Below are 937785 nucleotides of genomic sequence, written 5' to 3'. Positions count from 1 at the left end.
TTGTGTGGATTTCATTACTGGCACTTTGTAGGTCAAATTTTACTCCATTTCCCCTCCTACTTCTGTCTAGGTCCACTGGTTTGCCTCAATAACCTGTTCCGAGCTGTGACTTGTCTCAGACAGGAAGGTCTTTGGAGCAGGGATTGTTTTTTATTATATATTTGTACAGAACCTCACACAATGGAGCCCTTGGATATTCTTGGTCTCTAGGTGCTACTGTAATTTAAATGCTAAATGGCAATATGTTCACCTTGCATGGAATTATATAAAGTTTTAGGATTTTTAAATGCCAATAAACTCTGGATTATTTTCTGCTTTTCTGTGGATAGTTGTATAGAGTTTAAGGTCAGAAGTAACCATTAAATTATATAACTATGATCATTGGCCATTAAATTTCACCCAGTAAGCCCTGAACTGAGCCCTGATAACTTATGTTTGACTAAAGCATATTTCCCAGAAAAGCATGCAGAAGAGAGGGAGAATCCACCACTTCCTTTTGTGGTTTATTCAAATGGCTGATCATGCTCATTGGTAGCTTCAAATGAGAAATTTTGCACAAATTTTCATCCAGCTTCAGCTTCTTGCCATAGGTTCTTATTCTGCTTTTCTCCTCTAGATTAAAGAGCTTTTTAGTACCTGGTATTTTCTCTATTATACATCTTAGAGAGGGAAAATAATGACTAGACAGTATGAATAGTCATTGGGCCAGAAAAAGAGCAAGGATGCCTCCATATCCTGGTGATTATCTTAATCACTTAGGTTGGAGAAGACAAAGGTCAACTACTGCCTTAAGTGACTATTTGATTATTTATACAAAATGGAACTGCCTCAAGAGGAGAGAATGACGAAGACCCCCATCAGGCTATCCCACAGCCCAGCAGTTTAGGTACACTCTCACAAAGCAGGAGACCTGTTCATATCCTTTTTCCAGCTCTGGCAGAGTGGGGAACTGGACCTGGGTCTCCTATCTCCCAGGTGAGTACCCTAATCACTAAACATTAGAGGGAACCAACTAGCTTTCTTCCCCTAGCTGTTTTGTGAATCTAGCCCTTTAAAAGGAACAAAAAAAAAATCCATTTGGGGTTGAATTAAACATGTTTTGGTTTTGGATTCTGTTCAATGTGAAAACATTTTTCTATTTCCTTGAAGCTGCCTGTGAACTAAAAAAATCAGTTTTTCACCAAGCTCTCCGCCACACACAGATCTGCCTTCATTGGAGTCTGATTTTCTGTTGCTGTGATACACACCTCCCATGCTGCAACCGTTCTATAACACTTCCTTTTGTCACAGTATGTCTGTAATTAAATATATTTCCATGCTAGTTCATGAAATCTTACACATCTGTGTTTTTAATGCATTTTCTATATGCACAACAAGCATATTGTACAATTAGAACAAACAAAGCATGCAATGCAGTTTTTCCACTGCTCTAATCAGAGTTCATATTAGTTACAGACTCATATCACTTGGATCTTATTTGATCTGATCTAAGGGCTTTCATATATGCTTATACCCATTTCAGCAGTCTAGTGTTTTAAATATTGATTTCTCAAACACTGTCACATCTGTCAGTGCTTTTAATCATACTTCTACAGGTAGGTTATCATTTTTCTAATGCCTTTAATTTCAAGGTGTCCATTCCTTTAATTAAAAAAAATACAAAACAAAAAACCCCACACCGTAGTGGATATTTACACTCTAGCTAAAAGCATCTCAGAGTACTGCTTATCAAGGAAAATTGACAGCACTGGAAAATGAAGTACAGGTATATTACAGTTAATGGCAGTCAAAGTACTGTTTTCTACTGTATAACAAAACTGTCTGCCATATCCCTCATTGTTCTCAAAAACCTTTTATGCAAACACCTGTAACAGCAATTTCTATGGATCCACAGGCTAGAGTAGTTACTAATCCTACATTCAGGGAACAATGGTGTGATATATTGAAAGAGAGGAATATGTGGAAACCACAACTAGAATGAAGCCTTGACCCTGAGTAGGGTATTTGCATGCTATCATAATATAAATTATTAATATTCAGTATAGAGTGTTGGATTGTCTCAGGGAGAAATGGCTATTAGCCATGCAAAATGGGATTATAATGAATGATCTGTTTGTATTTAGGGAGTACCCTATAAGTGCCCCTTATTTCCTCCTACACTTAAAAGAGATTCACCTTTATGAACTCTTTCTTTTGAGGCAGAAATGGGTCCTAGGGCTTGTATCTTATCGCTTTAATGGTTGTGACAGTAGTTAAATCATCAGCTAGGTGCTTAAATTAGAAATCAAAGCAAATAAAATAAATAATAAAAAAAATCCCCAAAGAAGTGCCAGAAAGACACAGATTCAGTTGTGAGAAAAGACTGCCTGCTGTAGACAGGAACAACAGAGAGGCTTTAGAAACCACCAGGGAAATAACGGGTTAGATTCTTTCCAGCAGCACCAAGATCCACATGGGAAGAGGAGTCACCAGGAAACTGTTTACAGCTCCCTGTTTCTCAGGTTGCTCTGGCCACACCCAAAATTTAATCAGTTTATTATTTAGCGGCTGTGCTAACTGACAGCAGCTAAGTGTGGTTGCCAGCAGCCATATGGAGTAGAAGGGTGGGCAGGATTTCCCCACCGAGATAAAAGTACTTATATGTAACCAGAGAAATATACAGGGCAGCACTGTAACTCTGCCTTGGGTGCAGTGTGTAGTTCTAGAGTGCATGGTCTAAAATACTGTGCAATATTTATGTATTTTAAATCACTTCCTTCTTGTCCCCCCTTCTGTAATAGTTTTACTCTTTTATTTGCTAATGGAGTCCGAGAGATCCAGAGCAGTAGCTTTAATGCTCTATAAAACATATCTCCCCCAAACTGCTGACTCTGTGAAACAGCATAGGAGAGCATCTGAAGCACAGATCATTTTCCCTGTAAGGCCATTTAGTGAACTTGACATACACCCTAGTAACATTAGTGCTGACAGGCAATATGTATTCCTTTTCCTTATCGTCTTACATTAAAGTACTGAACATTTTTATTCTTTCCAATACCAATGAGACTTATTTTTGACAGTTTGGAAAGCTCTTTCTTTCTTTCTTTTCTTTCTTTTCCTGCACAAGGACTCTACCTCTCTCTGGTGCTTAGTGGAATTGATTTTCAATTCAAATGACTCCATCCCTAGGATATCCTGTCAGCTTGAGAGGTGCGGTCATTACGTTTCTCCCTGCTGAAGTTAGTAACACATTTTTCAGTCTTCACCAATAGAAATTAGCTCTCTATTGTGCCTGACAGGACCATGTTTACAGGATATATATATATATATATACACACACGTTTTGAACAGTAGAAAACCAAAATGTTGCACTGAATCAAGGGGTGGCAGAAAGCCTGTGGAATACACTATCAGTTATGGAGTCTGTTCTTGGCTTAGGACAAGTTCAATAGAGTTGCAGGGAATCAGGGAGAATTTTCAAAGGCACAAATGACAATTAGGCACCAACCACCTTTTGTAAGTCCATGTCATCCTAACTGCTATTGTGCCTTTGGAAACCTCTCCCTCTTGCAATGTGTTTGTTCAATGCCTTGTACATTAGATTTTTGGGCACTACCACAGTGCAAATAATAACTAAAAATGTCCATGTAGTGCATCATTGTGGGTTTGTTGTTGGGTTTTTTTTAAAGGAAGGTGCCTATGGACATAACATTTTTAGTATCTTTTGTTGGTGAGAAAGTCCCAAATGGAAAATCTGCTGACTTTGAACAGACGCACAAGGTTCTCACTGATTTTAGTGGAAGCTGCAAATACACATCTGAGAGCTGATCGTGGCCAAATATACAATCTGTAGAGGTGTTGCAGGGCCTATCAGTGTTGATGTTAATGATCATGCACATGTTCAGAATCAATGTCTGGTACTCATGTCAAATTTTCCATCTCATTCCAAAGAGGCTTAATCCATTTAGATCATGGCCAATAAACATTGCTATGTATGTTGTTCAAATCATTCCATTTGTTCACTGTTCTCTACGAGTTAACTGGATTTTCAGGGAAGGGGCTAAAATTTAGACATTTTTATTTAAACCAAAATAGATGTATTTATATTCTACATATAGACAAAACCAAAGCACTTCCACCCTACTTTAAAAGAACAGTAGGGCCCTGAACTTGCAAAGATGTACGCATGTGTTTAATTTTAACATGTGAGTAGTTCCATTGAGTTCAGTGGGACTATTGTAAAAACACTGTACAGCTTAAGGTGTTCTCTTAGGGACCATCTAAACGGCTCTGGTGTAGCTATGTCAAGAGAGTAGCACAATGAAAATGCCCACAGTACACAAGCCCTTAGTCCATCTTTATTAGTGCCCAGCTTCAGCCTGGAACACAACTGCATTAATGCACTACGGCATAATACTTTTTCAATCTAAGACCGTATTTACATGCTGAGCACTGGAGGGTGTGCGGGAGAAGCAGACACAATACCCCAGAGGATTATAGCAGGACAACAGTGGTGGTCAGGGAAGGCAGTAGAAGCACAGACCAAGTAAGGAGGCCTGTGGTCTGTATCATGGACAGGAATTCCCACGTCAAGCCAGAGGCTATACAAAGCAGAAGGCATTTTGTGGAGAGAAGTTAGAAAGCAGAGTTGAGCCCACACTCAGAGTTGAGCCCATTGGTTCTACGTTGCAGCTTTATAATGTGAACAGATGAGCGGCAGTACTTGGCAGCAGAAAACATTGGCACAGAGGAGTTGACCCGTCAATTTAAGAAGCTTCAGCATTCAGCAAAGATGACAAGGGTCCATATGGCACCGTTCCACCACATTGGGTTCTCATTTAGATGTGTGTACGAGCTTTGCCTAAAGTACTGTTTCCAACAGTTTGTATGGGAATGCCAAAGCAGAGACATATCTTGGTACAAACTGCAGATCCAGCAGATTTCTGTGCTTCTGAAGTTTGTATAGAACATGACATTGCGGGGCAGGGGGACTGAAAATGTCACAGAACTTTTTAGCAGGGCCAATTAAGGTCTTAATAGTTTTATCACTACCGGGAACCACATACTTTAAGATTTCAGCAATGAGACGAACAGCCGAGTGGTCTTTCCTTAAGGCTTTTTCTAAGTTGAACCATTATCTCATGATGCAGTTCTCACAGTAAATGTCTGGGAAGTAATCTATTCAGAAGCTTAACTATTCCATTTTTCTGAAATGTTGATGGCAGTGTGCTCTTTTCTAAACGGGGAAAACCAGCTAAGAACTGAAATGTAATTTATTTTTTATTGCTACGTTGGACTTTTAAAATGATTTTGCAGACATGCTCTTTTAAATAGATTCTAGTGCGTATTTTACTTGTTGAACAGTTTTCCACTCACTGGCCTAACTTCAATTATTTAAGGGAAAGTGCTTGTTGGATTGTTTTCAGATATTTACACTGCTCTCCAAATAAGTTTTACTGGTAACTTCAGTGAAGTTGTCCATTTGCTTTGGATGGATTTTGATAAAAGACTGATCTAACTCTTCATAATATGTGCCAGCAATTCAGTAAAAAAATGTTTGAGGATGTGCTTAACGATAACGAAAGTGAAGAGGAACTAATAGCACTGCCATGAGCCCCGCAAAGTGCAAAATGGCACTGGGAAAGGTTCTCCACTTGGACGTTAAGGCAACAAGGACCTCAGACAGACAGAGACGGGTCATGGGCCTCCCTTGAGCAGAGACCACTCTTTGTGACTAATTATATTGCAGGTTTGGACAGCTAGAAATAACCATAACTTGTGATCCAAAACAGCCTAACTTGTAATGAAAAGGTAGAAAGCCCCAAAAAGTCATAATGTGCTTTTTACACAGCAAAAAAAAAAAAAAAAAAAAAAAAAAAAAGCTGTTCTGATCATCTAACGATACCTGGATATCTAACAAGACCCTTATGTGTGAACACAAATGACAAACTGTGGCTATGCACCCTGAATCAGAAGGGCCCATATAATCTCTGCCATTTCCTCTGGTTGCTTCCTCCAAACTACCATCATCTCTTCAGTGTTTTCTCTGACTGAATCTCAACCAGCTGGGTATCATCCATGCTCAATTAGCTTGCATAGCCTGAGAAAAAACACTCAACGCCACTCGCTGGGTTAGATGAAAGGGTAAGATAGAGCGGGAAGCCATCAGCATATTGAAAACAATTCAGCCCATACTTCCTAGTTAACCTTCCCAACAGTTGCTTATACACACCGAACAGGAGAGGTAAGAGAAACCTTGAGGCAGACTCAATTACCCAGAATGCCCTCTGATCTCCCTACCACCCCAAGATGGCCCTGGGTATTTACTGCTTGAATCCAACATTAATCTCTATTTAAATCTTCTCCCTGCCCCTTTCCATTAACCCTTTTACATTAGCCTACATCTTCCTGTTAAGTCTGTCACTCTGGTTATCTTATTTTACTCTCCTACATCTCTACAGTCAAAGTACAATTCCACTATTTTCTCTGAGAAACATCATTTTCCTGCACATTTTTGTACCACCCAGCCAGGTTCTATCTCTGCTAGTCCCTTTTTGTTCACATTATCTTCCTACCTCAGGTGTATGATCATCTCACCAGTTACATTGCACTTTGTACTTACTTCAGACAGTTCAACATTTTTTTAAATTTATTTTGCGGGTAAGGTTTTAGTGTCAAAAGTACCATGTGACTCTTGCTGTCTGCAATCTTCCATCGGGTTAATTTGTCTATTGCCTGTTGTTTCCAAGGGGGAAAAAAATGTTAGAGTTTAAGATCCAAGCCATGTTGCCCAAGTTTCTATCAGAGGTCCTCAAAGCAAAATGTTTGGTTTGGAGGGGGTTTTTTTTAAGTTGAAAGAGTCTAAAGCTGACTGGTTTTATTTGTTTGTTTGGTTGGTTTTTTTACTTTCATTAAACTCCTGTTAACTTTTAAATGTTCATTGGAAATTTACTTAAGATACAAAAGAGATCTAATGATAACTTTTCCCCCTTTTCTGTGATTTTTTTTTTTTTTTTTTAAAGTCTAGCACCAAAGCTTCAGTGTCTACAGCTGTCACAACAGAGAGGAAGAGCTTGTAGAGACTAATGACCAAAAGGCAGAAAATCTGCCGGTAACTACTTAATAACATAGTGCTTTAAAATGCTTCTTTGACACTTCAATTTTTTATGTTTATAGAATGTGAAATGCATGCAAATGTGGTGTCTCTGAAACAACATTCCGAGCCACTGAATGTTCATAAATGAGCTATCCATTTAGAATAAAAACACATATTGTCTGTGAACATTGTTGCTACTGTAATAAGCCTGAGCCGTTTCCCTTTTGCTTCTTTCTTGATTCAAGGTACTTCAGATTTCTATTACTTAGTCAGTTAGGGTCATGTTTATATGCAGAGCTGTTGCAGTCATGTTAGTCCCAGGATACTGGAGACACAAGGCGGGTGAGGTAATATCCTTTATTGGACCAACTTCTGTTGGTGAGAAAGATGCTTTTGAGCTTACACAGAGCTCTTCTTCAGAACTGGGAGTGCCAGAAGTTGGTCCAATAAAAGATATCATCTCACCCACCTTCTCTCTCTATTAGGCACAGATTTTTTAAAGGTATTTAGAAGTCTAAAGAGGCAGATTTGTGCCTATCTCCATCTTTAGTCTCCCAAATACTTTTAAAAATTTGGCCCTTTGTCCTTCTTTAGTAGGCTTTTACTCATTCATTAGAAAACAAAACTAAACAGCATACTTAATATTAAATTGTGATAGTTTTTTCTTTATGTTGCATACTGTCCTAGAGATCTTTGGTTGTTCTGATTCTGTGAGCTAGACAGACCAAGTTAAGACATAGACAGTATAATACATGACTAGAGCCCTAACTCCTTGATGTCCCTTGATTATTTGAGAATTGGAGCTTTCATTTAAAAAAATATCATGTTTGTAACCCTGGTGGCTGAGAAGAAAATCTTAGAAACACGACAGACACGTTGCAACCAATGTGGTGATATTTTCTTGAGTCTGCAAACAGCCTGAAACAGTAGCTTTGAAAGGGATGAACTGCCCTACTCGTTTAAAGAGAGAGTGAACTCTGAAACCCAGTCCTCTAAAGCAGTGTTTCCCAACAGGTGGGTTGCAACCCATCAGGTGGATAACAGGAAGGTTCTAGATTGATCATGGACCTGTTGTAGAGGGAAGGACTCAGGGGGTTGGAGAGCGAGCTTGACCCCCCACTTAGCCCACAGCGGCCTCTCCCATACCATGGGGCTGAGACCAACTCCACTTTCCTACCTGGGGCATGGGATTGGAGTGCCACTCAGGTTTGGCTCCCTTCATCCTGACAGAGGAGCAGTCAGGCCAAATTTGAAGGAGTGGCATTGCCACATGGGGTCACAGGTCGCAGTGTGGTGCTGGGGTGGTGCTAACCCAGGGAAAAAGGAGAGGGGGAAATAGAGGCGGGGTGCTGTGGCCAGGAGGGGGTACAAGGAAGTAGCTGCCCTGTTACAGTTAATTAAACATATGCACATTTTCCTACTTTAGTTTGCATGATTACAGTAATTCCATTCAATTGCTAGGCAGGCCATTTTTCATTTTGAAGATGTTGTTATAATATAATCAGAGAGCAGTAGGTAAAGGAACTGTAAGATTCTGAGCTCTTCAAGAAGAGACAACATACACGCTCAATGCTTTAGGATGGAGATGTGGCCAGGCCAGACCTGAATGGAGCCAGATCATAATGCCCAGAATAGGGAGCCGGGTCCACCCCCACAAAACAGAAGCCCGAACTGTAGAGTGAGTGCGAAGCAGGCTCAATTGCAAACTTCCTTCCCTGCTTCCCTCTTTCCCCCCCCCCCGTGCCAGGGCCTTCCCTCCACACTGGGCCGGAGTGAGGGTTGCAGTTCTGGGGTGGGGGGTGCTGCTGCAGGAGGTCTCTGCCCCTCTCGCTGCAGTGAGGAGAAGGAGGCTGGCCTAGATTTTTGCCCCCCACATACATACAAATTTGGACCTGGGTGGGTCACAAAAAGACACTTGGCCTTAGTAAAAAGTTTAGGAACCAATGCCTCTGTTGGGATAGCATACGCAGGGGCCCACCCTCCCTCTGCTGCCCCTCCCCCCACCACCACACACACACAATCCTTATTCCTCTAGGACAGATCCCAGCCTCTCTGAAAATAGGGAGTGGTGCTCCAGGAAAAGGGAGGCCCAGTCTACCAAAAGGAGGGGTGGCCAGATTGCTGGCTCTAGCCACCCTAAGGAGGGTACAGAGCCCCCAGAGACCCAGGTGGTCCCAGAAAATGGGGTTCATAGCTGAGATTCATTTACAGCCAAAACAAAATGCCTTTTACGCAGAAGTAGTTTACAAAGGGTAGCTCAGCCATTTAAAGAACAGAAACAATGCCCGGTCAGTTAGATGGTCAATCATGCAATTCAAATATCAAACCACGAACAACAATGGCTGCTCAGAGGAGAATTAGCAAACAGTTCATGAGACACATACAAGGTGAAACTTTTGTGCACAAAACAACTTTGTCAAAAAGTTTGTGAGTGAACAAATTAATAAAAATCACAGTTTGTACATGAAGAAAAATGGCTAAAGTAACTGAATGAACTGTTCATTGCAATCGTTCACCCAGCGGTAGTAATGAGCATAAGGCTCATGAGGCTGCCTTTCAATAAGCTACAACAATATTTTATCTTGCTTGCAACACAAAGAACAATACTTTATCCTGTTGGCAACAGACACCACCATCCATAAAGGGAGAGACCATGATTTACATGGCTATAGTCATTTATTTTGTGAATTTGGCAATTACATACATAGAACTTCTGGCAACATTTGTTTTGTTCACATTAAGTCTCTTTTGGATCTGTTCTTGTGTGTACCTGCATGGACTTAGACATGTGTTTTGGTCCTTAAAGAGATCTCAGACCTACATAACTAGTTTGAAAACAAACCAGATAACAAATTAAGGTCACCCACTATGTAAATCCTGAATTGTTTAAGTATAAAATCTACATTTAAAAGCCATCAGACAGTCATTGTCATTGTAACCAAAAGGGCCTACTTCTACTTCTAAAACAATATCTTAATAAAACTCTCTGAGGTGCAAAGAGCCTTCCTTCCTATCTTTAAATTTGTACAAGGTTCAGGGAATCCTAACAAATAAATCACTTAAGAGACGTTAACGGTTTCTTCCAACAGATTTCGTACCTAATGTTGAACAAGAGATCAACATTACTAAGGTACGTGCAAAAACAATTCTCCCCTGTAACTCAAACACAGGGTGATGGATCCTGGGTTCCATTATTGCTATTTCTGCTTTATTTTTTTCCATTGGGTGTGTATTTTGGGGTGGAGCTGTGAATTCCTTATGTTGATATTTATTATATTTTTACTTTAATTTTCAAAGGGAAAAAAAATTAAATAGAATCAAGCCAGGATTTCCGCTGTACCAAGTCATCAATCTATGGTTTTCATATAATCCTATCAATGTGGTATGTAAGTTCTTTTTATTAACTATGAATATACTGCACTGTATGAAACAAAAAAAGGCAACAGAGACAGAGCGAGGATGGAATTAGGAAGAGTTGAAACTTTCTAGTATATTCTGGGCTGAAACACCAAAAACAGCTGGAACTGGAACTTTAAACACAAGATACAGCTCCCACCAAGAGGCTCCAGTCGAGGTTGTGAACCCATTGTGCTAGGCATTTTATGGCAGATAGAAAGTCACTGCCCTGAAGAGAGAGAAAGGGTGTGAAAAAGCAAGTTGTAACAATACCATTTCTATAGGTGAGGAACTGAGAGGTTAAGGGATTTGCCAAAGATCATGCAAAAAGTCTGTGGCAGAGATGGAAAATGTATCCAGGTCTCCTGAGTTCTAGTTCAAAGATTTAACTGCAAGTCTTGTATTATATGGGAGTTTTCTTAAAGCCTCAGATCCTGGAGTTCTGTTTTCTTATTAGAATCTCAATCATTTAAAAAAACAGTTTCTAGCCCTCAAGGTTATAGAATCAGACTTATAGAAATGTAGGACTGGCAGGACCTTGAGAGGTCATCAAGTCCAGCCCCTTGCACAGAGACAGGACCAAATGAACCTAGACCATCTCTAACAGGTGTTTGTCCAACCTGTTTTTAAAAACCTCCAATGATGGAGATTCCACAACCTCTCTTAGAAGCTTGTTCTAGATTCTAGCTACCCTTATAGTTAGAAAAATGTTCCTACAATCTAATATAGATCTCTTAGGCTGCAGATTAAGCCCATTACTACTTGTCCTTCCTTCAGTGGACATGGAGACAATTGATTCCCATCCTCTTTATAGCAGCTCTTAACGTATTTGAAGACTTATCACGTCCCTCCTTACTCTTCTTTTCTCAAGACTAAACATGCCCAGTTTTTGTAACCTTTCCTCATAGGTTAGATTTTCTAATCCTTTTATCATTTCTTTTCCTTTCTTCTGGATACTTTCAAGTTTGTCTATGTATTTCCTAAAGTGTGCTGCCTCAAACTGGACACAGTTCTCCAGCTCAGGCCTCTCCAGTGCCACGTAGAGAGAGACAATAACCTTTCATGTCTTACATACAACATTCCTGTCAATACACCCCAGAATATTAGCCTTTTTCACAACTTCACCACATCGACGACTCATTCAGTTGGTAACATGCAGATCCTTTTCAGCAGTAGCTCCACTAACCAGTGATTCCCTATTTTTGTAGTCATGCATTTGACTTTTTCCTTCCTTAATGTAGAAATTGCACTTGTCTTTATTGAATTTCCTCTCGTTGATTTCAGACCACTTCTCTGATTTGTTGAGGTCATTTCAAATCATGGAGAAAAGCTTGAAAACATGACCCAAATACACTCTAAAGATTCAAAACCAGAAGACAAATAAAATGGATCTTTCACTGGAGGAGGGGCAGGTATGAGCTTTTTCCTGTGCTAGCCAAAGGGAGGAGGAGGGGGAACCAAAACTCAGATTAATACACAAATACATGGTTTCTACTTTCAGCACCCCACCCCCCACTATAAAAATTGCTCCAGCACCACTGCCACAGAAACAGGCTCTCCCCATCCCTGGATACCCGAGAAAAATGATGAGGCCAGCAAGCAGTCCTGAAAGCCAGGGCTTGGGCATGTTTTATCTGCATCACCACTGCCAGTTGCCTAGACTGATTTCCTAGAAATGGGCTGATATGCCCTTAAGGGCTGTGAGATTTGTCCAAGATTTCTAGCACCACCCTACAGAATTTGCCTTGTGAGCTGGTGGCTGGAAGGCTAGTTTGCTGTCTTTGCACGCATGCTTTGGGAGCTGAGAGTGCATAAGAAGCAAACCTCCAGCTGCCAGAGCTAGTCTTAGCAGAGAGGAATGGGGTAGGGAGGGAGGGTTGCCCACTGTCCGTAAAATTACAATTTTAACACTGTCCATAAACCTGTAAATAAATGTAAATATCCAAGAAATTGGGTAGAAATAAAACATATTGTACTTGTGCTCCTTGCTTACACACAGCCCCCCAACCAGAAGCAAATACTCATACACCCTACAAGAAGGCCAATCCAGGAACCTATCCCTGCAACAAACCCCGTTGCCAGCTCTGCCCACACATTGATTCTCGTGACAGCATCACAGGTCCTAACCACATCAGTCACACCATAAGGGGGCTCATTCACCTGCACATCTACTAATGTTATATATGCCATCATGTGCCAGCAATGCCCCTCTGCCATGGACATTGGCCAAACCGGACTATCACTACGCAAAAGAATGAATGGACACAAATCAGACATAAAAAACAATAACATCCATAAACCAGTCGGAGAACACTTCAGTCTCCCAGGACACTCTGTCACTGACTTGAAAGTTGCTGTAGTCTTACAAAAAACTTCAAAAACAGACTTTAAAGAGAACCTGCTGAGCTTGAAATCATCTGCAAACTTGACACCATCAAACTGGGTCTGAATAGGGACTTGGAATGGTTATCTCATTACAAGAAGTAATTGTCACTGTTTACACATTCTCACCATCTAATCAATGGTTGTGAATAGGCCTCAACTACTCTAACTGAATGGACCTTGCTTTCATCCACCTCCCCCATTGTTGTTACTTCCCTTGGATATGTATATATGTGCCTTGTGATTTCTATTCCTTACATCTGACGAAGTGGGTTACAGCCCACGAAAGCTTATGCCTGCAGAAATTAAATTTGTTAGTCTTTAAAGTGCTACAGAACTCTCGTTGTTTTTGCTGTATTCAGACTAACACAGCTACTCCTCTGAAATATTGTACTTTGACATTGATTGTCATTAGTTCAGAATCACTTCCTGTATCATAAAACTACACTGACCATGACTTTATCAATTTCCTGTTTTCTATTCTTGCACATGCCCAAAGAACCCAAGTGATCAATTAACTGTAGCTAAAACAATTGTATAATTCCGAATTCCTGTGTACAGAATATCACGAGTGAGTACACATTTTTGTGACGTTATTGTGATTTTTTAGTCAGTAAAAAGTTTACTGTGTCAGTAAGAATAATCATCTTCAGATCTTCATGTCAGTAAAAACTAAAATGCAATGTTGGCAACCCTGGGACACAACAAGCACCCTCTGCTGATCACTGTTGCATACCCAATGCCAGTCATCCAGTAAGACTCCCAGCTTCAGCCAGCCCATTCTAAGATCCTCCTCTACACTCCCAACAGACCAGCTGCCAGAGATGAGCATGGGGAGGTGAAAACACACACCAGCGGGCAATGTAGAGCTGTTTTGAAAAATGGGATTCTTCATGGGAAAAAATCCCTATTAAAATTTGGATTTCCTGCAGAAAGTTTCAAAATGTCATTCAAGTGTCATTTCACTGGATATTTTTTAAACCAGAATAATTTGGTTTCTTTAATTTTCAGGCTTTCTTGTCCTTTTTACTTTTTCCCTGTGGAAAAAAGCAAAAATATTGGGAGGATGATTTTTTTAAAAGTGTGATAAAGTTGCAGGGATAGGGAGGGGTGGAAATACTTTTCTCACCTTTTTATTGTTGGCAATTGGCAAAAGTTGTAAACCAGTCAAAGTGGGAGAAAGTGGGGGAAAACACCACTTCTCACAGAAGACAAAGGGTGAAAAGAGGGAGCTTCCACACATGCCAAAACTTTAACTATTTTCCAACCAGCAAAGTTCCCACCCCACCATCACTGTCTGTTTTCCAACTCTCGTAATTTGGAAAAAATTACGAAGTGTTGAAAAGTGGGGAACAAACCCCATCATTTCAAAATAAAAAAATGGGGTGTATTAATTATTCCTTTTGAAAAAGTTTGGATTTTGCCCCACCAAAAAATTGTCAAAAACAAGATTTTCCCACACAATTTTTGTTTTCAATTGAACCCTATTTTTCACCAGCTCCAAGGCAGCATCAAGCCTTTTTCCTCATCTACACAATCAAACCTTCATCTGTCAAAGAGATACCAAATGAGGACTGAGGTATATCAAGGTCTAAGCCAGCTACAGTCTTCTTGCTTTGCCTTCTGTCTTGCCAGGACTCTGATTTTTTTTTTTTTTTTTTTGGGTGGCTTTCTTAAAGATTCATTTACTGGAATCATGCAATTACATGAGAATCTCAGCTTTCATTCAAAATTAAAGTGTTTCTAGTGCTTATAGTTGCAAAGAAAACTTTAAAAAATGGCACCCTAGAAGTTATTCCTATTTATTACCATAGCACCTAGAAACCCCAATCACAGACCTGGACTTTGTTGTGCTAGGTGCTGTACAAACAGAGAACAGGGCTACAACACCAAGAAGTGTGAGAACCACAGACTTATGTTTTTTTATTCTGGAATTCGTACTTGGGAGTAGAGTTGTAATAACCAGTTCTGTGCTCTTTATTTGCAGATGATTTTTTTACTTATGGTCACTATTGATCCCAAGATGGATAGGAAACCCTGCAGCCTATGTTCCACCTCCAGGGCTGTTAAACTTTAAGATTTGTGTAATTCCCCAGGACCCATGGAGGCACTGCAGCCTATTTATCAAAAGTCTTTTCATTTTACTCACATCATCAAGATTTGTATTTAAGCAATTCTTTTTTATTTTATTTTTTTACACTCCCAGTTTCTGCATGTAAAATTAAGTCAATTCCTACACAAGTACATGAGCAGCCCATCCTCCATTCCATAACCTTATCCTAATCCTATAATCCAGCATTTGTGTTAATTTTCTCCAGCAGGACAGATTCAGTATTTTCCTTTGGGGGAAATTAATGATTCTGCAGACATTTCTGTTGTTTCTTGCTGGAAAAAACCATAAGCCTTTCCAAATGGACAGAGAAGAACAGGGAACAGCTACCTGGATGAAAGATGCAAATAAAGAAATTATATATTTTCAGAGTTCCTTTACAGGAACACTTTGTGAAGTTATAGGGCTAAAGCTGCTACACTTGAAAACCATCAAGAATGATCTCACACAGAACATTGTCTCTTTAGACCAGCATTTCTCAACCTCTTCAGGTTTGCAGCCCCTTATCTGAAGTAAAAAATGTTCATGATCCCCTTACATTTACTATAAAAGTAATAGTAAAAAATAACAGTAGATAAATCTTTAGTCGGGCACTGAAGGGATCTTTTTAGGTCCAGACTTGTTTAATATCTTAACTAATGATCTAACAGAGTAAACAGCCCATAATAAAATTCACAGATGTTAAATCAGGAGTTGAGGACACCAGTGAGGACAGAGAAGTAACATGGGCAGAAGTAATAAAAGGAGGTTCAACTTTGAAAAAATGCAGGCTAATATGTCTCAGAAACATAATCTAAAACATAGATATTCAATAGGAGGGCAAAACTTGGAAAGCACTAATAGAAAAAAAACCCAGGAGCGAGCATGGATAGCAAATTAGACACTAGTAAAAAGTGAGATATGACACTAAAAACTTTTTTGGGCTTAAATATTCAGAAGAAACATTTAATGGGATGAGAACAAAAGACATATACACTCTGCAGCTCTGATATGAGTGAAGTTCTAGAACAGACTTCCAAGCAGAGCAGTGGGCGCAAAAAACCTAACTGGATTCAAGACTGAGCTTGATAAGTTTATGGAGGGAATGGCACAATGAGACTGCCTATAATGGCATGTAGCTGATCTGCAACTGCTAGCAACATACATCTCCAACGGCCGGTGACGGGAGACCATATGGGGAGGGCTCCAAGTTACTACAGAGAATTCTTTCCCAGGTGTCTGGCTGCTGGGCCTTGCTCACATGCTCAGGGTCTGACTGCCATATTTGGGGTTAGGAAGGAATTTTCCCCCCTGGTCAAATGGGCAGAGACCCTAAGAGTTTTGTTGCCTTCTTTGTAGCATGGAGCTCAGGTTACTTGCAGGTTTTAACTAGTGTAAATGGTAGATTCTCTGTAACTTGAAGTCTTTAAACTAAGATTTGAGGACTTCAGTAACTCAGCCAGAGGTTAGGGGTTTATTACAGGAGTAGGTAGTTGAGGTTCTGTAGCCTGTAACATGCAGGAGGTCAGATTAAATGATGGTCCCTTTTGGCCTTAAAGTCTATGAGAACACTGCATTCCTAACTGGGCACCTCATTACCTGCAAGATGCTGATATACTAAAAGGACTTCAAAGGAGAACTACAACAATGATTAGAGCCTGGTGAGTCTGTTTTAGCTTGGCTAAGAAGGCTGTGTCATCTATACATATCTGAAGACGTTCAACACCAAGGAAGGAAAGGAATATTTAGCAGAGTAAAAGTAAAGAGGAAACAGTTATCAAAATTGAATCGTGTGGATGAAATCAGCTCAGTCTGAATATCATGAAAAACTTCTTGACAGTGAGACAATTAGCTTGTGGAATAGTTTTGGGAAACATTAATACCCCCAATATTAGAGAGAGAGAGGTAAATACCCCTGAAGTGGCAAAAGGGACTAGATGACTTTTCCATCCGTAAACTATTAAATTACGTGATCCAGCAAGCTTTTCTTCACATTTTTTGTAAAGGATCTTGGAGGGGAAATCCTGGCCCTGATTAAGTCAATGGGAGTTTTGGAACTGACTTCAGTGGACTGAGTACCTTAGGTACTGCGACCTATCTGTGATAGTGTTCTGGGGTTGACACTGTCATCCTTTTTTTTTTCTTCTAATTTTTGTATTACATTTCAAAATGAAAAATTTGGATAATTTTTTTTTAAATTTTCATTTTCAAATTGTGGGATTTCTTCTACTCCCTCTCACTTTTTAACTCTCCTCTCCACCTGTCAGTTGGAAAAGTGTGGGGTTAAAAATTGAGATTTTTCCCAGTGAAATTAAATGAAAAATTTAGTTTTGAATATTTCTGTTGAAAATCAAAAGCATTTAGGACATTTTCAAATAATTTTCCATTAAAACTTTCTTTGACCAGCTCTAGCTACAATAACAAAAATGGAGTGTTTTTAATGTTATTTGGTTCTTGATAGAGATTTAATTTTTTGCAGCATTGACGCTAAAATATGAAGAAAAACAGATCTGAACTATGTTTGACAATGCAGATCATCAAGACTCCATGTGATTTGCTCTCAGGAGACATTTCACAGAAAACATGCATAGGTTACATGCAGCACTTTGTCCAAACAAACATCCATCAATAAGCCATTATTTCACTAGATAACCAAAACAAGTTTTGATTGTTTCAGATTAAAGTTTCTTCTTCTAAGGCCATGGCTACGCTACCACTTTTGTCGGTATAGTTTATGTCGCTCAAGGTGTGAATAAGCCACTCCCTGGAGCAACATAAATTACACCAAACTAAGGGCTGGTTTGGACAGCACTATGTCAGTGGCAGAGCTCAGGGAAATTGTGTTCCTACACTGACAGAAAAACCCCTTCTGTTGGCGTAGTCTGCATCTACGCTCAGGGCTACGCCAACATAGCTATGCTGATATAATCTCTGTAGTGTAAAGAGATGCTCAGTTTCTCTGTGCCTCCATTTAACCACTATCAAAATAGGGATAAGAAACTTTCCTATCACACCGAGGTGTTGTGTGAGGAAAATTAATTAGTGAGTGTAAAGTGCTTTGATCTCCTCAGATAAAAATCACTATTAGATGTGCAAAATATTATTGGTATTAAAACCTCCACTAAAAACTCCAGTGGGCAATCCTGCGTTAAATGACTACATTAAAAGGTAAATTCTCAGGCATAATTTTGTTTGACCTTTAAATAACCCTTCTGTTATGCTGTTAATTTTGCTGATCCCTTATGTGGTCACTTAAGAGAGTTTTCACTTTTAAAACTGGTAAGTACTTCATAGTTAAAACTGCACAGGATCATCTTATTCCTACACTGTAGCAGATAACCAGCACCAGGCAACATTTCTGCCATTGCCATTTTCATATATCTTTTTAATCAAATCCTTAGCTGCTGCAAGCAGTTTGATTAGTTGACTTGATCAGAACCCCTCCTTGTTTAACGATTATGTTCTTTTCGTTTCCCATTTCACACCCACATCACACCATTCCCATTTTATTACAGGAATTGCAGTATATGCCCTCCTGTCCGATTACAGGGTAATGTTATACTTTTTTAAAGGAATATATTAATTCCAGTAGGAGTTAAATCTGAGCCAGATGCTTATTTTACTTTTAAGTGGGATATCTAAAATAATTACAAATAGGGGCATATTGATAGAACAACATTTAAAAGAGCTGTTGTACATGGCCTGTGTATCTTCTAGACTACTAAATCTGCTTCGTCAAAGTACACCATCTTCTTGTGATATAGCCTGTGCATCTTCAAGATTACTAAATCCCATTTGTCAGGGTACAGCAACTTCTCTTGCCCTTGCAGTTACTGAAAAGAACCAGGTTCTGTACAAATGAATATCTCAACATCTTCAAAGATTGCCCTGTCCGACAGAAATTTGCCTGGAGTGACTACATGGATTATTATAATAACTTTCCATTCAAATTCCACTTGCACCAGATCAGGACTTTAAATGTCACTTGTTATCCAAATCAGGACTTCATTTTGCTAGGGGATGTGCAAATATATAGTAAATAATAGTTCCTGCCCCAAACAGTTTATAATAGTTACGTTGGTGTAAACCTCTAAGCAGAGCTCATCCAGCACAACATTTGAAGAATAGCATGCTCCCTAGATATATCGCAGCTCTATCATAAATATGACAAGATGTTTAAGTACATTTATTTGGGGCCAGAGTAAATTATACATGTAGAGACTTGTGACATCATTCAAGTAGTAGCATTATGCCAGCAATAATCCACTGCAAGGTATACATTTACATCAGATACCTCAAGATCCAGGCACAACCGTGTGGTATAAAATTTTCCATTGCCTTGTTTCAGGTCACTTGATGCGCTTATATCAGTTCCCAGAATATAATATATGTAGTTATAGAGTTGTGTATAGATGGATCCTTTTTGGATTAAAGCTGTGAGAACTGTGGGCAAAATTATGTTATGTTGTTTATACACTTGTGAGTCTTGAATTAAGGTTTTTAAAGGTATATTTCAAAAGTTTGAGTGCAAGGGGAAATAAAACTCCCCACCAGTTAACACAAGCATTAACTCCAGCTGCTGCACTACAGTTCCAATTCATCAAAGCACTTAAAGTGTACTTGAAGCTGAATGTGTGCAAAGGGCTTTGCTCAATCAAGGGCTAATCACACAAGTAGTAGCAAAGGCGCTCCCCCACCTCTATTTAGTTTAAGGCAAGCTCAGTTGGACTCTGGTGGAATCACTTACAACTGGCCTAATTGTCCTACCATGAATAGCATTTGCTTCCTAGCTAAGGGTTTTACTTTTCAGAGTGGACATATATACACTCTGTAAGAACTTTGCTTCAGGAACTCATAGTGTGTCTGTCTTTGCTCAAGTTTTTTCTGTGTTGTTATTCCAGGTAGTTTACAACATTATCACTTTAATTTTAATAACAGTTCTGGGAAGCTTTCTATAGCATTCATCTAGTCGTATGTTACGGTTTTCCTGCTCTTTCTGTAAAATTGCCAGCAACTCCCTGGCCAAATTCATTCCTGGTTTAACCCCCCTAAAGCCACTGGAGTTAGACCAGGGATGAATTTTGCTCATTCACACTGAAATGTATATCTGTCTCTTCATCTAAGGCATTTGCTCCTTTGCACGCTCAGAGGAAAACTAAACTCTAAACTCAGGTGAGGCAATGAAGGATGAAGGAACGTCATCCATTGATCATAGCACTGGAGCCAGCTGTGGTCTTCCTGAAACTAGTGCCACAGAATGGCTGCTTGTGGGTACACAGAGACAAATGACCAGCATGAGGCAACAGACACAAGCTTGTTTTAGGATCCTGATCTAACCTATAATCTAGAAGATAAAAGTCCGTGAACCTGTAAGGTAGGGACATAGCTCCCTGGGAGATATATCAACTGACATTTTACAGAAATAGACACCAACACTTTTTATCCTTTGTATCCATAAAGTATTTGGTTATTTGCACAACAGTCCTATGGCAGAACTTGGTTATCTGTTAATTGATATACTTCCTGGCTTAGTGACTTTACTACGTAACTCTATATTTCTGTATCCAAAGGCGTCCCTCAGATTGGACAGACCCTGACAACTCTGCAATGTTTTGGTTTATTGGTCGAACTTACTGTGTCTTTCATGCAGGCATGTGAGAGGTAAGGATGAAGCAACGAGTTTCTAAAATATCTTCTTTTATAACTAGCACAGAGAGAAATACAGCCAAGAACATTATAATGTGAGAAAATAATGTCATGACACAGAAGTGCTAATGCAGATGACATGTTCTACTGGGACATATTCACCAGTCTGAGTCTAGTGCAATACTTAAAGGCCATTGTGACACAGCGTAAAAAGTGTTGCAGAGGATGGACTGTGTTTCAACTCCAGATCAATGTCACCAAAAGACACCTACGGAAAACATGTTTTGATGCAGGAAAACTGACTTTGCTGGAGCTAATGAATGGGTAGCACCCATGTATAATCTTTCCAACAAACCACTGTAAAAAAAGGATGAAAAAATAGTAAAACCGTGAAATAAAATAATAAAAACAATTAAAAAATAATGTTTTTGAAGAATCTTGCTTAGTACAATAATTAGGTTTAATATTTGCAACTCTAAATTATTGTTACTATAACAAATCAGTAATACTAATAGCATCTGGAGTTTTATTATTTTGTTAATAGTAAGACATTCCTATATAGCTTTTTATCCTAATGGATCGCAATCTTATAGGCTAAACACTTATAAGCTACCCTGATTCTTCATGGGTTTGTACGTGCTTAGTCATTTAAACTGAGTGAAGTAGGGGTAAAATAGTATCATATGGATCTAATAACAATTTACATCCCTCATGTCCAGATCTAAATGACTATATAGGATGAAAGGCAGTGGAACAATCAGGCCCATAGTAACTATCAATTCACCCATCACTGAAATGCAACCATTCTGGGATGGAACACAACACTATGCAACAATTTAGGACAGGAAATGAAAAATAATGAAGTATCCATCTGAAACTGCAGGAGACATCCAGAAAGGCAAATTATAATTCCTCAATTTACAGTCCTGCATCAATGTTAACATTTCCATTCTTATGAAAAGCACCAAGGCATCTGTAAATATCATCAGTGGTCAAAGCCTCTGTTTCATGCCTCATTCAAAAAACGTTAATGGATTCTACATAATAGTACTGATTTTAATTGTCATTTTAATGCCATATAGCACCTAGCACACCAATGGTGGGTAGGCACGATATAAATAAACAGCAAAGTCTGAAGAAGTATGCTCATCATGTAAAGTCTGGCTTTTTAATGGTTGTTACTATTGCATGTTTAGTATTTTAATTTAAAAGGACAGGTATAATATGGTTATCAGAAAGAATCATTGTTATCTGAAGCCAAGTACACACCGTGTGGTTTTCATGGTCTGTGATCCAGTCATGAACAAACCAAATATCCTTTCACTTCACTATTGCCTTTATATAATTTAGTTTTCATATAAATGTAAAAACATTTAAAAGTCTGTTTTGTTTACCTAGTTAACAAGTGCATTTTATATGCTCACTTAAGTCAGCATGCTATTTCACAGGGAATTCAAGGTTATTAAGATGAATACAAGTGCTATATAAAAAACTTAATTTAGTTTTTATATCTTCCTACTCATCTCTTTATACTCTCTCTCCTTTTTATTCACTGAATGAAGTGTCGAGGACCATTCTACTGATAAAATTTCACTTATAATCTTATTGCCTCAGAATGGGAAGAAAAACTCAATGCATGCTATGGGGTTAGGTACTGAAGAGGTGAAAGGAGATCAAGAGACTCTTTAAAGACCAAGGAATGCCATACAAGCAGGTTCTTGGTTAGGGTGAGTAAGACTGAATGGCCTATACAGGTGTACTCACATTCAGTTCTCCTCAGCACCCCTAAGGTATTTGTCCCAGACCCATGAGAAGAAAGACAAGATGCAGATCCAGGCATGAGGGGGAACTCAGGCTGGAGAGACAAGTTTATATACTCTCCCATAAGTATTCAGGGCCTATAGCTTACCTGAACCCCACTAGCCAGCCCACCTGTTCGGATGATGCCTTTTCTCCCTCCTGGCTACCTGCCTATTCCAACCCCCTGAGGTGGTGGGATCCTTAAGAGCAGCCACTACCCATTTATCCCCTACAGCCCAGACAAACACATGTCAGCTTTGGGGCTGGGAGGATTGCATTGAAGGACTTTTTGAACAAGAATCCCAAGTGGGATAGGTTGCAGACCCCTTTATTCACTACCTCCTCTTAAAAGACTAAAATTGGTTTTATTCCTCTAGGATGATTTGTGTAAAATCATCAAAGAACAGATTAAACCACTTTATAGTTCAACAAAAGAGAGAAAAACAAAACAAAGTAGTTATAATGTGGGCACCGTTCATCTCCTGACAGGGTGTCACACTGTCTGTAGTGGTTTACAACCATCAGTATCTACCTCAGGGCAGACACCCCAAAACTGGTGGTGTGTTCTACTTAGATTTCACCAAGTCAGTGACAAATGTGAATTCCTTGATCACTGTACCAGTCTTACCATGGAGTCACAGACTGTCCCCTTAGACTCCCCAGTCTATCTTGCCACTCAGACAAACTGGACTTTGTGATAATGGTCACTTAATCCCAAAATCACACCACATCAGATTTCTTTCTGTCCCAAGAGATCCGTCACTTATCCCAGATCAATTGCTACTCTAGATCTTACACCAAAAACAATGCTGGCAGCCATTTCTTTAGTAAACTAACTATAAGTTTCTTAGCTAAGAAAAAATAATTAGAATTATTGAGAGGTTAAAGCAGCTAAAATATATGTATAGGTGAATCACAGCTTGTAACTGTGGCAGTGATGTTATAAACTTCCAGTTTCCCAAAAGTCCTTTTGTCTCTGGGGATCTCTGCTTTGCATCTGGTACACTTCTCTGTAAGAGTCCAAACTGTTCAGAGAAAAAGGATCTTTCTTTGAACCCATATTTATAGTTTCTTCACACTGAAAATAAGCTAACAGTGTCTCTACCCACGTGGGCTTTTCCTTTGATGATGATGTGTGAAGAATGCGCTTATTTTTTTAACCTCCAACCATTATACATAATTGCCATGCAGTGTGGACTTTGCAGGTTTGAATTTCAACATGCACCGAAGTGCTGCACTATAACTGCCCCATCTAGATGCTGCTGAAACAAACTAAGAGGAACTAGGTGCCTTTTAGATCCCACCATCAGTGTCAAGGAGGGGCAGTTGGTGTGCACTGCAATGCATACCTCCACAGCATTTGTCTACGCAACCTAGCAGTGTCAGGGTAGAGCATGGAACTGAAGCCGCTTTAGTGGCCCTGAGGGATGATCTCCTCCTGTCAATGGACAGAGGACAGACATCCATTCTCATTCTGCTGGACCTCTCTGCAACGTCCAACATTGTTGACATGAGATTCTGCTGTATTGCCCGAGGGAGAATGGCAGGGGTCACTGGTAATGCACTAAAATGGTTTGAGTCCTTCCTGGATGTTTCCAACAAGTAGTGATGGAAAACCACCCCTCCACCCTAGGCCCCACACATGTCGAGTCTCACAAGGATCAATCCTTTTTCTGCTCCTTTTCGATATCTACATGCAGCCACTAGGTGAACTGGTCAAACAATATGGACTCAGGCACCAGCAATTTGATGGTGATACACAGCTCTACCAAGCCTTCACCATGCACAACCACAGCACTATCACCAAGAGGGCTCAGTGGTGGGATGAGGTCAGCTCATGGATGAAGAATGCCTGGATCAAGCTGAATCTAGGCAAGACAAAGGTGATGCTGGTGGCAGAGGAAAGTATTCTGAGGAGGTTGCAGCCATGGAGCAGTGTGCGCACGCTTTTTTCACCTCTCTTTTCTCTGAGTCCTTCTCCACTGTCTGTGCCTGCCCATTGCCAGCCCTGCTGTGCCATTCAGCTCACAGAAACTGCCTCAGGGAACTTCCCAGTGGCAGAAACTTGGTGCTTGAGACAAAGCTTGTGAAAGAATAGCTGGTGTGGGACAATTTGTTAAGAGGCAGGAGAGGGGGAATTAATGAGATCTGTGTTGCTTTGGCCCCTTCGAACCGACTGGAAGCCCCTGCTGGGGGTTGGACTCCTAATCCAAAGCCAGGACTGGTGCCTGGGACTTGCAAGGGCAGACTCGAACCCCCTTCTCTGCAGTTTGTTTCCTCCTCTTCACTTTCCCTTAGCCAAGATTTCCTGCTGCTGTGTGAAGGGAGAGGGACTGCCCGTGTGCAGCAGGCACCACGCTAACCCCAGCCCACATTACTGCCAAGGGTGGAGCCATCGCAGCTCTTGGGTCAGCAATCCAGGAGCTAAGAAAGATTTGCACAATAGACCAGAATGGCACTTAGGAACCAACACGGTCAATCTGGTCAGACATCCACATTGGAAACTCCAGGCTGCTGGCGGGTGCTCAGACAGTGCTGAGAGACAGCTAGAGAGGAGAGCTTTGCCTTTGCTTCCCCCCTGATTTATCCATTCTCTCCCGCTCTATCATTTGTGTCTGGTACCATTTTCTGCTGAATCCCGATTTTGCCCTCTGCTGGGCTCTCGAGGAGCTGAACCTCTGCTAGCGCGGCAGGGACTGACTTCAGAGAGAGCTAAACAGGTGTATGTGATGGCAGCATCTGCACCCCTGCACGTCAGCTCTTCTAGGTATGGCACCACAAACCCTTCGCTTTTCTTGTATGACTCATAGAAAACCACAAGGAACCACCAGAGAGGCCAAAACATGAAAAAGCTTTAGCCTGTGCTATCCTCAAGATTAGAACCTGGCTTCCTGAGCTGTTTTCTATCAGAATCCTAGCTCCCCCACTCGGAGACAGCCCTATGCAAAGGTTAGGGTGGTAATGACCCCTGCGGTAATTACTTAGATTGACAGAAATGCTATCATAAAAGAGAAGCTGCCTGCCCTCGAATTCCTTTATTTTCTACAGAATCAGGGAGGGTTTTACAAGCCCCCTGTGACCATGCTGCTGTTATTATTTTTCATGTCCATGTAGATAGGTTTTGGCTTGGATTTAATGCTTCTTCTGCAGCATTTGCTACCCACACGTTGCAGCCAACGCATGAGCCCCTGAAAGTGAAATTGACTTGAAACTATTCCCAGCCGAGGAAAAATCAAGCAACACATAAACAAAGCGCATGGCGGGTGGAAAGGAACTCCCCAGAAAGCTCCTACTCTAGCTCCTAATTATTTTCAGCACCGACAAAACTAAGGCTTGGTTTGCTTGTCAGTGTGCTGTTCTCTTTTCATAGGCATATGATGACCCTATCTCAGACAGGTTTATGTGATAGACTACCTTATTTGAAAAGGGGTTTGCGAACTTTTTAAGCTAGGGGCACCTTTCAGACCTCACTGACATGGAGTTCTCATGTTCACAAGTAATGCTTTCTACCGTCTCCACTTGGGTAGGAAACTCGGTCCCATCCTGGCAGCTGAAGACCTGGCCTCAGTCATGCCTTCGTCAGCTCTCAGCCGCATTACAGCAATTCAATATAGTTGGGAATGAAACCTTCATTACTTCGGAAACTCCAACTAGTTCAACAAAACAGGATGCCACGAACATATCAAACTTGTCAGCTGCGTTCCAGGCTGGCTTCCCATAGAATCTCGAATCAAGTTCAAGGTCTCAAACCTTGTCTTCAAAGTACTCCATGTCCTGAGTCCAGAATACCTAAAAGATTGTTCAAGGCTCTGGGATGAACCTGGGTCGATAACTACGCTCCTCTGGCATAATGGAAATCGCAACACTAGGAGTAAAGTTTGTCTATATGGGAGACAGAACTTTCTCCATGGACTGGTCCAAGACTGTGAAATGAACATCCCTGAGAACTAAGGCCCACCACAAGCCTCACTACCTTCTGGTCCAAACGCGAGGCACATTTCTTTGACCTGCCTTCTCTCAAATAAACACACAGTAACAGGTACACATATTTTTTTTAAAAAGCAGAAGACGATGAGAATGAGATGCCCTACCAAAACAAGATACTCCACTGCACACACTTCTCCCTCAGGTGAAAGGATGAGAAAACAAACAATACGTAACAGATGTGTAGTCATATTGCTTAATGCACTACTGTAAGGCCCTCAGAGACTATGGTGATGAGCACGGTACAAAAACCTACACAGAACAGAACAGAAGGAGAGGAACAAGAAACACCTGCTCTCTCAGCAATGAAGCAAGAGTGGAATTGGAATTATAATAAAAGACCCTGCTTTGTACATTTTCCTGTAAATAAGTTGACATACTGTGCATGACATCTTCCTACATTGTCATACACTCCTAAAGTGCCCATCACCATGGTATTATTCTCTATGGTATCCTCTGCGTTAAAAATCTTGTAACCGAGTGATTTGATCTGACCATAAGTTCTCTTCAGTAATGTCAGCACTAGGCTTCCTAAGAGAGATTTGTTTTCTGTTGGTGGCTCTGTCTATTAGCTTTTTCCTTTCAAATGAGTTGTGGCAGGGAAAGGATGCTGCTGCAGATGGTGGAAACCATTTTGCTGGCAGTCACTAAGCTGAAACCTACATTCTGGTACAAAAGCACCATCTTGTGACTAACTGGGAAATTGCTCATGTCCCAGATCTGAAAACAACAGAGTGAAATGCAGCCACTCCTTCAGGATTATATGAAATTCCTGAAATGCTCAGGAATGCTATATGAATATCTACACTGACTAGGGCAGCTGCCAATCTTTTTCTAGCTTCTTTCGACTGTCCTGGTTTAGTATTTCAATTGTGAATGCATTTGAATTGCCATAAACCGGTTTATTCGGTTTCATTATATTTTGACGTTCATCATCATTTTACATTTAGCTTATAATATTTCTAACCTTTTATTATATTGCCCACATTATAGCTATTGCCATTCTCCATTGTCAATATGGATAGGCCCAAAATACCCAGACAAAAAACAAAAACAAACAGACAAAACTACCTCTCAACTTTCCGTCAATGTTCAATTCTAGTCACATGTCTCTTTAGATTCAGCTGCATCACAAGCAACTGGAGTCTGAAACATGAGATGTGGCTGTCACATGATCTTACTTAGGACTAGTGCCTTTGCTAGTGCCTTTGACAGGAAAACATTTGTTAGAGACACTGAAAAATCACTTCTGAGCATGCTTAGTGGTCATCTGCTAAGATTTTAGGAACCCGACCCCAGTTTATGAAATCCGTGGTAGGTCTAAGCATAGGCCTTGGGCACAGACAGAGGCTTCTGCTCTCAAGATGCTGTTGGGACATTTTGGACTCAGGAGATTGTAATCAGCCTCTCAGAACAGATGTTCTGAAGACCAACCGATCTGAACTCTGTTGGAATGAAGTGGTTACCAATTTGAGGTCTGAATGTCCACCACTGGGCATGTAATGATCCAACATCGTCTTGATTAAACAAATAGATCACAAGCTGGAGCACCTCAGAAGCAGCAACAACTCCTGTTGTGTCACATGGAAGAAGAGGCAGTCTCTAAAACAGCTAGAACCTAAGCCACACAAGGCTTTGTAGATCAAAACCAACACCACCGTGAAATAAAAGAGAAGGCAGTGCAGATTACAGAGTGTGTGTGTGTGTAATGCTCAGAGTGTGTGTGTGTGTGTGTAATGCTCTCTCTGTGAGAAGTACCATTTAATAAGAGGACAGTTGCATGCTCTACTGGATGAGAAGTGGACTAACTGAGCAGTATTACTGTATGGTCTTGGGTTAATTACAAACAGAGAATGGATGTTCTGTCCACAGTTCTGGGATAATGGGGCTGTTTTATTAGGACTATTAGGAGCAGTGTTTAAGAGACACTTAAGAGCCATCCTCAACTGAGGATGCTAATGATTTATCAGTCCATGGAGTGTCCTATTATGTAATGAACCATGCTCTTTAAGAAGGAATTGTTAAATGTTTTTAATTGCTGGTGTTTTGCAAAACAGAAGCCCATGTTCAATTTCAGTATTTTGTTAACTGTTGTTAAGTATAGCACAGAAGATGTCAGAAATTGCCTGTTCTGAGGGAGGCCTTGATTAAAATGGAGATGTGATGCACTCATTAGTTTAACATGATTGTTGCTTTCAATGTTTATATAACTCACAGATTTTAAGGCCAGAAGGGACCATCATGATCGTCTAGTCTGACCTGCTGCACATTACAGGCCAGAGAACCTCACTCACCCACTCCTGTAATAGATGCATAACCTCCGGCTGAGTTACTGCAGTCCTCAGATCATGATTTAAAGACTTCAAGTGACATAGAATCCACCATTTACACTATGCTGGAGGAAAGTGAAAAACATTCCCAGGGTCTCTGCCAATCTGACCAAGGGGAAAATTCATTCCCCACCCCATATATGGCGATCAGTTAGACCCTGAACATGTGGGCAAGACCCACCAGCCAGACACAGGAAAATATTGCTCCGTAGTAACCCAGAGCACTCCCCATCTAGTGTCCCATCACTGGTCATTGAAATTATTTGCTGCAAGCAGTTGCAGATCAGTTTCATGCCCTTATAGGCAGTTTCATCATACCATCTCCTCCATTAACTTATCAAGCACAGTCTTGAAGCCAGTTAGGTGTTCTGCCCCTCCTGCTCGCCTTGGAAGGCTGTTCCAGAATTTCATTCCTCTGATGGTTAGAAACTTAAGACTAATTTCAAGCCTAAACTTTTTGATGGCCAGTTCATATCTATTTATTCTTGTGTCCACATTGGCATTATCTCCTCTCCCTCCCTGATATTTATCTCTCTGATGTATTTATAGAGAGCAATCAGATCTCCTCTCAGCCTTCTTTTGGTTAGGCTAAACAAGCCAAGCTCTTTGAGTTTCCTCACATAAGGTGCGTTTTCAATTCCTCTGATCATCCTAGTAGCCTTTCTCTGCACCTGTTCCAGTTTGAATTCATCTTTCTTAAACATGGGAGACCAGAACTGCACACAGTATTCCAAATGAGGTCCCACCAGTGCAATGATATTGTACAATGGGACTAACACTTCCCTGTCTCTGCTGGAAATAGCTCGCCTGATGCATCCTAGGACCGCATTAGCCTTTTTCACAACTGCCTCACATATGTGGCTCATAGTCATCCTGTGACCAACCAATAAACCCAAGTCTGTTTCCTCCTGTGTCTTTTCCTACTGATAACTCCTCAGCTTATAGCAAAACTTCTTATTGTTAGTCCTTAAATGGATGACCTTGCACTTTGCACTATGTTATTTCATCCCATTTCTATTACTCCAGTTTTTACATCAGTCTTATATCTCTACCATTTAACTAATGTGTGTTTTGACTTTTTTTTTTTTTTTTTTTTTTTTTGACACATTGGCCAAAATATACAGAAATGGTTAGTGATTTTGCATGCTCCAGTTTTTGGCTTTCCAACTTGAACCATTTCAAAAGGGCTTGATTTTCAAAGGGCAGGATTTAAGGGAAGCAGCCTCTGTGACCCGTCTGTGCATAGGGTAGCCATCTGAAAATGCCAACATCAGGGCATGCTGCAAAAGGAGAGCAGATTCTCCCAGCACTAGTGGGTGACACTGAAGTCAGACTTCCCAACAAGCCACAAACAATGCTTCTGATTCCCCACTCTGGTTATCAAGAAGCTACTACAAACTATACACAGCCCTCTTTACTGCATTTCAGTCTCTGGCTCCCAATCAGTCACTAGGTCCAGTAGAGAGACCAGTTATTTAAAACTCTCTGCTCTTTACCAAAAAGGTTCTCCTGACCCCAAAGGGTCAGCCACATTACCAGATCAATATAAGTTTGGATCATACCCAAAATACCATGCTGCCAGCCAATCCTTTAGTAACTAAAACTAAAGGTTTATTATAAAAGGAAAGAAACAAACTATGAGAGAAATGTTAAAAGATTAAAGCAATCAGATACATACAAATGATTTGAAAGTCCATATACATCAGGTTTCCAGTAGAACTGTGGAGTTTGCTGGCTTGTATAGTACCTCTGGTGTACATCTAATACTTGGATGGGGCTCAGTCTTTGTGTCACAGCTTCAGGTGTAGTTGGGTTGATCCAGAGGTAGGTGAAGACTGAGGACTGAAGACAAAATGGATGTGATGCAGCTGCCTTTTATGTCCCTTGACCGTTGCCATGCTGCTTGTGGAAATTTACTGAAATAAGATGGAGTCCAGGGTCACATGAGTAAGTCCTGGTGACTCATAAGGTGTACCTCCTGGGTTCTTTCCCTGGGTTTATTGTACCTTTGAATTTTCAAAACCAGGGAGATCAAAACTCACTGTTTTTAATTTAGGTCATCAATATTTCAATAGGAAGTTCAAACTTTTTCTTCCTGGTTTTTCCTTTTTATTGACTCTAGTGCACTGAAATTGACTGGGTATAAATAGAAACCTCATTAAGGAAAGTCTGGCAGTGCATTACAGATATTCTGTAAATAAATAAAACCGTTACTATTGTCCATTTATATAACTGTGTTTATGTTAACTTATTCTCCCTTGAACACCTATTGTATTCCTGTAAACACTGATAAGTCATTCAGTAATAGAATCATAGAAGCGTAGGACTGGAAGGGACCTCGAGAGATCTTCTAGTCCAGTCCCTTGCACTCAAGGCAGGACCATGCACTATCTAGACCATCCCTGACAAGCGTCTGTCCAACCTGCTCTTAAAAATCTCCAACAACAGAGATTCCACAACCTCCCTAGGCAATTTATTCCAGTGCTTAACTACCCTGACAGTTTGGACATTTTTCCTAATGTCCAACTTAAATACATTTCATTTTCCAGAAAGAAAATATTTTAAGGTCATACTATCATCATCTTGAACTGCTACATTTTTTTAAGAGCCTTACATTAAATCCTTTCAACTCCTTTACCAGTCTTTGGGAAAAATTCCATGGAAATTGGATCAGTTTGGAGCAACTAGTAAGGAACTTCTTAAACTGATAATAAATTTGTAGCGTAGGTTATTACTATTAAAGGATAGTAACTGCCTGTATCTGGCACATCACGAAAGGTAAAATGTACTAAACCAACAGCAAAATGCTGGCCTCAGACAATTCACAATCCAAAAACACAAAGGGGCCGGTGGGTTTTAACTCTGCCAGGATCTGCAGAACTGGTGGGTTTTCAGCTGCGATTGAAGGAGGAAAGTGAGGAAGCCGAGTACACGGTATCTGGGAGCCTGTCCCAAGTCTAAGGACTGGCATTAAAGGCAGGCTGGAATCAAGAGTGGAAAGGAAGGAACAAGGGAAGCTTAGGTAGACTTTAGGGAGCAGGCAGGTGTGTCGGATGAGAACAGGACAAAGAGGGAGGCAGGAGAGAAGTAAGGGAGCGTTTTGCAGTTGAGGAAGAAAAGCCAAGGCCAGAGATTCAAGAAGAAGGAGGGAGAGGACCATCAGAGTAGCGAAAGAGGAAGTTTATAGAATAGCTCCATTCCTCTGGAGAGTTTGAAACACGAAGCAAATTAATGAGCACAGCAGTGCACCGAAGTAATTGCTGGATTCTTATCACATAGCTACAGTTTAGTTACATATTTATTTCCCTCACATAACATAGGTGTCTCAGATGAAAACATGATTTCATATTTGAACAGCTGCAAACAAATATGGCCTCTTATCGCCCAGATGTACAAGTGCTGTAGTACTAGGAGTTACCCTTGTGGACCACAGGGAGTCAGAGTCCTTTAAACTTCATAAGGCTGGAATATTTCCCCTGCTCATCAGTACAGCAAACTCCTGTAGGGAACAGCATTCCTTATTTTTTATGAAGGAAGTTTTGACACTATCCTATGTCCATTAATTACTTTTATTCCAATTTCCTGGTAATCACACTGAACATAGGCCTTACTGGGCACTTATTGCATATGATGATAAACACAAATACATCTATCAATTGACATTGAGAAGGCTCTGGCATAATGTAGGAATAAAACATTTAAAGTGTATAGGTGCCCTGACTGGAGGCTGCTTTATTAGACAGAGGTGGTGAACGACTTCAGATTTAGAAGGTATGCATAGCAGCTAGGGAAAACCAATGCCTGGAAGTTCTTTCTCAGCTCCTGCAACGGCACGTGGAGGAAATGTGTATGTAAGGCTCTCCAAAAAGTGTACAATTTCAAACTTTTTGCCTCCTATGTTTTTACAGAAAAATCCATAGTTTCGCTTAACATATTTTCTGTTGAGGTCGTAAGAATAAAGGAATAGCCATACCAACTCAGGCTAACAGTCTACCTTGTTCAATATCCCATTTCCAATAATGGCCAATACCAGATGAGTCAGGGAAAGAGCAAGAAATCCTGTTATAGACAATTATAGAATAATCTGTTCATAAGGGAAATTTCTTCCTAACCCCAGGCAGTTAGCTAATGTTAATTTATGCTCCAAAGCATGAGAGTTCTCTTGTCACAATTAGGTTAATCAAGTCAAGAGAAGATGGTGAAGAACAGGGCTAAGTGGCTGGACTACACAATGGCAGATGAAATTCAATGCTGATAGATGAAAAGTAAAGCACATTGGAGAGAAATTATACCTTACGGGATTCTAAATTCATTGTATCAACTCAGAAAGGAACCTGGGCATCACTGTGGAGGGCTCAATGAAGACTTCTGTTCAACACCTTCTCTAATAAAAACATATAGCAATGTGCAAACGTTAAATAAAATTTAAATTAAATTAAAATAACCCTACCAAAACAGTGTATTGTACACACAATTCTCCCCATGGAGAAAGAATGAGGGAAAGAGCAAACCACATGACCGAGGTGCACTAATGCACTAGAGGAAGGAGTTCAGACACTATATTGATGATGGTAGTATAAGAACCAATAGAATAGAACATAGAATAGAACATGCCACTGCCGTTAGGTAATCAACCAAATTGTTACGATACATAACAAATGGAATGAAAAACAATACAGAAAATACTATTAATGCCAATATATAAGTTAATGGTGTTGCCTTATCTGATACACTGTGTTCAGTACTGGTCCAATCATCTTAAAATATTGCAGAATTCAAGGGAGATCATGGTGTTGGGTAATGAGAATGATTAGAGACATAGAAAAGCTGTTTTATCTGAAAAAGGACTGAAAAGACAGGGACACCAGGAGATGAGAAAGAGGCGACATGATTAAAGTATATAAAACAACCTCAAAGAGAGATGAAGGCTCAGGAGCATCTGTTCTTTATGTCTCCATGTTGTCCAAGTGAGTGAGTCAGAAGATGAAACTATTTGAAATGCTGAAAGTGAATAACCAACATTAATAGTGAAAAGGGTTGTTGATTTTTAATGTTAATTCAGTTTTAATGACTTAAAGTGTTAATGATACAAAGTAAGACAAATTTTAAAAGTCATGTTGATAAGATAAGGGTTTCTTTAAATGGCTAGAGGTTTGAGTTGGAATGACCGAGCATAATTATTTAAGCAGTGAAGAATCACAGCCTGTGAATTTCTGGCAATTAATGTATGCCTGGGGAAAGAGATTATCCCTCATCTGCCCATTGCAGGATTCTAGATCAGATGGATTGGGCCTTATCCAGTAAGGCAATTCCTTCATTTATATTCCTGATATATTTTTATCCTGTCTAATGTCCATCTGTGGATGTTCTTATTATCCATATAAATATATAATCCTGTCTTCACTCCTGCTAAACTCTTGGACTCGATTATGTCATCTGATAGTGAGTATAATTATATACTATATTATAATCATTGTATAATTATGTGTCAGTTGCAAATTCTGTCCCTTCACTGTCATCCCCTTTCCCAGATCACTAATGAATTTACTAAGTACCACCCCCCCAAATATGGAACATTGTTCCATACAGTTTATTAACCTTTGCCATGATGAAACTTGAACATGTATTCCATCTCTTGGTTTTCAGTCACTTAGTTTCTGATCTAGGACAGTCATTTTGCCTTTTGCCCCATGACTGCTTAACAACCTCTTGTGGGGACTTTCCCAAAGGTTTTTTGAAAGTCTGAATAAATTGTATCTATTGGGCCTCCTTTTTACACGGTCTTGCTGACACACACAGATAATTCCAGTAGATTGGGAAGGTCATTGCATAGCATCGCTATGTATAGTTAATCAGTTGCAGCAAAAATTAAAAGAACGGTTCCGGTAAAATCCTAGCACAGGATTATTTCTACTCTAGATTTCCTTTTAACACATAGAAAGGAACTTCCTTGGAGTCATTCACCTCCCTCTGACTGGGTTTTAGGAGACATTGGTATCTTCCTGTCACTCATCATTGGGGTCTGAGATTAATATAATCTGCTGACAGAAGTCTGCATCCTGAGATGTTATTTTAGTTTACACCATGCACTTACTTTCTTGAGTTGACAGTTTCTTTTAAATGGTTTTTCCAGTTCTCTGAATAAAAATACCTAGCTCTTATTCCTTTACAGCTTCCAAATATTTGAAAAAGATTAATTCTAAAACTTTTTCATGATCTGTGTTGAAACCACAAACTGTTAGCTTCTGATTCCTTGATCAATAACATCACTGCTTGTCACATACACAGAACAGGACAGTTATAGAACAGACAGCTGCTCTGAAGATTCACTTCTGAGTTGACACCATTTCACCTGAAGAAGACCTCCATGTAAACTCAAAAGTTTGTCTCTTTCACCAACAGAAATTCATTCAATAAAATATATTTTCTCACCCACCCAGTATCTCTAACACCATTTCAAGAAGGATGTATCATTTGTGTTTTCCTAGATACTTCTATTAATTGGTGGGACCGAAAAACTTACATGACCTAACACTTCAATTTCTGAAGAATACTATTGTTACTTATTTTACATACACGCATTGGTGATCTCTCTTATATGGCCCTCATCACTGTAATATCTGACCATCACCTAGCTGTTAAGGGATTGTAGCCTCACAGCAGCTGAGGTAGGGAAGAATTATTGAAATTGTTTTACAGATTGGAGATTTAGGCACAAGGCAGATTAAGTCATTTTTTCAAGGTCATACAGGAAGTCTGTGGGAGAGTAGGATCTGAACCCAAGTCTCAATCTGAGGTATTATCTGCAAGACCAAACTCTGTCCACTTGTGCTCAGCTCGATAAAAGATTCAAATGACAATATGTTTTTTAAAAGTCAGCTAATATCACCAGAAGATAACTGTTCCCCAGAAGATAACTGTTCATGTGTATGATATGGGAGAGAGAAATGGGAGTGGTGATGGCATCACTCAAGAAATTGGTTTCCAGTAGGGATTTAAATGAAAAGGAAGGGACCTTGCACATTGGTTCGCAGACGCTGGAATAGCTTTTCTACCCATATAGGGTATGTCTGTGGTATATCACCCCTGTTACTAATTCTCTCAATCTCACCAGGGTATCTGTGCGATCATGAGAATTCGTATTGAAGCAGTGTCCCATTGTCTATACTGTCTTGCTTTTGACACAGAAGAGGAATCTTTATAGCAGTCAGCAGGCAATTTGTTCCTTTCTGTTGCTTATGAACTGAGCCATCAAGATTTTAAGAGAGCCTGTTTTATTTTTCATGAATATTGCAGGCATCTGCCAGGGATGCTAGAGCTTAATGTTCTCAGTTGTACCCTCCTCAGTTTCATGATGGTGCAAATTGAGGAGAATGTTTACGATATTAGAATGAAGCATGGTTGTTGCTAAGTAGTGGCCAGCTCTTCTTTCATTGTTGCTGTAAAGTGCAATCTAAATTTTGCTGTAAAATTAAATCTAAACCTTGGAGTCTCTATTCTATTTTTTTGTTGGTCAGGAATCAAAATCAGTAAACAGGTTTTATTTATTTATTGGTGCTAATATAGAGTGAGGGATATTTTCATACCAAGTAATGAAATGGTTTTAGAACTGTGAGCTTAACAGGAACTTTCCGATGAACTGGCATTAGTATCATACTCAGCTCAATAAACCCAGCAAATGCCTGAAGTCTGCCTGGTTTCCTTTCGTTGTTCATATAAAACAAGAATTTGAAAACAAGACACTCCAGGCAGTGGAATCACCAAAGGATTATTACACTTCTGGGGTGGTTAAAGTCAATCAGCCTTTGTGCACCTGTGCTTTTAATCAGATGACCCCAGGCGTATATTAATTCCCTAGCAATTCATAGGCTATGGTTCTTTACTGCTTAAAATAATTATGCTCACTCATTCTAACTCAAACTGTTAGCCATTTAAAGGAACACTATCGTATTATAACAATTTTTACTCTTTCCCTTCATTGTATCACTAACACTTTAAATTAATAAAACTCAATTAACATTAAAATCAACAGCATTTTTCTCCATTAATGTTGATTATTTACTTTCATCCTTTCAAGTAATTTCATTTTCTGACTCATTTAGACAACGCTTCAGTGCTGGGTTGCAGTTGCTGTAAGGGAATGTTTCCGTTTAAACAAAAGCTAATGTCACTTGATCTTTGTTTTTTTTTCTCTAAAAAAAAAAAACCCTTTATTTCACACAATCTAAACTGGGGCCTACATTGATTTAGGAGTGATCTTTCAGCAAGATTACATCAATTACTGTAACTTCAACTGTAATCAAGTTATTTTAAGTGCCACATTTATTTTAACCTTTCAATGTCAAATAAACCTGGAGTCTCTGATCCATTTTACATTCACAAACCCACGGGAATTAGAGCTAGAAAAAGCCTATCAGCCTCCTGCCCTTCTCATGGAGCGAGGGGCCTAAATCCAGGCTGCAGGGAGGCATCTGTCTCTGCTTCGCAATCCACAAAGGGGAACCTGTGTCCTGGAGTCAGAGGGCATCGGCACCTAAGTAGTTTCTTGCAGGAATGAGTTAGATGCCTATCTTGCTTCTCAAAAAACACCTGGTAACTTGTCACCAGCATTTAGGTTTTCCTGTGATGTGCGAGGCCCCGGTTCAGTTCTCCTCTACGCTTGATGGGGAGATGAGATTTGAACAGGTGTCCTACCTCAGGACAGTGTTCTAACCACAGAGCTATTTTGATGTGGGGGTTTCTCACACTCTCCTCTTGAAGCTGTTCCACTGTGGATAAATAACAAACGCGTGTTTGGAGCAGGGGGTCACTGGCTGTTCTCTCACCTCCCAGGCAGGTGCCCTACCTACAGGGCTATACAGTCATTTCCACATTTACTCTATTTTCTCTGACCCAGCAACTATGAGTATTTAACCACAGTGGAGCAGCTTCAATAGGAGATACTGAGGGAGCCCTACAGCAAAATATCCCATAACTTAGTGGTCAATGCATGCTCCTGAGAGGTTCAAAACTCTCAATTCAGCAGAGAATGGAACTGAATCTGTCTCCCACGTCCCAGGTGAGAGCTCTAACTGGGATAAAAATGTAAGGGGCTCCACCACCAGCAGCAGCTATTCTGTGCGTAGAGAGGCAGGCACTTATTTCCCACAAGAAATGCCCTAGGCACTAAACTACCTGACTCCTGAAGCTGGATTCCTGTTCATGGATTGTAAAGCGGAGCTTGGCCCCTCCCTGCAGCCTGACCTTACGCACCTCTCTCGGTGAGAGGGGTGGGGCTTAGCACACACTCCTCTTGACAGCATCTCCCATTGGTGGCTCCCTGGGTTACAAGTTATCAGGTGAGCACCACCATCACGGCCGCCTCCTCCTCCATTCAGATTTTGAATGGGCCTGTTCTGGGAGGTGGCCACTGAACATGCCTACTAGATTGGGCTCCACATGTGACGGGGAGGGAGGCAGAAAGAAACTTACCTTCCACTGGTTCATTCTGGGGCTTAGGCAGGAGACAGGCATCAGGCTGCCTAAAAAGCACATCTCAGGACCTACAGGGTTCGGCGGGAGTTTTGTAGATCACAGTGGCCTAAAACTGGACTTAGATGCCCGTCCAAGAACCTTTGTGAATTGGAGCCAAGGTGGCTATTCCAGTACTATGTCCACTAAGGAGAAGGAGCCAGATCCTGTCCCTTTTGTGCTGCTAGGTACAGTGGAGAGAAGAGGACCAAGAATCTCACCCATTCTTGGAGTTCTGACTAGCAAGATTTTTTAGACGGAGGAAGAAAAAAATTAAGTTTTACACACAGATCTTAACTATAAAAGGGTTCTCCATACAGTGTTTGCTTGCAGTAAATCTCAGAAGCTCAGAAATATAATTTGGTTCTAACTTTTTTTTTTTTAATTTGACTTTGCAATTAACCTTACAGGTGCTTTAATCAATCTTTTCAACCACCCAGAGAGCAATGAAAGGCATGTCAGAGTTTATGTACGAACAGAAGTTTTACACTACTGTAATTGCTTTTTTACTGCAGTTTTACAGTAATTATTTTGTTTTACACAGTCCTATGGATTACTTATTTGCAAGCTACAGAGCTCTGGGGTTATATTGTTAGAGGTGGCAGGCCAGATTCTGACTGAGTTTACAGTGGTGTTATGCCATTGTAACTCCCATTGCCTTCAATGGAGTAATTCCCAGTTTACATCTGTATAAACAGAGCATTAGGCCTAGTAAGTTTAAATATTGATCGTTTGAGTTTTAGCCAAGTAATGAGTAGATGTGCCTCAAAGATAGCATATAGTGCAGCAGAAATCTGTAGTCCTTTGGTTTAATAAGTTAACATTTCCTTCCATTATTATAGCTTCTGAATTAAGTTGTTGGACTTCAAATTTATTTTAAAAGTGACTCTGTTTATGCTGAAGGGTTTCTTACATATGATTTGTGAGACTAAATGAACACATTTTGCAAGGTAAAAGTCATTTCTCATCATTTGAAATATATGGCACAATTATGCATTTTAAAATTTTTAAATTACAATTGACTTATCAGGGTCAGAGCTGGCATTAGTGACATTGGCATTATAGGGACCAATAGTAAGAAAATGTAAAACAATTTCTATCTAATTTTAGGATGGGATTAACATTTTAAAATTTCATTTGCTTTAGACTAAAAACAAACATAAAAAGGTTTTTTTAGTTCCAAAGTCCCACTTTGAACAGTTTCCAAGACATCACTAAAGATTAGAATTCTGGGGCTGCTGGAACCCTTTAAAGAACTCACTCCCAATAGATAAGAATGATCATGAAAGAATCCACTTCCAGAACTAAATACAATTCATTTCTTTGACTCAACTTTTCCCAATAAGTCACATTTAAATCGAAACAAGCAAATCTCCCTTCTCTTTTTCCAAAAGAAATACCATAAACTAATCAAGTTATTTCTCCTACAGCCTAGGAAGTGAAAGATTTATTATTTATATTTTTAATTATGTATGAGGCACTCCGATGACTAAGAAATCTGAGGCCGAGGGGTTTTTTCTGCTTTTTATAGTTATGATAAAATTATGGTTGCATTAAAGTATTTGTAGGGAATGACTTCTGTGATGCTGGAAGGCCAGGTGCCAGCTCATGCCAAGATCCCCATGTCTCAGCGGGGATGCATAGATGGAATCGATCTGGCTCACTTTTGGGTTAATATTGATAAAATAGGGATTAGATTTATAAGAAAGTGTTTAGTCTCTATTGAATGCTTTTGAGCTGTGGCCTGCATTAAACTTACTTGTGATATTTGTGTTCTATATTGTAATGAAATATTTGAGTGGTTGTATTGTGAGTCTCTGTGACCGTAGTATGAATCACCATACAAGAGAGGGACATGAAATTAGCATGAAGAGCTGCTCGTCTACAAACATTGTTATGGACCTTCCAAAAGAGGAGACCTATCGATACCAGACAGGCTCTGATTGGATCACACAACTGGATACTCCCTACATCTGGATTGAAAAAACATCATCAAAAGGACTTAAGACTTTTCTTATTGTTTTGCTCTCCATCCCATGAAGATGATGCACTTGAATGGACTCTTCCACCACATGAGTTTGCAGCTCAGAGCACATGGCAGGAGGGGATGAAAGCCCCAAACAAAAGGAACTAGGTATCTCTATACTGCTGGGACTGGGTGAGAGGAAGGGGGGCGGGGGAGAGAAGGGGGCGTTACTAGGCACAAGCAAGAGATCCCCAGCTGCTTAGTTTGGATTAACCCTAAAGGTCAAGTAGATCTTCCTGAGTATAGAAGCCAATTTTATCTTTTGAAACCAAAGACTAACTCATTTGTGTGTGTTTGCTTGCTTTAGCCATGTAGAACAACACTATAATTTCTTTTCCTATTTAACAAATCTTCATACAACGTAATATAGGATTGGCTACAAGCATTGTCTTTGGTGAGAGACCTAAAGCACAATTGACCTGGTGTAAGTGACTGGTCTTTCGGGATCAAGAGTAATCTGAATACTGCTTTGACTCTTGGCGTAAGGGGCCATCTGTCACAGAGGTATGGTCACTGGGGTGGGAAGATAGTCACAGACAGTCCCCCTTGTGTACTCCAGTCTCTGTGTTGAGGCTGTTAAAGTGCCTTGTGCAGATGGTTGGTGAAATTTAAGTTTAGCAGTCACAACCAGGTAGGGGTTTGTGTCGTGCTTTTTAATAGTCTGACCTAAGGTTGGTACTCATGCTCTTGCATCACAATTGGGAGCATCATAGCTTCCCTTTCTTCCTTCTCGTCCAAAGAAATGGTTAATGTCCAGCATCTTAAGTAGTTACTTGAAAATAAGAAAGAGGTTTCCCAATATGTACACATATTTAAGTACAACTGCAGGCTTTTAATCTCATTGGCCATACAGTTTTTTGTGAACTACATGTCATATTTTGTAACTAATACCATATAGTTAGATCAAATGTAAATTTTTTCACCTGGAGCAGGAATTTGACAGCAACCAGGAAATGAATGGGCTGCTAAACAATGTTCTTAGGGCAGGAACTATTCTTGTAGCCTGATTAACCAAATTCCCTGATTGTCAATGGACCATTTGGGAGCCTGGTTTGGACATGCAGTCTATGCAGAGTGTGCTTTTGTGTAGGAAGAGGCCTAAGAGAAAGTTTTACTTAGTGCTTCAGACATTATTACTTAGTAGGTATGTCTTTAGGCAGAAGTTCTGGGCTTTTCCTCTTCACATTCTGTGTTCTCATTGATTAACAGCTGTAGAGTCATGGAGCTCCTCCCACTGAAATTGCTAGTGGAATGAAAAAAAAATTAAATACATCTATTTTTACCGTAGGCACGACTCTCTCTCAATTCTCCCATACATCTGAAAGCTTCCAACCTTCACAGTAATATATTTTTCCAGCCAAAAAGCAAGAATGGGAGCTGACTCGTTAACTAGCTTAAACTCAGTGATGCTAGGGCTATTGTGACTCGTTACTACTGAGTAGTAAAACTAAATTTAAGCAGTTCTAGCTGCAACAAAAAAAAAAGAAAAGATTGTGTTGTCAAAATGTGAGTCACATGTATAGAACTGCAATAAACATTAACATGAAAGGAAGGAGTCAATTATAAGAGTAGGTAAGGATTTCGCCCCACAAATTTAAAGTGAATGTGCCAACTGGAAGAGGTGCTGCAACAATGCATGCTGTCCTTCAATACATTTCTCTGTGGTCAGAATAGATTAAAAATAATCTTTAGCAAAACAGCCCTTGAAAGGAAGCAGATTAATTGTTGGAAAGTGAAGATTCCTCAACTACTGAGAGGCAAGAGAAAGATGAGCACAGGACAGGGAACTGGTATTTATGCCTCAGGCTTTGTACTGAGGGATAACAACAGAGAAGACATCGCCCAATTATTTTGGAAAAACTTTATTGAGAGGTTAAAAAAAGGATTGCCCAGGAAATATATTAAAACAACCAACTTAAAATATAAAAACTAATCCTTGGATTAAAGGAAGTGAAACGTGTTACTAAAGCAGAGCCTCATGCTCTCAGATTGAGGTAGCTACATAAGGAAATCAAGAGAAAATGTAAGAGGCAGCTAAAGCACAGTGTACAACTATCGAATTAGATGACTGTAGAGTCATTCCAGTTCAAGATCAAACCCTAGCTTTAGAGACATGTTGAAAAATGCCCCAAGTGAATGACAGAATGAGTGGTCATCTCCACCAAATGATACAGCTCCACATACAACCATTACAAATTGGCAGTGTCTGCTCAAGCCTAGTTTAAAATTGGGACAGCACAGGTGTGAAACATTTTGATTGCTGACAGAGTAAGGCAGCTGGGGAAACTTGTGTAGTGCCTTTTACCAAACATACTCAGTTTAAGACAGGAAGTCTGCATCCTGACCAGAATGCAAGGAGCAGTATTGCAAATGAAAGGTCAGTTTGTTAACTGTCATACATTCTAGAAATTGGACATTACCGTTCACACTGTGTACATTTAAGACGTTGTTTAGATCACCCACTGGCAACAAGTTTTAACTACGAGTAATTTGACAAACTCAAGACCTGTTTTTGTGTCACGAATTGCCAACAAATGTGTTTATCTGAAATAATTTTTACAAACATATTGGGAATTATAGATTATTGGGTACTGTTTGTAGTGAAAAGTCAGTTGTTTACTGGCTTTTGGAATTTATTATTGAAGTTCTGTGACAAGTTACCTAGGTGACAACTAACCTTTTTATTGACTACTGCAGTGCAAAACAAGTCTTCTCTTCAGTAAATGAATTTCACCTATCGACCCTAAGGTCGTCATTTATGAACCTCTGAAAATCTTGTGTCATTTGAGCAATTATATGGTCACATGAATAACTGAAGTATAGAGAATTAAGGTGCAACCTGTTTCTAATTCAGAGGACTGCTCAAAGAAGTTTATGACATTTAACCAATATTTGTATCATCTTAAATGGATGCCCAGCATTACTGCATTAAAAAAAGTGCCTGGAAATTCTGACTTTTGGTTGCAGTTAGTTTTCAAACTGTAAATTAGCATCCTTTTGTCATACCACCCTTTTTCTTTTAGCGCAGTTACAGAATTGGACTCTTAATTTAAAAAAGCTAATTTGTGAATTAGTCACAAAACAAAGGGAAGTTAAGCACACTTGCTTTTACAAATACCAACTTATATCTACAAGTCACACTGTCTTTTTTAGAAATCATACTCGTTCCCAAGCAGATCTACTTTTCATAGCTGAAGTATCTCCTACAAACCCAGCTACATTTATGTTAAATACTATTGATTTAATAAATTGTCAAGATATTGACAATGAAAACTGCAGAGAAGAAGCTAATCTTAACTTTAGAGGATGATTTAACTGCCAATGACCCGTTGTCTTGTACAGTGGTTAAGAGGAATAGATATCATCTGGGCCAGCCCAACAAAGGGCTTAACCAAATATTAATGTTCTAGAAGGACACACAGGAATTTTTTCAGACTTACAAATCCATTACTGAGAAATGAATGATTGCTCCTCTTCCGCCCTCAGAACTACTAAGGCAAGGATACAATTAGTTAAAGCTAACAAGCCCTAATCATAGAAAAGTGACAATGCTGAGGATACTGATGCAAAAACCAGGGTTTTCATAAAACAGATGTGTGTTTTGTAAGAAAAACAGTACTGGGAAAAGAAATGTATTTTGCCAAATAAGAAAAAGAGGCAGGATAGGGAAAGAGTTTTATTTAAAATTTTAAGTTAGTATTATAAACAGCTGAGAATAAGCAAAATGAGAAGAACTTGACATCAGTATCTTTAAAACGAAAATGTAACAGTGTCAAAGTGTGAAAGCTTTATAGATAATCAAATTTCAGGCATTCACTTCAGATAAAGATATAAAATAAGTTTCACTTCCATTATTTTCCCAATTCCCTCATGTATGGCAGGTCTATTCATTTCCTGTTTGAAATCTATTATAAACCATTCAGCAAAGACAAGGCTATCTGGTTAGATAGTAATGTAAACTTGGTATAAGGATGTAATGCTTAGATATCCTAATGGTTTAAAGGACTAGATGTACATGAACCATCTGATGAGCAAACCTCACTCACATGAAAAATTAAGGAGGGATTATGTTCTTTATGTTTCCCAGCATTCAAGAAATACTGGGAACACACAGGGATTTTATTTGGATGTAATATGTGCCATCAAGTACTAACCTACATGCTGTCTAAGGTAATAGAAAAGTTTAAAACTGTAAGGGAGATGAGTGCTTTGAGAAGAAAGGAGGAAAAAATCATGGTTATTTGAAATGCTGAACAGAGGAAGTGTTTGTTCTACATATGAAAAGTGTTAAGAGCTCTTGAACTCAAACATCATGGAATTTATTAGACACTTGGTGGAAGGAGTCAGTATTTCTAGACAGGACAAAGCAGAATATTAAATAATAAAACATCGTAAGGCTAGTTCAGCTTTCTCCACCAACCTTACTTGACGTTTAAAGTTACATTTTATAGAAGTTTTACATTTTTAAAGTTTTGATGTATTATTATACATCAAATTATAGGTATATATATATATATATATATATATATATATATATATATATATATATATATATATATATATATATATATATATATATATATATATATATAGGGAATTATAGGTAGTGGAGTTTTACTAAGAGCAGTGACTTGTCAAACTGATCTGAATCACTTACTAGCATACTAAATACTGTAGAGGTGATCCTGATAAACGCTGCCAAACTTCACTATTCAGTTTTAAAACCATAAAAGTTACATTGGGTGGTGTTCTCTTTATATATGTTATTCAAGTTTGCTAATTTAAAATTAATGATTAAAGAACCAATCCAGCACATTCAAATCTCAGACCTAAAAATCACACACTTCCATCACCAGGAAGAGATTCAGCAATCAGAACAGCGAGAATCCTGTGGCACCTTAAAGACTAACATTTATTTGGGCATAAGCTTTCTTGGGCATCCTGTTAGTCTTTAAGGTGCCACAGGACTCTTGCTGTTTTGCTAAAAACAGACTAACACGGCTACCCCTCTGGAAGCAATCATAACATTATTGACAATGTATTGATGGTGAATGAGATGGAATAGAACTTGCTGCTACAGTATTTTTATTGGCTGTGCAGTTCTAACAAAGTAGAAAACCTTTCCTTTTGTGCAGTATTTCCAAAACATGTAAGGCAGCTTGTTTGTTCACCTTACTGTATTCATAAAGTTAGAGTCATGGAGTTCACCACCAGATCATATAGTTTGACTTAGTTTATATCACAAGCCACCAACACCACTCAGCATTTGCACAATAAAGCCAACAATCTAAATTAGACCAAAGTATCACAACCCACAGCAGACTAGACAGTTACATGCCACGGGCAAAGAATAGGAGGGACTGAGTGACCGAGTCCCCCACATTGGCAGAGAAATTATTGAGATATACCCAGATAATCCTGGCAAGTGACCTACACCCATATGCTGCAGAGGAAGCCAATAATCTGACCTGGGAGAAAATTCCTTCCTGACTCCATATATGACAATCAGTTAGACCCTGAGTATGTGAGCTAGAACCAGCCAGACAAGCACTTGAAATACAGAATATTTAGGGACATCTCAGTACCCTGGCCCTCCCCATCCTGTCCCATTTCCAACTGTGGCCAACCTTGACACTTCAGAGGAAGGAGATAAAAAAACCCACCCAACATATATTGGGGATTGGGGGGGGGGGGGGGGGGCCTTCCTTATACCTGTATGCAACTGAAACTCTGAAGCATGAGTTTTAGGAACATAAGATAAAGTTGAAGAGAACCCCAGGGCTTTTTGAGGCTGTTTCAGATCCTCACCCCTCTAATGACCGGAAATCTTCTAATTTTCAGCCTGAATTTGTTCAAGGCCCAGTTTATATCATTTGCTCTTGTGCCAACACTGTCCTTTAGCTTAAATAGTTCTTCACCCTCCCTGATATTTATCCCCTTAATGTATTTATAGAAAACAATCTTATCCATTCTCAGCCTTTTTTGGGGTTTTTTTTTTTTTTTTTTGGGCTAAACTAAACAAGCCAAGCTCTTCCAGTCTCCTCCCATAAGATAGGCCCTCCATTCCCTTGATCATCCTAGTAGCTCTTCTCTGCACCTGTTTCAGTTTAAATTAATCTTTCCGGAACATGGGTGACCAGAATCATACACAGTATTTCAAATGAGATCTTGCCAGTACTTTGTACAATGGCATTAGTATTTCTCCGTCTTCACTGGAAATACCTCAGTGAATCACGTGTAAAATTAGCCCTGCATTCACAGAAATATTTTTGATAGCAGATGTGATTTGAAGATACCCTCGGTGTATCTACTGGGCAGAAAAGTACTGGTCATTTTCTTTTCACTTCCAGGCCATACATCTGCTTTAAGCAGTGACTTGCATATAAAATACTGTAAGATTATGGCGATAACATGTGTCCAGTTCTGCAATTTAGAAAAAAAATTCAACACATTCAATTATTACAAGATAACATGTGCAAGTTTAGGCATGAATTTAAAAACAGCATCATTTGTATTCTTTAATCTTGTTTCAAATCCTTCTACCATAATTGAGAACTCTATTTAAAAACTACATTTTTCAATCTGTATCTACAGAAAGCTAATCTAAGTTTCTGGTTTGCAGAGTATTTATATACTGAAATGGATTCCTGTATTCCTCTTCCCTTCCAAACTGATATATTAGAGAGAAGTGTTCTTACAGTCTGCTTACAAAATAGCCACAGGTAGTCACTTCTCACTCCATATATTTTTCCCCTCAGCATTTCATTCCTTTCCAGACACCTCATCACCCATAGTCTCTTGCAGTCTCTTGTCTCTGGGTCTCCTATGGGAGCCCCTAAACAATCTCACTGTTCCTGACAGGAGTTCAGATCACTCCCAGGATCCTTTTTGAGTCCAATTATCTCTAGTCCTTAGCAGTGCTCCCCAGGTCCCACCACAGTAGCAGCCTTACAGGGCTCTTGCCCATATCAGGCTTGCAATGTCTGCCTGCTCCAACAGAGGGCAGAGGCTAGCCCCTATCTGAACTGGGCTCCCCTCACCACTGAAGCTCACTGCCAGTCCCCAGGAGCTTCTCAACCTGAGCAGACTTTGCCCCTTTTTTGTACGTGTGGGCTTCACCTCGTCAAGCTCCCCTTTTCCAGGAGAAGCATGCTCTGCAGGTGCACCCAATTGACATTGCCTGCATGCTCATTAGCCTTTCTATGGGGATTAGGGGGGCATATTCCATCATACACCTGAACAGCAGTACCATCTTGACTTTCTTCCCACACTTGCATTCTCTTCAGCTCAAGCTCTCTTGTTGGTATTCAAACGCGAGTTTGTTCAGACCAACTGGGAGATGGACCACACCTGGCAGAGGAGAGCTCATGCTAAAGACATGATGGTGCTGAGGCTCCTCCTTCTGCCTCAGAATGCATTTGGAAGCGTCCCTCCCATTGGCCAGCCGGGCAGGGATTCAGAAGCCCTTCCCTCCTTCCCCTATCAATTTAAAGCCAACACAGACCAGGGGCCATCTTGTTCCCTCCTCCTCCATAGGTAGGAATGTTGATTTGTGTCCAGGATCTGTGGACACAATAGCCTGTTCTGAGGACTAGGAAAGAATTTTTTCCGTTTGGGCCGCACTGACTGGAGGCCAGAAGTTTTTTGTTTTCCTCACAGCATTGTTAAGGACAGGAATTTATTGCTAGGAGGAATAGAGGACTGTTCAGTTTGTTGCAGTATGTGGCCGGTATCCACTGCAGAAGTAGGTTAAAAGGGCTAGTTCCCAGCAATAAATGAGACCCCAAATATGGCTTGGGAACCTTTTGACCATGAGGAGAGACCTAATGTCTTCACAACCCAAGGTCCCCATTGCTACCCTCAATCACCTTGCTGAGGGGGCTCGCAAGGGGATTTAGAAGTGAATCCTGAATCCTAGGGATTAGTGTGAGATGGGTCAACCCCAAGTTATTGGTTATATGATGTGAGCTCTTTAAACACCACACTAGACCCAATTAAATGTACGTAAGAGGATATGAGTAGATAGCATCCCTCTCCATTGTTAAGTTAAAAACACTTAAATCACCTGGGTCCATCTTTCATTCACCTTCTGCTTGCCCTGGGGGTATGTCTACATTGCAATAAAAAACCTGTGGCACTGAGTCTCAGAGCATGGGTCAGCTGACTCAAGCTTGCCAGGCTAGAAATAATGTAGACATTCAGGCTTGTGTTGGAAACTGGGCTCTGAGACCCTTCCCCCACAAAGGTTCTCAGAGCCTGGGCTCCAGCCCAAGCATCTACACTGCAGTTTTACAGCCCAAACCCTGTGATCCTGAATCAGCTGACTCAGGATAGCCATAGCTGTGCCAATGGTCTTCTATTGCAGTATAGACCATCCCCTAAATCAACTGTGTAAATGATATAATGGCATGGAGAAGACCATCACAAAATGGGAATTCTCTGATGGGTTTTGCATTACATGTCCTACCTTGAAAAGCAGTTTTAGATTTCACACACACACTGCACTACACTGGGTATTACCAACGTGTAAGGCATTTTATGAACACATTAGACCAGTGGTGCCCAACCTTATTACACAGAAGGGCCACATAAATTTAAGAACAACCTTGTGTGGGCCAAACAGATTCTACATATTTTAATAAGATTTAAAGATTTATATTTTAAGTTCAGCTTGTTTCATATGTATTTCGATAGAAACAACCAGTGTATAGTATTGTCTATCTATCCACTTGTGTAAGCCACAATGATGTAAACATGACGACAAAATGCTAATGAATCAGCTGTTAGTATACTGTGTTGAAGCAGGCCGTGGGCCTTATGATATGCTCTGGTAGGTTGTGCACAGCCATAGGTTGGGCACCCCTACATTAGACCACTGGTTAGCCTCCTCCTTTTCTCAGATGGAGGGATTTCTGATATTTTTCAGTGAAGATGTTTTAAGTAACAGATATTAATTTAAGCAATAGTAGTTGATTTCCTGAACCCAATTCAGGCAGCATATCCGTCTTCATTGTAACCAGCTATTCTGCTATTTGTTGGATGGGTTTCAAGCTAAAGTAGGGAAAAGTATCATTCTTGTTTGCAAAATACAGTAAAATAAAGCCTCAACAGCTACAGGTAAAACTGAACTTCAGTTTTCCGCCACTCAGACAACAGCACAACTATGGCTGTAAAGATAACTTTACCTTCGAAACTAGACTAACTGAAGTGTGCAACTTGTTATTTCCCTGCTGCAGTAGAGAATGAGAATTCTAGGACAGCTGGCACTCATATGGCACTTTATTCCTTCAGAGTGCTGTAGAACATGAATCCTTACAATATACATGAGATGTAAAATCCATAATTGTATAGATTGGCAAACAGAAGTTAAGTGATTTTTCCCAGGACAAACACTGAGTTAAATTAAGAGCTTGGAATAGAACTCAAGCTTCCATCTCCAAATACCATGCTCAAGCCACTAAGTCAACCTTAGAAGACAAATGGAATGTTTCTGCATTGATACAATTAACCAACAACAAAGCACATCGAAATGTTAGCAGTTGTCAGGGGAATAGGAATCATACCTAGAGTTTTATTAAAAAGTCTTTAAGATATAAAATTTCACGATTGTTTATCACTTTCTATTTTGCTTCAAGATTCTGTTTTTTAGCTGCTGCTGCACATGATATGCCTTAGTAAATTTCACTTAGTTGTGAAGATGATTTTCCATATTATTCCTCATTTTCTGGAAAGAATGGTCTCATTTGTCATGCTTTCTCTTCTCTTTCAAGTGACTGAAAGATATGTTAAAAGTTCATCTCTTTTCCCTACACTTGATTTCTAGTCTCCATTTTTCATTTCAGTGAAAAAAAATCAAGTAAAAGATCTCCCTCTTGTGGTCTTCTGTATAAACTGGTTTAACTAAGTTTGTGAGTCCAGCAGAAAATCCTCCTGCTGCACATTCTTTAGAAAGATTTCCCTGAATTTTGTGTTCAAACATTAACAGAAATTGCAAATAATCACATTAAATACACACAACTTCTTTTTAGAAACTATCAGAAAAAGTTCAGCTTCATTTTACTTTCTATAAACAGTCTACCTTTTGCACATAAGCTATGAAAATTTAAAAATGCAATGCTGTCTCCTGCATACCACCACAGGAACTGAAATGAAAAAAAAATGCAGCAATAAGCTATGGAGATGAACAAAACCAAATACTGAGATGTGTAGACTGACCAATGTAGATGAACCCACACAAATTTCAGTTCTAAAAATTCACTTTAGTTTGAGTAATGCACGTAGTGATCTCTATCTTGCAAACCAGTTAAGAACAGCTGTAGGTTTGTATGAAAACACTCTCCAAACTTACCATGCAATGAGATTAACAAAGCCTCACACAAACATAAAAAGAAATGTTGTGCCTTTATTGGAATGGTGTTAGACTTTAAATACACCAATTTTGATAATCGGATTATTTGGTTTTAATTAGAAATGACACTACGGAACTGCAATACTGGTCCAACAGTCTCATCTTTACTTTTGTTTTTTTAAGCAAGAAATAGAATGAAAATGCACCGAGTAATCAGAAAGCACTAGCAGGCATCGGTTAACCCAAGATACTAGCTTCTTTGTTCCAAAAGCACTTGCAAACTTGGAACCAAGGATTTAGATTGGTCATAATTTGCAATAACTAGAGTGTCACGTGAGTAAGCTTCATGTGGCCATTATATATTTTTTTTAATTTACCATTAAGTTGGTCACTGGTATTTTTTCCTCAAATATTACAGTTTCTTTAATTGATATTTTTTCCTCAAAGTATAAAAAAGTATGAAATATAAACAAGCTCTTGCATTGTACACATGTAAGAGTACAATTCAAGCATTAGAGAGCTGACTATCTACACACCATCAAATCCCATCAAATCTTGGATAATTCATTAATATACAAAATATCAGGGCACAGAAAGAACTAAAACCCACTTCTTTGTTTTTTGTTACGCACAGGTTCAAATAGTCAATCTAAAGAAAAACGCCTTTAATTATTTTGGCTTTCCACTATATCCGCATATTGAGACACTTATTAAAATATTCCTGTTAATTGTGTTTGGTCTTTTTCTTATTGTCAAGTCATGTTTGTTATCTTAATACCCGCCATCCAGACAAACAAGTAATCAGAAAGATCCTCCTTTTCCCCACTTCCCTAGCCCTGACCCCTCCTGAGGTCAGCTTTAAGACATGACTCCAAACACTGGGTTGTGACGACAGATGCTAGGACCAATCTCTTCATAATCTTTTTTGGTGTGGCATACTTGGTAGAACTCAGGCTGGAAAAGAGGAAACAAGAAGTCAGACACTGCTTGCTTCTTGCATTTCAACTATATGTAAATCTCAATAATAATTGTGAAAACAGAGAGGTATATTGAACTGGGAAACTGTACTTAGTTTTGAATTACTACTAAATAAATCCATACAACATACATCACATTTTGCCAGAAAGCCAAATACAGTATTCAATAAAATATTCATTTAGAATAATGTGATTATTGTAAACAAATACATTTCATGACACTTGGCTGTCATTTGCTCCTTTAAATCTTTAAAGTCTTCATTAGACTCAAAGGAGTTTATATTTGCCTCTTCAGGGGGTACTACTAATTTCCTAATTATATCAGTAATAGTTATGAATGTGAATCAAGGATAGAATAAGACTCTAAAGAGTATCTAGAATGACTGAACCATGTTAAATTTTATAACCAACTTACTGTGGAAGCCAGCATTGATCCTCCAAACCAAACTGCATATCTTTGCATATGATGTGTAATGACTTGTACATCAATAGGTTTGGGCTACAAAGGAAAACAAAATGAATACATTAAAACGTGCTATTACTAGAAATGCTATATGAAATGTACTTTTTTTTTTTTTTTTTTTTTTTTTTAAACAGATCTAAATTTAGTGTTCATAGTTAAATCATTTCTTAAACACAGCTTATATATGTGCACTGTGCTATATTTACACAACCACTATTCTCCCCAAACAAAAACTATTTTAAAAAGTTATTTTTTTTAAATTTCATATGGATATTCCACCTACATAAACATAACACCCAGAAAATTTCTAGCTAAGACCTGAGCCATCACTTTGTAATCCACAGCCATAACTTTTCCTTTTCTAAATTAGATCACCACCAAATTAGTATCTTCCTCTCCACATCCACACAAAACATACAAATAACAACTCCAAAATTTGGAGTGGTTAGAAATGGATGTTTCCTCACTGTCTGGTGTATTGGTGTTGCAGGAAATAGTGTGTTTGATATAGTTTTATCATTCTAGATATATTTGAGTGTATTTTGCTAGATTATTATGAGTGCATGAAGTTGACTGAAATTTGGGAGTAGTTTTATCATTTTGAAAAGTTATTGTTTGCAACTACTAATAATGTTATTTAAGGTGATGTAATAAGGAAATCTGATTTTTCAATAATTGATTTATCTTGGGGAGAACGAAGGGCCTAGGTAGGTGATCTGGGGTGGACTCCAGTTCCTCTGTATTGAGACATTTGTGATTGAAGGGATGCACTAGTACATTAAAACAACAGTACCATGGGGAAGCCCTGTCTATAGCAATGCTTTGGCACAGGATGTGTGGCTCCACCAGTGCTGAGCTGGTGTGTCAAAGTCAAGGCAGCATCTGGAAAAGCCTAGTGCTGGAAAAGCCTAGTGTCTCTGCCGTGATGCAGTCATTGCTTGAAACACTCCCAGAATCACAGTACCTCCCTTCCCTCCAACAAATCTCTTACTCACACAGACATCCCTTATTTCCTCAGGTTACCACACCTGCTAACTCGCCCGTCTTTTTAAACCCCATATTCATGTCCCCATCTCTCTTACTGCTTATGTCCTTTGTGCCTTATACTTCTCAGTCTACCTCCCTGGCTCCCGAAGGTATATGAAAATTACTGCAGATGTCTCAGGCGTGTAATGTCAGAAAGAGAAAGCAGCTGACTGATCCTAGCACTTCAGTCACCTAGTCTTTGAAAATAACCTAATTGAGTTTTTGCTATCAGGGGACTAAGTATGTGTGCAATTAGAAATTTGAGAAGTAGGTCCTGAAGAAGAGCTCTATATAAGTTCAAAAGCTTGTCTCTTTCACCAACAGAATTTGATCCAATAAAAGATACTATCTCACCCACCTCTAATATCTTGGGCCCAACATAGCTACAACACCAAAACATATTCTAATAAGTGAGAGATGCTTAGTGTTTGTAAGGACAGTAATATAGCTAAAGTAATCCAAAGAAATGTAAAACCCAAGGAAGCATAAGAAGAGGCATTTTAATCATTAAAAGGAAATCACAACACAACCTTAACTATGGAGTCACTGTTGATTCCTCTAGTATATAGGCAGAGTTACACAAACGTTATATGCTTATCTAACAAATGCTGCATTAAAGTTAGATTTAAGGCCCAATTTGGGGGAAAAAAAACAAAACAGAAATTCATTTTAACTCAAATTTTCCCAGATGTTCATTTTGTTTAAAAAAAAGCAACGAGGTCAAGATCAGCATCTGATCAGTAGGGTGGAGTGCCCTTTCCCCATAACAGGAGTAAGCCCCATCCCTTATGGGAGAGGGAGAGTCTGTCCACACTTCAATTAAAAACTTGCTGCTGGCTTGGTGCCAGCTGACTCAGGCTCGTGGGGCTCTGGCTAAGGGACTATAATTGCAGTGTAGACCTATGGGCTCAGGACCCTGCAAGGTGGGAGAGTCCCAAAGCTCAGGCTGTAGCCTGAACCCTAATGTCTATACGTTAATTAAACAGCCTCTTAGCCTGAGCCCCATGAGCCCGGGAGTCAGCTGGCACAGGCCGGCCAGCCATGGGCGTCTAATTGCAGTGTGTACATACTATGAGATTTCTAAAGCTCATGACAGCAGCAAGGGATAGACAGCTCAGCTGTGAAGCAAAGGAAGCAGCACCATAGCTCTCTCTAACACAAGTATTGGGTTGAGACTATTCTCAGGAGTCCATTAATCTTTGTTAAAATAATCTAGAAGACCTTTATATAAAGAAGAATCAACTTTAGTTCAAAAGAACAAACAGAAGAGTGTTACTGCAGTAATTTTTTGTTACTTAAGATCCAGAATTTCCAGTAAACAAAGCACAGTAGAGAGAGATATACATGAGTCATGCACATTAGTTTAATGTATTGGCTAAGGAAACAAACCTTCAGTCTGCCACCACTCAGTTCCTCACTGAGTTTCAGCCGGGCATCAACAGTTCTTTTCAAGTCTCTTTGTAAACGGCGACCGAAGTCCCTAAACATGGTTGAACCTCCAGAGAGGACAATATTCTATAATGAACATGCATATACATTAGAAATAGGTCATTAAGTAATTTAAAGAATATCAAAAGTTAGTTCATAGCCTTGGACACAAGAGTGAAGACATGCTGATTATAATAATCATATTGAAGGTGCTTTCTGTTTTAAGGATTCGGACTTAAATTTCTGACTGATTAGTGATTTCAGGTACATCTATTTTTGGGTGCTTTATTTGAGAGACGTTACTGGGGCTTGATTTTCAGAATTTGGATACTTAGCACTTGTGACTGTCAAACCTCTTTAGGGTGTCAACGTGGACACCTAAAATTGAGGAATCCAGAATTACTAGTCATGTCTGAAAGCTGGCTACTGAATATTTATTGAGCCCCAGACATGGGTATTCAACTTATGGTCACCAATTTGACAGGGAATTCTTAAGTTATTACACAGAATGTTTTAAATTATTCACATTTTAAAATGTTAGATAAAGTACCACACAAAATTGGGCTGTTACACTGAAGGTAAATTGTTTAAGAAAAGGATTTAAATTCCCTTTGATCCCTACCACCATCTTTTTCTTTCCCTCATCCTTTTTTCTTTCCATTTTTATCCCTTTTCCTCCTCCTCTTTTAAACAGTATTACAGTCCTGAAACATTAAAATGGATCAATGTTCAAATTGCAGTTCTGGACTGGTCTTCTGCATATTAGACCCAAAGGCAGTGCAGTTTGCTTTTAATCAAAAATTACTACCAAGTTTATAAAACTAGGTTACTTACCAGTAACTGATATTCTTCGAGATGTGTTGCTCATGTACGTTCCACCATAGGTGAGTGCACGCCACTGTGCATGGTTCCCGGAACTTTTTTCCCCTTAGCAGACCCCGTAGGGCCAGCTCTGGTGCCCCCTGGAGTCCCGCGTGCATGCCACTGTATATGAGGCACTGCCGGCCTTACGCCCACTCAGTCCCTTCTTTCTGCCAACTCCGGCAGTGGGGACGGGAGGGTGAGTTCTGGAATGGACATGAGCAACACATCTCGAAGAACATCAGTTACTGGTAAGTAACCTTGTTTTCTTCTCCAAGTGATTGCTCATGTCCATTCCACTATAGGTGACTAACAAGCAATACCTTGGATGTGGGTAGGAGTTACCAGTGAGCTGCCCTCAGCACGGCTCTGCCGAACCCCGCATCCTCTCTCGCCTGCTGGACGATAGCGTAGTGGGACGTGAAGGTATGCAATGACGACCAGGTGGCAGCTTTGCAGATGTCCTGCAGGGGCACTCTCTCTCCAGGAAGGCTGTAGACGAGGCTTGAGCTCCGGTTGAGTGTGCTGTGATGGTTCCTGGAAGTGGCACCCTCGCCTGCTCGTAGCAGAACTTGATGCACGATGTAATCCACGAGGAGATGCCCTGGGTGAAGACAGGTGAGCCTTTCATCCGGTCCGCCACTGCTACGAAGAGCTGCGTCGATTTCCGGAACAGCTTTGTACGCTCAATGTAGAAGGCCAGGGCTCGTCTCAGGTCCAGCGAATACCATCTCCTCTCCTCCTCCAAACTGTGAGGTTTGGGAAAAAACAAGGGGAGAAAAATATCTTGGTTACAATGAAATTGGGAAACCACCTCAGGCAGGAAGGTTAGGTGTGGCTTCAACTGCGCCTTATCCTTATAGAATACTGTATAAGAGGGCTCCAAGGTCAAGGCCCTAATTTCAGAGATCCTCCTAGCTGAGGTAATGGACACCAGGAAGGCTACCTTCCATGAAAGCATGAGCAGAGGGCATGAAGCCATGGCTTCCAAAGGGGGGCCCCGTGAATCTCGGGAGGACCAGGTTGAGATCCCAGGAAGGCACTGGGTCGCGGACCTGCGGATACAGCCTCTCCACCCCCTTGAGGAACCTGACCAACATGGGGTTGGAGAACAGGCATCATCCCTCTAGTGGCTGATGGAAGGCCGAAATGGCCGCCAAGTGAACCTTCAACGAGGCCAACGCCAGACCCTGGAGCTTTAGCTGGAGCAGGTACTCCAGGACTGCCTGAAGAGGAGAGAGGCTGGGCAGAATGCCCTGGGACTCCACCCAAGAGGTAAACCGTTTCCACTTAACCCGATACAAGACCTGTGTAGAAGGTTTCCTGCTGCCCAGCAGGACTTGTTGGACCTGCACCGAGCAGGCTCTCTCTCCCTCTGTCAGCCGCAGAGCCTCCAGGCCATGAGGTGCAGGGAGTCCAGGTCTGGGTGCAACAAGCAATCATGGTCCTGGGAGAGAAGGCTGTGACGCCTCAGGAGCTCCGTGGGCGGGGCAATCGAGAGGTCCAGCAGCATGCTGAACCAGTGCTGTCTCGGCCAGGCTGGAGCGATGAGTAGGATATCCGCCCTGTCCCTCTTTATTTTCAGTAGGACCTTGGGAAGGAGCGGAATGGGTGAGAACACGTACATGAGGGTCCCCATCCAGTCGATGAGGAATGCATGGGAAATCGACCCAGTCTCATGACCGCGGAGCAAGCAGAACCTCAGGCACTTCGCATTCCAGGCTGATGCGAATAAGTCCAGTTGGGGAACACCCCACTTTTGGGGGATCATAGTCACTACCTCCAGGAGCAGCGACCAGTCGTGGCGGGGTAGAAATGACCTACTGAGGCGATCCGCCTCATCGTTCCTCTCTCCCGGGACGTGAGAGGCAGTCAAGTGGTAGTCGTGCCTCACAGCAAAGTCCCACAGACGGGTAGCTTCTTCGCAGAGAGCTGAAGAGCACGCCCCTCCTATCTGTTTATATAAAACATAGCTGTGGTGTTGTCCGTCAGCACCTGCACTACTCTGCCTGTCAGGAATCGGAGGAACACCCTGCACGCTAGGTGAATAGCCCTCAGCTCCTTCACGTTGATGTGCAAGCGCCTGTCCTCCCCCGACCAGAGCCCAAGTGCTCAGGTTGGCACTGATGTGGGCTCCCCATCCAAGGCGTTGGAGATTAGGGTGACCAGTGGGACCAGTTCTCTGAACAGAACGCCCTTCGACATTGCCCTGGGAGACCTCCATCAGTCTAGGGAGGCTAGGACAGGTGGGGGAACTGTGACAACCCAATTTAGCGGGTGTCTGCTCGGCACATATACCGAGGCCAATCACCCTGAAGTGGCCTGACCCTCAGGCGAGCTAGTCTCACTACATAAGTGCAGGCCGCCATGTGGCCTAACAGCTGTAGGCAGTGCACTGGCTGTTGTCATGGGGCATCGGTGCAGCTAGGAGATGATAGAGATCATCACCTTGAAATGTGGCTGAGGCAGGAAGGCTCTGGCCTGGGAAGCGTCCAGGATGGCCCCAATTAATTCTATGAGTTGCACTGGGGTTAGTGAGGACTTCTGCTTGTTTTTGAGCAGTTCCAGCCTGCTGCACGTGGAGCAAGTGAGGGTCACGCTCTCCTGCACTTGGGACCTGGACCTGCCCCTGATCAGCCGATCATCCAGGTAAGGAAAGATTTGCACACCCTTTCGCCTCAAGTGGGCCGCCACTACCGCCATGCTTTTGGTGAACACCCTTGGAGCCGAAGCTAGGCCAAAGAGCAGGGCTGTAAATTGGTAGTGGGAGCCAGCCACCATGACGCGGAGGAAGTGCCTGTGGAGGATGAACACATGAAAGTATGCATCCTTGAGTCGAGGGCAGCATACCAGTCTCCTGGATCCAGGAAGGGATTATGGAGGCTAGGGAAACCATGTGAAACCTGAGTCGTTTGACATATTTGTTTAGACGACACAGGTCTAATATGGTCTCAGACCCGCCTTTGCCTTAGGGATGAGGAAGTACCTTGAATAGAACCCCTTCCCCCTTCTGTCTTGAGGAACCATAACCACCGCTCCTATGTTGAAGAAGAGTTGCTCATGAGAGGGGTCCCTGAAAAGGGATGCGGGAGGGTGTAGAGGTAAACTGTATGGCATAGCCCACAGAGACTATCCCGAGGACCCAACAGTCTGACATAATCTTTGCCTATTCAGGATAGAAGGGCCTTAACCTGTTCAGGAAGGGGCGAGGCCGATCCAGGAGAGCAGTAGGGGCGCCACCCTCTGGCGCACCATCAAAACTGCCTCCTATGATTGCCCGACCCCCTGGGGGGCCCCTGCTGGGGGGTTGAGGACGACCTGGGAGCTGATTCCATCTTCTAAACTCCCTATTTCTGTAGGGTTGAAAGGGCCTAGGCGGAGGCCTTGGTTGCTGCTGCGCCTGGCGCCGTGACTGCTGCCTGGAAGCCTGGGGTATGTACAGGCCCAGGAAGCGAAGCGTGGCCCTGGAGTCCTTCAGATCATGCAGCTTCGCATCGGTCTGATCAGAGAAGAGGGCCAACCCATCGAAGGGGAGGTTCTGGATTGATTGCTGCACCTCCTGGGACAGGTCTGAAGATTGCAGCCACGAGCACCTCCTCATGGAAATGGTGGAGGCTATGGCCCTACCCGCTGAGTCAGCAGCGTCACTGGACGTTTGGAACGCTGCCCTAGCCACCAGGATTCCTTCATCCAGGATGGTGGTGAAGTCTGCGGCCTAGTCCTGGGGCAGGGCCTCAACAAACCGCCTGATGAAGTCCCACAAATTAAAATTATATCTCCCCAGGAAGGCCTGATGGTTGGCAATCAGGAACTGCAGGGCTGCTGTGGAATAAATTTTTCTCCTAAACAAATCCAACTTTTTGTTGTCTTTATTGTTGGGAGTGGAACCAGACTGACTGTGCCTGTCCTGCTGGTTGGCTGCGTCCACCACCAGTGTTCCCGGGGCCGGGTGAGTGAACAGATACTCGAACCCTTCGGCTGGGACATAATACTTTTTCTCAGCCACCTTCGACGTAGGGGCAACTGAGGAAGGGGTTTGCCACAGGGCCTTAACAATTTGGAGGACCCTATCGTGCACTGGTAGGGCCACTCACGCTGGGGCAGCTGCCGCCAGGACACTGAAAAGGGTGTCATCAGCCTCCACTAACTCCTTGACCTCCAGCCCCAAGTTAGAGGCCACCCTCTTGAGCAGCTCCTGGTGCACCCTGAAATCCTCCAGTGGCGCCTCGTCCGGGGAGGGGGAAGAGGACTGCCGAGGCGCGTCCTGCGGGTGCTCCCTTGCCTGCCGAAGGGATACAACCACAGAGGGTGCCTCCATGGGGTCCAACTCCTCGTCCAACGAGTGGTGTCTATGGGCCTTCTCCTGTGCCAGGGGCACGGACTGCACCCCCGCTGTCAGGGTGGATTGGGGCCCTGGTCCCATCTGGATGCCCCATGGGGCCCAAAAAGGCCATTGTTGCGGCCACTGTCCGTGGGGCCAAACCAGGGCTGACTGTGCCACCTGCTTTAATGCCTTGTGGGGTCGTCGGCTGTCCTGACGACTGTCCCCCCTGTGGGACCCCGACCCACTAGACCAGCAGTGCTGTGGCCGTCCTCGGTCCCAGGTGCCGTGCCAGGGACCATCCTCTCGATGCCTCCGACATGAAGGCCGACGAGAACCGCCTCCGTCGCCACAAGTGGTGCCGACAGATGGAGTCGCGCTCCGAAGAGCTCTCAGTACCGGAGCACCGTCTCGGTACCGAGGACTTGCGGCACTGCTTGCCCCTTGGTGATCAAGACCGGTGCCCCTCTGGCGTCCGGGTTCCATGTCGGGGACTGCGTGGTGCGGGGTCTTTGTATGGCGACCGGTTACACGCCGCCTTGGTGCAGGCGAACTCCTCAGTGCCAGGCATCTGGAGCAGAAGGCGTCTGAGCGCTGCCTGACGAACCTCGACCGGTGCTGCCTCTCGGCCTGCGCTGCCTCCGGTGCCAGGGATCGACATTGGCGCTGAGAGGTAGACTCCGCATCCTGAGTCGAAGCAGGCCAGCTCAACAACACCGACCTGGAGCGACTGCTGGGGGAGCGTTCTCGCTCTACCTCTGGTAGCCGTCTGGCGGGAGATCTTCCTCCCCGTACCGGGGATCTCCACTGCCCTTCGGGGGGACCCAACGTGGGCTTGCCCCAAGACACCAGCCCCTTCTTCCTCGGCGGAGGGGAGAGCGGAGGTGGCGTAGGCAAGGCCAAGAAGGCTCTTGTTGCCTGAAAAGACTCCGGTGTCGACGGCGTTGGCAGGGGCACTCCCCCACTCCCAGCTCGTAGATGCAGGCACCGGAGAAAACTCAACGGGCCATGGCCGGTGCATCTCCGCACTCGACCCCGCCCATACCGATGGCACAGGGGAGTGTCCACACTCCACGAGTGGTCGCTTTTTCTTCGGCACCGGGGATGTTGCTCGGTGCTGAGTCGAACCCGGTGCTGGTGGTGCACTCTGCACCGAGATGACACTCGGTGCCAGGGCGGAGCGCTGCTTCCATAAGCCGGGCTTTTAACTGGATCTCTCAGTCCTTCTGAGTCCGCGGTTTAAAAGCCCTGCACTTGTCTTACACTTGTCTTTCCTGTGCTCTTCCCCCAGGCACAGAAGGCACTGATCATGGGGGTCGCTGAGCAGGAAAGCCTTCCCGCAGGAGGCACACAGCTTAAATCCAGATGACCAGGGCATGGCCGGGCCGCTCTAAGTCCCTCAGGGACTTCTTATCTAACTACACGTAACAACTACTTAAAACTAAAGTACTTCGAATAACAAAGAGTTCAAACAAGGCGACTAGTACTTGCAGAAAGCAAGGCTAGTTCCAGCAACAGTCATGAGCGGAAAGAAGGAACCGAGGGGGCATAGGGCCAGCAGTGCTTCATATACCGCGGCATGCATGCGGGACTCCAGGGGGCACCAAAGCCGGCCCTACGGGGTCTGCTAAGGGGAAAAACGTTCCGGGAACCGTGCCTGGTGGCATGCACTCACCTATAGTGGAACGGACATGAGCAATCACTCAAAGAAGAATAACTCTTTCAATATAAAAAGAAGACATCTAGTAAAAGGACATGTACATTTGGACCTCTCAAACAAAATAATTTTAAAATAGCTTCACTGTTACTGACCTTATACAGAGGACGTCTAACATCAATAGGACAATTCTGAATAACTTCATCTACTACTTCTGAGATGGGTTGTGTGAAGTCAGGATTAGCAAACTAAAATCAGAAGTCAAAAATGGATATAAAAACAGTACTAATTAAGTAGCTAATACCATAATTTTAATCCAAAATACTTTAAAAACCTTGCAGTTTCAATTTGAAGAACAAGAATAATTAAGTGCAATTTGAAACAGCAGTAATTCTTTCCTGGCTTTTAGGTCTTCCTGACCTACTAAATGTATGCAGGTTACCCAGGGGATCCCAGGAAAGTGAGAAAAGTAAGAATTCAATTAAACTTGAGAGAGAAGAAAGCTGATTAGTAGTAGGGAGCTAGAGTACTTGAGATCAACATGCAATAGAAAGAAAGGAATAAGAAAATTCAAGATTAATCCCAAACACATCCTTAATCGAAAAAGCAGTGTTACTATATGCAGGAGTAGTAGGAAGGATGTTCTGAGGGTTTTTCCCTTCTCCCCTTCTCTTGCACATTCTCAAATGGGAAATAGTCAAGTTAAATGCTGCACAGTTTATACCAAACAGAAGACGGGGGGGGGGGGGGAGGAATAAACAAAGCAAGCCATCCTATTTCACTACATGTGCAACCATTGACTATTATTGGAAACAGAAACATAAGGATTATTTATTTAAATGGGCATTTAGTAAAAGGTTAAAAAGAATAGAAAGACGTGATTAGATTTTTTTTTGCTGTTTTGATTATTCTCTTGTACTGCTTTTGTAATTATAACTGTTCTTTTGTAACAGTTCAAAGACCACCCACTCTTCTCAGATGCTTAGTACTAAAGCACAGTTTAAATCAGAATGAGGGAATAGCCATGACAACAGAATAAAGAAAGAGAAGGGACTGAGGCAGAAATAGGTAGAGTTATTCCTACCTGCTTTTTCTAAAATGACCTTGAAAACAGGGCTAATGGCACAGAATTAGAAATGGGAGGGAGAATTTTTAATTAAATGAAAATTGACTTTTTAAATGACTGACTAGAACCAGGAATGATGGGTAAGAAGAAATTAAATTTTAAAAGATAATTGCTTAACAAGAAGAAGAGAGGAACAATAACTCATATTAGCAATCCAATTCTTTAAAAAGTTCTAGGGTTGTACTGTGTTTGACTGGTCAAGCGGCTCAATTTGTATATTTAAAAGTTACCCAATATCAAGAAGTAAAACTCACTCACTTCTTATAATAGCAATTGCTAATCTATTTTAAAACGTAAATTGAGATAGGCATGTTTTCAAAAACTTTCAAATGCATTTAAAATTAAAATTTGTACACTAATATCTAAACTGCTGTTTTACGGATTGAATTAAAAAAATCCAAAAACCATTATAATTCACACCAATTTACCTCAGGATGAAAGAAGATTTCCGGCCCCAGGAATCTCTCATAGCCGACATCAATGGTGAATTCTTTCTTTGAGATTGCATTGATTCCAGTATACTGTTTAATCCATTTTGTACCATCTGTGTCATACTTGTTAAATTCTTTTACTAAATCAGGACAGACATAACTAAAGCGCTCCTGAAAATTAAATATACACATTTGTAGAAATCTTCCCCAACACAGTAGAAAATAATGGTATGAGCTTACAAAAAATATGGAGCCATTTGAACCCAATTAAATATAGTAGAAATAAAGCTCCTTTTTAAAAATAGGTTCAGGCTCCTGGAAAGAGTTTGAAACTGGCAGGTAGCTACATAGTAGAGTACAAAAAATGGTTTAACTGACACTATGTACAATTAGATAATAAGCTTTGCTTCTACAAATCATTTCTACGCATCACTGGGTGCAAATAGCATTCTTTGATTGGCTAAATTGGTTTTGATTCCATTTTTCCCTCTAAAATTTTATGGTAATAAAAAATGAGTACTGAAGTGTACAATGTACTTAATAGATAAACTTCCTTCAGTGGATCAGTAATAATGGATTTGTACTGCAGGAAAAAAGGCAGCTACCTTTGCAAAAGAAATCATAAGAACATAAGAATGGCCATACTGGGTCAGTATCCTGTCTTCCGACAGTGGTCAACGCCGGATGCTTCAGAGGGAATGAACAGAGGAGGGTAATTATCAGATGATCCATTCCCTGAAGTCCAGTCCCACCTTTTGGCAGACAGAGGCTTAGGGGCAGTCAGAGCATGGGGTTGCATCCCTGACCATCTTGGCTAATAGCCACTGAGGAACCTATCTTCCATGAACTTACCTAATTCTTTTTTGAACCCAGTTATAGTTTTGGCCTTCACAATATCCCTTGGCAACAAGTTCCACAGGTTGACTGTGCATTGTATGAATCAAAAAAAGAAGTAATTATGGCTTTTCATTTTACAGATTCCTCCAGGAAAGTTTCCAGTTAAGTATTACAATAGTTATGTCTCAGGGGAAAAAAATGTTATAAAAATTTTCTCTTAGAAGAAAAAAAAACCCCAAACATTCTAGACCGACATTGGTATATTCATATCATTTTATATTTTAGGTATTTAAAGATCAATGTTTATATTCCCATTTAGAAAAAGAACACAATTAAGAAGGGGGTCATTTTTAATATGATTTTTTAAATAAATTTATACTGTTGCATAACTTCACCTTCACTGCTTTAGCTGTTTCCAAGGATTGCTCGGGAGGAATTCCTACTTCTCGCTCTCTCAACAATTGCTGAATGAAGTATGTTATATCTCGTCCTGCAATTGGAATATGTTTGATACAGCTTCCAATCACATAGCCTTCAGCCTGGAAGTAAAATTAATTTGGAGAAGAAGAAAGAAATGCCTTACATCAACTTCAGGGGGAAAAAAGCAGTTATTTATTGAAGTATATAAAGTGAGATTCTGAAAATGCTTATTCACATCCTTACAGCATTGGGCCCTTCATTACCACAATTCAGATTTATCAGAGTTACGTTTACACACACACACAATCATTTTCATAATCTTATACCCTGGATGGAGCTCTGAGGGCATTTCTGTTATTCATAGCTCTTTACTATCCATTTCTGAGGCCCTGTATTGTAGTTACCATTCTTACAAGCACTGTCTTACATGGACCAGATAAGTCCATGTTGTCAGCACTTAAAGTAACAATAGTCACCGCTCCTTACATGAGATAAAGTGAATGCCACTGAATGATGGAAGGCACACTCTCACACATTACTGTTTAGTAGCACTCAAGAATTGTAGGCACTTAAGTACGTAAGAGTTTACGATCTACACAGGCAAAAGAGATGAGAGTCTTGAAGGTTGAGAGGAGACAACAGTCCAGCAAAGTGATCAAAATGGCTTTTAGCACATCACATTGGTACACAATTTTTATCATTTTTCACTCCATCCTCCCTATCCCCACCTGTCACAGAGAAGGAAGGGGGAGGCTGATGTTTAATTCTATCATAAGTGTTAGGATATTTGTTTGTGTTCATGGGGACTGACTTGTAAATAGCATGTGTTTTAACAGGAGATTAGACTTCTCAACCTTTAAAAGGAAGATCAAACCAGAAGACATAATTATTCTATGACTATCTGATATACTCTTTGTACAGCACATGCAGTACTATTTACATTATTTAAAGGATTATTTGAAATGTCTTAATTATTCCAAAGTCATGCTTCATCTCTGAAATTTGAATGATGAGGTAAAACATTTTGCAAGTAGCAATTGGTTTAGTGGATGTATGTTTTGGAATACTACGAAATCCTGATCCACTTAGTTTTAATGGTGTTATCATAAATCAAACTGCACAAAATTTAAGAATCAGCATTTAATAGTTGGAAATATACAGTCGTACTATACAATCATATCCAAGTGAAAGTTATGCAAAACTTTGATAGCTAAAATTTAACATTGAACATGAGTCAAAAATATTTTATGACAGATGTGTTAAGACTTTCTATGTACATGTACACATATATACATACTTAAAATGTGTATTTTAACTAAAAATGATCAAAATGAATATTCATATGTATGTCTGTCCCACTGTGGAGATTACATTTTTATCTACTTACATTTTTAGTACTTCAGGTATTGTATTACATCTCAAGAAGGAATGGGCATTTGACCAGTCCAAAAGTAATTGGTCAACTGACTGGTCAAATAATGTAAAAAACTGTCAAATATTTTAAGGCACTAATTTATTAGAACAGTAACCAAAAAAAGTAAGTCTTTATAGTCTTCAATAAGCTTAGCTTTAGATAGTTACTTATGCCTAATTTTAAAAAAGGTACATTAACTGAGTTATTTCAACTCAGAAAAATGGGAAACAATTAAATTAAATTCTAAAAAAATAAAATTATAATTTCCTTTTGGCAAAGTTAAGCTAGCATTTAAAAGTAAATGCTATTCAAGACTGAACAGTTAGAAAAGAAAGAAATTAAACAGAAATAAAATAAAACTATATAAGAAAGTCATTTTTAAATGCATTTTAAATGCTATAGACCAACTCTTCAAGAAGCTTAATTGCAGTATATCTATTCTGTGTTGGGGAAGAGGTTTAATGATTGCAAACCCTCCACTCTCTACCTCAGTCTCTTCTGAGAAAGTTTCTGTATGTTTGTCTAGTCAGTTTAGATTGTAAGCTTCTTCAGGGCAAGAACTGTGTTTTAGTTTGCTTAATGTGCTTAGTAAAAACTGTAGCGTGCACTGATGATCTGGTATACAAATAAAGATATTCATATATACATGCAATGTTTGTCCTAAAAGATTCCTGTCAATCAAGATGCTCAACTTCCAATTAATTCACCTTTTTCCTAACAGGTGTCATTAGCATTGTGGGGACTGAATTGCATAGTGGCGTCTGCAGCACCACATGCACTGCCCCCCCTTCCCCCGTGGATAAAGAGGCAGCCTAAGGAGGATTGACTCAGCAGCACGAGCCGCATGTACCTGTCTCCTTATAAGGAAATGAAGTGACCCCACCTGCTGGTGCATGGTCAGCAACTGCCCAGGATAATTGTAATCACCTGGTTGGCTGGTTCATACCTGCCCAGGAAATCAGGAGCACCTGGTTGGCTAAACTCGGAGTCCTGACCTTAGAAGGTCATGCAGCAAATAGCAACCAATGGGGCTTAGCCTCTGCTGACCAGGGGGAAACTATAAAAGTTCAAACCCAGGTGGCAGAAGGCAGAGAGGAATTGAATCCACCCGGCATCCTGCATATCCCCCGGTCTTGTCAGCTCGGCGGGCTGACGCATCTTCACTAGCCTGCTTCACTGTGAACTGATCACTCACAGTGGCTCTCTCCCGTCTGCAGTATCTTAAGCAAACGGCAACTGAATTTGGCCAGCATAGTATACCTGTATATAATGTTTGTGAGTATGGATTAACTGTTTTCTGTTGTGTTTGTCTTGTAACCTCTTTGGGGAACTCCAAAACTGGGCACCCTAGTGTCACATGCTGGCAGCCACGTGTTGATCCAGGAAAGATCACAAAACGCTAAAGTCTTGGGTGGCACATTTTGTCTTTTCGTGCACGGAGTTCTCCTGCCCTTTGCTATAACTGTTTGCTGTGCAATTGCTTGCTGTGAAACTGTTTATTGTAGAAATAGAACTGTTTATTATAAGGCTAGAATTGTTTATTATAAAATAAAGGGTTTATTGGTTAAGCAAACCCCTAGAATCATCACTGTCTCGCTTAACCCCCGTATCCCAAACCGAACCTATCAGAGAGTTTTTCTCTCCGTTTCCACAAGCATGTAATAAAAGTGAGTCATTAAAAAATTTAAGTAGGTTAACAGATGGCACAATGATGCAATCAAAAAGGTAGGCCACTATCTACATCAGGACAGTTTTGTTGGAATATTTGAAAACAGTCAAAGAGGTGGTCAGTTGATCAGTTGATTGGCTGGCCATGCCTAAATCATCATGAGTATTTGTTTTAGATTGCTAAATATTGAAAAATGCTGAAAATAGGGGAAGATATATTTACAAAGGAGTTTCTTAACTGAGCAAGTGATACAAAAAAATTATATACAACCTGTTCATCTATTTCAGTTAAAATAATGAGAAAGCTCTGCTGTCTTAATAGCCATTTAAAACCTATTATGCATAATAAAAACAACCTAATTTACCATTACAAGAGTTGAAACCTCAGTGATTTAATAAGCCTTAGCAGAAAAATGCCATCTCTGACGAACAGTCTAATCTGAAATATTTTACATAGTATTTTTCACTAAACTGAAAAGAAAGCTATAAAAGCACAAGTTTAGATCAGAATCAATGTAATCTTCCAATATAATGAATCATCAAGTAAATGAGCTTACTAATTGTTATTTTACAATTAGTAAACTCATTTACATATTCTTTATTTTGTAAGATTAGGGACTAAACAGGGTCTTCAAGTGATTCTACAAAATACCAGATATCCAGTTTCTCCTCAAAGAAACAGCTATGCAAAGAGATGTACTTCCAATCATCTGGGGAAGAACTACATTATATACTCCAGTTATAAAACTTTCAGTGTGCAGTTTTGTAAACTATACTGCATACTTAACAGCCAAAAAAACACCTTGACATTTAATAAAACAGTAAATATTATACACTAACAAAACAAATCATATTCTATTTTTAAGATCTTATATATGGTAAACGCTGTTAACCAACTTTATTATTTGAGTCATGCAAGAATTTTCCCACCTGTATGATCTTTGCTGTATGATAGTACACTAGAATTGTAATTTCTCTCATTTAACAGTTTGGATAACTGAAAGCCCTGACCTTGATATGGAATATTTGGTGTATTATTAATTCTAGTTTACAAATGAGAAAATTAATTCAGATTAATGGCCAAGTTCTGTGAGCTGCTGAGAGCACTGAACTAACACTGACTTTTAGTGAGGAAATGAGAATGCTATGCAGTTCTCAGCACCTTAGCACAAGAGGGACGTAGGCTACTTCCCCAAGGTTACTCAATAACAGATATTACTCAATTATTCATTTACTCAATTACTGATAACTCCTTGTCATGTTTTAAACTACAACAGAGTCGAACATTGATATGGGAAGTAATTTCAGCAAGGTTACAATGCACAATGATATAGCATTACATTATGCGGTTTTGATATTTTGAAATATACTTACCACAGGAATGACATGAGTAACACCATCTCCACTGTCTATAACTGTGCCAGTCAATGTCCGTTCTCCTACCTGTCTCGATGTCCAAGATGCAGCTAAGGCAAGGACAGCCTTGCAAAAGAGAAAGCAGAATTTGAACCTTTAGTTTCACATTGATGTATAAAGCCTACACTGAGGCTTCTCTACAGTTGATTTTTAACCTTAGAATGAAAATACAAAAAAAGCCAAAGTGAGCAAAGTCTATTTAAACACAACTGAATCAAAATAACCAAAACTCTCAATATTTGAATAATTTTCATTTTTCTCTTACAGAACAATGGAAACTTAATATAGAATCAAAGAATGAAACTTACAAAATATTTTTTTCAGAGAAAAGTTAAATTCAGTATAAAAATGAGAAAGAAGTATGACTTTGTAACAAGTACATTTGATTTTGACACTATTTAGCACAAATTACCATGTACTGAAAATGGAACTGAAGATTTATTACATTCTAAGCAAAAGGACTAGAATTCTTAGAGTTTATTGGCATTTTGTTAGTTTCCTTTTACAGGGCAAATACATTTATAAACTAAGAGCTAAATCAGTGGTTTTCAACCTTTTTTCATTTGCAGACCCCTAAAAAAATTCAAAAGGAGGTAAGGACCGGACCCCTTTGGAAATCTTTGGCATAGTCTGTAAACTCCCAAGGATCCGTGGATCATAGGTTGAAAACCACTGGGCTAAATCTTCAGTTGGTGTAAGCTGGCCATTGATTTCAATGAAGCTACCAGTTGTACATGTAAATCCTAAGCAGAAACAAAATACATCATCCTCTGTATTCCTCACACAGTGAAGTTTTTTTGTTTTTTTTTAATGTTCAAGTTGGAGAACAGGACACTATTGGTAGAAAATAACTATATGATGCTAGGAGCGACTTGGAGAAGTCTACACAATTATTCAAGTGAATGGCAAATGCATGTTTGAATATCAAGATTGCTGTCTGACATAGTACTAAGACAAAACATCTCGTCCCAGGAAGTGTGAATGGAAAGTGGAAAGGAAAAATATTTTATATTTTGGAGGAAGGTGATGGGTGGATGAACAACTGTGGATGAACAACGGATAGAAAATTTGAAGGAAATCTGGGGGACACTATATCTAAGCCAGGACCATATTCTCCAATGGCAAATTAGTACCTATTTATTTGTTATTTGAATATTTTATTCTACACCAAGGTAGAAGAAAGAATTTGTCCAATAATAAAAAAATCAATCACAAAATTGAAACTGATTTCTGAAGGGAATCTGGTTAAGTGCTATTTAGGAGAAGGAACACAAACAAGCATAATGTGAAGCATAACGTGCACCTAAAACAAAAATTCCTAAGGAAACAGATAAGCGCTTTCTTAAAATAAAATTTTTCACTGAAGCTTAAATTACCTAGAAGGTTATTCAGAGAGAGATTTGTAATTCACTAATTTGTGCATGTTAATAGACTTAAGGATTTGAAAGTAACTCTACAATGGAGTGATGGAATATCTATATGAAACAGCTTGCAAAAAAAAAAAAAAAAAAAAGGAACACTGATAGTTCCAGCCCCTGATGCTTTCTAGTCACAGAACAGCTACAGCACAGAAATGCAGCAGTGCAAGTTCTACAAAAAAAATGTACTCCATCCAAAGGGCTACTTCTGGAGGTGAAAGAAAACTTCCTATTCATGGTTATTCTGTTCTCAGCCTAGCACCATTTATTATGGGGTGTTTTGTCACATAACACCTGTCCTCCATGAACTGAGTCAAAACCAATTGTTAATTTTACATACTCCAGCTACCAGCCAAAAGACATTAAGTATTTTTGACCACTAGACTGGATTTGAGAGCCAGTCACCCTGTGAAAACCTCTGACCCAAAGACCAATCTCCAAAACATTTTCAAAACATTAGAATTATGTACAATTTTCTCACTGGGTTTAAATATTATTTTAATTAAAGTTTAGCAAAATCATCCTTTGTCGCCCACCCCCTCCATTTAACAGTTGCATTCTCACCTGAACAGCAATGTACAGCCCCGGAACGTTGAAAGATTCAAACATTATCTCAGCAGTATATTCCCTATTTTCTGGAGTATTTAGTGGAGGTTCAGTCTGTGAGACAGAAGTGATTTTTAAAATCAATTCAAATCAAATACTTGCATTTATTCAGATTTTAAAACACACTAAGAAAAGGTTCCAGGTTGTAAGCTTAATAATTTACCAAAAAGTGTACAAATAGCAGGAATTCACACTGTGCTTTAAAAAGCAATCAGCTTTTGTTTAATTGTTAAACAGCTTTTGCTAAACTGTTTAATTTAGTAAACCTGTCAATTCCCATGATGGTAAGTAGACTAATGCAAACTGCACCATAAAGACACCACACTTCATGTGACAATGCAGGAACACAAAGTGATGTGAAATTCTAGCTACAATTGACCAAGATATATTTGGTTCCCTCTTATCTTGGGCAGTTATTTCTCTGTAGCATTGTATCCACTGACAGAATACAGCACTATCATCCAAAAAAAAGGACAGTTGTATATTCCGAGTATTTTAATATCCCCAGTTACCAAAAACAATTTTTTTCCCCTCAGTCATTCATCTAACTAAACTTGAAAGTTATGTTCTATTTTCTTTTCAAAGGCAATATCAGGAAGAGGATCTATATGTTACCCTCTGAATGAATTATACTAAAGAGAGAATGGGACAGAATACATATAATGTGCTACTATAATAAACCTGGACTTAACACAAACTATAGTTCTTTTCGTTCTTTGAAAGTATGCATTCTGAATGTTATATGGGTGAAGAATATTTGAAGAAATAAACATCTAATACTTGTTGCTACTAGTTGCTTTGGTGTAGGGATATGCTACAGTTCTAGCAGAGGAGGAATATGGACCTCAACCAGCAACCCTCGTTAAAGTTCCATTAATTTCAATGAGCCTTCCAATGTAGTTGGTTAGTACGTGCAGATTCAAGTCCTATATTCATGGAACAAACTATGGTTGTGATACTAAAGTCATTTTCTGCCTTTGCTTTTATTTTTTAATTTTTTTTTAATATATAAGTAGGGGAAATTTTCAAGAAAAGTGATAAACTGGTCATGAATAAATTTAGGCTGGAAGTTAGAAGAATGTTTCTAACCATCAGAGGAATGAGATTCTGGAACTGCCTCCCAAAAGGAGTAGTGGGGACAATCATTTAGCTAGTTTTAAAATGAAGCTTGATAAATTCTTGAACGGGATTATATGATAGAGGGGCCTGCGATAGCAGAGGACTGAACTTAATGATCCAGATAGTTCTTTCCAGTCCTATATTTTTAATTTCTATATGTGTACTTTTTTTAAAAAAAATGTAAATAAATACTGAAGTTGTTGGCATCATGACAAGTTAATTGTACTTAAATTGTGTAGCAAATTCAGTTCTGAAAATCCAAGAAAAAGCTTTAAGCAATAATTGTGAGGAATTAAGAAGGCTCAAACCTTGCACCAAATCCAACCATAAAAAGCCTGGAACTTCCCAAAGCTCCAAATCAAATCCTACTCAATAGATTTACACTCCATGTTTCCACAGGCTCTGTAAAAAGTGAGGCAACTGAAATGACACTTTCTAGGAACTGCATCCAAATTATACAGTGTTTTGTTTTAATACAACTGCTATTAACACACAGTGCACAGACTGCTACTGCATCACTGGAGAAATACTTACCTAAAATGTAGTTTCCATGACATTACTTCAACGGAGAGCTGTTGCAGAGAAAGTTTGAGGCAACAGAAATAAAGGAAGAATGGGAGTTTGTAGTTCAGACACTCCTTTGCTTTTAAAACTGATAAGAATATAGAAGCAATTTATAGAGAAGCAGCCCGACCAGCTTGGCTTTAGCCAAAGCACATGATCTTTAACTTCCTACATAGGTAGCTGAGCTTAGAGGTTTATTTGCATAAATGGTTCTTTGTGTAATCAACACAAAATTCTTACATATCCCACTGTCCTTTCATAAACAGGAGGTAATTTGTACTCACCAAAAGAAAGTAATGATCTTCCGGTTCTGCTCTTAGATATTTAAAGATAACTTGCTCCATAAACCTCTCCATCAAGTCCCAGTCTTCAACTATACCATGGCGGATAGGCCACTGTTAAAACAGAGGCATCAGTATATATTTGGAAAGTTAAAATAAAAAGTCTTGATTGTTTGTAACTGCAGGAAAAAAGTCACTAAAAGTGGAGACAAACTACACAGTAAGAACATTGTGTTACAACTTCTTCCTACCCCAGTACGATTACTAATTTGAAATTCTGAAGTCTTTATAAGCTCTCATCTATGCTGGAAAAGAGTAAACAACTGTGCTTCACTCTCCAGCATTACTTCAAAAAGAAAATAAATTAATGTACTTTTCCCCAAAGGAAGACAAAACTTCTTGACAGTTACCAGAACCGGCTGAACATTAAATCACACTTGAATACAATTTGCTTTTAAAAGAACATGTTAAGAATGGGAAAATAAATAGTTCTGTACAGTTAAGCATCAGTCAGACCCTGTCTATACTTACCTCCTGGATTCGGCGGCAGTCGATGGGAGTTATGCAAGCTACGCAAAAAACCTGCGTAACTCCCATCGACTTCTCTGCTCCTCTTCTGCGTGTCGTTTTCACTGCACTGCGCCGACAAGAACCGCGTTCCCATCGACGCAGGGCTATGCCACTTGTAAAGGTGGTTTTAGTACGTCGATTTCTGGATCGACTGAGAGGGTCTTCACTGACTGCTCAGTCAATCCAGAGCAATCGATCTGACAGAGGCGACTTTGCTGCTGTCAGTGTAGCCGTAGCCTCAGAAACCACTTATTGTACAGTAGATTTTAAAAATATATTACATTTATAGAAAAGAACTATTCTTTAATACCTTTGTTGCATAAGTTGGTTTTTCTATTGCTTCGTCCCCAATAAAGAAGTCTAAATCATCCACACCTTTCATAACCCTCCTTTGTGCTTGATCAACAACTTTCGCTGATTCCTTGATTGCAATACCTGAAATAAAAAAAGATATACGACATTGTAAGTCATCTATCCTGAAACTTCTGTCATACTTCAAAGTTTACATTCTGATTTAAGAATTGAAATAATTTACCATTCCTAGCTTCAGTGCAAGTGCAATGAGTCTACACAGAACACTTTCAAATGAGATTTTTAAGTACACCCATAATCAAACACTATTAGGATTGAATAATACAATAGAGTCATGAAAACAAAATTTGAACATGCTGCAATGCTTAGCATACAATGCAGAAGAACACATTACTTATCTTGTGCAGTAACTGCAGTTCTTTGAGATGCCTGTCCCTATGGCTCCTCTACTTCAGGTGCGCATACACCTCTTGAACCCTTGATCAACGATTTTCAGTTAGCGTCCATTCAGCCCATGCATGCACCCTATGCCTCCTCATGCCAGACAGCAAGGCTATAGAGATGTGTGAGCGAGCCGCTCTCAGTTCCTTCTCTACCTGTACACCCTTTAAGGAACAGTCCATAGCAGAGGAGAAGGAGGGTGGATAGTGGAGCACCTATAGGGGGACACATCTTAAAGAACTACAATTACTGTGCAGGATTAGTTAACTACTTCTTTGAGTAGCGTCTCTGTGGATGCTTCACTTGAGGTGACTTTTGAACAGATGGAGGAGGGAGCTTCGGAATAGAGTCCAAAACGGAAGATAGTATTGCTGAACCAAGAGTCGCACTGGACCTGACAGCATGGATCTGGCATAATGTTTCGAAAATATATCCTGAAGCCTGTGTAGTAGTCCTACATATTTCAGACACTGGTACATTCTTCAGTCATGATGTTGCCTGCGATCTAGTTGAATGTGCTATCACCTCTGGGGGAAGGAGTGAATGCCTGCAGCCTCATAACTAATGATAATACATCCAGTAATCCATTAAACAGATCAAAGACCTATCTGCGAAGACAATGAGAAGCCTAAGTGACTTCCTAAATAGCTTAGCCCTATAAAAGTAGGAAGCCAAGATCCTTCTAACGTCCAAGATATGTAAGCAGGATTCGTGTAGAGAACTATGTGGCTTCAGGAAAAACACTGGTAGGTGAATGGATTATTAAAGTGAAACTCCAATAGAACCTTGTGTAAGAATTTAGGGTGTGGATGTAGAGACATCTGTCCTTAAAGAACACTGTAAGGGAGGTCATCTGCCATCAAGGCTCCAATCTCCCCAACCCTATCGGCTGATGCAATGACTACTAAAAAGTCCATCTTCACAGTGCAACAGAGAACAGAGTGCAACAGAGAACAGGTTGCCATTGTTTGAATGAACGTCTCATAAGATAACTGAGTACCAGCAGACCAGGATAGCTCTCAAATCTGCAGCTAGAGATTCCCCCAACCCTTAACATATTTAGACAATACTCGATGAGCAAATATGGAGAATCCTTCTACTGAAGAATCAAAGCTGATACTGTGGCCAAATGGTCCTTACCTGAACTAACTGATAACTCCAATTGCTTTAGATCCAACAGATAATCCAGATTGACTGAAAATGACACCAAATCGGGCAGGAGGGAGCAACAACTACACCAATGGAAGAATCTCTTCTATTTCTGCAGGTAAGTAGTACAGGTTGATTTATTTCTACTATTTAGTAAGATCTGTTGTGCTTCTACAGAGCAGGAATATTCTAATGCCATGAACCATCAATGAGCCACAGCCTGAGGTGGAGGACCATTAGATTGGGATGAAGCACATGAGCCACACCCTGCAACAGGAGAGGAGAGATGGTCATGAGCTTGAACAACGGTTGGACACAAAGGTGAAGCGGGTAAGGGTACCAAGCTTCCCTCTGCCAGATCAGCACTATAAAGATAACTCTGGCTCTGACTTGTCTGATCTTGTTAGTCATCCTTCATATCAGCAATACTGGAGGAAACATATAGAACTGATTCTTCTTCCAAGACAGAGGAAAGATCTCCCAAGCAGTTGTGGCCCAGGCCCCCTTGAGCAGAAAAGAACACACTTCCTGTTCCTGGAGGTGGCAAAGAGATCCATCTTTGGCAGTCCCCCTCTCAGGATTATACTGTGGAGAATCTGGGTGTTTAACAGCCATTCACAATCCTGTGAGAAGTGTCCGCTGCAGACTTTGGCTGTGGTGTTCTGAAATAGATCGCTGAAATTTGGATTGGATGAGCTACGCACGAATTCCACAGTTTCATGGTTTCAGTGCACATGGAGATGGAACTTGTGCTTCTCTCTGCTTGTGGATATAGAACATGCAGGATACATGGTCCGTCATGACCCTGATTGATTTGCCCCTGGTCAGGGGCAGGAAATGAAGGCAAGTGTTTCTGGCAATGCTGAGCTCCAACAGATGAGTTGTGAGGATCTGGGGGTGGGCTCCCCACCCCACCAATGATGCATCTGTTGTTAAAGTCAGTAATGGGGCTGGGGACAGACAGGAATGCCTACACAGACATTGAGTTGATCCTTTCTCCAGTCTAAGAAGCTCCACACCTGCAGAGAAATCATCACCCAATCTGACCAAGGTGTGTCTGAATGGAGAATAGGTCATTCTGAGCCAACCCTGCAAGCAGCGGAGACATAGATTTGTGTGATTGGTGATGCAATCTTCCATGCATCAGAAGAGTTGAAGGCATTTTCTTACTGTGGTTTGAGGGCTTCCCTGTATCGCCTGTACCAGACCAGACAAGGTTACGAATCTGCCTAAGGGAAAGGAGGCTCTGGATGTCAGGGAGTCCAAATATGCCCGTTAACTGTATTCTCTATACAGGGATTAATGTGGATTTATTTATGTTTGTCTGTAGATCCAATCCTGGAACAGAGCAAGGGCTGTCTGGGTGGAAAATCCCTCCTACAAAACAGGTCTGGCATTAGTAGTTGATGTATGGGAAGACTAGGATTGCTTCATTCGAAAGGCAAGCAACCACTACTGCCAGCACCTTGGAGCCAAGGAAAGGCTAAAGGGAAGCACTTGGTATTGGAAATGGTCATAGCCTATAGTGAAGCGTAGGTATGGGGGTATTAATATATGGAAATAGGAGTCTTGTAGGTCGAGGGCTGTAAACCAATCCCTTTCCTCTAGTACAAGAATTATGGCTGACATCCTGAACTTCTGAAGCTTTAGAAGCCGTAGATCTAAGATCAGTCTCCACCCTCCATCCCTCTTTGGCACAAGAAAATACTTTGAGCAAAATACCTTACTCTTGCAAGAAGGAGGAACCAACTCTAATGCTCCTAATCAAAGGAGTTCACGTATTGTCTGAAAAGGAGCTCATGAGAGGGATCCCTGAAGAGGCATGAGGAAGGTGAGGGAAGGGAGGTTGTGACGTAAAATGTGTAGTGTAGTAGCTCACTGTTATGACCTTTATGACCCACTTAATCTGTAGTAATCTGCCTCCAGGCATGTAGCAAGTTGGCAAAGCAGTTTCCAAAGTATGGGGTAGTGGGTGCAGCTGTAAATGCAGGGGTGCAGGAGGATTTGAACCCTTGACCAATCCATCATAACTGTTGCTTTGAAGATGGCTAGGTGGTCACGGAAGGCAGCTGAAAAGCCCTCATTCTGTGAAATTTATTACTCTTTTTGGGGGTTTGATGGATCTATGGGACCCAGAAAACTGAGCAGGACACAATCTCTGGGCAGTCTATGACCTACTAAAACTTTTCTCATTTGTAAGTGTATATGTTCTAGAATTCTTTAAAGTGTGCAAGGACTCATCTATGGTTTACGAGAATAGTTTGTGACTGTTGAAGGGGAGGTCCTCCATGGAGTTCTGTACTTCTCTTGGAAACCCCAAGAGATGGCCAGTATCCCCTGTACATAACCACCACTGTAGAGATGCACCTGGCAGCAGGGTCTGCAACATCTAAGATGTTTGAAGAAGGGTTCTGGCCACCAACTGCCCTTCTGAGACTGGAACTGATTCCTATGTTCTTGTGGGAGATGGTAAACAAAAGCGGTGAACCTGTTATAATTTTACCAATTACATTTGGCTCTGACTGCCTGATAATCATGATCCTGAATTGAAGGGATGCTAAGAATAGGTCTTTCGCCCAAAAATATTCAGCTTTTTCTAGTCAGCACATATAGTAAACTTAGCAAAATGCTACCTACCCTCCTCATTTACCACATCCACTACAAGAAAATTGAGGAGGAAGGGGGGAGTTTATGTTGTGAATCCTTGACCTTTCTGAGAGGAATCTCAAGAGTGTCAGCCACTCTTTAGAAGACCTTGAAATTACTGAAAATCATCAGCCAAGGATGGTGGCAGAAGCATAACCACCTCATCCAGAGACAAAGATGAAATACGAATTTGAGAAGTGGCCTCCTTATCTGCCCTAGCCTCCTGCTTCTCAAAAGTTTCCTCGTCGGGGAGCTGGCTGGGAAGGAGAGGGCTGTATACATCTGACCTCCCTATGAGATGGTACCAGTGGTCTGGTAAGTTGCTGTCGATAGGCAGCCAGAGTGCAGAGTATAAGGAAGTAGCAGCTTGCAGAGTTGATTCCACCCTTGATAACAAACCCAATCCTCCTACGATCTTCAGAGAATGGCTTTCTGAAGGGATATGTTGGAGAAGTCTGGACAGAGGTAAAGAAGACCAAATGAAGTTGCCTTCATCCTCCCTCCACCTCATCCAAATGAGGAGCACGCAGTGGAAAGTCCTGTGGTACTGGAGGATGGTAGTCCAGAGATTAGATCTTGGTATCAAGAGACGCGCAGTACCCATGAGGAGCAGACTCTGGTTCATCTGTTATCAAGAAGTCCTTAGTATAGCTGAACTGCGGTACCGAAGTGGTAGCTGAGGCCATGGCTGCCAATGCTGATGGTGGAAAATATTATACATAAGCTTAATACTATAAAAATATTAGAAATATAGAAAGCTGAGGCATGCCGAAGGCGGACATACCAGGGCTCAGTCTCAGGCTGAGGCAGTTGAGAAGTAACTGAAGTGGTTCACCCCGCATACCCCTATGTAGCCTTGGAGTCTGACATGAGGCGGCATAGGGTGAATGCACAGATCAGACACTAATAACTGAAAATCTCCAGTCAAGGACTCCAGAGGTGCGCACCTGCCATGGAGCACCCATAGAGACACTACTCAAAGAAGTAGTTAATGTTTTAGCAGAATCAATAAGCTGGCTATTCGTCCCACCTTTTGAGGGCTTGCCTCAGCTGGCAATGGACTACTTTACCTCGACATTCAATTAACCACCGCTCAGCAGCCAGAAAAGCAGAATGAAAAAGGAAACATCTGCTCAACATGCACTCACATTCAAAAAAGCAGACAAGATATAAGATGTATAAAGAATGGGAGAGAAGATAATATTCTGAATACTATGCTATCATATAAATGGACTGAACTCTAAGTTTAGCGTTCTGGACACCTCATCATAAAGACATAACAAATATATAAGGGATTCAAAAAAGCAATTCGGAGGGGGGGGAAGGTAGAGAGATTTCCACAAAGAGACAGATAGGAATATTAAGATTCCTTTAGCTTTTAGAGAGACGAATAAGAGGGGACATGAGGGAGATTACAAAATAATGAATACTACTGAAAAGATAAATTAAAGTATTCTTATTTACCCTCTGTCATAACACAAGAATGGAAGTTCGGAAGAAACTTCCCCTCTTCTTTATCTGTTAAGGGTTTTTTGCACTCTCAAGCTTCCTGTTTCCTACCTCTGGATCTACTCATCTACACGTGAAGCTGTGAAACGAAGGACTGAGACTCATCCAGGTACTGGATGTACACCAGAGGGACTGTAAGAGCCTGCAAACTCCACAATTCTACTGAGAATCTGATATATAAGGACTTTACTGTCATTTCTATGTATTTGAATGCTTTGACCATTTAACATTCCTCTTATTGTTTATTACAAAAGGAAATAAACAAACCTTTAGTTTAATTACTAAAGATCCAAACATAATGATCTGGCAATGTGGCTGAACCTTAGGGGTCAGGAGAACATTTTGGTAAAGGGAACAGAGTTTAAACTAACTTACCTTTTTACTGGACCTACTTGCTGACTGGGAACCAGAGACTGAAATGCAGTAAAGAGGGGTGTGTAATTTTTTGTTTGAGCTTTTTGATAACCAGTGTGGAGAATCAGAAGCACTGTTTGTAACTGATTGGGAAATCTAACTGCAGTGTTAGCCACCAGTTTAAGAGAATCTGCTTTCCTTTTGCAGACTGCCCTGACCTTAGAATTTTCAGGTGGGTTACCCTCACACAGATGGGTCGCAACCACCACTTATCATAAACCTCCAGAACCTCTCCAATTAAAGTAATTTATCACTGCTGTAACCTAAAATAGGATGACTCCATATTTATTGTTGAATTTGTAACTAGCCTACCTTTTGGGCTATATCTGAAAATAAAAAGGATGCAACTTAGAAAAGCAGCACATTGTGACAATACAAACTGGAAATTAAATCCGGGTAGTGAAAGACCTAGGTTACCATGGTGTTTGTAGACAGGAATTGCTCCAGCAATATCAGAGAGTGGTTGGTTTTGGTTTGTTCAGCACAACAATGAAAAGCTTTTAGAATAAGAGGTGTTTGTATCAGACTGACTTTCATGCTCAATACTGATAGGCCCATTTGTTTTAGATGTAACAACTGGAAAAAGAGGACAATGAGTCTAACATTTTATTAACACAAATATTTTGATATGGACACAAGAAAACAGGAGTGTTTGCTCTGAAGGGATATTAATTAGTTGAGATTTTGAACATACATCACACAGTAAAAATCAAAGACAAGAAAGAGGAATGGATTGCTGGGCATTAACAAGTAGCTGAGACACAGCAAAGAAAGAAAAAACAGTGAACTCCAAGGGGGGAAAACAGTCTTCCTGGCCAATGTAATTGGCCTAATATTCCTCATTTATTTTATTTTTCTAGCAGACTTCTTTGAGCAGAACAGAGGCATATTCAGAATTAAGCAGGGAGAGCTATAAAAACAGTGGGAAAGAAAAATATTCTTTTAGAGTGGGAAATCAGGAAAGAGAAACCAATAACTGATCAAGAGGGAAATAATGCTGTTCAAACCAGTTATATATAAGGTGGCAACTTTCTAATTTGTGTAAACCGGACACTGAGATCTGGAACCTCCCCCATCCCCATCCCCTGCTCCACCTCTTCCCCCCCTAACCCTTCCCCCACCACTCACTGCTCTCCTCCCCTCCCTTTCCTGCCAGCTGAACAGGGCTCTAGGGGTAGAGGGGTGACTGGGGCAGCACAAGGGGAGAGCTGCACTCTGGGAGTGAGGGGGTTGACTGGAACAGGACGGAGGGCACTACTCAAGCGGCTTGGCACAAAGAGACTGAGATGGGAGTCCAGCGGTGGAGCTCAGCCACTGGCTCCGCTACTCAAACACCCTGCGTTTTAGGATCCTGGGCGCCAGCTGCCGGTAGCTCTCTCTGCTGGAACCAGGCACTTCCTGTGTGCTTCTCCAGCTCTAGCAGCAGATGCTCTTCCTGACCTCCCAGTGGCAGAACGGAAGCTGATTGCAGTAACCACACTTTTGGTTGTCCACTCCCCTTTTTGACCGGACTTTGATTGAAAACCGGACTCCTGGCAACCCTAGATTATAGCAAGCATTTTTTCCCCCAAGAATCAATAGAGTGCAATAACCAGTGTTTAAAGTCTAAAGAAAAAAATTTAAAATAGCAAAGGTGGAGAGAAAGAAACTAAAAATATATAAGTTTTTAAAAGAACCTCACTTATTTCAGTATGATTTTATATATAAGTACTGCTGTTCCACAATTTCAATTTATCTAATGTGAATTACCAATGCTATTTTACCCCATTTTGGGTGGTGGATTAGTTTAAATTCATGCAAATTAGTGTAATTATCATCTAATTTGGCCTAGAGGACAGATGAAGAAAAATTTAATTTAATCAAATGGTAGTGTTGCAGACTATGATCTTTTCATTAGCAGCACCATTTGGACTGTAGCAATTTCCACAGTATATTACAGATGATGGCAGTTTCTTTGGCTGTGTTTTATGCACAAATGAGTGAATTTACACATGGGTATTTAAATTCATTTATTTCCTCAAAGATTAACATATACATGTGCCACTATCCTCTTTTGTTTCTTAAAGGCTTGTCTGCTACATAATTTCCCTGCTTATCTCTCAGGTTATTCCCATTCCAATATTAAATGTCTCATGCAGACCATTATGATCATGTTAGAATTACTAGCAAGGAAAAAGAGATGTGGTAGGAATAAATAGAAAAAAGAAATCTGAACATTCAGGAGTATACAAATACCAGTTTTAAATATTCTAATATACTTTTAGGAAAAAGTTTTTCACTAGGAGGGTGGTGAAACACTGGAATGGGTTACCTAGAAAGGTGGTGGAATCTCCATCTTTAGAGGTTTTTTCAACTGCAGCTTGACAAAACCCTCGCTGGGATTACTTAGCTGAGATTAGTCCTGCTTTGAGCAGGGGGTTGGATTAGATGACCTCCTGAGGTCCCTTCCAACTCTATGATTCTAATCTATGTAAGCAGACTTTTATATCCATATTTGAAATGAAAAAAAATCCAGCTTTAATATTATAATGCAAAAAGAATGACAAGCAGATTGATTATTCAGTTAAAGGCATTTGTTCAATAACAAATTCTGTAAATTCAACATGAGCTCCTGAATACTGTTTTCAATGTCCCGTTGAGAAGTACTGAGTTCCACAACATATTTAAAATTCTACGTGAATTAACTGGTTATCAATTACCAATTTTTGGTGAAATACATAATGCGGACAAGGCAACATAAACAGTGCAGGTTTAAGAGAAAAAGCATAATTGAGGAAAGTACACTGGAGATATATATAAAAAAAGGCAAAAAAGATCCAGAAAAAATAAAAGATGGATAGTTCTGAATTAAAAACCCACATAGAAAAGAAAGTATTCTATAGTACTGGAATAAAAACAGGGGAAACAATAAGAAATATTAAATGCATCAACCTTAGGCTGTGCCTACACTAGCACTTTTGGTAGGTAAAACTTTTGTCCGATGTCAGAAAACACACCTCTGACTGACATAAGTTTTACTGACAGAAGCGCCGAGTGTGGACAGTGCTATGTAGGCCAACACAACTATCACCACTCATTGGGGGTGATTTAATTATGCCAATGGGAGAGCTCTCTCCTATCTGCATAGAGTAGCTACATGGGAGATCTTAGAGCATGGGAGATCTTAGAGGTCTGAAGTGTAGACATAACCTTAGCTTCCCATACAAATATTTTGTTGCCAGAAAAGCAAGATAGCCCAAACTATCCACAAGATTTACTTTGCAACCATAATTTTTAAGCATGACTGCTTCTTATTTTGTTCCCATTTGGTACTCAGTTAGTGAAATTCATTTGTACCGATTGGTTTTTTCTACCAAAAATTGATACTTGATTGGTTTGGCTCAGCTGACCAATGACAGTGCCAAATCATCCAGAAGGTTAAAAGAAGGATTGCCAAAAGGAAATTAATTGAATTCTACTGCATTTTGGCACCAAGGAGCAGGAACCCTTTACAAAGAGCATGGAATAAAGATGCAAGATTTACATGAAACAGTTAAAAAGTCAGTTTCTACAAGTACCATCCAGAAAACTTAATTTGAGAAACTGTCACTAGAAACACTGAAAATGTCTGGGAAAAATACATCAGGTCAAAGAATTGAAGACATGAAAACAAACCCAAAAGTTTTAAATGACAGTGTTTTCTCCAGTTATATATAGTCACAACTTGAAACATTTACATGATCTCTTATTACTGAGAACTAAGCCTACTAGAAAAGGTGAAACATACCTGTGCCACTATAACTTAGAGCCTGCTCCCTTTCAACCTCAAAGGCTAGATTTTTTTTTTTTAAAAGCTTACATTCTGCATAAACTGATAGTACATGATCAGGACAATTACTTACTTACGAAGGACAAATGCTTACATTCCACTTCTTACCCCTGTGCATGGTGATTCTACCATACATTCCTGGCTACCTTTCTAATTTTAAAAATAAATAGACCATTAACTTTAGTGCATGTGTAAACAAATGCTTACATGAAGGAATGATGAACTGTGGTTCTGTATTACCAGCATATCCCAGTTTTGTATACCTGCAAAACAAAAGGCAAACAGGTTATGATACTAATATTCCTACCAATACTGAGTCTAAGATACTATGTGATAATTAATGCTACAGAAATAGTGGTTACATACATTTCTTAAGTGTAATCATAAAGGGACAAACTCAGACTTCCAATGTAGTTGAATCACTTACATTAAGCCTAAACTGACAATGTTTTTCTAAAATATCATTTTATTGTTTAAAGCACAACCCTAATCATATTAGTATATTTGAAAGAAGTGTCCTCATGAAAATAGAAATATCTACAAAGGCATAGAAGTGTGCATGAAAGGAATGTGTAACATTAAACCCTACTGTCCTATGAACATCAAAAGAGAAACTACAATTTCTTAAATTTAATTTCTCCGTTTTTTGGTGCAGATCTGCTAAGTATTACCCACTTCCTATTCTGGTGAGATGTAACCAACAAAACATGCTGGAGTGTCAAATTACATTTATAGATGTTGAGGAGTGGAGTCAGTGTTTCACAGCAAATCACTTTAAGTTTGCTCTTCTCTGCCCAACATTCACCAGTTCCACAAGAATCTTTTTTATGGAATAAGAAAGCAGGCATCGAGGGGTCCTAGCTATAGAAAAAGACTCTGCACCCTCCCTTGGCTACCGGATTCACTCTTGCTGACCTATTTTTGAGGAAGAGTCAATGGTGATTATGTAACAGATGGGGAAAACTATGGGTCCACGCATTCCAGATTCAATCTGTGTAGTGTCATTTGGATATTAAAGTTATTCAGTGTACTTACATCACTTATGTTATTGCAATGTAATGAACTTCAGATATTCATCAAAATGCCTGTAAATACAATCTCATTCTACTGAGTTTGCCAAACTGCAACAAACATCGCAGCTTAAAAGAATGCAAGTGATTTGCTATCCCTGAAGACGTTCATTAAGATATTCTTACTTTTGAGGCATTGAACCAAAAAATAAATCTCATTATAGAATTAAGACATAGGAGTAGCACTGATGAAGGATTTAAACTAGTAAACCAAGTATGCACCTAAACTTTGCAGACTGTGAATCTATTTGTCAATATTTTAAAAATGGGTTTATCCAAGTTTTCTTTTAGCAGATTGATTTTTATGTAGTCAATTCAGATAGTTGAATTGACTACATAAAAAAATCAATCAGCTAATGGTAAAAAAGATATGTAACAGCATACAGGCATCTGTATAGATTTGACATTTCAAATATAGGCACAGAAAACCCTTTAAGAGATAATGACAAACTACAAATTTTAATATATAACAAAGATTCAAGCAGTCTTGCAAAACAGACAGGAACATGTTGATTTTACAAGCCAGAAGCAGGAATGCTGCTCCATTACTTTTTGTTCATGTTAATGACTCAGAGAGGCTGTCGTTCTGTTCACCTAATCATTAATGTCTCCATATCTTCTGATCTTGAACATACATTGGAATGAAGCCAAGCAGAAACTTTATGTTCACAATTTAAAAGAAGATCAATTTCTCTCTTGACGACAGAACTATTAGTACAAAATACCAGTTAACACTGGAAGTTGCTTTGTGAAACTAGTTAGAAATATTACAAAGGGAGGGCAAAACTTCACGAGCTATGGAATGCTGTGACAGATAAGAACCATTCAGAGAACTTAATTTTCCTTGCATTGGTCAAAATTAATTTTTCTACAAAATATAAACAGGCAAAATAACACTGATTTGACTGACATTCAAGAAGAGCATGTTAGAACTTAATACAGTGGAGAATACTGGAAATAAATTAAGTTCTTTTGCTGACAGCGTAGTGCCATGTGCTATTCTGAAGTCTACTTAAACTTGTGGACTCATTCTCAGAAAAATATTTATCTTTACTATGTTTGTTTTAAAATTCTATAATAATGTCCAATTACTAAAATAGTTAAAGACCAGGTGAGTGTTCCATTGTGATCAGAAACTATCAGTTTTGTTTAAACTACTACTCATACAGAATTATAGTTAAGTTTCTTGGCACTTCCACTTTAAACTTATTCAGAAGTTTACCATTTTACAACAGACGTTAACTGGAATACCATGAGAAGATAGTTAAAGTTTATGGATCAATCTTCAGCTGTGCATTAAGGACTATGCAACATTTGGTCCTTAATCACTCAACTAATCAATGGCTACATAGAGAAGAAAAAGAAAAAGAAAAAAGCCCAACTCCGGCTTGCAGGGCTCAGGTTGCGGGACTGTTTCTCTGCTGTGTAGACTTCCGTGCCCAGAGCCCCCAAACGGGTTTTTCTTTGCTGTGTACCCACTGTCAGCTTTGGAAGTAGATGAGCCTCACTTTTCCAAACACCAAAGTTTCTGTTGTAAAATACGTGTAATCCCCAGCATGTAAGGATTAAAGTATGCAAATTAAAGATCTTAAAGTTGTGTGTGTGTTTGGTTTTATTTTCAAACACAAATTTAATTACAGTACAAATCTGAACTAAAGCTGTGCTGTTTATTTCCATATTCTATTGTTCAGAGTTCTCATTTGTTCTCCAACCACACCTTTTCTACTGTATTGAAAAAGTAACTACTTTACATACATTTAATCAAAGGTGTTCAGCCTCATGATCTCTTATCTCCAAATGTATTAAATTATTTTATAGATGTACTCGAACTTAGACTGGCATGGTACTTCTCTTAGCATGGACTTCTCTCATTAGAACAGCCACAGCGTCCTATCTGTAGTTAACTGTATCTCTGTAGTCATACAGGTTCCAAAACTATTTTGAGGTTTTTCCCCATACCTAACTCAGCCTCATTTCTTTCCTCATACTAGAATTTCTTCTCCTCCAAGGAGTCCTTTACATACTTGGGAGCTCAGACTGCTCAGCGATGTACTTTATAACACAGGTTAGAACTTGAATTTCAAGTTCCAGTTAACTATTTAATATTGACGTCTAGTTTGTGCTCTTATTCTGCATTACTACTTTGACTTCACATCAAGGTATTAATATCATAAGTAAAGGCCTGTTACTAAGACTATATCATTTCTCTCCCCTATCATTTTAATGTCTCCTTCCTCCATTCTCTTCACTCTAGCCTTATGTTCTCATCTCTCCCCAACCAAAAGACCAACAGCAGCAGTGAAGCATCCATTATCATGACCGTACCGATAGTTGTACCACTGGTATTTTCTGGAATGAAACTGATGCTGCTATCAGAAAACCTCAGGCATAACAACAGTATCCGAAATTGTTGTAGTGCCCAAATGGATTGAAAAATTCACTGTTTTACAAAAGCTTAAACTCTTTTTTTACTTTGAGTCTTGAACTCAACACTATTTTAATGAAGTTATATTTAATTACATCCAATCTAAGCTTTAAAGAGAAAATACATAAGAGAATATCAATATTGGCCTATAAGAATAATATTGCTGTTCAAAGGAGCAAGTTTCACATGCAGAAGAGAACACTGTATTCTAAGAATTGTTTAATAAAATATGCTTTAAATATATGAATAGTACAATTGTATTGGCCTGTCAGTTCTGGAGGTCCATTCAGCTCATATAAGAGTACTTATCTTTTCCTAGACTCCATTTATTAGCATCAGAGTCCTCACTCCATCTGCTATGAGCGGAAAAAAATTATCCTCAAGACATATCCAAATCCAGGTTAGCATGGGTGTTGCTAAACGAACAGTAAGAAGTAATAGAAAAGTGATGTAAAGGAAGTATGCATATTACCTGTCTGACTATGGCTAGATAAACTTATTGCTGCTGAAAGAATAAGTAAGTTCAGTCAAAACAAGGAATATTAGTTATATGTACGATTAGAAAAGCTGATGAACACTAAGGTGAATTGCTAGTATTTTCGAAGGAATGTGAAAATTGTAGGGTTACGTGCTAATTCCCAAAACCACAAACATAACAGCCGTAGTCAGCACTGAGTTTTCTGCTAAGTTTTTAAATTACTTCTGTGCAGAATGTCTATTTTACCCTTTCTTTTGGGTGCTTCAGCACTTAACCTTACTGTTAAATTCATTTTACTTAAAGAATACTTTGTTGCTCATGTTTAATTTTTCCCATCAAAGATGACAGGTTTCAGAGTTTTATAATGCACTTTGAATTGCTGTTAGAAGCTTTCATAATTACAAGAGATAAAAATAAATTAAAAGAGCAGCTACAGTAAGCACTTTAACTGAGGTTGAATATTAACTTATTTACAATGTAGTCACAGGTTCTCAGCATCATTTCAGGAGAAATTAAGAGCCATAATGGATTTTTTTCCCAGTCATTTACTCCTTTAATATTGTTTTCTATATTTTGTATCTCTGTATAACAACATTTCCAACCTGGCCCTCAGTTAGATATTGCTAATGAAAGGCCTTATTTTGCTCCCATTTTACTTTACTGGCAAAAAACTTCTATTCAAGTCTATGGGAGTAAAATCATACCCTTAGGGACTGACACTGACAGGTGTAGAGAACCTTCAACTCATTAACATAAAAGGGATTGAAGGCACCGGTCTCTAGACTGTTACAGAACATATAAAGGCAAATACCTAATACATTGTATTTGCAAATTTATCAGCAATTTTTTTTTAATTGCAGTTTGAAATCTGTAGAAGCCTGCTTACACACAGGCTCTCCTAGTGAATGTCTCATCAGGAAGTGTGGCGTGTCTGGAAAAAAGCAGACAGAAGAGGCAGTGTTTCTATAGTTAGAGCAGTGGGTCAGACTCAAGGTTCCTGGGATCTAGACCTGCCTCACATTTATACCGATTCCAGTATTGTTTTTTCTCTGGTATTTCAAGCCTAGGTACAAGGAAGAGTCTTTTAACTGCCCCCCCCACCCCCACACACACACCTGAATTTGTAAATCAAGTCTGATTCTAAGTTTGAAAAATTACATGTCTGCAGGGCCAACATCTGCCTTCCATTTTACCTGAGTGAACAGAGGGCAAAGGTTGCTCCTGCAATTACAATTTACTAACAAGTCTCTTGATAACAAGCTCACTTTTACATAGAAGGAAAAATGGAGTTCTGCTTAATGCAACAAACTGGGACTCATTTAGGAGAACTTGTTACTATTTCCAGTTCTGCTGTAGACTCCCTCTATGCCATATGGTCTCAGACAACTCTGTGCCCAGTTCTCCATTTGTAAACAAGGAAAATACTTTCCTCACTAAAGTGAGGTAGATTAATGTTTGTAAAACACTCTGCGATACTTGGAAGTACTAAATAGTTGTACTACTGGGAATAGTATCACTATCTTCTGGAAAATATACTTTATCAAAAACCTGAATCTTTGTCAAGTGCAACATCCAACACAGAAAAAATCCAAGATATATCTTGGCATACAAAAAGTTATATCAAACTGAGCAGATTGTAAGAAAAACAAAAACTAGATTGTTGCAGGTAGCAACATGCTGCTTAATGATTCTGTGATATAGAAAACAGTCCAGCATACACACACACACCCTGAAGACTGAAAGAAAAATATAACCATATGAAAGATGTATTTTCAATAAAAAGACTGTATTCAAAGTGTATAGATCAGCATATCTAAAAATACATGCTACTTATTCAGCAAAAATGCAGCAACCTGACTTCTGAAAATAAAAATAAGTTTTTTAAAAATTGTTAGATAGAAACAATCATTCAACTTTGGTCTCTGAGAGAATGTCTATCTATACTACATCTGCTACAACAGCAAAGCTACTGTAGCATGTGCTGTGCATACTGTAGCATGGTAGTATAGATGATTCCAACGTCAATTTAGTTGATCCATCTCCCCAAGAGGCAATACCTAGGTCTATGGAAAAATTCTTCTGTTGACCTACCTACATCTACTCTGGGAATAGGCTGTCCTGACTATGGAGCTCAAAAGTGTAGACCAGGCCTGAATACTGAGACAGCACGTTATCAGCTGTACTGCTGTTGTACTCCCTCAAAGTGAGGATTCACCTTTAACAAACTAGAGAGTCTACACTTCCACATGCTATTCCATAAGTTAACATGGAGTGGTCAAAAATTAAGACATCAGAGGGGAGAGGATAGAAATGAGGAAGAAAAAATGAAAGAACATGGGAAAAATTCATAATGAATACAAGTCTTCGGCTCTGGAAAAACATGAACTTGTTAAATTTTTAATGATTACTTTTACATTACTAATAGCACCCTCTACCTTTGCGTAACCATTATTCAAATTTACCAGATCTACTCATCCAATGATAATTTTAAAATTGGAAGATTTTACTCACTGAAAAAGTGACACCTTAAGCAAACTGGATTTTACAAGACTAAAGTAACTTCCATGGTGCCCCGTGTGCAAACCAAGATGTCTGACTAATATATGATTCAATAACGTATTAGAAACACCCTGTCTTCAATCCTATTTGCAATAGTAATTAAATCCCATTCTCCATTTCTGAAAAGATCCAAATATAAGAAATATTGCAGAAAGGACTATTGCTATATCATCATTATTTACAGATTACACCCTAAAGTCTTTTCTATAAATTTGAAAAACCTTAGATTTGGAGACCTCTCTCAGTCAGGACTGACTTAGAGAGAGAAAGGAGGGCACTTGGGGGAAGGGAAGTGAACTCAAATTTTCCCAAACAGAACTCTGTACTACTAACAACATATTACTTTGCTCCAATCAAATAAGTTCCTACATAACAGTCTATCTCCTATATAACATTCTTCGAAAATGCCACAGTACCTAAATCCACATAAATGAATGTCAAACAGTAGGGAGGTAGATGACCTTGTGTGATTTAAACTATAGAACACTACTATCAATGGTCTTCATGTTTCTAGAAGGGAGAAATAGACTTATGATCCCCTTTGATCAAGCTGCTATTATGATGATAATTTTCTCCAAATTCAGCTACCTAGGACAACAGGAACATTTAATACTACTTTTTTCCCCTTCATTAGAAGGAAGAAAAAGCTAATGAGATTGTTCCTGTGAAAGACAAGGTGAGCGAAGTAATATCTCTCATTGGACCAACTTCTGATGGTGAGATACATAAACTTTTGAGCTTACACAGAGCTCCTCTGCAGGTCTGGGAAACTAACTTAAAGTGCCACTGCTAAATACAAGATTTGAAACGATTGTTTAGCATAAGTAGTTAACACATTTCAAGGGACTATTCAAGGTGAAGCAGCCCATTCTAGTCACAGGAAGAAAAGGGGCCAGTTTGTTAGTGGGTTACAGATTGTTGTAACAAGCCATAAGTCCAGCATCTCTATTCAGTCTGTGATTTTTAGTGTCCAGTGAAATTATGAATTTAAGCTCCCAGGATAGCCTTTTTGAAAGTATTGTGCAGGTAAATGTTGAGAATGAGGACTGAAAGGTCAGAGAGTGATTGCTTTGTGAAAAGTGTTCACCCCACAGTTGAAGTGTTTTTCATCTTGTATCATTTTGCTGTGTAGTTATTTGAGAGCATAGTGATTGTCTCGTTTCACCCACATGGTTGCTATTGGGACATTTAATGTACTGGATGAAGTATACTATATGTTGTGATAAGCATGTTTAGGACCAATTGAAAGGTATGTTATGGGGGGTGTTGATCATTGTAGCAGTGGAGATACATCTTCAGGTTTTGAATCTGTTGTTCTGACACAATCTGAGGCTGCTTTGAATTGCTGTGTCCTGGTCTCTGAGGAGCTTGCTTCTGATGATGAGCTTGGAGACGATGAGCTTGAAAGCTTGTCTCTTTCACCAACAGAAGTTGGTCCAATAAAAGCTATTACCTCACCCACCTTGTCTCTCTAATATCCAGGGACCAGCACGGCTACAATAATTCTGCATACAACAATTGTTCTTGTGATGTAATCAATCTCAGAATTTACTTTAAACTGTTATCATTACCCAAATTCAGTAGGGAGCTGCTACTAACAAAATAGTAATTCAGCAATAACTACTCCTGGGTATGATTATCTAAATCTGGCCAGGAAAGTAGAGTAAAAATGTTCTGGAATACTATATACAAATATTAAGCAAAGCCACAGGGCGGAGATACTAACATGAGTAGACGAGAAGTCAAATATTTGACTTCTCAAGTATTATCAGAAATAAATTCCTTTGCCACTAATGCAGACTTCATTTCAAAGTATTACCCAATTCCAAACTATAATTGAAAGTAAATGAAATACAGCACCCTCCTTTTAGTCTATGAACTATTATTGAACAATAAACTGAAAATCATTTAAAATAATTATTAAACATGTTACAATGTGGGGGTGCTTAGTAATGAATATTGATCTGTAGCCCCAATGTTTTTTGTATAGGATTTCTGATATAATTGGAATGTTAGGGAGAGCATAGAATTTCAGCACATTCCCCCCTCAGTCACAAGACCTGTCACTTAAAACCATTAAGGCTGAATGGGTCTAACTACCAAACGACGAAGCAAACATCACAGCAGCATTCTCTTGATAACCTGGCTAGGGAAGTGCAAAAAAACAGTGAGGCAAAAGGAAGACTTCACACCTAGGCTCTGTAACAGAAGCCACTGAGCAAACAGTAATTGGGCTTAGGCACACTGCAATGTTTACACAGCAGTAAAATACCCACAGCTGGCCCATGTCAGCTGAGTGGGGCTTGCAAACTATAAAATTGCAGTGCCTATGTTCAGAGTCCAGTTTGAGCCCAAATGTCTAGCTGCAGTTTTACAACTCTTCAAGACGGAGTCAGCTGACACAGGCCAACCACAGGTGTTTTACTGCAGTGGAGACATACCCACAGGAAGTGTTGTCTCCACTGCAGTTAACCCAAGCTAGTCTAGTCTGCGTAGAGTATCCCCACTGCAAAACCCTACTTGTGCCATATCTACATACCTGCATCCAATGGTGCTGTACTAACTAGTCTGGCTGCTGGGATGGATTTCTGATGAGATATCCCATAGTTCTTAATGGTGCAAGAAAATGGGCCACTTTATGAATTCATTTGCAGGGTGCTCTCACACCCAGCATGGAGCTGCTGTCTGTGGCAGTGACATGAGAACAATATTTTATGTGCATAACTTCCAAGTGGAGTTATTAATTATTAATACAGACAATTCTAAAGATGAGAGTAAACAGCATTTGGCAGCAAGAACTTTTAATGCGAATGTTATTAAGGATTTCTGTCTGCAAACCAACTGATTTGTGGCACACCTGACCGACTTATTTTCTTCTCAGTTTCTTTTCTGTCCACTAAATATAAAAATGTCATTTTGGGTATATTTCCTCAAATTATGGGTTTTACTGATATCACACCATCAGAAAACTGGTGTTAGCTTCCAGGCAACTGTCAGCACAAGAAGAGAATTCACTGGATGGCATCTGCGTGTGGAAGCACCGCAGAAATGGAGCAGGCAAATGTGGGGTTAAAATGCTGTGGGAACATAGGTGATTTCTAGTATAGAATAAGGAAGGTAAACAAAGTACAGCCCAGATGGAATTGTAGGATAGGATTGCAGGACTAACAGCACATGAGTTTAAACAACCTACATCTGCATTCTCACTGCAAAATAGATAGGCTATCAGCCTGGGTTGAAGTGAAAACTGAGCTCAAGTCAGGGGCTTGTCTACACCTGCGCTTATGCCGGCAAAACTTCTGTCGCTCAGAAAAAAACACCCCGCTGAGCAACATAAGTTTTGCCAGCATAAGTGCAAGTGTAGACAAGGCCTGACTTGAGCTCAGGATGTGAGACTTTGTTGTCTTGTCCCGTCCCTCCGCCCAGTGACCTATTCCTTCCCTCTCTTATTTCTTCTCTTTCCTATCCCTTTCCTTTTGTCTTCTTTTTAATAGGAGTCTGGCTTAGCCAAACAAGACAGTATATTCTGCAACACTGCTGTAAGCCTGAGACCAAAGAGTCATCTAACAGCAAAGCTCTTAGTAGCCTGATGCTGCCGATGTTTGCCAGGTCTCAGAATGGCTGATATGACCAGGATTTCTCCAACAGTGAGGTTGCAAGTGAAAGTCAACACCAGAGACAGAAGTGCATTTTTTATCTTTGCTGTTCTTCTCTCTCCCCTTGTGTTTGTGTCATCTAGGAAATGGAATCGGACTTTAAAACAGCAGCAATAACCACTCAAGCCCATCTCAACTAACTTTTTCCCACAAAAAAGAGAGTTACCATCTAAGACTGTCAAACAAAGGGACTCTTTCTAAAAAACTGTCTCCAGCCAGAGTGAGAGTGAACAAAGCATGTTGTTAAAATGAAAACCTTACATAACACTTAATATTTCAAATGCTGTAACTATTTTTCCATCTTATCTATATCTTTAAGAAATATTTTCAATAACGTGTTTGCCCTGGGACTAAGCAGGCTGGAGGTCTCTACATAACAAACCCTGAACCTTGTTTATAACTGTTTAATGTTGAGCACTTTCAGGGTCACGTTAACACCTTTAACTCTTGGGCCCATATATTCCATCTAAATTAATACAACATAGCACTAAACCTAACATTTCAGGGATGGACTCAGAGAGACCAGAAAGGAGACACAGGTCCAATCAGTCAGGTAACTGTGACATATGCAAATAGGACATCTTCAAAGGGATAACATTAAATGAAACAGAATAACCTCAGTTTGAACATTTTCTTCACCACTTACTCTTCTTAACAATCACAAAGTTTTACCATGATACTGCCAATTGTTCATAAGTGAGACAGCAAGTGAATAATTAAAATTAAAGCTGCATATTTTGGATTAAGCGGGGGAAGGAAGGGAACAGAGAATAAAATTGAAACAATGCCTCTAATGAAACACTGAACAGTGAATAATACTGTGTAACTTGCTGCCTCCTACACATGGATTGTCTTCATTACTGTGGTCTGCAGATCATTCTCTCTCCTCCCTTCAAGTGATGTCTCTGATACAGAGGTTCTCAATCTCCACCTTCCATTTTTTGCAGTCGCAACATTGTTGTAAAGCTTCCACTCTACTTTGGATACTAGTCCATCTAGCAACGTTTACAATGTAGGTGGGCTCACTTTCTTCCTCTTCCTGGTTTGCCTGCAATCTTGTCTGATAGTATGGGTACTGGAATTGAGTCACTCTGCAGCCAGCAAGCAATGAGTCTACAAAGATGTTATTATTTTAACCTAGAGTCTCTAATAATTAAGCTTTTAAAATTCCTCTCTCTCATCACCTCACTGTTCGTCATTTTGGTGACCCAGCTAATTTTTAATGTTCTTCGGTAAGACCACAACTCAAAACCCCTGAGCTGTGTCCTTTTTAAGAGCCCAGTTTCCATATTTGTACAGGAGAGGTGACCGTATATAGCACTTCAGCAATCTGGTGCAGATATGCAGTTTCAACTTTTGACTACACAGAAGAATTTTGAATCTTATTGAATACATTTTAGGCAAGTTGTATCCTAATCTTGGATTTTTTTCATTGCATCTCTGTCCGATATGGGAAACTCTTCACTTGTTCCACAACAACATGGGAACTGAAGAGAAACAGTCAAATGAAAAAGAGTGCCATTCAATTACATCACATGAAGGCAGACAAGCAAATATTGACAAATTTTATAAGTGCTTGTATACAAATGCTAGAAATTTAAGTACTAAGATGGGTGAACTTGAGTGCATAGTATTAAGTGAGGATATTGATATGATAGGCATCACAGAGACTTGATGGAATGATGATGATAAATGGAACATGGTAATACCAGGGGAATAAAATATATAGGGATGACAGAGTAGCTCGTGTTGGTGGGGAAGTGGTATATATGTGAAAGAAAATATAGAATCAAATATAGTAAAAATCTCAAATGACTCAAACGGTATCATAGGATCTCAATGGATAGAAATTCCATGCTTAAAGAATAAGGGTATAGCAGAAGGAATATACTACCAAACAACTTACTATGATGATTACAGTTGTCAGGTGTTGGCTGCATGTGTGTTTTCTCTGTGTGCTGCGCTGGCTCTGACCAGGTAACCAGTAAAATCGAACTGCCCAATAAATCTATACAGACCCAGATTCAGTAGCGAAGACACCCAGCCAGGTTTATTGCCAACAAAGCACGGTGTTAGCTCCCTGGTTCGATGTCTACAGTAACACTAAGCCATGTATGCCCATGACAATGGACCAGTTCAATGAACGGCGGGACTTTCTGTTTCCCACTTGGCTGGACAAAGACACTCCCTTTGAGACCCTCTTATATACACTGGTACAAACTAGTTGCATATTGACCCTTTTACGTGATTAGATGCCACCCTTTACCTTGTACACGTTGCTTCGATCAAAAAATCTCTATCCATCGCATACTGTCATCCTGACCTTATCTTAAAGAGGGGTCAGCATGTCCTTGTTATTTTTGGGGAGCATACTTGTATCATACTTGATGTTGGGGTGTTCTGGTACCACCTTTCTGGAATGTGCTTGCATGAGTGTTGTGCCTAGTACTTCTTAGGAATGTGTGTATTTTTGAAATATCAGCTCTGTTCTTGCCAGATTCTGTGAACTTGCCATTAGGCTCACAGCCTGACTTCTGCTAACTTTGCTTTATAGCAGAAAGGCCCAACTAGTGCTTTAGCTTAGGCCTCACACCCAGCCTGTTATACTGGGCCTCATGTCTTAGGCTCTCACCTTCTACTACAACAGTGATTGTGAAACACTCAGGGAGATTAGAGAGGCTACAAAATCAAAAAAGCCAATACTAATGAGGGATTTCAACTATCCCCATACTGGCTAGGTACATGTTACTTCAGAACAGGACGCAGAAATAAAATTTCTAGACACCATTAATGATTGCTTCTTGGAGCACCTAGTCCTGGAACCTCAAAGGGGAGAGGCAATTATTGATTTATTCCTAAGTGAAACAGGTGATCTGGTCCAAGAAACGAATATAGCTGAACCATTCAGTAATAGCAACCATAATATAATTTAATTTAACACTCATATAAGGGGGACGGGGGGGACAAAGAAGCCCATCGCAGTAGCATTTAACGTTAAAAAGGGGAACTGTAAAAAAATGAGAAAGCTAGTAAAATGGAAGTTAACAGGAACAGTCACAAGAGTGAAATGCTTGCAAGCTGCATGGAAACTATTTAAAAACACCATAATAGAGGCTCAAACTAAATGTATCCTCCAAAAAGTAAGAGGACCAAAAACATGGCATCACAGCTAAACAGCAGAGTAAAAGAGGCAGTTAGAGGCAAAAAGCATCCTTTAAAAACCAGAAGTCATATCCTACTGAGGAAAATAGAAAGGAGCATAAACTCTGACAAGTCAAATGCAAAAGCATCATTAGGCATGCAAAAATATCTGAAGAGCAACTAGCAAAAGACACTAAATGCAGATTTTTTTAAAAATTTTTTTTAAATATATCTGAAGCAGTAAGCCTACCAAACAATTAGTGGGGTCACTGGATGTTAGACGTGCTAAAAGAGCACTCAAAGAATTCAAAGCCATTGCAGAGATTCTAGATGAATTTTTTGCATTGGTCCTTAGTATACAGGATGTGAGGGAGATTCCCACACTTGAGCTATTCTTTTTAGGTAACGTATCTGAGGAATTGTTCCAGATTGAGATGTCAACAGAGGTGGTTTTGGAACAAACTGATAAATTAAACAGTAATAAGTCACCAGGACCAGATGGTATTCACCCCAGAGTTCTGAAGGAACTCAGATGTGAAATTACAGAAGTACTAACTGTGGTATATAACCAATCACTTAAATCAGTCTCTGTACCAGATGACTGCCAGACAGCTAATGTGACACTGACTTTTGAAAAAGGCCTGAAAGGGAATCCAATTATTAGCCAGAAACCTATCTTCACTACCAGGCAAATTGATTGAAACTATAGTTAAGAACAGAATTACCAGACACGCAGATGAACACAATATATTGGGGAATAGTCAACATGGCTTTTGTAAAAGAAAACCATGCTTCACCAATCTATTAAAATTATTTGAGGATTTCAACAAGCATGCAGACAAAAGCAATACAGTTGATATAGCATACTTGGACTTTCAGAAAGTCTTCGACAAGGCCCCTCACCAAAGGCATTTAAGGAAAGTATGCAGTCATAAGATAAGAGGGAAGGTCCTCTTATGGATCAGTAACTGATTAAAAGATAGGAAACAAATGGTTGGAATAAATTGCCAGTTTTCACCACAGAGAGAGGTAAATACCAGGATTCCCCCAAGGTTTTGTATTGGGACCAGTGATGTTCAACATATTCATAAACAATCTGGAAAAAGGGGTAAACAGTGAGGTGGCAAAGTTTGCATATGACAGAAAATTACTCAAGACAGTTAACTCCAAAAATGACTTTGAAGATCACAAAAGGATCTTACAAAACTGGGTGACTGGGCAACAAAATGACAAATGAAATTCCATGTTAATAAATGCAAAGTAACGCACACTGGAAAACATAATCCTGACTATACATACAAAATGATGGGGTGTAAATTAGCTGTTACCACTCAAAAATGATCTTGCAGTGATCTGAAAACATCTGCTCAATGTGCAGCAACAATTAAAAAAGCTAACAATGTCAGGAACCATTAGTAAAGGGATAGATATGACGACAGAAAATATCATAATGCCATTATATAAAGTCATGGTACACCCAGACCTTGAATACTGTGTGCAGTTCTGGTCGCTCCAACTCCAAAAAGATATATCAGAATTGGAAAAAGGTACATAGAAGGGAAACAAAAGTGACTGGGGTATGGAATAGCTTCCTTACAAGGAGAGATTAAAAAGATTGGGATTGTTCAGTTTAGACAAAAGATGACTAAGGGGGATATGAGAGGTCTATAAAATCATGAATGGTATGGAGAAAGATTAAGGACAGTGTTATTTATCCCTTCATATAATACTAGAATCAGGGGTCACCCAATTAAATGAATAGGCAGCAGGTTTAAAACATGAGGAAGCGCAGAACGCACAGTCAGCCTGTGGAATTTGTTGCCAGGCAATGATGTGAAGGCCAAAACTACAACTGGGTTCAAAAAAAGAATTAGATAAATTCATGGAAAATAAATTAATCAATAGCTAGTGGCCAAGATGGTCAGGGACACAACCTCATGCTCTGAGTATCCCTAAATCTCTGATGACCAGAAGCTGGGACTGGATGACAGGATGGATCACTCAATAGTTGCTCTGTTCTGTTTATTCCCTCTGAAGCTTCTGGCACTGAACACTGTCAGAAGACAAGATACTGTGCTAGAAGGACCATTGGTCTGACCCACTATGGCCATTTTTATGTTCTTAACTTGAGCATTGAGGTATAGATGTTGTCTACCTTGTGCATTACTGTTCACTTAGCATACCTTTTGTCTTTCTAATGTTGATCATCGTTCCTTATTTCTTGCTCGCACTGTTCACAGCAGTAAGCGTGGTCTTAAGCTCTTCCCTTGTCAAAGAGATGGGAAACTAGGTCTTAAGCATATTTTATGCTGTTGATGTATTAGCTGCAGAATCATCACACCCTGGATGAAACAAGAGCCTTCCACATTCATTTGAGAACTGAAACAATTATTCTCAAATAAATTATATCTGGTCCACACAAATTAATGCTGCTTCTTTTTTACTTCCTTTCAAGTTCACTCTCAGTAGCACAACACTAAACAGCACAGTAATATATATGCTAATGTACTCTTGCATTTGTTTCAATATTCACAATGATGTTCAATGACCAGCAGGATTTGATGGATTAAGTCATCCAAAAAATGACCCAGGACTAATCCTCTCCAGCCAGGAGACCTTGGGAAATCTGTAGTCTACTAAATGTCTTATCTACACTAGAAGACTTTGTACTGATTTTTTAATCAATGGTGCCTCGTGGTATTCTATTTAGTTTTTCATGCTGTACTCAAAGGAGTTGCAGAGTTCTTCTCAGAGTTAAGGAGGACATTTGCAACAGTGTAAGAACTATGTGGATGGGGATCAGCTGTTTTTACTGCATCACAAAAACTCCTTCACAGCATCACTGCTAAAAAAAGGGGAATATATTTAGTCTTTACATATGTACGTTGAAGTGACAACAAAGTCTGTGGATAAAGCTGTGGGACTGTTGTGGACTAATTTCAATCTTTTACATTGTTGCTGTATTTGAATCGAAGTGGTGGAACAGGACAGTTGGGGAGCCCAAGAAGAGTTTATTTTTCATTTCACCTGAAGAAGAGAAAAAAAGGAAAAGAAATTGCAAATCCTCTCCCTTAGGACAGATTTTGTGCTACAGCTGGAGCAGATAAAGGTTGGTCAGGAAGCAGTAAAGCCTCTGGAATCTCTGCAATACTGGAATCACTGGGAAATCTCACAGGAAGAAAGGGCCATGTATAGAAGAAATTAATTAGCCTAATATATCTTTTCTCAAATGCCCCTGAGAATCAGACATACGGTGACAAGTCCAGGCAAGAACGGAGACTAGCAAACTAAAATTGACAATTTGCTGACAAGAAAACTTTAAATGAGTTTCTTCAATCCAGTAACTAATAAATGAACTTGTGTACTAGTGAAGTTTTAATTTTTAGCTAGTATGGGGGGGGGGGGGAGGGGGAGATATGATGTCTCATCTTTATCTTAAGAAAGTTGTTTTTTGTTTGCAACTACTTTAATAAAAAATGTTGAGTTTTAAATAACTTTAAATTATTATTATTATTAAACTGAATTATTACTAGCCAAAAATGGAACATAACATGAACTTAACATTTCAATTGGAAGGAGAAGTGCACAATTTGAAAATATCCCAGACAAAATATTCAGACTACAGACTAGAAAAACAGAGATGGTAGTTTACAACTGTTTCCAGACACAGGGGATATTATGGGCACCACAAACAGACCATTGGACCAGGCATCTATTGCAACACTGGATCTTTGAGAGGATGTTTTGAACAAATGCTAGTCAATGGATGTAGAATTTTTTTTTAAATTTTCCCCTAAAGAGAGACTATTTTAAGTTCACTTGAATGAATATTTTCATTGTGACACTATATACCTGCCCTAAGCCATCAATATTAAATAAGATGATGATGATAAAATGTGAAAGGAAAAACATTTTAAAACGCTGATTTACATTTCAAAGTATTATTGTGTTATTGTTTTTGTATTTAATAAACAGAACTGTGATTTATCCAATACTGCTTTTATCTGTGTTTTTCTTTCCTGAATCTGAGTAAACCTGTACAAAATGAAATAGGTTATGAACACAAAACAAATCCAAAATTCAGAAACTTCCTAACTACTCTAAGGCTTTAGCTACATGTGCAAGTTCACCAAAATATTCCCATTCATTCTACCACCAGCTGAACCAGGGGAACCAGCTGAACCATTCTTAAAACCATTAGAAGCTACAGTGCAAACAAACCTCCAGTGGCCAGATCCTTTATCACAGTTTCAATTAACTTGCTTTTTAGTAGTTTTAACTAAAATGGCAATTTTAAAAAAAAAATGACACAGGCCACTAAAGCCTTATCTATAATGCAGCTCCCTATGGCTTTAAACACAGTAGTTCAACAGAACCTATGGGAGTTTTTTGGTCAAATTTTCCCAGTGTAACTTTCCTATTGGGAACAAACAGACAGACTGTTGTCTTTGAGTCAGCACAGACAGGTTTAATGTGTGGTACTACTTATAGCTTGGTGTGGTAGTACTTAGAGCAGAGTGAAATTAACAACATTCTGGTCAGTTTCACTACTATCATCCACCAACTTCTAGGTAGGAATAAAAATGTCAAGAATCATGTCAAATTCATGGTGCAGCACAAAAAAAACTAGAGTAGCAGGAGACAACACAGGAGTGATGACAACACAAAAATGGAGGCTAAAAGAGAAGCAGAGTAGCTGAGACCAGTTCCTCTTGAAGCAACTAGGAGGTTTTGGAGTTGGAAAAGTACTTTCTAGCAGCATGGGGCAAGGGAACAGAGCTTCAAATTAAGATATCCACCTATCCAATTCTTTGGGTGCCTCTGACAATTTTTTTTTTTTTTTAGACACAGTAAAATAAAACCTGTCATTTTTCCCATATCAACTCAAATACAGCAACATAAAAGACTGAAATTAGTTCTCAACAGTCCCACAGTCAGCCCTCACCATTTTCTCATGAGACAGGTAGAAAAAAGTAGGCACTACAATACACCTTCCAAGCTAATAAACTTGGGTCTTTATGAACGTGGGGAGGAAGTGAGTACCAGAGAACCAGGACCCCAATGAAGAATGCTCTCTCTCCTCTTATATTACAGGGGCTTCAATCCAGGTGCCCCACCAACTATAACTTAGCACTATGTAACAGGGAGAGAGGTGGCTTATTTAGGCTTTTTTAGGTCAAAACCAACATCTTAAAAAAATCAATCCAGAAATCAATAGACAGTCCATTGCAAGTAACTGAGTACAGGTTATGCTCTTCAAAGAAACACTGTTTTACAGGTCAACTGTCAAATTCTGCACCCAGTGCAGTTTCTGAACAGATATTGAAGTTCAAAAAATGGACCTCCATTCGCACAGGGACCAAGAAGATAGTGCCATGGTGGAAATCCCAGTACATTCCCATTTACTCTCAACTGGGGATGACATGAACCGGGCTTGGCTTCTGACCAGAAACTCCAACCCATCAACTATCCATCTTTTGTTTACACTTTTGGCTGGTAGAGTTAAGGTCACATTTTGGAGATTTCTCAAGCAAAGATTGAATATTACTGGCATATTAATGAATGGTTTTGTTATTATTGGCAACTATTAATGAATAGTTTAAATACTATAATAGTAGAACTTAGAACAGTACATCTCAAGGTCCCATGGGATCCAGATTAAAATCCATTTGTGTCATAATGAAAACACTGACATTTCTGTGAAATCATAAAATGGTACTAAAGTCACAATTTACCTTGAATACAAATATAGGGAGGGAATGAATAGGTAAGTTTAAAACCCTTGATATCTAGTGTTAGTACTCAGAATTCAGTAATTCAGAATTTATCAGTATATGCTTGTGGGGAGAAATAACTAATTTTACCCAAGCAGGATAAAAATGATTATTTTCTTAACTTTACATTTCAAATATTAAGTCATGCAACAAAAATTGCCAACTTTTATAAAGCAAACTAGATTTTGTGTTTTAATCCTCTGAAGCTGAAATAAGTTCAGCAGGAATATTGAAGAAAGCTCTGTGCTTACAGTTTCTAGTGTTGTTCCATTTAAGAACATTATATTGTTATTGTGATGGTTGCTAATGTAGATTTAAACATCTGCCCCAAAAAAATCCCAAACAATAAAAAGGATCATAATTTCTATATCAGTTAATTTTTACTCAGACAGATTCGGTATAAAGATATACCAAGGAAAGACCAATTAAAATAAAGTTTTCCATGCTATGTAATTTCAGCACCAATCTTAACATCAGGTCAATGGGCAGTCATGTGCACTATGACAGCTGCTAGAACGCATACAGAAAGGTGCCTCCTCTAACTGTTTAAACTGGCTTGGGTACCAAAATATAATTTGCTACTAACTTAAATTCACAGGAATTCAATGTTTGTAAAATAATTGCACTGCTGACTTGACTCTTTATAAATGTTATCTTTATATTTAAAAGTTAGATCTGACAAGATGCCATTTAAAAGTATACTGTTGCTCAAAATGGGAACTTATTCAATCTCCTCAATATATAATTTAGCCATCTGTGAAATACAATATATAAAGAACATAATATCTGTAAATGTTATACCAAAGTCAAATACAAGCATTAATATAAGCACTTGTATATTACCATGCCACCCACATCAAGCTCATAATTCTGAACCCATTTGCTTTCTATTCGTGAAACTCCTTTAAGTCATTATTTTAAAAAAAAGATAATTTTCTTTTTTAAAAAGACATCTTTGATTTGAATGCAGTTCTCAAAAATAAGAAACGGCACATGGCTTTGAATTTTATGTTTGTATTACAAATATAGTTTGTGTTGGCATTGACAGAATGCTCCCTTTCTCCTACCACATCCTTTGGGACCCTCACATTCATTTTTGATGTGTTCTAACAGTATGCCTCTATATTTCAAACACACAAGACAGAGCTGGACATATGCTGTATTGCTAATTGGTCATTACTTCCAAATTCATTCACATAATCTACTTATTTTAAAGAAAAAAAGAAAATACACTTTATACTTTAGGTAATACATGTAAAAATGTGTCCAACTAAAGGGAAAAACAAAATGCCCCAGAATTTTGGAAGAGATTTTAGTGTACAGGTATATATAAAATTTCCTATCAAGAAAAAATACAATATAGCATTACACTGACAAAAATCAACAAATCAGACCCACCCACTAGAATAGACTAACAGTTTTCAGACATCCATCACAAGAAGCCTCAGATAAAAGATTTATCATGTATTAAGTTCTGAAGTCAACTAGCTAATGGTCTGCTGGGCCAATAGAAGCAGCAAATTCCAAAGTCAAGTCTTCCACATGAAGAAAACCGTGCTATTGGCCCCAGACACACAAGACCATCCTCACTGACTTCTACTTTCATGACAGTACACTAAGGAAAATTAAGACACTTTTCCCACATCAATAAAGACTTGCTAAAAATGTTCCCCAATCTTTTGGGGGAAGTATGTAAAATGTACAGTTGTTTAACTGCATTTCTTCAATACAGCTGTGATGCAGATATTCTGCACAGTGAATAAAAATGTCTAGATGGGCAATGTCATATATATTTGTGTTGGTTCAACAGTCTAACATATTAATTTTAAGGAGGTAACCAAGTGGTGTTTGTTTGTCAAGAGTGGACTTGCATTAAAATATCAGTTTACATAGTTCTGTTGCAACATGCTTCTACTTCAGGACAGCATTTAAATAGAAGCAGTTGTCTTCTGAAAAAGTATCCTACAGAACCGCAGATAAAAACATGCCATTAAATATTGTTTTAATAAAAGCTAGTCTCATGTATTTATGATTATTTTAAAAAAAATAAACACATAGGCTCTTAAGTCTGGTAGTAAATATGCAAGGGTAGAGATATTTCTGAAATCTCTTGCGGATGCTGAATAAGAGGAAGATAAATCTAAGGCAAGTCATGACAAAAAAACTGATGCAAATAAGTATGCAATACTCTCTCAAATAAATAATCAGATATATTGCATCACCCAAAGAATTAAAACTTGAATCAGTCCAGTGACAGCATGCATTGTCTCTCACTCCTCGCAGTCTGAGCTAGTTCACACCACACAGCTGTAAAGTTCTAAGCACGATACAATGACACAAGCAGGGGGAAAAGGAGCCTTATAAGAAAGGCATCAGAATAAAATAAGACACTTCCCACACCTGAACAACTCAAGTTTAGAATCAAACAAAATGGAGAAACCGGGTTCAGAGGAGAGAGAAAAAAACAGAATGGTGTTCCAGCATAAAAAAAGGTGTAGAGACTGGTTTATTAACATTATCAATTTCTCAGAAGAAAAAAATCAGTAAATCTAGGCAAGATGTCAGGTGTACCATGTAAAATTCTAGTGATACTTGCTTCATCTGGTAGCTAACAGGCAGGTACATATTCCAAGGCTATTTTCAGGCTTGGAATGTTTTTAAAACGTAGTTTGTCCAAGGATAACTTTTGCATTACCTGTCCTTTTTTTGATTAAATAAGTAGCCTTAGCATGGCATTTATATGTTCTGATGATTTTGCATTTGATCTCCTATTTTTTTCCTTTAACTTTGAAAAGAAAAGAAACTGCTCATACACTAAGTCAGTGGTGTCAAACAGCTGACCCACCGGCCCATCTAACTATTTATGCAGCCAGCATGATAGATCAGATTCTCAAGTTTTCATTTTGTTAAGAAGTTAGTTTCTAGCAATTGTGATTCTGGAAAAAACAAGCAAACCTTCCAACCATAACCTGACTGCAACTGAGGTAGCACTGTCTTTCTGAACTAACAGCATGCCACTGCCCCATCCATCTCAATGCATTGATGAAGTGTTGTCAATAGGCCTATCAGTTAAAAGCCCATCACTGCCAATTGCAGGGTTTCTTGCACCTTCCACTAAACCAGGGGTTCTCAACTGGAGGACGGCTTGGTGGTACGCGAGACTTGACCTGACCGGACTGGTACTTGGTAAAAAAAGGTTGAGAGCCACTGCACTAAACCATCCGGGTACTGCCGACATAATATTGCACGAGAGAGACCACTGGTTCTGTGGTTCCTAAAATATAAATTTTCAACTAATTTCGGTGCCCAACTGTGCATCTCATCTGCACATTCACGTGTGTGCAAGTCAGTTACTAGTATGTGCAAATGGCAAAAAATAGAAGCTGAAAAGTGCCTTGCACAGTTTTTCCCCTCTGAGAAATGTTACTGCAATAATAGTTTCAACTAAATGTTCAGTTATTACTTTCAGGGCCTTATTGTCCCTTGATCTCTGTGCAAGCTTTCCAATGTTATCAGCATCATCTCTGCTACAGATCAAAGGTAGCATTTAGCCTTAAATTTTGTAGGGCTGGCCTATGAACATATAAAAAGTGATTTGACCTTTTTAGAATGAGTTTTATACTCCAATTACTTTTCTTCACCAGGAGATTGAAATGAGAGCAACAGATCTGAAAAAGTAACTGTGATGGCCGCAGCAACACAAAGATAGAAATGTAAATTCCATTATTTTGAATGGATTGTGATGTGTATTTCAATGAGACATTTTTGTAAGTTGTCCCAACAGTTGCTCCAGCTGTACATTTTAATGTCACAACATGGGCTACGATTCATTAGGCTTTTCTAAAAGACCATGCAGCTACTAAATGTGCATGCTCAAAAGTCATTTTCAATCTTATAAATTTTTAGTTTTAAAATTTTAATCTCCACCCCCAAATCTAGCAAAGAGCCTATTCACACATAAAGCATAGAGTACTCCTCTTTTTCCCCAAGCCATCAGAGTTACTAGCAAGCAAAAAGCACTTCAAATCCTAAAATATCATTTTCCCCTTCTCCATTAATGAGTGACTGAAGAGATTTTGCTCATACTTCCCCACATAAAAAATCATTTGTAAACATGGAAAATTTAGCCCCAAAAAGGAGAAGTTTTAAGATCAAAGCATATGAACACTGGGGTTATAACAAAAGTCCCATTGTAACCTTACTATTAAAAAAGCTATAATAATTAAGTTATTCTAAATAATCAAGATGATAGTTTAGTGAATATAAATGAAAACTGGAAGTTTCATAATTAGAATGTCAGTACAAGACCCTCTTCAAAGTACATCATAGTGAGGCCTACAAACCGCAAAGTATCAAATACAGAAAAAAAAAGAATAGAACCAACAAGACCAGTACAAGTCTTTGCTGAGTAACCACATTACTGTAATTCTTACTCTCTATTTGAATTTAGGCCCTAACAATGAAAAGGAATCCTTTACCTCTGTACAAAGGCACTATAAACAATGGAAATCCATTGCAGGTGTAAGTTCTTTACAGGATCTGGACTTGTAAGCTCTTCAGGGAAGGGACCATGTATTCAATTGTTGTAGGTGCTTTACTCAAAAATAACAAATCTGACAAAGAGCTCCCTAGCGTAAATGTAATCTTACAATTAGTGCACCACCATTAAATACAGATACACACATGCACACAGAGTTTATAAAAATAAACATTTATTGATGGTTTCTTAGTCCAAATTGGCACTTTTAAATTTAAAGGGGATGACGGGCTCACATTACCATTCTAAAGCAATTTTCACAACTCTGAAAGATCTGGTCCCCCCAAAAGTTAAATATCCATATTATAGATACCCACATCTACCCTGAGGTTGCAATGTGCTAAACAGATTATGAAAATAAGAGAAGCTTAGATATCACAGTCCCTTAACACATTCACTTTGCCTAGACAAAAGAGAGAGAAGCTAGAACTACAAAAAATAATCTAGATAGTTTCTACAATCAAGCCTTTGGGAATATTTAAAAATAAATAATTCCATCTTTAAAATCATACAGTAATCAGTAGCTGCCAGGGGAGAAAAAGCCTTCCGTTTCCTCAGTACACTGCCATCAAGGATACACTGTAATCCTTCCAGGTTCAAACTCAGTCTTTACTTCCTACAGTTACCTATATGGTCTCACACACTAAAATCTGGGAAGAACAACACACACAGGCAACTGAAAGGGATTCTGAATCTCAGTTCCCTTCCATATACATGCATTTTACATTAGCTATCACTGGTATTTTCTCTCTATCTGTCATCCGGTAGTCGCTAAATACAAAATAGTTTCTAAAAAGGATTTGGTTCAGGTTTGACACTGAAAACTGCCTTATAAGGTATAAAAGCCTGAAAGCAGGAAGAGGCTTTGACAAAACTAAGGAAGTTCCGCTGCGCTTGCTCACTAGAAGAGGGGGAGGGATCCCCCCTCTAGAGAAGTAATACTGAATAAATGACTTTATCCATGCACACACATTTTTTAAAACACCATCGTATTCGGCAATATCTCTGTGAGCAGAGAAAATTTAACAACACGCACAATTACACATGACTGAACAACACAAATAATGTTTGTAGCATCTTGCTATCCTGTCTGGGATCCGTAGTAGAGAAGGGTCCACCCTAACCTCAGCAGCCCCTGAGAAGCCTGCTTCCTGCAAGACACAGGCAGCAAGATTTGTCCTGGAGAGTCCCAGGTTAGGGCGGGGGGGCGCTGCTTCCTGAAAGACCGAGCAGGGAGATTTCAAGGGAAGCAAGAGAAATGAATGAGATAAGGGGGGGGGGAACCCTACAAAAAACCCAGAGGGCGAGGGGAGGGAGAAGGCGAACCGTAGGGTGTGACCCTGCTCCCAGAGGCGGACTGAGCTCTGGAGGGTCAGCGCAGACCCCGCACCTGCACAGTCAGCCAGAAATCAATGGGGGGGTAGAGGGGGGGGGGTTGCCACGGGGGGAAGGGCCCACTCCCAGGAAGGGGGTGCGTGGGCGGGTGGGTGCTGAAGTCAGGGTGGGAGCCCGCGCCCACCCAGATCTGGGGGCGGGGAGCTCGCGCCCACAAAGCCGTATACAGAGGAGGAAAGGAGCTGAGCTGAAAGGGGGGGTGATCCCTTCAATCGCCCCCGCTCCCCATTTCCAGCCTCCTCTCCCCGCGGACACCACCGCCGCATGGGGACGATGGTGGGGAAAGACCCGTCCCCGCAGTGCAGCCTCTCCCCGGGGGCTGGATGCGGGGGGGGGGGGGGGTGAGGAGCTACCCCGCCTCCCCCCGCCTCAGGCGCCCACACAGGCGCCCTCCTCCCCCCGCGCCTGGTACCAAACTGTCAGCAGCAGCAGCCGCCTCCCTGCGCCCATTCATCGCCGGCTCGCCGCCCCCGCGCTCACCCCGTGCCGCAGTCCACCACGCAAGCCGGTAGCCGCCCTGCCATCCTCCTCGGTAGAGATGGTGCTGGCCGGAGAAAGGTGGGACCCCCCTGGACTCTGCCTCTCGCCTCTCTCCACTACGGGGGAGCAAGTGAACGCGGCCACTTCCGCAACCGAGCCAGTCCCTCCCCCGCTCGCTCACACACAGCCCGGCGAACCCAAGATGGCCGACTCCTTCGTCCCTCCCAGCGCAGCACGGCGAAGTGGGCGGGCGCAACAACCGAAGCATTCAATGACGTCCAATTTCTCGTCTTCGCCCGTACGAGCGGGAGTGAAGTAAAGCGGGCGGGCGGGCTCCCTTCCGCCCTCTGTCTCTTTTTTAAGAGCTTTGATTTCACCATCTGATTCCTCAAGGTCTTTTTGAAGGAGGATGGGGATGGGTAATAAAAAAGAGATCTGCCAGTTTTTAGAAAGGCAGAAAGAATTATTCAGCTCCTGTTATTTGGGAAAAGACACAGGGACAATTGATTGTTATATGGCGGGAGGAAGAGTTGTAAAAATTAAAGCACAATCAACAAAGTTCGTGTAACTTGGCCCTGTTGAAATAGTGGGATTGGGGAGGAGGGCTGCAGGCACCACCAAGCTCAAGTCCCTGTAATTAGGATCTTTTGAAATGGCAGGATGAGGGTGTATTCACTTTCCACATAAATATGGATTAAGTATCAAATGCAGAAGTGGATACTGCTTGCTTCTGTTTTTAAGGTGTCCAAGTGCAAGAGCAGACAGATCTAGCTGTCTTCCAGTAGTACGTTTTATGACTCATGTACTGTTTGTGGTATGTGCAATTTTTCCATGGGTAAAAAAGCAAGTAGCTATTCTTGCGACAAAAAAAAAAAAAAAAAAACCAAACCCCAAAACCCTCAAACTAAGTGGAATAATAATAAGACGACCTCTTTTTAAAAATTGGCAGTGTCCTTTTATTAATTATTTTATAGCCCTGAGAAATGTGCCAGATGCTTCACATTAGACACAGAAAGACTGGCTGATGAGTTTTACCCACATGTTCAGGGTTTAACTGATCGCCATATTTGGGACTGGGAAGGAATTTTCACCCAGGGCAGATTGGCAATGATTCTGGGGGTCTTTGGTTTTTCTTTGTAGCATGGGGTATGGCTCACTTGCTGGTGATTGTTTGTACCTTAAAGTCTTTAAACCATGATTTGAGGACTTTAATAACTCAGTCATAGGTTAGAGGTTTATTACAGGAGTGGGTGGATGAGGTTCTGTGGCCTGCATTGTGCAGAAGGTCAGACTAGATGATTATATTGGTGCTTTCTGACCTTAGAGTCTATGAGACACGTTCTCTCCCCCCGAAAAAAGTTTACAGTCTAAGAGATCAGGGTCAGTTATTATGGCAGCTTTGCTACAAACACCGTGTTTCATCATCATCATGCAAATCGAGCACCATCTTGATCGATCTCTGGCAAAGTGCTTAAGGTGGCCTAGTTGTATATTCAATTTATTTCCATCACTGGCAGTTTTGTCAGACTGCTAAAGCTTTTGACACCCACATGATTGTCAGCCATGTAGCTGCATTCCTTGGTACACATATTTTGAAAGTCATTGGTCTGTCATTCTAAGAATATGTCCACACCAAGAAAACTGCTAAAACCAACCTGTGCTGATGGAGGTGGTTGCTGGGTTTGTTCTGAATATCCTAATTTCTAATGCTTTCCCGCCACTTCATATGGAGCAGCTGATGAAGATGACAAGAACCAAAAACATCAATCTGGTGTTCTTCAGCCCTCCTCAGTGCCTACATTTCACTTCTGTACAATAGAATTGGTGTAAAGCTTCATCGTAAGGTTGATATCATGACAAAACCCAAAACATAGCAGTTCCCAAAACAACCCAAAACATGGCAGTTCTGCTGATTTATGTTTGGAATAGCGCATAGCTGTGCTAGCTAGGAAAAAATCAGAACGCTTATGGTGACTCAAAGTCACAGTTTACCCATATTTCCCTGTTCCAGGGCAACATACCCTGGACCAACCTATGCTTGGCACAATGTATGTCTCCTGGCACTTCAGCCAGGCTCTATCCATTCCTGACCACTCCATGTTCATATAGGTGGATAGGATGCAGTGACTTGTAGTGCTCCTCCACACTGCTGCCCATGATATAGATAGCTGGGAGTAAGGGGAGTAACCCTTTAAAAGACACAAAGGATGGGCCTTAATCTGCCACTGTATATTAAACATGACACAAGGAGTAAAGGGGATGAGTGCAAAAGATGAGATTTATAGCAATATGGTAAAATCATTGTTCAGTTTAGGGATATGCACTTTTCTGATAGCTCAGTTAAATATATAATGCACACACACATTTAATATAAAATATTATAAACAAAAAAATTGTTAAAAACATATTACTTGGGTTGCAAAGTCAAGTACTCAAAAATTAAGAAATGCCAGATTTAGGGTTGCATACACAACCTTAATTCTGCCCCATGTGCATCCAGCTGGGCACTAAATGAGACAGGGTTCCTGTGGAAAAAGAGTATGTGATTATGTAATTAAGACTATATCACAATACACATGAACAAGGAGGCAGTAAGGTTGCCTGGGCAACCCTAAGGCTGGCATTTCCTAACTTTCACGTGCATGACTTTGAAACCTAAAAATGTTTTAATATAACCAAAACATATATTTTAAATGAAATTTCAAAGGTTTTTTTAAAGGAAAAAACCAAACTCTGTTACAAGTAACAACACTTCATTCATGCAGCATTAGCAAGGTCCAAATGCTGAACCTTCAGTATCGCAACACAAGCGTTTGCCACTTGACTTACAGGACTAGTTACACAAGCTGCTAGCAAGAAAAAGCTGTTATCTCAGTAGAGGGATGGACTTGAGGGTACTTGAGAGCTCTCCTGCCCTGTGTGGTACTTCTTCAAAGGCAGATGAGCAATTGGGGGTACGCGCTGAGTCCTGGGGGTAGTCCGGGGCAGCCTGGACCAGCGTACTTTCTCTCTCCCCCAGGGAGAAGCTCCAGGCCCATGTGGTGAGGAATGGTTACTGGGTCCAGATACAAGTTCTGGGGAGGTGGGGGAAGAGCCTGGCCTGGTTCCTGTTCATGCAGTACCTCCTGAAGGTATAATTCAATGGAACCATGTGCAGTGGTTTTGACTTGGGGATGGGGAACCTAGTTCAAGCATCTTCTCTACCCACATTGCTACAGCTCTTTTGGTAATTTCCACGTATTCTCAGTACAGTGTCTGCTGCAGCTGCTTCTTTAGCAGCATTGTGAGTGTGGCCTTAGAGCATTTGTGTACTGCCAACATTTTCTTGAAGAAGGCAAGTAAAGGGAAGGAAAAATTGAGGTTTTTAATGGTTAATATCTAAGCAAAAGCAGAATGGAATTTCATAGGACAAAGAAAAGGCATTCTGTAGCCTAAGAGTTATCCCCCTTCCAAATATCAAAGTCCTACTGCAAACAATGGAGGTGTGAAAGTTTCTGAAAGAAAAGGTTGCAAGCGTCCTTTCTAACAGAAAGTATTGAAACCTAAATATAGGGGTCACTAACAGCTCCCCCTCTATATATATAGGGGTCACTAACACCACTATTTAATAATCTAGTCTACTTTATATATCTATAGATATAGATATAAATGGGGTAGATTATGATTCAACCGTCTATCACTGTTGTTGCTCAGCTCCTGCAGCAGCCCAATAAGGAGATTGTGACTCAGGGAGCAAAACAGTATCCTTTCCAGTACTTACTTGATCACATTTGGTCTTGAGGACTTTTGTCCAGGAAAAACAGTGAGAGCATGATAACTGATTAATAGCTCTGTAGCATCCAATATCCTAACATAATGCCTTTGATTAGTCTACATAAGGCACATTAGAACTACAGATGAAATGAAGAAGAAATAATCAAAAAGCTACTATAAGAGAATATTGATTATTTCTTGTCAATAGTAGTTCCATGTACTAGTAAATGTTAAATCAAACCCACAAGCACTTACTTTAATGCAGTCTATGAAAAACATCCAGTAGTTTTCTTCTGTTGGTCCAAGCATTCTCTGTGGGTAGACAGCACAAAGACTAGCAAAAAATAGTGCATCTTATGTGAAAAGTGATACAAATCTAGCAAATAATTCCATTGCAGTCCTTTGCTATAAGTTTATGTGTTGTTTCTCTGGTCAGAGTCTGTATTAAAAATGACATTGCAAAACAGAAAGGATATTGAATTTTCTGTTTTACTAAATTGTAATGGGATTTACATGCAAAAACCCAAAAGCACAGATTTTATCTTTACACTGAGATGTCTTTGTGTTCACAAATAGAGTATATGTAACTTATGACATTTTCCTCAATATCTTGTGTTATATTGTAGGTTCCTCTATTTAGAATACAAGGCAAACTAAAGGTAGGAATCCTACAGCTCTTGCTCAGGCAAAACCTCCATTGAAGCCAATGAGAGTTTTGCTAGGGAAAGGGCTGTACAATTAGGCCCTTCAGCTGTGAGTTCTCATAGTTTATTTCATCACTTCCCTAAGGCTTGATTCATCAAAGCGTTGAGAACTCTCTGGCCTCAATCCAACAAAGAATATAAGAACGTATCCACCTTTTAAGCAATGTTAAGTCCCATATTATTGTATAGTAATAGCATGTTTTGGGTGTTCAGTATAAAAATCCAGATGGACCAAGCTGGATTTAGTTGCTGGATATGTGTTTTTGTGGCACTGTCGTGCACTTTGATACAATGGGATCTACGCTATTTTGGTGGACAGGGAGAAGTTACATATCTACTAACTTTAGACAGTAGAAATGGATGGTATACATACAAAAATTATCCAAATTCAGAATGATATTGTGTCAAATTACAGATTTTGCAGCGTTTGTGTACCAGGATGTGTTCCAGACCAGATTTTTTTTAATGTAACAGTAGAAGTAATACTTATTTCTGTTTTGATGGTACAATTACTGGGATTCAGCGCAGGATTTTGCAGGATCCAGATGCCACATCCAAAATTTTGTAGTGCTGATGCCATTACTAAACTGGATGGGATGCTTTTCAGCATCTCACACATACCCCTTCCTCTTGGGAAAACAAAAGAAGTGGCTATGTGTATCCAAATACAGATTCAGGCCCAAAGAGCAAAACGGAGAGAAAGATGCAATGAAGGGAAAAAAGAAAGGAATTAGAAATGTATCCCTTTAATTTCACCTTGTGCGGCTAGGTGCCACTGCTGGATGGTGAAGGACAGTGCAGATACACATGAATGATTATTTTGGAGGACTTATGTTTACCTCTTATGATCCAACAGTTAGGGTGTTGGCTCAGGATTTAAGAGACCCAAGTGAAACTTACTGCTCTGCCATGGACTTTAAGTCACTTAGTCTCTCTCTATTCAGTTTCCCATCAGGAAAATGGGAATAGTAGTACTTGACTACTGCACAAGGTGTTGTGAGGATAAACACATTTAAGATTATTTGGTACTCAAATACTATGGTGATGAGAGCCATATAAGTACCAGAGATAGATTTTGCAGTCTACTTCATACAGGTCCAGAATTTGTCCCCTTCACAATAAAAATAAAGTAATAACTGCTCTCATTCCTGCTAATTTTCTTTATTATCTGTGTCTTCATATGTGGAATTTTAAGGTGCCTATCATTTTAGTATCTAATCACCACTTAATTATTTGTTTTGATTTTTGAAACCACAGTCGTTTAATTCTATCAAAAGTACATAATTTTGTATGTACAAAATTTTTACAACTCACAAATGAATCTTGGTGCAAGGATATGTTCCCAAAAGAAGACTGAATACATTTCCTTGATAAACTACAGTTTTGCTGTTTGTATTATTCCTCTGCAATCTCAATGATTTGCAATAGGGGAGAACCACCGGGGAATCTGTTTGAGATCTGTATGTGCCTGAGATCTCCAGGCAAAATGTGCAGTTAGTGGTCACTGAAATCAAAGAAACAATGGAAACGAATTAAAATGCAGTGCTAAAGCCTAAAATATTTCACAACACCAGCAAAGCAGAAATATGTTCTTTCTGTTATAGAACCTATCTGTTGCTGGAACATTTGAAAATAAAACACCTTTCTTTTTATTATTAATTTAAAAGAAAACATGTGTATCCTGTTATATATTTACACAGTGCCATATGCATTTTGTCTTTCTAAAACAAATTGTGATGAAACCGAATGATTGTTTCTTCCAAAATATTTAAAATAAAAAATGCTTAGTGTGTGTGCATACATAGGACAGCAGGGAGGGTGTGTGATCAAATTTTACTAAAATTCATACTATTAACAAAAAGTGAATGTCACTTTAATATACTTATTGCCATAGTTGCTTGCGTTTAGTGACTGTGATTGGATTCCTTAGAAATCCCCATTAGCTTTCTGATCATACCACTCTGAGCTAAAATTCCAAAGACCCACATCATCAAAAGTATATAGGCATCTGATTCTAATCAAAATCAATGGGAGTTAAGTACCTAAATACCTTTGAGAATCTGGGCCAGACTTCCTACATGATGCTAGTAAACTCACTTAAATCAAACTTTTCACAGGTGGTCACTAATTGAATATTCCTGATTTTCTGGGTGCCTGACTTGATACACTGAAGTCTGATTTGCAGGAATGCTGAGTGCTCACAGCTGTAAGTGAAGTAAACAGAAGCTGTTTGCTTGTTAACAAGTTACTTGTTAACTTGCTAATGTTAAGACCTATGAAAAATCAGGTCCTATACATCTCAGATTGGGTACCCACAATACTTTTGACTTTAATCTTTCTGTGCCTGAGTTCCCCTGATCTTGCAGGGGTATTGTGGAAATGAATGCATTAATATTTATGAAGCACTCAGATATTATAGCAATGAGCATCACAGAAAAGCCCACAGAGGAAACTAATAATTCTGTCTTCAGAGCAGGGTTTGAACAGTGTGCAGTAAAGTAGGCACTAGGCCACACATTGACCAATGAGGAGCAAACAAAATATTGAATCACTTTTCATTAAGTGAGTACTGTCCACTCTGCACACTGAATGAGGCAGGGGTCTATGGAAAAAAACATGTGAGCATGTAATTAAAGACTGTATCATAATGCACCTGTGCAAAGAGGGACAAATTAAGGTTGCACAGGCAACCTTAACTCTGGCATTATCTAACTTTTGAGAGCTTGACTTTGCAGCCTTAGTAATGTTTAATATAACATAATTAATATATAATATAATATGTGTATAATTACATATAATCTGTATATTCTGAATATAGGAACATAACTGCTTCTAGACTACAAGTTGTATTTCACTTCATATATCACTCAAGAGAAAATTTCCCGTAGATATACAATAAAGTTTCACTTCTTGATTTGTCCTGATGACACAATAATTTTCTCTTTTTTATTTTACACCATCTAGTGTGCAAGTAAAAATGCCTAATTACCAGTAACGTTTGTTAATAAAGTAATCTGTAATATCATGAAGAAGCAGAAAAATAGCAGCAACAACAGCTAAAGTCTCAAGCCAGCCAACATAGGAACATTAGCAGCTAGAGGAGGGTGAGAAAGGGCCCAAGACCTTGCCAAAACTACTAGCAGAGAAGAATCCAGAATGTTGAACTTTATCATTGCTATTGAATCTAAAATTGTATACTATAAACAGATGATCACTTATGTGCCGCCTGGAGCTTGAAATATGATTGCTTCCTCATATGGCAAAAGCCTAAGGAATACTATCCAAAATGTATGTTACATTTTGCTACATATGTTAATTCAGGACAGCTAGACATATAATCATGAGTTTTGGGAGAAGGCTATAAAAGTCGCCAATCTCAAATAAGGAAGTGGAGAAAAAGAAGAAGAAGAAGACGAAAAAGAAGAACAGGAAGAAAGCAAAATCTTATGCTACATTTTATCATACAAACTGGGGAAAAAACTATATGTGAAGAGAATTTTTTTTTCACTTTATTCCTCATGCAATCTTCTCTCCAGTAAATTTCACAGAATATTTAAATAGCAAAATTGAATGACATTATGCTCAGGATTCACATATGTTTGTTGAGACTGCATGCCAGTATATCTCTGTCTCTTTAAAGCAGATGAGACAGGGTTGCCAGGTAAAAGAAAAGCCATGCCAATTGGGATGTCCCAAAATGCATGCCAGTTACTGTCCTTCTTCCTATCTCTGCTATTTTGCTGGCTGACCTGTGGCATCCTTCTGGACCCCATGTGGAGCTCTTTGTTTTGAACATGGAGTTCCTTCTGTCTCTGCTGCTCAGAATCATAAGGGAAAAAACAGAAGTTCTGTCTTCCCCCATCACATCCTGAGCTGCACAGACCTAATGCTACGCTCTTATCTCCTTGGCCTGCAATTCCTACTCTGACATCTCTAGTGGGGCAATGGTAAAATATGCCATTTTGAGTCCCAGTATCACCAACACTAAATGTGCAAAAATCATGAGTCAGGCTCACCAAAAATCATGAGGATTGGCTTTAAAATCATGATTTAGTGTTCTTTTTTTTTCACTTCTGCTTTTTTGAGCCTTTAGGGTGCACCAGGATCACATTTTGAAGCTTCCTCCACAACCATGAAGGCTAGAGACTTACTTTTTCTTTAAGAACGAAGGCTGAAATTATCACATAGCCATTTGACTACAGGAGCTAAGGCTTTAAGGAAAACAATAATTATCATGAGATGCATGCCAAAATCATGAGCATTGGCAACACTAATTAGTCCTAAGACATCACAGCAACTAAAGATATATCATTACAGCATGGAGAGTAAGAGACACAATGGAAGACATTGCCCCTTACACAACCTCCCTCAATTACACTTCTCCCCTTAAAATCTGTAAAAGGTTGTAGATGACAAAACTTTGTGTCTTCACCGATCTTGGCATAACACCAGACATAATATTGTCCAATAATTTAGCTCCTTTTTAAAGTAAAGGTTTCTCTTTCCAATGATAGGAAACTAGTTGTGAATGAGCTGATGCTCCACCCCATCCGCAATACAGAATTAGTATCCAGGTATGACCCTTTCCCAAGATTGGCTTTTATTGGTAACTGAAAAAAACCAACAACCCCATAACCCTTGCCTAAGGTTCCTTCCCAAACTTGTTTTATTGTGAGAAAGTAAGGAATATCTCTACTGTTATGGCATGAGTTTGAAAATTGCATAAATCAGAGCTGTGCTAGAGCAGATTTCACTTGCATGGCTGATGTTTACGTGATATTTTCTGATTTTTCCAAGAAGAATGCACATGCAAAATGCTAAATTGCTACTGGCTGATCTGGAAATAGTTATAGCAGTGGTCACAGAGGAGGCCTATGATTTAAAGGCGTTGTGGGTGGTAAAATGGTGGGGGATCCTAAGGACCTCATTTGGTATGGTCATGTTCAAAGTGCTCAGGTTTAGAGCAACAATGCAAATTTATTTTCTGAATATTACTGGATCAACCAAGGTTTTAAAAGGCAATGAATAATGAACACAAAGATAACTAGGATCCTCTCTGGGGTGTCCTTACAAAGGGTAAAATTCACCACCTGTGCAGAAGGCCAGCACAAATATTATGTACCACCTAATTCCCACGTAAGCCCTCAAATTTTCCCTCAAATTCATTAAATGTAGTCTTTTTACCTTTATGCTGCCATGCTATGATTGCTTATAGCAAATATACTATTTGTTCATATATAAAGTTACTACCACTGAATGAACAGAGTTGCTGCTAGAATACTCCCAGCACAACAGAAGGGTGCATGACTCTTTGCTTTTGGCTGTTTCCTATTTATAACAAATAGACCCCACTCTGTCCACATTGGGATCAGATGCATATTAGCAACAACCATGTTTACAGCTTGGCTATGATTAGACAGTCGACATCCTCTTATGCAGCAGAACTGCTTTTTGTGTGTATTCTCAATTATATCTTCTTATTTCACTGGCAAAAAAAACCCAAAACCCTTGCACTACTACTTGCTTTGTTAGTCTTGCAGAGCCTAAACGGCTGTGAAAGACTGAGCTACATAATATTCTCACTCATGCATCAACAGAATTGCAGAATCTTTATTACCGGCTATGATGCATGAACAAACAAGACTACATCTTGACTTTCAAGAGACTTTCAAGATTCCCAGTAGAGCTTCCAGATCTGGCAGTCAAAAACAAAACGACTTGGCTTGTAAAGTGAGCAAAACTGACATGGGCTCATTAGAGGACTATAAATATATAACCTAATGATGGTATTTGTAGAGTCAATTTTCAGAATATAATGCCAGCATTAGGACACGTTCTTGAAGGATTCAAGGTGGTTTCTTTGAACAAAGTTACCAAAGGTTATTTTGGCAATTAACTGTGTTAGAATATCTCATAAAATCATGCTACAGAGTACTTAGAAGGAGATTGTTTATATTATAATTGGGCTAGGACAGTTGTCAGAACAAAATTTCTGGTCCATTTTTTTTCAGGGAAATTCTGCTAATATCCTGCTAGCAATAATTTTATTTAAATATGACTGAGATTAGCATAGTTTTGCTCCCAATGTTAACAGGGTATTAGAAGTTCCTTTTTTACCTTGGTATGATGATGAGAAAAGAAAGGAAGATACATTTCAAGACGGTGTCAACACTAGAATATTTAACCATGTTTGGCAAAGAGTGTCAAGCATGGCTTCTTATTATCCATGCCCTAGTCCTCTTCAATTAATGTTGACAGTAGTTGTAATACTGATTGAAAAAGGTCAACCAAGTTCAATATCCATTGTAAGAAATCATGGTTAACCCGTGATAGAATTAAAAGTTGACCATGTTTTATCAAAAAGGAGATTGAACTCAGTTTATCTTGTCTACACCAACAGGACAACTGTTTTCACCACTGTCTCAGTGGGTAGAAGCAGCCATAATTGACACCAGTTGTGAAACACAGCAGGATTTTCTAATGTAGACTTAGCCATATTGTTGCCATTGTCCTATTGGGCCCTAATAAATCAATGACCAGTGTATTAATTTTAGAATGTTCTTCATTCTAATGTCCTACATCTATATATATATATATCTAATCTATATCTATATCTATCTATATATATATAATAAGTCATTGCTGGAGCTGTGGGAATAAGAACATATAAGAATATAAGAATGGCCATACTGGGACAGACCAACAGTAGATTAACATAGAAGTATTTGTTCCTTTGCTTCTCATGTAGGCCTTTCTTATATTGGATATTTAAGCTATCCTGAAACATCTGTACCTAGACCATCTGAGAAAAGAAAGGAAGATACATTAAGGGCTAGATTCTGATTTATTTTGAGTAATACTTTACTTGCAAGTAATCTCAATTAAATCAATAGGACTACTCAAAGAGTAAGATGCTCTTCAACATGAATAAGGCTATAAAAGTCAGGCCAGCAGATAGACCTCAGAAAATATAAGGTCAGACTGTGCATCCTTACTCCTGCAGTTTAGTATCTTACTCTGTAACTAGCCCCTATCAGTTATATGGGGCTAGTTGCAGAGTAAGGCACTCAGTATGAGTAAGATCAGAACTGGACTCTCATCTAGGGCCAGATTGTCTCAAAAGAGTGAGCAGTTACTCATATGAGTAGTATCATTATCTATAATTAAACTACTCAAGTGAGTAAATTTGCACCAGTGTGGGTAAGGGATTTACATTCTGGCCCACAGAATGCAGGTAGTCCCAATTTATGTTTATTCCCACAAGCAGTGTTTTTTATAACTTGGTAAATTCTGGATTCAAAGCACTGTGAATGTCTGGTTTTTCATTCATTTTTAGTTTTGCATGGTTAAGCTTTTGGTTGTTTTTTAAAGTTCTTTTTATTATCATCATTTATCTACTCAAAATAATTGGATGACAGCAATTTCATTATATTCTCAGTCTTGGAAATCCATTACCAATTACGATACCTGTTTTTCTTATATATTGTAAATCAAGAGAGTAATGAGACTCAGATAAGTGACAACAAAAAAACTGGGTTGTGTTGTCACTTTGTAATTATACTGGCAGCTAATGTTTCTTAACTGTGTTCCTTGGCATACAGCACAGCATAAAAAACTCTGGATCCTAATTTCAGTTTCTATAGTTATGAAGATTGAGTATTAAGAGAGCTAATTTTGTTTACTAATCCTCTTGCTTTATACCTCAAAGAAAGCTACATAGCCAAACTGTTTGTGTTTTCTGCTTCTCCTTTGTAACATTATTCTTTGTTGCATTTCATGCTAATGAGCACTAGTTTTATTTTTTTTAAAACAACACATTTTTGAGCAATGATGTTTCTTACCACTTTGCTGGGTAAGACAAAACAGCTAACTTGTACCCAATTTAACACAAATCAAAACCTGGGAACTCTGGAAGGTTACACCAGATCACCAGAATTTTTTTTTCCCCATTAGGGTTGATAGTTCAGTAGATGTTAAGCACATATTTAAGTGCTTTATTGAATAGGGATGGAATTATTCACCTGCTTAAGTACTTTGCTGTACTGTGGCCTATACCACCTCCAGTACAGAACATGCTGACCACACCTCCTTTCTGCTTCCAGCCAGGGAAGATATTAGTTGATCAAAACTTAATCTTAGACAGTAGAATTGTCAGTATACTCCTTCCCCTGCCTTTTCTCCCTTCTTGTTCTTTAAAGACCTGACCCAAAGCCTATTGAAGACAATGGGGGTACTTCTCTAAATGAATGAAATTCAGAGGGCAAATACGAGGCCTATGTACAGGGTAAATTTCAATCGTAGAATTCGTCTTCACTGCACAGTTAACCTGGGCTCTTACCCAGGTTTTAGACAAAATCCTCATACTATTGACACAGTAAACCCTAACCCAGGGTTGCTTTATGTATGGGCTAGCTTATATGTCTTTGGGTATAGGTCCAAACTCAGTTTGGAACCTGATCACTTCGCAGTCAGGATCATCCCATGTCTTTTGCACAATTTCCTCTGAAGCACAGAAAAATTCTTCCACAATTGACAGGGAAAGAATCCTGGAGTGTACCAAAAAGAACTGTGGGATAGGTACCAGACATACATGCACAAGTGCAGAAACAGTGAGGACACAGTAATGCAGGGAAGTTTTGGTGTGTGGCTTTTCACACCTGGGCTAGGCTAACCTGGGTGCTCACGAGCCCTGGCTGCTGGTTACCTGTGCAGTGAAGATATACCCTAATAGCCTGATCCAACTCCCATTGAAGTCAACTGCAGAATTCATAGAGCCTACAGGAATAAAACCCATCTTTTTTTATTAAGATAACATTTTTGTCATTCCACTTTCTAAAATGCACTATTCATAGAGGTATTTCCATTTATATAAGGACTGTAGTGTTGTGATGTAGAAATACTTTTACCTTGGCTGGATATGCAGTACTATTTTTGTTTTTATATGTTATATCTCTAAAATGTAATCAAATGTTATTCACAGTTAAATACAAAGTACACAAAAATGCAGTACAGAAAATAATTGCAATGTACATGGAAATAGGGCAATTTCACTACCACAAAGAATGATATTCCCTACTCTTTAATTCATACTCAGCTAAAACTGAAATAATTTTATGAAGAAGAAATGAAGCATTCAAATACATTTTAATGCAGATTAGGCATAAGACCATCATGTGAGATTTTATGATGAGAAGCAAATAAATTCTCCAGCTAAAAATGCAAAGTGTGACATGTCTAAGTTTCAAAAAATACAATAACCCTTTAAAAAAAATGTATAGGCTTCATACCAAATTTGACCCGTTTTTTCCCAAATCCCTTAAGAAGACACAGCTTTAGTGTCTTATCCTGTGAAATGGGAAAAGTTTGGCACTGCAACTTGAAAACTGTAGTTTTCTACTCTTTGCATGCCTGTCAGACAGAATTTTTTAAAACAAAACATTCACAGATTTGTTTCACCCCTGCTGCTGTAGTGGGTTACAAATTGCATACTCTTGGAACACCTGACAAGGGCACTCACATCTGGGGAAGGACAGGTATTATCTTCACTGATGTCTCACTTGGGGTTTCTGCCATGAGAAAGGCAGCTTTAATTTATGGTTGAGGTTCTGTAAGGTGCCCACTCAGAGGATGCGGGACTGTAAATCCCAACTCCTAGGCTCTATTCCTGGCTTTGAAACTTACTCACTGAGTGATCTTGGGTGACTCACATATGCTTTCTGAGCCTCAATTTGTTCTTCCACAAAAAAAACATAGTGGGATGTGTGCAAAACTGTTAAAAAATGCTTTATTAAAGTAGATGCATATTTTTGTTAGTTTTCTCAATTTCACCATACACAAGTTCTCTCCAAAGCACCATTTCAGGAGCCCAAATTTTTTCCAGATTGCCTTTGGAAATTCACTTCTAACTCACAGTATGCTTTCAAAATTTTGAGCAGTCAAAATTTTATGTGGAGGTACAATGCCAGTCCTTTTTTGTTAATTTTATCTTGAAGGAAGAAAACAGTGGGAATGGAGCAACACACACAATCATTCAGCCACACATTTTAACAAGCACTAAGATTATAACTACTGCAGGTGTAATTGAGAGCATAATTTGTGGCACTGATCTGTATTATTTAGATTGTAAACCCTTTGGGTCAGGGACTGTCTCTTATTACGTGTGTATACAGCACCTACTACAACAGGGCTGGATTATGTTTGGTACCTGTAGGTGCTACAAATTAATAATAAGTACAGTAATTTTATCTAAATAAGATGTGAAGGATCAGGTGAATAAAATAACAGTTTGATTGATTGAAACTTTCAGAAAATGTCATTTCTTTTTCCTTTCTACCAAGTGGTTTTATTTTGTAGATAGGAAATAATTCAAGGTGCACAATAACATTAATCTAGGAGGTTATTTTGATCAAATGTTACGTTACAGCTTTTAATTTAAAATGTATATAATGTTAAGCATTAAACTGTAGGAAAGACAGAATAGCTTATCTGTTTCAATAGCTTGTAAATGTGGATGATCCTAATATCCACTTTTACCAGCATGCAATACGTATGAAATATAAATTAGCTTTTTGAAAAACTGTCAGTAACTATTCCTCCCACCCATATATAAAATTTGCAATGATTTCCTAGATTTTAAACTTGTCTTGGTCTTCCCACTCAATTTGCTATAGTTGAATTTCTTTATAAATTACATTTATATGTCACTGGGGGTTTTTAAATGAATCATGCACAAGGTGTTAATTTTCATTAGTCACCTTCCAATTCAATTGCGTGAGAAGTTATTATCACAGTGTTCATATTATGAGCCCAGTTTCTTTCTCAAGGACACCAGTATTAATCTGGAATGACTTGGAGTTATCTAAAAGAGAGAAATATCTGGCTTTATAAATATATCTAAGGATGCTTAGGACAGACACTATATATTTTTAATAGTTTCTGAATTTTTCTTTGAAAGCTAAACTTTAAGTATCAGGCACACTAGAATTTTAACTGCTAATCAAACAAATAAGTCCTGTAATATTTTGAAGGGGGAGTTGTTTCTTTGGTTTTTATGTGCCATTACTTTAAATGTGAGTTTGCAGGTGAGTTGTAAAATGCTCCTGTAAAATGTTGCATCATGGGTGGGTAAATAAGACTACCACAAATACACAGAAAATATTCTACTACCTCAGTATATATTTTAACCACATCTTTCATAGGTCTTGATCTCTTTTTGGTTTTTTTGTTTTGTTTTGTTTCTTATCCCTACATTATACACACATACGAATTTCAAGTCCTATCTTCTTGCTTCTCTGGTCCTTCTGTCTGTAAACTGTTCCTCTTTATCTTTCCTATCTTTTTTCAATCCAACACAGTTCTGGAAGGATTATGGAAACAGCCTCGGTACTGATTCTCTTCTCTTTTTCTCTTTTCCATCAAAACCACTTGGTTCATTCGGTGGTCAAAGCAGACTAAAGAGCCAGACCTTTTATTGGGAACCAAAGTAGAGCTGCTCCGTGTGAGTTCATAATACAACAGTGCCACAGTAGCACAGGCAGCTGACCAAATATTTCAGGGTTCAAGTGAAACTAAGACAAAAATCTGGGTTCACTAGAACTGGCAGGAATAATAAAACTTTCCCTCCAAACCAGGACATTCCTGATGGACCCTGGCTATTTGGTGTCACCCTAATCACATTTCACAAACACACAGGACAGATTTTCTGGTCCACGAAAGCCACTTTTTGCCATGTAGGAATTGTAAACTGACATTAAAATGAATGCAGATAGCCAGTGGAGAATGCCCTCAGCACAGGGGAACTCTTAATATTCATAGATTCTTAGGCCAGACGGGACCATTGTGATCTAGTCTGACCTGTTGTATAACATAGGCCATAAAACTTCCCCAAAATAATTCCTAGACCAAATCTTTCAAAAACACATCAAATCTTGATTTAAAAATTGTCAGCGATGAGGAATCCATCTCAACCCTTGGTAAGTTGGTCCAGTGGTTAATTACTCTTTCAGTTAAAAATGTACACCTTATTTCCAGTCTGAATTTGTCTAGTTTCTACTTCTTCCCATTGGATCGTGTTATACCTTTTTCTGCTTGATTGAAGAACCCATTATTTTATTTGTTCCCATGGTTAGAGACTGTAATCAAGTCACACCTTAACCTTCTCTTTGTTAAACTAAGTAGATTGAGCTCCTTGAGTCCATCACTGTAAAGGATGTTTTCTAATTCTTTAATCATTCCAGTAGCTCTTCCCTGAACCCTCTCCAATTTATCAACATTCTTCTTGAACTGTAGACACCAGAACTGGACACAGTATTCGAGCAGCATCTGCAGCAGTGTCAAATACAGAGGTAAAATAACCTCTGTACTCCTGTTTATGTATCCAAGGATTGCATTAGCCTTTTTTGCCACAGCATCACACTAGGAACTCTGTCAGCAGAAGCAACTCTATTGCCTCTTGTGCCTGCCATCCCCCTAACTAAAGATTTTCAGAGGAAGGGTACTGGCTAGATTGGTAGAGGAAGGGGCATGGTGGAGCAGAGCTCCACTACACCTAATCCTACATTAGCATGTCAGGGCTGACTCCAATTCCTAAGTTGTGCCAGGTCAGGCAGCTCTGAATCAGGGAGTCACAGATCTTCCCCTGTGACCTTCCCATTCAATTGTGTCTGCATGGAGGTTGGAGGGGAGAGTTGAGGCTACATCCTTTAGCATCTACCCTCTTGGAACTGTTCTTCAGACCCCGGCTTGCTACTGCCAACTTCCCATTCTTTCAGGATTGTTCAGAATTTAAGATCATTCTCAGTGCTGACATTTTAGTGTAGTACTGAAAGTGTAGAATGGTTAGTTGACATGACACCTTTTAGAGAAAATATTAAGGCATTGTTCCTTTTGCCTATCTTAGCTGGTGTCCAAATGGAAATCACAGATCACATGAAACTTGAGAGCAGGAGATAAGACTAGTGTCCTGGCCAACTTTCCCTCCCACAGTAAGGAAGGTTCTAATGTTCCTGCTTGCATAAGCTATTGCTGAGTACATAAAGATTGCTCCACTTGTCAACATGGCTGCTGCAGTACTAGTATTTAAAACACTAGTTGATAAAGTGCATTGAAATATCTTGCTTACAAAAAATGCTACATCAATTTGTTGGAAAAATGAAATTCAGTTCTTTAAATCTCTACCTTTGTTACATTATGCTATTGTTTTAGCACTCCCTACATCTCTGACTTAATACCCTATTTGATTCCATGTACTTAGAAGTCCTCTGACCAAGCAATTGTCACCGTTCACTAGTATAACTGGGATTTTTTGTTAGTGGATTCTCTTGTTATGTGCTAATGGCCTAGTCTTGCAAACTATAAATACCAATTAGAAGTAGTCCCATTGATTTCAAGTCTTCAGTGCATTGAAATCAGCTGCACTACTCAGGGCTAGTCTACACTTAAAACTTACAGCTGTGCCGCTCTAAGAGTGCTTGTGCGGCTGCGTTATGTTGATGGGAGAGAGCTCTCCTACCAACATAATAAAATCACCTAAATGAGCAGCAATAGCTATGTCGGGACGAAAGCGTCTCCTGCCAACATAGCGCTGTCCACACAAGCGCTTATGCTGGCAAAACGTATGTCGCTCAGGGATGTGGGTTGTTTTTTTTTTTTAACATCTGAGCAACAGAAGTTTTGCGGCCATAAATGCTAGTATAGACAATGCCTCAGTCTTACGCACTATCCCTGATAAGTGTTTTCAGCAAGTCTGTAAAGCAAATTGTTTTATGGTATCAGAAATACTGATTCAGTAAATGTCTTAAAGGCAAAACTTTTATTTATTTAAATGTATAAAGAACCTATCTTATAAATCCAGTAAAGTTATATTGCTGAACCTTAGTTTTCAGCTAAGATTGCAAAGTCTTCCATTCCTTTTATCATAAATCATAGACAGTATGCTCTTCAGAGTAAGGACTGAGGTTTAATATATGTTTGTATAGCATCTAAAATAATGGGGCTACAGCATTGTAAAATTAAATAATAATAATGGAAGGCAGGGATGGAAAAAATTATTAGGTCATCTAATCCATCTCCCACATACTGCAAGGAAGTAAATAACAGCATATGAATTGAAGTTGTACTGTATCTCAATTTTATTTTTATTAGACTTTGGGTTATACTGTTAATTATTTTTACATTTATGTATTGTTAGTTGTCAAGATGCTCCACTATAAAAGCAATGAACCATACCAGCTGGATTCTGAAACTACAAAATACCCAAAGAAATGGGCAAGTTTTAAATACAGTTCTTCCATATATTGGGCTGTAAATGAAATCTCTTGACATCAAATGGTAAATTATCAGTATAGTTATTTGTAGTGGTGACTCTGGTATAGCTACTCCTTGTAAAATACACTATCCTTCACTACAAAGCCCTTCTGTCTACAGTAGACATTTTTTCTTAAAATCTCTCACCATTGTCACCACATGTTCAATTTACCTGGTGTTAGCAACAGTGGGAGAACTAGTTATTACTAGTGGGCAGCATGGATAACAGCTTAGACCTTTTCTGAGCTGACAGATGACATGGTGACTTAAATGCAAGTGGTCAGACATGCCATTGCTAGCACCAGCACAACTGGTGGTAAGGATGGTGGAGAACTTTAAGGAAAAAAGCCAGTACAGACAGCCAAAATCTCTCTCAGTGTAGTCATTTTCACAAGAAAATGATCATGCAGCAAGGTAAATTGTAAACATAGCTACCAAACAAGCAGCTGAATGAAAAAGGTTTGGACTTAGCTTGCAGAAAGCATTTTAAAAAATATTAAAATTAAAAATCAACTATAGAAGTATCTCTCTGCTCTTTTCAGAGATGTTTTCTTACAGGGCTCAAGGGCTGTCCATAAATTACAGAACCTTCTTTTTGGTGACTGTCAAGACCCACGCCCACCTTTGCAGTAGTGAGTAACACTGAAACAAACACGCAGAATTAGACACCACCCCTCACCGAGGGCTTGATGTTATTTACAGCCAGCTAGGAGCAATTCTCCTTTAGGCCCGTTTGGCTGGGCTGGGCTGGGCTGTGCTCCGCCCTGCAGGCACCACGGCTTCCGGGCCCACCAAGTCACTCACACCCCACCCTGCCTCTGCTGGCTGCTTCCCAATCCCGGGAAGCTCGGCCCCCTCATCTGCCGCACGCGCCACTCCACCTGGTCCCGCCCGACCACCCTCCACAGCCCCCTCCCCCCTGCACCCGCCCCGCCCTCTATTTTCCGCTTCTCGCTCTAGCCACACCCCCTTCTCACCTTCCCTCCAGCCCCGCCCCCGCGTTCCGCTCTTGCCCCCACCCCCTCCTCTCCCTGCCGCCGTGGCCGGGACTGACACGGGCCGCAGGACGGCGAGTAGCTCTCCGAGCATATCGAGAGCGGCCCGGCGCGGCTGGCCGGTGGGGGGCGCTGGCTCTCTCTCGCTCTGGGATGGATTCTCCGCGGCCCAGCGACTCTCGAACCAGCAGCCGCCATCTTCTCAGCGGGCGAGAGGAGTGGGACTAGGAGCGGGCTGCGCAGCGGGAGGGACGGGACGGGACGGAGCGCCGAGCCCCCTCCCTCTCTTGGCCCTGCCGCAGACAGGTACCGCCTCGTAGACAAGACTCAGCTCGGGCGGGTAACGGGCGAGTCCGGACCTGAACCCGAACCCGGCAGGGAACCGATGCCCCGGGTCGTGGGGGCGCCCCGGCTAAAGCCTGGCTGGCGTGTTAGTGGGGAAGGGACCAGCCTCGTCCTCCCGCCCCCTGTGAGTGGGTGAGTGGGTGAGTGGGGGTAGAGGCAGGGCAGGGCAGGGGCGGTGTCCAGCATCCCCCCTGGTTGTGTGGAGAGCTCGTCTCCCCGACCGGCCTCTCTTCCGGGTGTGTGAGGGGGAGACTCGCCGCCTTCCCTCGCTGTCACGTGTGTGTGTGTGTGGGGGGGAGCCCCTGCCCCCGGGATCCACTGTGTGTGTGTGTGAGGGGGGGGGCAAGGTCCGCGTCCCCTGCACGTCCACTTTTCTGAGCGTGGGGACGGGGCTGGTGGGGGCCTGTCTCCACTTTCCCTCTATCCCCAGAGGGGTGTGTAGAGAGGGAGGCGCTTGTCTCCTCTCCCCCCTCCCTCAGAGTGGGTGTGTATGAGGGGGAAGAAAAGGGGCTGTCTGCTCTCCCACCCCCGTCACGTAAGGTGTGTGTTTTGTGTGCGTGTGCGTGGAGGGAAGGGGGCCTGTCTTCTCCTCTGCCCCCATCCCCAGAGTGCGTGTGGGGGATCAGAGGAGGTTGTCTCCTTTCCCACCTGATCCCTAGAGTTGGAGTGGGGGGTGTCCCTCTCCCCCCATCCCCTGAGTGGAGGGAGGAGAATTGTCTCCTTTCTCACCATCCGCAGAGAAGGGGGGGGGGACCTGTCCTCTCCCCTCCCCTGTGTGTGTGGAGGGGAACCTGTCCTCTCTTTTTCCCTCCTCCCCAGAGTGAGTGTGTGGTTGGGGCAGGGGCGGAGAAAGGGGATCTGTCTCTTCCTTTGCCTCCCAGCCCTGGAGAGTTTGTGAGTGTGGGGAAGGGTCTCCTGCTTGTCTCCCCCCATCCCTAGAATGGGTGTGTGAAGGGGAAGAGAACAGAACCCAACTCCTACTCTGGAAGCCATTATGCCTGTTCCAGAATGTGTTTGGCTTCCATGGTTATGAGGGTGAAGAGTACTTCTAGAGACTGTGCTGGATTTGATCTCACCATTCTCTGCAGTTGTCTACCCCACTGCAAGCTCTGATCTCTTTTGATCTCTTATTAAGTAGGCTTGGATGGGCCACTTCCAAGAAATGATTAAGTGCTACTGGTGATTCAGTAGTTGATTTTTTTTCCTTATGGGTGTGTTAAATGCATGACACAGCATAGTATTAGGGGACATGGTTGCTCATATGAGAGGTACAAGTGGAGTCCTGAGCAGTTATTAAGGATTCCCTTGTACTTTTCACAAGTGTGGGTGAAAATGCCTGATGTTTGGGCCAAATTCCATTTGGATAATTATGTTCTTCCTAACTAAATTTATTAATTTATATTGTATTAATTTTATATTGTACATGTCCTATCCAGAATTGTTGTGTAGTGGTATCAATTGTCTGTTTTTCCGCAAAGGCATCTGCCCTTGAGTGGTGGGTGAAGTTAAATGTATGTAAGGTTTGCCTGTCAGTTAGACAGTAAAGTTTTAGGATTCTTTCAGATGAAAAATACTAAATACAAGTTGTCTGTGTGATCTCTTCCTAATGCTTGAACTTACAGAGTTCATGGTCAGTTATTCCAGTAATTGTCAATTGATGGTGTGTTTAACTGTGTAATATACCATTTCTGTTCATACTTGCAAATTACATTATGGCTGAAAATTTATGTTTCTGAAATTTGTCTGAGAATTTAGATTTTTTTTCCAAGTATTCTTCTTTCTCTTTAGATACTGGGAACCAGCTCTACCATTATTTATATACAGCACATTTTGATGTCATGGCGGTAGTGTTTTCAAGTGAGTATTGCCTGTTGTTGGACTCCAGGTGTCTCATGACATGAAATAATTGACCTTATTTTAACAAATTAAAAACAAAGTGCTTCCTATATGTATTTTGGTCTTGTTTTTTTTTTTATTATTATTTTTTTTTTTATTAGTGGCTCAGTGGCAATACTCAGCACCAGCATGTGAGATTTGGGTTTGATTACTTGTGCTCTGCTTCATGTATGAGGATTTTTGCAGAGGAGTCTACTCTTTTTATGGAGTTTTCCTTGCGTAAGGAGTACAGGAGTAGGCCTTTAGCGATTGCAATATCACTCAGAGACTGTCCTACCTATCTGATTTAAAGATTGCCATTGTCTTACTTTGAAGGGAGTGTTTCCCTCCTTTCCCCCACCCCAATCCTCTGTAGTGTGGTGATGGTCAACTGTCATTGAAGTAAATTTTTAGGATAATAGTAAGGACCACCAAGAAAAACCAGTATATTTCTAAAATTATTTACACAAAATGTTCTGGTTTGTTTTGCTTTTGACTTTGTGCCATCAAATGAAGAACTGTGAGAACATGAGTGCTAGTCAATACAAAGGCTGTGTAACCTCCCTGTCGTTGGTACCTTCATACTTCTTTATATATCTGTTCTGGCTTTCTGTTAGATATTTCCAGAATTGTAAGAAAATTAATCAATCCACTTCTGTTCATTGTCTAATTGTAGCTAAAACATCATTTGTGACTTTGTTCGGCCATATGATCCACATCTTCAGGTGTGAGTGACCAGTAAGAAACCATTTGGGCCAATATATTTCAAGTATATTTTGGCACTTTTTCTTTTATGTGAACACTCACTAATCAAGTAATACATAGATTTTTAAGTTGTTAATATGTTGGCCCACATTGTGGCATGGGTGCAAAACTGTGAAAGACCAAAAAAATTCCATCTTTGTGATTGAGTTACTGTTCAGGTGCTTTTGTCATGGACTAGCTTTTACATAGAATGCCTGTAGTATATACACTGATTTAGCAATTCATGTTTTCATAAAGAGGTTTCCCTTATGATGAACAAGCTATTTGATTACTTCATGTTCTCACAGATCTCATATCATTCTCTCTTCACTGTTAAATTTTATTATAAATTTGAGACTGGTGATAATCTGTAGAGAAGCATGTGGTGTTAATGAGGCTTAGCTGTCACAGATGGTGGGACTTCTTGCAAATTAAATGACACTTGTGGGATTACTTATACTTACTACCCTTGTAACTTCACTTCTGGCATATGTATCTTAGTAAAAACAGTGTTTTACCTTTTGTGAATTGGCATAAAACCATTCCAACCCATTGATCCAAATGTAGGAAGCCAAATGAACATTCATTTGAGACCATTTTAAATGTCAAGGGCATTTATAGAGACAAGATGAGTGAGGTAATATCTTTTATTGGACCAACTTTTGCTCAAAAGCTTCTCTCTCTCACCAATAGAAGATGGTCCAGTAAAAGAGAATACTTCATCCACCTTATCTCTCTAATATTCTGGGATTGAAACGGCTACAACAACACTGCATACGATAAGGGGCATGGAAGATCATGCGGGAGGGAGGGGGCGCAGTAGGGTCCAAGCCAGCCCCCACATTGAATGGGGAGGGAGCACCACCAAGCACCCAGCGCAGCCCCAGCCTTGGCCCCGAGCTCCTGGCTGCAATCTGGGGCTCTGGACTCACTGTGCTCCAGCCCCTGGCCTGGCTTTTGCTCTTGGCCCTGGCCTCAGCTCTGGCTCTTGGGGTTGGAAGAGGAGTAGGGGGGAGACTATGGAGCAAAAAAGTTTGGAGACCACTGCAATAAGGGCATGTATGTCTGGGAATATCAACAGTTTATGCAGAGTATCTAAAATTAAGTGATCTAGGGTAGTTTAATGTGTTGGGGGGGGAGGGGAGGAGAAGACAACAGTGAGTTGAGATTTTTCACTCTTCGCAAAATGTTGGAAAACGGTATTTTTAAGTTTTCATTCCCTTTTTGGCTTTCTGCAGAAGATCTGCACGTAACTGGCTGAAAAAAAATGGTTCCACAAGATGACAATCTCAGTCCTAATATGGCCTAAATGGTAAGGAAAACTATTTTGTGTCTAGGCTACTGTCACACTCTGTTGAACAGAGTTTATTAACAAAGGTGGTTCAGAAACGTATTTAACCGTTGCTCTTAAGATGGCCCATAAAGGAATTCTGATTTTTGTTGTTCTTTCAGAGAAAGTTATAACAGGCTGAAGACTGAAGCTAGACACATTCAGACTGGAAATAATGTGTAAATTTTTAACAATGAGAATTAACTATTGGAATAACTTACCAAGGGTTGTGGTGGATTCGCCATCATTGGCAATTTTAAAATCAAGTTTGGATGTTTTTCTAAAAGATATGCTCCAGAAATTATTTGGGGAAATTCAGTGGTCTGTGTTACACAGGAGGTCAGACTAGATGCTCATAATGGTCGCTTGGCCTTGGAATCTGTGAATATGACTTAGTTATTTGGGGCAATTCATACTGCTTGTCTAAGACAAGAGGGACATTCAGCACAATTTTGAAGTATATCTTTTGTTTGATTGCTTTCAGGTTTTAAAAAACCCAACCAAACAAAAACCCCAGGATCTGTTGCGTGCTGCCACCTCTGTCTCACAACAGGTATCCCTTCTAGTAACTTAAATACACCACAGGAGCCTACACATACTGAGTAGGTGTAATGCAGATGCTTTCTGTGATGGGGCTGCACTCTATATTTAGTCTTTGTTCTTGGTTCTGATGTACAAAGTTATGATGCTAAATTGTCCTCAGTCCCCAGTGGATTTCTCACTGACAGTAATAGGCATTGAATGGACTTGCAGGTGCTCATCACCTTTCAGGAATCCAGCCCAAAGGCATGTTTGCAGTGACAGAGGGTAGAGTATGGTCCTTATGCAGTAATTACATTGTTAGCTCAAATTCTGCACTCCATTACATGGGGTACAACTCCTATGAACTTGTACTGCTTTTAGCTCTCATTTAACTGTGAACAGAATCTATCCTTAGAAAAGTAACTGTTATATTCGATTTCAGTTGGGTTGTGGATGGAAGTGATGGAGGGCAGTTTTGGGATCTGTATCTTTTTTGCCTTCTATACGGCCACTGGTATATTCAGTTATCATTACTGCTATTGTATGTGTAAATCAGATAAGCATAAACTGATCATAAAACTGCACCCAGCTCTAATACTTTACAGCCAACTAATTTATCATCCTAGTTGTATAAATGAGGCAGTTCACGGACCTCAAATGTATTTCAGGCTACAGTGCAGCTGGGAGATAAATTCCCATCTTGGGTAGACGTACACGCACTAGCCCTGCTTGAGGTAGTGCACTAAAAATAGTAGTGTTGTCACGATGTTGTGGGTGGTGACTCGGGCTAGCTGCTTGAGTTCATCCCTGTCCAAGATCTTAGGTGTGCACATGGTTGGCTAGCCAGAACTGCCAACTCTGCCATTATGGCCTAACTGCTGTTTTTAACGCACTAACTAAAGCAGAGCTGGGAAGTGTACATCTGCCTGAACTGGAATTACACTTCAAGTCACATTCTGCTGAGTCTGACTCTGTTATGCCATCTGCAAGAATACTTCAGATGGTTGGGATGTTTGATACCACTAGAATAGTTCCCATGTGTGTATATGAATATAATTTTTTTAAAGGTGTTGCTTTTTGAAGTTCTAGCACCTGTCTGTGTGACACAGTACAGTATGCATGCTAAGTCACTGTGAGTAGCAGCCTACAGTGGATCTAGGGTCTATGACCTCCAAAATGGATAAACAAATGATAAGCTTTGCATCTACAAAGTATGCTGAAAGTGCCTCTGAGATGGGATTTCTAGAGTCATTCAGCATATGTTGCATGTCTTACTTCTGGGGGAATTCTGTACCAAAAAATTAAAAGTTCTTTGCACAATATTTTAAAATTCTGCAATATTCTGTGCATTTTATTTGTCAAAATAACATAATATAATCATGACAGTTTCAATTATTTTGGTAATTTCTTTCAAAATTCCTGTCACCAAATATGTCTGTAACAGTACGGACAACAAAAAAGATTTAGGGAATGTTTCTGACAAATAGATTCCTTACTAGGCCTATTAATACAGAACTTGGAGTAATAATTCATTTAAACTACAATACAGAAGTGTATTTCCTGCACTCCTCAGAAGCTTTGCAAAGGCTTGGAGGAGTTCAGGGTAACGGAGGAGCTGAGGAAGAGGGAAGTAATTTCTGGGAAGGAGCCTGGGAGTGAACCTGGAGGACAGTTGGATGTAGGTGGGAGAATTGTGGAACAGTTTTTTTTTTTTTTTTTTTTGGGGGGGGGGGGGAAGGGGGAGAGCTTCTTAGGGAGTTGGGGACTCCTCCCCATGCAGACCTTGGCTGACCCCTAGGCTCTCCCGTTCAGTCAGACACATCTGCCTCTGTCCGCATGTGTCCCTGCAACCCCGCTCAGCCACCCCCCTCCATGTGTCCCTGCACCCCTTCCCTCTGCTCCCATGCACCCCACTCCCACTTCCCCATGCACCCCCGTTCCTGTGTGTCCCTGTACCCTCACTCAGCCAGCCCCGTCCCCATGTGGCCCTGCACCCCCACTCACATTCAGCCCCCACCCTAGTCTGTTCTCCCTCAGCCCTTCTGAACCCCCGTCTATGTGACCCTCCCCATGTGACTGCTGTTCAGCCCCTTGTGCCATGCTTTGTCTGTCCCCCTTTTGTCTGTTAAATTCTGTGCCTCCTTTCCTGCCGTTGTAGGCAAGGCGCTTTAAGGAATGCAGCCTCTCCTCTATATTAGCTGCTGGCTGCTACCCTGAGCCAGCTGCTGTTCTGTTCTGGCACCCTTAGTGGACAAAAAGCATAACTGCAGCACCTTTCTGGCAGAATGAATTTTCTGTGGAGAAAAGAATTCTGCAGGGGTTCATGAATTCTGTACATGCACAGTGGCGCAGAATTCCCTCAAGTGCAGTGACTAAGAGCCTGAATTTGCACAGTACTGGTCAGTAACTTCAATGGAGCTTAGTGGGAATTGAGAGTTTTACTCGCTTTGCAGGATTGAGCCCTAAGTTTGTGTTCACTCTTCTTTATTCACTTTTTAAATATAATTTATAGTAGTTGGAAAGCATCAATTAAACCGTGAACAAGAAAGAACAAAAGCTAGGCGGTGTTGCTAGCTAATGGGTACACCCTTGGCAGGTACTTAAAGGTGAAATGTAGAGTTGGAAGAAAGGTTTGCTTTTCAGTGCTCCCTCTTTTTATACACAATTAATCTGTGACACTCATTGACATAAGATATCATTGAAGATATTAATAGGCTTAATAGGATTCAAAAAAGGATTATGCACGTATATGGATAAGGAGAGCATTAAGTAGGATAGAAAAAAATTGAGACTCCTTTGTTTTAAAGCATAAAATGTCTGAAGTTAAAATGAAACTTTCTCTGTGGAATATTTACTCATACTCATCAATTACTGGATTTCTTGCACTTTCTAAAGCATCTGGTACTAGCCACTGTCTGAGATAGGATGCCGGATTAGTTGGACCAGTAATTGATCTAGTGCAGCAATTCCTGTTATCCTCTATGAGGTGAAAAGGCTCCTCAAATAAATAAAATAAACTGTTTTTTGTTGAATATTTGTAGAATCTGAACAGTGATGTGGAGAGAGTGATTGTCTTTCATCAAAAAGGCACTATAAAGAGCAAAAACACTTTGCTTTTGCTACAGTTTAGTCTTAAAATAATAAACTTTTGAAGTGTATACATGCTCTTCCACATTGTGTTTGAATCTGAAACATTTTTAAGTAAGGACATTTCAGTTATACTTAAGAATTAAGGTCTTCTCCTTCATTCATTCAATTACATATCCTTCTCTTACATAGTTTAAATACTACTACTAAGACTAAGCAGTATGCTCAGCCCTGTACCAGACACTGATGTCAGGACAGTCTCTGCACCAAAGAGCTTGCTGTATATAAGACCCATAAGACAAACCCCACTGGGAGAACCAGAGAAAGGAGTCAGTGTAATTAAACTTTCTGAGAAAACTGTTTCCATTTGTGGATCATTAGGAGGGATTTAAATAAGAGAAGGGTTGTGCCTCCACACCTGACATTGTTCTTTCACTTTTATGCTCTATATTACTAATGATTTTCAAATCTTAAAATATGGACTGAATTGTTAAGGTTGTTTATATTTGCATCTGTAATATTTAAGGCTTGGGAATTTTGATTATGCAATATAATTTATTGTTTTCTATTTAGAAAACTTATTACTGAATGAATATATATACTACACAGTATTTCAAACTTTTTTCTATTTTAGGAGACAGCCTTCATCTTGAAAATGGCAGCTTGAAGTCTATAAGCAAGGATTTATTGTTTTTAAAAATTATTGTGCAGGTATGTAAAATATAAATCTCTGCAATTATTTTCTCTATAGTCTTCTTTATTCCAGCGTGTTGCTCTCAGTGTGCATATACTGCATATTTTCACTTTCTTTGGACAAATATTCATGATTAAAATCTACTAGTATATTGTGAAAAAAATTGAAATAGTACAACATTTTAAGATATCCAGATTCCTTACTTTCTTTTCCCACATTTTGCATTCCATATTAATTTTTACAAGCTTTAATAATGCTGCAATGCTTTGTGCTATAAGATGTCTTATATCTAAACTTCAGAGAAAAGTCATGGGTTTGATATTGAGGATCAGATCAGAGACTCAGGACACTGTCAGCTTGCACCTGTCTTGAGTCCAAACTGAGATTTCACAATCATATTTTCCTATTAAGCTTTTTTTTTTTTTTTTTTTCTTGTTACTGCATGAAACACAGAAAACAAGAAACTGGCCATATAGGAGAAGTGGAGTTGCTAAATACAGTCAAATGCACAAGAAAACTGAAAAGATAAATATTCTTTCTCTAATTTCTTAGCGTTATAGTGATCTTGGCTCTTACCCTTAATAAGTGTTGAAAAAAACCCTTCAGACATAAGTGGTTTTTTAGTTGGTGTCACTTAAAATGACTAACCATGAGTAAAAAGCAGTATAATATGTACTAAAATTAATCCATTAAATACAGACCAATAGAGAGCACTTCTGATCTCTGAAATATTAGAAGAGTGACCTGCCTTCTCTATTCTCTCCAGCAGATTCCAGATGCAGGAAAATTGGGGTGGGTCTGATGCAGAAGGATGGGGCCTGATGTCAAGAGACTATGGATGATTTGTACCAGTTGTGTGCTTTGAAGCAGCAGGGGGATCTGGGATGTGACTAGGCAGTGCGGGGTCAGTGGCTCCTCCGTTTGGTGGATTTACTGGCTGTTCCTATCCCCAGCAAAGCAGGCATGCAGAAACCTTAGGCTACAGTAGCCTTCAGGCTGCACTAGAAGCTGGAGAGCTACTCTTTTACCACTCCATGGCATGGGTTAGGAGAGAATTCTTCCCTCTAGCTTCCTGGAACTCTGCCACACACATTCCTGTTTGGCCTATGCATTGTGCAAAGGGCTTGGCCCTTAGAATATTATTCATTTAAGATAATCTTCCTGGCCCAATGTTTTCAACATGTCTTCCCCTCTTAGAATTCCTCAGTTGTTTTCTCCTTCATCACCACATTAAATAAAAATTTCTGGCCCTCAGCATGTTCTTTGTAAGTGGACCTGCACATACTTATCCACTTTTTCTGTCTTTCATGTCAAGCCCTCACTTCTGTCAACCCATTCCAGTCTTTGTGATGGAAGCAGACTAGAAGACAATAAACTGCATGCTTTTTCCAACCATCTTTTTTGAAGAGGACACCTATCCTGAGCTATCTAGGAAATTCGCTGCCTATCTCTTGGATCCTTCCAAAAGGCCCACTGCTTATAGGGGAATTTCCACTTAATAATGGCTACATGGATAGCCAGCAGGGACTTCTGATATTTATCTTAATTAATTGTCTGTCTTAAATCAACAAAAACATAACTGTCTGGTTCTGCACATAACTGGCCTATTTAAAAGCATGTTCTTACTATGCCATCCTTCACTTCCTTATTACTTCTGCTTATTTGTTACCCCCACTTTTTGCATCTTAATTAGATTTTAAGATCTTTGAGGCGGGGAGAGCCTTTTACTCTTTTCAGCTCCTAGTGTGATGAGGCCCCAATCCTGACAAGGGCATCTAGGCATTACTGTAATACAGATGAATTATTTGTGGTAGCACTAACAGTTTGTTTTCTAAACAGATGAAGGAATGATCCATGTCTTGCTCACAGTCTAAAGACAGACATACAAACAGAGGGTAGAGGGAAGGTATACAACATGTGTGGTTAACCGATATAGTACAGGTGGGGTAGTGGCACTGCCTGTTGTTAAGGTTACCCAGCACTTCCCATTATGAGACCTTGGTTTCAGTTGCTTATGACTTTGCCGAACTTTAACCATATGGACTGAAATTTTCCATGCCACATGTCTGCTTTAGGCTGAATTCTTTTTAGAAAACTTCACTCAAAATTGTTCAGATATTTCCAAGAACAAGGCTGGGGGAAATCTTTTTTCTCTCATTAATAAACATATTCTGGCAACCTTTTCCTCGGAAAGCTGTAGCATCCCTATGGACTTACAAACATCAGTCTTCTGCCAAACTTTATCAGGGATGTGCCTTTTGCCATTCCTTTGAAAATCAGCTGAAAATTGGCAAGTTATAAACCTTTGAATAGTTGCACTTTATACGTGCTCAGGGGAGACTTCCTAGAGCTTAACACCTAAAATCTTGGAAGATTCCATCCTTGCTGAGCGTACTCAAGCCTCTCGCAGTTCTTACTGCTCACCAGATTGCTCATGTCAGAGCAACTGAGTGTACACCTCCTGCTCATGTCTACAAGTGTGAAGCTGGACTTTCCTTGTAATGGCTGCCCTGGGCTGGGGCTGGACGTTGGAACTGAGAGCAGAAAGTCTTTGATATCCGTGACTCCTGTGCTAGCGCCAAAGCAGTGTGCAGGAGGAAGCCAGCTGATTCACGGCATTACGGGAGAGAGCTGGGGAAACAAATTGGGGCAAAGAGCCTGGGGCGTGGACACTGGGATAAGGACGGAGGCAGAGACTGGGACTGGTTGGGTAAGGAGATTAAGGAAGAAATTGGGGGAACTGAGATAGGATAAGGATTGAGTTTGGGGAGACGGGCTGGCAGGATGAGTGTGTGATTGGAAACCATTGGGGATGGGGAAGATATGGAAGCAGGATATGGGGTTGAGGGAAGACAGACTTGGCAAGGAGCTGAGGGAGTGGGGTGGGGAGAATTGGAATGGTTAGGCAAAGGGACTTGCACAAGTAGTCGGGAGGTGAGGACACGGAGACTGAATGAGAAACCTGGGGAGAGGGAGCCAGTGGGTAGGGAGAATATGGGCAGGTGATGGAAAGCCAGGGGCAAGGGAGAGAGACAGATATGGGAATGAGGGAGGAAACTGGGATTGGTTCCCCGGGAAGACTGGGGACAAGGAGCCAAGTAGGGTTGGGGGAGGATTGGGAATGGCTTGACAAGTCCTGGAGCTGACAGGGTGAGGAGGGGTGGGGCTAGGATTTACTGGGCGAGGCGATTGGGGTCAGAAACCTGAGGAGAGGAGACTGGGATTGAAAAGGTGGTAGGAACGGGATTGGGACAAGGAGCCAGTGGTGTGGTAAAGACAGAACTGGGACAGGGACATACTGGAGGTGAGAGGGCAGAATGGGGTCAAGCTTGGGAGAGAATTGGCAAAAGAGTTTGTGCTCACTAAAAAGCACTTCCCTCCAGAGCCTGGAATAGTCTTACTGTTCTTCTATGATCAGCAAGTATCTGTGAAACTCATAGGCAAAGCAGCTCATTCTCCTGTATTGCTGGTCCACATAGAAGATAACAGCCTACTGCTTCAAGTGTTCTGTCAATTCAAGTGGCAAAAGTCTGTGTGGTAGATCTAAAGGTTTCAACCCTGCTGATGAACTATCTGGGTATCAATATAATGCCACGTGATTGGATTTTTCTTTTTTTAGTTTGCTTTTTAAAAACCTAGGATATTTATACACACAAACTATTAATAAAGGATATTATCAAGGTTGTAGAGTCAAACATTTATAAGTTAGAAAATGCCAGAATGAACATTGCCTGTGCATCTGTGATTCGTGCCCTTGTACATACGTATTATGGTAGTCTCTGATTACATGATCACCTACTAAAATATGTGATACAACTGTCTGAAAAGTAAACTAATTATACCAGAATAAAGTCACTTTTATTCTGCAATAGTGTCAATGCACAAAGTTATACCAGCATAATTTTTGTGAAGCAATAATAATTATAATAGTTCTGATCAATTTCCCAGTATAGATAAGCCCCTAGAGATGTCAAGGAGGCAGAAGCGGCAAGATCTGGATGTGGTTTGGGGGTATGGAGCAAAGGAGAGAGATGAGTCAAAGATGGAAAATAAGGAATTTAGCTGACTTCCAAATTCTTTGTATAGGTCTAAATGTGTAAGTATTAATCTAAAGAGAATTTGTAGGAATTTAGTGTGTAAGCAATTTTCTCAAGGTATAGCAACATACTGCATCTGAAGAAGAGAGCTAGCCTCTCGAAAGCTTATGTCTCCAAATATTAAATCTGTTAGTCTTTAAAGTGCCACAGAACTCTCGTTGTCTATAGCAACAAAGTCTTCACAAAAAGTTTATCTTTTGCTTGTACACTCTCGTATATTGGCATGTGATATAGAGAATATGAAGTGTGATTTAAATAATCTACTACCGATAAAGAGGCCTTGCATGGGGTGCCTTCCTGCTGCATGATAAGCACTCCTGCCTTAGTTTCTCCTTTCTTCTGGCATTCCCAATAACTCCATGCAAGCTTTCTAAGTATAAATAGCCCTTTGCAAAGTTAATTTATAATAAATAGTCCCACAGCCATAAATAAGAATTCCTCGGCACAGTCCAATCCATACATTTATTCTTGCAAGTCCCAACAGTCCATCAACACCAAATACAACTTTGGCATCTCACACAGTCTCTGGCTGTCCAATGCAACTACACTGTCTCTCACCACACCACACCCCCAGCCTTGCTAGTTGGCACATTTTTACCCTGGTTCATTGTCAGGTTTGATTCTAGCCCTCTCCTGGAGGCATCAACAGTGTCACCCCTCCATCACTTCCCAGCCTTCAGTGCTCTTTGGCTTAGAAAGCCAGCAGACATCTCCCTTGACTAGTGTCAACATTCAGCCTTCTCTGGTTATGGTTCTCTGGCCTGGGGAAGTTTTGTGAGTGACCACCCAATTGCCTTCCTGCCTTCTTCTTTCACCAGCCTTATCTGGCTCACTGCATTGCTTGGGATTTCTCTCTCATCCCTCTGTCAGGGGTATCCCCTCCCTGATTCAGCTTAGCTCTTCTCGGGAGTGCTCTCTCTAGAATTTGTATTCTGAACTCTTGCCTTTGGCTGTGTCTCATTTAAAACTCCCAGGGGCAGCTCTGCTCTCCACATCACACCAAACTAGGGCACAGTTGGTCTGAAACTGGAGAGGGGCCAGCTATCCTATTACACTATCTCTTTCAGCAAAGCAGGTTGTCTTGGTTTATTTCAGAGTCAGGATTTGCTATGAAAAAGTTAATGAGTTAATAGTTCAGTTCATTAAGGAATCCTTGCAAGTATAGCTTTTTATTCTAATAAATAGGAATTTTAGGTATTCCATTACTAAATTTCTTCAATACATTTATTCCTAAGGTATGTCTGTATATAAGTGCTAGTAGAAGCATAAATCTGCCAAATTAAAATCTCTTACCAAGGTCCACTGGCAAGTATTTTAACTTCTTTCTGGCAGTAATAGTCTCAGGTATGAGATGTCTAACTTTCTATTCAGTCTAAAACATTTTGTCATCCTAAATTTATACTTTTTTTTTTAATCATAAAACTTAAGGTGTTGCTGAATTTCAGGTCTACTGATAGGCAGTCTTAGTGCAACATAAAACTATAGATTCAGTTGTGTAATAAACTTGAGCCCCCTTCTGCTCACTTTGGTGAATGTACACGAATGTGTGTGTATTGCTGGCATGGTCAAGATAAGACTTTGTTTGGAATAAGACTAATGGAGCTTGTGATTTCAAAGGCAGCTGTAGCAATGTTTAGAAAAGATGGGTTCATTTCACTTGCCCTGCCTTTTAAAAGGCCTTCATGGTACTCTTCAACTTCAATATTTATTATATACAGAAAAACTGTTAAAAGAATGATTCAAGGACTTGGCTGTGAAAGCTAAAGTTAGGAATTTTCAGTAACAGCCTGTGGGCTGCCTGTATAGTATTTACTGTGCCTCCATGTATGTCCGTCCTGTGCACTAAATGAGACGGGCACTATGGGGAAAAAATAGTACGTGATCATGTAATTAAAGATGTTATCATGATACATACATCCAGGGCAGCAGAAATAAATTTGCATGGGCAGTTGTATATCTAGCATTTCCTGACTTGATTTTGCAGTCTAAATAACATTTTTAATACCCTCATTTGATCAGCATGCTCCTGCCTGTGCATATGAGCAGATATTGCCATAGTTAAACATTTAAACCATTTTATACTCTTCTGGTATTCTAGTAACTTGCTCATCTCTCCCTTACTCTTAAGTCCTGAGGTGGATCTTGCTAGTACCAGCTTGGGCAGGGACTTTTAAAATATTCCGAAGGCCCTCTACGTGTTGAAATCTAAACTTGTTTATCTTGAAATTTCTAGCAGGCATGTCTGCATGTTCTCCTGTTGATTTTGTGTACACAAGTTTTTTAAAGGTATTGAAAGCTAGTCTACAGTGGTTGTTTTGAGAGCTTGGTACTCCGTATTCATGCTATAACTGACATTTTTTGTTCTGGGGGAAAAAAGTTAATCTCAGGTTAACCGAAAACTGGAAGTTTTGCTGAATTGAAAAATTGGAAAAAATATTTTGGGTCAATTGAAACATTTTGTTTTGATTTGGGGCATTTTCAATGTTTTATCTTATTAAAAGCAAAGGAAATTTTAAAGCAAAGGGCCTAGATTCACAGAACCTCTCCCTTATATCTTATAGCCACCTGCGTGTAAGGACACTAATCTGGCATGTGGGAGACCTGTGTTCAACTCCCTGATCAAGGACAGCAACTGTAACCTGGGTCTCCTGATAGCATATTACATAGACTTAATGTCTGTTAAATGCTAGTGATGACTTTTTCTTACTGTCCTTTATATTTAGTCACTGTCTATAATCTGTATTTTGTTCTGTATTGATGTTTAATAGGTTACAAATGGTGTGGGTTTTTATCATGAACCGAATGAGCTCCCAGAGCAGTTCCTCCACTCAGCGTAAGCGAATGGCTCTTGGAATTGTCATTCTTCTCCTTGTTGATGTGATATGGGTTGCCTCCTCCGAACTCACTTCAGTAAGCATTGTTTCATGCTCCTTAAAATTGTTTTCTATTTTTAAAAAAAGGAGGGAGAATAATATTACGTAGACATTTTTGAAGCACTGATCACATTTACACATTAGAGTTTACTTGACACATTTTTATAATCTTAAAAAAGGGTGGAAAAAAGTCAGAATCATCCAGGTAGCTAAAAAGTACCATAAGATATGTGAACTGAGAATTATGAGCCAGCATAATGTAAGTATTATTGTTTAATCTAGACATTATCAGTATATTGAACCAAGACATATTTTTATTTTTTAGTTAGGGAGTCAAACCCTTTCTTTATTGCTATATCAGTTTAAATAAAAAAAGAGCCAAGTATTGCCACAGGGAGCAAGTCATCTAGTTGTATCCTTAAAAATTAGGCTGTAGAATGAACCTGTCATTCTAGCTTTACGTTTCAGGTGATATGAAACTACTGCAACTACTATCCTGTTAGGGAAAATTGTTATGGCCATTTTGGTTCTTAGACTGAAAAATGAGCCGTGTTGCTGTTGATAGCCTAAACACTATTATAAGTAGTTACAGATCACTAACTGTTTCTTAATTGTGGTTTTTAAACAATGCCAGCTTGTTCAGACATAAATTATATCCAATCACATATCTCCCTCTGAACTTCCTTGAAAGTATTATATATTTTTCAGTATCAATCTTGAAAGTGATCCAGGCTCCTCCATATTACCTCCTAATGTACTTCCAGAAATGCATTGCAGTGGTTGTTTTAATGAGCTGCTAGGTACACTTCAGCTTTCTGATTAAATAAAATTTCAGTGTCAGAAATCTTACACTCTTGCTTCCCTTCTCTACCCCCCAAATAAGTGTGCTGGCATTTTTTAACTACTTATATAAAAGTGACCTTTTATTGATCAACTTCATGTTTATCAAATTTAGATTTTGCATCACTAATTGTTTTGTTTGATTCTATTATATATATATATATATATATATATATATATATAGACTTCTTGGAGTGTAATATTTTGCAAATCAGTGCCTTATGGGAGTGTTATGTCTTCCTGTGATGTGTTGGAGATGAGTCATTGGGCTGGATGGGACAGTCTTCTGTTTTGGTCATATATTCCAATACCTATATGTGTTTTGACTTCAAGAAGACCTGCTGGGCTGATTTGGACTTGAAAAGCACTGATTAATTGAGAAGTCACATGACTAATCAGTAATTATGAAGACTGTAACAATCTATTTTTATTCCGCAGTATGTTTTTTCGAAGTACAAAAAACCTTTTTTCAGTACCTTTGCAAAAACATCCATGTTTGTTCTATACCTCTTGGGATTTATTATTTGGAAACCATGGAGACAACAGTGCACACGTGGGTTTCGTGGAAGGCATGCAGCTTTTGTAAGTTTTTTTTTTAATTTAATAATTTAAATATTGTGACTTCTGCAAATATATAAACAACAATTCAAAATTTTAATGGAGGGAAAATGACAGTTAGTGCATACTTACAAGGGTGTTGCTGCTATTGTGTTATTGGAAATGCCCCTTAGTGGAGATGCACTTTATGCTAGGAAAAAGTTCTTTAGCCTTCATGGTTAAGCCACTTCCCTGAACAACATTAGTTCTACTGGCAAAAATAATTTTGGTATTATAAGCTGCATCTACATGGGGTATTTTTTGCTGTCATAGCTGTGTCAGTTAGAAGTGTGATTTCTTCCCCCCGCACACTATACTGGCAAAATTTTACAATAACGTATAACGTTACAATAACGTAAACTAAACTCCAGGATTTAAGTGAATAAAATACTGATTTCATTAAAATACCATTACAAACTGAACAGACAGAAATGGTAAATTGCAGTAGTAACGTAGTGGAATTAACTGCACTTTGTATATTTGTACAATTAAATCTACACCTGGAGTTCGTACTCTTAACATTATGATTTATCACTTTTTATATCCAGTTTCTTCAGAATAATTCTGAATAGCATATATAGAGAGATCACAATCAGACTTTTTTTTTTCATGTTTCATGTTCAAGAAGGTGGAAGAATGTGTTTTTTCCTTTTCTGTCACCTACTGGTGTTTGTGTAGGGTTTTCTGTTTTTAAACATCTTTGAAGACCAAGGATCCTGCTCACATTATGGCGGGCATATTCTACATTCCAATTTGGTGTTTGGTATTACATTCTGTGTCTAAAGACTCTAAACCCTCATGAGAGGCCTCAAACTTACATGATGTTGCAGAGGTGATCAGGAACAGTCAGCATGGATTCACCAAGGACAAGTCATGTCTGACCAACCTGATTGCCTTCTGTGATGAGATGACTGACTCTGTGGATGTGGAGAAAGCAGTGGATGTGATATACCTTGACTTTAGCAAAGGTTTTGATACGATCTCCCACAGTATTCTTGCCAGCAAGTTAAAGAAATATGGGTTGGATAAATGGACTATAAGATGGATAGAAAGCTGGCTAGATCATTAGGCTCAATGGGTAGTGATCAACAGCTCGATGTCTAGTTGGCACCTGGTAACAAGTGGAGTGCCCCAGGGGTTAGTGCTGGGGCCAGTTTTGTTCAACATCTTCATTAATGATCTGGAGGATGGGGTGGATTGTACCCTCAGCAACTTTGCAGATGACACTAAGCTAGGGGGAGAGGTGGATATGCTGGAGGGCAGGGCTAGGTTACAGAGAGACAAAGACAAATTGGAGGATTGGGCTAAAAGAAATCTGATGAGGTTCAACAAGGACAAGTGCAGGAAACTTGGGACAGAAGAATCCCATGCACTGCTACTGGAGACAGACTGGCTAGGCAGCAGTTCTGCAGAAAAGGACTTGCAGGTACAGTGGACAAGAAGCTGGATATGAATCAATAGTGTGCCCTTATTGCCAAGAAGACTAATGGCATCTTGGGTTGCATTAGTAGGAGCATTGCCAGCAGATCGAGGGAAGTGATTATTCCCCTCTCTTCGGCACTGGTGAGGCTTCATGTGGAGTATTGTGTCCAGTTTTGGCCCCCCCCAATATAGAAAAGATGTGCACAAATTGGAAAGAGTCCAGCGGAGGGCAATGAAAATGATTAGGGGGCTGGAATACATGACTTATGAGGAGAGGCCGAGGGAACTAGGCTGGTTTAGTCTGCAGAAGAGAAGAATGAGGGGGGATTTGATAGCAGCCTTTAACTTGGATGTTAGGAAAACTTTTTCACTAGGAGGGTGGTGAAGCACTGAAATGGGTTACCTAGGGAGGTGGTGGAATCTTCATCCTTAGAGGTTTTTAAGGTGCGGCTTGACAGAGCCCTGGCTGGGATGATTTAGTTTGGGTTGGTCCTGCTTTGAGCAGAGGATTGGACTAATAATCTCCTGAGGTCCCTTCCAACCCTAATCTTCTATGATTCTTCTCTGAGAGGTATAGAAGCAATTTCAGGGGAAATTCCAGAAGACTAGAAAAGTGCTAATTTTGTCCCAGTATTCAAAAAAAGCAAGGGAAATCAACTGAGTAACTATATGCCCATTAGCCTGACGTCAGTCCCAGGCAAAACAATGCAAAAGTGATAAAGGATTCAACAGAGAAAGAATTAACAGATAGGAGTATAATTAGTGCTAGTCATTATGGTTTTATGGAAAATAGGTCTTGTCAAACCTGACTTGATTCTTTGAGATTACAAATGTGGTTGAAAAAAGGTAACAGCATAGATGTAATGTACTTAATTTTTTAAATGTGTTTGACTTAATATCGTTCAACATTTTGGTTTTAAAAAAATTGCATTGTAAAAAAATTGCATTATAGCAAGATTAAAACATTAAAAAGATTAAGAACTGACTGACTAATGTCTCAAAAAGTAGTTGTCAGTGGAGAATCATCTTTGAATAGAGGTGTTTTTATTGGGTTGCTGCAAGGTTTGGTTCCAGGCCTGACATTCAACATTATTTTCAATGATCTGGAAATAAATGTAAAATCACTAGTGATAAAATTTGTGGATGAGACAAAGATTGGTGGAATGGTAGAAAATGAGGAAGACAAGGTACTTATACCTACTGATCTGGGTAGCTTGGTTAGCTGGGACCATTCCAAAAAAAATATATTTGAATACAGACAGATGCAAAATTATACACTTAAGAACAAGGAACACAGGCCATAACCTTCACAGTGGGGAACTTGAAAACAGTGACTCTGGAAAGGATTTAGGGGATATAATGGACAAGTAACTGAACATGTGCTCTGTACACAATTAACATTAGATCTTTTTGCCAGATCCATGGCTTTAGGAACAGAGAAGTGACTTTATCTCTGTGTACAGGGTTGGTGAGTCCTAAACAGGAATACTGCATATTATTCTGGTATTAACATTTAACATGTTGAAAAACTAGAGAGAGTTCAAAAACGAGCCACAAAAGTGAAATGAGAGCTGGAGGATGTGCCATCCATGAAAAGACTTAAAATCTCAATCTATTTAGTTTATCAAAAAAAGATTGAGATGTAATTTGACTACAGTGTCTAAGTACTTCTTGGGAGAAAATACTGGGCATGAAGAGGTTCTTCAATCTAGTGGAGAAAGGCTTAACAAGAACTAATGGATGAAGCCAGACAAATTCATTTTTAATGGGGAGGGTGATTGACTATTGGAGCAAACTACCAAGGGATGTGGTGGATTGTCCATCTCTTGATGTTTTCGAATCATGATTGGATGTCTTACTGGAAGATATGCTTTAGTTGAGCACAGGTTAGCAGGCTATGTGCAGCGGTAACTGGGCTTTGCTATGTAGGACATCTGACCAGATGATCTAATGGTCCTTTCTGGCCTTATATTCTGTGAACTAAGTAAAAGTAGTGCATAAGTGTCTCAGATATTGTAAATTTGAAGATTAGGATTTGGTGGAACAGTGTAGATCTAGCTAGAGTTCTTTTGTCTCTCTGGCTGTTTCCTTGTAGATGCATGGCAGGACCAGAGAACCACTTAATTCATTTGTTAAAAACAATAGATTTTTGTTCATTAGATATACAGTACATTCTGTTGTCTTTGGGAAATATAATTTCTTTTGGGGCTTTTTATGGTTTAAGAAAATTGGCGAGCAACATTCAGAAGTTTTGACATCTTTTTGCTTTCTGGTGCTTTTTTGATATGTGCTTTGTATACTGTAACTATTTAATCCATTTTTCATCCTTCATTTTAATAATATGTAGACAGGATCTTGGGAACTAGCTCGCTCTTTAAGATATGGTAGACTTGATACTGGAATGAAGAATGACCTGGGTAGCTTAGAGAGCCATTATTTGCATATTTCCAGAGCACAGTGTAGAGATAGGATTGTTGCCTCATTCCCAATTTAATGCAAGTTTTTCTTAAGATGGGAAGAAGGTTGTTTTGTAACTGAGTAGTTCCATGTAAATATCTTGTTATTAATAGTTGTACTATTAGATATTTGACTGTTTTAAAACAATGCTTTGTGCATCATCCTAAATCAACCAAATATATTTATATTATTAAGCTCAATAGTTCCTTCAGCATTTCTGATAATAAACAGTTACATATAAATTGTGTTAAGCTAGTAGGAAATGCTTTCATAGAGCATGTTGCAGAACAAGACCTAGTTTTGCTGTTGCTGATCTTCTCTGTTAGCTTGTAAAATATGAATCAACTTTATAGTTTATTTTTCCCTTTCAGTATTTTGTCACAAAACTATAGTAGACTACAGTGTAAAATTTTTTTACTTAGCATTTTGTATTAAAATTTTACAATGGCTTGCTAGAATTTTAAATATAAAATCTCTGATTAGTTTGCAGATGCTGAAGGTTATTTTACTGCTTGTACAACAGATAACACTGTAAACAGTTCTTTGGTAAGTCCCTTAATTTTTTTGTATGGTCATGACACCACTATGTTAGTCAGTTATTTCCCTTCTATTTTAAAAATTGTACACTTAAATTTGCCGGCATTCAATAAATAAGATTAGTTAAATTCATCCTTTTAATCAAAATGACTGAAAAGCATTTAGTTAAAATGTTAGTAATGTGTGATGCAAGGAATAGTACTACTCACAGTGGGAGATGTGGGATCTCTGCTGAAATAAAACATTAATTGAATTTAGAGTGGACTATGAAAGAAATATCAGTATGTCATGCAAGTGAAACAGTCTGAGGTTTAGCTCAGTTTTTGCAAAGCAAAATGTGGAGAGTCAGTGATAAATCCAAATATCCTTCAAATTCCACGGCCTTAGAACAGTGATTCAGCTAGAGTTGAACACATTAACATATCATGATCCCATCTTACATTTGAATGGACTGTCATCTTTCCTCCTCTGAAATAAACTCCTGTTTCGGCTGATCAAATATCGGCATTGGGCAGAAGCCAGGTTTACTATACAGGTGATCTTATCAGTCTTTATTTTTAAATCTCGTTGGGACCTGTATGATAGTTGCTATATTTAGACTAGCTTAATACATTAACTTGCTTGGAGATTTTTTTAAAGAAAGGTTTACTTATGCATTTAAAATGTTATAAAATATATAAAAATGTGACAAATCTATGTAGTAGAAAGTGAAATACCTTAGTTGTTGTAGTGAAGAGACTTGATAGAGAGATGGTGATGCTGCTTAAAAATTCTGACTGTCTTGCTATTTCATGGAACTTGTTTTTCCATTAGTATTTCATTTCCAGATATCTTAAGTAAACAGTATTGATTATGGTTTAAATGTTCTGTTTTAAATGTATATACTACTTGTCCTGTTGCATTTCAGAGTGAACCTTTGTATGTTCCTGTAAAGTTTCATGACTTACCAAGTGAAAAGAGTGGCAGTGCTACTAGTGATACTGAAAAAAGTGAGTAAAGACTTCAGAATTTCAAAATGCTTTTTGGTACAGGGGATATTTTTGCGTCCGAATAGCTGCAGAGCTAGATGCACCACTCTCCTGTTCCTGGTGTCTGTGAGCAAATCCCTTCAACTGTCAGGCCTCATACTTTTGCCTTTCCTGAGATGGAATTTTGTGATTTTTTTCCACTTTTAGACTTGGTCTAAACTTAGTAGTTAGGTTGACAGCTATGTTGATCAGGGTTAAAAAAGTATTTTTATGAGTAGCTGTGCATTTGTCAGCTGCTACGGTGATAGGTGCTATCGAAAAACCCGAGACACTGTTATAGTTTATTGTTTATTAAAAATCATGTAAATAAAAACATAAAAATCGAAAACCTGGTTAGTATATAAAAATTACCTGTCTGGTGTAAGTATTAGATTCTTTGGCCAATTCTCATATGTCCAAACCTGAAAAGTCCTCCGGATTCCTGCTGAAACTTTGAGGTTCTGTTTAATGCTCCTACCCTCAGAATGCTATATCACAACCATCCTTTTCTTACAGTTTAGCATCACTGCATGGGATACTTTTTACTGATAGACAAGCTCTGCTTGTCTAAGGAGCAAGAAACCAGGATGAAATCCTGGCCCCAGGATGAAGTCATTTGACTTCAGAGGGGCAAGGCCTTCATCACAGGACTAGAAAAAGGGAAGGTCAAATCATTATCACACTGTCACTGAGATAAGCCTTTTGTTGTTAATTTAAACACTACTTGTGTTGTGGAATCTTACTAGTTTAAAATGGTACAGGCACCATTATAAGATCAAAAATATAACTTTATTTTTCCTATCTCTGCAAATTCATGCAACTTTTAACATATAATGTTAATTTCTTTAAAACAAAATTATTAGAACGTGAATTATTGTGCATTTTTAAAAATACAATGTGCATACAAAGTAGAGGGAAAAATGAAGTAACAGACTTCATCGTCAAGTTTCTAAGGAGTTACTCTGAACAGATGGTAATAATCATTTAAAACAGTTATGAGGTCCTTTTTATTAGTACCTTATGAAATAGTAAAAATACTATTTTGGTAAAAAAAGAATTAAAGCAAATCTTTTGTTGGAGGGGAAGTTTTTTCTCATGATTTGTAAACTGCTGTAATCAATGGGATCAAACATCACTTTTTTTTCCTTTGTGCTAGGGTGAAAAGTTGAATGATCATATGCCACTTTTTTTTTTCTCTTAAGCTCCCAAAAAGCCTCGTGTAAGGTTCAGTAATGTTATGGAGATTCGACAACTGCCATCGAGCCATGCATTGGAAGCAAAGTTGTCTCGCATGTCATATCCAACTGTAAAGGAGCAGGAATCAATATTAAAAACTGTAGGGAAACTCACTGCAACTCAAGTAGCAAAAATCAGCTTTTTCTTTTGCTTTGTGGTATGTCCTTTGTCCTTTAAGAAAATTATTAAGTATAGCTACAAATATAAAACTGTTCTATATAGTATTGAAAATGAACTTGTATTTAAGGTGGGAATGTGGTCTTTTTTTATCAGTGTTTTTCTTATTTTACAAATATGCTAAATACAGTATAACCTCTCTTATCTGCAGTTCCCCAAAATGCAACTCTAAACAGTACAGTGGGTTTTCAGGGCCATTGTAAATCATGTCATACTCTCCACTCATCAGAATGGGTGTGATAAATCACTTATTATCTTGCACTGGCAGAAATCCAGGATTACTTAAACACTAGCTGCTGTTCCTCCTTGTACAGGGTAGTGAGGCCAAGCCCTGGCTGTATTGTGGATGTAGCATGTAGAACTAACTGCCTTTCAATTTGGGGTTGGAGAAGGAGAAAGAGCCTATAAATGCAGCTTTTGCCTTGCTCTCTTTTTTATGGCAGCTCTTGAAAGCTGCCACCACGTTCTCTGTCTCATCGGGTGGCATTGTGCCCAGCCATGCAGTGATGTGAAGGTGTTTGCCTGTGGGGCAGAGGATATCCTCAACTCTACCTAATGAGAATAGGGAGGGCTGCAAGATATCCTTATCTTCATCAGCAGACTAGTCCTCTTCATAAGCAGCAATTCTCAATGTCATGGAAACACAGGTGAGAGTGGCACATTTCCTAAGAGACAACAATGAAGAGGAGGGTAACAGAGCAGTGGTGGCCCTTCTAACAATGGCTCCCACTGTACTGCTAGAGAAGTTTTATGTAAATTATGGTAAAGAGCAAGCCACATATAGCTCTTTGGCCAGCAGAGCTATGTATATAGCAGCTCTGGAGGTGGCTTTAACTGGTGTACTGACCAGAGGAAAGTGATCTGACAAATGGAATTTCTTGAGATGGATGGATAGGAGAGGATGTCCACAGAATTTAAAGAAAAATTAGTTACATATTTTATGTATAGGAAAGAAGTTATAAAGTAGTGAATCTTTTTAGATTAATTTTCAATTTATGCATATGTACTTAAAAAACTGTCTGGAATAAGATTTTTTTTTTCTTTTTGTTTACAAATTTAAATGATACTGCTCTTGGTTTTGCAGTTGCTTCTAAAAGGTACCTGGGCTTTATCTACTGCTGTATTTTTCTTCTTGATCATCCTTCAAAAAGTAAAATCTTTCTAAAATAATTTTTGGAGAATGGTAACTTCACTAACACCACATTTGGGATAACATAATTAATGAGCTCTTGCCCAAGACATCTAATACTTACTATTATACAAAGGATTTTACGAACAATCTTTACAAAATATCTGTGAGATAATTGTTCTTTGTGTTATCTCTATTTTCGAGATGCTTGTTTGTTTATGTACTGAAGATATCATAGGACTCAAATGTATGAATCAGTTTAAATGGGATGATAATTTAACTTTTTGAGACTAATTGAAATAGCTTCTCTTAGGTTTGTAAACCATTTCAAAATGATGACTTCAGACTTAGTGTTGGCTTTTTGGTTGTTGCTGATTTGCAATTGCCATTTTTACTGATTAGAAGAAATACACACTAAAGATAAAGTCTATAATAATTACGTTCTTCTTGCAGACACAGCTGAAACTGTTCATGTTGTCTATTTTCACCTCTGCTACTTAATGCCTATGCCTTTTCTTAATAAAAATTAGAAATTGATATTATTTATAAGGCGAGAGGACTTGCATGGTAAGCCTCGTTCTGATTGATTTTTGTGATAAATATAGAAAATCTAAAAATTGCAGGAGTGAATGCACAGGCAAAATAGATTGTTTTAATACCTTTTGTGATTATCCATTTTTTCATTAAACTATTTTCCTTGTTCTGCAGTGGTTTTTGGCAAACTTCTCTTATCAAGAAGCACTCTTAGATGCACAGGTTGCCATTGTTAATATCCTATCTTCAACCTCTGGTAAGATATAAAATGTGCATTGTAAGAGCTACTGAAATAGTTGTTTATAAATTAAAGGTCATTTTGTTATGCCAGGACTATTTTATTAAATCAACTATTATGTGTATCTTTGAGAAGTGTAAAGCTTAAAAGTCAAACATGATAGCTTAGAAGCATTCCCTATATTGTTGCAAATTATTTTACTATCTTTGTCTCACCACTTTGCTACTTGCGTTCTTTTGTTTTTACATAGCTCTGTATGTACATTGTTTTTATAATAAGGACACTATAGTAGTTAGAAAGAAAGGTGACGTTTTAGGTGGCTGCAACTTCGAATTCTTTACATCAGAAGAAATTTTTGTTTTTAAAAGTGAGCTATTTTTCTAGAACACACCATCACACTGAAATAGATGTACTGAATATGCCTGAGAGGGATAAATTTGACATTTTAAATTACTACTTTTTTTCTTCAGCACCTCTTGCGAAATCTAAATTAGAAATAATGCATTAAGCAGACCTCCAGCATGTGCTGATTCTTACTGAAACCAGCAAAGTTTCCCTGGGCTTTTTGTCTTTAAGCTGATCACTATTGCACAGTTTCTGTATGCGTCTAAATTTTAATTGGTATGAGAACAATTATAAAATTACAATAGCGTAAAATATTTTTTAAAAGGGTAGGGGGAAAGGGGAGAGTAGTGTACTCCTGAAGACTGGATATAGTGAGTATTGTGGATGTGATCTGAACCAAATGGTACATCTGGTATGCTGCAAAGAGCTAGTGATGACATAACAGATCTGGCCTAAAACAACCAGCACGGAACGGTGGGGATGAAAGTAATTTCAGTTGAGGCTGTGCTGAATACCCTTACACTGGTCACTGGAGGCATTAATCACATAATTCTGATTTTAGTTTTGTGCATTTTACACTTACAGATCTCCTTTAAGAAAAATAAATCTGTTTTTAAACTGAAAACAAACAAAAACCTAACGCCCTTTTGAGTTTGCAACATAAAAATGGTTTCTTTTGCAGTGGAAAATTTGCAGGTGTAGTCATAATTAGATCCAGTCAATTCCAATGTTTTGGAGGGGTGGGAATAAGTTCCAAGCTACGGTGTTTTTAGGAAGTGGTTACTCCTCCACTGAAGTGTCTTAATTTAAAAGTATATGAGCTCTTTTTGCATCTCTGATAGTTCTTTTGACCCAAAACCCCAATCACTGTCCCTACAATGGCCATCAACAAGTTCTCTAAATAATTTTTTTTACATGCTCAGTGAAACTGTCTAATATTTTATCATAGCATGACAGACGCTAATTGCGCCACATAGTTCTGTTTTAACCAAACTTAGTCTTTCAAAGTTGATACTTAACATTTATTGCAATCCAAAACATTGTGAACTGCTTTAGTTACTGCTATTTAAAAAGTGTAATTGTGTATATTAGAATTACACTATTTTGACATGGGCTGATTTTTATTTAAAGATTTAACTGAGTTTTACTTGTCTGGGACGTAGAGATTTTGAATTTAGACACTGTAAACATTTTAACAATACAAGAAAATTAAGGACAGACTGACATACTAGTTCTATCACAAAGATTCGGATTAAAAGTATAGAAACCAATCTGAAGTGACGAGACACTGTTTAAAATAAATTAAATTGTAGAACCACTACCTCATTGAACAGGTTAGTAATGAAGTTTGAAAAGATGTTACACCTTTTTATTTTTTCTTATAGGACTTTTTACCTTAATCCTAGCTGCAGTGTTTCCAAGTAACAGTGGAGATCGGTTTACCCTTTCCAAACTGTTAGCTGTCATTTTAAGGTAGGAGTATGAACTCTTAATCTCCAATCCCTCTTCTCCCACCCTATCCCTAATCACACTGGTATTTTTTTAAACTGCTTGAGATAGTTGGGTTTATTGGTGAAGACTGTTACTATTTCAAGTACTATTTCTTTTAAGTTTTTCCTTAAACTTTAAGAAACTTTAAAACTTTCTTAAAAGTTTTTCTTAAAGTTTTTCTTAGTTTCTTAAAAGTTTACCTTAAAACTTGTTACTATTGGCAAGTTTTAAGGAAAATAAAACCTAGAAGAGTTCCTGCTAAAATTTCACTTTTTTTAACAAGTGCTGTGACCAGGAGTCTTCTCCCTCTAAATATAAATCTTCCTTTAATAGAATTCCTTATATGCTAGTTGCTAAAGACTCACCATTATAAATAATTGAGGGTTAGGTTTAAGACATTGCTGCAACCTTGTGGGGCTACTAGTCTACTCTGGAATGACTTGTTTTGCTAAATATTTTCATTTGAACCCATTCTTGAGTCAGATGGCTTTTGGTGTGTCACATTGAGGAGCCAATTTGAAGTTGAGCTAATTTTTACTTTTTAATCTTTGTGTCTGAAAGTTGTGGGCATGATACTTAAGTAACTTCTAAATATTTAGATAAGTTAGGAAAAACAATGCTGTGAAACTAATCAGATTATTCACATATAATCTTGTTCTGCTGTCATTCAAAGCTCTCAGCTATGAGATTTAGATCTGTTCTGGATGGTTTTTTTGGTTTTCTCCACTCTTTGTAAGCGAGGTTTTGGTCAAATATATAGTGTGTATATGACAATGGTAATACACTTCAGATTTCTTTTTTTTATTAATCAGTTAAAGTGAATGTACTACTCAACTATAATAGGCAGGGTGTCTTTAAGCAATTATGTTTTAGTGGTCACTTAACCTAATTTAAGATATAAACATAGGATTTGGTTATAAAATTATTATTAGATAATAAATACTAACACATTTTTCTTCTGCTAATTAATATTAGATTTTGCTTTAATGCAGATGGAAAGCATTAGATGTTTAATGACACTTACTATCTCATGTCGGCCTTGTTCTCTCAAAGGCCTGATCCATAGTTCAGTGGAAAGAGTCACTTTGATTTAAATGAGCTTTGGAGTAGGTCTTAAAACACAGCTTCACCATAAGCTGGGTTCAGTCTAATTACAAATAACTAAAGATGTGTCTATTTGTTGTTGTGCATGTGTGTGAGAGACAGAGAGAGAGATTTTTAAAAAAAATCTTTGTTGTGCCTAATAGTTGATGATGTTTTTTCCTAGCATTGGCGGTGTAGTACTTGTTAATCTTTCTGGGTCTGAGAAATCTGCTGAAAGAGGTACAATAGGTATATTAAATATTTTTAAAATTTTAAACTGTAAATTGAAATACCAAGATAAATGATGTTGTTACTTCTTTAAAACTGCTCAAAACTACAGGGTGGGAGAAGGAAATGCAGTATAAAACTGTCATGTGTTAGACTGTGGAAGATAGTATTAACTGACTGCTGAAAGTGACTTGTTTTGAGGAATGTTGTTTTTTTTTAAATACCTTTTCAATATATGCATGTAGAGGGTCACATCTTCATAAGTTTCATTCATTTCATATAGTAATGGATTCTTCAGTAAACTATTACAATTAGGAAATTGCCCAGTAGAAGGGAATATGTCTGATAGTCTAATTACACTATGCCTAACCATTTTTCTTAAAACAATATTTTGGATCTTTTACAGGTTCACTATGGTCTCTTGTAGGAGCAGTGCTGTATGCTGTCTATATAGTTATGATCAAAAGAAAAGTAGACCGAGAAGATAAGCTTGATATCCCAATGTTCTTTGGTAAGAATACCAATATAGTAATAGCACAATGGATATATTGAAAACAAAACTTTTATTCACAGAATGACTAAATCTCTTGTTCTTCAGGCACTTATCTTGTAAAGTCTTAAATGTGCATGTAAAGTTAAGCATATGTGTGTTTGCAGGGTTAAGGCCTTAATCTTTATTTGAGTATTCTCAATACTATTCCATTCTTAGCACCTGATCCTGAGGAGAGTTGCGCAGCAGCAGCAGCTCTCACTGTAGTCAGTGGGAGTCTCGGGTACTTGACAAATCTCAGTATAAAGCCATCAGTGATAAAGTAAGTTAGCCCTCTGTTGCGAATTTCTGTGATGTATTTTTATGTTGAATAAAACTAGATTGACATATTGAAATCTTTGTTGTAATGCAGGTTTTGTAGTGAGCAGTTCAGTATAGTCACTCCATTTTGCAATAACATAATTTCTGAAGTCCAGATTATAACCAGAAACCATATGTGGTGTCGTAGAGCCTTACTAAACTGCAAAAATGCAGTTTTCTGTTCTTGCCTCTGAGGAAAGACTTAATAGCAAAGTGCTATTGTGTTTTAGCATATTAGTAATATTTCAAATAGTATACAATGAAATATAAATAAAAACTAAACTGCAGTGAAGAAATAAATGGGCATCATACATTATCCTTACTGATTTGTGTGAATTAGCAAATAACTGAACACAAATGTAATTTTCAGTGAGTTTCCCAGTCTTTGTGCCAGTTAGTGAAGATCTAAGAAACTATCTGCAAAATTATAAATTAGTAATCTGCAAAAGTATCTACAAAAAATGGAAACAAGAATGAATTGCTAAGGAGGCGTACAAAAGAATGTTATAAGCATGTAGGGAAAAATTAGAAAGGCTAAGACAGAAAATGAGTTAAACTAGTGCAAGTGCCATAAAAGGCAATAAGAAGAGGCTTTTTAAATACATTAGGAGCAAGAGAGAGATTATTTTTTTAGGTTCTCTACTTAGAGGGGAAGGAGAGCTAATAACTGATGACATCAACAAGGCTGAAGTGTATAATGCCTATTTTGCTCAGTCTTCATTTAGAATGGTTAGTTGTGACTAGATACACAACACAATTAATATTAACAAAAAGGGGGAAGGAATACAAGACAAAATAGGGAAAGAACAGGTTAAAGAATATTTAGATAAGTTGGCAGGGCCTGATGAAATTCATCCTAAGGTATTTAAGGAACGAAGTAAAGCAATCTCAGAATTGTTAATAATTATCTTAGAGAACTCATGAAGGATGGGTGAAATCCCACAGGACTGTAGAAGGGCAAACATAGTACCTATGTTTAAAAAGGGGGAACAGAGAGGTCCAGTCAGTCTAACTTTGATACCTGGAAAGATACTGGAACAAATTATTAAACGATCATTTTGTAAGCACCTAGAGCAGCGGTAGTCAGTAGGCGGACTGTGGGCCAAATCCAGACTGCCAGTTGCTTTTGAGCAGATGCCAAAATCATTTTATTTTATTTTCATTTTATTTACTAATTATCGTTGTTGTATTTTTTTATTATTCTTTTCTCTGGAGTCTGGATCTTGAGTACACTTTGACCAAGAAATTTGGACCTTAATAAAAAAGACTACCCCTGACCTAGAGGATAAAAGGGTTATAAGGAATAGCCAGCATAAATATATCAAGAACAAATCATCCCAAACCAACCTAACTTCTTTCTTTGACAGTGTTACTGGCATAGGGGATAGGGGGAAGCAGTAGATGTGATATATCAGGGTTTTTGGTAAGACTTTTGAAATGGTCCCATGTGACTTTCTCATCAGCAAACAAGGAAAAGCAGTTTAGATGAAATTACTTTAAGGTGGTTGAAAGACTGTACTCAGAGAAATTATCAACGGTTTGCTGTCAAACTGGGAGGGTGTATTTAATTGGGTCCCTCAGGGATTAGTTGTGGGTCTGGTACTATTTAATATGTTCATTAATGACTTGGATAATGGATTGGAAAGTGTGCTTATAAAATTTGTGGATGACACCACGTTGGGAGGGGTTGCAAGCACTTTGGAGGCCAGGATTAAAATTCAAAACTACCTTGACAAATTGGAGAATTGGTATGAAATTCAATAAAAACAAGTGCAAAGTACTTCCCTTTGGAAGGAAAAATCAAATGCACAACTACAAAATGAGGAATAACTGGCTAAGTGGTGGTACTGCTGTAAAGGATGTAGGGTTTATAGTGGATCACAAATTGAATGAGTCAATGTGGTGCAGTTGTGAAAAAGTTTAGTATCATTCTAGGGTGTATTAACAGGAATGTCATATATAAGACAGAGGAGGTAATTATCCTACTCTGCTCGACACTCGTGAGGCCTCAGCTGAAGTATTGTGTCCAATTCTGGGTACCACACTTTAGGAAAGGTGTGGTTAAATTGGAGAGAGTCCAGAGGAGAGCAAAAAAATGTATAAAAGGTTTAGAAAATCTGACCTATGAGAAAAGGTTTAAAAAAATTGGTTATGTTCAGGTTTGAGAAAAGAAGACTGAGATTGGATTTGATAATGGTCTTCAAATATGTTAAGGGCTGCTATAAAGAGGACAGTGATCAATTGTTTTCCATGTCCCCTGAAGGCAAGAAGTAATGGGCTTAATCTGCAGCAAGAGAGATTTAGGTTAAATATTAGGAATACATTTTCTATTTGTAAGGATTGTTAAGCTCTGGAATAGGCTTCCAAGGGAGGTTGTGGAATCTCTATCAGAGATTTTTAGAACAGGTTGGACAAACACCTGTTTGGGATGGCCTGGGTTTACTTAGTCCTGCTGCAGCACAGGGGGCTGGACTTGATGACCTCTTGAGATACCTTCCAGCCCTACATTTCTATGATTCTGTTATTTCACTTGAGAAGCAGAAGTGTTGTCCCAATACATCAGTGGTTCGCAACCTGCTGCCCATGGGCTGCTTGAGGCCCAATCAACACACAGCTGCAGCCCATGTGACATGCTCAGGGCCACACAGGTTGTTTTTAATATATATATATAGGTTGTGTGGATACAGCCCACATATCACACAGAGAGCTGCATATAGAGCCCGCAATGGTAAATAGATTGAGAAACCAGTGCAACAGATAAAGGATTTGCAGACCAATATCGTATCTTGATAGCATCTTTTATACCATCACCTTTTTCATTGGCAATCATATTAGCATCCCTGTGGCAACTCCTGCAGTTGCTTTTATCAAAAAGTTAAGAAATTATTTAATATAATTTGAGCTGTCCTGTTAAAGTAATTTTAATAGTTGGAAACAAGTAAAGCCAGTGCCATGTGGTCAGCTAGTTTTTCCAAACCCATGAGCAAGTTGTACATTGACCATCAGTGGCTCATGCCTCAAACTTTGAAAATCTCAATATTAGCCATTAACCTGGAATTTTCCAATCTGTTTTTCCAAGGTTTGATCTATTGGTTTTCTTTTCACATGTAGGCACTGACAACCTATTTTTTCAGACCCTTGTTTTCTTGTTGTGACTCTTGTGTAACTGTCTCATGCACCCCTGTTTCAAATGGACAGTTACATTCAGGCAGGAGCTTTTACTGACCACTTTCAAAAAGTCCATGATGGAGTATATGTTAGTTTTTAAAAATCATGTTATGCCTTGTTTCTAGACCAGCTGTCATACATACTGTGACCCTGTGGACCCTGCTGGAATAGGAAAAAGCTTCAGGAGTCATTCTTAATAGTTTTGGGACCTTCTCCAATTAACCATTTAAAAAAAAGAAGGTGGTTGTGACAACCTGGACTCCCGATGCTCTAGATCATCCCTATTGCTAGTGTAAATTCTTTCTTGTTGGAGTCTTTAAAATGGGAGATGGCTTTACTTGTGGGAAGCCAAGTATCCCCTCTAAACTTAGGGAACTACTAAAAGTGTGGCATATTATAAATATTTGAATTAAAGTATTGCTTACCATTTTCAGTTAAAGGTTCCTGTATTCCTTTTCCCAGATATAGGAATAACCTATTAAGGTAATTCTTTTGCAGCTCTTGCCACACATTTGCACTGTAAGGGACGCAAAGTAAGAGAAGAAGAAAGTAAATAAAGAATGATGATAAAACTGAAAGGAAACTAATTTGTTTTTTATTTGTTTGTTCAGGTTTTGTAGGCCTCTTTAATCTGCTGCTGCTATGGCCAGGTTTCTTCCTACTTCATTATACTGGATTTGAGGTCTTTCAGTTTCCCAGTAAATTGGTATTGATGTGCATTGTCATTAATGGCCTTATTGGAACAGTTCTGTCAGAGTTCCTCTGGCTGTGGTATGTACTGTTTACTTCATATAAATTGTCCTCTCATACATTTATTTAAAGACCGTGAGCTGCTGAGGTGTCAGAATGATTAGGCGGTTTTTTGTTTTCCAGTGATCTGTAAAGCCAGTCTGAGTTAGAGGAAGTCGTGATACATCATAACATATTGTTTTAGGAGCAATTAGCTTGATAATTTTAAGGAAAAAATGTTTTGAGATTATAGAAAGAAACTAGTGTACATATTGTTTAGGACTAAGAAGAATAAACCCAGTAGTTTAATAATTTTATAATTAGAAAATAATACAAAAATTTTATGAGGAAAGATGAAAAACTTGAGGATCCTGATTATACTGAAATTATAGTGTTCTTGTGCTGATTTCTGCTGGAACAATACACTTTAAAAAACAAGATGAGTATTAATCTTCTTGGATTATCTAAATTTACATTATAACTATTTTTAAATTCCAAGCTATTGCAATATACTGCTAATGCAAAAATCATATCCAATTGTCACTGTGCCTCAGTGGGTCATAGCTGAGGATATCAGGTTCAGGACAAACTGCTGAGAAATGGGGCAGACCTACCTCAGACTGGTACTTATTCTTCAATAAGATATACCAAGCCAGAAACAAAAGTAAACTTCTGTCTCATCACACTGATTTACAAGAAGTCAAAAAAGCAGTCTCCTTAGATATCCTTGTTTCAGCGCTCAGACACTACACTTTATGATGAGTGGTTATTTAAAACCAATTTCATCAAACAGAGTCCTTCTAATCCCAAGAGATCAATCACACAGCCAGGTTAATATATAACTCAGATTTTATCCAGTAATCACACTGCTGCCAATCCTTGAGTATCTAATATATAAAGGTTTATTCTTAGGGGAAAAAGAAGCGAGAGTTAAAATGGTCAAAGAATCATATACATACAATTATTGCAAAGTTCTTGAGTCAGGTTTTAGCAGTGGTGAAATAAATTGTAGATTTGCAAAGTCACTGGAAATTACCCAAACATCTTGGGAGTCATCAGTACCTGTTTAAAGCTTCCTTGTTAGAAATCCAGTCCAGAGAAACGAAGCAGGAGGTGAAGACAAGATGGAGATGGTGGATGGTGCAGTTGCCATATATATCTTCTGCTATGTGGGTGGATGCCTTAAGTCTCAGTTTGTGGAAAAGCCCAAAATGGAGTCCAGGGTCACATGTCCTTGCATGCTTTGTTGAGTCATAGGAGCAGCCATTGTCCATGCTTTGGCTGGAACTTCACAGGGAGACCCATCGGGTGAGGAGAGGCTTCTTCTATGTCTGTTCTGCGAGCTAAATGTCCTTAAATTGGCCATTAACTTGCATATCCTTTTACAATATGCTGTTTGGCTTCAATGTAGCTTTTAACTGGTGGGCGTTACTCAGGAGTGTAGTATATATGCAGTATTCCAATACATAGTCAATATCAGAACTTCAGATACAAAATTTGTATTTCAGATACAAAATGATATATGTATATAAACAGGATAATCATAGTCAACAATTCATAACTTTTCCATTAACACCTTTCATGACATACTTGGCATAAGTTTTGTTGCAATTATATAGCAGTGGTAGCAACAGTGTTATGGTGTTAAATCTGCTGAAAAGTAGCGTGAGATTGGCAATTATTTTTTTTCCCAATTTAACCAAGTGTAGATTAGTAAAATATTCTTGTGTTGTAACACTAGTTTGAGCTGAAAGCATTTAAATGTTGAGACCCTGCCTCCTATATTAAATTACTCATTTAGTGGCAATGAAATGAATGAGAAATCTTATCTTGTCCCCAAACTCTCCCTAAAATATTTCTAAACCCAAAGAATCTTATAATTCTTTGAGTTAACATCAAATGTCCTTTTACTCTTGCAAATAGTCCTGACAAGACCTCGCTTGTTTTTTTAATTACACTTTTGTGTGCAAACAGCATAAATGCATAAACAGAAGAGTTGAGTGCTGTATTTTGAGTCTTAATTATTTGTTTCTTCCTATTTGTAGGTTTGAATTAAACTTAGTACTACATTTGGAATAATTTAAAGTTAGATCATGGAAAGTACCTGCCAATTAAAAGTGTGAACGGGAGCAGAAAATTTGGATTTGTGCATTTAATTCTGGGGGAGTGGAGAGTGCTTTTTCTGCTTTTTGCTGTATATAAAGAAGGCATAAAGCGTGTTTGTTTCCTCTCTCTCCCCATCACTCCCACTCAAGTATTTTTCTGCCTTTTTTTTTTTTTACTTTACAAATATAATGTCCAGTCTGTTAGTCTTTGTTTTGCTGGAAGTTTATCTGAGGAGTACTCAGTAGCTTGGATTGGAGGTTCTCTCAGCCCTTAATAGAAGAGGCATGTGCATTAATTTTTACCCAAAAGACTTTTCCAACTGCTTGTTCAAATTGAGTTTAATAGGTGTTAACAAAAATCAAACAATTGTGATGTGAATAAAAATCACATCCCTTTCCATTAACTAGGTTTCATGTGCATGGCTTCGGCAATGTTACGCCTATTAATTATCCATATACTTACACAGGAAAGACAAGAACTGAATTTTTAAAAATAAAACAAAGATTGATATTCTTAAATTGAAGGTCTTCTTTAAAGTTGGTAATTAGTACTGGTCAGGAAACCAGGGGGAGACTGGGCTGTTTCTGTGGAAATCTTCAACATTTTGGCAAAAAAATTGAAAACTGAATATCTTCAGCTGAAAACAGAAAATTTGGATTTGATAATATCACTACAGTGCATCATAAGAGATGTAGTCTGTCTGGTAATCCACCCCATAGAGGAGAATGGGACTGTGAGGCATCTGGACTTATGTCTCCCTTGAGGCAATGTGGTGGCATTTCTGAATAAGATTTTTGCCTTTTTCACCCAGAAACTTTGTTTGTTTGTTTGTTTGTTTGTTTGTTTGTTTGTTTGTTTGTTTGTTTGTTTGTTTGTTTGTTTGTTTGGAGGGGGCGAGGGGATAGGGGAGGGCAGGAGTTCGTTTTGTTTTATTATTTTACAGAAGGTCAGTCTGTGGAAAATTGTTGGGTTTTTGGGTGGTTTTTTTGGGGGCGGAGGGATTGGGGTGGTTTGTTTTTTAACAAAACATACTGTTTATTTGAAAGGTCAATTTTATGTTGAACAATTTCGATGGAAAATTTTGACCAGCCCTAGTAATTAGGAAGTTAAATTCAAATTGAAAAAATATGTCTGGTGCCATCTTTATTACTTGATGACTGAGAAAAAGAAACAAAAAGGATACAAGTTCTCCTTATTTTCCCAGGTTACCGTAAAAATTTCCTAATTAGTGATTTTGGTAGTCCACATGCATCTGATACCATTGAACTCATGAATAAATAGGTATTTTACTTTAATGAACAGTATTGACTGAAGTGGGAAAACAAGCATTTACAGAGTTATTGAATCAAGTATTCTTTACCTGGAAGAGCAGAATACTGCTTATGAAGGTATCTATTGTCAAGCCTGGTTTTGCATTTGGGGTCACTGACTTGATGGATCATAGTGTCTAACTTACAGCATTTCTTAGTATCTGAGGTGCTGTTAACTTGGTACCAAAATGGTTCAAACTAGGCAAGCTTTACTCTAGATCTTTTGTTGGACCAACGACTTGTGAACTAAAGAATACTTCAAATGCTCAGTAATTCCATGAAATGTCTTATTTAAAAAAATGTGTATTCTATGTCTCAGTCATTTCCAAATTGAGGGTGTCCTGCAAAGGAATTTTGAAAACAAACCATATGCCTTTAAACTTAAAATAAACTTTAACTAACAGTTAATCTTTATTAAATCTCTTCTGCACTTTAAAGTATTTAATTGTCTTAATTTTTAATAAGACTTTTATATTTTTTAGGGGCTGCTTTCTTACCTCATCACTGATAGGCACACTTGCGCTAAGTCTTACAATACCTCTGTCCATAATAGCTGACATGTGTCTGCAGAAGGTAATGTATGCTTGATTACTGATAAGATATGAGCATTAATAACAGGCCTAAGTAGGTGTCTTTTAATGCATGCCTGTGTTAAATCTGAATGTGCACAATATACAGTATTTTCCTGTTACTGTTAATTGTCAAGACTGAATTGTCAGTCACCTTCCTGTTTATATCCTAATTTTGTTTGTTACAGCATACTTAATTTATCTTGCTGAAGTACAACTTGGATGAAAAATAATTTAAATCGTCAAACTCTCTCACTTTAATTCCCTTACCTGACCCAACCATTTAACTAAACCCACAGAACAGCAAGTAACAATATCAATCCTTAAATAGCAATTTAATCGTGTAAAATCCTTTCTGTGGCCTATGTATCTTGAAAACATTCAATTTGTGATGTAGGTTAATGTCAACAGAAGGTAGAGAATCTAGGCTTAATCCCAAATTTTATGAATATGGTAAACATTAAATTAAATTTGTAAGTGAATATTTCCCAATTAAAAAAAAACCAAACCTTATTTTCATGGGTATTGTGTCTTAGGAGTTAATACCTATGAGAGAACGCTTCATGTGATTAAAAATAAGTATCAGAAAATACAGTATGTTTTGGAATAGAAATGAGCCACAATGGTTTGTTTATATTCCCCTTCAAACTAAATTGTCTACATTTTTGTTGAATATTCAATTAAAATTGCATCATTTTTGTCATGTTTTTATATAAATGTTAGCTGTCATTCTGAATGTTTTAACGTGCTATTTTATCAATAGTAAGGAACCCCAAATTCTTAATTTGTTTATATGAATTATAACATGGATCTATTATATTGTTTTTGTTTGTCCTTTGACTTTGAAGATGACCATGAATCACTGATTGGTTTGGTTTCTGTGAACATGGGAATGGCTGATCAGGCCAATTTGAGCTTTGAACAGTCCATGGTACACTGAACAAGAGATGCTGCTGTGGGTTACTTGATTAACAGGGACATGCTGCTGTTATGAGATTTACGCTGCTGGCGTTCTGCTTTGCCTCAGCAGTTCTCCTCTGCTCATAGACTGTGGCTGTAGTATGGATGAGACTTCTCCAGGTAGAACGATCCTGAGTGAGATCTGCCCAAAACTCTGGGTCCATGTTCAAACGTCTCAAGGATAACTTGAGGGATTTTTTGAAAAGTTTTTTCTGGCCTTCCTAAGAGCGCTTTCCCTCCTTCAGATCATAGAATCATAGAAGATTAGAGTTGGAAGGGACCTCAGGAGGTCATCTAGTCCAACTCCCTGCTCAAAGAGGACTAACCTCAGCTAAATCATCCCAGCCAGGGCTGTCAAGCCGCGGCTTAAAAACCTCTAAAGATGGAGATTCCACCACCTCCCTAGGTAACCCATTCCAGTGCTTCACCATCCTCCTAGTGAAAATGTTTTTCCTAATATCCACTAGACCTCCCCCACTGCAACTTGAGACCGTTGCTCCTTGTTCTGTCATCTACTACCATTGAGAACAGCCTAGCTCCTTCCTCTCTGGAACCCACTTTCAGGTAGTTAAAGGCTGCTATCAAATCCCCCCCTCGTTCTTCTCTTCTACAGACTAAACCAGCTTAGTTCCCTCAGCCTCTCCTCATAAATCTTGTGCTCCAGCCCCCTAAATCACCATAAATGATCTTCTTTGACAGACACTCATCTGACATTCCGGTGACATGACCTGCCCATCTCATCTGTGATTTCATCAACATAGTTTGGATGCTTGGAATACCTGCCTGTATGAAAACCTCAATATCTGAAACCTTGTCTTGCCATCTTATCCTCATCAGTTTCCTCTGACAGTCATGTGAAAGTGATTGATTTAGCTTCATAACATGGAGTCTGTATGCCATCCAGGTTTTGCATTCATACATCAAAGTTGGCAACACAGTGGCTTCGTAGACCTTCAGTTTTGTTTGTTGACTAATGCCTCTGCGCTCCCACTCATTTTCACGTAGTCTGCCAAAGGCCACACTTGCTTTGGCAATTCCGGCATTGGTTTCATCATCTATGTGAACTGTGCATGACAATGTACTGCTGAGGTAGGTGAACTTGACCACTGCCTGGAGGATTTCGCCATTCACTGTGATAATAGGCTCTACATAGGACTTCCCTCATGTAGCCTGGTACATCACTTCTGTCTTCTTGCTGTTGGTTGTAAGACCAAAACTGTCACAAGCTGAAGAAAAATAGTCCATACTTCACTGCATATTAGACTCAGATTTGGCATTCAGGAAACAGTCATCAGCAAAGAGAAGTGGGTTTCTGCCCACGAAAGCTTATGCCCAAATAAATTTGTTAGTCTAAGGTGCCACAGAACTCTGACTGTTTTGCTAAAAACAGACTAACACAGCTACCCCTCTAGAACATATCACTAATTGTTAGTTATTGCTGTCATTTGTTTAAATTTGTCAGACCATAAAGGAAGCTCTTATAATTTCCCTTTGAGAATTACAAAATACACTTGATCGATATCCATCTTTTTTTTTTTGGTGGCTACAAAGAAGAATTAACAATACAGTATGATGTCTGCCATGCTTACAGATGCCTTTTGTAATGGATTGGCATTGGAATGATGGCAAACTTTTCAGTCTGAGGGGACTATAGACAGAGATGAAGGTACAAGAAGTGACTGTTCGTGATCTTCTCTTTGCTGAAGACTGTTGCCTGAATGCCAGATCTGAGTCTGACATGCAGTGGAGTATGGACTATTTTTCTTCAGCTTGTGACAATTTGGTCAAAGTAAGTGTGGACTTTGGCAGACTACGTGAAAATGTGTGGGAGCGCAGAGGCATTAGTCAACAAACAAAACTGAAAGTCTACAAAGCCATTGTGTTGCAGACTTTGAAGCTGAGTGCTTCAGGTTGGATGTGTTCCCTGGGAGACATAAGATTTGCCTCTCTCCTAAACACACAGGCTCTGAGGAACTGTCAAATCCCTTTGCTTCCTCCAAACAGTGTGCTTATTTGCATGTTTGAAACGCACTAAAACAAGACATTTGTATGCTTAAGACATTACAAGTCAAATTTTTGCAGCTATTAATAATACTAGTTCTTATAAAGCACTTTTCATCCCTAGATCTCAAAGTGCTTTACAAAGGAAGTCTGTATCATTATCCCCATTTTACAAACAGGGAAACTGGCATTGAGTGTGAATTGACTTGCACAAGGTCAACCTGCAACATAGAGGCAGTGCCAGAAATTGAACCCTGGTCCCCTTAGTCCTAGTCACATGTTGTTTTAATGTACCTTTTGCAGCTCATTTAAATATTTATTTAAATTGTCTGAAGCTAGTTTCAGTTAGAAATTAATGTGGACATTAATTGATTCTAATAACTACAGATTTAGATTTCTAAGAATGAGGTGTCCATACTCTGTCATTAAAACCCCAAGATATGTCTTATCAATGTGTAAGACTTTACTTTTTTCCCACAAGGGGGAGCCTGGTCTATGGTTAATCAGCTTTTTCTAGGTTAAAAAAAAGAAGCTTTCAGGGGAGGAGTTTTGCTTTTTATTTTATTTCTTAAAAAAAACAGACCCTGTAACTTTTGTTTGGAAGTTTTACATATGTAATAGACATCCCAGATGCTCAGGCTAACTATTACTACCCTAAAGGCAGGTAAAATCTTGTTCATCTAAATTATGGCTCACTTTTAAAACAGGCAAGCAAATAACTTAAGAAGTGCTGTGCTTCCTTCCCCCTCCCCCGCCCTCCTCTCTTAGGAAGAAGAAATTCTTCTACCTTCTGAAATTATTAGATTCTCCATATGCTTTATTTGGGCTATTAATTCAAGTGGCAGACAAAAATCAGAACTTCTTTGCCACGACCATTTCCAAGGATTTTCTCTTCTTTTGTTGTTGTTATTTCTTTACTATACACGTCTCTGAATGTCTCTTTAAATAGGCATTTGTAGGCATATATTGACCTGACATATTTGTTTTTTTCAGCTAAACTGTTTGGTAAGAAATTCATATCTAGATGGCGTAGGTATATTTTGTGCCATTTCAATTGGGTTGTCCATACAGTTGTGTTGTGGCTTAAAAAAATTCACTTGCCTGCTCATCTTTGGCAATTAAACTTTGATGGATTAGTGCCATCAACTTGTACAGGTGACTGGTGAAGCAGAGAGAGCTTTCATTTTTCAGCACCCAGATGTAATTTAAGAGAGGGGAGATGCACGCCTATTATCCAGAGGCTGATATGGAGCCCACAAAACAGGGTTTAAGGACAATACCCTAGTACATATTCTAGCACATCTCTTTCCTTGCCTGGGATGAGTGTTGGCGTCTCACCTGAATGTGGACCCACCTCAGCTTTTGGCTAGAAGATGTAGTCCTCTGGATATTCTGTACCTAATAAAGCTTTTAAGGTCCACGAGTGAATGAATAAAAGGCGAGAACATTTGAGAAACTAAAATTTCTTACCAAGAGGAGAAGAAAACTTTTGGGGAGGAGGTGGAGAACCCAATGTAAGGAGATAAGGGAAAAGGGGAATTGAACACAGTAGATAACTGAGGACATGATAAACCAAGAGCTCTTATAGAAAAGTGGCATGAAACTTCTTAAAATGCAAAAATTGTAACATTGTTCCACATTCAGAAGAACTGAGACCCAACAGAATTTACAAATAGATTTTATTTTTTCCCTAAGTGGAAATGTCTTAAATACGTATGCTGACACTATTGTAGCAACAAAGGGGAACTATTTAATTACAAATGCAGTTGTCTTTACAATCTTGATGCAAGTTAGACACTTCTCAATTTATGGCAGTTGTCACAGATGAAAAAAATGTTAAAAGAAACAACTATTGTACTTTGTTACATGATGGATAAATGCTATTCATGCTCTAATTCCAGGTGCAGTTTTCCTGGTTATTTTTTGCAGGGGCAATCCCTGTATTTTTTTCGTTTTTCATTGCAACTCTCTTATGCCATTATAACAACTGGGATCCAGTGATGGTAGGAATCAGAAGAATTTTTGCCTTTATCTGTAGAAAGCATCGAATTCAGAGGTATGATCACCTATTGTAACTTCCCTAATGTTTCATTTTGCCTTCCCTGTGTATCCAGCCTCTTTCATAAGCCTTAGAACCAACACCTTGGCAAGGTTTTTTTTGCGCCCCCCCCTCCCCCTCCTTTAAAAGGACCTCAGTGACTGGCTGACTGATTAGTTACCAGTGTAATTCTTTATCTCCATTCTTTGGCCTATGGAGTGAGTTACTACCCACTGAAGACAGAGACTAAAGTATAAAAATCCCTGTGACAGGGTTGTCTGCTTGTTTGAGGGCCAGAGGTCTGGGTCCTGCCAACCCTATTCATTGATCAGGTGCAGCAGAAGGGTAGGCAGGTGTTCCTTATAAAGAGCTGGGCTGTCAGGAAGGAAAGGTTGGCAGAAGCTGCAAGGAGTCCATTGGAAGGAGAAGCAATGGGAAAAAGCCCATTGGAGGAGGTGCAAGGAGCAAGGAAGAATCCTGCAATAGGCTGTGAAACAGGATGGAATGGGAGAGACAAAGGGGAAAATCCCCTAGTACTTGTAGCCCAATGTGGGTGGAGAAACTGTTTTTGGTTTTTTAACTATGTTGGGAGAATAAAACTGTGCTTGGAAAGAGACTCGGGGTATGGCAGTGGAGTTTTTAATGAACACTACTCAAGATAATATCCAATGCTTATATAGCATTACCATCTTTAGTATTCATGTTTCCATGTCACAGTATAACCCAGTTTGATTGATGATTCTATAATTACAAAATGAATTTGATATCTCTTTAAGAATGCCAGAGGAAAGTGAGCAGTGTGAAAGCCTCATCCCTATGCATAGTGTTTCTCAAGAAGGAGAAAACTGCGGTTCATAGGCAATAGGTATGTTTAACAAGTAAACTTCAAAGGGTACAATGAATATGTTCAAAATCTGTCACAAAACAAGGGCCAATTTTTCCTTCTTGAGGTTGTTTGCACCTTAGAAAGGCATATATTAAGATGGTGAAATTTTTCTGGCAACTGGTAAATTTTTCACTTCATTATTGTATTTCTGTTCTTGTACTTTAACATAGTATGTCACCCTCTTCCTGAATTGGAGGGCCTTTTGGTGAACAGAATTTTCATCATTCAGCATATTTTTATCCTAAACTAATAGTCTTGAACTATACTTTTAACCTTCTATAGTCCTTCTTGTTACATTTTTTTGTTCCTAATGTGCCCCCTAATTTTAAAACATAATATGGACTAGCTAATTATTCCAATACCTTCAGTAGCCTTTATCTGTTTCATTAACTCTTATTTGCATGATCTAAAGAAGGATCTTACATCTCTTACCAGTCTGTCAAACAGTCGTGGAAATTTACTAGTGCAGGCACAAAATCTTCTTGTCCTTGAAGTAAACACATAAATAAAGCTACACTCCCTGACAAGTGAGTGTGTAGAATTTTGCAACGCTAATAAAACTAGAAATGTAAGATTTAGAAAAATGTGTTGATTTTTCCATATTATTATTATACCTGTTCAGCCTCAAAGCAAAAGTATCCTAGCTATACAGTATATTTGCAATCTATTTTTCATCATTTTGCATATGCAATTTCTATTATATTTAATACTATGACTGGAAAATGTATAAAAATGGGAAATATAGGATCAAAATAAATACAATTAATCCATTTTTATAATTTAAAATGTAATTGCAAAGCATTAATAATACTGTTTTCATTTTTTTCAGTTTAAAGGTGGAATCATACTCAGCGAAGAGACAATCTCCTGGAAAGTCCATAAGGAATCATATTTCAGTGCCTATTCTACATTTGGGAAAAAACGTTTCAGTTCTTTTGAAACTCTAAACTTTATTTTCTCATAATTGCCTGTCTACATCCAGTTCCATAAATGAACAACTTCACTACGTGCATATCACTACAATTATAGGAAATCCCAGTCCATCTAAACAACCAACCTGCCTTAAAGAACTCAACTTGAAATTACTTGACATAATCAAGAAAGCAAATGCTGGTCTGGTGATTTTGTTTTTTGTTTTGTTTTCACATTTTTGTTAGATGCTGGACAGTAGTATTTCAACAGTTACTTTAAAAATGAATCACATTACTAAGTCTGCAGGTCGCCCTTTCTTAGAAGTTTTCAGATAAAGAAGCTAAATATGTAGGTTACCTCTAGTAGGTACGGATTATCTTTATGTAGTCTAAGCTGTATTTGAATATTAACACAGGAAATTATAAAAAAATATTTTAATTTATTAAATAAGTGCATTTTTGCAACTGATGGAGCAGAATGTATGTAAGTTTCTGGAACACTACATGTATTGCTCTGTTTTGTTTAAAAAACCTTGTAATAGGAAAGGGTGCTATGTGTTTAAAAATCTGTTATGACCTAACAATCTGAAACTTTTAAAGAAGTGTTAGTATAAAAAGGTTAAGTATTTTTAAAGGTTGTAATTATCATAAATTTGGCTGACAAGCACTTGATGTAAAAGTTCAGAATCAGTCTATTTTTAAAAACTTAATAGTCAAATTATTTAATATGTAAAATTGTAAATAAAATTCCAAAATGCCATGTACACAGCTGCCTATTTGGGAAAAAACATCAAGTAGCCTTCTAAATTCTGTAATTACTATCTTGTCTTAACTCAGATCTACCAAAAACAACAAGAGTCCTGTAGCATCTGACGAAGTGGGTTGCAGCCCATGAAAGCTTATGCCTGCAGAAATTTGTTAGTCTTTAAGGTGCTACAGGACTCGTTGTTTTTGCTGTATACAGACTAACACGGCAACCCGTCTGGAACTTTTCAGATCTACCAAGCAATTTTAAAGCTAGAGGTAATGTTGCTGACTTTGTTTTCCTAATGAAATTGTGTAATGGCTAACTTTCACAATGACCTGAGTTTTCTTCCCTACTGCAATGTTGATGTTCTGTTTGATGCTGAAAGGTAATGAATTAATAAATATATTCATGAGGACCCTGCAGATAGTCATTGCCCTCTTCAAAAAGTAAAATTTGGCAGTTTTTGGCCAGTGGGTATTATTTACTAATTTATTTTGTCTTTTAGTGAATTGTAATGCTTATAAAGAGTACAGTTGGACTTTCAGTCAAGGGGATTAAAATCCTCCAGATAACTATAAAACCTACACAGCCAGTGCAAGCTTTCTCATGCTGCTTTGCCATTGCGTCTCAGTCCTGTTCTGGAGGAACTGATGGTTTCTAGGGATAAATGTCCATTCAGTCTTTGATCCCTATGCTGCTCCTACCAACAAGAATACTAGTAACGGTACTGGTGGTGGTGATTTGGTGATGTAAAGAAAAAACTAGTCTAGTAAGATTGGATTGAGACCACAGACTTGGATAAATGTTTAGAAAGATTAGATTTTAAAGTATTCAACCCAAAAATCAATAGATGCAGGGAGAAGTCCATTATTACTTGAAATTTATAGAGGGTAAGTTAAAACAGGCTATTGCATTTGCAGGCAAATATTTTTTTTTTTCATTTTTATCAAATACGAATATTTTTCTGAATTTTATATCAACAGTTGATCAATTAAACCATGAACTTAAAAATAATTTTAATTTATCTGAGGCCAACTCTTTTTCAAAGTAGGAACCTAAAGGTATGAGCTGTGGTAGGCATTTTCAAAAAACTTGGAAGCATAATCCCATTTGAAATCCCAAGTCCATATTCAGTCACCTGTCCTTTATACTCCTATTTTTGAACACTTTGGTGAGAGTTCTTGATCTCTTGCAGAAATAGAAGTCAATAAAAATTGGAAAGAAATACTGGTGATGTACATCAAACTGAATAAAAAATAACCTGCTTCTGAACTGGATGAGATTTAAACAGTCTAACTAGAAGTGAAAGTCTCTGATTATCGATTACTTCAGCCATTAAGTACTCATGAGTAGACAGGAACTTTAAATGCCTCAGTTGAATTATTTTTATATTTTGGATGTATGGGAAGAGGAGAATTCTCCTGATAAGGTTAAAATGGTTTTTAGGAAGCAAGTCAACTCCAGAGAATTAGGGCTGAATTCTTTCTGCAGGCTAAGAAAAGCCATTAGTTAAGACATATTGGCAATGTTTTGAGAAATCAAATTTCTTTAGTACCATGATACCAAGTGTTAAATACTATAAGTGGCTTCAGCAATCTTTTTTTTAATTTTATTAAAGTGTAGTATTCTGGGGAGTGGGATATAAGATACAAAACAAATTATCTCCCTTAAAGGGCGTAGATTTTTAAACATTTGTGCCCCAATATTACAGGAGAAATGTATTACAGTAATAATTACTGAAATTGTATATTATGACGTGTTACATTGTACCTACATTTAATAAGATGCAATGAGATTTTCTATACCAACTTGTGATTTTTTAGTACAAGAACATCTTTTATAAATAACTGTTTTTTGATAGAAAAGTTAATTAATGGAGCTTTCTAGAATGGTTGTTTGGTAAAGACATGAGATTTAGCTTTTGAATCTCAGGTGCCTGTGTAATAGTGGTGACATGCTGATTTTTTTTTCCTTTTTGAGTTTTTTAATGACATACAACTGGAATCAATTTCTTGTTACAGTAATGTGAAGAAGCTCTCTCTCCTGGTAGAATTATCTTTATCAATATGTGTTACCGTAACTTGTTTTTTACTGTATCACTTTAATTGGAATGTCTTGATTTTGATTTATTTCCTGTAGGAGGTGTATACACTTAAAAATAATCTTCTCTAACTTTTAAATTAATCGTACTTTGAATGTTGTTGCATATTTAAAGAGCAGTGATATCCCATATATGCCTACATTATAGAAAAACAATGCCATATATATATATATATAATATATAGTGCTGTCCAAAAATTAACTAATTTATGGCAGCATCCTTATGAGGCAGTTAAGTAACTATCCTCATTTTTACATATGGAGAAACTGATACAGAGAGAAGTTAAGTGATTTTCTGAATGCCACAAAATAAATCTTAGAACTTGAGAATTGAATGGGAGTAACAAGTAGTCTGCTACACTATATTGTGCAATCCAGTAGAGAGGAAATAAGGGGTTAATCTTGCTGGCTATGTTCAGCTAGATTTGTTAAATACAGAAAACTGCATTAGCCCTTTTTACTGTTAGTGGTTGCTGCAAACTTTAGCCTTAATCCAGAAAAGCATTTAAGCATGTACGTAACCTCAAGCATTGAGTAATCCCATCATGTTTAGTTACTTTGCTGGATTGGGGGCCTTTGCAATACCAAATGCCCTTCAAAGGATAGGTTAAAAACATGGTATTGCATGTGGTACATGACATATTGTATCTGTTATTATGTGCATCACATATCTCATTACCCAGTAGGTGAGAAGATTAAAATAGCAAGATCCTAAACATTGTTTCCTTATGCAATTGCCATTTAATTATCCCCACTGTGCCTAGGTACTGCTGTTTACTATTGTGATTAGTCTTGTTAAGGTTACAATATTACTTCTTTATAACACTGTTTCCATTTTTTATAATCATCTTGAAGAATTCTCCTTTCATACTGAATTTTGCCATTCTTGGCCTCTATCTAGAGTCTTCCGGCTTGGGAAGTTTAATTGAATGAAGTGTTGAACCTATTTTAAGTTACAGAACGAAGGGAAAGTTCTTAATTCTAGGGTGCTTATGCAGACAAATGGCCTCAGTGAATAGTTATTTTTGCTAGGCACCTACAATTTTCTTTAGATGTAACGTTGTTGTGGCTATTTGAAAAATGCCTTTTATAGAATGCACAGTAGGAAAAAAATTGCTGGATCTTATGTAGATATACACCTGAGCAGGTTGTAAGTGCATGGCATGTAAGTGTAGTTTTCTTTAACAAGCATTGCTGATCACAGGCTGACTGTTGTCTCCTAACTAGTGATGTGGAAACTTTTTCTCTTTTTTGAATTTAAAACAAAGAACACATGCAAATTCAATGCAAACCCCTTCTTCATTAATGCAATGCTAGTACTAAGAAATGAGGTACTCAAAAATCAGGAAATAGCAGAAGTCAAAGTTTATTTTGCAAAATTGAGTTTATGACCATATTGTGGTCCTATTACTTTCTATCCAACTTCCAGGGTAAATCCTTACTATTAAAGTACTGCATAATTGAATATATAGTTTGTGCACCTTGGTAAGAATTATTGCTGCAGTGAAAATCTTACCTTTTGATATTTCCTGAGGAGGTTTTGTGCCTGTTTTTGTTGTATTTCGTTGATTTTGGTTGGTTTTCCCAACCTTATGTTGCGTTAACACTAGTTCTTTGCACTTTATATAATCTCTCATAACATGATTTCTCAGGGAAATGTGGATAATTTTAAACAGCATATGAGCTGATTACTTATATCCAGTGGGGGTGACTTGAAAATGAAGCAGCAGCCCTTTGTAGGTTTCATTTGAACATTGAATATAGCTTTCATATTTTATGTCCTTTGACTTAACTCCCTCATCCTGGTTCTTTGGATAAGGGTGACAATAAAAGTATATTTTCCCCATTGCTCTGATTTTTCAGATATATAATTGCTCTGTTACATTTATATCCAGTTTTTCATACATAGTTATACTGTGCATCATCTTTACTGCATGAAATTGCATTGAAATATATTCATAGGATTCTTGCTCATTGATTTCAAAGTTGCCTCTGTATTCCTAGTAGGATGGTGATGCTAGCATACTCTGCTCTGTCACATACGTCATTGAGGTGTGTACTCTTATTTCAGCACACAGTTCTAGTATAAAAGTACAACCATGAATATGTTCCCTAATGTCAATGGGTTTTCAAAGTAAAGTACAATCAGTTTGTCCTTTCAATTTTGCCATTCTTGGTCTCTACCCAGAGTCTACGAAGTTGTTTCCCCAGCTAACACAGGCCCTCTTAGGTCAATGGGGGTCTTTCCATTGTTTTTCAGCGAGTTTTGGGTCAGAATTTTATTGAAATAAGGCTCTCACATCGGCTAAATCTTACTCAGTATTTCCATGGAGTATTTTTACTAATGGGTATGGTAATTGGATTTTGCATAGTATAAGCCAATGCGACTTGATGCAGTAAAAAATGTAATGACCCTAGCACCATAACCATACAGTCAAGCTGTTATTCTCTTGTACCCAAGACAATAGCAACTTTCTTATTTAGACTCTTAGGTGTCTTTGGCTCCCATTATTATAATGTTGGTCTCTAAATCAGTAGGACTTTATCGTTTTATCTTTAGAAGGATTATCAGTATCAACTTCAATATACGTGTGTTCATGAACTTGAGCCTCAAGTCCCTCTTCACAGATTTCTCAGTATGGCTGCTCTGTTGCTTGCAATCTGTTCTGTATGGAGCAGGAAGTTTGCTCACTGGTTTATGCTACTGAGATTGTATTGTGCCTGCACTGTTTTCTTTACATTGGCTGCCAACAGCAATGTGGCTGACTGACTGACACTACTGGGTTTTTTTAAAACTTTTAATAGTGTGACCCTGGTTGCATTCCAACTTTGACCAGATAAATATCTGCACTCACACTATCTACAGTTTAAGGTTCCCACATTTGCATCTGATGGTCCATCATCATGCTTGTCTTGTGATGGAAAAATTTTTATAGAATGGCAAATGTTAATCCTACATTTATGACTTTCCTTACCAATCCCTGTAGTTGTATTCTTTTAGCACCTTGAGCATTTTGATAGGGAGTATGGTATAAAGTTGTTGCTGAATATTCCATAGAATAAATATGACTGTCCCTTATAATAGAATGGTTTCTGATATTGGAGTGTAGGGATGTTTGTACAGTCACCACGCCACAATCCTACAGTTATTTCTCAATTCTAAAAATACCTATTCTCAGTCTGAGGGGAATTAGCCAGTCAGCATAGTGTTAAGTCTACAATATGCAAATCCTTGTGTTCTCATTGACATAGCCCTCACCATTTTACATCTTTGGCCAACAACCCTGGCCACTTCCTTTTCCCATCCCCTCCATTTTTGTATCCTAGACACTGCTATTCTTTTCATATAACCCTGACCACTACCTATTGCTTTGGAGAAAGGCTTGACACCCTGGCACAATGAGTAATTGTGTAAAAATATTAAACGAGGTTTAAAAGCCTCCTTTCTTTCAGCCTGAGAAATAGCAGTGCTATAGTAGACTGGAAAGAATCCAGTACCCCCAGGAAGTTGCAAAATGGAAGAGGAGGAAGGAAGAAGAGCTTTTAAAATAATGTAAAAACAGCAAATTTATTGGAAGGAGCAAAACCTTGTTGAACAGCCTGAGGGTTAGGTCTGGAAATTTCATTTGACTAAACAATATACATGGGACGGCTTTTGTTTTTATCTAATTGAATTTGAAATGACTAGGATATAAAACGGTGATCTAATTGCTAGTAAATGCCATGCATATTAAAGTTAGAAGTTATAGTAATTGCAAGTTGTGATGCAATCTAGACACAGTTGTACTAAAAGTAGCCATGTTTTGGTCAGAATTTGTCTTTGACTTCTAAGTAGAATATATTGAGTTCAGTGAGGAGTTCTGATTTTAAAATTCACACTGTATAGCATAATGAGTCTTGGAAGAGACACTTTGATACCTGAGGCTTTTGGTTTGGAGGTTTATAAGGTGGTCTTTAAACAAAAATATATTTTAGAAATAAACCATTATTTTGTCTCTAGCGGTTGGTTGGCTAAACTTTTGAAACCTTTTAGCATTTAAAGATGAGGAAGACCCATGAAATTATTAACTGTAACCTATAATGTTAATGCTCATTAGGACATTAACATTTTGTACTAAATTTCCGTGCTCTTCATCATGAAATGAATTCAGAAACCAGGATTCTAAGGCAGACAGCCCTGCATAACTAGAGTGAAACCACTAAGTGTAACTGATGAAGATAGTGTATGCTTGTACAAGGTGCTTAAAGCTTCCAGACTGTCTCTAATAATTCAAAGCACAGCAAGTTCCAAGTATACTTCTTGTATGAAATATTTATGTGCTGCATATTTTTTAACCCATTTTCCTTTGCTGAGACCAGAGCCTCAATTGCTGGTCACTGATGCATATTGCATTTGCACATAAATCCTGGTTTCAAAGGGTTTTAGATCTTGATCTATTTTTGATAAATAGAAGTGTAGCATTTTATCTGATTTCCATTCAATAACAAAAATATGCATGCAGAAAAGAAAATGCGATCATGATTTCCTGAGTGACACAATGATTTTAAAAGTAGGAAAACAGCAGCCTGGCTGTAGTAATTCTGAAATGAAGATGCATGTCTCCTTAGGAACTGTAAGGTACAGTCCCCTACTTTAGCACCAACTTGTGCTCTCCATTTTACCAGTATAAATCTGAAGTAACAAAGACCAGAACTTGGTCATTAGTTCATTACAAGTAAATATTAGCTTTAACATGGAATTCCATTGTCTTACACTTTGTTTACTGAGGGCTTTAGGTGAAGTAAAAAGTATAGCATAGTATTTTTGAATCCATGAGAATTAAAAACAGATTAAACCATGAATTATTTTAGAAGTTGTACAGGCCTAAAGAACCGAAATTATAGGCATATATTAGGAATTTCAGACACTGCTTATGTATTTTTTAAAAAAATCAATACATGTATGATTATTTGAAATATCTATTATGGTGAAAATGGGAAAAAATTGTATTGATAGAGATTTAAATTGGGATAGTTTTTAATATGCAGTACCAAAACCTTACAAAAGGGCTAATGAAAAGAAAATATAATGTAGTCTAATAAACTGCTTGTGTAATACAATCAATTGGTGTGAAATTTTTGTCCTGTATATTTCATATTTATTGTCAGTAAAAAAAAAAATAAATGTCTTGTTTTCTTAACAGAAATAAGCATTTGGTTGCAATTTGTCTTTAAGTCCATGGTTCCCAAACTGTCCATAATCATGATCTGGCTAGCTGTATGACCCTAGCTCTGCTTCCCCCCACCCCCCAGATAGCAAATAACATTATTAGAAGATAAAAATACATTAAGTATTTTCATAATACTAATTTTCCATATAAACAATTGCTGTGGGTAGCACAGGTTGTTTGATCATTAACGGGAAAGAGGGTAGTTTACACAGTGATGAATAGGAGGGGGAAAATAAAGCAGTCTGTGAGATGTAACTTTTAAGGTGTGTTCCAAGCCTTAAATAAACATCGAAGCAGGGCTTATTAAAAAGCTTATTTCTACAAACTGAATCTCTGTGGAGGAAATTTACATTACAGAATTAGACCCTTCTGTGGGAATTGTGCCTTAGATCAGAATTTGACCCATCATGGTTCAAGTTTTATAATAAGGAAAATTGGCACCCATCTTAATTATCTATATACCACAATCTGGGTGTAAATGATTTCTCCATCTTTGTAACACCTTTATCCCTAGAACTCAATTTGACCTTTCAAATAGCAATTGACAGTATTTATCAGCAGTAAATAAAGACGATTTCATAGTCCATTATGAGATTAAATAAGTCTTGTTGGGAGGAATAAGGTAGTGGTGAAAAGGTGTTTGGGGGGGGGGCAAACTATATATGTCTACTTAATGACTTTTATTCTTTAAAAACCAAAGTGAATCAGAATGTCTTGATTTTCTTTGAGTCAATCAGGATTCCACATGCATGTAGTTGGGTCTCAAACTGGATTGGACTGGTAAACTGTTACCTTAAAATTTTAGTCTGTTTTCTGTTTGTATCCTGAGATGAAATTGCCCCCTATACTTTCTTCAATATCATGGTTGGTCAGCAGGGGGAGCTACTGTAGCATGCATCCACTATTGTTCCAGTTTACTGAAAGTCACCTACATTAGAAATTAGAGAGAAAAGATGGGTGAGGTAGTATCTTTCAGTGGACCAACTACTACCGTGAATACTACATAAATGACATTAGCAGTACAAAGGCTCATTGGTTTCTGACCCTTCATTTTGGCATTAATCAGTATTGCATACTGAGCTTCCTCCATGGAGTTGAGCTTTCAGGATTAGATTTTAATTATTTCTTAAATCTTTTGTGAATTGTAGGCTTTTATCTAAACACACTAGAGAAACTAATCTTTAAAAATGTTTGTTTTTTCTAAACTCACTGAAATACTCTGGGCTGAATTCAGCCCTCTGATATACCTGAAATTAATTGGGTTGCAGATTCTGGCATCAAAATTAAACTAAAGTTGCTATGCCATAAATAAGTATGCATGCATGCATTGCCAAAATTCAATACTGGTGGCACAGATAGCAATGTTAATAGTAAGGGCCCGCCATCTGCCATTATAAGACCCTATTGTCAGTTGTTTATATCTCTGCCAAAATTAAATGGTTCAGGCTGAAATTTTCCATGCCCGGTGTTTGTTACTGGAGACTTAGAGTGAAAATGTGTGTATTTTCACACTTAGTCTTGAAGGGTAATTTGGCTAAAGACTGAGGCCCTCGTTCTGAAAGTGGCTTTGTGCAGGAGGACCTCTGCACTTGCATGGAGCCAGTTGCAGAATCACAGCCTTAACTAACTGAAATGCCTTTAAGGTGCCCATTACTGCTGTATACCAATATCTGCACCAGAAACATACATTGACCTATTGTGTGGTGAGAAGGCCAATGCAGCCAATCTAAAAAAGTTTCATGACATCCATTATAGTCACTAAACTCTTCTGCCATATGTGGATAGTAGCTAGGGTGACTACTAAAATCACAGTAAAGAGCATTTATTGAGCATCTACCAGCAGAACACAGAGCAATTCCCAGTAATTATTGCAGAAGGCCAGCTGTTTGCCAGAACATCTCTGCAGGCTTTCCTTGATACTGCTGCCTGTTAGATTTTCTACAGTGAGTTATTAGGTCAGGAGGGCCTCCTGACTCCAGCCCTCAGGATTTCCAAAGGAAGTCCAAAATACAATTGAAAACCTCCCTTTTGATGGTATTAAATTGGTCCCTGACAACACGGATGAATCTCTGCACACACTAAAAGATGCCAGGGTTACTTTGCATTCTCTCTGGACCCGTCCACCTCCACAGGAGACAGTTCCACATGGCACAGAGATCTCATCCTGCCCAATTCTTGAGCTCCCAGAGATCATCTGAACCTCAATGCAAGAGACAGAGGTTCCAGAGAAGAAAACCACCCACTGCTTAACCTTTAACCTCGCAGCCTTCCACCTCCAAGCACCGATTTTGACAGAGTGGTTGAAGTCCTGAGTTACCATCTCCATTCTTACCAGCTTGCATCGATTCACCAACCTTCCTTCCTTTGGCGACTACTTTTGCCACTTCTGGCAGGCTTGGGAGTCAATCGCTACAGACAAGTGGGTTTTGGAGATGATCTCCACAGGGTACTCCATTCACTTTACTTCTCTTCCGCCTGCAAACCCTGCTTTGCCATCCTCGCACAAGAACCTGCTATGAAAGGAAATAGTCTATCTCCACTCTTGGGTCCTATAGAACTGGTTCAAATGCAGCATAGAAGAAAGGGGTTTCATTTCTGGTAATTCCCGGTTCCAAAAATGGATGGCAGTTGGGGACACATCCTAGGTTTAAGGCTACTCAGCCCCTTTGTGAAGGCACAAAAATTCAAAATGGTGACACTTGCAGCAATAATTCCATTACTGGAGCAAGTGGATTGATTCTCAGCCCTCGACCTTTGGATGCATATTTCCATATTGCTGTTCACCCATCTCACAAAAGATTCTTATGTTTTACTGTTGGTCAGGACCATTTTCATTACAGGGTGCTCCCTGTAGGCCTATCATCTTCCCCGAGGGTCTTTTCAAAGGTTATGGCAGTAGTAGCAGCACACCTCCTCAGAAAAGGAATTCTTACCTAGATGATTGGTTTCTGAAAAGTTGCTCCCTGGACATAACTGCATGAGCAATCTGCGAATCCATAGACCTCTTCCTCAAATTGGGCCAACAATTGAACATTCAGAAATCCACCTTAACTCCTGTGCAAAAAAGAATTCATAGGAGCTCATCTTGATGAAATAGTGGCAAGTGCTGACCACCCCAATGCACAGATTTGTGGGCCTATCCAACATAGTCAACACAATCCGGATCAACCCTCAAACCGTGATCAAGAACTGTCTTCAGCTGTTGGGGCATATGGCAGCTTGTACTTTCCTTATGGACCATGCAAGACTGCAAATGCGTTGCCTACAAGTGTGTTCACCTAACAGACACAGTCTAACTACACTACTTTTCATGCCCCCGTTTGTAAAGGAATCCTCTCAGGTGGTGGAAATACTCACGTTTGTGCAGGAGTCCCTTTTGCCCACCTTCCCCCAATGGTTGTCATAACAGCTAAATTCCTGGTGGGATGGGGAACGCATCCAGAGACCCACGTGGCCCAAGACAGGTGAATACCTCAAGAAACCATTCTGCAAATCAACCTCCTAGAACTCAGGGCAGTCAGATACACCTGTTTCTAGTTTCCTCCTGATTAGTGGTAGAAAAAGATAAAGGTCACGATGGACAACATGTTATGCATGTTCTATATCGACCAGCAAGGAGGGCAAGATTCCCCTCCCTCCACACCAAAGCTGTCAATTGATGCATACACAGTTGGAATTGGTGCATGTGCAATCAGATTGTCAACGCAGCAGCTTACCTTCCAGGAGTTCAGAATGTACAATGGACACACTCAGCAGGCACTTCTCTCAAGACCATGAGTGGGAGATAGATTCCATCATACTTCACCACATATTCGAGCAATGGGGCACCCCTTGAATGGATCTGTTCACCACTGCAATAAATAAGAAATGCACCCAGTTCTACTCCAAAGGCAGGCAGGGTCATTGATCAGTGGAAGATGCTTTTCACTTTCTATGGTTGTCGGGTCTACTGTGTGCTTTCACCTGAACTCTTCCAATATTCAAAGTTTTATTCAAAATAAAAAAGGACAAAGCCAGAGTCAGTCTAATAGTCCAATGGCTTGGACAAACATGAATTGCTTACCTGATACAGCTAGCTATTTACTCACCAATCACTCTCCAGGCTGCTCCTCATCTCAGTCAGGAACAGCCTTCACCCTTAGTCTCAGAGTTCTTCTCCTCAAAGCATGGCTGGCTGATAGTTCACAGGATTAGAAATGATCTGTTCAGAGGAAATGAAAAGAATGCCATTACACAGCAGAAACCAGTCCACATGTTACACTCCCCAAAATGGATGAGATTTGCCTGTTGATGTGACCTCAAACACATTCCACTAATCATAGAATCATACAGTTGGAAGGAATCTCAGGAGGTCATCTAGTCCAATCCCCTGCTCAGAGCAGGACTAACCCCAGCTAAATAATCCCAGCAAGGGTTTTGTCAAGCCGCAGCTTAAAAACTTCTAAAGATGGAGATTCCACCACCTCCCTAGGTAACCCATTCCAGTGCTTCACCACCCTCCTAGTGAAAAACTTTTTCCTAATGTCCAACCTAGACCTCCCCCCCTGCAACGTGAGACCGTTGCTCCTTGTTCTGTCATCTACCACCACTGAGAACAGCCTAGCCCCATCCTCCTTGGAACCCCCTTTCAGGTAGTTAAAGGCTGCTATCAAATCCCTCCTCGTTCTTCTCTGCTGTAGACTGAACAAGCTCCAGCGCTGTCACATAGGGTATGTTGTTTAGTTTTTATAACTAAAAAAACCTCTCAGCTGTCACTGAGCTCCATTAGGGTCCACCTTGCTGCCACCACAGCTTTCCATTCTCCAATAGAAGGTTATTTCATATTCAACCATCCAATGATAATGAGGTTCCTCATGGGACTCAGAAATCTTTCTACCACTCAACTGTCCTACTCTGGTTTGGGACCTCAACCTGGTTCTTAAACCCCTTACAAGATCTCAGTTTGCACAAATGGCTACCTACTTACTCCATTTATCAATGAAAACCACATTTCTGGTAGTCGTCACGTTGGCTCAATGAGTTGGGGAAATAGGAGCCCTTATGGCCTACCTCCCCTTCACAATGTTTTTCAAAAACAAGGTCATATTATGACAACATGCCAAGTTTTTACCAAAGCTATCTTCAGAGTTCCATATTAACCAAACCTCACCTAGCCAAAGAGGCACTGTTACACACATTTGATGGCAGGAGCGTCCTAGCCTTCTATCTTGACAGGACTAAACCTTTTAGAAAGGCTCCCAAATTTTCTCTCTCAATCACAGACAGATCGAAAGTTCTGCAATTTGCTAACAAAATCTTTCCAAGTGGATATCCGACGGGTAGCAACAACTAATGGGATCTTGTAATCTCCAAGCACCCTTGGACATACAAACTCTCTATGCGAGATTATTTCCACTGCTAAAGCCTTTCTAAAAAATGTTTCCATAACTGAAAGAGGTAGAGCCACAACTTGGCCCTCTGTCTAGAGATACATTTTCTGAGCCTCATGCAATAACTCTCAACTCCTGCTTCCCCGGCTGTGTTCGGCTATGCTTTCCTTGATATTGGACCAGTGCCATAGGGAGGGCCAAGCCTCCATGCGCCCCCCCCCAGACTTCACACCCACCCCCCACACAGGGCAGGACGGGTCCCAGCACGACGCCCAGTTGCTTCAGGGAGGGGTCATGAGGTGGGGGGGGGGTGCAAACGTAGGCTTGACTCCGCCGACGCCCCTTATCCTCCGCCTAGCGCCAGCTCGGATGGGGGCGGCCTCACTCCCCGGTGGGGGGGGGGAGGGATGCACCGGACCGGCACTTCACGATGCGTGGGCGGGAGCAGCTGCCCCTCAGCCTCAAGTCCTGCGCCCTCGCACGTCGCGAAGGACCAGCCCGGCCCTGCGTGTCCCCCTCCCCACCCGCACTTCTCTGCTGCTCCAGGCCGGCGCAGGCTCAGAGGGGGCGGCGTGGCCTCACTCCCCGGCCAGGGCGGGGGGGCGGGCGCTGGGTCGGCCCTTCACGGCGGACGAGGGGTGCAGGCGGCTGAGGGGCGGCTGCTCCCACTTCTGCTCCTGTGCGCCCCTCCCTAGGCCGGGGGGTGAGGCCGCCCCGTCTGAGCCAGCGCCGGGCGGCGGGGCTGGAGAGGCGGGTAAGTGCTCTCTGGCCCGGCCCTTCGAGATGGAGGGCCCCCCGGTCCTTGCTTCCCTCTCAGTATGCCACTGTATTGGACTCAACTCCAAAGAGGACTCCTCCTCTTTAAGGGGAACTGCTCAGTAGTCACCTAGGGCCGCTCCTCGAAGAAGAATAAATGGTTACCTATCTTGTGCAGTAAGTGTGGTTCTTTGAGATGTGTTTCTATCAGTGCTCCACTGCCTCTCCTTTCCTCCCCGTTGCTGCAGAGTTCTCTGCTATGGAGCCTCACAGTAGAGAAGGGATTGAGGACAGTTTACCCCCTCAGTGCTGTATAACCACAGCGTGGAGCATGAGACTTAGTAACACACATGCATGGGCTGAATGGACACTGCTATGAGAAATCTCTGATCAAAGGTGCGGGGGCCACAAGGGCACTAGAGTGGAGCACCATAGGGATATACACATCTCAAAGAACCACAGTAACTGCATGGGATGAGTAACCATTTCATACTGTTTCTGTATTATGATGTGGCCCTGATATTCTTTTTCAACATTTTGGGAAGAGTTTGTGATGTGATAACTTCAAAATATGACAATCTGATCTAACATTGAACCACATTTCAGTGTTTATAAATAATTTGGATGCTACTGCAAAGTCAAATTTGTGATTACAAGTCTCATTATTGCTGGGCAAACAAACAACTGTAAAAGGAATCTTCTCTACTGCATTCATACTTGGATTAAAATAATTCTGCTCAAAAGCCTTATGTGCTTCCAGAGAGAACTCAGCAGTAATTTATCTGGTCATTCTTGTTTTGCTCGGTAAAAGAACCCCTTTTGGTTTATGTGTATCTTCCATTTGTAAGTCTCCCAAATATTTGAAATCCTCTTCCAGTTATTTGGTCGATTCTTTTCCTGTAGCACAAAGGCTCTACTAAATAGTAAACCAAATTGTTATTAACTAACAGTAATTTAACAGTTGGCATTTCTTGGGCTAGGCTATTAGTATGGAAGTGATGCCTTTGCATGTCAGTTCTCAGTAGCCTATGGGAACTAAAATCTCATGAAATCACTTGTAATTGTGAGCACCCTAGTATTTGCCCTAATAAACATGTATGTTTAAAGAGACATGGTGGGTAAATTTTTACTGGGCCAACTTCTGTTGGTGAAAGAGACAAGCTTTCAAAATACATATTTAAATACATATTAAAAGTTTATCTCTGTCCAGCCTGTTGACTCTTACAAGATGTGTATAAAGACTAGCAACTGGTTACTCAAACCCTGTTTCCCTGAAGCATCTTCTATCTTCCTGTTGGAATGATGATTCTCTCATCTTTTCACTCATCTTCACCACCACCTCCGTGAACCACATTTCATCCCTGATGCTACCTCATCTGCAGCAGCCAAATGACCTTGGTTCATAGGTTAAGTTTTCTCAGAAGCTTTCAAACCTTTTAAAAATATATAGTGATTCTAGAAAAGACAAGATGTATAAAAGACATTCTTGTCAATTTTTTGCTATATTTGTAACCCAATGATATCACATTATATGATTAAAAAACTTGGCAACTCTTAACATTTCTAAAATAATTGGTTTATTGCCTAGGAGTAAGGTTATTTTTATTCTTATTAGAAGCTTCTACTTAATGTACAAATTTAGAGCCCTGTTTAAAATTAATTAGAATTTATTTTTTGTAGTTTTATCCAGTACATTACAATTTTGCTGTGACATGAAGATGGTTATACCATAAAGACTGGTTAATTACTTAAATTGGCTATACTTTGTGGGAAATGTGTTGCATCATTTTCTGGGCTTATTTGGCTTAATTACTAGAATTATACTGTTGATGGTAATATGTAAAAGCCATTATTAAATGGTGCAAATGTAGTGTGTGTGTTTACACAATGCAAGGGGAGCATTGGTTTACTTCATAACATGCTAAAGTGTGTTCTTCCTCCCAGTAACATTTAACATTACAACCCAGAAGGCTTGCTGGAACTCAGATACTAGTAGATTTCTTTTGTTTAATGTATCTTTCAAACAAAGACTTTCACTCTGATCTTCTGGAGCTGTGTGTGGAGCTAGCTTTTGTGACTGTAATGGGGATGCAAGTGTATAGGATAGTCACACACTGTAGGGTCTGATTTCTTGAGTAAAGGCTGCACGATCAAGTTCTTGTTATGGAACTGTGGTGTCTGTTGCTGTGGGGTGGGTAGTGATTCAGAAGGGAGGAGAAGAGGAAGAGATTTATCAAGGGAAATTAGCGACTGGATCCTTTTCTGGTACACCCCATCCCCTCTACAGGTTTTTCTTGCTTCATGTACACCTCCTTAATCCCAATTAACACATCCAAAAGGAATGTACAGTAAAGCCTCTTTACCAACCAAGATGATTTCATCACTGCACAAAATAAGTACTTAAAAATATTCTGTAAAGTAATATTAAAATATTTAATTAAAACATATTTTTTTCTAGAATATTCCATTCAGTTATACTAATTTTCTTTGCCCAGTACCTTAGCTGTTGGTGTTGGCAGCTAGTTGCCTGCTTCTCCATTGTTACTCAGAACTGATCTCCACCTGTTGCTTTTTATTTCAGTATTCGTAAGTGTGACAATATATAGCCAGTAGGGAACATGCAAATATATCATTCCAAAAAATGAAAAATTCCTGCCCTCTGCAGGAACCAGCCTGTTAGTGAGACTTAGATTGTTCCTGTTAGTAGAGGACACAAAGGAAATGATGCATGACTGTTAAGATCCATTTGTCAGTGTTGGAAAGTGTGAAATAAAATGGCCTCCAACTACAGAAAGAGTCCGAATGACCAAGCTTAAAGCTATGACAAAGTAATATTTTCCTCCTATTCCTAAACAGATAGGAAACAGACACTGTCAGTTATATGCACCTTTTTCTGTGGGAAAGAGTCTGAGAGGAACAATTACTCCATTTTTAATAGAGTAGCTGGGAAAATATGCTGAAGTGAGGAAGACTGGACACACAAAGATAGAATAAGGTGGATGAATCCATCATGTAGCTTGCCTTTGCTGCTGTCCTCCTGTCTAGAGCGAGGGGGGAATAGCTTTTCAGAAATGTGAAGAAAGATGTAAAACCAATTTTCAGAAGCCAAAGCACAGTCAAGAACCTGAGCTGTTTGGGGACGAGGCAGTCCAGGGTCAAGATGCATCCAGTGTTGCTGCCTGACACGATATTTGATTATTGTCTTAAAGTCCCAGCTCCTGGACTAAGCTGGTTCTGTGGGAATCTTGACTTTTATTTAAAAAATAATAATCTAGCACTCATGATTGCAAAGAAAAGCTTGGAAATTTGAACCTTAAAGGCTCAAAAGTAGGAAGGCAAATAAAAGGAACCTAATTCATTATTTTAAAAAATGATTTTTAAAGCAGTGTCAGCAGTGGCATGTCTCTCTGCTAGGATATCTCCTAGAGACAATAACTTGATGCCATCAGTATTCTTTCCTTGTCTTATACTTTGTGGATGCTTTATAAAAATGTCTCATGTCTCCTTTTATAAACTAATTTTTGTTTTTTTCCACTCAAAGTGTAACTAATATTGCTTCAGTTCTGATGATGTCCCAAGCACGGTACGAGTTCACAGATACAGACAATTTACAGTCTGAAATACAGACACAGATAAGACAGACATCAGTAGGAGACCTAGAGGAAATATTCATTTTGAATACTTATTTAGTTTTCTCTTGTCTCCTCATCCAGTTTTGGGGTAGAGAGGGCAGTTAACTGATTTGAGCTGGTGTTTGGGCTTTCAGAATAAGTGAATCTTTAAGAAGGCTTTTAACAAGGAGATGGATCCCTGTTGTTTTTATGATCTGACTGGAACTGTGCTGCTCTGTGTGAAACTGGAGACCCACTGTACTTGTCTTAATTGCCCAGCTCTAGTTCCAGAGTTGGACAATTAGAACTGATATGTGACTGATTGAAACAGAGAAAAGGACTCGGGCAGAACTACAGTCTTAAGGCAAATATTCTAGTATTGCCACTGAAAAGGACACAGGACTAGAGATTGAAACCTTTTTACACTGATGTTGCTGATGCCCCTTACCTGCACAGTATCAATGGGCAAGTCATTTCACCTTTGTGTGCCTCAGTTTCTCTAGCTGTACAATGAGGATAATGATGCTCCTATTCCTTTGTAAAGTACTTTCAGCTCTGAAGAGGAAAAACACTACAGAAAAACTAATTACTACTTGTTATTAGAAAGGCCACTGTTAATGAAGTATTTGGGACTGTTTTCAGCCTACACTGCCATAACTCATGCTGCTTGCTTCCTAGGTTTCTTTCTTCCATCCTGCTATTCCTCTTCTCCAATCCCACCTGTACTTCATAGGCAATCAGCCCAGTTCCCAAAGTTCTTAATGAGTCCCGATTGGAGATGCCAATAGTAATACATCTCTGCTATAGCTGCTCTTGTGCTTGGCTAGGTCCTTTAATATTGATATCTCTCTGGTGGCAGCAATGAAGATTAACTACCATTTTTTACTTTTAAAAAGTAAGTCTTCTAGCTATGTAGAGGCAGAGTGGCATTATGCCAAATAGCTAAATGACTTTTTTTTTTAATATAACGAATGGCAGTTTATCTTTATTGGTGCCACCCCAGAACCATGTCAATATCAAAGGGCCCAGCCAAGCAGCAGAGATGTGTTAGGGCTGAGTATCAAAGTGGTTGGGGAATTGGGCTGTTTGCCCAAAAAACACAGGTGGAGGAGACCAGAACTAGGAGAAGAAAGAGCAATAGCAAAGGAGGAGAGAAGATAGTGATGAGCAGGAGGTGGTCAAGGATAAAAGTGGACACAGATAAATGGTTAATGCAGGCCTCACCCATCCTCCACCCTGATCTTGCTTCTCAAGGAGAGGCGGTAACTGCACCACAATCCTGGAACTTTAGAAAAGAAGAGCAAATGTATATTTCCTTTAAATGTACGTCCACGGAGCCTGATCTGCAGGATGAGAACCACTTTGCAGCTCATGGGCTGTGTACAAAGATAGTCCTTAAGCTAGGCACTCCTGATTTGGGGCTGGACATGGGGAGGGATTGTCCATGCTCTAGTATCATTATCGGCTATCCCTTGATACGAGGATGATGTTTGCCAGGTGACAAGTCATTGATAAGACTTAAGATGGTTGAAGAGTCCCAATTCATGCTCTACAGATTTTTCCACATATGTGACAGGTGGTTGCTTGGAGAGAGCACAACTGCTGGCCAGGATGCTGTACACTTTCCTTCCTCCTCTGCCTGTTTCTCACCCTCTTGAGAAAAGCGATTCTCTTCAAAACAGGCTGGGGCTTGATGTATGATGTGACGCCATTACAGTCTATTGTGAACCAGCTCTTCCCAATTCGTGGGGTCAATGCCTCCCTTAAGATATACTTTCAAGCATTTCCTCTTTCCCCCACAGGTCCTCTTACCATAACTAAATTGAAAAAAGAGGACTTGCTTCAGAAGACGAGTATCCGCCATCTGCACACAATGACCAGCCCAGCGAAGCTGGTGTTTCATAATCCTTGTCTCAACACTGGTGTCGTTAGCTGCAGAGAGAACGCTGGCATTGGTGCGATGATCTTCCCATCCAATGCGGAGAATCTTCCTAAGGCAGTGCTGTTGGTACCACTCTAGATGCTTAAGATGGCTTCGATATGTCACCCATGTCTCACACCCATAAAGAGTGGGGATGACTACTGCATTGTAGAACAGGATCTTAGTTTCCATCAGAAGGATCTCTGTCAATAAAGACCTGACGGAGAAACTTTCCAAAGGATGCCCTGGCACAATGGATCCTATGTTCGATCTCCAGATCAAAATTGTTTGGGAGAGGTGGCTACCAAGATAAGGGAATTGCTCAGCGTTTTCCAGAGGTTCACCTCCGATGACAATTTATGGGAGAAGGGAGGCAACTTGTGCTGGGGCAGGCTGGTGGAGCACCTTAGTCTTCCCAATGTTGAGGGAGAGTCCAAGGCTGTGATAGGCACCTAAGAAGAGATCTAGGGTGGATTGCAAGTTAGCCTTGGTGTGTGCATCAGCATACTGAAGGTTGGTAATAACAGTCCTGGTGATCTTAGTTTTAAAATGAAGATGCCGCAGATTGAAAAGCTGTCCATCCATGCAATACTCAATCTCAATTCCAGAGGAAAAGCAGTCATGAATAAAAATCAAGATTATGGCAAGATAGATGGAGAAAAGGGTTGGGGCAATAACACATCTTAATCCCAGTATGAATGGTGAGTGGGTCCATCTCTAACCTATTATAGAGGACAATGGTGATCATTCCATTATGAAGTAGCTTGAGAACACGAACTTAAGTGGGTACCCAAACCTAGACAGCACCTTCCATAATGCTTCCCGATTGATGGAATCAAAGGTCTTAGGTCAATAAATGCCATAAACAATGACTGGTGGTCTCTACACTTCTCTTGGATCTAATACACAGCAGTTGCCTATCTCCCTAAGAAGCCTTTCCAGCACCTGGGGTTGATAACCTGCAAAGAAATACTAACCACAGACCTTTTTCTTCAGTCATGCCACTAATGCCAATGGCCTAGAACTTGTAATGGTAGTTCCACAAGAGTGAGCCTGCATGGGGAACCCTTAAATGTCTGAATCTGCCAACTTTAGGCTAGCAGGGCAAAGCTATCGTAGCATACAAGAGAATGGGGTCGAGCACATACACAATATGGTTAAAATATGAAAAGAACCATTTTTTTTAAAAAGTAAATTATTTCTTAACTTCAGTGGCATCCTCATCTGCTGCCTCAGCATACTAATTTTTTGTATTTTTCTGAATTATAAAATACTTCCATCCTAAGTCCTTGGTGCACATACTGTAAAAAGTAGATACATACAGAACCAACCCATAACAATTGTAACGTTTCATCACCCTTCCAATCTATCAAGGCCAGCAATTTCTCCTCCTACTTAGCCACTAACAGCCTCCTAAATCTGTCCATCTGCATCTCAAAAGGCATTGTAGTACTGCCCTAGAAGTAATCAAATTCAGGGATTGGTCCAACAGAGTCTCTATCAGTAAATGAACTGTTGGAATGGCACCCTATTTCGCATTATTTAAACCACATGATGCTATTGCAATCTCTTTCCATGCCCTCCAACCCACCCCAGGCCCTTAAAGAGACATCCTTGGGGCTCTCTCTTTCTGGTCTCCAAGACCTGGGAGTCTGCTGGGATGCATGTCTCCGAAAAAGATATAATTACTTCCTTGTAACTGCTGTTCTCTGAAGATGTACATCACAAAGGATTACCTCTTGCCCATCCCGCTCACCTCCCTATGGAGCCAAGATTTCTATAAATCTTGGGGAGGTGTGCTTTGTTAAGAGTTTTCTCCTTAAAACTGAAGTGATATTGGAAGGACTTTCACCTTCCACTACAAAAGGAATGGAGGCTTGGAGAGTAGAGGATAGATAGCTGAAGCATCTCAGCAGGAGTGGCATTAAACGACTCCTGATATGAACAGTGGCTTACAACTTTGAGTTGAGGGAGATCCCACTGAGACTGTGTGCAGGTGCACAAATCCCTACTCTTTCCAAGAATTGTACAGACCAGATGGTCACCTGATATAAATAGGAATGCTTCTGTTGACTGTAATGGAGCTATGTCAACTTTCATCAGCTGAGAATCTGGCCCTATGGGTAATCTTCAGGTAAACACAATTATGGGTAAGTAATTTTTTCTAATGTTGCTATTTTTATTTCCTATCAACTTTGTCTCTTAACAATTTATTGGATTTTTTGCTCAGCACATAAGGTGTTTGGGCATTCTGGTCAGTCTAAAAGTTAAACAAATCAGCAAGGAGCATATGGACTGTGGTTTCTGGTGAATCAATAGTTTTTACATGTAGTTAGCTTCCTTATCCATGAAAAAAAATTCATGTTGGAAATTATACTGTTTGAATCTTTGTATATTTAAATTAGTGCCTCAATTCTGCTGTGTTTTGTATTTGGAATCTTCTCTTTCATGTAAGACAATAGTTTGTTTTGTCAACAATTCTTTATTTTTAATAATTGAGTAACTAAATTAAACTGCTCCTTTTTCTTAGCAATATCATAGATGACATACTTGTTATAAATTCCAGGATGCAGCTTAGTAAAATGTACTGGGAGAGCAGATGGACAGATTACATTTCACCTCTATTACTATCATTGTCAAGTTTTTTTCTGAAGGGGCTTATTCTTAAAAGCCGTCCTCTTGATCCTTTTGTAAAATAAGTGGACATTTGCTGCTCTTTTTGACTTTCCTATCAGCACAACCTCCTTTCAGGAAGATTTACTCAGAATCAGAAACTTCTATTTGAAACAGTGTTTACTCTTAATTAAATGTGCTATCTTAGTCAGGACTATTACTAATGATCCCTTTCTTGATAGTCTACTCTTTAAATTCAAATCCAAAGCTGGCAGGATTTCTTTGCCTGTGGTTATTTGAGACAAAGATATATAACTAATTGATCCCCTTGTCTCCAGTCAATGACCTATAAATTTTCTATCTTACTCAAACACAGCATTATAGGATTTTCTGTTGCTAATAGCCTTTTCCAATACTTAGATTCTATCTTTATTCAATCAACTCATTTACTGTTCGTCTTAAATGCAGGAAAGATGAAGGCAAAACCTTGCAAGAAATTATGCCACAGGAATAGGGATGGTGATGAATTGGGTATTAAATTATATTTCAGTGCAACTCTTTCACTGTCTGACATTTCAGGTTTAGTGTCTAGGTTTCATCCAGAGATTATGCTATCAGGCATACCCTATTTGGGGCTGATCTGTTTAAACAGTAATTAGTATGTGCAGTATGCACAAATATTAAAATGTTAGATAACCACACAAAAGCAAGAAGTTTGAATCTAAGGCTGATGTAGCACTTGGAATCCAGCTCCATTGTCCTTCTGGATTTTTTACAATAGAGAGTATGATCCTCTCTTAACACAGGGAGAAGTTGCCTACATTATGTTAAGGTAATCTGTCATGCTGAAGTACAGTTGGTACATAAACTGTTTATAGAGATCCAGGTATGTAATGATATATTGGCATAATAAATATTTTTGTAATGACATGTGATATTGACCAGTGCTGTAGGATTAAATGATTTAAGGAATAACATGTAGCACAATTATCACATGCAGAATCACGTTAAAGGTTCTATGGCATGTTCAAAAATATCTTTCCTGTTGTTAATGTATGTATACATCTTCCCCCCATGCACACACGCATATTATACCCCTTTCAACAGCCATGTTGTCCTATGATCCTGCAGTCACATCTGTGTATCCCCAACATGCATGCTCACACGTTTGCCTATCACCTAATATATTTCCCAATGACTTGCCAAGACATCAGTTTCCTTGATCTTAGGAATCATAATCTTATTAATATAAGTGCATAATGGCACTTTCATTTTGATCCATTATGTGGTCCCAACAGATTTGCTTTGACATTATATTGCCCTCATCTGGACGTTGTAATATAGGCCCTTACTGAAATTATTTTACTGTTGAGTGTAGTGCCAGAACATACAACAGGCATCATAAGATCAGTTTTGAAAATCCATAATCCTATGCAAACAAATGGGAACCAGCCAGGTTGGAAAAGCATTATAAAATGATTGGTTCCATTTACTGTGTATCTCTTTTTTATAGGTAAGGAGCTATATTTCAGCCACACACTCTGCAGTGAATGGTTTTGTTACAGTGGGGGAATGTATAGACTGTCCATGCCTTGTCAAGAACCTTGAAGACCTACCTGTCAATGTGTTCTTTAGCACCTATCCCCAGAGTGTCTCTGGCACATCACTTCTTGACCATTAGGCAGTTTGTTTAATTATTTAAATGTTTATTAGACAAGGAGCTGCTGAAGGAGATGTGCCTGGCACTGCACTTCAAGGGTTTTAAGACTGAGCCTGATCAGACAGAGCATGCAGCAGCTGAGAATGCCTCATCCCCAAGCCCCATGAGTCTGAATCTGGGCATGGTGGCCAAAGCATAGCTATTGAATGAAGCTTCTATAGTGGTATATAAAGGAAAAGGCAGTCCCTGAGGCAGGCACTCCTACGATTGGATTGTTCAGATATCCTCTGTTTACCCTGCCTAGCAGGCAGGTGGCTACTTGCTTGAATCATTTTTAGTTGCCAGATGACTGGATTTAAAAAAAAAAAAAGAGAGATTTTTTTTGGGGGGGCATGAGGGAGAGGGCAGGTGGTTTATTTACTTCTTTTGCAATTATCTTTTGGAATATCAAAATCTGAAAACTTGCAACTGTTGGAGGCCCAGTGCAATTTGAGTTGCTTGACCACTCATTTGGGGCCTAGCATAGCTTAAGTTGCTTGCTTGACCATTCTGGCCTCAGCAGCCTGACATCTTCTGGTTGGCAGAGACAAATAGGAATTCTGAGTAACCTTGCAGATGTCTCAGTTCCTACATACCACGGCACATAATAAGATGAAATACATAACGTGTATGCTTGCAGCTGCACATAGATAACGGTGATGGGAATAATAAGTTAACCTTGAATGTCTGGGGGTACATTTTTCCACTGCCAATGGGCATATTTTTTATCACCCCTTCTATTACCAGATGTTGTTTTGACAATCCCAATTATTATGGTGAGAATGGAATGTAGTTAAGGGTGAGAACCCGATGTAGGTGATAGAATATATAATAATTAACACCAAATCGCGAGGTAAGTGTAAACCAGCCCAGAGAGAGAGAGGCTAAGGGTGAAATCCCGGACCCACTGAAGTCAAAGGCAGAACTCCCATTGACTGTAAAGGAGCCGGGATTTCATGCCAAGTTTCCTGACAGGGTAGAGATGAAAGAAGGAATTTCTGAGCATCCATGTGTAGGAATGAGTCCATAAGTCTCTGTGATTGCACATCTCCTTGACAACTGAGAAACCTGCAATTGAATGTGATTACAGTTCCTACTAGTTCCTTGGAGGACTTCCCCTTTCCAGCTTATATTAGGATTCCTGTTACCTGGCTTTGGAATCCAATTAAACATCATACTCTTTAGAAATTTTGTAATATTTTGAAAAGGGACCCATATTTAGCTGACCTTCTAAAACTATATATTATACGGTCAGCCCAGCTTAATGTGTAGGTTTGTCTTTTTTACACTAGTAGTTCTGGCAGTGACTAACAACCCTAACACTTAACAGTTGCTGTGGATTTCATACAAATCAATGAGCGTGCACAGTTCATTATCGTACCCCATGAGCACAGCTTTCCTTATTTATAAGACCTTTACTAAGTGCCATAATTGTTTTTGTAATTATTCAGTCCCCCACTATGTACCATTTAAACAAAAGAACCCCAGAAGGGTGGAATCCGAAGCACATTTGCTAAACACTGAGCATAGAAATGCCCTCCTAAGTTATTTTAATGTCAGTTCCGGTTCCCTTCCTTAGAGCTTAGGTTTTAAGCATCACAACCATGAAAATAAAGAGGGAACACAACTGGAAAATGTACAGGAACCATGGAGATGAAATTGTGAATTGGCATTTAATCATGAAAGGGGGATTCTGTAATTTTTTTAAATTGGTGTGAGTCAATGAGCTTTTATGGTAGCAAAATTGCACAGTAGGCTTTAATTGTGCATAATTATTGCACTGCATGGTGCACAGTGCTACATTCAACTGAATTCCATTAAGTATTTGATTGAACTCCAGAAAGAGGTGTACCCGGCAGTGTTTGGAATACACTTGTTTAAACTGCCAATCCTTATTTGTCTTAGAAAAAAGAAAACAAATTTAATAGATTTTTCCCCCCCATTTCTTCAATCTTCATATGATAAATATTTTCTATGGGCTGCCACCCGCTCCTTCTGAAATTAAATGGAGTTTTGCTTCTGACTTCAACAGGAGCACAACCAGGCACTGCACAAATTATATTATAACTCTTACATCGTTAGGAACTGGCTTAGGTGTGTAACTTAAGTACCCAGGTTTGAAAATTTGGCTCATCCAAGGTCACAGAATGAGTCAGTTGCAGAACTGTGACTAGACCCTCAGTAACCTGACTCCCAGTCACCCAAATATTAGCAAATAGGTGAGGGACCTAAACAATCTATTTAAAATTATTTGAATATATAGGGGAAATATCCTCTACTATAAATTCCAGCTTAAACTGGTGGAGTGCATCTCTGAGGCTCGGTGACATAATGCTTGTTAGTTGGCTTCCAAACTCACTTGATTGATTTATAAACATTTCCAAGTTGTGCATATTCCCTTGCTGCCTGATTCATTCCTGCTGATTTGATCACTTTATCCTGTAGTCAATACAATAGAAACACCCAGCCTCTGATCCAGGACTAGGAGAACTTGACTTCCTCCGCTGTAATTATGTAAAGAATGAACATTATTGTAGCCTTAGCATTTGAAGCACCCCAGTGTTCTGTTGTTTGCTTGGTGTGTTCAGTTCTTTCTTTCTTCCTGTCCTCCTGCAGGCAAAGCCTGCAGCTAAGCTTTCAAGTCTTCAAGAATGGTCCGATTGTTTCCCATCTTTTCACCAGTAATGGAGCCAATGCCAGCTTCCTATTGATACTCCTGTTCAGTATCACAGCTCTCATTTTCATGAAGCCCAATTATGATGTTTGTGGGATGTGACACTTCCATAGAAGAACAGCTTTGCGTTTGGGATATTTTGGGGGAGATGAATTAATTGAGGCTGAAATTATTGTAATTACTCTTCCACAACATCCTGTAGTCCTCTCCCCCTCCCAGAGATGAAAGTACAGTATAACAAACAATAGATCTAGCAAAGCTTTTTTCTGTTTGTTTTTATGACCTTGCCATCATTATAATGTAGACGGCAAATCTTACAACCATCCTCTTTTTCCTCAGCATCTTCCGGCATGTAAGCTTCTGTATGTAGCCTCAAAGCATAGACCAAAGGAAAAACGAGTTTTGATTACTCCAAAGCAAGCTTTTTTTGTGTGTGTTATTGTAACTGTGCAGCAGCAGGAAGAATAAGCAGAGAGAAAGAGAGACATCTATTCTGTATTGTTCCAAGATGCTCAGAAAATGGTTGTTAGTCTAGGCAGGATATTTTTATGTCTTCAATCTCTTCACCCAACGTACAGAACCAGCAACTCTTTTACTCAACAGGAGCAGGTAATAAGTCTGTGATAACTTTACTGTTTTTCCCATGAGCATTTGAATAGGCACAAACCATACTGTCGGAACCTACCCCAGTCTGAACTGTTGTATTCTGCCAGTGAGAAAATCACTCTCTCTAGCTATGATCATTTCTGCTCTGCTACTTATAGCTATGGGAAGTAACTCTAGAGACACAAAGTCCTATCTAAAGCTTCACTTCCTGTAATACTTTCACAGGATAGTGTAGACAGAATAGGAGAATCCTTTGTGGGGGGAAGTAACTACATTGTAAACTTAAAACAAGAATTGTGAAGGAAAAAATTAGACACAATTTAGATGCTCTTCTTGTTGACTGGCATTTGAATGAGCAATTTGGGGCTGATTCTCACTCACACTAAGGCCCCTTCACACCACTCAAACAGTGTAAAGAAGCTTATCTACGTACACTTTCTTGCATTTCTAGAATGGCGTAAAGGGACCATACTGTGAGTAAGACTCAGGTTGCTTCAGTGTACGCTGCAGAATTAGATCAACTTATTTATAGAAATGTGAAGAATAAATTAAATATTTCTTCTTGCTTTAGGTTTTGTAATAGATCACTCACAATCAGCTCACCATCACAATCAGAAGAAAAAACACACATAAAACCCTCTCCATTGAGTGCATCACTTTTTTAGAATCTCGACATGTTCCCAGATTATACATCTGCCCCTAAATTTATGTCTGAAATAATGTAAATATCAAATCAGATAGCTGGGTGCCAAATATTTACAGCTGGATGCATATTTGCTACTTCTGCTGATGCATTTGCACAACCAGCATGAGCTTGCTTCTTTACTTAGCTTGGCCAGGGACACTCATTAGAGAGAATAGGCTCCAAGCATAAATAAGGAAGCATGTGCTTTTCCCTTTCTTGAGAATTTTAACTCCTCTAGTTCCTAGCTTTAATTTTTCTCGTTAACATTGTAGCAGTGATGGTGAAAAGGCCATGTCAGAACCAGTCTTAAATTAGAATTTGGCACTAAGCCGGCTGAATAACGTGAATGTGGGTAGCAGGTATTTAATACTGGCTGATATCCATTCCAGACACCTTTTCTTAGCCATTTGTTTTTCTTCCTTTTAGTGTTTATTTTAAGATAGTGGTGTGGGGCTGAGTTGATTTTAACAGAGGTAATACAGAAATGCTCTCAGGTGTGACATTTCTTTCATAAAACCATGAGTCGCTGGCCAAGTGGGTCCTTAATAGGATGTGGCATCTTTCCCCTTTAGGGGTATGTCTAGAGTGCAGTGTAAGCCCAGGGTTAGTGGGACTCGAGTCAACAGACCCTGGATTACAGAACCCAGGGCTTGAGTTTCTACATTGATTGTAAATCCTAGGCTGAGAATTTCCTAGCTCAGGCTTGAACCCGGGCTCTAGCATCCACGCTACAGAATGTAGACCCGAGTCCAACCAACTATATCTCAGACTTTCTAGTACCCTCCCAAAATACGGCCTTTATAGCCCTTTGACCATGTTGCACTGTGGGAAAACATGACTGTCCACCCCGTACGTTACAGGAAATTTGAACAGCCCACCGACACAGCCTGCCAAGCACTCATTTTGGTCTGTGCTCTCCCAGCTACTAGAGCCAGCAACGTGGAGGAGGTGCTTTCTGAAGAACTTCTCTTGCTTATGCTTTCACTCTTGTGTCAAGAAATGGGCAGAGCTCCTGTGAGACACTGGTGGACATTTTAGTGGTGTTTTCTGACACACCAAAGGCACCTGACAGAACTAATGACAGGACTAGGAGGAGGACACAGACACAGAACTGGATGCTGCTGCTCATGACACTTGGTATGGCTGTTGAACCGAAACACCAGTAAAACAGAACCATTAAAAAAAAAAAGTGCGTGAAGAAGAGCAAACAGTGAAACCGTGTGCAAGAGAGAAAACTCTTACTGTTGCACGTCCCCCTGCCCTCTCCATTCTCCTTCCTTTTTCTTCCACGTTTGCTATGCACTTAGTGCTGGGGGAAGAGGATGGAGGAATCCATGCAGGAGGGGTCAATATGGAGGACTGCATGGGGCAAAGTTGCCTTACCCAGCCGTTCCTAGGCCCGATTACTTGGGCCACCCAGCCATGGAGTCAGGTTGCAGTGTGGGTGCAGTGGGAGCTGGTCCTCTTGCGGCCCTTAGAGATAGCAGCTGCTCAAATAGTTCTTTCTGCTGAGCTCTGTCCTCCTCCCTTAGCTGCCCTTCCTGTTCCAGGAAGTGTGAAGCGTGTGCCTGCTCCCGTACTGAAACCTTGTCCTCAAACTGTGCAGCCAGCTACAGTCTTTCCTTTTGCGTCAGACCAGGCCTTTCTTCTAGCCATAAGTCCGTCTGTCTTTGGTACTGAACCTGCTTGTTGGCTCTGTCCAGAACTTCAACCATCAGTTATTCATGGAAATGCTTCCTCTTAGAATGGTCCATTGGCCCAGGCTTCTGCTACAGTGCGCGTGAGCTTGGAGACACTGAAACCTGTAGAGGACAAGGGGCCTGGAATGGAGGATTAGTGTCTCAAGTAACTCTGTACAGGACAGAAAAAAAATCCTTGTGGAATATCAAGGACATAAAGTGTTACTTTTCCAAACTGAACTTCAATATATTGTGAGAGGGATGCGTCAGACCACAGAAACTCTTCTGGACACAGCAGGATTAATTGCAGCAAAAGAAGTGTAGAGACAATGGTAAGTTTAAAAAAAATCACAGCTGCTTTTCCCCCCCTCACTAAAATTTGCAGAACAGCTTGGGTTTGGAGGGCCAGTAGCTAGCCGTGTTACAAAAAGCTTCTTCTATCATTTCAGGGCTTCTACATTTTGGAAGACATAATAGTTCCTGTGGTGCCTTATTGGCAAAGGGAGGTGTTATTCCAAGCTGCTGGTGGGAAACCTGCGGTGTATGCAACTGAAGTATTCACTGAACAGCACATCTATGCATGGAGGGGCTAGTCAGATACGGTGGGGGCCCTGGAAAATAGCCTATCCCTGAAATGTGACTACCTATCTGGAGTTCCTGCTACGGGGAAAGTTTGAAGCCATCAGCACGCTGGATTGGGTCAGAATTCATGAGGAAAGCAATAGGATGCTGTGTTAGCTTCCACATGGCTTAGCCTGTTATGACTGTCTGCAAACACCCAGAACACCACAGCCATCCTCCTTCCATGGCCCCAGGCACATTTCTGGACAAACTTTCAAACCCCGTTATATTTGGGACAAATGATTTTGTCAGCTATGGACTATGTGTAACTGAAATGGACTGGATTTGTAAATGGAGCACATTTTCACCTGCTCTCTCCACTCCCGGTTCACTGTTTCCAAGTGGCTCATTACACCACTGACTGATTACACAGCAGCGTACTTACAGGCATGGCAATGTAAAGTTATTATTTTTAAAAAACAGGAACGCCCTGTGCTTTTCAGTAAAATTTTGCTTTTCAAGGAGCTTTTTTACTGTCTGCATTTCCCAATTGCCATTTTGAATGCCACATGGTGTGGGGGGAGGGACAGGACATCAAGGTGCTGGCATATAATTCACCATTAGAGGATACACACTGCTAGCCAGGGCTTCTAATAACTTTTGGATTGGTTCATAGAATGGAAATTCCTCTGCTTCCTATAATAATAGACATTAAAATGGATCCAGAAACTTACCAGTCTCTGGGGCGGCTTCTGTGCCTTCCGTTTCAGCTGCCAGTTCTGCAGTGGGCTGTTCCTCGGGGGACAAGGGGCATCAAAAAGCTCCTCCAAGTATGGCCCCATGATGTGCTGCTGCTGCTCTCTCTCCAAAGCTGCCTCTGAAACCAGTGTCAGCCACAGGGCCTGCTGCTGGCTTCTGTCAGAATCTATACTGGACTCTAGTCCCAGCAGGGTGCCATTCGAGCTCACAAGGTCATCGGGCACCACCATTGGCTCCATGCTCAGTGTACTAACCAGCACCTAGGTCAAACACCTCATAAAATGGGCATGATGCTGGTGAGTTGCCTGAGGTGAGGTTCTGGTCCCTGGTTTTCCCATACTTAGCCCTCAGCTGCTTAATCTGCTCCCCATACTGGTCGCCAGTCTGGTAGATTTCCAGTGCTGCAAGCTTCTTCACTATTTGCTGGTATGCATGGCCATTCCTTAAAATTAAAATCTAGTGTTTTGCCTGACTTGCACCAGAGAGTAACCAAAATCTAGCTGTGCTTCTGTAACCATGAAGCTTTGCTCTGGTCAGCACTTCTTCTGCTCGATCTCCACTGAAAATGTAGTAGGTATGTTTGCAGTTCAGCGGTCAGAAAGCAATGGAAGGGTTAAACTCTTAATTGCCAAGTTGCTGGGCTACAAGAGCAGTTGCTTCCATTTCCCTGAAGTTGATTGGTGATTCACAGAATAGAGAGGACAAATGAAGTTGGCCCATACAATTGTGGGATACTTTTGTTGGAATCCCAGGAACCAAATCCGAGTAGGGCTAATTGCAAAGCAAAAGGGCTTGAACCCTGGGTCCCAGCTTGACTTGGGTTCAAGCAGTAGGAAGTAACCACACAAACATAAAGTCCTACCTAAAGCCTTGCTTTCTGTTGTGCAGTTGTCAAAATCCAGTGGCTGTTTAGTGATCTTTAGAAAATTATTTGGTAGTCTGACACCTGGTATTATGGGATGAGTACATATGAGTACATATCACCGCAATTAGCACCCTCTTTACTACTACAGGAGAGGCCAGATAAGCAGACTACTATGGTTATTGAACTACTATGGTTATTGAACTACTATGGCTGGTCTTCACTGCAAAGATAACTCATGTTATAGCTTAGTTGATCCTGCTGGTTTGACCCTTGTCTTCACACAAACCCCTCACTCAAGTACGATTGTAGTAGGAACACAAGTTGGCTGGCATGACCAGGGCTATAGGCTAAAGCCTGAATGAACACAGATTGTCAGCTACTAACATGACCATGCTGTAGTGTGGAGAAAGACTAGTAATGTTTGAGTGCCGGTAGGTTCTCCAATTTCATCCATAATTCCTCTTAGGCTGTCTCATCTTGTCATCTACCTGTTCCCTGCTGCTGGACTGGTAGTCCCCTAGTAATTCATATAGGCCAATTTGGTATTTGAACCTAATGTTCACACTCAGCTTCCAAAACTAGCAACAACATTCTCCAACTCTGCTATAGCGCTCTGTCTGATTTTGTTTGAGAATGGTGACCAGGAAAAGACATCTCAGCATACTGCCACCTGGCCCAAGGCTGACACCACAATTCTGACAGGTCTCTGGTGTGAGGCCATCAGCCACCATGATTTTGGGACCAAGACCTGCAATTCCAACCTCTATGCTGATCACTCCAGAGCAAGCTTGAATCATGTAGATGAGGTATAAAGTAGAGAAGCTTGCACTGCCACTGCCAGTTCTGTTTTCACTTTTCCAGAACTGTCACTCTAGCTCCTCTACTCCTTTTAATAAGCACTGAATTCACTTAAGAAAGGAAGAGAGAAAATATTGTTAGTCCCATTAAAGAGAAGTGAAGCTCCCTAGCAATTAGTGAGAGTTGACAGGATTGAGAGAATGTTTGTTACCGTTTTTAATTATATATGGATTTTATTAACTTTTCTGACTACAAAAAAATTCTAGAGGGGAAGAGCCATTTATATTCAACATATCATTCACCAAACAGTCTCTCCTGAAATGGAGAGAGAACATTGTGGAAGATATTCAATAGGTTCATCCTTTTCAGTTCCTTTTCCAAGAGAGTTTATTTATAGGTTGCCAGATAACCAGAAGTCTTTGACTTTAAATAATTACTTCATCTGGGCACAAAAAAACAGATCTCTCAGGAACTGAAATGGCAGGAACTATCTAAAATGAACAGCAGTCTTGCCCAATGTCCACTGAGTTGACCATCAGTACACTCCCCCACAAGAGTGAAAGAAGTGATTTGATAAAATCTTCATTGGTCTTATGAATCCAATTTCAGATACACACAGGAAGTATTTTGCTGGCAGATTATTAAATTGAATCTGCATATTTTTACTCAAGGTCACCCTGCCGCTCAATAAGTAAATCATACTCTTGAGCTGCTTCAGGGAAAACAAGTGTACAAAGGAAGCTCAGCAAAAGCAACCTGTAAATATGAACTATTGGCAAACTATTATCTGCTGCTGAATCTTCTCTTTCTGGGTTATTAGTTGGCTCTGCTGCATGAACTGTCTTTTTAATATTAAAAGTAGGAAAATGTCACTGGGGCCTGGTGTTTCCCTAGGTGGTGCTCTGTTTTTATAGTGCCTGATTCTCTTTTCATTTACATGAGTGTATCCGCATTGACTTCACTGAAGATACTGCTGATCAGACCGTTTAAGTGAGATCAGCCTTGGACCCAAAGAACTAGATTCACAAGGGAACTCAGGTGCCAACTGCTCCTTTAGGCACTTAACTCCAACATTCAGATGCCACTGGCAGACCATTGAGCTACTTGGCACATTACTCATGCCTAAGCTCTAGTAGGATTCACAAGCTAGACATTTTCCTCCCCTTGTCCCCTGCTTGCCTGCAGGGCCTGATCTGGTAGATGTGCTCAGGCTATGCCTACTCCACATGGAAGACAATTGAGAAGGAACTGGTAATGATGAAGCTGTGCCTTATAAACTCAAGTAGCTCAGTGGTTTGTGCACTCACAAGGATGTAGGCAAATCCCTGCTCTCAATCAGGCAGAGATATTTTTAACAAGTGTTTTCCCAGCCAAACAATGCAGCCCCTAGCACAATGGGTCCATGATAAGGAATCTTAGGGGTTATGATAATGGAAATAATAAATAAAATGTAATGTTATACCAATGTTTTCAGATGATGAGGATAAGAAATAAGGGGATAGATTCCACAAGGAGCCAGATCAGTGCTTGGCACACCTGAGGAGATGGATCAGCACAGATGGTTTATGCCACCTTTCTGACCCCAAGATTCTGGAGGCTGCCAAAGACTGAACCGGCCCATGACACCATTTAGAACAGGCCCAAGGCTGCTTCGACTTGCATTGGTGGATAGAAGCTCCAACACAGCTGCTCCACAAATGAAGCTTACCTCTGAACGCCACCTAGGTTGCTGTGGGGTAGCAAGCTATGCCAGGCTACACCGGCTGAACCCTTCACAAGTACCATTTTCAGTCCACGTTTTGCTGCTGCAGTGGTGCAAGGGGGACTTACCAAGCGCAAAGGATCTGGTTCAAGATTTTCTTTAGTTATTTTACTGCTCCTAAGATGTTTGATCAACAGGTCTGGAGATATTGAGGAAGTGGGAAGTTCTCTAATCACAGGACAGGGACTGCATGGGCAGTGTCAGGGCAAGCTTTGAGATCTATTGGTGTGCCTTTAATCTTAACTCAAAGGGACCAGTCTAAGGGAGAGATAGTTGTTCAGTCTCCCTGTCCATTCAGTACTTTGCCTCTCCTGCTATTTACCACCTACGGTTCCCATTGCAAAGCAGAGCCTTGTCAAGTAGGGACTGGGCGGAGGTCAGTGATTTACTTCATATAACCTCCACAGCAGTCCTCACTGAGAGCAACTTTCAGTCAGTCCTGGACTAGGCTCGTGTTTTTGCTTCCAATCTTTCCTACCACAATCATAGTTTTAAATGTTCTCTTCATTTGAGCAATATTTGCCGCCACGACTTTTCCAAAATCACCATCTGCCTTTTCTAGCCAAAACGCTCAAACACAATCAGCTTTGTTTCCAGAGTTTTGTCACATCGCCTTAGCAGTGTGTAATAATCAATAAAAGTTTAATAAAAAGTTTAGATCAATGTCCAAAGTTCACAGTTATCTGAGAGTTTGCAACAGCGTCTGTAGGAAAAGTCTTATCTACAACTCTGCAATGAAAGATGACTGTAGTACAAAGTATACTGTTTGGAACTCTGCTACACAATATGAAATCCAGTTTTGCTATTGCTTCAGAATTTTCATTAGCATAATTATGGGAGATTCTTTTTGTCATACTTTGAGCATTTCAGTCCCAGTTTAAGTACGTCAAGATCAAAACTGGTATAGAATACACAAAGTCTTGCATACTACCAAGACAATATTAATGCTTATAATAAAAGCTTGATAGAATGGCAAATGGAAGTGATTCTTGGAGGTACCATCTCCCTACTGGGAATTACCTACAAAAACATGGATCAGATGCCCACTTATTGGAGTAATTTGTTGTCCTTAATTAGTGACTTTAGAAGAGTGGTGAAGGGAGGGTAGGAGCAGATGAAAAAGTTCCTAAGGGTAGCTAGCATCATCCATAATCCAAAGGGGGGGAGGTATCAAATTCAAAGCCCCGTGAAGCCTATGGAAAGATTATCATTAATTTCAATGGACTTTGGATGAAACTTGTACCATACACATGATTGCTATAAAGATGGAGAAAAAGGAACATAGAAATGGAACACTGAGCTATTTTATAGCAATTAATTTTCCAGTCAAACCATGGACCAACTCCTGCATAACTTATTCAAGCATTAAGCCCATTACTAGATGGCGATGGTAAAATTCTCAATAATAATATAGAAAAGTCAGAAGTGTTTGATAAATACTTCTGTCTTCTATTTGGAGAGAAGCAGGATGATGTACTCGTATCACATGAAGATGATGAAGTACTTTCCAGTCCCATTAGCAATTGAGGAGGATATTAGACAACATCTACCAAGGAAAAATATTTTTAAATCAGTCGGCCTGGATAACTTGCACCCAAGATTCCTAAAAGAGCTGAGGAGATCTCTGTCCTGTTAATATTAATTTTTTCATAAATCTTGGCATACTGAGGAATTCCAGAAGACTGAAAGAATGCTAATGTTGTGCCAATATTAAAAAAAGGCAAGTGTATTCATCCAGGTAACTACTGGCTTCTTAGCCTGACACTGGTCCCAGGCAAATAATGGAAAAGCCGATACAGGATTCAGCTGATAAAGAATAGGGATATAATTGATGCCAGTCAACACAGTTTTATGGAAAATAAGTCTTGTCAAACAAACCTGATTTCATTCTTCAATATTAGAAGTGTGGCTGATGAAGGTAACTGCATACCGGTAACATACTTAACTTTTGTAAAACATTTGACTTATTGTCACACAATGTTCTAATTAAAAAACCTGGTACTGTACAATATCACGCGAGCCCATGTTAAATGGATTAAGAACTGGCTAACTAACAGATCTAAAAAGGTTGTAGTCAATAGGGAATTGTCAAAAGGGGATGTTTCTAGTGGGATTCTAGAGGGAGCAGTCCTGCTCCAACACTTTGCAATATTGCCATCAGTTACCTGGCTGTAAATATAAAAATCACTGTTGACAAAATTGGTGGATGACACAAAGATTGACAGTGTGGTAAATAATGATGAGGACAAAGCAGTCATACAGACTGATCTGGATAGCTTGGTAACCTGGGCCCATTCAAACAAAATGCATTTGAATATAACCAAATGCAAAGTTTTACACCTAGGAACAAGGAAGGCAGGTCATGCCTATAGATGGGGGATGTGTCCTGGGAAGCGGCGACTCTGAAAAAGGTTTTTGAGTCAAGGTGGACAAGCAACTGAACTTCCAGGGTGATGCTGTGTGATCCCTGAATGTATAAACAAAGGAATAGTGAGTAGGAGTAGGAAGCAGATTTTACCTCTGGCTACAGCATTGGTGAGATGCCAGTACTAGAATACCGCACCCATTTCTGATGTCCATAGTTTAAAAAAGGCTGTTGAAAATTGGGAGGTTTCACAAACAGCCACAAATAGTGATTGGAGGACTGGAGAAAATGCCTTAAAGTGAGAGACTTAAAGAGCTCAATCTGTTTATTTTAATCACAAAGAAGAATGGGAGGTGAGTTGATAAAGTGCAAAGTACCTTCATAGGGAAAAAAATACCAGGTACAAAAGGGCTCCTTACTCTACTGGGGAAAGGTATAACTGGAACCAATTGCTGAAAAATGAAGGCAGACAAATTAAAAGTGTGTGCCTAATTTCTAACTTGAACAGTGAGGGTGATGAAGCATTGGAACAAACTTCCCAAGGGAAGTGGTAGATTCTTCATTTGTTAATGTTTTCAAATCAAGATTGTTTGAGATGTAGCAGTCCCTTCTAGCCTTCAATCCTATGAAACTCTGAATGAAAAAGCAAAAGTCCCTTTGAAGACAGTTTAGGTACTACCTGAGTGAGATCTGTAGCATTTGGCCCTGTGTATATAACAGGATATACATTGTTCTCGTTTTCTGATACAAATCCTGCCCTCAGGTGTTACTGTGTACATGCATCATGTAATACTCAAGCTATTTAATCCTTATTTCAGTATTTCACATTGTTATCAAATCACAGTATAGAAGAAAAAGAGATAATTAGAAAAACCTTTATGGGAAGAATCTTACAGAATTTAATAGGCAATTACATTCATTCTACAGAACGTCAAAACAACCCGTGGAATTCTGTGGCAGTGATACAGGTCTTTGTTAAATTCTATAGGTTTAAAATTCTAGAAAAGGATTTCAATCTCTATTTCATGCAGTAGATTTTTAGAGTAATTTCCATGGAAATGTATGTCATTTCTAATTCTGGTGTATTGGTTTCATCCATTTATGTTCCACAGGAGAGTCTAGTAGGGACAATTTTTGAGAATTGTTGAGCTATTCAGCACTCACTGTATGCTGAGATGAATTTCTTCTCTCCTTACCAGAGTGTCACCTGCAACATTAAGTCTTTATTAGAGTATAAAATAGTAAACACTGAAGACAGAATTGGTCCTACAAAAGCTTTTGATTGAAACAAGAGAAGGGCAAATCTGTGAGGAGCATCCCATTGGTAGAAGTGCTCAGTAATTTCCAAAATTTGCATTTTTTCCATAGGAAATGACCATTGAGGGCTTTTTTAAAGTGAAGTTTCTTAAATGGGACAATGTTTTATAACAAAAAGCATTAGCACTTAGGGTCTTTGTTGCACTGGAATTCCTTTGAGGTACGATCCTGCTCTGATTGAAGTCCTTGGCAAAGCTCCCTTTGTCTTCAATCGGGTCAGGACTCTGGTACCTACAGCGGCCCCAGGGAAGGTGACAGCTTGTCAGCACGAGGTCGCTCTGGTTTTACGGCTTAGAACAAAAGGCTCAATTGTTGTGGTGACAGCAAGCTCACGAGCACTGCAGCAATCAAAGAGAAATGAAACTGCTGCTTTGCACTCTGCAGCAATGGAGAAGGGCAGAGTCACAACACTGTATTTGGAAACATTTCCATGTGAGAGGCATGTTACCTCAGTAACAGCAAAGTGAGCAAATGAAACCTTCATAATTTCACTTTCCAAGACAAACTGGTTGCTCTGACCACATTCAGTCGCTGTTCACAATCTGCCATTGGCTTCTCATTGTGGCGGCATTCTCAGTAAGGCACAAAGAGCTTATGTGTAACACTTACATTTATTTTACGTAACCATTGCGTTACACTGACATAGCAACCACAGCTTGATGTTAACTGCAGCCTGTCATCTTTAACCCCCCTTGCCAGATTGGAGAATGACTGTTGGTCTCTGCGGCCATAGCCAAAGACCAACCCAACCTCATTCCTGCCTCCTCTCACATTCCACTTCCCCTTTACCTCTTCTGCTTCACCTAGACTGCATGAATCACTGCCTCCAAGACAGTGTACTACTTCCGCTTATGCCTGACCCAAGCTTCCATGTTCCTTCTTAAGACACACTTACAGTCCTCGCTGTGTTCTCCCTATTGGATGTTGGAGGTCCAGTGCAACTTGAGTTGCCTGACCACTGTCCTATAGGCCTAGCATAGCTTTAGTTGCTTGCACGGCTATTCTGACCCCTGTAGTATGACATCATCCCGTTTGCAGAGACAAATAAAACTACTAAGTAACCTTGCAAATGTCTCAGTTTCTGCATACCACAGCACATAACAAAACAAAATACACAACATATATGCTTGCAGCTGCACATAAATAACGGTAATAAAAGCAACAAGTTAAACGTCTGGGGGTACACATTTTTACTGCCAAGGAGCATATTTTTACACCGCCCCTCTTATCACTAAATGTTGTTTTGACAACCCCAAATATATGGTAAAAATAAAATGTAGCCAAGGGTAAAAACCCAATGTAGGTAATTAGCATACAGAATAAGTAAAAAGGTAATTAGGGAAAAGTTGTTTATAAAAGGGTATAGAAGTTACCACTTAAACAAAGGGATGCTCCATCAACACCTGACTTCATGGGAGGTGCTGCCGGTTGGACCAGAGAATCCACTAACTCCCTGGTCTGGCCCCTAAAAAAAGCCGTTCATGTATACAGCCTTCTGCGTAACTGCTTAGCTCTCCGGGCTTAGTAAGTATAATATATTGTAGTTAACTTTAGGCTTTGTATTCAACTAGTATATATATTAAACCTTATTAATCTGCAAATTGGGTGTACCGTGTCTCACTGGTATTCATACTAATCACTAATGTCCAGTATCAAGAATTGGTGTCCTTGCTGGGTGGGCTCGATCAGCTGTGGGTGAGATGATCTTTGAGGCGTATGGGGCAAGGGTTTCTCTCACTGTGTGTCACCATGTTGCTTCATTTGGATTGAACTGCCAGATTCCATGTGCTCTTAGGTTTGCTGGGCTTGGGTAGACACCATGCAATCTTTCTGGTTTTGGGCCTGTATGCACACTCTCTCAGTGTAAATTCTTCATCTAGAAGCACTTCCTGAGATACTGGACTCCACGGTCCAACTGCCTAGGCCCCGAACCTAGTGCCAGTTCCCCAAAACTTCCCCAGTAGCTACTACATGCTTCCCAGAATTCCACCAAAGTTGTTTACTGGATTACTGTTTTTCCCTTTGGGACAGTTAAAGCAAGTAACACAGAGACTTTGCAAAGGAATTTCTAAACCAGTCACACATTACTCATCGACAAAACATAAGAGATATATAGTTCTATGGAAAATCACAAGCAGCTGCATGTGAAACTTTCCCTCCATTTTTCTCACCTCTCCAAGAGCCCTTTGGGTTTTGATAAATTCTTGCAGGGTCCCAAGTCACTCATCTATTTCTTCTTCTCCTACCCAGTCTTGCTTTCTTGGTCTGGTCAGTGAGAGAACCTCTGGTAAGAGCAGACCTTTTCCTTCTATAAAGTTTCACTCCTTTCTCTCAGTTGGCCTCTGTGTGGCTTCAAGTCCCGGGTCAGGTGAATCATTGCTTGGTTACAGCCTACCTGACATCCAACCTAGAAATACTGGTTCCCCTTGGCAGCCAGCTCATAGATTTAGGGTGCTTTCATTTGAAAGCAAGTCCATCCAAGTTAATCACTCTTGATTGTTCCTATTGTTAGTCCTTTGCTATGTGCAAGAATTCCTCCTAATACCTCTTGGTGTTACAGCTCAAAATGGATGCTACAATGTCAGAGAGAAGTCACACTGCAATTAACTATAAAAATGGTGTTCACAAATGTAGACTGCTATAGATACATAGGCATACACTGCTCCATCTCAAACACCTCTTCCAAAAATACCTATAATTTCTCCCTAACTTTTTAACTTGTCAGTTGACAAGATATCAGAGACCACTTTCCAAGCAATAAAACATATTACAAACAAAACGTGGTGCTTATAAGACACGCGCTAAGTCTCACTGCTCAAATGCACAGTTTTTCATCTCATCCTCCCTGTATTTTTAGCTCATGCACATTTAGATGATGTTGACTTTCAAAGGAATTAATATTATTATTATTTTATTTATTATTAGTGTTGCCGACTCTCACGATTTTCTTGCAAGTGATAGAATTTTGGCTGGGCTGGAGCCAGTCTTATGATGACGCAAGAAGCTCTCCCCTCATGAGAATCTGAGCCCCATCTGGGGGAGAATTCCCTCTGTTTGGCTGCTTGCCCCACATGCCTACCTCCCGGGGCTGAGCAACTAATCAGAGCTGCTGTATGAAGAGCTCTCTTCCGCTTCCTCTCCCCTCAGCAACCTGAAGCTATTCTTACAGGAGGGGAAAGGAGAGGAGAGGAGGCAGCAGGACAAATCCAGCAGTTCCTATGAACAATGGGGACAAGCTCCTCTCCATCCTTTCCTGCAGCACCTAGCTTGGGAAATGGGAGAGGGGGCTCAGCCCCCCTCCAGGCTTGGGGGGTTTATGAAGACCCCAAGGAGGAGCAGAGGTGAGACTGGAGGGTCTGGGACTGAGCTTGAACTAATGGAGGATGGGTGGCGGCTGAACTAATGGGGGGCCTAATTGATGCGGGGAATGAAGGGACAGGATTGATCTGGAGGTTGGGGCGTGGAATTCGTTGCCTGACAGGGGATGAACAGACATGGAGGTGAGAGCTCCTTCAGCAGGGGCCAAAATCACCTTACCCAATACATTCGGGAGAGTGCGCAAACGGATTCTCTCTCTCTCTCTCTCTCTCTCTCTCTCTCTCTCTCACACACACACACACACACACAGGGGATGGGCATGGGGAGGTCAAACATAAAAAAACCAGGCAACTCCACCCCATATAATCTTTTTAAAATATCTCATTATTTTGGTGAGTTCCAGAGGGGTAGCCATGTTAGTCTGCTTTTAGCAAAAGAGGTCATCTGATGCAGTGGGTTTCTGCCCATGAAAGCTTATGCCCAAACACATTTGTTAGTCTTTAAGGTGCCACAGGACTCTTGCTGTTTCATTATTTTGGGGATCTGATTCATGATTTGTTTCTCTCTTATTATTTATTATTTCTATTATTGTAGCAACTAGGAGTCCCAGTCAAGGACCAGGACCCCACTGTGCTGTTCAAACACAGAACAAAAAGACAGTCCCTGCCTCAAAGAAATTAGGTGCTTAATGTACTTCGGTGCTTGTGGAAACCCCATTTGGCACTTATCTGCATCTTTAGGCATGTCGCCTTTGTAAATCTCGCCATAAGTTCCTTGGAGCAGTGACCTTGTCTTTATAACTGTCTACAGCACACAGTATGTTGCGGTGTCACTATACAAACAATAAATAACAAAGACAGAAACAATTGAGAGAGAGTCAGCAAAAGGAGCAGAGAGCAAAAAGTGAGCAGAGATAACAGAGCATTTCCACATGAACCTTGTGCAATTTATCCTACAGAAATTATACAGTACTACTGGTTTTGCTACAGCTGGCAACAGTTTCTGTATCATTCCTACATAGGGTTAAAAGAGCTCCACTTACATGACACATGACGGCAGTATACCCTGCCAATCACACAGTCTGCCCCAACATAAAGAGAATACTATTTTTATTACACTAACCCTAGAACTAGCAGGACTGAAAATGGTAACAAATATAAGCCTGTATAAAGGTAATGGAGGGTTACGTACCCAGTCACTGTTTGTGTGTGTGAGGGGGGGGGAGGGGAGGGTTCAGCTTATTCAAGGGTCAGTTTAGTAGGCTAGTATGGTAACCAGCTTACTGAACCAACATTTAGGGGGAGATTTTCAAAGCCATAAATTACTGTTAGGCAGCTAATGTCTGAAGGCAGAGAAAGTGTGCTTAGCCACGAGTCAGAAGCAGAGGCTTTTCAGGGATATATGACAAAGCTACACCAAACATCTTAAGTGCCAGCTCCTAGATAATGATGGCACTCAGTGCTCTGAATATAGACTGGCTTACTTACATGTCTGCCTGCTATTGACTTACAAATACCTGTGTAATAATAGACTGCCACTAGCTCTGCTACTTTCTGTTTATAACATTTGCCTCTACAATGACACATACATACCATGTTAATGTTTGCATCATTTACCTGAATAACCTTAAATATGGGCTATGTACTCAACTGCTTTCTTAACTGTGGACCTTCCTGTAAGTATAGTTTTATAACTCAGATAAATAGCAGGGTTTTTTTTAAAACTGCTAGTGATGGGGTCTCTGGCCATTCCCTTTTTTGTACTATGATCCTCACAAGCTAGTCATGCTTAGCTGAGAAATCTCTAGGGAACACCTAAGTTTTGCAAGGAAGTAGATGGCACTCCTCCCTCTAAACCAGAACTGAACCAATGTCCCAGTATAACAGTGGGAGGGCTGGGGGAGATATGTCTTCAATGCTGAGTTAACTCAGGTTCTTACTCAGGTACTACCCCTAACTCCCATCCTATCGACACATACAAAATTGTAACCCAAGTTTAGTGATGCTTTCAAACCAGGCTAGCTGGCTTGTCTGGCACTGTAGATTAAAGCCTGGGTGTGGCTTTCATTCACGCTGGTAGCATAGAGGACACATGCTAAATCACTTAAGTGCTGCTAGTCTTCCAATGCCATTCCACAATTCCCTCGGATTTCCAAAAGGACAGACAAGTTTCCCCACAATTCACTGGGAAAGAACCATAGAGTGGCTTAACTTAATGCGTACAATAAGCCATGGGTTGTGCTTGCAGAAGTCCTAGCATTGTATGTGGATGAGTGTAGCAGTAAGGACACAGTAACTAGGGCATAGCTTTGCAATGTGGCTGCTAATACATGGGCTTGACTAACCTAAGCACTCAGACCTGGGAGCTGGTCACCAGAGTTAAGTGTGCAGTGCAGATATATCCTGGAGGGTTTGTCTTTGGGCTAAAATATCATTACAAATCCCATTGTGCTTTTTACAGGAAGGGTTGAACTCCCTGTGTTCTGACCAAATTTCATCTCCGACATCTACATTCTTCTACCTAGATTTCCCCTGAAGTTTGTTTGGATATGGTATCCTCTACATAGGCAGAATTGCTGAATTAAACAGCTGCTGTACTATTATTTCTGCAGCAGGTGAAGCGGTCCCTATATATCCCTTACCTATTTCATAGGAGAATTTAATACTTGAATTAGTTAATGTTCATTAAACCACTTGAAAGGAAAGGTGCTATAAAACTGTAACTCATTTCATTTAAATGAGTGGCAGAGTGTTGTGAGTGTGGAGATCTGATATTTATCGTAAATGAGAAACAGGTAAGAGAAATGTCTTGTTAAAGTGACACAGCTGACATGGGCTGCTCTCAAGCAGGTTGAAGAGCATCCGTCAGCATAAACCTTATCAGCTGAGGTTTTGAAGTGTGTGCAGAATGGCTGTATAACTACTCAGCTCGGCACATGAGTTCAAGTACTAAAGATGACAAGAGAACAAATATGAGATACGCATTAGCAAGGATTTCATTGCTTTCTCTGGCAGGGATCCAACTTAACACCATAGCAATTCTTTTCCCCCCCAAAAGGCAGAGCTCAAAGTGGACAATTTAAAAAGTTCCACCGTCATTTTACTGAAAAAAAGACCCAATGACAATTGTATGAATTGCGGCATTTTGGAAACATGGATGGGATGCGTGTAGCCATGGCTTTTCCAAGGCATTGGACTATTAAACCTGTTGTTTCATAAATGTAGGCTGTGGAGATGATAGGGTCCTGCAAGGATGCACATTCACAATGGTTCTATTATGTATTGTAAGATGAAGCCATTAAAGGGAAAAAATTCAGCCGTCCTGCATAGAGTTACAGTGCCATATAGAAAAGGATGAAACTCTGTTATGAACTCAGGCCAAAACCAGTATTTTAGATGCAAGACCTGCCCCATACTCAGATAGGGATGTTATAGGCACATTTAACTGATGGGTTAAAAAAAAAAAAGACAAAAAGCCTTGGCTTGAGCAGGTGGTTTGACATCTATTTGAAAGCCATTAAATATTCATCTGGACAAACAGTTCAGAAAACAGACAGTGATAAATGTGTTTTGCACTGGTGTACCTAAGCTTATATTCCAAGGCTAAAGGTGGTAATTTTCTGTGCTCTTATGCCACTGTGTTAAAGACACGTGGGATTTCATACAGATGATTTCAGAACAAACACTCTCTGCATGGCCAGCTCACAGTTCCATGGGATTAGTGGAAGTGGGGGTTAGTATTGTTTTTAAGTTATAAATATTTCCTTTATCTAGAGGAAGGATATAAATAAACTTGGTCCCTTGATTTAGGGTATAAAAAATCCTGTCTAGTCCCATAGAGACCTCACCTCACCTGTCTCAACCACCAAACCAACTCATTGTGTTTCAGGTTTTCTCTTTAATAAGTCATAGCTGAATGCTTTTCCTTCCATACATAGCAGCTACTGCAGTCTCTGCGAGATGAAGCAATTCTCTTTCCTCATTCCAGTGAGGAAACTTAACCCATTCACACACAGATGGGGGAAGACGCCCACACCCTCTCACAATGATCCATAACTCAACCCCTCATGTCAGGGACAAACACATGGGTGAGCCCTGGGCAACGCTGTCTATGAAAGAGAAGGCTGTGTCGAGAACAAGCATATTTAATGTTATCATGTGTGGTCAGAGAGAAGGATTTGCTTTTTTTTTTTTTTTTTTTAAATACAATTCCAGGCAGATATGAGCCAGAGTAAAATTTGAGCCAGAGTAATGTGAATGTGTTTTGCATCCATAATTGTATTTTAACTGTTATTAATTACTAAGAAATATAACAGTCAAAGCAAGTTTTGTGGAGAAGTGAGCTTACACATTTTTTGCTCTTGAGTTTGTAAAGTTACAGGTTCTGTTGCTAAGGTGTGTGTAGGAGGAGAGAGAATAGTCTTGTAGGTAAGGCAGCTGGCTGGGACTCAGGGATCCGTATTCAGTTCTCAGCTCTTCCATAGATTTCCTGTGTGATGTTATGTAAATCTCTTATTGCCCAAGCTATAAAATAGGTTGGGAGAAAAGAAGTATTGTTGTTCTCTTGTCTGTCTTGTCTATTTAGACTAGCTAATTCGTGGCAGAGGTTGAATAGGGTCTCATGATAAAATAATAATATTTAATAAAACATTCACAAGATTGATATTATTGCATGGGATATTCTGACCTGATGCCCTCACCCCAGAAATCACTGAGCAAATTGGTTATATTGTGCATCCTATGTCTAGCTTATTTCCAGAAAGAAAATCATCTAGTAGTCAATGGCAGAGCTGTTGTATTCTATAGAAAACCTAGCCAAAAGGGTATTTAAAAAAGCAAACATGCAGTTTTAAATTTTGGGGGGAAGGGGATCTTAATGATTTATTAAATATCTATTTTATATGATTAACTACAATTTTTTTTAAAAAATGCGACAACATTCAGGAGGACCCTCAGAGGTCGAATACAGAGGAGTTTAGCAGTAAGGAATGAGATTATTAGATCTGAGAAATGTAAGGCCCCTCTAGTTATTTGGATGACATTTTTAATTAGATTTTTAATGAAAAATAATTACAAACGCCAATATAAGCTGTTGAAATCAAATTGATTTTTAAAAATGTTTAAAAGCCTTTTGGCCTTTCCCCCATTTTCTTCTCAGTTATTTCTTTATTCCCCCTGCACTCTCTGTGGTGTTCAGTGATCACTCAGTGTTTTCTGTTCTTGCAAGCGCTCTGCTTTATATTGTGTCTGGTTCCAGCTGGCTACGCATAACAGCAAGAACTTCGGAGTGCTCTCCCCAGAATCTCTATCTGGGAAGCTTTCGCTTCCAAGCCAAGACTTAACAAAAATAACACTTAAAACAAACATCAAACCAACATTAATATATCACACAAAAATGGAATAATACTCAAGGACAGGTGCATAGTTTTTTCCAGCCAGTATAAATGCATCTATGCCTGTTTTGCTTCGGGGTGCAATTTTTCCTATGCCACCAACATGGGCTCCTTCCACGTGACTTGGCTTGTATGGTTGGCATTTGCAACAAGCCATAATAGGTTCCTCAATGTCATTGTTCATTTGAGGTGAGTATAAAACATCACTGGTCCATCTCTTAGATTTTTCAATTCCTAAAAGCCTCCCTGTATCTTTTTTTTTACATATTTTTCTGTAGCACCATAGGAAACACCATCTTGATGCCTTTAATTTAGGACTGAGAACTCCCTCTTATACTGATAATAGAGGGGAATATGCCATCCCAGCGACCATTTGCTAACAGTCTTAATTACTTTCTGCCAGACCTCATCTTGAGCAGTATCTCTAGGAATTACAGTCCAAATTTTCTCTGAGACCAGAGAGGTCTCCATTGTTTTGTTTTAAAATCAGATTGACATGTACAACATCTAACATCTTTTCTCCACTCCAGTTCCGTCAAATGCTTTCGACTGTCTACAATGACCAAATCTCTCCCAGATTTATATTCAGTTTTCAGATAATACCATTAGTAACTGAAAAAAATATCTTCTGTATTCTTTGGTAGGTGAGTGGACAGAGGTCTTCGTCAGGTTCCTTTTGGCAATGGCAATAAGTGGTTTATTGTCAGTTTCAGCTAACATAGGCCTCTCATAAATAAAGACATGACACTTTTGACACCCATGAACTAAGACCAAAGCCACTTTCTGAGTATATTAACATTCAGTTTTTGTTATCATCCATGACGCATACGATGCTGTTCTCCAGTTTTGACCATATTGCTTTAAGAGGACTGCACCAAAACCCTCCTGGGAAGCATTGTGAACAACTTAGTTCTGCACTTATTGCCATAGTGGTTCAGGACTTGGGCCTCTTTAACTACTTCAGCTTCTCAAACTCCTTATTAAGATTTCCATCCCATGTCCATTAGACATCTTTGCATAGTAGCACTCATGTTACTGGTTTGGGAAGCCAAACTGGGTACAAATTTCCTTACGTAATTCACCACTCCAAGGAATCTTTGTACCATTCCTTGTCTGTTGGGGCAGGGATGTTGCCAATGGCCTCAAGCTTACTATGAGCTACCTATACACATTGCAGAGTTAACTTATCTCACAGGTATGTTGTTTCCATTACACAGAATTTACATTTTTGTTTGTTTAGCTCAGAAGCTCTGCTTCTTTCCACAGCTGTGCTGTTTCACCCCAAAACAAAACATCATGTATGAAAACCATAGTGCCCTCTATGCCATTTAAAGTTTGTTGTATCTTGAATATGCGCAGCTGTGTGCTCTGTCTTCCTAAGGACACCTGGCAGACCCCTGATGATGCATCAGCCATTTCCACCAAAATTTCTCCCCTTGTAGGTAGTAGAAAATGTTCCCTTTTTTACATATATGTAGACACAAAAGAATTAAATAAATAAGCAAACAGTTCTATCTTTTTCACCCCTTTGCGATGACCAATATGGGTACCCACTCTGTTGGTTCTTCGAGTTGCCCTATGATTCCCAGAACAGTGGGCCTATCCAGCTCAATCTTTTAACCTCTGTCTTGGGGTATAGAGGAACTTTCCTAGTGGCATGAATAGTGGTGTAGTTTCGTTATTTCATCTGTACTCTGTTGAGAGTTTCCCTATCCTCTGGAAGACATCCTGAAACTCCTCCTTAATTGATTTGATCCCTAGTCCCTCTGATGAGTGCACCGTCTTGATCAAACCAAGCACTTGACACATTTTTAAACTCAATAATGCTTGCTTTTTTCATGGTACTATTACATATTGTATCTTTTCCAATTTATTACTAATACATTCAGTTCACATACTCCTTTAGGGAGGGTAAGCTCACCTCTATAAACCCTGAGTTTTACCTTCTTCTACCCATGGCTTTTCTTTGAGAGTTACTGACAGCATTTCTGGCTTGTGTAGCAGTGTACAATCTAAAAATCAATAAATATCCCATTTGCTTTCAGATTGATAGTCTCATTATCCTCCGCTACCATGTTGTCCATTGGTCCTACGAAGAATTCTTCTGAGGTAAGGGTGCTGTTGTGGTCCTCTTTGTCCACTCTGCTGGAATGTGCCAACTCTTGCAAAGTGATGTCATTTTTTTTCTCATAGACTAGGCATTGTCATGGGTTGTGTGGGTGCCACAATGCGTGCAGCTCCATGTGCTATTTTTGCTGGTCTCCAACTTTGAGCTCTGCAAACCTTTTTGCTTCAGGTCTCTTTTCTTGTAGTATTTTGGATTCTCAATCAAGTCTACTGTGTCAGAGCACTGTACACCCTCCATAAGTTTTATTTTGGACTGGATCATTTTTGTTGGCAAATTATAAATGCTTTCCTAAGGGTTAATTCTGCATCTTCCAATAGTCTCCCTCTAATTTTTTGTTTGTTTTGCTCCGGAATCCAATCATGAGCCAGTCTCTTATCAGGGACTCAGTTAAACCCCCAAAATGTCAAGATTGGTTTTTCAGCCCCAAATCAATCATATGCTCTACTATAGTCTCACCTTTCTGTGGTACCTTGTGATTAAAAATACCTTTCACATATCTCATTTTTCAATACACCTCAGATTTCTGTACTACAGTTCCATCCTCTGCCTGAATTAACTGATAACTACTGAAACACATCAGATGCTTCAGAACCAGTCGCTGCCAAAAATAAGACTCCCTTCTGAATGTCTTCCTTTTTCTGGCACCAAGGGTTGGCAGATACAGAGTGAAGCACTGTTTGAACTTTTTCCAATTGTCTTCCACATGTCTCGAGAGTTTCAGCTCTGTTGGAGCTTTTACCTGCTCAATTTTTCCACTCAGAGTATTTTCTTTACTCCTGGTGCTATATAGGCAGTAATTACTCAGTGCTTAAGGTATTAGCAAGATATTTAAGCCTTTTCTACACTAGTACTTATGCCGGCAAAACTTTTGTCGCTTAGAGGTGTGAAAAAACCACACACTCGAGTGACATAAGTTTTGCCAGCATACATTCTTGTGCATACAGCGCTATGTTGGCAGGAGAATGTCTCCCACCGACATAGCTACTGCCACTCATTGAGGTGGTTTTATGATGTCAGCGGGAGAGCTCTCTCCCATTGACATAACATGGCTACACAAATGCTCTTACACTGGCACAGCTGTACCGATACAGCTGTGCTGCTGTAAGTTTTAAGTGTAGATGAGCCCTTAGTTTATTCTGTGTCTGGCACCAACTGGCTGTGCATAACAACAAGAGGTTTACAGTGCCTTACCCAGTCTCTCTCTGGGAATCTTAGCCCTTAAAGACACAGTCCCCAATACCACAACCTCTTTCCTGCCTAGACAAGTCACTTAGGCCTGGTCTATGCCTTGAAACTTAAGTCAAAATAGCTACAGTGTTCAGGGGTATGAAAAATCCACACACTTGAGTGCTGTGTAGCTGCACCTAGGTCAATGGAAGCATGCTTCTGTCAACTCAGCTATCGTTACTCAGGGAGTTGCTGTTCCTACAGTGACAGAACAACTCCTTCCTTCAGTGTAGGCTGTGTCCATGTGTTGGGATTATACCAGCACGGATACAGAGCTGTAGCTATGCTGCTACAGTTGTCTTAGTGTAGAGATTGGCCTATAACTCTTTTCTTCAGATTAACTGTAGTATCAATTTGTTTACCTTGTGTCTCAGCGGTGAATTGGGGAAGGCTGGGCTTCTTCCTCTGCAAACAAGTAAGGTCAAGACAAATGCATGACAATTATACCGGAGGACAGAGGCCTGCTCTGTTGTGGAGAGGAAAAGTGTGAGGGGAGAAAGAAATGGGTCAAAAATATTTCTAACTTCAATAAACAAAAAGTCTTTCATATCCTCATTTTTCTTTGCTTTTGAGATTTCATTCCTCTTTCATTTAAGTTACCGAGTTTTTCAGCCAGAGGAAGTGAGATGAGGTGATTTCTTTGTTTCTGTGAAGCACCTTGAACATTGGAGCCAATCACACCAGAGTTATTAGAGTAGCCAATTAAGGTAGATTTGCATATTCACAACATGGCTATTGAGAAAAACTCTACAAAGATATTGCAAATCTAATAATGGCTGTCAGCCATTCAGAACACAGTGATAAGTATAGTTTATGGTAATTGAGAAATAACCATAATTATTATGCAAATTGGGCACCCATAACCAATCAGTGTGCATGGAATTACACAGCTGGGAAAAAAAGGTACTTATGAGTCAGTAACTATATGGTTTCCTTGAGCACTGCAAGAGGTTAATCTATAAACAATTTAAATAAAATGTGATGGCATCTGTCAGATGAGTTTGTTATTCCTAGATCAATTCCCATTTACAATTCTTACCAACTATCACACTCAGAGGTCTGCGCTTGTGAACACTTTGCAGGATTTGGCTCTTAACAAGAATGCAGATTGACCAAGAACTGAATGGCATGGAAACTGCTCTATCCTTTCACTTCTTATTGGTGGTTCTTCCAGATCAAGGACGGGATGAGTTGTCAAGGCAGCATGGGGGAAAGATTGCATTGCAACTAGCTGCGCAATGCCTATTCTGTGAGAGAGAAGACTGCTTAAGGGAGCTGTCAATCAAGCAACTTTCACCAGAACTAAGCCTTGCTCTACACTACAGAGTTAGATTGATGTAAGGCATCTTACATCAACTTAACTCTGTAAGTATCTACCCTAAAATCTAGCTCCAACCTATGTAACTTGCTCACTACATCAGCTTATTAACTCCACCCCTGCAAGAGGCATAGAGTTTGGGTTGATGTAGTTAGATTGATTGAAGTGTCAGTGTAGACACTGTGTTGCTTACATCAACGGTTGCTGCCTTTCAGAAGCTGACAGTTAAATTGGTGCAAGCACTCCTGGTGAGGACACCGCCAACACAAGGAGCGTAGTGTGGACATGCAAAAACAATTTAATTACTGTGGTGCCTATATGTTGACGAAACTTAGGTTGACTTAATTTTCTAGTGTAGACTTGCCCTAAAATTACAAAGGGATTAAAGCAGAAAGCTAACCCAAAAAGAACAATTTACATAATCCTTATTCTATGGCTCTCTATCACTGGTAATATCTTATCAAACAAATCCAACATTGCAGGAGTTAATGTTAACTGGCCAATGGAGAGAGCAGACTGCAGCTAGAATGTCAGAGTTGCATCCACCTTCTGTGTACATAATCATTTTTATGAACTTCCTGCATTACCCACATTCACTGGCTGATAAAGTGCTGACCAGCATTGAAAGAAATGCTATTATATATGGGCTTCCCCCCAACCCTGAAGACTGAGAACCAGTATTGCCAATCTCAAGAGATCAAAAGTCACGAGTAAGATCCTAAAAAGTCCTCAGATTAGCTCCAAAATCATGACTTTAAAAAATAATAATAATAATAATAATTTTTAGTCTGTCTTTTGACTTTGTAACTCCCCTCTATTCCTCTGCCAAAGCATGTGTTATAATTTCAGACTGAAAAATCAATCTTATTGAAAACAAGAGAAGGTGGCAACCAACTTCTTTATTAAGGGCAGCATCACTTCAGCATGCAGATAGACTGTAAGGAAATGGTGGAATCAGTCCCACATCTTGCTGGCTTCAGTCCCACTGACAGTAATAAGAGATGGTGGCCATTTTGAGTAAGGGAAGATTCATGAGTTGGCAGCCTTTCATCGTGTTTTCACAAGACACCCCAAAAGCATAAGAGTTGTGATAAAATTGCAAAAGTTGGCAATACTAATGAACTCTTAGTGACCAAACTCAATGAGCAGTAGTTAGATCAACTGGGTGCTCCAAAGAATCATTTCTTCTTATACAAGAACATCTATGGAAATTAATTTGAAAAACATTAAAAGGAAATTTGGAATACAATACAAAATCAACCAGTGGAACTCACAGTCACAAGATGTTCATAAGGCAAAGATTCCCCCAAAAGATTAGACATTCATACGAATAATAAGTATATAATTTGCTGCTACACTATTTGGAATAAAATTATATGAGAGCTATCAACCTTCATACTGCAGCCAACCATTAACTATGTGTAATTAGGAAGAATCTTCCCTTATAAGTATATTATTGCATAATTATCCGTGATGGGGATTTCAGAACTTCCTGAGAGGATGTTGGACTAGATGGACCATTGTTCTGATCTAATATGGCAGTTCCTATGTACCATTTTTTTATGGTCTCAGTTTATGGGCACTGAAATATTCTCTTTCCATTCCTATTCCCTTTGTGGTACCACGTCCCTAATAAAGAGAGTTAATAAACATTGTGCATATTCTAAAGATAATATTGAAAACTGCAAAATTGCATATGCATTTTATAATTGGTGTGGAAAAAGGGGGAGATCTAATCCTATTGGACCCCCTCTCTCTCACTTTTCTCCCTTTGATGGTAAGCAGCAAATTTTAATTAGCTTCATTTCTATGATTCAGTCATGCATATGTAATCTTTGTTCACACTTTTATAAAGTAAAATTAAGTGAAAGAAATTGGGTAATAATAGAAAGCTTGTCTGAGCAGAACAAATTTGAATTATCAAACATAAGGAAAGATGACTGGGGCTACAGGGCTTGAAGTTGTACAAGGTTTGAGTTGGTTTCTCTGAAACAGGACTGCAAAATATCCAGTGAAAGAGGTGCTGATTATCAAGTTATTGGTATCCTTTGTTCATTATGTACTTGGACTGTCTAGGTGTAGAGATAACCACTGAATGTGAGGAGGCTGCTTAATAATATTTTTCTAACGCTCCTCTTTTATCTTGAGATAAAACGTGACCTGAAATTGTCTAGTTAATAAAAATTACTGTTTGAACCCACTTTTCTTGGATTTAATGTTAGAACAGCTCATCACACAGGACCTTGCATGATTACAGCTGCTAAAGTTATCCTGTCATTTTGAGAGAAGCAACTTGCATTGTAATGGGAAGTTCTCCGAACCCATATAGTCCCCTAAACAAATGTGTCCAGGGATTATCACAGGAGCCTTTAGTGTCCTGGTGTGAAACTAAAACTAAAGAGTGAATTAAATTCAGACCCTCTGGGGTGAGGCAGGGGAGAAGGAAATACAGTCTAATCCTTGCCAATCATGATTATTGGAAGGACTGAGCCATGAATAGGATAGCTATCTGTATTATTTTTATTATATAGCAGGAGAAAATGGAAAGGTAAAGAGATACTATTAATCTTTTTATGCCCTGAGTTTGACTTACTTTAAAACCTCCTAGAACACCCTTTACATTCTAAATATGTATTTTAAAAACCTATCAGCTCATCACCAGTAATTTATTTATTTACTTTAGAGAAAACTATTTGTTTATATAGGGCTGCAACCAAAATATTGGATTAGCTCCTCAGTTAATGTAAATCAGCTTGTCTCCATTGAAATCAATCAAGTTATACCTGAACTGAAGGTGTAAGCCCACTTTATTTTGCTGTACTGCATCACAATCATCCATGAGGAACATGCTGATTAAAGGGAATATAAAACAGAGCAACAAAGGAGGATAAAGTCAGCGTAGAGCAAAAGCCTAAATCCCAATGAGAGTGACGCTAGTGAATGAATCTTCTTTCCAGTGTCTGCCTCCCACACCGACCCCACCTTTGTTTGTCACCTAGCTAGCAGGTTCAGGGTAAAGGCCTCTTACAACAGCAGGGATCTGATTTCAGGAAGAGGAGGCTGCTTGTCTTGAAAGGCTGTTGCATTTTTTGCCTAATCACTTTACTGCTGGTCAGTGACCATATCCTGGCTCCGCCTCAGCCACAGGTTAATGTTAAACGAGAGCAGCTGCATAAAACCTTATCTCATCCTCAAAGCTTGCTGTAGTGAAGGGAAGAGGTACAGAGCTGCAGTTCATAGCCTGGCATGTTGGAGGAAACAGAACTGATTTGAGTGGAACAGAGAGAAGGAACACTGAAAAGAAATGCTTTATTTGTCATAAGAAAAGGTGAATGCATGCTGAGAGCTCCCCTATCTCCTTCCTACCACGCCTGTGCTGGATTATTGACACAGCTTCAGTAACTAACGAATCAGCCTTGATTCAGGTGTGGCTTGTAGAGTCCCTTTCCCTGCAGCCTGCTAGTTCCAGTTTGTGAACGTGAAGGGAGGAAAAAGGATCTGTTTACTGCTTTGCTTTAAACATTGGAGGGAGTGGGGAGGCAGAGTCTTTCCCCTGAACTTGCTCATGGCTCAGCAAAGTGGCCAGTCAAACTGCTCTCAGGTGATTGATCACAGTCATGTCTCAGAGTTTGAGGTTGCCTTGTGGATCAAGATCACTCTTGCTTTCATCTACTTCTTTATTTTCGTGGCGGGGATCCTGGGCAACAGCATCACCATCCAGACCACCAGAGTGCTGCAGAGGAAAGGCTATCTGCAGAAAGAGGTCACAGACCATATGGTGAGCTTGGCTTGTTCTGACTTGCTAGTCATCCTGCTGGGGATGCCTGTGGAGTTCTTCAGCATTATCTGGAGCCCCTTCTCCACCCCTAATGGCAATGTGGCCTGCAAGCTGTATTGCTTCCTCTTCGAGGCCTGCAGCTATGCCACCATACTGCATGTGGCCACCCTCAGCTTTGAGAGGTACGTTGCCATCTGCCACCCTTTCAAGTTCAAGGCTGTCTCTGGACCTCATAAGGTGAAGATACTCATTGCGTTTGTTTGGGTCATCTCCATCCTGGTGGCCCTGCCCCTGCTCTTTGCAATGGGCACTGAATACCCCCTAGAAGCTGTCCAGGGTCACCAAGCAGTGACAAAGTGTATCACGCCTACCTCCAGACACCACTGGCCTAACCTGAAGCACAATATCACTATATGCACAAATCTTTCTTCCAAGTGGACTGTCTTCCAGTCCAGCATCTTCAGTGCCTTCATTGTGTACATCGTGGTGCTGATATCTGTGGCCTTCATGTGCCGCAGCATGATGAAAACCCTGATGGTCCTCAAGAAAGGGACCGTGGCGGTGAAGGGGGCACGAGCTCACCAGGAGCAGTATCTAAGGAAAAATGAGAGCATGGAGGGCAAGAGCTCCAGAAAACAGACCACCATCTTCCTAGGTAAGAGCATGTTTTATTTGTAGGGGTTGGGAAGAAACTTAGAGGTAACTCTCTCCCCCTGCCATGACCCAACTGTGCATGGCAGCGTGTGGCACAGGTCTGAAATGAGGGAGGCCCCAAATTTAAGAAAATTATTCCTACAGGTAAATAAATCACTCTCTCTATTTCCTCACTTTTGTAGTTCTTCTTTCTTCAGTTTGAAGTTAGGGGACACCAAGCTGATGTGGAATGTAGGGTTGTAAAATAAATAGTGCATCTCTGCTGAGGGGCACGTCCAAAGAAAGTGTTTCTCATTCTATTTGCATCCCTTTGCTTTCTACACAAAGGTCAAAGCCATGTTTTTGTTTGATTTGTTTCCTTCCAGCTTTCCCCTTTTTATTCTTTTTTTAAAGAGACTTTCTTTAAATTTTAAATGATATATTTTAAAAAGCCTGATTCTGTTGGCTGTGTCTTTATTAACATTCTAGCGCATTAAAACAATGGGGAGGGAGGTCGCAAAGTAAAATCTAATTTACTTTTTGTTGTTTATGCTGCTTAGTTCCACTTTGTGTTTCTCTTCCTGTGAACAAGTGAAGCTGGTCTCACTGTGGTATAAAGTGTCAATAGGCCTGGCCTTAGTCATAGGTGAAGTAGGCAATTGCCTAGTGTGGCACAACATAAAGGGCGGCTGCTGGGCTGTACCTCCTGCCGCCTGCCCGGTCTTGATGCCCGACCGCAGCTGCCAGAGTCCCGGGAAGTGGGCAGCAGCCACCCATGTCCCCTCTGGCAGTGGGCAGCAGCCACCCCGTCCCCTCCCAGTGCCAGCTGACCCTGGCTTGCTTGTCTCTGGAGCGGTGAAATTGACAAGAATGACAGCCCCTGCACTGCTGCAAATCCTCAAATTTTTCCTCTTGCAGAGGGGAGGGGCGCAGGGGACACTTTTTTATTTTGCCTAGGGCAGCAGAATACATAAAGCCAGTGCTGAGTGTCAATGCTGGCCTGCTAGGCGGGGTAGAGGGATACTGACTTGGTTTTAAACTGTTCCTGTTAGCATTTTTTCTTAAAATCCTGAATATGTAGCTGTCGCAAAAATTTGTTGTCTCACAAGAACTAAATCTTAGCCCAATTCTGGTGCATGTCCTTCTATTCAGAATGCAACCTGGCAAGTGTCCTGTGCTGAACTTTGTCAATTGTTGCTGTATTTAAATTGAATGTAGATTGACTGACTGAAACTGGGCTAGAGAGTTGATTTGGTCTCACAGGTGGTTGTTGCCCTTGTTTGTTTGTTTTTTTTTTTTTTTTTTTTTCCTCTGGTCTTATTTGAAAGCCCATAACGTTGGAATTATGTCTGATTCAGATCTCTCTCGCCACATTTGTCAGACTAAAACTAATCAAGTTGTCATTTCACCAACTCGGAACCTTTCCAGGCGGAGATCCATGTAGTCTCTGCCTCCTCTTGAGGGTCTAAGAGGTGCTCTTAATCATGTCCTGTTTGAATTACAGCAAATGCTTGTTTTGCTGGCTTGCTTAATACAATAGTGGCTACAGGAAATGGACAAGCTAGTAGATGCATGCACAGACTAGCTAGGATTTCAGTGCAGTATGTTGTTCTGCTTGATACCCTGGGGAGGGGCAGATACAAATAGGATGCTTCACTTAGAAAACCTTGCAGAGATTAACACTGACTGTCCCATATTTTTCTAGCTAGTCATGTTCTTGCTGTTATCTGCAATCCACCAAGCCTTTTCTAGAGGCCTATGGAATAGAGGGAAAGAAATAGATAACCAGGAATTATAGCTACAGTGAAATGAGACCCGGTTTTTCTCTGGCTCCTTATACATTATGTCTGTATCAGAATTGCTGACCCAGATAAAATCTACCATGTAGACAATATTTAACCTTACTCCTGGTTATGTTTCAGTCACCAGATTAAAAGTGTTGGACAATAGGTGTGACCAAATACATGCATAGTGTTCCACAGGATTCAAATGTGAGACGTGACGCTTCAGCCCCATTCTTTATTGTGTCACTTGTCTGGTCCTTTGTGTCTAAAGTGCATTTTTTTTAAGAAGAAACACTCTGGTTACTGTAGTTCTCCATTGATAATGAAAACCATTTTTGAATCCTTAAAAATGAAAGCAATCCCTATGTAGATGTGATTAAAACAGCTACAGCGCCACTGAAATGTAGCTGCCTTCTGGGATGGAAGGCTATGACTAATGCACTATAGCACATTGCACAGAGAAAGGGAGAGAAGGCATTGCTATTTAAGGTCTCTGCTGCAGTGGGATCTTTCAGATATCTGTGTAACTTGCTTCCCTCACAAATTGTCCACAACTACATTCAAGTCCAGTATAAGGCCCCAATACTGCAATGAGCTCTACGAGGGTGCAGAGGTGAAACTAAATCACTGTGGCTTTGCTTCCCATTTATCCACTGTCACACTGTTTGGAGTGTTTTATGATCTGGAGTGCCAATGTCAGGGCAGACTGTCAAGAAGACCTGTAGATGCCCCAAACTGGTTGTGTGTTCCATAATTAGATTTCACCAACCCAGTAACAAGTGTGAACTCCTAAAGCACTATAACAGCCTTACCATGGAGTCACAGACAGTTCCCTTGGGCACTCCAGTCTATTTTGCCACTGAGGCAAGCGGAACTTTGTTGTATACCAACTAACCATGACTAAGGCTATGCCTACGCTGAGGGCGGCAAATTCGCTGCCGTCAGATGGACTTATCTGGATCAACTGAGTGGTCAGTGAAGACCCGCTCAGTTGATTCAGAAATTGACCTATTAAGACTGCCTCCTCAAGTGGCATAGTGCTGCGTCGACGGGAACACGGTTCCTGTCGGTGCCGTGGCATTGAAGACAGAGCGCAGAACAGAAGCACAGAAGTCAACGGGAGTTATGCACGTTTTTTGCGTAGTTTGCGTAACTCTGGTCGACTGCCGCCGAATCTCCGAGGTAAGTGTAGACAAGCCCCTAAGAGAACAAAATATTCAGGTTGCTCCCAGTCCCAAGAGACCAGTTACTCACCCATGTCAATTTATATCTCTGATCTCACACCAGAGGCGACGCTTGTAGCCAATCCTATAGAAAACTAATTTAAGGATTTTTTTAAGTAAGAAAAGAAATTTAGTTTTATTATAGGTTAAAGCAGACAAACATATACACAAATGAGTTAGTCTATGATGCCAAAAGGTGACAGAGTTGTAGTAATCTGTCAGCACTGAATGTGTATTAGGGCTAAGCCATGTGGACCCTGGGGGTCTCTGCTTCTGTTTCATAGCTCCAGCCCTGTGAGAGTCAACAGCAAAAGAGATGGAAAATCTTTCTTGTCAGCTATTTTTATTTCTTTCTTCCAGAATTCAAACTGGTGGGATGAACCCTTTCAGGGAGTAGCCTCTTCATGGGTGTGAAGGAGCAATTAACAAAGTCTTTTTGTATTGTAATGCTTCACAATGGCCCATTTAGTTTTGATAGCCTTGATGAACCGGAGACATTCTCTCCTGACAGAGTTACAGTTTCAAAAAAGCAAACTTTGCTTTATAACTGTTTATAAAAAACAAACAAACAAAAAAAAACCTCTTTAAAATTGCCTTATCCCAGGTGATAAAGATATTGTAAGCTGCTGCAAGCATTAATCTCATTTATAAATGTTTCATAAAGTCCATGGCTTTTATAAATCCAATACCTATCTTAACCATACTGATACACAGGTGACACAGACTGGTTTCCAGCAATGAATTTGTCAGTGCTTGGTTGATGCCTAAAGCCTTGGTAAGAGCTGGCATCTGGTTTGCCAGCCTTACAACCCCAACCTCCATTTCTGAACTTTTCTCTGCCTGTACAGTTGGAAATGGATCAGGGCTAAAAAGCTAAATGAAAGCAATTGGCTGGCACTAAGTGGCAAATTCCCTTAATATTAATATCTAAGACTTTCTGTGTGCGACCAGCTTTCTGGGGATGTTGGAAAATGCTTTCATGAATTTCCTGAAATGATTTCTACAACGTATTTCAAATGGCTCTTAAAAATACGAGTCTCGCTAATTAACTTGGGCTAGGAAATAAATTAATGAACTGAAGAGGAAAAAATCATGACCTGCATCCAAGAGAATAATAGAATGCAATTTAATTTGTGAATTTCATAAGAATTATGCTTGAGGGCAATTTTAACTCAGAAGAAACAAACGTGTAAATAGTTTACAAATCGCTGAATTTAAATATATTGATTTAGCAGTCCTCTTTGGTGTTTATTGCTGTTAGATGTTCAAAAACATCTTGCTGTATGCTGTCATTTACATTTCACATTTAATGTGACGTATGCTGGAAATGAGCAAGTTTTATTTTAATTTGACCCATCTGTTAAATGAAATACAATCTAGCATTTTCTTTCTCTAGTGGTTAAGTGATAACTTCTTCAAAACAGAAATCCATAAATCTACCATAGATGAAAAGCACCTAAGAAAAACACAGAAGTAGAAATGGATGCTTTTTAAAGTGCCAGGTTATCGTGCCATGCTTGGGAATACTGACAGTGAGAGAAGATTTACTGTATCACTTCAGAATCTAGTAGGTAGTTTGCAGGAAGGAATCAAGAGGCAGATGGGAATGGACATAGCCTAGAGAGGGCGTGTGTGTGTGTGAGGGAGAATACAGAGGTAAATGCTACTGAAATATGTACGGAACCAAATCTGTCTGTTACCCATAACTGACAGCAGAAATTTGGCTCATCTGGTCGAGATGCTTGCCTGATTTCCAGGCTGATAGTCTATAACAGTGGTTCCCAACCTGTGGCCCAGGGGCCTACGGGGTCTTTCAAAGTGGCCCGTGGCTCCCCTCCTGCTGGCTGCAGAAGGGAGCTGCTGCCTAAGGACCCAGGCAGCGCGTGTTGCTGTGGGGCTACAAGACGGGTGCAAGCTCCTTGCTGTACCCAGGGGGACGGGAGATCAGCGCTCCCATACACTGGCTCCAGCAGAGAGCATGGCAAAGCACTCTGCCTGGTTCTCTAGGAGCTGGGGTCCCTGCTGGAAGCAGAGGGAGGGGAGCTCTGATCTCCTGTCCCCCTGGCTGTAGATGAGAGCCACTGCCTAGGTACCCTGGTGGAGCACACGGGGCTACAGGACGCGTGTGGTTTCCCTGCTGCAGCCAGGGGGGACAGGAGATCAACGAGGAGACAGCCTTCTGCCTGGCTGCAGTGGGGAGCACAGGCTGCCGGCGGAGCAGCCAGGACCCACCATGTTTCAGGAGAGGGGCAGGACTCTAGAAATCAGTGCCTTCCAGTTTGGCCTGCACTTAGCAGGCCACCCATCGTGACTTACCTGCCAGGCGCTTCAGTGTGTAGTGACAGTCACTCATCTATACTAGTGCTTTGTCTGCGAGAGTGTGACCTACTGAGAGTAATTTGTAGGTGTAAAATAGTGAATGTAAAAATGAGCACAGTAGCATCAAAATGTTTCCTTTAAATACGTAGTGATTTGCAGTCCTTAATGGTGTTATACATCAATAATTTTTTTTATGAGTTGATAGACTGGTGGCCCTTCAGGGTTTTAAAAATGATATTTGTGGCCCTCGAGCCAAAAAGGTTGGGAACCCCTGGTCTATAACATACTCCTGTAATGGACCAGATTCTGGCCTGTGACTGAGAAACACTTGATGCAGCTCTGGGGGTGGATGGTATAAAGGTGGATTTAAACCACTCTTGCCCTCTCCAGTTCTTGTGGTGCTGGTCTAGTCTCTAGCTGGGCTAGTCTAGATCCCAGGCCTCCGTCTGCTGAGGTCCAAAGGGGCTGCTCTGGCATTTGGAAATTGCTGGGGTGCAGGGATATCTGGCCCCACCCCTCTTCCTCCAGATCCAAACTTATGCTGGGGGCCTGAAGGATTGTGGTGTGGGAGCCAGAACAGCAATTCTGGGCCAGTAGTGCTGGTGGGAATCCTTCGGTGTCTGGGCAAGCTGGATTTACGGTAGCTTTACACCAGTGGAGGAATGCAAAGTTGCCCTAATGTATTGGAGGACATGTAACTGTTATTTGTAATGCCCATCTAAGTAGCACAGTGCTGTTCCTTTCATATGGGACTACTTTTGTGAGTAAAGCAAGTAGAATTTGATTTGATATTGTGTGGGCTTTGCTTAAATGACTCATAATTGATTAGTGCTTCCTTGTTCATTGCAAACATCAATATAAAGCGTATCTCTATTGGACGGTTACCTCAGTCCTGGTGTTAGGTTAAGGCAAATATTTCTAGATTTTTAATATTGCCTGTCCGTAAGTCATTTTGCATGATTCATGCTGGGGCAATGTTTTATGTTTAAACTTCTTGCTTCATCTACAGCAGCAGAAGTTAGGCACAGGTCTGAAAAATGCAACAATTGGCTATGAAAAATGCTGCACTGATGGAACCTGACAACATGGAGGATAACCCTAGGCAACAGCAGTGCAAGATTCCCTATAATGCTCAGTCCTTCAGTGCTTAGCTAGATGGATAAAAGTTGCCACGGGTGGTTTCTTTTCCCTGCTTGGACTTGCCTGGCATTTATTGTACACTTCTCAGTATAGACGCTATCTTTCCCTGTCCTGAAAATGTTGAGCTCTGTGGTCATCCTAACCTCCTCCTAACTATGGAAAGGAGTATCGAAGTGATGGGCCAGCTGCTGAGACATCTGTATCCCCTGCGTGAAGCAGCTATGTAGTCTCTCAGGGTTCGGGCTGTTTTTAATTGCAGTGTAGATGTTCAGGCTCTGGCTGGAGCCCGAGGTCGGAGGGTCCCAGAGCTCAGGCTGCAGCCCAAGCCAGAGCATCTACACTGCAATTAAACAGACTGAAGACTGAGCCACAGTCAGCTCGCATGGGCCAGCAGCAGGTGTCTACCTGCAGCGTTGACACGCCCTTAGCAGCTGCTGCTCCCAGTCTTTGGTTGGAGTAGGGGCTGCAGAGCGCACTCTCTCCTGACTGTAAATGTATTTGAATAAACTCAGATCTACTGACCCTACCCCTCTCCCATCCCAACAGAGCCTCTTCTGCAGTCCACATGGGATACAGTGCCTCTGGCATGCCAACAGCTCAGCTCTCTTCCTGCTGTTGCAGAAGAACTATAGTGGCAAATATCCCCCTGATGCATTAATAAGCAGGAATAGGAACTTTTTGTGTAGCTTCTTCATTAAAAGCCGTTACAACATGGTGGTGGTGTTAGGGTTAATTTGGCATAGTGTTGAATTACTAAGTGCATTAGACAAATATGGAGAGGTATCTCCCCCCAGGAGGTTACAATGTACCTTTTACTTAGGGTCTGCCACCAGGTAGATTTCACTTTGGGTGCTATTGTAATATTAATAAGATCAGAGGCGCAGACCAAGATTGTGCTATATGCTGTAGAGGAAGAGACAGTCCTTTTCCCCAAAAAGCTTATAATACACATAGACAAGACAGGGAAATGAGTGGGAGAGGAAACAGGCCCTGAGAGCTGACGCAATTTACAAAGGTCACCCAAGTCAGTGGTAGAGCCAGGAATTTAATTGAATACGAGTTTCCTGAATCTCACACCAGTGTCCTACCCCCTGGAAAGCATGGCCTCTCTGATCCTTATTTTGTCACCACTTAGTACTGACTGTTCCACTATACCTAGCCCCACTATGCTATTTAGAATAATCAAAAAAATACTGCTGCCCATATTCACTACTCATTAGCCTGGCAATGTTTAATATTTTAATTCTACAAAATGCCAGTTTTTAATAGACAGGCATGCAAGCTGACCCAAGTAGTCAATTTAAAGCTAAATATAATGAGAGTGACCAATGCTTGCACTTTTCTTTACATCAGAAATAATAATAAAAAAACCCCCTAAAAACTGGAAAGGGGCATCTGATTCCCTCCCCCCTGGTCATTTGGCCCCCCTTTCCCCCCAAACAATCCAATGTTGGCAGACTAACGTGTAGCTCAAAATAAAGGTATCGTGTATAGAAATAGCCTTTCAAAAGATCACCAAGGAAATATATTTTGTAAGGCACTCGGCAAATGGATTTTCAGGAGAACAGATTACTTCAAGTACTCTGCTAAAAATATGTGGTTGTCATTTAGAGATGACTTGAGTGCTGCAAAACTTGACAATGGTAGGACTTTGGTACAGCAAAACTAGACATTTCTTCATAGGCTGGAAATTGTCTGCTTCTTTTCCTTACAGGAAAAGGTACAGCTTGGGGACTGAACAAAAATTGAAAGAACAACTTGGCTGATTAGTTTCCAAAAGACTCTAACTCCACTCCATGTACTTAAACCCGGATTCACTGACTCCCTTTGGTTCATATCTTTAATCATTCCACTCAAGTTCTCCATAGACTTTATTGGATGTATGTCTGGAGATGCGTATGTTGTAGTCTGGTTGTTATTTTTATCTATGCATGTTATACAGTTCCCCCAACCATATATTTCTGGATAGGACCATCTTTGGAGAGGGACTCTGATTACACAAGTCAATGAACTATATGCATCAATACCACCTTGTGGTTGGATATTGTCGTGTCTCATAAATTTAGCAGAGGCAGCTGGGTTAGTGTTTGGCTGGAGAATTTAAAGGCACACCTAGCTAATCCAGGAAATTGTGCTAGCGGCATCCACTCTGAGTCAGTATTGAGTCAATGCCCTAGCACTATATTAGGTTGGTGTTGTCTTCTGAATAAGACATAAACGCAAAGGTCTTGCCTGCTTGTTGTCCCTAAAAATGTCTTCCTTCGTTCCACGAGAGTAGGAGGTGTTAATTCGGGGGCCCTTTCCAAATCTAGGTAATTTTGTTCTGATTATTGAAAACTCCCCCCTGTGTCCGATGGATAAGGTTTCCTTCACTTCTGTCCCAAATAGTTCTGTAGCACTGCCATGTACTGTCACGCAGAAGTTGGATTTCACCGCAGAGGTAGCTACATTTCAGTGGAGGGTGACTGACTCCTAAACCGTTCCTGAGAGACACTGTGATACTTTTAGGTGAAAGTCTTTAGATAAAACATTAAAAGAACCATTCATCACCCTCCATTGAAATACAGCTACCTGGGGGTTGGAGTTTGTCATCCGTTCTGTGTCATCAGAGCACCACATTAATAATGGGAAGTGATTTAACGTTTCCAAGCAAACCTACAACGTGAACTCTTGTTGGATAGAATGTAGTTTCCCAGAGTTGAATTTAGCTTGGGGAGAGCATGGAAATAGCAGCACTGAATATGTCAACCCTAAATATATCTAGGTATGTTTACTGGCTATGAGTGGTCAAAACCTTCTTTTTTTTTTTTTTTTTTTTTAAAAAAAGGGGGGGGCAGAGTAGTGCAGGGGGAGGACAGGATTCAACAGAAAACCAAAACTATCTCCAGCAGTGCAGTGCTGGGAGCAGCACTAGCCAAAAGAGAAGATTTATACCTTTTTATTTGAACCTCCTTTTGTTGTGGTGTTAGATGTAATAATTATATTGCCCAGACCTGAACAAATAGGGATTTAGTAATCTTGTATTTAGTGTAGAGCAAGATAGATCTGTGGTAATAACATACAAATGGGGAAAAACTTTGGAATCCTAACCATATACTGGGGAAAAGTTAGCCACCCCACAGTGACACACTGGTAATCTGGAATGCAATTGTCAAATACCTCTTGTGTCTGTCTGACAGTTTTCAGTTGGAGATTAGAGGTGGGGAGGGTGATTGAAAGATCTGGGCAGAAACTGCCTCTTAAAACTCTCTAGAAAAAGTAGAATAAAGTGTGCTAGGACAGCACCAGTAGGGAATTTTATTCCCAACATAGAGCCAAGCAGTTGTGCCTGGGAGATGATTGTTAGGATGTTCAGAAATGTGTGAGATGTCTCCGTCAACATTGTCTGAGATGTCTCCGTGTTCACGAGGTAGCCTTTAAACTGTTTCATGCTACTTCATACAGCTTGGTTTTGGGGTATATTTAATTGTTCATGAATCTGGTCTATATTCTAAGTAATCTTTCCTTTTATAGCTAACAAGTGCACATAAGTGTGTGGGAGTAAGAATGTTATTTTTGTGTGTGTGTGTGTGTGTCTGTGTGTGTGTGTGTGTGTGTGTGTGTAAAAGCCCCCAATAAGTACAGCATAATTAAAATACCCCCCTCCTACACACACACACCTTTAAAAATTCCTATGGACAAAAGGAATAAGAATGGTTTTTAATAATAAAAAAAAGGTGAGGGGGGAGAGTGTCAAACATGGGGCCAGAGAAATCCTTCTAAAACCCAATATTGGGGGGAGGAAATAAGATGGCTCATAGAGAGAGAGAGAGTGCGTGTATGTGTTGGATTTTGGGTTTTGTTTGTATTCAGAAATAGTGCTAAACCTATTGTAAATGGTTAAGTACGAGATTCTCAACAGGTAGGTTTAGTCGAATAGTCAGTTGACCTTGATATGTTACTCTTGCATCTAATATATAAAGGATCAGAAAGATGATCTTTCTCTCTTTGTAACCATACAGATGAAGTCTAGCAGTGTAAATAACTTGGGTTACAGTTGAGGAAAGTCTGAGGGGACATGTTATAACTTTTTTTTGCCTAGAAGGACCTGGCTGTGGCACAGTTACAAATTGAAATCTTAACTGGTGGTCTGCAGTGGAGGATATTGTTTTGAAATTTCTCCTGACTAGTTCTGGAACTGCATTAGCTACCCAGTAAAATTGCAGATCCAGGAATCCACTTGATATAATAGAAGAAGAAGAAAATAACATTTAACCTGCTGGTTGTTGCTGTACAGTTTTTGTTCTGAGTTTCTAATATCTATGCCTTTAGAAAATCAAGGAGTTATGTAGGATCAAATTGAAAGCTCCAAATTACTAATACATTTGCAGATATTGAAGCTCTTTCATTAAAATTCACAGACCAGCAATTATTGTTTAAAGATAATGGTCTTAACATCAGCTAGAAAACAAAAGATTTAATTTTGTGAAATGGGGTATAATCGGAATGTGAAACAATAGAGGAATAGATAATGCATTTAATTTTCACAGGTAAAGACTTTAATGAATCATCTATGAACGTGCCACAAATAAGTCTTATCTGTTGAAACTGGAGGAGATATGGGAGCAATCTGTACGTACCCTCTAAGCTAGTCACCAAGTTAACAGCAAGGAAACATTGCCAGAGTGGAATACTAATGCCTGGGATCATGGTATATTCCAACATTTTAGAGGCTGTGTTATTTAACCTGAGTGCATCAGGTTTTTACTTGGAGGCAGTCGGTTAATAATAAAAATAGAACCTCCTCAGCTTCACCTCTGTATTGCCCCCTAAACTACCAGCTCGTTGGAAGAAGTCTTTGAGACCACCTTTTCCTGCTTGCAGTAGGTTGGAAAGTTTCTGTCTACCCACAATGCCCAAACAAGGGTAAGCTTCAGAGAAGGGTGTTAAATGGGCTCTTTCTCTCCTTCTGTCTATTAAAGAACATACTGAGAGAAAAGGTGCAGGTACCAGCAGTCGCACTGGCCCCTCAGGGAGATGGAGAGGAGGAGGAGGATGGGCCAGCCTTGTTACTCTATTTTCTTGCAGTTATGAGGGGAGGAATAAGAGGCTGAGGTTTTAACAGTGCTAACAGTATTCTTAATGCTGCTGGCATTCCAAGGGGTATTTTGTGGGCAAAGGTATAGAGGATTAGAGTACTAAAGAAATCTCTCTGGTCCAACTGAGAGCTTCCTCTGATGTTAGTGCTAGAACATGGAGGGGAAGACGTGGGCATATACTAGAGCTGTTTGTCTGGGCCAGAGAAAGGGGCAGACTGCTACATTTGTCCTCAGCATATGTAGTGTACTCTTTCACCTGGTGTAACTGCTGTTTCCTTTAGTGTATCAGTTGGAGGGCAATTGTGTCTGGAGTTTCACTAAACAGGAAAGGGGAAATGAAGGATAAAGCATTCTTTAGAAATTGATAAATTCCAAGACCAAAAGGGACCATTGTGATATGAACTCCTGCATAACGCAGGCCAGAGAACTTCTCCAAAAGAATTCCTAGAGCATACCTTTTTAGAACAACATCCAAATTCTTATGAGCCCTATTGGTGCATGCATAAAAAGAAAAAAATAAATAGTTCCACAATCATCAAATTTTGAGCCGATTTGCACCAATTCATTGGGATTGCAGAGGGTGTAAATCCGTGATTAATTTAGCTTTCTGGCTAAATATTTGTGGGCTTCTATTACTTTTAATACTCTTTTTCACTTGAAACAATTTTAAGCCCTCTATTGCAGTGTAATCACATTTTGCATGTTCTAATGAAAAAGTAATAACCTCTTAAACACTTTGGTGGCCTTTTGCCTCCTTTAGACTATAATCTACCATTCTTTTTTTTCTGAGTACCACTTTCCCATCCCCAGTGTAGGAAAAGCAGTCTAATTATGCTGAAAGTAGAGCTTTCCATCACTTGAGAGGCCAATTAAAAGTAACAGTATCTGCAACAGTTGGTAAACTGCTTGCTATACAACAGGGAAAAAATTACACTGGATTCTGCTTATTTCATCTTTAAATTATAGCCTGGGAAGTCTAAAAACCTCCCACAAAAACCTTAAACCATCTAATTTCTAGGGGGGGGGTGTGTGTGTGTGTGTGTGTGTGTGTGTGTGTGTGTGTGTGTGTGTGTAAATATATATATATATATATGCATCGAGAGTCCCACTAATTTTTCTGAGGGTTTTAGTTGATCAGCCATAAAAGGTAAATATTTGTATCATATATTTTGCATCTTTAATACACACCTTTTCACTCTTCTGTGTTAGATAGTGGGATATAATTCTTATGTCATGTTGTTACCAGGCATTGGTGTTGGTCAAACTCTGAACCGTAGCTCAGCCAAAGACATTGGATGGTGTAAAAACGGGGGGGGGGGGGTAGTGAATATTTTCAGAAGTGAAAAGCTGGTTGGAACTTTTCAATTATTATTAATTTGTATTTTGAATACATTTTTCTAAAAAGTCATGTTTTTAATGTCAAAATGGAATGTTCCATGAGTAATGTGTTTTTTTCCTCAATTAATGTTGGGTTTTTGTTTCTCTTCCCCCCCCCCCCCCCCCCGCCACTCTCCCTGCCCCCCCCAAAAAAAACAAAAAACAAAAACAAAAAACCAAAACCAGAAAAATTCGTGTCAAAATAAAAAAAAAATCTTTCCGTTTTCAACATAAAGCCATAAATCTTTTCAAGAAAAGATTAGAGAAAAAAAATTCACTTTCAGCAAATATTTTTGCAGCACCAAAAAACATTTTCCACCCAGCTCTCGATAGACACTACTTCCTTTTATCTTTTTATTTAAATGCTTCAGTTCTTGGATGTCCTATTGAGACACCTTTTGAAGGACCCAACTTTCAGAAAATGTTCCTCTGAAAACTGGACTCTTAATGTCTGAAGTTGGGCATGCAAGAATTGAAGTGCTCAGATACCATGATGATGAGTAGGACATCAGAACCTGTACTGAATACAATGGGAGCATAAAACCACATAATACTAAAATAGCATTAGGATAGTTTTTTCTGTTGAATCAAAGAAGGTTAACTGTAGCTTCTATTCTGCCAAATAAGAACTAAATCAGTGGTCGTTTGTCACGGATAAATAGAAGTCAAGGGCCAAGTGCAGTTGGCCATCATAATTGATTAGATTAGGCTTTAGACTCTGAAATATTATCAAAAGGTCTTCACAACTAAACTTTACTTGCATTGGTGAGCAGTTGAACAAAGGAGTAGTCTCACTGGGCCACATTTTCAAATGTGTTTAGGTACCTAAAAATGCAGATGGGTGTCTAGTAAGATTTTCAAAATCCTCTCTCTGCATCTTTAGGTACCTAAATACCTTTAGAAAATGTGGCCTGTTGACTTTTTTATAGGCAACTCATTTGCGTAACGCTCACCAATGTGAATAATCCAGCCCTATCTATTGAAAATCTAATCTACATGATCTGATGTCTTAAACTAGACAATTTCTATCTGACACTAGTTTAATGTTTTGCAAAGCTACTGAAGCGAAGGGCTTGAAGCCCCTAGTTACCATTATGATGAGTATGGTGTAAAAACTTAAACTCCAAGTCTTCCTAGAGAACATTATCACTCTTTAATTATGGGATTTTGTGTGTTCTCTAGGCTGACCCAGCAATGAGGTGGTTTCCTCTGACTAGGGAGGGACTGTGTAGTGTGGGGGGTGTGGTTGGGGGTTTTTGTGTGTGTGTTATACTAGCAGTTGAACATTAAGGTGATATGGCTTGTATGTGTCATCCAATGAGCACTCTGTGATTGCATCAGGCCATGGGCATGCTGGAGCAAGAGTGAAGGTACAGCAGGCTCTCTCTGATGACACTTCCTGGCTGGCAAATAGCTCATGTTTTCAGAAGTCCAGCTAGGAAACCCATGAGATCTATTTCTAATTGAAATACACAAATGGTTCCTTGCCTGTGAGCCTCTTCCCATACAAGTAGCTTTGTGTCCTGAGAAGAGTAGGAAACGTTACCAAAAGACCAAGGATACACCAAGTTTGACACGCTGTGCGCCGTTTTCTTTTTGATATGCTCGCTACTCGATTTGTCTGCATCCCCTAACTAATGGTAGACTGGTCCAAGATCCACCTTGAAGCATTCCTTTATTTTCTGCTTCCCTAGTGACCCAACCCAATTTGGGTGTACTAATCCATGACCTACTCAGGTGTGAGTCTCCTTTGCCCAGTGTCTGGTACTTAAAAGCTTGTGTTGTGAATTCTTTCTTCAGAGAGAGAATTGGTTTAACCTTATCAAACTGAAGTGAAGTTTAAAATGATTGGATGTTTGTTTGCTGACAGGCAGGTGATGCCCTCTAGACTGTCGCAGTGTGAACAACGTGCTGTAAAACCAAACCATAACCCCTTGTTAGCCTTCAGTCAAACCACATTAAGCTTTGGCAATAAGGTAGTGTGCTTGGGCCTCCTTACACAGAGCATTCTCACTTTGAAATTTTATTCAGTGAAGAGACTTGATATTTGCATAATTCAAACATGTAACCCTCTAACAACCACAGAAGGCCTGATTTAATTAACTCAGGACACAGCCATTCCCAGTCTCATGCAGATGGCAAATACTTTTACTGTAAGTATACTTAGATTCAGTTCTTTCTTTAATCAAGCGACAAAATCTTACCCAAGGGAACCTGAAATTGACTTCTCTTTTCCTCGGACTGAATAGCACAGACATCTTTTGGGTTACATGTAAGGTCAACCCTTCTTTGTGTTACAGATTAGCTGGCAGGGAGGAGAGGAGCTAATGCACTCCACTGCAACCCTTTTGAAAACCTGTGCATGGTTTGCAAACAGGAGACGCTAGCTCCTCTGTGGAACTCTGCCTAGTTACACACACTGAAGTTACTGGTGCTATACCCACTGACATCCACTGAGGATCTGGCCCAAGATCTTTTTTTAAATTCCCCCTTAGAAGGTGTTGAGCACGGTAACTTATGACAAATACACTCCAATATAAAGCTGTCTATCTCCAAGATAAGTAATTATAACTTCTTTTAACTGTTTTCTCAGTGTTGCAGCCTGGGGAAGGAGGGAGTTACTGGGCCTGGTTCTCAAGCCTTGTTACAGCCTCTGTGTACCACTCAAGTAGTGAAAAGGGGCACTAGTCCACTCTCTAGCACAAAAATTCCACAGCATAGGGATATTTGCTGCTTGTGCATCCATTTTGCTGCCCTTCTGCTATGTGTTGGGACATGGCAGAGCTCCACCATGCAGCCGTCCACAGGCATAAGGTCCATTGAGGTCCCTAGGTCAGTGATGCAAGTTAGAGGTGTCTAGTGGCAGCTCTTCAGTGGCAGTGAGGCCAGACCTCAGAATCATGGAACCACAGCCTGCATTGAGTAGAGCTCTGGTCCTATTAAGTTCCGGGATGTGAGCGGGCCCCTCTCCCAGCCCAAAGGGAGGAGTTACTGAGCCTGGGACTAAACTAATTATGGGGGACAACAAATGGGAAAAAACAGGAACAGGCATGGGAGTCAAAATAGAGCTCTGGTGTTGGGGCGAATATTCTCCGCTTTCTCCCCATTGTCAGACAAATCTCGGTGTGGTGTTTTTTGTTGTTCAAATATGCCTTCTCTGCATCGGAGCTTCAGATTTCATTCTCTCCCCTTCAAATATCAGTTTTCATTTCCATTTTCTGGTATCTAGTTAACCAGATAACCTGACCCCTTTATTCCTGCATCTCAGAAACATTTCCCTGAGCTTTATAAAAAACAGAGCACTCTGTTACATCATAATGGAGAGCTGATCTGTTTTTTAATATCTATATTTTTCTAGAGCTGAGTCAAACACTTATTTCACTTTTCTGCCTCCCTTTATGGTAGAACACAAAGCATTCATGGTGAGGGTTTATTTCTTCAGGTCACTAATGAATTTAAGATGTGCAGGTTGCCCTCCAAAAGAATTAACTTTTGTTTTGAAATATAATCTGAAGAGCAGTCTCATTTAAAGCTCAAGGGTACCCAGAATGTTTGGGTTTGACCTCCAGAAATGAAGGGGTGTCTCATATATTTGTGACCTCTTTTAAAAAAATATATATATACACACATTTCTTGGCATTTTCCTTTAAAGTGTCCTAACTATTGAAGTACAAGGACAGCACGTTACACTTGCCTTACCATCCCCGTTTCAATGTCTATTGTTGGCTACTTCTCATTAACCTGCCCAAAGAAAGCATCTAGTTCAGCAATATAGCTCTCAATTGCTGTCAATGGCGCAGCTCTAAGAAACAACTTTTTTACTTTATTTTCCCTTCTCAGTCTTCCCCATCTACCCCCTGTAGGTATGGAAGTAACTACATTCAATTGGTAATTCTCACACCAAGCTCTGAAGGCACTACACAAGAAGAATTTATACCTCTACTTGCTATGGGCTTTTCGGTGGCAGTGAAGGTACAAAGTACCAGGCAGCTGCTGTTTGACCACCTGTCCACAAATGGTCATTATGATCAGTGTTGCATTTTTGCCTCATGAGTACCAATTCATTTATCCAAAAGAGAGTCATAGTTCAGGGCAACTGCACCTCTTTTCCCTCTCTATGAACCAGCAAAGGCACCTGCTCTAGGCTTCTGGTTCCCAGCCATCACCTTTCTTGGGTGGAGACATCTCTCTCTCCCTCCTACCTGATTATTTCCAGGCTGCACAGCTCCTTGCCTATGCTCTGAAGTCCCCAGCAAAATCAGATTTCCTAAATGGGCCTGCACTGCTTTTCAACTCAAAGGCTGTAAACTGCATAATTGCCTACAGTTATAAAGAGCTGTGTGGTAATTTATAAGCAAGCACATTGCTTTTTAAGGGAAAAGCATTACAGAGAAAATGTATTTTGAACAATAAAAGAACCTAAATGCATACTAATAAGCTTATCCGAGATCACCCCTGTAAAGCCCCTGGTTGGTGTCAGTCCTTCCAACCCTTCCCTAAGGATTGGCAGCCCTACCTTTGGACAGAATGTCCTGTGTCTTTGCTGGATCAGAACAAAGATCCTGAGTCAGTTTTAACTCAAGCTATGTAACAAAAGTCTATCTGTCTGATCCTTGGAGAATCTAGCTTGAATCAATACTGCAAGCTTCCCTCCAGGTGGTGGTACTCTCCACAGGTGTTGCAACCTGAATGAATTTGCCTAATTACACCCCCACTGTTTAGTACTTGGAAGGCTATTTTCCCCCTTCTCCCGTGGAATTACATACAATCCCCAGCCCACAATGATACGTAAACTTAATTCAATAAAGTTTGTCCATGATATTGCAGGGAATTCTTCTATCTGTTACAAGGAGATCACCATGTCTTCATATATTTGGAAATTTGTGTTTAAATCCTCAAGCAGGTTCAGCAAAGGTGACTCAGCTCTGACCCTGATGGATCACCTCTAGTAATGGCAGCCTCATTCAATAAAGTTACCAAGAATTAAACAGGTCTGGAGAGTGGAGTAAGGTGCAAAGGTGGCACTTGTAGTGAATGTGTTATTACGATGCCCACTAGGAAGTGGAATTAGTTCTTCAGCATATTTGAGCAGCAATTAAACTGTAATGACTCTCAAGCCATTCCGGGTCAGAAATAATTGAAAATGGTGACTTAGATGTGATAGGCTCCATATCCTTTTATCCATCCCTGAGAAATCCAGTCTCCCTGAGCTGCAAATGTACTTGGCTTGGTTTTCTTATTTTTAATAAAGTACTTGCTGATCACTTTTATCTATTTTTGATGAAAATTAAGACCTGAGGGGTGGGGGGAGAGTCTTTGTTTTCAAGTAAGAGTTGATGGTTTTTGATCTGAAGACTGATATTCTACATTAATAGTTGAAACGATAATCTCATGATAACCTCTATGGTATCTTAAAATAGAAAAGCTCCCTACTTAATGAATATAAATTAATTTATATTCACTCCCATTTTTTTGAGGTTACTGAAGCTGATTAACGTTAGGTACCACAAATTTATTTAAAGAAGCTGAGTAATTGTTCTGATTCCTATCCAGAGAACATGGAATTTATTTATTACTCTGAGATTATTAAATGTCCTTGAAACCATACTGGGTCCATGGTATTGTCCTTGTCAGAGTTCTATAAGAAGTAGTTTTATCACACAAGCATAGAGGCAAAAATTAGTAACACTATAGAAATTATGGGGAATTGTTCGACTTTGAGGTAAGAATTAGAACTGCTCTTGTGTTAAATCGGGTATCTGCAAACCTGCTTTACATAAATGGTATTCTATATTCAGGACGCATTAAATTTAGAAAAATTGATATAGCTTCATCACAACAGAACAATAACTTTTCCATTAGAATATTTTAAATAAGTTAACTTGCTGCATTTTTATTGTGATTCTTTCTGGTTTGGGGCCAGGTTGCCTTCAATGAGACTACTTGTGGATTAAGGTACTTCTTGCTGTAAGAGTACCACTCTTGATTAGTCTTGATCCTCAATATTTAAAAACTATTTTTTTCTGTCAATTTTTTAGTAATTAACTGAGGGTTTTTTTTAAGCTCCATACTTGATGCTCTTTAAATAGCTATTATATGTTTAAAGGAATTTCCTAGATTTGAAATATCTAACTTTTTCTCAATGATGTAACCGTATGTTAGCTGGTGATTGAAAATTCACCTCTCATGGGGGCTGTTTGAAGTTTTCTGTCTCCTAGCTCCATTTTCTTTCTAATTTGTGCTACTGACAGAGTTGTGCTGCCCTTCTTAAATTATGCTTGTCTATCAGGAGATGTTTAGCAGACTTTGGTTTAAATTGCCCTCTAAGACACCATGGATGGTTTTTCTTCCTCTCCCCCCGCCTACAAGTTAAGGTGTTTGGCCAGTTGTTGGGTCTGGGGTACTCTGTATAGAATTTCCCTTTAAATATATCTACAGTTCTCTCCAGAGATCTTCATGATTTAAGATATCCTTATCAGTGGTTAAAGTATTGATGCATTTTTTTACTGGAGTCTGTTTATGTATTTGGAATCTTTAATTCCATTTTCCTGTTATTGCCTCAGCAGGCCATGTCAAACTGTATATGAAGTCAGATTTTTAGTGATACCAAAATTCTTGAATACTTAACATAAAATTGTCTTTTTATATCTAAATTAACTCCCAATTGCATATTAAAATATTTAAGGACAAAATGATAAATGATATGAGTCTCTAGCCAATATAAATGAAACTATTAACATGATTTCAAGCGCACCAAGGAGTTTGAATATTATGGCTGTCCTTCCATTGGAGCACATGTGTAACTTTCATTAATGTTTGAGTTCTGTGTGCACCATAATGGGAGAACATACGCTATTTAAAAATGAGTTAAGGGAAAATCGAAAAGTTGTTGCACTTGAAAGTTCGCCCTTCAAGAAAATTTAACTTATTATGAGCCAGAAAAAAAATTATGCATCTGAACAACTTTATGGCAAAGTTACTTTTTGTAATCGGTGCAGCTGTGAAAAGGACACTTGAAAAAATACTCTACACTCTGAAAGTAGGGTTGCTAGTGAAGTGTCTGGTTTATGACTGGAAAGTCTGGTTGAAAAGGGGACCTGAAGGTGTCCAGTCAGTACCACGTAGGGGCCTTAAGGGAAGAGGTGGCGCAGGGGCAGGGACCTAGGGGAGAAGTGGCATGGGGGAGGTTCTGGTGCTCAGTATCGAGTTTTCACAAATTAGAAAGTTGGCCATTCTATCTGATTCTGTGAGCAATTTAATGGATGGCTGTATTAATGCAGGGGGGAGGGGAATCCAAAACAGATGGATACTGCTCAGATAGTAATCCTAACTTCTGGTGAGGGTCTCTCAACTGAAAAGACCATTTTGAGATTGGACACCCCAGGCACAATATTGTATTCCAGCAGAGCCTTGGATCTGTAACTGAAATCAGGACCTTGTTGTGTTATGCACGGTTTAGACCCACACGGGTTGTCTATACAAACAACTGGTTTGCAGCAAGCTGGAGTATAACTCTACCTCACACTAGTCTCCCATGCTTTATCTATCTATCTGAACCCTGGAGACACACATTAATATTCGTTAGTGCACTTTGATATAGTCCTGTTTCAAAGAGGATAAGAGACGGTCCCTGCCCTAAAGAGCTTACAATCTAAATCAACAAGACAAGCAAAGAATGGGAACAATGAAGTATTATTACCATTTTCAAGATGGAGAAACTGATTTTCTTAGTTTTAATAAAACCATTGCAAATTAAAACCAAAAGTATTAAAATAACTGTGACTATGTAAGAAATGTCTTTGTTTACTGAACAATAAGGGTTAACGTCATCTGAGAACCATATAACATTTTACCCAATAGAGTATAAAATATTGTATATCTCTTTTCAAAATGCCTATTTCAAATGTTTTCTTTTAAATGACTGTTAATTTTCTTTGGGAGTTCAGAGCTATTTTTCCCAGCAAGAGCTCCTGCAGCTGTTTAATTTTTTTTCTCCAGATTTTCAGTACAGATTAGTGGAAGAAAATGAAGTGCATTCAATTGGTGGGGTTCCCCCCTCCCTTTCATCTAAGAAATGTTGCTTGCAGACTCAAATTGTCAGACACACATTATGTTAATATTGGAAACGAACTGGATATGTAAATGTACTAGGAGTTGCTCAGAGGGATATGTACCTCTTCTTACTTGTAAAATAAACTAGGATCAGGCTGTGGAAAGCAGTTTAACTTAAATTTGATGGGAATACGACTTAGACTGCTTATCAGTTTTTATTTTCCCCTGGACAGTGTTTAAATATCATAACTCCCTGGTCTATCTTTTGAAACCTTGTTGAATTTTTTTTATATTTAGTTCTTTCAGTTGCTCTTTGGTTAAGATTCGGTGCTGCTTTCCGTTCTCTTTCCCTCCCAACCTTCTCCCCATGTCCATGCTTCATTTAAACACTGAAAATTTTTCATCTTGGGAGACTGTTGCTACTGGTAGTCTAACTGGTCTGCTTTGATGCAATGTTTTCTTTTGTCATTCATGTGTAGCTGTATCTCCAAATGGGCTGAATAAAAATTCCCTGTGGGAAAGAGGAGTGCATGGAGTTCTTTGCTTGTTTGATTTATTTTATTTTTATTTTAGTGGATTGGAACAAGAGCTTGTAGTGATTTCTTTGTAGCTGTGAGCATTCAGACACTTAGCTGGTGCATCAGTACCAGCACTTCATGCATTCAGTATGGCAGGTTTCCGGTGATGTGTGGTGCAGGTTTATAATTTCTAATAAACCTGCAATATCATGGGCAAAAGAATGATGTGGAGTATGGAAAGAGAGAGAAATGAAGCTGTACAACTTAATTCAGACACAGCTCAATCCACAAGAATAATCCTCCGAGTGACAGAAGTGTCATTTTAATGCCTGCTGAGCACATAGACAAGCAAACATTTTGGACGTTTTCAAAGACCAATAACTAATCCTGATAATAGGATACAATTTTGCAGCCTTTTCTGAGTCACTGATATCAAGATGGATTTTCAGTGCTTGCATCAGGGAGGAAATTGTATGAGTGTGAGGAAGTAAAGCTGTGCTGCTATTTTAAAAAAATAAATAAAATGCTCAACCCTTTCAGTCTATGCAGCTCTGATTTGTGTCTGGCTTGAGAGATCATGCTGTAAAATTCAATCCAGAGCCAAGTTTCAGAGTTGCTCAGATTTGGGGTTCTGCTTTGGCTCCATTTCTGATAAGTAAGGCCTAAATTTCCAAAAGTCTTACTGTGCATGGGTGTTAATTTCAAAGAGCAGGCAGAGGATAAATGCACGTGTAAGATTTTTAAAGTGCATTGTTTCTTTTTTCCCTTGCATGTCCTTAGGACTTTGCTTAGACCATGGACAGTTCAGAGGGATTTGCGAGCATCCCTATTTTTACCCTTTTAAGGCCACTGTGGTTATGATGCTCTTTCATAACTTATTTAAATTGATAAGCCTGAAGTGCTTATTTTGTCTGATGTTCGTACAAGCTGCATCGCTCCCTTGTATCCTAGCCATAATAATAATCTCCATTAGGGAGGACAGCACCAACTTCATTGGCAGAAGGCATTTGAATAGCATGATTAAGGACCAGCTCCAGTGCTTAATTTTTAATGAAAGAGGTGCTGGAGCTTTAAGAAATTAGGCGCCAGGGTTCAAGCAACTTTTTTACATTCATAACTGATGCAGCAACCCCAGGGGTGCCAAGAGCTCAGCACAATAACATGAGCTGGTCAGTGCTTAATCTACTGCTGTACTTAGGAGATGGCCTAGTGAGAGAACTTTAAGCTACCCAGCTCCAGTAGGAACTGGTACCATCAAATCTACATTACATGACTATTGTTGTGGATGAAGAAGAGCTGCAAAATAACTATTGATGCCAGAAAGTCCGGGAGGGGACAGTAAGGTAGACACCTATGTAGGAAGTTGCCCTTTCAGAATTAGTTCATGGTTGGTGGGTTGTGTTGTTTTTTGGTAGCTGTCTTGTACTTACTGGCTATGACTCATCCAAATTATATAATGTGACTTAGACAACAATGTTTACATTGTTGTCTATCTAAGTTTCTTTTGTGGGCAGCTAGTTCTGCTTTCAATCATTTAAAATCTAAATGGGGGGGAGGAGGAAACAAACACACTGCGTGTGTGTGTGTGCGTGCGAGTGTGTGCACACACAAAAGTACTGAGCAACCAGCTGCTCCTGGGCATTCAGTAGTAGGTGCTCAACATTTTTTTGAAAACTGGCCATCCCCTTTTTTTGACAACTTTGGCTTTAGTTTGCCTGCAGTTCAGTGGAATAATTATAGTGACTTTGTTTTAATAAGATTGATTCCTTGCATCTCTTGAAATGTTTGCTAGCACTGGCAAAGCTGCCGCCTACTTTCTTATCAGCTCAAAGGATTTTTTTTTCCTCTTGTCATTTTGTTGATGCAACACAAAATGCACCAATTTTGAGGTTGGAGGGAAAAGGCAATTACCAGAAGCAGCAGTGACACCCCTTAGCCCTGGTCACGCAGTAGGACCCATTGTGTTAACGGGGGCTAACAAAATATAAATTAATAATACTCTCACTTGTAAGTTGTAATTTAAAAAAAACAAAAAAAACAAAACAAGCTCCTCAACTGATGATGTGCAGAAAGCTTAGTCAAAAGCCTTCAGAAGCATTAGTTTTTAAAAGCAGCAACAGTACAGATACCATTAAAACAACACCTACTTTCAGATGTACATTTCAAAATTACTATAAAATGTTTTTGACTTCTATTTATAATAGGTTTTAGGAGATATGACTGCTCACACAAATTTATCTGCTGCAGCACAGATAGATTTATACGGTTGAGTAATAGAGATCTATAGGTAAATGCATTAAAAAGCAATGACACTTCTACTATAAAACAATATTTCTCAAGGAAAATATTCTTAGTTAATGATCGCTATCAAGTCGACTATCTTTAGTATATTAGGTCTGAGTTCATTTTATTGCTCTATTGAAAGGAGGACATGTTATTTAAGAGGTCCTTTCATTTTGGAACAAACTTGGAAAGACAGCACTTAAACCTAAAGCAATTTACTGGGCTAGTCACTTTCTATATTCCCTTTGCTAATAAGGCATGGAAAAGACCTACTGATTCATGCAGGGCATCTCCCTTCCGATGCAAGGTTATTCTCTATGGCATGTTGTCTAGTCTGGTTTTGTGGGCCTCATCCTGAACGAAGTCAATGGGAAATTAGGCTATTTGGCATTCGAAGCACCAAAATGAGAGTTGGGGGTGCTCCACTTTAGAGCTTGTTTGACATTTTTTCACAAAAAGTTACCATTTTTCAATCTTCCCATTTGCTAATTGATTAAAAAGAACAAAATCTTGAATATTTTCCCCTTTCCTCCTCTTTATTTCTCATTTTTGTCATTGAGAAGGGGGGAAAAGGCATGAGGAGGGATGGGAAGGGTGGACAAACAAACTGAAACAGCAACTGAAACAAACTGAAACAGCAAAAAGTGACCCCTGCTTCCCCCACCAAGTCTCCCCAATGGCAGGAGTCGCCAGCCTTAAAAGTCTTGATGATGGAACTTCTGCTCCCATCGATCAATTTCACAGCAAGCAAAATCTCACCCTGGGAGAGATCCTGACACCTTTACTCCCCCTGAATGGTACCCTTGCTTCAGAAGTAATTCCACTGATTTCGGAGAGACTAGTCATGGAGTTAGACTATTCAGTGAAAGTAAGGATATCAGAATCTGGTCCTCAAATACAATCTTTTTCCATCATCCTCTATCTCCTAATGTTTAATCGTGCCGAGTAATCCAAACACCAGTCCTGAGGAAGATCTTTTGACATGGAAACAAGTGCTGTTCTAAATTCAGCTCTGATTTAACTGTAGGATGAAACACCAGGGAAAGCTCAGTTGGAGAAGAGTTGATCCTTGTTTAAAGACTTCTCTAGTGATTTGCAAAAGTAGCATGAAAAGGGTCTGCAATTAAAACTTGAAGTGGCTTGGGTTTAAACATCTCCTTGCCTCACGTGAAAGTTCTCCTAAAAAGTCAGTGTGAATTTGTCTATATAAAACAGATCATTATTGGAGACATAGATAATCCTGAAGGATTCAACTGTTAAAGGAATCTTCCGTTAGCAAAAACCTTTTGTGATGAAGCTGGGAAGAACTGAGGACACAAACTTATTTTTGGTAGTCTAGGCTGTACAGTGCATATTACAATCCTGGCTGAGTGGTTTAATGCACATTAATTTCTCTTGACACTGTACTGTGCAGTAGCAGTTGATTCTGTAATCCTGTGGTCAGGGCAAGTTTCCTCTGTCAACTTTAAAAATAAATTTGGGGTCTTGGTGTGTGCAATCTGTTAGAATACAAAGTAGATGAGAGATGACACGGAGCTAAAAGAATCTGGTACGGTCAGAGACTGGCATTGTGGAACCTACAAATTCTACTTTTTAAATAGTTCAGGGTTTGCTGCTGAAACGTACAAGGCATAGAGGTGGGGAACATGGTCTATTTAAAGGTGGAACAGAAGGGAAGGCATAAGTTTTTGTTCCACCACTTGATTTGAACAATGATGGATAATCATCCCAGAAGTGGCTGCACTTCTGGAAAGGATTAGAAGGAGCAGGTCAGCTGATCCATGGCGCTGGCCTTCCAATGTGGTGATGTCAAGGACCTAGCTTTCAGAACAGTGTGCCAGTCTTGTGACTTTCACAATCAAATTTACAATTATTACATGTGAAAACTGGTTTCTGCACTTGAACATCCACAAGACCATTCATGTGACTGATGGAACATTTGAGCAGGTGTATATACTGGATTTTGTCTATAGCTGCATATGCAAATTGCATTTGAAATTGCAGGTGCAACTTTTCTGAAAATCTGGTCCTAAATATTGCCATGTTGGGTTCAAGTTTCACTGAACTTCAGCAGCCAACCTCCTGCCTAACCCAGGCTTCTTACAGTCTCCTTTCCTCCCTCCCCTTCACCCCCCCAGTCCTACCTGCCTTTGCAAGACTTCTTGCTTTCTATTCTTACTCATATTTTGCAATGACTATATTCGTATAAAGTGGCCATGATAGGATTAACTGATTCACTCACAGTATTACAGGTAGAAGCCATGGCTCCACTGCTCCCTTACTTCCTGTCTAGTCAGTGGGAGTCTTTCCCTCCACCACTCTGTTGTGATGCAATTAAATAAAGCTGCAAGTTCCCAGCTTGCAGTTCTGTGACTAGATTTTTGTTTCATGGAGTGGTCCCTTTATGCAAATTCCTTAAACAGTATGTACCACAATCATAAGTATTTACATATTGGCCACAAACTTAAAGCTGTCATGCATAAAGTTTGCAGCGTGTTTTGGGTTTAGAGTTGAAAGAGGAGGCAAATCTATACACACAGGCATTCTTAATCCATTTTGAATTTCTCTTGTGGTATTTGGCTTTGTTTAGAAAAAGGGTTTTTTTTTTTTTTTTTCTAGAGGGTTATACCACTGTCCATGTAGCCTGTTCTTGACCCTATAAATCTGAGACATACTGTGGCAATAACCTTGCAGATACTCAAGGTAAGAGTGAGACTGAGACCAGAAATTAGATCTGTGATGCATTACACTAGTAGCCTGGCCAGACAAAAGCCCAAGCTGTAGTTAAATTACTGCCAATTTGGATGTGTTTTGACTTTGCCGATAATCACGAATGTAATTCACTCAGATTGCACATGAATAAAAAAATAACCACACTACTAATATTTTATGAGCCTGTTAGTGATATAACAGGAAATTGTTAATACACATCACGTTAGTGCAGGAATGCTATTCCCACTGGCTCAAGGTTGTCCGATTTGGCCGTAGGAGTCCTTTGAGCAGTATTTCTAAACAAGAAATTCTTCTCCCATTGGAGATTGAACAAAATCCTTTCGCAATCCAAAGTGGACGTTTGATCTCTTTGAATGGGAGAGATTTTCCAAATGTGATCACCTTTGCCTCAAGCCAGCCCTTATGGCATAGCTCCAGTGGTTTTGAAAACTGTTCATCCTTGTGAATTGGAAGAGACAGGAGTTGTTTCCTTATACAGTGGTGGTAAAGTGTGTGTGTTTGTTTGCTAAAGGCACTACTCTGCCCTTCTAAAGGCCAGGCCCGCCTCGCTGCTAGCTGTGTTGCTCCTCCCTGCCCGCTCCACCCCTCCCCCCGCTTGGCCTCCCTGCCATCGCTCACTGCTTGTGTCCTTCCTCTTCCCCCCCCCGCTCAGCCCCCCTGGTTGTCACTCGCTGCCTGGAGGAAAGGATGTATGGAAGAGAGGAGGGGAGCTGAGTGTGGGGGAGGAGGACACGGCAGTGAGTGGGGTGGAGTGGGGTTTGGGGCGGAGCAGGAGTGGACTGAGGGCAGGGCAGCTGGCGGAAGAGGCGGGATGGGACTCTTCTGCCTTGGTGGGGAGCTGTCGGTGGGCCTGATACCGGCAACGTCTACACTTTGAGTGTTGTTTAGAGTACATACGCTGCAGGCTGAGTGCATACACTTGGTAAGACACTATGCCTCTGTTTCCACAACTGTAAAGTGGGAATTCCTGTCTCTTTCTTTTGCAAAGCGCTAAAGAAGAACGAAGCATTTATTTGATTCAAGGGAGTGACTTATTACGAACTACAAGAGTGGCAGTGCAGAAGGGCGCACTGGAGCGCACACGTGGGTATTAGCATGGATTTCCTTGCTTCTGTTTGAAGTCATGCCCTTAGGAGTAAATTTTTCAAAGTGGTGTGTGAGCAAAAGCTCCTATTGAAAATCAACCCCTGGACAGTTGATGAAAAATATCCTGTTTAACATAAGATTAGTTTAGGAGGGTTTTGTACTTAGTTTCATGGGACTCCAATGGCAGTCTGAAAGAGAGAGAGACTCTCCTATGAGAATGTGTAGCATTTTGGGTTTTGCATCAGTGTAATCCCATTACCCACACTTAGGACATGCAGAACTATTTTGTCTGAAGTATACATTAATCCAGTACGAATACAATATACTAAACGGAAGGAGAAGCCAGATCTGGCATGTTTCTTAATGGCATTACATAATGCATTTGCCAAAGGAAAGGCATATGCTTCTCTTCTGTATTAGAGTGTTTTTGATCTGAGTAATTTGCGGAGAGAGGGCGACAAAGCCCTGTCGTGGGGGTTCAGTGGTAGCCTCCTGAGGGAACAGTTTTGTAAGACACACGCCATCTGCTGCATTGAAATGCAAAAAAGGTTTGCTCTTCAGAAGTTTGAGATAGGGATAGAAGTCCATCCCTGCCAGGGTTGGTTTAGTGGTATCCAGATGGGGAGGAGGGAGAGTTTCATCACAAGCAGTGAAATTCTCCCCTGCCCTTAGCCTCCAATTCGAACATCAAATAGACTGATCTGACTGTAGTTGATAGTTTTCTTTAATGAAAGGTTTTTTTTGTGTGTGTGTGAAGTCCTCCCTCATTTAGCAGCCTGCTACGAGCTGTTCTTTCTGGTTTACTTCCAGGCATCTCTGCTTTACACAATGGTCAGAACTGGGGTAAACTGTAAGTGGTGGTTACTGTCCTAAGCAAGGCCCACTGGTGAGACCAAAATTCAGATAACAGTTATATGATTATCTATCTTGCATGCTTAGATCAGCAGTTAACTTAAAATGTCAACAGTAGCCATTTATTGCTCTTGTATTTCAGAGCGGACACCCCTCTATGAATTTGGGCAGCTCACAACTGAGCTCTTGTTTCAGAGTCTTTACAGACTCCGATGTTGAGTTCCCATTTTGAAGGTTATCTTTGCAATTGAAAGGGCTAGAGGCAAAGGTCACCCTTTTTACTAAGGGTAAACCTATAATTTGCATATAAAGAACTTTTATAAATGGTTAAGCTTTAGTCTAGCAGTTAGTAGGCTGCTTCTAACCATCCATAACACCAGCTACCGGGGTGCTTATGAGGCACCATATTGGCCAATACCAGGGATCTCCACACCTAACCGCACAAATGTGTAGAGTTTGATCTACAGAGACAGAATTGGTGGCTAGAGAGGTGTAACAGACTTTTATCCTCTGTGGATTGGACATGGGGCAAAACATAACACACACTGGCCAGTAGGTTACACTTACAGCAATTGATAACTGTACTACTCCCATCTGTACCCTGCTCATAGCCTCTAATACCTTATTAACCTTTAACTGCGGGATCACACACTTTGTAGCTTTGTATAGGCCAAGTTTATTGCATGAACCAACTCCTTGTATCCCTCCATTTCTCTCCTCCTCTCATCCAAGCTCCCTGAGTGTCCCCCTCCCATCCCCTGCTTTTGCAGGAAACCCCTGCAGTTCCCTCCAGACTTTCTTCTCTGCCAGGATCTCTGTATGCCCCTCATTCTCCTCCCGTACACCAGGGTCTTCCAATCTCCATCTTCTACCAGCTTCTGTGTGCCTCCATTTCCTCCAGTAGCAGGATTCCCAGTTCTCACCCATGCAGAGACTCTATGAACCCTCATTACCCTTTTTCACTATCTCTCCCTTCCTCCAGTGCCAGGGACTCTGTCTGACCCCTATTTTTCATATCAGAATCCTCTATCTTCCTCCATCAGGAGTTGTGTGCCCAACCCATTTCCTCCTCCACCCATTGTAGCATTCCCCATTCTCCCACACCATGGCAGGTGCTCGGGGTGCCCATCTTCCCTGTACCACCATACCAGGATCCCCCATTCTCCCCTCACATTCCAAGGGCTGTGTGCATTCTCCCCTTTCCCTCCCATCAATATTCTTCTGAAGATGTTAAAGGATGACATTGACCACTTCTCTGCTCAATAGACAATTTCAGAGGTGCTAGAGGGTGTGGCTGTGCTAAAGAGCTGGCAGGTGCCCCATGTGTTCCCCATTTACCCTCTTCCAGTATTCCGATTTTTCTTCTCCCCCAAATCAGTAGGGTTCTGACCATTAATGACTCAAATGTTTGGCGTGGGTTGGATGCAACATTGAAAAGTGATTGCATTGTGTACAAACTGAGAAATGCCATTGTGGTGAGTGTAAAGCCTCCGCGAGCTCAGCCAATAAACTATTCATGAATATATAGCGTGACACATGTAGTACTTTGTTCTTCAAATGGAAACTTGGATGTAGCCATCACACAAATCCCAACTTGCTGAGCTCCTGTGAGCAGGCCCAATTTTGACTTGTTAATCCAAACTCTGTTGCACACTATTAGTTTGAATTGTGGCACCTGAAATCATTATAGATACGGTGATCGGTATGGAGAAGTGAGTGGCAAATTGCTGGTTGGACATGGAACCCCGTTATGAAATGGTCTAGAGGCAGAAGAGTTGGGACAGAATCTTGTCTGTGCCGGGAATTAACCCTAATCATCCCTAAGTCATCAGTGATTGGTGTAGTTATAGTGGTTCAATCCCCTTGGACATGTCTACACTGCTCTGAGGCTCAGACTTCAGGGTTTTGAATAGCAGCACAAACCAAGTGCTGTGCTGTAACTCCCCAGTGTGGACGCTGCATGTGCAAGCTCAGAAGTCCCTAGTCTTCAAATAGGGACTGCATTAGTGCAACTAGGGACCTTTAAGTTTGATGTGTAGCATCCACATGAGGGAGTTACAGCACAGCAGTCTGAGCGCTACGCTTCACACCTCCGTAGTTGGAACTGTGGGACAATGTAGACATGCCCTTAGAATACACCAGGGAAGCAATGACTTGCACCTACTTGAAACCAAAGTCAAGTCAACGGGTGCAGATTGCAGTTTCTTGTAAGGCTGCTGGAATTTGCACCGATCGCTTTTACCCCAGGTTTTGGCCACTGATGACTGAAATCAGTTTTGAAAGAGGAGATCTTGGCTTGATTCACACTGGGGATTAGCCCTATTTCCCTCTAGAAGTTTGTGCTAGCTAGGCATAGCAAGATCATATAGCACCCTCTCCCTCTTCTTACTCTGTGTTACGGAAGTTTCTCTACGTTGGTTGGTTATTACTTTCAGGATTCATGAAGTGAGCCTTCTTTTAATTAGTCATTTTGTCTTTAGTTTTTCAATTTGCACCTCTGCTTGACAGATGACATGTAGACACAGCTGGAGATGACTGAAGACAGTAAAGCTGCCTTTGAAATACAGCTTTTCTGGTGTAAGAAGGAACAGGTTAATTTAACTTACGCAAATTGTACCTTTTGTGAAGACTTTTCTTGTGCTAGAAAAAAACACCGTGGTTAAAATATGGGTGATCTGCTAAGTCTCATCTTGCTGCATGTAATGTGTCTGTAAAAGTGCTTATTACAACAAACTATATATGAAAACTACTTCCATTGTGTTTCCTGTTTACAGATAGATATAGCATGGCACAGAATGAAATGAAGATGCCAGAAAGTCGTAAGAATGCTAGGTGCAGTATGGTGGAGCTGTGACATCCTGTGTCATGGCAAAGCAACCACGATGCTGTGTTCATAACAATGCACATTTACAACATCCAGAATGAAGCTACTAGGCATCTCCAGGGTACTTTTCTGTAACTCGCTAAATGTTTGAATCCTATATCCAGATCACCCCCTCTTGAGATGCCACTTCAGGCCTATGCTCCTTTCCTGGCTCTGTATCAGCCTAACTTCTATTCAGTCTTGTTCTCTTGGGGTGAAATTCTGTCCCTGCTGAAGTCCAGGGAAATTTTGCCATTGACTTCAGTGGGGCCAGGATGTTGTCTTTGGTGAGCGTGCCCCACCTACTTCACAATCCCTCTTGCTCTCAGTCTCCAGTCTTGCCCTGTCACTGTTCCTTCCTTTGATGGTTGCGATTCTAGCCTTTCCCCTCTAACCTGAATTCTTTCTCTTCTTCCCTCCTGCTGGGTCACTTTCTCACCTGAAAAGTCCCCTTGGTCTCTCATTTATGACTGCATCTCTCTAAAGGTTTTGTTTTGTTTTGTTTTTGTTTGTGGTGGTGGTGGTTTGTGTTAAGATGAGTAAATCTAAATCTATATTGCATTTCTTGGTCTCCTTATTGTAACAGTGATAACCAGATATCAGTCCTACTCTGGAGGAAGGATTAAGATTGAATAATCTAGCTGTGAGGAACTGAACTTGTCTTGCTCTGAGTCAAACAATCAGACAGGTATAAATGAAACCATGTGACACTTCCCACAGCTTTCTACCTGCCCAACTCATCCCTACAACAAGAAGGGAAAAATTCCCCAAAGCAAAAATTCCACCCGTATGAAGTTTAACAGGCATGTAAATTAAAACCTTCCAATAAGGGGAAAGAGTAAATAATGAACCCTCTACATCATTTTTATAGATGGCTATTATAAACAATCCACTATAAATTAAATAAAAGGCTTCTGATTTGTTATCCTTGTCTGCCTGTTCCCATGCCACTTAGTGTCTCTCTCCTGTTGGTTCTTCCTTTTGCTTATGGAGAGCTTCAGAGACATACAAAGCATGGAACATATACATCTGTACTTAAGTGAATGTAATTTGTACGTTAGGGTTAAAATTCCTTTTGTGTTCTCCCATTCACCTTCATGTCCACTAGACATGAATCCTGGTGTTGAGACAAAACTCTATAGAGAGAGTGAGAGAGTCAGTGAGTAAATTAACCCAAAGAACTGTAGCTGTTACCTGACTGTAGAGAATGTATTAATTAGGTGGACTGAAACTGTATTGATGGTAAACTATGAACTGGGATTGCTCTTTGTCTACTTAATTTCTTCAAGCTCCTATCTACCCACTACTATAATAAATGCAACTCAAAAGTTTTTTGGCCCAGCAGAAAAGCATTCCAGATGGAGGCCAACACATATTACAACATGAGTTGTAATGAATATATTTGTTTGTGCCACAAAAATGTTTTGTCATTAAGACAAAATGCCAGAGTATCACTTGATGCTGTAAAAATCCTATTTATATAATAAATTTCTATAATTTATAATATCAGGTTGTTTTGAGCAGTTAGTGATTTGTCACATTGATCAAGGAACATGTGTTTTGCTGTCATCATGATTAAGGAAGCTGGAGAGATTCTTGCTTTATACAACCCTGCTGATAAATGGTGAGATGAGGAAGGGGAAAAGTGGCAATAGAAACTGTTGCTAAGATTAACTGTACTGGACTAGCTACGTGAAAAGCCAAGGGTACTAGCACTATACAACTCCTTCTGTGGCTTCATAAATATCTTAATTCTGAGAAACCACCTGTAGTGGTTTCCCAGTCTAACAGAGAACCAGGTTTGCAAATCTATTGGCATAATACATGGCCTGTGATTCACTATGACCATGACACTCAAATCTCCCTTCTGTCATCCCGGAAATAGCACTATCATCAGTCATTGACCTGTTGTTGGCAATGAGTGGGAAACAAGTGCTGCATGGTGCTTTGGCCTATATTCCAGGCTGCGATAATCCTGGGTTTCTTTGTCTCGTTGCTCTCTCCCTCCTTGGAAGCAAATATTTGAGATCGCCTGGACACTTCAAATGTGCTGTAATTGAAGGTATTAAGCTTTTAGTTGGCTCCGATTAAATCTGTGGTTCAGGTGTGCTGCAGTTATATATTGCTCTATGCTCAGTTTTATGGTTCTGCACATGTAAACTCTGCTGGAGGTTATTCAGCCATAAGTAAATCTAACATGTACAGCTCATTAGAGGAAGAATTGAAGCATTTACTTGTAGAATAGGTATAGATTAACTGGGGATGGACCAGTGCACTTTTACTACATGCCATCAGTTGAAAGATGGAAGGATTTCTTGGGTGGGGGGAGGGTGTTGGTAAAATTGCTAAATATAGGGCAACATAAGAAAAGTCCTGGGGAGGTGGGTTTCTGATTCTGTGTGGAAACTCAGGGGATGCAAATCCCTCAGTGGAAATCAATGTTTCTGTTTTGCTCACACCTGGCTCCTAAGGTTGATGGAAAGCTGTGAAGTATAAAATGCAGAGGGAAACGGGGGAGGGGAGGAGGCTTGGCTTGGTGTGCACGTCTGCAGTGTGTAGTGGGAGGAGGGACTGTGTCATAGTTCCCCAAGTAATTGCATCTCACCCTTTTGAGGCCTCCTTGAGAGCACCCCACTCAGCTAGAAGCCTGAGACCTGTCCCCTTTTAGACTGGGGATTTATGTTGCAATTCATTGTGATTAATCCAGCAGGTTGAAGTTTTTAGTTCAGCACCTGAAATCAATGGTGCCTCAGAGGCAATGACAGAGTTATCCAGTGACCAGCCAGTCTTTGTAAAGTAATGTAATGTAATAGTTATTAAGAACAAAACCGAGAAAACATTTCAAGAAAACAATATACAGCTAATATAGAGGCCTTAGCTTATCAGGCAGTCATTCATCTTCTATATGGAGGGCGGGAGTCCTTCATATCCTTTCCACAGGGTCTATCCCTCTTGATCATGATGTCATGGCAGTTCTTGGATCAAGTGAGAGTGACCTCCTATGCTTTGTCAGCCTGTCCACTTCATTCAATTCTGTGTTTTAGTAGCCTTTTTTCACCTGGTCAAACAAATCTGTACAAGGTTCTCTAGACGACTTACTGGCCTAGGGATTTGCATTAATCATCTTCTCCTCTCACAATGTTAGTTCCTACAAGAAGCTCTGGTAACTCTCCCCCACAGAACTAGATACATGTAGCATTTATACAGTTGATTCAATAGTCTGGATATTCCAGGAGTCCATATTATCTGTAAAAGAATTCCCTAGGCATCCATTTAAAACCTCTCTGTCCATTGAGGGCATCAGTTGCTCCATCAGTTGCTTTCTAGCTGTCTGGAAGTACAAGACTTCCAGATTTTGCATGCACACACAACCCCTCTTCTCCCCCCCCTCCCCAAACAAAAAAATTAATTACACATCAGAACAAAAATGAGACTTTTTTAAAAAATATATTTTTGCAGGATTTAGAGCAGGGCCTCAAACCTTGGTTTCCCACTTCCTGCACACATGTCCTAACCACCAAACTACTGGCTATTTTAACTAGAGAATGGGGAGCCGGGAGGTTTTTCTCATTTTGACCGGAGATTCCATCTTGTATCTGAGAGACCTTCCCAGCAAAAATTTAATTGAAACCGCTACAGTTCAGTGAAAAGTTTTGGTTTGGTTGATCAATTCCCATCGCCGCTAGTCATACTTCAGTGGTTAATGCAGCCTAGGTTCGAGCAGTGGGGAGAGCAGTGAGATCTACAGGAGTGCCTCCCATTGGCCCGTCTATGGAGACTGCTTTGAAGGCAGTTTTTTTGTCCTTCCTCCTGTTAAGAAGGATGGAACGGATTCATGGCAATCTGCAGAATCCTTACCCGCTGCTTCCATGAAGAGAAGGAAATATTGTTCCTGCAGCACTACATTTTGGTTAGCTCTGAAACGTCATTTGACCCTGTCCTGGATCCGGGTGCAGTTGAAGTGCTGAACATTCTCCCAGTTCCAATATGCCAGGAGAAAATGCTACAAACCCAAATTAATTACAAGAGTGAGAATGTACCTTTTTTTTTTTTTTTCCCCCCTAATAGACTTTGTCAGTATTTCAGCAATAATGTCTAATTCACACATCAATGTAAATTATCTTGCTGCATCTGTCAACAGGCACCTAAAGCAAAAATAAAGGCAGAATAGCTCCTCATAAATATCCAATTTCCCAATTACCAGAGCTTGACTTAACCAATGGCAGTGTAATAAAATAAGATTTAAAAAAAAAAATCTTTTGGCCTGGGAAATGCATGCTTCATTCTTTTGAAGGCTGACTGCAGTGTCACAACTTTTGTGGCAAATAGTGCATGAAACATATGGTTAGGGAACATGAAGCCACTACATATTTTATCTTGCTGGCAATGTACTTGGAGAAAAATATAAACCTTAAATCTATCATATTTCTCCTCTCATCTCCCAAACTGTTTTAATTTTATAGAAATCTGAGTTCTTGAGAGAAATGCAACACATCCATTTTCCAATCTGCTTAGATACAGTGAATATCATTAATTATGTAATGTTGGCACGGGGGTTTAAAATGTCATAGAAGATTAGGGTTGGAAGGGACCTCAGTAGGTAATCTAGTCCAATCCCCTGCTCAAAACAGGACCAATCCCAACTAAATCATCCCAGCCAGTGCTTTGTCAAGCCAAGCCTTAAAAACCTTTAAGAATGGAGATTCCATCACCTCCCTAGGTGACCCATTCCAGTGCTTCACTACCATCCCACTGAAAAAGTTTTCCTAATATCCAACCTAGACCTCCCCCACTGCAACTTGAGACCATTGCTCCTAGTTCTGTCATCTACTGCCACTGAGAACAGCCTACTTCCAACCTCCCTGGAACCCCCTTTCAGGTAGTTAAAGGCTGCTATCAAATCTCCCCTCATTCTTCTTCTCTTCTGCAGACTAAACAAGCCTAGTTCTTCAGCCTCTCCTCATAAGTCTTGTGCTCCAGCCCCCTAATCATTTTTGTTGCCCTCCTCTGGACTCTCCCCAATTTGTCCACATCCGTCCTTTAGTGGGATATCCAAAACTCGACACGCTACTCCAAATGTGGCCTCATTCTAACCATCATAAATCGGATCCTGGGATCCCAACTCCATTGAATTTCTGGGGTGTTAAAAGCCGAGTCCTCTTCCTCGAACCTTGAACTTACCGTTCTGGTTCCAGGTTGAATTCAAACCTGAGGAGTGAATCTTGGTATACTTCAGTATCATCTAATATGAGCCAAAACATTAAATCTAATGTGGATTTGAACAGCTCCTCATTAATGCAGAAATGAGCCAAACAACAAATATTTTCAGTTCATTATAATATTCCTTTAAAAAGTGAAAATCACTCTCACATTCTGCAAACAAGGCTCAAGTTTTCTTGTTTTTGTTTGTATTATGATAGATATTAGGAGCCTCAGTCAATACTGGGACTTTGCTGAGCTAGGTGCTGTAGAAACACACATTAAGAGTCAATCCGTGCAATTGAATTAGAAAGATAGAAGAATTGAGGCACATGGTAGATTAAAGGGAGCTCCCCAATGTCCCATAAGAAGTTTGGGGCAGCGCTGGGAATTAAACCAACGTTTGCTGCATCCCAATCCATTGCTGAAACCGTAAAGCCATCCTTTCTCTAGCTAATTAGCCTTCTATATTTATATGGTGCAAAAATGTGAATGGCACTTTAAAGAAAAGATGAAGAGTGAATACAGGACTGGGTTCCAAATTAAGATGAGAGCAACAGGAGGGAGGAAATGATAGAGGGATCTCATCACTCATGTTCTCCCTAGATGGTGGGTTAGTACAAATCTTTTTTTTTTTTTTTTTTTTTTTTGGGGGGGGGGGGGTATGGTCCTGTTTAATTGTAGAGTGAAATTTGTGCAAGGAATTCAGAAGAGGGTCCATAAAATGGAATTCTGTGTCACGTCATCGGCAAGTAATTGCACTAATCTTATTTTCTTCACAATTGCTGCTTCAGCCCCTGGGCAAGAAGAATGGTATGGGGAGCAGCAGGTGAGAGCAGGGATGTGGACTCTTACCTGCATGAAGACTGCATAGATTTTTTTTTCCCCCTCTCTGGCACACAGTGTGTCCAGAAGTCCAACCCTATGCATTGGCTTCCCCAGTGTCCTCCCTTGCTTCTAAAGTTAGACATTTTAAAATCAGCAGGTCTGGATAACTTGCATCCAAGAATATTAAAAGAGCTGGCTGAGGAGCTCGCTGGACTGTTAAAATTGATTTTTCAGTAAGTCTCAGGGTACCAAGCACGTTTCTGAAGACTGGAAGAAAGCTAATGTTGTGCCAATAGTTAAAAAGGGTAAATGGGATCACCTGAGAAATTATAGGTCCGTTACTCTGACTTTGATCCTGAGCAAGATAATGGAGTGGCTGATACAGGACTCAATTAATAAAGAATTAACGGAGGGTAACTAATGCCAGTCAATGTGGGTTTATGAAAAACAGATCCTGTCAAACCAACTTGATTGTTTTTATGAGATTACAAGTTTGATTGATAAAGGTAATAGTTTTTGATAAAATATGCTTCGACTTCTGTAAAGCATTTGATTTTTGGTACTTCATTATACTTGGATTTAAAAAATGAATGATATAATATTAACATGGCACACATTAATTGATAGGTCTCAAAATGTAATAGTAAATGGAGGATCATCATTGAACAGGTGTGTTTTCAGTGGGGTCTCCCAAGAATCTGTTCTTGGCCCTATGCTATTTAAAATTTTTATTAATGTCCTGGAAGAAAACCTAAAATCCTCACTGATAAAATTTTCTAATGACATAAATTGGGAGAGTAGTAAATAATGAAGAGGACAAGTCACAGATACAGAGCAATTTGGACTGGATCAATTGGTAAGCTAGGTTCAAGCAAACAATATGCATTTTAATATGGCTAAATCTAGATGTATAAATTTTCAAAGAAAGAATGCAGGCCATACTTTCAGAATACGGAACTCTTTCTGGGAAGCAGTGACTCCAAAAAAGATTTGGGGATCATAATGGATAAGCAGCTGTACAAAAGCTCCCAGTGCAATGCTGTTGACAAAAGGGCTAATGCAATTCTTGGATGCATAAACACTACAATTTTGAATAGGCAAAGAAGTTATTTTACCTTTGTATTTGTAACTGGTGTGACCACTGTGGCAATACTGTGTCCAATTCTGGGGTCTACAATTCAATAAGGATATTGATAAATTGGAGAGGGCTCAGAAGAGCCATGAGAATGATTAAAATATTTGAAAATATACCTTATCATGACTGTGCTTTTTAAGCTCTATATCTAGTTGGATGAACGAAAAAGAAAGGAGGGGGAAAAAATGGTTGAGGTGACTTGATTACAGTCTAGAAGTACCTATATAGGGAACAAATATTTAATAATGCACTCTTCAATCTATCTGAGAAAGATATAACACAAATGACTGGAAATAATTACTCATTTTTAACTGTTTACATTTAACCATTGGGGTTAATAAACCATTGGAGTTAAAAGAGAGTAATTTACCAAGCATAACGGTGGCTCCTCCATCACTGACAATTTTTAAATCAAGATCGTAGGTTTTTCTGATGTGCTCTAGGCAGTTTGGGGCCTGTTCTATGGCCTGTTCTATACAGATCAGACTTGATGATCAGAATGGTCCCTCCTGTCCTTCTAATCTGGGTTGTTGGCTTTGTGCTTGCCTTTGGCACCAGTATCCACAAGATGCTTGCAGGCAGCAATTCTGCTCCATAACCCTCAAGATGCGTATGGTAAGGCTACCACTATTTTTTTATTTTGCACACTACAGTGTGGAAATCTATAGTTCCACTAGAGTAGAAAGGATCACCTCCTAGATAGAGCATGAGACCTGCATTCAGTTTCTTGCTCAGGTACACATCTGCCATGTGACGTTGGGCAGCTACTTAAGCTGTGGTGTGCCTCCATTCCCCATGAATAAAATGGGCATATTAGTACTTCTCTGCTTCACAAGGGTGGCCTTATCCCATGAGAATAAAATCTACTGATGAATGAGGTATTCAGATATATTGCCTTCATCGCTGTAATAAGTACTTGGCTAGATTTTTTGCTCTTTCCCTATAGATGTTGACACGTGACTACACTGACCACAATGAATGCTTCTTATTAGGTGCTGTGTGGGTTGAGGGGGGGATGGGGTGTAGGTAGGAGAGCTTGAAACACTATGGCAGACTGAGAGGACATTTGATTGGCTGTCACCATCTTCATGAAGGTCTCTACAAGGACACTCCCTTCTGTCATTCTGTGAGCAAAGGTATTACAATAAAAAAAGAGAAGCTCTCAAGGGAAGAGGCAATAAGTGGTAAATGTATCCCTCTCCCTTGAGGTCTGCATTTGACCATGTGCTTATTTGAAGTACCGTCCCTTCATTCCAAGTGCAGCTGTAGCAACCAAGACGACTGGGTCGGAATACACTTCCATAGTACTTTCTTGGCATGAAAGAGGAAACAAGTGACTGGTAAAGGCTTCTAGTATAGATAAAAAGGTGATGACTTGTTAACTGATGTATGGAAGGTTGTACAAAACGGTTAGATTTATTATTTTAAAAATAAATAGTAGGAACTGGAACCTAGTGAACAGACTGTAGAGAGAACTTTTGTGCATTGGTGGGGGGTGGAACAACTGAACATGGCTCAAGGAGGTGGTGGAAAGACAGTGTTTAAAAAAAAATGGAATTTCTGTAGGCTGCTGTGGACAACTGGAAGGATAAACTGGGGGTACGTCTATACTGATGGCGGCAAAGTCGCCGCCTCCAGATCGATCTTTCTGGATCGATTGAGCAGTCAGTTTAGACCCGCTCAATCGATCAGGAAGTAGACTGAGTAAAACCACCCCCTCAAGTGGCGTAGCACTGCGTTGATGGTAACACAGTTCCCGTCGGCGCAGTGCAGTGAAGACACCGCACAGAAGTGAATCACAGCCATCGACTGGAGTTACGCAAGCTACTCTGCGTAGTTTGCGTAACTCCCGTCGACTGCCGCCGAATCTCCAGGTAAGTGTAGACCAGGGCTAAGACAACAAATTATTTAAAATGCAATTATTTGCTAATCCTTAAGCTCTGTGGCTTTTGGAAACCATGGGTCATGTCTGTATTTATTTTAAAATGGTTGAGCTGAATAGTATAATCATGATACTTTTACGCTTTTGTGGCAAAGCTCTTGAGGCACTTCACAAATTGCTAAGCCTTACCTCACCCCTGTGAAGGAGGCAAGTACTATTATTCCTGGCCTGTTAGAACAGGAATAAAAGTGAGGCACAAAGTTGACATAATAGAATTGTCCTCTGCAGATCCCTCTTGTACAATGTGGGGAAGGAAGAAAGGTATGTATATGCAAAAGGAAAACATTCAGAGAGCTCATTCATACAGCTAAGTATTTTATATTCTCTTGTCCCAGAGATTGGATTTTCATATCACCAATGCAGGAAAAATGATTTCAAGGAGAGAAATCAATTATAGGAATCTTTAAATCTTTTTCGGTTTCCTTGAAGGTGCCAATTTCAAAGACTTTCTAGTTTATCCATAGCTAAGAAATAAGCATTTATCACTGAGACGTCTAAGCAGACATAATTGGACTGTTGACTTGTTTTCCACAGAGCCTATAATAGAGTAATTTTTGGTCCTGTTCAGGTTACAATTGAGATGGAAATTCTTGAGAACATTTCGTGTGCTAGAGTCTTAGGGTAGGTGGACTTCTCTGAGAGACCTGGAAGTAGAAAGGCCTTTACATGTGTGTGTTGTTGGCAAACTTACCTTCTGATGTGGGATCCTTGAGTGATCTACACTATGGTGATAACATAGAAATATTATCTTCATTAATTTCCATATTGTCTGACATAAACAAGGATTGAATATGTAGTAAAACTTTGACTATGTAGTGCTTTCTGGGGTAATTCATAGCAGGGAGGGACTGCTGTCTTTTTGTTCAGATTACAGATTAATGTTAAAAAATTGGCTTTTTTATGCACAACTCACAAATTTCTGAAACTACCTTTGGTAATGTTACTGAAGCGTTGAATGCACATGAGATTCTCTATTCAAAATTATATAAATGTGCAACACTCTGCATGTAGAGCTGAGTTTACATCCTTTAGAAAGGGTAGTCTGTCATCTTGTCTCCAGCTTTGTACTCCCTGTTGTACAAATCTGCCAACATGACACTGGATACTGATTAGCAGTTTGTATGGTTATAAAAATATTGGCAGAATTCCATTGTTTTGCTATCTAATTCTTAATTTACATTTTTAATGTCCTGTGTCCTCATTTATATTACAGGTTTTACTCCTCTGTGTACATGTATAATAGAATGGAATTTTTTCCTTAAAATTATTAATATTAAGAAGTGTGTGTGATGTTGGGGTTTTTTTGGGGTGTGTTTTTTTTTTTTTTTTGTTTTGTTTTGTTTAAAATCAAGGAATGTCTCTTATGGTTTCTCTCTCAAGATAGGTTTCCAACTTGTATGTATTTACCAGAAGGGTTTTTAAAATTATCTATCCATTTGTTTAAAAAAAAACAAACAGGTGTTTTGGTTACCACAAGAAAATCTGTTCATTTTTCATTATTCTACATTGGTTTTTTTTTTTTTTTTTTTTTTTTTTTTGCCATTGTATGACTAAATGATGGAAACCTGAGAATCAGCCTTCCTGAAACATGTCTCAATTTTTTTTAAACCAGGAAAAATGTGCCTGTCAACTCTAAGAAAATAGAAGCTTAACAATGGTGTGACCAAACCACATTTTAAAATGATTGTGCCCACTTGAACATTTTTTTTAATAACCAGACCTCTGGCTCCATCAGCACTACAGAACTGGTGGGACTTTACTGGGGTAAACTCCAGCTGTGCAGTTTCTCTGCAGCAGCTATCCTACTTTTGAATATATTGCCATTCTGCATCTGCACATGGCATCCTGGTACTCTAGTCGAAGTGTTACAGTTAAACTATGCTCTGTGTGCCTCTCCCACAAACTTTCATCACTACTCCTTGAATAGAGGCCTGTGGGAGATTTGGAAAAGGCTTCTGGGAACCAGAAGCGGGTCAAACTTCTATACCACATTGCGAAGCTCGGCTACTTCTTGAGCATGCTTTCAAAATTGAAACCAGAAGTATTGGTCAGAATTAACGCTTTGCTCAGACACTTTCTACTGGAGTTCCTGAAAACTAATAATCAAGTATCTCAGAGGCACTGGAGGGGTACCAGCAATGTCTGTGCGGAGCTAGAGAAAGAGACCAACAGGTCATGCAAATCCTGTTTCAAGGCTTGGGTCCTCCCCTCTCCCACCTTCTCAGTTCCTGAAGTAACCAGCTATTTCAAGAGGAAATTCATCACATGAAGTGCTGTGGAAAAATGCAAACCAAGTTCTTGGGTCAGCCCTACAGCTGCAGGCTGGGGGGAGAGAGCTTCCAAAGGAAGATGATGTGACCTACAATAGGCAGAACTAAATCTTAACACACGCTCCCATTAAAAATACCATTTTTTGTTTTCTAGGGTGACATTGAGCTCTAGAGTAGTGAAATGGCAATTGTACTGATAGTAAATTAGGTACACGTCATGGATTCATAATAGAAATGTGGTAAATTAACTTTAAGTACACAAAATTGTACGCCAAATGCTACAAATAACCAGTACAAAATATGGAAAGATGTTTTATGGTCTATTGCATGTCTAGGGGATTTCAGTTCCTTTCCCTGAACAGAAGCATTCTGTATTGGTTTTAGCTCTAAGAGGAAGTTTAAAGTTGCCATGCATAGAATAATAGAATATTAGAGTTGGAAGGGACCTCAGGAGGGCATCTGGTCCAACCCCCTGCTCAAAGCAGGATCAACCACAACTAAATCATCCCAGCCAGGGCTTGTCAAGCTGGGCTTTAAAAAACTCTAAGCATCCTGCAGAGTATTATTTAGCATCATGCTTCCTGAGTTGTAGACACTGAGACAATGGAATACAGCCAGGTCAGACTGCAGCAGCAACAGTACTGAGTCTGGCTAGACATTTCCTCAGCCCACTCTGGGAAATATGAGTGTGCACAGGCACACATTTTCAGTAAGTCTTGTTAAACTGTGTTTAAAAAATGGAAAACAACTTGGATTTCTTACTTTGAACAAACAATACTGAATTGATTTTTGGACATGCAATGGTCGTTTCAGAAGACTCTCATCTCCTTTGAGAGTGCTGCTGGTAAACCCTCTCATGGATGACACTGGAGGGGTAGATGAAAATAGAACAGAGTGCGCTCTGGGGAAGTGGGAGGACACCTACCCGAGAAACTGGAGGTTGTCTATGTAAAATGTTGCCAAAGGGGCAGGGGGACAAAATAGGGAAACTAGATGCTCTCTAGAGACCGTTACTTTTTGTTTTTTTACTACACCTACTCCAAGGTTTATGTACATGTCTGAGCTCTTGCAGCATTTCAGGCTCTATTATTTTTACATGTATCCTTCCTTTTTTGTCTTGATTTGATATTTTTCTCTCCTTTTAAAGAAAATATTTTCATTTAAATATCTGAGTGTTTAAACAGGTTTTGAGAATTTTGTGCAGATTGTCTAGAGAAGGAATAAGCTTCAGCCTCTAAGATAAGGTCACAAAGGAAGGGTATCTTGAACCTGCCCTCTAGGGAGTCTGTCACAAAAACATGCACTAAGAAGTCCTCTCCCACAGGGCGTTTGTGCTTGTGTAACCCATGTCTGCTTAGCGCACTGTTCCCGTCTAGTGGTGGCTAGACCAGCTAGAGATTGATGAATCTCTACCGCCTTGGCTAAGAGACATGTATCTCTTAGATCATGCAGTAGGGGTTCATACGTTAAGCTCCAGAGATCCCAGGTTTGATCTGGTTGCCGCCGACTGAGTAGCTATCGGTGTTATACTTGCTGGGCCTTGATCCACTGGATGCATGGAAAACGCCTGATCACAGATGAGAACTGATTTTAAGGGGCTTATGGTGACCGTATTACTTGGGCTACAGAGTATTAGGAGGGACTGCAAGCACTGAAAAGCCATCCTGGGATACGAACCAACCCCGTCCCCTTGCATGATTGAATTTGACTTGCTTATAAAGTCAGAGCAGGAAACCCTGAGTGCAAGACAGATGGGAACGGGGATTGGAAGGTGACTAGAGAGGTGTATGGGTAGATGAGTAAGAGAGAAGGAACATAGGCTTGACTGAAAATTGGCATTACCAATATGTTACTTTCAGGGAAAATCATCCACTTTTATTTGAAGTGCTGTAATGCCTGGTGGTGGTGGTAGTGGTGGTCTAGTGGGAAGGGCACTGGACTGAGACTCAGGAGATTGTAGTTCTATTTCTGACTCTGCCATTGGCCTTCTCGATGGCTTGGGGCAAGTCACTTTCCTGTTCTGTACCTCTGCAATGGGGATAATGATACAGATCTCCTTTGTAAAGTGCTTTGAGATCTACTGAGGAAAATTGCTGTATCAGAGCTATAATGACTAATGTTCAATGGACTTCTAGGCAAACTTAAAGCATGATGTGCAGACCTCTGATAACTTTGGAGGCCCTGGCTTAGAGCAAAGGGGAATTGTAAGGTAGCGTACTCAGCACCTTCTTGTGTCAGGGTGAGATGCTACATAGGAGTCCTCCTCTCCAGCACCTCCTGTTTGGTTCTCTGCTACTCACTGGGTTTTCTGTGCTTTTGGCCCTTCAGCCAAGTCATAAAGTTCAGTCCCCTTTTGGTGTAAGAATGTCGCAACTCAAAGGAACAGAACTTCTGTCCTTCCCAGAATCAATTCTCTGCATACCTTTTCCCCCACTCAGAAGGTCTGCAGAGTTCCTCCTATCACAGACGGCTGCTTCCCAGGGCCTGGCTGTCCTGAGCCAGTGATTCTCAAGGCTTCTTCTCTGGAGTCTCTCTTCTACCAAGCCAGCTTTAGGAGTCTCTTTTTCCCCCATCTGCCCTCTCCCTTCAAGGACCAGTCTTGGTATACAAGCCCCTCTATTGTTTCTTTCCCCTTTTAGTCTGAGTCTTCTTCCATAGCCCCTGTTTCAGGGGTTAATTCCCTTTTCAAAGTCCTTATCCAGTCCTGCTCTTCTCTGAGCCCACTGCCCAGGGGCGTTCTCTTCCTCTTCAGCCCAGTTTTACTTCCCAGCCTCCTTCTAATCTGGTTAGGATCCCAGGATTTACTCTTCCTTTCCCCCTCAGGGCACCCCCCTCCCTCACAGGACTTCCTCCTCACTACCTCTCTGTTCCCAGAGAATGACTGCAGACTGTTTGCTTTCCAGCCCCTTCCTCCTTCTCTGCGTGCTTTATGGTGCAGCAGACTCACCTACAAACCACTATATTCCTCAGATATTCATGCCACTTTATTCTTACCTTGTTCTATATCTGAAATAGTAGAGCTTTTTTAATGTTACCCCGCTTTCCTGATACTCACTAAGGTGACAGAATAACCTATGAAGGGTTTAGAGTGTAAATTCTTCATAAAAATCTCTTTCCTAGGAGCTCTCCCTAGATTCCCATATCAGATGATCAGCTGTCACTCTAATCTCATATGTGTTACACAACCAGAGCCCTGCATGGATACATTTGATCTGTGATCTGCAGATCATTTTTGCAGATATCCACATCTGCAGATGCAGATATCTGTGGATATCTGCAGATTTGCAGGGCTCTATCCATAACCTATCTTTGTCTAGTCAGTAAATCTAAATTTTTATTCAAGCCACAGTGACCAGTTAACAATCTAAATATGATTCACTCCACTGATCCTTTCATAACTTTGGAGTAGTACATTGTCCTCTATTTTGGCAGCCCCATTCTGCTACAGACTTTACACTAACCAGCCAGCGCAGGTGCAATTGGGCTAGCCTGGCTCTTCCTCCAGGTGCAGTCTGATATGTTAATTGGCCTCTCATGCCCATCTCCTTCAGGGCAAGGGGAGGGAGATGTCACCCCTTCACAGGAATGCAAAGCTGCATATTTAAAGCTAGATTAAAAACTCTAGAGGAAACCTTACCATTACATGTGTTAGGAACAGTTTGCGTAGTCAACATAATGCACCTGCACATTATTTTACTACCCTCTGTGCGTTAAATCATCTAGCTAAGTTTTGCTGTGCTCTCAAAGTAGAAAAATGTCAGCAGAGAGCTGTCTGATAGTATGGCGTGAGCTGACAGAAATGCAATTTTCCATGCCAACATTTTAACACACATGCTGTGGTGTATAGATTTCTGTTTTATTAGACTTTCTCAAAACATGCTGAATCTTAGAGAAAATATTGCTGTAAAAGAAAACCGCTTTTTGATTAAGTGATGATGCTATTAAATATTGAATGTGTGTGAATTGTAATGGCAAGCTCTGAAAATGATGTAGATTTGGAAAAAACCTGACTTTTGTCACCCAAAACGAATAAGGAGCAGCTTAAAGACCATTTGTGGCACAGGTTCCTGTGCAAATTACTCCTGGCAAAACAATAATAATGGAAGAATAAAATGGTGTACATATCCAACCTTATACTTGTTTGGGAATGTACTGCATGTATAAAATAGGAGCTAGTGGCTGGAAGCTGAAGCTAGACCAATTTAGATTGTTCAAAAATGAATGCCTTATTTCTAATAAGGTTAATTAACCATTGGAACAAGTTTTTACCAAGGATTGTGGTAGATTCTCCAGCACTGGAAACTTTACAATCATGATTGGCTGTTTTTCTGAAGGATGTGCTCTAGTTCAGGCACAGCTATTGAGCTTGAAGCAAGGATCAATACAGAGAACTCTTTTATGGCCTGTATTTCTGCAGGATGTCAGAGGTAGATGATCATACTGGCCCCTTCTGGCCTTTAAAATCTATTGAATATAGCACATGCATTCTTCGCGGCATACCTCAGGTTCCAGTAATGTGTCTACTACATTCTTGTAGCAATAAGAATCTATAAGAAATCGTATGTAAAGGAACTAAAAAGATGATTCCTAAATGGAGCTGTACAAAACTCAGTGGCTTCACTGGTGTGATTTTTGGTTGGTGAGTTTGTGCCGCTCCATCCCCAAATTCCTCTATCTTTTGGGTCTCCAGTTAGAAGTTCTTCAACTTAATGGAAATCACTTGTCTGGATTCCTACTGGAAACCATTAAGGCCAGATCTTTGCTATCTGGTTTAGCCAGCTCTTCGTAGTACTGCCATTGACTCACAAGTAGCAAGCACTAGATTAGGTTTGGTGCTAGGAATTTTGTAAGATGAAGACCTTATTTGCAAGCAGGGAATCTGTTGCAAACACCTAAGCCATTTGTTAATGTGCTGCCTTTACTTAAGGGGCTTGTAAAAACTTAATGAACCTACTTTTGATTTTTTGAATTGGTGACACAATGTGAAACCAGGAGAACTTCGCTTGTTTCTTGCTCTGTTGCAATTGCACAGTGTGGGTCCTAAACACTTCTTAAAAATATCCATAACCAACCACTTGGTGTTTTACTTTCCTTTGTATTTTTAGTGTTGTCATCACTTGTTTGTTTGTGGTTTTGTTTGCTGTCTGTGTCACTATTTATTTTTATTACTGTGTGTGTGTGTGTGTGTGTGTGTGTGTGTGTGAAGTATTCATCAAATTGAGTTGACATCTCAAAGAAATTGAATAAGCCTGAGTGAATGCCTTTTATTCTTTTTCAGTTTCAGAAAATATCGTATTAATATTTGCAATGAGAGCATGACTGTTTCTAGTAATTGACTCATAGATTTGTTTTGCATGTTAAAGCTGAGATATGTGTGCAGGTAATAGGCAAGAGGGAATAGTTTTGTGAATTGCAAAATTCCATAGCATGCTAGTGGTTTTTGGCAGATGCTTCATTTTTTTTGAGAGCAGCTTCCCCTGAAGATTTAGTGGTCTTATGGTAGGAGTAGTTTATTAAATTGGGCCTCTGGTGCATATTTTTTACACTTTTTCACTTAATGGCCATGACTTTGTTTTATTTAAATAGCTGTTTTCAGTATGCCACATTTTGGTGTTTACTAGTTTGAGTTGTCTAATATGTTAGAAAGGGTGATAAAATACATGTACTCCAAGGGATACTTAGTCAGCGCCTCTCCTAAGATAGCATGGACTAAAACTGAGGCAGGGTGGGATATAATTTAGTGAGAGACACTAAAATTTATTTCTAGAATCTTTGAAGGTTAGCGATCCCTTCAAACAGAAGGGGGCAGCAGTGTACAAAAGTAGCAAACTTCTTGTCATGTGAAACATAAATTTAGAGTGGCAAAGAAATATCTAGGATAGGCTGGGAAGATTTTATAGTCTTTTATTTTTTTATTTTTTTTTACCTGTGACTTCTCAAAGGAAATATATTGGAAATGCCACTCTCTATTCCCTGCATGCATACCTTCTTCAGCATCCTAAATGCTGCCATGGATATAATAAATGATTACTGTTGAGATATGCTGTGTTCTTTAGTTTAATCTCTCTGTTGCTTTGTGTAACTTGTAAATTACACAGTCTTGCAGAAAATTATATGTAAACCAGGATAATGATCCTCATTTTGTTATGAAAATTGGCTCTTGATGGTAGACTATTTTTAATTGTCATGTGGTTAGGTTTTCCTTTCACTTAAGTTTTAATAAAATTAGTGGGCCTTTTTAGTACTTGAAATCTAGCCAGATATTGTAACTTACACATTTTGAATTTCCTTGCAAGTTCATCTGCAAAACAAATACCAAGAAATACATTTATGGACATGACCATTATTAATTAGAGATCATGAAAAATCTACTAGATCTGTTGTTTGTATTGCAGTTGGGGCTTGGCCATCCAGACTCTGTGCTAGACGCTGTATGTATACACACAAGAAGATCCTTGCTCCACAAATTATGATCTATATATAAGGTGACGCATAACAATTGAAGGATAAACAACGGGAATTCCAGGTTATTAAAATAAGGCGATTGTAAGTGTAGTAAACAATAGACTCAGAATACCATCAGCCAAGCCATTGTCATGTGGCTTGAAAGCACTGCGGAGAGATTTTCAGGTAAGATTAGGAAGAGGGTAATGGACTGGCTTTGCAGACTCTTATGGAGAGATTCTCCAATACATAAGGGTCAGGAAAAGATAAAGTGTTGGCATTGTCAAGTTTTCCGTTCAATGGCTCTACACCAGCTAGACTTATCTGAGCCCTTGCTGAAGTTCCTTGTAGCCTATTTTCAGCATTTTGTGCAGCCCAGACTTAAGCCAAACAATGGGGCTTTCTGCGTAACCTCCAGCTTAAAACTCTTTCCAGTTGCTTTCTTTCTGCCTCATCTCCAACTTTTATTGGTTACATTTTCCTCATAGCCATTTCCTGATTGCTAGGAGAGCAGAAGGCTGATGGCTGAGTGTTAGGCAAATAGTTAGGGTAGTAAAGAGTAGGAAGGGAATTAGGGATGAGCAGAGAGAAGAAAGGAGGGAAAGGGAAACAAGATTGGAAGAACATAGGTGAAGCAGAGGGGGAGCATAAAGGAGAAAAAGAAATAAGTGGAACAAGAAAGTTGTTCCCATTTCCTTCTGTATTCCAACTCACTAAATGTTACAGAACATGCCCCATCAGTCTAAGGCACCACTTCAACTCCCTTTTAAGTCAATAGGAACCTTTAAATTGACTTTGAGTCTTAGATAAATTCCTAAAGTAAGACCATGTTAAAGTACAGTATACGGATAATATTCACTGCTAGTGGAGGCTAGGTTAAGGCTGAGTTAAGATTTCCATTTTAATTTTTTCTTAGTTGCTCATGTATTCTCATTCTTTATGGGCTGTGTAGTTTCCTATGCCTGGTTGGTTGGTTGGTCTCTCTCTCTCTCGCTCCATCTAACTTAAACAAAACTGGTTCAGCTGTTTTTGATTTATGCAAGCATGGGGAAAATACACTTCTCCCATATCTTCAGCATGAAAAATTTGCACACACACAATTCAAAGCTGCTGAAGCTAGCTATGTCAAATTAGCTTGTTTATAGTCCTCACTGGGGAGTCCCAAGTTTTGGAAAAAATTGGTTCAGTGTTTTAACTTCTGAATGTTTAGAAAGTCAGCATTTTTATGCATGCACACTGAAATCTTTTTTTCAGTACTTTTAACCTAGATCAGCACAGAGGATTTAAGGATGCATTGGCTGAGGATTCTTTCTTTCAGTTAAGGTTGCCCTGCCAAATTACTTTGATCGTACACAGATGCATCTTAAGTATGAAACAGCATTTTTCCTTTTTTGGTTGTGCTTGTTTAAAAGAAATAGACAGCAGGGAATATTAAATAATGCAAAACTAATATGAAATGCAGTGTTAAGATTGGGAAATCAAATACTCTTAGATTCCTAACACAACATTATGGCAATTCAGCTGCATGTCATGATATATGCTGTCTTCTACTTCTTGTATAATACCAACCTTTTTAACGCATGAAGGTTTCCTTTACCAAGTATAATAAAATACAGAGTAGCTGCAGCATGGCCAAGTTGCTCCAGAATCCTTAATTTCTGGATTTCTCTTGTTTGTTTGTTTCTTTCAAATTTGCATTGTGCAACTTTACCATTCTGTCAGTATAATTTCTTGTGCAATTTACCCAGTGTTTGCCAACTCTCAGTATTTTAACAAGAATCTTGTGATTCTTAAAGACCCAGCTCCTGGACGCATGTGATTAAATGAGAATTTCTGCTTGCTTTCATTTTTTTTAAAAGTAAGCTTCTAGCACTCATGATTCAGGCAGAAAGCTTGAAAACATGACACAAGTGCACCCTAATGGCTCACAAGATAAACAACCCACATACTATTTTTAATCTAATGGATTTTTTTTTTAATTCAGTCATGACAATATGGTCCTAACTCATGATTTTTCAATGCTTGGGCTTAGCAAAACTAATTACTAGAGTGTCTCATTTTTAGAGCTGGAGGATGGAAAATAAGAAGCTGGGGGGGCCGGGGAGCAAATAAAATGCTTCAACACACATGGCATTTCTTGGAGAACCAAGTTTAATTCTTTTGTATGGTGTGTGTGCATGCTTTATTTGAGCTATAATGCGTGTGAAGTCCATACGTTCTTGCTGTAGTTTCAGTTGGATATAGTATTCTTCACTGGTCATTCCTAAGCTTCTGTGCACTGTAAAACAGTTGCACTGTTCTGCGCTGCAGGTTGCTGCATTTGAGTGGTTAGTGACATGATCTCTATTCATTTTGCCATGTACACTACAGTGTGTTACTGATATAATATGTAAGACCAATGGCTCTAGAATGCTTTTCGGTTCTATGGATTTGCTTGTGCAGGGTACGTTAGTCCTTTAACATACCCTGCTTCTATGCAAATATATCCGAAGTCCCACTCGACTGCACATTAATCATCATTAACTAAATTACTTACTTAATTATCTTAATTTTGATGTTCCCCTGGATAACAGATACACGATACACCTGTAAAGGAATAACTAAATATTTGATATAGTTGAAAAGATAGCAGTAGTTTGTTTTGCTCTGATTTACAATTACCATGCCACATCATGAAGCGCTCTCTATATGCTGTGTTGTGTGTCACTTATGTTCCATGATATAAATAATTGCCAAGCCTCTACCCCCTTAGTGTTCATGTTGGAGCATTAGGCATTATTTGAAGTAGCAGTTAATTATAGCTGCTCTTGGGTGGGTGCCCTGAAAGCAATCTGGCAGGTTCTCCTGGTTGTTCTTGATCATTAAGCTTGAAGAGTTCCAAGAATTTTGTTTGCACTAAATGTATGTATACTGTTGAGCAATAAAAAAGGGAGCTATACAGAAACAGCTGCTTGGTTTCTTGTCCCTGTTGCTACTATAAGTGATGCTAATAGAAGAGCAGACTATTCTGTTACAGCCTCTGGGAGCCAGTGCTCATGGGTTCATCTTGTGAAGGTGCTGAGCTGTGATTATTATATAATGCGGTTTGAGTATATGAGTTATGTAGGTGAGAAAGAAAGGAAAATGGTCCGAGGGTTTTTTGAGACAACCTTTCAGGCTCACACACAACTCTGTTTCTCTTGAAAGCTTGTCTCTTTCACCAACAGAAGCTGGTCCAGTGACAGATACTACCTCACCCACCTTGTCTCGCTAATATCCTGGGACTGACATGGCTACAATAATGAGGATTTTTTGGCATGCCTACCTACTCAACCTAGATCCTGAAGAGCCTTATTAAGAATTGTATGTGCTTCCATCTCTTTTAAAAGCTTCAGCAGTCTCTCTCTCATCTGGCCAATAGAACAGCTAGTTTGTACAACAATCTAAAGAATATGTACATGCGGGGATGAAAGCTCTGCTATTTCTACTATTGTGCTGGGTATTCTTAAGGCTAAGCAAGCTTTAGAATGATGATTTTGGCCTGTTTAAAATTAATTTCAAATCTGTCAGCCAAAGACCATCAATCTTGACTTGGACAAATTAAGCTACTTGGCGATAGGCACATGCAGTGCATTCTTGTGCCGCAGAAAAGAGAGGATAGCTGGGAAAGGAGGTGGTGGAGTGTTAATTGAGTTTAATGATAGTTTGACGTGTAAAACTGTACAGATGTTGCCAAGTATAGATGTGACAAATACGTCAGCTCTTTGTCAGAAGTAGGGACCGTCTACCCAGAATGAGGCTTTAGCATGTGTGAAGTCTTACCCAATATGGCCATATGTCATTGTCTTCCATTCCTGAGCCAATTATTGACTACTAAATAGTATGATCCCATCTTTGACCTTTCTCTTAAGATTAGGTACAGTTTTTCCTCACTTTTTTAATAATAATAAAGGGGTTTTCTCATTCCTGATAATTTTGGGAAATATATTTCTTCACCTTCGTGCATTTTTGGACATTTGGAGTAGGAAGTGCATACCTGGCTCCATCTTCCCTTCTCGTCTAGCTTATATTGGTTACACAGTCACTTCTCTCTGGATTAGACCTTGCTTTTTATCTCCCACATTCCACTTTTTACTCTATGGTACTTGATTCTGTGTCTTTGGTGAGAGTTTCACTTAACCTTGTCCACTTCACTACTGTGCACTAGTTGGTTGAATTTCTCCTAGTGTCTTTTATATGGTGTAGAAGATTCTTAGCTTTTTCTTGTAGTGCTTTAATAGCTGTCCTGAAGCTCCCAGATTCAAACATCCTTGGTTTCATAAGATGACAGTGTGCTCAGTTTCCATATTACCATACTACAGTTTTACACCTCTGTGTTGATTTTTGCCTTTCTGAGATATTCTTTTTATTGAGCTCTAGGCTGACCTTTATAGCAGTAGATTTCTAGCCGGTGTCAATTTCTTTGGAGTCCCTTTTGCATAGGTCATACTGTCTTATGCCCAGACCATCAGCATACATGTAGGTATCTTGTCTGAGTTGGTCACTAGAAGTCTGGGGTCCTAACCATCAGTCTGAGGTTACACCTCTCTTGTACTCACTTTTCTTGCTGAAAGGATGCTTTCAAGGTGTTAGATTTTGGGCCTATATTTGAATGATTGGCACAAGTATTTAAAAATGTCCTCTTTTCTATGTTTCTTTATACCAATTTCACCTGTAGCAATTTAAGTTTGATTCTAGGGTGCCAATTGAGTCAAATAATCTAAAATGAACCAGGCAAATATTTCTTATTTACCCTCCTTCCCCATAACAACGCGTTTCTTTCCAAGTGTCTGTAGGGTTAAATGTAGCTGGTGATTCATTCCTCATGGAATGAATCCAGTTGAGCTGCATGGATTACTTTGCAGTTGGTCAGATATTTCAGTACTCTTAGTGAGGACATAACAGCATAATTTGCCGATGTTGCTGCTGGCACCAGTACCTCTGCAGTTGATAGGGGAGATACTTTTGCATATTGAGGTAATTGGTTATTCTGACCATCTCTTAGGAAAGTGCCTGTGTAATTTAGATGTTTTTGGCTGAACCCAATGAAATAAGAAAAGGGGTTACACCTGGATTGGAAGGGTGAGGAAATCTATAAACATTGAAATAACGCTTCTGCACAAGGACTGGCTAGTTGATAGGTGTCTAGTCAAGATGACTTAATAGCTATCATTTAAGAAAATGTTGTGATTGCTACTATTCAGAGTGTTGCTGATTTAATCAGAGTTGGTGTAAGAGAGAAGAAGTGTGAAATGAATTCATACAAGACTAAATAGTATCAGAGTTGGATGTCAGTCAAAATATTTCATCACTTACCAAAGAGAAACTCTTTTCTCTAGAGTAAGGTTCAGCCTAAGAGCGGCCCTGTAGCTGGTCCACTAGATGATTTTGGTTTTGTCTAATCAAGGGACAAAGGTGGGGACTTGGGTGCTGGAATTCCTGTATTGAGGAATGCCAAGGGGGCAATTAGGGGTGGGAAGATCTTTCCATCTAAAACATGCTGCTCCAGTTGTACTACCTTAATGGTGAGACATTGGTAGCTCTCAATTCCATAGGGAATAGATACTCAGATACAAGGGGTGAAATCTGGCTCCATTTAAGTATATGCCATTTACTTCAATGGAGCCAGTATTTAACCCACTTTTTTTTTATTTCCCTAGAGAGCTATGGAAAGGTATTTGGTTGGGCTTTAGGGGGATGGGAAATCCAGTATGGTTTTAGGGGAAGAATGACTTTTTTTCAACTAGGAGTTGTATGGCTATTTTCTAATGATCTGCTCAATAAAGACTTCTGAGGCCCATGTGTTCAAGTAAATAGGTTTCTCAAAGCCTTCATAGGGCATGAGCAGCTCCTTTAAAGTTTGTTCTTTTGGCCTGTGAGTATTGCTTACACCCTGTAGCACATGTATGGGGAAAGAAACAAAAGTCCTATCTACCTATTACTCCTATACGGGTTTGGGTTTATCACACAAATTAACAACAAAATTCAGCTCAAATAGTCTTTTCAGGCTTGGGTGCTTTTAGGGTTCCTCCCTTAAAATGCTAGATTATTTTGTATAAGCCACTCCTACCCCCATCACATGGATGTGGGATAATGAGTCGTCTGCCTCACTGTGTCAGCAGAATGCACTTCACCCTTTCTCAGCAGAAAATCACCTGCTAATAGGGTTGGGTGTGTTAGGTAAGGGACATTTTATGTTATGGAATATTTAAAGGGACCTATTTCAGTGTGAAATTTGTAACAAACACTTAACTCCCACAGGATGAAGGGAACAGCTCCTCCTCTCATTAGTGGTTCAGAAATGAGCAGGAAATATAAACTCAGGATTTACATTGCTAATAGTAATGTGAAATGGAGTTCATTATTATGTTGAACCTTGAAATAAAGAAGGGGTAGAGAAATTGCCACAGTCACTGACCCATACGTTTATTATAATTGAGTCCATTAGCCTTAATTTTATAATTTCTAAATTAACTTTGCACATTTACAAATTGCTTTGATTGCTTGATGGAAGGAGTTAGGACTTAACAATGAAAAACCAAAACCACCCCCCAAAATGACTATTTATATCAATTTCAATGGGTTCATTTGTACAATAGTGCTGACAATTTAGATCCAGCAAGAGTTGCAATTGTTTTTGTTGAGCCATCAAAGGTTTTTTAAGCCAATTAGGGGCATTAGAAACCTTAATGTGCAAGCATTTTTTTTTTTTTTGTCTGTGGCTAATGCTTTTTGATTTGTTTGTTTGGTTTAAGTGAATTTAGTGCTTGAGCCCCAGTAATGTGTGCATGTTGGAGAGGACGCTATGCCTGTTAGTTGAACCTCAGATTCAGGAGGAACAATGAAGTTTCCGTCCTGGATGTGGAACAACGGACCAGCTCTTTGCTATGATGGAAGTGTGAGAGCGATCCCCTCAGTGGATTTCCCCACTCCAAACTGATTTCCAACTGATCATTAGCAATCTGGCAGTTCCATCTTCCACACAGCGATCGCCTCTCACTTCTCCATCACGAGTGCAACTCTCTGCGCCCGAAGGCTGGGACGAGTTCCACACACAGCCTTGCGCCTCCAAAAGCTCTGCAGCTTCTGCTCATCACCTGCATAACGAGGTGATCCCACGGTTCATTACTTGTTTCTCACATCCAGAATTGACAGTCCACCGCGTGCAGCTGCTCCGTGAATGCCAACAGCAATCTTGGATTGTTTCTTTGCATGGCACAAGGCAGGGCAGATAGCAAGGCATCGTCATCAGACTCGCAGCTCATTGTGTTCATAATGCCCAGCACAATACTGAAGAGCAGTGCAGGATTCATGCTTTCTGACAGAGATGGCTGACGCACAGGTTACCAGGGCAGTCGAAAAGCAGAAAATAGTAGGAGGCCCATGGAATGATGGGATTGAGAAAACTGCATCATGTGACATTGAGCTGCCTCCAGGAGGCATTGAAAACCCTTCCCAAACACCCAACAGCCAGTTGCACAGTGGGATAGCTACCCACAGTGCACTGCTCTCTGATGCAAGACTTGCTACTGTGGATGTGGCGCTGACACAAGGAGCATAGTGCCGACATGCAATAGTGGTTTAATTACAGCGGTGACTCTTTGTTGACATAACTTAAGTTCACTTGACTTAGTAGTATAGAGAAGCCCCAAGTAACCAACAGAGGAGAGAGAGTTAAGCATAATAAGGAATTCTTTATGCCGGTAGGTGGCTTTGCTATGTAGGTATAGAGTTGCATAGGTGACCCTTTGCCCAGCACCTCACGGGTCAGCAATACATGCTATGGTCAGTCCAAGTACAGTTTAGCTGATATTTCCCAGTGGGCAAAGTTCACTTCTTGAACCCAGAACCCATTATGCTGTTCAGTCAGTCCCTTTTGTCAAAGTATCTGGCAGTGAGATTGTAGTCGGGTTTTTTGTTAAGTCCACTGCCGGGCTTCTAAACTACCACTGTCTGGAAGAGAATAAGAGTGATTCTAAACTGTGCATTATCCTTTGTCTTGATCAGTCTTCTCTGACCCAGGTCTTGCTCTGCTGTTTCTGAGTGTAAAGGGTTGGATAAGAGGGAAACTGACAGGATGCTAAAAGTTTTGTAGATCAATGCAGTACAGAGGGGCAGTTTTCTTCCTATTTTATCTCTGCTTTGAAGCAATTGGGCAATGAAAGTACAAAGTTGGATTTCTTAAGGTTTTATTATGCTCATCCTTTTGTGTAAGGACATGTGTGACAATTTTTGGACTTTCTGAAGAAGAACTGGGGAAAAAGGAGAGAACCTTTTTATTTTCTTTTAGATTTCACTGAATCTTTTTCTCAGGAAGCCTGCAGTCAGTGATGATCCAGTCTGTTTCATCTGGGATATTTAGATTGATTTTCAATGTGTTCTATTTATCACTGATTAACTTTTTGAATGCCTTTAAGTACTGTGAGGACAGAGAGGCCAATTTTTAAGTCAGATTTCAAATAGCATGTCCGGTCTTAGGCAGACTTCAGTGAGGCCAATTTAGTGCTAGGCACCCTTTCATTTTAACATACTTTTAAAAAAAAATCATAGTGCTAAATGAGTGTGTCTCCAAGAGGACGAGTACTAACACATCACACACTCTACCCCCCACTCCCCTTCCCCCGCCCTTCAAACTTTTGTTTCTAGACACAATTCACTAGACCAAATTTGGGGGTGTTGGAATATTCAAGACAGCTGGAGGATTAAAGATGGCATATTAGATGTAGTGGATGTGCTGGCTAGCATACCCTTTCCCGCAAAGTGACAAGAAGCTAATCATTGCTGTTTCCCACTTCTCACAGTCGTAGACGCTTGAAGCAATAGAGAAAGTAATTTCTTACCTATAAATTGTTTTTCCCTTTTCCTTTGAGCATCTAGACCCATCAGTCTAAGGTCCCTCCCTTCTTATTGATTGATTGATTGACAGTTTCAATGGAAAAAGCAGTTGACTGCTAAAGAAACTCTAGTTTTATACCTGAGAATGTGAGCTTTGTAAAAGGAATTGTGTGAGGCTAATTGAACATGATTGGCATCTGCCACTGATACAGTAGAAAGAGGGAAAAGACCTACATTCTGGACTGGTGGATATCAGATGCTTAGAGAAAAGCAATATCTGAGAAAAGCTATTCTTTCTTCTTCATTCATCATCTTTTAGAGTGCACAACAATAGTCAGATAACAGAAAACAAGGTCTGCTTCTCTCTTGGCCACTTGAAAATATAAAAAGCACAAAAACAATCCATTCTTTCCAAGTGGAGCACGCTCAGGAAACTAAATCAGTTATAAGCCTAATGAAACCTAGACTACTTAGTATGGGTTTCTCTATGCTACAATTATTCATGCGGGATATTCAAGAGGGAGGGGGCTTACCGCACACCCCTTTTGTTGGCATCTCCCATTGATTAGTTTAGGCAGCTCTTTGCTGGCTTTTGTGTGTCACACTCTTAGGCGCCTATCTCTTCCCATTCATATAAGGCGCTTGGGTGCCTAACTTGGCTTCATGGATCACGGTGGTGGTGGGTGTGTGTGTGTGTGTGTGCGTGTGTGTGTGTTTTTGTTTTTTTAAGGTGCCTAAAAATTAGCGCTGTGATACTCAGCATTGCAATGCCCAAGTTCCTTCATGAATCTCACTCTGAGGTCAAGTCTACGCTACAAAATTAAGTCGACCTAAGTTAAGTAGACGTGCAGCCACTATAGTAATTAAATTGCTTTTGCACGTTCACACTACGCTCTTTGTGTTTGGTGGTGGACGTCCTAACCAGGGGTGCTTGCACTGATTTGACTGTCATTGTGAGGCAGCTTCTAAAAGGCAGCAATGGTTGATGTAAACAATGCAGTGTCTACATGGACATTGCATCGACCTAGCTACACTGCCCTAAGCACTACACCCCTCGCAAAGATAGGGTTATTAACTCAGTGTAGTGGGCGAGTTACATGGGTAGGAGCTACATTTTTAGTGTAGATGGTTACAAAGCTAGATCATAGAATTGTAGGACTGTAAGGGACCTCAAGAGGTCCTCTAGTCTAGTCACTCAAGACAGAAGGAGGCATTTTATCTAGCCCAGTGTTTCTCAACTTTTTTGATACTAGAGACCGGCTTGCTGCCTTCCCAAGTTGTGTGTAAGCTGTGTCAGGGAGATCTTAGGGACCAGCACAGTCCATAGACGGATCATTGAGAAACACTGATCTAGATCATCCCTGACAGGTCTAACCCGCTCTTAAAAATTTCCAATAATGGAGATTCCACAGCTTTCCTAGGCAGTTTATTCCAGTGCTTAACTACCCTGACATTTAGGAAGATTTTCCAAATGTCCAACCTTACCAGCGTAAACTGCCTTATATCAACCTAACTCTGTAGTATAGACCAGGGCTGAGTGAATTCTTGGTGTCTTGCTGGTGAGTCTTACCCACATGCTCAGGGTTTAGCTGATTGCTATATTTGGGGTCAGGAAGGAATTTTTTCCCAGGACAGATTGGTGGATGCCCTGAGGGTTTTTGCATTCTTCTGCAGCATGGGGCACAGGTCACTTGCTGGTAGATTCTCTGTACCTTGAAGTCTTTAAACCATGATTTGAGGACTTCAGTGACTCAGTCAGGTTAGAAGTCTATTACAGGAGTGGGTGGGTGAGGTTCTGTGGCCTGCATTGTGCAGGAGGTCAGACTAAGTCCGAAGGGACCATTATGATCATCTAAAGTCCGAGTCTCAGCCTCGCATAAGTTCCTCTTTAAAGCAATAGTCTCCTGGGTACTTCAACTCGAAGCAGATCACCCGTCACAAACTGATAGTCACCTTTTTACAGCTATTTCTTAGAAACAAACAATGCCTAGAAACCCAGATGTCTGCATGCAAATCATTCTGCCAAAAAATCAACAGAAATAAAATACTGATTAAATTTCCCCCCTCTTCCCCTATTCTTTCATCCTATGCTCATTTGGAGTGGCAGCAAGGCGCTGGTCCCTCCAGAGGTCTTCCTTGCCACTGCCACAGTTCCATCCAGTATATGATCCCATATAATCAGACTGAAGTGCAGTACTGACTAAGTACTGCCAAACTAACTCCACACCATTTGGTTTCCCAGGGAGAGACGGGAGAAATAACTGTGAAAAGCAATGACTTCTCTGTTGGAAGATAATGTATCAAGGAACAGGGGAAAACCGGTGTGTGTTAACCTGAGGGCTGCGGTTCTGAAAGCCTGCAGGGTTTTTCTATTAGTGATCTTCTGTAGTGATGCCAGCCATCATATTTATTTATGCTATTTTGATTGTGTGTGAGATACCACTTTTTCAAAACACAAATGAAGCTGTAACTAGCTTTGTTTCAAGGACTCCATATCGGTTCATATTTTGAGATTGTGTTTCAGTTCTATGGAAAAAAACGTCTGCTGCAACCAGAGGAATTTTTCAGATGACTTTCCCTCTTCATCCCCAGTCAGTTTGCTTTTATATATATATATATAAAATATATACACACACACACACACACACTCCCATGCTCCAAAAGAGACAGCATTTGATTTATGAAATTTAGTTTAATTAAATTGCAGAAACAGAACCTTGGCTATGGTACTAACGGAGAGACTACATTATTAAAGTAATAAAAGGGAAAGAAACAATTTATTGAGGACAAACTAAGGAAAGCGAAAGCAGAAAGACAGTTAATGAAATGCAAGCAAGGGTTTGGCAGCACTTTACAGGGCAGAGTGGAGCTGGCAAAAGTCCAGCTGGAATATGTTTCCTAATTAACTCTAATTCTCTGCTTTTGAATTCAGAATAGATTGCTGTGTTGTCATTTCTCTATCCTGGGCATTTCTCTTGCTGAATCCTCCTTCCGAGTAGGAATTCACACTGAGCAGTGAGCAAGTAAATAAATAAATAAAATCAACAGCTATGAACCCTCTTAGTTTTCAGAGGTAGAGGATATGCTTTTAATGCCAGTCTCCAAGCTACACATTCCGCTGCAGGAACTTCATTAACACACTCATTAGTGTTATCTGATTCACTGCTGTAGCCTCTCATTGGGAGTTTGGAACAGCAGCTGGAAGAGCAAATCAGCTTGAGCTAATGCATATGTTAATAACACTAATGTTGTAGCATTTGGTGTTGCTAAAAGAGAGACAGTAAAATATCTATGCTGTTTCGCCCAACACTTAAAAAAAGGAAAGAGAAGAAGAAAAAAGACCAGTACAGCATAAAATAAAGCTCTCTGCTAGGAACATTTATAGTCAGTATTTATAGATTAGTGCAGTATGTTAGAAATTCTGACAGTAAAATACCCACATGAAGACCCCATGCAATGAATTATTCAGCAAGATCTATTGTAAACTGGTCTACCAACAAGGAAAACAAACTGATGTTTCAGTAAATTGAAATGAGTCTGTCACCTCTGACCTCCAGCCCCGCATAGTCAATAGACCTCTGCCAGCATAAACTTAGTACTCCATCTGCTTTATGTTCATCGTTTTCAGTGGCACACAGAATGCTTCACTGTCTTAAGTTACACTTTGGGGTTTCAGTGGAAGTCTCGAGTATAATTAAACAAATTAGCAACTTCACTTAATTGCTTCAAGAGTGGAGATTAGTCAGTTTGCTCTACACAATGAGTAGCTGAATTAGGTAAAATGAGCAACCTGGTCCATATTTCAGCAGCACTGCAGTACTTCTCAAGATACTAATTAGACATTTCAAGATACCTGAAATCAGTTATCTAATTTATGCCTCTTTAGGTCCTGTGCCATGAACTTTGGTGTCTGTAGCATAAGTGATGCAGAAGGGTCAAAGTGAAAGCAAAGGTGACTGTATTTTCTGATTAGCATTCATGTGCCATGCCTTCTGATTTGCATCTCTTTTCTTTGCTCTTGAAATGTCATAGTAAAATCTATACCTCGGTGTCAGGGACTGCTGTTGGTACCATCTTTTTTCCTGTCTCTTAATAAAGCATTAGTTCACTATAGAATCATAGAAGATTATGGTTGGAAAGGACCTCAAGAGGTCTTCTAGCCCAACCCCCTGCTCAAATCAGGACCAACCCCAACTAAATCATCCCAGCCAGAGCTTTATCAAGCCGCACCTTAAAAACCTCTAACAATGGAGATTCCACCACCTTCCTAGGTAACCATTCCCAGTGCTTCACCACCCTCCTAGTGAAAAAGATTTTCCTAATAGCCAACCTAGATCTCCCCCACTGCAACTTGAGACCATTGCTCCTAGTTCTCTCATCTGCTACCACTGAGAACAGCCTAGCTCCATCCTTTCAGATAATTAAAGGCGTCTATCAAATCCCCCCTCATTCTTCTCTTCTGCAGACTAAACAAGTCCCAGTTCCCTCAGCCTTTCCTCATAAGTCATGTGCTCCAGCCCCCTAATCATTTTTGTTGCCTTCCGCTGGACACTCTCTCCAATTTGTCCACATCCTTTCTGTAGTGCAGGGGCCAAAACTGGACACACTACTCCAAATGTGGCCTTGCCAGTGCCGAATAGAGCAGAATAATCATCTCCCTCAATTTGCTGGCAATGCTCCTACTAATGCAGCCCAATATGCCATTAGCTTTCTTGGCAATAAAGGCACATTGTTGATTCATATCCAGCTTCTTTACAACTGTCACTCCCTGGTTCTTTTCTGCTGAACTGCTGCCTAGCCAGTCTGTCCCCAGTCTGTAGCAGTGCATGGGATTCTTTTATCCTGAGTTGAGGACCCTATATTTGTCTTTGACTTTTTTTGGCCCAATCCTTCAATTTGTCTAGGTCACTCTGTGTCCTATTCCTACCCTCCAGGGTGTCTACCACTCCCCCCCTTAGTGTCATCTTAGTGATGACACCCCACCTTAGTGTCATCTGCAAACTTGCTGAGGGTGCAATCCACCCCATCCTCCAGATCATTAATGAAGATGTCAATACTATGTTAGAGTACTATGCAATTGTACAGTGTTAAAAGCCTGTCAATAATGAGGCTGATGTTGCCAGGGACTTTTTGTGAAAGATACTGGATCAACAGAGATGGGGAAAACTAAAGTCCTATCTTTTTGTAATTAATTGATACAGTATAGGCATCTACCACACACTGGCCCACTAATGCGCCTCACTCCTGATGCGGAAGAGGTATCTGTAGGGATAAGAAGGTGGCGTCAGTGCGTGATCTCTTTGCAAAATCCACCACAGCTGGAACCTTATTAACATGAAACTTCTCAAATAGCAGCTGAAACCACAAATTAATTTCTCATTGGCTACTTAAAGCCACAGTAAAGGTTTTTCATTACTCCTAGCCTGCTTCAAATGCCAACCAGTGCCTTACTCTAATCTGCGCCCTCCCCCCGCCGCATGGGTCTCTGCCATTTGGTTCCCCTTCTGATCCTGGGACACCCAGGAACCCAATTCTCTCATCCTTGTTCACATCTTGGAAGGTATTACTCAGTAAGTAGTCTCATTTGAGTCCATTTCCATTTGATGTGAGTAAGGATGGCAAATGTGGCCCTCTGTATCCAATTGGATTTGTGGTATTGTCCCATTTTATATCTGAATTTTTTTCCTGTACATTTAAGTGGTGATGCAATTTCAATTCTTTTTTAATCTGATACAGATTTCAGCTAATTTCACTTGAGCTAATAAGCAATTCTCCTTCCCTCTAAGTTGTATTTCAAATCTTTTATCTGGAGTCCACATCTTTCTTGTGCACTCTATATTCTGCACATCAATAGAAGCTCTGCACATTGCGTTAGTACAGTACGTGTTATAGTAACTCATATTTGCCAGTCTGAAGAAAATTTGGCCCAATACTGAGTGAGTGGTTCTTTTTCTGGCAATATCTTTATACATATTTCATTTCATACATATTGCCTGTGTATCTTAATGAGACTTTTTCTCCACTCAACTCTAAGCATTTGATTTATTCTTACATTTTAGACAGAGTAAACTAATCCAAGACAAGAAAACCTTGCCCTTATCTGAACAAAAAGCAAACTTATATGGCCCCTATATATTCTCCCCATCCCCCTCCAACCAATCAGGATAAAAATGAGAAATAAAGACAAACAGTAAAATTCAGGATGTGAACTGGTGTGATCAAAATCTGGCCAAGATTGCAGTTGTGTATGAAAGGACTGGATCCAGCGAAGAGGAGCGTTTCTTGATTACTTTAAAAATAACGTTGTTTTTGTAGTCTCAGTTTGTAGATTCACTGAAATAGTAGGATCTTTATGCTGTGACAATAGTGCCATGTAAAAAGACTAGACAACTAAGTCCTATTCCAGCTGTCTTTAATGCACTCACTCTGTCTCTTACGTTCATCCCAGCTATTTTGGCAACTTGACTCGTATATATATATTTTTTTTTAAAAAGTTCTCTTGTAAAGTCTATTCTGAAGATACCCTAAACACTCAAATAATAGTCAAATTCAAGCTTTTGATAACTTTTAACATATATTTATTCTGCTTCAACAGGAGAGCGGCAGGTGGCGTGTTAGAGTAAATTTTCTGAAATATAACAGATATTCTTCATTATTGGAAAAAGTAGAGCATATAATTAACAAAAATCCCATTCTGTTGATTGTCAAAATTTTACATACTAAGGTATTTGAAGTTGCTGTTCAAATAACATTAATCTCTTTCAGAAGGATTTAGCATATATCCCAAGAGGAACTGCTGTAAAGGAGATCATTGTTTGCAGACAAAAATATACAAGTAAAAGACATAATGAGAACAACCAAAGGTGCAACACTTGACTGTAACTGGGGGGGGGGGAGGGATAATTGTTTTGGGTGTTCTCCCCACCACTTTCCTGCCATAGGATAACAAATGTTTACTATGAGAAAAGGTACTAAACCCATTCTGTATGCAGTAAATATTGTACATGATGGATATAGTCTGCTTTTAATCTTTATGGAGAAATTAGAGCAGTGTCTTCTCCAATTAAGTCGATGGCAAGACTCCCATTGTTTTGAGTGTAATGGAATCTTGTGATAAATAGGTCACTCCTCAGTGATAAACAAACAATTTCCATTCAGTGGTACGGTAGAGAATGAATAACTCCAACCCAAAGTCGTACAAATCAAGCAATCCTAAATGTCGGTATCAACATGTAAAGCTGCTGGGTATGACTTTCAAAAGTGACTGTGAAGCTCAAGTCCCAAAAGAAGCCACCCATGGGACTGGAAGGGACTTCCTGGGTCATTGAGTCCAGTCCCCTGCTATGTCAAGCAATTCTGTGATATAATCGCAGGGGTGCTTTAGAAAATGCTATCCAATATCTCTAAGTGGCATTCTTCCTCCTCACACTTATTCTGACATCTTCCCACTGTGCCTTAATTGGAAGCTTGGATGTAGTATTTACATGCCAGAATAGATGGGTCAGCCTTTTTATAGGCATTCACATTTGGCTGGATATAAAATCACTGCATCAATTCTTTCTCTTATAAACTGTTGATTTAATTTCCTTTCTTTGGTTTGAAGTTAAGGGTAGATGGTTTGGGCCCATGCACTCTCTGCATGCTAGATTAACCATGTTGGGGATACCAGCATTGTAACCACATCCATGACATTGTGGCTTGTACAGTGTACATTGGCCTTTGCTATTTAGGGATTCTAGGTCTCTGCATCATGTCATAACTACAAGAATTGAGCACAATAGTTCCGGTTCATGTCAGAATCTTAACGTTCTGCAATATCCACTACTAAGCGTTATATATGCCTCAAATGCATTTATTTTTGCTAAATCAGGCTCTTAATACTTGTGGTGTTAGTAAAACCACCAGCAATTGTACTTCATTTTGAATTGCCTACTTTTGGTTTGAATCCAAGCTAGTTTTGACACCCACGAAATTATTTTGTGCAAAATATCAATGCAGAGCCAAATGTTAGTCTTGAGTCAAACCCCTTAGAAGCCAGTTTCTAATGAAAATGATAATGAAACTTTAATTATAACTGTGCTAGTCAGATCCCTGAGCATACACATCCCATTAGATCTTCTCCACTGAGATAATGACCTCTTTCAAGTTCACTTCCAGAAGTAAAAAAAACAAAACACAACCTGGCTTTCACTTGTGACCAAGACACTTGCAATAGCTCATATTTGGTGGGTTCATCAACATTTCATTAGCACTAATTGGATACGTGGCCAGAGAACAATACAGCCATTCAAATTATAAAGGGGAAAGAAGGATTTGTGCAAAAAAGAGCATTTTTGCTTTTATTAGTATAAAAAGAGGACTGTCTTGCTTAATGTGAGTTTTAAGTTTCCATGATGTTGTAGAGCACTTATAAACCACCAGTCAGACAACCCACAGTATATTGAATAAGCTTTATTCACGTGCTGTGCATGGAGTCTCTGATTACCAGGGCAAAAAGTACTGTTATTTCCCTCCCACCCTCTTTGTGTATTAACTTAGGCCCTGATCCTGCAAATACTTACGCATATGTTTATTTGTAAGCAAATGAGTTATTGCATTAGCTTCCATTACAATAGCTGTAGGTGAGGCAGTGCCTTCAGTCAATCCAGAAACTTAAGATGATACTGAATGTGGCGGTCTGCTTATTGATCAGTTCTTTCCTATGATAACCTGCAACATCTGTTCTCTACGATTGATGCTGGCTGCTTATTGGTTTCTGGATTAAATCTAAGGTGTTAAAGCTCAAAGTAGGAAGGTCCCAAGCCACTTGAGAGACCACTCCCTTCTGATGACCACAGTGCGGCACTATAGCACAAAGAGGCACTCAGGTTGGATACCTCTCAATACAAAAGAGGGGCAGCTGGCTTTAAAACAGTGTTTTCTGTATGTGAATGAGAGGGCTCAGCTCTGGAATAAGCTCCCATCAGTGGAATTCTGGAAGACATCTCTATTTGCACAGGGTGCTGCAGAGGGTGGGGGTGAGGAACAGTGTGTGCAAAGCTTTGTAGGGGGCTCAGTGCTGTTGGTGTGGAAGCTGCTGGTTTTAGTTTTATCTTTGTAACTGGTGCTGGGGACATGTGAAAACTTTTGGGCAGGTGTCCCTTTCTATTACCGTAGAAATCCAAATAAATAATTCAGAGGCATGGATGCTACATAAATGAGAGAGCCTTTCAATTCAGAAAAGCACTTGCTTGAATCCTAGGCTTTAGAACTGAAGTCTGTATTCCTCCATATGTAACTTTTTTGTAAAATTTGAAAGGCAACCCAAATTTCCCGATACTTCTGGCTAAAGGGGAGCTGAGAGGCCTCCCCACTATTATAGCGCTAGAAAGTTGGTAGACATTCTTCACTATTGGCTTTAAAAGATACTCTTGTGTCGGAGGCTTAACAAAGGCATGTTCTTTATTTTAAAATAGCCATAAAAAGCAATTACTCTTCTTGTTGGAAGTATAGGATTCTTGGCTATTTCTTAAGCCTGTCCTATGGATACAACATGCCTTTAAAGTTGAACCTGAAACACCTGAGACACCTCCTGGAAGCTTCCACTTCCTCTCCTTGGCTTTGTTGCTGTAACTCCAGTTTCTCTGTGTGCATAACAACAGGCTGCAGTAAAGAAAAGTCAACTTCACAAATTGTACTAAAGCATCATTCCTCTTTGTGACATAAAAGGTTTGTTTGTAAGAGGGAAGGAAAGCACCTTGGGTTCCAGTGGTACCCTAGAGTCAAAAGATGGTCCAGGGACATCCAAGAACTTGGAACTCCAGTGATGTAAACTCAGTCACTTCTGCAATTCTAGTAAAAAGATGGTGAAAGGCATTGGAGTGCTCAGCTCCTTTTGACATGATCAGCATGAATCTGGTTGTCCCACAGTTCAAAGCTTCTTTGATTCCCAGAATACCTTGGAAGAAAATTTGGCTGTTACCATAAATAGTCTGCCCTTTTGTATCAAAAAAACAAAAAAAACCCTTAGTATTCTGGTTATTAAGAGGGGTGTCTGTGTCTGTCTGTCTGGTTTTGGGGTTTTTTGGCGCGGGGAGAACAAGACGGAAACGTGGTTAATGCATTCTGAATATCTTGCTGTGAATAAGCACAGTGTGAGCTAGAAACTTTAGGTAACGCACAGGATTCTTTCTTCTCAACAACCCAACTGGTATGATTTTCATTTAAGCAACATGACAAAGTTGTTGTTGTTCGATGAACTGCAGTGTGAGGTGGATGGTCCAACTGCTCCAATGTTCATTACTGCCCTTTATAAAGTCCTTAAGGAGTTTCACCCAGTGACTAATTCTAACTTTATACATTCTAAAAATATATGCTGTTTGGGAATATCTGAATGTTATAATAGTCAGACAATCTATGTACACTAAGATAAAATTTCATAAATAACATTTATTATGCAAAAAATAAGGCAACCAATGGTTGGGGGGAAAAGCTACTTGTATGTACTCTATATAAAGTTACTGCATACTAATTGAAAATTATCAGCAGCTGTGTTTCCCAGACCTAAAGAAGAACTCTGTGGAAGCTTGAAAGTTTGTCTCTCTCACCACCAGAAGTTGGTTCAGTAAAAGATAATAGCTCACCCACCTTGTCTCTAGTATTCTGGGGCAAACACAGGTACAACAACACTGCGTACTGCCACTGTGGGTGTAATGTTATCTCTTTAACTTGTACTACTCTATTTCTAAGTATTAATGCATTTACCCTGATTCACTGTTTTGGTTCTAGAAAGGATAATCTCCTCCAAAAGGGGTATATTCTGGAAGACGTAGTTAAAGACGGCGGTTTTGGTTCTCCATTGCCCTGTGCCTTTTGTAGTCATTTCAACCAGAGCAAAGTGTGTGCATGTTCATTTTGCCCTCGGGCAAAAGACTACACAAAGTATAAGGCAATGGAGTCTCAAGCCCAAGGAAAGGAAGCTCAGACACAAATGCAGGCAATGGGAGCAGGGAAGAAAGCGTTTTAGTGGCAGTAACAATCGTCACTCAGCATCTCAAACCAGCACTGACATTGAATGAATGAAGGATGACTCAGATTTGAGAACGTTTATATAGCAACTGTTACCCACACCAAGTTCCAAATAAAGAAGGGTGCTGGGCATAACCTGGGCCGGGGAGGACCAGGGGAACTTTTCGTATTGTGCTGGTTTGTAAACTGCGAGAGCCTTGTGAATGGCAAAGTCCTGTTTGTCTAGTTCTTTCCAGATACAGAACTAACTAGCTCCAGGAGAAAATACAAAAAGTTGCTGCTCCTTGACAATTCATGCTTGTCCATGTTCAATATGTATATTTTATTTATACAGCACCATGGATGTACATGGACAAATGAACATTTCCCTGAGAAGCTTCCAATCTAGGGCCTTTGTCCTATGGCTGGATGGTTGTGGGTGTGAGTTCTTCTGTCCATGCAAAGCTCCATGATTTCACTGAGGATCACATTAATGCAGATGTGCACTTTTGTGGACTCAGTTGCAGGTTTGAGGATCTAGGTCACGTATGATGTGAGGACACAGAGAGAGAATGGGTTTGGGGTGGAAACTAGAGGGAGGCTTACATAGCATAAAGATACTTGTTCTTTGCATTGTACATGTAGTCTTAGAAGAGGAACTCTTTCTAAACATACGAGATTGACATGGTTTAGTGGCCAGCACAGAGTCAGAAGAAATATGTTCTGAGTAGAGACTGGATGGATGTTGCATGGCATACATGATCAGGGGAAGCCTTTCAGCCCACAGGTAGGAGGTAAGCAGTGTATGGCACCATTCCAAGTGTATTAATAGTGAAAAATGTGTTAGTAGAATGTAAAAGTTAGATAATGAGAGGAGTGAAGCAAAATGGAAACCTTAAGAGAAGGATTGGCCATTGATATACTGTAGGGAAATGCCTCAAGCGATGTACCCAAGGAAAGGACCTTAAACTTTTTTCACAACTTTGCATGAGAATTTTTTTTTCTATCCATACTCTCCTTTTAATTGAAAATGTTCTAGTGCATTGCAGTGGATTGTGTGAAGGCCAGGTTGGTGCACTGGGAGTATTCCCCCCTCCCCCCCCTAAAAAAAGTTTAAACTGATATTGCTCATAGTTGCATGTATTACAAATGCAAGATGGTCTTAGACTTTTCTGTATTTGTTAGAGGATTTCCCATTTATAATTTGCCATTGGTTTGGAGCTATTCAGTTTGCTTCATTGTCTTCAACCTGATAGTTAAAACTCTTTATGGAGCACCTGTTCACACAGAAGCCCTCTAAGTATTGGCTAGAGACATACTGTGGTATCATCCTCCTTTGGGAATGTCAGGATTCTTTTTGTATCTTTCCAAAGACACCTAACACTGTGCTTGAGTTTAAAAGGAAATCTTGCTATTTATCAGGCCAAGGGTTTTAAAATACAGATGCCTACAGTCAGGCTCCTAAATCCTTATTTAGAACCCTAAAGTTTTTCATGTTTTCAGCTCCCATTAACTTCAATGGCAGCTGACGGGTGCTCATTAATCTTGAAAATCAGGTCACTTTTGCAGCAGGTGTGCTTATGGATTGTAGAGAGAGCACCAGTTCAAGCGTTATTCCCATTTTAAGTATAGGTAACAAGACTGGGGCCTGCGAGGTCTTGAACTCCCGAATGAAGTGTGTCTATTGTATTATGAATCTTTAAATATCTCTTTTAGGAACCCAAGTCGAGGCCAAATTTTTTTTTTAGTCTCCCTGAAGCCTTTGTAAGGGAAGGTACTTACTGGATTTCCAATTTTAAATTTCTATGATAAAATGGATAATAGAAAATGTCGGAGGAGGGTGGGCTTGAGGGAGTTTCAGCTTTTTTAAGACTTTGGAATTCAAGTATTTTTGCACTGTTTTCCAGGAAGAGAATAGGGATGACTGAAAGAATTATAACTTCAGAGAAACCATGCTATTGAAACCCGATTAACTGGCAGGGGAAGTGATCATTATTCAGGTGGTTTAATTTTTTTTCCCTGTAATAAAGATTCAACTCCTTGTTCACGCATTTGAGTTAAATTTTGTTTTGCATGTCTGTCTGTAAAAGATGAAACACCCCTGCCTCTTCAACTCAGCCCTCTTTCCTGGGCCCCAAAAAAAAAAGCCCAGTTTGACACATGACATTGCTGATATTAGTAAAGTTGAAGAAAAAAAAAAAGATAGAAAATAATAATTTTTTGGGAAGGAGAAGTGTTGAACCTTACATGACACCCTTAAAACATGATTAAAGAAGAAAAAATGGGCTATGAATCTAACTTTATTTTCCTTTGCAAATCACTTTTAATGTCTGTAGCTCACCTTTGTAAACACAAGAAATTCTTGTTGTGTCACTATATTTCTGTCTCTAAACTATTTTTCACCAACTGGATTGCAGCATTTATTTAACCCATTTCATAGTGTGGATGTCGTCACTAATAGGAAGATTTGAAGCATTGTGGTCTAGTCCTTTTGTGCCTGTACCAGTGGACATTTGGCTACAACCTACAACAGTCAATCCTTTTGGGGAGAGACTTCACCATGATACTGCAGCATACGAATGCGTGGGTGGAGGTGGCAGGTCAGGATCGACTGCAAAGACTCTAACCAGTGCTGTCAGGAACACACTCCCTTACACAAGAACTGACAATACTAGAGCTTCATACAGTTTCCAAAATTAAACAATAAAAGAACAGATTGAAGAAGGCAGTGTACTGGGGGAAAAGCTGAGGCTCTGGATGTGCATTAGAAAATGCAACAGATTAACGGATCAGAAAAACCCTGAGCTAGAAGGATCTTTAGACATGACAATCTATAGAGGCAAGTTGCAAGATGCATGGTACTCTTCACACCACCTAGTGGCTGGCTGGAAGAGGTTGTTTCGCTTCCTGGTTGTAGGGCAAGTGCACCTTTTTGGGTAGAACAGTAAAGCTGTAATATTGGAATGGACGTAGGAGTAAATGAGAAGGTGTTGGGGGGAGAAAAGGGGAAGGATTAAATGTAATGAAAAGGCATTTATAAAACCTCCTGCTTGAGCTGGTAACTTTTCTTTTCACTGCTGCTTCCTTGAGTGGGTGGGATGAGAGAATCTACAGCAAAGTAACCAGGGAGTCTCACCAGTTGAAAAGAAGTAGAGATTAAATGGTGAAGGAGACACAAAACATGTAAATCCTACTCTCAACTGGCTTGTGTTTTAAAAGAAAGCATTTCAAATGCAGAGAGAGAGATGGTGCTATTAACTGGTGATGCAATTACATGGCTGTGAGCTGTAAAAACTCTTTCAATGTGGCACATATTAAACCTTTCAGAGGTAGCGCTTTGATTTTTAATTTTACGCTGTTGGCAAGCAATCAGGGTCTTTAATAGTATGGGGGCCAGAGGGAAAATGTTTCAAAACAGTGAGGATCTTATCATAGTGTGCAATTAATGAATAATTATTAAAAACCAGAAATAACTGGAAGAGTAGGCAAGAGTTGGCAATGCAATTCTCTGGTTTCAGGCCCATAATGAAATCTCAAGAGCAATATGATATGCAGTTTAATGCAATTGAATCTGGGTTTCCTCCTCCCTCCAGTTGAAAGATAATAGATCTTGGCCGGGGAAAGACTAAGTCACTTGTCACAGTTAAGCATTTAACATATTTAACTAGCAAAGAGAGATTTTTCAATATTTTGAAACAGTTTTAAATTATTGAATTATTTTTAAAAGTATTGGTGTGAATGTCTGAAAGTCCTCGTGATTGTAAGCCATCACCTTCAAGTGGTTGCAGACATGTATTCCATGCAAGTGTCCGGTGACCAAAACCGGAGCGCTTTGGCTAGCAGTACCCATGGGTGTGGTAGTTCTTGAGCCCTCTGGCCCTTAGCCCCTCCCCTGGCTGTCTAAGGGCAGTGGGGTCCCGACTTCCCTCAGTTCTTTCTGACTGCCTCTGGCTAGGGTCTGACCATTCTATGTGGTATTTTACCTGATGGTTCTCTATCTCAGTCTTTTTCTGGGATTTTACTCTATTCTATATAGTTAATAATTATTATAGATTAGTATTACCCAAAGGTTTAGTTAGTTAGTCAGAATACATAGTTATCCTGGGTGAAGCCCTATCCAGGGTTTAAATCTTGTCCATTGTGTGGTGTGGCTATTCCCAGCAGTGACCCCCACACACTGTTTTTATGCCTGGGAGAAGGGCACATTAAAGAAAGGTGCTCTAACTGCAAATCATTGAAGAAAGAACGCAGGTGGCAAGGGAATTGCATCTTAAGCAGCATCTTCTGGAGCAGGCCATGAGGCTCGCTTGTTTGGGAGGAAAATTTATTCTATCTCATCCTTAGAAATGTGCATTGCTAGCCAGCAGGCACTTTTATCAAAGTAGGACTTTCTAAATTGGGAAGCAATGGCAAAATTTACGGATAGGTTGCCAGAATCTCCCGGGAAGATTTTTTAAGTCTTTCGTTGTGGAAAGCCATGTAGCAGAAAGAAGTCATTGCAGTTAACTTTGAACATGGCTGATGCTTCCTCTGTAGTTATGGCTGCTGCTGTAACAATGAGAAGGGCTTCATGGTTGCAGAACTCGGGTATAGCTCCTGAGGCTCAACAGGAAATTGAGGATCTACCTTTTGACAGTCAATTTTTGTTTTCAGAGAAAACTGACAAAGCATTACATTCATGTAAAGACTCTTGAGCTACTTTGCATTTGGAGATTTATACCTTGGTGATAGAGGCTTCACTTTGCGGGGCAGCAGCAGCAGCAATATTGCCCTCAGTGATTCTTTAGGTCGAATTATCCCACTAAACCACAGGACTTCTCCAGAAAGGGGCACAAGTCTTATAAGAGAAGTCTTTCAATTTCAACCAGTCAGCTCCTCTTCCATCAACTTTGGGCAAGATCTAATTTGACTCTGAGTTTGGCATTCCAGTTGTTGAGTTTCAAGCCATCACTCCTCAATTCAGGGACAAGCTATCCCACTTCTACAGGTCTTGGGAGTCAACAACTATGGATGAGTGGGTCCTAAGCACTGTGGGACTAGGTTATGCCATTCAGTTACTGTCCATTGCCTCCTTCCCACCCTCCTACTTTGTCCCTTTCCATGACCCCTCTAACAAGTCTCTGCTCCTTCAGCAAGTGTGGACTCTCTGGGCTTCGGGGGCTCAATCTTCAGGATGCTTACTTTCATGTGGTGATTTTTTCCCAAATCACAGGAGATTTCTGAAATTTGTAGTGGCAGGTCAGCATTATCAATACACTGTGCTTCCCTTTGGCCTATGCTGTGCTCCATGGGTATTTGCCAAACACGTGACTAGTAGCAGCATATCTCAGAACAAGAGGAATTAATGAATTCCCAGACTTGGACAATTTGTTAGTGAGAGGCAAGTCCTCTGTTATGTCCAATTCACTCTGTCTCTTCAGTCATCTGGGCCTGATTTTGAACATCGGAAAGTTGAGCATACCAACTCAAAAAATCGAGTTCAAGTGTTTCTGCTGAACAAATTATTTCAAGCATTTAGTCCTCTCTGTCTGGCACTCCAATCTCAGCCTTCAGCTAAGGTCCTGTAGGCCTGAAGTTACTAGGCCATATGGCCACGTGCACTTACTTAGTCCAGCATTTAAGACTGTGCCTTCATCCTCTTGAAGCATGGTTGAAGTTGGTCTATCACCCAAGTTGTCCATCATTAAACAGGCTTGTCTGAGTGCCTTCAGTGACCTATAGGGTGGGCAGGTCCAGAGTAGCCCCTCTGCTTATCCTTCTCTGATCACGACTATAGTCACCGATGCCGCCTCAATAGGTTGGGGAACATGTATCTAGGGACACTGAAAATTCAGGGCTTGTGGTTGGAGCAGGAGGCTTCTTTTCATATCAATGTTCTGGAGCTTTGAGCTATTGTCAATGCCTGACAAGCCTTTTGGGATCATATGAGTGGCGCAACATTTCATATACTCACTGACAAATATCGCCCCAATATATCATGTGAACAAGCAAGGAGGTGTGCACTCCAACAAACTTTTGTCAAGAGGCAACAAAATTTTGGCAGTTCTGCATGAAGGCGAGCATGGTTCCCAAAGCTGCTCATTTTCCTGGGGTCTAAAATCACATGACTTATCTCAGCAAGAATTTCTCCTAGGACCATGAGTGGTCTTTCAAGACCGAAGTCCTTACATCCATCTTCCAGAATGGGCCATCCTGACTACAGATGTTTTGTAATGAGAGATGGCAAGAAGTGCCATCAGTTTTGCTCTCAAGTGGGTCTCAGTCCAGGCTCCTTAACCAACACCTTCCACCAGAATTGGGGATCAGAGATATACACCTTCCCTCTCATCCCAGTCACGCCATAGGTCCTCTTCAAGTTGAAGTTTGGATCATGCCAAACTGATTCTTATTACTCCAGCTTGGCAAATGCAATGTTTGTTCTCCGACCTATTCAGTCTATCGGTTTGACCTCCCATATCTCTTCTTCTTTATCCTGATCTGCTGACTCAGCATGATGGTCGTTTTTTTTACATTCAATGCTCATCACTCTGTACCTTGTGGCATGGATGCTGCATGGGTAGCTGAGGAGGAGGAAGAAAGCTGTTTGGAAGTTGTTAGGCAAGTGCCACTCAATAACAGAGCAACCTGTTCAGCCAACTGGAAGTGGTTTTCAATTTGGTCACTAGCCCAGGCTAGCCTACATTCATGAAATTTTGGAGTACCTGCTACAGTTTCAATCCTCTCTCAGCTGTGTCTCAGCTCCTTGAGGGTCCACTTAGCGACAATCTCAGAATTGCATCCTCCAATCCAAAGCAGTCAATTTTTCTCACACTCTATTATAGCAAGGTTTCTAAGAGGAGTTGCTCATCTTTCACCCACCTGTGAAAGAGTTGGTTCCCTTGTGAGACCCTGATACTGTTAGCGTCTCGTACAGGCCTGTGTCTGAGCTCTTCGCAACTTGTTCTGTCCCCCTTGTGCCAGAAGATGGCCTTCCTTGTTGCTATAGCATCTGAAAGGAGAGTAAGTGAGCTGTAGACCTTAATAGCAGAGCCCCCATATATGCAGTTTTTCCCGAGACAGTGGCCTTATAACCTCACCCAAAACTTTTGTTGAAAGTGATTTTTCCCAATTTCACCTTAACCGTATAATACACTTACCAGTGCTCTGTTTTAAACTGCAGTCAAATGCAGATGAACACCCACATCACTCATTGGATGGGAGATCATGCTTGCTGTTTTACCTGAAGAGGACTAGGCCTGTCCATTCATCGCCTCATCGCTGTCTCCACTGCAGATTGAATCAAGAGTCAGGTAGTCTCTATGCAGTGACATCCAGAGGGATAACTTCCTGCATTATGACCGTATATGAAGAAGCTCAGCCCATGCCTCTGCAGGGATTACGGGCTCCTTTGACAAGGGTCCAAGCCATGCTGATGTTTTGATATTAGACATTTGCAGGGCTGCTACCTGGTCTTCCTTATATACTTTTACCAAGCACTGTGGTGCTACCACTATGCTGTGTCTAGGGCAGATGCAAACTTTATGAAGGCCATTCTATAGTCCTTGCAATAAGCTTTGAGCCCCACCTCCTTTGAGTACTGCTTGTGGGTCACCTGAGTGGAATACACATCTGCATCCACACTTCAAAGAACAACAATTTCTGTACAGGTAAGTAACCGTTTTTTAACTATAGAGCAGGTACAGCTTGGACAATGATAGTGCACTCTTTTCCCCCTCCCTCCCCCCATCGACCTGCCAATGTGCTTGAACTCTGAGCTGAAGGACATCTTCTAGGTGGAGAAATGGGTAATTGAGGAGACCTGGGTTCAATTGTCTCCTCTTCCACAGACTTTTGGTGTGACCTTGGACAAGTCACTTAATATATCTAGTGCCTCCGTTTCCTGTCTATAAAATGGAGACCATAATGGAGACTTTTTTCTGTCTTGTCTGTTTACACTGTAAGCTCTTCAGGCAGGGCGTGTGGGGGAGGACAAGAGGGGAGAGGAGTGCCTAGCACAATGGGTCCCTAATCTCAGTTGATGTACTTAGGCACTACTATAATACAAATCATGATACTTTGCCCTTGGTGCCTCTGTCAAGGGTTCCAGTTGTGGCAGTGGATTTTGTAATGTGGAACTGGACAGAGGCAACCAAACTCATTTCACATAGGGCATATAAACAGTCATCTATTTGGTGCCACTTCCGAAGACTAACACCAGGGGACTGGGTTTGAACTAGTAACTGAAAACTGGAGAAACTTACCAATGCCTTCCAGTGCTGTGTCTTGAAATATTTTAATTACATTTTAAACAAACTTTGAACAATAAACCACATTAGCCCTGACACAATTCATGTTCCTTTATGGATCAAGGACCAATTCCTGGTTAAAAACAAACTTCCGTATCTCCTCACATAGCGTTCACTGAGAAGACCTTTAGATGTGGTGGGAGTTCAGTCTCTCCAGTTAGTCAAAACTTCCATGCTGATTTTTCTCCGCCCCGCTCCATCCCCTTCCAGGTTTCTTTTCCAATCTAAAAGAAATGTATTTTTGGTTGTGTTCAGTTTTGGCAAAAATGGTCCAGCCATTTGAGTTTTGTTCCCAGTTCAAAAGTGATAAGATATTTTTAATTTTAGACTGCTGCACACACATCAAGCATTTTACGGTGGAACAATGGTACTAGCTATGGAAATTCTGTAAATAGTCTGAAATGTAATGGATAGGCACAAGGGCACGAGTTGAGGATGCATGTGTCATCTTAAATTTGCCATTTCTTGGCTTTTGAGTGCTTAACTGCACTTACCACCCTGTTGTTCATTTATATATGACTGACTAAACACAGAAGAGATGATGATGAATAGGTAACTATCAGAACACTTTCATACAATACAAAGAAAGGCCTTCCAATAATGTTCAAACTGAATAACATTTTAAATCCTTCTTAACAATAGGCTCAGTTTGTTGGCACTTTTAGTTACAAATATTCTACATTTCAGTTAAGGTAATATATCTCCTTGAGCAGTATGTGAATTCAGTACACAACTTTACATCATTCTATTTCAGATCTCATTGAGTTCAGGCTTATGACTTTATTTAAAAAATATTAAGTGTCTACTTCTCTGAACTTTGCTAAATGGAAAAAATAGCCTGGTTTCTTGCAAAGCTTTCTAGTTGGAAAAGACTTTAATATATTTTTTAGACATTTTGATTGCTAGGGAGCACTGCAGCTCTGAAGGACTTCACAAGTTGGGAAACCTTTAAAAAAAACAATTAGATTTTCCCCATCACATTACTTTTGAAAAACAATGCCACACAGTGAAAACACTTGACCAGATTGACTGGGGGGGGCAAAGGGAAGAAGACTAAATTGACATACACTCGATGTGGCATTTTTCTGGAGTCGTTACTAGGAGACAGAGCTCAATCTTTGTTACTTTGACCCGCCCCCCGTGGTGGTTTTCAAATTTTAACCATTTCCACAGCCTCCGGCTCTGATTCCTTTTTGCCCCACAGAGCAGGGGAAAGGGTTTAAAGCAGTCCCATGCTTAAGAAAGAGGGCAGCAGACCCACAATCACCTTTTCCCTTCTTGCATCTGCAAAACTCCTTACTCATGAACACCATGCAGTGTTAGGCTTCATAGGCTTGAGGAGGGTACAGAGCTGGAGAGCAGCTCTTCTGAATAGCCTGTTCCCCTGTGAAACAGGTGGGATCTCTGCTTGGCTTTTGGGCAGAAGCTAATATTGCCAGAAGAAACACCAACTTCAATTCCAAGATAAGGAGAGTAGGCGGGTAAGGGAGCCATTGTGCCAGGGAAGAGGAGGAGACAGTGGCATGGAGTATATTAATCAATTTGGAGATCCTACCTCCTCCATTTGGACACAAGCTCCCTTCTTCCCAACCCTTCAGTCCTAGAGAGCATGCAACAGGAAATCTGCAAAGTTCACCTTAAGGGTCTTCGGTCCTCTCTCTCTCTCTCTCTCTCTCTCTCTCTCTCTCTCTCTCTCCCCCTTCCCACCTCCACCCATGGTTCTTACTCCAGGAGTGTCTGACCTGAGATTTTGGTGACTTCAATGAATTGTATTTGAAGCAGCTTTAGAGGCCTTTTATTGAAAAAGATGCTTTGAACTTTGTTTTAAAAGCTGGAAGGGAGGTGAAGTGTGCAATGCCTAGTCAGAAAATATGCATCAGTACACTGGGAAACGTGTCTTGTGGTGTCTCTGACAAAAGCAAGAGGAAGCAATGAGCTGCAGGGGGAGAATGCAGAGTCCTTTCCTAACACTTCCTTCCTCACCCTACTTCCAGAAGCATGTGGTTCAGGCATGGGACTATCCATGCCCAGTCTACACTTACCTGGTGATTTGGTGGCAGTCAATGGGAGTTACGCAAGCTACATAGAGTATTTTGCGTAACACCCGTTGACTGTTGTACTTCCCTTCTGTGTGGTGTCTTCACTGCATTGCACCGATGGGAACCATGTTCCCGCCAACGCAGCGCTACGCCACTTGAGAGGGTGGTTTTACAGCGTTGATTTCTGGATCAATTGAGTGGCTCTTTACTGACCGCTCAATCAATCCAGAAAGGTCAATCTGATGGGGGTGACTTTGCCGCCATCAGTGTAGACATACCCCATGTCAAAACTCTGCCTCAAGGGCACTAAAAAGAAGAAATGTTGTGTGCAGACCTGTGCTTTGTCACCTGAAGTAAATTCTGTATTCAAAATGGTCTCTTCTGTGCATGTCTCTGGTTACTGAGGATAATCTGTGTTCATTTCTGGGCATCACACTTCAGAAAAGATGTGAACAAATTGGAGAAAGTCCAGTCGAGCAACAAAAATAATTAAAGCTCTAGAAAACTGACCTATGAAGACCGATGGGGGGGCAAAAGTGGGTTTGTTAGTCTGGAAAAAAGAAGACTGGGGGGACATAACCATTTTCAAATATGTAAAACATTGTTATAAAGAGGAGGGTGATAAATTGTTTTCCTTAATCACTGAGGACAGGACAAGACAATCCAGAAAGTTTTTTGGAGAGTGCTGCAGACAACTTCCTGGTGCAAATGCTGGAGGAATCAACTGGGAGCCATGCTCCTCTTGACCTGCTGCTCACAAACAGGGAAAAATTAGTAGGGGAAGTAGAAGTGAGTGGCAACCTAGGCAGCAGTGACCATGAGATGGTAGAGGTCAGGATCCTGACAATAGGAAGAGAGGACAGCAGCAGAATGCAGGCCATGGACTTCAGAAACACAAACTTTGACTCCCTCAGGGAGCTAATAGGCAGGATCCCCTGGGAGGCTAATCTGAGAGTGAAAGGAATCCAAGAGAGCTGGCTGTATTTTAAAGAAACCTTTGAGGGCACAGGAACAAACCATCCTGATGTGCGGAAAGAATAGCAAATATGGCTGGCGACTAGCTTGGCTTAATAGAGAAATCTTCAGTGAGCTTAAACACAAAAAGGAAGCTTACAAGAACTGGAAGTCCGGTCAGATGACTAGGGAGGAGTATAAAAATACTGCTTGAGCGTGCAGGAGTGAAATCAGGAAGGCCAAAGCACAATTGGAGTTGCAGCTAGCAAGGGACATTAAGGGTAACAAGAAGGGTTTCTACAAGTATGTTAGCAACAAGAAGGTGGTCAGGGAAAGTGTGACCCCTTTATAGAATGGGGGAGGCAACCTAGTGACAGATGACGTGGAAAAAGCTGAAGTACTCAACCTTGTCTGTGAAGACAGAGGCAAAAAAAGCATTATCTCCTGGACTACTGCACTGGGCGACACAGAATGGGGAGGAGGTGAGCAGCCCTCAGTGGTGAAAGAGCAAGTTCAGGACTATTTAGAAAAGCTGGACATGCACAAATCCATGGGGCTGGATGCAGTGCATCTGAGGGTGCTGAGGGAGTTGGCTGATGTGATTGAAGAGCCACTGAGTATTATCTTTGAAAACCTGTGGTGATTGGGGGAAGTCCTGGACAACTGGAAAAAGGCAAATATAGTGCCCATCTTCAGAAAAAGGAAGGAGGAGGATCCAGGAAACTGCAGACCAGTCAGCCTCACCTCAGTCCCTGGAAAAATCATGGAGCAGGTCCTCAAGGAATCCATTTTGAAGCACTTGGAAGAAAGGAAGGTGATCAGGAACAGTCAGCATAGATTCATCAGGGGCAAGTCATGCCTGACCAACTTGATTGCCTTCTATGATGAGATGACTGGCTCTGTGGATGTGGGGAAAAAGCAGAGGACATAATATATCTTGACTTTAGCAAAGCTTTTGATACGGACTCCCACAGTATTCTTGCCAGCAAGTTAAAGAAGTATGGGTTGGATGAATAGACTATAAGATGGATAGAAAGCTGGCTAGATCATCAGGCTCAAAGAGCAATGATCAACAGCTCAATGTCTAGTTGGCAGCTGGTAACAAGCAGTGTGCCCCAGAGGTCAGTCCTGGGGCCAATTTTGTTCATCTTCATTAATAAGCTGTAGGATGGGGTGGACTGCACCCTCAGCAAATTTGCAGATGACACTAAAATGGGGGGAGTGGCAGATATCCTGGAGGACAGGGAAAGGATACAGAGTGACCTAGACAAATTGGAGGATTGGGCCAAAAGAAATCTGATGAGGTTCAACAAGGACAAATGCAGAGTCCTGCACTTAGGACAGAAGAATCCAAACACTGCTACAGACAGGGGACCGACTGGCTAGGCAGCAGTTCTGCAGAAAAGGACCTGGGGTTATAGTGGACAAGAAGCTGGTTATGAGTCAACAGTGTGCCCTTATTGCCAAGAAGGCTAATGGCATATTGGCTGCATTAGTAGGAGCATTGCCAGCAGATTGAGGGAAGTGGTGATTTCCCTCTATTCAGCATTGGTGAGACCACATTTGGAGCAGTGTCCAGTTTTGGGCCCCCCACTACAGAAAGGATGTGGACAAATTGGAAAGAGTCCAGTGGAGGGCAACAAAAATTATTAGGGGGCTGGACCACATGACTTATGAGGAAAGGCTGAGAGAACTAGGCTTGTTTAGTCTGGAAAAGAGAAGAGTGAGGGGGGATTTGATAGCAGCCTTTAACTACCTAAAGGGGGGTTCCAAGGAAGATGGAACTAGTCTGTTCTCAGTGGTGGCAGATGACAGAACAAGGAGCAATGGTCTCAAGTTGCAGTGGGGGAGGTCTAGGTTGGACATTAGGAAAACTTTTTCACTAGGAGGGCGCTAAAGCACTGGAATGGGTCACCTAGGGAGGAGGTGGAATCTCCATCCTTAGAGATTTCTAAGGCTTGACAAAGCCCTGGCTGGGATGATTTAGTGGAGTTGGTGCTGCTTTGAGCAGGGGGTTGGTCTAGGTGACCTCCTGAAGTCCCTTCCAGCCCTAATCTTCTATGATTCTAAGTAGTAGTGGGCTTAAATTACAGCAAGGGAGATTTAAATTAGACATTGGGGAAAACTTCCTAACTGTAAGGGTAGTTAAGCACTGGAAGAAATTACCTAGGGAGGTTTTTAAGGCTAGGTTGGCAAACACCTGTCAGAGATGGTCTAGATAATACTTAGTTCTGCCTTGGTGCTGAGGACTGGACTAGATGACCTATCAAGGTCCCTTCCAGGCCTACATTTCTGTTCTCTGGTTCCTCAGCTGTGTGTCTTGCCTTTAGGATGCACTAAAGTACATAATTGTGGATCGAAATCATTAGGGTTTTTTTTTGTTTTTTTTCCCAATTTTTGACGTCTGTCCTTTCCATTGTATATCCTTAGAATTCTAAGTACTACTTCAATCTTCTCACTGGTCGTTAGTGGCATATAAAGGTCAAACATTCTTAGCTGGCTTCAATGGCAATGACAATGTACTATGTTCATTTTGCAGTTTTAGTCAAGCTGTTAAGAGCATCGTGGTTGTCCTGCTGTGAATTCTTTTGTCATTTACCATAACCGTTCGGCTCTTCATTGCTAAAGAAGGTGTCTCTTTAGTCAAGATATGCTCAGTGCCCTGGTAAAACTTAATGTCAGTGTTAAACTGTTACAGTGCCACCAATCAAAGTCATTGTTTTTTTTTCTTCTTCTTTAAAAGTTTATAGACTCTGAGCTAATGCCAACAAAGTTTGGTAAAATGTCTTGCCCAGCTTTCGCCACTGTCATTAATTCATAATCTTGCCAGATTTGCTGTAATCTAGTGCCAGCTCAGCAAGTTGAAATGAATTTTTGTGTAAAGTGCTCTCCATGTTGAGACCATTGGCAATTTATCACTTGATTTTTCTCTTCTTTCTTTGTGTGGAACTAAATGTAAACTGTCATTGTAAATCTCTAATTCAAGCAGCAGGAGAAAAGCGCACAATTTACGTATTTCAATACCACTCAATTAAAAAAAAAAATTCCCATATAAATGTACAATTCAAAATCCTTCTCCTGAATCAGTGATCCTCAGAGGAAAAGAGCCACAGGAGACGCATTAAAGAACCACTTGCAGCTCATGAGCCTCAGTCTGAGTGTCACTGCCCTGAATGCTTCAGACCTTATGGGTAAAATGTCCTTTTTGTTCCATGCATCTTGCTCTGCTATTATTCTTGCTTTTGAATTGATCAATTATTTAGTTTTAGTTTTATTCCCAAGGCCAGAAATCTTGAAGTCCTCTCAAAATCCCAGACTAACTTGTTCCTCATATATGTCTGTTTATACATCTGCCTGTTGCACCCTTCAGAACATACAGTTCCAGGAATGCATCTTTAATCTGACCTTGCACTGCTAATATTTTTATCTCAACCACTCACCATCTCTGCTACTGCAATCTGTTCAATCATAGTAGCTTCAGGAGACAATCAGACTGTGCTTCTACTCCAACTAGTACCGTCAGTTGTCTTCCCCAGAACTTTCTTCACAGTCAAGGATTGCTTTCATGTGCCAAGTCTTTCTACCTCCAGCTCTCTACTTCACCCCCTGCAATCTGATATCCGCCCCCTTCAGTGGATTCTCTGTACCTTGAAGTCTTTAAACCATTTTCGAGCACTTCAGTAACTCAGTCATAGGTGAGGGGTCTATTGGGTGGGTGAGGCTCTCTGGCCTGCATTGTGCCGGAGGTGAGACTAGATGATCATGATCTGACCTTCAAGTCCTATGAGTGAGTTTTCAATACATTGAAACAGTCTGGCCCAATTTCACTAATAACCTTCTCTGAATTCTTTTGTATTTAATTAGAAGGTGTTTTTTCTTGAGGAGTTTGCTACCTTAAACACTGTTGTTCATTCTTACTCTTCCACTTTTGCTCCTGGTTCTATCTAGCTGACGGCACCTTTAGCATTTGCATTTATGACTGCTCCTCTGGCAACCTTCAGAATCCTATTGCCTGTCTCCCTCTCCCTCATGGTGGCCTAACCTTCTCCCATAGTTCCATAATTTTGGACTGAAATCTTTTTACTACATTAGCATATCAGGTAACTAAACTTGCCCCCAAGTAATAGTACAGGCAACAGCCACTTAAATTCTGGCCCTTCAGCATCTTTGGATAACACAGTGCTTCCTACATTGCCACTTCATGAAGAATGGAAATGGAAATGTTCAGTAGAAAATGAATGGTAATGAAATTCTTTTTAAAGGAACATTATCACTTTTTATTTTTTTTTGGGGGGGGGGGGGGGAAATCTGCATTTTTTAATCAATTGCTCTTCCATAGGTTCCAGGGCCAGAAAGGATCATTGTGACCATCTAGTCTGAACTCCTCTATAGCATAGGCTATAAACTTCTCCAAAATAATTCCTAGAGCAAATCTTTTGGAAACGCATCCAATATTGTTTTAAAAATTCAGTTTTTGTTTAAACCCAAACCCAAAATTGGTATATATATTTAGTATAACAAAAATGAAGTAGTCTTCCTTAAAAGAACAAAGAAAAATTAAGACCACCTGTTGTTTTACTGATGGGATTTTTTATTGAATTAGTCTGTAACAAGCTTCTCCATTGTAGCTAAAATATTACATTGTACATAACATTTTCCTGTTTTAGATCAACTTGCTCAATTTTCATTTAGTTTCAAGGTGGATCATTCACTGAAGCCCTGTTTTGTTCAGACTAGCAACTCGAGGCTTCCTGTAGCTAAGAGATTGCTTTTGAATTGAAACATTATTCAGTCATGAATTGCTTCTTTAGTGTAGGAGTGAGTGTGTTTTATCACAAATGAGTTTGAGTGCAGAACAGCTGCTATTTTGACCAAATATTAAAAAAAAAAGTAAAATTAAGTGTGAGCTCTATAAAATGTTATACCTCTGTACGCTATATGTATTTAAAACAGAAAGTCCTTTTGTAAGAACCTCCTATGTGTAGTAATAGGATTTACTGCATTTAGAATAATATAATATATATAGTAGGAATACAGGTGTTGGCGAGGAATGAAACTAGATTTCATACCATCAAAAGATGTCATCAAAAACATGTTTAGTCTTGTTGATCAGCCACTAATTAAATAAATCCTTGTTTAATAGCATACAAAATCTGACCCTAGTGTAATGTTCTAAATTAATTTGATGATGATATATTAACTAAGGTAATGAGATAACAGAAAGCAGCTATTTTAACATTACACTAGTCAGCATTTTTTAAAACCGTTCTTTCAATTTGTTTCTTATTACTGCCCATTGTACAAAATGATTTTCTACTTTAGTTGGATTACTATCTTATATGTTCCACTTACAAGTTTTCTGCCATATAAAGTTAACTTGGATAAATGTAAGACAGTAGGATAAAAAACAGTCTAAGCTTTCCATAGACACTGTCTCAGAACTTCTGAGATGTTCTGAAGGGGAAAAAAAATAAACCCGGGGGACAACTGTGGCAAATCGGAGGAAGATATTTGCCTGGTATGTAACAGCAAAATTATGAACCCGGAGCTTCCTAATGTCAGATTTGTAACACCCTAAGGAGGGATCGCTTTCCTCCTTTGGCTGGAGCAGGACTGCCGTGGTGTAATTGCTAAAGAAGCTTCACTTACTCTCATAGTACACCTTCTTTGGAGGCTAGATTTAAGTATGAATTAGGAGGTTCTCTTGCAGCCCACATACCAAGAGCAGAGCAATTCTGATAAATGGCTGGCTTAATATTACTGTTGTGTTCTCCTTCTTAAAAAACATGTCTGCCATATAACTTCCAGTGTCCAGTGATTGGCTATAGTGCACTTCAAATTCCTCTCATCAAGGAGGAGGAGTTCTTTGTATTGTGACTGCTGGAAAGAAAAAATCTCTGTTTGAAGAGCTTACTTTGGAACCATGAGCCATTTCATCCTGTTGAAAAGATGAGTGTGGGGGGGAATAGGGACTGTAAAACTTCAGCCTTCCCATGCTTGCTTATGCCTTGCTGAAGTGAAAAATTAACATATAGGTCCTTGCTTTTTTATATTCTTATTGGTTAGAGTAGTGGGCTGATGAGGGAAAAGATCTGCCTTTTAAACTTTGAAAATAGAAATGATGGTTCTACTTTCCAATATGTGATCAAAGAACTGTTAAAAAGTTTAAAATGGAGGAACCCAGCAGTCCTTGAACTCCTCCTAGGAGAGTTGAGGTGTCTCAATTCTTGCCTAATTTAGTTGTGGCTCAATTATGGGGTGGGAGGGATATTAAAAAAATAAATCAACAGGCAGAAATCGGAAGGCACTCAGGGAAGACCAGGAGCGAAATTCTAGTGTAAATAGCTACATGTTGATTGGAAGAGAGAAGGCCTTGAGAAAAAGAGCAGGTAATTACATAAATGTTATATAATTGCATTATTTCTGTTGCAGTAGTACCCAGATCAGTACTAAGGCCCCATTGTGTAAGTGCTGTAGAAATGCAAAGGAGGCACAGTCCCTGCCTAAAAAACTTGATTATCAAAGAGAGAAAAATAAATAAGCAAAAATGTGATTTTAAAAAAAAAAAAGAAAGCAGCATTCTTCATACGTCTCTAATTTTTAAAACCTTTTTTTATTAAGGCAAAAGTTAAAATAAAACATAAGCATACTGCTTTGTTACATTACTTATTCAGCATCAGCTTAATGTTCAAAGAACCTGGCTTCTTGATTAGGGAGCCCTCCTCAGAGTATGCTAGAAAGAGTGACCAAATTTCTAAATACCTATCCTTAGTCCAATTAAAATATAGTACCTCACCCATCTTGTTTCTCTGAAACAACTTCTGTTGGTGAAGAGACAAGCTTTTGAGCTTACACAGAGCTCTTCTTCAGGTCTGGGAATGTACTCAGTGCCACCTCTAAACTCAAGGTGGAACAGATTGTTTAGCACAAGGAGCTAAAATGTTGTAAAAGACTATTCAAGATGAAGTGGGCAGTTAAACATCTCTAAAGTCTGAGGAGAAAGGAGGATTAGCAGGTTATAGTTTGTAATCCACAAATCCAGTGTCTTTATTCAGTCCATGATTTTTAGTGTCTTAAAGTTATGAATTTAAGCCCCCAGCCTCATCTTTGGAAGGCATTGGGCAAGTTTTCTTTGAGCACGGGGCCGGAGAGGTCAGATGTGGAGTGATCATTTTGTGACACGTGTTCACCCACAGGAGATATGGTGGTTTTTTTTTTTTTGTCTTATAATTTATCTGCATGAATTCATTTGAGAGCATAGTGATTGTCTGATTGGTGGTGGTAGTTGTTTTTGGAGCATTTAGTCCACTGGATGAAGTTCACAACATGTTGTGATAGACATGTATAGGACCTATGGATCTTGAAACGTGTTGTTGGGAGTATTGATCATTCAAGGAGTGAAGCTATGTCTGCAGGTATTGCATCTGTTATGGCAGGCTGTGGTGCCTCTCTGAGCTGTTGGGTCCTGGTCTGTGGGGAGCTTGCTCTGATGGTGAGGCTTGGGGGTGGTTTGAAGGCCAGAAAGATTTCTTTCAGGATGTGATCCCCATTGAATATGGGTTGTAATTGTTTAATGATATTCGATGTAGGTTCCAGTGTGGGGTGGTGGATGACAACTAGGGATATGTGGTCATACGTGTGGTGTGGTGTGGGTTGTTTTTTTTTTTTCCCCCTCTGTATTGAAGCAGGTTCTCTTGGGGTATTGGGGTGGCCTGCCCACGATGCAATCATCTTCTCTGCTGGAGTGTCCTTGTTTGGTGGAGGTGGCGTTATCAGTGTTGAGGTGTATATACCAGACTTTTTTCTTGGAGTCTATTCTGTGATATCTGAGTGCCTGGGATGTTTGGTGTGAATACTGGATCAGTGAAGGTAAGTGTGGTGATCCATAGGTTATCTGTAGTGTTTGCTTGCTGAAGCTGATCATGGTGTCTAAGAAGCTGATGCTGGTGTAGGAGTTTTCTAATCAGAGATTCATGGATGAGTTGTGGTTGAAGTTGTGTTGCAAATCTATGAGGGAGTTTAGGTCATCTGTCCAGAGGATGAAAATATCAATGATGTATCTCAGGTATAATATTGGTATCATAGAGCATCTTTGTTGTGGAGCTTCTCTTGTGTATATACTTGCTGTGAACGTTTTTCCATTACAGGAACGGTCCATATTTTACTATATCACAATTCCATAGGAGGAGTTGTCCAATCTTTTCCAATAATGTGCAATAGACTCTAGCTGTTAATAAAAAAAAAAAAATTTGTCATTCTGTTTAAAATGCAGCTTTTTACTGAAGCATTAAGTAAGAAGGTCAGGGGTTCTCTAAGAAGCCACTGTTTTGTCATAAGATGAAGACCTTTAATAATTTTCTCCCAAAATCACCATGTGGAAGTATGTTCCTCTTTACATGTAACCCCTCCTATCTAGTAGCAAAAATATGATGGATCTTAACTGGAGTCAAATGCCATCTATACAGTAATTTATATAAACATTTCTTTGAGCTACACAAATTGAAGAAGTGTATACCCTTTCCTATATAGAGACTTCACCTATCCAGGTCAATTTCTTTGGCCAGTTCCCTCTCCCATCTTTTTATCTGCCAAATTTTAAGTTGCTGGTTCTGTATGTTGTAGAACATAGATCCATAACCCAAATATTCAACAAACCATCCTACTAGATTGTGTACAATTCCAGTTTCTTACGCTTGGCTAGCGTTATTATTTCTGAGTGTGAATTGGGGAAGAAGATGAGGTGGGGGTCTTTTCCCCGCCTCTCCTGCAATTTGGGGCCTCTTGTGCACCAAGTGATTGGTGGTTGCACACACAAAAGAGAGAAGACATGTTTAGGAAAATAGCAGCCTGTACAGTAAAGCAGATTTGGAATGAAGAGAATCTGGAGAGGGTAGGTCACCTCACTTAGATGTCAAAAAGTCATGCATGACCTCACTGTGCTCCCCACTCTGCTCCCCAAAAAATACAGCCTGACACTGGATTCTTGATTTTTCCGCTTCAGGATTGTAATAGATGAATGTAATTAGATCAGATGCACTATCATATAATTAGAATCACTCTTGATCTTCTCTTGCTCATGAATATAATTTTGTTCTGTACATCACTGGCTGGTTCCTGTCTTTCTTAGCTTAGAATTAGTTACACTGTGTGTGTGTGAGTGGAGAAAGGTGGCAGATAGCGGGGGCCCTGGTTTAATTACTTTTCTCAAGTCTCCTTTATCATCTCACTGCACTTAGTGTTCATCAGAAAGGTGCTACAAAAGATAGAGAAAACTGCGTGGTCCAGCTCCACCTGGAATACTAGAGTTCGTTTTGGTCTCTACTCAAGGGTATAACTGAGAATCAGAAGGCTAACAAATGTTTGAACCTGGTGAGACTTGCATAGAAAGGAATTAAATTGCTTCAATTGTTTAGTCTGAAAAACAGCAAAAGGGATTTGAATGACTCTTTTTAAAACAAATTATGAAGAAAATTGTCAGACTGATCGGACTCTTTCCTTTATATCCTAATCCCATGGTATGAGGATGATACTTGATGACAAGAGAAAATGCTCATTTATGAGATGTATATTCAATCTGTAGATATTGCTGCACGCAGGCTAGCTGAGATATTTATAAGGAGCCGAATACCTTATCTCATTGCTGAATGTGAATATTATGAAGAAGCAAAAGACTTTAGATCTAATGGTGTTTACTCTCTTCTCTCTTGCATTAGGAGGGAGTGTACATCCATCATAAAATCCTATTTAGGATTCTATTTTTCAAAAGCACTCTGCATTGGCCTAATGGACACACTTCAGTCAATGATCAAACTCGATTGACCTCAGTGGGAGCTGAGTTAGACCAGTGCCTAGTGTTTTTGAAAATTCCACCCTTCGTTGCATGATTCCTTTAAGAAAGGCTTGGAGAAAAGAGACTTATTCATTAGCACCAAGTCCTACTCTGAAACATTGCTTATGAGGGAAACAGGCTGTTAAGAGAGGATGAGTTCTGCTGGAGCTCAGAGATCCCCACTTTCTCAGTGACCTGGCCCAGAAAAGGGAGGCTTGGTTGAGAGAGGGAGAAACGGTTGGCCAGGTGGTTCCTTTTTATTTGTGCATATAGTAGCTTTGAAGAAAACTTGGATCTGAGCTATCATAGGGGCCAATGCATCTTTACTGGACCTCCTCAGCTGTGAAGAGCAGCGGACACGGTTACAGGTGGTGGGCCAGTCAGTCTTCAGTCTTAATGATGTCCATTCCTGATTCTGGGGTAGCTCTATGTATCTCAGCAAGCCCCACTCTGATTTTGTTGCAAATAATTTGTTGTCAGAAAGTAATCAAGACATATCTGCCCCTGTGTAAGCGGAAACTGTTAGCAGCTGTCGACTTTATTCGCAATCACTATGTGCAAGTGAGGAACATTACCACACTATTCCTGGTCAAATAAGTATTATGGGATTGAATTTTCAAAAACACCTAAATCCCACTTTCAGAAGTGATTTAGGCACTTTAGAGCCTAAGTCACTTATGTGATTTTGAAAACTTTACCCACTGAATACTGTGGTAACATTAATTAGGCAAAACTGTGTTTCAAGTTGAATACTCTTATCCCATATGTTTTATTTCCAACATGCTTCAGTACATCACTTCCAGTGGTCACACAGGAAATCGAATTCCATCTGTACATGCATGGCATGCATATATCTCATAAACTAGCGAGGCGTGTTAAAGGATCTCTTCACCTTCCTTTAAAGCACTGGGTATTGGCCATTGCCTGAGGAGGAGAACTGGATCAATGGTCTGTTTTTAATGAACCAGTTTGGGTAGTCTGTATCTCTTCTACCTTCCACTGCAAAAACACACTTTTAATGGAATCCTTTTCAAGCAGGCTTGAGGGTGGATTTGAGTCTGTACTCCTGTAATTTTCTGGGTTCATTACTTTAACAGACTCTGTTAGAGGTCACTGAAGTAAAGATTCTACCCTGATTTGAGGAAGGAGATAACTTTGGTATGAAATATCTCACTCTATCTTGACTGATTTTTTTTATTAATTATGGTATTTCCAAGCAAGCACTCTTTTTTTTTTTTTTCTGAAAACTCTCAGATGGGTTATAAATTTTTGGATCTTTAGAAATTGGCCCTGGATAAAAAAAATCTGAAACATTGGGCTTTGTTTAAAATAAATAAATACATTAAAAAAATGCCACTTTTGGGGGGGGGGGTGGTGGAGGGACACATTGTTTCCCCTTCCTCTCTCTCTGCAACTCACCTAACTAAAAAATATCCACTCTCTTCAGGCCCACAGCCAGCTCAGCATCAGGCTAGTATCTCCAGGGGAGCTTGGGTACATTTTGCAATACAAAATACCCAAACCCTTCACTTCTATGCAGCTCTATAACTCCTTCTGTCAGAGGTGGAGAATTCTTGCTATTGTATATCTTCTAGAAAATTACCCTTTCCACATGAGGCTGCACCTCTGGTGAATTACTGTAGCTCTCCAGCTGCAACAACTTACAGGAACAGTTCCACCCGACCCATATGGGAGCATTTCTAGACAGTACAAAGGAGAAAAATTCAATTAAGAGGAGTAAAATTTACCCATCTGTACTGAATCTTTCCTTGCCTTCCCTTCGGGTTCTCAGTGTGTGAAAAGAAATGTTTGGGCTGCATGGGCCCTCTTTTAAAATTCTTCTGCAGTTGACTGAAAGTTGGGGAGACCCATCCCTTCATTAAGTTACTGGGATGGATGAGTCCCTTCCGCCTAAGCCTAACTGCTGAGGTATTTTGGACTTTGTCTTCGATCAAGACTCAGCCACAGAATGCCCTGCTTCCTTTCTCATTAGAAGGGTTATTAATCTTTCCATCTTGCTTCCAACCTATTATCTGACACAATACAATGGGAACAGGATCAGGCACATGATTTTTGTGTTTGCAGTATTCATTATGAAAACAAGACACTTCATTTCTCCCTTAAATTGCTGCTATAGTGTTGTGTGTGTTCCCATAGCCTTTGCAAATTATTTCTTCCTTGAGCTAAATAGTGCTGAATTTTGCACTTGGTATTTAATTTCATTTTCATTTAAACTCAAAGCACTCTACGCACATTACTGAATTAAACCTCCTTGTTGTTGATATTTTGAATGACTTTACTAACATCACAATGAGTCAGTGAAAGAGCTGGGGCTAGAACTGAGGTCAGACTTCTAGTCCCACGCTTAAGCAACCAAATTACCCTCCTTTTTCCACCGGTATTGTGAATGGTATAATGAATTTCTGTTCTTCCCTCCTCTTAGTTTGGACATCGTTACATCTAGACTGTGCACTTTGATGCAAAATTTAAATGGCTGCACACCACTTTTTTAATGGAACTTGCTCTGGTTTCTTTTCTCACTGAGTCTGTTGTACATTGAAAATCAGCTGGCAGTCATGTTTTTGCTCTTCTTTAATGTACTAATAATTTCATTTTCAACTTGTTAGCTACAGAGCAGTAGGTTTTCATCATCTGATAGTTTTGAATGCAAAAGCCATCTTAGGAGCCCAATAATATCTTTCCAGTTTGGAAGAGCTTTGCTGATTCCCACGATGACAATTAGTTCTGTCTAAAATGTAGCTCAGACCTGTCTTTCTGGCAGCGCTCTTCAGTATCTCTCATATCCGCTGATCTAATATTTTGCCTCCCTGGATTTATATTCAGCTGTTAACTGTTCAATGAATTCTGTCACTGGCTTGTGCAAGATGAGACTCCTGGTACAGGTGTCTAATGCTGCAATGGCTAATTTTGTAATGTTTTTGAAAAAAACTAAATTCTAAATTGTATGTTTGCTGATTGCAACTTTGAATTTATATGAGGTTTATAAGGAAAATGCACTTTTTTTCCAGTGGTTCTCTAACACATGAGGAAAACAAGTCTTCATTCTTTGTAAAAGGAAATCAGAGGCAACCATTCCAAAGAAATTGTTCTGCAGGGGAGAAACATTACTAAAAGATTACTTTTCCTTTTTCTATCCCTCCTCGCAAGATTGTGTCTATTCCAGTATTTCAGCTGCTTTTTAATGAAGACATTTTTATTTTTATGGTGATCTGTACATTATAAAGGCCTTTTTGACAGCTGTGACATTAAAATAATTCTGAAATGAGACCACTGTGGAAATGTAATTAATACCTTTTTAGACCATTGCTCTTTCATATTAGCTGAATATGGAGGTGCATTTTTTTTTTAAAAGTAGTCTTGAATTACAATTTGATTAGTATATGTTATCACCATTTTTGATAGTGATTGGGCGTGGATACATGATGAGAGAGAGAGAGAGAGAGAGAAAACACAACACTTTTCATCTCTAGGCCAAGTAATATGGTGAACCTAAAAAGAACTGCTGATCACTGGCTCAAATGAGACTCATGTCAGTCTTATGCATTATTACTATCTAATAATGACCACACTGCACATTAAGTGGTGTGGGGGCCCTTGTCTGTCTTGTAGCAAAAAGTGTGTGGCTCCTTTAAAGGCTAGAAAGCCCGAGTGACTTGCTGTGGCAGATTCAGATGAAGAGAGTGTGGCGATTGCCATTGGGAAGGGATACAGTGATCAGATAAAATGGATGGGGAAAGCATTTAAAGGAGGTATTCTTCAAAGGGGCGGAGTTGGGGCTCCTATGACTTTTACACCTGGAAGACAATTCCCCCCCCTTTATAGCCCACCTTAGCCCTCATTCGAAGATCGGGGGGATGGTGGATCCCAGCAGCAGGCTGGCTGTGGACCAGGATGGGGACAAACACTCCCCTCCCCTGCCTTAGTATCTGTAAATGTTTATGGAATTACCTGCATTGTACACTTTTATTGGCTTATTACTCCAACAGCTAGGAATAAAGCTTCAGCCTAATTAAACCACATCCAGTGTCTCCTGTCCTCCTTCCAGCATAGCCGGACAATGACTGCTTACTAGCCTATGAAATGAGACAGACGTACATCCAGTGTCAAACTGGACAAGCGTACGCATCAAACGCACCACTAATTCTCACCCTTCTTAGCCACTTTGCTGAGACGGCCAAGGATGGAATGGTCCTGGAGAATGAACTACCTTCTCATCCAGAGATGGGATCCCTTCCAGAGAGGGGTTGAGGCCGGTTGGCATGGCATCGTGAGAAGGCTGAATTGCTGCATGTTGTGTGGAAAACAAGACATCAGTCTTGTGTTACTAACCTGGTACTAGACTGTGAAAGAGAATTATACAGTGAAAATAAAACATCAAAGATTAAGCAGTCATTTCTTTCCCCTCAAAACCCTGCGGTTATGGCCTTGTTCACAAAGTATTGGCACATCCTTGATTGGGGGGGGAATCAATAGATATGTACATGATTAAAATGAATAATAGGAAAAAGTGAAGATGAGTAATTTTTTTTTAAATGGTTAACTTTTAAAAGAAATTATATGGGGGAGATTTTGGGAAAATTTTCAAAGGCACAAATGGGAGGTAAGTGCCAATTTGTGCCTTTGAAAATATTCCTCATAGTTATTTCTAAAAGTTAAGCATTTAAAAGTTTTAAATTATAAGCATTCGTTGCTACAGGTGAGAGAAGACTGGGACTTACACTATATAATGCATGTAGCTTTTCATTTAGAAGCTAACCACCACTGTTCATCCAAAAAAAGGTTGCTCTTGTTGAGTGACCATACTTTTACTGTGAATCTTTCTTGTATAAGCCACAGATAGAATAAATTGCAATTTATAGCAGCCAAGGGATTCTAAATGAAGTTGTATGCAGTGCTTCCGTTGCAAATTGATGTAATTTTGCAGCAGCACTTCTCTGCCAGTAAGGGAGAAACACTGCATGCAATAGAGCAGACGCAGGAGAGCTGCAGAACAATCCGTCTTCTCAATGAGATGAGAAGGAACTGGAGTTACCTGCACTCTCTGCTACTCCATGTCATTGTTTTAACCCAAACTTAGCAAACCCGTTCACCATATTGCTACCAATGATCACTTGTTAACATCCTGGTTGGGGAGAATGGGGGAGGGGTGAAAAAGAGAAGAGATGGTAGCCTCACCCTGTGTGTGAGACCAAGAGTTCAATCTCTTCCAACCCTTTTGTGGTTAGAACTAGAGGTGCATTTGCAGTGATGTCTGGAGAATCTCGTACATGGGCCTGGTGCCATTTCTCTCTCACCAGCACTGCCACCAAAATCATCCACGATCCTTTCTTTAAAGGGATAAACCTAAATCTGTTTGCCAGTAGTTCCACACTAGACATATTGCAGTTTTGAGAGAGGAGCTGCCAGAAGCACTAAAAGTGTAATTTACAACCAGACTGCACTCATTCTCATTAACATCTGTGATTTACTTAAGACAGTAATAGCTTCTCTGACTGGGAAAGAAAGCAAGTTGTTTTAGAACAGTATAATTGGGTATTTAGTTATTAAAATTTTGCAGTTGAGTCTCCCATTTCCTGTGCTCAGCGCCAGAACTGGTAGGCACTGACAGCTTTCTAAAACAAAACACTGCTTGCTTTCTCTGCACTTGACCATGCAAGAAAGCTTCGATTCACCCACCACATTGCATATGTAAACTGCTGAAGCCCTTAAGATTGACACCACACTTGAATTTAATTATAGGAGATTGCCTAAAATGCTTGATAACACGTCAGTTGCACAGCAAGGCACACACACACACACACACACACACACACACACACACACAGTGTGTGTGTGTGTGTGTAATTCATCTCTCTCAGAAGCATGCATGATGTGCACACCCTATTAGCTGTTATAACAGTAAGATCTTTGGAGCAAGGACCCTGCCTAAATTCTTCTTATAGTATCTAGCCCCACTGGGCCTATGGTTCTGATTCAGCTGCTGCTATGGTACTACTATAATTCCTACACTGCTGGACAGGGACTCTGATCCCTTCACTGAAACAGTATTTTTTTGCTTTGAATATCAAACAGTGAAATGTCAAAGCCCCTTGCAAATGGCTACATTATATCACTACATACAAAAGAGAAATCCTAACTCATGATTTGCCCAGGACAGCCCTATGGGACACTAGCCTACCAAGTGCTAAATGTACTTTACTCCCAGTGACAGCTATGGGAGTTCACAGTGCTCAGTACTTCACAGGAGGCTGGCTCGCATGTGCCTGGTCCCACCAACAGTCTTATCCAAGAATTAACCATGTGTGGCATGTGGCCTGAAAAAATGTTAACTAATTAGACTGCATCTGAAAATAATTGATGGGCTTTAGTTCTGTTCTGAATGACTGTTTATTTTATTTAAAAAAAAAAAAAAAAAAAAAAAAGGTTCTTGTTAAGCAGATCTGCCGCCCCCTCTTCCCCCTGGTGTATTCAGACATGTCTGCCAGCATTAGTGGCAAAAATATGCCCTGACAAAAAGGCATGACAAAAATTGGCCCTGTAGAGACAGCACAACTCAGAGAGAAGAAGCTGGATTGTGTTCGCCCTTGCATGTGATCAACAGACTTGTTTGCTCAATTCCAATTACAACATTACACATGTGCAAAGCCACTGATGGCAATGGTGGCAAATAACCAGGCTGCAGAGATGGGAAGAATCTGGCTCGCAGGATCTTTTGTTAACTGGAGATGATGCACAGTTAGCAGACAGCCTAGCCTGATTTTCAGTTCCCACGTTGAATTTGCAGAGCTGGCTGGTGTGAATGGAGCACGTTTGATATGGAAATCATTAGGACCATCACCCCATCCCTACAATGTCACTTTCACAGTCAATGCCCGGTTTTTGGATTACACTAGTTTTCTCCCTCTCTAGAATAGTAGAGTTATTTTGTTGTTGCTACTGTTTTAAGGAAAATAACTACTTCTGAAACTTGAGGCTTGGCAGTGATATACCTAATAACTTGATGACCTCATTCAAACTGGATGTAGCAATGCACGTATTGACTTGTTTCAGTGAACATCAAAATTTATCATCTCCTGAAATATTGACACAGACAAGGCAGAGGTCAATATTTTATCTTTTGGATTAACCAAGCTTTTATAGTCACCTCAACAGACATTGTCTGCTTACTATTATGTATTATGATGTTTGTCCTTCAGCTAACGAAGCTTATATGTGGGAGGCAGTGAGAGAAATGATTTGTATGCTTCCCATGTTTTGATTTCACTAGATACTTTATACTGTACATGGAGCATAATCCTACAGTCCTTATTTAAACAAAACTCTCATTGATGTCTGATACTTTTTGCATTAAGGAGTTCAGGGTTAGGCAATTGATTATCAGGAAATATAAAGTTAATTACCAGGAGGAGAAAGGGCTGTAGTTTCCATCTTTTCCATTGTGCAGACTACAGTTGCCTTATGCCTCGTTCTGTGGTAACTAAGAAAGAAGGTGTGTTTTGACAGTACATTGAAGCTTAGATGCAGAGCTGACTACAGAATGCACACTGAGAGCAATTTGGTGTTCAAGGGAGTCATGTTTGCCAACTTGTCAGAGCCCTGGTTGCTGCCTCGTGAGTAAGCCTTTCTTTTTCTGTCACCTGCCTGCCTCATCCAGTTGCATTTGCGCACGCACGCGCATGCTCTTTCTGACTTGTTCTGATGTCTGTCATTGCATGGAATTACAATGTTCTTTGGTGGCCTAAAGCACTACAGCTCGCTATTGTAATAAGAATAGAGGATCCTTCTTTTTCCTCAGGCAGTATCTGGCAGCTCCTACACCACATGCGTTTGCTCAATGTTCTCCACATTGTCTCACGAAGTGGCAGACGTTCCATGGCCTAAAGAAGAGCAGCAGAAGCATTAATCAGCCATGAACACGGTGCACCGATTTGAGACATTTAGTCTATCTTTAAGGACAAAGACTGCAATTTTTTTCTTAAAGGGTTGGGAAGGAATATGCAAAATTAGCAGAGAACTAGATAATTAGAGTCAATCACTGTCCCATCCTGTGCCTCAAAGAAAGAAATGTTATCACCAGTCACAATATAACTTGCATGGAAACAAAGTTTTGCCTTGGAACATCTCAGCATTGGTTTTTTCTGTGTCAGAAAGCCTATCACCATGCAACTGTTAGTCACCCATCCCTTATTTCCAAAAAACACCATTTTTAGCTACGTTTCTCTTGCAGGAGGGAGGGGAACAATGCCAAATGGTGAACTAGTGAGCAAAGGACCATCCTTTTTTAGGACAGCCAAATACTTCTTTCCTTAAAGCATGATTTTAAAGTAAGATAAGGAAACACTGGTACTTTGCTGCACCTAGATCTCCACAGTGGAGCATGGTGGGCTGGCTTCCATCAGGGTCTAAAGAGATACTGGTTTAGTTGGCGGGCTGGGTTTGCCCCAACTAATAACTGTGTGTGTGGTAGACTCAGACAAGCTTTTAAAGAAAAGCCTGCAACTTCTGATTTTTTTTTTTTTTTTTTTTTTTTTGTGCTTAAATTCAGGTCTTGGAAAATATATTAGATACTTGCTAGGCAGAAGACTAAACCTCTAAATCTACTGGATTTGAAAGATTAGGGGCCAGAGAAGGGGAGTGTCAGGGAGAAGACACTCCCTCTCTGCAGCCATCCATTCTCCCACTGCTGCTAACAAAAAGAGTTGGAATTTTGACTAGAGTGAAGTCTTTAGACTCTTCTTGGGCTGCCATCTTTTTGTATCAGTCTCTGATTAGTTAGCTGTTGTCTGCAATTGAAGTGCCACTCCTTATAGCTACTGGAATAGAGGAACTTTCTGCTGCTTCTCCTGGGTCACACAAGGGAAAAAGGATCTCCCTCAACACTTTCTCCCTTACTTTCCTACCTTCTGCAAGGAGAGCACTGTGCTACTCTAACCTTCCTTCAGCTTCTTTCGGGAGGCGATAGTGTCTTCCTTACAAATAGCTGCATTGTCTGTCTATTCTGATGCTCATATCTTTTTCCAAGCAGTAACATTCATGTTAATTTCACTTCTCCACACACAATTCTGAATAACAGCCATAAAAATGACAATGGTCTAATTTATTTTCACTCGGTTGCTCTCAAAGTAATGGGCAGTAGAAGAGGCACAGGAGTTGCCTGCAGATTCTGGGAGACAGCACTACATGAGCCTTCCAAACGTTGATCATCTTAGCAATCATAAGAGGGAGAGAGCAGTATTTTGTTTTTTCTTAATGAAACCAAAAACTGATGGCTTAGATTTCCATGTGTGCAGTGAAAAACAAGTAGATTTCCAAGCCCATATTAAATCAATTAAAAAAAGAGGTGGCATTGTATTAGTCAGTTAAGTTAATGCTAGGTGTCTGGTTTAAAAAATGTGATAACCTTTGTGAAAAAACATTTAACAGTAAAAGGTTTCACAACTAGTTAGTATTAACTTGGGTAGTGACTGCCATCACCGAAAGAGTAGGAGCAGAGGGCACAAAAGTGGCAAAGATGCCTTCTTTATAATGAAGGCAAATGGCAAACTCCAAGTGCAATCTACAGGAATGTGGGCCCATGGCAGTGAATTTAGAATTTGTAAGATATAAGTTTTGCTGAATATTTTCCTCTTCTAGGATCTGATGTAGCTAGTTTTACAAAAGGTGATTTCAATCGGGTCGGTTGGGGGGAGGGTCTGCATTTCAGTACAGAGTGGGGCACTAATGTCACATTATACCCTGAAGTGGAATATAAATACCAGGCCTCCTATGAAAACATAAAATGTAGAAAGCTAAAAATGTCCTACTGAATCAAGTGCATTTGTCTGTACTTGACTCATAACTCAGCTAACCATATGCTTATATTCCACTGACAGTTGCCATTTAAATGTCAGTTTACAAGCAGATGTTGAGAACCCTCCTTTGTGCCATTAATTTAATCACAGAAAAATAAAGTTTAGGATTTAACCCTGCTGCTGCCAACTGAGAGTCCATCTAGGAGCAGAATCCTATAAAATATTAATAATTAGGGCAAATAGTATAATTAGAACGGACAAGGAGAATGTACTTGATGTGACAGTGGCCACAGAAGTGGTTAATAGAATATGGCAGCAAAATAAAAATATAGATTGTCTGTAATTATATTTTCACTAGATGACTCCAGGTTCTGTGGATTGGGCTGGCCGTGCCTAGATGTAGTGTGGAAATAACATACTTTGACAACAAAGGGGGGAAGAGTCATCAGATGCAGGCACATTCTGATCTGTTCAGCAATGGAACAAGCAAAACCTGTAAAAATCCTGTGTGCTCCTCCAGGCTTCGGATCCTGCTAGCTGGAATGTATTTAAAATCCCCCAGTAAAGAGTCATGAATTTAATTTAGTATCCTATAGCCCAGGGGAAGGTTTTGAGTCATAAAAAGTATAGTTGAGAGAGAAATGACTGCCAAACTCATTCTATTTTGTGCCCATGAGGCATATTTATGTCATTGGCACTTAGGCTTTAGGTTTACTTCACTACAAAGACAATCCTTTATCACTTACGAAGATTTGATATCGTAGCTTCCCGAAAGAAGCTTTATACTAACAATTATTTTAATTTAAACTTGCAGCCATTTGTCAAGATTTGCACAATTTTTAAAAAGAGGGCTACATTTTAAAACTAAATTACTAGCTGGTTGGGGTAAAGTGTTGTGTAGTTTGCTTAATGTTTAAATTTACTTGCCTTTTATCCAAGGATTTCAAAGCACTTGAGTTTCATGCGTTTTATTAAGTTAGCTGAAATCACTGAGTCAATGTTGACTGAATTATAAGTGCAGACACTTACTCTTGCTTCAAAGCTGGCATGCATTTACTAGTATGCGTTCAATCAGCTAGAGCAAGGCCCCCAAGCCTCTGTTTGCATGGCTTAATGCACTTTTGAAGATTAAACCACTCCTAACGCTTGGAAATGGTGGTGGTTCCAATAATTGTTGGGAATTTCAAGCATCAGTGCTGCAGGTTGTTGCACATCTGCATTATTTTTTCTTTAAACAATACTTTGTGGAGGACAAATCTGTGTCCTACTCTAATGTCTTTTGTCATTTTAGTACAGTAATTGGGAGAAAAAAATGAAACTTTTTTGGGGGTGGGATTGCAGATTGGGTGAAACATGTAGGGGTATAATACACAGCAGGTGACTGGTCTGTGTGGGTAGAAATTGTAGGGAAAATATGCATCAATTCTGGTATAAAATACTGTTTCTTTTTACATGTGAGTTCAATTCACTGATTTCCATTAAAGTTTATACGCAAATGTTTAAGTGCATCCTGCACATCACATAACAAATACTATCCCCACCTTCATCCCAAACTTGTATACAAGTTCAAATTGATTGCAGCAGTAACTCAGTCAAAATATTTAATACATCATATTAAGGCCTGAATCAGAATGTAAAGTTTTTCCTTGGAGGTATGCAGTAACTAACTGTATCTGAACCAAATGTAAACAGCTAGAATAAAACATAATTTTTTTGTCGGCATGTTTATTTGCCTGGTGCTTCTCTGCTAAAACAATGGCTGTTTTTTCCCCAAGTGTAAAAATGAATGAATTACTTGTACTTCTAAAAATGACAAAGTTTTTATGGAGAAACTATTCCCCCATCCTCCCTGCTTGAAAGACTAACCTCTATGGTACTGCACAAGGGCACACACAGCTCATTTTTCACTTGCTGTACACATGCCCCAAAAAGTCAATCCCCCCCAGAATGGACATGTCTGACGAATATAAGGAGGAATCTTACACACTTGGTAGAGTAGATTCAAAATAAAGGTCAATGTCAAAGAATCTGAATGAAGGATAAAAATTAGACGTCTCGGAGCATTATGTTAGAGCTTTAAAAATGGAACCAAAACATTGTTTTGTTTGAAAGGATTAGATCTTCACAATACAAGTTCCTTCCTTAGTCTTTATATAATCCAGCAAGATAAAATAACTTGTAATTTAAAATAATAATCAAAAACACAAATTGATTTACTTTATGAAAAACAAGCTTTTGTAGTGTGATAAGAATTTGGTTGCATGCGTAACTCCCATTGACTTCTCTGCCCCTCTTCTGCGCGCCGTCTTCACTGCACTGCGCCACTTGAGAAGATGGTCTTAATATGTTGATTTCTGGATCGACTGAGCAGGTCTTCACTGACCGCTCAGTCGATCCAGAGAAGTCGATCTGACGGTGGTGAATTTGCCGTCATCATTGAAGACAGCCTATGATGATGAGGGCCATAAAAATACCTAGATTGCAGAGTCCAAAAATCAGCCCTTTCCTATCCTATAAAGGGTGCTACTTAAGTAAATGGTCCATCAGAAAAGGTCTTGCCCAGGACGACTTGTTTTGCTCTTCTCTGCCATACCTCTTTGATCAATATTCATAGTGCTAGCATCAAATAAAAACATTAAAGTCTGGAGCTCTGCACAAAGCTCATGTCATGGCACAGAAATGCAACACAGATAGTGAAACAAAGAGAGGTGGGGGCATGCAATAAAAAAAAAAAAGGCACAGGACATCTACCTACAGAATGGTGATAGGTCGGGAGGTGGAGAATATTGAGACAATGGAGAACAGAATGAAAGGTGGTATGCAGAAAAGGAAAAACAGGGCCACACTGTCTCATCTGGTCCCTTACCTGATCAAACAGGTTCCTACTTCTCCTACAATCAGCCTCTATTAGTACAGGATTATTGATGTCTGAGATACCAACCCCCCCAAACCTTCAGGGCAGTAGTGTCATCTAAAATTAAATTTCATTAAAACAGTCGGGGGAAAAATTCTCAGAAAAGAGCTTTTCAGTTGACTGTGTGGTTCAATGAGAGAGGAAATTTGTGGAAGTCCCTTTACAAAGAAGGGAAACTGGTCTCCCACTGAGAAAATGAATTTATTTATTAAAGAATCAGGAGAGAAATCAAATTAAAATGTGAACACTGCAATTCTTAGAATTACACGCACTGCTTGTTTTTGAGTCCTGACACTTTCAAGGTGGCAAAAATATCCCATCTTTTTCTTTACATTAATAATGTTGACTCCAGCGAAATACTGGTTTTCAGGCCAACAAATGTTATCTTATGTACTGTTTTAGAATTTCACATCTCCCCAAAGTGATCTTATCCTTTCCAGTCAATTATTCTCTTTTGCTTTCTATGTTTTAGAGTTAAAGGAGGTGGGGTGTAGCTGAGAACCCAAATGTACTGACAGGAATCAGTGGAAAGCTTGTTTCTGTTGAGAAACAGGTTGGATTCCAGAAAAACTATACAGTTAAAGGTAGAAAAAAATCTGATGAAAATGTGCTGCCATGTACTGTAGAGCTCTACAAGACTATTTTAACTGTAAGGGAGGCAGACTCTGCTGCTACCATTAAGCATTTTATACAAGGCACCTTTGCTGCAAAGGGAAAAATCAAATGGAAACTGTAAACGTTTTAATTTTTAGTACACTTTTCTTGGAGTATTTATTTTGAATTTGTTTCATCGTCATACGCGAAGTTAGGATTTCCAGCATTTTGTTTCCATGCTAGCTAGAGGGTTAGTAATTTCAAAACTCAGACTGCATTCCCTTCCTGCTCTGCCCAAATCCTTGTACTACCACTGCGTGAAAAAAGAACTCTAAAGCACTGATAGATTTTTTTTAAATGCTGCTGTCACAAGAGAGACTGCATTATTGCTGTTTCTCTATTGAAAGCTTCTCTATAAGGGTAGAATTTGTAGACGTCTCTGTAGGTAATGTTTCCCTTTAAAACATGTAGATAAGGTAGAATGATGCAGTGACACACACGTAAATTCAGAATGATTAGATACCATATTTTGTATTTTCTTAAACTGCTTACATTTCCATCTTTCCTGTGCCATTTACATTCATGAATCTAATTCCCAACATATATATCTTCTTAATTACCCTAAAAAGACCCATATGTACCTTACTTAAAAATATCTTCTGTAAGAGGAAAGTTACCAAAAATAATGCCTAATATACTATTATGCATTTTTTTTTTTTTTTTTTTTGTAAAATACAATCTGATCTCTTCTGGGTATTGCCTGTACTAATATGGCTATATTTTTTAAAAAGGAAAAAAAGGGAAAACACAAATGTAGGAACAAAAAATTCTCATTCTTTCCAAAGATACAAATATCAATGAGAGAACACTTGAAAATTAACAAGTGCCAACAGGTAGAAATAAGCATAGTCTTACACAATCTTTATCCAATCATATACTGCAATGACCTTGAAACTGTTGCAATATTTGCTACTGGCAGAAAAAGCTGTCAAGCGAAACACTAAAAAATTGGTACCATTTCCTAGCCAGTAAGTGCAGAACTGAGAGACTAAATATTGTATTTGTTTCACACGTTTTCTCTCTCTCTCTCCCTTTGCTCACAGGACTAATTGTTGCAACTCTGGCAATATGCTGGATGCCAAATCAGATTCGAAGGATCATGGCTGCTGCTAAGCCTAAACAGAACTGGACTGTTCCCTACTTCAGAGCATATATCACTCTTCTTCCCATTGCAGACACCTTCTTTTACGTCAGTTCTGTGGTAAACCCACTCCTATACAACATCTCTTCTCAGCAGTTCCGAAACGTATTTCTACAGGTTCTCCGCTGCCATTTGACGATAGAACATGCCAACAAACAGAAGCTTCGGAGAGCCAATTTGAATTCCCGAACCAGCAGTGGCCGCTTTCTGCGTCCATTGATCTCCATTTCATCTAAGCGCAATTCTTCTAGAAGGAGCACTAATGCTGTTTTCTTAAGTACTTTTCAGAATGAGACCAAACCTGACTGCAGTCCACAGATATTGAATCTTAAATCACTGGAGACCAGCTTGGAAATAATGCCACTAGAGACTAACTTAGAGTCCAGTCCAGCTGCACAGAATGGCCTTCACGAACACGAAATGTGACTCCATGTAAGGCAAAGTTAGATGATTAGCAATGAATGTAACATGGAAATTTAAAATAACTGAGGATCTAAAAACTGAAGAATCAGCTATATCTTCTTTAAGTGCCATTTCTGAGACTTGTTTCCAATTACACAAATGGAGCATGAGTTTTGTGTGCCATTTGTTTTTTAAAGTGCACACTAGAAATTCAATCAGACAACTGAATGTATTAGTTGCTGACCAAAAGAAAAAAACAGGGGAAGGGAGGGGGAAGAAGGCAGTTCTGGGAGCAAACTCTTCAGTAATGTGGCAGCAGAAGAACAGCAGTGTCTTTGAAGAAAAGGAAACATGGAACAAACCATGCCAGGACAAAAAACATCGTTAAAGTTTAGCAATGCATTGACGATAAAAGAGCCAATTTAAAGAGCAAAATAGTAGTTAATATGCCTGCCTTAGGCACTGTGCCAGAATTTCCCCTCTTCTTGGGCCGAGGTCCATTGCAGAGTGGAGTATTGCAGCAGCTGATGCAAACAGAGTTCATTTTCCCTGGGGAACAGAAAGATTGGTATCCAGCAGAGGCTATGAGACAGGCTGCAGAGGATGCGCAGGACTTGCGATAGAGGATTCCTGTGAAACAGAATAAAAGTTACTTAGCATTTACTGTACGTTAGAATCCTGTTTGAAGATTCTGACAGGTAGTTGGGAATACTGGTTGAAACTTTCAAATCTGGGCAGGGGATTTAGTCACATCTCTTCCATAAATGAGACTAACCAGATGTGTGACTAAAATCCCTGCATTGCTGTGAAAATCTCAGTCATTGTTTTAGATTTTTTTTTTTTACTTTGTAAAATATATAATATGCATTTTAAAGTCAGACATTTTGCAACCAAAAATGTAATTCCTTGAAATTCCTGTTAAAGGTTTGAAACTGAATCGAATCAATTTCAAAAAGGCACTCCAGTACCAGCCTGATTCCATTGGCACAATTTTTGTAGTTTTAGAATTGTATTTTTTTTAAAACTGTGTTAAAAATGTTGTTCTTGCTTGTTGTGTTTTTTGGGGAAAATAATACAAAGATGGGCAATTGACTGATCGGGGTAGAGGGAAATAACTGAACACACTGTTCAATGCACAAGGAAAACCAACAAACATAGATTTCTCTAATCTTGTTCAGTTTCCAGTTATTTTAGGAAAAGGTAAAAACACTTGAGAGAAATGATTTTTTTTAAGTTGGTGTCCCTTTAAATGCTAATATCTCGAACTATTTTAACTGAATAAAAGTGAGTACATTCTACATTCTGATGCATACAATGCCGTGTTTTAAAAATTTTATAAGGTTTGTAAAATAAAAATGTATTACCAGTCAATACTTAAAGGGTCTTTCCTTTATGTGAGATGACAGAAATTTGGCTTTGAATAGGGCACATAATTCAGCTGTGAATCCTTGGGTTTTTCTGCCTAATTTACCTGGGGGAGGGTTAGGGAGAGGAAAGCGGTGGAAGGGTAGGAAATACTCGGTAAGTGAATTACATGCAATCAAGGTTAATAAAAACCTCATTCCTCTGTAGATACCTTGAGTGGTATTTTTAAAAGTGCCCATGTCAGCAGGAGCAAAGTGAGGCCACTGATGAATACTTTTTAAAATCCCACCTGTAACCTTTTGATTTTTATGTTTAAGCTGATAGGCCAAGACTGTCTGTCTGAAAGGAAGGAGGATGCCCTAGCCAGAGGGGGGGAAGAAGCCTGGAATACACATTCAGCTGCTTACCTCTACGTTTCTTTACTCTGAAATAACATGGCCACCAGTGTGTTGGCTTCTAAGATATTTCTTAATATTATGCATTAATCAATAGAACGCCTTGCACTTTACAAAGGCAAGTAAGTATCCGTATCCCCACTTTCCAGATGATACACAGAGAGGTGAAGCAACTTGCTAAAGGTCAGAGAGCAGGTCAGTGAGTCAGGGTTAGAATTCTGGTCTCTGAACTCCTGCTTTTGGTCCTCTGTAGTGGACCTTGCTGCTTCCCAGCACAGAAACTGATTTCAAAGCTGTATCTCTGGGCTGTTGCTTAGCCTTGCCCACCAAAAGTCCCCAAGCCCCCTCCGCCCCGCCTTTAGTAATACTATAATGATAGAATGCTCAATCTATTTTTTAATTTTATGCTAACCTTAATGTGCAGTTCTGAAGCATAAACCTTTTATGTATAAACAAATTAGCTGATAGGAAAGCACCTTAAAGTTAAGTACATACTTAACTTCCACTGAATGGAATTTAGTATACAGCAGAACCTCAGAGTTATGAACACCTCAGGAATGGAGGTTGTTCATAACTCTGAAATGTTTATAACTCTGAAAAAAACATGGTGGTTCTTTCAAAAGTTTGAACATTTGAACAAACAAAAGTTTTGAAACTTTACTATGCAGAAGAAAAATGCTGCTTTAAAATATCTTAATTTAAATGAAACAAGCACAGAAACTGTTTCCTTACCTTGTCAAATCTTTTTTTTTTTAATTTCCCTTTTTTAAAAAAAAAGTAGTTTAACGCTGTGCTATACTGTATTTGCTTTTTTTTTTTTTTTGGTCTCTGCCGCCTGATTGCATGCTTCCGGTTCCAAATGAGGTGTGCGGTTGACTGGTCAATTTGCACCTCTGGTGTTTGTAACTCGGAGGTTCTAATGTTGTTTTAAAATTAACTACATACTAAATCCCACCCCCCTTCCCAAGTCTAGGTCACTAATAGATGGTGGGTAAGTTCCTTCTCAGGTGGGCTGAGATAAGGCTATGAGGATTCACTGGAAGAATTATGTGCCCATGTACACCACGAATCACAACCCAACAAGGGCTCCTTGCGGCCTAACACTAGGAGGGCAGGGAGGAGGCCAAAGAGGTGGGAGCCTGGCTTTGGATAACCAGCTATGATATGTAGGGTCACAGCTCACTCCCCCATTCACAGAGGATTTAGCCAATGCACTAGCTCTGGGCGTCTAGTAGAGGCCGTAAGCAGTAATAACTATCACAGAAAGAAACCATCTCCCCCACCAATTGCTGTGAAACCTCCCTTATGCACAGTCGATTTGGTTTATGCACAGGGAAAAATTATTTTTCTGCTCTCAGCAATAATGCTAAGAGAGCAGAAGCATAGACTGGTTTTATTTTAATCAATTCTCTGCATGTTGTCCAAAAACTGGTACTGTGCTAGTCTAGTGGCACTTTCAGGATCAACACCAATATAAAGTTATCTAGAGAAAATTCTTATCCACCCCAGGTAAATTCCTGGTCTCACTGAAGTCAATAACAAACCTCTCATTGACCTGCTTGGAGCCAGGATTTCACCCACTATGCTGGATTGATCTTTGCATGGATGCTGACATGGTATGTCACCTCTAGGGGCAGAAGGGTATCTACTTATTTTGAGTAAACTTTGTTTATAAGGGCTTTTTTCCTTTCACAAATTGATGTTGAAGGTTGCATGTGGTTGACTCTGGAAATAGATTACTCCTGCCCAGGAGCTCTAATAGTTCCAGCCCTGGTAGGTTCATTATGCTGACATCTCAATCTCTCTTGGGAACTGGAGCTATGTCTGGTGCTTTGTCCATGTTTATGCTCCAGTGTTTAAAGGGCAAAAGCCCTGTCCAATTGCACAGCCATTGCTAAAGCTAATTTTCTTTACTTCTTGAGAAATCATTGCTTTTTGTCTGTGTTAAATGAGAATAAGCATGCTGAGTATTTCCCATCTCTTTTTCTAGAAGATCGGCCCTTGGTGAAGAATCCTTTCCCTCATCTATAGGCTTCTGGCTCAGCCAATCACCTATATTAAGAAGGTCTTCCATGTGAAGAACATTGAATCTGGATTTTTCCCTGCCTAAATATTAAGCGTCTAGAATGTTAGCAACAGAGGTGCATGATTTTGTTCTGTATATAGATAGTTTTTCATCTGCTGCTGAGTGTTTTTCTTTGATTCAGATGGTTCTCCCCATTCCACATGATTTGCATCCACAGTTATTTATGGTTTAGGTATCTGAAGTGATGGATCCTCCCAGCCATGTTCCTTTGACTGAAGAACTATGTTCATTGATGTGAACAGTTTTTTCATGCCCTCAAATGTAAGTACCCTGATTATTCACCAGGGAACTCTGAAGACCTCAATCATGAAGATCATATAAGCCTACAGCTTTAACTTCAACTGCCATCAAGGGCTTTCTTATCTCCAGCATGAATTCAACTGAATAATAGAGTTCCTGTAAAAACAAAACACTAAATTCCTGCAGGGCAGGTGGAATTTTAAAACTCTAGCACTGTTTCATGCACAGATGGAACACATTCATGCTTAAGTAGAACAAATGATCTGGCTGGCAATAAAACCTCATTTGTAACATTCAACTCTTGTCGTGTATTCGTGATTGTTTCTTCCAATAGGAGATTCCATTCCCAAATGAGCGTTTATTCCCATTTCCAGCTGCAGTAGCAGTAATCTGAATTGAATCAGATTCTTCTTTAGATAATTAAAACTGCAGCATTCTTATAGTTGGGTTTGTGGTAGTTCTTTGGTTTACTCAGAATTTGCCACATCCAAGGTATCTTTTTAAAAACAAAATACAGATGGATCTGCTCTCAAGGTAGCTGTTACACAGAAATTATCTGAATTTTTGAAGATGACTCTAGGAGCTGTCAGGTAGCAACTCAACTTATATAGAAAAAGGTTTTAGCTGTGCTTGGCATCCAGTAATCCTTTCTTCACAAGGTGGTACAATAAAGATAAGCAAGTAGACTGATGAAAAATAGGAAAAAAATGCTGCCAATCGAGGCGATTTACTTTCTTCTTGCTGAGCTTCTAATCAAATACAACTGTAACTTCTTCATACCTTTTTGGTACAGGTTGGGGCAAAAGCCCAGAATTGCATAAATCTTCGAGATGGTTGTTATAGAAGCCTACCTCAGACCTCTTTTTGGTGTTGGTTTCTTGAGGTTGGAGAATGAATGTAGAACAAATGATTGCCTCCAAACTTTGATTCAAGGAAAAATGCTAACCCTCCTCCAGAAAAGTTAGTTTGCTTTCTATCTCACCTGTTTCTAAAAAGTTGTGGAGTAGAGACTAGATAACTGCCATCCTCTCTGGATTTTCTACCTCTAAAAAAATTATTGCTTGTATACCTCAAAGAAGTTTTTCCTCTCACTTCTTTTTTTGGTGGTGGAGATTGAAGATGGAAGTACTCTTTTTGTCCTCCTTCGCTACTTCTGAAATTACTATTTGAAACATCTTCCTGAACAATTTTCCCCCTGCAAACTGATCTGAAGACAATGCTTCAGATAGTTATCTTCCCTTCTACCATCACAGATTTCACTGCTAAGTAATGGATGCTATTGGTTCAGTTACAACTGAATCATCAATTTCATGCATAGCTTATAAATGGAGTTGCCATAACACTCTGTGGCTTCTCCTTCTAAATTGCTTCAGTGAGTAAGCAGACTACTACCACATTATTTTTTTTCCCCTTGCGAAGGAGATGTCATGTAAGCTGCTTGAGCTAGAGGCTCCTGCCAACTCTGGTGGTCAACTAATATTTTTACAACTTAACCACCGTTTTGATAGAAATTGAGACCCTGTGAGATGGTCTTAAAAAACACCCATCCTCCCACCTACTGAGGAGATATGTACACCTCTATGCCCCCCTCTTTCACACTCCTTTCTCTAAGCCTCTATTCTATATCATATAAAAATGACATTAAAAGAACTTTATGAAGGTTGCAGAGTCAAGCACTCAACTTGGGAAATGACAGATTTAAGGTTGTCTGTGCAATCTTAATTAATTCTGTTTGTGCCTATGTATTATGATACTTATGTGATCACATACAATTTTTTTCCACAGGAAACAGGCCTCATTTGGTGCACAGAATTAATTATCACTTACTGAGCTCAGTTCCAGTACCCATCCCACTGCATCAAAATATAGGTAGGACTGACTTTGTATATATCATATAGATTATCACTCCTAGATGTGTAACAAATGCCCAATAAATTTTGAACACTCATCTTCTTTCTGCAACATTAGATGTGGAAGGAGCACCTGCCACTTTGTGCATTCTTGTATTTTACCCATCCCTTAAGCCCAGAGCCACAAAGGGAATAGCCAGTGCAATGCTTAGCATTGGACAATCACCTGATCCAGAAAGCCTGAGTTAGGTGTCTAGATGCATAGGGCATAGGGGGAGAGAGGCACCTGAAAGTGGGGTCCATAAAAGGCAGCATGCTCGGAGAAGTGCTACCTGTTAGCCAATATGAAATGCAGAGTATGCCCGAAGTGGCCATCCTCTCACAAAGCCAGATGCTTCCCAGACTTACTGCCCTATGTCTAAATCCAGCTCTCAAAAATCAGCTTGGGTGCCTGACTCCATACACAACAGCAGGGAGAGGAGGTGGGCTCTCCTATTACCTTTATTCCTGGGGTTATGGGACTCAGCCAGACTGCAGTGCAATTCCCCTCTGGGCCTGATGAGAAGAAGGGATCTGAACAGGGTTTCCCCACATCTCATGTGACTGCCCTAACCATTGTACTGTAGAGTCATTCTCCTGCTTCCTGGGGGCCAATTAATATTTAATTAAATGGCATTGCTTTAACTAGGAAGATTGAAAGCCATATCAGAATAGCCCATCATCTAGTACCCTAACCACTGGTGATGAAGGAGGTGCCTGCTGCCACTTCCTCCCACCCCACAACCCCTTTTTGTGTGGAGGAAGGCTTCCTTTCAGCCCTGCAGGGATGCTAGGCAGGGAGATCATGCTGGGATATAGACATAACATATGAATCCAGCTGCCTGTCTGAGGCAGCACTGTGCATGTTCTGCTTACAGGGGTAGGTGGCAGTTGAGTGGGGAGAGGGGAGGAATCACAGTGATGCCTAAAAGTGGGAGTGAGATTCTAAGTCCTTTTGTGTATCTGGCCCTCAGTGTCTGACTTGACTTCTAAAACGGTGTCAGGGGGCCTGCATTCAAAACTGTTTATCTGTTGTCTGGCTAGCATTGAATGTCTGGCTTTGTTTTATGATCATAGTCAGGCCCTTAAACTAGAAGTTCTTGGAAACAGGGAATCTTATTTGTTCTATGCTATACGGTACTGCATACATGTGAGAGCTGGTCCAAACTAGGACACTTACATGGGTATAACTATACTGTCAGAGGTGTGGAAAATCCACACGCCTGAGAGAGACAGCTATGCCAACCTAACCCCTGGTACACAGTGCTAAATTGCCAGAAAAACTCCTCTGTTGACCTACCTCTCAGGGAGGCAGATTATCTACACCAACGGGAGAACCCCTCTTATCACCGTAGGTAGCATCTACATTAAAGCGTTACGGCAGCACAGCTACATCAGCTGTAGTGCAGACCTATCCTTAGCCACTAGATAAGTCATGTAGTGTTTTCCAGGTCCAACAGTACAATAAACCATGGAAGGGAAAATCCATTCAGACAAATATTTGTATACCCCAGTGTTGCACATACATTCATGCATGTAGTAGACTATGAGCTAGGTAAGGTTCTTGGCAATCATGGAGTACCCTCTGTGGTAATGCAATCTTCTTTTGGGCTCTAGTGCATGGTGCTCCTGTCCCTCTTTGAAACAGCAATGGGAATTTCCACAGGCTATTTCATGCCATATACACATCTTAGCCTGTACAACTACATTCACTGCATAAATTGGACTGTTCCCCATCAGTGAAATAAACAAGTGCCTGTTATACCACAGTAGCTGCACAATCACATTTTATGACTGTGAGTAAAGATTCTACTAGTCTTGACTCAAAATTAGATAAGCAAAGCTTGTCTACCCTAAGGACTCCTTTACTGCATAAGCTGCAGATGAAGCACACAATAAGCAACATAGAGCAAAAAATACAGTATATTCCAGCTCTCTGCAGGCATCTTTTTTAGTACCTTTATTCTATTAAAAACAAACTAACACAAGCCAACAAAACAAAAGGGACTTAGCATTGGCAGGAGTGCAGAAGGAAGGTTTCTATGTCTTGGTTTCTGCTGTAGGACTAGTTTCTCTGGGCCTTTAATGTGCCTGTCTTTTATTTATTTGTCTGGCACTGTCCAGAATATGCTAGATGCTTTTAATACATAAAAGAAGGCAAGGCCCCTACCTAAAGAGCTAATCGTGGAACAGGCCATCCATCGCATAAAGAAAAGCTTATTCACGATAACAGAAAAGATTAACAGAGCAACAAAAAACTGGGAACTATTCAAGTATAGAAAAAGCCCTGTCAGAACATGGAATTTAAAACAATCCAGCAGTCCACCTATAAACAGTCTTCTGAGAGCACAGTTGGCCCAAACATATGTGCATGTTAGCTTGCTGAATTAGCAACTATTGAGAATGGCTTCAAGAAACAAAGTGTTAGAGCATTAAGCATTACAATTCCTAACTTTCAGGTACTCGTATAATCAGTGGAATTCACAAACCCTAAGTGGAAAGGCTCATGCTCCTTAGACACCACGTGGTGTGAATTAAGCATCTCAAAATGGGATCCACAAAACAGCATTCTGAGATGCGAATTGCCTAAACTATCCAAAGAGGCCAAAGCTAATCGGAGTTGCCAAGAAATGTGTCCTAAACCCACCCCCTCCAAGGGTGTTTGGTGTTTAAATCTGGATTGAAAGCTCATTAGCCCAGTGGTTAGGGCACTCACATGGGATGTAAACCACCCTGATTCAATTGCCCCTTCTGCCCGATGAGAAGAGGCTTCCATCTCTCAGGTGAGTGCCCTAACTACTGGACTATGGAATAATCTGATGTGTGTGTCTCTCTCTCTCTCGCTTGCTGACGCTGTTTCACTGTGTATAAATAATAAAATATGCATAGGGCACACATAATTAACTCCCTTCTCATTAGGCAAAGGGAGAAGGTGAATTGGGGGGGTCTCCCAGATGAATGCTCTAACCAGTGGGCTGATGGTTACACATGATCTGCTCTTCCCCTCCAGCAAGAGACTGTTCTACGCAGACCTAGGCAGGCACTGAGCACCCCTACCTGACTGAGGCCTTCAAGGTAATGCCTAATTTGAGAATCTTGCAGGCTTTTAGGCAAGGGGTTAGATGTAGAGGCACCTGCCTGAGTTACAGCATGCATGCCCAGAGGCAGGAACCTAGGCACATAAGTCACTTTTACAGGACACATTTTAGGTGCTTAGTGCACTTAGATATTGTAAGGCAAAGGCACCTGAGCAAGAGGTTTGTAAATACCAGCAGTGACTAAACACTGGGCTTAAACCCGTGAAATGGGCATTTGTAGTCTTAAAGACTTTTAGGAATCTGGTCTAAAAGCAACATTAAATAAAGAAGAAATGGCCTGAGAGTAAATTAAATATGTCCTAAACGATACGTTTCTGTCATTCCAATTTATGTTTTGCATCATATTTTTTCTGATTGCTGGGCTATCAACTAGTCTAGTACAAGACCTTCCCCAAGTCCTTCGCTACCTATTCCATCAAAAGGCGTTTGTAAAAAAAGAGGAGGCAGCGCAAGGAAGTAACTCATGGACAGTTGCTGCCAGATTCTTGCTTTTGCCATTTACCAGCAAGGCTCTAAATTAGCTAGTTCTTCAGTCAATCTGTTCTGAATCAGCTGCGCATACGCACACACAATGTGAAACTGATAATTCTCTATTCACTGATGCACTTTTATGATTTATGAATTCTGTCTTGGATATTATTGCATTTGTCCATAAAGACAAGATTTAATACAATGCACATAAACTGATAACAAAGCCTTATGCCATTTTTGTTATCATCGTCTCCTAAATAGACTCATTGCTTGTTTTGCTGAATTTTTCAATTTTTGATTCTGTGGAAGTCTGCAGGTTCATGTAGTTTTGAAACACTCAGACCTGATGTCTTGGCTGTCTACCTCCACTCTCCCCCCCAGTTTCAGCTGCATCTATGGCAGGCTTTATTTTTTGCCCTAGAGAGCTGCTAAACAGCTCCTGCATTTCACCCCAGTGTCTGCTGCATTTCTGAGCATAAAATACTTGAGGAATTAGTGCAGTAAATATGGGTCTTCCATAGCCTAGCTGAGTGCCCTAACCACTGGGTCAACATCACTCTCTGACCTAATGAATATTTAAGTAATTTATATAAAGTGTAACAGCTTCCACAGGAGACACCCTGCCCACAATATCCATGGCACTCACGTGGGCTGTAGGTGACCTGTCTTCAAGTCCCTTTTCTGCCCAGGTAGAATGAGGATTTGCACTAGGTATTAGGGGGCCCACCACACTATCCTAAGCAAGTGCTCTACCTACAGGCCTACTGGGAATAAGGGGGCCCCACTGCCCCAGTGTTGCTTGAAAAAGGGATGACCTGGCTTAAGCTCCTAACTCCAGGAGACAGTTCATGACTGTGAATTCGGAGTGAGGGGCGTTAGGCATCCAAGTTCCTTTGAGGGAATGCGTTTAGGCCACACCCCCTCTCCTCAATATTTCCTATTAGCTAGTTTAAGCAGCTCCCTGCTCCGTGTGCTGACTTCTGTGACTCTCTTTTTAAGACCCCTAGCTCTCCCCATGCATTGTATAGGGACCCTGGGCACCTAAGTCAGGGTTGTGAATTCCACTTGGTGGCAGGGACCCTAAAGATAGGCATAGCAACACTCAGCCTAAGCACCCCTTCCTTGTGACTCCCACCCTTATTGTAGGTCCAGAATAATTAAATATTTTTGATGTATATCATTTAATTAAATAGTTAGAGTTCAGATTTTTTTTCGCTCCATCCATAGATGTTCAAAAGCAGACGGCAAAACCACAAAAAAGATTAGGGTAGAGAAGTATCCTGCTCTAGGGGAGTTTAAACTGGCATAGATTAACTAGGACAGCTCTTGTAACAGACTAGGTGGCTTTGACATGCACCTTCTTCCCCATTCAATAATTTGTAAAGTTAAGTATCCCTCTTTAATCTGATATTTGTTCACAGGATTCATTATGCAGTCATTTGATGCAACAAGTCTTTTTTGGGATTTGCTCTCCACTTTATGGAAAAAGTCTTTATGGTCCCAAATATATTAGAATGTAACACCTCCCTTTTATTACTTCAGTAAGGATTCCAGAATTGGGCCCTGTCAATTTATTAAGCAGGTACATCCACTACAATTACAATGTTGTATAGTTACAAAAAACTACATCTATTAGCTTAGTGTGTTTGCTTCCTAAGGGCTTGTCTGACTTTAATTTGGATTAACATAGTGTATGAATTTAAAGTGTAATAGCTATTTCTGAATAAGTCCCAGTGTGGACACTCATTCCAGAGTAAGAATGCCTTTTTCCTGTTTATCTTAATCCACTTTCAGAGTGGATTATGATGAACAGAAACAAGCTACACTTATTCTTGACTGTATCCGCACATGGAAATATTCAGGAATAGTTATTCCAAATTGTGTAGACCACTCAGTAGTTTTTCATATACAATTTCAATTTATGCTTAGACTGATTGCAGCAACTATTTTAAAAAGTTGTTTTATTCAGTGCCTTGGGTTCTAAATTGTATCTGCAAATACAGTATTAATAGGTGGTTTTGAGCAACACATCTTTTTAAAAAAAGATTCTTTATTACCTACTTTCTGATTTCTCTGCCATGATCATGTTGCATGGAACTGAGAACGTCTTACATGAAAACAGGATAATTGCTGGATACAGGGAACAAGGGACTGGATTACTGTGATTTATTTTACAATATTGAAGAACATGGCATCAAATTATGCCTTCCAATTATGGCACTGGAAGTCGAAAGCAAAAACGGCTTGTTAATATTGTTCTAAATAATGACCCAGGAAAATCCATCCTCTTGCTTGCAGCTTCACAAAGCACAAGTGAGGCATTAAACTACCAAAAATATGCACTGATTAGCAAAGTCAAAGTGCAGCACCTGGTTTTTCTGTATTACCAGACAGACTTTTGTAGTAAATGCCAAGTATGGATTATAAACAATTATACCACACTCAAACCTCAGCTTTCGTTTTCCAGCCTTAACCTTTTATTTTCTGCTGTTGTATCTGTTTCTTCTCTACAATTTACTGTACATTGGCAACCAAGTCGTAAATTGTACAACTTTTCAAGTGAAGTTGGCTCGTACAGCAATCTGTCCTTTCTTTCTACATCTTAGGGAATTGTCATGGATATTGAGATCAAAATGTCTTCTAGTTTGCAGTATTAGAGATTAACTCAGATTTCTTACCTTTCAGGCTCAAAGTTTATTGTTTTTCTTGCAATTGTTGATTATAGTACTAATCCCCTGAAACAAATTAGGGAGCCATAGTCCTTATGCTATTTTGCGTGTTAAATGGCCCCAATCCTGTAAACATTAAAACATATATATGTGAATAGTTCACATATTTTAAAGAGCCTTACAGAGTTCAATGGGATGATCTGCATGTGTAAAGCGACTTGCCACTATACATATTTGCAGGAGTGGGGCCAATGTTGTCAAGTCTTGCAAGTTTAATATAGAAGCCTACATTCAGGTGTCGACGGACAAATAAAGGAGGATCTAATTTACAAGTATTTTGTTGTTTAAAGTATTTATTTAAGGTTTAAATCTAAATATATTTTCTGCTATTGATTTTGGATGTTTAACATTTTAGGATTTGATCCTGCTGACCTTGACTTCAATGTGCATAGGATGGGGTTTTTAAAATGATTTTTTAGTTCACCTTGAAAGTGTCACTAATAATACCACCATCAGACCGCTAAGTACTATGGCCCCTGAATTTGTGATTACTCTCAATTTTGCCAGCAGATGCCCATGCTATAAAATGAAAATAACTACATTGGTGTGATTAAATACACTTCAGCAGGAGCTAGCGAAAGATCTGGACAGGTCACTGGAAATTGTTTTTGAAATTCAGATGCTTTTGTATATGAAAAAGTGAGGCACAATGTGGTAGTCTGAAGACATAGAGCTCAGAGATACCAGCCTGTGGGCACCATATCCTATCGTACATATCTTTCATACAAGCCCAGAAATAGAAAAACATAAAAAGCTATTGTCCATGTCCTGTGAGAAATGAAATTCACTGGACCAGATATCACAACTTCCTTAAAATAATACAACACTTCATCACTTTTGCATTTGGATCTTTTTCATGGTTTTCAAGTCATAACCACTTGAAGTCCACCGCTAGCTCCATCATTACTTTACTGTATTTAAAATCACACACACAAAAAAGCAATTTATTATAAACTCTCCATGGTTTCACCTTATCTAATGCACTTAATTCAGTTTATCTCCTGCTTGCTTTGCAGTGTTGTAGGCAACCGAAAGACTGAAAGCAATTTATTAATAAGAGAACATGCCCTACAGCTTTGGCATCTGAAAACAGTTTCTGAATGGTAATACATCCACAGCTCCAAGTTTACAGCACATAGTGAAAGTTAATGACATATATTATAATTCTTTTATTCACATGCAAGCTTTTATTCACACCCACAACAAAAAGGATCTGGGTGCTGTGGATATTAGTTACTATGCCTAGATTCTATTGAGCATCTAACAGTGCAGAACAAGATGCTATCTAACAACAATGTTATGCACTAAGTGACTTTATAAATTAGAAAAATAATAATAAAATATATTGCGGTATGTTTGATATTAGTTTTGAAAATGATCAAAATAGATATTATGTAGAGATCCGCATAATTATTATTCCGTTCCTTATTCCCAACTGCACTGAGTTATTAAAACCAAATACTTGATTCAGTTTTGACATTGTTCTTTAAAAAAATAACGTGAAACCGTTGTAGAAATTGGTGTATATATATATATTCCTTTCTACCTTTAAGTGACAAAGATGAAGTTAAAGATCATAGCTATTACCTATGAAACCTTAATGCCTAGAGGGATTCTAAAGACATTAAACTTTGTTGGCTCTTTTAATCTTTTGTCAATAAATGTACACAGGATACACACTCCCCTTGATGGCAGTGTGTGAGTGCTGCTTGAGTCAATGTGTGCTGAGAAGCGTACATACTTGTGTAGCCCTTTAGAACCACATATGTGGTGCAACTTGAATGTGGCAGCAAAGAAATCAGAGGTGAAGGTGTTAATGTAGGACTACCTGTGGTAGAACTTTAACATCAGCTTCCTTTGGAAATCAGTAGCATGAAGAGCCTTAGAAACAGCAATTAAAATTCACCAGTGAAATGATTATCATGTTCCTGATGTTCCTATGCACTACTTTAAATGTACAATTACAGTAATTGCTTTAATTACATTGCAGTATTCTATACAAGTGCATGCACGGGAAATGACACCGTAAATTAAAAAAAATAAGAGAACCTTTTATTACAGATGTATAGAATTAATGAGGCTGTAGATGACTTCATTTACAAAGAAATTTTATCAATAACCTAAATTTTTCTAGATAGCAAGATGGTTTTTAGAAACTTTTTTTGTAATGCCTATTGCAAAACTCTTTTTGCCTTTTTCCAAATGGCATTTCTATTGCAGATACTGGATGAGTGGGGGAGCAGAAACAGTGAAAAATAGATGTACAAGCTACATAACAGAGAGGTAGCAAAAGCATGAAGCCATATTTTAAAAATTCAATAGCCTCTTATAGCTAATGAACATTGAAATGCTCTAAGAATTTTACATTTTCCAACTCTCTCCTTTGATTTTTCTCCTCTCACACTTGGTTTCTTTCTACTCTCTGTTCATTTTTGTAGGTTTATTCTATTTTTTAAAACATCATTATTTATAGTGATGAGAAATTGCTTTGCATGGTTGTACTGTTTCTCCATTTGGAGATTGATTGGGTTCTGTATTTGCTGCATTTCTGTATCTCTTTGCAGACTATGGGCCTGACCTAAAGCCCATCAAAGTCACTGGAAAGACTAACTCCCATTGGCTTCAGTCAGTTTTTGATCAAGCCCTAAGTAGTCAGGTAACTCGTCAACAGAAGAAAAGTTGTATTTCTTATTATTTATTTTATTTATATATAATAAACATATTAATAGCCAAAACATTTCATTCTGTCTGAACAAAGAAGAGAAAAGTGCATTAGGCATCTTTGTTCTTGTATTCACTTCCACTTTGAAAAGCAACAGCCTTGTAGTTTCAGTGCTCAAATTCAGTATTTAAAAAAAATCAGTTACCAATGTTTTCCTCAAAGAGTTGCAAATACAATTAATATCATGGAGAACGCTACTCATTCGTCATACATTTCATTTATGTAATCTGCTTGTGAGTATCAGCTGCTTCTTCAGCTGGAAGGCTATCCTAAAAAACCTATCCCTTATGTTAGTTTCTATAGCACCAAAGGTGTTTGATATGGTCTCCAGTGCCGCCTGCAATGCTTGCAGTTCTTCCCTATGAAGGAAGAGAAGTACTGATGTTTTTTAAAGAGTAAATTAACTAATTAGTTGGTAAAGTGCATTCTCTGTAGTGAAATATAGCCTTTTTGCATCTCCCACTGGAAGCCAGTAATGTTAACATTATTGCCTAATACTTAAGTCTTGCAAAATGCATAAATAACTCTACTGAAACTAACTGAAACTTGGAGAATTTTTGTCATTTACTTCATGAAGTCTCCAATTCTGTACATTTTGGATGGGGTCTCTAGATTCAATTTATTGCAATACAAACTGATATTATCAGAGAATGTGTGTGTGGAGGGCAGAGGGTAGATTCATTCAGCATAAGCATGTGCCTAGATTAGTGACTAACTGCTTCCCCCACCTACATACTTCCAACTTTTATTATTATTATTATTTAAATTAGGAATTAGAGCTAGTTTGTAACATTAGCGGAAACATCTAGCTGGTACTATTTATACTGATTTGATTTAAATATAAATGATTGCAATATCTGGATTCATCACTATTTTGAAAATCCAAGATATTCATAACTGTGCCTTTTTAACTTGGATTTTTGTAAAATTTCAAACTTTATGTAGGATTGTTAGAATTTCTTGTCTAGGGGTGAAATACATTTCATAATACTGGTTCTGTATCCAAATCTTGAGAATGTTTTGATTGAGTAGAGTAGGTTTTAAACATAGCCTACACCTCATTTTACCTTAATTGAAGAGGAGTGGCTTGTCTTGACTAAAGTAAGCAAGTATTTACGATATAAATGAACAAAGCTTCTTAGAATTCCAGTTCTTCTTTGTATTATCAGTGAGGGAACTTAGGTTAGAAATAAATTGAACCATCGAACTGCCATTGCTAAACTTAATGAGCACTAACAAATATGTAAGAAAATAGCCATTGCCCACATGCTTATGACTATAATGTATACATATCACAGCATGTAAATCAGAGACCCCTTTGACTGCAAAATAGACAACTAGATTAATGTATGTTGCAAAGGATGAGTGACTAGGTCTATTAGGTTACTGATTCAGACCATGAACTTTATCTCAATATAATGCATTTAACTTTTAAGTAAGGTTTAGGAGAACCTGTAACATTTTGCTTACTGACAGAGCTATATTTTACTAAAAGCAGAAATTGGTTAGTCTATAAAAATTAAATTATACTCCTTTTACTGTATGTAGTCAAGAGGAAAAACTCTAATTACAAGATTGCACTGACAAAATGCAAATGCACATTCTTGATATACCGGGTTAAAAATTCAAACTCAAAGATTATTATAAAATGAAAATCAATATTTGAAATACTTTTCAGCTTTCAATGATAAGCACATAAAAACTGAGTTATAAAATGGCCTGAAAAAAGATGTTGAATTATTAAATGAAATTTGTGAGAATGAGGCATTTTATTTTAAATACATTTAAATATCAATTAAAAAATACAATATGAGATGATTAACTGAATTTTATTCCTCCTCTTTGCTTTACTACCAATGCTTTCCAGACCTGACTGAGGAGATAGGAGAGAAGCTTAGCCTGTACCGCAAATCTCATTCAAATTGGAATAGTTACGTTAAAATTTAAATTTACATCCTCACAGGAACTTATAACTCCATAACTTAAAATGAGTAAGAGCTGCATTTACAGAACAAAGCCAAATAAGAATGAAGTGTAGTTTGCTATGCACTGCATGACAGGTATCTCGTTATGGAAAAATTCAAATACCAGTCCAGAGACTTTCATTATAGGCAATGTAAAATTGTCCAGGTTAAAGAATAGAAAGAAAACTTAATTAAAAAAATTCTCTACCTTTATTTAATCTATTGCAAATCAGTTTAGTTATAGTGGTGAAGACAAGTTTATGCAGCCGTACATTTTAAATACCCAATTACAACCATTCATATTTTCAATTTAACATGGTCACACTAGCGTAATCAGTCAATTAGCAAACTCAGTTGTTAATCTGATTATTTTCATCTGAACATCCCTGTTATGTGAGTGGCTGCCACTTAAATCTTTTGAATACCTACACTCTAAAGCAGTGGTTCTTAACCTTTCCAAACTACTGTACCCCTGAAGCCTGAGTCCCACCCCCACGGGGCTGAGGCATGTAACTTAGTTTCATGGCGCCCCTGTGGCTCCAGGCAATTGCCTTTCTTGCCACCCCCAATACCAGCTCTGCACTTGCGACCCCTCTAAACCCCCAGGTTAAGAAACACTGCTCTAAAGTAAACCATTCCTTGAGTAAGGAGGCTTGACTGCAAACACTTTTTTTGTCTAACATTCAGCTAAAGACAAGATTACAAATGTTTCTTTGGAGGCCGTTACAGTTTGAAATTGTAAATTGGAATAAAAGAGAAGGAAATAAGAGGCATGAAAGTGGCAAGACTTAAATAAGGACAGTGAACATGTTATACTGGGTTGGATTTGTATTTTACTATAGAGGATTTTGATAACATTTCAAACTCCTCTATATCATCCCTTCAAACCTATTAAAAAGATTATAGACTACTTGGTGTTTATGTATCAAAGCCTTCAAACTGCATTTCAACATTTGTCTAAAATTATGCAAAGGTTCAAAGCACCTCACAATCCATAACTGTCTCAAACCTCCACTACCGTCTCTCTCAGTAAATGCTTCTTTCTTGAAAGAAAATACTCAAGTTTGAAAAAAGTGATTTTACCCCAGATATGTTCATATTTTAAAACTGAGTCCTCCTACTGAATAGTGACTAATCTTCCCTTAAGTATACATATATATATTTTTTTCCTTTCTGTTCAGAACAAATTCCAAATACTTTACAAAGTAGCTAGAAGTGCAATACCATGTGTATGATGTTACCTGCATTGAGGACAAAGGCCAACAATGCAATTTCTATTTTACTAAAGAGGTAATTGTACCACTTTTCCGTGATTGGCAGGGCATTAATCTATGGCTAGCTGTAAGATCACAGTTGCTGATAAATACGTTGGCAACTATCACTTATGTCTCTACAAGATTTTGATATTATTAATCACTTTTGTTTATGTGAAAACTATTTTACATTTCAAGACCTGTAGCTATGCTTACATTTTCCATTAACAGAGGGAATCTGATGTTGAGACAGACTGCAGCTTTATTCACATAAAGAGGAAAACAATCCTATATACTGTACTAAATCAACAGGCATGTATAAATTGTTGCTCTCAGCTGTGAGCCAATGTATCCATCCAAGACCCTTTCCCTCCAAATCAGTGGTACTAAATACTCCCATCTATATACATCTTCTGTACTTCTGCCTTTTGTAGATGGTTTTCTTGACCTGGACCCCCACCCATCAATGTACAGGTCATACTTAATTTGAGGAATTCCTGAGAGCCAGTTCTATCCTATCCCCTTCTGCCCCTCAAATATCACAACTGCAGGCTATGTAATAGCAACCAGCCAAGCACTTTTCCTCTATCCACAGTGCCCAATCAAAAAGGCTCTGATAAAGCTGGAGTTTTTTACCCAGTTAGATGCATAAGATGGGTCCTGAAGTTTCACACACAAAACACCTGCCCTAAAAAAAAATGTAAAAGTATCTTGCAGTATTTGATGTAAGGGATTGATTTACAGCCAGCCCACAGATGATTTAGAAAGAGAGAGAGAACTACAGCTGGGTTCCTCTTGAAAATATTTGTGATCTTTGAATAAAAAGCAGTGCACTGTATTCTAAAATTAATTAGAACACTGGAAGAGCCTCTAAAGAATTTTCAGAGGTATCATCCATATGCCCAATACATTCTTTCAGCCAGGCCCCCTTGAACTCCAATATGTTCTTATCTATCATTGTCCTGTCTTTCCCTGTTCACTGTCTTCTTTAATGGATGAAAGCCCAAAGCTCCAATTCCTATCCCTTAAGATTAACCTTTATGCTATGTGAATTGCCAGAGTAAATAAAGAAAAGAAGGAATTACTAATTTAATGCACTTTTCCTCAATCTCTCGGAAAAGGCCCATGTAATTAACTATAATGAGATTAAACTAACTTCTTATTAATTTTTTAATGCTGTGAAACTAAATCTGAGACTCAAATTATATTTTAACAGCTTTATTAACATTTGTCTTGTAAATTTCAATATTTTCAATTTTAAAGGAAAAATTATTAACTTTACTGTGTTGTAAAGTAGCTGAGAAATATAATAAATTTGAGACAAACTAAATAACATAAATAATTTAGTAATAACATAAAATGCCTTAAGCTAAAATTCATACTAGAGAAAAAATGAACAGGTGCAGCTTAGAGCAACAAACAGTACCAAATAAAGCAGGCGTGTAATTATTAAATTCTTACCAGAACTTTTTTCCATTATTTCTTTCTGGCACATGTCTTGAACATTCACTGTGCAGTTCACAATGAACTCTGGAGCAGAGCAGTCATTATTTAGCTGGAATTCTTCACACTGGTAACACTGTATTTGCAGACCAAATCCTGGAATAGACAGTTTTGCTCTGAGTAGATCTGCATATTCCAGAAATGCTGCCTATTTTTTCTTCGCTCTGTTCCTAACTATTTAGCAGTAGAGCAAAAATCTGGATTTTGCCAAAAGGTTTGTCTCCAAATCTGGCCCATTTAGCTGAGACTATGCCTCATAATTACCCAGATTCTTATTATCAGCTGTCTGTGTACAAATAGGAAGTCTACACTGGCGAAGCACCCATCCACTCACTTTTTTGAATTATCCAAAACCTATGGGGAGCAACAGCGAACCTTGTAGCCAGCAGGGGGCAGAGTACAAAGATCAGGACTGAAAATAAACCGGTGGTGCCACTTACCCACCGACCCGGCAATCTAACCCGCAGGAGCCCTCTTAAAGCAGTGGGCTAAAAACTATCCGTGCTTGGGGGACAGTAACCGGGCTAACAGATGCGCTTCAGCTCTTATCTGTGCCGTCGGGTTTACTTAACTACTAATTAATTACAAATGATTTAATTACTATTTTGCCATGCACAATTACAGCTGCAAAGCAGCCTTCGCGTCCCTCTTCTATCATGTAAACTAGGTCCCTCTCCAAGACCAGGAGCAGGAAACTGTCACAGGCCCTCCGTGCTGGGCGGGAGGGACTGCTCCGGGTGAGCCGCTGCTCTTCCCTGCATCGTCACCTAGAGAAGCGGTCCCGGTGCATGTCAGGAGGGAACTGGGCGCTGCAGAAGCGCCCTGCTGTTCCCCATGCATCCCGCTGGGTACCCGGCGCAGAGCTGGTCCCTCGTGCATCTCCCAGAGCAGCGGGGCTCAGGTCTGGGGACAACAAAGTGCGAGCGGGGATCCCGAGCCTGGCTGACACCGATTCAGCGCATCGGGAGTTCGGCTCAGGGCGGAGGCCGGGAGACGAGCCCCAGAACTCAGCCGTTCTCAGGCAGCTCAGCGGGGTGCTGGGCTCGGCGCCAGGGGCTGCTGGAAGAGCGCCGCGGCTCTGCTGCGCTCCAGGCAATCGCCCCACCGGAGCCGGCCTCGGCGCTCGGCGTCGCGGGGCCGGGCGGGAAGCCATGGGGCCGGGCGGGGAGCCGAGGGGCCGGGCGGGGAGCCGGCCGGAGTGCTGGACACGGCGATCCGCCAGCGATGACCCGATCCCCGCGCAGCAGCAGCGGGAGAGAGGCGCAGGGCTGGTGCATGGCCCGGGGGAAGGCGGGCTGCCCGTGGGGCTGAGGCTGTCCCCCGGGCCGGCGGGGCGAAGGGGCCGCCCCGCGGCTTGCCCTGCCAGCGGAGTTGCTGCCGGCAGCTGTTGAATGGCAGCGCGAACTTTGCAGAGCGGCTGGGAGCCGGGTGGCAGGAAGCAACCGGTGCTGCCCCGGCGCCCCCCCCGAGTCCCGGGGCGCTGCCCGCTCGGCGCTGGGGTGCGACACCCGCCCCCGGACAGCAGCCTCCTCCTACCTGGAGCCAGGACCAATCCCCAGAAAGTTGCAGCGCCGAAGAGGAGCCACATCCTCGTGGAGCCGGGGCCCCGGGCTGCGCGGCGCCTCAGACGCAGCCAGGCAGCCCAGGAGCCGTGCCGCTGCGGAGAGGGGACCCGGCAGCCCGCATCGCCCGTCCGGCTCCGCGCCGCCGCCAGGAGTTGGGAGCCGAGACTGGCCGGAGCTGGGGGAGAGTCGGCGCGAGAAAAGGCGCCCGCTGCCCCCACCCCCCCGCACCATGTGACGGGGCGGGAACCCTCCCCCCCCCCCCTTCCCGCCACACTTAGAGCAGGGGGAGGGAGCAAGGTTTTGGGGGAGGCGGGCGAACCCCTCCCCCGCAGGATCACGGGGCGGGCGCCCCGTTAAACCAACCCTACGGGAGTGGGGTCCCTGGCCTGCTCCCAATCTGTGGGTGCCGGAGGGGGAGGCGCTAAGTAGCCGAGCCCCTCCCGCAGGCTGTTGGCGGGGGGGCGGCCCAGATACGGAGTTACTGCTACTCACTGGCCCGGAAAGCCGGGCTCTGCCTCTTACCTCCGTCTCCGGCGGGGCCGGGCTCTGCCCCTGTCCTTGCCCCAGCCCGGGCTGCTGGGCTCGGTCCTTGCCCTGCAGCCCAACGCGCTCCAGGGTAGAGAGCCCCGCGCCGAGCTGTGTGTATGTGTTTGGGGGCGTCGTCCCCCGCGCTGCCCTTTCACAGCCCCACGCCCGCCGTGTGGCTGCGGGGCGCAGACCCAGCACACACCGTCCAGGGCCGCTACCCACACAGCCGGGACCCGTGGGGACGGGCTGCCACTGGGCCACTCCTGGCCGGGGGGCGGGGGGGGGTGAGCCTGAACCTACAGCCCCCCCCCGACTCCTTCACCGCATGTGGGGGGCTGATTACCATGTGCACGGGGGCTCGGGTCCCTAAGCTACCTTGGGGGGTGGGGGGGCTCTCTTCTGACCCACCCACCTGTGTGCATGGGGGGGGAAGGCAGGGCTCTGCCCCACCATGTGTGAGCGAACCGAGCCGAGCGGCGCGAGGGCGTGACGGGATCTCTCTGCTCTGGCTTGCAAAGTAACACGCGCCGCCCGGCCCTCCCCTCCCCTCCCCGCGTCCCGCCGGGTGGGACGGGAGCGGGGCCAGCTCGGGGGCCAGGGCAGGCTCAATGCTGGCTAACGGGACCCTGAGGCCGCCCCGCGCGGCTGGCTCCGCGCCCTCCCCCCAGTGCCCGCGTGGCGGAGCAGCTCCTGTCCCCGCGCTCCGGAGCAGGACCGACCCGCCCCTGCCCCGGGGGTGGCTCCTGCATGCGGAGGTGCGGGCGCGACGCAGCTGGCTGAGCGCGCCCCGTGCCCTACAGGTGCCTGTGGAGGAGCCCGGGTCCCGTGCTGCGGGGCGGGGGGGGTGGCGCCCTGGAAAGCGCTGCCTGCGGCCAGACAAGCGGCTGCCACGCTGAGCCGCCTGGGGGGCGGATGGAGCCGCGGTAGCGCCCATGCCCGACAGCAGCCGCCCCCCGCCCCCAAAGGATTACTGGGTGTGTCACCTCCCTGCACGGATGGGGTCTCCTGGGTAGCTTGGAAGCGAGCCGGGCCGAGCGAGTGGAGGCGACTGGGCCCACCTCCCACCGCGGTTCTTTTCATTCCTACAAACCGCTGCGAACTTCATTTGTGAGATGAATAACGAGCTGAAGTAAAATGATGCTATTCCCTGTCCACGCTACTACAACCTGTGCCTTGCATCATGCCTGCTTCCTCAGCCTGTGCACAGCCACCCGCTTCCCCTTTGATCATCCACAATCTTGTCTGCAAGCAGAGGGGTTTGAATTAAGCTCAAATTACTTTTTAGTTGCCATGTCGCGAAGTCATTTGAATGATTGAATCCCATCTGCACATTTATTATTTTTGGAGCACGGAGGGCTAGTTGATTGGAGAAGGGAAATGGCTTGCGCAATGTTTTGCATGCAGAAGGTAGCATACAGTTGGTTCCCTTATTCAAGATAGTTCTACATTATTTGATCTGCTTCCCATCTCTTTGAACGTGCAGGAAGCAAGGAAAGTCTCACGGACAATTAATTTGTAAATCCATCTGATTAAACAAATTAACCCCAACATGGAGTACTTGTCCCTGTGAAAATATATATATCTTTAACCATTCTATAAATGTGATATGACCTTTATTTAGAAATAAGTTTAAAAAAGACAATGCAAGTTTAAATCTGACATCACTTAAAATAACAAAATTAAAATGTAACAAATTGCACAGATTATTAACAAAATAACACTGATCATACAATATCAAAGATTAACAGGTATGTGCTAAAGAAACAGTAGAGTCTAGAAATATCCCAAATATACCTAGTTTACAGATAGATAGATTGCTGTACAAAAGTAGTTATAAATACTTCACAACTAGAAAAAATACACATAACCTTTGAAATAGACTTTTCCCTTACATATAAAGTCTTTATAGGAAAAAAGATATGTTGAATTAAGAGGTGTTAGCACCAAAAACATTTTTTTGTAATTTTAAAAATGTTTAAATTGCAAATATGAATTTTATTTCAATATTCCCAATTCCTAGATGGAGTTAAAACCAAGGTAGGATTTTTTTTTGGGTGGGGGGGGGGGGGGGGGGGCTGAGGGGAGGGAAATCAACATACCACATTCAGAAATTCATATTAAATGGTTACAGAGGAAGGACAAGTAGGTAAGTTATAAAAGTAAATACTGCAGTTAGCAATGAAGGCCAGATCCTGCAGTCCTTTACTCAGGCAAAACTCCTATTGAAGTCAAGTGGCAAATCACTTTGACACTGATCTTCCAAACACTTATGCACATCAGTAACTTCATTTTTTATGAACTCAGTGGGGCTGCTCAGATGCACAAGCAGTAGTAGGATCAGGCTCAGGGCATTTGAAACTGACCAGTCTTATATTGTCTCAAATATCAAAACCCTCTTGACCTATCAACAGACATGTTAAGGAATTACAACAACGAAAATGCACATATCCCTAAGTAATCTTATGTGAAATTGCACTAAAATAAAAAAAAATTACAAAATGTATGTTGTAAAATGTGACCCAAGAAGATTTATTACAGACAATTTGGCAGGCTCAGGTTAAAAGCAGTGTTTCTACATACAGTTTTAAGACTAGAACAATTATAAATCTTTCTTTTAAAAAAATCTACTAATTTTGCTTGTTAATATTAACATCAAGTTTTAAAAGTTAGTAATCTGTCATTTCAGGAGCATGGCACCATTTAATATTTATTGCTTTTTTTCTACAAATATATTTTTTTTTCAAAAAATTTACAACTTCTGTACAAGTATTCATAAAAGTGCAAAATTAAGACATTTTGTATAACAGCTTTTGTGTTCAATTTTCAGTCTTGTGCATCACAATAAATGCAGTCATGTCTTTCCTTATATGATATGCTGTGTCATGAAAATAAGTCAGGATATACCCTGCTGTGAATCCAACAATTTACGCTGAAGTTTTTCAGCAGTTGTTCCTTTCTTTTTTTCCCCTCAGTTCCTTAAGTGCTCCATTCACAGCCCACTGGAAAGTGTCTTTATACATCATTAGAGCCTTGGCTGGCACAGGATGAGAAGCTATCATATAAAGAATCACTCAAGGTTTCTAAATTGTCTACACCATGCCTATCAGAGCTATTTAAAGAAGCTTCTTCATTCTTTCCATTTTCTTCCTTTTGTCCTTCAACCTTGTTCAGACAATTCTTCTCTTTTTCTAATAAAATGACATTATTGCTGTTAAATTTATTGAGAGACTCCAGGGAAATTTTAGATAATCTATGTTCAGAATCTTCCTTTGTTTTTTCAGCTTGTTTCAATTTCTGTAATAAGTAAGGAAAATATTAGAAACACATTTCTTACAACAATAAAGCTATCCTAGGTACACAGTCAGTTATTGTTTGTCCAAAGTTCAGAGTGTTAAAAGAATAGATTGTTAGAGGCTTGCAGGCTTAATCCTCCATTATAATTAAATGGAATAGTAAAGTCCATTTTTGGGATAAATCATAGCTTTAATGATTCTGCTGAGACAAATAGGACTCAATTTGCAAAACAGTTAAGTGCCATTTACATTTTAAGTGGCAGATTCTGGAATTTGTATGTGGAAAGTATCTTCAGCCTCTTCATAGTAATTTACATCTTCCCTCTTCTTCAGGATTTATTTATATATCATAAGGGTAAATGAATATTTATCTATGAGTGGAATATGGAGTCTGCCAAAATACTAACATGCAGTGCACCTATTCAGAGGGGGAATACACATTTTCTATAAAATACAGGCACAAATGAACTTGCTAAAAAATAACCTCACATTTTGCATGTGTAAGCCTATTGATTTTTATGAACCAAAACCTCCCTAATAGAAATGAAAGTAACAAGAGAGGAAATTACACTGAACTGATCCAATCCCCACAGACCAGAATCAATCAGCTATTGGCTAAATCTACTTTGGGAAGTGTTGTAATTCTGTTGAAACTACACCAAATGAAACACCGGACAATGTATTAGCACATTATATTAAAAATGCACAGTAATATTATACAAGTGTAATTTTATTCCTTTGTTGGCTACGGGTATTTTCAGAGATCTTCTCAAAGAATAGTTTATCAGCTGTTTAGGGAGAAGTTCAATAAAAATGACCTGTCTGTCACACATAGTCTTTTAAAAAAATCTTATATTACCAACTCATGTTACAGATAATATTAAAAAAAAATAACATTTCACATTTTATGGGCCTCTTGGAGGCCTAGGGTGCAAAGTTTTTTTAAAATATCCATTGTTAAATGTGTGCTGTGTGTGTAAGGGTCATTCCTCATTTTCAGTATTAGTATTAGGCAGCAATGACTGGATCAATACACTATTGGCAATCCAAGAACAAACAGTGTTACATGGTTTAGATGGATAATTTAGCCTCACCCAAGAGTACAGCTCGACCAGAACCAGGACCTCCTGGGTGATTAAACAGACAATTTAACTAGTCATCAGGGTTTGTGGAAAAGATTAAGTTTAAAACACATCAGGCTTTCTTCCTGCCATGTTTATTTAACCCTGAGAGATCTCGAGCAATGGGAAGACAGATTAGATAGAGCAGGGTGCTTATTTTTTATGGCTAAGTATGTAAAAAGGGGGACATGAAGCCATGCCAGTTTACATTGTGAGCTTGTCAGATTTTACAGGCTAAACCCTGGCTGCCCAGGTTAGAACTTGGATGAGACCTTTCAGAAAACTTTAAATGAAGCTAGAAATAATGCTGGTGACATTATAGGTGGGACTCTTCTCTTTGATCCAATAGTGAATGCACGACCCAACATATTTCAAGGGGGAATTGTATTACTGTGAGTACCATTTTTTCAATGAGACATAAAACTGGTTCTTACTGCAGATCCCACAGTAGTTTCTGAAAGGGGAGGGATGTAATCCCCAGTATTCCAGACAAATTCAGATTTTGGAAGTTACAGTGGACAGTCCACCACTTAAAATTCCCTCTAATTTCAGTTGTCAAAGTTCTTCCCTTCTCTTCCTTTAAACAATGTTTAGAGTTACTGATATCAAACAGATGCCATATTTTACTGAAGGCTGAGTGAAATGATCCCTATGCATACCATCGCTAAAACACTTACATAGTGCCTTTTGTCCTACGGACTATCTAAATCTCAGATACTTTATTACATGAACTATTGATTTCTAAATTTGAGTCACATGGCTTGTCTTTGTTTCTTTTTTCTTCAACTTTCCGCTTTGCTTTGGATAAATTAAATGGGGGATGTTTGGCATAGACATGGAGGGATAAACAGGAGGGTTTGGTGAAATCCTGGATCTATTAAGTAAGTGGCAAAACTTTCATTGATTTGAATGGAGATTTCATCCTTTATTTGGTGGCAAGAGTTAGAATGGATATATGGGCTGACTGCATTGGGCTATTTTTGATAGTGTATTGTAAGTTGTTAAAATAGCAACAAAATTCTGGATGGGCTAAAAGATGATGTAAATCACAGATGTGAATATGCAGTTAGCTCACTAGTATATTCTGTATTCCTGGAACCTCAATAGCTTATATCCTCAGGCAAGTACAATATAAAATAGTACATCAATATAATCACACCCTTGTATTTAATATGGGGGTCACAGCAAATAAATTACACAGAAGAAATTGTGGAGAAGAAAGGTATCCACACCAAAGATTAAATAAAATCACTGAACCAAATGAAACTGAAGTGCCCAGCAGTGAAAATTGAAGGCAGAGAATATACTAAGTAATAAACACTGGAATTAATGCTCATAGTTTTAAATTTGATACACATAAGTCTTATGTGGATACAGTACCTACTATTATACAAAGGGAATTAGAAAGGGTGGAAAAGGTGTTTCATGTGTTCCTGACAGTTGGAACACATGTGATCATACGCTGTTCAAATGAGAAAGAAACCCCAAAAGGGGGACATTGTGTGTTATTCAAAATAAAACAGTACATCAGCATCAGCTGAAAAGGAAAGGTTAAAAAACAAAAACAAAAAACAAAAAACTTTTACATATCACCCCACCCCTATCAGTAAATCACACATCTTTGCTCATACAGTATTGCAGTAATGTGTTAGAGACAAGAAAACCCAGACCATCTTCAGTCTTTTATCAGATTAAACCATTGACCTTGGCATTAATACATATATAAAAAGGCAGTCATGTCATAAAATATCTTTAACTTATTCCTGAAAACAAATGCTTTTGCCTCAGCTTCAGTAAGTGAGAGAGTGATGACTTCCCAGTCAGTATTGCCAACTCCAAACAGTCAAGACTCATTAGTCAGGCTCCCAAAATCATGAGACCGGCTTAAAAATCCTGGGTTCATGTTTACAAGCCTCACCCTGTAACCACAAGGGCAAGAAACCTTTTTAGAAAAGTGAAAGTGGAGATTCTCATGTAATAACATTACTCCAGGAACTGGAGCTTTAAGGAAAAACACCAGATATCCAGATATTGCTTGTCTCCTAATACGATCTGAAAGATAACAGCAGGTAAATAAAGGAAATGTAACTTGGGAGGTTTGGGTGTGGGAGTAGGAACATTTAAGGGAATCATACTAATGCAATTAGACAAATTCATTATGAAGAACTTGCCTCCACAGTTTAATTTCCAAGCCAGTTGTGTTTGCATATCATATTAATATGTTATGCTGACCTTGGAATAAGAAGTCATGTAATATAATCCTCAATACATGTTGACAAAAAGTTACAATATCATATTTCCTTAATTATGATTCTGGAAGTAAATTCAATTATATCCAGACCTCCTCCACACAGAAAAAGTTTAAGCACAATAATTTCTGTGAGGACCTCTACAGACAACAAACTGGTCCTGTCTCATGATATTGAAATAACTTACATATCCACTTTGTAAAGGCTAAAATACATTATTTTGTTAACAAGAAAGAATCTCCTGTGTTCTTTAACAACCTATTCAGTAGTTACTGAAGGTGAATACCAGTAGGATACAAAATACAGACTATTTGAATACAGAATACATTATATTTCTTAGTTTTCATGGCAGCTTACTAAAGCTGTGTATGAAACAAAAGGAAATCACAAAATAATAAATATTACAAAGATATGTTGATAAATTAAAGACCTACTTGGTCAAATTCTGTTCTAACTTACATGCATTTAGATCTATTACTGGGGTGGCACAGGTGTAACAGGGAACAGACTTTGGCCCAAACTTGTTAGCTTTGCTTATGTTTATTAATTTAGTGCAGTTCTAGTGTGAATTGGTATCTTCTCATGCTGATAAGGGTCCATCAGTGGGATATCATCACATTTTATTTATATAAATAAAATCCCCATTATAGTGTGTGTGTGCATATATAGTATCCCCAATACACACACCCAAGGCAGTAGTGACTGAAAGTCATTACTATCAGAAACATGTCTAATTGACTATGTGAAATTAGTCAGTGTTCAACCTAACTGTCAGTGAACAAGCATTGCTATCATCACAGTTGGCAATGTGAGCAGAGGAACTGAAATGGAAACTGAACTACATTTTCACTTAAATCATGGTTCCCTGTTGAGGGCCTAGGCACAAGGCAGGTTCAGTGGGGAGAACTTCTGCTCACCACGCTGTACCTGTCCTGAGGTAGACGGACTGGTCTATCCTCCACAGTGGTCAATGCTTTTCATAAGCATTAAATTCACCCAGATGAAAATATAAGAGAAATAGGTACAGATTTTGTCCTGAGCCAAGATACAGTCAGTACAGAAGGCGTCATCAGGAAGCAAGTTAAGCCTTCTTGATTCTTATGGTACCTTTGCAACATCCCAGCCTATCCTCTTAAATTAGATCAGCTCAAGTCTACTCTAATTAATGCCAACTGGCTATGAGCACAATGAGACCATAATACAAGTGTAAATTGTATTTACAAGCATGCTGTGCCCCACCCCAGGACGCCTCATATTAGCTGTGTGTGTGTGAAGGGGGGGGGCAATTGGCACAGGAGCTGGCTTTTCCACTTTACATCAGCTGAGAGCTCCCCTACTCTACAGGGATCCTCAGCCAGGCACCATCTCAGAGTGGTGTAGAGTTGCCAGAGGAGGAGGAGAGAATCTAGTCTAGATACTATAGACATTAATTAGGAATCAATTTACATTGATTGCAATTTACCTTTCTCCTCTGCACCATGGGGCACAGTTTATGTGCAGGCTTAAATTAGTATAAATGGTGGATTCTCTGTAACCTGAAGTCTTTAAATCATTATTTGAGGACTTCAGTAACTCAGCTAGAGGTTAGGGGTTTATTACAGGAGTGGGTGAGTGAGGTTCTGTGGCCTGCAAATGTGCCTCCAGGAGGTAAGACTAGATGATCATGATGGTCCTTTCTGACCTAAAAGTCTATGAGTCTACACAGAGATATACTGCAGAGTCCTGAATCAGAATACTTTTTCATTTTGGCTACATTCTAATGGGTTTAGTTAAAATCCATGACTAATATAATAAAATAGTGCAACAAATTAAGAAAACAAAGCTAACCTAAATGCATACTTAAGTATTGTATATTTGAATATTTCTATTTTACTACACAAAGAATTTATGATGCACTTTCTAATAAGATGAATCATAGGGCCAGATTGTGGATGGGCAGGGGGTGCAAGAGCCTTTTCTCCTCGTGCCCCATATGCTCAGGGACTAGTTACAATTGCAGTCCTGTGTTAACCTGGACAGCGCCAGGACTAGGGATAGCAAAAAGGGATAGGGAAGGGTGGGGTGAAGGCAGTGCCATGGCTGCTGAGAAGGACTCATGCTGCATCCCCTTAGGATATGTAGCATCATGTCCACTCCTACCACATACTGTGGTAATGTTGTGATGCGCTGCAGACTGGGTCTGTTAGGTACACCTGAGCCCTGAATTAGCAATGAAAATACTGTTGTGTGAATACATTTTGCATCCTTCTAAGTTTAGTTAAACAGTAGTTTAAGGGGCTCGGAGACAGTCACACACTAGAATAAAATAAACCTACTTTTGTTTCACATACACTGAGCAATTTAGTTTTTAGATTAGCACAAAAGCAAAAGGAGCATTGCTCCAAGTGAAGTATATCAGCAAAACACTCCTGTGTAAAAACAACTAAATTGCTATGAGAATTAAATATAGATCAACAAAATCAATACTTAATTGTATAACTCAAGGTCTTTCATTTCAGATCTAATCCCTAATAGGAGATACCAAGTATGCTTGCTTTTGATTTTTTAAAATTATTATTTAAAACTACACCATGAGGCAAAACAATTTTCTAGCTTTTTACATTTTAATTCCATAAGTTACTTTGCCTGTGTGTATCCAAGATCATATTGATCCTACAGTCTCTACTGTTTATCATTATAAATTCATAGAGTTTTATCAATCTAGATGTCCTGTAGTCATTACAATAACTGCTTTGCATTTACTATACAATAGGATTAATCAATAAAAGACACAGATGCACTACTGTACATGTTACAAACTACCATATTGCATGCTCAGTAGAACACCTTTAGTATCTATGCAGTTTCCTCTTATAAAAAAGGTGTTTTGAGGACACAGGGCTGAATTCTGATCAAAGTTACACTGGTGTAAATCAGGACTAACGCCACTGATGTCAATAGAGTTACATTACTGTAGCACCATTGTAAGTGAGATCGGATTCAGGGCCATAGAATTTTGTGTTTTTAGTGCAAGGTGTGGTATGAAAAGGTTCAGTTTAGCTTTGAGCTGAGGTACAGTAGTTTTCCACCGGACAGACAGAAAGGGACAGAATATAGTGGTAGTTTCTTAATAGAAAGTGAACAGTCTCCAGATCTCATTTAGCCAAATGGATGAGAATGTTAGGTGGACAGGTAAAGCTCTACAGTGAAAATAGTGGTACAATCACATCCAGGAAACTACAAAGGTGAAAGCTGTAACTGCATGACCTCTGTTATATTACAGCTGAGCTAAAAATGTAATGTTTGAACTTTTTTCTCTTTAAAGCGTAACCTTAAATAATAAGTTAAGCCTTGTTCTCCCTTATATATTGTCAGAAGCTTTCATCTATTTTCTGGATTGACAGTAAAATAATTTTTGAAATAATGAATCATTTTTCTTTTTCCTGCTTGAACAGAAATCCCATGATTATTTTGCTGTAGCAGACAATGACCTTCTCAAAGGAACCCCATTAGACTTTCAAGATAAATAATAAGAAGCCCTCTATTTCCTGCCTCAAGTAAAAATTGCACTGATATGAAGTGTTTGTGAAATTATTGATCTGTTCATCCTTTTATGAGAAAACAATATACACTTAGGTGAAAGTAATCTACATATGGTATTATGTGTAGCTTGATAATACTGTCAACAGAACCAGAAATTGGCATGCCATGTCTAGACAGCGCCGGATTTCCAATTAGGCACAGTAGGCACATGCTAGGGGTGCCTAAACAGTGGCAGATTACCTCACTGGCCAATGGGGCCTGTGCCCAGGGGCCCCAGCCAATTTGGGGACCCCACATGAGCGCTGGAACTCTGATCCCACACCCTTCTCCTCCTCTTCCTCTCTCCTGGGGCCCCACTGCCCTGCTCCTCCTCTTCCCCCTGAAGCCCCATCTCCTGGCCAGGCCAAAAGCTGGAACACAGGGGTTGACCATATTCCCCCTGCCCAGAGCTGGCCAAACCAGTTGCCCCAGACTTTCTCCCCCTCTCCCCAAGCTGGCCCAACCAGCCCTCTCTTCTCCCCTCCCAAGGAAAACATGAAGGTCAGCTATAGGTGCGGGGAGGGGGAGTGCTGAAGATGCGGTGCGAAAGGTGTAAATCTGGCCCTGTGTCTAGGTATATAGGGGGGAGTAACGTTCTACATAAATATTTAATTTTTTGGTGCCAAGAAGAATATTTTTGGCCCTTCTAAATTGTAAATAAATTACCTAAGGGGAAATAAAGATCATTAGCATGAGCTCTGCATGGCTCACACCTGCAGACCTGGACAAAATGGCTATTGATGAATGAATAGCTTGCTGTGGAGCTGAGAGCTGTATTATTGGTGTTTTGACTCCTTGTATGATGTGGATGGTAAAAGATATTGCCTACTGAATACAGCCTTATGTGTCTAAGAAAACAATTTTCATGAAAGGGCTAGATGTCTATCTGCTTGTAAGGAGGGATTAAGTGGATTCAGTTACTCAAAATGAATACTGTGCCCAGTATGGCGTTGCACCTAGAAATGTAGGCATTACAACAGCAACAATTATATACCAACAATATTACCTTCACAGTTCAGCAAGCAATATTATTCCTTTGGTGATACAGCAGACTGTTTACATATTAACGAGATTAGACATATAAAAACCCTTTATTCCTGCCTCAAAGTTTTGCCTGTTTTTAGAACCCAAGATTTTTAGATTCTGAAATGTTCCTGATCAGGTAGGAAACTGGGTGTGCTGATGTACCACAAAGTTGGCTTTTTTCCCATGGCACTGTATGATAGCTAATGATGCATAAGCTATACATGAGCAAAGTGCGTTTGAGGGTGGGCGAGGAGAGAATAACGTGAGTAGAATTTAGTGGAAAAAGATGGCAGCAACAACATAATAACAAACAGGTGCTCAGACAACTGAGACCAGAGAAGTTAAAGAAGCTAAACCCTGTTGCTTTCTCTAGAGAGAAAGCAAGGGCACAAACTCTCAGCAGACATGGAATCACCAATTCTTCTCATGGAGAAAATCCAGTAGATAAAAGCGATGCTTACTTCAGTCATGGACTCATCACCAGAATAAAAGAACAAATATTTAAGTGGGAAAGGAGGCTAAAACCTTAGATTTTAGCATCTGAAAGAGTGAAAATGAATAGGAGATTCACAGGATAAACATCACATTTCAGAAATCAATTTACTATTACTCATGAAGAGCGTTAAATAATAAAATGATTCTGATTTTCTAGTAATGGGAAAAATTACAGTAAAACGTTTCCGACTGAAAGGCCAAACTAAGTTGCTGACATAGTTATCTTACTCTACCAAACCATTTAAAGTTCAATACTGTCTCTAAACAGAATTAGTTTTAGCATTATGTTGCCAATGATAACCCATTGAACATCATACTAGTGAAAACCATGCACATTTAAGCCAAATGCTTTTACCCATTACATTCTTAATCAGTTTTTTATTCAATGTACAGTATTTAAACATCTAGGGTCTGTTCTACAGAGGTGTATATTCCATGAAAGTCTGTGTTTGTTTGGTAGTTTAAACAGTGGGGATATCCTGGCTATTTAATCTAAAATTAGTATTTGTTAAAATGGATTTCTTTTTAAAACTAGGATATTGGTTAGAATTGAATGAGGAAGGAAACTGTAAAAATTACTTAAAAAACCCAAGTTATTTTGGGAAGATAATTCACAATGCTGCTTTTTGAAGGCCTGATCCTGCCACATAGATGCCAGTGGCAAAACTCCCATGAAATCCAATGAAGGCAGAATCAGGCACATGCATGTATAATCGTTAGTGACTCTCACAGTGAGAAGGGCCATCTTTCCATAAGGCTGAACTGTTCTCAAACTATTTTTCATAAGCATTAGTCACACACTTGCCTGTCTTCATGTTCCACCTTTGGCTTTCTTGAGCAAATCTATTTATTTTGGTAATTACAAAGAAATTTCTCCCTCCACTCTCTAGTAACCTCTGAGTCCTTTACTGTCTCAGAGCTGGTAACCTAGTGTACTGATGGAAAATGGGATTCCATTCCACAATGTCTCCTTAAGATTCGTTAGTGAAGAGTAACTGGTGGTAGGTAATGATTTTCTGCTCTAGTAACTCTCTCTGCTGGTCACTGAACTAGATTCTCTTTGTGTTAGCCTGTGAACATTCAGACCGCACCACCTGACCCAATGGGAAAGAAGCAGAAACAGCAAAGGTAGAGATAGCAGTTTTCAAATGGCAGCATCAGGAGCAGTCCTCTTCTCACTGCTATAAAAAGCAGCCAGTCTTTATATACTTGGGGACATCCCCTCCCCGATGCCCAGCACAAGTGGCTTGACTGTACATTGAGAGATCCATAGAGAGGAGAAAGAGAGCATCCCTCCTCACATGGCTGTAGAGGTGATTCACAAAAGAAACTCCATTTAAACTGCTAGACTAGTCTCTATGGCCCTTGCACGCTCACTTTGTAAGGGGAGTGGGAGAGAGAACTCAGGACCTGCCCAGATCCACCAGATCACCCTACTTCATTTCCAAACAGCCTCTTGCGTACTGCTGCACAGGAAGTCTCTGCAGAATGTCATACAGGCGGTATGCATATATGGCATGTCTTCTCCATCAAATCCTGCCTCCCCAAAGCAGCAAAATTACACAGGTTTCACTGCTAGTAGGCCCTTCGCATCTGCACTGGAAGCAGGATTTGCCACTAAGGACTACAAAGCTGAAATTAAGGGGCTTTTTGTGGGGGCCATTCTTAGGAGGAATAATCTCCTCATTTTCCCTCCACCTCAGGTCTTAAAGTTACAATGCACAGGTAAGGTGTTTATCTGGAGAATCTGCATATTCATCGTTCCATTGGCCAGGCTCCCATATCTCTCCCAACTGGCTAATCTGGCCCGCCAATCCTCCATGGATGTGTAATCCCTGCCATATGCACTTTCTTTATAACTTGTCCTGATCTGTGCAATTAAAATGCAAGAGTTTCACTGCATCCACAGAGGGTCAGAGGGTCAAGACTGAGACCTAAACAGTGATGTTGGTTAAGTGGTTCTTCTAGCCACTTCAGCTGGCATGAAGATCACATAATTTTTGAAAAAATGATTGAAACCAAACAAAAACAGAAATCTCCCTGTCCATATTGAAACCTATGTTTAATCTATCAGCAGTCAAATCCTGTATGAAGGTATATTACACATACACTTTTTAAAATTTGCTGCAACCAATTTACTTGTCTTGTAGCCTGGAAAATTTGTGGGAAGGCAGGGGCAGAAGCTACAGAGGCACACATTCAAAAATCAGAACAGCACACAAACAAAAATCAGAACAGTCAAGGCTGAAAAAAAATAGATTTAAGTAGGGGGAGAAATTACTCTTGCAGTTTTTAAAGTTTATTTTAGTCTATCTGGTTGTGTCAATAAAGAGCTCATAATATAAGCCAGCTAGAAAATAAATGCTATGAGGGATGTTCCATTTTATGTGGTTTGAATTTGATTAGTCTTGGTGGTTTAAGCCACATGGGAACAATAATCAAGGTTTCTCTATTGCAACTCTGTAACAACTGGAAAACACTCTGCTGGCTCATGTCCCATACTATGATGGGATATTAACCTAAAATCTAATTAATCTATGAATGAATTATGGCTCTAGAAATACACTGCATTATAATCAATTTTAAGTGAGTTCCTTACAGAAGATAAGATGAAGAAAAAACTGTAAAATTACCAGAGGTTGATAAATTCTGTTTACTATGTCTGATGATTTTTAGGGGGATAATTTTACAATCCATCAAACTTTTGTCAGTTCAAAAGTCACGCTGCCAAACGTATGCAGTAAATTAATTTTTAAATTTACATATTTATTAAATATCTTATTGAAAACAGCATGAAGTAAGCCCTGTTTGAATAATAAAATAACTTGTTATTCTACTGGAAGCAAACAAAAACCCCACGACCTTCCTATTAAAAAGACTTATACTTAGGCAATAATCATATACATCTCTATCTGAATTAGTTAAGTAAAACAATGTATTATTAAGTCACCCACCAAAATTTACGTTAAGAATTTAGGCAATGAAAAACAATCAAGCCGAGAAAATTAATAATTTAAATGCCAAGAAATTCATGGTTAAGGTTGAAATTTGCCATAAGTGTGTGTTCCTCATCTTGGGCGAAGACTCCCTTGGTGGCACCAGACATGTCTGAGAGGGTATGGGAAACTGCATTCGCTCTTACTCGGCACTGTAAATATGCTGTGAGTAGCTCCTTGGGACCCATCTTCCCTCTCTGCACCTGCAGTAACCCCAAAAGCCATTACCCCAGAAACAGTTTAAGTGTATACTAATACTAGCTCAGGAAATAGCTCACCTACCCAAGTTTGATTTTTGCACTCAACACCACATAGCTCAGCTGCAAAAGCATGTGTTTCAGCCCCATTCCGGATACTTCCCACCAGAAGTAGAATGAGAAGCATGTAACTTTCTGAAGAATGAGGAAAGGAGCATAGGGATCAATCAGGTGAGGTGAACGGAAAACAAGAAAGAGGAGGGGGGAAAAAAAGCCCCTTTGAAATCAGAAGAAAAAAAGAGAGAAATAATCAGGTCAGAGAGGGGAAAAAGAATGTATTGGGGAGAGAGAGAGAGTAGAGAACAACCAGAAACCCTGCCACTGTGGTAGGGCATGGCACAAGAGGTTGCCACGAGAGAGGAGGACAACACCAATCTATCACAAATCGGCAGAGAGAGGATGCTCCAAAAAAGGTGGATGGGGAACCATTCTAATATGTTTTCCTAGGCACACTGGAAACAACAGAGACTAGTCCAGGAGAGTTCCTGGCAGTGCCTAGATGTAAGAGCCACATTTCAGCCTTATCTATAAATTATTGCTGCTTTAACGATTCTCTGTTACAACTTTGACATTTACTGGATTCCCACTACTGTTTCTCCTGTGCTATGTCCCACTGATATGCTGTTGAAATCAATGGAACATCTGTAATGCCTGTCCTGATGCCCGCTTGATTTCATTTTCTCAATCTCATCTTCATGCCTTTTCTCAAGCAACAAAAAACCCTTTCCAAACCTGACCCACCAAATGAGTACTTTCTACTCACTCCAATCTCTCCTAAACAATCACTTCTTCCAGGTCCTCTATAACAAGTGATTTGATCTAAACAAACAAACTAAAGTTTTACTTTAGCGGAGTGCAGGCATGTCACTATAACCCTTGTGGTTACTCACCCAATCCTGGCTCCCATTAGCTGCTCTAACTCACAGTATCATCTCTAATAGTGGAATGTAAAATGCTTGAGTCAGGGGCCATGTCTCTTCATTTAATCTGTAAAGTACCTCGCACATTTCTGGATGCTAAGGAATATTTTATACATGGTACAGAAGAGAAACTACATGTTTCTGGACACCTGGCACATAGCAGTCCAGTAGAAAAATGCAGTTTGTGGTGGTGCTGCTCATGGTAGTAACAGGGTAAAATTAGACTGAGTAATGTAGTCTGTGGCCTAAAATACATCTGGGTGGACACAAATATAGATCATAGACTAATCTAATATTTGCCAGACAACTCAAGGATACAGTCCTGGGACGTGACTCATCTGGCTTACTCCATAAGGAAATGACAGAGACAAGAAGAGAAATGCAGGGAATAGGTGAGTCATATCACACACAAAACCAAATGGCAGATAACACCTTCACCCCAGTTGTTGAGAATTATCATAAAGAAACATTAGTAGGAATAAGCAGAGTATGTAAGAAATGAGAAGTCGACTGCAGGTTACATAGATAGAAAACTACCATAGCTAAAATAGCTATTAAATATCATATGCGATAGACTCCCCTCCTTCTCCAGTTAAACCATTGATATACATTTTGATTAATAAAACACATACTGGTTTAGTAGTTTGTTGCTTCATCTCTTTTAGTATATGCACATTAATCTCAGCCAACAGACATCTAGGCTCGAACAGCCTTTGAGGATTGACACAGAAGTGAAGAATGCTACCTCTTGCAGCATTATCACCCCTTCACTGGACCTACCTCAGAGGACATTGGGAAAGGCTACAGATCCCCATGTGAGGAGAGCAGCCTTAGAATGGGAAGGATGGGGAGAAAAAGATGGCTGCACTAAGGCACACTGTCTTCCTCCTTTGCCTTCCCTGAAAACCACCAGGGAATGCTCCCAACAGTTAATAGAGCTTTAAGCTTGGTCAACGTTTGTGCTGATTCCATCTAAACTGTGGAAATACCCGACTTTGAAAACAGGCATCATTCTGACAAGGGACTGGGGAAAATCTTCAGAGGGGAGGCAATGTGGAAGCACAAGGGGATCCCCAGTTCCTGGGGTCTGAATCCCCCACTGGCATGGGGGTAAATTCCATCTCCCAAGGGAATGATTGTAGAAGAGGAGAAAACTCACTGAGGGGAACCTTGTGAAATTTCTTGTCCCCTCTGTGGGTCTTCCCCAGTGACAGAGTGATGCAGCCCTTAGCGAGTATATTTAGTGATGTGTAACTGGCGGGGTAGTCCGAGACTGGAATGGATGTGTGGGAGAAAGATGTTTAAGATTTTTTTGTCTTGTTGTATGTATTATATAAACGTTACTGCATTATTAATTCTGCAAACTGTTTTGGGATGTGTTATATGCCTCATATTCCTGTATATAAAATAAAGGCTACATAATTGTTATTATAAAAGACCACTAGGAGGACTAAAATACAATACATGCATACGTACTGTAACCTATGTGTTAACGTGCAACAATTTTTTGAGTGATCAAATACTGTCACAGATGATGCACAACAAAAAACTGATTGGGAAATAAAAAATAAATAAATCAGCAACTCAGTTACATTAGGAAATTAATTGTTTGAAAAGTTTTACTGAAAAACAAATCTACGTTTGATATATATTGGAATCTAAGTGAATCTTTAAAATATTAACACATTCCATGTTTTGAACTATGCAGAAGTCAAACGGCTATGGGGATTTAATTAAAATTGCCCCAGAGTGCAGACACTGCAATGAGCCCGGTGCAGCAGGACTCCTGAGCTAGTATGGAGTCCACTAAAGTATGTAGGGCTCTGTAGATGCTACCATGAAATTACCTAATAATAATGATTATTATTATTTACTTAGCATTCTATAGCAACTTTTCTCTGAGCACCTCAAAGCACTCTACAAATATTCCTGAATTAAACCCCAAATGCTCCAGGAAGGTATTATTTTTATCCCTAGTTTTACTGATGGGGAATCTGAGACAAGAGAGTAAGGGATGTGTCCAATGTCATCCAGATAGCCAGTAGCAGAATTGTGAGTAAAATCCTGACTGATTCCACAGTCCTAACTCTCTTGATTCCACAGGCCTAACTACTAGCTCATGTAGAGACTCTATTATACAGATTTTTTTTTCAGCCAGGAAATTGCCCTATAAAGATATTCAGGACTGGATTGTACTCCTGACTAGAAGAGATCCTGAAATGTGATGTCAGAACAGTGGACCTAGATCCTGGTCCAAAATCTACTGAAGCCAGCGTCATTGTTTTCATTGACTTCAGTGAATGTTGGATCAGGCCCTTGGTAGGCAAGAGATATAAATAGGTTAATTTACCCAACTCCCCTAGAAACAACATTTTTTGCAAAGCTTAAAAACACCAAATGGGATGCCATCTGCTGCAATGAACAGAACACAACCAGTGTCTAGTGCTTGAAATTCTTCTAATATAAAATTTGAAATGGTTTTTATTACATTCCTGACTGCTTGACAAAAGTTGACTTAACTCAGGTTAGCAAATGCTGGCGCCACCAGCAACTGTAAGCCAGCCTCTGATATATCATTTGGAGCTGTCCTAATTTTTATTCTTATTGGACTGCCCTGTATAAAGGTTTGGAGATGAAAGGGTTACTTACCAAGTGTAGTAACTGGTGTTCGTCGAGATGTGTGTCCCTGTAGGTGCTCTGCTTTAGGTGTCGTCTCACGGCCTCAATTGGAGATCTTCTCAGCAGTACTCTCTTGGGCCACGTGCGCGCAACTCTTCTCTCTTGCGCCGTTGGTGTGCATGGCCCGACCCCCTCAGTTCCTTCTCCACTACATAGTCCACGGTTAGAACTTTGAAGCAGAGGAGAGGAGGGAGGGTAGTGGAGCACCTACAGGGACACACATCTTGAAGAACACCAGTTACTGACCGGGTGAGTAACCCTTTCTTCTTCTTTGAGTGATGTCCCTGGGGGTGCTCCACTTTAGATGACTGTACAGCAGTGCTCTGTATAGGAGGAGGGACTTCAGAATTATTTTGTACAGATGACAGTACCGTTAGTCCTAGTGAGGCATCCCTGGCTGATGCCTGATGAATAGCATAATGTTTTATAAAGATATGAGCTGATGCCCATGTTGCAGGCTTGCATAGGAACATCATTCAAGAAGGCTACGGAAGTGGATGTTGCTCTTGTGGAATGAGTTCTGGTCCCTGACGGAACCTGTAAGCCTTTTTGTTCTAGCATAAGTGAATGCATGTTGAAATCCACTTAGGTAGTCTGTGGCTGGAGATGGCCTTGCCCTTCGAGCGCTCTGCTAGTGACACGAACAATTTGTCTGACTTTTGAAATGCTTTCGTTCTCTCCAGGTAGAAAACTATGACCCTCCTGACATCCAGAGTGTGTAGTGCCACCTCTTGTGGATTGGAATGTGGTTTCGGATAAAAGGTGTATGGGTTAGTTAATATGGAAATCTGAAACTACCTTTGGTAGGAATTTAGGGTGTGATCTAAGCATGATTTTATCTTTGTGAAATATCATGTAGGAGGGATAAACCATCAGCGTGCTAATCTCTCCTACTCATCGGGCAGATGTCATAACAACCAGAAATGAAACCTTCATGGACATGTAGAAGAATGAACAGGTTGCTAGAGGCTCAAATGGTGGTCTAGTAATGGCTCTGAGTACTAAACTTAAATCCCATGATGGTGTGGGGGCACGAACGACTGGAAATACTCTCTGTACTCATTAAAAATCTTTTTACTGTCGGGTGAGATAATACTGTCATATAGTTTATTTTGTTGTGGAATAGGGCGATCCCTGATAGATGTACTCTTATGGAACTAATTGATTTCTTTAGTTCCATTATATATTCGAGAATCATCAGAATAGAAGATGACGACATGTCAATTCGTCACTCTTCACACCATGATTGGAATCTACGCCATTTCTGCAGTTGTCTTCCTTGTTGTTAGCTTTCTGCTGTTTAATAATATCTTTCTTACCTTTTCAGAGCATTGCAATTCTTCAAGACAGAACCACTTATTAGCCATGCTGTAAGGTGAAGTTTTCATATCTCTGGGTGATAAATTTGGCCCGCATCCTGATAGAGGAAATCCTGTCTCGGGGAAGTGTGAGTCATTAGAGTGACCATTTTGAATTTTTTTCGCCTCACAACTTTATTTGATGCACTGAGATCTAATATGGGTCTCTATCCCCCAATCTTTTTTTTGTACTACGAAATAGTGGGAATAGAATTCTTTCCCTACATGCTGAGGCAGTACATGTTCTATTGCCCCTATTTTTAAAAGATGTTCTATTTCTTGTAGCAATACTTGCATGTAAGATGGGTCCCTGAAAAGGGACAGGGAAGGGAAGTGGGTGGGGGGCATGGATATGAAAGGATGGTGTATCCTGAACTGATTATTTCCAAAACCCATTTGTCTGTTGTTATTGTTGACCAATTGGGATAGAATGATATTAAGCAGAATTCAACATTTTTCTTTAGTGTGGCTGACACTTCATGCTGATTGAAGTTTCTCAGATCTTCAACCAACTTCTCAAAACTATTGCTTAGATGGTGTAGGTTGAGAAGTGGTAGATGACTGGTGTGGCTGTCTGTATCATGATCTTTGTCTTCCCCTTTGAGGTTCATATTGTTTATACTGGAGTTGGAAAGGATATCTGCGAGCATAAGGCTGTGTTGTTTTCTTTTTGTTTCAGCTGTGTATATGCCCAGTGTTCTGAGGGTCACCCTGGAATCTTTCATTAAGTGGAGGACTTCATCCGTCTTGTCAGTAAAAAACTGTGTTTTGTCAAAGGGCAGGTCTTCTATTTTTGTTTGCAGCTCCCTCGGAAGACCTGCGGAATGAAGCCAGGAAGCCTGTGCATGACGTTGGCTGTGGCTGTTGTCATAGCTGTGGTATCTGCCATGTCTAAAGTGGCCTATAGGGATGTCCATGCTACAAGTTGTCCTTCATTAATCAGTTTTTTAAACTGATCTCTTTTAGTGTCTGGGATGTCATTGGTAAATTGTGACAACTTCTCATAAATGTTGTGATCATAATTAGATAGGAGTGCTGCATAATTAGAGACCCTCATTAACAAAGAAGAGGATGAGTAGACTTTCCTGCCTAATAAATCAAGATGTTTCCTGTCCTTGTCATGTGGTGTGGCTTTATAGTTTGTCTGCTTTCCTCTGGGATTAGCAGCATCTACCACAAGTGAGATTGGAGGTAGGTGAGTGAATAAAAATTCCTTCCCTTTGGCTGGAATGTAATATTTCCTTCATTTCTCTTGTTGGTAGGAGGAATGGTTGCCAGTGTCATCCATATATTATTAGCAGGTTCCATTAAAGCTTTGTCCATATGGATTGCGATTTTGGACAGTGTTGCCGTATGCAATATTTTCAGCAACTTGAGGTGAGATTGTGTTATTTCCTCTAGAGGGATCTCCAGCTCTTGAGCTACCCCCTTAAAAAAGATAATTGAACTGTTTGGGATCATCGACAATGGTAGGTGCCCGGGGGGAGGAGGGGGAGGGGAATCACATCTTCATCTGGGAAAGATGATGATTCATTTGTGGGAGGAGCTGTATCCTGATCCACAGTGAAGCTCTCCCTTTGAGGTTCCTTCCCTGCTTCAGCCACTGTATTTGAAGTTGATGGTCTCACAGATTTTGTGGTGAGGACATGGGAGCTAGTAGGTTTCTCATATGCTCTCGAATGGGAGAACCAGGCCCTCCAGCTATGCCACTGCCATTGTCAAATGGCATAGGAGGGGCAAACCATGGTGGACCATAGCAGGGATATGGCTTGTGTCCCCTATGGTAGACATAATCAGGAGGTAGTAGTGAGGGTCTGGTAGGGGAGGAGCACTCAGATGAGAATTGAGCTTCCTCCGCATTACTATCATCGGCACTGAGGGAGTGTACCGGTGAAAAGGCCTGGTCATGTGCAAAATGTATTGGAGACTCCGGGGTGCCTTCTGATCTTGGAGATGAAGATTGCACAGGTTGTATGTGATATTGTTTGCAGCTTCTTTTGCCTGAAGGTGCCGGGATCAGTGCTGTGGTTCCCATAGGTTCCGCAGTTCAAATCCATTTTGTAGCTTTGTGCCTGTGTAATCTCCCCCTCTCCTGCCACCACACCTGCTAACTTTACTGCAGACAGAGTGTCTCAGTGAAGTTTAAATACTCCTGCCATAAAAAGTCATGTACTATTAATGCACGGTTAACATTTTAATTTTAAAATACTCTGCAATATAATTTATTCATATTTAATTTCCTCATTGCCACCACTTGTGTTTTATTCGACATCCACTGAAATCCATTTGAGGCCTTGTTTTACAGTGTGCTTAATAGTGTGTTTAATTTTACAGACAAGATGTGTGCATATTTAACAGGATATCAGAGATCACTTTTAAATGTATAGCACTTCTTCAAATAATTCTTCAAATAACCACCTGGATTTTTTGTTTACTAAGAGTAATACTAGAGTTGTTAAAAAAAATCCTTGAGGCTACAGGCTTTATATAGTATGAGAAGTTTCAGCAATCTCTAGTAATGATCAAGCAAAGAATAGAATAATCCACAGTACTGAAAGCGCAGCTGTCAGGATGCCTCTCAGTGATGAATGGAGGGCAGTTCGGGCTGGGAAGACTCAGATACGTGCCACTAAAGTTTACATCACTCTTCTGAGCTTTTGTGAAAGGTTACTAAAGACATTTAAATTACTCAGCTGTATTTTACAAACTTCCCATATAATCTTTGTCACTCATTGCTATTAAGTCTGCTGAGTCCCCTATAGGTTTATCGTAGTAGATATAAATACTGTTTTTCATAAGTGCTGCATGGGTGACTGAATCCAAATGCCAAAGTCTTACAAAAATTGTTGGAAGACAAATATTTTATTTTGGGGCCTGGGGCAATTAAATACGAACAGGATGGGTTCACAAAATACCTTACTTCCAATTCCCTAATTAAAACCAGTGTATTTATAGTGGCATTTTCTCTTATCCCCCGCCCCCAGGACATAGTCAATCTTTTTGTCAGGTTTCATAAAACCTAGCAGATGACTTTTCATTTAAATAAAAGTTGGAACTTTTGGGAGATGAAACACAGTAGACTTAGAAAATGGCTGGACTGGAGCAGACTATAAGATAAAGCAGTCTTTAAAAAGATTTTTACATGTAATTTTTAAAAGATATTTGGTAAGAACTTTCTCTCCTCTAGGAAAAAAAAAAAAAAAAAAAGGGTGATTAAGCATTTCTTCCTGTCTACACATGAAAAGGAAAAGAAAGAAGCAAGCTACAGGACCCTACTAAAGTAAGAAATAGCTTAGGAGTACATTTTGTATGCAGTGCATAGCTCCTATTAATGTGAGCTACCGGACTTAATCCTCATGCGTTATGCTGAGAACATAACTTCAACATTGAAAGATCAGTCATTTCCTGCCCCTCCCTTCATGATATTCAACTGCTTTTATGTAAATCAGATCACTGTTATAGATGAAGGAGGCAAATTTCAGCTGGAAAAACAATTCACAAAAATGCTGTACCATTATTCATCTCATTTAACTCTGCTAATCAGATGCTCCTCTTGAGTCTAACTATTTTCCAGACTCACAAAACAAAGAGCTCTTTTGAACGTCTCTCTGCCCCTACTCCTCTTATCTTGATTGAGTCAACTCAGTGTTTATTGTATTCAATTTATTTTTTATCTGTTTTTTTATTACTAATAACATTTCTACCATTATAACAATTACACTATCTTACAAACTTCCTAACAATATTTGTCATTTGTTGCTGTTAATGTCTACTGAATTCCATGTTGGATTATTGTATTAGATTATAATATTCTAATTCATGGCAACAATCTGAATGTAAAGGGAAATAAAACCCAAAGCTTCATTTCCAAAATTGCAAGATTGAAGAGTGTAAGATGACAAATGGTTGAAACATTATTGCACTTTGAGCCATGGTGCAAATCGTAATAGCTACATCTGTCAAGTTTTTTGACAAATGGCTTAGAATGTCCTCCAATTAAAGGAATAAGATAGCAAATTACATTTTTATTCAGTGTATGCTCTTGGTTCTAGCTATCTGTTGACTGAAGGATCTATCTAATTATGCCAACTCACCATGGAATCTATTTATTCTTAAATATTCTTCTGTTATATAGGGAAATAAACACTTACTACCACTATCACTAACAGCCATGTGCTGCATCTCTAAGGACTTCAAAACGATATGAGCTCCAAGACATTTTATATCTGGACAAATGCAAGATACCATTATGTAACTTGTATACTCCAAAAGTACTGTATGTATATGATTCAAATAGTTTTAAAAAATGCTCCGTAGGTGGGCAAATAATGTAAATTAAGACCAGATGGGGTCAGGCTGCACTAGACAAAATAGAGAATGCTTCTGCTTCTGTGGGTAAGTTTTCCTTAGTCAAAAAGGGCCAGATTCTTTCACCCTTACAGAGAGGAAAAGCTCTTACTCAGTGAGCAGTCCCATTGAAATGAATGGGGCATTTTAGGGAGCAAGGCATTGCTCAGTGTGAGTAAGAGTGGCAGAATGAGCTTACAGGAAAGAGAGGGCCTTAGTCTCCTCTCCCTTACAGCAGCATGGGGCAAGAGTAACTACTGAAATCAACGAATTACACCAGTGTAAAATGGATGCAAGTGAGAGGAGAATCAGGCCCAGGATATTTTCCAAACATTCAGCCAGGACTGTCAAGTTCTAGCCCCACTTACACACACCTACATCCCACTTGTCTTCAGCCTTCCCATAAAAACTTTGCCACCTGCATTACTTTGTTAGATTCCCCCCCAAACCTGTATGCTCTCATGTCCTTCATACCCATTTCCTGGTCTTTACCCTTCCTTCAACACTGCAACAAAGAAAACTCTTATTTAGAGACACATATATGAAGAAATAACAAAGGGAGTGGGGAAAAAAAAGAGGGTGACATCCTCAGCCCCACTCCAGTCCTTTTATGCTGGAGTGGTATAAAGGACCCTAAAAGCCTCTTATCTGGACTGGGTAAGATTCCCCAAGTACAGAGGGTGTGGAGACAGCCGCAAGGCTGCCTCCCAAGGATCCTCTTGCAAGCCCCAACAGAAGAACTGTGCTCTGGGAAGGGTTGCAGCACATTGTGCTGCAGCTCAGGGCAGCCCCCAAAAGCTGCCATACAGCACAAGCACAGCAAATAAATTCACCCTAATAATTTAAGCATATTCCATTTGTGGTGGTGTGAATCATTTGGGAATTTGCTCTGAGTAGGATTAGGTGGCACAATGGCAAAAAAATGCCTGAGTCCTATCTACACCATGATCTACACCTGTGGAAAACCAGTTTTCCTAATTTAGATAGAGCCTTGCATTACCTCTGTCTCATCCCTAAGATTAACATGGAAATTAAGTTCTCAGTTGTCCAACTTTGCTCAGTTACTTCACTCTCCACAACTAAACAAGGAGGTGCCTCTCTGCCTGCTGGTCACACACCCCTTCACATAATCCAAATCTCTTCCTATCCCTCACCAACTCCCCAAATGTTTTAGAGAACTCGAGCAATCCTTGGATGAAAATCGCAACCTTATATGGGACAGGTACATTGGAGCAAACATAAAACAAAGGGAGCATTGATACAACATGGCGGGTCAGTCGAAGCAGGGTTTGATGACATGTTACTGAAAATGCCAGAGTCCTCTCTACACTACAGCCTCCACCATGGCTGCCCCAGCAGTAGCTGCACCAGTGGAGGATTACAGGCCCCAGTCTCCCCAGTGTAAAGAAGGTCTCTGGACACAGCTCTACACTAGCTGCTACAGAACTAGGCTGTAGCAACAGTTTCATTTTTTTTCTCTTTTGGATCCTATGTTTGTGAAAAATCTTTTCTTTCTTTCTATTATAACCAAGCCTCTCTAAGACCTTAATTAAATCTTGGAGAAAAAAACTTGGTTGGTGATGGATTTTTGTTTCTGTTGCCTCCATTGGTAGATACTTTATTTCATTTATTTATTTTGCTACAACTCTTAGCAGTCTGACCAATCTCAATTATTTCACCTCAGAAGGGACAGAGGGAGGAGCGAGTCTGTATATAAATGTAGTTTTTTTATTGCTTTGAAGTTGGATCCTGAAGTCAAGAGTAGAATCTGCATTTTCCACCCCACAACATTTCTTTTCAATGTCAGGAAACTGCCTGGCATTCTTCAGTTGCTTGTTTTGTTATCTTTTCACTTTATTTTTTAAAGTTGACTTTAAATTACAAGATATTATTTATAGATTCCAAGACCAGAAGGGACCATTGTGATCATCTGGTCTGACCTTCTGTATAACACAGGCCATAAAACTTCCTCAAAATAATTCCTAGAGCATATTTTTTACAAAAACAACCAATCTTGTTTTAAAAATTGCCAGTGATAGAAAATCCACCATGACCCTCGGTAAATTATTCCAATGGTTAATTACCCTCACTGTTAAAAATGTACACCTTCTTTCCAGTCTGATTTTGTCTAATTTCAACTTCCAGCCATTGGATCATAGCATACCTTTCTTTGAAAGGTATCCTTAAACTGAAGAGCCTATTATTAAATAGTTGTTACCCATGTAGATACATGCAAGACTGTAATCAAGTCACCTCTTCACTTTTCTTTGTTAAACTAATTAGATTGAGCTCCTTGAGTCTATCACTATAAGGCATGTTTTCTAATCCTTTAATCATTCTTATCGTTCTTCTCTGAACCCTATCCAATTTATCAATATCCTCCTTGAATTGTGGATACAAGAACTGGACACAGTGTTCCAGCAGCAGTCAGACCAGTGTCAAATACAGAGGTAAAATAACTTCTTCACTCCTACTTAAGATTCCATTTACGCATCTAAGAATCACATTAGCCTCCGTATCTCACTGCGAGCTGATGTTCAGTTGATTATACACCATAGCCCCCAAACCTTTTTCAAAGTCACTGCTTTCAGGATAGAGTCCCCTATCGTGTAATTATGTACTATATTCTTTGTGTCTAGATATATACATTTACATTTAGCTATATTAAAACACATATTGTTTGCTTGCACCCACTTTACCAAAAGGTCCAGATTGCTTTATATCAGTGACCTGTCCTCTTCATTATTTACCACTCTCCCAATTTTTGGGTCATTTGCAATCTTTGTCATTGATGATTTTATGTTTTCTTCCAGGTCATTAATAAAAATGTTAAACAGCACAAGTGAAGAATCCGTCCCTGACAGCCTGCACTAGAAATACACCCATTCAGAGATGATTTCCCATTTACAACTAAATGTTGAGATCTATCAGTTAGCCAGGTTTTAATCCATTTCATATGTGCAATATTAATTTTATATCTTTATAGTTTTTAATCATAATGTCATGTGGTACCAATTCAAACGCCATACAGAAGTCTAAGTATATAACATCAACAGTATTACCTTTATCAACCAAACTTGTAATTTTGTAATAAAAAGATATCAAGTTAGTTTGATAGGATCTATTTTTCATAAACCCATGTTGATTTGCTTTAATTATATTATCCTCCTTTATTTATTTATTAATCAAATCCCATTGATTAAGGTACTCCATTATTTTGTACAGGATTGAGGACAGACTGTCAGGCTTATAATTATCTGGGTAATCCATTTACCCTTTTAAAATATTGGCATAACATTAGCTTTCTTCCACCCTTCTGGAACTGCTCCAGTGCTCCAAGATGTATTGAAAATTAACGTTAATGGTCCAGTGAGTCTCTCACTGAGTAGTCTCAGCCTACTCTTTTAAAATTCTTGGATGCAAGTTCTCCAGGTCTGCTGATTTAAAAATGTTTAACTTTAGTAACTGCTGTTCACCATTCTCCTCAGATACTAGTGGAATGCAAAGAATATGATATGATTACATCATCGGTTTTTCCCAAATACAGAACAAATATTTATTCAAAACTTCTGCCTTTTCTGTATTATTATAGATAATTCTACCCTTTAAATCTAGTAATGGACCAATATCATTGTTTGGATTCTTTTTGTTCATAATACACTTTAAAAAACCACCTGCTTATTGTCCTTAATTCTGCTGGCCATAATTTCTCCTTGTGTCCCTTTGCTTCCTTTATCAGTTTTCTACAATTCCTACCTTCTGACTTCCCTTCTATTTATTTTATTTATTTTTTTTAGAATTTATTTTATTAGAATTTATTTTATTAGAAATATATATTAGAAGACACATATATATTCTGTCTTCACTTTCCCTCTTAACCACGTTGTTTTTTTAACCAATATGTCTTTCTGCCTCAATTGTGGCCTTTTGGGCATCTAGAAAAGTGTTCTTAAACAATTCCCATATTTTAAGTAGTTTCTGGATCTGATTAGGAATAAAAGACTCAGTAGCATAGAAGAGATAGTGAAATGAGAACTCATCCTATGAAAAATGTGAAATGTGGAATTTGTTGATGTCCAGAGACCTCCTAATCTATTTCTAATTTAATGTTTTTCCACACTCAGCCAAATCAGACTTGAGGTTAAGATGATATATTTTTTAATTTTGCAGTAGTCCCATGAGTGGCACAGTGAAGTCCATTATCTTATCAGATCATGATCCTGTGGTTTTGTCATTGAAAATGTCACTCTTATGAGACTCCCAAGACAATAGATTCAACATTAAATTGTGTAATTATCCAGACTCTGTTTTCCTTGATGGAACAAATATTGCATTATTCATCTGAGGTTCTCAACATACTCTTTAAACATAATTATGCCTCATAATCTCCAGTGAAACAATCTCCATATTCAGTGGAATAACTGAAATTATTCCCATTTTATTACGTGGAAGCACATATAGATTAAGTGCTCTGGCTAAGATGACAATATGACCATGGCAAGAACAACGACAAAATCATCAGATAAACTCCAAGACTGAAATTAAGCTACATTTTCATAAGCCCAGTTTTGGCTGTGATGAACCAAACTACTGCACCATTATAAAATATTACAGGCCTGATGTTCTCCTTGAGAAGGAGGAACTCAGGCTGCGAACTGCCAGAAAGATAAAGTCTGCCAGGGCAGGGCTGGCACTAGTCACACAAACGGCTTGAAAATGCAGCTCCAAAGAAGGATCTGGAGGTAGTTGGGGCTGCTAAGAAACTGAATAGGCCTAGATGGAAAGGTGATGATTCAGTGCAGCCTCCACCAATTAGACTCCCATGGATCCCTGGGTAGAACTTCCTGCTTCCATGCTGCTTCCTAACACCAAGTACAGCTGCAACTCAGTGGTGCTGGATTGTCCCATTATTGCTTTTAAATGCTTTGGGATCTTTGAGGATGGCAGGCATTGTACAATTACTAGTCATCATCATAATTTTGTAAGTACTTGTTTGGATACTCCATTGTGTTAATATGATACTTTAGAAGACTCACAAGTACGAGACATGCCATTAATTCTCAATCAACTCACTCACTTGTAAAAATTCCTGAGTTTATCTGGGAATGTTGCCATGCTGATTCCATTCATAAACAGACAAAACTGCACTTGGCTTCTCTGTTAATATATTTGTTTTTCCTCTGCCCATAGTTGCCAGCTAGCTCTAAAACCTACTTGAATTGCAAGACACGGTGATTTGAGCATCAAATTTCCTTCATGAATCAGCTGTACAATACACAGGCACTCTGCTGCACAGGAAAAAAGAGCATAACTTCACTTATCCACAAATAAGCCTCTTTAGTTAATTGGGGCCTATAATTAAATCATTGATGTAGTAAACACTGTATTGTGAGGTGAAAAGTCAGTGTTCACATGTACATCATTGTAATTGAGGAAAAAACAGATTTCCAAGCTTGCAATGGATACAAACATTTCATCCCTGTTCTTCTACAAAGGAGCCTATCTTTTCTGCCCTCACTAAGTCATACCTTGAAATACAAGCAAGAAAAAATCTTGATTCCAACTGAATAACACATAGGGAGGAAAGAAAAGAAGAATGATCATATTAAATAAAAACACATGACTCCACTAGATAGAGCCAGAGATATGTATCAACATATATTTTTCATGATGTTTTGGGGTCATAAGGATGATAAACCAACTGATATGCTTCTCTGTAGCAAGGAAGAAGGCAATAAAAATAGTTAATTATTAGATGTATTGCCATAGCACCTGAGCCCTAGTCATGGACCAGCACCACATTGTACTAAGTTGTTCTGTACAAACAACAGGGGAAAGTGAGGAACAGGTATCTTAATTTCTGAGTTCTTTAAAACATGCTGTGATTTATTAATTTTTATAAAAACCCACAGAGCTAACGCAAATTGTGAAATAATATTTCCATCTCTGCTTTGTCGTGATTCAGATTTCTGTGTAACTGGAGCATGATGTCAGCAGGTGGTTTAGGGTATTGTCAGTTATTGCCACAGGCAATAGAAGCAGTATTCTGTATACTATGGATATGATCTAAAGCTCACCATAATCAATGAGTGTCTTTCCACTGACTTTGACGGTCTTTGGTACAGATTCTATAGGAGTTCATTAAATTGGATCAGTTATTGTTTAATTAAAAATCAAATTTAACTACTGTGTGTAAAAATAATTGTGCTCCCACTTTTGAAACACTGAAATTAGCAAAAATCCTCATGTTAGAAAAATATATTAATCCTATTAATTTAGATGAAGGTTTTATCCACATCCTTCAGTTTGCTTTAATAATCTTCTGTTTGAAATTATGTATCTCAGTATTTCAGAATTTCCTGGCATGCCTACATTTTCCTAGCTGATTTAAAATGATCTATTACTGGTAAGCAGAAATTTGTGGATACTAAATATCGTTTCTAAGAACAGAAAGTTTAGGACTTCTGAGATCAAAGAATGGATTGAGCAAATTAAATATTTATTTTACATCCTTAGAAACAATGTGTAGTTTCTCAAACAGTCTGTTTAGTTCCCCCTCTATAAGAAAGGTTTTTTGTCTATTGATTGCTTTATATTCTAATTCTATATTCTATTCTTGCTATGTAAATACCCTTTTGGTGACTGAATATGTTTGTTTGTGTGTGTGTGTGTGTGTGTATTTTGGGGGCAGCATTGGTGAATGTGTATTGGGGGGAGGGGAGACAAATCAAACTACAATAGTTCCCGGTTAGCAGAGCTTCCTTCCAAAATGTCTCATTACAGCATGGAGTCTGTAACCACCATCTTGCTAGTGGTGCCTCACAGTCCAATTTAATTGAGCTAAGGTACTGCCACGGCACACTGCTCTTTTGACAAGCAGGGTAAACTCATTCTGTCCATCATGACGTTTTTTTTAAAGTCTTCACATATATCATTCACGAATTAAATGCCAGGCACATACCACTTTCTTTTTAGAAGGCCACATTATAGATCACAGTTGCTTTCCAAAATTTGCCTGATTTTTCAGAATCGTTGACATAGGTCCTTGTTGCTGGTATTCCCCATTTTTTTGTGAGTAATGTTCTAAGCCACAGAAGTCTAATTTAAACAGACTATGGATCTTCTTTTGGCGGACAAATTACAGCTGAGAAAAAATTGCTGTGCTGGTTCAAACAAGGAGTTCAGGGGCAACCTGCTTTTCATGGTCACTGCTTCTCATTTGTCATTCTGAAGAGTTTAATACTAATAGGCAAATCCCTTGAGTTTTATTGAGCTTTCACCGTTCACCGAAAGGCAATACTGTTTTTGAACACTGGTTCAAATCTTCAAAAAGTAATCTAAAAGTCCTCCCCCCCAACAACTTAATGCATGATAAATGCTGGTGCTGAGACATACCTGCTGTGTTCTAGTTTAATGATGCATTTTTACAAGGTCCTTAAGGCCATTTCAATGAGTTTTGTTTAACTTTAACCTAATGTTGATTTTGTGCATTAGAGATTTTTCATGTTTAAATAATGTACGAGAAAAAAATTAATTAAAAACAAATGCAACTTTTCATCCATTCGATATAAGACAACTATATCTGATTGCTCTATTAATAGCAAAAGACCTTGGCCCTGCAATGGCAGAGTTGCAATATATTTTTTGAGACAATTCATCATGTCTATATAATTAAGCTGTGAATCTCTAAATGTTCAAGATGAGGAATTAAATGGTTGTTTTTCCTCATTTATCCTTTTTATTATTATTCTAGTGTCATTTTCTTTCCCCCTGTTTTTCTAATGTAAAGTCAGAACATCTTCTAGTCATCAGATAAACATTGGTCGATGGTAAAACAAAGTGGGTGTCAGGATTTTTCTTTCCAAGTTTGAGAGTGAATTTAGTGTTCAGTAAAGTGCAGATTTCATAGCACTGGCTTGAAGGCACAGTGTAGGTAAGAGCTGTGAAAGCTTCCCCCATGTAATTCTGACTGTGCACTTTGGACCTAACCTTTAATGCTCTCTGTTATTTAACAGATACTGCTAGTTCTATGGAATTGTACAGTGATTTTCTGAAGCTATAGGCCAGGCCATAGGCCAGGCTGAGAGCAATAGTTTGATAACTAAAATCTAAACCACTGTCTGAGACCTCCACTATAGAGATGGTCTAATACACTGAAATCTAACAAGAAAGAGCAACAGTGATAGCTTAACATCCTGATGTTTATTCTGCTGTCACTTAGACATCCTAGCATCCTGGGCTTCTAGGGCTGTAATTGTGTTTACAAATGCATGGGAAACATCCTGCTTTAACATTCTGTAACACCTTGGAGCCATGTTCCTCAGACCTTATGTATGTTTGTTTGGGAACATCCTGAGGACCTTTTGCTATAACATGTAAGTGTCCGAGGCCTATCAAGAATGCCGGGAACATCCTGAAGCCCTTTTGCTATAACATGTACATGTCTGATGCCTATCAGGAATGCATTTGTTGTGTAAATGAAGGAACATCCACTGTAAATTGGTCTCTGATAATGAATGTCAGTGGAACCCATATTGATGGTTAATGCTACCTTGGTATCTGTTTTCTTTCCAAGATTGTAGAATGTAGTATTTGGTGGGTATGTGATCCCAATTAGTGAATTTAAGAATGTTCTGTTAGAAGTAAAAAGTTAGTTTGTGTGATTGAGGAGTGAATGCAGTTTGAGTTTGTATAAAATAAGGAAACAGAAAGGCGGCAACCCTAAATCTCCATGGCAGCAGGAGGGAGGGAAGATGCTTTGTTTTAAAAACTTTTACAACCCAGATGGTCGAAGAACGCAAACCAAGATAATCCTGGAACACAGAAGAGTTAACACCCAAGGACAGGAACAAGGCAAAGTGTGAAACAGGAACGGAAGAATAACAGAAAGCTGTCATATTTATAACATAAAGAGAAATTGATAATCATATCAAACACAAAGACCCTGTGACATGGTGAAATCCATAGACCTGAATGGGGGTGGATTACTATAAAGATGGGGTGAAAAGATGAGGACTTTGGGTTCATGCTGCAAACTCCAAGGAGCATCTTGTTGCAACCGACAGAGCCCGGCTCCATCCTTGTGCCTGATCCATCTGGCCAGTGGCTATACTCAAGCAACACAGAGGCTGGTAATTATATCCCTCCTGCAGAACTGTGTGTGGGTGGGTGTGTAGGCAATTGTTTTTTGGAATCTCTGTATTCACAATAAACGTGGCGTATTACCTTACCCCACCTGAATAAGATCCTGCTGTTAATTTCATTTATAAGTGTAACAAAGTGCACAAATGGGATCCAGGATGAAAAATTATTTTTCTCTTGTGATCTAGCCCATTGTGCCACATACAATGGCCCTTGCATTATTTTCTATTATAGTCCTTGTTTATATTTACAATAGCACTCAAAATATGCTAGATGCTGTACAGCTATATAGTAGGATGCAACCACTGCTGAGAAGAGCTTACAATCAAATAGAGAAAGGGTGTGGGAAAGAGATTCAATACACAATCAAAGTGAACAGAGCTATAACATGGTAGATGTTTTGTTAGTTCAGTTTTTAAAAAAATAAGCATTTTTATTTAATTTCTGCTATAATCATTTAGTTTTAGCTGTTTTTTCAATGAGGTAGTCAGGTTGAAGTGAGGGAGAGGGATGATGGAAAGGGATTGTGGGACTGAGAGGAAGAGGAGAGAAGCACAATGGGATGTGAATGAGGGATTTGGCAGATGAAGGCTTGCAAAGACGAGGGCAAGAGGGGAAGAAGATGGACTAACCACCAATGACAATTCAGCTAATGAGAAAATAGTATGTCCAAGTCCAGATCACAGAGCTGAGTGAACACAATGATGTCAAGTGGCTCCGGGCCCAATGGAGGGAGGCAAATGGATGGATAGCGAAGAGCAGGCATGCAAGCTGGAGGCTTATCTCCTGCAGCACCAGCTAAAGCTGAAATTGAATGCTTTCCAAAGTCTGCCCCCTGCAAGTGCTTTCTGGCTTGCTCCCCATTTGAAGGCCACAAGGACCAATGTTCCAGGGAGGGTCTGGTTGAGAATAAGGGACATTGGGACTGAAGGACCCTGATTTACACCCTATGCCCTCAGCTGTAGCTAGTGGTGGCCTCCTAAGAGAAGGAACTCTGAGGGTATAGAAATTTCCGTAAGCATGTCCCCTCCAAACTCCTTGAGGCTGCTACAGTGCAGGAGGAAATTCTGGACCTGGTTGCTGTGGGTCTGGTAGGCAGGGCAGAAGCAGGACTGGAAGTCCCTAACTTGACAGTTGGTGCTGTCTACTTCGGGATCATTAGTTCCAGGTTCTAGCCACTGCTTCTCTGTTCACATCCTACTTTTATTTGTGTTTCATTGCGTTTTTGAAACTGAGGTCAAAAGGCCCAAGCTGGAGAAGAGTTGGGAGAATGAAAGCACATGCTCACCAGTCGTATTTTAAAGGGAAATGGGCAGGGTTGAGCAAAAAATACTTCACCTCTCCACACAAAAAGTCCAAGTAATCCATCTTTCTGCAGAGAACTCTACAGGGTGGGCAGGAAAGATGGTATGAAATTAGGCGCTGGGTAGCACTGTAGGTTCACCACAGCTACTATTTCAGCCTATAGTCAGAAATATCTGCCAATTTACCTGTGCACCCATAGGAAGAGATTTGGAGGAAATGTATCCAAGTAATCATGGATCCAATTGTCCACCCTCTAAGCAGCCACCAATGGCCTCTCTATGCCTACCTTCAGGGCTACTGTGGACCCTCCCCTATACACTCTGTCTGCACTTCTCAGAAATATGGCATCTTCGATATTAAGTGGTGCAGAAGTCCACCTTTTATGGATGATATAAATTAGCAAGCAGGTTTACATCTACTGTGGGGCAAAATACAATTTTCTGTCCATAAAGCACTGAGGTTTAAGAGATGAGATTTGTGCGGGATCTTGATCAGTGTGTTTGAAGCTATCATTTGCTGCATTCCCAGAGCAGAAATGACATACATCAGCAGCCTTGGATACAAGTCACCACTCAGTTTGTTTCTTAAATATAATTCCTGTTTCTTTTAATAAAATTTATACTTGCAGAAATAGATTTTTTATAAAAAGTTTACACATAAGAAAAAGTTATCTGTAAAACAGTCAATAAAAATGTATTGCACCTATGACTGCTTACCATAGAATATATTTTCCCTTTTAATACATGGAATTGTGTATCTCACTGAGAAAGAGAGAAAGTATTGAGGGGAGGAGGAGAGGGGAGGACACAGAAAGCAAGAATGTGGGGCGGGGGAAGAGAAAGAGAATGTGGTAGAGTACATTTTATTTCAGAGGTAGGGTGAGTTCAAGTAGGTAGAGACTGCCATAACAAGGATAATACTTTGCCTCTAATCTATTTGGGGAACTCTTGATTAAGTCAATTGGAGTTTGCACAGAAATTGGTGGTAAGACCTAGTCTTAATAGAGCTGTGTCTGATTGTAGGATGGTATTTAATGGAGCCCACAAAACAGTTGGTAACCATAGTATACTTGCACTTGAATTAAAAAACAAAACACATTTAATATGCCTATGCTGCACTAAATGCAATGCAACCTGTTGTAAGCTGACTCAGTGTGGAGCAGCAGCCACAGATGGTATGTCTACACTGCAGCTAGGAGCATGCCACCCAGCCCAGGTAGACAGACTTGTCTCTGCTCAAGCTAGCATGCTAAAAATAGCAGTGTGGATGTTGCCACCGCAAGGGGAGGCAGCTTGGGCTAGATGCCCAAGTCTAAGCCCACCTGACTCCCTGGATCTGAGCTTGGATGGTCAGCCTGAGCCACTGCTTGTGCCGCAATGTCCACACTGCTATTTTTAGAGCACTAGCTCGAGCAGTGCTAGCATGTATCTGTCTGTCTGGGCTGGGAGGCACACTCCGAGCTGCAGCATAGGAATTGCCAAAGAGAAATTATGTGTTTTCCTGCTATACTTAAGTAGAAGTTTGTCATGAATCTTGGGGCTCCAGATTGTCTCTAATGGTAAATTTTCAAAGTCTGCTGTAAGCTACGGCTGACTATCACCACCACGCTTCTGTGTCCTCCTTTAAAAAGGTGCTTAGTTTGCTTTACTCTCCTATTAATGTATGCCATATTTTCAGGTGTGTCTTTTTGGTTTCAGTAAATAGTAATGATGTATGCAGAAAACGAATATAAACTAGACAAATATATTCCTGGGGTACATAAGAGATAATATGATAAAAAGCAAGATAACTCACGCTAGGGATCTCTTTGGCTTTGCCTTCTTTACTGGAAGCTCCACTCAGCTGCTCAATAAAACTGTAATGTGTTAATTGTTCAGGTCCATCCTCTCCATAATGGCCATAGAGACTGTGCTGATATAAATCCAAGATTGACATAGGGCTCCCCATAAAAGATTTTCTGACAGTATTTTCTTCTTGCTCAGCTATGAAAAGATTTTTAAAAACATGGCACATTAATTAGAGAGAAAGTTCATGTACAGTTAATGGATCACAGTGTAATTTTTAATAGCAATGCAAATACTTTAAAACAACTGGAAAGGTCAGTGGTTGGTAATAAAAGCCTAAAAAAACTATGCAAAAGTTAAAGGTATGATTTAAAACCATTGGAAAAGGACATTCCAAGTTAATACTTAAAATTCAGAATGACTTTCTATCCTTAAAGAAGGTAAAATGGTATAAGATAAGCAGAGGGGAAAATCCCAGATTTTTAATTTTCTTTTTTTTGTGACTGTAGATGAGATTGTTAATTTGACTTCAGTGTAGAAGTTTTTTTATTTAAATATATTTTGTTTAAGTTTTCATCTTAATTTGTTAATAGCCTTCCTGCCCTAAATTCCTTGGGCACATGCCTATTTTTTGGTTGGCCTGCTATTGAACATTTTTTTCTTTTAACTACCTTTTTCATTTGTATTATAAGTCTTAAACTGATTAGTGGACTGACTGGCAATGAAGACAGTGTTGTAAAACCTATGTTTGTGAGATCAGAATCAGGCTCTATTAACTTGTTAAAGACCATGCAGGAAGTGGAAGTGCTAGAAATAGAACACAGGTCACCCTATTCCTATGCCTGAAATCCATGTTAAAAAATAAAAACAAAGAAACCCTCTGCAACATTGTGAGAGAGCACAAGGGAAGGAAGTTCTAGATGGGGCATTTGTTTCTCTACTGACTCTTGTTGTTAGACAAATTTGAACTCTATCTGAAGGAAGTGCTGTATATCCAGTACGTTTTGAAAAAAACATCAACACTGTCTCCGTTGCCTTCAACAGAGTTACACTGATGGAAAACCCAATTGAGATCAAAACTGGGATGGTCTGGTTGTTGAGGCCTGAGGCGAGGGCTCAGAATACCTGGGTTTAATTCCTAGCTGCTCCACAGACTTCCTGTGTAACCAAGCAAGTCAAATTACAGCCTGATCCGAAGCCCATTGAATCAATGAGTCTTTCAATGGGCTGTGCATCAGGCCTTTAGTCTCTTTGTGTTTCAATATCTTGCCTGTAAAATGGGAATTAAAATACTTCTCCTACCTCATGGAAGTGTAGTGAGGTTTGTGAGGCTCTCAGATAATACAGTTATGGAACCATATAAGTACCTAGAGCATCTCCGTGCCTCAGTTTGCCATTTGTAAAACAGGAATAATACCTCACCCACACACGGGTGTTGTGAGGCTAAATCTGTTAATGTCAGTAAAGTGTGTTGAGATCTTTGGATGCAAGTTGCAATAGAAGCACAGTGTTATTACTTACATGATCTGAGAAACTGTATTTCAAGTGACCAAGACAGAAATGTTGGTCCTATGGAGATACCATAGAAGAAAAACAATCACTTGCTATACCAACATTTTAGGGTTTGTTTTTTTTTTTGTCTGCCTCAATCACAGACCAGAATTTTGGTTCTCTCTGTCCCGACTTCAATGGGCCAGCTTTGTAAATTAATGGCCCACTAAGTAAAGTGGTGGTTTTAATTCACTGTAGATGTCACTATATTTGAAGGCTGCTGTCATTTAATGCAGGCATTTACACATGATAAAATCCTTCAAAACATTTGTTATGGATAAAGAAAGCATTGCACATATGGCTACACCTATTTAAGAAAATAACATGATTCTCTTGTGTTACAATATCTTTTTTAGAAAAATATAAAGAGTGTCTATTTGATTTAATCATTTGCAAAATTTCTTATATACCCAAAGATTAAAAAAATAGGAGTGTGCCAAAAATAAATAAAATCAACTTCCCACACTCTCGCTTACGATTGCCAAAACTCCAGAATTGTCTTGGACTCTCCAGGAATTGAAGATTAAACTTTAATTAAAGATTATGTCATGTGATGAAACCTTCAGGAATATGTCCAACCAAAATTGGCAACTCTACTCTCGTTGCTGAAAAACACCCAAGTGGATTATCCTTGCACATGCTAAACACTCAGTCCCGCTCCTAGTAGACACTAAATGGCATCTGGTAATAGTCTATCTGCAGTATCTAGCTGCCTGTGGCATTTTTAATGCACTAATCACTGCAATATCTACTATATATGCTGGGTCAAGTTCATCTGCCAGCACAAAACCTATGCATTATTGAAGTCACACTTAAGTTCTCAGGAAATGCACGGGCCCTCAGGGCTTAAGTGCATTCATTGAGGCACAGATCTTGTGTTGGCCCTATATACTCCCTTGAATTGTTCCCAGAAGGGAAACCAAAGGCAGAATGGGCCCAGACATTCCCACTGCAAAGGGTCTTCTCCATAATATAGCTAACATTCATTGCAGAGTGGCGTCCACTGCTGTTGATACTCATGTATTGCCTATTCTGGTGGTCAAATGAGGACAGCAATCTCCTGGGCTGTCAATCCAGCACTTAGTCACCTCAAAATTTAGAAAAATTATCCCAAGGAATTCTCTTTTGGGCTTTCATGCTGGATTTCAATTCAGAGTGAGTTCTTGAGATTGAATTTGATCCTCAGAAAAGTGGCAATATACACTGGGAAGGCTGACAGAGCCTTAATGATAGCAGTGTGAACAGCATCACTGTCGTATGACAGTTAGAAAGCTATGTCCATGGCTCATTGGGTTATTTTAACCTACTACTAAACTATGTAATTTTTTAAAAGTTACCTTTATAAATATATATATTGATATATTTTTTGCTGCAATAATGTAATTAAAGACTTTTTAGTTCACCATGGTGATTTATGAATAAAAATGTTTTAGATTTACGACCATGGTGGGAAGAATTGTGTACCAGAAAAAATGATGCACGTTATAATAAAAAATACACAATGGAAAGTTACATCTGAAGAAAGATATAGAGTTAAAAAGGGAAAATAAGATAGGCAAGCACAATGAAAGACATAATCAGCCATTGTCAATATGGAAATGAGAACTATACAAATATTCAATTACCTTGTTTGTTCTTTGTTAAGTTTAACTTTTCCCCTGCAGTTCCAAAGTCATTTGTTTCATATTCTGGCTCCGTCTCAGTGTCACTACTGCTGCTAGCAGAATACGTGCACACTCGCAGTGCTCTGTCCTGCACCAGTAACAACAGTACAATGAGAATGACACATACATTATGGCAGAGTGTTTTGTTAGGATGTAAAACATTTTGCATTCAATCACAGGGTGCATACAGGTAGTTCAATTAGGAAAAGAAAAACTGATTTACTAAGTGAACTACCTCAATTATCATTCAGCATGTAATCATAAGTTTGACAGTATGGGAAACTGCCATATTATTGTCCAGATATGCCCCAAGAGTCAATCCTCCTTATACTGGGCCAGATTCTGCAATTTTACTCACACTGAGTAGTACCATACTTCTCACCTAATCCCACTGGTTTAAACAGGACTCCTTGAGTAAGCTGTTACTCAACGTGAGTAACAGTGGAAGAATCCAGCCTACTTTCTTTCCTTCTGTAAAACTTTTTTAAAGTTGCACACTTTCCTTAGGTAATATATCTATTTATATATTTGCAGTTATAAAGTACCCATCACATACAATTTTAAAACCTCTGAAGTATTTTTAAGATAGCAGGTCTATAACATGCAGGGCATTCACACAACAAATGATGTGCGGTGCAGTGTAAAGGTTTTTATCAACATTTGTTTGGAATGACTAGCATAAAACACTCATGGCTTTACCATCTGTGAGCAATTCAGTCATTTTAATGTCACACTCCCCTTCCTATCTTTTGAAAGAGTGGTAGAGGAAGGAATAAACTCCACAATTGATTCCTTCTCCCCTGGACTCTGTGTAGAGGGGCACAGATGACTTCATGGCTTCCTCCGGAAATGAAGATCCCTAGTAAAGAGCAATCCTGGTTCCAATAACCCTACTCCAGGGAAACACTGAAGATTTAGGAGTTCAGTAGCAGCAGAGTTAAGCTCAGAATAGGGTGGTATTTGTATGTGGAGTGATTGATAATCGGAAGATAGCAGGATCCACAAATACAATTATCACCTGAACCCAAATTATCTGTCCATCACTAGGTTAAACCACTTTTACACATATTTTAAAACAAGAGAACTTCTTAACAACAATTTTGAAGCTGTCAGTTTTTCCTATTCATTCCCAATTCATCAGAGATTTAAAATGGCAGCTACTTATTGGATAGGAGGCATATTCTAGCAGCAGGAGTATTGGAATGAGAGGCAGCAGTGCTCTAATTAGAACCTGCCACAGACTGGCCCATGTGATATTAGGCAAACCACTTAACCTATCTGTGTATATGATGGGGATGAAGAGTCTGGGCTGGCTTTATAAAGGAACATAGGCACCAGTCAAATAAAACATATCGAAGGTTAGCATAAATTACAGCCTAACCAACATAAAGATTTTAGCTCACATTAGTGTGAGGCTTACTTGCTACCCATGTTTCATAGTTTCCTTGTTTAACCATCCCCTTTCTTGAGGGGCTTTTTTTTTTTTTAATCATCCAACGTGTCTTATATCTCAAGGGTTTCCACTTGCTAATCTGCAGCACTAGTTCCTCCAACACACCTGGCACTTCTAATCATTCATAGCCCTGCAACCATCAACAACCCAGGTGAATTCATTTCCTTATTTGTCCCTTTCATAGTTTTCAGGGAAGGATTGAAAGAGAGACAGATCATTGTAGGGATTAACAACGTGAGAGAAAACAAACAAAGATTATTTTACCTTTCACACGACATTTACATTACATCCACTCGCACTCATACCACACCAACAGCAAAACCTAGATCTAGGAAAGGAAAGAACAGTATCTCCAAAAGGAAAAAAACCAGAAAGAAACAACAAAAATCCAAAATCTGTTGAAAAGAAATACCACCCTGTAACAGCAGCTCAATTTCCTCATCTATAAAATACCTGGAGATAATAATTTTTAAATAATTAATGTCTATAAAGCATGAGATAAAGTACCTAGCATACCTGCGGGCATTGTATTATTATTAAATAATGATAACATTCTGACAAAAGGTGCATGTAAACACAAATAATTATTTATTAGTCTGTTAATTATTCTTTTCATTATATTTATGATGTTTAGCAATTTTTGACTCTTTACAGTTAAGTGTAGACTTTAGAATATATATGTTAATTACACCACTGGCGCTTTCCTTTCAATTTATACCTTTGTTTTAGTAGCTTTCTGGCTGCTCCAGTCTGGAAGAATCTTCTTGTTTTCCACATTTTTTTCAGTATGCTCTAAGGAAGCAGAAGTCACCAGAATTTGTTCATGTCCCCCTTGCTTTGCAGGGTTAATTATTCCTGAATTCAGAAAGAGACTATGCAATTTCTGGATCTCATCATCATTGCACTAACAGCAGTGTTTGATTGTGTTTAGTAGTAATTCAGTATTCAAATAGGAGTCAGATTCTGATACTTCTATTCATGTCAAATAATATCTCATTCGTCAATGGAACTACTTGTATAGTAAGGTACTGTTCAATATCAGGGTGACAGAATCTTGCCCAGAACACTTCCCAGTTATCAGGAGGAGCGAAGACAAGACACAATTTAAAATTCCTCTTTGACTCTTAAAATATAAACTATTTGCAAACGAGAAATAAAATGTTCTAACAGCTTCCTAAAAGTTATTGTAAGAGCTGTACTGCTATTTTATATTCTGATAGAGAAGACCACAGCAAACTCAGTTTGTTGACACAGACATAAATAGGAAATTATACCTTACTACCAGAAATTTTCTAAATCAGGTAGTTTTTTATTTACTACATGAATATTATATGAAACCATAATCTAAGAAAATAAATAGTGCTTTATGGAATAAAATGATAATTGTGTTTTTGGTGAAGCAGAGTAAAGAAGAAGGGTTAGATGAAAATATTCCAGGAAAGAATGAGTTGACCTCACAATCTGATGTATACTACTTTTTTACATCTCTTCATGACAATTTAATTAAGATACAAACCTTACAAGGTTGGTGCGGTGAATATTAGCATTAAGATCAGTACAATCTTACTGCTACTGACTTCTTATGAAGCAATTCAATGCTTGCAGTTTCTATTCAATTTGTTATAATGACAGTGTTTAATCATGGAGTCTACTCTATAGCACTCTGCTGAATTGAGGTCACACATGTGGCTATTCAAGCATGTAGCATATAATCTATAACTAAGATTTCTCTTCTGAGTCTCTCTTAGCTGTGCCATTAATTAACAATATATTTCTTTCGAAAATAATATGTATTAAAATATCTTTAATTTAGCTTTGATTCAAAACGTGCAGGGGGAGTTTGCAATAAAGTCTACAATATGTGTTTGCACTTTAGTATCATGCACTGAAAATATTGCTTAATCAACTACATTCCAATATGTTTAATTATAATCCTTTTCTTATACATTCTGATGAATGTATAAGAAAAACTATTTAGTCTTAGGTTCAGTTTAAATAACAGCAATTTAGCGACTCACACTTTGGTGGCTTAACACTAAATTTAAATCTGATGTCTTGCCTCACATGGACATTACATGAGACTTCTTGTGTGACGGCAATGTGATACAGATTCATGCAAGTTACATAAATCAGTGTCATTTTTTAGTTGCAATAAATATTCTGCCTTGACAAAGTTTTAACAAAAAGATTGCATCCTTAATCTAATCCCGGTAGATATTTTGCTGGGTTTTTGTAATAGTTCTCTCTTCTTAGAATGTAAACTCTTGGGGGCAGGGACTGTCTCTTAGTATGTTTATACAGGGCTAGATCCACAAAAGGATTTATGCATCTAACTGTCACTTTAGGCACCTAAACTCAAAATTTAGATCCTCAGTGCCGATGCTCAAATGCTACTTTACCCTATAGAAACCCACATTTCCATTGGTAAGTGCCCATGGCATCTAAACTTCTGCTGGTGAGCATGCTAGAAAGCTGCCTAAATCCTGATCTCAGCACCTACCTCATCCCTAAATATCAGTGGAATCTTCAAACTAGATGTTCCCCTTCCCAGCTCACCTGCAGGGCCCAATCAAGTGGGTATTCTCAGAGGATACCTACTAACACAGAAGGAGGTGGTGGCAGCTACAGCCCCCATTGTGCCCTGTAGCCCAGTAGCTAATGCACTTACTTCGGATGTAATCATTAAAGCAGGGGCTTGGACCTGACTCTCCCACATCCCAGGTGAGTGCACTAACTACGGGGCTACATAATCACTCTCTCAGGCCCAATGAATATTTAAGTATTTCATACAAAGTGAAACAGCTTCAACAGGAGAGATTGAAAGCTGCCTCTAGAAAACCCTATAGCCCATAGGTTTGGATGCTCACCTGGGAAGTATGAAATATGGGTTCAAGTCTTTTCTCCAAATTTGGCAGGATGGAGGATTGAACCTGCATCTCCCACCATATTCTAACCATTGGGCTAGAAGATATACATGAGGTGGAACAGCTGCTACCATTTTTTGCAAGAAAGGACTGAGCTGACTTAGGTGCCAGAAGAGGGTTCATGGCTTTGAATCCCAAGTGGAGGGATTTTTGAGAGGCGGAGCTCAGGCCACACCCTTTCTTCTGCGCTATCTTGGGCAGCTCCCTCCTCAGTGTGTTGACTTTTGTGAATCCCATTCTTAGGTTCCTAGCTCTCCTCATGCACTCTATAGGGAGCGTAGGTGTCTAACTCAGGGCTGTGGATTCCACTGGGCAACAAGGAGCCTAAACATTAGACGTCTAACTCCCCTTTGTGAATCTAAGCTTATGTTTTTTTAACGGCAAGGACCACCAATCTTAACAGGGGCCTTTGGGCATTACCGTAATATAAAAAATACATAATACAGAACTAGGAACAATTACAATGTGTTCATTCACCACCCAAAGCAGTTTAATTTACTATGGTATTTACAATATTTCCTATTTTAAGTATAGAAAATACTCAATTAGAAAGATAAATATTGCGGTGTAAACAACATCCTTTTTTTAACCGGGATTTGTACTTTTAGGTCATAAGCCTACAAACATGCATACATGCATGTACTTTTACACATAGGTAGTCCCATTGAGTTCAATGGGACTATATTCAATTCAGTTTGTATATGTAAAGATATACGTGTGTGCTTGCTGGATTGGGGCCTTAGAATGCTTCTTTCATTCCTTCTCTGGGCTATTGTTTTATGTGTTATAATTAATACACATTTTGCTGACACATCAAAATAAGTGTTTTACTACTGTATATATTTGTACAGTGCAGTAACATATCAAAAGACTTATATTTATAATTGAGACCAAATATTCATTGGTATAGAATTTATGCACTGAGTCCAAAATACTTTGTATTCCAAATGCAGTTTGGAAAGCAAGGGTTTATGAGTGTGTTATTTTAACATTTAATATCACAACATGGCCACTGATAACAAGTTGAAAGCCGGATCCTGAAAGTTGCTGAGCACATGCAACTCTTCTTCAAATCAATGGGAATCACCAATGTGCAGCATCTCTCAGGGCTGGCCCTATTTTTCTGTCAAATATTGTTTCTTGATTTAATATTTTGCACAATTTACTTGGAGATACAGATAAGCATTATGAGCAACCAAATTTCCATTTGGCTAAGGTCACCAACTTGATAACCTTATATATTCACATAAGGAATCTTTTCTGCTACACACTTAGCATTTCTGTTATCTAATGCCATTATTACAGGACTTCTCTTAATGGAACCAGACATTAGGGCAGAAAGAATCTAATTTCCAATGTAATTGACATTTTACCTGTGGAGACTGGTTTTGGAAGGCGACTTTGAAAAGGTCGTACAACTTTGGCAGTCATGGTAGGATCAGATGTTGAATGACTAATTATGCTTTCCACAGATTCCTGGCTCTTCACTGTTGAAGGCACTTCTCGTTCAAGAGTTTTGGCTTTTACCGAAGGAGCTGAAGGAAGGGCTTGTTTGGGAGACAAGAAAACTTCAGTTTCTAAAGTAGAGTCTTGTTTAGAAACATATCGTCCAGTTGACCGGTTTCCTGAGTCTGGGAGAGGGAAGGTTCCTATCCCACTGTCCAATGTTCTCATCTGGCAGCAAGACTCTAAGATACAGGAAAATTGTGTGATGGGAGTGGAGCTAAAGGAATCATTGGTATTTAAAGACAGTGAAAGGGACGGTGGGAAAAGAGGGTTTCTTGATGGGAAGGTTTTTAAAGAAAGAAAAACATTTCACATTTAGCAAGTGTTAATAGTAATTGTAACTTCTAGTATTTCACATGAAACATTTTTTTCATTAAACACAACAAAACATCACATTCAAATACAATTAAACCACAACAAAAAGATAAAGGCAAGACATTCTAAGTGGCATGACTTAGACACTTGTTATGACAATGGCTAAAAAGGCCTGTACTAGAAACTAATTACTGCTCTTAATGGTTGGTATGAATTTCTTTGAGCTACATTATATTTTAATGATTTGGAGAGAATTCAGAGAAAAGATTAACATGATTATGATCTGGGGGGTAGACTTACAGGAAAAAGTAAAAGAATTAAGAGTGCAATGCTCGCCTTCCGGTGTGCAACCATGCAAAAATAAGATCTCATTCCTCCAAAAACTTCTGCTCTGAGGTATTGTTCCCTCTAGGAAGGGAAGGGGTGCTAAAGTGCCACTGCCAGGAGGCATACCACCAATTATCTATAGGATTACCTGGAGATATCAGCCCCTCAGGGTTCCCCCACAGGCCTCCCAGAGCAATGGCAAGGCGGCTCACATCGCAGCTTTGGTGCAGCTGATGTAACACATGCCCTACGCACTGTCTATTCAAATTGCAGAAGAGCAGTTACCGCTGATCAGGAAAGCAAGCATTTTAGTTGGTAAATTCCTGAAAGGGGGTCATGACTCAAAGCCTCACACTAAATCCTTCCCCCTAGGTCTTCTCCACTGTGCGGAGTTCAGCTCCACCATAGCAGCCATGGAGAGGAGAGAGGGATGCAACTGTGGATCCCTTACTTGACAGATGGGATGCAACTGCATAATTCTGTTCTCGCCGTCTCTATTCACTCGCATAGACTTCCCCTCTTGGGAAGCTTGCTTGCTTGGCTAGCGTGGCCAAACAACACTGAGAGGTTATTATGGCAATCTACATATATTTTAAGTGTGTAAATACCAAGGAGGACGCTTTAGGACTAATGGCTTGAAACTAAGCAAAATTTAGGTTAAATATCTGGAAACACCTCCTGACAGCAAAATCTATCAGGCTCTGGCAGATACTCCCAAGCGAAGTGGAGGAAGTCCCATTGATTGAGCAATTTAAAACTAGACTGGATAAATGACTTGAGAGTATACTATAGCAAGCAATTGTGCCCTGGCAGGAGATGCACAATATGATCCAATAGATCTTTTCCATCTCTTTTTCCTATGCTCCTATGCATTGCTCTTTTTATGATATTCCTGTGTGCTATTTAATGCCATCATAGTTAGCAGTGCTCTGTAAAGTCATTGTCTGTTATTTTTCCACTGCAGAATTTCGAATACTCTTAGAAGTTTGAAAATATTTCTCCCTTACACATTTTGCCTGTCTGCTTCTGATATAATGGCTGTTTTCACTTAATATTTTCATCTTAACTAGCTTAATTTGATATAGGTACAAAGATTTATCTACCCCACAAAAATTGTTAAGTGGCTATTTATGTTTTCAGTGTCTTCTCTGAGGAGTAGTAGTTTTATCTATCTATTGATCTCTCTCTCTCAGGTACTTCTATGGCCTCTAATTAATGTAGTATATGACTGCATCACAGTCTTTAATGCATTTATCCTCATAACACCCCTCTGAAGTAGGGAAGTATCATTATCACCACTTTACAGATGGGGAACTGAGGCACAGAGAGAGACTTAGGGTTTGTCTACACTTAAAATGCTGCAGCAACGCAGCTGCACCTCTACAGTGCTTTAGTGAAGATGCTACCTATGGTGACGGGAGGGGTTCTCCCATTGGCGTAGGTACTCTGCCTCCCTGAGAGAAGGTAGCTAGGTCAAAGGGAGAAGTATCCTGTATCCTAGCACTGGATACACCAGGGGTTAGGTTGTTTTAACTGCCTCATTAAAGGGTGTGAATCTTTTCAATTCCTCTGCAACATAGTTATGCTGACCTCCTTTTCTAGTGTACCAGTCCTTAGTAATTTGTCCAAGATCACACAGGAAGCCTGTGGCAAGGCAGCAAGTTCCAGGCAAGTGCTTTAACTACCTTAACTTCCTCCTTTTCAGTTTTACTCTCTCTAGTTTTTTTTAAAGTCACAATAACATAGCTACTTAGAATTCCATGGACTTTTCCTATCAGATTGTAACAGTGTTAAGGTAGGTGACATTCAACGGGTCGGTCCTGGTCATGCATGCTCCATGGACTGGAAGGGGTTAGAATGAGCAGACATCATTTACTGACAACCCTTGTACCATCTAAAGAAAAACAGGAGTTAAGAAGAGATTTCCATTCATTTCTATTTAGCTGGAAGGATGGTGACTGTGATGCAGGATCTTAGTTTGGAGAGGTATAGATCAGATAACAATGGAAAGAATTCCAGGGCTTCAACAGAGACATGGAATAAACTGGGAGAGATAAAAAGAAGACCATGTTTTGGAACTAAATATCTTAACAGCATGCCTTTTATGGTTTGCAATGTTAATATAGGGCCTGAGCCTGCATTCCAATTTCAATGGGAATTCTGCAAAAGAAAAGCTTGTAAGATCAAGCACACAGCTTGTAACGTCTTTTCCATTTACAGCAGTTCTTTTCCACCATGTGGTTTAAAAAATATTCTATATTACAAACAACAATCAGTCCTTTCTAATTACAGCACACCAATGACTGGCACTGGACTCAAATCAAATAACAAATGTTGATCATGCAAGAAAGAAGCAGGGGCCTTCAATACAGGCAAATTGGAAGTGAAAGACAATCAAATCTTTTTGGAACAGCTTCAAGAAAGAACACATTTAGTGCCAGAGACTGTCTCTTCCCCATGACTCATCTTTACAAATCCTAGGAAACCTAATATCCATGAAAGATAGAGCTCATAATCAAGAGAAATGACTAGTAAGGACTGTACTGATTGCCAAAAAATGATTCTTGAAAAAGTGGAAGTCCCCAGCTGTTCCTAAAATAATTGATTGGATGAATGAGTGACCTAGGAGCACAAAATAAGTCTCATTTAATAAACATAAATACTTTTAACCAAAAATATAACCTCTTGTAGAGTGCTGTATATGGCTAACCATCTTTGTGAAGGAAAATACACCATGTTGTAAAACAGATTTTCAAAAGAGCTCAGTGCCAGGTTTTTAGTGCTGAGTGCCCACAACTGGGTGTTGGTTTTCAAAAGGGCTCAGTATTAGGCAGCTCCCATTGTGACACTTGTGGCCAGATTTTCCAAAGAGATGTGAACCCAACAAGCTGAGCTCTTTGGAAAAATCTGACCCTAGATCGAAACACAAACTACATCACAACTTTCTATATTGGGTGTTAATTTTTCATCAACATGTATTTCCATTTTATACCCTAAAGCTTATTTTATTAATACAAATAAAAAATCATTCATAGATGTGTGGGTTGTTTAGTCCTGAAGAACAATTTGCATTATTAAGTGAATGACTATTAAGTATTCCTCTGTGTTGGATTTTAACTTCCATGAGGCAACTGAAGAATCAAAGTAAGTGGCACACTCATCAGCAATGGCTCCCAAACCAAACTGCTTAAGCCCAAATGTGACTCCTTTGGGTTCTCTTATCACTGCACTGGGGTTTCAGTTGGAATACTTGCATTACTATGTGCTGATCAGTATGTGCAAGATTGCATAATCAAACTCTGAGATGATGTAAAGTGATTCAGCAGAACATTAGTGTCCCTAGAAGAGTCATATTTAAGCTTAATTGATATGGCCAGGAAGTCTTCCCTGGCAAGCATGTCAAATTTCTTGGGATTTTTTTTTTTTTTTTTTTGGTTTTGTTTGTATTTTTTGGCTCAGGGAAGAGAGGAGCTATTGCACAGGCATTACTTTATTACAGTGGTCACAGACTTACCATCTGCCATGTTACTGACCAAATAGTTCAGAGCCCATGTCTGAAATATTGAAAGAATTTTTCCTCTGCTTGGATTTGATTCTGCCCACAAACCAAAGTCCCTATAAATCCTATGGTGGAGATGCATTCTTCCAAACTGAAAGCAGAAATAGATCAAGGACTTTGGGACATTTCCAGGGGATCCTGAACCTCTTCACTGCATGAGGACCTTCTGACACCTTGTGACAGCCAGCAAACAATGCTATCTCCATATTTTCCTATGGATGGCACAACTTGAGGAACACCTCTGAGTTTAGGGAGGCTTCCTCCCACAAGCTGTTACTTTTAAATAAGGCATTGGCGATTACTCTCTCTGAGCTAAGAGCTGACTGAGATGTTATGAATAAGTAGGAAGTTCAGTCTAACTTCCACATTTTCATAGATAAGATGATCATCCATTCAGACCTGAATTTCACTAGTCTGGTAAGATAGACACAATGGTATTGTAGTCTGACACACTTTGTTCTTTAGTGTCCTGTGGTAACAGCAAACCACTGAGACCTCTCCAGACAAAAAGCAACTGCAAATTTTATAGTCTGAAATGGGCCCCTGAAAACCGAGCCAGATTTAAAGAGGAACTGGATAACTATATGGATAGCAAAAATATCCAGAATTCTAATGTTAATATTAATAGTAGAATTTTGGAATGAATATAAAATGTGCTTCAGGATTTACGTCAGTGTCTAATTATTAAAAGGAGAACTTCATGGGGGCAAATTATCCACAGCTGCCTTCTATGCAGTTATTTCACCTTCCTCTGAAGCATCTGGTGCTGGCCACTGTTAGAGACAGGTTACTGAAGTAGACGGATGTCAGATTGGATCCAGTCTGACAAGTCCTGTGTTCCTATGGTATGCCCCTTACTTAAAAATCAGAAGGTAGAATCCATGCATCTCCCTATATAAGGATTAGTCGGGGTCGGCTGGCAACCATGGACAAATATTTAATCTTGTTAGGACTCCTCATCCTGGTATAGTAATGAAGGATACATTAAAATGGTAAGCTTTTTTTTCTCCTTTAAAATACCAGCAACACATTAACAGAACTCATCACTTGCCAAATTTCTGGGTTGTTTTAAAACAACAGTCATGTTACATAAAAGAAGGTTTCTTACATAACACTTCTCTTTTTTCCTGTTTCATACAATATGCAATTGGGGAAATCATTATTTGAAAAAAAGATGATAAGGTTAACAACACAACAAGAAACCCCGGGGGCCTGATGCTTCTGTCCTTTCTTAGGTTAAAATTCCACATTGATGTAAACGGGGGAGTTTAGCCCAAATGATGATTCCTAAATGAAAAAAAAAATAAATAAATAAAAGTGCGGATTTCAATGAGGCTGCCTGAAATGTAAGGTACTACTCAGTGTGAGTAAAGAGGCAAAATCAGGGCCTACGTCACTGTCAAATTAGGTGCAAAGAGTCACTCTTGGGTTGAGTTTCCAGAAACCAAGGTTTAACCTGGAGAAATTTTCAGAGAGCGTGAATGTCTGAAAATAGAATTTTACAATGGAAGTGATGATACAGCCTTTAAGTACAGCTTCTTGGATGCACTGGTCCAATAATTTATAAAAATATTCTTACTTGGGGGGGAAAAAAGGCATTTGCAATGTATTCTCTTCTCCTGGACACTTGGAGAGCTTTCCAAAACATTTGATCTCCGAAAATGGTGGATCAAAGACTCACATTCCACTCATAAATTCTGTTTATGTTATTCTTGAAAGGAGTTCTTACTAGATGTTTGGTTTTTTCAGGAATTAGCCAATAATCTGAACTGATCTCAGTTATTCCTTTAAATAGGAGTCTAATTCAAACTAATTAATATTTGTAGAGTCTTTAAAATATAAAGTGGAGTAAGTTCTAAATATTACCAAGTTTGGGGATGCATTTACATGCACGCATGTAAAATGGTGATGATCAAGTAATGCTTAAAGTTCCTTAAATTTGAAATAAAATGAATGTCACAGATCACAAAGCAATTAAGTACATAAGTTGTCTCATTCAAAATAATGGGACTATTTATGTTCTTGAGGTTAAGTGGATGTCTGTGTGCTTGCTGGATATAACAAAATACATGTTTCTGAATATGTGTGCAGACAAGGAGTTATAACTCTCTAACCTGAACTAGTTTTAGATTCCAACATGCCCTAATCAAAGCATTGTCCTGTATTGACCCCTGATTGACAGAGGGTGGTCAAAAGTCGGTCCTCCTTGGCCAAAGGGGTCAGGATTTCTGGAAACTTCTCTAATCACAACTCCGAAGCAGATGGCATCACAATGTTAACACAAACATTTTTGCTGGTTATCTTAACGTAATTATTGTAAACAAACAACTTAACTTCTACTTCAAAGCATTGAAATACTTTATCTATAGTTTATTTATAGTAAAGCTAGGAGAAGTGTATACAACATTGTCACAATGGCTATCTACATGGTTTGCCATTAAAATTAGCCTGGATAGCCAATCTATATGTATAAAATAACAAAAAAATGTTTTCAGGGACATAGAACATCTGTGTTCAAACAGTATATACATAGTTCTGCTTAAACATGGCTTCCTAGGTAGTGTAATTACAACTACGATAGCCCACAGGGTCATATTAATGGCCCACTTTATGCAAAGAAGGCATACAGAGGGCATGCATCACTAGAACTGAAAAAAAAGAAAAGAAAAGAAAATAAATAATTGCACAGACATTTTTGAATTTTTGGCCAAAAACTCAAAAGTGTTTGGTGGAAACCCTTTGGTTTTCTTCGGCTGAAATGTTTTGACAAAACCCCTGAAGTTTTTCACAGAAAGCAGAAACTTTCGACAATAAAATTTATTTATTCAAAAACTGAAATTTCTACTGAAAAACCAGTTTTAATGGAAAATTCTTGACCTGCCCCCCTGCTCACCACTTAGCCATCAAAATAGTGTTTATAGTGGCACATAATTCTTGTGTGGGTTGTCTGTGCAGGGGTGAATGACTGCATTGAAAATGAAGGAGATATATTCAAACCAGTAAAATGAACACCCTGGCCCCTCCAACCAAAATATTCTGACAATTGTTCTCTCTTTGAATGAAAAACTTTCATCATGTCTCTAAAAGTTACACTGGCCTATGTAGCAGATGATATGATGTGGTTTTTGAGCTATATTTGGAGCACAGCTAATTTTTTCAGTGTTTTGAAACATGCCAGATTATTAATTATCACTCTTTCTTCTTTCATAATAATATCACCAGAGTAAATAGACCTCTGCAAAACTGCTTTACCAGTTAATAAACATCTTTAAATTACATGTGGCAATTGGCAAGAAGAATTTAAGCTACAGATGGCAGAACAGATCTCTTTATTTGCATATCCTTCTCTTCATCTGCAGTGCTAAAGCAACATACTTCTGCCAAATTGATGTCAGTTTTAAAGTAGATTATTCCTTTTGGGCTTATACCACCATTTGATATAATTAGTCAAAGACGAATGCAAAAGTTGTTTACTGTCTGGTTTAGAAGCATAACCAATATGCATACCTGAAGAAGTTAAGACTACTGTAGGTAAAAATCACTGGAGCATTAGAGGTAAAGATTTGTATGAACCTTATTCTCCTTTCACTTACAATAGTTTTATACTGATGTAAGCCTATTAATTGCATTGGAGTTATTTCTAATTGTTACCAGAGTATGCGTGAGAAGAATCAGGCCCTAAACCTTCAAATTGATTAATCTAAATGTGAGCTTTGCTCAAGTCAGGGTTGCTCAAATCTGGGTTGCAGTTCATTTCTAAATAAAACTTGTCAATAAAACTACATTGTGGACCTTATCTGTCCTTTCCTACTTATCCAACCACGTCTCTTATTGCCTCACCCTTACCCCCCAGTCTTTCTACCTATCATGCCTATTTCAATACACTGACTATAAAATTCTCCCACAAATGTTTGCATGCTCTTTTCCATGACATCCCTATTCATGGAATTTCCAGTGTAAATGGAAATACCAGACCACTGACCTTTCTTCATTCACATACCTCCCCAAAGACATATTTCTGCCTAAAAAAATAAGTCAGACACATTTATTTGTTTTATTGATAGTAATAATAATCTTTTGCTCTCCCAAGTCGTATGCTGATTCTTACCATACAACTGATCTCATTACTGTAAAACCTGTCCATCCTCCTTCTCCCGTTTTGCTATCCCCTTTCTTGCATTATTAAAAGACAGATTCTAAGTTTTTCAGGGCAGCGATCATGGGTGAAATCCCTGTTCCTATTGAAATCAATAGGAGTTTTGCTAGGATTTCATCCCATGTATTCCCATTTGTACTGTGATTTACCTAGGGCATTTTTGGGCAATATCAATTTTTAAAAAATTAACTACACTCTGTAAGAACACCATTATTTATAGACACTTTCACCTGTTCCTTATCTTCCCCAAAGTATTAATTGTTCCTCCAATGTGTAATAAAGATTTACTGGGAAAAGATTTACATTTTATCCAAGAAAATTAGATATTGGGATAACAAGTTTGATATGCTTTGACAAGAATGCTAGGACCATTAATTGATGTAAGGTGAAAATTCTACCTCTATGTGTAAGTCTCACTGTGAATATTTAACAAAATTGAGTGCACTTACCAGGTATGAATGGGACCAGGCTTGAAATGGGTTTTTTTGGGGGGAGGGATCAGACTCCTCCTTTTTGATGACAAATAGTTTTGGTTGTACATTCTCACCTGCCAATCAGCATTAATGATTTGTAAGTGTGCTTAAATATTCCCAATTGATGAATATTAGATGAAGAGAAGGTGAAATCCTTAAATCACATGTACAGGATGAATCCAAGTTAAGTATAAGAAATGATAAATTATTACTGCAGCAATGCAGAAATGTGGCTATTTCTGATGCTTCCATAGTTCGATAGTGATGGGGCCATACAGGTATCTAAACAGATAAACTGAGCACCATAGACATATAGGCTCTGGACTAAATCCTAGCATATGTTTGCTGTTTTTATTCACATACAGTTGTGGGCAATCCAAACCTCAGTCTCATCCCAAGTACCACTGAGGATCATAGAATATTACGGTCGGAAGGAACCTCAGGAAGTCATTTAGTCCAACCCCCTGCTCAAAGGATGGAACTCTCACTGACTGGTACCGCTAAAATCTTGGTCTAGGCTCGTACACTTGACTGAAAAGGGAGCCATTAATTACATGGTCTTACAGGAACCTCTTGTAACTGGCACGTGGCCTCATTCGCATTAGGGGTACCTCCTTTGCTTTTCTGTTCATTAACAAACAAGAGCAGTGACAGTGCTCTGAATCTGTCAGTGTTGTCTCAGGCACTATGAAGTCATTTATAAAAGATGTGCAGAGAAACTCAGCGTATGGCTAATGCAAAAGAGAAAGTATTGGATTTTAGTTTAGTAACATCACTGCTTTTTGTTTATTAGCACAAAACAATGCAAAAATAAAAGTTGTATAAATATTAAATGAGGCTTTAAATAATTTATTGTTATGCCCAGAGGGCAACTTTACTTAACTGTAATGGTAATAACTAGTTACATATACATCCACACTTGCAACTGAATGGTTTTATTTCCCAATTAATGTAGTGAAAACATGTTAACACAGACTTTCCTGAGTGACTTGCAGTTGAACTATAATCTTTTTCATTTCAGCACACAAGTTCAGCTCCTCCAGACCAGATGATATTCTAATCACTGTATCTGAAAGCTAACTGGAAGCAGCAGTTGGTGACAAATGGTCATGGTCTAAAACCAGAACAATGAATACTGATTTCTTTCAGAAAGTGTGTTTTCCCCATAACAGATATCTGTGATATAAATGCTAGTTGGTGTTTCAAAAACATCATTAGCATTAGTTGTTGGGAACAGAATACTGTACTTCTCTGCTTGCTAGTGGCTGGAGATAGGCAAATAATTCACGAAAAATAAATTTGATGATTTTTTCCCATTTCTGAATGGTCCACAGATTGTGAAATTCTCAAATGTATTCAGTATTCAAAGTGATGCATTAATTTCTTCAGTGAATATTTCTTGCTCTTAGAGATTACATTATAAATAGTTGAAATTGTGCTATGTTGATTAATTACATAAAACACATGGTAATATTTCTGTTCTCTGATGGAGGCCTGACCCAAAGCTCATTAAAGTCAATAAAAATACTGCTATTGACTTCAATATGCTTTGGAAGAGATTTTGACTCAGTTATGCAACTAACTGGTAAGAGTGTGAATTTTGAATTGCATTTTAAAATAAAAAATTGAAATTCATTTTTTGTAGTTCAAGCATATTTCAGTATTCAAAGTTAAAATTAGTTTTGCATAAAAATTCATGCTCCTAAAACTCATTCACCATTTGTAGAAAGAGAACAGAAAATGAGTGTGCACAAGTTAAGTGAATCAGAAAAAACAAAAATGAAACAAGCATTCAAGCTGAACAAGCATTCATGGAAAATATTTCATAATATTCACTCAACTTTACTACAGACATGTGAAGTAGAGTTAATGGGACCAAAGTTCCACACAGAGAGATGAAGATGTTCCACAAATGGTTTTAATTCAAAACATGTACTAACCAAAAGCAATAATCTGTAAAGCAGATAAGTCTAAAATATAAGGAAATCATATTTATATGGAGAATAATGGCTTATACTACCCCATCTAACTGGGATAATTAGGTGTATTCTCAATATGCATCACAGAAACTAGGATAAATCGGACTAGATCTTAAGCTGGTGTAAATCAATATAGCTCCAGTGACTTCTGAACTGTGGATCTGGACCAATGTGTTTAAATGGTATTTTAAATCCTGAATAAGAATAGTAGATTTTCAGTTTCCAGAATATTAATCAGAATATTACCTGCATATAACTGTAGGAAGAGTCAAGTTTTCTATCATTCCATTTACATAATTTAGTACTTCCAGGTGGATAAATGTAACGACAAAAAATGAGATGAACAGCAAATCATTGTGGCTAACAAGGAAACAAATCATTAATATTCTCCACAGAAAGAAGGAGAGCTAAACGGTAAACAATAGCATTGCTGCAGGAGACTTGGCAATTAGCAACAGCTATGTGTATTATCTGTCTGAAGTAGAAATAAATTATTTGTCTTTGCCAGACTGTGAAGAAGGTAAGTTGACATAAATTAGGAGATACAAATGCAAGCTAGTTTCTTATTATTCACAATAGCAAGATTCTCCATCATCTTCAAAAACACACATAAAATTGCAGTCCACTATTGCAGATTCATTCCGACCGTCATTTCAGAAACACTTTTCAAAAGACACTAAATAACCAAGCAATAGTTGAGGGCTTAGGCAGCCCACGGTATCTGCACACACAATTTCTAAAGGCTGTGCAAAGTGCCTGTGGAACCCCAAAGAGGGATATGCTCACATGGGCAGGAGCTCACATAAGTGGGGCTAGGCAGGACCACTTTACACCATTGTCAGTCCATGAATGCTAGGTGAGGCTCATCAATGTGCAAACCAAGAGATGCAGGTAAAGAAGGTCTCTAGTCTGCTCTTCTTTGGCCTATGGGGTCACTCACTCCTGTTCACAAGAGGCAGTGAACCCACATACACTGGTCACATGCATAACAGAGGGGGAGATAAAGGAGATTTTGGGGACAGGAAAAAAGGGAGAAATATGCTGGCTTGGTCAGAGTATAAGACACTTTGGGGGGAATGGGGTGAGGGCATGAAGAGTAACGTGCATTGAGTATGAGAGATAATATTAAACCTGTTCCAGGGTGCATATAAGAAGGAGGAAGAAACTACAGAGACACCCATGGAATTCACCAACTGTCTGCATACCCACCCCTTTTGTTTGGCATATTTTGCACTGCTGCTGGGCACATAATTAGCATGTTATCATTTAGCATATGGCAACAAGACAGCTCCCCACCTGTCTGCATGGCCAAATGGTACTGAGCCTGCAGACTGAATGGTGCAGAAATTTTGGAAACTGCCCTCTCATGAGAGCACACAGAGCTACAGTGCAAAGGAATTGGCAGGTACAATAGGTACTTTTGTAGCATAGCAGCAGGTGAAGGTACTAGACTGAATGGCTTCTTCTGTATTAGTTTTGTCCTGCATGTAAATCTGTGCATGAGTCTATAAGGGCTACACCCTCCTATTATGCCAAATGACTGTGAGAGCCCGAGGCATCCCACCACAACATCTAGAATATACGTACGCCTGGTAGGCTTTGATATTGCAAGAGGTAAATAGTTTATTTTTAACATTTAATAATATTCAAGCTGCTGAGGTAGAGAGGCCAAGTAGGCTGTAAATATGGGGCTGATAAACTATAGCTCCCTTTCAAAGTCTCAGTTCAGTGAGCACTAGCATTAAAATCTGTGTACCACACTCACAATGGTTGGGTTCTTGTATGGCTTAATTGTCAAACTGCATGGCCCATGGAGCTTTTGAAAACAGGCTTCACTCTGGGTGTATAAATAAGGACATAACTGTTCACGTATAAGTGACTCATGGAAAATGTGACCCTTTACCGTTCCTGGTACCAAACGAAACATTTTTAGAATTTAGGTTCCAAACACATCAGAAACAGATTGGAATTTGATTCAATGCTGCTGGTTTTGTATGACAGTGTTGTTACAGCCAGTAACCTAGCACTTTCATCTGTAGAGATTCTTAGGTATTCTATAACTTTACTTCAGTGGTGAAGGGGAAGATAAAGCAAACATCATTCCTTTATCTGATCATGTGTATGATGAATCAACCAGTATATCAGTGATAAGATGATCGCTAAATGATTCTTCTCAACTTCCATCAATGGGCTGATGAAAGAAATTAAGACTGACATTGATAAGTTACTTTCTGAGGCAGAGAGATTTCACAACAAGAGAGGATTTCTTTAGAAGCCAACACAGACCTTATCAGCTGAGCATAGCTGCAAAAGAGGGGTCCAAGGATCTTCCCCAAATCTGAGCAACTTCTGAATGACTGCCCCTATTCATAACCACATTTTAATTTCAATCACCTTTCTTTAATAAATGGACAGCTTACAACAGATCTATTTATTCACTCTCATTTGTTCTCTTATGCAATTTCATTTTATCTTGATCATTCATTATAGCCCTCACCTAATCTGTCCACGGTTTTTTGGGACTCACTAAAATAAATGTATTTACTCAACTATGTCAGGCTTAATGGGCATATTACAGGATGACATATGTCAGACGTAATGCATAGACCACATTAATCGAGTTTGTTTTCATTGTGTGTATCTTCATAGACTCAGAATGGAAAAAGCATGACACCAGAGAGTTACAACTTACTTAATATCAATGTAACAAACTAACTAGCTGTAACAATTTATACAAATGGTGAGTGCGGTAATGTTAACCAACCATTTTCTTGGTGAGAAAGGGGGCTAGCAGGGTAATTTCATGAAGTTTTGCAAATTATGTCAGTGAGATTGGATAACATCATCTAGTATGAGGATGGAATAATACTAGAAAGAATAGCATAACTCCCAGTCACCTACCTCCAAAATGATCTATATTTGGTTCTGGGAATTTGCTGAACTGCTCAAGGCACTTAAAGATCTACAAGCTGTGAAAAAGCAGCCTCCAGTGATGTAAAGACCTGAGATGGGAAAATGCACTGATCTTGGGGACTTGCTCAGTATATTTCAGAACAAATGTGAGCAGGAAACCAACTAGTTTCACTGACGCAGGAAGTTGATGAGAAATGATCTGAGGACTCATGCTTCTCTAGCTGGATAAGAAAGATCCATATGAGGAGCAGTTCTGCATAGGGGTGTTGCAGAATTGCAGTAGGAATGTCAAGAGACTGAACCAGGGAGTAAGACCTTTTATTTGTTTGTTTTTAAAGGGGTAGACTCTAGAAGGAAACCCAAGAACTGGAACAAAGGCACATCGATCAGAAGCACAGAAACATTATCAATAGAGCAGCATAAAATGTATGCTCACCCCCATCTTCTGATCAAGAGTGAAGAGCAGGGAAGATGATGGGAGGAATAGAGAAGGGGAAAATGTATCCCTCCCACCTGATTCTCCCTCCCCCAAACATCTGGTTATTACCTAAAGCACTTAGGCACATTTGACTGATAACCTAAGAATTTCAAGATGACTCTGGTCAGGAGTTATGGCACTGTCTCGGCACACCACTTTGCCCTTGAACCTCAGTTAAGCTTATAATGATTGCCATTTTTACTGAATTGGCCTTCTGTTTAGGTGATGTGAATGTGCATTTACCTGGGGAAATCTTGAGACCAGAGTAATTTGCTCAAAGAAATAAGCCAAAGCTTTGTCCTACAGCAGAAAGTAAGTCTGTGAGATACGACAATTAAATACCAAGGTGATTGGTGACTTAAATACCTTAGATAGATACTGTAGATAGAAAAATGAATGCATTAATTTATAGCATTCAACTGCTCCTCTTTTCATATAGCGTGTAAAGCTATTGGGTTTAAATCACTGTAAACACTGAATCAGACGATATTTGGATGTAGTTTTGGATGTGGCTATTATGCATATAATTTTGATACCTCAACAAAAACTAATTTTAATGTTGACACTTCACTTTATAAGTCAACCCTATTCACAGTGAAGAGCATTTTATAGCTAACCAACTTGTCTATAAACCTTGCTATCAATTTATCTGTTAAACTTGCTATCCAGATCATTACTGTTTTCCACTGAAATTTAATTTTGATCACTTGTCTTGTTTCTTTTGTGTAAAACTTAAAAATACAATCCGGGCTGCAAAATACCAATAGCCCGTAATTTCAGAAGCATTAAAATCCACTAATTTCACCCCCATAGATGCATGCGCAGGAATTTAAGCTTGACCATTTTTGAAGGGGCACGTTAAACACACACAAAAGAAAGGTTTGTATAACTCCCTCTCCCCAGATTTCTCGGGATGCCTTTGGCAGGGATGCCCAGAAATGAGGAGGCTGTGGCTCCCCCTGGCAGCAGCACTCTCCATGTCCCTGCAGCCTAGGGAGAGAAGAAGCAGAAGGGCAGCTGACTGCTGGCTGAGCTCCTCCTCCTGCCACCCCTACAGCTGCTCCTTCTCCTTCCTTGCTACTGGAGTCCCAGCACAGCTGCCTGCTTAGCAGACAGCCCACTGAGATGAGTCAGGGTGGAGGCAGAGGCAATGTGTGGGACTCCAGCAGCAGGCTGCAGCTGTAGTGGGGGGGATGGAGGAACTCAGCTAGCAGCCAAGCACCCTGCTGCTTACTCCCTCTCCAAGCTGCAGGGACACATGGAGGGTTTTTTTTTTGAGGGGGGGAGGGGTTTATGCCCCTCCTTGCCGCCCCCCCATGCATGCCCCTGCAACCAAACATTCTTTTAAAATAAAGAAATATACAAAAAAGCTACATGAAAAACAGACCTTTTTTTTATCAGATTGCCTTTAAATTAAAATACAGAACCTTTCTGCAAGGTTGTTCTTGGAAAGCAAAAAAGGATGTCATAGGGAAGTGCCTCCTCTAAAGGTAGAGATGATTATCGAGAACTTTAATGGAATTGAGTAATAGGATAATGCCTCTCTAAGAGCTGTGAATATTGCCCCTATGGGACTTCAAACCCCTGCTCACCTGGGGCAGTTCAGCCCTCAACACAAATATCAAATCCACACAACCCACCTGGCAGTATCTTGTGTTTCCGACAGACCAGCTAAACTTCTAACTCCAACAGTAAATCCTGAAACACTTTGAATCACAATTTCCAATCCCTGCCATATCAATACTTTGCTTAGCACGCCATCCACAATGCAGAAACTAATTACAGGTGAATTAATAATGGAGCAGATTTTTAAATCATTTTAACAGCATCGGCGCCAAACACTTCATATAGTGCTCTCAGTGATTTCAAGTCATTGTATGCTTCCATTCGACAGCAGCCTTTGTCCCTCAATGATTTAGCCCAACCAATGGCATATTGAAAATAAAACACAGAAACAATTACATTATGCAGGCTTCTGAAGTGTTGTGTTTTAGTTAAATTAAGGGAAGGAGCAAGAACTCATAGTGAGAAAAGGGGACTGAGAACTAAGATTTCTGGATTCTATTCTGTGCTCTGTTAATCACTAGCGGACTGCCAGTAGTCATATGATATAATAATAACTCTATATCTCAAGTTACCCTATCAGTAAAATAGGCATAATAATATTCATCCTAAAAGAAGTGTTGAGAGCTTTAATTAATGTATGTAAAAAATTGCATGGTCCTTAGATGCAGGTGCAATAAAAGAGGAAAAAATGTTCTAATTCTTATTAATACGCATTCTATATTCTCCTTTTTGGCTAACCCAAAGAGTCAATAATATCTTTAAATCTTCTTAGATCACCGTATGCCTAATAAAGATTAGCAACTGATAATTTGCATGTTATATGTTTAACAGGCTCAGAAGTATCTAATAGTTAGAAAATGATGAATTACAGTTCTCTTACATAGTGCCAACTTTGAAGGCTGTAAAATATAATCTAATGTGCGTATTAGCTAATTGTGCAGAACTGATACCAATTTAAGCATTTTACATTGACAGCTATAGTAAAGAATGTATTTTTTCTTCAAATAGTCTTTTTCCCCTCCACCCCTCAAACTATACTCATTCAGCTGTTTTGTAAGATTTTAATTTCTTCAGTTGGAGCACAGAAGAAAAATGACAATATGACAAATTCATTACAATGTAGCTACACAACAACTCGCCATAATACACTTTAAAATATGGTTTTGAAATGACTGCTTGTGATAATGAGAAAGTCAGAAACAGCATGTATTTAACACGGATCTGCTGGAGTCTGGTGTCCATGGAGAGCTGGCAGCAAAGACACCAACATGGGAACAGACTAGCATAAGAGAAGCATAAAACACAGCAAAGGCCTTGTTTCAGGTAAACATCTCTATTCAGGGAGGGCATCTGAGCATGTTTTTCAGTTGAGCTTAATTCCTATGGAAGTAAACGAAAGGTAGCATGTTTATGTCTTTCCTGAATTGGGACCAGCTTGCTAACACTTAAAAAAGAATCATTACTTAGGACCCTTATACATACTCCATCTTTAAAGTCACAATAACATCTATAGAGTGCAGTGCCTTGCATTTTCTAAGGCCTCCATGACATTAGCTGATGAATCCTCACACCCTGTAAGACAGGTCTGTACACCATAATAACAGGGAACAGACAGAAGGTGGATTCTGTGCTGAGCCTCTACAAGGTGCAGCACAAAATTCACAGCCTAGGGGAGGAGGTGCGAAGGTGGCTTTAAGCCACCTTTGCACCCCTGGATCCTCAGCTGCCTAACTTACGACAGATTCCTGGGGCTGCTGTATGAAATGCAGGACTGCCTTGGAATCACTGCAGCGCTGCCTGGAATCTCCACAGCTCTGCATATGGAAAAGCCCTCTGGCCCTATGTCACTCTTGGCATACCCCCTATACCAGAGCGTGTGAAGAGGTCCTCAGAAGGCTGCCTTACAGTTGACCGTCACAGTGCCTGTGTTGGGGAAATCCTCCCCTGGGGCAGATATGGATTCTTTAGAGCCCCTTTATTCTGCTCTGGTGCTTTTACCCAGCATACAAGGGCTGGAGGAGGAGTGAGGGTATCACCCAGATAATTTAAGTGGCTTACTCATGGCTATACCATGAAACTGAAACAGAGCCATTCAGGAGTGCCTGAGCTTGAGTCCCATGCCATCTATACACTATCTGAAGCTTATTTACATTTATGTCTACACGGCAGCTGGGAGGCTTGATTTCCCGCATGGGTAGACAGACACATGCTATGTCTGCTCAAGCTTGCTTGTTAAAAATAGCAGTGTAGCCCTAGTAGACCAGTGGCAGCTCGAGCTACCCACCTGCGTACAAAACCTCTCAAATACATACTTAGGCAGCTAGCCTGAGCTGCCATAGCTGCAATGCTAATTTTAGCTCACTTGCTCAAATAGAGCTAGCATGTGTCTGTCTCCCCACGCCGGGAATAACTCCCAGTTGCAGTGCAGACATACCCTTAGTGTCTATGGAAGAAATAGAACAAATTCTCAGACTCATAGAAATGTTGGGCTCGAAGGGACCTCAAGAGGTCATCAAGCGCAACCTTCTGTGCTGAGGCAGGACCAAGTAAATGTAGGCCATCCCTGACAGATGTTTGTTCAATCTTTTCTTATCAATCTCCAGTGACAGGGATTCCACAAAGTCCCTTGGAAGCCTAGTCCAGAGCTTAACTCCCCTTATCAGGAAAAACTTTCTAACTATATCTAACCTAAATCTTTCCTGCTGCCGATTAAGGCCATTTACTTCTTGTTCTTACCTTCTCTGAGCACAGAGAACAATTGAACACCATCCTCTTTATCACAGCTGTTAACATATTGGAAGCCTGTTGCCAGGTCCCCCTTGTCACAGCCAGCTTGTGGGCAGCCAGTTCTAGTAGTCAGAGTCCACAGTCATGAGACAGGGGTCAAGAGCTCAGAGAAAGGAGAAAAACTGGAGATCAACACAAGTCAGATGCCAGGAATCACACTGAGTTTGAATGCCAGGAAACCAAGGCAGGGGAGCAGGCAGCACAAGGTACACACAGTCCAGAGCAGCCTGGAGCCCAGTGGTTCAGACAGCTTCCTGTTCTTGATGCTGGCTTAAGTAGGGCCAGTGGGACAATCAGCCACGCTGGGGCTCTACCAATCAGATCTCATGGGTGGAACCTCACACTGGGGCTGGGCTTCATTAATCCTAGGAAAGCAATTGTCAGTAATCTAGTGGAGGGTTGGAGGGTGACCGCTCAAATGAACCTTGTGGGCCCAGGTTTGAGACCAGTGGGTCATGACATAACTCCCTTTTCTGGGGTACCCTCCAGGTGACAGGAGTCCAGATTTCTCATGATGACGCCTATGGAAGGCCTGAAACAGGATGGGAACATGAATGTTTTCAGCTGGCTCACATGGCTCTGGACATAATCTTCCCAATTAATCAGGTACCGTAATTTGCCCTGCTTGATCTTAGAGTCAAGGACTTCATAAACAATGGAGTTCTCTCTTGACCCAGTGAGGGTGGGTGAGTGGGCTGTATGGGGAAATGTGTTCTTGGTGTATGGTTTTAGAAGTGAGATGTGGAATACGGGGTGGACATTAAGAGATCAAGGGAGCTGGAGCTTGAAAGTGATCAGGTTAATTTGTCGTCAGATCTGGTACAGGCCAAGGATCTGATAGTCTAGTTTCTGGCAGGGTCTGTCTGTATGAAGGTGATCTATTGAAAGTTGAACCTTTTTGTCCTATGGAGTAAGCAGGACCCTCTTGTTGATGCTTTTCTGCATGCCTTCTATAGTCCTCCTTTGACTTCTCAAGGTGTTCCTTCACTGCCTCTTGGATGTTATGGATACATTGTATTAGGTCTGAGGCAGATGTTCTGGGATAGGATATAGGTAGTTATGGGTGAAATTGGGGTTGATACCCATAGTTGATAAAGAAGGGGTTGTGGCCTGTGGATGGTTGGTCTGCACTTCATAGGGTAACAGTGAAGACCAGTCACCATAGTGATGGTTGATGAAGCATCGTAAGTATTTTTGATTGAGGATAATAGGCAGAGGACAGTTGCTTGTGGACACCTAATAAACACAGGGCCTCATGTTAGAAGCAGGCAGTAAACTGTGGCCCGCAGTCAGAGATGACATGATCTGGGAAGCCATGAAGATGAACTAACGTTGTTTATCTGTAACTGGGTGGTTTCCACTGGGGAGGTAAACCTGTGCAGGGAATGAAATGAGCCATCTTAGAAATGTGATCTACACTGTCAGGATGGTTGTGAAACTACTGGATTCTGGTAGTCCCTCCACAGAATCCAAGGAAATTGCCTTTCAGAGCTGAAATAGGGTGTCTAGAGGTTGGAGGAGACTGCAAAGTTTTTGGTGAGGGATGTTGGTGCGTGCAAACACCTGGCAGGAAACTGCAAAGATCTTTATTGTGGAGTGTATTTGGAGCCACCAGAAGAAATGGGACATTAATCACTGGGTTTTGTATTGCCCTAAGTGTCCTGCCAAGGTGGAGTTATGGCAGAGTTGAAGAACTGCCACTCTCATTGGTCCTTTGGGAATGTAGACGTGGTCCCTCACAAACATGATTCCCTCCCAGGTTCTCTTTTGATTATGGCCAGTTTGTTGGGTGGAATTCCAGAGAGAGGGGCAGAGTGGATGAGCTCATGCAGGTCCTGGTGGCTGGCTGCCTTAAGGAAATTTGGGGTCTTGAGAATATGGGCTGATTCCAGCCTGGGGCCTCATGGGTCAGAAACATTTTTTTGGGTCAACACATCAGCCTGGCTGTTTCTGATTCAAGAGCAGTAGGTCAAAATAAAGTTGAACTGGGAGAAAAGAATAGGTCCCACTGGAGTTGTCATTAGTTCAGGGCCTTGGCGGTGCACAGATACACAGGGTTCTTATGATCAGTAAACACTTGGACCGGATGACAAGTTCCTTCCACATAGTGTCACTACTCTTCAAAGGGAGTCTTAATTGCCAGGAGTTCCTTGGCCAGGATCTCATATTTTCGCTCAGCAGGTGTACGCTTCCTTGAGTAGTAGTCAATGGGGTTTAGTATTTGCTCAGATCCATGCCTTTGGGACAGGACTGCCCCAGTTGCCATACTAGTGGCATTAGCTTCCACCATGAAAGCTTGCGTCATGTCAGGATGGGCCAATAGTGGACTAGTGGTGAAGGTAAGCTTCAGCTGTTCAAATGTGTGCTGGGCCTTGGGCAACCAACAGAACTTTGTGTTTTTCTGGAGTAGGGCATTGAAGGGCTTAGCTTGTTTGAAAAATTTGAAATGAACTTCTGGTAGAAGTTCTCAAGGCCTAAAAAACATTGTAGGCGATGCACATTACACGGGCTGTTTAGTCACAGACATCCTGCACCTTGCAGATCCATTTGGATTCCTTCCAGGGACAGGATGAAACTCAAGAACTTGGCTGCGGTCTGATTGAGTGCGCACTTCTCTAGTTTAGCATGGAGACTGTGTTGTCATAGTATCTCCAAGACTATGAAGACATGAGTGATATGTTGGTCCAGATTATCTGAAAAGATCAATATATTATCTAAGTACATCACCAAGAACTGGCCAGTAGATCTCAGAGCACATTGTTAATGAAGTCCTCGAACATCACTGGAGCATTAGTCAGTCCGAATGGCATAACTAAATATTCAAAGTGGTCATAGCGGGTCCGAAAGACAGTCTTCCATTTGTTCCATTATGGGATACGGATAAGACTGTAAGCTCCCCAGAGATCCAGTTTAATGAACATGAGGGCGGCCCCCGCATAGTCCAACAATTCGGGGATTGGGGGATCAGGTAACGGTTCCAGATTATCATCTGATTTAAGGCTTAGTAATGGACACAGAAGTGGAGGCTGCCGTCCTTCTTTCGTACAAAAAGGACCAGGGCACTGGCTGGTGAAATCAACTTTCAGATGAACCCCCGAGCCGGATTCTCTTGGAAATATTCTCTCATAACCACCAGTTCAGACTCCTATGCTGTGTATCTGCCCAAGTCGTATCTTTGCCCCTGGTGAATTTCTATGAAGCAGTCATAGTCCTGATGTGGGGGGAGGTTTTCTGCATTCTTTTCAAAAACATCAGTGTAGTCATGGTACTTGGGAGGAAGTTCCATCATTCCCTCAGTAGGTATTTCAATGCAGACAACTATATCTACTTGAGCCTTCTTGGGTCTATGTGCAACATTCACGGGTCTCTGGCCATGCTGTCAGCAGAATTCTGATGGGAAAGTGACTTTCTCTTCTCACCTGCGTATGAGGGGTCATGAAGGGTAAGTCAGGAGATGCCAAGGATCAGGGGAAAATGTGGGGAATGGATCACACAGAATTGTATTATTTCTCTGTGTCCCAGAATATCAGCCTTCTGGGGGACAGACTCCTCCACAACTGGACCAGAAGACATTTCATAGTTTCAATCATGTCAGGCATGGCCTTGCATAGCAAGCGAATCTGTCTGACCTGAGCTGTAGGATCACCCATGATATTGTCCACTGCTCCTGAATCAGAGGGCCTGTTGGAGGGGAATCTCTCCAGGAGGGGTGGGGGGGGCGTGTGTTACCCAGGATGTGCAGCTGGATAGGCACCTGTAAATGAAAATTCTCTGGATGGGATTCACAATGCATCTCAGTCCTCACTGAGGACTAGGGTACAGGGAAGTTCTCTTCTTCAAGGTCCAGGCCAGTTCCCTGTGCCCGAACTGGCTTGTGTCCCCGAGCTCCTCAGCATTTGTACTGGGCAAGCCAAGATGGTGTGGGCCAGGTTTCACCACAGTAAAAGCACAGGTAGTGCTGATGGCACTTTTCTTTTCTTCAGGTATGGGTGGCTGACAAGCCAGATTGACTTGCATGGGTTTGGCAGGCAATACACAAGCTCATAGTACATAGATAGGGGGACTGCAGGAAACCTCTATTCTTCTCCCTTCATTCTCGCAGCTGATTATCTGTGCAGATGGTATGGTCTACAAAGGTGTCTAGGCCTACAGGTGTCTCTAGGTGAGCCAGTTCGTCCTTGATTACTTCCCGCAAGCCTGAACTGGTACAGCTGTGCTGCTTGTTCCACTCTGTATCTGCTGTGAGGTTGCATAGGAGGACACTGTCCCTTGCCCTTGCCAGAGTCCCCTTGGGACTGCCTCAGCTGTTCAAGAACAGTGCCAGTCATCGAAGATGGTTGACACTGATTGAAGAAAGGCATCCTAGTCTGACAGCACTGGGCTATGGGCTTCCAGCAGGGGGAATGCCCAGTCTAATGCATCTCCTGTCAGCAGGCTGATTATCAAGGCCATCTTGGCCCAGTCGGAGGCTTAGGTTTGGAAACACGTCAGAAACAGAAGGCAGCATTGGTTCATGAAACACAAGAACTGCTGGTGATTCTCACTGAACCACTGAGGCCAGGGTATTGCAGGTCCTTGTTCAGGGCAAGACACTACACAGCATGGTGTCCTCAGCTATGAACTGCCTCACCTGTTCCTGCAGCCATTGATTGTCTGCGGTCAGCTGCATAACTTGGGCTTGCAGGGCTTACCTATCCACGTGGAGGCAGAGAGCCCCTCTGGGTGAGCCTGATGCTTCTGGTGACCACAGTAATACTGCTGGATCCATCCTTCTCCCACCAGGCTTGGTCCTGCAGGTGACTGTGGACCAAACAAGCTCTCATGTGGGCAGCCAGACCTATTAGTCAGAGCCAGGGCCTGCAGTCATGAGATAGGAGTCCAAAGTTGGCTGGGTCCGGATACCAAGAGATCAGAAGCAGGAGACGAAGTGGAGATCAACACCATGAGTCAGATGCGTGGAGCCTTGCCAGGTTGGGATGCCAGGAAATTAAGTGGGGGGGAAGGGGGAGCAAGCAGGAGCAGAGAGCACAAGACACATACTCCAGAACAGGGTGCAGCCCAGTTGTTTGCACAGCTTCCTGTTCCTGCTGCTGGCTTATGTAGGGCCAGCAGGCTCTGGGACTCTGCCAATTGGATCTCAGGGGCAAAGCCTCACACTGGGGCAGGGCTTCCTGGGTCACAGGTAAGCAGTTGTCAGCAGACTGTCAGGTGGAGGGTGGTTTGAAACCCGTGGGTCATGGCACTCCCTCAGTTTTCTTCTCTTAAGACTAAACATGACTAGTTATTTTCATCTTTCCTCAGAGGCCAGGCCTTCTAAACCTTTTATCATTTTTGTTGCTCCCCTCTGGAGTTTCTCAATTTGTCCATATGCTTTCTAAAGTTTGGCGCCCAGAACTGGACACAGTACTCCAGCTAAAGCCTCACCGGTGCCAAGTACAGCAGCACAATTACCACAATTATGTCTTACGTATGATGCTCCTGTTAACACACCCCAGAATGATATTGGTGTTTTTCACAACTGCCTCACACTGTTTACACATAATCAATTTGTGATCCACTATAATCTCCAGATCTTTTTCAGCAGAACTACTCCCTCGCCAGTTATTCCCCATTTTGTAGTTGCGCATTTGATTTTTCCTTCCAAGAGTATAGTGGTTTGCACTTGTCTTTATGAATTTCATCTTACTGATTTCAGACCAATTCTGTAATTTTTCAAGCTCATTTTGATTTCTAATCTTGTTCTCCACAGTGCTTGCAACCCCTCCCAGCTTTGTGTCATTTGGAAATTTTATAAGCACTCTACTTGAGTTTTTATAAGCACTTTTTTACTTTTATAAACACTCTACTTGATTATGCAAGTCATTAATAAAAATATTGAATAACACTGGACCTAAGACAGCCCCCTGCAGGACCCCAGTATATATGTTCTCCCAGTTTGACAGTGAATCATTGGCAAATATTCTTTGAATACAGTCTTTCAACCTGTTGTGCACCTTCCTTGTAATAATATCATCTAGACACAATTCCCAAGTTTGCTTATGAGTAAGGTTAAGATTTTTCACAGTTATTTTTAGTAAAAGTCAAGGACAGGTCACAGGCAAAAAACAAAAATTCACAGACGCTCGCGACCTGTCCCTGACTTTTACTATAACAGAGAGCCTGACCATTGGGGGACTGAAGCCCGAGCCCCACCGGGGGGGCAGGTGCTGACAGCCTGAGTGGGAGGGGGACTCCTGCCCCTGCATACATGTGGAGGAGGCTGAAGCCAAAGTAATCACGGAGGTTCGAAATCCGTGACCTCCATGACTAAATCATATCCTTACTTATGAGCATGTCATGGAGGACTGTGTCAAAAGCCTCACTAAAATCAAGATATATCACATCTACAGCTTCTTCCCCATCCACTAGACCAATAACCCTGTCAAAGAAGGGTCACAAATGAACAGTTAACTGTATAGCGTTTCCTGGGTGAATGTGTGCAGCATTAAGAGAGTCAAAACTTCAAACCAAGGGAGCAGTGGTGGTTTCTTGATAATGAAAGTTGCCATTATAAGCCCTATTTTGGACATCTTCCAAAAAATTGTAGATCTGGGCCCAACAGATGAATCAGAATCTGCTCCTGATTTATGAACCCCTACAAATAAAGATGTTATACAGCGTCTAAAAAAAATTAACTTTTATGGCCACTTTGTACAATAAAACACCCAGAAAGGGATAAAAGCCAACTTTATTGGACTACCTTAGATAAACATCCAAGACTGGGGACTGATCAAGGCGTATGCCCTGGAATCACTTAATGAATGTATGATCTCACCTTTCATTAACGAACAGAAATAGATTTCTAGCCCACAGAGTTGTAAGAAAAAACTTGAAAATGCGACTCTCCTATAACTGATGCAAGGACATCTGCCTAAGTCTGCAGTAGCTCAGAGGTGTGAAATGCCCCATGCATCTCAATGGGGTGTTAACGCAAAGACTCACTTCTCTGGGAGCCCCCACCAACACCACCTTAGCAGAGGATTGTGCGTATGGCAGGAAAGGAGAGCAGCAGGCCCAGCCAACACACATAAGAGATAAGAGAGAATATAACAAGAGCAATCTTTGGCTGGAGTAAACACTGGGGTGCCCGTTGCTGCCACACCTGCCTGTTCCAGGACGTTGGGGGACTCCTGCTGCCACCCTTGGGTGGAATCAGCTTCTCTTGCACTCTCATTCCATGGAGGAGGGGGGGCGAGAACCACGGGGCAGCGGGAGCTGGGCCCTGAGGGGTGAAGTCACAGGGGACAGGTTGTGGTGTGTCTAAGGCCACAGGTTGCCTTGATCTATGGGCAAAATTTAGTTAATTAAAACCTGATCTCAAGGGTTATTAGACTTTTGTTTAATAACCATCAGGAAACATTAGCACTGGTGAACTGTATCCTCAGATCAGCAAAACATGCATCACATCAGAATATGCAATTACAAGCTGACACTGCATGGTGCACCTAAATACTGCAAGAAGTCAAGGGACTATATTATAAGCGGTTTTAGGGGGGTATATTGTACAGGCTCACAGGTTTGCAAACAAGTTGGGAGTCATAATATTCCATCCCCAAAACCTAGGAGCATGAATTATCACTAGAATCCACTTACCGTATTGATGATAAAACAAAACATTTTTTAAAGGAACTACAACCAATGGGTCCTCAGCCATTAATGATTATAATCTATACCTGCAACAGCTAAGGGAGCCTTGGAGTCTCTTCATTATTAGTCACAGGGCCAAACTGTCACTTACAATCAAGGATAAATTATAACTGGCCCTGCAGGCATGCATTAGAGAAGTGAGGGTTAAAGGAGCCCCTTCTGCCCACCCCAGCACAACTGAACAAAAGACAGGCACAGTTTAGCATCAGTGTTTCGGCATGGCATGATCTGGTGCCTTTATCTCCCCCCAGCCTCTAAACCTTGTGGGGAATGGGAGTTGTGACACTGGCAGACCAGATGCCAGCTCATGCCAAGGCTCCTAGCTGTCAACTAAATACTGACAAATACATAACTGGAACAGTCTGGCTCACTTGTGTGCTACTATTCTTACAACAGGTATTGGAGTTATAAAAATGTCTTGAGTGTTCAGACTTCATGAAATGCTTGTAAACTGCTGCATGCATTAATCTCACTTATTTACAATATCCCATGCTATAAAGCAATATTTAAGTGTTTGGTCCATAACTGTAATCACCAGACAGGAGAGAAGCATTAGCAAGTGTGAAAATACTAGTTTGCCACAGGAGATGTTGCCTCCTGCCCAACAAAAGAAGGCCCATCAACATCAGAGGAACCATGACTTTATTGATTGCTTCCCTCCAATCCCATGAAGAGGAGATATGCAACTGAATTCCTCCCAGCAACTGAACTTGCAACTCAAGCAGAACAGGGGAAGGAATAAAAAGCTCTAACAAGGAGAAACTGTGTCTTTTATGTTGCTTGGACTCAGAGGGGCAAGGATTACTAACCATAAACTAAAACTCACCAGTGCTTGGCCTGGGTTAACCCTAAAGGACCTATAATAAGCAAGCTCCGTATAAGTTTCTATTACCTTTTGAAAATTAAGACTGCAGCTCAAGTGTGTGTATATATATTTACCCGTTTTAACTTTGTAAATAATGCTCTTATTTCCTTTTCCTAGCTAATAAGTCTTTACCTAGTTTATTACAGGATTGACTATAGGTGCTGTCTTTGGTGTGAGATCTCAAGTGCAATTGACCTGTGGTAAGTGACTGATTCTTTTGGACTAGGAGTAACTGGAATATTGTTGGGTGTAAGGGACCATCTACACAACGGCAAGCTTGCCTAGGTAGCAAGATAGATCAGAGTACCAAAGAGGACTGTCTGTGACTCCATGTTAGGGCTTTTACAGTGCTTGAGGAATTCACACTTGATACTTTGTTGATGAAATCTAAGTACAGAATTTACAGACAATTTGGGCTTTGTGCCCTGCTTCTTAACAGCCTGCCCTGAGGTTGACACTCATACTCTTGAGCCACTGCAGGACAGCTTGACAGGAATGCTAGTGGAGCAAAAGTGCTTCTTCCTGGCATAATCCCTAACAACACTGGAAACACTGGGTCAGATTCTACCTGATGCTGCGCTCTCTGGCTGCGCTGGGGGTGGAAATGGCCATAGCAGAATCCTCCTGTCCCACATAAAGCTGACATAATGGCTCTATGACATCCCCTTTCACAGAGCCATATTTTGCTCCTTATTGCATCAGCACTGCTGAAAACAATAGTTTAAGAAATGTTGACAGTGTATTTCATATTAAACAATAGTACATACTAATCAAATAGCAAGCAAGATGAATTATGCTAGCCTACTGAAGAACACATAGTGAAGGTAATTCTTTTCTTATATATTTAGTAATACCTTTTAGCTACCTTTCCTTTAAATAGGGGCTGTATCTGGCACTCACTCTGTGCTAGATTGTCACAGCTCTTACTCTGCTGCACAGAGTATTACTCTGCTACTCTGGCTGTGGTGAGAAGAGCAGGGCCTACTCATCTGATAATCCCTGCTGTGAGCAAATGGTTACAGAGGGAGCAGAGAGGATCAGAGTGGGAGGATCCCTGTCTTTGCTACTTCTACTCACTAGCTAGAGTAGATAGCTGGGTTGAGAGTGAGCTGCTCCACAAAAAGAGGTGAAGTAACTTTCTCCACCAGAGTAAGGGAGGAGTAGAGAAGGATCTGTGAGTGGATCACAATTGGATCCTTGCTCTGCTCCTGGAATGATAAAGCTATCCACCCTCCCTTATTCAAGGCAGAGTATAGATACAGATTGTGTATTTGTTGAACTCCTATGAAAAACAAGGGCAGTTTTGCATGAACAACTACTACAGGACCTGGCCATAGTATAAGGAATACTCTAGTTATGAAGACTGTGTCAGCCTTTTTGGCCCAGATTACAACACCCTTACTCACACTGACTAGCACCTTGCTTCACAATTGGTGTCATCATGGTACAGCATGGCGTCAGTATCTGTACTGGCAAACCAATGCAGAAAAAATCCTTTTTTATAAAGGACAGATCAGTAGATAGGGAGATTAAACATTGTTTTGCCTGGAAAAAAAGCATCAATAATACCCATATAAAATATAGTTTTGTACCTATTCCATGACTCTGACATGTAGTGCTTGTGATGGTGTCCTCTTCATCTTCTTGCTGGCTCTCTGTGACCACTTTAGTCTGCACATAGTACAACAGAAATCAACGTAAAGAAAATATCTTTCATGTGTCTGCTTTTGTTCACACAGGTCAAAAATGGTGTGAAATCTTAGCACCTTTGTCTTATTGTTTTAGCTGATTATTTACCTTAATTACCCTAATATCTTTTCAGAAATGTTTAGCTGCTCAAGTATTAAAAGTAGGAATATACATCATTTCTCATTCCATGAAAGATGTCTAAAGATAACAGCTTTGATTTTAAATCCCCTAATAAAACCCATGATATGTGGCTGTCAAGAAAAATTAAGACTAGTGAGATGTAATTCCTCAAGAGAAAATTATTCCTGCCTCAATCCATTTTAATAAGAATACAGAAATACATTCAGGTCTCATGACCCTGTATTTATGTCTCTCCAGGAATATCATGTGTCATTCTTTATGCTAAGGAAAATATGAGGTGAACTTAATATGTAACATGGTATCTTCTCATTTGGTTTGCAGTCATTTAACTCTGGTGTCTTCTTTTCCACCTCTGTTAAAAGGCTAGCTAAAAATCAGTATAAAGATCTTAGTGTATGATGCATCTCTTCTATAGTACAGTAGTTGTAAATGTGTGATACTAGCCCCAGGGATTTTCTAGGTGATTCTTGTGCATAATTCACACTGCTCTCCCATTCCCCGAAATGGATACCCATATAGTCAAGCTTCTTCCTAGCATGCATTTTGTCAACGTGCTTCTTACATGTACAGAGAAAAACATCTACATTGGGCACCACGTGTGGCTATAATTCAGATCCAAGGGCATAACATTATTCTTACACCAGGCCAATATGTAAAAGTCAAACAGAAGGGAAGATACTTGCTCAGGCTGTCCTGAAACAGAACAAGGCCTAAAGAAAAATTCGATCTTTCAAATGATTGGTGCTCTTATTAATACTTGTTAACCACCCTGTGTTACCCTAAGCCACTTCCAGTAACTATTTGACTTTATATATATTCAAAAGAGCATTGAATATGCTTCCCAGTCTAAAATCTTAGGATTTATTATTATTTGGAAAACTATTAATTTAAAAATAATTAACATAGGCCAAATTCTGCTTGTCTTACTCACACAGGTAGATCCATTGACTTCTAACAACTAGCATTAGTAAGTCAAGAAGGATTGGGCTCTTCAAATTTGCAAAGATCACCTATTTTTTAAGCTGAAAGATTTTATAAGACCTGTTTCTTGGGAAACAGAACTCTTCAGAGCATGTTGAAAAAAGAGAATAACATGTGCATGGTTTTACCTAACTGACTGATAAAATAATCTTTCACATTTAGTGATTGTGTCACAGCTAGATTATGGGCAGTCTGATCCAGAGTCCACAGCCATGAGACAGAAGTTAGCTAGGTCAGATAAAAAGCAGGAGACAAACTGGAGATCAGGACCACAAGTCAGAAACCAGAGTCAGGCAGGATAGAATACCTGGAGATCAGAGGCAAGAAACAAACTGGAGGTCCAAACCCAGAACTTGGACACCTGGGGGGGGGGGGGGAGAAAGGGAGCAGAGAAGGGGACTGGAGTGGAACTCAGCTGTTCCATCAGCTTCCTGTTCCTGCTACTGGCTTAAGTAGGGCCAGTGGGCCAATCAGCTGCTCTGGGGCTCTGACAATCAGACCTCAGGAGTGGAGCCTCACACTGTGGCTGGGCTTCATGGGTCCCAGGTAAGCCATCCTCAGCAAGCTGCCAGGTGGAGAGGTAGAGTGTGGCACTTCCATGAGCCCTGTAGACCTGAGTTCAAGACCCAAGAGTCATAACAGATAGTGTTCTGGTAAATGTATTAAATTTCATGACAGGGGCCTATGTTTCTGGGTATTCCCACAATGCACAGAGTGGACTTCAAGGAGTTGTATGCAAAGCTAGCTCAAACCTCTCAGTTGCACTGCCCTGAATCTAGTGCTACTCTGGGCACGTCTTCCACCCTACACTGTGTTATAATAGTCTCATGGCTGATGGAAACCTAGCTCAGGATGAACGTAGCATAGGTTGTCCTGACCATCTTCCCCTTTCCATAGCCATGCCCACTTCCATACTATGCTAGCAGAAGTGAGGGTGTGGCATGATTATCCCTAGGCTGGCTGTATGCCACTTCAGGATCACCCTTGCTGTGGAATGATCCTCCACAGACCATTTATAGAGGTTTTTGCAGCCAAATTATGCTGGCAGTGACATGCAAAGCTGTTGCACCTGACCTAAAGTAATGGCCAATGGCATGAACAAGTTGGGGCCTGTGTCAGAAGAGAACTTTGGGCCAATGGGATTACCTGTGTGAGCGAACAGGATTTGGCTCATCAAGCAAGTTTCTGTTTAACTTAATCATGACACATTTGGGGCCTTGTGTATCCCTCCCAAAGATGCACACCCAAGCTTGCTATTAATAAGACACTAGTTTTATATCAATTAAATCCAAGCAACAGTGCTCTCTAGTATAAATTCCATAAAAATCAGAGATAAGTACTGCATAAGTGATGGCATAATAGGCCCCCATGCCTTTAATTAGCACTCAGAAAGAGAAAAGATTTAATTCTAAGAAGTATAACAAAAAACACATTAAAAACTCTTTCTAGAATGTTAATGTTTAAAAGGACTTCATGTTGCTGTCAGATTTTTAAAAAGCGGTACATACTATAGGAGGTTTTGAAGTACAAGTGTTGGTTTCAGTGTTGATCCTCATTACTGAAAGTACTTTTCATTGTTAGGAGAAGAATAATCCTCTTAGTTAGGGTTTTTTAAAAAGATTTATGCTGTTTTCTCAAAAAGCATTTATTTTTTCTTTTTTATAAAAAAATACACAATGGTCTATGCTACCACATGCTAGTGTTTTCAATCATAGATATCGCTCTAAACAGAATCCTTTGCAATCTATTTCAAAGAAGGCAGGACCAAAGAAAAATGGAAAGAGCTAGAAATAAGATGCATGAACTCTGAATTTAAAGAGTTTCATTTGTTTCTTTTGTATAAGTTTGGAGGACAAGTTGAAATTCCACTTAATTTATAAATCCTATTTAACAGCATATTTCTTTCAAAACTTAGACAAGAGCACAAAGTATGTGCTTTCATTCTCTTTATTCTAAATGTCCTATACATGTTGGCACTCTTATTTCACTTAGGAATTAAATTCAACAAAATTCATAATAAGAAATTCACAACTGAAGCAACTTGAATCTTCAAAAACAATATAGTTATGATACTTTGATTTCCAGCTTAACAAAGGGATGTATGCTATAAGATAGGTAATGCCTTTTCACCATGACTAATTTGTCCTTAGAAGCTAAATAGGATAATTAGCATTTCTCCATTATTAATGTATATTAAGGACAATCTTTGTATTTCACCGATAAAATGAAGTGTGTTTCTTGAAGATATACTTAAAATCCTAAATGACTGTTATTGTTACATTTAGAAAGACTTTACAAAATGAGAGACAAAAAGTATAGCAAATTATTGCAGCATTAGAAAATAATAAGACAGCAAAAAAGAAATTGTAGAAGCAATGGTTCAGAGCTTTTTGTACTTCTGTACAGTGACGATATACCCTAAGCTGTCAGGACCATATTAAATGGAGCAGAGTTAAATTGAGTGGCTCTGATAAGGAGCTCCGCTTTGCTATCAAAGTTCTAGATCAGTTGGATTGAATTTCCTGCATATTGCACATTTCCAGACTTTCATTCTCTCTCTTTCCTTTCAGTGACACTACAAGGGCAGCCTTAGATATGCTTATAATTTGTGGTTTTATAATGCAGGGGACATCTACATTTTCAAAGAAGAGATGATACCATAGAAGCCAGGAGCAAAAAGTTTTCCAAAGCATTCATTCTGCCAGTTCTTTCAGAGAGTTTTAAAATATGATCTTGTATATCCTCTTAGTAAAGACATTATTTACATGAAAATAAAAACACACATTTGATTGGACTTGAAAGTGTGTCTGTGATACTTTAACCTTAATAACCTAACATCAGTACTAAATTCAGAGGTTTTCCACTTCATATGTAGACTTTTGAAACTTGCTTTATCCTTCAAACATGACCCAGAGAAATATTTAATTACTTAATATTTCAAATTTTCTCACATGAAATGGTAGCATGTGTTCTATTTTAATAACCATTGTGTCAGAACAAAAATGATATGCTTAAATTAATGCTGTACAGTGTACATATTTGGTACAAGCGTTCAAATTATTTTGCAAAAAGTAGAAATAATGTGGTTAACACAACTATGAGGAGTGAAGAGTTTTTATGATGCCAAATTAAATGCTGTCAGAGTTCAAACATTTGTATGCCACTGGTATTTAAACTTTATAACATCATGGGAAAAGCTCACTTTAAAGGAGAAATCACTGTTTACTGAATTCTAAGGTCAATTATTAAAAGTTTCACAATTAAGGGTATCTTCAGAGTAAGATCTTAGGTCACAATTCTGCAAAGATTTACACATGTTCTTAGCTTTAATTTGATGCACTGCAAGTACTACACACAATGTGTAAACCTAAGTACATGCATAACCTTTGCATGATCAAAGCCTAAAAACTGACAGTGCTTAAAACAATTTTCCTTAGGAATTGTAACACTTCTGGTCTCTGGATAAATTAAAGTATCATATCCAATCAAAACTGTAGAGAAGCACAAAATTTATTCCAAGATACTAAGGAGGAGATTTTAAAAGGTACAAAGGTACAAAGGGTAGCTAAGGTGCTTAACTCCCATTGAAAGTCAGGTATTTAATTCCCACTTGTGCCTTTGATAGTGACAAACATCCACTGAGTTTTACACTTTTTACTGTTTACTGGTTTTGATCATGATCAGAAGAATTTTCGACACAAATGTAAAATTTTCAGGGGAAAGAAAAAAAAAAGAAAGAAAGAAAGAAAATGGTCCCATTATTTCATTGTGCTCCACTGTGATTATGGCAACATTAATATATTTACAGAAATTGAGTTGCCAGTAAAAGCAGTAGGATCTTCATGAATAGTTGTATAATCTGGCCCATAATGAAATTGCCAGATCTGGTATTAATTCATAGTTCTCTAACTACAAAATTCTTTCTATTATATATAAACAATTATTGTCTGGGTTGTCTGTACTGACAATAAGGAACAAAGCACATCCAAAAATTAATAAGAGGGTAATACTTTTTGTGTGTACTAAAGAACTTACCAATGTCTCATTCTGCATTTCCATATCAGCTTTTGTTTTGCTGTTTTTCTTGTGGTTTCCTTGAGCGCTGATAGAGTTGCTGGGAAGAGAGGAGCCCTGGGAGCTGCCCTTCGACACACTCCTGTAGGAAACATTATTTGATCCACTTTCTGTCTGCTGAGCTGCTTTCTTATCAACTCTGCAGGTAGAAAGTGATTCCTCTGATAAATTACATTGCCCTTCTTCAATCACTCTACTTTTCCCATTCCTTTAATGTTTAAAGTAACCTCTCTGTATCTTTCTGTCTCTAGACCTTTGAGTGATAAATGTTTCTAACTAGCCTTGATCAAATCTGTCACTTGCAATTTCAGGTAGTATATCAATTTAGTCTTTCACATATAATGATTTATTTTATATTTTTGCAATTGCTGTGGGGCAAACTGGGAATCACTGTACAATGATTGTTGAGTGTCTTTGTGGCCTAAGGTTATGGTAGCTGTAAATATAATTAATTCTGGCTAGTTACCAAATACATGTTTGCTGGTTACAATCAGAAATAAAAATATGTACCTAAATAAATAGCTCTTTGTGGACTAAGGTTATGGTAGCTGTAAATAAAATTGTTAGTTACCAAATACATGTTTGCTGGTTACAATCAGAAATAAAAAAATATGTACCTAATTTTCCTCTGTTTCATACCATATGCCTACATTTCTGGTTTCTGGCATAGTGTGAATTCCTATAATCTTTTATCAAATTTACCATTCTTTAATTTCAAAGATCATTGATTTGGTTAACAAGTGAACATGAACCAGATTGTCATTTTATTGCTAACATTCCCCTCCCCCCAGAGATTAAAATCCTGATATGTATAAAACAAATGGTGCTATGAGTTCCTAGTTTAGAAGAAACATGCTTGCGTTCTCTTTAACTTTGACGGTGCACATAAAGCCAAGGAGAAAAAAAATCTGCACATCCCAAATTGTTTCATAAAGTAGTTACCTGTTTAAAAGTTCTTTCATAAAACTGTCTTTTGCTGAATATGTGATGGTGGAGGAACCACTTTTTTGGTAACACTTAATCTGGCCAGGGATGTCTTGTGAAGCCTTTGTATTCTTTTTGCCTTTCAAAACATCATCTAAAATGTCACCACCATTCTCTGTTTTCTTATTAAATTCATTTTCTGATCCACTGTATTGTTCAGTTTTCTTTTTATCTTTTTTTTTCTCTGATTTTGCCTGCTTATTTCCAAAACCTGAACCTTTTGCTTCTTTCTTTTCTACCTTTGTTTTAGGAACATCAGTTTTTCTACCATTCAGGGCTGGGAGTTTACTCTTACGAAAACCAAACCAGCTAGCTATAGAGGGCCCAGTCTTTTGTTTCATCTCAGTGGTGGGAGACTTGTTTTGCCCTTGACCCTTCTGCACATTTTCTTGGATGCACAACATGACTTTTTCTTCTATTGTAGGTTGTATAACAGATGAACTCAAAGCACTGTTAACCTCAGAGATTTCTGGTATCTTTAAAGAGGTTTCTGATCTTTGTGACTTGCTTGGTTCAAGTTTGCGATGATATTGTATTCCATCCAAGTTTTTAAATGATGACATTTTTTCTTTTGCATTAATAGGTAATGACTCCAACTCCAATTCTGCTTGCATGATACTTTTTTTGTTTAATGGATGCTGTTTCAAATTCTCACTGCGTTTTTCATTCTGGACAGATATACTTGGTGTATCTTTCTGAGAAGGTGATTTGTTTCCCTCACATTTTGAAATGCTGTGAAACAAGTCCACTTTTGAAAATGTTCTGAATGGTAGTTTGCTTGGGCTACCGTGCTGACTAATTGAATTACTCAGGCTTCCATCAGAACCTTGTCTAGAATAAAAATTTTCGGGGACCTTTGAAGTGTTTGAAAAGGTTTCTGATGTCATTGCTAACCCAGGAATGGACTTGATTTGAAATCCTTCCATGGTAGAGTTCTGCCTTGTTAAAGAATTTCCTCTTTCAGAAGTGTTAGTAATAATCTGAGTCCGTACTTTTCCTAGACCTTCTGTCACAGGAGTAGCTGGCTTTTCCCCTATATGAATGCTAAAACTTTGACTACGGGCTTTTGCTCCATTCATTCCCAAAGCTGGTTTTAAGTATGTTTTGTTACTAGAAGAAATAGATCTCTTAACTAATTTGTTTTCTAATCCATCAAGTCTGTCTACCATCATGCTGCAGTTTTCAGTTGAATGAGGTGATGCTGTATCCATACCAAGTCCAATGGAAAAATTATCTTTTATTTCAATATCGGCTTTAGTGACTCTTAATTCAGTACCCCTTGTTTCCATCGTGGTTAAACACATGGATTCATCCTGCTTGTACTTACATGAACTCACATTGCTTTTGGAAGCTGCATTTATACTGTCTTTTTCTTGTTTCCCTGGCACAGTAGAACTCTTCCTGAGAAGTTGAGGAGATTTTACAAGTAGTTTCAGTCCTACAGGGAGACGGGTTTTCAGTCCTTTCTCATGAGCATTTTGGACAGTATTTGTAGTGTCACTGCCATGAAATGATGGTGGCAATGAGGAATGGTTAACCTGAGATAGAAAAGGCTCACTAATACTTGCTGTGTGATATTGTGGAGATGTGGGCAGACTGTTTGGCATCTTTTTTGATTGAGGTACTCCACTGTCATTGGATAGTCCTTTTTTGCCTGAATATGTGCTTTGTGAGGAAGCAGTTTCCAGTGACATACAAGCTAGAGAGAAAGGCTTAGCTGTCCGTAATCCTGGGTTAAAAAGTTCCTGATTGTTGCAGAATACTGACTGATTAGAGGTTTTTTGACAAGCTCTCTTTGTGAAAATGTTGGAAGGCCCTTGGGAGGCTCCAGGGGAGCTGTGGGACTGCTGAGGCATGTTTTGTGTACTTATTTCTGCATGCTCTTGAAGGTGAGCTAATTCAATTTTGGCCATGACAGGTATATTTTTTGTTTGAATTTCATGATTAGATTGATTATGAAAAACAAAAGGGTTTGTAGTTCCTTTTAAGGGTGATGATTTAAGAATATTTTTTGCTGTTTCGTTGAGAACAGTTGCTCCTGGCTTTATGGATAAAGGTGGAGAATGTTCATAATTTGGTTTTATCAACAGTGAAGTTGACCGGCCTGGAGGAGTGGGGGGTGACTGAGATTGGGTTTCTACAGTTGCTAAATCACAATGAATATCTCTGGTTGGGGGTTCTCCATAGTCACTGGGTTCTATAAGGTGCTGAGGCAATAATGGTGATCCTGGAACTTGACTCTTTGGATTCTTTGTCCAATCACTTCTGCCTGGGATTTTAGAATTTTGAGGAGCGTGGGCAGGGTGCTTTGGAATCTGTATGTCTATTTTTGAATCCAAATTATGAGTTGGACTTTGTGCCTTTTTGAATCTTGACAGTTTCATAGGTGGCAAAGCTGGTGATTTTTCTAGGGTTGTTGGGCCAGATGATGAGGCTGCAGTGGACGCCTCACTATCAGTCAGCTTAATTTTTTGTGGTGAAAACTTACCTCTGCTGGGTATTTTAGTCAAGTTTTGCTTCTGATTGATACCTGCATGAACAGTGGAGATGGAACTGGCCTTATATGATACATTGTACACTGGCTTCACTAACTTTTGTCGTAGAGTATTTTGCAACATTGCTCTTCCAAAGTGTAAAGATTCATTGCATGTCATGGGGACAACTGTATTTTCATTCCTTACATAATTTCGGAGAGTCTTTTTCTCTATTTCATCTTCAGGTGTATTTAAATCAGTGTAATTTCTAGCATCAGTTCCTGTCTGCAAATTAGTAATTCCCTGAGGTATAAGTTCAGTATATTCTGCGTTGGGCCCACTTTGTGGTCGGTTGATGGAAATTTCATTTCTAGTTACAGTGACTACTCCAGTTTGATGTGAACTGAATTCAATAGGCTCGCCATCCTCAGCATCAAATATTACAGTAGTGCATTCTTCAGAAGAAGTGTTTTTTATAACCTTTTGTTGTTTAATGAAATTACATGTCTTTGGCCCAATATCTGACTGAGCGGATACGTGATTTTCCTCTCTGTCAGTAGATAGAAACTGAGAATCCTCTGTCCCTGCAAGTATGCCAGAGCTCTTTGTATACTGGTCAGTAAAGGGAGTTAATAACAACTCTGATGGACATTTTTCATCACTGCTTTCTATATGTAATTCATCCATGACTTCATTGTCATCGGTATCCGAAAGCTGCAAATGAAGGTCCTTCCAGCCTAGATTAGCAGCACTTTGATCTAGCTGTAACTCTGGGAGCTTCACATTTGTGCCTGATTTTACCTCTGACTGAAAATCATTGACAAAACTAGTTAGTTTTTCAGGTCTTTCCTTTGAATTAAAGTATGAACCTTTTTCTGGTAAATGTTTCCCATTAGGCTCCCAACCAAACAGACTGTCAGAAATACTGTGGGTTAATTTATTACAATAAAGCCTGCAGCCTTTGCTTGGTACTTCATGCAGCAACACTAAAGATGAAGATTCATCATCTGCGTCGTCATGTGAATCTGAATCGTAAATGAAACTTTTGTTGTGCTCAATGCAAATGCTCCCTATTTCCATTGGTTTACAATGAGTTTGTTGTTCTTCATGGCTGCCACATTTAATTCCGGGGGAATATATTCCTTCATTGGAATCCATGCAATCTTTGTAACCCCATTTTGATATTACTGAAGGCGGTTCAAGTAATATTTTTCGTTTCTGTAACTTCTTCAGCCCTTCCAAAATGTGGTTTTCCTTGATACGAGTTGGAGGTAGATCGTCTGCAGGACTAGAGAGGTTGCTTGGGAGTGAAGAACCAATGCTTATTCTTTTATCCCAGTTTATAGATGACTGTAAAAAAATCAGAAATTACTGAAAGATGCTGGTAAGAAAAAGTAACATTTTATTTGATAGGTTATAAAATGCATATTTTATTAAGTCTCATCTAGACAAACTGCTATCTTTGCAAATGATGCCTATGTTCTTTCTGACAGGATTTCATAGTATTATGAAATGCAGAGTGTGATTGGTGTGTGAAAAAGAGAGAATATGGATAAGAGGGGTAAGACAGAAAGAAAGGAGAAGGAATTTGAGTGAGAAAGAGAAAGGAAGTGTCTGAGTGAGAGAGAGATTGGGAAAGCAGAGAGAGAGAGAATGGGGATAGTTGTCTTGAATTTAGGGGAAAGAGGAAATGGGAAACAACGAAGCAAGTAAATAAAGAACAGAGGATGGTGAAGGGGCTGCACTCATGCATGCAAACATGCTCAGGTGGCCTGTCATTTCACACACAGGGAAAAAATAGAGGAAAGACTACACAGCATATATAGTAAATATTGCCTAATTACATGAGCTCCAGCATAACCGTGATATGTTGGACCCTGGGAGGAAACCCCATGAACCCTATTTCTACTTCAAGAATTTATCCTGGACTAGCAGGGTTTTAGTAATTCCCTGCCTCATAAAGGTGTTGTGAAGATGAATACATTAAAGTCTGTGAGGTACTCAGCTGTCATGGTAAGGGGGCCCTACAAGTACCTAAGATAGGGGTTTGTTACTATTGTTAGTAGTAGTGAAGAAGTGGGGTTGTTTGGCAAGTGGGCCTTGTAACCAGCAGTTAAAAACTGTATTAGCTGCTGCTTTTTATGCTGGGATTTGAGATAGGAGAAGCCTGTGGTAGATCTTATGTTTATTGCTTGATTTAATAAGTTAACAGACAAAAATAAATATAGCAACCCAGAAATCAGAAGAGATTTTATTTTTATTAACCAGAGAGTTTGGTGTCTATTACTGAGGGAAACCCCCAGAGCTCCCATACAGTCCCCAATAGTTTTCTACATGGAAATCTCTCTTTGAAGTTATCTTTTTGAAAATGTAGGACACACAATAGAACAGAAAATGCTTGAGTACGAATAGCAAACAAAAGGGCAAATTGAGCAAAATGTGATTTGCAAAGCAGCGCTAGAGCTATGCATAGCTAGGAAAGAGAATTTTCTTACAGTGAGATACATTGCAATGGTGGTACTTTACTAAATTATAACAAATGTAGCTTTACCTTAAATATCAGAGAAATTTCTTACTCCTCTGATTGTTTACCATGCTCCCTACAGGATATGGTCAAAGCCACATCGCTAAAACAACATTGGAGCAACTCTTAAAAAATATACTATAGGGAAATATCTTGCTCCAGCAAGTTGATAGACTAGCTATGACTTCATAAATGTCTACAGATTCTGCCATTCTAAATACAAACCAAATCCACAGTAAAGGCCAAACCTAGATGTAATTTGTAAATCTTGCTTAGAATGGTTTTGTGTTGTTTTAAACGACTGTAATGCTTGTGAAAAGTGCTGGAGTGAATGTCCTGAGAAAACAAAATAATCCATTTATCAATGGTAGAGGTAATGGCAATGTGAGCATCTTTTTGCCTCTAGGCCTTAATTTTGAAGGACCCCCTCTAGGGATGAACAGGCCAGATTCTGGGCCAGCTTCTCTGCTGTGCCCAGCTTCTCTGCCTGCTCCAAACAGTTTAGAGCAATGTTGCTCTAAGATATATCAATGGTCCCCAAAGAAACATTGCCAACAGAGCAAAGCCAAAATGCAGAGTGGTCCAACCATATCTCCTCCCCACCAATACCACATCCTTTCTAACCTCCCTGTGTAGCGGGTTGCAGGGAAGGGAGCCTAGAAGCCAGCTATGCTGTTTTATCTTTGCCAGAGGTTCCTCAATGCCAATAAAATCCCCAGCTAGCGGGAGGCACAAAAATAGCAGAGCAGGGCAGAAAATCTACCTTGCAGTCTTTGAACTCTAGAATCTTACGTGTGGTGGTGGTTTTTATGAGATGATCAACTGTCTATTGGGTACTTTACTTTACTCATACCACAAACACCACTGAACACATATCAGATGTGTATCAGTAACTTTCAATCACTATTTATGGGGTTATATCTGAATCTAAGCTGGAGGTTTCCATTTCCCAAACCCTTCACTCCTTTACCTCCCTATGCTAGCCCCTCTCAAAAAGATTAGCATGCTTAGAATAGAAAACTAAATGAAGCATTCTTTCTGACAAGGAATCTGGGGAAAGTCCAAAGCCACCAAGAAGAAGTTGCTGCTCAAAGAAGGAGCCCACCATTCAATATACTCGGTTAATGCAGAGACAGTGAGACTAGAAAATGACAAAAAACAACCTGAACTCAACTTGCTTAACCCTTTGGCACTGGTGGTTGTGATGCTCTCATTCTTGTGTGCTAATTCATCATACATTAGCACCTTGTTCTGAGGTAACTAAACAATTAGGGTCAAGGGGTTAAGCTCCCCTATATGATTCAACCTTAATCTCCCCAACTCATCTATTCAAGGACATTATATCACATTAGACCTACTTTCTGATCTATTTTTTTATGTACTATGGAAGCAAACACTTTCAGTTGATGTGTTTCCTGCCTCTTAAACCATAATAACAATTTAAAAAAGATCTGCTAAATATACCAAATTCTACCCCTGATTAAATCTATGCAACACAAATGAAGCAGTGGGACACGGTTTGGCCTCACGTGTAAATTAATAGACAGTTTTTACATGTTGCTCTCTGTAGGCCTTTGTGCCAGGTAGCTTAAAGAGTCAAGAAGGCCTGAAGTTTGTTCCTCCAGCTCCTCTTACATCCTCACATTTGCCACCACTAAACTCTATGAAATCTGATGATCTTTTAAAGGGATGTGGGGAGAAGAAGAAAGGTGAATAGTTCAGAAATTTTTGACCACTCAATCTTGTTTCAGATGAATTTGGGTTAATAAGTGAAACAAATCAATTTGCTTTACCCTTTTACTGCACGTCTTGCCATCATTCCAAGTGTAGGAGGAGCCACTGGAATATTCACTGCAAGCACTTGACAGAGAGAGTTCACTGCTACTGCAGCTGCTCCGGGGATATAGGCGGCTGGGCCCTATCATATTTAATTGATTCTGGCATTTCAAGGCAGGTATACTGGATTTCACATTCTGCTGGTATTCCTAAAACACAAGAAGAAATGCAACAATCTTATGGGTAAAAAACAGATCATTTTCTCTTCTACCTGATTGATTTAGTTAGTAGGGCAAAAATGCTAGTGTGCCATTCATACTTGCATCATTCCATTAAGATCTGGTAAAATGAATTAATAGATGTAAAATAAAAAGAAAAGATTTAATATTTAATTTTATTACAACAGAAAAATATCTCGATCCCTCCAATTCTTTTTATTTATTTATTTACTGTAGTTTCAGTGTTCTGCTGGTCTTTTCAGCAAGAGTATTTCGAGTCTGTTTGAATTATACTGTAGATATTAGCAGCATGCTGCAGTAAGATATCACAAACTAAGTTATAAGAGTACAAGTACATCTTGACAACTGCATTATAGCACCACAATGTAACAGATGAGGCTCTACAAACCGGACAAGGTAAATTAATTTAGTGTCCCAAACAGAATGTCCACTGAGAATGGAATCTCTCCATTACAGTCTAATTCTGGTTTCCTATCTAGTTCAAAGCTTTGTCTAAGAAACTCTCTGATGTAGGACAATCCATCTTTGTGTCACTCTCAGACAGCTGAAGCCTCTTGCTTATGCAATTTATTGACACTTTATGGTTGCCTTTAGTGCTTGGGTAGTTATCACCCCTCTCCAAATGCAATTTCAGCTGACTGTGACTAAATGCCAGCTTTGAGGAAGAGAGTAATGAAGAGCAGATAGCACGTTAGGTAAAATATTAAACCTTTGTCGGAGTATCTACGGTGAGTTCAATTTGTTTTAAAACTAATACTCTTGTGCCTAACAATGCTAAACCTTCTTTAACATTAAGTGCCTGCACTGTTATGCTGATATCCTCGAACTGCCATATAGAATCAGAAACTTTTTTAATTACCAGGAATACCAAAGAGCAAAACTACTACATTTTTTTCTGAAAGTTGGCTTAGAATTTCATTAAAACTAGAAAATAATCTCACAACCAAGCCTTAAGCACTATTTATTGATTTCCGTTCTTGTTTATAGCCTGATGTAGTTTTGCTTAGATGGGTGTTTTCACATTTATATCCCAATGGGATACAAACAAATCTAAGGTTATACAATACATGAGCAGCTGGCAAAACTGTCAAATAGATTCAATGGATGTATAAAATGCCACATGGAAATCTTTGGAAAATATTCAATTTAGAGACCATTCTCCATATACTCTGTAACATGCTGGGTTGTTTTCTGTGTGTGTGATTTCCCCCCATTTATTACTACTAGAGCCATTTGGCTGAGAACAGGATTTTTATTGCTGAGGAGTTCATCAGCTACTGCTGCTCATTCCTCAAGTGACATCATAATGCTCTTTCTGTGACAAACCTAACTACAGGGCAAATCATCACTCCTTGTCATGGACAGGATGGGAAAAGCACAGGCTCCTGCATTTCTGCAACAGAGTCCTTTGGCTTTGTTGATACATCCCTGCCTTCACCACTGGCATCATTCATTTCCTCTGCTGTCACTAGCTCCCCCTGCTATGCCTGCATCCTTTCCTGCAAGATAGAAAGCACAGAGGTCAACAGCTGCATTGACGTCTGCTTATTATGGTAGTTCAGCTGTGGTGCTAGAGACATATACAATGTTTGGTGGTTGCACTCTGGGTTCCACCCCATATAACAGGCCAGACATGCCAAAGCTGCATGGTGCCTGCATGGAAAGGCTGCTGGAGATTCTGGGGAAGGGGAGCACATAGCAAGTTGCAGAGCCCCCGTTCCCCTCCCTCCACCTTCTGCTGCTTTGGGAGCCTTCCCATCCCATCCCTTTTTCCTTTTTGTGCCTCAAGGAGGGACATCAAATCCTATGATTTCAGAATAAGAAGCAGATGGACATCTAAGCAAAAAAAAAAAAAAAGATTATTTTCATGTAAATATCCTTAATATTTACAGTAAGTGAGAAAACATGGAAAATATAACGCACATCACTAGAATGATCTCTAAATAGAATGTTCTCCAAACTTTCTAAATTGCATCAGTAGCTCTTTTAAAAGGAGGTTGGGTTTTTCTTCGATGAGTTGTCTAGTTTTTAAAAAAATTCTGTATAAAAAACCTTTAAAAATTACATTTATGATGGCATTAATTACATATAGTTAACATGCACACTGATTTATTAATTTGCATCGCATAATCTGACTTTTTTTTTCTAATCATGACTTCTAAACCCTCACCTTTAATGAAATTAGAGTTCAAAAGCTGTGTGATTATAATTTAAACACATAATTGTTATTAGAAAGGAAAGACAACTGAATGAATCAAAGAATTGCAGAGACAAAACTGTATACTTAGAAAAATCTAACCTGAAGGCTAAATTACAGATTGTATTGAGGGTCATTAACATTTTTGTGAACCTTTGAAACAATGGCATTCCACTAAAGTATGTATTATTATAAAGCAGATTACATTTTTGATGACATTTTTATACTTAAAGATGAAAGGCACAAAAAGGCTCAGTTTTCTGTTCTCATCCTCTTTATTTCTCTCTATCTTTAGGTGACTTTTGTTTTTAAAGCTACTTTTCTCTCTGTCAATGAAACATGAAAGCCCTACTGGTTAAAGTTTTGCCAAATAAGCACAAAGCTAACCCCATCTTTAAAAAAACCCCAAAACTGCAGAGACCATGAATTTTTAAAAGTTCATACATAATATATCATAAAAGTAGGATGAATAATATGGTGCATGGGCTTTAATAAAAAGCTCCTTGACCATTTCTCAGAGATTTTGAGATGTAATCAATACCCAAAAAGGTATCTTGGGGACATTGTCAAGATTTATGTTTTTTTTGCACAGAATGACACTTTCTGTGTACTATATCAACCAGGGACATGATATTGGATTTCAGAGAACAGAAGAAAGGAAAGTATTGTTATCTGTCTCAACAATGGCTCACCCATGACATCGTACTTCACAGACAGAAATGAGCGCTCCAAATGAGGCACTCAAAGACAGCACAAAGACTCACATGAATCTGAACACCAGTAGTTCGTGATTGTATCAAACTTCTGTTCTTTTCTACATCTGAAAGCAAATCCCCAGACGAGAGATCTAAGATGCGCGAATGCAGTTTCTGGCAGAAGAGAATGACCAAAGCATAAACATTTAACAAATATGCAACAGATCAGCATTTTAAAAATTTCAAACAGTGCAGTTAAATTTCAAAGGAGAATAAAACCCTGTGGTAAAAGAACACTTGTCCTAATTTAAAACTTTTCCATTTTTCTGCTTACTGAGTCCTGGACTTGATGCACAAAGATTTTTCATCCAAAGAAAACTGCACATCTTCCCCTGCGATTGTTTCACAACTTATCATGATTTCACCTGCAACAATGATCAACTAATAGGATTTCAACCATATTTATCCACAGAGTTTGGCAAGTTTGAATTAAGAAAGTATAAAAATGAATGATGAAATTAACATTTATGAAGCAATCAACACATTAACCTTGTTTTATTTAGCAGTTGTTACAGTCTGAGAGAATGATTATAAAAGTGACCCTATTTCTAAATGGCTTTGATCTTATGAAGCCCTGCCTTGCACACATTTTAACTCAAAGTCATTAATGTCATCTGTTAGGAAAAATTAATATGAATAAAAAATAATTGCATCAGGGAACAAGGGACTCAGAGGATTTTGTGCATTAATATTCAAATGCTGTTCAATTACACACTCAGTCCTTTATTTCAGTTTTGCTTGGAAGGACTGCTAACCTGGTGCTATTTTCCACATATTAATTTGTACACTAATTATCAAGGCTTTCTGTATACAGTAAGTCTGATCTGTTTTAATTGCAAATACAATAAAATGTATGATATCTGTAAACGTTTCTTGACCAATGACTTCAAAAGACGAAATAGCAATATCTGCTGTCCAGTTGGTCATGTTAGCCAACCTTTTTTAGATTACAGATAATTGGGATCTGAACGACAGTCCACCAAAATAAATGAAAAGGCTCCTGTTGACTTCCATGGGGTTTGGGTCAGGCCCTATGGGAAGATCCTGCGCACCCTCCCTGCAACCACAGAAGAATCAAGGTACTGAAACTGCTAAGTTCACATCATGCACGAGTGTGGATGTTGGAAAGGAGTGAAGGGGAAGAACAGGCTGCAAAAAACCTCTCGAGGTGAATTGGTACCCCGGGTTGCACTGTGCAGGACACAACCTAGAAAAGATGCAGTGGGGCAAGGGCAGTGGATCCAGAGACAGTTTATCCACGGTCCACAAATCTTGGTATGAGGAGGAAGCAATAGCTTGCAACCTCTAATTCTGCCTGCATCCAGCAGCAGTAGTGGCAGAGCAACTCTACACAAGCTTCTGCACGCTGGGGCTGAAGTTTCAGCACCGCACCATCACATGCAGTGCTCAGCCTGCTTATCCGGCACTACGTCTACAATTTCATCCCCTGGAGAACAAATCATCCAGAAATACACATCCCTTCTCAAAGCCTTTGCTGTTTACAGCCAGTATTGCAAACTGACTTCTATTCCAGGCAATTTAGTACTTCTAACCACTAATTATTAATTTGGGAGTAATTTTGCAGGAGTTACATATATGATGATAGTTTTCATTTAGTGTTTTGTTTCAACTGGTGCTATGCTGTTTGAGCAAAATTGTGGGACACTGTTTGAAAGGTGAATGTTCTGTATAATCATATTTCCTCTAACATCATGTTGAGTAAATCTGAGTATACTTTGCGTTCAGTATATTTTTCATTATAAATATTTACTACACCCAGTGTACATGTCTTTTAATACAATGTCAGTTATCTCTCATCTCCAGCTATTGAATGTGCACCATTTAAAATGTTGTTATTGGAATTGCAGGCTGGTGTTTGTCCAAAATTTAAATAATGGCTAATTACACCTTTCCAAACTCACAGGTTTACAATAAACTGAAAGTTAGCCTTGAACTGAAATCTCCCAAGTCTCTGAAGTCTCTGTATAGTTGAGCCACCTGAAAATTCAAATTGGTTGAGACACAGGAGTCACTGATGCTATGCACAGGGGTTGTTAGGGCCCTTTGAAAGGGAATGTCTTTCTTCCAAAGAGACAAACCTCCTGGTCTCTGCTTGCAGAGGCTTTTTAGTGAAAGTTTCTGTATCTTAAGCCATGCATTAGAGAGGAAAATTGGGGATGTATGAGGTAAATGGACACTAACATCTATTTTCCAAGAAAATATTCTGGAAATATTATTTCAGAAGTTTTACAGCTTGAAGACTTGGTTCAGAGTTTGTAAGTCCCTAAAAATGTTTTTAAAATAAATATTTTATTGTACGTATTAGCAATGCAGATGTCAGTAAATAATGAAATGAACAATACAAATTGTTATAACAATAACAGTCAAATGAAACTAAGAACACTGTTATATCATCCTGGTGAAACATAATGTCAGCCCATTCAGCAGACCTAATATATATATATTTTTTTTTAGCGTACTGCATTGGCACAGAAGAAAATAAAATCGGAAAGGAGAAAGAAATAATCTCTCAAATAACAATCTAAAATTAATATAAAAAGTAAATTGTTAAAAGTTAGAAATTACTAGGCTCAATACAGGGGTAAATGGGTGAAATTTCATGGCCTGTGATATGCAGGAAGTCAGACTAGATGATCTAATGAATCCTTCTCACATTAAACTCTAAAAGTCTATATTTCTGTACCAAATTGACCAATTAAAGTAATCATCATACTGGAAATGTTCATACTCATACAAATCACAAAAGGATCTGGGGGATCACAAATTAAATATGAGTCAACAATGTGATTCAGTTGTGAAAAAGGCTAATCTCATTCTGGAGTTTATTAAAAAGAGTGGCATATGTAAGACACAGTGGCTAATTGTCTCACTCTGCTCAGCACTGGTGAGGCCTCAGCTGGAGCGAGTGTGTCCAGTTCTGAGTACTACACTTTAAGACAGATGTAGACAAATTGGAAGAGTCAGAGGAGAGCAACAAAAATGATACAAGTTTTACAAAACCTGACCTGTGAGGAAAGGTTTAAAAAACTGGGTATGTTTAATCTTAGGAAAAGGAGACTGAGGGGGGAACTGATAACAGTCTTCAAATATGTTAAAGGTTGTCATAAAGAGATGGTGGTGATCAATTGTTCTCCATATCTACTGAAGGTGGGACAAGTAGTAATGGGCTTAATCTGCAGCAAGGGAGTTGTAGGGTGGAGACTAGGAAAAATGTTCTAACTATAAGGCTAGTTCAGCACTGGAGTAGGCTTCCAAGGGAGTTGTGGAATCCCCACAACTGGAGGTTTTTAAGAATAAGTTAGCCAAACACCTGTCAGGGATAGTCTAGTATATTTAGTCCTGCCTCAGTGCAGGAGGCTGGACTAGATGACCTCTTGAGATCCCTTCCAGTCCTACTTTTCTATGATTCTATTAAATCAACGGTAACAGATATAGCTAACAGAATGACCTTCATTAACAAAGTTTAAAGTAACGTAACAAAGTTTGGATTAAGATAATTAAAAAAATATAGCCACCCAGGAATGAAGCAGTAATAAAAAGTAAAAATAAAAAAATATATTTCCCCACATTCATATCCTTTTCTTTTCTCTATGTGATGAAGTAAAAAAATAAAGTATAATGTTGCTTATTAAAAATATCAATACATTTAAAAAACAATGAAAAAATATTGTGCAAAATGTGACCCCTCCCCCACTCATGACTTCATCTCAAATGAGCTCCGATGACATGACGTAAACAATGCTGTATTCATCATGGACCTTTTCAGAAGACTTGTTTACATTACAGCACCTGTGTGTTGAAAATAATTTTATTTTTAAAATATTTTTGATGCCGTTGGGGTTCAGAAGAGTAAAATATATTATACAATGCAGAAATATTTGCACAAAAATCATATTGGATTAAATAAATATTTAAATACAGAAGTAAGAGTTACAACATAAAGCTTTTATGTTATATACATGTTACCTGCCCCATTTGTAGCATACTGAATTATAAAAGCCCATAGACTCCATAATAATAAGGGAAGGCTGAAGGAGATTATTCTCCTTGGAATCTGTGTCAAGTGGAGAACTTCCGTGCATGGATTTCCCTTGCCTGAGTAGGAGAGGCCACTAGGTGAACACCCTTATTGTTCTTGAACTGCTATGGATCAAGGGATACATGCATGGGAATGGGGCAGTTTTGAGCTGGGGAAATACATGTTATCCTCTCACCAGCTCCCATGCAGAACACTCAGGAAAGGTAATATAGCATAAGGTATATCAATTTGCCTGCAAATCCCTTTATATTGGGGATTTTTGGAGCAATTGCAAGCTAAGAAGTCTGTAGAGATATGGCTACAATGAACCCATACACTATGTAGGGAAGGGGACAGAAGTGCAGAAGCAAAGAGCTTCTACACTAATGGTCCCTTTGGTATATTTCAAGGCTATCTACAAGGCAGGGGGCTGAATCCCACCTTCTTCTGTGTGAAAAGCAAGCAGCTGCTTCCCTGTCTTCGGAAGGATAGAAAGATCTAAGGAAAAACTCTGGTAGAATTTTTCTCCTCCAGCTGCCAAGGGCTCTTTCCTGTGTTTTTTAAAATCTGTAATGGGGCAATATGGCTCAAAGTATATATTATTTCCTGTAAGCCAGAATCAAAAATAAAAACAAAATAATATTGGGAGCTGTGTAATAGAGAACAAAATAACCTGGCAGGTAGATTACCAATCTCTTAGCTAGAAAGCTACCTTTCCTCTGAACAGTTCATTAAGGATTTCTAGGAAGCCATGGAAGACTAGATACTTCCAGTATGGGGTTATATTACAGGAAGACTTCCCTAACTATTGTGTGTCCTGCTATCTCTGTATAGAACATCTATCTATTCCAGCCTCCTTTTTGAAATATCTAATGGACTGCAGCATTGCCAGCACATTTTTCAATGCCTTACACAAAACTGCACATGACTCTCCAATACTGGATGAGTTAATTGCTGTTAAATCAATTGGCTTTGCTTGTCCTGCATCAGCCAAGAGTCCATAATTCATGACACAGAAATACTCTCTACACAATCTGAGAGAAGACATTTTATCCTTGATGTCCTGTGCTAAAGCTGTAAGAAGCTCATTAGATACACATAGCCAAAAGAGTGGGAGTGAGAAGTCTCCTTCCATTTCTCCTGCTATCGAGCTGTGGAGATTGGAAAAGACAAACAGACAAACTTGGCTTGTCTCTCATGCAAGAAACTGTTAATTTGTTGGGAGTCTTTCCTCCAACTTCTGCACCACATGTTTTTGAATATCTGCCCTGCACATTCAATGCATGGAGGCTTCCACTTAAATTCACAGGTAATGGTATCATTTCTAACTGAAAGCATAAGTCAGAAAGTCTTACTGACCCCACATAAATAATTAATAAAACAACCAGAAAATGAGTGCAACACTGATGAGAAAAAGCCACGATCTCAACTTTTTAAAATGCAACATTGCAGAAGGATGCTAATATCATTATAGGGAGAGATTCTGGGTCAGAAAAGACAAACTTCTATTTCCAGACTGTTTCCATCTGTGATGGTTTAAACTCTTACCCCACATTGCTTCTGAATCTCTTGCCCAACTTTGGGTGCACTATCCATCAGAAGCAGAGTGATATATCTTCATTACTAGTGGATTACTGACTTTGCATGACAGTCATTCTCCAGCCAAGAGAAGAACGTTTTCAGAAGTTTTTCTCTTTCTGGTTCTAAAGGTCCTATAAAATAATACACTGTGAAACAGTTCTATGGCACCAAACTAAATAATGTGATAAAAAACCCAAAACATAATAAACATTATGATTTGGTATGCAGTTTATTTAATAGAGAATGTCTCCATTATGGAACTGGATCCTGTTGTATTTCTGGACACGGCACAGAATGCATAGGAATATTCGCAGGAAGACAGGTAACATCTTACACCTGTTTTTACAAAAGTAGCTTGATTTAGAACGCTCATCAAATACCACTCAACCAAAATATTAAGCCTGTATTCTTCATAAACCCAATACTCTGAAAGAAGGGGCACATTAGGTGTAAGGAAACATGGAAAATAAAAAATTATGTCTTTGTAAAATGGATTTCAGCCTCAAAAAGTATCAATAGATTTCAGTTTTACACAAATTAGAGTTTACAAACACACACTCTTGGCATACAATAAAGTCTACCTTCAAAAGAGATCCGCAAAATTGGTCATGTATTGGAAGTGGGCGTTAGCTAAAGATCGAACAAAAGTGCACTGAAAACCTCATAAAGATGCTTTAAAATATCTTCTTACAAAGTGATGCTATCAGAAATGGTTCTTACTGCAGGTTTCATTGTACTTAATTGTAATATTTTAAAATGTTGGAACGTATTTTAGAACTGTACACTTTTTAATCTACAAAAATATATGAATTTATTATTATAGAATTGTAAGACTGGAAGGGACCTCGAGAGGTCATCTAGTTCAATGGCAAGACTAAGTATTATCTAGACCATCCCTGACTGGAAGCTAGCCTGCTATTAAAAATCTCCAATGATAGAGATTCCACAACTTCCTTAAGCAATTTATTCCAGTGCTTAACTACTCTGACAGTTAGGAAGTTTTTCCTAATGTACAACCTAAACCATCCTTGCTGCAATTTAAGACTATTACTTCTTGTCCTATCCTTAGAGGTCAAGGAGAACAATTTTTATCCTTCCTCCTTGTAACCACCTTTTATGTACTTGAAAACTGTTATCATGTCTTCTCTTCTCCAGACTAAACAAACCCAGTTTTTTCAGTCTTGCATCATAGGTCATCTTTCTAGACCTTTACTCGTTTTTGTTCCTCTTCTCTGGACTTTCTGCAATTTGTCTACATTGTTCCTGAAATGTGGTGCCCAGAACTGGACACAATACTCCTGTTGAGGCCTAATAAATGCAGAGTAGAGCAGAATTAATTCTCATGTCTTGCTTACAAAACTCCTGCTAATACATCCCAGACTGATGATTACTTTTTTTGCAACAGTATTACACTGTTGACTCATATCTAGCTTGTGATCCACTATGATCCCCAGATCTGTTTCTGCAGTACTCTTTCCTATGGAGTCATTTCCCATTTTGTATGTGCGCAACTGATTGTTCCTTCTTAAGTGGAGTGCTTTGCATTTATCCTTACTGAATTTCATCCTATTTACTTCAGATCATTTTCCTAGTTTGTCCAGATCATTTAGAATTTTAGTCCTATCCTCCAAAGCACTTGCAACCCCTCCCAGCTTGGTATCATCCACAAACTTTATAAGTGTATACTTTATGCCATTATCTAAATCACTGATGAAGATATTGAACAGTATCAGACCCAGAATTGATCCTTATGGGACCCCACTTGATATGCCCTTCCAGCTTGACTGTGAACCACTAATAACTATTCTCTGGGAATGGCTTTCCAACCAGTTATGCACCTACCTTATAGTAGCTCCATCAAGGATGTATTTTCCTAGTTTGTTTATGAGAAAGTCATGTGAGACAGTAACAAAAGCTTTACTAAAGTCAAGATATACCACATCTACCACTTCCCCCATCACATGGCTTAAAGAAAGCTATCAGATTGATTTGACACTATTTGTTCTTGACAAATCCATGCTGATTGTTATTTATCACTTTATTATCTTCTAGGTGTTTGCAAATTGATTGCTCAATTCCTTGCTCCATTATCTTTTCGAATACTAAAGTTAAGCTGACTGGTGCATAGTTCCCCAGGTTGTCCTTATTCCCCTTTTTATAGATTGGCACCATATTTGCCCTTTTCCAGTCTTCTGGACTCTTCGTGTCTTCCATGACTTTTCAATGACAATTATACATAATTGTTAGTTATAATACTTATTTCAGATCTTGGAAGTTATAAATCTAATGGAACACTGAGAATTAAGTCCTGCTTTCCTACTAATTAATTACTGTACTATAAACAGAAGTTAATATCAATTGTAATATACTGTTTAACTTTGCAGTACATAGAAAATATATAAACATTCTTGTTTATTTTCACAATTTATAATGGCAACACTTATCTCCATGCAGGGCATTCTCCCCTAGTTTAGCCAGCTGGGTTAAGGACTTGAATTCACCTTCTCTCACTGTTTATGAATTGTCAAGAAATGCAGTGCCTTAGTAGTGCCGTTATGTATGCATGTGTCTTTTCACAATTCTTTTCATACTGACTACTGATATTACCTAGTGTAATTTCAAGGACATTATTTGGTGCAAATTTTTGAAATTATTTTCCTTCCAATTCCCTAACCACATCCTTATAATTATTTACCCTGACAATCTACTTACCTCCAGCTTATGCCATTCCTCTTAATAATTTGGATCTGTTTAGGATCCAACTTTGCAGAAGTTCTTTTCCAGATGCTAGAGCATTTTTATGATGTTACACTGTCCTTTTTACCACTCTTCAGAGATCTCTCTAAAAGAGTTGAAGTTCGCCCAAAGAATATTAATGGCACATGCATGTCTACTTCCTAAGATCCCACATCTGCGTCTGCTCCAAAGTGGAGACTGAAGTAATGTGATTTTCCACACCAATAACACCAGTATCTTGGGAATAAAATTTGGTCCTATCTTGTAGGATGCATATAAAAGGTCCAAAGGCATATCTCTTTAGTTTCTTACGAGTCCATGCAAATAGACCATCATTAGGGGGTTGAGGAAATAATAACATGGCTCTTGGCAGCAGAAAAAGAAGTTCAGTAAAAAATAAGCATATTCAGGAGAATGAACATGAGGAAACTAACTTTTCTCCTCATCTTCTCTGTTAGATACCTGAAGCATTCTGAATAAGTTTCACATTTAGGATAGTTTCCAGTCCATGTTTACTGGAAGTAAACCATGTACCTCTGCATTATGCACACTTGGAGTTAGATCTTTCTTTTAAATGTTGGCTGGGTGGAATGTGTTTCTACAGACACTCCTCAAATGGTACAAAGCACTTTGCAACAAACATTTGGACCCACAAAGCTCCTTAGTCCTGCCCTACCTCACAAGACAGAGCCAGATAGACATAGCTGCCAATCATTCTATACCTGCAGAAATCTCCCTGTCCTTCCCTATCCCTGGCATTTCCCCATCTTGCAATTACCAGGAGGAAAAAGAGGGTGGGGTGCTAGTGGGAGTGGCCAGAGATGTGATGACATAAGCCCTATCCTGGTCCCATTATTTGGGTTCAGAACAACCATAGGGCTGAAAAAGAATGACTGAAGTTACTCACCTGAGGCATTGACAGAACATGATAGGTAGTAGATCTGCCAGCTGTTGAAGTGAGTAACTTCTTCAGCTCACACCTGCATAAGAGGCCCAGGTTTATGCCAGTACAGTAAAAACCAGAACAGGATCCTTATGCTGTCTTAAAACAATTCTAATGTTTGCTTGTGACTGTTTAACATAACCCCTTACAGTATTTGTAAGGCTGACTAAATCTTTAGATCATTAAAAGTAATTAATAAACCAAATGTCCACATTTCTGGACATGCAAACATTTTGTGATCTTGTATGATTCTAATACACCATAAAACTGACCATGAAGGGGAAAGCAAAATGCAACAAAAATGGTCTATTATGGAGCTAATTTTCATCATTCTTCTTCTCCGAGTATTCGTTCTTAACAGGACAAGTAGCTAATGATGATACTTGGTGACACTTGTGAAGGTCTATCACATGGAATCTCTGTTGTGAATATGCAATGAATGTCTGTAATCTTACCTCCCATGATATTTAATACCAACATACACGTTATCAGTGATTCAGGTTTATTACTTTATTGTTCTCTCTAGCTTAACTGGTAGATGAAGTAAAATTAGTTTGCCTTACAATTTGTATCTGCAGAGTTGCATCATTGATTTCCTGTAGCTTCATACTCATAGTTGCTTTTTTGTTTCTTTTGTTTTCTAACCTACAGTAAGTTAACCCCAGGATATGAAATGCCTCATACTGATATAAGCAAGCAGTTGGAGATTGTTATTTATTGGTCTTACAGATAGCTGCTTGAAATATAAGGAACAAAATGACAAGCTTATAATATTGCTCAATATTAACAGTGGGGAAAGTTATACACAGAATAAATATTAAAGGATTAACTGTAAAATACAGTTCAGTAAACCAAATAATTTCTTAGTATAAAAAAGAGCTTCCAGCTATGACAGAATTCCTCAAGTCAAGTGGATTTTATTTTGATTTTCCACTAAATTAGTAAAAGTATTTCCCTGTTCAAGTTTTAATTTGTTTATTTCTGATTTTTTTCACTCTTGTCAGGATGAAGTTGTTAAAAATTAAACATCAGGAGATACAAAAGATGCCAGACTTTAAATTCAAACCCACCCTTAATAGTGGCTTGTCAGTTTTGCTGGCAAATCCTCCAGGCGAGTTTACTGAGACTTAACTGACAATGTTCAAGACAAAGTACAAGGAAGATATTACAAACATTTGTATGGAAGATTAGGGAGTTACAATTACATCAGAAAATCCGGTTAACAAGCAAAATCCACCACAAAATATAAAACAATAGGTTTGTGTCTGCTTCAGATTCTACAGGCTTGTTATATTTTCTTATAATCAAACTTCCCAAGATAGGCAAAAGCAGTGAATTAGATTCCAAAGTACTGAAAAGGTTGAAAGCAGAAATTCATAAATGTCCTAGGGTGTAAATTGTGAGGTATTAAGCACATATTTGATGCATAAACATAAATGGCATAATCTCTCTGTATTCTTCAGTTTCCTGTGTTACTATAAGCCTAAAATTATTTCTCTTCCAAATCCCCCTAGTTTTATTAATTTTTATAAACTGATTTAAATAAAAGTTACACTGAAAGATTTAATGTAATCCTCTCTGATCCTTGCTTTCATTCTATAACTGTATCAGCCTTTTCAAGTCCTGAGAACTCCAAAATATTAGTTCTCATTTTAATAGCAGTAAGTTAGGAGTATGTAAATACCACAGCAACGATAAAATAAACAAATTTGTTTTCTTGGGGAAAATATGTATAAAGTTCTCTATGGTTTATAATTATTGTAGAGTCAACATTTTACAGCAATAACCTGGTAATCAGTTACACAGAAAGTAAATTATTAATTAAATGAATTATTTCATTGAGCTTGCTCTTTGAAGATCCTCAAGTATTTCATGACAGCATCTTCTCTGCAAAATGCATTCTGAGGTGTTCAAACCTCCTATTAAATATCAATCTTCACTTTCTGTGTTCATTAGTTTCACATAAAAAGCAGTAAATACTTTTAAGAAATACTTTTCTATTGATCTAAAATGAATGAAATAAATTTTCCTCCCACTTTACTGTGTGAAGGCCAAAATCTCATAGAAGCAGCAAATTATATGTACATGAAAAACTATAACACAAAATTCTGCAAGTTATGACACCTTATCTTTTTAGATTAGTCACAGTTTCACAGACTTTACCTTTACATTTCAGGGTGGTCAGAATCACTCTAGAATACCATTTTATACTTCTAACTTTTATGACAATGAAGAACTATACCTTTTATCTTTTATGACCTGCCTTACACAAGATATTTGTACTTTAAGACCAAAAGGCAGGCAAATCTTTTATTGTGCCAGGGTGCCAACTACAGTTCTTTAACATATGACCGTGAACTGCTATGCTATTGTTTAAGTGCCATTTATAAAATGTGCATTGTATAATATACAAGTTATTTGATTATACATTATTAATTAATTTCATCATGTGAGTAGGTAGCTTATATCAGGATAGCCAGTGACATATCACTTATAGCACAATGCAGTGTATAATATAATTGTATAATATACAAGTTATTTGATTATACATTATTAATTAATTTAATCATGTGAGTAGGTAGCTTATATCAGGATAGCCAGTGACATATCACTTATAGCACAATGTAGTGTTGGCCTTTGTCTTTGTGATTCTTATAGTTTTAAACTTCTTTTCACATTCACTTCCTGACTCTGTCACTAGAACCAAAAATAATCTAAAGGAATTAGGCAGACCTCAATACGATCTTGTTATTGACATTTATGTTGATCGATGTTGGCTCTTACAGAATTGGAATCTGCAGATCAATTCCCTTATTAGATTCTTTCTCACTGCTGCCATGATCATTTTATCACATAAGCTGCTGCTATCAAATGCTGTTTTATCACTTTATAATGGGATAGCTAAAGCTTTCCTTCAGCATATAATTAGAAATGAAAACAGTCTTGAATCTCAAGACCACTTCCTCAAGTATTCAGAAATATCCTCATCATTATGTATATTTAAAAAGTTAATTTAAACTAAATTCACCTAAAACACACAAAATTCCCTCTCATGCTAAAATTCCAAATTGTAATTTCCAGTGGAATGAGTTAAATATTAAGGGCCAGAGACTGGCACAAATCTCCCCCCCATCCTCTTCGGTATGTTGAGTCATGGCAGTAAGTGAACCAAGGAATGAAGGGATTTTAGTAGAGATAATGTCAGGAACAAAAACTCTGATGTCTGAATGAAAAGAAGCACATATTTCTCTCTCTCTCTTATACACACACACAAACAGCACAGGACAAAATATATATATGGTTTGTTGCAGTTTTACATCTTATGTCTTCAAAATTTGTAAGGATAATTATACAAAATGAACATGTATCTGCAGGAATGGCATTCCAGCTCCTATTAAGAGAGGAGTTCATTACATTAATTTAAATCTCTGATAAAATAAATTAGCTTTTTTATTGTCAGGTTGAACTATGAGACTATGATTGTTATGTATTACTTCAATCCAGGTCTTAATGGTATTTTAGCCCTGTGGTGGGCAAACAGAAACCATTTCAAGCCTTCCAAAGGCTATTAAAACATGTGCAGATGTCTGGAAAATTAATACTATTATCTAACTCTAACCTTTTGCCTGTAGGAGGAAAAGGAGAGACAAGGCTCAGGGAAGATATTTTAGATCAATAAATGGCAATAGAAGAAGGTAAGCACTGCTTTGCTACAAAGTTCCAAGGTAACGAGCTGGTGTCCCAAATGAGTGTTATACTATGTATTCTCAATAGATTCCTTCTTGCATAGTTTTATCTGAAATCATTCATTTATTCTACAAAAAAAGTCAAAAGAGATAAGCATCATTTTCTATAATCTTCCCTCACTGCTGTTTCTCAAGGTCCATCATGCTAGACACTGGAAAGATTCATTCATTTACATGACAAGCACATGAATTTGTCAAGGTTAAAGTTGAACAAGACATATTTTCCTTTCCAAAAATGTTCTGCGTTTTGAAAGATGTTTTTCTGTACTTTATAGAAAGGTCACAAATGGTGGGGTGGGCTGGGGGAAAGGCAGAGTAGTAGTAGGATTTCCACAATACATCCTCATTACTAGTTTCAAAGTTTTCGTAACTTTTTAATAAAAACTTCTCTTTTTCCAACACTGATCAAAATACGTTTTCTGCTCTGGAAAACTAATTTTGAATAAGAAGAGCTCTTTTATAAAGGTTCCGTTGAAAGCCTTAGATATCTGGATGGAAGATGTTTTACTGAACACTTTTTCTTTAAAGAATCTTTTGGAGGATGGACTAATTGGTTTGGAAAGAATCATAGGCAGTCATCCAGTTGGTGTAAATTGTCAGCTCCACTCATCCAAGGGCTCCCTGAATCTTTTTATATGTTTCTAGAAATGAAGATTCTGAAGTGTTCAATTAACACATTTCTCCCCAACTTTTTTTTTTAAGGTCCTCAAAGTCCCAATGTAGAATGATAAAACCTAATTTTGTGGAATTTCCAGCCCAACGCTAACACCTCCTGCAAACACTTATGCACTTTTCAAAATTACAGGACAGTAACTTTTGCACAACTTTGCAAATCCATAGAATCATAGAATCATAGAATATTAGAGTTGGAAGGGACAAGGTCATAACATTTCAACTTTTGGCTCTTTCACTGAGCTAGACCAAACAAACTATCTTTGAGGTTTATGTGCCCTGTTCCAGGGGTTCTAATGGGATTTATTCTATAGACTACAGGGTTACTGGATTAAACATAGAACTGGGAGTCAGGAATTCTTGGTATTAAGCCTACGCTTGTTTCTGACTGCTGTATGGACATGAGTATGTTACTTAGTTCTCTATGCTTCTTCATCTGTAAAACAAATATAGTAATACTTATCACAAAGGAGTGTTGTGAGTAGAACTAGTGTAGAGTAGAAATAGTGGAAAAATCAATTCTCAAACTTGTTTCCTAAATCTCTCTCACAATTTGCTTCAATCAAGCGTCTTTTTAAAATTCCCTTTTTCATAAATGTTTGAATAACTGTTTTTTGTTCAGATTAATGATGGAGCTTCTGTTCATGTATGCATGAATGTATTCAGATGCTGATGTGCACATGCACACCAGAAATCTTTGCTTGAGGACCCCACGTATAAAAACTGGCTTTGAGGTTTTGGGAATAAAAGTATTAGAAGGAATGAAGGGACTGGAGGTATGTCTACACTTAGAACGTTCCAGCAGCACTGCTACGGTGCTGTAGCACTTCAGTGGAGACACTACCTATGCCAACAGCAGGGCTTCTCCAGTCGGTGTAGGTAATCCACCTTCCCGAAAGGTGGTAGTGAGATTGATGGTAAAATTCTTCCATTGACCTAATGCTATCTACACCGAGGGCTAGTTTGGTATAGCTACGTCATTCAGGGGGTGTGGAGTTTTCACACCCCTGAGAGATGTAGCTATACCAATGTAAGTTACTGGTGTAGACCAGGCCTGGGAGAGTGAGAAAGCCAAACCAACCATTTTCAAACAATGATGTGATCACCTAGCAGAAGGAGAAGTAAGCAGAAAAGCAGAAAGGGATATAGTCTAAACAGCAGGTCTCTTTTTCTGTTGTCTGAAGTCTTATTTCCAGCTATGCTGCTCTCTTTAAATTTTCCTGGAGATTCTGAACATGTTTCAGATCTGAAACAGGGGTTTTGCAATGTGACTAGCTACTGAGATGGGGTGAGGGTCAGTGTTTGGAACAATTACTCTATGGAACCACAACTGCACACAGCCCAAGATCTTGTATATTTTACTGGAGTCATATGGGAGCTCTTTGGCATGATCGGGAGAGGCTGCTGACTGAGAAAGGGCCATTCAGCCCCACTGCTGCTGTCGGGATGGAATGGGGGACCAGGAAGCAGAGGTGCCATTAGATGTAGAAGGGAAAGCCAAAGAATAGCCACAGCACTTACGCGGTATGATTGTGACAAGAGAATACTGAATCTAAAATCTGCTGAACGGCCAATACATTTGACTTGTCTTACCCACCCCTCACTCAGGAAAGTTCCTAGATGTTTTTAAATCTGGGTCTATGTCAGCAGACAAAAACAATGATATATCTTTTGTAAAGAAAATAGGAAAATATTTAAATGAGATATTTTTATTTTCTGCTTTGCTGCTCTCTCTACAGTGCTCTCCGCTCTCTCCCTGAGAGACTCAGCACTCCCAAGTTATTTGTCCAGGCTCTTTTTTATGGATGACTAGGTCATTCAATCAGGGAACAGACGGCATACCATGGCTGGCCAATCACACAGTCTGAACATAGACTCCCATATGTCAAATACTCAAGAGAGCACTGACTAGGAAGAAACCCACAGGGCAAAATAGGTTCCGTAAAAACTATTTACAAAACAATTACAAACTAGAAAAGGCACCAAATTAGACAATTAATTGATCAGAATAGTCTGACCAGATCTATTTTTACAGTGATCTAAAGATGACACATGCTAAGCACTATTATTGGGTCCAATTGTGGTCTTGTAGTGGCGCAGCAGTCAGCGGCACAGGAGGACTGCACATGGATCTGCTCATTCCTGACAGTCATGCCTGATGTGTAAGGGAAAGGGGAAAAGAGCCTCTGTGCCAACTTGGTGGTCTGGACCCGTGCTCCCCACTCACAATGAGAAGCCTTGTGCTTCCCGGGCTCCCCTGTTTCTTTGTGCTGGGTTTGCAGAAGTCAGTGCAATTCTAAAGTTGCAGATCTGCCCTGGAATAGGCTTAGAGGTCAGAGAGAAGGACCAGGATTGGTTCCCAAAACTGGTACCTGGGCAGAGAAAGAGGATAGTGTTACAGGAGTCAGGTGTTTTCCTTTCTGCCCTCACATTCTGCTTTTAGATGACTGATCCCATTTTGCATGTCTCTTGGAGCTGTTGTTAGATACCCATCTCCAGCTATGTGGCCTATTCAATCCCACAGCTGTTTGACAGCCAGGGCAGCAGAGAAGCAGTGTCTCTCTATGGTCACCTAAGGATTTAAGGGAGTCATAAACATACCTCTGGGACAGATAGTTGATGGTGGTGGAGCCCCGTGAATCTATGCTTGCACGGGAGGAGAAAGTGCCATGTTTTGCTTAGGATTCTGTGGCTGTGTACCTCTGGCTGGCTAGCTCTTCTCTGTAGAGAAAAGCAAGGCCAAGATTTGGTCCAATAAACAATATTATGTGGACTAGATTTTCAGGAAAGATCATCTCCCATTTTGGGACCAAAAAAGTGGCCAGAATTCCAAAGAAGCTCATCATATTGACTGGGCACTTGAAAGACTGGCCCTTCACTCTTTTGAAAATCGTTCTATGTGCTATTATATGGAAGACCAAAATTAAAGGTTAATTCTATTAGTTATTCTCTCATGGGCTGGGAATGACTTAGTAAAATTGCAGAAGCAAATCTCTGTCCCTTAAGGGAGACCATATGTCAGGTTACTGTCGGTAACTCCCAAGGACTGGTTTACAGAATAGCATTAAAGTCCTCCTTTAAAAAACAAGGTTTTATTCTTCCTTGGATACACGTTTACAATGTCTAGAGTTCATAAACAAATGTGCACTATACACAACTCTCATGTACACTGGAGGTGGACATACAATATGCATCCAAGGAAGAATTTTGGTCAACAGAACATAAAGGGAAACTTGAAAAGTGTATATGTCAGTTTTTAAAACAATGGAATATTAAAGTTTAGAATCCAAATTCTACAAAATGGGTGTAGAATAAAAACAATTCACATCAATGACTTCGTTGCAGAGAAAGACTAAAAAAAGTGGGCATCTGTTTGAGATTTCTGAAGTACTGTTATTAATTCAAGACATCATTATCCTGACACGCTAGTTTCCATACTTCAAATGCAGGAAGCTAGAGTTTAATTCACAACATTCAAGATGCCCTTGTACTTCACACAGGACACAGACAAATCATCACATCTCCCAATATCCTGACAAAGGTCAGTGACTAATGAAACATGGCTTGCTCACGTTTAGAGATAGAAAATAATTTTAATACCATCTAAAAATGCAATAAATACATTGCAAGTTAAATCTAGCAACATGGCTAAAGGTTTAATAACAAATGTAACTTTTCTTTTCAGCCTGCTCTTGTCAAGAAAAAGAAGGTGGCAATTTAAGAGTTAAACCACTAATGGGTTCTTCAGTTTCATTGAGCATCTATGTGCTGATTTTATCTTGCAATACAGTATTTCACATCCTCAGGAAAGTCAATAGAGAGTTAGTCAATAGTGTCACAGTCTTTGGATGAGAACCTGAATTTTACCAGTATCAAACCATCATTACAGAGGATAGGTCATATGGGAAAGAAAGAAGCACATTAGTAAAATTCAATACAAAATGATTGGGTTGTTTGACTAGCTGTTTCATGACTCATTATGGATCACATTTCACTTTAACTTCTACCCCATCTCTTCTTACTACTGTGCAATATATATAATAATATATTAAGTATTCAGAATATATGCCAGAAAAATGATTTGTACCACAAAATAATACAGAATAATCTTGTGTGTTAAAATCACTTAACATAACTTTAGTGGATTCATTTGGTGAGAGTGCATGAGGTTTAATTTAAAATCACTAGCAAATCACCCTGACGTGATAAAGGTTTAAAAGTCTTAAAATGGAATCAAGTATAATCTTTACTGGCATAGACCTTTTTAGATAATGTAGCCAGAGGTTTGATTTTGTTTCACAACCCAAAGTTCTATCACCATATTATATAAAATAGTAATGGGAAAAAAAAAAGATAATAATAAAATAAGTGAAATTTTAATGGAAATTTTCACATATCCATTTTAATTATGCTACATGTAAATTAATCCTCTATTTTATTACTTCAACCATTAATTTCTTATACACACACAATATGTTATATATAATATATATATATATATATATATATATATATATATAAACACACACACAGAGACACATATTGCACACAATATTTGAGCAGTAGGCCTTTGTTTAAATTTCAGTCTTTTAAGATAACCAAAATAAACATAATATATTTAGCAACATTAATAAAAATGGTTATATGTCCAGACCATTTTAGAACTTCATTGGTTTCAAAGTCTTTTACCATAAAGAACAGAAACCCTCTAAATCTTTGAATCATTTAATTTTATGTATTCTTTTGGTATTTCATTTGGGAGTTATGGAGTGTGAAATATGCACCATGATGAGAAAACAATTATCTAGCACACCTGTTGCTTATGCACATTGTGTTTAAGACAGGCCTGCAGTGGCTATTATTTTATTCCACTGCATAATTTCAACTAGGGAGCTTTAAAAGTTGATCTGATGACATGAAATTACACTTTTATATGTATCACATGGCTAGTGCTTCGCACAGTTTGATAACACTAAAATGATGTCTGTTTTCCAAGCCAAACTAATTTTTCCAGTCTCTACTCCAATGAGAAAGATTTCTCAATTTTAATAGGAAATTGAAGAAGCCTTGACCTAAATATACAAGTTATATAACAAAAAATGAAACAGTATAATACACACTGAACACAGAAATGCATCAACTGCAGTTTATTTACAGCATCTATTAAATCTTTGATATTATCCCTCTCTTAAAATTGATGGTGATAAATCTTTGTACCGTCTAGGCTGCATTCATTAAGAAAGTTTCCCCATTGTTCGTTTGCACTTTATGTAAACTTACAAAACAAAAAGAAAAAGAAAATATAGTAAACAAGTAAGGTCCACTGCTTTCTATTTAATTAAAACCTACCCTACCCCAAACAAAGAGCTAATTCAGCACCACATACCCAAGAAGTAAAGAAATTTGCTGTAGCTGGTCATAAAAAATACAAAAATAAACAGAGCTCATAGAATTTTCACACAGTTCAGAGCCTAGAATAAAGGCTGACTACAAACAGCTTTCGCTTATACTTTGACCATTTACCCAGGGATTTACATGACAAGTTGACATCTTGCATTTATGTTCAGTAAACAAAGCAGGTTGAAAAACCAAGGTGCCCCTGAATCAAGTGGTTGCTTCTCTTTAGGTAAGGTGTGATTATGAAGCGCAAAATACAACAATGGAGAACAAAGGAAAGATATCGCTTTTTAATGCTTTAATAAAAAATTTAAAGCATAGGGCTCCTCTGAAAAGGGACTGTAAAAATGGTAGTGTGGGCTTCCTTGTTTATCAATCACCTTTCACTGATTTCTATATTGAATGTGTTCAGTTTACAAGTATAATGATATTTTTCCTAATGATTATCTCTCTGCATACTCATCTTGGTCTCCAAAAACAAAAGTGATTTTTTTCCATTGCGCACATCACCACCTTTAATAAAGGTCCTTACACCTATGCAGCCCCATGGTCTACATCTTATGGACTCAGTGTAATCCGCACAATTTGCCCCTATGAAATGTAGTAAACAATTCTTCTTCTGATGATGATGCATAAGATGGAATGGTATGTACAGCTGGCTCAGTCTCAGCTGTATGTACTGGCTTTGCTACACTAACAGGAGTAAAAAGCGGTACAATTTTATTTTTGTCACTAAGAGCCTGGCATAAGTGCAGTCCCACTCTTCTCTTGATCCACACTTCCCTTGAGTAACATCCATCTTCATTCATCAGGACTATGCCCACATATTTCTTTCAACCATTATAATAGATTGTATTCCTATTTCAAAATCATTTATAAATATTACACTAAAGACCATTTATGTTTTGCCTCAAAACCGTTTACTCAATTTACTGTTGGTAGTCTTTCCTGGCAATTTATTGTCAGTTGGGCAGTGGACAAATCTTTCTTTTAGTGGTTGGATCTGAAAAGTGCCTCCATAAAATATCTCCAAACCTCATGATTGTATAGACATGGAAAAGCTTTTTAATGCTTTTATTTGGCAGACCTAAAGGCTAATAATCTGTGTTACAAGGACTTGAGAAATGCTGGCTCTTGAGGGTTATTTTCACTTAAAAGATTCATCATATTCACCAGGATTTTATATGCTTGGTGAGCTTTGCTCATTTTTTTTTGTATGGGATGTGGAGAGAGAGAGATCAGAAAGAATCCAGATGCTGAAATAGAAGAGGGACAAGTAGGGAGATCACAGAAACACATACATTAGAGATGGAACTGAGCTATTAGATCAGCTAGTCCATCACAGTGCTGATGCAGCAGGGTCTCTTAAAAAAGTGTAGATGGAGATTAAATGGCCTGAGTGGCGCTATTCCTTTTTAACTGAGATCTCTCTCAGGATTGGATTGATCAATTGTTCATCTGACCAATGGCCTGTGCTGCCAAGAAGGATGAAAGTCTGAGGGCAGGAGCGCATCAAGTGGGAGCAGAGGAAAACAAACCTATATTTGGACCCACCTTCCAGATGATGTCATGATATGTTCTTGCTCTGAGGATGAAGGCAAGCAATTAAATATGGACAAAATGCACAAGAGTTTATATACAAATACTAAGAGGGGAAACTAGAGTGCCTGGCATTAAATGAAGACTTTGATATAACAGTCATTGCGGAAACTTGGTGGACATGGTAATACCTGGGTACAAAATATATAAGAATGACAAAGTAAGTCGTGCTGGTGGAGAAGTGGCATTATATGTTAAAAAAATGCATAGTCAAATAAGACTATATACTTGTTAAAGGAGCACTCAAGAAAGACAAAGTCAATGCAGAGAAGCTAAATGAATTCTTTGCATTGGTATTCACTGCAGATGATGTGGGGGAGATACCCACATCAGAATGATTCTTTCTGGGTGACAAATTTGAAGTACTCCCCCAAACTGATGTGTCAATAGAAGAGGTTTTAGAAAAAAATGATAAAATAAACAGTACTAAGTCACCAGCAGCAGATGATCCAGTTGATAAAGTGTACTTGGATTTTCAGAAAGCCTTAACAAGGTCTCTCAGCAAAGACTCCTAAGGAAACCAAATAACTATGAGATAAAAGGCCTTACCAATCTATTAGAATTCTTTGAGGAGGTCAACAGACATGTGGACAAGGGTGATACAGTGTACTTGGACTTTCAGAAAGTCTTTGACAAAGTCCCACACCAAAGACTCTTAAGCAAAGTAAGCAGTCATGGATAACAGAGAAGTTCCTCCCATGGTTACTGGTTGAAAGATAGGAGACAAAGGATAGGAATAAATGGTCAGTTTTCGCAATAAAGAGAAGTGAACAGCGGGGTTATACTGCAGGAATCTCAGAACCTTGAAAAGATTGAAACTTAAAGTTACCGATCTTGTTCCTAACTATGCTTTTAGAATGCAGATATTCATTAGGTAGAGTCTAGATAGCTGGCATGCTATCCAATCTGAATTATTTAGCTTTCAGCACATACTGGTACAGTTATTTAAATGAATGGTTAATTGTTGACATCCTTTTCTAGCAATATAAGATGATCTTTGGGTTTGTTTTCTCCTCCTCAAATGCTATCTTTTTGAAATACCTACAAATTCTGCATATTCAGTTGGTAGAAGCCAAACATAATGTCTCTTTTAACTTCTGTATTCAGAACATCATCATGTCTCATGATGTCTGAATTTAAGGTCAGTTTCTGGGGCCATTCATTTCATCCACTTCCATCAGGTCTTAATCAATGAATTGCCCTACCTTTCTTCACATATATAATAATATTGTTGGGGCAGTTTATCCCTTTCTGCTATGTTGATAACTATTTCCATCTAAATAAGTATATTTCCTTTCAAATACATATTTTAGAGCAAATTCTTCAAATTGTTATAGAAGCTAAAACAAAAACAGTTATTACCTACATTAAGCTGAGAGTTTAGCAACCTGGCTGCAGTATTATGGACAAATGCTAGGTACATAAAAATTAAACAATATGGGAGATCCATAAACAATAAATTGTACTAAACCAGCCAGATATACACAAGGCATAAGTGGATGTTTCAAAAGTCTTCCTGCTTTGTTCTAGAGTTGCTAAAGTGACATTTGTATAATAGAGATAAAATGACAATTAAAAGAGAGTTTGGGATCAGAGATGCCTTTGGTCTTATGATTGGTAATATTATTTTATACTTCCCATACTCCCTACTTATTTAATGAAATAATCACATCAATAAACACAACTACTACTACTTTGCACTTATTTAACACCTTTCACCCAAGGATCTCAAAGTGCTTTAAAAACATCAATGACATTAACTCTGCGTATGGAGAGAGAGAACAACATTCTTGAGAGAATTCAGCTGACAAATTTGTATATATGAACCGTCTAATGTAAAATCATTATTTATTTATGCCTTTACTTGATTTTCATGATAGTATACAAGCTATTATAGTATGGCTTCGGTACATCTGACAGGCCAAATCCTGACCTCAGTTACATTTGTACAACTCCATAGATATCACCTAAATTGTATACATGTAATTGAAGGCAGAATTTGGCAATACATCTTCTATAAAGAATGCTTCAATGGACCTTCTTCTTCTCTTATGTACAATGGGGTAAATCAGGAATAACTCCAACGAAATTAGTAGAGTTACTCTTAGGTAAAAGAAGTGTACAACATGAGCTCAGAATCAGGCTCAGAGTCTGTAATTCCATTTTCATCTCTAAGGGGAAGGGCAATGATTATTAAAGAGAGCACTAAACTCATTTCTTTGTCTGAAGTGAAAAAACACAATCTGAATTGATAAAGTCAATGGTATGTGTTGTGGAGCAGCAGCTGAAGGTTGGAGAAAAGTTCATTTTTAGGCAATTTTAGAAATAAAATGTTTCTTTAGCAACACAATCTATATATTGAGAAAGACAAATCATGAAGCAGAGAGAAATACTGTAACAGCAGGAACTAAAATTTTGTTCATATATTACAAATATCCTATATCACTTTGGGCAATTCAGTAGACCTGGATCTCCTTCTTGGTCTTCGCCCTCTACACTCTATCTTATAGACTGATTTGTCTTCATCTACCATCTTTATACCAAACACACACAGATCTACCGCTTCACTCCTGCATGATTTCTTTTCATCCAAACCCAAATCTCAGCCTGTCTAATGTTCCTGCTGGTGTGTGTCTCACTGCCAGATGATATGTAACATGGCTCATTAAAATTGAGCTCTTGATCTTTCTTTCTATATTCTTCCCAAAGGGACAGGTACATTCTCCCCCTGCAGGTAAAGGAGTGAGGGTTGACTGGACAGGAACTCCATTAGTGCCACAGATCCTGGCCTTGACTGTTGCTGCTTTTCAGGTGGTATGAGATGAAGGCACCCATAAAAGGGGAGATCTCCTCCAGAAAGATGTTCTAGCAGGTCGAGGAGAAGGATAGCAAATATTAGATGCCCTAGGCACTTGCTTATTTAGTCTACATGTAATGCCAACCCTATAAATTACTTCCAGCAACAAGAAAGCACGTCTCCAAGGAATCAAGGCAGCTCTCATAACAAACTCACCTCCAACACAAAGAGGTGATAGAGCAGAGACTGAATTATCTCTGGCTCCTGAAAACTCTGGTCTTTTATGTCAAAGTTTGGGTTATTTAATCTTTTCAAGACAGGAATGAGATTTCCCCCGTGTGACCCACCGAAATGTCTAGTGCCAAAGAATTAATGTAGCAATCTGCATAATCAAATCCTTCAGATAAACACAGTCATTTCTTCTACAATACTATCAGTCCTTAGGATTTAATGAATACTTATTTTTATCCAAAATTCATGAAAATGTAATACTTAATAACTGTTTTACAGTGAAGCGGTCTTAAAGTTGTCATTTAAACCTCCCTTGCATGAAATTTACTAAATCTGAAGTAATCAGTTTTTCTTTTTGATCTGCATGTGAACCATGAGGAAAAACAACACAGTGCATTCAGTATTATATAAGGAACATGTTCTGCACTCAAATTTAAATAATTTGTATCACATCCTTTAATGATCATCATGAGTTATGTTCTCCTCTTGTTTATAAGCAGAAACCAAACAGATTGTGAAGGCTTTGTTTAAAGTCGAATGCACTAAAATAACCTACGATACTGGTGATTCATTATTTTGAAAAGCATTTAAGCTCACTGATGCAAGATTTCAGCACCACTGAAATGAACTGGAAGAAATGCATACTTTAATTCAAATTTGGTATGTCAAGAGATTCATATATATAGTTTTTAAAGTACATTTAAATTTAAGTAAAAGAGCTTACTAAAGTCTGGTTGCAGAATAATCTGTTGGTAACATGCAATCAAGTCACTGGTTATAATGGTATACATGATAACTCCAGAAATAAACAACTAAGATTAACTTTTATTTTTTTTCTTCCTATGCAGTCAAGTAGTTCAAATTTGTCACTGGATATTTAATTGTATATGGAATTTTAGGATGAGATTTTTATGAAAATAACATTTTGTTGCATTGTATAAATCAACCAGAAATAAAGGATATTTCATACATGTTTAAGTAAATGAGCAGCACAAGTCCAATTGACTTGGAATAGGGTTTACAAGCCTAGGCGGGGAGGGGGGGTTCCAAACTCTCAGAATTAGTCTCCTTTGAAAGTGCCTTCCCTAAATTATTTAGGTAGTTTGAAAATCCCACTCAAAAATTTTCAGGACTCATGTTCCTAATTCATTTGAATACTTTTCACAATTTATAAATGTGTACACAGCATGTAAAGTAAAAACAGTTACTGATTATATAATTTCTCTAAACTCATCCATATCTTTAGAGAATAGGAATAATCCAACTGCGGAATAGTATTTAGTAAATGAAGGTGCATCTGGAACTCCATTCTAAAACACCTGGAACACACAACCTGCCTTAGAACAGTGTTTTCCAAAGGGTGGGTCTTGACCCACCAGTGGGTCAAGGGAAGGTTCCAAATGGATCACCATGCACAGGGCCAGATCACTCTCCACCATTTCCCACCCATCCTGCTAGGATCTCCCCTCCAGATGGGGCCGAGATTAGGGTTGCACTGTTAGGGTGGAGGATGCATGTACGTAATGGTGGGTCATAAAAAAAAGACAAAATGCAGTTCGTAGGTCACCTTAGGAAAAAGTTTTGGAATGTTGACCAATATATGCAGGCTAGCATGTACATATATCATATTAGTAATATGTATTATCCTCACCATATATATGTTACTATGTATTAAGCAGAAATAACAGTAAGCACAAATATAGCAGTTATATAGACTAAACTGGTCTATACCTTTACTATAATCCTACACGTTCACTTATGCTGGTATCACATAACACTTTGGATTAGTTGAAGTAAGCTTTGGCTTAAGTAGAGGGGAAAGCTGTCAAAATCAGGACATATATGTGTATTTTATCCTAGCAAGAGATACGGAATTATTCCCATAGGTCAGTACTAGAATGTCCCAAAGGAAAAGGACAAGATATGATTGTTCTATCCTGATACAAACCTAGAAGGTACCTTCACAGACCAGTACCTGGAAAATTAGTATCCAAAACAAAGAGAAGGAAAGGAACAGAACAACAAGTTAATGAACTGGGACGAACTGATGGTTTGAATTTTAGTGACATGTAAAGAAATGTGTAATTTGTGAAATCATCCTATCAATACTACTGGCTGAAATGTGTAACTTTGGGAGCACACCATCTATGTAAGGTGAATGTAACAATGTTGCATGAGACGGCTTTCAGGAGACTGGTATCGTATAAAACCTTTTTCCTGTACTATATTATTATTGGCTTATAGCAATAAACCTGACTGACATTGGTTATTAGGTCTATTGAGTATATTTTATAATGAATCAAAATGTGGTCAAGGAATTGATTATACAATTTATCAATAGCAACTACTGCCTTAGAAGAGCCATATGCAGCTAAATATGCAGCGATCCCACATGGAAGTTAAGTGTCAACTCCACAGGTTTTGAGGAGCTGTGGTCTCCTTGTTGCCTGTGTACGTAGAAGGGACCATCACAACATTTAAACAACAGCCCTTTCAAATAATTATGGTATTTGGACTCAACTCAAGAAAGCTTTGTGATTCAGGAATGTATTTAAGTACACATTTGAGTATATTCCTGAATAGGGGTGAATTTAAGCAAGTGCTTAAGAACTCTTCTAAATTTGTGTCTTAAGAGTATAATCCAAAAACTGTCTATTGATGTGGCATTCCCTCTGGCAGACATATTATTAGTTGCCTAATCTAATAGAATTGAGTAATATAATTTGGAAATATCTTTCTGAACATTTTAAAGTCTCAGATCATGAATTAGATTCCATTGGGCAAATTAACATAAAAGATTAATTAAGTTTTGGTAATTCACAAATAATAATTTCTGCAAAAAATAATATTTGAAGCTGATCATCTTTATCACAATTCCTTCATTGTCTGAAATACATTGACCCTCTTCCTTTGATTTTTCCCCAGGGCTCAACATATGTTGATGGCCTAGTGCAGTTGGGCAATAGCAACATATTTTGCTGTTAGATGGAGGATCTGGAGTTTAGGAATGACCGTGGTGCCCCTTCTCCTTCGGCTAATAAAGACTAAGTAAGTGACGTCAGAAAAATTCTACAGATATGAAAAGCCCACCTACTAAACCATGGAAAGGCAACAATGATAAATGTGACAAATTCATACAAGCTAGAAATAAAAAGATTTATTAGATCATCTACTCCTTTCTGCTACCAATGCAGGTTCATTCAGTATATTCATATAGTAGCAGGTTCATTCAGTATATTCATATATAGCAGGTTCATTCTCGTCAGTATATTCCATAGCACTCGGTGCAGTGCAGTGCAGTTTCAAACAACTTAAGTCTCAGGACTGACAGCAGTTCCTTTGAGAGATATATTACATCCTAAGGGCCAAATTATACCATCATATACATGTGTGGAACACCTGGTGATTTCCATAAGCGTTTCACTCATGATCTCACACAGGCCAAATTCTGCACTCTCATGCATGCACCTTTCTTTGATCTGAGTGGCAATTGTATACCCACAAAGGGCAGATTTTGGACCATCTTTAAGAAGCTTCTCAACCTAAAGTTACCTTCATTTAATTTAACCCCAGCTCATGGTCAGATTTTCTGGCTAAAGCAGAGGTGATGCAAGGCACTTGTAAAGGGAAGGTGAACAAGGAATAATAGGGAAGATAAATGTCATTTCATATTAGGGGAAAATACCAAATCTAAAGAAAATCAATAGCCTTCCTGATTTGTCCAGAATAGCAAGGAAGAGTGGGAGACAGGTCACTCTGCATCTGAGTTCTTGACTGTCTTGTCCCAGAAAAGGTAAATAAAATATTGCTCTGGATCTATGAAATATATTGAGTCACTACAACAAACACGGACAAAGAAAAATAGACTGATTTCCTTCTCATACAAAATGACGCTTTGTTTACCATCACATGGAATATTACGGAATTATGTGATCACAGTTTTTGCCCCTCAAAAGGTATAATGAACCCATGTGTCATCCCATTTATCATCCTGATGAGGAATCTCAAAAAATAAGTTATTCCGTAACTACACTTCTTTCTCCTCATCTGCACATAATGTGCAGCCAGAGTTTAGTGGTGTATACTTTCAATGTCAATGGTATCAGATTATAGATAACTGATTTTCTTCTAATATATTATGTCTATCAGTTGTCACTTCTTGCTTGCTGACATTATGTTAAGAAGATTAATATTATGTAAATGTACTGAATATAAATTTAGCAGATTCCAGTTGCAAAGGTTTCTTCCTACCTGGAGGAGAAGGTCAGAAGCTGGTTTGACCCTTTGTTGGAAAAGCACACTTAGCATTCGATTCTGTTGTTCCAAATCAAAAACTCTTGTTTTCAGCTTTATACATTCTTCCCTCAGATCCTACAGCACAGGAAAAAACAGAAGGATTGGGGGAAAATGCAATGAAACTCTTGAAAATGCTTTATGGAATAGGAAGCTTAAGAAGAGACAAATGTGCAAAAAACTTTCAAAATAGTACAAATAAATCAGAAAAAAAGATGCTACACTATTTTCCCTGATTATTTGATCATCAAAAGATAATATTTAAAAAGCATGAAATCAGAAATATTAGTTACAGAACATATACTTTTGGAGTGCTGTGTCAATTAGACTTTAGCAGCAGTGTGTTTTATTGTGTAAACATGGTCATAAAATCAATCAGAAAACATAGGAATAATTATGTTTTCAGAGAACTGGACTGTGTCTTTAAGCACAGCCCTAATATAGCATGGGTTGCTTTGTAAGCTATACCATTATAAGAATAGATCAAGGAGACATTATGCCTTGGAGATGCTCCTCCAAGATCCACTTCCCTCCTTGCTTCCGCTTGCTTTAGAGTAGTACCAAAAGCAAAGTATATCATAACCTATGCTGGCTCAGCTGTACTGGCTGGTGCATTGGGAGTGGCGGGGAAGTGTCAAGGCTCTTCACTTTCCATTCCTCTTCCTGCCCACCAGCTGTGGACTAGCCACTCTAGGGATGACGTGGCCATGGACAGAGATTGATGATCCTGCTACAGTCTTGGCTGGGGAAGCTCATCCCAAGTTTTAAAGGTTCACCCAGCTCAATTGCCAATAAGGACTTATAACATGATGATCCTGGCTGGGTTATCTGCAGTCGAGACTGTACCTGGGATCTCTCATTCTTGAAGCATGAACCCCTTCTGCCTGAGCTGAAAGGTCCAGGTAAATTAGACAAGAGTAGTAGGTTCATCAACCTTTACCTTTCGCCCAGTCACCTATAAAGGGGGATGGACTGCCACTTTGGGTGGGGTATTCCCACTCTCAAGGTCCTGCACAGGGCTGGAAAAATGATTCTCACTCCCCCCTTTGTTCTATTAGGTGGTCACAAATCACAATTCAGAAGAGTGAACAGAGGTCTGATCAACTATGAAACCAAGTGTGTGGTTTTTTATATACCCAGCATGATTCCATGCTATACAATATTTCAGCTGTCAAATTTGATAATGCAGTTTTGTAACTGAAGAGACCTATTATAAATTTTTAAAGAGAAACTGCTGAGTAACTTAGCCCAATAATTTGATCTATTTTAAAATTGTTATAGTCTAATGGGAATTGTTATAATCTAACATTTTTAGAAGATGCCAATCACCTTTGCATCTAAGACCCAAGCAAAGCACTTCAAGCATTGCTTAAGTTTAAATACACGAGTAGACATACTGAAATTAAGCATGTGCTTAAGTGCTTTGCTGGACTCAGGCCTGAGTGCAGATCCTAAATGTTTGTTCTTTTGTCGTCATTCGGCTAGCAAAAATAAATCAAAATAAAGCACTTTACTAGACCCAATGTTTATGTAAGAACTGTTTTATGCTCCACTGCTGCAGCAAAGCCTACTGCCCAGATAGCTGAAGGAACACAACCTAAATGACAAATGCTTTATTCTCAGAGCTGCAGTGACATCTTTGATGCTGGTGGTACACAATCCATGAAATAAACATTAGCCATGTTGGTGTATATTCCATCACAATCAAGAGGAAGGGGGGAAAATCAACGATTGTCCAATTAAAAATGAAAAAAGTAATATGCAAATACATTTTAATAGCAATTGTCTAAGTGGGTATAACAAACAATAGAAAATAAAAAAAAAAAAAAAGAAATTATATTTTAAGGAACGACTTTTGTCACTGTCTGTAACCATTTCATTGCTCCACTCTTCTGCAACATCTGTGCTGTAGCAGAATGTGTGACTTTTCTTTAAACTTCTGATATTCCAGTGGAACTTGGAACCTTAAAGTATCTTGTACATGGAACAAAACCTGGCACAAGTATGTTATATAATGTATTGAATCCATTTTTCCTACTAATCTCCCTTCAGTAGCAAGATTGAAGTGTTTGTTGATTACGTAGTATTTTGGACAAAGGATTCTCCAAACACAAGACCATAAACTGACCTCATGATACAGCTTGGCTGAAAGTATATTTGAATGCCAATTTCAAATATGGGCATGGAACTTCCTTTTGCTGGCCATTTAAGGGAACACAGGATTCTGCCACAAAATGGACTTCAATAGGGTTCAGGCAGACTTTGATTCAAAATCTCTGCACAAAATTATACGATACAAGTGGCAGTCTCCCTTGAGGGAACTGCAAAAATCAGAAAGGATTGCAACTCTAAGGGCACTTGTATGAACAAATAAACTGCAGACACATTTATTCCCTCAAAAAGTGTAACCATTCTGCTCGGTTTCTTTAAATTTAGAACAGCTGCTGCCCTGTGGCACTGCCTCACTGTCTTTATTTTTCATCACATGGTGGAGCAACAGGCTTCAGGGCTTCCAATATGCTTGTCCGTCAATAGCATTAACAATGCACTGACCTGCAGAGGTGCATGACCCTGATGAGGTAGCAGCTCAGAGTGGGCAATTATAGGCAGAAGTAACCAAAGTGCCTATCTCCAGCAATGCCTGTTCTTATCTAGAGTGTACTGTAGCCAGTGGAAGAACACAAAAGAGGTCACCACACAATGAGGAAGGTTTGCCCTGACACCACTGGAAACATGTGGAGATATCTTTAGTAACAAAGGTATCACTGGATGAATTATGAAGTTATTTTCCTTAGGTACATTACCAGGATAGTGCTTATTTTAAGTGGTTCTAAAGCTATCCAAGTTATATATTTGGGGCCTTCTAAAATAATGAGGCAATGATATCTATCTGAATTATGGTGAAATCCTAAAGCTTTAATTATCTGAGTGAAAACTCTTGCTAAAAACTCTCTCATCTATTACGTTACGTGAGACACTGTTTCTCTTTTGGGGAAGCACAAACACCAAAGCTCCTCATTACATGGCTTTCACCAATAATCAAAGAAATTAAAACTGAGCTTTAGCTGCTATAATGAAGTTTAAATACTAAGTTCACTGAAGAGGGAAAAATGCTTCATAGGAACTGACAATTTAAAACAACATAGCAGAATTAGCAATGTCTCCCCACAAACCTTTCTTTTTTGGAAGCTAAACCTTGGAGGTTTATGTGGACTTTTTGCTGAAAAGCAAGAATAAAATTTTTGCACATTACCAGCAAGATGCAGTAAACTGTTCCAACACTAGTGCTGTCCACAGAAAGGTGAAGAAAAGCAATAATAGGAATTTAACATAAGAATATTTATGTAAAGTAGCAAAGCCTGGTTATATTATTTTAAAATAGAAAAATGAAGCATGTTGTGTCATAAATAACAAATCCTGAAGTATCTCATTATGCACATGCCTGATGGCAGAACTAGTAGGTATTAAAAAGGTCATACTACAAATATCTATCTCAGGTACTTATATGGTGCCTTGTACTGTTGTATCTGAATGTCTCACAATCTTTAAGGTCTTTATCCTTACAACACCCACTGCACTATTCCTCGATATCAGAGCTATTCTTCCCCCAGCTGGAAAATGATGCCTTTCCTTCAAATTCTGGAAAGCCACTGCCTTTCCCTTGAATCCACTTCCTCGGTTGTAATGGTCAGATCCTGTCCACACATTAACCATATGCAGCATCGCAGGTCACCTGCAGCCCCAGAGAACAGGTGGCAAGAATTTAAAGATCCTAAAGGGAAAAATTAAATTATCCAGCGGATCCTACAGCAGAGAATCACAGTTCAACACTTGCCTGAAAGGACTCCAGTGTAGCAGGGTGACAAGCAAAGGGCAAATCTATAGATCAATCAGCAATTCCATTATGTACTATAACTCAAATGTCACAACGCTGATCCAGGTCTTAGGGAAAACTCAGACACAAGCACCCAGCCCTACTTTCTCATCTGGGCACTAGGAGGATGGATGGAAACCTCAAGTAGGCTGTAGAAATATTCCATGTAGTTTATTCCAGCCTACTGTCTGGAACCCTACTTCAAGGGTGTTAGCATGTCCAACTGAAGGGAAGCGCTCTGTAGCAGCAGTTCCCCACTCCTCATCTTTTTCCAGACCCCTTCCCATGGGTTGCCACATACGAAACTTCAGCAGAGGTAGGTCACAAGCTGTACAGGGTGCCTTGTAATTAACTCATTGTCTGTGAAATCTCTATGTGAGAGCTTTGAAATATTGCCTCCCTCTTTGCACAGTGGAATTACCCTGGTTTAATTCTGTCATGTAGAGTGAAGCCATCCATGGATACATGAAGAATGATGGTTGATGATCTGCACAGAAATCAGCATATGGCAATGGGGCAGTGCAACCCACCCACCAGAAAATACAAAAAATGTATTTTCTGGATTTGTCTCAAATCATCTCTTGATTTCCTGACTTCTCAGATTGCCCAGAGATAAAACCTGCTACTTGTAAGAGGGGAGAAAAACACAAACAATTTTGCTGCACAAAAAGGTGAAATTTTGCTCTGGGCTAATTCGGGAAAATTCCCAATTTCACACATTTTCTGCATGTTCCTGGTAAAAAGTGGGCCATATCAGAGGAATTCCATATGTATTATAACAAATGATACACTCCAAAAGTGCACATTTAAGACTGTAATTCCATCTCAAGGTTTCAGTGACATTGATAAATCACTCAGCTTTGCTCTCTCAGTTTATCTCATCAGAATCTCTCGGTGGAATCAGTCTTCTCATATACTGCTGGGTGTACAGTACTTTATCCCTTACATTTTACAGTATGTACTTAATTTAAACAAAAATTAGCCCTTGCGGGGCAATTTCAAATTCACAATAAAACATACCCAATATATGTTAGTCTGCAATATCACTCTTCTCGAATCTTTGAAAGCTCTCAGCTTCTCTTCATGACTCACTATGCCCCAGAGGTGTGTTATCTCACTGTAGCATGACTTGCTGTGTCTTACTGCTTATGCACTATGGTAGATTTATCTGTTTATTAGTTATTACCTAGATTTGTATAGCTACTACTTTTTGTGGTTGATCTGAAGAGTCCAATTTCCTACACTGTTCTTTTCTTGTCCTTTCTTATAAATAATCTCAGTATGAATAGTGTTTGGAGTATTTTAACAGTTAACATTCATTAGCATTTAGAAGACTACCCTCTCCTTTCCATATACATTAAATTAGCTGGTATTACTTAGCAGTAGGTAAGCAGCTGTTAAATCCTATCCATACTCAGCAAATCATTTTATTAAGTGTGTTTAAATCTATTTTTATTACATCTGTACAAACTACCTGGTTCCTATGAGTTTGGGTGGATCCATTACTGGGAAAGTATACTGTCATAAAAAAATCTGACTCTCAGTGCAAAAGAATGCAAAACGTTTCTCTCTGCTTTTGGAAAATAACCATAACATTTCCTAAATTATAGACTAAAACATTGAGACTGAAACCCTAGCTAATATGTCACCGTTATAAAATGTGAATTTACTTTATGTACTCAAGGAGCAGTCTCCATTTCAAGTTAAGCCTCATGAAAACAAAATATGAATAGATTTTGTTACAGTGATAGCTCTGGAAAGTGAAGTCCTCTGATTATACATATAATAGATATAGCAAGGACAGCAACAGTTCAAGCTTCACCACACCACTTTGCCTCATATCTGACCTGCATAAACCACCACTACGCTTAAGTGTGCAGCATCATTTCCAAACCTGTGCAGGGTGGAATTGTGCATTCAGAGACAAAAGTATTGTTCTGGAGATGTGGAGGTGGAGAACGGAATATTCATCCCCAACCAGCGACAGCATCTATGGAAACATTCTGTAGCCACAATTACTGAGTGTCGGGCTTTAGCAAACATTAATTGCTCCCTCCAAATGCCAGTCTAGCTCCATGGATCGTCACAGTTTGTGAACCTGGTGGCTATGCTCTAGATATTCCTGCATGGCCTACATACAAATCCCTCTCTGCACAGCTGCCATATGGCTATAGAGCACAATTCCATGGCATGGGGCTGAAGCATCCCCTGTACATAATCTTCACTACCTAGCCTTAGAATAACCATGTCATCACTGTGCATATGGGAGCCTCCCATTGCCACTCAGGGAAGCACAGGCTTTAACCTATAACCCTTACATTCTGCTGAGAGCCAACAAGAGTGCCAACAGGATGTCCAACAGGAAATGGATTGGGAGATAGAACCAACTCATTTTGGATAGGACACGAAAAAGCCAAGTTATGGGATGGTCTTTCAGGCATTATTGAACTGCACTAAGTATCTAATGGGATGAAGTTATATATTCCATTACCAATCCCAGAAATTATTCATTATTATTATTGGTAGAACACTAGTCATATCTTGACATATTGCAGTTGCATTAGTGAAGCATGTGTACACCATTTGAAAAATTTATCCTGCATAAAAATATACATTTTTCAAATTCAATAGTTTACATTTACAGCCTTTAAAAACATTCCAAAAATCAGAGAAACAACCTACCTTTTGAGTAAGTAGAGCTTGAACAACCTGGTTGGCTACCTGTAAGAAATAAATAATAAAATAATATAGTGGAGCAGTGTAGTATATTGAATTTTTTGTGGAGGAGACCCTCTTCTGAGGGGTCCCTGTGTAAGCTATTTCCATACTACAGTAACTTCTAGAACACACTCCCTGAATTAGATAGTGACATTGTGAGCATATATAAAATCTAGGTTATAACTTTTGCCCGGTTCCCACATTTCATACCAAACACATACATCATAATATTTTTAATGTGACATTACAAATGTTTGTTTGCTCTTCTAGTCTAATACAGTGGAACAGAATACAACCCAAAGGCCACATCTCCAGCTGTAGATCACTATAGTTGCACTGACATCAATACCGCTACACTGATTTGCACCAGCTGAAGACATTGTCTTGAATGTTTTGATGAAGCCTAATTGTTTCTTGATTCAATATTGACAGAATGGTACATCTATCATGACAGGCAGACAACAATAAAGTGCCAGAGAAAATTAAAATACCTACAGTCATCAAAATATTCACACCATAATATGTAATTGACTTGAATCAGATTACACACCATTGATTAGTAGAATTGTACATACAGGAGGGAATTTTTAAATTTATTTTATACAAGTGTCCTCTCATTATTTACATTCTTGACAGGGGGAAAAATAAGTATTTTCTGCTGGTGATGCCTTTGAATGTTTTCAATAAATGTTTAAATTTAAAATGTATTACCATAATCAAACGTCATTTTTGAAACTATATATATGTTGTTCCATTTTCAGTGTGGTTATCTTGATTCCACTCTGTGTAAGTAACACAATCATAAGCTTAACTTTCTGTGCACGGAGTCTAGTTATGTTTTCTAGTCCATTTTAGCTTTGTAAAATTTAAACTAAAATACACGAGGCTGTCATTTGGAAGAACATATCTGCCTTGCCTCTCTTTAGTGTTAGTGAATTTAAAATAAAATAAAAAAAAAATAGACCATTCAAGTGAACTGAGTCATGAGCAAAGAACTGAAGCTAATTCAGTTCTGTAAATAATTCAATTTTCTAAGACTGAAATGTTTGATTTGATTCATATTCTCATAAAATTGCTAGTATCAATTTTTTTCTCCAAACTGGTCCCTAATTTAAGGCAGGCTGTGGAACAATGGTCACAGAAAATAACTCTATACATGATTTAACAGAAGACAGACTAATACTGGAACTGTAATAACCCACAGGAGTAAATATGTTATATTTCTGAAATCCATGTGTTGCCCTACAGGCTTTTAGAATCTACATCTGACAGTGTTCCTTCTGGCATGTACTTTTAATGTCTGTTTGCTCTACCTGAAAATTGAACAAACCACATCTAATACATTATGTCTTTACTTCCTGACATGGGGTTACTTTACCAAGAAGGACTAAAGAGTTCTTTACAATGTGTGCAAGGCACTTGCAACAGCATCGCCTACAAAATTATTCTCACAGTTTTATATACTACATATGGAAGTGTAAATGGAATAATCTCCCAAGTGAGAAAAAAAATGCACACTGGACATATTTTTCTAACTTGGATGCCTGAAGTTAGGTACCTAAGGGTACCATACAGGGACATCCTGGACAGTTAATATGAAATATTTAAAAGTGTGAATTTGAAGTGGATTAGTCAAATCACATTAAACCCTTGTGTGAACATCTTCATTTGGAATTAAAGTAGCTTTAATTCAGTTTAGTTTCATTCACTTCCAAAGTGATTTAAACTATACCAAATTAAGGCCTGTTTAATTCTGAATAACAGCATCCACATAGGGATTTAATGTGGTTTAACTAATCCACTTCAAATTCACAACTTTAGTTAATTTGGATTAATTATCCTGAATGTCCCAGCATAGACTAGCCCTAAATGAAAGCTGCTTGATTTTCACAGATGCTAATGACCACAGTTCCCACTGACTCCAATAGGAGTCTCTGAAAATGTGTCTGAAAAACAGACAATTTAATGCCATTATATAGCTTTAGGTACCCAAGTTTGAAAATTCTGTCTACTGTCCTGAGATTTTCAAATCCAGTCCCCAGTCTGGCATGTGCAGAGGAAGCTGCAAATTCAGACTGGTCGGGAAGCCTGTATGATACTATTCCGAAGTAACTGTGATTCATTTAGTAGTGGCATAGAAGGGAGTCACCAAATGGAGTCATATCCAAACCCCCTCAGTTTAAAGGCGGTCATCGTTATGGGCAATTCATTCCTATGGGTAAAGTTGATGTTCCTGTATGTGGGAAAGTGAAGTAATTGCTAACTGTAAGAATACTTTACACCTATACCCTGCCTCTCACCTAAAGATGTCAAAAGGCTTTCAGACATTAATTAAGCCACACAACACTCCTGTGAGGTATGTATTGTCTCTAGTGCATTGAAAACAGTGTTAAAATTACAAGCTGAACACTTTAAATTATAAGGGGTTTCCTGGTCCCGCTTGCAGGCTATAGGGCAAGAACCACACAGATGTTTTTTGGGGCCCAGGGCAAAATCTGAAGTTGAGGCCCCTCATCACACTTCCAAAAAAAACTATATTGTGCATATATTTTTACAGAACTGTATCTTTAATATATGGCTGTGTGTAACATTAGGAATTTCTAATTAATTAAACAGAAGCTCTGAGATATATTTTTAATTTTAAAAAATATAATGCAAAGTGAAGAAGCCTTTATATTTTAGGGGCACTAATTGGAAATGTATTATACTAATAGAAGATGCAATAATTTTAAGATATCATCTACTGCTGAGCAGTTGTTTGTACATTTTCCTCTATATCCGTACAACAAAGCTTAACAGAAATCTTAGCTGGCACAATAATGTGAATAAACATTATACGACTTCTTGCCAATGAACTGACAGTCAAATTCCAGAATAGGAAACTAGGATTAAGCATGTAAACCTCAAACCTATAAGGTATAAGAAAATAATCCTGTTTCTTGCATTATGTTTTCTAGAGACAGAGAGATAATGCCCTTGGAACAGAGAGATAGGTTTGCAGTATATTTTTTAATTTTAAATAAATGAGCTCTTTTTCTGATTAGTGTAGATTTGGACATTTCAGTGCTATTTACTTCCAAATATTATTCCAAAGATGTTCATCTGTCAACTTCAAATAAAATAATGGAGATAAGAAATTAATTTTAAACATTTGTGAATATATTAAGAGTTCATAAAGGTATTTCCTTCAGTCATGTTCATATCCCTTGTGTTTTCTGTCTATGAATATTTGAGTTTGATTAAATTTTACTGGTGAAAATGATTGCAGAACGTGAAAATTTTAAGTCACGGGTGTAAATATTGTGAGAAAGAGCAGAACAGTAGAACTTCTTGGGCCCGGAACCTACTGGAAAGGCAGACCTGGGGAAATTGGCTGTTGTTGTTCATTTCTATTATATTCAGGGAACTCAGTCATAAAACCTTTAAAAATCTACCTTACCTCATCAAGGCACCTTTCATACTGTTCTCTTTGATTTTCATTTTCCAGAGCTAATGCTGAATTCTCTGCCTGCAATAAGATACCAAAAAACAGAGCAAATAAATAAATGGGTATGTTGTGCTACATGACAATTTATTCAATGAATTGACTGTACATATCTCCTCAGGATCCAAAATAATCTCTTAATAATACACAAAATATGTTTGCTTTAAGTTACTGTTATAAATAAAATTGTAACGTCATTAGTTTTAGGAAGTTATCCACAAAATACATTACAATTTAGAGAAATACAAGTGTTGACATTCTACAGATGTTTGTAATCTAATCTTGTCAGATGCAAAGATAGTCTTTAGAAAAATACTGCAAATGAAAGTTTGCACATCAGTTTTTTTAATGGTAGGCTGAAACTGACGCCCAATCTGCATGGGGAAAGTATCTGGTGGAAACGGATTCTACCGCAAGCTTAAGCAATGTGAAGGGTATGCCAGAGGCCACTGGAACTATTTCACTGCTGATACAGTGGCCACATAATAACTGATGGATAAATTACATTGTCTAATCATAAAATGTATAATTCACCACATTAAAAACCCATGTCAAAGTCTATCGTTTCAAGAGTGAAAGAAATTATATTTTAACATCGAAATAAAATCTTAAAGTCAAACAATAAATTTTACTCTAAGAAATGTCAGTTTAAAAATTAAAAGTTTCCTATATACTAGGGGCTTCAGTATGTCCTTAATTATCCACTGTTCTGAGATATTTGCATAATGCACATGAAAAAGTAGCACAAACTGGTATTAAGATTTAAATTGCGTTAAATCACTGTATTCTATATAATTTTTCCTTCGCCTTGGGAAGTTCCCGTGTCGAGAAAATTCTCCAAAACATACCAGGAACAAATACATCAGTTTCAAATAAGAGCAAGTTTCAACTATATTTCTCTCAAAGACTGAAAAACAAAATACAAAAATGGTGTGCAAATTAAAGTTGGCCTTGGGAATCTATGTGCTCTTCCTGCTCCCCACTCATAGCTTTCACATCACGCAATCATAACATCACGATCAATACATTCAGATAATTACAGCCATTAAACAGTTTACATTACTCGCCTCCCTTTTACTGCTTTGACAATCCATAAAAGCTTAACAAATGAGGTTCCAAAAAAATTGTGGTTAAGATACAATGATCACATGTATGGTTAATGTTTGCAATTCCAGAGACAAAAGTTTATTGATGTAATCAAACACATCCTAAGGGAATATTTTGCATGGAGAGAGCAATAATTATCTCTTTATAGAAAGAAAGAAAGAAAGAAAGGACGAAAGAAAGAAAGAAACCTGAGAAAAATTGCAATTAGTCAATTCACCCACCTTTATTTCAAATTCAAGATTAACCTAAAACTAATGTGCTGGGAGGAGAAAGGAAAATGCCCATAATTAGTCAGTATTTAAAAAGCATAAAGAAAAGCCAAAGGGTGACAAGAGAGAGCAACATATGGAGATTACTTACATTAATAAATAAACAGTTTTATAAAGTCAGCAACACATTCCAGAGACATCTATCAGCAAAAGTTATGAAATTCTCTGCATCAAATCTGCACCATACAGCACACCCATGGATTCGACGTTTGGTTACAAAAGAGTCTCTTTGTGTCCCAGCAGAGTGGTGGGACATGATGCAGCAAAAGGTAGAGGTATGGTATAAATTCGAACAGAAGAAAAGATGGAAGCAGAAGTCAGAACAACAAAAGCAGTTATAAGAGTTTGGGAGCTGGACGCTCAAACATGCTCCTCAGACTCCATCATCTCATGTTCATAACTTCAAAGAATAACAAACTGAGGGAGACACCGATATTACTAAAATAGTACCCATTGGAGAAATACAAGTGAATGTGGAGTATAACAATCAGCAATGTTTACTAGACTTATATATCATTGGGGGGGGGGGGGGCAGCCCTATGGGGCCATGAATAGTTACATATATCATATATATAATTGACATATAATATAATGGATTGGAAATCTATAAAAATCTATAAAGTCACTTTCAGCTGACCCCACCAAAACAACTGAACATCATCTGGCAGGGATATTATGTCAGGCATTGGGAATATTCAGGGAAGATGTAGGGACTCACACACATGAAGGTTAAAATAACCCTAGCTGAGAAGATACAACCCATGTTTCACAAAACTCAATCTGTTTCTCACAGTATTCACTCAAAGGGAGATGCTGAATTGGAACGTCTGGAAAGAGAGGGCTACTTTCAAAAGTGGTCTGGGATGAGTGGGGAACTCTTATCATTCCAACTGTAAAAAAATGTGGTGCAGTAAGAGTATGTGGACATTTTAAGGTTATCATAAGTCCTGTACTGAAAGTCCCTATAGATGGAAGTTGAGGAATACAGGCTTTAGTATTTAGTATTGCTTCTGCTCCTGCTATATGGCAATGGACCAAGTTTTGCAAGGTATTCCAAGAACACAGTGGTATTTGGATGACATTACTGTGACCAGTGGAAGTGATATGTAAGGAACATCTGGAAACCATGAAGAGGGTATTAAAGAGTGTAGAAGAATATAGGTTATGAGCCAATTGCATAAAATGCAAACTTTTCAAGGACTCAGTAGTTTATTGTGTGCACATTATTGATGCACAAAGCCTACATAAATCTCAGGAGAAGATTAAAGCAGTGCTGGAAGGTCTACTACCAAAGGATGTGTCACAACTTAGATCATTTCTAGGATTTAATAACTACTACAGCCAATTTGCACCACACCTTGCAACTGTATAGCATCTGCTGAACTGTTTGCTGCAGACAGGTCAAAAATGGGTATGGTGATAAGAGTATCAAAAAGTTTTCCTGAAAGCAAAACAATTTGTCATATCAGACAATGTGCTGATGCACTTTAACCATCCTTGCCTGTCAAGTTAGCAAGTGATGGTTCTTTACATGGAATTGAGGTGGGCAATTGCACACCCTGGCAGATGGCAGTGAGAGATCCACAGCATTTGCCTCCAGATCTCTCACAGTGCCAGAAAGTAACTATGCACAAATAGACAAGGAGGCTTTAAGTCTGGTATGGTGTAAGAAGAAATTCAACCTTGTGGGAGGAAATTCACTCTTGTCACACCTCACCAAGCTCTGGTATCAATCTTTCATCCGAGGAAGGGAGTTCCTGTGACAACAGCAGCATATATGCAATACTTGGCCCTCTTCTTAGCGGGTTACGTCTATAGCATCAAATTCAAAAGAACAGATGCTCATGCAAACCCAGACGGGCTCCCCCATCTGCCCGTGCTAGTTGATGGGCAACCTGTAATAGAGACAGAATCTATCAAAGTTGTAAACTTGTTACAGCAGTGACTTGTAGTTTGTTCGAGCAAGAAACTAAGAGTGATCCCATACTAACTTGGGTTTATGAAGCCACTCTGAAGGGCTGGAAATATACTAACAGCCCTAATCTGGCACCCTTTTATGCCACCAAAATTGATCTTATGATACATCCAGGAATTCATGTTATTATACCTAGCAAATTGCACATAAGAGTCTTAGAAAAGCTCCATGTAGGTTATCTAGGGATGGTAAAAATGAAGGGACTTGCCAGAAATTTTGTGTTGTAGCCAGGCATTGACCAACAAATAGAGCCCCTTGCTAAGGAATGTTTAGGATGTCTAAACCAGCACCATTACACCCTTAAGAATGGCCCCTCAGCTCCCTATGACTGCATATTGATTTTGCAGGACCATTTTTGGGAATGATGTATCTTATCAGCAAGTTAAAGTATGGGTTGGATGAATGGACTATATAATGGATAGAGAACTGGCTAGAGCATAGGGCTCAATGAGTAGTGTCAATGGCTCCATGTCTAGCTGGCAGCCGGTCACAAGTGGAGTGCTCCAGGGGTTGGTCCTGGGGCCGGTTTTGTTTAACATCTTTATTAGTGATCTGGAAGATGGGGTAGATTGCACCCTCAGCAAGTCTGCAGATGGTACTAAGATGGGGGGAGTGGTAGATACCCTGGAAGGTAGGGATAGGATACAGAAGGACCTAAACAAACTGGAGGATTGGGCCAAAAGAAATCTGATAAGGTTCAACAAGGACAAGTGCAGAGTCCTGCACTTAGGACGGAAGAATCCCATGCACAGCTACAGACTGGGGACTGATGAGCTAGGCAGCAGTTCTGCAGAAAAGGACCTGGGGGTTACAGTGGATAAAAAGCTGGATATGAGCCAGCAGTGTGCCCTGGTTGCCAAGAAGGCTAATGGCATATTGGGCTGCATTAATAGGAGCATTACAAGCAGATCGCGGGAAGTGATTATTCCCCTCTATTCGGCATTGGTGAGGCCACATTTGGAGTATTGTGTCCAGTTTTGGGGCCCCCACTACAAAAAGGATGTGGAGAAGTTGGAGAGAGTCCAGCGGAGGGCAACAAAAATGATTAGGGGGCTGGATCACAAGACGTATGAGGAGAGGCTGAGGGAACTAGGCTTGTTTAGCCTGCAGAAGAGAAGAATGAGGGGGGATTTGATAGCAGCCTTTAACTACCTGAAAGGGGGTTCCAGGGAGGATGGAGCTAGGCTGTTCTCAGTGGTGGCAGACGGAGCAACGGTCTCAAGTTGCAGAGGGGGAGGTCTAGGTTGGACATTAGGAAAAAGTTTTTCATTAGGAGGTGGTGAAGCACTGGAATGGGTTACCTAGGGAGGTGGAGGAATCTCCATCTTTAGAGGTTTTTAAGCTGAGGCTTGACAAAACCCTCACTGGGATTATTTAACTGAGGTTAGTCCTGCTTTGAGCAGGGGGTTGGACTAGATGGCCTCCTGAGGTCCCTTCCAACTCTATGATTCTATAATAGCATTGGTGGATGCCCATTCCAAATGTCCATAAGTTTTTCATTAAAACCACCTCAGCTGCACAGATGGTAGAAAAACTTCGACATTTGTTTGCAAGAACTGGACTGCAAGAACAAGCTGCGAGTGAGAACTCTGAAGAAAAGATTCAAGTTGTTCATGAAGAAAAATGGTATTAGACATGTCACTTCAGCACCATGCCACCGAGCCACACATGGCTTGGTTGAATGGCTTGTACAAACTCTCGTACAAGCTGTGTGATCCATGACAGATGAGAAGGGGTCATTACAGCAGAAGCTGGCATGCTTTTTAGTAGCGTATCAAAATGCATTACATACCATGATGAACTAAACTGAAATGCTGTTTATAGGCTGAAATCTCAGGTCATACTTGAACTTATTAAAGGAAGATCTATGCCTACAAGTCAGGAATAGTCAAATAAGTTGAGCTCTGGAGAGAGTGTACCTTGTTAGCTACAAATGGGTCAAACAGGGTGGGTACATGATTATCAGGGATCAGTACAAGGCTTCCAACAATTGTTAGCACACAAATGAATACTTTGTCCTGTACAGTACAAGTGACACCCAATATGTTTTGGCACTAGCACACTGATGCTCTGCAAGATTTGGGGGTAACTCTATGGTTGAGAAAAGCAGCAAAATTTGGGAAGCCATCAATTGTTCCAACACTGATGACCCAGTTTGAAGCAACAACCAATAACGTTAGATAGGAAATCAGCTTCATTGAAAAATCAGCATCATCTGAGGGAATATCTGATTCAGACATCGCTGTGAATACACCATTTCCTCAGAGAAATGTTCAAAATCTTGGCAGATGCTATCCACAAAGAAAATACAAATCACCTAAAAGTCTTGACTTGTAACTGAACCTTTTGTTGTTCCCCCACAAGTACTTCTGAAGGTCTTGTGCTCATTTAATTTCAGGGGAAGGATGGATGTGAGTATATTTGAGTTAGTTAGTTCTTTAAATAGTTGCTTATGTTGATTCTGTTGTTATATGGTAGTTCCTATATTTCTTTCTTCTTTTTCTTCTTTTGTTTTACAAGAAAGAGTCAGCCGTCATTGCTCAAATCTTGTGTACATGTCTATGTTTCTAATCAGGGATTTGTACTATATTTGCCATACACAACAGCACATATTACAAGTTTGCTCCTACTGGCACATACGTTTGGAGTTAGACTGTAGAATAAAGTTAAGTGAAGTTTATGTATAGAAAGTTGTCTCTCTACAGATCAAAAAAAAGTTGATGTATTTCTGTGAATATTGTTCTAAAATTGTAGGTTTAGGTAAACTAGGTTGTGCAATATTTACTCAGGTTGGTGATCATTTACTCACAGATGTAGTCCATCAATAGACTAATTTTTTGAGTCAATGCTCACCAACATGAATAGTAAGCTTGAAAAAAAAAATGATATAGACATTCCCATGTCCAGATGCCTAAAACATCTGCTAACAATATATGGTCAAACAGCAAAGATACAACTACAAAATTTAAAAACTGACTCCTACTTTTCTTTCAGTCTGTCTTATTTTGACTGCTGTGCGGTAGTAATAAAATGAAAGCTGAAGCTAAGTCTGCTGGTGTTTTATTGCCTAATATCTGACTTCAGCAAGCTATTCCTTGATGAATACACCACCAAAATTAGGAAATCTGAGTGTGACAGCATTAATAAGAAATAGCACATTTTTTCCTCATTGCCTGCCACAGTGGAAATACCCGTATAATACAAACTTTTTCACACCAGTGGCTTTGAATGTGTACAGAAAGGATGTAATCCAACCTATGCTAACTTGGCTTATGTACTTCTTGATTGCTGAGCAAATCACGCCCATTTATTTGGCATTTTTGTAACGAAGACCAAGCAAGGAAGGGAACACTTCACTGACTTCATATAAGACACTGGTGCCAATACCTGTAAAGTTGAAAGACTTATACCTTATACAGTATGTCACCCCATATTGCAATAGAACACTTACTGTAAACCACAATCACCTCCAAAGTACTAATATATATAAACTTGGAAATGGAATTTGTAGTCTTAAATAAAAACAACCTGTCTTTAAAAGAGGGGAATCAATGTGCTTTTTCTCTTTTGAAGAACAGAATGGTAGACAATTTTGTGGAAGTCTTCCACCATTCTTGTCACCCAGACTTTTTACCTCATGGTGTTCTCTGTTGAGAATCCTAATAATCCTTCTTTCCTCTACCCCCAAGAACGCAGATCACAGCCATCTTCTGACTGGGAAAGGCTTGTGGGATTCGCATGGAGTTAAAGAGCATCACTCCTTATAATTATTTGTAGTGCTGTTAAGCCAAATAGGTACTCCCTCTGAGAAATTCTGTATATTGCGCCTCTAATACATATTTTTGTGGGAAGGAGGAGGATGCTATACTCCAAGTTTGTATCTGTATCAAGCTAAGTTGCTATAGAGCAAGCTGATGACCCCTATAGAATGAAAGGTAAGTCACGTTTACTGACCCTCAGAGACAGTGTAGACCATAATAGAGAAACAGAAGTTCCAGACCTGACATAATATAGGAGGTAAGTCCATAAATCAAAAGGAAGAAAGCTGGAAGGTTACTGATGATGGCCCTTTCTTAAGTATCAATTGTCTGGTTTCTGCAGTTGTTCTGGTTTTAGATACAGCTGTACTTTTATTCTAATGGATCTGTGCAAATCTTTTTTATTCTGTGTTTTCTTACATCCCATTACACACAGAGAACATAAAAAACAAAACAAAACTACCTGAAAGCCAAAGCAGTCTAAGCATGGTAAACAGTCCCAGGGACCATGGATATGTATGGTCTGTCACTAGTGTTTCAGCAGCTCAAACTGCAGGTAAGCATTTCTCTGCTGAGGTCTCAGTATCATTCAGTCAGCTGAAGACACGTGGCAACATAAAATTTGCCATAAGATGGGTTATTACATACTGCTTTGCGTGTTATTAAGGCACTAAAGGATCCCATTGATGACCAAGATAGAGGCTAGTGTGCTTCATATCTTCGAATTGGAACACAAGGTTTCTATTGTAAAAGAGACGCTCCAAACAGTTAGTTGAAAATATAAGGCTTTAAATCAGGATCTGGATAATGCTAATCAGCTTTCAGCTGCCTTAATTAGAGATAACTTTGTTCTAAATCATCAGACTGAATGCATGGAAAATCAATTGGAAAATGAAAATTTAAGATTACTTTGTATAAAATAGGGGTTATCTGGCATTGATACCAATGATTGCCAAATATTGCCAAGATACAGTCATTAGTCTAGATTTATTCATCTCTAAGTTTGAGCCACTTTTCAGGGTGGAAAAGGAAGATTTTAACCTCAGCAAAGCTACAAATATTTCCAGGCCAGGTCAGAGATGGGATAACAATATTTCCCCACCCGGCAAGGGTGTTTTAAAATATAATTAATAGTTCATGATCAGTACTCTGAGAGCCTCAGATGAAAATTGTTACACAGTATACCAATTAGAGAAACTCTTCAATGCTTTTATAAATACAATGGAAGAAAAAAAACCCACTGAATTTTCCTCCAAAGACCGATTTTCTTTCAAGAACCAATTATTGGAGAGTCAAGATATGAAACAAAGGGATATGGAGGGCAGGATAGCAGACATTTATTTGGCACTGAGGGGAAAGGAAATGAGGGTTTAAAGGTTGTATGTCAAGTTAGCAACTCAAAATTCTTTGAAGGTATCATTGATAAAGGTCAAGGGGAACAGAGTTATGACAGCGAACTTTAAAAACACTGACAAAATGCTAGAACATTGGTTACTCTGTGCATTTCCTTGTTATTCATACTAAACCAGTAGTCCCTTTAAAGAAAGGTTTATTGATTTACACAGACACTCATTTGTCATACCCTGTATAGAACATTAAAAGTTGACCAAGTAATGCACTTATCAATTTTTTTCATGTTTTTAATCTATGATTTCATACATTTTGTGCTCAGAGCTGTACAGATTCCAGCATTTACAGCTATCCTGCAAGGGCTGGTTTGAACCTAAGAAGTTTGTGGACTTTGTGGACTGAAGTAATGGTCCCTGGTTCCCTTATGTCCTTTGGGACTTTTTTTAAACTTTCGCTCTAGAAGGAGCCTGCCATGTGTGTCTTCTCCACACTTTGACCCTTGTAAACTGTTGGCCTTCCTCTTTTTCTTCCTTTCTTGATGAGACAGAGGCAACATATCTTTTGAAAGTAAGTAATTACATAAAAGTTTTACTGGAATAGTTATGTTGGTTAGGGGTATGATTTTTTTTCTTTACTGATAAAGGTATGCTAGTAAAAGCCCTAATGTAGATGTATAAAACTGTTAATACTGGTATAACTTTTGTTGGTTCCCTGGTTCCTTTTATATTGATATAACTGCTTCAGTAGTAGGAGTTATATTGGTTTAACTGTATCTCTAGAGTGTCATTCAACTGACACAAGACCATTCTTTCTCTTTGTGCAATCCCTAGCCTCATTCACCACACACCTTCCAATTTCTGCAACAAATGAGGCAGGGATCCTACAGCCTACAGCTTAATTTACTACACAATCTTGATTCATTCCATAAGCACCATTCATCCTGTGCCTTGAATGAGGCAGGAGTCCTGTAGAAACAATAGTATGTGTTCATGTAATTAAAGACCACTGTAATACATACACACAAGGAGATCAAAAATTGAAGTTGCAAAGACAATATTAACACAGGTATTTCCTTACTTTTGAGTGCTTGACTGTGAAAACTTAATGTTCTTTTACTGTCTCTCACCCTTCTCCCACAGCCTGTCTCTGCTCAGCTCTACACCTATTCATCCCCAACTGCCTGTCTCTGCCCCCCCATCAGCTCTCTACCACAGCCTGTCTCTGTCCATATCATGCCCCCCTGCCATTGGCTGACTTTGCCCCCTCTGGCTCTATCATTCCCATCTGCATTCAAGTTAGGCTATTTAGACTCATAGACTTAGACTTTAAGGTCAGAAGGGACCATTATGATCATTTAATCTGACCTGCACAATGCAGGCCACAGAACCTCACCCGCCTACTCCTGTAATAGACCCCTAACCTATGTCTGAGTTATTGAAGTCCTCAAATCATGATTTAAAGACTTCAAGGTACAGTGAATCCACCAGCAAGTGACCTATGCCCCATGCTGCAGAGGAAAGTGAAACCCAGCACTTCTGCCAATTTGCCCTGGGGGAAAATTCCTTCCCGACCCCATATATGATGATCATCTAAACCCTGAGCATGTGGACAAGACTCACCAGCCAGACACCTGGAAAGAATTATCTGTAGTAACTCAGAACCCACCCCATCTAACATCCCTTCACAGGTTATTGGACATATTGGGTGCCAGCAACAGTAACACTGAGATCACAGCGAAGACAGTCTCCTGGCTTTCAGTTCATTTGCTTGGTGCCACAATGGCCCTTGGGAAAGTTCTGTTCTGCCCTTACATGTGTGTGTGTGACAGTTTGTACCTGTATTCACCTCTTACACACTATTATAATAATCTTTGTACAAGTATACCTTGTGAGGTATCATTTAAAAACCCCTAACTCATTGGTCAATGTTTTCCTGATAAAATATGTGTGGCAACATTGCACGTAAAATTATACAATTCCATTTTATAGTGTCACTAAGACATATTCCAAGTCTGGGGAGCGGCCAAACAAGTTCCTCAGAGACAGAAGACAAGCTGACTCCTCAGCCAGATGCAAATAGGCCAGATGGGCCATCATCTGTGTAAGTGGCTATTCATTCACAGGAAAAGGGACATGGGCGAAAAATCTCCATCTTAAAAAAAACAGCTTGGGGTTCTTGTCCATATAGACTTTTTGTCTCCTGAATCTCTGTTGGAGATGCTTCTCGAAGAAGGGAAAGAACTATAAGGGGGGGGGGGGGGGGCAAATGCCCCAAATTAGTCCTCCCTTCCTCTCTACTTACATCATCCATGACACCTGAAGAACAAAAGAAGCAGCACTAGACTGGAGGAAGGATCCTGACTGAAAGAAATTCAACCAGAAGGACTGCTAAAACATGGTAAGAGAGCTTGCTTTGAATTCATTCTAGTTTGTTAAATTAGGCATTAGTCTCATTTTACTTTTATTTTTCTTGTACCCAATTCTGACTTTTATGTCTCATTACTTATATTCACTTAAAATCTCTCTCTCTTTATAGTTAATAAACTAGTTTTATTGTGTTATATAAACCAGTGTGTTTGGCTTGAAACGTCTGGGAAACTCCATTTGGGATAACAGGATTTGTGCATGCCATTTTCTATTAATAAAATGACGGACTTTATATCGTATTGTGTTGTCGAGGGGAGTACAAGAAGTACATTTCTGGGCAAAGTCTGGGACAGGGAGTTTGTTGGTGTCATTCTGTAGTGTAATTCAAGAGTGGCTGGCTACATCACTCATATAATAAAACTAAAATATAGTAATATAATACTATATGCTGGAGGCTGTGTGAGAGTAGACCAGGAATGGTAATTCTCACAATGAAGTAGTGTAAAGGCACCCCAGGTTAGAGAAGTGAGGGGACATAGCTGTTCATCAGGCCCAGTTGTGCCTTGGGTATGTCACACTGGGATACAGCAGGATCAGTCATAATATGTTGATGGCACAATTACAGTCCAATCACTTACAGGAGTGGTAAGAGAATGGAGCATTCTCAGTTCAGACAGAATCTTCAGAGAATTTATTTGCCAAACTGTAACAAGAGATTTCATTGAGTTTCAATATCTCATAGCTTGGCCAAATTTGTTTTTCCCCATATGGGAACATCAAAATGTACATCCCTCCTGCCAAATTTCAAATCCCTGCTCCAAAGCATTGAGGTACTAGAACTTCTCAACTAAACCATTTTAAGAATTTTTTATATGGGCAAACCAACATATTTTCTCTTAACTTTGTTATCAGAAACAGGTGACCTTTTTTAGCTGAAACTTTCAACAACAAAATCAGCCCGGGGCAAACATCCACCATGGATCATTTCAGCATGAACAGTTAAAATTTGGCAAAGTTTTAAATGACTAAAAATAGGATTTTATAATGGGAACAGTCGGGTAGCCTTAACTGCTACCAGCTCAGTCTATAATAAAGGATGCATAAGACCTTAGTGTGGGGCTTCTCTCTATTACCCTCACTTTTCTGAACTTCCACACTAATCGTCAGCATTACTAATTTTTAAATTTTACAAAAATACAAGGATTCAAAATAAAGTACTGTTAGAGTAAGCAACCAACAGTTTTCACATATATTTTTTCCACAGAGGTTGAGAGCTATTCCATGAGGCAAAATGGGGCTTTCCTCTCTTTCCTTGTCAGCAATAACAATACAACAGTGTTACACCTCTGTTTGTGATGTGTGCTAAAAGCCAGGAAATAAGACTGGCCTAATAAAATAAAGTTAACTGCTTACCACAGTATCGAGTTGCCGTATCTTAGTGCAGAGCGGACAAGTTGTGTGCAGCTCCATGTGATGTGATATGCACATTAATTAATGAGCTAATTTAAATATATGCAAATTATTTGCATGTGAACCTAAAATTTAGCTTTAAAAATGGTGTGGATTTAGTGCTGGGAAAAGACTGGAGAAAGGAAGTTCCCTATTTATCCACAAGCCAGCAAAAGAACAGGGAAAGTTGTTACCCTCACACACTGCCCTGCCAATATGCCTTCACTGATCTGTGGGGGACTGCCCCTATGGACCAACAGAAGTGCAACAGTTTTCATGATCCATGTAGTTTTAACCCTCACTGCGGAGTCTGAGTCTCTGATTGCTACCAAGAATAACAAATGATGTTTAACTTAAATGATGAAGTCAAGTTATCCCACTCATTCACCTGTTAGCAAAAAAGGAAAGAATCAGACAGAACTCAGACTTCAACTGGGCTTCTCAAAATGCCCCAGGAAAATTAGATACATTTTTTATTTTCTGGTTGAAGTCTGAGTTCTGCCTTTTTGTCGTTATTCATTACTTTTTGTGAACTGGTGAATGAGTGGGATAACTGGGCTTCTAATGTTCAAATCTACTTATGTCGGATAAACATTTGAACTTCACAAGACTGAGCTAAATAAACCCAAAATATCTGAGATTCACACATTACTAGTGTAATGTAATGTAGTGTAGATGAGGCTGCCTCTTAAATATAAAATAGAAATCCCATTTTCCATGGGCTTTGCAAAATATCTTCACTATGCTTTCTTATAATTTTTCAGGAGAAGCTATGGCCCAATATTTTTAAATGGCTTAAGAATCATAATATTCCTCTTTTCTTATTTCTGTTGACTATAAGATAGTTAAGAACGACAAGCCTTTTAAACCTTCAATATTTTCCCTCCTGAATAGAAATGTCTGGAGCTGACATTTTAAAAGAAGGTTAGGAACAGGCTTTAGCAAAACAGAATGTACTATAACCCAAGACTTATCTTACAGCAAATAAATACCTAGGCTATACACAGATATATCAATAATAGTCATTTTTAGCAAATTCTGGTGAATGGAAAATTTCAGCATCTCTGATCTACAGTTTATATATACCCACAGAATATAATGTACTTACAATATAACCACATATATGAACATATGTAGGCTACAATTATACGTCTCTATATTGTTCCAACAGGTTAGTGATCCCCGAGAGTCCATAATGAGTCGATTAATGACTAAATGAATTGTATTATAAAACAACAGGAATAATATATATTTTTTAACTATTTCTAGACTAATACAATAGAATATGAAACAGACAATTACTATACAATATAAACTGAATTTGAACTGACAGTTAACTGCAAGACACAGAATGATTTTAAACAGACAGTTAACTGCCAGGTACAAACTAATTTTAAAAAGACAACAAACAGTTAACTGCAAGTTACAGACTGATACGGAGGAAGGAATGTAAAGCTGCAACACAGACTGACAGTTAACTCCTTACCATCCAGGCGAGAAGGACACACAGCATAAAAAACGTAAAAACTCGAACTCGGCCGGCTAACAGACCATTCGCGCTCGGGGGGGGGGGGGGGGGAACGACACACGGGAGCGGGAGAGTCCAGACCAGGTGATCAGGCTGGTAGTTCGGGAAGGCTCTCAGCAGGGGCTTGGGTAAGACCCCTTTTTATGGGCTTCGTGCCAGCACCAGATTGGTCGGGGGATACGTGCAATAGGTTTCGTTTCCTAGTTGATGTTAAGTTTCGTTTCCCATATATGACGTGGGAGCCAAAGGCACAGCCAATCGCATAGGCATACCCTAATAAGGTCAGGTCATCGGTTGACTGTTAGCACCGAATAGGTGGGGGGGGGGCGAGGGGTGGTCATGGCAGAATTGGTGCAGCAACATATATGACAATGGTTAAGGATGCCACTATTTCATAATCGTTTTGGCAAGGTCAAACAGTATACTTTTGGTGAAGAGGAGAACAGTGACAATAAATTGAACGTAAAGAAGGACAAACAGACAGAGCTGTAAATAGTATGTGTTGTCTGGAGAGCACAGATCTATCAAAAACTCCAAGCTCTAGGTTGCCTAAGGAGAGGGGTCTAGTGCTAAGTGAAGGGAAGTGACCTGAGAGAATGCTTTCCCACTGACTGAGTTGCCACCACCACATGGTATTACAGTATATGCTTCTTGTTCTATTCAGGACATGACACTACAGGCAGTGATGCCAAAACACAAATGCAGGACAGAAGTCTGAATGTGCTTGCTAGGGACTTGTGTGCATTTTACCCAAAAAAGAAATTGTAATTATTGGTGTATCCTTTGTTTCTCTGCGGTCTTTCATCTCGTCCAATTCCGTATGTGAGCTGATACCATTGTGACACACTCTCCAATTGGTGTCCAATAAAGCATCTAATCTTAGTGTATTAATTTTGCTTCTCCTACCTAGTATTAAGAAATATTTGCTTCCTTCTCAAAGAAATAAAAATTAATCAGCTCAGCAGTACTGAAATTTTATTTGTTATGAACTAATGAAAGGCCATAAACAGGCAAGGCAACTCTAACGCCAATCTGACACAGCTTTAAGACCATTTTCTCTCTCACACACACACACACGCGCGCACACTTGCATATTATATTAAATATACATAAACACACTCACATATAAACACACAGAGGATTCACTTCGCTCACCACTGAAATGGATTTTTTTGTCATTTTGGTCTACAGGCTTGTTTATTTATTTGCCTAGTTGCATTTGCTATAATTCTCTCTCTGTTTCAAGCAATAAAATCTTCAGAGAAAATTCCTGAGACCAATTTTTCTGGAATTCAATGAAGTCGTTCACTATGACTGTTTGCAGCATTGTGCCAGTATGTACAGTGATAACTACAGCGGGTTGGAAAATTTTCTATGGAATACTTTTCTGTCGGAAAATGCAGTTTTATCAAAATCAAAACATTAATGGGATTATGTCAATTTAGACGAAATTTTTGATGGAAAAATTTCAAAATGATTCTAATCAAAATGGAGTATTTCATTTTGGCTTTCACGTTTCATTTCATTCTGACTTTCTTGTTTCAATTTGACTTAATATTTTAAATTTGTATTTTCTTATATTATATATATATTTAATATTTATATGCACATTGAATATATTTGAATGTTTGATCATTATCAGAATAAAACATTTTGATATTATCTAAACAAAATTATTTGATAAGGTTATTTTGATGTTTCAGAAACTAAGTATTTTGGAAATTTTTGGTCCATGGTAAATTTCGACTTTTTCATCCCAATCAGGATTAAAGGAAATTTTGAAATATCTCAATTTTGTTGGGATGGAAATTCCATTTTCTAATGGGCTGTAAAGAACGGTTATTTAACTTGTAACTGTTGTTCTTCAAGATGTGTTGCTCATGTACATTCTGAATTAGGTGTGTGTGCGCCACATGCACTGGTGCTGGAAATTTTTCCGTAGGGTCAGCTCTAGCAACCTCTGCAGCGGCGCATGTATGTGCCCGTATATAGGAAGTCCCCCCCCCCCCAGTTCCTTCTTGCCAGAACTCCGACTGAGGGGAAGGAGGATGGGTTGTGCAATGGACATGACCAACACATCTCGAAGAACACCTGTTGTGAGGTAAGTAACCCTTCATTCTTCTTTGAGTGCTTGCTCATGTCCGTTCTGAATTAGGTGACTTACCAGCAGTACCTCCAGAGGCGAGCAGGAGTTCATGGATGTGATGATTGTAACACCTCTCTGCCAGACTCAGTGTCATCCCGAGCTTGTTGCATGATGGCATAGTGGGACACAAAGGTATGTACTGAAGATCATGTAGCGGCCCTGCAGATGTCCTGTATTGGTATGTGCGCCAGGAAGACCGCTGAAGACGCCTGAGAACCTTGTGGTGTGGGCTGACAGGGATGCTGGAGGAAAATAATAGGGAGTCTAGATCTCTGGTAGTGGTTGGTAGGTCGACCTCGGGCGCACCTTCAAAAGTTTTGTTTTCCCCCTGACTGAGGGGCAGAGACTGTTGAGTTGCCCTGGCAACATTTTTAGCCTCTATTCTTTTTCTTGTAGGGCTCTGCCCAATGCTGCCCTCTGAACCGCTGAGGCTGATAAGGTCTAAAGTGCCTTCTGGCAGAGGATGGGGTATATACTCCCAGGGAGTGCAGTGTAGTCCTCGAATCCTTCAGCCCATGCAGCCTAGAGTTTATTTGGTCACCAAAGAGGGCTGTGCCATCAAAGGGGAGGTCCTGAATAAATTGTTGGACCTCTGCCGAGAGAACAGACGACTGGAGCCAAGATGCTCTCCTCATTGATACCACGGAAGCCGTAGACCTGGCCGCATCTGATGCCACTTGTAGGGAGGCCCCAGCCACCATTCTTCCTTCCTCCAGAATCACCTCAAACTCTTGTCTGGAGGCCTGCAGCAGGGAATCAGCAAACTTTTCCAGTGACTGCCAGATGTTAAAATGGTATCTCCCCAACAGTGCTTGCTGGTTGGATACCCTCAACTGCAAACTCACAGTCGAATAAAATTTGCATCCAAATAAATCTAGCTTCTTGGCCTCTTTATTTTTCGGTGTGGAGCTTATCTGGCCCTGCCTGTTGCGTTCATTGGCAGCTGCAACCACGAAAGATCCTGAAGAGGGGTGGTTGTAGAAATACTCGAACCTCTTGGTCGGCACATACTATTTCTTTTCTGCCCATTTTGATGTGGGGGCAGGATGGCAGGGGTCTTCCACAGTGCCTTAGCAATTTCACTCCCCCCTCGTATATTGAAAGAGCTACCCTAGATGGGTCTGCCATTGCCAGGATGCCAAAGAGTTCATCTACTGGTTCCTTAAGCTCCTCCACCTTGAGGCCCAAGTTGGTCACCATGTCCTTTAGCAGCTCTTGGTGGGTTCTAAAGTTGTCTAATGGGGCAGCGGTGGTGGGGCCTGCTACTGCTTCATCGAGCAAAGAGGAGGCTGGCAATTGTGGGGGGGGGGGTCCGGGTCCCCTTCTCTAGTTAGGGTAGCTCTCATCAGGCTGTCTGAGGGAGTTCCTTCCTAGTCGGACTCCACATCCAGGTTTGGTGCCACACCCAGAGCTAGCGAGGATATCAGTTCCAAGGCTCCCCCAAGCGAGTGAGCCTGTGGGACCGTGGTCTGTGGGAACCCCTCTGGATTCCAAACCTGCCATGAACTGGGCCACTGTCTCTGAGGGCATACACCCATTGGTGGCAACGTAGGGAACCAGCTATCTGGCCCAAAGGCTGTTCTCTCGGAAGGGCTATGTCCTCTTTCACTGAGTCCAAGGAGGTATTCCCAGGTGAACAAGGGAGTGCCAATGCCGAATGTTCCTTCACCCTGCCTCTTGCATGGCAGTGTTTAGGTGCCAAGTGACTGTGTTTTGTGACATTTTCTGCTTAAGCCCTGGAGTGGCAGGGCCGGAGCTGTCAGCCAGTGGGCACCCGCAACACCCAGTTGCTGGCCCTGGACTCCCAGCCACGGTGGGCAGCACAGGCCCCAGAACTCTGAACCACCGGCCCCAGAGTTCCAAGTTGCTGTGGGTGGTGGGGGTACCTGGAGCTAAAACCTATTTCGGAATAGAACATTTCAGTATAATTTAGAAATGTAAATCATCATTAAAAATTAATGGAAGAACATTTTTGTTTTTCTTTTAATTATCAGAAAATTATTTGATAAACTTCAAAGCAGTGACTTTTTATGTAATCCACCACGTGGTTTTTTTATACAATAAAATGTCTTCAAAATAATAATCAGCTGTTGCTATGGCACTCATCCGACAATTGGCTCCACACAGGTTGTGCCCTGTGCCCATGTGGAATTCCATTTAATTTACTGGGTCAGTAAATGCTGAAACTAAATGAAGGATTGGTGCCTAAATTCGACATGCCCAGTTTAAAGAAAAACTGCCGAGGTGAAAAACAGAATAAAATCCCTGTGAAGAGGCACATCTTTACACTGAGAGAGAGGAGACTAATGAGCTCCTCTGAACTTGTTCAGCAGCAATGAGGTGCACCTCCAAGACTTGTTCTGCCTAATAATATTCTGTATAATATTATACTTTAATTGTATCACAAAATTATATATTCTTTTTTCATGAAAGTTAAAATCTATTTACCTTCCTTTCCCTACAATGTATACATTTTGTTTTATTCCACACTTCTAAATTATTGACTTTCATCACAATTTAAGCTAATAATGTCAACTGTTTCACAATTCCTAAAAGAAACTTATAACATGTGTTTCTCTATATTTAACCACACAGATGTATTGGTTTATTTCTGTAAGGCAGTGTTAGTTGCAATTTCATTTTATTACATTCCACAGAAGTGCATACATAAGTCAACTGCCCACAGGAATTTCAAAATGACCTTCTTCTCAAGGATTTCATTTGCTTCCCTTTCCCCTCCAGGTGAGGAGTTAAAAATAAATAAATAAATAAAAAATCCACCACAATTCACAACCAAGCACAGCAGGTATTTGGTTCATTGTGCTATGGATATGACACAATGCCACATAATGCGATGCAATTTTTTCATAGCCAATAGCTAACTTCTCATAACTGAACCAGCAAAGTATTGTTCACTTGCTGCCAAATGAAATAAAACTCCAGTAGCAAACATCTTTCTTTCCCTGAAAGTTTTGAATTTCATCTATTTTTCTTCTTATAGGCACAATACACAGTCAATAACATCATGTAAGTCATTCCGTTTACATCATGATACACAACAGGTTAAATTAAAAATGCAGTTGCTTTTTCAGTGCAATTTTACTTCACCCATAACAAAACAAAAGCGTATGGAATTTAGTATCTTTTCCCAGGTTGTGCTACCTTCAGAAAGTGATGGTGGCCTTAGAAATGGTCTAACATGGCAGCACACCACTCCTATTCTAAACTACCCCTACAGGATACCTGATGCAGCTGCAACCAGTAGCCTCAGGGTCTTACTTACCAGAGGCTTGTTCCTATAGAGTCATCATCTATGCCAAAGAAACATATCATAAACCCAAACTGAAAGATAGGACAACTGTGATAGAAAGTCCTGTTTAAAACACAGAATGGCATTCTCCCATATAGCTCAGAGCAGCGGTTCTCAAACTTTATTGCACCCAAGACCCCCTTCTGACAAGAAAATGTGCTACACATCCTTAGTGCCCTGTGTTACTCAGATTAGTTAGTATTTTTAAAAAATGGATTACACGGCCATATCTACAAAAAGAAACCGCTAAATATTTTAATTCACAAAACAATTACATCCAAAAATCAGCCAATACAAAAAAAAATTCTTCAGAACTGCTACTGTCCAACTGAGCATACCATAAGGAAAGTTTCTTGATCCAACTTTTGATTTGGTCAGTGGGAGAAAAGACAAAAGTGTCTTGCCCGTGAAGTGAGGTATGTAACACATTTAGGCGTTCAAAAATGTCAAAAAGGTTTGCCAGGTAAGTAAGCCAAGCCACTTGGTATCTGCAAGCTTTTTGGCCAGCAGGGAATATTTGTCTGAAAGAAAGATTCTCACTTCCTCTCTGAGCTCAAACAAATGATTGAGAACCTTTTCCCCAAGACAGCCACTTTGTGTGGCAAAGTAACTGAGGGTGCTCAGCTCCAATCTCATCACACAAAACTCCAACCAGGCATACACTTGTTGAGCTACTCTAAATGAAGTTGTCTATGTGAACAGCTTCATTGAGAACTTGTTTTAGAACGGATGGCACTATTTTTGCAACTATGGCTTGCATGTGTATAATACAGAGAGTCCAAACTGCTTGCAGTGCAACGGCTAGTACTTGGGTGACTAGCCCACTGTTTTTTCCAGTTATTGCATGAGCACCGTTACTGCAAATTCCTACACAGTACTGCCATTCCAAGCCAGAATTAGAGACAAAAGAATCCAAAAGTGCGAAGAGTGGTTCCCCTGTAGCACATTGTGATAATGGCTGGCAGAACGGAAATTCCTCTTGGGAGTTTTTCATCGTTCTCAAAATTTTACATATGTCAGCATCTGAGAAACACCCAACACATCCATCGTTTCATCAAGTTGAATGTTAAAAAAAGGACTTTATTTGCTCTTGGTGATCATTTGTTCAGCCACATCATTTGCCATGCTGTGAACGCACCTGGCAGTCATGTTGTTAGACAGGGGAATCGAATCTAGTTGAGTCGCTACACCTTGTCCAAAAATAATCAAAACTATCTCCTTCGCACCATGGCAGAAAACAAGTTTCTCCAACAAAGTAAGGTCTCCCAGTTTTAGCTACAACAAAAGACACAACAAAAGATGCCTCGAGGGCTTTCTCATTGCCTGTAGCTGCCATTCTCAGTACTGTTTTCTGGCCCTGTAGCTCTCTCTGCTTTCGCTGAAAAAAATCGAGAGGTTTTTTTTGAAGAGAACTGTGCTACATCAGCAAGCGCTGCAACGTTTTAGATGGTTTTAAGTGTTCCTTTGCCAGAACTTCGCCATGCACCACACACTGTGGCCATGGGTACTCCTGAAAACCAGCCCATGCAAATCCATATTCCAAATATTTTGGATCATATTTGCTGCTGCTTGGATCCTCGTTGTCAGCCTTTCTTTTGCTGTAAGTGGCAACTGACTCCCCTTCATTACCCCGCTTCCTCCACTTTTCTTCAGAAAATGGTCCATTGCTAAAATTATTGCTACAGTAACTTTTCAAACTGGTTTCAGCACAACATGTGCTGAGCGGCTGCTAGGTAAACACACACTTGCCTGAGTACAGGAAGTGACTCACAGGGCCTATAGGGGCTGGAAAGCAGGGCAATTGCAGGGGCCTCCCACCATGGGGGGCCCCCACTAACCTAAATTTCTCGGGCTTGAAGCCCTTCCCAAGTGGGGCTCAGGCGTCAATCCCCTGCTGCCCAGAGGGCTTCCAACTGTGGCTTCAGCCCCCTGCCACCCGCATGTGGGTTTCTGCCTTGGCACCCCTTTGGGATCACAACCCACAGTTTGAGAACTGCTGGCTTACAGCCAAACCAGAGACCTTCTGTGAGAAATTATTAAAATGAGAATTTTCAGATGCTTTTACAGAGTAAATGTTGTGACTTTACATTTATATGGAAGAGAGAACATGTGCAGCAGCATCACAAAATGTGCATAAAAGGAAACCAGCTGTGTGAAGGGTAATTTTTTATTTTACATAATCATTTTTTGGAATAGGTCTGGTACCCTAATAAGTATCTTTATTTCTTTAGGGAGCCCTGTGTTGAAGGATATAATATAAATTTTAGATTGTACATATAATAGAAACAAGCCCAGTTCATGCTGAAATTGTTAGTTACACATGTCAGGGATGAAACTATGGAACAAAAAATGATACCACTTGACACTTTGTAACTAACCAACAGAGTGAGATTCCACATTGTAAAAATTAGCAACAAAACTTAGGCAAATAAGAATTGTTGAAGGATTTTATGAGTAATTTTAAAGAATGAGCACATTTACAAATGTTTCAAACTGTCTATGACTAATTCAAAAAGAGAATAAAGAAAATGCGCTATTTTGAATTATGTGCCTAGCTCTAATCCATATGTTCATTTAAATTGTGTGAGAGATCTCGGCGTTATTTCCATTGATTTAACAGAAGATGCATTTATGAAAAGGATAGCGGAGTATGGCCTGTTATCTGATTTATATAGCCACAAATAAAGGGCAAAATTCAGATTAGTGGTAAGTGCGTGCAACTCCAATGCAGTCAGTGGCATTACATCCACTTATACCAGGTCCGAATTGATCCCAGGGAAGCCAAATACACAAACATTACTATCGAACATGAGGAAATGTTGCCGTTATCTTAATCCCAGCTGCTGCTCAAGAGCAATATCAATGATTAATCGATTGGCCTGGGGGGAAATGTGGACAAGAGAACACGAATAAATCAATGTGTGAAATACCATGCAATGTAATATATACCTGGGATCGATCATATTACTGCTCACTCAGATAGACCTGGAACTGGGAAATAGCCCTGCTCACAAGAGGTCACCAGCAGGGCAAATTGGTTGCTTAACAAAAGAAATTTTCATCTCTTTATGCATACCATATTTCTCTGTGAAAAGCAGTTTCTCCTAATATTCACAATTCATGGGGGACCATGAACTAAGAATGGATTTGTTTGTTTATACCCTTCTAATTCAGACAATCTTGAATAGGTAACTTTGTGTTCCCTGAGGAGAGCAAAAGAGATAGGCAGGGATGCAGGGACAGAAAGAATCACTAAAATGAAAAGAAAAATAGTTTTGGTAAACAAAGGGGAAATGAGAGGAAGAGACAGTTTGTTTCATAAGCAATGAGTGATGCAGAAAGGAAACTAAGCTGTAGGAAAGATATGATTTAATGAGCATGCATGGAGGTTACGTTACACTGGCCTGTCTGTCTGGCAGGAATATGGCCCTGGGCAGAATTCTCAAGACCCCTATGTAACAGCAAAGTAGGTCCTTCCTGAAATCTGACCCTCTTTCTCCAGTTCCATTCATCACACTACAGGATCAGTGGGTATTTAAGTCAAGCTATTGAAATCAGGGAAGACTATCTCAAAACAGAAGTGTTATTTTAGCAAATTATTCAGCATTGTTTTAATGTTTTTCTGATACATTTATCGGTTTGTCTTCAAATATATGAGCAATTACTTTTTAAAAATGAAAACACCACGGTATCCCTAGAGTTTGGATTCCTTTTATGGAAATTTAGAGATGCCTAGCAAAATAATTACCATTGTGATGATGTAGGTTGGACTTAAGGAATAAAGGAAGAATTGTCATTGTCTATTTAAAAAAATGAAGAATATAACTTCCATTGTTCCTATAAGAGATAGTAGTGATTAAAATGTAGTGAAATAAAATCCATTGACAAAATCCTGCAGGAGAGTGCTAAGCAACAGGCAATGGACTTTTGCTGAAAGGAGAGGTTTACTGCGCATGTAAACAAAAGTCGAAACGGGTTTGGTGGTGAGGGAGAACATGCAGGCATGTCTGAACTCGAGAATAGAAAAATTCCATATGAATGAAAACAGCCTTGAAAGGACCTCCAGAGAAAATTTTTTTGTACTCCAACCATGTCAGTTTTTCAGGAACAACCTCTTCCAACTGATTTCCAGATTGCCACAAACTGTTAAGAGAAACGTTAACTGTGCATTTCAAATAGAAGTGCCACAAATGAGCAAGACTGTACTGCTTATAGAGGTATTAGGGTGACAAGAGGTGTTTTGGGAGTGGAATTTCAAGGATGAGTTCAGTGTCAGGCCAGGATGAAAGATTAGATGTGACTGGTGAAAAGACTGTGAGAATATAAAGTGCAGGCACAGTCCTCAGAAGTTTAACCTAGGTATGAAGAAGACACAACAGCTGCAAGGATATGAAGGTAGAGTAAGATAAAGTGGAGGATTCTAGAGGTCCAGAGGTGCTTTGAGAGAAACTGTGACGACTACTGTTAGTGAGCCCTTGTAAATGAGAAAGGCAGGCTTGATTGAGAGGACAGGGGGACTCATGTATTTGTCTAATTAACATGCATGCTGCTATTACATTTCGTGTATAATTCTGCTCTTTAATTTTTGTACACAACCTTCAACTGTCCAGACTGTTTTTCAGCTGACCCTAAATTGCTGTTGGAGCAACCTCATCAGAGAACTTTACATAACAAAATATCTCTAACTTGTAATATCTCTAATTGTTTTTCAGCAGATTGCAGCAAAGTGGAGTGAAAACTAAAAGCTCTTATCATTACTACCTCTGGAAAAGAATCTTGGCTCACATTAAAATTTCAGATTAAGTGAAATGAGTTTTTAAAGTCAGCAAAGACTATTTTGAAATATCTGAGGGTTTGACTGTTTGAGGATAACAAGGAGTTTTCATATTAATTAAATAGGGAGAGTTGTCATTCTCAATAAATGGGCATTTCCATCTCCTTTTCTGAAATGGTTTTCCAGTTTGGACCTTGCATGAAGTGTGTCTTAATCAGGACAGGGATATGGAGATATTGAATTGCAAAGGTGTATAAGCACCATCACCATATACAATGGAAGGTCAGTGCTATCTCATGTTTTTATGCGGAAAAGGCAGGGACCGTGCCCTCTAGATGGCATTATGAACTTGCATATTTCAGATTTTAATGGGTCAGAATGTGAGGCAGACTATTCACCTCTCCACTTAGGTGGGAAATTTATGGACATAAGTCAAAGAGATCAGATGTCTGCTTTTGATCTCCATGGGATGGTGACAGCTGTTAAAGGGTGCTGTCCTGGGAGAAAGCCACTTTCCTGGCCATTAGATTAGTACTCCAGGTGCAATGAGGTGAAGAAAGGATGCTCAGAAATCTCAGGACAAAAAGGACTGAGGATCTCAAAAACACCATCTGGGCAGATTCATTAAGGGGAAACCATACTTGAGAGAATGCCAGGGATGGATGAGATATCAAAGCATGAACACAAACACAAATATAACAAATCTCAGGCATTAGAAAATTGGGGAAAAAAGGCTGCAAAAATGGTTGCGTCTTTCTGTAAAATCAAACCCTTCCTTCTGCATGTTGTATAATAGCATTGCAAATCTTAATCAGGCAAATATATACTGGTATAAAATATACATATATTTTATGTGGCTTGTTTTGTTTTTACTGCTCAATTGAAAGCAGATATTTATTGCATAGTACATGCTTGATTTATCCATTTTATTTTTATTTTTACATAAATGATTTAAATAATAACTCATCTTAAAGTCTGCACGTACCACACTGACAGGTTAAACTGACTTTTAAAAATCAGAATAAATATTTAGGTTTTAACTGCTGTGGACCGACAAAGTGACTTTAAAAAACAAGGATATTGAAACAATGATGTTCAATATCATTTTGACATATTTGCAAATGATCTTTGCAAACATGTCAAAGGTCTAAATCTATATATTATGTAGCTAAATGTACTCCCCTCCCCCAAATTCAGGAGTTGAGAACCTCAGTTGACCTAAGTGAGCATAGCTCCAGTGACTCCAATTTACACCAGCTAAGGATCTTGGCCAGCTGGGCCAGATCTGGAATGTGGGAGTCTAATTTGTGTTCTGCAAGTTGAACAAAAAGAAAATCACTATCACTTTTTTAAAGTTGTGTTACCATCCAAACCTCATTAATGTTTCATCATCTTCCAAAACCCACAGAAGAAAATTAATTGAGAGAAATTCTTTTTGCTATGTAAGAATCAAATATCTTGCAACTCTAAGTGCTGAAGTAAATTAATGGGATTTCCTCCGCAGCCAGCAAAGAATGCTGATGGCATAAGGGATTTTCCTATTTAGATCAGTCTGACATGAATTCCAGCTACTTATTATTTTAAGTCTATGAACTATTTATTATTTGTGACTTGCTTCGCTGGATCACAAAATGCATTGCATTAGTATGTAAATTAGAAATGTAGGGCTGGATCCTGCAAAACTTTCACACACACAAAGCCCTTACTCTGTGAAAAGTCCCTTGGCAGGCAGTGAGATGGTTTGCAGGATCAATCCCAGAATTTATCCCATAGAAATTATATATACATAAAACAAATTATTTTGATTTACTACTTTAAAATGACAAATGAGAGAGTGGTAAACTAAGTCAAAGCACAGAGATTCACAATATATTGTTGGCAAAATCTCATCTCATTTGAAAAGAATAGTGCATTTTCAAGTTTTTTGCATTTTTGATTGCTAAACAAGGTAAATTACATTACTTACTGATGATTTGCAGTGAGGTACTTTACACAGAGTGATCCAATGATACTTAAATTGATTACCATTGGAATTATAAAAGTCTTTTAAACACTTAAGCAAAAGTACTTGAGATTCAAAATATGAGATTCTTTAATTACAACCCAGCAAGGATTCACTACAGAAGGTGGTGGAATGTGAAATAGTTGTTATGGAAGGGTCTGCAAAATGGAAGCCTTTGTATTTAGTTATAAACAATTATATTTAGTTGTGTTGCAGATAATACAGAAAATGTTAATCTCTGTTTCCAAGTGTTTCTGTAAATTCAGTAACTCAACACATTGTTTAGAAGATCCTCAAGTTTAAATACAGTTGCTATTGATTATATATTAGTAGAAAAATAAAATAATATTTTTAAAAAACAGGACATTTAGTGCATGTGAAAGAAGCTGAACTGACAGCATTGAAGAATCAAGCCCTATGTCAATCTATCTCGAGTAGCTATAAATAGGTAACTGCATAGGTTATCTGCCTTACCAGTGAGCCTTAGCCTGATCTGGACAGAGTTAAGTTTGTGGTAAGAGTATGTAAGTATCTGAAACTAAAACAGAAAGTGAACAAAAACTTCTGTTAAAAACCATATTAATTGCATGAGCAGGCTGAACAAGGAGAATTCTGTCTTATGCCTAATGTCATCTTGTTAAGGGGAGGCAGTACATCATGGCAGTCACTTGGCCACAGTGCATAATGGGATGTGAAATTGACCCGGAGAGACCCACCTATAATGAAGAGTGGGAGCCTGAACTACCTGAACTACAACTCCCCTCAGAAACTATGGCAGCATTTTGGAATTTAAATATTTTGGAATTTTAAAAATGGCATTCAATTTATCTATCAAAATTTTCATTTAGTCAAAAAAAAACCCCAATTTTTCATAAACAAAAAGAGTTATGGCAAAAATTTTCTTCCAAGAGCATACCTAAGGGTGAGATGGCACTAGTATGTGTTGCATGTCAATTCAATCTTTGACCTCTTTTCTGAGTCTAGCAATAAAGGAGCCATTTAGTACTAATTGTGCTTAATAAAGCCATTTGTGGATGTGAACGCTTCTTTACCAGAAGCAAGACTGATACTTTTAACTCATTGCTCAAAAGCCAATCAATAACATTCAGTTATCCAGTCCCGACTGCATTCAGCAGTGACCTAGAGGTGAAGGGATTACCTATTACTATTATTATCCTATTATATCCCTCAAACTCCCAACATCCCAACTGAAAATAATTGCATTCAATTTAAAACTATAAGAAAAATAAATTGAGATACTGTATACAGTGTTACTTTTTCCAGACATCAAGAAGTCTGGAGATCATGAAAATGCCACTAAAGATGGACATGACTTTCATTAAATTCCTTCTGCTCCTCAGGGAAGCAAAATAGCTCTAATCTGATTAAAATGTCAGTTCTTTCTAAAAACAATTTTGAGGTGTAAATATTTAGGACACAGATACATATTTAGTCCAAACTCATTATAAGAGTCTTCTGGGAGAAAGGAAGTGTTTTCTGTGGTGTCCATATTTGGTGGTGTTCAGTTTCATTTTAATATAGCGTGGAAAATATATTACCCTTAAAATATGGTTTTATAATAGCTTCATATTGTTAAGTGCATTTTCAGTGCCATGTGGTGTACTTCCATCACTCATTTCCTATTCTCCATTTTACCCTCACTTTTTAATACTGAACACCTTTTAAAAAGCTATTGTAACAGGATATTTAATTTAATCATCTGAATAGCAAAAAAAAAAAAAAAAAAAAAACCATCCATAGGCACGTGTATGTCCCCACATCACCTTTCCTCATGTACACAATGGCTTATTATGCATATTTATATTAAGACACTGTTCTATATCGGGGGAAGAGTTGTGCAGTGGACTGTGCATCACCAGCCAGTCTGAAAGACAAGTACAATGGTTTCAGCAGCGATAGGGGAATGCAAACCCAACTAGTTCTTGCTGTATCCATCTTAATCACATTTAGGGAGACTAATGTCCACACTAGACATTCTTTGTCTTCGCATGACAAGAGCACACTGACCAGGATTTTATCTGGCTTCTATGCAGGAGGGCAAAAGGGAGAGGTGGCGGATATAAAAGATCTTGTACCATCTCCATATCTTGCATATCTGGGGGTGTGGTAGGGTGTACATTTTCTAGCCTTATATACTGAAATATACTATTCTAACTTTTTGAATGTAGCCAATATATTCATGTCACAGGTTCACCTGAACCAATGGACTCACAAGGAAGAATCCTGTAATTTTACAGCTGTCACTGATGTCCAACTCAAGGTGGACATTTCAGTTTTACATTCCACGACATAAAACAAAACAATCTTTCACTGATTCACTCAGAAATGTGCAGTCAGAGCTAGCCAATGACCACACTGGACTTTTGGGTTAAGACAGGGATAGATCCTTCCTCTCCTGTCCTAAATTCACACAGAACTGCCCCTTGGAGGAAGCCTCCAACCCTTTTTTTACCTCGCCTGTGGAGCTCTGATTGGCTTCGTCTGTTCCCAGCCTTCTAGCCACTAAAGGACCTATTCTCATTGGTATTGCCTGCAATTGACCCTAGGTGGCTTCCCTATGCAGCTCTTTGAGGTCTAAACTCACTGCTTCTTTCTCCAAAAGGAAACCTTCTTTGGGCAATGTGTTGCAAGATGGTGAGGCCTCCAGTAGGGAGCAGTAAACCTTGGTACACTCCATCAGTCTAACAGATATTTTCACTAGTCTATGTTCCTTTAAGTGATTATATAATCTCTATTTGAATTTTTATCTTTATTGATAGATTATGAAATGGATTAGCCATAATGCGATGAAATAGATTATTTGAAAATTTGATTAAATCCTGGGAAGTAAAAGTTTATCACATTATTACAAGCAAACAGCATTGTACTTTGGAGAGTTCGTGAAATCCGTGGTATGTGAGAATATTGGCTAATTATCAGGCATTCGTCCCCTACCATGGAATTTGGATTCATTCAGCCCTCTCACCCATGACTGTAAGGGATTTGGTTCTTCCACATGGCTCAGAACTCAATGGTAAAATCTCCCTAGGAGAAGAAGGTTTGAGAGTAAAGGGATCAGATAATTTGGATTAACTAGGTTGGACAATGGTGACTAATTAAGCATAATAAATCTGGTCATGTGAGTGTCCAGGGAACTGAGGAGAAGGGCTGTTTATGGATGAATCAAATTAAATGTGGTGACTAAAGGAGGACTATTTGCTGTAGATTATTTTTAGGCAATTCTGTGATTATGTTGCTATGTAAGGAGATTAAACTTTCTTGTAGGCAATAACTGCAGATGAAGCAGTTCGCTTCCAGTAACCAACAAGTTTCTTCTCCCTGCTATCAATGGGATTTTAAACTCCTTGACACTGGAAAATGTATGATTTCTTGGGTGAAAACATAGTTTATCTTCTAACAGACTAAATAAGAAACAAAAAGTTTATTCAATTTACATCATAATACATATGGAAATATGTATTGAAAAAAAAAGCCCAGAATTTATAAACTGCCATATTAAAGATTAAAATGAAGTTGCTTTCTCTTTGAAATTTCAGTTCACCCAAAGGAAATAAGTCTCTCTCTCAGCTATTTGGTTATCAACTAGTCTCTCTCCATAGAGTAATAAAAGCGTAATATGGGAAGTATTTGACATACTTCCTCATTTGTTTAATGGTGATGATATGGGGGAAATTACCCTTTTAATACACTTGAACATTTAGCTTACGATCCTCAGCGAGTCTTCTCCCAAAAAGCTCGATTTATTAAAAAAACACATTTTCCCATGATAAATTGCAATGAGTGAGAGGGCAAAACACTATAATTAGAGTCAAGGGAAAAGCTTTTTGTGACTCTTCTCTAGTAGAAACTAGGTCTGCTAGTTCAGTTTACTGAAACTTTCATTGAGTTTCACTCACCCGCAAGCAATGAGATTTTCACACATGAATTAGGACTTTCATTGGAAAACCTCAGGATCACAATTTTATGCTACCTCAGTGGCTTGCTATTTTGGTGCAAGAAAACAAGGTTGACAGCAGCCTACGATCACTAGTTTCCTCAGCTCGTGGAACTTATGCAAATTGCAGAATTTAGATACTTGACACAGGAGGGCTGGTTGCCTGCTACCCACGTATGTAACAGTCTATAGGAATCTCTGATTGGTTGCCAATGTCTGTCTTAACCGGAAGTTATATTATACTTTTAATACAGAATAAGGGCTAGAGGTAGAAAAAGGCAAAATGGTAGATTTTGGAGTGAACTGACTTTTATTCAGGGCCAAGTAATAGTATTTATTATTTGTATTAAAGTAGCACCTAGATGCTCCAGTTGAGATCAGGTTTCCAACATTCTAGGCACTCTACAGACACATAGAAAGAGGAAGCCCCTGCGCTGAATAACTTACCGTCTAAGTAGATGAGACAAACAAAGGTCAGACTAGATGATCATATTGGTCCCTTCTGACCTTAGAGTCTATGAGACATATCATCTGTCAGAGAGTCTCAACAAGCAAATTAGTTTGTAAATATTACACCAGTACTCTAGATGGTTAGATAAAAATCAGATTCCCATTTTATTTATTCTGTCCTTCCCCATTTTGGGGACGAAGGGCCAGAACAACAAACAAACACAAAAACAAACAAACAAATAAAAACACATAAAAGGGCTGTCAATATTAATGACAGAAGAGCCAAGGCTGAGATAATACTTACTAACTAGTCCCCCATCTCCTCTCTGACCTATCTTCTCATCTTAGCCAATATGTACCATTTTCTGTTACCTTAATGGGCTAACTCACTGAGCTGTGAGTCTCCAGTCTCCTAATCATGACCTTTGTACTCCAGTAGTTCCTAAATTTGTGTTTTTGGGTCCAAATCTGTAAAAGGAACCCTGAGGAAAGGAAGCCAGCCAGACAAACCCAGACGCCCTTTCCCCAAGCTATGTGACTGCCCTTTCACATCTCCATTCTTTACAGATGAGGAATTGAAGCACAGAGAAATTAAATTAAATTACTTGTACAAGATACAGGCTGTTTGTAGCTGAGCTGAGAACTGAACCTAGGTCTCCTGAGTCTCAAACCAATCCTTGACTACAACCTCTTTCCTCTGCAAGGAAATGTGAGGACCCATGACCCAGTGCATGAAAGAAGGTATCATCAAACACACAAATTTGTGTATTTTGCAGAAACCTTTTAGTAAATTCTGTGTTTACTGTTTTAAAAAAATGTATTTTTGAAAGTGCTTTCATTCAGTGCCCTTTGGTTTTTTCCCTCAGGCTAACACCATTTGACATAAAGGTTGCTTTCTTCCTCACTGCTCAATCAAAAGCAAATAGTTTTTTAGACAGTTGCAATGAGAGAACTTTAAAGAAAAAGAAAAAAGGCTGGAACGCTTAATACAATCAGATCTAGTTATTTCATGCTGAATTATCCACACTGCATAAATGTCTGTGTATAAGTGTGATGGGGCATCTGCCACACACTGGTGCTCAAGGGGTTAAAAGCAGCTCTAGAGAGGCTGCATGAGAGGCACCCAATAGGAGAGAGGCTGGGAGGAACAGCCAATCAAAGGCCAGCAGGCCTATATAAAAGGACCTGCATGGCAGAGCAGAGCAGTCACTGCCTGGAACTCAAAGAGGGAAAGCTGTATCTCTTGTAGGCTGAGAGGCCTGTGCCACCTGAGATAGTGTTACTGCTGGGAGTGGGTGGTAGCAGGCCCTGAGGATGGGCAGACAAGGTGCTAAGGCTGGGGAAGTGGCTCAAGGAGACAGGAGCATGGAAAGAAATTTGAGGCACAACAGGAGACTGCGATCCACAGGGTGCCTGGGCCAGGACCCAGAGTAGTGGGTGGGCCTGGGTCCCTGCACCCACCCCCACTAGTCACTGGGGAAGTGGTGGAATAAGTGACTGTAGGCATCACTAAAGAAGTGGTGGTATTAAGAAACTGCAGTGGCCACTGGGAAAGTGGCTGGACTCTTGAGGAGGCAAACCTCCCCTGGAAGGGGGGAATATGGATTGTAGCTTGACCGGAAAGCCAAGTCACAAAGATGACGCCGTGGGTCCTAACAGCTGCGGGAAGGGATACACATGAACTGGGAGGCAAAGTGATGGTGCGCAGACCACGGATGTGGGTGTCGGCTCGAGCTAATCCCCAGATAGCTAGCAGGAGGCACCAGTCCGGCGGTGAGTGGTGCAACTCCATCACAATAAGGCAGAGTTTTAATAAGCCTTCAAAAGCTGACACAGTATTTACCACTGATTTAATTTTTTTTTTTAAATCAAAATTACTATTGGTTTTAGGGGTAGATTGAGGCCATAGCCTTGTATAGGGTAGTGCAGGGCTGCACAATTCCAGAAGCACCACCAGAGATTACTTTGGATGGGAACAATCCCTCCCAGGTGACCCCGTTATGGACAGGGAGAGTGAAAACTGCTCTATTCACATATTCTTCCTCACCATCCCATCCCAAGAGCTGGCACATCTCTATGGGCTAGTACAGAGGGAACAGAGCCATGAACTAGACTGTCCCCTGTGGTCAGGGGAGGTTGTGAGAAATCAGCAGTCCTAGGGTTCCCAGAGCACAGGGACTGCTATTGTGGGAAGCCTTTCCTTGCTGCATAGTTGAAGAGAAACTTTTTTGCTAGATGGGTAGGCCAAGCTCTTGCAAAGTTAGGACTTTCTAGTACTCCTGCATGGCCAGGGAAGACATAACTTGCTAAATAAATCCTCAAAGGGCTTCAACTGAACAAAAATGAAATTCATAAGTAATCCAAGTGAGTCAGTAGTAATACATAATAAGAATGCTTTGCTGAGTTCCAGCATTTTATGTGGGATTGTTGGCACCGTCTACTATAAAGGTTGCCTTACACTTCCAATGATACGACCCTATTTTCAACTGCTTTTAACTTTTCCAAAATTTAATCATTTGGACTGAAATGTTCCATGCCAGTTGTCTGACTCAATCTGAATTTTATTTGGAAATTTCAGCCAAAATGGTTCAGCCATTTCCAATGAGGCAGCCAAGGAAAAACACATTGTTTTCCCTATGTTAAAATCTTTTGACAACACTTTCAGTGCAGCAGGGTCATGAAATTTGGCAGACCTTTCTATCAGGGATGTGCTTTTTGCCATCCCTGTGAAATTTCACCCAAATCTGGACAAGTTAGATGCCCTTGGACAATTACAGCATATTTGCTAGAACTTTGTAGCTAAATTCCCCCCAAATTCCATCCACACTGGACATAGTCCGGCTTGGGGCTAAGCAGGACTTTCCCTGCAGTTGTAATTCAGGGATGCTGCGAGCCAGGGCCAGGCGTCAGAACTGAGAGCAGGAAGCCTCTCTCCTCTGTAGTTTCCTTGACCCTCTAGCTGGGCCCCGGAAGCCTGGAGGAGAAAGCTGCTTTATTTGAATGTAGAGAGGACAATAGCTGGACTTGAGGAGAGTGGGACAAGCAGATTGGGACAAGAAGCCTGGGAGAGTGGGGGATTGAGACTGGAGGGGGAGGGGGAAATTGGGACTGGGAGTTGGCATTAGAGTAGGGGGATGCTGGGACAGGAGACTGATACTGGGAGCAAAACAGGGTGCATGGCTGAGACTGCCTAAGTAAAGAAATTCAGACTTAGTGTGAATCAGTGTGGCAGTGGAGAAGAAGGGAGGGGTTCTGTTGAAAAAATAGTATGTGATCATGTAGTTAGAAACCCTATCATAGTGCATAGGCACAAACAGAATGAATTAGTGTTTGACTTTTCAACCCTAATAATGTTCATGTTCACATAGTGTGTGTAATATGTGACTACACTGGGGGTTGATGCATGTTCAAAATATGTTGCACAGGTTTTCCTGACTGCCTTTAAAAAAATCTCCAATTACTCTTGTGCTGAAAGCAGACAAGGAAATGAAAACCAACCAAACAGTTGCATTACTCTCCCTACTTCATTAATCTTTTATCTTTTTCAGAAGTCCCTATACACAATGACGTTATTAGTGGAAATACTTTTACTTTGTAAGAGTAAATAAGGTGTTTGATCATAACTGCTGGAGTAAATTAAAGAGCAGCTGATGCCACATGGAAGCTTTGATATCTAAGAGATCACAATTTGACATGAATTCCAACTACAGAGAGTGGGATGTAATGGATTTTGAACCATTTGTTATTTGTCATCTGTTTAATTTGATTACTAATGTATAGTATTTATAGGCATGGAAGGATTCAATTTAAGTCATTAGCTGTCAGTAGATATCAATTTCAGCTGATCACACAGCGATGAAAAAAATCCACTGAAAGTAGTGAGTGCAGCCTCTCCCACACTTAGCGCCCACAAGGATCTGGTATCACAGCCACACAGGGAGCCCCTGTTGCTCTGCTATCATAGCCCTGCTCACTGAGAATGAGGCAGGCCGTCTGCCTCCCACGGGCTGGAGCTGTTCATCAGTAAGGTGGCCTCTCCTGTCCTTGTCACGGGCCTGACCGGGGTCTCTGTTCCACGCAGCCAAGACCACAGGCTCCCTGACATAAAATGACCTGAGATTGTTTGTTTTAGCTCCAACCTTCTAGCTGTAGGAGCTGAAGACATTATGGGCAAAATTCTGTAATTTAGATTTTTGAATTAGGCATGTTACTAATAAATAAAGCTTTAACTTTTTTGAATCTCAACATCTATTGCCATTAAATAATTATTGCTTAACCCTAACCCCTTAATTTCATGCAACTGAGAAAATTTAAATTGATAAAAATAAAAAAAGTTTAAATTCATATTATCCATCAAAATTAGAAAATAATAAAAACAAATTCTGCCAGGCATAAGTATTTATCAGTCAGTAGGTTGGAAAAAGAATTCGCTATGACTGATAAAGGATATAAAAAGATCATCATTAAAAGGGCAAATGAGGGAATACTAAACTTTGTCAAAGGGCACATAACATTCTCTGGGAAAAATAACAGTATTTGGGTAGCCTGGCAGTAAAGATGCTTTACTAAATTGCTCTCTATAGTTCACTGAGAAACCATCTAAGTTATACTGTAGTGGTTTATTAGCAAAGTACTCAACAGCTAATGAGAAAAATAGTGCTAAAAACAACTGCACTGCTAAAGTCATTTCTCCCCTATTAGCAAGATATTACTTGAGAATAAAATGTATAACTGTTTTTACTCTAGAATGGATACTCTGCAACATTAAGTTCAGCATCAGATTGTACATTCTTCATCATATTTGCCATTTTGGCACCAGCCCATTCATGCAGAAACCCACTACTTGCCTCCCAGCTAATGTGGTGATGTTCAGTATTCCAACTAATATTAGCATCCAAAGAATTCACTTCCTGTTATGTAATTAGAGCATATGATTCTTTTTTCCCATATGGGTAGCATAAAGTATATAAGCTGAATAACCTACTGGTATGCATCTTTGGGGCTAGGGTGTTGGTAGTGGGTAACTCCTCCCCTTAGCATATTGTTCCTCAAAGACTTTAGTATATAGTAAAAGCTTTATTGATTCTTGCTCAAATTCTTCCCTAGATTAATGATAAATATATTATTGTCTTTAGTACAGGAAGAGCGCAGTCCAGCAATAGGATGATGAAGACGGATGGGAAGAGAAAGAAAGAAAGAAATCTGTGCACCCTGGGAATTTCTTAGGTATTGAAATTGTGTATTTGGCTAAATATGTGAAAACCTTCTTGATGCAAGTGATCTCTTCTCTTAAAATATGTGGTGAATTCATGAGTCAGTGTAAAGTATTCTCAGAAAGAGTGGGTGGGTGTGGAGAGACTAAGTATAACACTCCCCCCGCCCAGAACGGAAGGGGTTAAGGAGCAGTTCTGGACCCAGGTAACTCTGCACCCGCTGAACCTGCAGAGCGCGCTCCAGCTGAAGAAAGGATCTTAAAAGGGAGCCAGACAACTCAGATGGGAGTAGATGAGGGAACAAGACAGATCTACCCTGAGAGCTCCAGATCAAAGCTGCCACAAAAGCCTCTGATAAGGAGGAAGGGATTACCAGCTGAGCCTAGCCAGGCTGAAGGTTGTTACCCTTTTTTCCCCCTTTGCTATATTAAGTTGGAGTTTGAGACTATGGAGGGTGGTGAATGGTAGGAAGTGGCCCAGGGAGGCCATTTTGAGGCATAACTTGGTGCCCGATTTTGTGGTGCCTCTCAGAGGGCCCAGAGTAGGAGGGCCTGGGTTCCCATATCAAACACCCTTGTCATATGGGGATATAATCCTCACTTCCACCACTCCCAGGAGTAAGGAGAAGATAGAGATGCTGAAAGCTTTATGAGATGGACCAGCCAACTGCAGGGGCCCGGAGATAAACTGAGGATTCTCTCCTGTCATAAGGATACAGGGCGCTCCACAATTTGTTGAACGCTGTTACTCCAAAAAGGGGATGAGCTAAATTGATGACTCAGCTGGAGGACTGAGTTGATACACACCAAAAGGCAGGCCGGCCCAGTTCTGGAGAAGTTGCCAACAGGAAGCACCAGAGACCGGGAGGGGAAAATTGAGGTCCCAAAGACCTAACTACTAGGTGACACCATTTGAAATACCAGCCTCCTGGCACTACACACACAGCATATTTGTGAAAATATTTATAAATTGAAAATATTGTTCAATCACACACATGCTATATTTCTGCAAACTTTTTAAATAAAATTTCTGCTTGGGGCCAATCATTTTGAGTGGGTTTTTTAGGAGGATGTCATAACTAGGGTGACTTCCAAAGGAATTAATAGATCTAGGAAGATACACAAGGGCTTGAAAAGATCTTACAAGTTTCCAATATAAAATTATTTATAATCAGATTCTTTATTTTAGCTTTTATTAATTTCAGGAGAATAGGTGCATCTTGCAAATTCCCATCTCAAACTGTGTCCAACTTTATCTCCTTGGTGTTTTACTGCCTGATAGACATATACTTAGTATCTCTATCTATTGTATTAATCTAAAATGCTATTTTAAAGTACCCATTCTATTTGAGATGAGGGTTGAGGGCTTTTATGTTCCTTATATTTGGGAATGCATCCTATTCAAAAAAGCCTTTGAGAAAAGCCAGTGGAACTTAACCACTTGAGCAAGTGTTTTCCTGAATTGGGGCCTTAGTAGAAAATTAGAACTATAAGTAACAAGCAGTTTTGTTTAGAACAGTGTGTCCTGTTCACAAAGGAATTAGGAAATATTACTTCCACACAATCCAAATTATATGTTTTATTAACATAAATTTTACACATGCCATTCATTTAACCAAAGTAAGTATTAAGACTTAGAAACAGAAGTTACTGAGAAAAAATTAAGAGTTTTGGATAGTTGGTGAATGGAAATGTTTTCTAGCACATACGGTAAATGCTAGAGTGTGCTTACTATTTATGGTGGTGTTTACTTATAAGGGTTTACCCTAGATTTTAAATCACTGACTGAATGTGACATGTGTCACATTGTGTTGGAGTTCATTTCATTATATGCTATGTGAAATCTAACTATATATTAAACTATTTCTTGGTGCCTTCTTCCGATGTTAATGTATGCTAATACCAGCAAGCCACTACTTCTAGAGATAAATATATGATGATTTCATGTAACAATTTTTCTCTCCAAAAATATGTACTGGGACAACAACATTTTTAAGGAGGAATCAGCTCCTCCAAGTGGCCTTCTGTTGAAAGGGCCCCCACATGGTGGCGGGGGGGAGAGAAAGGGTACACTTTACCGGGGCCCAGAGGCCCTGGGGGCCCAGCCCAGGCTGCAACCCCCATTACCACAAGGAAAAAATTGAGGCTAAGTTGTAGATCATGCCTGAGGATATTTATAGAAACTTATTTCCCCGTATCTATTGTCCAGATCTTCTGAGATTTGCTGGAGCCAATCAGAAGCAGTGTTTGAATAGTCTCAAGCAACATTCTGAACAGTGAGTTGCTAGGCCCACTGGCCCAGCCCAGGTCCTTCTCTAGAATAGAGAGTGTGTGCTTGTGCAGTTCAACTAGGACTTGTAGTTTGAGACTGAGACACAAAGATTTGTGCTCCTCTCTGTGCCATGGTCTATCATATCAAGAACTACCAGTCCCAGAGATCCTTGTGCATAGGCAGGAGGGAGGGACAGCTGGTGTGAGAGGCAATGTAAAGCACCATAAGACAGTGGGAGCCAGTGCTGCTGCTTCTTCTGGTAGGATTTGCAGGCCCAAAATATATGAGAGTAAGTGTCTAATTCACTCAGTCATTCACACACACACACACACACACACACACACACACACACACACACACAGAGCCATGTCTGGTGGTGGCTATAAATACAAATCAGGCAGCCAGAAATGTAAGGAGGTAAAAGAAAGGGAACTAAAAGAAGCTAAAGGACACCAATCTATCCTCCAGTTTTTCAAATTAGACAAGGCCTTTCTGCAGTCAGGCAATATACTAACTAGGGAAGCAGATGAACAAAATCAAGATGAAAATTATTTCAAGATAGAGACTGTGTTTCTGGCCCTGGCAATTGATGACAAAGAAAAGCTGCCAGAACATGCATCATGTGACTCCAATCTAATGTTTGAAGACAGTCAGTTAGTATCACCATTAGCACCACCACATTCAGAAGGTTTACAAGATGCAGGAGAGAGTAATGCTACACTATCTGATTCTTGTCTTTTCAAAGATCCAGGCTTGTGGCCTGAAAATATAACAGATTCTGTTCATCAAAAAATTGTTCTGTCTGGTGTCCTGACTTTTGAAGAAATGCAGAAGCTAGCAAAGTCAATGCCAAAAGATGTCGATGGGCATAATTTTCCTGAATTTCTTCTCAACTGTAAGACTTCCAACAAGAGAGAAGAGATACCAAGAGATTGGCTTGTTTGGAGAGCTACCAACCAAGCACTGTATTGTTTTCTGAAGGGAGGCTTAAACAATGCAGTATGCTGGCAAAAAATGAAGGGTATTCACCAATTGTGAAAAAATGGCATAAATTCTATACTAAACTTCCTGAACATGACAAGAGCATAGAACATAAAACCTGCTACTGCCAGTGGAGCCAATTATAGCAGTCACTGTCAGGTGGACATGGAGTGGACAGTGAGATTCAAAAACAAACATTAACAGAAGCTACAAGATGGAAAGAAATATTGGAAAGATGGTTGGATGTTACCTTATTTCTTGCTTCAGGAGGTTTAGCATTCCAAGGAGGAGATAATCTGAGAGGTGACCCACACAATGGTAACTTTCTTGGCACTCTTGAAATTATAGCTCATTATGACAGCATCACTCATGACCATTTGGCTAAAGTCAAACAGAAGCAAACAGAGGGCAGAAAAATGAAAGGACAGGCTCATTATCTCTCATGGGAGAGTCAGAATGAGTTTATTGAATTATCTGGTAAGAGTGTGCAGAAGGCCATCCTTGCAGAGAGAGAAAAGGCCTTTTATTATTCTATCATACGTGATGCTGCTCCTAATGCCTCTCACCATGAACAACATGTATTTCTATTGCGATTTGTAGTTCACAACAAAGACTGGTACATTTAACATTATAGAAAGGTTTCTTGAATTTATCAAGTTTGATATAAAAAAGAACAGATTGTGAAATGCAGCTTGAAGCATCATAACATCGCTCTGGATGACTGTAGAGGTCAAGGATTTGATAATGGCTCTAATATGTCAGGGAAAATAAAAAGTGCTTAGGCCTGCATTATGTTCAAAAACGAACTTGCTGTGTATTCTCCATGTGGTTCCCATTCACTAAATCTTGTAGGGGTTAATGCTGCTGCAGCCTATACTGAAACATTAACATTTTTTGGTTGTGTTCAGGAACTTTTTGTGTTTTTCAGTGCTAGCCCAGTGAGGTGGAAGATTATAACAGGTAGGATACACTGCTCACTACACTCTGTCAGACAGACGCTGGAGTACACGTGCTGACGCCGTCCGTCCACTCACAACGCATCTTCCAGGTATTCTGGAAGCACTGGAATGTGCTCTTGAATTAAACTTGACACATGAAGCTCAGTCACAAGTAGAAGCACAGCTCATTTTTATGCCTTTTGATGGCTTGCTTCTGGTACAAAGTTCTTTCAAGTATTGAGGCCAAGAACAAGATTTTACAAACCAGAGGAATCTCTTGAATCAGAGGTAGCTCTCATTGCTGATATTATCAAAGAAATAAAACAACTACAGGAAGCATATCTTGTAGCAGAAAGCATGGGAATTTTGCCACAATTGCCAAAGAAGAGAGGAATGAACCAGAAAAGATTTGATGATGAGATATCGAGCCTGAGGAATCATGTTCTACCATCTCTGAAAATGAACCAGAGTCTTTATTCAGAAGGAATGTTTTCAATGCAACTTTGGACAATGTCATCTGCAAATTAGAGCACAGATTCAAAGCAACCAATAACATTTGTTTGACATTCCAATAACTTTGTTTGACATTCAGTCCTAAAATTTGTGACACTAGAGCCTGGAGAACTGGAAGAAGCTTCTAAATGTCTACTTCAAAAGTATCCTACAGATCTTTCTGAGAATTTTCCTTGTGAAATGTTGCACCTGAAAAAAATCTTCATCTACTTTTGGAAAAGAATATGAACTACCCCCACTCATCTTATTAAATGAGATTTACAAAAAAACAACTGCAATTAATTTTCTTTGAAGTGTGCATAACCCTACGGACTTTTTGCACACTGTCAGTGACTATGGCAGAAGCTGAAAGAAGTTTCAGCAAGCTAGCATGCATCAAAAACTGCAGCCATTCTACAATGGGGCAAGAACGGTTAAGTCATCTAGCTATCTTGACTATTGAGTGTGAATTTGCAAGAGAAATTGACTTTGGGGAGCTAATTCATGATTTTGCAATGAAAAAGGCCAGAAAAATAAAGTTTTAAAGTTAATTGGCCTAATTATAAAATGTTTGCAGTCACATTGATCCATTAGAATAAAAAAATCAAGACATTGAAAGAATATAATACCTTTTATAATGACCAAAAAGTTACAAATAGTCAGCAAACTTGTAGGACTCTCAGACTGGGTATTATGTTAAACAAAAATAGCAAAGGGGGGGGGGGGGGGGGCATTTTTCAGAAATGGAGAATATGTAACAGTAATTTCAGAATTCAAACTTATTTCATGGCTCATGATATTGTATGTATGGGATGAGGGATTGTGGTATGTTTGTGGGAGGGAGTCCGTGTTACAAGTTTGCACTGTGCCCGAAAAAATTATGCTTGGGCCCTGTCGATCAAAGGCTGGTCAAGAAATTTCCAACAAAACTGTTCTCAGTGAAAAATTGAGTTTCCAACTAAACTTTTTTCATAAAAAGTGTCTGCTTTCCGCAGAAAATTTAGAATTTTTATCTAATACTTTTTGGTCAAAAATGCAAACTTTTCAGTCAAAAACATTTGGGTTTTGGTTTAAATTTTTCTGGTTCTAGTTTTTCCATGGGAAATCAAATCTATCCATAGTGGGGAAGAAAATTCCAAACAGCTCAGCATTGGTTCCTATACAGCGGGCCAAACCCTGCTCTCAATTCCTTCCATGCACATACAGAGTGAAGTCACTATGATTTTATATGGGTGCTAGAGCTAGTGCAATGCAGTCCGTGTTTTGAAAAAAGTAATATTCATGAATTTTGCTTACAGGCAGAATCTTAACACATAACACTTCACAGATGGATGGACTAACTTTACAATGTGCTTTATTAGCCTTGCTAATTTTATGAATCATGTCTGATAATTGTAATAATTTGAATACTCAATATCCAGGAATCTGCTAATTGCTCTACTGTGGATGTAGTGTCAAATACCCATTTTCAGGGTTTTTTAAAAATGCATTAATGAAATACTAAAATTAATTACTCTCAGAATACTAAATAATGAGAACTGCTAATTGCAAGTAACTGAGAAAATGTTTGTTTCTTGATTAATAAACAAAGAGCTTCAGCCTTTTACAAAAATTTATACCCTCTAAGAAAAAAACAAAGGCAAGGATATATAACATTAAACCAACACACAATTAACAACACTTTGTTTTAATTATCTTTGGGCACAATTAATGTTGGCCCTGCAGTTCATTTTTCTTATTTGACTGCTCATTAGACTATTTATGTAGATTAATTCTTGAAGTATTGGCATTTGCTAATACATGGTTTTTACAAGCTACTGCACAAAGCTGACACCAGTGAGGAAACCTATTAACTGACCTCCCAGAGACAGATCCTGTACGTCCATAACATTATGTTTTTTTCCTTCTAGGCAGTTTGCCATAATTGATAAAAGGTTATGACTTTATTGAACAACTTCTTATCAGCTGAAAGGACATAAAGGACTGAAAAAGTCATGTAGATTGACTAAAAACAAGGACAAGGGAACTCAAAGCATGCATATTTGGAAAAAGAAATCTGCAAGGAACCTTAAGTCACTCCACACAAATGATAAAATTAAGATTGAAGTAAACAAATAGACTTATTCAAGTTCTACAGACTTTAGGTAAAATGTGTACACATTATGAAGCAAATATTCTGTATAGGATTAGTGAGATTGACATTTAATATGTTTGTTTTAGTGATATTTGTCTAGGTCCTAAAAAGGAAAATATATTTACAGCCATAACTATAAAGATCTTGTATAATTTTAGGCTATGCCTGTTTTTTGTATTTAGATTTGAACACACCTACAACTGCTTATGTTGGGTGTTTTTGTTTTTTACAAAATACTCTAGGACACTAATACTGAGCTTGATTTTTTTTAACTGAATTGGAGTATAAATCAAGTGAGAATGCTATGTGAGTTATGAAGCAGAAGGAAAATTTTCCTGTTTGCTTAAACTAGAAATCTATAACCCCAGTGACTGAATCTTTATAATTTGTTTACTCAATCTCTGCTCAGGCAAAACTCCTATTGAGATCACCAGAAAGCACCAGAAAGCTTTCTTGTACACCAATCTGAACCACTGTATAAGAACCTGAATAGACTATAATGAATTGTGCACCGAATAAGAACTTCAGAAGTAAATTCTATGTTAAATCCAGACTTTGGTTCCAGTCCTGGAGACAATTACATCATGCTTAATTACATGCACCTTGAACTCAATGCAGTTACCCAGGTACATAAAATTAAGTTCATACATAATGGTTTGCAAGATTATGATCTTGATTGCGCTTTGTGGGCTGTCCCCTAACAAATAACTTTAGTGTACGGGCTCTTGGCCGCTAACATCCTGAGTTCTGGAAGTGGGGAGACTGTCAATATCATATTCCTATCTGATATTCCGCCCCTACTCCTTACTTCCCATGATACCTCAAACAAATACAAAAACGAGTCTTAGTGAACAATTCTCCTTGGGGGTCTATTAAGGATTGTGAGATTTTCTACCATAGGTACTCCAGCTATTGCAAGTTCAGCAGTAAACAGAGTGAAGTAATGCCATTTTTATGATGGTTATTAAACCATGAATGCTACACAGGATTTACAAAATTAACACTTGAAACAAAGTCAGACTGAAACAAGTTTTATTATTAGATAATGTCAATGGGTTTGATCGAGCCTACACTGAACTAAAATTATTTATGAAGTCCTTTTTAAGGATATATGATCCTTGACATTAGAGAGAGATTCTTTCAGTGGTTCCAAGATGGAACTTTTTGCTCATCCTTGATAAATGAATCATGATAAATAAAATAATGTTACATAAGTCTAGGTGAACTGAGAGACAGGATTTATACCACAGTGATTCAGTACCACTATAAGAAGTGGAGACCTCTTTTATGTCTAAAGTAATTTTATTTCTTACCTCCAGAGCTTTCAATCGTTCTAATAGCAGTTTTGTCTTTTCTTTTTCCTCTTCAGTACTGCTACTTTCACTTCTTGAATCTTCATCTACTGCCATATGAATGTTTTCCATAGTTTCTTTGCATTTTCTGTCCTCTTCCGAAAGTTTTTCCTGAAAAGATTAATAATTTTTTCATTACTTACAAGAGTAGATGAAATTAACTATATAAGAGCAAATGCCTAGAAATCTCCTTAAAGAGACAAGGTGGGTGAGGTAATATCTTTTATTGGACCAACTTCTGTTGGTGAAAGAGACAAGCTTACGAACTTCACAGAGCTCTTCTTCAGATCTTCTCAAAAGCTACCTCTTCTCAGAAGACCTGAAGAAAAGCTCTATGTAGTTCACAAGCTTCTCTCTTTCACCAACATAAGTGATCAAATAAAATATATTACTTCACTTATCTTGTCTCTCTAATATCGTGGGACCAACACAGCTACAACAGCATTGCAAACAACATTGGACTCTTCTTTGCACATGAAAAAAGAGAACATGTACCTTGTTTGTGATTACAGTACTAAGTAACTGACTCATGAAAATTCTTCTGAATCCACTATGGCCTCAGTCCTGCAAAAGGGTCTGCATAGGTGAACATTTATACCTACCTGCATTCCCAAGGAAGTTAATGGGACTCTGTGCAGGTGAGAGAGTCTGTCTTGTGCAGGTTTGGGCTTAGATCATCATTTACATTAATAAAACAACTTTCATTTTCTTTAAAAGTTGTTGCGACAAGAACTTGGTTTCCAATATAAGTGCTCTGCCACTGACATTCAAAGATAATTTATCTAGGGACAACCAACATAGAGACTTCTATTTAATATGTGGCATCCTTCTGCATCTAGCGCTTATTCATGAACTACCATATAGTGGGCTGAGAATTAAGCTACTATTTGGACATTGATTTCAGCACAGTATATAAACTAATATGTAATTAGAGAAAACTGAAGTAACAGGAAGTTTTCGAAAGTGGCTTTTGAAAATAAATGAGGCTTAGGTTCCTATGCGACATTGGAGCTTTTTGAAATTTTACTCAGGATTCAGAAATTTTGCATTCAATTAATTTTACTTGATACGTGTGTTTTGGGGTTATAACTTGTGATGGGTGGACTCGTTTTGCTTAATTTCAAGCTCCGCTAAACAGCATCATCATTATTTAGGACTAGATTGCCTATTACCTCTAGCCCAGAAAAAAGGATGGCATGTAGCTGAGCTGCCCTAGCTAGGAACAATCCAGGGAAGGAAATGTGCTTCAGTTCCTCTCTTGCTCTCTCACTCTGTTCCCAGGAAGTAGTAACTGGATACTGATCTTAACCACTAGTAGATTGCTATTCTCTTCATACTCGATCAGACGTGCTGGCTGACATATTTAGATACAGAACCAAGGCTCTGCCCATTCCATGACCCTATCAACTGAATTTGCCCAACTGCATGGTGTAGGGAGGCAGATGTAAGAAAATATCAGGCACGTGGCCCTCCTTTCTCCAAATACACATAGCAGAAATGGGGACAAGCCATGCAGGAGTTTGGGAGAAATTTTTCTCCCTGAGCAGCCATGCAGGCAAGGCCACAATTGGCACTAATTACTTGTTGAGAATAAATGGTGTACTCTATGTCATAAAGAAGAAACAGAGGACAAGGACTATCACCTCAATAAATTTAAAATCTAAGACCCTCCCACCCCAGACTTCTCCACATGTATAACTTTATACACAAGGACAGTCCCATTGCGGTTACTGGGATTATTCACATGTGTAAAATGTTTGCATATGCAGAAGGTTTTTGAGGATTAGCACCTAAGCAGATGAACAAAATGACACACATACATTTTATTGAGTGTGGACGTATCAGTGGATGACTCAGAAATGGTATTTTATTTTTATTTAAATGTTGTTTTTGTTGAGTGATTAAGGGTGGTGGGTTTCACAAGAGATCTGTAGAAAATATGTGTTTGAATGTTGAACTGTACTATTTAGGTTAATCAAGGATCTCATTCTACAATTAGAAACAATGAGGGTGGTAAAAGTGAACTGAGAGCAACAAATCCAAAGGAAAACTAGTCTGAATGTGAGATACTGTGTAAAAGGAGCAAAGGAATAAGGAAAAACAAACACACACGTACCACTATGTTGTTATTCATAAGACACTCATGGTGGAATCCATGAAGCAATGTGGGCTTCTAACGTCTACTGAAATCAGTGGAATTTAAGATTCTAACATCTATGTAGGCAGCTAAGTTGCTTTGTAGATTCCACCGTTAATACAGACAGTAAAATGGACACTGTTGCTGCCCTTATGAGCTTACAATCTAATTGTATATATGATACAAAGAATCAAAGTAACAATGATGGAAATTGGAATGAGAAATAGGAAGAAAGAAAGGAGAACAATCGTAAGTGATAAGACAGGGATAGGTGACCTTACAAAAATCTAGATATATATATAAGATCACTTGGGTTTGTTATGTGTACTTTATGATAGTTCTGATATACCTCTGCATATATGTGCATACTTACAGGTATTTTGTGCCAGGCTATATTTTGAGAGGTGCTTTCTTATTTCTAATATATAGCACATTCTCCATAATGATTTAATAGCTTGAACAATACATTCAAACCATTTTCCCTTTTCAGGTTGTCCTGAATCATGAAGTCCTTGTAAAACTTTATCAACTAATTCAGAAAACAGTTTGTCATAATGACTCATCTTTGATGCAATGCCTGCATGAATGACTCTTTTAAAGACAAAAATACCACACAAATGAATGAAGCCTAGTAGTGGAAGAAGATCTGAACACCCCTACAAAGGCATCCTAGCTGCCAACTTCATAAGCTTGTTAAAGACACCTGTGTAGGAAAGCATGACCCCAGACACTTCACCTCAGAGGTGGGAACAAGGTGATTTCAATCAAAGTAAATTGCAGAAATCAATTACTTTATCTAATACAATGCTCAGAATTTAGAAATTAGAAACTATTTCCCCCTCTCCTCTGAATTACAAAATTTGATATCTTAGGGAGACAAGGTAACATTACAGAAAATTCACACTTGTATGTCAATTAAAATAGAAATACATTTGAGCATTGATTGTTCAAAAATGATACCTCAAACACAAATGCTTAATAATGTTACCCTGTAACAACATATACATGCTAAACAGAATACAGTCAAAGATCAAATCCCACTATGAAGAAACTGGGTTGCTAGTGTTTGTGGACTAGTCCTGCCCCCAATGAAGTCAATTGGAATTTTGCCATTGAGTTCAATGGGAAGATTGAACCACTGAGTCAGATTCTCAAGCTGTTGTAAATCGATGTAGCTCCATTGAAATCAATGAGGCTGTGATGGCCCCTCTGCAATCTTGACTGGTATATCACTGTGTTACCCCAATCCCCCACTCCTGGACCACATCTCACTCTACTTTGGTGTGTGAACCCCCACTCCTTGGCAGCTCATGCACAGCCACCAGTAAGCAAGTTGCCCCCTCCAACTCAGTGAGTGAATGCCTCTAGTCAGCCACTCAGGGGATTATGCAGTGGTATGACCCCCAGCCACTATCCCCAATCCCAGATGCAACCCTAGGAACTGCTGTTTCACAGAGTACAATGCTGCCCACTGCATGCTTTACATATTTGCCAATTTAGCAAAGAAATTGATATGTACCAGCTCTCACTCTAAATGAAGTCTCCACATACACTCACATGTACAGAAAGATTTTAAGTGATTATAAGACAGAGGAATATAAATCAGATTTGATCAGGATGAAATAAAAGCAAATCACATTCTAAACTAAGCTTAACACTTTCAGTAGCTTTACAGTCTTAGATGGTTCCCACCACAGTCTGGTTGGTCAGCCTCCAACCAGGCTCTCCTCCTGTGGTCAATGCTTCAGTTGCTTGATGTTATTCGTAGCTGGGTTGCAAGAGACAGAGAGAAAGAGAGCTAGCAGCCAAAATGTCCCCCCCTTTTCAACATTTGTCCTCCTCTCCAGGGTCAGGTGACCAACAGTATTCCTGCATGGTCTACAGAGGCTACATAGATTTAAATAGTTAATAAACTGGCCCACTATCCCTACATATATAATACATTCTATAAAAGGCATAAGTAGTACACTGATGATGCATCCTTTGGTCTAATACCTCAATTCTTATTGCCAATAGAGCCAATAGTTGAAGACAGACCCAGCGCAACCTCAAAATGGTAAGAGTTCTCAAATTAATGTGCTGATCTAAAACACTGAAGACACTGATCTATGAAAATTCATAATGTAACAATCTCACTGAGATTCGTCAGAAAGCTGGATTTTAAAAAGATGAACTAAGAAGGAGCAATTCAATTTCCCCTCTCCCCCAATACATTTAGATGAATATGACAAATGGACATTGGATGAAATCTTGCCGAAATTCCAAAAGATATATTTCTTCTTTTCATTACAGTGAAAAGCCACTGTCCTCCCTACCATCCCCATCTCCAAAACTGTGAGAATATTCTCATTAACCAAGAGGCATTCACAATCATAATTACAAATAAAACAACACTAATAATATGTATGGAAGGAAACATGAGGGACATTTTCAAAAGCTCATACTTCCCTTTTGCTATGGCACTGGAAAAGAAATCTGACCATGCGCAGGAATTATACAATTTCATGAAAATCATTTGAAAAAAAATCAAGTTACTATTAAAATATTTCATTTAATTACAAAGACATTTCAAAACATTAAACAAAAAGAGTGAATAGTTATAAGACACACAGTAGCAAGTTCAGTTAAGAACAGCCCCAAGAGGCCCTGAAGTAGCCACAAGGTGACAGATTTCTTCCAGTAGTGTGCTGCTACTATGAAGTGGCCAAAACTGAGAAGAAATATGCCCACATTGGAAAAAGAATGCTTGGCAAAGAAACAAATACTTGATTTTCTTTCTGTTATTATTTATATTACAATAGTGTCTAAAAGAACTGGGGCTCCACTGCACCAGGTGCCGTACAAATATATGCCATGAAATGGTCCCTACCACATAGAGTTTAAGATCCAGTTTGAGATCTTATGATCTAATTTGGGAGTTTACAACCTAGGAGTCACTTGCACTGATTGAGACTCTTTCTGTCTGTTAACAGAACACAATCCATTAGTGTCATTGATCCACTGTCAATCATTGATAAATAGAGCACTTGCCTATTTTAACATTAAGCCGCATGAAACATATAAAGAATCATTAACATCATAGTACATTCCAGGACAAGAGCTGTTAGCAGTAACCTATATGCTATCAAAGTGTCTTGTGACAGAGGCCTGTTTGAAACAAAAAAGTGAGTAAAAGGGGTCAAGGCTGTTTGTGTTACTGGAGTGACTGATGTCTTTATTAGTAGTTTCTGGTGATGTCCCACTGTTGACTCTGACTGCACTAAGGCCTAATCTAAACTAGAGAGTTTTGACGACCAAAGTAAGCTTGTGTCTACAAAACAGTGCTGGTGTACACAATAAAACCACCTCAACAGGAGATGTAGAGCTTTTATCGACAAACTTTTATCGACAAAGCATCTCTGTAATCACCGCACTTGGCTATGTCGCAAGAAAAGCCTTCAAGGAAGTGTCCCACAATGCCCATCCTGACCGCTCTGGCCATCAATTTGAACTCCTCTGTCCTTCATCCACCCACCACTCCCTCTTTAAGTCCTGGGAATTTTTGAAATTCCACTTCCTGTTGGTCAGCATGGAGAGCTCATATCTCATCTTCCCAGTTTACCATGGCGGCTCCATGCACCAAACACTCTCCCACTTGGAGCACACTGGAGCTGCTGGACCAGATTGGCATTTGGGGAGGGTGGACCATGCAATCTCAGCTGCACTTTAGCCATAGGAACTATGATGCCTATGGCTAGATTTCCCAAGCCAGTGTGGAAAAGGGCTATAAACGGTACATGCTGCAGTGCCGAGCAAAAATCAAGGAACTGCATGCTCGCCCCCTTTTGCAGCCAATATAGAGTGCCTCAAGGCATCCCTGATTCAAATGGACCCCCATTGTGCCCCTGTAACAGCCCTGGCATCAGGCTTCTCATAGTCACCCACAAGGCGATCCACCTCTGCACTCCAGCTAGGGACAAACTTTTCACTCTTAGCGTCACATAAATTATGGAGCACACAGCATAACCCCATAACCATGGGAATATTGTTCTCATTGAAGTGTAGCCTACATAAAGGCACCTCTAGTGAGCCTTTAATCTGCCAAATGCACATTCGATGGTCATTCAGCACCTGCTCAACCTGTTACTGAAATTTTCCTTGATGCTATCCAGCTTCCCTATATAAGGCTTCATGAGCCATGGCATTAAGGGGTAGGCTAGGTCTCCCAGGATCACTATGGACATTTGAACATCCCTCATTGGAATCTTTTAGTCTAGAAGGAAAGTCCTAGCTTGCAGCTTTCTGTACAGGCCAGTGTCCTGAAGAGGTGTGCGTCATGCACCTTCCCTGACCAACCTGTGTTGATGGTGGTGAAACACCTATGGTGATCCACAAGCGCCTGCAGTACCATAGAGAAGACCCCTTTCTATTGATGTACTCCGTCGCAAGATGGTCCCGGGCCAACATCGGGATATGCGTGACATCTCTCACCCCGTCACAGTTAGGGAAACTCATCACTGCAAATCCATCCACTATTTCACGAACATTGCCCAGAGACACAGTCCTTCATAGCAAAATGCAATTAATGTCCCTGCACAGTTGCGAAAACACAATGCCAACAGTGGACTTCCCAACTCCACACTGATTAGCGACCAACCGGTAGCAGTCTGGAGTTGCCAGCTTCCACATGGCAATCACCACACACTTCTCCACCGAGAGGGGCAGCTCTCTTTCTGTCCACAGGGCAAGGGCAAACTCCGCACAGAGTTCCATGAAGGTGGTTTTGCGCATTTGAAAGTTCTTCAGCCACTGCTTGTCATCCCAGATCTGTATAACGATGCGATCCCATCACTCAGTGCTTGTCTCACACGCCCAAAAGTGGCAGTTCACGATGTGCAGATGCTCCATGAATGCACACAGTAATGCGGTGCTGTTCATCTGCATGGCACACAACAGGTCAGGCGCCTCGGATTCCAGTTCTGATTGGGTGGTCATGATATACTGCATGACCAGCCGTGATGTGTTCAGAACACTGATAGCAACAGTGGAGAGCACCGCAGAATCTATTCTGTCAGATAGAGATGGCGGGCACCCAGGGAATGAAGGCCATTGAAAAATGCCGCGAAACGCAGTCAGAAACCCATGGAATGACTGGATATAAATCAATGCATCATGGGATGCCCACACCCCACAATGCATTGCGGCCCAAAGGCCTTCCCAGAACTCCTAGTGGCACAACGTGGCGAGTTGCACAGTGGGATAGTTGCCCACAGTGCACTGCTCTTAATGTCAATGCTAGAGCACTGAGTATGGATGCACTTTGGCAATGCAGTGAGTGCTGTGCGTACGGGCACAAACTCTGTAATTACAGCATTTTTTGATCACTTCTGTCACTCGCATCAACAAAAGTTTCTAGTGTAGACAAGGCCTAAAAAAAGTACCTGTTTTATAGCTACCCCAGTGCTAGCAATGCTGTAGGTACTCAACAGACAGCCTCGGGTGTTTTAAGCATTCAATCATGCAAATCTGCTTATGTGGTAAAAATGCCTGAGCTCTCTCTATACTTGCTGCACTACTGCTGGCTGTAGCTTATAATACAGGTACTAACTTTGCTAGCACACATGCTGGGGAAAACCAACTTACTAGACAGATACCTCACCTCCTCCCACCAGGTAAAATTAAGAAACGCGTAACAAAGAGAGAGTAATACTCCATTTCTTGTACTTATTTTTCTGGCAATTAATAGGGAATCATTAGAAAAATTGTCTTCTGACTTACAGGAGTTAGAGCTTATCTCCATGATTATCAAAAGCCAGACTGTACTTAATATGCAATTATGTGGAAAACCAAACCAGTTTCATTTTCAGACACAGTGAGGCTCCTGCAGATGTAGATCATGTCCTTATCTTAGCTTCAGATGTTGGACTATGAAATGTCAACTTCTAATTTTTTGGTTACAGTCTCTAGTTTTTTAAGCCACTGGACTTTTGTTAAAAATAATGGATTGATCACCGATGTAAACGTGTACTAAGTAGAGAACTGATGTGGGAATACTGCTTTAGACACACATCTAACCCAGCAATGAAACAGACAAAAAGCACATGACTTGGGAAAACATCAACATTTTTTGTGAGGCAGAAAAGTACCTCTGCTCTATTATAATCATTCATACACATAGCTCAAATTCAAAAGCAAACAAAAAAATCTCCATACCATATTTATCAAATCATGGTCAGCAAAGGTGTATATAGTAACATTAATACTAGCTCCTTGTTGGTATCTGCCCCCCCGATTAATTAAACTGCAAACTCCTTATCTGAAAGTTATCAAAATGCACTGAGATGGCTCTAAGGCTTCCAGAGATTCAATTCTCCTTAAGCCTTCTCTGTTATTCTAAATGCATACACTTGACCTTCATACTTTCTACATTTCAGTTTACAAAACAATATACAAGATAACTGATGAAATAATAAATTCTGAAAGTTGTTTCTTGCAATGTCTTGATATATTCCTATGCAATGTACATTAAATGCTATTTTCTCTGCAGACTTCCTAGTGTTCATTCAGCATTATTCCTCATCATGAGTAGGTGATATAGAAGAATGTTCAGGCTGTAGATATGAATACTGAATACACATGGGGTTTCTTCACAGGAAGTCTTCATGCTGCCATGAGACAGCCAGTCTAGGCTTCTGCACAACTCACTTAAGTAATTTGACTAGGTAAGTTGAAAAAAGGCAGCAATTGCTCCCAATGATATTTCCTTAGAAATTCCAACATGCTTGAGGATTCAACAAGCTCACCTCATTCTCAGTGGCACCCATTTTTCCCCCCAAGGCCTTATTGCCCTAATCATAGGATGAGATTCATTCATCCTGTCTTGCTATAACACTTTCTAGCTCAGTCACTCTTAAATGTGCCCTTTGAATTTTAATAGCGACTTCATGTATTTTTTGTAACCTGTTCCACTCAACAGGACCTGAAGTGCATCAAGGCATTTATATACTAAGTCACTAAGTCCACCCTCATGACAGCGAGGATGTGGTGAATTAAAGACTTGCCTCCAGTAAGGTGCTTTATAGAATGGAAGATGATGAGTGCCTGGTGACATCAACTTTTCTGCTCTCTAAGTGGAATTCTTTTAAACTCTCTTTATTTCCTAATAGGAATCCTTTCAACCTATTAAGCTCTGTGACCCAGGTCTGAACAGCTTATTGTTACTAAAAAAGTAACTAAACAATTAATTTAGAATTCAAAAGAACTATAACAAGAGAAAACAAGAGGTTCAGTTTAAATTAGCTATCTGCTTTAAAACCAGTTTTTTATAGTTTTTTTTATTTGAAATATATTTAGTCACTTGTTTTATTTTCTGGTGGTGGCAGGATGTAGTAGAATATAACTTGCTTTAGACAGCACATCAACAAATACAACAATAATGTTTTCTTGTATAGCTAGCGTCTTTTGTTCAGTACAAGCTGACCAAATTTGAAGGAAAAGAAAAGAATTCACATAAATCAGAAGCAGAAACATCCCAAATTGTTCATAGTTTAACATTACTGCTGTCAGGCAAAACATATAAAATTCCTCTTTTTCATCTCTGGATTTGACTTACAAAGCGAGCAGACTGAGCAGTAAAATCGCCTAGATTAAATGTGTATGATGGATAAGAGAACAAAGTGTTTTCTTTATGTCTCTAATATGAACCTACGACCACTCGCATATCAATCTAAATGTACTACACATTATTCTTCACTCAAAATACTCCTAAATGTCGCAGACTATCATCCTTATTGAACAGTTCTGCAGAGTTATATTAATAAATTTTCTGATGATGCTTTTTATTGCCTGTTCCATCTATCAGCAACATTTATTTCTTTGAAAAAGTTCAGATCTAGAAGGCATGTAAAGTAAAGGGAAGCTGCATGGTAAAATGAAAAATTGAGGAAAAACTTAAGACTAATCCTAATTAAATGGCTAAAGTGGAGCAAATAGCTTATTAGATGGCTAATGGTACATGGAGTATTTTGCCACTAAATTACCAGTTCAAATGTAGTCTGTAGTGACCAACAGTAGAATAGCTGTCCAGTGACCCATATGAAATAAGTTGCCGCTGATCTCATCCAGTCCATAGCAAACATAGATTGCAAACACTGCCATTGTACCTAGCACCTTTGTTGTCGGCAGAGAAATCAAGGACTGTATGGACAAGGGAACTGAATGACCCTTTCAGCTTTGGAGGTGACCTTTTCAAATCAGGACTGAGACAGGCTGGCAGGGCAGTAAGGGAGTGGCTTGCAGCACCTAGTGTTACAGTGATGTGTTTAGTGTGTTGATAAAATGGAAAACTTCAAATTCATTCTATGGATATGGTATTTGCATAGTTAAATGATACTAAGGTAAATTGCATCCTCAGATGTTCACTTGTGACTCATATTGATGTTGCATGCATTTATATGTGGGCAGAATATCCACTGCATTTTCTCATATACATTTGTAATTCATTATAAAATGGTTCATTACATTACTGCAAAATTAAAGCAATTTTCTTTTTTCACAAGGAAACCTATCTTAAAGATAAAAGGTAATATAGCATTTAACTTTGCTGTAGGAATTTGTGAGTATTAAAATATCTACAGTTAATTAACGCATGATAAGCCAAATTCTCCTCTGATTTAAATTTGGGGTAAATTTGAAGAAACTGCAGTGAAGTCAATGCAGTTACTCCAGATTTACTTTGGCAGAATTTGATCCTATTTTTAGAAAAGATTGTATTCTCACTGCCCCTATAAAGAAGGTCAAAATGCTTATTTTAATCAACTAAAGAATTTTAAGTCAAAGAGTTTCCCCGGCCATGAATCTCATTGGTGGTGTTCAGAAACACCAAAGTATTAAAGATCCTTACTCAAGCTTCACAGAGCTATGCTAGTCAATTTATTCTTCCTGTTCTCTACTTTCCAGGGATTATCAGAAAGAAGCTATAAATAACATCGCAAAAGAAGGCCATTAACTAGTATTTTGGAATGACAGCAACGTATTAGCAGATTAGTTCTCATGGGAGGCAATGGAAATGCAGGTATAGAGGGCCAGAGCCAACTACACCTCATGTGGAATTTAGATAGAAAGCAAGTATGGTACTGTATAAACTGAGATTCTTTCTAAGGGGTGACATGAGATATTTGGTTGGATGTAGAACCTCGTCATGACAACCATGGAGGCAAGCATGGAATGTATCTTTTGGATGGGATTCTCAACTGTCAACGCTATTCTGTGGGTGGAATCTATCAGAGATAAGGCTTCAAAGATTTGCTAGACTAGCTAGATCTAAGGATGGAAGTTCCATTTCCTACTGCTATTAAAATGTAGTAGGGAAAGGCCGAATTGGACGGGTAGCAGGACACCCGGATTCTTTTACGAGGACTCTGAGATCGATGGGAAAGAACACCCCAGGTTGAATCAATGAATAATTTTATTAATGATTACAAGCAACAAGACAATTGACAAGACTTCTTACAATCAAACAGTTATACAATTAACATTTATACTTATTCATTACTATTTATGGTACCTTATCTATTACCTATCCTTATCCTCCTTATCCTAAAAGCATTTTTTCTTAGCAATTGCCAAGGGGAGACATGATCCACAGATCTCAATTAAATCCCCCCGATTCCCTGAGTCCATAGACTCCTGAACTATCCGGATACTATACTCATGGCCAGACTCTGCCTCAGCCTCTGGTCTGGGTTCTTGCTTCAAAACCCTTGTCCTCAACAGGTGGTCACTGGGACCTGGAGCTCGCAAGCCTCTTAGGATTGGTGTCCTCTCGATAGACTCAAGAGTAGATACCCCCCTCCTGAGCCGGGCTGCAGTCCACTGAACCCCGGTCTGCTCTGAGTATTTATTTCCTTTTCCGACACTCTGTGGTCAAACATTTCACGTGGGTTTGGGCTGTCTTGCAGAAATCTGCCTTAAGCGCATCCGGCATTCTGTGGGTGCTCACCTCCGGCAGATGGCCTGCTGATGAGCACATCTTGCGGTTGAGCATATTTTTGTGGTTCTGGTTTAGCTCTACCTCCGGCAGATGGCCTGAGGTTGAGCGTATTCCTGTCATTACTTGTGTAAGTTCCTTATGCCACCTTGACCTGTCGTAACTTCCCTATGCCGCGTGGTTAACTGTTATAAGTTCCCTGTGCACTTTGGTCAATTATATTTTACTAGGCCTTGCATTTATCAGGCCTGTCCAATGTCAATTATATCATGCATTTGTCTTAACCAAGAGATGTAAGAGCTAGAGGATGCTTTGTTAGCTTTAGTAGTCTACAGGGGTTGATGGCTATTAGGAGAAGGTGGTTGTGATCAAAATCAATCATAGAAATCTAGCTAAGAGAATAAGTATTTGTCTATGACTGATAGGATTGGATTTTTTCCCCCCTTTTCCTGCATTTAGTTACTTAGTTTTACTAACTACAAGATATTTATTTTTCCTGCATATAGAAATGTTATTCATCATAATTTTGGTTAGAGATGAGCCTGAAACAAACTCTGGATCTCACTCTGAACTTTACAGCTCTATAAAAGGCCTAACCAAAATCTGAACATTCTCAAATTTGGAAGTTCAGTATCCTGATTGGAAACTGCCCAATTAGAGTGATAAGTATGAGCTGAGAATTCAGATTCAAATCCATGATGCTAATCTGGGCTATTGATAATTACTTTAGAAAGCTTGGGTATGTTTTTATGGCTGTATTGTAGATATTTGGCTCACAATATTGTCTGATTTGTAAATAAATCTTTGTTTTCCCTTATCTCTTGCCTGCTGTCTTTAATCTCAGAAGCAGTAACTAGGAAAAGGGGGAAAGCTAAATTTAATTTGACCGCTTCAGAAATATGGTTGAGAACTTTAGATGAAAGTCAAAATGATAACCATTAGCCCTGAGACTGTTCTTTAAGAAATATGTGGATTAATTTTGTGGCAGTGGTTCTAGTTCATATTACAGCCTTTAAAATAAAATCCTGCAAATTCCCTTGTCTTGATCAATAGATCTCTACTGTAAGCAGCAACATAAACTATTTTCAGAACAAATAATACAGGGATAAGGATGTTCAGCCTGTAAAATGGTAATATGCCAAATAAAAAAATTTGATTAATATATAACTTTTTGCTACTTCGCTAAACAAATATATGTATAGCATAGTTTTGTAAACTGGTTAAAATGTTATATAAATACAATTTATATTTACAAATAATATTTTGTACTTCTATAGCACCTTCCATCCAAGAATCTCCAAGTGTTTTACAACATCAATAAATCATACCTCAAAAACATAGAAAGGGTAGTATTATTTACTTGATGTTACAAATGAGGAAACTTATGAACAGAGAGGTTAAGTGACTTGACCATACAGGAAACCAATACTAAGAATCCATACGTAGGAATAGAACCCAGGGTCTACCACATTCCCAGTCTCATGCTTTAGCTCTGGCTAAGTGAAGTCTGGATAATCAAGATTCTATCTATGCACTAGATTCTCTTGTCCTGCTGGGCTGTGCTCAACACAAGACAAGAGTGGGAGAGAAAGGTGGTTTAAGCCAACTTTACACACCTTTGACCCTGGGGCCAGATGGGGACCAGGATGATCCCCAGCAGAAGTCAGAGCATCTTGAAGTCTGCTGTTACACTCAGCTGTTTACAACCCCCTTGGATCATTCGGCTGCCTGGGATGGCCAAGCATAGGCACAACATAGCGATTCCCTTTTCTCTCAACCACACTCCTGAACTAGGAGGAGGATGGCATGGGAGCCACTATAGAGACTGTATGTCATCCCTGAACACAGGAGGAATATCTGCAGGCATTAGGGCAGCTTGAATCACCCTAGGTGGGCTGTGAATCAGGTGAATATGTGAATCTGTACAATTTTGCAAAGCTTTTATGTCTGCATCTCTTTGTTATGGCTGTATGATATGCATAGATTCCAAGAAACAAGATTCCAAGCTGCTTATTTTGGAATGATTGCACAGAAAAGATACAGAAAGTATCAGAAAGAAGGTCTGACTGTAAGGAAATATAAAGATGGTTTAGAGGAGAAGTAGAGGTGGAAGTCAGATCTGTCCAATATAGTGCTACAACCACTTGCTATTTAGTCTTCCTTGCCATTCCTTGGGGTGTTAGATGGAAGGCTCTGGGAATGAGAGCATAACTTCTTTTCTAAGAAACAGGCACTTCTTTTCTAAGAAACAGCATAATCTTCTTTTCTAAGAAACATTGCATATTTTAATACAGAGATAGGCGTATGCTATTAGACTTCACTGTGTTATATGCAACTCTGCATGGTTCTTGCTCTATGATACTGAATTATAAGCAGACAAGAGCAATAAAACTGGAGAGCTTGTGCAGGTATGTTCTGTGATATGAAAATTTAGTTTTAAATTATGTACATTAGCATCATAATTCTCCCTTTTAGATGCAGGAATCTTCCTCTATGTATGTAAATGTAGAGACAGATCACACAATGGCCTGGTCTACATTGCCGCGCCATGTTGATGGGAGATACACAAGCTATGTACGCTCTCTTACCGCGGTGACTTCACTGTTCTGTGCCAATGGGAAATGCCCTCTGGTCGACACAGCATTACTCTTTTCTGGGGAGTGGAGTTGCTGTCCGTTTGCCGCAGTACTTCTGGGATTGATTGAGCAGGTCTTCACTGGCTGCTCAATCGATCCCAATGTGTCAATTCGTTGTGCCTGACGCAGCAGAATCAATGTAGACCTATCCAAAGCCGGCACTAGCAGAAGCTAGAACCCAAACTGATAAAGGGCTTCCAATAGCAGAAATTACCCCAATCGGTATTTGTGGCAGAGGAAGACACAAGTTTCTACTCTGCTTTGTGGAGCCAGTGTAGCTCCAAAAGTGGGCAGAGCTGTCCAGGGCAGCCAGGGATCTCCAGTGGAACTGCCAGCAGAATGTAAAGTTGCTCTCCCCATCCTCCTCAGGACAGAGATGGCAGGAAAAATACCACTAAGCCTCCCATAGTATGAATCTTCTCTGTTGCACAGCAGGCCAGCTCCACACTGTAGCAGGGGTCATTCTGGGCTTTTATTTTTCTCTATAATCTGATATAGACTCTATGGCACTCCTGATCCCCATCCAAACATGTGAAAAGAGTCAGGATGAAATAAAAATAAGTCTCTGACACCTCATGGTATCTTTACTTTATAAATTAAACCAGTTTAAATATGTGCATATTCTCTAAAAACACATGCTGTACTATTGTCTCAGGTGTGTTTCCAGGAAGAAGTGAAAACCAGGTGCTTTCTTCAGTGCCTTTAAGCACTCTGTATCTGCATTTTCCTACTAGCAATCTGCTTCCAATCATAGCTTCCCTTTGAAACCAAAGCATTTCAGGAGTTCTGTTACTAAAACATTATAATTTGGTGTCATGCCATAATTTTATATAGATGTGACACCATACAAAAAAGGATGGAGACAAGTTTATTTTTTGATCAATTGGATGACCTGACCCCTAGGTGGGGTGTCTGCCTTTTAAACAGAGGCAGCTCAGACCAAAGCTACTGTATTAAAAAAAAAATCCTGTTTCATTCATGTCAAGTTTAGACTTTTAAATTTAACTAGAAGACTTTTTTCAACACCATAATGTATTTCAACAGCTGCTTTCACCCAATTTGAAGACAATGACTCTCCACCTCTTCCCCTGCTTCCCCAGGGTCTGGGTCTTCTGTCAGGGAGCAGGTTTGATGCCAGTATCAAGACCCAAACAGAACCACCCTAGGATCTCTTCCCTTATGCCCTCTCCTCCATAGCAACTTCCTCTTATTTGGGAGAATCCTGGACTTGGATCTCCTCAAACCAGTGGGTCCTGGAAATTGTAAGCACTTCTATTCAGTTCCAGTCCCTTCCTACCTTTCCTCCCATACCCCATGCTTTTTTAAAGGAATCGTCTAATAAAAAACTGCAGAAATAAGAGGTTCATTCCCTCTTATAATTCAGATCAATAGAGGACGTGCCCTTAGAATTCAGGGGAAGGGAGGTTTCTTCTCATTATGCTCTCTTCACAAAGAAGAAAGAGTGTTGATGTCCCATTCTGGACTTTTGACATTTCAAAAAATTAATCTAGCATTTCAAGTCCAGGCTCTTGACTCTGGCTTTCATAATTCCCTCATTAGAGCCTCAAGATTGGTTCACAGCTCTGGACCTGCAAAATACCTATTTTCATGCATTCATGCAGGGTCCGGCATTTGGTCTTCCCACAACAATGAAAGTATTCATCAACTGCTTGGCATTCATAGCAGCTCATGTAATCCAGGTCTACACATAACTCAATAGCTGGCTGATCAAGGGAAGATCACTCCAACAGGGTACCAATTCAATTCATATAACCTTAAAACCTTAAAACTGTTTGTCGCTCTGAGCCTCAAAATCAGCACAGAGAAATCCACACTGATTATTTCTCAGGGCACAAAAAACGTAGTGCTTTGTCGACAGGAATGCATTTCCTGTTGGCGCAGCACAGTGGAGACAGTGCGCTAAAGGGAAGTTGCAAAGTCGACGGGAATTTTGCCGGCCGGGTAGACCAGGCCATAGTCTTGCAGAATCATAAAAGTGTAGGACTGGAAGGGACCATAAAAGGTGTTCTAATCCAGTCCCCTGTACTCAAGGCAGGACTAAGTATTATGTAGACCACCCCTGACAGGTGTTTGTCTAACCTAGTTTTTAAAATCTCCAATGAGGAAGATTCCACAACCTCCCTAGGGAATTTATTCCGGTGCTTAACTCTCCTAAAAGTTAGAAAGTTTTCCTTATGTCCAACCTAAACTTCCCTTGCTGAAATTTAAGCCCATTGTTTCTTGTCCTTTCTTCAGAGGTTAACAGGAACAATTTTTCTCCCTCCTCCTTGTAACAATCATTATGTAGACCAGGAGTGTCAAACATCCGGCCTGCAGGTCGGAACCTTTTTGGTCCAGCCCACGATCCTTTTTGGTCTGGGCCCTGGCGGCTGCCGCCAAAGGGTAGGACGCCGCGAGATTTCTCGGCGGTGGGTAAGACAAGGGTATGGCTCACTTGAAGTACATTTACTTTCAATCTGGCCCGCCATAGGAAGTGAGTTTGACACCCCTGATATAGACCATCTCTGACATGTGTCTGTCCAACCTGCTCTTAAAAATCAGTACTTCTTCCTAGGTAGTTATTTTCCATTTTGTATGTGTGCAACTGATTGTTTCTTCCTAAGTGGAATACTTTGTATTTGTCCTGATTGATTTTCATTTTATTTACTTCAGACTGGTTCTCCAGTTTGTCCAGATCATTTTGAATTTTAATCCTATCCTCCAAAACACTTGCAATCCTTCCCATCTTGGTATCATCTGCAAACATTATAAATTTACTCTCTCTCTGCCATTATCTAAATCATTGATGACAATATTGAACAGAACCAGACCCAGAACTGATCCCTGTGGGACTTGATGTGCCCTTCCCCTTTACTGTGAACCACTTATAACTAGTCTCTGGGAACAGTTTTCCAACCAGTTTTGAACCCACTTTATTGTAGCTCCATCTAGGTTGTATTTCCCTAGTTTGTTTATGAGAAGGTCATGCGAGACAGTATCAAAAGCCTTACTAAAGTCAAGATATACTCATCTACCACTTCCTCCCTATCCACGAGGTTTGTTATCCTGTCAAAGAAAACTATTAGATTGGTTTGACTTGATTTGTTCTTGACAAATCCATGCCAACTATTAATTATCATCTTATTATTTTCTAGGTGTTTGCATTGATTGCTTAATTATTTGCTCCATTATCTTTCTGGATACTGAAGTTTAAAGGACTGGTCTGTAATTCCCTGGGTTGTCTTTATTCCCCTTTTTATAGATTGGCACTATATTTGCCCTTTTCCAGTCCTCTGAAATCTCTCCAGTCTTCCATGACTTTTTGAAGATAATCGCTAATGGCTCAGATATTTCCTCAGTCAGCTCCTTGAGTATTCTAGAATGTATTTCATCAGGCCCTGGTGACGTGAAGACATTTAATTTGTCAAAGTAATTTTTAACTTGTTCTTTTCCTCTTTTAGCCTCTGATCCTACCTCATTTTCACTGGCAATAATTAAGTTAGATGTCCAAAGCTACTAAACTTTTTGGTGAATAACAGATGCTACTTCTGGACTCACTTGTGTTAAATCTGACAGCTTGAATGCTGTCTGGATGATGTCCATTGAAAAACTGTTCAGCTGAAGTTCAGAACATTTTGCTCCAAAGTAGGAAAACCCCAAACAGACAGATTTTTAAATGGCATAGGTTTGCTATTTGGGCATCTCAGCACCAGCTGTCCCCTTGACAAAACCCATTTCAGCAATACTGGACTGTCTGATAGAAAATCCAGATTGCTTCAAGACTATCAGCTCCATAGGGGCCCATCTAACAGCAATATCTGCACACTACTCTCCTAATCAGGTCCACACTGTATTTTTCCACCCAGCCATGGCTAGATTCCTGAAAGGCCTCATTTATGTTCTCCCCCCCAATTTGGGAGCGCCATTCCATTTGGAACATCAATATAGTATTAAAAGGTTTGATCAGTCCTCCCTTTGAGTCCTTTGCAAACTGTTCTCTATACTACTTATCCATGAGGACTGCCTTTTTGGTGGCCATTACGTCTGCTCGAAGGGTTGGGAGATTCAGGCCCTTATGGCGGGTCCCCTCTACATAGTGCTTCAGAAGGACGGGGTCACTCTCAGGCCTCATCCCAAGTTCCTGCCTACAGCTGTTCCATGTAAACCAATTCATTAATCTCCCAGTTTTCTTCCTCAACCATCAATCAACCTTGGGGAAAGATAAACTCCACACACCAGATATAATAAGGGCACTGGTCTTTTTACCCTGACAGGAAAAACACATTCAGGAACATACCTAAACTATCTATGGTCTTTGCAGTGAGGTCTAAGGGTCTGACAATTTAACTGGGTCTCCAATTATATAAGGATAGGTTATGAATTGGCCAGGTTAGATCCATCTATCCACTTCAAGCTCATTCCACTCAAGTTCAGGCAGCCTCTGCTGCCTGTTTGGAGAATGTCCCTATTTCTGAAATCTGTAGGGCAGCTACACAGAGCTCAGTCCACCCATTCACAATACACTCCTCTTCAGTAGAGGCTTCTAGATTGGATGCCTGCTTTGGTAAGGTGGTCCTGTGCAGTCACTGGTTAAGTAGGACTGCTATCCATTTCCAAGCAAACAGAAAACTTCTTATTAGTTACCATGAGTGGAATCTGCGCAGAAAATCACTTGAAGAAAGAACAGTTACTTACATTACAGTAACTGCAGCTCATCGAGAGGTGTTGTCCAGTGCATTTCACAACCGGTTCTCCCACTCCACTACTACACAGTCCTCTCCTCTCAAATTCCGTGTTGGCAAAGGACCTGAGGGATAATTGGGCCTGCACTGCCATTTTTTTCAGGAGGAAGGGGCAAAGACATCTATGACATAGGCACAATCCCAGCGGACCATGCTAGCAAAAAAAACCTCATCCCATGCACATGGGGTGCTTGTGAACCAAGAGTGGAATCCATGTTGACAACTCATCTCAAAGAATCAGAGAAACTGGGGTAGGGGTAATTTCCCCATTCTTTTTGTATGAAAGAGAAAAGTTTTTGCTTGAAAACTGTCCCATTTTCACTTGAAATTAGTTCCCTTTTTTTTTTTAAATTGTATATCTAGAAAACTCTTCTGTGAAAATGAGCCTATTTTCTAGTTCATGAAGAAATGTGAAAAGCCTTGTATTCTTCATCTAAGTGTATGCCTATACGGCTGCTGGGATCATGCTTTCCAGCACAGATAAACAGATTCCTACCAGCTCCAGCAGAGCTAGTGCAATACAAATAACAATGTGGCTGGGGATAGCACAGGCAGCAGCTCAGGCTAGCCACCTGAGTACAAACCCACTCGGACCCCCTGAGGACATGCTTGGGCGGCTAGCCCGAGCTGCTGCCTGTGCCATCCCCAGCTGCATTGCTATTTTTAGTACATAGCTTGAGCAGACCTAATAAGTGTTTGTCTATCTGCTCCCAGCTGCAGTGTAGACATACTCCATGTCTATATATTATCCATCCATCCCCCATCACTGTAGTTTTTGAGCAGCTCACATGCAATGAGCAGTTCATCTTTAATGCGTATGTGAGATAGGGAAGTATTATTAGCCTCATTTTGCAGATGAAAAACTGAAATAAGTGAAGCGACTTGCCCAAGGTCACACAGGAAGTCTGTGGCTGAGGTAGGAACTGACCTCTGGTGTTCTCAGTCCTAGTGACTGAAACACAAAGATAATCCTTCCTCTCTGGTAACCTATATAATGTATATAAACACATGTATGTTTGTCTGTACTACACTTCAGAGTACTTGTCTGGCAATTCCTGAACTATGATTGACTTGCAGCAAACTTTTTGTCTTCCTCATCTATTCTGATTGCCAAATTGGCGGATAAAGTCAAAATAAGTTTAAAGGAAACCTGAAAGACTCCACTTGCCTGTCTGATCTTTAATCAGCTGAGACTCTCCCTGTGACATATATTCAGTAAAAGGATCTAGTGGATAAGAAAGAATCTACTCTCAGATTTCTGGATCACAAAAATAAATAAATGCACAAAGGCTTGCAAAGTCCTTGCTTTAACAAACTGGATTCATCCTTTTCTCCTGATTATTCAGAGTGACCATTTCCCATCTCCCATAAAGGATTTGCATCTTGAATGGGCAAACATTTGTTTGGCCTCAGTGGATTTAGGCTTACATGGTTAACAACCCAATAAGCTTCAGATAAGCTTCTGAATTATGGAGTCTTTAACTAAACTGAATTTCCAGATCTTTTGAGTACCACTTCTCAGGACTTAAAACACACACACTCTTTATTCCATATTATGCTCTCAATGTATGTGAATATTCATTGTAACCTTCTTCTCAACTATTATTATGCAAAATCCATGCACTATAATTGAAGAGAATTGTATTTGCATTCCTTCTTTAAATTCAGTTACATTGTATACGGTACTTAAACCCAAATTACTGAAATTCCCCCAAGGCAGTTCCCTGTACTATAAGTGTGCAGAATCTTCATTACAAGTGAAAATTTTGACAAGGCCTAACACAGTTTATTAATAATAATGCATGCTATGAGCTGTATCTTATTACTATTCCACTGAAATGACCACTGTGCAACAGATATGACCCTAAACAGATCACCCATGATTATAGAGCTCTGGAAGTGAGGGTGAAGGAGTCAGGGACACAAGTTGTGTTCTTGTCCATCCTCCTGGTTGAGGGTAAAGGCCCAGGCAGGGACATAGCATCCTGGAGATTAATGCATGGCTGCACAGATGGTGTCAATAGGAGGGTTTTCGCTTCCTCAACCATGGGATGCTGTTCTGGGAAGTAGTCTACTGGGAAGAGATGGTCCACCTGAACAAGACAGGGAAGAGCACCAACCTAGCGAGGAGAGTTTTAAACCGGGTTTAAAAGGGGCAGGTGGAAAAAGCCCACAGGTAAACATAAAAAGGTGACCTTAACAGACAACTACATGTTGTGGAGGACATGGAAAACTACAGTAGGGCCATAGAAGCAACAAGAGTGAAATCAATAGGGGAATCTGCTCAACCTCTTAGATATCTATATACAAATGCAAGGAGTATGGGAATAAATAAGATGATTCTAGTGGACTGTATTAGTACATAAGATAAATTATGACAATTGGCATCACAGAAACTTGGTGGAATAAATCTCATGACTGGATTATTGGTATTCCTGCCAGGAAGGACAGGCAGGAGAAAAAAGGGAATAGGTGATGCATTGTACATAAAAAATGTATACACTTGTACTGCAGTCCTGAAGGAGATGAGAGCAAGACCAGCTGAAAAGCACTGAGTAAAGGGAAAGGGGAAAAAAAGAGGGGTGACATCATGGTGAGGATCTACAATACACCACCAAATGAGATGAATGAACCATTTCTAGAACAAACAATAGAAATATCCAAAACACACCACCTGGTAGCAATGGAGGACTTTAACTATCCAGATACTTGTTTTAAAAATAATACAGCAAAATACAAAATGTCCAATAAGTTATCGGAATGTATTGGGGGTAACTTTTTGTTTCAGAAAGTGGAGGAAATAACTAGGGGAACAGCCATTTTAGACTTTATTCTGTCCAATGGGATAGAACTGGTTGTGAATCTAAAGGTGGAAGGCAATTTGGATGAATCAGATCATGAAATGATAGATTTCATGATTCTAAGGAAAGGAAGAAATGAGAGCAGCAGAATAAGGACAATAGACTTCAAAAAAGCAGGCTTTAAAAACTCAAAGTATGTAAGGTCTCAAGGAAAGAAAAACTAAGGGATAAAGGAGTTCAAGAGAGCTGGTAGACTCTCAAGGTAGAGTTGCCAAACATCTGGGATTGTCCTGAAGTTTTCAGGAATTAATCTTTAATTAAAGATTATGTCATGTGATAAAACTGCCAGAAAACCTCCAGGAATATCTCCATCCAAAATTGGCAACCCTATCTCAAGGAGACAATATTAAAAGCACAACCGCAAACTATCCTGATGTGAAGGAAATATAGGAAGAACAGTAAGAAGCCAATATGGTGCCATCGGGAGCTCTTTATGATCTGGAAATCAAAAAAGGAATCATACAAAAAGTGGAAACATGGACACATTGCTAAAGAGGAGTACGAAAGAACAGCATGAGCATATAGAGACAAAATCAGAAAGGTTAAGGCACAAAGTGAGTAACATTGAGCAAGGGATATAAAAGGCAATAAGAAGAGGTTCTATTAATATATTAGGAGCAAGAGAAAGACGAAGGAAAGTGTAGGTTCTCTACTTAGCAGGGAAGGAGAGCCAAATATTAATGACATCAAGAAGGCTAAGGTGTTTAATGTCAATTTTGCTTCTGTTTTAATCAAAATGGTTAACTTTGACCAGATACTTAACACAATTAATATTAACAATTAGGGGGAATGAATGTAAGCCAAAACAGAGAAAGAACAAGTAAAAGAATTTTAGGTAAGTTAGATATATTCGAATCAGCAGGATCTGATGAAGTTCATCCTAGGGTACATAAGAAATTAACTGAAGCGATCTCAGAACCATTAGCAACTATCTTATGGAGGATGGGTGAGGTCTCAGAGGACTGGAGAAGAGCAAATAGTGCCTATTTTATAAAGGGGAAAAAAGAGGACCTGGGAAATTATAGACCAGTCAGCCTAACTTCAAAACCTGGAAAGATCCTGGAACAAATTATTAAATTATCAGTTTGTAAACATCTAAAATATAGTGGGGTTATGAGGAATAGTCAGCATGGATTTGTCAAGAACAAATCATGCCAAACCAAACTTATATCCTTCTCTGACAGGGTAACTGGCCTAGTGGATAGGGGAAAGCAGTAGTTGTGATTAATCTCCATTTTAGTAAGGTTTTTGATACTGTCCTACATGACATCCTCATATGCAAACTAAGAAAATGTGGTGTAAATGAAATTACTACAAGGTGGGTGTACAACTGTACTTACAGAGTAGCTATCAATGGTTCACTGTCGAACTGGGAGGGTGTATCTAGTAGGGTCCCACAGGGGTCAGTCCTGGGTCCTGTACTATTCAATGTTTTCAGTAATGACTTGAATAGTGGAGTGGAGACTATGCTTACAACACCAAGATGGTAGGGCTTTGGAGAACATGATTAAAATTCAAAATGACTTTGAAAAATTAGAGAATTGATCTGTACAAACTCAGAGGTGTGTTTAGTTTAAAAAAAAGAGAACCAACTGTACTTATATATTTTGTAAATTACACTCAATAAATAATTAGGCATTAGAGCTATGTGAATAACTGTATTTTTAGTTTATTGATAATTCCAAAAATTAGGGGCAAAATCATTTCAGGGTAAACAAACTGTTTTGTTCAATCCAAAATTAAATGTTTCAATTACATTTTGAGCTTTTTTTACATTTTAAAAAATAAAATTGAAGGAAACATCAAAATGAAAATTCATTTCAAATTCAAGAAATTGAAACTTTTGTTTATAAATGTCTACATGAAACATTGCAACTTTTTTTGAATTTTGGGTCTGGGAGGGGAGGTTCTCCAGCTTAAACAATTTGGCAAACCTGACACAAATTCATGAAACATTTTGGTATCCCTAAATCTTCATTATTCTCCAAAACATGTTTGAAACTAAAACTTTTGCCCAGTCTATACAGTCTAATGTAAAGCAAGTGTGATGTTGGTAGACCAGGTGTCAGCTCATGTCAAAGCCTTAGGCCAATTCACTTTTGTATTAGTATAGATCAAAATGATTGTTAAATGTATAAGTGTGTATTTAGTGTTTAAACTTCATGGGCTGTTACTTGCATTGTTTTCACTCATCTGTATCCTGTTATAATGTAGTAGCAAACATTTACATTGTGTATACCCCTGTAACTAAATAACCCATCAAATGAGAATTTTACCCCTGTAAAATGCAAATGAAGAACTCTAACAGAAAAGAGCTAATTTCAAAGCAAATGGTCATTGTGTGTGATGACTGGAGGTCAAAGACTCAAAATGCATTCCACACTCTCTGTCATCAAAGGAAAAGCCCATGTAGGTAGTGACATTGGCAGCTTCCATCCGACGAAGTGGGTTTCTACCCATGAAATCTTATGCCCAAATAAATTTTTTTAGTCTTTAAGGTGCCACAGGGTTCTCACTGTCAGCTTGTTTTCTGTGAGAAGAAACTATAAGAATGGATTCAAGGAAAGATCCTTTATCTCTGGACTGTTTGGACTCTTATAGGGAAGCATACCAGATGCAAAGCAGAGATCCCCAGAGACAATCTGGGTACCCAGAAAAGAATTTTGGGAAACTGGCAGTTTATTACATCACTGCCACCATTTGAAGTTACAAACTGACTCATCTTTGCATATATTTTACCTGCTTTAACATTCCAAGATCTCATTTCCCTTTTTTAACTAGTAAAACTTTAGTTAGTTTACTAAAGAATTGATTGCCAGCATTGTCTTTGGTGTAAGATCTATAGAACCAGCTGAGCTGGGGTAAGTGACTAGTCTCTTGGGCCTGAAAGCAACCTGATGTGGTATGATTTTTGGTTTAAGTGACCTTTTATCACAAAGTCCAGTTTGTCTGGGTGGGAAGATAGACTGGAGAGTCTGAGGGGACTGTCTGTGACCCCATGATAAGACTGGTATAGTGATCCAGGAGTTCAGATTTGTCACTGGCTTGGTGAAATCTAATTATAAAACACACTACCAGTGTGAGGTGTCTGCCCTGTTTTCTGACAGTCTGCCCTGAGGTAGGCGCTCATAGTCATGAGCCACTCCAGGCAGCGTGACAAGTATTCTGCTACATCATAAATATGCTTTTCACACTTTTTATCCCAGATTTGGAATTGAGATGCAGATGGGAAACACCCAAAGAAGCACATATACCAAAGTGTAAAGGGTAGCTGCTAGGGTTTTACTCCCAGATGTTACTCCCAACAGTGAAATATGCTGATATATCAAAAAATGATTGATATTATTTAGAATGCCTTGGATATGATAGGTTTGTATTTAAAGTGTTTGTGATATAATTCATGACAAATGTTGCCAATATCTGTTTATGATGTATGTGCAGAATTGGATTTTTAATAACATAAGAATGGCCAGACAGGGTCAGACCAATGGTCTATCTAGCCCAGTATCCTGTCTTCTGATAGTGGCCAATGCCAGATGCTTCAGAGGGGAATGAACAGAACAGGTAATCATCAAGTGATCCATCCTGTGAGCCATTCCCAACCCCTGGCAAACAGCAATCCCTGTCTATCCTGGTGGATAGCCATAGATGGACCTATCCTACATGAAATTGTCTAGTTCTTTTTTGAACCCTGTTATAGTCTTGGCCTTCATGATATCATCTGGTGAGGAGTTCCACAGGTTTAGTGTGAAGAAATACTTCCTTTTGTTCATTTTAAACCTTCCGCCTAATAATTTCACTTGGTGACCGCTTGTTCTTCTATTAGGAGAAGGAGTAAATAATACTTCCCTCTTTACTTTCTCTACATCAATCATGATTTTATGGACTTCGATCATATCCCCCACTTACTCGTCTCTTTTCCAAGCTGAAAAGCCCCAGTCTTATTCATCTCTCCTCATATGGAACCTTCCCATACCCCTAATCATTTTAGTTGCCCTTTTCTGTACCTTTTCCAATTCCAATATCTCTCTTTTGAGAAGGGGCGACCAGTTCTGCACATAGTATTTAAGATGTGGGCATATCATGGATTTATAAAGAGGCAATACGATATTTTCTGTCTTATTATCTATCCCTTTCCTCGTGATTCCCAACATTCTGTTAGCTTTTTTGGCTGTCACTGCACATTGAGTGGACGTTTTCAGAGAACTATCCACAATGACTCCAAGATCTATTTCTTGAGTGGTAACAGCTAATTTAGACCCCATCATTATATGTATAGTTGAGATTATGTTTTCCAGTGTGCATTACTTTGCATTTATCAATATTGAATTCCATCTGCCATTTTGTTGCTCAGTCATCCAGTTTTGTGAGATCCCTTTGTAACTCCTTGCAATCTGCTTTGGTCTTAACTATCTTAAGTAGTTTTGTATCATCTTCAAATTTTGCCACCTCACTGTTTACCCCTTTTTCCAGATCATTTATGAATATGTTGAACAGTTCTGGTCTAAGTTCAGACCCTTGGTGGACATCATTATTTACCTTTCTCTAGTCTGAAAACTGATAATTTATTCCTACACTTTGTTTCCTATTTTTTAACCAGTTACTTCCCTCTTATCCCATGACCCATGACCACTTACTTTGCTTAAGAGTCTTTGGTGAGGGACTTGTCAAAGGCTTTCTGAAAATCTAAGAACACTATATCCACTGGATCTCTCTCATCCACATACTTATTGATTCCCTCAAAGAATTCTAGTAGAGTGATGAGGCATGATTTCCCTTTACAAAATCCATGACGACGCTTCTCCCAAAAAATTGTGTTCATCTATGTATCTGATAATTCTATTCTTCACTATAGTTTCAACCAATTTGCCTGGTACTGAAGTTAGGCTTCCTGGCCTGTAATTGCCGGGATCACCTCTTGAGCCTTTTTTAAAAATTGGTGTCACATTAAGTATCCTCCAGTCATTTGGTAGAAAAGCTGATTTGAACACACTCATTACTAGTGAGTATTCAAACACCTTGTAAGTTTTTAAGACAATGGGTTCTTTGCAAACTATTTGCTGTGGTGATGCCTTCAGCTATTGCCTGTTGATTATTATGCATGGTTAGCATGATTGATCACTTAAGTCACATGGTATTGTTTGTTTTTCTTGATTGGATGACAAACACTAAATACATAGAGTGGACACGTCTGGCCTAAATAGCAAATATCCAGTGTGTGAATGCCTTTGCTGTTACATGAATACAGGCATTCAAATGAAAAACAGCCTTTTTTTAAAATCTGAGCAAACCTAAAAACCTATTACTGTGAAATCCTGCAGAAAAGTGAACAAAAACGGGTGTTGACATGGCTGAATTGAAAAGTAATTCAGAATAAGTAAAATGTTCAAGAACAATCTCCCTCATTTTTCACCCCCTTTGTTCATCACTGAATGTCATATGATGCAGTAGGCTGGCTATTCTTTCAGGAAAGAAGAAATTGCTTTGAGCATGATTTTTGTATAATAAATAAATGGAACAATAAAACGTATGTTGCAATTATAGAGAAACTCTTATAGAAGAATCCCAATATTAAATTATTTAAGCAGCAGAATAGCAATGTGTGAGGTTAGCTACTATTAGTATTCCCAATTGACAGACAAGGAAACTAAAGCACAGACAGGTTAACAAGATATTAAGTGACTTGTCCAAGATCACACATTGAAAGAATGGCAGATCCAAAAAATAGAATCCATGACAGTTGTGACTTTTAGCCATGTGCCTTAACTACTAAATCAGACAATGAACCATCTTTAACATTTATTTCCATATGAGTTACTTGAACATATACATAACCTTAGGTTAAGTCTTAACTGCCTATGATTCTGAAGCCTTTGATACAGTGTGACTGTTATTTGGCTTTATGGCTGCATGTTAGTCTGTTCTCATCCACTGGTTGTAAGAAGAGAGATGAAAGTATCTATACACTGTTTTTCACAAGTGTCTCATTATCTGGAGAATTGCAAAGTAGGATGTTTCAACACTTTATTTTTTGTAGGATTGTTAGTAAAGGTATGAATAAGCGCTGAGGTCTTCTCTGTCTGACCAAGGAAATGCAACCTTTAGAATAATTGGGACAGTCCTTATTAAATATTTAAATAATTGAAATTTCAGAATGTCTGTGTATATGGGCAGAATATATTTCAACATACTCAAGAGAATGTGAAGATCCTCAGTTAGTGTCAAATCTCATGCTCTTCTTGGGCAACATAAAAATGTAATAAATCATAAACCATAGTATAAGACTCCTCTCTCAACTTGGCTCTCTCTCAGTTTCTCTCTCTAGAACCAACTCTGTTCTAGCCCCTTAGTTTTCTCTGTTCAGAGGAACTCTCACCTTCCTTATATCCCAGGTTCAAGTGACAAAGCACACCTACCACACAAGTCAGAAGAACTTGTGCAGTTTTATGCAGGGCACTACCACATGCTAGAAATATGGGTTGATAGAATAGTGCTCTGACAGTCTTGTGGTAAAATCTTGTGACTTAGGCGCTTTGGAATATTTTACCATACATTTCACGTTCTTTAATAAGCCTTAAAATTTGGTTCATGTTACCCTTCTGAAAGATAGATGTAACAATTAAAGTAATAAAGCAAAGAGTTTTTTGGGAAGGAACAAGAAGATAAAAACATAACTATGGAAATGGAAAACCTATAGAGTAGAGGTGAACACCTGGAGAAAGTAAGGAAGAACTTACTGAATTATTTATTTATTATTTAAAATTCAGATATGCTGAATTATGTAACAATAATAGATTGCCAGCATTTATAACTCATAAAGACAGAACAAAATACTTAGACATAGATGTTGAAAATATAGAGCAACCACTTGTTAGATTTTTTTAATATGTGAACAATAGAAAAGCCACCAATACCTGATACACCTTCATGATAGTAACAGTTCCCTCTCCATTCTGGTCTGGGAGTCCTTGATTCTGCAGTAGATTTCTCACTGTCTCCTCCATCCTGAAGAATGAAAATATTTTAAAGGTCAGCAATCTGTATGTGGATAAAACATAGTGTTTAGGGTCAGCTAAAGGACAAAATACATCATTTCACTGGCTACTACCAAATTAATATTCATAGGATGTCCTGATCTTGGAACTCTCTTAGCTTTTATACCGGAGCCTATGGTTATCACATTTAAAGTGCTACTTTACCTTTTAAATATGTAGGGTAGTGAGAGCTTCATTTTTCACTGAGCTACAAAGGGAGTTTAATAAACATCAGACAGCATATGTAGCCAACAGGCATTAAAAATGATGTCAGTGTTGTAGCAGCAACAGAATGATAAAATTAGTACCTTTTAAAAAAAATCATTCATAATTTTCCAGAAAAGTGAAATAACGCAACATCTTGTGAGTACTGCTGCATTTCTAGTCAGCTGTGCATAACGTGGACAGTTTATTCCCAAAGAAAATTCCTGGCATTGACTCCCTTACTCCTCATTTATGTTACAGGGTCATTAAAATAAAATTTCTTAAAATTTCCCTATTCCACGTATGTTTGGTTTCCATTCAAAGAAATCATCAAAACTAGAGCTTTGTGAAAATGTGTCAGTTAAATTTACAAGCGTGTTGATAATTCGCCTTTTGAAGGATTAAAAAAGTGGGTCTATATTACTCCTCCCCACTCCCACACAAAGAGTTAGGAGCAGAAATGGGTTGGCCAGTTGATCCCTAGAATTTATAAAGGGGGTAAGGGGAGCAGGCCATGTGGCTACACAAAAGGCATCAAAAGGTCAGTCGGGCAAAAGGCCACTGAGCCCCTTTTTAAAAGATGGTTAAAGCAGAGGGGGAGGAGGGTTGTATTGCAGTTTTATATATAATAAAACTATTCATTTGCTGGTTTCACACAATTTTGCCTTCAGTTGTGTGTTTGTAATATAACGGAGACAGAAAAACTATTCTCCTTCTTTATGTCAGTCCAGTACGATCCGTGGCATCCTGCGGCCACCAAATTAGAAGTTTAATATTAAAGCAATAGCAGTGGGAGTGGGATCCTTTATGGTCTTGCTGCAAAAAGCAGGTGAGGTGGGCTATTACTCATGAAATACCACCAATTAAGTGAAAATATCAAGATATAGGACTAGGGAACAAACTAGTTGGCCTTGAAGGCTTTTGAGGTGTTTGGGATGAAGTAAAAGCCAACTTGATTTCCTTCTGGAACTGAGGGTCAAAGATGGGCTATGCTGCCTAACAAAGTTCAAGTCAACTCAGCCAGAATGTAGAGAGACTAATTTAAACATAGTTTTGTGAATAGGTGCAGTATGTTCTTCATCCTAGCACAGCAGTGCTAGCTAGTGTGGAGCGGGGTAGAGTGTGAAGACTAGAATCATGGCTCATTCTGCCATAGAGGAAAAAGACTCCTTAGTAATCTCTCCCCCCACTTATGTCCCATGCAGGGCTAGCCACAGTCTGGCACTATAACCTCATGAGAGTTTGATCAATCTCAGCTCAGACATTAAAAGAAGGAATGCTTGTACTATTATGCTGGTAGGTATTAATGGCTGCCATCAAGCATGCCTTTGATCTATCTGCAGTCACAGAATTTGTTGAAGCTGATGGGCATGCTAGCTACTCTTAATTCAGGCTGAATGGAAGAAGCAATTGAGCTCCTTTATTGAGTAAGATAGCATGAGATAATGGAAGCCACTCTCCAAGGCACTAGGCCGCATGCAAGGCTAATCATAAGCTAAGTCTTGTGGGCCTAGGGGGTTCCATGGGAACTGATTGCTAGTGCAGGGACTGGGGCTTTAATTGGTTGCAGCTGTGCTTGGGTGTGTCAGAAGCAGAAAACAACCAGAGAACTAGAAAAGCTGTCATAAGTGTGGCACTGATAGGGAGCAGACAGAGCTCATTGCGGTACAGGACTGGCTGGAAAAGCAGCCTTGGAAATTATGAGTAAGTGAACTGCCTGCTACTGTTTGTTCCTACTGAGTTCAGAGAAACAGGACTTTGTAAACATTCTTTGTATATAAACACGACTGCACCAAAGAAATACCTGACTCTCTTAATTAAAATCTATTCCTAATGGAAGTAGGGCCCAAATGTTGGCTAACGCTCAGGCCAAGGGGCAACAGTACCATCCTAATATAACCTCGGTGCACTTGGCTGTTATTCCAGTCTTTCAATCTGATCAGAATTCATGGTAGTTAATAATGTAATGACAACATTCCTGCTTATTTAGTTCTCTCCTTTAAAATCAGCCAGCAACATCCTGCTTCCTAAGAAGCAGGCATTGTGACCCATTCAGCCTAGTCAGATGCCCAGTGACATTTCACTTATTTTTATCATAATTTTTTTAGTTGATGTGAATGTTTCTGCATTGCCAGAATGCACATGGAATACTTGGACCATCTGTTGACCAAATGTGAATAAGAATAAGCCAGCTCTAATCTCCACTGCAGACAGTGGTACATCGTTTTTCAGTGGCAGACTGGAACCATTTCTGCTCATCGGCTGACCTTAATCAGAGCCTTTTTACTCATAAGGCCAAATCCTTTTGGCTTCATAACAGAATCCATAAAAGAGGACTTGAAAAATATTTTAATTCCTAAATTGTGAACCCCTAATTTTTAAAGCTATTATTATAGCAGGGTCTTTTTCTGATATATATTTTATAACAGCATGTAAAGCCCATGCAAACGAATAAACACATTTAATTAGGAAACAAAATAAGGGACAGATCCAACTCTCACTGAAGTCAATGGGAGTTTTGTCATTCACTTCAATGTCAGCAGGATCAAGGCCAAAATTGTTAATGAAAAATGATGTGAGTGCAAAAAATCAAACCACCTATGAAAAAGAATCGTGAAGAGCACTTTAATAGAGGTCATTTGTTGCAAGATAGTTTCTTAGCCTATTTTCTGTGCGCAGACGATTAGGTGGACTCTTCTGGATTGCTTTCACTTGTGTGCATGTATGTATGAAGCAGAAACCCATTTTGTCTAACAACTTTGTGGGACTGAATGTACAATGTTCCTTGTGGAGTATACTCCTTCTAGCAAAACTCCAATTTCCATTGGCAGAACAAAATACAGAGTCTGACAAACTCATCCACCTGACAGGCAGAGTTGTTCTAACCGGACGTTAAATATAGGTTTTTTGTTTGTTTGTTGATATTAAGAAAGGTAGAAAGAAAAGTTTATTTGTAATACTGATTCAGCATGTACAATGAAATTTACTTTAGATTCCCAAAAGTCCTGAGTTCCCTTTAATAAGGTATCAGTAGAAGGGTACAACAAGGAGCAAGAATAAATAAACTTTTGCCAAAAAGGCAAGTCAAATACCCCTAGACTCAGCTTTACTGCAAAGTTTGTCAGGCACTACCGTTGTGGTTTACAAACTGCTATTACTAGCAGTCCTTTTTTATTGGAATCTCAAGTCTTCCATTTTAGGAGGACTTGCTTAACAAAACATGCTGTACCATAATAATTTAATCTGCTTCTAATTTACTACAGCATTAATAGAAGTTAATTATGATATAATAATCTACTATAGTTTACACAATTAAAGTATATGCCAGTAAAATGTAATGCATTATTTTAAAGTTTGCCAGACAACCCCCCCCACTCTCAAAATCCAGTTTGAATAATAGCCTCTTGCCCCCAGGATTTAGTCCTCTAGTGAGGCTTTCCCCTGGCCAACTTTATCTGGGAGACACCATATACATTTTGAACCACAGTAACAGTGGATGAACTATATAGCTATTAGTCATATCTGATGATGACTTCACAGCATCTTGTGTGTGCTCTTGTGGCTACACAGTCTGATCTGAAAGGAGCAAGGTCACAGTAGATGTCATATAAAAATGTTCCCATTGAAAACTTGTCATGATGCTTGGCCCTTTTTTCAATCAGTTTTTCACTGATGTCTTTTTCAAAGTGTTTAAAAACTTTATTGATAGTTGCTCTCCATTCAGGTCTGCCCTTTGCTGTGTCTTCCAAGTTATTAATATTTATGCTGTGTGCTTTGAGATTCTGCTTAAGGGTGTCTTTGAAGTGTTTAACTTGGCCACCTTTTCCATAAAGGACTTTTTTTCAGAATTCTACCATCATCCATTCTGACAACATAACTTGGCTATTTAAGCTGAGTGTTGATAATTATTGCCTCAATGCCAATTGCTTTTTGTCTTTTAGTTATGTTAATGTTTGACACTTTGTCTTGCTGATGGACCTTCAGAATAGAATGAAGACAGTGCATGTGTAATTTTTCAAGTTGCTTGATGTGTCTGTTGTAAATTCTGCACGTTTCACACTGATGTAAAAGGATGCTATAACTGATGCACTAAATATCGTCAGTTTTATAGACAGTTTGATGGTATGGTGGTTGAGTATCCTATGACAAATTCTTCCAAAAATCTAGCTTGTCTTTCATATTCTGTTTGATATTTCTTGATCCAGGGAACCATCATTTGAAATGGCACTGCCAAGGTATGTAAGGTGATAGAAGTTCTTTAACTGTATGTCATCAATGGTGATGTTTTGCTCAGTGATAGTGGTTGATGGGGCTGGGTGGAAGAGAACTTCAGTTTTTTCCAGGCTGATGGTGAGTCCAAACAGTTTAGTTGCCTCTGAGAACTTGTCAAGGATAAGCTGTAGGTCACTTTTACTATGACTATGTAGATCACAATCATCCACAAAAAGGGCTTCACATATGAGTCCCTCAAGGCCTTTTGTCTTTAGAATCATAGATGATTAGGGTTGGAAGGGACCTCAGGAGATCATCTAGTTTAACCCCCTGCTCAAAGCAGGACCAACCCCAACTCAAAGCAGGACCAACCCCAACCCAAAGCAGGACCAACCCCAACCACAGTAAGCCTTTGGAGACTAAAGAGTTTTCCATCAGTTATATAACTTATGTAGATGCCCTTTGGAAGTTGTCAGTTGTGCAATTCAAAAAGGCTGCGAAGAAGAGACCAGAGAAGACTAGTGCCAGCATGCAACCTTTTTTTACCTTTATATTGGGGAATGGCTTAGAGAGGCTACGAGCTGAGAGTACTTAACCAATCATGTTTTTATGGAATTCATGTTAATGAATTTGGGAGCGGGGGGAACAGCCACACTTTTATAAAATTTCCCAGAGGCCGTTTCTGCTTACAGTTGAATGCTTTTTTTTAGATCAGTGAAGACAGCATACTGTCTATATTTTGTTCAGTGCATTTTTTCTTACTTTGTTTTGCAGACTAAAAGTTACACCTCCCCTTTAACCTACTCTCTTCCTTCCCAGGATCCCATAAAAGAAGCCACTTACTTGACATGATTCTTTACTAGTTTCTAATAGAGTTGTCACTGCCAGTTAAAAAAAAATTGAATTAATTTCTGGTCAATCTGAAATCTTTTTTTTTTTTCAGAATTCTTGGCAAATGGAAAAGTCAGAAAAAAATTTGTTTTGGGTCAAATTAAAAGCATTAACTTTCCCTATTGTTAGAGCATTTTCCTAGGAGTTTCATTTTCTTTTCAGGGCACTATACTGCTAAAAAAAATATGTGCATTACAGTGCCATATGGGACAGAGCCCATATATACACAAAACCCATTCAACATTTCAGATTGGAAATAGAAATCAGAAAGATAGAGAGAAAGAGAGAGCGAACACAGATATAATTTGTCTTCTCTTGGGTTCATCAGTACTAGCTTGCCAACTGGGAACTGTCAGGTCTGCTGCATCACCACTCAAAACATTCCATCTCAGGCTCTGAGCAGCTAATTCAGCCCTGCAGCATTCCCCGAACGGTAAATAAAGACTTCAGTATGCACTCTGGTCTACCCCTTAAAGCTTCTTTCACATCACTCCACCTTCAAAAGAAGCAATAGTAGCATATATTCATTTATTATTTGATATCCCAACTGACATTAGGGTTCCATCATGCCAGGCATTGCAATATTATGTATATATATAGCACAGTATATATAAAACTCTTGTCCTGAAGTAGACAAAACCACAAAGGATGGGAGTGGAAGCAGAGGCATAACAATGTAATGTAACTTGCCCAAGATCACAGGTAATGCTGGGAATTCAGAAGTGAAATTTTCTAGTCCCATTGAAGTTAATGGCAAAACTCTACTGACTGAGACTAGTCCAAAGCCTTGTCCATTGGAGGGAGTTATTTTTCTCCCATTAATGTGTTTTAGATTTTAGGAAAATGTACACATTCTTGTTTATTATAAATAAATACAAATACAGATATAAAGAAAGCTTGTCCTCAGGTCAGTTTTACTTTATGCTTTTAAATTTGATCTTCATTCATACAACATGCACCACATATAATTACACAGTAGGCCAGGTATCTCAAAAAATCAAAAATACTGAAACAAATTATACATCCTTGCTGTAAAAGTAGATTGCTAATTTTTAAACAGATATCGTGTATATTTATAACATAATATATTATATAGTTTTTAAAATTTAGTAAAACTATTTTACTTTTTAAAAAAAAAAAGCAGTTTGGCACTCAGAGATTGCAGGCTTTAATTCACTCATGGGTATGTATGCCGTTTAAACCCAACCAAAACTGCTAGTTCTCACCAAGAACATCTGGTATGTGTGGACACAAATTTCTGTGTGTTTAATATGAATAATGATGGTGCTGTGTGGAACACGACAGCTTTTGAAAGAAATAAGTGGATACAAAGAAGTGCAAGATGAAAACTAGGTCTGCTATCAATAAGTATTTGTGGAAATCCCCTGAATGTGAACAAGCTATTCTCATGTGTTTTCATATTACATTACATGTGTCATGAAATTTTCAGGCTCATGCTATATAGTTTTCTAGTCTACACACAACAGTGCTATCCACAGAACTGCTAGCAAGTGGAAACAAGCAAGAAAGAGGGAGGGTATTTTATTCCAACAGGAATTACCACTATCTGTTATCAGTCGGTTAGTCTCCTGCAGAATTTTCTGAGGCTATAAAAAGGCTTCTCATCTCATAACAGAGAAAACATCACCTATGTTTGTTTGACTCCAGATGATTGTGTACTCAAGAATTATTCTTTACAAGGAACCATCTCTATTCTATTAATAACTTCCTCTTATCATGGCTCCAACATTTCCAAAGGTCCTGTGATTTTGAAGTATTTTTAAGGGCTAGAGAAATTCCCTCTGAAGCTGGATATATATGGTTTTAGGACAGATTTTAGGAACAGGCCAATAATTAATACTACTACTAATAGTACTTTTCTTTTCTACAGTGCCTTTCATCCACGGATTTCAAAGTGCTTAAGAGTCATTAAAGACTAAATTCTCCCACTCATGTACTCATGTAAGGGACAGTAGGAATTGCTTCTGTATCTGGTAACAGATTTGCCCTCAATTAATTATCACAACACCCCTTTGAGTACTATTATACCAGAACTTTTCTAATTAACACAAAGGACTGGGAGATCCACTGCAAATTATTAAATTTTGCAAATCAGTAAGTGAACAAACAAAGAAGCAGAGATGATGCACCACAAAATATACTTTATTCATTCAAAATGAAGTGTATCAGAAACGATAATAATTCACTGTACACTAGGAAATATGATGTAGAGTTTGTAAAAATAAGCAAGTGATATGTATGCAAGCAAGTATGTATAAAATCTTTGCCGAGAAGCGATCAGAGAATGATGGGGTTTTATGCATGCCAATTACCGTGTGTGCAGGTTAGCATAATTCTACTGTATACTCATTTTACTTGAGAAAACTGAGGCTCAGAGAAGGAACTTTCTGAGGTACAGTTCCTCTGAGAAAAGCTCCCTCATCCCACACATACTCCTGGATGATGCCCCCAATGTAGAGCTGTGCTTTAAAGCTACAATTGAGACCAGAGATGAGAAATGATTAGTGACATAAACGGGATTTCTCTTCTTCTAAAAAGTATCCTCCTTATTCTACAAAGTTTTACTAATATGGATGATGGATTTAATAATTTCTCTACACACAGTAGCATAGAAATCTAAACTTCAGGTATTAAACTTCAGGTAGTTAAAAAAAAAAAAAAAACAAGAAAACAAGTTGTGCCAGAGATGTAAGAAAAAGCAGACTTAATTTTAATGCTTTTAGTCTTCACCAAATTCTAGCAATATAGCAAAATGGTTGAGCAAGTAATAAGTAGTTAGAATAATGGTCTCCAAGGGCTTAATTATTTTATCATGTTAGGCAGCAATAGTCTCCCTAAAAATGATATTGACAACTCTTCTACAACCAAGCCATTGATAATGAGGCAGTAAAAATACAGCTTCTATACATCATGACTGAATATACCCTGAAGATGGCTGAAATAGCTTTATATAGATCATACAGGCCTGGGTGCTGATGTACAATAGGTGTACAATAGGTGCAGAATTTAACTATTTGTGGAATTAACTACAAAATAATTTTATAGTCAATATTTTGTACCTAACAGTTCTTAATGCTTCACATTCCAAGCACTGAGGCCAGGCCAAATCACATTATACATTGTTCATATCTTCCTAATTGTGCTGCTTTGCCACAGCCATTATCCTATTTTATCAGCCAATAATGGAAAAAAGAAAACCCATATTAGGCTTCAAAGACCAAATTAATCTCTGTGGTAACCCCATTGGATTCCATGATATTTCCCTAGGGATGAATTGAACACAGTGCTTTTAAAATATTTACCATTGTAATTAAAAAGAAATCGCTCTTTAGTATAATATTCTGTACAAGTTTGCAGCGTCTTTGGTTGAGACACTTGAAAAATTAATGAAAAATATCTAGTAATTGGTAATTGTGGGTCAGATGCTACTGCCCTTACAGTGAGTAGTACCTTACTCTGGAAGTAGACCTATACTTACAGCGCTTATAATGATTAACACACAGAAAGAGGGGAAACCAGACTACGTGGTGTTCTTCAGAGGGCTTGAATTGAGATGCTATAGGAAGGATGCTGGCAATTTATTTCTGTCTCCTGTAGAGAGGGGTGAAAAGCCCTGAAGAATCACACTCCCTGGATCAGGCCCACCCAGGAGCACAGCAGCACGGCAGACCAGGATATAGCAGGGTAGGAGAATAGACAGACATTGGGTGGGGGAGAGAAGTGGAAGACAAAGAGATATACTAGAATGAAAGAGATCTAAAGAGAGAGAGAACGAAGGGGAAGGTGGGAATACTGAGAAGAGGAGGACAAAAAGAAACTTGGGAACCAGGGAAGAGAACAGAAAAGGGAAAGAGAAGAGAAGGAAAATGTAAAAGAGATGGGAGAACTGAAAGAAAAGAGTATGACAGTACAAGTGAGATAAAAGGAAAGAGAAGGAATGGAAAGAGAGAAGAAAAGCAAGGAAGTAAGAAATGGAAAGAGAAAACATGAGAACACCCAGATACCTTTAAGGCTGAAAAGGGTTCTGTTATTTATTTGCAGCATGTTTTATTATATTTCCTTTGCAGAAAATAGAGAGTCAAGAGGCTGGGGAGTCCACTCCAATGGAAAATCATTTGGGTGGATGGTGGGGGCGGAGGAGGACTTTTGGCCTGATTGAAGAGACAAAGCCATCCCGTCACTTACTCCCTCCTCTTCAAGCACTTATTCTTTAAGCATCTTTCTTCAGCGCAGCACGAAATACATTTTCAAACTGCTGTGTGGGTTTTTAGCCATGCAGCTCCCATTGAGTTTAATGGGAGTCCTGTGGATGAACCTTCACTTGGGGCTTTCAAATTGTACTCCAAAATATCTAAACAACATACCATTTGAACATTTACTTGCTAACTTGTCATATGACATGAATGAAGTAAAACAAGGACAGAAGAATTTTTAAAGCTATATAATTTTGTTTTGCAATATGTATTGGGAAGCTCACCAGGGTTTAGTTAAGAGGAGATCTTTCTCCATATAAATATTTAACACAATCTTATCCAACTCTAGGATTTAGTTCTCATAGTGATTAAAATAAATTACTCACATTTGTTTTTAAATGGGGAACATAAATCAACCCATGCTGCATTTATCTGCGAGAGGAAAGATGGTCCAGTGGTTAAGGCACTAGACTAGAACTTGGGAAACCTCTGCTCAAGTCTCTGCTCTGCCACAGACTTCCTCTGTGACCTTGAACAAGTTATTTAGCCTCTGCTTCGGTTTCCCATCTGTAAAATGGAGATAATGGTAGTTCCCTGCCTCATAGGGGTGTTGTGAGGATAAATACATTTAAGATTTGAGGTACTCAAATACTAAGGTAATGAAGGACATGAATGTACCTGAGATAGATTTATTCAGTTATGGCAAGAATGCAGGGCATTCACTTCCCAATCAAAATGCTTTCATCTTCTTCCCTGTAGAGGAAGGGGTCTTCCTCATGCCTGGGACTGAAAAACATGTCAGGTAGTTCTGGAAAATTTAAACCATCACTGACCATGTTCTTCCTGTTCTACAAACAGAAGACAGTCTGTAATACTGTCATATTTCAGGAAAACTAGAAGATTATTCAAAATAAATCTAAGCAGGTACAATTTTATCTGATGTTTACATGTCCAAGCATTTGATGATCAAATTCTGATACTCTTATTCATGTTGAGTAGCAACATTTCCATTACTTGTGAAGTAAAGGTACTATTCAACATGAGTAAGCATTGTTAGATGGCGGTCTTCAATTAGTTGCTAATGAAGAAAATGGGTGAAATAGCGTGCATAACAACACATCTAAACATGTGTGGCCAGATCCTCTATTGCAGGCAATGTAGCTATGCCAATTTGCACCAGCTAAGAATCCAGTCCATGAATGTTCGGGGAAGAAAAAGAAAAAGAAAAAAGGAAATTGGCTTACATTGGAGCTATTTCACTAGGCTGCTGGCAGACAATGGGCTTGATACTTTAGTGTATAGACTTGATCACACAACTAACTCAGCCAGTGCCCCCGCGTATTTATGTAGTTCACATCTTATTTACATAACTTATAGTAGCATGAAAATGTAGGAATACCTGTGTCATGTCTAGATTTGTGCCAATTGCCTGTGCTTAGATGGCTAGAAAGGTACCTTATATCAGTGTGGCTTATAACCCTTCCCATATGGGAATAATTTATAATATCTAAACTTCCATTGGTATTCCATATGGGAATAAGTTATAATGGCACCTATATACCGGTATAATTTTGACCACATTAGGGGGTGTTGTACATCTATAACTAGACCACTATAGTTAATACAAGGTTTGTGTGTAGACAAGCCCTACACTCCTTTGTCTAATTATCTTTCTGGATAACCAATTTAAACTAAGGTTTGCAAATTGTGGAATATATTTAACCAGGTCTCAGTGTTTATCTGGGAAGGAAAATAATGACCAAGCTCATTACAGAGGCAGATGATAGAGGCCAGGCATAGACTACAAACTTTTGGCAGAATATCTGTGTCAGTCAGGGATTGTGAGGAGGTGCCATTTGTGACCGACATAACTATACTGGCAAAAGCCCCCAATGTAAACGCAGTTATTTTGGTAAAATTGTACTTTTGCCAGTTATGCATCCACACAAGTATAGCTCTACCAGCAAAGCACTCCTTGTTTAGACCTGAACAGAACGTTTCTGGACTTCAAGACAAATGAAAACACTCTGGATACATATATAAATTATGCCATCTTATGAATAAAGTCCAATATTGTGACTAACTGTAATATCAAAAGACAAATACAGGAAATGAGTTATTTTAAAATTCATATTTAAAGTTCATATTCACTCCAAATTATTGCCACTGCTTTATTAGCTTTCTTCGGTATAGCAAACATATTTTTGTACTTATGATATCATTTCAGGACCAACATAAAATGAATCTGCTTGCAGTATTTTTATTAACAAAGTACTAACATAATACGCTTGTACCTATGTTAAGCCATCTGTTAGTGTCTCATTTCAAAAGCAATTTCTTCCCTCCTATCAGTTTACTGAGTGCAACTGTCATACATTTTCTTAATCCTAGCGATCCTAAACCTTTTTATACATTCCTCTCTGCATTCCTTTAGCATATCATGTGCTTGGAGAAATCCCTTGGCATGTAGACTGTGTTTCTAATCCCGCTCAAGAAAATAAACTGTCATTGTTTTGGAAATGTAAGGTTTTTGCATTTTAAAATATACCACTGCATAGACTGAGATTGCTGGAGGTTTGTGTGTGACTCATTTCTCGTTTAAGGCCATGTACCTTTGTAAGATGAAACACAAGTATCATTTACTAATCAAAAGGTATCCAACTGGAAATTAATCCATTAGCAGGAGAGTTATCTGTATCTAATGTGCTGAATGTTTGTTTTCAATTGTGATTCTTAAAACTATTTGCCAATAATTCGAAACTTTCTAATTTGAATCAATATCGGTTTAATCTTCCAGGATATATCCATAGCTTTGGGCAAGTGGAAAGCTCCTGGGTTTAGTTTTTTAAACTCCTTCAGGAGCAAGTATTTCAAACTGCAACAAATGAGGAATTACAGAGGGTTTGGAGAAAAATGTTTATTGTTAACTTAAAATAGAAGCAATTGCCTACTACTACTATTTCTCTTCATGTAAGACTCCATTGCTGTTTGATCAACGGGATGAGTGAGCTGTTTTAACTACTGTACCTTCTTTACACATAATGAAAAGGTGAGTACACAGTGAAGGGGTATGTGTATTAATGAGCAAGTCATGTGCCTGCAATTATGAATATAAAAACATACCTCTTGAATTGTAACTTTTAAAAAAATCTAATGATCCTTCATACATGTACATGAAATCTCTAACTTCAGAGTGCAGTTGGAAAGCCAACCCCACTATTTTCTATTGCTGCAGGAGCCCAGTATATAGTGACACAAGAGTTCGTATTTATACAGCACCTTCCATCCACATTATTTACACAAACTAGCCAAAATTGTCAGACGTGACTAGTGATTTTAAGTGCCTTAATTTTTTCAGCATCGAGCATGAATCACTTTAAAAGGGCCTGGTTTTCAAAAAGTGATGAACTTCCATCTTCTGAACATGAGCACCTTTTAACATATCTCATATTAGATACCCAAAAACTGAACACTAGTCATCTTGAAAAGTCAAAATAACTAGTCAATTTGAAAAATCTTGACCACGAAACCTAACACACACCTGTCCGATTGGTTACCACCTCTGCTTTAAAAGTAGGCAAACTGAGGCATGGAAAAGTTAAATGATTCATAGAGACACACAGTGAAAGCCGAAAACTGCTCCAATGAATTCAATCGAAGCAGGATCTGGTTTGTTAACTGGTAAAGCCACAGACAAAACCCAGTTTCCCGGCTTATTCACCTGCTCTAACCACAACATAACACCCACTTCTTTTCCTTTTTGTGAACCATTTAGCTCTCTGTTGCCCCCACTTGTTAACTTAAAATGCATTCCATAAGAGTTTAGAACTAAATGCTGACATTTTTAATAGCTGATTTTCTACTGTAATTCTAATACTGAAAGAACAATACAAAACAATACTATTATGTTATACATTTTGGGCTAAATGTTTCTCCTATGGCTTTTCTAAATGTCTGAACAGCACATTTTTGTGCACTGGCAAGGATCAGAAAGAATAACCAAAGAAGAGTGAATCATTTTGGCTTCTATTTACTATGCCTTGACACTAAGCTAAAGATACAATCACAATAGAAAGAAAAAAAATTATATCATGTACATTAAAATGACATAGGAACCAGTTAACACAAAAACATTCTACTTCTAAAGATTCATTTTTTTTTCAATTATATCCACAAACAAATGTAACAATCCAGCTGAAATGTTAATAATCTTTTAACATGCATGACTCTGACTAGTTACCCAGTCAACTAAAGCTGGACTCAGTCTGAGGATGGAGCTCAAATCCTACCTCTACTTAGCTTTATATTGCATAGTAGTGTAGAACTCTTATTACACCGAGGAAGAGAAACTACAGCTTGACATGAGGTTTCACTGCAGCTTTAATTGCTTGAATATTTGCAAACCTGATATCTCTTTTATATTTAGCATGAAACATATATCCAGAATAGTTAACCTAGCAACTTTGCTAATGATTTCATGGGGAAAGCATTCAGATACTACAGTGATGGGTGACATTATAAAACCAAAAATACATATTCTGCTACGCTAAACTGGGCCTCCTCTGTACCACACAGTGCCGGACATCATCTCGGTGGTGAGAGTGAAAAAGGCAGGATTCCATGCCAGTCCTTGTGCTCCTGAGGGAATCTGGTTTCACTCCTAGAAACCCAGGTAGGGTAAGGCAAGAGCTAAGATCATGAACCCACTCTTCCTTCCACACTGAGCCAATGCACTGGTGAGGGGCAAAGGAGGAGGAAGGGAGTATACTGCAGCCCTCGAAAGACAGCAATAGTTAGAGAGAGTTGAAAATTTTCCAATGGAACAGTTATCACGCTGCTCGGGAATCGAGAGCTTGGAATCCCTGGAAGGCCCAGATCCCCAGCAGTTTGCCAAACAAGCTGCTAAAGAAGCAGGGAGCCCTAGCTCAGGAGTCAAGGAGCCAGGATCTGGGAAGCCTTGGGACGGGGGTGGGCAAACCAGCCGGAAGCCAGCCAGGTTTGCAGGTTTTCATTGAATCCTACCTGGCTCCCACGAGAATTTCAGTGGGACAGACACATACCTGTGGAACATTTCAATTCTGTCTAATCAGCATTTTCCGATGGGAACCTGTATGGTCAGAAAACTTCCGATCAGCTATATTCAGAAGGTTTTCAGTGCCATCTCCAACAGATAAACATACCCTGGTTTCATCAGACTTGCACTCTAACACAAAACCTTAACACCGGATGCATACGCTTTTAAATCAACAGATCAGAACACATGAAATCACATGCAGTTAGGAAGTTATTTTGCCTTCACACTGCTGAAGTCATTGATAAGGTTTTGCATTACAGTACTAATTTCCTGGGGTTTTACAAAGCTTTGATGTTCTTCACTGTATTGCCCCCCACCCCGAGTCAGGGAGAAGAGAATCTGTATCTGCCTGGGAATCAGACAGAGAAAGTGAGCTGCGGAAGCTGCTCCTGAATATGTCATCCCTGCTGAAAAGTGTGAGAAGCTGTGACATTCTTTAGTAAGTGGAACATGCTTCGTATAGCATTTTATCCCTATTTAAAACTTACTTTCAGTATGTGCAGCAACAGCAAGCTCTCCATGTTTTCCAGTGATGCCATCACTTGTCAGCTAGAGAGAACTTCTGAGAAGGAGTCCAAAACTCTCTATAGGCTCTCATGGACTTGCAAAAATTGGATACTGCCACAAGCAGCTGCAGCAGCAGGGTGTGCCAGCATTACACAAACATATCTGCCTGCTGTTCCCCCTTCCCTGCCAGTATCATAGAATCATAGAAGATTAGGGTTGGAAGGGACCTCAGGAGGTCATCTCATCCAACCCTCTGCTCAAAGCAGGACCCATCCCAAATAAATCATCCCAGCCAGGGCTTTGGCAAGCCACACCTTAAAAACCTCTAAGGATGGAGATTCCATCACCACCCTATGTAACCCATTCCAGTGCTTCATCACCCTCTTAGTGAAAAAGTTTTTCCTAGTAGCCAACCTAGTCCTCCCCCATTGCAACTTGAGACCGTTGTTCCTAATCCTGTCATCTACTACCACTGAGAACTGCCTAGCTCCATCCTCCTTTGATATGAGAGTATGAACCATGCTGTTCTCATCCTATAAACATGCCAATGTGAGACACCTGCAAGTGTGAAGGCCAGCACCTTGGCCAACATCAAGGACTGAACCAATGACCTCTAGCACTAAAAGAATGAGTCTTAGTTTGTGCTAAAGAGCCAGGCTCTCAACTTGAGAATTGTCACAAGCACTGGATTGGTCACAGAGGGTAAGCCCATAGCACACATGATGTCCAATGGTTAAACAAGCAAAATGTGAAGTTACTGAAATGTGAAGCATGTGTATTCTCACAATTCACTCCATAATTTATAGATTTTCATAGTTTTAAGGAAAGCTATTTTAAAGAGGTCTTTTAACCAACTATATAAATATTTATCTTTGAATCAATAATGTACAAAACATCTACACAAATGAAACAGGATTTCTGCTAATGTAATTTACAAATTATAAGGTATCGTTTACTTTTAACTAATCCTTGTAGAATGACTTGATATAATTTACATTATTTATGGATGAATGGTATGAAAATGCATTATTTATATGCCTGTATTCAACAGTCAATATGTATTCTTCAGCGTAACACAACAGAATTGGAATCATGGTGACAATTTTTGCTTGAAAATTATGTAAAAGTGTAGTATTGGATACAATTTCCAATGTATAAAATGCACACCTCTCATCTTCAAATAAAAATTACTACAGAAACATCCTTTAAAAGTATTAAAAAAAAAAAAAAAAAAAAAAAAAAGTATCTATATGTAGTGACTGGTATGCAATAAACTTGTATTCTTCTTTATTTTAAATAGTTATAGTTTTCTGAGCACTGAAAACAGATGTGCAAGAGTAATTAACATGATTTACTACATCTAACTGGTTCCGAAATGTGTATGTGCCTGTTTTTGACTTGAACACATTAAGGATTCTGTTTTGTCTCAAGCTGCTTATTTTTCTCTCTTCATGATGAACTTTTTATGAATACCAATCTTCATAATTTATAAAGATAACATTTTATGATCATTTTTCCTGGTTTTCTGATATCACTCCATATTGCCTCCATACAGATGTTAAATATTGTTTGTGGATCCACACATACAAGATCAAGCATATATCTTCTTGAAGTGCTAACATTATATGACTACATTTCACATAAAAAATTATTATGGGGTCTGAAAAACAGTTAATTCTTGTTTTAGTCTAGTTTCGTTAATGCATATCTTTCTGAGAATTTTTCAGTTTCTATATCACCCTTATGATAAATGTCCCTTTTTTCTTTGTATTTAACAATATTGTTTTGTAGTTTACCTTTGTAGTGGTAAAAATCAGGTGAAATTTTAAAAAAATTCACTTAAATCATTTAGGGCCAAACTGACTTCAATGAGATCACTTGTGTGATGTCTGCTTACCAATGAGAGTAAGAGCTTCACAGTCTAGCTGCCGGTCAGTTGGGGAAGGTAATTAAATCTATGGGGCCAAATCCTGGGCTCCACTAAACATATACTATGGTTAGATTATCCTTTTAAATCTCACCCTAATTAAAGGGAGGTGCTTAAGTGTGTCACCTCGGTACACACTGAAGAAGGAAGTGGGTCTTGCACACCTGAATGGCAGATCTAGGGACACCTAGGTGCTGCTGAGATTGGTGCCAGAGATTCACAAAGTCGGTTCCCTTCCTTCTTAGTCAGTTCCTTCCAAAACCTTACACTTACCCTTATTCTGTACCAATACCCAGCATGACCTTAGAAGGCACCATTTTTGGTAAGACATAAAAGAAGATTTTCACTACATGTTATTACAATTATAAAGGCTTTCATGTCATCTTTCATAAGAGAATGATTGTTATTGGGTAATTATTTTCTATTTGCTGTTCCAATTGGTGATATTTTTCACTACCTAATCTAAGGCTATGTTTACACTGACGGCGGCAAAATCACCACCGCCAGATCAATCTTTCAGGATCGATTGAGCAGTCAGTGAGACCCGCTCAATCGATCCGGAAGTCGACTCAATAAGTCCACCCCCTCAAGTAGCTTAGCGCTGAGCCCGCTGTTCCCGTCGGCTCAGCGCAGTGTAAACAGCGCGCAGAAGCAGTCGACCTGAGTTACGCAAACTACTTTGCGTAGTTTGCATAACTCCCGTCGACTGCCGCCGAATCACAGGGGAAGTGTGAACAAGCCCTAACTTGTTGCTAAGAGCTGTTAAACAGCTTCTTTCTTTTACTCAGGGGATGCAGTATTTGTTTGGTGAATGGAATGATCCCTGTGTATGAATAGAATGACCAATTTAAGTCTGTAAATTGGTTTGGCGTACTCTGGAATACAAGTTACTGTATAACACGTATAACCATAATAAACAGCAACAAATACATAACTTCACTAAACTGCGGTTCACTAATTTCCCATGCCATGTAATATGCACATAAAAATAGTGGTCTTTCTTCTCAGCTAAGATTTCAGCAGTGAAATCTGATATTCTCAAAAATTCACTATTTTTACAATATATTTTAGTGTGAATTAATTAGTATGTTATGAAACATTCTCATAAATAATTAAAACTAAACAATTTATTTTGTGATGCATTCTTATTATGTTTATTTTCATACTTATAAATTCACAATGTGCGGTAACAGGCTATGTGTCTCCCAGTCATTAGTGCAAACTAGCTCAGGGTTATTGTATTATTGTAAATAAGGCATTAGAAAAATATTGGAGGCCCAAAATTTGAGAACTACCCTTTGTGAAATGGCTTTGTTCATAAATGGACTTTATAAACCTGACTGAAATTTTAACTAGGGGCACTGAACTACTGAAATAATTTTTCCACTTATTTTTAGTTGGAAGGGAAATATTAGTGGATAGAATTCTTAAACCCATTTGAAAATGAAACCAACAAGCATTCATTTACACTCATATTATTCACAGCTGGGGTCATATTCAAAACCATGAGATTCAGAACAAGAATAAAAATTGCCTAAAGGCCCATCTGTGTAACATATAAAAAACTGCAGAAATTGTTTAGCCGGAAATTGTATGGAAAGTTCTATTGGATGACCCCCATTGAATAAGATACTAAAAGATCAAGAACATATAATTTCCAGAGTCATGAGGATTACTAACAGCACGAGAACTTGGGGCTGGGAGGCTTAGTGATTTATAGTGTGACCAGATGTCCTGATTTTATGGGGACAGTCCCGATATTTGGAGCTTTTCCTTATATACACACCTATTGCTCCCTACCCTATCCTGATTTTTCACATTTGCTATCTGGTCACCCTACTGATTTATGAGGGAAAAAAGAGAGAGGGAAGAGATTTAGTGCAGGATCTATTTTAGAGGACACATTACTTCATGACACAAAAGAGTAGCTGGTTATAATTATTGTTCATTATGGAATTATTTTAAGAATAAAAGATCAAAGGGACCATTTTACATTCCACATTAAAAATTCATAATAAAAAACTTTGGACACAAGTCGGAACATCGGATGTACTTTTCATGCCATAAAATCTGACTTGAATCGTTTGTACATTTCCTCATTCTTAAAATTCACTTGGAAAGAGTTATACGACATAAGGATGGCTCAAAGACAGATACTCAGTATGTCCTCTCATTAAAGAAGCACAGTGCAGGGGAATATAAATGTGTATATCTGAATTGTTAACATTCTAACTTTTGTAGGAATGATTAGCATCTTCTGTAAGTGAAGCAGAAATATCTCCTTCAACAAGTACTAAGCATAGTACTTAAAAAAGTTATTTAAAGAAATATAGTGAAGAAATTATAATTGTTTAGATCCCTTCACAGTGGGTGGCAGCAAGAGTTGTCTTCATCTTCATTGTCACTTTTGTCAACTGTCCCTGGGCTATTCTAACACTTTGGGAATATATAATACATCTACTGAATGCCAAACAAGAATGAAAGTACTAGTTGAATGAAATGTTTCTATATTTCTTCTGACACTTCAGAATTAATTTGAAGATATACAGGATTGTCTTTCTGTTAATTTCTAAGGTTTCCAGATCTGGAGTTTGTACACACAGTGTATTCAGGATGAGTTACACAAATGGAGCAACAAATCTACATGTTAATTTATAATTACCAACTATAGCCTCTCAAAAGAAAGGTGTCCTTGTAAACAGTTCACTGAAAACAGGTCTGTGGTCGTCAAAGAAGCAAATGAGGTATTAGGGTATAGTAAGAAAGGACTAGAGAAAAATACAGAAAATATTATAATTCTATTACTGAAATCAATGGTAGATCCTCACCTTGAATACTGAGTTCAGTTTCAGTTACCGCATCTCAAAAAAAGATATAGCAAAAATAGAAAAGATCCAGAGAATGGCAGCAAAAATTGATTTACAGCCATGGAAAGACCTCTAGATGACAGACTAAAAACACTGGCACTATCTATTTGTTTAAAAAGAGGGTGAATAAGAGTTGATGTTATCTAGATATAGATATAACATAATGAATGAGGGAGCACCAATTAAGCACTCATATATATCCTTTCTCAGACCTGGATCCAGCAAAGCATTTACACGTGTTGAACTTTAAGCTCATGAGTGGTCCTACTGACTTCTTTGGGACAACTCATAGTCAAAGTTAAACATGAGTCTATGTGCTTTGCTTGGTCGGGCTTGCGTGTCCACTATCGTGAAGGATCAAGCCCTGAGGGGATGCCTAATGAAATTAAAATGCAACAAATTTTAAATTGCTAAATGGAAATCCCTTTTTAACAGAACACATAACCTTGGGAACTCACTGATACCATCTATTATTGAGACAAAAAGTAGAATTCAAAATAAAGTTTAGTTATTTATATGAATCATACGAATCCTTTCAGCTACACTAAATAGCATCAAAACTTTATAAGGGAAATCAACTTTCAAGCTTTGGGACATAAATTAAAAACCAATGAAGTTAATGGAAAGACTGATTAAGGATGGGGTAAATAGCAAGTTACCCTTGCAGTTAACATACATATACATCAAACATTTGAAATGTAGAAGTCACACTGATCCAAATTAAAATCAGTTGCATTAAAATTTACCTTAAAATCAGGTACACAGATATCCTTAGTACATTACACATAGATAGTATAAGATAGAAGAGTTTAGTAATTTTCCGTGACTACAATGAAAATCCAATATGAAATGCTAATACAACACTAATTTTGCTGAAACTGATTTGGAAATCTTTTCAATCATCCAAGGTTAATCAGTTTGAACTGAAGCTTTGCAGAAGAATACAATGTGCTACCTAGTCATTATTTTTAATACAGTATGAGAGAAATCTTATATTTTTATTTTTCTCAATTTCCTGTTAACTTTTGCTTGAGATCTTCATTTGAATCACATGCTCTATAAACTGCAGAAATAGAATTGAATTACAATACTAATACTTCATTTAAACAGTCAAATGTACATTATATACTAAGGAAAAGGCACATTGTACAAAATTGTACATATTTGGGACTACACTGCATAAAATTACAATGAACTATTTTCATGCTGTGTATGCAATACAATGATAGGTAACAATATATGAACAAAAACAAGGTCAGCAGTGCTTTACTTATATAAAAATAAACTCAACTTGGGAAGTGTTGTGAATTGCAACTAACTAGCAAGCGTCAGCTGGAGAATGCAAGCTACATATTTTTAAAAGCCTAGCAATTTGCTCCTATCTGGACTTCCTTAAGGGCTCCTGGAGGCATTATGTCTTATAAAAGCCTAATGCTTCTCTCCTCTACTTCTGGAGCACTAGAGTAACACTCCAGTACTCAAAATAATCAGAACGCCATTGTTTAGCCCAAAAAGGTGAGGGGAGGGGAGTTGGATTTTTTTAATTTTTTTATTTTTTTTTTATCATTTACTGTTTTTATGATTTACTGTTAACAGACACTTTTTCATATGAGCTCTTTGAAAAGCTAATATGATGAAGGCCATAATTTTAGCTAAGAGCATCTGTGCATAACACCATGGAAAGATATTCTTTTCTTTAATCATCAGATAAGACTGTTCGATGTATACCGTAGTTAAATATTAAAATGACAGAGATGTGGTATTCTGAAAATTAAACATGTTTCTGATTATTGATAATCTAGTATTTCAATATAAACAGAAAGAGCTAAGCATTTAGTGAAAAACATTTTAATGTTTTTTTTAAGTGTGCATCTCTTTATACTCCAGAACATACTACAAAGGAAAGAGATTAGTTATTCTCTTGTCCATGTTTTTTACACTGAATTTCACTTATAAATTAGAGAGGGCAGGTACCTTTTCTTTTATACGTCTAAACTTTGGAGATGTTCATATCTGGACCCACACTTTCTAAAAGGGGACCATCACTATATTTGTTAGTGTTAGTGATAGGATCTTCTGACAAAAAACCCCCCAAAATAATACAGGGATTGTCATTGTAAAGGCAGCATTCACTAACAGGTATCAAAACACAGTATAAGTTATACCTTAGGAACTTCCTCTATTTTGAATATGAGGAAAAACTGCTGTGGCTGAAATACTGTGCTGTGTGACAGGTGCTGACATATTAAATTATAGCCATTTTATCCATCCATATTTTACTTAGAGTTTCACTGTCATTTTGACTGAAAATTATATCATTACACTTGTGTTTTATGGAATTTGCTTGAGAGCTCTCTTCTTAGTACTATTGTTTTCAGTTTCAACAAAAACTTAATCCCAATATTTGACTGCTGTGTCTTTTGTTGCTATTGTTATGGGCAGGATACTCAGATTTATTTTATTCATATCTTCAGTGCCTTTAATTTTAAATGAATGCAATGTTTAGCTGAAGGACTAAGGGACAAAGAAGAAATGTTTTATGTTTCACCGGGAATGGAAACATTCTATATATTTTGATGGACAATTTCCCTTTAACATTTTTTGCTTCTATTTCTATAGTTAAAAAAATGTATCTCATCTGGAAATTACCTTTATAGGAACATGCAACTGTTTTTTCTCTCAGCTAAGGAACATTGCTGAAGTTTGACTTCTGCTTTAAAGAATAAACGTGAGGACTTGAATGTGTGTTGTTGTAACTTTTAGGCTAGATAATAGAAATTCATTCAATTTAAGCACACCCAATAAAAGTCTATCTGTAAGATTCACCTAACAGAATTCTCCCCACAATGTCCAGTCAGCCTATTCTGCGCTATTTTAGAGATTTACTTTGATTACCAGAGTGTTGAGTAGTGCACCATGACAGGCCTAATCCTTCAACATTGAGCTCAGAGGCAAGATTCCCATTGGCTACTCAACAGCAGCACGCTCAGGCCAATTGATTTTAAAAATAATTTACTTCAATTCAGGCCATTCATAGCATCATTTTCTTTATACTGCTGACTTTTCCCACCCTGATAAGTTCCATTACGGAGAGATGCACTCGGGTAGTATTCTGGTGAGCACCACTGAAATGACTATAAATAAATAAATAAGATGCTAAGGATTGTCACACACTCAACTTGGACATTCATCTGAAACTCAGATTTGCTGAATTTAAGATAAAATACAATTTCTTTTTTCTCACGGGCTTTAAGCTTAAATGAAGCCGGATCTTCAAAGCACTTTGTGACTTCATATAAAATACTGATAATTTTCATAAACAAATATATATAAATTTAGCACAGTGCATTGTATTATTTAACAAGGGAACAGGAAACAAAAAAATTCCCCAGATATGGATCCATCCCAGTCCTATCACACACTATGAAAACCAAACTTCCCCAAAATATTCTACTTCTCCCAACCAGCCAATCTTTAGGGCCCTTCCTCTGAACATCTGTGCAAAAACAGGGTAAAGCTAATTTGCAGTTAAGTATTGGTGAACACTGATAGAGGAGAATGTCAACACTCTGGATGTTACCTCTAATGTCATGAACTTTTGCCAAGAGACAATTCATAGACACATATAGTCTGAGATTAAAAACCCCACCAAGATTTAAAATAACTGAACTTCCTTCCCCCCCCCCCGCAAGGATAATAACCATGTAATTTCATTTGTAATTACAACGGTCTCTGATTGAATTGAATTTTATTTATTTAAAAACTGTACACACTCCAGAAAAACCTCATTAAGCTGGATCAGCCAATTTGTTTTCAAGGGGGACCTGCAAGTCAACATTTACAATCATCCATTACAATATTCATTCATTCACTCTAATGGTTCTGATTAATCAGTGATTACGTTCAATTCAAGCACGTAAGAAATGGTGGATAAAATCATTTTCTATTTGTACAAGGAAGAGATGATTTAAATAACTGAAAATTTCAGACTGTTGATACATAAACACTGTTGCCCTTTGTGCCAGGGTGGACTTACCCCACACTGAAAGAGTTAACCACACACTATGGGTGGCGGAAATCCTGCCCCTCTGGATCTGCTGGTCATGCTCCAACTGCTACCCTAGTATAAAAGGGAGCAGCCCAGCTCATTCTAGGCTGACTGTTGAGGAGAGAGGATGCTTGATGGAGGCTCCAAGCAGGGAGCTACTTCAGCCCCCAGATGAGGTAACCAGAGGCCCCAGAGACCCACTGCCTATGGCCGACTGCCTGGAGTCAGATGCCGAGTGAGCTACCGACACCAGGGGACCTGAAGGCCCCAATGAGACCCAGATGACAGCGGTGGGAGACACGGTAGGTAGTGGCCCAGGGGGATGTTGTGAGTGGTATCTCCTGCCTGTGACAGGTCAATGTGTTGAGAAGGGCTTCCTGCTGACCTGGGTGGGAGCCACCACTGTCACAAAGAGGGCCCTGGGCTGGGACAGTGTGGAGTCAGGTGGACCCGAGTCCCCCTATTCTCCCCTGCCATCTCTCTTGCAGTGACAGCAACCCACTACCTGAACTTCATACTGCAGAAATGCTCAACTCCCTGCCATAACTACAGATTGCTTGCTTCCCCCAGCCTGCCTGAGGGCCAGGACTACAAACTGTTTGCTTGCCTCGCTGCACTGCCTCGAGGGCGCCTATTGACTCTGGCCGCTGGGCCTCGCTGCCCCAACACTAGGGGCAGCCACCCCAACTCAGACCCTTGAGACCTCTGGTAGACTGGGCCCACAGGAATGACCCAGACCCCCCTTCACCACCAAACTTCCCCACCAGGGTGGGAGAGGAGGGAATGGGGGGGGGGGGGGTTTACCCAGCAACACCCTTTCTTTATTCTAATAGAATAAAATTTCAGTTCACAACAGGCTTTCCTCTCAGCATAAAGAATGATTACTTATTGGTATACTGAAACAAAATGGACCATAAATACTTTGGACCACTATCAGCAGTACAGCAATGTAGTAAAGTAGTAATAGGATGCTGTTACATTAATTTTAATGGCAACAGAGCTATCTTAGCATATTGCATATCAAGCCAGGGTGATGTTTTTACCTTACTGAACTCAAAGCAAATATATCAGCAAATGTAGGTTAGTAGTTTTTCATATACGGAGCCAGGAACAACTGATTCTTACAAGAGCATCACCACTCTTTTTGAGTCCATGTGCAAAGGCCAAGCACAATTTTATTAAGGATCCCAGACACAGCTTCTGGGGTCTAGTTACCCAAAAAAGGGGTGCACACTAAATTTTCCAAATGGTTTCTGCTGTAATATGTACTGACCTTGCTGAACCAAGTGCAAATTCTAATTCTGGGGAAAGTGAGCTTGTTTGGTTGATTGGTTTTTTCTGACTCTTTCAGGTTATTTAAAATCACAGCACCAGTTGGAATTGTGTGTTTGGGGATTGTTTGAGTCTTTGTTTCCTTGATGAGCCTCAATCAGCCTTGTGATCACCCTCTCCCACATGATTAACAAGGGGATTGGGCTGACCTGGGAGAAAAGCAGATCAGAAGTTATCACCAGAGAAATTCTCCAGTCTCCATTTTGCTTTCCTAAATCTTTATTCTAAATAAGCAAAAGTCCCTCCAGACTGATGAATGCTGCAGACCCTGAGCATGCTCAGTAATAACTTAGGATTTCTAAAATGGTGCCCCAGCAGAGAGCCAAGTATGTGTGTGGGGATCAGCAGAATCACAGCTTTGAGGTAAATGACAACAGTGAGCATGTGCAATATTGGTGGCTACTGAACATGTGCAGTAAGGGGTGACAGAGAGGTCAGTTAGCTGAGCAGCTGGTCAGAACCCACTCATACCAGTCACAATTTCCTGGGAATTTTTACCTCGGGAAGAACAGACTAAAGGGGCAATAGCCAGGTTATTATAGCAGTGTCCCAGAATTCTTTTTTGAGGGGTAACAAAGTGACTACCGGGCTCTGTGAGTAGGGGAGAAGGAGCTGGGGTCATAGATGGTGTTCTCTTCAATAAAGTGGCCCAGCCAGAGACAGATGCTTCCTGGAAGTAAATGCCTGGCTGCATGGATGGTGTCTCCAGAGATGCTCTGGCTTCCTTGACCACAGGATGCTCTTCTGGGCTGAGCAAATATGGAGTCCACCTATCGATGAAGTGGAAGAGTATCTTTGGATACAGACTAGCTAACCTAGTGAAGTGGATTTAAACTTGGTTCAATGAGGGCAGGAGACAAAAAAATGGAGACCTGGGGGAAGGGTTGGAATCTGGAGGAAGCATGGGCAAATATAGCATGGACAAAGGTGAAACAAGAGGGAACACAGAGGAGAAATCAAGTCTCTATCTTAGAGGTCTGGACAGTAATGCAAGTAATAGGGAAATAAACAGGAAGAACTAGAAATACTAGTGAATAATCACCACTAATACACATGACTGGAGTATTGAATAGAAGGGTACAGCTAGCTCAGGAAGGACACTGAAGGGGAGGAGGCATTTCCTTGTATATCAAAGATGTATACATTTGCACTGAGGTTGAGATGGAAATAAAGGACAGACTTGTCAGAAGTCTATGGGAAAGATAAAAGGGGTAAAAAACAAAGGTGATATCATGATTAGTGTCTACTACAGATAGGGATGTAAAAATTAGTTTAGTTTAATTACAAATCTGTTGTAGAAGAGTTCCAGAGGGTAGCCATGTTAGTCTGTATATAGCAAAAACAACGAGAGTTCTGTAGCACTTTAAAGACTAACAAATTTAATTTCAGCAGGCATAAGCTTTCGTGAATTTCAGCTCACTTCCTCAGATGCAGTTGGTAGAAATGATACAGCAAAAATAGGTAACATATATAGGAGGCAACATATACATATCCAAGGGCATAGATAACAATGGGGTAGGTGGATAAAAGCTGAGTACTTGAAGCCTAATGACAACCATTGAGTAGGAGGTGAGAATGGGTGATCAGAGTAAATTACTTCTTGTAATGAGATGACACATTCAAACTGGGTTTAAACAGGGATTTGGAATGGCTAAGTTTGCAGATAATTTCTAACTCTGCAGTTTCTAAACTTTCTAAACTGCTGAGTTAGAAATGATCTGCAAATGCCAGTGAAAATGAAGTAGAATATGAGGCTAAAATAGAAAAAGAACAAGTTAAAAATTAGTTAGACAAGTTAGATGTTTTCAAGTCAGCAGGGCCTGATGAAACGCATCCTAGAATACTCCAGGAGATGACTGAAGAGATATCTGAGCCATTTGCGATTATCTTTGAAAAGTCATGGAAGACCAGAGAGATTCCAGAGCATCGGAAAAGGTCAAAGATAGTGCCAATCTAAAAAAAGGGAAATAAGGACATCCCACAGAATTGCAGACCAGTCAACTTAACTTCAATACCCAGAAAGATAATGGAGCAAATAATTAAGCTATCAATTTGCAAACACCTAGAAGATAAGGTGATAAGTAGTAGTTGGCATGGATTTGTCAAAAACAAATCATGTCAAACCAACCTGATAGCTTTCTTTGACAGGGTAATGAGCCTTGTGGATAGGGGGGAAGTGGTAGATGTGGTATATCTTGACTTCAGTAAGGCTTTTGATGCTGTCTCGCATGACCTTCTCACAAACAAACTAGGGATATATAGCCTATATGGAGCTACTATAAGGTGGATGCATAACTGTTGGAAAACGATTCACAGAGAGTAGTTATCAGTGGTTCATAGTCAAGCTGGAACTGGGGTTCCACAGGGATTGGTCCTGGGTCTGATTCTGCTCAATATCTTCATAAACAATTTAGATAATGGCCTAGAAAATACACTTATGAAGATTGCAGATGATACCAAGCTGGAAGGGCTTGCAAGTTCTTTGGAGGATAGGATTAAAATTCAACATGATCTGGACAAACTGGAGAAACAGTCTGAAGTATATAGAATGAAATTCAATAAGGACAAATGCTAAGTACTCCACTTAGGACAAAACAATCGCTTGCACACATACAAAATGACTGCCTGGAAAGGATTACTTCGGAAATTGATCTGGAAGTTATAGTGAATCACAAGCTAAATATGAGTCAGAGTAATATTGTTGCAAAAAGAAAAAAGGGAACATCATTCTGGGATGTATCAGCAGGATTGTTGTAAGCAAGACATGAAAAGTAATTTTTCCACTCTACTCTGCGCTGATAAGGTCTCAACGGTAGGGTTGTGTTCAGTTCTGGGCATCATATTTCAGGAAAGATGTGGACAAATTGGAGAAAGGCCAGAGGAAAGCAACAAAAATTATCTATAATTCTAGACAACATGACCTATTGGGAAAGATTGGGTTCATTTAGTCTCAAGAAGAGAAGACTGCACATACAGGGGCATGATAATAGTTTAAGTTCATAAAAGGTTGTGACAAGGAGGCAGTGGGTATAATAGGCCAGGGGAGACTGCCTCCCCTGGCACAGCTGACGCCAACCTGCAACCAGATGCCTGGTCCATTGTGGCCCTGCCTCTTCCCATCTTTGCTCCACCCCTTTCCACTACTCACCATTTCCTGGCTGCTCCTCTCCTCCACCCTACTTTTCCTCTCCAGAGTTCCCTGCTGCATGCATCCCTCCTCTACTCGGGAGGATTAGGTTAGACATTAGGAAAAATTCCCTAACGTTCAGAGTAGTTAAGCACTAGAACAAACTGTCTAGGGAGGTTGTGGAATCTCTGTCATTGGAGGCTTTTAAGAACAGATTAAACATACTCCTGTCAGATATGGTCTAATTATTACTTAGTTCTGCCTTGAGTGCAGGAGACTAGATTAGATGATGTATCAAGGTCCCTTCCAGTCCAACACTTCTATGATTGTATCCCAAAAAGAAATATTACTCACTAAATAAGAATTTTATCTATGGGCTCTCAGTACATCATGGATACTCTACACCACTCAATAGGCCATAAGTGCATACATTTAAAAATCATAATCTAGCCCACACTGTATTGTATAAATATCTGTATAATCAATAACAGAGTTGTATTCTAGGAGAGTTTTCCTAATAAATCCTCCTAAATAGGGACTAAATCTCAGGTCCCTACATGAGGTCACTAGAAGTTTGGACAGAGTAATATTTGAATAAGGTAATCAGAATTTGATCTCATGTTGTTTATCTTGATTTCAGATGCGAGTTTGTTATTGCTATACCAAATATCTTGAAATATAAGACCCAGTATTAATGCTGGATCAGAATATTAACAGATGATAAAATTTGGCTTTTTTGGTGTTTATATGCAATTTGTTCTTTAACCAGGAAAGATTTAGAGAGATACCAACAATACTGGATTTGTTGACCTATAACTAGAGATATCATACGTGATATTTTAAACTAAATTTAAAAACAAGTTTTTAAAAATCCAATAAAATGGCAAAATTCCACATTCATTGTCCATCCTTCTCTGACTTCATCCGACTGCAACACTTTATACAGCTCTTCTGTGTTTTCTTTTTTTCTTTTTCCATTTCTCGCCTCTTCAACATTCTCCTTCTCCTCTCTTTATTCCCTTTTATAACAGGTTTCACTAGATCACTCTTACAATATTGCAAAAAAGAAATGAACTACCCAACCAAACTTAAAATATGTTAGCGTGAACTCAGCCATTATCAAGGGGTTCATTCTCCTGAAAACCACACATATACCTCACCCCTCTATGGAATAAACCCACCTTCAAACACCAAATCTGAAATAAGATACTTTGTTATATTAAAGTATAATTCTGAACACTTGATTATTGGCAATAATCACTTCTTAAAATATTATTTAGAACGTATTTCTTTAATTTTAATGAAATCCTATTCTAAAATGACATTTGCTATTTAATTCTGAAACTACATGTTATGGAGCACTAAAGTGAAGCTATTGATATAGATCTTGGTTCCACAGCATACTACTGGGATCTCCAAATCATTAGCTGTATCAGCCTACAGAAGCTTCATGAGCCAGAAATCGTGAAATCCAACCCCTGAATCTCATTTTGACAAGTTCCTGCTTGGAAACACTCCAGCTCACTTTCATGTTCTCAATATTAATCTTTTATTAATAGATTCATTGTCTACGAATAATTTCTAAAGTCCATTTTTGCCACTCATCCTAAACTAAATGTCAGGAAGTTTTATTTAGTGTCTGTGAAAATAGCTGTCCAGAAAGCAAGATTGATAGTGCTGATATTAGCTGAAGAAAATGTACAGTATACGACTAATCTCTGTGAGAAAGGATTGTGAGCAGGCAAAAAATGTTTTCAGTGGTATATATATTTATTCAAGCAAGTTTCTGGCAATATTGTTAGTGTCAATTGAGAAGAAGAGGGAAAAAAGCAATATGAGGTTACCTCTATACCACCTTTATTATAATGCTGCAATAACGTTTTCTAGAAAATCATCATATTTACTTGAAACTTTCCAATTGCAATACATTATGTATTCAAATATCAAATACGGCACCTTAGCCAGATAGCCTAGATATCCTAAAATAGCATGTAGAAAATATTCACACAGCTGTATATGTACTAACAGTTACATTTGGAGATTTTTAGTAGTGTTAGAAAGCAATGCATTGTAAATATAATACAAGAACAAAATAGCCTTGCTTTTGTTCCATAATATCCAATATTCAAAGAATATTTTAGGAAGCATTAGTATTGCTCCAAGTAAATTATTACTGGAAAATAAACAGATGTTAACCAAGTACTTGAACTAAATAGACTAACATTCATAGTCAATCAGGTACAATGGTTAAGCAAGACACTTATTTTTTCACTGCACCAATCTTCACTTGTTACTATTCCCATTATTACTTACCTTTAGCTTGTTTAAATTTCTTTTCATAGAGCAATATTACAACCTTGAAGGCATTTGACTCAGATCTGATTTTATAATTAACAAAACGTTAATTATACACTTTGTCATGATCACATGGCATCATGTGTGATCATCACTTGACTGGTAAATCTTATCTCAGTTTCCCTTATTATTTAAACGCTTCCTGGCTGAACTGCATTTCATTTTTGCTGTATAAGCTGCCTACAGGGTAAGATTTCAAAGTAAAGTTCCAGTTCCAGGTTCCCTCACTTAGACTTTAGTTTTAGTTACTAAGGAAACTCATTTCTTCATTGCTCAGTATAATCTTTTAATTCCCTTTCTCCTAATTCTTAAATAATCCATTTAAACTACAAAAGCAAACAATATGAGACATGTTTGTTAAGTACCTAAGTGACAACTGAATGAATAACTGCATAACATAAATTTAGCAATTTGTATCCATTCCCATCAGAAATTAAGTTACAAGGGGTTTCATGTATAATATGAAGATAAAGAATGGTGAAATATTTATGTCAGCCATAACTTTTGATTTGTGGGACTATGTTAGGGATGAATTTTCACATTATCACAATTCAGTGGCATCAAAATTTTTGGATATTTATATTTTTGGGTATTTACAAAACTTTATAAAAGCAATCAGATCTACTCATGTGGAATTTGAAATAAAGATACTCATTTCTATAATAAAATAGCATTTTTTAAAAAGTAGTGAACTGGCATAATATTAACATTAAAAACAGCACTTTTTCCAATTATGCACTCTGTATTCCATACTGTATATGTGATAGGCATACCTCAGAAAAGGTGAAACTGATTCCAAATGTTTTTTAAAGTCAATGAACACTTACATGCTGTGCTTATTATCCTTTGTTTATACAGCAGCAACCGGGCAAAACCAATAATACTTTCAAATTGTTCTGCTAATATAGGGTATTTTCATATTTCTCCCCCCAACTCTAATAAACTAGAAAATAAATTTTGTTTCTTGTGAATGTCACCTTTTACTGATGGTGAATGTAGGAAGCCGCTGTGGCCTCCCACGGAGCCAGAGCCTGAGGAAGGACACGAGCGCTCTGATTGGCCCAACTCACACCCTGCCCCAGAGTCTGCCCGGCAACAAGGGACCCGGGTCGTGATAGGGCCACCCGGCCAGGCCAATTGGCAGCCGCGGGGCGGAGCCCCAACAGGAAGGGAAAGTACAAAAGCCTGGCCCCTGAGCTCAGTAGGGTCCAGACTGCCGCCAGAGGCAGATGTGCTGCCCTGCCGGCAGAGGCCTAGGCCAGAGCCTAGCCGCCGCCGACAAATCCCAGACCCACCTGGGCCCGGGGATTGGATAGGGACTTCGAGGAGCTGGACAAGGCAACCCGGCCAGGACGACTGGGCCGAGTTACCCCAAGCCCGGGGCTGTGCTCTGGAACCGCCTGGCTGGGCCGAGACCCCAGAGCAGCCCGAGTGGCAGGCACCCCCGGAGGCCGGGCCGGATTTGGAGGAACTGCCGGCCGCTGAGCCCCTCCCTGCAGCGGGACAGGACTTGGAGGAGCTGCCTGAGGCCGAGCCACTCCCCACCTACAACGACCTGGAGGAGCTTCCTGCCTTACCCCCCATTGATGAGGAAGGACTGACGGCGCTACACCAGGTGGACTATCCCCGTGCCACGGAGGAATCAGGTACTAGGGTCAGTGGGGAGGAAGTAGCCCAGGGACAGCCACGGCCTGTGGCTGAAGCCACCTTATAGCCGGTGTGTTGCGGTGGGAGCCCCACTGGCACAGTGGCAGCCGCTTCTGCCACTGCTAGGGCCCTGGGCTGGGACGCAGTGGAGACGGGTGGGCCTGCGTCCCCCTCCCCTTCCCCTTTTCCCTAGCCACCCCAGGAGAATTGCCCTCTGACCCCGCCTGAAGCTGTTGCCTTCTCCGCTCACCCTGCCTAGGGGTTAGAACCTAGACTCCTTGCTCGCTCGCCTGGACTGAGGGCCTGAGCGATTTGCTCACCCCTGTCTAGGGGTTGGAGCGATAGACTCCTTGTTCGCTCGCCCTGTCTGAAAGCCTGAGCGATCTGCCTCTGCTCACCCTACCTAGAGGTTGGAGCGATAGACTCCTTGCTCGCTCGCCCTGACTAAGGGCCTGCGCGACTAACTGCTGCTCACCCTGCTTAAGGGTGGACGACTAGAACTACTCCCTCGCCAAGTGCGAGCTATTCCCCTGTGTAGGAAGCCGCTGTGGCCTCCCACGGAACCCTTACAGTGAAATACTAATGGGAATGAAATAAGTACAAGACTCTGACAATGACTCTCTACACTGGCGACTTAGGTTGACTTAAAGTCACTTAAGTTGACTTAATTACACCCGCGTCTACACTGGCACCACTCTTAATTCAAATTAAGGTGCCTGTAAAATTGACTTAATAAGACCACCTCCGCAAGTGGTGTAGCGCCTAATTTGAATTTGTTAAATCGATTTAGTGTTAGTGTAGACACAACGGAACTTAAATAGAAATAATTGACCTCCAGAATGTATCCCACAATGCCCCATTTTGACCGCCCTGGACAGTCGCGTTGTGCTGCTCAGTGGTCACGCTAGCAGGAAAAGTCCCCTCCTGTCAAGCTCTAGGAAGATTTGAATTTTCATTTCCTGTGCTGCCAGCATGCAGAGAGCTTTGTCACTGTTCTCCGCATGGCTACTGCAAAGTCCAAACGCGCTCCAGCATGGAGTCAACCAGAGGTCTTAGACCTCATTGGGCTGTGGGGCGAGGAGTCCATTCTGGCTCAGCTCAGAGCCAGCAAAAGTAATCTGGTCATTTATGGGAAGGTATCCCAGGGCATACTGGAGAAGGGACACCAGAGGGATGCTGAGCAGTGCCGCGTGAAGATCAAGGAGCTGCGCCAGTCGTATCAGAAAGCCAAGGAAGCTAACAGCTGCTCTGGCTCCTCGCCCAAAAAATGCAGGTTCTATGATGAGGTGCACGCAATTCTCGGTGGGGATCCCACCACAGTGTCTCCCTGCAGCATCGATACCTCCGGTAGGTCACAGTCCATGATCAACAATGAGGACTCTGTGGACGAGGAGGAGGAAGAAGCTGAGGAGAGCAGGGTGCAGGAGAGCGGGGTGTCCATTATCCCCAAAAGTCAGGACTTATTCCTGACCTCCGAGCAGTCCACCAGCACACAGGACAGCACAAATGATCCCGGGGGAAGGCACATCTGGTGAGTTTTCTTTATTAGCATTTCTGTCCTTGTATATTGGGAGGTGGGAGGGGAATGAAGGGGATCACAGACATTTCATTGACTGTACTGGGTGGTTACCCAGGGATCAGTTTTTTTTAGGTGATGAGAAATGCTACGTTTATCATCAGTTGACATCTCATGGAAAATTTAATATATGTAATCTGTTATCCCTCGAAAAACTTTTCAGGGGAGGGATGCCTTGTTCCTCCCTCCATGGTAGGATTCTTCTCTGCAATCAAGGTAGCCAGCATCATGGCTTCATGTGTTTTAAGAATAGCCTCCTCCCCCCACCATGCCATTCGCTGTTCCTCTCTGTAAGGGTTTAAAATACAAGCAGAGAGAGTGAATCATTTCCTACATTGTATCAAGGGAACCATTTGCTACATTTTAATGGAATCATTGTGTACATTGTATCACTGGAATCATCAGCTACACTTTTTCAGGGGATCATTATCTAAAAATTGTTACATTTGTTTCATTTTCTTCACTATGCTAACTGTGCCTACCTTGTTATTTTTCTTTCATTCTGTAGACACCTTGGCACTGGACCGACCCTTAAGAAATGCTGCAGACAGACTGTCTCAGATTAGGAAGAGGGGGGAAAAAAAAAAAAGCAGAGATGACATGTTTGCGAAGCTCATGAACGCCTCAGCAGCTGCAGAGACAGAGCACAGAGCATGGAGGCTGACCTTGTCACAGAACAAAGACGTGGACAGGGAGAGTCGCCGAGAAGTGATGGAACATGATCGCAGCACCACACAGGGAATGCTGCGAATCATGCGGGACCAGGCAGAGATGCTCCAGCGACTTGTGGAGCTTCAGGAAGAAGGGAGGCAGGACAGATCTTTGGGCTCCCAAAGCCAACCCAGGGCTTTGCCGCCCTCCCCCGCCCCCAAGAGGTCTCAGAGGAGATTGTCCAGGATGCAGTACGTGAGCAGAAAGCAGCGGCAGCCATGCTGATAGCTGGCCAGCAAGCTACCACCCTACCCCTTGAGACAGTGAATGAACACTCCCCCACCCTTTCCCCCATGACTTGAATGTTCAGAAATAAAGTTTTGCATCATCTCAACACATTTCTTTATTAAATCATATGTTGTTTAGAAGGGATTTGGTAGGCACAGATATCGATGGGGGAGGAGGGGGTTTTCACTAAAGGCAAACAACAGACAGGAACAGAAATCAGTCCTGCATCTCATTGCAGAACCTGGTTTTCAAAGGTTCCCTAATGCAAAGCGCTCCACAGTTAACTCTCAATGTAGAGCTGGCATCTGGCTGCTCATAATCGGTGGCCAGTCTTTCTGCCTCCACAGCCCAACCCTGGGGGAACCTCTCACCCTTTGTTTCACATACATTATGAAGAACACAGCAAGCAGATATCACAGAAGGGAGGTACTTCTCACTCCTGTCCAGCCTAGTGAGGAGACTCCTCCATCTACCCTTTAAACACCCAAATGCACATTCTGCAACTGCTTAACTCTTATTAAAACACTCCTTGTCACTGTCAAGGTGACCGATGTACGGCTTCATTAGCCAAGGGAGCAAAGGGTAAGCAGGATCCCCCAGGATCACTATGGGCATTTCCACACCCCCAATCTGACTTTTTTGGTCAGGGAAGAAAGTGCCCGCCTGCATCTTAGAGAACAGCCCCGAGCTACGAAATACACAAGCGTCATGCACCTTCCCAGACCACTCCACATTGATGTCTGTGAAACAACCCCTGTGATCCACAAGCTCCTACAGGACCATGGAAAAGTACCCCTTGCAGTTTATGTACTCGGTTGCTAGGCATGCAGGTGCTAAGATGGGGATGTGCATCCCATCAATGCCCCCGTGCCCCGCAGTTTGGGAAGCCCATCATGGCAAACCCCTCCACTATGTCCTGCACATTTCCCAAAGTCACTAGCCTTCGTAGCAGAAGTCTATTTATGGCACTGCACACTAGATTCACGGCTATGCCCACTGTAGATTTACAGACTCCGAATTGATTCCCAACCGAGCGGTAACAGTCAGGGGTTACCAGCTTCCAGAGAGCGATGGTGACTCTCTTCTCCACCATCATAACTTGTCTCAAGCAAGTGTTCCAGGAAAGTTGCCTTTCACATACGAAAGTTTTGCAGCCACAGATCATCATCCCATAGATGCATAATGATGAGGTCCCACCAGTCTGTGCTTGTTTCCCTGCACCAGAACCTGTGCTTTATGGACTGCAGATGAATCGTTACAGCCCGCAGCAATCGGGAATTGTTCTGCTCAATGTATTCTAGCAGGGCAGCCTCAGTGGCATCGGTGTTGTCTCTGCTTCAGCTTCTTGCTCTATTTCTAAAATAATCGATGATAAGCCACGATGTATTTGTCACAATTAAAGTGCATAGTTGAGCTCCATGTCTCTGCAACAATGGCTATTGTGGGGACTAAAAAAACGGTGCAAAAATACTTTTCCTGTTTGTTTGGGGGGTGGGTAAAGAGGGGGAAGCAGCGTTGCATCCTGGGACAAAGACACTCCTCCCAACAGCCGCCGTGGCTCGTTGCACTGTGGGATAGCTACCCACATTGCACTGCTTTCTAATTCGAATTAAGGCTGGTCTGTGTGAATGCAAGAGACCAGTGCAAACACCATAGTGTGTACACTCTGCTGTGATTTGTAAAAATCACCTGCTGAAAGTCGAATTAAACAAACTCAACTTCCCATGGCAGTGTAGACATAGCCAAGCTCTTTCAGACCTGATACCGAGTTTGTATGGTACCATTAATGATCACCATTTATCAAATGTATGAGAAACTTATAGTAAAGCTTTAGAAAGCATGAAGCTGAATAATGCATTTCAATTCCATCACAATATGTTATTAATGCCAATATGGCATTAAACATATTAATGAAAGTAGTTATTAGAGAGTCCAAGCAAACACTTTTCAGATGTGAGGCTAAAATCTGTCTTAGCTGCTAGTTTATCTCCTGACACTTAATGACCAGTCAGCTCCCTTCCACTACTGTTTCAGAGGTAGCTAGAGCTGTCAAACAGGGCAAATCAGGAACAAAACCTCACCTCTCAACTCACTCTCCAGTAGAAATTCTTCCAAAGATAAAATTACTAACAAATACACTAACAAAAGAAATATATAACATGACTGAGTGACCTGAACTATATACATAATATTTCCTGAGGATAATATCAAAGTTTCTCACTCAACCAACGTATTCCTTGTGTAAAGTAAGGAGGATCAGTGGACATACCTATTTTATAGGGCAAGAAAAAGAATTAGATAAGAGACATTTGTCCTGATTGCTTTTCTTCAGTGAACTATGCTTAAATTGCTGTTTGCTAAAGAGATACTAAGAGTAGACAGAGTCTTTTGAAACTGGCTTGTCTTTGTTAGAATAAAAGGAAGTATCTGAAACTAAAAAATCCTACTGTTGCAGAGTTGATCTATAAATGAAAACCAAGGACACTATCGTGAGCTGTTAGGAAGAAAAATATAAGGTCACATTTTGAGTCAATCTGTATATCGGTTTGAAAAATACAATTATTAATCCGCTACAATACCAGCCAAGAATTTGGATAATATGGGGGTTTATTTTTTCAAAACTATCAGTTGCTCTGTGCACATGAGCAGCTTGTAACAAAGCAGTGAACATGCACAATGGATGAAAATTTTAGTAAAAAAGCAGAACACTGCCTTATGCCTTCAAGAAGTTGTTATAAAACAACAGCCAGTAAAATAATGAGTTTTAAAATTATAGATAATATCTCAGCTTCTAGTGAAAAAGTTTGTCCTAATATCCAATCTAGATCTCCCCCATTGCAACTTCAGACCATTGTTCCTAGTTCTGTCATCTGCAAGCACTGAGAACATCCTAGCCCCATCCTCCCTGAAGCCCCCCTTTCAGGGAGTTGAAAACTGTTATTAAATCCCCCCCACTCACTCTTCTCTTCTTCAGACTAAACAAACCTAGTTCCCTCAGTCTCTCCTTATAAGTCATGTGCTCCAATGCCCTAATCATATTCGTTGACCTCCGCTGGACTCTCTCCAATTTTTCCACAACCTTTCTGTAGTGGGGGGGGCCCAAAGCTGGATGCAATACTCCAAATGTGCCCTCATCAATGCCAAATAGAGGTAAATGATCACTTCCCGTGATCTGCTGGCAATGCTCTTACTAATGCAGCCCAATATACTGTTAGCCTTCTTGGCAACAAGGGCACACTGTTGACTCATATCCAGCTTCTTGTCTACTGTAAGCCCCAGGTCATTTTCTGTGGAACTGCTGCCTAGCTCGTCGGTCCCCAGTCTGTAACTGTGCATGGGATTCTTCCATCCTAAGTGCAGGACTCTGGACTTGTCCTTGTTGAACCTCATCAGATTTCTTTTGGCCCAATGCTCCAATTTGTCTAGGTCACTCTGTATCCTATCCCTACCCTCCAGCGTATCTACCACTCCCCCCAGCTTAGTGTCATCTGCAAACTTGCAGAGGATGCAATCCATCCCATCCTCCAGATCATTAATGAAGATGTTGAACAAAACCGGTTCCAGGACCGACTCCTGGGGCACTCTGCTTGATACCGGCTGCCAACTAGACATCGAGTTGCTGATCACTACCCATCAAGCCCAACAATCTAGCCAGGTTTCTAGCCACCTTACAGACCATTCATGAAACACATACTTATTTAACTTGCTGGAAAAAATACTGTGGGAGACCATATCAAAAGCTTTGATAAAGTCAAGGTATATCATGTCCACGGCTTTCCCCATATCCACAGAGCCAATCATCTCACCTTAGAAGGCAATTGGGTTGATCAGGCATGACTTGCCCTTGGTAAATCCATGGTGACTGTTCCTGATCACCTTCCTCTCCTGCAAGTGCCTCAAAATGGATTCTTTGAGGACCTGCTCCTCCTCCTCCTGGTCCCCAAACTGTGGAGTGTGACCTCCCCCAGGTGGGTGCAGAGGAACCTTCAGGAAGGCGCAGCAGGGCCTGGGCCAGCCCCCATGGAGGCAGCAGAGAAGAAGCACCACCCAGCCCCGTTCTGCACCCAACTCCGCTCCAGCCCTGCCCTCTGGCTGTAGCCCCAGCCTCGGCTCCCAGTCACAGCCCTGTGCCCCATTCCTGGCCCTGGGTCCCAGCTCCCAGTCCCATTTGTGGCCTTGGGCCCTGTGGCCCCATTCCCAGCCTCAGAACCCTTGGCTACAGCTCCAGCCCACACCCCAGCCTCCGACTGCATCTTTGGCCCCACTCCCGGCCCCAGCTCCCAATTGCAGCTCCTGGGGGGGACACAGACCAGGTAAGGGGGGATGCGACCCCAAAAGTTTGGGGATCACTGCATCAGGTCAATGAGGTGATGGAAAAGATTTACTTGATCAATAAACTAAAGGTGGTTTGGGTAAAATAAATTTAAGCAGCTCTAACTACAGTGTCAAAACACTACAATTAAAATAAGTGAAATAAATAAAGTACATCAAAGAAATCTGAAACTATTACTCAGAAAAAAGAAACCTCATGGAAGTCAATAGGTGGTTTTTCTGGGTAGAGTAAGAATGGAGTAGAAACTGACTGAGGCTAACAGGATCTGGACTACTGTAAGAACATAGAAAGTTCTTCAGAAATTATTTTTTCTTGCATATTGTAAAGCTTTTATGTAGGGACATTAACTGGGAGGACAGCAGATGGCAAATTAAATGCCAGCTGTTTATTTAGCACTACCTACTCCAAAACTAACCTACTCACTTGCCCTGAGTAGGATGGATGTGTAGTTTCCCCACCTACAGTTTCCTCCCCTTAGTCACAGCACCAGAGACTATTACAATCCACACTCATGCATTTTTTTTTGTTTTAAGCATACAGACAGAATTCTGAAGTACCATGCAGGACTTTATTTAATGGGAATGATTTTGGATGCAATTCTAACCATTCTGTAAGTGTACAGAAAAACCCCTAATGCATATCCATAAACACGCCATACAGTATCAACTACCTAACCATTTACATATTTGTGTCTGCATTTATTTTCCAACAGTGTGATGTCGTGGATGGAGGTTCAGAGTCAGAACTCCTGGGTCCCAGCTCTGACTTACTTTCTGACTGTACCAAAAGTAATGGCACTCTCTCGTCTCCATACACCCACTGGTAGAACAGATTTAATATCATTACCCTATCATGGTGGGGGCTGTGAAATGTAATTAATTAATGTTTATAATGCATTCTGAAAATCAAACATCAAATACTAAAGTTGCTATATAAATATGAAGTAGTATTATTTATGCTTATTGCTTAATTGCATTGGTGTAGTATACTCCAAACTTCCATAGCAATTCTTAAACTGATTTTTTCCCCCATCTGACTTTTGCACAGTTATTGAGAGTTCTTTTTGTTCTCATCAGTTCCAATATTTTTTCCTCTCATGGATTCTTATGAGTCCAAGCATGTATCCATCTTTAGATGAGATTATAATCGTACATGACAGACAAATATCTTAGAATTTTGCTAATTCACACTGTGCTAATCCTAATAATCCATAATTTGCACACACAAATAAATGGTGTTTGCACAGTTCTGAGCAAAGATTTAATAGCAGAGTGCTGTAGTGAGGTCTTAATATTGAGATTTCATTACATTTACATATATATTACAAAACATTTATTGGTAATATGCATTATCACTTAGCATAAATAATTGAAGCTAAATTGTCAGTTATACAAACAAAAGATATTCTGCTATGCCTTTTGCTTATTTTTTAATTTGCATAATTCAATTTGCAATAGGTCTCTAGATCAATGGGGCAAATTATCAAGGTTTTTCTACATTGAATGGCCCTCTGAAATGGATGAAATATGTGAGGACTTCTTTTTATTGTGCATATTTTCCCATACAATTAACACACCTCCTGAAACGTCTCCAACACCTGGTTACATATAGTATTTGCACACTTAGAAACAGATTCCTAAAGTATTTATACAGGTAATTCTGATTAGCAGTAATGGACATTACTTTCATAGAACTCCCCTTGTATCAATGGATTGTAAGACCATCAATTAGGAACTGGTTGTAAAGTCAACAGCCAACCAATCTACTACATTTGTAGCTATACATCTTTGTAGCCCAGAATTTACTCAGGCTGCTGTGCCTTTAAGATTAAAATTCATCAACTGTATTTTGAAATTAGTAACTATAAATGCACAGGAATTCTGCAGTGATAAGGTTCTGTCAGACAAATGAGTAGCTTTGACTGAAATGTTAAATTATGATTCAGAGAACACTTGAAAGCTGTGAAATTTAAACACAACTCAAGCACAGGAAATTCATGTAATACCTTAGAATGGCAATATCAAAGGGCTGTATTATTTATGACTTTGAGTTGTAAATAAGGATAAGTTATTTTCCTTCATACCTGAAATCCCTGCATACAAAGGCTTAGTACATGAATGCTCAGACTGAAGAAAAGGAGCCCACATGGCAAATCCTGTCAAGAAGCATTAATTTCACACAGAAAAAACCCACTGTTGTAGCTAAACTATTGTCAGAGAATGTAATTCACTGGTCAGAAGGAAGGGGTTACACACTTACCATGTGATTTTTTCTGCAAGGCTTTTTTGCAAACCTGAGATATGGAGAAAGCAGCCAGGTCATAACTCTGTGTTTACAAATTAAGGCTCCAATCTTGCAAGTGTATCCATCCCAATGCAGGATGGTTTATGCCTAAGTGAAGATGTACTATTGGAGCCAATGGTCCTCTGCATGACTAGGAGTCTCCTGGAGGAGTCTAGCTATAGGATCAGGACCTAAAAGTATTGGTAAAGAGGAACACCCATTTTAGAAACAGAATCTATTATTTTTTGTACCATGGTAGCACCTAGGAGCCCCAGGCAAGGCCCAGGGCCCCATTGTGTTAGGTGCTGTACAAACACAGCACAAAAAAATGGGCCAAAGAGCTTACTATCTAAATAAATCTATGATCAAATGATCACTATTAAATTTATACGAGGCAAGATGGCGGGCAATATTATACAACAAAACACTGAACAGTACTCCAGAATACTTGGCATGACATTTACTGTATCCCTAGTCACACTTTGACTAGGTATGGTTGAGTTGGTCAAGTGTCCTATTGACAACTTTTATTCATAAAGAAAGCTATTATAACTTGAATAAAAAAATAAAACAACTCCACTGCATGGTAACTGCATGCTTCAAAGGCAGCAGCTAGGTGCAGAGCTCCTTTTTGTTCCTATCAGAATTCTAACAGGAGGAGGAGATATCAACGTGGGGCCACATTCCACCCAAATCTGCACGTGTGGCTCCCAATGAAGAGTAGCCAATGGGAAAACAAATGCATACATTCCACAGCAGAATTTAGCCTTAAGAATGTAAATCTAATCTTCAAATAATTTTCATCTACGCAAGGGCCACTATGATCAGGCAAATGTTTTGTTCAACATCTTCATCAATGATCTGGAAGATGGGGTAGACTGCACCCTCAGCAAGTTTGCAGATGACACTAAACTGGGGGGAGTGGTAGATACCCTGGAAGGTAGGGATAGGATACAGAAGGACCTAAACAAACTGGAGGATTGGGCCAAAAGAAATATGATGAGGTTCAACAAGAACAAGTGCAGAGTCCTGCACTTCGGATGGAAGAATCCCATGCACAGCTACAGACTGGGGACCGACGAGCTAGGCAGCAGTTCTCCAGAAAAGGACCTGTGGGTAACAGTGGATAAGAAGCTGGATATGAGTCAGCAGTGTGCCCTGGTTGCCAAGAAGGCTAATAGCATATTGGGCTGCATTAGCAGGAGCATTGCCAGCAGATCACGGGAAGTGATTATTCCCCTCTATTCGGCATTGGTGAGGTCGCATTTGGAGTATTGTGTCCAATTTTGGGCCCCCCACTACAAAAAGGATGTGGACAAGTTGGAGAGAGTCCAGAGGAGGGCAACAAAAATGATTAGGGGGCTGGAGCACAAGACTTATGAGGAGAGGCTGAAGGAACTAGGCTTGTTCAGTCTACAGAAGAGAAGAATGAGGGGGGATTTGATAGCAGCCTTTAAGTACCTGAAAGGGGGTTCCAGGAAGGATGGAGCTAGGCTGTTCTCAGTGGTGGCAGATGACAGAACAAGGAGCAATGGTCTCAAGTTGCAGGGGGAGAGGTCTAGGTTGGACATTAGGAAAAGGTTTTTCACTAGGAGGGTGGTGAAGCACTGGAATGGGTTACCTAGGGAGGTGATGGAATCTCCATCTTTAGAGGTTTTTAAGCTGCATCTTGACAAAACCCTCGCTGGGATTATTTAGCTGAGGTTAGTCCTGCTCTGAGCAGGGGGTTGGACTAGATGACCTCCTCTCTATGATTCTATGAAATCTACACCGAGCAAGCAGCCTACTAGGAAATATTAAATTGGCCTCAAAATTAATTACACTCAGCAGGCATGACTTGATTCATCCAGATTAGTTGCTAAAATGCCTTTAGGGGATAAAATATAATCATTCTATTCCTCAGGAATGAAATGAAGATGTGTTTCAAATGTCATAATTTGGGCATATAATCAATATTTTTATTGCCAAACATCCACAATAAATGTCTTTGCATGTATGAATGTTATCCATTGTTATTTCTGTGAGTTATTTGAAGGTCTGTTAGATAAGAAGAAAATCTACTTTTATACATGTCAAATGTGTGCATTTTCACCTAAACCTGTAGGGCAAATTACATCACACCATATGCATATTGGTTGTCGTCTCTTAGTAGAAGTTACACAAAGTGCTTAAAAACACCAAAAGACACAGCAAAGGATTTTTATTATCTGCAAATGGACCCCATATAAAGCTGCATCTAAAAGCTACTATGATGCATAACCAAAACTAAGTCTTACAAGATTCCTAGAACTATTTGCACAATAACAACATGACTCTCACCACAATTGGCTGTGCAATTAGCTAATACACATTTTCACCACTCATTTCAGACCTCTTGGCTCCTTTTGAAATTCAGCCACTGATTTGGTCATGCATCCATTCTCATAGAAAAAAAAAGATGAGCAATATGCTTGCCATTTTCTGAATCTCTGGCCCTGGTTACGGTTACAATTTTTCATGAAACTTAAGTCCAATAACATGAAGGGAAGTTAGAGATTGTTGATTATTTTTAAGCTGCTGACACTTCAGTATAAACAAAAAATCTGCAAGATCTACAATCTGACAAATTTTCAGCAGTTCTTTTCTACCTACTGGATATACTGTACAGTGCAATTTACACAAATGTATTATACTCTGGGAAACTCTTCCACGTGCATTACAAACCTCTGTAATGTTTTTTCTTAGACATCAAGGCTCTTTCTAAATATCAAAACTTAAAACCACAGGGACTTAATAGCAAAGAATTATTCTTCCATTTTTCTTCTATACCTTTTGATGACTTAAGAAACTGAGCAACTTCAGACAGTAAAGGGAAGGAATTAAGGAAAAGACGTCTACTCTTTCCAACTATATACAACTCTAATTTTCTTTGATCATAGTTCTGACTGCTAGTCCCCAAAAGAGAAAAATGTTATCAAGAAATAAACATGTACAATGTACACATTAACTATGAGAGTACAAGAAATTGAAACTTTAGAAATGCTTTAATGCCTGGCTAATTTTGCTTGTTAAAAGCAACACTTAAAAAAAATAAAAGAATTGCAGGTAGCAAAGATGCAAAAGAAACTGAATGGCTTTTATGCAAAGACAGTTCTTCTCAGTAGTCACGTGCAAGACAGTTATGCAAAATGTAAAAAAAAAAAAGAATTATGGAGTGAAAAAGAAAAAGAGCCTGCAGAACTGAAATGAAGTTCTAAAAGGATAATGCCATTTTCACAACTGTAAAAATAGATTAAGAAAGACCATTAAACACTTTTACTGCAACAGAACTAGCTCAAATACTATTGCAAATATAATAATATAATACTATTGCAAATAGAAGCTTCTCAACAACTGATAAATAAGTACACTTACAATTGTGTTTTGCATAATTCACACGTTGTTGCAGTGCACATATCTAACATGGTATAAGAAACAGTTAGATTTTACATAAAACATTGAAAGAAGGAACACAATTCCTGGGATCAAAATGTAAATAGTTTTAGAAGGACTGTGTGCTACTGTTTCAGATATCTTCAAATTAGTGCTCACAAAGTAAGAGCTATTAAATTATTAAGTATATAGTCTACTTTAAGTATGTTACAGTATCATTCATCTTTAATTCTTTCAGACATAAGTTAGGTAATAGGAAAACTTTCTCCAAAAGGACTTAGTACCTGCAAACAGCCTCTGTTAGCATCAGATTAAATTCAGGATCTTCTGAATAGGATCTCAGAGTGATACTCTTCTTGTGTGTGTTCTGGGACATTGTCAGTTATAGTTCCCCTTTCTGACTACGATAAATGACTTCTCACAAAAGGCTACTCAAAAACTGGGCTGCTTCTTAAAAAAGCTTGACCCCACACTGTGCAGTCAAAGACTCTTCTGCATGAAGCCTTCATTACTCATACGTTTCACATCTGTTGCACAGTACATGGGACATCAAATCTAATAATTTTGTCCAGTCCTCTCTTCTAAAGTCCTTACAGCTACACTTTCCACTTACTAGAGGGGAGAGCAAGCTTTCTTTCTCACATGCTTGCTGGTGTCTGACCTACATCACGAAGACGACTGAATCTCCTACTAATCCACACCCTAATAGCCAGACTTTCAACGCTTAAAACCCTCAACAGGAAGGCCAGTCATGTGACAAGCAACATATTTCTTTCTTTTTTTAATGTTAATTGTTCTCCCTGAAAAGTTATTTTACCATCTGAAAGAATTCTTTGAATTTATAATAATCCAATAGAATCATAATTTAAAAATTTAAAACACATGTTCATCTCTGGATTGTAGTTTGATGAATGATACTGTCTTTTTAACACACACACACACACACACACACACACACACAAAATAAATCTTTATAATCAGCTTTGATAAAGCACAATTATAATGTGCTTAAAATGAATACTGTATTATATTGTACATATAATTTGTGTTATTCATTAACTATATATTAGTTTAATTGCCATATTTCAACTGATGAAAAACACTATTGAGAATGGATTTTTTTTTTCTTCCACAGACTGTCAAACAACAAGTACCCAGGGCTTTCATATTCTGAAATAATGGGAGGAGGTTTGACAACAATTGTGATTCACATTCTTTAGAAAGATATATTAAATATTTATCAATTAAGGCACATATATATTCTTTCTGTAAAAAAGGATTTTTAATTATTTTAATAGTGGCAACATATTGATGGTTAGACCAAATAGACTGGAAATAGAGAGATAAAGCCAAAAATTCCTTGATATTTAAAAACATTGCTCTCTTCCCTTACCACCACCTTCATGTATAATTTTCATCTCTATTTCTATGATTATAATGAATTTTTGTTGTTGTTTTTCCATCATCTTTGTCACTTTGGAATCTGTTATTCTCTCTTTATTCTTTTAAAGTTCACAAATTTCCATGAATTAAATCAAAAAGGCATCTCTCTCTCTCTCACTCATTTCCCTCTCCCCTGCAAAAAAAAGTAAAGTACGGAGAAGATGCTTAGAGAACATAAAGTGTGGTCCAGTGTACAAATGATACATACAATGTGATATGTTTCAGTGATGACATTAACCTATTTTTCAATCAACCTATGTGTCTTTGGGTTTGCACTGGTACCCATCACCACAACATCCGAATGCCTCTATCATCAACACTATGTGCACTCATTAATCCCATTAGTGAAAATGCAAGTTATACACACGTGTACCCAAGGAAGATCTAAACACCCTAAAAGTATATTGCATTATAACATAGCAAGATTTACCTGCTCTTTTGTGATTTGCTAAGGGGACTTTTGATTTCTTTGGAGTCTGTCAGTAACTTCTAACAGCATTAATGATTAATATCAAAAGGGAGAACATTCCTCAGCAGTGTTTAATTAACAGTTTAGTATCTGTCAAAGTAACATTCAGCAAATTAAACTGAATGAACAAATAAATAAGGGTCTGGGAATGAACCAAAAAATCTAAATTCTAAGTTTTAAATTCATAAATTAAAAAATAGGATACTTTTATTTACACTGTTCTCTGCTTATTATGTTGGCTGATAAGTGTAAAGGATGATGAAAAGCTAAGTAAGCAGAGAAAAATACTAATTAATTTACTAAACTAATATTGCTGTGAAATATGTAGCACCACAAAATACAACTGGAAAAATGCATCTGCCCCTGCTCCTATCCACCCAACTTGGAAGACAGCTCTGCAAATCAGAAGGCACAACTGGAGCCTAGTAATTCAGAAATTCTCACACACTAAGAAAGCATTCAGAACACCTATTTTTTCAATTGGTATTTGTATGTAACCCACATTCAGGTTAACAGGAGCTATGCATGCATGATCCCATTTACTTATCAGGCATTTGCAGGTACATCGATGAGAGATGAGACTCCTAGAACTAGCAAGAAAACATGCATCTCTTGTATGTCATATATATCAGGACATAAATTCTTCCATGCTTCTATAGCAGAAATAATAATCAGCCATTGCCATAACAACAACAACAACAATATATAGCTAGCACTTGTCAAATATCTAATTAGGCTCAATATCACAAAAATAAATTTGTGCTACTGACTGGAAAATGGGAATAAAGCCGAAGGCAAGGGAAGATGATCAAAATACTCTTAGCTACTATATTTATAGGATCACAAAAACATTGGACCATTGGAATTTAAACAAGATGAGATGAATTTGTGTTCTCAAAGGAATTAGTTTTAAACAGTCCTAATCCTTCATCTTCTAAATCCAACCCTACCTTTGATGCAGTATATTGTTTAATCTGAAGAATAAACAGGACTGTCATCCAATTCTTTCAACTCCATGATAATTAATCTTTGCAACATGAAAAAGTAAGATGAAGATTCAAAGTGATTAGGACCCTGCATCTGACTCCTTACATTATTTTATCTAACAAAATATCCACCCTTTTGGGAAACAATCATTTTAGCTTCTCCAATTCAGCATGTAAAGCAAACACTAACAAATTATGGTCCCAGTCCTGCAAAGAGAACTGTGTGGATGGGCCACTGTGAAAACACAGAATTCAATGAGGTTCTCCTGTAGGTGCAGAATCTGGGGCTACATCAGTCATATACAGTATGTATGGGTACATAATACAGCTGAGCAGAGAATTTTTCTGCAAACATTTCACAAATTCTAAAGCTTATTTCAACCTGACAATATCTGCACCTCTGTTTATTTACTTTGTTGCAAACACTTGTATGAATGAAGTTTTGTTCATGTTGGTGCTGGAAGGAAATGAATTCAGGATCATATCTGAAATCTCTTTTCTCACAGAACTACACTTGTTTCAGCTGGAAACAGAAGTACCACATTGGCCATCCTAGAAATTCACTCTGGTGTTTGTGAATGAAGAGAAGATCAGCATAGTCATAAGGTGGAGAGAATGAACAAGAAAAGGTAGATGGAAAAGAATCAGGAAAGCAGAAGGATGAAGTTCAAGAGAGATGAAGACGAGGGAGAAGAAAGGAAGACAGGGGACAGTGCTGGGACAACTCTTCACCTATGGGGTTCCACTTCACTGAGGTTTCTGGGAGCATGACCTCGGCCACTTGCAATCAATGAGAGCATCAGGTAGGATAAGTGCACCTAAGAATAGGTAGAATCTTTGCACCATGGGCTCACCTGAAGACCTACCATAGGATCCAGCTCCATATCCTGACAGAGAAACTGCTCCTTCCCGTTGTAGAAGTGGGTAACTATAGTAGCTGGGGAAGCAGTATCAGCCCCAGGGGAAGTGGCAGCAGGATGGAGAGTAGCCAGTAGCACCTCACTGCAGAATTCTATGATCATGAAGTGAGACACACTGCTCTTCTTTTCTTAAGGCCTCCAGAAATGTTGATTCACCCATATCCAGTCCATGATGGTAGAGAGGAGCACCCAGAAACAGGGAGGAGAGTCAGATACTGGCAGTGCAGATAAAAATGGAAGTCATACAGAACCTTGTGAGATGTGGGATTTCCCTGAGGCTATATCCTTCTCTGCCCCTTATGTTAGCTTGTCTCATCCAGCCCAGTAGCATCTTTCCTACAGTTAACATAACTGAGCACATACTAGAGTGTCAGAGTAAAGCATAGTAATACCTGCTTCCATTTAATCAGTGAACAGAGAGAATACCATGTGACTTAAGCGACCGGTCACACGGTTCAAACAGTGAATCATGAATACAGCACACTCAAAATGAATACTCTTGGGGAGCTGTTTGCAAGCAATCCACAATTTCAAATTTTTGAGCACAACACATCTGTCAAACAAATACAAATAGCAAACCAAAATAAAGGATATAAATTGATTAAGGAGTATGCATTACAAATTGTTTGCCCAACACACACACATATTAAGCTTTGTATTGTAAAAACATTCCTATCATATGCATTTTATGGTGTCAGATCATTATAATTATTTCAAATTTAAAAACTACATATTTTAGATATAAAAATTATTGACTTTTCTAATATCCTTCATTGTTATTTTTTCTAAAGGCCTTCAGATAGATTTAAAAAACCTAAAGTACTGAGTTTTCGATTCCTGTGCATAATATATCTCTTCATTAGAATTTTGCTAATGCCAACATTGTTCCAGTAACATGTGCCAACCTAATGATAAAAGGTTATTCCACATCTTTACGTTCTCCAGATGGCAATGGTTCAGAAAGAATCTCTCTCTTTAGTTCAGCAGGATTAGGAAATCTCTTACAACAACCTCAATTGATATTTCTCATTCTGCCAACACTGCAATAGATCACGATGTGTGTGTTCTACGTACTAGTTGCCAGTATAATTGTCCCATTACAAGCTCACTGATTGAGAAATATTGAAATAAACTCTAAATATGTCATGAAATATGCAACTTGATGTTCACAACAAACAGTGGGCAGGTCTGGAATTAAAAAATATTGCTCATTATTTTACTGTACCATAAGTTGCAGCAATTCAGTACAAGACTACAAGACTTGAACAAAAGGCTGAATATTTCATGTATTTTCAATAAGAATGCTCTCTAGTTATAAATAAAACAAAAAGATTTTCCTTTTTTGTATCCTTTAGCATTATGTCAAAGAAATATTCCAGAAATTTAAATTTACGATCTGCAATCAAACATACACATTTTAAGGAGACATAGTATCTAACAACTAATTTTTAGGAAATATTCTGGGTGATGGAGCAATTCAGACCAAGCATTATAATGTATTCCAGATGGTCAGTGCTCACTGAGTATTAAATTGGCCTTGGCAAACTTAGGTTTTGTTTTTTTTTCCCTGAGAGGGACTGAGATCAAGATATAATCATTGAATCTGGTGGCACTAGTAACAGCAGTGTTGTAGTACCATATGCCACTCTGATCCTGCTAATTGGTGCCCACTATTTTCCAACAGAATCAAATGTTAGCATTTGTCTCCACTGTGCATAAAAGTATGAGTAAAAACACACCCAGGATAATATTGTTAACTCATATTTTTAACATTTTTAGGAACAACAGATTGGATTAAAGGAGATTATTTATCAGATGACCAGTTCATTCCAAAAGTCCGTTAAGGCTAATATGGTATTTTGTCGGGAAAAAGTATTAATTGAAAAAAGCTAGCTAGAGCTAATTAAAAAGCAATCTTATCACTACCATATCCCAGATAACACTGTAGGGTTATTTAGAAATTAATCATCAAGACCAGGATGGGATTTAGGGGCAGGCGACCCAGCAGCCACCTGGGGCGCTGGGGCTGGGGAGTGCTGGAATCAGGGTGCTGTTTTTGTTGTTAGCGACAAAAAGGAAAATAGAATGTTTGAAGTAAAATGTTTCCGGTATTCTGTATGTGGATTCATTTTCACTAACCTCCTAGAACGTTCTGGACCTTTGTAGAATCTTTTGGAACCTTCCAAACTTCCTGAGAACTACATTTTCCTCAAAGCTCCTAAAATGTTGTCAGCCATGCCCTCCCGACTATATAAGGAGTGGGGTGTCGCCAGTCAGTCAGTAAGATACAAGAACAAAGTGAAGTGAAGTGAGAACCCAGCTGCGATATTGTGAACTTTGTTTTATTGTACAATTTATTGTACAATTGTGAAAGTGTATGTTGGGAGGGGGCGGGGGGACAGTGACCTAAGACTTCTACACTCACTTCAAATATTGTCTAGGTTGGATATCAGGAAAAACTTTTTCACTATGAGGGTGGTGAAGCACTGGTATGGGTTACCTAGGGAGGTGGTGGAATCTCCATCCTTAGAGGTTTTTAAGGCTCGGCTTGACAAAGCCCTGGCTGAGATGGTTTAGTTGGGGTTGGTCCTGCTTTGAGCAGGGAGTTGGACTAGATGACCTCCTGAGGTCCCTCCCAACCCTAATCTTCTATGATTCTATGATTGTGGGGAGCCATGGTACATGGATATTGCATTACTATGTATGGTCCTTTTTCAGGGAGTCCCTGAACAGTATATGAATTTATATATGCTTTATATAAAGCCATTAATCTATGTTAAAGTAAAATGAAGAGTTTAACTACTGTTTACAAAACAGGAAGAAATTCAGATTATGTTCCTGATTCTACTATCTTTATTCAGGCAAAACTCGCACTGATGTCAATAGATGTTTTGCCCATGTAAAGAGAGCAGGATCATTCCCATTATGTTGAAAATCTATAACAGCAACCTCAAGGTATGAAAGGATTAGCTGAAGATGGAAAGAGTTATCTTAGATTTTCAACCTTAATTCTACATTGCTGAACAATTTCTTGGAGCTGATTTAATTAGTTAATTTTCTAACAGTCTATCATGTCACAAAACAAACATGCTAAAGCACATTGGTGATCCATAGAATGCTGGACACTCAAAGATGCACCTCCTACATAAACCACCACAGGTGTAAAGGTGGAGTGCTGCTGCTAAGTAAACTGCCAGCATATCAGATAATAAAAGAGAAAGGAGATATATAGGCCAGAATACAGTGGCAAACTGTAACTCTTATAAAAAAAAAAAAAGCTGAGAGATCTTTAATACTGACACTGCAAAAGGAAGCTTGATTGTTAGCTTCTTATCTCTATATATGAGCATATTTTAGGGGCTACTGTGCAATATATTCACTACAAAATATTTTGCTGGTCCTGAGTAGAAAGTATTTATTTTGAACTACATAACAATGTGACTGACAAGTAAACCAGGGAGGGGAACTCTATTCCATGTAATTATTTAACACAACTCCACTTTGATCTACTGTAACTCTGACTGTAATTATGAAGTCTGAATTGATACTCTGCTACTGTACCTGTTGCTTTACCTGACTCTGTTTTGGCTGGTCTGCCAGAGAGAGAGTGCAAGTGTTGGAAGCTTGCCAGTTTTATGTTTATTTTTAGCTAGTCCAGTAGAGGGATCACGCACAAAGGTTTGTTGATATTGTTACTTAGTTTGTCTTTTGCACTAGCATGATTAGCACTTGTACATTTTACAGGTGTAAATCAAGAGACTGCTGAAAGAGTCTGCAAATTAGCTGACAAAGTAAACTGAAAATAAAAGGCACGCGCACACACACACACACACAAACAGTTCCTTCTCCATTTACAATCAGTCTTCACGATTAAAGATGAAACCCTCTGATAGAGACAGAAAAGTTACCCTCTGATAGAGTGAGATCGTGTATCAGCATTCACCATTCTCATTCAATTAATAGACTCCACTGTATGCAAACACTGATAAGTGGGCAAAATGTGTTACTCCTTAATGATCTAATCTGTATTCTCAAGGAATGCAGACTGAGCTACACACAAACAGCTCACTTGGATTTCCCACACAACAGTGTTTCACAATGTTTCAACTGTTTATTTTGCTAGTATGGCAAGATGCAGACCACTGCTGCTAAATATAACATGCAGTACCACTAAGAAGTACTACGCAAACATAAATGAATTCTTTTGGTGTGTAAATTAATAAGAACTGCATTAACAACAGAAGATGTTTGAAAACACTTTCTCAGGAAAGTAAACCTGCTCCAAAATGAAATGCAAAAATATTTGTTGCCTTGTACCCACCAGGCTTAAAGATCTTCTGCCTCCATCCAACCAAATTCCTTACCATTAGACTCTAATCTGTGCTAATTGCTGCATTGTGTTCTGGAATGGAGGGACCCTGATACTTTTTTAATCTGGTTTCCCCTTCAGTGGGAGGCTAAAGAGATCATTCAAGTGCAGTAGGACCCAATAACTCTTTTGCTTGTTTATCTGTCTAAGTTTTATTGGAATCCTGCACTTTATGTCCCACTGTGCCCTGCAATTCTATGCAATATCTGATCATGCAAGATTTCTTTTTGATTCTCTTGAGATTAGCGGTTCTGAGATTAGCTGCCACACACCCTAATGAAGTCACCATTCTTTTGATGGTTTAGGTAATATTCACCATGTTGCCTAGCTATGTGGCTCAATATCTTATGTCTGTAGTTAAGGGTTCTTCACTTTCTTCCCCTTTTCCTACTCAGAAGTAAATGGTTACAAATATGGAAACTTGCTGCTCAGCAATGTAAAGTAACTGCTAATGCAAGGAATGGATCCAGGATTTTTCTGGGTTTCTCAGAGGCAAAGATCAAAGGGCCAGATACTTCACATTCCAAGATTTAATGCAGTACCTATCCTTTATTTTTAAAATGATTCAGTTAGAATTCAGGTATTTGTTTATCACGAAATAAAAATAAACCACAGAAAATCTGTTTTGAGGCCCATGCAAACTAAGCATTTATCTGGCAATTCAAATAATCTACACTCTTCGTTGGTCAAATGTCGTTTCTTTTACATCCATTTGCAACGTACACTTACACATTTGATTCTGATAGGATAAGCTCCAAGGTTTTGGGCAATGCAACACACTGATGACATCCTTCAAGCTATGTTTGCAGCACAGTCTGTCAATAATCACTATACTGCATGCTTGATGGATAACCTATGTTTTACTAAACAATTTAATATTTAATTAATGCTATTTAATACAACATTGTAGTAGAGAATAACACACTCTCATTTGTACTGTTTGGGACCACAGAGAGAGCACCACAAGTGGTACAAATGAAATTGTTGTCCTTGTAATATGTTTTTAATCACACACATCAATCTATGTTTTCTGCAATACACTGTATGGTGTGACCAAAAATAATAATAAGTGGACAATAACTGTTGCTAAATTGCAGCAGAATCTCTATGAAATTAGATATTACATCCCTATTAGGATCAAGTGTCCTCAGCATAATTAATGACACTGCAACAAATATCAAGGGCATTTAAATGATTAGCCACTTAGGGCTAGATGTTGTATTCTTTATTTGAGTAATTCTCATTGAAGTCCATTGGTCAAAGTCTAGGGTACTTATTCAGGGCTTACATCCCACAAACCCTCACCCAGAGGGGTCCCTGCAAGGTGCCAAGAATTCTCAACTCTCATTGACTTAATTGGACATTGAGAAATTCAGCATTTTTCAGGGGTTGCTTAGCACCTTGCAGGATCTGGCCCATGGGTAGTCCTTACACATACAAGTAGTTCCATTCAGGTCATCTTACTTAAACTGTAAAGCAGGATTGGCCCCTTAATTTTTTACTCCATCCTTATGCAGGGAAACTCCCATTGGCTTCAGTGGGACCTTCCCTGAGCTAGGACTGTGTACAAGCTGAATAAGAACGTTGGGAGTTGTCATTACTGCTATGGATTGGCTACAAATTGTGCTCCGTCATCCTGTTATTTTTGTTATCACATCCTCCCGGCCCCCCACCAACTTGTTTGTTTCATGTATCTGTTATGTCTTGTCTTCTCCCTTTGGAGCAGGAGTCATGTTGAATATGTCTGTACAATGCCTAGTATAATGGGACCTCAGCTTGACTGAGGCCTCTGGGTTCTGCGACAATATAAATGAGAAAGAAGAAGAACTTGACCCAAGTGTAGCATTGCCTCAGTAAGTAGGGCAAGTTCCATACTTTTGCTTTAATGTGTTTCATAATTATTCTATAAGCAAAACTCTGAAATTAGTGTCCCTGCTAATGGTCTCCGAGATTTAAATATACACATTGCAACTTTTAATTAAAAATATATTTAAAATATTCCTGTAAAAAAAAAACCCAAAACATTTTGCTATGAGAAAAAAGGTTAAACTAAATTTTCAAAATTGCACTGTCCAATGTTGAGAAGTGACAACAAATGAATTGCTGTATAGCCCATTACATTATAACAATAGTATGGAATAATTGCAAGTTCCTAGATAAAATTTAAATTACCATAATAATTCTTCTGTGAAACAATCCAATCTATGCAGTCTACAAATTGCTAGTAGGTTAAAAACATATATATTACCACCTCAAGTCAAGCAGAAATATTATTCAATTTCCATTAGTTATTGTAACTACTTAGGAGGTTATCAGACTAAAATGATAAACTAATTATATTTACAAATTATATATTGATATATTTAGGGACCAGCTCTTTTATATACACTCTAGCACCAGAAAGCAATCAAGGCAAAAATGTGACTAAAAACAAACTTTTATAATGGCTTTTGAGTTCTAACTGATTTTTAAAAGAAAAATACATCCAAAAATGGATATTGTGGGCTGGGAAAAGTTCCATTTCCACATTCCTCTATTGGATGGCTGGCACTCCAGGGGGCATGAGCAAGTAGCAGCTCTTGACCTGAGGACACTGGGTTTGCAGTTGTGACTGGCATTTGTGCACCAATTACAAGGGATGGAGGGACTCCTTGGCCCTCCCTGATCCTGCACACCCATGCAGGCACCTGTTCAATGTGCTTGCCCAGAGTTGTACAAGGCAGTGACGCAAGTGGGACTAGAACTCAGGAGTCCTGACTTCCAGTCTCATTCTCCATTCACTAAAAAACACTCCTTTCATTGTTGCACCTTGCATCTGTCATGTCTATTAGGCCAAATCCTAAGGACCACATGTTATTTAGGAATCTCTCATCGAGAGAGCTGAACAAAATATTTCAGCTGAAATTTTTCGAAGAAAAAAAAAAGGCAGATTCAGACTCAGAAAAATTTTTCATACATGTCAATTTCACCAAATTATTCATTAAAAAAAAAAAACCCTAAAAATTTCTGAAAAATTAAACATTTCATTTCAACAGTTTTCAAAATTAAACATTTTGATTTTTTTGATTTGCAACTATTTTGTTTCAAAGTATGTTGTAATTTTCTTTTTAAAAATTCAAAAATGTTTAAAAGTGGTCAAAATGAAAAGACAAAGTTTCGATTGTCAAAACCAAACGTTTCATTGAATCCAAAATGAACATTTCTCTGACTTTTCAATTTGCTGAAAGTTTTCAAATTTTGTGCAACCCAAAACAATTTATATATATATAAATATATATATTATATATATATATATTAAAGACATAAGCAAGTCTAGCCCAACTGCTAGCTGTGTGCATGCATGCATACTGAGCCTTCCCCTATGCTTTCATTAACTGGTGAGCAGGTGGAAGCAAGATATGAGAATCCTGACCTCTGAGATTTTGCTCTTGAAAGAATGGAGTAGGCAAAACGGAGGGTCAGCAACATGGGCAAGTGTGAAAGAAATTACATTCCCTGGGTTTGTTGTAGAAATGACACCTAACAGAAAAAAAATTATTTTATTATAGATTTTTGTAGGAGGATATAATTTCACTGGATAAAGGCATATGTTCCCAGTCCTAAATTATGCCTTGAATACCTTATACAGTATTTATAATGTTATCTCATTACTACATGGACTCTGAAACCAGTCCCAACAAATAGTTGGATAAAGAGGAGGCAGTGCTCTACCAACTGGGAGTTTAAAAGGTGATGGATGGGTAAACAAGACACACATTTCATACTCCTCTTCATTTTGGAGACAATATCAGAACTCCTTATCAGGGAATGAGAGCGTTGCTACAGTAATAAGTAATTCTATATTCATGCATAAGCTGTTTGTCATATTTTTATTTTCCCTTGCTTTTGCAATTGTTTAATGTTAAATTCTATGGAAAAAACTGGGAGAAAAGCTGCAAAAAGCTAGATAAAGCACTGAGCGTGCATACAATCATACTGTGACAGCCAACCCTCAGGATTACATGTTTTTATTCCCTGTGAGATGTCACAGGGTAATTATTCCCTGTGAGATGTCTTGCAAGGTGCTGAGTACCCTCAAATCCCACCAGTTTTAATGGGAGCAGGGAGCACTCAGTTACCTCAGATGGGGCTCAGCACTTTGGTGGATCATGTTTATGTTTCCCTGCATTAAAAAGTGTTGGTTTTTTTTTAAAGTAGTATTTAAAAAATATGCAAAATTTAGGACCTGTCAATCTTGTCAGTATCCCTTTAAGATTACAGTCACAGCTCATAAAAGAAAAGCATGTTCGTATCACAAATTAAATAGGTTTAGTTTTGTAATGTTACCTTTTAATCATAATATTCCCTTATGATTTATTGTAATCTATACCTATTATGGTCAATCTGAATATATAGTGATGTTCTTTAATGATACCTTTACAATTGTAATGCAAAGTGTACAGTATATGTGAATTATTAATATGAACTTCAGCACACTACTCCAACCACTATGTAGAAAAACTGTCTTTACATATAGAAAATTTCTGATCCTAAACTCATATTCGCACTACATAGAAAAGTGGAATAAATCTATGCATCTGATGGTTTCACAGCAGCCTTTGCTGTCAACTACAGCTGGTCTTTAAGATTTACCCACAACAGACAAAGGGAATACCAAGTATAGCATAATCCAAAATTTAAACAGGGAGGCAAATCCACAAAAGCACCTTGCAAAAGGAACTGCATTTACAACTTTTGTACAATTACAAAATCAATGTTAACAGGTTACTACATGGTGCTGGATTTTGTATTTTATTTGTTTTTATAACTTGCAGGAGATATGCCCTACTTTCAAGAAGTGGATCTCAATATGTAATAGTAGGAAAACAAAGCATTGCTGAACTATCAGGACTGGCATGGAGTATAGCCATCTTTGAAAGGTTTATACACAGAACACGTACCTAATTTTTCCTACCATTTTCAGTAATATTCCCTCTCTGTATAAGAGGGAATTCCACTGCAAAGATAGAATCTTTCAAATTGGAACAAAATTTTAATGGTGACCACTGTGCAGGATTACTAGTGAAATGGAAGAATTAAAAGAAAGGTATTTGGTCACCTTAATAATGTGGAAAACAACCACTGTTATATCTTAAACTAATTGGACATTGGGGGGCGGGGGGAAGAGCAGAAGCATTAAACTTATCTCAATGGTCTGTGGGCAAATCTTTAAGTCACATCAGTTTTCTCCTATCTTCTTCTCCTCATCTTATTTCTGGTTCTCTAATCATTTTAGCGTGACAATTTCCTTTTAGATAGATCCCTCCGTATTTTTGGATTTAGAGATATAGTTGACAATGCTATCTAAAAGGTGACTCACTATAGTGTGTTTCACTGTAAAGATTCAAGATCTTTACCACCATATTGTTGTAGTCTCCTAGGTATTCCTTCTAGCTCCCTTTTTTTGGTGGCCTTGGTTTTATGGATTTTACATAACAAAGACAATCTTTTAAAATAACAGAGGTACATACTTAAATCTGAAAGACTTGAGCCACATTCACCTCTGGCAGAAGGATGAATCTGGCTCTTAAGTAATAAATAAAGTAAGTTTTCAACAACAGCAACAAAAAATCCACACCATTGTGGACCCCAAGAAATGTAAAGGAAAAGGTGACTGACTATTTTCACCATTTTACTTTCAATATTTAACAAAGGCAGGAGTGAGGAAGTAGTTCTTGACATTTTTCAAAAGCAAGCAGCGACATCATAGTAACCATCTTTTTCTGGAGGAACCCAAGGATTTTAAGATTGTCTGATTTATGTGAGAGTCAAAGGCCATTAGTGAGACAACAGATGGTAAAGATAGTTGAAAAAGAGTTATCAAATCTTATAAATTAAACTTCCAGTTTTAAGAGTCTTTTAAAAAGGATGTGAATATTTAACATGTGCTTGTATATCTTAAATTGGTTTAAATTAGTATGATTACAGTCTAAGCAAGTATGTTACATTTAAATAAATTGTCAATTTCTGCAAGACATTTACAGTAAAATTCTTATAATAAACTGTGTTGGAAGGAGATATTAGTGGGTCAAATAAGATATAAACTCATTCAAGCCTCAGGGCATAAATCAGCTACTAACTGCATGGGGTTGGTTTGAGTGGAATAAGAATAGTTTTAAACTAAACGAAAATAAGCCATTCAAATCATATAAGATTGTTCACATAGCCTTTTGCACCAATTTACTTATATTGACGTAAAACAACAATGTAAGTTATTCATGTAGACAAGCCCTTACCCTCTCCATGTTTCAATCCCTACCCCTCCCATTTGTGAAATCATGGTAATAATACTTCCCTCATTGAGGTGTCCTGAGGCTAATTCAGTAAGAATAAAATTCACCCCTGTGCAGCTGGCAGCCCAAAGCCTACGCATCATTTAAATCCTACTTATACATACTATGTGCAGTATATATATATATCTATTGTATGCAGTACTGGAGTCCCATCTCAAAAAATGAGACATTAGAAAAGGAAAAGATACAGAGAAGGATAACAGAAATGATTAAGGGTATGGAATAGCTTGCATCTGAGGAGAGATTAAAAAGAATGGGACTGTTCAATTGGAAAAGAGATGACTAAGGGTGGATAGATGTATACAAAATCAGGAATGGTGAGGAGAAAGTGAATAAGAAAGTGTTATTTATCTCTTCACATAACACAAGAACCAGGGGTCATCCAACGAAATTAATAAACAGCAGGTTTAAAAGAAACAAAAGGAAATACTTCTTCACACAACACAATCAACCCGTGGACCTCGTTATCAGGGGATGTTGTGATGGCCAAAAATATAACTGAGTTCAAAAAATAATTAGGTAGTTCATGGAGGATAGGTCCATCAATGGCTGTTAGCCAAGATGGTCGGGAATGCAACCCCAAGTTCTGACTGCCAGATGCTGGGATTGGATGACAGGGGATGGATCACTTGATAATTGTCCTGTTCTTTTCATTCCTTTTGAAGCATCTAGCTCTGGCCACTGTTGGAAGATAGGACACTGGGCTAGATGGACCATTGGTCTGACCTAGTATGGCTATTCTGATGTTTTACTTACGTCATCAAAACAGCTCATCTGATACCTAAGTAGTGCAAAAGTCTAACACTAGCTCTCTGCATTTTGATTAATTTTACCTCATGTCTCTGCAACGCACTTTGAGACACACAGATTGAAGGTGTTATGTAATCTATTTATTATAATGGTATTTATATAATTTATATAATGGTAATTGCACAGTCTCCCTTGTAATTATTCCTCCATTTGTTTAACTGTTCTTTTAATTTTTTTATTTATATTTAAATCTAAATTAATCCTGCTGCAGTTAATGCCCATTACTTATTCTGTTAGCAGTTACTGAGTGTTAGACTAATCAATCTGGCTGTGATAACGACTCTTGCTCTGTCCCTGAGAATCAATGTCCCATCTATAACTTCCCTTACTGTACGTTTTTGTATGTAATTATGGCTTTTCTCAATCATCTTCAGTGCAGACTAAACATCCCGCATCCTCTTAACTTTTCATCCTAAATCATGTTTTTCAAATTTTCAAACATGTTTGCTGCTGGTCTCTGAACTCTCTCCAACCTCTGGCCCTTTCCAATCAATCATCTCCTATACAGGAAAACCCCATCACATTTAGTCTGAAATTTTCTCCATGAAGAGTCAGTAGGCTGGAGGTTAGAGCCCCTAAACCGAAAGGATTTCCTAAAGATCTGTGCTGATACCTGAAATCTGGAGGTCAGGTCCATGTGGGCAGACAACATGTACTTCCATATTACTTACGAGTTTCCTTGGAACCCCACTCTATGGACAACTCATGCCACTGCCTACATCACCCCATGCAAGTGTTTTTTCCTCGCAGTGCACAGGGTAAGCATACGATAGTGCCACAGAGGTACACTTTAAAAGGGAGCAGAGCAAGTGCGTCTGTGACTGGTCAGCTGATGCTACCTGAGCTTTAAAAGACAGCACCTGGGCTAGACAGAGACAGACCTGGTGAGGGGAAGTCAGGGTGAGTCAGGTTGAAAGCCACTCAGGAGAGGGGGAGAGAGAGTGGCCAAGGGGCAGTCACTGCATGCTCTTTGGGAACAGGGAGCCCTGGAGAGCTAGGATTGCCAAAGTCCCCGGGGAGGGGAGGCAGTGGGACCCTGAGAAATAAAAGGGTAAAAGCTCCTGGAAGTTGTAGTGCAGGGTAATTTGTGGCACTGTGCTTTCGCTAATCTGACCTAAGTTTGGACAGATATACTGCCTGGAAAAGAGACTGTGGCTGTGGCACTGAGTCCTTAGCAAGCTGAGGAGAAGCCCAGCCTTGTTACAAATAGTTCATTTTCACTCAGGCTGCGGCTACGCTGATGGCGGCAAAGTCGCCACCATCAGATCAATTTCTCTGTATCAACTGAGTGGTCAGTGAAGACCCACTCCGTCAATCCAGAAATTGACATACTAAGTCCACCTTCACAAGTAGTGTAGCGCTGCGTTGACGGGAAGCGCAGTGCAGTGAAGACGGCGCGCAGAAGAGGGGCAGAGAAGTCGACGGGAGTTACGCAAATGTCTTGTGTAGCTTGCGTAACTCCCGTTGATTGACACCGAATCTCGGAGGTAAGCGTAGATAGGAAGCGAGTGAGGGAGATGATGGACGCAAGGAAGTAATCTTGATTCTGGCCCAGTTGCAACACTATGAAGGGAAAAGGGCTTAAGCAGCATACTCTCCATTTCCATGCCTCCTGACTAAGGATCCACAGAAGTGGAGGGGACAGTTTGGGTTTATGCCTTTTCTAATCTGTAATGCTCAAGTGTCTGAAACCTATCCAGAGCTGAGCAGAGCAAAAATATTATTTCCTATGCAATTCATTTTACACTGCATCATGTATTATTGATTTCAGCCCATTTCTTAAGAACATGCTGTTTCTGACCCTGCAAAACTCCAGAGTGTTTGCATTCTGTTCCAGATTTGCATCACCTGCAGATCTGATAGAATTATTCTTCACCCTCTTTCCAAATGTCTTTATAAAATGTATTCTACAGAAATGGCTGCAAGTATCTACAGTATATCTACTTTTGCAGTAGTTACATCGTACTCACATTTCTCAAGTTTCCCTATGAGAATGTAAAGTGGAAGTGTATCAAATTCATTAATAAAGCACAATATACTAAGTCCATCACATTTCCTTTATCCATTAAGCTTGTTATCCTATCAAAGAGATTAAGTTGGTTTGGCATAATTTGTTTTTGACAAATCCATATGGCCTCTTACTATTCATCTAATTTTCCTCTAGGTAATTGCAAACCAACTGTTTTATCAATTTTTAACAATTTACCAAATACAGAAGTTAGAATAACTTGTCTGTAAATCTTCTGGGTCTTATTTCTCAGCTTTCTAAAACCAGGAACCATGTTAGCCATTTTCCACTCCTCTGGGACCTCAGTCATCCTCCACGTAGCCTGCACATAAAATTGCCAGTGTTGTGCTACTACTTCAGCTAGCTCCTTTGAGCACTTCAGCCTTGGTGATTTGGATCTCATTCTGAGTATTCGTTAACCTATTCCTTCCAGATTCTGCCTTATGACCTTATCCTTTCCTTGTTAATTATTATTAAGCATCCTATTACCATCATCCTTTTAGGGAAGATTGAAGCAAAGTGGCCATTAAACATTTCAGCCTTCTAATCTGTTTTGTGTTCCCCTGTCCTGGCAAGTAACAGACCTACACTGTCCTTGTCATTCTTTTGCTTTTTACCTCCTTGGAGATTCTGGTGAACATTTTGTCTGTAAAGAGAAGGGGAGATCAAGGTCTCCCTGGGTACACTCAGCTCTCTCATGGGGTGGAGGAGCAAGAAGATTCAGAAACAAAGTGAGTTCTAAGGGTTAGGCTGAAGATGATCAATCCCAAATTATTGATTATATAATATGAGTCATTTAACCCTAGACTAGACCCAATTAAATACCTGATATATGAGAAGGTGTGGATGGACCGCACTTTTCCTAATAACGTTGCAGTTTGCCACTTAAATACATGCATGTCTCCATGTTTCGTGCACCTGCATGTCCTGCTCAATATATAACTACCTCACAGGTGTGTTGCACAGCTTACTTAAATGTTTATAGAGTGTTCTGTAGAGTGCAAAGCATAAAGACCACTCACTGGAAGAGCTGGAGATAGAACTCAGGACCTCAAGCCCAGCCTTTGTTTTTCTAGACTAAGTGATCTCTCCAACCAAGGCACCACTACCTCCAGAAAGCGAGTAAAAAGTTGCATTTGAAGTTTTTTCACATTTCACTACAAAACACTCTCAGTCTCCCAAAATGCAACAAAAAGACTGAAATATCTGGTGATATAGTCAAATACAATTAACTGGCAAAAATATCATTTAAATTTTCATGAAAGAGAGATTTTGCTATTTTCACGCCACTTCACTTGTAAGCAATATCATATTGGTTGTTTTCTGGTACTTGAGGACCTTTCCCAGACCTGACAAAGAGCTCTGTGTGGCTCAAAAGCTTGCCTCTTTCACCAACAGAGGTTGCCCAACAAAAGATATTACCTCACCCATCTTGCCCCTCTTTTAATTTCCATTACACATTTAGATGCCCATTAGCAGAAATGTATTGTGACTTGGACTGCAAATAGTTAACTTGCATGGTTCTAAGTGAAGAAACTGAGGTATCAAGAGAGTTCTGATTCTTCAGTTCTGGGATGACAAGTGGCTATGGATACAAAGAGCTGTGATGGACTCCAGATGCAGGCATGAACTCATGATAGTCCTCTGGACTCAAGAATAAAAGGGCATATAGGAGTGTTTGAAGGGTTTCCCCTTCTGCAGAGCAAACTAATACTGGACAGTACCCAATTAAAATACAAGTAACTCAGTTTGGGGAAAAAAATATGGAAAACACATCATTTTGTGTTCATCTTATTGACGTCTTTGTGACTAAGGTACACATCAGTCTGGAAAAGGGATATTTTTATTAAATATGTGAAGTAATATGTTTGTTTTGAACAGTAGCTATACCTTATGCAGCATCCAGGAAATCCAGAGTTATACATCAATGACACACGTGATTTTCCTATTTGCAAAATTTTTCAAAGAAACCAAACTATGACAAATTCTACAGGAAAGCAATATTGTCAGTATTTCTTTTATTTTCTACATTACAATACCATTTTTTAAAACGTATCTATGAGAACTGTACACCAATAATGAGTAACAGAAATGTATTCTTATGACTGAAGGTCATATTTCCTGTGAAAGTATCTCAAAATGAAGAATTGTAAAGTGTCAAGGCAGCTGTGTATTTTTTCCTACGGGTCCATAATACTTAGTTCTTCTATTAGCACTTTGCTTTCCCAGATTTTCAAGGTACTTTCCACAAGAGGGTGAAGAAAAGTTGATTTGTGGTTAGGGAAAGTTAATGAAATTAGCAGCAACAACGTGCCCATTTTAGAGTGCAAAATAAATTACAAAATGCCTTGAATGTTGAGTGGTGTAGCATTTCATAGTACTGTGACATTCTGTACAAGGGCCCCACTCTACTTAACTAGCAGTAACACAGATAGGGCTGCCAAGGAACTGCAAATTTCAGCTCATGAAGTTTTTTCACTGTTTTCTGTGTGCGAGGAATTCCACCCTCTACTTTCGCTTGGGGAACTTGTCTCAACAATGCCACCTGACCCCTGGACAGCAGCCCTTACTGCCTGTTCCTCTGCTCTGCAGAACTCTCTGGGGTTTTCCTTAGCATCATCTGGGACCCCATTTCAGGAACAAAGTACACCAAACTATAGGTGGAGAAGCATCACAAGTTACTGCACACTGTCTACTGTAAACTGAACCAGTTTGCTCCAGAGATCTGTTGTGTGTGTAGGATTGTGCGTAGACCAGTCAGACCTAACTTCCCATCCCACCCTCTCTTGACTGACAAATGCCAAACACCGTGGAGCCTTTTTAGAAGAGATAACCTCCCAACACTATGTTCCCTAAGCAAGAATATGCACTGTGTATATACCCAAAGGTCAGTATGGGAACCTAACCTTGAATTTGCATGTATTTTTGATGTACTCATAATTTGTAGGTAACTTAAGCACCATTTTGTATATGCTCAAAGAAAGGGTAGCCAAAATGAGCATAGACTAACCCTAAGATTACTGAACTATATTATACAAAGGAAAAGAACCATCAAATTGTAATGTTAGCCAAGAGATCTGAGACAGTTCTACGCTGTTTAGTGTTCTGATACAAAGATGATGGGCATGTTATAGACAGAGCATGCCAGAAATGTAAGTATGTAGTCGAGGCATACATAGAATTACGAAATAGTCAATACATACACACAAAGAAAAACTGTGGGCATGAGAATAAATAAATTAGTCTGGTTTTGCCATGGCAGACACAAATTACTCATTTCCCTGGACCCCTTAAAAGACGTATTCAAAGCAAATAAAAGATTCAACAAAACAGCAATGCACGTTATTCAATAGTATGTCAGGATATTGAGACTGGGTTGGCTATTACCATAGTTTTAGTGCCTCTGTAGCCTACAGGTGTTCAGAAAATGTATGAATCCTTAATAATGCCTGGGGCTAGGCAATTCAGTGCTCTCTACAAGTGTCTCATGAATGCAGCCAATTATAACTTCTGTTCACTGAATGACTTTTGACGCTATTTTGGAGTGTACACTGATTCTATCGTCACTTTGAGCAGGGACAACAGTGAGGCATATTTTGATGATGACAGAATGTGATCTCTCTTTCCACCAGTGCAGATGAATCCCCTACACCATAACGGAAAAAAGACCATGATGAAAAAAGCCTATTTTTTAAAATAATCTAGATTTAAGCATGAATGCTTTCTAATCCAAAGAAATTACTTCTAAACTACAAAAGAAACACAATTTATGCTAACCACATTCACACCTGGAATGGAAAAACTGGTAGATATAAGCTAGATATGAGGAGGCCATCTTTCTTTCTCTATTGTTTCGTTATTAGAATATAGCTCTGAGAGCCTAAAAGGTTGGTCTGGACTTAGCATATGAATTGAGAGAAATGATACCGTCAAATCAAAATTCCACCTTGTGGAACCCAAAATAGAACCTGTTTGGTCTTCCTTAATGTACTGTCTACCATTTCGGTTTCACCTTTGTTTGAAGACTGTTATCAGGTCTCTCCCCAGTCTTTTTTACTCAAAACTAAATATGCCCAGGGTTTTTTTTAACCCTTTATAATTTTTGTTGCTCTCCTCTGGACTCTCTCCAATTTGTCTACACCTTTCCTAAAGTGTGATGCCCAGACTTGGACACAATATTCTAGCTGAGACCTCACCACCACTGAGTAGAGTGGGATAATTACTTCCCATGTTTTACATATGACACACCTGTGAATATATCCCAGAATGTTATTAGCCTTTTTCACAGTTGCACCACATTGTTGACTCATATTCAGTTTGTGATCCACTATAACCCCCAGATCATTTTCAGCAGTACTATCACCAAGCCAATTATTTCTCATTTTGTAGTTGTGCATTTGATTTTTCCTTCTTAAGCGAAGTACTTTTCACTTGTCTTTATTTAATTTCATCTTGTTGAATTCAAACCAATTCTCCGATTTGTCAAGTTCATTTTGAATTTTAATCCTCTCTTCCAAAATGCTTGCAACCCCTCCCAACTTGGTGTCATCTGCAAATTTTATAAGTATACTCTCCAGTTCATTATCCAAATTATTAAATGAAAATATTGAATAATACAAGACCCAGAACTGACCCCTGCAGGACTCCACTAGATCATCCTCCCACTTTCACAGTGAACCATTAATAGCTACTCTTTGAATATGGTCTTTCAACCAGTTGTGCACCCACCTTATAATAATTTCATCTAGATCACATTTCCTTAGTTTGCGTATGAGAATGTCATGTGAGACTGCATCAAAAGCCTGACTAAAATAAAGCTATATCTATTGCTTCCTTCCATAAACTAGGCCAGTAACCCAATGCCCAGTTGAAAAGAATGAAGTAATTATGCCAAATTTCCCCACCTCCCACTTTCTCAATAATCCTGCCCCAAAAGGGCAGTTTGCTCAAGGTGGACTCTCCCTTCCACGTTTCCTTTCTGTGGATTTGGGGGCTTAGAGATATTCACCAAACTGTCTCTAAGTACCAAGCCAAAGTATCTTGCTGACCCACAGGATTAACCTGGAGATCCATTTAGCTAGAGAGAGGGGCTAGGACTCACTGAAAACAAGAACTGCCATCCTCTCTAAAGGAGGAAAATTGTCTGAGCTTTGGAGGAGTCATATTTATTATCTAGCTAATCCTTTAAACAGGGAAAGTGCCCTTTGTCTGCACATTGGTTGCAAGAGAGAAAAATATATTGAAAGTGCTTCTCCAGAGACCTAAAATGGTAATGGGGCTATAATGCAGGATCCCATGGAGTCTCTGGACTGGTTATATATTGTAGAAAGATATTTACGGCAGCTGTGAAAAATGCCTTTTAGGTTCTGACCATTGCTAATGAAATAGCTACTGATTTTTTATTGTGCTTATTCATGCATGTTTGAACTATTCTAAACGTCTTATTTTTACTTAAGTAATTCATGAGAAGTAATTCTAAACTGCTGAGTACATAGAAAACATCTTAGCGGGCTTGAAAACTTAAATCTAAAAGTGGTTCTGACACAAAGGTTGCCTGTTCCAGATCCTAGAAAAGGTTCAAAGACTTACTGACTTAATCAGATTAGTCATGTTGTTAGTTTTTAAAAAGTTAAGACTTTTACAAGTACTCCTTTCTGATAGTACTGCTTTTTCCTGAAGATGCAAGGAAACCATGAATGTTCAGTTTAAACATAAAGAAGGACAGGAGACTGCAGTAACTCAGAAATCTGATGGTTTAAACTCAGAGGAAAAGTCCTTCCCTTTATTGTTATTATGTTCGTATGACTCCATCAGAAATGTATACTTAAAACAGTTTTAGCTATTTAATAATCTATTGATCAAGAGATTCTAACCTCAGGTTAATGATAAATGGAGAATGGGGAAGCAAATTTACAACCTCTTCTCTATGAGCAGGAGAACGTACTTACATTTTAACATCCAAAAACGATTTTGAAATAAGATTAGTAGTCTGACTGGTGTTAAATGGACATTAGACAAAATGACCCCACCGCATTAGGCTACACAGGTGTCTCACGGCTTATAAATCTCCAAGCCATGCTACCCAAGATTCAGTCTGTGCCATAGATGGATTGTTGTGCACTGCAATAAAGCTTCTCTGGGGAGTAAGCAGGTTGCAATCTCTAGGTCAGTTTGATGTGATTAAATTCTGACAGAAGTACAAAATATCCCTTCATCCCCAGTGGTAGGGAATTAGTTATCAATTCTGGCTGATCTGCTGACAAGACATCATCAAATAGAATACAGCAGGAGGAATCAAAAACACCAGGAGCAAGCTAAAGCGTACATGTTTGAACCCACTAGGAAGACATACTGTCAACTTATGCAAAGTGGTATTGGATTTGTAATGGTCATGTTTCCACCTGTTGGAAGTGACTGATATAACTCTATGGTCAATATTAGTGTGAGAGGAATACTGAAACAATGCAATGAGAATTATAACACATCTAATTTGTCAGACTCCTACAGCCCCAAACTGAATAATTTTCCTACTTTTCCAGCAGCATGCATTCTTAGAAGTCTGCGTCAGTTTTTCAGCAACAGATGTAGACATCTATAACCAAGGCCATTTTAAAGTGAAATATTTTCTGCAATGTAAACAAAAGAATTTTAAAGAACTGACCCTTGCAGCTTGAATTACGGTTCACGGATGCACTATACAATTATGTGATTTATTAAATGTATTTTCTGAAGACTTAAATAGTAATCAAAATAACTTAAGTGAGAGCTACTGCAATTACTGCTTTAACATTTAATCCAGCATGGATTCCAATGTACTATACGCACTCAAGCAACAACTGGTTCAATTTGATGATGTAGAGAAGACAATGCGATCAATTTATACTACTTAATGTATCATCTGAAATGATACTATAAATCACACCTATTGTTCTGGTTCTTCTTGGGAGTCACTGCACATACTGCTATAAGAAGATACTGAAACCGTCAGACATAAAGCGCAGTCCAAACCCAGAAGCAGCCAAGAACAGACTTTCTATTCCAATGTCCAAAATACAAGGAAATGCATGAAAGAAATCTCCTTGAATTGTGAGCAATCATAAAAGACACGTAATCAAAAAGGAGTAATGAAAAACTGAATCTAACTCTGGAAGACAGGAAAGACCGAAGAGATAGGATCACACTATGTAGCAAACTGCCAATGGATCAGGAATAGCCATTGCTGAAAAATGGAAACAGGAAATCAAATCCTAAACACAATGCGTACCCCTTTCCTAGATGGATTTTACCCAACTCTGATAGATACTTGGTTGGTCTCTTTTACGCACCCTAGTAACACTTGCATGGCTTGTCATGCCAATAAAGTATCATGGAATTGAACTGAAATGTTACGAACAAGCAACAGACTTCAATAGAGTTGAAGGTGAGAGTACATCAGACATACCCAAGTTTTGCTTTGTAAGACAACACAAGAATCATTGTACACAACTACCATGTAAAGATTTTGGATTTAAGATTAAAGTGTTTTTCTGTAACATTCTGAATATTTTAAATACCTAGTACATCTAATAGTAAAATAGCACCTATCTGCACAGTATGCTATATAATCCAGGAACAGAAAGTTTGGTTTCTTTAAAAATCGTTTCCTTCTTCCACAGTAACTGTCAAACACTTACATTAAAACTGTAGCCACCGTGTCATTTTAAGGATCTGGTAGATTTTTACAGACGTTAAAAAAAAAGAGGACTGATTTTTGGGGGAATCTCAGTCAGAAATATTGCTGACTGAGTAGAATTTAGGACTTCAATCAATACAAAAGAAAGCCTGCTTTCGAAAGTCTTACACAGAGGACTCTGCACTCAAAATTGAATGCTTATATGGTAGGTTAAAGTTTTCACATAATTTATTATATGAACAGACAGCTTTCTGACACTGATTACAAAAGGTCATTTTACATCTTTTTACTTATCATGTTTCTCTCTTCTAAAGATGTGAAGAAAATATTTTTATGAGAGGAAGAAAGATAGATTGAGCACCTGCTCCAAATCTCTGTTTAAATTACTTACATAGTCAAAGAACTATGATGTGATTGGAATAACCAACAGTTGGTGCGGTAACTCATATGACTGGAGCACTGTTCAGGAAGGACAGGCATGAGAAAAAAGGTGGAGGAGTTGCATTGAATGTAAGAGAGCAATGAGACTACTCAGAGCTCCAGTATGAAACTGGAGAAAAGCCTGTTGAGAGTTTCTGGGTTAAGCTTAGAGGCAAGAGCAACAAGGGTGATGTCATGGTGCTCACAAACAGGAAGAATTAGTAGGGGAAGTAGAACTGGGTGGCAACCTGGGCAATAGTGACCATGAGATGGTAGAGTTCAGGATCCGGACAAAAGGAAGAAAGGAGAACAGCAGAATACAGACCATGGACTTCAGAAAAGCAGTCTTTGACTCCCTCATTGATCTGATAGGCAGGATCCTCTGGGAGGCTAATATAAGGCAGAACGGAGTCCAAGAGAGCTGGCTGTATTTTAAAGAGACCTTATTGAGGGCGCAGGAACAAGCCATCCCAATGTGCAGAAAGAATAGTAAATATGGCAGACAACCAGCTTGGCTTAACAGAGAAATCTTCAGTGAGCTTAAACACAAAAAGGAAGCTTACAAGAAGTGGAAGCCAGGTCAGATGACTAGGGAGGAGTATAAAAATACTGCTCAAGCAAGCAGGAGTGAAATCAGGAAGGCCAAAGCACAAATGGAATTGCAGCTAGTAAGGGACGTGAAGGGTAACAAGACGGGTTTCTACAGGTATGTCAGCAACAAGAAGAAAGTCATGGAAAGTGTGGGCCCCTTACTGAATGAGGGAGGCAACCTAGTGACAACTAATGTGGAAAAAGCTGAAGTACTCAGTGCTTTTTTTGTCTCTATCTTCACAGACAAGGTCAGTTTCCAGACTACTGCACTGGGCAGCATAGAAAGGGGAGGAGGTGAGCAACCCTCCGTGCTGAAAGAACAGGTTCAGGACTATTTAGAAAGGCTGGACATGCACAAGACCATGGGGCTGGATGCAGTGCATCCGAGGGTGCTGAGGGAGTTGGCTGATGTGATTGCAGAGCCATTGGCCATTATCTTTGAAAACATGTAGCAACTAGGGGAAGTCCCAGATGATTAGAAAAAGGCACATATACTGCCCGTCTTCAAAAAAAAGGAAGGAGGAGGATCCAGAGAACTATAGACTAGTCAGCCTCACCTCAGTCCCTGGAAAAGTCATGGAGCAGATCTTCAGGGAATCCATTTTGAGGGACAGATAGGAAGGTGATCAGAAACAGTCAGCATAGATTCACCAAGGGCAAGTCATGCCTGACCAACCTGGTTGCTTTCTATGATAAGATGACTTGTTCTATGGATGTGGGGAAAGTGATGGACGTGATATATTTTGACTTTAGCAAAGCCTTTGATACGGTCTCCACCGTATTCCTGCTAGCAAGCTAAGGAAGTACGGATTGGATGAATGGACTATAAGGTAGACAGAAAGCTGGCTAGCTCATCAGGCTCAACACGTAGTGATCAATGGTTCAATGTCTAGTTGGCAACCAGTAGCGAGTAGAGTGCCCCAGGAGTCAGACCTGGGGCTGGTTTTGTTCAACATCTTTATTAATGATCTGGAGGATGGAGTGGATTGAACCCTCTGCAGATGACATTAAGCTGGGAGGGAGTGGTAGATACACCAGAGGGCAGGGATAAGATACAGAGTGACCTAGACAAAGTGGAGCATTAGGCCAAAAGAAATCTGATGAGGTTCAACAAGGACAAATGCAGAGTCCTGCACTTAAGACAGAAGAATCCCATGCATTGTTACAGACTGCTACAGCCTAGGCAGCAGTTCTGCAGAAAAAGACCTGGGGGTTACAGTGGACAAGAAGCTGGATATAAGTCAACTGTATGCCCTTGTTGCCAAAAAGGCTAACAGCATACTGGGCTGCATTAGTAGGAGCATTGCCAGCAGATCAAGGGAAATGATTATTTTCTTCTATTTGGCACTGGTGAGGCCACATTTGGTGTACTGCTTCCAGTTTTGGCCCCCCCACTACAGAAAGGATGTGGAAAAATTGGAGAGAGTCCAGCGGAGGTCAACGAATATGATTAGGGCATTGGAGCACATGACTTATATGGAGAGGCTGAGGGATCTAGGCTTGTTTAGTCTGCAGAAGAGAAGAGTGAGGGGGGATTTGATAGCGATTTTCAACTACCTGAATGGGGGTTCCAGGGAGGATGGAGCTAGGATGTTCTCAGTGCTGGCAGATGACAGAACTAGGAACAATGGTCTCAAGTTGCAGTGGGGAGGTCTAGATTGGATAATAGGGAAAAAAATTTCACTAGGAGGGTGGTGATACACTGAAATAAGTTACCTAGGGAGGTGGTAGAATCTCCTTCCTTAGAGCTTTTAAAGGCCTATCATGACAAAACCCTGGTTGGGATGATTTAATTGGGGTTGGCCCTGCTTTGAGCAGGGGGTAGGACTAGATGACCTCCTGAAGTCCCTTCCAACTGTAATATTCTATGATTCTATTGCATGGAGTGCATAAGAATGAATATATACATTGACTGTGTATCAGAGATATGCAAATTTGCAAAGCTGTGATTTGCTACCTGCTTTTCCCTCAGATTTTCTGTTTTCTTTTGAAAGTCACAGGATTTGGTTGCGGAAAATCCTTTCCCAAATAATGTGTTTTTACTGGTAAATTTGCTTTCATTTTCCCCTTAACTTTCTCCTTCTGCCTCCCTTTTTCTTTTACTGACCACAGGAATTTTTCCCTTTCCTAAAAATCTTCAAGTGACGTGCTATCACCGTGAAACTATGTTGTTGTAAGGAAAAGAAATGGGTAAACTAACCTAAGCTAAACTTCATATGCCCCAACTCCATTTACATGCGTTTCCCCTGAACTACTCTTCTTCCCTGGAGCACCGGATTTCACCAGCATCAGTCTTATTATTTGCTAACATTGGGCTGGAAAATTTCATTTGTCCAGAAATAAATCTATATGAAGTGAGCACCATAACCGTTTGCAGAATGAAAACTTTCATTAAGGAAGAGGGAAGTTTTTAGCGCTCATGGTTACAAAGGTGACATTCCAAATGGAAATGGAGTTTAAAGCAATGTAGTGCTGTCTTGCAAAGACCTAAACTACACACAAGTGGTAAAATCCTGGCCCACTGAAATCAGTGGGAGTTTTGCCATTAGCTAAATGGGGCAAGGGATTTCACCTAAATTCACATCAGTTTAACGAAACACGTGTTTTTGTTAAACTGATTCAAAACTATGCGTGGATGCTCTTAAAACAGTTTAATACAGGTTTATATTGGTTTAGCTTGCACGGGAAAATGTATAGGTGCAATACAGATTTAACTACTTTAAAACCAAATGTGTCCACACAGAATTAACTAAATCAGTTTTAAGGCAGCTACATTGTGATGAAGAGGACATTGTGAAAAGAGATGGAAAGGAGAGAAATTAATTAATTTGCCATACAAAAAGGGATTTTCATTAACAGCAAAGGTAGTCATTTTGTTGGGCTATTGGAGATTTAAATCAAACATTTTTACAGGAATACTAAAGAGATTTGAGCATGAAACACTGGAAAATTTCAGTCACAACATTCATATATATATTTATAGCAAAAAAGGACAATACATGCTAAGAGTACTGCATCAGCTTAAATAATTCAGAAAGATTTAAATTCAACAAATTATTGTTTTCTAATCAGGATCTTTAAGCACTTTTTCCAGAAAAAAAGATAAAATGTAAGAGGCAAAAAAAAATAAAAAATTTCCCAACCAACTACATTCAATGGGTGGATTTAAATTATTTTGAATTATGCAGTGGGACTCATCTAAAGGGGACACCACATTGACAACATAGAGGTCAACCCCTCAAAAAAAGGGTGATACATTTTCAATATTTTTCATGAAAAGTTTTCATCAACTTTTGACAAAAACAGAAGTATATTTTATGACATTTCTAAAATATTGGCCAGCTATAATTGAATTATTTTTATTTATTTATATTGCCCCAGTCATGGACCAATACTCCATTCTGCTAGGTGCTGTACAAAAAGAAAGCTCACTTTCATTGTATGAACAAAACAGAACTTGAACTCTTCACAATCATTTTTAAACTGTGAGAGAAAAAGTTGATTCTCCTACACAGTCTTACTGGATAACATACAATGTGAAACTCCATTTTCAATTTTGATTCTGTTTGCTCTTCTCTATGTAAACAGAGGCCACTCAGAATTGCAGTCTGATTTACAAGACCTCCTCCTGCATTATAAAAACAATAAAACACTCTATTCCATGTCTCAGCCATTTCAGTCAAGTGTTTGATTATGGAAATAACTTAAGGACCCAATCCTCTAATGACATCCATATGGATGGATTGCTAGTCCAGCACAGTGTTCCATTAAAGTCAATGCAGGAACAGGCCTAAGTATGCTGAAACAGGGAAATAGCGTGCACTCTTTAGGATATTATGTATTTGACAATGGCTCGGAAGAAATCATCATATTCTAGTAACTGAATAAAAAAACCATTATTTTCAATTGGCAATGAAGGATAACAATGACAGGCACAGTGTTTTTTTTCATTATATCGAACAATAATAAAAATGTAACCTTTATCTGGCCATGGAATGTATTTCTTGAGAAATGTGAAGCCCTATGATCTTGTAGCAAAATACTAGCGAAATGTAATAGTTAGCAATTGCATTTCCACAGATTTTTTTTACACCATCTTTTGGAATTCTATAACAAGTATATAATCCTCTTAAATTCTATAGGCTTATTTACCTAATGGATTTATCCTTATTAATTATAAGAGAGGTTTTGCCTCCTTTCATGCTGACCAAGCTGTCAGAGGGTTTCTGGCACTTTTGTATCAAAATGTTCTTTCTATATTGTGAATAAAGTTTACAAACACAACGTACCTCGAAAACTGCTCTTGCAATCCCCGCATTTGAGCTCTGCTACTCTCCGACTCCAACGTCACCTCCCGTAATCTTTTTTCACTCACAAGTCTCAAATGTCTTTCTTCCTCCAACTCATGTATCAGCTTCTCACGCTGAAAAATATATCACAAGAGATTATATATTAGTTGTATGTGTGCCTGTTTTAAAAAATAAAGGTGCTTCTTTTGAAGATCAAGACAGTAAAATTTGTGAAATGTCATAAGAAACATGTCAAGTAAGTCACGTGTTTGATTCTTATATTTAATCAAATCATTCTCTTGCCTATCAATGCTACATTAGAGATGCTACTAGAGATGGAAAAGACCTAACGCAGTAAGTTATCTAGCCCATTCCCTTGTCTAGTACAAGGATATTCCCTCAATATGATTTCTAATGTTCCATTTGTGTGTTAAACTTCTCAAGCAATAAGGACTTTTACTTTTCCACTGTTCCAAATTGCATGCCCAATATCCTACACTGAGTGCACATACACACAAAAAAGGATCAGGAAAGAAAGAAATATCTGACTTTCCCCCTTGTTCTGCATGTTCAGTGTGTTAATGCAAATTACTATAGAGAGAGCAGATTTTAGGATTTGGTTGGGTCACAAATCTGTACCAGGCTACTGTAAAATATCCCCATCAGCCTGAGCTGCTCTAGTTTGGCTCACACAGACTCACTGAAATCAACAAAACAGGCCTTCAAATTAAAAGTCTCTCTTCCTCTCCTTCTTTGGAAGCCAATGCCAAAAGTTCCCCTTTATTCCAATGCAGCAGAGTTTATATTATTTTTATAAAATACAATGGTAAGTATCTAACTTTACAAATCTAGGTACCTAATCAGAGAGAGAGAGAGAGAGGTTTCAGAAGTTTAATGACACCACCACCCTACACCCATACAGCATACTGACTTTAAAGAGTTTTGGAAACACAGCCTAAAAACAGAACATCTACAGCATACTGTACCCGCTGTACATGTCAACTATGACATGCTAATTCTTATTAGCCCCTTAACCTCACCTCCAAAAACTAGTGAATTCAAAAGCCTGTTTCAAACAAAATGTGACACAGCACTTGCCAAAAAAAAAAAAAAAAAAAAAAAAAGGTAGCAGCAGCTTCAAAATCCACTATTGGAACCATATAAATATACATACACTATCCCTGAGACCCTACTACATGGAAATTAAATTCTAATTGTATTTCATTATTCCACCAGCATCTCAATGAGACAGCATCAAACAGGTCAATAAGAAACTGGTCATGTGGTCAATGTTCTACTAGTTAAAGAACGCAGGCATCAGTTGGCTATGAAAAGACTAAAGCATCATAAAATTACATTACGTACACCATTTATATACTTCAACAATCACTGTAAACAGGGTGTGATGCAATTTATGGCCTGTCAAAAATTTTGAGGTAGGTCTGCTGCTGACCTAAATTTTTATGACATAACTGCAAAAGATTTATCAAGAAATTATACATGTGGTTTCATTACAAAATAACAAAGGTTTCTTACTGTTAAGCGATAAACAGGGGAGATTATTTGCACAAATCTCACAGCTATAAATCTTATTGGATAATAATTTATAATAGCAGTAACCAAGGGACCAAAAATATGAGCATTACCAAGTGGAAAGGGGACCTTAAAGACAGTGATAAATAAGCAGATGCCTCAAAGGGAGGCTGGCAAGGAATTAAATGAAATATCTATACACCTGTGGGAAAATATGGGGAATTATGGGGAGAATACAGAGCTTCTGCCTAACTAGCAATACCTAGTATCTCAAAGATGGACATTTTCAAAATAAGAAATAAATTATTGGAAAATAAATTTATGGTTCTAATTAAATTATCCAATTAATGTTCTTTTGCTACAGAATTCCAAGATATTGAGAAGTGCCATATTCTCATCTGATTTCATGAGGGTGAGGGTGCTCAGCATCTGGCAGAAGGTGCTCAGCACCTTACACTACAAAAGTCCTGCATATATGAGAGCTTGGAGGAGTAATTTATGCTTAAAAATACTGAGTGGGATTTTCAACAGTGCTCAGTATTTGCCTAACTGTTCCTGTTGAAGTCAATGCAGAAACTCCCATTGATGCTGAATGCTTTTGACGATACCATGATACCAAGTTCCCCTGCCATATGGGGACCTTAAGAGAGGCAACTCCTAGAGACAAAAGACAGCTTGGAAAATGAAATGAAAGGGAACTGTCTGGCAGTTTAACCTGTTTGCTTAAGACCCAAATAGCCAGTGGGCTGACTCTGAGAAAAGGAGAAATTATTGGGTGAGGAGCTGAACTGTCCTGCCTGTACAAGACAAGACCTGCCTGCAATAAGCCTGGGATTGCCCACAAGTGCATTCAACCCAAACAGGCACATGGTTCAGGGAAATTAAGGGAGCTGACTTCAGCAGCAGGATAGGGTGCGTTTCATATATTGCATGCAAAATAACAATATACAAGGACTCCATATTTCTAAAACTGAACTGGTTCTTTATTAGGAGAACTACTTACAGAAACATTGCAACTGCAGTTAGCATTCTAGCCATGTGCACACAGACTGACTTCCTAATTAATGCCTGCTCCAAACTTTTTCCTCCTGCAACCTGTGCTCCTCCATCTAAGTTCCATATAGGTTGCTACATGATGCTGCTCCTCAAAAGATCTCTGCAGGCCAAGAGAGAAACAAACTCCCTTTATCTCCCAGTGACTGAATCTCAGTTGACATGAAAGCACCATGCCTCACAGAGGGCTCCACTCAGAGCTACCCTTCCCCAAAACAGCTCGCCTATAGAAGACACTGGGGAAAGAGATTCAGCCATCCCATCAACATTCATCCAGCAATATTACATCAATATTGATTATGCTCTATTGCCACAGGGTTCCCTATATACCAAGTGCATTGAACATGCTCCGAGCCCCCAATGCACCTCTTACGTGTTAGGCGCAGAGCTTGACCTCCAGAAGCAGGAGGGATAAAAACAGCCACCCCTTGGCCTAGAATAAGGTTTGCTGGGGTGGGAACCAGGAACAGATGATATCTTCTAACAGTTATAACACTGATAGGTATCAATAATTCTGTGCACTTTAAAGTTCTTATTATTGAGCAAAGCCTCATATCCCTGCATTAGGTAGTAGACAAGTAAGTATCATTCCCTCTGTTTTACAGATTTGATAATTGATCGGTTCTTCTAGGGTACTTCAGGCAAAGCAAAGAATATAAACCAGTTTTTGACCACTCAATCACACTGCCTTACAGAATGATTATGTCAGATCCAGGTATATGACCGTGTTTCCAGTAATCATCAAACCACACTCCTCTTTCCAGAGCAAAGAATAGAGCCCAAGTTTCCTGATTCCAAGCATTCCTCTTCTGTCCAACAAATAGTTGTATAAGCCAGCAACATGTATGTCACATCCCCCACAAATGGCTGGGCCACATACATGATAACAGCCTATTACTGCTACTGGTTACTCCTTTAACTCATGTAGTAGAAGTCTGTATTATGAAACTAAAGGTTCATATCCTGTTGATGATAATACAGGAGGATCAGTATGGCTCTGCATGATAGAATTTCTGTTTTCTCAGCTTGCCTTTTTTTTTAAAAAAACCCTAAGAAATTACCTAAAAAATTACATTAAAAGAACAATAAGGTTGCAATACAAATGCACAGTTAGGAACTATCATACTGAAGATTTCCAGTCAAACTTAATTCAGCTCCATTGTGAGTATGCATTATGATACAGTTTTTAATTACATGATCATATACTAGTACATACAGGACACATATTTCCTTCAGTGCACATGCTGGAAAATGAATGAAGCAGAAGGTTGTAAGCACAGAAAGGATGTTCTTTTGTATGCAAAGCATTGGACTGGGATCCAAAACAGCTGAGTTCTTTTCCTGACTCAACCACAGACCCTAAGGTATGCTGGGCAAGTCTATATAAGTGCACTTACACAAGTGGGCTGAATGAAGGTTGCACTACCCACCTTAATCCAGGATATAAATCACTTATGTGCTGTATACACTGAAAGTGTCCCTCAGCAATACTAATCTCATCTACAAAAATAAGGACAATATTTTCATTCAAACCAAAAAGACATAACAAAATGGTGAGACAGAAGAAGCAAACTCAGCCCATAGAAAGGTTAGGACAAGATAAAGAAGTTTGTTTTTGATGGAAATAAATTCAGCATTCCTGAATCACCTACAAATTCTGTGTGTTTGCAGCTCTCTTGTTAAATCTTACTACTAAGCAAAGCAATGGGATGCGAACAGAAAGGCATTAGCCAGTTTCATGTTCCATAGTGGGTATAACTTAATAGAGGGAGATACATGAGAACAACAGGTTTGATGGGAAGCTAAGAAAAATGAAAATAGAAAAAAAAAGTCATTTTTTTTAAACTCTAGGAACCCACTGTTATCTTGTCAATGAAGTCACCTGCACAAACTCTTGTCACATTTTTCTCTAGTTGTAGCTTCCTGCCTTCTCTTCTTACTATTTTCTCTATCATTAGGGATTTCTCTTTCCTGCATTCAGGAATGCTGTTATCACCCCCTCTTAAAAATAATCCTCACTTCATCTGCTTGCTTGCCTGCTACTAGTTATTCCATCTCCAGTTTCCCTGTCATCAGCAAACTTCTGAAGAAAGTATTCTGACTCATCTTTGATCACTTCTTGAAAAATCTCCTCTTTGGCTTTCAGTCTGGTTTTAGACACCAAAAGAACTTGCTCTTTTTCATGTGTTTAGAGACTGGTTGATCAAATACACAACTATTTCCCAACAACTACTGGTCAGAATTTTTCAATTAATTTATTTTGCACATGATCTCGGCACTGTTTGTATTCACTTTCTGTGAATGTTTGAGTGATCTATTTTTACTGGCTAGACGTGGTGAACAAACTGAAGAGCTACATGCATGAATATTTGCATAAAATCCTATTTTAAATTTGCATATGTAAACATTCTTGCCAGAAGTGCTTCTTTTCTCTTCCAGACAGGGAATAGAAACAATCCTATGACATCAATCACATCTAAGCAAGAAAATTCCAATCTGGAATGTTCATGATCAGTACAAAATTTGAGAAAAATGTTTATTGACAACATTCAAAGAATGAATACATTTGCAGAAAATCTGACCTCCTCTTTGATATCTCAAAAAGAGAAAGACAGGCTAAATTTGTTCTGTAAATTATTGGCTGATTATTATGTTTTCAGATCTATTAATGACTGAAGGCCCAATCCAGTGAGGGAATGTGTCTCTCCCAAAAAGTGCTCAACCTCTCAAATCCCACTGTGCTCAATGTGAGTTAAGGCAACAAATTGTATTCTATGGTTTCCTTACCTGTCACATTGCTCCTACTGCTACCCCACCTTTCTAAATCTACAATTTTAATCTTTTGGCCTGCTTCCCATGTACACTAAGGCTCTGTTGGACATCTATTCAAGTGTAAAGGAGCTTTAAAGTAGGCATAAACGTAATTTACACTGCCAGACTGGAGAAAGAGGGCCTCAGCATAAATGAGAATTCAGTCTTTTGTGTTCTTGTGTTTATATCTTTTCTGACTATAATGAGAAATTAAACAGTGGATTTGCTATGGTAACTATTCATTCTCCTAAAATAAGACAAAAATTATTTCAGCAATAGCCTGAACAAAATATTAAAATACAAGTTAAAGTTGTTTGATAAGGCTACTAACCCTAAGAAATTATTATTAATTTTTGACAAATAATTTTAAGCATTTGGAAAACAATGCCTCAATCTCTTTTCAATTAAAACTGATTTCTGGCAAATGCTTTTCTAGCAGTTTTAATCCAAGGCAAGAAGATAATTCTCTCTCTCTCTTAAAACTATTTGTCTATAGATAGAAAGTGTTTTTTAAGTAATTGCTATTCTAAATTAAGAGTTGTTTCTAGTAGCATATATTCAGTGTGTACATATGTTAAAGAATTTCTGAAGTTATGCATTTAACAATTCTCCATAATAATCATGCAATAATAAAAATATGGCCTGATGTATTGGTTAGGAGCATAATATCTTATGAACCAGAAGATCCACACCCAAGAGTGAATGTTAGATTCTTTCTTTTAGTAAAGTCCAGGAGCATTTTCAGAAGTCCTGGGTCAAATTTTCAAATGGACCTCAACCAGATTGTCATTTGTGTACACACAAGAATACACATTCAAATCACTAGACATACTTCCTTGTGAAATATCACTTGTGCGCCTAAATAAGAAAATGCACATGCACAAAAACAATTTGCACTCAATTGTGCAAAATTTGCATGGTAAAAGTTTGCCTGTGTAAATCTATGATTTATATGCAAAAGTGGTAGAGTACACAAATGCATAGCAAGGAATTTGCAAACAAATTTGTGTATGTACAAGTGTAGATCGTGTTTGGACAATTTAGGCCATAGAATGATTGCAAGGAGGTTTGTTTTTCTTGGAAAAAATGCAAGAACTACATACAAAATTAGATTACAGGCAGTTATTAGTTATGAAGGCAGCCAGTAATGATGGAACAGGTGATAACTGGAGATCTTTAACTGCACCTCTCCTACACACTCCATAGCATAGTGGTTAGGGGATTCACCTGGGAGAAGAGGACATCTGGATTCCAGTCCCTGTTCCAATAGCTATTAAAGTATTTTAGACAAAATGGAATAGCTTCAACAGGAGAGATTGAGAGAAACTTACCCCAGAACACTCTATAGCTCAGTGGCTAGGATACTCATCCACAAAGTAACAGACTCAAATCGCACAGAGTGAGAACTTGAATGTTGGTTTCCCCATATCCCGGATGAGTGCTCCAACGACAGGCTATAGAGTATAAAGAGGCGGCTGCCACCACCAGTTTGGCAAGGTTGTTTCCAAATTTTCTTTGCTTTTAATAAAAAAAATCAGTTAAACATGCCCAAAAACTAAATGAAACATTTATTTTCAGGTTGAATGAAACATTTTGTTTGACCTGAAATGTTTTTGGGGGGAGGCGGGAGTTTTGTTTTGTTTTTTGCCAATACAATAACAAAAGGATTATTTCAGATTGATTAGTTTCAGGCAATGAACAACAACAACAACAAAAAAGGAATTATTCATATAGCTTGAATAATAATGTAATTTTTTATATTGTCTCTGTACTAAACACACTGTTAAGTGTATGTGTCTAATAAATAATGGGGGGAAATATTGTGACCTTACAAAAACTATATATCATATTTTATTTAATCATAAATTACTCTGGGTTGTGTATTTTAGTTTAAATTTAAAATGATTCAGACTTCACAATGTCCTTTGTCTGTTCCTCATCGATTGGTGTTAAACTAAATGTTTCTCATTCTGTAATCAATACTTCTTTGCAAAAATAAACCCAGGCACCGACAAACAGCTCTGCAGCATATTGCAGCTTTCCTGGTAGTGGACTTTGACAGCATAAAAAACTACTACCCCCAATGAATTAAAAAAGCTGTGCATTGGTTTTTGTGCTTATTACAATTTTTACAAGCTGCTTACATCTGAATCATTTTCCTGTAACAAGACTATTAAATGAGGCAACTATTGAATCTTGAACTTACCAATAATAGTGATTAATATGCCTTTGTTCTTTATTACTGTTTTAAACTGTATTACTAACATTGATACTATGGTTGAAGCTTTTCCAGTGAAGTTATGGATATATTTCTATCAGTTTGAGGCTGTAGAATAGAGACAGTAATAACCATGTTCTTCAAGAGTTTAGTCTTGGAAATGGGGGGAAGAGGGGTGTTAACATGTTATACAGTGCTGTATGTCTTTAAAAATAAGATTTTTTAATTTTGTGTGGTTGCTTTGCAGTCAAAGTGAAGTAGGCCTGTATCTGATATCGACGTATGTTACTGAGGTTCAAGTAGTGTTCCCTGCTTCACTTTGGGGTAAGTGGTACCTTATTAGGCAAGGTTGTGTTATATTAGTTTTGAGGGTGCATGTTATGATTTTATATGTAAGCCTTTGTTTCCAGTATTTCTGTTTGCTATCATTTGAATCTCTGTTCTTTGTTAAATAAACGTATACTTGCTTTCCCTATAAAACAAATCTAAATGTTGTGTGTTAAGCGGGGCTGTGTTCCAAGGTATATCTAGTGAACTTTGATGTACTGTTCCTTTGGGAACAGAGGATCTGGTAATTCTGTGAGTGTCCAATAGATAAGGTGCTGGACCCCACAGGGTGATGATCGGGAGGACTTGGGAGTCAGTGTGCCTATCGCTAGCCTGCATGAGGGCCAGTGAAGCCTGCATGGCTGAGAGGGGGGTGCTTGTGTGGCCTATGGCTGGGAGAATCAGGGAACTGATCGCTGGCAGGCACAGATAAGGCTCCCTTATGCTAAGAGTAGGCAAGGTGCTTTATAAATTTGAAAATTCCCAAGGAGTGTTACATCTAATAACAAATGATTAATAAATCAGAACAAATGGTTTCGATTTTTTGAAAAATATGAATAAGCCAAAACATATCCCCATCATTTGTTTATTAGCAAACACCAAATGCATTTGTTCAGTGACTAGCAGTTGCAAACTTTTAAGTTGTGCTTGCTTCTATGATGAACAGTAAGAGAGGAACGTAGAACTTTTATTATTACTCCTTGATATTTTCGTGACAATAGACCATAGATTACATGGTTTATATTCTTAGAAGATGGCATTACTTCAAACCAATTCAAGTAAATTAAAAGGGTTTACTTGCTACATTTACTACTTCTGTATAAAATAGCATTCTAGCTCTCATTAGGCAGTAGCTCAAAATTGCCACCAAGTGGCAGAACAGCGACTTAATTTAGCTTTATTTATAAAGCATTGGTACAATTTTAATTGTATCCATGCAACAAAATAACTGTTGTTCTAAAGCTCCTTTCTTATTATAATTGTACAATTAATCTGTATTTAGAAATTTAGCAGGCTATTACATATGCGGTACTGTATATACAGTTGAGCTTGTGACAGCATTTGTTTAAAAAGTGGAAATTATTTTAAATAATTAAAAACAAACTTTCAGGAAAGAGCTAGGCAGTTAACACTATTGTCTTCCTGTCTCTCTCTGCCACTGTGGTACACAGCCAACACTGGGTTTGGCGGCAGGGGGTAACTCTTATTGCCAAATGGCCGTTTAATTATATGAAACAGGCAACCAAGGTCACATAAAACTGGAGTTAACACTAAAACCACTCATAGTCTTCCAAAGACTAATAAACTAGAGGTTACTATGTGGACCTCTTTTACAATCTTTCTTGGAGACACTGCTCTAGACATAATAATGGTAATATATAATCCACTACAGAAATATAAACCATTTCCAGTATGCAATATGTGCAAAAAACAAAATATCTGACTCTCTGGTAGCCATCTTCACATTTTCACTTACTGAATGTTTCAAAATCTGTCTGAATATCGTATTTTCAACATTGAATGAAGGGAAACAACAAATATATTTGACAGCCCTTTGTCTTTAAGGAAACATTTATTGTTCAGTGCAGCAAAGAGCTAAGTTTAAGTCTTGACTTGATCTTCAGTTTCTAGCATAATTAATTTTGCATTCTAAGCAGTACATTCTTTCCTTGATGTGTGAGGTGGTTGGGGGAGACTTCTTAGTGAACAAGAAAGTCCTATATAGTCAGATCATGGAATTTTTATCTTAAAACCATAAAGCTTTTCAAAAACGAATTTGCAAATGTAATTGAGCTTCTAATAGCTTCTACAGACAGTAATTAAAGAAATCTCATTTCCTTAAATTAAACATAATGAAATGTTTTTCAAGATCAAATAAAAACTTGGGAATGATATTAGGGCAGAGATAATTTGTATGAAAATCTAGTATTCAAGAAAATGGGCAGAATAAGCCTAAATCAATAGCAAAATGAGTAACTATAATAACTAATGCATAAACCCTTTTCCCTGCATCATGTTAGCTTTTATTTGCTGATGATTACTCAAATCGCTTCACCACACAGTGTGATCGCTAGGTGACTTGTTTCACATTAAGTTAGCTAAGCAAGCACAACAATTCCTTAAAGGTAATCACTTACCCCTTTTTTATTTAAAAAAGAGTAAGTTTTCATTTAACTAACATAAGCTGTTTTCATTGAAGGGTTTATGAATTCTGAATTCATATGCAAAAATCCATTCAAAGCTAAAAAGATTTTATTTCCCATTTGCCTGATTTTAGAGAATTTACAGTTAGAACAAAGCGACTGCAATATACTAGTATTTAATCAACAACTCATGGCTTAGGCTATGTCTACACTGCTGGCAGCACTGCCGGCAGTGCAGGATCGATTTTGCGGGTTCGATTAAGCGGCAGTAAAGACTCACTCAACTGAACCCAGAAGTTGATTCTGTAAATCCACCCTAGCAAGTAGCATAGTGTAGCACTGTGTCGATGGAAGGGCATTTCCCATTGGCCCAGCACAGTGGAGATGTTAGGAAGTTACTGTACGTAGCTTCCGTATCTCTGGTCAACTGCCACCGAAATCCGCAGCCAGTGTAGACCAGCCACAGTACGGCCAGGGAACTCACTATCTTAAGAGCCAAACTGTGGTGTACTAGCAAAGCGCTATTAACTTGGTGACTGAACCATTCCTTGGGCTGAAAATTTTTATTGGGTGATACACAGAATTCTTCCACACTTCAAAGAGTGTTTTATACCAGATCTGCAACTCAAACAATAAGATTTCCCAAGAGGGATGATTTGACCAAGATGGAGCACTGATGTGTTTCATGTACCACTTGCTGGGTGATAATATAAAAGGACTCCATGTTTCTGAAAACTAAACTGCCTTTTTTATTAAGAGAAGTATTTACAGAGATCCTGTGACTCCAACTAGCATTCTAGCCAGGTGAATACATACTGACTTTCTAGTGCTTTCTCCAAACTTTTCACTCCTCAGCAGCAGAGAAGCTCCTGGGGGTTCTCAGCAACTCTCGGATACATCTTTCTTTTTAACAGTTTTTATTACTTTTGTGTTTTTAATGCAAGCTTTAGCTGACCTGCTGGAGTCGGAGGTTACCGGTACATAGCCCAATGTGGGGAGATGGCCTTTACTGCTATCCCACTGTGACCTATTAGGCCTCAAAGACCATGCTGTCTCCAACTTCTTGTTTGTGTTATTGCTGTAGGCAAGAGAGTTTTTTTCCACCCTGCTGCTGCCTTCATTCTGTTGGTTGGCACCTTGTTGGTCCTCTGTATTGTTCATATACTTCGTTCTTTTGATTCTCCTACATCAGGCCAGCTGACAGCTGGAGCCTCTTCTAAGTCCTGGCCTGTTTAGTCTGAGTGTGTCAGCTGTCTGCTGCTACTCTATAGTTTTCTTCAGTTTTGTCTCCACTGCTGTCCTGAATCTGTAGCTATCTTATGTGACTTCAGCCCCACTGAAGCATGAAATAAATTACCATTATTAAAGTTCTTTTTCTTTTGCCCTTCACTGCAACTCTTCACTTGAGCATGTTTATTTCCTATATTGTTTTTCTTATGTTGACTACAGCTCCACCCAGACTTGTAGCAGGTATTTATCCTTCTCTTGGTCAAGCGAAAAGTTGTGATGAAGAGTAAAAGAAAAAGAACTTTAATAATGCTAATTTCATGCTCATTATGTACTTAATTTCATTACATATGCATTTGGCAGCAAATTTAACATGCCATCTGATATCAGTAGAATTTCTGCAATCTGTGGACCAAGAGCAGTATATAGGACAAGTAAGTCTGTATCATTTCTTCCTCTTTGTTCCAGGTTATATATAAATAGCTCTTACTTTTCATATTACACCCTAATCAAAACTGAGGCCCCACTGTGTTAGGCCTTGCTACTCCAGTATAGCAAGATATTTTCCTGGGAAGGGACAGCAGTACTCATGGTTACTCAACTGTTTATATCACCTCAATTACACAGCATATACATGCAGTCTTTACTAGTACAATTCTGACTTGAACTTACTATATAAGTATCTAAGTCTACAGCTTAGCACGCAAATTGTGTCTAACTCTGACTGACAAATATTTTTATTTAAAATTTAATGTATGAGCACTAAATCCAATGATGTTTACATTCATGCTGCTTGGATAAACTAAACCTGTAAGACTAAGCTCACAGAGGCCCATCTGGTATAAAAATGCTATCAGAAGGGAAGATGGCGGGGTGGGAGGGGAGGAAGATTCCTCAAGCTGCCATACAATGACTTAGTATCACAGCCAATATTCATCTCTAATGCAAGATATATTTTCAAAATGTGAATTTAAGAGGAAGAGAATTTCCTGAACTTCACTGCATTGTCTTGAGAGTTATTCTCCTAGCAATGAATCATACTATTCAAAAATAAGCCTGCTAGCCATGGCAGCACAATTCAGAAGTGTGGAAATTATTCAAACTGATTTTAGGTAAGCTGACTGTTTTCACACTGGTACCTTCCTTATACTCATTACAGCAAAACAATATTTCTTAGTGTCCTTGCAATATAGGCATGAAATGTGAAGGGGGCGACAGGAGGAAAAAATCCATGATTTTGCAGATATCTAGGGCTTGATTCTGATTTCCGATTCTTCTGTGCTTACCATCCTACAGTGGAATTTCATCTAACTTCTGTAATGGGATAGTCCACCTTCCAAAACGTTCATTAGGACAGATATGGATATCCAGTGTACCTGCTCTCAAGCCAATAAAACAGCAGTTCCCAAACTGTGGTATGCGTACCACCAGTGGTACGCAGGCCACCTCCCAATTAAGGCCTGGTCTACATTTACCGCAAAATTCAGTGGCAATCAACAGGAGATACACAAGCTACATAGAGTATGCCTGTCAACTTCCTAAATTCTCAGGAGCGAGCATCCACATTACACTGCTCCAATGGGAAATGCCCTCCTGTCAATGCAGTGTTACTCTTTTTCCGGGGGTGGATTTATTAAGTCAATTTCCGGATCGATTAAGCGGGTCTCCACTGCCGCTCAATTGTTCCCGAAGAATTGATCTGATGGCGGCGAATTTGTCGCTGTCAGTGAAGACATACCTTAAGACTGCAGAATTCTTTTAAAAAATCATTTCACTCCACCATCTCAGCTGGGGTAATTTTATAATGCATTTATTAATATTTTGCAAGACTACAGCTTTTTATATACATTGCTATGCTATTGATACAATGTGTTTTAACAATACTTAGGTATTAAGACGGTTTTCATACATAGTCTTTATAAAAAAATTGGCGAAGGTACTATATACAGGTAGTGGCATTTATGTTGGTGGTGCACAACGTGGTAGAGTTTGGGAAGTGCTGCACTAAAAGAAGGAGGGTGATATGGAAAAAAGACTGGAGTGGGGAAGGGAGAAAGGAAGAAGGTACATTTAGGTTGACTGAGCCTTTGGGAGCAACCACAATATGAATATTAAATTCACTGCAAGTTGCTGGTCTGTCTCCTCTAGACCAGAAAGGACTAATACCATGCCCTAGTCCAGGGGTGTCAAACTTGCTGATGGTGACGGACCAAATTCTCATAAACTGCACTTCACAGGGGCCATACAATACCCTCCACCGAAAAATTCGTGCCATCTTCCCCTTTTCGACGGCGCAGCATCAGCCCTTTTCGGCGCCGGGATTTCGCGGGGGACCATGTTGCCGGACTGAGTGCATTGCCGCTTTAATGGATTTCTCTGCGTCCGGCAGCGACGCTTTAAGACATTTCACGGACTCTTAAACCGGCAATTCCGTGGGCAGAGAAATCTCTATAAGTGCCAATGCCCCCACTTTGGGCGGCAGCAGCACGTCTCAAAAAAAATGGCCAGACACGGGCTGGATCAAAAAGATCCAGCTCGCGGGCCGGATGTTTGACACCCCTGCCCTAGTCTCTTTCAGGTCCTTCATTTAAGGCCACAGTTTATTAATTAATTTAAAAACAGGCCACAAAAGACAAAACAAACCAACACAGGCTGAAAAGGCCCAGAAGCTTTGGGCAGGGCTGGATTTAAAGACAGGTGACCCAGGCGACCGCGTAGGTTGCTGGACTCGGGGGGCGCCGGACTCTCAGTACTGTTTTTGTTGTTAGCGACAAAAGGGAAAATAGCATGTTTGAAGTAAAATGTTTCAGGTATTCCATATGTGGATTCATTTTTCACTAAACTCCTAGAATGTTCTGGACTTTTGTAGAATCTCATGGAACCTTCCAGACTTTCTGAGTACTACATTTGCCTTGAAACTCCTAGAATGCTGTCATCCATGCCCTCATGGATATATAAGGGTCAGAGCATAGCTAGTCAGTCAGTGAAATATAAGAATGAACTGAAGTGAAGTGAGAGCCCATCTGCGATATTATGAACCTTCTTTTATTGTGTAATTGTTAAAGTGTACTTGTGTTTTAAGACTTGAAAAGTGTAAGAAGCAACTAATAAAAGACACTAGAGATGTCTATTGAACTCCTATCTATGCAACAATATAAAAGAAATACTATTACTTCTTTTTCCATACTTAACATGTAATATTTGATGACTTCCTAAGACAGCGGAACATAAATTTTGCTCTCCTTAATACTGTCTGTTTCCCCCCATAGAAAATAAAAGATGCCCCTGAAGAAACCTTCAGAAGCTTAGTGCAGGAAGCAAAAAGCTCAGTTGCCATCTAGTTTGCAGCAAGGGGAAAATCTGATGGGAAAACATCTGAAATGGAACAACATAGACCAGGCTTTAGGCACTAGCGATCATCCCAGTGCAGAAGAAATAGAGGAGTGAAGCGTAAATGATGGAAGTCCTTTTACTAAGTAATTAGCAGATTTACTGAAAATAAGAAATGGAAGTGTGAGGAAAGTGATGAAGAATCATCCAGTTTTCCTGGCAGCATAAAGGAGAGTAATGACAAAGAAAAATCTGGTTTACATGAAAAGGAGAGAAACAATAAAGAAGAATCAGCCTCACATGATGACAGAAACAGCAGTGAGAAAAATTGCACACCACAAATCGATACATCAGAGCCCACTTTATGGCCAACAATCCTAAACTCTGCTGATATTGATGGTAACAATTTTGAACAGGCTAGGCAAAATAAAGTCTATGATGTTTCCAGTAAATGAGCAGAAGTGACACTTCTCAAAGTCACACTGAGAAAGAGTACTTGAGAATGGTGAGAAACTGACTCGGCATTGGCTAGTTTACTCGAAATCAACAGACAAAATGTTGACAAGAATGCCAAATCATTGCTTGTGCTTTCCGGGTACAATTACTGGCATAACTTAGCTGATACTCCTAAGCAACATGAAAAGTTACCTGGCCATTTTACAGCCTACTCCAAATGAATGGAGGTTGAGTCCAGGCTCAAGCTGAATAAATGCATAGAGTCAGAAAACCAGCATGTTATTAATGCAGAAACCCAGCACTGGAGGATCATGCTCGAGCATCTGAGCTCCATTACCCTCTTCTTTGCAAAAAATAATTTGGCTTTCCGGGGCTCGTGGATAAATTGTTCACTGAAAATAACAGTTATTTCCTCGGTTTGGTAGAGCTCCTTGGGAAATACGATGATGTCATGTGCAAGGCCCATGAGGTACCAAGTGAGTGAGGTTTACAACGACCTGATGGAACTAGCACCGACAAGTAAAGCCAAGGCCAGCATCTGACACAAGGCGCAAAGCCTGGCAAACCAGATCACGGACATCAAATTTCTGGTCTCAATTATGGTTTGGCATGATATCCTGTTCCAAGTAAACATTGTAAGCAAAGCATTACAAACTCAGTTGATGGACATTGTGACCGCTACTACTTTGATGCTGCCTTGATTTCGTTATGGCCTACAGAGACAACAGATTTGAAGATGCCATCATTACTGCCAAAGAAATGGTGGAAAACTTAGGAGTTGAGCCTGTCTTCAAGGAAATGCATATTCATTGGAAGAAGAGACCGTTTGGTTACAAGGGCAGAGATGACATGATGGGAAGCTCGGAAGAAAAATTCAAGAGGGAGTTTTTTTTCTCGCTTATTGACACTGCTAGAGTGTCCATCGAAGAAAAGTTCGGACAAACCAAGCACCACAAAAAGACCTGGTGGAAGGGGTTGTACGATTGTAGGAAGCTGCTGGCAGACAGGAAAATGCACTTGAACACTTGTATGAACCTTCACTAAACACTAACACACGTGGAATGTTCAGATGTCAATGATAAAGACCTCTATGTCAAATTGGACATCTGTCATATTTTGCCACATGGGAAGCACTCTCCCCTCCAAGTTCTACAATTCATTCATGATGCAGAGCTGAAGGACACTTTTCCTAATGTGTGCATAGTTTTGAGGATTCTGCTCATGTTGTCAGTCAAAGTCGCAAGTTGTGAGTGCAGCTTTTCGAAGCTGAGGCTCATTAAAACATATATTCTATCAATGATGGCTGATGAGAGACTGACATCACTTGCTATTTTATCACTTGAAAATGCTATTGGCCCGTCTTTGGATCTCTCTGATGCTGTCACCTTCTGTAACACTATTTAATACTGGTCCACCCAATGTTGGTGCACAGTTCAATTGCTTGATGTTAGTACATTTCAGTTATTCTTAAAATTAAAAAGTTTCTCTAAGCTTAGAGGAAATTAATTTTTTTCATTTGCTTATATATGGTGTGTATAAAATACAGATTTACAGCTCCTAGCATGCAAATTTATCATCTTCTATGACAGGGATAAATCATGCATGCAAATTGTGCATCAAAGTTGTGAAATAGGCTACAAATGCAATAAAAAATCCGGTATTCAAAAGTTTAACAAATGGAGAGGAAGAGGGTGTCAAAGACACTCCTAGCCTGGGGCACCATTTGGTCTGAGGCCTCTCCCATGGCCAGTTACAGGAACCAGCCTTCCTTCCACAGCTCCCCATCCAACCAAGCTCTATCAGCCCAGCTGGGTCTGATAATCCAATAGGGCTAACTGGCACCACGCCCTTGACCCTTAAAGAGGAAGACCACGTTGTTACAGACACTACCTGGAATAAACAGTACACATGAAACCCCTCAAGGTGCATCATACGAGACGGTGTATCCCCCTCTAAGTATGCATACAATATTTTCATCTCAAATTCTCTGACGTATGTAATGAATGAGCATGTTCTCATATAATAATGACATCAAGTGAACGGTTTCGCCATAACCAGTTGGCATATGTCTTAAATCAGATAACTGTATTTGGGCTGAACCGCTATAGGGTAAAATGCAAGAAATCTCCAAAAGGAGCTCTCCCCTTAAAATTGCTTCACTGCCTTGTCTCAACTGCAGCTTACAGGTCATGTATAGGACAATACTGGAGATATGCCTTGCTGCATGTACAAGATACTTTAGGTAAACCAAAATAGCTCCATGTCCTAAACAATCCTATGATTATTTCCTCATCCCATTTGTACTCAGTGCAAACACAAGTAGCCCTTATCTGATGTTGATTATGTAAATGAGGTTGGGGTTGGTACAGATCACTTCATTCTTGGGATATGTACAAGTGAGATTGGAGCTGGCATGACATTGTGTGTGACATGCACACAATGGGAACCACATCAGGAATATTATAAGGATTATAGCTGGACCATATTTGATTTAAACTTTGCATCATTCAGACAGGAAGACTGATGAATAGAGTTTCTCACAAAATAAAAGTAGCATAAGTTTGCTGCCCTGATGCAACACAGAAATATATGTAATTGGAGTTATTTTCTTTTAATAAATGCACATGAGAATCCTGCCAATAGAGATACTATCAAGCAGATAACTGAGCTATAACACTATGCAAACATCAAACAATTCTGAGAATGGAAAAACATCAAGCAATTTCTGAGGAGAAAAAACCCAGAATGATTTGCAATGCCATCAGAGCTTAAAGGTTTTGAAGTAGTCTAATGTCACAGATTTCACATTAATATTTTTATGCATCATCTTCAGTTGATATATCCAACAATAGTTTGCTACCAGCCACCTCCCCATATAGCATTTTACCAGGCTCTTTATGCTACTGCTCATGAACATGTCAAATTCATTAAATTTTTCCTCTGTTCACTTGTAGAGTTATATTTCTAAGCATTATGCTTAGAAAAGTAACTGTAAAAAATGGCACCTTATTTACTGAATTGCTCCATATACAGATTCAACAGTTCTATCTACTTAATTTTCTGGGAGGAAAAAACCCCAACTTTTTACAGTTTTTCACTCCTGTGAGCACTGCAGAGCCATCACAACTAGGGATAATGGGGAAATGTGAAAGATTATTTTCTTGTGCACCTTCAACTGGATTTTTAACTGATTTCCTGTTGCAGAATCTTTATTATTGCTGAAGATGCATTCATCAGAAAGAATAGAGCTTGGCTTTCAGATTGCAAGCTGAGTTTGCAGGCCTAGTACATGGGAGAAAAGAACATCTTTTTATTTGTAAACTGGACAAATTGTATATGATAATTAAAATAACTGGAGTCACATGATGCCATTTTGCAGAATCACTTTTCAGAGCATGACTGAACTTGAAGTTCCACCCATACTTTCAGCATTTCCTGGGCCAAATTCTGTTCTGAGTTACACTTTTGCTATCTCATTAGCCTCCAGTGCTCTGCTCCTCCCAGCCCACTTCCTGCTTCCTTGGGAGATGAAATAACAGCAGGAGTTAAACAGAAAAAACTTTTTTCAGACAGTCTCTTTTCTTTGTTAGAGCAGCTGAACTAGATTCACTTTCGCGACAGAATTCCTACACAGATAGGAGACCTCTATCCCTTAGTTCTTGTTTTTCCTTTTCCATGTCTATTGATTGACATATATGATGTATTTTGTTTAATCATATCAAAGGACAGTTTATTCTGTTCCATTACTTACACAAATCTGACCCAAGGCAAAGCAAAATAACTATTTTGACATTTATTCCAGCTTAAGAGTCAGTTAAGAGCATTCTAACCATGCATACATTTTTAAGTATGAAATTGCTTTGTAGAATGTCCTAGATCAGTGGTTCTTAACCTTTCCAAACTACTGTACCCCTGAAGCCTGAGTCCCACCCCCACGGGGCTGAGGCATGTAACTTAGTTTCAAGGCGCCCCTGTGGCTCCAGGCAATTACCTTTCTTGCCACCCCCAATATCAGCTCTGCACTTGCAACCCCTCTAAAACTCCAGATTAAGAAACATGTCCTAGATGCATCATTTTTCAGAGGTGCTGTCTTACCCACAGCAGATTTTACAGCATTGTCATTTAGAAATGGTACTACAGCTACTTGGTTAAACAAAAGTTACCATTTATTACTGTTGCTGCAAAATAAATGAGATCAACACTGAATTACCAATTAACTTCACCGGCCTCATAATTCTTGCATAGTAGTATTGTCAACTGGATGGCCCGTGATTAAAACACAGGAATGGGTCTCAGGAGATCTGGGTTCAATTACTAGCTCTGCTACAGATTTCCTGTATAACTTTGGGTAAATCATTTCTTTGTGTCTCAGTCCCCCACTTGACGGACAAAGGGTGGAATAATAATATTCCTATACTGCATCTGTCTTTATTTAGATTGTAAGCTCTTTGGGGCAGGGAACATCTCTTACTGTGTATCTGTACAGTGCCTAGCATAATGGGGGTTTGAGCTCAGCTGCTGTAATACATAGCAAGAATGAGCTGTCAGTCAACCCAGACCTCAAGTCTGATATCAAATCCACTATGGTGAGAAGTTACCCGAAACATTAAATAGATTTTTCTTAAGACAGTAACTTAACAGAAATTATGTCAAATTCTTACTTGTATCAATCCAAGGAAAGTCAAGTCAACAGGTAAATACCAGATATATGTCAGGAAGCATTCAGCCCATTTATTTAAATATTTGAAAAATCAAGGACCAAAGAGTATGCTCATTTCCAGATTTGTAAGATGTGTATTGGAGCTAAAAAACCTTTTCTTTCTTGCTGTATTGGCCCTCTGCATTGCCCCTCCTTCCCTATCTCAGGAGACTATGATATAGTCATGTTTTTTCTGGAGGAACACAAAAATACTTTTGATAAGTTTTTTCTGTACCTTTTGAAGAGCTGCTTCTTTTGGAATACATCAGATTGCACCCAAAGGGTAGATTTTATCCACAAAATTATCCTCCGGCAAGAGCTTTATTCCCCCTCCTAGAAATTACTTAATTTGAATACTTATTTTTCTTGTAGTCTAATACGTTACATTCAGTACTTGAAAGAAATTAATTTAAAATACCAATACCCTCAAGATTCAAGACCTAGTTTTAGAACCAAAGATTCTTCAGCTTTTGAGTTAAGACAAGTATTTTTCCCCCATATGAAATCTCTGGCAGTAAACTGCACATATTTTTCTTTTTGAGGTGGTTTTTCAGCAGCAACATAAGGCAACCCTATATAACTATTTAGTTTTCCAGAGAAAAATCACAGAATTAGGTCCTGTTCTCATAGTGAAGTCAAGAACAAAGTTGCTTAAATGGGAAACTACACCATTCACTGGTTCAAGAGAAGTTAACAGGTGCCAAATTTAGAATGCTTCAAAAGGAGGATAATTTTTCTTAGTAACCTTAGTAACCGGCCTACAATCATCTATATTACAGTAGCACCACATAGCCCCAAACGAGATTAAGCTCAGTAGTTTTAGGCATTGTATGAAAGCCGCGTCAGAGACAATCCCTGCTCCAGAAAGCTTACAGACTAAACAGACAAGAAAGAGAGTCTCATTATCCCGAGGTTGCAGAGCAGGAGCTGAGGCACAAAGACATGCCAGTATCACTCAGGAAATATTTGGCAGAGCTGGACGCTGAACCCAGAACTCCCAAAGGAGGTGCAAACAAGCAACACACTGGGAACAACAGAGAGGGAGAAATCGTCTTCTCAGGCTGTGGACCTTCTTCGCAGCCATGGCTCTTCTCATGGGAGGGGAAAGGCCCAAAGATCTGTGTAGCATGGACCCATCCATTCCAAACCTGCCAAGTGCTTGGCATCCCCACTTCACGACAGCATGCAGAGGAGTCATCGTGCAGGGTGTGTGCTCCCACCGAGCGGTGTTCCCGTGCTCTCTGCACCCCAACGGAGTGATCAGAACATACCCCACTGTTACTTTTTGATAACGAGACCACTAAAAAAGTACTATTTAACAAATATTTTTGGTAGATGTCTAATCATGTTAAGAGATATGCCATTCTATTGTACACAGAAAGCATTGCTTATCACTATGGTTTGGAATGAGGAAGGAAGTCACTATAATTCCAGATTACAGCTAGGTAAGGCACTGGGAATTAGATTTATGTATCATGCAACATGGTACTCTTCTTTTTATTAGAGTTCAGAAGCTTTATAAAAGCACAGTGCACCACGTCAAGTGATAGGGAAACATCAGAAAGTCATTCCCACAGTCTAAACATAGTCAGATTCATCCCACAGGACACACCAGCATGCCTGTGTACCAATTCCAGACTTGGAAACTATGTGATGAAGTCTTCATTGTAAAATATTCAATGGAATATCAAAGGGTACATTAGCACAATTACGGGAGAGGCCAAGATTTAATGGGCCATGAAGCATGAACTACCACAGTACAGAAGCTTCCTGCAGAGCTGAGCTCTGGGCAGGGCAGTGTGATAAAACTGTTTGTGCTTCCCTTGTTCTTGGGTAAACACAGACCTTCAGCTAATCTGGCATCTTTCAACAGAATTCTATTCATTTAAAGATATAGATTTGTACATTTAATTGAACCAACAAGGTGTGCCAATGCCAAGATGAATAATCTTCTTACTCCAACCTTTATCCTTCCCTCACTGTCCCTCCGCACCGTTCAATGTCTTTTCTTTTTGTGTCACATTTATAATAAGACTAAAGGTTTGGGACCTCTTTGGGAGAGTGACCGTTTCTCTTTGGTTTGCAAAGCACATATTAAATAAATAGTAGAAAAAACAAGTTCATTTCACCTTTAGTTTCCTTTCCATGCCTGTCAGCTAAAGATCTTGTTCCCTATACTGGAGCAAATCTGGTGCACCTAACCTGACTTCAATTGAAACCTTGCTTGTGTTATTAGAGCAGGATTCATCCCATTGGCCCCTCCTCTGCGTTCCCCTTGTCATGTGTTACATGATGAATCAGTCACAAGTTCAACTCATTATGAAGTGGTACTGATAAGAGACCACAAATCATGACAAGTGTTAATACATATGTTATTGTGATAACTGAAAGGTCTTGCATTCGCTGAGATACAGGGCTACTAGGACATTAGGTGCCGGGGTTTCAACTGATGTAAATCAGTGTATCTTCACTGATTTACAAAGCTTTAAGTCAACAGAGCTCCACTGACTTACACCAGCATCTATTTAGCTCAAACAGGCTGTGAAGGCTAAAAAATAGGAAATTAACAGTACCTGTAAAAAGGTTTGTTTTAAAATAAAATTAATGACTCCTTAGCTACAAATATAAATTTAACTGATTTTCTGTGTTCCCTGAGAGTTAAAACAATGAACGCCTTGTTTTGATTAAAGCGATGCTATTGTATTAATATAAATGCCACAGAAATATTCTAGCAATTAACCAAGAGAACAAACTCCAACAATTTCTTATACTTTAATATGAAGATTTTCCTAGATCTAAAAAAAATTTAAATCCCAAATATACTATAGGCAGAGCATTTTCACTATTTATCAGTAGATTTCTCTTTATATTTTGCATCAAATTCATATTGTTATGCAACTTATATATTACTTTTTAAAAAGAATTTCAAGAAATGACTAATCGAGTTCCATTAGCAGCACACTTCTCTTGTACTCTATCAAAACCAGCTTATAAATTTACTCTCTCTTTAGATTTCAAAACAGCTTTTTTTCAGGTCATCCTTGTAAAAATATTAACCCACTAATGCTGATGTGCCCAATCACCAATCCATCATTGCTTGAGGGGTCTCAGGATTGCAGAGCTTAACCTTCTAAATATTAAAGTGGCCACAGTTCACTGTTATTAGTGTGTATTAGCCAGTGAGGTACTGCCTAGGGCAGCGTACATCTGTTTCTAGTCATAAAATGGGATTTGCTCCATGCTAAAGGCAACTGCTCCTCTGATATTAAATGAACCCAGTGGATAGTGAGAGACTTCCTGCACCTTTGCTGCACTGCCTTGATTGGCTCCTTCAGGGGTTATCTAATGTGTAAATGACAGCTTTCACACACGGGCAATTTACTTTACACACTGTACTTTTACAAACTGACTGTGTTTTACATTCAGGCCTTAAACAACAGGATTTTTTATACCAAAGCTTGTTTTTCCTTTTTCAGTGTTACCTTTTGAATAATCCCTATTGCCTACCACCTCAGTTTCTCTAACTACTGCTGAAAATGAGGACAGTATATTACATTCTGCAACTGTGAATGCTGAAAACAGATCTTTCACAGTTCAACACTTCTTAAATATTGGAACTGGGGTCTGCTAACAATACAGGGCCAAATCTAAGTCCCCTTGAAGTCAAATGACACTAGAATTTGTCCCACAGTGTTTGAACTACGTCACCAATATTCCACCTTGAAAATGCTGAAGAAGGTTTGTACTTTAACTGAACTTTGGTTATGGATGTTATTTTAAATGAATATAGCTCCCTCTTCTGGTAGTAAGCCAGAATCAGTAACAGTAGGAACTGAAAAAAAAACATCAGGATATTTTTCTTCCTGTATGTGCTCACATAATTCCTGTTACACTTAAAACAATAATAGAATGGAAGTAAATTAATTAATAATCAGTATGTTCCTCATATTCTTATAGAATAATTTGATTAGTAAACCAAATTCTGAACTAAATTAACTAGGAAAAACTAAAATTGGCTTTGAAGAGCAGAAGAACTCAGAGACTACACATTTATCAAGCTTCCAATAGATTAATATCAGGAAAACTCAGTGAATTGGGTTTAGTTTAGTTTATGTTGTTGCTATTGCTGTTCTTAAATGAGTGCTGAAATGCCTGAAACATTCTGTTTTTAAATTGTGAAGAATATTCTTCTTAAGAGACTACCAGTAATTACAAAATGTCTGTACAGCTGTATATATGGAGCAAATAAAAAGGAACACCTCTAACATGAAGAATTAATGGGTCAAATCAATGATCACATTTGAAATCCCACTACAGACAATAAGATTGCAAAGTTGTAAATGAGGACATTTGGCCCACTGAAGGACAGAATTAATGAGGTCCAGGTGCATTAGGTTAAACTTCTAAAGAAATTGGTCAGTCATTATCAGTGATAATAACTATCATTAAAGTCACTGAGTTTCTACATGCATGAGGACTATGTGATGTAGCTCTAATGAGAAGCTAGAAAGTAGTGTAAATAGACAATCTAACAGAAGAAGAAGATGGATGGATCAGCAGGCTTCATCCTGTTTTTAGGATGTTTAACGTTCAAAGGGAACATGCAGCTATTCCATGACAAAATACAACAAACCGAAACCTGAAAGAATGTAATATTTAAATTAAAAGTGAATATAGCTCAATTTCAAGTCAGGGAACTTCAATGGAAATAGTGAATCTGCCTCATTATATGCTACTTTTTAATTAAAGCACAGAGAGCTGAGTTACTAAATACTGGGACATAAATGTTGGATTGCCAAAAGATAATTTAGCCTCTTTTAGCTCATCTTTTAACACTTCATTTACTGCTAAACAACATCTATTTTTGAATGACCTCAGTGCTTCTGCATCAACAAACTTTCCAGTTGCTCAAGGCTATTGCACAGATTTATCACTTCTGTGATAGAAGTGTTTCCAAGCTGAAGGCAGCACATTATGCTGCCATGTGTAAGACATGAGTTCAAGAGCAAACTCAGACTCCCTCTCCTTGGTAAAGACCAGGCACACTGCAGATATAATGTACTGGCTAACTGGAAATGCTGACCATACAGGTTTTAGAAGCATTACCTGCTAGCTGATTAATGGAACAACATTAATATCAGCCTTGGTGAAGGCCACATATTCAGCTCCCTAGCTGGAGACAGAGTGCCAGAATAGTGATAACAGCTGGAAAGAGGTAAAGGCAGCAGAGAGAGGAAGGAGGAGTAAAAACAGGAGCCTCCATTATGACTGAGCGAGTTTAGTCTATACTGTAATGTCTTAGTGTGATAAATGTCTCTCTGTAGATAGGGAACAAGAAATGCTTGCATGACCTTCTCATAAACATACTAGGGAAATACAACTTAGATGGAGCTTCTATAAGGTGGGTGCATAGCTGGTTGGAAAATCATTCTGAGACAGTTGTTTTCAGTCAAACTGGAAGGGCAAATTGAATGGGATCCCGTAGATATCAGTTCTGGGTCCAGTTCTGTTCAATATCTACATCGGTGATTTAGATAATGTCATAAAAAGTACACTTATGAAGTTTGCAGATGATATGATGATGGGAAGGATTGCAAGTGCTTTGGAGGATAGGATTGAAATTCAAAATGATCTGGACAAACTGGAGAAACGGTCTGAAGTAAATGGAATAAAAATCAATAAGGACAAATGCAAAGTATTCCACTTAGGAAGAAACAATCAGTTGCACACATACAAAATGGAAAATGACTGCCTAGGAAGGAGTACTGATTTTTAAGAGCAGGTTGGACAGACACCTGTCAGAGATGGTCTAGATAATGCTTGGTCCTGGCCTTGAATGCAGGGGTCTGGATTAGAAGATCGCTTGAGGTCCCTACCAATTCTACGCTGAATTTTAAAAACTGTTTAAAAGGGACCTTTTCTGGAATTTACTTTAATTTCCAACTTCATTCCCCTTACAGTTACTGGTCCTGAATGAACCCAAAAAGAGTATACAGAGTTTTTTGTTTTGAATTTTCAAATGAACACCTAATTTGGACACAGATCTGACATAGGTGGAGAACCCAGCCAACCACATCCTCCCCCTAAAGTTTGAGGAAGTTCAAATCATGGTCAGACATCCCACTGATTTCAGTAGGCTTTGGATCATGACCTCTCTCTGTACTTATGCCTCCAGATGGGACAGAGAGAGGCGCATGAAGATGGCAAAAATTTCACAGTCAAACTTTTTCAAACATGAATAAATAAATAAAGATCCAGATTGTTTTATATTTTATCCTTGATCTCTCATCCATGACTCTTGTGTATGCACAAAGAATTAATGCAAGGAAGTTGTAACGAGAATGATAAAATACAACACAGTTTATGGTAAGAATTGAATTGTTTTCTGGTAGCTCCCCCCCCCCCCTTTTTTTTTTTTTTTTTTTAAACTTATAGTGTCTACCAGTTTATGCTAAAAATTCACTATAAAGCAACAATAACATGGATCACATAGAAACTCATTAATATAACTTGTTTTCCCATTATTAGCACCATCTGAGCCTGTTGAAAGTCTTAACCAGGGCTTTAATTTCTCCACAGAGGGCTTTAAATTAATTAGTGGTTTACATGCTAACAAAGAATCTGATACATTCATAAATCAATCTAATGTAGGAGGATTACAGAAGGGTGGAAACCTATTCAGTAGGGACCTCACATTCAGTTAACATGGTGTGTTTCTAACAAAAGGGTGCAGGTGTGAAATAGATGGATACAGAGAAGAAGCCATGATAATCACTTTGCATTACTTAAATCCACAGCAGGAAACATGGTAAATCAGAGCCTCAGGCCCACCCTAAGTGAGAATCATGTAGACATAAAAGACAATATCGTACCACTTTAACCTTTATAAATAAATTGTTTGAGTACTATGATTTATTCTGTGTGGGTTACAGGCCAATTGAACTGAAGGAAAATTGATTAGAATTAAAGTTCTTAGATGCAGGAATCTAATAAAAATGACTAGTAAGCATAAATATATCATAGTGCACAAATATATAAACAGACATAAAAGTGTCTGAAGTTTTACTTGTTTTTTAATATGAACGTAAGTCAGGCTATGGTGTATTTTGTATAGTTTCAGTATGCTCTAGGTTTTCAATCCCAAAACAATTATTTTACAATTAAAATATGGCTGCAATGACATACATAGTTGAGAAGACATTTTTATTGTAAGTTCCAGATTCATGTACTCTCAATGTTCAAGAAATTTAGTTTTGTTCTGAGCCCAAAGAGATGTTTTCTTTTTTGGCGATTGATGAAAGTTTGGTAAATTATTATTTGGTTATTTTTGAGTTACATGAGCCTGAGGAAACAACTTCTTTGATGATTTCAGATGTTTCCATATACTTCTATGTTCTGGAATAAACTCTTACTTGCATTATTTTTAAAGCTCCTAAATTTGCAAATCAATATTCTGCCATCACAGATAGTTACACATTTCTGATTGGCTTCAATGTTGGGGATTTTTTTTTGGAGGGGGAGGGGGTATTTGAGGATATAATGTAGCTTTTAGTCTTTAGTGAGGGAAAATGTCTTTGACACTTTACGTTTAAAAAAAAAAATTAAGACTTCAAATATGTGTGGTTAAAAATTACACAGTAAGGGCCAAACTGCAGTCTGGGTACATGCTCATGGCTTCTGCTTCTAGATACATTTCTAGGGCCTTTTCTAGAAGATCTTTGGATATTCAGACAACTTTCTACGGTTCTGACTGGACTTCTCTGCCCTGTGCTGACTGGCTGTTTGCTTCAACCCGCTCACTCTCCATCTCTCAGTCTTTTCATCTTAGCTTCACACCACACCACACCATACCTACCCCTCTTACCCACTCCTCCTCTGCCCTGTCCTCCTCACTCCTTTCCCTTCCTTTTAGCTTACCCCCTCTTAAGTAAACCCACCCACCCCAAACAAACCAAAACACAGAATTAATGTTTGTTCCCCTCACGTAGTTCACTCTGCTTGTGTGTTCCATCCCTTCCCCTACCCTACCCTGAATCTGACTTGTCTATTTAGATCATAAGCTCTTCTAGGCAGGGACCATCCACTACACTGTACAGTGCCTAGCACAGTGGAATCTCCATTCTTGGTTGTCGCTGAGGCATTACTGTAATAAACATAATTAATAATAAAGTCTCTGTGCAATTTGACAGTGAACAATCCACAAAACCAAAAATTATTTGTGAAGATGGTTCAGTAAAATATTGTGAACAATAAATAAATCTAAGCAAATCAAACTCTTCACAGATAAGTTTAGCCTATTTTTCCATTTCATATGTATCAAATAATGTATTCCCTATATTTACTGAACTCTAGGTGTGATACACCCCCAGCTTTCATAAAATTCATGTTTAAAAATGTATTGGTTATATGAGTAAAATGTATTTATGTATTTTTGGTAGAGACAATTTATCTTGAGAGAAAAAAAAATCTTAATTTAATCCTTTCACCTCAGTATTTCCTGGCAGATCTACTGGCAAGAATAAATTGAACACTGAGATAGTGTAACTCTGGGAGCCAAGGACTTACAAAAAGTGTATTTCCTATGTGAGTCTGATCGCTTGGTATCATATACTGTTTACGCCTGATCTGTTCTCTCGCCAAAAGATGGGATAACTATCCATGAGTGGCACTCAACATTCTCTCCTCATAAAGATGCATTTTATTACTGCTTACCACATGTTTTATTTATACAGATGTGTATAACTCATATTTTGATCAAAGATATCACAGCTTAAATAGGATCTAAAAGACATGCTTAATGTTTACTTTTAATTATTGCTCTGTCTGAATAATCCCCACTGCAGCAATTCCTGTATCGGTGGGTGGACAAGATAGTGCAACTGGTTTTTCCTGTCTATAATTCTCATGGGCTGCACATAGGAGGCAACAGCTGGTCTTAAGTTATGGCTGAAATTAACTGGCAGCCCCCCGTGTAGGAAAGCAAATTCTAAATAGTGTATTCTTAACATGATTCATGCTGGGAAAGCAATAGTGAAAAGTATTCACAACTTCTTCACACTGTGACCAAATGGGAGCCAGATGGAAAGTGGTGGAGTACTGACCAAAAGAGCTAGCACCATATGTTCTGCCTCCAACTGCGCAGGTGTTACTGTAACACAAGTGGGAAAGGTATGAATACCCTAAATCCACTGAGGTGGATCATATTTAAAGGTGAATGGGTTTAGCTTATTACCAGAGCTGGTTGAAAAATTTAGGATGAAACTTTATTCCATCAAAACCAAAATGTCTTGTGGAAGCATTTTGTGGAATCACATTTGATAAAAATGTTGTCAGGAAAGTTTCTTAGGTCTAGGATGGAATTTCTAGGGGACAGAGGGAGAGAGATAGCACAAGAGCACCATCTCCTAACAGCCAATAGTCCTGTGGTTATTCCACTCAGGTGGGATGCAGGAGACAGATTCAAGTTCCTCTATTGAATCAAGTACAGCCAGGACTTAACCTGAGTCTCCCACACCCCAGGCAAGTGCTCTCACTACTAGGCTGTTGGCTATTCCAGAGCAGCTTGTAAAAAATTGAGAGCAAGGGCTCATTTTCATCCTGCATCAAAATGAAAACAAATTTTAAAACCTAAAAAATTCCAGTAATTGTTGTTTTTCCAACCAGCCTTATTTATTACCACCTTGGCCCAAGTACATCCTCAAAAACCAAATTTTCCTTTGGAACTGATCAGCTGAAAATGGTTTAAGTCTGACACACCAGCATAGGACCAGATGGTGCCTATTAGGACAAAAGACAGTGCTGGGGTACTACAAATTGTGCACTCCCATCAGTAAGGCAGGAGGACTGTAACTGTGGCTACCTCATTTGCACAGTGTAGAGACTCGCCCTTTTTTCACAAGGTAGTTGGGTGGTAGGATCCTTGCGCTCTCCCAGCCTCGGGCACCCATAGTGAAGTCCCACCATATTCTGTCCCAAAGCTATTTATTCCAAGCTTAAGAACATACCCTGACTGACAGCACAGAATATTTCAAAGGGACTTCAGTATGTTTGTTTTGGAGTAAAAATATGCAGGTTTGTGTATAAGAGTGGACTGGCTAAAAACTACACTAGTAGTTCTATGTAAATCTCATGGCTGCCTTTTCTGTTCTGCACATCCTCGGTCATGACATTAACGGCAATTATGTGCATGCCTTAAATCAACAGACTATGACAGAATACCTTGTACCTGGGCCCATTTGTTTTCATTCCAAATAAGCAGTTAGTCCACTCCAGAAGTGCTCACTCTCCCTGACCACTCAGAATCAGGGAGGTTACAGACATATTGGAAACAGAGGAGCATGAAACCATATGGGCTTCTTTTCCCTACAAACTATTCAGCTGTAACTCCTCCATCTCTCTCGTTCTGCCCATCCAAATGGGGACGTTTGGCATGACTTTACGTTATTTTACAATTGTAACTATATATACACAATTTAAAAATATTTGATGGTAAACCTCTCCCTTCCTTCTCCCATGCTTCACATGTCGCTTCTCTTTTAGACAGTGAGGTCTTGGTTTGTATCTGTACGGTACAATGGGGACCCAACCCTGACTGGGGCCTCTGAGCACTACTATGAAATGAATACAGTGGTTGCTAAACAACAGGTGAGCTTCACATCAGTACAGGAGACACACACAATCAGTGATTTCTTGGGATGGCAAAAGGAAGGAGGACACTCACAACTTAAACTAGCCAGAGAAGCAGCAGTATCCATGTGCCCAGTCCCAGAGAAAAAGAGCTACCAACCGTCAGCAGGAGCAGCAGTGAACAACTACACAAACTGAGGGCACTACAATACAGAGACAAGCAGATCATTATCAGGAGGGACACAGCATTGATGTCACTGAGATAGGCCACAAGTGAGTCCTACAGTGAAGTATTGAGGTTGTGGTTGGTATCCTGCTGCTGCTGCTCAGTCAGTCGCCACTGACTTTCCCACCACCAGTTGCCTAAAGCACTCCACCAGCATCTCCCAACCTGGGTGTGCTCCCAGTTATCCAGAGTGCCTGTCCAGCAGTGGGCAACGTCCGTGGCAAATGCAGCACAGCAAGGATCTCTCCACTATCATCCAGAAGCCAATGTGACCCTCAGCTGTCACTACTGCTTATTGTCTTTCCCCAGGCCACCCAACCCCAATTCATTCCAATGATGGTGGTAGAACCAATGGCCTCCTCCCCATCAGCAGCCCTCATATATTATGGGAGTGGGTGCCCATCCCATCATAGGATCACATATGTGGTCTGTGCCATGTGCAGAGGTGGTTCTATAAGATTTGTCAGTAGTTCTCTGCAAGTGGTCTAATGATTTGCACAAATTTGCTTCTCAGATTTTTTTACCAAATCCTTTTCTAAGGATAATTACATTCCATTTGCCCCAGTATCTTTCATCAGATACCTTGCTCCATGTTCCCAGGATGGAACACATGCAAAGTCTCTCTAAGCTGGAGGCTCTTTTGTTGCTTGAGCATTTCATTTCCTTGTCCGTCTCTCCCGCTCCTCCGCACAGTTGCTCATGCTTCCTAGTACCAATTATTCAGTTTATGTTGAACCACTGCATCTCTAATGTCTCTCAGTCCTTCACTGCCTTCTGGCACCCTCACTATTACACTATCAAATTATACAAGTCAATGCACATGGGAGTGACTGTGCTAGCACTTCCAGCACACACACAACTGTTAACATGCATGAATTTGCATTTGATTCACGGTGAAGGGAATAAAAAATGGTTTCATCATAACCAGACCAAATCATGAGTTGGATAGAACATGGGTTCTCAACCTAGAGGTTCCAAACAGAATTCATCCTTCTTTTCTTTATGACTAAATAGAAGTAGTGTGGAGGGGGAGTCCCAAACTTTTTTCTGTTGTAATATGAGGGTATATTATGGAAAATGTTGAGAACCAGTGGGATAGATCAAATATGATCCCTATCATTCCTCAAGCAATAGCAATACAGTAGATAATATTTAATCTATCTGAATATAAACCATGTATTTACGAAACTGAATCTTAATGTACTTTGAATCCAGTACATCATTCATAGGGGAATGGAGTCTAGTGGCAGTTCATTTGCTATGACTCCTTCTATATCACTATAGACAGTTTTATATAAGACTAGTTCAGGACAACATCAACCTATTTATATGTTTTTCTGCCTGACACAGGATAAGCATGCATTGGAATCACATGTACTCAAAAAGTAAGTATATCTAGAAGGTTAATATTACTTATTTAACAGAGCCTTGAATTATCCCACAAGAAGTGCTTCACACTCTAGACACTGCATTAATTCTTTGCCACTGGCCTACCGAGAGGGAGGGCTGGAGACCGGGACAGGCCCCTGGGCACTGGCCTGCTGGGGGGCACCAGGCCAATCCTTCACAATGCGCAGGACATGGGGGCGCAGGAGGCTCTGAGGGATGCAGAGCCTCCTGTGCCCCCCACCTGTCGTGAAGGACTTGCTTGGAGCGCACTTACCCACCACTCCAACCCCGCAGCCCAGTGTCCGCTCCAATGGGGTGGCCTCACCCCCCGACCTGGGGGGGGGGTCCAGCCAGCCCTTCACGACATGCAGAGGGGGCGCGGGAGCGGAAGCGGGTGCCGGAGACCCTCCATATGCCACTGTTCTATGCCTCCAAGGAAAAACTAGTTTATAAAATTAAAGGAAATATTTCAATCAAGGTAACAGCACTTTGTACTTTTAAAAAATAATTTATACTGAAAACTAATACTCAGTGGCAAACCTGTGGTCCGATCTTTGCCATCTTTCCTCAGGCAAAACTCTTTCTGAAGCCAGTGGGAGTTTTGTGTGAGTTACAGACTCCTAGATTATGATTTAACACTGTAAGGTTTTTTTCCTCAACTTGTATATTAGCTCTGCACCAATACATGCAGTAGATTAATAATTTATAGTCCAGAAGGGACCACTGTGACCATCTAGTCTGATAGCCTGTATAACACAGGACACTGGAATTCTCTGAATTAATTTCTGTTTGGATGTTTTTCTAAATTATATGCTCTAGCTCAATCTTGATCTACAAATTGTCAGTGATGGAGAATCCACCACAACAACTTGGTAAGTTGTTCCAACAGTTAATTGCAGTGTCAGTTACACTGTTAAAAATTTGCTCCTTGTTTCCAGTTAGAGTAGCTTTAACTTCCACTAAAATGCATAGCTTCAGAGTCAAATTCATCTTTATCGTCATGCTGCTAGTTATGCCTCCCAAATCGCTCTCATTTTATTGTACTAGTCATTAAATGTAGCTTATAGATATATATATTTAAAGGGGAACTGTTGAAATTTTATGGTTTTCAAGATTTTGCATCACAAGACTAACGGAGTTTTACATGCACACATACACTCCCCATATGGTCACTGTTTCAGACTGTCCACTTAAGTTTAACAAACTATGGGTCAAATTCTGCCTTCAGATCCAACTATATGACTCCATTTAAGTCAATGGCAGCCTCATGCACATGTCTAAGGGAACTGGGTTTTGTTTTAGGCTTCTTGAACATGTCTTCTTTATCCCTGGGGCCCACCAGACTTTTCAGGTGAATAGAATCCTTCTCAGATGAGAAAAGTCCTCTGGATTTTAAATAAATTAGGCAATATCAATAACTGGTGGGGGCAAAAAGAGAGTTGTTCTAGTGTGATAAGGCATGCTATCAATTGATGTTAACCAAATAGTTAAACCAAAACCAGCCATTCCAGTTTTTAACTGGCTTCATCCCACAAGCTTGATACATGGAATACCAACAACCAAGGGAAAATGAAAAATAAATTAAGAGCTTAACATTTATAAAGTGATCAAACTAGTCTTTTCTTTCAGCTTCCTTACATTCATTTTTCCATTTTTCACAGCTTGGGAGGGGTACATTGATGACTAAACAAACCCAATCTTTCAACCTGAAATTGCCTATTTAGGTTCACAGGGCTACTTGCATGAGTCTCAGTGTGAATTTCCAGCAAAGACTAAAGCAAAGGAGACTATTTCTCTGCCTAATAACAGTATTTCCAAGGCAATGGTGTTTCCGGTATAGCTGTGAGTTTTTCCAAACCCATCACTGGCAAAAACATAATTATACTTAATTCAGGACTAATATTTCAGTGGCCATCCTCAGGAAGATGAAATGTGTCCGAGGCCTGAATGGAGAGGGTACAACTGGAATTACAAAACAGATAACTTACCATTGTCCCTTCACTCTTACTTCGCTCAACTTCCCGCTGTAGCTGAGCCACAGACAACTTCTCCCTATGGAAAGAGAAGCACGTGAAAAGCAGTTCATTTTTCACTAGCAGCGAGAATGCTCTGCTCGCATGTCATTGCAGCATTCTTCAATATTGCCGTGGTAACCGTCTTGGCAGAGCTCTCTCTCTCCTTCTGCCATATTTCCTAAAAATGTTTAAAAGGGTTGAGCTTTATTATTGCATTTAATGACAGCCTGACACCATGTCTGTGAATCAAATCAATATATGCATCCATTGTCCCATTGAAATAAGTAGCAAAGTATCCCATGATCTTGGCTTTATGGGAAAACTTCACTTAAATTACATATCATAGTTACACTGTTCATCATTTTTCTGTAACCTTGAACATCAATTTTATTCCACTTGATGGCAGCTCTGGTTAGAAGGTTGGCATATTTAAAAACATATTTGTTACTATATTTGTACTTTATTAATAAACTAATAACAGAAGAATCCGAAAATGCATTTCCAACCCTATTCATAAACCCATTCTGTAGCATTTTGTAATACAATTTTAATTACAATTTTAGATCCCAGTCCTGAAACCCTCAGTCACATGAAATCCTCATTCAGACCCTTAGCTTTACTTCATTTAGGTCTATTTGCTTTATTGAGGGTGGGATGTTGGGTGGGGCGTAAATCAAGTTCTTATTATGTACAGTAAACAGTGACAGAGAGAGTTTCTCTCTGAGAGTTATGAACAAGGGATAAAATGTATGGTTTTAATGAATTTGAAGAAAGATTGGGGAGCAAATTGTCAGTTGGTGTACATTGGTGTAGCACCAATGACTTCAGTTGGAGCAATACCAGTTTACACCAGCTGAGGATATTGTCCTGAAAGATCCTGGAATGGAAAGATCATGGAAGGTCCTGGAGTGGAGGGACACAGTGTGTACCAAATTGCTGGAGATACAAAAGAGAAGGCTCTTACTTGTTTTAAGGCAAGAAGGGCATTTTTCAACTGAGTCCTATAATTATTGGGGAATATTAGTAATGCAACCACACTAAAATAAAAAAATGTGTGGAGAGGAGAACACACTACACTCACAGCCACACTGAGGGGCAACATCAAAAAGGTAGTAAAACTTTGGGGGGGCGTGAGGGGGAGAACATGACCCCTCACACCTAATACCTGAATGTATGAGGAGTAGAATTTCAAGACCCCTAGACTGTCATAATAACTTCTGTGCAAATGGTGCATTAAAGATCTTTCATCCCATAACAACAACTCTTATTTAGAGAGTCCCATTCATTTCTTTATTCACTTCCACTCACCAGACATGAGCTAGACCTAAAAATACCTGCAGTGCTAATCCCTGAGGAGGGAATCGTAGTTAATGTAATTCCCTGACCACAGTTTCAGTTCATACATCGGTCCAATAACTTTATCATCAATTAAATAAATGGCACAGACAATAGACATACCATCCCCATGTTACTTCCACAGCAGATATCACCCATTCCCTTTTCGTGATCTGCTTTACAATAAATGAGCACTTTTTTGCAACTAAAGCCATCATGACAGATTACTAGTTTGCTGAAAGACACCTCACTTCCTTTTTTTTTTTTTTTTTAAAGTAAAAAACATTAAGAAATAATTCAACTCTAATACCTCTCCCCCACCTCCTTTCCTCACCTGAAGCTCTGTGTAATACAGCATAATAAAAACTGTTTAAAATATGTTTTTAAAAATCACTAAAATAAAAGCTTACCCTTTAAAAATTTAAATTAAGCCAGTCAAGGGGTACAAAAGAAGGGGTAAAAGATGGCGAGAGTAAACAAATATGGAACTAATAGTGGTCAATGTAAATGTGTGTGTACACAAAAAATATATGCATATGAGAATACATGTGTCCTGTGGAACAAAACTTTTTTTATTGGTCAAATTTCAGTACAGACAGAGACAGACCAAGTTGGATTTAAAAAAATGGAGAGAGTGAAAGAATTCAATACCCATGAACTGATCACAGTAAAGTCCCAATTTTCCACCAATTTAAGAAGCAATTGAGGATTCCTTAAAACAGTAAGCGGTGCAAGTGCACAAACCAAGACTCAAGGAAGAAGCCCGGAGAGAACCAGATCCTTCAACTGCCCATCACCAACAACAACCGGCTACACTGAAATGATGAGTTTTGAGCTAAAAAAGCATGATCTCCAACTCCTGAACAAAGGCTGAAACTCAGACGGCATCATTTCACGTGGTCAAACACCATCTTAAAAGATTTTAGAGCACTTTCATACAGCAAAACCTAAGTAAAGCATATCAAAACAATTTGGATCTTGCATTTAATCTACTCAAGTTTTTGTTTGTTTGTTTTATTTGTTTTTATTTTTCCAACTTGACTATCAGAACTCAAAATCTATCAAAAACGCACAGGTAAACCCAATACACTAATAGCACCTTTCATGCAAGTATGTAGCTTTTAAACACAGCTTTTTTTTTTTAAAAGGCACTTTGCTTGGATGCTACCATAAGCAAATTACAAAATTGTTTAATCCTGTTTTAAGGATTTAGCTCATCCACTGGAAATAGTCAGTTGCTTTTTTGCATTGCTTCACTGCTTTAATATGTTTTAGTGGAAAAGCTAGCATATGCTTTGAGGGATTTTGACTTTTTAATTGCAAAACAAATGCCTAAGGATATTTCATGAGCCAAGCACATAAGAGCTGTTTATCCATATTTACAGTCTGCTATAAAAATCAACATTAAAATATACACGATGAAACAATACGGGGCCCTCCTGTATCTACTTCAGCTGTCTGCAAACAGAAATATTTGCTTATTTCCTTCTATGAGAAGGATAAAAAGAAATTATTTTCTCTCCCCATTCAATCTTACACCTGACTGCAGAACTAGCTATAAGTTTCTGGAGTCCTTGAGAACCCAAAAATACCATCTGTGCTTTCACTGATAAAACAGATTTCTCCTTCTGGTACATGAATCTTCTGAGTACTACCAGCAAGAATCTTGGAGAAAAATTAGAAAGAGAGCTTCCTTGAGGGATTTCCTAATGAAACAAAGCAAGGATGGTCTCCCTTACAGTATCTTAGCAAGATGCAAGATCAAGATGTGAGTGTTTGAAAAATTCTGCAGTTAAGAACAACTACTATTTTTCAACTGAAAAAACCCCAAATATCTTTTTTCAATTAAAAAAAACAAAACAAATCCAAAAAGTAGCTTGTTATGTATGACAAACAAAGATTAAGGGCACTGCACAACCATCTGTTTGCCTGGGTGTCTAAAATAAAGTTTATCTGGAGGCAAATCAAGTTAATGTTTCTATTTTAAATAGGACCCAGTGCATCTCCCCCGTCCTAGGAAAGAAGAAACTTTGTACTTCACTCCAGGCATATGGTTATCTTCATTTAGTAGGACACATTACTGAAGCACAGTAGTGCCTCTGGACCAAATAAATCCATGGTGTAACTTCATGGCATTGCACCAGGGATTAATTTGACCCATTGGGCATGGTAATCCATTGCTTTGCACCACATGTAATCATATACATCAGCAAAGTGATTGCAAAGTGCATACAAAGTCTACCATTCTGAGTTGGTAGCATTTTACACACCGTTTGCATTATTGTAAATTATTATACAAACTGCATAGCAAGGGAGAATGAGATCCATCGTGTTTAACTGTGACCAAATAAGACTATCCACTAAAAACCAATGTCTGAGGAAGTTAATCATTCACAATTTTAATTAAGATAGAACCCGTAACAGTTCTCAGCCCAGATATTTTTTAAATCAACATAGTGTCAGTTGGATGAGCACTTTGATTACGACTGAGCTACAGAATATAATAGGTTTTCAGCTGCTTTTAGCCTTTCAAATATTTTTAATGTGTCAGAATATTGTGATGTGCCTTCAAAGTTAATTCAATTTTTTTAATTTTTTTTTAAAATAGGAAATATGCTTAGCTTCGCTTTGAAGTTACACAGTTTTACTTATTTTTAAATCAAGCATATTTTATCCCTATAGAGGTAAGTAATTAACAAAGTTAATTATTTTAGTTACTACAGCAGACCTAAACCAGACAAAAAAATCTTCTGCAAGGACTAGACACAATAATATTAAAATAAATTCACTTCAGATGTCCTTGTTTCCACATTTGGAAAAACCATCAAATGATAAGAGGTTTACACAAATGCTCTTAGAAAGCTTATTTTGTGCTTCAGAACTTGATTTGCATTGTGAGTGGCATATATTGTATGAGGTGGGTCACAGGCTGTAAATACAAGGGACAGTGTTCACAAAATGCCTTGCCAGAGACCTTACATAGAGGTAACTGAAGGAGCCAGACAAAGATCTGATCATACCCTTGGCAGACAGGCCCAAGCATACCATGCAATTGCTGTGTGTGAATACAATGAGAGAAAAATACATTTAAACTCTTCCCACTGCTTGTATTTCTCACAGTAGCCTACCTTTCTGTTTAATGTTGGGACAAGTAACCCATGTTGGCCAAAAAAAGGGAAAGGTTTATTATGTTCTAAATAATCCTGCCTGCATTCTAATGTGTCTCCCTAACTATTACTTCTCCTTCAAGCCACCTTCCTTATGAGTTAAACCCATTCACTTAGGAAACGGAAACAATGCCATGTGACCAGTCATAGATAACTGACACAGCTCAGATTTTCAGTATCAAACACTAACATTTCACAATTCAGAGAGACAAAAAAACTGGATTTTGTTTGTTTGTTTTTAATAAAAATACCACAATTTTGAACAAGAATGTTAGTGTAAATCATGGTCTGCTCACAGACATTCCAGTTGCACAAAAAGATGCTACATTTGTTGTTTAAATTATTCACTTAAAAATCCAAGTGTATGTTTTCTAATCCGATGTTCTTATCTTAAATTGTCATAGCTCCAAACTCTACCTAGAATGGACCAAACCCTAACACTGAACCTGAACCTCACAAACTTTACGTTAAGATTCTGATCCATATTTTGACATCTCAAATTAAGGAGTTTTTAGATACAGAGTTTTAGTTCAGCCTCTCAAGTAGGTAAAATGATATTATATCTTTCCAGAGTAACAGTTCAGGCCTGCCTCAGACAGAATCTCATCCTAATTTTCAAAGAAGGTTTAAGCATGCACAATTGGATTAGGACATATTTTCAGTGCTAAGAAAGAATTTTATATTATTTTTTAGTTTTGTAATAAAAAAAGTAATTTGGCATCAATCAAAACTCAAGATTTTAAATTTCTTGGTACTGCACCTAAAACCTGATCTAATGTTTCATTGAATCCAGTTCCCCAGGGTCCACAGAGAACACAATACCCATGTCAAAACATGACAAAGCCCTTTTTTTCAGTCTTAATCACACACCAGTACACCCATCATGTGTGTGCAGAATGTGGTCTTGCATTCTTAACACTTAGGCAGCTTAAAGAGTTTCCCTTTTATACTGTAAATGATCATTTTCTGATATAGCTGAACCTCATCTTAATTTATTTCCTCTGAGATTCTGTGCTCATGGTATTCACAAACTAGTTTCTCTATATAATCTTAATCTGACTAAAAAAGAGACTTTTTCATTTATGTTTCACACTTTGCTTTGTAACTTTCATATTGCACTGAACTTGCATAGCTCAGCACAAAAATACTATTTAGTGAACATAGTGTACATTTAGTGAACTATTTGTAACTCTGAGCTTTTGTCTTCCTGTAAAAATACAACAGATAACTTGGCAAATTAAAAACCATGCTTTGTAAAAAAATTACTTTAAATGGTTACACTACACCACCTAGCATGCACTGTTTTTTTTTTTAATCAGTCCATACAAATGCAGATAACCTTTGTCACAGGAAAATAAAACATCTTCACATCAACATTACACAGTAGAAAGACAGGATGTGAAGATTATTGTACCCAACTGTAAAGGCAGTAAAAATTTAAGCAAGCAGGATGTAAAATCTTAATTTTGAAAGAGCACATGCATCATCAACTCTTTAAAAACCACTTACCCAGACTCTCCAAAAAAGCTGTGGGATCTTAAATAATCATTAGTGGCCAGGAACTTGTTTTTCCAATGATCCAGAAAATCATAATCTCTAAAATCCACTAAACCAATGCTCTAGCATGGTGCCAATACTGACCCATGGTAAAGAGCACTACGCACAGAATTACAAACATCACTTCTTTCAACACCTTTGTTTTCCATGGAGGTTTCCCATCCAAGTACTAACCAGGCTTGACCCCATTTAGTTTATGCGATCTGACAACAGCACAGGCGCAAGGTGGTATTGCTGTAGTGAATTAATTTAACTCAGTTTTAACTGGCATTGTGATCACTGCGGTTAGCAGTGCTGAATACTTGCTTTCTACTGTAGGAGATTATGTATAATGGATTTGATACCACCAAAATGGCACTTCCATATTGAATTTTTGAATTGTTATTTTGGAATCATGATCACTTTAATTGGATCTGGCAATGGAGAAATTTAACTTGCATGAGAAAACTAAATGAAAATATAAAATACGATGGCAAGACACAGTATAAGAAGCTTTATTTAAAGGAATGCTTTAATTTGCTTTTTCTGCAGTCATTTTTGGAGTATTAACCCTCCTAAAGCACCATCAAAATAATTCCTATATAGAAGATGGTACCAATAATGCATAGTTTTCTATTTTTGTAAGTTTAAATATTTGTCTTTATTATAATTGAATTGAATTTACATAACAGAAATAAGTATAACGGAGATCAGGGCCCCTTTGTGCTAGGAACTCCCCTGACGCACCGAAAAAGAGTCCCTGTCCTGAAGAATTCACAGTCTAAATAGACAAGAAGACAAAAGGGTTAGAGAAAGGACGCATAAAACATAAATAAATATCAGCAGTCCCCTCTAGTTTGCTATTCAGCAATCAGTTGGCAATTTCCCACAGACATCAAATATGAAAGTCCTGAGGAAGAATTTGAAACAGGACAGGGTAACTGTTTTACAGAATAGTTCAGACAAGATACTGTATGCAGAAGGAATAGCGGGACAGGGGGAAAACATCAAAGGTCATTGAGAATGACAAATGAGTGTCTGAGGCAAGCATCACTGGGGGAGCGGAGAAGACAGGGAACACCCCAAAAAGATTCAAGAACAGATATATATGGTGAGGCAGAATCATGAAGGGTCTTAAAGGTGAGGATAAAAAGGTTGAATCTGATGCAGAGGAGAAGGGAGAGCCAGTAAAAGGATTGAAAGAGGAAGGGGGTCATGGTCATAACTACAGGACAGATTATCATAGGATAATTTTTCTGGGTGAAAATTGTTCACCCGAGCTACTGTCATGGCAGCGGAGATCAGCTCGGGGAATTCAGCTAAAAGCCCCTTGAGTTAAACATCTGGTAGCAGTGTGGGCTCGGCTCAAAGTCACTATCCCTATAACTTCAATAGGGTCAGTAGTGGTCCTCTGAGAAGTTCTCAGTGCCGGATTGGGACCATAATGACCTGTTGTTGTTTTAGTTGACACACAGCTTTTATTCCTTTAGAAAAAAAATCTGCTTTAAACTTGGGTTGATTCCCCAGTACTAAGAAAAACAGCATCTTTATACTCATGCCAAATAATTATCCCAAATATAAGGTTATTGAAAGTTAGTCACAAAGTTCAAAATTCTGAGATCTGATTTTATCAGATGCTTTCAAGATAGCTTTTTAACTTCAGTCATGTAGAAAAAGTCACTAGGACAAGAGTCAGTGCTTTTTAAACTGTTGACCTTTAAATCATTTTCATCAGCAATAGCCAGCAGGATACCAAAAAGGACAGCATACACAGCTGCTCCTCTCATGAAGCGTACTTTTACTTTTTATTCTGCTGATTATGTAGAGATAAAAGGAGTAGCAAGCAGCATTAAGAGCTCCATGTTCCAGAATACAAAAAATTACTGAGGAGGCTGCTTTTTTCAAGAAAGTCAGTGACATTGTACCATCAACTTTTCACCGCTAGTGCTCTCTCTCTATTAGAAAAGAAGATACTGACTCTTCAGCCCCATGCTTGCCTTCAGTTGTAAAATCCTATATAGCATAATGCTGAATCATCGGGATAATTCTGAATTATACTGAGCGAGGATTTACAATCTGTGACAACTTCTCCATTATGGCCTCTAATCAAAAGCTATGGTCTTCAGTTGCCAGTGGTTCTTCAATCCCATTATGACAACAACAACAAAAGAATTTGGGGTAGTAATCAGCAGGCTCAGACCAGCTATCTTAAGAAAATGACTATTTTAGTACAGGTATTATTAGAACCAGCAGATCTAGGAGATCAGATAGGATGAAAAGTTAAGTCAAATGGGAGCAGTGTAAATTCATATTTTTTCTACAGTTGAAAAAAACAGGAATCTTTTAAGACTGGAAAAGTTTAATTCACGATCATGAAAAGCTTAGTTAATATTATACAGTGTTCTTATTATACCAGCCCAGGAGTGGCCAAACTGTGGCTTGTGTGCTGCATGCGGTTTTTTTACAGTTAAAGTGCAGCTCGCAGAACCTCCTAACCCTCTCCCCATTCTCTGCCTACCAGACTGGGGTGGGGAGCTCAGAGCTTCTGCCCTGCAACAAGGTGGGGGGAGGGGCGCTAGAGGATTCTGCCCAGCAAGGAGGCGGGTCTCGGGGGATCAGTAAGTTTGATCACCCCTGCTCTAGCCTAAGACAAGACCCAAACCAAAAACCAGAACAACACACAATAAGGTTTGACATCTATGGAATGAATGGACTATCTGGTCTAAAATCAAAGTTTTAAATCCCTTTATTCAGCATGATCTACTTTCAGAATAGATCATTTTGCTCAGTATGTTAAAGTATTAGGTATTTATAGCATTCAACATAAGTAAATGCTGAAGTTAAGATTCAGATGTAGTTTCCCCCTCTCCTCCAAGTTATTTTCAGTTGCTCATAATTCTCTCAAATACGTTCCTTTGGTGCTTATTTTTTAACCAAAGATAATAAATGGGGGTAGAGGTAGGGCAAGAGAAGATGAATTGTTCAGCAAAGGCAAAATCAAATGAGCTGTTTTTGAGTTGTGTTAGAAATATGAACCACACCCATTCACATCTTGCTCTTCCCTATCCCCCAAGTGCATTCACTCGCACGCGCGCACACACACACTAACTATATATTCTATATAAGTATCTGTGCCTATACAACAAACTTAGACATTTCCAGCTTGACTGGTTTTATAGTTGTAATTGAGCAAGGATAAAAAGTCAAGCCTAAAGAAAACTGTTTCAGTATTTTTAAAGTTATGAGTGCCAAATCCTGATCCCACTTAAATCACTGAACATGTTCTGCTATTGCCTTCAAAACCAGAATAATCTGTGTCAATTTTTTAAATCACTGTTTTCACAGATGCAAGTGTGTTTCCAGTGTTTTTATTGTAGGTCCTGCTTCATGAAAGTACGTGAGCATGTACCTAACTTTTAACAATGGATGATGACTCATGTCCTTAAAGTTAAGTACGTCTTGATTATCTTCCTGAATCAGGGCCTTGGAGCAGTTATAATATTGATTAAGGTCACCTCAGTTAAAGCTGTGTTGCTGAAGTGACATATGAGCACCATGGTAGTTCTAAAAACTTTAGCAATACTGAAACATTTCTAAAGCACATTATGTGGCACTGTAGCATTTTTCAGGAGAATTAGTTTAAAAAATAAACAGAACAAAGAACCTACCTCACAGGGAAATTACAACCAAGTACTCACATTAATGCAATGTCGTGTGAAAATTCAAGTACTTAAATGTCAGGAAACATCAAGTGTTCTACAGTACTACCAAATTCTGACAAATTGTACCTCATGTACATTTTATGGTACAGATGAATTACAAACATTAAGTAAGCTCTACATTTAATGAGGACTCAATATGATTGAGCTAACATTTTAGTAGAAACCTTGGGCCAAATTCTGAACTAATTTACACCCTGCTTCGCCCCCCATAGTACTGAAGCAAGTAAGTGGATATAAATCAACATGGAATTTAGCCCATGGGTTCTACTGAAATATTAAGACATCTACATCGCACATATGTTGTATTTTCAGTTCTTGTGCCTTTGTTAAATGTAAACCTTAATGCTTCTGTTTTGCATCTACACCATAAAATATACAGGAAGGGCAATTTGGCAGAGTTCAACATTGCAGCAGGAACTTTCAGAATTTCCTGACTTAGGTGATTGATGATCATTCTTGATGTTGCATTAACATTAATATTTGCATTTAATATTATATTATATCTGCCAATAAGTTGCAATCCAAAAAGCATCTAGGAGGAATTTGTATGATTAGACAAGCTGCCAAATGCTGAAAGACTCTATTATCATCATCATCATCATTATGGAAAACCGCAGTGTTAAAATGAACAAGAAAAAAGAATAGAAGGGCTGATAGAAGTCATTTGGAATACTAACTAAGCATAGGAAATTTTAGATAACAATGAAGTAAGAGGTCTATGTAAATCCAGTACCTTCTCTTAGTGAATGGTTGTTCACTCTTCCTTTTCCTTATCCAATCACTTATTGGATACTAACTCAAAATGTTTGACAACATCTGGCTTAATTGACTTTGAGGACTTTGAGTTTTCTTATACTTCAGGAAGGTCTGCACTGAGGGCCAGATCCTATGAATGAACACACCTGATCACACCCCTGCACCTGAGAGACGTCTCATTGACTTCAATGGTCTCTGCATAGGCACAGGGATACTTTGGGGGCATATCCATTTGTAGGATGTAGCCCAAAAGAGCCAAACCTGCAAATACACATACACACACCCCCCCACACACAAACATACACACCCTCAGTGGAACTACTCATGCACTGTAAAATTAATCAGATGCATGAACGTTTGCAAGATTGGGACATAGCCCACAATGCTGGAAGGGGCTGAGCACCCTCAAGACCCATTAAAATCAATAGGAGTTGAGGGTTCACAGCACCTTGGAGCATAGGCTCCTTAATTTAAAAAACAAAAACAAATCTAGGTTCTCTAAACTTTTTAACCAATAAAAGACCCAAAGCCCATGTGTCAATCTTGTAACCTTCCCATGTTCTGTACCTTCTCCATTGAGTGCCAGTATAATATTTGTTTTCTGTTGAAACTAGATGCTTAGTGATCAGTGTGAATACCAGTGAGACAGGGTATGCCCGATTTGCAGATCAATAAGGTTTAATGTGCAAGGTTTTCTGTAGATATACTAGTTGAATAAAAAGCCTAAAATTAATTACAATATATCATACTCACTACGCCTGGAGAACTAAGCAATTACTCCGAAGGCTGTATACAGTAACGGCTTTCTTCGGGGGCCCCGCCAGGGGAGTCAGTGGCCTCTGGTCCAACTGGCAGCACCTCCCGCGGAGTCAGGTGTTGATGGAGCGCCCCCTTTTGTCTAAGCAGTGACTTCTTACACCCTTCCATAAACAGATTTCATCTAATTACCTCTCTACTCATTATCATATATGCTAATTACCTATACTGGGTTTTCACCCTTGACCACATTCCATTCTCACCATGACAACATCTGGTGATAGGAGGGGTGGCGTAAAAATATGCCCCTTGGCAATGAAACAGTGTACGCCCAGACATTCAAGGATAATTTCTTGTTTCCATCACTGTTATCTATGTGCAGCTGCAAGCATACATGTTGTGTGTTTTGTCTTGTTATGTGCCATGGTATGCAGAAACAGACATCTGCAAGGTTACTCAGTAGTCCTATTCATCTCTGCCAACAAGGAGATGTCATGCTACAGGGGTCAGAATAGCCAAGCAAGCAACTGAAGCTATGCTAGGCCTGTAGGACAGTGGTCAAGTAACTCAAATTGCACTAGGCCTCCTACACTTTCCAGCCCATTACCTTTCTCTTCCAGTCTCCAGAAAACCATCTGCTCTTCCAGCGGCAGTTCATGGCCCAACAACTTAATCTCTTTTATGAAATATCATTTGGGCTGTTGAAGTCTCAGGTTAGCTTTTAAATAGAAAGCTGTTTAAAAGTGGAGGAAAGGGCCACAAACAGCTGCTGAAGAGGCATTATCCCCCTACAGGGAGGGAAAATTTTAAGTTGTCACTTTTCACCTCCACCCCTCGTTTCCCCCCATACACAATCATATCTCATTGTCTCATATCAACACAGGATGCTTTTTGGGTCCCGCTTCACAACCATTTTTCTACTCTCACGCACTGAGTAAAATGGGGATAATGATGTGAAGGCATATGTGTGCACGCACTTGGGTAAAAATTATGAAGTCTCAGCTATGCTCCAGAGGGAGTTGATACTTGACTGTGACATTGCTAAAAGCCTGATGTCAGTTTTAGGACACACAGCGTAAGGTTCTGATCTCACCTACTCCTGTCCAAATCCAAAGTAACTCAAGTGAAGTGAAGAGACCTTCTCTGGATAACCATTATAACAGATCAAAATCTCTTCTTTTCAGATTAATTTTTTATGCTCAGTCCTTAGGAATTTTCCTTCTAGTCACTGTTTGCTGCTGTAATTTGCACTGGAAGTGTTTATATTTTTCATACAGTGTTATTTCAGCATGTTGTTACATTCAGCAATTCTACTTTATACTTAGCGCAAGAGGCCACATTTGCAGGCTGAGTATTGCTATTATTATGTGGGTGATTGTAGATGTTTCTCTTTGGTCTAATAGAAATTGCTCTTAACAGTTTCTTTCATCTATTGAATGTAATTCAGCTTCTGACTTCTTCTACCTGGTATGTGTGTTTATTTCTAAGCTTGACTGAGCAGTTCTCTATATAAAATGGATTCAACTTCTTTAATGACATGCCTATCTCTGATTATCTGTTTCTTTTGAGAAGCTTTAGGGTATCACATCTGTGTTGTGTATAGGTTTATCCTGACTTTTTTTTTCCCTACTGATTCTTATTTCTTCTCTTAGATTTAAAGACGAGAGGTTTGAAAGCCAAAAGATCACAGAAAACACATGAGGACTTTTGCAGATTCTGATCAAGACAGTAGAAGCTGTAAGTCTGGGATACTTCAGATATTAGCCAGTAATAGTGAATTCTTTTTCTTCTTAGTCTAGTCACTGGTAGACGATCTTGAGACAAGCTGTGAAGAAATGTTGAGAATTTCTCTTTGCAAAAACAGCTGAAGTTGAAAACTCTGTTAATAAATCCCTCAACTAAGGATAATTTATATATATATATTTTCTCTGGAGATTTGTCAGATGGACAAGATGTTATGTGGAAACTCTTTTAAAAACTCTTGCATTTCCCAAAAGGATTTTTAATGAGAACTTAATGCTCATGAAAGATTCAAAATTGACAGCACTGGAATCTCCAATCCTCTCTTTGTTAATATAACGTGGAGCATGGTTAGCAGCAGTGTAACTTCCCCAACTAGCGTGCCTCAATCCAAGGTTAAAACATAATACAGACTCGGCCAGCGTCCTATTCTTTATTGAAGCTGCCTCCTAATTAAAATTTGTAATATTGTCCACTCTGAAATTGAGTCAGACCATTAATTTCACACAGATCCATGGATTATGCCATGCCTGTTTCCTGTAGCATTCATTCTCCCTTACAGTAACCTGTGATCAATATCTGATTTTTTGCTTAATTATAATCCAGTTTTGAGATCGGTCAGCTCTTTAGTGCCTCGGTTAAAATTCAGGGTTGATGCTGATCAGTGTGTAATTCCATACGTTTCCAATATGTCATCAGCTTTTGAAACTTTTGTCCTCATAATATTTCCACTGAAATTAAAGATCACCTGAAGCTTCCAGAAATGTTGGTCACTAAACCCACTCATGTATTTTCAGGGCATATGGGTGAGGAGGGCAAGGTCGGAGGTCCAGACAACAAAAATTGGAGGTCTTTTTGGAAACACAAGGTCCTAAATCTACTCCCATATATCTAAGGGAATGGAGTGGCAAAATTTGTAGGCCTCTTTAGAAAGAAGACCCCAAACATGCAAAGAAAGGAAAGTAGTTCCGTTAAAAAGCAGAACAAATTACATGCTTTGGAGGGAGTGCCCCACCTCAGCCAAACTGTTATATCTTGCCTTCATTGATCAACAGCTCTTTGTATCTTTTTTTGCTTCTATTTTGGGTTTACAGAAGATATATTCATCTCCCTGTTTGTTTTCTGTTTCTAATACTCCTGAAACCAAATAGTGTTTTCAGGAATGCTTAGACATACTTTTGTAGATTTCTGCTAACTCTACATACTATATCTGCTCTGCTGTTGGTATCCAAAGAAAATATCTGCTCATTTCAATACCAACTGACATTTTCTCTTCCTTAAACTCCTGTTTCCTGGATCACTACATGTTTCTGATACACTTTGCAATCTTTATTTTCAGTGTCTCACACAATGTAATGTTTTTCATCCACTTATAAACTTTCCAGCATTAAGACCTTTGTCTTTCTTATGGGGTCCTGTTGGCCAAACATCATGCCTTTTTCCCTCTGAAGTTTCAGTTACTGTGCACTTTTTGTTGCCTTCTGGCTGTCATTCATATCTTGTTCAAAATGAACACTATCAGGCCTTCAAAAATTATTAATTTTTTTTCTTTGTGGAGGTGTACACTCTCTTGACTTTTCTATATCCACTTTTTGAACTATTTTTTCATGTACAAAGTGTTCATGCCTTATATAGTATGCTAGCAATTTGTAGCAATTTCTAATATCTCTTCAATCAATGAAGAGAAAGGATATAGAAGAGAAATTAAAAAAGTGTTCAGAGATATTTAGCTGTTTATAGCTGAGCAACACCTAGCAACACTGAGGTGGACTTAACATGTCGAGCCAACATAAATTACTCCTACCAAAGTTTCTGCGAATTAGTTAAGGAAACAGCTAAGAAACCACCTAAAGCCTAGAGGCTATCACTAAGAGTATATTCCTGGGCGGTTGTCAGAGATGGTTGATGGTTGGCAGAGACGGTTGTCAACTCTACCAGGAATTCAAATCTGCTGGTAATGAACAGGAGGTCATTCATAAGAGCAAGAAACTCAGTCAATTACTGAATCAAACCAGGCACAATAGACAGACAGTCATAAAGATGGACTTTACTCATTCTAATTGGAAAGCCTAGCAGACCATCAAAAAACTTGCTGGAAATTTCAGCCTCAGCAAAAAAAATAGTTTTCAGACATCACAAATGCTATCGCATCCCAGCTAGTGTCTAATGGCTGTACACAGAACTTGGATAAGTCTTGCAGCCCTGTGGTTAAAACTAAGGTCACAGAGACGTGGCAGGCTCCTAGTTTGGATTCAAACCTGATGGCTTCTTTTTCAGACAAACAGCTGAAGCAGGCCAAAAACCTTATGGGAATAGGAAAGGCTCCTGGCCTGGACAACATTCAGAGGGAGTTCCTTCTTCACCTATGCCCAAAAGCTGGCTGCTTTGGTTCCTCAGATGATGTTTCCAGGACAACTACATCTCAAAAATCTGGTGCAGGGCAAATGTCATGGGCATTCTGAAACTAGGAAAAATTGCTGGAAAATCCTAACAGATATTGACCTCTCTCTCTCTCCTTTGTGTTACATACAAGCATATGGAGAAATTGATCTTGATGCGCATCAACAAGATTATCAAACCACAACTGCTCTTTGTTCAGGTTCAAATCATTTAGCTAATACAAGACATAAAAGATTATTTTGAGAAGGGCAAGAAAGTTGGCACCATTCGGGTGAACTTGTCAGCTGCATACAATGCTATTTTTCATATGTGGCTGATCGCAAAGTTGCAACAGACTATTCCCTGCAAGTCCACGGTGAGGTTCATGATGGAAAATGATACCCAATCAGAGCTTCATCTTGCAAGCTGGAGATAAAGTTAGCTGGCTTAGGTGCCTCTGTAATGGAGTCCTGCAAGAATGCATTCTAGTTCCCCTCCTTTTCAAAACACATACTTATGAGCTACCAACAACAAATGCTGAGAACTATGTTATGCAAATGACATCTGTCTTGTTTATGTGGACAACAACATATATGGTATCAAAGAGTCACTCAGCCAGGCTATGAATGCTCTGGCTACTTCCCTTCATCAAAGGATACTTATACTAAGTGAGTCTAAGATGATGGCCACAATCTCCCATCTGAACAAATGCCTGGCCAATCAACTCCTTATAATTTGTGCTGAGGATCATCCACTCCCTTCCCAACTAATTGTCACTTACTTAGGACTCAAATTGGACCAGAGTCTCACATACTGGCCCCAATTAGAACATTTCAAGAAAAAGATCACTTTCCACAGAAGCTAGAGGAGCAGAGGCAAATGTTCTAAAAAACTCAGTCCTGGCACTTGTATTCGCTCCAGCAGAATATTGAGCGGCAGTTTGGGACAGACGTTGACGTATGCACCTTAGTGATCCTGAGCTCAACATAGCCACCAGTATAATTAGTGGTTGTCTTAGCCACACCTTAACATCTAATTTGTATGTGGTGGCTCATATAGCTCCCCCAAAACTTCGACAAGATGCCATCACCCTTTAAATGGCATGGAGGACTATGACAGATTAAAGCAAGCTGTTTCATACAAGGCCGACGATGGTTCAAACAGGTGCAAATAAGAACGCACACTTCCCATAGGAAGGTCTGCCTGCCTCCAGAAGAAAATACCCACACCAGCAGTTCCTGCTGACTTGCTATGATTGTCTTGGCAACATCCTTTTGAGGTAGCAATTCGTGTACTCATGTTTAGTACTGCGGGCCAACTGCCAGTCTCAGATGAATAACAGCATCAGGGCCAACATATATGTCCTTACAGAGTGGGGACAGCTCTGGGACAGACAGGCAGGTGAGCTGGCAAACTTGTTTGCAATCTGAGAGACATATCGTGGACTAGATCTAACAGGCAGCTGACTGGAATAACCAGAGTGGCTGTCACAGTGCGGAAGTTAGGCTTAGCACAATCTTCACAGTGAGATTGCAGGGTAGCAATGCAGACTGTCATATACGGGTTGAAGGAGTGCACAATTAGAAGAGCGGAGGGTGAACTGCACATCTTTCTATCTTCACTGATGCAGTAGTCAACTGGCTGAATAATCTAGATATAAAAAAGATGAAGACCCCATGGTGTGCAATAATAAGCTTTCGAGGCTAAAGGCATGTACTCCACAGCCAAGGCTTGCACCAATAAGGAGACCAGGAAATTACAGACCAGTCACTCTAACTTCAATACCTGGAAAGATACTGGAACAAATGATTAAACTATCACTTTGTAAGCACTTAGAGGATTATAGGGTTATAAGGAACAGCCACCATGGACTAGTCAAGAACACATCATACCATACCAAGGTAATTTCCTTCTTTAACAGGACAACTGTGAATAGGGGGGGAGCAGTAGATGTGATATATCTTGATTTCAGTAAGGCTTTTAATATAGCTCCACATGACATTTTCATAAGCAAACTAGGGAAATGCAGAGTAGATTAAATTACTATAAGGTGGGTGCATAACTGGTTGAAAAACTATACTCAGTGAGTAGTTATTAATGGTTTGCTATCAAACTGGAAGAGCGCATCTAACGGGACCCCACAGGGTCAGTCTTTGGTTTGGTACTATTCAATGGTTTCATGAATGACATGGATAATGGAATGGAAAATATGCTTATAAAATGTGCAGATGACACCAAACTGGGAGATGTTACAAGCACTTTAGAGCGCAGGATTAGAATTTAAAACAACTTTGACAAATTCGAGAACTGGTTTGAATTCAACAAGAGACATGCAAAGTACTTCCCTTAGGAAAGAAAAAATCAAATGCACAACTACAAAATGGGGAATAACTGGATAGGTGATAGTACGGCTGAAAAAGAACTGGAGTTACAGTGGATCTCAAATTGAATACGAGTCAACAATACGATGCAGTTGTGAAAAAAGCTAACATCATATTGGGCTGTATTAACAGGAGTATTGTATGCAAGACCCAAAAGGTAATTGTCCTGCTATATTCGGCACTGGTGAGACCTCAGCTGCTGTACTATGTCCAATTCTGGGAGCCACACTTCAGGAAAGATGTGGACAAACTGGAGACAGCCCAGAAGGGAGCAACAAACAAGACAAAAAAGGTTTAGAAAACCTGACCTATGAGGAAAGGCTAAAAAACTGAACATGTTTAGTCTTGAGAAAAGAAGACTGACAGAGGGACCTTATTACAGCCTTCAAACATGTTAAGGGCTGTTATAAAGGAGATCAATTGCTCTCCATGTCCACTGAAGGAAGGACAAGAAACAATGGGCTTAATCTGCAGCAAGGCAGATTTAGGGAAAAAGTTTTCCAACTAGTAGGGTAGTTAAACTCTGGAATAGACTTTAAAGGGAGGTTGTGGAATCCCCATCACTGGAGGTTTTTAAGAACAGGTTGGACAAATACCTGTCAGGGATGGTCTGGGTTTATTTGGTTCTGTCGGAGCACTGGGGGCCAGACTTGATGACTTCTTGAGATCCCTTTCAACCCTACATTTCTAGGATTGCACAAAACCCTGCTGCTGCAAACTCTGTCATGGCTTATTGCTAGACCAGCCAACCAACTAAAAAAAATCATAAAATAAAAGTCATTTTATATGGGTTTGATTCTGCATCATTCACAATAATGGGAGTTTTCCATTGACATGAATGGGAGCAAGATCAATCCCTATATGCCTATGGTATTTATTATTATACAAAATGGATCTGATCCTGGACCATTTACTTCAATGGGAGTAATTGAAATAGCTAATTCCACACTTTCCATGAATCACTATAACTATCAGTGTACATAATGTATCATATAAGAAGCAAAGTTTGAAAGGCAATGAACTCAGGTCAGAGTTCTAAAAAGAAACATTTTAACTGAGCTTAGGGAAAAGTCATCAGTTGTTAGAATTTCCCTCCATGGGCTTGAGACCATGCTATACTATGCAGCTTAAACAAAATACCATTGTCTAAACTATAGAAGGGATTTGAAAAAAAAATTGGAACGTTGACTGCTCAGACTCACTCTGAAGTGTCCCTCCAACACCTAGCTGGCAAATTCATATTCATACAGCCTTAAAGCATTAAAATCAATTACATACTAATGACATAATTGTTTCTCCCATCACTCTAGTTATAAAGCAGGCCAGCTGAAGTCAAAGCCAGTGGCCCCTGGCTGATTTTATGTTTTGACAAATTAGATGATTAACTGGAACCATCAAGCTCAAGCCCACTATGTCTCTACAGACTTGAGAGAGAGAAGAGGAGAGGAAAAGGATTCCTTTTAAATGGACATATGTCCAGAGGGGGCCCTGACCCAAGGGAACTGAAGGATGTTGGCTACATAGAGCATTATTTGTATTGAATGAAGCAGTGTCTGGCATACAAGCAGACTTATTTTAATACAAAATATGCTGCCACTTCTAAAAATCATCACAAACACTACAAGGTGCTATACACAATTTGTTTCAAACATATCCAATTAAAGACAGAACAATAAAACCAGAATGTCGGCAATGGCTTTTTCAAAGAATATACAGCTAGCTAACTAAGCTAGTCTAACATTTAACCAGTGCTAAAATGAAAGCAAAGAGCACATCAAGAATATTAGTGTAGTAACAAAGTTCTGTTTTTTTATATGCTTATGGGAAGGTTTAAATTCATAGCAAATTCAAATCACAAAACGGAAGGCTGAAAAGAAAGCAGTGAATATGTTACCAACTGAGACAACAGAGGATCAAATTTTACCTGCCTTACCAGTGTGAGTTGTCATACTGAGGTCAACATGACAAGTTTTGTAAGGTGAGCAGGATTCGGCTCAGAACAGAATCACGAAATACTCAGTGGTGCAGAAAAAAAAGCTGATTTACACATTATGACCCCATGGAGGTAAAATGTAGACGGTTTGCCCTCTCCACTAGTATATAGTTCAAGTTTTACACAATTTAAATCAGAACTACACTATATATCATTGAGGTTATAACAACGTAGTATTGTGCCTCCAGAGGCTTCTCCGGTTATTCTAGGTGTGGGTGCAAATTTTAATGGGAATTGCTAAAAAAGAAAATTAAAATTCATCACTTGAAAAGCAAACACCGTCAAGAGATGGAGATTCAGTTTCAACCAACCATCTCCCACCACATAACTGCCCTGAATCAGACAACCCTGCAAAGGACACTGTTTAATTATTTTCATATAAATAGTTGGGAGCTTTGTTTTGCTTATTTAGGGGAAGATTTCAAAAGCACAACTGATAGGTAGGCACCCAATTCCCATTGCAAATCAAGGATAGTTAAGTGCCTAGTTGTTGTTTATGCGTTTGAAAAAAAAACAAACTACTCAATGTTTTGGTAAGTTAACATTTTAAAATAATGTCTTATCTCATTATTAACATACATGACTTTTCATACAACTGTTAACATATCTTAATAATCTGTACATCACTTTAAATGAACCATTTCTGTTTGGTCAACCTCATAATTTCTAAGCATTTATTTTGTTCATATTCCAAAAATGTCAACCATAAATTATAAAATCTCCGTGATCCTGACATAATGCTGTCAATTTTTTTTCCATTAAAAGGATTTCCCATACTTCATTTCTCCATGCCTCTAATGTTGGGGAATCTGTCCTTTTCTAAAAAGGAAACATTATACATGTAGCTACTTGTAGTTATTGTTAACTACAGAGATGAGATAAAACAAACATTGAATACAATATTGTATGTTCTTGCACAACACCACTACAATATTTATCTCACTTAAAAAACAGAATCAGATAATAGTCATGATCTGAAAACAAATGTTGACAGATGAGAAGGAAGCCTATGAAATTGTCTAAAAACATTTCAACAAAATAAACAGTGTAGACGAAATGTCTGTATATTATGTTACTTTTTGATTATGTAAATATGCAAACATATTATACTCCTAATTGTCAATAGCAAACAATTACATGTGCTTCTAATACATGCAATATTAAACAACTGCATAAATAACAGCAACATGCAAAAATTCCACATAAAGCTGACTATTTCTATTATTTATTTATGTTGTGTTAACATCCAACACCCTTCAAAAATTAATCGGGGACCTCCTGAGCAGGATGCTGTACAAATATATAAAAAGACATTGTTCCAATCCCAAAGAGATTACAATGTAATTTAACTCCAGACACAAGGAATGAGTGCAACAAATAATGGGAGCGGGGGAAAGAGCATGAAGATAACAGTGATAAAAATCACATATTATATTGTCTAGTTGTGTACACAACTTGATGGTTCCAAATCACAATTTTAATATCTTTTGAATTTATATGAAGGTAAAAATGCAGCGAGGGGGGAAATGAATAAATAGCATAGGAGTAAAAAGAGAAGAGGAGAAAAAAGGCTCAGAGAGGGGAGGGAAAAATTCTGAGCTGAATAGTCAATCAGGAACAAGAAGAAAATTGTCCAGATTTAACTGTAAAATGTAGAGTGACATCACAGCCGTCCAGGGGTTTTTGAAGGACCAGGAGCTGGAGGGGGGAAAGTGCTACTAGATCCAGATGACCCCGGCAAATTATCCCGAGTCTTATTTTTCTCTGCCCTACTGATGCTGTTCCCAGCTGGAGTCCTTGCTGCTATCTGGATCTGGTTCCTGCCTAAGAGCTTCTGCTCTGTCTTATTTTGTGGTGTTTGTTCGTACTGCAAGTCATTAAGAATCATATACTGTGTAAGTATGCAAGTGCAAAGACTAGGCCTGTGAATTTCTCAAACTGATTAGAGACGTAAGGAACTGATCTTTGCAGTGGTCCTGAATGAGATTCTTTCGCTGTCCTCACCTCCACAATGGTATTCTGAGAAAATACTCTGGTTTTCACATTTGGTGTATATATCCAGGGTACGGGATAATACAACTGTCATAGTGGATTCATACCTTCTTCATATTAGAAGAAATGGGTCAAATTCTGTTTGCCAATGAAATAAGTGGGCTCATTCTGATCCCATTTTCAAATTCACTGATGTAAAGCTAGTGCAATTAGAATCAGACTCAATGAGACAACTCATGTAAGTAAGTTGAGCAGGACAATGGCCACATATGAAACTGGAACTAAAGGCCCTAAGTAACTCATGCCATTACACTGCCCATGATGATATGTTTGTACAACTTATGAAGTCTGGTTGATATTATGAAGTTATTGCCATGAAAACTGCTGCATCACTGAATGCCCAATGTAAATGTGGATTCCCATATTGCTAGCAGAACCTTCAACTGGTACACACCAGACTGAGGACAATGGAGAGTACTTATCTTTAATGACTGTGCTTTGACTGGACAATATAAGCTGGGAGAAGATACTTCCTCCTGCCTTGTGACAGAGTGCTGAGAACCAGAAAGTGACCCACCACTCTGATCAAGTAAGTATTAATTAGCTCCACTAGGAAAGGCAGGATGGAGGAGGAGGGGAATACTTAATTGCTTAAGTGGATTGGGAGCTGATGAGCTAAGGAGCTAAGTACCCCACCTGCTGGGGGAGGCTAGTTAAAAGCACAGGAAAGAAGTACAAAAGGGGGATGATCTAGCAGAGCCCATGGGAAGCTAGCTTTCTGGCAGGTGAGACTGCTTCCTCTTCCTGGAAAAAGGGCTGAGGGACACTGTAATTAGAAGTGCTGCACTGGGACTGTGATGGGGACTGGGTGGTGGTAACATTAATAAAACTCACAGAGATGCAGACAAGCAAGAGTCACCCAAGACTGTGTGTGAAGGACCCCAGGGCAGGTAGGGTGACCAGATGTTCCGATTTTATAGGGCTTTTCCCCTTTTTTAGGGCAGTCCTGATATTTGGGGATTTTTGTTATAGGCGCCTATTATCCCCCACCCCGACCAGATTTTTCACACTTGCTATGTGGTTACCTTAAGGGTAGGAGGGGAGCCTGCCGTATCACATGTCTGAAGGGAGAAGGGAAGTGCAGAGCACTGGAGGGGTGAGGAAATTGAGGCAGGTAAATGTATGTGAGGTTTATTGTTCTTGTATGGATCTATATACTTCTCCTGTGATTAAGTAAAGCGCAATAATGTGTTTGGAATTCTGTGCAAAGTGTGTGCATTATATGCCACATCTACCACATGACCCTTTGAAGAAGGAAACAAAAGCTCAGACTTTTCAGTGGAGTTCTGGGAAAGGGTGTGCTAAAGCTATAAGGGAGTTCGAGAACTGAACACTAGTTCCATGGGCTGGGCTGAGTGACCACGTGGTCTAAGCTCTCTGGACAGGTTGCTAGAAGATCTGTACCTCAAAAGTGCGCCTCTGGGCTCCAAGACAAGGACAATGTCTGGGCTCTGTTCAGGCTGTAGAGATTTAAAACACAGGATCCAACAGCTGGGTCCCCTCATAGCAATCTGCTGAGCTTCAAGAAGGGGGCAGTGACCAGATCTGTGACACAGCTGTGCCTTTAAATTCACTGAGGTCAAAATTGCAGCCAGAACATACACACTTCAAGCCATTTAGGAGATTTGCTGCTTAATCCAAAATACTCATGTTTACTCTAGATTCAAAAGATCAGAATAAGGCCTTTCATGATCACCAGCTTTAATAAATTACCAACCAAACTATTTTTATGCCAAACACCACCAATAAATAACAATTCTCTAAAAGGAAACTGGACATAGATGTAATTTAGTGTACCTCCAGAATCCATTACCAACAAAAGCTGCATCAGTAGGTGACATACTGTTTTACAAGAATGCAAAAAAAACTATTCAGAACTTTGGTACTAATTTAATAACATGCTTTAATTCTGGCTTTAAATGTCATGAAGTTATTATATAGTATCTTGGAACTTTTCCAAACTCAGAAAGAAAAATACCTAAGGGATGTTCACATCTGGTTTCCCTTTTGAAAAGCCTGATGGCAGATTTCTTTTTCTTTTTTTTCCAAGGAGAGAGGCAAGGCAAGGGGTGTTGCTCTGTGCTCACTAGCTTTAATTATATTGCAAAACAATCTATGTTTTGCTACACTGAAATGTATGAACATTGACACATTTTTCTAAATCCCCCTTGCCAACAGAATAAGACAGATCACCTTGCAATAACTGACAAACCTAAAAGACTTCTATTAAAGACTAAAATTTGATTGTAAAATTTTAAAAAAATGCTTTCAGATTGCATATTGCCCCTTTCATTACTGGACAGACTATAAAACAAGTCTTCACAGTTCAGAATGAAAGCTATTATTATCTAATTTCATGTGGAAATGAGATGTTTTTATCCACTCAGAAGTACAAAATATGCCCTTCATGAATATGGTTAGTGAATGCATGACCAGAATGCAAAAATGTCTCTCTAAATTATTGGTTACCAAGCATATTGTTAACTTGGGGCTTTAAAACTTACTTCTCCTTAGTATGGACTATACATTAACTTTTATAATGATTTCATTTCAACAACTTTTAGCTGTATTTCTAGTTAATATATTTAGTGTTCTATTCCATCTTGGATGCAGGAAAATTAAAAAGGAAATTCACAGAGCACAACACTTCCATCATGTTCTTGAAATTACAGTTCCATTATGATCATTTTCAGACTTCTTTTGCTTTTTCCCCTTCCCCAAAATATAACCTTGGAAATACAGCATTTTTCATCCTTTATCCATCTAGTTGTTTATAAGCAACTACTTATGATTTTTACTTTATACATCTCTAAGAACTATAATTTTATGCAAGGATCTGAGGATTCCAACCTTGTTCAGAATTGTGGGTATCAACAAAGGAAGATAGTTTTGCTTTCCTAGACAGGGTATTAAATAATTTCCCGTTTTTTTCCCCCCACTACCTGACAGAGACTGCATTTTGTGAAGGTGTCCAGTGCTGTATCTCTTAACAAATGCTAATGTCTTTTGGCATGTTACCAACAAAACTTTATAGAAAGTCATGTCAACTTATTTTCCTTTTATGAGTTGTCCAGATAGCCAAGTTCAGTTACAAACACAAATATATGTCAAGAGTATGTCACACAGGAAGGACAAACAGTAAGAGGGAAAAAAGAAATATTAAAACAATGCCAAAGACAACATCTAGCATTTTAAATAGAGGACCAGATCTTCAGCTGGTGTAAGTCAGCATAGCTCCACTGAAATCAATCGATTTACGCCAGACAAAGATCTAGCTCAAAATCTTAAAAGGGACAGTTCCACAAAAATAAGTACATCATTGGAGATCAATGACTTCAGAAATTACTTAACATTATGAATCACCGACTTTTGGCCACAACAGTATTGCACAATGGGCGAGTAGGGCAATTTAAACATCTGCTCTTGACCTATTAGATTCCTCCAGCTGAATGTTGATTATTACTAGTATCTGCTGGTTGCTAAAGGCCAGCATCCATTTCAACTGGCACACCATTAGCCACGAGAACATAATAGATCCTTTGCCTGACCCTAAGCCTACACAGCCAGTTGCAACAGCTGAACATTTTCAACTAGAATTTTCACTAGAGGTTGAAGGAAAGGAAAGGAAACTCTGTCACAGTTAAGGGGGAAACTGCACCTTTAGCCCCTCCTGATCTCACCAAGTACACACCCTCCCAGACCTCAGGCCTTTAAGGGTGTGTCTACACAGCAAAGTGAAACCCGCAGCTGGCCTGTGCCAGCCGACTCAGGCTCACGGGGCTCGGCCTGCGGGACTGTTTCATTGCTTGTAGACTTCCGGGCTCAAGCTGGAATCCAAGCTCTGGGACCCTCCCCCTTCACAAGGTCCTCTAGCCGTAGGCTCCAGCCCAAGCTCAGACGTCTACACAGCAATGAAAAAGCCCCACAGCCCCAGTTGGCTGGCATGGGTTAGCCACAAGTTTTTCCTGGCTGTGTAGATACGTGCTTAGCCATCATCTAGTTCTGGGTGGAATCACACGATTCTCCCACTCTCAGGCCAGACCCTTCAGATGCTGGGTTACAGACACATTTACCTCAGGATGTCTAATTTAGGCTCAGACCTTGTAGTTCTGTTCCCTCTGAGAGCAATGACAATGGTAAAATCACTGACCAGACAGCCTCCTTACAGCAAAGTATTATTTATTCAGAACAAAAGTCTTTCTGAAAAATCCTTATCCAAAAAACCATGCAATAGACTACACACATATCTAGTTTTTCCCTATTGCTTACCATTCCCTGGATCAGAAAAGGCATAACTTTTTAGACTCCCTCTGCAGTCTCTCTGTCTATGTCAGTCTGTCTCCCTAGAGGACATCTGACAAGAAAACCCCTTTTCTCCCTGAGAAGCACTTTTTAACAATTTAGTGTTCTTTTGTTCTCCAGCCTCCTAGGTTTGGCAGAACAAAGCTTCCAACCTGTTGGGGACAGGATCTTTGAAGCTAACAGCTTGCCCCATTGTCTTTCAAGTGTGCATGGGAGTGACCTTATCTAAGTCTATTGTGCTGCTTTTCTATTTGCTCTTTCCACAGCCCCCTCTTAAATTAGAACTATTCAGTCATACAGGAAATTCTAATAACCCACCATAGTTAAACAGTAACTTCCCCTCACTGAATAACATTCATCAAATTATTTGTTATTAGCCAAAGTTGTACAGTCCTCTCTTAGGCATCACATTCACTGCCATAAATGGGAACTTAGCCTGAGAAAAGGCTACAGGATTTCAGTCCATGATGGTTATTCACAGAAGCAATGCTTGAAGGAGCTTCAAACCTCAAAGCTTCTATAGGTTTTATATTAATTATCAGGAGGGATTCTCTTGCAATTATGAACTTGGAAAATTATTGTGTTAATACACCCACAGTGTAGTGTAGTGTCCCATAGGTGTGGGGGAGGGAAGAAGAGTCCCTCTGTGACAACTAATGAACCAGAGCAGAGGATAAATTCGGGGAAAGAATAATGACAACTGGATTCATAACTGTGGAGAGAATACAGGCGCCATTCCAATGCTTTATCTAACTAGAAGATTCTTATATGGCACCCTTCCACATATGAGTCACTCCCAAGATTATGACACCATCAAGTACATATCTATTTCTCTCTCAAAAGACAGCAAGGAGTTTGGGGATTCTGGCTAGTTGTGATTTTATTGTTAGCATTATATAACATGCAGTATGAATCTTAGATACAGTACTCAAGGGTAAATTCTGCACAGTGCAAAGACCTCCACATTACTTCTGCCTCATAGTAGTTTATGCAATACTTGTTCATTTCTCCCTGAATAAAAAGTTGCATACTGCATGCTGTACTGAAAATTTTTTTTAAGTGAACAGTATACTGTAATATTGTTATTTATTTATTTATTTACTCCTAGAAACAAGTTTCGAGCTCCAAATATCTTTCTACCTCTGAAAAGCATGAAAAGAAGTTTTTGGAAAGTTTTGAACTAGTGAAAGCAGGGTTGTTTTGAAAAAATAAAAACGATCTTGAAACCTAAGCTATAGATAGCATTCAACATGTAGCAACACTGAAATCCATTGTGAGATTTGCATATTCTTTGGGGAATAATGAGAGAAAGCCAAAAATTTGAGAAACTTGTCTTTTTAGTACAGATTGTAGTTTGGCTCAATACAGATGGTTGCGGAAAAATATTAATAAATGTGAAATACATTGATATGTTTTGAGCAAAGAGAATTTTTTTATTTTACATTTAATTTTAAAACCAGTTTAAAGCATTTCTCACAGTTTTGTGCCCACCCATGCTGTCTGCTTTCAACAACCTAATAACTAATAAATCTGATGAAAATTAATTGTCTTGACAGCTAGCATAAAAACTGTAAAGATACAAAGGAAAAATCCTGTGGTAGCATTTTCTTTCTGAGCAGGACAGTAGCTATGGAAACTATCTATAGAGGCCAACTGGCCTACATCCCAGCACAACATATAAAATAAAAATGCTACTTACACTCAGAATCAATGGCAGCAGTCTTAATTTTCAACTATTCCAATTTTGCTGTAAATTAGTTGAAACTAAATCTTCAATTATTTCATTAGAATTAAATCTGCCTTAGCACACTCTTACATGCATTTTTTATGTTATTTAAATATGAAGATGCTTTCGTGTTGCTATTTATTATAATGACCTGATATCAGGAGGTATGTAAGAAATTGTAAAACCATCAGATACAATCAAAAAATAAATCAGTATATAGCTTCTCTACGTTCTTAATTGAAAATATATTTTACTAATCACTATATAATCTAAATGGTTTTGTCTTCTCCTCAGTATTCAGACTTTCAACCAATGAAGATGAAAAATCCAATCTCACTTAATTCTCTGCTTGTCACATTTGTTTTATAAATGAATATACTTCCACTGATCCTCTAAGAACAGTTTTTTCTGCTGTAATCCCATCAAAACCCAATGTGCTGCACAAATAAAGTAACATAAAATAATAGTCTGACAAAACCATAGCTTTTCCATATGCTGATAGCCTACCTTTGGAAAACAGGACACCAAATAAGACACAAATAATCTGTACCAGAGAACTACTGAGGCAAATGTATCTGGGAACCCCAATCAGCCACACAAAACAGTTGTTGTAGGACAGTAATGGTAAACGGTTAATGATCCACTTAAACTTTTGAAGAAAGATGCTTTCCTTATAGAATGGTATTCTGAAAGTAGTGAAAGATTTCATTCATTAAGAAGCCTAGCAACCTGAAAGTAGGCAGGAGTGGAATGCTTCAAGTATACATACATTTCCTCCTTTGCATAGGTTGGTATTTCACTAAACTGCACTGTCTTCTGACATTGCAGTATTCAAATGCTATTTTCCACTACAGACACTCTGTGCAACATTTGCTAAGGGTTTTTTTTTTTTTTTTTTTTTTTTGTTTTTTGTTTTTTTTTAATGTTTTGGCCCAATCCTGTAAATTTAGCTCAAGACCGGGATCACAAATGGATTTAGGCACCTAAACCACAGACCTAGGCACCTAAGACCGGTTTTGAATCCCTGCAATCCACAAAATGCCCACCAAACCCCACAGGTGCCTAAGTTTCTGTCTGAGCACGTGTTATGCTGCCTCCCTCTGTGTCCCCCGATGCCTATGTGTTCCCCAAAGCAAATCACGAACTGGAGGAAGATAGGCATTCAGCTACATATCTCAAGTGGAGCAGCCGCAACAGGAGAGACTGAGGGAGCCCCCTATCAGAATATCCCATAGCTCAGTGATTAAAGGTGGGAGACACCTGTTCAAATCCTCTCCCTACTCCCGGCAGAGATAGGGACTTGAACCCAAGTCTCTCAAATCCCAGGTGAGTGCTCTAACCACTGGGCTAAAAGTTATAAGGTGCGCCTTTTCCCTCTAATTCCCCCAGACTTAGGTGACTTTCTCTGGGAGAGGTAGTGGTGCTTAACATAATCTTTCTCCTCAGCATCCTCTGTTGGTTAATTTACCTGGCTCCCTGCCAAACATGCTGGCTTTTGTGGATCGTGTTCTTAGGCAACTTTCCCCCCACTCGTCACATAGGGAGCCGAGGCACCTCCAGCTCAACTTTGATAGCCGTGCTGTTCCTGTGACTTTCTGTGCACTGTGATACTGAGCACTGCAAGGCCTAAGTCACTTTGTGAAACTCATCATAAGTGGCTTCACTGGGACTACTCATGTGAGGCAGACTTGCACGATCAGGTCTACGTAAATTAAGGTCCCAGTCCTACCAGCTGCCACATGACCCATGCTAAGTGTTGAATGCAATCATCCTCCAACAAGCTCAATGGGGATCAAGGTTTTCAATACTTTGCAGGATCAGACTCTCAATCATGAGCACTTTTTAACATTACTAAAAACACAGCATGAAGCAGAGCGTTGATAAAGATTTATAGGTATGTTAATTCTGTGTGACAATGAGGTTACATGTCAATAACTGTAAATAACTGATTAATTATATTTCTGTTAAGGTGCCCAAGAATAGTTGAGGATTTATGTCCAAAAAACATATGTCTATTTGGCACAGAAAAACTGAAAAGTAAGCTGTGTGCCGGAAAGAGGTGTGTATGGACCTTTAAAGCTGACCCTAGCCTGGGGGCTGGCTCACAGTGTGTGTCCTTAACACTAACATACTGGTTTCATAGGGAAGTTGCACATCATATCCTTCTTATTACCTCAAGATAAACTAGCGCAGATGGTTTTACTACAGCTTCTCACCAGTCATAAATTGGTGCAACTCCATTTTGATCAATGCAGTCATGCTGATTTATACCCACTTGAGAATCTGGCCTCATTTTAAACAGTCATTTTAAACAGTGGGTCATTTTTATTCCATTAAGTCAATAAGAATTTTGCCTTTTACTTAAAAGGGTGTAGGATCAGGCCCTTCGCCTGCCACATGTTTTCTTTTGCCTCAGAAGCAAATGAGCAAATTACTATCTTTGTATATTCCAGGTCTGAGAGTTAAACCCGTCCCCTTCCTGCGAATAGGGACAGCTGCTAGGAAATGTGTTGTTGATTGGAGTGCCTCTGTATTGATTCCCAGCTGCTGTCAGATTGCAGCTATTGAGACCATGATAAAAGTCCTGTAGCATTGTCCAGCCACACCAGTCTGCCTTTTCATACTCTTATCTGTGACCTTCAATGAACTTCCAGGTGGACTTCCCATAATACATCATTTTCCCCAAATAAAAAGTCTCTATGAAGGCTCTTTCTCAATACAAAGGGGAGAGCTTAGAGCTGAATTTAATGAAGGTTCTAATACTGAGTACATTTCCTCACTTATTTATAAATTAGCACTTTGACTAATGTAGCTTTCTCTATTAAAATATTTGATGCAATTTCTCAGAAACGTACTTACTTGCAATACATATTAAAACTGATAAATGATTTAAGGTCTTAATAGGTAATTTCCTTTTAAAAATCAGAAATGTTTCACAGGTTTCCTCATCACACTGACCTCTAAAATGTGTTTATGATCAAAACTAGTGGGCCAAATCCTGTCCACCTGGCTTGCATGAACAGTCCTGCTACTATTTATATGAGCAGGACAGTAGGATCTGGCTCAGAGCGTCATGTACCTTTATATTTATCCTGGAATAAACATGGATGTGGCAAGTCTTTTAGAGACATTAAAACAGACATATCTGTTTCATTATATAGCTTGTATGTCAAAGCTCACATCTCTCCTCAGGTAATATATTTCATAATATAATTTGAAAGTTTTAGGGTTCACACCAGAGGGAGCGGGCTCCTCTTCAAAATAGCATCCATTCTGCATGCAAGTCATGCTGGTGGGGCAGGGCAACACACTGGCATCCTCCATGTGGCATGACCTTGCACGCATGGTGCACGTGAGAGGCAGGCCCACACCATGCCCAGAAGTAACAGAATGTCCAGTATTCTGGAAACGCAGCAGTGGCCACCTGATCCTCACTGGGCTGGGATTACAGTTGCTGTACACGGACAGAGGGTACTGCTGCACTGGTGCCCCCATGACACCACAATATAGTGAATCCATTGAATCGGGTGGTTACATCCACACTGCCTCTGGGACAATACAGATCACAAAGCCCATAAGAGCTGGGGACAAAGCATTTTTGGTCAAGGGGATGTGGTTATGGAATGAACTTCCAGAGGAGATCAAGCAAGCCTTGTCTCTGAGCACCTTTAGGTAACTCTGGTTACAATGCAACAAGGACATCAACAAATGTCACAACAAAGACATCTCTCTACCCAAATAACATTCCCACCCCCAAAAATAAAAAAAAATAAAAACAACATCTAACAAGCCAACCAACCAAAAAGAAAAAAAAAAAAAACACCAAAAACTATCCCAAACAGATTTTTTAACCCACAAATGGAGAAGAGCACAATACTTATGAAGTCCACACAGGACCTCACTACAGCTATTGATTTTACATGCAGTGAGTTCATATACTACAGTGATGGATGGCTGCATTATAGATAGTAAATTAAAACATTTCTGAATAAGAAAATGATGAAGAGTTTGACATTTGGTTTAATGTACATGACTTCACTCACATAAATAATCCTTGGGAAAAAGTTTCTGGCACCCACTGTATGCAATATGTGTCAAGAATACAATGCAAGTTAAGAAGAGGTCATTTTTTCTTATTAAATATTAGGAACTACAGAATATATATTAATTTCAGAGGTTTTGCAGATAAATACCAACAAAAGTGAGAATTTGTTTGTATTGACAAGAGCAAAGCTTGACATAAATACAATAATGTGTGATATGTGAGCATGATATAATTCTGTTTCTTTTGGTAGCTATTACTTTACTTATCAATAACCATTGGGTATTAAATTGTTATATCTCACTCTGTAACCATCTACAAAAGACTATCCATGGCAACACTAGCAAAGCCAGTATCACATGAAAGAGAACTGGCTAGTCAATCATACACCATGAAATGAAACTAAAGAGCTCTGCTTCATAAACTACATATGCTACATTTAAACAACCAAGATCAGAAGCAATTCTAACATTCCCATGTACACATGCAACTTATATTTTTAAGTGTACAATCTTTTTATATACATTAATCTGTTTGGATGTTGGCATGCAAAATCCCATTATCATCAATGGCCATGATTCTGATCTAACATTCACTAGAAATCAGGAATTGCTTCAGCGAAGTTCCACTGATGTGACATAAAGTCAGGCACAGTGTGTTTTGACTATGGTTCAGCTGCTAACTGTGGATTTGATCCAATGCAAATGGAAAGAGTAATTTACTCCTCTGGGCTTTGGGTCAGCCCGTATGACACTGTATGTATTCTTATATACTTACGAATGACACTAGAACTGGGCTAATAATTCATTTTTTCAGTTTGCTGGCAGTTTTGAACATTTTTTTTTTAAATGGTTCAATCTGAATCTGAAAATTCAGAAAAATTTCAGCAAACTGAAAAAGTTGACAAACATTTCTTTGAATGGTTCGATGAACTGTTTAATTTCATTTACAGGCACTTCTTAAACATAAAAGAAAGGAAATGAAAGGCTAGATTCACAAAATAGGGAGAGGGAGAAGTAGGTGGTGATACCCATTTTCTAAGCTTTTAGTTTAGTGGTTAGGGAACCCAGCTGGTTCAATTCCCTCCTCTGCTGGATGTGGAAAAGGGATTTGTAGTTGGATTTCCCATAGTGCAGGAGAGCACTCTTCCACCAGGCTATAAGTCAGTGGTTGGGTTTTCTCAGTCTTTCCTGTTGAAACTGTTCCACTTTCTATTCAATACTTTAATAGTCAGAGAGAGAAAGTGCAAAAGAGAAATGACACCATGGCCTGGTACTTAGCATGACTCTGGCAGACCAGGTGCCATCTCTTGCCAAGGCTTTAGGCCTCAGCTGAGCACTGACAAATTCATTGCTGGAAACCAGTCTGTTTCACCTGTGTGTTAGTATGGTTAAGATGGATACTGGACTTATAACAATGTGTTTTGACTTTATGAAACGTTTGTACATTGCTGCATGTATTAATCTCACTTATAATTTCTTTATCACCTGCTACAATATAATATTTAAGTTTTTGCTTTGTACCTCTAAAAATATATTTACTCTCAAACTATGAATCCAGGATCCTCTCCTGCCCATCAGGAAGGCCTATCAAAACTAAATGGGCCATTGTGGTACATCTCAATGTAAAGACTTTGTTAACTGCCCCTTCACACCCATGGAGAGGCTACCTGCAAAAGGGCTCCTCCCATCATCTTAAATTCTGGATGAAGGAAATAAAAATAGCTGATAAGAAAATATTTCATCTCTTTTGCTGTCTGGACTCTCACAGGGCTGGAGCTACAAAACAAAAGCAGAGATTCCCAGGGTCAACCTGGGTTAGCCCTAAAAGACATTCAGAGCTGACAGATTACTACAACTCTGTCACCTTTTAAGACCATAGACTGTCACTCATTTATGTATATATGCTTGCCTGTTTTAACCTTGTAATAACTCTCTTATTTCTCTTCTTAATTAATAAATCCTTAGATAGTTTACTATCGGACTGACTTCAAGCTTTGTCTTTGGTGTGAGATCTAAGGTACAAATTGACTTGAGGTAAGTTGCTGGTCCTTTGGCACTGGAGCAACCTGATTATTTTTTTATCTTTGATGTATAGCAGCCATCTATCACCAAGCCCAGCTTGTCTGGGTGGCAAGATAAACTGGAATGCCCAAGGGGACTGTCTGTGACTCCATAGTAAGTCTGTTATAGTGCTTTAGGAGTTCACATTTGTTACTGGATTGATGAAATCTAATTATAGAACATACCACCAGTTTAGGGTCTACTTCTTGACAGACTGACCTCAGGTCGGCACTCCGGAGTGGCTCACGACCTTGACACTCAAGGTCAAGCACTCACCTGGGCAGTGGGAGACCCAAGTTTTAATACCTGCTCCACAGACTATTTATTAATACACACTAGAACAGCTTCAACAGGAGAGTTTGAGACGCACCACTTCCACAGTCACACCAGAATATCCTAGTGTCTAAGGAACTCTGCTACAATGTGGGACATTCAAGATCAAATTTCTTCTTCATATCAGGCAGAGGGGGAAATTGAACCCAGGTTTCCCCATTCTGGGTGATTACCATAATCACGTGGCAAAGAGTTAAAAGTTCATTGTCACCACCATTGTTTTGTGAGTGGTGCCTAAATCTTGAGGGGAAAAAATTGGTCAAAACTATTCAGTGAATTCATCTCAAATTCACAATTTGTTTTGAGTTGGCCAAAACTGCATTTTTCTGAGAACAAATTATTAATTCAAAAAAATTCATCCAGCTGTATATGGCACACAAATACCTTAGATTGTAACAAGACTTCTGGTATTTATAATGTCACATTCTGGGATGCCTTCAGTGAACCAAGATATACCAAGGGGAAAAGAAAACGTACATGCATGCAACCTTTTGAACACAGTGTGGCTTTCACTTGTTTAACAAAGCACAATTTGGCTTTTCATTGTTAGTCTGGCTAACATACATAGGTATATATAGTGGGCAAAAGCAAAAGGTAACTGTATATGGTAAGAGCTGAAAGTAAAGAGAAGTAAATATGGGAAAGATCAGTGGATGCTGCTTTTCAATTTGTTTGATAATTAAGACCTAGAGCAGGCCTGGGCTCATATTTACAATATTTGCTGATGACAGCAAAGCTAGAATTGTTATTCAAACCTTAAGTGACATAGCTCATCTTCAGAAAAAATTAAACACACCATGGAAGTGGCATATGTAATGGCTGGTAGAGTTTCATCCTGGAAAATATATAGGGTTTTTATTTATTTATTTATTTATTTATCATGCGTGCTCCAATAGCACAGAGCAACAATATACATTACTCAAAATCCTGGAGTGCACTGCCAACGAAAGAGTTTTAGGGATTCAAGTTTGCATATTGAGGAGATCAATGCATTGTCCAATTAGAAGAACAACAAAGGCCAGCAGGATCTGGGAGTCCGTCAAAAGGGATATTATAAACAATACAAAGAATATTATTATAAGATTGAACAAAAGCATGTTGGGAAACCAATTGGCAGACATTTAATTTGGCTGCAATACTCAGGAATTGCACAGATTTAAAACGTGACCTAAAACGGGGGGGAGGGGGAGGGTTAATGCCCTTTTTTGCTTCTTTATGATGTGTAAAGAAGTCTGGGAACTTTGTTTTGCTTTGTATTTTTTAAGAGGGAGAAACAAAAATGTTTTTTCCCTAAGATTTCGAATCTGGTGTTGTCTGGTTTTGGTAGAGGAACTATTGGTGTTCTCTGATGTGAACTGAGAGCAATCAGTCCATGAAAGAAGAGGTGAAAGTGTTGGAACTTTAACAAAAGCAATTCCAATGTTACCAAACAAAGTTTTCAAAAATCATGAGTTCAGCCCCAAAAAAATCATGAGATTGGTTTTTAAAAATTACAGGATTTAAAATAATAATAATAATAGTAATAATAATAAAACTTCATCTTTGGTTTTTAAGCCACTAACATTCATGTTTTCAAGTGTTCCACTGCAACAATGAGGGACAGAAGCTTTGTATTTTCTCTTTTTTTTTTTTTAAAGTGACTCAACTAATCAAGTGACTCCAGGAGCTGGGACTTTAAGAAAAACACCAAGTATTATGAGGCCTCCTGGCAACACCGCAGCTCTTCTTCCAAATATTTATTCAAACGTTTTAATTAAGTTAACAAAAAAGTTGTAAATGGTCTGAATTTTTTTTAAAAGTCACTTCCCTTCTCAATCAGTCAATCAATCTCTCACTTCATAATTCTGCCAGTTCTTTGGCTATCCCTAAACATTTCCAGTAAAACAGTGGAGATAAGATTCTAATTTCAAATGTTAAAACAGGTAAAATTCTCTCTCTCTTTCTTTAAAATCCATTCTTTATAAGAAAAAATAAATACATAAGAAAGGCACAAAGCCATGTTTTCAGACCACTTTTTTCAATCATCTCTTCATGCCATGGCTACTGAGCAGCAGCAATACGTCAAGAAAAAGAAGGCGTCATCAAGCATATCGAACAAGTACTTTAAATCAACCCTTATGCAGCACAATCACTGGTGTGATCTTCAGATCTCCCTGGTGACATAGCAAACCAGTGAGTGAATGGGAAATAGAGTCCCCAACTCCTGACTCTCAGTCCCATGCTAAATTCATTCAGCTATGTGGATTAGAAGTTAAGACACCATGGCCAAATTAATGATAACTAAGTAGAGGGAATGTTGGAGATAGCAACAAAAAAGTGACTATTTTATCCTCCACCTTTAGAGCTCTTCTTCTCAAACCCCAATCCTGACAAAACATACACACATACTTAACTATATTGCTGTACAGCACCCAACATAAGGGGGTTCAGGTCCATGACCAGGGCTCTGAGACACTACAGTAATACAAATAAATAATAAGAATAATACTGTGAGTACTGTAGTTCCTGCATGTGTACCAGGGACGTGTATCCTTGTAAAATGAAGGTAGTGGAACATATTAATTTGTTTTCTCACTGAAACATAAAATGTTTTCTCATAATCACAAAGGAGGCAATGTCATTTTGGAAACTACAACAGAAGTGCACTGAAATTGCTTACACTTGTTCTGGAAATGCATAGTGAACATTCATAAACTTGTATAATATGACATTGAAAGTGTATGTGAGAAAACAATTAAAGGGAAGTGGGTGTAACCTTTCCTAGAAAAACTGTGTTTTAAAAAACACCAATCCTCTGAGGTGCAAAATGATGCACTGCAAAAAAACGAACAAACAAACCAACCAACCCACAACACACACACCAAAGAAACAAACTCCAGTAATATTTTTGAGCCAAAAAATAAGTCATTCCTGCATGGATGGCTCAACAATACCAAGCGCAAGGGTAAACTACATCAGAGGCACTGAAATCATCCAGAAGTTTTTCTTTAGTTTGCTATCAATATGTTAACAAGGGTCTCCTTGGAGCCTCCTGCACCTCCTTAGCCATGCCCTCTTCAGCACATCAATGAGATCAGGTGAGAGTATGTGCTTAACTTTATTGAAGCTGCCCTATATTACTTCAATGGGACTACTCATATGCTTACAAGTGAACACACACTTAAGAGTTTTGCTGAATGAGGATCTTCAAACTTATGGAAACTACTCAAGAGAACGAGTACTACTGTATTTCAATAGGGGTTGCAGAGCCAGTCCCGCAGCAAGTAACGTGCGTCTCTTTCCTAAGGCACCTCTGAAATCCAATAGCCCAGAAACAAATTCTGGAACTGCTTTAAAATCTTGAGGTTTCCAAGTTCATGGGACATTTTATAAAGTTCTGGGTCTGTTGTACAATGGTTTTCATGCCTATACAAATATGCAAACACTAGTAGTGCAAGCAAAATAGTCACCTTTTAAAAGAAATGTCTACATCCGCAGCGTAACGGGCCAGATGATGCTCTCAGTTTCATCAGTGACAATCTAGCATTAGAACTGAGATCAGATTCTAGTTCCAGATCTCATTATTAGATTAGACTACTCCACTTAATCCAAAAGCAAGTATGTTTTAATTTCTGTGATTTGTCTCCTTCTTTAACCAAGGAAAGCAAGACGGACAGCATTCCAGATACTCAAGTCAGAAAAAAATGTTTTGATTTCATCGTTAGATAACTACCACCTGCATCAAAATTTCTAGGAAAATAATCCTACAAGTTTTGAATATTGGATAGTATATTTCCAACTACACTTAAAAACAGAACTTGTCAGTTCTGACATCTCAGAGTAAATTTTATTGACCTACTAACCTGTAACTCTAGGAAGCCTGGAACTAAAAATGCAATAATGGCTAGCAAATACAAGTCTCCAAACAAAGTGTAATAACCTTAAGTAAACTACTGCCAAGCAAAAGTCCTGCAGATCAAACAGTTCCCACGATGCCTTGTTATATTAACTTGTGAAAAAGGTCCCATGATATCTCTACAGTCATGCACAATAACAGACCACTGCACTTTTGTTTACTTACATAGCTTATCTGCAATCCAGAAATGTATACAGTCAACCCCTCAGATGTAAATCACTTGCCTATGAAATGTTACCTCGCTTGTTAAAAATTTAGCAAACTTTCCAATGATAAACAATGGTTTTATCCTGAATATCAATTTTTTTAAAAGCACAAATATACAACTAGCCTGTAAACCATTTAAACAATTATGCTATAAATATTACATAAAGTTATGGGAACAAAAGGATTATCTGAAATACATGCTGAAAATAGAATATGAAGTTAGCAAAAATATGTCAACTGTGAGACCTCCTTCAGAAAGTTATTATGAACTATGTTGGATTAGTGGATGATTCTTAAGGCAAGCTGCAAGGTCAATTTCTTACTTTATGTATTTTATTTTCAGGAAACCTTTCACTTCAGGAGCAACTGACATATAGGATGATGTGTCTAATACTGTAATCTATAGACAACAACTGAAAGTTTGTTTTTACTTGGAAGACTATGAACAGCAATACATCACTTTGCACTATTTTTTAAGTTTATTTTACATTCTCCTGTTCTTGTATAGTTGAATATGAACTCAGTGTACTATTTTTCATTTCTTTCTGAATTTGTTTCTTTCAATCAATATGATATCATGTGATTATTTATGCCAAGTTCTGTGTGTGTTTGTTTTTTAAACCTTTTCACTTCAACAGGAATAAACACTTATTAGGATGCTTCTGAAAGAATCATAGTATAAAAAGAGAAAGAAAACCTGGCACCTCGGAAGCAAAAGGATTGAAATGTTTACTATAAGGAAGCATTACATAAAAAGCAAACATCACATCGTTTATCATGTTGCTGTTCAAGACAAAAAACTAATTAAGCATATTAAAGTTCATTAGGCTTCCTACCCCTACCCCATAAAAATGCACAACTCTTAGACAATTCAGATAGTCAAGATTCAGAGGATTTTTTCCTAAGGAAACACAATATTTATAGATTTAATGTAAAGTATTCTGAAACACTTTACAAGAAAGGAAAGAACTGCTCAGCATAAATTAGCATAAACAAGTAAAAATTTGATTAGCCCAGGTTTCTCACCCTGAGCATTGGAAGTGATTCAAATCTCAGCCAACCAGACAATTTTTGGATCATTAGGTTAAACGGTTCCTGTTCATATCAAGCACACAGCCACACACACAAAATAGAGAGCATTCTTCCCTTTTCGTTTGTTACCTGCACTGTATTCCTCTGCTTGGGAAGAAGTGAGAGAGTGACTAGCTTTCAAACAAGGGAAGGGGGTGGGGGGGAATGGATAGAAGTAAAAGAAGAGGAAATAGATATTTCTATTATCTACAATTGATTTCCTTAGCAAATTGCTTCCAGAGAGCTTTCAAGCATCCTTCTGGGTCAGTAGGATGGGTCTGTTTCAATGATCAGGCACAGAAGTAAAATTACATGAAAAGCCTCGTTTATCTGAATCAACAGAAGCATACATAATGCAGGGCAGCAATGAAAGCTCTGCTGCTGCAGTCACACAGAAAGCCTAGATAAACCAGCCAGATCACAAGAGGGAAGCTACCCGGATTAATTTTAAAGATTAAAAAATCTAATCATTCTAAAAGACACACACGCCCTCACGCACACGGACAGGGTGCATAGAAAGCTTTGGTTTCTCAGCCTCTCTGGTCGTCTTAAAAAGATCATATTTCTGGGCCATCAATCAGAATTAAGCTGCTTATGGATGCGTAGCAATTCGGTACATGTAGTTGCCAGTAGCAACAGGGCACACAATCGTGCACCTTCCCCACACACACAGAGGAGCAACAGCAGCAGCCGAGGGAGGAGCAGCGCCAGGAGAGGGAGCTGGGGGGAGGGAGGGCAGGAGCAGCAGCAGATGGGACGGCACCAGAGTTGGGGCAGGGAGACGAGGCGAAGGAGCCAAGTGCCAGGGCAGTGACAGCAGCAGCAGCAGCAGGGGAAGAAGGCAGCGGCAGCATCCGAAGGGACACGGGGCCTGGGGCAGGGAATTAGCAGCGAGAGAGCCAGGGAAAGAGGGGCAGCAGGCGCGGAAGCAAGACCTGTAGCAGCGGCGGCGACAAGGGAGAGGAGCAGGTGTCTCCGTCACGCCTCCCCAGCCCCGAGCCCACGGGCCGCCCCGCAGCTGGCTGGTTCCCCTCCCCCGCCCCGCACCCGCGCGAGGACCTGGGATGCTCCGCGCGCTGCTGCTGCTGCTGCTGCTCCCGCCCCCTGCGCGTGGCCCCGGGAGCCAGCGCGGGCCGCCCCCAAGAGCCCAGCCCGCCCGGCGGGGAGGAGAGAGGTGGGGGAGGCGATGCAGGGCCGAGCAGGGCGCGGGGGGGGGAAGGGAGCAGGTGAGGAGCCAGGTCGGTGAGGAGTGGGGAGGGCCGGGCTCGGCTCCTTACCTGGCCTGCGGCGGGACATGTTGCAGCAGGGCGCGGGGCGGGGCCGCTACAACCCTAGTGCCGGGGCGAGGAGCCGGCGGCCGGGGCCCCCGGAGCCGATAGACTTCCCATGGCCCGCCAGCGCAGCCCCGAGCAGCGGCCGCCGCCCTCCCCCGCCGCTGCCGGGGAGCCCCCTCGCCTCTGCCGCTGGCTCGTACTTCGGCGGCTCCTTCCCTGCTTCCCGCTCGGGCTGCGGGACGCGCTGCATGTGCCCGGCCCCGGGGCGGGCCGGCGGGCGCCGAAGGTGGCACGTTCGGCGGGGAGGGCAGCGGCGGCGGCGGCGGCAGCAGCAGCGCTTGGCCGGGGCGCGCTGTGTGAGCCCGCGGCACGGCCGGGGCCTCCTAATTCCCCCGGCCCCTGCGAAACTGCTTAGGAGCGGGGCTGTCAAATCCAGCCCATCTGCTGCAATCATAATCAGTCTCAACTGAGTGGCTCTGACAAATCCGCGCCTGCAGCGGGGGTTAGGCGAGCCAGGGGAGGGGAGGGAGGCAGGGAAGAAGAGTGCGGGCTTCTATTGTCTGCTGTGCACGGGCTGCCTGCGAAAGGCAAGGCACGGGCCAGGCAGCATCAGGGAAAGCTTAGATCCCGACCCATCCCCCAGCGTGCGGAAAAGGAGCCCACCCCCTACCCCCGCTCCCTTCGCTGGGAATGAACTGAACACACAGTTACCTTCCTCGGATCAGCAGTTGGCCCTGAACAAGCAGACCTGCCTGCCCTGGGCTGACCCCCACTCCAGGAAAACAAAACCAAAGCGCTGGAAGTGGCAAAAGTTATACGTTTAAACTATCCCCACATCTCCGACGCTCAAAACTAGCTTCAAGTCGGTGTACTTTTTAAAAATCAAGAGGTGCTGTTGTGGTCAACGTTTTAATAGGTGACTTTAAAGACTTTGGCTACGGGGTTAATAAAGTTGGGGAGGATGTAATTTCTTTGGGGAAGCACTTTAACTAGTATATTACACTCATACACTCAAAATACACTTGCAAAACGAATATTTTCTTCATAAAGAATATAAAACAAAGCTCAGTATCTTCTGTCCAGATTTAAGGGGGGAATCGATGGTGCAAACTATTGTGCTGCTGTATTTCTTAAACAAGAGAGCTAAACTGTTTGTTAATTGAGTTGTTGAACTACTTTATTATACAGCTACAAAGAATAAAAACTGTAGTCTTAAATATTCAGAAATATATACTGAATAAATAGCTACCTTTCAAAACATTCTGAAAAGTTGGCAAACACTCACCAAGATATAAACTTCTTGGCTCATTTTGCTGGAATTATTTATCAAAAAAGTGATAAGTGATTACAATTATGCCAAATAGGATCTATGCCAGTCAGGCTGATTTATTTCCTTACAAAATGTAGATAAAAAACTTTAATGTAGTATGCAGACAGCTACAGTATACTTTTAAACCCCAATCTTTATGAATAAATTCTAAAAGTTATTTAGGATATGAAGAATTCATACAAAAGTATCAGAGAAAATGTTGTCAGACTGGGAGTCAATAAATGCAAGTACAAGTGAACTATGTCGGTTACAACAGATCATACAGGCATCATCTGCAGATGTGGTAGGCCATAGTACAAAAGGTACAATGGTCAAATTTCAGGAAGAAAGACTGAGTGTAGGGAAAGCAGGAGACTTTGGGGTAGATTTTCTAGTTTAATTAGAGGACGTTTTAGTTGTCACAAAACAAGGAAAAGTGATGGAGCTTGAGACAAAATCTGAAAACTACTAGAGAGACAGCTAAACAATGAGACAGGGAAGCTATTCCAGCCAAACCCCTGGGTTGAGAGTTTAGAGGTGAGTATCTGATATCATCACAATGAAAATTACAACGGTGGCATTTTGGTAAAGCCTGCTTTTCTTACAAATTAGAAGGATGTCCTTTTTGGGATATACCAAGATGAAGAAAGCTACGATGCAGGCAAAAGTTAATGAAGCAGTAACAGAATGTGTGGGAAGGGCTACCAGAATGAAGGGGATAGAAATGTAGGTATAAACTGAACAGAAATAATCCCAAATTTGAAGTCAGATAGGAAATGGCAAAGGACTAGAAAGATAAGGAAGCAAATCCTGATTAGCAAATGTACATAACAGGGATGACTCTAAACCAATTAGAATATTGCAAGTCTAATGTCTCAGGCATGCAGAACAAGTAAGCGTGCATAAGGATAAGCACATGAGTAGTCCCACTGAAGTCAAGACCTAGGTGCCCACACTGAAGTCATGCACTTGCTTCATTGCTTTGTTGCACTGGAGTCACAGTGAACAACTCTCAGCATTCAGTCAAGAGCCATCAGCTTTAATGACTGAACACAAGGTACCTTAAACTTTTGATATAATAGAAATAATACTGCAATAAAATATTATCACAGTTATCAATGTCTCTTGCTTGAAAATAAGCATTTCAGTTTCACCTTGACATTTTACTTCCCACATATGGTTTCACCTCAGCATGTAAGAAACAGCAGAAGACCATATACTCAATGTGGCAGCATTCAATTTTTAAATTTTTGTATATACAGTTTTAACAAATAATATCAATGTTTATTTTTAAGCATTCGTAATATTTATTTATTTAACTTTTTACAGTTCTGGAAATTGTCAGGGTTTCAGACAATAATTAATGACAAGAGATGTTCAGATTTAAAAAATTAAAGCTCTATAAGTGTTAAAACACAAATTGTCAACATCACATCAACATATACAAAGTAAACATCTTTCAGTCAAACTCAAGATCTCGAACAGCATTTTTCTGACTTTGCTTATCTGTACATTTTTATTATCCATAGAAATATGGAGTTTGTGTGAGTATGGTGTAGTAGACTTTTATTGTCATTTACTGATAAAAATCTAATCTAATCTAATCTAATCCTTTGAAGCCTACATATACTTGTGATAATATTCTAATCTAGTGATATTCAAACTGTGGTATGCATAGCACTAATAGTACACAGGCGAGGGAGTTCTCCAGGTGAAGGAGGAGCAACTACCTGACCCTTTAGCATCTATCAACCCTTAACCAGGGGGCGAAGCTACTCAGGGAGAACCAGGGTTTAAAAAGCCCACTCCTAAATGACCAGAGGCAGCTAATGGGAATTTTGCAAGGGCATTTAGAGAGGGAGTGGGAGGGGGAGTAGATACAACTTCATTAACGTTATGTAAACTAACCAAAAAAAATCCCCCCCCCCCCCCCCCAGAAAACAAACAAACAATCCACAATAAAAGAAAGAGCTGCAGGAGTAAAAAGAATGCAGGCAGAAGTCCAGCAGCAGAGTGGGAGCTATCCAGTTTATTGCACTGAATGCAACATATATGATTACCTGCCCTATGGGCGGGTGGTGTATGTGTGCATTTGGTGCAAGGAGCTCCTGGCCCTCAGAGACTGCATACAGACTTTAGAGACCACGATAGCTGAACTGGAGGAGCTAAGGGAGACAGAGGTACATAGATGAGACTTTCCAGGACACAGCAGAATGGTCTTAGCATGAGAGCCTCTGTACTGTTGAGGAGGATGAAAGTCTCAGGGAAGGAGAACCTCAAACTGGAGCAGAGAGAAACGATCCCTCCTTCCAGATGTCATGGTATCCCTCTCGCACTGAGGATACCTCTCCGGGGGAAGGAATTCTAGTTATTAAGAGAAGACTGTTAATAGTAATGGGGGATTCGATCACTAGAAACATAGATAGTTGGGCTCGTGATAACCAGGAGAACTGCATGATGACTTGCCTGCTGGGTGCAAAGGTTGCAGATCTCTCGAAACATCTAGACGGACTTACATATAGTGCTGGGGAAGAGCCGGTGTTCATGGTACATGTAGGTACCAATAGGAAAGGATAGGAGAGAGGTCCTGGAGGCCAAATTTAGGCTGCTAGATAAGAGATTGAAGTCCAGGACCTCCATGGTAGCATTCTTTGAAATGCTTCTAGTTCCACACGCAGGGCTAGTTAGGCAGGCAGAACTGTGGGGTCTCAATGCGTGGATGAGACGATGGTATAGAGAGGAGCAGTTTAGATTTATTAGGAACTGGGGAACCTTTTCTGAAGGTGGAGCCTATACAGGAAGGATGGGCTCCACCTAAACCAAAATGGAACCAGATTGCTGGCACGTAAAATTAAAAAGGTTGTAGAGCATTTTTTAAACTAAAGGAAAAGCCGACAGTTGCGGAGGAACACGTGGTTTGGACAGAGGCATCCCTTGGGGGGGGAAGAGGGAGGATCTATTAATAGAGATTCTCTAGACCTTAGTAAAAAAAGAGAGGATGTAAGAGGATAAAATATGGATAGGATCTGATGAGAAACAATCAAATGAAAATTACATCATATAATGGAAGACAGCTAAAAAGTGACTTTTTTTTAAGTGCTTGTATACAAATGCTAGAAGACTAAATACGAAGATGGGTGAACTTGAGTGCCCCATGTTAAATGAGGATATTGATATAATAAGCATCACAGAAACTTGGTGGAATGAGGATAATCAATGGGACACAGTAATACCAGGGTACAAAACACATTGGAAAGACAGAATAGGTCATATTGGTGGGGGAGTGGCACTATATGTGAAAGAAAGTATAGAGTCAAATGAAATAGAAATCTTAAATGAACCAAACTATCATAGAATCTTTATGGATAGTAATTGCATGCTTGAATAATAAGAATATAGCAGTAAGGATATACTACCAACCACCTGACCAGGATGGCGATAGTGACTGTGAAATGCTCAGGGAAATTAGAGAGGCTATAAAAATAAACTCAATAATAATGGGGGATTTCAACTATCCCCATATTGACTGGGTACACATGTAAACCTTCTGCCAGGGAGAGCCAGCAGCAGCAAAGGGCCGGGTTCTATATCTAGGGGTTCCTGTCAATGATACAACACCAAACTGTCTCGAGCCCCCACCCAGTAACCTGGGAAATCACACACTATCCCCTGGGCACCCCCAAAAGGCAATACTTCCCCTCTCACAAGCACAGAGTCTGAGTGTAGAAAGTAAACCTTTTAATAAAAGGAAGAAAGTAACACAGCACTGGTTTGGGGAGACAGTGCAAACAGAATTCATTAACACAAAGAGCCGAACCCACCCCACCTTAGAGTATGTGGAGCGTGTCCTTCGCCTTCATCTTCTCGCTTTCCCCTGTCCTACTGACCATTGGAGTTGCACTGTCCACCTCTCGGTTGTGGAGCCCCACCAGTCCTCTCTTCTGGCTCCTGCCACTGGCCAGGCATGGGCTTGACTGGGTCCCCTCTGCTGCACCTGCTGCCTGTAGGCATCCAACTGCTGCGGGCTACTGCAGCAGGCTCCAACTGCTGCTGGCTCCTGCTACCTCTGGGCTTCACCAAGTCCCATCTGCTGACTCCCGCTATGCTGGTTCCCACAATCGACCGCTGCTGGCTCCCACCACCTCTGGGCTTCGCCGAGTCCCCTCTGCTGGCTCCCGCTATGTTGGTTCCCACCACCGACCGCTGCTGGGTCCTACCACCTCCGGCCCTCGCCAAGTCCCCTCTGCTGGCTCCCGCCGGTCTCCCAAGGTTTCCCAGTTCCTTTAGTGATTTCAGCTCCTAGTGAATTTCAGCAGTCAGTTTTCATTCATGGGAAAACCTTCTACTGACACAGGAGCAATGTTCCTGCTTTTGTTAACAAAACAAAAGATTCCAAAAGGAATAATTAATTCTACCTTTTAACTGTGGGAGGAGATAGTCAATCCATGCCTGAGTGTAGCCCTTTGTCAGGGCTCTCCTGCAGCCTCAGCAGGGTGGTGACCCCACCACTCCCTGCTTGATTTTACAGTCTCTGGCATCCAAAAGCCTCCTTTGCGGAGTTCTGTTCAGATGACAGTGAATCTTTCATCTAAACAGACTAAGCACAGTTCTGCTGCCATTTGTCTATACAATAGGGAGACAACATTTCATTATCCCTGCAGTTAACACTCCAGTGATTTGTAACCCAAAACCAGCCAAAACTGACCATTTCCCATCATGCTGCTCAGCACCTAGGTGGGCTTATCCAGTGGCGTACTGTAGGTCTTTGGCGCCCGGGGACCAAGACTGCATTTGTGCCCCCTGCCTTACGTGTCGCCCCCCTCACACACAGGGGAGGAGGGGTCCCGGTGCTACCCCTCAGCTGCCCTGGTGAGGTGGAATGTCTGTACCTATGGGGAGTCATAAATGCAGGCTTGGCTCCACCGCCCCCTCCTCCCCACACTTACTCGCTGCGCAGCACCCGCCTCTTCTGCTCCAGCCCTGCAGCCCAGCACGGGCTCAGACGGGTGCAGCCTCATCCCTCGGCCTGGGGGGGACGACCAGGCTGGCCCTTCACAATATGCAAGGGGGGTGCAGGAGCAAGAGCAGCCACCCCTCAGTCCCCTGCGCCCCCTCCCATCGTGAAGGTCCGGCCTGGTGACCCTCACTTACTCACTGCTCCAGCCCCGCAGCCTGGCGCCAGCTGGGATGAGGTGGCCTCACCCACCGGCCTGGGGATGGGCATTGGACTGGCCCTTCACAATGCTCAGGGGGCATTGGAGGGGCCGGTGCCCCCAGTCCTCTGCACGTTGTGAAGGGCCAGCCCGTCACACTCCCCCACAGGCCGGTGCCCGGGAGCTTGGCCCCTCCTCGGTACACCACTGGCAGATACAGAGCCCATGCAAATAATGTGCCCCCCCCTTTCAGCTGACTGAGCAAGGGGAGGGCCACTCAGACACAGACCTTGCTTTCACACATCACCTCAGAATGGGATGCAGAGATAAAGTTTCTTGATGCCTTAAATGACTGTTTCTTGGATCAGTTAGTCCTGGAACCCACAAGAGGAGAGACAATTCTTGATTTAGTCCCAAGTGGAGCACAGGATCTGCAACATGAACTGAATATAGCTGAACCACTTGGTAATAGTGTCCATAACCTAATAAAATTTAACATTCCTGGGGTGGGGGGGAACACACCAAAGCAGCCCATTATGGTAGCATTTAATTTCAGAAGCGGGAACTACTCAAAAATGAGGACATTAAACAGAAATTAAAAGGTACAGTGCCAAAAGAGAAATCCCTGCAAGTTGCATGGAAAATGTTTAAAGACACCATAATAGAGGCTCAATTTAAATGTACACCACAAATGAAAAAACATAGTAAGAGGACCAAAACAGTGCCACCGTAACTAAACAGCAAAGTAAAAGAAGTAGTTAGAGGCAAAAAGGCATCCTTTAAAAAGTGGAAGTTAAATACTATTGGGGAAAATAGAAAGGAGCATAAACTCTGGCAAGTGAAGTGAAAAAATACAATTAGGAAGGCCAAAAAAGAATTTGAAGAACAGCTAGCCAAAGACGCAAAGTAACAGCAAAAAATAATTTTAAGTATATTAGAAACTGGGAGCCTGCTAAACATCCAGTGGGGCCACTGGACAATTGAGATGCTAAAGGAGCGCTCCAGAAAGATAAGGCTACTGCAGAGAAACTAAATGAATTCTTTGCATTGGTCTTCATGGCTGAGGATTTGAGGGAGATTCCCAAACTTGAGCCATTCTTTTTACGTGACACATCTGAAGAATTGTCCCAGACTGAGGTGTCATTAGAGGAGGTTTTGGAACAAATCGATAGACGGTAATAAGTTACCAGGACCAGATGGTATTCACCCAAGAGTTCTGAAGGAACTCAAATATGAAATTGCAGAACTATTGATTGTGGTATGTAACCTATCATTTAAATCAGCTTCTGTACTAGACAACTGGAGGATAACTAATGTGACGACAATTTTTTAAAAAGGTTCCAAAGGCAATCCTTGCAACTACAGGACAGTAAGTCTAACTTCAGTACCAGGCAAATTGGTTGAAACTATAGTAAAAAACAGAATTATCAGACACATAGATGAATATGATTTGTTGGGGAGGAGTCAACATGGTTTTTGTAAAGAGAAATCATGCCTCACAATCTACTAAAATTGTTTGAGGGGGTCAACAAGCATGTGGACAAAGGTGATACAGTGGATATAGTGTATGTAGATTTTCAGAAAGCCTTTGACCAGGTCCCCCACCAAAGGCTCTTCAGCAAGAGACACGGTCATGGGATAAGAGGGAAGGTCCTCTCATGGATCAGTGACTGGTTAAAAGATAGGAACAAAAGGTAGAAATAAATGGTCAATTTTCAGAATGAAGAGAGATAAATAGTAGTGTCCCCTACGGATTTGTTCTGGGATCAGTACTATTCAACATATTCATAAATGATCTGGAAAAACAGGTAAACAGTGAAGTGGCAAAAATTGCAGATGATACAAAACTAATCAAGATAGTTAAGTACAAAGCAAACTGCGAAGAGTTACAAAAGGGATCTCACAAAAGTGGGTGACTGGGAAACAAAATGGCAGATGAAATTCAATGTTAATAAATGTAAAGTAATGCACATTGGAAAACATAATTCCAACTGTACATAAAAATGATAGCATCTAAATCAGCTCTTCCCACTCAAGAAAGAGATCTTAGAATCATTGTGGCTAGTTCTCTGAAAACATCCAACGTGCAGCAGCAGTCAAAAAAGCTAGCAGAATGTTGGGAATCATTAGGAAAGGGATAGATAATAAGACAGAAAATATCATATTGCCTCTTTATCAATCCATGGTATGCCTACATCTTGAATACTGCCCAACCCTGCTTTCCCAAAATTTCAATGAAGCTTCTATATAGTGGATACCACTATTTAGATAATCTCAGTTTTGCCATATGCAATATAAATGTGGTTAGTCAATACTACCCAATCTAAATAAATCTTTGCTAAGTGTTTAACTATTTAGAGCCCAATCCTACATCCACTGAAGTCAACAGAGGAGGAAAGGGCAGTTACGCTATGACTGCAAACGTTTCATAACTAAAATAGACCTACGTTATTTTTCTACAGTTTACAACTCCTTAAACTAAAAAATATTTTTCTGCAAATTAAACTACGTTGTTCCTGACCACTGAGCTGTTGTTCTTCCCTGTCTAGCTTTTCTGTTTGCAAGACTAATAGTTTATCTGGGTTTCATGAGTTGGTGACTGTACAATGTATAGGTGCATACACCACATCTTGAATTGGTTCTTGCCCCGAAGGCTGAATCAATTTTTATCTAACATAAATGTTTAATAGATCATATACCACACTTTTAAAAACTTTCACGGTTTTTACCAATACTGAAGTGAAAGGCGAAATTTCAGAACTCTTTTGAGTAATATTAAAATTAAATAATTAGCTTAACATATAAGGAACAACAAACGTTTCACATGTAAAGACCCAACTGCCAGTAGGAATATATTAAATAATTGTCCAGTCTGGGATTTTTTTTCCTTCCTCTAAAGCACCCGGTAACTGTTGAATACAGGACACTGGACTTAGATGGACCTGTTCCAGTGTGGCCCATCCCTATGTTCCTAAATTACAGCAGTGTGAAATTGGTGCCGGTGAGATTGGAATCAGGCCTGGTGTTTTTAAATTCAGGTAACTATTATTATCATCCACAATTCATTCCATACCTCTTTCAAAGTAGAAATACTTTGAAAATGCATCCAATAGGCAGCCAGGTCAGGATTGATCTAGTTCAACTGTAATTAATAATATCACTATGACCATTTAATCATAAAGAAAGCCCGCTCATTGAGGAGGGGAACAGATCTAAAGCATGATATGTTTAATAAAAATCCGCAAAAAAAAAAAAGCCCTAACAAACAGTTACTAAATTTAACAGACTCATTGTCCTTTTAACAATGATTTATATACTCTACTTACACAGGAATGAAACAGAATGAATAATGTAATATGGACTTTCATGTATTATGCCCACAGGTTACTAACAGTTAATACCTAGAACTCCAAAAATATATTAAATAGAAGTAGAGAAGAAATGTCATATAGTGAAGTCCTGGGGGAGTTAGTTTCATTCTGAGCCTGAACCTAAGAGATGTTGAAAATCCTTAACACTCATTCAATGGAAACTGGGGGAACACAGCACTTTATTGATTCAGATCTAATATGCACAGGTTCACTATGGACTTGTCTACACAGGTAAATTGACCAGCATACCTATTGCATAATGAGCTATTCTACAATAACTATTTTGGAATAGATCCCACTATGGATACTGTGTTCTGGTATAAAAGTCACTTTTACAGCGTGTCCACAGGGCATGCTATTCCAGAATAGATACTGTGAAATACCTTATTCTGCTCTAGCTATGGAGGTCGATTTCCCAGTGTAAACAAGGCCTAGAACTAGAATTGCAATATATTGAATTCTTCCTATTGATTTCAGTGGATATTGGATCAAGCCAATAGGCACAATCCTGCTCCCACTTAAATCAGTGGAAGTTTTGCTATTGATTTTATTGGGAGTTGGAGCAGACCCTACAAGTGGGTTCCAACTGTATTTTCAAAAAAGTCTCAGTAATGGCCGAAATATTGCTGTTCGGAGGATCCACATTCAGAGAACAGAAGCAAAGGGAAATTCTGCATGTCCGCATCTACTAGAATAGAAGCATTTGGCCAATAGTTCAGGCATTTTAACAAATTATTCTTTGGGGAAAGAGGAGGACAGTTTCAAAGTGCTTGAAACTTTGTTAATGGATCTTGTACTCAGGCTACATCTGCACTGAAGGCTGGACTGCAATTTGCAGTTCATATAGACATGCCCTTGCTAGCTTTAATCTAGCTAGCTTGCTAAAAAGAGCAGGGAGGACGCAGCAACGCCGTCTTGAGCACAAAACTTACAAGCATGCCTCACCCCTGGGTATGTATTTGCATTGCTAGGCTGCGCCACATGCCTCCACATTCTCTCTGCTATTTTTAGTGAGCTAGGTGGATTAAAGCTGGTGTAGTGGGTATGTCTATATGAGCTGCAAATTACATCCCCATTTACAGTGCAGATATCATCTCAGAGGGGCTGTGCTGGGAGATTTGCACTACCTTTGCATGCAATGTCCCCTCCCCCACCAGGGGGACTGGAGTCCATCAAGTCTATGCAGGACCTCACTACATAGATTTAATTTACCTTGGAAGCCCTTAGAGCAATCTTGCATTGATTGAGTAGGGACACTGGGTATGTCTACACTGCATCCAGGAGGTATGATTCCCAGCGCTGGTCGAGAGATTCACACTGGCTCAGCTCCAGCTAACATGCTAATAATAGCAATGTGAACATTATAGCACTGGCCACAGCTCAGGCTAGCCACCCAAACTTGGACCCAAGGGGCTGGGTGAGCTTAAACTCCGGTGGCTAGCCTGAGCTGGCACCAGTACTGCAATGTCCACACTGCTATTTTTAGCACGCTAGCTTGAGCTGAGCTTACGAGGGTCTGTCTACCTCCAATGGGAATCACATCTCCCAGGTGCAGTGTAGACATACGCTAAAGGTCCAGTCCTGTTCCGATTATAGTTAATGGGAAAATTCACATTTCTTTCAATGGGGCAAGATCAGGATCTAGATAAGTGAACTCTGAGGAAATGTAAGATAAGTATGAACTGTAACACCAGATCCAAGCCCCATGAAACGTTGGGAAGTATAGATTCACACTTTTTTTTTTTTTTTAAAGTAAAAGAGGGAGTATCTATGGTACTTAGAGGAGCTGTATAGATTATGGAAAATTTATAAATACCCTACGAATCTGATAATACCTAAATCACACTTCTACTAAAGATCTGCTTCAGATCTAGTGGAGTTCAAGATAGAATTGTTCTTTTGCTTATTAAATTTTCTAGTTTCCATTTAACTAATCAGCTGGTACTAAAACTCAGGGATTGGACTCTGCACACCCTTATTCATTTCCCAACCCTTTATGGGATTACTCACATGAGCAAAGGCTTGCAAATTCGGGACCAAGCTGAATCAAATAGATAAAATAAAATTGCTCATGTTTTTAATACTCTGATGAATACTGCTTTCTAATTGAAACCTTGCCCCTAGAAGGATCAATTTCAAGAATGTTTACACAGGTTTGCACTATAAATGCATGATTTTTTCCCCCTGCAGCAGAATATGTTGGAATTTATTCCTGATTTTAAAAACTTGACTTGCAAATGGACCATTACCTTAATATGGGTTGCCACATGCATAAAATCATAAGACTGGAAGAGATCTCGCAAGGTCATCTAAATCAATCCTCTGCACTTATGGCAGGACCAAGAATTATCTCTAGACCAGGGGGTCCCCAAACTTTCAGCTGCAAGGGCCACACCACTCAGTCTTGCTTTTATGGTGGGCCAGGGTGCTAGGCCCACGTCATGTGGGAGAGGGGAGGGGGGAGTGGCCGCAGTGTAGTGCTGCTTGGGTCCAGGAGCAGCGCGTTGTGCTCACATGGAAGAGGGGCAGGGAAAAAGACGGGGCCAGGAGAGGGCAGCAGTGCAGCTCTGGCCAGGGCGCCACTAGGCCCACGTGGGAGAGCTGCAGGGGCAGGAGCCGCCGCCGCGCAGCACTGCTTGGGGCTGGGAGTGGCGTGCTGGGCCTACGTAGGAGGGGAGCAGGGGGAAGGGGCAGGGCTGGGAGAGGGGAGCGGGTTGGTCAAAATGTGTCAGCAGGCCGGATGCAGTCCGCGGGCCGTAGTTTAGGGACCCCTGATCTAGACCATTCCTGCCAGGTGTTTGTCTAACCTGCTCTTAAAAATCTCCAGCGATGGAGATTCCACAACCTCCCTAGGCAATTCATTCCAGTTCTTAACTTTATTCCAGTTCTTAACTTTAAGCCCATTGCCTCTTGTCCTCTCCTTAAAAGTTAAGAAGATCATTTTTTCTCCCTTTTCCTTGCAACAACCTTTTATGTACTTGAAAACTACATTGTGTTTTAAAACCCATTGCAAAGACTCTCAGAGAGTTCAGGTCTACAGACTCAGGCTAGCACTATGGCACTAAAAATAGCAGTGACATGCAGGCTCAGTCTGGAACTCAGAGTCTGAAGCCTGAGGACAGGGGTAATCGTCAGAGCCCAAGATCCAGCTCAAGCTGCAATGTCTACACAGCTGTTTTTAGCACCATAGCATGAGCCCAAGTCCGTAGATCTGGGCTCTGAGAGTCACTCCGTGAGTTGCTAATCGCAGTATAAACATACCCTTAGGCATAGAAAATTTAAAAGTGTTACATATTATCAAGATTATTCAAGATTCTGGCAGAGATCTGGGAACTAGCCACATCCTCTAAGAAGAGGCAGACAGGGTACGGGACCATGAATCGATGGAGGAGATGTTCTTGTGGTTAAAGCACTGGACTGAAATCAGGAGTTCTGAGTTCAATTCTTGACTTGACCACAGACTTCCTGTATGATCTTGGTCACCTATTCTCTTTGTATGACTCAGTTGCTCATCTGTAAAATGGGCATACTACTACTACTCCCTTCTTCCTGCCCTTTGCTTATCTAGCTTGTGAGCTCTTTGGGGCAAGGGAACATACACTGTCTCTTCCTGTAAGTATGTACATAGCCTAGCACAATGGGACCTTGATCTCAGCTGTGGCCTCTAAGTGCTACTGTACTGTAAATTATAATCAATAATGGTGGAGCAAACAACAATGTCAGCGCAATATAAAACCAAATAGATAAGTTCAATAACCTAGCTTAGCATATCTTCTATAAATGAAGCCAGTTTGCAGGGAAAGATACCAGTCATCTGAGTAGATCAAAGTCCTATTTACCCAATGGCCTGATGCAGCCAGGGCGGCAGCAGTGCATGCTTCACCACATAGCTCAGACAGTGCCATTCAATACTGCCTTGAAAAGGTTTTCAAGTCCCCTCCCCTCCTAGAGATGGAAGAGTAATTCAGTCACCAAGCTCATTCAGTCATTGGCCTCCCTTCTGAAACTGTGAAAAAGGGTGCCATCAGGCAGTGCAAAATTTGATGGTAACCAGAAAAGGGGCCTTGTAGGTCCTATTGAATTAGAGTTAATGACCCATATCTTATAGAGGGAAAATGGGGCTGCATTGGACTTTCAAACTTATTTCTTAAGTGTCTTGAGTAAAATAACTCAGTTAGGATATTTCCTTAAAGAATCACAAAGAAAATAATACATCTAAGTTCATGTTAGACTTGATTTTCTGCAATCTAATTCTCACTATGTATTGTCTCTGCAGCCAACAAGAAAAAAACAAAACAAAACACTTTAGATAAACCTGTCAATGAAGTTTCCATAGACTTATCCTATCTACCACTCATATTTCTATATTATACTACAATATAATAGGCTGTTTACGTAGGTCCAGATTCAAATTCTTTTACACTTGTAAATCTAGAGTAACTCCACTGGGTGTAATGGACTTATTCAGATTTACACCAACGTAACTGATACCAAAATCCATCCCACATGCTTTATACGTAAGAGAAAGTGTGTAACTTTAAAGATACACTTGTTTTATTTGAGGCTGAGATGAAATAATTGTTAAAGATCTAGAGTCAGATCCTGTCACTCACCGTTACTCACAGTACGTTGTTCCTTGCTCCTTGGATCAATGAGACTATTTGAGGAGTAAGGTACAATTCAGTATAAAAAAGAATGGCAGAATATAGCCATTAGTGAGATTTCTAGGTGCTATTTCTAGGTGCTATTTTACATTTAATTTCTTCCTGCCCTTAAATAAGTTTGGAGAGCATTTTATTTTTAAAAAAGAACTTGCTAAGCTGACTGAAGCTTCACAAGCTCAATTTGTAATGTAGCATCTACATGTATTTGCATGTTCAAGTGTTGTAAATTATCATTAATGACCAGATTCAGCCCTGAAACCCAAAGCTGAGACAGATTTCAGATTAGCATGTGCTCCAATATTTTTCCAAAGGGGACATTCCTCTTTGTAGACCTACATTTCACCCATGCAGTGATACAGTTGTATATATATACACATGCTGTGCCTAGTGCCCTCCAACTGAACCACAGTGCATAGTTCAGGAGATTCAGACAATAACCATCTGCCTTACACAGATGGGATCAGGTAAAATGAATTCCCAAATTCTTCTAACCCTAAATACAAACTAAAGAGAGAAGCACATCTGAATACACAAAGTTCATTTTTATAAAAATGTAAAACAAATAGTGAATCATTCCAAGATTATACATTTCATTTCTCAGCATATAAATGAGGAATATTCACTCTGGGCTATTCATATATTTTACTTTTAACAAACATCCATATGTCAAGTAGACCTTCCACACTCTTCCCTGCTGGAGTTTTCTTCTTTCAACTTAGTAGGAAACATTTGTGATCTTTATTCCACCAAATAAATCTAAGAAATATATTTTGCTCAAGGCCTCTATTTTTTAATTTCAGAGAAACAAATCAATTCATGGTTCAGGCAGTCTTGTTATTAAGACAGCCGTACATCTGTCCAAAAAAACCCAACCCTAATTCATTACACAATTTTATTAAAATATTTTCAGGCTAAGCACTGGCTAATTTCTTTAGTTTTATAACTGTCAACATATGAAACTATTATATAGTGTTCTTCTTTAAAAACATCTTTTTTTCAAATCCAAAATTTTAAACTGGATTTGTACAGAATACGTACAGAGCAATTTGATGATATGGAAAATATTTTGGAGAGAGAGTCCAAAATCCCTTACCTAATGACTTAGCTACCTAGGCCTTACCCAGGTAAAACTCCAATTGACATTACCATCAGCTTTCCCAGAGTAAGGAGTGCTGGATAAGGTCCACAGTCTTTTAGAAATTAATATTCACTTTGCATGTGTTGTGTCAAGATCATACACATTGCCTCATATTTCTTATATGCTACAGCATATCAAGCTGTGCTTTGTTAAAACAAGTCAAATTAATTTAGAAAATACTTCATGAAAACAAGTGTAATTTACTGTGACAATTTCTTGTTGGCTTAAAGAAGTATATTAATTTCTTAATCTGAACAGTAGTTGAACTGAAAAAAATTACTGACTGGTAGAAACTTTTTACCAGTTTGAGAGAGATTTCCTCTATATTCAAGAAGGAACTCGTAACTTCTTTTGAATAGGTGCAATCTTTTAAAAAGGTGTCCACTGTAATCTTCATTTAATTTAAAAGTGATTTAAACAGTACTTTGAGACAAATACTATTTATTTTAAACAAGTACTAAACTGTTTTTCCCTGCACCTTTTAGCCAATATGTAAGCATTCTAGCCTTCCTTCATCAGACTGATGCTTAAAGAGTTATGTTTATATATGGTACACGATCTGTGTAGTTTGGTACATTTGTCATCTTTAACTCATTACCTATTTTATGGAGTCACTAAATTTATTTTTACAGTTTCCTGTTCTGTGTCTTACTTTTCAGGGAGATGTCCCCTTTAATGTATATTTCTGTAGGAGAATGAATTATCTCACTGCATTCTGTGATCTCTTAGTTCATACAATAAGATGCAGACAATAAAATGCCTCTTTTTTCTATCTGCCAGTCATCCACAATACCGACCTAGCCAGCTTAAAATCATGGAAAAGGCCCTTTTTTAAAATTTGTGGTGTGACACAGGGCATTGTACCAGAAATTGAAAAGAAGAAAGCCTTTTTAATTCACAGATAATGAAATGGTAGTGCTTTTTAATGACCTAGTGGCTACATATTCCCTGTTCATTGAACCATCCAAATTTACATTGACCTAGAGAAATATACATTTGGTCAAATATTAGACATGTTCTTAATAGACTTTCCCTTTGGAGCCCACATTTCTGATTCAAAGAAGAAATGTGTTCATACAACACATAAAGCATATTATGTATCTTAGGACTGAGGCATTGTCATGTGTTGGAAAAAACAGTGCAAGACCTGTCTGCTCTGTAAGTCTCACTCAAGTTAATTCTGTTAGTTCATTATTTTAATGAGTACTAAAACCCATACAAAATGCAAATAGAAAAAATGTTCTTTAATTATTTTAATTGGCAGCTACCCAGATAATGGAAATGAACACCAAGAGACAAATTCTGCCTTTAGTTACATGCTCACAACCTCACTGCAGGATTTTAAGGGTTTCTCTTAAAAATAAAAAAAGAATAGTGTTTGTACCACATGATCTTCAAATTTAAAAATGTAATGTGTTCTCAGATTTAGCACTGTCCTGAGCTCGAAGGAACATGGCTACTAAATAATTTGACAAAAAAATGCAACGTAGGTTTATGAATTGCACTTTTATTCTGCCTTCATCCACTGGCTGGTATTGGAAGTATGAGTTGGTAGAATACTGAGCTACAGGAGGCACAAAAAGATAAGAACATAATAATGGCCAGAATGATTCAGACCAATGGTCCATCTAGGCCAGTGCTCTGTCTTACAACATTGACTGATGCCAGATGCTTCAGTGGGAATGAACAGAACAGACAATCATTGTAACCACTCCAGTAGCTTCAATGAAGTTACATCAGTTTTGAATTTGCCCTACTGTGTGTGTGCGTATTTTTTTAAAAATAAGCCAAAGAAAAGCAAAAAACAAAACAAAACAAAAAGCCATACAGATTTAAAAAAAAGAAATTTCACCTCAAAAAATAAGATTCTAGGGTTCTATGTGTCACTCTGAAGCCTGGTATGTCTGTAGAGTCACTGTGAAGCTAAGGAAACAGCTCTAAGCGTGGTTGAGGGCTCTGTTTGTTCAGTGTACCACCAGATTGAATTGTCACTGGGTTTTTCGATCCATTACCATCCAATTTTTAAAGTTCTCAGTCATTCCTTCTTATGAATTACACCTATGCAGTTGACGTTGATGTAGCCCCGTTTCAAACAGGACTGCGTTTACACACTCTACATAGCTTGTAGAGCAAACCAATAGGGTCTAGAAGGGGCAGTTAGAGCACAGCTGTTTAGAACGCTCTACTATTCACACTCTCCCAGTCCAGGCTCAGAGTCCAGGGAGCAGCTTTCACATGCCCCTGTGCAACTGGCACTGAATCCATGGCCCAGGTAAGTTACTCAGAGGATCAGGCTATTTTTTTTCACCCCCCTGCTATGGCCCACTTGCCCCAAAGTTTGCCAACTACCACTGCAAGCAGCACACACGACCCCATCCATACATAGCCCTTTTCCACAGCACATATCCCTGCACAAATCAACACAACTCTCGCAGCACAACAACATCAGCACACACAATCACCCCAAATATCATACTGTAGCCTAGAATGTGTGAGTCAGTGTGAAGAGATGGAAACAGCTCTGAGGATGGTTGACAGTTCTTTTTCTTTAGAATATCACCAGATTCAATCGTCACTTGGATTCACGGTCTGTTACTGTCTCATTTTTAAGTTCTTAGTTATTTTTGGCTTTTTCTCACACATGATTTTACAAATTATACCTTTGCAACAGCATAGTCTTTCAGCTACTAATGTGTGTGTGTTTGTGTTCATCTCTTGTTTCAGTAGTGATCCAACACCCAGAGTTACAAGTTTCTATCTTTATAATTTCTTAATTCTTCATATAACAATATGCCTTCTAAAGTTCTTAGTGTAAGAAAAAGGTGATTGTCAAAACCAGCTGTACTTTCATACACTGCTGAGTTACCTCAGCTTATGCTTCTGAAGTTCTTTAGAAAGTGAAAATCTGGAGGTCTATTTTAGTAGAGAGCTATGAAACACGACCTAAACATAACCAGTCCTCTTGGGAGTGTGATTACAGCAATAAATTTCTATGTTCCACAACAGATGGTTATGCCACATGAAGAAAGTAAAATCTATCAAGCTCTATAAAATGAAAAGAAAAAGAAATTTCTGCTCCCACATCTAATTAAGTGTCTTTTAGTTTGCCGTTGTACATGTGGTAACGTAGACATTCTGTATGAGTACCGTGACATCAGTTTTAGTCTCCTCTGTCTCAGACTGGTTGCTATAAATCAGTCCAGGCTATAAGTAATGTTGAAGGAGCTAAATGTTCAGAATTTGTATCTGTCTTTTTTATTAGCTAGCCTAGAGTAAACTGGGGGCTATCGTTCAATGTCAGGTTCAATGCCCAATGACCCAATAGGTTAAAATTGTGGCAACCACAAATCAAGGACATAATGAAGTCTAAGAAGTGGTCTATGCTGATTTATTAGAACATCTGTCTGACTATAGACAATCTAGTACTGCTCTTGCATAGCATGAGTTATTCCCATGATCCTTAGCAGATCACAGATTTTTCCTTTTTAAATCTGTAATAAAGCATTCAAGATAGTCTATCAAAAACAAAGAGGATTTTTCATTGTATTCATTGTCATTCTTAAGTTTTTATCTCAATGGTACTCTGTAAATAATAATAAAAAGAAAGTGCTGACTTTAACTCTGCAAAGAACATTCAGTTTTCAGGATGTAGCTGAATGTCAGTTCACCGTTCAATAAAGTCCTCATATAGTTGCTGGTTTTCAAGGAGTTTTTCCATTTTCTTTATTCTATTTTTCATTTCCATTTATTCACCATATTGTTGTTCAGATATAATGCTACTATTAACCTTTATTCTTATTCAAATGCAGTTTACTGAATACTGTAATTTTACATGAAAACCCTTATTTCTTCTGATATAATAATTCAATTTTAAAATAAATTGGGAACTTAATGTCCACAAACTTTTGTATTCTAGCTTTAAATTACACTAAAATCATGTCAGAAATGTTATTTTAATCCAATCTTATATCGCAGAGGACAGGAGCATTCATCAGAGCTATATCAAGTAATGTGCAACCTTTTTGAGCACACAGGGTTTTCAACTGAAAAATCATAGGAACTTAATTACTCCTTCCCTGAGGTTAGATCTGAGGTGAATTACTTTAACCTATTTGAGAAGATTAAATTCTACTTGTCTGCAAACTTAATGGAGGACTTCTCACATTCATGAACCTTCTATAAGCAGAAAGAAAAAATAATCAAATATTGCATACAAAAATATATAGATGGTGAATATTGCATCTGTTTCATCCTTGGTATAATTCCAGTGGCTTCACAGTACAGTTACTTCAGATATGAATTTGGCACTTATACTTATAAAAATGTGAGATAATGGATGCTCAAAAACTATACAGCAAACACAGCCTACAAAGTGTTTTCCTATAGATACTTAGTTATCACATCATGTGTAACAACTACAAATCTACATAAATAAAAAAATCTGGTGTAGTTTCATAAAATAATAAAAATCTGATCAAATAACGTACCCACTTATAGAAGCAATGAGTCACCTAAAGTTAAATAGGATTTGTGAATTTCTTGCTTAGACATACAAAAAAATTCAGAGGAAAAGCCTTTTGGGATGTTTGTACCATTTGTTATCAGGGAAGCCCTAAGACAACCAGCAGAGGACAATGCTTCAGAAACAGTGGTACAGCACCAGAAACATTCATGTTGCAAGTTGTCATTTTTATGAATGACATTTCAATAACTTTAGAGCGATGCAAAAAATGCACAGTAGTATGGCTTACATAATGGGGACAGCCTATATGGTATCTGGCATCACTGTAAAACATCCAAATAAAGCTATCCAATCAAATTGCAGGCACACACAGATAAAATGTATTTATAATAGAATAGCCACTTTATTGCAAAGGAGCTGGGAGAACTGATAACTTATTAGTGGAGAACATTTTTTAAGGCAGACATACAGGGGAATTTTCAAAGTTCTCCTGCATCCAACTTGCCTAAGCACACAGAGTTTGATGGGATTTTCAAGTGCTTATGCAAATTTCTCAGTTGATCAAGGTGGAGTAGAAATCCCCACTGGATATACATTAGCTTATGTAAATCATCACTTTATAGATATGCAAATTGGGTCTGGACATCAGGATCGATGTGAAAGCAGGAGATACGGAAAATACTTACTAGACCATCAAGACTGCTTCCTTTTCATTACAGAGACAAGGGTGTGTGTGTGAAGTAATGTCTTTTATTGGACCAATTTCTGTTGCTGAGAGAGATAAGCTTTCATTGCAGCAGGATTATTAACCATTGCTAGTTTGGGTTTTAAAACTCTGAATATCCTATGTTGCCATGTTATTACCACTTCATGGTCAGTTACATTACTCCTTTCACATTTCATTTGAAAGCTACTTCTATATTCAAGGATACCAAACTGTCTGGTAAACTGATTCCAGTGAAATTGACAATAATTCTAAGCAGAGATAGGCATAGCAAATGATTAGAAAACAGAGTATTTTCACACACAAGGAGACCTGCAGACATATTTAACAATCCTGATTGACAAAGGCTATGATTCTGCTTCTAGAGTGATGACTTTCTGTGTGATACACTGAGTTATTTCATCTGCAGTTAAAACTCATGTGAGAATTTAATATTTGGGGGTGAGTATTTTTGGGTTACATCTCAACAGAAGTGCAGATTTGGAAGTTCAACACCTGTCCATCTTCTCTAAAGTCAGCAGCAAAAACTATGGAATATTGTATCTCTTCCAAAACAAATATATATATAAATTGCACTTGCCTCCATAGGTTCCAGCGTTGCTCTTCTAGTTGAGTCACTAAATGCTCTATGTATTTATTTGAGTCCATATATTCCTAAAAAGAAAAGGATCAAAATATTTGCTAATGTTTGTAAAATGTTGTCTAACAGAGATATTCTGTGAGGGTGAAGTTCAATTAGGGCCCAATGGAATCCTACAACACACAAAACTTACAATGACATAAAAACCAACATTAATGGAGGCTTATATTCAGACCAGAAGAACGATCTATAAAGCCAATTGTTAAATGCAGAAATTACGGGGGAAGATGCACAGGTGCCTTGATAGGCCATGGTACATAACAGCATGCCCAGAATTCTCCTCCAAGTTTCTTGGTGGTAGGTTTTTGGTGGAGATCAGACTTGGAATGGATAATATTTTCTCTTCAGGTCTTAGGGTTTCTGGCATATTTCTATGGCTGCTGGGCAACCATGATTTGACCCAAATGTTTATTTTGTTGCTTGCATGACCTCAGTTTGGAAAAATATTACCTGAATTTGGATATCAAGCCAATTCAGCGCCAGCATCTATTTTCAGTTCAACTCTTTCAGGTGCAATAACAGTGTGATATTATCAGCGACATGAAAGCTACTGTACTTTTAGTCAGATGGAATTATTTTTCTATGGCTGAAATACTGTTTGTTTTATTTCTCTAAAGAACATTTACTTCAGCAATAGAAAAATAACTTTTCAGGATGAAAGTAACTATCGAGTGATATTTCAGAAAGATCCCACAGAATAACATATAGCATAATATGTTGTGATACTATGACACTGGGTTCAGTACACCCATAGTACTTTTAATCTGACAGACTATCAACAATGTGACTCTCTGGCAATATCTAATGAAAATAGAATGTGTTTTAAACTTTATATTGTAAAACAAACAGATGAGACCGTAATACAAAAAAAATTTCATCTTGGTTTCTGGAGAGAAAAGTTCTTCTTTGCATGGACTCATTAGAAAGCCCCATCATGGACTATATCCTTGTGCACTATGGTTGCTTATCTAGTATTATTTACTTCGTGTGCATGTTGCTTAATGACTGGTCTTTGTTCAACCATTTATCTTCATAATTCAGGAATGGAAGGTGGTATTATAATGGGGATATTATTCCATCTCTCCGCAAGGTGATGATAAATGTCACAAGAACTCAGCCATCATATTTTACATCTACAATGTAGTTTTTTATTTTCCAAGACTGAAATTGTTCTAAGCAATTGTGTAACATTATAGGACTTAGCATTGGGTGAGAATAGATGGTTCTCAGAAATGCAACTAAACTTTTAATAACTTATAGATTTAAATAACAACAAAAGAAATAAATTAAGCTAGAAACTATCCAATAGTAACAGCTCTATATATAGAATTACAGAGATGTAAGTATAGCAGTAGTTATCCACAAACACCTATTTCTGCTAGTGAAAAACTGAGTTGCATACCAGCAAAAAGATAATCATAATGTGATTAACAAAATAAATTTTGCATACACCACTGTAAAATTTTAACTGCAATTATGTCTATGGTAAAGAAGGTTTCTTCAGTTGCACCTCTGGGCAACACTATGTTCAGGTCAATTGGAATAGTATTATTGGCAGGATTTCTACAATGAGGATATTATGAAATGTTCTAACATATGTTTCTGCCCATAGTAATTAGGTTGCTGTTCTAATAAAAAGCTACCACACTTGCTCTTCAGAGGTTACCCTGGTTGATTGAACAACAAAAATTTATTTTATAGAAATTTTCTGAAGTAGATAATAGTAGATACCTGTTCCATGCCTAGAAAATGTATGCAAATGGAAATCATCTCAGTAATATTTTGTTGAAATTTGGCATTGTTTGTAATGAACTGAATATTGTGAAACTTTCCAATAGTTTCCTTAGCTTTCCCAAATCCTCAAATTCTACCCCCAGTAGTAGATTCCAAATATAAGAACAGATTGTGCAGTCCTTACTTAACCAAAACTCCCCTTGAACCAGATTTTGTGCTCTGTTACAATAATATAAAATTCCATCAACTTCAGTGGTGTTATTCTGGCATTTTAAATCACTGCAATGGAAAACAGAACCTGACCCATTGGCTTTATCTTGGGCCTATACAGTGTCTGTTTTAATAGACTGAGTTAAATTTTACATTAAGTACAGTCATATGTAAATTAGATAGTGAGCTTTTCTGAAGCCAAACAGAAAAAAGTCATTGTGAAGAATGAGTATGTTATGGCTTAGAAAAGCTACAATATGCAATCACATAATGATGACTACTCGTGGTACCTGGTAATGAATAGCTTTTAGTATATCACATCTAGCAGAAATTAGTATTAATAACCCCTTTATATCTTATTTTATTGTAATATTAATCACTCCTGGTTTATACTTCAGTGCACTTTGCCCTGCAGCCAAGAAGAGAATCAATAGTTTTATTACACACAATTCTACTGCAATAATGTGAAAAGTTAATTTTGTAGCAATTTTTGTGAAAAATATGGTCAAGGGCACAAAGTCAATTGGGAAAAAGGAAGTATATATTTATTTTGTATATTTCCTGCCTTAATGTCAAGTTCTTCCCATGGCAACCCTGAAAAATGATTCAATTTCTACTTAGAGGTCTGAAAGCCTACAGCAGGTGATTTGTCAGTATGGCATGAAGATCCAGCACAACTCACATATAAATGTTGTGGTTATCAGAAACATCCCATCTGTGCTGTGGCTAAAAGGTATGACACAATGATTTGCTATTTCAAAAGCTCAAGTACTGTACTTTCAAACCTAGTTTCCCCACTTTTTCTACCTGCACATGTGACAGCAGTTGGATTTGGCCACCATCTAATACTAATCCATCTAACACCCCTGACCTGCTCTGGGATAGCAGTAAGAGTCAGCCTTTAAAAAGGTTTCCCTTGAAAGGGAATCATTTTCAAATGCCATAATCTATTCATGCAGTGCAGTTGTAGCTGTGCCAGTCCCAGGTTATTAGAGAGACAAGGTGGGTGAGGTATTATCTTTTATTAGACCAACTTCTGTTGGTGAGAGAGACAAGCTTTTGAACCACACAGAGCTCTTCTTCAGGTCTGAGAAAGGTACTCTGAGCATTACAGAGAAATGCAAGGCAAAAGAGATTATTAGATTTATGGTTTATTAGAACAATATGTAACCCCTTCTTTTTGTCCTATGACTGCAGACATGTTAATGGGCCACTCTACCTTGAATAGTCCCTTAGAATATGTGCTAACTACTTATGATATACAAATTGTTCTACCTTGCATTTAGCGGTGATGCTTGGAAGTACCTTTCTCAGACCTGAAGAAGAGCTCTGTGTGGCTTGAAAGCTTCTCTCTCTCACAAACAGAAGTTGGTCTAATAAAAGATGTTACCTCACCCACCTTGTCTCTCTAATGATTTATTCATGACATGCCAAACAACTATTTCATTTGTGACCATAATAGGTTAAATTTTGCTGTCCTCAAGAAAAGCCCATATGAACTTACATGGAAATATTGCCCAAGAAAGAACTATATAATAGGACCTGGTTTCAGTAATAAAAGTACAAATAAACAAGGTGGGAAGAATAAAACCTGATCAGGAGACCAAGGATATTTACCGAGTCTCTGAGACATTAATACAGTACCTACCTTCTAATAAGAGACACTTAAACAAGAGAAGCTTGAAGCAACTGATTTATCAAATGATGAACAGCCTAATTCAGTGTCCGTAAATGCCTGATCCAAAGCCCATTGAAGTCAATGGAAAGATGCCCATTGATTTCAATGGGGTTTGGATCAGGTGTGATGCTGGCTGGCCAGGTGCCAGAGCTTGCCCATGTTGCAGGCATTAGCTAAGAACTAATAAACTTGTAATTAGAGACCAGACCAGTTCACCTGCATGTTAGTTTTGCTCAAAATAGGTATTAGTTTTACAAGAATGCATTAAGTGTTTAGACTCTATGAAATGCTTGTAAGTTGCTGCAGGCTGTAATCTCACTTGCAATATCTGTATTCCATGCTATAAGGAAATATATAAGTTTTGCTTTATAGTTTTGAAAATGTTTGCTTTGAACTTGTGAACTCATGCATGGGAATAGTCCCCTCCATGCCAGCCTCATCCAGAAGGACAATCAAAATCAGATGGGCCATCAAGGAACATCGAAATACAAAGGATTGGTAATGGTCCTACCTGCACCTGGGAAATGCTCTGTGCAAGGGAGCTCATCCTGTGGGCTTGGAAGCTGAATGAAGGAAATAAAACGAAGCCACAAGAAAATGTTCTATCTTTTTGGCTGTTTGAACTCTGAGGGTATTTCTACACAGCAATAGAAGCCCAGGCTTAGTGGGACATAAGTCACCCTGGGCTTGAGCATCTACATTGTATTTTAACCTTAGATAAGAATTTTCTGACTAATGCTCTAACCTAGGGCTCTGATGTCCACACTGCAGCATGCAGACCCAAGTCAAAGTAACTATATCCCAGAATCCCTAGCACTCCCAGAGGGGGACATGGAGCAGAGAACCCCAGAGAGCACCCACTGCTCCTCAAAGGCATTCAGGGAGCCAGTGGACGCGGCCTAGAGGAACTCTGTCCCACTTGTGACTCAGGGAGGAGCAGAAATAGGCCCCACAGTCACAAAGCACCTCCCCATCCAGGTTCCTCCTTCTGGTATGGTGGACGGCCACCTTGGCCAGCGCCAGGAGAAGGTTAATGAGGAGGTCTCGCAATTTTGTGGGGGAACAAATGGAGTGTGCATAAGCAGGAGATGTGGGGAAAAGTGCCACCAAAACCAGAGGAGGAGGTGCTGGAGGAGTCAGAAAAGGGGCTGCAGCCTGGGGCACTCAAGGTAGATGTGCTCCAGGGTCTCCCTCTCACTGCAGAAGGGGCAAGTGTCGGGGGACGTGGTGAACTGAGCCAGGTACACGTCCATGTTCATGTAATATCCCTGGCGGGCCATGGGACCAGGGTGTAATACAGACTGGCCTACTGGGGCTCATGCCACTTGGTGTTGGGGCAGGACATGAGGATGTAGAGCATGAGTGTGTACAGATGTTCGTAGGTGTGGTTCAGAGGTGGGCTTGCTGCAGGTTGTGCAACTGGCTCAGGTGGAGAGGCTCATGGGGCAGAGGTCCGATGATGAGATCCGGAAGGCCGGGGGTAAGGGGTGGGCAGGGAACACCCTCCCACAGGGCCCGCTCGAGGAAAGCATGAGAGATGGTTGGTAAAGGCTGCTCTCACCTCCTGGAGTACATGCGGAGACACACAAGGGATGGAGAGCCCCATGCACTGGCCGAGCACCATGGGTCTACCCAGTCCCTCTGGCTGTAGTCCAGGAGGTGGACTTGGTGGTGACTGCCAGGACCAACCTCTAGTGCTCCGAGGGGATTTGCAAGGAGGTCCTCCCTGTCAACAGCCGTCATGGATCTGGTCACCAAGACTAGCTTCCAGATCCTGAGGAGGTCCTGGTAAAAGACCAGCAGCTCAGCCAGGTCTCGTGGGAGACCCCTCGTATGGATGTAGAAGAGCTGCTGGTCATATCAGAGCCCTTGGAGGTGGCAGAGGAAAGCATGCATCAGCACACTTCATGCCGGACTACCTGCATGATAAAGGAGTCTCTGCAAGGCCTGGAGGCAGAAGACATGGACCTGACTGCAGAAGAAGAGCAGGCCTTGTCCCCACTGCTTCAGGGGAAGGCTCAGGACTCCTGCAGTGACCCACTGCAGCCCTAGCCAGAAGAACTCCCAAAACCTGGGCTGGGCTAAGGATGTTGCACAGTGTCAGAGCATGGACAGGACCAATTGGTAAAGCACCAGCACTCTTCCCCGCAGGGAAAGGCACTGGAGCAGTCTCATCCACCTCCGCAGTTGCTCAGCCATCCTGGCCTCCAAATCATATCACTACTCCAATGGGGAGGGACGGGTAGCGGAAAGGTAGATGCCCAGATAGAACAGGGAGCCTGTGTTCTGCCATATGGCCTGGAGCACAGGTGGGAGGGACCCTCTTGATGCGGGCAGAGCAGCCTGCGGAATAGATGGTTTGGCAGGCCTCTACCCATGCCAGCGCAACAGCTGAGCGAGCAGCCTTGCTTTGGCTGTGAATTTACCTCACAAATGGAACTATTCATGCTAAAAGTTAAGCCCGTGCTTAAGTGGTTTGCTAGAGTAGAGCCAGTTGGCTCTGGCCAATGTCACAGTTGGGTTGAGCCATCCCACTCCATCAGGAACTCTGCCATTCAGAGACAATCTGGCCCAGCTACACTCTTTAAGGTAGTGCAGTGTGTATTTCAGCTGTGACAAGCCAGCTCTGCTCACCAGTGAAGGAGGGGACAAGGCCATAACACCTTCTCCTCTACTGCTTCCTAACCCTCCTGTTGTGGATAATCTCAATTCCAGTTATTGCCCTGGGCACCCATTTGAGCACAAGAACTAAAAACTGTGACTGTCCCCTGTAGGGGGCCTTCAGGCATGGTGCTATCACTGCCTTCCAGAGCAGCCCTAAGCTAGGTCAGAATGGCCCCTCCATCAATAACTCTACCAGGAGCTTAAGTCGTGCAGAGGGCCTTATGTTGGTACTGTGCACCATGGTGAATTTCATCCAGTTACATTGCTTTTTAAACCAACTAGGATAACTTCATGGTCGATCCAGACCTATATGCTTCCAGGTATACGATGTTTGTCACCTGGATGTGGGAAAGTTACATAATCAACAATTGGCCAGATGCTTGGTGGCTTCATTTTCCTCTGACCTGTCAGAGATAGTCCATTATCAAAGACATGGTCCTGCACTAGACAGACCAGTGGCCTGTTCTAATGCGGCAAATCCTAAAAGTCCTATTTTCCTAGGGAAACATTTAAAGAACAGTAATAAAAAGTTAGTCAGTAGACTCTGCTAAAACTAGCAACATACAGTAGCAAAACCAGGAGCAGATAGTGACACTGACCTGAGAAATAAAGACCTAAGCTATGATCCCATGTGGGTACCACTAGTTCATCTTCGAAGGACTTTGAAAGGCTGCTCTGGGGTGTAAGCTTTAATTGTGGAAAAAACACTTTTGGAAAATATTATAATTTTAATTAAAAATATTTATTTTTCATTATCATCCTAATACATAAACTTTTGATGGAATAGGCTTTTTCCAACTGTCCTAGAGGAGATTATATATATATTATATGTAGTACATAGCCCTGTCTGAATTGTGTATTTTACATGTGTCCAAATGTTAGGAGAATTGGGGATTTAAGTGAGCTATCTGTTATACAACATTATTCAGCTGTACACTAAAAATAAATCACATGGAAAAAATATAAAGCCTCCTTGTATTAGGTATTTCTGTCACTTTCTTCAACACTGCATCTGGCTAGAATGCCCACCTTTAGTGTTAAGAACAGACAGTTATGGCTAAATGATGCAACTAATGAACTGCTCTTTTCACCAATTTACTGTTTTCCTACTTGATTTCAACATAGTTGTTTCATTGTTAATTTTATTAACAATTAAAACCAACTGCACATTTAAAAATATTTCAATGGAGCAAAAAACTGGCAAGAGTCTTCTTCACATGCTGTGCATTATGAACATTCTAGTGAAAACGGTAATGATGGCTTTAACAAATATGTCGAGCATATTTCTTAATTGTTCAAAATTACTTATGCCTCAGTGCACATTTCATATTAAATCCCAGCTGAAGTGATTAAAACTGATTTACCAACTCTTCTGTAGCCAGTTATTTTCATAAAAATCAGCTGGGTCTCATTTCTGCTGCTGCCTAGTTTTGGCTTTGCACCTACTCCAGTGTCACTATACACATATATGAGAGTAGAGTTTAATACAGCCTGAAAGAAGCATAAGACAGTTAAAGGGACTGATCCTGAAACCCTCAATCACGATGAGTAGACACAGTAAACGCAGTGGAACTACTTACAGAGCTACAACTAAATATGATTTAGGGTTGCAGGACAGAGGCCCAATTCTAAGCTGGGGTAAAATAGTTTAACCTCATTGAAATCAGTGGATTTATGCCATTTTACATCAGCTAAAGGTCAGGTTCTAGGGTAACAAATTGGGCATCTTGCAAGGCAGGAGGCTCAAGCCTGGACTCTTCCTCCCTGGGTTGATGGGGACTGGGCATTTTCTAGAGGCACTTTGCCCTCAGGTGCAGAAGTAATGAGAAAGGTGAGCAGCATATGTCTATGCACTGGCTAATCTAGGAGTGATCATGACAAATTCTGTCCAGCTCTCTCACATGGAAGATAGTTGTTGAAGAATGAACATGTTTTTTGTTAAGGGATAGAGGTTTTTCTTTTCTCCCTCACAGGCCTCTCCTCTAGATATTATGTCTCTGAGATGGACCTTGACATGAGAGGAAAAACCACAGGAGGTAGCTGGACAGCACTGATGTAGGAGTTAGAGGATCTGAAAATGGAGGAGGAGAAAGTAGCCAAAAAGGTTACATAATTTACCAATTTATTCTGCTCACATTCACCAAATTAATTTTTACTTGATGCTTTACACCCTACAAATCCCTTCTTGCCCTCATCCCAATCATCAAAGAGTATGATATTAAAAAAAAGCTTCAGAAAAAGTATCTACACAGGACAGAGTTGCAGAGTTTCTCTACTGGCACTACAGTGTGAAAGAGAGACGCTAAAGAGGGAGAAATGGAAACATTTCAGCATCCCTAAAGGAATCCTGTTGCCATGGCTCATCCAGATGAAAAACACAGGGCCAGATCTTCAGCTGGACTACATAAGCACATCTCTCTTGATGTCAAGACTTAACCTTTTCAATTGTTATTTACTGAGTGCTATAAATTTGCCTGGTGCAGCACAAACATAGAATAATAAAATAAACATGTTGCCTCTAAGAACTTCCCTCTACGAGGGGACCAAGACATTGTTTACGCCTTCCACTGGAGATGTACAGCCCTATTCAAAGTTGTGTAAAGCTTCAAAATTCTGTTTTTTTACTCTTCGATAAAGCTGGGGGACCAGGTAATGGCCACACTGATCCACGCATGTGTCATCTCCAGGCTGCATTATTGTAACTCACTGTAACTGAAGCTGAATGAGAAAACAAAGCACTGACTCCAGCTGGTACAATCGTCTCCATGGCTTAAGCTGTTGTGAACATCGCCTGGATGTGCTCAAATCCCTCCATGGGCTCCTACGTAGCATTTAATGCCAGGATAGTACCTAAATCCTGATTTTCAAACCAACTAATGGATCAACTCCCCACTACATCAAAGACCGAATTTCAGTCTATGAACCATTGTGACAACTGTACTCCTCTGGAATGATGCAGATCAAAAAGCTCACAATAAAGTACATGAGAGCTGAGGACAAAGCATCCTTGGGTCAAGGGTATCTGACCATGGAACAATCTCACATAGGAGATCAGGTGAATTCAGTCTGGCCATCTTTAGGAAATATTGCAAAACTTTCCTCTTTGAGAAAGCCTATAAGTGATATAAGTGATGCTCACAATACAACTCGTCTTCTATTCTCAAACCCCTACCAACTGCCCCCTCCTCAAAAACAAACAAGGAGCTGAGTTTTGACTCCCAAAAAGGGAGAGATGCCACAGACTCCGTAAAGTCAGCTAGGGACTTTGCTCTTGCTATTGATTTAGGTGGAAGGTGCTCAGATACTATGGTGATGGGTGGCAGTATAAAATCCTTAAATGACTGATTAGACAGACAGAACAATTTTAGAACAAGACATATTTGTCGAGTATGTCAGTGGTCCATTTAAGACTGTACATAACTATGCTAATCTGTTTATTTGATGGATTATGGGTGGACACTTTTGCATAGGAAGTGGATATGTAGAAGGGATATGAATGAAAGGAGAAAGCGAGATGAATTCCAAATGGAAGGGATAACAAAGGCCAGTGGGAGGGAAAGGAGGAGGGACAAGAATGGAAAAACTAAATGAAGCTGTCTAGAACTTGGTATTTTTGCTGGCACAAGTATTAACTATTTCAAAAGAAGTTACTGGTCAGCACCCCTTTTGGGCCACAAATCTCCCTGGTGGTAATCACCTGGAGGAGTGGTATCTTTTCCTCTTAAATCTTGAGCAAGTTATTTTGTTTGGCTGCATGAATAAAAAATATGAAGCAAATGCATTTTGTCCTGAAACGACATACACACTGTATTTAATTCAAGATGAAGAGTTGTTTTCTTTCTTTTCCTGAGGATGAAATAAATCAGGGAGAGTATGGCTAATAAGAAAAATACAGAATATTTTGAGCCTTTACTGGAATTAACTGGAGATGGGAAAAAAATGATAGATATAATGCCAGAAAGTTTGAATTCTAAATAAGTTAGCAGTTGGGTGTCAGTAGCCCTATTTAGGAGAACACTGTATCAGATATATATACTGTCAATGTGATTATCAAAACTAGACCACATGAAAATAAACAGTATTGATAGCATCATAACCATGTCTCCTTTATAGAGTGGATATCCCTTTTTCATTATTATTGGAGGTCAAATCTGGACATCCTCTCTCACTTTGTATTCAGTCCTCATTAACTCCCATTGGTATTAATATGAGATTTCACTGAATAAGAACAGAATAATAAGTAAATCAGGATGTAGCCTATTATGAATTAAGTGTAAACACCATTTTTTGGCCCTGATTCTCGGTTATAGACAAGGACTATAAAATGTAATGTAGGTGAGGAAGGAGGCAGCTTTAAGCATTTCCCCTTCATTGGACAGATCCACAGTGTAAGTAAAAACAGCAGTTCTAGGACTCTTTTAACCTGCACCAACTTCCAATGATCTCAAAGGCCATTACAGCAGCCATGGATTGCCGGGGTGAGGGAAGTTCTGGGTGTACTCCTTGTGCCACCAATGGAATGGGGATAGGTGATAGTTAAGAAACTACTTTGCGGTCTGTACAGTACCAGAGGATTCCCTTACCGCAAGGTGGTTCTTTCATGGCCAGTCATGTCAGGCTGAGTATTTTGACTATTTTGTGCCGGAGATGTGGTGCAAAGTGGCCAAACATAGGGAATCTGGTCCTTTGTCTGTATGGGATATCTACATATAGTATAGTCCAGAGTCAACTGAATCTGGCAACACATATTTTTGTTGAATGATCTAAGTTTTTGGAGCTATATAAACACTCAGATATTTCTAAACTGTTAACAACGATGTGTAATTTTAAAAGGGGAGAAACTATCTGACAGAAACCTTTGTATCTTACAGATTTCATGAGTGAAAAGGCAGCCACTGAAACTGAAAGGCTTTTACTAAAGAGCAAAAGCAGACAGTCGAGTAAATAAAAGCTGTATAATAAATACTGTGCAACATTTTTATGAGCTTACACGATATATACATTTTAAATGAAATAATTAGCTATAATCTTTTTTATGTCAATTCTAATTTACATTAACAAACATCACACAGTAAAGGCACTGACACTATAAGAAAATGTCCAGAAATGTTAACAGAGTAATTAAAGGTTTCCATTTTTATGTTGTATTTATCAACTTCTGACTTTACCAGGTAATTACAATTTCTGAACAATTTCTTATTGTTTTTATGAATATAAATCAACCAGAACACACTGAAAGTAGGTGTTGGTTGGAAGCATAAGTATACATATACTTGCATATGACTTATGGAAGTGATGGATTGAAGGAAGCAGGGAGCTATAGCATGGATGGAAAAGCATTCATAGAATCCATTTGAAGGTTTAGTGAAATTCAGTGAAGAGTTTCTGTGGCTGTCACAGATATGGAGTGTTCACTTATCCAGACACTACAGTGCTTCCCCACATATAATCTGTGAATTCAGTCAAAGTAACTGCAACCTATAACTTAAAATTGTCATCCATGTAAACAACAGGTAAATCCCAAACTGGAAATTTTATCCCCTTTCCTTCTCACAACCATGACCATCCTCACATACACATTGGCAATTCCTAGCAGAGTGCTACATTATAGAAATATATTTAAAAACACTCTGTGGGGCCTTCAATGTGAAGCTCACAAAATACTTGAGAAATTTTAAATATGCATCACAACCCCCCTGTGCGGGAGATAAGTGCCATTATGTTATCCATATTAATTGAGGCACAGAGATTTTAAGTGTAACAGAGTGGCAAAGCATGGAAAAAATAGTCAGGATTCCCAACTTTGAACCTCACAGCTCTAATCACTAGATTAGCCTGTTATCTAGCAAAAGCAATACTGATTTTAAAAAAAACAGCTGCAAAGCCATATACAGTAGCTACTGGATGTTTTGGCCTGTCATAAAAACAGAGAAATGGAAGATTAGCAATGAGAGGGCAATGTGAGTGCAGTGGCTGAGGTTTCCTTGACTCCAGACATCCTCCCCTCCACTTCCCTTTTGCTGAGCTGCTGAAAGGAATCTTGCTTTCATTATTTCTTGCCGTCACTCTGTCTTTCTTTTGCCTGTCTGACAGTATGCCCTGCTCTAGCCACAAACCTTTTGATTGGAGAACTGAACTTGTTAAGGCAAGTTTCTGAAGTAACATCTGCTTAACTGTGGCCAGCTCTGCCAGAATGGCTTGCACATGCATAATAGCACTTTAGCAGAGCTACACCTATTTGTAACAGCAGAAAATTTCGCCCCATGTAAGATAATATATATTCTACTATACATATATTATATATAATACACAGAAATGAAAAGTAAAAAAGCAATACAATCTGAAGGGAGTGTCCTAAGAAAACATTTTCTTTACATACTACAGTCTATTGAAAATGGAGCAATCAAATCCTAATAAGTAAAAGAAAATATCACATTTCTTCTTGAATTTATTTTTTTTATTTACACACACACACACACACACACACACACACACACACACACACACACACACACACACACACACACACACACACACACACCCCACGACTTTGGTCCTGCTCTTACTAGAGTCCTACTAGAATACCCCTGATTTAAATGGGAGCGGGACTGGGCTCTGAAGCAAAGGGCCATATTAAATCCACCTGCCCCATGGGTGCTCATGTAGAAGGAAGTCACCTTGTAGAAGGAAGGTGTAAGAAGTACCTCACCTTGTGCCTCTGCATTCCAGCCATACCTTGGAGAGCAGGAACATTCCTTGCTAGCAACCTGGCAGTAGAAGGCACTTTAATATCTGTGGGGAGTTGTTCGATGAAGGTAGAGCCATGTCCCTCCATTCTTTCCTGGCCAACTGAGCTGGCGGGAGATGCGAAGGTATGCAGTAATGTGTGTTTACCCGGCCTTCAAGGAGCTCCAAGAGATATTCTTCCTTCTACAGGAAGATTTACTCCCAGATGTGCCAGAGTTCTTCAATGCACTCAACACAGGCTAGTGACTATAGGATATGACTGAGCCCAAAGAAAGGATCAGCGTTAAAGTGTGGGCCAAATCACACTCTCCTTATTAAGTCAGAATTCCCATTAACTTCAGCGAGAGTTTTAAATGAATAAAACTCAGTAAAGATTACAGGATTGGTCCCTGTTTTATATGTTTCCTACAAATGGAAAAAACACTGCAACCTCTAATGAACTCTCTTACTGATTTATGCATCTGGTTGAGGAAACAAATTTTAATACTCCTTGCAGAACAGTTCTGCAAATCACCAGCTCCAATAGCAACTAGCTTCAGTATAACCAATAAACTAACTCTGGGCTCCAGTTTAAAAAGAGAGAGTTTACCTTTCCAGCATGAGACAATAGAATACACCAGTTAATCTGATCCTCTCTATTCATCAGATTAATTATCAGAAGTCTGGCTAAATATTGTATAGACTAGACAGCATCATTTGGCATCGGCTGAAGATACAATTTAGGACAGATTTATCAAAAGGAAAATGCCAAATCTTAATGGCAAGCTATGACAAGAAAATACAATAAAGTCCCAGCTAGGGAATAAGTCTGAAATTAAAACTGAAATATTTGTGACTACATGCCTATTATACATTTTGGGTCAAACTGTGCTCTTTGTTACACCCTTACAATCCTACTGAAGTCCATGGGTATAACAGAAGGCATTTGATATGTCCCTGGGATACAACTGCATGGGTATTACACAAGACACCCTTCAACAACCTTGCATAAGAGATAGATGTGTTGCAAGTAACCATGTAGGAACACATCTCCACTCTCTATGTGCTTGTGAGCTGACTGTACACCACTTCAAGACAGGCAATTGTGAAGAGTTGCTTTGGTGGTGAGCCAGGAGAGGGACAGCTGGATCAATGCTTACAACGACAATAGATACAATGGCTTGGAATATGTAAGAGGTGCAGCACGGCAGCAGACACTACTATCAGCCGTTAATCAAATGTAATGGTTCGAGAAGAACTACACTGCAGCTTCTCCAGCCTGCCCTCTGGTAGGTTGGGGTAAAGATGAATTTTGCTAAATCTCCCCTAAAACACTTGCAAAAAAGTCAGTTTAAACAGGTTTTACTTGTCATTGTAGAAAAAGTGGAAATGAGTAATTATTCTCTCTGATTTACAGTTAAATAAATCACACAGTTCCCCCCTCACCGCTCGCACATAAGTGTTGTATTTTTAATCATTATCATTATGTAATTTTATATATAAAAAGACCAGTGCATTACCTATCCCCAGTGCAGCCTTGCAGCTTCTACAGTTGGTTTTCATTACACATATTGTGCATGCTGAACAAGTAATAAAAAGTAATAATGTTACACAGATTAAATTAATTTTTTCTGCTATGAAAAATCTTAAACAGAAAATGTTAATTTAGCTCAGCATTCTTTGTACCCACGGGTGTAGTAAGGTATAGGGCTAGTTCACTGTACGAGGAGACCTCCTCTGCTGAAATCATGAAACTACCTATTCATCTCTTAGTAATACCAATGACAACTGTGCAGTCAAATTCCCTGCATACTGAGTTGAAAACACACCCCTAAAAGCTACATGCCTAGGGATACACTTTAAACAGTTATTGCAAAATATTCTGTTTCTTCAAATAAGACTGAACAGTACACAAAGCTGTAGAAAAGGCTTGAAATATCAGAAATACAGGCTTAGATGAGTATTTGTCAGATGACTGCAGTTCAGGATATATGGTGACAACCCAGATTATGCTTACATGCTAGTTTTTCATTTTATAATACATATTGCAAGTGAACATGCCAAAAATATATCTTTACAATAAGTATCCCTTGTACATTATGTCTGAAATACATCAGTATAATACTTACTGTCCATTTCTCTTAAGTATGATCCTTTCAGGCTGCAGAAGATTTAATTCTGACTTAACGTGACTTATTTCAATAGTGAGCAAGCAAGCAGGAGGCAAGGAACGGCAAGCCTTTAGGCTTCCACTAGGCTCGTTCTCATCACTGGATCTGACTCACTGGAAAAAATGCTTGTATAATATTTACCTGAATTACAGCACAAACATTTTAAAGATCTTTATCATGATCAACTGGAAAAACTAGGGCTATAAGTAATGAGTCACGTTACTGAAATGGAGGCTCTATTATAGACTTTGAGAAAGTTTAGCCACTTTAATTGCTCCAGTGGGGAAATACTGTCAGACTTCTCTGTAGAAGTTGTGATTCTCACTTTTCAGAGACGGAGAGGGAAAAAAAGGGACAATTAGAAAACAACAACCCAGAAACTGTTTCACAGTATATCAACCATGCTTCTCAAAGCCTCTTTTTTCACATCAGGGTGATGCCATAGGCTGAGTGTGGGCAAGAGAATTACTACTCAGCTTCACCTTGAAGTCATTTTACTCTTGACCAAACTACTCAGATGATATCACTCCAACATGAAGTAAAACATGGGATGTCTGAAAATGCCACAGTTTTCTTTTGTAGTTTTATTGGCAGAACTTTACAGTAAACATTGTTTTTAAAAAAGATTTTTACTATACTATTTATTGTACATAACCATTCTTTGGATAGTGGTCCATTGTAAGAACCTAACATTTGTAAAGCAACTGTCATGCTTTTGAGCACTCACAAACAATGGAAACAATTTGCATATGTGAGGTCAGTGCACTGTGCTTGATCCACATATGTATCCCATGCATGGATCATGGCCAATATACTGTATGGCCCTCAAAAGATTTGAAGTTCAGATGCATATCCAAATTACATGAATTTTCTAAGGCTTAAATTAGCTTTAGTGAGGCACTCCAAAGTGAAACATACTTTTTTCCAAATATTTCAGAAATGTTTAAAAAAGATTAAAACCTAGAAACAGATGGAGATTTAAACCTTTCCTCTCCCCTCAGAAAACTTGTTCCCGCATCCTACTATGCATTATATATATATATATATATTTCTTAGAAAGGGCTGGCTTATATCTTACAGGCTCTGCTTTGTGTTGTGCTGAAAGAGAACTGTGGTGCCCTAGCAGGAGCCATTGTGTACAATAAAACTATGAGAGTCCTGTGGCACCTTAAAGACTAACACATTTATTTGTGCATAAGCTTTCATGGGCAGAAACCCACTTCGTCAGATGCATTGTGTACAATGGTGTTCCCTGGCACACAGGAAGAATGTGGTCTGCGCCAGGCCATAGGATGTATGGCCCCCTCTGTAGATTCCCTTCTGGGATGGCCAGCACCACATGCAGTGTATAGTTCTTGCACTTGGGTAGATGCAGGGCAGAGATAAGAGGACACAGAAGGATCCTTTTGCCCTTTCCCCCACAATATACACTGTGCACCTTGGGTAGAATTCTACAACCACCAAAGGGAGTTAGGTATCCAACTCCCACTAAAAGCCACAGGGAGTTTAGGCTCTTTTCAAAGTTTTCTCTCTTACCTATAAAGCAGAAGCCAACTACACAAGAAAGTATGAAATGGAAGGTGATACAGACCTCTGGGTACCTATACAAGTCAAGTCACTTCACTCGCCCAGGCATGCCCATGGAATCTTATATGGCTTGATTTTGCCAAGTTGTAAGCATCTGTAAGTCCCACTGAGCTCTTACAATTTATCCCAGTGGGGGGAAAAGCCATTTTTAAACATTAGCTACAGTATTTAATCATTCATTTAAAAAGCAATTCCATTGTCGTCAGCTTGACAGTATTTAAATGAAAAGATCCTGAAAAATCACTGCTTGTTTTCAAGAAGGAAATGCTTTCAAAGATTGGCATTTTTCATGTATAGAAAAATTTACAGTAATCATGTCCTGATGACAACCCTAAGAGAGGACTTCTATCTAACCGGAATGATCTAATTTATCTTTCATATAATAATACCCAGTGGCTATTTTGAACATTTCATTATCATGGAAATTAATGTTTTAAGAGAACCTTGTATGGTCCACTTAACTCTTCCTTTGATTGTCCACAGAATTTAATGAGATAATTTGCTTCCTTTGTATATATGTAGGAGTAATGAAAATAACACTTGATAAATTACATGCAGAAGCTTTAAGAGCAAATCCAGGCTAGTCAGTATAAAGACTTTCTAATTATTTCATATTTCTACATAAATGCACGGAATGCATTTTTCAGAGTCTGTTGCAATAACTCCCTCAAAACAATGCATCAGTTTTGGGATTTAATATGCTCATTACCCATAGTGCCAACTCCTGCTCTTATTGTAGTCAAAGGGAATTTTGCCTTTGGCTTCAATGGGAGCAAGATTTGTCCCTTAAAATGAAGTCATCAGTCAAGTATGAGGTCATAGCATATAGCCTTGGAAAGGAAATGGGCCACAATGTTTTGTGGCCTGAGCCCTAGAGAAAATTTAGAAGAATTGTAGTTGAGCAAAGTCTTTTGTCTTGGTCTCTCCCTACTTTCTTCAAAACATTTTGGGCCTCTCTCTCATTTATCTTAAGAATGTTTTACACAGCTGTAGTCATGGAAAAAGACCTTAATGAGGGTGCAAATATAACTGACTCACACTTTTAGGCCACTTTATACTGCCAAAGTGGTGGCAAAGTTGTCTTGGTCTAAATGAGAATCAGGCCCTAAACCTCCTTTACAATGAGCTCTCTAACCACAGTCTCGTCTCACAGTGGTGCTCATGACAATTATTGCTCCTCTTATGCCTGACCTTGCACTTCTTACTCACGCAAGTCTCCCATAGAGATTAGCATAGACTGACACCATTAACACAGGTTCTCTTGCTAGGCATCCTTACATCAAGAAGGAACCAAAAGAGCACAGGGCCAGATTTTTAAAAGTATTTAGGTGACTGAAGATGCAGATAGGCACCTACCAGGATTTTAAAAAGCACCCAGATGCCTTACTTCCATTGATTTATCATCTTTAGGCACCTAAATACATTTTAAAATCTGGCTCATTGCTACCTCTTATGTGCCAAACACTGTTTCTTTGATTTCAAGGGATGGAGGGGAATAAAGGAGGGCAGCATGTAAATTCCTTTTCTTTGATATTTACATTTGTACCTTCTATGGTAAAACCAAACATCCTAAGCCCATATTTGAAAATCATGATCACTTATGTGGATGACCAAATTCCACCCTCATGTTAGCATGCACTCATGCATCAGATGGCTGAGGCCAGAAAGGCATGCTGAATATGCAGGTGTCTCTCTAGCCACAAAGAAAATATGGAGGAAGAAGTAGATAAAAAAAGAAGACAAATGGAAACCTAAACCATCAGTTAAGAATGCATAGCCCTAGCTTTACAAAATGCTTCTTGATAAGCTCTTCTGTGACTCTAGTTTTCAAGCACCTCAGAAAGACAAATTAATTTATCCTCATAACACAACGTCCAAGGTAGGGAAGTATTATTGCCTTAGTTTTACAAATGGGAAACTGTGGCACAGAGCAACTAAATAATGTGCTCACGATCATCCAGAAAGACTTGGGCAAAACCAACACTAGAATCCCAGATCTCCTGAGACCTGGTCCAGTGCTTTAATGACAGCTCCATTTCCCCCCTTAGACAGGTATCCAAAAAACAGATATATCTTTGTAATATCATAGAGAAAATAAACAAATGAAAATAATTCAGAAAGAACTGGTTTTTTTAATGTTCACCTTAGTAGCAAAATTATATTCAGGAGAGCTGAATGTAGAATGATCCTTCCTCTACAACACAGAGTTACACAGCCAGCTTCATTTACTCAGGTTTCAGATACTAATGAGTCTTCTGCCTGTTATTAATTTACTGACAGCTCTAAAGTCATTCTGTGGTTTCTGTACAAAGGATGTAAAGAGTGCCTTGGTTCTCCAGATTGTCCTCTAGCAGACTCAATTGATTCAAGCTACCTCTTTCAGATCTGTGCCAAGTTATTAATCCAGGCTGAGATTTCTGCTTTCCACAGCAATGTAATTAGTCTCTTAATAATGATCAGTGTTACGTGGTGAAAGTACTCTTTAAAAAAGTCAGCGTTCAGACCTCCACAGATGCAAGATATCCTTAACTTACTTTGGGAGGCAGGTAATGCTGAGACGTACTATTTTGTTGAGAGTTGTGAGAATGTTGCCAGTATAATTGTAATTTATAGTATTGACACTCAAACTGCTTTATGTGAAAAATAGCTTTTGGTTACATGCACCAATGTTTCAGCACACATACCAAGAACCATCTAAAGGAAACCCTCCTGGTACTCACATTCTTATAAATCCCAAAGGGAATGTATTTATTTATATATTTGCAATTTTCTATCATTACTATTAACAGTGTTACAGTGTGCATACATTAACATATACACATGTGCATACATTAATCAGGAGAAGTTATTATTCAGCTGCATTAAAATTACAGAATAGCACATATGCTGGTTGTCCTTGCTGAATGTAATTGATCTTAACATTATAACTGACATATTTATGCTGTACGGATTAGTCCTTGAAGCTGTTATAACTTTCAACTTTTTTACTGCAACTGTAGGTACAGCATTTTGGACAACAGAAGAGAGAAGAAAGAATGACAAACAGTTGTTACCACTTTCTGTACTTCGAAAATTTTGAATTAGTAATTAAATATCATTATCATCTGATGACTTGCTTGGCAGCTATAAACTATAACAAAACTATAAACTGTAACTAAATCTGTCAATTAATAGTTTCATCTTACATACTGACAGAGGTTTAATGGTTCCTGCAAATGGAATTAACAATACCTAGCTCTGTGACATTTCCTGTTTCCCCATGCATTTTTCCCCTGTTGCTCTTACTATCAGTTAAAGCAGCAGGATTATATTTTCCTCAGTGGGAAATGCATCACCTGCTGTTAAAAGGAAAGCAATTATTGTGTTCTCACTAAATCTTGGGCCTATTTGTGTAGGTTTTACCACTTAAATATATAAACATCATGCTCTGTGCCAATATTAAGAGGTTAAACATGTTGGAACACCAACTGGGATACCAGTGGATGTCACCTTAGGTACCTATTAAGAGCAGGGAAAGATGCCAAACTTGAACGCCCTTCCAGTAACTATGACTAATCAATCAAAAGTAAATGTGAATGATGGGCTCTCAACTTCTGCCTATGTAACTTCATGCTCTATAGAATTAGATTCCCCCTCTTTTTCCTCCAATCAGATTATATTTTTTACTCTCGTTCAAGCATTTTTATTTTTTTACTTTTATGTGTTTTTTCTATAACTGTAAACCTGGCTGACAGAAGAATAGGTATTTTATTTGCATGTTGTCAGATATTATTTCTCAATGGAATCTACTATTGTCAAACACAATAACTCTTCTAATCAAAGTGGGACTTAAAAAAGCATGAAAGTTTACATTTGCTGGTTGTAGCAAGATCCCTGAGGCAGCAAGAAGCAATAAAAGAACCAAAGGCATATTTAAATGTGTGGATTAGTATGCCCACAAATGAAAAGCCATATGGATATGTGTATAAAGTAAGTCAGATTTCAGTACATACATTATGTCACAATGCACTTTAATAGCAGTATGTAAATAAAAGTAGTATTTGTACATAGTTATGCACACAAGAGGACATACATGAATACAGGGCAGGAAAAGAAAAAATGCTAAAATGACTGAATATGAGAAAGACAGCATCTAGGCTATCCATAAAAGGACATTTATATCATTAAACAGCATTCATCTTTGAAAGGCCTTTTGGAGATCAGGAGAAAAAATATCTACCCTGCTATAATATGACCTAAAAAAATACCCCTATTGACAGAAAAAAGGTACTCATCCCAATCAGAACTAAAAAGAATTTAAAGTTTAAAACAGTATAATCTATTACAAATGGTAACCTACAAATATACCTAGAAAGTTCGGCCTGAGACACTATAGGAAGTTGCAAATAAACACTCCCTTAAATAATACACCCCCAATCCCAACATAGCACCAGGGACAATACCTACAACAAAAATGTGACTGGATAGGTCATAAATGCTGCTCGTTTGTGATATATAAAGTAATGGTAAATATGGGAGTGCATTTATAGAAGACTATCTATCTGGAGGCATTTCTGAAGTATTTCCCTGTGGTATCTAGATACTGATGTTGGGTGGACCACAGAATTCTGCAAAATGTAGAATGTACACATTATATTGATATTTTCATGGTCTTCAGTAAATAAATTATTTAAAAATCAGCATCAGAGGGACATAGGAACTGCCATGCTGTATGAAACCAGTGGTCCATTAGTCCTATATTGTCTTTAACAGCAGCCAGAACCAACTGCTTCAGAGAAATGTACAAGAACTCTGAGATTGGATAACTATGGAATAATCTGCTCACAGAGAAGTTTTGTTTTGGTTTATGCCCTAAAGAATGAGGGTTTATATTTAGTCTTCAATTTTCTTTTATCCTACTTAATGTAATTGTGGCTGTACTTACTATCCATATAAATATCTAAATCCTACAAAGTTCTTGGCCTCAATGATATTTTGTAGCAATTAATTCAACAGGTTTATTATGTATCGTAAGAAAGTATTATAATATTTTCAGAATTATTTTCAACCCCATTCTTTATAGAGCCTAACTAGGACAAGTTGAAAAATGTCCATCAAAACTGTTTTTCAATGGATAATTGAGTTTTTGATGTTTTTTGACAAAAAGTCTAAATTTTCCACAAATTTTTTTCCCAACCAGCTCTAATCCTAATTTTTTCACTATTTTTTGACCATCACCACTATTTTTTGACCATCACTACACAAAAGGAAAGATTTTCATTATGCTCTCCACAATGATACCAATATCTTTTTTCTCAGAATTAGAGTTAATTCAGAATCCCAAAATGAATCAGCACTGTTTATTACTTATCATGAGAAAATATTTCTTAAACATTATTTTAATAATTTAACAACTTTTTGAGATACATTCTTGCATAAAGAGAAATTCTCCCTTGCAAAAGCAAGTATCTGTGCTGCAATAAATTTTATTTTCTGTAGAGTTATTAGGACAGAAAGCTGGAAAATTGCCATACGGAAGAGCAACCTCATATTTGCCTCTCTTCTGTTTCAGTGATCATTATCTAATTTCCTAAAAAACTACTGTTCAGAAGGCCAGAAACAGATCAGCAGAAACAGAGGTCTACATACCACAGATCATTTTTTTCACATGATCTGTTAGAGACAAGGGCTTTTAGCATTCTGCCAATTTCAAACCATTATGACATGCGTTGGTAGCTGTTCAAGACTGCAGTCTATGAAATAAAGCACTATTCTAGAGCTTGATCCATAAAATCTTTTTCTTTCTTAAACTATGACTTTGAAAATAAATATAACATATGGTCTTTGTTGAGATACACCAAAAGGTTCACTGATAATGCAAACATGCCCAGTGTGGGCACTTCTCTCTCCCTTTCCCCCCACCATTCATTTTGTTACAAGAGTAGCCAAAACCCACTGCAAATACATGGATTTTATTTATTGTATTTATTATTTTGCTTTTTATTAAAATGCTCTGAATAAGTTTTTCATCCAATATTCATTATTGCTTTACCTGCTCTGAAATGAGAATTCTAAGCACTTTGGTAAATGCAATGAAAAGTTTACTATTTTCACTATAATGCTTACAAATACCACTGTACCCTCTGCTTTGTAATCTCTTAGAGGCATACCTCAAAATGAATCACAACAGATACCAATATAATACCCACAACAACTGTGTATTGGGAGACTATAGAAAGGAATTATTGTATTTTGCTTCTTTTCCTAGCAATGGATGACAAATGGCATCAGGCCAGTAGCCCTTTCTGTACTGATACCATTAGTCTAACCTCTGGTGGCTGCTTTTCTCATATACTTGCTCCCAAATGAAGTGCAGAATTTCTACAGACATGTAATTTTGGCCTCTATTAATTTAAAATCAAAAGTGCAAATAAGAAGAATCCTATTATACTTGTCAATTGAACAGCTGATTACTTATGAATAACAATGCTTAGTACTTATATAGCTCTTCACATCTTTAAATTGCTTTATAAACCTCAGGCCACAATTAAGCCATTGATTTCTAAGCAGAATTCCCCTGTTGGAAACAAGGTCTGCTTTAAAAAAAAAAAAAAAAATCAGTGGTACAATATGGCTCATCAACTAATTAATCCTCATAAGTATTATTATCCCTATTTTATAGGTGAGAAAACTAAGACAGAGAGCAGTTAAGTGATCTGCCGAAGGTCCCAAAGAGAGTCAGTGTCAGAAGCAGGGCAAGAATCTGTGTGTTTCTGGCTCTCAGTCTAATATGTTAAAGTATAGCCCATGCCTCTCCCAAATGAAACCATCAAAATCAGGATTTACATGGGATGTACATCACCTGTTGCAGTTTTCTGAATTTCAACTCCATAGATTCAGATTCACCCCTTTGGACAGCGAGGTGGGCAGTTCGTACCCTCCCTGCTTTGTAGGGGTGGGAGTAGCTGGGCCATAGGTGGGAGTTACCACTGAAGAGGTATCACTACTGCCCTCCGCTCAGGATTCCACTGGAGCTCCTCCTAGACAGCGACTACATGAGACTCTGTATTGCAGGGTGCCCAACAGAGGCACTGAATTAGTACATCTTCCACCCCCTGACCTGGCCCCCTCTAAGAATGGCTCCACCTATTTTTGGGGGTTGCGCCAACCAAAGATCTCCAGTATGAAGGGCGCATGGGCAGCTTGGTCTGCTGCACCCTCTCTGTATACAGACTTACTGCTGCCAGGGATCTGCAGTGTGGCATTTGCTGGCTTATGCTAAGAGAACTCAGGGGTAAATTAAATCTATCACTGTAAAAATAGAAAAGGTTCCCTTCCTTAGGCTGCACAGCTCAGTCTCTTCTCTTCCTGTGCGATCCCTTTTCCTCTGCTTGTGCAGGACTTCTAGATTCAGCTAATTCAGACAATGGCCATGTGAGTAATGATGCCAAATTAACTCAACTGAGCATGCTCAGATAAATTCACCCACGTCAATTGAATGTGAAAGTCTGTAATCAGGGACATACCAGTGCAGGCTTTGATAAAGGAAAGAAGCACTAAAGTCCATATAATACTGTGATACAAAACAAATGTTACCAGCTGGATTCAGGCACCCAGCTGACAATCTGCATGTCTGGAGCGCATTTAGAGATGGATTAACTTTCGGATGATAAGACTGTGTTGTGTTAGTGCTAACGGATAGTATTTGTCACTCCTGAATCAGGCATCAGTTTTGGAAGAGAGAGGGAAAGTCCCTGACATAAAACCTATATGACTGCAGTACATTTTGCAGGAAGTGGAAAGCACGGAGTTTGTCGAATACAGTTAACAGCCTGCTAAACAGACCTTCTGTGAGAGGCAACTTGCTCCATTCCATGAGGAACAAAAATATATGGCAACTGTCAATCCTATATATTCTGAATGGCCTATGTTTGATATATTGGACTTGTATAAGAAAACTCAAAAATGAAGTACTATGAAAGTGGTCCCTTTCATATATGGCAGTCCCCAGAAATATGTAACATATATAACACACAGTCCTTTCCATAGGGAACTAAACATGTCTCATCCCAAAAGCACAGAGAGAGGCTTCAATGCCTTCCATGGCTACTGCTCCCCAAAAACTCTCTGAGCAGACCTAGTTGAGAATTTTTTGACAAAACATTTTTTTTTGGTCACAAAAATCTTCATTCATCAAAACAAATTTTTCACAGGAAAGCATTGATTTCAACTAGAAAATTTCTCAGGTCCTGGGAAGATTTCTGAGAGAGAGGGTGCCCTACTCCAGAATAGCCAGTAGCCTGGTGGTTAGGGCATTCACCTGGAAAATGAGACACCTAGGTTCAAGTTCTGCTCAGCCCAGTTCATAGCAGAGACTTGAACCTCAGTCTCCCATAACGCACGTGAGTGCCCTGACCACTACACTAGTGAGTGTGTCTCTCTTTATTTTTATGAAAAATTTTGAAAGGTCTCAGTTTTGTCCATGTGCAGAATGGGGCAAAAATTTGAAATTCATTTCTCACCTGGGTCTATCCCTGAGCTTGCTTAGTTACACAGTCATAAGGATCATACCCTATTTTGATGAAGCACAGTAGCAGGAGTACATCGTGGTAATATTTTGCTTCTCTACATTATATATGCAACCAATATTTTATCAGTCATGAAAATTATTGAAAATTCCTAAGTGTAGTAATTATAAGAAATATTTCTAGTTCAATAACAATAATGGCTCCTAGGGGTTGTGAAAAACAGGATAGAAATCTATTAAAAAAATAAATGGATGCTCAACTTCAAATTCATTGTTTAATGTTGTGTGTTATTCAAGACATGTTGCTAGACTGCATATGACATTGTCACAAGAGTATAATTTCTGTCATTTCCATTATGGATTTGGAAGAAGCTTTCAATGAAATAAGGAAAAATATAACCTTATGCTAGTAAGTGTAACTAAATCTCTTCAAAGATGTATTACTGCACATGGCTGCAGTTGAAGGACTTTATTTATCCTTTGGAGCCAATCAATCTGGCTAGAGTTTGAATTAAATGCAGATGCCATAGTGTCAGCATACCATGGTTTTCACCTACTGTGACAAGTATAGGGATAATCTGTTATTACTAACGGTTAAAAGGAAAATTGGAGGAGCAAACACAGAGATCCTTCCTTATACTGATATCCTTCAGAGCGTTTCTTCTTAGTGTGTTTGGAAGCTGGTTTGCTATGAAATCCATTGAAGAATACTGTGCAAAAATACAAAAGCAAAATGTTTCATAGGAAGTCTAGTATTTTCTGTAGATTTTCTTTCCATTGTATTCTACAAGTGTCCATAACATCATTTTACTGTGCAAACATCTGACACCAACCAAATGTCTTTTTCATACTAAGCCAGCAAAATTTGCCTATGTACCCAACTCTGTGCAGAGAATCCTTGCATTTGAATAAGTAAACATATTTTAATGCATTCACGAGGATTTCTATGTGCAATTGTGTATATCTGCTTGTGAAAAATGAGGGATTTTGTTTGAGCAAGTTGCAGGAAAAAAAACCATGGACTAATCATTTTCAGAATTGACTGGTGATTTTATCATCTCCATTTTTGGATGTGCAATGTGGCACACCTTAAATGGACGTGATTTTCAGATGATGGGTTCTCAGCACTTTATGAAAATCATAAAGAGGTCCCAAGTTGAGCATCCAAAATGACAAGTCACTTTTGAAAATCTTGGCCATGGTTACTGTCCTGAGGAAATCCCAACCTCAGGTCAGCCATGGAGCCAGAAAGGTAGTGGATGGAGGAGACAGGGAAGAAGTGGAGGGTTACAACTATATGGCATGTTCACAAATTTAGCCCTGGATCCTCAGAATGAATCCATGCAGATGGATCCTTGTGTGAAGTCCCACTGAAGTCAGTGGGGGTCTGCACAGATACAGAGGTCCACTCACGTGCATCCAATTGTAAGATAGGCACAAATTTAGAGGCCCCCTGGAAAATTTTCCAGAAGACAAATGTTTTCAAATAATTTTGGAGATGCTTCTGGTCTGCCTTTATTTTACATTGCTTTTACATTTTATGGCAACAAACATTAAATATATGAAAGAAGTAATGTGAGTTATTAAAGCCTAATAACCAAAAGTTGAGTGTAAACAAAATTCATTTTATCATGATGGTTTCTTGTACTATGTTAAATATGTTAAATAAAGACTTAGTATAAAACCCTAATGTTGTAAGCTAAACCATGTAGAAAAGTAATATCGCCATAATTAATAGTAAGAAATTAATGGTCTATGTTTTTCATTTTGTTGATAGATAATCTGGTCATTAACTTCCCGTACACTAAGTCGTTCCAACCATGGCTGAAATAGCAAGCATAGTAGCAACAGTTGCACTATCCATGTGGGCCATAAATATTTCAAAAATCTACTTTGCAAAGAGAAAACTCTTGATTAATGAAAAGTCATTTCAATTAAAAAAAAAAAATAACCACGCAATTCATCATTATTATGGTTTAAGTGAGTGTATTAGATCACTGATGACAGAAGGAAGGATAAAAGTGAATTAACAGACCATCTTTAATCTTCTTGACATGATTAGCATGTACCATCAATAGTGCAACATGCCAGTTGCATTATGACTAGTGGGAGAGTCCTCTAACATTACAGAAACGACAGATATTTTGGCTCCTGTGCATTTTTTAGGTTTTGTTTTAAAACTGATCTCATGAGTTTTTGAGTAATAAAATAATGACTATACTTCTCTCCTTGTAAGAAGGCCAGGGCTAGAATCAGTGTTCTGAAGCTAATGAAAAATGTCCATGACTTTTGACATTTTGGAATTTTTCTGCGTGACTGCATGGAGATGGATGGGCGGGTTGGTGTGATTACAAACAGTTGAACAAATTTCACTGTGAGCCTTGGGAGCATCATAGGAAAGTGATAAAGGGCAAAAACACTGAAAGCAGATCAGCCAAGTCTCAGGAGGAATTTTTAATTATTATCCAGGAGAGCTGGGTGCACCCTTCAGGCTTTGTTTCTCTGAGTAGCCCTTAATGCCCAGATGCCCCAAAACTTTCATTTATTTTCTATTTGTGGAGTAACCTGACAATCTGTCCAATCAGCCTGGTTACAGTGACTGTAGGGCACACAAAGAGACTAATAAACCTTAGTACAGTAGCTAGGAGAACCCCCTACGGTCCTTTAGCAACCTTTAGCAGCTATCACCTGTAACTCCTAAAACACAACTGCTAAGAACCCAGCAAAGTTCTCTCATTTCACCAAGTCTTATAGAGCATCTAGCCCCTTTCAGGCAATGTAGCAACTACATTACTAGGAATTATTCTCAGTTCCTGCTGCTTTATGGGGGAAGAGGTCAGAATGATTCTGATCCCCAAATTACTATATGGATTTCACAGTCATTGGCCCTTAGTTGCCTAGAGCCCCATGAAACTAAAGGACATGGATAGGCACCAAGTTCTGCCTCATGGGGCCACTTAGTTTCAGGACGGAAAGATTTGGGATCAGGCCAATTGACCCACCTCACAAGAAGTCACTAAGGAAAGTTTGGGAGGATCCTGGAGTGACAGGCCATTTTTGGCAAGGGATGGGAGAGGGGGTCTAGGTCTGAGCCAGCTGTATTGCACAAAATTCTGATCTGATTTTTCACAGGTAGCCAGGAATCTGAACCCACCCTAATTTCAGATGGGTTCAGGAACCTAGTCAAATACTTCACACAGTCTTATTCCTGATGAGTTATTCATATACGCAAAGTAATGGGGTGGATCATCACCAGGGATAAGACCCACAAAATTTCCCTATCCTAAAAACTGGACAGGAGTCATTCCCATGAGATAGGATGATAGAATTGTGTTATTTGTTTATTTATTTATTTTTTTACAATGAACCTAAACCAGCCCACAAGTGGGCATGTCTTTCTTTCCTTAGGCTACCACGGCTACACAGCTATGGTGGGAGAAAGAACTGGGGCCGGCAATGAGCAGAAGGCTCATTTAAATGAGCTGCCTACTCCACAGGCTAATTTTGATCATGGAGTGGAATTGTTTTGGATTTTTTCTTCCTTTGGTATAGGCTATCTTGTCTGTGAAAAGGTAGGCGTGATGAAACACTGGCCTGCATTGCTGGTTATGGTTCTGTGACTAAGAAACCTTCATATATTTCTGAGCTAGTAGAACCTTTTGTAAGACTTAATAAAAATCTTAAAACAGAAACAAAAAGAAGTCAATGGAGCGGTGTTTGCTAACTTCAAATCTTTCTCTTCCCTGAAGATCACCTAAAAATGTGCTCTTAGCTCCAGAAGCAAAGTCCATTATTACACCTCTACTGCCATCTTGAAAGAGTTTTCTGCCATTTGAATGGAGTGGTTCTTATTATCTGCCTAGGACATTGATAAGTTTGCACTTAACGGAAACAGCTTTCTGGTCACAATTGCCAAGTAATTGATTTTCCCTGTGACTGCTAGGCCACTGCTGTTCCTGTCTTATAGCATCATAATACAATGAGCTTGACTTTTGTTGGAATTTTCGCTTGGTGAATTTCCACTGGGATGGAGATAGGACTAACAGAAAACTCAGTTACTTTCCACCCTGTAGTCTTCTAATAGCTTCCACCGCTGCATACCAACCATGTCCCTACTCAGATGTATAAGACCTGTGGAATAGGCAGATAAAAAGTTGCTGTACCAGAAAAGAGCACTAAAGAGACTGTAATGAGCTTTAACCTTCATAATAGAATAGTAGAATCAAGAGCTGTATCGTGCCTGCATACTTGTTGTTCAATCATGCATGATGAATATTTATCACTCCGCCATCTTTTGAGGTACATATAAAATCCTAGGACAAACTTCTTTAGAGCCATGAGAGCCTGAAAAATCTCACAGGGTAAACAAAATAATATTTTTAAAAAGCTCCCTATAATTTGAGAACATGAAACCAATATCCAATGTAAATACACAATCAAAGTGCTCCTTCCCTTTTGATTTAGGTTCAAAACTTCTTTCCCTGCTGCTGTAAAGTATGGTAAAATAAAAAACTTTTTCAAAGACCAACCCACACTCACAGAAGCCCACAATCATTCCTTCCTCTCTGTCTCTCAAGCTTTAACTGAGCTCTGCTTTCCCGAAAGCCAAAGTGCATTGATAATGAGAGCGTGACAAATTGATCTTTTTCTTCAGCAAGTCCTTTGACTCCTGCACTTGGAACAGTTTGAATATGCAGGCAGCATAAGATTAAAGCCACTTTGATCCTAAGTTTAGATATCCAAGTTTGAATCTCTGTTGAACAGCTTTCTGGAGCTTTAGCATCTGCATGATTTTCATTTTTGAATAGAAAATTCATAATAAGCTAAATATATGTATTTATTTTCTTCAGCTACTTACAGAGATAAACATTAATTTAAAAGTATGATACTCCTTATGCCTCTCTCTCTTCCATTTATCTTACTATGAAAGATTTGCATAGTAATGCAGACTAGTAAATTCCCATTGTTTTTTAAATGTTACCTTTGTGATCATTATTTGTCTATGTCTTTTTCTATACATAGCATGTCATATCATCATAGTACAAAAGCATGTTCAAAGTCATTGTACTTGCTGGAGCTCTCACATTTCTTAAATTGTCATTTTCCTCTTTGACTGCTTAGTATGTCAATAATACAGAAACAGGCACCAAATCAGTTCCATTTAAAGTACTGTGGAATTAAGAATAAAAATAGAAACATTTATATAGTACTTTTAAAATATAACATTTACTAAACTAACAATTACCTATGGCTAGATTGTGCCATCATAAACATCACTCACTGAATTTAATGGGAGTTGAGTGAGGAGTAGTTTTCCCCCTACTTTCTAAGTGAAAACAGAATTCTAAGGCCAAACAAAGGATAAAATGATATTATTGTCACAAATGTCAACATTAAGCACATGCTTAAATCCATCTCTAATCAACAAACTACTTTAAGCCTGTGCTTAAGTACTTTGCTCAGCTGGGGTCTTTGAGTCAATAGTGCTATCTTTATTATCTTCCGCTTCAAAATATTATAGAATTGCCAAGATATGTATATGCATAAATTGGGTTGCATATGACTGCCCTGCAATAATATTTGTTTTTACTCAACCCATCTCCTGCCTTCCTTGCTCATCATGTTGTAAACTCTTCAGCACAGGGACAAATGTCTTCTGGGAAGTGTCTAGTGCAAGTTTGAGTGTTTGATAATACCACCACCATCACCAATACAAAATGAATAGAGGTCAATTGAGGGCAGTCTAATGTAGGCTTCTCAAAGATCACACTTGTTGTTGCAATAACCAAACGTATTTCATTGTGTGAGACCTGAGTTCAAGACACATGCATTGGATTCTTGTTCTTATGATTGATAGAAAGTGAAAGCAGAACAGGCAGGATGTGCTCTATCACCATACACAGAGATAGGAGTGTTGTGGATCAAAGAGCAAGCTGGCTGACTTTCAGAGTCCTGGATGACCCTCAAAGCCTCTCATTCTTCCTTCCTTTCCTGCCGGAAGTTAAATTACTGTTTGTAGACCACGGTGCTGCGGATTTGGTAAAGGGTCAGAACTTAAAATCAGAGCTCAGCACGAACTCTTCATAGCAAATGTGGGAAATGTGATATTGAGACAATCAATCAGATTCAGATCTCATTTATGCTGGTACATATCTGGAGCAATTCATCTAAAAAATCAATGAAGTTCATCCAGGTTGTGTAAATTCAATCAGCATCCAGCCCACAAGCACTATATGTTATTATATATCTGCTAGGAAAGAAAGCAAAATCCCACACCACACAAGAGGATGTTAAAGCATTACAGTGGGCCAAATTCTATCCTTAATTACACATTGCCCAATCCAATTAATTTAATTGTTTCTTCTCCCTCTCTTACCCGGGGGTCGCATATCAAAATTCTTGTAAAACTTTACAAGAAACAATGTCATAAAAAAATAAAACCATGAAAATGTCTTAAGAACATGCTATGTATTTGGCCAGACCTATACAATTCTTTTAGAAACATGAGAATAATTAATTAGTTTTATTATAACCAGTTTCTATATAATGCAGTCATAATATTTGAAAAATATAGTATTTCCTCTGTGGTTCACACAGTAGATGACATAATATTATCACAAACATAATGTATATGTATCCTTAAAATATAGAACCTTGATAAATAGTCAGTCATAAAAAGGTGTAGAGCACATTGACCTTTATTAGTATGACTTCTAAAATGGTTGATGAGGAAAAGATGAGCCTGAGAGCTTAAATTCATAACTTTGCTAAACACTAAAAATCATGGACTGAATAAAGACACTGGATTTATGGCCTATTAGAACAATCTATAACCCACTATCCTCTTGGCCCCCAGCTTTTCTCTTCCTCTCCCCTTCTCGCCCCGGCGATATATTAACTGGCAACTTCACCTTGAATGGTTCCTTGAAATATGTGTTTACTTATGCTAAACAATCTGTTCCACCTTGTATTTAGCTTTAACATTCTGAGTACATTTCCCAGACCTGAAGAAGGGCTTTGTATAAGCTTATCTCTCTCACCAACAGAAGTTGGTCCAATAAAAGATATTATTTCATCCACTTTGTCATACAAGGAAAATATAGACCTTTCATCTAAATAAAATCACAACTTTTTTGCTACTTAAATCTTTCCTGGCTCAGTTTTGTAATATTCAGTTAATTTACATGAATGATTATGAAGCTTGTCCTAAATGGTTGCCCACTGCCCTAAAGAAAATGTTTATGGCCTGAGCAGAATAATTATATTCTCCTATTAAGTAGCGCTCCTTCAGGGCTAGTTATTGTTGAGCGTAAATGTGCCACTTTATATGCAAATAAAGTGTACTGAGAGTTGAATAAAAAGATCAGCATGTACCTACTGACAAATCATCTTATTATGGTTCTATATTAACAGAGAGAACATCTTGTGGTATGAAATGCTAATAGAGTTCAATAGGATGCAATACTTGCTTCCTTGTTTCTATGAAATCTTAGTCATAGCTTTAGTTCTTTTATTTTACTGAACTACATTTGTTTTATTTGGAAGGGAATTTTAAAAACCTAGTTCAATCTATTATATATTTCATACATGAAAATATGTAGATTTCTAAATAATTTATTAATAATGTCTGATATTTGTAAAATTTTGAATGGCAGTCATTATCCGAACAAAAAAAAAAAGGGTATACTAAAATAATGCTGAGACTTAGGACAGAGAATTCAAAACCATTAGTACATTTTAGGACAAGTTCTCAGAACCAAAAGTAATTAGATCTCAGGAGAAAATTGGATTGTGGCTAACATAATTCATTATGATATGTCTGAGGATATCCCACATTATTTAGCACAATACACATTGGTCATCATTATATTTAAATTCATGAAAGAAGTACAAAATCCAGGCTTAAGCTTTGTTCTCAATATTACTTATTGTGCCTAGGCACTGGCTATTATGTGTGTAATGGATGTGATGATAGCCACAAGATAATAGACTAAGGTTATTTGAAACAGCTCAAATGAAATAAGAACCCATCTAATCCTTTGCTCAGAATTGAACATGAGCCACCCACTTTATGACAAACTAGAAAGTTTGTTAAATTGTTGGTTCATTTTCCTACAATTCACCCTTTATGATTCTGGCAGGGAATGGTAGCAAAAGTAAGTGGGTTCTTTGTATTTATGACTCATCTGGAACCAAGACTACTTTACCCATGTAAATCAGGAGCAACCCCAAAGAAGTCAATGGAATTACATTGGTGTAAAGGTAATGAAAGGAGATAAGAGATAGGGTCCAAGAAACTTCTTTTTGCTCTTTTCCTGGGGACATCAAGGAGTCTCAGTGAAATCAGTCTTCTAAGGCATCCTCTTTTCTGCCACATTCCTATTCAGAAAGGGTGGAGTGCTGGGGCAGGCTGCCAGTCCCCAAGAATGTACTGTGGTGTTTGTAGTGTGATGATCCTACTTTCTGATGCTCCCAATGCAGCAGATGTGGGAATAGGCCAATTGTCTGCTATCAGATGTAAAGAGAATGGAGTTCGCAGGCTTACAAGCCCCCTGAAATAATAAGAGGTAAATAACGTGGAGGGTTCGAAGGCATGTTGTAGAAAGGGACAATCCAGAGAACCTATAGGGAAGAAAAGGTAGGTTCCAGGTAGGCTTAGAGGTAGGGAGGATAGAGGAACTTGTCAGTTTGTTTACAAAATTGAGGATTGTCATCAAGTTTGCTTGAAGTTTCTCATAGACTCTTTGGATTCATAGTGTAGGAAAAAGTAACTCAAAGCAAAACAAATGATTGAGAATGCTGTAAACTGCTGGCTTATATTCACAAAAAGCCTGTGGACTAAAATGGAGGTGCTTCAAAAACCCAACTTAATGTCCCTTTTTGTCAATGGGTGTCTCACAAACACAAACAGAGCCCACAATGAGAGACTAGCACACGTATCTCTCCCAGATCCCCACCCTCGCTCATGATCACTATGAATAAAATTATAGATTTGAAGAGGAAATTTAAACATGGCATAAACATGTGTAACTACACTGGAATTTATGCAGTTTTATCCACTTCAATAAGAGTTTACATTTTGCTGGATTCTTTATAGCTGAATTTTCTTGCATTCTTGAGTTTAGATCATGTAATATTAGTTGAATGTAGTTTTTATGCATTAATTTATTTTTTCTTTTTCACAATTAAAAATAACCCCCAAAATGTTAATTGAAGTGAATGCAACATTCTGATAGGGTTTGACCCATAGGCCACTGCAGCCCCATTGGAGAATTAATCTGAAATCAACAATATGATATTCAATAAAGACAGGTGCAAAGTACTACACGTAGGAAGGAAAAGTTGAATGCACAAATACAAAATGGGGAATAACTGGCTAGGCAGTAATACCGCTGAAAAGGATCTGGGAGTTATAAATGGATCACAAATTGAATATGAGCTAACAGTGTGATGCACTGGAATAAATTATTAATAGAAGTTGTGGAATCCCCATCACCGGAGGTTTTTAAGAACAAGTTAGGCAAATACCTCTAAGGGATAATTGTAAACTTGGTTCTGCCTCAGTGTAGGGGCTGGATTATATGGATTCCTTCCAACGCTACATTTCTATGATTCCAAGTAATGGCAAAATTGCCACTGACTTCTGTTTAGAACTGGACCAGATTGCCAGATTAAATACTGGGTTTTGGATCAGGCCCATGATGATTAAATCTTTGAGATGACAGATAATAATTTTTAAATCATAGCAATGCATTAATATGGGATCATTAGTCTTTTGAGTGCCAGTTTGATCCTCAAAAATACTGAAAATTCTCAATTGCTATTGAAGTCAGTGGAAGTTGAGAGAGATTAATGCCTCACAAAAGACATTTAGTACCTTGAAGGATTCATTCCTCTATTGGGTTCATTATGTCATCAGTATGGGAATCTGTAAGCAGATATATGCTATATAATCTGTTTTTATTTGTATTGCTAATGCACAACACCTTTGCACACTAACTACCCTCCACATGAGGGCTGGATATTAACAATGAATGGGCAATGAAATCCCATTTGCATGCTTTGAAAGTGTTACTGTAAATTTTGTGACTGAAGAGTAGTTACTTTTTAAACATTTAGATATGTAAATTTTTTGTGCATGAAGGATTTGGATGAGAGGAGATCACTCAAAGGTTCTAGTCTTCAGTCTAATGGGCTAGAACTTTGCACAATATACGTTTTAGTTACAAACAGTCTTTGAATTCAAAAGTCTTTAAAAAAAGACAACAAAATTATACATATTTTGCACTCCCATTATGCAAAGATGTTCAAACAGATTGAAACAAGATTTGGAAATATCAAACTGCTGCTGTGTTTAGATATTTGATGCTAAATTACAACCTGCAGAGAATTTTTATAGAATCATAATCCTGTGAAAGTAGGATTTATAATAAAAATACTGGTGACATTCCACTAACTATTGTGGAACTAGCTGGAACTTCTATATTACTGGTAGGTATTTCAGCCCATGGTATCCAATTCCCAGATAATGTACTGACTTAATGACACCATTCTCCAAAGCACAAAGCAGGCAATCTTTTTTGTCTTTTGTTCATTTTCAATCTTAGAACAGTCACTTTTCAATCTTTCTATACACCATCTACTCCCACATCTGTCTACCCTATATAGCTATTCTTTACAATTCCTGCTATGCATATTTTTGTTACTACATTGAAATCTTATGCATAATTATGTGTGGTTGCTATGGAGATTATGTGTGATTTGTCATGAGGAAAATCTATTGTGTTTGAGATAATTCTGTACACTAATGACCTTAGAATCTTTTTTCTTTCTTCCTCAGGGATTAGAAGAAACTACTGCATAGATAATTAGCTACCAACAAAATAGGTTTTATAAACAGCAAAGTTAGTGTTATTGTCTTCAGCTCAGAGGCCAACAACTTCCCTTCATTTTAAACAGATGGGATGTGAATTCGTACAAGGTAATGATTGTACAAGGTAATGATTATGCAAAATTTAGACTCCAGTGTCTCATGGTAATCATAAAAAGTGTCTACACAATTCATTATTTTCCCTGACTGAAAAATCTTCAAATAATGCCCAAGATCTGACATGTATCTACTTTTTTAATATTTATGATGAAGGGATATTTCAAACTAGACACACTTTATTGAAGATCACTTGAAAAATATCTAATCAGCAGTGGTCTGAAACAACTTACTCGTCTTCTTTGCTAGTTGTGTACCTTTTTATAACTGGAAGAGCACAGAATATGATTGATTACCGCATGTCAGTCACAAGCAATTCAAGCCATCCAGTTTTGGTTGTACAATAGTTGGTGCTTAGCTTCATCTCCCAGCAAGGTCATGGGTTCATTCCTTCTTCACTGCACCTAACAACTTCCTGACTTCCTCAGGCTGGAGAGAATCCAAGAGAGCATACATATTTTCACAGAAAGTGGACATGAGAACACAGAATCAAACATTTCCACCATGGAAGATCTGACTAAAGAATTCAATAGGGATTTCTTTGGGGGTGGGGAAGGTAGGGATAGAAATGGGAGAGGGGGACACAATGCTCATGTCAAGCAGAGGAGATAGGGTGAAAGTGTGAGAATTCCTGGGAATGAAAAAATTAACTAGGAAGAAAGACATGTCCATAAGGTTATTCAGCTCAGGAAGCTCAGTCTCAGTCAGAAGCCTATCTATGTGACAGCTCCACAGTCAACTACAAAGCTCCAAGGCTCTGTAAAGATGTAATCTGTAGTTTGGGTTATGGGTCATGTGGCTGCCGTCAAAGATAATGCAAGGTGCTATCCTTAGCATCCAGATGATACTGGTTGGAAGGGCAGGAAGGAAGTACAGATTCAAAAGAACAATGAGATCATCTTTAAAGATTACAGCTCCATTTCTGTATCTGACATCACCTCTTTTATTCCTCACATAAGCATGTCTCATCACCTTTATTGTACTACTTCTAAGCACCATATTAACTTTTACCGTTTATGATTTTAGGGATCCTTGCTTGCTTAAATATCCCTCAAGCCACCATTAAAAGTAAAAGAATTATATTCTGTAATAGATGGGCAGGTGCACCTTGGAGTGAATAATATATTATAGATAGAGATGTGTCATCACAACACTCAGAGTCATATGTTCACCTACCATACAATATTCTTGATATAGATCTGTTGCTTTTAAACAGCATACTTGGTTGAATTTATGGGAGACTTCTTGATCTTTGATGGGAGATATTACCATACACAGACCCTCAGCTCCATCCCCCTCCAGTCAATCACGCCACTAAAGACACACAGAGCACCAATCACATAGCATCTACAGACACAGAACTATACTTCCATAGTTTCTTCTTCCCCCACACTAAGCACTTACCATCCAGGTTAGTAGATATTTGCAATGCCTTGATTCCACCCACCCTCCCAACACACTGGAAGAGATGATCTCCCCTAAGGCTGTATAATTTGATTGTGTGGCTTTGGTGCCATCAAAAAATCACTTGAGTTTGCTCTTGTGGTTTATAATATTGCCAGAACCCTTGATGGAATTTACAATCCCATTATGCACAGATGGGGATGCATTATTCTTTATATTGCTAATATTAAATTTGTACTGAGCAGTGTTTGTAAAGCACCTCTGTGATACTTCTGGAGATAGTTGATGAAATATGGTCAGATGAAGTCAACTATTGCTCTCAATTGGGTTATCATATTACACTTTGAATTTTTAAAACTTTTTTGCAACACAACTTAAGAACTTGTAAGAGTCTGGAATAGTTCTTTGTTTTAATAAGGGGAGGGGAAAGAATGGTTGCCAAACACTAAGGTACATAGGGGAGGCAGGGGAACTCATAAATATAGCTTCTGCGATTTCGTTTCTAAGAAAACCTAGGAAATTGTACTCTGTCCCTGATTTATGCAAAAGATGTTCTCCAAACATAAAGGGTGAGTGGAGGTGATGTGAAGGGCTTTTAATCTGTGAGATAAATTGCCAAATTCTATTATGTTTAATGAGTCTCATCAATACATAGGATACTTATATATTTTGCTATTCTAGCTATCAAATACTCATATAAACAAATTAAATGAATGAATAATAAGAATACTATTAATGGCTACATAATTTAGAGAAGTTAAAGTCAATTTTAAGTTTTACTAATGTATACTTAGTGGTAAAAAAAAAAAATAACTGGTATCTTAAACTGATCTTAATGTCCCCTCTCCATTTTTCTTTTCCCCTCTAGTTAAAGAATGAACCACTACAAAAAATTTCTATTGAATGTAATGGACTATGATATTCTTTCTAATCCTATATAGAATTTATTATGAATTCTATTTTGCTAGAGAGTCCCATAAAAACCCTATTGAAGGTATAGGATTCTCTATTAAATTCTGTATGATCTGAAAGTAATTTTGAAAGAACATAAGTTTGTATACAAGAGGAAAATTGTCATATTTGTTACATAAAGGATCACATTTGGAAATCATACTATATATTTGAAAGAAAACAGTTACAAATTAGCAGCTGAATGTATAAAATCAGACTTTTGTTGACCTGAAAAGAGATTGCATATTAAATTCTATTGCATCCTTGTAAAAGTGAATACTAATTATGAGGCAATGAGAGACAACTCGCCTTCAACCACTTTATGGTTAAAATCATAAGTTTTCTGGTTTTTGAAAACAGTAAGAAGTGACCAAGGAATCAAAGACAGGACTAAGAAACATCTACAAATTTTTGGAAACAAAGATGTGCAAGTCTCCTCAACCAAATCTACTGTACACTAATGAGAAAAATCTGCTGACTTCAATCAACCTCTTTTGGCAGAACCACTATTAATAATTTATTAAAAACAAAGTAAATTACTTTCCATACAGTAGTTGTGGAAAAGAAATTGTTGTCCAAATTCCAAAAAGTAACAAGTAGTCATTCCTTGTAGTTCCATGACCGTTCTGAATTATTGGGAGCCACCCTACTGCTCAAAAGCAAAGAACATACCCCAGGGTGAAATCCTGACCCCAATGAAGTCAAGGGCAAAACTCCCGTTAATTTCAATTAATTACACCACAGCCGGCAGCATGCCTCCCAGTCCAGGTCAACAGACTCAAGCTACAAAAATAGGAGTGCAGATGTTGCGTCATGGGCAATGGCTTGTGCTGGCCACCTGAGGATAGACCCAGAAGGTCGGATGGCTAAACCTGAGCTGCTGCCCATGCTGCAACGTCCACACTGCTATTATTAGCACACCAGCTCAAGCGGAATTGATGTGAGTCTGCCTGCTCAGGCTGGGAGACACAGGGCCAGCTGCAGGGCAGGCCTGCCCAAATGAGACCAAGATTTCACTCCAACATTTTAAGGGCTGCTGCCAATCCCAGGCCTCTTTTTATAATGTCTCTTTCACTCAATAGGCACCCAGCAGACTGAATATACTGCAGTGGATGATCACAGCAAACTGCTACACAGCAGGGGTGTGTGCATACTTTGTATTTTATGGTATATCCTCACCAAACCCAAGCTTGCAGAGCTAAGGGCATGGCTTCAGGTATGGCAGCTGTTCTGACCAGACAATAGTCCTTATATTTGCCAGGTCCCCCAAAGCAAGATTGAGGGTAGCCGGTGTTGGGAAGGATCCTGTGCTATCTAGTCATCTAGATATTTTATATTATGCTCATAAGCTCAGTGCTTACCTCTTCTCCGAACATAGAAGTTCAATCTTCAGAGCTGTCCCTCTGGCAATTTTCAAGAGCTCTACTTTCACCAATGGGTATATTTTTTTAAGCAAAGTAATTGTAGGTACTTGTGCCTAAGAAAACGATTGGGTGTGGCATGTATCTTTTATTTACTATTCCATAAGTGTGTATGGTTTGAATAAGGAAATCAGATTTGAATGGCCTAAGATTTACAAGAGCTGTGCTGGAAGAGCTCCTGTGATGAATGAAGAAGGCAGCATGTTATTCTGTGATTCACTGGGCTCCATGAGACAGCAGCAAAAAAAAGAAGCATTTGAAAACTCCTAATGATCTCTGTTTACTTTAAAAGTTACAGTGCAGTGGGCAATGATGTTAACAGCTGATATCAAATCAAACATTTAAATTCTAATGACTGAAGGAGTCACAGATACAGCTCATCTTGAAACTGTATAGCAGTAGAACTGTGGACCTGATTTTTCTCCCCCAATGGCAGTCCTAACTAGTACTTGGAAATGCTTTTGTTCCACTTCTGCAATGTATTGGATTCCAATGTATTATTTGGCTAATAAAGGCCATCTCATAAAGGACAATTAAAATAAATACAGAATAGTATGAGCATCTGCTGATTAGAGTAGGACATCTATTGGGGAGGGTTTGTAAGCTTACATTTATATTTACAATTTCAGCTAAAATACTAATATAGAAACAATTAAAAATGAGGTAGAAAATGCTTTGCACATACTCTCTGAGGATCAGACTTTCCAGAACACATTGTCCAAACACCTAGAACCAACCTAGAATCATGTTATTTGGAAACACAATGCGTTAAAATGGAACAGAAAATGTTGGAGAGATGGAGTTGTTTAGCAAAGCTGTAAAGCAATATAATTATCCAATAAGTTCTTGGAATATATCAGGGACAACTTTTTGTTCCAGAAAGTTGAGGAAGTAACCAGGGGGAAAGCCAATTTAGACTTGATTCTGACCAAGAGGGAGGAATTGGTAGCAAATCTGAAAGTGAAAGGCAATTTGGGTGATAGTGATCATGAAATAAGAGATTTTGTGATTCTAAGGGAAGGAAGGAGTGAGAGTAGCAGAATAAGGATAATGGACTCCAAAAAAGCAGACTTTAACAAATTCAGAGAATTGGTAGGTAAGGTCCCATAGGAAGAAAATCTAAGTGAAAAGAGTTCAGGAGAGCTAGCAGTTTCTTCAAGAGACAATATTAAAGGCACAACTGCAAACTATTCCAATGCAAAGGAAAGACAGGAAGAATAGTAAGAGGCTAATATGGCTTCATCAGGAGCTCTTTAATGACCTGAAAATCAAAAAGGAATCCTATAAAAAGTGGAAACATGGTCAAATTGAAAAGGAGGCATACAAAAGAACAGGACAAGTATGCAGGGACAAAATCAGAAAGGCACAAAATGAGTTACACCAGGCAAGAGACATAAAAGGCAATAAGAGGAGGATTGTTTAATATATTGGGAGCAAGAGAAACACGAAGGGAAATGTAGGTCCCCTACTTAAAGGGGAAGGAGAGAATAACTGGTGACCAAGAAAACTGAAGTGCTTACTGCATATTTTGATTCAGTCTTCACTAACAAAGTTAATGGATGACCAGATATTAAACACAATTAATATTGACAATGAGGGAGAAGGAATGCAAGCCATCATAGGGAAAGAAAGGTTAAAGAATATTTAGATAAGTAAGTTAGCAGGGCCTGATTACATTTATGCTAGGATACTAAAGGAACTAGCGAAAGCAATCTCAGAGCCAACAACAATTATCTTTGAGAAATCCTGGAGGATAGGAAATGTCCCAGAAGACTGGAGAAGGGCAAACAGAATACCTATCTTTTACAAGGTGAACAAGGAGGACCCAGGGAATCATAGCTGCCAACTCCTGGTTTTGATGGTGGTTGCCAGTGGGGGGAGACCTGGGAGGAAAAGGGGTTCCAGGGCAGGAACAGGAAGAGCAAGAGTGGGAACAGGCAGAGCACAGGCGAGACCATAATCAGGGCTGGCCCTGATCAGCTGATCTGTGGTGCCCGGACACAGCTGGAGTACTGTGTCCAATTCTGGACACCACAATTTAGGAAAGATGTGGACAAATTTGAAAGAATCCAGAAGAGAGTAACAAAATGATAAAAGGTTTAGAAAACTTGACCTCTGAGGAAAGGTTAAAAAACCTATGTATGTTTAGTCTTGCGAAAAGAAGACTGAGCAGGGACCTGAAAATAGTCTTCAAATATGCAAAGGGCTGTTATAAAGAGGACAGTGATCAATTGTTGTCATGTCCATTAAAGATAGGACATGAAGGCTTAATCTGCAGCAAGGGAGATTTAAGTTAGATATTAGGAAAAACTTTCTAACTGTAAGGGTAGTTAAGCTCTGGAATAGGCTTCCAAGGGAGATCATGGAGTCCCTGTCATTGGCAGCTTTTAAAAACAACTTGGACATATATGTATCAGGAATGGTAGGTTTACTTGATCCTGCAGGGGACTGGATTTGATGACTTCTCAAGGTCCTGTCCAACTGTACATTTCTAGGATTCTATGAAATGCTCAATTAATTTCCATTGGAAACTTGTATCTAAAAACATTCATAAAGTACTTAGATTTCTTTGGTTCCCCTGAATTAGTGTCTGTGAGGAGCAGGGCTGAATAGTAATGGCAAAAAGTAAGATCTGTACATAATGGAAAATACTGAGAATGTTGTTTGTATGAATGGATAGGAAAGGGGAGAGAAAAATCTAACTCTACAGTTGCTCTTGTAACTGGACCCTTGATAAGATTGGCTGAGATGATTTTGCTTCCAAAAACCCACCAACAGATCAAAAGAGTAGAATTTCTGGGACAAGAGGGTCAGGGCTTCATTTTTCTCTGATATCTGTTGCCCCTGCCATTCCTATGTGCATGAGAAGATGTGAATAGAATTGAAGGATGCTCATTTCCCATTCACTTCAGTTATGAATTGGACAGATGCTTTGGATAAATCTGCCACGTAGAACTGCTTGAAAAACAGTTTTATTTCTATGAAAAATAATTTTGTTCAAAAACTTGGGAGGACATTTTCAACTTTTTTAACAAAAAATTCAAAATCACACAAGTATTTTCATTTAATTTGAAATAGAAATTTTAATTTTATTTTGCTTTTTGAAAACCCAAACAGAATTTCAATTTGAAACTATACATTTTTTCATCAAAAAATTGAAAATTCTGTAATAAAATTTAACTCTATTTGTGAAACATTTTGATTTCAAGGAAATACACTGACAAAGAAAATTTTGGCTGAATAATCTTGACCAGTTTTATCATTAAGTCAGTGATGAGAAAGCCTTAAACTGTAACATTGGTCTAAGAAAGTATAATAATTGGTCAGAAAAGCAAATTCCTACACTCAGCTTGATGGCATTTCTCTGTTCATGGTAAAAGGAAAGGGGGAAGTGCTTGGGAATGGGACAGTAGGGGACAGAATGGAGAACCCTGGTAGAGAGAGAAGGGAGGAATACACAGAACCCCTGGTATAGGGGGAAAATAGGGGAGCTTGGTATGGGGTAGAAGAGGGAATTGGGGACACAAAACCCCACCTGGTATGGAAGGAGAGGACATGGGGGACACACAAGCCTCTGGCATGTGATATAGGGGGAAATTTGGGGACAAACAGAGTCTCTGCCATGGGGGAGAGAGTGGGGAATGATGGCATGGGGGAGGCGGACATGGGACAAACACTGAGCTGCTGGCATGGGGGAGTGGAAAATGGTGAATGAGGCCTGACATGGGAAAAAGTTGAATAAGTATAAGGGAGGTGAAGGGTTGCAGAAAGTCAGTGAAACAGAGGGTGATGGAGACTGGCATACAGTGAGCTCACTGAGGGGGACTGGAGGGATGCAAAGAGCCCTGGTGTGTGCAATGAGCTTGGCCTATGGAAGCTACAAAGTGTGTGACCTCCAGTCTAGGTCAGAGAATCTTTACTGCACATTTAAATTGCCAGATGGACAGAATTCACCTGAGCTATGTGGAACCAGAACTTTTCCAGTTAAATATTCCTGTGTGGATTTGCACCAACCATATTAGATCATTATGCATATCTTGGCTCAAAAAGAACCCAGTCACACAGACTGTCCACTTTAGTCTCTGTGGCACTCCACCTTCTTAATTGGCGCTCTGACCCTTGCTGTATCCCTATTCCCAGAGACAATAACATGGCTTGCAATGAAGCTGCGTAGCAACTAGTTAGTCCCCACTCCATTGCATGGTCATACCACAGGCCATGAGTCAGTCAGCAACTTTCCTGAGACACTCAACTTCTTGCATGTCTGGGCCCACAATGTCCAGCAAGGTTTTCTCTACTGCGTATTGTTGTGAACTGGATATTAGAGTGGCAGAAACTTCCTATACTACGGAACTTAATTCAAAGAATGAAAATGTCATCATTCAGTATCATGCCAATAGGCAAAGAAAACCTTCATTTTAGACATTTTATCTATTAGTTGTCTCTGAAAGCTCTGGTAGTTAAGCTGTCCAACACTCAGAAGATTATCATGTATTAATTTTAAAAATCCTAAATTGCATTTCTTCTTCATGATAAAGATTTCAGGATAGAGAGCTGGAATGACATTGGAGTGGCAATTTGTAAAGGAGATTAGTTTGGCAAAGTGGATCTCAGCAATTTGTTTCTAATTATTTCAATAAATTAGCTTTACAGGAAATTCCGATAATCAAGCAACTTATGCCAAAATGGGGGGTAAAAAAGTAAGTTCTAGTATTCTCCAGTTCCAGATACTGTAATTATGCTATTAAGACTGATGGTGCCTTGTGAATAACGCAGAGCACTTGAGTAATAATGAGGCTTTATTTTATTATGCAATTTATAATGTACACGCATCATACAGTTGCTATTTGCATTCTATGCATATTTTATCATATTCTGAAAAGTATTTTTGGCACTTTAGCTGGATTGTGTTATGCATCTGTGATCAGCCTTTTAGCATTATTTCATGAGTGGTTTGCACAAAAAGGGAGGAAGTTGCAGGCTTTACTATCATTTCCCATGTATGTTCATATTGCCCTGGTAAGTAATACATTGTCTGACTCAGACTATGCAACTTTTGAATTACTCAGATTACAGTAGAGAAGGGAAATCACTTTGGGATGCAACTTCTTCCCTCCAGTGTCTGCACTTCAGATCTCTCTCACTGGACAAAAGTGGGCACAAAAAAGGCTCAGTATATGTGCAGAGATTGGAACAACCAATACCCTGGATCACACACACACACACCTCTTCCACTCAAACTTTAGGGGTCTCCAAACAACCCACTTCTGAACACCTCTGAAGTTTGGTTCTTGTGCCTATCTCACTTATCCCAGGCTTGGTCTACACTTACCTCCGTGATTGAGCAGCAATCGACGGGAGTTATGCAAAGTACGCAAAGAGCTTGCGTAACTCCCGTTGACTGCTGTGCTTCTCTTCTGCGTGCCGTCTTCACTGCACTGTGCCACTTGTGGGGGTGGATTAATAACATCAACTTCTGGATCGACTGAGCATGTCTTCACTGACCGCTCAGTTGATCCAGATAAGTCAATCTGTGTAGATAATAGCCCTAAATCTCTCCCCTATTCCCTTAACATGAGGGCTAACAGGCAGACATCTCCAAGGCCCAGGTCCCTGATGGAATGGAGATTCATGTGCAATAATAAGTGCCTTGGGCCATTTTTCACTCTTAATATCAGGCACCATCACCCAGGAAGTGGCAGACCTGCTCCCTGTTTTATAGCTTCCTGGGCTAGAAGTATCCAGGATACTGAACCCATAATCGCTCATTGAGGATATCTATATTAAACATCCTCTATATTTAACATGCTCTAAATGACTGTGAGGAGTTTGGTGTTTTTTGCTGCCCAGCCCCATGGAGTGTCTGTCTATTAAGTATTCTATGATGAATGCCACCAGGAAATAAAATATTGTCATATTCTGTATTTCTGTCTATCAGAGCAAATAATGATATTCAATGACAACATCTACTAAGTGATTCTCTCATTCATTTGTAAGGCTTAGTGTTTCTGTCTTCGACTCAGCGATGCAACCAGATGCAAAAGGAAAAGACTGCACAGTTGAGAGTCATTAGCAATGTCGCATTCTTCCTATTCATGCACATGTACATGTACGTACGTACACGTACACACACACACACACACACACACACACACACACACTTTGATAAATGAACAATGGGGGTGGTGGGAGGGTTAGCCAAACCACAATTCTTTAGATTAGCAGTTTTCAAATTACCTCCCTAGATGTACTTCAAGGTACTTATATGACTCCCCCTCCACTGTAGTAACTTGTACAGGAGCATTTTAGCAACCAGTCAGGTGTCCAATCCACTGCCAATTATTGGGATGGACTATCAATTATTCTGCTTGCTGATTTTAGCCATTTTCAGGCCTTTGCAGGAACTTAGCATAAGCAGGCAAAGCGGTGGGGGGGGGGGGGGTGGTAGACAGTGAACCTGGCTCTATGCATGCGCTCTCTCTGAATATGCAGGGGTGAATGTCTGTGAAAAACAGGAAATCTGGATATATTTCAGAATTGTTGATATGGGGAAATTTAGCTAACAGCTTAAGACTGCTTGCTTAACAATATTTTTGTGTGTAACATGTCTCTAACTCCTGCTTTGGTCCAGTGATTGAGTTGTTCGGTCAGGTATGTAACATTCTTTTGATTTACATGTCTCTGTAACTTTGGGAGTATAAGAGGAAGGTAGCAAGTGAGTCAGGCAGTTCACTTCATGAACACATTTGAAAAGACCTCCAGTCGCAGATAGAAGGACCAGCCATCTGGAAATCTGTGACTGATTCACCCAAAGACTGCCTCAGACTTGTGCGGTAACTACCAAGTTTTGGGGTACTTTAACCACCTGTTGTATTTTTATGTGTTTAAGACTAATAAATGAAGATTTCCAGTAAAAGCGATTCCGATGGGAATTGCTGGAGACCAATGAAGTAAAGCTTTAAGTTTAAGCACTTGGTTCTGTCTTGTCTGTGTCAGCCATATAGCAGGTGGAGGTACTGCATTTCCTTTGGTTTATTTCCTGATACCGACTCGCAGAGACTAAAAGTTACTTAGTTGAGGAATCCTGGGTAACAAACAGCATTTCCCAAGTTTTTAAAAATAGAAACAATACATCTCTCTCTTTCTTTTCTTCCGAGCCCATAGGAAAAACAGCCTCATTAGTTTATAGTTTTCTTATTTGCTTATGTTTTTGTCTGTGTGTGTGTGTGTGTGTGTGGGTGTGATGTGTGAAAAGAAATTACTGAGAGAACGCTACAATCAAATAAATGAATTTTGCTTTTAGTTCTGAGAAGAGTTTTGTGGTCATCCTTATATCTTTTAGGAGTGAGTTCCATGGTCTAAATTTGGCTCCTGCAATAATTCTGTATCCTGCACTCAAGAACCTCCTATATTCATAGGCATTTTCATTGCTTTGTTGGAATGTAGCTTTTGCAGACTATTAGGATTAGGATGATCTGGCTAGTTGCAGATTGATGTGGAAGTTTTTTGCTCCTGGAGCAATTCCAGGCGAGGTACAGGACTGCTTCCATTAAAGTGAAGAAACATGTTCAGTTGAAATGAGAGGCAATCATACTGTCCGAGAAAGTATCAATTGGGCATTCATCAGTCTTCAAAGAGAACCCTCCCTTGTATACTTCTGCCTGCTTGGATTGCTGAATGGAACTTAAGTCTGCTAATGAGTATTTCTTTTGGGTATTGGACATTGTATGATTAAAATATGACCAGGAATATCATTGTTGCCGCTGTTCTATAATTGCTACACATCTTACATAAAGTATGTCATGTAAGGTATCAGTGTAAAAGTTATGATTTGCTGAATGTGATTATCCTGTTTACATGCATGTATCATTGTATCTGAACTTATAAATATGACTATCCATCTGGATTTCAAATGTCTTTGCTCCTGGGGTGACACCCTGTTTGTGTCTAGTCTAGCTACGTTGTGAATGGACAATGACAGTTGATGGCCCATCAAATGACACTTAGTTGTCACAATAGGCCATAGAAGAAGCTTATCCCCATCCGGTGAGCCTTCTTGTGGATATTTTAGCCAGAGTATGGTTAATGACTGCTTCTATATCTCAACAAAGCATGCAAGGGCATGTGACTTGCTCATGTGACCCTGGACTCCATCTTGTGCCTATGAATTTCCACAAGCTAAAACAAAGAGCATCCACCCTCACGGCAGAAGGTATATAAGGCCCTGGAAACATCTCCATTTTGTATTCAGTTCCTGCTTCATTTCTCTGGATTGGATTTCTAACCAGGAAGTTCTAAACAAGGAGTGATGACCCGCAAGTTGTTTGGGTAATTTCCAGAGAAACTTTGCAAATTAGCAGTTTATTCTACCATGGCTACAAACCTGATCCTGAAAGACCTTTGCAGTTTAGTTTATCATCTCTACTATGAAACTGACCTATGGACTTTATTCTCATCTATATGTATATGATCTTTAAACCAATATTCTCTCCTTTCTTTTTTTTTTAAATAAATATTAGTTTAGTTAATAAGCACTGGCTTTAAGTGTGTATTTGGGTAAGAGCTGAAATATTCATTGACCTGGTTTGTAATGTGTCTGGTCCTTTGGGATTAGAAGAACTTTTTTACATATGATGGACAAAGATTTTCAGTAATCTCCATCATATTTGACTTGGCTGCCTGGATAGAGGCCACAGGGCTGGATGGCTTCAAGGGAACTATGTTTTGGCTTCTGGATAACCAGTAAGGTAATTAGAGGCTGTTTGTTGCTGGCTGGGTGAAAGTACTTTTTAGAAGTAGACAGCAGTATTTGGGGGGGTTGCATGCCCCATTCTTTGCAGTTTACCTTAAATTGAGCAATCTCAGCGTGGCTTCCCTAGAGGCCAACATCACGAGTTTGCAAGTCCAACCATTATCAAATTTCCTGACAACACCAAAGTTGAAGGGCTAGTAAACACCAGGAGAAGGGAACAAAACTGCAACATGACCGGCAGTGATTAGAGCACTAGGGGCATCAGACAACAAGGGGAACTTTCCTATTAATAAATGTAGAGCCGCATACTCAGGGGAGTAAATTAACAGATACAAAATTTGTGGAGAAATGTAACTAAGGGTTGGAATCATGATCCACTGCATGACAATGAGTTTAGCTATATCCTGTCTTTATTATATTGTCCAAATACTACCTACTTTTACATAACCAAGCACTACAGTTGCCACAGGGAAGGTGTGGAATTGGGATATTTAGTGAGGTGTCCATGAAAAGACTGGCATTAAGAAGTGGTCCATAATGTTAAAAAGGTGCAATAATCATTGCAGTAGATGTCAGTTTCAATAATTAGAATCTGGAGGCAACCATTGGCACCGAAGGGAAAACTGTGCATATTTATTAATTTACTTTATTTTAATAATTTATAGTGCACCCATTATCCTGGCATCTAGGCACAATACACACAAATCCTGGAATCTTTTAATGAACAGAAAGAAGCTAAAGAATGGAGCCTAGCACTATACTCAAAATCCCAGAGAATAGACATATATTTTATCAGAAGATGAAGAACTGGAAAACACTTCATTTTCTATTGTTGAGAGAGATGAGATTATTACTGTGGAGCTCTCTTGTAATAAATTCAATCTCTCAATGTCTAAAGGGTGTTAAATCTTACTTTTCAGCAAGAATTCTAGGACCAGCTACTGACTGATTGTTATAATTATTTGACCTTCAGCTGAAAACACTGGGAGCTCCAGCCACCAAAAATGTGCTTACAGAGGTACACAGTTTATAGGCTCTCTGTGTGTGCGTCTAGCACATAGTGTACAGAGTATTTAGTGTCACAGATCTTGGAAACGGTCAGAACGAATGAAGTGATTTTAGGATTGATCCAATTATATTTTGCAATTTCAGTCTGAAGAGAGGACAAACATTCTCTTTGCCCTTCATATAGTGCATCTAGACTTCTTAAGAGTTTTGGCAATCAATTCACATTTTATTACTTTCTTCCTTAGTTCTGAGGAAATATGTAGCTTAGCGTTGTGCAAGTTCACTGAAATTCACGGCTTGAAGTTTATATAATCAAACTCAAAACCAGACTCAATGCTGGAGATTTTCCACTTCATTACAAATGTGAAACGTGGGCCAGGCTCACCAAGGTTCACAAACATTTCTGTGAACACTGCCTAAGCTTCATTAAATTCCAAAGAAATCTGGACTGAATTACAGTATGATTATGTATAGAACCCATATGAATTTTGGTGGTTCAAATAATTTCAACTAATCCTAAACCAGGCAAAACTTTGTGGGCTTGGCTGAGCTTTGCAATAAGTTATTGGACCTGTTCAAACCAGAAAAGCAAAGTGAAACCCAAACAAAAAGTTCACAAGAACCTCTGCTAATCAAATCCTCCAAGTAGTATGACTGAGAGCAGAATATGTAAACAGGAGTTTAAATTATTCAATAAATACCCAGTTTATCTTTTGTTAATCGGACTCAAATATAAAACTTTGTAAATCTAATGCAATGCATCGGATTGTCACAAACTCTAATGTAGGTTATGGCAGACTTCTGGAGCTATTCATTATAGCATTTGGTTAAGACTGTACCAGTATAGCCTCAGAATGACAATTCATTTACAGAGCAGCTTAATCTAATCTATTTATTCTAGAGATAATCTGTAAGGCAGACCCAGTAACACAGATTACAGCCAGTTACTTATGTTTAAAGATTGCACATAAAAGGTAGAGATAGAAAGAATATTTTATATTGACCATGTTATCTCCTATTATTGATTACAGTAGATAATTTTTTTTGACCAAAGAATCCACAAATATTTAAAGCCAGTTAGCAAATATCCACTCTTGGGTTATGTTTTGACCTGATCAGAAAGGATTTCAAACATTTCCCCATTCAGCTGATTCTTCCTTCTGGCCATCAAGGCCTACACATGGTTCCTTGTCATATCCATCAATGCCACTCCTGGGCTGACACCATAAAGCAGTATTCAGTGACACAAGTTGCTTTTTGCCCTAAAGTTGAGCATTCTGCTTCTGGTCCTTGCTTTGCAGTATACTGTTATTTTGTAATTACCCTCAAGTTTTAAAGTTCACAGAGACTTGAGATTTCCAATATACACACATATATTGGAAACTGTGGTGCCTGCTTACAGTCTAACTTTGAGACAAGTGTCAAAGGGAAGATTCAACAATAGATGAGGGGAGCACAGTGGAACAAATGGGATTATTGTAAAATGCAGCAGTTTAAGTGATACATATGAGTTAGCAATGCTTTATGGTTAGTAATAAAAAAAAAAAAAAGGGACCAATCTGAAGAAGTCAGTGAAAAAAACTTTGGATTGTGTCCAAAATGTTCTATTCTATTTAGTAATGTACACTTATGGGAACTTTTGCAGTAAACAGTTATTTATAATCAGGGCCCAGTTCTGTAGCCACTCTGTGTCTGGATCCAAACATAACAAGATACTCTATAAATGTGCCAAAGAATCCGGAAATGTGTATGTTTACCTCAAATTTCTGAGCTAAGGAAGAAAACCTTCCAAACAAAATCTGCTTACTATGCACCCTCAGATAAACTGTTAGGCCTCAGGCTTCAGCTCAAAAGAAGAGAAATTTAATAGCTTTAGAGAAGCTACTGTTGATTTGCTAGTTTTTTCTGATAGTCCATGAAGGTGTAGACTTGGTGGTTTGGAGTTGAAGCACCCCTGGCTATAATATAAAAAATGCCATAATGGATTAACATAATATTCATTTGAATCCATGTTGCAGGAGAATTTGTCCTGTAGTAGAGCTCTTTCACCATTGCTTAAAATGTTAAATAGTCAAACAAATGAAAATCTTACAGGTTTTTTTGAATCCCAAAGTGCATATTATTCATTATTTTGGCTTCATGGCATATGGTATTGTATTTTTCCATTGTGTATCACATCCTAAGTGAAACATGCTTTGTGATACAGTGCATCATCTACGGGTATCAGGGCAAAACAACAAATTGTGCTAGTCAATTAACAGTTAATCATGGTAGCAGCTAAATGGATAATTAAACACCATAGTCTAGACTGTGGATTTAAACCAGATCCCATCCTGGAATAGGAACCCTCATGAGGAATTCTGGCTGATTCAGTTACAATTTGTCCCGGAGTGTTTAAGTAGAAGATGATGAAACTTAGACTACCATATCCATTTGGCCACTGGTCCAACTTCTTTTAGAAGGATTTCAAATTATTTCAGGCTGGCAAATGTCCAAGCGCTATGTCAAGGGCCAGATTTTCAAAACTGTTCAGCTCTCCCAGGGCGAGTGTTGCCAGCAATTGGGAAAATCTTACCTTGACTATGGGATGAACATAATGACCATAACAAGATTTTTACCATCTTAAATCCCTCTTATTTCTAAGATTTCTATCAGAAAACAACGGCCTTCAACTGAGTATATTGAAAATGCCGAGTGGCATCAAAGAAAATGTTTGCCACACCCACTATTATGGATCGAAGTGCTTCTGTAAGCTAAGTGCAAGCTAGAGCTCAGTTCTACTACCCCTACTTTGGCTTCTCAAGGCTACTAGGGACAGGTCAGGCAAAAGAACAATTCCTGAATGATCTCATGCATGGGGCGACGCAAGCCGCTACAAGCAACCATTTGAGGATAAATTTCCAAACTTGCACAGCACCCAGCAGCTCAGAGTGAGACTGTGTGAGCAAGGAGGAAGCATTGCTTTAGAGGGGGAACTCCCATCCAACCCTCACCCCATCACCGTTTTTGCATGAGAACCTATGTCCTTTAACATGCTGTTTTGGCCTGCCACTTTGATCTCCCTTTTTTCACCTTCCTTGCTAATGTTGTCATTTCCTCTTAGCTTGCTAAGCTGGTTATACTGTTTTTACCATTTTGTTTATGTTTAAGCTTCCTCTTCATTACAATTTACTGGAAACGTGTAAATTTGCACTGACACATAACCCTACCGAGTTAACAGCAGTAGAGTGGAAAGCTTTGAGGGACTTACTGACCAGAGGGGCAAACAATTGAGGGCAGCTATATTTTAGACTATATTTGTTAGTTCTCCAGAAGACAACATCAAACTCTGACTTAAATGGATCAAGATGAAAAATCCAGAGTCCTTCATTAAAGGTACTTGTCCTATTCTGCCTGAAGCCAGTGTACAGAGACATAAATTTTAGAGTTAATGAATGGAATTCTGAGCAAGCCTTTAGTGGATAGCTTTACTGGAGTTCTGTCATGAAAATAATTTCTGTGCACGCCGAATCCTGGACAAGCAGAGATTCTAATTGATGGAAACCCTGTCCAAGATTTTAATAAGGCTTTCCACCAAATTTATTTACCCACACTTCAGAGTTTATTCTGAAAGTGCATATGCTTGTAAAGGCCTTATTACATTCTGGGGGAGAGATGGAAAAGAAACGTTGAAATTCTGTGACTATTTTAAATAATTAAAGAGGAACTGAGGAAACTGTTAATAATGTTTAAAAAACATGTATTGTTAATAACAACATGTTATTCCTAGTGTTAAAACAGGCAATACCTTCAATGTTGCACAGCACTTTCATGGAGCTGCTATATAAATGGTTCAAAAACAATTTATGGATTCATTTTGCCAGCAAGATATTCCATACCCAGCCTGCATTCTGCTTTTTAAATATACTAGCTTTGTCTCATTTGATCTCAAAATTCAAGCACATGGAAATAATTAAGAAACTAATAGCAAGCCCAGAAAAAGTGCAGATTAATGCCAGCCAAGAACAGATAAATCCCAGTGATATTAACCAGAATTTCTGCTTCCTATTAAATCTTTACACAAGAATATCACACCATTATACAATACAATACAATACAATACAATACAATACAATACAATACATCCACAAAGGCAGTTTTGCCAAACAAGACTTTCCATTTAAAATTTCCCCACTCTTCCTTCTCACAACAGTCACATCTGTCCTATAGTGCATGAATTTACTGATGGATAGTTCAATAAATGCTTTGTATTAGCTTTAGTTCTATGCTCCCTGGTCTTTTTTTTAAATCCCCTTTCTTTCTATTCCACAACCATTCCTATTATAACATAAGGAGCCTGACTCTGTAGTTCTTACACAAGCTGCTCTCCCATTGAAGGCAATGGGCAATTTGCCTTCACAGAAACCGCAGGATAGAGGCCCAGACTGTGGTGCCTTAGTGGGATCTGCAGCCATGTAACGGTGATAAGAATTTAGCACATAATGCATTTCTCCATTCACTAAATTCTAGGTGATGCCACTCATTAATCTGCCAGTGCATTATAGTTTAATGAAGCCAGGTGGCTGGCAAAATTAATCCATTAATTATTTTTGTCCATTTATGTAGCAATTAGCTCTAGAACTCACTGCTAGATCTTTAGCGGATTGTCATAAGAAATTATCCAGTGCAGTTGGGAACTAAGGTAGAAATGATTCCTCCTGTATCAAAGACATGCTGCATGATCAGGTGGTATTGCAGAACACCACAGTATAGAAACATCTTAAAAGTGTTAGTTAGCCTCACAGAGCAATCACTGACCCCTTAAGTTTTAGATGAGAAAATCTCTTAAGGCCAGTGTCAGTCTGGTCCTTCAGTCTGCCCTAACTTTTGCCATGGGTGTAGCCTGACACAAAGTCAGACCAGGAACGGGGGGGGGGGCACAAGATGGCTTAAACTGAATTCCAGATCTCCCCAGCTAAAGCATAAGCCTCTTTTGTCTGAGCTAAATGACTCTCAGCCAGAGTTGTAAAGGTATTTAAGCACCTAAACATGTAGATAGGTGCCTAGTGGGATTTGCCAAAGCAGCTAGATGCCTGACACCTATTGAAATCAATCAGGTTGAAATCAGAGGGAGCTAGACACCTGTGCACGTCTGAATCTTCCACTAGGCACCTCAATACTTTTCAAATTGGATCTAAATTCCCTAGTTGCAAGTTTTAAAAGAGTCATGAGGGTGAGTTACATACTTCCCCTGGGAAGCCCACCTCACATATCAGACTAATAAGGGCTCTAATCCTAAAGAACCCACCTTTTTGTAACAATCATCATCATCTCAGGTACCCCTAGGGATCAACCCAGAGACCTCCACAACTAAAAAGCACAAGTTTCTACTGCTTGAGCCAAATCTCCAACCTCTGAGCTGTAGCAGAGCCATATCCTTCAAGGGCATGGCACAAAAGAGGCTGTGTAACACACACTGAACGGTGGTTGTATAACAAAAGCACAGCTCTAAGTAAGGGTGTGGATTAGTATGATTCCAGCAGAAGCATCGGGAGGCAATGTGCTTTACCTGTTTGGCCGTGGACTGTGTGTCATAAGTTTGAGAGTTTGGAAAACTTAGAGTTTACTCTCCCCACTCCGTGCAAAAAATACTAGTTCAATTATCAAGTAGATTTTCCCAAGTTAATCAAATTCTAATGAGGACACTTGATGAAAAGAAAATCATTACAAGTATTAATTAATCTGAAGTCTACATCTATCACTAAAAATCTCACAATATAAAATCACACAATGAGGCATAAACAGCAACGTAATTAATTGTCTATTTACCTTACAGTCAGCTGAAAGTATAGATGTCATTGCATCTAAAATGCCATTGCCTACATTCATCACTCAGACAGACAATACAATCACCAGACTGTACCAGATTGACTAGGTTTTGCAATTCCTTTTTGGAGAAGGAAATGATGTGTAATTACTAAGCCAGGCATGCAGCGAGACAAGTTGTGCACAAACATTTGGGTGACTTCTAAATAGCCAGTTGACCCTTATATCATCATATTGTACTAGTAGCTGAAAGCCAGTCCTGTCGCACGGGTGTAACCTGTAAAGTCATCTGTGTAAAAATAGCAGAAAGTGGGAGCTCTTGTTTCCATGTGTCGTGCTGTAGTGAGAACTGTTCCTGTTTGTATATGTTCACCAAAATTTGGGCACACAGTTGCCCCTTGTTTGGAGGCACAACCACTCTTTGTTGTAGCGGTTACTTACACTTCTCTGATCAACTGTCATATTCCAATCTCCACAGAATCTGTGGACTCCAGCATTCTTTCGGGTTCTCACATGGCCCAGTGATGACTGAATCTAGTGATACTTTAAACAAAAAGAGCTTGTAGCTTTTTCCATCGCTTCACACTAACACAACAGACATTCTAGGCTTCAGAGTGACAATCCTGGAAGATTTGTGTGAGTGGAGAATGAGGTGTGTGCACTGCTGTGAGGGGCTGCTATTTGTTTGAGGTTAGTGTGTGCGCTTGTTGTGGTCTTGTGTGGGTGGTTGTCTTGATGTGTGTCTTGGGGGTTGTGCTGGGAGATTTGTATTGATTTGTGCAGGTGGCAAGTCAGAGGTTCGTGCTCCAATGAGGGTTTGTATGTGTTTGAAGTTATTGGAGGGTTGTTGTGTTGATTTGTGTGTGGTTGTGTGGATTTGTGTGAGTGGCAGTTGGACACATGATATGCAAGGTGGACCAAATAATCCACCATCTGTGCACACTTCTACATTCAACTATTGAAATTATTGCACGCAAATTAGTCGCAGTATGAAGGAAGGTGATTGGTTGAGTTACCTCTGATATCACAATAGTCTGGAACTTTTTGTGTGACATAAATACATGCCTTATTGTAGTTGTACACTGCACAGGTATAATTCATAAAGTCAAAATTGCTGAGAACTTTTGGACATAACATACCATGAATCCCAGTGATTATTCAACCTGGTGATATTTTGAACAATAAGAGTTCAGAGCCATGCTTGTAGCTGTTTCCATTGCTTCACACTTACTCAACAGACATTTCAGGCTTCAGTGTGACACAGAGAGTGATATTTTAGGAATCTTATTATACAGATAGAAGCTGTATTCAGAAGTTAGAGGATTAACTAGGCAACTGGGTGGCTGACCTAGTAACAGATTGTGAGTGGGTTAGAAGGCTGATTGAGTGGTGATCGAGGAAAGGCAAGATTAGAGAGTCATATTTGAAAAAAGAAGCAGTGGGAAATATAACAGTGATAAGCTAAAGGACTTGTTTAAAAGAGAAGGGAAAGGTAACAGGAGGAAGGAGAAAGAAACCACAACACAGGGAAAGAAAAATGAAGGAAAGAAGAAGAGGAAACAAGTGAATAAAAATGAAAAGGAAAAAGGAAAAAATACTCAAGCAAAAGACTTTCCATGAAGACCTGAAAAGTAGAGGTAAGAAGAACAATATAAAGAAGACATATTTTAAAATATTAAATAGACAGCTGAATTTCAAAATATGACCATATCTACCAGTACCTAGTCAATATATGTGTGCTGTGCAATACAGATTGCAAACTGTATTGGAAAAAAATAACAAAAGTAATGAAATGCATGAAAGGAGAGGTTACAATCTAAGGGTAAATGAGGGATTTATGATAGTATGTCAGTATTGGAACTGGAGACAGGGAATTAGAGATTGCCCTGTCTGCAGTGGACATTATCTCCATGCTGTGTGTGTTGCTCAATCAAACTTGTCAGCAAGAACTTTTATTCCTAGCTCATAATAAGCATTTTTATTGGGAATATTTCAGGATACAACACACTGCATAAAGTGACAGGTGTTTCCAAAGCAATTTCTAGGACCTCTATACAGGGGATTTGTTTCTCATCACTCCCCCTTCCACTTGCAAATTACTGAGTCCTAATTCTGTGGTCCTTAGTCAAGCAACTCTTCCACTTGTGTCATCAACAACATTTGGTCCTCAGTGTTTTCTAGGTTACTCAAAATATAATTTCCTGAACTGCTTCTACGCACAGTCTGGGCCCTATGGGGGAAAATCAACAGCTGTTCCCATGAGATTTCTACCAGTTTGATCCGTAGTCTCTCAAAATATCCTGATCTCATGAAATTTTGGCCACACAGAAGCCAGACCTGGAAAATAGAACCCTCACAGCCTTGGATCTGACCAACTACCAAAACCAAAACCACCATTACTTATTATTCATATGCCTAAAAGTGTGCTAAGCATTTTACAGATATGTGAGAAAACAAGTCCCTTCCTCAAATAACAAACTTTTCTAGACAACAGACAAATAACAAGCAAAGGAAAGGGAGAAAAATGCAGCACTTTCATTTTTAATTCAAACTATTCTTTTTTGTACTTTTTAAATTCTTAGGTTAAATGTCATTTTATTTTCTAAATTGTCAGTTTTCCTGCATATAGATCTTTAACCTTTGCCTGTTACATGATACCATGTGCTAAAATCCAGCTACTCAGACTGAAACTGAAAATAGATCAACAAAACTGCAATGGCTTTTGTACAGATATGCAGAAGAAAAACATTATGTCTTGTCCAAATTTGACTAAAGTTTTACTAATTCAAAAAGTAATGTAGGAAATGCTGCATGAACACACAAAAGCAAATTCTGAGAGCTTTCAGTTGTGAGTAAGAGGTGACACCGAGGTCAAATGTAGATGAGCTTATATATACACACCAGGCCCAATTCTGATCTCACTTACACTGGTATAATTCCATTGGACTTCCACAGAGTTACTCTTGATTTATACTGGTGTTAGACTTCAATCCAACAATTCACTTAACCTTTTGAACAGTCCAGCTGAAGTCAATGGGAAAACCCACATGCTTGCTGCAGTTGCACACAATACTTAAGTGCTTTGTTTAAGCATACTTTTCTGTTAATTAATTAATCAGTTTTCTGTATTGGCACTGCTAGATATTGGCACTGACTAATGAATATTTAGCCAAACAGATGTTTATCTAGTTTATAATTATATGAAAATATGTTGATTTCTCTGCTTGCATTCTGCACCTTGGAAACAATTATCTCTGTTTTTGAATACTTATGTATGCAAAGTAGTAGATATGCAGTATTAAATGATAAAGATAGTAATGAATGTGCTGATTGTAAAATGTAAACATGATACAAAACAGTGAACCAGCCCTTTTGAACGGGCCCTTGTGAACCAACTGGACACCACTGCAGTCCATCTGTTGACACTAACTGGCCTGTTATTGTGATTCTGATTCCCAATATTTCTCTTCCATATGTCTGGCAGCCAGCTGGTAGGCCAGATGGAGTCACAGAAAACTATGATAGCCAAATGACCATTACTATCTTGGATGATACATTGAAAGGTCAAAGGGGCTTTGGCTACTATTTGCAAGAAGAGAATTTTACCTGCAGGGGACTCTTTGATTGTTTGCAATAAAACATGTAAATAATTTACAGATCCATTGTTTATCTTTTTGTTGAATACAAAAGATCAGAACCCTGAAACAGTAAATTAGATTTATTCACTGCCAAAATCATTCGTTCAAATTTTCCATTCTTTATTGTTGGGCAGTAAATTTCCTATGCTAGCCTTTTCCTATCAAAGAACAAAGACACTTTCCAGGGCTTATTTTTTCTTGTCAAGTTTCTAAAACATTCAGCATTTTCTATCTAATATACACTAAAAAAACCCAACTCTTTTTAGTTACATTTCTATGTGCAAAATGGAGGTGTGGGATTAGCTGAATTGGACATAGTAAATGGCTTTAATTTTTAAAAGGAATCAGTGCTCATTTCAAAATTAAGATCCCCAAAGTGGAATTAGAACTCCCAACCTCTGGAGAGAATTGTATCTGGGATAATAGTTTGGCCTTTAGATACACAACTTGAGCCTATCTCAGGGCCAAATCTGACTCCCAATCCAAATGAGCCTAAATGATTTGCAAGTAAAGGTGGGATTTGATTCAGGTCTAATCGTGAAGGTTAATTTTGCAAAAATTCATAGTGTTGGTTTGAAATTTTATATAACAGATGAACATTCTGATGTCATAAAGAGAATTATACAGTGTTACTGGAATATCAAGACTGATCTTTAGATACATGGAGCTGCAGGTGTTCAATACCCCTGAAAAGAAGGTCAATATTGTATTCCCAGGACAGAATGCAGAACATCGATATGTGTGCATTGAGAGAAGACTAGGTCTAATTTGTATGAGGATAATATACATTATTAATGACAAAGGAGCCAAATCCTATGGTTCTTTATTCAGCAAAATTCCCATTGATTTTTATGGGAATTTTACTAGATTAAGAAATACATAATTTGATCCAAAATTGCCAGAGCTATTTTCCTGTAAAACAGAGGAGAAATGGGTGAAACTTTTTGCACTAGGGCAAAATTTGATTCGATTATTTTGCCTGGTTTTGTTGAATGATAGATTTTTAACAACCATTCTTCAAGTAATCTCTCTGGATTTGGCTAAAGAACCTGATAGAATTTTAACTGTTCTAATTTGGCCTTGTGTTTATGACAAAAGCTTGAGAGTCATCACCAGGGATGCTTTGGTGTGAATTTATCACAACACCCCCAAAAGCCAAAAATTACCAGCTCTGCTTTATGTTGGAAAGTCTACTTTTCAATCATTTAATCGTGAAGTAAAATACTGTTCAACATAAGCTTCCGTTTCCAAAATTAAACAAAACCAGACTCAAAAAGGAACATCTTTTAATTTCAAAAACTACTTCTGTGCCAAACATTTGGTTTAGATAAATCATATGGAATAGCTCCAGGGTTTTCAGTGCTACAGAAAGGAACAGGAATATGATATTCAGTGACAAGTGACTAGAAAAAAATTATTTTCAATTTGACTATTTAAAGTTATTTTTCCCACTGAACCACAATACCTCCTTACTAGTTTCAGAGATGTATTCTGTTTTTCTTTATTTGTTCAAAATATTTCATGTGCCTACCTAAGCAAATATTTTCTGTGACTAGAGTGAAGCAAACGGAAGGACTGACTCAATTTCATTTAATTTATTTTGTTTTACAACTTCAAGGCCAAATGCAATAAAAAATCAGGATGATTCTGTTCCACGGTAGCCTATACAAGGTTACACTGGATAGATAGGTTTTATTTAATTTAGCACCAAATGATTTGTGAACAACAAATGGTAATTTCCTTTAAACTCCTATTTACCATGGCCCTGCACAGCAGGGCTACACTTCAAACAGCTATGTCCATAAAGGTGTCAAAAGATCAGCTCAGATCTTAGTAGCTAAAGAGGGCTGGGAATGAAGATGGGATGAAGGGGCAATCGTGGGATCTGGATTAGATTTAGGATAGCATTCAGGTTCAAAGTCAAACTAGGGCTAGCTTTCAGATTCAGGTGGCAGCAAACTCTTACAAAGCTGTTTCTGCAAGATTTCAGCCTCAAAAGATGTAAGTCTCTTGATGGTTCTGCTGGGTTTTGGCCAATGTCTTGCTAGCAGTGTTCTTGTGAGATTTTTGACTTTTTCTAGTTTGGTTTTCAAGGATTCAAATCCTAATCCTGTATTTTCCAAGGGAGTTTGGATTTGAAGTTCTATTTTTGTCTTGTATCTAATAAGACTGAGCAGCATTTGGGTAGAAGAACTCCAAGGAAAATAGGTGCCATAGAAAGTGATATTTGTGAATCAATAGATAGTCTTCTTCTGAGTTAGTGATGAAATAAGGAGCTAGAGTGGTGCTATGGGACATTGTGTTGCTAAAGATGCTGTCATTAGATGAGAAGTAAAGCTGACGCCACAAATCATCCACTTGTGATGATTAAAAATATGTAAGCACTTGGGTAAATCTGGTGTCCTGGCCAAATTCCAACTTAAGTCATTATAACAGGCCAAGGTCTATGTACAATTCCCCCTACAATTTCATCTGATCACATTGGGAGGTTTTCCTGTGTTACGTTGGATGGCTGTTATGTTACATCCCTGGGTTGGGTTCTATTGGTGAGAGAAACAATTCCTCCCTCATAAAAATCCAGAGGAGTAGATTTACCTGGAGATCTGTGAAGCTTTGACTGTCCCACAGATTCATCACAACTTCTCAGGGCTGGGGAAATTGCAGTGCAAGCAGGCATCAAGGACTCAAAAATGGTGATAGGGTTTAATTGCACAAGAATACATAGTAGAGGCTCTATCGCTCTATGTCAGCATTCTACCAGTGTCTCACCCCTCAGAACTGGTAGAAGCTTCTAAATCAAGAACTGGAGGTGGCTCATGACACCATCAACTCCATCCCTCGGCACCCAGTCTGGGAAACTCTCACTAGCCCATCAACACTTAAGGCAGTCCGTAACGCAATGAAGAAAAGAACAACAAAACATCAGGCCTGGATGGCATACTACCCAAAATACTGAAAGTGGGGGAGAAACACTAACAAACAAGCTGCATTTGCTGTTCCTCAGAATCTGCCACACTGAAGAAATCCCCACTGACTTATGCAATGCTAACATCATCACTCTTTTCAAAAAGGGAGATAGGGCCAACTGCAGCAACTATCGAGGCACTGCCCTCCTTTCCATTGCTGGAAAGATTCTTGCTAGAATTTTACTGAGTTGTCTGCTCCTTCTTGCAGAAGTACTCCCAGAGTCCCAATGTGACTTTAGATCATCATGAGGCACCACTGACATGATTTTTGCAGCTAGGCAGATCCAGGAAAAATGTCAAGAACACCTCCAAGAGATGCATATGGCCTTTAACGATCTGACCAAAGCTTTTGACTCTGTCAATGATGAGGGTCTGTGGAAAATCATGTCAAAGTTCAGCTGCCCAAGCAAATTTACCACCATTGTAAGACTCCTCCATGGCCAGATGACTGCTTCCATCTTGTGCAGTGGCTCTACCTCTGAGTCCTTTGCCATCCAAATTTGCATAAAGCAAGGTTGTGTACTGGCACCCATTCTCTTCTCCATTTTCCTAGCAGCTATGAAAACATTGATCCAAGACCGACTGTCACAGGGCACTGGCATCCAATATTGGATTGATGGCAACCTCTTCAACCTCTCGCCTCCATGCCAGAGCTAAAAGTAACATCAGCAACAATAACCAACTCCAGTAGACAGACGATTGTGCTGTAGTTGCACACTCAGAGGAAGATCTACAAACTATCCTCAATTGTTTCTCAGATGCTTACAAAATCCTAGGACTAGCCCTGAATGTTGGCAAAACAAAAGTTCTCCACCAGCCTGCTCTCGGTCAATCATCAGACCCAGCAAGGAAGATCTATGCTGACAGAGAGGAACTGGAAAATGTAGAACATTTTGCCTACCTTGGCAGCCATCTCTCACAGAGGGCAAACATAGATGTCAAGATTCAGCATAGAATCCACTGTGAAAGCCTTGCCTTTGGCAGACTATCTTGCCGGGTATTCAACAACTATGACATCAGAACACATACTAGACGTTTTAGTTTACAAAGCTGTGGTAATCCCAACTCTCCTCGACAGCTGTGAGATTTGGGTGACTTACAGAAAACACCTAAAAAACCTGGAACACCAGCATTTTCTTCGGAAGATCCTTAACATAAAGTGGGAGGATCGACGCACTATTGTCAGTGTCCTCACAGAGGCCAACATCCTCAGCATTGAGGCCCTGATTATCCAGCACCAGCTGAAATGGAGCAGGTACTGTGTGCGCATGCCTGATGCACATCGACCAAAACAATTGCTGTACGCCAAACTCACCAAAAGGAGAAAGGAAACGGGGAGGCCAAAAGAAACGTTTCAAAGACACCATCAAGACAAACATCAACAGATGAGACATTGACACCACACACTGAGAGACAGCAGCCCAAGGCAGGGCTAACTGGCCAAGACTTGTCAGAAGAAGGAACAACCACTTTTGAGGAAAATCGCCTCACCAAGGCCGCAGAAAAACGCCAGAAAAGAAAGGACAGACAACTGTCATGCAGCAATAGTGGCCCAAACCTGCCTCCCAACACTAACATCTGTCAACGAGTTTGCAGCTTAAGGATTGAATTCTTTAGTCACCAAAGGACCTATATAAAATAAATACCTGTGAAGGAGATCATCCTCATCTATTGAGGGTTTGCCGACGATGACTAGTAGGAGAATTTAGCAGCTGTATTACCACTAACTGTCTCACTCTGCCCTGGGATCCCAGTGATAAGGACTCTGAGGGCATATAATTCTACTTTAGCCTGTACCTGCTGATTTTCTGCTGAACAGCTCTCCTCCCAGCAGTTCAGAGGTGGGAACCTGATGTTCAAAAAGGATATTCCTAAATTTCTTTCCCTTCTTGATCCAAATGAAGCTTCTGTACAAGGGAAAGTGACATCCAAAGGAAAAGCTGGGTAAGCAGATGTAGTCTGTGTGTTGTTCCACAAAGATATTCTCCCTACCAACATTCTCCAATGTGATTTCCGTAGTTTTATTGCCTTCTGTATCAGCATCATAAAAAGTGGGAGCATATGGTCTATTATCATTAACTTCATCTAAAATGCGGACATGACCCAGTGGACATTTGGCTTAGAGGGATCACATTCAATCTGAATCTTAATAATTTTGAACAGTACTTTTACAAGTCAATTAGCATAAAATTGTCTTTAGATTCCCCCTGATTTGCAGTGGTTTGGCTAAGATTTACATACTGTCTTGTAGAAATCTTTTCTTTGGGCACAGCAGAAAACTACAGGTCTTCTCAACAGTAAAGTTAAAATCCTCTCTGTAATGTAACTTGGGCTGAGTTTACAGCTTTCCTTTTTCTCATTATAAGAAACCTTGAGATAATTCCCATTTTATAAATATGATTTTATATACTACGTTCATTCAAGGAGGTTTTGTATGGCAAGCATGAATTGCGTCAGATTTTTCTGTGTAACAGATACAATTCCCTTACCAACCATATAAGATGATGTGAGCGCTAGCTAACCTCATTTCCTTTTATTGCACTGGATCCCTGCCCTCATATTTCCTTTCTTAAATTGTATGTCCAATCTTGCAGCCCTTCCATCTGCAGAATTCCCATTGGACCAAGAGGGCCTAATTCAAATCTATGTAACTGTTTTAAACTGGTATAACTCCATTGATTTCAATGGAGTTGCATCAACATGAAACTGGAGAGATAATGGTGAATCATACCCAGCAAATTCTGCATGTGAAAGAATTCCAGGTAGGGCCCAAACAATAATTAGTGACAATTTTTCACTATTCACCAAGTGATAGATTTAATTAGAACACGTTTCATAACAGCAAGGAACACTTTGAAAGGAATTTATAAACACCATCACAAACAAACAAAAAACTCAGTATGTTGTGTTTTTGGTGATGTACATTTCCAAGACATAAAACTATTCATAAGAGTAAAGTTATCAACCTAGACTACAGCAAGATTGTAATTTGGGGACATAGCTAGCTTCATGCCATTATCAATTAAAAATATTTAGCCAGCTTTGTATATAATCCCTTTTCTTCTGCTGGTTGATTTATTTACTCCAAATGAATCTTGCATATCATACAGTACATAAATTACATATTTTTTCCAAGAATATAGCTTTGGTAATTCATTAACTGCTTCTGTATCAAATGAAGGTACAGCATATCACTACCAAAGCAGGATATACCACATATGATTTTACTAATATATGTTGCACTCCTCAGGGGAATCGTTGTGGTCAAATCCTGAGAATCTTACTCAGTCCTTACTCAGGAAAAACACAAGTAATTTCAATGAGAGATTTGCCTGAGCAAGAACTAAGAACTTCAGAGCTCGGCCCTTCATAAAGTGTTTTCAGTTCTCAGCCAGAATGGACAATGGTCCAGTATACAAGTCGTTAAAATACTTTTCCTGTAAACAACAGAGTATCACAATCTATAAAGGAGGATTGTTAGCCAAAAAGGACTCAGGGAGATTGCTTTAAAACAAAGAGACATCAGTTTTAATATGCATTTCACAGTTTTCTATAAAGCTTTCCCAAATGAGGCAACAAGCTACTGTCCAGAAGCTTTGCATTCATGTTTCCAGGTTTCAGTAAGGCTCCATACATCAAAGGATATTTGCCAATGAAGCACGCCTGGTATGTATAGGCCATATGGCACATTGGAATTACACAACGCAGTACTGTCTGTAAAGGAACATATAACCAATAATACAGTATATGAACATTATATTTTAAGGGAATGCTTTCCAAGCAATAATCCTGTTAAAACAAACCATGAGTGTTTTACTGCTCACTCTAATATTTTCTTGGCACTATTCTTTTTTATTTCTCCTTTTCTTTTAAAAAAAGTCATTTATGAAGAAAAACCCAGGAGATTGAATGTTTCCTGTATACCACCATTTTATTACTATTGTGGGAATAAAACAGAAGGTGACTGTCCATTGTATATATTTTCAAAAGGTAGCGTGTAAATTCCAGCTGCTGATTTTTAATCACCTTTTCTGAAAAGCAAACATGGTAGTTTTCCTGGATCTCCTCTATGTTTTCTAATTTCCAAATGTGGAACTACAGAAACCTAAGGCAGTTAAATATGTCGGTTTTTATTTATGTAGCTTTTCAGTTATCCTTTTGGGACAGCATCTCTACCCAGCCTGACAGTTTATAAAAGGATTTGGTACAATAATAGAATGCTAGACATTTTTTTCAAAAAGTAACACACTGTTGGTACCCTTTGACTACCTCTGTATGTTATTTTAAATGAAATAATAATCTCATAATACTCTTTACATACAGGTCTCTCCATTAGTAAATAGCCTTTTTAAAAGGCAGTTGTACGGTAATCGTCAACAAGATAAACATTTTTAAATGAACACAGAAAATCATCACTGCAAGAGGTCAATTTACATGCTATAAAATGTGCAATTTTTTGTGTCACTAAAGGACTTTGCTTATTTTCTATTCATTAAATTTTGAACAGTATAAGCCTGTATGTAACTGCACAATCAACAATAAAAATATCTCCCTGAAGTTAAACCAGCTTCGAGGCATCTGTACAATTTACTGCTAATGTGCTGTACCAACAAAAATAATTTCTTCTGTGCAAACAGACCTACCTTTAACAACTGAAGAAAAGGTAAACTACACAGAAGACTATACCCAGGTGGATCATTAGGACCACTCCAGCTGTTCATTTTGGTTGAAAAATCCTAGATATGTTGAATCACAAATGCCAGACCCTACTTTTCTCCTTCAGCCTGAGTGCTGCTGCTCTTCCGCTTCTTGTCAATATTTAACTAGTTTGTCAAGTTGGATTATATCACCTGTTCTAAATCTTACTCTTGTAGCGCCAGCTAAGTGGGTGTCCTTCTAGTACTGCATCTTAGGCAAATATTAAAATCCTATCAAAACATTACCAGGATCACAACATTTGTTTGACCTAAAAGGAGCAGAAATTTCTTTCTGTGCACATTATCACTTGCAGAAAATATCTTATATTTTGAAAACCATTACAGTGGGGAGAAAAGCAAAGAGAATATAAATAAATCATAATGGTAATCTATCTTCCATTGCAACATGCAAGTGGAATCTGCAGTTAGATAGCTTTTTGATGCCCCTTGATGATTACTTATCATTTAATAAATATAAATATGCCATTAAAAAAAGATGAAAAGAACACCAATAACTAGAAAATACACATGCTCTTCCACAGAGTATGTTTAAAGCAACATCAGGACAAGGCTTTATGGAATTTGGATTTAATGAAGGTTAAAGAGAGCACAGCTTGAGGACCAACCATAGCCATTAAAGTCTTAGAATAAAGTCTTAGAAAGTAGCCTATGGATGCCCTCTCTCTGTAAGTACATGGCAATGACAAAGCTGATCAACTGCAGGCCTTTATTTCTGGGGATTGCAAACAAGCAATTTCCATTTGGCCTTCAACAAAGATGCAAGTGCAGGCTACCGTTAGGCTTGTGTGAATTTATTTTTTGATATATTTTATGTACATATATATGCAAAGTATGTGTGTCCCTCAGACTCCAGGCAATTTGCTAATTGAGCCCTCAATGGTGAAAAGTTTTGCATTGCAGGTTTAAAGAGATAAATGATTTCAGCTCTCAAAAATTATTATGCTAAACCATATGGTATTTCAAGGATCAACAGTTATCATTAAAAAATCAACTGTTATCAACCAGCTGTATCTAAGAGACTGTAATATTTCCTTACAATACTAAGAAAATATTAAGTACAATGTACTTGTAAATACAAAATACAAAAAGTAAATGTAAATACAATACAAACATGATGTTTTATATGGAAGAATAACAATGTCTCAAACACCTGGAGGGAATGCTCAGTAAATGTTGACCTGTTAATGATAAACACTGCATGTTCTCATGGGGAATGGGATGTGTATGGGGAGGGAAAATTCAGAATGCTTTGGGGGAAAACTCCAAAAGTACCTCCTCAGCCCAGTTTCTCTCTGGGCATTTCCACAGAGGAGGATGCTTAAAGTCAGTAATATCAGGCAAGCAGGCCATGTGGTGGAAGTGATAGAAGCCTCATTGCTTAGGGAGATTTAAAATTAAACCCCACAAGTATTCCTGGCAAGGAGACAGACTAAATAACCTAATGGTATTTTCCATTTCTAATTTCTTTGAATTTATGATGACCATTGGGCAAGCCTCGTGTCTGTGCTTTTAAAAAGAACAATTCATAAATTTTATATCACTTTGAAGTTAGAATATTTAGGACCAAATCCTGCCTGTCTTTCACTTCAGTAGGACTTCCCATATGAGAGAGATTAGGATAATTTAGCTCTTAACAGTCCAGTGTGTGTGAATGTACTTTTGATTGTGATCGGAATTCAACTGAAAACACTGGAGACCTCTATCTGGGCTTTATATGGTCCCTGCAAGTTTTTCTATTGACTATATTGAACTTTGTTTTCTGGTGAAACAGAACCATACAAATGCAGTTGTAGTACTATCTTACCATACCTCTGACCTTAATGGGCAAACCTTAGGTTTGTAGCAAACATTGTAATGGTGGTAGTTTTCCAGGCATGGGCTCTTTTATCCATCATGAACTGACTTGAGATCATCAGTTATCTCATACGTGCTATCAAATGTTCACTGCCATCAGATCACTGTCAATGTTGTCAGGTCAGTGAAAATCTGCATAGCATACAAATGGTTATTCTAGATATAAAAGGCTTTACAGCCTAATTGCAATCCTTTGAGCCATTCAGTCCCCTCCATCTGCTTTTTTGCTGTTTTCTGAGTTTCCGAGAACGTCCTGAAATATATGTTAGCTTTTTACTAATTGGGAACTATTTTGTAAATCTAAATCTATGCTTCACACAATGTTCCTCTAGCTGAGAAGAGTGGATAGATATTAGTCTTTTACAACAAGAAATTTTTGTCTTTGATAAATATTAAGTGACATGCCATAGTAAAAGCAGCTGACCCATATTTCACAACTACTGAAGCTCTGAAAGGAGGGTGGTTTCTTTGATACTATCATGAAAACCAGAATACATAGTTGCTATAAGCCAGATCCTTAAGCAAAGCTTGATTTCTGATTGTTGGAATCAAGTTTACTACATGTAGAATGAATGGGATGAAATGGAACAGAGAACAGATGGCAGAGTATTTTAATTATTTTTTTTTATTGTTGGTTAAAAAGATGGGCGTTTCCACTATGACCTATTTAATACCATATTTTTGATTGCGGAAACTCAGTGGACTCATCACTAACGTGGTAGACAACCGCTACTATTAATCACATAATGGCAGAGGACTTTTTGTCTAATTATGAAGGATATTGTGTTGTTGATATAATCTATCCATTAGGATTACGAGATACCACATGTCACTTGTCATCTAGGCATTTTTTAGTGAATTTCAGTTGATATTTTCAAATTCCATCAGTGAATATGACACTAGTAATGATAATCTATGATCTGATTCCTAATAATCCACAGATAAGAACTGTAACCATTATTATTAACTGGAGTGGGGAGAAGCTCACAGACAAACAGTGACACAAGTACAAGACTTGTGCTAGACAATAATGCAAATGTTAAACATAAAAAAAAATTCCATAGACAGAACAACAGATCTGAGCCTAGAGTGCACATTTACAACAGGGATGCCCCAAAGCCAGGAGAGTTATTTCATGGTTAGTTACTTCAGATTGTGTTTTTTGACAGTATGGAATCAGATTCACAACCTGCACACAAAGGGAAAAAAAATACAAGATAAATCCTCTCATATACTGGACAGTTGCCTAATATTTTAACTTATGCAAAATACCATGAGCCTTAGAATGACATACCACAAGGTTTGGTCCAAAAAACCTGTGCACACAATATAAGTATGGCTCTCTCTCTCTCTTTTCTTTCCCCACCATAAGTGACCCAAACAGGTTGGTTGGGAAAGCTTACTTGAACAGATTTCCACAGATGCTGCTAATTGATGTATCCCCTGATGGTGTTTGGAGCTGACTACCAAAGTTTCAGACAGTGAGCAGTAGCTCTTTAAGTAAGTGGGCACACTAATTTCAGTCTTTTAAAAAATAAAACAAAAAACCCACATTTGTATTGCTTTGAGGGGTTAGTTTCCAAAGTCTGCATTTTTTCTAAATCTTCATGACATATGGAGAATCGCACTAAACAGACCACAAGTATATTACAGCATCCAGGCCAAGCGGGCATAGTCAAGCGTTTTCATCACTTTAATTATAAAAAACCTTTTATTTATTTATAAATATAACTGAAAGGTGAACCATGAAGACTATTTTTGTGTCAGAAGGAGTTCCACATAGGTAGAAAAAAGGATAATACCACAGTTGAGCATAATCCCATTAATCTGAGAGGAGAATTTTTGACCTTTTTCTGAATCACACATACCCATTCTTTCACATGCACATAATGGCTGTCAGTCTCTCAGTACATAACACTCCCAAATTTTACCCTCAGCTGCACTTGTGGCTCTCACTGACTTCAATTCTCTCTGCTAAACTATTGCTAGATATAATGGGCCTAATCTTAACTTCTTTACACAGGTCATACTCCTATTGTTATCAATGGGAGCTTGACCTGAAGGAATAAGGAAGGCCTGGATCAGGACTTGTGTCACATTGTAGGAGGGAAAATGAATGGTGCTGGGAGCATAGGCCAGAAAACATTGGGTGGGATTTTCAGCATTGGCCTAACTCTGCTCCCACTGAAGTCAAAGATAAGACTTTGACTGTCTTCAGAGGGATCTAAATTAAGCTAGTGTTGAGCCCTTTGAAAAATATAGTCCCTTAGGCTCAAATCCCTAAAACAGGTTGCACAGTCTTTATTTGTTAGAGTAAAATGGACAAACTTTTCCTTGCACTATTCTGAAAGACAAATCTATTTGCCCTAAGTTCCTGTGCAGTAAGTGGATGTCAAAAGATTCTGAATATATGTTATTGTTTTTTCAAACTCACTTTTAATAATTGCCTATAATACCATGGGCTAAGTAGGGAAAGCCAATTTGTGTTATGCTTATAAAGTTGTCCTTTGTCTTAGTGTATGCTCATTAAACTTTGAATACTGTACATCCATACAATGTGCAGTATAATTGCAATATTAACACTCCTACATTATTTACATCACACAACAAAATGAACAGCATTACTTTTTCATGAGAAACAATAAAAATGTTAATTATTAAAGTTCTCTTTTCAGAATAATGCTGAAAAATGTATAAATGAAAAGGAAATGCATCACCTACACATGTACTAAATAATTTCTTACAATAGACTCAGCTGTACTACTAAGACGATGCATTGTTTAATGCACTGATTGATAAAAATCCATGTTTTACTTTGCTTAGGCACATTGTTCAGACTATTAAGAACACATTGCTATCAGACATAATTAATCATAGGCTTAAGAAACTAGTACAGTGCTTAGCATCTCTAGGAATAAAGAGAAAATTCCTCCTCTATCAATCCTCCTTTTCCAAGACAAGGTGGATGAGGTAATATCTTTTATTGGAAGAATGTCTGTTGGTGAGACAGACATGTTTTCTAGTGACACAGAGCTCTTCTTCAGGTCTGGGAAAGGTACTCGGGGCACGTCTACACTACAAAATTATGTCAACCTAAGTTACGTTGGCACACAGCCATCGCAGTAATTACATCGCTGGTGCATGTCTACACTTTGCTCCTTGTGTGGGCGGTGCATATCCTCACCAGGAGCGCTTGTACCAATTATAGTGTCAGTGCAGGGCATTGTAGGATGGGGCTTCTGAAAGCCAGTAACAGTTGACGTAAGCAACGCAGTGTGTACATTGACTCTGCATCGCCCTAACTACACTCTCATGGAGGTAGAGTTATTAAGTTAGCATAGTGGGGCAGTTACATCGGCAGGAGCAAAACTTCAGTGTAGACACTTACATAGACAGGTCAGTGTAAGCTGCCTTGCCTCGACCTACTTCTGTAGTGTAAACTCGACCTCAGTGTCACAGCTAAACACAAGATCAAACAGATGTTTTAATCAAACATAGTTAGCACATATTCTAAGGGACCAGTCAGGGTGAAGTGGCCTGTTAATGGCTCTGTAGTCATGGGACTAAAAAAAGGGTTAGTGGGTTACAGATTGTTGTAATAAACCACAAATCCAGTGTCTTAATTAAGACCACGATTATTAATGTGCAGCAAAGTTATGAATTTAAACTCCCAGGCTCATCTTTTGAAAGTGTTGTGCAGGTTTCCTTTGAGGATGAGGACTGTTAGGTCAGATATAGAGAGATTGCTCTGTGAAAAGTGTTCACCCCCAGGTGATACAGTATTTTTGTCTTTTAGTATTTTCCTGCATGAGTTCATTTGAGAGTAAAGTGATTGTCTGGCTTCACCAACATAGTTGTTATTGGGGCATGTAGTGAACTGGATAAAGCACACCACATACTGTGATAGGCATGTGTAGGATCCATGGATCTTGAAAGGTGTTCTGTTGGGGGTGTTGATCATCGTAACAACACAGATATGTCTACATCTGTTGTTTGGGCAGGGTATGGTATCGCTTTGAGTTGGGGGAGTTTGCTTCTGATGATGAACTTTGAGAGGCTGGGAAGTTGTATGAAGACCAGAAGAGTAGAAGACCCCTCCACTCTTTTCCTGTGAAGGTGTTTCTGGGTTAGCCTGTAGTATAGAGAACACTTGGAAGCATAATTGACGCTCACTTAAACAGAAAGACCAGAATGCTACAAGCGTTAGAAAATTTCTTAGGCTGTGGATAAAGTCCCAACCATCATCTCCCTCTGTGATTAACTAGCTAAATGTAAATACTGCTGTGGGGGCAGACCCGAAGGTAGTCACAACCAGTTCCAAACACAGATATGGATGTATGTCTTTTGGCGAACCATGCACAGCTTTGATAGCATGGAATCCCAGGTTAGTTTATTGGGAGAGCAAGAAGTTCATGCTGAGAGGGAGATGAAGCTCTGAAACCCTTTGTCCCCTTCATCTTTATTCCTCTCCCTTCTTTGAGGACAGAGCACTGACTGGAGGGCCAACAAAGTATGGCGAAGTGTATTAACTGAACTTGGTTCAAACCAGAAGGAAGTTTACTGCAAGTTCCTAACTCCTCTCTTCATAGACAAGTAGTTCCTTTGACTTCTCTACTCTCTGTCTCTTCTCTGTCCAAGGAACCCAAACAAGGATGCTCATCTATTTGGCTGTTTTTTGGGTTTTTTTTTTAAACAACCCTACTCATGCATCTCCAGCCCTCTTGCTGGAAAAGATACAATATTTAAACTCTTCAGGAACTTTTCTTTAAAATGCCATCAAAATTAAAACGTTTTATGAGCAAGGATTGGTTTCAATGAATTTCTCGACTGAATTTTTGTGAAAACAGTTTTGAAATTGCCAGAATGCTTTGTTTCAGCATTTTCTAAATGAAAATGTCTGCTTTTCCAATTTGAAACATTTCATTTGTAAATTTAAGCTAATTAAAAGGTAAACAGAATTTTTAACACAGAACGTCATAAAATATTTTGATTGAGCCAATCTGAATTTGTTTGTTTTGTTTTGTTTTTGTTTCATGAAAATTTGAGACTTCAACTTTCTCCTGATTTGGGAGATGAAAAAAATTTGATATCTTGAAAATTTTTGTGGAACAAGAAACCTGTTTCCACCCAGCTCTATGCAATATTCTCAACTGCTTAGGAGAACATTTCCTTTCCCTCACTCAATACTGCTTTACCTCTACACATTCCACACTTTCCTTAAAGGGCTACTTCTTATCTCCTCTGAGAGATGGCACCCAAAACAGCACAGGGCCCACCAGCACTAGCCTGGGAAACTGGTTCAGTACTGATCAGAGGGAACAGTGCCACTTAATGAATTACAAACAACAACTTTTACAACGTTTGGGATTTCCTTGGAGATCTCACATTCAAATACTGGCCAAACCCAAATTTTGCTTTGTTTATGGGAGCAAATGAGATCAGCATAACCCAAAGTAGTATGGTGGCAGTTAAATGTTAAAGGATGTGGGATCAACAGTGTTATGTCCATAAATTTGAAACCAAACTTTGGGGACAGTTAAAGGTCATTCACTCCCACAATTCCCTTTTATCCGTGCCCATAGACCAAATATCAATCACTGGGGGTCACAGAGAATAGGAAAGAACAATGTTTTTTTTAAATAAAAGGTTATTGTTGCAAAATTAAGAAAAGTGATTCAGTAAGTCCAAAATTCTATGTTCTGTGTAGCTTGCACAAGCAAAGCAGTAACAATCCATAAATTTCCAGCCAACTAAACAAACCTTGAATAGAGGTTTCAAACAAACCTTGAATAGAGGTTGTAAATAGCTATCACTTCACAAATTTAAAGGAGCACTCAACACATAAATGTTACAAAAGCCTAAACGTTCTGTCATTGCTGTGGATGGTTTGCCAACTCTTTACAAGTATGGTTAGAAAAAAATGTGAGTGTGTGTGCTGTCAAATGCATGTACTATTGAGGCAGCCTATTGACTACAAATATTTATTGTTACCAGCAATATCAAGGGACTTGAGTTCTACTTTTTGAATGGTACTATAAAGCAGAGCTCCTCAAGGCAGCATTAGAAGCTTCGCATAAGTAAACCGTTTTACAATAAACTCTGTGTTACATCAATGCACTATTATGGTGCAATCTAGAGCTATTTTGCATATCTTCAGATTCTTGAGCACATTTCTATTGCACAATGTAAGATAAACTATAGTTGCCTACAGTATCAATGTCATTCACAGGCTAGATTTTCTCATCTCATCTCTACTATTGTATTGAATTCAGTGGAGTTACTCTGGATTTATGCCAGCTGAAAAATCTTACACTTAATCATTGGCAGAAATGCTCATGGAGCGATGTCTTCTGTGCATATACCAAATTATTATACAATATCATAAACTAAATGGATGTTTTAACCAATCAGTACATTTAAGAAATGCAAACATATTTAAATTGGCTTCAGTATTGTAAATTTATCATCAGAGTTGCCTGATCAACAAAATGGCTATGGGAAATGAAATTCCGTTGGATATTCAAATAGCTGGAAGGCAAGCTAGCTTGTTTGGATGGAGTCTGATCTGATGACTATTTGCCATTTAAATACTTTGATTTGTGCAAAGTTAGAGGACCCATTTACTCAAAAGCAACAACAGATAGTATCCATAGGAATCCAGAACTAGCAGGTGAGAGGCTGTATTACTGCTGATCCAGGGATATTACATGGAAGAAGATCAAGTAGAACTGAAACTTTACAATAAAATTATAAAATTCAGTATATTCATATAAAAAGTAATTTTTGTATAAACTTGCTTTGGACACTTCATAATGAAAAGAAATTATGATTAAATAAGCCCTTTGGTTTCTTGTCAAATGGGTCTAAAAGTCACATTCTGCTTCCGCTTTTGTTTTTCAGATGCTGACTATATTTATCCATTTACTATCAAATAGAAGTCCTCTGAACGTATTAAGTACATGTGGTGTCACACACACCAATTTCTTATTAGATCAAATCCAAGTCTCTACAGACAGCAGATAATACAAAAAAAGAAATAGTGAGATTAACTAGTACTAGAATTAGAAGAAGGAAGGATTTAAAGTTAAAGGATTTGAGGGAAAATATCCATTATGATACTCTTCAGATTCCCCATTAAACTGCTCTTGGGAGGGAAAGAACAGAGCTGTAAACAATTGTATAAATGTGCTTCTGGGGACTTGGCATCAGAACTTTGTAGCCTAACATTACATAGAGTTTTTGAAGAGTCTCCAAATTAGGGTATTCTGTATCTAAAAATAAAAACAATTCTAGCTGACAGGCTAGCTAGCACAAGAGCACTTGGAAGACTTAACAGGCTTCGGATCCAAGACATTTTCCAAAGAATGCAAAGCACACAGTACAGAGGTGTTATTCTTAGTCTAAGGTTAACTGAATTAACTGAGATAACCATGCTGCCTGCCAGCCTGTCCGCACAATAGATCTGTGGGGAAGAGACAAGATAGATGGGAAAAATTCATTAAAAAAATAAAGGTTTTATATCCCTTTTTGCACATCCTTTTAACAATCTCCACTACTGATGCTCTATTCCTGCAACCACAGTGCTATTGCATATTCACTGTTATGGTAAATCTTCTCTCTCTTCACGTAGTTGCCAATTCTCACTGTTGCATTGCGAGTCTCACAATATTCGGTCTTTTCCTTAAAGCCCCAGCTCACGGAACACTGGGATTAAGTGAGAATCTCAGATTTCTTTCTTTCAAGTAAGGTCTAGCCCTCAGGTTTGAGTAGAAAAACTTGAAAACATCATTTAAGCAAGACCTATAAAAGATCTAAAATCAGCAGGCAAACATGCGAAATCTCAAATGTATCTTTTAATCTCCTGATTTTTAAGCCAATCTCCTAATTTTCCGGGCCTGACTCATGAGGCATGGACATTTGGAGCTGGGAATACTGCTTTGGCTGATTCTGTGTAACACTGAGCCACACGAGTCCCTTCCAAACACACACATGTAAAGAGAGGAAATCTCACTTTTGACTATAGAAAAATCAATGCTTCATCCACTCTAGGAAAGAGGTATCACAATGACATACAAGGGGCAGGGGACACAGCCTTTTAATTTCACAGGCTTTGAGGAAATTCAGGGGAGTACACCCTTGCTATATTGGAATTTAGGACATCTACATAGACTGCAGTCTGCTGTGTGTGCAAGTAGGGCTGCCCTTATGGAAAATGGTGCCCAGGGCAAACTTGTATTTTAGTGTCCGCAATACTTCTCTCAAAGCCCCAGAGCCCCCCACGTCTGGGCAGCCAGTTTGATCTCTTCCACACCCTCATCACAGCTTGACCATGTCTGAGGTGCTGAATGGAGATGGAGAGCACTGACAGCATCATGCCCTGATCCCCTAATGGCCGCATAGACACACCGAATGGAGGAGGGGCTCCTGCAGTGCAGTGAAGTGCAGCACACCCCACTCCACCCCAGAGCTTTATAGGGCCACAGTCCCCTCCCTCTGGAGCACATGGGGGCTGGGCGAACTTAGATGGTGCTGGCGAGAACAGAGCACCAGCCCTGGGGGACAGCAAAGGGCACACCCAGGAGTAGCTGCACATGCACCCATCAACTTGGTACTGCTCTGCACTGCTGCCGCCCAGGACTCTTACACCCCTGTTGTCTTGCTGCTGCCTTGGGCCTCTTCTGGGCTCACATTTCACCTCCCTGGGTGGCACTGATGTGTGTAAAGAGGCAATGCGTCTGCCCCTAGCCCATGCTCCCCTTCTCTTCCTCACGCTCCACTCCTCTTCCTCACATTCCACTCCTTCCCTCACTCTCCTGACACAGGGTGACCCCTCTCCCCTCGCTCCCCGCACCGCTCTCTTTCCTGCTCGCCACCCCACTGTGGTTTCTTTGCTTCTCCCTCCAGCTCAAGGAATCAGTAGCTCCCGCACAAAATCCTTTTCCTTTTCTTGCTTGTGTCCCGTTGGGGCCCCTCTCCCCTTTGCACAGCCCTGCTCCCCGGACTCTGTGCCCCAGCCCTGTCCCCCAGACTCACAAGGCTCTGGCCCTGCTGCACCATGGCACCGCCCTGACCACAGCACCCTGGGCGGTCGCCCATGTCACCCACCCCTAAGGTCGACCTCGTGTGCACGCAGGCATAGCCATCCCAGATATTGTCCTTGGCTCTCCTGCCCCATGGCTGCAGCGCCTGCTCAGTGGCCTTACCCCATTGGTTCCCCAGTCAATGGCTGCACATTTCTACCCTCTCCACAGGTAGCTAATTGAAGCTAATATTGATTAGATTTGAAGTTAATATTGCAGGGATGGGGATAAACTTGCACTAGGAATTCTGCCTGAAGCGTGCCAGTTCTGTACAAGCGCCTATTGCCTGCGCACTAGTTAGGGCTACCAAACGCCCACAGACACATCACTCTGAAGTGCATAAATGCTGGCAATCCATTGTGGGTCAAGGGTTTCATTGATTGGGGTAGGAGATAGGCAGCACAGAGCAACTGTGCCAGGATGAGCTTGTGACGCCTACTCTGCATTGTGGCAGATGGCTACCCAGAGCCACTCATGGTTTCTACCCTCCTCACTAAAGTCAGGGTCCTGGCACGTCTCGGGAGAACACTACTAGGCAGTCCATTTGGCCTGACAGGAGTCACTCTTCTCTTCATTTCTGAAGACCACAACTGATATACAGCAGTTTAGATCCCTTGTATTAGAAGCAGGGACAGACACTTGCAGATGCAAAACTGAGAGCTCTGGCTGGACCATCCAGTCCCCACACAGCAACCCATCTGACTCTCCCAAACTTCAGTACTGCTTCTCTTCAGCCTTTTAATACCGTCTCCTCCCCAATTTACTCCCTTTCACTTTGGGAAAAGTTCTGATTTTTTTATTCATTCTAAGGGCTCTGGTGATCTTTCCTAGCTTTCCTGGCAAAGAGGACAAACACATTACACTGTGTATTCTTTATCATTGACACTATATATTTCCCTAGGAACTAAAGGGAACATATGAAAAAAAGGACACAATAGGGCTGCCTGAAGATAGTTGTTGTTTGTTGTGGCACCCTGTCTTCAGGCACATATTTAATGGAGTTGTGCTACATGCTGGAGGCCTTTTACGCCAACCAGTGTGATAGCGGCATGGGTGGTGCATCTCAGCACAGCTCCAGACCTCCAGCATCTATGAAATGGAATGGAAGGGTAAAGCGCTTAGTAACAAATTTCAAGACCAACATGGAACAGAGATGCACTGACTTGGCCACCTCAGAGACCTGAGTTGTACAAATCATAATTTCAGAAGTTGCCATTGAGTTAAGGCAGATCATTTTGTTAGACTTCTACATAGTCAAGGCATTGTCACAGGGGTTCAAGTAGGAGAGTTTGTTTTGTTTGTGAGCAAAAGAAATATTTGTTCTCCTCCCAGTGCTGCAGCTGCTCCGGGGTTCATGAAAACTGCCTCTTGGCAGCTTCAATTGCCAAAACTTACTGTGCTCCAAAATAAATGGGCAAAGGGGTGTTTTTTACTCAAAGCAAGTCTATGTGTAGTGAATCATGATCTGTTCACTGAGTGTCCTGCAGAATTGAACTGGAAAACAGTCATCTGAGATAAAAAGAAAGTAAGAGGAGCATGCAGCAGAGATTATCAATCCCCACAGAAACAGACAGCTCAGAAAGGGAGCTACTGTATGTTTTAAATAAACAAAGAGTTTATTTCATTCCCTCTGACTAACATGCCAAGTCAGAGTCTCCGCTGGTAAAAATCATGCTGTTGCCAATCCCAAGCATTCAAAAATCATGGGTCAGATTCCCCAAAAACTATGGGACTGGTTTAAGAATGAAATTTTTTTAAATAATAAATCTAGGGTTCTTTATATTTTTCTTCTGTTTTTGAGCCTTTAAGGTTCATGTTTCCATGCCTTTCTGCATAACCAGGAGGGCTGACTCCCCTGATTCCAGGTGCTGGGGCTCTAACAAAAACACCAAATAACACTTGTGATAAAAACATAAGAACTGGCAACAGTGATTAATCAAAATAGGTCCAACTGAGAGTCATAGAGTTTAATGCCAGAAGGGACCATCAGATCATCTAGTCTGACCTGTATATCACAGACCACTCCCACCATTGGCACCCTAAACCCAACAACTGAAATTAGACTAAAGTATTACAGCCCACAGTAGACTAGAATATACTATTGACACACACACACACACACACACACACACACACACACAAAACAGTAAGAAGACCAAAACAATGCCACCATAGCTAAACAGCACAGTAAAAGAGGTAGTTAAAGACAAAAAGGCATCCTTTAAGAATTAAAAGTCAAATCCTACTGAGGAAAAGAGAATGGTGCATAAACTCTGGCATGTCAAGTGTAAAAGTATAATGAGTCAGGTCAAAAATGAATTTGAAGAGCAACAAGCAAAAGACTCAAAAACTGACTGCAAAAAAAGTTTACGTACAACAGAAGCAGGAAGCCTGCCAATGAATCAGTGGGGCCAATGGATGATTGAGGTGCTAAAGGAGCACTCAAGAAAGACAAGACCATTGTGGAGAACCTAAGTGATGTCTTCACTGCACAGGATGTGAGGGAGATTCCCACACCTAGTGACAAATCTGAGGACCTATCCCAGACTGAGGTATCAACAGTGGAGGTTTTGGAACAAATTGATAAATTTAACAGCAAAATGTCATCAGGACCAGATGGTATTCTCCCAAGAATTCTGAAAGAACTAAGATATAAAACTGAAGAACTTCTAACAGTAATATGTAACCTATCACTTAAATTAGTCTCTGTACCAATGACTGGAGGATAGCTAATGGAACACTGATTTTTAAAAAAAGCTCCAGGGGCAATCCTGGCAATTACAGGCTGGTAAGCCTAATTTCAGTACCAGACAAATTGGTTGAAACCATAGTAAAGAACATCTATGTTTCTGATAATTCTGAACACAATATGTTGGAGAAAAGTCAATGTGGCATTTGTAAAGATAAATCATGCCTTACCAATCTATTAGAATTCTTTGAAAGGGTCAACAAGCATGTGGAGAAGGATGAACCAGCTGATAGAGTGTACTTCACTTTTAGAAAGCCTTTGACAGAGTCCCAAACCAAAGGCTCGTAAGCAGTCATAGATAGCAGAGAAGATCTTCTCATGAATCAGTAACTGGTTAAAATATAGAAAACAGAGTAGGAATAAAGAGTCAGTTTTTACAGTGGAGAGAGATAAATAGATGGGTTCCCCAAGGATCTGTACTGAAACCAGTGATGTTCCACACATTCATGAATGATCTGAAAAAGGGGATAAACAATGAGATGGCAAAGTTTGCAAATGATACTAAATTACTCAAGGTAGTTAAGTCCAAAGCTGACTGCAAAGAATTAGAAAAAGGGAGCTCACAAAACTGGGAGACTGGGCAACAAATTGTCAGATGAAATTCAATATAGATAAATCCAAAGTGATGAACATTGAAAAATATAATCCCCAACTATACCTACAAAATGATGGGGTCTGATTTAGCTGTTATTGCTCAAGAAAAAGATCTTGAGTCATCATGGATGATTTTCTGAAAGCATCCGCTCAATATGCAGCAGCAGTCAAAAAAACAAACAGACATTAGGAACCATTAGAAAGGGATAGATAATAGGGTAGAAAATATAATGCCACTATATAAATCCATGGCATGCTCACACCTGGAGCAGTTCTACTGACTGCATCTTAAAAAAAGATATATTAGAACAGGAGAAGTACACAGAAGGGCCACAGCCATGAGTACAGGTATGGAACGTCTTCCATAAGAGGAGAGATTAAAAAGATTGGGACTGTACATCTTAAAAAAAAGAGATGACTTATGGGGGATATGATGAAGGTCTATAAAATCATGAAAGGTATGGAAAGAGTGAATAAGTGTTATTTACCTCTTCGCATAACACAAGGAACCAGGGTCACCAAATGAAATTAATAGACATCAGGTCTATCCTTCTCTGTTGCTTCTAACTCATGAGCCCCCAACAGAAATTTTTATTATTAGATCCTAAGTGCATGACCTTGTACTATTGAATTTCATCCCATTTCTCTCATACCAGTCTTCAAGGTCATCCAGATCTTCCTGTATAATATGCCAATCCTTCTCTGTATTGGGATGCCTCCCAACATCAAAGGAGCTACCCTGATTTACAGCAGTTGAAGATTTGGCCCTCACTCTAAATTTTGGTCAGGAGTGGTTTAAAAGAAACTGGATTGCTCCACTGAACACATTCTAACAGCAAAGTCCTCAACCCAATTGAGTTTGGATCATTTGCAACTCATGGCTATACTTGGGCTTCCATGATGCACAAACCTGAAAGATTTAGTTGATTGACTCAGGCCTTCAACACAGTATAAATGTTCTCACATGGAGGAATATATTTTAATTAATTAATTGTTTGTGGTAGTATCCACAATACACTAGGTGCTTTCCATACATTCCCGAAGGAATGATCCCTACCCCATAGAGGTCAGAGTCTAAGACTAGACATAACAAATGTTTCATGATTTTGGGAGGGGAAAAAAAGTTACATGTTTGTGGGTGATTTTCTGAAAGGATTCATGAAAAGGAAAGGTGAGTTTTTCCATCTGGAATAATCAGCTTCCACCAGTGGAAAGTGGCAGCTGAGGATTGCCCTTTCACCCTAACAGGAGCAAACAGTTTGCTTCATCACACTAGAATCTCATTGTCCATTGTTCTAGGCTTGATTAGCAATATTTTGCAGGGTTTTCTGACCAGCTAAAAGCGGTCTCCACTTGCCTGTGAAAATGACACATTACAAGCCTTACAAGACTCAAATTTTTCCAAATAGATCCAAAAAGCTTTCAAGGTTTGCACTTGAAAATTATTAAATTCCTATTTGTAATCAAGGCAGAATAGGCCAAATTCTGCTTTCTATGTAACTGGATGCAGAATTTAGGTCACTGTGTCAGATTCTGATTTACATTAAGGCCTGGTTTCCGAAGAATGGTGAAGACAGAGCCTAGAGTAAGTGAGAACTGGCTCACTGAATTTAGTTTTGATCTGAACAGCTGCTGGAAATGTGGGTTACTTTCTTTGCATCTCTTCACTTTGGGCCTCAGCCTATACTTCTAGCATGCTGATTGCATTGGGAGTTTTGGATGCTGAAGGGATGCAGAACTGAGCCCTTAATGAATCAAGCATTATAACGCTGTCCTGAACTGCAGTACTTATGTGATTGTGTGCCCTTCTCCAATGTCATTTTGATTGGCCCTTGATTTATACAAGGCACTTTTCTAGGTTGGCCTCTGGTTTTATAAAGGATCTCTCGCTCCTCTGCTAAAAGATTCTTCTGCTGCAGCATATCCCATCCAAGTGTCACCTTCTGTTTACATCTTGCTTGTTGCAAGAGTCTTAATGGCGAAGATAATTACAGTCAGGAAGTAGTTGGGGGTGGGGGTAAGGGTAATGACCAATTTATTATTTTCCTTAAAGAACTATCGGGGAAAATGAGAAGCAGAAAAGGGTGGGGGGGCCAAGTACATTACTGCCTACCATAACCCCGCTGCATGATTGAAGGAGCACCAAAAACCTCTCTCTTTTCTAAATTTCCTATTGAGAACAGGCCCCCCCCCCATACATATACAGACTGGGATTGCAAGTCCTCAGGGCTTGGGGGGAGGAGGGGGGGGAAATCAATCATTTCATCGGTATCCTTTTGTTGTTGCTTTTGTCACTGACTGCTTGACTCCTGACTTAAGTGATTCCTACACACCCAGATTCTTGTTTCCATTTACAACATTGCTGCCATCCCAAAAAGCTGCATTACCCACACCTCAGAGAACAGCCAGCCATACTGGTAGCTTTCACTATAAACAAGAGAAGATATTTGCTTCTCACATCTTCAATTTGCCACATCTGCCTGAGATAGAATAATTTCTGTCAGTCTGGGTCTAGAAAACAACAAAGGTAACATTTAAAGTAAGTGTATGCCATTTATGTGTTCATGCCATAGCTTTGTGACATAACATAATGGCGCCATAGTGACAGGACAGAACATAGCCAGCAGGGGAATTTCTTGGGGAAATTGCATCAGTGCTGAGGGAAATTGCCTGAATACAGATGGATGGGGTAAAAGTGAAGATAAGTCAGTTTCATCTGCTTTGAAAGTCTTTCAAAGATTTTTGACAACGGACAATAAAATGTATTGCGTCTGATTATCTCAAAACTGCTGAAATTACCATTTGGGGGGGATTATAGCACTACTTACAGTTGCTGATCTTCCCTGTGGAAATAGTTCTAGTGTTTGCAGACAGAATTTACCCATGTTGGGTCTTCATTTGAATGACAGCCACTATCTCGCTGTGCCCCCGAGTGGAGAAGTGCCATTCCAAAGAGCCCCTGGTGGCCTGAGGCAGCCCTGCCAGTCCCCTGCCATAGGTTCCCTCTCAGTTCTTTACAGTAATTTATACTCAGGCCAGAACACTTAAAAGAAGATTGCCCCCACACCCCTTTGTGATGCCTTATTTAGTCCTTTCCTAGATATGAAACTGTAGTGGTGTGGCTGAAGCAGCACCCCCTTGTACACCTTCTGGGTGTTCTGATGTGGCCAGGGGTTCCCCAGATGGGGCGGGGAAGAAGTATCTTTTCCCAGTGTCCACTGAGGCAGGACTCTGACCTACCAATTAATTTTCCCATCAGTCTTATCCTCTTCTGGGTGGGGTTGAAGGGCTCTGCCCCAAATGTTCTATAACAAAAAGTAACATAACGCAATATTAAGCCATCCACAGTCTTCTGGGCCAGTGGTGGGGCCCTTTCCTTCAGGCTTGGTTCCAAACAGTCTCTGATTCTAACAATGCTTACTCCTGGGGGTTTAATTGTTCCCCCCAGTGGCTGCTTTTGCTAGCAAGCCTGCCTCTGCAATTCTGCCTGAAAAGAGCATTCCTTGCAAAGAGCCAGAGCCAGAGCCCCATTCTCCTTCCCAGCCGGTCAGTCCTAAACTGAGCCAGACTCTCTCCTTTTATTCCCCCTCCAAGCTTGACATTGGCTGCAGGTATAGTGGGGTGTGGCTTGCTGGGCCCAAAGGCTCTCCTTAACCCCTCCTCTCCTGGTATGGGGCTCCTCTGTCTCATCAAAAAGTCTTTTAACATCTCAGGCCCAATCCTTCTACTCTTTAGTTCAAGAGTCCCCAGGCCCTCCTTCAGGAGTCTGTATGGTAGCTCAAGCAAATTTCCTCTTCTCAGCCCAGGAGTCCATAGTCATCCTTCTTGGGGCTTTGTTCATTCAGGCCACCTGCAGCCCTAAATGGGTTTCTCCCAGAAAGCCCCTTTTTACTTAGTCCTTTTCCTCACTGGGATGAGAAAGAGCAATAGTCCTTCCATGCTGGTGTCTTGTCTGTTCTGAGGGAAGAGGCACAATATACACTGCCTTCTTTCCCAGAGCTTGTTCTGCTTGGCTAGAAGAGAGAGGAGCCTTGCCCCACCCCACATTACATGACTCCTGTTCCCAGACCCTTAAAAAAAACAGTAGCCTCAGTTTTCCCCAGACATTGACTATGCCTTGGGACCACATCCTCTCTGCCAGCACCTGCCTCTGCTCTTCCCTAGGTCTGTGTCCACCCCTGAAGTCACTGTACATAACCAGGCAGAGCAGCAGAATCTATAAAGGCTGAAATATGCCATTAAGATAACACTATACATTAACACATAAGGAGATAAATGTTTAGTCTGGAACAGGGAGCAACAGCACTTGCAGAGCATATTTCATCATCAAAGCCACTGACAAAAATGAACTAATCCATCAACCACCCTATATGAGGTGATTATGGCAGGAGCCAACGCCTGCCTTCCCTCAATTTGAATTCATCTGGGGCACCAAATGCCCCCTTGGTGCACAGAGATGTGATTTACACTTCTTTGCACCAGCTTTAGTTTGATTGGCCCACTGATTTCACAGGGAGTTTTGTCATAGGAAGGACTGCAAGTGCAGGCCCAAACTCATTCACTTTGAAAGAAGAGCAGGACTGAACTTTAAACTAAACAAGTATTTATACAGGCACATCTAAAAATCCAGTTGTTTTACTTTTCAAAAGTGACTTTAGAGTGTTTTGATTCCCAAAGTGCTGTGAAACACGTAGTATATATGATAGGACATGTTTTATAGGTTAGTAAAGTCAGGACATTTTAAATTAGTAAAGCCACAGGTTAAGACACATCCCCAAACAATCATATGTTTTGCACCGTCTTGAACTGTACACAATCCTGTGACGGCATGCTGGGTGGTAACTCCCTAGCCAGCCGTCTGTCACCCCAGCCCCAACTAACAAAGGTGCATTAGAGCTGGTTAAGAGGACCTGTATCTGATTAGGGAATAGGAGACAGCTGTCCACCTAACTGGGCTGAGAGGTTGTTTGTGCCCAATTAAGAGATAGGAGGTAGCTGCCAGGATGACTAAGTAGAGGGTTTATAAGCCTGCCAGAGGAGGGAAAGTAGAGGGGATGGGGAGTCAAGAGGCTCTACCTGTCTCATGGGGAGGAGAGAAGTCCCAGAGGCTGCTAGTCCTAGCCAAGCACTGAAGGTAGTAGATGCACAAATGCACTGCAAATAAACCGCACTGGCGACTGCTAAACCAGAGGGTCTTCGAGTCATTTGTGAGCTAGAGGGTGGCTGAAGCGAAGAGGCCACAGTGGAGTACCCTTACAAATCCATATTAACAGAAAGCCCTATCCATTTTCCATAATATTTATGGAGTATTAAAGAGGAATTCAATAGAAAGCATAGAAGGCAGAATGGAATAAAATAATAATAATACCTCACACTGATATAGTACTTCTCATGGGAGGCTCTGTCAGTGCTTCACAAGCATTAATTATGCCTTTCCTGTGAGGTAGGTAGATGCTGTTAGCCCCTTCTCCCCAGACCTATAAAGTGAGGCTTATAAATGATATGTGGCTCATCAGGCAGTGGAGGAGCAAGACAAGAACCTATGGTGGCCTGACAGCCAACCCCCTGCTCTAGCAAATACAATTTGTTCACTCACTAATAGAAAGTTAATCCCATGCTCTAGTAATAAAGGGCTAGATTCTGTCCCCTTTACCAGTGCCCTAAAAATACGCACATAACTAGAAATGCTACAATGTACATTATCTTTCCAACCTGTTCTAGCACAGAATTCCATCTACATACACAGTCTCTCAAAACCTATGTGTTCAGCCATTTATACCTGCAGCTATTTCTTCCCCTCCTTCCTGCTTCTTCTCCTTCTTTCCTTTGCTATCCAACCCCTCCATTCATGTTCTTTGGCTCCTGTTATTCTGGGAAGGCTTCTACAGAAAGATGGGCTCTGAAAATGGTCAGATTAGAGTTTGCAGTAGAGTGAAATTCACCTCTTTAACAGGAAGCCATCAAAACTGGGTATTAGTGGAATGTAAGTGGTTCATAGGCTTTGCACTGGCCCTCTCCAAGGGTGAATTTCAGATGGTAAGAACATCATATGCTTTAGTCTGTTAATCTACATTTTGTAGGCTGAGGCTTTTTTAGACATACCACAATATATTTCTGCAAATTCTCAAACACAGCTCTGTAACTCATAAATAATAGGTACTGTATCATAGTAAATTATATGATACCAAGTATTCCTAATATATACAATCCTGCAACAAACAAACACTTAAAATGCACAACATTAGCAAAAGAAGAAAGCAAAATGCACATAGCTACCATAGAATGGCTGCTCAATTATAATATACTTGTAAGCAATCTGGAACAGGGACCATTTTTTGTTGTTTGTTCAGCGTCCATTAAAATGGGTCTCTGGTCCATGACTAGGGCTGTTTGGGGCTGTGCTCATACAATAATAATAATATATTTATTAACGATTTTTCTTTCTGTAACTGATCAAAGTTAGCCACAAATTCAATAATGACAAAAAAAAGATGTTAATAATCTCAACTTCTGGATTCACTAGCAAGTTACTCAAAATACTAGTTTATACTAGATGTGTGGTTATAGTCAAAACTGGACACTATAAGGGTCTCACCTTCTTATTTAGTTTATCTACTCCTCAAGTATTTTAAGGTCATATCTGCTTACTTCACTGACAAACAATTTTTTTTAAAACTACAGTTAACTCTGCAGAACCAAGAACACTATGGCAGAGCAAGCTGCATCATGCACTGCCTTGCACATTATTAACCAGTGTGTCAGCTAAATCCTAACTGCAGAATTTTTCCTCCTGGTGGTGACACAAGGAAGAGAAAGATGATCACATTTTTTTTATTTTTAGCTACCAGGATGGGTTTTTTCAGTGCTGGCAGTTGGAAGAATCAAATGAAAAAAGGAGTCAGTGACAAAAGAAATATGGAACCAGACATTTTTACAGATCACTTTTCTGAGTGTAATGCACTATGTGCTCTAGCAAGCACCAAAGTATTATTTTCAGAACCCAACTAATTGGATCAGCAACTTCTCCGCTTCTAAACGTAACATACCAAATTCTACACTCAGCTATGTAGCTTCCATTAAAGGCCATAGGAATCCCATGTTTTCATTTGAGGGCAAAATGTAGCACAAGGTGGATAAAGTCATCTCTTGAGTGGATAAAACTCCCATCATTGCTAATGAGGTAGAAGGCATAACTGCAAAGAAAACACCCCCATTTAGTTCTCTTGAGAGCAGGTGATCAGACAAAATAGTCTCTTGAGATGATACTACTTACTTAAATCCCTGGCATTAATATTAAACTGCATTAGCTTCAGAGGAAAATATGTTAGCCAAAAACAACAAGAATTTGGCTTGACATCAAGATCTGAAACCTGCAACCTATTAAATGCCAGCTATTCTTGAAACGCTTCCTGTTTTCATAGATATAACCTGCAATTCAAGTGTTCTCATGTTACCAGTACAATATGACATTTGAAAAACAAAGTTGTGAAATACAGCATACCAGAAGACAGATCTTAGAAAGGAAAAAAGTCTAATCATTCCACACATTGTACAATGGCAATGGTCTGAATGTGCCTATTAGACAAAGGGGAAGATTGCATTTAGAATGTGCATGAGTGGGAGAGGGGGGAATAATAATTTCCAAAAGCTCAAAAGCATCCATGATTTGCAAGGACAAAAATCCCATTCCCCAACTACACTGTTGTACAAACTAGGGTTCAGTTTATTCAGATCAATCATATTTTGGGATCTGAACAGGTACAATGAGGCTTATTGGGGAATGTTTCTGTATAATGTTGACCCAGTCTAAAATACTTTATTAGTTGATAGTAGGTGTTACATAGCATTATACAGATTTTTATATTGATTCAACATTGAACCTCTGCTGGAATTTGATTTTTGTCTTTACCTTTGTTTGGAAAACATTTTCATTTTTGTTCTAAATATATATACATATGTTTGATTATAAAGATATTTAATGAGAGCAGAGAACTCAACATCAGAACCCCTGAGTTGTAGTCTTAGCTCTGCAAACTACTTGATGTGTAACTCTGAAGGACTCTTAACCTCTCTTTCACTTTACCAATCTGTAAAATTAATCTCCTAACTGTTTGCTTAATTCCAAAGTGTGTTGTGAAAATTAATTAAAGCACTTTGAGAGCCTCTGATGAAAGGAGTTGGAAGAGTGTCAAATATTATGGCATCATTACTTGTTCTGTGTTTAAATACTATTGCAGATGGACACATCTAAATGAGTTATTCCTTTATTAGGCTTTTACGCTTACAGGATTCTAAGTCTGTGCCTTCACTGAGAAAAAGTGTCTTTTTAACCATGCGTTTTAGCAGGGAAGCTTTAACTATCCTGCTGAAAAAAACATAGTGGAGACAAGGCACTATAGTTTTTCCATGAAATAAACTAGACAAGGTCCACCATGAGTGGGAGAGTATATTGCTGACCTTGCCTACCTTGGTTAACACTCAAAGTGACTTGTCTCCACTTGGGATTTCACAGTGAGATCGCTATTGGCATATTAGTTATCTCACAACAAAAATACCTTTGGATCAGTAAAGACAATGCTTAAAAGGCTAAGAATAATCCATTCTCCATGGTCTCACTGAGCACCAATTTCTTGTAATCATTGTATATCTTTTTGGTCATAGACTCATAGAACCATAGGGTTAGAAGGGACCACAAGGGTCATCTAGTCACCCCCCTGACAAAAGGCAAAACTTGTGGTGTCTAAACCATCCAAGACAGATGGCTATCCAGCCTCTTCTTGAAACCTCCAATGAAGGAGCTTCCATGACTTCACTAGGCAGTTTGTTCCATTGTCCTGCTGTTCATACAGTTAGGAAGCTTTTCCTGAGATTTAATCTAAATCTGCTATGCTGTAGTGAACCCGTTGCCTCTTGTCCTGCCCTTTGTGGCAAGAGAGAACAACTTTTATCCATCTTTTTTATGGCACCCTTTCAAGTATTTGAAGACCATTATTATGTCTCTCCTTAATTTCCTCTTTTCCAAACTAAATACACACAGTTCCTTCAGACTTTGCTCATATGGCTTGCATTCCATCCCTTTGGCCAACTTTATTGCTCACCTCTGGATCCTTTCCAGTTTCTCTTTCTATATGGTGGTGACCAAACTGGACGCAGTACACCAGCTAAGGCCTAACCGAGTAGAGTGGTACTATCACTTTCCATGATTTGCATGCTAAGCCTCTGTTATTGCAACTCACAATCACATTTGCTGCTCCCCACACCCCACTTTTTTTTTTTTTTTTTTGGCAATAGCAGCTCATTGTTGACTCATGTTGAGGTTGTGATCCAGCACAACTCTCAGATTCTTCTTCACAGTGCTGCTGCCAAGCCAGTTATTCCCCATTCTGTATTTGTGCATTTGGTCTTTCTTCCCTAAGTGTAGTCTTGTCTACAGCCCAGTTCCCCAATATATCAAGATCCCTTTGAGTTTTAGCTCTACCCTCTAAAGTGTTTGCAACCCCCACAGCTGTGTGTCATCTGCAAATTTGATCAGTGTGCTATCTATTCCTACATCCAGGCCATTAATAAAGATGTTAAATTACACCAGACCCAAAACAGATCCCTGTGGAACCTTACCTGAGACCTCCTTCCAATCTGACAATTTCATTTATAAATTACTCTGTTTGCAGTTGTTTGACCAATTATGTATCCATTTAACGGTAGCTCTACTGAGCCTGCATTTCTCCAGCTTACTTTTGAGAATGTCATATGGACCTATATCAAAAGCCTTGCTAAAGTCCAGGTATATTATATCAACTGCATTCCTCCATCCACCAAATTAGTTACCTTGCCAAAGAAAAAAATCAAGCTGGTTTGGCAGGACTTGTTCTTAGTAAATTCATGCTAGTGGATGGTGATCACCCCTTCATCCTCCAGGTATTTGCAGATGGAATGTTTTATACATTGTGTGATGCGCCATACTGGCAACATTTCCTATTCCAACATGAGCATCATGACTTCCATGAAGTTTCTGAATAGATTAAACATCAACAGTTAAAGTATTTGATGTAATCCCATAGGTTTGCTCCTATGTGATCACTATCTGAGCTCAGTTTGATATGAATACAATAGTATCTGGACATATCCTGTAGCTTTGCTGAAACTTGCTAGCATAGAGGGATAAAATCAGCTGGCTAGTGTGGAAGGATGGTTCTTCTCGTTAAGGCATTCAGTTTTCGGTTCAATTTTTTGCTTTGACAAGGGTAAATCACTTAAATTTATCAATACCTCACCATAATATGAACACAATAATACATCTATTCAGGTTGTAATGTCTTTGGGGCAGGGACTCTCTCTTACTATGTGCCTGTAGATAGTTTAGCACAATGAGATTACTAGGCCCTATTGTTATACAAATAAATAACAGGAGCATCAAAACAGTAGGTCTGTGAAGGGGTGGGAATACCTATACACAACAAAAGCAAAACTGCATATTTCCCAGATTTTCAAGAAGTTACGGCCCAGATCTCAAATACTATAAAAAAATGCAAGTATTTTTATTCAAATCCCAGATATTTTTGCCCTGTGAAAACAAACTGCCTTCCATAAAATCCCCCTACATTCTCTTATTCATATGCCCAAGTCTAAAATAGTTCTTTCAACTCTAATGGATGGCTAATAAACTACCAAAGAAGAGAAAAGTATGGCACTGACCCCTGTTAACTTAGACTGTACACTTTGATAAACTTAAATAAAAAAAAAAGTTGTCCCACTCAAATTTATATTTCACCCTTTCTTGTTCAGGATTATAGACAATTGGTAACAGTCTACCATGATATCTGATCCTCATGGACCAATAAAAACCCTTCTGACTTTCAAATGAGACTACTAATGTTTAAAAGACAATTCGCAGATTGCTAACAAATTAGCATGCTGAGACAATCTTCTGGGGGAAATTGTAAGGCATTTTAGCAAAAACCTACGCATTAGAGCACACAGCATAAATAGTTGGAAAGTTTTACTAAACTTGCAGCAATGTATTAAATCCCAAATTATTGAATTAAATGATTCAATTAACCATGTTATTTATTAGCAGACTTCTATCCATTTCTAAACATTCTAACATCAATTAACCTTTTATTTAAATCATAAACATGGCACTAGCAGCTCGTTTTCTCTTTGCTCTTCCCTGATGTATACATGAAGGCTGGAAAAGGTGCTTTTTTAAAGGATAACAGTACTGTAGGTCTATATATGTTCTCAGAAGAATTGTTGTGTTTGAGCCTGTTCTTCCCATTTGCACAGAGAAAGAGACAAAGGAGCTCATCCCAGACTGGACACAGTCACATGTAAGCTATACATTTTATATTGCCACATTCTGTTCTTAATTATCTTCAATAATCTAGGGCTTCATTTGCTATAAAAGTCTTTTTCTCTTTGTCTTGCAGAAATGTATGTTTCAACAGATGCACCAATCAGTGCACACCTACTGTGAGATTCTGCTAACAGACACAGCATTTTAATGACTCTGGTTACTTACAATATCACTCCTACTGCTAACACAAACAAAACAAAAACAAAAACAAAAAAGCCTAAAGGGGGTATATGGAGCAAATAGTAAAATATTACTAAAGCAGGAAAAAAAATGTCTGAAAAGGCATAAAATGCAATAACACTCTGAATAAAAATACAAGAGTAACATAACCTTCACTATAAATTACATTCACAAAAGTACTTAGCCACCAGTCTGGGGGTTTTGGCACCTAAATCTCAGTTTTAGGCTCCAAGGCAACCCATATAACTCCTGCTGAACATTGTAGGCATCTAAATTTCTGCCACTGGGCATGCGCAATGCTACCTCACTCCATGCACCTATCTCCTGCCTAAGCCCCAGAGCGATTCAGAGACCATGGGAAGATAGGCATTTGGCCACATGCAGGGCCTGATTCAGTAGGTGTCCTTAGAAGCTGTCTACTGGATTAGGCCCCTCAGGTGAGTTCACACAAAAAACAGCCAAGGAGGAGGTGCTCCTTCTAACTTTTAACCCTGTGGTTAGGGCACTCACCTGGGATGTTGGAGACAACCACTGCGAGACCCACCTCTGCCTCATTAATGACCGTCATTATTTATTCTCTGTGCAACAGCTTTAAACAGGAGAAATGGAGAGAGCCCTCACAACAGGATATCCCATCGTCTAGTGGTTAGGTCTCTCACCTGAGAGGTGGCAGATCTGTCTTCAAATCCCGTCTCATCCTGTGACAGTGGGGGGATTTGAACTGGGGGTCTCCGACTTCACAGGTGAGCACCGTAACCACTGAGCTGAAAGTAATGAGGGATCTGTGCTGCTCTTCCCTCCCTTCCTGCAGCTTCTTGAAGAAATGGCATAGGTGTTTACCTTGAAAGAAGGTTCCCATCCTGGCTGTGAATTGCTAGCAAAGATAGGCATCCCCCTACAGCCTGGATTTAGGAGTCTATTTCCATGAGAAGGTTGGGGTTTAGTACACACCTTTCTCACTGGCATTTTCCACTGTTTAGTTGGTTCACTGCCTAGCTGGCTTTTGTGAAGCCCAGCTTCTCTCTCCCTATTCATTCAGTCACTCAATCGCAGTGTGTTACTGTCATTTTCTACGCACCTAAAAGTTGGTTGCTGTGACACTCAACATCACAAAGCCTAAGTCTTTTTGTGCATCCAGGCCTGTATCTTCGTTTGGTTTTTTAATCTGAATTTGAGCATCTCTGTATTAAATTACTTTCACACCTATTTTATACCTAGTCAAGCACCAATTATCCACTTGGCATTGGTGAAGTGCATCACTGTTGGGAAGAATTTTTGTTAGCTGTGACCCAGTTCAGCAATGTTTTTCATTCACTACCATTAGACTACACTATTATGATAATTATTAATAATAATACATAATAGCACTGAGAGGACAACCAAACTGGAATCCCATTGTGGTAGGTGCTATATAATTATACATTTGTTGGGGAATCTCTCAGTAAAAATATCCACTCCATTAAGTGGCATATATTATAGTCAATGTATAATTCTTTTTAGAAAACTATTTAAAATTGCTGGCTATCCAGTTCTCTCTTTTCTGACACATTACATTGCTCTTTTGCACAACTGTCTCATTTGAATCCAACCCTTAAATCTAGAGTTTAATGTTTTAAACATTTACCTAAAAAAGGAACAAAGAAATGCAATTTCATATCCAAAACATATTATTTGGTGGGATTCAGAGGTTCTCTCTTTAATTAGGTAAATCACTATTTACTTTTATTGTAAATCAATATCTCTCCTCCCCAATAAATCTGTGGCAAACAGCAAGTATCTGGTTCTGAGAAAAACATCCAACCCAGTGTTCTACCTTCTAAGTGTTGCATTCTTTTGTAAGTTACAGTGAGTAAGTTTAGTTATGGTTCATTAACCACAAACTCAATTTCTCATCTCCTATACCCAATGGGGTTATATCAGGTCATCTGTCATAACCTTTGCATGATGTTCCTAAATCATATTTTTATATAGGCATACACACATGTGTACTTATTCCATGGCATTTGTAATTGGAAACACAGCATATTAGAATTAATCATTTCAATAGTTAGTTTTGAAATGAAATAAACTGGGATTATCAAGTCTCTTCCCTGAAGATAACAACATTCTGACCGAGTGCTTCAGAAAGTTCCTTTCTTGATATTTTTTTGCAGAAATTACCCCCGCTGTGTTTGCCCTTGGGTTATTGGTTTCACCTGTAAAGAGTTCACTGCCACTGCTGACTCCACTAAACATCTTCTTTGTACTTCAATCTGCATTTTATGTGAACTCTGGAGCTATTAGCCACTAATATCAACAGCATTGCACAGTCTAGGAACATTTATTGCTCCCCTGCTTAGTTTAATGTTTCTGCCTTACTACAATAATATTATTAATAGTCACAGAGTACAATAAAAGAAAATTAAGTGTTTATTTTGTTTAGGTTTAGCCACTTTACCTGCAGCCTTTTTCCATTACATTTGCACATAAATGAGCATACACTATATTTTTTAGATGCAAATCAGGCTTTAACTCCCCTAATCATATTGTTCTTTTCCCAGTCATCTTCCAGGCCACTTTATTTATTATTGCAAATGCATGTATATTATGGTAAATAAAAGAAATGTTCATGTGATAGCTATTCACCTCTCTAATGCACTTAATTTACATATTTTCTTTTTAAAAAACAATTATTCTCCAAAAAGTAAAGCTGTAATATATGTATGTAATTGATCACAAAACATCTTCATGTTACACACACACACACACACACACACACACACACACACACACACACACACACACACACACACACACACACACACACACACACACACACACACACACACACACACACCCCACTACAGCGTGTTTGCGTCTTATAGTGTGGTACTGGTTTTTTTCCTAACTTGCTAAATATATTTTCACAATAAAGAGATAAATGTTGATTTAAAACAGATTTGATGGGAACTGGAAACAGTTGCCTCTAAATATACAAATAAAATCAGAAACATCCATTTATTAAAGAAACATCAGCCCTCACTGTTTCATGTGCATCTAATGAATGAATCAAATATTGGCTGTCCCCTAGGAAATGGACTACACCACACAAGGAACACAACAGTGTACTGCAGAACAGCTTTAAGCTCATTCTCACCAAAGACCAGTCACACTGCACAACACAGTGTATGACCTTGAACACGCTGATTACATACCTGGTGCCCAAACTACCACCTAGAATTCCCATCTTAGGCTCTTGTCTTGTGTCAGCCTCTCTATGACGTTATGTTGGACCAAACCAAGATAGTCCCCTTCCACCATATGCTCATGTTGCAATCCTATTGTTTCTGGCATATCTTGCTGTTTTCTTTTGTTTGAATTCTTTTACTCAAAATCCATTATGTCTCAACGACTGGGTTTACGACTAATTTAAATCCTCTCTCCTTCCTCCATTTTAGAAAGTGTGCAAGAGCAGGAGAACTAGAGTGAAATCCTGGTCCAGTTAATTTCAGCCCTGGTCTTTAGCAGTCATCCTGGTTCCACCAAAAAAACTAAGATATACAGTAACACTTTCTTGGGACCACATGGTAACTGAGTTAAAATTCAACCTGGCCCCTGACCCATCCATGCGAGACAAACTAGTCATTCATCCACATGCCAGTCAGTTGGCCATCTGCATATTCCAGTTAGCACTGTACAATCCATGATGAGTGATCTTTCCCTGCAGGATTGATCCAAACACAATAAAGTTTTTGTTTAAATAAAACAAGCCCAATGAGGCCTTATGGGCCTCTAAAATTGCAGATACAATTCTATGTGCCCAAGTTTTTGCTGGCAGTTTTTCAGGAGCAACTCTTGGCATGTTCAAGTTTACCTGACCTGCATACAGAAATCTGAAGGGTTGCTTGCTGTTCTCTAAGCCCCCTCACCCTTTTTTTTTAAACTGGTATTGAAGTACCCAGATCTGAACACAGTATTGCAGGAAAATGGAGTAGGGCTATCACACCTCCTTACTCTTTGTCTTGATGCATCTGGGTTTACAGCCCCCAATTCCCACTTTTAGATGCAGTATAAATAACAATGCTTTGGAATCTATACTTTGCTGGGCAATATTCTTGTTTTACCTCCAATATAATTAGTATTACATGGACACATCTGAAAACAGAGAAGAAAAGGGGAGACATGGCCATTCATTATTGTGACTAAGAGAATTAGCATTTTCTTATCACAAATTCCAGGTAATCTTGTTTTCTTTTGTGTCAGTGTAATTAATCACCATTTTTAGCATTCAGAGATAACAAACATCTTGTATATATGTTTTGATTAAATAGACACAAATACATTTTGAGAAATACTTTGAATCCAGACTATCAACTGTTGTATTCACATTTGGCCCTTTCTGCTACTGGAATTGACTCAATGAAATTTAAATATTTGCCTGTTGACCTGAATGCTTTGGCATTCATCTATCCACGAGCTAATGATGTTGTATGAAGTTATTACAGCCAAATTCTTCCTTTATTTACCCTACTCAAATCAATGGGGTGATGTGGGGTGTAAATGAGGGCATAATTCATTTTATTATAATGAGTGGTTGAAGAAGTGAAAATGCTTTCAAATTTACCCCTTAATTCACTGATTCTGTCTAAAAAACCTCTTTACAGGATGGAATGCAAAGTGATATTGCACTTTGATCTTTAACTGAGTCATAAAATAAAATTTAATAAATCTTTTATCGATTAACTTAGATTCTCTTCAATTATATAATATAATTTACTAACCTGTAGGGCTTTTCATTAACAAAGGTTCATCAGTTCTAATCATTCAGCACTCATATACTCTAGCTAGGCATGACGATGTAATTGAAGTTGCCAATTTTACTGACAGATTCCTTAAATTACAAGAGCAGTTGCCAATGTTAGATAACTAATCTGGCATCACACTGATTTCCGAGATACAGTAATGATTTAACTGGTTTTACTGGAGAAATTAATCTTCAAATATGTACTCATTCCTTAAGCTTTTTTTATTAGAACAGGAAGTTCACAATCACATGTGGTATGTTATCATAGTGAATAACACATACATCAAGATTCCTAGGAGAATTAATAATCTTCTTTAATCAAGCCTTTTAATAATTAAGATTTTAATCTTCAAGGGTAATTTGTTTGACCCTCAAAATACATTGCTTATTATCCTAATATATGGATTTGTGTTGTGGATAGGTAGAGACTCAATTATATTAGTTCAGTAATTTGTTCAGATGATCTTTCTCACTGAACAAATTCTAAGGTATTAAATTGATAATATGCCTGCTAAAGATTTCACCTTGTAGTACATGAAATGCAGTACATGATTAATTCATTTATCTACTCTACACTTCATATGCACAAATAAATTGTAATAGTATACGTTGTACAGGTATAACGCCCTACCCTAGAACAGTCACAAAGCATTTCACAGACTCTGACCAAATTCATGCAAACACTTAAGCAAACACTTAAGCATGTACCTAACTTCCAAATAAATACTGCATATCAAATACCCACATCAAACTGTGAGTCCACATAACAAAAGGAATGTGAACAAATTATCTGAATAATGAATACCTTTGAGGAACTCTCAGTTTGCTTGCAAACATTCCAGAAGCAGAAAAGAGGCAAAATAAATCAGATAGAGCATTGCTGCAAATTATTTACTCTGGTTTAGTAAATATTTATTCAGAGCTAAATCCTGCTGTCCTTACTCAGTCCCCACTTGCTTTCACTGGGAGTTTGTGTTGGAATAAGGATGGCAGGATTTAGCCTATATGAGAGAGGGAGAGAGAGAGAGAGAGAGAGAGAGAGAGAGAGATGTATATAATTTTTTCAACAATTAATTGTTGACGAATGGTCAACACCCTACTGAACATCTCTGTCAGGATTATTTAAGGCCTACAGTAGAATCTCAGAGTTACGAACCTCAGAAATGGAGGTTGTTCGTAACTCTGAACAAAATGTTGTGTTACTTTGAGAAGTTCACAGTTGAATATTGACTTAATACAATTTAGAAACATTACTGTGCAGAAGAAAAATGCTGCTTTCCTTTTTTTTTTTTTTTTTTAATAGTTTATTTTTAACTCAATACTATACTCTTTTTTTGTTTGTTTGTTTCTGCTGTTGCCTGATTGAATACTTCCAGTTCCAAATGATGTGTGGGGTTGACTAGTCAGTTCATAACTCTGGTTTTTGCAACTCTGAGGTCCTACTGTATTTGGTAGTTACATGGAGAAAAAAAAGTTGTAGAGTCATTTTTTCCCCTCTTAGGTTAGGAAGTGGATCATAAAGATCTCTTTGACCCAGGGCCAAATCTTGCTCTCTGTTATGCCTGTACAACTGCATTGAAATCAATAAAGCCTTGATCTTGCAAAGACAATTTAAGTCACTGGGACTGTACACAGTGCGTAATGTTAAGTATTTATACAAGTATTTGCTGAATCAGGACCTACAGGAGAGTTGTCCAAGTCAAGCAAGGTCTCAATATTTGCTGGAATATGTATTTCCAAATATAGATCAGGGATGATTGGCTCCTGGTGTCCTAACAGAAATTATATCCACACTGACAACTTGTCAGAAGTCCTAGGTGCCACAACTGATTTGTATATCATTATGATTAATTATTTGCATTAGAGTAGGACCAATCGTCCCCATCCATGAACAATCACCCCGATCCAGGCCCTATTGTGCCAAGCCTGTACACACAACTACTGAAAACAGTCCCTGCCCTGAAGAATTTACAATCTAAATAGACAAGACAGACAAAAGGTAGAAGTAGTATTGTTCCCATTTTACAGGTGGGGAACTGAGGTGCTGATTGAGATATTAAATGAGCTGCCCAAAGTCACACAGAAATCTATGACAGTCAATAGAACGCAGCTCTTCAGTCCTAGTCTAATGCTTTAAACATAAGACCATTCTTCCCAACATGTTAACATAGATTTTAAATAGGAGATAAACACATAAAATAACTATTTGCTTGAAATTTTCTCATCCTCAGTTGGTTCTTAGAAATTGCTTTATAACTGAATTCACAAACACTGAAAACAAAATTTCAGGCTATTACATATGGTAAGGTTACTATGTACTCTGACTTGCACCCTTGATGTAAACTTAAATTAGATTTTAATTAGTCTTGCTCAGTTCCAGCTATATTAATGGTCAATATCTATCATTTGCAGTTACACACTTTATGACACGATCATAGTCAAACAATATTTTTCTAATGACTAGAGAGGGGAGGAAATTGCAGAGAGTCCAAGAATGATATTATCCATCTCATTTGTTATCTTTTAAATTATAAAGCACAATGCTTTTTGAAGGCTTTGATTTGAAAATGTAGTAGATGATGGGAGAGCACTTCCATGGCCTTTGTTGCAATCAGGTCCAAGGGTGTATTCCTGCAGTTGTAACACCCACTGAAGTCTTAAGAGTTCTCAGTGGTGATGTAATGGTCTCTGAAGCATTCAAACAGTTTGAAGGGATACAGAGAATCTAAAAATCTTTACTTGCCATGTGAAAGTTGAAGTTTTAAAATAATTGTATTTGTCTTAATGGCTGGTACCCATGCTCACTTGAGACAGATTCTGATAACTTTGAGTGGCATCTTATGCCACAATAAGTCCCATTGAAATCAATATTTCCAGATTCTAAGGGCTAGGTTGTCATTCCCCTTAATCATAGTGGAATGTACATTATTCCTCAGCTACTCCCGCTGATTTTATGAGAACACTTGAGAAGTAGTATACTACTTTACATGAGTAAGGGCATCGCAGTTTAGCCCTAAATGATTTATCTGATGTAGGGCAAAATGCTAAACGCTCTTGTTAAACAAACTGATTTGTTGCAGTGCTGATCTCCTTATTTTAAACTGTGTCTGTTTTTTCAATTAGCAAGATTTTTTCAACAACTTCCATGTGTTTACATTTGCATAGAAAATATCATAATTAGCATTCAGCTTGTGATCTTAGCTTATCAGCATCCAGGTAATAATTCTGAGATGAAACATCATGATTTAGCAAAGGCTACTAGGGAGAATAGCATATCAAGTCGTCTGGCATGTTGTAGCAGAGCTGTTTCTTGGTCTTAGTGCAAGCTCACCTGTGAAGTTAGTCTCAAGTTCCAGTTGTAGCATGAATCTTCCAAATTAATTGTTCAAGTTGCACCTCAATCTTTCTCCTTCCTGTGGTGTTCTGTATATATTTTATAAAGAAAATAATGCATGTGGTAGTACTGTACACCTGATTTAAAGTACAGTAGTAGCAGAACACACATACACCTGTAGAATTAGAAAGGCTACAGTGTAAAACAGACTGAACGCAGGGATGTTAGCTAATGGAGCATCCAGAGACTTTACAGAAATACTGAATTTACAGTGCCTACACAGAGAAATTGGGTCACCAGAAACAAACACTGTTGCTTGAGACCCATAGGAAATACACCATAGAGAACAATCCTGCATTGGCAGGCCAATGTACTGGATGATTCAAACAGGACTTTTTGATCTCTAACATCTATAATTATAGGTTTCTTGAATAAGAAATATGTAGTGAGTATTTTTCAATTTTATTTTTTGCAGCCAGGTTCTGAAATCACTTGTCAGACTCTGTGTTTGCCTGTTCACTGTTATATTTGATTAGACCAACAATCATTTATAAAGATCTAAAAGGGCTCTTTACTATAATGAATACAAGCTTTCATGAATTATAAAGAAAGATACTACACACTAACTTCTTTGAAAGAAATTACCTATATTTCATAGTTATGGAGGGCCAGGCTCTCACTCATCCTGAATCTCAAGATAAAAGAAGGGGTGGAAAAGACAGAAAGTCCTACATTAGAGGCATTACATGGGTAGAAACATGGCTTTTTAGAGAGGTCTTCCTACTCTTAGGCCTGGTCTACACTGGCGACTTAGGTCAACTTAAAGTCACTTAAGTCAACTTAATTACACCCATGTCTACACTGGCACCACTGTTAATTCAAATTAAGGTGCCTGTAAAATCAACTTAAGACCACCTCTGCAAGTGGTGTAGTTCCTAATTCAAATTTGTTAAATCGATTTAGTGTCAGTGTAGACACAACGGAACTTAAATTGAATTAATTGACCTCCGGAATATATCCCACAATGCCCCTTTTTGACCACTCTGGACAGTCACGCTGTGCTGCTCAGTGGTCCTGTTAACAGGAAAAGTCCCCTCCCCATAAGCTCTGGGAAGATTTGGATTTTCATTTCCTGTGCTGCCAGTGTGGAGAGAGCTGTGTCACTGGACTCCTCATGGCTACTACAAAGCCCAAATGCACTCCAGCATGGAGTCGACCAACAGTCTTAGACCTCATCAGGCTGTGGGGCGAGAAGTCCGTTCTGGCTCAGCTCAGAGCCAGCAAAAGGAATCTGGACATTTATGGGAAGTTATCCCAGGGCATGCTGGAGAAGGGACACCAGAGGGATGCTCAGCAGTACCGCATGAAGATCAAGGAGCTGCACCAGTCATATCAGAAAGACAGGGAAGCTAACAGCTGCTCTGGCTCCTCGACCAAAACATGCCGCTTCTACAATGAGGTGCATGAAATTCTCGGTGGCAATCTCACCACGCTGCCTCCCCACAGCATCGATACCTCTGCTAGGTCACAGTCCATGATAAATGATGAGGACTCCGTGGACAAGGAGGAGGAGGAAGCTGAAGAGAGCAGGGTGCAGGAGAGCAGTGTGTCTGTTCTCCCAGAAAGTCAGGACTTATTCCTGACCCCCGAGCAGTCCAGCGGCACACAGCACAGCACAAATGATCCCAGGGAAGGCACATCTGGGGAGTCTTTTTTCTTATTAGCATTTTTGTCCTTTTACATTGGGGGGGCAGGAGGGAGGGGGGTCTCGAAGTGGATTTCAGGCATTTTGGTGACTGTACTGTGTGTTTAACCAAGGAACAGTTGATTTATGTGATGAGAAATGCTACGTTTATCATCAGTTGATCTCATGGAAAATGTAATGTATGTAAACTGTTATCCTTCAAAAAACTTTTCAGGGGAGGGCTGCCTTGTTCCTCTCTCCACAGTAGGATTCTTCGCTGCAATCAAGGTAGCCAGCATCATGGCGGAACACTGCTCGTACCCCGCTGCATCCAGCAAATCTGTGTTTTAAGCATAGCCTCCCCCCAGGGGATCCACAGTTCCTCTCTGTAATGGTTTAAAATACAAGCCGAAAGGGAATCATTTGCTACATTTTTTCAGGGACTCATTGTGTACATTGTATCACAGGAATCATTTGCTACATTTTTTCAGGGGATCATTAGCTAAATTGTTACATTTGTATCATTTTCTTCACTATGCTAACTGTGGCTACCTTGTTATTTCTCTTTCATTCTGTAGACACCTCGGCACTGGACTGACCTTTAGGAAATGCTGTGGACAGACAGTCTGAGATTAGAAAGAGGGGGGAAGAAAAGCAGAGATGACATGTTTGCAGAGCTCATGAACGCCTCAGCAGCTGCAGAGACAGAGCAAAGAGCGTAGAGGCTGACCTTGTCACAGAATATGGACATGAAGAGTCGCTGAGAAATGATGGAGCATGATCACAGTACCATGCAGGAGATGCTGCGAATCATGCAGAGATGCTCTGGCGGCTTGGGGAGCTTCAGGAGGAGCGGAGGCAGGACAGAGTCCCGCTGCAGCCCCTCCATAATGCTCCTCAACCCAGGGCTTTGCCACCCTCCCCCGCCCCCAAGGGATCTCAGAGGAGATTGTCCAGGCTGCAGTATGTGCTCGCCTCCGAGCAGAAAGCAGTGGTGGCCACGCTGACTGCTGGCCAGCAAGCTACCACCCTACCCCTTGAGACAGTGAATGAACCCTCCCCCACTTCCCCTATGTCTTGAATGTTAAGAAATAAAGTTTTGCATCATTCCAAAACATTTCTTTATTAAATCATATCTTGTTCAGGAGGGATTTGTCAGGTACAGATATCGATTGGGGGAGGAGGGGAATCATCAAAGGCAAACAACAGACAGGAACATAAATCAGTCCTGCAACTCATTGCAGAACCTGGTTTTCAAAGCTTCCCTAATGCAAAGTGCTCCATGGTTCGCTCTCAGCGTACTGCTGGCATCTGGCTGCTCATAACTGGTGGCCAGTCTTTCTGCCTCCACAGCCCAACCCTGAGGGAACCTCTCACCCTTCGCTTCACACACATTATGAAGAACACAGCACGCAGATATCACAGAAGGGAGGTACTTCTCACTCCTGTCCAGCCTGGTGAGGAGACTCCTCCATCTACCCTTTAAATGCTCAAAGGCACATTCTACAACCATTCTGCAACTGCTTAACCTCTTATTAAAACACTCCTTGTTGCTGTCAAGGTGCCCGGTGTACGGCTTCATTAGCCAAGGGAGCAAGGGGTAAGCAGGATCCCCCAGGATCACTATGGGCATTTTCACACCCCCCGATGTGAATTTTTTGGTCAGGGAAGAAAGTTCCCTCCTGCATCTTAGAGAACATCCCTGAGTTATGAAATATACCAGCGTCATGCACCTTACCAGACCACCCCACACAGCTATCAGTGAAATGACCCCTGTGATCCACAAGCCCCTGCAGGACCATGGAAAAGTACCCTTTGTGGTTTATGTACTCGGTTACTAAGTGGGCAGGTGCTAAGATAGGGATGTGTGTCCCATCAATGCCCCCCCCCCCCCCCGCAGTTTGGGAAGCCCATCATGGCAAACCCCTCCACTATGTCCTGCACATTTCCCAAAGTCACTACCCTTCATAGCAGAAGGCTATTTATGGCACTGCATACTTGATTCACGGCTATGCCCACTGTAGATTTGCCAACTCCGAGCTGATTCCCAACTGAGCGGTAACAGTCAGGGGTTGCCAGCTTCCAGAGAGCAATGGCGACTCTCTTGTCCACCATCTTAACTTGTCTTAAGCGAGTGTTCATGCACTTCAGGGACGGGGTCAGCTCTGAGCACAGTTCGAGGAAAGTTGCCCTTCGCATATGAAAGTTTTGCAGCCACTGGTCATCATCCCACAGCTGCGTAATGATGCAGTCCCACCAGTCTGTGCCCATTTCCCTGGAACAGAACCGGCGCGCCACGGACTGCAGATAACACGTTACAGCCTGCAGCAATCGTGAATTGTTCTGCTCAATGGCTTGTAGCAGAGGAGCCTCGGTGACATCGGTGTTGTGTCTGCTTCGGCTTCTTGCTCTATTTCTAAAATAATCGATGATAAGCCGCGATGTATTTGTCACGCTCACAATAATAGTGCAGAGTTGAGCTGGCTCCTTGTCTCTGCAGCAGTGGTGATCGCGGGGAGTAAAAAAAGGGTGTGAAAATGCTTTTCCTGTTTGTTTGGAGCACGGGGGGAGGGGGGAAGAACCGTGCGAGAAGCCACATTGCATCTTGTCCCACCATGGCTAGTTGCACTGTGGGATAGCTACCCACACTGCACTGCTTTGCAATTCGAATTAAGGCTGGTCAGTGTAAATGCAAGAGACCAGCGCAAACAGTGTAGTGTGTACACTTTTCTGCGATGTCTAAACGTTGGCTGCTGAAAGTCAAATTAAACAAAGTCAACTTCCTGCAGCAGTGTAGACATAGCCTTAGTGGCAGACCAAACCAATGCTATACACCACATGGGGGCTTGCATTGATCTAGCATGCTCATGAAGAAATTATTATACCCAACATCACTACACTTGAATATAGAAACTTGTCTCTCCTTACAACCTATAAACCACTGGCACTTTCTAGGCCTCTAGCCAAAACCAGCGCGTAGGAGGATGTCCAGTGAAATCTCTCTCATGTGACAACTCAAGCGATCAACAACATATTTTGGTCTAGACTTTAAATACAGGTTGTAAAAAACAGTGCTGGCAACCTTTGAGACAAATGTGTTACTTAAAAGAGGGAGTTGCCTCCTGAATAGAGGACCTGAATGTATGTTTCACTGTATATGCTAGCAATTTTCAAAGGGTTAATGAATTCAGTAATCACTATGTTCTTCTGTAAAAATAAAATCACATGATGTGTACTCCAGAACCACTAATAGAATCGTAATTAATTTCATAGGATGTGAGTTACGTAACAATGTACAAGAAAAGATCATTAGGAGATGGTTTGTGTTTATTCAATACATTTGTGAAATCTCCAGCTTAATTGGAAAACCTTTCCTCTGAGAGATAAAAATTCAATCAGAAAACAAAACCCTGTCCTCTCATGACTCTGCTTATCAATGCCTTTGAGAAATATACACCAAACAGAGGCCAAGTCCTGAAATCCTCGAGAGATTTCCTGAGTAAGGACTGTGTGAATTGAGTAAGAACCTCAGAATTTGTCTCCATTATTTGAAGCAAACAAACAAACAAGAGAAGGTTGCCAAGGGAATGTTAAGTCATCTGCAAGCTAGGAATACCTTTCCAATCAAAAGACTTATTCTGGAGGCTCATGGAAGGTTGGGGCAATAACTGGCTTTATTAACCCATGGTTTGTGTTGGAAATTAAAATGTTACATTTATTGCATTTAATTTACACAACGATGGTAATAGCAGGGGGCTGAGGGAACAAAGAAAGCACATTTTAAAAAATAACGGGTATTTAATGTAGAAAATTTTTCCATGAAAAAGGTTAATAAAACTGCAATAAACCAGTCCTGTTCAGGAGCACTGGCAGGCGCTTCAATGAAGAGTTTAGACCAAGTTTACCTCCTGGATATTCACAGCACAGATTGACTCAGAAATGCTGAGCCTTAGAATGGGACGGTCTTCAGATTGCTCCATTTTCCCTAACAAGGAAAACCTAGACATAGTGGCAGCAAATCAGAAGTGGCTGATTGACCTGTTAACCACCTAGCTGGTGGAGGGGAACTTTGTCTTGTTCAAGTCAAAGAGGAGTTGTGCTCTGCCGTGTGCACAATATAAACAAATATAGACTGTGAGTAAAATTTTCAAAAGGGTCTAAGTGTCTTAGGACCTGAAGTCACATGGGAAATAAGTGGACACAGGATACTTCATCCTAGGGTAAGATAATGCGTGTCCATTCATTTCATTCCTAGCAAGATAATCACCCACTCCTGGAGTCCTGTCTTCCTTAACCATTCAGAAGACATGAGACCAACTGGGGGGTGGACAGTGTCTAAGGGCTAGATTTACCCAAGTACAGAATGTCCAAGAAAGGCCTTCTGCATCACTTAAGCCTCACGTTAAGATTTATATAGAGCTTTGATGGTGCACTGGGGTGAATTTCAACTAATTTCAATTAATAAAGAATCATAAGTGCTTTGAAGATGAACAGCCCGATATAAGTTATAGTCGTGGAGGGAGTCATTACAAAAACAGATAGCAAACTGCAATTATTATATCTTTATCCTCCCAAGCCTTCTCATGGCCTTGAAGTGTTTGACCCAGTTTTAGACTCCCGGGCAGCTGGCAGTACAGAGCAGCAATCTGTCACCTGTGCAGCCTGAGAAACATCGTCTAAATACTTGTGCCTCTTCAATGCCTTTTGACACCGTTTACTTTCCATGCAATGAACGTTGGATCCTTACTAGATTAAAGCTCATCAGATGGACATTTAGAACACTTAGTGGTCCCTTATGCTTTTTGGACTATAAGGAATGCATAATAAATACGATATGTGGATTTAGGCTTGAGCCAAAGTCAATGGGAGACTTTTCACTGACTTCAACGGACTTACAATCAGGTTTTTAGCACTTTAGACACGATTGTAACTGAAGCACAAAGAGTACAATAAGAGATTATGCCAATGAAAATTATACTAACAAACATAAAAGGGATATTAAAGCAATGCTAAGGGTACAGATAAACACATGGGATCCTGTGCTCCTTTGCAGAGCCACGGTGGCAAGAACATATTGAAGCAGATATGTGTGCAATTGTCCTTCATCTTATGAAGCTGTATTTGTCTCCTCCACAAATGTCTGGGAAAAACCTATGCAACCAAGACAGAGAAGAGAGCCTAGGGGAAAGCAGCTCTAAGCGGCACATGTCCTCTGAACTCCACGTGGACTGAATCTCACCTGAGAAAACAGGATTAGTTACTGCTGAAGCAGCACTCAGACTCCTACCAGCAGCCAACTCACACTCTCAGCCTGCAGCCCTGAACCCAAAAGGCAGCAAGAGTTTTGCACAATGCCACAGTTTGGATAGGAATACGGCCAGCAGTAGAGTGGTAGAAACAGAAATGGGTGTAAACTAAACTCAGCTAAACTCCATATTTCCTAAATGACTCAGTTTACCTGTGTTCTTCTTCAACTACACTACTAGGTGTGGGCAGGAAGTAATGCAGAAGGAGTACCCTCTATGTTCAGTCATGACCAAGGACCTGAGAAGCTGCAGCCAGGATTTCACCCAGAGCTCTGACATTCCCTAGGTTTGCATCACTCTTCTATCACCATATTTCCAACAGTCCCATGCATGGGGGAAGTAGGGAACCCATTGGTCACACATCAAAACCCACATGGCTTTGGGATCAGTATATTCCCCTCTGCACATTCTTATCCTGAAAGGGAACATAGAGGAATAACAGCTAAGATAATTCTCAGTTAAAACTGCTATAATCTCTTTATTGAGACTTCCTTTTACTATACATTTTAGACTATGCTACATAAGGGATGCTGGAGGGCCCACGACACTGGACAATTTTCAGTAACATTAGGGAGAAGCTGTATAGCACTTTCCCAATATGTGATATGTAGATGATTATATCTATAAAGTTACCTGTAGTTGTATATATTTATATGTATCTAACCAGATAGGTAGGTTTGCATCATGTGCCATCCCCCGGGATGTTCCACACTACCAAGTGTTATAGAACTGTCTGTTAGGTAAAACTATGTGAGCAATGATCTCGAGTAAACAGGCCCCAGTTTGGTGGCAGAATTTCCTTGCTTTTGTGCATTGAAGAAAAACCTTTTAATACTCATTTTTTGTATATAAAATGTCATATTCAAGCTGCTGAACCAAAATACATTCATCTCCCTTTGGCTTCTTCTTTGTCAATGCCTTTTTCTTTTTGCACTCTGAAGGACAATCTAAATTATGATTTTAAACTTCTAAGCCTTCAGCTTTCCTAACTTGATACAGTCACTTCAGTCATGTCTTATTTAAGGATCAGTTGAGTGAAACCGTCTATGTTCTGCCAGAGGGGGGGAAAAATACAGTGTCTACAAAATGTTATAGCCATTAGTTCCACAGACATACTGTACCTAACTCACAGCCAAATTCTGCCCTCAAATAATGGTGTGTCATCTATAATTATGTGGGCGTAACTGAAGGGATAATTTAGTCCTTGAGTATTAAAAAAGGTGTGTACTTGGAGTACGTGTTTTTAAATGTTACAGTAAGTGTTGTCCACAGAGTTGATTGAAAAACAGAATGAATTTTTTGTGGAAAATATGTTCCTTTTTTGCCTCAATTTTTTTATACCCTAAAATCTTTTAAACCAGTTCTAGTTGCCAAAAACAAATGAAATAAAGTAGTCAGTATGAGATTTGGATCCATTTTAGCTCATTTCTGACCACAGATAATTTATCACTTCACAAATGCTAAAAGAAGCCTAGCACAATAATAATACCTAGCATTCGTTTTGCAGAGCAAATTTTCATTCCAAAACTATTTACAAATCCTGGTGGAATAAGTAGTATTATTGCCATTTTACTGGAAGGAAAACTGAGACAAAAAACCGAAAGCCATAAAGGAGTCAGTACCAGACTGGGGTTAGGCCTGGTTCCCATTTCTGTGCTCACTAGAACACAATGCTATAATCTATAGTTGTATAAATCTCCCAATTCAGAATGCAATCACATGATTTATATCCATATTCTCTCATCATACAACAGCTTCATTCCATTTAAAACCTCTTTTCCATCCCATGTCACATCAGTGACACAAGTTATAATCTTACAACGGATGGAGGTGTTGAATGTACAGCTGGGAGGGAAATGGTTTTCCCATACCATGAAGACTTTCAAGATTTCAACAACTTTTCCCATCATGGATTAGGACAAAACCAAGACTTTTCAAAATTTTTCATACAAACCAGAGAGAACACACAGATCGCTACAGAATAGGCAATAGCCCAATGGTTAGCGAACTCACCTGGCATATCGGAGAGTTTAAATCCTTGCTTTGCCTTACTCAAAGCAAAAACTTGAACCTGGGTCCCCCCCCACAATCCTAAAAAACACCATAACCACTGGGCTTTTGAATACCCTGGGGTGATGTGTTCTCTCTCTCTCTCTCTGACTTTAGCAAGAAATTCCATCCGGAACATGAGAAACCTTCCCAATAAACCTTGCTGCAAAAAGTTTAGGTTTCGACAAATCGGCATGTTTCTACAAAAAACCATTTCAGCAAAAGATTCCTGACCAGTTCTAATAGCCAGGTATTGTTTCCATTGGAATTTATGCTTTTGGCTACTTTAAAGGATGATATACTGGTATCTACTACTAAGTTCTTTGACAGGACTGTGTATTGGAAAAGGGAATAAAAACAATACAAAAATAAAAATAATCAAAGTAAGGGACATCCAGGCCTAGACACACAGCAAATAGCAAAACCAAAATGAGTAACACAATTCTATAGGTACCTACAGTGCAACAGACTAACACGGCTACCCCTCTGGAACTTTTCACCATGGAAGGCACTGAATTTAGCCGTATGAAATGGAAATCTACCAACTTCATGAAAAAACTCGCACAGATACAGACAGACATCTTCCTCTCCAAGTGCAAAACTTGACACAATCAGACTGGCTCTGATTAGGGACTTGGAATGGTTCTCTCATTACAAGAAGAAATTGTCACCGTTCACACATTCTCACCTTCTAATCAATGGTTGTGAATAGGCCTCATCTACCCTAACTGAATTGACTTTGTTAGCACTAGCCCTCCCCATTGCTATGTTTCTTACCCTTGGATGTATACCCCCTATCTGTGGTTTCCACTTCATGCATCTGATGAAGTGGGTTGCAGCCCACGCAAGCTTATGCCCGCAGAAATTTGTTAGAATCATAACGAGAATCCTGTAGCACCTTAAAGACTATCAAATGCTACAGGATCAGCACAGTAGTGATCAAATGGTGAACAGAAAGACACACATTCCTAAAGATTTCACCATGTTAGTCCTACATGGAAAGACATGAGAGAAGCAAGATAAGTGACATTATGTTACATCATTTAGCATAAGCCAACACTACTAATGCAAGCAGACATGACAAGTCACAACATGATGTGTCAGCACACAGAGAATAGGAAGAGACATCTTTCTGCAAAACCCGTCTAACACAGCTTCATTTTCTGAAATGGCCCCCTTAATGAGAAAAAGATTTCACTATCTGGTTGCTATTTATACTTTCTTAGATAATTCTTGGTTTTAAATTAGTTTATAAAATTGAGTCTTTTCCTCCAGCCAAAAGGTCAGAAGAATTCTAAATCTAGCATGTTTCTATTTAAAGCAGAGGCACTTTCTCATCTGCTGTTCTCAGAATGTCAGTGACAGAAGAAAAGCTCAAGGCAATTGGCTGCTGGAAGCATTGAGCGTTAGATGGCAAAACACCTCTGACAATGTCGCTTCTCTAACCTTGCTGCTGCTCTTCACGTGCTGCTCCCAGTGGAGCTGATGAGAGGTTATCCAGGTATCAAATTACCTGACTGCTAGTCACTTCTGCCCAGCAGATAGAAGTGAGATAACATAATAATACTTTGTCCTTAGAAAGTCCTGATTATCTCACCCAAGATTGCAAAACACTTTAGAAAAATGGGGAAACTGAGGGTATGTCTATGCTGCAACCGAGTGTGTGTCCCCCAGCACGGGAAGACAGACACACCCAAGTTCTGCTGGAGCCAGCACACTAAAAATAGCAATGTAGCTGGGGTAGCCTGGGCAGCAGCTCAGGTTAGCTGCCCAGTTACATTCCTGGGAATCTGGGTGGATTTGTATTCAAGTGGCAAGCCCAAGCTGCTGCCCACACTACCTCCCAGCTAGACTGCTATTTTTAGCATGTTGGCTGGAGAGAGCTAGCACTTGTCTGTCTATCCACACTACCCTTCTAGGTGCAGTGTAGACATACCCTGAAACACAGAGATGAAGCTGCTTGTCCAAATATGTACACTAACCAAATGATAGTCAAAAGCTGAATCCAGGGTAGAATTCTGCACAATCCTCTGTTCTAGCCACTAAGACAAAGTTGCTCTTGATCTTCCGAAACAAAATCCCTTTACATCCCTGACCCCTTCATCCTTCTCTATCCCTGGGGTTACAAAGGAGAAAAAATGTCAAACTTACGCTGAAAAACTTATGGCCACAACAAGGCGGTTAAGGATCATGCTAGTCATGTGCTGGCTTCATTGCTTCATTGAACTGCATAACAAATAGAGATAGTCCTGAAGCACAAAATTCTAATTTGGCTCTTGAGTCTCAACCCTCTGGAAATATAGGAAGTATTTGGATTTCATAGGTAGTAATACTACAAGGGACCACTGTCATCATTTAGTTGGACCTGCATAATAAAGACCATAGTATTTCACTTAGGTCGATCTGATGGCGGCGACTTTGCCGCCGTCAGTGTGGATGTACCCTAACTGGCTTGATTGAGCAATCAGTGAAGACCCCCTCAATCAATCCAGAAGTCGCCAGAAGTCAGTGCAGTAAAACCACCCCCCTCAAGTGGTGTAGTGCAGTGAAGACGCCACGCAGAAGGGAAGCACAGCAATTGACGAGAGTTACAGAAGCTACTCTGCGTAGCTTGCATAATTCCCGTCGACTGCCACCGAATCGCCAGGTAAGTGTAGACCAGGGCTCAGTAACTGTTGCAGTGGACAGAATTATTAAGATCTAAGTGTTTGGTTCAGCCTGCTAAATAGGCAAAGAGCTATCCACAATCTGGGAAAGGGTTCAGATTATGCATTTCTCCACAGTTTGGTAATGTTTGGTGTCAGGGTTTTGGTTTAGCCTTGCATACAGATGAGGACCAGCTGCAATAATAGGTTTATAATCTGAAGTATTTGACATTCTGGGTACTAAACAGTCCCATCTCTAATGGCAAGATTTAAAGCAATGCCTGGAACTTGCATTTATTTTTAACCCTGTGTGCATTTTAATTAAAAATGCAAACAAAAATTCATGGGCAATATTATGTATTAGGCTAGGCCAGATTTCCTAGGGGATTGCTTATGCCAGTCTCTTTCCTGCTGTGTGCCATGCTTCTACCAAATTTGCTATGAACAAACACAAAAAAACCAAAAGGCTGGGCTGTATGTGAATGCTGGTAGCAAACCCAAAAGCTGTGACTCACAGTTAAAGGTTCAACTTGTATTGTATGCTGTTTTCCTCACTATTATTCACCAGTTTAGTACTGCATAGGTGGCTAACAGGAGGAATATTCAAAACGGAAGGAGGCTGTCAGGATTGTGTGTGTGTGTGTGGGGGGGGGGGGGGCGTTTAATGTATGGTTTAACATCAATATGTCAAAATCATAATAATTCATGTGAGATATGCCATGTCAGGTACTGTTAGAAAGGTTAAAATGTATTAGGTAAGATGATAATACTTATGTTCATGTGTTATATGTATAATGGAAGTTATAGATATGTTTGGTATATCAGTATTTCAAATTGTGCTGTCTGAGTGGCATCTCAGAAAGGATGGCTGCAGAGCAATAGCCTGCTTAATGGCCCATTGAGACACTCAGAGCTGCAGGGGGAGAAGCCAGGGATCTACCTGATGAGCCACTGGGACTGTCCCATGTGACTCTGGACTCCATTTTAGTTCCTATAAAACTCCACAAACAGCATAGCCAGGGCCAGGAGGTATAAAAGGCAGAGGCCTGGGGAATCCATTTAGTCTTTTGTTCCTGTTCAGCTACAGACACATACCTACCTCTGGATCAATTCACTTGCAACTGAACCGAAGGACTAAGACCCATCCAGATACTGGATGTGTATATCAGAGGAACTGTACAAGCCTGCAACTCCACAATTCTCCCAGAAACTTGATGTATATGGACTTTCAATCATTTGTATGTATCTGATTTGCTTTGACCCTTTAACCTCTCTTATGGTTTGTTTCTTTCTTTTATAATAAACCTTTAGATTTAGTTACTAAAGGATTGGCTGGCAGCGTGGTATTTTGGGTAAGATCCAAACTTATATTTATCTGGTACTGTGGCTGATCCTTTGGGGTCAGAGGGAACCTTTTTAGTAAAGAGCATAGAGTTTAAATAACTGGTCTCTTTACTGGAGCTAGTGGCTGATTGGAAGTCGGAGATTGGAATGCAGTAAAGGGAGCCATGTGTATTAGTGTACTGGCTTCTTGTAAACCGGTTTGGGGGAATCAGAAGCACAGTTTGTGGCTAGTTGGGAAATCTGGCTTCAGTGCCACCCACCAGCGCTGGGAGAATCTGCTCTCCTTTTGCAGTCTGCCCTGACCCTGGCATTTTCAGGTGGCTACCCTAGGCACGGAAGGGTCACAGAGGCATTGTTTGTATAGCGGCATCTCCCTCTCTAAAACTGCTGCAGGACAGAAAAAATCCTACTCACCCTACTGCACCTGCTCTAGTGTTTACTTTTATCCCTGCTTTAAAAAGGACCATTCAATGGGTAATGGAAGAATAAGAAAGTAAGATAGTACTATTGGCATCAAATTTACAAGAGGCAAGAAGCAGAAATCACAGAGAAAGATTAAGGCTGGAAGGGATCACTGATCATCTAGTTTGATCTTCTGAATAACACATGCCATAGAACTTCCTGAAATAATTCCTGTGCGAACTAGATGTATTTTAGAACATCCAATATTAAAAATTGCCAGTGATGGAGACTCCACCACAAGCTCTGGTACATTGCTCTAGTGATCAGTATTTTCATTCTTAAAATGACACCATGTCATTTCCTTTCACTAGGCAAGTACGTGTGCAAAAGCACACACACTACACCTTTCAAAACCTGACCAGTCTTAATGACTGATCATATTCACCATCTCTCACTTCCATAAATAAATTAAGCTCAGTCACATTGGACCGTATGTGAGAGAAACATCCCATAGCAGGCAGAAAAACTCTAATTTCCACTTGTGGAATTTCCTCTGCATCACTTTCTGAAGGGAACGGCTGGTAGGATTTGCCTTTTCTTGGAGAGGAAGGGGATTCTATTTCCTAACTTGAGGAAAGCCAACATTTACACACATCTTGGAGCCCCGGCATTCAGCAGGAGCATCCATATGGAAACCGAGTGCCTCCACACAGCACCCTTGGTTCCTCTTCCCTCTCAGTAGCCTGGCTCCCATAGAAACTATGCCATTTTGCAGCACCACCTTCTATTGACTACCTCAAACCTCTTTACCACCCCCACCTTCCCAAAGTACCATACAAGGAAAGTAACTGCACACCTAACATCCAGATGTGTTTTCAATTGGAAATCCATACATCTGAAGGGCGTATGCCACAGAGAGTAGCTGCTCACTGTTTGTTTTCCCTTCCCAAAGTTGCAGATCCCTGACTGCAAAGAAAGGCCTCCATGATTGCTTGTCACTAGTCATGCTCACACACCTCCATTTCTCAGACCTCCTGATTTGACAGACATATTGCTACCTCCCATTGTACAATCACATTTGCCCAGTCATTCATGAACTATGCAGTGAGCTATTTCTCTGAAATGTACATGTCCCAAAAATTACAACACAATGGTATCCAAGATACTACAGTTATTCCCTGATCTTAATGTAGGGAACTGTTTTGTAATCATAATTACCACTGAGCAGAGACTTTACTTTGGATGCACCTGGAAGCTGGTATAGATAAAAAGCAGGAATATATTACATCTGCTGATAGTAGTTCACTGTTCAATCATATTCAAAGATCCATTTAGTCGTTTGTTTTTTAAAATAACTTGAGGTATTTTTTTCCCTGATAGTTTTCACACAGGGGACCACAAAGCTGGCAGGCACACGTTGAATGATAAAATGAAGATGGGACACACCTAAGTTCTTGTGTAGCCACTCAGGAGATGAGCTCACATAATTGGTTGGTTTGGGCTTTATTGCTTGTACCTCTTTCGTCTGTTATTTCCTCTAGTAGGAGGTGCAAAATAGTGCATGCTATAAGCGCTAAATCCTCACTCATTCACATCCTTTCCCTTTAAGAATCAGCCAAAGGCCTTTTTTGAACAAAACTACTTGACTTGGAACTACAGTTTAATAAAATATCAAGAAAATGGGCAAAAATTGCAAGGCAAGAACTTTTTTTGTGCAATGCACACATTTTAATGCAATCTTCAATGAATGCACACCACTGCCCTCTACTGGATGGATGCAGACATACAAGGTTTATTATTACCATCATTATTATTCTCTTGCCCTCTAGTGACTGAGGTTCATAGAAGCTATAAGTCCCATTACTGACAATAAGAGAAGAGTCTCCTTTAAATCAAGTTTATAGGCTTTAGTTAGAAGCCTTTGAAATCCAAAGTTCACAAATTCTATTTTGCATATAGAATTAAATTGATTTAACTGGAAGTTTGAGTCCACCTGCATTTTGTGAAGAATTTTTCTTCCCAGCCAAGTTTAAAATTTAACAACGTGCCTATTTGTGCATTACTTTGATCTTCAGAGGCAAAAAATAAATAGTATTTTTCTTAAATACATTTTGCCAAAAAAATACGTTTCAAAGCCAGCTGCTCACAGAGTCACATATTTGGTGCAATTCTTCCTTTGGCTATTTCATCTTTTGTGAAGTTTGAGCTGTAGCTTTTGCAGCAAGAATGGTTTTATTTTTGAAAGACCTGAACTCAGGCAATGACAGCTTCGTTACTCGTTTATCTCAGAAATATTTGCTAGAATGGACAAGACTGCATCATAGAAAATTACTAGGGAACCAAAACATTCAATGTGGTTTTGATTGCTTTATATGTAATGCTACATCTGAAGTCACGCACCCCAGAAGAATGCTTCAGTTCACTAACAAACGCTGGATCTTATCTATTTTCTGCCAGTGTTTCAGACTGACTAAAGAAAGGCTTGAATCTTCTTGACACTATCATTTCATTGTATCCCAACAACATCACAGAACCAAACAATACTTTGCTTTGACAGTCAATATTGTTATTTGAAAGTTTACCGAAGTGAGGATTGTACTGTATATTTGACAATATTGAAGGATATAGCAATGGTGCATTCAGACATATCCCTCAGACTGCTCTCTCAAAATGGCAGGATTAGGGAACAAGGTCAAGTTGCTGACATTTATAGTCAAATTGTTCAGATTCATTTAAGGAAAGAGCAGCTGTGAGACTTATTATACTCACTGTCACTGTAATGGAATGTTATGCTAAAAAGATAAGACCAGGTCCAGAAAGGAAAATGAATTTAACAGGAAATGTTATGTACCGGATATGACAAGATTGCAACCTGTAGACTCTGCATATTCAAAGAGCTAATCGCTGGCCTTTCCCCAAATGTTGTATGCACCATGCCATATGAAAATAGCTGCTATTTGTGGTATCTCTTGCTGACACTAAAGTAGAGAAGAAGGAACAGAAAATTGTAACAGCCAGGAGAATTTACATAGATGCAGAGAAGTTAATTCTCTATTAGAAACTGAATTTCCTTGCCTGACTCTGGAGGAGAACAGAGGAGAGGCCCAGAAGCATCCAAATTAACCTTAAATGAACTATCCTTGTTATTTAATTCACTATTTATTGATGAATGATAACTTCCCAGACTTATTCCCCAAAACACACACTAATCTCCATGGGAGCAGGAACAGTGCAACAAGTTCCCAACACAACTATTCAGAGTAAAGTTGAAGCTTCTGATTAAAAATTAAATATTCTACTCCTCTCTTTGATCCCTCCTTCCTTGACCTGTAACCTCCTGTCTAGGATTAGCTTCTATGGACATAGTCATCCTTGGTACAACAAACATTGTAAACTGCCTACATAAATCAACTGTATTTATTGTTACTTACAACTGACCAAACTGTACCATAGAATTTCTATGGACAAAAATTCCATGATTGAATAATAAGTGGATATCAGTAGGAATATACTACCAACCACCTAACCAGGATGGTGACGATAATGGTGACATGCTCAGGGAGATTGTAATGTTCTGGTCCAAGAGGTGATTATAGCTGAACTACTTGGTAATACCAATCATAATGTAAATAAATACAAAATGCTTGTGGAGGGATGGGAGGGAATACCAAAGAAGACCATCACAGTAGCATGTAACTTCAGAAAGAGGAACTACACAAAAATTAGGAGGCTAGTTAAAAGGAAATTAAAAGGAACAGTCACAAGAGGTAAATGCCTGCAAGTTGCATGGAAACATTTTAAAAAACACCATAATGGAGGCTCACATTAAATGTATACCCCAAATTAAAAAGAATAGTAAGAGAACCAAAAAAATGCCACTATGGTTAAACACAGTAAAAAGTGGCTAGATGCAAAAAAGCATCCTTTAAAAATTGGAAGTCAAATCCTACTGAGGAAAAGAGAAAGGTGCATAAACTCTGGCAAGTCAAGTGCAAAAATATAATTAGGCAGGTCAAAAAAGAATTTGAAGAGCAACTAGAAAAAGACTCAAAAACTAAACAGCAAAAAAAAAAATGTAAGTGCATCAAAAGCAGGTAGCCTGCCAAACAATCAGTGAGGCTAATGGATGATCGAGATGCTAAAGGAGCACTCAAGGAAGACATGGCCACTGTGGGGAAGCTAAATGACTTCTTTGCATCTGTCTTCACTGCACAGAATGTGAGGGAGATTTTCACAACTGAACTATTCTCTTTAGGTGCAAGATTGAGGTTTCAATAGAGGTGGTTTGGGAGCAAATTGATAACTTATTACTGTTAATTTATCAGGATCAGATGATAGTCACCCAAGAGTTCTGAAGGAACTCAGATATGAAACAGCAGGAATATTAACTGTGGTGTGTAACCTAACACTTAAATCAGCCCCTGTACCAGATGACTAGAGGATAGCTAATGTGACACCAATTTTTTTTAAAAGGCTCCACAGGCGATCCTGGCAATTACAGGCATGTAAGGCTAAATTCAGTACCAGGCAAATTGGTTGAAACTATAATAAAGAACAGAATTATTAGACACAGATTAATAAATTTGTTGGGAGAAGAGTCAACACAGCTTTTGTAAAGGGAAATCATGCCTCACCAATCTATTAGAATTCTTTGAGAGGGTCAAGAAACATGTGGACAAGGGTGATTCAGTGGATATAGTGTACTTGGACTTTCAGAAAGCCTTTGACAGGATCACTCATCAAAGGCTCTTAAGTAAAAGTAACCAGTCATGGGATAATAGGGAAGGTCCTGTCATAGTTCAATAACTGGTTAAAAGACAGGAGAAAAAGGTTAAGAATAAATGGTTAGATTTCAGAATGGAGAGAAGTAAATAATGGTGTCCCCCCAGAGATCTATACTGGGACCAGTGTTGTTCAACAATCTCAAAAATGATCTGGAAAAAGGAATGAACAGTGAGATTGCAAAATATGCAGATGATACAAAATTACATGGGATAGTTACAGCCAAAGCAGACTGTGAAGAACTACAAAAGGATCTCACAACAGTGAGTGACTGGGCATGAAAATGGCAGATGAAATTCAATGTTGATAAATGCAAAGTAATGAACATTGGAAAATGTAATCCCAATACACATATAAAATGATGGGATCTAAATTAGCTATTTCCACTCAAGAAATATCTGGGAGTCATCATGGATAGTTCTCTGAAAACATCCACTCAATGTGCAGTGACAATCAGAACAACTAACAATGTTAGGAACCATTAGGAAAGGAATAGATAATAAGACAGTAAATATCATAATGCCATCATATAAATCCATGGTATGCCCACACTTTGAATACTGTGTGTAGTTTTGGTCACCTCATCCCAAAAACATTTCGGGAAGGGCAACAAAAATGATTAACGACATGGAATAGCTTCCATATGAAAAAAAGATTTTAAAAAGACTAGGACTGTTCATCCTAGAAAGGAGACAGCTAAGGTGGGATATAATAGAGGTCTATAAAATCATGAATGAAGTGGAAAAAGTGAATAAGGAACTGTTATTTATCCCTGCACATAACAGAAGAATCAGATATCACCCAATGAAAATAGGCAGCAGGTTTAAAACAAACAAAAGGAAGTACTTCTTCACACAATGCACAGTCAATGTGTGGAATTCATTGTAACGGGATGTTGTGAAGGCCAAAATTATAAATGGATTTAAAAAAGAATGAGATATTTTCACGGAGGATAGGTCTATCAATGGATGTTAACCAAAATGGCCAGGGATGCAATTCCATACTTCAAGTGTCCCTAAGCCTCTGACTGCCAGAAGCCGGGATGGATGACAGGGGATGGATCACTTGATGATTGCCCTGTTCTGTTCATTCCTTTTGAAGCATCTGGCATTGGCCACTGTCAGAAGATAGGATACTGGGCTAGGTGGACCATTGGTCTAACCCAATATGGCCATTCTTATGTTCATATCCTGCCGCAAGGTACACTCGTGCAACCTACTAGGATTTCAATGGTACTGCACAGGTGTACATGGGCAGAGAATGTGGCCTTACAGTTTGGCCCATTCTGCAGCTGTTCTGCATGTTAAGCTTCCAATGAAGTCACTGGGAGTTGCACACACGAAACAGCTGCAGAGTCAGGCCCAGCATGGGGAGCCCATAGCAGGCAATGAATTCCAAGGGAACAGCTAAAGGCAATACTCAAATATTGAGGGGGAAGGTCTCAGGTGGGAAAAAAAGTTAATAAACATAGAGCAGCAAGCTGTAACAGTACCTGATTTGTAAGGAAATGCTTTCTAAATTTTTTTTCTGGAACTTGTAACAACCTGACGTTCTTTAGAGATGTAAAATGCAAAGTGAATTTAATACAAAAATGTACATTTAAACGATGCCAAAGCCATGAAATAAGCCAGCTGCAGCTAGGATATTCAAATTAACATTCACATCTCCAACCTTAATCAAGTGTTGCTATATTTTTTTTTTTTTTTTTTGCCAAAAGTGGTGCAAGGAGAAGCTGGAGGCATTTGTTCTCCCCTCAGTAATTGCACATACATAGCTCTCACCTACACACCTTCTTCTCCTTAACACAAAACTAACTTCTGAAGACCCACCTGTGCCAGAAAGCATTCCAGCCAGAAAGACCACCCATCACTCTGGTTATTCACTGTATCATACTCATGCAGGCTCATATCTGTAAGCTCTTTAAGGCAGTGGTTAGTTCTTTATTTAGCACATTTTACATAGTATGACGTGTAGTGTATACTTATGACGCTCTATCCATTATAGCAGGTTTGTGTCTGGTGGACCCAGCCATGTCCTGCTCTTTGCTGTTTCAATCACAGAACATTATTTCAACATAATGAGCCAAATGCAGGCCTTGGGTAAGTAGGTGCATTTCCCAGGAAAATCTCTCAACTAAATTAAAATGCAATGCAAGCTATGTGTGAGGCATGACTGGATCTGAAAACCACCTTACATGGCAAAATACTGTAACTTGCACCACTTGACATTTCTTGAGCATGCAAAGTGAGTACATCTTGCTGCTAATCTCATTCACCAGGATTTTTTCCCGGTACTTGCCTTTGGCATGGACATTTTGCAAACCTAATTGCATGTTTAACATCCACTGAACAACAGATCTGTGCTAGTTACAGTACTTTGATATTTATACCCATAAGTAAATTGAATCATTATTTATGTCACTGCTGAATTTGGTCCTGTCATTGGTGTTTATTGATTTCTCTCTCTCTTTTAAAAACAAACACATTGTGAGAAGTACAAAGACATGTATTACTCCTACTATGAAGCAGCTCCTCTCCCATGCACACGATATGAAATCTATATTTTACAAAATACAGGTCACAATGTCTACTTCCTGCAAATATTTGAGCCAGAATCTCCACTCTATATGGAACCAAAATATGGAGGCAGAACCCCCTCTCTCAATACACACATGGATGGAAAGTGGGGGAGGAAGCACCACAGCTTTCTTTTGCCCCTCACTAGGAATCTGAGGAAGTCCCTCCATACAAATAGGGCTCAGTCAATTCCAGCCCAAAAGGGAAGGTGGCATGCTGGTATGGCATGCGTCCCTCCAGATATCAAGCTATAACCCACCTTTTAACAAATGCTGACCCAAGCAACACTGTCTCCATCTCTGCACCACACAGACAGCTGTTACAGAATGTTGGAGCCCACTTTCATTATACAACTTCAGGTACTGTGGGGTTTGAATACTGTGCCTTTGGTCCCCTCCATGAGACAAAAAAACCCTTTCCTCCAAGAGACTGCAACAATAAATCCACCAGATTTTCTTCAAAGAGGGTTTTCTAGTTGTTAAGGGGGGGAAGTCAGCACTTTTCCCACTCTCGTGGGTTTTTCCTACAGGAGAGGAATAATTTTCCATAACAAATACTATAGCCTGCACCTGTACTTTGAATACCTACAGCAAGTAGAGGTGTATATAAACTGAAGACATTTTTAAGATGATATTGAACAAGCACAGTAACCAGTTTTCAAATGCTAGTATTAACAGCTCAAACCTTTACTTATCTTATAAGGATCCACTGAAAACCACAGACAGCAAAACTCTGCCATGACTTCACTTGAGGGAGAAAGTGGCATTATTGGGCTACAGGGCCAAGACTGTCTTCTGATTTACATAAGTGTAAACCTGAAGTAATTTTATTGGCATTAACTTCCAGTTTAAAGAGCGATTAAGCACCACGTTTCTGTGCTTCTAGTCTGTGGACCTGCACCATGGTCATTCCAATTTATCCCATCAACTTCAGTTATTCGTGATTTACGCTGGTGCAAATGAGAGCAGAGTCAGGCCTTGTGTCTTCTCTATGTCCAAATTCAAGTTGAATTAATTTTTCCCATCATGAAGTATATACTATACATTGCAAATTTAAGGCATTCTAAAGGAAGTTCTAACAGAAAGTGCCACTGTTGTATATAGTTTTAGTGAGGCAGGAAGTGAGCAGTAAATAGCATTCATCTTGGCTAACTGAATCCCACTCTTTCAATTTGTCTTAATCCACCATATAATTTAACCTACTCTAAATAAACAAGAATGGATTCAGACAGAATATTTTCCTCCTACAGTTGCTTCTGGGTGTTCAATAATCACATTAAAAATGGTTTAAACTTTAAAAGAAATAATCTTGCCTCTAGGGATTTCTACTTTCCAAAAATGTTCTATACTATTGTATAAGAAAGAAAATAAGACAAAGTTCAAAGCTGAGCTGACTGTATTAGTATGTACATGGGACTCTGTATTTTAACTAGTGTGACAAGCAATAATAGGTAGCTTTATCAGTCTACATTCCCAAGGGAATAAAAGAGCAGAAATCTCAAACCTAAATACTCAAAACAAGGTAAACAGGAGTTAAAAGATATTTTCCTCTCCATTTTCAATGCAGATTCAGTTTCTTCTGTTGTTTTCATACCCGAGTACATAACGGCTGTGAAATTTGATGTCTGAATCATCAATCAAAACCCTCTCAAAGAAAATCACCTCTCAAGACAGAGCTGTAAGGTTGTTATCCTTAACATTGAAAAAAGCAACTAGGGGGTAGGTTAAAGTAGTAGAATAAATTCAAAGTAATTCTATTTTAAATAAATTTAAACCCAGATATCCCTAAACTCTTTCTGTAACCCTTACTTTAGTATTCATTCCATACGAACATACCGTATGCTTTGCCAAACGAGATCAGACTACTGGTCCTTTTAGTCAGATAGCAATCCTCCCTCTGGTAACAGACAACACCTCACCAGAGAAAGGCAGGCACCTTCCTATTGTGCCCAGCCAACTGTGTAATGCATCTAGGGAGGGTCTGAAGTCTTTCCTCGCTTTACAGGTGATTACTTTACCCCCTGAAGCAAAAGATCAGATTACACTCGTCATTAATTTAGCTTGCAAAACTACAAACATTAGAGGTCATAAAATTATCCAGCCCTTTTACAGATCCAGCCACAGCATTTATCACAATGACCTTGTGCAATCCTGAATTCCACGAGCTGACAATACACTGTGTCTTCATTATTGCCTCTTATTAAAGATGGGCCCCAAGCCAAAACATTGAGGGATGTTTGGATCCAAGGTTCTGGGCTGGCCTGTCCCTGCTTCTTATTAGTTTTTTATCTTCAGCGACTGTTTACCCATTTTGTTCTCAAAGCACTAAAACACATGCTTAAAGCATGTGAGTAGTGCCATTAACTTCGACTGGATTATACCTGCTGCGTCAGGATTGCAGAAGATCATTGAGATAATTTATGGGGGCTGGCTTTGTAAAAGGGCTGAATAATTTTACGGTTCCCAATATTTGTAGCTCTGCAAACTAAATTGAGGGCTACAGTGGGAATTTCAAAAGCACCTCAATGAATTAAGAGCACCAATCCCATTGAAGCTGGTGCATTGATTCAATGCTAATTTAGAGAGAAGTTGACCATTGACTTTATTACTAACACACTTCCTGAAAAACTTAGTGTTACTTAAAGATCACCTATACCACAACTGACATGGCAGCATGGCTACTATTAGTCAAGCAAGCAGATTAATAAAATTCCTAGATATAAATCTATGTGAAATTGGAGTTGAGGCTATCAGTAACTATGGTAAAAGTATTATGAAGATATCGTAATTATTTCAAGCAAGCATAATAAACTCAGGAAATTCAGAGTAAAATTAAATTTAAAAGGAACCCAAACATGTTGAGGTATGGAAATGCACAGTTAAGGCACAAAAAACACCTTAACTCTACCTTGTAATGATGCCATACATAAATCTTTGTGTTATTGCTAACCATAAATGTATCTGTAGCCCCAGGTTAAAAATTCACATTTGATTTTTTTTTCATTTTTTCTCCTCATCATGTCCCTATAGGTCAGGACACTGAGCTGTCAGGGGCCATCATCTTCTCTGAAGATCGCTTTGTTTCATTCCTATTGTTCCTAATTAGGGCTGTCAAATGATTAAAAGAATATCACAATTATTCACGAGATTAAAAAAATAGTCATGATTAATCACAGTTTTAAATTGCACTGTTAAAGAATAGTAGAATACCAATTTAAATGCATTATAAATATTTTGGATGTTTTTCCACATTTTCAAATATATTTATTTCAATTACAACACAAAATACAAAGTGTACAGTGGTCACTTTATGTTATTTTTATTACAAATATTTGCACTGTAAAAAGAAACAAACAAAATAGTATTTTTCAATTCACATTAGAGCCTAAAAATCAAAGCATGAAGGGGCATATGAATGTTTAGCATATATGGTACGTAAATACCTTCCAATATTAGCTACAATAGTGCCATGCAAACCCTACTGTCAGTTTCAGGTGACGTAAATAAGAAGTGGGCAGCATTAACGCCCCAAAAATGTAAACAAACTTGTTTGTCTTAGCGATTGGCTGAACAAGACGTAGGACTGAGCAGACTTGTATGAGGCGAACTGAAAAATAATTATTTCTTTTGTTTATCATTTTTACAGTGCAAATATTGGTAAGAAAAAAAATATAAAATGAGCACTGTACACTTTGTATTCTGTGTTGTAATTGAAATTAATATATTTGAATATGTAGAAAACATCCAGAAATATTTATAATAAATTTAAAATTGTCATCCTATTATTGTTTAACAGTGCAATGAAAATGGCGATTAATCATGACTAATTTTTTAATCTAGTTAATTTGTTTTGCATTAATCACATGCATTAACTGCAATTGATTGACACCCCTATTGCTATTAAAATGCAGTGGCCATTTTGAAAAAGCATCTTGACCAAACACACCTGTGGTCTCAGTCCTATTGAAAACATTTGGAGATGGGAGAAATTTTGAAAAGGTGACGGTCCCTTGTAGACTTCTCTATAAAGGACATTAATAATCAGTCTATGCTGAAATAGAAACCTTTTGCTATGTAGAATAATGACAAAAATGCCAAAATTTCCATAATGGAAACTAATCACACACAAAAAAAGTCTTAACTAACCAATGCATGATATTTTAGTTAGTTTAACTATAAGAGAAGTTTGAAGAATTTGCATTTTTCCAGTATTAAGATCATTCAGGGAAAAGAAATATAGCACCATGTGTGAGATTATTTCTTAAAAGACTAATTTTTTAATTAATTTTATTTATTTTATTTTATTTATTTAAATTTAATTTAACTCAAATTCTTTAACTAATTTACTTGTAAATTTGCAGTAAATTCCTCCTTACTCAAAGAGTAAGTGCTATAGTTTCAGTGGAAGATACATTGTATTCTTCATACATAATCCAATGGTTGAATCCTTCTGTAAATGCAAAAACTCAACTAACCCCTAACTATGGAACCACAAGTAGCACTATCTTAATATTTGGTTTTGTTGATCGAAATATAGATAAGAAAAACACTGGTATGGTAAAAGTATGGCTTTTCTTTCTGCAGTGTTCAATTCATGCACAGTATTGCATTGACATGAATGGAAGAATACCAGGAATGAAGATGGCCAATGGCTAAGATTTGCAAAGTGAATAGTGATTCAGGGTGCCTCAATCTTTGAGTGCTTAACTTAAAACTTCTTAAAGGGCCTTGGTTTTCAGAAGGACTTTCAGCATGTTGGAAATCAGGTCTGCTAGGGTTCCTGGAGTTCAGCACCATAAAAATGAGACACCCAGAATCCCCAGTGAATCACTTGAAAATTTTGGCTTGTGGGTTTTAAAGGTGGGATATAAATAGGTTTGTAAGTATTACATTTTTATCTGTAAATGTCGGTAAACACTGTTTATACAGTACACACACAAGCCAACCAAAACATTTCCAGTGATAATTATCAAAATGCAGATAGGCAACATAAGAAAAATGCTGCTGAAAACTTAGAGTTTGATTTAAGGATATTTACTTTGTATATTTTGACATGAGACGTTGACAATTTGTGCTTTAATGGTTATAAAAGCTAACTTTTTGAATATCAAAATCTACTGTCATTAAATAATTGTCAGGTCCCCCCTATAATTTCCCAAAACGGTGAACATTTACATTGATAAACATTTTAAAATATTCTTAAAACAAACATCAATATTATCCATTACAATTATAGAAAAAAATGAACAGTCAAGCCTAGTCATGAAACAATTAACGTAAAATATATTAATTACTTCATCAGCTTTTGGTTACACAGTGCCCTTAATAAAGCAATTTTGAAGACCATTTGTTATTAGTTAACTTGAAATTATATATATATAAATTTTCAACTACTGCAGGAAGAGTAGACCAAGGAACTCCTATGGTGTCAGATTCCCTAGCTTTCAAGGGCAAGTGGTGAATACAAATCACAATGTAACAAAGACACACACTCTGGAATGATAGATGTTGTAAGCATACAAGCAGTGGGGCAGTCCTAAAACATGAGAAACTGATACTTCATGAAGATGTGGAGAAGCAAGCAAATTCAGAGCTTTATAGGTTTAAGTGCTATAAAATTAATGTCATGTTTGAAAGAAATTCAGCACATAATTTCTAGTACAGGTGTGGTATGTTGATTGCTGGAAACATTGAGCTGTATGTCCTCTAGCTGCTGAATTTCACACAAGCTGGAGAAGTAACAGCCAATCTGGGAGGTCTGTGAACCAGATATAGCAATAATTCAACCAGGCTGTTACCCAGGCATAAATCAGAACTCTGCAGCCTGCTGAGACAGCAGTGGCTTGAGCTTTGCTGAATTCCTATGCTGATAATAAAGTCTTGACAATGTGGTTGATGTGGCACTCAAAGGAAAGCTTGAAGTCACAGATGAACCAAGATTACAAGATGGTTAGAAAGTAATAACAGTCCCATGAAATGGAATCATAAATGAAAAAATGCTACTCAGCCAGTGATGGGAGTCCGCTATAATTCAAAATTATTCAAAATTCAACCAAAGAGTCAGTAATCACAGCAACGCAACGTACAAAACAGAACGTATCAGAAGAATTGTACTAAACATGTATAACAATAGGAGGAACCAGTATTAGTTGGTCACTAAATGTGTATGAGAAGTACCTACAAAATGGACATACACTTAAAACCTGTTTCTGATACAAGTTACACTGGTGTAAATCAAGAGCTATTCCATTAAAGTTAATGGAGTTTAAGTGCTATAAAATGAGTAAGTGAGATCAGATTCAAGCCCTTACAGTGGTCAGATTCTGCTGCCTTTACTTATCTCAAGTAGTATCTTTCTGCATAATCAGTCTCATTATAGTATCTTATTCCATGAGTGGTCCCATTAATTTCAAAGATTGAGTGATAATACATTTATCACTACATTTGGCCCACTACATTTAGTAGACATGAGTTTGCCATCTGAATAGATGGTCTATGGAAAATGCAGTTTATGCAAAAACCAAAGTTTTCCATGGGAAAATTTCAGTTTTCTGATTTTTTTCAATATTTCACTGGGAAAATGTAAATGAAATATTTCATTTCAGGTCAAGTTGCCCCACATAACAAAGTTTCAGGTTGTCAAAACAAATTGAAATGTTTTGTTTTGGGTCAGTTTGACATTACTCTGTGTACATCTGAATGCCATGATGCTTCAATGGGAGTTATTGTCTGCGTGCCCCCATTCTCATCTATTAGCTAGGCTCCCTGGCTGGATATCTCCCTTGATGCCCCACTGTTTCCCTGGTTGAATCACTGTGGTGCACCATGTGAAATGTAGTCCCGCCAGGGAGCCTGACCCATAGAGGAAAATGGGGGCATTATGTACTGAAACGACAACTCCCATGGGCATCACAGCAGCTCACAGGAACCAATTCAAACCAAAAAGATTCAATTCATTTCAATAAAAGTAAATATCTCAACATTTCTAAATTGACATTTTTTATTCAACTTTCTATTCCATGAAAATTTTTGTCATTTCATTCCAACAAATGAAAACAAATCTCAGAATACCAGAATTTCCCACAGGATGGAGATTCTCATTTTCTACCTGCTCTAAGGTTTAAATCTCCAAGAACTCCACTAAACAAAGCCAAAAAAGCATTGTCTTCTGTTATTCATTAGAGTGCTTTAATTAACATGGACATTTTAACCTTCTTATAACATGGTACAATTTGTTCACAGAACAACTTCACTATGGGCCAAATCTTGCTCAACTTATTTACACAAGTTGTCCCACTGAATTCAATCCATGATGAGTAAAACTGGCATGTAAGAAGAGATGGCAAGTAAAACCGTCCATGTAAGAGGAGATTCATTATGACTGGAACTGAAGTTTGCATGCCGCAAGACTTTGCATGAAATTGAGACTGTCTTATTATTTTTCAGTGTAAACAATATTATATTGTATTAGCACTCCCTGGAGGGACATAGTAGAAGGATTTCTGTTCGTATATTATATATCTCACTGAAGACACATAGGAGTGGCAACGAACAGTTATGAGTTGGTTTTGGATTCAGTCAGAGAAGCCATTAACCCTGAAATGTGATCACATTGTCAGTTATCTTTGCCCAATTAGAGTTTCAAACTAGGAAAAACATACTGAGTGCTCAGAAGCAGTAAGAGGTAGTTTTCCCTCAGCCCTACCAAAGATTTTCACTTTTAAGAAAATCTCTAAGGTATTACGAGAGTGAAAACAAGCCCTTTGGAAAACAACTTGGCAACAGTTTTAGGCCAAAATTATCCTGTTCTGCTTCTACCTAGGGAAAATATTCATTGCTGTCATAAAAACTGCCTGGATTTATATAGACAGTTGCCCAGAAAGCCAGTTGCTGTTACTGCTCAGAAATCTGAATGCGTCACAATTATCCAGATTCATTTCTTATCTGGGTCACATGGATCCCTAAAAGAAGAGTGGATGAACAACTTGTGAGGGTCAAAGAGAAGGCAACTAAAACTAAGTAAGAAGTCTGTTATTCAGAGTAGATGAGTCTTGACAAGCATTTTAAGGAAACCTAGAAAAGTAACTGTCTGGTATCAGATGATCTATCCCCAAAGACTCCTGGCTCCAGTGAATCCTGGTCAATAAGTACGCTCCATGTAAGCTGTATAATGTCAACCAGGACTGTTAACAGCATGAGACAGACTACAGTAGAGTTGGTTGAAATTTTTCCAATTTTTAAATCTCAGAATTTCTCATGGGATGAAAAGATTCTAATTTTTAACCAGCTCTAAAATACAGTTTGTGACACCAAACTACACTACTTTCATTCTGAGTCCCCACATGGAATAAATAAAGTAAAAAACTCTAAAGGAAGCTTTTCTTTTAACCTCAGCGATTTCTTAAATGAATCTGTCTGGTTGTGCCTACCTAGAACTTTTCCACAGGTAGTTTCTCACTTGGGTGTCCACAAGAACACGCATGCACACTTCTTCCACCACTGAAATATACACTGTTCTGGGATGCAACACCATCCAACAGATTAAGACAGGAAATTTGAAAGAATACCTTATTCAATCTGCCTTCTGGCGATTCATAGCAGCACAACATAGCAACCCAAACTGGATAGCGTCTCCCCAGCCCAACAGGAGCTCTTCCCCCCACCTTCTGCTCCAGCTCGCTCTTCCTTCCCCCTGTCCTGATCCCAGTAGGAGCTCACCCCCCGCCACCACAGCCTTGGAGGAGTTCTGTGCCCCTTATAATTATTAAGGGGGCCCATGCCCCTGCTTCCCCCCATGCACATCCCTGATTCTTATGAAAAGTGACATGATCCTTAAAGTCCACAAGGGTTCACATGCTTGTACGTATCAGGAAAAAGATAACACGTTGAACAATACAATGCTCCTAACAGCTTGGGACATTGGTTGAACTTTTAGGCAGAATCACCAACCCTGCTTTCTGCAGGGCTTTTAATAATACTTTGTACATGACACCTTTCATCTAAAGATCTCAAAGCACTTTATGAGCACACACTAAGAACCTCAAGATTTTTGTGAGATATGGAAGTATTATCATCTCTGTTTTACTGTGAGGAAACTGAGGAACCTAGTTTGAGAGAGATTTGTCAAGGTCACAGAGTCAGGATTTGAACCCAGAACATTGACTTTCAGCCCTGTGCTCTAATCATTAGAAAACAACATTCCTTTCCAGTTGATCTCCTCTCTAACTACTGACTAGACCTTACTCTATTTAGTGTTTTTAGATCTGACAGTAATACAACCTGAGGGGGGATGGATGTAGCCATTACTCCCATACTAAAGTGCAATTTATTATATTATAGTGCTACCCTCATTACAATGTAGTGGTGTCATTGAAGGTAATCCAATTGAGAATCACAGCAGTGTATAACTAGGCTGAATATATCAGAGCACAGTTCATGAGTCACCAAAGAAACTATTTAGTGCAGTTTGCTCTTAAAAGTAAAAGCCTCATTTTAAATTGAAAAAAAAGAACCCCACCAAAAAACTTATTTTGTAAACGCTAGCTTGCTTGAAAAGAAACCATTCTCAAACTTCCAGCTCAACTAAATGCCATCACAGCTGCAAATGCCAACCAAGTGTGCAGTAGGTTTGGGAATTATTCACATGAATAAAGAGCACAGCTTGTAACAGTGACTTTTCTTTTTTTTTATCAAAAAGTGTTCTGCAGACAACTAAACAGTTTGAATCAGGCAAAGGCCTAGCTTTCTGGTGGGCCTTTTATTATTTCACAGAGTACTGGTCTTAGTGAATACAAAGCTAGATGTACTCAAAGTGATAATGACACAATCTAATGGACTCTATCCCACAGATGCTTCTTGAAAAAATGTTATTTTACTTACTTCAGGAGGAATTTCTTTTAGGACATCTTGAAATACAATCAGTCCTTTCATTAGCAGTTTTAATAGTATCCCAGCCCTACATTCCTCACCACAAACCAAATAAGTTGTAATTATTATTGGATAAAAGGGACCTTGCCACGTTAAAATACCCTATTAAAAGGTACACTGATGTTAATAATATCTTTACCTTATTCAGACTGAAAGAGTTTTTTAAAATCTAATTTATTCTTCTGCATGCCTGCTATTTATTTCGGTTTTGCATTTTATCTTAGATTGGAAAAAATAGAGAACAGCTAGTTTCCCTTTTATTTTTTCCCCCTGTATGTTTCATTTGCTGATTGTCATTTACTAGTACAATGATTTGGTTGCAAATGCCAGTGGGAGAGATTTAAAAAAAAAAAAAAGCTTTTAAAAAAAAAAAAAAAAAAAAAAAAACCCTCAAAATCATGAAGCATTTCTAATATTAGATTTTGTAAAACTTAACAGAACTTAAATTTGGGGCCTAAGCTGTCATGTGATATTGAATCAGTCCGAAAAAGTTTATTGTATAAACTAACTACAAACTGCAGACCAAAGAAACAGGCTTCTACAAAGCTTGAATCATAGAATATTAGGGTTGGAAGGACCTTAGAAGGTCATTTAGTTCAACCCCCTGCTCAAAGCAGGACCAACCCCAACTAAATTATTCCAGTCCTGTTTCCTTTTGTTTATTAGGGATCACATCCTGTGTGGAAACTGTACAACAAAGAGAAAAACCAAATGGCTGAATAGTATATTGCAAATAATCTTATTACATTGACATTCTCTCTTTTGCATTTTATTTAGTTCTAAATTTAAGTGCCTTCAGTAATCACAAGATAACCCTGATGTGACTTTGGCCCCATCCTACAAAGCAATCCAGAATGATGTAAGAGCCCAGCCCAGTAAAAATTATTATTTTTTTATAATTTTGTGACTTACATTATTATCATTTTATCCACTGGGGTGTAGGGTTGGGTCCTGTCCACAATGGGTGGGAAACCCTGGGGATGGGGCTTGCAGAGTGAGTCTGCCCTTCACTCACAAAGCAACAGTGGTATGTGTCCTGTGAGGTTGGGCTCTGCTCTCCGTGCCTGGCATTCTAACTTGGCTCCTGGGGTCACAGTGCAGCTCAGCTTTGGCCCGTCTGCCCCTCCCTCATCATGAATTTGTGAAAAATACAGGGCTCTAGTTCCACCTATGTGGATGGACTTTGTCTACGCAGGGTGTATGAGAGAGTTTGTGTCGTTTCTATCTATTGGCTGGCCCAGAGAAAGGATGGAGGACCCCTATTAATAAGATCAGTTAAAGGAGCTTTCCTTTATCTGAAGTGACAGAGGCCTGGTTTTTGGGTTGTTTTTTGTTTGTTTGTTTGTTTGTTTGTGGGTTTTTTTTTCTTTTTTTGAAGATGAAAATCAGTTCTAATCCTAGCTTCCCATGTGCGTGTCTAATTTAAATAGTGATCATGTCTTGTCTGCATCACATACACACAGATTTCCCTAATAGAAAGCTTCCACAAAGTTTAATAGGGATGGAACCAATATGGGTTATAGAAACTATTCTAAATTCCTATTAAAAAAACAATATCGTTATTACAAATGGGCAGGAGGTGTCAACAATCAGACAGAACACAAAAGAGTGGTATTATTCTGAAGTCATATAGGCATTTTCTATAAGGGTTACACTGAGTTCAATATTTTGCCATTCCTATCACTTGAATATGGAATTATAAAATATCATTGTCACTCCTCTAAGGGTTTGACTGCTTTGTCTATATAAATATTAATTAATAGCTTGTTCACTGAAATTATCCAAGTTGCTGGCAGTAGTGGACACCTCTAGTAGTTACAATAACAACAGTGATCATAGGATTATTTTACCTTAAAGTGATCCAGTTCCATTGAGGTCAATGGTAAGACTTCTCTTGACCTAACAAGAGTTGAACTGAGACCTCAGTGAATATTTTGCTGCTACTAAGGGCAAGTAGATTCTTAGTCTCCCCAAAAATAAATGGATTAAAAATTATTAGCTTTTTGTAAAGCATTCTGAGAATTATCCAGTAGAACTTTGTAGTTAGTAGAAAATTCCATGATGCTTCACAGTATGACTAATCTTCATATTTTTGTGTCTACTTTTTTTCTTTAAGAAAATCTTATCTGGCCTCATTTTAAAGCTCTTTTACCAAAGTTTTTCAGCTGTATTAAAGGTTCTGAGGGAAGGGGAGGGATAAGCAGCACCAATGTTACCAGCTCTTTCTCCTCTTCCAGCAATTTTGTGACTGGAATAAGTTCCCTTCTCAGAATAAGGAGTAACCTCTGCAAAAGTCACAGAGAAGAGAGGCACGGTGAGACCCCTCAGTTTTATTCAGTTTCAGCATATTAATTGAAAACACATACACCAAATATTTTCCAGTCTGGGTATGCATGATATGTCTGTAAAATAATTATTTGTTTATCCCACTCAGCAGCTAAAACATTACTTTTTAAAATGCAGATTTGGGGCCAATATTGTGCTCCCATTAGATTCAGGATCAGGTCCTTAGTGTATCAATAATAATTCATCCAGAGCATGTGCCAAATTATTTTTCCTTCACGTGATATTACATTAATTTGTGACAAACACACTATCTGTGGTGGCCTTTGATAACTAAGCAAGTATTTGCAGTTAGAGAATGTCAGTATTTACAGCACTCAAAGTATTTCCTATATTAAATATAAGGAAATGCAGGAGAGTATTGCACAGACTGAGGTAACCATATCTATTTATCTTATAACACTGGCAAGTTTTTAAATGCCATCCTTGTATTATGGGCCAGATTCATCCCTACTGTAATTTGATTAAATCTCATGACATGTTTCTGTATGATAATGTGTTCCTATTAGGTTGCTGAAAAATCCTTTTAGTCCTATAGATCTGGAATTATAATCACAAGAGGATTTGCCATTGTGATGTCTTAAACATGTGCTTTTAAAAAAAGGTACAACATTATGGGACATAGAAATTAAAGAGCCAAAACATACAACAGTAAATGAATATTTTAGTCCTTACCACAAGACTGCTGTCCAAAGACAGTCTTTTCACAAATTCCCTTTTCTCTAGTTGTCTTTTTCTCTCCATGGCTCTGGTGGTTTGTTTTCCTTGCGATCTAGTAGAAATGTCAGACTGTTTTCCGCGTCACTGAAAAAATTAAATGCACATTTCAATATTCTAGTTAACAGTTTCTGTCTTTCATCATTAACTTTCTAATGATCTAGCAGTTAATGACTGTGAATATAGTTAGGCTATGTTCCAGGAACAAGTCTTCTGTGCCAAAAAAATGTTGATCTGTCCAGAGAGAAATGTGAACTGAAGATATTAGGGTTATATCATTAAAAAAAAACCCACTACCCAACACCCATCTGTTGATACTGTCTTTGGTTGGCTTTATCAGGACCCCCTATGTTTTCAAAGTCTTTTACTAACAGAGCTGGGAAATGGGTTTGCAGAGCTTAATAATCTGTCTGAAAAAATAAACAGTTCATTTCACATTACTCACACTCCTTGGTAAACCCTGTTTTTTGGCATAACTCCCTATGTTATATTTATGAGGCAGAAATATTGGGCCCATTCCTGCAATGTTCTGGGATTTGAAAGCACTCAGCACCTTCCATAGATTTTTAAGGCCAGATGGTACCACAATGATCATCTAGTCTGACCTCCTGCATAATACAAGCCATAGAATTTATCCAATGAAATTCTGGTACTTCTGCCGTGGAGGAAATTAGTAGTCCCGCTGTTGGTGACATTTTCTATTAATTCCAAGTATAACTTGCATAACTTAAAAAAATTTCAAAAAAGCATCCAGGATAACAAAAAAGATCTTAAACAATTTAAACTTCTAAAAGATGTATATTGTGCTTGCAATGGTTTGTCTAGTGTATTTTGGGAATGTAGGTCAGATTTTTCATCTCAGCTGCACTCCTGTAAATCTGAAATAATGTCTTTGATGTTAATAAAGATATTCTGGATTTATAACAGTGTAACTGATCCAAATCTGACCCAAATAGAAGCAATAGATATGCACATGAATGTAGAGCCAAGTAGAAGAAACTTCTACTGCAACCAACATTGAGTGCATCTGTAATGTCAAAGGGCAATGTCTACAACTCTTAGTCCGGGCTAACTTCCAGTAAGGTGAAAGGGAGCTTTCTCTGCACAAAGTCTGCAAGATTTGTTCCAAAATCTTTAGTCAAGAATAGATGTAGAAAGAGGAGAATAAAAAAATGTCATTTTAGCAAGGTTGCTATCCTCAAAGTTTCACTCAGTGCCAACTTCATTGTATTTAGTGGAAAATCAGACTAAAATAGAACAGAATCTGACCCTATATGTTTAAGAACCCAGCTTCTGATTCCTCTTACTTCTTTTGAATAGTACCTTGAACCACAAGTAGCCCTATGACTTCACTGAGACTACTATTGTAAGAAGCTACTAAAAGTAACTAAAGGGCATCCGAATCTATTCTTATAGCAAGATATCCAGTGTCAGGTTTCCCATTCTACCCAACTCCAGACCCCAGTCTGACCTCGCATATACTGGTTTTGTACTGGTGTGAGATCAGAATTCAGCCAATTTTCTATATTATATCTGTAAATTAGCCTTTACAGAGCTCAATCTCTATAAATGAGCTTAAGAAAAGAATATATAAATGTGTATAGCAGTTTAATCAGTGAAGAAATCTCAATTATTATTCTAATTGGATTTTTTTTTCCATTTTGTACCACGCTGTTTACAGTAAACCTCTGCTTGCTTTCTTAGCTACCAATTAAAAGGTTAAATATGTTGTTATTCACTTGAGATAATGAGGGAGCATAACGGTGAGTTACTATGCAGTTACCATTGTTTCCAGATGAGTTAGCATGGTTCATACGAAATACCACAATGGATATTGTTAAAGACATAGTAGCAGTTTAATTCAATGCTATGCTCTTTATAAAGCCAGACATGAGCAAAAGAAAGGGTTAATTTTTGTGATCTTTGCACAGTATTTCTATCCCTTCATCATTATACCAGCCAAGCATAACCTTCCCTAAGGTACATTTCGGTTGACCAGTAGACTCAGAACAACTTTGGAGTGAGCTAGAAGTAGTTATAGTTTGGGGGTAATTACACCAGAGGAACAGGCAAGCATTTAATTTGAGTAAGTGCTTCAATTATCCTCTCTGCAGATACTTAGCAGAAACCACGCCCACATCTGTTATACAAATAGTGGATTTAGGACTAGCTATCAGTTATTTGTGCAGTACCAACACTGTGCGACTATGGATACTTTACACATATATGTGAAGACAAGTATCCCAAAGACTTTACAGTCTTGATTTATCAAAAGTTACAAATCTACGTCTAAACCTACTCTTTTCCCACTAGGAAAATATACCCCATGACAAATGGGAGAAAGTTTTCAAAAGTGACTAGTGATTGTGGATGCCTTGGCTTTTGGGTGTCCAACTCATAGCATCTTAAAAAAGCCTGATTTCCAGAAAGCAAGTACCCACATTCTGAGTATCACCTCCCTTTATTTTGCTTCAAGCTAGGCACCCAAAGACTGAGGCACCTACGATTACTAGTCACTTTTAAAAATCTTGCTCCTGCATCTTACAGACAAAAATATCCTAATTCAGACAAGCCTAAGGCCAGTTTGGGCTGAAACCTGACACTTTTTTCAAAGTAAAGGTAAAATCATTGGCTAAAACATTGAAAAACAAGCTCCCATCTTGAAACAGGTATTTTTCTGCATCATATTTCATATCCCAAAGAAAGAGTTTTATCTGGTAGGCTTCTATCTCCTTCTGATCAACCTACAGGCCAGCTAATGGACCTATGGTAATTAAAACTGGAAGAAATACACCTCATAAGAGACCCTTTGTGGGAGAACGGATGTCTATAAGGAACAGACCTGAAGTGTTGTACTACTCGCTAATAGTTCGCCCAAGACATGGGGAATACTGTACTTACATTCCAGTTCATCTGAGAGAAGAGGACAAAGCAATTTACCAGACTTCTCTTTTCAGTTTATCATCAGCTGTCTAATGCTTCTGAGGGGATTTCTTCCTGGCAGAGTTCACTCAGGTGATCAGCATCCAGCTTAGCCTAGGCCAGGTGTGAGAAGCCACATTGCAAAGGCATGTCCAACTTCATATGTCCCCACTGATGCTGCATTCACACATCCGTGACACTAAGACTTCTGGGGAAGGTCCTGTGATTTTTTGTGCTGCAGTACGCAGAGCTGCTGTATGACTCTTTACCAATGAATTATGAGAATGTTTGTTTGTTTTTCTGGGTACACGGGGGAATTCTGGGAAAGCACTGGAAGACTATTAGCACGCAAGTAGTTTAGCCTGCACCCTCACTACAAATTCGGTGGTTATTAGCCTGGGTAACTACGGAAACTGTACTTTAGCTGGCAGTCCAAACCAGGACGAATAGCTTTGGCTGAAAGTGCCACTAAACTCGGGTGAGAGGGTTGTGTGTGTGGATGGAGGTGGGTATGGTGCAAATACCCATGGAAGAGCCTAGGTTAACTCAGTAATGAAGCCATACCTTTGGATTAAGAACTTTCAGGGTAACAGCAATCTTCAGGCCAGAGGTATTACATACCTTGAAAATACACTAATTTTATAATGGAAAGAAATGTTCAGTATACCAGAGGTGGACCTAATAACCCACATCAGGAGAACCAGGATATTGTTATTAACATACAGAAGCTCCATCTGCAATCCACATAAAACATTTCCTAGTTCATACTGTCTCCTTCAGAGGGAATGTTATACTTTGATGTATATATCATGGCTGCTGAAAAAGTGTAACATTATCTTACCAAGATAAACATCCAAGGTATCTTCATACAGTTTGAAATTACAGGGCCAGATTTCAGTAGAGCTATGTCAACATACGCTAGCCAAGAATCTGTCCCATAATCATCTCTTTTGGAAACATGAAACTGATTATATATCTGTCTTATATTAAATGTATATGAATTTAGCAATTGTGATAAGTGCCAGATCAACAGTTCTAGAAACTGAAGTCTTCCTCAGAACAGGTACAGCTCAAGCATTCCCACCCTTTCTCTACCTCTACGTGACAGGGCAAACATCCCTGGGGCAATACAGTAGTTCAGTCTCCATAGCCCATTCAGTCTTTCGCTTCCTCTACCAAGATTGTTAACAAGAGTGCTAATTATGGGGTTGTTTTTTGTGATATAATCACAAGCCTACTAAAGACTAGAGTAAAATGACCAAAAATCATACGTTGGTCACATTTCAAAAGTTTCTTCCACCTAGAAAAATTCAGCCAATTTGAGAGCTATCCTTTATACCTGAAATGGAGAACACAGGTGGAACTGCTAGTATCTCTGAAAATGGAAAAAAAAAATGTTTTAAGTGTAGTCACTAGTATAGGCTACTGAACAGCCATCAGATAGTAAAAACTTTCAGTCAATACAGACGTTGACTAGAATTAAACAGGTGACCTAAAGGTGAAAGTCTCTATATCTCATTGTGAATCCCTTGAGTCATTCAATCCCCCTGGAATCAGTTTTCTAACTGAAATTTTATCCTCTATTTTATCATATACACTGGTCTGTTATTGTAGAATAGGGTTGCTTATGCAGACTGTACTGGTGACAGTAAGGTTTATAGGTGGGTTTGCATGTAGTTTCCCTAAGAAAAAGGAAAACAGAAGCATTTCAAATATCTGAAGAATTGCATGAGCTTTGCAAAAGATGACATGAGGAAAAAAAGAAAGCATTTGAAATTGTAGAGCTTATTACCACGAACATTCAATATACAGAAGAATATTTAATATACCAACAGCGCTGTTATATTCCTAGGTCTGCGTCAGTCAAAAAGCTTACACTGATTCTATGACTGTTTTCTGTCCTACCAAACAGTTCAATGTTTAAGAATATTACCAGATTGGGATCATCACAAAACCCTATCTCTGCAAAGTATGAAAAAAAACTTCCATGGTGATTAAAAGCAAGTCATTAAAATGGTTTGATTCACTCCAATGGCATTCAGCAGGCTGGTGTTGATAATTTAAATGTTGACAAGGAAAAATCATTCCAGAATTCTCTTCTGAGCAGACGGATCGGACGGATGTCTTCAATACTAGGTGATGAGGGAAACCGAAAACTGCACTGGTATCTCTGTTTATGCATCCTGAAATTAAACATTTTCTCTTTCACCCACAATATGTTCCTCAGCAACACTATGAGAACAGCCAGCTAATGCTCGTAAATACCCAGGTATTTGATTAGACTGGTCAGCAGTTATCTAGCACTAGCATACACATCCTGCACTCACACCCAGTGGATTAGGAGACTATTTAGATAAGCAAGCTGCATTTTTGCAGAGAGAATGAGGAGAATCTTAGCCAGTGTCATGTGCTAATATTAGTGAGTTAAATAAATTAGAAAAATTCTAGTGCCAGACACTAAAACATTTAGCCAAGTATTTGAGAATTAAAAGGAAGCAAACAACACTACTCTATGCATTCTGCCCAGCTTTGGAAAGTTACATCAAAACAAAAACAAAAAATCCAATTTTGAGAAAGTCAGTCAAATAAAGAACCTGAATCTGATGTCCCTAACACCAGTCTTCCAGCAGCATAACTTGTTTTGCCAGATTCTGACCCTGCTTACAACCCCCTACTGCTGCTCCAGGGGCATACAGGAGCAGTAGTGGGCTGGAATAGCCCCAAGGGCTGCCTATGAGTTGCTATGCAGTGTGGAACATCCCCATCTACATTCCTAATCTGTCCCAGCAAGTCCCCAGGCTTGTGAGGTGACCAATTTAGGGTCTAGGACGCAGCCCTATGCAGTACCCGCACTGGAGAAATTATCCCGAGCAGCATTGAAGAGCCTGGCTCAGGGAGGCAGATTCCTATGCAAAGTGCCCCAGAGACAGAATATAACAAATCTGCACAGCTGCTGCACTTTCACCCTGTCTGCAACACAATTTTGTAATCTACCTTTAAGCTTTCTTCACGCAAGGCATTCTTCCACTGCTTGTCAAACAAAACAACTAGCAAACCACCTTACAAGAACGCTTCTAGGAGCCAAGCAAGTAAAGGTTGAGGGATTAAAGCTAACAAACCTACTACTGTGCTCAAAATAATACAAATAAATTTCAATAAACCATAAAATACGGAATATGGCATTAAAGATGTCTCAGTAATAACAGCTGTCAGGATGAAATGCATGAGATAAGCTTAAAAGATTTGTATCTCAATAGCTTAGCAGGTTAATTAAATGGATTTAATTTAAGGAGACAAAAGGTGGGTTGCCATGACATAAAATGAGAGGCCACAAGATCATGGCGTTAAAGTGTTAACGAGAATGGACTAGGTTTATATCATTTCCCTATTCCATAACAACTGTGATTCATCTGATGCCATTTTTTGTTTTTGTCGAAATCTTTCCTGGTAAAAATACTCCAAACATTTAATAGACTTATAATAAAACCAAAAGCTGTAACCTTCCCAGCATTTCATATTTGGAATGGCTGTTCATTTTTATCATGGAGGTTCTAAGGGCCATGCTGTAGGGAGAAAGTGAACAGTCAGTAAATTACACCAAAGACCACTGAAAAGGTCAAAAGATTACACTTTGTTGTTTGCTTTTATGGAATATATAAGGCATTTAAACTGTGAAACTAAATTCTTTAGACAAAGATGATAACACATAAAAAGTAGCCAAGCATGAATGGGTTCTTGAGACAGTGACTGATGAGAATAGGAAGAGGAATATGTTGCAGTGTTCTCATCCTTAAGAGAATGATACTGCAAGATGATGATGCATGAGCATCCTTAGTTCCTTCAGAGAAGTCAAATGGAATTTGAAGACAGTTAGTAGTAGAGCTTATCAGGATTTTTAGTGAAATATTTTCTCTCTGGAAAATGCCAAAACCAAAATTTTTCTCAGGAACACATTGGCGTAAACAGAACTCTTGGGAAAGTGTCTCGGGTCCAGAATGGAATTTCTGGTCAAACTTAGAGAGAATCACCCCAGAATATCCAATAGCTCAGTGATTACAGAAAGACACTTGTGGCAGAGCCAGATTTCAAGTCTCTACTTTGCCTCATTCAAAACTTCTCTCAGAAAGAGACATCTTTCTTAGGAAGCCACTGAAGATAGTGGGCCAAATTCAAAGGTGCTATGTAATGTGATGCAATTCACAGATCAATGGATGTGAGTAGGTCTGAAAGAGTGCAAGTTGGTGAAACATATTTAGGCAAAAGGAAGAAGCGTATAATACACTAATCAAGAATTCTTCATAAACCACCAAGTCTGGCTCTTTGGACCTGATTCTTATCTCTCTTACATCAGCATAAATAAGGGGCATATTTATGAAAGTCAGTGTAGTATGAAACCAGTGAAAGACCGGAGTCAAGTCTTGACTCTCCATAGTAAGCAAAATATGAGTGGTCAATGAGCTATACCAATTAAAATTTTGCAGAATTAAATTTAATGCTTGTGAAAGATACCAGATAGACAATCCTGATGACAGAAGATCCGTCTATTTCCCTCAAGTAGAGATAGCACAGACAGCATCTCCTCTGCCTCCCTGCCACTCCTAAATCCTGTTCCAGAGGGATTGCCAAGAGGCATTCATTCTCCATGAATCTTCAACCCTTCCAAGCTCTGCTGCAGCTGCCAACAAGAATAACTGTTAGAGTTTGTTACAGGGTTGGTTTTGCAATCTGAACACATGGTCTCAGTCTAAATCCTGGTGGCCCTATAAATATCTCATTGCCAAATCCCTGAGCAAATCAGTCTTCTGGCAAATTTTATCTTTATGCCAGTTTGGAAAAAAATGGCCATTTTAAAGGCACAGTTTTTGCCCACTTCTTGCTATAGGCACGCGTGTACACACACAAAACACATGTTGGTATGCACATTTTTATGACAAAAACTTAGTGAATCCAAGCAAGGTTTTACTAGATGAAGTACCATCTTCATGACCTGTAAGAGCACAACTTGATTTGGTTTTATCAATAGTAGCAGAGCCCAGGAGAGTGAATGATTATTTACTGTTGAATTCTAACTCATGGGGATGAGAAATTATAACCCAGTCTTAATTTATTCATAGCTTTTGAACATCTGATTTCATTCTATGAAGCGTGCTGGGATGTTATAAAAACACTGATGCAGCCTAAAGGAAAATTCTCAAGGTAAAAAAGTCATATATTGAACATTCTTTTCCTCTGTTATTAGCAACACTTTAAGGGACAAACCTCGCACTTCCTGCTTAGACAAAGTAACAATCCACAGACTTCAATGAGAATTTTCCTGAATATGGACTTCACAGATCATTCCTAAATTACTCTAATAATTCTGTGGCCACTGGGGATGTCACAAGGTCACGCACTTTGTGCTGTTATTTTACCATTTGGACCCTCACAATGGACTATACTGGAACTTTACAGTAAGTGGCATCAGGTAATTGTATCATCCAGGGAGCAGACTAGAAAACAAACTGTGATGCTGAGTCATAATCCCTGGACTCTGGGGAAGATGAAAGTTACTTCACCCCTTTTTGTGGAGCAGCTTATTCTCCACTGTGCACCTGGCCCGCAAGAAAGAAGAGGCAGAATCAGGGTTTCTCCCAGTCCCTGTTCACTCCCCACCTACTTGCTCTCTGTGCAGAGTGTTGAGTGAATAGCCTGTGTTGAAACTCGATTGCTAAAGTCAAAAGTTGAGAAGGGGAGAAAGATCTGGATAATCTCATCCAGTGGCACCAGAGACAGAACTCAGCTTCTCCAGCTTCAAAGGACATGCCCCTACCACTTGTAGGCCATGTATTGTAACGGCCTTCAACACAGTTGAATAGTTCTCATTCCATCCCATAGACGTCACTAGTCACTTCATTACAGGCCAGATTCTGCCATCTTTACCACATTTAGTAGTAATTTACTCCACAAGGACCCTCATTCATTTCAGTGGGATCTCTTGAGGAGGAAATCATCACTTAGTAGCCCCATTCCCCATTACATCCAAGATGGGCTCAATCATACACAACAGTGGCAGCCACAGGGAGCCAGCTATGACTCTGATCCCTGACTATTTGGCCCTGACAGAAGATAGAGCAGAAAAGGTCTAAACTTACTTTTGCCAAGCTTATACCATGATGGGATCAGTCGTAGTAAACCTGTCTCCACCACCCACTCACACCTCTACCATGTACCCTCCACTCTCTTACATTGGTGGTAGGAAGTTAGCTGGCATAGGAGGCACTTAGGTCATCTTCACCAACTTTACACTAGCAGGGATTCCTCCTAAACAAGGGAAATTCTCCAGAACATTCTTCAGCTGGCTTAAATTTACTTTGTGCTTTTTATGCAGTGCACATTCAATTTAGTTGACTGGAAAATCTGGCCCAGTGTGCACAATCTGGTTCTCTCTTATTAAAAATGAAAAATGTTAGAAATTGATGGGTGTGATTTTTGAGAAGTGTTGAACACAGTGGTTTGTCCCGGTCGTCATTCTATCATCTTCCAAGCATATATTATAGAAATTGATACAATCAATGCAAATAGGGGAAAATTCTATTCAGATTGGTTCAACTTCCAAGATCCATCATTTTTTATTTAACTTATGGTCAAGAAAACTACTGTGAAGAAATTAAGGGACCACCCCACATACACATATACAGGGGAGGGAAGGGGGCCAGGAAGAACACCCCACTCCCTTATATGGGCTATGCAGATCTTTAGTATTGTCACATAGAAATAAATATGTCTATTTATCTGCGTAAATAGACATATTTATTTCTGCGCTGAGGTGAGACTAGACAGAGTAGTAAGTGGTTAACTCTACCCCCTACTAAATGGCCCAAACAGCTGATCAAATGCAGGTTGAGGAAGGCAGTAATTTACTGCTGGCATCACTACCAACCCAGATTAAGCAGGGGAAGACTTGCATCTCAGATATCTCTGAGTCACATTTCCTCTTGGACCTAATTTTAGGATGATGCCTGTTATAGTTGGGGCTTAAAGTCACAATTCACAATTTTGCCCTAAGTTTTGTAACAAAAACACCACCGCAACCAAAAAATATTTGTACATAAACACACACAAAATCAGGCGCCAAAAAAATGACAGTATTTTACGAGTAAATGCAGGAAGATTAGAAAACAGAATTGTACATCTTTGTGATTCAGGAGAGAATGGGATAATCTTATAATGGAAAAGCTCACAGATGACCTGAGATACGGATTTGTCCTGTATACAGTAGACTTACAAATCTAGATATCATTTCTAGAATATGAAAAAGATAAGAAATAGACATATGGAAAATAAATAAATTTTGTTTTATTATAAAATATGTATATGCTTTAGCCACTCTTCTAGCATATACAGAATCAATCAGAATTGTTAAATTTCTGCTCCTGTATCTGCTTTTATTTTAAAAAAAACCAAACAAACCCACACTTCATAACACCACTGCACAATAGTTTGCAACAATTATTTTTCCCTTGTAACTGCTTGAAGTTTGCAAAATTAAAACAAACAAAAACCAAACCTGCCTGGAGCAGGCTCACTGCTTCCAGAGCACCACCTCCTAGCATGGAGATGCCCTGCAGCATTCCTGCCTCACTTTTCTTCTCATCAGGGCTTCCCAGTAATTTCACAAAGGTTTTCTGATAGCCAACAACACTCCTACTTGGGCTGGTTTATAATCATAACAAGTTCCAAAATAAAGTCCTTCTAGTTCAAAGTTCACATATTCAGCCTTCATCAAGTCCTGCCCAGACTCTCTTGAAAGTCTTTCAAGCTACTCCCACGCTCTCATGCCTGGGGTCCTTTGCTGCTTTAGCAGGCTACTCCCAGCCCTACCTAGATGGAGTCTTTTCTCCCGAGTTTCACGGTCTCGTTCAGGAGCCATCTGTGCACATGCTCTCACATCTCCTGCAGCAGCCTTCCTACTCTCTGCAGCCTCTTCCGCCCCTCACCAGTTGAAGTCTCCCTTTCATTAACCAGGCCTCTCCCTTATCTACCTCAGACTCACATGTCCCTAATTTTCCCTGCCTGGGGAGGAGGGCTGGCTGTGTCACTGATGAAAGTAAGATCCAACGCTTCTTTAAAGGGCCAGCCACCCTGCCACACTACCAGCCAATCTTTTAGGTGGTACATATGGGCAGAAGCCCCGGGAATCCATGCTGTGAATCAGACCCACCTACTTTTGATACAAATCCGAGACACAATAGTTTCAAAAGCAAATGTACACTCTGACATATGTATTACATTTATATGTTAATCAAATTAAAAATTGGAGAGGCTCAGGTAGAGGAAGAAGGGAATCACCATGTGCTGCATGATGCAATAATTCCGCCGAATTTAGGATGGAATCACGGCCCAATTAACATCAAGGTAAAAAACTCACATTGACTTCAACAAGGCCAGAATGTTACCCTTAGAAACCAGCATCCTATTGTTTGTGTTCATTGGGCTTTTGTATAGCAATAAAAATGATTAAGGTACTGGCTTATGGGAAGAAAGGCTAACTAAGCTGTACATCGTTGTCTTAAACAAAGACAAGAGGAGGCAGGGATAGGACAGCATAACTATCTACACATGTTTGAGAGATGTATACAAAACACCAAAGACAATGAGGAATTGATTAGGGCATGTACAATCTGGTGAAACAGATGCGGGTGGGGGGTGCGGGGGTGCTGGGGGGGGGGGGGGGAATGACGCTGAGTAGTTGGAGAAAACTGCCTACAGTTAAACCCAATATAGACTGTGGTATTATCTTCCAAGAGAATTGGTGAAATACTTGTGATATTAAAAATGAGACAGGATAAAGGCACAATAAAATATACTATAGGGAACAATGTTACACTGACAGGGTGAATGATACACCCTAATAGGATTTTTCCATCTCTTTCCTCTATGATTCTCTTTTTCTACATTGTAATGGCTGATCTACATTAGGGTGAGAGCTTAGCTTTGGAAACAAATATAAATAATAGCCCCTCCCTTTCCCCCAGGCAGTCAGCTGCTTCCAGTGCCTTACTTCAAACTTCTGTGTCAGAGGACTGGCTGCCAGAGACTGACTTCCATTCTTGCCATCTGCAAGAAACTTCATAAAAATGTAAATTTTAAAATGCTCGTGAAACTCCTAGTTAGAGGTTGATAACTCTTCTGTGTTTTTAGGTCATCCTACCGATCCCTTTAATGCATCTCCACTCAGTTATTTCAAATGACACAAAATAGAAATGTAAACTATATGGCAGACTCTCCAATATCTTAATGTGTTATTGTTAATGGTAGAGAGTCTGAGGATGGGGAAGGGGAGAAACATGAGTTAAGTTCTTACTTATTTTAAATTTCAAAGGTCCCTCATCCACTTCTGTGTGAGGGAGATTTCTGCCCTGTAGTGGTGGTCACGGTAGCATGAGATAATGTAGTCTCTCTCTTTCTCGTGGAAGTAAGGACTGCCAGTTGCTATAATCTGATGCGACTGTATTCCAAGGTGATTTTTCAATGGTGAAACTATCCCGCACTACACGCGGTCAGGAGAACAACATGCACACATTCATATTGTGAGCACAATGGCAGTCTCCTGTTTCTTAGAAAGGTGGCAATGGAAAAGTGTGATAGCATGAAAATCAAGAACTCCTTGGACTTGATCACCCTAGCGGTTGAAGCAACTAGGTATTGCTCACCTGTAACTGACTAGATGATCAGGACATCAAGTTCTTATCCCAGCTCTGACAAACTAAAAGTATTGCCTAGGGCAAGTCATTTATTTTCCCTGCCTCAATTTCCTCACCTGTAATGTAAGGATAATAATACATCTCATACAGGGTGGTTTACGGATTAGTTCATTTTTGTCAGTGGCTATGATGATGAAATATGCTCTGCAAGTGGTGTTGCTCCTTGAATCTGAACGCACAAGAATAAGCAGAGCTACTTTCTGCTACTCCCTTCCCAGAGCCAGTGGATGGAGACTGGGGCAGCACCTTGGCTGCACATTATCCACTGGCCGGAGTAGCTGAGCCAGTAGGGAACAGAGAGACTGTACTAACTTACTGGTAGTATAGACCATCAGTAAAAATTCTTCCCTCCTCCCCCCCACACGGCCCACAAGAGAGCAAAGAGAGTCACAGTGCTTCCTGTGACCTCCCCTGGAGCAGTGCAGCTTATGTGCTATACCTTGCTGAGGACTGTGCCTAAAGTCAGAATCTAGCCCATATATTTTCAATAATGGCTAGTTAAAGCATTTTTTTGGGGGAGGGGGGGGGGGTGATGATGGAGAAGAAATGCAATTCACTTGATTAAAGACTGGTAAATAGAACTGAGGAAATTATTGCCTATAAACATCATGATATTAGATACACAATCAGTAAAAGCCATGACAGAATTTGAGGTTTGGGGGAACTAATTAGTCTTGCATTAGTTTAATACAAGAGAACTCTAAGGATTCTTGAGCGGAGAGACAAGAAGAATGGCCCATCTGAGACTTTCTATTGTTGTTTTTCCTTTTCCAGTCCATTTTGCATTGTCATTTGCTTGTGCTGTTTTAAGATATCGTTATGAAATATCTTTGAACAGAATGATTTCTAACATTCAAAATGGGTGACATAAGGAAAAAATTTGTTTATTAAAACACTCTTAGCCAGTTTACCCTTTAATAGTTTCTTTCAGTAGCAATTTTTAACAGATGTTAAAATTCTTAGTGATTTAAGCTGATCTTCTAATAAGTCATAATTTATAAATGTTCCACAGATGTCAAATTTAGGACGTCTAGCACTAGTACAATATGGGGAATTGGATGGCTCAGAGTATTGGTAATTGAAATTTTAGCCTTTCACCTCCGGACCACTGTTTCAAATTCACACCAGGATAATCATGAATGAAAGTCATTACCATCATCTGGCTGTTCAGTGACCTATATGAAACACTGTAAGACGGTAGTGGACAGGTGTCTGGATAATTAAAATACTCTACACAAGCACAGTTGGCACTCTAGAATTTTTTTCTTAACTCATCTATCCCTCCAGTGTATAACTGGAAAGTATTCAGAAGTAATGAGATTTCAGATGTAAGAAGTGGAAGGATACATTACTCTTTGTAAATCCATAAACAAAGTACCAATGTTTGTAAAGCACTTTGAGATCCCCAGACAAATGGTGTTTTACATTGCAGAGGCCAAGTATTATAGTGCAGACCAATATAAATATGTTCAAAGCAGTATTTGATAAAACATACATGGATGTGGGCCATGTTCCAAGAGTTTATTGTCAGCATTGCAGCAAATAGCATGAACTAGACTCCATGGAAATTTTAGGATATTGAAGAATCATAGGCGGTGTTTCACTGGAGTAAAGTTACAGGAAAAGTACAAAACTGACATTATAAAGTCTAACTTTCCAGATGGAGTAGGAGTATTGACCATGTTTGGTAACCAAAGATAGAAAGGGAAAGTTATAAGTTAGATAGTAGCAGCCAGGTTCAGTCTCAAAGTAGGCTGGGTTTCTTAAATAAAAGTCATGGCAACAGTTTCATGCCACGCTGGTGTTTTGAGAGGAAAGAAAAGAAAACCACAGTATTATATGGACTTTGACTAACCTAACAATAACTCAGAAACCAACTTAGTAAGGTACTGACTGCATCTTAAATGGCTTGAATGTAAAAGCTCAACCAGAGACTTTGCCAAACAAACAGTGTGGTGTTAAGTTAGATTCAGTATTGCATGCTGGGAGTTGTAGTCTTTGAGTTAGAAAAACTAAACAGGAAGCATGTGTGTGTGTCAGTCACGGCTGAGGTCAGGGACTACTACTGCATCTGCTTCTGGAGCTGCATCATGGTTGACCAAACCAAACCAAACAAACCAACCTCTTGGTCTCAACTTCCACTACTCAACAAATTGGCAATGAGGGTGAATCTCCTGCCTTTAAATCCACATGCACTCTTTCTTCAAAGCCCAGGTGACCCGCCAGATGTTTTTAATGCTTGGAATAGAGTGTTTGAGAACTAGGTCTTTGACAGAACTCTCCAAAACAAGAAAACATGCACTGCTCATTCACTGCCTTGGATGATAAATATGAGATGACGCTTGCTGCGTTAAAGAATTTTTTGTGACTAAAGTAAATATGCTAGCTGAACACTACAAATTCTCCCAGCAGGAGAAAGGTAAATTGACACATCAGTATATTGCTGCTTTAAAGGAACTGAATGTCACACCCAACTTTTGCAACATGGCAAACAAAATGATTTGAGATCAACTTGTGGAGAAAAATAGTTGTGCCTACTACTTGAATGGAACCTGACGTTACAGAAAACTATAAGCATTGCTAATCACATTGAGTCAGCGATCGTGAAGGTGAAAATAATGAGTCCAGGCACAGCATGTATGACACTACAGACATGGCCTACAAAAAAGCAGTCAAAAATTACAAAGGGCAATGCAAATGAGAAGTCACTGAACCAGTGGCTTCAAAGCACACAAGGATAAGTATGTTACTGCTGTGGATCTACACAACACACTGAGAATGACACAGAAAGTCCTGCAAAGGAGCTCAGTGCAATCACTGCAAAAAGACCAGGCAGTTTGCTACACTATGCCGAAGCTACTAGCCTAATCAACAAATATATTTAGTATTGTACCTGGTGTTATTGTTTTGAGTGTGGATGAAAGCAGCTCTACACACATTGCAGATAAAATAGTATGTACTGTTCATTTTTCTCCTATAGCATGAGGGAAGCCCCAGGTTGTGGAATTAATACTGGACACTGGTCAACAGTTTCTATACTTCCTGAATTGATTTCTTTGTAATATTTTGGACGTGCGCCCCATGCTGAACCATAGAATCATAGAGTTGGAAGGGACTCAGGAGGTCATCTAGTCCAACCCCCTGCTCAAAGCAGGACTAACCTCAGCTATATCATCCCAACCAGGGCTTTGTCAAGCCTCAGCTTAAAAACCTCTAAGGATGGAGATTCCACCACCTCCCTAGGTAACCTATTCCAGTGCTTCACCACCCTCCTAGTAAAAAACTTTTTCCTAATGTCCAACCTAGACCTCCCGCCCTGCAACTTGAGATCCTTGCTCCTTGTTCTGTCATCTGCCACCACCGAGAACAGCCTAGCCCCATCCTCCCTGGAACCCCCTTTCAGGTAGTTAAAGGCCGCTATCAAATCCCCCCTCACTCTTCTCTTCTGCAGACTAAACAAGCCCAGTTCCCTCAGCCTCTCCTCATAAGTCCTGTTCTCCAGCCCCCTAATCATTTTGGTTGCCCTCTGCTGGACTCCCTCCAACTTGTCCACATCCTTTTTGTAGTGGGGGGCCCAAAACTGGACACAATATTCTAAATGCGGCCTCACCAACGCCGAATAGAGGGGAATAATCTCTTCCCGTGACCTGCTGGCAATGCCCCTCCTAATGCAGCCCAATATGCCATTAGCCTTCTTGACAACCAGGGCACACTGCTGACTCATATCCAGCTTTTTATCCACCATTACCCCCAGGTCCCTTTCTGCAGAGCTGCTGCCCAGTTCGTCGGTCCCCAGTCTATAGCTGTGCATGGGATTCTTCCTTCCTAATTGGAGGACTCTGCACTTATCTTTGTTGAACCTCATTAGATTTATTTTGGCCCAATCCTCCAGTTTGTTTAGGTCACTCTGTATCCTATCCCTACCTTGCAGGGTATCTACCACTCCCCCCAGCTTAGTGTCGTCCGCAAACTTGCTGAGGGTGCAATCTACCCCATCCTCCAGATCATTAATAAAGATGTTGAACAAAACCGGCCCCAGGACCGACCCCTGGGGAACTCCGCTTGTGACTGGTTGCCAGCTAGACATGGAGCCATTGATCACTACTCATTGAGCCCTATGCCCTAGCCAGTTCTCTATCCATTTTATAGTCCATTCATCCAACCCATACTTCTTTAACTTGCCGATAAGAATACCGTGAGAGACCGTATCAAAACCACCATGCTTCTGCCCCACTTGATACTACTACAACCACAAATGCCAGTCTCTGCTCTTAAGAAAGATAGTACAAAGATGACCTTTGTCTGTACATTTGGATTTGTTCACAAAATTAAATTTCGACCCAATGTGACAACAGAAATTTAACCATCCACTGTTCTCAGTCAGGGATGCAGCATCACAAGAGATTAAAAAATTAGTACAGAACGGTATTATTGAAGACACTGCAACATCTGAATGGGTCTGTTAGTGGTGACAAAGAAGAAACCTAGATGTATTCATCTTTGCATAGATTTAAGGGATCCTAATAAAACCATTGTGACTGACAGCCATCTGCTTTCATATATAGAAGTAGTATTCATGGAACTTCGTGGCACAAAGATGTTTTCTACTCTTGAGCTACAGAGTGCATATCACCAAGTTATACTACAGGAGGACAGCAGAGATCTCACAATATTTATTCTATATGATGGACTAATCAACACCCAGCACTTTCAAAAGAAGGATGTCAATGATTCTAAAGAACCAGCCTGGAGTCCACAATTATTTGGATGATAGTATTACATTCAAGAAGACTCCTAAGGAACATGAAAAATATCTCCTGAATCAGCAGGCTGAAATAGAATTTGGCCAAATGTCACTTCAGTCAGAGTTATCAATTCTGTGGCATATAATTTTGCAAACTGGACTGAAACCTGACCTGAACCAGCAACTACAAAAGCACCACTTCAGAGACTTACAAATCTCATGTGCTCTATTAGGTCATATCATAGTATGCCAAATGTATTCCAAACTATGCTTCAGTCATAGAACAGTTACAAGCACTACTCCAGGGAACCTCAAGTTAGTTTCAAAGCAGTAAAGATTTGATTAGAGAGCCCAGCACTTGCATTGTTTGACCCTGTGTTACTCACAGCTATGACTATGGATGCTTCAGATTATGGACTCAGAACAATTCTTATGCAAATCCATGATGACAACATCATGAAGACAGTTGCATTTCCTTTGAGAACACTTACAGAAGCTGAAAGTATTCAACTGTTGAAAAGGAGGTGTTTGCATATGGGCTATGGAAAAATGAAGAACTTGCGTTTGGAACCATACTTTCAAATTGTGTACAGATCACAGCCCTTTGATGACACTATTAACACCTAAAGGATGTAGATGAGTAGGAAGGTGAATTTCTACATGGCCAGGAAAACTACTGTCTTTCACTTGACACAGACTGGCTGGGAATGTGATGACTGATTGCTTGTGCTACATGCCCTTGCCTTCACCTGACATACGGATTGATGATGATGAAGTTGTTGCACCTATAACAGGTGCTGTCACAGCAATTACACAAGAACAATTCAAAAACTACTTGCTTAGCATGCCCAATTCAACAAAAATTGTAGGAATTGCTGATGACATAATAGTCACACAACTCCAAAGGCCTTGATCCAGCTTTGCTGCCTTATTTTAGAGTATGCAATAAGCCCTCTCGACAGGATGGATGCATGATACAAGGTACTTGCCAGTTGATTCTGCCTGATGAACTGCAGTCAAAATTCATACACCTGGCACATGACATGGCATTTATGTACACAATTCACAACTACTGCAGTGATCAAGTTTTTGTCAAGATTGTTTAGCAGGGAAGGGATCCCAAAAGAATTGGTATTGGACCACAGAACATAGTTTACCTCACTGGAACATCAAACTTTTTCTATTAGATATAGAAGATCATCCATGTATTACCCTCAAGCAAATAGAGGAATTGAACAACTCAAGAGACGTTTGAAAGACAATCTGTAGACAGCTATGTTGGAAAGAAAAAGGACAGATGACCTTCACTACAGATTTCTTACAAATCTACAGGGCTATACACCATGCCACAATGCAAAGGTTACCTGCTGAATTATTGCATGACAGAGAGATACATAATAAATTAAAAACTTTGCTGGATTACAGGGACCTACATCTGATATCAGTGGAGCTGGACAGAAGATAAATAGTTCAACAGAAACAGCAAAATTATAAAACATATACAGAAACATTGTTGGACCAAGGAACTGAAATTTGAATTTGGTTCATTTGTCAGAGTACAAAATCCTGGAATCTTACGAAAAGGAGAGCCCAGGTTCACATTTCCATTGGAAATTGTTGCAAAAAAATAAAAAATAAAAATTTTAAAAAGGACCTTATACTTAGCAAGCTATCGGGTGGTCAGGTATGAAATGCTACTTATTCATCTTGCACCTGTTTACCAAGAGCAAAGCAGAGATGTTTCAGACCATCTAACTGGTGCTGATGATTTTACTTTGCCATTGACAGTACAGGATAAATGACAAAACAATGGGCCTGACAGACATGCTATCAGAGTCAGACAGCTACCTACATGGACTAGAGACTCATCTTATGTAATTATTAATGAAAAAGGAGATCAGTCCTCCGCTATAACTAGAAATGTAGTTATAATTATATAACCATTTATTCTTAGTTATTGCTTATTTATTTTCTAATTACTTAATTGGTGTTTATTAACATAGCAAATTATTCTATTATTATTGTTGTAAGCTAGGGCTAGTTCTTAAGATGGGGGAAATGTGGTATTACTAGATCAAGTATTGCGTGCTGGGAGTTGTAGTCTTTGAGTTAGAAAAAATTAACAGGAAGCAAGAAGTGTAAGTGTGTGCATGTGTATCATGGCTGGAGTGTGGAACTGCTGCTTCTGGAGCTGCATGGTGGTTGATTAAATAAAATCTTGTTGGATTTCACCTTTTCGATTTCCACTACTCAACACCAGGTGACAATGCAGATTTCCATTGTCTTGGCTTCCTACATACTACTCATGGACTCAATCAGGCCCTCCTTGGGGTTGAACATAGGTTTCATAAACAGGGGTGGGAAGGGAGAAAACCATCCCCCCTCCATTACGTCATTTGAGATTTGTTTTCAAAATGTCTGTTGGCTGAAGACTACTCCAAGAAGTCCACATAAGGGCTGGATATTTGGTTCTACCATGTATGGAGGTAGAGTCTAAAGAGACACTTCACAGGGTGAAGAAGCAAGAAAGGCTGGGCACCAACTATATGCAATAAGCAGAGCAGCAACAAGAAGGAAGGGTCAGGGGTAGACTGGAGGAGAGACCAGAAGGTTTGCAATTACAATATCTACTGGTCCAACCACTCCACTGCAGATGCCACTACAGCTGCGGGCTAGCGAATAAATTCCACCCCCTCCATACCCACTATGAAACATATGAGCACAAAATGCATCATTAGCGCAAATTCATTTTATGATCAAAGAGCCATTCGATGGTAATTGCTTGTGGTCATTACAGACGAGTATCTTATTTAATCCAGTAAAACAGGGTGAGTCATCTCTTCACCAGCCTCCCGATCCATCCACTGTCCTCTATTTTTGCAACAAAAAACCTAACACTAACACATCTTCAACCTCATGGCGCACAGAAGCAAACTGGATTTTTAGATAGCATATGCAAATAAAGATCTTAAATTGCTTATAGGTCAGATTTCCTTTGGGCATTGTGAGGGTAGCACAAGGATCCTTCTGCTTCTCCCTCCACATCACACACTCCTTCCTGCAGGGTCTATGGACTCTGGGGTGCACAGGGACTGCTCATTCAGGGCCCCCACAAGGGCAAATTTCTCCGAAAGGGTTGGGAAAGGGTGAGGTCATGGCTACTTCCCCCTGCACATTAGTCCATGAAGCTGGTTGGGCATGCCATGAAGGAAGGACAGGTTCCAGCATCTCAAGGCACGGTTTGCCAATTGTGCTTTTCTGCAGGCAAGGGACCTGGGTGAAAACATGTCCTTCCCAAGACAGAATCACTCCTGGAGCTCTCCCTGATTTCATACCACTGCGTCTATTGTGCCCAGTGTGGCCCTAACAATATAACCAAAAATGTTCAATCCCCCCTAAAGAAACCAGTAAAATTCACAAGACAGAGGACAAAAATCACAAAGGTGAAATCAGATGGGACTTTAAACGTCACTGTTTTTTTCAACTGGTAATTTCTTTTGCACTCACGGCACATAATATGTGGTAATACACATGCTGTTGAATAACTCAAACATTTAAATGACCATTCCCCAGTTATTGTGCATTAGAAGCAGTAAGCCCTAAGTGCAAGAGGAAAATTCATTCAAATGTACATTTTCTAATCTCAGTGTTGTATTACTTTTTCTTGGCCGAACAGTACATAAAAACATGTTAAACATTAACAACAAAAACAAAGAAATCACAAATTTGTAACAAAAAAACAAAACAAAACCAAAAAAAACCACTGAGGACACATGAATTGTTCAGAATGACCTTCGAAACCAAGAGGTATCTCCTGTAAGGACAGACAACGCGGCACAATAAATGACCCTCTAAATGCAGTCAGCAAAACACGAGCTGTGCAGAGTTCATACAAGCTGTGTATAAAAGATTGAGGACAAAGTATTTTGCCAAGAGTCAATTCCTGCTGCGGCACTTATTCAGGCAAAATTCCCACTGGGGCGCATTGGAGTTTTGCCTAAATGATGACTGCAAGTTTTGGACCCAAAATCAAATGCAAGTATGCTTGTACCTCTGAAAAACAATATTTTTCTCATTTGTCTCATTGTCTTTAAAGCACATGCTATTGCTGTATATCACAGCAGCTTAATGACTTATTGGAGCTGTCTCTATAAACTTAGAGCAGTTTAAAATACATCTTATCCACGTGTTTATTTTTAAAACCAGGGAAGAATTTCAGTCTAATTAAGCCCATATATAACTGCATTGTGTTATTATACTGAAGTGATTCTTATTTTAAAAAATTAATCATTCAGCAGCTTCCAAAATAAACCATTATTTGCAAATTTTGCCCTTGAAAATGTCCACGTGTTTTAAGCAGCTTTCCTCAGTTAAAATGTCAGTCCAGCAAGGAATTATTTTAGTCAGTTTAACATGGCCCTCTACTGGCAAAAACATTCCCCAAAAATTTATTAGTGTGAACCATTTTGTAAGATTCCAGGAACTGAGTATTATTATAAGCACGTTATAGCCAAGTTATTTCATATTTTAAGAAGATGCACCTGGGAGCACTAGAAACGAGCAAAAAGAATATAATGAAGGAGAAGAAATTGGGTCATTATTTTATCCCTTTCAAAAGTTGCTTTGCCAGAAATGCTACTTCCTTTACTCTGCAAATGCAACTCTGGCTATCAGTACTGCATTGAAAATAAGACTAACTGAATAGAACAATTCAAAGAGGGCCGGATTGTGATACCCTTACTCATTTTGAGAAGTATCTTACTCCACAGGTAGTCCCATTGATTTCAACGGGATAAATACACACTTGATTTAGTGAAACTATTTGTGGAGTGTAGTACTACTTAGCATGGACAGGGTTATATAATCCATCCCTCAGTGTGAAAAAGGCAAAGTATGAATGCTAATTATTAACAAAAATCAGCTAAGCAGAGTTGTTTCTGCCTCTTTCTTTTCCCGAATATCCACACTCTCAGTTCAATGCTACTGCAATCAAAATTAGGCAGGCAATGAAATTTGCCTCCATTGTTGCATGCAGTAATTAACTCTTCCTATTTGTATTATGTGTGAGTGACAAAGAAACAAAAGGACATGGTAAACTGTTGGATTTAACAATTAGATAAGGATGAATTATTATAATTAATTAGCACTGTCAAAGAAAATAATTTGTGATATATTTGATGCTTCACAGACCTCTTGTATCTGCACACGATCCAAAACTAGTCTGGCCCTGGAAAAACAAATTATCATTTTGTGGCAAGCCTATCAAACTACAGCTCAACAGCAGCATTTGTTTTCTCCGCATCTCAATACTAATAGCCCCATCTTTCAGCAACATAATGTTTATCCACTGTTTTAGTATCCATGCTGCTTTTCACAGGGTTCACATCATTCACAGCCCATAGTCTATTTTACTGACAACTTTCAGCACCTTCTGCTGCAATACAAACCATATTAGCATAACTCACCTGAATGCCAGTCAAAGAAATTGCAGAAAGATTTCTAGGTAATTTTCAGTTTATAGCTATCCCCTTCCTCACCCTGAAAACACCTTAATTAATTTATGTAACCATCAGGTAATATCTGAAATAACCAAGGTTTCTGCATGCCACACACATCATTAGGTAAGAGTGGATCAGGGTACTGTAAGCGTTATGACTAATGTCCTATTTCTATTATACATTTATCTTATTGTATATAATAAAACTGCATTTTAGAAGCTCAACACTTCCACAGTCAGATTAGTATTTTTGTTTTACTACGGTCCTAATTCAACAAGGTGCAGAATTCCCTGAACTCCCATTGAAATCCATGGAAGTTGGGGAGCATCTTGCAGCACCAGTTCCTGTACAAGGGTGCTTAAGTCTTTACCTAATTCTGCTGTTCCTTTTGCACAATTGCAGAGTGTTTCTGTCCAAAATTTAGTCCCACCTGTCAGCTTAACTGGCTGAAGTCTCCACTTATTCCATTTTTTCAAACTGCGAAAGACCCTGAAGAGTAGAAATGTTGCTGGCAATTATTCACTTTAACACCACACTAAAATGATAGACGATTATATGCATGGTCTCCTCAGAGACATTTCCAGGGCCCAAGCCTGCATTCCTTACTAAGGCAAAAGTCCAACTAAAGTTGTATCTACAGGATTGGGACCCTTTTCTGTACCCTAATTTGGTTTAGTGAAATATAAAATATGACTAACACATTATGTTGCCTTCATAAAGGAAAGGAAAATGAAATAAAAGTTGGCCCCAAATTCTCAAAGCTTTTAGGATCTGATCCTGCTCCTATTGAAATCAATTAGAGTTTTGCAATTGACTACAATGGAAGTAGGACTGGACCTCATGCCTCTCATAAGTGTTGATGGGTCTCAGTCTCTATTCGTTTAAGCCCCAGTCGTCTAAACACTTGCAATTTTATGTGGGTGAGTAACCCCATAGAAATCAGTGAGGCTTTTTACAGGCATAAAATTCTGCACTTATGCATAAACGCACACAAAACAGCCATAGGAAAAGAGAATGGTGGCCTTATAGCTTTTAGCCCAATGGTTAGAACAGCATTTCTCAACCTTTTTGGTACCAGGGACCGGCTTGCTGCCTTCCTAAACTGTGTCAGGGAGATCTCAGGGACCTGCACCGGTCCACAGACTGGTCATTGAGAAACACTGGGTTAGAGCACTCACCCAGGGTGTGGAAGACCTGGGTTTAATTCCTTCCCTCGGTCTGAAATGGACAATGGATTTGATCTTAGGTCTCTGTTTCCTCACAGGAGTGGGCCCTAACCACTTGCCTATGAGGTATTCTGGGACAGGACTCTCAATCTCTTATATCAAAGCTGTTCATGGTATACACATATTTAAATATGCATATGACTGGAGTAAGTGAGAATGACTCAGTGGCTTGGGCACTCACATGGAAGGTGGGAGAGCTAGGTTCCAATCCCCCTGTTCCAATGCATGTTTGTTTCTTTATACACAGTTCCAATAGGAGAGAGTAAGAGACCTGTCCCGGAATACCCCAAAACTGAGCATTTAGGGCACTCTCCAGTCAGAGGAGGACCCAAGTTCAAATCCCTTCTCCACGTGAGGCAGAAGGAGGAATTTAACCTGGTTCTCCCACGTCCTGAGTGAGTGCTGTAACCACTGGGCTAGAAGTTATAAGTGATGGGGAAGTTACCAATACCTCTTCACGGGGTTTGTTTGTTTTTAATAAACATGAGGAATGCTTAGGTGCTTATCTGCCCAAGAGGATCCATGGCGTGAAACATGAGTGGTGATAGGTATCTACATCTGAGTCGGAGAGAGGCATCTAACTTTTTTGAGGAGTGAGGCTAGTTTAGGCAGATTCCCTCTATGTGCGCTAGCATTTGTGGATCCCATTCTTAGCAGTCTAACTATGCCCATGCATTGTATAGGGAGACTGGATGTCTAAATCAGGGCTGTACATTCCACTAGGTGGCAAGGTGGCAAAAAAATCTAAGTGTTACAATGCTTAAGTCTCTTTGTGAATCTAGCCCTAAGGCACCAATCCTGAGCATGGATCCACACAGATAAATCCTTAGCGACACTTTGCAAGATTGTGGGGCCCTAGTAATGAGACCAAAGTGGGTGGCAAGAAGAAAGCAAAAGAAGAAATTTGTAGTACTTAGAATTAAGAAGAGTTCTTGCTTATTTATACTGAATTTCAACTGGGGTCAGATGTGGTATATACTGACTTACCCTCAGACGTTTGACGGCAGGAGCTTCCTTCTGCCTCCTCCCTCAGGAAGAGTGTTTTGCTTCCCCAACAGAGATATATCATTAAGTATGGGAAAGTAGTAATAAAAAAAAATGTCTAGAGCTCTTTATGCCCAGTATTGTGATCAAATGGCTTTCCTGGGGAATAGGCAATAGTATGCTCTTCTATTTAAGGCCTGGGCCAGTGAACTGGAAGATCTGGGATTTATTCCAAGCCTTTCAACAGAGTGCCTGTGCATTGGTAGGTCACCTCTGTGAATCAGTTCCTCCTCCATAATATACAGTCGCCAATATCACAGGGCTGTTGTGAAGCTGAGCTCATTAGTGGTTGCACATTATGATCTTTGGATAAAAGGCACGAAAGAAACAAAGTATTAACAACACTTAGCAGTTCAGCCTCTTTCAGTAGTATTTCAGCATTGTTACTTATCATTCATTTTTATAGCAAACAAATAAAAAAAAAATGCTATAGTTCCTGTTGCAATAATATACATCTCATTTTACCTGAATGGCTTCAATGGATGATTTACTAACTTTTAAACTTTTATGCTTCCAGAACTTGTACAGAGATTAAAATAGAAACATACTAAATTTTTGCCTTAAATTTAAGAATAAATGAGCAGGAAGTACAACTTCATAAGGAAACTATGTTAACTATTTGAATTAATTTTAATTATCCTAAAATGACACTAACCTAAGAACCACCATAAAAATGCCATGTCAACTAATGAAAAAGATATTTTTTTGTTTTTATAAATCAGAATGTATTTTTAGAGTTACATTGAAAAAATCCATCACATAACCATCACATGCAAACTTAAAATTTAGCATCAAAATTGTGATTTGTCTTCTATTATCCTAGCCATGCTTGAAACATATTCAGATGTCTGACTGTAATTACTGCTAGCAACTGCATAATTGCTGCTGTTATAATTAAAAATAAACCACCAGTAGTAATACTGAAATATAATACAATATTTTTTAAAGAAAAGCAGCTTCTCTAATATGATAAAATTCTAAAACAGCAAAAGCCTTACTTGCATTTGTTCAATTAAAACATGCCACAGTCCTAGAGAAATAAGAATCATAAGAAGTCTTTGCAGTCCAGAAATTCTCTTGAGTTTATCCAGTGTTTATTTACCAAGTTTTAAAACTCTGTGGTCAGAAGAACAGGGTTAGCTTTTTAGACCATCCACAAAGTCCTACAGTAACTGCAGACATGAAGTTTGCTGGTAGTTGGCTTTTCTGCTGTTATGTAGCTGCTCAGTACTTGTAAATACCATCTCTGTGGACAAAGTCCCAAATGACATCACTGGCAGCTGCTTATTGTTGAGTCTTTATTAACTGACTGTCAAAAAAAAAAAAAAAAGAAAAGTGGAGGAAAAAAAGCACAACTATCTTCCCTGAAGCATAATTTGCATCTTAGCCGGAGCTTGAGTTCTACATAAGAAAACATAATTTGGGCAAAACAGAAGAATTTACTTATGATCAAGACAGTGTGTGCATGAAAAACAGAAAACTAAGTACAACCTAATCAATTTACAAAATGTCATTTAAATCTTTTTTTTCCAGCAGTAGCCTTATTAGGATTTATCCCTGAATACTTCTAGCGTATGTATGTATAATTATTATATACGGGCACATATATAAAGGGAAACCTAGAGCAGAAGTCGGTATTGGGCTGAAATTGAATATTCAGCTATTCTCTCTGAAAGTTATTTTTCTACGTCAGTCCTGATGTTTTGCTTTATTTATCAGTTATTTTGATCACATGATTTACAAGATAGTTTCATTTCCAATTTCATTGACATTTTTAAGGACTTAATAAAAATCATACTTTATCCCTCACTTATAAAAGGTGAAAATATAAAGCGCAAAAGAGATGAATGGTAAAGACAGCCAGTCTGTCAATACGAGGTAGTAAGGACATAAAGAACTGACCTCTCCTGAGACTGTGGTTTAGAACCAATGGTGTTTTAAAAGTGAAATGAGTTTTACATCTTCTATTCAGTCCCCACCAATCTGTAAAACACACAACGAAAATAGCACTGCCACTGTTTTGGCCAAATGCCTTGTTCTGGGAGTTTCAGCTAAAGGAGAAGTCTAGAATAGGACTAGCATGAAGTCTGGTCCTTGATTCCTGTTTCTCAGACATTGATCTTTTCAAGTCAGAACTTCAGATACAGGAAGGGCATTGTGTAAGAATTGCAACTGCCTGCACTATACCTGTAATCAGTTTACGTTTCAACATGGAGGAACTTCAGTATTGGGAAATATCTATCAATTCACTTTCAGAAAACAAAAAAGGCATATTCAACCAGAGACCGCAAAATTGAACAATTTAAAGCCAAATTAAAGTAGTATTTTTGTTTGCAAATTTCAACCACTATTAGTGCAGCCATCATCCTGCACTCCTGCTTCTCTTCAGAGATTAAAATTTAGGTAAGATCCTCAGCTCATGGCAGACAGTGTAGCTATGGCATTTTACACTGGCTGAAAGAAGCTATGCCAGTTTATACCAGCTAAGCATCAGGCCTCTGGCCTGCCTTAATGATGAAAGGGCTCTATCTTGCCAGTACTTATGCCTGGGTGTAGTGATTATACAACAGCAGTGTATCTTGCTATCTTGAGTAGTCACTGAAATCAAAGGGATTGCACAGAGCACTAAGAACTACCATCTGGTAATGTTTGTTATCTGTTCTAAAGCACCGTTTTACCCAGGACAGGAGATCTGGGACAAGAGGACAGGGTGGTCTCTTCCTGAAGGTGGAGGTGATTGTTGTAAAGTCTCCCTAGAGTTTCTCCATATGTGCCTGTACAGCTCCTAACCCATTTAGGGCACTAGTATTTCAACAACTATATTATTACTTACTGCCCACCTCACAATGGTGTCATTGCAATCCTGCTTCCATTAAAGTCAGGAAGCAAAATTCCCATTGACCTTAATGGAAGCAGGACTGGGTCCCAATTAGGAACAGAGGGCAGTTACATAAGTAGTCCGTCTGAAGCCAATGGGACAATTTACAAGTACTCACCAGTAGGAAGCCCACAATCTGACCCATAATGTCTGCAAAGCACTTTGAAGAAGAATGTGCTACAGTGAGAAGTGTTACCACAAAATATAATTAAAGTACAAGGATTTCAACTCTCAAGACTGCTTTACACCCCAACCCTGCAAGCAGGTGGTGGTGTAGAGAATTCCACTTAAGCAAATGTTAATGGGACTCTGTATGGTTGCAGGGGTCTGTTAATCAAGGCCTGAGATTGTTTTAAGAGGAACAAACCATCTGTAATCAGGAAGGGTTAGATTTAGTGTAAATCTGGTGCTAGTTTACAATTGGATTTTCTCAGATTGGGGTTAAGATTTGTTAGTTGGCCCTTCCATTGCAAGAATTTATGTGCATTAATAAAACTGCAAAAACACAGGTTAAACTCCTACACATTTCAGAACAAAATTAGTTTGTAACCTGACACAAAGGGAGACCCATAGAAAAGGAGAGAATCAGCATTTAATAAATTAAGATTACTAATTTTGAAATTATCAGACACTTATATTTTCATGAGCCAGTTATAGTCTCATGAAACAAAAAGCAAACCAAGAAAACACAACAAACAGACAGCACTTACAGAAAAAGACTATGTTCCCAATGAATATTTGTGTTGTTCAACTGAATTCTGATACATTTTACAGTATGGGTACTTGCAACTCATTAGGAAACTTTAGGACATTTCTAAGTCAGATACTGGCACACATAACCAGATCACTTCCTCAACTGGATCTGTGCAGAGGACCCATTGGTGAGATACCCCTGTTCCACAGGAATAGGTTGGCCCTCGTAGAACCAGACCCCATTAGCCTAAACCTAATCTTTTAGACCCCCCACCTCAACATCTTTCAGAACTGTACCCTAAGAAATTTGCCCAAGATAAAAGTCTACAGCAGAACTGAGACGTGAACCTAGAGTTCTTTATTCTTGTGCTCAACTACCAGACTAACATTTCTAAATAAATAAACTAGGAAGAGATATTCCATATGAGTTAGGTTTATGCATGCTTCTGCTCCAAGGGAGACTGGCGAGCTCTCTTTCTAGTGGAGTGACCATTAAAATACAGTTACAGTGCAAAATTATTTATCATTTAAAATTCTGTGTTATGACACCAGAAGACACAGCCACCGAAGCTTGTTGTGGTACAAAGACTGCAGGTTTTGTTAGAGAACAAAATTCACAGATTAAAATTCACACATCACTAACTAAAGATTGGCTACCAGAAGATGAAATACTGAAATACTGCTAAACACAGTGGTCCCTGTTGGAACCAATACACTATAGGCAGACCCTATCAACACATCTAAGAAGCAAATTTATTGTAGCTTGCTTTGTATGGAAGTAGTGGAAATGAGGGATTTATGTATAAAGAACTGGTGAGACAACAAAATTACTCAATTCACACAGGTATTAGGAACTACTCATAAATTACTTTTCCCTATCACAGTGTACTCAGCTTCTATTTGAACCAAGTGTGTCAAATAAGCCCTTATATCTCACTGATTTCATAAAGGGCTTCCCAAATTTAAAACTAACATGAAGGCAAAATAGAGAAAAATCTGGTCTTCTCGTAATATTTCCACTGTTCAGGGACTGGAATACCATGAGAAGAACAGATCAAGTTACTTTAGCACCACAAAGGCTCCTGTTGCATTATGAAAGGTCCATGTAACCACATAAAATCATAGAATCATAGAATATTAGAGTTGGAAGGGACCTCAGGAGGTCATCTAGTCCAACCCCCTGCTCAGAGCAGGACTAATCTCAGCCATATCATCCCAGCCAGGGCTTTGTCAAGCCTCAGCTTAAAAACCTCTAAGAATGGAGATTCCACCACCTCCCTAGGTAACCCATTCCAGTGCTTCACCATCCTCCTAGTGAAAAACTTTTTCCTAATGTCCAACCTAGACTTCCCCCACTGCAACTTGAGACCGTTGCTCCTTGTTCTGTCATCTGCCACCACCGAGAACAGCCTAGCCCCATCCTCCCTGGAACCCCCTTTCAGGTAGTTAAAGGCCGCTATCAAATCCCCCCTCATTCTTCTCTTTTGCAGACTAAACAAGCCCAGTTCCCTCAGCCTCTCCTCATAAGTCCTGTGCTCCAGCCCCTAATCATTTTGTTGCCCTCCGCTGGACTCCCTCCAACTTGTCCACATCCTTTTTGTAGTGGGGGGCCCAAAACTGGACACAATATTCTAAATGCGGCCTCACCAATGCCGAATAGAGGGGAATAATCACTTCCCGTGACCTGCTGGCAATGCCCCTCCTAATGCAGCCCAATATGCTATTAGCCTTCTTGACAACCAGGGCACACTGCTGACTCATATCCAGCTTCTTATCCACTGTTACCCCCAGGTCCTTTTCTGCAGAGCTGCTGCCCAGCTTGTCGGTCCCCAGTCTATAGCTGTGCATGGGATTCTTCCTTCCTAAGTGGAGGACTCTGCACTTTTCTTTGTTGCATATAAAAGGCCCAAATACATCAGTACTAGATGCCATACACACCCATTTCCCACCAATACGTAACCCCAAATGGGGTGGATCCTGGTTACTTCAGTGTCCATCTTTTCTCCCAGTGCAGCATCATGGCAGTTGCGATTCCCTGGTGGTCAAACTACCAATGGAAGTAGAGCATTTTCAGTGAGCTATTGTCAGCCATGGAACATTTGAATTTGTTGATCTTTAGGTCACACTTCAATCTTATTTGTTCTCCCAGGCTATTCTTGGGGGTGTGGAAGGACAAGCTGATCAGTGGATGCAGTAGCAACAGTTAGGTTTTGGAGGACTAAGTTGCTGGACGTTATTCCTAACTATTTGTATACAAAATGTTTATTCACCCAGGCCACTGAATGGGTGGTGCTTTTTCCTTAATTGACAAACTGGCTCTCCTGAACAGGGTCAAATTCTGCTCTCTCATACACCATTGGAAATGTGCAGTGCCTCCTTGAAATCAAAGAACTGTCCCCAGATTTATACTGGTTTCTGAGGGCAGAATTTGGTCCTACACTTTTAAAACCCTTTGTATGCTCACTTTAGCTGACATAAATAAATCCTGAACAGCAGGACAATATAAATGCCTAAATATAACTTGTTTCCTAGCATGTCTGCACAGTAAATATTTATGCAGAATATTAGCTGGGGTGTAGCAAGCAGACAGGACAAACAGCGTGCTGAGTGAAAATATGTGAAAAGGGTATGTGGGGGATGAGTATGCCTCTTCTCAGATTCTCTTTGTCAAAGGAGGGTCTTCACTTGAAACAGTTTGATCAGCCTTGGAAACTTTTGATCACCAGGACAGTTTTGTTGTTCTCCCTGCTTGGTGATTTTTCAAAGCTCACTCTACCTCCCCTGCATGCCATGGAAAGTGAAAAGGTGAGAGAAGTCTTTAGCAAGGCAAGCCTTTCTTGCTGTAACAAACAATAGATTTCTCCCTCTTAACATTTATGAATGCATGCTGCAGAGAAAGCAGTTAACAATATTTAACATCAGTAAACTGCCCTCTGATTGGTTATTTCACAATCTAATGGAGTCATAGTGCAGTATAAATCTAGCTGGTCTGTTGTAAGTGGTCTCAAAGTGAACTCAGGGGATGAGTACAAGCGCTTAGAATGGCATCTCCACAGTCTTGCCAATAATTGATTGACAGCTTCATGTGATGACCTGTGCATTCCCCAGATCATTATTAACCTCTCTAGTACCTTAGGAGGTGATTTAGCATACAGCATGCCTTGCAAAGATGCATTTGGGCAAGAATATTTCCTCCAACTCAATTCCTGAGCCATCCAAAATCTTGTCCTTAACTATAAAGTCAAAGCCTTGAGAGCACATACTGTGATATGTGAAACAAAGGGCTAATATGAAAGATTTCCTCTAACATTTTTAGCTGTTAGGGAATCTACAATGAACATATCAGTTCTGCCAGCTACCAGAGTGAAAGGCAATCAATTTCTAACAATTCTATGAATCTCCCTCCCACTGCTACAATAGTACTGTGCAGAGAGCCTTCCTGTTTTGACAGGGATCATCTGACTTCGAATACTATGTCCATTATCCTCAAAGAACATTTGCTTTCACAATAAGATTTTTTGTGAAGCTGCCTCATTGTAAACGGTCAAAAAGATTATGCAAGTTTTAAGCAACGCTTAAGAGTTCTGTGTGTGTCATTAATTGTGACAATGGTGGTGAGTGGAAATTTAAAATTTCCCCCTCCCCACTCAACGGCAATCAAAAACATTTTTTTCTCATTTAAATGTTTAGTTAAATGCAAGTAACATACAAAACCGGTTTGGGGTAATTTAAAGGTTTAAACCACTCTTCTTTTCTTTTCTTTTCCAGTTGTCACTGGAACTATTAAAATTATTCAAACATCAAGGGCCTGATCCACGGCTCATTGAAATCAATAGCAATAACTTCAAGTCAGGCCCAAAGAGAGAACTCACACCAAGGCCCAAATCCTGCAAAGGTTTATACACATGCTTAAAGTTAAGCATCTGTGTAAGTCTTTGAAGGTTCAGGGCCCTGGCTCCAATCCTGAAATGAGTTAGGCAGTGCTTAACATCACACATAGGAGTAGTCCCAATGGGCTGTCGTAAGTGGTCTCTAGTAAGGCATGGGACTTAGAACGGTATCCCCACAATCTGTTTCCAGCTGAGATGCCAACAGCTAAGCATGTGTCTAAGTGACAGCACGATTGAGGCTTTAATGAGAACATGGACTGATTTGAGCTCACATTCCTCCCTTCTGGACATATCACTCTTTGTCAAAAAGCTTAGGTGCTAGTGTGTGAAACAGACATTCCTCCAATGCATGCATCTGGCTTCTTGGCAGCTTGGTTGTGACAGGTTCCACAACAGCTGTGATGGCTTTCTGGTCTTTCAGATGATTAAAATGGTCTTGCTGTCTAGACTACCTTGTATTCCTGCGTGAGAGCCTATTTACCTTTTTACTCAATGGAATCATCAGTTACATTTTTCTATGTGTCTGACAGCAGATTCTTACCCATGTTCCTCCCACCCCACATTCCTACACATCAGACTCATTGTTTAACATGTTCAGCCCAATCCCAAAACCCTTATGCAGGCAAAGCTCATGGACCCAGACATCGCCTGTTGTGGTATGTCTAGCATAAATAAGGGAAGGGCCATTCACCCAAACTGGGAACATTTGCTATAACATCTTTCAGCGTCTGTCCATTGTAAGCCTCACCGCTCCTTCGTTATTAAAGGAGACAGTGATTACAGCAGCTCACAGCAAATAAGGAATTTATTTTATTCTGATATTTTTATGCACAGAGTCCTCCCACGCACACACAGCAGAAGGAGATAAGCATCAGGATGGAACATGCAGCCTTACAGTGTGTTTCAGACATAATTCTATATCAACTCATTAAAAATATTTCTCCAGAGGAAAGTGGATTATGTTAATAAAAATAAATTTTTCTTAGATTGGTTGATTTTATGTATGTATTTACATGATATTTAAAAGCATTGAGTCCTTCCCAAAACCACACACATACACACACACTGCTGTAGCACAGTGGGAGAATGAGCCTCTTATAGAAGATTGAGGCCTTGTTTACACTAGCACTTATGCCAGCAAAACTTTTGTCGCTCAGGGGTGTGAAAAAAACCCACCACTGAGTGACAAATTTTGCCAGCATAAGCGCTTGTGTGAACAGCACTATGTCGGCGGGAGACGGTCTCTCACTGACACTGCTACCACCTCTTGTTTAAGTGGTTTTATTATGTCAGAGGGAGAGCTCTGTCTTGTTAACATAATGCAGCTCTCTTACAAGCACTCTTACAGCGGCACAGCTGTACCAATACTACCCCTATACTAGTCTATACTATACCAATACTAATCTAGACTAGCCCTAAAGAACAGATAAAGCCATCACTATTTACAAACATCCCATCTCCATTCACCTGTGAGCCCCTCTCTCCCTCTATTCTTCCATTCACTGCTGGAAGGAACAAAGGTTTCTACCCTCTTTTGGATGGGGTTTTCCTCCCTCTTTTGTCATCTATCATAAGAGGAGGAAGTCTCTCCCTCTCTGGGAGGGAGGGGAAAATGGGTGTTGTTATCCATACACATTTAATGTCTTCCTTGCTGGGATTGTAATCTATCTGGTTCTTTCACAAGTCCCATAGTCTGCCTATTTCACCATGTTGCATCTTCCCTCAGGGAGGAGCCAGTGACTGTCACACCTCCAGGCCCATTTGTTCAGTGCTCCCTGTTCTGCCCACTCTTGCTACAACCAAAATGTTGAGTGCCTAACACAATCGCGCCACCATGATCCTGACTAAGGACAACCTGCCACAGTACCTGTCGTCACTAGCTTCAGTGTTTCTATGATCATGTGACTGTTTGATCAGTCACATTACATAGGCAGTCTCGCTAATGCGCATGCGCGTACACACACACACACACACACTCAAGATTCAGCACCAGCTATGACATTTTGCAGCACTGTGGTTGCAGGTGGTAGTACTCTCCGAGAAGAACCACTGCATCTGCTGAAAACTGTCACTACAGTTGCTCATTCCTGCAGCAGTCAAGAAGCATTGGGCTCGATTCAGATCTCAAATACACCAGCAAAAATAAATGATTACACCCGCCATCAAAAAATCAGACCCATCCTTTCCCAAGACTCTACAAATAGAGCACGTTGAACAGCCATTCACAGCATCTAAAGTCACTCATGTTCCCCCTTGTATCGTCCAGCCCCATTCTATCTACACTAAGATTAGTGAAGAGCCAATAACTGCGCAGCATCAACCATACTGCTGACACTATTTAAGTGATCAAAAATAATAATATTCGTCACTTTAGGAATATCCAGAGCCACTCTCCTGTGATGTATTCTTGTTGCAATGAAAGCTTCCCATTTTACTACATGCTCACTTATAAAGCACTCTATATATCATCTTTGAGAGCCTCTCAAAGTACTTCACAGACATGAATATGTTATTCTCATAATACCCCTAAAATATAGGGCTGACTTTACTCCATGTTACAAATCTAAGATGCACAGAGGTTTAGTTGCCTGCCCAAGGCCAAAGGAGGAGTCAGTGGTAGATTAAAATCCAGGAATTCCTGCTCCCAATCTCATCAAATGGGTAACACCATCTTCTCAAACGCTTCAAAAATAAAAAGCCAGGCACTGCAGAGCAAGTCCCCTCGTACCCACCCTGCTGTCCTCTTGAAAAGTGTCATAGGAATGCAGTGATAAATTGTGCACTCAACAGGATTTTAATCATATGCTGTAATTATTTCATATTATATATATAAAATATATATATATTTTTAACACCTCACTTCAGCTGGTTAGAGATCCCTCATCAAAGAGGGAGAAATGACCTGTATCTTTGGAACAATGTTAAAAAACAGTTCTGAAAAATATAATTTTTGTGAGGAGAAAACTTCCCTAGTCATCCTACTGCAAAAGGTTCAAAGAATCTCCCCTACTCCTGTCTGGATGGAAAAAGGCAGGTGCACTCAGTGAAGAGATGGTCTGTTCTGGCTTATCACACTGTTCTCTGATACATTTCTTGAAGATTTTACTGAGCACTATAAAGAGAAAGAAACTCCTTGTGCAGCGATATAAATGCACTGAGCAACATGGAATAAATATCAAATGCCTTCGCAAGTTTCAGTGATAATCTCAGCCCTGAGGTACAATTTCAAACAGTAAAATAAAGAATTCAGTTAGATTAGAACCATCAAACACAAACTAACATTCAAAACAAACAATGCAGTCTCAGTTTAGATTTATTACAATACATTTTCTGAATTGGCAGATTTCCCTCCTGGCTGTTCAGCTGTCTTTTCCCCATAGGTAAAGTGAGTCAATGTGCTCGAGAGGACAATCTGCCACACAGCTTACATAAAGCCATACATTGAAAAACACCACTGAACAATTCTGCTGCTAGAATGTTCTCCCGCACCCCCCCTTTGTTTTTTAAATCCATGAAGTGGCATTAAAAAACAAAGAAAAAAAAAAGAGAAAAATACATTTAGATGTAATTGGCTCCAAAATAATTTATTGGACCAAAATAAAATTACTGGCCAAACTTTTGCTCTCAGATATGGACATATTTTCCATTGAAGTCTTCCTCTGAAATGCTTCCACTGACACCAATGGCAGTTGTGTGCATTCAGAGCCCATGGTCCAAATTTTGCTTGGTTATTCTAGTGCAAATATAATGTAACTAAACTGACATCAAAAGGCATGACCAGAATTATATCCTGTGGGCCTGATTCTGTACTATCTTACATTTACCAGTGTGCAAAAGATACCAAACTGCTACCAAAATCAGAATGGCAACATTTTACACCCATTTTACACCCATTTTACATGGGCATAATTGACTACTCCGAGCTCAAGGCATTGCTTCAAATGTCCCTGTGCATTTATTCTGCTTGGAGGGAAAGGAAGGAAGAGAACACTTTAGTTTCATATTGTAAGGGAAAACCAGAACAAGCTTGCACAATTCTGTGGGTGAAAGCCTAATATAATTCACTCAGTTCCAGTTAAACAAAATCCTTAACACACATTAAGAATAAAAAGTTAAATTACCCACTCTCTCCAATTATGAGCACTGAATGTGTATGAAACGGTCAATCATAAACCTTCAGTTGATCCAAAAACATGTTAAGTCTCAAGCTAGTTAACGGACTGTTGTTACATCTCCTAAATACCTAAACTCCTTAAATACATATCAACCAGTGCTGCCCACCCAACCTTCCTTTGATCTTAAAAAGTCACATGACTGCTCACTGTGCAACTTCCACCTTAGTTCAACTGTCAGAATTTGTTTTTCCTTTGCATTCTGCTGGGAGAGCAATACAGCAGAGCACAAACAATTCAGGAAGTTTTTGGAAAGTATTGCAGACAACTTCCTGGTGCAAGTGCTGGAGGAACCTACTAGGAGCCGTGCTCCTCTTGACCTACTACTCCCTAACAGGGAAGAATTGTTCGGGGAAGTAGAAGTGAATGGTAACCTAGGCAGCAGAGACCATGAGATGGTCAATTTCAGGATCCTGACCAAAGAAAGAAAGGAAAACATCAGGATATGGACCCTGGAGTTCAGAAAAAGCAGACTTTGACTCCCTCAGGGAGCTGATGGGCAGGATCCCCTGGGTGGCTAATATGAGAGGGAAAAGAGTCCAAGAGAGCTGGCTGTATTTTAAAAAAACCTTATTGAGGGCACAGGAACAAACCATGCCAATGTGAAGAATGAATAGCAATATGGCAGATGACCAGCTTGGCTTAACAAAGAAGTTTTCAGTGAACTTAAACACAAAAAGGAAGCTTACAAGAAGTGGAAACCTGCTTAGATGTCTAGGGAGGAGTATAAAAATACTGCTTGAGCATGCAGGAGTGAAATCAGGAAGGCCAAATCACAACTGGAGTTAAGCTAGCAAGAGACGTAAAAGGTAAGTGGAAGGGTTTCTACAGGTATGTTAGTAACAAAAAGATGGTCAGGGAAAAAGTGTGGGCCCCTTAAAGAATGGGGGAGACAACCAAGTGACAGATGATGTGGAAAAAGCTGAAGTACTCAATGCTTTTTTTTGCCTTTGTCTTCACAGACAAGGTCAGCTCCCAGACTACTGCACCAGGCTGCACAGAATGGGAAGGAGGTAAGCAGCCCTCAGTGCTGAAAGAACAGGTTCAGGATCATTTAGAAAGGCTGGACATGCACAAGTCCATGGGGCTGGATGCAGTGCATCTGAGTGCTGAGGGAGTTGACTGATGTGATTGCAGAACCATTGGCCATTATCTTTAAAACTTGTGGCGATTGGGGGACGTCCTGGATTATTGGAAAAAGGCAAATATAGTGCCCATCTTCAAAATAGGGAAGGAGGAGGATCTGGGGAACTACAGACCGTCAGGCTCACCTCAGTTCCTGGAAAAATCATGGAGCAGATCCTCAAAGAATGCATTTTGAGGCACTTGGAAGAAAGGAAGGTGATCAGAAACAGTCAGCAAGGATTCAACATGGGCAAGTTATGTCTGACCAACCTGATTGCCTTCTATGATGAGATGACTGACTGTGGATGTGGAGAAAGCAGTGGACAGGATATACCTTGACTTTAGCAAAGTTTTTATATGGTCTCCCACAGTATTCTAATCAGCAAGTTAAAGTAGTACGGGTTGGGTGAATGGACTATAAAATGGATAGAAATCTGGCTAGATCATCGGGCTCAATGGGTAGTGATCAATGGCTTGATGTCTAATTGGCAGCTGATAAGTAGCAGAGTGCCCCAGGGGTCGGTGCTGGGGTCCTTTGTTCAACATCTTCATTAATGATCTGGAGGATGGGGTGGATTGCACCCTCAGCAAGTTTGCAGATGACACTAAGCTGGGGGGAGTGGTAGATATGCTGGAGGGTAGGGATAGGATATAGAGTGACCTAGACAAATTGAAGGATTGGGACAAAAGAAATCTGATGAGGTTCAACAAGTAAAAGTGCAGAGTCCTGCACTCAGAATGGAAAAATCCCATGCACTGCTATAGACTGGGGACCAACTGACTAGGCTGCTTGTCTCTAGAAAAGGATCTGTGGGTTACAGTGGACAAGAAGCAGGATGAGTCAACAGTGTGCCCTTATTGCCAAGAAGGCTAATGGCATCTTGGGCTGCATTAGTAGGAGCATTGCCGGCAGATCGAGGGAAGTGATTATTCCCCTCTATTCAGCACAGGTGAGGCCTCATTTGGAATATTGTGTCCAGTTTTGGACCCCCCCACTAGAGAAAGGATGTGGACAAATTGGAAAGTTCAGTGGTAATAGATGGCAGAACTAGGAGCAATGGTCTCAAGTTGAAGTGGGGGAGGTCTAGGTTGGAGATTAGGAAAAGCTTTTTCATTAGGAGCCTGGTGAAGCACTGGAATGGGTTACCTAGGGAGGTGGTAGAATCTCCATCCTTAGAGATTTTTAAGATGTGGTTTGACAAAGCCCAGGCTGGGATGATTTAGTTTTGGTTGGGCCTGCTTTGAACAGGACCTCCTGAGGTCTCTTCCAACCCTAATCTTCAATGATTATTTAAAAAAAAAAAAAAAAAAAAAAAAAGAAACACCACACACACACTCCCCTTTATATTGAATTAGGTGCTCATTAAAGTAGGGATTGGATATCGTGGGCTAGAACCAAATGTAACCCACTGGTCAGTGAGTTTTACACATCCTGATCCACAGAGGATGAGAGTCTATTACAGGCCCCAGATTCAGAGAGAGTCTGGATCTTTAACTCACACTGTAGAGCTGATGCTTTTAGCTCTGGAATTCCCTGGGCTAAATCCCTAGTTGACTAAAACAACCCACGCATGCTGCCATCTTTCCAACCACCTCTGCAAATGTCCCTCACTTCTGCACTGCACATTTCTGCTTTGCTAGCACTAAGATTCTTCCGAAAAGAGAATTTCCATCATGCTAAGAAGTTTCATATTGTATATGCTGTGAATTATTAATTCATGTTATATTTATATGGAGCCATAAGTGAATGAATGGCCTCTAGGAATTTAATGAGGCCAAACACATTTTGTTTGTTGCTTAGAGCAGTGTTATATGAATCCATCTGTCCAGAGGTGCAAGGAATTAAGTCCTACTACCTCTTCCAACCCCCCCAACAATTTGAACATAGTTTATTTCTCCAGCGTCCCTGACTTTGGCATGTGTAATAAAACAAATGCAATTTATTGTTATGCAGCCTTAGGATAGCTAAATAAATCAAGAGCTGTTGTCTATTTTGCAGTGAGGTCCAATTAATATCAGAGATTTTCTGCCATTAAAAGGATTTCAAAATATCAGGACTGGAGCCAGAAACGTGCTGCTGATTTGCTCATTTACAACTTAATCTGAATATAACTGTGTATTCTGAATGTAATGTAAACTATCCAAAAATATATTAAGTGAGTCATTCTGGGGTGTTGAATAAGGTTCTCTGTTTTGTGCAGTGTGTTATAAAAAAAACCCTCATGTATTCATATAACTTGTCTCACCTTGCCCATTCAGGGATGTTTTTCAAATCAGAGAAACGTTCCTGCACTAGGTGTCTGCGGCTTTAGCAGCCTCATTCTTTGAAGATGGCTTTTATTTTAGAGTAACATATTTTATGAAGCAACATCAGTCAAGCTCAACCTACTCAGAGATCCTATTAATTCAATATGGCTACTCTTGTGAATATGGAAGAGAGAGAACATCACAAACACCTAAAACAGGTGCACTCCATGAAGTACTTTAGGTGTTCATGATAATTCTTGGGCTATGATTGTTCATGAAATGTTTGTAGAGAATATTTGATATTTTAAATCCAAGTGATTCTGACTGGGCAAGTGGTGACCTGAGACTTCCTCCAAAACAACCCTACTCTGTTTATCTGTTTTGTCCCTCTATTGCAACCTATCTGACTGCTGCACCTCTGAAGCAGGGACCATCCTCTGATTTTTCTGCACAGTGCCTGGCACAATGGGAACCAATCCTTGATTATGTCATGGGAGCATCTATAGATCACACACAGTAATTCACAAGAGAATCACAAAAATTCAAACTCAGTTCTCTGCAGGCTTAAGAAACAAATATATCAATTTTTATGCTACATATGTATTCAGTTAATGATTTATGGACAATGGCAATGTAGGGAAAGTCATAGAGGTTTCTTTAAAATTTGTTTATTAAATCTTTAAAGGAATAAAAGATGGAGATTTGTATATGGGACAATGGTAATTAAGGGCCAGGACCTGAATACCCTGTTTACAGCAGTAAAGACTTGGGGACCAACCTATAACTTTTTACATCATGATTAAATATTTTATTCTGATCACAAGACGATTCTACACTAGTGTAACTGGCCCCAAATTTCACTTGTAGTAGTTTCTTATAAGCATCTGTCCAAACACAGATGAAAGAATACAAATATTTTCCAAATAGGAATAAGATGAATCAGTAGCTATTAAAGTATGATAATGACAACACTGGTGAACCGTAAGCAAGCAAGCCCCTTATTTTCTTTTTTTCCTCTCTTTTAAAAAAAAAAAAAAAAAAAGGTTTTAATGGTTCACAGTAGCTGGCAAGATAAACAGTAATTATGACTGTAATGTGAGGTGAATTATCTACACAGAAAGCAGAAGTGGTATGTATTGTGCCAGATGTTGGTTTATAGTTAAATATTATAACATTTTTTAAGATATTACTATTGTCCAAAATTGCACTTAAATAAAATAGAGTTTGGGAATTTTAATTTCTATTGAATGACCGATAACTCCAAGAATGTATTCACTAGCAACTGTTTGCATTAGGGTCCGCACATAAAAGAACTTCCATTAATGTTAATGGGAGTTGTACAAAGGCATCAAGGGTAGTATAGACACCAAAGGCTGGAAATACTAGAAAATCAAAATCAAATGTAATCACATGCAAGTATACGCAGGTGGTATAACAAAACTGCTCTTTCTTCCTGCCAAAAAGGTCTCTCTAATCTATAATTAGTGAAAATGTTCTCATTCCTCCAATATTTCCCCTGCAGCTACAACAACCTTATTTGAGGAATAGTACTTACTGGACCCCTTGAAGGTTCCATATATTTTACAAATAACTCATAGGTCCTTTCCTGCAGTCCTGACTCAGAATAAACTCTCACTAAAGTCAGGAGAGTAGGATCAGACTTTACAAAAAGCAGGCAAACTTTTTAAATTACCACTCCAAAGACCTGGGACAAGCTCCCTGTTCCACTGAAGCAGGCACCTACATTCCTGGTTTGGTTTTAAGAAATGTTAAAAAATAATAAATAATAATAATGAACTGAAATTGACTGGTCATTTTTCTTGTCTGCTGTGTTAGAGTCAATGTCCCATCTGCATTATGTTATGTTATTTGTATTGTACATAGGTATGCTGCGATATGATTGTCCCCATGGGACCATGACATAAGGGAGATGTGTGTGTCATATAGCTGTTCCATTCAGTACAACCCTAAAATTACACAAAATAAAAATCATGCAGCAAAGGACTGTATTTCCATTGGGACTTGTCCTGTAGCTCCTATGGCGGACCACAAATTCCTAACGTGAGTGCAAAGTTGGAATCAGTAATGGTGGTGTTTTTGTATCAGACTTCCTGGTGAGGCTCTTGTGTTGCCGAAAGGTTTCTTCTCCCTTAAACAAAACCAGGCATTATGGGGATGCTTATGCAAATCAATCCAGCAGCAGATGTGAAGCTGACTCACTTTCCATTAGCAATACAGCAAAGAGGCCATCAGTCCAGTTTGTTCAAGTCATTCAGTAGATGTTCTATGTGGGCAAAAATTGGAGAACCTTTGTCTTGTAGGGAACTGGCTGGGAAATCTTTGTCTGGGCACAGCAAAGCACAAGGAAAAGAAGAATGTCAGAGAGGCTATCAGAGAACAGATGTGAATCTAACATGATTTTGTACTCTATTGAAATGATAGCACAAGCCACAGAAAAGTCTAATGGGCCACTCACTTACATATTAGTTTGATGGTCACCTCATAAACTGGGCCTCTTATACTCTGGAATTGCACAGCTATTCAATGTCCACCCCTTACCACAGAGCTGTGCTCCACAATTTAAAGCTTACATTTTAAAAAAAGAAAAAACAAAAAAAGTTTCTAGCCATTATGGTTGAGAAGAAAATTTGAGAAGATGTAGTGAGAGCATAAAATAAATAATGCAATTTAATATGAATTTATAGGATGGCTTTTTCAGCAACCTGTATGGAAACTGGAGAGAGGAGCATAGGTTGCAGTGAGAAGAGTTTGGAGGAGGCATCAGGAAGTCAATCTATGTGCACAGCACTAGAATGCTAGCTGCAATTGCAGTATCTCTGTAAATTGTTCTCTTAATAAAGAGCCAGTTTAAATTTACAAGCCTGGAGTTCTTTTATTATTGTTATTATTAATTACTACCTAGTCTGTGGTACATTGAACACCTTCAGTACCTTAGCATTCTTCATGGTATTTATTTTTGTATCTAAATTATTGAAAGACCTTCATTATAATAGCCAGACTTCTGCACTGGAGTACCACAAAATGCAAGGGCCTTGCCACAGAACTGAAATCAAACTTGAGGGAAGTACATAGAAACTTGTTTATCAATGTATGTCAGAATAATTATCCAAAAACTAGCTTTTGTCATATATTCCAGGTCCAGATTCAGAGCCTAATCCAAAAACCATTAATGTCAACGAGAATCTGTCTATTGACTTCAGTGACCTTTGAATAAGGCCAGAAGTGGGGTCCATTACACTGAATGTTTCCAGGAGAAGGTTCCTACATCAAGCATTCCAAAACCAACACCAAAAACCACAAAGAACTATTCTATCCTACTTGTGGCTGATCCATTGCACAGAGCGGTGTCTCAGAAAGCAAGCGTCTCAACCTCCAGGGGAAAGCAGACAAACATTTTAGTCATGGCACATTGCAGAAGGCACAAAAAACCTATTTTGTTTCAGGACAAAACCACAAAAACAATGAACTGTGGCAGTGCTTACACAAATCTTCAGTCACTCATGGTGCTGACTGAGTTTCAACTAGGGGATGTTGCCCATAAAATGATGCAAAATGAAGTTCCAGTCTACATTATTCTCTTAGTAGGGACAGTGATACATTTGTGAAAAGGAACTATCGAGTTTTAATTCTTCTTCCACACTGTAAGCTAAAAGAAAAATACAATTACCTTCTTTCTGCCTCCAAAATAATTGTATGCACTTATATTGGGGCTTGAGTCAAATTCATCCCTGCTTTAACTCCATTGAAGTCAAGAATTATAGTAGGCATGTATTTCGCACATTCTGGCTTATAAACTTCAACACTTCTTACATCTACCATCACACATCCACCCAGTCTCCCTTTACAGCTCTCCAGTGCTCTGAAATCACTCAAAAGACCTGAGTGCATTCACTAATTTACAGAAAGGATTGCAGATACATGCAGGAAACACTGTATTTAATCCCATCTATGCTTCTCCCAGGTCAACCAAATCCTGATGATTAACCCCTTATGTTTCTTCTTTCTTCCATCCGCCACAAGGCCACACATCATGGCAAACATCTCTCCAACAGAGGAAGGGACTTCCTCTAGCACATAGCAACATTGCTCCTAACAAAGGGACTGCTGGACAATTTTATGAAACACACCTACCTCTCCACGGCTGAGAATGAGCCCTCAGCACTCCCAGTTCCTAATAGCACTGAAACCAACCTCGACTCTCAGACTACGCATATACTGCTGGAACAAACACACACACTCACACACACCCCCATCATTTTGAGGTCAATAAATCTTCAGAAACACCCTTCTAAACAGGTTCGTGTTGTAGTGGGAGGGGAGGAGCATGTGTGTCATACATACATACACACATAAGCACTGTCAAATACTGGACAAGAAGTTTAAAAAACCTATGTTTAACAAAGAATGGCTGTCACCGGAATTTGCAAGACAGGAGGGCAAATCACCATTCCAGCTATTGGATTTGATATGTTTACTCTACGTTTACTATCCAACAGAGGGTTGGGAAAGATTTCACATTATCCTCTTGCGTAACTCAACTGGCAGCATGCTGCCAGAGGCACACGCAGGTCCAATAGGTGTGAGTGTCAGCACAAACATTTATAGAGCCACATAAATGCCCCTTTCCAAGATGTACTGCTATGAACACACAGCAAACACACGGGGGACTAAACAGTTCATAAAAATGCATAATCTAGAAAATGCATAATTATATAAAATACGACCTGTCAATCAGGTATTGGAAATGGACTATGAAGATGCCAGTCTAAGTGCATTTACTTATAACCTGAGACCACCAGAGGCCACTTAGAAAACACAAGCATGATTTATTCTGCACTATGGCAGTCACACACACCATTTCTGATGTTCAAGAGCCTACGCAGGCTGTCACTTGCAGAAATTTCTAGTTATTTGCTATTTTGTAGCTCTGTAAATCACATAAATGCTCATATTAGTACCATGTGCTCCAATGGTTTGCATCAACAGATCATCTCAGAAGAATTAGGATGATAAATTATTGATAATGCCTCACAAAGCTGGCAAACATTTATTTGAAATTCAGGCTCTTGTGATATGGAACATGCTTCTTTACAATCTCCAAATCAAACCTAATGTAACTATAGCATGTGCCAGATTAAAAAAATATATATCCTAGCATTCGATTCATTTTCTCATTTTTATCATTTGATGGTTCCCATAAAGATTGTTTATTATTGATGTGAAATGCTGGAACTGAAATATCCTGTAGCTGCAAGTTGGAAGTCTTTACAACTGAGTCAGTGTCTCTGTTGGCTTCTTCTCAATGTGTTTTATTCCTTCTATTGAACAAACAAACAATCCACTCTAATAACAAACCAAGCCCAAGGATTTTCCTGTATTGTTTTGACAGATGTGGTCAGGGACTGATTACAAAAACTTGTATACCTAGCTTTAGCAGATATGTACTTCTATGGTTTTCCATAATGCAATAGAAAAATACACAGAATAAATTGTTGTTAGGGTAAACTGTGCTAATGAGAAGCCTCTAGATATGAAAATTAAGCTGCCATTTAACTTTCCCAGCTGCTGTGACAGCCAATTATAAGGGAACCAAAGAACATTCATGTTACATTGCACTTAGGCCACATAAGAGACTAGCTGGGACATGAAGGACCAGATTTAGGCATTTAAAAGAAGTGACCAGACTTTTCAAAACATCTAACCACTCAGCTGCTCCTACTGAGAATAGTGTGATAAAAATTGAATTACCTCTCTCCAGTATTCATTAGAGATTGTTGTGTTGTATATTAACACTTTTTTGATAGTCAACCAGTTCTATTGCTAGTCAGATATCTTTCAGCAAATATATTTATGATGCTGGCGGACCAGGTGCCAGCTGCTGACGAGGCCTGTACCTCAGCCTGACACTGACAAATGCATAGCTGGAAAGTAGTCTGGCTCACCAGTGTATTATTGTGCTAAAAATAGGTATTAGGATTATGAAAATGTGTTTAGACTTTATGAAATGCTTTTAAATTGCTACATGCAGTAGTCTCGCTATATCTGTATCCTATGTTATAAGGTAATATTTAAGTTTTTGCACTGTAATTGTGAAAGTGTTTGCTTTGAAACAGTAAACCTCCTCAGTCAGGAGAGAAGCATTACGAAGTGTGAACTGCTAGTTTAATCACAAGAGGTGTGATCTCCTGCACAGCAAAAGAAAGCCCATAGACACCAGACAAACAATTGTGGTGTCAAAAGACAAAAAACTTTGTTGATTGCTCCTCCACACCCATGAAAATGCAACATGCATGGAGACTTATCTCATCAGCTTGAACTCTCGGGGAAAGGAATAAAAATCCCTGACAGGAGGAAACTGCATCTTTATGCTGCATGGAGTCTGAGAGGCAAGGATTACTTGGTTGGCCTAGGTTAGCCCTAAAGGACATATAGAGCTCACTTATTACAGAACCTTCTATTACCTTTTGGAACCTAAGACTGACTCATTTGTGTGTGTATGTCTACTTTGTTTTAATCTTGTAAATAACATTTCTTTTTTTTAGTTAATAAATCTTTAGTTCGTTTATTACAGGAATGGCTACAAGCCTTGTCTGTGGTGTAGGATCTAAGGTGCAATTGAGCTGGTGTAAGTACTGGTCCTTTGGGACTGGAAATAAAATTGTTGTGATTTTTGGTGTAAGGGACCATCTATCACAAAGGCAAACTTACCTGAGTGGCCAGATAGATCAGAGTACCAAAAAGGACTCTCTGTGACTCCATGTTACGGCTGTTTTAGTGGTAAGGAGATCAGACTTGATACTTTTTTGGTGAAATCTAACTATAGAATGCACCACCAATTTGGGATATTTGCCCTGCTTCTTAGCAGTCTTCCCTGAGCCACTCGAGACAGTTTGACAGAGAATGTTGTGTATTAACACTTATTTTATAGTCAACCAGTTCTACAGCTAGTCAGATACTGTTCAACAAAAATATAATGAATTCCACCAGTGTTAGTCATTTAATATTATTAGATTATTTTTTCTGCTATTTTACTGGCCCTACTGGTAAATTATCTTAAAAGAAACAGACTAAAACCAGATTGACAGTACACTACAATTATATACAGTACATAACTATCGTATTCTTTGAAATGCAGGGGCCATGGCTTTAGTGGAAATAGGGTCTACCCTTTGTGAGGAAGGACAATAGGCTGAAGGTTATTGTCCTGGCTAGTAGGTTGAGTCCTCAAGAGATGGCAGGTATATATATATATATATATTTTTTTTTTTTTTTTTTTCAAGCCCTGGTGACCAATCTCCCTGAAAATAAAAAATTATGTCTTTTTATAACACTTGTAATAAAAAAGTTTCATAGCATCATTTTAGCAGTGCAGCACAAAGTAATGTATAGAATATATTTATGTGTATTTAAATATATAAGAGCACTTCTTCAGGGCTCTCAATGCTGCAAGTCCAGTATAGAGAGATCTTGGATTGAAAAGATAAAGCTCAGAGATAAAAGGAGCACAGGTAAGTTGACAGCTACATTGCTGGCCCCAGAGGTCATTGGATGCAGTTTAAACATCAGAATGGGATGTGCACCAAAACAACCCCAAAAGTTCAGTTTCAATGGTTAGAATCTTACACCTCCCTCTGAAAGGCAAGGAACAATGGTGAATGAGGGGTTTAAGTTTTTTCAAGTCCTTAAATATAAATTGATTAGAGGAAGTAAGGAGTAAGGCCTACATCCCCAAAGATTTCAGTGGGAGTTACATTTCTAGATACGTAGATTTCTAAATTTTGGCCCAAGTATTTTTAGCTCAGGTAATAAGGGCCAGATCCAAAACAACGAAATCAATGGGAATCCTTCCATTGGTTTTAATCGGTTTGTGATCAGTGCCCTAACTGAATCTAAGTCCTCAAAAATGCTGAGTAATTTCTCAGCCATTTTTATTCTGATGCCTCTTTTTTCTGAAGACAGTTGTCTCTTTTAATCTGAAAAGTCACATCTCACATGACATGCAATACCACCAAATGAAAGAAAAGCACCTTCCTGTTTTTCTGAGCTCTTCCACCACAGGGTGCTAATAAGCTGCACTGAGTTTAGCAGGATAAACTTATGCCTGTTCTCATGCTGTGGGAAATATTGTAGGTTATTCTTCTCCCCCTCAATGTCACATGAAGCTACAGTACGTGATGTTTTTCATACAGGATATTAGAGTGGGCTCATAGCTGGTATAGTTGTGATTTCCTCTGTGGACAATAACCTTTCTTGTCAATTTCCTAATTGTCTGAGAGTGGGAAAGCGAGAAGAATTAGATGTCCATAGGAGTATTATTGAACATCTGCTACATCTACAGAGAGCTCTGTCTGACATTTAAAGGAATTACCTACACATTGTTTTGCTTGACTAGATTCTGAAGGGGTTATGTACTGAAATGGGAATTCATCGGGATTTGGACATTTAGGCTCTTTTGAAAATCCCAACCTAATGTAATGTGCTTTCAGGTCAGAGGGAGAGAATTTTGCTTGACGGGCCTCATCCAAAGCTTACGGATATCAGTAGAAAGACTTCCTTTGATTTCAATAGCCCTTGGATCTGACCCTAAGGACCACATATCCTATTGAAGTAAATGGAAAGCTTCAATTAATTTAAATCAAGATTTGAGCCTAAAAGAGAAAGGCAAGTTGTTTGGGGGGATCATATTACAGAGCTATTGAACTAACACATAAAGCAAAAACAAAGGCAGCCATAAATTGCATTTGATGATAAACCAAGAAAAGTGCTGTAAGTGTAAGAGATACGTGATAATAGGCATCATACTACTAGCTAAATATTATATGAGGCCTTAGGAAAAATAATTAACTCAGAAATCTGGTTTACTCTTGTCTATTTGAACTTTAATTACAAAGCAGTTGTGGGATTGCAGTGAAATTCTGTGTCCTGAAATTCCTGAATCACTATTTTAATCATACTTGAAGCTCCCTATGGCTCTTATCAGAGGCTTTTAACAATTTTTTCAGTACTCTTAACTTCTTCCCCTGCTCTTACCTTTTAAAATCATCACGTTAATATGTGCAACTCTATGACATTAAGTGATCAGCAAGCACCGAGATCACAAAGAGTTTAAGGCCAGAAGGGACCACTGGATTATTTAGGTCTGGTCTATACTACAGACCTATAATGGTATAACTATGTTGTTCAGGCATGTGAAAAAATACACACCCCTGTGCGACTTAGTTATACTGACATAATCCCCCGTGTAGGCAGTGCTATATGTTGGTGGGAGAGCACCTCTCCAGGTGGTGAATTAACTACACCGATGGGAGAGCTCTCTCCTATAAGCATAGAGCGTCTTCACTGAAGTGCTAAAGCAGTGCAGTTGCACTGATGCAGCATTTTAAGTGTAGATTTGCCTTTAGTCTGATCTCCTACATAGCACAGGCCACCAACACCACCCACACACTAAATCCAACAACCAAACTGAAAACAAAGCATCACAGCCCACAGGAGACTAAACTGACTCACGCCCACATGCTACAGAGGAAGGCGAAAAATCCTTAAGATCACTGCCAATCTGACCTGGGGGAAAATTCCTTCTTGACCATTGTCGCAGGGCTTGTACACCCCACTCCCTTTCTGAGGTGGGGGAAGGGGCACTGTGGCCCAGCAGTTGGGTCTAACTATCTACCTTGCACTTCAAGGCAGCATGACCTAGTAGCCCAAGTCAATAGGGCTGCCCCTCTCATCTGTGCTGCCCGGCCTAGTAGTCAGAATCAACAGGACCGCCTTTGCCATCAGGGCTGTGTGGCCTAGTGGCCAGAGTTGGGGGGTGATGGGCTGCCACCCAAGGATGGGAGGGGAAGGGCAGTTGGGGTAGGTCAGCAGGGATCCAGCCAAAACACACTACACCTAGTTCCCAGTTCCACAACCGGACCAAAATCTAATTCCCCTGGGTTACTTCCTACCCATTCTCTGGCATCGAGGTCTGTAGTCCTCACAGGTCTCTGGGGTTGTTGGCTGGTGAAGCTCCCAGCGACTCCATTCTTTCTGAGGCTCCTGCAGATGGTGGAGTGCCCACCTGGGTTGTGGCGTCTTCTGCCTCCGCAGTCTGGGGCTCTGGCAGCTCCAGACTCTCTCCTCAGCAGTCAGCCCCAACTAAGCCCTGCTGCTTTCTTTTGTACTGAGGCTGCAGGTGGAGTAAGCCCAGTAGAATAGTACGCCCAATAGGCCTGACCTGCTCAGCCCACAGGGTGGGATTAACCCCTGCTGGTCAGTGCAGGGCTTGTACACCTCATCACAACTCCACATATGGCGATCAATTAGACACTGACCATGTGAGCAAGAACCAGCCAGCCACACACCTGAGAGAGAGAACCCCACCTCAGAGCACAGGCCCCACCCCTACAATGCTTCATCTTCAGCCATGGCCATCTCCTAACGCTTCAGAAACAGGAGATTTGAAAAAAAAAAAAAAAAAAGGGGAAGGAGGAAATCCCACCCTGACCCCCTGCTGGTGGCCAGCTGAATCTGTGAAGCATGAGCCTTATGAACATGCTACATAAATCTGCAATGAGCCCCAGGGCTGCTGAGCCCCACCCCCTAGCATCACAAACAATCCAGTCATACACCTGTACTCATGACATTTGTGCGACTCTATTCAAACTAATTAAGTTATTTGCCCCATTGGACTCCTATTGTGAGGTTGTTCCAGAACCTCATCCCTCTGATTGTTAGAAACCTTTTAACTTCCAGCCTGAATTTGTTCATGGCCAGTTTATATCCCTTTGTTCTTGTGCCAACGTTGTCCTTTTGCTTAAATAGCTCTTCACCCTCCCGATATATTTATAGAGAACAATGAAATCCCCTCTCTGCCTCCTTTTTGCTAGACTAAATAAACCAACTTCTTCCAGTCTCCTCCCATAAAATAGGCCCTCCAGTCTGATGATCATCCTAGTAGCTCTTCTCTGAACCTGTTCCACTTTAAGTTCATCTTTCTTGAACATGGGTGACCAGAATTGTACACAGTACTCCAAATGAAGTTTTACCAGTGCCTTGTATAATGGTATTAATACTGTTCTGTCACGACTGGAAATACCTCACCTAAAACATCCTAGGTTCACATTTGCCTTTTTCATAGTCACATCACATTGGTAGTTCATAGTCATCCTGTGACTGACCCACCACACCCAGGTCTCTCCTCCGTCACTTGCAACTGATGAGCCCCTCCCCAGCTTGTAGAAGGCATTCTTATTATTAGAACATAACTGCATAACTTTCCACTGTGTACTATTGATTTTCATTCCATTTCTGTCCCTCCAGTCTTCAAGGTTATCCAGATGTTCCTGTAGTATGTTCTGATTTTCTGTACTGACATGCCTCCCAACCTAGTATCATCAGCAAATTTTATTAGCACACTCCTATTTTTTGTGCCAAGGTCATTAATAAAAATATTGACTAAGATTGGTCCCAAGACTGATCCTTGAGGAACTTCACTAGTAAATGCTTTTCTGAAGTCCAAGAATATTAGATCTATTGCACTTCCCTTATCCAAAAAATCCACTAGTGTCTCAAAGAAGGAAATCAGGTTAGTCTGGCATGATTTACCTTTTGTAAACCCATGTTGTATTGCATCACTTTTACCCTTTGCCTCTATGAATTTAATTATTCTTTCCTTCACAATTTGTTCTAAAACCTTGCATACTACTGAGATCAGACTAATGGGTCTATAATTTTCCCCTTCCTTACATATAGGTATGACATTACCTATTCTCCATTCATATGGTACTACCCCGAATATTTAGATTTATTAAAAATCCTTGTTACTAGACTAGCAGTCTCATGGGCCAGGACTTTCAGTATTCTGGGTGAAAGTTATCTGCCCCCCCACTACCCCTCAATTTGAGTGAATAAAACTCTATGTTTTTCTTCCACCTCAGATGTGGTCATTTCTAGATACATATTTCCAGCAGCCATATTGTACCTACAGCCTACAGAGTTTATTTCTGCTGTCCTTCTCTGCTATCAAAAACCAAGATTTCCAAAACTGGATACCTAAAACTGGGCTGCAATGGCCAAATTCCCGGTAACGCTGAACACTCCCACCCTCCCATTGGCTTGAACACGAGTTGTATCTGCACAGCACTGCTGGAAAAATGTCACGCTTCTAAATCTATACTTAGGCAACAAAACAGAAGTTGTTTGATTTTCATAGCAACTGAGCACTGTCTCTTCCTTCTTCTTCCAACCCCCCCACTGGCCAATATGGATTTTAACACAATGCTATAAATCTACATTATATGGTAGAAAAGATCATTACAAATAAACTACACAGCTGTAACTGTGGTGGTCACATTCAGCATTTTTTACCTGCTGTCAGCAACAAGAGTACAATCCACAATCATGGAGTAAAGGTAAGACACCAAAGGAGAACAAAATAAATTGAAAAGGAAAGAACAAAAATCCAACTGAACAAAGAAACATATGTGCACTTTTTCTTGAGAGTCAGTCGATCAGTTTAGGAGATATATTGTGCTGTGATCGATCTGCTGTGATGCCTCCGAAGGCATGTAGGTATGGTTGAAGATGAGAATAGAGCATTACTCACCAAGCCGCCATTCTATCAGTAGGTTAAACAAACAAGGACTGGCACAGCTGAGTGCAAATAGGTCTATCAATGGCAATTAGCAGAGCAGACACACACAAACCACGTGTTTATCCTGAAGGTAGAAAGGCTCTGTAAGAGCCGAGTCCATCTGACTCAGAGTGGTCACTCCCATGCCAACATTTCTAATCTTTGGATTTTATCAGTTAACACTTACAATGTATACCACTGTTTATTCAGTCTTCTCTGTGAGTTATGGCTTTTTGCTTCATGTAGTCTGAACAGGATTTCCAAAATCTTGGATGTAAACGCCACGAAGCAGACACTCCCTAGATACTACAGAAGTAAAGTTGATATCATCAGCAAAGAGCTTATGGTCAGACCAATGCAATCAGGTCAGTCTGAATAATACATACTTGTGAACATGTAAAGGTTGGGTTGCCATATGAACCTAGAAAAGGCTCTTGTTCAGTCCATTAAAAGCCTCTCTTACTTTACAGACAGAGCCCTTAGAATTCATAGACATGAAGCTTTATGCTACTCGTGTAAAGCTGTGCTTACTGCTGCGGGATTCCAGTTTGGATTACCAAAAGAACTTGGTCTAATCATTTATAGTAGTAAATAAATGTTATTAAAGTTCACGGAAAAAGCATTATCTAAATTTCTAAACAAAAACAAAACAAAAAGGCCTCCATTGTATTCCAGGAATGCATTTCTGGCACAGAAAATAGAAGTTAGTACACAATGTCTTTTTATAGATTGGTCAGGGGAAAAATGACTGCATTGACTGGCTGCAAACTGTAGCAATTTTTGCAGAAGAATTAGAAGTTAAATCAATTTTCATGATATCTGAGAACAGAATTTATTTTGTTGAAAGAATTCCAGCTTTTCCACTCTGGTTAGTTTAGTTATGGAGACAAGCTTTTCCGTTGTTTATTGTTTGGTAAGTTGCATAACTGGCAGCTATATTTAAAAATATATATTAAAAGAGTGTCTCAAGAATCTCAAATATTTTTTCTGAATTATTATTGAACTATTGTCTCTCCAAAGCAGGGCACCCAAACTATTCAACTGAGGTCTGTTGTTAGCATTTGCAAAGGACTTGAAAGTCACACCTAAACTACATATAAAGCAGCCTGTGGAGAAGAGTCGAAATATGTAATATTGTGTCTCAGCAATTCTCAGAAAGTAATCCAACAATGGTGCAAAAAGCCATGGTGGTCAATAAAACTGTCTTTTTTAAATTAAAAATGTTGGGATATTGGAGGATGAGAATCATCTGAGTGAGTCTGTCTCATGTAATGGTTTGCAGAATACAAAGTGTCTCGAATCCCTGATCCAAAAATTCAATATGCTTGAACAAAGCTGGACTATTTTTTACTGGATCCTGTAGGAGACTCCATTGGTTCTCATCTTCCATGTTATTACAGAAGGTCAGCTTTGGGCTGCATTGGTAGAAGTTCTGGGGAACATTCCTGCTCAGTGGTACACTGAAGATATGTCAAATATTTAGGAAAATGCTCTTCACTGAGTAACAAGAATTTATATTCAACTCTACTAACACCAATGAAATTTATGCAGATAAAACCTCATGCCATAATTGGATTTTGTGAATAGTGGTTTGTCAATACAGCATTTTCTTAATTAACGTAAGTGAATCAAGAGTGGGCTTCCAGGAAGTTTTGCCATTAGCTTCAGTGGGAACGGGAACAAAATCACATTATGAAGCTGGTGAGCTAATACAAATTGATGTCACATTGTCAGTGGTATACCATGCATCAATTAAGCTATGATTTGGGCCCAGTCTTGAAAACCCTTACTCATGTGGGTAGATCCATTGACTTCACTGGAACTCCTTGTATGGGTAAGATCCAATCCTGAAAGATCTCTGTTTGTATCATTCCAAAAAAATAATTGTTTCAAGATCATTACATTTTACAGGTCAGGAGATCCTAATATGCTCTGTACAAAATTCTCTGACAGGATGATCAAGCTAACAGAAATTTAATTTTAAAATTAGTTAGAAATATTATCGCAGAAGATTACTCCAGTATTTTTCAGTGAAAAGAGTTGCTTAAAAATAAAATAATTTTTCTGTCATCTTCTGACATCTTTTCTATAATGGTAGCAGTACAACTGTAGTTCCTGTATTTATACAACTCTATGTATATTTACAGAAGAGTTTGGCCTTTATACACTTTCCTTCATAAAGGAATCCCAGAATGGCACTTTCTGTTGATGTATGCAGGTAGCTTTATGGCCTCATCACCATAGTATCTTAGCACCTTTGCTTTTCAAAAAGATATTAGAGGATACTAGCACAGGGAATGTACAACGACCAACGGGTTCTGAGCAATAGCTCTCATATAGTTTGGTTCTCAAAACCCATTTTGTTGACAAAGTAAACTTTGCCAAATGCTATGGAGTATTTTGTTTCTTCAGTAAGTATCCACTCAGACTGGCATTAATTTTGCACTTGTGGTGAAATCCTGGCCTCACTGAAGTCAGTGGGAACATAACACCCTTAGTCCTGAAAGTTCTGATAATTTTCCTCCAAAATTGAAAGCATAAATCTCTTCTTAATGGTGAAATTTACCCCAATCCAGAGGTCCTTTTGCATTACTTAATCATTTACCATGGGGTGTAAATAGGAATTTAGTGGTGCAAAATAAGTTATATGGGCTGTTTGTACTGTGGCATACATCACATTAGATTAAGATTTTTTTCTTTAAAGACATGCTTGCCAGGGCACGTGAATGGTCCTGGTTACTCAAAGTTCTGTAAGGGTTCTATGGTCCACTACTTTTATCTTGATTGGTTTAATCAGAGGCATACAGCTGTAACCAGCATGCAATTAGCATTCCCTTCTTGAAGTTCTTATTTTGGAAATCAAAAGGTCATAAATATCTTTAGAGAGCAATTACCATGAATCTTATTTAACAGAAAAAAATCTGCCCAACTGTCAATTCTGGTCTTTTTTAAAAGATCCAGGACAACAACTAATCTTGTCCATCAAAGTGACAGATAAGAGCCTTCACAACCAGAGGAAGGATCATTTTGTGGTTATTAAGACAATGGACTAGAGTTCAGAAGATCTGGGCTCGGTATCTGGCTCTGCCACTGCTTCCCTGTGACACCTTGGACAAATCACTTGTCGGCACTTCTGTTCATCATCTGTTAATTGCAAAAATGCTCCTTTTTCTACCACCCTTTGCCCATCTTGTCCATTTCACTTGTAAGTTCTTTGGGACAGGATCTATCTATAACTATGGGTCATATTCCAATTCCCTTCCACCAGGTGTAGTGGTGCTATTCGAATGAACAGGAGTACTTCACTCCTCAAGTAATAATAGAGGGAGAATATCAGAATGTGGTCCTATGTGTCTCTACAGGGCCTAGTGAATAGGGCCCTGAGCATTGTTGGGACCTCTTGATGCTACCGTAATACAAAAAATGAGAACAGCCATCCCTATGGCCAGAGTCAGATACCCTAATGTTCAGTGAGTAGTACCTTATTCCCCAATTAGTCCCATTAAAGCCAATGGGGCAGATCCTGAGATGATGAAAAGTGTCATAGTTCCACTGAAGTTCAATAATTGATTTTAATGGTGCTATGACAATTTACCCCACCTGAGGATCTGCCCCAGTGACTCTATTTGAAGACTAAAGCACTATTCAAAGTGAGTGAGTGAGCTGAGCTCTAAATTGAAGTATAAAAATGGCAAGTATTGTGGGAGGTTCACATTTGTTCTATGTGATTGTTTTAAATTGGTGCATAAGGAAGCTGTGTTGTACAACCACAAGTTGAATGTCATGTTAAACGGACTATTCTACTGCTGAACATTCAGCATCGCTCTCAGTAGGTCCCAGTTTTACCAGTGAAGAAAATGTTTCTACAATCAGGGCACAACCTATGCAAAACTCTCATGAGGCACAGGAAAGGGTTGCCTGTCATTAACAATTTCCCATAGGTTGATGGAATTGGTATCTTGAATAATAAGGCTGCAAGGACATTATAACCCATCAGTTTGGTGCGTTCTAGGGTAAGCTGAATATGGTACTGGAGAAATCCAAATGGATATTTGTAATAGTGGGTGCTTCTACCAAGATCTTTTTCTAGTACATGAGACCCATGCACAGTACTTGTGTTACTCAAAGCCATGACATTTAGCCTTCAGATCTAGCCTTCAGATTTTTCCCATCTCCTTTTAATAAACAAAGAATCCATTTATAGACACCTCGTTTCAAAATTACTCATATTCTGCTCTTTCTCATGGTTTCCTGAGTGGCCAAGTAGGGCGCAAGGCAATTTGTGGCTTTCTTCCCTCTTATAGTTCTATGGTTCAGAGCTACAGTCAATAAAATATCCACTCAGTTGTTACTATTCATAGTGATACCTTATGTTAACTTAGTGATGCCTTATGCACATTTCTTGCCAGAGGATAAAAGACCACATTAAAATACATATTTTACATACAGCTGTATATACATGCCCACAAATAGCACATTGACTTGAAGAGAAGAGTGTCTCACTCTGAATCACAAACACTATTACCCTCAGCACCCTAGGTAATCCTTGGAACCAAAACCCAGTTCACCTCAATTTAGCTTGTGAGATCAGATATGGATTATAAACACAAAATAGTTTTGCTACAAGTTTTTTAAAATCACAAAATCCCATGCATTGGACTTAAAAATACCCATGATGTAAAAATACATTCACAAACTAGATTCCAGCCCTTATTTAAAGCCATTGTACCTCGTTTTCTATATACAAATGATAAAGTTAGCAGAAGACAGAAGGGACTGAACAGCACTGGTGCATTTCACCACAGCACTAGCAAGTGAGTGACTCTTAAAAGCTACTCTGTATAAACCAAGACTACATCATACCCGAAGGTAGGGGTGTGATTCCCAGCGTGAGTAGACATAACACTAGCTTTCATCAAGCTAAAGGGCAAAAAAATAGTGGTGTAGCCACTGTAGCACAGGCAGTGGCAAGCAGTACCATGGCTAGCCATCTGCCCAGTCCCTGTGGGTGTGTACTCAGAGCAGTGAGTCCATGCTGTTGCTTGCCACTACCCACGCTATTGTGGCTACCTTACTATTTTAGCTCACTTACTCAAGTATGCCTACCTGAGCTGGGAATCAAACCCTCAGCTCCAAGCATAGATGTAGCACAAGATTAACAGCTGCTGTTCCTTATACTTCTTAAAAGGGCAAAAGAGTGGTAAGACTCCACACACACACATTCCCCTGCATTGTGTCCCTGTATCTCAGCTACAGATATTGGGGAGGGGGAGGCAGGGCAAGTAGAGATGGCTCAGCTAGTAGGTGGGAAGGTAATGGGCAACAAACAGGTGGATCTTTGGCCCACTCTTCCCCCTTAACACACTGGCCAGCCTAGCCAGTGAGGTGAGAGACTGGAGAGAAAGTAATTTGATAAGGTCAGTAGCAGATTCCCCATTGAAAACATGGGGGAGGAGATACCAGTTATTTTCTGGAGCTATACAGCTACAGCCACAATTTATATTAATCTGTGCCTACAGGCAAAGCCTAGCCCTATGGAAACAAAGCTCACAATAATGTGGCCAGTTGCAAGATCTAGCATGGATTCACTTGGGATAAACACAACGTTCATGTGGGTTACTGCAGAAGTAGTCATTTTAAAAATGATTTTGTATCCTTATTTAGTGGTTCCCACCACAGAAAAGAGACAAGCTCTTTGGTTTTGGATAGGAAAATAACTATGGTCGTAAAAGCAGTGCACACACAGTAAAGATTGTGATTCCATTAAAGCACTAGTACCATTTAGCAAACCACAATTATACGCACTGATTGCTAAAGCCTTTCAAATTCATTTAATTGATATGCCCACTTATTAATCAGTGTTAGTTACTACTACCAGAAAAGATTGAAATTCCAGACTATCATACTTATATCAGTACACCTGTATAGTTAAAACTTCAAAAGTTTCTAGTTCAGACAAGCCCTTTGTATCTCACTGTGATTCCATACACAATTTGCTCCATTTAAAAATAAAAATATATTTTTCCTAACTTCTAGAACTGCAAAATCATCCTGGATATGAAAAGCAAACCAGGTTCTTTCATTGTTCCTCAGAACTACCAATAGTAAAAGCTTCTATAGGTCAAATTATGCTGCCATTCACACCTGTGCTATCCCTTTGGAGTTCTTGGCTCATCTCTTGGTCCTCTGGGCTAGTGTTTAAGAACTCTCTGTTTTTAATTATTATACATGAGGCTGAAGTAAGCTCAGAAGGGCCATGATTGAGTGAAGTTGTGATTTAGCCAATCAGCATTGTCCACCATACTGAGGTTACTCTTAGAAGAAATATCATAGGATAGTAGTCATTCAATCTGCTGTCCCTTGGGCTTATAGCTGACCCACCTCAACTCCCCTGATTTTTAGAGGAAACCCTGAGTGAGTTCCTAACTTCCAGTGATTCAGTAATATCTACAAAGCTGCCACTAACCAGGGTCTTCTCAAAAATCCCTAACAGAACAATTTGAAAAACATGGGAGGATCTGAAGCAGCTACCAAAACTTCAGTAGTGGGGAGGAATGTCAGGGGTCTCCTTTCCATGACTGATGAAGTTAAGAAATACTCTTAAAACTAAAATGCTTAACTTACAAGAAAAATGTTGGCTGCATCAACATGTCTATTATAGGTTAGTACTGGTGCATAATTAAGGATATCTATGCACATAATGTATCTTTTAAGGGAGACTATATCTTAGCCATGCTGTAAGTGAAATTCACATCCAAAGTTTTTCTAGAGATCTTTCACTCTAGAATGTACAATTCAGTAGTTGCACTTCATTTCAATTCTGAGTTTCCAGGAGTATCAAACTCTCACAAAATAAGACTTTGGTACAAAATAGAATTTTGCCATCTTTCACCAAATGTCACACAGATTTTCACACCTTTACTTTAGAAAAAAATATAGCAAAACCTTGCCAGTTTTGATGAGAAATTTTACTCTAACAGTAGCTTTTCTGCTCTACATATCATCCTCTTTCCTGGTGAAAAACAGAATCCTAAGCAACTAAAGAAAGTAAAACAAAAATCCATTAAAAATATTCCCAAAATTTATTCTAAGTTAATACCATATTCTGGGTCTCCCATTTCACCTGACCTTATTAGTTTTTGTCTTTGAGCCTGTGTGTTGTACCTAGCCAAACAAATAGTTCCATTCAGTTCAATGGGACTAGTTTCATGAGTAAAGTTTGCAAAACTAAGACCCTTAATGTAGGGAATTTTCATATGTTCTTGAATTTACTTGTTTTTTTACTGCACCAGAGTTATTTTCATAGGATAGTTGAACTCATATGTTGAAGTTTGTTGCAAAATACCTTTAAAATATTAGTTCACATACTAACCAGCATTTATTTTGGCAATAGGCACATAAAGCATTTCTTAAAGTCTCAGTTTGGCATATGCTCAATGCTACTTGCCCATTAACGATTAACAAGGCACATTTAACTGAATCCCTTTTGCTGAAATATGATCTCATACCATGAAACGTGCAAGATTCTTTGCTCACAATTAACAAAAGTGAAGCCAAAAAGGACTGACCATAATGTGTTGAAATAGGAATCATCAATCTGGAGTTTCAGATGAGTTAAAGTGCTGAGCTGAAATGATGGGTATAAATCAATACTGTCTTCAAGTCCCTGCAGACATTCATATTTACAATATATCAGAATGTAATAAAATGAAATTATTATAAAATGATTTACAATAGACCATTTTAAATAGCGGAACATATACTTTTCATTAATGCGACTTCAGCTGTTTCTTTTAAAATACCCAAAAAGATATTCTCAGATAAAACAACTCATTAAAGTTGAAGAAAGACAGGTGACATATTTTAAAAAGAAGTCCTAGTTTTCAAATGCAAACCAAGAATGACAACAATCAATTAGATATCAGAGAGAATAACTTTTCACAAGTTCAGTACATGCAGAAAATTCTGAAATCCCCCTATTGATACAACTAGACAGAATGCAGCTGTGAACTTGTCAGGAAAGTACCAGACATTAAACTATAAATGTGTATTAAGGATGTCTGTAAAGATTCAAACACCTATCAGATCCTGGAACAGTACTGAGAAAAAGGTAACATTAACGCTGATAGTACATAGTTACTGGGTAACATCTTCTGTCTATTTACACAGACTGTCTCACAACTTCCTCCCAAACTACAGGATAAAATCAAAAGTGCTAACAGCACCTTTCAGTGTGCTAAATGTAAGCTCTTTTTTATAATAAAAGATTTAAAACATTAAACAAAAATCTGTCCTTACCTACAAAGCAAAGCAGAAATGGAAGGTCAATGTTTTCATTTTACCAAACTCAGTATTTTCTCTGCCATTCTGTAAATGTTATAACGTTATTGAGGAAAATAATGTCTGAGGCTCTCAGATCTTCCTTCAGAGTTTTAATCATTCGCTTCCCAAGAACGGGTTTAACAAATACCACTGTGTTCTGTCAATATTTGTATGCAGCACCACACAGGGCAAGCTGCCAAACTTACATGGTTTAAAGAGCCATGGGTAGAAAACTGACACCCTAACAAACACACTCCCTGCTTTGTCTCTTTTAAGGTAGTGCTAAAAGTGTCATCTTTGCTTCTGACTGGAGCTTAGGAGAGCTCTTTGTTTGGTTTCTCCCCTTCTACAAAAATGCATTATTTAATAATCTGGTTAGCCAAACTTGGGGATTTTGTCTCATAGCCCTAAAGTTTCTTGTACAATTGTAGGTCTTTTGCTTTCCACCAGCTGCACTTTAAATGTATTTTAATTGGCTGGAATTTAGAAAGAATCCATTTGGCAGTAATTTACATTTGAAGCACGCCCATAGCAGCTGAAAAAGGCCCCAGAAGCAGGCCGATTACTTCATCAAAAGATGTCGTTTGAATACCATTGACTCCTACATAACTACAGTGAACTCTATTATATAGATGAGATGATGTAATTAATAATTTTCTGTTAAAAGTCCTAATTAATCTGGAAGCAAAAAAACAAAAAACCTAGTCTGGAAACAAATTGTCTGAAAGAGCTGTAGCTTTACAGTTCTTGTTTTCAAAGACTCTTAGTTTTTTCTGGAGATTTCATGAGATGCTATGATTAGGTGCTTAGAAATTGACATTGTCTCCCCATTTTTAAATGGTTTTGAGAGTCACTTGTGTGATTGTGCACATATTTACTTACCAATTTGAATTTTGGTATGAAATACTCCAGTGCCTAATGTGTCAGATACTACAGAATACAAGTCTATAGTAAAAAACAAAAGTTTGATTGTACATTAGTATTGTTAACATTTGCTCATTTTTCTATTTTTCTTTATGTTTTCTTTCTTAAGAGATTAAGTGTGTGTATAATAAGTCAACTTCACATTCTTATTTAAATTAGTAAATTCATCCCATATTTAACTGGGCAGTGTTTATTTTGTACTTCTGTAATATAGAGGTTTAAGGGCTCACAGTAGCATGTAAAAATGGGAAGACATTAAAAAACCCACAAGAATTCACACAGTAAAATACAATATTTAGACTTAATGTAGAAACATTAACAAGTCAAGTTTAAAAACACTGAGACACTTCAAAACTGTGTCTGACTAAATGCATGGCATCTGAGAAACCCAGATGCAGCCTAGGAAAGCTTCTATGAAATTGTAACTGCTAAAGAGTTTACTTATCATCGATGTACCAGTAAGGATGAAGAAGCAAAAGAAAAGGGGATTATTTTCTAGCACGAGTACAATTAAGACTGTTTTCTACATTTAAAGGTGAACAGTTCTCAGAGAAATTATGACAATACTTGCCACCTGCAGAGAAAAACAGCATGTCAAGGACATTATCTGAAAAGGAGAAGGACAAATATCACAGAGAGAGACCCTTATATTCCAATGAGTAACATGGTTTCATAATTTGATTCCATGTAACGTTTTTTAAATTTGCATCAACCTGCCCTAAATCTGTAAGGACAGAGGGCCTTGGCCTGCCAACCCTCAAGTTTTATGGAATTCAGTGGAAGTAACACATTCAGAGGGCTTATAGAATTGAGTCCTTAATGATACTACATATATTGGGGCCAAATCTTTGTTGCACCTCAGCCTCTTCTGCCCTCCAGTGGTGTAAAGGGACCCAAAAGGGATAGAAACTGACCCTGAGGATTACTCCTGACAAGGGACCTTCCCTGAACAACACAGAGCTGCTGATACAGCTCAACCCTTGCCTCCTCCAATCCCCAGAAAGAGGTATACATTAGGAAGGCTTAGCCAAGTAAGCTGCAGCCCATGTATTCTGGGCTGGTTGACAACCCTTTCCTGAGAAAACTACAATCCATCAGTGATCTCCCAGAAATCACCATCCTAGCTACTATGGATGTAGAAGCTCTCTACATCAACATTCCACACAAAGATGGACCACAAGCCATCAGGAACATTTTCCCTGATGATGATATGGCACATCTGGTAGCTGAACTTTGTCCTGACCCACAACTACTTCAGATTTGGAGACAATCTATACCTTCAAGTCAGTGGCACAGCTATGGGCACCCTCATGGCCGCACAGTATGCCAATGTTTTTATGGCTGACCTAGAACATCGCTTCCTTGAAACTCGTCCGCAACCACCTTTTCTTTACTTAAGCTACATTGATGACATTTTCATCATCTGGACCCATGGGAAAGAGTCCTTGAAGAATCCCTCTGGGATTTCAATATTTTCCACCCCACCATCAACCTCAGCCTGGACCAGACCACACAAGAAATCCACTTCCTGGACACTACAATACAAATAAGGGATGGTCACATTAATACCACCCTATACCGAAAACCAACTGACCGTAATACATACCTTCATGCCTCCAACTTCCACCCTGGACACATTACACGATCCATTGTCTATAGCCAAGCCTTAAGATACAATCGGATTTGCTCTGATCCCTCAGACAGAGACAAACACCTATAGGATCTCCATAAAACATTCTTAAAAGTACAGTACCCACCTGGGGAGGTGAAGAAACAAATTCACAGAGCCAGACAGGTACCCAGAAGTCAACTACTACAGGACAAACCCAACAAAGAAAACAACAGAACACCACTGGCCATCACCTACAGCCCCCAGCTAAAATCTCTCCAACACACCATTAAGGATCTACAACCTATCCTAGAAGATGATCTCTCACTTTCTCAAGCCGTGGGAGGCAGACCTATCCTTGCTTACAGACAGCCCCCCAACCTGAAGCAAATACTCACCAGCAACCGTACACCATACTACAAGAACACTAACCCAGGAACCTATCCCTGCAACAAACCCCATTGCCAACTCTGCCTGCACATCGACTCTAGTGATGCCATCACAGGTCCTAACCACATCAGCCACACCATCAGGAGCTCATTCACCTGCACATGTACTAATGTAATATATGCCAACATGTGCCAGCAATGCCCCTCTACCCTGTCACTACGCAAAAGAATAAATGCACACAAATCAGACATAAAAAATGGTAACATCCATAAGCCAGTAGGAGAGCACTTCAATCTTCCAGGACACTCTGTAGCTGACTTAAAAGTTGCCATACTTCAACAAAGAAAACTTCAAAAACAGACTTCAGCAAGAAACTGCAGAGCTGGAACTCATATGCAATAGGGACTTGGAATGTCCCTGCTACTGGACTCATTTGAACAGCCGTGGTGTGCAGGCGTCATGAATGACAGCCATGAAGTTCTAAGTAACCTCTGATTTGTTACAGGACAATCAGATATTATTTACTTCCAATATCTGCCTTTAAAATGAACTAAATTTAAGGCGTGGCTAAAATTTCCAAAGGCACAATAAGAGCAAATTTTCACAGAAGGGTCTGGTGTATTCACAAGCCTTATGGGAGATTCAAGGTACAGCCACAATAAGCCTCGGAAAAGCTCTGTGCTAGCTGATTTTCTGGTAACTGTTACACAAGAAGAACCTTTGCACTGACAAAATGTAAGCATATGAAACACTTGCTATTAAGCCAGTTAATAGCCCTGAGCACAATGAGAAGTTAAAGCATTATTTCAAAATCAGAGAGAAAGAAATACAGGCATTATCAAAGATAATCAACCTTTCAAAAGCAATGACATCAATAAGCAAAGAATACTTCCCACATCCTAATGGGAATTCTTCACTGCCTTCCTGCTATTGGCAGGAGACAGACAGAGAGACACCGATGCACAAAATAAATGCTAGCCCAATAGTTAGGACACTTATGTGGCCTGTGGGAGAGCTAGGTTCAAGTCCCTGCTCTGCTAGCCTGGGGTGGATGATCTGGTCTCTCTCAAACTCTCCCAACAAAATTTCCATCAAAACAGATGTTTCTGCAAAATATTTTGATTTCAACCAACAAAAAAAGTGTTGTTTAAAGAGTTCAGCTAGCTCCAATGCCAATAGCATGCTAGGTGCTATAAAGGCAGGTAATTCAATGGCCAGAATGTCCCTGACCACAATTCAGGTGTGCAGGGTGAGAGGACAGAAGGAGATTTCCCATCATTATGCTCCCATAGACTAGGGAGGAGTGCTCGGGGAATGTAGAGACTACTTCCCCCAACGTAAAAGCCAGCCAGAGGTAGGTAGAGGAAAGTAGGATGCAGCAGAGCCAAGGTTCCCCTTCCACACTGGCCCAAGATGCTGGCTCAGTACACAAGGGAAGCATCCTAAGGGATGATGTAGCATATACATTATTCCTGCATACTGGGGAGTTGGGGGTGGGGTTGTGCTTTATGGAGGTACAATCCTTCCTCCAAATGCCTTACAGAAGCCTGTCTCTGCATTCCCTTCTCTCCCCTCCCTCTCCCCGCAGGGCTGCAATCTAGCCCTAAGACAACAGTGATATCTATCATTGAATAAACACTCATTGGTGGGAAGCACAAGGGTTTGTAGGCAATAATATGCAGAAAAGAGACATCTGAATCTAATATAATGATTCAGAATTTACAGTTAGTGTCCCGAATACACTGAACAATGGTGGGATAGTCAAGGAAAACACTGGAGCTGAGCCTGACTCATTCATTTACAGAGAGGTATTCCCAATATCCCACTTTATCTAGTATTTCATGTTGCTCCCTTCTAGAAGCACCAGACCCCCTCACCAGAAACAGCATCCTAAGAAATATGTTTCCATGTTGGTCAGTTCCATTGAGTTCAAATATCATCCTCTGAAGTGTCACTTTCCTGGACCTATTTTCAAGGAGCAATGTCTCTAAATAGAGGGCTGCAGCATAGGGCACGTCACTGAAATATAGGGTGACCAGATGTCCCAATTTTATAGGGACAGTCCCGATATTCGGGGATTTTTCTTATATAGGCACCCATTACCCCCCACCCTGTCCCAATTTTTCACATTTGCTATCTGCTTACTGAAATACCAAAGCTTCCAGCTGATAGATGTTCTTTGACATGTTACACCATTATCTATCACATACCCTCCTGTTCTTCTGATATTTGCAGTGACATATGATTCTTTATGAGTAGGCCACACAACACTAATATCTATATGGAGGGGAAACCTTTTCAAAAAATAAATGAGTATAGTCTGAGTTTAAGGCCAAATTCATGCCCTGAGCAGATTTAGCTCAGGCATGAGAGCACATTAATCTGTATTAACATCAATTTGCAAGTTCACTGGAGTATAATGCCCTTGGACTTATTAACATCAGTTTGCAATTTCTCTCATCAAATATCACATCCATAAATTTGCACTGACGTTGCTTTTCCTTTCCTCTAAACAGATAAAAAGAGGGAAAAGCAGCTTTAAATATGGGTCTGTATTCAGACTGGCTGCAACCCCATGGGCTCTCTCCTATGTTGATTATTCCTGTAGGGTCAATGGTAATCTGCCTGAGAAGTGGAATGGCCAGGACACATGCTACATGTGCTAAAATGAGTGGTTCACACCCTCTGACCTGCACCCTGCAGAATCAGGGCCCGAAAGCAACTTCCAGAAGTCAACAGCTATCTTTTAAGGTACAATCGGGCACAGTCAATGGGAATTTTGCTACAGATTAATAAATAAAAGGACTGGGACTTCAATGAGTATAACAAACACTTCAACAGTAATGTTTGCAAACATTCCTTTTTGCCCCTATTATCAGCAACATTTATCCTTCCATGGCTGCATAGTAACTCCTGGCCAAACCTGAGGAACGATCCTTAGAAGTGCCTTCTGTGTGGCCACATAATGCAAGTCGGTCTCCACACATCCATGAAAGCCTCAGTACTACTCCTGGCTAAAGACCTTGATGAATACCATTCATGCTTTTCCACCCTAGTGGGTATATCATTTACACAGGGAGTCTCACTTCAGTCACACTTCGCTGGAATAACTGCATCAGGTTGACGGTATCCACCAAGATGGAAAAAAATAGCTTGCCAATTGTTTTGCTTTGCTGAGCTAACAAATGAAGAGGGTAGGAATTTACGTAAATGAAGAATCAAGGTTTCAGAGCAGAAGATGAAGGATATGGACGGACGCAGAGGGCACTGAAGATTACAGGAGAATGAAATTAACTAGGAAACCCATCCAGACAACATAAAAACTGGAAATGAAGGGTGGAACCAAAGTAGTCTAAAATCATCTACCTGCACAAGATAAACATCACCCTTCATGTGACTCAGATCTTGCTACCCTGAGGTGATGTTTTCAGCTTCAAAAAAGCACTTGGCTACATCATGACAAATATGTCATTTTCAGTTGCTACATACTTATGCCAGCATGATGAGATGACATATAACTAGACAGAACATGATTCATGTGTCATGCGGTAACAACTTTACAGCATGCATTCTAAAAAAAAAGGGGGGGAGGGAGATAAAAAGGTGATGTTGTGCCCATCTTCTCCAGAACATGTAGCTAAGGTGTGGTATCTTTAGGTAGCAATTTTAAAATAATTCATACCACTCATACAATCCTGTTCACATAGGAGAGAGTGGAAGTAAAGAACTAATCTGTTAAAGGAACTCCGTATGAACAGTGCAGATTCTATAGCTTCATTTTCCGATCATACTGCAGCTGTTAAGGTTTTTGCTGTGTGTAAATGGGTAACAGGTATAGGACCAAGCAAACAAACCATGGATACCAATGGAATCAGAGCCTTGGGGCCTGTGGTAAAGCTAAGTATTTTGTGTACTCAGATTCCATTGAATCTATTGGGCATCCACAGCCTGTAAGAAAACCCTCCTGGGAAGTCACTGCAAGGACAGAATTACCAATGCTAAAGTATAACCATGGAATCTCCATTAGTTTAACGAAAATAATGACAACTCACGAAGACTGATTTTCACTAAACTATTAAATCATCACTGTACTGTGACACACAACAACAACATTATCCATGAGTCAATGCAGATTAAAGTTTGATTTTTGCTAACCATGGCATAGCAGCAGTGAGAGGTGGGCAAATTACTGCCCGTGGGCCATATATAGCCCATCTGAGCATTCCATCAGGTCTGCTCCCTCCCAGCCTCGCCCCTGTCCCCCCCACCCCCTCCCACCACATGGCCCCAGTGGTGCTCCGAGTGTAGCCGCCCCCAGCCCCAAGCAGCGCCGTGCAGCAGCCACTCCTCCTGCACAGCCCCACCCCTTCCTCCCACCCCAGATGTGGCGCTTAGGCCAAAAAGTTTGCCAGCGTAGTTGGTACATGTGGCCAGATCACAGCACAGAGCCCCATTCATGTCAGTGGAAACCTACAGGGACAAAGGGATTCAATCTGCAGGATCAGGGCTTAAATTCTCCCTTTGTACACTATCCTTCTGTCATTAAGCTTTTAACTATAATTGCTTAGCAATTATTAAAATGTATTTATTAAAAATTTTGTTTCACATATTCTTTTAATAATGGTACTCAAAGTGCTATTCAGACTTCAGCAGAGACAGCCTCCAACCCCTGCCAAAAGACCGGTAAGCATGATAAGTAGGAAATGCACTTTTAGGTACAGTGTGCACAGGACATAATTAAATTGAGATGTAATTAAAGCTTTTCTTCCACTGAGACGGACAGGCAAAATATAACTTACTGTGCATTTAAACCTGAGTACAAAGGAGTCTAAAATTTAATTCAAGATTACACAATTTAATATTACTGTACAGCAGAAGAGAGAAATGAAAATACTTTTAATAAGGTCTTTCAAAAGATGAATGTCTAATATTAACCTAACTAGAAAGGGTATGTTTCCATTAGCACACTTGGGGCCAAATTCTGCTTTTATTTACACACCGTCATTCATTTAAATTGAGTGAGTCAAATTTATTCTGCAGTAACTGAGAGCAGATTTTGGCCTGGTGATTAGATCAGAGGACTGATAGTCAAGTATCCTGTTCTTCTCCTCACTCTGCCAGAAACATCAGCCCTAATCTTACAGTCAGATTAGCATGGACAGATTCTTGAGTCCATGCAGAGCCATCTTGACTGTAATGCCGCTTTGCGTAGACACAGATCCATTTGCACAGCACCTACTGAAGGATCATGTGACCATGGCCAGGTCACTTAACTTCTCTCAGTCACAGTTTGTTTACTTGTAAAATGGGTATAATAATAATACAGACATTAGGCAATGGGTATGATTTAGAACCTGAGGCTCTTTGAGTTAGAGACCATGCCTGCCTCTGTGTTCTGTACACTTATAAGCAAATTTAAAGGTTATGGGGAAACAACCCTGTATATCTTTTTTTCAAAGGTCACCTAAAAATAAAAAGATTTCAGGGAGAGAAGCTACCAATTAGTGTTTTCAACAATGGCAGCAAGTTAATAACAGATATCTAACCAAACAGTCTAGAGAAAAAGTAAAGCCTTTGCTATCCAGAATTTCACCCTTACCTGTGAGGAGCTGAACAGCTGTTACAGGTTAGAAAGTTCCCTCTGTTGACCACAGCTCCTTATCCCAGTATTACCACTGCAAAGAGCTCTGCTAACCCAGGCAGCGGCACAAGGGCAGGTTCAGGCCACCAAAGGTAGATTGAAGAATCAGCTGCTTGACACAGAAAGCTCTAGTTTTAAGGGTTAAATTTCCAAGCATCAAATCACAGCTAGCTCTAATGGTTCTCCAGGAGTAGGACTCTTGAAGAACAGGTAAGTAGAAGTTCATCCCTCAGCCTCTTGAAGCTCAGGGAAAGCAACTGAGTTCCTTGTTGAAGCTGTATTAACAAGGACAGGTGAGAGCCATCACCTAATTAAGAGCTCAGCTGGGCCTTCTGCAATAAGAATAGCACCAGGAAGACAGTGTTGGGCAAATAGTATAGCTTGGGATTTTGTGTTAGTATCAGAGTCCCAGGAGAGTCATTCTCTGGTCTGAACCAGAAGTTCAATGCTAAAAATACTCTTTTTGAGAAACAGTTTGGCTGTAATAAAATATAAACCTCTATATTGAAATTACAGATGGTGTTTGACAGGGTTTGGCTTTGCGCATTTTACATTTGTTACTCACTGTTTCTTCTAAAAACAACGAGAGTTCTGTGGCACTTTAAAGACTAACAAATATAATATTTGCAGACATAAGCTTTCGAGAGACTTCAGCTCTCTTCTTCAGATGCAGTAATACAGAAAATAGGTAACACAGAGGTATCTTATAGATATCAAAGTGCATTGAGAACAATGGGGGAGGTGGAGTCCGGTACTTAAGACCTAATGACGACCATTGAGTAGGAGGTGAGAATGGGTGAGCAAAGTAATTTACCTTTGGTAGTGAGATAGCCACTCCAAGTCTCTGTTTAAACAGACTCACTACCTCACTACCAAAGCTAAATTACTTTGCTCACCCATTCTCACCTCCTACTCAATGGTCGTCATTAGGTCTTAAGTACCGGACTCCACCTCCCCCATTGTTCTCAATACACTTTGATATCTATAAGATGCCTTTGTGTTACCTATTTTCTATATTACTGCATCTGAAGAAGAGAGCTGAAGTCTCTCGAAAGCTTGTCTGCAAATATTAAATTTGTTAGCCTTTAAAGTGCCACAGAACTCTGGTTGTTTTTGCTGTATACAGACTAACAGGGCTACCCCTCTGGAACTGTTACTTCTGTATCACATTGTTCCCATTGTGCCTGAAAAGTACTGAATGACTGCAAGGGACACTGCAGGTGCCTGAGCACATATGCAGACACTTTCATTGCAGAGTCAGTTGCAGGATCAGGGCCAGTAACTCACAGATCTTGTCCATAACTGTAAGCTCTTCAGAGCAAGGACCTGCTATTTGTTTGACCTATTTTATTTACTGTACAGCACCATACATGCTGACAGTGCTATGTAAGTAGCTAATGTTCATTATGTGCAATCGCCTATTGACCTATTTTTGCTACATATACATTTCTTCCCTTTAACTATGTATCCATGTTCACTACTAGCCCTGAAAGTGTTATCTAAACATTAATTTGCATTATGTTTAATGTCTGTTTGAGCACTCTTGGAGAGAACACGGGCTGGGAGGAAACGGGACAATAGAACTCCTGGTTTCCTTCCCCAGCTATGGCAGTCACTGACTGTGTAACCTTGAGAAAGTCATGCTTTCTCCCTCTATCTCAGTTTGCCCATCTGCAGTATACAGTAATGCTTATCTATCTCACAGCTTCACTGGGAAAATTAATTTGTTAATGTTTTGTAAAGTGATTTAAGATCTTTTAATGAAAGGTTCTATAAAAGAGCCAGTCATTAATTTGAACATATTTTTAAAGAGATATATTACTAATAATAATCTTTTATGTAAGATACATATTGTTGTATATTCTGTAACTGTACAGAAAGTGAAGCTTGCCAAACAAGTATCAAAGAGCCTGCACTGAAAAGTCATTATCTGAAGATGTAAACGTCTCTGAAGGACCGTGCTATAGTGATTAAAGCAAACAGACTGGACATCAGAAGATATGGGTTCTGTTCATGGACTGACTGTCTGACTTTGGGGAAATCACTTACTCCCATTTATGCATTAGTTTCACAGTCTGTAAAATGGGGCTCATGCCACCTTCCTCACATGATTACAGTACATAGTGGTGACGCTTAATTAATATTAATAATGAGCTTTGAAAGCCAGTGATGAATGACACCATAAGTGAAAAACTACATTACTATATTAAATTATGAAAACCTGTATTAAGGACATATCAAATATACTATATTTTCTTTAACTTAAGTAATGTTTTAATGTCTTTGTAATGTATGTGGAGATATGAATGGGACAAAGGGTTACAGTATTAATAGTAAAGCAAATGAGAGTTGCTCTAAGGTCATGAAGATAAAGCAGAGCACAGCCAGACATAAGCTGCAGGATCTTCCAGTTGATCCACTCTTTCGCCAGAAGCCTGTAAAGCCCTTTCAATACAGAAGAGAGTTCTATGGTCAATTATCCTGCATCAAGTGAGTAATTATGTGGTTGAATTTTGTACAAGCTGAGAGCATATTTAGGGTGCGGCAGAACAGAGGTAGTTACACAGTAACCCAAGCGATAATGAACACGTGTCTGGATTAGGTTTTGGGAAAAGTAGGGCAATCCATCCAGAATAAGGGAATTTTGGTCACCATAGAACTGAACAAGGTAGAGAGCAGGGGAGAAGCAAGGAAAGACATGACAAGCAAGGAGAAGTTTGAAGAAGTTTGGATTTGGGGAGAGGTGGGATGGTTTGTGTTCGGCATCACAGAATCAAGTGGGGTGATTGAAGTGTGGTAATCACCAGGTTCAGAGGAATTTTTTATTTCTTAGCACCTTTCTGTGTTTTCTAGGTCCCTTAACTGGTACAACAGAGCATAAAATACAGCCCCAAAATTCTGTATTTTCACAATGGTAATAGGAGCTTGCCAGTTCGGGTGAATTTTTGCATTGGTATTTACTAATGGATCAGAAGGCAATGTCTTCTTGTGGGGCTCAAGAGAACAACCCACAAGTAAGAACTCACAAATGGGTTTCATCTAAATTAAAAACATCCCAGTGGATTATTTAAAACATCTCTTGAGGACTATGCAATTTTAAGCATATTCATGAATTAACAGTTACAGACCAGTTACCTAGGGCTGGCTCGCAGATGATCCCTCACTCGCTCAAGCCATGGGAGGCTTACAGACAGCCCCCCCAACCTGAAGCAAATACTCACCAGCAACCATACACCATACAACAAAAACACTAACCCAGGAACCTATCCCTGCAACAAACCCCATTGCCAACTCTGCCTGCACATCGACTCTAGTGACACCATCACAGGTCCTAACCACATCAGCCACACCATCAGGAGCTCATTCACCTGCACATCTACTAATGTAATATATACCATCATGTGCCAGCAATGCCCCTCTACCATGGACATTGGCCAAACCGGACTGTCATTATGCAAAAGAATGAATGGACACAAATCAGACCTAAAAAATGGTAACATCCATAAGCCCTTGCAAAACAATCCATAAGAATGTATATTGGAAAGGGATCAACCACAAACTTAATAGAATGAAGGAATGCCTGGGAATTAGTTGGTTAAGAACAAACATTTCCACACTGTGAAATGATAATCACAATGAAAATTCTCTCTCTACCATACAGTACATGGTTCTCATAAAGAAATAGCCAACAACCATCCTGTTAACTTTTAAAACAGTGAGTAAGTCCTAAAAATCACTATCAGTTAAAGACAAATGTCAAAAGATCCCAGAATAAGGTTGACCTTGTATCACTCATGAAGATGGATCCACAGCAATTGCAATAACCAGCATGTAAGTCATGCACTAGGCCTCACTAGAAGGCAGTTTTAAAAAAATAATAGAGACACTACAAGGAAAACTACGTGTCCCTTTTGGGTCTCCCCAATGGCAGACTGATGGTTCGTGATATATTGACTCATCTAATGTCACAGAAGCACATGACGAGCATGTCATTGTTCTTTTGCTGCTGCCTCTTTTCTTTTGAGCTGTACACTAAGTAGACCTGTACATTGTATGCATGGTGTTGAGGATGTTGCTGGAATTTGGATGCTTAATTCTGAACTTTCAAATGCAAAGTTAATGCTTTGATGTTATTTTTTGCAAGGAATAGCAAAACAAAACAAAAAACAAAAAAACAACCCAAAACTACTAACAAGCACTTTTCATCACGCAGAGAATGATTGAAAATTA

At 39.4% G+C, this 937785-nt stretch overlaps 5 protein-coding genes and 2 long non-coding RNA genes across 14 annotated transcripts; 3 read left to right on the top strand and 4 right to left on the bottom strand.

Annotated features, from left to right (window-relative positions):
• Positions 1 to 50255: 50255 nt before the first annotated feature.
• Positions 50256 to 109193, bottom strand: ACTR3 (actin related protein 3). The gene is made up of 12 exons (XM_067549555.1): positions 108984 to 109193; positions 83676 to 83731; positions 73500 to 73624; positions 72623 to 72733; positions 70614 to 70709; positions 68590 to 68697; positions 64109 to 64252; positions 62874 to 63047; positions 61475 to 61567; positions 54442 to 54567; positions 51979 to 52062; positions 50256 to 51540 (listed from the first exon to the last, which is right to left on the bottom strand). The coding sequence occupies exons 1-12, from the start codon at positions 109025 to 109027 to the stop codon at positions 51445 to 51447; spliced, it is 1257 nt and encodes a 418-aa protein (XP_067405656.1). The 5' UTR covers positions 109028 to 109193; the 3' UTR covers positions 50256 to 51444.
• A 19601-nt stretch (positions 109194 to 128794) lies between these two features.
• On the top strand, positions 128795 to 174318 carry SLC35F5 (solute carrier family 35 member F5). Of its 6 annotated transcripts, XM_067549552.1 has the most exons (18): positions 128795 to 129045; positions 130873 to 130941; positions 132942 to 133015; positions 137277 to 137353; positions 144202 to 144343; positions 145585 to 145728; positions 150106 to 150168; positions 151067 to 151148; positions 152369 to 152559; positions 154417 to 154498; positions 156211 to 156298; positions 157584 to 157648; positions 158034 to 158138; positions 162257 to 162416; positions 166273 to 166363; positions 171222 to 171376; positions 172135 to 172223; positions 173074 to 174318. In XM_067549552.1, the coding sequence occupies exons 5-17, from the start codon at positions 144209 to 144211 to the stop codon at positions 172214 to 172216; spliced, it is 1443 nt and encodes a 480-aa protein (XP_067405653.1). In that variant the 5' UTR covers positions 128795 to 129045; positions 130873 to 130941; positions 132942 to 133015; positions 137277 to 137353; positions 144202 to 144208; the 3' UTR covers positions 172217 to 172223; positions 173074 to 174318. The 6 variants fall into 6 exon arrangements, with proteins under 6 accessions (XP_067405653.1, XP_067405654.1, XP_067405655.1 ...); XM_067549553.1 differs by lacking the exons at positions 128795 to 129045; positions 130873 to 130941; positions 132942 to 133015 and adding an exon at positions 133532 to 133586; XM_067549554.1 differs by lacking the exons at positions 128795 to 129045; positions 130873 to 130941; positions 132942 to 133015; positions 137277 to 137353 and adding an exon at positions 139259 to 139277.
• A 53237-nt stretch (positions 174319 to 227555) lies between these two features.
• Positions 227556 to 335413, top strand: GPR39 (G protein-coupled receptor 39). The gene is made up of 2 exons (XM_067549547.1): positions 227556 to 229069; positions 333543 to 335413. Exons 1-2 carry the CDS (start codon positions 228202 to 228204, stop codon positions 334064 to 334066), a joined length of 1392 nt encoding a protein of 463 aa, XP_067405648.1. The 5' UTR covers positions 227556 to 228201; the 3' UTR covers positions 334067 to 335413.
• LOC137153784 (uncharacterized) lies at positions 315880 to 323425 on the bottom strand. Its single transcript, XR_010919900.1, has 2 exons — positions 323289 to 323425; positions 315880 to 317517 (listed from the first exon to the last, which is right to left on the bottom strand). It is a non-coding gene; the product is annotated as an uncharacterized lncRNA (long non-coding RNA).
• LYPD1 (LY6/PLAUR domain containing 1) lies at positions 330507 to 355537 on the bottom strand. Its single transcript, XM_067549548.1, has 3 exons — positions 355294 to 355537; positions 353716 to 353853; positions 330507 to 334672 (listed from the first exon to the last, which is right to left on the bottom strand). Exons 1-3 carry the CDS (start codon positions 355343 to 355345, stop codon positions 334434 to 334436), a joined length of 429 nt encoding a protein of 142 aa, XP_067405649.1. The 5' UTR covers positions 355346 to 355537; the 3' UTR covers positions 330507 to 334433.
• A 2376-nt stretch (positions 355538 to 357913) lies between these two features.
• Positions 357914 to 925113, bottom strand: NCKAP5 (NCK associated protein 5). Of its 3 annotated transcripts, XM_067549546.1 has the most exons (22): positions 924968 to 925113; positions 924238 to 924335; positions 863812 to 863940; positions 796078 to 799195; positions 729163 to 729240; positions 667009 to 667068; positions 632982 to 633115; positions 557606 to 557696; positions 528310 to 528459; positions 484484 to 484552; positions 481009 to 481047; positions 474411 to 474530; positions 446428 to 446532; positions 443245 to 443436; positions 436412 to 440277; positions 435431 to 435608; positions 430177 to 430255; positions 401348 to 401662; positions 397769 to 397905; positions 395559 to 395685; positions 392393 to 392580; positions 357914 to 359144 (listed from the first exon to the last, which is right to left on the bottom strand). In XM_067549546.1, exons 4-22 carry the CDS (start codon positions 796153 to 796155, stop codon positions 358863 to 358865), a joined length of 6288 nt encoding a protein of 2095 aa, XP_067405647.1. In that variant the 5' UTR covers positions 796156 to 799195; positions 863812 to 863940; positions 924238 to 924335; positions 924968 to 925113; the 3' UTR covers positions 357914 to 358862. The 3 variants fall into 3 exon arrangements, with proteins under 3 accessions (XP_067405647.1, XP_067405645.1, XP_067405646.1); XM_067549544.1 differs by lacking the exons at positions 729163 to 729240; positions 796078 to 799195; positions 863812 to 863940; positions 924238 to 924335; positions 924968 to 925113 and adding an exon at positions 707769 to 707810 and having other exon boundaries at positions 435431 to 435551; positions 667009 to 667072; XM_067549545.1 differs by lacking the exons at positions 528310 to 528459; positions 557606 to 557696; positions 632982 to 633115; ... (4 more) ...; positions 924238 to 924335; positions 924968 to 925113 and adding an exon at positions 500495 to 500628 and having other exon boundaries at positions 435431 to 435551.
• On the top strand, positions 440181 to 446049 carry LOC137153781 (uncharacterized). The gene is made up of 3 exons (XR_010919899.1): positions 440181 to 440311; positions 444101 to 444194; positions 445959 to 446049. It is a non-coding gene; the product is annotated as an uncharacterized lncRNA (long non-coding RNA).
• Positions 925114 to 937785: the final 12672 nt, after the last annotated feature.

This window comes from Emydura macquarii, unplaced genomic scaffold, assembly GCF_026122565.2.
Source record: "Emydura macquarii macquarii isolate MOO-44397 ecotype Brisbane River unplaced genomic scaffold, CSIRO-AGI_Emac_v2 contig_1253, whole genome shotgun sequence".
Taxonomy (NCBI): domain Eukaryota; kingdom Metazoa; phylum Chordata; order Testudines; family Chelidae; genus Emydura; species Emydura macquarii.
This window is presented reverse-complemented; position numbering and strand designations above follow the sequence as displayed.

What these genes read in the sequence shown, in the direction of transcription:
- ACTR3 (XM_067549555.1), bottom strand. Translation starts at nt 109,027, where the DNA reads ATGGCAGGGCGGCTACCGGCTTGCGTGGTGGACTGCGGCACGGG. An exon ending in GTGGTGGACTGCGGCACGGG is followed by an intron (nt 83,732 to 108,983) that starts GTGAGCGCGGGG and finishes TTTGTTTTGCAG; the next exon opens with GTATACAAAACTGGGATATG. An exon ending in TTACTCATGTCATTCCTGTG is followed by an intron (nt 64,253 to 68,589) that starts GTAAGTATATTT and finishes TTTTACTTCCAG; the next exon opens with GCTGAAGGCTATGTGATTGG.
- SLC35F5 (XM_067549549.1), top strand. Translation starts at nt 141,335, where the DNA reads ATGTGGTTTGGGGGTATGGAGCAAAGGAGAGAGATGAGTCAAAGATGG. An exon ending in TGCTGAAAGAGGTACAATAG is followed by an intron (nt 157,649 to 158,033) that starts GTATATTAAATA and finishes GATCTTTTACAG; the next exon opens with GTTCACTATGGTCTCTTGTA. An exon ending in TCAGAGTTCCTCTGGCTGTG is followed by an intron (nt 162,417 to 166,272) that starts GTATGTACTGTT and finishes TATATTTTTTAG; the next exon opens with GGGCTGCTTTCTTACCTCAT.
- GPR39 (XM_067549547.1), top strand. Translation starts at nt 228,202, where the DNA reads ATGGCTCAGCAAAGTGGCCAGTCAAACTGCTCTCAGGTGATTGATCAC. An exon ending in ACAGACCACCATCTTCCTAG is followed by an intron (nt 229,070 to 333,542) that starts GTAAGAGCATGT and finishes CTTTGCTCACAG; the next exon opens with GACTAATTGTTGCAACTCTG.
- LYPD1 (XM_067549548.1), bottom strand. Translation starts at nt 355,345, where the DNA reads ATGTGGCTCCTCTTCGGCGCTGCAACTTTCTGGGGATTGGTCCTGGCT. An exon ending in GGGATTGGTCCTGGCTCCAG is followed by an intron (nt 353,854 to 355,293) that starts GTAGGAGGAGGC and finishes TGTCTATTCCAG; the next exon opens with GATTTGGTCTGCAAATACAG. An exon ending in AATAATGGAAAAAAGTTCTG is followed by an intron (nt 334,673 to 353,715) that starts GTAAGAATTTAA and finishes TCTGTTTCACAG; the next exon opens with GAATCCTCTATCGCAAGTCC.
- NCKAP5 (XM_067549546.1), bottom strand. Translation starts at nt 796,155, where the DNA reads ATGAACAGCTGGAGTGGTCCTAATGATCCACCTGGGTATAGTCTTCTG. An exon ending in CTTCTGACCTTCTCCTCCAG is followed by an intron (nt 446,533 to 474,410) that starts GTAGGAAGAAAC and finishes CTCTTCTGCCAG; the next exon opens with AAACTGCATTCGCGCATCTT. An exon ending in AAATGCAGAATGAGACATTG is followed by an intron (nt 430,256 to 435,430) that starts GTAAGTTCTTTA and finishes TACTATGTGCAG; the next exon opens with ACTAAAGTGGTCACAGAGAG.